At 41.4% G+C, this 1098943-nt stretch overlaps 63 protein-coding genes and 1 long non-coding RNA gene across 116 annotated transcripts; 25 read left to right on the top strand and 39 right to left on the bottom strand.

Annotated features, from left to right (window-relative positions):
* Positions 1 to 1072: 1072 nt before the first annotated feature.
* On the bottom strand, positions 1073 to 7377 carry r3hcc1l (R3H domain and coiled-coil containing 1-like). The gene is made up of 7 exons (XM_049572248.1): positions 7176 to 7377; positions 6269 to 6761; positions 5874 to 6061; positions 5620 to 5690; positions 4684 to 4779; positions 4428 to 4568; positions 1073 to 3590 (listed from the first exon to the last, which is right to left on the bottom strand). The coding sequence occupies exons 2-7, from the start codon at positions 6737 to 6739 to the stop codon at positions 3538 to 3540; spliced, it is 1020 nt and encodes a 339-aa protein (XP_049428205.1). The 5' UTR covers positions 6740 to 6761; positions 7176 to 7377; the 3' UTR covers positions 1073 to 3537.
* Positions 7378 to 7560: 183 nt separating this feature from the next.
* Positions 7561 to 17690, top strand: crtac1a (cartilage acidic protein 1a). 2 transcript variants are annotated; one of them, XM_049572249.1, is made up of 14 exons: positions 7561 to 7716; positions 11531 to 11739; positions 11832 to 12028; positions 12127 to 12263; positions 12409 to 12565; positions 13173 to 13307; positions 14036 to 14172; positions 14253 to 14389; positions 14525 to 14607; positions 14798 to 14898; positions 15005 to 15173; positions 16921 to 17066; positions 17314 to 17353; positions 17452 to 17690. In XM_049572249.1, exons 2-14 carry the CDS (start codon positions 11540 to 11542, stop codon positions 17457 to 17459), a joined length of 1647 nt encoding a protein of 548 aa, XP_049428206.1. In that variant the 5' UTR covers positions 7561 to 7716; positions 11531 to 11539; the 3' UTR covers positions 17460 to 17690. The 2 variants fall into 2 exon arrangements, with proteins under 2 accessions (XP_049428206.1, XP_049428207.1); XM_049572250.1 differs by lacking the exon at positions 7561 to 7716 and adding an exon at positions 10434 to 10471.
* A 3072-nt stretch (positions 17691 to 20762) lies between these two features.
* On the bottom strand, positions 20763 to 25978 carry golga7ba (golgin A7 family, member Ba). The gene is made up of 5 exons (XM_049571286.1): positions 25903 to 25978; positions 24651 to 24776; positions 23390 to 23542; positions 22090 to 22191; positions 20763 to 21990 (listed from the first exon to the last, which is right to left on the bottom strand). Exons 1-5 carry the CDS (start codon positions 25948 to 25950, stop codon positions 21907 to 21909), a joined length of 513 nt encoding a protein of 170 aa, XP_049427243.1. The 5' UTR covers positions 25951 to 25978; the 3' UTR covers positions 20763 to 21906.
* Positions 25979 to 29210: 3232 nt separating this feature from the next.
* Positions 29211 to 39261, bottom strand: zfyve27 (zinc finger, FYVE domain containing 27). 3 transcript variants are annotated; one of them, XM_049571940.1, is made up of 14 exons: positions 38952 to 39261; positions 37179 to 37410; positions 36976 to 37046; positions 36679 to 36865; positions 35876 to 35971; positions 35360 to 35472; positions 35149 to 35267; positions 34097 to 34168; positions 33462 to 33482; positions 33191 to 33211; positions 31261 to 31402; positions 31056 to 31102; positions 30855 to 30936; positions 29211 to 30733 (listed from the first exon to the last, which is right to left on the bottom strand). In XM_049571940.1, exons 2-14 carry the CDS (start codon positions 37403 to 37405, stop codon positions 30663 to 30665), a joined length of 1269 nt encoding a protein of 422 aa, XP_049427897.1. In that variant the 5' UTR covers positions 37406 to 37410; positions 38952 to 39261; the 3' UTR covers positions 29211 to 30662. The 3 variants fall into 3 exon arrangements, with proteins under 3 accessions (XP_049427897.1, XP_049427898.1, XP_049427899.1); XM_049571941.1 differs by lacking the exon at positions 33191 to 33211; XM_049571942.1 differs by lacking the exons at positions 33191 to 33211; positions 33462 to 33482.
* A 3947-nt stretch (positions 39262 to 43208) lies between these two features.
* si:ch211-284e13.5 (uncharacterized protein LOC793850 homolog) lies at positions 43209 to 45952 on the bottom strand. Its single transcript, XM_049566664.1, has 3 exons — positions 45391 to 45952; positions 44187 to 44519; positions 43209 to 43884 (listed from the first exon to the last, which is right to left on the bottom strand). The coding sequence occupies exons 1-3, from the start codon at positions 45950 to 45952 to the stop codon at positions 43367 to 43369; spliced, it is 1413 nt and encodes a 470-aa protein (XP_049422621.1). The 3' UTR covers positions 43209 to 43366.
* Positions 45953 to 45985: 33 nt separating this feature from the next.
* Positions 45986 to 54453, top strand: avpi1 (arginine vasopressin induced 1). 2 transcript variants are annotated; one of them, XM_049566692.1, is made up of 4 exons: positions 45986 to 46127; positions 50212 to 50371; positions 51232 to 51673; positions 52906 to 54453. In XM_049566692.1, the coding sequence occupies exons 3-4, from the start codon at positions 51303 to 51305 to the stop codon at positions 53105 to 53107; spliced, it is 573 nt and encodes a 190-aa protein (XP_049422649.1). In that variant the 5' UTR covers positions 45986 to 46127; positions 50212 to 50371; positions 51232 to 51302; the 3' UTR covers positions 53108 to 54453. The 2 variants fall into 2 exon arrangements, with proteins under 2 accessions (XP_049422649.1, XP_049422656.1); XM_049566699.1 differs by lacking the exons at positions 45986 to 46127; positions 50212 to 50371 and having other exon boundaries at positions 50673 to 51673.
* Positions 54454 to 54591: 138 nt separating this feature from the next.
* pi4k2a (phosphatidylinositol 4-kinase type 2 alpha) lies at positions 54592 to 61379 on the bottom strand. Its single transcript, XM_049566677.1, has 9 exons — positions 60903 to 61379; positions 58671 to 58871; positions 58452 to 58583; positions 58035 to 58188; positions 56765 to 56826; positions 56565 to 56664; positions 56220 to 56353; positions 55981 to 56040; positions 54592 to 55857 (listed from the first exon to the last, which is right to left on the bottom strand). The coding sequence occupies exons 1-9, from the start codon at positions 61239 to 61241 to the stop codon at positions 55696 to 55698; spliced, it is 1344 nt and encodes a 447-aa protein (XP_049422634.1). The 5' UTR covers positions 61242 to 61379; the 3' UTR covers positions 54592 to 55695.
* Positions 61380 to 65320: 3941 nt separating this feature from the next.
* On the top strand, positions 65321 to 69322 carry pgam1b (phosphoglycerate mutase 1b). Its single transcript, XM_049566652.1, has 4 exons — positions 65321 to 65719; positions 67817 to 68091; positions 68208 to 68388; positions 68664 to 69322. Exons 1-4 carry the CDS (start codon positions 65581 to 65583, stop codon positions 68831 to 68833), a joined length of 765 nt encoding a protein of 254 aa, XP_049422609.1. The 5' UTR covers positions 65321 to 65580; the 3' UTR covers positions 68834 to 69322.
* Positions 69323 to 72014: 2692 nt separating this feature from the next.
* On the top strand, positions 72015 to 77072 carry exosc1 (exosome component 1). Its single transcript, XM_049566639.1, has 8 exons — positions 72015 to 72066; positions 73216 to 73331; positions 73551 to 73625; positions 73745 to 73833; positions 73930 to 73963; positions 74855 to 74905; positions 75250 to 75334; positions 75891 to 77072. Exons 1-8 carry the CDS (start codon positions 72039 to 72041, stop codon positions 75995 to 75997), a joined length of 585 nt encoding a protein of 194 aa, XP_049422596.1. The 5' UTR covers positions 72015 to 72038; the 3' UTR covers positions 75998 to 77072.
* Positions 77073 to 77467: 395 nt separating this feature from the next.
* On the bottom strand, positions 77468 to 82249 carry knop1 (lysine-rich nucleolar protein 1). Of its 2 annotated transcripts, none has more exons than XM_049566623.1 (7): positions 82172 to 82249; positions 81715 to 81789; positions 81287 to 81355; positions 79620 to 81164; positions 79446 to 79517; positions 78984 to 79052; positions 77468 to 78044 (listed from the first exon to the last, which is right to left on the bottom strand). In XM_049566623.1, exons 4-7 carry the CDS (start codon positions 81120 to 81122, stop codon positions 77739 to 77741), a joined length of 1950 nt encoding a protein of 649 aa, XP_049422580.1. In that variant the 5' UTR covers positions 81123 to 81164; positions 81287 to 81355; positions 81715 to 81789; positions 82172 to 82249; the 3' UTR covers positions 77468 to 77738. The 2 variants fall into 2 exon arrangements, with proteins under 2 accessions (XP_049422580.1, XP_049422588.1); XM_049566631.1 differs by having other exon boundaries at positions 81748 to 81789; positions 82172 to 82231.
* Positions 82250 to 84907: 2658 nt separating this feature from the next.
* Positions 84908 to 96197, bottom strand: gprc5bb (G protein-coupled receptor, class C, group 5, member Bb). The gene is made up of 4 exons (XM_049572734.1): positions 95445 to 96197; positions 93648 to 94752; positions 87029 to 87141; positions 84908 to 86939 (listed from the first exon to the last, which is right to left on the bottom strand). Exons 2-4 carry the CDS (start codon positions 94750 to 94752, stop codon positions 86895 to 86897), a joined length of 1263 nt encoding a protein of 420 aa, XP_049428691.1. The 5' UTR covers positions 95445 to 96197; the 3' UTR covers positions 84908 to 86894.
* Positions 96198 to 100960: 4763 nt separating this feature from the next.
* Positions 100961 to 102659, bottom strand: LOC125885810 (uncharacterized). 2 transcript variants are annotated; one of them, XR_007448939.1, is made up of 4 exons: positions 101962 to 102659; positions 101758 to 101802; positions 101460 to 101607; positions 100961 to 101334 (listed from the first exon to the last, which is right to left on the bottom strand). It is a non-coding gene; the product is annotated as an uncharacterized LOC125885810 (long non-coding RNA). The 2 variants fall into 2 exon arrangements; XR_007448938.1 differs by having other exon boundaries at positions 101758 to 102659.
* A 6016-nt stretch (positions 102660 to 108675) lies between these two features.
* Positions 108676 to 119144, bottom strand: LOC125885809 (LITAF domain-containing protein-like). 3 transcript variants are annotated; one of them, XM_049571598.1, is made up of 6 exons: positions 117478 to 119144; positions 117106 to 117165; positions 113125 to 113238; positions 112950 to 112994; positions 112642 to 112789; positions 108676 to 108870 (listed from the first exon to the last, which is right to left on the bottom strand). In XM_049571598.1, the coding sequence occupies exons 3-6, from the start codon at positions 113228 to 113230 to the stop codon at positions 108801 to 108803; spliced, it is 369 nt and encodes a 122-aa protein (XP_049427555.1). In that variant the 5' UTR covers positions 113231 to 113238; positions 117106 to 117165; positions 117478 to 119144; the 3' UTR covers positions 108676 to 108800. The 3 variants fall into 3 exon arrangements, with proteins under 3 accessions (XP_049427555.1, XP_049427553.1, XP_049427554.1); XM_049571596.1 differs by lacking the exon at positions 108676 to 108870 and adding an exon at positions 111053 to 111754 and having other exon boundaries at positions 117478 to 117562; XM_049571597.1 differs by lacking the exon at positions 108676 to 108870 and adding an exon at positions 111053 to 111754 and having other exon boundaries at positions 113125 to 113235; positions 117478 to 117559.
* A 24517-nt stretch (positions 119145 to 143661) lies between these two features.
* On the bottom strand, positions 143662 to 154765 carry LOC125886497 (somatostatin-like receptor F_48D10.1). Its single transcript, XM_049572748.1, has 6 exons — positions 154516 to 154765; positions 153165 to 153785; positions 151007 to 151147; positions 150546 to 150818; positions 149417 to 149563; positions 143662 to 146338 (listed from the first exon to the last, which is right to left on the bottom strand). Exons 2-6 carry the CDS (start codon positions 153744 to 153746, stop codon positions 146117 to 146119), a joined length of 1365 nt encoding a protein of 454 aa, XP_049428705.1. The 5' UTR covers positions 153747 to 153785; positions 154516 to 154765; the 3' UTR covers positions 143662 to 146116.
* Positions 154766 to 173936: 19171 nt separating this feature from the next.
* On the top strand, positions 173937 to 266102 carry pkd1a (polycystic kidney disease 1a). Its single transcript, XM_049572407.1, has 56 exons — positions 173937 to 174466; positions 200501 to 200572; positions 200677 to 200745; positions 201706 to 201774; positions 203673 to 203836; positions 204212 to 204462; positions 204908 to 205168; positions 205265 to 205433; positions 208947 to 209124; positions 211566 to 211780; positions 215502 to 215623; positions 215721 to 215871; positions 218033 to 218295; positions 218436 to 218816; positions 218987 to 219469; positions 219640 to 219771; positions 221286 to 221461; positions 222217 to 222347; positions 223095 to 225718; positions 228796 to 228993; positions 229093 to 229392; positions 229527 to 229972; positions 230940 to 231090; positions 233620 to 233772; positions 234491 to 234631; positions 236306 to 236627; positions 236806 to 237022; positions 238130 to 238289; positions 238398 to 238544; positions 238719 to 238863; positions 239102 to 239437; positions 239619 to 239707; positions 242035 to 242353; positions 242860 to 243037; positions 243184 to 243448; positions 243531 to 243726; positions 244595 to 244765; positions 244868 to 245011; positions 245103 to 245313; positions 245405 to 245531; positions 245634 to 245744; positions 246021 to 246070; positions 247228 to 247442; positions 247554 to 247632; positions 247758 to 247873; positions 250402 to 250604; positions 252086 to 252280; positions 252412 to 252551; positions 254078 to 254208; positions 254536 to 254644; positions 254784 to 254909; positions 255755 to 255926; positions 256067 to 256357; positions 259651 to 259785; positions 262577 to 262903; positions 264051 to 266102. Exons 1-56 carry the CDS (start codon positions 174189 to 174191, stop codon positions 265104 to 265106), a joined length of 14061 nt encoding a protein of 4686 aa, XP_049428364.1. The 5' UTR covers positions 173937 to 174188; the 3' UTR covers positions 265107 to 266102.
* A 148-nt stretch (positions 266103 to 266250) lies between these two features.
* On the bottom strand, positions 266251 to 303637 carry tsc2 (TSC complex subunit 2). 3 transcript variants are annotated; one of them, XM_049572408.1, is made up of 42 exons: positions 303469 to 303637; positions 299963 to 300105; positions 299756 to 299842; positions 299369 to 299479; positions 299127 to 299274; positions 298691 to 298808; positions 298539 to 298587; positions 297253 to 297378; positions 297030 to 297103; positions 296791 to 296917; positions 295943 to 296086; positions 295713 to 295850; positions 295503 to 295606; positions 295283 to 295364; positions 295029 to 295184; positions 294080 to 294199; positions 293532 to 293654; positions 293326 to 293432; positions 293043 to 293208; positions 290723 to 290845; positions 290462 to 290596; positions 290038 to 290227; positions 289792 to 289885; positions 289605 to 289707; positions 288192 to 288286; positions 284345 to 284485; positions 279788 to 279949; positions 279499 to 279657; positions 278893 to 279005; positions 277860 to 278102; positions 274967 to 275209; positions 274138 to 274227; positions 271723 to 271880; positions 270937 to 271547; positions 270416 to 270494; positions 270246 to 270332; positions 269966 to 270152; positions 269369 to 269508; positions 269197 to 269275; positions 269018 to 269109; positions 268842 to 268940; positions 266251 to 268740 (listed from the first exon to the last, which is right to left on the bottom strand). In XM_049572408.1, the coding sequence occupies exons 2-42, from the start codon at positions 300095 to 300097 to the stop codon at positions 268573 to 268575; spliced, it is 5706 nt and encodes a 1901-aa protein (XP_049428365.1). In that variant the 5' UTR covers positions 300098 to 300105; positions 303469 to 303637; the 3' UTR covers positions 266251 to 268572. The 3 variants fall into 3 exon arrangements, with proteins under 3 accessions (XP_049428365.1, XP_049428366.1, XP_049428367.1); XM_049572409.1 differs by lacking the exon at positions 274138 to 274227 and having other exon boundaries at positions 303469 to 303636; XM_049572410.1 differs by lacking the exon at positions 284345 to 284485 and having other exon boundaries at positions 303469 to 303636.
* A 43-nt stretch (positions 303638 to 303680) lies between these two features.
* Positions 303681 to 309487, top strand: nthl1 (nth-like DNA glycosylase 1). 2 transcript variants are annotated; one of them, XM_049572411.1, is made up of 7 exons: positions 303681 to 303804; positions 304613 to 304946; positions 307021 to 307262; positions 307355 to 307525; positions 307639 to 307798; positions 308672 to 308777; positions 308983 to 309487. In XM_049572411.1, exons 2-7 carry the CDS (start codon positions 304685 to 304687, stop codon positions 309281 to 309283), a joined length of 1242 nt encoding a protein of 413 aa, XP_049428368.1. In that variant the 5' UTR covers positions 303681 to 303804; positions 304613 to 304684; the 3' UTR covers positions 309284 to 309487. The 2 variants fall into 2 exon arrangements, with proteins under 2 accessions (XP_049428368.1, XP_049428369.1); XM_049572412.1 differs by having other exon boundaries at positions 307639 to 307785; positions 308983 to 309220.
* Positions 309488 to 312540: 3053 nt separating this feature from the next.
* Positions 312541 to 327309, top strand: LOC125886518 (Na(+)/H(+) exchange regulatory cofactor NHE-RF2). The gene is made up of 6 exons (XM_049572776.1): positions 312541 to 313179; positions 313518 to 313835; positions 321340 to 321531; positions 325773 to 325926; positions 326031 to 326251; positions 326346 to 327309. The coding sequence occupies exons 1-6, from the start codon at positions 312973 to 312975 to the stop codon at positions 326511 to 326513; spliced, it is 1260 nt and encodes a 419-aa protein (XP_049428733.1). The 5' UTR covers positions 312541 to 312972; the 3' UTR covers positions 326514 to 327309.
* A 6604-nt stretch (positions 327310 to 333913) lies between these two features.
* LOC125885923 (transportin-2) lies at positions 333914 to 347680 on the bottom strand. The gene is made up of 24 exons (XM_049571760.1): positions 347464 to 347680; positions 346617 to 346716; positions 346282 to 346357; positions 345968 to 346117; positions 345615 to 345721; positions 345361 to 345494; positions 345149 to 345230; positions 343624 to 343746; positions 343416 to 343534; positions 343244 to 343304; positions 342921 to 343092; positions 342625 to 342777; positions 341929 to 342154; positions 341679 to 341850; positions 341372 to 341566; positions 341073 to 341231; positions 339836 to 339923; positions 339590 to 339688; positions 339390 to 339485; positions 339187 to 339262; positions 338465 to 338564; positions 338298 to 338372; positions 335713 to 335842; positions 333914 to 335612 (listed from the first exon to the last, which is right to left on the bottom strand). The coding sequence occupies exons 2-23, from the start codon at positions 346713 to 346715 to the stop codon at positions 335735 to 335737; spliced, it is 2670 nt and encodes an 889-aa protein (XP_049427717.1). The 5' UTR covers position 346716; positions 347464 to 347680; the 3' UTR covers positions 333914 to 335612; positions 335713 to 335734.
* An 887-nt stretch (positions 347681 to 348567) lies between these two features.
* On the bottom strand, positions 348568 to 349448 carry rln3b (relaxin 3b). Its single transcript, XM_049571607.1, has 2 exons — positions 349146 to 349448; positions 348568 to 349030 (listed from the first exon to the last, which is right to left on the bottom strand). The coding sequence occupies exons 1-2, from the start codon at positions 349318 to 349320 to the stop codon at positions 348765 to 348767; spliced, it is 441 nt and encodes a 146-aa protein (XP_049427564.1). The 5' UTR covers positions 349321 to 349448; the 3' UTR covers positions 348568 to 348764.
* A 2154-nt stretch (positions 349449 to 351602) lies between these two features.
* On the top strand, positions 351603 to 368195 carry rfx1b (regulatory factor X, 1b (influences HLA class II expression)). 5 transcript variants are annotated; one of them, XM_049571899.1, is made up of 18 exons: positions 351603 to 351747; positions 352856 to 353228; positions 356871 to 356968; positions 357090 to 357179; positions 358996 to 359069; positions 359916 to 360228; positions 360328 to 360509; positions 360595 to 360714; positions 360833 to 360954; positions 361088 to 361206; positions 362766 to 362869; positions 362975 to 363126; positions 363324 to 363421; positions 364415 to 364564; positions 364667 to 364878; positions 365985 to 366138; positions 366227 to 366272; positions 366354 to 368195. In XM_049571899.1, exons 2-18 carry the CDS (start codon positions 352883 to 352885, stop codon positions 366521 to 366523), a joined length of 2550 nt encoding a protein of 849 aa, XP_049427856.1. In that variant the 5' UTR covers positions 351603 to 351747; positions 352856 to 352882; the 3' UTR covers positions 366524 to 368195. The 5 variants fall into 5 exon arrangements, with proteins under 5 accessions (XP_049427856.1, XP_049427853.1, XP_049427854.1 ...); XM_049571896.1 differs by having other exon boundaries at positions 366351 to 368195; XM_049571897.1 differs by having other exon boundaries at positions 351603 to 351755; positions 366351 to 368195.
* A 1344-nt stretch (positions 368196 to 369539) lies between these two features.
* dcaf15 (DDB1 and CUL4 associated factor 15) lies at positions 369540 to 380193 on the bottom strand. The gene is made up of 13 exons (XM_049572198.1): positions 379902 to 380193; positions 377711 to 377808; positions 377112 to 377250; positions 376815 to 376921; positions 376561 to 376706; positions 376308 to 376469; positions 374644 to 375249; positions 374101 to 374192; positions 373746 to 373868; positions 372599 to 372681; positions 372406 to 372510; positions 372165 to 372280; positions 369540 to 370413 (listed from the first exon to the last, which is right to left on the bottom strand). The coding sequence occupies exons 1-13, from the start codon at positions 380085 to 380087 to the stop codon at positions 370358 to 370360; spliced, it is 2019 nt and encodes a 672-aa protein (XP_049428155.1). The 5' UTR covers positions 380088 to 380193; the 3' UTR covers positions 369540 to 370357.
* A 501-nt stretch (positions 380194 to 380694) lies between these two features.
* Positions 380695 to 391501, bottom strand: LOC125886218 (KH-type splicing regulatory protein). Of its 3 annotated transcripts, XM_049572244.1 has the most exons (18): positions 391197 to 391500; positions 388693 to 388795; positions 388556 to 388609; positions 388433 to 388469; positions 388277 to 388335; positions 388116 to 388187; positions 387967 to 388024; positions 385958 to 386108; positions 385634 to 385732; positions 385411 to 385536; positions 385135 to 385237; positions 384506 to 384630; positions 384091 to 384387; positions 383868 to 383977; positions 383688 to 383779; positions 383318 to 383527; positions 382943 to 383136; positions 380695 to 381237 (listed from the first exon to the last, which is right to left on the bottom strand). In XM_049572244.1, the coding sequence occupies exons 1-18, from the start codon at positions 391284 to 391286 to the stop codon at positions 381229 to 381231; spliced, it is 1989 nt and encodes a 662-aa protein (XP_049428201.1). In that variant the 5' UTR covers positions 391287 to 391500; the 3' UTR covers positions 380695 to 381228. The 3 variants fall into 3 exon arrangements, with proteins under 3 accessions (XP_049428201.1, XP_049428202.1, XP_049428200.1); XM_049572245.1 differs by lacking the exon at positions 391197 to 391500 and having other exon boundaries at positions 388590 to 388609; positions 388693 to 388712; XM_049572243.1 differs by lacking the exon at positions 380695 to 381237 and having other exon boundaries at positions 382928 to 383136; positions 391197 to 391501.
* A 756-nt stretch (positions 391502 to 392257) lies between these two features.
* slc25a23a (solute carrier family 25 member 23a) lies at positions 392258 to 407227 on the bottom strand. Of its 4 annotated transcripts, XM_049571335.1 has the most exons (12): positions 407088 to 407227; positions 404490 to 404706; positions 401758 to 401881; positions 401526 to 401613; positions 399231 to 399342; positions 398037 to 398195; positions 397717 to 397869; positions 397025 to 397138; positions 396720 to 396887; positions 396491 to 396638; positions 394581 to 394763; positions 392258 to 394110 (listed from the first exon to the last, which is right to left on the bottom strand). In XM_049571335.1, exons 2-12 carry the CDS (start codon positions 404682 to 404684, stop codon positions 394100 to 394102), a joined length of 1455 nt encoding a protein of 484 aa, XP_049427292.1. In that variant the 5' UTR covers positions 404685 to 404706; positions 407088 to 407227; the 3' UTR covers positions 392258 to 394099. The 4 variants fall into 4 exon arrangements, with proteins under 4 accessions (XP_049427292.1, XP_049427291.1, XP_049427293.1 ...); XM_049571334.1 differs by having other exon boundaries at positions 392258 to 394763; XM_049571336.1 differs by lacking the exons at positions 401758 to 401881; positions 404490 to 404706; positions 407088 to 407227 and having other exon boundaries at positions 398037 to 398198; positions 401526 to 401543.
* A 60-nt stretch (positions 407228 to 407287) lies between these two features.
* Positions 407288 to 414363, top strand: si:ch211-196h16.12 (regulator of G-protein signaling 5). Of its 4 annotated transcripts, none has more exons than XM_049571339.1 (7): positions 407288 to 407341; positions 411210 to 411296; positions 411422 to 411722; positions 411810 to 411866; positions 411966 to 412018; positions 413353 to 413516; positions 413608 to 414363. In XM_049571339.1, exons 3-7 carry the CDS (start codon positions 411679 to 411681, stop codon positions 413773 to 413775), a joined length of 486 nt encoding a protein of 161 aa, XP_049427296.1. In that variant the 5' UTR covers positions 407288 to 407341; positions 411210 to 411296; positions 411422 to 411678; the 3' UTR covers positions 413776 to 414363. The 4 variants fall into 4 exon arrangements, with proteins under 4 accessions (XP_049427296.1, XP_049427295.1, XP_049427298.1 ...); XM_049571338.1 differs by having other exon boundaries at positions 407308 to 407373; XM_049571341.1 differs by lacking the exon at positions 407288 to 407341 and adding an exon at positions 407864 to 408199 and having other exon boundaries at positions 411485 to 411722.
* Positions 414364 to 415278: 915 nt separating this feature from the next.
* Positions 415279 to 467172, bottom strand: LOC125883944 (uncharacterized). 2 transcript variants are annotated; one of them, XR_007448617.1, is made up of 29 exons: positions 466765 to 467172; positions 463350 to 463397; positions 462155 to 462435; positions 460476 to 460749; positions 459198 to 459226; positions 458178 to 458460; positions 457783 to 457826; positions 456036 to 456558; positions 455170 to 455217; positions 454823 to 454866; positions 454335 to 454623; positions 453826 to 453866; positions 452275 to 452560; positions 451848 to 451897; positions 450365 to 450641; positions 449890 to 449918; positions 448933 to 449209; positions 423829 to 423872; positions 423660 to 423733; positions 423210 to 423424; positions 422837 to 423090; positions 422584 to 422712; positions 421230 to 421368; positions 419627 to 419671; positions 419254 to 419286; positions 417732 to 418163; positions 417059 to 417106; positions 416925 to 416954; positions 416757 to 416819 (listed from the first exon to the last, which is right to left on the bottom strand). XR_007448617.1 is itself a non-coding variant. In XM_049568610.1 (28 exons), the coding sequence occupies exons 2-28, from the start codon at positions 463357 to 463359 to the stop codon at positions 416788 to 416790; spliced, it is 3963 nt and encodes a 1320-aa protein (XP_049424567.1). In that variant the 5' UTR covers positions 463360 to 463397; positions 466765 to 467170; the 3' UTR covers positions 415279 to 416787. The 2 variants fall into 2 exon arrangements, 1 of the variants encoding a protein (XP_049424567.1); XM_049568610.1 differs by lacking the exon at positions 417732 to 418163 and having other exon boundaries at positions 415279 to 416819; positions 455035 to 455217; positions 466765 to 467170.
* lg3h19orf53 (linkage group 3 C19orf53 homolog) lies at positions 415279 to 472030 on the bottom strand. Of its 2 annotated transcripts, XM_049568637.1 has the most exons (4): positions 471882 to 472030; positions 470008 to 470063; positions 469740 to 469902; positions 415279 to 416656 (listed from the first exon to the last, which is right to left on the bottom strand). In XM_049568637.1, exons 1-3 carry the CDS (start codon positions 471970 to 471972, stop codon positions 469756 to 469758), a joined length of 294 nt encoding a protein of 97 aa, XP_049424594.1. In that variant the 5' UTR covers positions 471973 to 472030; the 3' UTR covers positions 415279 to 416656; positions 469740 to 469755. The 2 variants fall into 2 exon arrangements, with proteins under 2 accessions (XP_049424594.1, XP_049424583.1); XM_049568626.1 differs by lacking the exon at positions 415279 to 416656 and having other exon boundaries at positions 468570 to 469902.
* A 6029-nt stretch (positions 472031 to 478059) lies between these two features.
* mri1 (methylthioribose-1-phosphate isomerase 1) lies at positions 478060 to 490734 on the bottom strand. Its single transcript, XM_049567516.1, has 6 exons — positions 490187 to 490734; positions 489083 to 489306; positions 483729 to 483898; positions 483456 to 483632; positions 483145 to 483369; positions 478060 to 478316 (listed from the first exon to the last, which is right to left on the bottom strand). Exons 1-6 carry the CDS (start codon positions 490316 to 490318, stop codon positions 478183 to 478185), a joined length of 1062 nt encoding a protein of 353 aa, XP_049423473.1. The 5' UTR covers positions 490319 to 490734; the 3' UTR covers positions 478060 to 478182.
* Positions 490735 to 492961: 2227 nt separating this feature from the next.
* On the bottom strand, positions 492962 to 523988 carry cc2d1a (coiled-coil and C2 domain containing 1A). The gene is made up of 28 exons (XM_049567504.1): positions 523800 to 523988; positions 523488 to 523552; positions 523232 to 523364; positions 522970 to 523076; positions 522267 to 522512; positions 521750 to 522065; positions 520677 to 520786; positions 520500 to 520572; positions 519088 to 519201; positions 518866 to 518993; positions 518003 to 518075; positions 517785 to 517918; positions 516061 to 516148; positions 515850 to 515926; positions 515571 to 515666; positions 514903 to 515025; positions 514644 to 514702; positions 512379 to 512495; positions 510066 to 510139; positions 509917 to 509975; positions 509673 to 509824; positions 509464 to 509554; positions 509231 to 509386; positions 500514 to 500645; positions 500277 to 500403; positions 497791 to 497867; positions 497631 to 497678; positions 492962 to 497530 (listed from the first exon to the last, which is right to left on the bottom strand). The coding sequence occupies exons 2-28, from the start codon at positions 523542 to 523544 to the stop codon at positions 497498 to 497500; spliced, it is 3000 nt and encodes a 999-aa protein (XP_049423461.1). The 5' UTR covers positions 523545 to 523552; positions 523800 to 523988; the 3' UTR covers positions 492962 to 497497.
* Positions 523964 to 532099, top strand: LOC125883277 (uncharacterized). 3 transcript variants are annotated; one of them, XM_049567506.1, is made up of 8 exons: positions 523964 to 524089; positions 524427 to 524469; positions 526197 to 526303; positions 526386 to 527188; positions 527371 to 527881; positions 529323 to 529462; positions 529782 to 529886; positions 531966 to 532099. In XM_049567506.1, the coding sequence occupies exons 2-8, from the start codon at positions 524436 to 524438 to the stop codon at positions 532042 to 532044; spliced, it is 1779 nt and encodes a 592-aa protein (XP_049423463.1). In that variant the 5' UTR covers positions 523964 to 524089; positions 524427 to 524435; the 3' UTR covers positions 532045 to 532099. The 3 variants fall into 3 exon arrangements, with proteins under 3 accessions (XP_049423463.1, XP_049423464.1, XP_049423462.1); XM_049567507.1 differs by having other exon boundaries at positions 524024 to 524327; XM_049567505.1 differs by having other exon boundaries at positions 524024 to 524332.
* A 1249-nt stretch (positions 532100 to 533348) lies between these two features.
* Positions 533349 to 534429, bottom strand: nanos3 (nanos homolog 3). The gene has a single exon (XM_049567508.1). The coding sequence runs from the start codon at positions 534027 to 534029 to the stop codon at positions 533364 to 533366; it is 666 nt and encodes a 221-aa protein (XP_049423465.1). The 5' UTR covers positions 534030 to 534429; the 3' UTR covers positions 533349 to 533363.
* Positions 534430 to 535529: 1100 nt separating this feature from the next.
* si:ch211-286b5.4 (afadin- and alpha-actinin-binding protein) lies at positions 535530 to 539780 on the bottom strand. Of its 2 annotated transcripts, XM_049571612.1 has the most exons (14): positions 539668 to 539780; positions 539455 to 539506; positions 539253 to 539356; positions 539111 to 539179; positions 538895 to 539018; positions 538713 to 538791; positions 538497 to 538617; positions 537280 to 537433; positions 537056 to 537159; positions 536776 to 536937; positions 536379 to 536493; positions 536106 to 536268; positions 535908 to 535943; positions 535681 to 535789 (listed from the first exon to the last, which is right to left on the bottom strand). In XM_049571612.1, the coding sequence occupies exons 2-13, from the start codon at positions 539504 to 539506 to the stop codon at positions 535940 to 535942; spliced, it is 1251 nt and encodes a 416-aa protein (XP_049427569.1). In that variant the 5' UTR covers positions 539668 to 539780; the 3' UTR covers positions 535681 to 535789; positions 535908 to 535939. The 2 variants fall into 2 exon arrangements, with proteins under 2 accessions (XP_049427568.1, XP_049427569.1); XM_049571611.1 differs by lacking the exon at positions 535908 to 535943 and having other exon boundaries at positions 535530 to 535789.
* Positions 539781 to 541168: 1388 nt separating this feature from the next.
* On the bottom strand, positions 541169 to 546221 carry si:ch211-286b5.5 (uncharacterized protein LOC100003596 homolog). 2 transcript variants are annotated; one of them, XM_049572022.1, is made up of 3 exons: positions 546015 to 546221; positions 545337 to 545463; positions 541169 to 542198 (listed from the first exon to the last, which is right to left on the bottom strand). In XM_049572022.1, exons 1-2 carry the CDS (start codon positions 546102 to 546104, stop codon positions 545338 to 545340), a joined length of 216 nt encoding a protein of 71 aa, XP_049427979.1. In that variant the 5' UTR covers positions 546105 to 546221; the 3' UTR covers positions 541169 to 542198; position 545337. The 2 variants fall into 2 exon arrangements, with proteins under 2 accessions (XP_049427979.1, XP_049427980.1); XM_049572023.1 differs by having other exon boundaries at positions 541169 to 542195.
* A 2956-nt stretch (positions 546222 to 549177) lies between these two features.
* On the top strand, positions 549178 to 558873 carry LOC125883692 (uncharacterized). Its single transcript, XM_049568167.1, has 4 exons — positions 549178 to 549258; positions 549635 to 555638; positions 555765 to 555782; positions 558757 to 558873. Exons 2-4 carry the CDS (start codon positions 549999 to 550001, stop codon positions 558871 to 558873), a joined length of 5775 nt encoding a protein of 1924 aa, XP_049424124.1. The 5' UTR covers positions 549178 to 549258; positions 549635 to 549998.
* On the top strand, positions 558288 to 571049 carry LOC125886259 (protein NLRC3-like). 8 transcript variants are annotated; one of them, XM_049572319.1, is made up of 16 exons: positions 558299 to 558374; positions 558486 to 558562; positions 558757 to 558941; positions 559699 to 559813; positions 559895 to 559990; positions 560257 to 560370; positions 560793 to 560906; positions 561381 to 561494; positions 561895 to 562008; positions 564666 to 564744; positions 564874 to 565102; positions 565258 to 567061; positions 567153 to 567326; positions 569198 to 569371; positions 570063 to 570109; positions 570249 to 571049. In XM_049572319.1, exons 3-16 carry the CDS (start codon positions 558923 to 558925, stop codon positions 570809 to 570811), a joined length of 3756 nt encoding a protein of 1251 aa, XP_049428276.1. In that variant the 5' UTR covers positions 558299 to 558374; positions 558486 to 558562; positions 558757 to 558922; the 3' UTR covers positions 570812 to 571049. The 8 variants fall into 8 exon arrangements, with proteins under 8 accessions (XP_049428277.1, XP_049428273.1, XP_049428276.1 ...); XM_049572317.1 differs by having other exon boundaries at positions 558334 to 558374; positions 558464 to 558562; XM_049572320.1 differs by lacking the exon at positions 558486 to 558562 and having other exon boundaries at positions 558288 to 558374; positions 558846 to 558941.
* Positions 571050 to 571922: 873 nt separating this feature from the next.
* Positions 571923 to 578304, bottom strand: LOC125886522 (uromodulin). Its single transcript, XM_049572781.1, has 11 exons — positions 578271 to 578304; positions 578077 to 578168; positions 575892 to 576677; positions 574848 to 575282; positions 574265 to 574579; positions 573894 to 574096; positions 573605 to 573756; positions 572818 to 573060; positions 572565 to 572724; positions 572388 to 572463; positions 571923 to 572281 (listed from the first exon to the last, which is right to left on the bottom strand). Exons 2-11 carry the CDS (start codon positions 578150 to 578152, stop codon positions 572262 to 572264), a joined length of 2466 nt encoding a protein of 821 aa, XP_049428738.1. The 5' UTR covers positions 578153 to 578168; positions 578271 to 578304; the 3' UTR covers positions 571923 to 572261.
* A 4924-nt stretch (positions 578305 to 583228) lies between these two features.
* Positions 583229 to 596906, bottom strand: slc26a11 (solute carrier family 26 member 11). Of its 2 annotated transcripts, none has more exons than XM_049569082.1 (15): positions 596747 to 596906; positions 595677 to 595847; positions 595333 to 595568; positions 594457 to 594649; positions 593889 to 593974; positions 592078 to 592294; positions 591703 to 591881; positions 591454 to 591526; positions 590624 to 590735; positions 590474 to 590529; positions 588369 to 588509; positions 588144 to 588271; positions 585023 to 585122; positions 584094 to 584227; positions 583229 to 583990 (listed from the first exon to the last, which is right to left on the bottom strand). In XM_049569082.1, the coding sequence occupies exons 3-15, from the start codon at positions 595534 to 595536 to the stop codon at positions 583883 to 583885; spliced, it is 1731 nt and encodes a 576-aa protein (XP_049425039.1). In that variant the 5' UTR covers positions 595537 to 595568; positions 595677 to 595847; positions 596747 to 596906; the 3' UTR covers positions 583229 to 583882. The 2 variants fall into 2 exon arrangements, with proteins under 2 accessions (XP_049425039.1, XP_049425048.1); XM_049569091.1 differs by having other exon boundaries at positions 595677 to 595806.
* Positions 596907 to 597007: 101 nt separating this feature from the next.
* On the top strand, positions 597008 to 607717 carry sgsh (N-sulfoglucosamine sulfohydrolase (sulfamidase)). Of its 2 annotated transcripts, XM_049569038.1 has the most exons (10): positions 597008 to 597230; positions 599463 to 599623; positions 599705 to 599810; positions 599918 to 600285; positions 600388 to 600469; positions 600554 to 600757; positions 602515 to 602681; positions 602783 to 603000; positions 607085 to 607280; positions 607473 to 607717. In XM_049569038.1, the coding sequence occupies exons 1-9, from the start codon at positions 597149 to 597151 to the stop codon at positions 607266 to 607268; spliced, it is 1572 nt and encodes a 523-aa protein (XP_049424995.1). In that variant the 5' UTR covers positions 597008 to 597148; the 3' UTR covers positions 607269 to 607280; positions 607473 to 607717. The 2 variants fall into 2 exon arrangements, with proteins under 2 accessions (XP_049424995.1, XP_049424992.1); XM_049569035.1 differs by lacking the exon at positions 607473 to 607717 and having other exon boundaries at positions 607085 to 607424.
* Positions 607718 to 608107: 390 nt separating this feature from the next.
* Positions 608108 to 610583, top strand: npb (neuropeptide B). Its single transcript, XM_049569070.1, has 2 exons — positions 608108 to 609400; positions 610019 to 610583. The coding sequence occupies exons 1-2, from the start codon at positions 609137 to 609139 to the stop codon at positions 610145 to 610147; spliced, it is 393 nt and encodes a 130-aa protein (XP_049425027.1). The 5' UTR covers positions 608108 to 609136; the 3' UTR covers positions 610148 to 610583.
* Positions 610584 to 610725: 142 nt separating this feature from the next.
* gnav1 (guanine nucleotide binding protein (G protein) alpha v1) lies at positions 610726 to 652448 on the bottom strand. Of its 2 annotated transcripts, XM_049569059.1 has the most exons (10): positions 652294 to 652448; positions 651969 to 652222; positions 650554 to 650645; positions 639451 to 639543; positions 638625 to 638785; positions 635544 to 635672; positions 619789 to 619918; positions 619533 to 619604; positions 615956 to 616043; positions 610726 to 612151 (listed from the first exon to the last, which is right to left on the bottom strand). In XM_049569059.1, exons 2-10 carry the CDS (start codon positions 652096 to 652098, stop codon positions 611961 to 611963), a joined length of 1086 nt encoding a protein of 361 aa, XP_049425016.1. In that variant the 5' UTR covers positions 652099 to 652222; positions 652294 to 652448; the 3' UTR covers positions 610726 to 611960. The 2 variants fall into 2 exon arrangements, with proteins under 2 accessions (XP_049425016.1, XP_049425008.1); XM_049569051.1 differs by having other exon boundaries at positions 651969 to 652445.
* Positions 652449 to 655061: 2613 nt separating this feature from the next.
* pcyt2 (phosphate cytidylyltransferase 2, ethanolamine) lies at positions 655062 to 667305 on the bottom strand. The gene is made up of 12 exons (XM_049571895.1): positions 666994 to 667305; positions 663826 to 663914; positions 662346 to 662507; positions 662095 to 662246; positions 661692 to 661733; positions 661399 to 661537; positions 661220 to 661302; positions 660732 to 660809; positions 660129 to 660194; positions 658761 to 658826; positions 657245 to 657333; positions 655062 to 656429 (listed from the first exon to the last, which is right to left on the bottom strand). Exons 1-12 carry the CDS (start codon positions 667116 to 667118, stop codon positions 656312 to 656314), a joined length of 1209 nt encoding a protein of 402 aa, XP_049427852.1. The 5' UTR covers positions 667119 to 667305; the 3' UTR covers positions 655062 to 656311.
* Positions 667306 to 671231: 3926 nt separating this feature from the next.
* On the bottom strand, positions 671232 to 677556 carry sirt7 (sirtuin 7). The gene is made up of 10 exons (XM_049571721.1): positions 677369 to 677556; positions 677099 to 677236; positions 675523 to 675627; positions 675382 to 675452; positions 675205 to 675277; positions 675008 to 675106; positions 674161 to 674397; positions 673950 to 674030; positions 673752 to 673858; positions 671232 to 673481 (listed from the first exon to the last, which is right to left on the bottom strand). The coding sequence occupies exons 1-10, from the start codon at positions 677471 to 677473 to the stop codon at positions 673274 to 673276; spliced, it is 1224 nt and encodes a 407-aa protein (XP_049427678.1). The 5' UTR covers positions 677474 to 677556; the 3' UTR covers positions 671232 to 673273.
* Positions 677557 to 677700: 144 nt separating this feature from the next.
* On the bottom strand, positions 677701 to 694338 carry si:ch73-100l22.3 (uncharacterized). Of its 2 annotated transcripts, XM_049571720.1 has the most exons (11): positions 693844 to 694338; positions 690545 to 690670; positions 688383 to 690383; positions 687815 to 688214; positions 685340 to 685467; positions 682384 to 682485; positions 681776 to 681892; positions 681568 to 681669; positions 681284 to 681400; positions 680694 to 680776; positions 677701 to 679171 (listed from the first exon to the last, which is right to left on the bottom strand). In XM_049571720.1, exons 1-11 carry the CDS (start codon positions 693970 to 693972, stop codon positions 679012 to 679014), a joined length of 3465 nt encoding a protein of 1154 aa, XP_049427677.1. In that variant the 5' UTR covers positions 693973 to 694338; the 3' UTR covers positions 677701 to 679011. The 2 variants fall into 2 exon arrangements, with proteins under 2 accessions (XP_049427677.1, XP_049427676.1); XM_049571719.1 differs by having other exon boundaries at positions 687815 to 690383.
* A 2569-nt stretch (positions 694339 to 696907) lies between these two features.
* mafgb (v-maf avian musculoaponeurotic fibrosarcoma oncogene homolog Gb) lies at positions 696908 to 716455 on the bottom strand. Of its 3 annotated transcripts, none has more exons than XM_049571601.1 (3): positions 716167 to 716455; positions 702565 to 702630; positions 696908 to 702473 (listed from the first exon to the last, which is right to left on the bottom strand). In XM_049571601.1, exons 2-3 carry the CDS (start codon positions 702598 to 702600, stop codon positions 701988 to 701990), a joined length of 522 nt encoding a protein of 173 aa, XP_049427558.1. In that variant the 5' UTR covers positions 702601 to 702630; positions 716167 to 716455; the 3' UTR covers positions 696908 to 701987. The 3 variants fall into 3 exon arrangements, with proteins under 3 accessions (XP_049427558.1, XP_049427559.1, XP_049427557.1); XM_049571602.1 differs by lacking the exon at positions 716167 to 716455 and adding an exon at positions 715467 to 715934; XM_049571600.1 differs by lacking the exon at positions 716167 to 716455 and adding an exon at positions 702792 to 702894.
* Positions 716456 to 724614: 8159 nt separating this feature from the next.
* On the bottom strand, positions 724615 to 734465 carry pycr1b (pyrroline-5-carboxylate reductase 1b). Its single transcript, XM_049572047.1, has 9 exons — positions 734308 to 734465; positions 733531 to 733624; positions 731751 to 731821; positions 731340 to 731519; positions 730890 to 730997; positions 730606 to 730719; positions 728831 to 728923; positions 727656 to 727819; positions 724615 to 725967 (listed from the first exon to the last, which is right to left on the bottom strand). The coding sequence occupies exons 2-9, from the start codon at positions 733595 to 733597 to the stop codon at positions 725790 to 725792; spliced, it is 975 nt and encodes a 324-aa protein (XP_049428004.1). The 5' UTR covers positions 733598 to 733624; positions 734308 to 734465; the 3' UTR covers positions 724615 to 725789.
* A 10387-nt stretch (positions 734466 to 744852) lies between these two features.
* Positions 744853 to 753719, bottom strand: LOC125886345 (myeloid-associated differentiation marker-like protein 2). The gene is made up of 2 exons (XM_049572465.1): positions 752077 to 753719; positions 744853 to 749631 (listed from the first exon to the last, which is right to left on the bottom strand). The coding sequence occupies exons 1-2, from the start codon at positions 752355 to 752357 to the stop codon at positions 748980 to 748982; spliced, it is 933 nt and encodes a 310-aa protein (XP_049428422.1). The 5' UTR covers positions 752358 to 753719; the 3' UTR covers positions 744853 to 748979.
* An 18665-nt stretch (positions 753720 to 772384) lies between these two features.
* aspscr1 (ASPSCR1 tether for SLC2A4, UBX domain containing) lies at positions 772385 to 798346 on the bottom strand. 2 transcript variants are annotated; one of them, XM_049571645.1, is made up of 17 exons: positions 798243 to 798346; positions 797961 to 798016; positions 797270 to 797384; positions 793950 to 794050; positions 791756 to 791804; positions 791595 to 791668; positions 790937 to 791510; positions 789396 to 789455; positions 788940 to 789079; positions 788028 to 788109; positions 787857 to 787923; positions 787340 to 787402; positions 785335 to 785387; positions 781618 to 781669; positions 781416 to 781485; positions 780782 to 780966; positions 772385 to 772727 (listed from the first exon to the last, which is right to left on the bottom strand). In XM_049571645.1, exons 1-17 carry the CDS (start codon positions 798330 to 798332, stop codon positions 772717 to 772719), a joined length of 1842 nt encoding a protein of 613 aa, XP_049427602.1. In that variant the 5' UTR covers positions 798333 to 798346; the 3' UTR covers positions 772385 to 772716. The 2 variants fall into 2 exon arrangements, with proteins under 2 accessions (XP_049427602.1, XP_049427603.1); XM_049571646.1 differs by having other exon boundaries at positions 780782 to 780963.
* A 4835-nt stretch (positions 798347 to 803181) lies between these two features.
* notum1b (notum, palmitoleoyl-protein carboxylesterase b) lies at positions 803182 to 814397 on the top strand. Its single transcript, XM_049571718.1, has 11 exons — positions 803182 to 804137; positions 805578 to 805630; positions 805722 to 805817; positions 806486 to 806546; positions 808570 to 808628; positions 810013 to 810115; positions 810202 to 810393; positions 810522 to 810619; positions 810731 to 810878; positions 810970 to 811017; positions 813462 to 814397. Exons 1-11 carry the CDS (start codon positions 803761 to 803763, stop codon positions 813796 to 813798), a joined length of 1572 nt encoding a protein of 523 aa, XP_049427675.1. The 5' UTR covers positions 803182 to 803760; the 3' UTR covers positions 813799 to 814397.
* Positions 814398 to 814622: 225 nt separating this feature from the next.
* Positions 814623 to 831375, bottom strand: tmc6b (transmembrane channel-like 6b). 2 transcript variants are annotated; one of them, XM_049571716.1, is made up of 21 exons: positions 831233 to 831375; positions 826435 to 826614; positions 825548 to 825678; positions 823861 to 824028; positions 822565 to 822729; positions 822356 to 822464; positions 822177 to 822261; positions 820638 to 820895; positions 819597 to 819799; positions 819327 to 819471; positions 818992 to 819147; positions 818355 to 818533; positions 818170 to 818260; positions 817941 to 818038; positions 817740 to 817835; positions 817574 to 817649; positions 816950 to 817083; positions 816155 to 816331; positions 815589 to 815667; positions 815347 to 815433; positions 814623 to 815246 (listed from the first exon to the last, which is right to left on the bottom strand). In XM_049571716.1, the coding sequence occupies exons 2-21, from the start codon at positions 826488 to 826490 to the stop codon at positions 815232 to 815234; spliced, it is 2508 nt and encodes an 835-aa protein (XP_049427673.1). In that variant the 5' UTR covers positions 826491 to 826614; positions 831233 to 831375; the 3' UTR covers positions 814623 to 815231. The 2 variants fall into 2 exon arrangements, with proteins under 2 accessions (XP_049427673.1, XP_049427674.1); XM_049571717.1 differs by having other exon boundaries at positions 826435 to 826610; positions 831233 to 831344.
* Positions 831376 to 834843: 3468 nt separating this feature from the next.
* Positions 834844 to 845717, top strand: tmc8 (transmembrane channel-like 8). Its single transcript, XM_049570940.1, is given in 17 exon segments — positions 834844 to 835133; positions 836011 to 836263; positions 838692 to 838840; positions 838940 to 839074; positions 839163 to 839215; positions 839299 to 839438; positions 839535 to 839682; positions 841997 to 842161; positions 842244 to 842392; positions 842522 to 842594; positions 842685 to 842794; positions 842995 to 843181; positions 844491 to 844648; positions 844849 to 844992; positions 845244 to 845322; positions 845503 to 845599; positions 845602 to 845717. Coding segments are annotated over 17 exon segments (2199 nt in total). The 5' UTR covers positions 834844 to 835090.
* A 529-nt stretch (positions 845718 to 846246) lies between these two features.
* LOC125885432 (Fc receptor-like protein 5) lies at positions 846247 to 851709 on the top strand. Of its 4 annotated transcripts, none has more exons than XM_049570942.1 (12): positions 846247 to 846359; positions 846448 to 846474; positions 846691 to 846981; positions 847673 to 847969; positions 848064 to 848336; positions 848446 to 848778; positions 849903 to 849956; positions 850067 to 850177; positions 850281 to 850305; positions 850390 to 850480; positions 851166 to 851214; positions 851458 to 851709. In XM_049570942.1, the coding sequence occupies exons 1-12, from the start codon at positions 846320 to 846322 to the stop codon at positions 851523 to 851525; spliced, it is 1659 nt and encodes a 552-aa protein (XP_049426899.1). In that variant the 5' UTR covers positions 846247 to 846319; the 3' UTR covers positions 851526 to 851709. The 4 variants fall into 4 exon arrangements, with proteins under 4 accessions (XP_049426899.1, XP_049426898.1, XP_049426900.1 ...); XM_049570941.1 differs by having other exon boundaries at positions 850046 to 850177; XM_049570943.1 differs by lacking the exon at positions 849903 to 849956 and having other exon boundaries at positions 850046 to 850177.
* Positions 851710 to 852935: 1226 nt separating this feature from the next.
* Positions 852936 to 862387, top strand: si:dkey-93h22.7 (platelet endothelial cell adhesion molecule). The gene is made up of 13 exons (XM_049570946.1): positions 852936 to 853063; positions 853157 to 853183; positions 853311 to 853437; positions 853521 to 853696; positions 854492 to 854678; positions 857358 to 857464; positions 857561 to 857830; positions 857911 to 858216; positions 859115 to 859216; positions 859319 to 859346; positions 861034 to 861079; positions 861201 to 861266; positions 861542 to 862387. The coding sequence occupies exons 1-13, from the start codon at positions 853033 to 853035 to the stop codon at positions 861599 to 861601; spliced, it is 1533 nt and encodes a 510-aa protein (XP_049426903.1). The 5' UTR covers positions 852936 to 853032; the 3' UTR covers positions 861602 to 862387.
* Positions 862388 to 863079: 692 nt separating this feature from the next.
* syngr2b (synaptogyrin 2b) lies at positions 863080 to 874027 on the top strand. Its single transcript, XM_049571097.1, has 4 exons — positions 863080 to 863305; positions 867178 to 867415; positions 867975 to 868111; positions 871497 to 874027. Exons 1-4 carry the CDS (start codon positions 863195 to 863197, stop codon positions 871749 to 871751), a joined length of 741 nt encoding a protein of 246 aa, XP_049427054.1. The 5' UTR covers positions 863080 to 863194; the 3' UTR covers positions 871752 to 874027.
* Positions 874028 to 875524: 1497 nt separating this feature from the next.
* On the bottom strand, positions 875525 to 879239 carry tk1 (thymidine kinase 1, soluble). The gene is made up of 7 exons (XM_049571935.1): positions 879049 to 879239; positions 878828 to 878859; positions 878284 to 878397; positions 877611 to 877704; positions 877429 to 877518; positions 877044 to 877163; positions 875525 to 876729 (listed from the first exon to the last, which is right to left on the bottom strand). The coding sequence occupies exons 1-7, from the start codon at positions 879112 to 879114 to the stop codon at positions 876550 to 876552; spliced, it is 696 nt and encodes a 231-aa protein (XP_049427892.1). The 5' UTR covers positions 879115 to 879239; the 3' UTR covers positions 875525 to 876549.
* A 139-nt stretch (positions 879240 to 879378) lies between these two features.
* afmid (arylformamidase) lies at positions 879379 to 890514 on the top strand. 2 transcript variants are annotated; one of them, XM_049571934.1, is made up of 12 exons: positions 879379 to 879462; positions 880582 to 880725; positions 883967 to 884057; positions 884997 to 885101; positions 885206 to 885254; positions 885340 to 885425; positions 885509 to 885581; positions 885695 to 885792; positions 885959 to 886037; positions 888001 to 888136; positions 889160 to 889264; positions 889658 to 890514. In XM_049571934.1, the coding sequence occupies exons 2-12, from the start codon at positions 880702 to 880704 to the stop codon at positions 889685 to 889687; spliced, it is 876 nt and encodes a 291-aa protein (XP_049427891.1). In that variant the 5' UTR covers positions 879379 to 879462; positions 880582 to 880701; the 3' UTR covers positions 889688 to 890514. The 2 variants fall into 2 exon arrangements, with proteins under 2 accessions (XP_049427891.1, XP_049427890.1); XM_049571933.1 differs by lacking the exons at positions 879379 to 879462; positions 880582 to 880725 and adding an exon at positions 881571 to 881863.
* A 1506-nt stretch (positions 890515 to 892020) lies between these two features.
* On the top strand, positions 892021 to 901208 carry cant1b (calcium activated nucleotidase 1b). Of its 2 annotated transcripts, none has more exons than XM_049571325.1 (5): positions 892021 to 892162; positions 896832 to 897428; positions 897520 to 897660; positions 897917 to 898120; positions 899121 to 901208. In XM_049571325.1, the coding sequence occupies exons 2-5, from the start codon at positions 896891 to 896893 to the stop codon at positions 899489 to 899491; spliced, it is 1254 nt and encodes a 417-aa protein (XP_049427282.1). In that variant the 5' UTR covers positions 892021 to 892162; positions 896832 to 896890; the 3' UTR covers positions 899492 to 901208. The 2 variants fall into 2 exon arrangements, with proteins under 2 accessions (XP_049427282.1, XP_049427281.1); XM_049571324.1 differs by lacking the exon at positions 892021 to 892162 and adding an exon at positions 894738 to 894859.
* A 75-nt stretch (positions 901209 to 901283) lies between these two features.
* Positions 901284 to 909761, bottom strand: ogal (O-GlcNAcase like). The gene is made up of 17 exons (XM_049571323.1): positions 909361 to 909761; positions 909115 to 909166; positions 908689 to 908786; positions 907151 to 907281; positions 906591 to 906762; positions 906306 to 906404; positions 906068 to 906207; positions 905811 to 905955; positions 904685 to 904786; positions 904316 to 904572; positions 904043 to 904226; positions 902971 to 903056; positions 902750 to 902842; positions 902577 to 902665; positions 902382 to 902502; positions 902171 to 902300; positions 901284 to 901754 (listed from the first exon to the last, which is right to left on the bottom strand). Exons 1-17 carry the CDS (start codon positions 909431 to 909433, stop codon positions 901618 to 901620), a joined length of 2109 nt encoding a protein of 702 aa, XP_049427280.1. The 5' UTR covers positions 909434 to 909761; the 3' UTR covers positions 901284 to 901617.
* Positions 909762 to 911918: 2157 nt separating this feature from the next.
* On the bottom strand, positions 911919 to 920627 carry LOC125886525 (peroxisome proliferator-activated receptor gamma coactivator-related protein 1-like). Its single transcript, XM_049572783.1, has 11 exons — positions 920468 to 920627; positions 917826 to 917930; positions 917548 to 917706; positions 914696 to 916280; positions 914539 to 914592; positions 913607 to 914450; positions 913308 to 913520; positions 913120 to 913183; positions 912900 to 913021; positions 912631 to 912782; positions 911919 to 912322 (listed from the first exon to the last, which is right to left on the bottom strand). Exons 1-11 carry the CDS (start codon positions 920561 to 920563, stop codon positions 912222 to 912224), a joined length of 3495 nt encoding a protein of 1164 aa, XP_049428740.1. The 5' UTR covers positions 920564 to 920627; the 3' UTR covers positions 911919 to 912221.
* Positions 920628 to 927679: 7052 nt separating this feature from the next.
* ldb1b (LIM-domain binding 1b) lies at positions 927680 to 961295 on the top strand. Of its 4 annotated transcripts, XM_049572788.1 has the most exons (12): positions 927680 to 928005; positions 934834 to 935013; positions 950941 to 951043; positions 953033 to 953077; positions 953941 to 954016; positions 954101 to 954203; positions 954345 to 954517; positions 955381 to 955503; positions 955611 to 955694; positions 957214 to 957337; positions 957436 to 957584; positions 959107 to 961295. In XM_049572788.1, exons 2-12 carry the CDS (start codon positions 934986 to 934988, stop codon positions 959335 to 959337), a joined length of 1239 nt encoding a protein of 412 aa, XP_049428745.1. In that variant the 5' UTR covers positions 927680 to 928005; positions 934834 to 934985; the 3' UTR covers positions 959338 to 961295. The 4 variants fall into 4 exon arrangements, with proteins under 4 accessions (XP_049428745.1, XP_049428743.1, XP_049428742.1 ...); XM_049572786.1 differs by lacking the exon at positions 927680 to 928005 and having other exon boundaries at positions 934507 to 935013; XM_049572785.1 differs by lacking the exons at positions 927680 to 928005; positions 934834 to 935013 and adding an exon at positions 943420 to 943555.
* A 6895-nt stretch (positions 961296 to 968190) lies between these two features.
* armh3 (armadillo like helical domain containing 3) lies at positions 968191 to 1004668 on the top strand. Its single transcript, XM_049572784.1, has 26 exons — positions 968191 to 968337; positions 970425 to 970534; positions 970632 to 970688; positions 971483 to 971629; positions 972775 to 972882; positions 972968 to 973060; positions 973152 to 973226; positions 973317 to 973403; positions 976050 to 976106; positions 976235 to 976278; positions 976810 to 976870; positions 977035 to 977081; positions 979129 to 979204; positions 980162 to 980255; positions 982759 to 982860; positions 983125 to 983183; positions 983265 to 983330; positions 984529 to 984598; positions 985294 to 985354; positions 985446 to 985534; positions 988915 to 988997; positions 989406 to 989532; positions 991235 to 991310; positions 994133 to 994211; positions 1000238 to 1000354; positions 1003009 to 1004668. The coding sequence occupies exons 2-26, from the start codon at positions 970433 to 970435 to the stop codon at positions 1003099 to 1003101; spliced, it is 2070 nt and encodes a 689-aa protein (XP_049428741.1). The 5' UTR covers positions 968191 to 968337; positions 970425 to 970432; the 3' UTR covers positions 1003102 to 1004668.
* A 9067-nt stretch (positions 1004669 to 1013735) lies between these two features.
* Positions 1013736 to 1029412, top strand: LOC125886528 (Kv channel-interacting protein 2-like). Its single transcript, XM_049572790.1, has 9 exons — positions 1013736 to 1014330; positions 1024293 to 1024391; positions 1024551 to 1024675; positions 1024778 to 1024847; positions 1025874 to 1025944; positions 1026534 to 1026641; positions 1026730 to 1026834; positions 1028525 to 1028587; positions 1028706 to 1029412. The coding sequence occupies exons 1-9, from the start codon at positions 1014258 to 1014260 to the stop codon at positions 1028751 to 1028753; spliced, it is 762 nt and encodes a 253-aa protein (XP_049428747.1). The 5' UTR covers positions 1013736 to 1014257; the 3' UTR covers positions 1028754 to 1029412.
* Positions 1029413 to 1031757: 2345 nt separating this feature from the next.
* Positions 1031758 to 1056290, bottom strand: jupa (junction plakoglobin a). The gene is made up of 16 exons (XM_049572998.1): positions 1056147 to 1056290; positions 1043202 to 1043248; positions 1042574 to 1042735; positions 1042210 to 1042457; positions 1041654 to 1041892; positions 1039976 to 1040177; positions 1039495 to 1039639; positions 1039170 to 1039273; positions 1038729 to 1039067; positions 1037932 to 1038084; positions 1037713 to 1037832; positions 1037460 to 1037610; positions 1036385 to 1036506; positions 1035015 to 1035054; positions 1034157 to 1034289; positions 1031758 to 1032847 (listed from the first exon to the last, which is right to left on the bottom strand). The coding sequence occupies exons 2-15, from the start codon at positions 1043212 to 1043214 to the stop codon at positions 1034159 to 1034161; spliced, it is 2169 nt and encodes a 722-aa protein (XP_049428955.1). The 5' UTR covers positions 1043215 to 1043248; positions 1056147 to 1056290; the 3' UTR covers positions 1031758 to 1032847; positions 1034157 to 1034158.
* Positions 1056291 to 1073669: 17379 nt separating this feature from the next.
* hap1 (huntingtin associated protein 1) lies at positions 1073670 to 1097779 on the top strand (the record flags this gene model as incomplete). Its single annotated transcript, XM_049568159.1, has 15 exons — positions 1073670 to 1073961; positions 1074332 to 1074520; positions 1084375 to 1084451; positions 1084724 to 1084840; positions 1084953 to 1085047; positions 1085867 to 1085975; positions 1086255 to 1086333; positions 1086426 to 1086556; positions 1086672 to 1086746; positions 1087529 to 1087740; positions 1091784 to 1092002; positions 1092193 to 1092530; positions 1093793 to 1093981; positions 1094242 to 1094344; positions 1095657 to 1097779. Coding segments are annotated over 15 exons (2619 nt in total), but the record flags the coding sequence as incomplete, so codon positions are not given.
* A 62-nt stretch (positions 1097780 to 1097841) lies between these two features.
* Positions 1097842 to 1098733, bottom strand: LOC125885845 (uncharacterized). Its single transcript, XM_049571647.1, has 3 exons — positions 1098500 to 1098733; positions 1098177 to 1098422; positions 1097842 to 1098025 (listed from the first exon to the last, which is right to left on the bottom strand). Exons 2-3 carry the CDS (start codon positions 1098418 to 1098420, stop codon positions 1097949 to 1097951), a joined length of 321 nt encoding a protein of 106 aa, XP_049427604.1. The 5' UTR covers positions 1098421 to 1098422; positions 1098500 to 1098733; the 3' UTR covers positions 1097842 to 1097948.
* Between the last annotated feature and the right edge of the window lie 210 nt (positions 1098734 to 1098943).

Raw genomic sequence — 1098943 nt, 5'->3', positions numbered from 1 at the left:
GTGACAATGCATTGCATTGTGGGGCACTGGAGTATGCTCAGTAAGCTTACGTCTCGTACTTTAAAATTCCTGCCATTTCCCACGTACACAAAATCCACATATTATTAAGTGTGAACACATTACATTTTTGATTACATTGATACCATACTACATAAGTATGCTGGTATATGATTTTGAACACCAAATCAGTAATGTCCATTATATAGCAATATAAGTTAGCTAACATTAGCCACCATAAGCTACTCATTACAAATCCAGTGAGGCTGTATCAGCAAAGTTTTAAAAAGCCTTTGAGTGTGCTGAATTTAGGAACAGTGCGTTTTACTGCTTATGAATGCAACTTTTCTTTTTTATGGGAAAGACTGTAATTTTTTCTCTTAAATCAAGTGTGCATTATTATCAGACTGCAACACGCCTACATGTCTTTGTAAGTAGATAAATGTAATAATAATACTGTTACTGCTCAGGTGGTGATCAGTCAATTTGAGCATCATTAGTAGCAAAGCTTTGTATTTTAAGAAGGGAGCAGGGTGATGTAAGGTGTATTTGCTGACAGTGTTTGGTGCTGGAAAACTCATCACCCTACACCACCAGAGTCCTTTATTGTGGTGGGACATTAGATTAGTCCTTCATTTGGACCATGCCTCACAATTAATTTGCTCCATGACACGCAGCGCGTCTGGGGCAGAGCTGGCACTCGGAACCACCACTTGCTCAGTAGTGGTTTGTGTTTATGTAGTTAATCTAATGATTGTGTGTGAAGCACGCAGCAGGCCGCTGTGCTCTGCGGTGCATCACCTCCTCGTGAAGCCACAGCAAAGCATGAGATTATAGGCAGGGCTCAGATCTCACACGATGATGGTAAAGAGCAGCTACAATCTGTATTTGCAGTTCAGCAGCAAGACCAACAGAACACAGGGAGGTCCACTTCTGTTCTGGCAAACTCACTATGAAAATTTGTCCACATTTGGTTTCGTTCCACGCTGGAAATCACGTAAGTCGACTGCGCAAGAGAAAGTCACATGTGCACCTGCTGAGACGTCGGCAGTTTAAAAAAAAGCATAACCAGAGATAAGAAGAAAAGGGTTTAATAAATCACAACATGAACACCAGAAAGAGTGATGACAAATCAACATTAAATACATCTTGTATCTACTGTTTTGACTTCAGAAGAGAATTTGGTGATCAGACATCAGCAGGTTAAATAAATGACAGTATGAGTGAGTCACACTAAACCATTAATAACTCAATGTCATAGAAGTAGTAAAAATCAAAATAAAAAAATACTTTCATCTTGTTAGCATATTTACCTTTATAATGTTCCTGAAAACGTTAACAAACGTTACATCACATTTTGTAATACCTTCCCTATTGAATAAAACAGTATTTCTCTCACTAGTTAATATTCCCTGCTTCATGTCCGGCCTAAAACACCTGAAACACATGCTGTAAAACTCATATTCATCAGCCTCAACAATGTATTTGATGTGCTGACTATAAATAATTCCATCACTCCTACTGTAAATACATCTTTGGAAACAAGGAAACTTTGGAAAGAGATTAATACCTGCAGAGATGTATTTGAATAGTGTGAATATTAACTTATCACGCTCACTGTGAACCACTGATTTAAAAAGAGATGAAAAAAGCAGAACATGTAATGGTGCCTCATCTGAGGCTGCAGCACTTTAATTAGCCCACCATGAGCCACGTGGCACTGTGTCTCTGTCGCCTTCAGGCAATGATCTGAACTGTTACACAAACGGGGCTCCTCACAGCTGTAATGAACTGCACTGAAGCATGGATATGCTGTGCTGGTAGAGTCGAATTTGACACACATACTCTAATGATCACATTGTCTAACATTTATGCACTCAGCACTCTGTTGCACCACATATCCACTGACAGGTAGCAGCGAGTGAGGCCATAAGTTAACAGCAAATTGTATTTTGAAGATATGAGTTGATTTAATTTGTGGTATAACAAGTGGCAAATGTGCAGCTTTCTCCAGGCAGGAGAATAAGACTTAATTATTGGCTGAGGAGGTGAAGGAGACGCAGAGTCACATGGTTTGTGGTTGGCTGGGTGAAGCCTCAGAAGAGGCAGCTGCCTCCAGCTGTAACTAAAGTCTCCTGAGCCTGGATGTGTGTATGTGTTTCAGGAAGCTGACCAGGAATTAAGCAAACAGTCTTTCTCTCTAGTTGAAAAGTCGGAAATATCGACTTTCCAGGAACATAGAAAAAAAAGAAAAGTTGAGGAACATTCAAGAACATTTCCGAACTTCCTCAACTAATACATTGTGTAATACTTCAGCTGGAGTGGAGACATGTCACCAAACTAGACTTGCAGCTGAACTTCCATTGATCAAAAAGTTAGTTCACAAAAATACAATATCTGCTCATGAGTATCACTCACATTTACTGACCTTAGATCTGTTGCTGTGCAGAGTCCATACTACTTATTATTCAGGACGTAGTTTTCAAATATACTAGCACCAGATACAATGTTATTCACAATGTTTTGAAAAGGTAAATCTGTTTTAGCCTCAAAAGAATGTTTCGTCAATATAAGATGGATACATTAGCCTACACACCATTGAGGTAGGACTCCTCGAGAGTTTCAGTGTTCACAATAACACTTTTTCTCCCAACAAACCCCCAAAATGCGTATTTCTTACTGGCTAACAAGCTACCTGTCAACTACAAGCTTATTCAGCTAAAGTTTGTTCCTTAGATTGAATAACCATATTATCCTCATCATAATCATCATCATTAGTCCCATTTGAACAAGACTTCTCTTGTTGAAAATGTGTACAGACGAGCACACAACACAAAACACAGACAGAATAGCCATGAAGCTAGACAAGAACAACAGCACCAGCTTTTTTTAGAGGCTTTTCACTTCTCAGAAAATGTTTAATAGACGAGCTAATGGGATCTCAACAATGTCTTCACATAGGGTTTAATGATGTACTGAATCAGCGTGAGTGAGTTATATTTTATATATATATAAATATATATATATATATATATATATATATATATAAATATATATATATGTGTTACGGGACATATCACAAAAAAAACTTTGCTTCCCTCACATAAACACGTGGATTTCCTTGGGTCAGATTTAAAAGCATAAAAAATTCATATAAAAACAAACACGAAGCATTAGATGTATTTAGTTGGGTTCGACAAACGGTTAGACTCAGTGCTTCACGACTGTGGTTACTGTGGTACAGGTGAGTCTGTTGTGTTAGCTCGGCCATGGCACAGAGGCAACATGGACAGACTATGAAGATAAGGGTGGGAGATCAACAGCAGGACAATCTCATCTGATGTAACTCTGCAGGCAAAAAGAAGGACTGTGGCAGAAAGAAGGAGAAATGGTTGGAATCCACTTCTGGGAAGTGTGGTGGAAGGAAGGAGTGGCCATTTGACAAAAACAGAGCAGGAGAGGAAATGGAGAAGACTTTAGCCTCTGCTGAATCAAGGATTCTAAAAAAAATACAAAATAAAACAGTAGCTTTCTGTTTAGTCACTTCCCCTCCCAAGCATCCTCCTTCTGTTTGGCTGCCAGCCGCTTTTGTTCTGAAAGATAAATAACGGAGACATGGTTCAAAATATCAATCAGTGAAAGCCCTTATCTAAACAAGACTTAGGTGATTTGAAGCCCTAAATTTGTATCACTGTCTCCGCCACATGCAGGGAAGGGAACAGCTGAGGCACACTGAAGAGCCGGATGTAAATTTATCTCTGGATACAACCGTATGTGGCGTCCATTCCAAGGACACAATGTTCAGCACATGATGCACGTCTGCACTGACAGTTACTGAGCGTGTTGTGACCTTAAATAAACAGCACAGCAGTGCGCCCATGCTGAGAACAAAAGAGGCTTTTTTTAGTTTTCTATACTCAAGGCTCTGACTTCCTGACTGGCTCTTCAGTGGACAGCCATTTGTGGTTTTCTGTGCCTATATACTTAGGTTCCATCTGTGAAGGGAAATGGCTGCTGCGCTGATTATAGACCTATTATGATCTGCACAGCAGTGAACGGAGAGCAACTTCTCTTGGTATCAACTTGCGGCTGCACAGCTCCCACTTGTGGTGGAAACCTTGTGATGCAAAGACTAGGACAGTCAGCTAAGGACTGTTATGTGATTTAATATTTGTTTACTTATTCAGGGATTCAGGGTTGACTGGGAGCCAATGTTCTCTTAATGACACCCTGCTTGACAAACGCACATCTTAAACCCATTATTGCAGTTTGCAACAGCCCACCAAGAGTGAGGATCTGCAGTATTTCAGCCATCTGCTCCCTAGTAGAGAGAACTGGCCTTCAAAAGAAAGTGTACTGCTGACCACAGAACATCTTCAAATAAAGAAGATGTAAATCCAAAACTGAACATAGCAATCTCTGTTACATACCTCTCGCCTCCTGGAGCTTCTTCCTTTCTGCCTCGCGCTGCTCTTTTGTCAGGTTGCTCTTCACACCGAGGGCACCGATCACAAGCTTGCGAGCCAGTGCCGCACTCGTCTGAGGTCTCTCTTTAGCAGGCAGGAGGTAGTCTGAGGATGGGAAGAGAGAAAAATGAGGGAGAAATATAATATTAGTCTCTAAATATGTGAGCTACAGAGGGCAAACTGAGAAGGAACTGGAAAGGCACACAGCTAGGTTTTGTACCTGAGCAGCTACGAGCTTTGGCCTTAGTGGCAGAGGAGGATTTGGAGAGTGGTCGCAGCTTCATCAGTGGATGTCTGGATCTTAAAGCTTCACGAGCTGAAAATGGAAAAGGAACGAATTACAGGTTATTTTATTTATTTTGAGACAGTTGATGCCACATCCACACTAATGTTTTAAGCCCCATTTAAGAAATAATCGCTGTCTATACTGACACGCCTGAAAATGCGCATCACATGACCATTAACTACAGTGGCTGTGTGTGTGCAGATGTAAACAGGAAGCTACTATGGAGATGACAAAAAGTAAGACCAGAGATATCTTTGTTTGGACCAACAACGAGTTGGAACAGTTACTGAAATTACCACATCATAAGTATAAATCGGTCAAGGTAGCCGTAAACAGACTGTGGATAGAATGTGGATATACACATTGTGACTGACAAGACCCAACTGGGAAAACATGTGTCTGTGTCATTGCTTTCAAAAGCCTCCCATTCCATCTGTCCAGACTTAAATGCAACCGTGGGGTTTTCAAAATAAAAAAGGGGTTCCCTGGCATTTTCAAAGGTCTCCAATTGAGGGGTTCTAAATCACCAGAGTAGTGTGGACATAAGGCATAAATGAAGCAGTTATTATGCTTTTTAAAAACAAAATTCCGTAGCCTGAAAAGCACATTTGTTAGACAACATCAAAAGAAGATTCAAACATGTTTCATCTTATAACTTACAATAACATAACAGCTCAGCAATTAAGCCCTATTTTATGTTAATTATGTTGAGTTTTCCTATCAGGGTCTACTCATGTCCACTGATCCCCTTTAAACAGTTTTCCTAAAATTGTGATAGGACAAAGTGTCACATCAATATTTCCAGCAGAGCATAATGTTATGTATTCTTTACCTTCAAACACTTCTTATGTTACCCAGTGCTTCACTAACCTGCAATGGGGCTTGAAAAGAGGCCCAGGGCGTGTTTGTCATCAATCCATTTAATGTCAAAGCCTCTCTGTCTGAAAGACACAGTGAGTAATACAGAAACTGTTATAAAAGCCAAAGTAAGATAAAACCGATACTTCTGAGTCTTGAAGCTCTCAAATGCAACACATAAACCAGGGATGCCATTCACTGAGATTTCATTATAGGATTGTTTATCTTAAAATGCAGTGAGGAAAAGAAACCCAAATTATACATACTGGTAGCACTGAAATAACTTGAGAAGGTCCTCCGTCTTAAACTCGACAGGGAAGTCGTAGATCTCTACAATGTGAGCAAGTTCATCCTCCGTGAGGTCGATGTCGTCATCGTCATCTCGGTCCATGTTGTAGTAATTAAACCTGGGCTCCTGGATTGACTCCTTCTTTTTACCCTCCTTCACAGCCAACTGGAGAAGAAGTGAGGAGAGAGAGCAGATAAGAACAGGTGGGAGAAGAGGGAAATTTGTGAGTGTCAAGTGTGAGATGAGAACACCTGTTAGACTGCATATGTTTTAGCTAGATGTTCAAATAAACTTGCAAATGAGTGTGTGTAAATTTTGAGGAAGGTTTTTCCAGTTATTACTTTTTTTGTATCACCCAGCCCAAAGTCTCACCTCTTCAAGTAGGTGCGGATCCAGACAATCTCCATCATCATTGAACAAGGTGTCCCAACTGTCCTCCTCCTCTTCCTGAGCGGCTGTTTCTTCCAGCCGTGAGGTAACATCTGCCTCCACATCGGCTGAGTCTGGCTGCCCATTAACCTGCATATCTGTGTCTTGTAACCGCTCTTCCTTTACATCAGGATCACCATTCTGTGTCTCTCCTCCATCCTCTCCTCCAACAGGAGCCTCCTTATCCCCTGCTCCAGCCTTGCTCTTCTTGTTCTTGGCGTTTTTTCTTGCCTTGTCTGTGTAGCGAGGTCTGGGTCTCGGTTTAGCTTCTCCCTGAGTCTGAGGTTTGTCTTTGGAGCCTTGAAGTCGTTGCTTGGGGACGTACAGAGCCTGACTTGGTTTCTTTGACTGGGAGGGAGGTGCTGGTGTTGGCTGGGTGGGAGCACAGTTGTCTTTTGTCTGATCCGACTCCATTGTTAAACTATATTACAGCTACCTGGATCACAGAGGAAATGAAACAGAGGGAAAGGCAATGCAGTGAACATACTAAACGTGAAAATAACGTTAGTATATCAAATCTTGCAAAACGATTAACAGATATCCGAGCGAGTCTTGATGGGCTTAATACTGTTTGTTTTGTTTTTTCTAACTTCTTGAACTAGTTGATTCCTCCGTGAGAAGAGTCTATAAATCTGACTAGTTTCAATGACCACTACATTGCTGTTAGCTAGTTAGCTTACCAATTTAGCTAACGTAACTTCCACTCGCTGAGGTTGTGACACTTGTTTATTGAGGTCACAAACATTAAGTTAATATCAGCATTCATTAAAATATAATTCTTGCTATTCATTTTCATTTAAAACATTTCTAAACAGAATTATATGTGATAATTGTTGCACTTTCGACTTACCCGTGTTCGGTTTGTTTGGCTACAGATTTTCGTCGCGCTGCTGACGCAGGCGTAGGGCAACACAAAGCATTCTGGGAGATAGTGTTCTTGCTTTGCGCTGCAGCTTGACTACACTAGAGCGCGCGCACGTTTGTAAACAGTCCAATTTGTTTTTCAACCGAATATTTATTGTCTTTTTCGGTCAGGATTTCACACCCGGTGGAAATTATTATCGTGCTGTCGCTTGAATGTGTTGTTTCTGTGCCGTCGCAGTAATGCATTTATGTAGCGGCGCCTACAAACAGAGTAGACTTCCGCCTCTCGCACACACGCGCACAGAAGCGCAGGTCAGCCATTGGTCAACATTCTGATTAGGCGCACAGTTGTTCGCTGATTGGCCAATCGTCCATACGTTACACAAGCCGTTTCGTAAATTTTAAAAGCTGAAGTTGTGTAAGGTGGAGAGTCTTTGCCAAATGATTTAACAACAGCGCTCAGTGCTTTTTCATCAGTGCAACGAAGTCACATCACCTCTGCCTCTGTACCCTGATTGAGCTGGCAGGTAAGATGGATTTTCAAGTAACTAAATTCCTGCACGCTACTCTGCACAAACTGGATTGAATAGAAACAGGCATCAGTGCTGCAAGATAATATCGTGCACCTTTTTTTATTGACAACAATTTACCAAGAAATTATCAGTAATGCAGAAAGTGTCACTAATAACTTAGCATTAATAAATTTGTATGCAAATACTAATGCAGATGCAAAACTGACGATTTTATGGAGGATATGCATGCATCTAGAGGCGATTAATTTTCAAATGTAGGATTACTTTCTTGAAATGGGAAAACCATAATGGTGTTCACTGGTGGATTTGCAGAGAAACACCTCACACTTAAATGTACCTTCTTTTGAGGCTTTCTACTAATTTTAATTGTGTTTGGAGACTCTAACCTACTCCTCCAAATTTTAGTTTTGTGTGCTTTGATTGTAACTTTTAATCATTTTAGATAATTGTGGCTGTTTAATACTTTGACGTGTAAATACATTACTCATGCACAGTACCATACTTAGAAAGGAATAGCTTAATAGATACCATGGTGCAGAAGGCAGGAATACCAGGTTTTTCAGGGTGTTTAGAGCATACTAGCATGATCTGGCACCAGATTCAGGCAGCGAAGATTAACAAAAGGGACCTACACGTAGTATTTTTAGATCTTGCAAATGCATTTGGTTCAGTTCCGCACAGCCTCATTTGGAGTGCGTTTGACTACTTCAGAGTGCCACAGGTAGTTGTTAACTTAGTGAAAGCATACTTTCAGGATATTAGGTTGTGTCTAAGTACAGCAGGTTTCACAACAGGTTGGCAGAGGCTAGAAATAGGCATCATGGCAGGGTGTACAATTTCTCCGTTAGCATTTACTATGGCAATGGAAGTAATCATCAGGGCTTCTAAGTGGGTGGTAGGTGGGGAGAGATGGCAGAATGGGTTGCATCTTCCACCAGTTAGGGCTTACATGGATGACATGACACTGGTGACCACAACAATGCCATGTACAAAGAGGCTACTAGAGAAGGTAAATAAGAACCTCAAGTGGGCCAGCATGAAAATCAAGCCTAGTAAATCTAGAAGCATCTCGATATGTAGAGGGAAATTAAGTGATAGGAAGTTTGTCATAGATGGCGAGGACATCCCAACAATTAGGGAAAAGTCAGTAAAGAGCTTAGGTAGGTTGTACAATGTAGAGTTGAATGATAAGGAACAGGTGGTGAAATTTAGAAAAGATGTGGCTGAAGGATTGGATAGAATAGATAAATCAGAACTTCCAGGAAAGTTGAAGTTGTGGTGTTTGCAATTTGGGCTATATCCTAGGTTAATATGGCCACTGTCAATTTATGAAATTACAATAACTGTTGTGGAGAGAATTGAAAGGTTGGTTAGCTCCTACATTAGGAAGTGGTTGGGCGCTCCTAGATGCCTAAATAGTGTTGCATTGTATGGAAAAGGGATACTTCAGCTGCCAGTAACTAGTTTAACAGAGGAATTTAAATGTACCAAGGTCAGGACAGAGCTCTTGTTAGCTGGGAGTAAGGATGTGGTAGTTAGGAGTGGTTCCAAATCCAACCAAGGGAGGAAGTGGAACCCAAGATCGGCAGTTCAGGAGGCAGAGGCAGCTCTTAGACATGCAGAGATTGTAGGTAATGTTCAGTTTGGCCGGGGAGGCCTGGGGCTCAGGTAAACCGGTATGGAATACAGCAGGCCTCAAAGATAAAAGAAAGCTGGTTGTAGAACAGATACGCAGACAGGAAGAGATAGTAAGGGGTGCAAAGGTAGTGGCCCAGGCTAAACAGGGACAGTGGTTGAATTGGGAAAGTGTAGAGAAGAGGAAGCTTAGTTGGAGGGACCTGTGGAGTATGGAGGAGAATCGTATTAGATTCCTGATAGGGGCTACATACGATGTCTTACCAACCCCCCAGAACCTAAAACTGTGGGTAAATGAGGACCCGTCATGCCCATTGTGTTCACGTACCGCAACTTTAAAGCATATTTTGTCAGGTTGCAAAGTTAGCTTGTCACAAGGCCGATATACATGGCGACATAATCAGGTGTTGAAATGTTTAGCTGCAGGCATCGAAGGGAAACGAAGACAGGTGAATTCAAGGTGTTAAGGATAGGAGTTTAGTAATTCAGTTTGTCCGTGAGGGAGAGAAATACAGAAGGGATAAGTTAGTGAGGAGGCAAAGGGTGTGGCCGCCTAGAAGGTGCTTGTGATTGGGAAATGCAAGTAGATTTAGGGGGAAAGCTTGTTGTTCCTCAGGAAATAGTCTGTACCAGGCAGAGGCCTGACTTAGTGTTGTGGTCAGTGAGTCAACAGATAGTTTATTTCATCGAGCTGACAGTTCCTTGGGAAGACTCAGTGGAAGAAGCATATGAAAGAAAAAAGCTTAGATATGCAGACTTAGGAGCAGAAGCTGAGCAGCGAGGATGGAAGACTAGGATTTGTCCAGTGGAAGTGGGGTGTAGGGGATTCATAGCAAGATCAACTGTCTCACTCCTGGGGGAACTCGGAGTGGGGACAGAGTTTGAGGAAGACAGTGAGGGAAATGTCAGATGAAGCAATTAAATGCAGCCAGTTTATCTATTACAGAAGAAATAATGTCAGCTGGGCCAGCAGGGGAACTACTAAGCAGGGCACATAACTCCTTGAGATCAGGTGGAGAGATCCACTTCCTGTCAGGAGAAATCCAGGAAGAGGAAGTATTTAAGTGTGGGAGTGGCCTATTGGAATCCATTTTGTTTGAGGCCATGCGGCAAGGTGAGTGTGCTTGCTGATCCTGTAAGTCCAGTTAGCTCCTTTAACTTTAGCTTATATTGTAGTTATGCTATGTAGTGTGTGAAATAGAGTATGGTGAATGTGACAGGAAAGCTAGTATCAGCATTGCTTCTGCCTGGAGCTCGCATGTATGGAGCCTGGGTTTGGTTGAAGATGGCAGTGCTGTTTGGGCTGAGCCATGTGTATGTAAGGAGGAAATCCAGGAAGAGGAAGGTTATTTAAGTGTGGGAGTGGCCTATCGGAATCCATTTTGTTTGAGACCATGCTGTAAAGTGAGTGTGTTTGCTGATCCTGTGAGTTCATTTATCTCCTTTAACTTTAGCTTACATTGTAGTTATGCTATGTAGCGTGTGAAATAGAGTATGGTGAATGTGCTAGTAAAGGTAGTATCAGCATTGCTTCTGCCTGGAGCTCGCATAAACGGAGCCTGGGTTTGGTTGAAGGTGGCAGTGCTGTTCTGTTTGGGCTGAGATCACTGTCTAGCCTCCTGGAGGTGTCATTGTTGTGAGGGCTCGTCTTGGGGAGGTAGACTGTACAGCCTAACCCGGCGGGGGAGTGTGATAGCCTAACAAGGCTTCCCTCCCTGGGTCTACCTCCTCTGTGGTAATATAGGTAAGGTAAAGGAGGTTGTTCGGTTAGTGTGGGGAGCAGTGAGACCTGGCATTAGGGGAGTGTCTCTGGGACGCCAGAGATCACTGTCTAGCCTCCTGGAGGTGTCGTGGGACCAACTAGACGAAACACCGGTGAAAGGAGGTTCCCACCCGATGACCCCAAAGACATGTTAGTTATCACTGCTCATTGGTCTGTATAGTTAAGCCTTGCCATAATAGTTTGTCGTAGGGCTTAGGAGGTTATTCACTGAGTGCTGATCCCTTTTTATTTATTTATTTATTTACTTATTTATTTATTTATTTTTTTTAGAGCACAAACTTCTTGTGTTTATTTGAATACAGTGTATTTGCTGCTTTATCCAAAAGACTCGTGCATCATCTGCATCATGACTTGAAGTGCATAACCCAATCCTGCTCTGTGTTCCACCAGGCAGTAGTGATGTGGGGTTCAGGCATGTTGGTGCTCCTCCTTTTCGGACTTTGGTATGAGTCCCACGCCCAGAACTCTCAGCCTATGTTTCAGGTGGTAACGCAGACGATGCTTCCTCCTGACCGTCTGCACAATCCCACACAACTCAACTATGGAATGGCTGTAACAGACGTGGATGGTGATGGCGACCTGGAAGTGGTTGTGGCAGGGTGAGTGTTTGGAATGTTTAGCTGTTTCGTATGTTTATTACTATGCATAGCAATGTGCTAAACAAATGTATGTGATTTTTTTTTTTCTTCAGGTACGATGGGCCCAACCTGGTGCTGAAGTACAATCAAACTCTAAACAGACTGGTAAACATTGCAATTGATGACAGCACCTCTCCATACAACGCCCTGAGGGACCCAGCAGGAAATGCTATTGGAGTTACTGCCTGTGATGTGGATGGAGATGGACGTGAGGAGATCTACTTCCTCAACACAAACAATGCCTACTCTGGTAAATGGTGTATTCTTATGATATGTCCTCAACCTTTTTTAACTCCAGCAAATAAGTTCAAGTAACTGAATGATTTTTTCCTCTTATTTTTAATGCAGGACAGGCAACTTACTCAGACAAGATGTTCAAGTTTCGGAACGGCCGCTTTGAAGATCTTCTGGGGGACGCGGTCAATGTTCATCGTGGGGTCGCTAATCAAATAGCAGGACGTTCCGTAGCATGTGTTGACAGAAAGGTCAGTAAACCCACTTCATAAACCTACGTATTAAGACCCACAGTTTCATCTGTTCCCCCTTTTTTTTCTGATGTTTTCTTAATGATTCACAAGTCTTTCCAACAAATAAAAGTGTCCTCACTCTTTTGCACATATTGCTCTGCAGGGGACAGGCCGGTACTCGATCTATGTGGCCAACTACGCTAAGGCCAACATCGGTCCCCACGCTCTCTTAGAAATGGATGAGGCTGCAAGTGATGTCATGAAGGGCATCATCACTCTGTCTGACGTGGCTGCCGAGGCTGGGGTGAACAAGCTCACAGGTTGGGAATAAGGGGTTATCTCTGGGTCTAAAAAGTGAAGTGAACGCTCAAGTGCCTTAAACCTGCATTATTTCTAATGGCCAGCAGAGGGCGACTCCAGTGGTTCCAAAAACAATAAAAAGTCAATTATAGAAGTCTATGAGAAAATAATTCTGCCTCCTGTATTACCTCAGTTAACATTCTCCCAATGAGTTTACAGTCTCATACGCTGGTTTCAGATCTTCAATACAGAATGACGATCATTTTGTAAATGATGGTCCCATTTAGAGTAAGACAGGCGATAAAGCAGGGTATCCTTCAGGGTGTGGCTACCTTGTAAATGACAAGTCGCCACTACTGCATTGTCCTTGGGCTCTCAGTCAGATCCACCCCTCACTCCTTCACAGCTCCTCCGTCTCATCCAAATATGGTCACTGCAGGCTCCAAAAAAACAAAATGGCAGCAGCCAAAATGCCAAAGTCATGGCTTCAGAACAGTAGTTCTCAAACCATTGGGTGACACGGTGGCTACATCCACTTCTTTTATACAGTCTATGGTCAGAAGTCAGATTTGGAGACAGGAAGTCTGCTAAATAAGCTGAAGCATTCATGGTTTGCTTGTTGTGCAGGTGGACGTGGTGTGGTGGTCGGACCAATCCTGAGCACGTCGAGGTCAGACGTGTTCTGCGACAACGAGAACGGACCCAATTTCCTCTTCAAAAATAATGGAGATGGGACTTTTGTTGATATGGCCAGACAGGCAGGTGAGTGTGAAACTGAGGGGGAAGAAGCAGAGCATCAGGAGTTGATATACTTTCACTTCAATGTTGTCTTTGAATACAGATTTTAGTTCTTGAATCAATTATATATCGTTCAGTTTTTGTAGTTTTAGTTTTGCACCAAAAGTTCTACTTCGAGCCCTGTTAAGGCTACCAGTGTGTGTAGGTTGGGAGTATCAGTCTGCTAGTTACTTGTCTCAATAACAATTCAGTGGATTGCGATTAAAATCATTTTGTTTTTGACAGATTAAACAATATAATTGCAGAACTGATGACATCATCCTTAACTGTACTTTGAGTTCAATGCTAATTCGCAAATATCAGCATGCTAACATGCTAAACTAAGATGTTGAGCAGGGTAAACAGTGTACCTGCTAAACATCAGTATGTTAGCATGTGGGTGGTTGGTTCAAAGCACTGCTGCTGTGTTCAAGTACAACCTTAACAGAGTAACCAACATGGCTGGAGACTTTTATTTCTTGTTTTAAGTTTTTGATTTAATGAAACCAGAGAGGTAAGTTTAAATATTGAGGTTATAACACTAAGAATATAGTCTACTCAGGGTTTCTAAAAATGCATTGTCTGATACAACCACTAGGAGTCACCAGTGTGCGGAAATTTTAAATTCTACACATTTAACAACAATCCACATTCAAATACAGTATGTTATTTTTCCAGCACTAAGGCTTTCATCATTGTGTCAACTTCCTAAGGTGTGGAGGACCGGTACCAGCATGGCAGAGGAGTAGCACTGGCAGACTTTAATGGTGATGGAAAGACAGACATCATCTACGGCAACTGGAACGGCCCACACAGACTTTTCCTGCAGGGCAGCGACTCTAAATTCCGGGTAAGGCGGGGGAAAGGGACGGTGGAAGAAAGATGAAGTGAGTTTGATAAAGCAATACTTGACAGTGTTCCCTTGTGCAGGATATAGCCAGTGGAGGATTTGCAGCTCCCTCACCTATTCGCACAGTCATTGCTGCTGACTTTGACAACGACAAAGAGCTGGAGGTGTTTTTTAACAACATTGCTTACAAAAGCAATGCGTCCAACAAGCTGTTCAGGTAACATTTTAATTGTTAAGTTTACCCAAAGTCTAATAAGACGCATCAAACACATAAAAAACTAGCAGTAAAACACATGCTGGGTAATTGTTTACATTATAAGCTATTTTTAGATGCTTGTGTGTTTGTTTGCAGGGTGGTAAGGAGAGCTGATGCAGACCCTTTGATCCAGGAGCTGAATGTGGGAGACGCTGCTGAGCCGCAGGGGCGAGGAACAGGTCAGCTCGACCTCAGAACAGAGGACATTCATCCAATTTCTTCTCAAAATATTATAACCCGAAGTGAATATGTGACACCTCTGCTGTTCTCTGTTTGGATGAGATTTACAGAGACACAGCTGTCAGGTAAACAGCACAGTGAAGCTAATATGTAGGTCACTGCAGTAAAAGCGCTGTTTGTTTTGGACAGGTGGCACCGTGACAGATTTGGATGGGGACGGACAGCTGGACCTGCTGCTGGCGCATGGAGAGAGTGCCCGGCAGCCAATCTCTGTCTTCAAGGTCACACAGGTGTGTATGTGTATTTGTGTGTGTCTCTGTCTGTGTCCTGTGTTTGTGTGTGTATTTATTTATAGCAACTAAAAGAGTCACAACCTGAACTGTCAAACCTCATCAGGGCTCCTCCAACAACTGGCTGCGGGTCATCCCGCGCACACAGTTTGGCTCTTTTGCTCGGGGAGCCAAGGTGACAGCCTTCACCAGGCGGAGTGGAGCACACACACGCATCATCGATGGAGGCTCGGGGTACCTGTGTGAGATGGAACCGGTTGCACACTTTGGATTAGGTGACTTCTTTTTACACTTAATGATAAAGTTACAAATAATCCACAGACATCAAAACTCCAACGTGTATATCTTAGTTATATTTATTGCATGTATTAAACTCAGTCTACACAGAGGTTTCATTATTACAGGCTGATTTAAAGGAATATTTCAAAATTTTGAGAAATACGCAAATCATTTTTTGTTTTCTCACTTAGAGGTACAGATGAAGATAGATATTACATCATCTGAGATAGGTTTATTTTAGCATAAAGACCAGGGCAGGTAAAAAATTGTAGCCTGAGTCCAAAGTTCAAAAATGCACCCACCTGAACCCCTAAATGCGCACTAGTTAAATGTTTTGTTTGCAACATTCAGAGCATCAATATAGCAGCAGACCACTATATGCTATATAAAGACATAGTGGAGTAATGAAGACCTTAGCAGAGAATGAAGTCACACTACTTCTGTGTGTGTTTTGTAATCCAAGTTCCTCTGTGGTTTGTTATGGTAAGCTGATCCAGCCACTCGTGCATGATAGTGCATGTGTATGTCCCACTGGCTTGCTCATCGTTGCCGCTTTGCACTGTGCCCCAAACATCGGTTCCCCCCTGGTTAACACAGTTAGGTCTGTCAGCACTGTTGATGATATTAAGCACTGTTTATGGAGTTAGCACCGTTAGCTGCTAGCTGCTGGCTCAGCCACCTCCGTGTTGAGAACCGTGTCCAAAAAAGCATTCGCTCTGAATTTGCCCTTTTTTGCCCTTTCCCTTTAACGTGTATTTAGCTTGTTCCTACAGTATGCTAGTGGAAACAACAGTATGTGGTTTTACTGGGACTTGTTGCTGCAATTTCTTGATGAAGACATTGTCCATTGCCCTAGCATTCTGTGCTAATCATCTGGCAAACTCAAGATGCCCAAAATTCAAAAAGATATCACAAACTGCTGAAAAAAAAGTTTTTACGCTTGGGGGACTGGGAAAGTTTGGTGCATATAAAAGGTAAATGTGTCTTAGTGCAAAGGAAACCGATTCAGAGAATAACTCATGTCGTAACATCACCATCATTGCAGAGCCCACTGTAAGCTCTATTCATTGTCTCGGGATGGCTTTTAACATTCTTATGTTTAATAATAATAATAATAATAATAATAACAATAATAATAATAATAAATTTTATTTGAAGGCGCCTTTCTTGGCACTCAAGGACACCGTACAGATACACAAAATGACATTAAAAAGACATTTAAAAAAAAAAACAACATTAAAAAACACACACACACACACACACAGCTGTAATATTAGTTGTCCCGTGTGCTCTTTGTTATTATACATCCACTGACTGGTGTCTGTTTTGATAACGTCAACTTGTTGCACCCTGTCACTCTGTAGTGGCACGACACCTGGCTGGAGAAGTGGTGCCACAGACTGATTATCTTGATAAGCCAACTCCTTACATTCACGTAGAAAAGCAAATAAATTCACATTTGATTTTGCTGACTTTTGGAAAAGTCTGTTAAAATTTGCATTACAGTTGAATGGAAACCTGACTACAGTAGGCATGTTTCACACCCGCTGTTTTATCCACTCTTCATGCTAAGTTAAGCTAATGGCCTCCTGGCTCTAGCTTCAAGCTAATGTACAGACATCTATTGCACATGTAACTCCTAGCAAAGGAGTAAATATTTTTTCAAAAGCGATATAACTTTGCCAAAGGGTTATTTTTCCTCCTGTGTAATGATGTGATTTTCTTTCTTCCCATGACTCCCAGGAAACGATGAGGTGACGGTACTAGAGGTCTCCTGGCCCGATGGCAGCTCCACCACTCGAACCCTTCAGCCTGGTGAAATGAACTCAGTGGTGGAAGTAGCCTATCCCAGAGCAGGGGAAGCATCGCTGCTTGCCAATGACACACAGGTACGCAGAACGGATCCACGACATGAATTATGAACACGGGTAATGTTCCAGTCAGTGTGATAGTGGCCTTAAACTTAACTTGTTAGAAACGGACTGTGGTGATTTCAAAAGTTTTTAAGTTCAACTGGAAGCAGTTCTGCAACTAAATGATAAAGGAAGACACCAAAATCCTTTTTTTGTCTGCAAAATCTAAATGAATCAACATTAATGTTGAAAACCAATGACTTTCTGTCTTCTTTTTGTTCAGTGTGGTGAAGGCTTTACTGTCAAGAATGGCCGCTGTGCAGGTAAGAATGAAAAACAATTAAATCTGTTTTTTTCTTTTAAGTGCTTCACAGATAAATAAAACTATTTGTTTTAATTTCCCTTTTTGTTGTTTTTACAGGTCTGTGAGGACAATCATATCAAATGCAATAAAAATTGCTTTGGAAAATGCAATGTTACAGAAAACATGGTTTAAAAAGACTTTCCTTTTCCTCTGCACTTTAAGACAGCAGCCTTGTTTTCCTTACTCTAGGAGTAGCTCTAACATTTTGTTATTTTTCTCTTTAGCTGTTTCCTGCTAGCTCATTGTTATTTTTTATGTGACATGGCAAACTCCCTTAATAAACTGATACAAATCAATATGGTCAGAATATCATTTCAAAGGTACAAAAAAAATCATATGTATTCAGTGCGTTGTGATGCTCTCCATCTCCATCTCCATTTACATCCATCTGAAAATAAACTAGTGAGAACAAGATGTGAGGTCAGACTGACACAGACCAGCTGGAAGAATCACATAGCCTTCTGTACAGCTATTCTTCAGCTTGCACCTCTCCTCTGCCTTTTTCTCATCTTCCTTCCACGTTTAACCATACTGTGCTGTCAATCTGATGTCTGCCTTTTCTTGTTTCCCCCCACCATTTTTTCTTGTTCTCTCCTCTGTCCCTACATTCACGCAGTGTTGGCTCCATTTTACGATGGCATCCGCTCCACCTCTGTCTCTACGTTTGAAGCCTCCTGTTGTAACTCAGTTTTGCTACAGTTTGTCATGGTGCTCTCTACACTGGCAGGTCTCAGGGGTTGGTAGTCTCAAGGGTAACAACAGTATAGTAAGACAGCCTGCATCGAGCATTTGCTGAAAGACTTGACTTCCTGTGACGTGCAGTAACATTCAGTCTGTTTTATCAGAATGCATCCTGAGCATCCTGTCGTCTGTTTGCTCTGTTGAGCTGGGTGCATGCAGCAGTCCCTTCGGGTTGTGAATGAAGACTGGGTCAATATCATGCTCTTTACCCAGCTGAGAGTGCTGCAGTGTTGTATATGCATGCAAACATGAGGGACCTTTCCTGACCAAAGCTTGTCTGGACATCAAATTTGCAAGTTTTTTAATCTGACATTTATTGTCTGATGTTTTTAGTGCATGCAAAGAATTAAAATCATTATGATTAATATTTATTGCTGGCCTTTTCCACAGACTTGTCACAGTGGGGAAAAGTACGAGTGCTACTAAATGGAATGTCCTGGAGTTAGGACAGATGGCCAGCATGCACAATACCAGGACCCTCAAAGTGAAGGAGCTAAATGGAATTTAGCCATTGTTCATTTTATTGTCCGCACATGCTTTTCCTACTGTGACAAATCAAAATATCTTCAGTAAGAAAGGGCTTTGGTGCATAAAATACATATCCTTGCACCTATTTTCCAGTTAGTAACTTTAAGTAAATTTCAAAATATTAAAACGTATCCACATAGTCAATGGTTTAAATGAAATCCAGTCCAGCCGATTGATGAAAGGGGATCTGAAACATAAAACAAGCCGTGAGAAAGCACTCTGTATGTATCAAACTCAGGAGTAGCTGCTTGACAACATTAAAGCAGCCGTGATTGATTTTTCTTTTTAAATTCTGTGGCCACTTGGGGGCAGCAGAACAAGCACAATATTGACATATTATCACCTGACACAATTGTTGCATATTTACACATCCAGCAGTAACAAAGCAACATTGTTTATTCAGTCATGTTTCTGTTCACCTGATGAATAAAAGTCCAATCTTTACTATGCTTTTGGCTCTACTATATCCTAACAAAAATGTCTGTCTCGTCAACAACTCAATGTTCCACAACAGTGACAGACTCAGGATGTTTGAAGGGCAGGGGCGAAAAGGAAAAAAGGGCACCTACTGCATGACATGGGGACACGAGGGCAGCCAAAAGTGCACATCCACTCATTTTCATCCAAAAGGCCACATCGTCTTGTTTTGATCACTCAAGAGGGCAGCCAAAAGGGCACATCTGCTCGTTTTCATCATTCAAGAGTGCAGCTGATAGGGCACATCCTCTCATTTTCGCCACTCAAGGGGGCACTTTAGCGTGGCGTTTTCAACCGAGACCATCAGTGTTCCACAATGTTCACCAGCTAGTTGTAAACTTAAGCCCCGTTTCCACCAAACACTTTTGTTATGGTACTTTGGAACCAAAAGTGACCCTTCAGACATGGTACCTAGACCCTAGTGTTTCCTTCGCAAACAGTGCCCTTGAATGTGGGTGGGGTTGTTGTCACCCACTGCTCTGTCCAGTACTCACTGTATTCCCTCATTTTCAGTGACACAGATGGATGTATGCGCCTTGTTTATCGCCTACAGAATGAGGCTGCATGCAGACATTTTCAGAACAAAATAAAACAGGCTGCAGTGAGAGTGTCTCTCCATGGGATATTTAAAAAATAGCAGGTTTGTGCATCTAGTCCTTCTAAGGTAAGCTTGAGGGTTTAGTGCTGCCAGAGCCCACAGATGCTCTGTAACGCTTTTTTTTTTCTTTGAGTGAGGATTAGAATATATGCAGTTCACATAACCTGGCCAAAATGAATAAATATAAAAGCTTGAAGATCCACTCATTACTAAAAGTATATGTCATATAAAAACTAAAGTAATGGTCAAAGTTCTCATATGGAATATTTAAGGTGATTCAAGTCTTCACCTCATGCATTAAGTGACATTACAAGTTAAGATTCCACCATAAAAGTCGCTGACAGTCGGCCTAGCGAATAAAATTATTTTTTCTCTGACTTCAGCTGCAGCAAGAGGCAGCAAAACATCCTTTCATTTTATAGTTAGTTTACTAATAAAACTCTCCACAGTATGAACAGTGGTCACATGAGCCTAAAACCCAACCACAACTCAGCCCTGAGCAGGGTGACCATCCTCTATTGACCAGTCAACAGACTGCAGTGTTCACAGCTCCACCTTTTAGTGCCAGATCTGTGTGCTAGGTACCCCAACAGAGGGGTGACCAAAAATGGGAACGGTACAGAATGGTTCCATTGGTACCATCCACAACATTTCACTGTGGAAACAGAAAAAAGGCGTGCCGAACTGAATTGAACCGCACTGCTTGGTGGAAACAGGGCTTTTGTCTTTCTGCTGTTTGGTGCTGGACAGGTAATGTACAGCGGGTTTATAAGAGCTCTTTCACAAAACACAGTTGTGAACACTGATGATAGTGATAAGACAAACAAAACAGTGAAGCTGCATAAAACCAATACAAGCTAAAAGACACTAAAAGTTGAAAGAATGGAATGAGGCCATTATTAATGATGTTGTAAACACCTGTCTTTTTCTGCTGTGACAAGCCAAATGTCTGCCATAGCATAAGGTCTATTTTGTAGACTCACAGTTCAGTAACAAAGGAAGATGAGCTCTGTGCGGCTGTGATGAAACAGTATTTATTTGACACCAGTCATATATACCTCATTGCCACATGTATCAAACAACAAGCAGTACGAAAGTTTGTTTTTGCAGAAAATGTCACCAAAATAAAAGACACATTCACATTTGTGAGCCAGTTTTTGGCAGTTATTGTTCTTTGGAAGTTTGTTCAGAAATCAAGGAAGGGTTGGTGTACTTTAAAACCCTACAGATAAGATTCAGGAAGACTTTTTGACCCATCCTTTCTCTACTTAATACTGCATTTAATGTGCAGTATGTCTTTGCATAATCAAAAATTTAGGAAGAGTTGGTCTCACTCATTGAAACCGAGAGGTTAGTACTCAGGTATGTGCGTGTGTCTGTGTTTCTAACAAATAAATTATAGGCTTCATGTGAGAAATATGGAAGATCTGCTACATAAAATACATGGACGGGCTGAATGACATTCATCCACTACCAGACGGCATGATTCACATCAGAGGTGCAGGAGGTTCTTTGTACAGTTTATCTGGGCTGTGGGTGGGTGAAACTTTGTGATGCTTTCAAATACATCCTACCTACATTTGCTGGAAACTCAGCCGGAGCTACGTATAACATTTTTTTAAAGCCAGTGTCTGGTGTGCAGGGTTGTTGGTGATGAGTTCAGTCCAGTTTGGTCTGGTCTGGTGCAGCAGTGGTGGCTGAGGTATGAAGTTTAGTGAGGTTTATGGTCTTCACTCCTGCCTCAACACTCTTTCCTTCCTCTTCTTCTCTCATTCCTTTTCTAACCCAGCAGATTACACAAGGACAGGAAGCAGGAGGGAAGGTAATGGTACGATCACACAAAGTATTACCAGCAAATAAATAAATTAAAAAAAAGTTTTTTCTTTTCACTAACACATTGCATCCTACAGTATCATGACCGTGTTGGCGCATGCACATTTCTTTGCAACAAACTACAGTGCATGTTTTAAAAGCTTGAAAACACCTTAAGCACACGATGGCACGTCAGGAGGACTTGCCTGTCTTTGATAACAGCTTGTGAATCCTTTGTGTGAGCGTAGCTTTAGGATGTATGGGCTAAGTGTTGGAACAGGAGAAGCATCATTGTCCTAAGTTCTCCTCCAGGGCTGTGAGTGATCAGGGGGACATGGTCGTGAGGAAGTACTCAGTCACCGAGCAGTGCTGCCAGATACAGAGCTGCTCCCTGAGCTGGAGCCACTGGAACCCCGGTCTTCATAGATGGAAATCTCTATCTGGTGGGAGAGTTAAGGACCAAGATTGCGTTTGATTAAAAAGGACAGCTCAATCATAATGCTTCTCTACATGCACCCAAAGACATTGAGTAAGGATACGACACGCATTCCCCTTTCTATGGGATCTGTGATAAGCAGCCCTCTGGGAGCATAGATCTTCTCGTTCTGTTCCTGAATGTACTTGGCTATCTTCTTCAACACCTAAAACGCAGACAGAAGGAAAACAAGAAATGGAGTGAAATCCCAGACACATTATTCAGTGTGCTGGTTCTCAAACTACGGTATGTGTATCCCTGGTGGTACGCAAGCTCTATTACAACATTTCAAGTGAAAATACTGCCATGAGATCCCTGTAATGTAAAATAATAAATAAAATAAGTTTTTGTATTTTTGTTTCCATATCAGCCTGCTACAGTCACATAAATGAATGTAGCACATGCATACTTACAATAAGAGTTACAAGCTGAACTTTTTGGATGGCAGGATAGTAACAGAGGTAAAATGAATGATTTCAAAACAATGCACTCGCTGACGGCAGTCAACATTAAATAATCTGACTGGGAATAAACCTGCCTCCTCAGTGAAATGAACATAGCTGAATAATTTAGACCTACACTACTGTATTTCAATGTGGGTCATAGTGGTGGTACTTCGAGGACCTGATATTCTCTGAGTTGGTTGGTTCGCTGTCTGTACAAAAAATAATCATGTCCCTCCTCCTCCTCGTCATAGTGCTTCTCATGGCATTTACTAGAATCTACCGCACATAGATGAAAACAACCAATCAGAGCTGAGGAGTCTCTAAGGCAGCTTTCAGTCATGTCAATCCCTGCTCATGAACTGCAGTCAAACTGTCAAACTAGGCAGAGCTGATCAGATATAAATCAAGGTTCTGTTACTGCATTGCCTACTTCTCACCTCAAATGTTTTCAGTAACATATTTCAGTGTACTGTTTGGCTGTAAAATGAGAATATTTGTAACCCTGGTGTCATGTTGAAGACAGTTAACTAAAGTACAAAGCACCGCCCACTGGCTGGAGCAAACTTTCTCATTTTACAACTAAACAGTACACTAAAATATGTTTCTGAAAACATCTGAAGTGAGAAATAGGCAATGCAGCAACAGAATCTTGATTCATTGCCATTCACAAGTAATGATTGACATGACTGACAGCTGCGTTACAGACTCCTCGGCTCTAATTGGTTGTTTTCATTCACATGCTCTAAGACCATCACAAGCAATACAAGGAGGAAGATGATTTCTTCCACAGTTTATCTGTCTCAGGTAATACTGTGTGAATATAGTGACAGTTTTAGCTAATATTATAAAAAGTTATTTTTTATGAAAGTTACTAACTCCAGTTTTAAAATGCATAGAGTCTGAGATCATCGGTCTGACCTTCTCATAACGCGTCTCCATGCAGAGGAAGATGAGATACGCTGTAGCGCAGGCCAGACATCCCTCCAGGTACGACTGGCCTCCTATCTTTTCTGCCTCTGCGTAGTAGTTATTGAGCGTCTTTACGGTGTCCTCAAACAGTGTCCGCTCAATCTGGAGACACATGAAGAGTCATGAGTAGCAGGGTTACGGGTGGCAAAGATTGACAGTGACAGTGGAGACAAACAGTGAACAACATGAGGAGAAAGAGAGGGATATGACATGTAACAAAGCTCGAAATCCAACTGGGAACATTTCAGTTATATGTCTTTACAGGACTTTGCTATTATCCCTTATGTTAATAAAGTGGTAAGTAAAATGAACATAGACAACATGTCAATTTGTTTGTCTTTTTGTTATTAATATAATGAGCACATGCTGCAATGTCTACTCTTAGTATTCACCAGATTTTTTTTAATGATTCATGTATTTATTAAGATATATCCTCCTAGGACCCGAACTTTTGTTTGGTTCACATTTTTAATTTCTCCTCGCTATCTGGGATTAGTACGACCTGATAGTAAGTATAAATAACTAATAATAAATAATAATAATAATAATAAAGTCCTTATATCCTGAAACGTGACGATAATAAAGTCTCAACATGCTCAAACGAGCTGATGATAAATTCCTTATGATGATAAATTCCTTATGTCTTCCTTACATATGGTAAAATTTGTGGGGTGAATCAAACAACAAACATTATTAATCATAAATAAACAAGTTCTAACTTGACCATCTAACTTGATCAGGTTTTGTACCTTGGCCACATTTTGTCAGGATCGGCTGCAGACTGATTTAGCAGAGATGGCTGCCATCTTGTTTTTACATGGAATAGTGTATTGTGCTCTTACTGCCACTAGATGGCACAAAAAAGTGTCCATAAATGAGGACAACAGGTCTAAGTTAACTTGAATAAAGTATAAGGTCCAGTTAACCCAAAATCTGATGTCCTCATATGTGGACACAGGGTCTCAGGAGCTGAGTAACTGGTGTTCAAGAGTTAATAAATGCCCTAGGAAATGTTTGTATTACTGATGTGATGATCTTTTGATCAGTATAACTTACAATAATAAATGCATACTGCTTTGAATTTAGCAACTATCATCCCTTCTAACATGGAGGAAAGAATGCCATTAGAAAGACACATTGATTGATAAAACGACACACAACATGAAAACAATTCTTTTTTAAAACCAAAGTCACAGGTTAGTCTCCTCACCCTGCTCTCCAGCTCAGAGGGGAACTTGGTCTGAAACCTGCAGGTGGTCCCTTCGCTGTAGTCTCTCTGGATGAAGACTTTATTAGCCAGAGATGCACTGTGCCTCAACTCCTGCAAATTGTGGAACTGGGGAGGATACATCACACACACAAGTGCAGACATTACAGTGAGGTTTGATACAGTAAGTCTTTAATGAGCCCCCAGAGAGAGCTCCGTCTCTCTCTACGCACCTGTACACTGGCAATGTGTACAAACAGTGGCTGGTTTGGAAGTATAGGATGATAGAGGAGAAGCAGACGAGATGTGATCAATCTCTCTGTGGCTCAGTGTCTGCGCTCATTTTTGCCCTGTTGTCTGTTGGAGCAGAGCCCGGCTATGGACATACTATCTCTTCCACACACACACACACACACACACACACACACACACACACACACTCCTGTCTTCCTCCCTTTCTCACTGGTGTTACAGGGAGACGGGACAACATTTCACTACAGCTCACAACAGATCGATCAGAGGGAACAAGATGAGACGGACTGATAAAGGGCTGTCCAGACTCTTGTAATCTCTAGTGTTTGTGGTGGAAATGTTCCATCAAGGGGTATGTTGGATAAATATCAATTCTGTTAATCAGTGTTATTTATTTTGTGTGTGTGTGTGTGTGTGTGTGTGTGTAATTTTGTGGAAGCAGACAGATGCAGCCTGGAAAAGCAGTGCGGAAGGTCAGGACGGCGTGGCTTCTGTCCATGGTGCTGAACGCCATGCTTCCGCGCGTGCGTGCGTTTGTGTGTGTGTGTGTGTGTGTGTGTGTGTGTGTGTGTGGTCACTGTCTACACACTGGCCTGTCACCGGATTAACGGGGCGTCTCAACAGACAAAAACACCACAACAGCTTAACATCGCGGTGAAGTGATCCGTTCTTTCTGTCTCCATGAAACACAGCTGACTTTCACATTTCCAATTCTTCATGGTTTCCCCCTTTGAAAAACGCCGGAACACGTTTTACAGGAGGAGGACAGAGAAGCGAGCAGCCGTCGGGCGAACCTGGCATGATAATGTAGGACACGTCCGTCAGCAGTGTTGCCAGTGAGCCGCACAATGTGGCACAGTTACACCGTGCGCAGCCTACAATGCCCTCACTGACCACGCTAGCTGCACCTGTTTTATTCACATGGTAATAACGCTGTGTTTGAGCTTCTGAACCAAACCTCAGCGGGGAATTAAATAAAAGAGATATAACGTGCCAGGCTTACCTCTGTCGCCATGTTGCCATCCGCCGCCGTAGGGACGAGTCCCTGCATGCGCTGAAATCGCTTTAGTGGGACACGGGGACAGATTGGAGGAGTGGAGGGGGGAAGGGCGGGGGTCGGGTAGAGAGGAGGGGCGGGGCTAACACAAGTACACTGTTGAGGTCATATTAATTCAGCTTTTTCACTGTCTCACGTGGGTTGGGACAAGAGCGGTAACGGTTAATCGATTAGTTGTCAACTATAAAATTAATCAACAACTAATGTGGTGATCGATTAATTGGTTTGAGTCCTTTTTTTTTAAAGACATAAAATCAAAATTATCCAATTCCAGCTTCTTAAATGTGAATATTTTCTGGATTCTTTACTCCTCTATAATAGTAAATTTATTTTCTTTGGGTTTGGGACAAAATAACCTGGTCTCACTGCAAAGTTGTTGAAATCCGATGCTTGGGTGGGTAGTGATTTGCAGCATCAGACGACAAAAAAGCCATCCTTTAATTAACCTTTAACTGTGCACAGTGGCGTCAGAGGGAAACACAGCGGGACAAGAACGAAAGTTAAGGCAACGAAAGTCCTAGTAGGTGGGTCGGACAGGTAGTGGATGAGTCCAACAAACACTGAACTTCACCAGGGAGAGCGGTGCTTGCATCCTGTAAAATTATAAAGCAAAACCCTGTTTTTCTTTCCTAAACCTAACCATGTGCGTTTGTTGCCAAAACCTAACCACGTGTTTTTCTTGCCTAAACCCAACCACACGCGTTAGCTGTTGGAGGGCAAGAAAACGTCTATTCGCATTGTTGTACTGATATAGTGCGTTTAATTTGAAAGACTGTACGTAAACAGTAAATTTCCTCTGAAAACAGAAGTGTACGTATCTTGAATGAAGACAATGCATGTAACAGGCAGAAGTTGACACAGCCTCCCAGAACTTGAACAACCAACACACCCACACCTTTCATGTCATATCTGGACATGGAAAGTCCATGACCAAACGTCGATATACAACAAGGTCGGATTGCGAATGTGTTGGACAAAACAAGACATCTGAGGATGTCGGCTCTCGGAAACTGAAAGTTTTCATAATATTTTGAGATTGTACAGACCAAACAACTAATCCACCAATTAATCGACAATGAAAAAGTCGGTAGTAGCAGCCTTAATGTGGATGCTGCCCTAACGGTACTATCATAGACTGAAAACATAATAGACATAGCTACCATAACATCACCCTTCTGTTTTGAAGCCTTGAGGTCAGCATTTCAGCTATCGCCGTCTTGTTTGTTTGTTTGTTTTTGAGCCAAGGTTTACCAAATTTGGATAAGAGGCTGGAGCTGTAACATAGTGAGTAAGAAGCGAGGACACTATCGGCAGACAATATGTCACCCAAAGTGGCCCTTCCTTAAATATGCATACATTTAAAGCATTAATAAAATTGAAACAGGTGAACTATATAAAAAATAAACTTCCCTGCACAATTGGCATGAAAGGGAATAATTAGCTTTGGAGACCAAAGCCGTTTTTTTATGGCAGGCTGTAAACATGTTTATTTCTGTTAATTTAACATGGAGGTCTATGGGGACTGACTCACTTCTCGAGCCAGCCTCAGGTGGCCATTAGAGGAACTTCAGTGCTTCATTTTTCTTGATGACTTTCCTAAAAACAAATGTCTAGACTTGTACAAAAGTAGTCTCACGACAAATGTGTTGTAGTGTAATTATCTGAGATAAGGTAAGATAAGATGCAAATATTGTGAACAAGAATGAATCTGGGGTTGGCTTTCAATTTTGTTGGTGATACTGTTTACAAACAGTAACTGACACCTTCTGCACAGCATACCTTTAAAGACAACATTTATCTTGTCTTTAGTGTTACTTTTCAGATTAACCATAGCTCTGTTCTATTCAAGTGTCCCTGTAAACCAAACAGTGTGACAGTTAGCCAGCATGCAAAATACCAAGACCCTGAAACCAAAGCAGATAAAGGGAAATCAGTCATCATTGATTTTGTTAGCATCTGTGCTTTTTCTACTATGTAAGGATTATCCTTAACGGATTAACTGGCAACACTGACCTATTATGACTGAACAGTTGCCTATTTACACATCTAACGGACAAAGCCTTGTTTTTGGCCACCTGATGTATACATCCAATATTCACTCTCTTTTAGCTCTGTTTTAACCTCCTCCTCCTTCTGAGGAAAATATTTGTCTCTTTAGCTGCTAAATGTGTCTTTATGTTCCTCAGCTAGTTGCTGATGATGTCTGTCTGCTGTTTGGTCTTAAGCAGGTAGTGCACAGTGGTTTTATCAGGGCTCCTTTGGCTAAAGACAGTTGAAGAGAGCACCGAGAGGCCATAAAACCAAAACAATGAGCTGAAGGACACAAAAACGCTCTAAAGATCTGACGAAGAAGTGCAGATTTAGGTCGTTACTGGGTGTGAATGTTGCATGCTGAACAGCTGACGCTACACTGCAATGCTAGCACAAATGTGTTTGAATGTCATTGAACAGTTGAATGATACCAACACTGTAAAATATTTCAAGGTTTTTGAAAGGCTGATGCTACACTGCAGTGCTGGCTTTAATTCATAAGAGTGAATTAGTAGGAATAATTGGAAAAGCAATAATGGATTCAATTAGTAGGAATATCACTGAAAAGTTAAATAATACCAATACTGTGGAATATTTTAAGTGTTGCTGAAAAGCTGACGCTACACATCAATGCTGGCTTAAATGTGTAAGAATAGTTGGAAAAGTGGTAAGGTGTACAATTAGTATGAATTATTAAAAAGTTAAATAATGCCCATTATGCATGAAAGATGTGATTTTTTTTTTAAACCTGACGGTAAACTGAAAGTCCCATTTTTAAAATATAAATTTTCAAGATGTTCCACGGAAATTTCTATTTCTTTTTTTACCAAAAAAGTCACAATTTATCAAAAACTCAAGAGGCTTTAGTTGGATTACTAAAAGTCAGACACCAAAATTAAATGAAAACTCTAACTGGAACATCTGGGCTACCAAAGATACAAAATCAAGCCTTAGTGGAGCTGATGAGATGATTGATCTATCCTATCAGCTTATTTCCAACTAAACCTGAAATAAACTCTTTTTAATGTTGAATATTTTAATGTTAGGAATTCAGTGGTATTAAAGTTTTTACTTTACTCTTGAAGTAGTGGTTAAGTCTTACAATTAGGTATTCAGTTGCTTTAATTATGGCCTATCTTTGTTTACATACAACTGAGGCAAAGACAACAGCAAAGCCTGCTGGAAAATCTCAAACTCAAAATGACTGTATCTAACCAATGTGATTTTAAGTTAATGAAATCATCACAGAGTTTATTTCAATAATGGCATATCTCATCCATAAAATAAGGGCAACATATACAGACTTAATCATTAGGTCAAATAATAACTTGCACTTTCTGGAGATTTAAATTAAATATATTAGATATAGTAGAACAATTTATAGTAACAGTTCATATCTGATTACGATAAAAGCAAAGCAAACTTTTACAATCATCTGTGTCTGAATCATGATTAAAACAACGTTTCCACCACAATCCACATCTTGGGTTATAATGCCTCGACATCAATTCTTTTAAGTCCCGCTTGCAAGAGTGTGAGGCTCCGATGATGATTTCAGATGGTTACTCGGTCCATTTAGTCCAGTTGGGTCAACTTTGATCCAGTTAGAGGAACAGCACAGGCTCCGGGGACCTCGAGTAGCTTTTTGACTTATAGGCTGCTGCTATACTTCAAAAATCTGACATGTCAATACGAGAAAACGCCGACCAAAATGAAACACCGATTTGATCATTACAAGTAGATCAAGCTGGTCCAATAAACCAACTTATCTAAATTTCTTCCACCGCACTCCAGACGCTGGCAACTGGTCAAAAATGTAACATGATTCACTGCGGGCCATGTATTTTACTGCCATAGACGTACCATTGTTCTATGGAATACCATATCTATTCCCCTTTTGTCTTGTAAGATCCTCTAGGTGGTGGGAAAAACATTCTCCCAAAAGACTTGGACAAACTGACTATTAATCACATGACAATGTTGACCAGCTGCAGGTCAAAGTGTGCTGGTGGACCACAGGAGAGCGTGGCTGGCCAGCCTTCGCAAACGGTGGCAATCAGCCAAATGTGGAGCTTCTTATGGTCACGCGTCTATTATTTTGTTCATCTGAACAAACTAAATTCACACTGCCAGCCTTTACTTACACCATCGTGTTATCACGCCAGCCTTAGTCTTGTTTGTACAGAAAAGTCTTCTCAGCGTTACAGTACAGTTAAACTGCTACACAGGGCTGAAGATATCAACATTCAAGTGGAATCGACTTTGTGACGAGGCGAAGCATGTAAAAGCAAAACCACCGACAGCCTATAAACGCGACACCAGCCCAATACTGGCCTCCACCCTGCATGATTTGCACCTCCCTCTGCTCAGCAAAGGGAAAAGGTCCTTTGATTTTGTGCTCTGTAGCAAGTCTCATTAATTCATGAGGTCCAGTTCTTCATTGAGATTTGATACAACAAATATTTAACATATCACAGTAGAAGTCCCATACGCAACACGAGTAGTTAAGGAGGGATACGACTACTAAAGGCATTGGGGGGGGGGGGCTGTTGACACATGTAAGTGCCTTAACTTGAAAACCAAGGTATGTGTTAGGGTTTCAGTCACTTGGAGGAGGGCTCGGGGGAGAACAGTGAGTGGCCTCCAGCTGGCCACTGGGAGACGAGACCGACATCTCATTGTAACTTGATGAGAGAGGAATTACAGGCAGCACAGACAAACACAGTCTCTCTCTGGGCCTCTGGAGCTGAGGAGGAGAAAATGATGAGAAAATAAGATCATTAGTCGGATGAGTAAGAGGGACAGAGACTGTCTAAAAATAAAACTGTTAGAATGAGCCAGTTTTCGAAATTTGTTTCCGTTCTCACCTGTTGCCCCCATGCAAGATCTCAGCACCTTGAAGGAACAGCAGCGGGAACAGAAGCTGTTGCCACAGTTACTGCAGCTTCTCTGTGATACAAAGAGACACTGCTTTAAAGCTTGTGACAATAGAGCAGGAAGACAAAATTAAATATGATGACGAGATGCCTAAATATATCCCAATTCTTGTCACAAGTTTTCAGTCTCACCCTTTTCTTCAGCACTGAGAAGACGGCGTTGCAGCTAGAACAGTTTCCTTTGGAGCAAAACACAGATAGATAGAGAGTATTAGAAAAAAACAAATCAAATGCAGTTCAGAGCTGCAGTGTGAGACTAACCTCAGACAGATTCTTCTTCTATCACTGAGGTATAATAAGAGGAAATAAACCGGCAGATGAGTCACAGCAGACTGACCTGTGCTGGTGGTGGGGTAGCGTTTACGCAGTTTCTCAGTCAGTTTGGACACCTTGCTGCGTATTGGTTCGTTGCGGCTCAAGAGACCATTTTCGGAGATGGTGTCATACTCGGGAGCTCCAAGAGGCCCGTCATCATCCTCCTGAGGGAGGAGGGGGGAGGGGGTAGAGAGGAGGAGGGATGAACAAAGAAAAATGCAGTCACGTACTGTGTAATCTGAGTTAGTCGCTTGGAGTATGACAACCTGCCCAGGAAACAGAGCCAACCTTAGCAGCAGGGTATAAACTGGATCAAATTCACTGTGAATTTCAGCCAGTTTGACAAATAGATGTTTGGCAAATAAATCAAGCATGATGATGGCAAGTATCCAAGCAACTAGGGAGACTGACAAAGGTGGAAATACTTGCATTTACAGGAAAAATACATGCATGTTTATAGCGCTGTGCTTAATCTATCTGCCAAACATGAGGACACCAAAGCCCCTAAAGAGCTGTGAGGAGAAAAATAATTTTCATCATTATATCCTTTGATTGCTCAGCCTATACAGATATAACAAGCGGTGCTGATACCTCTCTATAGCTGCCAACAGCATGCCTCATCTACCTACATACTACCCAATAAGGCTACATTCAGATTGCAGGTAAAAGTGAACAAAATCAAATTTTTTTGCTCATATATGACTCAGATCTGTTTCTTTTCTCCCAATAACAGTGTGATCTTTTCAATTCTTATTTGGGCCACTTTCATATGTGGTCCTAAATCAGATGCAGGCCTGATTTCTATGCAAGGTGATCTCAGTCTGAACGTTCATATCGCAATTCATACAACTTTTACATCATTCGCCATTAGTGAGTGTCTTGCCGCATGAGTTTCATGAAGAGGCGCTTACAGATGTAGCTCAAAATCACCCCGACATCCTGAAGTTTTGGATGAATTCTGTCTCAGTGAAGCCATTAATGTCTCACTCCCACTACTCCGGGCTCCGGATCCACACGCACTTCCGTACAGAAGTAGCAGCCATTTGCTCCACAAAAAAAACTTTCTCCTCACCCTGGTCTTCATTATCATCTGCTCACGAATCCCCTGGTTTCTCCTGCACATCAACTTATAAATGAAACTGTTAACACAGACTTCGGTGGCCTCCATGTTTACTTTCGTACGACAGTGTGCTGCTTGCATTGTCTTTGTTATTGTTCTTTTGCGCATGCAAGCCAGTTCAGGACTGTGACCAGTTCCCACTGGAATCTATTATTGGCCACATTTACAAAATATGAAGAGCCAAAGAAAAAAAAGTCTGAGCTAAGCAATAAATCCAAATTGAGCACTAAGGCTTGCAGTGTGAACGTAGCCCATGACTTGTTAAAGGGTCGATTTCCCACTTTCTCAATGGCAATGAGTCAGTCAGGTTGGTACAGCCTGATTTGCTAAAAGAAGCATCTACAGCTTTATAAGATGGCAGACTAGAGAGTCAGAGAATCACACAGGTCATCTGGAGAGCAGGATAACTTGTTTCTGCTTGCTGTGTGTTACACGGCAAACAGCCCGTTTGAAAACATGCCAGAAACTCTAAAATAAATCTGATACTATGCAGAAACTTTTATGTATTACACTGTGTAATTAAATAAAGAAAATGCTTTAATGCAAAACACTAGCTAATGGTGGGCTTTCAATCAAAACACACAAACACTGCAACACGTTAATGAGTCCATAACACTGTAATGACATGAGGAAGGAACAGCTGATTTCATTAATGCCAGATGTCTCATGAACAATGCCAGTTATGCAGACTTGAAATGAATGATGGGATTATTGGAGACAACAATCATGGCCCTGTTAATTCTAGTGTTACCTACAACTATCACATGACTCATGCCAAGGGAACAAACACATGATGGATGGTGTGATGGGAGGCACTGGGAAATCCACTTACCACTAAGACCAAAGGGGTTTCCTTATCAGATAGCAGAACAACACATGAGAACAATGTTACCCACAAACACTGATACTCAGTGTGATTACACAGGAGCATACCCAAAAACCATGCTTCAAAGGGCAAAGCAAGAACTACACCACAAGGCCACCTCACACAAGGTTACAACACATGACGTCATTGTTCATGTGTCAGGTGGTTCTTTATTGTGGGTTTAGTGGGTGGAGGTGCAGTAGCCTCTGCTAAACAGAGGGGAGGGGGCGACACTCACCTGCAGGGAAACTGAATGTTCCTGAGTTCAGAGGACAGCAGAGAAAGAACAGGAGGTAACACAACAGACGTCACGAGGGGAAGACTTTTCACACAATCATGGCAAGCTCCAACAATTGTGATTGAAATATGTAATGAAGAATTTTTTCCTAAATTGACCAGACATTAGTCCACACAAACGATCCAAAATGACAAAGCAAAAAAAAATGACTTTTGCTACAAAATCAAAAACTGAAATCTCTCATTATTACTTTAATATTCAGACTCTTTGCTAAGACACTCCAGGCGCATCCTGCCTGCTTTAGTTACACTTGAAGTATCTCCGGACCTTGACTGAAGTCTACCTGTGGCATTTAGTTGTCATTTAACTTTCCGTGGCCAGATACGGTCACTGGTGGATACACAGGTGATACAGCTGCTGTAATGCATGTTTTTACCCTGGGGTGTCTTTTATCAACTATTTAAGAAAAAAACAGTAAGAAGAAATATTAGATGCCTGGGTGTCTTCATTTCACCATCAGATCTGATATGATAAGGAATAAGTAGGGGTAGCCAGGAAAGAAAAACTTTAGGGAATATCAACAGCAAACCAAGGGTAAGGTTAAAAAACACAGTTAAGTTTAGAGTAGTATTTACCTCAATGGCATCCTTAAATTCATCATCAGGCTCTGCCTCCTCAGCTTCCTCCACACTGCCAGGAGACAAGTCCTGTCATCAAACATACACACACAGACACACACAAATATTTAAGTCCATTAAACTGTTTTTCACCATCTTTGTGAATAAGATTTTTTTGGCAGGCCTAAACTCATTATCATGACCCCTCCCTTATATTATAAGCACTACAGCATCCGTGGTTCACCAATTCAATCCACAGCCTACAGTTGCTATCTAGCTATTATTAATACCTGCAGGGGTGTATGTATTAATACCTGTATTAATATGCGTAAGTGACCCAAGCTCTAAAAATATGCATTAATCAACCACCTGACCTGACAGCCAAAGTGCCAACTTTATGCATATTGTAGCACAATTGTCAGGACTGAAGACCGAGACAACAACACAGAGTTCTGCTGTGCCACTTTGTGTTTGTGTATGTTATAGAGACAGAGAAACAGAGAAGGAAGGGAAGGTGGAAGGTGGACTATTGCACACAATGTTTCTGTGAGTTACTAATAACTTACTCAGGATGCTACTTTGCCACTTTATCACACATAAACCCTGCATTATTGCTTTGGGTTGTTGCTGAGATACGTCAACATCCTCACTATACTGGACTCGACAGCCAAGACTTGCCCCCTCAGCATTTCAGAGCAAAACAATACTACACATTTGTTTCACGAATTTGAAACTTATATCTCATACACTTTACTGCATTTTTTTTTTTTTAAATCATTCAAATTTAGCTGTGTGACCCATTTTTTCTGTGGTGTGACAACACATATTTATTTTTGCTGTACCCAGATTTCAATCTATAAATACTGGGCTGATGGTCCCAGGATCAGCACCTTGGACAGTGGCCAAGCTATAACTGATGGACATGCATTACTCCTACCAGATCAGAGCAAGGGATGAACTGGATAAGAAGCTTACAGCCACGGTTGGTTTTAATGTAAATCACAACCACTAAATCACTCAGTATTGAAATACCCATATACACTTTGCTCCACCAAGCTCCTTCCTCTTACCTCCACACTAGTTGGTGTGGGGGTTCTGTCCAACAAGTTGCTGTGTTCCTGTTCTTCACACTTTCCCTCTGAGGCCTCGGCTTGGCCCAAGCAGAGCAGCTTCCTGAAGTCCAACAAAACTGGAACCACAAGAACAACCACTTTAGCATGACTCTCTTAAATGACAGTTAGTGTTGTTCAGCCGTGCTCTATACGGACAGGAAGGACTAACCTCTGCAGAAGTCTCTGTTCCACAGGAAGATGACGTTGTTGAGCCCAGCGAGCACCCAGCCGAGAGGAGCGACATAGAGTAGGCACACCAATACTAACATCCCTCCATAGAACCTTGAAGGAGATATTACAAACGTCAGGTCACACTCAAGACACACTACCATGTAAGTGACTGATCTGCCAGTGCAGTCTGACCTAGGCTTAAATAATATGGTGTTTAGATTAAAGTGTTTGCATGGACTTTCTAACAGAAAGATTTTTATGCTGTTCCAAATCACATAGAACAGAACACAGCACATAAAGTAACATCAACTTAAAATGAGAATTGGGTAAAAAAAAATGCCATTTCATTATTCTTAGATCCAATATGACCTTATCTGGTCTGTTGTGAAGAAGTCCATGAGCAGAACAACGATAATGTTCAATGACTCGACTGCTCAGTTCTGCTCACGTACAGATGGTACTGTGTGTGTGTGTGTGTGTGTGTGTGTGTGTGTGTGTGTGTGTGGCTGTAGACCTTGATGACTTGGTATGGTTATCCCAGTACAGGACCTTGTAAAAGGTTTCTGCTGACTGGCAGGCGGAGGACAACATGTCATCCAGGTGCTTCAACCTAATAGAAACAACAAACATGAGCACACCCACAGACACAAACACTGTAAGAACAAAGATGCACTTCAACCCATCCATGAACAAACACAATGTGCAAATGTCACACAGACTTTAGACACCAGGGTACAAGCCATAGTTTGTAAACCTGTTCTCAAAAAGGGCAACTGATGTCATATATTCATTTTTTTAATGAACTGTTTTTTATGAAGGTCTAAAACAAAGAAAACAAGCAAATGTAAAGGTATCCTGTGGAGTTTGTGCCCACAGGCGGAGCTGTAGGGCAATGCTTTGATGACTGGGGACCCATTTTTTAAACAGCTTCGCAAATGTTTTATGAGGCAGGAAATAAATAAAACAAGTGTGTAAGGCCTCAAGGATACTCATTTTTAACGGTAGATGTGAAAGTACCCAAACATTCATGAAGCTGTTTACCGAAGTAACTGCAATGTTGAGGTAAAGTGGCGTTAACTCAACACACTTTTTTCAAACAGATTTGACAAAGCAAAATACCAAACATAATCCAGTCCCTGCTTCTCAAAAGTGATTATTTGCCTTATGTGTAAATTTTTTAGCTTTGGGCTATTTTCTGACATTTTATAGACTCACGAGCAGCAAATGTTCAAAAAAATTACAGATGATTAGATAATGAAAATAATCATTATTTGGCCCTACAGCACATGACCCCATCCCCTGCAGTGTCATCCTTACAGGTCTTTGACTTCCAGCATGGCCTCCTGTTTGGTTAGATGCACTGTCAGCAGGTCTCTGCGGTGCACAGCGTGATAGCGCCTCCTGTGGAGCTCAGCGTCCGAGGCTCTGCCCCCACACCTGTCCTGCAGGTAACCCAGGGCAGCAGGCGCCGCCACCGCCACCACACCCACTGTGATCCAACCCACTGACACCAGAGAGGCAGACACAGCAGTAAGTTAGTAAATTATTCAGGTGTCTTTTAAAAACACCAAACAAAAGCCAGATCGATATTAATTGCCTATTGCCTCATGTTACCTTCATTAACAGTGCAGAAGAAGACATTGAGGAACAAACAGACGAGCAGAGAGCACAGGGGCATTTTCCATCTGAGGGATAAGAGAAACAGATTATACTGAATACTCAAATACAAATTTGGCTTCCTGCCAGTGCTGCTCAAGCCCAAAAGCAATTATATCACATGATGCTCAAACAGGCCGCAGACAAACACTCATACACACCCAAGCAGGAAGCGGGTCAGCTCCACTGCGTCTGCAGCTGGTTCTAAAAACAGAGCCATTCTCTTATAGGACACCACCATGTTGAGGAGGTCAAAGTTTGGTGTGCACCGCGGGCTCCCCAGCTCCGAGGCATCTGGAGACCCTGGGGTGTCTTTAGATGATGTGTGTGCCAGCTCCCCCCCTTCCCCTGTGCCATGCGAGGGGTCCTGGGACACGCCGTGCATCATCACCCCTGCACAGAGTGAGGTAAAGAAAGCAGGCAGGAGTCAGTGGATGAACTGACCTTGAAAAGGATACAATATTTCTGCTCGCTAATGTCACTAGAGAGATTTACTCTGGACCCGACTGAACCAATTTCACGATTTGGTCCTGGACGAGACCAGATTAGCAAACAGGAAAAATAGAGATTGGAAAGGAGTGCGGAGACTGTAGCCTGGTTCCTGACAGTCACACTCACAACTCAAGGGAAACAACATTATCAGGCAGGGGAGACTGAAGCCTTTGATTGCCTCATTTTAAAAAAAACAAAAAAACAAACAAAAAAAAAAACTGTTTAAAGAATCGTGCTGCAACAGTGGTGGAGTTATAATCCAGGGTGTGTAAGTACTGTAACATCCCGGGTAGATGTGGTTACAGGTGTCACACAGGCTTTGCTGTATTTGACCATGTTGGCTTACTGCTTGTTATACAAACGCAAGGGCGGGAAAGGCTGCTTAAATGAAATGCAAGCACAGGTATGTTGTTGATCCTCCATCAGCTGATGATCACACAGTTCAGCCGACAGTTCAGTGTCAGCTGTGTGTGTCTTTCTTGTGCCACATTAAAATGAAGTGCCGGTCATGCTTTTTTGGAGCGCACCCACTGCATTATTCTGACCAGAGACAAGACAAAGTCAATGCTTTGCGAGTCACATGGAAGTCTGAAGTCTTTGCACTCAAGTCCCAAGTCAATTCACATACATTGAAATAAGTTTGTTGGAAGTTGTGTCTCTGTCTGTCATTTTTGTCCTGCACATTTTGCATACCATACTTGCATTTGTGACTCGAACCCACACTTTTGCTTCTGACAACACCCAACAGAGGTGCAACACACCTGAAACTTTCAACTAGTGAGGGCAGCTGAATTGCATTTTCAGAGCAGTATTTAACTGAAACAATGCAGTTTTTGGAGTATTCAGTATATTAACCAAATACACATTCAGTGAAGAATTATAGCCTAGTATTTTAAAAAAAAAAGCTCCTCTATAGGCTGTTTAGTGTCAGTCAGGAGTAGAGGAAGTTTATTTTGAACCTATATAAAGTAATCTAGGAGGTAGTTATCTTTACAATTCTGAGTTCAGCATCACTGAATGAGCAGAGGGTTAGTACAGTGTACCATTATTCAATTTAAAATGTTATGATGGGCTTTTAAAATAAGTGACCACACTGACAGGTACCTGATATAGTCTTCAACAGAGCGACCATAACTTACTGGAGTACTTTGTTTTCAAAACAAGTAACATCAGTCATAACCTGTAACAACACTATAAATATTTATTTAAAGAGCACTCCATCCCGGACCATAATCTTGTTACAATAACGTGTGAAAATAAACAATTCATTGTGACATTGAGCAGCTACGGAGGGAGGGAGCATCCAAATCAGCGCTCGGTACTGTGGCCTGCGAGATGCTGTCAAACAGGAAAGTTAAGTTGTCAGAGGGAAACTGCTAGAGATATTATTGTCACCTCAGCCCAGCCAGTATTATGTGGCGGATATGAAGGAGGTAACATACCTCAAGCTGAGTGTCCAACAGCCAACTTGTGAGGCAGCAGCAGCGGAGAGGAGCTCAGGCGTAACTGAAGAGCCCCACCGACATCGTCAGCCTGGAGGAAGGAAGAGCCTCCAAAAATTCAACCGGCCCGGTCAACATAGCGGCAGCCTGCCCTCCTGCGTGAACATAAACCTGTCAGACAAAACGGTCTGTATCACTGTCCGGTTGTCTGCGCGGAAAACCAACGGGTGAAGCAGATATTTTGTTTGGCTGCTTCTCCTAGCTGGCTTTGTTAGCTCTGACTCCTTCCCCACTACGTCCGCTTCCTTGTTTAATCCAGGCCGAACAGTCGAGCGCAGACAAGGGCATATGTGCCATACAATCGATCACAGAGTGGGATGAGCTTTGGCTGCAGAGTTTAAAGGGCATTCAGACTTCCAATTGTTATTTCCATTGTCTAGAAGAGTTTAATCAATATGTGTGGTGATGAGCTACTGTCTCTCAAAGCCGGAAACCAGTGAAGGAAGTCTCAATCTAGTGAGTCTGGAGCTGCTCCATAGACTATGAATAGGAGCCAGATTTTATGGACTCACAAAATGTTTTCTTTTTTATATACCCAAATGAGCTTCATTCTCTTGTAATGTCCTCAGCTCTGAAATAGAAAATGTACCCATACACTCAGAACATTACCCTGGTGATCCCAGTGTCATCTAGGACAGTGGTTCCCAACTGGACCAAAAGTGGGTCTTGGGTCCATTCTGACTGGATCGCAAGTGACTCACAAACATGTCAAGTTTGTATAAAGAATAAGTACAGTGAATTTCCAGCACAGAGTTTGTATTTTGAAGCGTTATTTCCTGCTATAGAATGAGTGAATGACGGACAGCTACTTGACAGATGCAGCAAACTTGCTCGACAGCATGGACAAATACAAAAATGACGCTTAATATTTTAAACTGTGTGGACCTTGAACTAATGACTAAGGACAAATCTGGATTATACCATATGACATCACAGACTGGTAAATCTACCTAAAAAAAATTCTGTTTAAAATAATAATTTGTGCATGCTGTGTTTTGTTTTTTTTGTTTTTTTTTATCTCTGTTACCTTGTTTAAAAATGTTCTCTTTCCCCCTAACTGAAAAATCCAGAATTCATATGCAAATGTTTTTTATTTCCAGAGTTTAACCAATGGACATTAAACATCTCCTACGTCCCTGTAAAGTCACATTTTCACTCTATGTACACCGGAGACTTTAACTTTAACTGTGAAGTAGCACTTAGCAAAATGCATTTTGAGTGGAAGAAAATTTTAAAATAACCTTGTAATGTTATGCCTTGTTGAAAGCAGCGAGACAGAACAGCAGCTGGAGGACACTTCAGAGAGGGCAGTGGGGGGCCAGCGCTGAGATTGAGGGAGAACTGCACATTCCCACACAACTATAATTCATTCACTCTGATTTTGTCACAGACAGTTTACTTTGGAGATTAAAAGTGAGAAGTGAGAGTCCTCTAGGCTACTTGATACTGCCTCATTACTACAGAGCAAACATGACAAATGGAAACTGTGAACTTTTAAGTGCCACCAGTCAGTCCTACAAAGCTGAGCATTTGACGATCGGAATCTGAGTTTTATTTGGAGTGTCACTGCAATTTAAAGTAAAACTCATATATTGCAGTACTGTTTAAGTCATTTGGTGCAGTTCCTCCTCCACAGGACAGAAACTGTGCTCTGCAGCTGCTGGTGGACAACTAATGACAGTTGCGTTTTCTGCAGGAATTTGGAGCTTTGTTTTCACACCAGAGCGCACACACAGGGGGTAATAAAGGGAGAGGTGAAACAGAGATAAAACCCCAACCCTAACCTTAACACGAAGACACACAGTCAACAGTTACTCAACTGCAGAAACTTTGATGACATGTGTTGTACTGTGGAGTTTAGTGATCTTTAAACAGTGGGTTCAGTTCAGTGGGAAATGTAGCCATTTACAAAGGTGCGCGCACACACACACACACACACACACACACACACACACACACACACACACACACCTTATTTCCTTATTAAAACATCCAAACTACTGAGTCTGCAGACAGGTAGGGTGTGATGGGACAAGACTATCTCCTGGGACTCTGGAATGATTTCATTAAGCTTTAATTAAACTGTTTAGCAGCTGCAGCAAGTTCATAAGTACCTCATCATTTGTGACTCCATCACACCGCAGCCAACAGCTCTTTGAACACATGTATGAGAAGATGTGATTTATTTGACTACACAATGATGCAAACATCTGGTCTGCTATTGTGTGGGTGTATGTAACATATTATCATTGTGTCCGCTAAAGGCCTTACAGTAGATCTTGGTGGTTATTGCAAGAACAGGAGACAGCAGATTTCAGGAAACTGCCTGTGAGTGACGGTAAGGTCTTGTGAGCTACATCTGCACCAGAGTTCAGGCGAGCTGAATTTGTCATGACACTTGAAAGTTGTAATTTGACATTAAAATATTTCTGATATGATAAATGCAAAAGACATCCACTGACTAAACACCTGCACTGCAAATATTCACATTTGCCTTATCTTAGTTTCTTTGATTACAGGATGTGATCACAAATTTGTACATAGTGAAATATGATCTTTATCGCCCTCTACTGGCAATCTGAATGGCTTCTGAGAATGATCTTTCCTCCACTGGTGACAGATCTGGCTGCTGTCTCACTGTCACGCAGCTGACATGGAAAGATTGACTTCTTGAGGTGGACTGAACTCTGCAGAGGCTGTTGCTTATCTGGGCCTGGATGCATTGTCTGGTATCAACAGCTTATGTATATCTTCTTTGTCACTTTTTGGACCTCGGCTTCCATGGTATGTTGGTACAATAAAAGAAAGCTGTCATACTTTGTCCATTTTCTGAGCAATTTCCACACTTTTAATTAAATAAATGACATTTTCCACACAAGTAGTCATATATAAAATGCATATTTAGATACAGAGGCACACAAACAATTAGAAAAACAAGATCGCCATAAATAAGAACACAAACTGTGATGGCCATCAGAAAACTAGTTGAGAAAAAAATGGCACTTAGAAAACACTAAAAGGTTCCACACATTTCATATAAATAAATGCTACTGAGCCTTCATGTACGGTTGTGGCTGATCACATAGCTACAGTGTCTATATTTTGTCTTTCTAGAACATTATCACTGAAATACAGCTGATCTTATTTGTTTTAGTAACAATAATTTATGGTATGACCTCAATGACACACTTGACAGTTCCTATAATTTTTTGAGGTGCTACTTTCTAGTCTGAGAGCTCTTAGAAGTAACACCTGGGATTTTAAAAGGAGGACGTGTTAGAAAAAGGTGAAACAGTACAGGCAGGAGAGTCCCTCTTATGAATTAGTCACCTATTATCTGACAGTTAATAGAACAGCCAGAAATCCATTTAAAGGAACACTTCACCCTCGACATAACCATTTGTGTCAGTTATCAGTTACTCATTGCGTTTCACATTGAACTTGTTAATAAAAAAGTCTTGCATGCTTTCAAGGTGAACAAAGAATCCAAAAACAGAGATAAGTATTGATGAATCAAAGTCTTAGGGGTCCACGTTTAACAACAGCAAAACTATCCTTTTACAAACTCTCACACAACCTGTGCAGTTTAATCCAAGTTTCATTTATCCGGATGAATGTTCAGTACTTCCCAGACAGACAGCCATTTTGGACAGGGAACTGAAACATATCTGTGTTCTTTTCAAAGCCAGACTCTATTGATAAAAACATTAATTTTACCTTGCTGAAAAGGGGACATGCAGGTCCACCGCTGCCTCAGTCAGATAGTTTGTTTGTGTTATTGTGTGACTTTGGTGTTTTAAAGGGTTAGTTCAGACTAACCAAAGTCACACAATAACAAAAATTAACTGATCAAGACAGCAGTCAGTGGACCAGCTGCTCACAAGGTCAGTGAGGTAAAATTACTGTTTTTGTCAATGGAGTTTGGCTTTAAAGAGAGCACAGATAGGTTTTATTTTCCGTTCAGTTCCTTGTTCAAAAGAACTATCAGGGAAGTGCTGGACATACAACTGGATTGATGAGACATGGATTATACTGTGTGAGTTTTGTGAGAGTTTATTAACAGATGTTTTGATACAGTTTTGCTGTTGTTACACACGGTCCCCTATGACTTGAATCCATCAAGAATTTTTTCTGTTTTTGGATTCTTCGTTCACCGAGAAGGCGTGCAAGAAAAAGAAAACACAAGGACGGATATTCCTTTTAGGTTAGATTAATGTATGTGGGCCATCAATACTGTGTGTCAGATATGTGATAAGCCAGTATGAATGATCCCACTTCAAACTTTTACATAAAAATGATACATTTAAACATATTGATCTTTGCATCATATCAGCTGTTTTTCAACTCTACTGTAGCTACTTGCTGTGTGAACGCTGGTGGAATTTGAGCCCCCCACAGTTCCTGAAGGACTTCCCACACTGTCCGCATATGTAAGGCTTCTCTCCGGTGTGGATACGGAAGTGCCTGGTTAGCGCCCCAGAGTGACGGAAACACTTGGAGCACACTGAGCAGGTGTACGGCCTCTCTCCCGTGTGGATGCGAAGGTGAGTCTTAAGGTTCTCCATGCGGTTGAACTCTCGGTTGCACTCCGTGCACTGGAAGGGGCTGCAGCCTGGTGGGTAAAGCTGCAGTCTGGTCCTCTTGCTTCCATCAGCGGGTTGCTGATAACACTGCTGGAGCTTCTGCTGGCACTGGCCGTAGTGCCGCCGCAGCAAGCTGGGCAGGTGGAATGTCTGGCCACAATACTTGCAGGTGTGGTGGTTGGTGAAGGTGTGGCTGAGGCTGCGGCTGGTCCGCACATGGACTCCATAAACCTGTGGAGGGGCTTCTGGGACGGGAGCTGGTTCTGCCATTTGGAAGATGTTTGGGAACTCTGAGGAGAGAGATGGAAGATCTGCGCAGGTCAGTGGTCATCGTAAGGTTAAAATGAAGGAAACTTTTTACCTTTTTACCTTAATGCTATTAACATTAAAAACAGTTTGAAAGGACATTTGATCAGATCATTAAGTTTAAATGATGTGTTAGAGTGGAAACACCGAACACTTAGGATATAAAGATACTGAATATTAATATAACCCATTAAATTGCCAATCAGAACAGTTAACCCCACTTAATCATTTGCTATCAAAGGTACATTTTGTGTTTGCTTCAGACACTCATTGTTTTCCATCTTACCCTGAGCCAGCCTGGTGCAGGACAGAGGACCGCTGGAGTCTTGGCTCTGAATATCCAGCACTTCTGGTTTCCACTCCTCCAGCATTTTGGACTGCGCCGCTGACATACACTCCGGACTAAAATCCTCCACTTTGATTGAGTCTAAGCAGCAAGCCAAATCATCTTCCTCCTCTTCTTGCCTCTCCTGCTTTACTGTAACCTGCTTTGAAGTGAACTCTTCATCCTCACTGGGAGGTGGTGGCGAGTGGCGTTCTTGACCCGCCAGGTCTCGACATGGCTGGTTGATGCTTTCTACTCTCACCACACACACAATGGAGTTTTCTTCACTGGCTTCTGTGAACAAAAAAGATCAAAGAGTGAGCACAGTAACATTAGACTGTATTAATTACTGAAACATAATAAAATATCCCTTAAATTGTCTCGTAAAGTGCTGATTCTTACGAATTAGAAATTGAGCACATTTTCTGTGAATGTTATGAGAAGCACATTCAGGGGCAGATCTTCCTATAGGTGTCCTCAAACCATTTGTGTTTATTAAGATGGTGTACATGGAAAAAATTACTTAAAAGGATCAACAAAAGAATGTGACCCTAATATAATAGAACAATGGTAATCCCCAAATGTAGCTGTTTTAACCAAAAGGAATTTTAGGTGTTTTAGACACAAAACAAAGGGATACTTTGCACATCTATTTCCAAACAGGTACGTAGGAGAGGTACGAGAAGAATACAACTTGTACAAAAGACTCTTGTATACTGCCAGAGTTGCAAAAATAATGATTTTAATACTGCATCGTTAAGGTCTAGTCACTGAAACGATGCAGCCTTAAAAACATTATTTTTGCAAAGTTGGATGGTGTGCGTGAGTCTCTTCCACAGGTGTTTTAGAGCCATGTGAATTTTCAAAATAAGATGATCTTGATACCAAAATAAACCAAGTGTTCATTATGGATGATTGCCATTTTTAAAGCTTTTGCTGGATGTTTGTAGCATAGTGTGTAATTTAAATTTTGTATCTCTCATCCATTATATTACCTTCTACATATACAGATAAATGAAGGGACCTGTTTGCACTTAAGCAGTCCTGACAGTAACACATGCAGCTGCAACTGCATGTCACTACAATTTGGCACTCATAAACGTGCAGTTTCTGTGCAGTTTACCATGAGGCAGATGTGTCATATTGCACATAAACTGTTAAGTACCTTTAATCAAGGCATCACAAGAAACAGCACATCCATCGTCTCCTTTTTCCTCTGAAGCAGCATCACTGACATGTTGTGTCTGCGTGTCACCTTCTGATCTGTGCTCCTCAGGTGTGTGTTGGGGTTCAGGAAGTTGGTGTGGACGGCTGCGACCTGCAGGAGGATTGTGACCTCTGATCCCCGTACGACTGTGGACGTCGCCCACTTTAGGATTTGGACTTTTTTGATTGTACTTAATATGAGGCGGTTGATCTGCACGGTTAGTGACATTCACGAGTTGCTTTGTAGGAGAGCTGCCACCTCTTTCCTCCTCCACGCGCGCAGAGTCCAGCAAAGCTTCAGCTCTCTGCAGTCTTTGTTTGAGGGACTCGTTCTCCCGTCGCATCTCTTCATAGACGTCTCCTGTCGCCTGACCTACAAGCTTGGTCACCTCTCGAACTGCGATCTCCACAGCCACTTCAAATGCTCCGTGTATCGCTGCAACAAGCTCTTCTTGCAGAGACAGAGCAGCCTCAGCTCCGGCTGCTTTCGGACGCTTCTTGGTCCCAGCCAGCGGCTTCATGGCGCATTCAAAGGCACTTTAGCTCTCTGTAATGATTTACAATTTAAAGAAATTCCCTACAGATGGCAGGAATGGATGCCTTGTCGCCATACAGCCTGTTTGTAAGCAAACACAGAGGTTTCACTTCCGCCGCCAGCTTCTGACACCTACTGGTGGAGAGGCGGAACTGCACCAGGTAATTAAAAACAACAGACACTGCCAAAGTGAAAATTAAACATTTTATTATGTTAACAAAACAGAAAGAGGTTCAAATGGCACTTTTATAAGCGGGCACAGTGGCTTTGACACGTGTTGACGATGCATTCAGGGCCTCGTCCATCAGTCACGGGATTTATATTCCTCTACATGGGCAAGTATCCACCCAGGAGGTCCAAGGACGGCCATATTCAGCACAGTCAGCACAAACGTAGATTCCTACAGGAAAGAGCCAAATGACCCCCAAAATTAATAATTAATAAATCTTCAAGAACATTTTAAGAGCTCTAAATCCAGCTACAAGACAACTTAACCCATTTGTAAACTTACCACAATGCCAATGTTATCTTTAGGTGGTTTGCAGTGAATGTGACCTGCTCGTTGTTGCATCATCACACCTGCTCTGTGGCCAAGAGCCCGTCGAGCCCTCTGCAGCCCAGCAAAAAGCCCACTCATGACCGGTTCAAAAGACAAAGGCCAGTAACAGTATCAGCTTCTGAGAGGAGAGAAATGACAGTTGAAGACTTTGAGGAGGATCCACGCGCGTTTAAAAGTAGCCATGACACACCTGTTAATTGATCTGGTTTAATTAGGTTGCCTTCAGGTGCTTTAGGAAAGAAACAAAAAAGCTGTGATGAGTTCAGTGTCAATGTCTGAAGTTCTGTCAGAGTTCTTGTTAGCACAATAATAGTTCTTGTTACTAACAGTTTCTAAACGACATTATATTTATATATTTACAGAAATAATTTATTGATTAGAAAGTCATGTGCCACTTCCTTTTTACAATAATGAATTTCATTTTCCATTGTTTTGAATTTAAGATTTCAAATAATTGTCGAATTGCTCTTTGACCATCAAAAGGTATTTTATTTTATTAGCTGATTATTATTATTATTATTATTATTATCTATAATATTATTATTAATTTTATTTAATTTCATTTTCATTCATTCATTCATTCATTCATACATTTTCCATAACCATTTATCCTCTTGAGGGTCATGGTTGAGCTGGAACCTATCCCAAAAAAAATGTCAACTTTTCTACAGGAGTTTAAGACAGCCATGTGAATTTTCAAAATAAGATAATCTGATACCAAAATAAACTTGGTGTTCATTATATCATTGTATGTCTTTGGACTGTGGGAGGAAGCCGGAGTACCCAGAGAAAACCCAAGCGCATACAGGGAAAATAAGGAAACTCCACACAGAAGGGCTCCCCCACCCTGGGTTATTTCATTTTATTTTATTTTTAGTATTTTTGTGTTTTTATATATTTTAAAGCATTGGCTGGCAATAATTGTAACCCTTATAGACAATGGGATGCTCGTCTGTAGCTGAAAGGGCAGAGAGGCAGTTATTTCCACACAGAAGTCACCTAGTAATATCTACAGAAGCAACATGATTATGGGGATGTATTATATATGAATGCACCCACCCAGTGTTTGTATGCTCTGGACTCAGTGTACCATGGTGCACTGAGATTTATTACCAACTGTAAGCCACAAACTCATCACTGTATCCTGTACGCTCGGGTTGGCTGGCTCTCCTTACAGTTTCATAGACTGCATAGCTGTTCTTGGTCTACTTCCAGCATACTTATATGTGTACATTAAACAAAAAATTGAAAATGGCTATGCTCTCTGTTCACAGAACATGTTGTCATTGTCTGTACTGAGGGTACGTACAGAGTTTGGCAAGCGAGCATTTATCTGCACTCAGTGGTTCCTCTCGGCATACACAATGTACTATATGCCACTGTCACAGCGCGTCTTAGCTGGTCTATGTAATCATGTGTAGTTGCTGTTTTTTGTGTTGTCATGGTTCATTTCTAATATATATTAACATAGTTTTTGGCTTTCCTTTGTAGTAACCTTTTTTATGTTTTATATTGCTTGTTTTAGAGCTCTACATTTTTATTCTGTATTTTTGTTCTATGTTGTCTGTCTGTAACTTAGGTTGCTTCATGTCTTGACAAGGACACTTGAAAAAGAGATTTTTAATCTCGAGAGGTTTTTCTGGTTAAATAAAGGTTAGATAGAATTAAAAATAACACTGTGTTGTTATAGTGCATCAATAAAGCTCCTCACATGTCATGGACTGTCCTGTGTCACAGCTTTAAGAGTGTTGAGAGAGCCCCAAATGGATTTGATCAAAACTATGAGTCTTTTCAAACCTGTTAATTTTTACAATTGATATCAAATGAATACAAATACAACAGACCCTGTCTCTGTTATTTTATATCTAACTCACATTTTAATCCAGCATTTGCGGTGTAAATTTAGAAACTATGTTTGGTGTACAGTCTGGAGTCTGAATAGATCTATTTCAAAAATTGGTAGGAAAATGGCGCCCCCTGGTGGTTCATCGTTATACAAAAGGATCCAGTCATGCTTAATTTAATCTATTCACCATGTACTTACATCAACAGCTCAGAGGAGATAGGCTTTTTGAGTTAAACAGAGATCTAAAAGCTGTCACCATGAGATATGATGCAATACAGGCAACAGGCAACTAGTTCAACCATATCAGCATTGGACCTAAAGGTTAACTGGAGCACTCATAATGAGACTTGTAATACTTTAACAGTTTCACTCCATTAATCTCATTTATAACCACTTAGAGTGTTAGTGTGCACTACAGGTTTGTACTGGGTACATTTTTATTGTGTATGTTCAAATATGTGCCCACAGGGTGAATAAGGACTGGTGTGTCAGTGGGAATGTGAGGTGCTGTCCCGGTCCTGCTGTGGATCACTGCTATACATTGTTCAAAGGAGGCTGCAGTGCGGTGCTGCCCATATTTGAGAGAAGTGACCATGCAGCCATTTTGTTAAGGTCAGGACATGTGGACAGTTAAAACATTCCACAGCCAGAAACCATGATACCCAAAAACATAAGTAATAATGAAGCAGCAGCCAGTGATGTTAAGAAGATGCAACAAAGGGACTAAACTACAGTGCACGAGTTAAAGTAGCTGGGATCACATTTCTTTGGAGTTTTACCTTGTATAATTCCACGTGACAAACGATTGAGTGATTGGCTGAATGATTGATAAAAAAAAGTTAATTAATCAATCAACCATTGATATAATGTCAAGTGCACCATTTACCTGATCTAATAAAACTATCACTGCAGAAAGACTAATTACCAGTGTTGGAAATAACTTAATACATATCCTCTTGAGACCTGGACTTTTGTTTGGTAAGCATTTTAAATTTGTCCTAGCTGTTAGGGATCAGTAGGACCCAATAAGTATAAATAAAAAACATAGTCAACGATAATCAAGTCCCAATGTCCCCACTCGAGTACTTCCCAATTAACGGTGTCTGAGTTTGTAACTGTTGCTAAAATTGGTCAAATTTGTTGCCATATCAAACTATAAACATTATTAATCATAAATAAATAAGTTTCACTCATAAAATGTGATCAGGTTTTGGACCTTGCCCACTTTTGTGTCAGAATCAGCTGCAGACTGATTTGGCAGAGATGGCTGCCATCTTGTTTTTACATGGATTAGTGTATTGTGTTCTTACTACCACTAGTTAGGACAAAGAAGTGTCCATGAACGAAGACAACAGGTCCGGATTAAGTAGAATTAAGCATAAGGATAAAGTAAACCCAAAATGTGATGTGCTCATATGAGGATAGTAATACAGTCTACATAAGTGCAGTTCTTAAGTAGCCTACTTTACTCTTTTTTTACTCCTCCATTTTATTATTGACAGAAAGTTGGTAGTTTGAGTTAGGCTTTAGTTACATTGCAGCATGTTAAATACAAAACACTATGTGGACATTCTGTTTACTTTGACTTCCCTACATCTCTGTTTGTGTGTCCCACAGTTTGTCTGGAGGCTGTCTGAACCACTATACTGCTCTCAGTGTAGTGTTTGAAATCGCAGGATCTTTTAATGCCTTAATTGTGTCTTGGACTCAATGACTCCTGTCGGTTTGTTTTTCCTCTTTCTTGTCAGACTGCCTCTTGTTTTTAAGGTGAGCATGCTCCTCGGCACTGACGTCATTAATGGATTACTCTTTGATTATTCCCTTTACGTTCCCCCCGCAGCTCCGCGCGCCACTGACGCGCAGGTCGGAAGTGGGTCGGCTCGGCATTAGTGTGAAGGTTGTAGTCTGGATGCTGACTGAGTAATCAGACTGTCTGCCTGCCGGTGATGCATGTTTACTCTTTGTTTCATTAGCACATCATTCAAACTGCAACGCAGAAGGTAAGCACTCTAATTATACTTCATTCTGCCAGTGTTTAAAATAATATAGATGTTTTTCCTTTAGTGCAAACAATTTATAATGTATTTGTCTTGCCATAGCAGACAGCTGTAACCAAATTAAGCCAGGGTACTATATGGAAGTAAGTTAATTATTAATTATTAATGGAGCATTACATAAGGAAGAGTTGGTGCTACTGGCTATTTCAATATGTCATGATAACTGAATAATACCAATTAAAACACATGAGACAAAAGGTTAACTTATAGCATTTAATATTTATTTATTCTATAGCTAGCCTGTGTGTATAGGAATAGGTGTATGCCACAGAGTAACAATATGGCTTCCATCCCTTTTTCCATATCAGTAGCATTCAGGTAAAAAAAAACAAAAAAACACTATCTCCAAAAAGCAAAAAAAAATTCCACATATCTACTACTTTCAGCTTCTTCAGTGCAATTATGATATCAGATTAAATTTTTGGGGGTTTTAACTGTCCAACTTGGGATTTGGAAAATTGTGATGGACATTTTTCACAGTTTCGTGACACTTTATGGCCCAAAGAATAAATCGAGGGGAAAAACACCCATCTCATTATTAATTTGATTAAGCTGTCAGCTATTTTCTTTGTTAATTATTTGGGTCATAAACAACTACGCTTGACTAGACGCCTGACTGATAAGACTTTATCAGACACCTATTTCCTGTCTGTTAAGACTTTATCAGACAGGAAAGGTAACTAGGTGTTTGGGCTGCAGCCATGGCATGGAATTGTGTCTGCTGGCTGAAGCTTTGAGCTTTGCTTGTGGCTGTGATCTCATTAGTTGACCAGTTTGGTGTCTCCCTCCTTTCTCCCCTTCAGCTTACCTCCCTATCAGGCACCTTCCCCCTTGATACTGTCCTCCTGTCCTGAAAGCTCTCCATCCACGCAACATGGCAGAGGCCCCAGCATCCACCTCCCCCGAGGATGGCCTACATGTACAGTGGAAACTTTCCAGTCAACGAAGCAGGAAGTCTGCATGCTCCAACATCTTTACGGGAGTCAACCTGCACCAGCTGCACAGGCTGTTCAGAACAGCAGGAGACAGAGATGCTGAACATCGGGCGAAGCTGGTGTGGCGAGGTATGGATGCAGACATGGAGGGGGCAGAGGACGGGAAGGAGGAGGAAGGGGAGGACAGAGAGGAAGAGGCAGGGCTGGCCCAGGCCTTGGTGGGGCTCCGAGTCCGAGCGAGGAATAAAGCGGGTATCAGAGTGGAGGGACACAAGGACCACAAGTGGCTCAGGACATCAGGGTATCTCAGGTAAGTGTCTGTGTCAAATGGCAGGAGGCCAACACAAAGTAAAGACAGGATGTGAAAAGTGGTGTGTAGATGAGGAGTTAAAATGAAAAGGAGTGAAACGTTTTCTTAATCTCATTTGCATGTACTCTGTTCTCTCACTGTCTACTATAGTCATTTTAGGTATGAACTTGTAGGGGTTCAAGATCCTGTCTAGCTTGATTCCAGACTCCTTCTGCATCTTGAAATGCAGCATGTAAACTGTCATGTGCCTAACAAACTCAGCATGACCTCACAAGACTGTGTCCTCCTCTCTGCATACCATCACACACACACACACACAAACTATCATGCTTTGCTTTCGACATTCCTCGCTGAGATGAAATTAGATTTGTCGGAGGAGTAAAGAAGTGCCGCTGAATAGGAAAATGGTGGCATGAGTCTACAGGGAAGTGTAGTTTAAACAACAACATGGTGGTCCGCCACTTTGGTCCAGTCTGAAATAACTCAGCAGTTGGATAGCTTGCCATGAAATTTGATGCAGACATTTGTGTTCCCCTATGGAAGAATTTTGGTGATCCCTTACTGTATCTTTTCAACTACATTTCCATTTGTCCAGCATGTCTACAAATAAATGAATGACATTCCCATTAGCTTCAGTTACTTCTGAGTTTAGTGCGAATTAGCACATGTTAGCATGCTAACACTCTCGACAAAGATTGTAAACAAGGTAAACATTATCCCCTCTCAATGTTAGAATTTTAACTTTATAAATGTGAGAATGTTAGCATGCTGATATTAGCTTAGCTCTAAGCACTGCTGTGCCTGAGTTCGACCTCACAGACGCTAGCATGGCTGTAGACTTCTGATCTTGTTGTCTTGATACTATAGTTTCAAAATCACCTAGGATCTCTGCTTCTGCTTAATGCTGAGTTACAGCTGTGTTTGAATAGTTCTTAGAGGTTTTGTCAAAGGTTGCTATAGCGTCTAAATTGATAATAACAGGGATGCACCATCTTCATATCAGTTGCTGAAAGTCTATTCCTCTTTTCCTTTTCATGAGAATTAAAGACAACGGTGACTTTTTTTCATTCTACCATCCTAGAGCAGCCACATGTTTATTTGATGTTCAGGCCAAAAGATTATAATTTACAGAACCTGAATTCACAAATTTCTATGTGATCTAATGTGCATTGTGTAATATGTACAGTAGGCCTGTAAAAGTGCAGTCAACTACAGTAACATCTGTCTTTCAGGATTGAGGAGCCATTATCAGGCTACACTGTTGAGGATGAGGAGGCCGACATAGCACCCCGTTCGGGAGAATTTCTGGCAGTGACTGAGGAAGACATCCCAGAGAACCCAAACCCCTTTAAACCTTCGTCATGGAGGCTGGGTGTGATGAGACATGAGGGTGCCAGCCACCCTGAACGCTACCTTCACCGCATCCTCCACTAACAACGGACTGAACGGACTGAATTTGGAGCAACACACAGTAGTGGAAGCTGAGGTCAGGACAAATTCTGCATGAGAAGCCACATGGTATCACAACTCTTCTTAGCATCTTCTGCTAACATGTACTCTGCATGTTAGAACCCAGCATCAAGAATCACCAGTGAAGTCTGGTGAACCTGTCCAACTATTATAGAAAATCCAAATGTGTATCTGTGATAAAGCAGGCGTGTTGGTGAGTCAAAGCAGCTGCATTTACAGGAGACAGAAACAGAAACGAGCTGTTGTTTAAGGCCTGAAATTAAGTTTCTGATGCACATGATTTCAATGCATTTTTGAGGGAATTAGCTGGGCAGTTGGTGTTGCTCTTGCCAGAGAACTCATGATATTATTGTGGTAAACAGGACAGGAAATTGAAACCCTGCATCAAGAGCACTTGCAGAGCGTTTGCAGCTAAGGATGTATTTTGTGTTTTTAATGACTTGTTAAAGGAGCTGTATACAATTTTCAGAGTATACCTATGATTCAGACCCTGATTCAGAGATTGCCTGCACCCAGTTTTCAACATGGAGGTGGCTGAGCTGGCTAACTCCATACACAGTGCTATTAACAGTGCTGATGGGGCCAGCGGTGCTAACCTGGTGGGCACCAGAGGGTGGGCCCTACACTCTGCCATGACGCTTTGGGTCAGAACAGCGTTATCAGGAGTAACCACAGTAAGAGCGCAGTGCAGAGCAGCAGGGATGAGCTAGCCAGTGGCATAAACACACAGGGACTCACATGCACCAACATGCACTCACAGCCGAACTGACTACGACGACAAAGAACAGAGAAACTCAGACTTCATTCTTTAGCCAGGACACATAGCAAATACCAGTTTGCTGCTGTATTGTTCTACAAAGATGCCATCTATCACATTCTTTTAAAAACTACATCACCAGTCAGGGACTGTGTTTCTGATTACTTTGTGGATGTTATTCAAATACTCAATCTCCTTTTTGGCTCTGTGTTTGGTCTCCACCGACTCCTGAGGGAAATATCTGGCTATCCAGCTGCTGAATGCTCCACCCTGTTCACCAGTTGGTAGAGTTTTTGACTGAAAACAGCTCAACAATTCAGCAACTTCACCAGCCATAACACCAAAACAATGAGCTGAAAGATGCTGAAATGCTCCATGGAGCTGGGAGAACTGGAGTCAGGTGATAATTCTCTGTGGGTTCATCACCACAAGCAACTCCTTTCACATGACAAGAAGTCATTTGATCCACTGTTGATATAAATTGTTGATTAAAGCAGCTTAGAAGACATGATTTGATCAGCTACTACTAAATTATTGTTGGATTAAAGCATTTCTAAATGACCTGCAGCTGTAATTATACCCAGTGTGCATCAGCACTGGAGGTCTGGCTGAATGTACTTTTTTAATATTTTTGTTTTGTGTGATGGTGTCTGACTGTAAACTTTTCTCATTCACAAAAATGCAAGTCATCTGTATTAATGTAATATGTTTTAATTATAATCTATCATTAAATATTACATACAAATTATACAGTGCATTGTCACGACAATACATTTCATGTCAGTTCAGTACAGCAGGAAGTTACTTCATTGTTTACTTGGGTCCACCTCATGAGCCTGGAAATGAACAGAAATCAACATGGCCGAGACAAACAGGAGCTTGTGGGGAATCAGCAACCCCCCCTCCGCCTGCTCACAGACGGGATCTTTTTGTCTTCTTCGCCAATGATTTAACTCATCAGTGAAAGAAGGAAAAGTTAGGCAAGCCAGTCATACTTATCAAACAGTTTGTGTCTTTTAACAAAAGTGCCTCTGCTTTCCAATATCACACCAGATGACTTGCAGATCCTAATCTAAACAGTTAGGAGGAGCATTGAGTAACTGTGAAACCAATTCGCATAGCTTGTGTTTACTGTGTAAAGACATACACACCACCGAGAGCCCAGTTCCTAAATCTTCAAAACTTAACCACAATGAACACTTCTCTTATTTGTTAAAAAATAAAAAATGCTGATCTTCACCAGTGGCACCGCTGCTTTCACCAGCCCAGGGCTTTTAACTGCGTGGGAGGGAATATGCAGGTGAATATTAAAGGCAGAGACTTGTGAAAAAAAAAACAAACATGGAATGCAACACCTCCCATCCAAAAACAAAGCACGAGAGGCTTTTGACTGGCGTGCGTGTGTGTGGGCAAACATTACGTGCACCCAGGGGTCCAAAAGAAAAGTCTGACACCTCTCTGTAAATCTTTCTCTCTCGCAGGAAGGTACAGAATCTTCATCAACTCAGCGTTAATTCTTCATTGACATTCAAGCAAGGCACAGAGGCAAACAGGAAAGATATGCTGTGAAACTCTTCCTCTTTTGGCCTCATCTGTCCATCAACTCACTCACTCTGTAACCAAAATATCCATAAGGAGAGGAGAGGAGGGGGGGGACATGATTATTTCCATTTCTGGGACAAAAACCTTCACTCTCAGATTCTGTCCTGTCTTCCATCCGCATATCAACACCCCTCGCTCCTTTCATTGCTCCGGCTTCCTGCTTTTGCTCCTCTTCCTCTGCATTGCATCATTCCTACCACCAGGTGAAGAAGGGTCTTCTGCTCTGGAAACTCTGTGTGTAGGACTCACTGTTGGCTCTCTGAGGTGCTCTGGCTGTTTCGACGATTACTGGGGGCATCTGGACCAACTGCAGGGGTGTTTTACCATCCTTCAGGGCTTGGCACAGGTTCAGGATCTTGGGATAAAAATACTTAAGTGAATTTATGCCTTGAAGCAAACCCATTGGTCCAAGGAGGAACAGTTAGCTGCACGTTAAACTGCTGAAAAACGTGTTTTGAGAGGAGAGGAGAAAACTCACCTGCCCCCTCATTACGGCTACTTGTTTGTGAAACTGTCCTCTGTCGAAACCAGGGTCTTTCTGTGAGACACAATACGCATATGTTTAATGTTAACAGCCACAGAACTGAGTCATTCTCCACCTTGCATTTTCCAGTATTTCAATTTGTGCATCTGTTCCCACATTCTCACACTCGCTTACATAATTACTTCATTCTGCACAAAACTGTTGCAGAGTACTCAATCTGAGTCCCTCCATACCTTGAATAATTCATACAAGTCCTCTTCCAGGTCTTTGATGAAATTTGGGTCGGAGAGTTTGGGCAAGACCAGCTCTCTGATTTCCTGGGAGAAAGGAATTTTGGCCTGGGTGAGCCACGCCCAGTAGAACGGGTCTGGTGATCGGAAAAGAAAACCGTGTCTTAATAATTATGTTCACGACTTGTAAAGCACTAGACAGTTAAAGATACATACTGGATTTATCTTAGTATTTTTTGGGGAAACTATCTTTAAAGAAACTCTGAATGCAATCAAAATGGGATTTAGAATTGCATCTTGCTGGGTGAGCAGTGATTGGTGAAAAGCAAAGTCCACGTAGGTGCTTACAAGCTCTCCAGGAGTCAGGGTGTTTGAGGGGGAAGGCGAGGCCGTTGTCTATAGCTGCTAGCTTGATGATGGGATCCTTTACTACCACCCAGTCTGTGTCCTACAGAGATACAGTTGGAGGTATAAAATAAGCACATACTCATCCATCAAGGTCGGCAATTTAGAAGATGACCGTCAAGACTGTGTCTGTGTGTTCTCACCCTATTCCCAACAGGGTCCATGGGACAGTCATACTTGAGCAACCAGTTGTCATTTCCCCTGTCTAGAATACAGAAAAGAGACACAAAGTCAAGCAAATGAAATAACCAGATAACAGTTGCCATGGATGAATTTAAGACTGTGATTAACCGTATAACTAACATAATCAAGTAAAGGAGCTCTATGCGATATTTGGAGCATACCTATAATTAACAGTGCTAACTCCATAAACAGCGCTAAACATCTGCAACAGTGCTGACAGAGCTAACAGCGTTAACCGGAGAAGAACTGGAGGACTGCAATGCTACCATCCTGTTATCAGCAGTAACCGCTGTATGAGCACAGTGCATAATGCAGTGACGAGACGGCCAGTGGGTTACAAACACAGGGACTCATATGCATTCAAGCTAGGTGCACAACCTAACACATTGATGGACTGATGCTGACCGGAAGTCATTCATTCCAATGGAGGTGAAAATAGTAACGGACTAGCGCGCAGCACAACAGCGGTTCCGTTGACCATCGGACCGTGGAGGCGTTGGATTTTTCCTACTTGGGCGTTGACAACATGGGAGAAACGGAGCGTTACGGTGCCGGAAGTAAGAAATAAATTGCCATCGCAGTTGTAAACAAACAATATCTCATTTATTTATGCAAAAGAAAAATAAGCATAAGCTTTTTTTCCCACTATTAAAAGTGTTGACCATAGTTTGATTTCTATGCAGTTGATAATTAATCTATGTTTTCAAATTTTGCGCTCATTTCCATAGCCCATTTCGCGCCTATATATCAGCTCTTTCAATAGTACACTACTCAACTCGTCTAAGTTCAGTTGGTACAGTGACAGTCAACATGAGAGATCTTCGCAGGAAGATATTGCTAGCTCTTCTGCTCGATGACTTTGCTAACAGCTCTCGCCGACAGCACGCTAGCTAGCTGCCTGCATCTGGCCAGGTCCGTCAACGACTGAACCTCGCAGCGTTGTTCTGGGGGTGGGGAATGCGTTGGGGAAACGCTCCGTTAAAACAGGAAAAATAGGTTGTGCACTCAGCGTCACATACATGTACAGCCGGACCTCCTACCACGACAACAGACAGAGAAGCTCTCATTTTAACACACACAGAGGTAGTGTGACTTCATTCTGTGCTCAGGACGCCATTTCTCTCCTATATCAATACTCCGAATGTCACATAGACCTCCTTTAACTTTGCTGAGCGCGTTGCCTATACTGATGACCCAGCCCTGACAGTGCTGCGCAGGGTGATTGCATGCCTGTGTTCCTGATGATGTAATCGAGGACTACAAGCCGCTCAAACTGCAGCTGGAGCTGGCGGTTGGTGTTTTCAGGCAGCGGCTCCGCTTCAAACCTCCGCAGCCAGAAATCTGCATCCTTGTAGCCATCAACGAAGAGCTGGAAGGAGCCAACCTGGTGGAACAGAAGCAGCACATGTATTCTCTGGGTGTTTAAATACCTTTTACACTGTAATGCCATCATCAATAATGTGCTGAAGTGAGTTAAAGGAAAAATCCCCCCTAAAACCCTTCACACGAATAACTTGGTCTTTTTGTTGCTTAGCTGTGTATATTTTGATAGACAACCCCACATCACTGGATGAATTTGATCAATAGTACACACAAATCAATCACTAAAAACAACCACCTGTGTTATACAACAACTTATCAGATTACCTTGGGTGGCAGTCCAATCCTGTGGAAACGCTGACCCACTTTAGGCACCTTCTCCAGGGCTAACTTCTTTCCTCGAGACTTCACCCTGTCTATGGCACTGTAGTTGAATGTTTCACTGGCCAAGTACACCACCTACAGAGCAAAATTGTGATGTAATGTGGGACTGCACAATGGTTTATTGCACTTGTAAAGCGGAGGCAGCACTGTGTGTGTCAATACCTTGGTCCTGGGAACGATGTTGAGCTCCAGTTTCTGATCAACGAGGCTGGCCCCTGCCTCTGAGAGGTAACCCTGGTTCAGGACCAAACAGTCGCGTCCAAAACAGCAGGGACAACACAGTTTCTGGAGCCACTTAGTCCACTTGGGGTTCAGCTGGCCATAGGGCTCTTCATTCTTAGGTTTGAACACGCCGATAATTTTCTGTGGAGGGAGAAAGAGTGAGGAAAATGAGAAAGATCAGGAAATAGAGTGCAGACAGAAAGGCTCGGAATCCAAAGGAAGTTGAAAAAGGAAAACTTAGAGAAGGGAAGGTTTGGCTGTGTCTGAGACAATTAAATATCTTAATTCAAGCACAATATTCTCCTTTGCAAACTTGAAAATACACAAAGCGCACAGAGGGACAGTGAACAAACGAATTACACTGATTTAAAACGACACTTTTATACAGTGAAGACTTGCCACTGTTGACTGACTGTAAGTGACATGAAAGATTTTGGGTGTGGTGTCACTTTAAATTTGTATATAGAAATCACATGTTGCATTATGCTAGCATGACACACACACACACACACACGCACATTTACACACATACACTGATTACAACATGAAACTTGGTCATCGAAAAGAATTATATCCTCACAGAGAGCTAGCACATGACTACTAAGCACACTGGTGACTAACTAAAGAAACTGGAGAGGTGGGGGGGCAAGGGAAGCGGGTCATTGGATAAAAAGCTCACACACGCACAGCCTAGAATACTTTTTTTCTGTTTTGTAAGCCTTCTGTGAACAGAGAAGGTGGCACCTAAAAGGAGTGGACTATCTTGTCTTGAACAAAATAAAAACACAAGTGAAATTTGCGAGGATTCAGTCACAAAGGCTAAAGACGCAGTTCCTTTTTTTTTAAACACACTGTAGATAGGGACATGGTGGGAGGACGGCGCCTGTGAGTTGCTCAAGACTTTTACTGGTCGGCTCCAGCAGGGCTGATCAAAGTTTACTGTCATTAATCTGGCATGATTAGAGTCAGGAGGCACTGCTGAGGGTGACAAATGGACAGAAATGCACTAGAATTGTCTGCATGTTGATTCCCTGATTTGTCTCGGATGTGTAGCACTTTGTAAAAACGCTTGCAGGAATAAAGTGATTACAAGTGCTGCAACAAATCAGACATGTGTGCTCAGCATTTTCTGTTTGATTAGATACTTAAGACGCTGTTCTTTGCCCAGACTTGCTACACAGCTAAAGGCAATGACAAACTGGAGAGATACCTGAATTAATGGGTGATAAGCATCTTATCTATGGCTGTGTTGTTGACATCATAGTGACAGCTGGTCAACGATGGGCCTTTACTCACAGTCTACCTGCCCAAGCAGAATGATCTCAACAGCTGCCAGCACAGCCGCAGTCACACTGATGATACAGTCATTTTAGGGAGAGCTAAGCAACTGGATCATGAAGTTAAAATGTACTAAAATGTGACTGTGAATGCTTATTGTGTTTTCAAACAATACATATCTTAATGTCTATGGTGTGAGGCAGCAAATCTTACAAGCTGTCTTCATCGCACTCATTTAAAGTGTTCTGTTAAACAATGAAGACAGTAACAAGATGGCAGGTCATCATCATGACCAGTAAATTTATCAGGAAGCCACAGATCCTGCTCTTTGGGACGGTGGAGAGGAGAGCCCCACCAGGAAAGCCTACATCCTCTAAACTCTGAAAGATGCAACAACAATTTTTATAACAGGTCATTTATCAAACCAGCAATTGTTTTTCTTAACTCTTTAATACTTAATCTATTTTTCTCTTTTGTTAAATTGTTTTTATTAATACTTTGTGTATTTGTATTTTAGAATTTGGATTATACACACCCTCTGTGATGCTGTTGTATGTTAAGTGCCAGATAAAACAAAGACAAATTGACATCTTGGTAGAAAATAAAGTTGTGTTCTGCTCTTTCCTGACCTAAGAAGTGGTTGTTTACTAGTTTAAACTGCAGGTTGACATTGTGTTGTCATGCCTTACAGCCTATTTGCCAAGTCATCACCGGCTAGTTGTAAGAGGCCTTTCCTCGGAGCGACCAACACTTTTACCAAGACAGTGTTGCAGTCACTGCACTACACATAGCCTACTTCAGATACCACAGATCAGTCCTGAGACAGCTAGATGTACCGTTATGACAGCAGCTGTAGGTAATCGGTAGATTCATGTGAGCAGCGTCTCTTCTTACCCCCTGTGAGTCTTTGACAAAATAGCTTCCACTGGATCCTTGGTAGATCCTCTCCGGGTAGATCCCCTCCTCTATGGCTCGCTCGGCCTTTCGGATGATCTCTCTAAACTCTGGATCCTCCGGGAACTCGTTCCTGTGCGGCTCCCGCGGCGAGCTCCCACGATCCCGGTCCAGGAGCGGCTGTCTCTCCCGGTTGCGTCCCGGACTGCCTGCCGGGATGCGCACCACCGAGCCCGGGGTGCTTCCAAACGCGCCCCGGGGGCTGGTGGGCTCTGTGGGACAGTAGCTGAAATCACCGGAGTCCCGGAGCGGAGAGACGAGCGGACTCGTCTCGTCCATGGTTTTGGAGGTGGACGAAGAGTTATTTTAACTTCTGGGGAAAGAGAAGAAAGAGAAACGAGAACGAAATAGAGGAGGGGAAGAAAGTGGGACAGTTGTTTTGTTGGCTAGCACTGACGCTGTGGCTAACAAGGAAACACAGAGGGAAAAAAAGTAAAGTCAGGTGACTGTCAGCTTCCGGAAAGAGGTGGGACTTGATGAGTGTTTTAATTTTTAACCAATCAGCGTTCGAATACTCCTGCCAACGGAAGACACGTGAGAGCACAGTTAACCCAATCAATTAACTCCATATAAATAAAGCATTCAGTGAAAATTTCAGCGCCATGGTGGAACTGAGGAATAATCCTTTAACTAGCAGTTGTCAGACTGTTAAATCTTAACAAACTCAGTTGGCTTAATGTGATATAAAAAGATAAATTAATCTTCAAAGTGTGTTTACACCCCTAATTGAAATGTTTCTAACTCAATTAACCAATAAATGCTAACATTAACACATGACAAAGTGGTTTTATTTGTCAACGCCATCAAGACTCAGAGGACCAGTGTGCAGTAATAATAGTGTATGTGACTTGTGTTGTTTTTTTGTCTGTTTTTATAGACTGTTCTTTTAACTTCACCACTCCAAACATAATATTAACCGGGGATTTTAACATTTATGTTGACAACGATAATGACACCTTCTCCATGGACTTTATCTCAACTCTCAACAGCTTTGAGCTCACTCAGTATGTTAAATTCCCAACCCACAACAAGGGTCACATTTTGGACTTGATCTGCTGCTCTGGCATTGCCCCATTTAATCTCTGGTACAGAACTTCCACTTTCTGATCACAAACTCACAACTCCTAACTTTCGATGTCTACCTCCCAGTTTGCAAATCCCCTCACGAGCGCACCATTTCCTTCCATAATCTCAAGAACATCAATATCACTGACCTGAACAGTCTAATTTCAACGTCAATCTCTCACTCACACCTTTTCTCTACTGCTGACCTTGTTGAGCATTACAACAGCACGCTACTCTCTGCACTGGACACCCTGGCCCCTTTGAAAACCCGCACTGTGACCTTTTCTTCATCTGCTCCCTGGTTTACCTCCGAGCTCCGTCAACTTAAAACACACGGCCGCTGCCTTGAGCACCTCGCCAAAAGAACTGGACTCACTGCTCACCGTCAAATGTACTCGGACCACATCGACTCTTACAAGACTGCTTTAAACACTGCCAAGTCTGCCTATTACTCCAAAATCATCCAACAAGACGGCAACAACACCAGGACTCTATTTTCCACTAAAAACAAACTGCTCAAGCCCAAAGTAATGACCTCCCACTTTACGTCAGTTCTACAGTGTCAGCAATTCCTGGACTTCCTACACCACAAAGTCTACTCCATACATCAGCAGTTTGCTCCTCCCTTCTCCTCTCAGTCTAACACTCCTTGGTTTATTAATAATGTCCAGCTCACCAGTACCTTGTCTGCCTTCTGTCTGCCCTCCACACAAAAAGTATCCCAACTGATCATATCTTCCAGGTCCTCCACTTGCCCAATTGATCCACTTCCAACTCCACTGGTCAACGCTTGTCTCCCCTCGCTCTCCCCCCTCATTACACAAATCCTGCACTCCTCCCTCTCAACTGGTACTGTTCCTTCCTCTCTCAAAACTGCCTCAGTCACACCCATATTAAAGAAACCTGGTCTAGATCCAAATGAACTCAACAACTATCGACCCATCTCCAACCTCGCTTTCATCTCTAAAGTCATAGAATGCACAGTAGCCCAACTCCAAGACCATCTGTCAATAAACAACCTCCTGGAGCCATTTCAGTCCGGTTTCCATCGCAATCACAGCACAGAAACAGCTCTCATTCAAATAACAAATGATCTTCTTCTAGCAGCAGATTCTGGTCCCCTCACCATTCTCATACTCCTTGACCTCAGTTCCGCCTTCGACACTATATCTCACTCAATCCTCCTCGATCGCTTGGCTGGCACTGGGGTCTCTGGTACTGCTCTTCTCTGGTTCCATTCATACCTGTCCGACCGTTCACAGTTCATTCAAGGCCAAAACACCAGATTGTCACCCTCACTACTGACTCACGGTGTTCCACAAGGTTCAGTGCTAGGCCCTCTTCTCTTCATCATCTATATCCTCCCCGCTGGCAATATTCTCCATCACTTTGGTATCCACTTCCATTGTTATGCCGATGACACCCAAATTTACATTTCCACTAAACCTAAGTTTACCTCACCCCCAGCTGCCCTCACTGACTGCCTGCAAGCCATCAATAACTGGATGTCAAATAACATGCTCAAACTCAACACCAATAAAAGTGAGGTTCTCCTCATTGGATCCAAGTCATCACTCTCCAAAGCCCACCCCCACAGTATTCCCATCAGCGGCTGTTTGCTCCCCACCACATCACAAGTTAAAAGCCTTGGTGTTATTCTAGACAGTACCCTTTTATTTACCTCCCACATCAACAACACCACCACATTTTTTCATCTCCGTAATATCTCCAGACTCTGCCCCTCCCTTTCTCAGCATTCTACAGTAGTCCTCATCAATGCACTGGTCACCTCTCATTTGGATTATTGTAACTCCCTTTTCACCGGTCTACCACACAAACTCATTCACCGTTTACAAACCATCCAGAACCCAGCTCCATTGACTCCCTGTCCAGCAAAGAATACAATATTAACTCTCTAACATGCTTCACCCATATATCCCCCCTCGTCCACTCCGTTCTTCATCGGCTACTCTGCTCACCACACCTCCTTTCAAACTCAGTTCTTTTGGTGCTCGAGCTTTTAGCTGCTCAGCTCCCAGACTTTGGAACACTCTCCCACTACACATCCGTAATCTGGACTCAGTTGATACCTTCAAGTCACACCTCAAGACACACCTCTTCAAAACTGCCTACTCTCTTTAATCCAAATAGTTTATCCATCCGTTTAGCCACCTCTATTTGTATGTTCTCTATATTTATTACTTATACATTTATTTTGCTATTTCTATGTTCTGCATGCTTGTTATTTGTATATTTATTATTTGCTACTGTACTGTTCTTATGTTTTCTATTATTTACTTGTAAGGCGACCTTGAGTGCCTTGAAAGGCGCCAAACAAATAAAATGTATTATTATTTTATTATTATTATTATTATTATTATTATTATTATTATTAACTTGACTGTTAAGTTTACAGTCTTAAACTAATTAATTTTATTCTATTTCACTTAATTTCATTTTATTTTAATTTAATTTAATTTAATTTAATTTGAATTATTCTTATTTTATTTTCATTATATTGTTTCACTTTTATTTCTAGGTCCAAGTTCAATTTAATCATATCTTCAAGATCAGCCTGCCAGTGAGCAAGGGACACTGTTTTTAAAAATTCACATTAATTTGGCAAACTTTAATCCTACATTGAAAGGTCAAATGTCACAAATTGTAATATCTTAAGTTCTCTGAATTTAGTTTCATACTCATGTGGCATGTCAGCAGGGCACATTCTGGTTTGAATCAGGGACTATTGAAGGTGGTGCAAACCACAGTTTCTAAAATCCAATGAGTCATACAGTCCCTGTCTGTCATAACTGGGAAGTCCATGTCACAAGTCCAAGATGTCCTCATAAGTCGTCTTGAGCAAACTGCAAATTAAAAGCCAGGTCTTTCAGGTCTCTGGCCTTTTTAAAATAAATGACACCACATTCAAATATGTTCTTTTCAAACCTGGTTAGTCTTAACAATAAACTAACTGTCAGTATTTGTTATAGTCCCCTGTCCTCCTTTATTGTAAGTCTGATCATGATCCAAGGTTAAAGTCTGCAGTTTAGTGTCTATGCAGCCGCTTTTAATTTGCAGCATTATCTTGTGAGTGATTTGCATTTTAAGTTGTGCATTCTAATACTTGTTTTTTCACTTGTAGTCATTCATGAGCTTTGTGTGTGTGTGTAACAGAGTAGTTTTTTCCATATGATGCACTAACGCCGGCCTACATGATGCACAGCTGGGCGTGTGGACGTGCCGCTGTGCGCATCCTCCTGCCTCCCTCCTCCTCCGGCGCACACAGCTCGCCCTCTGATTGGTGGAAACCAGCAGGAAGAGAGCTCGTGTCGTGAGCTCAGTCAAGTTCGGACAGATCTGCCAACTCCATACTCTTTAGTGTTACAACAGTCTGTTCCTCCAGGCATTAAAAATACTGCGCCCTCTTCTCTGCAGCCGTCTTTGGAGTTGCGGCGAAATCAGGACAAATCTGCGGACGTTGCTGCCTCTTTACAAGAAGAGTCACTTACCCCGCATTTCCCGGAAGTACAGCGCAGAGGGCATCGGTGTGAGGATGGCTGCGTACAAGCTGGTCCTGATCCGCCATGGAGAGAGCTGCTGGAACCAGGAGAACCGCTTCTGCGGCTGGTTCGATGCAGACCTGAGTGAGACCGGCGAGCATGAGGCAAAGAGGGGCGGACAGGCCCTGAAAGGTACCAGATAATGTCATAGGGCCTAATCGGGCTTTCCCTCGGTCATTGGATTAAGCCGTTGCGAGCCAGTGCTTATGCAACTCTGCCGGATGGGGAAACAGGTAGCCCGGCCACTGCGACACTAGACGAGCCAGCAGCAGGGGACTGATTAAGTCATCGTGTTTATTAGGCTGGGTGGTTGTTTGTTGTCTTTAAAGTAAAACAAACCAGAGAGGCCACGTGTCTCTAGCAGAATAGGTGCTATATGCAAATGGTTTGATCAGGCATCTATCACACAGGCACTGCTGGACCGGTTTTCCCCTAAGCCCTTGATGGCCCCAGAAATGAGTCAAGACAATGTGGCGGACCCTGGTCTTATATGCTCCTTATTTTCGGTCTCCTTACCCCAGCTATGTGCAGTGAAGAGAAATATAGACAATAATTCTGATGTATCTTTTTGATAAATTATATAAAATATGTCAGTGAATTTGTGAAGCAAGCGTAAAGGTCCAGTGTGTAAGATTTAGGGGCATCTATTGGCTGGAGTTGTATGTAATATTTATAATTAGGTCTTTGTTTGTTTATTATCACCTTAAAATAAGAATTGTGTTTTGGTAACCATCTACATCAGGCCCCCAGGAAGTGCACCGGGCTCTGAAGACAGTTTTCGTAATGGTTGAACAGTGGAGTTACATCTTCTGAGGCTGATACCAGTGGGGCTCAAAAATACTTTCTCCCATAGACTTACATTGTAAAAAGACATCTGTAAACCAGTGGATAATTTTTCTTTTTTTTTCTTTTTTTTTTTTTTTGCATCACAGCCCCCACAATGGCAAATTTCCCCATCACAATTTGATCCATTCAGTCTGACAACATTTCATAAGTCCAGAAGCGCTGCAGGATTAAATAATTTTATCCCCATTTAAGTTAGCGGAGCACTAAACCAGGAGTAGCCCCCTTGGCTGGTGAGAGTGTCTTGTCCTTACTTTATGGGCCCAGTGATGCAAAAGCAGTGCCAATAATCCAAGTAATTTTATATGCGGCTGTTGAGCAACTTTCATAAGTATTAACAGGGCCCCACACCAGTGCTGTGTCTAGTTTTCTTCATACATCCATGATCTACATGTGGAGTGGGTCCTTTTCCATGGAGTCCGCCATGTTGTTCTACAGTAGCCCAGAGTGGACAAACCAAACACTGGCTCTGGATAGGGCCATTGGCGTTTTTGGGGTTTTGAGTCAGCCACTGTAGTTCTCCTACATGCTTAGCACATCGGAGAAGTTTCAGTTCTGCTACCTCACCTCTAGATGCCGCTACATCCCACACACTGGACCTTTAACAGCAGAGAAACTCTGGGGACATCCCAACACCATCTGAGCAAAGATGCATATGTTTTCAGTACTAGTAGTAATACCTCTGTTTGCTTAGAGAAAAGTTGTCATTCACTGTGCGAGATTTCGCAGGGGGCTAGGTGGAGGAGAGACCGGAAGGCCAGAACAATTTTGTTTGAGATATTTTTTTCCTGTTGGATTTCTGCGACCCAAAAATCCTCTGCAGGCACATCCTGCAGAGCTCACAGTCTGCCAGTGTCCCATGGCACAGCACTGCCCCTGACTAAGCAAAAGCAAACATATATATATTTATTTATTTAAAAGGATCCCCATTTGCTGATGCCAGTGGCAGCAGCCAGTCCTCCTGGGGTCCGAAGTGCAGTGCGTCATATTCATTGCACACACGCTGCACACAGGCGTGTGTGTGGTGTGCATCTGATTAATTACAGTAGAAGCTGTATACAATATCACGTCCGTGCTGCGCTCCTTTCGTCCTTCAATCATGTTATATTAAGTGGTTGTAAGACAACTTAGGGTGCATAGGTGGTGAAAAGAGCACAGCACAGGCGTGACAAATGTTAGGAGAGAGGCAATAAATAGTGCAGATACTTGCTATTGGGTTAAGTGTAATGTAGATGGAATAATATTTTCCTCCCTGTAACAAATAAAAAATATACTCCCTTAGACTTATGTATGAATGAAATTAATGAAACCTCTCTCTTTGTCTCAAATGCCAATGAATATTAACATTAACCATCTTCTTCATGTCTTGTCTGTGATTCACCTCAGATGCTGGCTATGAATTCGACATTTGCTACACCTCAGTCCTCAAGAGGGCTATCCGCACCCTGTGGTTTGTTCTGGACAGCATCGACCAGATGTGGCTGCCTGTTCACCGGACCTGGCGCCTTAATGAGCGCCACTACGGTGGCCTGACTGGGCTGAACAAGGCTGAAACAGCAGCGAAACACGGAGAGGCCCAGGTCAAGATCTGGAGGCGCTCCTTTGACATTCCTCCCCCTCCCATGGATGAGGGGCATGACTTCTATCAGACCATAAGCAAGGTGACACCACAGGAAGACATTGTTTCTTTCTCTTTTACAAATCATCTTTATTACATCAGTGTGCGGCCACATGGCTGAAACACAGATTATAACTTTAACTCCCTATTTTGCTGTAGGACCGGCGTTATGGTGACCTGACAGAGGACCAGCTTCCCAGCTGTGAGAGTCTTAAGGACACCATCGCCAGGGCTCTGCCCTTCTGGAACGAAGAGATCGTACCTCAGATCAAAGAGGGAAAGAGGGTGCTGATTGCTGCCCATGGCAACAGTCTCCGGGGCATTGTCAAGCATCTTGAGGGTAAGAGACAGAGCAGAGACTTTTGAGGCACTGCCCTGTGCCAAAGTGTTTATCCAGTTAAATTTAGAAAAGTTTGCATTTATTGATAACCTTAATATTAGTCATGCTGAATCGAGGAGTTCCCTATATAATTAAAACAATCATAGAGGGTTATTCTACAAAGTCACTGATTACAGATGTTTCCACTTTTGCTCACCTGATTAATCACTTGAAATGAAACTGTCCTGTCTTAGCATGAGCAGATGTATGAAAGTGTCTGTCACTGTTTCCCCCAGGTATGTCAGAAGAGGCCATCATGGAGCTGAACCTGCCCACAGGTATCCCCATTGTGTACGAGCTGGACAAGAACCTGAAGCCCGTAGGACCCATGCAGTTCCTGGGAGACGAGGAGACCGTCAAGAAGGCCATGGAAGCTGTAGCTGCTCAGGGCAAAGTCAAGAAATAGACTCCCCCACCCTGGATGAGCTAGAGTACACATCAATCATGTGCTGTTCAGCTATCAAGTTACTATAAGGTCATTTACTGTTACTGTCGTCACAGATTTCACACATACACACACACACGATGTGCACTTTATTTTGATAATCACACAATTGATTTTACTGGTCTTTATTTTGCGACAAAAAACAAACCCACACATCATTATGACACAAAGGATATCAGCTGTAATACGGATTAAGCAATGACCAAAATGCAAGTTTCGGGACCAGCAAATAGGACCTAACATAGACTAACCCTGCAGAACCATCCAAAGTATTCCTTTCAATTTCCAATCCATGTAGGTGAAGCTAAGAGGGAGCAGTTTAACCTATAGAGAAACACTGGCTGTTGTTAAAGGGCAAGCTGATAGCCTGTGCATTGCTGTTATTTTTTTGCCGTGGCATTGTGAGAAAAATAATAAATGTTGTGAGCTATTGTGTGATGAAATATTTAATCAGTGTCTGATGTCATTTTCCAGCATGAATGTCCACTCTGTCTCTATGAGTCAAATGGTCATAGCGCAATTGGTCAGGTGTAGTCTCTCATGAAAAATCATAGAAAAACAAAACTAATTAATCACAAAACTAATGTATTAATACATTAGTTTTAAGGGAAACGACACTACACATATAATACGTGGCATTTTATGGTGTTACTAATACCACAGCGGATTAAAAATAAGATCACTGTAAAGTCATTTTTGATTGGCAGACATGCACTGTTAAGTCACAGTATTACAAATGCTGAAGGAATGTGATTACACCGTGGGACATGTGGGGCCGGTCCAATAAATATCAATACCTCGTGTTAAAGAACGAACAATATAAACATGATGTGTTAACAAAATTAAGGCACCACCACCTAGGGTTAAAGGAGCCCTAGGACTCCATACAAAAGGCTACACAGGTTCTTAAAAAATCAGGGGTGAGCAGACACAAAAAACACATGAAGGTGCAAAAAAATGACTACATAAAATAAGCACTAAAGGACAGCTGTTAGATAATGAAAACTTATTAAAATGTCTCTTCAATCTAGCGTTGAGCGGAGTACTCTGATGAAGCGAGTATCTTGTACAACTACTGTACTTTTTACGAGGATGAAGTATCATACGACTAAAATGTGTCATTATCGGTACTCGTGAGAAGAAAAAACAATTGCCATTTTGGTAGCTATGTTTAATCTATTAATGAGGCTGTTCTGTAAATACTTTTTACATTGGTAATAAATAATGCAACTTCTGATCAGTTGCATATAAATTTCAGGCTTAAAATAACAATTTCTGATTAGGCCCAACCCACTTTGGATATAAACCCCACCCACTTTGACATAACCCTGCCCATTCAGAGTTCAAATAAATATTATTTAGTTGGCTAAACAGAAAAAGACACAGATACAGATAATGGTACTCACTCATCCCTACTTAAAACCAGTTCACTAAGCCCCTTTGCAGTATCCGCTGCAAAACAGAAATAAATACTCACCATTTTCCTGGGCGATAACTGCTGCCACGAGCCCAGGCTGGAGTATCCACACTGAACAGACACTGAGTCAGGCTCTGGTGGCTCATCTCTGGAAGGTCACCGTGTGACTCCCGCTGGCCTCAAGGTTTCACTGTTGTCTTTCTCTGCCATAGGCCCCTGAGCTTAGTCTCACTGCAATAACAGAGGCACAGCAATCTTTGTCATACATCTGATTAAAATGGTAAAAAAGCAACCCACGTAAAAACACTCAAATGATGAGTCATAATAAAAACACTAAAAACAAGCAGCAAAATACAAAAACATGACACAAAGGATGATAACATGCATAACAAACCCCTTAACACTGATCCTGTCACACATACTAAAGAAATCAGCTAGGGAAGTTTTACACTGATAGTTATATGTTTACCCTGTGCAGTGTCGCTTGGTAAAATAACTTTGTATCAACTAGCAAATTCTGTAAAAGGCAAAACCATCCAAAATTTGCATTTAAAAAAAATCATAATTGTGAGTAATACAGTGATTCATTATTGTACTATTAATACAATATATCATTGATGTTATTATTATTTTCGGCTGGTGTTGTGGATACTGTACACGCAGTAGGCTCAGTGGTGTAAGGAAGTTATGAAGGGCCCTTGTACACACTATTGTGCATATTGTCTTGACACAAATAGAGACCTGACATTGGACAACATCAACAAACATATTACCCTGCAATCATCACTGCATATCTGACAAAAATATCAATGAAAGGAGTAAAATTAATTATTTAATTTAATAGTTTTTTAATAGTCATTGAATTTATAGCTTAAATAGGAAAGCATCTAATTTGTTTCAGATAGCTACTGACTATTCAAAAAAAAAGAAAACCTTGCCTTTTTAAGGATATATACCCTCCTGAGACCCTGTGTCCTCATGAGGACATCGCATTTTGGTTTACTTGACTTTAAATTTCATTCTACTTAACTTAGACCTGTTGTCCTTGTTTGTGGACACTTGTTTGTGCCATCTAGTAGTAGTAGAAGCACAACACACTAATTCATGTAAAAACAAGATGGTAGCCATCTCTGCCAAGTCAGTCTGCAGCTGATCCAGACACAAAAATGGACAAGGTCCAAAACCTGATCAGTTTTTATGTCTGAAACTTGTTTATTTTACTGTTGTCGTGTTTGACAACATTAGGACTTTATGATCGTCTCATTTGAGGATATTGTGACTTAATTACTGATGACAATGTGTAGTTTTTTTTTATATTTACCAGGTCCTACTGATCCCAAATAGTTAAGAGGAATTAAAAATGCATATCACACAACGGGTCTCAGGAGGTTAAGCAGAGCAGATGGCACCATTTTTAAATTTATATTATTTTTTTTTTTCTATCATTCATCCTTGAACACAGGTATACTTCCAAGGTGGCAATCTTAATCACTTGCAAGGGCCTCTCTACGGCCCCCTCCACCCCAGGGGCCCCACTGTCTATATTGACGTCCCTGAGTAGGTTACATAATCTTTCAAACTGTATGTGCATGTTTGCTGCCAGCCACGAGCCCACATGTGTGCCTCAACAAACATGGCGGCCCGAGGTTTCCTCCTTTTGTCTTCCGCTCAGCGTGAGACCAGCCAATCAGAATCGACTATAGCCCTTCGTCACAGCCAATCGGCGGACGATCTGCTCTTCTCGAAAACATGTCGCCCATGAAGCTGTGTGTTCCAGGTGAGTCTCGTAGTTTTTGCTATTACCACTATTTTACTCGTAGTTAAACCAAACTTTTGAACGTTTTGTCCTTCTGTGCTAATGTCGGCTTCCGTAGCAGTCACTGTGTTGTTGGAAAACTGAGTTCCGCTTCAGTCTGACAGTGTAAAACTCTGTTAATTATTTCCAGCTGCCATGCGTTGTTTGGGCTTTGGCTTCTGAAAACAGTTAACGTTACATTTCAGTCACTTTTAAATCCCTCGTTAGTTGTATCAGGTGAACACAAGTCGCAGTAGGTGAGCTGACGGCTTTTATATTTACATATTTTACGGTAATTACCGTTCTTGTTCAGGTCTGGGAGCTCTCAACTTTTACTTTCCAGGGCAGGTTTCATCTCCTGCCCTGCCCATCGCCTCAGGCAGGACAGCAGCATTCCTTCCCTCACTTGTTTTGACTCACCCATGTGAAATCCTCAGCTGCATTGTGCGGATGGCAATAGGAAATGTCAACAGAAATGTTTCAGCAATTGTCTGAGATCTGATAGTGACTTTTAGGGTGTGTGAAAGTTACATGGAAAACACAAGGATTTGGCAGTAGTAACGTGATGCTGTAAGTCCTCTAAAGATCACGCAGGATTTATGTCATGTCATGTCAGTGCCAAGGTGAAATGTGTCAGAGGGACCAGATCAGTGATTCTAGAGCAATAACTGTCCTCCTTAGATGAATGGCACTTTTGGACATAGTGTTGCTGCATTGTGATTTCTGTGCGGACAGGACTGTGCTTGGTTTGACTTTCATTCCTCATGTGCAATCCTGTTCTTCAGAATCCCACAAAGAAAAGAGTCACCAATTTGTAGCTGTATAAAGTTCTTGTAAAAAAAAGTCTCAGGATGCAGAAAATTGTTATGCGAGGTAGTGATCCACCCACAGCCTGAGGTAGTCTCGTGATCATGTCACTCAGCAGATGACAGCCTAAATAAAAGCTAAACTAATTAAATAGCCTATATAGAATTGGCTTTGTTTTCTTCCACAGGTTAATGTTTTATCCCACAAAAGTGTGTAAATATATTCTGATTATATCAGAGTTGATCCATCTTTACTACAAAAACACTGACACACTGTACGACTTTTCTGCAACACCTCTGTCTGTCCCCTCTTGTTTGTCTCCAGGTGACAAGCTATGCAGTGTAGAAGACTGCATTCCTGGCACAGGAGTGTATCTGCGGCATGGATACATTTACTCCTCACTAGCAGGATACGTGCTCAGGAAAAACGAGGGAGAGGAGGTGAGGGGTGTGGCTGGTGTGGGGAGGAGAGAGGTGGGGAAAGCTGCAGAAGCAATAAGGCGTGTCTGAGCAAAGGTATTACGCAACGCTGGTGAATGTGACTGAACAGAAATGTGTTTGTTCAGAGTGTGTGGTGAAATATGCACTATATTTAGTGTGACAGGGTTTTTCTTCGGGCTGTTTTGAACTTGACTCATGAGATTTTTGTCGTTTTTCTAGTTGCCAGTGATCTCTGTGGTGAGGGAAACAGAAACACAACTACTACCAGATGTAGGAGCAATAGTCACCTGTAAGGTATGCAGTGGAATCAGATATTATTTAACAACAATAAGATGATCTGATTGAGTGATGCTGCACAGTTTAGATTTAGATCCATGGTTTGTTTTGAGCCTTACTGTTCTTTGCTTCGACAGGTGACCAGCATCAACCCCAGGTTCGCCAAGGTCCATATACTGTATGTAGGCTCCACACCGCTGAAGGACCGCTTCAGAGGAACAATCAGGTAACCATGACAACTGACTCAGTTGTGAAACAATGTTTAACGTCATATCTCTCTGTGTCATTCTCAAAACTGAGCCCACTCCCTCTGATTCTACAGGAAAGAAGATGTGCGCGCAACAGAGAAAGACAAGGTGTGTTTGAATCCTTGTATTCAACCTGATCGTCACACGTGTACTTATTAAAGCTAGAGTTTATATGAATGTAACTTTTTGTCTTACTTGCTGCAGCTGTCACTTAATTCTGAACAAAGCACACGAGACAGATAATACATCAAAAAAAATCTTTTGCTACTAATGGCGTTTGCTAGAATCCACTGTGGCACACCATACAACCAGTCAGAGACGTAGCAGTCTCAGATGTAGCTGTCAATCATGTCACTCACTTCTCGTGAGCTGCGGTCAAACCAGGCACAGCAGATCAAATATGAATCAAGATTCTGTTACTGCAGTGCCTATTTCTCATCTCAAATGTTTTCAGAAACATATTTTAGTGTACTGTTTAGCTGTGAAATGAGAACGTTTGTGACCCATCAGCCATGCTGGAAACAGCCGACCAATAAGTACAAAGCGCCGCCCACCAGGTGGACCAAGTTTCTCATTTTACAGCTAAACTGTACACTAAAATATGTTTCTGAAATATGCACAGAGAAATAGGCAATGCTGTAAGAGAATCTTTATTCATATTAGATAAGCGCTGTCTAGTCTGACACTTTGATCACTGATCACAGAGTGATTGACAGCCGTGTCAGAGACTCCTTGGCTCAGACTGGTTGTTTTTGTTTACATGCGGTAATGCCATTTGAAATGCTACAAGGCAAGAGAGTAGGCAGAAGAGTGTGATATTTTTTTTTTTTTTTTTTTCCACAGATTATCTGTCTCATTTAGTGCTGTGATAATGTAGCATATACATAGTATACAGACAGTTTCAACAAATGTGGAAAAAAAAAATAATAAAAGTTTCAAACTACAGCTTGAATCTAAGATGATGTGCTTAGTGTAATGCTTGTGTCTTTATTGTTACAGGTGGAGACATACAAAAGCTTCAGACCAGGTGACATCGTCTTGGCGAAAGTTGTATCCTTCCTCTGCCCTCTAGCCTGAGGAAAATAAATATCTTTCTCAAGAGTCAAAGTCGAAAACTATTCAGCTCATGAATCAGCTACTGTTTATTCTCCCCTGAAATTCCTAATCTTGGAATAACTCAGGTATAGTAACCAAACCACCTCCAAAGATGTCTTGTTCTCTGTTGCCACGATCTCTTGGACTGTGACAGATGCACGTAGCTTGTTAGTTTTAAAATCAATAACAGCTGCCTGCGGATATTCACTATGAGTGAATTTAAAAAAAGCCCCACTTAAATAGTGTTGATGTATGATGTTGCATTAACTGTGTTGTTCACCCTTAACCTGTGATGTCAGATATCGCTTGGTGACGTGCAGTCTAACTACCTGTTGACAACAGCAGAGAATGAGCTGGGGGTGGTGGTGGCACACAGTGAAGCAGGTAACTCTTGAAGCTCATTACACAATGTTTTTCTTTTTCTTCTACACTTCAAAACACAGGAGGTTCCAGCTCAGCACACACTGATAGTATCCTGTTTGAACACAAGGTGGTGCAAGAGTATCTGTCCACATAACTGGAGACGGTCACTGTCACTTTGACACCACACAGCCTTTTGCAGTGAGCCATATTTGTCAAGCATTTGCTGTAGCGTTATTACAGTTTGGCAGAATTTTACAATAGTGCCAATCTAGTCATCTCTGATCCAGTATCTAAGATTTTTTTGTGTAGCAGTGTGAGAGAGACGTGATTATGCTTTCAATCCAATTACTTTGCTATGCCTAAGAGCAGTGGGAGTGACAACAATCAAACCTGATTATGGAAATTTATTGCTACAGAAATTCTGCAGGATGAGTACCAAATTAATCTCATCTCAATCTTGTTCCTAAGGTCATGCTTCTAGACTGTAGACTGTATTTGCATTGCATTAAGATTTTTCAGGTGACAACACTCCAGAATGCAGATTGTCTTATATTTTACATTTCCTCTTGTGAATCAGGTGCCCAGATGGTTCCCATCAGCTGGTGTGAGATGCAGTGCCCACGGACGCACAGCAAAGAGTTCCGTAAAGTGGCGCGAGTGCAGCCGGAGTATCTACAGGCATGAGACAACTTCTTTCTACCACAAGGAACACACAGCTTCCCCTCCCTCTTTCACTCAGTCGTCAAGTAGCCTCCCAACTCTGTTTCAGACGTTTTCTGAGAGACTGAACGACGTGCATATTGTTGGCTACTTTCTAGTTTCATGTCTTAAGTGGTTTTTTTTTTGGTTTTTTTTACCAAGTCATCATTTGATTGTGCCAACTTGAAAACACTGAAGTAGCGTCAGACCAAACTGTCAGGATTTATTCTAAGCGAAGTAGCGACTGTTGTAAAGATATTTTTTTAACCAAAGTCAGTGCATGTCCCAGCAACGGGGGTTTTTAAAGTTGCATTTCAGTTGCCTGATGGCAACCTGATTAGACTAACTCAGGATGTTACATTGCAGCTGCAGAACCTTCTAAGCGACCGCTATGATGAGAAGCTAAAAGTATAAGAAATTTGTGCCTGGTGAATAAGGTCCTCTTCACTCAGTTTTAATAGTAAATATTATGGCGAAGTATTACGGCTGATCGTCAGGTCACTTGAAGGATGAAGCAGCGGCGCATGTTGCTGGGTGCACAAGGGCCCAGGCTGCATTTTGTAACTAGAGATGGTTGTAATTGGTCTGAAATAAGGATTCAGCCAAAAATGCTGCACTTTAAAACTTCTTTTGCGTGATGTCATGTCAACGACTGACATGGGTTTTTTTTTTTGTCCATAAGTGACAAAGACATTCGTCTCCTCAGGCTCATTTTTCATCACTCCTTTCCTTTTGGTCTCAAGTAAACTGAAGGACACATGCCGTCCACACAGCAGTTTGAAAGGAGAGTAAATGTGATTAAGGGAGCCTAATGTTGAGAGTTACAACACAGCTACCAATGTGCGGAATATTGAAGTTCAACATGATAGTCAGATATTTCATTTTTGTTTTCCAGCTTATTGTCAGAACGTAATGATTGTGAGCCTACAACAAGCAAGCAGAAATGTTTCCATTGTATCTTTGAAGTAAAGTGAACTTTAACTTTCCTTATTCCTTCCTCACTTTACAGCAGATGTCATTCATGTGCAAGATTGAAATAAAATGACTATCAAAGCCTTTAGTTCAAGTTTCCTTTTTTACCCAGACTGATTTAATGAATGGACTCAGGGGAGCAATACTGCTATCATTAGGAAGTTAAGAATCTCCTCTTTCCATCTGTGTCTGGGGTCAGACCTGTACATTTTTGTAACTGATAGTGGCTCCCACCCCTTAAATTGCCTACTTGATGTACTTTGTCCTCAGTAATGAATATTTAAGTGACAAATTGGGATGGCAGCTGTCCATTTTTTTCAGTCTTCCTGGCAGGAACATCACCTAACAACTTACCAACGTAATGAACAGGATGAAAAAATATTTGTAACACCTTTAACAAAGAAATTGAAATAAAACATTCATACCAGCTCAGTGTAAACAGATACCTACTGAAATCACATGAACTCTCATAATAAACAGAAGTGCAGTTTAAGTATTTTAATTAAAAAAGCAAGAGGACGTTTAATGTACAGTATGTACAAACAGAATTTTGTTTTGCATGTTCATTCTCTAATCCTCATTTATATACAAGAAATACTAGTCGTCTGCTGTGAGATGTAGATTTCCACAAGAACCTGAGCAAACAGTCCAGTATGCAAAATCTACAGTTAAAAACATACGAAAAACCGCCCACAAATTCTGCACAACCATGCACACATCTCTTCAACAACACCCCTACACACATACACTAAGATCAATCATCAAAGCGAACTGATCGACGTGAATTGATGTCAATGGCGAACTTTTTATTGGACGGTGCAGAGAACCCAAGTCCCGACCCTCTGTTGCTGAAGTCCATTCTGCGCGACTGAGCGCGTTCAAACTCTCCCAGGAGCCCTTGCTGCAACTGCATCTGTGCGTCCTTCCCCAGCGCCATATTTGCTTTTCCGCTGGTCTCAGCAGCCGGCTGGAAGCCCTTTTTGAAGCCGCCCATCAACCGGAGGAATTTCTGCTGCTGTTCAGAGCTGTCGAACTGGGCCGTGCTCCACTGGCCGAGACCCTGAGGGACACAGATAGTGGAGACAAATATTAGAAATTATATGCATACAGGTATACTTCACACAAAAAAAACATTTGTACATATACACAAGTTATTAATGCAGTGCTACATGGTGTTCATGAAGAAAACTTCTTCCCACAGTGGTCATTTTGTGGTTGAAGTGCTCCTTTACAGAGCTCTCCACATGAGCTCAGTTTATTTGTCATGAGGAGTGCAGCTCAGTCTGTAACAGATGTATAATGTCTTCTGCAGGCTTGGAGGAGTTTTCTAAACTCTGAGAAAATAACCCCGATGATGTTCTCAGACTTAGGAAAACTTGCCTGAGCTTGTAGGCTACAAATGTACAACACAAAGCAAGCGTTACAAACTGGGGAAGTGGAGTATGAAAGATGAGGGCATTTACCAGGGCTGCAGTGGTGCATTGAACACCCCGTGGTGTTACACAGGTGCACTTTTTATATAGTGGAGGTTCATTCAATTAATTTCAAAGGGACTTTATTGGTTTAGGAAAACTTACATTAACATTGCCCAAGTAAATGTGAAATAAAAATAAAAATTGCATGTACAATAAGGAAAGTTCTACCAGAATTTGGTTTATGTGTACACCTTTGACACATCCACCAGACAAGGGAAAATGTACTTCATAGTCCATTGCACACCGTTTTGAGGAAACAAAATGGTACATGAAAGTGCCCCTGGCAGGGTGGGTCTAATGAGGATACTATTGAGTTGCATTACAGGGAATTAAGGGTCCTGCTCTTTTTTTTTTTTTTTTTTAGCTTTATCAACTATTATGACTAAAAATTAGAAAATCCCAGCTGCATCAATTTAGCCTTTTCTCTCTTCCAAGTCCTTCAATCTTGTGAAAGTGTTGTGCTAAAACAGTCAAAATGAATCTTAATAGTTTTATTTTATTTACAGAAAGGCACTAACACTGACCGTAGGTTTGGCTGGTTTTTGAGGTTGAGAGGCCTTGTCAATCTCCATTTGTAAAGCCTGTCTTCTTTCCTGTGACATACCAAAACAGTTCATTAAGCTTAACTGTGTTGAACAGATTTATTTGGGGAAAAAAGTTCAATGAAAATACAGACAACTGTGTCATTAAAGAAACAGACCAACATTTTTTTGCTGAGAGTTACATGAGAAGATCAGCACCACTTCCATGTCTGTTCATTAAATATGAAACTACACCCAGGAGACAAGAGCCAGTTTAGCTGTTTAGCTGTTTCCCCCTGTTTCCAGTCTTTATGTTAAGTTAAGCTAACCATCTGGTCAAAGTGGCTTCATATTTACGATACAGACATAACAGTGGCATCAGTGCTCTCATTTTCTGACATGTCTGGCATTTATGCACAGCAGGAAACATCACATTAACACAGTAATAATGAGAGCCCTGTTTACCTGATTGATGGTGACCTCATCAGCATTTCCAGTTTTCTCCGACAGGAAAACCACATCCACGTTGGTGAACTCCTAAAACACCATAAAACACAAACCAGGTTCACTCCCGATGTAAAAACTAAAAGACAACATCTGAGCACAGTGCCAGTCGCCTCTGATAATACACACACTCACATGCTCTTCATGGTCTTCCACCTCTTCTTTGATCTTCTTCTTCTTCTTTGCACCAGTTTCAGAACTCTCCACCTGTGTCTCCACCTTAATGGAGCTTTTCTTCTTTTTGCTTTTCTTGCCTGTCGTGTCTCCAGCTGCCGTGACAAAGGTTTCACTGCTCTGCTTCTCGACCTCTTCACATTTGAGTTGTAATGGTTCTTCCTCCTCTCCCTTTGAGTTCCCCTTTTTTCTTTTCTTCTTCTCTGGCTCTGTCTCTTCTACCTTGCTAACCAGTGCTACTGGTTCTTCCTCCGCTACCTTTGAGATTTCCTTTTTCCTTTTCTTCTTCTCTGGCTCTGTCTTGTCTACTCTACTAATTTCTTCATATTTGAGCACTACTGGTTCTTCCTTCTCTCCCTTTGAGATTTCCTTTTTCCTTTTCTTCTTCTCTGGCTCTGTCTTGTCTACTCTACTAATTTCTTCATATTTGAGCACTACTGGTTCTTCCTTCTCTCCCTTTGAGATTTCCTTTTTCCTTTTCTTCTTCTTTGGCTCCGTCTCTTCTACCTCGCTGACCTCCACAGAGGCTTTTCTAACCTTTTCCTTTTTTCCTTTTTTCTTTTGCTCCGCCTTCTCTTCTTCATCAATGATAATTATCTCACTCTTTGTGGATTTCTGTTTCTTCTTGTCATTTTTCTTCACTTCTTTGCTCTGTTTGTCGTTACCTTTGATCTGAGGCGTTCCTAATTCATTTCCATCTTCTTTCGTATTGGCTTCCTTTTTCTTCTTCTTTTTCACTTTTACTTTTTCAGCCTCACCCTGGTGAGGTGTTTCTAACTTCACTCCATTCTCAGACACTTTCATTTTAGATTTATTTTTCTTTTTTGTTACATTTATTCCCACCTTAGCATCCGGGGTTTCCCCATCTATTGTTTTCTTTGTCTTCTTTTCTTTAACTTGTTCCTTTAGTTTAGTGCTGACATTTGAAACGTCTTTTCCCTTCTTGGCTTTCTTTGGCAATTTATCCTTTCCATCTTGCTGTTCCTCCTCCTCCTCCTGTTTCTTCATCTTTATCTTTGCTGGTTTAATTTGTACAGATTTATTTTTTACATTTGTCTCCTTATGTTTCTTCTCCTCTTCTTCTTCTTCTTTAACTGAATTCTCACCATTGGCCAGCTGCTTTTTCTTTTTCTTCTTCTTTTTGCTGACATCTTTATCATTTTCATTCTTCACATCAGAACCGTCAACATCATTCAGAGATTCAGGGACAATTTTCCTCTTCTTCTTTTTCTTCTTCTCTTCCTTTTCCCCTCCTCCATCCAAAGACTCCTCCTCTGTATCTGTATCTATAACAATAACATCACCCGTTTTACCCTTTCTCTTTACTTTTTTCACCTCTGCACGGCTCCCGCCATCAACAGGTACGTTTTTCCTGTCAGGCAGCGAGGCTTGTCCTTTTGTATTTTTCTTCTCCTTCTTTACACAATTCTCCTCACTCTTCTCTTCTACCATCTTCATTTTCATCCTTTCCACTGGCCTCTCCACAGCAACAGACCTCCGGCTTGTCTGGTGAGAGAAATGCAATTACTAAAAGGAAGGACTTTTTGATAATAGGTGTAATTGCAAAACCAGGCTCATAGGCACTATGTGTATGTGCAAGTGTGACTAACAGAGCAATAAACACTAACCAAAGGTGTGGCTAGCTGCCTGGGCTGGGATTGCTGATCAATGTCTCTTTGCAGGGCCAGTCGCTTCGCCTGCAGGGAACAGAGCATAGCTGTATTTAAATGTTTAGAATGATAAAATGCACCAAAACAATTATTCTTTTATCTATCAGCACACTTGTTTTCATGTGTGTATGCATCAGTTTGCATGTGTCAGCCAATTCAAACTCCGCACATGAGAAACACTGCTGTAGGATTTACTGATTTAATCATTCAGGGTGGACTATTAAAGGTTAATACGTGCTACTTTTGTGTCCCATGATGTATATGTCACAGTATAACCTATATGCATGCACTGCAAGCATATAGGTTATACTGTTTGCATGTGTTAACAGGTCCAGGCACAAATTATTCTGACTCAGTGTTGGATATCTGACGCTGCAAATCAGTACCTGGTCAATGGTAATCTCACTGGGTTTACGTACACACTTTTCAAAGACAAAGATCACGTCCTCATCGGAGTCCGTCTGAAACACAAAAAGAACAGTGAGTGCTGCTGGTGCAGATGAACATGCTGTCAGACCAACTGTTTATATGTAAAGTAACACGTACATGACAAATACACTAGAGTGAAGACACTCTGAGTTCGGGCAAGTAAAAATGTAACAACTCAAGAGTGATAACACGGCAAAATAAACACTTTCTAGGCAGGATAAGATGACCAAGTGTATTAATAGCACTCTGGGTAAAGCATGCTACTTAGCAAGCTAACAGCAGCTAACGTTGAACAGCAGCTAAAAGCTTCAACCGATAAAGATACAAACTATTCAGTCAGCCAGATAATGAGATTATTTTATCATAACTACACCACGTATTATCAAAACTTAATAAGCTCAGTAGTTTACTTACTTTGTAGGCTTTGATAATTCACGTGGATACCCGTTTACTCTCGTTACCCGGAAGTAATTTCCCCTCTTTCCTGTTAGCAACAGACAGGCGTCCGTGGTAACGAGCGCGCGCATGTCCGTATGTGAACACATTCTGGAGTTGTACTGAAGTAGGCTAATGCTGAAGCTCAACAAGTATTACAGTGGTTTTATAATATATATATATTTTATTTTGGTTTTCGTTTGTTGTTTTTAACTATTAACACTGTTTTATAATTTATAATGGGTCACTCATAGCTGTATTTCAGCTGGGAAACACTTGCTAAGATAAAGCTAATGTTAGGTTTTTTCCTTTTTTCATTGAACTAAATGTATTCACAAAACACATGCAGTGAAGGAGCACAGTTTCAAATATTATTAATGGTAATAAGAAAACATGTGCAAATAAAAATAAATATAACTACAAATAAATATATTAACTAACTAACTGAAAACAACATAATGAATTGGATGAAATTTTTAAACGAACAACACTTAAACCATGGTTTAAAGGTCCAGTGTGTATGATACATATTATTATTATATTGGCAGAGATGGAATATGATATAATAAGTATGTTTTCTTTAGTGAACTATCACCTGAATTTAAGAATTGTTCTATTTTCTTTACCTTGGGGCGTCACAATCTACACAGGACATGGCACCTTGTTCATAGAATCCAACATGTTTCTACATTAGCTTAGAACGGAAAAACCAAACACAGTGCCTTTATATATGGGCCATTTGTGTTTTCACACCAGCCACTGTAGTTAGCAGCCCCTCCGAGACGAGCAGCATCGTTAAGACACTGATTTTTTTTAATGTTTACTGCCTCTCTGGGTCAGTTTGTTTTGAAGAGGGAAAAACTCCCTTTGTAAAAACCTCCTGAATGTCTGGATCAGAAAAAAAGGTGAGCACACAGCAGCGAGTGCTTGTCACAGACAGGCCTAACAATGATGGACAAACACTTATTTGTAATGTGCAACTGCTTTCTTCAGTGTATGTACCAGTTTAAATCACTTGATCTGTTTGTTTTGGAGAAGCAGAGACCACTGCGGATAATTCAGCTCCTGCTAAAAACCTTTCTAAACAGGAGGAGATTCAGCAGGCTCTAATCTGCTGTTCTTACCACTAGATGCTACTGAATCCTCCAAAATCTGCTCCTTTAAGTAAAGTGAATTACTGTATAAACCAGCAGCTTATATCACTTTTACCTGGAGCTTCTTGCAGTAAGAAAGCTGCAGTGTTGAGGCATCAGTTGTCAAAGTGTTTTTCAGATGGTCAAATAGCATTTTACACCCCCCTCTTACACCTACAATTTTCTGCTAGATATTTTTGTAATTTTTTAAATCTGATGGTCACAACCAGTTTATGCAGCGATTCCCCAGGTGTGTGGTGATAAGAAAGTAGCAGGGTTTGAACTTCTCTCTCTTAATTTGGACAACCAAACTAGTTTGTGTAAACATGCTCTGCCTTTATATTTTGCCCGAATACTTTGGGAATTAGTCTAAGCCCCAGCCTCGGCCTCACCTTTAGCCTCACAAGTTGAAAGGCCAGTGCCAAGGCCAGTGTCTGTCTGCAGCTTAACAGAAGCCAGCTGCAATTTTGGCTTCTTACTTTACCCTTTGACAGCTAGGTGCATAAGCCTCTATAACAGACACTGGCACCAGCTTTTACCTGCAACTACCGCCAGTTCCAGCAGCTTCTCGTAGCCAGCCAGTGCAGATCCAGCTTTCATGGTCTCCTATTTACAGCCATGCACGCACAGCCTTTGCCAGCAAGCAGCAACCACAGCGTTCTCATAGAGGTGAGTAGTGTTCATTTTCAAGCTCAGCCTCCACATGCTACTTCGAGATATGATAATAATACCACCCGCCACCTAAGATGTCTGTGCCAGCTACATCCCCATCTTTTGACCACAGCTTCCAGGAGCCAGCTGGTGTTCCTGCTTCTGCCCACTACCTCTGACAGCCATCTGCAACCCCAGCATCCGACTTCAGCCCATGACAGCTAGTTGCATCAGCTGTCACCTACAGCCTCTCGGCACCCAGTGTTCTACCTGGAGTCTGAGCCAGCTGCATACCAAACTTCCATTTACAGCCTCTCACAGCCCTACGAATTTGAGATGCAATGACTTGAATATAGCACAGGTTACTTTTAAAACACTCCCACATGCAGCGAGGAATTTTGGAACAGCTGCTCCATAGCTATTTTTGATGGATAGAGCTATGAGGTGAATTGGCTCATGATTCAACACACTGCATGGAGGAGAGACATCGTGCACGTCTCCACTTGGCTCATAAACCAGCCAAACTCCATATACTTGGTATAAATGATGCAGCAATTTTGTTAACGAAAATAACGAAATATGACGTGTAGAAACAATTCCATACTGTGTGTGATAAGAGAAATACCAAAAATTAATTTTCTAATGTTTTATAGATATGCTTTTAGGAGTTGTGATTACATGGGCATCAGTTTTTAGCGTCCTCTGGAAACCTTGCTTTTCAAAATGTGCTTGTGTTTTATTTACTTGCAGCTTTTTCTATAAGTGACATGTGCTATCGATGTGGTGTTCACTGTGTTGCTGCATCTCTCTGAAGTGACCGATGCCTACAGTACAGTGGATCCATTAGGTCCATTAGTGTACCATAAGGACAGGAGCCCGAAGAAAGAACAGTTCAATGACCAGACAGTACTTAACAGAAAATATGCACCAATGTATTAGCCACTTTGTGCGAATCACATTACAGACATTCATGTTACGCTGCCATTAAACAGTGACAGTGCTATCATCATAAGAGCATCTTAAAAGGAAAGTACCATTTTCACATTTGGGTTATTTACATGATTAAAACTCAGTTATATAGCATTGATACATAAAAATCCCGTGATGGTAATATTTTCACTGTACAATATCTGAGCATACACTTGTACACAAAAGCAAATTATATAGTTGAGTCTCACAGCAAGAGGAAATGGTCCCGGCATGAACATGGTGACTGTTCTTTGAGTTGTGTTTTAACTGGATAAAATGTCCTGGAATGAAGCCAGTGTTGCTCGGGAGATGAAAACCGCATCCCTCCAGTCAAGTAGGAAGCTGCCTCAGAGTTCAATTGCCAGCAGCTGCTGACTAGAAATCTGTCTCGCTTTGGAGCCAAACTTTGCTGCGTCACTAATAAAAAACAGTATACATGCGTTTGAATCTGTTCCAGGTTAATTCACAGTGATGCATGACTAAATGTTTCTCTATATTCGATGGGAATTTAAAATGTAAAGGGATCTTCAACACAACAATATAATGAGATGTTGCCATACATCTCAAATAAAGTGTATATATAATGATTAGGAGCCTTATGAGATCCAAAGTAACTTTTGGGAAACATGAGTGAAAATGCACCAAAACGGACTGAGAACAAAGTCCAACCTCAAGGTCCATTTTGTAGCTGTTCCAGAGCTTTCCATTGTACCACATGGTCTTCCTCTGCAGATCAAGTTTCCCCAGTTTTCATGGAATTGTAGATGTTTATATTTTCTGAGCACTTCAGATGAGAATGAACTCAACACTAAAACTGGTATTTCTCCTCTATGTGTATATCAAAATTCTAGAAAACACTCAAAGTACAATTAAATTTTGACAAAATACATTACCTTTAAACTGCGCTTTTACATGCATCTCAAATATCACAATGCCCAGACATGATAAAGTGCAAAATCACAACCTCCAACAGTAAACCTTATATACTGCATTATAGGCATTACAGTATTAAATGGCTTTTTATGATATGCTTATTAAAAACTACTCATCCATGAGCTGTCGACTCATTTAAGCTTCTTCTTTCTGAATCATCAGCTGATCCTTCAGAACTCTGCAGAGGCTTTGTTAAATGCATGACAATTGTCAATTCACGCAGTGAAATGTGCCAAACTGTCCAGTAGCACTGATAATAGGATGGAGATATGGAGAGAAAAACACTATGAGTCCTTTGGGTCTTTCCAGCATGTAACACAGAGGCCAAGCAAGCTATGTGGGTGTATGCAGGTAATTTACATTAACGATCTAAAGCTTTTTTTTTTGTCCTTTTTGTTGGGGCTTAACACCTGATAGAAAAAGAAGGAAAGCGTAGTTTGATGAACTGGCATCAGTAACAGCATCGATTTAGAGCTGCTTACACAAAACGTTTACTTCACTTCATTCATGTCGTCCTTTAATCTTCACTCTCTCGTGTAATACCACGTTGAACACTAGTCTTTGATATTGACTTTATATACGCTATAATAACATTAACCCTCCTTATACATTCCTTGTCAGTGTATATATATATATATATACATATTACAGTTAAGACTATCTGTGCTGTCTATCAAAATAATGCACCATAAATACCCTGGCTTTATGACAAAATCTCCTGAACTGTGGAAGCTGCGTCACTTTCTCTTCCCTCTCCTGTGATTTCATGTCCAGTCTGCTGATAAAGAGGCAATCCAGAAAACTTAAGCATAAATACTACAGTGTTAGGATTGGTTCTTAAAATGTAAAATTCATACATGTGTGCAGAAACATAAAACACATTAAACTTTTTTTTAAGCCCCCATCAACTCCATTCTGTGTGATATGTGACGCTTTTAATATCTTCTTCTTTTTCTTAGGCAACGGGAAATTCTACGAGTACACACCAGTGTATCCTCTTCAAGTCTCGTCCCATTTTACCACAACCGTCTTCCAGTGTAGTTAACTGGGGCCGTGGGCATCTACAAGGGAGACACAAACAAGTAGTGAAAAAGTGCAGTACTCCTGTGGTTGGCTGGTTGGCTGGTAAATGAGTTTCTACCATACTTACTGTTCCACCGTTCATGACCAGAGCCATCTCAGTAGGTTGGTAGACGTGACCTCTAAAGGCGATGCCAGGGCGGACACTCCCGTGGCTGCCGTGGTATGTTCCACTTCGGAGAGCTGACCGGGCAAGGAACACACACACCCAGACATACACGTTACAGGTGTTTAACAAATATTAGATCATGATGATTCCAGTTTCAAGAAATGAGAGATGACTGTACAACTGACTGATACAAAGCAGACATGCATGAAACTCAGGGTTTGACGTATAATTTTTTCCAACCACTTGATAGCTCCCTTTACACTCATAGCAAACCCACAAAGGTGATTTTAATTATTACAGTTGATTAGACCTCTTGTCAGGTACTGTGTGGGTGTCTACAGACTATGGCTGCCGTTGAATCGTCTTTTTAAGCCCTAACTGAGTAAAATGACCTTGAAATATCTAAGTGGCAGCCATACTAACAGCGTGTTGAATTCTCTAAATGCTAGCGAGAGGTGCTTCAATTCCTCCTTCCTTGTATCTTTTACCGTAAGGTACACTGGACTGTCCTTTATGAAAAGAAAGGAGATAATGGTGTCCCACAATGCCTCACGGCAACATTTAAAGCAGTGCATCCTTTGGCTGTTGCTTATTAAGCACCTTGCCAATGAAGTAATATTTTTCACCATGTTGTCCATATTCTATAGTCTGCATGGAACAACACATAAAGCACACACAGGGCTAAGTATCTAAGATGCACTTTTGGTAGCCCATCTTCAAAGCATTGTAGTTTCACCTCTGCAGACCACATCAATAACATCTACCATCACATATCTACATAGCCTAGTGTCAGTACGAATTCTTCTTAAGAGTTTTCCTTGACCTTGTGACGTTTTTCATCTTTAGTACAAAAGATATTAAAACAATTTGAAGCTAAAAGCCTGTTGATATGAATTAATTACAACTCCCAATGTGCATTTTGGCAAGAAATATCCAATAACCTAGCTAAAAACATCGACACTCACTGCTAATGGCATGTAGAAACTCAAGTCAAAAAAACAAGCTGCAGCTAAGATCAGTTCACTTTATAATTTTTGGCCAGTTTTGGATTAATTCAGAATTCAACTTGAATTTGCAGGTATTGCTATTTGCATTGATTCCTGTCTTTGACTGGCTTTTTCTCCATGGCAGTGGAGACTGACACACATTGGGACAAAACACTTTTCTCAGACAAGAAGTTGAAATAAGTACAATAGGTAGCCATAACATGAACCTATGACTGTATACACCCAGAAGAGTCCCATGTTTCTATGTTAAAGCAGCTGTGCGGAACTTTTCGTTTTCGTTGATTATAGCGCCCCTTTGGTCGAAGCGGTATGACACCCACAGCCTGGTGTCGTAAAATTCCGACTGCAACGTTAGGTCAGTCCATGTAATTAGTGGAAACAGCAAAATTACTCAGTAAATTCTCCTGTCGTGTTTCTGTTCTGATCTAATCTAATCTGTTGTGTATTTTGAGCTACTAAGGCTACCGTAGTAGTGTGAGCCTCAAGTTATTCTGGGTAATGGAGTAACCGTTGTTGTGCTACTGGAAACAATGAGAAGCAGCCGTGTGCGTTCGGTGTAAGGAGGAATAAACAGTTAACAAGTCATCTGCTGAGTCCGCATTATTATGTGAAAAGAATATTCCGACGATTTGGGAGTTATGCCCTTTCTCTATCATTTTCATATTGAGACAACATGATGGATATCTTGGCGCTTGTAGGGGGTCAGTACATCTTGCGCGGAGGGATGCACCGGTGAGCAACAGCTGCAGCTGGCTCTGGGACAGGTACGCTAAGTCACATGGTAAAAGCAAAAAAAGAGACGACACAGACGATATTACTCACTCGACTGAAAGCTGTCCATCAGCTCCTGCAGGCCTGGGCGTTTTTTCCAGTTCATCTTAGGAACATGAAAAAAAGTTTCAGTCACGCCAGGATGTGTGATTGCTGCAAAGTTTTCACTCCTTGTGATGCACTCTCTGCGGCGGTTTTCTTCCTGATGATATATCTCCCCAACGATGGTAGCACCCAGTCCCATTCTGTGCAGCAAAATGGGAGCGGAGGATTCAGCTTCTCCTCTCGCCCGCTCAGCATCCAACACATGGAGTTCCTCATCTGTGTACTCCGGCTCAAACAGGTATGGCTCTGGGTCTGTGTCCGCTACAATAAACTCTTCAAAATCGCGTTCAAAGTCGTCCATTGTAGCTACTATAGTCTGGAGATATGGCTAGGCTAAATAAACAGCTGAGTTTTGTTTACAAGCTACGTCTGTGCCGGCTCACCGGTGTATCCCTCCGCGGATCACTGTGCATGACGTACTGACCCCCTATAAGCGCAATGCTAACCACTGAGACCCAGCCACTGGACGTACAGACACAAAAAAGATATCGATCATGTTGTCTCAATATGAAAATGATAGAGAAAGGGCATACCTCCCAAATCGTCGGAGTATTCTTTTATGTGAAGATACACAGTGAAGACATAACATAATCCTAACACAGTAAAGCTGTTACCTGCAGCCTTCGCTTGCAAAGCTAATGCTACATTAGGTCAGTCCAAGTAATTAGTGGAAACATGCTAACATGCTAACGTTACACACAAATTAGTAGTAAAGTAAGACCTGTTCATAAATGTTCTGGTGTGGCTCTGAATTTCTTATAAACTGAGGACAACTGCCTGCTGTATATTTGTGTTCATGGTCACAGTCACAGATAATTTTAGATGATGCTCCTTCGTTATCTGCCATGACATCAAAAGTACAACCAAGTCCTCATAGATACATCTTTGGTAAAACTGTTAGGTGTTATGTGTTGAGCAATGCCCGTTGCGTACTGCTTACTCGAAGAACACTGTAAACATGACTCCTTCTTCTGTGGTTTAATCACTGCGGGCGAGCAGAATCACTTCCGCCTCGGGTGCTGTATTCTGGTTTGCTGACTTCCGCTGTGTGTCCGACCCGAGCAAGGCTATGCTAAATAGCCATATAGAGAAAGGCTTTTTTGTCGCTGTTGGGTTTAAATAAATATGCGGATCTTCAAGGGGGGTGATACGAACTAGGGACAGTTTTATTAATGGTAAAAAGTTCCACACAGCTGCTTTAAAGGTCTAGTGTGTAGGGATAGGTGGCATTTAGTGTTGAGTTGCCAGAACTAAAACTTCTCCAGTGTGCCAAGTGTGTAAAAGAAGTACAGTGGCTAATGAGAAAATGTGAATGGTCCTATTTAGAGCCAGTGTTTGGTTTGTTCACTCTGGGCTACTGTAGAAACAACATGGTGTTTAATTTCATTATAATCTAATGAAAACATAGTTATAATTAATATATATAATTTCTTCCAATATATGCCCCCCAAACACACTGGCCCCTTTAAATAACACTGATTAGATTGTTGAAAGAAAAAATTTAAATGGTAAAACAAAATGGGGAAAAAGCGGAAACAGTGGCCCATCCAAAGTCGCATCCCTATTCCCAGCTGTGTTGTCATGTGACTGTAATTTTCACATTGAATTTGAATTGTCGCATTGTTAGCATAAAGTACAAGCTATGGACATCACATTTTTCATTCCATTTTGGGAATATTTTAGGGCATCATTTAGCAAATACATTTTACACTCAGAGTTTGCACATACGAATAAATTGGCACACAGTAAAAATAGTGCACTATTTAGTGAACAGGAAGTGATTTTGGACACAACTTATGTTGCTTTTGCTGAGCAGCAGCCACTGTGGCCACCAGTGGGAATTACAGCATATTGACATTGAATTTTCTTTTATTTTTCAATATAGGAGTAAAGCAAGACAATTACATGTCTTCCAATGAGGTTCAGTTTGTTAAACCCAGTTCAATTTTTACATGCTAATATTGCTAAAACACAAAATATATACGTATATATAATGTTTGCTAACATTAGCTAGCATAAATTACTCCAAAACTCACATTGAGTGTGTTAAATTGAGCACTGGTGTGTTGTACTGCCTATTAATTCAACTTGGCTTGTGGAAGACTGTGTTATTTCTTCCTTCAAATATCTCACTTTAAAGGAAAAATCCACTTTTTCTCTTTTTTTCATAGTTCTGGCCATCCATCCTATCCTATCCTATCCTATCTGATCCGTTCCTATTTGTTCCTTTCCTATCCTATCCGTTCCTATTCGTTCCTATTCTATCTGTTCCTATCCGTTCCTATCCTACCCGATCCGTTCCTATTTGTTCCTATCCTATCCTATCCGATCCGTTCCTATTTGTTCCTATCCTATCCTATCCTATCCTATCCGTTCCTATCTGTTCCTATCCTATCCTATCCGATCCGTTCCTATTTGTTCCTATCCTATCCTATCCATTCCGTTCCGTTCCGTTCCATTCCATTCCATTCCGTTCCTATCCTATCCTATCCTATCCTATCCTATCCTATCCTATCCTATCCTATCCATTCCGTTCCGTTCCGTTCCGTTCCATTCCATTCCGTTCCTATCCTATCCTATCTGTTTCTATCCTGTCCTATCCTATCCTATCTGTTCCTATCCTATCCTATCCTATCCATTCCGTTCCGTTCCATTCCATTCCGTTCCTATCCTATCCTATCTGTTCCTATCCTGTCCTATCCTATCCTATCTGTTCCTATCCTGTCCTATCCTATCCTATCCTATCTGTTCCTATCCTGTCCTATCCTATCCTATCCTATCCTATCCTATCCTATCTGTTCCTATCCTGTCCTATCCTATCCTGTCCTATCCTATGTCAAAGATGACAGAGACAAGGATTTTACTGACCACTTTCCTCTCGGTATGACCCTGCTAGTGTGCAAACTGTACTGTTGTCCTGTTCTTTGCAGCACAGCTTTCTTTCTTCTGTCAGGCATAAATTGGCCAACCAGTATCATCAGTCTCCTTTAGTATGTTTTCTTGCAAGACATTCTCTGACTCCGTCCTGCCGCTGCCTCCACTCTTTGTTTATCCTGGTTCATCTTGGTTTAGCGCTTCATCTGTGCATCTGGCTTCAAATAAATGTGGAGAGCAACCAAAGTGAAATGACTCATACATTTTCCTATAAGCCTGTAGGATAATCAGGCATTTCATGAGGTTTAATTGGATTTTGGATTGCGCACCGTAGCTAAAATTGAGATGGATTTTGTTGTAAACAAACCTACAGTAATGTGATCGTGTTGCAGTATGAACAGTATATGATTAATGTAAATAGTCCAGTGGATGAAAGTTTATTTATCTAACATATTTATTAATTGATGTATGAATATGAGTATGAATTGAATATATGTTAAAGGTGCAGTATGTAGTTCTGGAGAAAGATAGTTGATTGGTTAATCTCATCCCAGGTCGTCATACACTGATGCTTTGGGTTGGTGGTCCGGTCCAACTACCAACTCAAGGTTGTCAGTATTCAACAAGAAGGATCTCCAGCGGGTAGTGAGGGCAGCTGAGCATGTTACTGGATCACCATTGCCCTCACTCACAGACATTTACAAAGATCATTCACACCCTGGACATTCTCTGTTTTCTCCTCTGCCCTCTGGGAGAAGATACAGGACAATAAAAACCAAAACAAATAGACTGAGAAACAGCTTCTACCCACGAGCTGTTACTGCCATCACCCCTGATATCCCAAGACTGACACACTGAATTGTGATATCTTAAATGTGACGTGTACTGAACTGAGAATTGCACTGAACTGTCTGCACGAGTTGCACTTTTGATCTCTATGAATGTATGTATGATGTTTGCTGCTGCAATACTGGAGTTGACAAACTGTTTTTCATTGGGTTTTTTTTGGAGCAATGACAATAAATTTCTATTCTATTCTATTCGATGACCTGGGAATGAGACTCAGCAGTAAACTATCTTTCTCCAGAACTGCATACTGAACCATTAAATTAATTACTTAACCAAGTTACTTTAATCTAATTTAAATGTTCTAATCCATTCTAGTTCATTTTCATGCTCCTATGAACTGATGAATATCTAATTCACTCTCAATCACTATAGACAGACTGAGTATGAATCTATGAGACATGATGTCATTATCACTTTTAGCCTAGGAGCTAAAAGCTCAGTCTGAAGTTGCTCAAGAAAAGCTCTTAAGAGGTAACAATAAGATAAGACACTTTGTGAATTCAGCTCTTGGTCAGTATTGAAATCCATTGTAATTGACATAAATTCAGCTGACTAGAGCCAAATCTATCTCCTTTCAGTCTCAGAAGATAGCTGTGATTGTAATATTGTATTATTTAAGAATGTCATGCTCCATGAAAGTTTTTTACTTTTGTTGTATACTCCTTTTTCATTCCTCGGTATGACATTGAATGCAGAAAACATTAAGTCATTGTCGGTTTTTGGAGAGAAATCAAGGCAACATCCATTTCTGTTGCAAGTTGCCAGGCAACAGTGTTCTCCTGACCTCATGACTTACCATTAGAACATGCCAAACATTTTATACTCAACCTAAAATGTTGAAAGTACAACCTCATGAGAGCGATTTGACCCAGGCTGAAAAAATGTTTTTCCTTTGAAACAGATTATTAAGCTTTGTTACACCAACATGCACAGAGACACACAGAGACACATAGAGACACTTTACATAAGCCTACTTGAGCCGTGCTCCTCCATAGAAAAGGACTGGTTCTCAGGGAAGGGTCGGTGAGAGTGTGCTGGAAGGTCATCTCCAAAATGTGGAGGAGGGGATGTGTGACTGGTGTCGAAGAAGTCTTGCGTGTTTGTTTGCGGAGGGTTGCGGAGAATCAGGTGCGCCTCTGGAATGGCGTGGAACAGCAGCAGGATCCAGCCCTGAATGACCAGGGCCACCGCCAGTGCAGGCTCATCCAACACCTTTACATCCTTCTTTCCTCCTCCTGACCTGTCCCCTTTCCCCTTTCCCCTCAGTGCCTGGCTGCCATAAAGATAAAACCCTAGCCAGGCCACCCATAGCAATGCTGATGCCAAACTGGAAAGGAAGACCCAGATGGCATTACACTTCCATCTCCGTTTTTCACTCTCTCCTTCCCTATCTTCGTCATTACCACCTGTTCCCTCTACCCCCAGCTCTCCTCCACACAACACCACCCCCAGAGAGAGCCCCATGGCTATGAGGAGCAGCCCCAGGGTGTAGCTGCATGTCAGAGCAAAGTCTAAAGGCGGATATTCGCAGGCCGGGTGACCCTCCCTAACTACAGTCAGCAAGACCCATTCGGCAGAGATGATCCCCTGAACCAAGGCCAAGGCCAGACCCAGCGCTGCCAGGGAGCTGCCCGATGGGCTCGTTTTGCCAGCCACCAGCCTCCTGAGCCTCACACCCTGCACTAGCAAGCTGGAGAAGCAAAGGGCGAAAAGGGGCCCCCAGAACGCCCTGCGGACCACACACAGCGCCTGGTTCTTCCCCACCAGGAAAGCAAGAGAAATAGAGAAGAGCCCCAGGAGCGTGCCCAGGAGCAGGAGAAGAGGCCCCATGCCGGAGCGCCTGGCGGGGTCACCAATGGAGCGCAGCTTGACTAGCAGGAGCACAGCGAGGACCAGAGAAGCGAGGCCGCCGCTGCAGGCCACGGCCTCCAGGACCACACCCCAAACTGACTCCAGGTCACACAGCACTCTGTATGGAGGGTCCACATCCACACTGCATCCCCGAGGAGGAGGAGAGGGGTGGGATGAGCCATAGCCAATCAGTGACAGGAGGCAGATGATGATAGGGCTGACGGCCATCTTAGAGACACACAGACAGAAAACATGTAGTGATAGAGAGAAAGGTACAGAGAGATAAACAAGAGGGAGAAAGATCCAGAGCGGAGGGAGGCAGGAAGGTGAATGTACTGTACATGCTCATACTGCATCTCCATGAGTCACAATATACAGTAAAAAAACAGCAGTCAATATATATTAAGATCCAATAAGACTGTTATATATCAGAGATTAATGTTTTTCTCCCTCACACACAAACACGCACTCATACACTCACAGCACAGAATAGAACTGCTTTTAGCACTGGGCAATGGTTTCCATGGGAACGGGAAACAGCGTGGGCTGACTACATTGCACACTGGGCTTTTGAGAAGTCGAGTTTCTGTACCCAAAAGCACAGAGAAATGCACGAGTATGTGTGCACGCGTGCGCGCACGCACTCACACACACATACGCACAATGTTTGTACTTACTTGTGAGGACCCTCATTGACATAATGTATTTCCCAAGCATTAACTTGAGCTTTATTTAAACCTTTACTCTAATACCGACTTTAATCAATATATAAAAAATGTCCTCACTGTCAAGGACTGAAACTCAACTTGGTCCTAACAAGGATAGACGTATCACAGCACACACAAATACACACACATATGTACGAAATACCACAGCATTAAACTGATCTCAAACCTAAATTGTAATAATTACGCACTCACCTCAGATCAATTCTTGACTTGAAATCTTGATTATTGACAGTGAAGGGACATCATTATTTTCCAGTCTGCATCCCTTCAACTAGTTCAAGTATTATTTTATAATCCCAGTTAATGAAATCCTTGAGGCAGCAGAAACAAAAAGGTTTCCATTTTGTCTCCTATGTCGCTCTCTGCGCTGACAGCTCCCACTGTTTTAAAGTACAAAATAACACACTTTGTGAGACCAATAATGTCCTGCTGCTGCAGTGACACGTCCAGCTGCTCCGAGAAGAATCCACAATTATGATGCATGCCTTGATACTTCACACACCCACACTGTCAAATATATCTTCTGTCTCTCTTTCACTCTTCTCTCGCGCTCCCTCTGTCCTCCTCTCTCAATTCATTCTGTCTGCATGTCTGTTTTTCTCTCTCCCTGCTTCACGCTGAATCTGCGGAGGTGTCAACAGAGACGCAATCCCAGCCTTACTTCTGCTCACCCACACATGGGGAGTATGATTTGCTGATGCACCTGTCTAAACAGGAAGAAGATAGGAAATAAGTACAGTACATAAACACGGTAATTCACAGCCAAGCCAGTATTAGTCACCCGTTTGCACATCTCGGTGTTATTTCCTGCCTACAGGCACCCACGTCTTCCTTATACCACTTATACAATTCTTCCTCACACCCAGAGCTGGAGATTCATCTTCTTGGATCACCAGATTGGACCAAAACAAATGGAGGTCTCTTCAGCAGTAAGATGTCCATTGGCGGTGTGTGTTGCAGTGTGAAGACAGAGGCAGAGGGGCAGATGGTCAATCTAAACAGGTGAGCCCTGTGGCCACGTGGCCGTCCTAGTAGAGAGTGTTACATAATAGCCTTGAAGACATGACTCAGCCAAGTCTTCCTTTAGAGAGGAGTAATCTCCTCCCGTGGAGATGGGAAACCATGATAGCAACCATTGTACTAGCTAATTAAGTCAGTTTGGATCAGTGTGATGGAGATTGATGTTGACAGCCACGAGTGAGCTCAGTGACATATAGAGGCCAACCACAGGAGAAGCCAAAGCTGGTCTGTGGTACACAAATAAACTCTCAGACTGACAGATGTAAGGAGAAGACTGCACACCTACATCCTGCTGTGAAAGGAAAGACAGTCTAATCCAGATAGTGACAGGGTTTTGGTTGGTGACAGCAGACGAACAGAGTGATGAATGGGATTTACAAAACAGTCCATTACCCTCCATTCGCCAGGCTAGTTGTCTCTTTCTATTTACAGTCTTTGTGCTAAGCTAAGCTAACAGTTGGCAGTAGGTATTTAGCATACAAACTCTTGGCTCTGTTTTCAGGCTTTAGAAATTGTAGCCTGTGATGGGAGACTTTGGCCAATCACAAGTCAGTTTAGAGAGAGGGCGTTCCTACTGAAAATACAGATGCACATCCCTTCGGTAAAAACCTGATTCAATGGTGGAGAACCCTGCAGAGCAAGGTGCTGTTTCAGCAGCGGTAACAAATCTGTCCACACTGCAAAGCAACCCAAAAAAACAGGAGACAGACGTATCAAAAGGAGAGTCTCAAAGAGTCTGACAATAAAACAAAACACGTGTCAAGATCAACAAAGTTTCAGCGACGTAAAGAAAATGCTGCTGATAGTTTAGTCTACCCCAACCTGGAGTCAAAAGCTCACAGCTGTGGCTTCAAGTTCACATTTATGTAACTAACATTAACCAGAGCCTCAAATTCTAGTGTATCCTACGCCTCATTCCCCGCCAAGACCCAGTGCTATTGCTGACCACCAGTCTGCTGCGACACCCAGTGCAGGGAGGTTCACACTGGCCAAATTTAATCTGCTACCTGCTGACAAAAGGTTCGTCTTCCACGTTGCTGCCTGCACTCATCCCAGTGAAGCAATCCACAGCAACGGGGAGTGAGGCGGAGGGACCATGGGGTAGCTCACAAGCTAAATCTTGTCTCATTTATAGTGTGTTAAACAGACAGACAAACAGAGAGAGAGAGATAAGCAAGGATGAAGTGAAACAAGATTAAATAAATAGATGTATAGGAAACACTGTTAGTGTATATAGTACATGCATATGCCTGTGGTCGTCTGGTGGGAGAGGCTTAAGCCAGAGAGGGAAGAGCTGCGGGAGGAGGGTGTATTTCCAGTTACTTCCATATTTTTTAATCTATTGTTTGCCTTTTCCAGATTTCTGCCTACTGAATCTTAAGTCGAGAAACCAAGGGCAGATGAAATGAAAATGAAAACCATCATGAGTTAAAGCCCAAGTCACCATTTTCACCATTTTCTATCACACAACCCAATATCAGATGGAGGTCAAAAGATCCAAGGTTTTTTATTTGCTCTGGGTCTGAGCACACCTTTCGAGTTGCCTTAAGAGATAACTGAATGTCTGCTAGCTTCTCACACACATTACTCTGATATTCCTGTCGCCCTCTGGTATTAATAAAGAAGAACATTAAAGTTAGAATCTCAAAGATTTTCATTTAAGTACAGGTGAAGTCACTATTTATCACTGAATGAGTTAACATGATGGTGATTAAACCTTTGGCCCACTGATAAAAGTTGTTGCATTTGCAGTATTACAAACTGGGTGTTGAGGGCAACATTCCCAGGGAAACTCACAAGCAGTGCATAGTCATTAATAATTCACTCTCATGCACACAGAAACATACACACACACACACAGTGTCTGTGGTAGTCTGACCCACAGGATGCATGCCATTGGCATGGCATGGAATTCTCCTTCCCCTCCACGATCTGCCTGTTACTGTTTTCAAAATCCCGTCACTATGTGAAACTAGTCTCGAATAGCCAAATCTATCTTCACACTTTATTTTAGCGCTTTTCGAGAGGCAACAACAACCTCCAAGCTAACAACCTACACACTAAAAGATCTTTTAATGTTTTATGGAGTGTTTACACTGCAGGGTATTAGTCACTTTAATGCCAGGGCTCGCCACCCACATGCAAATGTTCCACCAAAACAAGTCCCCCTTGATACTATTTTGTTAAGATACTGTTGCAGCATCTGGGCTTAGGGCCACCCATCACAATTTTGATTGGTAAAAAGAAATACAGACAACTCGGAGTGTTTTTTGGAATTATGGTGGGTTCAGCCAGTGCTTTCTCCAACACTGGCACAGTGTGAGATAGGTCTGGCTATGTGATACTAATGCTGTGGTAACACTTTCATCTCACCAGCTGCAGGGCTCATAAACGAGCTGATATAGATAAATTCACCAGCCTGGTTTTAAGCCTTTAAGTCTCAGTCTGCCAACAAACTAACTGCAATTACTGCTTATTGCCACAGGTGCCGCCAAAGAGAAAGAAACAGAAACCTTTAAGTTTGTGACCTTATATACGAGTCACTGTCTTCAGAAAGTTTGGGAGACCTCTCGACTCAGCTGGAGTTTGATGTGTGTTTTGTCATTGCGTCCTCTAACAGAGACAAAAGAAGGTAGAGGTTGGAGACAACAGGGACGAGCAGTGTTAACTAACTCAGGACATCAGCCCTAATCTGTGTAATCCAGTGGTTACTATGGTCACAGTCTAATAGGACCTTGTTAAGTATGGCCCATCCCATAATCCCATCCTTATCCCACCTCAGGTCTCTCCTATCAATTGTCATTAAAGACACGTGCTTGTCCAGTCGGTTCATGTCCTTTTGGCATGGTGCAGTGGTCTTTTCACCACCAGTGGAGACCAAGTATAAAACACTGCACTTCATATTGAACAGGAGGTGCCAAGTGAAAGTGGTAATGTGTGAGACTAGAGACTGCAGCTCAGTCTGTTGGCTCTATCTGCTGTCTGCATGGAGAACTGCAGCAAGCTCCAGTCTGAGGTCTCATTTACGCGGCATCTATCAGTTTTGTCTTCAGTCATGTAGACACTGACGAAACAAACAGCACAGACAGAATCACCATTTTACTTCGGCATGTTCAAACAGATAAATAGTCTAACACTTGGGTTGCAACTTTTCCCCCCAACTTCCTGTTCTATTTTTTTCAGAATAAAAGTCTGTTTAATGGGGAGTGACCCAAGCGGCAGCGGGCTGGAATGAAGCCAGAGAAGTGCCAAAATGTACATTTCTTCTAATGGCCACTTGAGGCTGGCTCCAAAAGAGAGTCAATCCCCATAGACACCCATGTTAAAATGCCCAACTTTACGGTTACAGAGAGGTGACAGTTTTGGTCATCAAATGTTCCCATTCATTACAACTGTACAGGGATGAATTTTTATATACTCACCTGTTTACACTTTATTAAGGTTTAAAGTTACACATATTTAAGGGCAGGGCCGTTTTGAGTGACAAGCTGGCTGCAAGGTGCCACCACAGTCTATGAGTCACATCTGTCCCTCACTCTTTCACAGCTCCACCCTCTCATCCAAATATGGTCACTTCTGGCTCCAAAAGTCGTCCGAGATGCCGAATTTGAAGCTTCAAAACAGGAGTCCACAAACAAAAGGGTGCCGTCATGGTAGCTTTGTTCATTATTGTATACAGTCTATGAACTGCCACCACCCCGATGACTCAAAGACATTCTGATCCTGCGGCAAATTTAAAAAGTATATCCTTCCTTCTTCCAGAGTATTCCATGTCAAAACATCTGATGTGAAAAAAGTTTTCTCTGTGATAATGATCACATCTTTTATCGGAAGTATTATTTTAACTAACGATTTGGCCTCTTTGTCACATGCTGACGTTATTATTTCATCATCATTCAACTTTAAAGTCTTTTTTTTTTGCTGACACATCTTTTTGTTATCAAAGCTCACATATGCAGACAGATATATTTAGGCTTTATTATTTCAAGAAAAATATGTATAACTTTAAAAGTAACACTTTTTTAAAATGTATTGCTTACAAGTATATAACAACTTTAAGTTGTAAAATCAATAAGAAAAAGGAATCAATTATTTCATGGTATAAGCAGCAAGTTGGTTATTATTGCAATAAAAGGTTTTCAGTTGTTAATAGAATGAGTGTCATTAATAAACCATTGTGATAATGTTAATAAACAACCAATTAATGTTAGCTCATGGTCCACAAATTAAGTAATTTTGTTCAAGTTTTAACATTTAGTCTCCAATAAAAACATAATTTTACCTCAACATATCAAAGAGCTGTTTCAATATCAATCAATATGTTTCAATTTCAATAAAAACATTCAACATAGATCATTATAATAGCTTTATATAAAAACTTAAGATTAAATGAAAAGTTGAATAATTTGACTTTATTCAGAGTCTTTTAAAAAAAAAAAATTGAACTCAACTTGAATTTTATGTAAGTGCAATAAGACTCATGGCATATTTACCATCCTACATTGTTGCTTGAATTTAAAACTCAGGTTTATTGTAAGACAGCATCACTCAGGTCAAGAAAGTTTAAGATTGTGATCAATTTTTCACCTTTTACATATTTTAAATAAATCGATAGGAGAAAAGAAGAAATCACAGCTCTTAGGTGATCTTCTACACATATGTACACTACAGAGTAACGCACCTACAACCTGCATTTTACACCAGTAAGTAAGAGTTTTATTATTTACCCTCCTAAATTCTTGCCTATATTTAACACAGATGTAGATTATATTACATTTTTACATTATTTACAACACAGTTGAACAAGAGAAAAGATTAAATCACAGCTTTTCTCAATCTTGATGTCCATTGTGTTTGTATAACAGGGTTTGGCTCCTGTCCAGATGTTTATTTAGTCATGGTTGACTCCTGCACCTTTTGTTGCCACTTCAGCTGTGTTGACACTGCAGTGCTGTTTTATATGCGTATATGAAGGTGCAGGACGTTGTTACAGAGGGGGCAGGAATGCTTCACATCCTTGCAGTTATTCATGCAGAAGGGGATACAGTAGCAAAACCAGCACCTGATGGAGTATTGGAATAAAGTCACTACAATACTTCATTATTCAAAAATAAGAAATTTTAAGTTGAATTAACTTGAAATGAAGTCGATTCCACTTAATTTTTGTGTTGGATATTTTCTACTCACAAGAATATTGTTAAGACGCCACAGATCAGTCAGGTGAGCAAACCAATTTTGTGCTCAGTTTTAGTGATTACTGTGTTCTGGCAATAAGGACACAACATCTGTCCAGGAACTTCAGTTGGCATCGGCTGCACCATCACCACCGGGGTCACTGTTAGGGAGACACCAAATACTCTGTAGCACCTACACCTGACATTAACAATCCACACCAACCAGTCACTGGACTCGAAGCTCTCTTACCATGCTCTTCAAATTCAAAGTTATTTTAACTTGTGAGAAACAGTTGGAGAGAGACACTCACCAGGTTGAGGTTGTTGTGGGCTGTACAGGTAGGCGGGTTGATTAACTGGATGTTAGAAGAAGACAACTTGAGTATGGTTCAAAGAACAGAATGACAAACAAGCCGCCAAAAGGCTCCTACCAGGAATACCTCCAGAATATAAGAGGTATATTAGGCTAAAACATGCAGACAAAATGATACAGATGAAGGTCCCTGATCTCTTACTGAACTGGATGCAAGGCAGAGTTTGGTAGACTCCCACATTGCATTGGGGACCAGGGTACGGCGGTGCAGGTCCCAGAGGAAGTCCCTGACCCATCTCCATGATATCTGCTAAAGGAGCAGGAGAAAAGCTTGTAATATAACATACACATCATATGTAATAATAATAATAATAATAATAATAATATTCAGTGGTCGAGATGAGGGCGGATGCTATCCCCTTTCTTAGAAAATTGACCAAAAAGCATCCCCCTTGTTAATCTAGAATCTGTGTGTGCAGGCACAGATGTAATTTGGGGGACGACGACACAGGGGACATGTCCCCCGAACTTCCCATATCTGTGCCCTCCCTTCCCCGCACTTTTATTTACAGCCATTACAACCATTCAATTTGTTTTTAACATGTAGGAACGTGTTTTTCCGAGCTGTCTTAAATGCACCATGAGTAGACGGTGCAAGGCGCATACACATGCTGTGGTGTTGTGATCTGAATCAATGGCACAGACAAGACGTGTGCTGGGCAGTGCAGCAAACCAGCCAGCAAGAAGCAAAAAACCTTGCACAGTTTCTTCCAAACAAACCTTGTAAGTTGAGTAATGCTGTTGCATGTAGATGATGTTAGCTAAATGATGACTAATTAATAGATCCAATCCAATCCAACTTTATTTATAAAGCGCTTTAAAACAACCACTGAGGTCTCAAAGTGCTGTACAGAGAAAATAAGAAGCACTATAAAATACACAATAGGTTGAAATGCACCATGAGATGCCAATATATCAAGTTAAACTAGTTAACAAGAATACTAATGTTATTGTTACCTATGTAAAATCATTTGCTAGCTAGTTTCATGCTAGGAATAAACCCACCCCTCCTTAATTTCTGCGCAGAACTTGTGCTCACTATTGCTTTCCACATATTTTTTTAATCTTCATTGCCACAATAGAAAGAGCAGGGTCAGGGAGGAGACAGTGGACCAGAGGCCAGCAAGGATGATCATGCAGGGTCTTCATAGGTGAGGAGACATTATAACTGGCTGAAAGAAAATATCTATAGCATAAAAGTGACTTTGAGGTTAATTTCCACAGCTATGTCACTACTACTATTCCAAATTCCATTTATGAATTTTGCTTTGCACATTTATTATCTATATTATTGCAATAGTTAGAAGAGGGACAGAGAGAAACCAGGCAGGTATCAGGACAGGGACCTGACAGCAGCACCAATTATCAGCCCAAGGCTTCACAGGTAAGGAAAAATTATAACTGGTTAAGGAAATGTCTATAGGATAAGAGTGACTCTAAGATTAATTTTCACAGCTATTTCAGAACTACTCTTATTTATACTCTAAAATGTTTTTTGTCTGTATTGCAATAGTAATACTACTGCATTATTTGTGTTTTTTAAAGGCAGCAGGTATAGTTCATGGTATTTTTCTTTATCTTGATTAATTTTGCACATCTGTGTCGTCATATCTGATCTCAAATCTCATCTGAAAAAATCAAAGCTACATTGCATCCCCCTTGTTAAAAATTAACAGTTTGCCCACTGATAATATCTTTATTTATAAAGCACTTTTCAAAACAGAGTTACAAAGTGATTTACATGTCAATAATTGAAACAGACAAGTCATTTAAAACAACTGATAATAACACTGGTTTATAAAAACTGAGGAAATTAAAAAAAGTTTAAATGAACATAAAACTCAAGTAAAATCAAGAAAGGCTTTCCGATAAAACTATGTTTTAAGAAGGAGCTTAAAAGTGACTCTGACTCAGCCGACACAATTTCTTCAGGCAGATTGTTCCAGAGCCTCAGGGCCCTGACAAGGAACACTCTGTCCCCTTTAGTTTTCACCCAGAACAGACAAAAAGCGAGGACAAGGACCTCAAAGCACATTCTGGCGTGTATGACACTAAGAGGTCAGAGATATACTGCACAGCAGTATCTGATACAGATATTTTACTTTTTAACAAGTATCATCCAAGTAAAATATGTTAAAATTCATCCTGGTGATGAAGGTAAATTCTAATTTGGGTTGCGGTGTTTAGTCTTTGACGCTTGTGATTAAAAAATATCCAAGAGATATCCTTAGATTTTTCTATTAATCCTTTTCTAATAAATAATAAACATAGCAAATTTTGACCAAAAATATTAGTTCCAGGCTTTTAAAAGAGCTTCTGGTTTAAACTCCGCCCTGTCTGAATACAGATGCAGATCATTTAGTTTAGTTAGTCTGGTTACATAAAAAGTGGCAAAGCTCAAGAGCCTGAATTTTTTTTTTTCACTGAGTAACTGTTTTGCATGGGCAGGACAAAACAATTTAGTTTTTCCTCTTCTGTGTGTGTGTGTGTGTGTGTGTGTGTGTGTGTGTGTGTGTGTGTTCTTGTACTACATAGTGAGGACTGAAAGACTTCACCTATAGAGGGAGGACATTTTTGGAAATAGAGGACATTCTGCCCAGTCATCACTTCTTCAAAGGCCTGTTTTAGGGTTAAGACTTGATTTTTAAAGTTCAGCCTAGAAATAGGTTTAGGTTAGGGGTAGGGCACTGCTCTCTGCTGAAAGATACCGGATTTCAGGATAAGGCAGTGCTACTTTTACACACACACCCCTGGTCCAGACTGAAACCTGGTATCTCCATCTCTTCTCTCTGAAGTATGAAAACTTGCTTATCAAGTTATAAAGCATTTTAAAACCATGAAGTTGTGACAACACTTTCTCCATGATGTGCTTGTATGTAAACAAACGGGAACCTGCTCTCCCATGACCAAAAGTCCCACTCTTCTCTTGGTCAGCTTTATGTTAATTATACTTTTGTGTCACTGTTTTCTCAAACACACAAAAAGTAGATGTCCAGTGCACAATAGTATCTTTTATCAGCAATGTATTTGCATGTAAAGGACTCAACAGTTAATGCTAATGAGTTGCTGTGAGTTTGTATTGAAGCTGCCCTAAAACTGGGAGTAGGGGCATACTGCAGAGGAGTGCTGGCTGACTGAATTGAGTTTGTGTGTGTGTGTGTGTGTGTGTGTGTGTGTGTGTGTGTGTGTGTGTGTGTGTGTGCTGTATAAGGTGCAAGCAAAGTTACAACCAAATTTATGGAAGCTGAGACCAATACACAAAGAAAACACAAGTAAATACAAAGGAAAACTACCACCCCACTGTTGTATGCCCCCACGCACCAGTCAAATATCTTTTCATTTACATCCATGTCTGTGAAAACATGAATGCTTAACACAATCTTTGCCCAGACAGTACAGAAAATCTATACAATCAGTACAGTTTTAAGGTGGGCACCCAAGATGGGTGTCACCAATTTTCTATAGTGTCTGGCTACATTAGCTATGGCAACAAAACTTTTCAAAGAGACAGTGTCATATTGTTTTATTTATTTACAGTGTATGTGTTTATGTTATTGTATTAGATTGGTAGATTCTTGAAAATGTTATGTATTGATTGACTGAAACCTTTATTTACAAAATAATAACTCACCCAGGGTAAGATAGCTCTACAGGGACATATAAATAGGAGTTACATGTAGGTACACATTAAAGCCTCAGGGTCGAATTCACAAGGAATGACCTGCGGCCGCTGATAGCACCTTGAATTGCACTTCACTTGCACCCACAGTTTGCGCCGTCTTAACGTCCTATTCACAAAGGATATTGCGCTAATGATATACCAGCACAAACACGCCCACAAAGTTTGGCAGCTGAGTGCAGTTTGCCCCTGATTTGCCCCTGATTGCAATTAGCCACATGGCAAAGTATAAATGCTGGCTTTGCGCCAAGAACACTGTGGCAGAACAATGGCAGACTTTGTCTGGCAAAGTACTGAATACTGTATACCCTCATGTAGTGATGTCTGCTGGTGAGTCAGTCTAACAGTGTCGGATGGGTTGAGGCTGTGGATTTGACCAAGTCTGACCACTTTATCACTATTCCCTCTCACTTGTAGCTGTTTTTTCGTTATTTAATTATTAATTATTTAATTAGTTATTTAATATGAATTATGGAACCGTTTTTGTTCACGTTTGTTTCCCCCATTTCGTAAAATAAATTATTTAAAGTTGCTTTTGAAGTGCGTGACAGAAGTGCGTTTTAAGAACGACCGCAGACTGTCACCTGTTCAACACTCATTATCTTCGGATGCCATTAAAGTAGGCTAATAATGATTATAATAATAATGTCAAAATATTATTTACAGACTGATTTAACAGATAATCACTGCTGCCACGATCACTGGAAAGTCTGGGCGAGAGGCTTCCACAAAGGAGCGCCCAGTTTGCACCAGCTTTCTAAAGACGTTATTTACTTCACTCAAACTCCGTGTGGCTATTAGCGCTGGTGTTAGTGAATTAGACGTTGTTTATCAATGAGGCTCATTTGCATAGAAAGGGGCAATTTTTGTGCCAAATATATGCATATTACCTCATTTAAATACGTGCAAATAACACCAGAGCACCGAGACGCAATCTGCTTGGCAGTGCAGTTAGTGGAGCATTTCACCCTCTGCGCGTGCTTTGTGAATTAGACGCTATCTGTTTGCTCCATTTTTACTGGTTTAGCGACCGCAAAAGCCACGCAATCCTTTTGTGAATTCAGCCCTCAGTGTGTAAAAATGGTGAGTAACAGTGACATCAGCGGTCAAATTCTAGATTGCAGGGCTCACTCGCGCTCACTCGCTCACCCCTCCCGTCAGGTAAGTGACGGTGGCCTCGTAGGACAAAAAGCCTCGCGCAGACAGAGATGGCATCATCCACGAGTTTTTCAAGTTTTTCAGGAGTAGGCCTATCTAGCAATGAGGTGAATATTTATTTAGGAATCTAAATCATGGTAGGATATTGTAGCGACCCTGCAGTAAATGTTCTGATATAATGTCAGTGTTCTGTGAGTTAATGGCATGTTTGGGATTGAATGAGTATAGGTAGGGGGGCAGGGTGCGCGTGTGACGGGGATGAGGGCTGTGTGAGTGCGCGTGCTGGTGAGCGAGCTGGAGGAGAGAGCAGGAGTGCACAGTTGGAGTTACAGCTAAGTTCTTGTTTGTTGGTTGTTTTGGCGTAGTTACGGCCAACACCTGTACTGTTCAGTTTGCCGCATAACTGTGTCATCATTTCCACACGTCTTGGCGGACGCTACAATATGTTATAGCTTACCAGTGACATATAGGTTATCTGTGAGATATAACGTTATGTCAGGAGTGTTTTATCTCCAATTGTTTTGGTAACACGAGCAAACATTAGCACAATAATGCTAAAATAACACGTTTTATGTGATAGTCACGGCACAGCTTGGCAAATATAGGTTGGTACAATTATAATATATGCGTTTCCAGAGTGTTCTTCGGCAGGAGTTCTTTCCACCTGGAATAAGCAACGCTGATATTCACTCGCATTTTATCCCGTCCTCGCTTATCTAATCTTTTTCTTTTATTTGGTGGCGTGGTTTCCCTCGGGGCAAAACATATGTGTGGTCCTCCATTTAAAGTGAGACAGAATCATAAAAGTACAAAGCAGGTTCACACAGAAGCACCCCGGATTGAGCTTCACCTTCTCTGTCTCCAGTGACGGCAAGTTCTAGGTAAACACGAAAGGCGAAGCGCATATATCCCTTTCGGCCTCTGTATTCAAATATGGCGACGCAAGAGGGCAGCCTCCAGCAGACCGTGCTCTGCCTGTGTATATATAGAGAAATCATTCTAAGCCTATGAGAAAGCTTCCATTTGTATGTGAATTGCATTACACTTTAGTAAATATATAGTTATGAAAGCAATAGTTGATATTTGCTAATAAACAACCACGCAAATTACACATTGTAACTTTAAAATAAAACATTTTTGCCAAAAATACCAATGTACAACATCTGGTCGCATTTTGCAGTATACAAGCCAGCATGCTGTTCTGGCTATCCTGACCTACAATCCTCTACGCAGAGGAAGATACATAATATATATATATATATGTGTGTGTGTGTATGTATGTATGGACTTTCAGCTGTCATCATTACCATCAACAGGTTTCAAACCAAGTACGAGCCCTTATGTTGAGTTGAATGAGAAAATGAGAAAGAGGGAGAAACTTAAACAGAGCTGGTAGACCCTCATGACTCAACATGTAACCCTGGCAACTCTGTTATTACAGAGGAATCTGAGATTTCATAAGTTTCATATTTTTTGTATATGTTACTATGAGCTATGTGCTCAAGTTTTTTTTTTTTTTAAATGTTAAAGAAAAATGAAAAATAAAGCAAAATGTATTCTTTTAGTTTAGTTTTAACCTCAGCACAGGCTGTAAAAACAGACCCCACATACAGTAATTTGTAAATAATTTTATTTTTATTACCAACATAATAACATCAGATCAAATATATATAGTTATGGCAACACTTGAAAGATATACAAGAAAGGTGGATTCAGGGAAGCACTTGATTTAAAAACACAAGGAAATCAGTATTTAAATGCAATATTTTGCCATTTGTTGAGGAGATTCAGAAAAGCCCCATCCTAAAGGACCTGGCATCCCAATATGAGAGACCCTCAAAGGACGAAGTGGTTGCCTTACACGTCTCTCACTTCAGCCAAGGGGCAGCTGGAGGCCAATGCAGTGACCAGCCGGATCAGGAAACTCCTGGCGTATCCGTAGTATGACACAAGATAGGATGGACACCTGAATGGAAAGAATTGGACACTATTAATGTTTCAGATATATCTGAAACATTAATAGTGTCCAGTTCTTTCCATTCAGGCGTCCATCCTGTCCTGTGCTGTACTACGGACGCCTGAAGGGTCCATAGTCATACCAGTAAATGTTGTGGATGTTCTGCAGGGTGTATGGCTTCAAACAGTCATGCTCCAGGCCTGGATGGTGTATCAAACATGTAGGATGAACTGGAACCTGGTCCATTACCCCAAAACCTAATAGGTAAAAGAAAGAGTCAGGTCATACTGTTTTATAAATATGTATTAAAATTTTATAAATATAAATTGCAAAGCAAGACTCAGGAGACACCGCATACAAATCAAAGCACAAATACTGATCCAGGAAGCAAAATGTGTTCTACTATGAAACTTTGATTTCATATAAATGATGTGGAGAAACTGTGATACATTGGTACTTTGTACATATTGTAGATTACAAACACAAAGTGAAGATGATTATAAAATGCAGCTAAATTTTAGTAGAATGGTTTCAGTAAACATGACAGCTAAGACATCTGAATGTACCGTTATTTCTATTCATTTGTTTTGTAGAATACAGAAATCTGTCATCTCAGTCTGCTGTGCTAAAACTGATCAATTCACGGCTTAAAACTTGTGTGGTATTAACGAGAAATATGTTAATAGCAGAATTCATAGTAACTTTGGTATTATTACCCAATACAAGCTACATTAGTCTGATCATAGATAAGCCTGCTTCAATTAAAAAAAAAAAGAGTTATGCTTTACACCACATCATGTAACAGCTGAGTGCTGCTGTTGGTGTTTCCACGTTATGTAGTAATTGACTATATTGTTAGAAACCTTTTGTACTCTGCAGCAGACATTTACAAGTTAATTCAGGATGGACTTACAGTTGTTACCATAGGGTCAGATAAGTTACAGTTAACATGTTAGAGCTGAAATATAGGACAGCTACACAGTAAAAACACCACTGTGAAACGTCCTGCTTCATCCTGTGTTGCAAAGGTGCTTCGGAGTCTGTGGTGTTTTCAGCAGCTCATACAGCCTCCAGAGGTAAAATCAATTAAGGTAAGGGGCGGACGTTTCCAATACACTCTCTGAGCATTGCACCAATCACAACAGACTGAGTGAGCTGACCAATCAGAGCAGGCTGGGCTGCTGGGGAGGTGGGACATGTGCTCAAACAGAGTTTCAGACAGAGGTGCTGCAGCAATGGGCAGTATAAGACAAGTAATGTGTTTTTTGAACATTAGAGCTCATAAATCCATTCCACTAGACCCCAGTATTACATACTTATATTTATATGACCTTGAAAAAATGAAAATAAGCATAATAGAGATAATGAAATAATTAACTCCTGATCTTGAAGAAAAAAAACAGTAAACAGTAAAAAAATTGTTAAGTTGACTAAAGGCAGTTTTTAGTCTTGGCTAAAAACTACCTACTGTATGTGAAGATGTATTTGTATTTGTTTAGCTGCATCCATTAAGCTCTCTTGGCCATCATACAAATCAGAGACTGTTGGCTGGTACAGGTGACTTACTGAGAATTAAAGTAAAGTGGTGAGTGAGATGGCAGATCTTGCTCAACCAGTCCGTCTGCATAAACCACATGCAATCAAAGTTCCAGTCACTATCTGCTATGACAAAACCCATAATCATGATGTTTGACTTCTAATCATGGTTAGTCTGTTGTAAAATCACCTGTTGGTCAGGATTGACCCTATCTAAAGGTGAACTGATGTTTAGAGTGAGACACAGAAAATAGCTGCTTAAAACCTCAGCAATACTGCTTTTTAAAATTACTGTTGAATTCATAATCATAAATCAACAAAATCCTCAGGTTTTTGTTGGCATGTATTCTTCTCACTTTGAGCCTATGTATGTAAAGTATTTTGCATTTTGAGACAGATGCAGAGGTCAGGAGGGTGGGTGAGAGCCTGGCATTGCTTCTTTCTCTGCAGGGACCAGCATACCCATGCTTATCCCATGTATAACTATAAAAATGTCTCACTCTCAAACTCAACTCTTGCACAGATGATGAACCACTGAGGACAGCTCAATGTTAACATATTACATGTGTTAATCTTCTCTCTACCCCCTCTAGATGGCACTGCAACATGTGGTCCAATTTTGCTGTTGAGGCACCAACAGTGTTTTTAAGAGTTGCATTAAAGCAATATTAGCTTGGACTTATGGTGTTATTTATGTTTGATAAATACAATCTATACTGAGACCTGCTTTAGCATTTTAAGTCAAATTTTGATCACATTACAGAAACAAAACATAGATTGATCAAAATATAATCATAAAATCATTATTTTGCTTCATGGTTTGAAGAGTTATATATTAGTACCAACATTATTTTTTACTTTGAAAAATGCCTATTGGCAACTTTTGATTGAAAAAAAGTGACATTTTAATGGTGATTATTTAGTGATTTATTCATTTGAATCATTTCATGGTGCAAGCAGTGAGCTGATTATCATTGCAATACAAAGACTCCGACTCTCAATTGTTAACACAATGAGTTTATCCATAAACCTAAATGACGATTAAGCTATGATAGCTATGTAACAGAAACATTTGTGTTTCATCAAAATTTAACAATTTATCATCATGTTAAAAGACTGGAATATCAAAAAAACTTTTTTTAGAGAAGAAGAAGATTTTTGACTAATGGTACACAAATTGATTGATTTTGTATATGTTGAAATATTCAGTCTTCAGTAGCTATCTGAAATAAAAAATAATCAATATAAACATTCAACCTGCAATGAAAATAAACCAAAAGATAAGAGAAAAGATTAAATCACAGCTTTTCTTGATCTTCAATATGTATAGTACTGTGTAAAATACACGTACAACCTGCTTTTTGCTAGTACAGAGTTCATGATGACGTCCCTTGTATTTGCGCAACGGGGTTTGGCTCCTGTCCAGATGTTTATTTAGTCACGGTTGACTCCTGCACCTTTTGCTGCCACTTCAGCTGTGTTGACACTGCAGTGCTGTTTCACACGCGTTTATGAATGTGCAGGACGTTGTTACAGAGGGGGCAGGTATGCTCCACATCTTTGCAGTCATCCACGCAGAATGGTATGAGACAGCAAGGCCAGCAGCTGGTGTGGAGTATCAGAATGAAGTAAGAATAAGTAAGAATAAAACTCCCCTGCTGCCTTAAAAATGTGAGTTAACTAAATTAAGGAATGACTGGCTCAAAATCATTCAATGAGTTTTGAACATATAAAACCTACTGAGTTACATGAGACATTAAGTTAAATTAATGACTGTTTAGTCACATTGACATTGCTGCAGACAGATTTATTCTCAATTCATTTTTTGTGCTCAGTTTGAAAAGTCAATATTTCATTAGGCATATAGAATTTACATCTGGGTCTTCTACTCAGGTCAACTTATACCAGAGATAAGTCAAAGACAACATGCAAGACTGCTCACAGTGACCCTCTTTGATCATAAGTGAAGTGGAGGAGGACTGAACTCCATATTAAACATCATGGTTTGCATTGTTAATTATTATAATTATTATTATTAGCAGTAGTAGTACTAGTAGAAGTGGTACTAGTAGTAGTATTTAAAGAAACAAAAAACAGTTGAGACTCATCTTAACATGTATTGAAGACATGCAGCAAGTTTCCAATACGTATGTTTTCTTCAAACTACGAAAAAGAGGGGTCTCTGGAGAGTTTTAACCCTCAAACAATGCATGCTGGGAAGTGTGTTAATATGGTTATTATGTGTCTTCACAAACTTAATTTAATTTAATGTGTGAACTCTCATTAAAACATTCATTCAGCTCATCATTTCAATTAAAAACAAAATCAGATCAGGTGAACTGATGTTTATAATATTTGAAGTGGAATGAAAAAAAATACAAGACATTTGAACTTGAATTAAAACTATGTTACGGTGAGAGAAAAGATTAGTTGATTCCATGACATTTCTGTATGACGTTTATATGAGTGTGTGTGTTGGGTTCACTACTCACCCGATGATTCCTAGTCCACCACAAATCAACCAGGTGAGCAAACCATTTTTGTGCTCAGTTTTAGTGACTACTGTGCTCTGGCAGTGAGGACACATCATCTGTCCAGGAGCATCAGTCGGCAGGTGTTGCACCACCACCACCGGGGTCACTGTGAGGGAGACACCCAACACTCTGTGACACCTACACCTGACATTAACAATCCACACCAACCAGTCACTGGACTCAAAGCTCTCTGACTTTTTACTATATTCTGCAAATTCAAAGTTATTTTAATAACTTGTGAGAAACAGTTGGAGAGAGATACTCACCAGCTTGAGGTTGTTGTGGGCTGTGCAGGTAAACAGGTTGTTGACCTGGATGTGAGAACAGAATGGCAAACAAGTCGCCAAAAGGATCCTACCAGGAATACTTCCAGAATATGAGAGCTATATTAGACTAAAACATGCAGATAAAATGATACAGATGAAGGTCCTGATCTCTTACTGGGCTGGATGCCAGGCTGAGCATGGTAGACTCCCACATTGTAGTCCCCAGGGGTACCAGGATACGGCGGTGCCAGTTCTGGAGGAGGTCCCTGGCCCTTTTCCATGATATCTGCTGAAGAAGGAGAAAAGCAGGGAAAAAGCTTGAAAGAAAAAATAAACTAGAGTAAAGCCTTGTAATCCAAAAAGCAGTTCTGATCTCTCAGAGTGAAGTAAAAGGAAGATAAGATAAGACAGCCTGTCCATAGACACACAATATATCCATGTACAACAAACTACAGTTAACGCTTACTAACACCCAGGTACACACCAGAACATACACACCTTGAATACTGCACTGATGTTGGGGTTGAGCCGAATACTCAAATGAAATTAATATCTGGTATGGAGATTTTACTTTTTACAAGTACAGGTATTATCCAAATAAAAAGTGTGCCTCATGCTGATGGTAAATTCTGATTTGGGTTGCCGTATTTACTCTCTAACTCGTGATCAATCCAGAGATTTTTCTGTAAATCCTGTTCTAATAGATATTAAATATAGAATTTTTTTTTGTCAAAACATATTAATTTCAGTCTTTAAAAAAACAGCTTCTGGTTAGGCCACATCTATTTCAGGTTGAAGTCCCACCTACTTCCTGTTTTAATTCCACACTGTCTGAGTACAGATACTCAACCCTAATAGATGCCCGACATCAGATATTGTACTATCACCCCACCCTCCACGCACCCCACCACCCCACCCCAATGTAAAATTGACTTCCAAAACACAGATTACAGATTTTCAGGCTCCTGTTCAATGCCCTGTGCCCTAATACAGATGGTGCTACATAAAACGTGGCAACGCTCAAGAGCCTGAAAATCATTGTTTTGCATTTTAGTTTAGTTTTTCTTTTTCATTTAGGTTTTTTTTCTTCATTTAACTTGTGTGTGTTCTTGTGCTACATAGTGAGGACCGACAGACTTCACCAACAGAGGGACGACATTTTTGGAAATAGAAGACATTCTGCCTCACTTCTTCAAAGGCCTGTTTTAGGGTTAAGACTTGATTTTTAAGGTTCAGCCTAGAATTCGGTTTAGGTTAGGGGTAGGGCACTGCTCTCTGCTGAAAGAAATCACATTTAGGGCAGTGCTGCCCATGCTATCCCTTTACACACACCCTTGGTCCAGACTGAAACCTGGTATCTCCATCTCTTCTCTCTTAAGTATGAAAACTTGCTTATCAAGTTATAAAGCATTTTAAAGCCATGAAGTTGTGACAACACTTTCTCTATGACGTGCTTGTATGTAAACAAGCTGGTTTGTTGGCATTGCATTTGTACATTATAATGGAACCGATTGTCAGACCAGTCATTGGATCCCTGCTCTCATATGACCAAAAGTCCCATTCTTCTGTTGGTCAGCTTTATGTTAATTATACTTTCGTGTCACTGTTTTATCAAACAGACAAAAAGTAGGTGTCCAGTGCACAATGGTATCCTTTATCAGCAATGTATTTGCATGTAAAGGACTTGAGTTGCTATGAGTTTGTACTGAAGCTGCCTTAACACTGGGAGTAGGCGTTATCATACTGCAGAGGAGTGCTGGCTGTTTGAATTCAGGGAGTACCAACTAATGGCTGTGTTGGGAAATGTAAACACACCCAAGTGAGAAAAATGTGTCAGTTAATGCCTCAGTGTGTGTGTGTGTGTGTGTGTGAGAGAGAGAGACACGTCTTTCCCCCCGACAGCACAGATCTATACAGTGAATACAATTTCAAAGTGGACACCCAGGATTAGTGTCACCATATAAGTATCTGAACAAATGTCTCCCCCTCTGTTTGAGATGTGACACCAAACAATGGCCAGAGAAGTGTTTTATGCAGAGCAAGACTGACCTTTGCCCTTCTGACTACAAAAACTCTAATCAGTTTATCCTTCAGTCCAAGTTGACATTTGTGTCAAATTTAATGGAATTCCATAAAGGTTTTCTTAAGCTATGATGCAAGGGCACACTGAACTTCGACCACCAAAATCCAATCAGTTCACTGTTGAGTCCAAGTGAACATTGTGCCAAATTTGAAGAAATTCCCTCAAGGTATTCTTGAGATATCATGTTAACAAGAATGAGACAGATGAGGTCAAAGTCACCTTGACCTTTGACCACCAAAATCTAAGCAGTTCATCACTGAGTCCAAGTGAATGTTTGTGCCAAACTTGAAGAAATTCTTTTGGGGTGTTGTTGAGATATTGTGTTCACAAGGATGGGATGGACGGACAGACAACCCAAAAACATAATGCCTCTGGCCACGGCTATCACCAGCATGGTGATGAGGCATTACAGTAGGAAAAACACAGGTTAAACTAATTTTGTTTCTGGGTGCTCCAATAAGCAATGACAGGGGATTGAACTGACCCGCCATTAATGTTATTGGTAACACCTAGTCTCGCCACCAGACAATCAGAGATCTCCATCTTCTCATAGTCTGGGGACACTCCTTTCTAAAGTGTGTTTAACACACCGGAGAAAACGGCCAACACCAAAGCAGCGCCTCTTGCATTTTTTAAAAGGACATGCCCTCTCGTCCGCAAGGACACAAACACACAGAGAGCTTGAAGATGGATGCTGAGAGATTTAACTCCGTTTAATCAAACGTGTGCTCAGTCCACAAGATTGTGGAAATGAAGGACTTACAGTGACTTTGTTTAGAACTTTTAACGCAGTCGGACTATGTTTACGAGCACAAGAGTTCAGTGAGCCACCGAAGGACCGCCCTGCGGATTTACTATTGGTTCTGCAACGTAGGGAGTTTTTTTAAACTCTGAAATTGTATCCGCCCATCTAAACACAAAATCAGGGAGAAAGACATCAGTCTTTAGTTAAGCAAAGCGTCTAAAGGCTGACTTGTGAGTCTAGGTAACACTTGTGCTTTTCCTACTGCAACAGATCCAGATGCCTGGATGTAAAAGGCCTGGTTTATTTTCCTCATCCTTTAAAAGTTCTCATGGGACACTAGAACCTGATTACAGTAACATGTTGTTAATTAATAATAGGCTAATACTGTATTATAGTAAATATCTACAGTAATAGTTGGTATGTTTGTGTTTGTGTTCGTGTTGGTGAATGTTTGTGGGACAACAATATCACACAATAAGAATGTTTGACAAAAAAAATTCTTAGCCATTCTTTTTTTAGTTTCCTGGTGAATTTGTGGTTTCTGTATGTGTTGTTAAATTGGTTAATGTTCTTCTTTCTACTTTGCATTTTATTTCTTTGCATCATTTTGCTAAATAAAGCTGATATCGTCTTCATTTGCATGTGTTTTTTAGGCTGCATGCATTGAACTGTCTTGGCCACTGCAGGCTGGCACAGGTAGGGACGCTAAAAGGGAAGTGGCATGAATAAAGTGTGCTGGTGAGTCAGTTGGCAGATCTCGTTTAACCTGTCCACCTGTTCAATGACTCAAAACCATACGCATTTAGAGTTTCAGGCAGTGCTTGTCCTGACAAAACCCATAATCATGATTCAACTTATAATCATGTTAAAAGAGTCAAAAAAAAAAAAGAGATAAAATTACCTGTTGGTAAGATTTGACCCCAAGATTTGTTTCATATGTGAAAAGCCAAAGTTTTAACTGGCACACAGATGAAGACCAAGCAACAAATACACGAATCCTAAGATTAAGTGAGGTTAACTGTTGTTAGTTCACCTCAACACCATGTACAAGACATTACATTACAGGGATTTTCAGAGTGAGTACTGAGATAGATGACGCTTTTCACAATCTAAAGAAACAGACTAACTTAGAATAGAGCTGCTCAAAACCTCAGCAGCACTCTGCATGTTTCTTTAAAAAAAATGCTGTTGAGTTGCTGTTTCCTGATTAAAAGTACAAATCAGTATCACACAAAAGAGAAACTTTCAGGGTCTGATAGCTTGTATTTCCTTTTCCTCTGAGCCTATGTATGTATGTGTGTTTTGAGGACAGCTGTAATGCTGCTTACCTTGGTCAGAAGGATATGTGAGAGCCTGGTGCTGCTTCTTCCTCTGATGTTTGAGGGCAACTGAGAAAAACAGCAAGACAAATGAAACTGCAATGTGCAAGAAGGAAGGTGGGGCATCATGTGAAAAGGTGCAGTCATCATAGGTGTGGATCACACTGTATTTGTACAATTTTGAATTGTTATTCTCTTCTATTACATAATATATTTGCAACACTATCAAAAGAAATCAACATTATGTGTTTCTATGGTAATAGACAGTGTTATATTGTTTTATTTATTTACAGTGTTTGTGTTATTGTGTTAGATTGGCAGAGTCTTGAAAATGCTATGTATTGATTGACTGAAACCTTTATTTACAAAGTAATAACTCACCTAGGGCAGGAGAGCTCTACAGGGACATATAAATAGGAGTTACATGTTGGTACACATAAAAATAAAACATTCACCAAGAGGTAAAAATAAAACAAAAACAGCTATAAGACAAGAAAATAAAATACAAGCAAAGGTACAATCAAGGATCTATCAAAACATTTCATATTTAATGTTTCATATTATTTCATATTAATGTTTTAGTGTTTGAGGCAAACATTAAGAAACGTTTTAGTGTGTCATGTCTGAGACCATACTGAAGGGCATTCTGTTTGTAGAGCATACAAAAAATAAAAGCTGTTTTCTCTAAAGCATTCTTACCAAAATCCTGGGGATTTATATACGAAAACTGCACTGTGTCTGTGTGGGATATCTTGAATATGTTGTGCATTCAGATGCAAACAGGGGACATTTTAGATGCGTTAATTTGCATACAGTAAATGTCACAGAAACATCTTTTGTTAGGATACTCTGGATGATTGTCAGAGCCTGAAAAGCATCTTTTGACATTTGGAGATATACTTGGTGATTAGAGTTAAAGTCATTTTGGAAGGCTGACGTGAAAAAAAAAACTTTGAAGGATAAGGCTGGTATTGCTCTATGTTTCTCTTACTGTGAACAAATCCTGTGGAAAGAAGAAAACCAACACATTAGTCCGTCTATTCTCCATCTTGTTTGCAGCACTCAGCCTTGAGCATTATGGTTCCTACTTAAGATATAAGTCTTTAAAAGTGGATCGCAAAAATATACTTTCTTTTTATTTAAAAAAACAAAACAAAACAAAAAAACACACTCTCACTGCTAGCTGGTCAAATATTTATGCTTGGGCAGTAGCCCTTGCTGTCAGACACCAGCGCATCGAGGCACCCTTTAGTGTCAGGATGAGACATACCAGGCAGTGTAATTTTATGATGCTCTTAGAAACTGCTGTAGTAACTGGCGAGAAAGTCTGCATAGGGTTGGTGGGAAGGCAGATGGATGGGTCAAAAAATACAGAGGACTTTAACCCAGGACACCACTGTTTATGTCCCGTGTGAAACCAAAAGCCAATCAAGCTATCTAATAAAGCCTCTCTGACACAGAGTGCGATTTTCGCGGCGCCCACCAGGGGGTAGGGCACAGAGCAAGTGGAGAGCAAGGCGCGCAAGACAGGATTTGGGGGAGTAGAGGCTCGTTCAGGAGCTACAGCTCCATGGTGACCGCTTCCTGGTCTCCTTCGGGCTCTTCTCTGCAATTGGACGCGCCGAGGTGTCGTCCTGAATCCTGTCGTGCGGTGAAATTAAAAAAATTTCAATTCAAGCGGAGGCTGGCGGCGTGCTGCTCGGCTCGGTGGCAGAGTGGTGCGCTCTTGTGCCGTGGTAGCACATTCACAATGAATAGGTTCATCGGCGGAGGTCTGATCTTTGCACGCTCTGTGTGAAAAGGGCTTGACAAGGTAGCATAGTATGCTAGTATGTCTAGCATACTACAGGAATGATGTAGGTCGTGATGTTACAGTACAACATAGCCTACTTAATTTAAGCCAAACTCTGATGTTTTTTCTAAACCTAACCATGTACTTTTTCTGCGGAAACCTAAGGAAGTAAATCTAAAAAAAATGAAGTAAACCTACATCTGAGGTTTATTTTGAAAAAAGACTGCATGCAGCGAAAACTGTAAATTTTCAGTGAAAACAGTAGTTTATTTTGAAAAGGCACACTGAAATGCCATTCCTGAGCCTCCAAAACTGACCTTGGTGGGGTACTCAGAGCATCATATTTTGACATGTAGGGCCACTGAACAGGCATCGGTATGTGATAAACTGGGGGTGAGAATGTGTCTGGGAAAAAAAGGCTTCATACAGTGATGTCCTCAAATGCTGGGGCCTGGGGCACTGTAGTTTTTAGGTAATGTTATTTAACAGGAGTGAAAAATGGAAACTATTTTGTGTGTTTTGTTTCAACACACATTGTGAATATATTTGCAGCAGCAGAACAGTGTCAGTGGGTTCAACTGAAAATAAAGTGCGATGCTCAGGTTTATTGTAATGATATGTCACCCAGTGCAACAGTTTGGCCTTTCTTAATAAGTCTGTATACAGAAAATCAATATCCAATATCCAACAGTAATTCACAGAATTCAGAAAAGTGTAACAGTGAAACCGCTCCAGCAGAGGGTGCAGTGAGACAGTGTCATTAAAATGAAGAGTTTTGTAGGAAGAGGACTTGATGAGGCTCTTGTGAAGAGAACTACAACTCAGGTTGTCAGTCAGACCAAGTGTCAAACCCTCTTCACTTGGGGTTAAACTGCCTGATGTGAAAAGCCATCTATGCAGTGCTGTTATTTTAGAGGCCTGATCGTGATAGTTTGTGTCATCACATTTGTCACTTGACTTTGCTTTTAATCTGTTTTATTTCAGGCAAGTTTCGTTTTGTCTCCCATCATGTTGTGCTGTCAGGATTTATTTACCTCATCCTTTAATAGCTTGTCATGGCATCAGGACCGAACTAGTCACTAGTCAGAACCGTGGCTGACTTGAATCTGATTTTAACACGGTCACAGCTGTTCTTACTCTTATTCTGCTCATCATGACAAAACATAAACTGCCTTGCCTCCTTGAATTTCCTTATCCATCTTAAGGAGTTTTTTGCTGCAGCCACAGTTGACTCTGTCCATCATGCCAATAATTTCCTTTTGCTTTAAGATGATAAGGCTCCTCTAGAGGATGCTCCTCAGTGGCATAGGAATCAGCCATGTCATAAAGGACTGTGTGGGTTTCCTTCCACTGCACAAGGACACGCAGATCAGGTGATACACTGACACCTTGTCCAGGGTGAATCCCACCTGTTGACCTGTTGATAAAATGGATGGATGGGTAGTTCATGTTGAATGTGTATATTCATGTACTGTAGATATTTTATCTAAGAACAGCAAATGGCAAAGCTGCTGTTGAGGTCAACCTCTGTTATATATAGGACTCCTCTGAAGAAAAGCTTTTTTTTCTCACCATATAGATGGTTATGACCCCTACCAAGGTCCAAGCCTGGATTATGTGGATTCATACAGGACGAAAGGAGAGGAAATGGCAACAAAGATGTTGATAACAAGGCAATACAATGATTGTTGCCACTAAACATGACAAACATGAACTGTTATTTTTGTCATCTCTTAAAGCAAATGATGATTTTCATTTGGGCTGTTTAAGGAATAACTGTTTGTCTTTGAAGCATCTATCCATTCATCATATTGATTTTCATCCCCTGGATCACGGGGGCAGCGGGCTGAGCAAAGCACCCCAGACATCCCTCTATCTAGCAACACTTTCTAGCTCCTCCTTGGGGATCCTGAGGCATTCCCAGGCCAGATGAGATATGTAATCCCTCCAGCATGTTCTAGGCCTGCCCCAGGGCCTCCTACCACTTGGACATGCCAAAGACACCTCTTACGGGAGGCACTCAGGAGTTATACTAATCAAATGCCCGAACCACCTCAACCAGCCCTTTTCAATGCAAAAGAGCACAGGCTCTAGTGCAAGCTTCCTCCAGACGTCTGCGCTCCTCACTCTCTCTCCAAGGCTGAGCCTTGTGGAGGAAACTCATTGTATTGTATCTGAGATCTCGTTCTCTCGGTCATTACCCAAAGCTCATGGCCATAGGTGAGGGTTGGGACGTTGGGACGCTGCTGCCAAACTGCCTATCCATCTCACGCTCCATTTTCCACCCACTCATGAACAAGAACCCGAGATACTTGAACTACTTTGCTTGGGGCAGTAACTCTCTTCCAGCCCAGACAGGGGGAATCCACTGTTTTATAGCAGAGAACAATCGCTTCAGCCTTGGAGGTGTTGACTTTCATCCTGACCTGCAAAAAGTAGAGATGCAATTCTGAGGCCCCCAAACTAGACCCCTTCCTCCTCCTGGTTGTGCCTTGAGATCCTGTCCATGAATATCATAAACAGAATCGGTGACAAGGGACAACCCCGGCGGAGGCCAACACCCACTGAGAATGTGTTTGACTTTATGTCAAGTATGCGGACACAGCTCTAACTTTGGTAATACAGGGAACGGATGGCTCATAGCAATGACCCCAGTACCCAGTATTACCACAGTACCCCCCAAAAGGCTTCCCTGAGGAATGTGGTCATAAGCATTCTCCAAGTTCACAAAACACATGTAGAGTGGATGGACAAACTCTCAAGAAGGAGCCTCCTTTTCAGCAACCTGGAAAAAAACCTTCCCAGGGAGGCTGAGCAGTGTGGTATTCAATAATGGGAGTACCCTCCGGTCCCCTTTTTTGAAAATGCAAACCACTACCCTGGTCTGCCACTCCACAGGCACCGTACCCGACCTCCATGCAACACTGAAAATGCTTGTCAGCCAAGACAGCCCGACAGTGTCTAGAGCCTTCAGCATCTCAGGGTGAATCTAATCCACACCTGGGGCCTTGCCACTGGGGGGCTTTTTGACTACCTCAGTGACGAGGGTTCCCCTGTGTCTTCACACTCTGCCTCTTCTACAGAGGACATGATGGCCAGGTTCAGGAGTTTCTCAAAGTGTTATTTCCACCACTCAACAGTATCTCCTGTCTGGGTCAGCAGTTCTCCTTCTCTGCTGAACACAGCCACAAGCCCTGCTTTCCCTTCCTGAGGCGTCTAGCAGTTTGCCAGAACTTCCTTGAGGCCAGAGGAAAGTCCTTCTTCATAGCCTCCCCAAACTCCTCCCACACCCAGGTTTTTGCTTCGGCAACCACCACAGCTGCAGCCCTTCTGGCCAACCGGTACCTGTCTGCTGCTTCTGGGGGGCCTTGGGCCAACCAGACCCAAAAGGCCTCCTTCTTCAGCCTGACGACCTCCTTCCCTGCTGCTGTCAACCTTCAGGTTCTTGGATTGCCACAACTGGCACTGACGACCCTTTGACCACAACTTTTAGCAGCTGTCTTCACTGTGGAGGCTTCAAACATGGACCACTCAGATTTCATGCCCCCAAACTCCCACACAATGCACAAAAAATTATTCCGGAGGTGGGATTTGAAGACCTCACAGACAGGGGCCTCTGCCAGACGTACCGAGTTCACCCTCACTACACATTTTGGGTTTACCAGGTCTCTCCGGCAGGTGATCAGTTGACAGCTCCGCTCTTCTCTTCAACCAAGTGTCCAACACATATGGCTGCTGATTTGATGATAGGACCACAAAGTCAATCATCGATTCTTGGCCTAGGGTGTCCTGGTACTAAGAATGCTTATGAACCTCCCTGTGCTCAAACATGGTGTTCGTTATGGCCAATCCATGACTAGCACAGATGTCCAAAAAAACATCACTCAGGAGCAGGTCAGGCAGGCTGTTCCTCCCAAACACCCCCCTCCAAGTTTCTCCGTCTTTGCCCACGAGCAGTGATTGACATGATTGACAGCTGTGTTAGAGAGTCTGCGGCTCTGATTTGCTGTTTTTGCTTTCGTAAGTAAGGCCATTAAAATTGCTACACGACAATTGAGCAGGCAGAGAAGAATGATTTGTTTCATAGATTATCTGTCTCATTTAGTGCTAACAGTAACAAAAACTGTTTTTTTAAAAAAAGTAATCAACTACAGCTTTAAGTTGTCGACATAATTATGTAGTCATTACAATGAACAGATTGTTTTGTCACCTTGCGAATTGATAAAGCTTTGCTATTCCAATACTTGATCACAAAAATTTAAATCTTGTTATGTCAAGATGTCGGCACTGGGACAAAACATAATATTCAGATTTTATTGGGAATTAGGAGTACATTTTAATATGTGACGGCATGGCTATATGCCTTTATATAGCCTAAATCTTGTTTCAACATCCTGCTAATTTCACACATCGCATTATGTTAATCTGTGTCATCTGTCACTTGTATTATTACACATACGTCATGCACAGATGTAACACACATAAGGGCGAATATGTTCATTTATATTCACAGATACATTCTCACAGGGTGCTGCTGCTGCTGCAGCTACAGATAGAAATGTGTCTTGCTTTACGCTGCCTGTCAGGAGAGATGAAAGACAAATGGACTGAGACAATGATGAGATTATTGAGTCATTTATTTGTATGTAACATTCAAAGAGTGGGGCAAGAAAGACAAAAGAAATAGAGATGGGCTGCTGTCCACACCATGCTATTGTCTTTAACATCTAACTGTCCAACTTAGAATGAACAGAGAAATGTCAGCAGTGAGTCTTTTTTTGTTCCCTTCATTCAAACTGATACAAAAATGCTGTGTTATGTTCTCACACTCATCGCCAACTGTACCTGTCTGCTGTTTGGGGCTGAGCAGGTTGAGTTCAGTCAGTTTATCAGAGGTTTTTCTCCTGAAAACAGCTTCCTGCTGCTGCTCATCACAAGGTTGTGAGAGCTGTGAGACTGAACCCCGACAGTTGGGCTGAGACTGAATTGTTTGAATTTATTCATTGTTGCTGTCATGAGCCAAATCCTTTGACAAATTATAAGCTACACGGAGTTATGCTGACTCAGATTGACATTTACTTTTAACTTGAACTTCAAATGACAACAACTCAGTGTCTTCAAGGTTGCAGCTTTTCTCCTGTTATCTGTACAGAACAGGAAACAACAAAAGTTTTCTAAATTCAGCCAGTCAAGACTGTGGCTTTTCTAACCATCCTAACCTGTGAGCGAAGACTTGTCAGTGACAACTTTATTGGTTTAAATTAATCCCAACAACACAACTGACGCAGCTGGCTTTCAAATGCTTAACACCTTTTGTAGTGTCGCTCCTCCGATTGATTGTCTTCCCACACCTGTGGTTCTCATCTCTAAAGTTACAGCAGCTGTTGCTTTAATGGCATGCCACTACCTCTCAAGTGTGTCAGGAGTATCAGGAAAGCCTCTTTCTCCAGCTCGACAGCCCCCTTCCCTCTTGGTGTCCCCCAGTGGATAATGACTATAAGAGGCACTAAGCATGTATTACACATTGGCCATCAGCACAGAGAAAAGGAGTCCCATCTTAAGAGAACATCCAGCTTGACCCTGAGTCCAGATTCTTTTTGCTCATTTTTTGCCTCTGTGCATTCATTTCTGTCTTTGTTTAGCACCTTTTAAAGGAATATTTCACCCACAAAATGATCATTTATACATCAGTTACTCACCCTGTGTTTCATTTATCCAGTCGTATGCTTGGTACTTCCCAAACCTTACTATTTAAGACACAGCACAGGTTTACTGCTTGTCCATGTGTACACCTGTTTATGTAGGGGTGTTTTAAATAATGAGGTTTCAGCAAAAGGTGACACATTCCCCTTGGAACATGTGCATTTGCCCCTCCCTAATAAAAACACAACAGTAGCAGACTTTTACTTTGAAGAAATTACAGAAACATGTACAGTATAAAATGGCGCATAAAATGCATAAATTGGTGCAAAAATATTTACCAGAATGCAGGAAATTAAGAGTTTGACACTCACATTTTCATAGGGGACGACCCCCAAACCTTCCTTTCTCATGTGTCCCCTCAATGTTGAAATAAAACCTATGCCCTTGAATATACAATTTGTCATTTTGTGAGCTAAATGTTCCTTTAATTTGTCCTCACCCTCACATGTGTGTGTTTTTTCTTTCAGGATCGTATCTATGTTTCCTGGGTCCTATGTTTCCTGGGTTCTATGTTCCCCACTTAACCCTGCAAAAACATAGAAACCTTTTTGGTCGAGTGGGGAACATAGAACCCAGGAAACATAGAACCCAGGAAACATAGAACCCGGGAAACATAGGGATGACCCCTTTCTTTCAGCACAAACACAGCTACAAGTCTGACTTATTGTTTCAGTTTAACAAAATATAGAGCTAGCAGGAACCCAAAATACATTAGACACACACTTATAGAAATGTACAATGTACAAAATATGTAACATATGTAAATTACAATAAACTATTTTTTTTGCCCTTTTCATTAAAAGTTTCTGCCTGCCTTTGTGAATCACTGAAAACAATACTAATTTAGAGTCTTAAACTTAATTTTTGGAGATGAATACTTTTCTTTGTCTAGATATTTTCTTTATGTGTGTGCCTTTTTCTGTAAGTCAAGTAATGATTGTTTTTCTGTCTCTCTGCTGTACAGACGTGCACAGCAGGTTGACATCCAGTCAATAAGCTTTCATGGGGGGTAGGCTATAGGACCTCTTTTCACTCAACCAACATTGTGGAGAAAGAGCTAAATTGACATGTTCCTCTCCACAGGGTGCTGTAGCCCTGTGGGAAGTGTCAGTCAAAGGTCCACATTATAGGTGCATTACAAAACCCTTATCACGAGCAGTCAATGGTTCTTCTTCTGTACCACACAAAGTCTGTATGGGGAAAGTGTTGCACTAACTTAGTTTGAGGTCTTCTTTATTTTGAGCCAGTAGATGTCCTTCAGTTCCATGTAAAGGTTTTCTCCTAGCTGTTTGGATGTCGTCCCTCAAATTTAAGTAGAGATGGCCGACAAACATTTGTTCTCTTATCTTTCTTCTTCTAGTATTTGCAGGGATTCCTTTCAGGCCGCATAGTAACGCAACACATTCTCACTCTGACCTCGTCACATATCAACGTTTGGTCATGGACTTTCTATGTCGACATATAATGTGCATCTTAGCCTGGGTGCGTTTGTTGTTGATGTTTTGGGGTGCTATGTTAGGTGCAGCCTGTTACTTGCATTGTGTGTTTTCAACTCTTCTGTTTTCACAGGAAATGTACAGTTTGCATACAGTCTCTTTCAAAATAAACGCACTGCATGGGTACAAAACTGTTTTTTCCTTCAACAACAATTGCAAATGGTTACATTTGGCCGACACATGCTCGTGTTTGGTTTTAGAAAAAAAAGAACAGGTTTTGGCTTTACAGTCATACAGGAAGCAAACAAAGTCCTCCCAGGAAAAAGTCGGTGGTTGTTGGACCCATCGACCACACATCCCACCCGTCCTACTCGGACTTTTCGCCACCTTAACATCAACTTACGGTTGAAATTACTTTTTTCTGACTCTCTTGTTTCTTGGACTGCTGTCTCTTGCCTCATCTCTCCCACATGTGTATCTAAGTCACTTGAGTCGCAATGCTTATCAGAATGCACAGATTTGATTGGATGAGTAGCATCACGTGAGATGTTTATCACATGCTATTGATCTGTGATTTCCTGGTCTGGTAGATCAGTGCTACAAGGGTCACATGTGAGCGAAGCAGGCAAGTGTCTATCGCTAGTCTCGCCACCAGACAATCAGAGATCTCCGCCTTCTGATAGTCTGGGGACACTCCTTTCTAAAGTGTGTTTAACACACCGGCGAAAACGGCCGGCAACAAAGCAACGGCTCTTACATTTTTGAAAAGGACACGCCTTCTCGGACATGTGCGCTCCCCCTTTTCTCATCCGCAAGGAAACAAACACACAGAGAGTTTGAAAATGGATGCCGAGAGATTAAACTTCGTTTTATCAAACGTGTGCTCATCCGTGAAGAAAAAAGCGAATGTCTTAGTTACAACATGATTGAGCTAACTGGAGTAGTTTCATGTCGTATCCGACAACAGGAGGCTTTTAACAGATGACGTCCTGATGTTAGCTTTGCTGCTGCTGTTAGCTGTCCCTGTCAGCTGCAGCCACTGATGCTTTCTAGACATCGTGATTTCCCAAAACTGAATAAATACCACACATAGCAACACAAAACTGCTTTGCTAGCTCAATTATATTGCAACTAAGGTATCCGCTGGATAAGATATTTTTTTCACGGACTGTTTAATGAGTTATTACCTATTACAGACACTGCTAACAGCTAAGAAATAGTAATGTTTGTTCAATCATTGTGTTTATAGACTTTACAAACATCGGATTAGTCTAAACGGTGATACAGTGATGTGAAAAATGTGATATATATATATATATATATATATATATATACACACATATATATATATATTTATTAAGCTCTGCTGGTTTTCTACCCTGAAGTATTTGTAAACAACAAGGTGAATCCCTCTATAGTCCGGCCAGACGGATGAGTCATGGCCTTGTAAAAGATTATGTTTGTTTCTTTTAGGTGGCGAGAATGTGTCGCCACAAACGCGACAAACATCCACTAACTTTGACGGTGTTTTCTGCGAGCGCAGCTGAGCCATTTTGTACCGCTACACATGTTTCTAGTGGGACTATGTTTACAAGCACAAGAGTTCAGCAAGCCACCGAAGGACCGCCCTGCAGATTTACTATTGGTTCTGCAACGTAGGGAGTTTTTTTTTTAAACTCTGAAATTGCATCCGCCCATCTAAACACAAAATCAGGGAGAAAGACATCAGTCTTTAGTTAAGCAAAGCATCTAAAGACTGACTTGTGAGTCTAGTCTATTGCCTGCCAAGGTGAGTGAGTGTGGGCAGTGTATGATGTAACGGACACAGAAAGCTAGCTTGCTAGCTAATTTTTCCTAGCTTGATAATAAATACTATGAAATCCAAGGTTATTGGTACATTTTCCATTTTCTTCTGTTGTATGCCTGTCTCATGATTCACTGCCAGCCAGGAAGAATCTCTCATGTGGGCAGTTTGTATTTTTCATGGCCAGTATCATACACTATTAGCTGGTTAGACATGGCAACAATGACTGTCTCCTCGACAGATACTTCTTTGTCACCGGATGAGGCTGAGACTTTGTTCATCAAAGTTCATCAAAGTTTAAGTCCACATGATGGGAAGATACAAATTTGCTTTGCCACAAATATATATCCACCCCTCTGCTCACATTGAATGGAAGTGAATGGGAAATGATTTGCCGTTTTTAATTTTGCTCATGTGTGATTGTCCCCTAATCTTGCACCAGTTACAACAGAAACACTGTCAAAATGTAGTCTAAAGATTCTCAATCCTTTATCCGTTATCGATTTGGGTCCGGACACGGTCAGTGAAAATAATGGATGTAGCTACCGCGATGTCAACCATTCACTAGTGGACTCTTGTCTTCAAGCCTCAAGGTCAGTATCACAGCCATCGCCATCTTGTGTTTTATTTTTTCTGCAGCCATAGGTGACCATACTACTGTGGAGGAGCGAGGGATGGATCTGAAAGAAAAGCCAAGGACGCTGTCAGCAGAGTTAACCATTGATAAAATGTAAATGGGTAAAATATATAGAAAGTCACCACCTGTAGCCTACAGTTGTCATGCAGGGAGAAATAAGCTATAGAGACCAAATCTGTTTACTGTTTATGTTTATTTCTGCTATAAAGCTGGGGACTGACTCAAGTGATCATTCAAAGAACTGCAGTTTTTGGCACCTCTGAGTTGGCTTCATTTTCAGCATAGGATGTTGCCACCTGGGTCCAGACAGGATGGCGTCTGGGTCTGGACCCAGGGGATGGAGAACGATGACAAGTTAATGAGAGGAAGCTTGTTCATTTTACTAACAAGTGGGATGTCATTCCCTCTCTTCCTCCCTGAAATTGAGTACTGCCAAGAAGGCAGGTTAGTGTGTGTGTGTGTAGCCTGCGAGGCACTGCATCACTCGCTTCTGCTCTTCAGCTTATGGCCCTAAGTGCATGGAAAAAACTGAATGAGACTCAGACAAGCAGATTAACATTTTTGTAAACTCTTATTTTCCCTTATCAAGACTATAGTGGCTGAACAGTAAGAGGAACATTTTCAAAAAAGGTCATCTGAAAGTGAGGGGACATGCCCCCCCATCACCAGTGGAAATACATCCTTGCCCCCCTAAGGTAACGGTGTGCTAACAATAACCTTCTGCTTTCATTGCTGCACTGTGGACAGACTGCAACAAAATGTTCTCACTTCTTAATTTTCTACAATTTCATGGTTGTCTCAGATCTGACACCTCATCAGGGTCCATGATTTCATCCACTCGAGCCGCTGGGAGATTGTTATGGCAACACTTTGTTTTATTGTCTGATATTAAAAGTCAAGCTACTTGAATTTCCCCCTGCTGTGGACCAGAGGGACTCACATCTTAGTTGATTGCATCACTGACACCACGTGAAAACGAGGTGCTAATGCAGAGCCGAACTTCCTCAGGAGTCAGAGTAGCAGGATTAAGAACCTCTGTTATGACCATCTATTTGTGTCAGAAATGAGAAAGTCATTCACGTCTCATGACATTGGTGAAGGTGTGAAGGGTGAATGTGTGAATCACTGCTGCAGAAACAGCAGACAAGGAGCTTTTCAAACCCAGGATGCCTTCTGGGTTCAAAGAACAAAAAGCAGTTCTATGAAAAGTATAAGTGACAAAAAAACATTGAAGTCACAGACAATAAGAGCCATGAATAAAAAACATTTTCAAGACCACCATCGTGTACAAAAGATCAGCGCGTCTGAGCAATGACTATGACTCTCAGCTTATTCAAGGTCATTTACTGATATTGCTTATGTCTGACATGTAGCAAACTCTGATATCTGTCCTGCAGCCATTACATCTTGTTTGTGAAGATGGGGTTTGTCTTCAGTTTGGTCTTGATAAAGTAAAACATGGATCACTGTTTGATCACAAAAACTCATTAGTTGCCTTATCTGTATGCTTCAGATGAAAAGGCCTGTTGCAATGAACTTCAATGGGCGATTATGTTTAAAGCTGAAAGTCAGATCCTTTGTGGGGACAGAAGCAATAGTTGTTTTTTGTTTGTTTTGTTTTCAAAAGCAATAATAGGTCTGCCATTTACGGAAGCGTATTGCATTCACTTGACAAATAAAAAGAAATTTTCTGTTTTTCGTGGTAATTTTTTTTTCTGTTTTTCGTGGCAATTTTGTTTCTGTTTTTCTTGCTATTTTTTTGTTTTGTTTGTCGACTTTACGCAGGCACCTTAAGACTTTGAGGTTGTTCAGACGAAAAGCCCATTCAGATCTGCTGGACATTGCAGTGTTTCTCCAGAATCAGTTGGACACATATGGCAAGCTCCATGGATACAAGATGATGCATCTGAAATGCATTCAGGCTGGCTACGTGGTGACTCAGTAAGGTGCCTGCGTAAAGTCGACAAACTAATGATAACACCATCTATATGACTTAAAGACAAGAGTATCTCCCAGTGTCTCAAACCCAAAACAAAGTAAAACTGGATTAAACTAAACAAGCGGGTCATGTTTGCTTCCATTATATCAAGCTCTCAAGAAAGGAATAAAAGGAATCTGTTGTTCTATTGCTCTCTTTACTCAGAAAAAAATTCCCTGAAAAACAGAAACAAAATTACCATGAAAAACAGAAAAATAAAAAAATTACTCCGAAAAACAGAAAAAATTACTCACTTACTTTCATTGCCATGCAAGTAGTAATGTTACAATTTCAAGAAAGTTTCTGATAAGTAAGGTTTAGTATCATTTATATTTATGTCATAATTGTGGGAAAAGAAAAAGGCAACAGTGAAAGAAATAGTGAAACTTGCAATAACAAATTTTTTTGGGCACTTGGAGGCAGCAAACTGAAGACTCAAAAAACAGCATGCACATACAAAAATGATAAATACTGGGTACTGGACGCCATACACCATTGGTTGTATATATAAACGTGTGTCTCCTTATCTTGTTTATGTCTGATGCCCAAAACATCTCACGTGGTGATTAAAATCTCCAAAAGGAGCAGTTTCTGGTGTGGTTGCCTGTTTTTGTATTTTCGTGCTTGGATGCAGCAGAAAAACAAGTCATGAACACAACACTGAAATATCATCACCCCTTAGGTTAGTATGGTGAACTTGTTGATGAACAGTTGCTTATTTACACATTCAGCAGACACAGCGCAACAGTGGCTGTTTTAGCCTAAATGGTGCCCTGGGTGACACCCCCCTATGGGCCGCATTTTCCTGACGGAACCCAACCCGAGTCCGACGCAGTTTGTTACCTGACATAGTTATTGTAATGGACAGCGTGTAATACCCTGCTCACACAGCAGCACAGTACAACACTTTACACACACTCAATTGGAGCGGAGCCTGTGTTGCGTTCAGGCGTTGTCACATAAATAACAAATTCCAGCACTTGAATAGGCCATACCACAACACAGCAGCGTGTCAAGTGGGCTTAACCCGAACAAAAACCTGTGACTGCAGTTTGTTTTTAGAGCTTTCTTTGTTGTTGAAATTGCAATGAGAGCAGTGAAAGTGAAGCAGAAAAGTAAAGTTGCAGCCCAACAGCTAAACAATGCGCTGAAATTCATTAAACAGCTCAGTAATGCCAAGAGGAGCTGCAGATTCAGTTAACGCATGGTGATGAACCATTAATGGTTCATCACCATGTGTGACCCTTTTCATATTGTCACATTGTTTTTACATTGTCATAAACTGCTATTGTATAAATACCCCTCCATATAACAGCACTGTGCAGGCATGTGTCAGAAGAGGGGGCTGCCTTGGATACATGCATGTGTGCAACATTTAAATGCACATATGTAGGCCTAATAATGTTTAGAGTAAACTGGCTGATGTCATTACTTGAGCTGTGTCCCTTTTATTCCATGTAGCCTATTTTTAGGTGGTTTTGGACTATTTAAGGCAAAGAAATGTTCTATTTTATTTCATTTTCTGAGTTATGATTTTATGATGACCAGTTATATTTAGCAGTTCCTCCTTTAGCCGAAGGCAAGGCATGCAGTCATGTCAGGATACTACAGTAGAACACCATCAGTGTTAATTTCACTGATAAAAACTATGATGAAAATTTTTCATCAACAAAAAAATTGTCATCATCATGGTCTCAATCATGACGAAAACAAGACGATGGTAAAAATAGACCTTGATAATAAAAACTAAGTTTTCACTCACTTTTCGCTTACAAGACCAGACATGACAAAAATGTTCATGGTGGACTATCAGACATTTAAAGCCAAGAACAGCTGTGCTTGTAATCATCTTTAAATGCCGCATGAGCAATAGGCTGGTAAACTCGAGCAAATACTCTGCACCAGGATGTTTCGCTAGCCAGCAAAAACACTCACACCGACCGGAGCAGCGTCAGCCATTGGCATGAGTTGTGCGCTGTAGTTCAGCAGTAAATAATTAGCCGTGTGTGTCTGACTGTGGATGGTGGAAAACATGAAAATGTGAACGGCTCTATCTAAAGACAATGTTTGGTCTAGCCATTCTGGGTTACTGTAGAACAACATGGCAGACTCTGTGGAGGAACTGCTCTGTAATGGGTGATTTTAAGGTAACAAAAACAGGATTGTTATTTTCTGGAGATTATAAACCACTGAAAACATAGTTATGAATATTACATACCATTTCTTCCAATAGATACACCTACATCCTGCACACTGGACCTCTAGGAGAATATAGGAACCAGCAGCTAATAATGGTGTTTGAAGACAAAGAATTTCAGATGTGGGACTGCTGAAACTGCTGTGAACTCCAGATATTAATAAGGGTTGGATTACAAGCTGCTGTGCCCAGTAAATGCAATTAGATAACAGAAAGAATGAAACCTTGCAGCCCTGTAGGTCAGGGGAACACTAACAGATGCCTGAGACAGAGAAGAAGTAATTCAATGCACGGTTCATTTGAAGCTCATTACAGTGGGAAGAGAGGTGTGAAGCTTCGTGAAGGCTGTGTTAGTCCCTGCTGCTGCAGCAGGTGTGTATGTGTGTGTGACCATGTGGGAAAAATAAGGGGAAAGTGTGAGAAACGCACTCCCTCTGTACTCTTTAAGAAGGAACATATTCTTTTTTTTTATTCGATGTTGTTAATGCCCTCTATGAGATATCATTCCATATGTAGTATTCACAGTTTTTATATTTTTTATATTTTGTATTTTTAGATGGTTGAAATGAGGACAGGAAAAAAGGAGAGAGGAGGAAAGAAGCAACAACTTGATGAGTGCTGTCGAGATGGCTGAGAGGAGTGGCGGAGGAATGAGAGAGTTCCAGCACAGAGTGTTGAGATGAGGGAGAGAATCTGGAGCTGCAGAGCTGTGATAAATGCAGACTGCCGACGGCGTGGCCTTTCTATTTCAACACCCCTGCTTTTCATTTCATTCCTCAGAGGACCTCACTGTCTGGCCTGAATATCCCATAATCTCACCAGGGGGTCTTCAGCTTTTAAACAATGACATAAGTCTGTCTGAGCGCACGCGTATTCACACTCACACACACAGGATTTCTGCATTGGCTTCAGTCCAACTCTTTTGGTCCTTTAGACAGCTAAGACAGCTCTAATTATATAAGAGTGCAAATAGCTATGGTGGTTACAACTGTCACTGTGAACAGAGCAGACCAGAAATCCCTGTGTAATGATACTGGGTGTCACTGTCACACTCCTCTGTTTACCTCCTTCTTTGTATTTCTCACTCTGTGCTTTGGAGCTCCTCTTCTGCTCTTTAATCTCTCTCAAGATACTCCGCAGCTTTTAGACCTTTCTATTTTCTCTTCACTGTGCCACTCACTCACTGTAAGACAACGATAATGCTTGAGGGGCACCTATATACCCCTTTTTAATAGTCATGAGCTGGATTGGCTTGGCTTGGCTTGATTTGGTTTGATTTGGGCCATCAGCCCAGCTCAACAGGGATTTGCGTATCCATTACAACAGGGCTACATTCTTTAAGATGTGTCTTAAACTGATGATGGCTTGTCTTGAGTGATGATATTTAAAAGCAGGGTGCTGATCCAGGCTAAAGTTCCCTTTTATTTTTGCTGCATGCATTTTTCCATCACACAGCAGGGCAGGTTAAAGAAGTTTACCTGTTGGAGGTGAGCTGTCCCGTCCCAATCCCACAAGAATGACTCCTGTCCCATCCCGCTCCTGTGTTGTGTTTCAGTTCCAATAAAAAAAAAAAAAAAATATATATATATATATATAGTACATGGATCACACAATGCCTACCTTAGTTGAATATAAACCCAAATATGACATCTAATGTTGTGTTTTGATGTTTATTGCCTAATTATTTTAACATTCACTCCACCTGATGCTGTTCAGAATGATAAACACATTTTATTTCTGATGTGTTCAGACAACATGTCATAAGAAGAACCAGTCCTGAGAGAGAAAAATGTAGTTAAAGTATTGCAGTAAAACTAGTGTTTGGTTCCTCTGACTGATATGATTACATGACATCATGAGATTATTAATAATGAAGCATCAGTGTTAGAGCAGCATGTTATTGTTGTAGCAGGTGTGCAGTTAAGTTGGTCGTATTCGCTCTTTTTGTTGAGATGGTTTTAGAACAAACCCGGCACACGGCTCGTCCAAATTACTGGGCTGCTCTCTGTCATTTGGTTTAAATCCAAAACACTCCCACACAGGGGCCGTGGTGTTTGGTTTAGGAACAAGTTCCCTTCTCTTACGCTCAGCTCTGTTTTCTCCTCCGCTTCGTCTCCCCCTCCCACTGTGTGTGTGTGTGTGTGTGTGTGTATGTGTACCCCATAGCCCCGCCTCCCCCACAGAGACAACGACACTCGATGACAAGAGCTGCCCCTCCGTTCATTACGCTAATGAACCAACTCACCTGGCTGCCAGACGATGCACGGCAGTGAACGCTCTTGTTGTCCAGTCTCTTTGGTGGAGAGACGAGGAAAACAAACACGCATGAATGTGGCAATTAATCCCTTTTAATTTACCGTGCGCTTAACCGACTCGCACATCGCGACAGGCCTAATATGATTCCCAGTCCCGCCTGCTCCCGTTGACTTTTTTTTCCCATCCCGTCCCAATCACGTGAAGAATAGTGAAACTGATTCCCATCGTTCCCATCCCATGGGAGTCCCACGGGAATCACGTGACCCGTGGACTCCCAGAAAAATGTCAGCCTCTAGTCTGTAGCTCTTCATCAAACATCTCACTCAGTGCGTTTACATGCAGCTTGAGAAAATCGAATTATTAGCTTAGTCCAACTGAAACGGGACTATCCTTAGCTCAACTAACACACCTAGATAATCTGATTGAAAATCGAACTATTGCTGCATGTATAGTCTGACTGGAGTCGGACTATACATGCAGCAATATCACCATAACACACCACTTTTTCTTTCACCCAGAAGAAAAAGGAGATGACATAGCAGCAGTGCAGTAACTCCAAATAAACAAGCACCATGGTAACCGAGAAGCAGAAGATGCACTTCTGGACGGACGAGGAAACTACATTCATGCTCCGACAGCTAAAGGAGTTAAACATTTTGAAGTTTATGGATGGTAGGAAAACGCAAAACGCAGATTTATTTTAAAAAGTTAGTTCAATACGCACTATATTAAAAAGGACACAGCATCGCCTATCGAGGCGGAGTCAGACGCACTTGGTGAGAAATTTGATTTTCTCTTCTGCATGTACACTCAGACAAGACGTGAAGTCAGACTTGACTGATTAGCCGAGCTTTGAGCTTAGCTCGATTACTGCGTGCATGTAAAAGAACTGACTGTGGTTGTTTCTGCTTTTACTCTTCCTCACTGCCATATTATTAGACTTGCCTTAATTGAAGAAAAGCCGCTAATAAAGTGAAACAGTAAAATAAAGCAGATAGTCAAACAGGACACAGGAGAGGAACTAAACTCCAAATCACAGAAATTCAGTTAGAAGCTACATAAGTACTGATAGACTAACTGACAACCACAACAGTTCTCCTACATGTGACAAAGCCTTAACACAAAGTGTAATGACAGTGAAGACTTTGTGTGTTCATCACAGGCAAGATCATATCTCAGAGTATATTCTGATGAAGCATGGAGAAATGATTGATTTGTTTTGTTTTTTTTTTCATTTGACCACAAGAACCAATCATTATCTCTGAAACCACTGACTGAACAGGGATGGGAAAATTATACATCTCATCAGTGCAGCCGAGCAGTTTCAAAAAGACACTGATTGGCTGAATAGGGGTTCTGCCGTTACAGGTCAGACACGACGTTATTGACCTGTTATTGATTCACTCCATCAGCTACAGAGGATGACTGTGGAGGATGTTTCATGAAACAAAGGGAAATGAGGCCACAGGAGATGACTGGAACATATTTCCAACATTTGTCTCCACTCTGACTACTGCATGCTCTCTTAGTTCCCTTGTGGCTGTCTATACACACAGTAGCTCTTCACTTTTTCATGAATAATCTTTCAGCAGCAGGCCTGCATGAATAAGACAGCCAAGTGAAGAGGTGGATAGAACACGAAACGGATAAAGAAAAAGCAAATAGCGTATACGAGAAGCTGATCAACGTGGGTTGGAAAACTGAGCTTTGAACTGAGAGTAGAAAGAGAAGAAAGAAAGATGCAATAGGAGAAGATGACAGAGCAAAACCTTACAGATAGCATGACACAATTTAATACATAAAAGGATGAGTAAATGGAGAGTTAATATCGAGAGCAGAGCATCAACAGTGGCTGCCAAAAGATCATGAATACTGGCTGGATGCAGCCACATGTGAGCATGCATCTGCCTGCCTCTGTGTGTGTTTGCACAATGTTTACCTGTTCAATATACTCCAATCAATGGCTTATCAGCCAGTGATGAGAAGAGGACAAGTGGTCACTCCATCAGTTCTTTGTCTCAGTCTGTTGTTTCACCCAGCATGTCACATAAAGATTTGTCTCACCGCCTTTTATGTTTAAATCCACATTTTGAGCCTCTTCATCTTTTACATTTCTCTGCCCCTCACACACATCTTTCATTCTAATTCACTCCGTCTGTCAGCACATCATCACGCAGCCTCCTGGAGAACAATATGAGTCATAAAAGTGTCAGTGTCTTTCGGTATGTGGAGAGAAGCTATTCAGTACGTGGCCATACCTTTCCTGCTTTGTGTGCGAGCCCATGCCTGCACGCATGTGTGGGTGTTGAAGCTTGTTAGTTTAAAGACTGGAGCTAAAGGTCAAGCATAGTGAGCCTACGAAACAACCCATCAAACAGCAACAGGCAAATGACAATGCTTGCGGGGCAGAAGCAAGAAGCGTTGTATTGTGTTATTTTCATTTTGATTTAACTTAGAAGAAAATCTGTTTTCAAGCTACAGTATGCAACTTCTATACTATTTAGCCGTCAGTTAAAATAAAATGTAAACCTCCTGAGACCTCAGCTTTTGTTTGGTATCTATTTTTATTTCTCAGTGCTATTTGGGAACGTAGGGCTTGATAAGTATGAAATCTAAGCATTGTCCTTGAACAGGAAGTAGTTTTTTAGAAAAAAAGATGTCCTCATATCAAGGTAATGGGTTTATTTTTAATGGTCACAAGTGCATAGTGAATTATAAAGCTTTTTATTTCAATACCTGAACATTGTTGAGTAATGTGTTGTAACTGTATGGGTCAGAGGTCACTGTTCCAGTCTCAGACTGTTCAAAACTGTTGCAAATAATGCAATACCTCTAAAAGCCTTGTGATTTGTTCGTTTTTAACTTTGTATTAAAATTTCCTTGATCCATAGTCCAATCAGTGGATGTCCTTTCTGTCTGTGGGAAGAGCCCAGTCTCACTCTGGTGTCGTCAAAATCTGGCGCTTGGGCAGTGACTTGCGGCCTCAGAAACCAACCAAAAAAAAAAGCATCCTTTAACATTGGCATGATATGCGGCTGGTTGCCATTATAGTTTAAACGGGGAAACGCAGCGGAACAGGGAGGGCGGGAGGGGTGGTGGGTGGATGGGTGCCTAACTCTGTTATTGTTTCAAACCTAACCAGGTGTTTTGGTTGCCTAAACCCAACCATGTGTGTTTGTTATTGAAGGGGAAAAAAAGGTCATTTCACAGCATTGTACTGTTCAAACGTATTGCGTTTATTTTGAAAGAGACTGTCAACAGTACATTTCCTGTGAAAACGTGAAATTGTGAAATTGTGAAATTGAAAGTGTATCTTGAAAGAAGACAATGCATGTAACAGGCAGAACTTGACACGGCGTCCCAGAACATCAACAACCAACACACCCAGGGTACCTTGCACGTCGTATGTGAACGTGGAAAGTGCATGACCAAACATTGATATGTGATGAGGTCACAGTGTGTTGATAGGAACAGTCTGTCACACTGCCTGTGTGAAATGTTGGGATAATACAATAATTTAGTCACAATGTCATCAAACAAATACTTCCTAATTAACACCATTTTAGCTCGTTACTGTTGCTAAAATTGGTCGCATTTGTTGTCATATCAAACTACAGATGCTATTTAGCACAAATAAACAAGTTCCAACCATAACATTTGAGCAGGTTTTGTACGTTGTCCTCTTTTGTGTCAGGATCAGCTCCAGACTGAGCATTAAAGTGTCCACAAATGAGGACAACAGGTCTAAGTTAAGCTAGTCTCTATATACAGACTCTACATTCAGTGAATGTAGAGTCTGTAGGCAAACCCTGGAGATCTTGCCTTCGGAAGAAGAGCGGAAGAGCCCTGGTTTCCGGTGCTAGGCTGTTTGTAGTCCGCGTGATATTGACCGATCACGTTTGAGCCGGCTGCAGTTGTTGCCAGGTTAAACACTCCGTGCGGTGAACTAACGAGGTGGAACATAATTGGCGTCACTGCAAACTCCGAATCCATCGCAATGGTTCAGCATATTTACTTATATATAAACAGAAGTCGGAAACGGAAATTTGCCTCCTCTGCCCAAATCAAACCGGAATGCCAAAAAATCAGGGGTCTGCGCCCAGAGGCTGTATCGCCGTCTGCCAGAAGTCAGACGCCGAATACAGCCGATGGGTTGAATGAAGTTAAGCAGAATGAAGTTTACGGTGCAGGAAACCCAAAATGTCATGTTTATGTAAATGTAAGGTTGAAGAGAAGAGCGAACAGAACTGACATTGGTGAGTCAGTGTTTATTAGTGGCAGTGGTGTGTCATTATGGGAATACATTTTGATATTTTCTTAAGTTAATAATAGACTGGTGCCGACATCAGAGAGGCCCAGGTGGTTCCTGCCATACATGAACATCGTTCTTTATCTGATAGTCTCTGTGGACTTCATTGGTCCTGTATTTTTCTAGGCTGTTTTTAGATACTGCATGCTTGGTGTTGCATTAGTTACATGCTGTCAGTAATGCCTGCATGTTAAAGATCATTTAGCTATTTCTGGGCAATCTCACCAGGAAGTCATTCAGGGGAAATGTTTCAAAATGATCACAATAGACTCAGATATTGTCTCACCTGAATATTGATATAACTGTTACTTACTTTGAACGGTGTGCACTCCTATATTGTGACTTTAATGCAAGTGGGGAAGTATTTTGTTGGTCGGGGGCTTTGAGCTTAAAATTAAAATTTGCAGTTCATATACATCCTGCTTCTCATTCTCTGCTTCAGTGTGGTGGACAGTCAGTCAGTCTTCGAGTCTGTATAGACAGATACACAGTGACAGTCAAACCCCAAGTGATTAACGTCCTAATCCAGAAAGAAAACATTCTGCAGGGAAACATACAGTATGACAAGCTTTAATGGCCATTTGACTGGCAAGTCTATTATGCCAGTCATAATCTTACAGAGAAAAAAAACATGAGAGCATTGAACTGAAGGTCATGTGCAAAAATGGGAACAGTAGAGGTGATAAAAAGTGAGTAACAGTAATTAACACGTTATCTATCTGAGCAGAAGGTTTACAGTTTAAGTGATGAGTAGGATTTATTTGTCAGCGCTTGACTGATTGTGATGTAATGTATGAAAATGTAATTAAAATTGATTTGCTCTGGGTTTGTGCAAGGGGAGATCAAGCATCTAATTGATGTGGGTAACACTATAGTCTCCAAAACAATGAATCCTTTTCTTAAGTGTTAATTGTGTTTATAATCAGCAGCTGGTGGTTATAGTTAGAAATGTTTTCCACTGTATCGCAGCCTGGAACAAACACAAACACTCATCCGCCAACATGGATCAATGCTTACACCTGCTGTCACTCTGAAAGACATCATTTCTTTCTCTTAATTGTTTTGTACACATTTTAGCAATCAAATACTTAGGATACAGACTCAAGACAAAACTTAAATCGACCATTACCTGATGATTTTGTTTGGACCACATATCATTTGACAATCTAGAAAGCAGATTGACATTTTCTCCTCGAACAGAAATGTCAGGAGCGTACACACAGCACTCAAGGCACACCTTTCTTAAAGCTGTGTGTTTAAGATAATGTAGTGTACACAGAAAAAAATAGATATTCTGCTCTGAAAGTACAGACCTGCACACACACACGAATGGCTGTGATGTCAGAGGACTGAGTCATATGAATCATTTCATGCAGTAATGCACCACTGATTTCATAACGCTACTGAGAGTGTGTAGCCTACATCTGAACGTGCTTCTGCATGCAGAGGATACATAAGTAATGGAGGAGAGTCGACTTGACATCCAGTGTATGGTCATTACAATGATGGGCCGTCTCCAAAGACTTTTCTGGAAAAAAAGATTCACACACACGCACACTCACAGAGTCAGACAATGACACAGTGTAAGGATGTGATTTCTGCAATTCCTCCACTTCTCTGGAGTAAATTATTGATTCATAAAGTCATGATCATATGAAGCAAGTCTGATAAAATATTCTAAACTCTCTTAGATGTTTGTCTCCTTCCCAATCAATGTTGTGACCGATCCAAGTTGCTGAAGTTTCTCCATAGGTCATATGATATCACTTGAGCCCCAGAAGCTATGGAAAAAAACTAGTTCATTCTCTGGATCAAAGACTTTCTTACCTGCCGTCCACAGAGAGACTTTGCCAGGGGAAACATGTCAGATGTGCTCACTGTGAGCACAGGCTGCCCGCAAGGACGTGTTCTCTCCCCTGTGCTATCCTCTCTGTTTACTAATGAATTTATGATCAATGAGAATTTTTTAGATTGTTTGAATATGCTGATAACATGGCCTTAATTGGTATTTTACATCAAACAGACCCATCAGGTGAAGCTGCCTACCTGGCTCACACTACAGCCGCTCAAACATGGTGTCACATCAGCAAGTTAGAAATTAATGTGGCCAAGACTAAACAGCTGATTATCTGCACAAAATAAGATCTGAAGACAGAGGCAGTTTCACCCAATGGACAGCGTGTTGAAATTGTGGAAATTTTTAAACACCTTGGTACAGGTCTGGACTCCCTCATGAGCTTCTCTGGATATCCTGAGTATATTTTCAAGAGACGCTCACAGCGACGTTATCTTCTTGGGAAGCTCAGTGGCTTCAGTGTTAGCCAGCAGATTTTAGAATTAGTGTACCACACTATGGTTGAGAGTGTTGTAATGTTTCACCTTCCTGTCTGGTACAGTTACATCCAAGAATAAAAACTCTCTAGACATGCAACATGCAAAATAGTTGGCGAGACACAAAAGTCCTTGACCCATCTCTTTACAGAAAGGACGAGGAAGAAAGCGAGGAGCATCTTGGCAGATAGCTCCCAGCCTCTCTTTAGCCAGGTTGAACTCCTGAGCTCCGGGAGGTGCTATAGAGTCCCTCTGGCAACTAAAATAGTATTTAAAAGTCCTTCATCCCAAGTACCATCAGTATCCTCAACTCAGCAAAGTGACTGATGGGTTTGTTTGGTGAGCTGAAGACAAATTTCCACCCATGACGGACAACGATATCTTACTATGTAATGACGAAAACTATGGGTGTGTAAGTCTGTGTGTCTGTTCCACGTTTTTCTCCTCACTGACTTGGTCAATCCATGTGAAATTTGGCACAGTGGTAGAGGGTCATGGCAGGATGCGAATGACGCAATATTACATCAATTGGCCAAAGGGGGGCGCAATAGCAATCGATTGAAATTGCAAACTTTGAATGGGCATATAGCATGCCCCCTAAGTGGTAGAGACATGAAACTTTGAACAGAGATGCCTCTCCTCATGAGGAACATAACTTCCGGTTATATAGATTTTCCGCCATTTTGAATTTTTTGAAAAACACTTAAAATCGATCTCTTCCTAGGAAGTTTGACCGATCTGCATGAAACTCAGTGAACATGATCTAGGGATCAATATCTAAAGTTCCCTGTTGGCAAAAGTTGGAAAACTTACTAAAACTGAGCTTCTATAAGGCAATGAATATTGCGGAGGGCGTGGCTCATCACATAAAGGTGTATAACATCTCAAGGGTTTCACCGATCACCTTGCAACTTTGTAGGCATATGACCACACATAATCTGAGGGGACCCCTCCATTATTGACCCCATCAAACAAAATGGGGGCGCTAGAGAGATAATTTCTTATCTAGGCCTAACTGCCATATCGATTTTTACTAAACTTGGTAGATATGTAGAACTGGACGCCTCAAGGTGACTGGAGAAATTTAACTCTAATTGGCAACTGGGTGGCGCTATAACAACAGAAAAATGCTTAAAAATGGCTAAAATGCGACCGATCACTGTGGCTCTCCCTGTGGCCCAATGTTTCACTTTTATTTTCGTACTATCAAATTCACAAAACCTGTCTGAATATGTTGCTCTTCTTAATGGGTTAAGTTGACCATTTAATCTGCAATTTCCTATGACCTGTATCCCAAACACACACCATGTGAAACTGTATGTGGGCAACTGTGCACTCAATGGGTATGGACTAGTATTATTATATTATATATTCTATTCAAACTAGTAAGTGAAGCTTGATTTTATAATATTTTATTGCAGCATTGAAGCAGTTTGGCAGAAAACTTGGTTTCAATTCTTTCTATAACCGTCATTATTTAATAAGCAACAATCCGTTTTAAGGTTTTAAGATTAAGTGAATCTGTTTCATCAGGACTGTGTGAGAGTGGAGGGATTATATTTAAATGACAAAATAAGCAAACAACCCATCTACACACTAGCGTCTACGCCTCATGTCTGCGCTCTACTACGACCAGTTCAGAGAGGACTCTGAAAGAAGAAACCACTCCACCTGCTCAGTCTGCCTGCCCTCTGCCATCTTGCTTCAACCTGCCCGTCTACATCGACTCTGCCTTGAACATTCAGTCTATTGCCAGCACCTAGCTCTTCAAATAAACTCACTGAACTCTTACTCTGCCTCTCGAGTCTGCTTTAGGGTTCCAAATATTACTACAAACCTTAACAAATTCATTTTTAGCATATTTGAATTCTAGGCAGGATGTGTATGCCTCAATATATATTATAAATACAGCCTTGAATCAGCTGTAGGAATGCACAGAAATACCAGGTTCAGAAATGTCTTGCTTTTCATCACACAGTTTTATTCCAAAGAAACCCAACAAACATACAGCACTCAAGAATCTCAACATCAACTGTATATAATCTGGTAAAATATACAATATTTTTTTCTGTGTTTGCATGTGAAAGCTTTTCAGTCTGAATGGTCTTGATTGAGCTTCCGTTAGTTTCTCTGTCACTGCCTCCTCTCATTATAGTCACCTAATTCACTGCATGCCATTGATTCTTTTTCTTTACAGAGGAAAAGTAGCTGAAAAAGTATAAACATCCATCACTGACAGTCCAAATGCATTCTCACTTCTATATGTCCAGGTACAATAAATTAATTTCATTTATTTGATTCCAATCAGCATTTGTCAAATATCACAATGTCTGCTTTTATCAAAGGATTGTGTGGTGATATAATATAGAGACCAGAATATAGAAACTGTTCACATATGCAATGATAAAGCAATACTTGAGGTGTCCTAACATGCAGTTGGCAAGAAGAAAGGTTGTGTTCAAATTGTCACGTTTTTAAAGTTTGTGCAGAGTCAGATAAGGTCTGTATCACCAAGCAGCTCTAAACTAAGGTGTGGCACACCTCAGGAATGTTGTTGCTATGGTTACCTGCCTTATCTTACTGTATGATTTTTAAAAGCACTTATGAGCCAATCGGAAACAAGTATTTTCTATGGCAAGGGTAAATAATTCTCCTCCACTTGTTCTAAACACAATACAGGACCTTTCATAATCAAAGCTTAGCATTTCAGTGGCTAATGGAAGCTGTGCCGGCTCAGGTACTCTGCTGCCAGTCTGATCAGAATTAGCCAGTGTGTACGTATATGTAATCTAATCTATTAAATAAGGCGCTGAGCAAAACATGATCACACAATAACACTAGCCACAATATATACTGCTATTAACCCTGAATTTACCAGCATCATGTACTGCAGAGAGAAACATGTATACACATGCAAAACAGCCACAAATGCACACGTACACACACGCACATGACGCACAAATGCACAAAGACACAAATAAAGGAGCAGTGTGGAAGATTTAGGGGGATTTAGTGGCATCTAGTGGTGAGGACTGCTAGTTACAACCAGCCGAAACTGCTCCCAGTTAGAATTCCTTTAGTGTTCATTGTTCACGAGGTTTTTACCAGGAGCCAAAGTATCCACAGAGGTCCAAAACAAATGGAGCAGGTGATTCAAACCGGAAAAAACACTGAATAAAGCAGTTTCACGTGTTTCTATTTTACTGTTTGGCATGCTGAAGCGGGTTCCTGCAAATGTGTGCTCACCTATCTTCTCAGATAACTTGTGTCTTTTTTCTGATCCAGACTTTCAGGAGGTTTTTACCGGGAGCCAAATTATCCTCCTCGAGTTGTCCTCCTCTACAAATCAAATGGACGCCATGATTTAAACCTGTAAAACACTGAATAAAGCAGTTTGTCGTGAAGGGGCTGCTAACTTCGGTGGAAGAAGCAAAAATGTGAATGGCCCAGACTAGAGCCAGTGTTTCTGTTGTTCATTCTGGGCTACTGTTGAAACATGGCGGTACAACATGGCAGATAACATGGACAAGGACCCACTACCTATAGAGATATAAACTTCTCATTTCTCATTCACAAATACACAACAATTTCTATTTTCAGGTGATTATACACTAAAGAAAAATGCTTCTTATATTATATTATATTTCTGCCAATATATCTCCCTATATCCTACACACTGAACCTTAAAATAACATTAATATACAAAGAGGTCAGAGGTTTTGTACTCAATGCTGGCTATATGTTTGCAGAAAACCACATTGCAGGGAACGAGTCACATTTTTGTTGACTAAGAAGCTGATAAACTGCAAGCAAACCATTTAAAAAAATGCAAATAGCATACAGAAAAAGATTACAGCAGACTTTTTCCACAAAGCTGTTCACTCGTCACAATTTATCCATTTAAATTAAGTGAAGAGAACAAAGGTGAGAGGGAGCTCGAAACACAAAAATACATTTTACTGTAATACAGAAAAAAACATGATACTGAATCAGTGCATTGTGCTGTTTAATTAAAGCTGTAGTAGGTGAGCTTTTATCTGAAAATTCCTTTCGTTTTTTCCACACTGAACCACAATGTGTGTTTGCAAATAGAGAGAAAACTCTGTAATGCCCAGTTGACCCAAATAAACTTGAGATATACCTGCAGGAAATCTTCTCCACTGGCTTTAAATGTGTCCTCAGTGGCATTTTTGGTTCGGAAAAGGAAATACATTCTTACATTTAGTGTGACACATGAAAGAAGGAAACTGTGAGCATTCCTGTGTCTGTTGAGAAGCCTTGATGTTTGCTGAAAGTGGCTGGAAAGGCACTTATGTCACATGGCTGGATGGAGAGAAAAACAGGGTTTGTTGAACAGCTGGGTGAGTCATATAGATACACACTGAGATATGAAAAATAGAATGAGTGTTCATGTCGTCCTGGGAATGGATTTTTACATTACAGCTGCAGAAAAGCATCCATTTTTGCTTTTATGATCAGCTAATCCAATCCCTGTGCTTCCACATCTGTAATCTTACATCATGCTATTCCTCCATTGCTTCTCTTTTCACTTCCTTAAACGCCTGATGTTCATCACTCTATAGCTCCTGTTCCTGCGGACCTATGGATGCAGGAGAGGAGGGCGTAGTCAGGGCAGTGACGGTGGGAAGTTCAGTCGAGGTTACCATGGAGGTTAGCCTGGAGGCTGCTGTAGTAGTGGTGGGTCCGGTTCCTGGGCAAGTGGAGTGACATGTAGGGGTGGAGTGGTGAAGGTCTGCCGCTGTGTGGGAGGTGGGCGAGCCTGGAGCGTGAGGAGAGATCTTCAGAGAGAGGAAGAAAAGAGTCATGGAGGAAGGAAATAAAGGAAGAAGGCAGCAAAATGATAGAGGATAAAACAAATGATGAGTGGCATGTTGATGGAGAGAGGAGGGAGGGGAAGGTGGAAAAATAAGTTAATTCACCTTCAGGTTACCTAGATGAGTATACGTTGTGTTTAAAGCACACGTTTCCAGCCTTAGAATATTTGTTACTAGGCAGCGAGGAAACAATATGATTCTGCAAAAAGGTGAATAATACAAGCCTATAATAAGCTGTTTTTGCAATAATTACCATGAACTTGCTACAGCCTTTGCTGCATTTCCCCTCATTATTCCCTGTCAGCCTCTCAACAAAAATATAGTGATTTTAACTGTGTGTGAGGAAAGTCATCTCCACAACCTGTCAGCATTCAGCAGCAGATTAAATTTGTGTGTGGAGTGTTGCTGGGAGGTCTATTTGTATTTCTCCATTTAAAAAACAACCACAAGAAAATATAGGGAAAATAAAGTTCAAGTTAGAATCCTTAAGAGTTTTACGAAATTAAACCTTTCTATTTAAGTGTGTTGTTTTTATTTAAGTGTTTATTGTTAGTGGCGGTGTCCGCCCTTCCCAAACTGGATTTAAAACCCAGATAAATTAAAAATACATTTTCCTAGTTTGAATCTTGTTTCCCTGTGTTGATTGTCAAAAATGTCAAAAAATCAGCATTGGAGCATTTTTGCATCAAAATCCCTGGTCTCAAATGTTGATGACTCATCCTGCACTCAGGGGAATTTACAAAAGTTCATCCAATCAAATGAGACTTCGGGCAAATAGACACTGCAGTCAAATAAACACACACTACACCTGAGGGTTGTAGTAGCTAACAGAGCTATATGGAAAGAGGTAGGAGGAGATGTGTGTAAAGTTATTAGTAAGATAAGATAAGATAATCAGCAAAACATTTGCTTTTATTAAAAAAAAATTGCTAAGATCTTATTCATTCACCCTCATCTTCCTCCTGATCTAACAGTGAGGAAGGTGTGTGGAGCCAACAGTCCACTCCGCTGTAGCTCAGTATTGTGCTAAACTCTAAGCCCACCCACACACGAGGGTTTTGCAGGAAACAATGCAACATGTATTCTAGTATAATTTGATCCCACTGATAACAGCCCGTTTACTGTCCACTGAGTTTACACCGTATCAGAGATGTAGCACGTAACTGGTATTAGGCTGTACTTAGTTTTACCACCATGATCCCATATATGACTAAATTAATGAGTGACTGTGTTGGCCACTCTGTTATTTTCTAACCTGTATCAAGAATTGTTGGCTGGGACGTTAAACTGAATGAGATCCTGCCTGAAAATAAACATTCATGCTGGAATGTGAACCAGTAAACCCTCTGGGAGTCAGTTGGTCGGCAAAGAAATTGCCAATTTATAAAAAGGGTCTCTAGTGCAAAGTGTGTGTGTGTATGTGTGTGTGTGTGTGTGTGTGTGTGTCTACTCATGTGAAGATGAAAAGACATGACGTGAATATACGCATCAATATATGCATCAATAACTAAGCACTTAGACTCTCTAGGCTATGCTCTGTATATACTCCTATAGTCTGACTTATGGAGTACGTTTCGACTCCCTTGAGCCAGTGCCTGAAGAAGACAAAATACAGTTTGTGTTTTGTCAGTGTGTCTCTTGGATACTTGCTGCTTACAGTGTGGCACTTGGTCACTACCTTTTTGCAAAGCCCAGACCTCATCTGAGGACTGTGGGGATTACTTCTGTATATGTTGTACTTTTAGATAAATCCTGCTAGGACTGGCACGAATATTTGCTGCTCCCAGCCTGCATTTGGTAACAAAGGATTTAACTTTTTCAACTCTGTTGTATCATTGTCTGACTGTTAGTGTTCTCTTCGCTTTGTCCTTTTGGAGCTAGGCCAACATTATGGTAATATAATATCACTTGACTCGCTGCTGACAGAGAAAAGCAGGAAGCAAGAACAGAAGCAAGTGAGACTCATGAGCGTCACATAGAACCCCCTGGGTAATGTAGATTATTTTGAGCCATTATGAATCACCCAGAAAACCTGATATGAAGAGGGCAGACAAGAGTATTGGCAGCTTGTGAGAAGTGACAGGGTGCAAGAAAATATTACAGTACACCAAAGACTAACATGTAGGCGTGCCGGTACTGTGTACTGGTGAGTAGCGGGCCACATCCAGCACTGCCTTGAACCAACTGAAGCGATTGAAGGAGGCTTTGGGGAGCCACACTGCCAGTCTAATGCACCTCATCTCTCTTGTTCAAGTCATTTAATTGGAGACTTTGAAGCTCCGCACTCCAGAGACTGCTTTCTTCCTCCTTCTGACACACACACACACACACACACACACACACACACACACACACACACACACACGCATAAACCTAATCTCATAATCTTTTTCTCCTGCCTTCAGAACTTTTTATTGCCTCCATAGCAGCATTAATTTACCATCCTTCCTCAATTAGCTGCTCACACACACACACACACACACACACACACACACACACACACACACACACACACACAAGAAGTGTTAGACTCTCCATAAGTAGAACTGCCAAACCTGATGCATCAGACTAATTGCTGAGGCAGGGTGCTGCAGGGTGTGTGTGTGTGTGTGTGTGTGTGTGTGTGTGTGTGTGTCATCACTTCTATAAAGGCCTGTTTGAGGGTTAAGGCTTGATTTGAGGTTCAGGTTAGTCTAGGGTAGGTTGGGGTTAGGGTAAGGGGCTAGGGAAAGCATTACGTCAATGGGGGTCCTTATAAACGTAAAAGTATAAGGATATGTGTGTGTGTGTGTTTGTGTGTGTGTGTGTGTGTGTGTGCGCGCGTGTCTGTCTGTCTGTCTGTCTGTTTGTCTATTCTATACTGTCCTGAAAAATAGTCAGAATAGGGTAATTGCTGAACTAAACAGACACTTCTTTCATTATTACATCTCTCTTTCAATTTTTAATATATCCTTGTCAACTGAATCCTTTTTTGCCCGAAAAACCCAGTGACTACAAACACAGCAACAACTACACACAAACACACGCAGACACACACAGTACCTGGCTGCTCTGAGGATCGTGGTAGACCTGGTTACGAGGAGAGAGAAGGACGCAGTCGTGTGCTGTGGTCTTTTCAGTGCGCGGAGCGCTGGGGTCGCCATCATCCACTCCATTGGCCTTGCACCTCATATTCCTCACACACAGCACCTGCAGGGCCATAGCAATCACTTGTTGAGACTACAAGCCATCTCACAGCCATTATGTTCAAGGTCCATTGACCTGTTACATCATAAAGTATTCTGAAATCAGATGCAGTCTTATTCTTAGTTATATATATATATATACCAAGAACAATAACTAGAATGATAATTATAAATATATCATTTTAAAGATGAATATGAACTGAATAAAATGAATAGAAACACTGACAGCCAATCAAAATTCACCGAAATTCCTGGGTGTCACAACTGGATCTTGCAGTATGTGCTCAGCGCCACTCTTTACAGAAAATTATCCCTCAGTAGTGTGGACACTTACATTGTCATTGCTATAGTTGTTGTTCTTTGTGTAAACTTAAAGGTCCAGTGTGTAGGATGTCAGTATATAATATTCATAACTATATTTTAATCAGTTTATGATTTTCTGAAACTAAAAATTATTGTGTTTTGGTTTCATTAAAATGAACCCTTTATAGCTATATACATAGTAAGTTCTCTCCCACAGAGTCCACCATGTTATTCTACAGTAGCCCAGAATGGACAAACAAAACATTGGCTTTAGACAGGACAATTAATATTTTCCTGTCAGCAGCCATAATTCTCTTACAAGCTTCCTACACAGGAGAAGTTTCAGTTTATTGCAATGTTGCTAACGCACCACTAGATGCCACTAAATCTTACACATGAGACCCTTAAAGTAAGTAAATTACCCCAAGACCAAACTTCTTTTTAACTTTAATATGTTTAGTATGAGGTTTTTGGAATGATCCAGGCTAGTTGTTATCCCCTGTTTTCAGTCTTTATGCTAAGCTAAGCTAAATGGCTCCTAGCTGTCCCTTCATGTTGAACATAGAGACATGGGAGTGGTGCTGATCTTCTCATCGAACTCTAGCTTATTTCCCAAAATGTCAAACAACTTCTTTCTCTTTCACCTTTACACAGTTTTTATACTTTGGGGATTTTCATCCTACCTTCCTGAAGCTCTGTCTGAAGTTGTCCGACAGAAAGCCATAGAGCACCGGGTTGGCGCAGGAGTTAGCGTAGGACAGGATGACAGCAAAGAAGTAAATTCCGGCAGTAGCGCTGGACTCAGGGATGATGACCACCAGATTGATCATGTTAATGATGAAGAATGGCAGCCAGCAGAGCACAAACACCACCACTATCACCACCACCATCCGTGTCACCTTGCGCTCTGAACGCCGACGCTTGGTGAAGCCCGCTCGCACCCCTGACGACTTCATCTGCACATTTATGATGACAGTGAAGAGGATGGATACAAGAGTGATCATAATGAAAATCAGGGGGAGGATGTTGAGGATGATGGAAATGATCATTATGTTGATGCAGATTACAGTATGAATTTATACATGAGCTTTTTCAATCAGCCTTATACACACACACACACACACACACACACACATATACACACCTTGATAACGATCAGTAGGTAGCAGAGGCAAATGATTAGCAGCGGTCCAAAGAAGCCGACTGTGGCAGTGTAGAGAATGAAGGCTGTCGACCACACATTCTTTGGCTCGGGCCAGTTCATGTTGCAGGAGTTAAATGTGTCCTACAGGAGAATTAAATGAATATTACAGAAAATAACTATGGCAAATAAAAAAATCAGCCATTATCCACTCAGTCAGACAGTGAGAAAAATATGAGGTAAACATTGCACTGTGAGGCCCACAGGATGTGTTAAACTACAAAGCTCTTCAATTATGCAGGAGGGGATGTTTGGAGAAGCATAATCTGCTTCTGTGGGGCTTAAAGCAACATATTTTGTATTGTGGAAGACATTTCCAGACACTGTGTGTGCTTTGTGTGCTGGGAGGACTCATCTGTGAAGCCAGTAAGTAAAACGTAACTTGTCCAATTGTTATTAAACCAGTGGCCTTCAGCAGTACAGCATGGCATGTATCATAGCACCTTTGTGAGAAGTTACATTCTCTGCCTACCTTTCCTCTAAAAGCATTTGTGTGACAGAAGTGGTTGCAATGCTTTTCCTTTAGTGCACACATTACATCTTCTGCTAAAATTCTTAACAAAGACTTCATTGTAGTGAACGTCAGTCTGTGTGTTCAGCATGTCAACAACTTGCGTATTTTTTACATCACAGCCCTTCAGGTCTAACCATGAATACAAGGTACAAGGAGACAAAGCATTTCCATGGAGTGAAATACCTCTAACCCAGCAGTTACAAAGCTACTTTCATTTAGAGATGTGTTTCCGGCCTCATGCTGGCAAATTAAGGTCTAATATTGCCTTTTATCTCTGTTTTTGGTCTCCACCAACTCTTGGGGTAAATATCGGGAACTTTCGCCACTAATTGCTCCACTATGTTCACCAGTTATACATTTACTGTGGATGACACTAAACTGGCTAACTAGTTTTTGACTGTTGTTGTAATAGTTGTTTTGGAGAGCAGCAAAAGTAAACCTAAAACAGTTAAGTTCTGATCTATAGTACCAAAACAATGAGCTGAAATACACTAAAACAGTGGTTCTCAACTGGTGGATCATGGTTCAAAAGTGGGTCATGGTTCCATTCTAAATGGACAGCAAGTGAATCACAAATGTGTCACATTTGTTTAAAAAAAAACAACAGATTTTATTTTTAAATATAGTAATTTTCCGGCACATAGCTTTCATTAAGAAGTGATGTTTTCTGCAGTAGAGTGAGTGACTAACTGACAGCTACTTGACAAAGACAGCAAACTGACTCAACGAAATGGACAAACACAAATGAATGTACTGTGGGACCTCGAACTAATGACTAAGCAGAAATCTGGACCCCATGGCTGGACCAGTTGGGAATCACTGTACTAAAACACTCAGTAGAGCTGAGGATAAATACAGAGTTGGATGACATTCACTATCAATATTGTTTAGAGCAGCTTCATCAAAATGTGTTAAAATGTCATCATCAAAATAAAAGAAATGCATATGGAGCAAGAGTGTGTGACACTTGTTTTCTATCATCAAGTCTACTGCCAGTGATCAGCACCTCCTTATGTGGTGTGGTGTATGTTACTTTTATATTTCAGTTAAGGAATCCTTAACTCGGACTTTAAATCTCAATTAAAGGTGCTTTGTGCAACCGGCCTCTGGTTTTTAGCAGGTTTCTTTATAAATCTATCATATTCCCAAACATCAGTTTGTTTGAATACACAATCTTTTTCATCTTGCAACTATAAATGCAACTTTGCCAAAACACGAATTGGGGTACAAATAATGTTCTAAATATTGGCAAGAAAGTCAGTGACTGTAATTTGCAAAGTGTCGCACTATTCCTTTAATTCTGATATTATCATTTATATTTTTAGTTATTTTCTTTAAGGAGATCTTAATACAGCCTAGCAAGTTAAAAAGAAACAGAAATGATGAATTAAAAACTTGCTGGGGGGAAGCAATACATTGTACTTAATAAACTGAAACCATAGAACTACAAAGCTATGGCTATTGAAGCAAGCGCCTTATTAATGTCAGGGATGAACTCACTGTGTAGAGAATTAATGACTGTATCAGGGGCAGCGGCAATTGAAGGTAATTTGCAATTAATGTGGTGCTCAGGACTGCAGTTTCTACCTGAACATCAGAGAAGATGACCACAGGCAGGACCACCACAAAGGACACGGCCCACACAGCTGCGCTCACCACCTTGGCCACGCGGGGGTGTCTCCACTTGGTGCTGCGGATTGGATGAACCACAGCCAGGTAACGATCGATGGACATGACCGTCAGGCAGAAAATAGACGTGAACTGGTTCATAGAGTCTGCTGTCATGACCACGCGGCACAGGAAGGAGCCAAACGGCCAATAGGAGAGCACGTTCTGCGTGGTGAGGAAGGGGAGCCCGATGATGTAGAGCTCATCGGCCACAGCCAGGTTCAGGATGTAGATGTTGGTGACTGTCTTCATTTTGGCATAGCGCAGCACCACATAGATGGCCAGAGTGTTGCCAGTCAGACCCACCATGAAGACTGTGAGGGAGATGACTGCGGTCATCAGAGTGCTGCTGCCCTGGAAGGGGACACTTTGAGTGGACAGGTTGGAGGAGATGTTGAAGAGGCGGGGGTAGGAGAAGAGGAAGGGCGAGGGAGTGGCTCCAAAGGAGGAGTTGAGGTCTGATGCGAGGGGAAACCAGTAGGTCTGGTCTAGGGGCTCCATTGTGGGTGCCAGTTGTAGTTTTGTTTCCTCCTGTTCTAACTGAATTAGAAGAAAGCCTCTGCCATGTTAGTTACCATGCTTACTTTGGGGCAGAAACGGAACAGATAATCAGCAGCCACCACACTTTAAGGCATTAGATGAAAACAAAGAGAAAGTGTCTAATCTAGTTTGTCAAGTGTGAGTTTTTGCGCCCAAGAGAGAGAGAGTGACTCATAGCGTGAAAGTGTGCGCTCTGACCACAGCTGAGAACCAGTGCTCTTTTAATGGAAGTCCCTAGTGTGTGTCTTCTTCTTGCGCACCTTGCGCCACGAGCCAGCTTCAAAGAACAAGACGTGTTGCCATGTATCCTATAGTCTAACAAGTTTTCATTTCACAAGGAGTCGTAATCGTAATTACGCATCGCTGCTGTTAATGAACCAACCAAAGGTGTATAATTGTAGTCACCTCTACGGGGTCTTTGCGTTTTAATGGCACTGATTAGTAAACCCCCATCTTACCTGACACTGCAAACACACAATTCATCCGCTGTGTCGCGCGTCAAGCGGCAGAACGCCGGGAACAGTGCCACAGCTTTTACGCACGGCAGATCTGCTTGGTTACAAGCTCTAAAATAATTCCCGCGTTACGATAATAGGTTATGCCCGCACAGGTACTATCCCAACTCTTTGCTGAATGATTTGTTGTACTCCTAATACAAAGCTACATTTTTAAACTCACGCATACACTACATCAGTGTTTTACTCAGAGATAAAGACAAGAACATGCTTACTTTGGCGAGCAGCGAAAAAGTCTTTGTGTGATCAAATGAAAATTAGTAGCTCCCTCCAAACCAAACTCCTCATTGCCAGTTCAGTCCTCTGATTCTCCAATAACTCTCCAATATCGATGGATAGCTTGTGTCCGAGCTCCCGATGGTTCGCTGTCCGTGGTGCTGAGCAGAATGTGTCAGCAGCAGCTCCCCGCTTCTCCTTCGTCCTTCAACTTTCTTCCCACACAGCTTTGCTGTTTCTTTGATACGATTTAAGTGTGTGTGTGTGTGTGTGTGTGTGTGTGTGTGTATGGGAGAGAGAGAGAGAGAGAGAGAGAGAGAGAGAGTTGCTTCAGAAACCGCAGCCGGTGCAAAGCAGCGGGGCTCTTCAGTCTGATCATACAGACACAGAGGAGTTCAGTTTCAAGCTGGCACAATGTCATTCTGACACCTGGAAAGAAGAATGGCTAAAGTACATTTTCTCAAGTACTGTACATTTTAGATGAAGATCAAGATTCACCAGCGGGCTCCCAGAATCTTCTATATTTAAAGACGGTCAGTGTGGAGGACCAACATCCCATCTGAACCCTGAGAAATTGCTTTCTTCATTCAGAAGCATCTTAAAAAATGGCATTTCAAACAAAAGCTTCTCCACCAATTATTAAATACATTTCAGCTGGTGTGGTCAATACTTTTTTCCCTCTGTTATTCAGATTCATTGTACATAACTCTTTATGGTTATAAATGTTGTGATTTCTTTCTGTAGGTTTACGGTATAGACTAGTTTTCAGATCGTCCCTTTCTTTAATCATCATAATATCCAAAAAGTTCAATTGATGGGTATCAGACTGAATTGTGAACTGGAGATGTTTGTTTTTGGAATTAATGAGGTGATCACCTCATTAATTCCAAACCGTAAACCTACAGATATAAACTCTCTCCTTCAGGGGGAGTCTTACCATCCCACTCATTTAAAAAAGAACCTCCCCATCTCTCAATTCAATCATATCATGCAGCTTGGATGAGGACTACATTAAACAAACTATTGATCTAAAAAAAACGTTTCAGACAAAGAGATACAAAGAGACCTGGATCGATAATGCTGCCTCACGCTTTTCCAGTGTTTCCCAGAGTGACAGTGTTTCCATCACCAGACCTAAGGAGTTGGAACAGAGAACTGTTTGTGCTATACAATATTAACCGCTTTCTAAGGACATTGAAAAAACTATTAAAAAACACTGGCATATAATTGAATCACCCCCAAATCTGTGCAACATGCTGGTGAGGGCTTTGGTAACTACCCGTGTGGTCGATGTCAACAGTGTCACTTTACATACAACACTAACTCTTTTAATCCTCCTCATACAGGAAAAAAATACCACATAAAAGGATTGATTTCATGTTCCACAACCTATGTTATCTATATGCTCAAATGTCCATGTGGTTTGGCATACATCGGAAAAACAAACAGACAGTTGAAAACATGTATTGCTGAACACCAGAGTACCATCAGAAATCAAGTTGCCTCGAGCCCTGCAGCAGTACACTTTGCTGAAGCAAAACACAACGTTTCTACTATAAAATACATTGGGCTGATCTTAACTCCATGCTCCTCAAGCGCAAGCTCTTTTGGATCTACACACTGGGTACATTGGCCCCTAAGGGCCTAAATGAGGACTTTGATATTAGACCGTTTCTATAGATATGGACTGCTATAATATGCTCCTCGATCTAGATGCTGTGTGTATGTGCGGATGTTTCGTCTCTTATGGATTCTTTCTGATGCTCTTTATATGGACATGTCAATATGCATATTGGGGTTTATGTCATGACATTTTATCATTATCATTTTCAATATATTTTGTCATGGTATGTATATCAATACTGTATATCTCCGTTGTGGTATTGGAGATCTGGTTATCTCCAGGATTTTTGAGAATTTTGAGTATTTCCTACGAGTATTATTGTCCCTTTAGCTGATATTTAGTAGCCTGGTTCCAGACCATAGACCCAACCCACTCAACTGAGTAGGCTTGCATCTCTGGTCTGGCATCTCGTCCAAACGATGGAAGGACCAATGAACGCGGGGGGTGGGGGCGGGTCTAGCGATTAGCCAATCAGCGCCACGCTGATGTCAAGCTGTGCGCCGGTGGGTAACTGGTGAGGATAGCAACAATGGCGACCGCTACAGATCCTACAGACCACATTAACGATGCTATCGAGGTATTTCGCCACTAATCGCGTTAATGGAGGACCAAATTAAGGAAGCTGCTAAACTGGATTTAATGGCGATGCAGCTGGGCGTGCACGACGACGGAGACATTTTAAACGGGCAACGCTCGCTTGTTTTCGGCACCACCGAGGCGTGGATACTAATGACGTCAGATTCTGGGTGAGTCGTTGATCTCTACTGATTGGTTAGGGAAAAATCAAATTCCCTCCCCCTTGTAAATCACCTTCAATGGAGGTGATGTCAGACTGAAGGCTCTGGGAGCTTCAGTCTGACACTCAGACTAGATAATTAGTACTAAAAAAGAGGCACCTCTAATATTTTTTTTTATGTAATATGACGGCCTTTACAGCCTGAGTCCTTCTGGGGAATATAAAAATCTGTTGTGATGTATGTATATATGTATGTATCTGTATGTGTATTTTTGCTATAACTATTTTTGAAATGTTTTATTGATTTGTCTATACTGATGAAAATGCACTACTGGTGTGCCAGGTCACATGACCAGGGTTTGGGACCTTTAAAGATGGCGTCTCCCTGCATATTCATTCTTTTAAGCATCTGAGGAAGAGCCGACATGACTCGAAATGTCATGCTTTAAATAAATTACACTTGACTGGAGCTATTTTGGTTTGCGGACTTTACTTGTTTTTACATGATCCTGAATCCAGGACAAAAAATGTTGCCTCAGCTCAATGTTGTTCAAGTCAGATATTTCTCTGATATACAAGCATAAATCCACATTTCAGTCATACTCAACTGTGATTGGCCAGTGCTATTTGCCAAAGCAAGATGTGTGCCAGCAGTCTGTATTTGAATGAAGACACCCATCTAAAGTATAAACAGAGATAACACTTAACCAAGGACATATCAAAAGGTATGTGTTAGTAATTTTCTAAATTATTTGGGGTTAAAGGATTTAACTGTTGTTAAAAGCATGGAAGAAAAACTTTGTTTCCATGTGTTGTTAAATATAACAGTTTTGGCTTTGTTGCCTTTAAAAGACAGCACAATATACTGTAGAGAGATACAGGAAATGACACACAAAAAGGTTGTTGGCTGAGGTCAGACTGGGAACATTTACCTGATATGTGTTTAATGTGTTTGATGCTTTAATGACACTACACCCGTACCTGTGAAAGGTAAGAGTGTAGTATCCTTGCTGTGTTTCCTACAGTGAAGGACTGGCAAAATGGTGAAATACCATCAGAGTTGGTCAACAGGGAGCTGCTGAGACCTCTCAGGATGAACCACTGTATTGATTTAACATATAAAAGGAATAAAAAAGAATGAATAAAGAGTTCAAGCTGCAAATGTTACTTATTTCAAGGCAATTTTCAGAAAATATGGTTCAGGACTGCAGATAACATTGAGGTTTGGATCTTGATCCATCACCTAGTTGCCCTTTAAACTGATGACATTTTGACAGACTTCCCACTTCATGTGAGAGCAAAAGCAATCCAGTGGTAAGTACTTGGACTTAACTTAGAGCATGCAATCTATCCCATCATTGACACAACTGTTATGGTGCCTTCAAACCAAGGTCAAGTGGAAATCTGTTCTGCTCCGCAACCTCACAGTGACAAAGAGGCTCCAGGGAGTCACAGTGCCTGGCCAAGACATTGCATCTAAGTAAGTGTGTAGTGATGTACAGGTATACAACATATACCAGCCAAGGACACTTTCAGATCAGGGACTGGTTTGGTTTGGTTTGGTTTGGTTTATTTGGTTTATAAAAAGGACAGCATGCACAACAAACAAAAAGATGTTTGCACCAGATTTAGCTAAAGGCTAATTTCCATCTGTAGTCATCTAACATAAAACATGAAACACAACAAAATACACAATTAACACAAAGGAGCACACAGCATCAGATACAGACACATCACATACATAACATCTGGGGCTCGGATCCAAGAACATTCGACCCAAAGTCAAGTTCGTTTGATTAATGTGAGTACTGTGTACTGTACCTGGCCACTGTCCATCGATCTATGCTTTAGTCTCCTTGAAAAGTTGATCTCTAGTATGGTTCATGTGTAATCGCATACAGTTCACATCAGTTGTGAAAACTATGTTAAGCCTAAGCTTTCAGAAACAGAAACTGGATCCACAATGCAGATTCAAACAAACAGTCTTTATTGACCAAGTCCAAGGGTGAGGAGAGGGGGAAAAACTCAGGGCTGGGGAAACTTCCAGGGAGGAAAAGGTGGCTGGCAGAGCGTGGCAAAAAAATGGAACTGAGGATATGGCAGGGCACTGAAGACAAAGAAACAGGGACACAGGTTAGCAAAAATCAGGTTGGTTCAAAGACTGAAAGTACAAGTTCCAAAAACACAGCAAAAAAGGGCTGACCTGGTTACCGCTGGAGGATAATCAACAAACTGGCGATGAGTGAAGGAGACCAGGTATTTGTGCTGCAGCATAGGTGAGTGGCAATCAGCGGTGATACAGTTCAGGTGGTGGAGGAGGAGATGCAGCAGTGAAGTAGGTCAGCCACGCCCAGCCAGTAACAGACAGGGAAGACAAAATGAACCAAAACAAGCAGGGAGGGGAACAGAGAACACACACAACCCGCATCCCAACAAACTAAGCTGGGTGCTATTTAAGGGACTTGACACACCAAGCGAATGGTGAGCCATTGGTCAATGCTGTGCCATTGGTTTCCCACTACATTGACACTAGTCAGTCTTTGTTGGCTTTTTCGGCCAGCATGTTGAAGTAAGTGTCTAAGATGGAGGAGCATGTCGGTGGATGACATCCCTCTGATTGGCAGTTCAGCTCAGCACAGAAGAAGAGACTCAGAAGGAAGGAAAGCAAACAGACAGCTAAAGTCAAGAAGGAGTGAGATGAAACAAATTTATTATATGAAGTAAAATCTTTTATTTTTTTTGGCCACTGAGCTCTTTGGCAGAAATGGTAATCAACTGTTTATGTTACTGTTTGCTACCACATGTTAAATATGATTAGCTCTTTCAACATCGGGCTGTTTTGTTAATGTGCTAACTGGCTAACTAGTGTCTTGAATCAGCAGAATGTGTGTGCTAGATGGCTGTAGTCTTCGTGGTGTATTAATGTTCATGTGCAACTTGTTGGAGTTTACATGTTCACCCCGTGTCAGCGTGGGTTTCTTTTGGTAGTCCGGCTTCCTCCAACAGTCCAAAGACATGCAGGTTAACTGGTGACTCTAAATTGTCCGTAGGTGTGAATGTGAGTGTGAATGGTTGTTTGTCTCTATGTGTCAACCCTGTGATAGTCTGGCGACCTGTCCAGGATGTACGCTGCCTCTGGCCCAGTGTCAGCTGGGATAGGCTCCAGCACCCCTGCGACCCCCAACAGGATAAGCAGTTACAGAAAAAAGATGAATACTTAGGTATGGAACAACGTGAAAGCTGGACGGTGGGGGACTGAAGAGGGGGCAATTGTTCTCAGGCATGGTATGAATTAATGGTACCCAATATGGAAATGCCCTAAGAAAGCTCTGAGATTTTGACACACCCATTAAAATATGCAAGGATACATAATTATGTAGTTTTGTGACAAAATCTTCATTTCAGCAATTTCACATCATAAAACTGCAACTGCCTGCCTAATCATTACTGCTATTTAAGTTGAAAAAAATCTTTAAAAGCACGGCAAAGAGAGCTGGAGATTCAGATTCCTTGACAAGTGTCTCCTCATTGAAACAAACCACAATGTCAAGAACGGTACAGAGAGCCGGTCAGGGCTGCATTTGATCCTTGGTTTTTGGTCTCTGTAGCAGTAAAGCCACTGCCTTTTCTCTCTTTCTCTCTGTCATGAAAACCAAAACCAAGATAAAATTGGTGATATAACTGACCTCTCTTGTACCTCACTAAACATGGTGTGGATCAGACTGAACACATTTTTCCATTGTATATTCAAGTTTAACCTTGGTGAACATTTTGGACCCAGGTGCACATAATGTTTCTCAAATCCTTTTCTATCATCAAATTAACACCAGGTCAGGTGACTATGCAGCTGTGGCGGAGGTACGCGCTCCCTGAGTGCTTTCTGGGTGAGTCTATTTGTTTGAGTCTATATATTTATCATAGCTGGGCTTGAGCGACTTGCACTGATTATTTTTATTGGGTCCAAAGTGGGCTTGTAGCCTCAGACTGAGGTCAAGTGAAAATCTGTTTTGCCACATTTTAAAACTATAAGTCTGCACAGAATAGAGAACAGGTAATGTAACAGGTGAATGATGAATGATGACTCACGGATACTAGATAAGATTCTTGATGTAACCACGCAGTCAGTCCTGGAAACACAGAAACAGGTGGATGTTTTCAATCCCCAATTTACATCATTTGCACTCTTTGCAAGGTGAAGAACTGAAACTCACAGCTTGTCAACTTGTGATATCGTCACATATTCCAATTAATGTGGAACGCTCATATGACTCTTTCCACGACATCATATAATGCATGTTATTTCACAAGGCAGTGTGAGGTTGGATTCTATAAATGCTTTCAGAAGGTTTTCCTCGTGTCACACTATCCATTTGTTTTAATTATGTAAGCTGCGTGTCTCATTACGCACTGTCAGTCATCTGAAAATATGTTACTAACAGACTACTTCTACCTGTTACTCTCTCTCTCTCTGAACGCACACACGCGCGCACACACACAGAGCACATACATCATGATGCTCATATGCCTTTGTGATCACATTTATCCCTGACTTCCACTGCTTTGTAATCTCTTTTTTCCCTTCCTTCTCTGCAGGGAACATGACTGCAAGAGGAGGATCCTACCCCCCCCCCCCCCCACCCCCCACCCCCCACCCCCACCCCATTACCACACACACACACACACACGCACACACGCACACACACACACACACACACACACACACACACACACACACACACACACACACACACACTGACATAAACACACTTGGACACACACACACAGTCAGGTCTGAGTGTCAGGTGGGTAAAGAGGGGAAGGTTTATGCCCATACCCACAACAGTCCCCTGGAGTGAAGCTACAACAGCCCAAGGGTTGACCTTACCAGCCTGTCATAGGATATTATTGTCCTGTGGGCAGTGTGTATGCGAGAGACAAAAGAAAAACAGAAAAACATGGCTGCCCAGACAGATACGAAAACAGAAATAAAACAGGGAGTGAGCAGATCTATAGTCTCCTGCCTGAAATATAAGCATACAGGAGAAATGTTAATTATATAAATTGGTAAGGGCCTATGGCTCAGCAAAGAAAAGCAATGATTAAATAGGCCCGGGGCAGATTTTAAAAAAATCCTGATGAGAAATTGTATAAAGTAATGGTAACCAGGAAAGGGGCACTTGTGATGTAAAATCTGAGTCAGAGAGTCTAAAAAGCAAAATACATTGTGTGAGTCCTGCGACCTGGGAGAACAAGAAAATGAGTCCCATTTACTTCCATACTGTGCATGTTATTTGAAGTGTCAGTTTTTCCTGAGGTGTCTTAAATTATAGTTTGACATTTTGGAATTGCCTGGCAACCTCGTCATGAAAGCAAGGCTCCAGGAAGTCAATGCACCAGGCAAAGAAGTAACGTGGCACATAAACAATCATATAACCGCAGTGTCTGCTAAAATATTGCAATATTGCTGCTATTTACGGTGACACTTTAAAAAACAGTGGGGAAGTTGAGATGACTGTAGATGTAGATTCCTTGACAGCACACATAATTCTCCAGGCTTTATTAAAACACAACAGATAAGTTCAGTATCTGACCAAATGTCTCCCCTCCTGTTCCTGAGTTATGGTGTTGAATAACATTATTATAGAACATTATTATGTCACAGTGAAGCTGACCTTTGACCCTTTGAATATAATACATGTTATATGTAATACATGACTAGACATTTGTGTGAAATTTTGTCACGATTAGCAGACGTTTTTGAGATATGGTCAAAAACACGTTTATGACCTTCAGAATCTAATCAGTTCATCCTTCAGTTCAAATGTGCCAAATCTGAAGAATTTACCTCCAGGCGTTCCAGAGATTTCGCATTCATGAGAATGGGACCGACGTTGCCGTCGGCATTTTTACGCCTCTGCCGGCATGGGGGCATTAAAATGAACTCTCTCTCTTTCTCTGTTTCTATTGTTATCTCTCTTTCTAAAAAACAAAGCCAAGAGAAAATACAGTGATAAATATGAAGTAATTAAACCCAGTAAATTCAGGACAAGAGCTGCAAGTCATGTTTGTGTTCCCAGCAACCTAACATCAAATAAATTATCAGAAAAAATGGAGACTCGGGTACTCCAAAATAAAGTCCTGCTAAAAAATTTTTAACTCGTTATTGTAAACTGCTGGCTCTTTGTAACTTCAGTGCTGGTGATAGCAAAAAGCCCCTCTTTCCTCAAAGTAACTGAAAGATATAAAGGCTGCAAGCCCATTTCACCAAAATGATCTGTGAGCACTTCTTACACACAGATTGCAGTTACTGCCAGCATCATTACTACTTCTACAAATGATTGCCATTACCTCTGACAAGTGAAGGGCTCTCACATTTTCAAGCAAGCATGGTATTTGAGGTGATTAGTGAAACATGCCAAAATGAAGGCAAGTTCAGGCAAGGCAGCTTTATTTACAGAGCACAACCCCAGTGTGCTTTACTTTTTTGGGTCAAAAAAGGACGTAAAAAGAGTAAATGCCATGCTCTGTCATAACAATGAAAAAAACATATGAATACATACCCATAATACCCAAACACACACTCACACTTCCGTTAACAGGTCTGAAAAAACAGGAGGTTTACACATACACACAAGATGCACGTTCCAATCCCCATGCTACCACACTATATAGCATGCCAGAAAAGGATTTAGTATGTCCCAATACATAGTATGTCAAATGCAGTATGCTAAAAATACCTAGATGTTCTACTACATCCGATCCAGTTTTGCAGTATGCAAGCCAGAGAACTGAGAACTGCAGATGTAATTTCACGGTCGCAAATATAACGTTAGAATCTACAATCTATGCAGTTATAACTTTAAAGTTAAACTACACACATCGCAAAATAACAGCTCTCCAGATTGATCTGTGTCTCTGGCAAACTCAGTAAGTGGCATTTTTCTTTTATCTCCAAGGTAAGGAAGGTTTTGGGCTTAGCTTTAAATGTAGATGCAGCACTTATAGATTGAAGCTCACTGGGCAAACCATCCCAGTGTGCAGGTCCACAGTAACTAAAAGCACCTTTAATGAAAGAATGAAAAGGGAAATAAACCCCAGAGAAAAGTATCTTTTGCTGCAAATCACAGCTTGCATGTTGTAAATTTGGAGGAACAAGCTTTTAGATTTGGTGATCAGGAGGTCTGTTTGTAATGACGTGTGGTGGACAAGTGTTACATTTTATTTTAATGAAAAATGCAAGTATATAGGAAAAAAGTATATGCCGTCCATAACCTTATTCTTTATTCCAGTCCAGGTGTTGTATACGTTGTTTGTACTACATGTTTTTACAGTCTTAATCTGGATTACATTATATTCATGGTATTTGTATTATGTTAAACACAGTTTAACATAATACAGCTCAGCACCGCCACAAAGTCATCAAATGTGCAAACTGATTCAACGCACAAATGACTAAAGTAATAGTTTTACATATATTGTATTGCTCTGCTTCTCATCATATACTATTTTTTTTCTACATATTTGGACACTCAGTATCTAATGCCTCAGTAGGATTTACACGCCCACAGCAGCAACAGTGAAGCAGAAAAGAAAAAACTCGGCAAAAAACCCAATCACACACAGTAAGCCTACATATAAGGTATAAATAGCATACGCTCATCACAGATGGAGACTGGATAATGAAGAGCATTGTTCTACCCAAGGACAAACTACAATTAGATCTTCTTACAGGTGGAGGTGGAGCTGATAAGAAAAGAGACTTTATATATCCCTCCAAGAAATTTACAAGCTACCCAGCAGCATATAAAAAAGCCCCATGTTTGCCAGCTGCAACCTTACGATGATTTGTACTTTTTGCATTTAAGTACATTTTATTTTACAAAACATCTGACTACTTCTTCCACCTCTTATCAGATTTTAATTTAGTTTTTCAACCTTTTGCAATGATTTTTCGGTTTCACTACATCAGTAAGAAGTATGCATATAAAAGTAATAGAAATAATACCACTTAAGGTTGATGTTCATTTTAACTACTACTATTTAGATAGCGTCGGTAGTATAGCACTGTGGTGGTGGTGCAGTGGTTAGCACTGTTGCCTCACAGCAAGAGGGTTCCTGGTTCAAACCCATGGTGGAGGCATGGGTGCAGATCCCGGGGGGGACGGGGGGGACATGTCCCCCCCAAATACTGAAAAACAGAAATTGTCCCCCCCAATTTTAAATAGCTTAAATGATTGAAATTGAACAAATGTACAGTAGTCCTATATAGTGGGAGAAAGGGAAGATGATGAGGAGAAATGGGAATCTGTGAGAGGCGAGAGATGAGAACGTGAGTGGACACAACATGCCTGAGACCCTGAAACTAGAAGTAGCATTAACTAACAGTGAAGCAGTGAAAAGGAGGGTGATGGCTGGTTCCATGTACTACTGGCTGTTTAAGAGAAATAAACAGTAAAGGTAAGCATATGATTCTCTTTGTAGTGCTTTTTGAATGACTTGGTGATGGTCATGAGCCTCTATGAAATCGTGAAATATGCTTGCAATCTCAAGCGCTCTGTGGGCATGATTTGCACGCGTGCAATTAAAAAAAAATCACAACTGATTGTGCCCCCCCCAAACTTGTCATCAGATCTGCACCCATGGGTGGAGGAGCCCTTCTCTTTGCATGTTCCCCCCGTGTCAATGTGGGTTTTCTCCAGGTACTCCAGCTTCCTCCCACAGTCCAAAGACATGCAGGTTAATGGGTGACCCTAAATTTTCTGTAGGTGTGAATGTGAGTGCGAATGGTTGTCTGTCTCTATGTGTCAACCCTGTGATAGTCTGGTGACCTGTCCAAGGTGTACCCTGCCTCTCGCCCAATGTCAGCTGGGATAGGCTCCAAAGAAAAAGAAAATGAATGTTTTTGGATAGTTTCACCTTTGGGGCTGCATCATATTTTACAAACTGATTACATGTTTCAAATGTGAAATCTTGAGTCTTGTGGTGGAATAAAAAGTACAATACTTTCCTTGAATGTAGCAAAGTAGAAGTATAAAGTTGCATTAAAAGCTGACCTCAAATTTGTGCTACAGGTACTAACTGTACGTGGTTGCTTGCGCCAGATTCATCCAGTGGCCTATAGGGGTCTTAGGCCCCGAAGCTGGGCAACCACTGGCTCGAGGGAAAATGAAAGGCGTTTCAACCGGTGTAATCAAAGCTGAGGAGAAAAAGATCACAGAAACAATTTTCTTTTCATTGAGGTGCATTTCATCTCTGTTTTCAGTCATGGATCACCTCCTTTCTACAGGAGATATCATCATCTTCTTATCCTCTCCTGGTCTCTGTCATCTTCCCAAACAATACCCTGTCCTTCACCCTTCGACAACAATTCTTCATTCCTCTCTACGATGTGCTTCCGTCTCCCTCACCCTCTCCGGACCCTCCCCACCCTCTCCTTCTGCTTTCTCTACTCATCCAGTCACCCCCTCCCTCCCCCCTCTCTTCCTGTAGCCCTACAATAACACAGACAGAGGCCTCAGTAAGTGCTGTTTTCCTGGCCGGGCTGGAGGACCCTCCCCATAACCAAACAGGAGCCAAGCTCATTTTACCTTCCCAGACTGGACCAGTCCAGGCCAGACAAATACAAAATAATACATTTCATGCATGTGGATGAAGTGGTTCAGCAGGGCAGCTCAACTGGTCTGTAATGGTCAGCCAAAAAGTACAAATCAACCCAGTGTCTACATGACTCACTGTTACATGTATATGGCCAGGATGGACTAAGTACACAGGCAGGGTGGCCACGATCCATATCCTGATACTATACAAAGAATATGGTGAAAATAAACACAAAACACAAAAATTAAAACATCAGGAACTTATTGCGTTGATTGACTTGAATGCGCCATCATCCCTCTTTGCAGTATCTGACAGCTGACAATGAGCTGTCAAGCTGTCATCAGTTTTGGCACACCACATTTGACATACTATGCACTGGGACATACTTAATCTTTTTCTGTTATACTAAACAGTACAGAAGTGTGGGTATAACACACAGAATTTGTCATTTCAGACTGAACCACACCCACCTTCCCTCCCTTTCCGCCAGCTCCACCACCTGACCTGTTCCTCCCTATAGCCCACCTGCTTCCCATTTCCCCGATTACCCCAGCAGTACATACATTAGCTCACTACCACTAGTTCTCTGCCATTTCGATTTTTTGCTAAGTTCTCCAGCATTCCTTGTATTTATCTGTCTGATCCCACCTTTGTTTTCCCGGACTCCTATTCATTGCTTCCCCCTTGCCTGCTTGAGTTTGTCTTCTGTGTTTGTCTACCTGCTGTTGACCTGTACCTGTTTATTAGATTAAAGATTATGGACTTACTCTTGCCGTCTTCATTTGTGTCTGTCGGTTTCTGTCAGCTCTGAGCCAGCCGCGGATACAGGCTTCAACATAAGTTCCTAGAAAACAGTTGATATGTATCTGTAAATTGAGAGAAATGTTCCTGGAAAGGAGAACATCATTTGTGAATAGATACATGAGAAACTGAGACAGTTTTCAATTGTTACACTTTAAAATATTCATTCATTTTCTGTAATCACTATCCTGTTGAGGGTCACAGGGGGGCTGGAGCCAAGGTACACCTTAGACAGGTTGCCATACTTTTGCAGGGCTGACACATAAAGACAGACAACCATTCGTACCTACGGACAATTTAGAGTCACGTGGGAGGAAGACCACACTGAGACAGGAGAACATGTAAACCCCACCCCAGTTTCAAATCAGGAACCCTCTTGCTGTGAGGTACAATGATAACCACTGGACCACTTTCAGACAATTCCAATTCCATAATTGTATTAATTATTCTTTTTTTATTTTTTTTTTTATATATACTTTATTAATCCCCGAGGGGAAATTCAATTTTTCACTCTGTTGTCAATTACACACAGGTCCGAACACACACATGCACAAACTGGACCTATACATGCACTAAGTGGAGAGATGTCAGAGTGGGCTGCCCATGACAGGCGCTCTGAGCGATTGGGGGGTTCGGTGCCTTGCTCAGGGGCACCTCGGCAGTGCCCAGGAGTACCTCTCCAGCTACCAGTCCACGCTCCATATTTTTGGTCCGGACAGGGACTTGAACAGGCGACCCTCCGGTTCCCAACCCAAGTCCCTATGGACTGAGCTACTGCCCCCTTCTAAAGTCTATAGTCTTTTTGTGAGTCCACATCAGATCAGATGAACATTTAAGAGTGAATATTAAAGGTTTGCCAACAAGAAAGCATTCAACATATATGAAGGTTTCTAATATAAAATTAATGATAAATGAATATTTTAGTAGCAATTATAGCCGACTTGTAGCCTATATCAAGTTCGTTAAAAAATTCCTCCTGAAAACCGACTCAACCAACTAAGCAATAAAAGCTGTTTTGAGAAAATTGTATTTGCCTCATAATTTGTGCCAAATTACATATTACTTTCTTGGGAACTTTTTCAGAAATTACTATTAAATTCTGGACCTGTAAAATAAACTATTAGCTTAGCCCATTAGCCTCAGCTGTATTTTGTGTTGATCGCTAATTGGCAAATGTTAGCATGCTAGCACACAAAATTACTGGAAGATGGTGAATGCATACCTGCATCAAACATTATTAACAATATGCACTACCAAAGATATACCTGTTTAACATCAGAATGTTAGTATTATTATTATTATTATTGTTAGCATGTTGGCATGCTAACGTTAGCCTAAATACAGCCTTAGAGAACCACCAAAAATAAGAATCAGAAATCTTTTATTGATCCCCAAGGGTAAATTGTAATACATTTGCTCTGATGTAAAGAGTAGAGAATTATAAGCAGTAAGAATAAGAGTATGTAAAAGAAAAAGAAAATAAAGTTATATAGAAATAAATGTGCATAATGCTACAATGTTTAACACCAGTGTTTAAGAAATTGAGAATATAAATATGTTCACTGTGTTGAGTCTGTATGTATAAAAAACATACGTCTGTATGTGTGTAAAAAATATACAGATATGTGCATTGTGCTACATTTTGCCATAATCACTACAATAATGTTCACTACAAATATTTATCAAGACTGTGTACTGTATGTTGTTCATTCATCTTCTAACCACTTCATCCTCTTGAGGGCCGCGGGGGGGCTGGAGCCTATCCCAGCTGACGTTGGGCGAGAGGCAGGGTACATCCTGGACAGGTCACCAGACTATCGCAGGGCTGACACATAGAGACAAACAACCATTCATGCTCACATTCACACCTACGGGCAATTTAGAGTTATCAATTAACCAATCTGCATGTCTTTGGACTGTGGGAGGAAGCCGGAGTGCCACGCCGCTCACACAGCGGAACAAACTCCGCACAGAAGGACTCCCACACCCGGGATCAAACCGGCAACCCTCTTGCTGTGAGGCGACAGTGCTAACCACCACACCACCGTGCCACCCACTATATGTTGTAAGATATTCAAAATCATCAAGTCATTAAAGAGCAAAATTTTGTAAAATAATAACATTATTTGCAGAACACCAAATTATTTGATTCGACAAAAGCTAATTAACCTGAACATGTAAAAATCAAGTCAAAGTACTGGCTCAGGAGTCTACAATCTACCCTCACATTTCCTCTGTGCTTGACTGTGATGATGGTCATTTTGTGCCTTTGTATAAAATGGGCTTGTGAAACCCTTTGTGGCTCTGACTGTAATTACAGGTCATTCAATTAAATTTGACATGGATTGTCTCGACCTCTGTGTAATCCCCCACTCACCCTGTTCACTATTAAAGTATAAGAAAGCTTTTGGCATGAATTGTGCTCTGTAACTTAAACACCCAGGGTTCAGGAGCTAGTCAGGACTCAAGATAAGATGTGCCATCGTGGGGCACCCTGCTCATCCAGTGACAAAAATGTAATGAAGTGCCCTGTGGGTGCCCTTAATTTAAATGACATTATGCACTGCCATACAGGCTGTTTACATGCTAGAAAACTTTCTGGACTCTGGTGCCTCACCTTACGCAGGTGATGCCTCTTTTATTTTTTCGCCCATCTCTCAGAGAACCTGTGTTTGCCACTGATTTCGATAATTTGTCCTAAAACATTTGGTCCATCTGCCCCTTACTTCACACGTTTTGCTTCTCAAGTATGAACTCGATTGAAATGCTGCCAATGAGGATAAGAGAGCACAAGAGTTATTGTGGGACTCTTCTTTTCTTTGTACAGAGCAGCCGACGCCTGCAGGGAGGATGGATGGGCCCTGGCCAAGTCAAATACCCAGGAAACACCTCCAACACGTGCCCAGCGCTGCTTCAGGAAATACTGCAGGGAGGATAGGAAGGGTCGAAGTGTCTCTAGAATGTGAAGGAAGTTTTAACAACTGTCATTTCACAATCAAATCACAGGAGAGTGGTGTCATTTCTACACTTCAGTGAGATGAAAAAAATCACTTCTCTGTGGGTGAGTAAGGCAATATCAGCAGCAGTCATATCATCACCTCAAGATGAAGGAATGTAGAGTGGCTGCTCCATATTGATCTCATACTTTCACCTAAAAAAATCATGCATTTTTGTACTTTGATTTCAGAATCCCTCTATTCATACTGGAGGCTGAGGTTAGCTCTTCTTGTGCAGAAATAATAAAACACAGACACTGATAGCTCAGGCTTTTTGTGGTTTTGTGTCTCTCAGTGTTAATTTTTTGTGTCCTTTTTTTTCTTTTGTGAGTCTTCTCCTGGTCAATACATGTTAATCTGAATGACGTTTTGACTCATTAGGGCCCTTGGCCTGTGCGCGATAGGCGTGTTCAGTAATCCATCCATGGTTAGAACAGGAGCATAATGAACAGGGGGACACAGGAGGCATTTTACTGTCCGAAAACTAAGTTTATATGGAAAAAACAAAATGTGGTAACTGCATGAACAAGGACCATGCAGATACAGTGCCTGCTCAAGCTCCCAGTCCCCCCTCCTGCTCTCACTGAAGCCAATTTAGTCAGCCAGTAGCTTAGCAGCAACATGAATGTCCAAACCCCCATTTCACAGAAGAGAGAACATAAGAATTTGTTTTTCCACAAAAAGAGTGACAGACACAATCTATATTAAGTCAGCTAATAATAAGATATCAATATTCATGGTGAAATCATGTTGGAATAACGATATATTTTGTACCAGTCTTAAATTAGCTAGCCATAGAAAATGGCATTATTGAATAGCTGTTTTGTTTTTTTTTTACCATTATTTCAAATGTGCACTGTCCGTCCACTGCTGTGCTTCTTCACTCAACACATTCATAAAAGTCTTATTTTTGAAAATCATTGTGTCTGTGACTCATTAGGAACAGCTGCCACAACAGTGACAGGCAGGGAGCAGGCACTGCATGTAAGTGTAGAATAAAACACTGCATGTAGAATGAAACCATCTTCAGTGTGATTTTATCCTGCACTTTTTCACCTATGGGGTGAGTCAATACAGTCATTGATTTCAAAATTATGAAAATGTAACACCAACTGCGATACGTTGCCCAGGGCCTATGGGTTCTGATTTGACAACCAAGTGTCAGCAAGGGCAGAAGACCACATCACATGAAACATTAAAAGCTTATACCATATGAATATTAAAACCCAGAAGGGGGAAAACATCTACACTCATCTATACTCATATACCAATCCATTTCATGTTGATGACATGTCAGAATCCTCAAAATGTAACACCCACTGCGATACGTTGCAGTGGGACTACAGGTTCTGAATTGACAACCAAGTGTCAGCAAGGGCAGAAGACCACATCACATGAAACATTAAAAGCCTATATTATGTAAATATTAAAACCCAGAAGGGAGAACAAATCTATACTCACAAGGTCCTCCAATCTCTACAAATAAGAGTCAATGTCATTGTCTACTTAGCAGGAGAGGCAGGGGGAGTTTGAAGGCCGAGGGTCACGCTGTGCAGGTCTCTTCCTTCTTCAGTCCATCCACAATTTAACACACCCGGTACCGTCCTCTTTGAGCCACACCATGAACCAAGGCTGGTAACATCTCAGCCTTCAGGAAGCCAAAATGGGACCTTGCCTTCAAAGAGAGTGAACAACCGGGATGAGACAGGAGTTTCACTAATTAGACAGTATTCACACAGACCTTACACGTTCACCATACCTGTACAGAGAAAGCAAAACACTCAGACACACCTGCCTTCAAGCACACCCAACTCACAGCCATTGGCTCACAGCAAATGCAAGATCCCTAAGCTGTCATTTGTCTGCAGCTCAGTTGATGTGATGTATTGTCCACTGCACAGAGGATTGTGGGTCAGAATAGCCAGAAAAGCATGCTGGAGACCTTGTGGAAAGAGATAAGACCCAGCAGCTTTATGAGGACAAAGCTTGTGAGAAACATCAGAATTTCACTTTTGAGCCCTAAGCATAACTCTGTCTATTTCACTTTTGTTGTTTTTTGTTGTTTAATTTCACAGGTATTTAATTTCCCATACTCTGTAATCAGCATTGGTTGATTAGAAAACAATCTTTTTATTGGATTTCCAAAATCATACCGCAAGAGAAGAACATTCAGAAAACCAAAAGTGTGAATGTTTACAAAAGTTGCTACTGCCTTTTCTTTAAAACTTTAAAATAAATACATGCACTGTGACAATCTACATAAAAGCAATTGAAAAATTATGACACACTCACTTGCATACATGTATACAAAAATAAGTAAATAGGAACACAAACAGCAACGATACGTAAAAATAATAATAACAATTATTGACATTGGGGGTTCTTTATGTCAGACACTGATACAAGTCCTTCATTGCCTACTGTGTAATACAATTATGTTGCATACAACAAGTTTAAATAAGTTTTAATGCAGAGGTTGTGATTAAATATTTGCAACTAAAATATCTTACAAACGGGCCCCATATATCCCCTTACATCGGAAACACTGACTCGATTTTAGTTTTTAAATCCCACCTCAAAACCTACCTGTTTAGGCACGCGTATGAGTGTTAGTTTCCTCTGTCTTTTAATGTTTTGCTGCAAACGGCACTGTTTTTCAGTTGTATTTTAGATGTGTTTTTTATTGTATTACCTGTATTTTTTTTTTTTTTTCTGATTGTTGTTCGGCAACCTTGTATGCCATGAAAGGCGCCTTATAAAATAAATGTATTATTATTATTATTATATACATTCAAACCACTCTTGTTTATCTTTGATTGTGTATGTAATTTTGAGGTGAGGGAATCACATAGACATTTCCTTGAGCCAGTACCCAATACTTGGTCTCTGAGTGCTTTTCCATGTCAGTGCTACACATCTTTTGGCTTGTGTCTATAAAAATGTGCTCACTGCGTTATATTTTATGTGCCTTTTGGATGAACTGAATTGGAAAAATCTCCTGCACTGCCCATCAAACATCTATCCAAAATTCCACAGTCTTTGGGCAGCTACATATAAAATGGAAAAAAGCCCCTTTCTCCTTGATAATATTTTTTTAATTATTGAATAAGTTGAACCTTGCACCTTAAGCAAGGCTGGATTATCAACTGAGCAATGTGAGCATGTATCCTGGGCCATATTCAGTCAGGGTAATTCAAAGGTTGTTTTTGTGAACTTAATTGGTTTGCAATCAAGCACAAGTTTGATTTGTGGCTACTATAGGTCTACTGTGAAATGTCAGCTTAAATGTCAGAGGGCCCTTGCACTATACTACATCTGTCTCACCAGTCTTAAGTCATATGTGCCAAATATTCCTCAGTTAGTATGTGTGATGTGATATGTGAAGGCTGGTTTTTGCTTTTAGGCCCACTCAGTGGCAGGTGAATCCAACACTCAACACAATTATGAAAAATTACTTATGAAATCAACAAACTTTATTTAATATGAACACTTTTTGTATATTTATTGCTGTTTATTTATTTGCTGTTAATTGTTGATGTTTTATTTGTAAGTTGCTGAGTGTGTTATGAGGCTTTGGGGGTGACAAAGCAGTGTGCCAGGTCCCAGCTGGCGGCTCAGGGAACTGCATGGAGTGGAAAGAGGAGGAGAGAGGAAGTTCTCCAAACTTTTTTTTTTCCCCTGAAAGGATTCTGGAGAGGCTCCGTTAGATTTTACAGAAGAAGGGGATCCGATCAGAAGAAAAGAGGAAACGCAGGGGGGAGATAACGGTGTCAAAAAGTTCATCCCTTCTTCTTTATTTGTCTCCTCACATGAGAGCCGTGAAAAGGGACGCGTTTGTTTGCCTTTGTCCTGTGTATTTAGTTCCTTCCCAGACTGAGAGGACTTACACCATCAGAGGCGATGAGATGTGAGTGAGCTATGCCTTGTGGAAATGGACAGACTTTATCCAAGCGAAAACATGGCGTCTGCGTCCCGAGGTTTAGCTTCTTTTCCAGTCTGCTTGTGGCGCTCTGCTGCCTGGAGGCATGGGCCTCCGGGCCGCAGGGGGACGGCGGCGGCAGGACTTGCAGCCCCTGTCCCGTTAACTGCAGCTGCGCGCCGGCGGGGCCCCAGCCGTCCTGCGTCGTCAACTGCTCCAACATCGGGCTGGAGAGGGCCCCAGCAGCGGCGGACATCCCGCTGGCCACCAGTGTGCTGTGAGTACAGAGTCTGAACGGGCTGATGTACAGTGGAGGATATATTAAATCAATTTATCCAGGTTTTAATGGTTGGAAAAGTTTAAAAGTAGCCTTACTGATATGAAAAAATAATAATGGTGTAGGTTACATTCTCTTATGTTTGTTAATATGGCAAACAAATAGGTTACTTTTTTCCCCTCCATATTTTTTTAGCTATTTTTTGACAAATGAATAGGTTCTTGTGTATATTTATATTTGTTTACCATGTGGTGACCAGTAACTGGGGGTCACAGGCTGGTGTATTTACACAACATCACTCTTGTTTTGCATCATCTAAAACTGACAGACTCATAGTTCTTTAGGTGCCTAAGTTTTATTTGTGCTTTTGTTTTGGTTTATGTGAAGCCAGTACAATTGTTCAACCAACTGATGGGCTATTTTGATAATCAGTTTATCATTTGAGTCATTAGTGAAGCAGAAATGCCAAATATTTTTGCTGGCTCCAGGGCCTTCAGTGTGTGTTTACTGCTTTTGTGCGTTTTTTACTCATACAAATGAGAAGTCTTCATATCGTGGGTTGCATTTCCCCAGTTTCCTGACGAGAAAATAATTTGCAGGTTAGACAATAATGAAAAGAATCGTTTGTTGCAGCTGGAGCTGTGTATAGGCACTCTGACAGATGTGGTGATTAGATTAATGTGGCCTTCAGAACCTTGCCTGCACTGTATGTCAGTGTAAATTCTTAAAAACAAAAGACAGAAAAAAAATATAAAAAATATTTCAAGAGAATCATGCAATATTTGAATACATAAAAGGACAATGATAATACTATTAATCCTAATAATATATTAAAAAAAAAAAGAAGAATATGACTCTCTATGCTTAAAGGTCACATTTTTTATATGTGGCGCAGGCTTCTATTAAAGGCCAGACTGCTAGTGACAGTGTGTGTGTGTGTGTGTGTGTGTGTGTGTGTGTGTGTGTGTGTGTGTGTGTGTGTGTGTTTTAGTGTGTGTCTCAGTTTGGTAGTTTAAATGGAGTTGGTCACCAGAGAAGTGAGCCTGGTGTTTGTGGTGCAGCTCAGTCTTCAGCCTCTGGTGCTGCTGCAGCGAGAACATTCTGTTCTGCACCGACGGAAGACATATGTTATCAATTATTTATTTCCCCTCACACTACCTTCTTTTATTTAACATAGAGATTAACCCTGTGTGCCAGGCCTAAAGTCAATGTCTGTTATTTTGGAACTTGCTGACTTGACTAAATAAGCACATGAATATGATTTAAATTAGGTTTGAGGAGCAAATAAAACTAGGTATTTCAACAGAAGTTCTGCACAGCTACAGGCAGTGTGCATATTTGTTATTATTTTGAGTGGATTTAAACCTTTCCACTCATCTCAACAGGCTTCCTTAATAGCACTTGCATTTAGTGATAGTATTTGCATAAGAGAAGAAGAGTGCTCACGTTAATTAGAGACAGACCCTGCGGCAGGATCTGTCTCTAATCATGTCAGACTCTGCGATAATTGCATCAGTCTATTTAAACCTCCTTGGCCCTACTGTAACCAGCAGAAGCCATATGTGGAGGTGACTGACTGTGAACATTGCTGTCCTCACTAATTTGGTCTGTTGTCTGCTGCTCCCACCACATCGGCAGGAGCATCGAACTAAAATCAAATATTTTAATTAACTCTGATTTCCTGGCCGACCGTGGCGGATAGAGACACCCGGCCAAGATCCAGTGGAGAACTTGATGATATTCATTTCATAATGCTGCAGTCAGTGCACAGTCTGTGTTACCTATCCATTCATTATTAAAAGAAAAAAAGGTCATTTGCGTACAAGGACTAGTCTGGGTAATGGCCAGACTGCCTGAGGGTCAGAGAAGAGAGCACACTTATAGATGTGATGTGTTAGATAGTAAGCCCTCCTCAAGTCACATTGCTCACCGTCTTATTTTAGAGTACTTTTTCTGCTCATCAAGGCTACAATGAATGTGTGCGTGGTGCATTCAGAGTCAGTCTGAATGTAATGTCGTGTCTCAGATGTTTCAGGTATGAGAGGAGGGTTGTGGATATGACCTAGAACTTGAACATTTATTTCATTTGTTTTCATTTCAGAATATATGAATAGTAATTGACAGAGTGGACTAGTTCCTCTCTCAGTGGTCTCAGTCCAGTTTGTTGTTGGCACTGATTGTGTGTGAATTTGAGACTTTGGAGAAGTAAACAAACCGTGAATCTGCCCTTGATTCGTTCCTATACACATCAACTAGGAGGGATGCTGTAAATGAATAACACAGCGGTGCTGGTGGTGGTAGTGTGTGGGGGAGAGAGAGATTGTGCATGTGTGTCTATGCACAAGTGTGTATGTGTGCATGCAATGGCCAGAGAGTTGCTGTATGGATCACTCACTCATTCACTCAGTCACTCAGGTGGATTATGTTTGAGTGCTGCGTCAGCCTGAAGTTTACACTGTGACTCGTTCGCTCCACACAGACTCAGCTACTCCTGCTTTCATTCACAATATCAGTATCTACATGACACTGCTGAAGGGGTGAGAAATGACACACATACTGACACTTAATCTGTTGTGAAAACTTCCAAAAAACTCCCAAAGTGACATATTTAAATACCTTGTTTTGTCTGACTGTCAGTCTAAACCCAAAGATATTCCATTTACTATCAAATGGTGCTGAGTGTTGGCACTCGACACCTTTCAGGTTATCAACCAAAATAACCCAGTGCCAAGTGATATCAAAACTTGTCCAGTCAGATGATACCTGCATTTGATGATACCTGCATTTGATCCGCAGCAGATATAACCCATAGGCTACAGTCTGTGGTGTGGTGAGGTAGAGCACAGTGTATCAGTGTATTGACGGAGTTGGCAGTTCAGTGTGCTGAGATGCCACCGAAAGGTTGGAAAGTATGGCTATACTTTCCTGTGGCGTCTGGTGACAGATAAAGTAGCAAAAACCTCCTCCGTTTTACGTAGCCTTGATTCAGTATATCATGCATCTCGACGTTTTATTACAAATACAAAGTCACTTACTCGTCACTGCATTCTTAATGATGTGGTGGGTTGGACGTCACTGACCACTCGCAGACAGCTGCACTGGTATATTTTCATCTATAAAGCAATATTGGGCAAACTCCCAGCCTACCTCTGCACCCTGCTGTGTGTCAGCTCAGGTTATTACCAGCTACGCTCCTCCAGGTGGTTGCTTTTCAATGCACCTCAGGTTTTAACAGATCAGGGACAAACTGCATTTCCTACTCTGCTCCTTGGACGTTGAAAAATCTTCAAAAAGATCTAAAATTAGGAACAGTTATATCCAAGAATGAATTTAAGGGCATCACAAAGAACATGGTGACAGAGACATGTGCTTGTTTTTCTTGAGAGGCCACTATGTTTGAATAGTTGTTGTTATTGTGGATTTTTGTATTATATGTTGCATTTGTTGCATTTTAAATGTGTTCTGATTGGCTGCTACCTCTGCCAGGTCTCTCTTGTAAAAGAGATTTTCAATCTCAGTGGGACTTCCTGGTTAAATAAAGGTTAAATAAAAAAATTTAAAAAATAAAAAGGTATAAAATGAAGTATGCTGTTGGTATCAGTATCACTTTAATTGCAATGGTCCTGGCATTGTAATTCTATGGACAATACCCAGCCCTACGATCTAACAAAAAAAGTAATCATCATCAATTCGTTTTATATTAAAAAAAGTTTCTAATTGTTTTTCTGTGACTGATCACTTAATTGACTGATTGGTTCATTCTGCTGCAGATAGGCACTCAGATCCTGCCGCATCTCACCTCATACATATGGTATCTGAGATACTTTGGTCATATGTCAGTTGAATGTATTGTATATTAGAAAGCTGGAAACAGCCTTAGTCATCACTCTGATAAGGAAAGACAGTTGAAAACGTTTAAGCATGGTGTACTGGAGAGGAGCTGTGCAGTGTTTAATTTTGATGTATTTGCATTGAAGCTCAAGCTGTCTAAGTTGTTGCCGGTACAGATTAGATATTAGATAGAGTTCATCATTTAACAGTTTCAATAGATGCAGGCGCATTATGTTTTATTTTATCAGAGGAAATTTTATTTCAAAGCACTTTATGCAGAAAAGTGATGAAAGCTAAATTTATATGTCCTACAGAATCAGCAGTATGATGCGACCTTTATCTGTCTCTGCTGGTTGTGTCTGTGTGTAAGAGAGGGAGAGGGTGAGGGATAATGGATTTGTTGTTGAACTTCCCTTATTTTTCATGTGCTTCATTGTTGTATAAAGACATTTAGACCACAGCAGTGGTAGTTATTTAGCCAGAAGAGGATTACTTTGACTCGAAATCTATGAATGTTTAGTAATAATGTTTTAGACAGAATGTTTTCACTGCTTTTGAAAGCATTTATTAAAGGCAAGATTACAGTCTGAATTATTTTCCTATTATTTTCCTATTTATTTTCCTGATTTAAAAGGCTATTTCTTCAAGGCTTAGAAACATTTGATATTTTTATACGATAGACTTTGCCATATGGACTGAGGTCTTAAATATGCACATATGCTCTGTGGGACTGGACAGGATTTTGTGCTTGTTTTCTGTTTAATGTCACAAAGCTGTTGGCAACCACAAAACTGTGCCGTTGTTTTCCTTTCAGGAAAAAGCAACAGATGTTCATCTGATGAATTTAAACACAGTGATAAAAAACTGAGGCAAGAGCACGTCGCCCTATGAGAAAGGACCTAGACGCAATGCTGTATCTTCTCCTCTCCTCTGTTCCCCTACCTGGCCTCAAATTAAAATGTTTCAGACACACCCACAAGTATTTTAACATACTGCAGAGTGCAGTTGGAGAAAAGCATTCCCGTTACAAACCAGTCCATCTGTTCCAACCCACACACATAATAAAAATCTCTTAGCACTTCATACAGACAGTTTATGCAACTCTGAAGTCACTTCTGGGAAATGCTTGTGGACCTCTCTCAGGTTTTTTAAGTCTCTGTAGTCTTTGCTTAGAATGCAGATGGCTGTGACACAGTTTATCGTGGGGCTGTTTTCTGTCCTAGGATAGGAGACAGAGAAAGTGAAATTCAGTCAACATCTGTCTGAAAGTACACCGCTCAAAACACCTATTTACTTCACAGTAGAGGCCAAGGGGTCGGTCAAGAGGATTATCCTTCTGTTCATCTGAAATAAATATCTCTTTGGTGTAACTAATCAATTTTTATGGCAACACGTAGTTTAATGTACTTCTAAGTATTTCTTACTTTAATTTCATTGCTGTTATTCTCATTTGAAAGGCTTAGTCATCCTGGTCAGTAGGTTATAAAAATCAGTTAATACTCTTACGTAGGCTACTGATGACAGCAGAGTTCTTATTTTAGGGTGACCAGATCTATTGGTTATCTAGGAAATACAAAGGACAACTAGGCTTTCATTTTACCATGGTAACTGCACTGTAATAAACTATGATGCAGGCTGATTCACAAAACTGGGAGCTATTTAAATACAAAATCTGACTAAAACTCAAACTAAAACAAACTAGTCTATAGATGTATACATAAGTGACTTTCCACCGCTGAACATTTGACTGTTTGTCAATTCAGACACTGGTGCTGTGAGGAAGAACTGCGCTGTTTGTCTGCCTCTCTCACTAGGCTGCAGCTGTGTGATTAGCAATCACACATATTTCTTTTTTTTTTTTTTTTTTTTTGCGTTAGAAGATGGACATGTGGTGTGCAACATTCAAAAGGTGTCCATTACATGAGTCTCACAATCAATGCGAGAGAACTGATAGTCCTGCAATTAAATGTGGGGACATTTGTCGGAACAGTTCTAACAGGGGACAGGCCACCAAAAACGGGGGCTGTTCCCAGAAAACGTAGACGTCTGGTCATCTTATATCTGATATTTATCCTTCATATACAGTACCTTTCACACTGATGTCAGTGAAGTCAGCTCAAACAGGAAAACACCCAGAGGCCATGTCAGAGGTGAAGTACATACAACATGCTGTAGAAGAGATCACTTTTTAAATTACAGTATAAGCCTAGAGGACTTTTCATGGCGGTAAAGAGACACCCACAGGCGCTTTGCAGGTGCTGGGAAACAAACATATACGAGAAAAACACTTGATTTTTATTTCTATTCTGTATGGAACACAAACACAGGACATGTCAGTATTTGTTGGGCTTAACACTTTAGTGAGCCGTCATCAGTCTTTGCTGTACTTTGTTAGCCTCGGGTATTTTCGCTCAGCTGTGCTTTGTGGTGATGATTAACGCTAACATGCTAAGAATTTGTATGTAGTGTATAGCATGTTAAGATGCTACAGTAGCATGTTATTGTTACCTTTCTAATGCCAATGTTGCTTGTGTGCGGGGGCCCTCTGTGTGTTTAACGGAGTTAATGTTGGCATGCTAACCTGCTTAGAACCATAGTCTGTACATAAAGATGGACAATGCATCTATACTTAAGCCATTGCCATCTTGCACTTGTGACATCATTTAGGGCCAGAGTCTGCGAAGTAGCGACCTCTGAGGTATTGAGTTCCCGCCCATGTACCCGCCTGACCAATTGTGAGCAGTGCCATTGATCGCAAGTACACACAGTTGTCAATCATGATGTTGAACCCCTTTTATATCATCAAATAAAACCAAACCTGACAGAAAACTTTATTTGACATATACTTTGATCTTTTAGTGTGGCCCATGGATTTATTTAATCATAACCAGATACCAGATCCCAAGATAGCGCCTATTCATTCCAGTGGAGTTGCTCACCTGGCGCATACTCAAAATAGTTTCCAGCTTTCAGGTTTACTTCCATGGTGTGCGGCCCACTGAATATGCACAGTAGTGTTCTCTTGCTGGCTCTGCCTAGGAGTTCCCGCTTGGCTCATAAACTTTTCATTGTGATGATGTCACAGATTTTAAAAATGCTTTTCTCAGCTTGAGGAAGGTTTTACAAATATAAAACCCTCATGGCTCAAAAATTCATAATAGTAAGAGTCAGAATTGACAGTTTCAGGTGTCATGTCAACAGCTGCACAGATGTCTCTTTTATAGTGCTGGCCTATGGGGAAAATGCTTTTGGGCCTCAGGGGATTTTTTCACTGCAATACTGTGAGTGGCCACTGGGAAAAATTGGCTGCAAGACTGAGCAACATTCTTGGGGGGCCTGGCCTGCGTTCCAAATCGCATACTTCTACTATATACTTTTAGTATGTACTGCAGCTGCCCTTAAAAAGTATGTAGTGTAGTATGCAGTATGCATGCAGTATGCATACTATTGCGACACACTACATCTGCCATCACATCGCTCCCTGAACTCCGACCCTCTTGCTCACTTCCGCCGCCGTCCGTAGCGCCACATTTGAATATTTTGTTTTGTTGTACTTCGGAGATGCAGCAAATCTCCTCTCGTCGAGCTCGCCAGAGTCGTGCATACCGTCGGAGGTGCCGGAGAGCTCTGTTGCTGTTATGTTGTAATGTATGTTGTTGTTTCTAATAAACTGACGTGTTCGTGTAAACAGTTCCAAGCCTATTATTAGTGACCTGTCTATTGAACTAGTCACCAGTAGGCATATTAACCCCCTTCACACACAGCTCTCTGTTGCTGGCAGATGTTTGATGTTAAATATATTTACAGCTATGCAGCTGCTGGTACTTTATTCTGTCTGCATGTGAAGCAGCCTCACATTCACATTACTTTTATTTGTAGTGTAACATACTTGCACATTCTTACTACATTACTTAATATGTATTTGACTTTTACTATTTATATATTTATTAGTCTATACTGCTCATACCTGGCCCATAATGTATTCATATTTAGTCATATTCATTCATTATTTATACCACACTTACACCACTGTCTATACTGGTAGAATCTTCTATATTGTAGTCATAGTTGAACCCTAACATTGATTATACTATAATCACAATAAAGTTGAATGTTGTAACCGTGTTCTTGCAAAACTGTATGATATGTGTCAGTATATAATCAGACCATTGCAGTCCTAATATGTAGTGTCTTAGTATCTCAAATTAAATAAACCATGTATGAAAGGAAGTGTGGGTGTTGGTTGTACACGCAGCTCAGTCAGTGCGACGTAACTTCCGCTGCGCAAAGGATTGTGGGTCAGAATGGGCATACTGCGAAATATGACCGGATGTAGTAGAACATCCTGGTACTTTTGGCATACTGCATCTGACATACATATGTATTGGGACACACTAATTTTTTTTCTGGCATACTAAATAGTATGGTAGTATGGGTATTGGAATGCAGGGCTGGTTTGGCCCATGTCCCATCTGAATATATAGAGGGGTCAGGGTTTATGACCTCCACTGCAGCAGGCCACCAAGGGGCGGTCGAGATGTTTTGGCTTTACTCATAGGGAGCTGTCTTTTTTTATATGCAGTCTGTGCTTAGAGCTTGAATGTATGCTAGCATGCTAGTGTTGCTTTTTAATGCTATCATTACCTGTGTGAGGTGCCGCCAGTTGATGTAGGACTCTCACAGCTCATTACTCACTACCTGTACTAGCATTTTTAGAATGTTAATAGTGTTACCATGTCAGCAATGGCATGTTATCACACTGTATTTGCTATATTTGCTAAAATACTCAAATTTTTATATAAACACAGAATTATAAGTAGCCTAATTTTAATTCCCTCATGAAAAATACAGCCAGGATGAAATGTTTCTTTGGGTTCAGTGCACAAAAAACTATGAAACATAAAATCAAGATTTAAAAAAGTTAATGCATTGAGTGCATAATAAGAAGGTGAAAAGGGAGTGGTCTGTAGCTGATGGAACTTGGTTATTAGTTTTATATAAATTTCTGCACTATATTAGCCATACTGCTTGTCAGGCTATAAAGAAAATTGTACATCTGAATTTAATGCAAGCAAATTTATTTATTTTTTGTTTGTGTTTACAATTTGAGCAATATTTCCATGTTTACTGAAATGAGTTTTGTACATGAACAGTTTTTCCAGTTAAGTTGGTTGGAGATGGAAAAAGGAATTACATTGTACACAGGTTAACTTTGTAAATCAACAGCTTACTACTGTACATATGTAGGGCAAAGTGAAGTTACCATTTAGTCTACAACTTTCCTTATGTTGTTGAAGGCGTAACTGTTGGGCAGTGCACCCTTTACCTGAACTGTAAACACACTCATGGTCCTATCTGCCCTGCTCAGGAGGATTTTGTGGTGTTACCATGGCAGTGAGATGCATACACACACAGACGCACTGCAGGCGTGGCGATATGCTTTTAAGACGAGTCTATTTCCAGGGAGCAGTTTGGGTTTTGCAGCGGGTCCTGAGGCTTCACAGCTGTCAGACAGACAAGACTCAATCGCAGATTCTCCCACTTTTTGTGTGTTATCTGTTTCTGCTCCTCCAGAGGAGGTTATCATCCATACAACCACCTATATACCCACACACACTCACACACACTGGCTTTAATGAAGTGGGAAAGGACAGATTGAATCCACCGGCCATATGTGAGGGAGAATTTGTTGTGTTACCATGGCGATAGTAACTAATGACATCACTTGCAGAAGCACAGACATTCCAGAGGGAAGAAACAGAGAAGAAGAAGACGAGACAGCTCCCATGCTCTCCTCTTCTGTGTGTGTTTGTGTGTGTGTGTATGTGTGGGGGTGTGTGTGTCCATGCACTCAGTAATTTTTAACTGCTGGTAACAGAAATGTTTTGGTTCATTATTAACTCATTTAAGTGGCGGGGTTGGTGGTTACATGGCAGACTGAAGACAGAACTCATTTCTGCAAGAAGTCCTGTGTGTGTTTGTGCGTGTGTGTCCATCCTGTGCCTTCGAGGGTTTCTTAAACTTGTACAGATCTGTAGTGCTGCAAGTCTTCTCTCTTCTCACTCACACCCTCCAACACAAGTGATGGCTGACACAAAATACATCACTCTGTCATAGCCTTTCTTGTGCACATGTGGGCATCACTCGCATAGTTGGCTGCAGTTCCTCTTCCTGCTGAAGCTCCGCCAGATGTGTTGTGTTTGCAGACAGAAAAGCCCGAAAAAGAAACAGATAGAGGCTGGGAACTAACACAGTAACACAGAGGATAAAATACAATTGTTAAGTGCCAGTTATCTTGGTTTAACCCAGCTGGAGGTATGATGGTTTTAAAGATAAAGCAATTTGTTGTACTTCATTTTTAAATTATCTGAAACCAAGTACTTGTAAATTCCCTGACAAAGATGTTCCATTCACACCAACCATAAAGGGATCCTTTTAAAGTAACTTGTCTTTAATGAATTGAGTGTTTTGACATTATTCCTCTTATTAATATACACATCATCCACCTCCATCTGTAGGAGTTAGTTTATGGAAGGTTTGACAGTGAAAATTTGGTGCAATTAATGTGCCCTAAAACAAGCACGTGAAGTGTTCAAATATGCGGAGAAGGTTTGATGGAAATAACAGAGGTAGAAATAAAGAGTTACACTAGTCTTCTTAAATGTGATAAAACATGTAATGTGGAGTTGTTCATCTCCAGAGAATAGCAGCTGTGTTTCATTGAATTCAAATGGACTGAATCAAAATGTTTGCTTACAATAACTTCCGTATAGAAAACCTCTGCATCTTGTACATAAATGAAAACAGTGCTGAGCAAACGCTGCCTAAATTGGTTAGTTTTTAGCCACCTAAAAAGATCAAAATCAGTGTAAGTGGTAGCTATATTTAGGATACTCTCACTGCTTTACCTTGCCATCAAACAGCTGCTGCAGATGGGGAAATTATTTCAAAGTCACCAGATTTAATTGACAAAAACAATACAATAGAGTATTACTAAGCAGAATGTAGTAGTTGCTGGTCTACCGCACCCTTGAGTGGATAGTGTGTAAGGAAAAGCCACAGATCCTTAATAGACTGAGATGGCAATCTTTAGATTCATTTCCTTTATCTGTGTCACATGGGTTTTGCCACTGCCTCGCCCCTTAGGAGACTAGCAGAGTCCATTCATTCCAATTGGGAAAGTGAACGTGAGAACATATTATGACTGTTTCCTTCACTCCATAGTCACTGAAGTAAATATTGGACACAGTTTTCACAAGCCCCAACCCCTCTAGACATTCTGACCGTGAACAAAGGAAGACTTGGCACATCTATTTCCAAACAGGTGCATAGGAGAGGGACAAGCAGAACACAGCTTGTATAAAAAATTCCTGCACACTGTCTAACTTGCAACAGTTTTGTGTTAGAAAGAAGCCATCTTAAGTAGGATGATGTATTGATGTCACTATCCATATAAACATACCGCTGCAGGTTATCTAATTATCTAATGTACCTGCAAGATTTTGAAACGTATATCTGCAAGATTTGGATATGTATATATTTTTTTAGAGAATGCAATGTAACAATAAGGACTTAAGCATTTATTCTTACAGACTTATCTTTACTATGTTTACTTACTTACTTTACTTTTAGGGGAATGTTTATGATTGTCACAAGACAGTTTTTATTATCTTTACTTCTATATTACTTTATCTCTGTATAATATTGTTGATTTTTTACACAGATTGATGTTTGGTATTCATGCCTTTCCTCTGTATGTGGGTAATGTGACTAATTGCAAACTCACAGCCACTCCTATTTAAGACTTCTCTTTGTTACAAAACTGTTTGCCTGATGAAGGTCTAATCATTAGTCTAGTCATCATTATTTTTGCAACTTAGACAGTGTGTGGGATTTTATTTCTACAAGACATTCAAACAATGAAATGACATTTTTTCAGACAGACAAATCAGGAGAAAATTAACTTTGTTTGAGACACGTCTCTTTTTTAGCAGCATACTCTCATGAGATCAGGCAACAATTGATGTGATCTTACACTTGGCTGATACCAGACATGAAGCTAGCAGATAAAAAGAACGGCAAAATATAGAGCAAACATTAAATTTGTACTGTGCTGTTGTATCGTTTGGAATCAGATTTTATCCATCCACATGACATTTACAACACTTACAAACAAGGTGGGGGGATGTGGAGGACAGACGACCAAGCCCACTTAGGAGACCACAAGGAATACCATTGTGTACCATTGCTGCAGCTTGAAATATGCTATCTTTTGTTAGGGTATCTTTGGTAAACTGGTGCCAGTTGTCTACCCAGAAGTGATGGTTGTTGTTAGCCCAACGCCATGATGATTCAGTCTATAATGACAGTAACAATGTCCATGTAATCTTCTCAGGTCACTCTTGCAGCATAATCCACCACTCTGCAGTCAAACCTAATGCTTAGTATGTTACAAACAGCTATATGTAAATAAAATATACAGCTAAATACATGAGCAAAATAGCATGGATTGAGCTGCATTTTGGGGAAGCTGCACATTAAAGAAGTTGATTATTGTTCTGCAGGAGTGGTTTGAAAAGGTTTAGGGTTGTTTTGGAAGCTATTAACCTTGGAGTCCATTGAAACGAACTGAATTCAAGCTGACCACAGCCAATTTTACAGCTACTGTTTGCAACTGCCTCTAGAGGGTGAGTGTTTGACACTCGATTGCACTTGCACTTAATTGAACCCCTCTACTTTTTACAGTTTGAGAGCTAATGCTATATTTGAAAATAAAAAAGAAAGAAAGAAACAGGAGAAACTACCCCATCCTCTGACATCCAAACCATTTCAAACAGTCAGTGGCTCAGCAGAAACAATAGCAATATCCACTTCACCCAAATTACAGAAGACATAAGATTTTTTTTTTCCACAAAGAGATTATGGGTGATGTCCTCAGACTCAATCTATTTAAAGTTAGCTAAGGTTACATCATGAATATTCATAGTGAGATCATGTTGGAATATCACTTTGTAAACATCTTCAAGTCAGCTAACCACAGAAAATGGCTTAGTTGAATTGCTGTGTTATTTTTATATTATTTCAAATGAGCACAGTCAGTTCATTTTGGAAATCATTTATAGTGTGCACAATGTGAAATAGAATATCGAATAATATTTTTGCCATGACCATCCATTTCAGCAAAATTTCTAAATAAAATAGACGTGTTTTGTTCCACCTCATGTAGGGGGATCTGAAAAATGGATTTGTGCCTGTACCTACTGTGCCTCCACCCCCCACCCACCTTTGAAATCAAATTCTGCCCATGCTTTGGGTGGAGTATCAGTTGAAAAAAATACTGGCGCTCATGGTGCAGAGATAAATGGCCAAGAATAGACCGTTCATATCACTCACGAAGGCCATTGTGTCATTGAGTGCAGTCACGCAGTATAACATGTTATGGGATTCATGGTAATGAAGCTGTCCAGGGTTTCCTACATTAAAGATTCATTTAGCATACTGCCAAGCAAGGCTGTGTGGTTACTCCTTAAAGAAACCAAATGAGCAAGAGTTGGCTTGCTAATTTTGAAAGAAGCTTACTGTTCTGCCCCTGTGTTATGTCGAATTGCTGTGCTGCATTTTAATGTGAAGATATAAAAAAAGGAAAGACTGAGCTACGGAGGATAAACCTGTGAGGAGCTAATCTTGGTTATATAAACTCAAGCAATACGTGTCACATCTCTTATCAGTGCCCTATAGATCGTTGTGTTTGCATGCAGCTGGTTTAAAATGTTACCATTTGGACTGGGTTATGCTCCTCTGCAGTGAGAGTTAAACACACTTTGCAGCTGTTCAGCGCAGAGAAAACATTTGATTTTTACTCCAGTTCATCAAAACAACTTAACCTGTTGCCTCCCTGTTGTTGCTCGACTCAGAGAAAGAAGAATTGAGTGATAATTGGATTTTGTTCCTTGCATTGAGATTTCTAAACAGCCAAGGCAAGAGTTTCGCGTGTGTGTGTGTCTGTGTGTGTTGCAGAAACACACTCTGATTATGCAGTCTGTTCACACTGGCCGCAGAGAGTCGCAGACATATAGCTATCTCGCTCTGACACTCTGCTTGAGCTAAATGCCAACGAGGGTCTTTGAGGCTGAAAATGAAAAAAAAAAGAAATGTTAGCTCTCCCCAGTGTGAATCAAAACCCAGCCAAACTGAGATGATGCAAGTCAGTCGTGTGGTTCATTTTCATTCAGTGTCATGACATAGCCCAATTCAAATTTGTATCAAAATCCTCACTTTGCATTTTCATTTTCAAGCAAAGGAATGTTTTCTGCCATTGCTAAACAGGGAATGATAAGAAGGAAATAATGCAAATGTATTCTCGATTTGTTGAGTCCACAGAGGATCTATATCTGTGGATCTGTGCAGGCGGGAAGTCAAAAAAAGTGGCATTTGAGTCTAATTCACACATGAAACTGATTTGACCAGCAAAACAAGCAGAAGAAGCAGAGAGCACAGTGAACAGAGTCAATAGGAAGCAAACAGTGAAGTGGTGCAGACCGTCAGCCAGCTCATAGTGTGGAGGGCCGAGCAGAATTCATTTTCACCAGCAGGCTTTCCTCGTCTCGATGGTGTTGGATGCTTAACTGCCGACATATTTCATTATCATGCTCTTTGCTCTATCTGCTCTTTTTGTTTCACTTGTTGCATCAGTTTATGTGGAGCTTCACATTTTTACAAACATGAAGTAAATTACACTACAGTGCTGCTTACACAGCCTGATTGCCCGAGGCCAAATACATACAAACCCTGTGATGACTTGAAATTTGCATATAAACTCCTGATGTCAGCTTACACAGCAGTGCTCACATGATTATGTTTTTTGAATCTGAAATGAGCAAAAGCCTGATTTCCACCCAGTGTGTGCACAGGAGACAGACATGTCTTTCATCTCCTGTTTGCATGTTGTCACCATTGCTCCCCCAGTTTTTAGACCTGGCAGTGAAAGAAAAAGCGGTGACATCACCACGTCTCTGTGGCATTGGCAAGGTCATCCAAAGATGCCAGATAAGCCAGCCATACAAACATACTGAAAAGGCTTTAAGTTGTTAGTTTAAGATACATCTTCCATTTTTTAAGTCATGCTATGAGACATGCCTCAATGAATGGAAGTGTTGTTCAGGCAGGCGGTCCATCTTTATGGCCTAGACTAAAATATCTCGACAGCTTTTTGTTGGATTACAATGAACTTTGGTTCAGACATGCATGTTCCCTTCAGGATAAGTGGTACCTTGGTGATCACTCAACTTTTCATCCAGCCCCTTAATCACATCAAAATTTCAGTTTTTGAAAATAGCATGCTAACACACTTAAGTAAGAGTGCTGTCAGACCTAGAGTTGTCTTGCGTTGGTCTGAATCAGGGACTAATTTTGTTATAAAGTTTCAGAATTGCCTAGAGGTGGTTCGTGTTCTCACGGCAGCATTTACAAGCGGACCAGATAAAATGCTTTGCTCGAGAAAGCTGCTCGATTGGTCAGAATTTCAATGTGGGAAAAATTCAGGAAGTAAACAAAATGTTAAAGAAGAGTACACTTGCAAGATAAATGCAACACTTTCTAATGTCACAATGGACGGATAACTACGCAGGTTTTTTACTTTAGTACTGCTCATCGTGGACGATATTGCTGTCATTGTTCAAACCATACAGTTTGAAAATGAGGCACGGCTCCAACTAGAAAACAATGATTTGATGCACTGGATGTGCTGAATGTGCATATTAAGGCAGTACAGGAGGAGGTGCACATTAATAATCCTCCAGGACTGTAACATGCTCATGTTTAACCCAAACAATGCGTAATGCGACTGCAGTTGGTTCAGATCGAGGTCGGAACACAGCACAGCACAGCACTAACTAACAGCACCAAAGTTTGTTTGTAACTGGACTGAGACCACCTCTTCAAGAAGGTCTCGGTCCAGTTGTTTTGGTGCACACCTGAGTGCGATTGCTGTGTTCACACCTGCCCAAACAAACCGCACTTCAGTTTGATTGAACCGAACCAAACAGGGCAGGTGTGAAAGCACCCTCAGGTTACAAAGATGGACTATGTTACAGCATTTACCCTCCACCATTTGACGCCCATAGCATTTGACTTCTGAGCATATTTTTGCACTTTGCACACACTTCATATGTTGTTTAAAATTAGAAGGGCACATGGAGATGATTACATTCCATTGTTCACACAGTAGCCCCAGTAGTCCGAAAAATGTCCTATTGAACCGAATGACCATTTATCCGACACAAAGGCATGACCCACCTACTCTGCCTCTGATTGGCTTACCTGGATATTCTTACCCTAACCCTAACCAATCCTACTCCTCATGTCTAAACCAAACTATGCCAACCAATGAAGGCAATGAGGATGAGCCAATCAGAGACAGAGTGGGGTAGATCATGCCTTAGCCACGGTTGGGAGGGCCAATGATGCCATCATAATAATAACAATGCTATTCTGTATAATAATTAGTTGTGTGCTCCTGTTTTGGAGAGGGTAGCCTTCAGAGCAATGCCATTTGTTTTTGGGATACATGATAATTTGACTTCTGGTCCAGTGGACTATCAGGGCTGTAGAATAGTGAGCAAGAATAACGGGAATAATGGGCAGCCCCCCTCAGGAACCACCTCGGCCAAGGCCAAATACGCTTTCTCACAATGTTAAAGAAAGAGAAGAATAATTTGAATATCTGCTCCATTATTTAGATCTCCTCCAAAATTTAGTGGGTTCTGCCTTGGCCAATGATAATTAATTCCACCAAGTTTAATGCAAATCTTGTTTTTCCGTAATCCTGCTGACAAACAAACAAATTGAAGCAGAAAACATAACCTCCTTGGCGGAGGCGATAACATGAATGATGCCTTGAGCATGTAATCTTGTCACTACTTGTTGAAAATATCTGCATTAATTTGCTTCCTTTATGGAAATTTGTAATTTAATTGCACAACGTTTGGGTGGAAAATCTTGTCTGTGAATGCTACAATGCAAATGCAAAGCCTGCTTAACACTTAAAGGATAACTTTGGTATTTTTCAACCTGGGCCCTATTTCCCCATGCGTATGTGTGCGTATGATTCATAGGTACAACTCATTCTAAAATTGGTTCAGTATTGAGGGAGGTGGATGCAACCAGAGCCGCAAAATGAGATAAAACGGTAATGGGGGCAAATGCGTCCAGTATAAGTTTGCACATTAAAAGTGCTTTTTTTCGCCACTGACCGGTTCAGATCGCCAATCTCTGTAAATTGCATACTAAGTGTTTCCCTTACCCTTCACTTCCTGTGGGCTGTGTGTGACGTCATCTTGTGAGAGCTTTGCTCCACTGTGTCTGTAGCTCTCTCTACTCGTGGGGCAGCCGTTTTCTTGAGGAAGAGGTGTTTCGGGATTGGATGCCTTCTCTTCTTCGGCTGGCAGTAGTCATCTTGGGAGAAGTGAGCACTGAAGACCCGATGGTCTGCAAGGCGCAGTGTCTGGACAGGAGTGTTAGCATCCATTTGTAGCACAACTAGCCACAACTTCAGCATCTCGCTATCCGATAAAGGCAGCCTGTGAAAGCTGCACGGGGTGTTGCGCGTCATCCTGTTCTTGCAATTCGGATAAGCATAAACACGAACCATTGTTTTTAATCGATGCAGTAAAACTCTCAACTGTACTCTGGGACAACCAGCGCCACTCGGAGAGGCACTCAGCATGGCTCCTCTGTTTTCTTCCGGCAACAAGCAAAGCTCTCTCGAGATGACGGCATACAGCCCAGAGGTAAGGGAAACACTTAGTAGGCTATTTACAGAGATAGCACTGGCGATCTGAACTGTTCAGTGGTGTAAAAAGCACTTTTAATGCGCAAACTTACACGGGACGCATTTGCCCCGTTACTGTTTTAGCTCGTTTCACGGCTGCTGGCTGCATCCGCCTCCCTCAATAATACTCAATTTTAGAACGAGTTGTACCTATGAATCATACGCACACATACACATGAGGAAATAGGGCCCAGGTTGAAAAATACCGAAGTTATCCTTTAATTGTCCTACCTTTGATGACACTATCCTGTCATAAGTTAAAGGACATACAGTACCATATTCGAAACAGTCACATGTAACATGAAAGAAATGATAATTGTGTTCAACCTTTAACATTTAATTAGCACATTCCTGCTAATGGTCTCACATCTCTCCTGCCAAGGTTTAAATGCAAATTTAAAGCCCTCCTTCATATTTAAATTTTTAGATTTCAAAAGACCGGGGGCCAGATGTATAAACAATGCAAACACATAAAAAAGAACAAGCATATGCCATTACGGACATTTATAAAAGCAGCACGTAGGGTGAGAATGAGTGTAGCTCATATGACGCACACACCAGGTGTACACTTGAATATCTAGAGTGAAGTGGAGGGTGACAAAATGAAGCCATCATTATTCTTTTACGCTTGTCAGCCAATTACAGTAGATATGTATGATTTTAAAGTGTCACAACTTTTTACAAAACGCTGATCAAAGGTGCATTTATAAATGTAATTTTAATGGATGGCTTTATGTGCTCAGTTTTATCATCCCGAATATTTTAGTCAGCTGGTAGTGTTTTGCATTCGACATCAATTTATTTCTGCATTTATGTTCTTTTCTTCTGTTCTTAGCTTTGTTGTAACTTCTGCCTCAATATGTTGGTTGACATTTTGATGTTAATGGAACTGACATCACTGCTGATTACAGGTGCTTGTAAGGGCGTAGGTTTTGTGTCAGTATTGGGAGGACACACAGGAAACGGTGGGTTTGGGGGACCTCCGCTAACTAGAATATTAAACATCAAACACATAATTTCTTGCATTCTGGTGATGTTTTTTCATACACCTTGCCTCCTGAAATCTACACAGGTGCTTGCATTTATTTGGTACTTTTGACATAATAGTGGATTACAGCAATGTGAAGAAGATGCATCTATGTCAGAGATAAAACAAGATGAGTGGAAGTGGAGTTTTTATCATTTCTGAAACTGAAAATTCAAAAGGTACTTCTGGATTTGATTTTGAGTCATGCTTGTAGTTTTTGGAGTTTATGTCATATAGTTACCAAGTTCCATTTTTATTGACATTATGCTCGATTTAAATAATAAGTAGTTCCTATTTTCCTTTTCGTAGTCACACCCCGGAAACACTGCAGGCCTGAGACCCATTTTTGGTTTAAACCCACGGTTTATGACTTTAAGATATGTGGAACTCACACAGTTTCATTTACTTGAAAAAGAGTGAGCAATAAGCACAAGACAGTGTTACAGCAGTTTTGTTTTTCCTGCATTCATGACAGCATGTAAGTGTGTGTGTGTGTGTGCGCCGTGTATATGTCTGTGCGTCCGTCTTTGAGTGAGTGTGTTAAACCGCTGCACACAGCTGCCCTTCACTTGCCAGCTGGACACCAGACGACCCAGGCAGCAGCAGCTGGAAAAATGGACAGAATGTTCTGGAGAGGAGAGGAGAGGAGAGGAGAGGAGAGGAGAGGAGAGGAGAGGGTCTGTGACCCAGCAAGACAGGCCGAGGAGCAAAATGTTAGGCTTTTTTAAACCAAACCCCTTCCATCAACACCCCCATGTCTCCATCTTCCTCGTCTCATTCCCCTAATTTCATGCTCCCTCTTTTCCCTCTGTTGGGAAAGTACCAAACTACTCCTGAGATACACACACACACACACACACACACACACACACACACACTTATAGCCCAGGCATGAGATGCCGGCTGGCAGCTCTCACATTTAGCAGTGTGTAGGAGACTGGCTGAGGTAGGACAGGCGCCCATGGGACAGGCAGCCCACAGTGGTGCGATTGTTCTCCAGACCTGGCCTGTGTCGCTCACCACTGGTTCCCCCAGTTCATCCTCTGCACTCCCTTCACACCTGCCCTCTCCTCCTCCTTTCTGCTTTTGTCCTGCTTCCCCTCCTGTCAGACTCGTATTGGTCTGCCCAGCCTTTCAAACATAAACAAAGCAGCGGAGGGGGAAAAAAAAAAAAACGGAGAAAGAAATTGGGCGAAGTGACTGGGGGAGGGAGGAAGCAGTGGAGGAATCAGGCAAAGAGGGCTGAGGGGGATGAAAGCGACCACAGAGCAGTCTGTGTTTAGTGGGTTAGTGGAGCGCTGGCCTTCACTTACAGGGACTTGGACCACTCCGCCACCAAGATGCAGTAGATACCAGTCTGTCCTGCAATCAGGCGTACATCACACTTTTCATCACCTAACCCTAAAACTTTTTCTTTTGTTCTCAGTTTTTTTTTTGTGCGGAGGGAAGACAGATGAATCAAATAGATATGAATCCAATTTAGTGGTGTTCTTTTTCTTTTTCATTTCCTCCATCTCTGTGTCTCTTGAGATTTATTTTTTTCCTCTCCAGAGTGCGTACCCACTCCTCCTCTGTCATTCCCTCTGCCCGAGAGTAGTCAATGAGGAGTGTGTGTGTGTGTGTGTGTGTTCTCATCCTCCAGCTCAGAATAAGTGGCACCAGACAGGCCTTATAAGGAGTGGTTAGATCATTGGCCACACCGTTAGTAAAACAGAACCATATGTGTGCCGTGTGTGTGTGTGTGTGTGTGTGTGTGTGTGTGTGTGTGTTAGTGTGTTTGTGCGCAGGCCTATACCTCAAGTGGGTTTTACTGTGTGTGTGTGTGTGTGTGTGTGTGTGTGTGTGTGTGTGCGTGGGTGTGTGTGTGTGTGTGTGTGTAAGTAAAACCATGTGTGTCCAGGGGTAGCTGAGAGAACGGGAGCCTGTTGCTAATAGACATGGTGAAGGTCACATTATATGGTCATGTTAAACACACATACGGACACACACTTTCTCTCGACTTAATCTCTTGTCTTTGCAGTGACGATCATAAGGTCAGAAAGAGTGCTGTACGCGCACACACACACACCTGGCATTTATTTTTGAGAGCATTACATAAGGCGAGGTGTCAGCCTAATGTGTGAATGATCAGCTTGTGGGTGGAGCATCCTAATGTTGTCCTGTTTCATCTGCTGATGGGTTTAGCAGAGGAGATCGCTCTCTCTCTTTCTCGGTCTCCATCTTTCTTACACAGCTTGTCTGGAATGTACAGATGTTTCCTTTTGGGAATGGGCGTCCTGCTCTGTTCACACACACACACACACACACACACAGAAAGAAAGAGAGAGAGGAGAAAGGCGTGTACATTCCCATACACTCAAACACATTTTCTGGCCTTAGACTTTGATTTTCAATTGTTGCTGTGAAATTAGCATCTACTGAACACACTCAAGGCCAGCAGTATCTTGTCGTCTTTGTCTTTCACACATGCACACACACACACACACGGTTTGTCCTCCCACAACCTCTGGCTTCTTGTCTCCTGGCTTCTTGTTTTCTTCTCTCCCTTTTGTCTTGTTCTCACGTGTAGCTGTGGCTTTACCGTGAAGGCTCACACAGGAGACTTCTAAAGCCACTTTACTTAGCGCGACTCCTCTGCAGTTCAACCAGTTTGGTTTTCTCATTTCCTGACTCGTTTATCCGCTGTTGTCTCACTGACTCCGGGTGATTGGTATGCTGGTGTTTAGTTTTTATGTACTGTACACACTGTTTAAGAGTAACTTTGGTATTTTTTAACCCAGACTCTATTTTTCCGTGTTTCTGTGTCAAAGTGACTAATGAGAACAACAGTTTTTGAAATTGGTCCAGTATTGTGAGACTGTTGCAGCCGGCAGCAGCAGAACAGAATCTGACAATGTTCAGGATTTTTGTGCTTGTGCCTGTTTTTGCCACTGATAGGCTCAGATTATTATCATAAGTGTCCCCCACAGAGATAAACCTTTTTGTTTAAACAGAAACCATCCTGAAATCACTATTGGCAAACCCACCAGACCCCATTTAAATAAAGAGTAATTTTAGCTTGTATGGATCCTGCATATTTTCCTATCTATTTGGGGGAATTAAGGATTTATTTCAATGAAACCAGAGTTGGTGATCGTTGGAACAGTGGAAAGACAAAGCTAAACAGCTTTTGTGAGCTTTATTTTGTTTCTGTTGATTGTGAACGAAGTGTGTTGTACCATGATAATATTACTGTTTTTTGTTTGTTTGTTTTTTTTAAATGGAATCTGTTGGCTTTGACTATGGCAATTTTGGGTCTGTTTTAGTTAAACAAAAAGGATCTTTCTCTGTATTCAAAAGGTCTATCTCTGTAGGGATCCTTTCCTCGATGTTGTCAAACACCTAGAGTATGTTTCGTGGCTGCCAGCTGCAGCCCTCTTACTCAACACTGGACCAGTTTCAAAAATTGTTGTTCCCATTAGTCACTTAAAACCCTGGGAAAATAGGAAATAGGAAAATACCAAAGTTATGCTTTAACAGAGTGTATGCAGTGTGAAGTGTGCATATTTTATACTATATGCTCAGTAGAACTATGTTAGCTGGCGTATGCTTAGATACACTGCACTGTTACTGCACATATATTTCTTCAATAATCGCATTGATGGGGTCCTTATTAAAAATATTATATTCTATGGTTATGCAAAAACAATATTGCCAAGTAACAGTATTATATCAAAATTTAACAGTCAAATATTGATATCAGTATTTTCCTCAGAACTCTAGTATTGATCAGGTTTGTGCATTTGTGTCAATAATAAAATATTTAAAAATAACCAAGATCATCAAATGGCCAGTAACACAGTAGAGGAGAATTTGTCTGCTTGAAATTGTAAAAAAAAGAAAATTGCATTTGTATTCCCCAAATTTGGCAGTTTAAAAGTAAAGTAATACAGAACATTTCCGAATGTGAGTAATTCCTTTGATCGTGTCAATATCACAGTGAACCCTGTCTGCTGGTTCTCACTGTACAGCAATTTAACACTTAAATTTAACACGCTCCAGTGGAGGCATGTCGCTTTCTCTTTCAGGAGTAATTCCTGTCAGAGAGGTCTCTCAGATGATGCAAGTAATGCGCTCATCTGTAGCTGTGAAGAGCCTCCTACTGTAGGTTGTTATTGCATCAAGTGTCATATCAAACCATTTTTATTTAACTTCTTTGATGGTTCTTACAACAGAAGACACTGAGTTAACGACATCCGTTACCTCCTTCCAACCCTAATCTACCTGTCCTTGTCACACCAATGATATTAAAATAATATATAAATAATAGTAAAATAGTATCTTAGCTGCTCCTAGGACTGCACTCTTCTGGATAGAGACCTCAGATGAGCCACTCTCCCAGTTTGGAGGTCACAGCCCTGAGTGCTCTGATTACCACTCGCACCACTGTTGCCTTTACTCCCCACATCTTTTTTATTTCTGTTTCTGTTTCTATTTCTTTTTTTCTTTCTTCATTTTTCTTTGTTTGCCCCATGTTGGCAGGTCGACAGGATGAACCTTTCCATAGTAATTATTACCTCCATATATGGTGGTCACTGGCTATTCATAGTCGAGGATGTTTGCTAATTGCTGACAAGCAGGAGCACACTGTCAGTTTACTATTCGTGAACATGCACACATGCCTACCATCAAATCGGAGTTTCCTTTGACATCCATGAATCTGGTGTAGGTTTCTAGTACCAAGGTTTTTTATCTGCAGATCTACGCACAGATTGGCTGACATTTCATGAATGAGACCACCTGTGCTGGACAGGAGACTTTAACAAGGATGTCTATGATTGCTGTATATGGCTACATGAATGTGGGCGAGTGACATTTACAATAGTTTCCTCATTAGTTGGCCTTCTCCACCCTTCATTCACATCCTGACTCACAGGGGTTTACTTCCCACTGTTTAATTGAAAATTATTCCCAGACACTCACAAACCCAATGGGCCAAATTAACCCATTAATCACATTATTAGGCAACCCGCGTCTTCATTCTCACTGGAGCTTTAAAGCTCTATGGTATCATTTCATACGTGGTTTCGTAATGGTGAGCCTCTCTTAGATAAGGCTGTAATTTAAGGGTGCAGAAATGACCTTGACCCAACAAGTGTCATTTAAACAGCGTTCCGCCAATTGTAATAATGGAGGTCGGGCTACTTGTCATGAGGAGTACTACTCAGCTTGTACAAACAGTATTCTGTGTTTCTGGTGGTTCAATTTGTCTTTTTTTGTGTTGTTTTGTTTTTTAAATCACAAAAATTTATTTTGCAAAAAATGTTCACATCAGTGCAAAGACAAGTAAACTAAAAACAACTAAATGATAGATATTATACAAAAATAATTGAAAATTTTAGGACAGACACCAGAAAGGAGCAATTATTTGTTTTATTATTATATATTATTTTATTTTACTTTAGAGGGTTGGGGTTTCATAAAATATAATTCTATTATGTGCTAAAAACCTGTTACATTTTTCATTGTTTGTAAGAACCAGAGAGTTAAGCATTGAGTTACAATCAAAAATCAGGGAATGATGGTTGTGGACCTTAAACCTCCTGTCATGAATTCAAAAAAAATTCTTATGAAATTTAACATTAACAACAAAGATTAGAAATTTGTTATTTACAGAAGCCCTAAGAGGCAAGCACTGTTTTTTTTCTGGTAATCATTTTCTTTATAGTAATTTAAAAAAATGTTGTCCATCTGTGAAAATGGGTTAAAAAAAAAAAAAAAAAAAAATCACCTCCTTTCTCGGACAGGAGACACATACATAGAAAAATGGTCACCAGAAAAAAAGATCTTGCTTTCCTCTCTGGGCTTCTGTAGTTACTCATGTTGTCATAGTGACTAATTATATCTACAAGGCTAAAACAGTGGCTAACTGAAAGTGATCTGAAAACATGACATCATTGTTGTTTTTTTCTTCATATAGTTTGAGAAAATAGCCCTGATGATCTCAAAGTGATGTCATCAGCTTTTCTTTTTAATTTTCCTTTAAGTGTGTTGCAAATTGGGGGCATTGAATTTGAAAGAAGCTGGTGTTTACCAGGCAGACAGAGTCGTACAAATGTTTGATATTGTTTGCACTGTGGGAAATGTAGGATCTTGACCCATGCTAGACTAACGGTGCTTTCACACCTGCCCTGTTTGGTTCGGTTCAATTGAAATCAAGTTCATTTGCCCCCTAAGTGCGGATTTCGGCACATCCAGTGCATCAAAATATTGTTGGATATAGTCGGAGCCTCACCTCGTTGTCAAACTGTATGGTTTGACTAAAATGAACAATTACAGCAATATAGTGCACAATGACTAGCGCACATAGTTGTGTGCATAAGTGTCGCATTTATCTTGCAAGTGTACTCTTCTTCAGCGTTTTGTTTACTTCCTGGATTTTTCCCGCATGGAAGTTCTGACTAATCAAGAGCAGCTTTCTCGCGCAAGGCGTTTGATCTGGTCCGCTTGTAAATGCTGCCGTGAGAACATGAACCAACTCTAGGCAATTATGCAACTTTGTAACAAAATTAGTCCCCGATTCAGACCAAAGCAAGCGAGCTCTTGGTGTGAAAGCACCCTAAAAGTGAGGATCACTCTGCTTCTGCGTCTCTGATTTTAACCATTATTTTTTAAATCTGTCTTTGTGAGTCCCCCAAATTTATAAAAGAGTGCCCTTTCAATATCAGTGGTCCTCAAAACTTAATTTCGATGAAGAAATTACATGTTACTTGAGGTGTCTAGTTCACACACACACACATACACACACACACCACACCATCATTTTGACCCCAGGCTGGGAACGTTTTATGTCACTCTCTAAACAGAAGGAAAAAGATAAAGGAATTACTGTACATGCAACTTTATTTATGAGTTAGGAGTAAGTAAGAAGTGAGCTATCTGACCCAGCTGGTGAAAACATTGACTGAATAAACTGAAAACACTAAAGGTCAACAATTTTAAACAGAACTGTTTTGGTAGCTCCTAAAAAGTTGATAGTTACCATGATTCGATACAGCTGTATTATGATGTGTTATTGAAAAAGCAAAACAGAAAATCCTTCATGGTTCTTAGTGTTGTGTTCCTCGGCACATCTACATCACATTTAGTGCGTCTGGTTTTATTTATCTTCCTCCTCTGTTTAAATGAGCTAAATGTTTCACTCTCTCTCTCCTTTGCTGTCATTTCATTGAATTTCCCAGCGCTTTAACAGCCGCGTCCTATGGTAAATTACTTGTAGCGTCTCATGAGACTGTGCGAGTGTGTGTGCCTGCAATCATCTTGCCCCGTCATGCATTTTAAATGTGGACATGTTGGTTTGTTCCCGCAGAGATCTTTCCAAGAACCACATCTCCTCCCTTGATACCAGCCTGCAAGATCGTCTCACTGGTCTCCGAGAGCTGTGAGTACACACGGCATTATGTGTTCATATGGTTTCACCTATATCAAATCTATCCACATCGCCGTCGAACCACCTAACTCTATATGTCTCTATCTATCTTTCAGGTATCTTCAAGGGAACAGGATCAGTATTCTCCCCAGAGGATTGTTCTGCTCTGGGCCACTGTCAATCCTGTGAGTACAAGGTCTAGAGAAGATAAGGACCTGGCACACCCAAGGTCGAGAGGAGAGTGGGGAAGATGAAAAAGAAAGCAAAAGAGAGAAAGGCTTGGTTTAGTCTGGATTTAAGTAGGCAGAAATCCCTGGTGTAAGCTCGCTGGACACAAAAAAAAGCACACATACTGTACGCTGCACACACACACATACCCACATGTGCACACACACACACCAATCACAGCGCGATTAACTTCAATTACAGCTTACCGCTCCAGGCTCCCACTGCCTCCCTCCATCCCTCGCTCCATCTCTCCCTTCCTCCATCCATTACCTTATTTCTTCCACCCATTGAATGGGTGTTTAAGCACATGTTTGTGTGTGTGTGTGTGTGTGTGTGTGTGTGTGTGTGTGTGTGTGTGTGTTGAGAGAGGACTCTGGTGGTTTCCATCAGTTCCTTCCAAAACCACCACACAACGGCCCCATTATGTAGCCTACTGGATAGAGAAGAGAGGGAGGGAGAAGGAGATCATGAGTGGAGAAGGAAAAGGAGGGAGAGGAGGAGTAAAGAAAAAGAAGCGTGGAAACGACGCAGAAAGAAACATCAAAAGTCTGAATGCTATCCCTTACTCAGCACTTCAGCTGTGTGGGCTTCAGTTTGTTTTTTTGTTTGCTTTGTGTTGTGTTATATATTTGATTTGTATGAGTAATTTTTTGTGTGTAAAGAATATGTGATTACGTTCTCCGTTTTGATGAACACGACACTAAAAGTCATTTTTACAATCGGATAGTAATGTAGAAGAAGCAGCTTCACATATTTATTCATCCAGTGACTCAGTTATTGGCCTCACTTTTTTTGTTCAATGACAGACCCACACCGTATTCATTTTGCAAATGTCAGAATCATAGTAACTACCAAAAATCAGTGCCAAGACCAAAGTTTTAATGTCACACATGATTTGTGTCTTCTGTTTCCAAAAGCGACTTGAGTAACAACAAAATCACCACCATAGAAGACAGATGTGACAACCTGCGCAACTTAACTCAAATGTAAGTAATCCCAGTTCATCCTACAGTATGTCTCTCTCTAACTCTTTGTCTCTCCAAATAATATGGAAATATGACAGGGAAAATCAAATGTAATTAGACCCTATTTTTTCACACACAAGTATAGAAGCATATGTACAACATCACACATCCATCTGATCACACATGCTTAAGTAAGCCGCAAGTTTCCTCGCCTACACTCAAGATGAATGAAACTCCATTTCAGACCAGAGTGGGAGGCAATGAGTAGTACTTATTCCTCACAAGGTCCGTAGATGAGATATGAGTTTTCTTCTTGCACAGAGGGCAATTGAGCAAGGCTAAACGGGCCGGCCAGTAATGGACGCGTGTCATGTAATCTTATTGTCCCTTTTGTGCTGTCTTTCCTTTCTCCTTCCATCTCGTGCTTCATTTATTCACCTTTGTCTCTGCAATATTTCTTTTTCTTCTGTTCACCTGTCCTTTCAATCACTATTTCACCTTCATTTCCCATAATATCCTTTCATACTCTGTCTTAATTAGCTTCTTTCTCTCACATATAAGAATATTTGCCATAGAGAAGCCATATTCATTTTCTGCCACAGAAAAGCTGTATTCATTATCTGTGGCAGACATTATAATATGTCACAGCAGCAAAAGCACATTAAGCCGTTCTGGTTCAAGGGCTGTGCTGTTGTGCAACCAAGCTCACCGGTGTGACTTATGGGGGCACATCAATGGAGCAGAGCTGTCATTAAGGTTATTAGTTAGACTTGTGCTATTAAAGTCCAAGATCTCTGCCCATGGAAAAAAATGTCTGTAAGCAAGGGGGAAAAGCTAGCCTAGCTCTGCTATAGGGTGTGCTGGAGAAATGACAGTTTATACGTGTTCAGAAATTATTTGTAGTTGTAAAAAAAAATGTTTTAATGACATTTTTATACAACCTGTCACTGTGATTCTAATTTCTGACACATGAATTAGCCTAATTAGATTAGTTTAAAGATAAAAAAAACAAATAGAAAACATATTGACAAAAAGTAATGACGAAAATGTCATAAATTTTCATAGACTAAAACAGAGTTTTCGTCAACTAAAACTATGAAGGATAAAAATGTGTGTCAAACTAATAGGAATTTTCTTAGTCTCTCAAGACTAAGACTTAATCTAAAATAGTTGTCAAAATCAACACTGTTATGCACTTTGGTTTTATGGTTGTTATGACCTTCTCATTTCAACAATTCCATGGATTTATATCTTTCTCAAAGCATGCACAATATTTTCCTCTGCTTTTATTATTGTTGTATGTAATTTATTATGTCTGTGATGTACCACTATACTGTGACTGACTTTGTATTGTTTCACATTGATTGCAGCTGGGTGTAGTGCTATTGCCCAAGCAAAATTTCCCTCAATGAAATATATCTTATCTTATCTTATCTTATCTTATCTAACTCCATTAAGTCAGCAAATTAGTGTATTGTCCAAAATGTTGGAGTATTATTTTAATGATACTGCTCCTAATAATACTACTTAATCTGAACTGTGTCACTTTTTGTGTGATTTTTAAATGTTAGATGTAAATTCAGGTGAAGTTATTTTAATATTGCAAAATGTTCATTATCTCAAACTACTTGTGTAATTTCAGCACTTTATCAGAAATCATTGAAAACATATTTGCCTGGTTTATCAGCTAATCACACGATAAGACTCAGAATGTTCTGCCAGCTTTGCTGTATCTTGTTCTCACATCATTTAAAGAACCTTTTACCAACATGACACACACAGTAATTGATTTCAGCCTGAATGGACTGTGCTATCAGCACATACTGTGCGGTTCTATTTACAGTGGCATTAGTGCCCCCCATCTTTGTGAGTGTTGTCAGGTTTCACCATCACTGCTTCTCTGCCCTCCTCTCCTCCAGTGACCTGAGCAGTAACCCCTTTGAGTGTGACTGTAAGCTGTTCCGGCTGGTCCGCTGGCTTAAGGGAAATGGGGTGAGAGTTCGACGCCCAGACGCCATGCTCTGCAACCACCCTCCTGAGCTGCGCAACCAACCTCTGCTCAACATCAGCCAGCTCACCTGTGGTACGAAACAAACACACACTTGGATGTTACATTTAAATGCCACAAAAATTCCAGATCTCTTTTTCCATTAATCTCTCCTGTTTGGCAGCAAACCTATCTTGTCTTTTCAGATTTATGTATACCATAATAGAAGTTGAGGGATTTACCAGGCATAAAATTAAGTCTCTCTAGCTGACTGCAGGGAAAGGAGGACATCAGTCAAGGGCTCTAAGCTATCAGCTAACAGGCCAAAAAAAGTAAATCCATGAAAATGCTTTCAGGTTTTTAGAAATCCAAAATTAACTCTTTTTTTGATTCCTTGTGCTGGTTTGCAGAGAGGAGGTCTGATGCTGGTTAAAGTAGTTAACTGAACTGAGAACCTTTCCTTCTTTTCAGGTCGGACCTATGCAGCTTGTCTGGAGGACAGCAGCAGTGGAGGAGGAGGACTGAGCGAGCTTGTTATCTTCTCTTCCTCCACACCTGGAAACTTCACACGTGAGCAGTGTAACAGCGTGTGTTTTGCTGCGTCACACCGCTATGGGGGCTTGGGAACTAGCCACGAGTGCCTCTGCAGCACAAACTCAGAGCCGAACCTCATCAGCGAATCTCAGTGTTCTGCTGCCTGTACAAACCCCGATGTTATGAAGGTACGCAACACATGGTCATCCCAGAGAGTTATATTGCGCTCCGAGATGTTCAGATGTCAAAGAGCTCCGTTAGTGTAGCTTCCACCGCTTGCTTTGTTTCTCCTTTTGTAAACACAGCATTCAGGATTTCCTCTAAACCTTCCTATAATCTACCAACAACTTCCCTCTGTGGCTTGAATGACTTCCCTACATCCTCAGATTTCCCGCAGGGCTGCTGCACAGAGCAGCTCAAGAGTAGTAACCCAAAACTCCAATTGAAAATCAAGATTTGTTTATTTTAAATCAGAGCAGTTCATAAGTTTTTATTCAAAACCATAAAAAAAATATCATAAAACCACAAACAGCTTAACAATTAACAGTATGGAAAGTTTTATTTGACTTTAAAATATTTGTGCATATTAACAGAATAACCTCCTCTTCCTCACGTGGTTCCCTCTGTGCACAGGAGTGTGATTGGACTCTGGCTGATGACGTGTTTGTGGTGGACTTCACGGTCTCACTGAAGCCTCTCCCACTGCAAAGTGTCCACGATCGCATCAGTTTCTCCGCTGTGTCCTCTGTCACTCCGGTGACACTGTCGTGGGACTTTGGTGACCTTTCATCTCGGGTCAACACTACAGGAACAGGGGTCACCACAGCAACTCACAAATACGGACTTCCGGGACACTATGCGGTCAGTTTGATGGCCTGGGCTGGACACAAGGAGGTACGAGAGGAAAACAGGAAATCTTTTTTTTTTCTCCAGCTTTTTTGAACACAACAAAATGTCATGTGATTTTAACATTTTGTTTCATATTTGCAGTTCTCTGCACGCGGAGACGTGACCGTGACACTTCCTCCCAAGCTGGAGCTGCACTGTCCAGCTCTTGCTGTAGCCAATAAGAGCCTAGAGTTCACACTCATCAGCTGGGGTGCTGTAGGCGTGGATGTAGACTGGAACATTTCAAAGGATGGGGTCCAAGTTGCCAAAGGTATGATTCACAAACACACAAACTCTTAGCAGCTAATAAGACAGTAAACAAACTTCCCAGCCCAGATATATAGATTAACTTGTAACTCCTCATAGTAATCAACAGCCAGTTAATGTTGGCTCTCCTGCTGCTGTGAATCTGAACAGTAGCTCTGTGGTTGTCTCGTGGGTTTTATCTGGAAAGCTAACAGGATGAATGCCTCATAAACAACACTCAAGAGTCACATCCATCATTGCAGTTGGTGGTAAATTGTGAGTTGATTGTTTTTTGTGAGTGAATTTTCAAATAATGTTTCCTCATTATCACTTGGCTGCTGTGATAATTAGGAAACATGAGATTATGGAAGGATATTCCAAAAAAAGAAGTGAGAAATACAGGATTTGGCTTTTTAGAATGTGCTATAAATGATATTTTGGGCAACGGAAATAAGTTGTGAACACAATATTGATATTGATAATATTTTACACATCCAGGAGTTAGGAAGCAACAATAACATTCATCTGGAGTCGTGCCTCCGTCCACCTGGTGAATGTAATTCCAGTATTTACTCTCTTTAACTCTATTTTTGGTCTCCACCAACTCTTGAGGGTAATGTTTGACTCTGTAGCCGCTAAATGCTCGACTGTGTTCATCAGCTAGTTGCTAACTTTCTCTGTCTGCTGTTCAGTGCTGGGCAGGTAACGCACACTTGGTTTCTAGAGCTTTTTTTTATTTTTAATTTGAAGAAAAAGGTATTCACACATCCAACTGTCTCAGGTGCAGGTGTGTCGGAAAATATCACTTGAGTCTTGGAACAGAAAATCCCGCACATTGCTCTCGCTCAGCTTTTCGGTTTGTTTCGGTCCTACTGGGCTTTTGTCAAGTGTTCAACTCCATTATTTCCAGCATTGAGTTTAAATAGAAACTGCTCCACCCATTTTAATAAAAACAACAAGCTGTGAGTTGATGTTTTATTTGAAGTGAACACCAACAAGCAGGTCAGGCTGGTTTTGGTTCACATTGTGAAAACAAAATTCTATTTTAAAAACTGGAGAAAAAAAGAATAAATGTATAAAAACTACTCAAAAGAACATAAAGAAAAGACAGGTTAGGTGAGGCTAGGCCCATGGCTGTCGTGCAGCTTGCAGCAAGCTTTCAGCAGGTCTGCACCTGAACTAAACTAACTTCAACTCGGTCGATGAACTCCTCTTGAGTACCCCTTGCTTTTCAACAAGAAGCCCCTTCTGTGGACAAAAGTTAGTCCATGATCAGGACAGTAAAATTACATTTCTTTGTGAAAACAACTGCAACAATTATTGTATACTATTCTATTCTACATTATATGATTTTTTTTAGGGCACTTAAAAACAGTCTATTCCCACACTTAAACCCCCCTCTGTGCTCTGCTCACCATGATACAGTCTGACTTCCCTCTGATATAAAGCCCATTGGAAGCTCCTAGTTCCTGTTTGGCACTATGGACTCATGGCCAGGTATACCTTGCAGGAATTGTCAACTACTTTGAAGTGAAAGCTCAACTCAGATTTGCCATATTTGCGTTTGTTTGCTGCACTGTGTCCATGTTTTTTGTAGCTTCCGCTTATGGCCGGTATACACTGTGCAATTTTGGGCTGTCCCAGACGAAAGATGACCATCGTGGGAGAAATGTGGCGATATCTTTGGTCATGGCTCTAAAACGGTGGTCTTACGTCGCACTGTGAGACAGGTTCAAGGACGGCTGTTGTCAACGTCTTGCGACCAAAGATAACCTGAGATAAAATTCTGACGGTGTCAGAAATTTAGGATGACTATCTCAGTGTGAAAGCTGCTATGACCTACGTCTACTAATCAACCAGTAGAAATGCAGCACGAAATGACACAATGGTCACCGCGACACCAGCGCTAAACCCAAACAAATGATCGCTTGCCATGGAGGTAAAACGAACAAAAAGAAGTCTGTGGAACTCCAAGAAAGAGCAAAGTTTGGTGGAACTGTGGCAGCAGAAGCCTTGTTGATTTGATGTTTCCTCCAGCTGCTATCATGATTGAGAGAAAAAAGACGCTGCATGGAAGGAAATTGCAGAGGAACTGCAACTTCCAGGTGAGCAAGCTACCTATGGTGGCGCAGATGGATGACGTACACTGATGCGGTGCACGCTGATGACATTGCATATTGACGTACGTCATAACCTGCGATTCAGTAGTAAACGGCCATTGTAAAATCTACACACATCAAACTTGACGTTGAACCAAAAGTTTATTAGATCCACGTCTCACAGTGTGTCATGCAATGGTCTTATAAGATTGCTAAAATCGCACAGTGTATAGAGGGCATATGTACTTCTTACAGTCTGGCACCTGGTCACTGCCTTTTTTTAAATCCCAACCTCACCTGGGTGCTCTGGGGGTACATGTCCATAAATCTCCCAAACACAGAAAATAATAACAGAAAGGAAAGTACAGGCAGAGGGCAGAGACTCTAAAGAAAAATACTCCACCACACACTTCTAGTGGGTTGTAAATGATGATTGCGAGGGATTACTTTTGTATGAGTCTACACAAAAAAAACCCAAAAAATCCCATTTGTCTCCAGACAACCCCTCAGGCCCGTCTCCTCCACAACAGTGCTTTTATAATTCTTCCATATGTTGTTTTTTTTTTTTAATTTTTTTTTTTTTACTATTATTTGACCTTTGCAGCCAGTTGTTTGTTTGAGACACTGTGCGCCTAGTTTGTATAAAGTGAGAGTGTTCACCGATATGATTCACAGGAGGACAAAGTGGGAATAGGAAAGACAAGACATGTCACTGCCTGGCTGCTTCAGCCGCAGTGTTTTTGTGTCCTTGTATGTGAAGTATGTGAGAAAGGCCTGTCCGTCTTTAATAGAAGATTTTTTTTTCTTACATTGTGTAAACACATTTTGTGTCTCCTTGTCTTGTCTGCTTTTATCTCAGCCTTTCAGAAGCTCACGACACGACAGACTGCTGTACAAGGTTTTATCAGAAACTGAACACTGTAAAATACACGTGCACAAGACACTTTTTGTAGCTAACAGCCAATGTCTCCCTACCTGTATCAATAAACGTTATGCATTTTAATATTTAGATTTTAATGGAAATGGAGGTGCAGACAGACTCTTAGATGAAAAGGTCAGATTAATGCCATAATAAATATTCAGTGCTCACAAAAAATGAATAACGTAGTGCATCCTTAATGTGGGTTCAGTATTTTTACTCCTTCTTTCCATACTTTTTCACTCAGTGTGTTACTTTGGAAGTCCCTAAATGTTGCCATATATTTTGAAGTGACATGCAAATTCTGTCTGAACAGCGCTGGCATTTTGAACACCTTGAATTGTAATGATGTCTCAAGAGTGTAGTCAGAATGCATGTATGTTATTTAGAAATAAAACATTTTCTTTTCATATAGAGGTCAAGTCTTTTTAGCAATAAACTAATGCTTGTGTCTTTTCATGATGCACGTGTGACTTGACATGATGTGAAAAATCATGTGAGTGTTTCTGTCTTCTTCCAGCCTCCCCTTACTGTCCAAAGGACGGGGTGTACCACGCCGACTCCTCACGCTGTTTCCAGATCGTTCCAGGGGAGTTGAGTTGGACAGATGCTCGACAGCAGTGTTTAGATCGCAGCGGGGATCTGGCAATAGTCAGGAGTGACGCGCTGCGTAACCTGCTGGCACCCAGAGTCACACAGTGAGTGTTTCTGTCTGCACACGGTGCAGAAATGGGGTCTCAGTGTTCTCTCTTGGCATTTTTTATTTGCAGTCATCCTGTATTTTGTGAACGGACAACCTGCCAGCTCTGCAACACAATCACTGACAGTGACAAAGTACATGGTTCGGATGAGGGGATGAAAAGTGTGTTTTCCATGCTTCCCATCTCCCGTCTGTGTGAAGGCTTTCTTGATTGAATGTGACTCTCTGTGTTTTTTATACGTATGTGTGTGCATGTGTTTCTTCAGATATGAGGTTGTTTTCAAGTGCTTTTCATTATTTGCTGTTTATGAATGCCACGCCTTGAAGCTTAGTTCTTGTTTATTTGTCCTTTGTTTGTTGTCATCTGTTCATTCATTTATATTGTTCTCTGGCTGCATACTAAACTTACATTGCTGTTTTTTCCCTACATAGTATAGAGAGTATTCAGATGTGAACAGATTGTGACCTCAGAGTGAGTGATGGTAACAGTAAACAGCTGCGTTCCACAAAGATGGTAATGTGTCTTTACTGTGGACTTTAAAGAAGGTTTTCTTATACATTTCGAAGGTTCTGTTGAGGTTTTCGAATGAAGCTTTTGAATGGCTGTTTTATGTTTATATTTTATGTCGTCATTACCCGCAACAGTATTCTTGGACAAAGCCCTCAGTTATAACAAAGAGATCCATTGAATTAAATGGGTTCTTTATTTAAATCATATTTCTTTAAGGAATAAATGGAATTTATGGGGCTGCTATTAGACTGTTGCTGGACTGCCCAGTTAATAAAGGTGCATGTGACCCTTTGTGTGCTGCAAGCAGGAGAGTAAACTTTTTAAAGTAAAGTTTTTTTACTGCAGTTGAAATTTTGTTTATGATAGACCGAACAACAACAGATGTAATAAATATGATAAAAACATGAATCTATCTTTTTTCAATGAATTCTGACTCTTGTACGTCACAACGCTGCAGTTATTGGAAATACTTGGATCACATTAGTTGGAAACAAACCTACGCAGCCGCCACTGGAATTTCATTCTACAAATAGTTTTACATTAATAATATTAGTATAGCCTGATCTTTTTCTTAAAGGTTTAAACAGAATGAAAACACATGCAAAAAGTAGGGAGAAAGTTGTTCAGCATATAAATGTTAATTTAGAATTTGAATGTCAACACTATAAATGAAGCTTTGAAGCATTCGGTACAGCCCTGACATGAACTGTATGTCTGTTTGATATAAAATCTAGATTTGTCTTTGTTTTGTTAAAAAACTTTCTGGGCTTGTGCTGATCTTAAGGCCCCCAGTTTTGGTGTTAAGGTCGGAGAGGGTCGCAAAAAAACACATCTGTAAAAGCACAGCTGCATTGTAACTTAAACACCCTGGGGGGAGGAGGAGTCCGCAGTTCATGTTGTGTGTGTGTTAATGTGAGGGTAAAGGCCCTGCCCTCGTAGACCAAAGTGGATGAGAGAAGAAAAAACCTGCTGCAGATGGAGCTTATCCCCTCTCTCCTCCTCCGCTCATGTGTTCCTCCACCCCCTCGCTTATATAAGGAGCACTTTTTTTTCTAAATCAGGTCTTGTTTTTTGCCACAAAGACCCTTTTTTCTTGCTCCCTCTCTGCTTGTATTTTTTAACCCCTGTCCTCTCCTTCAGATGTCGTTTTCACAGATGTGAGTAGACAGCCAGTGTAGAGAAGTCTAAACCAAAAAAAAAGAAACAAAGAAAAAAGTACAGGGAAGGAAATAGCTTTTATCCGGTTGAATTTTATGGACCTGTCAGACAACAACTGAGACCAGCATCAAACAAAATGTCTAAAATGTTTGACGCTTGCTTCCATTTTCTAGCATCTGTTTAGTGAGTCATACAGCAACTTTTCTCTTGGAAGGGAGACCACTTTGCTTTCAGTTAACAACGTGTGACAGTGGAGGAAAATGTGCAGTCCATTAGTGGACTCATGGAGTGAAAATCCAATTTATCTGTTGTAATCACAGGGACGTACTAAATATCTGACATCCCCTTTTCAACATCCTACTGGGCTTCAATCAAAGCCCATTTGCAGGCGTTCTCTGCCTGGCAATCATTGATTGTTGAAGGCAAGCTGGTGCATAATGCATAAACTTCAATGTTGCTTTGAGACCCTCGATGATTCAAGTGTCGATGTTTTGAAAGCAGGTTTTTGTGGTGTGTTGTTTGTCTGTCAGCACTGTCACACTCCAACAGCTTTGTATAAAAAAGTGATTTTTCTATCATTCAGTCTTGACCTGCACATTTGATTCATTCAATTTCATATGGCATTTTCCTTTTCCAAGATTTGATAATGTTTGTATGTCTTTCTGTGTACGTTTCAAGTGATAGAGCCAATTTTCCAGCTGCCAACAGCCACGCAGCTAGATGTCAAGTGGGCGCTGTGTAAATCCCCTGCCTGTCTTTTCCTGTCCCAGGGAGCGAGGCGTGTGGCTGGGCTTGAGTGATGTCGACTCTCCAGGCAAGCTGCGCTGGGTGAACGGCTCAGAGGCACAGGAGGGAGAGGAAGGCCCGCCGCCTCGGTCCCCGATCTCCCGTGGAAATGTGTGCGTGTCTCTCGATCAGCGCGCTCAGACCAGTTCACACCCATGCAATGCCAAGCGGGCCTATGTCTGCCAGTACAGCCCCCAAGGTAGGCTCCATAATTTGACACAGACACACCGACATATGCACACAAACATATGGTGCTGTTCAAATGCCTGGAACCCGAGCAGCAACATCTAGGGTTGAAAAATGAAGCAAAAACTGCAGTTCCTCTAATGGCCACTTGAGGCCTACTCCGGAAGCCAGTTAATCCCCATAGACCCCATCATGTTAAAATGCCCAACTTTACAGCAGGAATAAACATGTTTAAAGTCTGGTTAACTAAAAAAACAAAAACAAAAAAAACCCAACGGTTTTGGCCTCTAACTGTACAGAAGTTTTTTTTTTAAGATTTTTGTTTTGTTTTTGCACTCTGCCTTTATTGTATAGGACAGCTTTTTAGAGTGAAGGGGGATAGAGAGGGGGGATGACATGCAGCAAAGGGCCACAGGTTGAGATAGAGCCTGCGACCGCTGTGACTGCCTTCGCGCATGGGGCTCCCACTCTACAATGTGATCTAAAAGTTGCCCATGTATGAAGGCTATGTCCTTGACGCAGCAGTCGCTGGTTCGATCCCAACTGGGGATGAATGTTTATATATATTTCACCCATTTACATTTTATTAAGCGTTAAAGTTACATATTCACCCCAGTCTATTAGTCAGATCAGACCCTCACTCCTTGACAGCTCCACCCTCTCTTCCAAATATGGTCACTTCTGGCTTCAAAAAATCAAGATGGTGACAGCCAAATACGGATCTCCAGACTTCAGAACATTAGTCCACAAACCATTGGGTGACATCACAGTAGCTGCCTCCTTTGTTTTATACAGTGTGTGCTAGAAACCCATTATCAGGGCTAAAAAGATAAATACTGAGGTACAGATTCACTGCAAATGCAGTTTCCCAAAATCCCTCGGCACCTTAGCCATTTGGACAAAGAACAAATGATTTGTACCTTCTACACTGTCAGTTTTATGTAAATGAAGTTGCGGCACACACCAGAATAGAAAAAGCAAACCGTTTCCTTCATAACTAATCACAAGCACGTCACTGGCTCCCTGAGGCACCCTTTATAATTGGAGACCACTTGGCATTGATTCAAATTGCTCCTTGTGAAAGAAGCATCCAGAGAGTGTTCTCCATCAATTCGTCCAGCATTACAATTACATCAGAATATTTTGGCAAGGCATACTTTATATAGTATTGTTGGTAAGGTTTTGTTTGTGTGACGGACCAGCATCTTCAGACTAGATGGACAGGGAGGAATTGAAATAGTTCTTCCAGATAAATGTTGCATAATTGTGGTGTAAGCATTCCCATTTGTCATCATTTCTATCTATTCATACAGCATTTGTCAAGGAAAAAACATTAAATTAACGATGGCCTTTAAAGCTGAAAGGTGTAGAAAATAAGCAGACTTCATAAAGTCTTGGAGATCTGTACTTGAGGACTAAAAGCACATTTGATTGCCGTGTTTACCAGACCTAGGTGTAACATGGTGTTGAGACCAGACCTTGTAATGGGTCACCTGTTGACAGGAACTCTTGGTTTAAAGTATCAAAATGGCTATCAGAAATGATTAAGTAATATTGATGATTATTGTTAATTATGTTAAATAATGTGACTCAATTTACATTAAATCACCTCATGGGGCACCATTCCTGAAAAGGGAAAAATGACAGCCAGTTCATGAAATCAGTCTCATAAAATAGAATAACCTATCATTTTGGAACACTGATTAGTAATTAAATTGATGACTCTACCCAAAATTATTATATTGGTAGTAAAGGTCAAAGGATTTTGGAGTTCTTGACATAGCAGAGGATGACTGTTCATACACTTTCGTGCAATATTAGAGAGCAGGTATGATTCCAAAAGTATTTATTCACAAAGAAAGACAAAACACACAAATTCTAAAATTCTAACTAGTCACTATATACAAGCATAGGTGTGTGTGTGTGTGTGTGTGTGTGTGTGCGTCTGTCTGTCTGTCTGTGTCTGTTTCTGTGTGTGAGAGAGAGAAAGAATGACAAAAAGGTGTGTGTGTGTGTGTGTGTGTGTGAGAGAGAGAGAGAGAGAGAGAGAAACAAAGGCCATCTGCTTACCAACAATATGGCTGAAACAATACAGAGGAAGCGGGAAATTTGAGTTCTTTCTCTGATCATAGTTTTGTTGAAAGCCAGTCATTGTGAGTATATGTGTATGTGATGTATGTTGCGAAAGGGTCTGGGTTAGTAAAGAGGACGTTAAGTTGCATACATGACTGACTGACATCAACGTAGCTTTGGTGAAACCAACTAACCAATAACCTAACTATAAAACAATCACAACAATGAGTCAATGCACAGCATTTTATCACAGTTGACAGAGTTTAACAGTCTTGCTTAGCTTGTACACTTGTGATAATGTTCTGGCCAATTGTTGCATTACCAGTCCATGGATAGAGGGGACTAAGAGATGTCGTGGCATGCTGCTTTTCTTAGCAAGTTGGACAAGCTTGGCTCAGAGGAAAGGGTTTCAGATGCAGTCCTTTCTGTGTGAGTGGTGCCGATCCAAGGAAATCGGTCGCTCTCCTTTGCTTGAAAAGTTAGTTTGCGGACTTTGTCAGATAGCCTGATACCAAACCAAGAAGGTGAGGTTTGTTGGCCTGGTGACATCACGGGGTCACATGTCACTGTAACAGTAGTGCACAGTCAAGTTTGAAAACTTGGTCCATGGGCAGGACTCTCACTGCAGTGTGACAAGTGAGGCATCCTGTGGAGATGAGTGCCTTGTATAGCACTTTTTAATTGCTTGTTTTAATAAGTGCTATATAAATAACCTTTATTATTATTATTATTATTAATCACAGGCAGTATTTTGATATCTGGTAACACATTAAATCTTAACAGCCTAACGATAGTATTAAAAATTGCAATTACACAAAAAATTATGACTTTCCACAAAACGTTGTGTTTATGGTTAAAACTAAGAGCCAATCAGCTTTTTGATCAGGTGACAGCCAGATGTTTCCCATCATCCCCTGGGTCATGCTGTCTGTGGAGAGCAGCTGCCACTAGGATCGCACAATTAATCGAAATGTTATCAAAATTTCAATACGATTGCAGTAGCTGCAATTGTCTGATAAAGTTAAAATGTGTCACACCATACTGCTTTAAATGAAGCATTATGGTGCTACAGGGATGCCTACAAATCATATTTCAGATGCAATGGAGCATGCTTGTTTGCTTCATACCCCAGCAGAAGTCACATCATCATCTTTTTTTTTTTCTCGGTGAAAATGAAATTAAAAAATGACGCAAATAAATCAAATAAATGTACAGTACAGTCGTCTTTAGCAAAACCAGCACAGCCTAAAACCGTCTTCCAAACTGAGTTTAAATTAAGTGTAACAGTGTGAAATGAAGTGTTCATTTGAGGCCGTTGTTTGTGTGTGTGTGTATCTCTCTGCCTGACTGTCTAGTTGTGTTTTTTCGTACAGTTTGTCTCCGACATTGTGTTTGTGTCAGTCTGCAGTGAGCCGATACATTGTGCACTGAAGTGTTCTCCCTTTAATATCTTTAACAGTAGTTTTGTTTGGTCTGTGTCCTCAGAGGTTTGTTCTCTCTCACACCTCTTCCTTTGTCTCTCTCTCAAAGCACTTTGTTAGTGAGTGGACTGCAGCCACCATTTCTTATAAATCACTTCACTACCTCTCTCCTCTTTTTAAATCCCTCAATCCTCCACTCTCTTTTGTCACCTTGGCTCCAATCTGTTTCTGCCTCTACAGTGCGTGTTCCAGACGCAGGGATTTACACTGTGGGCATGGCTGTGTTTCCATCCCATAATCATTTGCACCATGCCCCGATCTCTCAGCTGTCTGCCCCACAACCTTCTAGCGGCGGCATAGAGGTGAGGAGGAGTCTCGGCTTGTTTATCTAATCATCGTTTCTCCTCAAATCTTCTCCTCATCATCCTGTCTGTCTGTTGTCCTCATTTCTTTGCTCAGGTGCTGCTGTTCCCAGCTCTGAGCTTTGTTCAGGCAGGTCGTCTGTCCTCCCTAGAGTTTGTCACTCAAGAGCTCAGCTCACAAATCCATGTCCGATTCCAGACCTACAGACCTCACTGTCATTATCCCGACCTGCACCTGCTGCTGCCTGGTGAGTCAAACACAAACACGCACGACACGTAAAACCATTCGCAAGTTCCTGGTGAGTATCAGCAGGTGGTTAAACACCTATAAGCCACCTGCGCCCCCACATCTTCAGTTAGACAAACACATCCACGTAGACAGACAAACACACACACACACACTGACCAGCCTTGTCTGAAGTTGTTAGGTGGGTAAACACAAAGTAAAGTTAGAATTGAGGCAGAAAGTAGGGCAAAAACAGGAGAGGACGAACACAAGCCTTATCAAGGTCACGTCCCCTCTGAGTGCTTCCTTCACTGTCCACACACATGACACATAACTGCAGCACTGCACAGCACAGGACACAAAAAAATTGAGATGCTTTGTTTTGTTTATTTTTGTACTTCTCCACTGAGACGAAGCAGCAGAGAAGTACAAAAGACAGACAAGTGGAAAGCGGATGCACATGAAAGATGTGAGAAACAGAAGTCTGCAGAGAGCTGCTGGTTAAAGACATGAGAGAGCATTTTCTGTGAAACTTTGATGTGGAATTTGTGAATGCAGCCTCAGAGGAGACAGTTGAGATAATGAGATAATGCAACTGGATTATTAATGACACAAAAATGACATTTACTCTAACCTGCACGGAGATAGATATCAGCTCAGCACACTAATTATGTTCCCATTACAAGTACCCAAACACATTCAGATTCCACAAGTGATGACTTTGGGGTTTTGTGGAGAGATACTTGTTTGATTTCTTCTCTTTGTTCCAGTAATTCAATCTATTTATCTGCAGTTTTGCTCTATTGTACTTGTTAGATGAGAAGTGACAGGCAAATCCCTTTTACTTTCTCCTGAAGTAAAGCCTTTCATATTAAAACAGAGGAGGTTATTATTAATCATAATGTATGGAGCCCATATTCAGTGGTGCAAAATGAATTATTAGGTACTTTCACTGTTACTATTTCAGTATTTACATTTTCTGCAGCTGTATACTTGAGATTGCACACAGCCCTACGTCACGTACATGTATGACCAGCTTGTATAATGTAATGCAGTGAAAGGGAATAGGAAAGAAATAATGCTTTTTCTATGCCTCCGCACCGCTACAACCATTGTTGGAGATAATATGTCTTCAGGTTGTCCGTCCATCTGTCGAATTCTCATGAACAAATGTTCACTTGGAAATAAGACTAAACTGGTGAGATTTTTGTGGTCAGAGGTCAAGGTCGCTGTGATCTTGCATCCGTCTCATTCTTATGAACACGATATCTCAAGAATACCTTGAGGTAATTTCTTCAAATTTGGCAGCAGCGGTAACTTGGACTCAGCGATTATTAGGCTTTGGTGGTCAAAGGTCAAGGTCACTGTGACCTCACAAACGTCTTTTGGCCATAACTCAAGAATTCATACGCTAATTTTGTCACAATTTCAAACAATTCACACAATTTCTCTAATAGGATAATATGATGAAGTGATGACACTTTATATCTAAGAGGTCAACCTCACTCTGACATCATTATGTCCTGCAGAAACACTTTTCTGGCCATTATTCAACATCGTATCTCAGGAGCAGATTGGGAGACATTTTGGATACTGAACTGGTGACACTAATCTCGGGTGTTCACCTTGAAACTGTGCTGATTGTACAGCTCTTCTGTGTTGCCGGGTAGAAGATGTGTGTGAAGAATCCATGTTTTCACAGACATGGATGTAAGCAGTACTGCAACTTGACTGGTTCCCGGAGGCATACAACATACAAAATAAAGGCAATATGGAAGTGCCAAAAACTGCAGTTCTCGAATGGCCATGTTAAATTGCCCAACTCCCCAGTTTACAACCTGTTCTCTTTAGCTAATTTCCCCCTTCATGACAGCTGTACAAGATGTGCCTTTTTATACTCACCTAACATTTCATTAAGGATTGTAGTTAAAGTTCATGACCAATTTGAGTGACAGGCTGTCTGCAATTTGTCACTACAGTCTGTGTGTCAGATCCACCCCTCTCTTCTTCAGAGCTCCACCCTCTCATCCAAAGGTCCTATGGTCACTTCTTGCTCCAAAAAAAACAAGATGGTGATGTCTGAAATGCCGAATTCGAGGTTTAAAAAAAGGGGGGGAGTCCACAAACCAATAGGTGACGATAGCTACGTTCATTTTTTTACACAGTCTACGCTTTTGTCTCAGGTTGTGGAGGTCCAGCGTGTGCCCCAGTGGCTGTTTGTGTCCCCAATGACACCAGGAGCGACGATCCACCCTCTTGTCCCCGACTAGAGCAGTGGTGTCCCTTCCAACGCCGGTGCCTTCCTCTCTCTAGTCCCTGCCAGGCATCTTCCTGTCCTAACTGCACCCAGGCTCACCGCCTGCCCTCTGGGGCGCTGAGGCCCAGATACACCCTGCAGAATGAGGTGGTCTTCACTCTACCAGCAGGTCCAGCTGCACACATACTGGTGAGAAGACTTGATTTTGCCTTCAAACTTAACATTTGATGACCGCAGCTTTAAGTTGAGTGTGTTTAGAGCCATACTGGTTAAGCTGTTTTCAGTGAACACGGCCTAACTCACACCCTCCTGATCTCTGTTTCTCCCAGGTACAAGAAATACTGGAGGACCTCCTGGTTTCCCGTGGCGATGTCATTGCCCTGCAGCATGATGCTGGCCCCGCTTCCCTCCTCCGCTGCCAGTCTTCCCCACACTCACCTTGGCAACAACCTGTCTTAGCCCTCAACCAGTCGGAGTGGTTCTGGATCAACAGCACCGGACAGGCAACTGACACCTCAGCTGACCATGACGCTGATCCTCTGCCTGACCCGGAGCTTGATGTGAAGGCGCTGGTGGAGGATGGTGAGGGAAGCTGGCTGGAGGATGTAGCTTGCCCCATCAGAGTGCTCTATGTGGGACACAGTCAGACTCAGCTGCAGGGAGCTCAGCTGTCTGCTGGTCTTCCCCAGCCTGGACTCTACAGCCTCCTGGTAAGACATCAAAGCTGTGTGTCAAATCCCAGCATATATCTATATTTTTACATGTTGTTTTCCAACACAGGTTAATAAATCAACATCCATTAAATGTTTACAGTATAAACAATATATATGTCTTTACTTCATTTTTGTCCTGTATCAGTAATTCTGTTGATAAATTCCAGGTGACTTCAGCTGAGCCATCATACCCAGCTTCAGCATCATGCCCATTGCGAGTGGTGCCTCCTCTGGGCTTGACGATCCTCCACCCCCCTCCCCAAAATGGCACCCTCTACCTGCAGCCTAATGACACCCAGCTACTGCTCCGCGTCCAGTCTCGCTACTTGACAAAGGCCTCTCGGCGTGGCAGTAATCGCAGTGTGACCTTCCAGCCTGACTGTCCGGAGGAGTTCTCTTCCAACCCAGGGCTCTGTCAGCCCGGGCCAAGCTCAGGGTCAGGGGTTGAGGTTGCAGAGCCCAGCCTGTATGCGATGATGGATCTGAGCCTGCAAACAGAGGAGCAGAGGAGTCCAGTGCAGCTGGAGCTAGAGGCCAGTAATAATGTGACGGAGGCCAGCCTGTCTGTGGTTGTTCACCTGGAAGAGCCGCTCAGAGGACTTATGGTGAAGCCGAACCCTGCACACAGGGTGCTGATGGAGTCAGTGGTGGTGAGTGTGTACTTCAGTGGTAGTTGTACTAGGAATTTATATTAGATATTGACATTATGCACACTGTACTTGTAATCATCATGAATTTCCCTTCGAGGATTAATAAAGTATATAAAAATTAAATTATACATTTTTTCATGTCTCAATATGTGTGTTTGTGTGTGTTTTAGAGCTACACAGCATCAGTGCTCGAAGGCACCAGTCCCACATTTAAATGGACAGTGGATGACAAGCCGTACTTCACCTATTACAACACTGTCCTCAACGTCATCTACCAGCATGCTGCTGTCTACAAACTCACAGTGAGTGTCTGTTCACATCCTGTTTGACTCATCCTGCCAGATTGTCCTGTCTGTTACCATCCCACGCTGGAATATTAACTATTTTAATTAAACTTATATGAGGTTTGTTTTTGATATTCAGGTTATTAATGAGGCATCCGTAAACACTGACATTATGTAAGCAAAGTAAACAGCTTAAGTTGTGGTTAGACTGAGGCAACTTTTTATTTTGTGCCTCAAGTTTGGAAAGTCATCTTTAACTGGAAGGTTTAACATTAGTGATGAGACAGTTTCACAAACAGCATGAAACCTGAAGACATGGAAATTTGCCATTTCTTGATAGATTTTAGATATTATTGTATTTCTGTTAATTGCATCTCTAAGAAAAACTGAATATATGATTTTGCACTAATGCAATTTTCAGTTAATAATTATGTTGAAGTGCAAAACACAAAACTTTCCATATTATCACCATTATCACCAATTTCTTTTTAAAGATCTTCCTTGAGCATGATTATTTTTCTCCGGAGACAATTTTTGTCAGTATCGATTATATAATCTGCCGACTATTTTCCTCAACTAATTGTTGGTCTATAAATGTCCTTAGAAATAATGTTCACTGTTTCACAGAGCCCAATGTAGCAACTTCAGACTGCATTTTTCTGTCTGAAGTCCAATATGCCAACCAGGTTTCAATTTATTATAATTCATTAATTAATAATTTAAGAATGGAAGAAGGATTATTTGGTTATCAAAGTGGTTGCAGATTTATTTACTCTCTTACTTACTGGTTAATAGACTCATGGTTTCAGCTTAAAAAGTCTTAAAAGGCTTTGATATCCTTGCATTAATTTTCACCAAATACTACCTGCGCTCTCTTTAAAGTTAGAAGCCAATACTAAGGTTTTTAAGTGAAAATGCATGTGTTTGAGAAATACTGAGCATATGACTGGATAAGTAAGACTTGGATTATACTACACAAGTAATGAGAGAGTTTGTAAATGGATGTTTTGATTTGCTGTTGCTAGATGTGGTCCCCAATCAATCCATGAATCCATATGTCCACTTATCTGTTTGAGGCATTAGATAACATGGCGTGACTAACTGCTGTACAAATGGTCATTTTCTGTGTGAGGTATTCTTTTAAGACATGGGAAACAGGATTTTATGATTTTTTTTTTATGATAATATGTTGATTTTTTTATGTGTTCCACCCTAGAAAGTGTTTTTTTTTCCAATATTGGAAGTAGATCCTCTAACTTTTTAACTTCGCCGAAAAATTGGCAAAGTTGTCCCTAACACTAAATTATTGTTGTCAGTTCTTTTTTTGTTAAATTTCATTTTAAGTGATGGGGGAAAAAGGCTTAAATCTACTTGTCTCAAGCTGTAGGAACCTCGCACTAGATAGCTCAGATCATGTGTTTGCGTTTCATAGCGTTGTGTCACAATTAAAGTGCACGTGCTGCAGAAGTGACACAAGACTTGAACTTCCTACCAGCTGTCTTCAATCGCCTGACTGGGTCTCCCTCTTCCAGGTGACAGCCATGAACCATGTCAGCAGCCTCACAGAGCACTTCAACGTGACCGTGGACCGGCTGCAGCCCATGGCCAACCTTACAGTAAAGGGTGTGCCAGATGTGGTCCCTCAGGGCTCCACTCAGACTCTCACCACCTCTGTGCTCGTCGACATGTCTGTGGCTGCCACCTTCCGGTATGACCAGATGAGTGACAGATGGACACTGTCATAGACTGACAGACTGACAGACAGATAGATAGATAGATATCTTGTGTGGTGTATTTTTTAAACTAAATATACAAAGTAGAGCTGCCTCTTTCTCTCTGTCTCCCCTTTGCTTTATTTTTAAGGCTGAGTGAAAACACAGAGCATCTGTTTGTGTTTGACTGCTTCTTTCTTTTCCTTTATCTGCCTCTCTGTCTTTTCTCTTTGCTCCTTTCTCTGTTTTTGTCTTCCTGTGCGCCATAATAGCACTGCAGCAGTCATACCATGCAGAGCCTTGGATTTATAACTGTGTGGTTAGAGCAGATTGCTGACAAGAATTTTCCCTTCTGCACGGCTGTTTCCCCTGTACTTTTTTTCTCTCCCTTTTTCTTCCACTCTTTCTCTTTTACTCTTTTTCTCTCCCTCCCTCTTTCACATTCCCACCCTCCCAACTATGGCGCACTCTTTCACTTAGTTTCCCTCCACTCTCACCATTCTCGGTCCAGAGAGGCTTCCTGAGTTTTGAGTTTCCACTTCTCCTCGTCCAAAAACCCTCTATTGCCTCGTCAGAGAAGAGTCCCACTTTCCAGCTTGTGACTGTGAGTGTGTGTGTGTTTGTGTGTCTGTGTGTTTGTGTGTGTCTGTGTGGATGGAAATGGTTTGCAGTGCATTTATTCATCTAAGCTCCATGTATTTCTCTGAAGGTCCTCAGTTAATGGTTTCACATTGTCTCTGTTGTGCTGCAGATGGTCTTTTGGTGACGGCGGATATAGGGAATTTGAATACAAGCCTCCCTACGCCCCTTCCCTCCTCTTCCCAGACTCCCCCAATCAGGTCCTTCTGAGCAACAACGTCACCTATATTTACTCTCAGCCAGGTAAACCCTTGCCCCTCTCCCTATCAGCAATATGTACAGAGCTAATGTAGCAGCAGTTTGACTTCTGGTTTTTTTTAGATAATGACCAGTGTTTAGAGGGTTACTTTTAAAAAGCATTCTACTACCAATTACTGAATACCTGCCTTATTTCGTATACCATTAGATTACACAAACTAAGTGACGTATTCTAAATACTTTCTCTCTTCCTACGTTTGTACTTTTTAAACAGGAAACACGTTTTATGTTGTGAAATTTACTGGAAACGACACACAATATAGCCAACAGCAAGTATTAGCAATGGTCATTAATTGGAAACTTTCAGCTTCCTTTAGCTCTCCCTCCAGCCAGCTGACACCTTATTTAGGTTTTTGCAGTTAAATGAGGAGGTGGTGTGCAGAGAACTCTTCAGCAGTCAGCCAGTCTTTATCCATTGCACAGCTTTTAATGCAAGTGACTGGAATAAATAGAAACAAGGTGTCTGTTAAAAGTTCAGTTCAAAAAGCTGAGCTGTGTCACTCGCAACCAGTTAGGACATTCAAATAGAAAACAGTACAATTGACCTGATGCTCGTCCCTAAGTTAGGGCATGGCGTTAGAGATTAAAAAAACTAGTAAACAAGTAATCTACTAAGACAATAACTGTAAACTGGAATACAGCTATTCATATTTTGTATTTTAAATATGTAACACTGTTACTTGTATTACCCCCTTTTCCCTCTTCCCTCCTTTCTCCCCTCTTTCTGTGCAGGAATATACACAGCGCTGGTGTCAGTGTCCAATCGATATGAGAACATCAGCCAGAGCATCAACATGAGCGTCTACAGCATCCTGACACGCGTTGACATACAAACAGAACCACAGCTCCTCCTCAAGGGCAAATCAGCTGATTTTGAGGCTCACCCCCTGCCGTCACCCTATGGCATTCACTATGATTGGCACTTTGGAGATGGCTCAGCCCTGCTACAAGGTCGCCGCGTGGTACACACCTATGCACAGAGTGGCGTCTTTAATGTCTGTGTATCGGTAAACAACACCATCAGCTCTATGGAGGCTTGTGCCGAGATGTTTGTATATGAGGAGATTGAAGATTTAACAGCTGGAAGCTCCTCTCCCACAGAGCTGCACAGTCCTACGACAGTATGGGCACGGCTTGCCTCAGGCAATAACATCACATGGACATTCTCCATGGGAGATGGGACCATCAACATAACATCCGAACCTCGAGTGTCACACAGATATGTCAAAGAGGGCAACTACACAGTGAATGTGACGGCCTCGAATGCTGTGAGCTCTGGCTGGACAATCCTCCCAGTGCAGGTGTTTGTCTTTCAAGTTGTGAGGATGGAGCCATCCGGGTGTGTCCAAGAGCGGACCCCTGTCAACTTTCATGCCTGGGTGTCTGGTAATGCATCGGCTCATCTTTATGAATGGTGCTTCGGGGATGGAAGCACCAATGAAACACACCACGGCAACCCCAGAGTGACGCACACTTACTCGATAAGCGGCAATTATCACCTGTCTCTGCTGCTTTCCAGTGGTGTGAACAAAGCCCCCAAGGCCAACTTCTTCAAGTTGGTGTGTGTGCAACCAGCTTTAACCAACATCAGCCTCACCCTTGAGAAATCACACTACGCTGTTGGGGAGGAGATCCGGTTCCAGGCCAGAGCTGAGCCACAATTTAACTACAGCTATCAGTGGGACTTTGGTAGAGAGGAACACCTTGTGCCCATCAGTGGTTCTGGGATTATCGTGACAACATTTAAAAACCCAGGTCATTACAATGTGACAGTCACTGTCTTCAATAACATCTCCACCAGCAACACCAGTGTTGCGATTGAGGTTTTTATGCCAGTAGGTCCGATTGTTATTCAACATAATGGCACTAAATACAACAACCTGACCCTCAGAGCACCGTACACTTTCACAACATCTTCCACGGCTTCCGATGCCACTTACATCTGGAACTTTGGAGATGGAAATGTGCTTACTGGCCAGAATATCCTCCACACCTACAACACTTCTGGAAACTACAATATCACACTGACAGCAGCCAACACAGTTAGCAGGAATCTCACCTCTTTACCTGTCGCTGTGCTTGCACCAATCAGTGGACTGACCGTCAATGCCAGCTTGGTAAATGTCCCCCTCAATGCCTCGGTCCACTTTGAGGCCCATATGGACGAGGGAGATGATGTCCGGTACTCTTGGATCTTGTGTGACCGCTGCACTCCAATTCCAAGGACCAACACCATGTTTTACACCTTCCGCTCAGTCGGCACTTTTAACATCATTGTGACAGCAGAGAACGACGTGGGGACGGCACAAGCTAGTATTTTCCTGTATGTCCAGCGAGAGCTGGAGGGGCTGCAGATTTTAACAGAGGAGGTTATCGGAGGAGGTGAAGGCACAGCATTGGACAGTTGCTGCTTTGCTACGAACCGTGTTCTCCACCTTCATGCAGGATTAAAGGAAGGAACAAACATGACGTTCACATGGAACCTTATCAAAGAGCCAGACAACCTCAGCTCAAGCTACAACATGAGTGGGAAGACGGTGCCAGTGAATTATTCCATTCCAGGCCCATGTGACATCTCTCTCCGGGCAGCCAACCTCCTAGGCCAGCTGTCTGTCAATAAAACCATCCTCTTCCTGGAACCAGCTGGAGGGGTGTACCTGCAGATCAGCAACAACCCAGTTGCAGTCAATGCTTCAACTAACCTGACAGTATTAAGTGCTGAAGGTACGAACCTGCAGTACCGCTGGTCTGTGAATGAGGATGTTCTGCCGTGGACAGAGCCCTGGAAGACTCACACCTTCATCAGTCCTGGCCTAAAGCTGGTTACTGTGGAGGTTTTCAATCAAGTTAGCTCAGAGGTTGTTTCAGAGATTGTCAGTGTCCAGGAAGTCATTTCTGGGCTAAATTTCACAGCTACCAATGTAACAGAGCAGGGTTACGTAGCAACAGGCGTCGTTGTCTCACTCCAGGGGGAGGCATTGAGAGGGACCAATGTGACGTGGACGTGGCTGTTTAAAGGAAGAACAGAAACAGGAAGGAAAACTTCTTTGATTTTCCAGGAGCCGAAAACAGCCGTCGTTACTCTGAATGCGACCAATGACATCAGCGGTCAAGTGTTTTCCAGAGAGTTCTTTGTTCAGGACAAGATTCAGGGTTTAGAACTGAGGGCAAGTCAGAAGATTGCAGCAGTCGGCGAGAAGGTGGAGTTCACCATAACTATGGCAGCGGGCTCAGACGTTCACCTCATACTCAGCATCAGTGGAGATGCCACTGTCATACCTGAACTCAACCATACCTACGTCCACACATTCAGCAGGGTGGATACGTACATGGTGAATCTCACTGCTCACAACCAGGTAAAGTCAAATTAAGATAAGATAATTAAGATACAATAAGATAATTTGTGAGAGACAGAAGTTCTGGGCCGATACTGATGTTTTTTTGTTGTTTTTCATTATTTTGTTTTTGCTGTTGTTTATTCGAGTTTCTTGCTGCTTAACACATTATGAAAATTTTATAATTTTCTTTCGCCCAATATTCATTTTTACTGAATAGAGCTTGAATGCAGCATAATTTAACTCAGTGCAACCTTCATGAACTGCTAGTTACGACCACTGGCTGCTAACTAGACTCACAAGTCAGTCTTTAGACGCATATCAGAAGGCGGAGATCTCTGATTGTCTGGTGGCGAGACTAGCTGCTAACAGCTAATGTTCGCTACCTCTCCTGTTTACAATGTCGTATTATCAGGGAACAATATGGTGCGCCCCCTGATAGTTGGTAGTGAGTCTACGGCATCCTTTCATCCTGTCCATGGGAAGATTTCTGTTTGTCCTAAACAGGTTGTCTATTGTTCCGAGGACAACGGCATGCGCTTAGTTTCGAGTTCTGCTTTTTAGCCTGCAAAAAACTGATGTGACACAACAACAAAAAGTGGTCACTGCCATCAGTGAATGTCATATTATGTGCAGATAGACTGATGGTCAACAAAGCTAATATTGTCTGATACCAATGTGCAGCTGATAAATTGGTGCATCCCTACATCACACACAAAATTACCACATAAAATAAACTCCTTTGCGTCATTCATTTGCTCAGAATCTGGATGTTTTTACACTTCTGTGCTGGCTATCTCAGTGACAATAAAAATAGCACATGTGGTAGCAACCTTATGGCATCACTGGGAGTGTCTTCAATTCTCTGCATACTGCTCTTTACAGAGAGACCTTGACATGAGCAGAGCAAATGTAAACATACATGTTGCACAAGCATATAATTGAGCATGTTGTTTATATGTTTATTATCATCCATTAAGTTATGTGTAACGTGGTGGCCAGGATATTTGACCTCACTGCTTTGAGCAAAATGTCACTTAAAGTTGATAGGGATGTCCCGATCCAGTTTTTTCCACTTATGATCCGATACCGATATTACAGCCTTGAGTTTTGGCCGATACCAGTACCGATCCGATCCAAGCGCGTATTATACATATTCACTTATTTTGTTGTAAGTCATGTTAGAAAAGGTTTGATCAAGCAATATTACTCTAACAAGAACAATTACTTAATCGGGTTAGTTAGAATGATCCACAACAGTTGGTATGAGAAACTGACCTGTTTATTGTTAACAGGGTTAAATAAATAAACTTTAAACTTGAACATTAAATTAAAAAAAATATATAGCTGGTTTGCTTTGGCTGCTTTGGCCCCTTAATAAATAGAAAATAAATCAACACAATGAATCTTTAAAATGTCTAATATTGAAATTAAAATAGCAGCAAGACTCCACACACTTGTGCTTTGCCCCCCTAATAAATAAAAAAAGATTAACACCACGAGACATTGTTGACATTTAACAAACAATGCAGCCTTTCCTTTTCAGTTATTTTAGTAGTGTCAATGCAAGCCTGGTGCTGCTGTTTGCTGGGACCAACAGAGGGAACAAAAAACCACACACAATATTGTACAACTGTTTAAACAAGCAATAGTCCATCCATGGCTCCACTTTCACTAATTGTGCCTAAAACAATGCCATCAGTGCTCTTTACATAAACAGTAAGAGTGTAAACCAAATAAAAATCTCTCAAAAAACCTTGGGGCGTCGGTGGCTTAGTGATAGAGCAGGCGCCCCATGTACAAGGCTGTTGCCGCAGCGGCCTGGGTTTGAGTCCAGTTTGTGGCACTTTGCTGCATTTCACTCCCTCCCTCTCTCTCCCCCCTTCACACTCGCCTGTCCTGTCAATTAAAGGCTAAAATGCCCAGAAAAAATGTCGCTACTCTTACTACCCTCCATGTGTATCTGCTGGCCTGGTGGATTGATAGTAAGAGCTGGAGCGGATCACTGGAATGGACTGCTTGAATCGCGGAGTGCTGGGCTGGCCGGAAAACCTGGATCGGTCTCCGTGAAAAACTGTATCGGCGTTCTTGGATCGGCATTTTTTTCATGCAGTCCGATGCCGATGCATGTTTTTTGCTAATATCGGCGGCCGATACCGATCCGAATATCGGATCGGGACATCCCTGAAAGTTGATATGCAGAATGCTTTAAACAGAAATAGAAATAAAGTTAAGATTTAATTACCACTACATTTCTGCTTTTGGCATTAAAGCTGGGGTAGGCAGTTTACTAGAAAGACAGCTCTTCCCCCTCTATCCTAAGCCCCTCCCACCAGACAAGCACAGGCATGTGCCCACGCATCATACTGTAACCTGTAGGAGTAGCCTTCTAGTCATTCATTCAGTCCTTCTGATTGTGACTGTGATCCCAATGCTGTTAGCTTCAGTTCTCTGACAATTACTGTCCAGTTTTCTATTCAAACATTTGTGCCTGTAAAGCCCACACTATGATTCAAGATTCTAGCTCTGTACATAAATATGAATTTGAATTAGCTGCAGTCATGACCCTTTGGCTCCTGTTAGCAGAAGGCTAAACTGTTGGCAACATTTTCTCTCCATCTCTGAAACGCTTCACTGATATTGACATGTTGTGTTTATTGAGACTCTCCTTTATAGACTCTCTTTATGATAAGTCTGTCTTGCTTTTTTTGGGTTGCTTTGCAGTGAAGGCAGTGTTTGCCAATGCTGAAATAGTAACTTTCTCTGCAGGATTTTCTGCCATTTATTCAGACTTTCACCTTCTGAAGGGACGTTGATGTGCATCTGCATTTGTAGAACAGTCAATAGGAGCACCCACTCTCTGAAATGGCCTATGATAGGCCATGGATTCCCATGATGGGGATTTTCTTAAGTCTGAAAACTGAGCCAAGAGGAGGTTCCAAAGTCTGGTGTTCTCTCAGACCACTTGAATTATGCAGAGTAAAATGATGATGTAAAAAAAGCTACCTACCCCAGCTTTAACTCTGATGTCAAAGTGAGCAAGACAATTTAATCAAACTAATGCAGTGCACATATTTCGTTGCAATGTGACCATCCAGGTGAGTTTCAAGAGGCGACACCTCCAGGTGGAGGTGATGGAGCCAGTGCGTGGACTCTCCATCGATGGAACCAGCGCAGCAATCCCTGTAGGCGTGAAGAGATTGTTCGTAGCCAACATCGAGACGGGCAAACCTGTTCATTTCCTGTGGACTTTTGATCTGCACCACTCCCACAAGGCGCCGCATATGGGCAAAGAGGTCAGATTACTTAACTATGAATAATGATAATAAATAACTGAATATCATAATATGGCAAACAGATGTTAAATGGTGTCTGGATGGATTACACAACTCCAGGTTTTCTACACGCCAGAAGAACCGGGTTTATTGACAATCTACCTGAAGGCCTTCAACGCACTGCACGCTCAGAACATCACCAAGCACATCCGGGTGCAGAACTTGCTGACAGGGGCCGTCCTGTATGCAGCGCCTCGGGACACTTTCATTAATAAGACAGTGACCCTGATGGCCAGTGTTACACCCCGATCCAATCCTGTGGAGTGCTTGTGGGACTTTGGTGATGGCTCTACTCAAGTTCACACAAACACCACAACTGTGGGTTATGAGTACAGTCACCCAGGACACTACCTGGTCCAAGTAAGTTTCTCTGAACTGCACTATTCCACGTACCCCATAGATCCATGATTTATTTGTTGATCTGTAAAATGTGATGTCGTATTTGAAAGCTCTCTTGTATTTTGATTTCACCTGCATGTTTTTCTCCCTCCCAGGTGAACTGCAGTAACCTAGTGAGCTGGATCTTGGCCCAGGTGGAGGTAAACATCAGTGTATTGGAGTGTGAGGAGCCAGAAGTGCATGTGGTTCAAGCCCCCCGCCTCGCCATCTGGCGCTACCAGCCCACTCTGGTGGAGGCCAGTGTGGACCTGAAAGGCTGCCTACGCTACGGGGCTCAGTATCTCTGGCAGATACTCTCGACACCCTCCTGTGATAATGACAAAGACTCCCGTGTTGCCTCTGGGGTGGCGAATCAGCCCTCTCAGTCTGTGCTTGTCCCAGTAGTTCGCCTGCCGATGGAGGTGGATGTGCGGCGGCTGCAGCTGTCGTTGCCTAAGATGACTCTGGCAGCGGGGAACTACACCCTGGTGTTTTCTCTGTCCTATGAAGGCGTGCCGCTCAGGAAGGCTGCCTGTCTGCACCTCAGTGTCATGGCTACCAGGTCAGTGGAGAAACAAATTTTGACTCTCTGTCTCTCTGTGGAGTACACCCACACCCTTTATTTATTGTTCCTAATTTCTTAATTTACTCTGCAAGTGATTCACAGTTTGATGCAGTATGAAAACAACACAATTATCCACCCAAAAACTTTATATACTTTAATAACCATTTGCATATCAAGTGCATACCCAGTATTCTGTTAAATTTGTGAGTAAAACTTTTTCATGCCTCCATGCTGAACAAAGAATCCAAAAAAGGCAAACATTCTTCCTGATTTGGAGTAAAAGGGGTCTGTGTGCATGTGTTCAGGAAGTGCTGCACATATGACTGAATAAATGAGACAGGGATTATACTACACGAGTTGTTTGAGAGTATTTAAAGAGATGTTTTGATAGTTTTGCTGCTGTTCAGTATGGCCAGAGTTTACTTCAATTTATGAAGAATGTTTTCCTTTTTTGGATTCTCCATTTTCTTTACAAATCCAATGTAACATGCAGCAAGTAATTGATATACAAATGGTCATTTTGTGAGTGTCCTTTTTATTTGGCAGTTGCTGTCACTTTAAACAAACAGCTCCTGCCTCCTGGAGAAAGCAGTGTCCATTCAGCATAATGTAAGAAAACGTAGAGGATATCAGGAACTAAGATATAATTTACCCGGACGACCTAAACAAATCAATACAGACATGAAATAAACCTGAAAGAATATGGATTTATAACTGATAAATGGACTGTACAATGACAAGATGGCAAAGGAAAAATGGAAAACGTTTTCCAACAGGAAGTTAGATCAGCCAGTCAGGAGGTGTGCACCCTGCTCTGCGTAGGTCTGCAAAGACCATTAATCCTCACAGAAGTGGAATTCCATCTTAACTGATTTGATCTGTAGCCCAGAAACTCAATCATCAGCCAAGGTTAAGAACTTGAATTTGAATTTTCATGTTAATGTTAACCTTTTTTTCTTGTCAGGCTGATGCCCATCATAGAAGGAGGCACCTACAGGGTATGGTCGAGGACTCAGGACCTGCAGCTCAATGCGGAGCAGTCCTACGACCCCAACATGGACCCAGACAGCCAGTCACTGCTCCACTACTACTGGGAGTGTCAAAACACTTCGAAGGTAAGGGCTGGCATTAAAAAAAATCACTTTCACACATAATGTCTGCTGGTTAAATTGGCAGTTTTCTGTTGGTCACACCAGCAATGACTTCAAGACTTTGCAACATTTTTAATGTATTCAAGCCCTCACCACAGATATTTGAGCCACACCTTGATATACAAATGTAATATCTAAATTTTGTAACACATAGTGAAAAGCAGCAAAGCTGTACAAGAAATGAAAAAAATGAATATGCTCAATTTTTGAACAATCAAGACCAAGAGGCAAAAATAGCAAAATGTTACTCAGGCAGCATTTTTGTAAATACAGAGGTGTGAACTCAAGTCACGTGACTCAGGCTCGAGTCAGATTTAAGTCACAAATTTGACAATGTTAAACTCAACTTGACAAAATCAAAAAAGACTTGGAACTAGACTTGGACTTTAACATCAGTCACCCATGACTTGGACTAGAGCCTTTTGACTTAAAAATACTTGATACCTTCCCTCAAGACAATTTGGGAAGAGAAAGTTACAAACATTTTTAATTAGAGCTGTTGTTTATTAGTAAGTTATATAAAGTACACCAACACTCAGTAGAGTTCTCGCTCTCACTCTTATGCTGTATTTTCAATATTTGGCTTGGGCCTAATGGAAATAAAATAGCCTTGAATTGTTAAACCAAACCACACTCTCAAAGATTTTATTGGCCTTTCCTAAATGGTGAATTCATAAGACAGAGTTTGAAAGACAGACTTGATCCTGCAAGGGGACGGTGGAATAATTACGTAATGGTCATCTGGTCCTGAGCACTGTACTGTAGCTGCCATCAGAGAGGCTTGGCAGCATCAATGTGAAGACGAGAACTCAGTTCAGTGTGTGTGTGTGTGTGTGTGTGTGTGTGTGTGTGTGTGTGTGTGTGTGTGTGTGTGTGTGTGTGTAAGTGTAAGAGACCGTGAGTGTAAATTCATTTAGTGTTTTTCACACTCCTTCCTTGGCTGGGTGGGAACACATTCTGCCTGTGTAGCAAAAGACCACAATATAAGACCCAATGGGCTGGGTGTGTCCAGCATGAGCGTGTGTGTGTGTGTGTGTGTGTGTATACATCTAAGCAGGCACTTAAAGGGTTATGTAACTGTTGAGAGATAAATTCAGCATACCACAGCTGGTGCTTTGCTCCCCACCCTGACAATTACAGTACACATAAACAACATGCGCACATAACACACTCACTCACAGCTGTGTAGCTGCAGCTGATAAAGAAAGAGAAGGACACTTGGTCTGACCCAAAAGAGTGAAAGAGTTTCATGCTCTGAAGGACTCAAAGCTGAAACGACAGGGAAAAAGAATCGACAGAAACACAGATGATGAAATGTTCTTCACTGTCCTGACCTTGGATACAATTACAATCGTAGGAGAAGACAGAGCTGGTGTAAAAATCAGAGGGGGGGGGAATCATTCACTCTTTAGCGATGTTGACTTATTTCTGTTCTTTGAAATACAATAGCACAGTGTTTGTAACAGTTTTTAGTTGATGACCACCCTCTTTCATTACAAACAAGATTTAAAAGGAATACTTTGCACCCGTAATGATACTTTGTGTATGAGGTACTCCTCCTGTGTCACCCTTAGGAAAACTTCGATGAACAAAAAATCCAAAAATGGAGAAAATACTTGATGAATTGGAGTAAAAGGGCAACAAAACTATATCAAAACATAATTTTACAAACTCTCACATAACTCGTGTAGTAAAATCCAAGTCTTATTTATCCAGTCGTATGCTCGGTTCTTCCCAAACAAATGCATTTTCCCTAAAACCTTACTATTTAATACACTTCTGCTTGAACACGGACAAATAGGAGCACTTCCTGGCCAATTAATTAGCTGGTAGGCAGGATTTCATTGGGATGATCGAGCAGGATTCAAGCCCACACACTTGCCCAGTTGTACTACTCGTCCATGTGTGAGACTGTTGCCATTGTTAAATGTCAGCCTCCCTTATTCTCCAGTTCCTCATTCACTATGGAGGCATGCAAGAAAAACAAAGCTTTCTTCATGACTTTAATATTACACAGGGCAAGTAGCCAAAGTGATACACAAATGGTCATTTTTTGGGTGAAGTATTTTTTAAGAATGAAATTAGTAGCAATGGTATTATGGTGAACGAACAGAGGGGTTGTTGATTGACTTTTTCGTATTGACTTACTTCACTTAAAAATCAGAGAAGGTACCATTAGCCCAAATTAAAAGTCAGATTAGAATCATAGTTTGCAGCCTCACGTAATATTTTGTCTGGGTGCTGCTCTTGTGGGAACATAAAATGGGAGTAATTACAAACGTATGAAGGCGCTAGGTTGTGTAGGGCTTTATAAACAAGAGGACTTAAAAATCAATTCTATGAGTCAGTTCATGAGTTGTGGGGCAATTTGATCTCCTCTGTAGTGTTAGATCTTGGCTGCAGCTGTGAAATAACCTCACTTTTCTTATAGATTTTTTAGGTTATCCAGTTAAGAGATGATTGTAAAGCAACTTTGCACAATGTCGCTTACAGGGCGCAGAGCACTGCTCCACTCTGAACTTCGGCCTGGGCACCAGCGATCCGGTGCTGGGGATCTCCGGCTCCGAGCTGGAGGCCGGCGTCAACTACACTTTCAAACTGACCATCAGCAAAGACGGCATGCCACCAGAGTCCACCACGCAGACTGTAAGTGCACGCATTCTTCTACACAGCTGAACACATGCATGCTTTAAGTTGGTGGTCAGGTTCTCTACAGCGTATCACAAGATTAATCTGAGGTCTTTTTCCTTCTGACGTTTCTTGGTAGTTATTGGCCTTGGCTGTTTTATCAGTTTAACTCTAATATACAAACCTTAAAATAATTACTATAATTAAGTCAGAACTTTGTCAGTACAATTGGGGGCCCATATTGCAGCAGCGTTAAGTGTTCTCTCAAAATGACCCTGTCACATCCTGTTAGACAGAGCTATGTGCCTCCTCTGTCTTTTCTCACTATAACATTAACATGTTGAGCGCGTTAGAGGTGATTTGTCATCAACCTTTTGCTCACTCTGACTCTGCCCTTGACTACTAGCAGGAGCTCAGGGCACGGTCTGTCTCTGTAATTTGTGCCACATAGCAATCAGGAGGTGTTCGTGTGTTCAGAGGAAGATGTAGTTTAAGCAGTGGTTGTGTTTGCTTTGGCTGTTGAGTATCAGTGTAGGGTGAGTCACAGCAAGAAAGTTCAGTATTTTTGGCTCCTATTTGGTCATGCCTATTTATATGTAGACAGATAGATAGATAGAGAGAGAGAGAGAGAGAGAGAGAGAGAGAGAGAGAGAGAGAGAGAGAGAGAGAGAGATGCACCCTATCCAATGTCTGAAGTGCTTACATTTGACAGCATTTATGTGTTTGTGTGTGACAGGTGCTTGTACAGAGTGGCCATATTCCCATGGTGTATCTGGAGTGCGTCTCCTGTAAGGCCCAGTCCATCTACGAGGTCAGCCAGAACTCATATGTCTACCTCAGAGGAACCTGCACCAACTGCCAGGGCTTTCACCGTGGGGTAAACACACACACACACACACACACACACATAGAGGCACACATAGAGGCACAAGCGCACACTTCGCATCTCAAATTCTAACACCAAAAAGAGGTCACTGCACCACAGAAGCGACAGTGAAATCAACGTTTCCAGATCCTTCTCCTCCTCCTCCTGCTCCACCTCTCGTCTTTATTCAGACTTTCCCTGGGATTTGTGATGCAGGCAGCAGTGTGTGGGTGTGAGAATGAGGTCATCGTATGACTGGAGCCAGAGAGAATATGTTTGGTCCTTACTAACACAGGGAAACAATTTGAAAGACAAAACACTTGTTGAGTCACCGGACCTCAAATTGCACATACCAGCTGACTGCGCTCAGCTGTACTGTAACCTCGGTCACTATTTTATAATTACACTACTTCAAATTCCATACTAGTGGTCATTTTGAATTTGGTACCTTTTCCATTGTCTCACTACATGTAGTTCTCTTAAATACATCAGAGTCAGGTCTGTTGCCAGGTAGGTTTTCACAAACAAGAAAATTTGCTTTGGAGTATTGGTGCTTTACATAAACATTTTAAGAGAATATTAAATTAACAATAAGCAAGTATTGCAAAATCAAGAGACATTTTTTACAAAGCACTTTTCAAAACAAAAGTGTTGAACACATCCTTTAAAGCTGTCAAGTGCAGGGTTGGGGTCATTCAAAAAAAGTAATGTAGTACACATTCCTCGTTACTTTAAAAAAAAAAGTGATTAATTAATTAGTTACATTAGTTACATCAACTGAGACAAATTGCCACCTTAATACCATGTAATGCTATGATTTTAAATTTTTACATATCCCCACATATGAACATAAATCCCTGTCCCTCCTCAAGATAAAACTAAATCAATAAATAATATATAAGCGACTGGCCTTCCTAATAGAATTACATGACAGACTTAAAGGAGAAAAGAACATGTTATGAACTGCATTTAATAGTCCAAGCAAACTCAACTGAGAAGCTCATTCACCAAACCATGGCTTTTCAGCATGTATGTTATTTTATTCTCTGTAAGGTGGCCTTGGGTGTTTTGAAAGGTGTCCTATAAATAAAATGCATTATTATTTATTATTAGACAACTTCAGAGTATTTGACGTGTTTATCAGTGAAGCAGTGGTTATACGTCCTCAAGAAGAGTCTTTTGTATCGTTTGTCAGACAACGTGTTCCTCCACAGAGCCCGCACAATACTGACCAGGCTACAGACGTGTGTGATGTGATCACAGTGATGTGTTACTGCCCCCAACACTGGTGTGATGTCTCATCGTGTGCCTCTCAACCTCAACCTAATTGGCCCTTTTTCATAAAGTGCTACCTGAAAAAAAAACACACTAAAAGCATTGCTCCCTCCAGGACAGTTACAGCGTGGTATCTGACGAATCATTCATTTATATAATTGGCACTGCCCATCACTGCTGGCTCCTTGTTTTTGTAATGAATCAAACACAGTATGACAAACATGAAAACAAATTAAAGAAAGAAACATGACGTTGTCCCTACCTTTAATGAAAGATTTTAGTCTGCCTTAGTGCTGCTCATGTATTAATGCTTTTATGTTTTTTAATCAGAAATATACTCAAATCAATAAATATTATATAAAGGAAATATAATTCTGCTTTTAGTAAAACCTTTCTCTCTTTGCTTCTCAGCGCTGGAGTGCCAGGACGCTGCAGAACGAGATTCTGGTCCTGGACTCCTCCTCCACCACCACAGGGAGTGACGGCATGAACCTGGTGCTGCGGAAGGGTGTCCTGCGCCACGAAGACTCCTACGTCTTCACCTTGCACGTGACCGATGGCAGTCTGGATGGGGACGGCGTCGCCTCCATCACTCTGCACCACAATATGCCCCCTGCTGGCGGGGAGTGTCACCTGAGAGGGGGAGGGGACGCGGGAGTGGAGTACGGGGACGTCGACGGCGAAGTCTGGAGGTTACGCACACTCTTGGACAGGGTGCACTTCAACTGCTCAGGTATGAAGGAGAGAGGTGTGGCCTCGCTGCCACACACACCTGACATGCTTACTTTACTCTCATTCTTTTGCCTTATGTCTGTCCTGTCTAATTAGCAGATTCCTGCCTCCATTACTCATCACTTATTTACCAAGATTGTCATCCTTTCTCTTTGTCTTCCTCACTTCCCTGCCTCCAGGTTACAGTGATTTAGGGGTCTCAGAGACTCCTTTGCTCTACAGTTTGCTGGTGCTGCGCTGCAGAGAAGACCTCTGTGAGGACTTCTGTGTGTACAAAGGCAGCAGCCCAGAGCACTCTGCCTTCCTGCCCCCAGGCTTCAGCTCAGCCCATAACCGTGTAGCCGTATCCATTACAGTGGAGGACCACCAGGGAGCTGCCATCACTGCCCTCAACAAGTAACTACACTTTACTTAGCTGTTTCGCTCAGTTAAGCAGCTGTGAGACCAATTAAATAAGATTCAGGCTTCCACCTTTTATTTTTTACATCCCACGCTACTGTAGCTCACTTAGCCTGTGTATTAACTGAAGTTTGTTTGAGAGGTACAGTAAATCCCTGCCATCTCTGAGGTTTTTGTTCTGTTGTCTACCCCTGACCTTCCTGTCGAAGTAGAAAAGTAGAATTTCACCACAAAGAGGACCTATGGTGCTCATTTTCAGGTTCATACCTATGTGTAAGGTTTCTATTAGAATGTGTTTACATGCTTTAATGGTCAAAAACTTTACTTTAAAAACTTTATTTTCCTCATACTGTCTGTGCTGGAACACCTGTATTCAACCTCGGTCTGAGACACTGTGTTTTAGCGTCTGAAGCCACCCTCTCGAAAAAGCTCAGTCTGCTTTAATTGGCCAGCATTTCTGGATCTTCCGCATCTGCGCTTTTAGTCTTTATGCATCGTCATTGCAGTTTAGTGGCACTTTCTATTGCACAAAATCACCAGTATAAGCTTATGAACCAAAATCCTCACAACCAGACATGTTCCAGCAAAAACATGATCTGAAATTGTGGAGAAATTTACAATATCTGCAACCAAGTTTATATTTCCCTGACTTTAGCGTGTGGCTTTATTTAGCAGTGTAGGCTATGTATTGTAATGTAGTGTAATGTAGCATGCCTGAAGCAGATGACCATATAGAGAAATCTATTACAATTATTATTTTATTTTAGTCCTGTGTAAGACTTGGTGCTTTAGGTAGAACATTTCAGGGCAGTGTGTTGCCTTTTTAGATCACTACACTGCTACACTGTTATTGGATCTAGCAGCAGCTCCTAGTGTTACATGTCTCCAAAGCTGGATGTTGATCTAACTATTTTTGATATACATGTGTGTCGGAAATTTTTAAAATCTATGCTGTTATTGAAGGTACATTTGTTGGTCCTGTGTTAACTAGCACTTTTTATGAAACCATCAGCAGTGCAGGAGATCATCCAAGTTCACACAAGTATAGCAAAGTTATAAGCCTACATTCAATAACAGTGCTTTTTGTTTTGTGTTTGTGTACAGGTCCATCGAAGTTGTGCTGCCAGATCCGCCCCCTGAGTACAACAGCCTTCCCCACTGGCTGTCTGAGCTGACAGACAGCAAACTCAAAAAGCTGCTTGAGCAGGGAGACTCCCAGAGGGTCCGAGAGTTATCGTTGGCTCTGATTACAGTCCTGAATGAGGTAGGGGAGGCCAAGCCAGCCAACATCGATTCATGTATTTATCCTACCAGTTATTTATTAGCTGATAATACATGAATTGTGCTTATACCTTTATTTACCTTCTTCCAGTATGAGCAGACCAGGCAGCCGGTGTCCCGAGAGGAGCGCAGTTACCGAGTCAGAGTCCGCAGCAACATCACCAGGGCTCTGACCGCTCTAGACCTGACCACCGTTAACGACATCAAGCAGACCTCTGCTGCTTTGGCTCAGTGCACGGTAAGCAGGATGAGAGGATGAGAGGATGAGAGTGAGTGAGGTGGGAAGGAAAGGAAAGATGTCAGGGAAAAAACGGAATAAAGACAGCAGTGTATTTAAAAAAAAGTGCAAAGTATAAACCAGAAAAGGAGACAGTCATGAAAGCAATTGAATGATGGATTGTGTGATCGCCAGGCGGTGAGTCGAGAGTTCATCTGTGAGGAGTGTCAGAACAGCACTCTGAACAAACTTGAGTCCATGCTTGAGATACTGCAAACTGACACCAAGCAGGGCACCGTCACTCCGACTGAGATAGCTGACAACATCCTGAACATCATGGGTAAGAAAGTTTTTTGTGTCTCTGTAAGTGCACGAGTGTTTTGATCTTTTCAGAACAGTGTTGTGTGTGAATGAAAGTAACATTAATTAGGAGCTAGCAGGAAGTCTTTTAATCATGCATGGTTATTGCTAAGTGGAGGGTAATTCATTCTTAGTGCTGTTGCTTATAGCTGCTTATAACTTTCCCCCCACCTTTCTTTTTTTCTCAATCTTGTTTCCACCTCCTTCCCTCCCTCCAGGTGATCTGATCCATCAGGTCAGCCAGTCAACATCCCAGTCGTACCTACAGCCTGCCTACTTGGATTCCCCCTCACCCCCCTCTGCCTCCTCTTTTGCCTCCTCCGGCGAGGACCAAGTAGGCACCCTGTTTGACCCATCTCCCTCCTCTCTGGAACCACACCCTCTGCGAGTGGCGGCTAAGGCGTACAGCCTGTCCTCTGTGCTCATGCTGATCCTCATGCACGCCCGGGTGCTCAACGAGGAGCCGCTTGTGCTGAGGGGAGCTGAGATCGCGGCCACAGGAAAACTGGCGGACCCCCAGAGCCTCCTCTGCTACCATGGCAACAACAGTCCAGGTGGGCTTGTGAATTTAGTGTCTCACGAGGTGATGAAAGTTGTGTTTCTGTAAGTGGGCATTTCCATCCCCCAAGAAACTATAAGTTGTACATTATAAACAGGACAGTGAAAAAAGACATGCATGATAACAGTGTTTATCAGTGTTTAATCTTCTCCTCCTCTCTCCTGTTTTATTTCCAGAGTGCCAGCGATTCTCCATCCCCAGGGCATTTAACTACAGTCTTGGCAGAGCTGCTGCAGGAAACAGCATTATGCAGCTGCTCTTTCAGGTAATGAGAAGGAAAAGTGTCAGTCGAGTACAAAATTCTGTGTTAAACTTTCCCTTTGGATCCATGTTAAAGACCTTGGCATTATTACAAACTGCCTGTGCTAAAGTCTCTCACCAGCACACACATCTTGTTTTGTGTTCCATGTCTTTGTGTTTTACTTTATTAGATATAATTATATAAATTAAATTATATAATTGGTAATGTATAAATGTTAAAACTGAACATTAAATCTAAGTGTTTAGAAAATATGCAAATAGCCCACACTGTGTCTGTCATTTTTTCCCAACCTTCTTTATATGAAAACCACATCTACGTCCATATGACAAAAGGATACTTTAGCTAGTTTGTCAGCCTCAGTTCCCGCAACTAGGGGACTGTTTCGCCAGGAGGCAAGCAGACAGCAGCTTTGGAGACAGACCTCCATTTAGCAGCTGTAGCAACACTAATTTAGCCAGCACAAACCCCAGCACCAGAGGTCTGATCCCAGACCTCCCTGACTCTCTGCCATATCAGCAAACTTTCTGTTGCTGCTGTTACACAGGTTCCACCCAGCACTTCAACTCCTGGGGAGTGGGGCAGATTGGTATGCTAGTTGGCTTAAGTATACTTTTATCTTATGGAAATGGACGTAGTTTCATTGAAAGTAGGTTGGAAAAATTACAGATGCAGTGTGAGCTATTTGCATATTTTCTAAACATTTAGATTTAACATTAGAGTTACCATTTAACATTTAAATTTTGATTTAATGTTTAGATTTAACATTTAGAGTTTTGATTTAATGTTAAGATTTAACATTTAACATTTAGATTTAAAATTTACATTTAGATTCAACTTTTAACTCTTAGATTAAACATTTAGATTTAACATTTACATTTTGTCTTAACATTTGGATTCAATATTTAGCATTGAGATTTAACATTAAATTTACCATATAAAATCTAAATTGTTATTTAATGTTTTGATTTAACATTTAGATTTAACATTTACATTAAGATTTAACATTTGATATGTAGATTTAGATTTTACATTTAACTTTTTATTTACTTCTTTACATATTGTCAGAAATTACATATAAGTCCCCAATCTATGTCTTTACTGTGGGAGGAAGCCTGCCGGAGAGATTCAATGTTTTCACTCTTGCTTGTCATTAACACACAGGTCTGAAAGACACACACGCCGGGATCAAACAGGCAACCTCTTGCTGTGGAGAGAGTGCTAACCACCACACCACCGTGCTGCCCTTTGGTCAGGCACCCCATATAAAATCTAAATTGTTATTTAATGTTTTGTTTTAACCTTCCTCAAGGGCACCTCGGCAGTGCCCAGGAGGTGAACTGGCACCTCTCTAGCCACCAGTCCACGCTCCATATTTTGGTCCGGACGGGGACTCGAACAGACGACCCTCTGGTTCCCAACCCAAGTTGGGAACCAGAGGGTCTGAGCTACTGCCGCCCCAGGTAGCATTTTGGGGCATCGGTGGCTTAGTGGTGGAGCAGGCGACTCATGTACGGGGCTGTTGCCGCTGTGGCCTGGGTTCAACTCCGGTCAGTCACCTTGAGGCGTCCTGTTCTACATATCTACCAAGTTTAGTAAAAATCGATATGGCAGTTAGGCCTAGATAAGAAATTATCTCTCTAGCGCCCCATTTTGTTTGATGGGGTCAATAATGGAGGGGTCCCCTCAGATTATGTGTGGTCATATGCCTACAAAGTTGCGTGGTGATCAGTGAAACCCTTGAGATGTTATACACCTTTATGTGATGAGCCACACCCTCCGCAATATTCATTGCCTTATAGAAGCTCAGTTTTAGTAAGTTTTCCAACTTTTGCCAACAGGGAACTTTAGATATTGGTCCCTAGATTATGTTCATGCAGACTGGTCAAACTTCCTAGGAAGACATCAATACTAAGTGTTTTTCAAAAAATTCAAAATGGTGGACAATCTATATAACCGGAAGTTATGGGTTCTTGAGGCAAATTTGTTCCTCGTGAGGAGAGGCATCGCTGTGCAAAGTTTCATGTCTCTACCACATACGGGGCATGAGATATGCCCATTCAAAGTTATAGCGCCCCCCTTTGGCCAATTGATGTAATATTGCTTCATTCGCATCTTCCCATGACCCTCTACCACTGTGCCAAATTTCACATGGATTGACCAAGTCAGTGAGGAGAAAAACGTGGAACAGACACACAGACAGACACAGACAGAGTTTTCGTCATTATATAGTAAGATATATCAGCTAGAATATTCAAATGAAATTTTTATATCAGGCGCCTCATACACTATGCTCCTCCTCCTCCTCTCTCCCATCGTCCTTTCCTCACCAGGTTGAGTCCAACCCCTTCCCCTTCAATTACGTGGCAAACTACACCGTCTCTACTGAGGTAGCATCCATGGAGTTCCGCACTGAAAATGGCACCCAGATTCCCATCTCTGGACTGGACGATAGTCTCGCCATCACCGTTGCTGTCAACAATGGAAGTAGCGGAGCAGAAGCAGGTCCTGAGGGTCCTGGCACTGGAGGGGTCCCCACAGCTGGAGCAATTAACATCAGCCACTGTGACTCCGTCATCGTCAGTGTCAGCACGGGAAACACCAACAGACAGGCAGGGCTGTTTGTGCAGCTCAACTTCACCTCTCCGGAGGGTGAGTTCTCACATTCGCCACATATTTAATATTATATGATGTATTCGATACAAAAAAACACCCATTGGTTAGGCTTACAATGTTCAGTCAGAGTTTTATCTGTGTGAGGAAGGTATTTAGAAGTTGTAATAGTAGTGTTTTTGTGTTGGACTGCATCATAAAAGAAATGGACCTTTTGTTGGCTCTTCATTTTTATTATTCTCACTTTCATTGTTTGTTCTGTTGGAATGTGTCCAAGAAACTGTGATGCTGCAATTTTCTCTCAGGGATCAATAAAGAACCACTCTGTGTTGTTTTGGCACCCTTTGCAGCGTGAGAAAGGCTTTGTGTATTCTGAATGAGCGTGCCGACATATTGCTTTTATATATGCCAAATTACATGCTATCTATAGATGCATCAACATGACAGGTACAGAGAGGTTAAATAGAAATACTGTTTTATATTTTTATTTGTGATGGCACTGACCCAGTTTCATTCTTGTCATTGTTTTTCCTTTCCGTCTCCAGATGCCAAGGAGAAGTATAAAAGAGAAGGGGACGTGGAGGAGCCATACATCACAGCCTACCTTCATTCACATGACAAACCCAATGAGTTCAACTGCACAGACAAGAAACGCATCACACTCAGTATGACCACGGGGCAAGATCTCGATCACAGGAAATACACCTTCTTCCTGTCGCCAGAGTAAGAGCTCTTGTTCATCCACTGCCATGTGATATGATGTATACTAATTATTTATTTTTGTTTTCAACAAGAAGCTGTCAGGTTACCAAGCAGGTACTTTAGTTTCTGTACAATTCTATCACAACCCTCTGTCCTGTGTTGCGCAGGTTGTACGACACCACTCTGGACTACTTTATCAACGTGAGCACGCCCTGCAGCCCCAGCTCTCAGCCTGTAGGTGTTCATCTGGAGGTCGGCGTGTTTGCCTCTCTGTGTCAGTACTTCAGTGAGAGTGAGAAGCAGTGGCGCACAGATGGCATGGTGCCCCTGGCAGAAACCAACGCCAGCAGAGCTGTTTGTCGCACCAGACACCTCACAGCCTTTGCTGCAGGCCTGTTTGTACCAGCCAACGCCATCACCTTTAAAGTGCCAGTCAGTATCACAAAAAACAAACACTTTTTGTTCCCATGCAACAGGTTGGCAGACACCTTAAACCATTTTTGTTTTCCCTCAGGAGCGTTCTGGTGCACCGAACCTGGTTGTGCTGTTGGTGTGTGTATTGGGCGTACTGAGCTATGTTGTGGCAGCAGCCATTTTGCACAAGTTGGACCAGCTGGATCTCCGCCGGGCTGGTGTGGTTCCACTGTGTGGCCGAGACGGACTCTTCAAGTATGAGGTCCAGGTCAAGACTGGCTGGAGCCGAGGGGCAGGTGGGTCACTTTTAGACATCTGTCAGCAGCGGTGGGTAGTTATGTGTTACATTTACTCTGTTACATGCACTTGAGTCTTTTATCTTTTGATAAACTATATTGCTCACAGCCAAAATATACAGTAGCTACATGACGTGTGCCACCGCATGCAGGTAGCAGGGCACATTTATTATATTATATTCAACTGAAGTTGCTACGCTGGCCATGAAAGCTATGTTTGCAGCTCCTCTGCCCTCCGTCATGTAAAAACTGCATATAATAAATAAGTTCAATCTGTTTAAAAATTAATACCTCATTAGTACCAGAGGCAATACAAAGCAGCAGAGCAACCTTGTGCCTTTTTTACATTTCACATTAATAAAACAGACCAGTCAAATCATTGCATCCTGAAAACGATACAGTTAATTATATTCAGCACCAGCTCATATAGCCTATATGCTTACAAACCCTGCATAACCAACTACAGTATCACTTGGGAAAACTCAGTACATACGCAATGAAGCTGGCAAGCAACCACACGCTGCAAAGATGAATTCTGTGTTTTATCCTACACGTCATGTAGGGTGGAAAACCCTACATGTTGCATCTGTGCCCTATGTATTTCAACTGTAAGAGTAGTTGTTTCACAGAATACACAGAAATATATGCACCCTCAATCTGCTACATTGGGCCACACACTTCTCACTGCTTTAACTGGAACATTAAGCTATAAATAATTTTCATATTCAGCTGAGCTCAGTGCCTTAATTATTTGTAAAGTAAAAACTACATGACTTCATATTAAGTATGTTGGTCAAAGGGAGAGTCACTGCAGAGTTCAGAGTTTGTTGGAATGGCTGATACAGTGTTCCTCTCTCTGTCCCTCCAGGCACCACGGCTCATGTAGGAATCAGTTTGTACGGACGTGAGAGCCGCAGCGGACACCGCCATCTCGACAGCAGAGGAGCTTTCACACGCAACGCTCTCGACATCTTTCATATTGCCACGGATACCAGCCTGGGCAGTGTCTGGAAAATACGAATTTGGCATGACAACAAGGGTACTGATTCACATGCGCGCACACAACAGCAATCACACAGACTTGAACCAGCTGGTATTTGAACGATTCTCTTGTAAACATGATTTTTTTAACCTCCCCCAGGTCTGTCCCCAGCATGGATGCTGCAGTACGTCTTGGTCAAAGACTTGCAGACAGGGAGCAGCTACTACTTCCTGGTTGAGGAGTGGCTGTCAGTGGACAATGAGAGGACTGATGGACGGGTAGAGATCGAGGTGGAGGCCTCAGGTAAGACACTACAACCAAATCATCCGTAATAAGCGTCTGCTATATGCAGCAGCTTTGCTCACTCCATCTTGTTTCTTCCTGGTACCTTCAGAGGAGGCCGTGCTTCGTCAGTTGCCCCGCAGACTGCGATGTGAGCTGCAGCGGGCGCTTTGTGAGAGTCACCTGTGGCTATCGCTGTGGGAGAGACCCCCCCGCAGCCCGTTCACCCGCCTGCAGAGAGCCACGTGCTGCGCTCTGTTACTGCAGCTCTTTATATTTGCCAACACACTGTGGTACGGCATTGTGGCAGACAAAAGATACAGGTATAGAATTTTTTCTTTTCAGTCTACCTGTCTTTGTGTCCACATGACAAAAGGTGATGTTCCTACATTTCAATGCCATCCTGTCTTGTAGCCCACAGCCTGTGTCAAGGTATTCTTCACTGAATGGCGAGACAATGGCAGCAGGCATGGTGACTTGTCTGATTGTCTACCCTCTCTACCTGCTTGTCTTCACGCTCTTTAGAATGAGCCGCAGCAAGGTAACACAAACCTGCACAAAACGATAACATGATCAGGGTTTTTGGTACCATCAATCAGCCAAACATGAAGCTGAATATTTTGTGTCTGTGCGTGAACATTAGTGCGTCTCCGTGGAGCAGGTGCCGCCGCAAGTGGATCAGGAGTCGGTGGAGATTGACGACTTCCTGGACGACTCCATGGCTGGAAGTTCTTTCCTCTTTTTTAATGGCGAGGTAGAGTCCCATGGGGAGGGGTTGGAATGTAGAATTAAATCATGCCTGATAGGGTTCGCTCAGATGCCTGAATGTATTTTTTACTTCATTGAAGAATCAATATAAAATTGATAAAGATCCCATGTTTTTTTCATTCTAGTTACTGTTTAAGAAAAAAGACACAGTGCCATCGAGGAAGGAAAAATGTTATGCTTGTCCCTTGTGAGATCATTAGTGTATGTCTCTGTCTTTGTCTTCACTCGATCCATCTATCATCCACCCCTCTCCGTCGCTTAGACCAACTCAGAAGAAACCAATGTGGATTTGCCCACTCCATCAACCAAAAGGTGAGTTACTCTGTTGCCATGACAGTACATTTAGATAATGCAGGGCTTCACTTATTGGAAGACAAATGTCAAGCGTAATTGCCAGCTGTCAGATAAAGTGGGGATTAGAGGGAATACAAGAATAATGTGCATAAAGAGTAAAAAGAAAAGTGGAAAATGGTTAGTGATTTAGAGTATTGTGCTCTAGAAGACACAGAAAAGATCAAAAATATTTTTAAACTGGCCTTTCTTGGATGTCAAATGAGCAAAGTGATTCATCTCTTGTCACAAAACAGCTATAAATTCAAAAGCCATAATTTTTCCCAGCACTTAGTCTAGTGTTATTTATAATTGTCCTCTGGGAAACATGAGTGTTTTGTTAAGTTTTACCAGCGACAGAGAAGAATGTTGTGCTGAAGTCGCACAGAGAACACGTTTTAACAGCTGGAGACACCTTTTAGTAATAGTTTTTAATGAGAATGAAGCTTTTTGCTTGAGTTGTTTGCTTTTCGATGCGCTCTAAGTGCCTGGCGTTTTTGCCGGAGCGCTCTGAACACCTTGAGTTGAAAAAAACTTCAACACAGAGCAAAAATACACCTCACGTCATCTCTTTTCTCATTGTCCAATCGGATGATTTGAGAGCCAGGTCTTCTGTGGTGGTCACGACAACAACTTTACAGTTGGTAAACAGTGGAGAAGAAACTGGTGGTAGCGGTTAGTGGATACCCAGAGCTGTACGCCCAACAATAGACAGCAGTTTGTCAAACTGCTCCGAGTCATCCTAAAATATGTCTGGAAACAGCCATCATCGAGGCAAAGCTCCTGGACCAACTGGTGGTACTCTCCATGATCCACCCTCTTTTTTAGGGTCTCATGTACCCACACAATTCTCTGTTTCCCTGTGCCCAACAAACTATTCACTGACAGCCTCTCACCCTCAACCAGAGCTACAGCAAGTACCGCCTGCCTCAGCATTTTAGGATCTAGATTCTGTCAAATAAATAAAATAAATAAAAGAGCGGTAGATTGATAACAGGGGATAATTAGAAGAAGCGTTTTTTTCCACTAGTGGCATTCTATTAAATAAAAGGCAGTGTGGTGTGCCTCAAGTTTTCAACCTGCAAAACGCTCTCTGTGTGATGAGGGTCTTAACAAGCATCTTCTGCTGTCTGTTTCAGTGGGGAAAGTTGGTGCATGGCAGAGGAGGAGCTGGAGGACAGGGACTGGCCGGAGCTGTTGAGTGATGTGTCTGTGGTGGGAGGGGCGGGCCACGGGGCAGGGCTGCCCAGGCTGAAGAGGGGTCAGGGGAGCAGGCACCTGGGTGTCGACATGAACTTTAACCCTGAGGACGAGGACGGGACTGAACAACGCAACAAATACTTCACCTCCTCAGGTAACCAAAGCAGGGGGGCTTTCAGACCTGTTATTCAGCTTATTGAGCATATAAAGCATGTGGTTGTATTATTACACTGTCTGAAGTCCAAGCTGTTGGTTTCTCTCACAGACGAGGATCTGATCAAACACATCCTGGCAGATGGACAGAACTTTTTTCCTCAGGCAGATGAAAGTGAGATGGCTGACCTGTAAGTCTGATCTCCTGAAGTAAATGGATTCACTTGCTTTACTTGGAATGTTTGTGCATTTGCTTGAGTTTAATTAATCATTATATTTATTGTTTCCATTGCCTGTTTGTGTGTGTGTGTGCCAGGTCGAGCATTTTAGGAGATAAGACTGAAGTGATTCTCCTCCAGAAGCTGAATGAGCCTCTCCCTCTGGAATCTGTGAGAAGAGACCCACCAAAAACTGCTTTCACCTCAAATACAGGTGTGTGTGTATGTGTCTATGATTGTCAATCAAAAGTTATCTTAGCGCTTCCCTCCATGTAACTAGCACCCAAATCTCCCTGCTCATCTCTCAAGCTCACATTTCCTGGATGATGCGTTTTGTGTCATCCAGCGGATTTTTGCTGGCTCAAGGGCTGTTGCTAGAACTACAGATTGTACTTGTTTTCATATGCCTGCCACCACAGACATAGAGAGTATAAAAATATATTATAGTAGTATAGAAGAAGTCAAAAGAGAGAGCGGCCCCTGTTTCTCTTTCTCTCATAGTCAGCCCAAACTCCAATCAAACAGTAAAACTAGGCAGTGCTGACCAAACATAAACCAAGATTCTGCTGTATTTCTTGCCTAAAATGTTTTCAATAACATCTTTTAGTGCACTGTTTGGCTGTAATTCGAGAACTTGTTCAAAGATTCAAGAACTTTATTGTCATTATGCAGACATAAAACATTTTCGAATGTGTTATCCTCAATGGTGCATACTATTAAATAGAAAAACTTCACACATATTTAGCAAGTGGGCGCCATACTGTTTTCTCTATTGTGAAAATGAAGGCTCGACATACTGAGATCAAGCAGTAAAACAAGGCATTGCTGATCAAATGTAAATCAACATTCTGTTACTGCTTGCCTAAAATGTCTCTAGAAACATATCATATCTTGATGTTTAACTGTAGAACAAGATCGTTTTTATACTAGCTGGGCGCCATATTGTTTACGGACAGGCAACTCAGATTACATCACCAGCCGGAGCATTAGTTGCAGGTTTTCTACATACTGAGCAAAAGCAAATGCCACAGCCTTTTTCCCTAGTCATGTAGCACCAAATTCAAAAGTATTTGTGTCTTATTACAGCATAGACAGCCCTAGTGTTGGGGAAAAAACATCTTTACAGCAGTGAAATACGTTAAGAAGTCTCTAAAGAGCCAATTTAGAGTAAAAAATTATTTGCAAAGTGCAAAGAATGAGGCATATTTATAGAGAATAACATCCTACATACTGTGAAGTGTAAGTGTAACATTTAATAACTCTCAAATGATCATATAATTATTCACATGTATGCTCAGAGCAGGAAGAACCAGACACAAGGATCAACCGTAAATCTTTCATATTGTTCATGCTTTAAAGAAACCATCACATTAAACTCACATTTTACAATAATATTTGAATAGAGATTAAATAATAGGATGCTGGCTGGATTGGAAAGAAAAATAAAACCAAACCCAAAGTGGAGAAAAATTTCGTTTGCTGGTCGATGAGCTGTTTCATTGAAAACATATGACGAGGCTCATTTTGTAACAAATCTTACGCAACACGTGTGAGTTGTAAAGATTTAAGGAAAGGGACTGGAAACAAAATCAATGCCAGGTTTTATTTTTATTGTTTGCACCCCTGATAAATGAAAACAAAAACATGTTACCAAATGTTTAAGTCAAAGGCAAATAGTAAAACATACTGCCTCACATTGTGACCAATGGAATCTTGTACAATCACACAGAGACCTGGTTCTCAGTTAATTTAGGAGCATTTTCACATTAATAATAGGATAAATAACTTTTATTCAAAGAGTAAAATCTGTGGATTTTTTGTTTTATCTTTAACTTAATTCCAAAATGTCCCTTTTAGCTGTTTCATAAATACTGTACGCCTATATTGTCCTTGTGATAATGGTCCTGTTGTTGATTGTAAATTGAATGCAGGGGCAAAAAATAATCTTTATTCTGCCAATTACATGAAATCTTAAATACCATCACAACGACATAGTCCTTGTAAAGGATCTCGTAATAAGACTTTAAAGGGCATCTGACAGTCATTTTCCTCATAGATCAATTATCTACAAACTGTTCTGCTTTTGCTCTTGACACGGGACACATGAATCACCCATGATTTTTAGGATAAGTCTTGTAACTGTCGTCCTGTAAAGAGCAAAGATTGATTGTTACTTTTAAAAAAGAAAGATGAGTAAGTTGGGTTTACTTTCATTCAGTAATGAGCCCAGTGCTGGCGGCTGAGTGTCTAAGCCATTATAGCTGTGTTTTGATGTGAAACCAGAGTATATACATCATGCCGTCATTTTGCTGCCTGAATGTTTAATAAGCAAAACAAGTCCTTTGTTGTCAGAGAAAAGAGTAAATGGCACTGAGGCACTGGGTCCAAAGTCCTGACAGCATCATTTAATCTTCTTTGGGAAACTTTGTTAGTGACTGTGTTCATTGAGTGGACTTTGGAGTCCTTGTGGGTAAAGAAAGTTTGTAAGAACACACTTCCTTTTGTGAAGTGTGAAAAAACCTTCAAATATTTATCAGCCTAGGTTATTAAAAATGCACATTCCTAACATCTGAACTGTTGAGGAACTGTTGAGAAATAATAAGCTCTCAGAGGTCTACTGCTTTCTGTCTTCTATCTGCTTTGTCTTATCTCTGAGACCTTCATGTCCTCTCTGTTCCTCTTTCTACACTACTCTGTTTTACAACTTTTTTTATATTAATTAATTTATTTTTTACTATCCAGTTGTGACAGACGTGTGTCGTCCAAGACGGTTTCCTCCCTGGTGTGGACGTGCAGCCCTGTGGGGCAGCTGGGCAGGGATCGCTCTGGCCAATGGCGTTTCGATATGGGCTGGTCACGGGTTCAGTGACAACATGGCCATGATGTGGCTCATCTCCTGTTTTGCCAGTTTCCTGTGTTCCTGCCTGCTGTTGGAGCCAGTCAAGGTAAACACACAGAAACACACATTTATTCTCAGAGATGCTGGTTTACCTCACACACACATGCTCTTTTCTACATTCACATACATGATGTGAATGTAGATGTTGTTTTTATTTGTTTTAAGAGGAGAGAATTTTTCAACTTTCTCCCATAGTGTTTCCATGTGGTATTATTGTAGTGCAGCTCAAAAAGACAACCTGATTGCTTTCTGTTTTTCTCAGAGCCCAGCAACACCCACAGTTTCCACAGTTACTTCACACCATTCCCACTACTGGGAATAGTAACTGCAAGAAACTTCAACTGTTACTTATCGGTAACTGGGGATATCTTCTGATAGCTACTGGCGAAAACAAAGTGCAATTCTCTCTCTGGTTTGATTGCGCAATGATCGACACACTTTCTTTGTGCCGTGCTGTATATCAAGCCTTCATTTTCCCATTAGGTCGTACCTGATGGCAGACAGAATTGCAGAGTAAAAGCAAGTCGTAATGAGAACCAGTCTTAACGGATATGGTGTCATAATTTTATAGTCATTACATTGTGCAATCAATGTTTATTTCATAACAAGTTAAAGCAAAAAACATAATCATTCATTCATATTCGGTAACCGCTTATCCTCTTGAGGGTCGCGGGGGGACTGGAGTCTATCCCAGCTGACATTGGGCCAGAGGCAGGGTACACCCTGGACAGGTCGCCAGACTATCACAGGGCTGACACATGGAGACGGACAACCATTCACACTCACACCTATGGGCAATTTAGAGCCACCAATTAACCTGCATGTCTTTGGACTGTGGGAGGAAGCTGGAGTACCCAGAGAAAACCCACACTGACACAGGGAGAACATACAAACTCCACACAGAGGGACTCCTCTTGATGTTAGGTGACAATGCTAACCACTACATTACCGTGCCACCTGCAGTAGTCAAGATTTTTATATTAACAACACATCAAATGAGTAATTTGAAATTTGAAAGATCTCTTGTAGTGAAGAACCCACAGAGAATTATCACCAGACTCTGCAGTTCCTCTCAGCTCTACTGAGCTTTTCAGTTTCTTCCAGCTCATTGTTTTGGTCTTAGGACCTGCAACAAGTTTTGGTTCACTCTCAACCACTCTCATCAACCACGTTTTCAGCCTCTGAAGGAAGCTTATTTCAGCCAAGAGGCTCTGAGCTTTCAAATGTTCTTGAACTTTTCAGACACCTTTACAGACAAAGGTAGCAACTAGTGGGTGAATACACAGCTGAAGATCGAGATAAAATGTGCTGACTTCAAGTTGCTCCTGAAAAGCTGGAGTTTACTGCTCACATCTTAATGTTCTTTTGGTTGAATTCCTGTTTGGCTTTGGTCATGTTAACATTTTGTATCTCAGCTGAGGTTTTCCTACTTTAACTTTTGGGTCGAGTAAATTCAACAACCTCTTGACTTTTGAAAGAGTTTCCCAACCTAACAGCTCTGTGCTCCCTCCGTCCTCTGCCCCACAGGTGCTGTGTGAGGCAGTTTACTATGCAGTGTGTGTGCTTCGCCTGCGTCCAGAGGACCAGGATGTGCTGGTGGAGTTCCCCCGTGTGGAGAGAGTGGTCCAACGGGTCCCCAGGGTGAGACCGCCTCAGGGCTTCGCTCTGTCTCAGGCTCGACACCAGGCCCGCAAGGTCCACATGCTGCACACCATGCTGAAGGTGAGTTGTAAAGAGAGACGTGCAAGGTTAGAGTGATGATGCTGGAGATTTTCTCTGTGTCTTTACCGTGCTGTCGACATTTAGAGCTCCATTTCTTGTTTGTTAACAGAATTGTTGCTTTTTATTTTCAGAATTTCCTGGTTTACATGTTTTTCCTGTTGGTGGTTTTGCTTCTCAACTACTCTGACTCGGCCAAAGACACACACAGCCTGAGACTGCGCACTCAGCTGCAGCGAGCACTACACACACCTGAGTACCACAACATCAGCAGGTACACACACACACACACACACACACGCACGAACTTCAATAATGTGAATCATCTTTTGAAAAATGTCAACCCTTTATTTATTTGTTCCATTGAGATTGAGGCATTTCATTTTACAAAGGTGACCTTCTGTGGGTCTGTCTTGTGTGAAGTGTGTTTCTCTTGTGTGCTCCTGCGACTGGTTGCGTCATTCTCCTCAAACCCAAAGAGAACAAGAGGGGAAACATTTGCTCAAACAAACTGTCCACATTTTTTGTGTGTTCAACGTAGAGCAGATCCTTGGTGCAGTAGCAGATCTACCTATAGGTGGCATAGGCGGCTGCCAAGGGTGCCAAGGAGCCCCCACCCCTCCACCCCCTGTAAAAAAAAAAGCATACACATAGATATAACATACCACCTGTAGTACTAGTAATGCAGTTCACCTTGATGAGTCATCATCACAGTACGATGCTAGAGCATTGATGGGTATGGTAAAGAGGAGTGTACATGGAGAACATTAAGGTAACATAAAATTATATTTTTATATGTTTATTCATGTTGATTTCCAATAAGCTCTTGTTCTTGTTTGTAATAAATAAATAAATATAAAAGTAGGGATGCACTGATTTATCGGCTGCACATCGGTATTGACTAATATTTGCCTTGCTGACTGATGTTTTTCCGTTGTGTCACGACATTTTTGTGCAGGCTAAAAAGCAGGACTCAAGATTAACAGTGTCCCGTCATCCCAAAACAATAGAAAACGTATTTGGGACAAAAAGAGATCTTTCCTAAGGCGCCACTAGGACTAAAGGACACAGTAACCTTGGTATCCATGCGTTGAGGGGGTGCACTGTTTTGTTTCCCTGTTAAACTTTTACATTGTGATCGAAAAATCCCTGCAAAAAACCGGCAGAAGGAGAGCTAGTTAAAGTTCGTTGTTAGTAGCTGGTGGTCGCAAATAACCACTGACGGAGGTTGCCTTGAGTTTCATTATGATGTGTTTAAGCTCTATTCAGTAAAAATGACTATTGGGTGAAGGTAAATTATAAAGTCCTCACAATATGTTCAAATGTAGCCTTGTAAAATGTTTTTAGCAAGAAACTCGAATCAATACAGCCGTTTGAAGCAGAACTGTTGTTTCCACAGCATTATAAAATAGATATTCCAGAGGGAACTATGACATTTTATTTATAGTAAAAGGCTTTTGAAGCAGTTGTTTTTTTCATGTTTTTCTTGTGAAAGGTCATTTTAAAAATGGTTTTACAAATTTGTGCTCATTCAAAAGCTGTGTAATGGAGAGCTGAATAACTTGAAAACAGTTATTTATTTGTAGTGTGGATTTCTTTGGTCCCCTGGCACAAAAGGAAGAATAAACAACAAAGAAACATCAGTAGGGGGGAGGGGGGGTACTCAGTACATGCACACAAACACGCTGTAAGATCTTGTCAGCAAATGTTGATCCAACATTGTGACCACACTGTAATTTAGCATATGACAAACACGAAAGATGTATGAATATATTCAAATCCTCTCATTTAATCTTTCAGTCGAGATGATGTTCTGGTGTGGCTGAATGAGTCGCTGTTGCCACGGCTACTAGATGACTCTGCCCTCTTGAGGGACACAGGAAGCTTGCTGCTCGGCACGCTGAGGCTCCGTCAGATCCGTGATCTGAAAGGTGAGATTAAAATACTTTTGCTGTCTGTATGTTTGTTGTGAACTTGTGGGAGCTTGAGATTGACATTGAGGCTCCATTGATCAGAAGAAACAAGAAAGCCTCACTAGCTCACTGAATCTGTACACATGAAAGATGTTTTTGGAGACAGGTGTCTGTCTTTCTTTTTTTTTTTCCAATAATATTGAGTCAACTGTATGAAATTTTTAATGTTCAGCATCTCGAGTTACTCTATTCTCTTTCATGTTTGAATGTACTCTTCTAAGAACTGATTTAATACATAGAATTTAATCTGGCTTGATCTTGTTAGAACTTTACTTTTTCTTCTAGTTGCAGGTGGTTTCAGAGCAGGAGACAGCGTATGGGGAGAGGGCACGGTTCCATCTCTGATCAAAGACGCTGAGAATTTCACTGCTTTCGGAGCTAGCGATACAAACTGGTAAGGAAACCAGTGAAAGCCTGGTTTTAACCAAGCAGGCTGTGAGTTAACTCAGATCAGTATCTATTTAACATCTGGTCTTCATTAATATGTTGTTGTTTTTTCTCTCCGCTGTGTCTCCTCCTACTCGTCTTTCCAGGGCGTGGCGTTTGGGCCAGATGAGTGTGTATAACAGTGGAGATGTGGTCCACCAGCTGAACAGAAGCCTGGAGGAGGCCTCTGCCTCGCTACAGCAGCTGCAGCAGCTGCACTGGCTCGACTACAGGTAGTGAAAGTGGAAAGACGAGTGGAAAAAACTGAGAAATGCAGAAATTTTAAATCCAAGTTGAAAAAAAAGAACAGAAGAATAACATCCGAGTGCCCTGACAGATATTAAATCCAAAAGCAAAGGCAATCAAACCAATTAAAACGGTTTTATGTGATATAATTTTTTATGTTTTTAAAGTTTGCTCACTGATCTCACTGGCCACGCTGCTCCAAAGTCGAGGGGCCAGATGCAAGGGAGTAAAAATTGGGCTCGTGCACACAGTTTCACAATGATTGGAACCAAACAGAACCATGGGTACTCGTGGCTTTATAAATCTGCGAGTGCAGTTTGATTCTCCCTGAAGTACAATTTGTCTTTCAGCCCGCAGTCATTTAAAAGTTGCACATGAAAACATCAAATATTCAAATAAAACGTAGAAACAATGCAGTAAAGAATGTGCTGAGAATGTGCTCTGGCTTTCAGCAATTGTTCTGAGGATACTAACTGATGGCACAAACAAAACTGGATTCCTGTTAATACCACATTTGGTATCAGGTTGCAAATATTCAGAGGGGAGCAACTGAGAGTCAATAAGAAGGTCTCTGACAGCACACTAAACTGTGTCTGTTGAACAAAAACGAGTTTTTATATCTCATATCAAATCAAACTTAATGTGAAGGGAACACCCAGCTTGAATTAGATAAATAGCATATTAAATTTGGTTCCAAACTAGAGAGGTAACCAAAACAGGAAGTGACCGTGAACTTTCTTGACTCCTGATCGTATCACAGTCCATTAAGTGTGTACTTGTTTGTGTGTGTCTGTGTGTGTGTGTCTGTGTGTGTGTGTGTGTGTGTTCGCAGCACCCGAGCTGTGTTTGTGGAGTTCTCGCTCTACAACATCAACACAAACCTCCTGGCTGTCTTCTCCTTCCTGTTTGAGTTTCCAGTTTCTGAGCGTGCCCAGTCCAGCCTTGACCTCATTGTCATTACTCTGTGGCCAATCACAGGCCTGGACCTGCAGCTGCTTCTCATGGTAACCCTTAGCAACCCTCTCTGACACTGTCAATGATGACAAAAACTACCTGCCGCCAAGCTTTACCAGAATTTTTTCCCCTGTCCTTGGTTGTGTTACTTTGGCGACATGTTTCCAATTTAATGTTTCCCATTTTCCAGATCGTCCTCCTCGCCCTGGTGTTGTATTTCCTGGTGCGGGGGATCTTGGGCTTCCTCAGAGAGGGATATGTGTACCTGCTGTCAACCTGGAGACTCCTGGGCATCTGCAAACTGGCTCTGGCAGCCTCAGTGTGCGGGCTGCACCTGAGCCGCTGCACCATGGCCACGCAGCAGTGGGCGTCGTACTTGAAGCACCCACGGGACGCATTCACTGACTTCTACCCCCTGGCCAGACAGAGTCAGATGTACACAGCCATGTCTGCCTTGCTGTTGTTCATACTGGTGCTCAAGGTAAGAGGTTTTTATTTTTGTAGGTTTGGCCATCAGCCTTATCAGTGATAATAACGGTGTACTTAGCAGGTCAAGGGATCCCTGTGGAGTTTTTACCCCTCTGTGCTAGCGATAGCCATAGTCCGTCTGTCCATCCCATTCTTATGAACGCAATATTACAAGAATGCCTTAAGAGATTTTCTTTGAATTTGGCACAAACATCCACTTGTACTCAACAATGAACTGATAAGATCTGGGTGGTCAAAGGTCACAATGACCTTTTCCGCCTCATTCTTATGAACGCAATATCTAAAGAACACCTCAAAGGAATTTCTTCAAATTTGGCACAAACATTCATTTTGAGTCAAAGGCAAACTGATTAGAATTTGATGGTCAAAGGTCAAGGTCACTGTGATCCTGTGTCTGTCTCATTCTTGTGAACACAATATCTCAAGAGGGCTTTGAGGGAATTTCCTCAAATTTGGCACTAACGTCCACTTGGACTCAAGAATGAACTGATTCAAATTTGGTGGTTAAAGGTCAAGATCACTGTGATGTCATGAAACATTGGCCATTGGTCACACAAATGTCTAATAGGATAAAATGATGAAGTGCTGACATTTTATATTCAGAATTTTAAAGGTGAACTTCACTGTGACATCATAAGGCTCTGCAAAAACACTTTTCTGGCCATTATTTAACGTCATATCTCAGGAACAGAATGGGAGGCATTTGGTCAGCTTATGAATTAGTGACACTAATTCTGGGTGCACACTTCGAAACTGTGCTGATGGCATAGCTCTTCTGTGCCACCGAGGGGAAGACGTGTGTGAAGCATACATATATTCACTGACATGGCTGTAAACTGTAACTGCAGCTTGACTGGTGCAAAAAACGTGAGGTGGTAATTCTAGCCTTTTAAACTAACAAAAGTTATATTTGCATTTACTATTACTCACCAAAACAAACTGTGTATATCTTTAATATCTAACAAATATGATGAATGTATTTCCCTCCAAAAAGTGTTAAACCTGCATTGTTTACATCAATATTTACTAGTCTTCTTCTTCCCTGCCTCTGTGGGGACATTGCTGCATATCTAGGCACATTACTGTCACCTGTATAGCAGCAGAATAGTGTGTTAACATTGGCGGGAATGGGTAACTCTTCAATTGCATGCACCTGTGCACAGATGTGTGTTTCTGTGTCCTCACAAGACAAACCAAAAACTGCTTTATGGAGCAACTAAAGGTCAAACATTCTACAGGGAACCTGTAATTTCTGAGATCTGGGACATTGCTATCAAGACATTTGATGGGCAAATCACACACACATGAAAAGCCTCAGGTTTTTTGGAAGAGAGGACAATGGTGAACGGTAAAATAACTACCCAAATTGTCCATTATAAGCATCCATCACAGTTCCAGTGATGAGTGTGATGATATTTTATATGTTCTGTGAAAGACCAAAATGATCATTGAACTAATCACGTACTGTGTGTGTATCAGAGCCTGATATATTTGTGCCATAGCGCTTCAAAACTATTAAAAGCTATCAGTGAGCCACACTCTCACACTGGGTGACATGTTAATGAGTCAATCCCACATAAATCATCTGCTGCTACAAATATCACTAGCACCATGTGTGTATTAAGACATGGCTGAAAATAGTCCCTAACAAATTCACTGTTGGAGCCAAAATTATAATTTCTATATTAACTCTCATTTTGATGACATGTGCATAAATACAGTGCATCATGGGAGGATGGAAATAGACTCACTGAAACTATTGGAATTGTTGTTGGAACGTGAAGTGTAGACATCCCCCCGCAATCAGCTGATTGAGGCAGTGATTGTGTCAAAGGCAGGGTTCTTTGGCTTGTAGCTACACAGTTTTTTGATCAGTTAGTAACAGTAAATTTAAGTTGCTTTTTATGTCTTTTTATTTTTCTACTTTGATATAATACTTTATTCGTGGATAAAAATAAAAATCTAGTTCAATGGAGTCTAAATACGCAAGGAAGAGAAATACGACAAAAGAAAAAAAATCAGTGGACTCTGAGTGATATAAGAGTGTGTTGACCCAGGCACATTCCAGAGGACAAGAAGGGAGCAAATATATTTAAGTTGCTCTTTTATTCGCTATTTTCTCATGTTTGAGCAACATTAAAAGACTAAAGACTACAGCGGCTAACTGTTACATTTATGTGTGAGTTGCTTTTCTTGACGTACATCTTCAGTGAAAATACATGACCTCAGATCAGAGAGACACGAGAGTGGGGAAGTCTTAAAGTATTGAGAAACTGATTTACACAGGGCAGGGTTTTTTCTCATAGGATTTGGTGAACCTAAAACCTCCTTTCCACCACATTACCTCTGGTTCTTGAACTGGTTTCATTCAGGATTCTTGGAACCTTGGTGCTATCTAGCGAAACAGCCTGTTTTTCTACCACTTTTGAGTAGAACCATTATAATCAAGGATGTGTCATCAGTGGAGGTCGTTGCACAATGCACAATGGAAGTAAACAGTAGTAGCTAAATCACAGATCGCATTGATCCCTTGCGTTTGTTCTGTTATTACAGATATTAGTTTTTACCCAACAACAAGCATGAACCAACTACTGAGACCACTGCACTCTTTTTTGTGATGATTTCTCATCCAAGTCGTCACGGTTCACTTTTCAGCTCATGGAAAACCTGTTATTTTTTGGTTCCATGTGAGAGCCAATCTTTCAGGTTTTGACCCAATTTATTTTTGGTTGAACTGCTCTTAACAGTTCTTAAATTAGGTGTGGGGAAACTAAACAGAACTGGTTTCATGTTGGTGGAAAAGGGTTATGAGAAGAAAAGTAGACTAATATCAGCCTTACCCTTAAAAAGACTGACTTCCTTTGTTTAATGTTATCCTATTGTAAATGCTGTAGTTGCGTCTGACATTGAAGCCAAGAAGACTGCTCCCAATGTGTGTAGATGGGGTAAAATGCAAGTATTTGGATGAAGCTATCAGCCAAATAAATGTACAAAGAGTACAATGTTATAACAATTATCATTATTGTGTTATATTTAACATTGCTTACATTTTGTAGTTATATTGCTTAGATTCTGTACTTTATAACTGTTGAATATCTCTTATTTTATTCATGCCTTGTTTTATTCTTTGTAACTATGAGTGTAGTCTAAAGTTCTTGAGTAACAGCTACAAGTGATGGCCCAACTATAAAAAATAAAATAGCGGAAGTTTCATCTAATACCAAGAGAAAATGATGTTTCTTATATTATATTGTTTACTCTCTCTCTCTCTGTCTGATCATGCAGGCGTCCCACCAGTTGCGGTTTCTAAGAGAGTGGGCCGTTTTTGGCAGAGCTCTGCGGCGCTCGGTCTGGGAGTTGCTGGGAGTCGCCCTGGCTTTGCTGCTGTTGGTGTTGGCTTACTCACACACAGGACACCTGGTCAGACTTTTTCTCTTCCCTCTGTTCCTTCTGTTTCTTTCTCATCGATCTTCCCCCACACACACACACACACACACACACACAGACAAACATAATGGAAACTTGTACATAATGCACAATGAACAAGTAAATGACCTTGTCCAAAAATCTATCCACCCACTTGTTTGTTCACCTTTCATGCATAGTGGTGTTTGTTCGGAAAACGGTTGATTGCCAACACAGTCTTTACAATGCTAGTAGACATAAACCTTTCACACTGTCAAAGACTGCACAACACAGCTTCATCTGCTGTGTACTGTTAGAATAACTATTATCGTAGCCTTGCCGTCTGGTCCGTGTTGCAAAACAACTTTATTCAAAGAGGATAATAGGGCATTTATTCAATATTTCCCTGAGTCTGAAATCTATGCCAGAGGAAAAGCCTCAGCTGTGTGTATAATAACAATAGCCATGTTTCCATCAGCCTGTTTAGATGCACAGCTTGAAGTATCGCATTGGAAAATTATGATGGAAACGTCAACATTTGAATTAAAATCCCCTGATTCACACAAACTAAAATATGCTCGCTTTAGCCGGGTTTTGGTTGATTCGAAAAAATGTTGATTCGCAAAACGGGGGATGGAAACAGTTATGTTCGAATTAAGTCTGACGTAGCGCACCTCTCTCCATGGTGATATCCACACTCCGGGTCGGGAGGCGGTAATGTATTTACAAGCTGGTTGCCAACCGCCAGAAAACGTAGAAGAAGAAGAATGCGAGACTTGTTTTGTTTCCAGTTCTGCGGAAAACTCGTGTGAGTTGTTTTCACCAAAGTCCGTACATTTAATGGAAACACACAGAATTCGTATTTCTTTTAATGCACATTTCCCAGTGATTCAAATCACTTTTGGATGGAAACATAGTGTTACCAAACAGTTTGGGTTTTTTTTTTCACTTTTATTTAGCCTTTTATATAACCAGCATGGTTTATATTTGAGACAGCTCTGCCAAAATGTATGTATAATTATCTTGCATGTTTATGAAACTTAACTTTTAAAGGATTCAGGTAAACACATTCACCTGAATCCTTTAAAAGACAAACAAGTACAGCAGCTTCACACTGTAGCACCATCTTTAGGACAAAATTTTGGTGTCATGCAATTGTTCCAAGCCCATGTTGCTCCGAAGTCCCATTTCTCCGATACACACTCTGTGCATTTAGTTTCAGTGCTTGAGCCACCAATTCTGGCAGATTTCCTCGACCCGTCCCTGCTTTCCAGTGACTTCTGTGCCACCAAATGTGGGTGTTTTAAGCCAAAGCATGATCTTTACTTACCGTAACCAAGTGGTTTTTGCGCTTTAACCCAACCACACATTCACCACAGCGTTGTTGATAAATGTAACATATCCATGGTTTACAAAAAATGTACAATGCAAACATTTTTTCTTGCAATTGGGTTGTCTAACTACAGGGAGTGTGTAATTTCACAGCAACAGATGTTTGTTTTGGGATAACAGATGTAAGAAAGCTTTTTTTGGGCCGTCAGAACAATGTGCAGTCCCCAAAATTTCCCCTTGATGTGTAACCAAATTTTTGCATGACGCTGTTGACATCTTCCAAATGTAAGGTAAAATAATTGTAACGTTACGTTAAATACCTGCAAAACTAATGACATTCCCATCAGCCTCAGCTGTACCTTGTGTTTAGTGCTAATTAACAAATGTTAGCATGCTAACGTGCTAAACTAAGGTAGTAAACATGTGTTGTAGATGCTAAGCATCAGCATATTAACAATTTCCTTGTCACGGTAGCATGTTGATATTAGCATTTAACTCAGAGCAACCTCACAGAGCTGCTTAATTCAACTCTGTCATGTCCATGTACCATTATAACATATCACTTACAGGTCGAGTGTGTACGATAACGATGTTTTCATTAGTTTATATCACCTAAAAATAAGGATCATGTTTTTGTTCCCTTAAAATGAGGCGTTTATATCTACATACAGAGCTAGTCCACTTCCACAAGTCAGCCATGTTGTTTCCACAGTAGTCCAGAAAGGACAAACTGGCTCTAGGTAGGCCCTTTCATGTTTTTGCATTTCCATGTCAGACGCTGCTGTTTTCCTACACTCTGCAAGTGTCAGCTCCACTAAATGCTACAAAATCCTTCACACTGGAGCCTGAATATCTATTTTCATTGTCACAATTTATATCTTTCCTTTCAATCTGATGGTCCCAGATAAGCCAGTGAACATATTGTGGAACATTCTTCCATTGAAAAACATTTTGAAGTTGCTCTGGATATTAAAAACCCAGAATTGAGAAAGTATGCCTGTGCTACACTGTGTTTTGGCTTTAATATGATGAACAAACAAAGCTGTATTTGTAATTTGTAAACTATGCCCACATTAGACCTGGTCACAGGGTTAAGTGTGTTCTAGCATTTGTGTCATCTTGCCAGAAATACCACAGTGTTTTGTTTACTTGGTTGGACCAAGTGTCTGTGGCTCAGCTCCAACTGGTCTGAAATTCCTCACATAACTCTGGTGTCTCTCTCCACCAGCTACCAGTGAAATTTCTTCTGGTTTAAATTTGTTTTTTTTTAACAGACAGTGAAGTGCATGTTTAAACTCTTGGCTGTATATCTGAGTTATCAATGTATTTGTTCACAAGTTGAGTTTTTGATCATCACAGAGAAGCAGACTTTTGCTGCTGCTTAACCTGAAAATAACTGTGCCCTGTCCAGACTAAGACATGTTGGCCTTTCTTTCCATTTTGTGATTTTCTCCCTGTGTCTCCTCCACTCCAGCTCTTCCACTCTGTATTTGTCGGCTATAGCAGCGTGAGCTCTGCCTGTCTGTCTTTGTTGGGCGCTGGCGGACGTGGTCTGCTATCATGGCGTCCTAGCTGGACTATAACCGGCCCCTCTAGCTCCGTCTCCGCACTGGTGTTCCATGTGAGTTTTGCCATACTTCGGCTGGTGTTGCTATGGCTGGTCACCTCTGTGTTACTGAGGAACTACCGGCGCGCACGAGCAGAGCTGTACCGTCCAGCTGTGGACCTCCAAGACTACGAGATGGTTGAGCTGTTTCTCAGACGTCTCAAAATGTGGATGGGACTCAGCAGGGCCAAGGAGGTACACTTCCTGTTTGCTTTCTACAGCTGTTAGTCTGACCTATTTTTAGAAAGCCTTTAGAGATTTTATAGGGACAAATATGAAAAAATAAATGGTTGCAGACACTCTGTTAGAAGCTGTATCTCTAGTACTTTTTAGAAAGATATACATCAATCCCAGTGTACTTTCACTCAAGCTCTGTACTCAAGTACAAATTTGAGGTACTTCAAGTACTTCCATTTCACGTCACTTCAGTCTTCTATGCCTACTGCTTTTACTTAAAGGGACAGTTCACCCCAAAATAAAAATACGTATTTTTCCTCTTACCTGTAGTGCTGGAGATATTGGCCAAAGAGATGTCTGCCTTCTAACGAATATCACATAACTAGATGGCACTCAGCTTCTGTTTAAAACGCAATACATCTGAAAAACTCAACACCAGTGTCTCTTTTTTAGAAATCGTGACCCGGTTACTCAAGTTAATCCACAGGCTTTGTTTGGGCAGTTTTATGTAGGAACTATTTTCTTTCCACCAAGCCATGCCCACCAAAAGAAGCGTGCATCTACTTATGGACAAGACGAGATGCAAATATTAATGGCGTCCCCCTCGGGTGAGCTGTAACGTCTAGCTCAGTGGTGCTAGGTGAGCTAGCAGTAGATGCACACTTCCTTCTGTTCGTTGATAGGGTTGGGGAATGTGGTTCAGTAGAAAGAAAATAGTTCCTACATGAAACTGCTCACAACAAGATCTGTGGATTATCTTGAGTAACCAGGTCATGACTTCTGGAAAGAGACATTGCTGTTGAGTTTTTCAAATGAATTTTTTGGTCGTTTGAACACCACAAGCTGAGTCTTATCTAGTTATCTAGTTTCATTATATTTGAGAGAAGGCAGACATCTCTACGGGCGATATCTCCAACATTCTGCAACTCACACCAAAACAATCTAGAATGATAAATAGCACTACAGGTAAGAGGAAAAGTATGTATTTTTGATTTGGTGTGAACTTTCCCCTTAACTTAGGTTTTGGCTTAGCTTTTACTGCCAGTGGAGTTTTTTTAAATGTGATATTAGAACTTCAACTTAAGTAAAGAATCTGAAGACTTCCACCAATGATTCATCCTCACACCTCGACCTTCTCTCTTTCCCTCTTTCATCCTCTGTTTAGTTTCGTCATAAGGTTCGTTTCGAGGGCATGGAGCTGCCACCATCCCGTTCATCCTCCACCAGTGACTGTAAGTCCCTGTGCTTGCCACCGCTGGACGGTCCTGATTCCCCTCCCACCCCAGACAGCATTGATGCAGGCTCCGAGGCCTCGTGGCGCCCAGCCTCCTCCAGCCCCTGCAGCCTGACAGAAGCCCCGGGGATCGGCCTGGGACTTGGGTTGGGCCTGGGTTTGGGGCTCGGTCCAGGGGTGGTGATGGGGAGCACCAGCTGGAGGGAGAGAGCAGAGACTGAAGCCTCTCTGAGACGGCTCCTCCCCACCCTGGACGCCCTGCTGCAACAGCTTGACCGCGTCACCATGGCAACAGAGGATCTGTACCACATTGAGTGTCGACTGGAGCGGACGCAGAGGAAAAGGAGGAGTAGAGGGAGGGACAGAGGTAGTGGTGGTGGTCAGGGAGGGAGGAGTGAGGCTGGACAGAGAGGGAAGGGTGAGGACAAGGACTCTGCTGGATGGAGAGAACGAAAGAGTGGCAAAGAAAAACACAAAGGGAGCAAAAAGGGGAAAAAGACGGATAAAAATGAACTTCTAAAGGACTGTGGAAATACTGCTGCTAACCCCAAAAAGACTCCAGCAGCTACACCTGTCCCTTTTCTAAAGCCCAGACCAGCCTCTGCCACCATACACACACCCGCCCCTCAATCATCAGCCAAACCTTCAGTCAGCGCACCACTACCTACACCAGTCACAGATAAATCTGCTTCTGACACCTCAGCAAACGCTCCCCCATCCCATGTCCCGCAGCCCAAAACACCCCCTGCACCTCCATGCACCCCTGCGCCCACCCCTTCCTTGCCATCCACCCCTGCCTCTACCCCTAGTAGCCGGGACTGGGACCCCCCGACAGAGAGAGACACTCTCCCCTCCTCCAGCCTGTTCAACCACCCAGCTCACACTACCACCATTCCCACACGCAAGCGGAAACGCAAACCCCCGCCCCTCAAAAACAAGGTGCACCCCAACCTAGACAGACATGGCCCAGGACACCCTAAATCCTGAGGAGTCTGGATAAACGGACGAACACAAGTGAAAGGTGGAGCAAAGGAAGAGTAAATGTTGGGTTAAGGACGAGAGGAGGACGGGGGCAGCAGGTTTTGTCCCCGGGTGACCCTCTCTAAACCCAAGGGAAGGAGAGAAGGGATGGGAAAGTTGTAGGACAGGAAGGAAACAAGAAGAATCACAAGGAGACAAATTGTTTAGGGTAGTGACAGCAGGTTTGTAAGCAGTGACCCATCCTAATCCCACTTCAGTTCAGAAACATGGTGCAGGTCACCACATGCTAACTGAGCTGGTTTAGTCAGCTGACTAAAGGTCCACAATGAAACCAAGAAACACTCCTTTTCCTTATTTCCCCCGGACTAAAACTGACCCGGCGTAACCCTGGAGGTCACGTGGGGTCACTGACAGGAGCACATGAGCGTGCTCACCTGAGGATTTAACCAACTGAAAGCAGACAATGCAATCAGTCCTTTTGTGTATCTCAGAAAACTGTGTTGATTTCTCAGTTATGTTGTCTGTCTACATATTTTTTATATAGTATATTTTGGTCACCATGGGTATTTGTGGCCTGTTTAAAAACAGTCATGTTTTATGAACCCAAATTTGCATGCAGGCACACACAGATATACGCACATGCAGGTACACACATGCATAGAAATAACACTGTAGGCTCGGACGCGCTAATTGTAAAGTGCCGTATACTTCAGCCCACTGAGGTACAAGAGGAAACAAAATGAAACACACACACACACACACACATTCAAGGTTTGCTGGGATCCCAGCAGCCATTTCTTCAGGGTGCAGATATAACCGTCCTCTACATACTGGAGATGTGCGGAGAAATGGATCAAAAGATACAAAGGGAAGCCACGAGTAGTGACAAGAAGGAGGCGTAGCAAGTGGTGGTAACACAGAACAAAGTAGCGCAGGAGTGTTATTGAGAGGTGGGAGAGAAGAAAAGAAGGTGATGCTCAGTGGAGACGTTTGGTTGTAGATAAAAGTTGAGGAAGTTGCCTTCACTTACACAGTACTGAACATTTACACAAGTTCACCCATCATAAAGCTATACTGACTCCCAGTCTGATTATCTTTTCAACATGTGTTCAATATGGTTGTGATTTAAAAGCACTTTTGTTCTGATGTAAATTGTTTTGGTTTTTTTTGATGAGTTGTGATGTAAAATAAGCTTGGTGTCCAAACCAATAGAGAAAGCTTCACTCATACTGTATCTAAACTATAAACGTTGCCAAAGCTTATGTATGCATTGTGAGTTGTACCATGCCAAGTAATTCATTCATTCATTTGTACTTAGCACTTTATTTCCTAATGGAGCTGATATCCAACGCCCATATTTAACGCTCATGTGTCGAGTTTTCATTTCATATCTTTAACACATTATAGAAACATCCTAGTAAGTATTATCAAGGTGTCGAAGCCACAGCTAGCAGTTGTATGTGTACTTTTGTCTGCCCTAGTTTTGATAACTTTCCTTTTTTATAATGTCTTATTTTGATAAACATACGTACTTCCTGTGTCCAGTGGGCAGATCTCAGGGAACCCACCCTTTTTCCCCCCGAACCTGGAGAGAGAGCCAGGAAAACCAAAACTGGGGGTAAAATAGGTGTTTTCAGTAATCTAAGGAAATGATATATGGAAATGATATATTTTGTGGTTAAATCATGCCAGCCTGTTTTAGACTTCATCTTCCTTCTTCTGTCAGCCAAAAACTGTTTTCATGGGTTTTTAAAAGGATATGAAAAATGGTAGACGGGCATATCAGAGTGCCTCCTTCAGTTAGACCCCACCGTTACACAGCATTAAATGTTAACACCCCATGTGGTTTTAAATCTCACCTTTTCCTGCCCATAAAGTCGCATTAATATCTCACGGTTCAGGCTCTTTCAAAAAGGACAGAAAAAGACCCTGCTTCATCTGCGTGTGTGCATTTCTGTATATATTGGTGCTTCATGATGTAAATAATTTTGCTTTTCATGATCAGTATTGTTTATGTGCTACAGTGGCATATGCATTAGGTCAAGCACTGGTGTTGCAAACCCCAAAGTTTTACATTTCTCCAATCTTAACTGAAGCACTACAGCCAAAGCTATCCACGTATTTAATGTAAATCTTTGCTCACAATATGCCAACCACAAACTGCAGGAAGCTCAGCCATCGACGCCTCCGCTGGCCGTCCTATTCCTGCTATGTGTAGTGTGTAACAAGATAGTGCCAAAGCCCACATTCTTGTCTTGTCTCTTTATGTTGTACGATGCATTTTGTTTTAAAATGGTGTTACACGTGTCTTTGAAAACATCTGTCTGTGCTCTTCTTTGTATCTCATATCTGTAATTTTGCAGCTGTAGCACTTCTCCTGCTTTTGCACTTGACAAAGTCGAATAAAGAGTTTGACAGCTGAACTGTGCGTGATTAAATGGTTTTGGTTAAAGTTACCCTCTGGCCCTTTGCTACAGGTTTGTGGTCTGCACTCAAGCGATCACAAAATCCAAATCTCAAGCCTTTTTCATGTTCACTTCTTTATTCCACACATATATTTACTCACAAACACACCCTGCTCTCTCAAACGTAGTGTTCTGTACAACTTTGCTCATCTCGTGTTGCACATCAGAAACATATTGATTAGACCTAAAAAGTGCAAAGCGTTAGCATTTCAAAATGTTCGAAAAATATGCAGAAATTACTGTCTTCACATATCAATACTTCATCACAAAATAAGCCTTTATGATACCATGAAGCTCATGAGTTTCCCCAATACAAAGTCCCGACTGGTTTGAATCAAAATCAGTGTGTCGTCCTGAATTCTTCAACTCATACCCCTTTGCCACCAACATTAAGCCGGTTCCCCAAACCTACCTTTGCACCAGTCAGAGCATTTCCCCCAAAAATACACTGGTTCGGAACCAGAAAAGTTGGTTCTCATCTGGAACCAGAAAATAGCAGGTTTCCTTGCTCTCAAGTGCGAACTGAGACATCAGTGTGTGTCATATTCTACAGGTTGGAAAGAGAAGATGGAGAAGGCAACAATGGAGACATCAAATGAGAGATCATCAGACAAAAAGAGCGTGCGGTCATCTCATTAATTGTTGGCTCATGCTTGTCTTTTGGATAAAAACAAATATCTGTAATAAGAGAACAATAGTTTGCAGGTACTCGATGCAAATTAGCAATTTTGCTACTACTGATTACTTCCATTGTGCACTGTGCCGACACCCTCCGTTGATTCTACATCCTTGATTATAATGGTTCTGTGCAAAACTGTTGGAAACACGCTGGTTTGCTAGATAGCACCAAGGTTCCAAGAATCCTGAAGGGAACCACTTCAAGAACCAGAGCTCATGTGGGGGACAAGGGGTAACAGAGAAGTGAAAGTAAACTTGTCTCCGCTTTGAGGCAAGTGTGTGCATGTCTGCAGTTTGGGTGTGTGTGTGTGTGAGTGTGTGTAATGTAATCAAACAAAATCCGTAAAATCATCAACTGTGGATACAAGTCTCTTTCTCTGCCCACTGGTTTCGGGGTTTGGTGGTGGAGTGCTCTGCTGTATTGCCTTGTTTGGCTGAGCATGTCCCTGGGTCAGAGAGATGCCAGGAGTCGAACGTGACTGGATGTCCTCCTGGGCCTGAGCCAGAGCAGAAAGAAAGCAAGATGGATGAAATGTATAATGCCATTAATTTAACAGTGATGAAGGTTATTCTCTTCGTTGTTTGTGTGTTTTCTTACCCTTGTCCTTATTCTCTTTATATGCCTTAATCTAGCCAGCCACTTAGAGGCATAAGCATCGGACGGGTTGGCTCTGTACTGATGGACTAAAGACGCCATCTGTGGGGGGACGAAGAGGAGTGAGTGTGTGTAGATGTGACTGGGAGTGAGAGGGGGAGATTAGGGTAAAGACTTACATTAGCATGCAGAGCCATCTGTCTGACTAACAGTGGAAGGTTCCGATCTGAAACAATTTTGGCCACTGTGGTGTCAACTAATCCCTCCAGGTCTGAAAGAGAGAACAAGAGGAGGAATAAAAGAAAAACAGAACACAGTGTCAAAGGACACACCAGAGGAAACACAGTGATCAGCTTACCTTTGCGGCACTGGAGGGTGACAAGGTTACATTCATAATCCAGTGGCTTTATAATGACTTCTACGAAGTTAAACTGACCCTAACAGGAGCGGGAAGAGGACAAGAGATTGGTGTCAAAGTACAAAATATATACTATACACTTTTAGACGTGTGCATATGTGTGTCCATGTACCTTTATGGTGCCAAGTTTGTACTCCTCTCCAGAGTCATTGTACACCACCATGACAAAATCGTTGCCAATGTGACGCTTTTTGTTGCAGCAGCCCTTGTCGCTCTCCTTGTTTGGCATCAGTGTGGCTATGTGGAAGATAGCTGCAGAGACAGGACTGCATTAATAACTAGGAAGGCACTCAGAGAGCAACGACCTCCACCAAGGCCAATAGTCCAGTCTTTTACGATATGCAAATCTGCAAGAGCATTCGCTGAATTATGTCAAAATATGGTTGTGTTTAGCTGAGGCCTCATCATCGCAGCTGTGCATTTATTAAAAATAATTTGTTTATCCACCCCGTGATTCGGATTTACAATGAATTCAAAATTGAATGGGCTCTTCCTCGGCCCATGCTGCACCCTTCCATCAAGTTCATGAGAGTCGGGCCAGTAGTTTTTCCATAATCCTGCTGACAAACAACTAACAAACCAACCAAACCAAAAACATAACCACCTTTGCAGAGGTAACACGCAGACTAGCTGTGTAAAAACAAAGACTTATTAAATCACCATAAATGTGATTCCTTTCCCTGTCTCACACACACACACACACACTCACCCTGCATGATGTCGTCATGCCAGCAGTAGGTGAACTCTCCATCATCTCCGTACTGGTCAAGCCCTCCAAGAAAGATCTGGTCGGGGTCACAGTCTTTCAGATGGATTAGTTTGCCCAGGCCTGTTAGAAAGGCGGCGTAGCGGTTTGAACCGTACTCGTTTGACAGAATGGCGACCTCATTGTTGACCTGAAGAGAGAGGAGAGGATGAAGGTGTGAAGTCACAGACAACAGAAGTTATCTCCCAGAAATATCAGTCAATCAGTGACATTGTGTTCTCACCTGACCAGCTCCAACAAACACCACTCCGATCTTATGGGTGTCATAAGGAGGCATCTGGTCCAGGACCTTCACAGCACGATCAATCACCTACCACAGAGATTAAACATTGTAAACGATGTGTAAAAACACACTTAAAGCAGATTCCAGGTCAGTCAGAGAGGTCAACTAACCTGAGTTTTGGGGAGCAACAGCGGCTTGTTGGCTTCGTTCCCAAAGAAAGGAGAGTGGTACAGCTGGAGGAAGACAAAGCTAGAGGAGACATGAAGTCGACAGAGAAAAATAAGTGTTGGGCTCAGGCGCAAGAATTTTAAAAAAAAGCACAGAATAGATGTGTGATTCATAGGCATTGAATCCATGAATGGACATGGTGTTAACACACAAATAAAGAAATTTATTAAAATCTGAACAATAATACAGCTTAGTTAAGACTATGTTCTATTCCATATTTTAGGAAATAGTTTATCATCTCTTCATTTTTTAAGTGCTTTTCATTTTCAAAGATTCATTTCAACCCTGCAATTCTGATTTTTCATCATCTCAAACAGGGTTTTAGAACATGATTATTGGCAGGCTGCCTCTTCACATCAGAGCAGAGATTAGCTTACTGAGTTTTGTTAATAAATTGCATCACTTAATTGCCATAAACAGACGACAGCTGCTGCAGCAGTTTTTTGTGCAAGCGTTGAAGTACCTGGGGCTCAGTCCAGAGATCTTCTCTGTGTTGCTGGGTCCGGGTCGACTATGGTACGAGTCCCTGTCTGTCCTCCTCTCCCTCCTGGAGGAAGGGGCTGATACTGAGATGGTGTGACCCCGTGGTCTGTGGCCTCCACTGGGGGAGATGGGTCCAGCTTGCGCCGCTGCTGCTGGAAACTCCAGCCTCATTCTTGCTCCTCCACTTTGAGATGGCACTACACCTGGGGCTTCAGGCCCTTGACTCTGACCTCCCAGTCCATTAACGTCCCCTCCTGTGAGTCCTTCCACCTTCTCTTTCTCAAAATGAGGCTGCTGGGGCTGAGGCTTGCCATCTAAGGAAGGTGCTTTGGGCCACAATGTGTCTCCTGGCGCAGTCTCAGACTCCATAGCAGCCTTGGAGAAGGCTTCGGGTAAGGTTTGGAGCTCCGGAGAGGAGCTGGACTTGTTGAGTCCATGACCCTGGGACTGAGTGTGGGTCTGGAAGGGAAGCTCAGGCCCCTGACTGCCTGGAGTGGAGGGTCCCGCAGTGGGCTGATCGATAGGAATCGCTCCCTCACTCACTTCCTCCAGCGTTGACTTTTCATCATCTTGACTGGAGGTCGAGGAGGACTGGAGGAGAAGGATTAGAGGAGTGTATCAGCTGATGGCTAAACAACAGGTGGTTAGTTTATCATGCTGTACAACATATAGTATTTTGATTACTCTTGATACGATCAAGTCAGTGGAAGATGCATGCCCTGTTTTGTGTGCAAAATTTAAAAAAAAATGTGCACCAACTTCTTACCCTGCTGAGCGTTCCAGGAGGCGGGGTCTTGGTGAACTTGTCTGCAGACATGAAGATGGGATCAGAGGTAATTGGCTCAAACTCTTCACTCTCTAGCCAATCAGATGGCGTGTGTGCTGTAGTGACCCCTGACCCCTCCTCGAGCACCACCACAGAGTCTACAGCAGGACAGGGCAACAACCATGTGGGTTATAGGTGGATACACACTTAAGACAAACACATACACACTCACACACGGTGTTGTCCAACATTAGTGACAAAATCAGAGAGATATAAAGCCATACGCAGGTGTAAGACTCCAACAACAAACAATGATTTCTGTCAGTAGTAATTTTGACACCTCACACACATTCTCTCTAAAAATCAAGATTCTAGACGAGTACACAATGACTGAAATTAATCATGATAACAAACAGAATCAGATGTTTCCACATTGATCAAACAATCTCAAGTACATTCAGGCAAACACACACGTGTGCATATGGACATTCAGATCTTGACCTACAGTAAATCCAACCTACAAACACTGAAATCAGAGACAAAGACAGATCAGTGCAGCAGGCAGCATCTATCCATCACTGGTTCATCTACTTGATTTTTCCATCGAGATACATGCATCTGCTCGGTTGGTTTGTTGGTTAACTCGGCCCAAAACGCAGTGCAGTTACTGCAACAGCAGCCCAGACCAGGCCCCTCCAGTCCTGTATCTCCCAACGAACAGTACCCCTACACTCAAAGAAGGAGCAGCCAACGTGATCAGGTCTCTTTCACACATGACTGTTGGACCTTAAAATTGCTGCTCTGACAAATGTCTTGGTCACCCTACTGGTCTATCAGTAGGGCAAAAAGAGCACATTAGTTCAATAAGGTCTGGGCTCTTCTGTTGACAACATCTGAGGGTCAGGGGTTACAGGGTCAACCTGGGAGTATATTTCAGAGCTAGAGAGTTAGAAGAAAATGATTATGATGGAAAAACAAATCAAAGAAGGAGTCAAAAAATAAATCATGAGCCATCTTAAGGTGTCATTGGACTGATTAGTCCGAGCGCAGGCAGTTTCAGCATCTCTTGTGGAGGACCCTCCCTCCCTCCCTCCCCGTGTTAATAGAAGACTGATGATGGGTAAAGCAGATATTCTGAATTCCTTCACTTGCACAATCTTCATGATTTCTTTATCATATAGCAGGAGCTTTTTTGCACAAATAAGTTATCAGTAACAGGTGTGCAGGAGAAGAGAGTTGCAAACTGGATAAAGAAACTCCTACACATCATATCTCACTTGCAATTAAAGGGAAACTACGCCCACTGTCAAAGTGTATATATGTTATTCCTATGGTCTAAAATAGTCCAAAATTATTAACATACATAAACAACTCTCTGCCAAATCCAAAACTAGAGTGCTAAACTCAAATTTCTGATGTCACAGGGTATTAAGTCTGAAGCTGCTCCACAGACAATGAGTAGCTTGTTTGCAATCATGTGACTATTATGACACCTGAAATTCAGATGGAGGACAGGAAGTGAAAGATCTTTATACTGCATGAATTGGGTATAGAGGACAGTAATGCTGGGTCATGGTTAAAAACAAAGAGAAGCTGTCACAGCAAGTTGTTGCATCCAACTCGAGGCATGCTTAACAACATGCTTCAACGTTAACCTTTGAAATTAGCTGACTCTGCTCCTCCATAATGAAGATCGAGGCAATAAAACATTTGGGTATGAGAAAGAAAAAAAAACATTCTGTGGGTCCATAAAATCAGGCTCCCATTTATCGTCTATGGAGCAGCTCCAGATTTCATACTTGATGACATCACAAGTTTGAGATTCACCTCTGGTTTCTGGCTACAATAAAAAACGAGTAGTTTGTGTTCACAAATATTGATTGAGCTTTCCTAAACCATGGAAACAACATATTGGAATTCTTAATTTAGCTGGTGTTTCCCTTTAAAGGAATAGATGGACACTTTAGGAAGTACACACAATATTTGCTTCCTTGCCACTCTCAAGTCTGTCCGGCTTAGCACAGCATTTCGGCCAAGAAAACGTCCGGCACATAAGCTTCATACTGAAAAAACAGATATGAAACAGCTACCTTTTCATTTAACTTTTGTCAAATAAGAGAATAAGCATATTATCCAAAATGTCAAACCATTCCTTTAAAACATTTTAGTGGGCAAACAATATCGCTGTCTTTGGATCTCCTACAGTTGATAGCAAGTAAGAGATAATGTATGACTTTCTCTCGCAACATCTTTAACTTACAGTAGAGAGGATATAATGAAAGTCATGTGATGATCAAATGTCACTTTCAGTTTGTGCTGGCAGAGCACTCTATTGTGCAAGTGAGAAGAAATACACTCCACCAGGATTTTCTGGAGGGGGGTGGGGGGTGGGGGCACACATGTGGTGGACGGTACCTGCCCAGGAAATGCTCCTGTGCAACCTGCCAGGGGCTGGAGGGCCTAGTGGGGCAGAGCCCAAACCCAGAGACCAGAGAGAGCCGCCAACTGCAGGCGGGACGCCAGAGGACAGGTTGGTAGCACATGACGCCACATAACACACCACAGCCAATCGCAAACCAGCATGGAGGGTGAGGATGAAAAAAGATTAAAACTAATGAGAACATGGGGAGAAAAATCTCAAAGGCAGTGAGAAAAGAAGAAATAATGAAAGTAACTGAAGAAAAAAGATGAATTGATGAGGTAAAGAGAAGAGGTAAGGATGAATAATTGGAGGCAGGCGAGCCCCACAGGAAGAGAGAACGTGAACAGAAGCGCAGGACACTGGGAAGCACTGAAAAGGAGGCTTCTGCAAAAAAAAGACATTTGACTGATGAACACAAGGCATGTCAATGCAGTGATCTTTGATGAACAACGACCTGAGCAAATCGAAGCTGGCCAACTGATCGCCTTCAGGCTCACATAAAGTATTCACAGGCAATTTCTGACTTAGCTCAATCCGTTAAATAGGACCAGGGACAGGCAGTCAGGCGGGCAGGAGGGATGCTTTCATGCGTAAAATTACATTTTTTAGGTCATTTCGAGTTTCTGTTCTGTAGCTAAATATTCTGGCTGTACTGTTGTTGTGTTTATTTTACTTACAACACAGTAACATTTTTGTGATCTTAAAATGCTGGGACAAGTAACCTGCACTGATCAATTACAACCACGAACACACAGCCACAAGATGAAAATATAGAACAAGTTTCTAATGTTTTCAGCTTTTTCTTCTCAGACTGTTACCCACCAGTATTAGAGCGCTGAATCAGGTTTGCCTTTCCTCCAACACTGCTGTGTGTTTGGGTTAGTGGCTCAGAGACAGGAGCAGGAGCAGCAGTGCTGGCGGGAGCACTGGCTGTCTGGGTAGGAGGCTCCTTTACTCCCTCCATGGCCATAAGGACAGTGGAGAGTTCCTGCAGCGGCATGTTGCCGAGCTCTGAAGAAAAGGGACTGGGTGGGTTCTCCAGACACATGAGCCAGCTCGTGTTACCTGTGATGACAGACAGACAGACAGACAGACACATGCATCAGACCTCAGACCCACTGTTTGACAAAGACCGCACATGGTTTTGATTATTTTGCTATACTACAAATAAAACTTGTGTACTTCACAACAAGCTGAAGGTTTAGCACATAAAAGTACGTCAGATGTTTTTAGATAATTGTCCTTCAGGCACCCACTCGCATTACCGTGATAACAGTATAAAAAACAATTTGCAAACACACAAAATGTGCTGTGGTGACGATACCACAGTGAACGTAGTAGTTGCCTTTGGTTTTTTTTGCCTCTTTTTTTGGGGTCACTATCTTCATGTGACTTCAACTGCAAGCAAGGACACTTCCCTTGCTGGTGTCTTTAAGCAATCCACTACACGGGACTCAGTTGAAAAACTTAAAAAATCAAGACAATATCAAGGTACAGAATGAAAGAATAGAGGTGGTCAATGACATCAAGGTTATAGGAATCATTTTAGATCCTCAATAAAAATTTAATAAACGTGTGAAGAAGATTTCAAAAACAATAAAGATGAACCTTAATTGTTTTAAATTAATAAGGCCCTACATACCCACACAGGCAGCACAGTTATTCATGCACTCTCTGATTTTCTCTCAGCTTTTATATTGCATGACAGTATGGGCTCAAGCATCATCATCTACAATCAGACACCTTACATCTTTATACAATCAAATACTGAAAATAATGGACAAAAAGCCTGTCCAGTGGCATCACTGTCGCATATTAGAGCGATACAATCTTTTCAGCTTTGACAGCTTTATTAACTTTTTCAAGTCTATCAACAGTTTAGCTCCAGAGCCTCTTTCCAGCTTTATACAAAAACAAGACAGTAATAGAACACCAAGGAGCAGCATGAATGGCAACTATAAAATACCATATCGTAAATCTAAATTTGGACAATCAGCTTTTTCCATAAAGGGCTGTCAGCACATTAGCAACTGAGATCAAACTGATTACAGATTTAACATCCTTCACAACAAAGGTCAAATGCTGGTTGGAAGCAAAACAGAGCTGTAGCCACTCTTAGCTGAACGCGCTCAAACCTTTAAGAACTATTAGTGAAGTGTTGTGTTGTATGTGTACTTTTGTACTGTGGTGTGTGTGTATAGTTCATTGTAGTAGATGTATTGTGGGATATGTTGTGATGTGTATGGTATGTGTATTGTAGTGTGTGGATTGTGTTTTATGTAATTTATTGTGCCTTCTATGTGTATTGTGTATTGTGGTTGTATGATGTTTTAAACTGTATATTTTTAATAACATTTTAGGTCTACATGTAAAAGCCCAACTAGGGACAAGAGTTGAAAATTAGCAGTAGCTATAAACTCTCTGTGCAACACATCGGTCCCATACTCTGCATTGGAACTATGTTAAATTGCATCGTCCCTGTGGAATAAAATGAAAAAAACATAACAAAACAAAAACATATCCACCATTTGTGACACCTCTGCCGAAAAACGCTGCATTCACTATAAGATTAGTCCTTTTACTTAGTTTAAAATGCAGCAAGTACAAAAACAATATTTTGCACTCCCAAAATTTAATCAGGATGCCCTTGTGTTTAAAAAAAAAATCTAAAAGCAGACAATAAAGAAAGCAGACTACATGTTCACTGTTATGCATAAATAACCTTGTGCAGGTTTCAAGTTACTGCAAGTTCATTTGCACAATGTCAAGCGACAAAACCAAGGACGGCCTGAAAATCAATATAAAAGCACACAGTATGCTTCAGAAAATATTTTGGCATATTGTTACTTGCACTCAATTTGTAGTTAGAAGTATACTGTGCAGGATTTTCCTACAGGACAACACATAGACTCATACAAAAGTTATTTCCCTCAATCATCCCTTATGACCCACTAGAAGTGTGTGCTGGTGTGCTCATGTGCAGAGACTCTGCCATCTGCCTGTATTTTCTTATTTCTTTTTATATTTCTTGTTATTTTGCTGTGTTCAGGATGTTAATGGGCTGCAACCTTTGAGCAGTGGTGTGTAGCCTCCAGCCAATAACAGCGCGCAGGTAAGGTGGAGACTTAATACTAAGGTAGATGCAGCACAGGAAGCAATTAAAATCCCAGACACAGTGCAAAAAAGATGAAAATATAGTGAGGCAAAACACCAAGAGGAAAAAACTTGTTCCAAAACCAGAATGAATCTGGGGTTGGTTTTCACTTTTGTTGGCAAGCACTGAAGGAGAGGATAGGGATGAAAAGCGATGCAATTTGACCCGTTTCCTGTTTGACAGGTAGGTGCCGGGGGTTAGTGTTACGACCCAGGTCATTATTTTTGTACATATGTGTTTGTAATGGTCCTTGGGAGTGGGAAGAGTGGGGAGTCACAGCATGTTATGTCTAGGTTCCCCTAGACCAGGGACACAACATTAGCTTAGGTCGCTTGCTTAAAATGTAACTTTCCTACAATAGTAGCCTACAGTGTGCGTTCAAACAGTGACAGTAAGAGACAGGTCCTACATAGTATATCTCTAACTGGTCTTGTGACAATTGACAATAATAATAAAACCAAATGAAACCAAAATGAACACACAGCTAAACCTTCTCTGAACACAACAACACTCCTGATGTGTTCAGTCATTTGCTGCTCTTGGTAAAAGCAGACTGCTTACCAGACGGTCTCCGTATGAAGATTTCTGCCCAGCCCTGTGTGAGCATAGGGACAAACTCAGCCAGGCTGGGGTTGTCTTTGAGGGGCTGTGGTGCAGACGGGGCAGCAGAGGTGGAGGAGGGAGGACCCAAACCATCCAGGGTGGAGGCAGAGGGGGGAGAGAGTGGAGCAGCTAACTCGCCTTCAGAGGGAGACACCAGTGGACTGAGACTCTGAGCAGGACCAGCACGCAGAGCATGGCCACCTTGAATCAGAAGGGATGGTCATCATCATCATCATTTGTCATGTCTTGTCCTAACATTCATCACATAACATGCAGTTTTGAAACAGCGAGCTCATCCTATAAGATATTTAGATTATTTTTTTATAATCATGAAGACCGACTTTTATAAAACATTGGAAACAGGACAAGGACACAAAATGTACTGTTCAGACCAAGGTAGACTGACAAAGCCAAAAAGACTGAAATCAGTAAAACACACAGAGGCAGCAAGATCTTATGATTCCTAATGTCATGCACATCCACCTACACAAAATCCAAAGCACACAAAGTACACACAGACATTAATGGGTAGAAGATCACAGCCAAGAAGTCCAATTTTGCATCCCATTTCCCTTTGAATGTATTCCAACCCAATGTGGAATAATAATAAATAATGCCACTGATCTTCAGTGACATGACTTGCATCATGAAAAGACAGGAGAAGAATGAGATGTAGTCAGAGAGGGAGGAGATAACAGGCAGACACAGATAAAAGCATGGCTGCAAATCTGTGGAGGATAAAAGCTATCCGATTATTCCTCATTTCAAGACAGTGGGAACGCAACTCAGTTTGCCTTCCTTTCAAAAGATGTTTAAAAAATGGATTTCTGAAAATAGCACTAACTGCAGACTGGTAGTTTTTGGCTGGTTTCAGGTATTTTAAAATTGTCACACAAACATTAGAAAGTTTTCTTCAACACCAATGTTGTTGTTTGAAATAATGAGAGAGAAGTTGGTGTCTGTTGGTGCCAGGCAGCTGGATATTAATTACCTGACATCGAGCGGACCCGTATGCGTGTGGCTCTGTTGTGCTGCTGGCTCGACTGTGACTCCAGTTTAGCTGGAGCCTCTTTCGTGATCCTGGTGTGGAGTGATGGATCTGACCTGCAGGACCAAGAATGCTATATTACAAAGCAGCTACCAAGACTATGCTAGCAGCGGTGCTTCAAGATAGATGCTAACTTCAGCCTGGTGACATGCTCACAATTACAATGTAGATGTAATGCTTTCCATGTTCATCATCTTGATTGGCATATGAGCATGCTGATGTTTTCTAATATCACTAGAAGACAAAGTACAGCTGAGGCTGATGGACAGTATGTAGTTTTGCAGGCATTTTTCATCATAAACTAAAGTGTTAGTGAAACTAAAATGTTGATCTGATGATGGTGCGCTAGATGGGAAACCAGGGAATCATGAGAATCAATAGAATTTATCCTCTGGGGGACATGAATATCTATACCAAATTTCATGGCAATCCATCCATTAGTTGTTGAGACATTCCAGTCTTGACTAAAGTGGTCGCCTGGCCAACCGACAGACAGACAGTTCTTAAAAAGCCTGATTCATTTTCAGCATGTGTGTGAGCGTGTTTCACCTGGTCATTTCCCCTCCTCCTCCCAGTCGTTCAGCCATATCCAGGCCCAGCAGCGCTTGAGTTCGGACCCCTCCGCTGGTTGTTATGGTCACCAGCTTGTTGCCCACCAGCCAGGTCATACTGCGACCCCCAGCCAAAAGGAACTCTGCGATGGGAGACCTAAGAGGACAGAAGAGGTCAGATTTATGACTGCCACAGCCTCTCACATTTCTTTCTCCCAACAATTAACCATAGTTAAGTGCCACGCCCTTACAAACATACTGGGGGAAAAAAATACATCCTTGCAAACCTCTTGGGCAGGGCAGAGAAGTTAGAGAAGACATATCGTGCCATCATATCCAGACAGGTCTCTGTGAGCTCCAGGTGGACAGTCTTCAACCCCTCGTCTGCCTGAGTCACCGCGTTTTCATCAGCGGAGCCCAGACTGCAGGTGGTGGTCGAGGTATGCATCCTATAGGAGGAACCGGAGACAAGGTTAAACATCAGTGAGGAGGACAACAGAGGAAGACGGAGGCACAAAGGCTCCAGATATGTTTTAACATGTAATCGGTGCACACAGAGACATGCAAGGTCTGATATAAAGACAGTGAGAGAAATGCAGGATGTCACAAAATCACACAAACACACCAATGTTTCTGTCTATATCACATGCCACGCAAGCATTCACATTTTCTCAAGCACACCAACACAGACACACACTGGGACCTGGTATGAGCAACCTCGTCACCTGTGATACCCTACTGGTTATTTCCCTATATTTTAATAAGCTCTGCGTAGCAGGCAGAGGGTAACCTGTTGATGCTAAGTAAGCCAGAGGAGTGCAGAGAAACCAGAAGGCAGGAGCTCTGTGAATAAATGTGTTTAATCGTGCACTAATGTCTGAGCTGCTGCCCAATCTCTTTATTAGTATTCACTGTAGAGTGGACAGCACCTCTTTGTATCCACAACAACCATTACTGCGTGCTCTACACACAAATTAGGTTAAAAGCACCTTTACAGATATAACATTAGTCTCAATCAGCGCTTGAGAGATACTTCACTTGAAACGAAGGCCATGTTGGCTTGTGCTAAAAAGCAAACACACTTAAAATGAGCAATTTACAACAACACTCTGAGCTCAGCTGACTGAGCCCAGCTGTCTGTGTTCATCACTTTGGGGAGTATATAAGGCAGGAGGACTGTTTTCATGCCTCACAGAATCAAAGACAAGTTCAATAAAAGAACAAATACTGAAACAAATTGGGCAGAAAACTATGCAGGAATACAGAAAGATAGCAATCCAAGAGGAACATCTGTCCTTGGTGGATCTATCAAACAGTTTCAGCCTTATTTGTTTCAGATTTGTAACTATCTCCAAGTTACAGAAAACACTGTAACAGAGTTAATATGTTTTAAAAATGTGCACACGGTAAAAAAATTAACTTAATGTGAAAGATTTAAAGGTAGATATTTTTTTATACAGCTGTGCAGATTCATTAGTTCTGTCAGAGGGAACAAAAAAAAATCTCTCACCCAGACCAAGTCCCAACATGTGAATAACAACTATTCCACACATTTTGTACTTACCATTCTTCTATTGACAATGATTCATTTTTCCCTTCAATGTCTCGTGGACGCATACTCCAAACAACATGACCATGAAACACTCACGACTGAAGCAGTGTGCTGTGCTCACTGTTATCTATCATTTATTACATTACTATCTATTGTGCTTTATTTAATTGAATTTACACAACTCTGATTACAGCTGAATGAAGACATTTCCAAGAATGTCATGTTTTGCTTATTTAATGCAGGTTGAGTGTTGATAGGAATGTGAAATCATGTTTAGTTGAACATGAGCCCAGCTAAACAAGAAGATTAAAACAAAAAAGAGTTTAGGGTTATTTCTCGATATCATGTAGGGATACGTTTATGAAAACCTTAAAGGGACAGTTCACCAAAAATTAAAAATAATATGTATTTTCCTCTAACCTGTAGTGCTTTTTATCTAGATTGTTTTGGTGTTAGCTGCCGAGTGTTTGAGATATTGGCCACTGGGGGTGAAAATCTCCAGGTATCTCACAATTTGATTGATTACAATTTAGAGGGTGACAAATCAATTCTAAAACCATTATCAATGCATCACAATTTTTAATTTCCACAACTTATTTTTCTCACTGTGTGACTATTTGCTACTTTTAAAACACCGCATACTACATTTGTAGTGATCCATAATTAAATAGACAAATACATTTACCTGCATACAGTCTGGCTCATGTCCAGGTCCCTTTTCCCTTTAACCTTATAGCCAAAGTGCTTCCATAACCTAGCTTTTAAACCAGGAAGTGCCAGTCAGATTGAATCTATCTGCGGTTGCTCACACTAAACCATTGTGGGATATTTTTGCCAGTGTAGTGTGCTGTGTTTGCACACTGTAATATTTCATAAACTTTCAGAAATAATGCTGGAAATAGTATGCATTCATAAACTGTTGAAAAGCAAATGGTCCGCAGCCTTTTTATTTTATATTTTATAAAGTAAACTAAATCCATCAATGAATTGAGTGTGTGAATGTGTTAGCCGATCTCATTTGTTTGTGTGCTGGTTGCTGCTCCGTTCCAATTACGTTGATCTCTGGGTGATGGCGTAGAAAGTATTCACAATATACTACACGTTCGCCTCACAAATATAATTAATTAGACATTACATTAAAAACATGCTTGCAACCGCTGTAGGTCTGTCCCAGAGCATTTGACAATCCAGGGTGTTTTTTTGTCCATATAAAGTTTGAAAGTTTGAACGTGCTCAGTGGGACATTCAATGTGACATGGTGCTAATGACGGATCTGAAATGTGCAACAACATATTTTGCTGACACTAGATGTTAATCAAAAGCCAGAGACTGTGTCTTATCAAGTATCTGTGAGCTTTAAACTCGCCACTTCTATGCACAAGAGAGAGGATAATGTTATCCTGGAGCCTTACAGTGAAAAGTTCCTCTGTGCAGCTGCATTACGTCTGCGGCTGTCTGCACCAAAGAGTTACGTGACAGTCAAGAGTGCTCACTCTGCAGCAAAATCTGGGGAACAAAAGGTCCCAAGAGGTACACTGCACAGCACACTGACTACCAATAAAAAGACTGCTAAACTTAAGGCAATCTCAGTTGACTAATGAGTCTCCGACACTGACAATTCAAATCTCTGACTTTCAAAGGGCAGCCCTATGCCGGTGCTACACTGCTTTCATGGTTGAGTTCCCCCTCTTTCATTCTATCAATATCACATTATCAACTATTATTATTACAACTATTATTAACATTTAGATATTCCCACCACGACATATCTAAGAATCGATTATTTCCCCCACCCCTATCAGACGCAGAGATGTCCTTCTTCTCTCGAATATAATGGAACTAGATGGCACTCAATTTGTAGTGGTCAAAGTGCCCAACATACAACAGCAATGTCTCTTTTCAGAAACCGTGACCAGTTACTCAAGATAATCCACAGACCTTGTTGCAAGTAGTTTTGTGTCATAATTATTTTCTTTCTACAGAACTACACCCGCAGACTAAAACCCCACACGGAGAGAAGATTGACAGATAGCACTATAGATAAAAGCAAAAATATGTATTTTTGATTTTGGAGTGAACTCTCCCTTGAAGTCTAAAAATGTAAAACATGGTCATGTTGTCTGAGGTAAAACAAGTGTCCACCAGAGGAAAGGCTTCAATCTAACTTGTCACTCAGGTGTTATCATTCAAGAGACACAAACTGTTCAAGAAAATTGTGATTTGCAGCCGTTCAACAGTTGAAGCAGGTTAATCAGATCCACACTGCAGTTGTTTAGTGTGATTAAGTTCAGTGTTTCACACTGAAATTAAATTAGCAGTTCTTTCAAACATTAAGGTACTGGGCTTTTGCTGCCATCTGTTGGGCAGGAGGAGTCGGACATATTCAATAGAGTGATGGTGTAGCCATGTCTGACAACTGCAGTGTTAGATCATACATCTGTCAGTCACTTGAGCGAGTCAGCCAAGCAGCGATAAAGCATAAAGGTGTAAAAATAACTCAGGCTGAGTGTTTGTGGGTATATGTGTGTGTTGATATGAATGACTTGAGTCTGTAATCAAACATTTAGAAGTTCACATCAGCCCAGCTAGTCCTAAAGTCCCAGACTAGGAGATTGCCATGGTCATAGCAGCACAGTGTATGTTTGTCAGTGGAGCAAAACGCAAAATAAAAAAATTAAATAAATGTCAAGCAAGCAAAGAAAGCTGTTGTGTTGCTGTTGTCCCTGTCAATGGCCGAGGAAGCAGAAGTGCCCTCCCACCAAGAAAAGGGAGGCAGAGATGTAGGCTGCAGTTGTTGTCAATCAGAATAAGATCCCATCACTTTGGATACACATGCTTTGCACCAGTCCCTCCTGCCATTCATCTGTTGTTAGGCCAATCAAAACCAGTCAGCAATACACCCAGCACAACAAAAAACCAAAGTCAAAGACAAATTAATATTGAATGAACACAAAAGCAAAATCTGTGTTAGAGCAAAATCAAACAGAAAATCATCAAGTGTTTTCTGATGTCTTCTGCAAACACTGCATGCAAAAGCAAATAAAACAAACAAAAACTAAAACAGCAAGTGTATGATTGCAGCCCAAAACAAACCAAAAAGGTCGACACACAAACCTTCCTCCAGCATGCACCACCCGCTCCAGGTGTCCCTGACAACAAACCACTCATCGCCCACCCAACGGACCCGCATGACATGACCCTACATCCCCATCAATCATCCCATGGAGGAAGCAACAAGTGTTTGGGTTGTTGTTGTTTTTTTGTTAGGTTACCCAGAAGGCTCTTCTCTAACCTGCGGACCGCATGTTCGGAGACACTGATGCTGCGGGAGCGGAAAGCATCCATGGCTGACAGGTCCCTCAGCTCTTTAACTGGAGAGCTGCTGCTATTGGCTACAGCTGCTGCCGCCTTCGCCACTTTTGCTGCCCGCAGACTGAGCGGTGATGAGAACCCATGGCAAACGGTGAAGGGAACGGGCCCGGGTTGGCGATATGGTGGCGGTGGACATTAAGGGGGTGGGTCATCGTGACGGTGGCATTGGTTTGAGAGTGTAGGGGAAGAGTGTGGTGTATGGAGGTATAACAGGAGACAGCAGGAGTCGTCACCCAAGCACCAGAGCAAAGGGCACACGTCACGCATAGAGGGCGATGGGGAGGGGGGTGAAGGCAGGGTACAGAGGGTAGGGCCACAAAGGTGAAAGGGCAGAGGTCACAGGAGAAGAGAGGGGCCAGGAGCAATGTAGGAAGGATCCAGGATGACACGACCACCCCCCAAAATCACAACCACAACGCAGCGCCCATTCGCAGGAGGCAGGGGAGGGGGGTTGAATGAAGAATTGAAAGAAAAACAAAACAAGGTGAAAATTAACAGCAGTGAACACTATGAATCAGATTACAAGAGAGCGGATAAGAGGATAAAAAAAAAGGGATAAACATCAACTAAAAGAAAAAACAGACAAGCTACAGCAGAGGGTAAAACAGCTTCTGCTTCTCAGAAAAGAAAATACACACAGAAAGTATTCAGGAGAGCAACAAAATAAACATTATTTCACACAGCAGGTACATAGTGAAGCCAAGGACCAGTACAGGAGAAGTAAAGTAGTAGGGATGGACTCAGCACAGGCCTGACATAATGGAATTTAAACAGAAAAAAAACATCACATCCAACTGAAAATGAAATGCTGGGTTAAATCTGAGGGTTGGAGCACAGCACATCTGGACTGAATACTCTGAGGAAGCCAATGACGTACAAGACTCTAATTAATGCACTTACTTTTACCTCAGTAGATTTATAAAGTTATCAGGGCCTTTGGAAACTCCAGATGTAACCTCGAAGTTCCCCATAATCTCATCTATAAAGGATTTCTGTATTTGTGAGAATAGGCTAGATGTTAACTTATTCATATGAAATCTCACATGCAGCACTCCAACCCAACAGTAGGCAATGGACAGCACAAGGACTGATTACTTGAATAATAGCACAACACTGAGAGTGGATTTACATGGAGGATCAGTGGAAACTGATGTTAGCAGGCATTATGTAACTATGAAAAGCTGTAACAGTAAGTGTGCTTGATTGCAATGACAGCAAGGGCGTAGGAGTTTTGTTTTATAAAGAAACCATTATAGGTAGGGCTGTACCAAGTGTCTTTTTAAAAAATTATTTCTACTGAAATTTTCAAGTGAAGCTCCGAATGCCTGCTGTCATCATATTCTAAAACATCATCGCCATTAAAAAAATTATAACTAAAATTCCCCAAACAAAATCCTTAATTTGAATCAAGTGATTTGTCGAATTAAGTGAGTTGATCTTTTAATTAATTTGACTTTCTGTAGTAGATATAACATATATATTATTTTTGTCAACATAAATATAAGCAGGAAGCAGGCTAATATAATATAATCTAATGAGGGCATAAAAAAACAATGAAATAATCGCACCCTTCAGCAATGGCAATAAAATAAATCAGAACATCCCAAATTATTTTTTTTCGACATCTTTCAACAATTGCTATTTTGAAAGTAATGACATCTCCATGGAGCGCTGAGAGGCAAGCGACCGCATATACATAATGATTTTTTTTATCTGTAACACCAAGTAATTTACTGTAACAGTGTAATAGATCTTTTGTTATTGTGGTTAAATAAAAGTAACTTATGGTGCCATTAGGATGCTGCTAGGGTGCCCCGTTAATACAGGTATGTGTCTCCCTTTGTAAAGAAAGCGGGAGAGCAAACTGTTTTTTGACTGCTGTGAAAATGTTTTTAAAAAGGCAAAAGGCCAACAAATATGAATTAAAGCCGATTATTTTGACTGATAAAAACATGTTGTGATTTTTGGAAATAATAATAATAACAACTATCTACTGACTTTTGGTTACTGGAAATGACTGGATCACACAAGTCGGAAACAATCCTACATAGGGACCAAAGGAATTCTGCAACAGTATATTACTGATAATATTAGTCAATAATAGCCTATTCTTTATCTGCAGCTGTGCAGAAATACTGTTTTCAAACAGAATGAAGAGACGTGCAAAAAAGAAGAAAATCAAATCAAATGTTTAAAATTTACAATGATGATGATGAATAATTCAAATGTCACTAATATTAGTGAAGCCTCAAACTATGTGGTACAGCCCTAACTATAGGTATGGGATCCAAACAAGATTAAGAGGACTTGGGAAAAAAGACGTATACAAAGCGGTTGCGCCCACTATTCCCTATAACGTGTAATTATACAATGGAGGAGGAAAAGGGATTCGATAAAAAACTTTCTGCTGGGCAAAAAAGCCAAAAACAAAAAGATAAAAGGGAGAGCAGTGTAATAAATTCTTTTGGTAACGGTGCATCTAGAGAGTGTAGTGCTGTCTTAAATAATATTGGGTACAGTTTATAGTTATTTGGGGTCTTTTAAATGTGCACTATGATGCACTGTGGAAGAATTGGTTTAACGAGGAGACTACATTTTTTAAAGTGAAAATAGACAAGTTGTTTGGCTTTAACTTACCATTATGGTGTAAATGTTGACTGTATAATGTAATGGCTAAAGAATAATGACACCATCTGCATTCAGATTGGTTCTCTACAAGCCTCGCTTTCACTATGCAATTCAATCTGCCATTGAATCATTCTCCACTTCAAAACAGTTTTCGTGTGGAAAAAAGCGCATCTACATTAGTGTCTTCTCACAGGGGCCTCTGTCCGCAGTGAAACACTACAACAGTAGATTCTCCCCTCAGTTGGAAACAAAACTGCATCACAGCAAACATCCCAGTTAGTCTGCTGAGTCTAAGCTGGTTAAAAGCGTGTTCAGTCCCGTCCTTCTCTCTGGCATCACCTACACTGTGTTGTAACGTTTTTATCATAGGTTGTTAGGGGGATAAAGACAAGGACAACTGACACACATTTACAATATGTACAGATGACAATGACGCCTTGCTGAGGAAAGCTTCCTTACACCTCTGTGTGAAAGACCAAGTGTGTATTTCTCTTTGTGTACATGTACAGTCTGTATTTACTATGGTCATAACAGTCAGATGGGGGTGTGACAACAGGTGAAAGAAAACCAGATAGTTCTTCCCCCATACTATCACTATGAGTATGAATTTATATGCTACAGGTGGTGGACACAATAACACAAACATCTGGACAATATAATACAATCCCCTACAACAACACACACACAAATACATAAGATTCAATTACTACCACAGGGACTAACCTTCCACAGGGATAAATCAACCCTCTCTGAGTACCAACTAAAAAATACTATCAACTGTATTGCTATTGCCTTAGATTACATCATAGCATACAGGCATTCATGTTATTTTGTCCACCCCTGTATTTCATTAACATGAAATGTGAATTTTTAATTAAAAAATAAAAATATGGCAGGAAAAAGAACACACTTTAAAATAAAAAAACATAGACAATAAATAAAATGAACTAAAGATCACCATGGCAACCTGAGAGGAGTCACTGTAACCATCACTCCACAGTACCAGTCATGCCGAGTCCCTTTGTTACCTTGGCAACCCCACCTCTCTAATACAACAATGGCCACATGGGCTGTGTGTGTTGCTGCTGGTTTGTACGTCAGCACTTACAGGTGTGGGTTTGTGTGCGTATATGATTTACCTCTTGGGCCTTTCATTGAGGCTGGTGCTTCGGGCACGAAATGAACTTTGCTCATGGCCATCATCGAATGGCAGCAGGGCATTGGATCGCAAACCCTGAAGACATAGACAAAAGTTGTGAAGGTAAAGATATAGAGATGCAAAATTAAAAAGAAAAAAAGCTAAAAATAGCGTCAAAAGATTAAAGATAAAGCTTATATAATCCAAAATGTTTTATCATTATATAAACCAGATTCACTGTTATGGTGTGACGTCACACATCTGCAGTGCTCTATCCAAAGCTTTGTGTTTTAGGAGACTTTAAAGGAATAGTTTGACTTTTTGGGAAATATACTTATTCGCTTACCTGCCAAACGTTAGATGAGATGATTGACACCACTCTAATGTCTGTCCGTTAAATATAAAGCTACAGCCAGGAGAGCACTGCACAACAACACTGGGGTGAAACAGTCTGAGTATGTCCAAAACTAACCTACCAGCACCTCTAAAGCTCACTTCCTGCCTCATAGCTTGTTTGTTTAAATCGCAGAAAGACTGAAGTATAAAATGGTTTTTATTGCGGGTTATGTGCCAGATTTCTTAGTGAGGCAGAGGAACTTATCAGACTCTCTCTGGTGGTTGCCTGGCAACATCTTATTCACAAGACTCAAGGGCCCAGGCTTTATCCAAAGCTAAAATAACCGCCTGCTGTCTGTCGCTTCATATTCAACACACAGAGACGGTATAGATTCTTATCTAACGCTCGGCAAGAAAACAAATCAGCATATATCCCAAAATGCTGAACTATTCCTTAAAAAACAATGTGTAGGATTTATCATCTAGTGGTGAGGCTGCAGACTGCAACCACCTAAACTACTGTGGTCTGTAAGTGACGTAAAAAAAGTGTAAGGCCCTCTCTAGAGCCAGTGTTGAATATGGCGGTGCAACATGGTGGAAGAGGACCGCTCCCTAGGTAGATATGAAGGACTCATTCTGAACTAACAACAAACACAATGATTATTAGTTTCAGGGAATTATACACTAATGAAAACAAAGTTACCAATATTATATTCCATTTCTGCCTGGATCATCTTAAGTCCTACATACTGCTCCTTCAAAAGTATTATCTGATGACTGCATGCCAAATGTTTCTAATGAATTGAAAGCTGCTGGAGTCCTTCCTTTAAAAGACTGGGAGAGAAGGTTGCCGTATATAAAAGAAAATATTTGCTCAAATGTGAAATTTTCTTTCACAAATGCGTAAGCACAAGGATGATCTGAGAGCACAGTGGTGAAATTGATTTCCATGTGGGAGTTATGCTCTTGTGCTTTCAGTCAGTATTGTATTGTTTCTCCTCTCTGATGTTTTATTTCGAAATGAAAATTCCAACTTATAAATAAGTCAATAAAGGTAGTGAGACAAACCGGCACACACCTTTGTGATGTACTGAACAAAGTCCTTACGAAAGGGGAGTCTGCAGCGAATAAACCACATGGCGATCACATGGTGGGCAAGGGACACGATATACTGGTTGAACCTGATGGGAATGGAAGAAACAAACAGGTCATAGTGTGTCTGTGCATTTGAGAACACACTTGTTTGTGTGTACATGAGCACTTACTTGGAGGGATTAGTGTAGGGTAGAGAGATGGCAAACACGCTGACATACTGCTCAGCTACAAAGTTGGCATAGAGATGGGGCAGGCGCACCAGAGCTTTGACACAGAACAGAAGAAATACATCAGACAAATACTTTCTTCACAGAAAAACTTGATGTGACTAACTGGCCCTGAACACTTAACAAGGGTAAAGAAACTTTTTTGAGAAAAGAACTGAAGAAGTTTTCAAAAAAGCTTTTGTTGCTCACTGGAGAGGAACTCGAGCATAGGAGACGCCATGGCAACAGTTGCAGAGATGTGGGTGAGCTTGACGATAAGAGCGGGGAGGAGCTTGATCATGATGTCAGGCATCTCCACCGTGCACATTGTAAGAGCCACCACACACTGTTTGGCACAGCGGTAAATGAGGCCAGTCTCGAGGCACTGAACCAGTTCTCTCTGTAGAGGGGAAAGGAAATTAACTAATGACATACCAGCATGGAAACAATTGCCCCCATGCACGTGTGTGGAGAGGCTGGTAAATCTGTGTCGTATACAGACACCAGCCATAAATGGATGTTGTTGCCCAAATGGTGCTCTTCTGGCAGTCAGTAAACCCAACATGAGAGCTTCCAAGAAACCTGCTGATGATGTCAACCATTTCATTCAGACTTTACAGTCTTTCATTTGCACCTGTCTCGACTGCTCCAGGTAGTTATGGTAGGAAGTGATCGCTGTGAGGACAGGAACCACCGCCAGCTGGACATCAGTGCGAGAGAATCCCTCTGGGGTCTTCTTCAAGCGCTCAGAGATCATCCGATCTGTAACCTACAAGCACACAGACAAAGAACTGAGCAACGTATAGTGACATTTGGTAATGGTTTCGCTAGCAAATTCACATGTGTACAGACATGCAAGTATAGATTTGCATTCACGTGTCTTTATTTGCACTACCATGCAGCAGAGTGTAGAGCAGAGCTGATCCAAGCTGCATGGTGACGTGAGCAGCAGCACTTTGTACTGCAGAGTCCACGGCAGCTTGTCGAGAACCAGCTTCAGCACCTTCCAATCTGTCTCCTACAAAAGAAAAATAAACTGTGTCTTACTTCTTTTAAGACATAAGGGAAATCCCTGTAATCATTGAGTGTTTCTGTGTACTGTGTAAAGTCATTTGCTATGAAGGGGGATAAAACCTGGAGCGTTAGCGATACTCAGTTATTTATTCTACAAGATACAGCAGACAAACAGCAGCCATTGAATTGCAAGCATGTCCAAGTGGCAACCTCTGAAAAATTAAGCCAACGTGCAGGCGCCAAAAACTGCAGTTCCTCGAATGGCCTCTTGGGGTTGGCACCAAGAGCAAGTCAATTTTCATAGCCTGGTTCCAGACCACAGACCCCGCCCACTCAACTGAGTAGGCTTGCATCTCTGGTCTGGCATACTTTAATGAATTTGCGATTTATCTCGTCCAAACGATGGACGGACCAATGAACGCCGGGGGTCTAGCAATTAGCCAATCAGCGCCACGCTGATGTCAAGCTGTGCGCAGGTGGGTTAACTGGTGAGGATAGCAACAATGGCGACCGCTACAGATCCTACAGACCACATTAATGATGCTATCAAGGTATTTCGCCACTACTCGCATTAATGGAGGACCAAATTAAGGAAGCTGCTAAACTGGATTTAACCGTGATGCAGCTGGGCGTGCACGACGACGGAGACATTTTAAACGGGCAATGCTTGCTTGTTTTCGGCACCACCGAGACATGGATACTAATGACGTCAGATTCTGGGTGAGTCGTTGATCTCTACTGATTGGTTAGGGAAAAATCAAATTCCCTCCCCCTTGTAAAACGCCTTCAACAGAAGCCATGTCAGACTGAGGGTTCTGGGAGCTTCAGTCTGACACTCAGACTACAATTTTCACTGACTCCCATGTTAAAACACCAAATTTTACAGTAGCAATTAACATGTTTACAGCCTGGTAGAAAAATGTTTTTGGCCTGTATCGCTAATTTCAACAATCATGACAATTGTACGAAGGTGAATTTTCATACAACTCACACATTCAATTTTTTTTAAGGTTTGTAGTTACACCTACATAAGGGCAGTGCTGTTTTGAGTGACAGGTTGGTGCCAACTGTTGAGAAGTCGCAACCGCGCCAACATAAGTTAGGTAATGTAACCGTGGCATAACCCCATATTCACAGTGTGTCGTAGCTGTAGCTGTCATGTGTCCAGCGTATGGTTGTACTAAAAGGCCCTTTAAGGAGATGGATATTCAGTTTTTCCAAAAAGTGTGTTTCATTGTTATCAGTTTAAAGCCCATTTTCCCTACAAAAAATGGCATTAGATTTGTCAGAGTTAACCATAGCTGTAAATGCACCATACTACCCAACTAGCACTTAGCGTAAGACAAATATTGTCTCTTCTGACTCCAAAAATCAAATATGGCAACAGCCATATTGGTGGCATCAGCCATCTTTTACAGAGTGGTCTGCTGGGGCAGCAGCGTCTCGGCTGCAGATAGGAAGAGACTGGACAAGCTGATCAAGAAGGCCAGCTCTGTCCTGGGATGCTCTCTGGACTCTGTGCAGGTGGTGGGAGAAAGGAGGATGACAGCCAAGCTGTCATCTCTGAGGACTAATGACTCCCATCCTCTGCAGGAGGAGATAAAAGCTCTGGAGAGCTCCTTCAGCGATAGACTGATTCACCCAAAGTGTGTGAAGGAATGCTATCGCAGGTCCTTCCTGCCTGCTGCTGTCAGGCTACGTAACCAGCACTGCTCACAGTAAACTGCACCATGGACACTTTAGGGACACTATAGACACCTTATGGACACCATAATAAGCATAACTGACCCCCATGTTGTTGTTGTTTATTTGCACATACGATATTCACTTTGCACTAAATATGTTCACTTTAATCCATTGCTCACTTTTTATTCACTGCTCATTATTATTATCATGTATTGCTGTTTCTTGTATTTTTGTACTCTTATTGCATGCCTAGTTTGTTTTACATTTTTTAAATTTTGAAATCTTTAATCTGACCTTTTCCCCTTGACTGCTGTAACACTGGAATTTCTCAATTGTGGGATCAATAAAGGTGTATCTTATCTCTTATTATCTTAGCCAAAATGCCAAACTTTAGGGCTTCATAACAAGAGTCCTCAAACCAATGGGTGAAGTAAAGGTGGCTACGTCGATCATATTATATACAATCTATGCGCATGTCACTTATCTGTAAGTTGAATACAATATTTTGCACATACCATCTTGAGGCACTGCAGGAGGACACTGAAGGCCGGTGCGTAGGGCAGGTAGGCTGAACGTATTGAGGCAGTCGAAGCAGGAGGAGCAGCGGCTGGAGCAGGGCTGCCAGCAGGAGGAGATGTTGACCCTGCAGGCTTCTTTTCAGCAACTCGCTTCTCTGGCTCTCTGAAACAACAAAGGAAACAATTAACAGTCCTGTTAGTATTTAGTTGTCTGGATTATAATGTGCAAAACAGATGCAGATAAGAACTGTGAGAAAAAATGGTGTGTGTGTGTATTCACCCTGTGTCACAGTAGCAGTAAGGGCTGAACCTCATGGCCCCATCTTTGTTGGGGACTCCAAGACGGTGAAGGGAGTCTGCCCGCATCATCAGGAAGAAGTCAAACACCTGAGGGAGAATCAAAGTTTGAAGAAAAACAAGTTGATATGCATGTAAAACAGAAATGGAGAGGGAGTAACATGCACAGAAATAATGAGCCCCTCATACCTGCAGTCTAATACTGGAAGCGATTGCTGAGCAGTATTTGTTCTTGTAGTGAAGCTGCAGGTGGCTGATAAGTAACTCATACACACGACTAGCGTGACTGGCTGGTAGGCTGTAAAGTTTACTCTGCCAGGAGAGAAATAGATGGAAGTTAATCACAATGCCTACGACAACCTCATTTTTTCCAACTGGAAAAAAAAACCTTTCAGTACCATCTGTTTTATCATTTAGGGTTAAATAATAAAACTCCAGAGAGGTTATCAGTAGCTACGATATTTATTCTCTTTGATGTTGACAAGCATTACTGATATAAAGATACCTTAGACGACATCAGATAGCTACCAGGCAGACTGCATTAATATCTGGAAACAAGCTTATCTAAAATCACTGAAATATTTTTTTCTTCTTTCTGCTGGCAGATTTAAGAAGTCTGTAAAGATCAAAACAAATGCATTTTGTAAAAGATAAGAACCGTATTGAGTATTCAAATTTCAAATGCTTTTTAGGTGTAACCTCCTAACACCAATTTTGATCGGTCCTCATGTGTGTACCTGCAGGATTTCCAGCAGGCCCAGTATAGCAGTCCGGACGTCTTCCATAGGAGACTCTGCTGTGGGGTCTCTCTCAGAAACCTCCAGGGGCCCTGAACACACTAGAGAGCGACTGGCCACCTGCACAGACAAAAAACACTTGAACGATCTTATCATGGCTGGAAGGGACAGAATGTGGATTAAAGTGAGACAACATCAGGGCTGTCAACGAATATTCTAAATTCTAATTTAAATTCGAATTTGAAAAAAAAAAGGACTTTCGAATGTGAAAATTAATATTCGATTGTGGAGAAAAAAAAAAACACCACCGCAGCTGTCCTCTTCGCAAGTGTCCGTTGGCCTGGGCCGCACCGCCCGCGCAAGCGCTGTGAAGCGCAGCGCACCGAAATTCTCGCACAAGCCGGAGCACTTCCGTTCACATCAGCCGCGCATTTCTCCACACTGGTCGACAAGCGGTTCTGCTCCCAGCTGTTGTCTCCGTCACCCGGCTTGACACATTCGCTCGGGGCTCGCGCAGAAAATAGACCGGACACCGAAACGATCGCTGCAGGGCGCGAGCCGGTCACGGTCTGGTGCTTCGAGGCTCTTCGCAGCTCTTCCGCGGGCGGTGTGGCCACGGGTCAGAGAGGGGGGCGGGGCGAGCAAGAGGTCTGCGGTCGTTTATAACGAAATGTTATAGATAATTGTTTTATGTGTTTTAATGTGTAGGTATGTTAATGTTTTCAAAGACGTTTTTGTTGAAATAAAAATACCTACAGGTAGTTATGTTTCCTTGTATTAGTTTGCCCTCTTGTGGACATAATACGAAAAAAAAAAATTCAAATGGTTCGAACCTATGAGTTATTTTTAGAAGGAATATTCAAACTCATTTTTGAGCAATTTTGACAGCCCTAGACAACATGAACAGCTGTGTGTCTGTGTGTGTGTGTGTGTGTGTGTGTGTGTGTACCCGCTCAATGATGTCCAGCAGGCTGGTGAAGTGGTGTGTGTTGCAGCCCTCAGCAAGGTCCACCAGTAGCTGGGTGGCCTGTTTTCGGACGGCCAGGTCCCGGTCTTCAGCTATCCCACTAAGCTGGGGGATCACCACCATTTCAATCAGCTCATCCTGGAACAGGTCAAAGAACAAAATAAGAGAAAGAGTTTTACCATGTTGAATTTCATGAACTATTCATCTGAAATGTTCATGTGTGTGAGCGTACAGACCTCGTAAAGCTGTCTGTTGGTACTGAGAACGAAGGACAGGATATGAAGCACTTTGATCCTTATAACGCTGCGGGTCTCATTCCTTTCAGAGAGATGGTAAGATAACACGAGAGAAAAAGGAAAGGTTATAGTACAGCAGAGATGTAAGACGATGGTTAACTAAAAGACACAGAAATAAAATAACAAAATATCATCAACATGATCTTTGTGTGTGTCCTACCTGAAGAATTTCTCCATGAGGCGGTGAAGGCTCTGAATCCAGCCATCCTTGGCTGGCTGGATAGACTGAGCTCTGTATGAGATGAGGGTCAGCACTGATGCATCCTGTCACACACACAAGATCATGATTAGAAAAGTAGCAGCAGTATGTTAGAGGACCAAGTGAGAACACAGGATGACACCAAAGGGATGGAAACTCAAAACAACTAACAGGTCTCTTGTCAGCACATTTTTCCACCAGACTGAAAAACTTCTCGGTGGAGCCATGGTAACCATTCTGCTCATACAGCTCCTCTACTGTGGTTAACAGCTCATATACGATGGCCTTCAGCTCTGCACTGCCTATAGTCTGTGGAGACAGATGAGACGGACGACTTAGTCTAGGAACAAAACTGCATTTTAATCTGTATGTGTGCACATGTGAGGTATGTATGAGTGTACCTGGATCTGCTGCAGCAGTCGCTCTATGATTCCAAGCAGGATGTCCCAGGTGACCACCTGCAGCTCTTTGCCATACTTTTTTATCAATCTGGTGATGGAGAGGACGATCTCGTAGGACACCACTTCATTGGCACATGACATGGCCTGCATGGTAGAGGTCAGACAGCAACAGTTATCACATCTAATGTATTACATTCATAGTATGGTCTTGTTTTTTAAGACTACCTACTATTTAGTCATTTTTCGTGTATCATTCAATCATTATTGTTCAGTCTCAGCTCTTCGATAAATGCTCAGAGCTCGGGACAGCACAACAAATGATAAAGTCACACCGGATACTGCTTGACAGAAAATACGTAGTATGACTAACACTAAGAACACAAAGGGATATGCAGCTCATGCAAAACGCTTTTGTACTTGGCACAGCAGCATTCATGTAAATACATGTGTTTAATAGCACAAAGTGACAGAGTGATCTTTGGACAGAAAGAGAGACTACTCTGTTCTGAAAACTGCCGTTTTTCTTTGACAATTTTAGATGGAGAACAATTAAACAATAAGTGCGCCCACAGAAGGTTAATCTGCAACAACTTTTAAATCACATTTCAAGACAAAAATTATTTGCTCTAACTATTAATATCTGCTGGGGTGTTTTTTATAATGATGTCAGGATTAAGATCAAATCAAAAAAAAGTTTTTTGTTTTTTTTTAATGTGTCATCTTGGGCTTCGAGAAATTAGGTAATGGATGGATGGATAAAATCGATAAAATAATCAGACATTAAATTTTACTATCAGCACATGTGACTGGGAAAGAAGGCATATACTGTATGTGTATGTGTGCATTACCTTGTAAAAAGACGGAAGAACCAGTGTAGGTGTGTTCTTGAGGGCTGGAAGTCTGTGCGCACCCCACAGTGCCATCCCAACAAAGAATACTGCTCCTCTTAACAAAGGTGCATCCTCCATGTACACTCTAGTGGAAGTTGTAGGTAATCAGAGAGACACACATATCAGGAGAACCATACTTCATCACAATAATATATGATGTGCCTTAAGCTCAGAAATACACTTAAACTGCTTAATACCTCTCCTCCATTATGCGGCACATGGTGTAAATGGCACTGTGGCCAAGGTGAGTCCCCAACACCTTCCTCATCAACTGCAGAGGCACAGAGCAGCACAACAAGGTGGAACAACAGAGGAGAGGTCATCAGAGGAGGTGGTTATGAATAGCGCCCTTTCACACCAGAGGCTTCAGATGCAAGAAAAAGTTGGAGTGTGTAAATATGTGTATGGGTGTTCTCTTACCTTCCAGCAGGATTCACAAAACTCCTTGACGTTGACAGTACGACACAGTGTGATGATGAAGACAGTAAGAGAGTCTGAGGGCAGGCAGTTGTAACAAACTACCGCATCCAGTACCTGTAGTGCCACCTGGACACATCACACACACAGAACACACAAAGAAGTAGTACATCAGCATTCATCGTATGCAAGGCTGCAGTCCAAACTCGACTGAGGCTAATGTTGAATACAAACCAGCTTTGTTAATTTTTCACACAGTGCTTTGAAGAAGAAACAATATGAAGGTAAAACAACTCTGAGGTTCATAAATTCAACAGCAGTAGTGGTGCATTTTACTAAAGTGAAGTAATGATGATGATTTGATAAGCATTGTTTGTTAACAATAAAACCATTATTGAAGACATAGTTCATTACAAACCTTTTACGCCAGACTGCCACTTGATTGTTTAAAACTAGGCCTCACACACTCAACTTCACAAAAAAAATCACTGATGTTTTTCTATTTTCCTGTTATACTGTATTTATGTAGTTGTAAAATGCTGGTTCCAGTGTTCATACATCTAAGTCTAATCAGCACTTTATGAGTCTGTCGGTATGACTTCAATACATCTGCAAGCTTCACAAAGGAAAACTGTTGTCTGATCTAAGGAATTTCGCACCCACCGTGTTTCAAAACCTGCAGACAACTGGTGAGTTTAGTATGTTACTACATATAAACAGTCCAGGCCCACAAATAGGCACTCTGCTAATATTTGAGAATTGGTAAAGACTTTGATAAACAAGTTGTCATCCCTGCATGCTTCAGTTTGCTATGGTGACATGGCGCTTTGAAATACACATTGTGCAAAGACCATATTCATGCGACCACACAATTTAAGTAGACTTAAATGGGTGATTTTGGGTTCTTCATCATTTATTCCAAAATCAATGTTTTATTTTTCCCAATAGTGACAAGAATAACTATTAATCCTTTTTTACATTTACCTGATTTACTGTAGATAAAGACAGATTTTGCACATTTGATGAACATTTGGAACAAAGTTCTTCTCACATTATTTGATGAACTTATGAGCCTTCGAACCTCTGACTGTCTTCATTGGCTCAGTAATGTGTAACAGTAACATCTGGGCAGGGACGGACAGCATGTACTGCTGAATGCTAACGAGCTGTTTGAACAAAGAATGTGTTGACTGTTTTTCGTTTGACAATAGAAAACAAGTTAAACTGCAGTTATGGCTGCATCAGTTTAACATAAATCTAAAAGTACAATGAAGGGGAAAAAAGCCCACCTCAATATCTGTTGAGGATGTTGTTCTGTTGCACAGGAGACAGATTTTTCTGCAGAGAGCACAAGAGAGAAGGCAAAAATGAAATGCATGTGGTCATTTTCCACAAAAAATACAAACATAAGTGTGTATGTCTGTCTGTATCTCTGACTTACTGGACCATGATGGAGACATTTTGGTCCAGGTAGCAGCTGTTGAACTTCACCAAATTTACAAGTACATGGAGAAAATCGGAGGTGAGACCGATGTCCATCCACAGGAGGACAAAACGTGCTGGATGAAGAGGAGAAAACAGAGCAAGAACAGAAAACAGTATTACCAGTGGATGCCTTAACAAGTTACATTTACAAACATTACAGCTGTGTTGTTGTTCAGTTTAGCTTAAACAAGTAAAACAAACTTGTGCACAACCTAATTCGACCCATCTTTCTCACATTGTTTGCAAGTCCATTTAAAGTCTTTATTCTGTGTTTTATATCTAGTATCCAAATGCTAACATTTCAACTCATAACCAAAGAGGCGTATGTTGGTTAACCAGACAGTGACCCAGACTAACTTTTAAAGTGCTCTAATATTTTTTAAAAGTTTTACCTATGTCCTCCTCCAGGTAAGTGATGTCCTTCCCGTTCTCAGTTAAGGCCTTGAAGACTTCCAGCCTATCAGAGAGGTCCTCGTTGCATGGTTGGTAGTCTCTGATCACCTTGAAAAAGTAGGCTCTGAGAGGGCCGAGCCGCTCGCCCTTCACATAAACGGTAAGCATGACTTCATTAAATGAAAAGAAAGAATTACATTCACATTTGGTATTTGCATGTTTGTGTATTGTTTCTGCGTACCTGTCCCTGTATAATGGCCCTCAGCAGCTGCAGGACAGCATGTCTGGCCTCAGGTGGCTGCTCTGGAGTCAGCATGTCCTCCACAGCTTTCCATACAGCCTCCACCGCATGCTAAAACAACACATGCACAGATTTTTTTTTATATATATTTTTTGGGGCTTTTTAGCCTTTAATGGATAGGACAGACAAGTATGAAAGGGAGCGAGAGAGAGGGAGTGACATGCAGCAAAGGGCCACAGGCTGGAGTCGAACCCGGGCCGCTGTGGCAACAGCCTTGTACATGGGGCGTCTGCTCTACCACTAAGCCACTGGCGCCCCACATGCACAGATTTTAACAAACACAGAGGATAACATGTATCAAAACTGTCTCATCTAAGGCAGACTCACCTCCTCAAATTTTTTTGTTTTGGCAAGATCACAGACATGGTTCATCATGCGAACACGGTTGCTTAAACCGCAGTCTGGATGAAGCTCCTGAAAAACATCACGGGAAAGAGTAAAGACCGTGAAACTAAGCAAAACATGATGGGAGCAAAATCAAAAGCATGGCAAGTGTGTATGAACATGCACAGTTGCTCTGTCTCTTGTGCACACCTTGATGATGTCAGTCGTAATGATGAACTCTGATGGTCTGGTTTCACTCTGTTTGCTCGGTGGCCGCGGGGGTCCCAGCCCAAAGATCCCCTTCACCTTGTCCTTGAGACTCTCCTTGCTTGGTTGTTTATTCATGGCCCAACCTATAAGAGTGACAGATAACACAGTCTAGGATTGACAGCTGCCTAAAATAGTAACACACGTAAGACATTTTTGCACACGCATAATTATTACAATGCAAAAGCCAAAAAAACTTTAAGTTTGCTTTAAGTCTGTGGGGACATTTTTCGGACTAGTGAGGCTTCTGGATTATGAGCCATTGAAACAATAGCACAAGGGTCAAAGGGCGTGCAAAGCCATACATAACGTTATCTCAATTAGCAGCTATTGCTAGTAGTTATGTTGAAAAGGAGGTGTGGGTGCAGCGGGGAGAGGAGTCAGGAGTGGTGCGGTCGCGATGTGGAGGAACAATGCTTCCAACACACTTAATACCGTCCTGAAATTTCACCGGGGTATATGGTGACGTTAATGTTGCCAAACGGTATTTTCGCTGGCGGTAACGTTCACTGCACCACCTCCCCTCCCCCAACCCGACCAAGAGTTAAAGGTAGGGTCTGGAGGATTTTCCAGTTGCTGTTTGTAAACACACATTCAAATTATGGCCCCTCCTATCAGGCTCAACTCTCCCGGATGTATGGAGCCCGGAGGTACGGAAGAAGGCTTCACAGAAGAGGTTCAGGCAAGGCTCGCGCTGGTGCACGCTCGGACACGCTCGGGCACGGCACCTGCGCTCTCTCATTGGCTGGGAAAATCTCCGCCCAGAAGCGGTCCGAGCTCACAAAAACATCAAAATACAGTTAAAGAGCAGGAGCTCTGCAAACAGAGTCACCACCACACATGAGTAGAAGCCCATAGGTGATGATTAAGCAGGATTTCATTTGTTTATGTCTATATTTTGTTTTGTTTGAAAATCCTCCAGATCCTACCTTTAGCGTTAGCTACTTCACTAGCTCTCCTAGTTTTTTCAATCTCATCAATTAAACATGTAAGCTCACGAAAATTCAAAACATGAGCGATTCCAACGACTATTTCCTTATTGAACAGAGAAAAACTGCCATACGCCTTGTAAATTTAAATTTATTTCCATCCCTGAACTGAGATTAGTGTTAGCTTAATTGCTTTGCTAACTCATGGTAAAATACTTAATTAAAACTGGACAGAAACTAAATATAACTCACCAAAACGGTCCTACTTCCTCTTAGTAGCCTTTTAGTTAGTTAGTCAACTGTTCAAATAATTACCAACTCTAGTTTAGTTGAAATAAAATGCACTGTTTTAACCAATGTTAAATTTGATGTGAAAATTATGCTGTGTTTTCCTGCCGGTCTCTCCCTACATTCATGTCCTTTCCTAATAATTGGAAAAATGAGTTTCCATTCGGGAAAATTCCCATGAACGCCCCATCAAGTCAGAACAACCATGGATAAAGATGGGAACAACTCGGCCAGTCATTTTGCTACACAAGTTGCCAAGTTGACGTTATATCTGCAGAAAAATGGCAGACGAAAGCAAACGTTCAGTTGATGGTAATAAGCCTTTTATTAATTCACATACTGCAAGTCAATTGCATGTAATTTTCTGAATGCTGTCTTAGTTTAGTCCACATAGAGTGACCAATATTCGAAAAGTTATTTATTAGTTAATATTATAGCAAATAACAAATCAATTTGTTATATTATGCTTCAAACTGTTGTCACTGTTTGGTTTAAACGTTCTGAGCAATAAAATACAACACATATTGGATGGCATTAATGTAACATATGTAACATGCATTGGATCTTATGCATCCTTTCCAATCTTCCATCTTTGTTTTCTTTCTCAGATTCCTTAGCATTTAAACAGTGTAGAGTTGTAAAATGGTTGTTACTGAAGTGATCTTCTTATCTATGATGAAATAAGATTTCTATTTGAAGAATATTGGCATTTACCTTTTGTCTCCATCTAAGCCTCTGACAGTCTTAAGTTTTATAGATTTAAGAAAACAGTTTTAGACTCTCTCCCAGGAAACTGTTTAGCTGAAGCCGTCAGACACCCAGATCTTGACACATCTCGTTTATGATCAACCTGATAAGCAGATGCCAAACTTAACAATGGACACAGTCATTACATAAGTCATTAAATATGTGGCATCTGATGGGCAAAACAGCACCTCAATATTTCAAGAGTTCTTGTATTTTTATAATATTGGCAGAGGTGGCATTTTTTCAGATGAGGTGATCCACTCCCAAAAAAAAAACACTGAAAAAAAAAAAAAACAATATGCCTTTTTCTCACAATTACTTGGACAGCTGTTTGTGTGTTTCCTCAGGGTGTTTTATATATGAGGACCTTCATCCTCCAGACACTCAGCCTCTCCTTTTGTCTCTTTCTCTCCTTCTCTTTGTTTGTTTCATTAACCTATATGAGTGAATGATGGGCTTCAGTTTTGCTGTGTGTTGTGCAGCTGTGCTCTTTCCAGGTCACTTGGCAAAATGAAGGCTGTGTGTGGGTCATGACTGTTTGGCAACACCTGAAAATTGCTTGACATCCTCCTACATCCATTTTCTTTACATTCTATGTATATATTTTGGCATTTTAACTGTAGGTTTGCTCAGTATTTCTCCCGATAGAGATTTTTATGGGGGGGGGGGGGTTCCTTATGAACCAGGGTCAAAGGATAGAGGATCCCATATGCTGTACAGATTGTAAAGCCCTGTTGAGGCAAATTTGAGATATTGGGCTATGTAAATAATAATGACTTGCCTTGAATTAGGGTGGCAGCAAAAACTAGTGAAGTAAAGAAATGGGTAGGCTCTGTGCAAGCTTTCTGTTCTGTTGTGTGCATTTATGGTTGTTAGTAATAGTATATTCTCATTAAAGAGTTATATATTATGGTATTATAACTCTTAGTCTGTGTGGTGGATATTGAGTTGCCTCTAACACCAGACCAGGCAAAGGTGGTGGCAGCATTTCACTGCCTTTAAATCTGCAACAGCAAACTTTTATTACACTATACTTAGCTGCATAGTGCTGCATGGTGCAAATGAGTAAATATGTTTTTATGTAGTTTAGGTAAACAGACTCCTGCCCGCTGTTAACCAGCAGTGGAGTTTGCAGCCCAGCCTGTAAATAAGTAAACCCAGGGGGCAGGTTTGGAGAATTTGCTGTCATGTGGACTTGACAGAGAGAAAGACAGAGGGGAGGGGAGGTGAGCCGACAGACAACGACTGTTCTGTTTCAGTTCAGCAACAACAACCACATCGGTGCAAGGTAGCCTCCGACCAGAGCAAATTATATCCTTGGACACTTGACAAAATAAACATGGTGTAATCGGGAGAAATGCACAATGGCGCAAATGAACCGCTAGCTAACGTTACGCTTTATATTCCCTGTCATGAGCTAGCATTCCTCTGTGGCATTCAAGGTCTGGTAGCTTAAAAAACAACTCCTCCCCCCTCTGCTCTCACCTTATTGGAGATAAGTCGCTTTCACTTTCTTTCAGTCGCAGCCAGCTTCGTCTGTATGCAGCCAACACAGCCGTCTGCGTCTGTGCATTGATATAACTCTGTATTTGCTGCTAAAAGCTTGTTCTGGTCCAGCTTCAGTCCTCCACTCCTCAACCGGATGACACACTAATACTGTGACAGGGGCACTTCCTACAAAAACACGTTTGTTACTCGCGCTGATGGGAAATGTAGTTCCAAGTAAGCTAAACCCAAACTGTGCTAACTTACAGCTCTGTAGTTAGTCTGGTTTTAACGCTATAAATCATAACAAATGAAGAGCGAAACGTCTACACAAAGGTGAGCCACTGTTTTGTTTGCCAAAGGCCTCGTAAAACTGTTTAATAGTCGAATAGTAGAGAGATATGTTACTAAAACGGAAACGTAAGCCAACGGTGACGCTAACTAGCTGCTAGCTAAAATGCTAACAGTGCTGAAGTTCGCTCCTCGTTGGAGCTGCACTGCCACGAGGCTGCCTGTAAGTGGAGCTTTTGGACAACAAGTTAAAGTTGTTAGCTTTAAAATACTAATTCACACACAGGAAACTATAAGCTGTTTCTTTCCTTATAGTTTTATTAATTTAAACTGCATGCCTGTGACACCCGTCCTAGTTTATTTCAGTTTATTAATATCCTCGTTATATCCCACAGCTACACCTGTCATCATGTAAAACAAATAGCATACAACAGTATCAGCTTTCCCTGCTAATCATATATCATTTAAGCACATTTCTGTATTTAAAAATATATAATGCAGATGTATGGTCGTCAGGAAGCCCCCCTGATCATTTAAATTGACCGTTTTAACCTTTTATCATATAGATTTTATGTTATTAACATAAATACTAAGACTGCATTGATTTTTCTGTCATATAGCTGACTCATAATTGTAAGTAGTTCTTAAATGCATATCGGTATAATTCAGTTTTATATATTTATGAATTATGTTAATGGTAAACAGTGATTATGAAACACTAACAGCGTACAACCTGTTGTTGCATTATGTAGTTGATAAGCTTGAATTTTAAAAAATAAATTAAAATTATGTTTTTGTTATTTTTGTTGTTGTTAATAATAATATTTTTTTTTCTTCGTGAATTTATTTAAAGGGAAATTCTACTTTATGGTCCGTGCTTGGCCGTGCAATCTACGAACGAGAAACCAACTTCAGGTTCATCTAAATGCTTCCCGTCCGCTGCAGCAGGCGGGTCTGTTATGCAGTCCAGTGTGTGACTATGACCTCTCCTTATTTCATCCCGAGCATGTCTGTTATCAGTCGGAGTGGTGATCGAAGTGTTGGCTGCGCAGCTTCAGCCTCTCTCAGCTCCAAACTTACCAACACACGGAGGAATGTGAATCCAGTTTCCTCTGTGGCGGTGAAGGAGGAGGAGGAGGAGGCGAGGATCGCTGAGCAAAGACCCTCCTCGGCCCCCTCATCAACGGGTAATGTTTATGTTGGGCTACTAGCTGAACACAGAAACGTGTGAAATTATCTAGAAATAAACCAGAATTCACAGACACAGCTGGGGAAAGTTGCCATGGTTGCTCACACTTGTTGTGGACTCTTGCATCTGAGCAGTGCTTGGCACATCACATCCAGATATACAGGTAGACCTGGGCATGGCAGGCTGCCTCCAACACTGCTGCAGGCTAGACTTTATCTAAAGGACATGCAGGCTTGTTAATGTGTCCTGCAGGAATGTTTAGTTAATGGAAGAGGTCATTAGATGAGTAACAGTACAGGAAAGCAGAGGAAAAACACCTCACCAAATTGATTTTATTGTCATCTCTCCTCTTATCATTGTTTTTGCTGTTTAACTTTAACTTCTAAAAATATTATCTGACCACTAGATATATGCAGCAGGGTGTCTGCAGGTCCTTAAAAGTTTTAAAATGTCTTGAATTCAATTTTCTGAATATTAGACTTTTAAAGTCATTAATTTACCACAAACATTTTATCTAATTTCACATATCCATCGGAATAAAAAGCAACAACTGTGCCAGTTTACTCAGTGTAGACGTCCATGATGTGGGCTGGCTGTCTAAGAATGTCATCCAAGGCACTCTGATTATAGTTTAAACTTCTTTATTCACATAACATAGACCAACGCATTTCGACTTCAGACAATCTTCAGGGTGTCATATCTTTTTTAACTATAATCAGAGTGCCTCCAGTATCTTTTTAGACAGGCAGCCCACACCATGGACCTCATCACTGAGTCAGCTTGGACAGTGATCGCTTTTTAGTACCGGATTTTCTACAGTTTAGCAACACCTAGTGTCTTGGCCCAGTGCAGCACTCCCAAATTTGTCTTCACTTATCCATCTTTTTTATTTTATTTTTATAGACTTAGATGTGTTATAGAATGTAATACCAAAAAAAGTAAAGAAAGAGAAGAGAAAACAAAGCACAGACAATCATAGAGAAATAAATTGTTCCAAAACCAACAGGTTGGGTCAGTGAGTCACACAGACAGCACTGTTAAAGAGAAGTGGTTAAGTTGGGGAGTTGTTTCATTCCAGTCTATTTCTGTACCTTGAATGTGTTTCCCCATTGGGTTGTTTTGTGTCCTTATATTTAGGAAATAAATCCACAAGTATGATGCAATAAGCAATGACGGTGCAACTCCATTAAAAGTCCAAAGCTTTGCTAGCTGTTATCTACTGTATTCACTAGAAGAGGGCTGTTTTCCTCCAAAACCCTACTAACCTTTGCTCATAGGTGCGTACATATATACATATACAAACACACACAGATGTAAAAACATACACAACTACTTTACATATCTTTGTAGACTAATTATCCATCCTTTAATTTCTTTTTGTCAAAATAAGTCAAGCTCTTCTACATGAAAGTCCACATTTCTGATGTTACAAATCTTTAAACCTGCCTTAAAGTCTTTTTACTTAAAACTTGCACATGCCTGTTGTCAAAATGTAGAATACGCTTACTCACTCTAATAACTATGTTCCCATGTAAAAGCTACCTCTGCGTTGCACAGAGCCACATACCACTTACCTTTGTACTTACCTTCAGTGCTTGGATAAGAAAAAAAAAGATTTGTCCATATATCAGTTTTTGATTAGGGTTAAAATGTTCTTGAAAAGGTCTTTAAATGCATTAAAATTAAGTGTCTGATACCTGTAAGCTCCCTGTGCAACCAGTGTGGAGGGGTCACCAATAGACATTGCTTTGATTTGAGGAGTCAAAAGCTAAAAAGGATACAAACCACTGTTGTAGTCAATAGTGTGCTTCCAGGTTTGTGGCAGCAGCTTGGGGACGACCCTGTCCTGTATCAACATGACAATGAAACCATGCACAAAGCAAGGTCCATAAAGAAATGGTAGTTTTCAGAGTCTGAATTTTACCACTCTGCACAGAGCTCTGTGTTTAGTCGCCTTCCCACAAGACTGGAGGCTGTTGTAGCAGCAAATTAATACCCATGTAGTGTATATTGTTACTGTATTACCATGCAGGGTCAGATCTTTCTCATTCCTCTCCCCTGTGCTCATTCAGGTGGTTGCCATCCAAAAACAGAAACAGACACTTTACCGTTGTCTTCACACAGTCGCAGGAGGAGACGGCTAAAAGTGGAATATGACACGGATGAAGGCATTACACCAGTGAAGACAGAACACTGGGAACCTCCCGACTGGAAGAAACAATTGGGATACATTCGTGAGATGAGGAGCGGCCGTGATGCACCTGTAGATAACATGGGAGCAGAGAAGTGCTATGACACAGAGGCTCCTGCACACGTAGGTGTGGTTTAGTTGTTTGTAAGGATACATAATTCACTAGTTCAAATTCATCTATCGTGTTCTGTCTGTTCTCTTCTCTGTCTGCACAGGTGAGACGTTTCCAGGTGTTGGTGTCACTCATGCTGTCCAGTCAGACCAAGGACCAGGTGACAGCAGCAGCCATGCAGAAGCTCAGAGCTCATGGCTGCTCTGTAGAAAATATACTCGCTACTGATGACGACACACTGGGAAAACTCATCTATCCTGTCGGCTTCTGGAGGGTAAAGCTGAAGTCTGTTTATGCATTACGGGAGCCATGCTTCCCTCTTCTCACCCTCCTTCTTTGTTCACTCTTTCTCCTTATTGAATGGATTTCCCACCCAACCTTCTCCAGACTAAGGTGAAGTATCTGAAGCTGACATCGGCCATGCTGCAGAAAGAGTTCGGAGGAGACATCCCAGACAGCGTGGAGGGGCTGGTCCACCTGCCAGGAGTTGGACCCAAGATGGCTCACTTGGCTATGGGCATCGCTTGGGACCAGGTGTCTGGCATTGGTGGGGACACAGTCAGGAAGCATGCACGATCATTTATACATCAAATGGAATAAAACAAAAAGCGTCTAACAGAGCAGAACAAAGAGGCTGTCAGAACATGTCACTGCGCTCAGACAGAATTGTCCTCCCCATCTGCTATCTGCATGTCACTGTTTTCAAAATCGACGCTGCTACATGGAGCTAGTCTTGCATAGCTGGACCTATCTCCACACTTCATGTTAGCATTTTGCCTGAAACAATAAAACAACCTCGAAGCTAGCAACCTACACTCATCTAAACATCTTTTACTGTGTTTTTATGTGGCCTCTTTTTCTCAAATAAAACAAGTTTGCTGCTGGCACGCACGGGGCACTGTCGCTGCATCTGGGCTTAGTGCAGCCCAAAATGATTGTGATTGGTTTAAACAAATACAAACAACCCAAAGCTTTATTTTCTTTAGTGCGAAATTATGATAGGTTTACTCAGACCTTTCTCCAGCACAAAGTCTGGCTATGCAAGACTACTCTGTGTATTCCATTGTACTAAACTGTGTATGTTTTTTAACACATTTCTTCAGGGGAACCAGAGGCTGATAAAGTTGCAGCACAGAATAGAAACCGAAAAAATACTTTATATCTGCTATGAGTAGACTAGGTGTATGTGACATAGTGATTTGACTTTGATTTCACTGTATTGTCAGAAACAAAATCAGAATTTTTTCTTGCGTCACAGATCATCAACTGTTTCACATAAATACAAAGCAATACACAAAGACCAAACAACATTTAACCAAACAAGAAAACTGTAATACAAACACTACAGATCACCAGACATTACAAAAAGTGGATGATATGTGTGTATGTGCTTCTATATAATGTCAGTTTTTTTGTTTAGGCGTGGACACACATGTTCATCGCATCTCTAATCGACTGGGCTGGCTCAAGAAACCCACCAAGAGCCCAGAGGAAACACGCAAGGCCCTGGAGGAGTGGTTACCCAGGTAACAGCATGACTTATTCACGGCTGACCCGCACAACCTGATTAACACGGACCAGCAGGTCTATAAAGATCAGAGTCATCCAGACTGACCTGGGCGCACACAGCACATCATTGACTCTGTTGACTGACAGGAGCTCTTATACATGTTGTGTTGACTGACAGAACTCAGGTTTATATCAAGCTTCCTCTCTCACACTCTGTTACAGGGAGCTGTGGAGTGAGATCAACTGGCTGCTCGTTGGTTTCGGACAGCAGGTTTGTCTCCCCGTCAACCCTCTCTGCTCTGTGTGTCTGAACCAGCACAGCTGTCCATCCGCCCACAAGATTTCTCCTACTAAGAGGCCTAAAGCTGGATCCCCTCGGTCTCCAACCTCCTCCCTCACAACAAAAACCGAACCTGAGCAACAATCTGCTGTTAAACACGAGAGGACAAAGACGGAGCCACTGCCCACACCTGTTTCCCCCACCGCACAGAGACGGAGATTAAAAAGCAAGGTTAATCATTGATGTAGTTTTTGTCTGAGCTGCGACCAAATGTTGGATAAGGACAAATGTTATTGTGCACACACTGAAAACATACCTCAAAGCTACACTTTGATGTTAATATGGTTCTAGATATTGTCATAATAGTTTTATTTGACACTATAATGACACCTTTTACACTTTATATAAGATGAAATATTTTTGTACTGCTAGTGTTTTCATATCAAATAAAAATGTCTGTACTTAAAGTGGATGTGAAGGTCATGTTTCAAGTTTTCCCTTTATTCCAGCAGAGGGAGTTTGCCTGATGCATATTGAGAACACACAACAAGAACTTAAACTTTTAGAAAGGGTGTAACTTCAGTGCATCAACAGTAAACAGTAAGCATTTTAATATTTAAGTCCCCCATAAATGCTGAACCTGGAATATATATAGTATACTAAAGCAGTTTATTCATAAAAGCTGGTTGTATTTCTCAGCGCAGTGACTTGCAAGGTCACATGTTGCTTTTAACTGTGCAATAAGTTAGTCCAAATTGGTGATTAAATTCTCTTCATTAGAACTGGCCAAACACCATTACCTCTTAACGAGATTGAAAGGGTCCATAAAGACATTTTAAAGGCAAGATGAACAGGAAATTAACTTGGGAAAGAACCCAAAAATAACATTAGTTCAAACAAAGCCTTGAGTGGATTTGTGCAACCAGCCTGTTAGTTACTGCTTAAAATGCGTCACAACTTAAACTGGGGTTGGCTCTATCAGATTTTCACTACATGATTATCGTAACTTAACTCACAATGCTGTCAGTCAAATTCATCTTTGCATTTTGTCTCTCTTGCGCAAATGAATTACACTCAAAACACAAGTGTAGGGAGGTGGAGAGAGCCTGTAACCATGACTGTATAAATTGTACAAGAAGAGCATTTACACTTAACACATAGTGAAAGGGCAACCAGATGGCATCAGGGGAGGGACACACAGCAAGAACAGAAACAGGAGTGATATAAGAGATGCTGGATTAATTACACAATCTTATCATGTGTATTATTAACATGATATCAGTACTTCATTATTCAAGACCATAGTTATTGTCAATACTGGTATATCAGACACCCCTAACTTAAACATACCTAGCTCACACAATACCTCAGAGAAATAGGTGTGTTAAATTAGGAAAACCACAGGTGTTACTAATAATAACATGACTGCATGTCATCAGGCGTGTCATTGCGTGTTGACTGGCTGCCTTGGCTTACCGGGGCATTGTTGATGTTGTATGTTACGCCTGTTTGTCTTGCCTCAAGCCAAACGGTCTTCTGTGGAAAAAGCTTGTGACAGATATTAAAACGCAAGACTGAAGACACTGTGAAATGTCTGTGACAGTGTGCTTTAGATTTTAAATGTGTAACTCTGTGTCTGTAGGGAGAGCTGACTGAGAATTCACACTTCTACACATTTTGCACTGAGCTTGCAGGTACTGGTGGCCACTGAGCAGCTGAGTGAGTGCCTTGCTTGAGGGCATCCTGACAGGAGCGGTCCAGAAGCCATAACTCACCCCTTGTACATGGATCTGATGTGTTGCTCAAAAGAACATCAGCAGTGCTAAGGAATTTTTCTCCCACAGGTGACTTGAAGAACAAAAATCCTAATGTAAGCAGTGGTGGAAAGTAACTACGCATATTTACTCATGTACATTTTTTATTTCAGTATATTTATTGAAGAGCTAGGACTGCAATTGTCCCGCTCCCGCCTCCAGCTGGTTCAGAATGCCACTGCCAGACTCCTCACAGGTACCCAGGGGAGAGACCATATCACACCTGCCTCTCTCCAATGGCTGCCTGTGGAGTTCAGCATTGACTTTAAGGTTCTTTTGTTTGTGTACAAAGCCCTTAATGGTCTGGCCCTATCCATCGCAGACCTTCTAACCCCCTATTATACGTCTTGGTCCCTCAGGTCAGCAGACCCGGGGCTCCTGGCTGTCCCAGCTCCACACTTGAGCTCAGGGGTGAACGTACCTTTGCTGTGTCTCCCCCAAACTGTGGAACAGCATCCCCCTCCCAATCAGATCGGCTCCCTCCACTGACTCATTTAAGTCCAGATTTAAGACTTACTTTTGTTCATTAGTGTTTGAGTCCCCTTGATGTGGTTTTCCCTGTGACGCATGCCTGTGTGTGTTGTGTCTCTAAATGTGTGAGCTGTCTACCTGACAGTTATGTTGCCTCTCCTGTATGTGTTTTTAGCAAGTCATTTCTTTTGTGCAGCATTTTGGTCAACATGAGTTGTTTTTAAATGTGCTTTATGAGTAAATTTGAGTTGAGTTGAGATTATTTCCATTACGGATCACAGCAATCTGCCAGTTATTTTCAAGATTATTCATTTAATCGTCAAGTATATAAAATTTAAAGAAAAAAAAATTGTAGAAAAATAGTCCAAAGTTACATCTTTAAATTGCTTAAATTGTCCAAGTAACAGCCCAAAACCCAAAAATTATTTGGTTAATACCATAAATGACAAAGAAAAGCAGCAAATTCTCACATTTAAGAAGCTGGAACCAGCAAATGTGTGACAGTTTTGCTTGAAAAATCAATGAAACAATTATTTGATTATCAAAATAGTAAGGGATTCATTTTCTTTTTATGTATTAATCAATTAATAGTTGCAGTTCTATGAAGACCTATAGTCACTTTTCAAATAAATCGTTCAAATGCACATTAATACATTAATAAAAATGATCCAATAATATACTTGTATAACACTGACAGTAGTGTGTACTTCAGTGCATTTTATACTAATACACACTCTTACGTTTTGAATGCAGGACTTTTACTTGTAATACTTGTAAGTATTTTGATGGTATTGCCACCTTTACTTAGTGAATGATCTGAATATCACTACTGGCTGTCTGAGCAGCTATGTTGTCCTCACTAATATTTGCCTCTGGATGTCTCATCTTCCCTGAATATCAACAATACACACCCTTAAACTTGGCTCTCCTGATAGACGATTTCTGTTCTTAGGTCACAGCCTGGTTCCACCTGCGACAAACCTCTCACTCTCTAGAGGAACTGTTTTAGGAGCAAATGTCAGTGGCTACATTTAACACGCCTCTCGGCTGTGAGCTAATTTCATCACTAAACAAATAATTTCTCCAGAGAAACATCTAACAGCCTCATTACTCTTCCCAGGCTATCATTTGTGCCAGGACATTGCGGCTGCGCTGCGTCATCAGGTGTGCGCTGCGGGGGACGTCTAGTGGCATCTGTTGTTGACGCCTCTTCACTCTCGCGCCGGTTCGGACAGGAGGACACACACCCATCTGACGAGGGGAATTAAGTGTTACGTGCGAGGAAAAGCTTTCTAATCTCTGATCTCTTGGATTATTCCCGCGATGGTCGGGATTTAGCCCCTGTCCGCGGGTTTTGGCTATTATTTTACGCACCACTTTTGCGCGCTCGCATTTGCACCCTTTGGTAATTGCATGATGGATTAAACACTCATTAGTTTTAGCCCAGTTTTCTGACTTGTGCTTTCTGAACAATTGTGGATTATTAATGAACTCGCATCATGATAGATGATGATGATCTTTTGGTCACTGGAGCGCGCAGCCGTACGTTGGATTAAGAGCAAGAGACTTCCCACCGCTCTTTGGACAAGCACCTGTTTATTCTCCTGAGACACTTTGACCTGTTTTCCACCCTATTGACGCGTTGGGATGGAGAGCGAGTTGAGGCCAAGGCTCTGTTTCCTGACCATAGGAGAGCGCGGCTATGGGTTTCATCTGCACGGTGAGCGGAATAGAGGCGGACAGTTCATCCGCAAAGTGGAGCCCGGCTCCTCTTCTGACCTGGCCGGGCTGCGACCAGGAGACCGGGTGGTGGAGGTGAACGGGGAGAATGTGGAGAACGCATCTCACCATCAAGTGAGTGATGGCTCAATAAGTTACTTTTTTAAAATCACAGACAAGTCCTTGCGTGTTAGAGAAGCTAGGAGAGGCGCATAAACTCTCTGAGGTACAGACAATGAGTCCTATACCTGTTAGACCACTTTTCCTTTGCCTGAGGAGGAGGAGGGGGGTACTAAAATGGGTCAATGTGAGCTTTGTGTAATGGGAATCACTGGGTGTCATTGTTGTGCTTAAAGAATGTTATGTGTTGTCCGGTTCAGGGTGGGAAAACATGCATTAAATAACCTCACACAGATCCTGTTTTCATTTGTCTTAGCCTACCCTGTTATTCCTCTGCTCCCTTCTCTCTGCAGGTGGTGGACCGGATCCGTGCAGTGGCCCACCGCACCAGGCTGCTGGTGGTGGACAGAGAGACGGATGACTACCTCCGTAGCCAGGGCCTGGCCTGCACGGAGGACCTGGCCATCGAGATGGGCACCCTCTCGCCGCGGCCTTCGCCCAGGCCCACCCCTACTGCTTCTCCCATACCCAGAGGGAACTCACCCCTGTCATCCAAACCCAACCACACTCACTCATTTCACCCTCCTGCTGCAGACTCACCCATACACACCATCACACAAGAAAAGGTCAAGAGATCCTCAGTGACATCAAGTACAACAACAGACACAGAGGTAAGAGCTGACATCAATACATCAGACCCTTGTTTGTGCTCTCTCATACACCACTTGAACAACACAGTCAAAAATTCAGAGAGATTTTCAGATTATCTGCATAGTTTTTAACCAAAGAGTTGAAGTGGTTAATGGGCGTCTCCGGCTGGCATCGGAGAGCCAGTGTGTTACTGTGTTAAGACTGCGCATGACCGTGAGCTTATTTACTCTTACCTGATGTCTGTCTAGCACTAATCTGGATTTGAGCACTTGGGTGTCCTGCTGGCTGGATTCAGTCCCAAAGTAGTTTCTTTTAGAGAGAGTCTGGAGACTTCTCTGAGCAGGTGGGACTGAAAACATCCAAGTAGAGGTGTTTATGCAGGTTAAAGGTTGGGTGGCTTGAAAGGATGTTTTATTTTATTTAGCCAGGTGTCTTGCAAAGACATAATACCTATACAACATGTGCACCAAAAACACTGTTTCTTTCGGACAAATTTGCAGCAGGATTAAAAGTATTTTTGCACCCTCTTTCCGCCACAGTGCAGCAATGGGTTTTATCAGTGCCGGATCAAACACATTCAGCCCCCCAGTAAAGCTTCCCCTGGTGACACCCACCCCCCACAAAATAAATAAATAAATGTTGTTATCATTTCTATTTAGTGTATTCACTATGAACAAGAGCAAAATTGGAAATCAACACAAGTGAACAACTTAGCTAACAAACAAAATTAATAATAAAAGGAAACATTTTGGGGGAAAAAAACTACTTCTCTGTAGTTTTAATGGTGCCACCCCTTCACCCACCCCCACCCTCGGGTGGCGCCATTGGTGGTCACCTATGTCTCCTATAGGAGAAGCTGCCTCTGGGTTTTATTATCCAGTTTTTAACTCTCCCTGTCACTTAAACATCTGCTTTACAAGCCACTGTAGTCTGTAAGCGGTGTGAACACTTCAGATGCATATTGTGTTTAAAGAGCGCTGTCTGTTTTGCATACTGAGTGTTAACACCTCACGCTTACGGCTTTAGGATTCTTCCCACGTGACTGCAGACACCAGAGACAAAACCCTACTCATCTGACCACATTTCCTGCAGAAACAAACAAACAGAGCTGTAGGTATTGTTCAGTCAAAGTGAATGAAAAGAAATGTGATTACATGTGAACTTGGTGGAGTTGAATTTGCCTGAAACACTTGTCCCCAGTGTTATCCTGTTTTGTATACAGGGCTTTAAACAGTCAAATTAAAACGTACAAAGGTTAAGTTGTTTAATTAAAATGTAAGACATCTTCTGTTCAGAGTTCTTCCTTTACCAGTCCAGGTGCAGGTGTTGCACTCAGGGCTTTGTAACGGACATAGACTGTGCTTGACTGTTCAGTACGAGCTCAGATTTTATCACTCATCCAGTCTGCTTGGCTTTAATTTGAGTGTTTTCAACAAAGCAGGCTTTGAGTGTCGAGGGAAGAAAGAACATATCGTGCAGACACAGGAGGGATCAGATTTTAGGATAGCAATGTTGCACAGTCAAACTCTTTGCGTAGGTAGTATATTTGGGCTGGAGGCACGCAACCTCATACTCTAAAATGAAACTTTTTTGTTACTAAAGCACACGCCCAGCCAAATTTCTACATTTCTGTGCCAGCAAGTGCAACATAGCAAAACAGTATGTCCACAAGTGCCAAGCAGACATCACTGTGATGTACTTAATGTCAGCCCGGCTGCAGGACTAAGTGGGAACTGTTTGTCGGAGATTGAGCTCAGTGTTTGGGCTCCAAACAAAGTGGACCAGGATCTTCAAGAACAACTGCTCACGTCAGGCTGCCATCTGTTTAGCTGAAAGCAGGGTAAATACAGGCTGCCCCTTGGCTGGCCATCACAGCTCTCTTTATCAGTTTTGGTTAGAGGTTCAGATCAAACAGCATCATACGCAAAAAACAGCAGCCCCGCTGCTACATGTGCGCACAACATTACATCACAACCAGCACAGGCTGGAAATATGAGCCGACTAAAGCTTTAACCAAAACTTAATACGCGTCAGAAATGTTTTATTTTATTTTTTTATCACAGGGCAGTTGTGAATGTATAAATGAACAAATTACATTATAATGTGCCCGTGATATCGTGTCCATCTCTACATGGAGAAACACTTGACTCTATAAAACACCATTAGGAAGGGCAGACATTTTAAGATAATTTCCGTTGTTATGAAGCCCTGTTGAGGACACAAATTGTCTGAGCTTTTAACCATTAATATACCTGACAAACTAAAGGCTTTTGAAGGAGCTCTGTATGATGATTCAGAGGTTGTCTGCACATGGCTCTCTACATGGAGGTTGCTCAGCCAGTGGCTAGCAGCTAATGGTGCTAACAGCAGCAACAGTGCTGACAGAGCAAACAGCACAACCTGGTTTTTTGGGCCATTTTGCCTTTAATTCATAGGACAGTTAAGTGTGAAAGGGGGAGAGAGAGAGGGGGAGTGACATGCAGCAAAGGGCCACAGACTGGACTCGAACCTGGGCCGCTGCGGCAACAGCCTTGTATATAAGGCGCCTGCTCTACCACTAAGCCACCGACACCCCTGACAGTGACTTCTTAACGCCACATTGCATGGTGATGGTATTAAAATTGGATGGTAAATGGACTGACCACTCATAGCACTTTTACGCAAGAGCCACATTCACCCATTCACACACCCATTCATACACTGGTGGCTGAGGCAACCATACAAGGCGCTACCTGCTACTCAGTTTTTAACACACTCACATACTGATTAAACAGTCATCAGGAGCAATTTGGGGTTCAGTATCTTGCTCAAGGATGCTCTGGCATGTACACTCAAACCGCCGATCTTCCAGTTGATGGACGACCCACTCGACTTTCTGAGCCACAGCTATCCGTGCCGACACCATGGAAACAGTGACAATGGAAAGTAAATCACAATCTTTTTTAGTGTGGACACACAAATGAATCAACTGGTTAATGTTACGGCCCCATAGGTAATATAAAGAGCAAGACAGTCCATGTAGGAGGAGGTTAAAGTTGTGGATAGGTCAACAAACAGGACTTTAACCCAGATTAACAATGTTTTTGTCCCATGTGATGCTAAAAGTCAACTTCAACTTCTTTTAACTTTACTTATGTCCTTAACATAGTTAGGTCACATTGCACAACGTAGTTATGTAGTTTACTGCATACTTATGTCCACCAACAAACATAGTTATTTTTCTAAACCTAACCAAGTAGTTTTGATGCCCATACTCAACCATGCAGCCACCATGTACTGGAAGTTGGGTGCTATAAATGCTTCTGCAACGACCCGTCCCAACATCAGCGGTAACCACTGTATGACGAGGAGCAGAGTGGCAGCTAATAGCTAGTGGGATACACACAGAAGGGCACACATGCACTAACATGCACAGTCAGACCCTCTATCACAACAACAAACAGAGAGGTTCAGATTACAACAGACACAGAGGTACCTTCAGCCTTAGCTCAGGGCGTCACTAGCCCACTGTCTTTACGTAACAAATAGTTGTTTGCTATATATATTAATGTTCTGAATGTTGTATACAGAACTTTTCTCCTTGCTTTACCAAAGATTGCTTGAAAAATGAGACTTTTAGTGACAAACTTTTTAATCTGCAAGAGCACCTGAACTTTACCTTGATTTTCTGCGAGTGAAAGTGCTCAGCAGAAATTAATTTGGGAGGGTTTTTTTTCATCTATTAAAATGCATTAATTATACACAAAATCAGCTTTGAGACATTGTCACTGAGTGTTATGTAAATGAGTGAGTGATTATTTTTGTCCACTAATTCAGCAGCTCAGATCAGGAAACCACTGTGGCGTATTAATCCCAGGCTGACGCCACTGAAGCCTTTTACGCGCTCGGTCAGCATACACACAGCAGGCACACACTCACACACATGTTATCTCTCTCTCCCATCTCTTCACTCCAGTGTCATTTGTCTTGTGACATTCACATTGTACATGTAAATACAGACACGATTTCATTGTGGCATGATGTTGTTATGGCAGCAGACACCCATATACAGCAGTCTTACATAACCATGGTGTTGGCTGCTATCACGGCCACACAACAGCCTGGATCTGTCACTCACACACACACAAATACAACACTTTCACTAACCTTCCTGAATGGCTTTTACTCTCTCAAAAAGTTAAAAACAAACACAGTTTTTTTTAAATCTCCTGTTAAATTCATGGTATTTGACTCATCTGTTAAATGCTGCAAGACAAGAGAAGGAATCTCTGCATTTAACAGAAATGCGAAGAAGTAATAGTTTTGACGTTTTGTCAAAGATGTCGACGTAGATATCTACCGAAATGAGTATGATTACCAGCTAGCCCTGGCCCATCCTGACATATAATACTACTTATACCTCAAGAGGTGATAGTAAGTCACTCAGTACGTTTACATGCACAGTTAAGTCAAGCTACCATTATAGCTCAACTAGGCCATTTAATTGGACTACTGGCCTTGTCCCAGTATACAAACATGGGACAGGAATGGATTTACTGACCAAAGCATACCTGACTGCACTACAATAGGTAGCAATATGCCCCCTTGCAGCTTGTTTGTATTGGACCTTTTTCCAGTTGACCTATTATGTCACAGACCAGACAATCAACAAACAAGTTAGCTACAGTTAGTCAGCAGCAAACTGGTACCATCATGGACAACTTTATTTTACAGCTCTGTGCCTAGGTCAGTTTGGGTTTGGTATACATGCAGGAGTAATTTGACTTCCAAATCCATTATCATAGTGAGAAATTTGATTTAGTGTAATTTTAGTCGGACTAACATGGTTACATGCATTTTAAAAGTCCAGTTTTAGTCAGACTAACACAATAAATCGATTTCCTCCAATGTCATGTAAATGTACTGACTCTAGCATCCAGTCTGCCCTCAGTCCAACATAAAGTGAATCTTTGGTGCAGCTAATGACAACACAAACTGTGGGAGAGACCAAGGTTGGTTGGCACACTTTTCCCTTTTTTACATTTTTCTCTGGCATAATTAATGTTAGAATATTCTAACTAATAAAAGGTTAAGGCCTCAACTGTTAACAAATATATTCTAATGTATACAAATGTTTTATAAACTTGAGTGATTTGTAATTAAAGTCATATTGTGCACTTGTGCCAACCAGTAACATCACAGGGGTTGGTTGGCATACCATAGTTACCAAAAAAAAAAAAAATTGAAGCAACCAAAAAAACAATCTGAACATTTAATTTAATTTAGAACCAGAAAACATGAACTTTAAATAGAACAGAAACATTTTAAGCAATTTATCAGTAGGAATGTCTAATTATGTTTGTCACTGACCATTCAAAATAATAAACAAACAATATAAAAATGGTTTTTAATCTTAAAGATAGTTTAAATTCTCAAAATACAGTTTAAGTTACAGCTCTTAATTTTACAATGGTTGGCACATGTCCCAACCAAAAACAACCCTAAAGTCAGTGTGCCAACCAACCCCACTCACATTTGACCCAACCTTTCAATGAATTTCATCAGTCACCATCACTCATCACTCTCCCCTTGTAATTAATTTAGACACAGACCACTTTTTTCACTTTTGATACAATAAAACCCATGTTAGCCTCACCAAAAAAGTTTAGTGACTTTCACATGTTTTGACATATTACATGAATACACGTCAAAAACCAAACATTCTGATGTTACATTCACATTTCTGTGACCAGAAAATAGCTGTGTGCCCATCAGCCCTTGAAGCCAACCAACTCTGGTCTCCCCTACCAAACAGTATTCAAAATGGAGTTGATATATGATGTTTGCTGATTTTTTATTTTTTTTTTTGCTACTATGGTCTTATTAAAACTGAGTAAAGCAAGTTGTAATATAAACTATAGGTAGATGCCATGTGTGAAGATAAGACAGCAGTGTTACTCTAACTGGCTGTCTCAGTTTCAGCAGAATTTTATATATTCTTGTATTGCTGTTAATTAGTACTTGGGTTTTTGTCATAATAATAATGCACCTTTACAGTGATGGTAAAGAGCAAGGGAAAGCATTATGTGTGTGTGTGTGTGTGTGTGTGTGTGTGTGTGTGTGTGTGTGTGTGTGTGTGTGAGAGTTAATTGATTTGGGCTGATGTGACAAATATAGTAAACAGGCCAGCAAATTAAATCTTAGATCTTTAAAACCAGTAGAAGACATGGTGACCTGTCACCACAGTGACCTGACCTGTCACCATGGTGATTTGTGACCAAGGTGTTCTGCTTCATCACTATGGCTCGTGTGAGTTTGATGAGTCTGTTGTTGATGGAGCAGAAAGGACACAGAGATCTGTCAGGTCAGTTTACCCGTGAAGGCGCAGTCACAGCAATGTCACTAGACAGTCTCTATCCTAGGCTACCCTCAGGATGGGGACTGAAATACGGTCCTGGCACAGAGCACGCACACACAGCCAGCATGTTCCTAGTAGTGGAGGTGTAGGCCCGGTCGGCGAGTGAGTCATGCAGTGTGTCAACTCTTGTCGTCGGTCATTATGCTCAGGATCAGTCTTAATGTCTCTCAACCAGATCCACTTAGCCCACTCTGCTAAGCACCAAGGCCACCGGCTCATCCTGGCAGCCACTTTCTCCTTCATCGCACAGTCACACATGTCTCAATTTCATAGTTACACCTGTGGTTGGGCTTTGTTTATGTTAGATTACAGTATTCTTGGAATCATTATTCTGGACAGAATTTTTAACTGCACTGAAAGTTGACCTGCATAATCTGCACAGCCTAGTGAAATGCTGCAGTATCTCCTACTGTTACAAAGGATTTTCATGTTCGTTGACACTTCGTCAGAAAGATGTTGATTAATCTCACTGATTGATGGTCATTTTTGGCCATAATTCGCAGTGGTGTTTTAGGAGAATGCATTTTTTTATTGTGAGAGGAAATAACATTCAACATCCTCATCATCACAATCTACAGACTCAAATATGATCATATATTTAAATGACCAGAGCGGCATTTTTGCAAGTTGACACAGCATACTTAATACTTTATATTTCTGGATGTATTTTTAATTCTGTTACAAGCAGCAATTAATTTCTGTCTGATATGACAATCTGAGGATTTTGAAACTTGCTTGAGTTGTGTAATCCACAAAATGAACATCAAGTTTGCATTCATTTAAAAAAAAAAAAAATCAAGTTTACATTATTTTTGCAGGATAAAGCAGTGCATACAATTCAGCTCAATCTACACTTAAAATGCATCACCACCCACTGGTAATGTAACTTTTAATAAAAAAACATAAATGCAGATTTGTTAGATACTGTAATGAATACATCAATTCAAAAAAACATCAAGTTTGTTAGTTTTATATCATGATATAAATTGAAATCTGTTGCTGCTACCGATTGAACAGGTGTACCTAATAAGTTGGTAACATATTTGACTCTAAATTACAGAGAACATTTGAATGCCCTCTTCTCTAATATCCTGATTTTTAAAGTTCTCATTTATGTCCCATCACAGCTGCAAGCACAGCCCTCACCAGAGCCGACAGCTGAGCTCATCCCCCGCCTGTGTCACCTGGTGAAGGGGGAACACGGCTATGGCTTCAACTTGCACAGCAATAAGACAAGGCGCGGACAGTTTGTGCGATCAGTGGACCCCGGCTCAGCTGCTGAGAGTGCAGGCATCCAGCCTGGAGACAGACTAGTGGAGGTACAACCTGAGCACACACACACACTCTGAAATAAATGAGGCAGAAAGGATGACACCCCCCAGTCCTCTTTTTCAGAGTACATATGCAGACTTGATGCAGTGCACTTGTCAGAGGTAAATTTTAGGCAACTGATGGAAAAAACAATGTCAACACTCCCCACATTAATCAGGTCTGTGCACTGATTGGATTAGAGCAGATTAGCTGGACTCAGGTTTAGAGTGGGAGGGAGAGAGGGGTGATGTTTAAAGGGGGAAAAGAAGAAAAGAAGACCAGGGATAATCTTGAATGGGGGTGTCGAAGAGGTGTGTTTGTGTCCTTTCATGTGGACATGTACACATGACTGCATGGCTGCATGACTGCATGACTGCATGTGCGTCACCAGTGGTTTAAGACAGTTATAAAGAGCCCCAGTGCACTTATTAAGGGAACCAGTGCACTTAAGTTACCAATCTTAAAGCACACACACACACACACACACACACACACACACACACACACAAAAGACATGACTGCTCGCTCATAAAATAAAACACATCAGTAAACACCCCACACTTAAATTTTAAAGCTTTAACGTGTCTTAAAAAAGGCCATTGCTAACAACTGGCTAAATTAGACTAAAAAACGCCATCATGCCAAACACAGCTCCATGGCCTTGTTGGGGTGGCGATGTTGATGTCATGCGACTGTGGTGTACTTTGTTTATAGCCTAAATTTAGGTTTTTACTGTACATCATAAAAGTTGTGTTCATTTATGAAGATTATCTTGCTGAACAAAACTTGGAAAAATCCCACTGGCTATTTGATGAGGGACAGGGGCGCAGCACCAAATTCTGGGCCCTGTACACTCTCAATGTCAGTGGGCCCCTATCCATGCCAGCGCACGAGGCGTGTGAGCAAAAAAAAAGGGAAAAAAAGGGGTATTTATTTAAAATAAAAAAGCATAAATAGGGTTTTAAGCTACATCCTTCCTTGCCCTCAGCATCTGATGCAGAACTCTCTACATCTACAAGAATAAAGAATTGGTATTAGCCTCTTAACATACAAATAACCCAACCTACTTTTTAAAGCAAGCTCACTTTGTATTTCTAGAGCCATTTCAGTGCAAGATAAACTGCTAAAAATAATGAAACATATGGCCAAGCATTGCTTATTATGTTGATAGATTGTCTTTTAAATGGGGCTCATTTTTGTGTTGCTATGGGCTGAGCTCTAAGGCTGTCAACCAAACAGTCATGACTGGTAACTTTCCACAAGAGGGCGCTTCACAGCGCTTGATATCTACCATTTAGAACAAGTACAAAGATAATGTGAAAGGTTGCAAATATGTTCATTAAAAGTCAAACGTGAAGTAAACATCAGATATGCTAATTATTTGCTATAACACACATTATTCATCATGGTCAGCAAGTTGCAGAGGCAAAAATGTTTTAAGCCATTTTTCAGCCGGATTGAGAGGAATAGCCTATTGTTTTTCTATGTTCTTCTCACCACCTACACCTATTTCTCTCTCTCTCTCTCTCTCTCTCTCTCTCTCTCTCTCTCTCTCTCTCTCTCTCTCTATCTATCTATCTATCTATCTATCTATCTATCTATCTATGGCAAAAATGTATGGCAAAAATCATAATCACAATTATTTTTGATTGATATTGAGGTCACAGTTATTTAACATGATTATTCATTGGCTTTGGTAACATCGTGAATTTATTGAGCATTGACAACACAGCACTGCACTGCAATGCTAAGGCTTTTTACCAGACAAAATAATAAATTGCTTTATTGCTCAATTAATATATTACTAGTGTGCACTTGAGCCTACAGTGATATTGGTAGGCTATTTACATGTTGATATATGCAGCAGAAATATTGCTAGGTGGATCATTTATTAAGTCTCAGCACGGAGTTTCACTTTCAGCTCTGCTGTGTTAGAAGCCAATAGGCTATAGCACACGCACTGAACCAAAAGGCTAACTTACTTTAAACTTAAGGTAAACAACTTGCATTTAGGCAGCAATTCTACCAGTCAGCAGCTCGCTCTCTCTGTCTCTGTCTCTGTCTTTCTTTCTCTCTCCGTGTGTGAACCAACACTCATGTCGGGAAGCGTTCTCTCTCTCTCTCTCTCTCTGTCTCTCTCTCTCTCTCTCTCTCTCTCTCTCTCTCTCTCTCTCTCTCTCTCTCTCCCTCGCGAACCAACATACCAACGTAAGGGGGGGTCGGAGGGGGGAGCTCGCCCTTGAATACTTGAACAACGATCTCACCTTGTCTTTGCTCATCTCTAATCTCAGCCTCATCTTCAGAAGAGCCGCCAGGACTGGCCACTGCTGCTCCTGCTGCTCCAGCTGCAGCGGCTGCGCCAGCGCCACTGTTTGTTTCTGAGACTGGTTAATGTTGACAACTAACGTTAGCTGGCCCATAATTGTCTTTATACTTACAGCAGCAAGCAGCCTGGTTGGCACCTAGCTAAGCTAAATACTTCACGTGAGCATACAAACATCAGCAGCTGTCTGGAGTGGACTACCTTAACTTTAATTGGACTTTGCATAACAAGCAAACTCAGTTCACCTTTGGGAAAGAAAGCAGTCAACAGCTGCCTCCCCTCATTCTGCCTTCTTTCTTTTTCTTTCCTCTCTTTCTTCTTTTGATACCCCGATTTATGCTTTTTGGGCAGCATGATGTCTAGCCCCCAGGTCATTCAATCTGGGCTCACTGACGTTACACTTGTCGCCGGTCACTGTCGGGGACTAAACCATTTTGCGCCTCCAAGAGGGGGCCCCCAGAATGTCCAATATGTGGGAGGACTGTGACATAAAGTTCATTCTCTCAGTTGATGTTATCAATATATTTGAAATAAATTATGACACCAGTTAATTGGAGGGCCCAATTCATTTGAAATAAAAACATCACAAAAAAAAAAAAAAAAAAAATTAGGATTTTCATGGGCCCCTCTCCCTACTCGGGCCCTGGGTAGTCAGGTCCACTTTTCCCCCCACTACCATGCCCATGATGAGGGAACCAGGGCGGTGCTGACTTTCACATCAGCCTACAGAAATACATCATCTCTGCAGCACTTTGTATCGTCTTGTCTCATCGCATGATGAAATAGAAACTGAACATTGGACAACAGCAGCAAAAGCTCTTCTTAAAACACAGGTGTATTTACAAGGTAGCATTCTGTATCACTTGCAAGGGGCTGTTCTTTACCCGACACATTTGCCCTTTTTACACAGAGATTGTGCTACAGGGCTGCTGAAGTACCTCCTCATGCCACCTGTGCATTTTTACACAGAACCAAACAACAGCAGCATCATGCCGCTCCAGTGTGTGATTTTATACAGTAACATAGAAATAAAAGAGATGTAACAGGCATAACATTTAACGCAACAGCATCAGCATCTCGTGTGATGCATAAGTAGTGCACATATACACACTGGCAGTACTTTCTAAACAATACCAATGGCATAACAAGGCAGTATCAATCATTTACTGTCTCTGTTATATGCCGACTGATCTCGTCCTCTGCTCAGATGATCTCATTGTCTTCCCAATTTGCGGACATTTTCAGTCACTGTCAGTTGTTAACTGCTGCTAGCTGCTTTTTAATTCTACACACAACACAGCAAAAAAAGTCACACCTGTCCCATGCACAGTCATGTCCTGTCAGCTGTCTCTTTTACACAGACATAGATTTGGTGATGTAACTACGTCCACTGCAGGCTGAAAGGTGAGACAATTCTGGTCCACCATCGTACCCTATATACAGAATGGCGAGGCGGTTTAACGCTGCAATATTCCTGCCTCAAACATGCAGTGTAAAAGGAGCTACTGTTAGAGGGCCCCTCACAAACCCTGCAGGCCCCAGTGCAACCAATATGCCAGCACTGTTTACATTTACGCTCCTGTGCATCACATGCTGTCAGAAATGTGTGCTTGCATGGTTCAGACTTTTTTTTCCTTTTCCATCTGAATGAGGTACAGTTAATGTTATGTAGAGGAAGAGTGGCAGCAGGAAGGGAACTCATGCAAATAAACTGGCTTCTACTCAAATCACAGATTCTATCTGTTGATGGTCCGTGAGGCAAGACATACTGTACCTTCTGCTTGTGTTATGGCTACTTCTTAATCTCTGCCCTGTCTCCTGTCGGTTGTATTAGGGCTCTCAGTTATTGTTTCTGCATCGCTTCTACATTTTCACTTCCCTCCACTGTGTCTGTTTCTTCTGACATCTCCTTTTTCTCTGGCTCAGGTGAACGGAGTAAACATAGAGGGCCTGAGGCACTCAGAGGTGGTGGCGCTCATCAGGGCTGAAGGGGAGGAGGTGCGCCTTCTAGTGGTTGACCAGGAGACGGACGAGCTCTTCCACAGACTTGGGGTCACACCTTCCTCCAGCCATATCAAAGGTCAAATTGTACACAGACAAACACTCGCACACATACACATACACTTACACAGCTCTCTCTTTTCAGACAGAACATCTCACATGTTTCTCTTTACTCTTCCACAGAGGTCTACCTGGATGAATCACCCCCAGATAGCATCCCACCCACCCCCTCTCCAACCACTGAACTCCCCCCTACAGATCCACCAGTCATAAATGTCACACTGACAGACTCCCCGATCACAAATTCGTCCCCAAAGTCCCGCACCAATGGGAGCTCAGCATCTCAGTCCTCAAGAAGTTCCACCACCCAATCAGAGATCAGCAGCTCGGACATGAGCATTCAGGTGAGAGAAGAGGCGTAGGAGAAACAAAGCAGTCAAAAAAAGTAAGACCTCAGTGAGTGTGTGCGTAACACATGTACATCTGTGGGCATTGCAGGTTCCTGATGAGGACGACAGGCGTGTTTCGGACCCTTTTGTGGAAAGTGGCCTGCGTTTAAGCCCCACAGCTGCTGAGGCTAGACAAAAGGCCCTCGCCAGCCGCAACAGGAAAAGAGCACCTGCTATGGACTGGAATAAGAAACAAGAGATCTTCAGCAACTTCTGATCCCAGAACACAAGGAGAAGAACGGCCTAGAATGAGGAATGATAGAAATACTGTACCTTGATCTTGCAGAGGCACAGTCAAAGAAAGAGTGATGAAAAGGAAAAAGACGAAGGTAGTAACACTGGTAGTAGTACTCCTAAATTTTGTGCTGTGTAAAGCTACATTATAAGATGTCTGATAGTATGCTCTAGATGCTTATTTTACAGTATCTGTAAGGACAAAGACATGCTCTGTGGATGTGTCAAATATCTTACAATACACTGCATTAAACAATGACATTAATGACTGGCAGACCATCAACTGAGAGACTCACCCATTCATATGGTGCCTGGTCAGTGCACATTGTTTCTCTTTATCCAATCCTAATCATTTCAGAGCCATAGTGACGATGAGTCTATTACAGCATGTTTTCTGTAGATACGCTTTTCTGTTGTAACTTTGTTAGATTTTATTTTTTGAAGTCATGGTTTCTTCTCACTTTACAATGAGCTAATAACAGCTGAGTACTGGAGTAGTCATATTAGCTTTTATTTAACGTAGCATGTCACTTTAAAATGTAAATACAAGGAAATGGTACAGGCTTAAGTTATGAAATGTTTGATGTTGGATCACCTCAGTGCTTCTCTTCGATGTTAGAGTGATTTCTGCAAAGGGGAAACGTTTTAAAGACAGATGGTATAGGAAAAAAACTGTAGGCCCTCTGATCTCTTGTTGTAGCTTTTTGAGGATTTTTCTCTCAAATGTGCTGAGCTGAATCTTCTCACAATGTGAAATAAACTTTCAGAACATGTGTAAATACCACCGTTGAATGTCAGTTATCAGTATATCGTGAAATGTGTTGTTGGGTGAGCAATCTTTTGGCCTATCATGAGGTCCTTCACCCGGCCTTGTATCCACACTGTAGCCTGTCATAGTAGGTTAAACTACATTGGCTAACCCTACTTGCTTGATAGGCAGCCGGGACCAAATGACCATGGTTTCAATATGAAGTCCTGCGTAAGCTTCCTTCTTCATGGTGATACAGTTGGCGGATGTAGTTTGGCAGAAAGAAAATAGTTCCTTCATGAAACTGCTCACAATGAGGTCTGTGGATTATCTTGAGAAATTGGGTCATGCCATCTGGAAAGAGACATTGCTGTTGTGTTTTTCAAATTTATGTTTTTGTTCTTTGAGCATCACAAGCCAGGTCCCATCTAGTTCCTTTATGTTCAAGAGAAGGCAGACATCTCTAAGGCTGATATCTCCAAGAGCTCAGACATGTCCAAAATATTGTCAACTTGTTCAAAATATACTTTATTTGGCCCACCACACCATATTAGTTAAACAAGCAAGGTCACTGGATTTTTTCCATTCACCTCATGATGGCAGGACTGTCATATAGTTTGCAGTAGGAACTACGCAGGTGGAACTAATGTGCTTTCCTAGACAGACGGTAAACAAGCAAACAAAGGCTTACCTAACAGACGTTTCCTGCTAGGTAGCAGACATGGCTACAGCAAAGAAGCATAAAGTCAACAATAAGGGCCGCTGCTTTCAGGAGCAGCGGAAAGTTCAATCATTTTTCACTGAAAGATGATACAGTTGCATTTGTCTCATTTTTGGTGTGGTTTTTTTTTTATGACTCATATGATGCGAGAAGCAGCTGGCCCCCAGGTATTTCTATATTATCTAATCTGGCCCCCATTCAAAAAAAGTTTAGACACCCCTGCTCTAGCTTGATAAATAACACTTCAAGTAAGAGGAAAATATGTATTAGGGATTTTGGGGGGAATTGTCTCATCCATCCATCCATCCATTTTCTTATCCAAAGCCAGGTTGCGGGGGCAGCAGGCCAAGCAATGCATTCCTGACATCCTTCTCCCCATCAACGCGTTCCAGCTCCTCATAGGGGACCCCAAGGCGTTCCCAGGCCAGTCAAGATATGCAGAGCTCATGACCATAAGTAAGGTGTCAGGGGCCGATCTGCTGCTTCTGAGCGCTTTTACTTTTGATTCTTAAAGTACTTTTTGTTGCTTGAAATTTTACATCGGTTGACTGTGAATGTTGATGTGTAACAGGGTAATTTTACAGTGTGGTACTCCAACTTTTACCTACGTAAAAAGATAGATAAGATTAGAAAATGCTTCTTCTACCACTGCAACCCACCAAGCAACACACTAACAATCATCTTCAGCTACCTCAACTTAGCAAGTAACAAAGCACTCCTGTCTGTGACATTAACAGCTAACAGCACCAGCTAACAACCTGCTAGCCATCATGAATGATTATTACGTTTTCAGGGCGTGGTGCTCTTTCATTCTGGTTAACATGCTGTGTGCTTCTGTTTTTCTGTTTGCAAGTGACCTGAAAATGTTCTAATGATGGACACTGATTTATATCAGATCATATAGCTGTCTTTGGCCACAAGGAGGGCCGTTCAGGAAGTTACTCCCTTTTTCCAACAGCAACAATAGCCAACATCCATTGAGATGTAAACAAAAGGCTCAACGTGGGTGCAGAACAAGAGAGGCCTGTTCATATCAGTTTATACAGCAGCTATAAAACAGGGACGTGCACAATAAAGGCATATAGATGTTATCTTCATCTCCTGTGCCCTGATTTTTTTTATCTCTCTAAACAATATCTGATATCAAAACATGACTGTATCAGATGCACCACATTTTTGTCTCAAATAGTAACCAAAAACTCACCTTCTATACTGCATGTGATGGTGTGTGCTTTATAGCGATATCTGAATACAGGACTGATATAGTGATATATTGGGGTGGAGATGGTGAGGAGGTCTCAACTTAGGGATTTTCCTGAGCTCACACTGCCCCAGCTCCACCCCGAGCCTTGAGGTATTCACAAGTGGCCTAATGTCATGACAGGGATGAAAAGATCCACTGTAATAGAAACCTGTAATTATGGCACTGGAGATGAATCAGATCTGTGGTTTGTGGGAGATTTCTGACAGACCTACAGCTTATTCACATTGTGTATGTGGTCTCAGAGTAGCTGTGGAGACATGGCCGACAACAAATCCCTGTTCCTGGAGAGATGGCCTGAGTGCACACAAAACAGCAAATACCTTTGGTGCAGATACAAAAAGCTTCCACTGGATAGTTTCTCAGATTGTAGAGCTGCTGTATGAACAACAGAATACCTCTGAGTGTGAGTATTATGAAGTGGTAACAATTTTGATTCAGATGATCACAAATATCCAGATTTAGTCTGTCATAGGTTCAAGCTCTTGATTTAAAGGTCTAGTGTGGAGGGTTTACTGGCATCTAGTGGTGAAGTTGCAACACTGCAACCAACTAAAACTTCTCCAGTGTGCCAAGTGAATATAAGAATTAAGGTAGCTGACAGGAAAACATGAATGGCCCTGTCTAGAGCCAAACTTTGATTTGTCCACTCTGGGAGACTGTAAAAACAACATGGTGTACTCAGTGTAAGAGGAGCCACTCCATATGTAGATATAAACAGCTCGTTCTAAGGTAACAAAAACACAATGATTTTTATTTTCAGGTGAATGTTAACTAATGAAAACATAGTTATGATTATTATATACCTTTACTGCCAACAGAGGTTGATGAATCCTACACACAGGACCTTTAAGTAAAAGAAACGTTAAAAATCAAACATCATTTCTTTACTCATCCAGAGCTGTCTCCAATGATAAAAACCTGTGCCAATGGTTTTTTTAAGCATATATCACTGCTTTCCTTTTTTTCACAGAAGTGCCAGATGGAGTGACAATCAGTGAAAATCTTGGGGTGGCACACCAAAACCAAAGGGCATAAGTACATTTCAGGGATTCTATTATGCCGTTGAAGTATACAGGCTAGTTAAAAACTATATAGAGAGTTAGGGAATTACATACTGATATAACTTGGTTTCTTATTTTACGGTTAATATTACTAATTATCTGTTGTACATAGACTAATACCAGTACAGTTAAAATTTTGAGTTCCACAACAATCCTGTTTTAATGTTATATACCTATATATGTTTAGATGATTCATGGTTCTTCAAATAGGCTGGTTGCTGTTTTACTTAACAAGACAACTATACTTTAATTTTTAATTTGAAGGAGCACATTGATTGTAAGGAACAAAACATTTACTGAGAACAAGTCATCTTAAGTTTAGGGGAGACCTGTGGGTACCCATAGGACCCATTTTCATTCAAACATCTTGAGGAGAGAGTTCAAGGGACCCCTTTGAAAATGGCCATGCTGTTTGTCCCCTCACCAAAATTTAGCCTAAATTTGGAGTTTTATTTAGCACCCTTCCTGACAAGCTATGCTCACAGGGTTTGTACTAATGGATGCCTTAGGTTGCCTAGTTTGACAAGATACCACTATCTTCATGCTAGCTTAAAGTGAGTGTGCCACAGCCTCTTAAAGACAGTAATATCAGCCTTCAATTATTTTTGCCAGAGGGAGGGCAGCCATTGTAACAATGGGGGCATACCCTGGACACAGATCCTTAGAAGTTAAACTAATTGTCTTTATTTTTTTTTTATACAATTCGTTTTGAAATTATATTGGACTTTGAGTTTTGGTTTATCTTTTAGCTGGACTGATGTATTTGGATTTGATCTTATTTCAATTTGACCACAAGATGGTGCCATAATATGTGAAGCAGACACAGACGGCAGTGTAGGTGGTGCAGATGATGACTTAATCAGCAATGATGTGATTGTCCTTTAGGATGCTTTATGATTGAAAATGTTTGGAAAAGTACAAAAAGCGTTTGCAATCAGCATTTTGCTTGGCTCGTTACATGGAGGCATCTGTAGTACAGCATTGTGCTGTTAAAATAAAGAGAAAGAGACTGATGAAACAAACAAGTCTGTGTGCGGTCCTTGTCCTTTAACCACATTCTGGACTCAAGCATATTTCCAGTAATATCCCATAACTGGAACTGCTGCAAGTGGCAGCTCAGGTTTTAGGGAGAAAACACAAAGTTACATCATGCAGTATGCATGTACATGGAGGTGATGATTCAGTTGCTGCTGAGCATCTGTGGAGAGTTTCAGTGTCTCATCTCACACACACAAAACTCCACTCAGTACAGAGTGGAAACCACTGGAATATCAAATACGTGTAATGTGTGTCTGTTTGGAGTAAAGTTGGTTCCTCGTGGAGATTTTTATTTTATTTGTGTATCAAAAATCTGGATCAAAATAAGTTTTGGAAATCCCATGTTTTGCTATCCAGGATCAGTCAATACATCTTACTGTTGTAGTAGATTTTTAAATTAACATGAGATTAGAGCACAGTGATCCAGATACAAACTTCTCAAGATTACCAAATCCGGATAACCACGCCTCTATGTGGGACTGGACAGCCTGCCAATAAACACACTGCAGTTACCACTTATCGCCATAGGTGCTGCCAAAGAGTAGAAAACAGAGATCTTTGAGGTTATAACTTTAAAAAAATGTTTGGTTTTGAAAGCCATTTAGGGGATTATTTTTTGGGGACAGCATCCTTTTTTATAATTTTATGGATAATCTGCTATCTACTTTATTGATGTAACAGTTAAATAATCGTGATAATCGTGTTTTTTTGGAACAGAAGTTTCCTGATCTTACCAAAGAGTTTCGAATAACACATGCTTAAGGTTTAGTCCAGAGCAAAACGAAGAATGGATTATGTGATCACATTTTTCTTTTTGAACAACCCATTTTCAAGAGTTGTCTGATATCTGACATCCGATCAGATTACTTCTAAACAATGGTGCCTTGAAACTTAAGTTATCAGAGAAGAAAGATGAGCCCATATTGGCGGGTGCTGGGCTAGCAACCTGTCTGCAATGTGCCAGCGGCATCAGAGAAACACTTATTTGTGACATGAAACGGCTTCATTCAGACGTTTTATCAGTTTTAATCACAGGGTCCACCTTTTTGAGAGGAAGAGACCTCTGCAAATAATTTGGCTCCTGGAAAAACCTCCTGAACAATGATCACTAAAGGAATCCTAACTGGGAGTTGACGCTTGGCATAGCGGAGAAGTTTCAGCTGGTTGCAATCTGCAGTCCTCACCACTAGGTGCCACTAACACACTGTTCCTTTAACTGAGGCCTTGCTCAAAATTGCACAAAATTGCTTTTTCTCACAAAAAAAACTCCAGACTTGCAACGCTATCATCCGGCCTTCAGCATGCACGACATGATTTATTTCAAAAATCCAGAGATTTTACACACATAAACTATAAATCATATAAAAGAAAGCATTTTATTTCCATTCCCACCTTCAAAAAAAGGGAACATGACTGGCGAAAGTAGCCCACAGGAAAACAAAAGGTACCAAAGTCTGTCAGCCAAACTGCAACACTATCATGCTCATTATTATATAAACAGAACTTAGAAAAAAAATAATCACTCCTCCTTCATCTCCTTTCATGCCTCCGTTGTTCCCATCGTCTTGCACGTATTCAAAAAGCTGTCACACCACTCCTCTCCTTCAAACTGGTTGCATTCATAAATCTGTCACTGAAGCAGGCGACCACAGTATCATCCAAAGAATAATGTACACTGATCCGTCAGATACAAACACTGTCTGTGAAACTAAAAGCATCAGTTACACAAATAATTAAAAACAACAAACACTGAAATTAACGAGCAACCAAATACATTTTTCTCGTACAAGCTTCGAACTAGGAGACTGTGGAAATAGAACTAGACTGGGGTTCAGATTGTCTTGTGTTTGAAGTGATTAATGATTGATTTGATTATCTCAGTGGTCACAGTCGAGGTCAAATCAAGTGCCAACGTCTGACTGTTTCCAAATGTCTGCACGCTGGAAAACACAGAATGTCAATGAAAAAAATAGAGATCCCTGTAGTCAATTTTGCTGGCAAAATCTTATTCCGTGATTAATTTGAAAAGCCCTTCATTGCCTGTACTTTTATATCATTACGCACGTATTGAATATTGAAATAGCAGCGCTTATCTACTTTGTTCTTTAAATTTCAGTGGCTATTGCTCTTTGGCAGTGTCCTAGCTCTTCTCTTTTTGAAGTATATTGTGCTCTCCTCTCGTGAATTGAGGTGGTGTGTTGGTGTGTAAAGGGCAATCATATTACTCCAAAATATACGTCAACACACACATACAAACATTCGCGCACACACACGCAGTGAAAACGCAGACACAAAGCATGCACACAAAGTAGGCTGAGGGGGCAGGCTACACACCCTTCCAAACAACACTTGGTTTGCACCCCTTTACTGTGCACACATCATATGAACGCCATCTAGCTATCACATGCTCATACGCCAAAAAATATAAAGGGTTCTCATGCGCACCTACTCATGCAGGATCTCACACACACATGCGGGATCTCACACACGTACACACACACCTCAGCAATATGGCAAAGTTAGTCATTGTAAAAGTGCGGATTAGTCCCAGTTTCACAAAGTTGTTTTTATTTGCCATTTAGTATTGGAATATTTTTGCCAGTCAAAGACACTTAATTTCACAGTGCAACACAGTATGACAAACACTGACATTAGGGTCAAGACATATCATATGGGTGAGGTTAAAAAAAAAAAAAGTCCATACAAAAAAAAAAGAAAAAAGTAAAATAAAATAAAAAAGTGCAAAAACAACAGTCACTGAAAATAGCATTAATTCAAATATTTTTGCGTTATTGTGCGAATTTAAGTCCACTATAGAAACAAAAATTATCAGTAGCAGCAAAACAAAAAAAAAACAAAACAAAAAAAAAAAGAATATGGACCATTTTTAAAACATTATAAAGATCACAATGACATTGCCAATCACTGTTTTACTTAAGATATCAATATGGCATCAAATGGATATCAGTACGAATGTAGACATAAACATATACACACGCTCACTCTTTCGCAACACACACATACACATACACACACACAAACACAAACACTTGGTCACAGTTAACAGGTGCCAAGGACATTGCGGTGGGAGTCAAGTTTTAGCTCGGTACCATATCAAAAACAATACATATTTCACACACTGTTAACACAGAATGCCAAAGTGAGGATTTATAAACTGCACATGCACACACACGCACACATTTACACACACACACACACACACACACACACACACACACACACACACACACACACACACACACACACACACACACACAAAACCTCAAAGAGGACAACTAAGGATGTGATTTTTTTTTCTTTCTACGATTTTCTCCCCTCCGGTGAGAAAACAAATGTGTTAGCCCTAATCCTCCCCTCCTAGAGGAATGGTTTCTGTGAAGCCACGAGGAAAGACACTTGCTCTTATTTCTCTCTCTGTTTTGATCAGGTAGAAAATGTGACAGGAATATGTCTGATAGATGGATAGCTCTGTGAAGCAGCACTCTGGTTCGAAATGAAAGAAAAAGGATAGGAAACACAGATGCGGATAGCAAGATTATCTTACAGCTAAGTAGAATTCAGTGACTACAGATGAAGTAATTCGTATTGAATCCTATTCCCCCGGAAAAGAAAGAGTATCACCCAGAAAATGAACAGAGTTTAGACCCCTGTCTGTCTGTCCCTAACTACATGTAGTAGGTCTCAAAAAAGTCTAAATAATAGTGCCGCCCACAGTCAGTTCCATGTACTGCGTGTGCAGCGTGTGCAAGTGTATGTGTGTGAGTCTGTGTTGGTCTGTCTCTGTCGGTCAAGCTATCATGAGTTTAAGAATCCCGTTAAAAATCTCTACTGTCCCTGTCCTCCCAGTAACAGACCTTTCTGTGGCTCTTTTCCCTGCTTTGTTACTGATATCCCTCCCTCTCTTTCCCTGAACTTTCTCTCTTGCTGGTCTCCCTCCGTCCCAACTTGTCTATCCCCTCTGTCTCTCCTCCATGTCCTTCTCTCTGTCCCTCTCTATCTGTCCCTACCAGTTAGTTTTTCTGTGTCGGGTCCCTGCCTAGTTAATCTAGAGGTGTCCCTCTGTCCCACCCTCCCACCCGCCCACCCTCCCTCTATGGACAAACACATAGGGCGTGGGGGCCGTCCGTCAGGGGGAGCGGCCAATAGCGTCCCTCTCCCTCCCCCCAGATCAGGGCAGTGCAATACACAGATGGATGAGTTTCCCATTCACCCTCCTCCTGCTGGCTCACCTGGGAGGACAGATAAAAGGGAGAGCGGACACAATGACGTTAATTTCAAGATGGACATTTGGATACCTTGGAGTTTAAATGATGATGTGTGTGGGGTTACCTGTTGGGTGGGTGTAGAGAATCTAAACGCCGTAGCAGGCTGCCAGTCTCTCCTTCAGCAGTGGGGGAAACTGCTCCGAAAACTGCTGCCAGTTCTCCTCCCCAACCTGCTCCTTAAAACCGTGCAGGATCTGGAAACGGACAGAATGTGGGGGATTCATTTCAGGCACATCCTCAAGACCATACACTCTCACAGGCAGGGCCAGGATTTGATTTGATTTGAAGTTCTTCTTTTAACTACAGGCATATTCAGACCGGGACCTCAGGACCTTTATCATAGTCCTAAGAACACCCAACTCTGTACTTTTAAGAGTACCGACCAAATTACGTTGGTACTACCAAGAACCAATTCACTTTAAATCCATCTGTGCCGAATATCGGTACCTGAGAGCACATCTGAGTGAGAACCGTGGGCTAAGGCAAAAGGCGGAAGTGCCACGAAGCCTGGAAGCCAGTCATGAAGCTCTAAGGTCAGAGCTTTGCCGAGCCTACAGATTCAACTTCAGACAGGAGGGAGAAGCACAGTGAAGCCAGTAAGCTGCTCTGCCGGCTTCCCAACGAGCCAGAATGGTTGCTGCAGCACTGATCTAACATGTTAATTTCAGCATCTAGTCTTATTTCTTTTTCTTGCATTGTACTTTTTGTAGTATCCTAGAATCACATTTTTGTTATTACAGTCAAAGTAAAGTACAGAAAAAAAGGGACCGTTGGGTATCAGTACCGAATTCCAGGTACCGGTATTGGTTCAAATGTGAACAGTGCCCAACCCTACAAAGAATTCCCCTTTTTACTGTGTCCTCACCTCAAGATCTAGGAACAATCGAAGTTCTTAGAATGCCATTTTGAGGGACGTTTTAGCTCCTATTTCAGACTAAGTACTCTCCCAGAGCAAGATGAACCCTGAGTGACGCAGGTGTACATTGATTAGCTGAACGCAGGAGCCAATGCAGCACTAGCGACCCCTATCTTTAAAAAACAGCTAGCTGTGTAAACAACAGGCAACATGAAACACAAACAACAGCTCCTAACGGATGAACCGACAGTGAAGTCCAGGCTTTGATGAGCATAAATGTGATGGGGGAAATGTAACGCCTTTTCGGCTGGTCAAAGTGAAATATAAGAATCTTTGATAGTCAGCTTATGTCATGTCAGCGTTCCTCTTGGTGGTACCAATACAACAGAAAACAAGCCCTGGTTCTCTAGGGGGGCAGGCCTCGTAAAAGCAACAGAGTCCTGCGTTTGAATGTTTGATTGATTGCAACAAGGCTGAATTACCAACTGGGCAAAGTGGGCACAAGCACCAGGGCCCCAGGATCCTCTAATAGCCCCAAAGTTTACTGCGAATCAGTTGTTGTTTGTTTATTTGACTACTTGCAACTTTGTTATTAAATTTCAACTACTGAAATATATCATCTATATATTAATAGCTATGTTTGTAGCCCTGTTATGTAGACAGTGTCTGTCTCAATATCGAGACCTCAGTCATTTTAGTTTATATTGCACACCATGGCACACACTCTGTAAAGCAGCATTTATAAATCTTTTAAAAAACACTGACATATTATCTCTCCCTGTCAGGCGGACCCTCTAACTCAAGTTATTTACCCATTATTTATAAAAAACATTGATTTGTGCAGCTTTAATAAATCAGAGTTAGATGAAACTGCAATAATCTATGCAGGCACAGGAGCACTGGTGGGTGTCTGGAATTATAATGAAGCTGTGCTGCACAGGCTTCTGTGTGCACCTTACTTGCCAGGAATAGGTACACAAAGCACACAGAGCCAGAGGTGGGGGTCATTCAGGGCCCCATCTGACAGTGTTTGCCCTGGACCACCTGACAGGTTAATCCAGCCATGGACTGCAAGTCAGTGAATTTGCTATGCATCATACATATTTTCCCAGTGTACCTATTGTTAGATTGGCAGTCACACAGTCACAGCATGTTGTTGCAAAAAAAAAAAAAAAAAGTGTTGTTTCAAAATGCTGATGGTGTCAAGAAGCAGCCAAACAGCTGCCAAGTTGTTCCAACCATGCCAGGGCCGGCCTCATCACAGAGCAGCGGGGGAAGAGCAAGTGTGTACAGTACATTTTTGTTATTAGGTCAAAGTCACTGTCAGTTCAGACCGAACTGTGTAATGGTAGTGATGCAGAACAGGCTTGATCACAAGGTTAACTCGGGTCACTACGTGCGGTCGAAACTGTGGTTAAATGTTCCAAAGAAATATCATAGGAGCATCACAGACATTCCTGATTAAAGTAAAAACATGCATTTGTGGATTTTGCAGAAAATTCACAGGAAGAGCATTTTGGCCTTTATGTGGCGAGCTCCTGAGGGGGAGTCTGTTCATTTTTCTGCAGAATAAGAGCAGTGTTCTTGTTGCTGAGATGAATACACTCTGCTTCGCCTGAGGTCTCTCACATCACAGTGACTCACGCAGCGGTGGGGGAGTGGGGGTTTGATGATGTCATGGTGAATTAAAATCAGCTTTCCTGGTTATGGCAAAACAAGAACTTTCGCCTGGATATGACCTGAATCTTCTTTCTACCTCCTGATCTGATCAACACACCCAGTGAGTCGCTCACCTTGTAGAACATGTCTCTCAAATCGTCTTTAGGATTCACCCAGGAGGCCACTGCGTCACAGAAGAAGATGAAGTCCTAAACAAGCACAGAGGAAGAGGTGAGGAAGGTTTCAACATCAAGCCCTAAAACAGCTGCCAGTCAAATACAGACTGTGTACAATATCTCACCTGCACCACACCTCCTGGGTTCACGCCGATCATCATGCAAATCCCACGGAAGGCAGAGTCTTTCTCCTCGTTGTCTCGGATGTTTCGCAGAGACGTACACCTGGAGTATGCAATTATCAACAATCAGCAGCCACAAAACTGAAAGCTGTCACTACAAAGAATCCATTTCTCTCATCTTGTCTGTGAGATCATTTCTGAAATGAAAACAAGTGAGCACAAACTAAAACAGCCAGTGTCTCGTCATTTTACTGCGTGGGAGGACATTTGTCTTTTTCTTAGCTTGAGAAAACTCACAGGGTTTCATTCTCGCTGCTTGCTGAATCTAATCATTTCAAGAATTCATTTAAAGAATGTCAATACCGCAGCCCTTGTAATGCAACGTGCATCATAATGTGATCGCACAAAAGAGCAAGGAGGGAAAATGAGAGTAAGTAAGAACAAATATGAATGTGCATTGTCTGATGGGAAAAAAAAAACTGCCAGAAATGTGTCCTGCAAGTGCGGATAAGTTAATATAATTATGTGCAGAATGGAAAAACGGAAGAGAAGAGAGAATGTGGTGAGACCACAGAGGACAACAGGGAGAGAGCACGTGTCTGCTGAGTGTGTGATATATGGCGACTGCCATGCTGAGTGTGTATGTGCACATGCTGTGAATTACAATTACACCACAAAGTATTTAGAATGAAAGATGCAGAACAAGAGATTTAACATTCACTCACCAGGGTCGAATGAACTGTGGCAGCATGGGCGCGACCTCCTGAGGACACACATAGCCCAGCCGACCAATGGTGATTGCTAGAGGAGGAGAGAGAAGAGTCAGGACTACTGTTAGAATAGCGAGCGCGTGGTATAATGACATTAACTGCACTGTCAGTCCTAACTATAAAATAAAAGTATTAAAAATGTCTGTGTATCCATGTACCAGTGTTCTCCAGCAGGGTCTTGGGGGTGTTGGGTCGATTAATAATCTCAACCAGCTGGTTCAGAACCATGGCGATGTACGGCTGCATCTCCACTCCTAATAGACACAAACACACATCGATACACTTCCTCTAATCGTCTCATGTTCAACTGCACAAGCACTTAGCTGCATCGAGTAAGAATAGATTTGCTCCCACTCACCCATCTGCATACAGATCTCTCCTATGGCCCAGGTAGCATTGTTGCAGACAGAGATGAACTCAGGGTTCAGATTTGTCCCGAGGATTGGCATGAATTCAGCTGCACGACACGCACACACAAAAAAAAGGAACGTTAGCGTCACAAACAAATTAAAAAAAAAAAAAAAAAAAAAAAAAAGAGGATGATGGAACATTATGTATGCACTGTATGTGTTAATGTGTATAAGAGAGGGAGTGAGATAATTACCAATACACGGTTTGACATGAGGGAAGCAAGCCTTGGTCAAGTCGCCCAGTAGAGCAAACGAACTCTGTCTTACTTCAGGCATCGTATCCTGGGACAAAAGAGACAGAGAGACGAAGAGAAATGTGAACACACACCATTAACCACATACAAGAAATGTTCAGGGGCACCAAACCCACAGGATAATGACTTGGCCTTCATATTTCAAAATATTCAAATGTATTAATTTTTCCACTATACAAGATCTGGTAGTCAACTGTTGGATTTTTACAGCCAACGTATGCACATGTTTTGGCTCCAAGGCCACTGACGAAGGAAGTGACATGGTGTGATATATATATACACACACACACACACAGCACTGTTATCTTCCTTTTTGAAATGAAGCCACGCTTTGGACTGTTTCTTCCTCTCTTCCATCACTCCATCTTGTTAACAAGTTTTCAGCAGCGTAGACGCTTGAGTTTGACTTCACTGTTTGTGCAAGTGTCAGAAGAACATGCCGACACCGATGACAGGCACTGATAAGTTTAGAGGCATACAATTCCAATGGATCAGACACATGAACTGGTTCTTATGATTCATTTTTAATGATGTATTTTTATCTATTTCTTTCTTTCTTTCTTTCTTTTTGTTTTTCATGGTTGTAGTAAGTGACAGCCAAATTCACAATGGAGTTGTTCTTGTTAACATACAGTAAATCTTTCCGCTTCTGTTGTCTGATAAGAATACAGGAATTAAATTTGATCACAGCTCATAAATAATATATTGAACAGTGGTCATTATCAAGCTGCTGAGCTGCAGGTAAAATCATTATTTTTCAATCTCGACATTGTCAGATATAATAAAGCTGTGCTGTGAGATTGGATATATTGACGTTTAAAATGAGTGATCACAGAAAAGGTTAGAAACAACAAAAGGTTGTTTGAATTATCGCCAAAAAGCATCTGTTACCACATCTCCAAACTGTATCATAAATGTGGCTGCTGAAGAACAGATAGTCTGCTTCTGAAATGTTTTTCCTGTGGACATTAAAGTCATGACGCAGTCACTTTCAATTTTTGAGAACATTCAGCTCTTATTTTTATTTTGGAGTTTGAATGCACTTATTGTGAGTCACTTTGGACAAAAAGCGTCTGCTAAATGAACGCAATGTACCGAGTGCAATAAGGGCCTGATTCAACAAAATTGGAAAAAATAACTGATGTTAAAATTAGACACAGACACTGGCTCTCCTCACCTGCATGCACTGGAAAAGCAGCGTCATGATGTTACTGCGGGCCACAAGTGTGTCCACGTGGCCCCCCAGTCCCTCAGCTAAGCCACTTAAAAGATCCAAAGCCACGATCATGAAGTCCTTGTCGGGTGCTTCATATTGGTCTGGCTGCTGACTGTACATCTGAAACACAAACAGAAGAGAATGTGGAGAAAAGATTAGAAGTGGGACTACGGGATGAAAGTGTTATTTATGTAAAGCAGCAAAAATATAAACTGCCTCTGTCAAGTCTGTGTTTATGGGAGTGAGTGTGTGTGGCTCACCATGGCCTGAGCCAGTGTCTTCTGAACCAGGGTGACACAGCGCTGATAGACGGGCTCGCAATAGGGGAGGAAGCCGCTCTGCAGCGCCGTGGCAACAGACGACAGACACTCAAGCAGAGGGAAAAGATCTTTGTCTTCATCCTTCAGCTCATTCCACTTGGCTATCAGCGGAGGCATCAGTTTCTGTATGTACTCCTGAAAACAAAAGCGTGTGGTTGTGGCCTGTCATTCATGTGTTCATTTACCACTCATTTTAACACGTCACACACAAAACAAGGCCATGTAAATCTGTGCATTTTGTGCTCACAGGCTGGTTGAGATGGTGCCCCACAGAGTCCGCCAGTGTTCCTATAGCATCGTAGAGGATGAGCAAGTTCTTGTGTTGGTACTTCCCAAAAGCAAAAACCAGCGTGTCCAGGATGAAGCTCAGGTAAGGCACCAGCTCTGTACACGCCTCCTCCTCCAGGGTGGCAAACGCACTGTAGGAGAGACGAGATGGGTTAGATGGACGGATGAGCTAAAAGTGAAAATACAGGAGTGTGAAAGAAAAACTGTACCTGCATGCTGCTTCCTGTACCCTCTTATTGCCATCCAGAATGCGTTTGAGCAACTCAGTCATGAGGGGTTTGAGGTGAGCGTCAGGAGGCTGGCTGACCACCCAGTGGGCATAACGGCTGAGTGTCCAGCAGGCGATAGAGCGCACCAGGGCCTTTTTGTCGCACAAACACTGGATGAGGTGGGGGATGAGCTCAGGCAAGTACGGTACCATGCCTTGCATACAGCCTGGAAGAAGAAAATGTTTTTTTACATCTTAAAAGCAAAAGTGCAACATTTTGGAAAATGTGTTTATTCGCTTTCCTGTCAAGAGTTAGATGAGCAGATGGATACCAATCTCATGTCTGCATGTGAAACATGAAGCTACAACCAGCAGCTGGTGAGCTTAGCTTAGTATTAAGACTGGAAACTGGGGCAAACAGCTAGCCTGGCTCTGTCCAAAGGAAACAAAATCCAACAACCAGCAACTATAAAGCTTTTTCTTCAACACTGTTGTAAAAATGAGAGAAGGTCTGTTCTTCATCAAAAGAGTATCAAGTATCAAAAGAAGATATTACACTTATTGTCCAATAAATCTTTCATTTAATGTCTCTCCATAGTTACTGTCAGTGGAAAATCTCAACTTAATCTAAACAGTGAAAAGTAAACCTATTTGACTTATATATATATTTCAATAGCAAGTCTGTGCCATGTCGTACCCTCAGCGATGGCTCCCAGCACGAGGATGCCAGACTCCTTGATGACCCAGTCAGGGTGGAAAAGCAGTCCTTTGAGCAGGGGCAGGAGATGAGGCAGCAGCTCCTCACGAAACACATTGGCAAGAACGTCCAGAGCCGCGGCCGAACACTTCCCTGAAGGAGGGAAGCATCATTAGCTAATATAATCTTTAAACATTAAGCCTTTGCTCCAAAAAAAATGTCAAATGTCATTGAATGCCCTTTAAGAGCAGAAACTGTGACGATCACTAAAGCTTCATGTCAGTCCTGTAGCTTACGTAGGTTCCAGTCAGACAGCGTATCGTCATCGTCGTCTTCGTCTTCATCAATGTCCTCCCCCTCCTCGCCCTCCCCTCCTTCATGCTGCAGGGTGACGGTGCGGGACTTGTGGAAGCGAGGCTTGATGTCTTGCTCGCTGTCTGGAACTGCCTCATCCTCTTCAACATCGCCCTGGAGGACAACAGAGAGAAAGGTGAATGCAGAATGGACACTGGTTTAAAAAAAAAAAAAAAAAAAAAAAAAAAAAATTAAAAGAAAAAAGGAAGAGACGACAAGAAATGTGAGAAGCTGGGAACATTTGATTTATCAAGAGGTGGCTCACCTTTAGAAGAATAATATCAATCTCAGAGTATTTCATCCCATTCACCAGGATAGGAATCAGTCTGGAAAAAAGAGACATCCACATTACTACTCAGATGAAATTCATACAACTCTTCACTTCCTTGTCATTAACTTAACCCCGTCCAATGAACAGTTTGCATGTGAGCACTTACTGGACCAAGTGGCCAGACAGGGCCTCTTTGCAGATGGGCTGTTCAGCCAAAGTCAGCCAGAACTCGCAGGCCTCCAGAGCCACGTTCTCATCTGGGTCCTGGGTCCGCTGCAGCATGTACTGGTGACAGATAACAAGAGGTGATTGGGGGGGGGGGGGGGGCATGTTCTCTGCTCAAAGTAGTGTGTGAGATGAAGTCCCATCCTCACCTGGATGATGCTGTGCATGTGTGGGATGAGGCGGTCAATGCGGACTTCCAGCAGCATGACCAAAGCCCTGCAGACGTTCTTGCGCACTTCACTGTCCTCATCACCCGCCAGTGCAAAAAGACTCTGAATATGAAAGAGACGAGGAGAGAAAGGGGATGGGTGGCACAGAGAGAAGGGAGCGATGAGCAGGCCAGGCCAACAAATGTGGGGGAAGACAGAGAAATGTGGGAAATGCAAGTGAACAGAGGCATCGTTCAAACATGCACTTGAATCTGTGACTTAAAAGGACCAGAACAGGGTTTCAGGGTCTCGCCCCACATGCCACTGTGTCGTCACGGACATTAATGATATGAAATCTAGCTGGTCAATACAAATAAAATGGGTGTCCATTTTATTTGGATGAAACTATAAAGTGATGCTTTATATGCTGCACCTCCATCACGCACTGCAGGAGCTACAGTACATTTGTAAAGATGGCTGGAGTTATATCCAAAATAAGAAGACTGATTTCCTTTAGCACATCAATGAGATAAAGTAACAGTTCAGCAGCAGGTTACAGTAAACAATATCTCATTTTCTTACATTACAGACAAATTCCTGCATTGCCTCATCTCAAGTGGCAGATGCCAAATATCACATAAACGCTGCAGCTTTATCCATGACAGGACTATCATGGATACATTTGCATAAAGTTAATAATAATGGAACTTATAAAAACAAAGACCTGAGTTTGAAAGTAAAACACATAACCAGGGACAGCCTGAAGGGTATGAAAATCAGTATCAAAGCACATGGTATGCTTCAGAAAATGGTCTGTCATAATACTTACAGTCAATTTGTAGTTAGTTAAAGGTATACTATGCAGGATTTTCCTACAAAACAATGTATAGACTCATACAAAAGTCATCTCTCTCAGTCATCACTTATGACCCACTAGAAGCTTGTTGCAGTCTTCTTATTTTGCTGTGTTTGACATGTTTAGGGGCTCCCACCTTTGGGCAGTGGTGTGTATTGTCCAGCTAATAAAAGTACGCAGGTGAAGTCAGGACTTTATTATAGCAAACAGGTCAACACAGCACACATCCAAGAAGTTACAAAAATCATACACACAGCGCCAAAAAAACCCCGCAAATATAGCAGGGCAATACTTTAAGGGGACAAAGCAAGGGGGAATCTGGTTGGCAAGCATTTAAGAAGGGGACAGTGATGAGGACTGATGCAGAGTTGGCCTGTTTTCTGTCGGACAGGTAGGTTCTGGCGGTCAGCTTAGTTAGCCTACAAAAGTACTGGCTTTTCTGTTACGACAAATGTTCCTACGATGGTGGGGTAGCTTGCAGTATACATACAATCAATGTAGGAAGGAGGGGCCAAGTTTGGATGTTGTGTAAGTGACAATTCCTGCAAAGTGTACCTTTCACAGACAGATCCATTGTTAGATAATCCATCTCTGAAAGGAGCTAAAGGAGAGTAACTGAAGTTTGCAAACAATGAAGGTTAAACCAAGACATAATCCTGTAGCGCTCACCTCAATGAAGGTGTCAATGTTATCCATCAGAGCCTGAGCTCGACCAATGATGAACTGGTTCACACACGCTATAGCATGGGACCTGTGAAAGAGACAAACAAGTGGGATCTATAATGATGATTCTCGCAGGAAGACAAAGTGGAAAGTCTGAGCCACAGAGACACAATTCCAGTAGACAAAGTCAGGAAGCAAAAAACTGACATTCCACTGACCTGATCTTGGGGCTGCAGTGCTTGAAAAACTGTAGGAATTTTGGGATCATGATGTTGAGGGGTCTGTTCAGAGCATCACTATCCAGCAACTCTGAGGAGTCCTCACAGATCTTCTGCAACGCTCCGAAAGAACCCTAAAAGGTGGAAAAAAAATCCATGAAGCAAAAATGCTACAAACAAAGGTAACAGATATAAATCTGATTAACGCATTAACATTGCAAAGCCATTAGTGTGTGCGGGCAGGTGAGTCTGACCTCGCAGGTGTTATAGTCCTCTGAGTTGAGCAGATTACAGAGCTGAGGCAAGAGTTCCGGCCAGGTCTGCAGCTCCCCTTTAGAGGCTATGGTTGTGATCAGGATGCCTTTATGACAGATTATTAAACAAGAGTTATGCAAGAATAGATCAGGCTTTAGAATAAGTTACTGATAACTCACTGTCGCATTCAGTCATTCAAAACATCTTAAAAATGCAGCCCTCGCTCCCACATAGCCACATTACCTGCAAAAATCCAGCCACCTACATAGTAGTCTGACTCACACTGGCTAGGAAATGCAGCCAACACTGGCTTTCTCTTTCTCCATCTTCTCTTTCTCACACAAACACCCACCGATCGTAGCTCTGATGAGCGGTGAAGGGTCTCCGATGTTGTTGAGACATTCTCGTTTGATGAAGTCAGCCACGTTGGGAGGGAAGTTCTGGTAGTGAGCCTTAACATTGTTCTTCAGTATCAGACCGCTCAAAGAGCGAGTGGGCTCGTCTTGAGAGGGAAGGCAGCGGAGAGGAAGAGCATAAAGAACATTTTTAAGAACGGGAAAGAGGAGGTTCGATACAGAAATGTTTGCAGGGGACAAGCGAGGTTATTCGGTAAATGAAACCTCTGTTCTACTGTTAGAATCTTCATGTTTACGTGCATATACATACCCTCGGATTTGAGGCTTGTGAGGACAAAGATGAGATAGTTGTTGAAATCTGGAAACTGGTTTAACTGCTCCAGTTTCTACAGGCTCTGTAAAGGAGTTTAATCATCCGTGCACATGTAGCAAAAGCTTACACATCCTCGCATACCGTGTGTGTCTGTTTGACATTTGGGCAGCATGGACAGGCATACAATCACAATCAGTCTCATCAGTTCACTTGATGCGAGCCGTGCATGACAACACACCCAATCAGGTTTCATTTTCACCCACAAGCTAAAGCTAAATCTCACACCTCGTTCTCTCACCCTCACGATCACGTACACACAGACATAAGGATACTTCTTGCACAGCTCTCTGCGTTGCTGTGTCTGGGGACTGGGAGTCCTTGAGTAGCTGAAGCACTTGCTGCAGACCCTGTTCATCTGGCTGCCACTCCATCCTACAGGAAACAAACACACACATTACCTGTCTCTGAAGCATGCATCGCACATACTTCTCACAGCCAGCTGGCCCCACCTGTGACCCCAGCACTGCGTACGTTACTACTCAAGTCACGTAGAAGTAACGTTAGCTACGCAGTAACGAATAAAGAACAAGCAGCACGCGCTGGCTGTCGTTATTTATAACAAAACACTGTGAAACACATTCGTTAGCCGTTAACCTCACCATCTTACTTTTAATAAAAATACTACACTCAGTGTGAATAATTGTCCACTGTGTAAGTTAGCACTGCCGTGACAGCGCTCATGTTTACAGACATTTTCCGTTTCTGGCTTCATGAAACCGCAAAGTACCACAAAGCGGTCGCTAATTGCTTAGTAAGTAACAGTTGCATTGATAAGCAGCCACACCAACTATCAGTCGCGAGCCAAACAACCTTTTCCACATGAGGCCCAGACGGCACAGACGCAAACGTCTGGCTCATTCAGCTAGCAAGCTAGCTTAGCATCGCTCTGTGACTTCACACGTACCACATTCACACAAACACAGCTGCTAAACGCTATCTTACGTTAATTATCAGGATGCCACGTAGCAATGTCAAAGCAGTGTTAATAACCAAAGCAACAAAGACGGCGCAAATGAAGCGCATTATTCCTCAAAACAGATCAGTCGCATATCAACCCCCCAGCAGCTACTAGTAGCGTGCTAGCTAGCATCATCTTGAAAGTACCGCGAAGGATTTTACCTGGTCACTCCGATGTGGTAGATCTATATTTCTATAGACAACAATGCAGTTACGCTGTAGCGGCGAACATTAAATACAATATGACTGCTATTCGTGTGACTAAATACAAACTTCTGATCTCTGTGGATCGGTGCGGTTGATATGCTAGCTGGTATGTGACAGAGATTGCATGCCTTGCAATCAAGCCGGGTGATCGGTTTGATCATGTTCGGCTTCCGTACTGGACAAACTGTCTGGCGAGGTAAACGTGTGGAGATGTAAGCAACTTTTTGGTTTGCGTTACAGTATCTGAGACAGCCTGCATATAGTATCAGTGTTCGCCATTGTCTTAAATCAAATAATCAAAATGCAGCACATATTTAAATTCTGTGAACAGACATGTTATGTGTTATGTTTGTGTCATGTTTCATATCTGACCACCAGATGGTGTCAGCTTCAAATTTCTACAGCCTTTTACTGTATAAGTGAATTGCATGAACTGCTACAGGGCGTGGACACACTAACATGAACACCACCAGTGCCAGCTAACAGCAACATACAACATACTGCAATCAGTTTTAATTACAGTATGTCTCAACTAGACTGTGATGATTAATCTCTGATAGGAAGGTGAGCTAATTCCCATGAACACACTGATAAACAACCAAAGTCCAACAGTATAGGCTTCACAGAGACAGTATGTGGCTGGTCCATTGTACTCAGTGGTGTAGTGGTAGTTGATGAGGTTGGTGTACTACCAGGTAGATGGATAGATAACCAAGGAGAAAGTGGGTACACTCTCTTATATATATTTCAATGGCTTTTTGATGAATACTATTCACTACACCACCACAGTGCTTTGTAAATCAGTGAGTAAATAATCATGTAGCGTCTTACTCTGGTAAAATCATTGAAAGCAGCTCTCATTCAGGGAATATGAGGACATTCTGTGTTCATAGTCACCATCACTTCCTTTCATTTCGAAATCCTTGACAAAATTGTTTTTCTGAAACAGGGCTTTAGAAAAGTGGAAGTGCTCCAGCCGCATGAAATATCATTTTAGTATCTTTCACAAGAGGAACAGAGACTTTCATACCAACTACATAAAGCTTTATTAAACATAGTTGTCAACATGTGATAATCACAGAAAACACATCTTGAGTACATATTTACATTCCTGTATCAGCTGTCAACACATGGATGGTGATGGATAGGACATAGAGTTTTAAGAATTCTACGTGTGAACAAATAAAGGAATCACATAGTATAGAATAGAGCTCTGCATTAGTGACAGGACAAGACACATGTTAAGGAAACAAGGTTCAGCACAGGGAGCTGATTTCACTCTTGCTACAGCCCCACTTGCAGCAGGCATTGGACAGTCCAACCACTACATCCCGTCCTTTCCTGTCTGTACTCCGTAGAGCCTCCAGCACCTCCTCTGAGATTGGTGAGCGAGCCGAGCGGCCGAATCCAGCAGCCACAGATTCTTCATTCAATGTCTGATCTCTCCACGTTTGGGCCTCTGCAGGATCCTGCTTACCGGAAAGTTGAGGGATGGGATTCATGTTCCATGGGTCAAAGGCTTCTACTCCCATAAGAAATTACAAAAAGCAAGGGAAAATCTCTTAATATTACTGTTTGACTCCAGGAAAACATGGTACATCATACAAAAGTATCCATAGTCTCATACACACTCTTACCTGAGTCTCCTATGCTTCTCCTCCAGCGAGAACCACCGCAGGTAAAGATGACAGCTCGTATGAACTCTCTTCCACACAGTTTCACCCCATAGAAAGAGGGATGACCGTCAGTCGACTGTACCCTGCTTACTAGTGCCACCAACAAGCCAAAGGTCAAGAGTGCTGCCTTCCACATGGTAAGAGTCAAAGAATGCTCTAAGTGTCTAAAAGGATTCTTGAGGTGTTTGCTTTGTGTTTTCTTTCTGGACAGCTCCCACCTTATATAGGCCTCAGCATCTCAGAGAAGGAGCTCAACTCACCTCCACTCTCCGTCACACCTAGAGATAAGACCGGAGACCTTTAGGGGCAACAATAGGCTACACATCGAGAAAATGAAAAGATGTGATAAAGTAGCAAATGATGCCAGAGGTGATGTCAACAGAGCTCTTGGCTTTCTAATCACCTGTGACCTTTTGCTGGCCTTTTTGTCCCTTACATCAGTTGGGCTGGGCTGTGTGTCACCACACTATCTGCTATCTGCTCTGCTGTGCATTGGATGGAGATCACTATCCATTCACCTCAAAGATAACTAGGGTGCTAAACATTGATGTTCACTACAAGTGGCACACACAGGCACACCAAGCAAAGATAACAGAAGCCAATGGGTGATACTACTGTGACTCAAATCTATTGTCAACTCTGTGATGCGCAGTGTTACAACGTGTATGTTCTCAGAAACCCCACTCACCAGAATTCCACCAGATTCCATCCTTTTTGTGAGTCCATAAATTTAGTGTTTTAATGGTTTTGGCCATTAATGGAGATGTAGAATGGCAACCTCCAAACATCAGATATATATGTCAAATGCTTTGGCTTTGGAATAGACTTGTGAAGATGTCTGATGAAAGACTCCCATGGGCCAGTGAGTTAAAATCCTTATTTTATTTGAACAGCATGTTATTTATATTCCAAAACAGGTTTCTAAAGTTCCTCATGTATGGAGAAAAATGGTCTGTTTATGTGTGGTATAAACCAAAATTACAACCAGACTGTAGCTCCAATACAGAGCCTTACGGAAAGTATAATTTAAAAAATAGACAAAGATCCTTATGTGCCTAGTTACGCTCAGGAACATTACCATTAGCCTTATAGACCAGTAGGCTTAATGCCACTCCAGAGGGGGACAGACTTTGTTTGCTGTGCAACATAGGTGATATTGAGAATGGAGTTCATTTTTTGTTTTACTGTCTCACATATGAAGACATACGAGATTGTTTGTTATTAATGAAGGTGAGAGGGTGGTGCAATAAGGTGCAGGCATGTCAAATAATTTGTTAAACACTGGGGGAGGGACTTATGTTTTTTATTTTGCACTTAGCGGAGTGGCATACAAATATAAATGGCTGTATTTTGTATTTATTTTAGCAACAATGTCAGGGTTTGGAGTGTTTTCTTTAAAAATTGCCAAAATCATACCATTTATCTCAGAATAATTGTAAAAACAGAAATAATTGTCGGATTTTGAAATTTCCAATGATCCTTGGACACATCATGTCAATAAATGCTTCTGTCAGAAAAAAACAACCAAATCTGAGCTTGAAATAGTGATATTTGTTTGAAATCACTTGATTCTATGTCTCATTTAAAATTTTGCCAAAAAATAAACTGTTCGAACGAACTAACCAGTATGCATGACGATTGTGGAAAAACAAGGCTTTTTGTTAACTTCAGGATTTTGTCTTCAACTCCTTACTTTCAAACATCAAAGAGTAAGTCTTAAAAATCTAACAAGTAATTTATGATAGAGGGAGTGTCCTGCATATTCTGTCAGTCTCAGGGAGGCTCAAAGAAAAATATTTGTTGCCTTTGAAAGGATAAAAAAAGTGACACCCCAGCCAACCTCCTCTGATAAGTACAGAACAGTTCCTAAGGGATGCACTTTTCAGTAAAATGACCTCCATTTATGTTGATTTCTTTTGGTTGATCACCATTGGTTTGCTGGGCCTTGGATAAAAAGAAAAGTATTTAATTTGGGGACTGGGCAGTAAGATAACATGTACTTTGGATTGATCACTGCAACGATATGGTGTCTTGTAAACTCATGAGGGTTGGGCACACGGTTCTCTGCATGACACAGAATAAAGAAATCAATCAATGTATATGTTGTCAACTTCAAGCCTAAATGTGCAATATTCATTATTAATATGAGACTATAGAGGGGGCGGGGATAAGTGGCGGTGTTTTATGTGCAGTGAATGAGATGAAATTCCTTCATTTTCCATCTATCTTCTTGACATTTTGAGTAATAAAACAAGTAACATTAGAAGTGGTCATTTGACGTTCGGCTGTGGTGAAAGTGATAGACAGGGACTGTCCACCAATGAGTGAGAGATTAATTTACTGACGCTACGACCACCTCCCACGTCAGCCAATCAGCATTTAGTGTAGGGCGGGGCGAAGACCAGAGGGTAGCAACAGTTGCCCCGGTGAAGGCAAGGCGCCATAGTCACGGTAGTCCTGGCGACAAGAACCAAGCAACGGGAGTCAACAACAACAACCTAGCTAAATCTAAGGAAAAAAAAACTTCAACGACTAAAAAGGACAATATTGGGATAAACTAGAGGTGAAAAAGTAAAATATCTCTGAATTACCATTTCATTATCTCCTATTGTGTACGTGTGCTTGTTTGTACAACCGTCCGCGTTAACGTGAGGTTGGTGGAACGTGTCGGTGATGAAAGTGGTTGCTAGCTTCTTTCCAAACGCAGACCGTTGTTATGGCGATGTCAGATCTTTGATAAGAGCACAAGATGGCGGGTGTGTTGTAGTGCCAATCGTACTTTTTCTGGCTCATTTGTTACAATGTTCATATTTTCTGTTATAGTTTCGTTTACGGTGAAATTTTAAGAAGACGTGTCCGGTGGCGTGTTCGTGGATTTAGTTACTGTTCAACACGAGTAACTAGCAATAGCTAATGTGTAGCTGTGTTTCACGTCACAAGTCAACGTGAGCTGCTAGCAGGGGGAAGCTATCACTCTCGCCTTCTGAACTCACTTCTAAAGCAAGCTATCCAGAATCGTTAGATACAGAAAAGCACACGAAACAGCCCACGCGACTCATCCGCGTGTGAGCTGTAAACCCTGCGGTATGAGTGTAGTGTGTTTCATAATCTTTTTGTGACTTTGAAAAAGTTTTTGCTCTGACATTGAATTCGGCAAGTCACTCCCATGAACACGGTGTGCCGGATGATCATCTGATTGTTTGCCGTGTTGGTTTATGCAGGAGTGGCTTATTTTACAGTGGGAAGGTCTAAAGTTTTGACTGACAGTGGGTTTAATGATTATTATGAGTTTATATCCAAAGGTGATATCTGGTGGCATATTTTCAAATATTTATTCAGTCATTTAGTTGCTCTATTTCACTTGAAACACCATGGTCACAGTCAGTGAAACTTGTTTTGGAAATTTTAATTAATTGCTTTATTGGTGGGTGTTTAAGATGGCAGTGTTTCATACTGGAGCAAACAGGAAAAGCCCTAGACTACTGTTATTCTCGGACAAAAGCTCTACTTCCTCCTCTGGTTTATGTTCCACGTGCACGCACACGTGTAAGCTCACACACTCTAGGTCCGTGCGTTCAAATCAGAGAGGTGAAATAACCTGCAAACAAGTGTGTTGTTATGTGTGTTTGCACCACTTTCATTAATGAGCACCGTCTCTTTTTTATCCACAGAACCAGTGCCTCAAAGCATTGGTTGCCATGGCAACTTCTGGATACTCGGAGGACCTTCAGCCTCAGCAGGCCAACGCAGTAACCATAGCAACACCTGCTGCCACCACACCCTCATCCGCCAAGACGGCACACTTCCTGTCCGAGATCCCACCGACCTCTGGAAACATTGCATCGGCGAACCAATCGGCCGCTGCCTCAAAAACAGGACAGGATGCACTTTGTTCTCAAGCGCCGCCCACCACCCAGAGCCAGAAGGCAGTGGTTCTGACGACTCCCACGCAGCACTATGTAACCCCAGAAATCCAGCATTCTGCAGTCCAGAAAAGTAATGGTCAGAGCAACTCGCCCCAGTACATCATAGTCACTGTGACAGGTGAGACACAGGGGAATGACTGACACATACCTACATAATACACACTGTGCATGTACACATAATACACATTTTCCAGCAGCAGGAGGGCATGATAGGGCATGCAGTCTGAGCGAGCTGCAGTTTGTCTCACGAGTCTGTATCTTGGGTGGAAGCAACAGGCTGGAGTCAGGTTGGAGACCGGCAGTTTGTCTGGCACATAGTGACGGCTTCCAGTTATCAGTACAGAGCAGAGGTGGTTATAAATGTTTGTTTATACATCTTTAAAATGATGAGAAATGCTCGTCATTTAAGTGCCAGGGTCCATCACGATCTCTTGATGGTTAAATCAAAGTGGTGTCCAACAGTGCTGAAGCAATTAATCCGTTAGTTTATTGACAGAAATTTCTCAACAACTTTGATAGTGGAGTGATTGTTTAAGTCATTTATGAAAGAATAAACCCAGATATTTGCTGGTTCAGGGTTTTAGTAGTTAGGATTTTCTGCTTTCCTGTTTTGCATCATTGCAAATTAAATATCTTTAGGGATCTTTGTACTGTTGGTGTGACTTCACTAATGAACTGGATAATGCCACTGCGGGCTCTACTAAATCGAAATAGATTTTTTTGCACTATTTTCATAAAATTTTATAGAGTAAACAATTATTCAGTTGATGTTTTTTACTTGATGAATAACTAGCACCAGTAATCAGTAATCAAAATTAGAGTATCTTCTCTATAGTAGTTGATCCAGGTCATAATTTTAGCCCCTAAATACACAAGTGCACAGCCAATTTCTGATCTTTATTCCAAGCCTAGATTTCACTTCACAGAAACACGTTTGAGTGCTATCAACAGACATTTTGGGAACCTTCCGACTGAATTTTGATATAACTATTTGCAGTTACTACTTATGAAGATGATGTTTGTTATTTCAGTGTTTCTCGGTCATGAAGGCTGCAGGCTTTCAGCCTCACAGAGTTGCATTCCATTTTTATAACAGTCTAATTAGATGGCTTGAAAGAGATCTAAGACCCACCTTGATCGAAAAACCCCTGATGTAGTTTGCCTGTCTGGTTAGATGGTGCATACATTATGAGGACAAAATAAGCTGATGGACTTGGTTGCTAGGCTGCGTAGTCCCAAATGTGGGAGCGTGGATGGTTGATGGATAGAACCTGACTTCACTTCTGCTCTTCTGCTTTTGCTCTTATAGAGTCTGTGATATAATGTCGTTGTTGTTGTTTTCAATTATATTTCATCAACATGGCTTTGAGTGTGCAAGCCAGTCTCAATGGTAGCTAAATGTGTTCATACAAGGCTCTAGACCATTTCCATGTAGTAGTTCAAATTCATTTAGATGAATGCTTTTTCAAACTGTGTCATGCATTAAAAAAATTCTCAGCCGTACTGAGTTTCGTCAGTATTTTTAAAATATGGTTTTAACTAGCGGAAATGAGAGAATCGACCCCAACACCGGTGTCTATCTGTAAGTTTATTTTAGGGATGTCTATTAGTAGATCTTTTTGCCTGCTGGTATCAAGTAACACTTTGCACTTTCACCCAGAGTCAGACTCACAGGCCTCAGGCTTGTCTCACTCTCGTGAAGTAGAACTGAGGTAACTGAATAACTGTGCTTATTAAAAAGCTGGCATTCACTCATATCTACAGACTGCAGTAAAAAGACCTGGGCTCTTACTTTGTATTGTGCTTCATAAAAGAGGGTACACTTAAGCTATTGTGATTTTTTGTTTCTCTTTATCCATATTTATGAAAGCAGGCTAAAGTGATGTCTTTAAAGACATCCAGTGAATACAGTATAACTATACACAAGGGTTTAATACGGTATCATGTAACATAGAAAGGGAAAATTGTTTTTCTGTTCAGCTGGGACTTCATACTATCAATAACTGTTTTAAATATAAATACATTTTGCGGGATTGTGTAGAAGCAGGCTGTTGAAAGTAGCTCGCTAGATTTGATATCTTATTGATCAGTCAGTTGATTATTTCCCCATAGAAATCTTAAGACTGCTTTTTTTTGGCTCCTTTAACCAACAAATATTTGATATTTTTCTGTTTTTAATGTAGAGGCGATTGAAAAAGTAATAGTTTCATTTTTTTGTCGATCACACAGGGGTGTCCGCAGGTCCTTAAAAATTTAAATTATGCAAGCATTAGGCCTTGAAGTGATTAAATTGTCCTAAATTGAAATTTGTGAGGTACTAATCACAACAAACATTTTATCTAATTTCATTTATCCATCTTTTTTTGTCAAGATGAGTCAAGCTTTTCTGCATAAAATTCCACAGTTCTTATGGTGTAAATCATAAATGCTGCCACTGGACCAAATACTGTCTTTTTAATTATACTTTTGCTTACGTTGCGGCAAAATATAGATTAACTTTACTCACCTTAATAACCATATTCCTTCATAAAACCTACCTCTGCACAGGACCACATGTACAGTAATTAGCTGTATACTTTACTGCAATTCTTAAATAAGAAAAAGATCATTTGTCCAAACTTTATCTTAAATTTGATTAAAATGATTTTGAAAAAGTCTTAAAAGCATTAAATTTGAGTGTTTGGTACCGGTAGACACCCTTTTAACTTATCAATAAATTGACTATAATTGTAAGTGCTGCCTATATCACATGATGAAAACTGTAAAACTTGTAAACCTGTGCTAAATGTGTCTGTTTTATTGACAACATTTGGTTGGTTGTCATGTTGGCACGCCCCAGAGTTCTGTATTCTGGTCCTAGCTGCAGTTGTCAGAATTTGGTAAAACTAATCAGAACCATGGACCAGAATGGCTTGCATTATAAGAGACTGCCTTCATTATTTTATCCAGTCAGCACCCTCATTAGGCATTTCCCCCTCAAATGCATTAATTTAGGTATAAAAGTTGCCACCAGATAGCTTAGTTTATTTAGCTAGAAGCCCATGGGAATCACCATGTAACCTCTAACAATAAGTATTCTTTGCTCTTGAATTATGTCATGAGAGAAATTTAAAGTTGCTCAAACAAAAAGTTATTAACTTTCCAAACTGCCAGTTACATCTCATTTTAGATCTCATTTTACATCACATATTATAATGAAAAATTAGATTGAGTGGTGGGCTGTGCAGAGTCGTGCTAACTCAAGTGTAACTTTGGGTATGTTTACAGTTAAAGCTGGTTGAAGTAACAGTGAGAGCAGGGCAGTGCAAAAACAGTTAAAGTAAAATGTTTTCTCACCTGAAGGGTATAAGGAAGTGAATATTACCCACTCCTCCGCCCACCCTCCATCCTCTGTTTCCTCCTTCCATCCATCATCCCTCGTGTATCTCTCATTTCCCTCTCTCATTTGATCTGCATGTTTACAAGATGGAGTGATTTCTCCCTCCATCTGGGAGATTAGCTGTCCAAGGCTGTCCTTCTGCATGCAAGATATAAGGATGAAAGCAGAGATGGACAGACACATTCTCTCTCATCCCGTCTATCAGTCTCTCCTCAGCTGAGCAAAAACAGTAAACTTAGTTGCAGGATGTTCTGCGGTGGCTGTTATTATGATTTGGAAGCAGTATGTCGTGAGTACTGAACTTGTGGTGACGGTGGCTGGCTTTTCTGTTGAAATTTGTTCCATCATCTGATTAAAGTTCTCTCCCTCTACCATTTCTAGAGGGCTCTGTTCACTCCAATGACAGTCTGTCAGACTCCAGCCCACCTGCCCCAGGTGTTCCTACTCAGGTGGTCCAACCAGTGCAGACCACCCAACAGGTAAGATGCACACATATACACAAACACTATTAATTTACCGTTTGACTACGGAGCAGCGAGTCACAACAAACGGTTGAGCACCCATGGTTCCATCTGACACTGTGGCTTTACCCACCTGCAGAGGTCAGTGTTGCAAGCGGTCTCGCAGGCAGCCAAGAGGATTCAGGCTGGCCACATCAACAACCTACAGTCTGTGCACATTAACCAGGAGGTAAACAGACATACAAACCATTTCCTCTTATCATGAGGTAATTGTGACGTATCAAGGTAATTTAATCATGCATGTCTTAGTAATGGCTTTGTCCAGTGTCCAAAGATAGAAAGAGAGGGATGTAGGAGAGAAAGCCCTTAGTGCCCTTTAGATGAAACAAGTAATTCCCCACCTGCTTTGCATGTCTTTTCACCTCCAACACCACTGCCTCCAGGGGCTGTCTGAGATGTACCTAAACACTGAACTCTGCAGGTCATGCTGTGTACGGGTGTCAATGAATGATGAGGATTTTTTTTGGACCACCACTTACATTCATCTGTAATGGCAGACTACTAACCCCGCTACCTCTTTGTTTTCCTCGTTGTATTCCTTAAAACCCACCCTTAAACTGTCACGTCTACCAAGAAATGCTCTCAACAACTTAGCTTCTATTTATGTCTGAATATAATAATACAGTAATGATTGTGAGCTGTCAAACAGGTTTCAGACATTGTGCCTGCTCGACTCCTCTGAACAAAAACCCTTTTGACACAGTTATGGAGCACAGCATTCTTTATTCAGTAGGACGACACGATGTGGTGTGAATAGTATTAAAAGAAAAATGGTAGCTATTTCTCATTTTTTCCAGTCTTGCTGTTTGTTTAAAGCCTCTAGTGAAGCTCTAATATGTGATTTTATATTAACAATGTATGTTGACACTTGTAGCTGCTTGTTATGAACCCACAGAGAATTGATGCCCAGCTCTGCAGTACATCTCAGAGTCCTGCAGCGGTCTGATTTGCTCTTGAAACATAACCACAACGTGCAACACTGCACCTGCCCCGCCACTCGCACATATAACCAATTACTTCTGCAACCTGACCCGACCCAAGCTGCCTACACAGCTTGGTGTATGACCCAAAACCAAAAAACGCATAAAAACCATGCTCTCCTTAAATTTTTAAATGATCATTTTGCAACATTTAATTCATGTGAAACTGAGATAATGTATTTTAAAACGAATGTAATTCAAGAAATACAATTTTAATGAATATTTTTTGCTTATTCTCATAATGTTAAGCAGCACATCTCCACAGTTACCATGCCTGTTAGTAACGCACCTGATGAAAGCGGCTCTCATATCCCAGTTGGTGCAGAAGACAGATCTGACTCACAGAGACAGCAGTCAGAGGATTAAAGTGTTAAAACATTGAATTATTACTACATTCATTATTTTGTTGTGTATTTATTGTCCAATTCCCACAATCCGACCCATATGTTGTTTGTTTCACCCAGAACCAAATCCAGACATACAATTAAGACAAAATACCACCTGCCAATCACCTTTTTTGAAGGTCACCTGCCAGGTACCAGACCTGATGCAGGACTCTTGTTCACCTCACTTTTATGGCACGTTTTAGCATCATTCAGTTTATTGTTTGGGTTTTTACAGCTTCCACCTTCACTTTTTGGGTTCATTCTCATCTCTCTGAATGCATGATATATTTCCAGTCGCAGCAGCAGGCGGCTGTTCTCACCCAGAAAGCTCTAAAAACCCATTAACTTGCACATAATGACACAGAGGCAACTAGTGACTTACTGGTGAACAGCTTAAGAGTTGATGCAGACCAAAACAGAGCTAAAAGGAGAGTGAATATTGAATGCCAATGATGCGCCATGCTCCTGGATGTGTAATAGACAATTGTTTGCTAACACTTTTGCCATAACTTCATATGGTCCAATATGTCAATATTGTGTTTACAGTTTGTGCTGCCTCCAAGTGACCAAATAAAATCAGTGAATGCTGCTTCAAGTCTCCTGTTTGCTTGTTGTCCAGGTGGAGCATGTTTACTCTGGCCAGGTGCAGTATGTGGACGGAGGAGGAGACACGACTTTTACCACGTCCACCATGTGAGTAGAAAGGAGCTTGCTCTGTGTGCATGTTGACAACTTTCCTGGGGCCAGGTTTATCAACCCAGCTGAGTACTAGTCTAAGATTTAGACTGGTTTAAGAATGTCAGGTAAGACAGACCTAATTTTAGGTGGGAAAGGTAGCCACTTCTGTCCCTGCATAGGTAAGCCATGGAGAAAAAGGATAAGAACACTGTGCAGAGCAAGAATCTCTTAGAACAATTTGACTTTCTACTTGTTCTGCTAAAGACCCAATTACTCCAGTTAAAGTTAATGGTAACACTGTTGACATATTGGTGGATAGTGGTGCCCCCTTTTGAGCCGTAAGAGCTAATGAACAACAACATATAACAACATCCAGTTTTGTTACCACTCTGGGGGTCACAGGTGTTCCTGTTGAAGAGCCATTCTCACGAACATCTATTTTAACAGTTGAAGGTTCAGATCAGATGTGCAACATTTATTTTCAGTCTCTGAGAAGAGCCAACTTGATTTGATAGGAAGAGATTTGCTGTGTAAACTACATGCTACCATTCAGTGTAGCTCCAATAGACAGTATTAAACCATCCCTGATGACAGAGCTATACAAGAAGTTAGGTTCCTTTAGTCCACTGTTGATTGTTTATATATCTGGACATTGCCACATTTCATTATATTTCAATATAGTCAAATTGCTTTACAACATTAGTCACAACACTCACAGGGAAGCTTACTGCAAAGGGTAAATTTAAGTGTCAGTAGGAAGTCTGACTTAAAGTTATGTTTAAAACAACAAAGACTACATCACACATCTGTGCCTGTTGTACATTTTTAATTTCTGTGTGTGTCTTGTCTTTTTCTGTCCAGTCGATCGAACAACTACCCTTTCTCCGACTCGCCCCTCTACTCCCAGACCCCTCCCACCTCCTCCTCCTCCTACTATGAGGCCACGCCCAGCACCGAGTCAGATATCACCGGCTCTGTGACCTCGCAGCCTGTTACTGTGGCAACAGCAGGAGCCAATAGTGGAGGAGCTGCTGCGGGTGGAGGGGGCTACGTCATTCAAGGAGGTTATGTGTTAGGAGGAGGAGGAGCAGCAGTAGCAAGTGGAGGTGGAGGAGGAGGAGGAGGAGGAGCACAGAGTTACTCCAGCCCTAACTCTCGTGCCCCACCTGCTACTGTGAGTACTCGTGTTCAAAGTGAACACTGTATTGGGTTACATTCTATGATATGAAAGTGAGAAATAACATGAAATTCTGCGACCGTCAATCTTCCCCAGGTGCAGTGGCTGTGTGACAACTACGAGGGGGCGGAGGGGGTGAGCTTACCACGCTGCACCCTCTATTACCACTACCTGCTGCACTGCCAGGAGCAGAAACTAGAACCTGTTAATGCTGCATCCTTCGGTAAACTCATCAGGTCTGTCTTCATGGGGCTACGCACACGACGATTAGGGACAAGGTATATACACACGCACATAGACACACACACGTACATTGATTTTGCCAGATGAGGGCATTGTCATAACTCTTCATGTGTGTTTCAGAGGGAACTCTAAGTACCACTACTATGGTCTGAGGATCAAATCTGGCTCCCCGCTGCTCAGACTGATGGATGAACAACAGCACATGGCGATGAGGCAGCAGCCTTTCTCACAGAAAAACAGGTATCCACACGGGGCTGATTGCTGGTGTCCTGATGTTCACGATATTACTGCAGTCTGTTTTAAGTGCTCTAATTGCAGCATAAGCTTTGTTTTGATTGATGGGCACTTTGTCCAATAGGATAAAGCCACTACAGAAGGCACAGGGGATCACTAATGGGACATCAGGTGGGATGGGTCAGCAGCAGGCGGCAGCACTCTGTGATATTTCGGCGCAGGTGCAACAGTATCAGCAGTTTCTGGGTGAGCAACACTTGCACTCTGAAAAATGTTTACCTTTTTTTTTTCCAGCAGTACATTAACAAATGAATACTTTCAACCTGTGTTCTTGGTAATCCCCTATACAAGCTATGAACAGCTGCTTTCTCTTGTTCAGAGGCATCACGGCCGCTGCCAGACTTTGTTGACATTGATGTGCAAGATCGAACCCTGCCTGACGGGATCCTTTTAGAACACCTCAAGGCCTTCCAGAATCTCTACAGAGAACACTGTGAGGTAGGCAGTCACGGATACAGACACGTCATGCACAATAGGGCTGCTCGATTATGGCAAAAATCAAAATCACAGATATTTTGGTCAACATTAAAATTACATTTATTAAACCTGATGAGTCATTGACATTTGAAACATCGTGCATTTATTGAACTTGGGGAAAAAAAGTATTTCTAACAGAGGCTTTTCTTGAACTTTGAATGTAATTCAACTATAGGTGGCTCATTGGACGTAATTCTGACTGTAACAGTTAAAGCACTCATATACTGGCATGTTGGAATAAAAACAAATGACAAAAATGTCAGTAATTTAATGTAGTTCTTCATTGCAAGACTCTGACCTGTTGATAATAGCAAACCTGTAGCTTGCACTCCTTCATACAGAGCAGGCACAACAAACTGATTGAAATGCACACATGACGGCATGTTGTAGCTCAAGCACTTAGACCGTATGCCGTAATTCGTTTTTTTCTACGACGCACAGTATGTTTGAGTGTGGTTAGATATCCTCAGCAAGTAGCACTCTGCAGCATTAGTCAATACTTTTACAGCCAAGCTGAGAGTTCTTCCTCATAACTTAAAGGGATATTTCACCATTTTCAACCAGCTTTACATTATAACAATATGGGTAGTATGTGTAAATGAGCAGTGATAAACTTCCCTCCTTCTAACCCGTGCCTAGATCTCCCTGCTCTCCTCCCAGCAAAACATCAGTTATAAACCAAGATTCTGTTACTGTGTTACCGATTTCTCGTCTCGAATGTTTTCAGAAACATATTTAAGCTTACTGTTTAACTGTAATAGAGATCGTTTGTTACCAGCCCACCACCACTGCATTATGTCACCTACCAGCAGGAGAATTTATTGGACCGTTGAGGTGCAGTGCATCCTGGTAATTGTACCATTTTAATATGCACCTTTTGAGCAAAAGCAAATGCCACAGCACTTTTCTCTGTTTTCTCTGGTCATGGAGTGCCAATTCTAAAAGTATTTGTGTCTTTCTGCTGCATAGACAGCCTAGTTTTATGAAAAGGCCATCTTTCCACCAGTGAAATATTTCTTAAATGAGAGCACATCTGCAGTAGTTGTAGTAGCAGTGTTATTTCCAGGAATAAAGTCACTAGAGGGTCTGAAAAGTCACAAAATCTAGCAAGAAAACATCGCTTTAAGAGAAAGTGGTATGCCAAATTTATAACGCAAGACAAAACAAGAGCATCATCTCAAAACAGAATGCGGCGTAATAGCTGCTCCACCTTGATTATTTTGTTTTCATAATTATTGGAAGCCAAAACGGTAATTGGAAAATAAAGTTAAATTAATTGCCCAGCACCAATGCACACTGATGTTAACTTTGTTCTTTGCCCTTGATGTAGACACTGTTGAAACCCAGATTTAATATCAGGTGGCTATATGTTGTCAAAGTTGAAGTGACATTGTTGTATAGCACAGAAGTGTTACATGTTAAGAAAAACATTCTTTACTATCAAAATGTAAAGCAATCACGATGCCAGAAGTGTGGAGACGGTTTAGACACCCCTGTGGTGTTCTGTGTGATCCCTACAGGCCATTCTGGACGTGATGGTCAACCTTCAGTTCACCCTCGTGGAGACGCTGTGGAAATCCTTCTGGAGGTTCAGCCAGAGCAGTGACACAGAATCGCTCAACCTGTAAGTGTCATTAATACACTCAGGCAATCTGATGAAAGAAATACCAGCACATGTCTCATCCAGTGCTGTAACTGAGTGTGGATGGTCCGTCCTCTCCACCTCTAGGCACAATGAGTCTGAGAAGCGTCTGCCCAAATCGTGCCTGGTGGTGCTGTGTAAGTATGAGCCAGTGCTGCGCTGGACGAAAGAGTGCGACAACCTGCTCTACCAGACTCTGGTGGAGATCCTCATCCCTGATGTACTGAGACCCATCCCCAGTAAGTTAATAAAGCCATAATGGGTCTTAGGTACAAAACTGTTCAGTGAGAAAATCAAAACTAATTGACAGATTTACAGCATGCAGGTCTCAATCTGAGGTTTTACCTACCTACACACCTGCGTGTTGAAATATAAATGTAAACCTTTTTCTCCCTATCTCTTTCTCCTCTCCACATCACCACCACCCCTCCCTCAGGTGCCTTAACTCAGGCCATCCGCAACTTTGCCAAGAGTCTTGAGAACTGGTTGACAGGCGCCATGATGAACATCCCAGAGGAGATGGTTCGCATAAAGGTATGTGAGCTTTGCATCTGTTTTTAGATCTTTCTGTTTCATACCTTTACATGGTCAGATGTAAACTGTCCAGATGATGTCTAGATCCTGTTCAGACAGTTCCCACCTGGCATGGCAATCATCTTAAACATCTCCTGCTTTGTGACTGCTTTCTCATTATATTTGATGGGATCTCACTGTAGCTTGGTGAAACATGTTGTTGTATGCACTCTCACATTTTCAGTGCTGTTCTCCCATAATTGGAAAACCCAGGAGGCACTTTACAGTCCCTGCAGGATTTTTTGAGGTTGTTGCGGTTTGAAATGCCTGATTTCACAGCAGCTTTTCTAAAAAAATTTGATGCATTTTGCAGTGAATATAGGCGGGGTTTTTTACAGTGTAATTGCTGGGGCAGATGAACACTGAAAAAAGTAGTTGCCATACTATCTCGGATCCAGAGCCTGCTATTATGAGCAGTTTGTGTTTCCCACAGAATGAGAATCTATTCGTGATGGTGGGTGGGGGCTGACAGCTGATCAGCGACGATCTGCTGCCATTCAATGCAGCACTGAGAGACCATCTCCATGAGCCGCTCTGCTCCTGCTCTGTCTGTCTAGTTAGCACCAGCTAATGCAGCAGCGACTAATATTCAACACCAAGCCATTAAATGGTTCCAGCAACCTCACACTGACACCAAAATGGCTCAACTCTGTTCTTAAATCCACCAATAATTGTTGGGTAACATTAGCTGTGTGATGCTAACAGTTAGCCCAGCTCTTCAGTGAAATCAGATTTTACCCATTATAAATAGACAGATTTGCAGTGAAGTTGTGGTGATTGGACAAAATTTCTAGGTGCACAAAATGCACAGGGTTGGTTGATAAATGTTGCCATCACAACATCCTGCAGGGACTGACTTAAAAACTGAGTGTGAACAGGGCCGTATAGTGCCTTCCCTCTGACATGCACCATCTTATTATAGCCATAATCCTTTCTCCTCCGTCTGTCCTTCAGGTGGTGTGTGTGGGCTCCTTCTCCCAGACACTTCGCCGCTATACCAGCCTGAACCACCTGGCCCAAGCAGCCCGCGCTGTCCTGCAGAACTCAGCACAGATCAACCAGATGCTCTCAGACCTCAACAGGGTTGATTTCACTAACGTACAGGTTTGTTCCACTGTCTCCCACCTCCCATCTCTTACTGCACATTAGTGTTTTATGTGAAATAGAGCAGAACTCTGACACAATCCAGCTGTGTCCCCCCCTCAGGAGCAGGCATCCTGGGTATGTCAGTGTGAAGACCGTGTGGTGCAGCGACTGGAGCAAGATTTTAAAATGACTCTGCAGCAGCAAAACTCTCTGGAGCAGTGGGCCACCTGGCTGGACAGTGTTGTCTCTCAGGCCCTAAAGCCCTACGAGCACAACCCTGTCGCTCTACCAAAGGCCGCCAAGGTCTTTCTGCTCAACTGGTCCTTCTATAGGTGAGGGGAAGAAAATAAAACGTGATGTATATAAATATCTGATTTTATGTCAAAGATAATTAAGCAATACCACATGAGAGGGAGTGCTGTTTGTACTGAATATCATCTCGGCTGTGATCTGGTGATGACAGTCAGTACAGCATGACCTCGAGTGTGATAACAGTTCTACAATCACCATCTATCAGTTAACAGTAATAAGGGACAACAGATTATGATTTCTTTGTTTATTTAAGCATTTCATTTCACAAATAACTCCACAGCTGATGGGACTGAACTGCTGCCTAGCATGCATAAACACTCCTGCACATTAGCATTAACTAGCTGCTGTGTGTAAGCTTGGTCTTTAGTCAATCCTAATACATGGTAGAACACTCAACACTTGATTAGTGTCACTTGACAGAAATCAAATAGTTTGCGTTGTTTTCATCATATGCTTCAGCGAAAGGTTTTAGTTGACTCCTGCAGAGACCCCGTACGTTTTTTTACACTACAAGTCTATTTCTGTTGCGTTTAGTGAAGCGTAATCTGGACTGAAAGCTGTTTAAATTAAACAGATATCCTGCTATTTATGTTTTTAATTTATTAACTGCATCTGCACTGATTAATCAGCTCCCAGTCCCAGAGCGGCAGACTTCCCTCACTCACTACTGTGGGCTGTGAAATGAATGAATGCATCAATAGATACAAATACTGTCGATTTCTTCCGGGGGAGCTGACATGAAAAATATTTAAGTTCAGTAAATGTCTGTTGTCAGTCAGCCTGGTGAGGGCAATTTAGCTGGCCGCTGTCCTCTCAGCTCCCCAGGAGCAGCTGCTGACAGACGGCTGCCCCAGTGGACAGAGGCAGGTTGGAGTTGGTGTTGATTGAAAGCTACCATCTCCGTGGCAACATGTGTTTATTTTTGTAGTGCTAAATTTGTTACGATCTAAAATAACGTTAGATAACAACCTGAACGTTTGAAAAGGGCTTAGAACACCTGTAAAGTGGAGTGATACGTATAGTTAAAAGTCCGAGTGCTGTTATACTCTTTATTGGCACTTATGGAATGCCTCTTATCCAATTAAATGACTTGGTATGAAATTGTCTTTATTTTCTTTCTCATCAGCTCTATGGTGATCAGGGACCTGACTCTGCGCAGTGCTGCCAGCTTTGGCTCCTTTCACCTGATCCGCCTGCTCTATGATGAGTACATGTACTACCTGATAGAACACAGGGTGGCCCAGGCTAAAGGAGTGACACCCATTGCGGTCATGGGAGAAGTATGTTTTCACTTACAGTTGCATAGTAGCAGTCAGCACTTGATGATATATGTTTATAACATGCTCCAATCCTTGCTCTGTGTTGCAGTTTGCCAGTACCATCAAAAGCCGAATCTCTCCAGACATGGAGAAAGGTAATTCCAGTGCGTTTATCCTCACATGTTTAGTTTCAAGTTATCAGGTCGCTTAATGTCAGTGCCTTTCTTCATCAGAAGAAGAAGAAGACGACGATGAAGACGAGAGTGAGGAGGAGGGCGGAGATCTCGTGCTGCAGTCCAGCTCTCTGAGCGCGGTCGACGACGACAAGGACTCGATAGAGCCGCCCGCCAAGCTGCCCAGGACGAGTTTCAACCTGCACGCTCTGTCCGACAGCACACCACCTTAGCCGCTCGCTCTTTTAACTATCACACACACATTTCACACACACCTCCGCTTTAACATCCAGTCATCCCATCCTGTCACACTGTGTACGCTTCAGGTTTGCAAAACAGGTGATGTTCGGTGTTGAGTGTGCGGTCGTCTGGTGTGTGTGCACAAGCATGTGAGAAAGCGTGAGCGCCCTTTGCCAATTTTGTACTTTTGTGCTGCCATTCTTCTTCTCTTTGCCTTCACCTGCTATTTTACAGTCCTTTCCTCGTTCCCTGTGCCTTCCCTGTTTATCCAGTGGCTAGATGCCAGTAGCCACTCCTGTCCAGCCTCAACTGTATTGTATACAGTATATATATCTATACACATATATATTCTTGATTCCCTCCTGCCCCGCCTTAACCACTGACCTGATTGCTGTGGAGAGATGAGGAGACTCCAGTGTTCTTTATTGTATTCTAAACTCGAAAATATCACTTACCTTGCCTTTAAAGCAATGACTATGCAGGGGAGCTGGACTTAAACAAACAGCACTGTCTGAAATACACATTTTTTTAATCTCAGAGTAGCATCTGGAATGATACTGCACCATGGATTTTTGTCGGCACATGGATGTTGATTGACAGCTATTTGTAGATGCCATATTTTACTTGTAATTTCTCATTAATTTGGTCAATTAACTGATAACCCTGTGCCTTTGAGAGATTTCTAGCCTGGAAAAAAAGAAGCTTGTATTCTATATATTCTGTATCGGTGGATTAATAAATGAAGTTCCTGTGAAGTAGTCTCGGTGTCGTCATGAACTTTTACTAGCTGTGAAAACTAAAAAAGATGAAATGGTGACAGTCAGTTGTGAGGAGTCGGCCCAGTTTGCATCCATCCATCCCTTTTATCTATTCATCATCCATTTGTTCTCTCAAGGTCATCATAATCTCTTTTACACATACTGGAAAGACACGCCGTGGTCTTGCAGTGCAGTGCAAGTTACTGGGCTACAGGACAAGGTCAAAGCTTACCCCACCCAATCACTTACTACACAGTATCCATGGCAACCTTTGTACCATTTAGATGTACCGGCTACAGCTATCTCAAAATTTTTGTAGTGTAAAAGTAGACGTGTATTTTCTGGGGTATCACTGTTGAACATTTTGTAGATATTCTGTACCTTTTGTGAACACTGTCATATAGCTAAACTATTTGTATGTTGTTTGACCATTATTGCCTTAAACATGTCGTGCCATGTCCACTCTCCAGATTATTGAACTATATTTTTATTGTGATGATGGACCAAGCATGTGAATATGGTGACTTTCTAGATTGGACCCTTTCCAAAGAGCGCCTGCTCAACCAGCAGCTTCTCACTTGGCATGAGCAGATGTTGATTTAATGAAGTGTTGGATGGTCTGACTACCAAGATCCCACCAAAGAGCACTAAACAGAAAACAAGGGTATATTTACTATAACTCACATGGTGAGGGCAGACTATAAAATGAAATCAACTGCGAACTGCGATGTCACTGTTATAAACATGGTGACCTGGATTCTGTCCTTAGCTTGTGCTGCTGAACCTTTTCTAAATGAGGTCCTCTTGATGTTACTCTGAAGACCTTTGTACTTAAATCTGTCATCATTGTTTGTAGCTTTATTCTGTTAACTAAAAGGATGTGATTGCTCTCAAACTTGTGCCAGAATTTTTTATTCTTCCATGGGATCACTCTAGACAATGTTGTTGGTTTCTGCACCACATCACCTACACCAGAGGTTCTGAACCATGTCCCAGATAAGACTGAGATATCCTGTCCTCTAGTCTTTAGACTAGAGGACAGGATAGGACAGGTCTTTAGATCTTTTATTTCCCATGCTTTTGTTTCACCTTTGCTGCCATTTAAATGCCCACTTTTATAACACCCTACACCTCCAGTTTGTAAGGCAAGCTTTCTGTTAAAATGTCAAGTATCAAATACAGTTAATGTTGATGAGATGGTCAGATTTATTCTTTTAAGCATTAGAAACCTCTTCCACAGCCTCAGAAGACATTATGTTACTGTTTTTACAGCCTGAGTAGTATTCTCTTGACAAGAAAACTGAACTTCTGTAAAATGTTAGGTTGATTTAAATGAAGCCTACAGTATCTGGAACCATTTGTTACAGGTTGCTAGTGTCTACCAGTTGCAGGGTTCCTACATCTTAACGCAAGTTAGATATAGGACTTTTTTTAAATGCCATTCGGAGTTAAATTAACCCAAAATTGAACAGGAAAAAAAAGAACTGAAATCAATTACTGAATATTACGAACATTTTTGTCCACATTTTAATTGTAACATAAAACATGACTTTTTTTAGTCAAGCAAGCAGGCAAAAAACAAAAAATCTAGAGTGGAACAATTGTAAAACAATAAACATATTATCATAAACGTTGATTTGAAGGGAGCTTTTTGTAATTTGATCGGATGTGGTTAAAGTATACGTGTTGTTGGTTTGGCTATCCTGATGTGCATTACAATAATGTGAGGGGCATTCGATAATTATTTAAAGGAAAATAATGTCACTAATTATTTCAGGATTTACAATGCAATGTCAGAACGAAGATTCATAAATTAATATGCCCAATATCTTAGCATATTTAAGACATTTTAATGCCAATTAAGGCCTTATTTTTAGATTAACTAATTTAATGGCTTTCAAGTTTTTTTAATGATCTGTGGGAACCCTGAGTTGTAACTAGTTTAAGGAAAAACTGTTTAATTTTCCTTGTTTTATTAAAGCAACTAATCGGTCAATTTATTTCTTGCATGAAATGATAAAATATTATTTCAGTAAAATGTAATAATTGTCAGTTTTGTCAATATATAGCACTGGTAGTAGTAAATAAATGTCAATGTTAGGAAAAGGCTAAAAATAAATAATATAGCTAATGGGGTTCAAGCACCACAAATGCAGTTTTCAGGACCCCCAGGTTGGGAACCACTGACCTTCACTGTAGACCGAGTCTCCAGCCGTTAATTCAACAAACTCACAAAAACATTTTAACATTTTATTTTCACAAAATATCCCAAATACAACGTAGTCTTACTTCCATGCCAGTAAACATACAGCACGTCAACTGGCTGAGCAGCTTACCCCTCAACAATGCTCTACTTCCATGACATAGGTTTACAAAAAAAAAAAAAAAAAAAAAAAAAAAGATGTTTAGAGTCAAGTGATGCAGTACTGGGTTCAGTTTGTCTCGTGTCTTAAATACTGCAGCCTTATGACTCAACACAGCTAGACTGAACTGGTCCAGAAGCAGCAGAATCTGTCAAGTGTAACATACACATTAAACATGCGTACACTCATACAGGTACACACACACACACACACACACACACACACACACACACACACACTATTTCTCTGGATGAAATCCCCTTGTGAACATCACACAGGTGCAGTTTATTACATACACTCAGTAACACACACACACACACACACACACACACGAAACACTCGCACTACAATAACAGTACGCCTTTATGTATAAAAATTAAAAGTAAAAACTAAATCTTCGTTCAGTCCAGCTCTTTGTTTTGGTGGTAGAAATAATACAGTACACAGTTACAAAAAAAGAAAAAAGAAAAAATGAAACCTGTAAAGATTAAACAGACCACCTAAAAAAAAAAACTTCATCTTTACAGCATTTAGAGCGTTCTATGATTCCAATTAGACACGTTTAAACTACACGTTACCCGAGGGCAGTCGCTGAACATGTGCAGTTTTGCTCAGATTAAGGTTGAGCTCTGTACTGACGATGAGGCCATGTCGACGTATATCTGTGTGTGCTTTTGTTTCCATTGCTTTGACACTTCTTCTTTCTTCATAATACAATCCAGGTGCATCGGTCACTGTCTGCCAGCACTTGAAGGGACGAGCCTACAGGTGAGAAGATGAGTGATATTATCCCCAAAAACACATGTAGACAAACAATCAAAATAACAGTTTGCAAGACTGTAAAACATCCCAACAGTAGCTGGGACCTTTGTCATAAAAACAGGAGACCAACGTATGTTAAGACTAATCTCAGTGTTTACTGAGAGTTTACTGCAATAAAAAACCTGTGCCACTCAAATTTATGAAACTTTAACCAACAAAAATACTTAATACTACTACTGAATTTATCTGAAACAAACACTTAACAGAAATGACAATTACCCACACAGCCTTTTGAAGATATTTTTTATGTCACAAAAGGCAAAGCAGCAGTGTACATAAGAAAATGACTGATGGCTGAATTTAAGGCCCTTTTCACAGCAGACATTTTGGCTACATTCACGTTACAGTGCTTAATGCTCAGCTTCGATTATTTTCCCCAGACCGATCTTTCTGCCTCGCAACTTAAAGCAAAAAATGTCACATTTGTGAGAGACATATGGGGAACACATGTATGACACAGCAGTGCAAATGTGGAGGATGATGACAATTCCTCATATGTTGCAGAGGGGCTGCCCATTGTACCGGAGGGCAGCTTCCCCAACGGCACTCTCCCAAACAAAAGCACGTGGCAAATTATTATGTACAATGACATCATCGGACCTTCATTTGTTTTGGTATTTATGCCTGTGTTTTTCCTACTGTGTCAAAATGACTTTTCTCTCTCTCTCTCTCTCTCTCTCTCATTGTGTCATGTGGATTACTGTTAATTTATTATGCTGATCTGTTCTGTACGACATCTATTGCACGTCTGTCCGTCCTGGAAGAGGGATCCCTCCTCAGTTGCTCTTCCTGAGGTTTCTACTGTTTTTTTGGGGAGTTTTTCCTTATCCGCTGCGAGGGTCATAAGGACAGAGGGATGTCGTATGCTGTAAAGCCCTGTGAGGCAAACTGTGATTTGTGATATTGGGCTTTATAAATAAAATTGACTGATTGATTGATTGATTAACCGCACATGCTGGCTCACTGTCACAGTGTCATGACTCACTGGGACACTAAAATAGAACAAACACATTAATAATATTAGTTACACCTGTGTTTTTCCTACGATGACAAGTGTCAAAATGTTTGCTGTGAGCAAGTCCTCTTTGCAACGACACGCCTAAAAGCAACAGAGCGGTCATTAATGTTATTAGTTATGCTTGTTTTTTCCTGTTAAATGTAATTTATTATTATTAACAAACTGGTGAGATGTTAAAACATGGCTTTATGTCTGACAAACCAAGCAGTGATGTTACAAAGTGTAATTTAATTTAACTGTCAAAACGAAATCAGTATGTTCGTCACATATTGACCAGTAAACAAGTGGTGGTAACTAAGTGTGTGGTTTAATTTTTCCAATCTTTCTAGTAACACTCCAGCTTTTAACAGAGGTACATTTAATTCCTATCCCTTAATTATCTTCTGCTAAATCAGGGTCGAAATGTGGGAGCAGTAAGCAAGGTTTTACAAGAGTCCTTCTCTCCACCAATATTTTCCCAGTACACAAATACCCCCTAAATGTTCAGATCTGGACAGCAGAAGTCAAAAGCTGCCAGTTGGATTTGACCTCTGACTTGACCTGGATGAGTGAGAATCCTCAAAGAAAGACATCTGGACCACATTTTTGGACAGTTTTCAATCTGTGTTGGAGGGTGTGTGTTGGTATCAGGACGCTGAATGTGTGCATGTGTGCAGATGTGCATATAACTCACCTTTGTGTAGAGCTTCGTTGGTCATGCGATTAATGTAACGGGAGCTGCTCTCTGGAACCAACCACTTCATCACTGTGTTCACACAGGACTTCCTGTAGGAACTCCACACGCTCCCACTGAGAATAGAGATAAAGACTGACACCTTTAACACAACAGAAATGAGCAGAGCATAACAAGAAAGAGACAGATAGCATTGTGTGTATCTGTGTGTGTCTATGATGGGGTGGCAATAGTTCCCCACCTGGTCTGACCCTTGACTTCTGTAAGGTCACCAACACCCACGGTGCAACACACACCTGTGTTTAGGTCCCAGCTCACCTGCAGGTTGGAATGATACGTGTTTGGCCTGGGGAAAAAAAACAACGAGAAGCAGACTTAGCGGGAGAGGATGCAGAGCTGAAGAAGGCTTTGGGTTATTTAGGTACTGCAAGTACCTGCAGTGCTCCTCATCTGAGTTGGAGAAGGCCAGCAGCAGCAGACCAATGTTGATCATCACAGTGTTGGTTTCAGGACACACCTGGCACAGATGACACACACATTATCTCCAGGTCACATGCAAAACAGTCTTCCTCCCCTCCTTTTTTAAGCTCAAAAACACCAGAGTTAAAAATCAACTTACTGTAGAAAATACAGTATGTGAGATGAGGTAGGAAATATGCATGCAGCTGAAAATGTACCCATATACTCAGAACATTCCTCTGCTGCTCTCAGTGTCATCTACAATATTTTCCTAATTTACTGTCCGTGGAGCAGCTCCAGTCTTTATACCCTATGACATCACAAATTTGAGTTTTAGCACTTCAACTTTTGAGAGCTGATTGTGTTTACTAATATTTTGGACTGTTGTAGACCACAGGAATAATGTGTACAAATTTTGAAAATGGGCGTAGCTCCTCTTTAATAAAAGTATAATGTGCTGCTCAAATTACAAAACTCACTGCCACTCGGATGGTGGGAAAGGGAATGGGAAAAGAAAAGCGCATGGGGCCAAGAAAAAAGAAGGAGTCACCAAATGAAAGACTAAGGACACCGATGCAGCTCAAAGGGATGACAAGAGACTAAAGAACACAACAGCTGTAAGTACAGTTCAAAACCAAAAATTCTCCCTATGTGAAGCATTTAAGGGGGGATTCCCCCATTTTGAGTTTTAACTCACTATACTGTAAAGCTATATACAGTACACTACATGTCTAATGAGACTTACTATTTGCAATCCAATCTATATTGGAGACAAGCTGTGTGTTGTTAGACTATATCTCCTCAAGAAGAAAGCAGCACTTTTCTTATTTTTGGAGGGTAGCTTAAATTATTGAGAATGTATAGGACAGGCATATTTAAGCTTTTGCTTTTACCTGAGCCTTTTCAGTCACAACTAAAAACAGACTGTCAATTTTGTTTGTATTTACTGTATCATGTATGAGGACTGAATAAAACACACACTGAACTAGTTTGGAATCGAGACATGAAGACGTGAATAAGTGCTGCAGCAAACCAATATCAGGAGAATGAGAACGACACTGAAAGTTAACGAGGCATAGTGTGAGTGCACAGTACTGCTTGTGTGTTTGTGTGTGTACTGACTTCTAATATCACAACATCATAGTCACTGAAGGAGCAGAACTGAGGGGCCCAGGCAGCGTCGCTCCTGATCACCTCATTGATAAGATACTCAAAGTCCAGAGTCAGCTGCTCCACACACACACTCTGCAAGAAAGAACATAGGTTACGCTAATTTTTTTAAGGTACCAAGAATAAACACACAAACCCTCATTATCTATATATGTGAATTATGACTCTGTTTAATTAGGTGCTCGGAGACAAATGCTTTTAGCTGATTATTTCCAGTACTTCCAGGACAGGTAGGGAAACTTGACATATATATATTTCAATGTTTCTAAATTTACAGCCACAGATATACTGATGCAAACACACACACCTGTCCGTTGTGTGGCCCGGTGACCAGCTGCAGGTTCCGTCCTTTAAGGTCAGTGACTGTGAAAGGTAGTTGAACTTTGTCGTCTTCATAACCTGGAGAGACAGAAACAGAGAAGAAGAATGCCCGACCTCAGACTTGACCTGACAAAGGTTACTGTTGGAGCCAATATGGGTGTTTTTGTTTGCTGTCACACCACAAGGGGGCAGTCAACGTTCTTAGAATTGGTGATGGGTCACGTCAATCAATCAAGTACAAAAGACACACAGGTGTGGGGATCAGTGTGTTTGGACCACAGGAGGTGTTACGTTTCTTACCGCAACACATAATGTTAAAACATAAGAAATTAGTCTAGTAAATAAATAGGTTTCTGTCAACTACCACCACCGAAGAACCAAAGAATGCATCGCAAGAAAACACAAAGTTATGCGCATGCAAGAAAACACTTAAGTGGTTCATTCACCGCAGTGGAAGCTGGCACTGGGCCAATTTAGCCACTACAGTTACTTTACACTTGTTCTGTGTGTCCTCCCCTCTTTCTCTCACCTCCTGCACCTCCTGTGTTCTGCTCTGTTGCCCCTGGCTGTTGGAGGCAGTAGTGCAGACGTGAATAGTTGACATATCCAGGCTCACAGGGGCCGACCTCCTGGGATGAGGATGGGGTCGGCGGGGAAGAAGGTGATGAAGAGGAGGAGGCAGGAGACATCACTTGCTCAGAGCACTGTGGCGAACTGCGGCTCCCACTTGATGTTGACGCCTGTGGCAAACTAGTCCGTCTCTCCTCCTCTCTTCTCCTCTCTACATTTATCCCTTTGTCTCCTGGTATCTGTGCTGCCTCTTTTTCAGCACCATCAGCTGGTCTTCTTTCTGCCTGGCTTTCAATTTCTTTTACTCTTCCTCCTCCTCCTCCACCTCCTCCTTGGGCCCGCCTGAAGAGGTCAGCTGCAAACTCTCGTGCCCGCACCGCTGCTTGTGACTGGCTGGGAGATGATGGGATTGGAGTAGGCCTGCTAGGTGGCAGTCGGCTTTCGGGAGATCCCTGAGGTAGTGATGGAGGAGACGTCGAGGAGGTGGAGGAAAAAGATGAAGCGGCTTGACTTGACAAAGCTGCTCTCTTTGTGTAAAGGATCTGCGATGACTGACCCTGCTTACCTGCAAGAGACAATAATCTATAGCTGAGATCAGGCCACACAACATCAGCAGACAATTTATTAAATCTTACAGGTGTGTAGTGGTGATAATGAGAATGAAAATGAGTGTCAGGAAAAACATTTGGGAATTTGTACTTTATCAATGTGGCACAGTGGAACCAATTTGCCATTTTGGAAACAACAGAAATAAGCATGTCAGAATTGATCTAGCTTTTGCTGCACTAGGAACCAGGGCTTTTTAAATGGTCTTAAGCTAAGTCGGTCGTAACTTGGTATTCCAACGCCGACCTTATAGTTATGCCTGTTGCACCATCTAGGCTTAATCCTTCTGCTAAGTAACACCAGGCGTGAATCTTACACCAAGTCAGGAGCAGGCATAAAGTCAAATCTCAGTCCATCTCTATCTATCAGCAGCCTGATACATGAGAGCCAACAACAGCCCACATTAGCGTTCCCGCTGAAGTCTCCTTTTTCTAGCTAACCTACAAACATTAACATGTCTTGTTCTTTACCTCAGATTGTTGAACAAGCAATCGAACAAATATTCACAGCTAAAAAAACTGCTAAACTGCTAACAACACACTGTCCGTCCATGAGTTGTGAGCTACAGCAAAGTTGCTTACTATTTCTCTACTTTCATCTTATGTGTGGAGATCTATCTGCCAGGCCAGCTGCTGTCAATCAAACACAGACATGCCTCTCCTATACAGATCTTAATGTCCATGAAATTTCTATTTCTTTATCATAATAACATCGCCACAAATGATAAATGATTGGCTTCACATTTGAAAGACAGCACAACACAAAGACAACACATGCGCTACTAGGCAATAGCCATAGTGGTGTGGGCATTCACATGAACGCACGTAGCTGTGACCGGGCATAGTTAGGACGAGGCTCAACTTCGGTTAATGCAACTGACGTAATGTCAATTCTAAAGACTGGTCTTAACAAAAAACGACTTAGCAGTTGGGACCAGGCTGAGTAAAGACTAGTTTCTGCTCCTGACATGACATTATTTGCTCCCCTAACCAAATTTAGTTCCTCTTTAAATGTTACCTGGGCAGAGTGAGATGCCACACGCCACCAGAGAGTAGCTCGTGTTTAACAGGATGACCTGGTCCTTCTTCAGCTGGAAAGCAGGTTGGAAAGTGGGGAACGGGTACACCACCTGGTACCTGCTGTTGAGTACATAGCCATGTTCCAAACACTCACCACTTCCTGTGGAGAGAAACGGATGAAGTCTGATGAGTCAGAGAGACAGAGGCAGTAAGAACAATAAAGTAGTCCATCTCTGCGAATGTGTGTTTACCTGTGCGTATGGTTGTGGCTGACGGAACAGGACAGCAGTAAGAGCAAGGTTTAGGAGGAGGCATGGAGGCGATAGTGATGTAGATGTCTCTGTTGTTTTCATCACTCATCATTAAGTTCATCAGAACGGAGCTTGAACTGCGTGTACTGGCAGGTAGAACCACACATGGACACATAAATCACATATCATTACCTACATGCTGCAGTAACATAAATTCTGGATTAAACGGATTCAACGTATTCATTATTCCCTACTTGAAGCCAAAGATGACAATTTTGGAGTGGTCATTTGGCCATTCACACACAGTCAGGTAAAGGTCGCTGTAAATTTCCTCTCCAGCAAACAGGCGTACATGATGGACCTAAAGAGAAAAAGCAGACACAGGACAAAGGATGAGATATGTATACATTAGGCTGACTTATATGAGGTTTCCAGTTATAACTCTCACAGGAAGACATGATATTACATCTAATAAGTCCTCCTCTGTTCACATATGAATCTTCTGGATGGACCACATTAAGGTTACAGTGAGTACATTTGCTTTCCTTTACCTGTTTGAGTCGACTGTGCAGGTTGAACTCCCACCAATAGAGATGGTAGATGTAAAAGGAGAAATCATCATCTTCTCCACAATCGCTGGTGTAGGACAGGACGTAGCGGCCACATTTGGTGAAGCCAAGAAAGACATGTCTGGAACCCAAAAGTGATATACATAATATATGCCCAGCTTGAACACTATTTCGCTCAGACAATCCTCAATCTAAATGTATTGGTCACTAGCAGTTAGGGATGCACTAATCCAATAAATCAGATTAGTAGTGGCTGCAATAGTGACTTCATATAGCATAATCAGGTATCAACCATGATGTGATAGATTCATATTGAAATAAATTTCCTCAATATCAGTCATAGCTTTTAAATCTGAGAAAAATAGAGCAATGGCATTGGACCTATACTCTGTATTGGCTGGCCTAAATTGAGGTAATCTTATTAGGAAAGGAAAACGCACCATCATATCCATTCAGAGAATCAACAGTCCTGATACACACAGAAATTGCATTTGCTTTGGAATGCTCTCAGTGTATAGACAAGGTGCTTAATGACAACAAACCTACTTAGTAAACACACACACACACACACACACACTGACCCCGCTCTCAGGAACTCCTCGCTGACAATGTTCTTTAATGGGACACACACTCGAGGTGGCAGCTTCCTGAACAGACGCTGAGAGAACTGTCCTGACAGCTGCACAACAGGCAAGAGAATGGGTCAGATGTGCAACATAATAACGAGGGGTGAGAACCAGAGGGGTGTAAGTGACATTTGACCAACTCTGGGACAGCCAAAACAAGAAATGACCATACTTTGTCCTGACTTTGTTTACTGAATTTTATCTTACATATTAAAACTTCATAAACATGTGGATGACAGTATACTTAATGAACAATATTTTGACATTTATTTAAAAAAATATTTCTGTGAATATGTGTACCTTTTTGGTCCCAAATAGTTCAGTGTTAAGTCTTTTGGATTTTGATTAATAATGCTGGATTGGTTTAAAATACACAAGTACCATACCTCATTAGGAGCTTTCATCTGATATATATAACTCATATCATATGCGCCCCTTGCGTCCTCAAATCTAGAAAAACATACTTAGTGCAACATGAAGCATAGAAATGTGATTAAATATATGGGAATTGCAGTATTTATGGAATAGCCTTGTCAGTGGTGGTGGTTCTGGATATGAATAATGTTACACAGGAAATTCATTCAATGCCCTACACTAGGGGTGTCAAACTCATTTTACTTCATGGGCCACATACAGCCCAATTTGATCTCAAGTGGGTCGAACCTGTAAAATTGGAAGCTACTGAGGAAAGAGGTTAACTTATCCCCTGCCTTAGAGACCATTTACAAATCTAATGTTTTAGCCGTGTCTCTGCAATAGGATTCCACCATTATTGTTTTAAGATATTAAAAGATATATATAAAGTTGTATTAAAAGAGGTAGAGCGGTTTGTCCACCAATCGGAAGATCAGCAGTATCGATCCCCAGTTCCTCCAGCCTACATGTCAAAGCATCCTTGAGCAAGATACTGAACACCAAATTGATCCTGATGGCTGTTCCATCGGTGTGAGTGTGTTTAAAAACTGAGTAGCAGGGGCGTCGGTGGCTTAGTGGTAGAGCAGGCACCCCATGTACAAGGCTGTTGCCGCAGCGGCCCGGGTCCGAATCCAGCCTGTGGCCCTTTGCTGCATGTCACTCCCTCTCTCTCTCTCCCCCTTTCACACTTGTCTGTCCTATCCATTAAAGGCAAAAATGCCCCAAAAAATATCTTAAAAAACAAAACAAAACAAAAAAAACTGAGTAGCAGGTGGTACCTTGTATGGTAGCCTCGACCACCAGTGTATGAATATGTGTGTGAATGGGTGAATGTGACTCGTAGTGTAAAAAGCTAGTGGTCAGATGACTAGAAAGGCGCAATACAAGAGCAGGTCCATTTACCATATTAGTCTAATGTAGCTTCTTTTGTGTTGAAGCTGCTGATGGACAATATTCTGCACAATGTTCAATGTCTATAAATATGACCACAATAAGTATCTGATGTTATGTCAGAGAGCTGCATCCTAGTCAGTCAGAAGCAGCATTTGCATAAAGTAGGCTGCTCACTGCTGAACCTGCTCCTGAGACCTGGCACATCTTTGCCTTCACAAGTGCATCAATATTAGGTGTGCAAAGACATCCAATGGGCCGGACTGGACCCTTTGACGACCGGTTCTGGACCGCAGCCTGTGTGTTTGACACCCCCTGTCCTGCACAGTAACAGCTAAACATAACCTATCTAAAGGCTCGAGCACAGTATATCAGTTGTCTATTAACTAAAGTGGCTACGTGATTAACATTATATCTAAGGGTTGTGGTCGCATTAAGGAGCTGTGGAGCACTGGAAGTTGCTGCTGTGGTTTAGCTGAAGCTAACGCCGACTGAGCTTTCAAGTTACGATATAACGGTCAACCGTTAAAGGTGTTCATCATTAGCTAGCATGCTAACACTGTTCATTTACATTCAGGCGTCTATGAGTATGTTTGCAAACCACGCCGAGAGAGACAGATGTCGAGAAACATTGCTGGGAAACAGCGGAAACTCATGGTGTCCAGACTTTGTAGCATTAGCTAATTAGCCACCTGCCTGCCATTAGATGTTAGCTTCCGAGCTAGTTAGCAGCTAGCCCCAGAAGCTCCTGAAAACAAGGCGACTTCCACTTGGAGCAGTCTTATTATTTACGAACAGCTCTATCCGTAATTTAAGCCGGGTTTTGTGGATTCATGCCTACCTTCCCACGCGTGAGAAGCTTTACGACATGGTCTTTGTGTTTCCTTTGAGGTTTCTGTTTGCTATCGTCCTTTTCTGATTTCGAGCTGGGCGCCATCTCCCACTGAAACTGGTGTCCCTCCTCGCAGTCAGGCCCGTCCTGATTGGTCCACAGGCTGCACGAGACTGCCCTCACTCGCCGGTGCATACATCCATCAAACCACAACAAAGGTAGGGCACGACAGAGGTGACATCCTGCAGGAAGCCACTACAAAAGGATCCAAGTATGTCTGTTTAATTACTGTCACTCCCAGCATCAGACATGAGACGTAGAATCAACCAAACAGGTCGTTTCATCTGATACGACTTTATCATAAGGTCTAAAATGGGGAACAACCCACCCTAAACTCAGTGGTAGTCATGAGCAAACAAGAGGAAAGAAACTGGTAATTGGATGTTTTATTTTAAGTATTTAAAAACAAGCTGTAAAAAATAACATCTAAAAAAATCAGCATACAGTAACGGAACCTATTGAAACAAAAAAGAAAAAAAAAACAAAAACAAAGATAGAAATTAAACAGAGGGCAGTCAAGCACACCATCACATACATGCTGCACACAACCACCCTACACTCTGGAGGACAGTTTGTGCCACATTACAGCCCACTTACACACATTTTTCTGTTCAGTAGCATACACTGCATACAGGCACACAACCCCCTGAAGAAAAATAATTACAATGAATAAAATTAAAAATAAGAAATCATGATAGCAGGGAGAAATACACCTGCAACTTAACACTGGGAATGTTTTCTTAAAAAAAAAAAAAAAAAAAAAAAAGAAGAAGTTTAAAAAGTACCGAGAACAAAAGGAGGGAAAAAAAGACAAAATGGACCAAAAATTGTTGCATTTTTTTCTTACAAACAATAATTTCTGAATATATTCAAAATACTGCTAGACCGTTTTTTACCCTCAAGAAATTGAAGGGGGAAAACTACTTAAATGTGAGACAGTGTTGAGATACTGTTGTGCTAGCTTGCAAACAAAGATGCTTATTAATTCACATTTCTTTTTAAAAATGAGCAAAAATATTACAAGGGGTGGGTGAGGTGAAGGGGCAAAAATGATAGTAATCCAAGTAGCAATTTAGTGCTTTGTTCAATACATGGGTGAAATGTGTTCCCTTTTTAAATTCTGACTTAAAAAACAAGCAAGAACGTTGTAATAGAAAATGTCTGGGTGGATGAGTAAACCATGATCTTGTCTTGTTAAAGCCAAAAGGAAATTGATAGAAAAAAACAAACAAGTCCAGAGAGCCATCGCAACCTTCCAACAGACCGAGCCAATCGTTTACTGGGCCTGAAATGAGACAGACAAATTTTAATCAGTCTTTGCTTTGTAAAGAAATGGGAAAATTCCCACTACGTTGTGTTATAGGGCTGTAATAGTACATAAGAGTCACAGTTTGCTTCATAAACTGGTTTAATACTCTTGCCAGGGACTGAGGTAGCAGTGTGCCCACTAGCGACTTTGGCAAACCACTTACATTTTATAATAACAGGGCACATCTAAAACACTTCTGTATTAGACTGTAACAAACACAACACTTTCCCAAAGGCAACAATAAAAAAATAACACTTGTGCATCAGGAGAAGTGTTTCAATTATTTCCCCCTAGGCTATATTTAAACATGCATAGCACCCACTGTTATCATCCTGGTGATCAGAACATCTGGCTTCTATTTGCCCTCGCCATACTGTGACTGGCTTGCACACCAATCCGCTTGTTTTGCCAACCTGAGCTTGTGTTGCTAATGGTGTATGGATAAAAGTTTACAGGTGGAACTCAGGCTTGTCTCAATTGGCATACCACCGTAACATGGTGGTCTGGTATGAATACACAAACCGTTACAGCCCTTGGGGCCGTTTATACGACAACGATTTCAGTAAAAACAGAAAAGTCTGTCCTTTGCATTTTAAAAAACGTATGTGTTTATATGACGATGTTATTGAAACGATCCCTGTTCACACGGAGCCACAAAATCTACTGGAAATGCTGTAGTATGCACGCCAGGCCAATGGGTGGCAGTGTAAATTTGCAAAGCAACAGCACGGCATGACGCCATGCGCCTGCGCTGAAGCGCCTTCCTCTCCAACGCGGTGATTACAAACCAAAACAAAGACGACACAATGGCGAAAGCATGCACAGATAACTTTGTCTGGATGGACGACGAGGTGGAGTTGCTACAGTAACAGATCTACACTTCACTTCAAATCAACAGGGTGAACAGCACAAACAGAGCTCGGCATTGCTGTTGTGACGGTCGGCATGCCTAGTGACTGGAACCGTAATGCGCATGTGCGAAAAGTCCATTTTCAGAGGAACTGCATATTGCACGTTTATATGACAACGGAGACGCTGCAGTTTCCAAAACGTTGCACTCTGGAAACCGTTTTCAAATCGTTGCGTTTTTAGGCACCCAAAACGCCGCTGTCATGTAAACGATCGGCCAAAACACAACTAAAGTTTACCGTTTTCAGTTGAAATCGTTGTCGTATAAACAGGGCCCTAGTGTGTGTGTGTGTGTGAAGAATTTTATGTTGGATCAGTAATTAACACCAGCAGGGTGCCAAATAATGCTAAAATAGTCTTTTGCTGTGGGTGTCACACTGTGACTTTGGTTTTTAGATGATCTTAAACTGTTGACTGCCTGGATGATTCTCTATCTACCTTAATTTTAATAGACTCCCAATGGTATTATTTGGCAACACTAGGGATCACCAAGAATGATTATATGAAGATTAAGTCAGTGAAGTCTGCTCTTATAATTGTTGTTCATTGGACAATAAAGAACCTTGTACCTCTGCTCTCTATATTGATTCTGTCACAGTATCTCATTGTAAACACACAATGGCACATAAAACAGTTGGGGAAACATTTCTATAGAAATTGGTATACAATATTTCGGCCAGTGAATGTGTTTTTTCGGCGGGCAATTGTTTTTAGCTCACTAGACCTTGACAGCTACAAGGTTAATTTGGGACACTGGTCATGGATGTGCTACCTGTTGTCCCTGCTGAGGAGCAGCTGGCTGTCCAGGCTGCCCTGGCTGTCCATAGTAGGCCGCCTGCTGTCTGTAGTACTCAGCCCAGGCTGCACTGTAGTCCTGCTGACCTCCAGCTGCAGCTCCTCCCGCTGCTGCCGCTGGGGCAGCTACTGCTGTGCCTGGAGCGGGTGCTGCCCCTCCAGCTGGCTGGGCTGGAAAAACACAAGACACACAATTTGTACAGGATGAACACATTCATGTAGTCAATGCATTTCATGGTATAGTGCTGACATCAGTATGATTGATTATTTACTAATTGTAATACTAACAGTACTGAAATGAATACAAGCAATCCTCCCAGACAGAACCTTGTAGTTTCAAGCTCACACTCACTCATGCCCATCTTCTTGTAGTACTCCTCCCATGCTTTTGTGTAGTCTGGCTGGCCCCCGGAGGCCTGTGGTGCTTGACCCTGGTCCCCTGGTGCCGGTGCCGCTGCAGGGGCTCCTGGAGCCTGTGCTCCCATGGCACCCCCTGGCTGTTGGCCGTAATACTGTGCATAGTATGCTGCCCACGCTGCGTTTGGATCTGCTGCTGCCTTGTCTAAAGAGTGAGGAAAGAAAAAAAAACAGGATAAATTAAGAAATGAAACAACTTAATATACCTCAAAAAAAAAACAAAAAAAACATCAGAGAACAATTTTTGGAGGTAGGTACAGAAAAGAATATAGAATGTAAGCGAGTGCACATGATAAGGTACTCACTGGGGTCATGTGGACCTGGAGCTTGCCACTGCTGGTAGGTATTCCCCCCCCAACCCTGAGGACAGTACTGGGGACCACCAGGTGCTGCGCCACTGCAGAGAAGAACAGGACCACTTAGACACAAACTACTTTTTTATCAATTGCCCCAAAAGGAAAAAAAATTTTAAGAGTTGTACTTACTGGGGTGCACCCCCAGGAGGCCCTGCATTATAAGGATTGGGATTATAGGGACCCATGGGTCCACCTGGGCCTCCTGGACCGGGACCACTTCCCACTGGACACAGTGGAGCCTGGAAAAAGGAAAAAATACGTAAAATATAAATCAGGTAAGAGGATGTGTTAACATTTCACAGCCGTTTACACTGTGTATTCTTTCTCCGCTCCACAAGTCACTTGAACATACCTCAATCTTCTCCTCTATAAGCTGCTTTGCATGGTCAATCTGTTGTGGGGACCCTCGGATGATGAACATTTTGAAATTAGGGTCACCGTTTGGTGGTGGCTGACGAGAGATCTCCACAAACGCACCACTCTGTTGGTTGATCGCTTTAACGTTCTCTCCTCCTCTGCCAATGACAAGCCCACATTTGTGTGCAGGAATGGAGAAGGCCATCTCTCCTCCCGGAGGACCCCAGTTCCCCTGGCCTCTGCCTCGCCCACGCCCACCAGGTGGCATCCCTGAACCAGGACCTGGGGGGCCCTGTGGAAGGGGACACTCCTTACATTAGGTTTCACTGTTCAACAGCAGAGTCCCATTTCTGTGTTCTGTCACCAACACAAAAAAATAGATAAGTACTTTGAAGAAATTAAACACCTACCCCCTGCCCGCCCTCCTCTCGTGCACGGATGCTCTGTAGCAGGTCAGTGATGATTGATGCAGCATGCTGACACTGGTCTGGTGGACCCATAATATGGGCTATTTTATCAGGACCTGTACCATCATCTGTAATGGATGACAGAAGGACAAGCAGATTTATTGGTGGGGGTTTGTACTGAAAACAAAAGGACCAACACACACTGTGAGTACAGAGACCAACATATGCGTCAACAGTTCTAGTAATGTAAAGGAAAAACACTTGGGCTCGGCAAGCGAACACGCCATCTGCGGACAGTTTGTAGCCGACTTGACACTTTGCTACAAGCGGATCAGCTGTGATGTACTTTACGTTTTAAAACCAGTCGCTGGCGACTTCATGAGCCGAGTTGTGATGACACCATTATCTGGCTTGACTCGAGCTGACAAGGACCTCTGCAAGTTTTCTCTGCAAAATTCTATAACTTTTTTTTTTTTTTTTTTGGTCGTGGATCTTTGGTCTGAATTGGGCTTATGAGTGGCTTTTTCCCGCCAGGCCAAGGAGGAAGAAAATGAGTTGTAATTACATGTATGACTTAAATGTAATAAAATATGGTGCAGTTTAATCTTCCAGAAAATGTTTGGAGAGCTCACCTGGTTTAAACTGTATCTTCACTCCGGCATCACTCTGGATCTTCTTTATCATCTCCCCACATCGGCCAATTACAACTCCCACAGAGTGGCGTGGCACAGCTATCTGTAAAATTACACAGAAAACTGTGATAACTGCTCAAACCTGTCAAGTCTCACCCATTATTCAATATTATGGTAAAAGTGCATCATCCATTCACACATATAATGCTACGGTCATTCAGGTTGAGGAAAATGGTCCTTATATACAAGAAGCATAGTTATGACAAGATTTCTTACGTCGATGCCGCCACCCCCGCCACCACCACCGCCGCCACCTCCCATTCTTGAGCCGTATTCATTCCTGTCTCCATAACCTGCGTGATCCCTTTCTCGTAGAATCTCATTAACCATCTCCTTTGCTTGCTAAAAAAAAAAAAAGCAACAAAAGACAGTGATTTGAAGGTTAAATAGGAGCATAACACATCTCCAATTCAGTCAAATCTGCCCCTACAAAGAGTACCTGAACTTTGTAGGGGTCTCCAATGATGCGTAGGGGTTTATCTATGTTGGGTGGCTGGGATCCATCTTGAATAAGAATCATTTTAACTCCAGCCCGCTCCTAAGATTTTGCAGGAGAGGAATGTCACACTGATCACACATGGCAATTTCACTTAACATGTTACACCATTCACTGCAGTGAACTTTTAGAAATCAGCACAGAACTTTTTTTTTTTTTTTTTTTTTACCGAGTAATCATTTTCTTTCTATTCTATGCATAACTAAAACACTCACACACTGAATCAAATGATCATAGAGTTAAATTAAGGTACCCTGTAATTCTCACCTGAAGCTGTTTGATGGTTTCTCCTCCTTTACCTATAATAAGGCCGGCCTTGCCTGCAGGGATGATCATCTCCTGCATGGAACCACCTGACTGCCCATTGGTCGTTTCATGACCCCTTGACACTATGTCATCTATAAGTGCTTTGGCTCTCCTGGAGGCAAATTCAAATGAAAGAAGGGTGTTAAAATGACTGAAGAACACAAGACTAATGAGGCATAAACTGAACTGAACCAGTGAGATTGCAGTTGCATGGCATACACTGTAACCATTTTGCTACCAAGGTGCTCTGGGGTCACACTAATCTGACTTATTACAGGCAGTGAAAAAAGCTCCAGCTGTGCCTACTGTAATGCCGTAGTCTTGAGCAGCTGCAGAGTTATCAAGAGGCCATGCATCTCATTTCAAAAAGCAGAAAAATGTACCTTGTATACAGCTGAAAGTTTTACTCTAAATAGTCATTAACCCAGCTCCAAGAAATTTTAATATTACCCTTAGGAAATGAACTAATGAAAATGAGAAGCATCTCAGTATTAGCTGCAAACAGCAGCTTTAAGCTACTGTTTGACGGCCACAGCGTTTGCCCTAGGGGCCTAATATTTGGTAAGGAGGTTGTGTGAACATGTGAGAAGGTGTGTCTGTTAATGTAATTTGGAAAACGGCGGGGAGGGTAGTGGCTTATTGCAAAAAGGCGCATAACTTCAAAATGGATTCGGAGACTTGCACATGATTTTGTGGAAATACTGTTTATGAGCCAAAGGACAGCTGCATTAACATGTGGATGCACTCCTACATGTGGTCTCAGCTATTGTGAATTTGTGCTCGATTTTGTCAGGCAAGGTTAGGACACTTTTGTGCCCTGAGGTGAGCCTGAAAGGCTGTTATCTCAACCCAGTGCCAGAATAAATGTTGGCAGTGTACATTTGTGTAATCCATGGATATGTAACACTTGTACATCATTATGTAGCAGATACGTTGAAACTGTACATCTTAACAACAATGTGACTGGGGCGTCAGTGACTTAGTGGATAGAGCAGACGCCCCACATACAAGGCTGTTGCCGCAGCGGCCCAGGTTCAAGTCCAGCCTGTGGCCCTTTGCTGCATGTCATCCTCTCTATCTCTCTCTCTCCCCCTTTCACACTTGGCTGTCCTGTCCATTAGAAGGCAAAATGCCCCCAAAAATATCTTTAAAAAACAAACAAAACAACAACACTGTGATTAAGATGTGGTTATCTTAAGCCACAAAACCCATTTGTTTATGGCTAGTAAAGGATCATGTTTTAACTTTAAAAAAAAACATCTTTGGTGGCACAATTGCTGCAGGAAACGCAGTGATGACTCACTAAGAACACCCACGTTCAGTGGCAGAAACACTGCTGGAAACACTGCAATGTCTCGCTAAAGAACAACTGGTTATGTTAGTTGTTGATCGAGCAGTGGTCTGCAGCCTGGCAGTCATCTCGCTTAGATGTCCACTATCCCTTGCGCCTACCGATGTAGAAGTCACCTCATATACATTATCAGAACTACGTCACTTTAGAAAAATTGATATGATATGTATGAATCATGCAAACGTAACTTATCTGTGGTTTCTAGAAATGTACAACACCAACATCTTCGTCTGGCAACTGGGCTGGATAACCACCAGTGATTTCCACTAATCAAGCTGGACAGCAGTAGCACTGGGGACTTGGACTGTGAAAGCTTGGCTTGGAAACTGAAGTATGGACGGTTCAAGTCTCCATACAGACCGAGTATGGCATGTGGACTAGCAGCTGGAGAATTGCCAGTTTGCCTCCTGGCCAAGGTGTTCTTGAGCAAGGCATTGGACCCCTAGACTGCTTCAGGGGCGCTGTATTATAGCTGACTCTGCACTAACCCTCTGAAACCGTAACTGCATGTGTGTGTTGTGTGTAACAAGAGTGACAAACCAAAGAGTCACATTTTAACTGCCACTGTGCAGATTAACAAAGAAAATGTTACTAAATTAATAAAAAAAAAACAACTTACTGTATGGCATCTGGTGACCCTGTCAGAGAAACACTTCTATCTGGAAGACCAGCGCTGTCTGTGAGTGAATAGGAAGATAAGCATTAATCCAAGAGAAGCAAGAAAACCCATCACACTTTGTTGACTTCTGGTGTTAGCACATATCTCACCGTGCGCAATCTGGACCTTGCAGCCAGAATCTTGCTGTATTTTGTTAATCTGTTCACCCCCTCGGCCAATGACTAGGAACAACAGCAAAGACAGTTAGATTGAACACGTGTAACAGAGGCATCATGTCAATGGTTTAGAAAACGTCTGTGCATGTACTTACTGAGACCGACCATGCCATCAGGAACCCTGAACTCTTCTGTCATTGTGGAGGGCCTGACACTGCAGACAAGTAAGAAAAAACAACAACATGTAAAGGAAGTCATGACCACAAGCACCGAAAGTCTTCCTGTAAAAGACACAAAAAATAACCTTTTACCTTTGTTGGGACAGGGCAGCTAGCTGAGCTCCAATGGCTGTAAAGGAAGGAAAAATGTGGTGAGTGGCTGGAAACTGAACCGAGTGCGTGTTTGTAATAGGATCAATGAGTGATTTAACGTACACAATGCAGAATCAATTTCACTCTGTGATGCTACCTTCTTGGCATCGGGTTCATCTGAAAACATAAGAAAATGTGAGTCAACAATGTGGACTAACAAATGCAGAGTGCCCAAGTGCCCGTTTGTGCCCATTTTTCACCTGCTTCTTCCAAGGAACGCTTCTGTGCTGTGAATGGATAGTTCTCAGCTCCTCCGTTGTTGCTCACTGAGGGAACACCGTCTCCACCAATTTTAGCTGCAATCTAGAAAGACATACATGGGATGACGCGTCTGCAATACACCCTAAAATAGCAATGAACTCAGGGAGTTTTTCTTACAAAGAAAGATCAGCTCATTTAAAGGGGCACTCGGCAAGCACATGAAGCATACACTGATATTGTCATCTGTGCCTGGAGACTACAAATTTAGAACAGACAGCCTTTATTGAAGTGTAAGCACCATAGCTATGGGTGACATTCGAATGCTTTGTTGAGGATTTTTCTACTGAATCTAATTTAGGACGTTTTAATGCTTCCACTAATGTGTAATGACATCATCAATATGCAAATTAGCATATGTCATCATCTTGCATTTGAAAAGTGTTGGCAACACTGCTCTTTGCAGTGTGTTTTAACTCCAACTTTTTGGCCAAGACACAGGCCACGTGAAGCGACACAGTAGTCTGCCTTCATGGTTCCTAGTCGTTTGATGTCGGTATGGTGTGTCCAGACCTTAAAGGGGACCTATTTTAAGGATTCCTAGGTGTTATTTTCATGGCCAAAGAAAGTGTAATCATTATTTGAGAACCTGAGCTACTTTCTTTCAAAGCCAGAAACCAGAGAAGGAAATCTCAAAAGTCTGCTCAACAGACAATGAATGGGAGCCTGATTTTGTGGACCCGCAGAACGTTTGTTTTCTTTTTTATACCCAAATCAGCTCTATTTTATCATAGTGTTTTCGGAAAATGAAAAAGAAAATGTTCCCATATACTCCGATCATGCCCCTGGCTGCTCTGTGTCATCCATAGCATCTTTCCCAATTCACTCTTCATAGAGCAGCTCTAGACTTTATACCCTATGACATCAAAAATTTGAGTTTTAGCACTCTGGTTTGGGGGTTTGGAAGAGAGCTGTCCATATTTACAAATAATTTTGGACTGTCTTAGACCATAGGGTGAAGTTCCCCTTTAAGACTCGGACAAACTTTCTACATCGAATGTCTGCAGAGAGCTTCAGTCACACAGATGCGCATAAGGTTCTATTCATAGTACAGCTGGCAGTCAGCTTCAGCCCTTGTCAGTAGACTGGAGGGGTGGGAGGTAAGCTTTCTGTCCCCCTGCTGACATTGGGTGGAAGTGAAACTAAACAATGCTGCTGGGTGTAGAGTGAATGGCTGTCAAATACCCAACTTTAAATTAACTTCCTCGTGGAAGCTGGCTTGACTTCAAGGTTTTGGACTGGTGTAGAGCAGGAGACTGGACCATGCACAGGAGGCATGCTTACTATGACTACAGTTCACCTTGCAACAAAAAATGGGCTGCACACAGACATCTGCATAGGGGTCCATGTGGACCCTCACAGAATTGAGGATGTGGAAACTGTGATTTGTCCTTTAGACGTGAGGATATCTCTTTCTGCTGTATCAATTTTGACCTCTCATTTTTTGATCTATACGTGGTGTTCATGAAAGTGCTATAATAAAATGCCGAAGTACCCCTTTAATGTTTCTACATAAGTGAAAACAGGGACTAAAGTGAGACAACCATCACACCAACAGTCAACAGTGCCTTGACTAAAGCTGAAAACATGGATTAATCTATAGAAAGAAAATCAATACGCTATAATTTTGATAATAAATCGTTATACTTGATAAATCAAAAAGGCAATAATGCCAAACACTAGGTGCAGCTTCTCAAACAGTAGATTTTTAAAGCTTTCTTTCTGTGTAATTTAGCAGTTAGTTGCATATATTAGGGTTTGGGGCTGTTCCTCGACTAATCAGGTAATAAAACATGATAGTTTAATCATTAACCAATAATGCAAACAATCATTAGTGGCACATCTAACCTTGATAACGACAAAGACCCGTAATGGAGCTTCACACTTTGACCGTTAAAGAAATATCCAACGAGTAGTGAAATTTCAGTCACTAAATAAATGAACATCCCTTTGTCCATTTGATGCTAGTTATCAATACAATATAACAAGCGAGTCCGTTAACCTTATTTTCCGATGATCCTAGTGTCACAGCAATGTTGTTTATTGTTCAATTCTTCTAAAATGGCGTTTTACACATGGAGGAGAGTGAAACTTCACGGTCAGCTTACCGTTAACTGAAGTAACTACCCAGGCTAACTTAGCTTAAGTAGCTAACGTTGGTCCATTTAACTAACCGTTAACTCAAAGATCCCGGTAGCGACAAGTCGGTTAATTTAGCTATACATGAAAGAGTGACCTACGTTGTCAACGCCGCTCAGTTCACCCCGAAAACATTTCAACTGACCACACAACCTGGCGAGGGTAAGACAAATGAATGGCACTGCTAATAGCTAGCTCGCTTGCTAGTTACCTAAAGCTAACGTCACGGGTAATTAAGCTAGCTGCGGTTTCCCACCAGCTAACTAGCACGCCGGCTCTCTTTTCTTGTCGCTGAGCGCTTGATTACCTGTCTGGCTCGTTGTACTGCATCAGCAAAAGCGTCTTTTTTCATCCCAGCGCCGACTCCGTTAGTCGGCAAACCGCCGTAATCAGACATGCTGCTCACAAGGGGCAAATAGACACAGGGGGCAGGCTGGATAGCTTTGGCCGGGTCGAGCTGCGCAGAAGCGGGAAGGCTAAACCGGAGCGTACGGGGACACCAATGTGCGTGAGACTGCCTACCAGCCTACCACGCCGGCAAACTTCCCTGCTTAAAATAGCCAATCAAAGAATCTTCAAACACCGCGTCTTCCACTTCTTCCTTATACCTTTGCGTGTTGACGTCCAACGTAATACAGTAAAAACACTGCCACCTCCTGGGCTGGAGGAGGAGCGCTGATCAGACGCTACACAGGGGCTGTCAAACATAAGGCCCGCGGGTCAGAACCAGCCCGCCTTAGGGTCCAATCTGTCCCACTGGTTGACCTTCACACCTAATATTGATGCAACTGGTGCAAGTTTCAGGAGCAAGTTAAACAGTGAGTAGTTCGCTGTAAAATGCTGCTTAACAGGCTTTTCACCCCGACCAAAAACAATTAATACTTATCTTGGTCATATTTTAAAAAAAATATTAAACATCATGCAAAATATTGTCAGTCTGCAGCTTTAGGACAAAATGATCTATATCAGACTTCTGACTTCTGGCGCTGCCAATATGTTTGATTTGTAAATAATTTGAAAGGCAGCAGATAACTTAACCTGCTTCCTCAATAGCTTCCACTTTAGTTGGTTTTGTTGATGCCAGCATTACACAAGACTGAAAACATATGGGAAAAGGCACATATAATGACAGTAAATAGTTGACTGACTGAATGTGAAAAATCTGTGACATATTGTTGAAATTGCACCTTTTTTAAGATAAGATAAACTTTATTGTCCCAAAAAATAAATGCATTAAAGACAGCAGACAAGGGTTTCATACATTATCTGAGTCACTGCATTACATTCAATAACAAAATATATGTATTCCTGTAAGACAATAGGTAGCAAAGTCAACAGGATTAACTTATAAATAAGTCATTTGTCCACCAACATTTATGTATTTATTTATTTGACACTTACAGGAAATGTTTGGGAAATTACAGACTTGTAAAATAAAGCTTCACCAAAAAAAAAATCCTATCAATGTCGGACAACCATGAGGTCAGCCATGGTCCTTTGGCCATTACAGTTGCATTTAGCTTATATAATTATGATGCTGCATAGTCAGAGATACTCAGTGAACCAAGGCATTAATTGAAATAAATGCATTGGTAAAAACATAAATTAAAAAAAAAATGCTTTTCTACATAAATAAACTTAATAGCCATTATTACTACAACCCTTCGTAGCAGTATGGTTTATTGCAGCTCTGTGTGGGGTTTGTCCACGTGGTGTCTCTGCAGATAGCTCACAGGCATATTCAACAAACATCAATGTCATTTTTATGTTTTACTTGTCAGATATGGAACCTGAGTAAAGTGTCAGTCATTTATGTTGTGCGGCATGGGTAATTTATGGAGACAGTAGTTTTAAGTTACTGCATATTTGTATAGATCCCTCAGCAGATGTGGTCCCCCGCAGTGTTCACTCTGTGACTATGGCTTTGCACTGACCCTAGATTAAACAGACTACATGTTGCTGATGTCAGAAAGGTAGAAAACCCCTGATTTAATTGTTAAATAATGTGTTGTATTCTAAAAGCTGCTTATAATACCCATTGTGTCAAATCTTTATCTTAAAAGTAATTAAAGCTGTCCAATAAAGTAGTGGAGAAAGTACAATAATTCCCTCTGAAATGTAGTAGAAGTATAGAGTAGCATCAAATGGAAATACCAAAGTCAAGTACATGTACCTCAAAATTGTACTAAGTAAATTAATTTAGCTTCCACCACAGTGTCGATCATGCCCTTTATGTTCTAACATAATTAATCTGTCTTTGTCACAGTATGGTCCCAATATGTCACCCTCATTTCTTTGTTAAATTCTGATTGCTTTTTTTTTTCTCACAGAAACCACAAAACCTGGTGTGCATTTATCAAGGGCTCATCCGCACATCCATCCATCCACCAATCTTACAGGATAATTAAATTGTGCTTTTTAAAGATTGTAATATTCACAGTCTGTTACTGACATACAAGTGTTTCCCCATTTGTGTGATTTGCAATGTGTCCGTTGATAAAATCAGTAAATTTACAAATTGAAGTGACAGAGACCTGTACAGTGTAACTTATTATGCAGATGATTGTAAGAGAGGACGACTAAAGCTACGGGGTGTCTACAAAAGAAGAAAGGTGCGTTTATTGAATGAAATTTGTTAAGCTAAATAAAGACATGCACCTGGGGTGTTGAGGTATGGACTGGTAAAGATTTGGGCACAATGTCACAGTATAACTCCAAATTCAGATGACAAAAGACATTATGATAACCACATCAGCAACAAACTACTTGCATTCACCATGATGATGGCTGGCATGATGATTATCAGCAGATGTGCTGATAAAATGTAATTATGCGGACAATTATAATTTGGTATGCATTGCAGGAAAGTTAAGTCTCCTGTGGTTAGATTCGGTGACATTTTGAGGTTCCATCTCAAAAAGGGGCGAACACAGACTTGTTGAAAGTGAAGAGACCTAAAGGTTTTATATGTGAACTTTTAATATTACCTATGGACACACTGTACAACTTTGAGAGTCAAAAAATAAACAAGCAGAATACAGGGAAATGCTTTGCAAAATGGAAATGGTCCATTCCAAGATCAAACTGGGATTATGTTGCTCCAATCAAAAGTCCGGACTCTGTATATCCACCGGTGTGCAGCAACTTCGGGTTTCCCTCACTCATAGAACAGGAAACTGGGTCGTTCCTCCTATCAATTCTGTATCTTCTCTATATACCACCTAGGAGAAAAAATAATGCTGCAGGAATGTAACATGGCTTCCAAGTTTGGTTGCACCTTTTATCAGTGCGTTCTCAGGCAAGTTCATGCAAGTCTTCATCTGTCCAAGTCAATGCAGCAGCAGCAGCAGCGGCAGGCTAGTAGATTAGCTCTCACACAACTGCTGACATGCACTGTGATGCAATAAATCACACGTGAAACTCATCACAGCAGCTGCCAGTTCAGGTGAGGTCCTCCAAGTGTGATGCTTTCACAATGATCTGTTGTTTTTCCCTTTACCATCCATGGACTTTCCATCCAATCATCCTCATCCTGAAAACTCATGACTCATGAACACAGCACCATGGATTCATCCACAGTCAAGGCCCATTTCCTCATGCACTGCCAACAGATCTGTACGTGCTTGCAGTTGAAACCAACCCCAAACCATCGACTCTTTTATTTACCCCTTCCCTTTCCCATCCCTCCTACCCTCAATGTCCACTCCCAGGCATATCCTCATGTACTCGTAGACGACGTAGGACACACTAACAGCAGGGATGACTTTCAGGAGGTTGGGGGAAATCCCTCGATAAAGTCCGGCAACACCCTCCTGGGTCACGATGTTTTGAAACAAGGCCAGCATGGAGGGTTTAGGGGCTCCTTTCACTGTAGCTGAGGGGAGAGAAAAAGATGAGCCTCACCAACACATTCTGGTCTCTCGCTACATGTGACTCTGCAATCTGTTGCTAATGCACAGAAGTGCGCTCTTGATTCTCTCTCCAACTGCAAGACTGTATAACTAAGTTAAGGGAGTGTCCTGGTGGTTCATTTAACTATGAAGCAAGGAATTTCTGTCTGTCTGTCTGTCTGTCTGTCTGTGTACAGGTAGCCTATGTGTGCAGTAGTATGTATGTGTGTCCTTCACATATCACATGAATCATTCATTTGAATTATTTCACACTTGGTGGGTATATTTCTGGGTACCCAGGCAGGCAGTGTCGAATTTGGTGTGATTTGGACATGCAAAACATTCAACAACAATAAACTTTGGATAAGTAAGCAAACAGCCTCTGTGCAGTGGCGGTGGCAGGGCAGACTGTGAGTCGAGTATGTCATCAGCAGACGGGCTGTGGCTCATTGACTGCAATTCATATAATTAAAAAAAAACTAACATCACAACTAAAATCTTCTTCACTTCTTTGGGGTCACAGAGCACAAGTGCATAACCCTCAGTAGCACTGCCACTCTGCCACTGCAACTTGAAGTGTGTAAGTTTGACATACCAACTTATAACACGAATAATGTTACTGCTGGCAGCATACCTCCGCTAATTAAATCCATGCTCTACTTAATAACTGCAATGGTTATGTCAAAGCAAGTGCCTTATTTGGAAGTTAATGCCTGCACTAAAGTGAGCATAGGGTTAGTTCAAGCAGGACACAATGTCAAGCTCAGCTCACACCCCAGCTACATCAGATAATCTCAAACAGCCAATCAACTGATGGAGCAGCTGATTGATGGAAGGCAGTCAGCTGATAGATCACATGATTCCTTTCTATGCAACCAATTGGCGAATCTCATTCAGGGCGCCCTATTTAAACTGCTCTGGCCTGCCTACTGTTGCTGCTTCCTCTGCAAGCTACTTTGCAACCCACCTCCACCCAAGCTCCTCCATTTCATGCTGTGTTTGACGTATCAATGTCATCTGTGTTTGTCACTGATACTGCTCTGTTCTGTTCCCAGGGATCTTTGCTGCTGTTCTCCCTGCCTTAGGCTTTCCATGTAGGCACATGGAGGGGCAGGGAGGTGTGCTCTGTCTGCCTTATGCTTTCCACACAGGCGCGTGGAAGGGCAGAGAGGTGTGCTCTCTCCACCGTAGGCTTTCCACATAGGTGCGTGGAAGAGGCTTTCTGCCTGAGCCCAAGGAAAGGCAGAGGGGCTCCAGAACAGAGCCATACTGCCAAATATAATACTGCAAATGGAAACAAAGTTTGACTGAAATATATTTCACATGGCTGTATAAGGAGCACTGGATACAGCATGCGGGGTAGGGCCCCGTTTATTCCAATAAAAGTTGCCCAGTGTTGCTTGAAGTCAAAAGCAAGTAGCAAGCGAGTAGATGATTTTTATACCATGCTGAAATTAACATACACCAATGGCTCACAAGGAGATATGAAGTCAATGTAGCAGCTTAGAGTATGCTTTGGAAATATTCAGGGGTAAATTATGGTCTACACAATCTTAATTCATTTTGCTAAGACACTGGTTGGGTCCTTAAGTCATAGTTTTACACTGTTAGGGTTTGCAGAATTAGCATGCTCCTCTGTACATACAGATGGGTGATGAGTTATATAAATTAGCACCATTGTTTATGTAAGTGTTACCACAGTTATCCTGACCTTGTGCCTGCATTCGAGTGCGGATCAATGCCAGAGGGTAACTTGCCAGCTGTCCACAGGTGCTAGAGACAGCACCGCAGCAGACCAGCATCGTGACCCCAGGGTCGGCTAAACCTCTGTGTCTGTTCAGCCAGGCAAACTTCAGAGTCTGCGGAGTAGAGGGGGTGAGAAGCAGGCAAACACTGAGGAGATGCACTGTGACAACTGTGCGCTTTTATGTCTCTCTGACCTCGTAGACAGCCAGGTCGATGCCGGCGTAAGGGACAATACTCAGCAGGTTGGGTACATAGCCCTTGTAAAAGGCTGTGACACCTTCTTTCTGTAGGATCTGTTTGGCACAGTCTGCTATTCCTGAGAATTGGCCTGTTTTTCTCAGTGTGAGACGGGTCTTTAGCACCTGTGGGGAAAGGAGAGCAAAAAGAAGAAGGAGCACAAAGAGGACAGACATCAGCGATTTCACTCCTCATGCAACCTGGAAATATGATTTCTTGAAGCTATATGAATGTTTATACGTGTGTATTACCCCGATATTACCTCCATTGGGTAGATGGCTGTCTGAGCTGTAGCTCCAGCCAAAGAGCCGGCAACAAACCTCTCATGAAGCCTCAGAGTTTTTGTTTCATTTTTGCCCCGCATCACACTTTTGATCTGTGAGTTATTGAGCAAAGGAAAGAATAAACATAATTTGAGAGAGCTGTAATCATAGACAAATGATTATACAGTACTGATGGAAAAGTAGATGAGGTGATGCTTTAAGACATTATTAGTCATTTGGGGAAATATGTTTATTTGCTTGCTGAGCATTAGATGAGAAAATTGATACCACTCTATTCTGTACGATAAAGCTACAGCCAGCAGCCAGTTAGCTTAGCTTAGCACAAAGACTGGAGACAAGGGGAAACAGATGATGAGGAGTCATGTGACTATTTCATGGCCGGGATTAGTGACTCCCTTGAAATTTGGCGTCACAGTGACGTTGCCAGGCAACCAATAGAAACTCCAGGTAATTACAGGCAAGAAGTTGTCTGGCAGGCACAGTTTTTTAGTACTATATGCGACGGAGGATTTAGTCAAAAGAAAAAAAATGATCGACAGACAGATTGGAAAGACAGCGCTAAATCACTATAAATTACTTGAAGATAGGAAAAGAGAGGAGAAAGAGAAAATAATTAGGACAGAAGTCAAAGATGAATGGATGTTCAAACAGTAACAGACGGTCTCTCCACCTGTTCATAAGCCGTGAACTTGATGGCAGTTTCTGGTGCAATTTTGAGCACATTCATCCCGTTGCCTCTCCAGAGCGACCGCACTCCCCCTTCTTTCAGCATGTACCGAAAGCTGCTCAGCACATTCCCTTTAAAATCAATGAAACCATGAACCTGGCAGAACAGAGTCAGAGAGGAACTCTTTGTGTGAAGCAGTAACGGCTGACTGTGGGTTCATCTCAGAGCTCTCAGTCATTGATCAAAGATGAACAGAAAACTTTCACACATCAGCAGGAATGGTCCTAAGAAGTGAGATCATACCGTTACTGTCCCTGACTGACCTGTCGGAAGACTTTGAGGCGATCTAAGGGGGCAACCCCAGTCCGGGACACAGATCCAGCCATGGCTCCAGCCAACAGCTGCCGCCACACATAGCCTGACTTCTTCTCCTCCTCAGAAAATTCATCTGGCACTGTCAGCTGCTCACCGATATCCAACATCTACTGAACCAGTGGTGAAGAAAGGAAGGAAGAAAAAGTCGGAACAAAGAAAAAAAAGCAATTTGTGTCTGTCAGTCAGAGGTGGGTCAGAGGTCATAGTCCTCTAAATATCCTGTTGTTGTTGTTGTTGTTGTTGTTGTTTTTTGTTGCACACAATTTAATCAATGTTATTTATTGTTATATTTAGTGGTCCATTGTTTACTATAGACAACAGGAAGTTCTGCAAAGATTGTGTTTCTTTGGCAAGCATTGCCTCACAGATGCTTTAAGCAACTAATGCTAATGCTAATAATAACCTAACCGCGGGTGCTTTTCATCATGCTAACTTATGCTTCCTCGCCTCCTCTCTCCTCCTGTGACCATTCACTGTCATGTAGGATCTTCCAATACCTTTAATGCACCGAGATGAGAGAGGACACCAGTGAATCCGACACAGAAGGCTTTAATCATGTGGAGTGACTATGGAGCTCCTCATGGTGCTCACGTGTGTGTGTCTATAATGTGTCTCCGGATCACCATGCGCATGTTAATGCCAGGTGTAAACACGCTCAAAGTTACATGGTTAGATGCAGTACATGCAGTGTCACCTTGTGTGTAAATCTAACACTTTAGAACATATATATGATAATTTAATTATTAATTGTTGTGGCAGCAGCAGGTTTTTTTTTTTTACATACTATTAACAAAAATACATTCTTCTTATGCAGCTATGTGGTGCATTACTGTGCAAACACCAGTCGCTTTGACAGGTGATACAGCTCTGCAGTACATCATATGTAACTGACATTGCATAAGACTGATGCTATGGAAACAAGGATTTCTCATTTGGCAGCTCTGACTAGTCCATCCTCGTGTCTCTTCCTCCCCCTCTCTGCTCACCTCTCTTGTAGGCGAGACTAATATGCGAGTAAAGGAAGTGAGTGAGGGAAGCGAGTAGACACGATAGCATGATGAAATGCAGCCCATGTTGTTATTTAGAGATACACAATGCTGTTGTTGTTTAGGGTCTGTATGTTAAAGTGTGTGCGACCTCACCATTGAGCGCTTCCAGTAGCGTGCTACGTCCTCCATGTTAGTGAGAGGTTTAAACAAGAAGTACTCCCGCCACTCATTCCAGTCAATGGTCATGGTACCGTCTTTGTCCATTCTGAGTTAAAAACACATAAACAAATCATGAAATTCAAATGGTAGGATCATTAACGTACCCACTGAGTTACAGAGCACAGAATCAATCATTTAGAAATGGCAATGACTGTTACAGTTTATGAGATGATGCTTCTTGGTTTACCACAATCTAATCCATCAGAGGAACTGAATGTGCTAAAGCTATTTTCAAGACACCAAAGTAGTAAATGCAACACCAACTCAAGTGTTGAACACAAAAAATGCAGTTTAACAATCGAGCACTTTCAAATCCTAAGTGCAGGTTGTGAAACTAGAAAAAGAGAGAGACGACTGGTTGCTCTGCATACAGACGTAGATCAAAACCCTGCATTGGGTGCTTGTGGAGAAAGGGAAACAACAGGATCGGCAGGAAGGAAATCCAGGCACTCCGAAAAATATGGAAAGACGAGGAAGGAAATTTTAAAAAGCTTTTATTGTAGTGGCTAAATAATAATAAAAAATAATTTCCTTCCTCATCTCTCTATATTTTTTGGAGTGCCTCAATTGCCTTTGACCCGACAGGCTGTGACACCTTGATCTTCACTTTGGAAAAATTGCATGCAACAAGGCAACAGCATAAGAAAAGAAGAAGCATGGAATTCAGCAGACTTAATAATTGTGTTATTATCTTAACTGGAGAAAGGGTGAACTGGAAATGTGCATAAGGAGGAATATCTGGTGGAAAGAATCATCCAGGGTTTGATCATCAAGGCGACCACTATGTGCTGAAAACAAAACCTTTTGACCTATTTTAGCCACTTGTTTTTTTGTGTTTAGAAAGAGTGAAACTTTCATGAATCATATCAGGATGCAAAGCTCAGATGTATGATATTTAAACAGCCATCTCAACTCAGTGTTGCTGTTACACTACACCCAGCAACAACTTACGCCTACCATACACTAGAACAGCGGTTCCTAACTGGTGGGTCAAGGTCCAAAAGTGGGTCAAGGGCTCATTCTTAATGGACCGCAAGTGATTCACGAATGTGTCAAGTTTGTAAAAGACACACTTAATGTTTTGAGTACAGTAAATTTCCAGCACAGGGCTGCCATTTCCTGCTGTATAACGAGTGACTAACGGACAGCTTACTGACAGAGACAGAAAACAAACTTGATGACATGACCCAACGCAAGTACAAAGCTGAATATATTAAACCTTGTGGACCTTGAACTAATGACTAATGACTAATGATGAAGGAGAAATCTGGACCCCATGGTTGGACCAGTTGGGAACCACTATACTAGAAGACTTTGACAATATTTTTTAAAGAGTGTGACACCCTCTCATTTGTAAAGATTATGTGAGTTTTTGTAACACACTACAAGATTTTGCAAAGACTATGGATCTTGCAGGGTCATAATTTGCAAGACTACAACTAGATTCCTTTTGATATTATTTCACATCCTGCTCCTAGTGGAAAATATGATGCCAAACTTCCTTTAAGGGACGCAAAAACACATATCTCTAGAAAGAAGATAAAAGGCATCATATATAGACAGTGTTATTGCAAATTAGGAGACTTGTTCGTGTTCTTGGCTCCTCAGAGTCCCCTTCAAGGTAACATCCTACCCGCTTTGCTGCTTCCTGTTTGGTGCTTCACTATTTGCATGAGCCAAGACTAAATTTTACAATGATATTAAACATGATTGATTTTTGTCAGAACAGCAAGATGATAAAAAGACTGACTTAAGACAGCTTGGACTGAGTTTTACGATCACCTCTCAACAAACAATCAAGATCACGGGAACATGCATTTACAAGACAAGAAAATGACTGAATAGTACCTTGGCTGCTGTTGTGGCTGTGCAACATGGTAAAGTTTACAATTTGCTGCTGAAATTTAGATTCTCAACTTGAGCTAATCCTTTTGAATTTTACTGATTGTATAAATTGAACTAATGTGCAAGCCAGTTAAGTTGAAGGCAGTCTATTATACTACAAACCAGGAAGGTGAGACCTTATTGTCATTGAAGCCTATAGCAAGGTACAAAATTATTAGCTTCAATGTTTCGAACCATCTGTCAGCCCAGGTGTAAATATATACAAGGGTAATGTGCATTCATCTTCAGTGTTGGAAGTTGTTAACATCCAAACCAGGCTTGTGAGTGTTCTCACTTTAGATCGTAATGTGATGTAATGTTAGATATCAACTACAGTCGGCAGACCTTTGCAAAATCCTGGTGGCATCCTCGAGGCTCACGTCCACGCCAATGGTGCGCAGAGAGTGCTGGATCTCCGCTACATCTATCTGACCTGCCAATATCCACCAGTCACACACAGTCAGAGAGAGAGAAAAGGGAGAATGTAAAACATGTTAATATTACCTCAGTATAAACATTTTGCAGTAAAGGTAACATCAACAATTATTCCAACTGTGTACTGCTGACTGCTACAGACCGTCATTGTTCCTGTCCAGGCGACTAAACATGAGTTTGAGCTGTTTTTCATGAGTGTGAAGATACTGCGTGAACTCCTCAAAGTCCAGTACTCCATCCTGGTTGGTGTCCCCGGCCTCCACGATCTGGAAACACAGACAAGCCAGGTCAATGAAAAGCAAATGTCTGGGCATATGGCAGATTTTTGGTCAGGGAAAAAAAACAAAAAGTTACAAGAACAAACCCTAAGGTGCCTTCATCATGCTCATCAGAGAGCTGCCTGGCCCTTTTTTCTTTGTAATTTGGGACAAAAATTAGCCCATCCACACCAGGATCTTCAGTATCATGCTTTTGGATTATTGTAAAGACAGTCTATGATTAATTCTGTACAACAGCATAAGTTTGTGCAGTTTATCAGCACAAATACAACAGAGGTGACCGAGACAACTGTGAAATACCACAAGATCAAGACTGCACTCCAGGTTAGTAGTCTTTAAATACTCCTCTACCTTGCCATCTGTTGGACAAATAATGCAACAGCATTTTGTGATTCGTTGATGTTCAAATAGGCTGGTTGTCCTTTTCCATAAAAAGACAAATATACAGCTTTAGTATAAAGGAGTGCATTGATTGTAAGGAACTAAACATTTACTTGGAACAAGCCTTCTCAAGTTTAAAGGAGACTTGTGGGTACCAACAGAACCCATTTTCATTCAGATTTCTTGGGGTGAGAGTTTAAGGGACCACTTTGAAAATGGCCATGCCAGCTGTTCCCTCACCAAAATATAGCCTAATTTAGGAGCCTCATTATGCCCCTTTCCCAGCAAGCTATGCTGACATGGCTGGATGTCTTAGGTTGTCTAATTTCACGAGACTACCTTTGTGTTTCCTTAAGAAAATGAGTGCACCACCACCACCACATCTTAAGGACAGGTATGTTGACCTCCAATTATTTTCCCCTGGTGGGGGCCAGTGGCAGGGCCAGCAATTGTATGAGGGTGGCCATAGCACCCCTAGGCTCCCCCTTTGGGCTTCACTGGTTGTGTTGACAACCAACATAAAAAAGAGTAAAATACTGTACAGTTTGTGTTCATTTAATTAGTTTGCCTGTTGAGCCATACAGCACATTCAAAAGTTACAAAAGATAATAATTAGATCTCTTATTGATTGTGTTGCTTCTGGCTCTGCATTTGGAGCAGTGAGAATTTATTTGAAGGTCTTGTTAATTAATTACAGTGTAAACATTTAATGGTAATTTAAATAAATACAGAAGATATATAGTCTGTGTTTTATCAGATCTTCATTATTCTCAAAAAGTTCAATTTTCCACCACGATCAAGTCACGTAACTGAAACACTGTCACAAAGTATTGCAGTAGTAGGCCCAGCCAAATATGATGTACTCTAACATAGTCTGAATCAGTTGTTTCCTAACTGTCTTGGCTTATGACCCCATTAAAGCAAAGCTATGTCTATTTGTGACTCCTAATCACTGGTTGCATAAGTCTACTGGTGATGGTTCGTTCAACCAGAGTGTAACCAGAGATAGAAACATCTGAAAATAATTAAAATTAAGTAGTTTTGTGTAGCAGAAATATGTTTTTTGCAACTAAACAAAATAAATGTGCAGACATGCAAATCGCTTCGATAACAATACTGACATAAACAATAAGAAATGCTACAGATGAAAACACTGACAATGATCCACATGTAGGACCTAGAGAAAGGTTATCGTTCTCATCTTACAAAGTCCTGCAACTTGGACTAAAATAGACAGCGTGCCCTTTACATGCACACACACACACACACACACACACACACACCTAAAACTTAAAGACTAAACTACTTTGTGGGGACTTGCATTTTGTCCCCAAAAGGGAAGCAAGTTCCCACAATGTGGGTGTGTAAACATGTTTATGTCCCCAAAACATGAGTAATATATAATCATACACACACACACACACACACACACACACACACACACAGAGGAGAGAGTGAGAGGCAGTACGAGAGAAAGTGCCAGGAGAGAGACTGACTGTATGTATACAAAATAAAGTCATGCTGTTGATGTTCTTGGCTTCTGCTGTTGCACAAACAGTGACGGCAGATCAGGAGGGTCAAGGATCATGAAATAGGGAGGAACTCATCTCACAGGCCTTCAGTGGATGTTTAATGTGGCGAGAATCGATTATTGGGTCCTCGAATTTACTATTAGATAAGGAAATCCCTGTAAACACCTTCTCTCTGTCTTTCTCCCACTCACACACACACACACACACACACACACACACAAAGGGACAGACACTGGTTAAACCATAGGATTTGTTTTAACAGTGGCTCTGTCACCAGTCTGACAACAAATTACCGCAAACATTCCACTTCTAGCTGAATTTTTAAGCAGTATAACAGCTGATGTAATCTATGGACCAGGGAGGAAACCACCTCCTTGGTTGGTCAAATGGGCCATGCTCTGTATGTGCGTGTTGTTAACATAGTTTTAGTATAGAACAAATAAGGTCTAATTGATTGATTGAGTGATGGCGACATGGTGTAAGATGAGAAGCCTTATCTATCTCCACTGACCCAGATTCTTTAATCTCACAGCGCTGACACTGGGAAGTTATTTAAAGGCCTTGATATAAGCAGCTGTATTTATTCAATGAGACATAATATACCCACACCTCACATACATGTCACTGTAAGGTATCCAAGTAAACAAACAGGTGTGTGTGATACAGGTGTCCTGCTGTCTTACCCTGTCCACGGTGCCTTTGGAAAGTCCCCGGCTTGCCAACCCTGCCCGCAGTTCAAGGATATCGATTCGTCCATCTTTGTTGACGTCCAGCTGATCAAACAGCTCAGCCCATCGCTTCTTCCTCTCCTGGTCCGGACCAGGGGGTTTTCTGTCCTGGCAGTGCGCCCGAGGGAACCAAGTCCATCGGGGTGTCATAACTGGTGCCAGTCAGAGTCAGCTGATGGGATAAAGGGGCATCAAATTAATCACCGCAGCCTGATACAGCACAGCTCTTACGTCTACTCAAGCCTTAATCCCTTAATCACTTTGAGGATAAATAATCTAAAGCAAACTTGTGATGTACATTTAGTTAGACCAGTGGTTCCCAACCACAAGGTCGGGACCCAACAGTGGGTCACAAGATGACTCTGAGGGGTCATAAGAAGAGAACTCCAGTGATTTAACATTGTAAGGCTTTAAAGGGACAGTTCACCCTAAAATCAAAAGTACATATTTCAATCTAGATTGTTTTGGTGTGAGTTCCAGAGTGTTGGAGGTATCAGCCACCGAGATGACTGCTTTTTCTCCACTATAATGGAACTAGATGGCATTTAGCATGTAGTGCTCAAAGTGTCAAAAAATACATTTGAAAAACTCAGCAGCAATGACTCTTTCAGGACTCTTTCCATCTACTCAAGGACAAGACGCTTGTGCTTGTGACAGCGGGAGAAGTAAACATTAATGGTGTCTTCCCCCTGTGGTGTTAGCTAGCTCAGTGGTGCTAGGTGAGCTAGCAGTCGCTGTATGCTTCCTTCTGCGCAGTGATACAGTTGGTGAGTGTAGTTTGGTAGAGAGAAAATAGTTCCTACATGAAACTGCTCACAACAAGGTCTGTGGATTATCTTGAGTAACTAGGTCATGATTTTTGGAAAGAGACATTGCTGTCAAGTATTTCAAATGTTTTTGGGGGTTTTTTTGGTGCTTTGAGCACCACAAGCTGAGTGCCATCTAGTTTAATTATATTTGAGAGAAGGCTGACATCCCTATGGCCGATATCTCCAACACTCAGTAACTAATACCCAAACAATCTAGATCATAGACTGTATATAAAGATGGACGACATGTCTCTGCATACCCCCACTGTAAAGAAGTGAAGCTAAAATATATCGGATAAGGCTGCTGCCATTTTGCTCTGGTGACGTCATACGGAGCCAGAGTCTATGCAGTAGCGATCACCGCGGTATCAAGTTACCTGCCCATACACCCATCTGATCAATCAGCAGCACCAATGAATGCAAGCCCACCGATTGGCTCGCACAGCTGTCGATCATATTGTAAAATCCCAGTTTTATAGCATTAGATAACTAATTAAAACCAAACTTATCAGACAAATTAATGCTTGAACATATGGTAGCGTGAAAAAAAACAACTTTAAATGACAGAGACCATCTTCTAGTTTGGCACATGTCCCATCCACTAACATAGAGAAGACGGGTGTTATGACCTAGCCTATACTGCAGCCAGCCACCAGGGGGGTGGTCAAGATATTTCGGCTTCACTTTTGGGGAGCTGCCATGATGTCATCTATCTTTATACACAGTCTATGACCTAGATTAATAAATAGCACTGCAGGTAAGGAGGAGAATATGTATTTTTTTTTTTAAATATCTTTTTGGGGGTGAACTGTCCCTTTAACATTCAGAAAAGTGGAAAGTTTTGTAAACATGGATTAAAACTGAGGCAGCAGAACCAGAGATACTGTCTTTTTTATTCCACACATTCTTAAAAAACCTGCGCCTACATTACCCACAATGCCACTCTCAGTTAGAGATTGGTTAATGTAGCTGCAAGACTAAAGCTCAAAGCAGAAGATAATCACATTCTTGGAATCAAATGTCAATTTATTAATTTTTTCAGACATTCATCTTAAAATAATTTTGTTTTCTGTGAAGGATCATTTTCATATTTTAACAACAATTCAAAAAGAAGAAAGGAAAAATATTACACCCTGGTTGAACAGACCACAACATGTAGACTTATGCAACCAGTAATAAGGGGTCACATGCACACATAGCTTTGCCTCAGGGCGTCACAAGCCAAGACAGACAGGGAACCACTGATTTAGACTGTGTCAGACGTGACATGATATTTGGCTGGATTACACTGAATACAGGCTACAGTGTGTTCATGTTGTTATGTTCTATAATATAGGACATAGGGGGCACCACAGCCGAATAAAGCAATAACAACAAGCATGCTTCAAGACGTCAGATTGCATCACATGTCTGGTTTGTATTATAACACAATGTCTCTGTGTGTCCTCCCACTGAATATTTACTGAAGACATGCAGCTATTGGACAACACTGTTTTACATTGTTAAAGCATTATTTTAGAAAAACATTTTACAAGGTCTGAGGAATTTCTTGATTGGCCAAACATCTAAAATCATTAGTTATTATTACCGATATATTAATAATGCAATAGCCTGAATCATTCTAGCTCGCGCAGTTTAATCCACATGCAGCAATTTCTCTTCCACATATTCATGACCGCGTTCATCTTGATCTTCACACTGTTATGGTCTAAAAAAAACCCTACGAGACCATTTTGTGACTCACTCTGTGTGTTTATGTCCAATCCGAGCCGTGGCCCATGTCAGGATGCAGAGGATCAGGACTCAGAGGAACCAGCGGGTCCAGCACTTTGCTGGATCACAGTCCGTCCTGACACAGGATTTGCCACCAAACAAGCAGCTCCCTGTGGGTTCAGCAGGTCCTTGTCCACCAGTGTTGATCGCTCCGTCTTCTAGGTTGCACAGCGGCTCTTATTGAGGAAGCAGGAAGCGAGGAAACAGCCGCCGCCTTCCCCGCTGGTGAAGGCTGCTGACGGCCGTGTATCAGATCCGTGTGTGTGTGTGTGTGTGTGGGGGATGAACCGGCTGGGACACTGTGTTTATACAGTCTGTGGCTGACGACTGCTCGTGACTTGTATCAGACACTTGACAAAGCATATTGAGTTTCGGCTATTTGCTCTTAAAAATCTCACAGGTTAAAGAAAAAAAAGGTCCTCCACCAGGGCCGTAGCCAGGAATTTTGAGACACTGAGGTCATAGGTCCAAGGCCCCCCCCCAGTAAAAAAATGTGACCTATTAATTAAGAAAATGACAAAAGCATCGGAGACCCCAGCTTTCAATTTCTCTGAGCTATTTGGGATTAGAAGGACATTGTCTTTGAACTTCAAAGGGATAGTGCACCCAAAAATGAAAATTCAGCCATTATTTACTCACCCATATGCCGAGTGAGGCTCAGGTGAAGTTTTAGAGTCCCCTAACTGCCTCTCTGTGCACTGCGCTCACGTGTGCGCGCTTGCGTGAGACTATGAGACACGGGCACTGCATTCATGTGTGTTCACGTGCTTGTGCTGGTCTTGTGCACAAGCGTGCACACGTGAGCGTGGTGCCCAGAGAGGCAGTTAGAGCTACAGGCTACAGTGAGGCTAAAAACAGAGTTCAAATGACATTTTTCCAAACAACTTTTTATATCGGGGCTTTAGGACACTTGGATACGGACGAGCAGTACGAAGATATTTTGTGGTTTCAGTGTGTTTTTGGATGTTTGAATCTGTAAGCCCCCATTAGGTGTGCAGTTGTGCTGCTACCCACTCTCCCCTGGGATCTCCACAAGTGTTGTGAGGACTCTAAAACTTCACCTGAGCCTCCCTCGGCATATGGGTGAGTAGATAATGGCTGAATTTTCATTTTTGGGTGCACTATCCCTTTAAGTAGTTTTTGACAAAATAATGACATTCTCATCTGAGGACAATGGGTTTATTTTTAATAGTCACAAGTGTGTAATGAACGTTTGGCACAACAACAAAACTGAAAACACTGCAACATATTGTACTGTGATGGGTTACACACGGTAACGTTATCTTCAGCTAACGCTAAAACAACGGCGCAAGGTTAACGTTAGGCTACTCCTCTTATTTGTAATATTTGCCAAATGTAGGCCTAGACATGTATGCACTTAGCTAACGTTACTGAGATGATTTTAATACTTAACTCTAAAGTTTCCCTCGATTATGGAAGCTAACTTTGTTAGCGGGGATTTAGCACAGCAAGCCAGGTGCAGCGTTCAGTCTGGTTGCTGGTGTAGGTGGGTGTGTGTAGTGTCTTCCTCACTCCTCCACAGCTCCACCCTCTCATCCAAAAATGTGCATATAGGCTATTTGCAAATTCGAGGCTTCAAAACAGCAGTCCACAAACCAATGGGTGACGTCACGGTGGCTATGTCTATTATTTTTACAGTCTATGGTTAGGGGTCACTGTTCAAATCTAAAGCTGTTCACTTCAGCACCTGAACATGGCTGTGCAAAACAAAAATGCAAATAATGCAACATTTCTAAAAGTCTTGTGATTTGTTATTTTCGAGCTCTGAATTACTTTTCCTTGCTCCACACTCCAAGCTAGAAATGTCTTTTTTGTCTGTAGGAACAGTCTGTCACACCTGACTGGCCTATATAAAATGCAGCGATAATACAGTAAAGTTCCAATGTCCTCAAATTACTTATTTTAATGAACAGGGTCTGAGGTTGTATGTAGACAGTATTAAACTACAGATGTTATTAAGCACAAATAAACATAAAGAGGTATAGTAAACCAAAACGTAATGCCCTCAATGCAATGTATGCAAAATTCAGAGCGCATGAGTTGTCTGGAAAATGGTTCTCAACATGGAAGTGGCTGAGAGGGTGGCTAACAGCTAACAATGCCAACGCCATAAACAATGCTAAGGAACAGCAACAGTGCTAATGATGTTAACCAGAGGAAACCAGAGGGGGGGAGCTACACTGAGGCCACAACCGCGTCCTGATATTAGCGGTAACCACTGTATGAGTGCAGTGCAAAATGGTGGCAATGAGCGAGTCAGTGAGATACACACTGCATGTGTGGCTAGATTACAACACACACAGAGGTAGCTTGACTTAAGTCTTTGCTCAGGGCACCATTACTCCACAATAAGTTTACATAGCAAATAGTGGTCTGCTGCTATATGAATGCTCTGAATGTTAAAAACAGAACCTCTAATGATCCCTCCAGACATGATTTAAAAGCACATTTACTTCTTCATTTCATTTCATTTATTTGTCTCATGACCATATCACATGGCATCCAGTACAAACATTACACACAATAACAAAACAATGGCACACAGCGTGGCTAAAGTACAGCCAATGCTACTTAAACAAAGGAAGGACATTCTTCAAAAAATAACCTAGTTTACAAATGACTTGTGGCTTATCTGATTGTAATAATACAATTAATGTAAACATAGATGGACAGTTTAACTAATACTTTGGCAAATACCTGTCTCTGTAAGTCATCCAGCTTACATTCTGACATTCAAATAATATGATGCTCATCTCCCACATGATCATCACCACAGAGGCTACAGATCATCTGGTTTCTGTCCAGCCTTTAATATCTTCCACTGACTTTAGGAATTGTGGTGTTATTTACTCTTAAATTACAAACAGCCTGTCTGTACTTTCTGTTTTCATGCAACAGATACTTCTCCAGTTTAAACTCTTGATTAGTTTTGACATATATCACATGATGTCATACTTCTGAGCTCACTTTGCCAGTTTTGTATAAACTGATATTAACCTCTGTTCAACAGCTGGTTTTAACCAGCTAATGTTGCTACACTTTTGTGTGAGCCAGAGGTGAAACAAGCCACATTCATCCATCTCGTATTATGCAGGCTGAGAAATATGTTGTACATTTTTCCACTAAGTTTAGTTTTACACTAAATATAAATACCACTGTTAGTGATTACATATGCTACTGAGAGGCTTTTTCTCTCTTTGAAAATTGCTTCCATGTATCAGCATCCAAAAAAGGGGGGGATTAATAGTGAGCTGGGAGGTGCACCCTGAAAATATACAGTATAATAAAAACATACACATGACACAGAGTTAAACAAAATTTGACAATATTCCTTAAAGAGACATTTTCATATGTTTTAATTATATAAAATCATTTGCAGGGATATAAAGACGTGCACTGATCACAGAGAGACACATAAGAGGTTCACTAAAGTGTCAAAAAGCATAACAATATATGTTATAAGATACCTCATCCATATTATTTTACACTAGTCCATCTTCATAAAATGGGTTCACGAGAAAATAATCTATGCTGGAAATGTAAAAGGCAGGAAAGCACCCTTGTCCATGCAATGTGGGCCTGTTCCTGACTCACTTCAACTTTGCCTCTTGGGGGACAGGTGATGTCTATCCATGATCTCCAAACCAGCATAGCTCTACCTCTAACAGGATTTATCTCAGCTGCTAGGGTCATCCTTCGCCACTGGAAATGTCAAGTTCATCCTGAATATAAGAGTGGGTCAGGTTAATGACAGAGAATGCATCATTTGAGTTAATGATAGCCAGTCTGTGTAACTGTAGAGAATCATATTTGCTTGTCTGGAATCAGTTTGTGTCTTTTTTAAAAGGATCAAACATGTCATAGGAGCTAGACACTGTACTGAAATTAACTGCAATTGTAACATACAGATGGAGGGAGTGGGCTTTTGTTTCTCTTGCATTGGCTGTGTCATAGGGACCTTTTGTTTGTTTGTTTGTTTGTTTGTATCATTGTTGTTGTATTTAATGACCTTACCTGGGGTTTTGTCTCACTTTTTCCATCAACATTATAAACTCATTTCTCCATCCTACAGTCCTCTGACTCTTCAGAGATGAGTGATGCTGCCAGCCCACCTGCTTCTACATCATCACTTTATTCTCTTGTGATAAATACTCTAAAGGTGACACACACACACACACACACACACACACACACACACACACACACACACAAACATAATGGAGGTCCTCCTGCCATAATTTTCCTATTATATGTGCTGACTTGATTTCTATCTCCCGTTGACAGGTGAACATAGCCTGTACGCACGTAAGACACCTCCCTCATTCAGCTGTATTCATCTCTATTCAGCTCCCGTCTCTGCACCTGCTGGTCTGAGGGGAGCAAATTGACAGATCAGACAGCAAACAGAGAGGCTATATAAGAGCAGCACACTGCAGTTGGGAAGACTGGCTGACTGAAAAACTCAGAACAAACACTGCGCTCAAACACAGCTTGGTCTGTTCGTTTAACCTCTGCAAGTTTTTATCAAACGACACACCTCAATGTGTAAGGGGCTCTCCTCTCTGCCCACGTCATGCCGGGAGAAGTAAGTATGCAACTGGCACGTCATGTTATTTGTATTAATTAGAAAGTGTTGTATACGTGTGTGATTTATTGTGCCTGTGTGTTTCAGGGCAAAAGTGATGAGGGTGAAGTTGAGCCATCTGGCTGAGACTCACCACAAGCACAAGTAAGTAAACCTACTGAACCCAATATTTAAAATAAATCCACGTATCTGCCAGTTATCACACTGAAGCTGAATTCTGACTGTTTCTGTCTCTGTTCTCAGGGTTCAGGAGGGAAAGGCTCCTCATGACCTGGAAACTCTGCTTAACAGCAAAAGTAAGAAAGGCTTTTTTTTTTTTTACAGTTATTTCTTTATTTTCCAATATCAGCTTATTATTTCAGCAACACATGTAACAGCTCTTTTTCACAGGAGTCATTTTGACAAGTCACAGTAGGAAAAGCACCACTGTGAAAAACAAAATGATGGATGCCTGAATTTAATTAAACTGCATCAGTTTTGTAAGGTGCATGCTGCCTCACTGTAAGCTTGAATAGAACAGAGCAATCGCTAACGTAAATGGCAGCACATCTACTTTTCCTATTGCGACAAGACAAAATGTCTGTTGCCATGTACAACAATGCAAAAAACTCAAACACTGTTAAGCTTGCCCAGCAGGTAGTTTTCATGTATCTTACAGTATGTCTCTGAATGTCTCTGTTCATACAACACTAATCTTCAAGAACGTCATGACATCCTCTTCAAGTTGCAATAATTTAATGCCATAATAGTGACTGAATATTAGCATTTCAATAGAAACATGTCATAAAAATAACAATAGTTGATTGCTCTGATATAAATATTGGTCAACAGAACTGTTACTTGCTCTGGAAAAAATATTACTGCCCAATTTAAAGAGAAAAAACAAATACGTTATGTCAATTCCTCTAATAAAAAGACAATTTCATACACAATAAAAAATATACTTGACCCATTATACTCTTGCAGATTTCAATTCTACAGCCTTACTTGATCTGGTATGACCTGTAGCTCTGGTGGTTAATGCTAGCAAACTTAAGACTCTGACTCTTTTCTATGTGTTGCTGTTATTAACATTTTAGCACTTACCCCAATTTCCAGTAAAGGAGATCTATTATGTTTTTCCATAGTGTTACAATGAAAGATGTTCCGATGCTAAAACACTGCGTCTCAGACAGAGGGTGTTATTTGAGCATTAAAGCATGTAAACATATTCTAGCAGAAACCTTAAATACAAGTAGGCTGTGAACCTAAAATGAGTACAATAGGTCCTCTTTAAATGTCACTACTGTGCACACTGGCTGCTGTTGCTGAAAGTCACATAGCCCCACTTCAATATTAAATATATTAAAACATTTAAATAAATCCATATCAAATATTTTGATACCACTCATCACACAAATCTTCCATGACATGGCCACATGGAAAAGGTGTGTTGAGGGTTGATTTTTGAATAGTTAACTGGCCATCAGAGCTGCATCGTAGAGCCAAGTGGGCATGAGACGCTTTGAAGTTTTGGCCTGAGTTGTTTGCAGCTTGCTTTTCCTTCTTCTCACATTAACCCATCTTGATTTATCACGTCCTGTTTCTCTCTTCTTCTTCTCCTTTTCTCTTTCATCCACCTGTCTCCCAGGCGGTCTGCAGGCATTTCGCAGCTTCCTGTGCTCAGAGTTCAGTGAGGAGAACCTTGAGTTCTGGCTGGCCTGTGAGGACTACAGGGTCTCTCCTTCAAACCTGCAGAAGACCAAGTCCAGCATCATCTACAGCCAGTTTATCACCCCTGAAGCTCCACAGGAGGTGGGTGGAGAGGAGAGTGTGACGTGTGCAGTCAGGATGAAGAGTAGACTCTAATTAAAGAGCATCTTCTAATGATCTGTTTTCCCCTCAGGTAAACTTGGACGCTGAAACCCGGGAGGCTTTGTTGAGTGTGACGAACTCTCCATGTGCCGACACATTCGACAAGGCACAGCAGAGAATCTACAGTTTGATGGCGAAGGACTCCTTCCCGCGGTTCCTGCGCTCCCCTCACTGCATGGAGGCCATCAAAGCTTTCTAAACATTTGCTGTTCATTAACACAGACCTGCTTTAGAAACAAGTGCTGGTGAATCTGTACTGCTTGAAATAGTGGTTAGCAATTATTTTAACAAATATCTTGTTTAGTGATTGTTTTCCATGTGCTGTCCTTGCGCACTGTTTGTATAATGCATGCTGTTATTGTCATGACACTGAGTTGTAGACATAGTTAAAAAGTCTCACGTAGACGCCTTAATTATGAAACCTAAATGTAGAGAGACTGCATAAGCTACAAGTGACACCCACTCAAGATTTAAATAAATACCTCATAGAAGACAACTCAATATGTTGCATTTAATGGCATCTGTATCAATAAGCTCTATTTTTTCATGTTCTGGCATGAGCTGCTTTAGACTGAATGTTGACATCAGAGCATTGCTCCGCCTTATCACTGGCTGGTTTGCTATCACAGTGCTGGTGTGTGGCTGGATTAGCGACCTTGAGTAAATTCTCGCCCACTTCTGTAGCTGATGGTGTTTATTCAAGAGAACCTTGAGCATGCTTCACCTGGCTTCACCTTGGCTTCTTAATCCAAAGTCAGAGCAGGGCACAATGGTGCATCATTGTGGTAATGTTCAGTCATTGGTGTAACGTCACTATGCATATTTACTCAAGTAAATCCAAAGTATTTGAAGTTTACTTGAGTCTTTTCTTTCATGCCACTTTCTGCTACATTTTAGAGGGAAATATTGTTCTTTTTTTACTTTACTACATTTATTTGACAGTTTTAGTTACTAGTTTCTGTACAAATTAAGAATTTTTGCACACAAAACAAACTATTCTACTCTATTAAATAAAACATGGTATGAGTACAGCGGCTGAAGCTCAGAAGTAGAGCTGGTCGTGATTGGAAGATCAGCGGTTCAATCCCTGGCTCCTCCAGATACTGAACCCCAAATTGCTCAGGATGGCTGTTCTATCAGTGTGTGAGAGCATATGAATGGTTACGGGGGAGCAGGTGGCACCATGTATGGTAGCCTTGGTGAATGTGTGTGTTAATGGGTGAATGTAAGATGTAGTGTAAAGCACTTTAAGTGGTCAGAGGACTAGAAAAACACTATAAAAATGCAGTCCAGTTAAGTAAAGTAAATGAATACTCCTTCCATCACTGTGTACAGTATTCTGCCCAGTCACACTGCTTTGGTTATGTTCAGGTCTTTAAATCAAACATATATATTAAAGTGGAACTTACACATCAAAGTTTTACTCACATGATGTCACTTGAGTCAGCCTTAGACAAGTCTGAAGACTGCAAGTTTAAAAGTGACATATACTGGGGGTGAGGATTTAGAATTAAGTGAGGTTAGCAGACCTGTGTAGCCCCCTCTTCATCTTTGCTTCAGGCTCATGGCTACATTAGTCACACGGGCTGTCCACAGGTATACACAGGTTAAATGTAAAACTTTTAAAAACCTTTGTCGTACCACTTTAAAAGAAAACTAAACAAACATCAAGATAAAATGACACTGGTGATAGTCCTGAGCATGTAATTGAGTACATTTATTTAAGTAATATACATAAAATATATGGTACTATGCAGGATTTCCCTTACAAAAGAAAAAACAATGTATAGACTCATACAGAAGTAATCCCTCTTAATCATCACTTTTGACCCGCTCTCAGTGTGTGGCGCCGTATTTCTCTGTAAAGACCCTGCCTGTATTTTTTTATATTCTGTGATCGGGACATTTATGTGTGTGTATATCACAGCCCTTGTGTGAGATAAGAGCTTTATAAAAAGGTGGTGACCAGGTGCCAGACTGACAAAAAAATACCCTCTGCAAATATAGCACAGATACACTCTGTGGTTGGTGAGCATGTTTGCAAACAAACAACAATCCGACATAGTAAACCTTTGAGTACAATTTTTACGTACTTACACTTTACTTCAGTATTCATAAACAGAGTGAAAATAGGGCCACTGCGCTCATGCTGTTGTTGATTTGAAGTCTGTTCCCCTGGCGAATGGTGTTTCCCTCTTGTTAAAATGCGTAGCACACACCGTCAGTGTTAAATAGGCTTCGACGCAACACTGGAAATTTGTGGGGTGACATGACAAAAATCATTTAAGACCCATTCAATATTAAGCATAGATTATATATTAAGGCCTTTTATTAAAAAAAGGTGTTAAGACATTTTAAGGACTGTTGGACTGAGCTCTCCATGTCACCATTTCTAACTAATATATATGGGTTTATGTTGGGAAGCCACCTGTGATTGTCTACACTGTCCGTGTGCAACAGCACCTCCCTGAGCCTTGATGTAGCTGAAGTCTTCTGTTATTCTAAAATCATGACCAATAAAATAATCACAGAGACAGTGATTTACACTTGATTTACACAAGTGTCATGAACCTATCTATCTTAAAGGGTCTTTGACAGTGACAGGTTTAAGACTCACATTTTTTTACTCTGATTATTTGTTGTTTTCTGTACAATCATACAATAGGAATGATACAAACCTGTTTTAGGGTGGTACAATCCAAAGCTCATAAAATCATGGTTTCTTATGTTCTGTTTTCAATCAGGATTTTTAAACAAGCAAACAAATCTGAAACTCCATGAGAGTCAATAATGTCCTGTGGTGCCCCCTAGTGGAGGTGTATATAATTCCCATGACCCTGTGACACACATCACATCTACCACGTCTCTTATTTTATACATTCATTTGTAAACTGTAAAACTACTAACATCCATCTGTACAAGAAGGTTTCTGACTACTTCTACATGCCTGAAGTCGGCTGAAACATTCAGGAATCAAAAGCCACAGGACAGCTGGCGTGTATCTTAAATCTGAGTCACAGGATCAATGTCGTTCATTGACCCTGTGACTAAGTCCTTGAGTTTAGCACGCTCAGCCTCAGGTCTGTGCATCATGTCCTAATTGGAGCTGGTTCCTGGACGGGCTGCTCCTGGGTTGCCTTTACCGTCAGCCCCTTTAACCACACTCAGTGGCTTGTGAAGGGACGAGCTTGCCTTCTGCGTCACTTCCTGCTCAATCTTGTTCCTGATGGCAACCTCTAGACCCTTCAGGAGCAGCAGAGGTGGTCATGTTAGATTTAAGAAATCAGTCAAGCTGTTAGATTCTTCTATCAGAATAAAAAAGCAGGGCTGAGAAAAAGGCGTCCTCACCTTCTTCAGCTTCTGCTGCTGAACCAGAGCCTGAGGGGAACATCCATCCAAAAAAACAAAAAAACACAAAATGTCAACCTCAGGGTGATGCTAGATGCAATATCTGATATCTGTACAAAATCTTGGGCACCTACCTCCCTCCGTGGTATCCACACCAGATGCAAAAGCTGATGATCCTGCAGCTGCAACACATTGAATGAAAATTAAATTAGGGTAAGAGCAACCATGTTTACCAGAACATGTAGGCACACGGGTAAAGCCCTTTTTAGGTACGGAAGATGAATCATTGCTGCATTCATCAACAGTATCTGTTAATGGGATAGTTTGGATTTTTTGAGGTGGGGAGTCACCAGCCGACACCACCACCAGTGTCGACTTCATAGAGGGATTCATTTTGCTGCTGCTCAGGGCAGACGCCCCGCGATTACAAAATCTTCCTGTAGAGTCTAATCGCCAAAGTCTGTTCTGTCACATCTTAATCATCACATATTATATGATAATCTGTACACCTGTAATCTGTAATCCACAATTATCATTACTTTATTTACCTGTCTCTCCTGATTGAACTGTTACTATGGACAACGTCTTTAACTAAGTCACTTACTCTCTGTGAGGAATACAGCAAACATTAGTTTTGAACATGATAACTACATCTACATAATACAATCATGTCCTGTACTTAGAATAAACAAATTCTGTCAACATGTATTTTCAATGAAGAGCGACTCTGCACACAAAGTTTCTGATCTATAGTTTAAGTATAAAATGGGGCCACTGAATATGCAACTACTGTTTTTTTCAACTTACATTCTGATCCTAAGCTGGTGTCTGACAACAGCTGCACTAGATCATTCCTGTGAAGTTCTTCTAAAATAACTTTGGCCACCTTCACAGACTCTTCTTGGGTGTAGGACTGCAGCATCAATGTAACCACGTCGACCCTGTCGCTGTTCTCCCGTTGGCACTCTGTGATGCATTGGAGGTGCCACTTGAAAGCTTTGAACTCTTCATTTCTCAACTCATACAGCGTATTCAAAAGCTTCTTTCCCTCTGCTGTGATTGCTGCTCTCTGATAAATTCAAAGTGAATAAACAAAGGGATATGATTTAACTACGTCATTTAACTATAACAACATGTATTGGTGGATAATATTGTTGCTGAGAAGCTCATTGACTGCAGCATCAGTTGTGTGAGAACCATCAAACTTAAGGCATGTGAGATCACTCACCTGGTGATTCTCTGAGGACAAAGGAAAAAAAATATGTTACATGAGTGACAGATTAAAAATCTGACCATGAATATTTTGCATCAGACTCTCTTGATTCATAAAGATAAACTATACAAAGAGGTTTATCACATAATGTCCGGCGTTGCTGGCAACAGGTTATTTCAGCATCGCTAATTAATTCTGAGTAATTTGATGAAAAGCCAAAATGAAACTTGTCCGGTTCGTGTTCTCTTTCCAGTCTGTGTTTGCACTCAGTCAAAGATCTTTGGATCTTTGAGTTGTATCGCTTTTAAGACGGTATCCGAGGTGGTAACAGTGCCAAGGCAACATCTGTATTATCAGGACAGCAGACAGGATGGAATCATTGGCCTGATGGGTGTGACATTTTGACAAAGTGTTACGTGCGCAACCCACCACTGAGAGATTTAAAATGTAGGTGGTAGCAGTTAGTAGCTAACTCAGAGAAGAAGAACAGCATCTAAAAATGTCCACGTTGGGAAAACAATAAGGTCCGTGAGCTCCTTACCTTACATATAACAAGGATGGTAAATTATTATTATTATTGCTATGTTATGCTATTGTTATTGTTCAGAAAGTAGTACTGACATATATTATATGTCACACTAGAGGCCAACGCTGTTGTGTTATATGTCACACCTCTTTTGGTTCCACGATGCCAGCATGCAGTCTAAAATCACACACTGGAGCTACATGATGCCGCTGTTGTTTGGTTCTGTGTAAAAATACAAATATGGCTTAAAGAAGGGACTTTTTTAACTTAATTTATCCACAACTTGATCCTCCTGGTTTTGAGCTAAACTTATCCCCTTGTTACCTGCCTGTTTTTGAGTCACTCAGTGAATTAATGCCTGAAAGGCAAAATTTCTGTCATTTCAGATGAGCATCTAGGATGAACTAAGGCAAATTATTTTAGCTTAACACTTACTAGTAAAACTTACAACACCAGGCTACAGTAAGAAATGTTCAGGTGATACATACTGCGCAGAGGGATTAAGTTGAAAGTAAAATTAGAAATTAGAAGTTGGTTTAAAAACAGCTTTGCTGTAGTGTTTCACATTCAGAAAAAAGAAAACAGCTCACTGTAACTTGGACCAGGCTCGGAGGATTGTTCAGCTGCAAAAAAAGGCACATACACAATGTTCAATTACAAAAACTGGTTTAAGATATAAACCTAATGAAAATACAAACAATGCTGACATTGCATTGCTGACTAGTAAAAAAACAAACACTACTTTTTAAACACTGACATCCAGACACTGTAGAGATATATTTACATAAGGCATAAATTAGGTTGATTCAATGTGCAGTCCTAAATTTCCAGAATCAACCAAGAATAATGTATTTTGAACAAGATATTTTATCCGTATTTCAGACAAATATAATTTTAGGAAGCATTAAAACTTGCATGTTTTTATGCTATTAAGTTCCTTAATCATTTTTGCTCTGTACCTACCACTTGCTGTTGCACTGTCACATGGTCCTGCTGATGATACGGCAGCTGCACAACATAAAATGACAGTTGCATAATAATGCATTTGTTTCAGACTCTATGCATTAATGACAAAAATACTACAGCAGGCTGATCAAAGTACCAGAATACTACACCAAGTAGCTGGCCCAGTTGCTTTTTTGTTTTCAAAAATTTAAACAGAGGTAACATTTTAATCATCATTTAATATTTGAAAATAATAATGTATGATAAACATTTATATGCATACACGCATACTAAGACACGCATACATGCGCATACACACAGATTTAACCCCTTAGATGACACCTCAACTCCTTTGATAACTTAATTATAATTGTCTTTTAGTGTTTACACTTCTTACAGGTAACATGACCCTCATCTCAGTGATTTCAATTCAACAGGATGTACTTCTCTGTGAAACAGGCCAAATTTATACGTATTTTGCAATGATTTTAAGCTGTAGATAATATTTATTCTAAACCACACATGGTTAATTGAATAACTAATCATACTTCAAGTTTCTATTAAGATCTTTTAGACATCTGGGATCAATACTGCTGCTGCATAAATTATTTTAATGGTGTAGTGGCTTCATGTTCACAGCGAATAAGAGGCCACTCATTCAGTGGCTTTAAAGAGGAGGTGTAACACTGAACAATATGACTGTGGTTCGTTTGATTTTACCTTAGGATTTATGTTAAGATATGACACCACAAACAGACTTGATATCCACCTAGCTTTGCCATAAGAAAAGACTGTATTTCAGCAGGGTGCAGCCACCTTTGAACAAGATAGTTGGTGACCTCACTGGAATGGTTTGCCACTTGTTTACCAGAAGGAGTTGTTTAGTTCTCTGACAATTTGTTTTTACGTCAAGTTAATGAGATATTTTCAGTAAAGTAATCTTGGTACACAAATGTGCAGGATGTCACGTAGCACCCAACAGATGGGACATATGTAGGAGTAAATAGAGTAAGACTTTTGGTTTATGATCTAAGGCACAAATAACCTCATGAAGGAACCAGCCTAATGTTGTGAGCCCATACTGACACTAAAGAAGGAGCTCTTCATTTCCTCTTTTTGTTTTTTACCCAAAGCCAGCAAGATCCTGGTGGTGTCTCCACATTAAGGAAAAATGTCATTACAATGTACACCAAGAAGAGAATGGATGCATAAACACAAAACTGGACTGGCACCAGCAGCTACAGTATCTTACTGGACTTTATTATACCCAGCCTTATTATCATTCTTCTGTACATTTTTTGGTTGTCTACTCCTCCTGCATGCCTTGAGCCACAAACACCATTCAAATTTCAAATTTCAGCTCTTTAAGGACATTTATGTGACTTTGAAGAATTAGATTTATTAATTATCAGATTTTTCCCCAACCCCAAAACTTATTTTTGGAGGCATGGCTTTCTTACTCTAACTGTAGCACTAATAGAAGATGCTGAGTTGGCCCTGCCTTAGCTTTTTTTGAAGGTGTGTGTATCTCTTTGAGAAGCACAGCGAACAGGCAGAAAGACAGTGTATAGGAATGAAAGTGGTACACAGGCAAGTTAGTGTGGTATTATATAAAACTGACCTTTTTGAATCTCACAGGTCCACACTGGTTGAAGCTCATTTTTTTGTTTGAGCTCAAGCGCAAAGTTTGTGTCTGGATTTTTAGTACACAACACTTTGAAGAAATTCGGTTCTGTGCTTTCATATGTGAGCATTAATGCCTGTGGGAAAAAAAAAAAATATGGGAAAGAAGTTAAACTTTGACCAAGAGTGCACCATCACATATTTCTTTTTTTCATTTTCATGTTTGCAAAAGAAATTGTGGTGGTAGTGGTGCGACTGTTGGTCGCAAATTTGTTAAAATACATGTTAGTGAGAACTTTTCCCGGATAATCCATCCTCCTGACAGGTGTGGCATAACAAGATGCTGATTATACAGAATCATTACTACACAGGTGTACCTTAGAATGGTCAAAATAAAAGGTCACTCTAAAGTGTTCAGTTTACTCACACATCACAATGCCACAGATGGCACAAGTTTTGAGGGAGCGGCCATTGGCATGCTGACTGCAAGAAAGTCAGCCAGTGCTGTTCTTGCATGTTCTCACCAGATGTCACCCATTGAGCAAGTCTGGGAGGCTCAGAATCAGTGTATGACTACCCATTCAATTCCAGCTAATACCCAGCAACTTCACACAGCTATTGAAGAGGAGTGGGTCAACATTACACAGGTCACAATCAACAATCTGATGACCTCTACGTGAAGGAGATGTGTCGTACTGCATGAGGAACATGTTGTCACAAAACTACACATTTTAGAGAGTGGGCTTTTACTGTGACCATTGTAAGGAACACCTGTGTAGTAATGATGCTGTATAATCAGCATCTTGTTATGCTACACCTGTCAGGTGGATGGATTATCTGGGAAAAGGAGAAGTTCTCACTAACATGGATTTTACCAAATTTGCGACCCAAATTTCAGAGAAATACATCTATTGACTGCATAAAAAAAATCTTAGATCTTTAAATTTGTGAAAAATGGAAGCAAAAATAAGTGTTGTGTTAAATTTTTGTTCAGTGTACATACAGACATATATAGAAGACAAAGCTCTAATATAAAGTCTCTCTTAGGTAAATCAAGTAATATTTTCTGGCAGATATTACTGAAAACATATTTTCATGATGATAATGTCAGTGTTCCGGTAAGGTTTTTTTTGGTATTCAAGAACCTCAGCTGCAGTGAGGATTTGATGATACATCTAATTAAAATGCCTACAGTGCCACACAACTTGTGTCTGCATAAGTGGAGTGGTAAAGTAAAGCTGGATCATTTGGTCACATTTTCTAGTTTAAAATATGAAAAATCAGTGCTGTTGCTGTTCCATTGTACTCAAACACAATGCACTCCAAACATTTTAAAGCAGTTCAATACATACTTCAGGGTGAATTTTTGTGCCGTCCAAATCTGCTGTTAGGGTGAACCACTCATGCATTTTCAGGGGCTTCACTGGATGTGGCTCATGGATTCTTTTGTATCCATCACGTGACAAAGTTCTCTCCAATTCCTGTTTATAGAAACAAACAAACAGAAAAACATCTCTGTTGTTGTGTTGTTGTTTTTTATTTATTCATGGTGCTATTATATAACAGATTATTATTGGTATTGATGACAATAAGATTTGAAATAACCTGTATCAGAGCACGATCAGGTGGGATCAGATAAACGTGGAGTTTGAGGGATGGTGTGTCGGCCTTGTATATTAACACCTTACAGTGTATTTCCACCGAAAGGCCAAGATATTTCACCAGGATCAATTTCAGAGAGAAAACTGGTTCAGACAGCTTGACATGTGACGATGTGACCTCAGACACTCTTTCCACAACATCTCCACAGTCATCTATGTGTAGGACTGCAAACTTGTCTAATATTGTAGGATTGTCATCTGCACAAAATAAGAGCACATACAGTTAGTGAAGGGAAAAGGGTTGCATCAGTTTTTGTACGCATGCTGTCAGAAATAAAAAGTTAGTATATTTTATCATTTCCTTCATGTCCACTTACCTATGGCGATCCAGTGTGGCAGGTACACTACATCCAACTTTCCAGCAATGGCTGTGATGTCCATCAGGGGACCTGCAGGCATGTACTGCATACTTTCAATCTTCTCCATGTGTCCACTCAAAGAGCAAAACCGGTACTTAAAGCTGACCTTTTCCTTACAGACCCAACGCACGCCAGAGACACTGCATTCAAAGTTTCCTGCTTCAGACTGTAGGCTAAAATGTGAATGAAACAATGTGAGTTTGGGTACGTGTACATGAAGGAACAAACCAGAGTAAATGTAAATTTAGGGATTGTCTGCCTTGATTTTAACTGGTGCAAAATGTAGGGTTAACACTATTAGTGTAATATTGCTTTGTTTTCCTTCTGTGAAAAATTTCAACAACCAGGCAGTAGTGTTTCCTGTAGTTCTAGTTCGCTGTGACGCAGTATTTAGGATGTAATCTTTACCTATAAGTTGGAACCTCGTCAGCATCAGTACAGTTCACTTCAGGGTCAAGTTTAGTCCAGTCACTGGAGTCCTGCTGCAGAGGACAATCATTTCTACAGATAAGTGCAGGTGTGTCTTTTTGAAACAAAACATAAAGGAACAAATGAATGAATGAGTGTAAGGGATTACCGTAACGCTTCCACAACCCTCAAGCTCCGAGCTTCCTGAAGGCCCTTGTGAAGACACACATTCATATCTTTTAAATAATGTTATTTTAATATTTAAATCACATTGTAACTTTTTAATGTTTATGTTTAGCTGCTTTAACACTGTGTGCTACACAACTCTGCTTTAATGTGCGAGCAGTATGTTACTAACATATTTACGGAAGCCGAGAACAGCCATGTATTATTCTCTTTTTTTGTGCACTGTTATCTCGTGATAACGACTTATTATTTCTTTATCTCAATATAACAAAGATTGTTTTCTCGTGATAACGAATTAATTGTTTTGTTATCTCGACATAACAAAGATTGTTTTCTCGTGATAACGAATTAACTATGTCGTTATCTCGACATAACAAAGATTGATTTCTCGTGATAACGAATTAATTATCCCGTTATCTCGATATAACAAAGATTGTTTTCTTGTGATAACGAATTAATTATTTCGTTATCTCGACATAATAAAGATTGTTTTCTCGTGATAACGAAATAACTATCTCGTTATCTCGATATAACAAAGATTGTTTTCCTGTGATAATTGTCAAGTCTGATGATTGCACGCTGGTTAATGTGATCGTCCTGATTTCAGCCTACAAGAGCTGCCACTGGCTGGTCCAGGTGTCCCAGGGAGGTGAAAATGGCAGATCACATTATTGATCAACACATCAGGATGTACTTCAATCAAGGTCTAACACGGGCAGATGATGTGATTTCCCGTCGATGAGATAAACGCACAATACCAGTCTCATATTCTCAGAAGAAGTGTTGCAGCCTGTTAACATGGACATTTTCAGTTCCCAAATCCGATCGGATTATCTTTGGACCATGTCTCGATTAAGACGCAGTCCAGCCAATCTGCACCTCTCGTGCATCATTCAGTTACCACGAAGACGACCCGGTCCTCTTATCTGGTTGCTAATGAAGTTAACAATTTCAGTAGGATCACTTAACCGTCGCCTGTGAAGTTGTAACCGTGCTAGTCTTCTCCTTAAATGACGAGGACTAATCTGAATGCCATCTCTAACAGAAAGACACAATGCAATTTCTGCCTGTGTTAGACCTTGATTGAAGTACATCCTGATGCATTGATCAATAATGTGATCTCCCATTTTCACCTCCCTGGGACACCTGGACCAGCCAGTGGCAGCTCTTGTAGGCTGAAATCAGGACGATCATATTAACCAGCGCACAATCATCAGACTTGACAATTATCACAGGAAAACAATCTTTGTTATGTCGAGATAACGAAATAATTAATTCATTATCACGAGAAAACAATCTTTGTTATATCGAGATAATGAAATAAGTCATTATCATGAGATAACAGTGCACAAAAAAAGAGAATAATACATGGCTGTTCTCGGCTTCCGTACATATCAACTTAATACACAAAATAAAAATATTATGTGGCAGAATAAAAATGTTATAAAGTTTTTGCCAAATAACAATTCAAATGTTCAACAGTTGTTGCTGTGCTGTGTCGAAAATTGGAAGAACAAATGCTTTAAACTAGAGATTTAGCTTTTTCAAGCAGTAGAACAAACTTTAGAACAAGGAGTGCAAGGCCAAATTTTATGAGACTATGCATCCTCAAGATGCAGCTTTGTAAAATACTATTTCTTGGGTACATTTTAAGATCTGAGATTTTGTGTCAGCATATACATTGGTTAGAATAAAAGTAAAAAAATTTTAAAAAGTACTTTTTTTTTTTTTTTTTTTTTACTTTTAAATTTTAATTCTGTTAATAAGGGTCTAGATATTCTGTGTTTCCTTGTTTCCAGTCTTGTTTTTGCTGGTGACAATGTTACAAAACTAAGAGTATGCAGTCATGCTAGCTGCTCTGTGAGGCTATGCTTTAAGTACAGTGGTGCTTTCAGCTAAATTCTAACATCAGCATGCTAACACAGGCATGCTTAGTAGATATAATGCTTTTTGTGTTCACCATCTCAGTTCACCGTGCTAACATTAGCTAATTAGCACAACACAAACTACTACACATAATACACCTACTTGAGGAGCCGGGATGTTGTGTGAGGATCCTTTTCCTTGACTTTTCAAGTGTGTATAATACTACACAGCCCCCCATACTGAGAGACTGGTTGGAGGGGACGGGAGTAGATCACTTCCTGACCTCCTGGATAATAAACTACTTGACAGCGCAGCCTCAGTATGTCAGGCTTGGAAGCTGTGTCTCTGGGATGGTCAGGAGCAACACTGGTGCTCCACAGGGAACTGTTTTAGCACTGTACCTGTTCACACTCTACAGAGCGGACTTTAAGTACAACTCAGAATCCTGCCACATAAAAAACTACTGACGACACAGCTATTGTGATTTGTATCAGTAGTGATCAGGGTCCTTGTGGATGCCCTCAGGGACTAGTGCAGTAAGTGCTGTCTCCACCTGAACCCAGCCAAAACCAAGGAGATGGTGGTGGATTTCAGAAGAAAGAGGTCACCCTATCAACCAGTCTCCATAGAGGGGGGGGGACATTGAGGTGGTGCACACCAACAAATATCTGGGGGTCCTCCTGGATGATAAACTGGACTGGTCCTCTAATACTGACGCCCTCTACAGGACGGGGCAGAGCTGCCTGTTCTTCCTGCGGACACTGTGGTCCTTTGATGTGTGTGCGTGTGGAGATGTTGACCATGTTCTATCACACAGTGGTGGCCAGTGCACTTTTCTACGCTGCAGTGTGCTGCAGAAGCAGCTTAACAGACAAAAACACCAAGCAATTAGACAAACAGGTTAAAAAAGCTGGCTCAGTGCCCTGCAGGAGATTGGACCCATTAAGGACTGTGGTGGAGAGGGGCACATTGAACAAACTGAAAGCAATCATGGACAATAGCAGACACTCTCTCCACAGCCTCCTGGAGCGACAGAGGAGCAGCTGCAGCAGTCGGCTCATCTCACTGCGTTACACAACAGAGCGTTTCAGAGATCTTTCGTTCCCACAGCAACAAGACTGTCTAACACCTCCTGAATCCAGTCACACACACACCAATCTGGAAATCCATCAGTAAAAAAAAAAAAAAAAAAAAAAAAAAAAAATTCCTTCCTTCCTTTACCTCTGGAGGCACGGCCGACTAACGGAAGTGCAGGGGCCTCACGCCCTTCACTTCTGGCGGTGCCCCCAGGGAATCGCTGTGTTGTTTACAAATACTTCGGGTAGAAAACCAGCAGAGTTTAGCTATATATCACATTTTTCACGTCACTATATCACCGTGTAGACTAATCTGATGTTTGTTAAGTCTATAAACACAATGACTGAACAAAGTTACTATTTCTGTGTGCACGTTTTGTAAATAACATGGTTATCGTAGATTAGCTGGGCTAACCGTTAGCTGTTAACCTTAGCCGTTAGCGGTGTCTGTAATAACCATAGACTGTATGAAAATAAGGTAATAACTCAATAAACGGTCCGTGAATAAAATATTTTTTCCAGTGGATATCTTAGTTACAACATGATTGAGCTAGCAAAGCAGTTTTGTGTTGCTATGTGTGGTATTTATTCAGTTATGGGAAATCACAATGTCTAGAAAGCATCACTGGCCATCACAGGGACAGTTGGCAAAGCTAACATCAGGACGTCATCTGTTAAAAGCCTCCCGTTGTCGGATACGACATGAAACTACTCCAGTTAGCTAAATCATGTTGTAACTAAGACATCCGCTGGAAAAAAAATTTTTTTCATGTTGACGAGACGGCGTTTTGGGTGGAGTTGTTGCTATGGACGCAGAGCTGTTTCTGTAGGTACACATTTTCTGTTATATTCTACGGCACTGGGGACACCCGCACGTCTCGGCCCCGCCCCCTCCATTGTGATTGGCTAAAGCGCAGCATCGTTCAGACTCAAAGCCCCACCCTCCCCCCCTCTCTAGTCGTCTTTCACACAGGGCTGCCGACAGATTCTACAATGTAGATTGCAGAATCTGTTTAAGAGATTACACACAGACTTACACACATCACATTAGCCACAACTGGACTGGACTGTGGAATGAGCAATTTAAATTTAATTTTGATTTGATTTCTAATTACTATTTATGCACTTATTTTAACTTATTTTATTTTATGTCTTTTTTAATACCACTATGTTGTTGTTGATGGGGGAAGTTTGGTTGTTGTTTTTTATGAGTTGCTGGACAGTTGGATTTCCCTTCAGGGATGACTTAAGTTCTTTCTATTCTATTCTGTTATTTTCCATTATATCCAACAGTTGAGATATGTCAGTGTAGACCAAAGTGCTGGAGCGACCAACAGACATGCTGACATTGAGCCAGCAGCACGGCTAAAACACTGACTGATCTAAATAGAGTGACTGTAGTGACTAGGCTGCATACATTACATGATAATACATTTAATACAAACACACTAAATCAAATGGCTGCCTGACTGACTACATGCATTTTGAATAAAAAATGAGTAACACTGAAGTAAAATTTTACAGATCATGCTCTGCATACCAAATCTTTTTTCCTGTAACTCTTTTTTTATTTAAGAAATAAAGATCATGAGGCTGTCATGGGTATTACAAGTTCAAATCCCAGTGCAGGCTTCACTTACATTCAGACGTACAAAGTCACATCTCAAGTCTTAAAATAAAAGTCCAAACAGTATATTTCGTTTATAATCCCCGCCATTGAACCAATGTTGGAGGATCGGCTTGCAACCATTTGCAAGTTATGGGTTTCCTGTTACTTGCCAAAAGTATCTTTAATAAATACTTATCTTTGTTTGAGAAGGTTTCAGGTACTTTTACTAAGTATAGCATGACAAATGAGTAGACTACCATCCCAATTATCTTATGAATATCAGCTGCAATTTCTTGCCAATATGGTTGTATTTTTGGGCATGCCTATGATAATGATTGGCTAGTGAGGTTCCACATTGCCTCCAACAAAAGCCCTAGCTCTGCAGTAGCTGCCTGTGTCTCACATATCTTTGTCCAGCCCTCTCCTAATATTTGTATGTTCGATTCTTTCTCCTATTTTTGTTTAATATGTTTAGTAGAATGATTCTTTGAAATTTGAATACTTCCATACAATCTCAAAACTAACTTTTTAGTATCTCCCATTAAGTATACATTTGAATTATACAGTAATAAGGTAGAGAACAGAGAGACGTGATACCTCTTCTGACCCACAGTTTAAATCCAACTCAAGATCCCTGCCAGTTTCTGCTATTGTAATTTCCTCAAAACCTCATACAACAGCTTAATAGCAAAAATAAAGTCCATTGGTTCAGTTACCAAAGCTCCTTTCGGCCTGGCTTTTGTTGCCTAGTACAGTCTGTACCGGAATATCTATCTGAGTAATTTCCAAAGTCTTCCATTTAGATTCATAGTTTGGTTCACACCAATATACTAAAGGTTTCAGTTGTGCAGCATAATAATAATCTTGTAAGCATGGTAAAGCTCTCCCTCTCTTTTCTTTTGTCAACTGCAATGTCTTGAACCTTATCCTTGGTCTCCTACTGTTCCAGATGAACCCTAAATCCCTTCCAATTCATTACATTTTTTTGGGGGTATATCTATTGGCAGGGATTGGAAGAGATAGAGCAACCATGGTAACAGATTCAATTAATTAATTAATTATTTCTATTCTATTACTCATATGTAATGGGAGAAGTGTCCATCTAGAAATGTCAGGTTTCATGTCCTTGTTAATGGGGCCATAATTACTTTCAAAAAGTTGTGACAGATCTTTTGTTAATTCCCGAATGTTTTATTGAGGGAGTTTCACCTAAAATCATATGACGTGATGAATAACAAGTAAACAGTTTCTTCAGTGGATGAAGCTCCTTCCAAACGTCAATCATCCCTAGTTCTTTAAGCAACCACTGGACCATTGTGGCATTTGGATTTTTCTTTTGGGGTGGATTAGTCGCATCTAGTCTCGATTGAAGTTGTACATTTAAATGTCCACCACATATTAGGGTTCCATATGATTCAGTGGCTATTAAATCAAATTAGTAGTATATAGGGACCAGCTTTGCGCGTGCATGTGAAATGCGCGTGCACGTGAGACGTGCGTGCGTGCGTGCCCGTGACGCCCCCCCCCCCCCCCCCCTTCCGGCCCCTCCCCCACTACGCTCCTCCCCCACTCCGCCCCTCCCCACACTCCGCCCCTTCCGGTTCGCCCCCCCCCCCCCCCCACTCCGCCCCTTCCGGCCCCTCCCCCACTACGCCCCTCCCCACACTCCGCCCCTTCCGGGTCACACACACACACACACACACCGTCATATGAAATCCGTCTCTCATTGGTTAAACATAGCGCTCCTGGCTGGCTAATCAAAGCCTCTCCATGCGGACGGATGTGTGGTGCATATATATACAAGGGATTTTCTTAACAGGACATCCTCAACTTCTCGGACGCGGCTACGTGGACGAGCTCTGATTTTTCTTCAACGATCGCCTGTATTCTGCAAGACGTTTCTGCAACCATGTCTTCCTGCACCAGCAACAGCGGCATCGGGTCAAGCGGCGCCCAGGTATGTCTGATGACCCGCGACAGTTGTGGATGCTCGGGCCCTTACAAGAAAAGGAGACGGTAGGAAGTGGGCTCGTTACGTCGGAGAATCGTGAATTTGAGCTAGAGCTGGAGGGTGTTAATGGGTATGTTTACAATGTTAAATATCAGGACTCTGTTGTCACACTCAGTGCGCCACCGGTCGCAGTGTGGTTCCAGGCGTTGAAACATGGTCGGTCAGTTTGATGCATAGCGATTGGAAATTGTTTTGGTCTGAGGTCTGCCCTGACCTAGACCAACCTGGTTTCAGAGAGTATTTATGTCGCAGTGGGTCAGCAAAACGGGCCCCGAGATGTACCGCATTGAGACGGATCGTTTTAACAAACGGCGGGAGGACTTTATTTTTCTCAGTGTGTGCAAAGATCGAGAATCTGTGATCGCGAGCAGAGGTCGCGACGCGTGGGGACAACAACCCTACCCTCTTACGCTTCAAGAGCGTGACGAGTGGTTTAAAACTGTTTTCTTTATTCAGTGGTGTGACTGGAGATCTCTGCAGAAATTGTTTGACGGTTGACAAGGGCATCAGAAGAGACAGGATCCTCTCTTCTTACCAGAGTGTTAGAAAACGTCTTCTTTCGATGATGCGCAGACTAATGCGCGGGTAGTCACCTTCCTTCCTGTGCCGCAAATCATCAGACACATCGACTACTGATAAAGCCTAGGTTAGCATAACTTTTGTATTTTTGTCTTTTTTAAATTATGATAAACGCTGTATATGATTTTAATGTTGTTTTTCTGTTGTTTTTACAGGCAGTGTCTTGATCAGCACCCATGACGACGATGATACTAGAGGGTGTTGGGAAAACGATTGCGGTGGTGTGGAACCCTGGACACCTCATATGAAGCCGCTTGAGGCGCTGCATGTGAAGAAGAAGAAGGAGAAGAAGGAGGAGGAGGAGGAGAAGGGACATGTCTCGACACGGTCCCTGACAAAAGACGACGTGGACACGATCAAAGACTTTCTATCACGCCAGTATCACGCAGGGCTGGAAAAAACAAGAGCTCTCTGCAACGGGTGTAAAATCAACCACCCGAGTCAGCGTCGACACTCTTGCTTGTATGATTTTGATCAGATCAGATGTATGTATTTTGACCAGATCCTGGACTCTGTGTTCAACCCGTCTCTAGGAAAAGCTCTGCATTACCTGTTTGCGCAGATATCACCGGGGGCTTTCTCACAAGACAGGCTTTTAGGAGCGGCCGAGACTCTGAGACACTATCTCAGACCCGGATGTGACGGACCATCTGCCAAAGAGGAAATGGAGACGGAGGAGGACCACAAGCACGAGACCGCTTTACGCAAGACCTTCACCGTGTGGACCAAGTGCTGCTGCTGCATATCGACAGATTTGTAATATTTACCGCAGAAAAAATGATGTTGTTCTTTGGGATCACATTAGCCACATATCTTTTCACGTGGAAAGACGCCATGCCGTGAACAGACTGACATCACTTCTGCACGGGTAATTACCGTGACGGTGTCCTCGCGAATGTGTTACATTCAACAACCATTTAAACGTTATAAGGACAAGTGTTAAAAATTGGAATGATACAGTGTGTGCGGCAGCACACAGTTCATCAGCGGTTAAAGATGTGGTAACGGCATATTTCACAAACTGTAATGAGTCTGAGGCGTTTGCAACACGCCATGTTATTTGTCTTTGTGCATTTCTTTGTGATGTGTGTTTTGATGATTAAAAATGGTGTACCATTAGATGTTTGTGATGCAGTTCAGCACCTAGTGCGACACATGATAGACAGAGATGTGACGGTGTGTAAAATACCTAAACATGTTGAAAAACCATAAATAAATAAATAAAAGACGGTGTGTCGACCTCATCTTGGCCACTTGTGTTGTTGACTGAATATGGAGCGCACGCTAGACAAGATTTACCACGACCCCGCACACCCAGGGGGTCTTGGAGGTGTACAAAACTTTGCGATGCTGTTAGAAAATGCACTGGGAGGCTCGGGGATGCCTGAAGTAAGCGTTACTTACAGGGGCAAGATGTGTATACCCTCCACGCTAAAGCAGCTGTACACTTCCTAGAAATAGGGTGTTGGTTAGCGTATTGACAAACAGTTCCAGGCCGATCTGGTGGACATGAGTGAATATTCAGCAGAAAATGACAGTGTGTGCTACCTGCTGACATGTATCGATGTATTTTCTAAATATGCATGGGTTAGGTGTCTTAAAAACAAGACCGGTGCATCTGTTGCAAAGGTGTTTGAAGACATTTTGAACGAAGGCGCATACCTGTAAAACTCCAAACCGATCAGGGGACAGAGTTTTATAACAAACAGTTTCAACATCTAATGGAGGTGTATAAAATTAAACATTTCTCTACCTCAAACGAGACTAAGGCTAGCACGGTTGAACGTTTCAACAGAACATTTAAGACCCGCATGTGGAGATATCTAACGCCTGTTAATTCGGCGTAGATATGTTGATGTCGTCCAGGACCTCGTCAACGCTTACAACAAGTCTCACCACAGATCGATAAAGATGACCCCATCCGATGTAAACAAAGACAACGAGAAGCTCGTCTTTAACACGCTGTACAAGGAGAAGAAGAAGAAGAAGAAACCGCAGAAGATCGTATCGTTCAAATATAATGTAGGGGACACTGTGAGAATATCAAAACTCCGCGGTGTGTTTAGAAAAGGTTATGAACAAACATATACAGACGAGTTTTTTACAATAACTAGGCGCATAGCCCGCGACCAGCCTGTGTATAGAATATCAGATTGCTCGGGTGAAGAGGTAAAGGCACATTTTACGAGCCTGAGCTACAGCCGGTAATCATTGACAAAAACAAGGTGTTTAAAATAGAGAAAATAATATCCAGAAAAACTATAGGCCGGAAAAAGATGGCGCTTGTGAAATGGTTGGGGTGGCCTGAGAAATTTAACTCGTGGGTCTCTGAAAAGGACATCGTTGACGTGTGATATATATATATATATATATATATATATCACGGGATGTTACCTGTTTACACAGCCACTTTGGAATTGTCGCACGTCCCAACAACATCAAGAAGATGGAGAACAAGAACGGATTTTATGTCACGTTACCGAGTAATGCATCGCTACACGTGTATCCTAATAACAAGATATGGCGCTACCGAACAAAATTAGCAAACCGATTGTTCTGAGCGAACCGCATAGGTGGGGTTATTGAACTTCAGTACCCTAGGTGTGGTCAACGCGTTCCTGCTTCTGACGCGGACGCATTATATACGATAGTAAAACCAACCAGACAGCCACTATAACACTGTTTGCCGGGTTTTACGACTCCATTCCCAGAATACTAAAAGAATTTAATGCTAAATGCATCGGTAACCCGATAACATCGCGCTTAGGTCTTCAATATAACAACATTACAAATCACGTTCATTTTTCGGGAGGAGAAGGATATAAGGTGACGTTCCGCGGGAAACTGGCCGAAATATTGGGTTTTAAGCCCGGTGAGCCGTTTGAGATACCGGCGACCCCTATTTTTAAGAAAATCTACGCCTCTCCTCACCCCGCAGATATTTTTGGGGGAGTTTATAATATATACGTTTACAGCGATATTGTTGATTATCAGCTAGTGAGACAGCCACGTACGCGCTCCTCCGATGTATAAATATAACGCCGGAGGTAGGTCGATGCCCACTCTGACATATGACAAGCCACACTATACATCGCTCTCCAAATCTGTCATTGGCGATATCGAGATATCGTTAAAAACGATCAAAACCAGTATATACCATTCACGCACGGAAAAGTGATTGTTAAACTACACTTTAGACCTGTGAAGCAGTATTTCTAGACCTGAGAAATGGCCTACACACCATATGTGCGTGACGATGCCCGATATATGACATATTACATGAACCAAGCGGTGGCGAATTACCTGGATTTATAGGTTCAAGTACACAATACGGTAACGGTTTAGGCGGCATATTTGAGGCTTGCTTAGAATGGCTGTACCGTTATTTAAAAAGGATTCAGCATCGCCAAGCCACATTTAAAAAACGCGGCTGTAAACATTGTAGGGGATATGGCGTCCAACATTGCCAGAAGCGCTGTATCGAGACGACAGGAAGGAAACGGGTTGATGGTGATCAGAAAAAGACCGTCCAAAAGACCCCCCTCATCGAGGGGTCGCAGCTCCGGCAGGTCCAAAAAGCGTAAAACGACCGTCAAAGTGACACGACGCATCAGAAAGAAGTCGCCACCAAGAGAAGCACAACTTCCAAAAGACGGTGATTCTGCGTAAAGACATATTCTAGTCTGAGAAGAGAAACAACCTCAACAGCCATGGCACTCATACACAACCAGTCGGAAGAATGTGTGAAGACGGAGCTGGATCTGTTCACAGTGCCGTATACACAGACATCCATTGAAAAATCTACATTTGTCGAAATACCCCCGGTTTCGGCATTACGGGATGCCGGGCCTCTGGAATTTTTTATATCAGCATGCGCGAGGATTACATTGATCTAAACGATACCTACCTGTACATGCGCGCGAGAATCACGAACCCGATGGTACCGATTTGGCCCAAGCCGCAGATGTGGGTTTTGTAAATTACCCGGTGTACGTTATTCTCGCAAGTGGATATCATGTTAGGAGACAGGCTTATAACCCAATCTTCCAACACATACCCGCATCGAGGGATAATCGAGTGTTTAATCAACTACGGAAAGGACACCTTGGATACGCAGTTTAGCAGCGCCTGTTTTGTAAAGACACAGCAGACCACATGAATGCTGCCTCCATAACCGAGATAACGGCGGCCAGCCAAAGAGGGCGATACACCGCCAACAGTCGCACTGTGGAATTAATAGCACCGATACACTCCGATTTGTTTTTTCAGGAAAAGTTATTGCTAAACGGTATAGACATTTCCTAAAATTTATTCGATCAAAGGACGAGTTTGCCTTAATGATCTGCGCAAAATAATCAATACGCCGTGAAGATCGTATCGCTAGCTTATTTGTGAAAAAGGTGGCGTGGCACCTGCCGTTAGATTGGCGCATAGCAGGGCACTGCAGCACACTAACGCTAAATACGCTATTGACAGAGTGGCTCTGAAAACATTTTCCATACCTGCAGGAACAAGAGTGTGCAACCAGGAAAATCTTTACATGGGACAAATCCCCAAATTCGTCATCATAGGCTTTGTTGACCATGAGGCATATTCGGGGAGCTATAACCGAACCCCTTCTGTTTTCAGCATTACGATACAGAGTTTATTAGCTTGTACGCAGACGGGCAGTCTCACCCTGCAAAGCCCTTTCAGCCACTATTTCAGAGAGGTCAGTATGTGAGAGAGTATTTCCAGCTGGTACAAACTACAGGACGTCATTTAAAAGACAGGTCTCTGGCCATATCACGTAATGATTTCGGGAATGGTTACACGTTATTTTGCTTCAATCTGGAACCTGACGACGGTCGTGCAGGGAATGTATCACTGATTAAAAGTGGTAATGTGAGGTTGGAAGTCCGTTTCAGAGTACCTCTACAGCGCACCGTTAACCTCGTGTTATGCTGTTTACGATTCTGTTATCGAAATATCAAACAAGAGACAAGTACTTTTGGATTATTACTAAAAAGAAGAAGCGGTATCAGCCATGAACACTATAGAGCTGACCGGCATCCTCAATAAAAGAATCATTAACGGGACAAATTTTTTAGGAGTCCTGGCATGCGACCAACTGTCAAACCATAAAGGCACAGCGTTCCCAGCCATGCTGGTTGTGAATACACACCCCTCAAACATGCCCGGTGAACACTGGCTCGCTATTTATATTACGAAACAGAAGCATGGATATTTTTTGATAGCTTTGGAAACCTCCCGACAGCGACAAATTTCCATCGGAGATATACAGATACCTCGTTGAAAACTGTGCAGACGTGTATTATTCCCAGAGGCAGGTTCAGAACAACTACTCTACAGCCTGTGGACAGCATTGTGTCTTTTTTCTGTGTCATATACAAAGAGGAATTCCTTTTACAAGAATGTTAAACATGTATAGTGCTAATCTGGCACGCAATGATGCTATGGTGTGCAAGTTTGTAAACAAAATACAGCCCTCTGTATGTCGTGGATATAATTTTACATGTGTACAGTGCAGCAACATGCTGTGTGACTGTGAATAATTCTAATAAATAAAGAGAGAGAGAGAAAGCATGATCCGCAGTTCAGACATTCCATTTATTTAACACATTTGTAGAATACATTCATTTGGTCAAGAATTTAATAATAGTAATAATGAAAAATAAAACAGACATTCAATTGATCAAGAGTTATAAACAAAAATACATTCAATAGGTCAAGAATTTAATAATAGTAATGATGAAAAATGATGGTACATTCAATAGGTCAAGGGTTAAAACAAAAATACATTCATATGGTCAAGAGATAAAACAAAAATACATTAAATTGGTCAAAAGTTAAAAAAAAACCAAATACATTCAAACGACATTCAATAGTAAATATTAAAAATATAAAGAAATCAGAACAAATGTAACAAAATTACACACACACACACACTTTTATTATTATTAAAAATCCTCCCACTGTGAAGTGTTTAGTCTGTGAGGTAGTGAACGTGTTGAAGCAGGTGTCCTTAGTGGGGCGCTAAAGCACCCCGGTGAGCCTATTACCGACCGTTTTTTCCCCTTGCTTTTATGGGATGAAAAACTAGGGGCGTCTCCGATTCTTTTATACTCCGCTATATCCCCACGCACCTGTTTGTTAGGGATGGCCATTAAAGGTATGTTTAAATGGGCTAGGGTTTTTAGGAACACGTCCCACCCCAGTGGTCTAGAAATGTCTGAAATATTGTGTGATGCAGTGACACTTTTCACCAGGTCATACAAATGAGTACCGTGGAGGGGACGGCCGTTAACAACAATTTCAGCGTTGTCTGTCCAGGATAAAACATGCTTTGAGCGGGTAATTGCATCTAGAATGTATTCAGCATTTCTCTGACTTCTTTTAGGAATGTGTTTTAACACACCCTCTAAAACCGTGTCCTTTTTATGCCCATCATCATCATCATCAGGTCTGCGGTCCTCTGGTCTAATTTCGTTATCAGGCATTGCCAGGGTCAGTACAGTTTTTTCACGCTCACCCTGTCTCACCAATGCCAAATAACGCTGCAGTACTTGAGAGTATTTTTTGGCTTTTCATATATGTCTGTGTCCGGTAGTTTCAATATGTCAGACATGGCTCGGTCAAGGTCGTTTTGTACTACCTGTCTTATGCTTGCAGTGTTTTGGTCCTGATGCTGCTGCTGCTGCTGCTGTTTTAACATGTCAAGCTGATGCTGAGGAACCAAAAACATCTTCTGTGCATGCTCCATATTCTTCTTTCTTAACCTCTGCTTATCAGGCTTGTGATAAATGGTATAGCCGCTCCAAGTAGTGGTAGTAAAACCCGCCGCTCTGGTTAATCCTCTTTTCTTATTTAAATGTTTAACATTTTTGTCCGCAACCAGTCTGATGATGCCTCTCTTCTTTTTTAACTGAGAGTACTGTTTTTCTGTCAAAGGGATGTTACCTCTCAACACATTTAAAGCTATTTCACAGAGTGCATCGATAAAGTCTGCGCTAGCGCCACACACAATGACCCTTCTCATACCCGGCGTTGCTTTATATAACAACTCCAACATGGCTAGATTCCTCTGCACGCGTGACGACATTATTTAGCCCTTTGTTTTTTAGGCATATAAACAACCTGCTGATTTGACAACAAAGCGGTTCTGAGCCTCAAGTGGTCTGGAGTGACAGCTTTATAATCTATGAGGAGATACCTGTATGCGGAACTAGTGGCGTCAGTAAACGCCTCTAAAAAATATTTAGTGTTTCCGAAACATCTGTTTGCCCAGGAGTGTAACCTGATATTTATCCCTAGGGTTTTTGAACAAGACAAGGTAGTTTGTGTTTAAACTAATGGTTCTGCTAGCCTTGCCTTGTATAAACAAATTTTGAACCAGATATATACAGCTGAGATTTCTATGGTGGACATATTTGGTGAATACATTCTGAACTTCTATATTGTCACTTGCGTCATTCATTAAATCGTCTATGACGAGTAGATTAGTCTTGTCCGGGGTAATAGCTCGTCACACAGGGAATCGGGTAACCCTTTAACAAAGTTGATGTCTCTTAATTTAAGGAGTTGGTCATATAAAGGTTGCCAGCATGAGTATCGTAGACCAAATTATCAATGTTATGTGAAATAACTGTAGATGCATTTTCAATAAGACCCTTGACAAAATATGTCTTCCCACAATTTGAGGACCACTCACCACCAAACTAAACGGATGCTGCAGTCTTGAGTCAAAAGAGATGTTAGTAGCCATAAGGTAGGGTGCTGTAGTCTGACAGGACTCTGCGCTTGTTATACACAACCTTGACTTTTTTGTGTACTACGTCATTTTTAAGATGAAACTTCTTGTTATCACGCCTGATGGGTTCCGCCTCTGTGATCACATGCATCTGAGTGTTCTGATTGGTCACAAAGGACTGGACCAACCCCTTGCGACTCGTGGGTGAGCACTGCTGCATTTTGGCGTTAAGTGTGACACCCTTGCACTTGACCTGCGTTTTACCAAGTTTTGTGCAGTAGGCGTAACACTTTGGACCCCAGACACAAACTCTGTGATATAATCTTCCTCTGGGAGCCCGCACACATCACCGTCATTGATCTCGTCGGTTAAGTCACCCAAGTATGAGCCTAGAGGGGGAACCCAATCACCTGGGCCGGACGTGAAAATGACGCTGTCCGTGTCACAGTACAGCACACGCTCCTGCAGCCTGTCCAACAAGTCATACAGCATCAGCCTAGCATAGGCGGTGGTCATAGCCCCTATGAACACATTCACATCATTCACTCTGGACGCCTTACCATCTGCGTGACACCACTGGACAATGGCCACGCCATCGGATATAAACCCAAACTGACGACGCCATAATGGTCGCTGAACATGAGCTGCGTGAATCTCTCCGGTTCTGTAATTAACTCGCAGGAGGGCATGTTACTCCGCATGCTGAATCTGCCCCACAATGAGTTCAGGAGAAGCTTGTTACAATTCCTGACCGCCTTGTTGACACAGATTTTGTCAGCATCGAGTAAAATCCTCCTTTTCATGGTAGTCACGTATGTACTGGGCTTTCTCTGCAGGAGTAATGACATGCCCGGGGTAGCCTGACGCCTCCTGCTTACACTTCAAAAACGTCTTGACATATTCCTTGAACAAGGTGTCTGTCTTGTTTGGGAAATGCCACACTTCATCAATGCAGACAATCAGGTACCCCTTCTCGACAGCTTTCTGAAGTTCAAACGAGACCCACACACCTGACAGCTGTCGCTCGGCGTCAGTATGCGCACAGACACTGGTCTGGTTTAACTCAGCACCACACCTGCCACACAACGTAAACATGAGCCAGTTGTGACACCTGTAGGGCAGTACGGGTGGTACAGACCTCTGGGAGGAAGCACGGTACACTTTACAAACCCGAAATAGTTTTCTACCGGACCAAAATCTCGTGGATAATTTGAGGGTGTCCAACCGGTATTGTTTTTTTGACTGTACAGTAGGATACAGGCTTGTGAATTCGTAGTATATGATTTTCTCATCTGCGTTATCTGCCTTGTGGTTCATCTTGATGGCGTTTGTTCGACCTCCAAAAAGGGCTTGTCGTGGGTCGAGGCGTTCTTTGAGCCTGTAAGTGTTGAGGTGCGCCTGAACAGATGGGTCTGAACGTTTTAGCGCCTCCCACTCACATTCCCACATCACCACCACACGCAGACCATGCACACTTTTCAACGCTGATATTTTTCACAGAATGAGTGGTACAGACTGCCATAGGTTTTTTTGTGACAGGATTCACTTCGGTCTGGACGCAACACTTGACACATCCGTGAAAAAGCATCCCGCAAACTCGTAGCATGTGTTTGTGGCCCTGTTATACCCATCCACAAAAACTGCCCAAATTGTTGCTCACCGTGGTTCAAAGCGTGTCTAATCTGGAGCCTTCTACCTGGCCACGTATTCCAGCCATTGCATAGACACCTCAGAATAGGTTTTATTCTGCCGTGTGTATGCGCCTTCATACGTGAGGGCAAGGGTGTCTTTGGAGAAAACGCGTTTTGAAAACGCCCATGCAACTCGTCGCCAGTGTCGTGAACGCGAACGGGTCGAGGTCTGTGCACCTGATAAATGTCTCACGATAAATTAGACAGGCCTTGCGAAGCACTTCTACATCATTAACACAGTAGTGGCGAATTTCTGTCTGGAAATCAAAGGTTTTCTCACGGACGGTGTCATACCAGATCATGAACCTATGCTTGTCACTGTCAGACATGGTGTTGTACCGTAATAAGAGGGTCGGGTATTTCCCACATAGTACTCGTCGCCCTGGTGTTGAACTGCGGAAAATACCCTTCTCCATGTCCTCAAAACCCATGGCAGCCGGTGTCCTGGATAAACGCATGGGTAGAAAGCTGAAAGAATCGATCCAGCGTTGCTGGAACGCCTTGTCATACATCAGGATGACCCTACTGCCACGCATGGTTACTGTGGGAGGGATCCCTGTTGCACAAAATATTCCAGCAGTATGTAATTATCAAACCCAGAGGCGTTGTGTGCAATAAATGTGTACCCCTATATTTTGGCTGCCGGTACCGTTTAACAAACGTGTCAACGCATTTCAGGGTGTTGAAACAAAATTTGTTTCCCTCTGTGTCCATAGCACACACAAAGTTTGCTTCGCTTGCCCTCGTGATAACGTGTCTCAAAATCAAAAAATATGTATTTTGTGTGTGGGTTTTGTTTTTTCAGCGGCTGGATAAAACATTGGTGTACAGCATCGCTCTCATTTAGGGCCTCGCCGCAGTGTGTACACTTTGGTGGCTTGCATTTATGCTGCGTTCTTGCCGCATTGTAGGTTTTACCACACTCTTCACAATATTTCACTTTGTCACACGGCGCTGCGTCGTGTTTAGAGTGAGTGTTTATGCTGATTATAGCAGTGTCTGGACTTGCAGATTCGTTTACACCCTGTACATTTTACAGTGGCCCTGTGTGCATGTGACACTGTGTATAACAAACATTGCAGAGGTATTTACAAACGTGCTTAAACGGTTCTGTGTATGAACCGTAACAGTAGTCACACACATAGGTCCCGCCAAAGAAACCGGTTTTATTTACAATCAGGTAATAATGGTCATTGTGCAGGTACATCCACACAGTGCTGGCGTGTACAGCGTCATGGGTTTTGTAACACTGCAGGTGTTTACGCCTGAACCATGGTGGAATACTACGATTTTTATGTTTAAGTGATGTTCAAATTTTGTGATATCAGAGAGCGACACCTTGTGGGTTTCATCAAATCCTACAGCGCTATGCAGTTGTTTAGCATACTGCATTTTATCAGTGGCAGACAAGCTTTCATTAACAAAATGGGCGAGACAAAGAGAGAAACAAAGACTGTTCTGAGACACGTCGTTTTCAGGGTTATACAGGTGCCTTCCTTCTTAGATAAAATTTCATCATAAGGACGCTTCCTAGCCTCAGTCTAGAACCACCACCACTACTACCCCGTGCCACGGTCACAACAAACTCCAGATCATCATCTGTCAGCGACGTGTCATTACTCTGCACAACTTGAGAGACCACCTCCAAAAACTCGTCAGCGTTATATGCGTTGTCAGAGCTTAAAACAGCCTGCACATCGCTGGCTAGAGATGGTCCTCTCAAAACCACATTTAATACACTACCTGCAGGAGAGTCCTCTAAGGCTGCACCAATCACGCATGACAACCTCTCTCTAACACCGTCAATTGCCTGGGTGATGTTATCAAGACTAACGTCTCTGAAATCGACCCTCTGGCGAAATTCGGCAGCGTTGAATCTAGGTATGTCACGGACACGCAACTGTGCACCGCCTGTACTGGTAGATGGAACAGCAGGTGTTCCTTCTACCGGATTTCCTGCGCCGTGTTGACAGACCATAGAGTTACTCACAGAACCGACAGCAGCATGTTCAGCACAGACCCCGCGATCACTCACATTCACACCAGAGACACTCACGGCCCCAGAACTGATAGCAGCATGCTCAGCAGAGGCACCAGAGACACTCACGGTCCCAGAACTGATAGCAGCATGCTCAGCAGAGACCCCGCGATCACACACATTCACACCAGAGACACTCACGGACCCAGAACTGAGAGCAGCATCATCAGCAGAGGCTCCATTATCACGCACACATTCACACGAGAGACACTCACAGTCCCAGAACTGACAGCAGCGGCATGGTGATGCTATATTATCGTTGTCACTGTTGTTATTATTAACACCGATTTCTACAATAACATCAGCATTAGATGTAGCGGAGTAGCAGCAACACCAGAACCTGAACCGCAAGCGAGTGATGGTGATGACGCTGATGATGATGGGCATAAAATTCTGTCTCTTAAAAACAGTGCTGTTCTCTTCTCTATCCCCGCATTCTTTTATAATGTATCTGGACCAGCGCATAACACTGCTGTGGCTAGCCAATACATCTGGTCCAGAGGGTGTGTTAAAACGTTCCCTAACTGTACCTGTCAAAGCACGCCCCTCTGTAGTGCACTGGGACGAATCGACATTATCAGTAAAATGTGTGCTTTCGTCATCTGTGTCATAACGACCATCCCGACCTGGGTGCTCATTCGTTTTAACATTTTCCTCGGTGGTGCCATTATCTACGTTACTTAACAATGTGCTCCTGTTTTTCTATACAGTGCGTCTACTAAGTTATTTATTGATGTTGTGATTGTGTGCTGTAATTCACTAAGGTGCCGACGCTCTGTTTAAGCAAATGTACCTGTGTATTAAGGGCTCTGTAGCGTCGCTCGTTAGTTTTAGTGCTCCTAATCAGGTTTCGCCGCTCGCTTGCCAGGAGGAGGTATCGCGTCTCGGCAAATCTTTTCTGACGCTGTTCGCGCCTGATTAGCCTAGCCTGATGCCTGCACCTGGTTTTGAGCAATGCGTTCTCTCTTGCTAGAACAGCCACTGGGGTGGGAGAATCAGAGGGTGAGACAGGGTCGGTAATAGGCTGAGGAGGGTAGGCAGCTGCTGGGTGGAGGCGGGACGTATGGCTCAATACACTCTCAACATCAGCATCAACAACTACACCTACACCTACTGGATGAGACAGGGGTGAGGATAGGCCGGGAGGGCTGGAGGGATGGCTTGGATACGCATCAACAAACACTACACTCTCATCAACATCAACAACAACACCTACTGGAGGAGGCAGGGGAAAAGGGATAGGCTGAGGCGGGCTGGAGGCCTGGCCTGGATGTGCATCAATAAATGCTATGCTCTCCTCCTCACCGTTTTCAACAACAACGTCAGCAAAAACACTGGGAGGAGGATATTAAGCGGTTACAGGTGATAAAGTCAGTAAGTCGGGTAAGTTACTGTGTCGGAACTCACCACTACTGTCTAACAGATCATCAAAATCTGTAATATAGTCAGCACCTATTAATAATGTGGGGATTGTGGGAGATTCCCACACACACCTCCCCGCTGCGGAGCAGAAGCAGCACCAGTATCAGCAACGCCAGCCTTCACAGGTGTACTCGTAGAAAATAGATCTTTGCTTACTTCGTGCTGATGCTGTAGGCTGGTGTTCTGTGGTGGAGAGAGCGACTCCTGCTGACTCCACAAAGCCTCTGTAGATATTCCCACGTTAAATAGCCGCCGGTGCGGAGGAGGAGGAGGAGGAGGAGATGGCCCGTGTTCCTCACTGATCGATGCCCTCTCACGCTGCTGGGCGTCCGCTGTTCCGCCGACTTCCTCTCGACCGTTAGGAAACGAGTTCACAGACTCCCCGACCTCCTCGAATGTGCCGTTGAAGCACTCCTCAACAGCCGTTGGAGCCGATTCTACACCGCCCGATCCTAGTGCGCTCCACGCTTCACCCGCAGATAATCCCTGGACAACCAGTAACGCAGCTACGCGGCGCTTGTTTCTTGCGTGGCCAGCTCAGGCGGTTGAGCACTGTTTAAAAAAATACAACATTAACGTTATCATTATTATCAATATTATTATCATTATTAGGCTGCTATTATTATTATTATTAGTATTATTATTATTATTATTAAATAACGACGTGTCTTACGTGAGAAATCCTTGTCCTGACGGTAACCCTCTGGAAATTTTCAGCCGGGTAGTCCTGGTGAATCGCCCAGGCACTGTTATGGAAAAAACAAAAACAAACAAAACGATATGTTAGCAGTATTCTGTATCCGACACATATTAACATAATATTCATATAAAGTAGCGTTAAAACATTGTGTCTTACGTGTTAAACCCGCTAGAAAACTGATTGAGGGGTCTCAGTGGCCTGCGCTGTGCACTGTGGAGAAAGAGGAGGTAAAACAGATGTTTGCAATGATGCCGCAAGCATTCCCCCATTAATGATAAATAAAATATAAAAATAAAACAGTCTTACGGTATAAAATCTCTAGCAGCAGCAGAGGCTGGAGGGTCTGTTCTGCGCCTTTTCAACGAAAGTGAGCGTCTTTGTGCTGCAGCTGGAAAGTAATACCATTTATTTAGCTTAGTAACACACTCTTTAAAATAATAATAATAAAATACATTCATTAGATCAAGATTTAAAACGAAAATACATTCGTTAGATTTAGAATTTAATAACAGTAATAATGAAAATAAGTAATCACACACAAGCACGCACACTACGAAATGATATGTTAACTTACGGCTGCTGCAGCGGGTGCAGGGGCACGGTTTTCAACTCCGAATCGTCAGCAGCTGTACCTAATGAGAAATACTTTTTTTTTTTGTAGTTGTTGTTTTTAGAATGTTTTTCTGAGAAAAATTAAGTATCTAGAGAGCAATGTTATCCAATATAGTTTAGGCACGCTTACCGTTAATTGAGGCCATTGTCCGCAGTAAAAGCTGTAGAAAAGGGTCCGCTGTGTTTCACGCAACCTAGACTTTTTTTAAAAGATCCTCTGCTTGTTTCACTGGGATTTTTATACATTTGGGTAAAACAATAAAACAAACACGACACACATCATGAAACCCTGATTGGTTGTTGGTCTAGCCTTGCTGTATGATTGGCTACTGTACTTTCTTCTCGTGTTTTGCCCGGACATGTCTGAACATTTATTACACCGAACAGATGCTGCACAGCAGGGGGGTCGTTGTAAAAACATCCGTGCATTCTTAATTCCTCTGATCTCGGACATCCGGCGCCATGCGCAGTGGTCTGGGCTAGGTGAAGTGTTGAATCAACACTTGTCGCTACTTTCCGGCGAGGTGACGAATCAACACCTGTCGACATTTTTCCGTGCAGGGGCGCAAGGAGGGGCTTTTGATTAGCCAATAGTTAGGGTTTCATTGGAAACCAGCCCCAGAAGGAGGCGCTATGTTTAACCAATGAGAGCAGGATTTTCGTATGACGGAGGGCTTTTGATTAGCCAATAGTTAGGGTTTCATTGGAAACCAGCCCCCCAGAAGGAGGCGCTATGTTTAACCAATGAGAGCTGGATTTCATATGACGGTGTGGGGGGGGGGGGGGAACCGGAAGGGGGGTGGGGGGTGGGGTGGGGGAGGGGCGGGTGTAGGGGGGGGGGGGGGGGTTCACGTGCACGCACGCACGCACGTCTCACGTGCACGCGCATTTCACATGCACGCGCAAAGCTGGTCCCCTTATACTACTCAAATTATTTCTTAAAGAATGATTTATTGCTCCCTGAAGGTGCGTACACATAAAGTAATGTAACAGCTTTGTTATCTAATTTGCCCTTAAGCAACATGTAACTTCCCTCTTTATCTTTGACTTCAGATATGAATTCAAAATTTACTGCATTAGAAATCAGGTTAGCTACCCCCCCTCCTCCTTCCAGATTTATGTGATGAATAATATGTATTTTGAAAACCCAGTCTTTTAAAATTTTCATGCTCTGCTGGGGATAGGTGGGTTTCCTGCCGAAAAATTATCTGCAACCATTCTTGTTCTCTTTGCAATGATTTTACTCTATTTTATTGGATTATGCAGGCCATTGTGTAACTATCTTGTATTCCTGTTTATGCATATATTCTTTTTACATTGCTTAAACTTGTGTAACACTGCCCACGACAACCTATCGAATACAATTAACCACATAAAGCTTGCAAGAAGAAAAATACATATTCAATCCCAAAGGAAAGAAGAGAAAGAAAAATAATAATAAAACCCACGGAAAACAGGAAAAAATCTCAAAGTGAAATCTCGAATTGAGAGGAAATCCTCGTGTCAGTCGAGGACCTCCCTTGTGTGCGAAAAAAAAAAGAAGCCCTCTGTACCTTTACCGTCAGCTCCAAAAAGGGTTCATCTTTAACCGGTTAGGATTCAACTCAGGCAGGGTCGAAGAGTGACAGTAATAAATCTTCTGGTAAACTGTCCAAAAATAAGAAAGAAGAATCTTTGAGTGACAAGGCTTTCTGCGAAGAAACTCCATAGCCTCTCTTGTAAGCGCTCCTGGTCCACTGTGTGCCTGCAGCGGTCTGCATCTGCCCTCTCCCACGTTGCTAGTCTCGGCTGTTTTGGCGCTTAGCATCAGGCTCCTTGAAGTTATCTAAGGAGAATCCTTTCTTGATCAAAGATTTAGCTGCTTCTGATGCACTCTTGTAGATTTGGGCTCCGCTGTCAAAAACACCCTCAGTTTAGCTGTATATGTCGTCTGAAACCGGATTCTCTTTGCCTTAAGCTCCTTCAATATCGCTGCGTATGCCTTTCTTTTCTGCAGTATCTCGGAAGGATAATATTGGTCGATGTAAATCCTCTTCCCTTCATATTGGACCTCTCACTTTTTCCACACAGCATGCAGCACCTGTTCTTTCACTATGTACTCCTGGAAGCAAATCACCAACGATCTGGGCTGTGCATTCCGGGGAGGCTTATAGGGAGTTTATACTTCTGCATTAAATCGACACCGTAGCTACGGCGTAGGCTCGATGTAGAGCCTACAATGTACCCTACATGCACCTCCCCAAAAATTTAACTATTGTGGCAACCCAGACCTCCTGTCTGTTTTTGCAAGCTGAAATAATTTCACTCAGTGTAAACGAAGCTTTATTTACTTTTATTTCACAGATAAGAAACAATAAATTGTGAAGAAAATAAAGCCTCCACAAAAATAACATTTTAAGTCTTGTGTTTAATTTATCCTTTAGGGATTTATACTTCGGATTTATCGAGGCTTTATATGAACAGAGGAAATCTCCACTTGTCGCTAGGCTAATCTATACAATGTAAAATGCCATAGGCTTTTGCTAATAACATTAGCATGTGACATTTGTTTGGAAAATGTGTTTAGTATGACAGTTGTTTTGTCTGTGAACCTTGTCATTTGGAATGGAGCAAAATGATGTACCATTACCTTTGTTAAATGTTGCTGTTACCCTGGTTTTATATGAGAAGAGGAAAAGATTGCCAGCTGCTAGGCTAATTTATACAATGTAGAATGCCATAGGCTTGTGCAAATAAGGTTAGCATGTTGTATTTGTGGGGAAAATGTGTCCAGATAAAGACAAGTATTTGTCTGTGAATGCTGCAAGTTATAGTGAAGCCAATTTGTGTACTTGTGTTTGAAATTGTCTCTATTAAGCCATGTTTAAAGTGCATTTAATGTGTGTTTTGGGTGTGTTTTAAATCAACTAAACTTTACAGCACTTCACAGAAACCTCCACTGCAGACTAATGTTTTGGAAATGTAACTGCAAAGTGACACAGACACACTGCCACACGAGTATAAATGCTCACAACAGCATTGGCAGCATGCGTAAGGTCTGTGCACAACTATAAATCCCGCTTTAGGTGCTAGTGGCTGGCCAAGTTCTGATTTTATAAGCCTCGCCACAAAATCCCAATTGGTACCCTCAGATCCTGTATTCCATGCATGCAAAGATTGTTGCAGCGTGAACAAGCTTCTAGGTTGGTTAGCTTTGCTTGCAGAGACTCTTGGTTCTCCGGTGCGTGGATAAGTGCCTCCTGTGTTGCCACGTCCCATTCCTCAATGTTGGCTATGCATTGTTCTGCCTCCGTCACTCAGGCTTTAGTGGCTGGCAGGTCGCCTGTAGCTTTTTTGAGGTTCTGGTTAATTTCTTCCCAAAACTCGTTCAGTTCCTTCCTCTTATCTTCACGAAAAGAAAGTCGGAAATCACTCGTCACTTTTAAAATTCGATCTCAGTGTCCGAATCTCATTATAGATGGCCTGCATGCTTGAGTTAGCCAAAACCTCATTAGCCTTCCCTGTCTCGCCATTGTTCTCGTAACTTTCTTTGTCCACTTTCCGCGGCTTTTCCCCCTCCATGTTGCTTTTCAGTCTAGGTTCCATGTCTAAAAATTGCTCTTCCTGGGGGTTAAAACCGACAGGTCAGGACAAGTTCTTCCACACAGCTGCCAGCCTCAGTGCCACACCAGAAGTCCCCTGCAAACCAAATCTTTGATGCTGGAATAGTATTTGTATTAACCCCACAACTTACCTGAGCTGACTTCTGACAACCTCTCTACCAGATCAGTCCTGTCCATCTCCATTAAAACCCTCCTGGTCATTTCCACAGACTGCTCGCCGTAGATCTCCACCATCAGCTCCACTATTTCATCTCTGCTTGCTGTCTCCGTTCTCTGTTTTGAGATTTTTGGGAGGCCTTTCTTCACTGTAGTGTGCTGCAGGACATGCTTGAATTGCTTGAGCTCTCCGTAACTTAAGTCTTTGAGAGTTTCAAAAAGCTTATCCATAAGTGATGTCATGGTCACCACCTGATGGATTCAAAGTAGACGGAGGACATTTATGCAATATTCCACTGTAGTGATGAAATTTTTTTTTTTTTGCATCAATGGAAACATTTTAGTAATAAGAGTATTAAAATAGCTAATAATAACCACATAAGGATAATGATATATTTGGTTCTGCATGTGTTGATCTCTGTAACATGATTAATTTAATTTTATTAACTCTCTGTCACTGTGCTACCAGAAGCAGGAGTGATCCACCTGATCACATGCTCTCGTGACTTCCACCACACGTTTCTGGTTTAAAACTTTTGAGATTTGAATGCACTGTGATGCACTAGTACTGTTTTGTTTTGCTTCATGTGTGCTCATTTGTCTATGTGTAGTTTTTTTAATATTATTATCATTATTATTATAATCATTTCCCTTTTTTTTCTTTCTCTTGACGTAATCTCTTTGTTTTGGTTGTTGTTAGTCTCCAGTATCCTTTAATTCATTAATTTATTTATTTTTTGGACATAACTGCAACTTGAGTGACTACTTATGTTACTGTCTTGTATGTTCATGGAAAATCTCAATAAATAAATAAATTTATTTATTTATTTTAAAATCCACCTCTCTACTGTCATAATGAGGATGATTTTCCAGCTGTAAAAATTAAATTAATAGTGTGTTGTGTAAAGTATGTCTAATGTGACATTACTTACCTTCTGGAGCCTTTCAGATGGATGTTTCTCTGAGGAGAAAGAAAACAGAAAATGACTCTTTGCAGATTACAAATCAGACTATAAACAACTTTAGATTAAGTTGCTTTTCAATAAAATTCTATATGAGTATTAATCGCAAAATAACACTAAAATGGGCTTGGATCTGACATCATAAAAACAGAATGAGAGAGGTTTGACACCATATCATTAACACCCATTTCAGTCAGACAACTCACGTTTTAAATGTTTATTTCAACAGCAGAACATAGTTAGAGTTTGGCGTCTAGACTCCAGCATCATTGCTCCCTGCAGATATGTTTACATGAGATACTGGGGAGTGATGATGAAATACCCCCTCTTATTGATTCAATTAAGATTAAATGTAGCTTCACTATGAAATCTAAACTCTATTTATTTAACACTTATGAGAAACATGTGATTGGGTAATGTGGCAGTTTCATCTTCTTTCTCTGACCTTTCATTCTTGAGTTGATGACTGACAACTTCTTTACTAGATCAGTCCTGTTCATGTCCATGAAAACCTCCTTGGTCACCTCCACAGACTGCTGGCCACAGGTTTGGACCATCAGATCAACTAGTTCTTTTGTACTGCCTGCCCAGTACAACTGTTTCCATGAGGTGCGTGGAAGGCCTTTCTGGAACTGCGTGAACTGTAGTAACCACTTGATTTTCTCCAGCTCCTCTGAACTCAAATCCTTCAGTGTTTCCAAAAGAATCTGTTTCACAGCTGCCTGAAAATTTTCAAGGATACGTTAAGCAAATGTGTAATTTCTGAACGGGCATGAATAAACATATTTCTTTGTATTTCATCCGTGTTTTTCATTTTAGACATGGATCTTATGATATTCTTATTTTCTCTGCATGATCACTTCAGACAATGATACAGCTAGTAATAAATGTTCTACTGATTATGTTTCCCTCTTTTTCTTAAAGTGTTTGGTTTTTCCTCTGACAGGCTCAGATTGTTATTATAAGTGTCTGACAACATTATGGAGAGGAACCCTAAAGAGGTTAACCTCTTTATTTAACAATAATATTCTTTCTGTTTAACCAGAAACATCCTTGAAATAATTTTCACCAAACACACCAGACTCCATTTAAATAAACATTAATTTTAGCATATATAGAACCAGCATATTTTCCATAGAATGTATTAAGTGGCTGTCTTGGTTTGTTGGAGTCAGAAGTGACCATATTTGGAGCTGTGGAAAAGCGAGGGATGGACCTAACTTACAGACTACAGCAACGCATCGCAGACAGCCTGTCACTCAAGCCACCCCATCATTAAATATGCGTGACTTTACGCCTAAATAAAATGTAAACAGGTGAGTTTCAGAAAAATTCATCCTCCGAATAATTGTCATGGGTATTAAAATTAGCTACAGAGACCAAAACTGTTTTTTTTTTTTGTGTCAGGCTGTAAAGATGTTTATTTCTGCTGTAACGCTGGCTTCATTTCTCAGCTCCGGAGGTTGCTGGTTGATATTTTTGCATCTAACTGAATGAATTAAGGGATTATTTCAACCAAAGCAGAGTTTGTGATTTTTAGAACAGTGGAGAGACTAAACTAGGTGGTTTTTGTGAGACTTATTTTGTTTCTGTTGTCAGACACTTAGAATAACAATTGGAGCCTGTGAAAACAAGCACATACAGTGGATGTAAATCGATGGTGTTCATTTCATTACAGTTGCTTTTGCCATTTTTGGATGCAGTGCTCAATACTGGACCACTTTCAAAAATTGTTGTTCCCATTAGTTACTTAAAGGCAAAATAGGGTCCAGGTTGGAAAACACAAAAGTTACCCTTCAATACTGTGAGTATCATCCAATTTAAAACCTTTGGTTTGATTTGTATCAGCATTTATAATGTTCAGGATGAGGATGGTTTTCAACCTGCATCTACTGAATGAAAGCTGTGATGTGTAAAGTCAGACTCACTTTCTCCAACACTGCAGTTTGATGTTCATCCAGAGTGAGTGAGTGTTTCTCTGCAGAGAAAAAACATTTAAAATGACTCAGAGGATTATACTCTAACCTAACGTAGAAAGTATAATCGACTTTATAAAGGCTCAGTCACCTCAAGAATAAATACAGTGGATTCACAATATCATAAACACGGTCTAAAAGCAATCCAACACAAAAGTCCTGCTATCATTTCTTAACTCATTAAACTTATGACATTCTGTGTGACTGTTATTGATTTAATTATGATTCAATTGATTTATTGATCCCTGCTCCATTTTTTTCACATTGGTACTGATAGAGTTTGTACACAAGCAGATTTACCTTCTTCAAATTATGAATCACAAAATGTATTTATTAGACATTTATGAGACACATAAGATTATGATATTTTTTGACTCACCTTCAAGTTCTGAGCTGGGCTTTGACAACCTCTGCATCAGATCAGTCCTGTTCATTTTCTTTACAGCCTCCCTGGTTAACGACACAGACTGCTGGCTGTAGGTCTGCAACATCAGATCCACTATTTCTGCTCTGTCTTTTGTGAGGCTGATCGGTGATGACATGGCTTTGAGTTTCTTCTGGCAGATGATCCACATCAGGAACTTCTTGAATTCCTCGAGCTCCTTGTCACTCAAACTATTCAGAGTTTCCAAAAGCAGCTGTTTAACCACTGCCATTGTGGCCACCTGAAAGAATCCATACATTTATTGGACATATATTCAGGGTTCCGGGCGGCACGCTGGTGTGGTGGTTAGCACTCTCGCCTCACAGCAAGAGGGTTGCCAGTTCGATCCCGGGCGTGGGAGCCCTTCTGTGCGGAGTTTGCATGTTCTCCCCGTGTACTCCGGCTTCCTCCCACAGTCCAAAGACATGCAGATTGGGGACTAGGTTAATTGATAACTCTAAATTGTCCATAGGTGTGAATGATTGTTTGTCTCTATGTGTCAGCCCTGTGATAGTCTGGCGAGGGTGGTCCAGGGTGTACCCTGCCTCTCGCCCGATGTCAGCTGGGATAGGCTCCAGCCCCCCCGCGACCCTCAAGAGGATGAAGCGGTTAGAAGATGAATGAATGAATGAATATTCAGGGTTCCTACACATTTGGAATTTCAAAATTCCCTACTTTTCCATACCCTAATTTCCAGACTTCTCTGTGTTTTGTTTTTTTCAGAGAATATGCGACATCTGAGTAAATACATCAGTGTATCATATTTCACATCATATTTAATTATTCTCAATAGGCGATTGTAGCCAAGTACCATAATGGCATACAAATAAAAACTCAAAGGTGCAGTGTTGGAGTGAAACTTTATACCTGGAGGGCTGGAGGAGGGTCATGGGGCAGCGGACTGGACATACCACTTGTCAATCAGGTAAAAGGGGCGGTATGTTTTCTGAGACGTTTGCTCTCACACAAACTGTGCTTGGCCCGGCATAAAGCACGATCCGGATTGATTAAATTATTTTTGGAAATACCTAATTTTAGAAAACAGTATTTTAGAGCAGTGGTAATAGTCTGGAAACATGAATTTTTCCCCATACTTTATTTCTCATTTTCCATACTTTATAATACCTGGAAATTGATCAAATTTATTTCCATACTTTTCCATACTTGCGTAGGAACCCTGTATATTTAATCCACAGGGACAATTACAAATGTGTTTCTTTGCACCACATCAGTGTTAATGGAGATGTGAGTGGTACTGGCAGATCACATAAGGTGGATCGGTTGTTCTTTATAAATTGGTACATTTGCGAAAAATTTGAGTTTGGGTATATTTTATGTTCTTTTGAGGAACCAAAGTACAAATCAAAAGATGATTCCCTTTTCCTTCTTCCTTTAATTCTTATAAACTGTTAATTGTTTCTGATTTCATTTACAGGCTGCGGGCTTTTCACAAAAACTGTGAAGAGGCTGTTTTGTATTAAGTCAGACAGATGTGACATTACTCACTTTCTGGATCAGTGCAGATCGGTGTTCATCTAAGCGTTTCTCTGAGGAGAAAAGTGTTAAAAGTCATGAGTGACTGATCGAACATCTGACAATAAACATTGTTATCAGAACATTTTACTTTGTTAAAAAAAAAATGAAAATAGGCAAAACTAAACCACCTCAATAGTAATTTTTGCCCCCTCTGCCCAAACACTTTTCATATTTCACATTAGCCATAAATTATATTTTCTATGAAGAGAGTGATTCTTATTTTCTCTAAATCATAAATCTTAATATTTATAATTTAAAGAGAGCAAAATGTGAGGTTACATTTGTAACCCTGGTTCTCTGAGTGAAGAGGCTTCCCCTCCACCCAGAGATATATTATATATATCTCTATTGGAGACCTGAACCCTTAGAGATATATACAATATATCTCTGGGTGGCGGGGAAGCCTAGAACGACACAGAACACGGTTTACACACTAAAGACAGACATGTTAAGGACCAGTAAGTTCTTCATTTTCTTACTCTTGGATTGTGAGCTGCTGTGTGACAACCTCTGCACCAGATCAGTCCTCGTCATCTCTTTTAATACCTCCTCGGTCTTCTCCACAGACTGTTGGCCGTAGGTCAGCACCATTAAAAACACTGTGACCTGTCTGTCCTCTATCTTCAGCGGTATTAATGTGCTGTCTGAGAAGCATCTGTGGAGGTTAGTCTGAGTCTGGAGGACACTCTTGAGGATCTCCAGCTCCCCATCACTTAAACCAACCAGTGTTTCCAAAAGCAGCTCTATGACAGACGTCATTGTTTCCACCTGGTAAATTCAAAGGAAATGTTCAAGGGGCAAGAGTACAGTTTATCATCAGGGATGATTACAGATTTTTCTGTTCACATGTCATCAATGTCTGTGTTTAAGAGATGTGGATGTGGTAAGAGTTAGTTATATCACACAAAGTAACCATTGTATTTGTCCAACTGATCACATAATGTCAGACTGAAGCGACATTACTCACCTTCTGGATCAATGCAGGCCAATGTTCATCCACGCAGTGTTTCTCTGAGGACAAAGGAATTATGAATGAATGACTGACTTAACATCAGGCTTTACAATCAGACACGGTCAGACTGTTACAATTCTAATATCAAGGATTTATATTAGAATTGGTAAAATGAACAAAAAAATCAACCTTAATAGTAACATAATAAAAATCAATGACAGTTTTACCTGGGGTCTTCTTTGCTATTAAACTCTGTGTTAAAGGTTCATATACGGAAATGTAAATTAAAATAACTACAGTGCTTAGAGGAACATTATTTTGATTTTGTTTTTTGTGTTTTAAGTTTTTTATAAGACACATACCTTCCTGCGTGGTACTCACACCAAACGCTTCAGCTGATGATCCTGCAGCTGCAACATATTTAATGACAGTTGTAATTGTAATAATAAAAACACTGTGTGAAGCCTTTATGTGTTCTTGTCCTGAGTGTCATACTGAGTCCTCCTGAGAATAAAATGTCTTTAATATTTCAGTTTCAGGTGTGTGTGAACTGAAGGCAGGAGGAAGCCATGGTTACAGAGACCACAGAGGGAATCAAAGAAAATAATCTGGCTGACACAGATTGCCTGTCTGTCTCCACAATGGAGTGCAGTATAAGTCAAATCAAGGCTTTACACAGAGACAACTAAATGAATGAATGTGAAATCATGGAGACAACATTTGCCAAATTCCTAGAAGGCTAAATACAACACAAGACCGATAAAGAGCTCAAAATACACAAATTTAATGGATCAAAAAACAAAGAACATGTGGCTCAATCACAAAGAATGTTTTCAAAGAAAAGATGTTGAAACCTTTGAAAACACAACAAAGTCAACAGATTCATTCATCTCTCAAAACATCTTTACTCTGAGGTAATCTCTGTCTCATTTCACATTTACTTTTTATTTTGTAAGCACAAGTAAATTTAGTTTGTTAAATGAGTCACTTAATTTCACAGAGTGAGAAGCATATTTCCGTATTTTTAAATGACGGACAACTAACTCTGTGAAGCTGATATTTAGTTTTTAGTTTGAGAGGTGTTGTTTTAACTCTTTGGTTGTTCTGGGGTCATGGCAGGCCTACATGTTGTTACTGTATTGCATTAAACTATAAGCTGCTGATTTTGTAACAATACATATTTATTTATTATTACATCTAAAGTTGCAGTTATCATCTTCAATCTTACCTTTGTGTCCTGAGCTGGTCTCTGACAGCCTCTGCACCAGATCAGTTCTGTTCATGTCTGTCAGAACCTCCATGGTCACCTCCACAGACTGTTGACCGCACTTCTTCAACATCATATCTACCAGTCGGTCTTTCATGTTAATTTGTCTCCTCGGTGACACAAATAGAAAGCTCGGTTCCCTCCATGAGGTGTGTGGTGGGCTCACTTCACCCGATGAGGACAGTGAAGGGCTCCATTTACTCCATGAGGTGTGTGGAGGGCTCACTTCACCCGATGAGGACAGTGGAGGGCTCCATTTACTCCATGAGGTGTGTGGAGGGCTCACTTCACCCGATGCAGCGTGTAGAGGGCTCAGTTCACTCCATGAGGTGTCTGGAAGGCTCAGCTCTTCCCATGAGATGAGTTCAAGGCTCCTCTGGAAAAACGTGAACTGCAGCAACACCTTGAATTTCTCTAGCTCATCGTTACTCAAATCACTAAGTGTTTCCAAAAGCAGCTCTTTAACAGCCCTCATTGTTGCCACCTGGAAAATTACAAGTATTAGTTCATAGTGGAAAACAATGTTTATTAGATTTATATTTTGGCTCCTGGTCAATATCAGTATTATCATTCTTTTCAGCTGTTGGAAGACGTGTTTTCTTCAAGATCACCTAAGGTACTGATAAACTTGGTAATTATCTGATTGTTAAAGGAGAAGATGTTTCTTTTTTTCTGCTACTCTTTAATATCTGTAACCTGATTAATGTTCTTTTAATTTTATTTCCAGGCTGAAATCACTGGTGAGGCTCGGAACAGAGCAACTACACAAAGAAGTAACGCCATCCTAAGATCACTACAAATTTGCCTATATAAGAAACTGCAGCACAAGTGATGTCATCTCCACAATACCCGAAGCACCTAGAAAGTCCTGTCACATATGCCAGACTGCATATAATGGATTTTATTTCTGCTTTTAATTAAATTCAGCCACACATCCTTATCAAAGAAATTAGTTAATCTGAATATGAACACTTTTAAGTGAGCAGTACTAACCTTTTTTAACAAATAGACCACAACAGGTGGAATTTAGCTCTGCCCTCTCAGACACAGCAGTACTGGGGCCCCTCAGGAATGTGTCAGCTAACCTTTTCTGTTTACTCTGTTTACAAAAGACTGTATCAGCTTCCTAATCACTTTGTAGTGAAAATACTGTCATTTTCAGTCTCCTCAGAAGCATCTTCAACACGAGCAGCCACAGGGCTGCTTTGGACAAGCTTACCGACTGTGATGACCATCAGCTTCACATCAATACATGTAACACTGTGGAAATGCTGCTAAATCCTAGATCAATCAGAGACCGGAGTTCTGCGGCCATACATGGTCAGGACATCTAACAGTCAGTTCATATAAATATTTAGGGGTCCATATTGATAATGAGCTGAGCTGGCACACAAAGGTGGCGAGTGTTTGTGCGAGAATCCACCAGCGCCTCTACTTTGTCTGAGTTTTCGTTGTTGATGACATCACCGCAGAAACAGGTGGCAGCACAATGAAGATGTTTTATCATTTCCTTGTTTAGTATTTTGTTTAAGTCTTTGAAAAACAGTTTAAAAATACAACGACTTGATAAAAGGAACATTAGAAATATTTAATTTAAATCATAAGTTTGGTTTCATTGGTCATAATCAATGCTGATATGAATTTAAACCTGCATCTTATGTAATAAAAGTTGTACTCTGCGTGGTCAGACAGAAACGGCATTGCTTACTTTGTGGATCAGTGCAGACAGGCGTTCATCCACAGAGTGTTTTTCTGAGGAGAAAGAAAGGAAATAAAAACATGTGACTGACATTAGACAATACCGTTGTAGGGAAAAATAAGAAAACACAATACAAAGACGTCAGCACAGAATTACACTCAAACCTTGACAGATAATTCATCAGACATTTTGCCTCCTTACCTGAAATATTTTTCCATACTTCACATTAGTCATAAAAAATATCTTGTTCACCAGATATTGTGTCTTTTAAAATGTCTCTTTTTTCTACATCATAAATCTTATTATTTATAACGTGAAGAGATGAAAACAGATTATAAACTTATGAGACACATGTTTAGGAACAGTTTTATGATTTTAAGATGTTTTTGTCTTTACTGTCTTACTTTTGGATCCTGAGCTGCTGTCTGACAACGTCTGCACCGGATCAGTCCTCTCCATCTTCTCTAAAACCTTCCTGGTCGTCTTCACAGACTGCTGGCCGTCAATGAGCACCATAAAAAACACTGTGTCCTGCATGTCTGCCGTCATCAGCAGCCTCCGTTGGATATCTGACGAGTGAATTTGACGCAGGAACCTTTGGAACACCCAGAGCTCCCTGAGCTCCACATCTCTCAAATCAGCCAGTGTTTCCAAAAGCAGCTCTATGACAGATGTCATTGTTTCCACCTGGTAAATTTAAAAGAGATGTTCATGGGGCAAAAGTGCAGTTTGTTAGCTGGGATCATTACAGATTTGTCTGTTCGCATCTCATCTATGTCTGTGTTTTAGTATTGTGGATGTTGTATTGGTTATTTCACACAAAGTAATGATAGAATTAATAATATTTGTCAAATTTATCTCAAACACCTGTTTTTTTTGTTTGGTTTTACAAACTGTAGGTGTTTACATTTTTTAGCAATATCAAGTTCATCAAGTACTTTTACAAGTATTTTATTCTTATAAACAGGTTCATGACTTTATTTCATTGCCTGTGTTTAACTGTTTCAAAGATGGTTCTATAAAAACTGTGACGAGCCTCTTGATTTTATAAATGGAGTGACTGTTTTGAAGTTACATATTTTCTTCAAATATAAAAAAGTAAGAAACACCTACTGTTATCTTTCTGTTATTTTGACTACTGCGAATTTCTCTCTCCGTCACAGATAAAAAAAAAAACAAAATCAAGATTAAGGTACTATATATTCCCCCCAAGGTAGATATAACACAAATTATCAAAATTATTGATAAATAATATTCATGCTTAAGACCTTGTGAGTACATGATGGAGCTTGATCAGTTAGTGAGAAATCTAAGGAAAAAAAAAAATCTCTCAAGATGTCTTCAAGATGAGGATAATTTTCAGACTGCATCGCCTGAATAAAAGCTGCACTGAGTACAGTCAGGGCTGATGTGACATTACTCACTCTCTGGATCAGTGAAGGCCACTGTTTCTCTGAGGAGGAAAAAAAAGAGTTATTTAGTATTTTATTTAACATCAGGCTTAATGAACATTTATGATCCAAATGATTTCATCCCAAAGTGACACTTCTGGTGACATAATATGTGCAGCTTCCGAAAGATGTCCCAACAGTGTTGAATGGTTTTAAATACATTTGCTATTGCCATATACACAAACTTAAAAAAATCTGGGGTCTCATTTCTAACTATTGTGTACACACAAAACGAGGCCTCAAAGAGGCGTACGCCATTTTCCACACAAAAAGTTGCAATCTACAAAAACAAACTTGGCGGGAGAATGTGTGCACCTGTGAGGAAACTCTGACACAGTGGTACATGATGGAGACAGGACAAATTGGAAATGCAAATGGTGAGGTGCTGAATTTAAGCCGGATGGTAGAAATTTAAATGTGACAGGAATCACACACATTAAATTTCACTTCATCTCACACATTACTTATAGATCCACTTTATCATGAACATTCAGTCCAACTGGGCTATCTGTGCTTGTGCTCATGAGCCTCAACTTTTCCATAAGCACCTTTCAGTTGTAAAAAAGCACAAGCCAACCAAAATCTTCAATGATTTCAACTGAATCCAATACATTCCTCACCTGGGTCACCTGTGAAACACACAGCAGCTGTGTAACTGCACACATCAAATAGCATTAAAGGTCCAGTATGCAAGATTTAGGAGGATTAAGTGGCATCAAGCGTTGAGGATTGCAGATTGCAACTATCTGAAACTTCTCGCAAGAGTGAGAGTGAAGAGTTCCTTCAGTGTTTATTGTTCAGGAAGTTTTTAGCAGGAGCCAAATTATCCACAGAGGTCTCTTCTCTCCAAAATAATCAGAACCTGTGATTAAAACCAATAAAAACACTCAATAAAGCAGTTTCATGCCATGATTTCTATGCATCAGCATCCATGAGGTGCTATGAACTGATCATGTATGGTCAAATGTGGACGTGTAGTCAGCAAGATGTGAGGCTGATCAACATGTAGACAATTCCAAGTTGATTTGGGATTTATAAAAGGAAAAGTGATCACTGACAAGTGTACACATCGTTTCATATGCTAAATCAGATGGGGGGGTTTTTCTCTTTGTCTTAACATACACTTTTAATATGGATCCTAAACACTGTTTTATGAATAAGACCCCAGAACATTTTTCTTTTTGTACGTCAGCTGATAGAGCCACTTTACAATTTCACACAATAATCATATTTCTGTCTTCTTTGCTTTACCTTTGCTTCCCGAGGTGGTGTCGGATAGTCTCTGCACCAGATCGGCCCTGTTCATCTTCTTTAAAACCTTTCTGGTCAACTCCACACACTCTTCCCTGTACGTCTCCACCATCAGCTCAACTGTGTCCTGTGCGTTTGCCACTTTCAGTCGACTCCTTGAGATGGGCGGGTAATCTTTCTCCAATTCAATGAGTGACTTGAAATAGTCAAGCTCTCCCGTCCTCAAATCATTCAGTGTTTCATAAAGCATCTTCTTAGCCATCACTGTTTCTACCTGGAAATATGGACATTAGATGTGAACAATAAGGACATAAAATGCAGTACATGCAGGATAGGATGTGTTGTGTGATCTACCAGGATTGGTGTTGGAACCATAACATATTTTTTGTTTGTTTATTTTATCCTTAATCTAAACACAAGGTAAATATAAATATAGACATGCAGTTATGAAACGGAACACAGGGTGGAGCATTCATGTGTAAAGTGCATATAGGCAAGCTCCAGGTAGTGTAAATCAGGTGTGTGGAACAGGAAGCAAACAGGTTTTGACCATGTTATGGAAACATGTCGTATAGGATTAAGTATAGGTGTGGAAAACTGAATTTGCTGAATAGAAAAATGATTAAATATGGACAATGCTGTCGCCCTTCTGTGTTATGTTGAGCATGCGTACATTATTTTGAGAATAAATGGATCGCCAAAACAAATAGATAACACACACTGCACATTGGTTTATTCTTAGCCCAGAACATGCATCTGGTACAAGTTCACCTGTTTGCCCCTCAGTGGCGTGTTTAGACATTTTATTTTGTTAAAAGTCAGTACAATTGGAAAGTGATATTTTTGCATTTTCTTTTACTCATTTTACATGAAGCAATAAAGAAAATCTAAACATGTAACATATGAAAAATAAAACAATAGAAAATGAGATTAATGTTGATACATAGACTTAAGAAGATCACTTAGTTTTACTGTGGCAGCCACACAAGACAAGCCACTGTTGGTTAAAGGAATAGTCACACTGACGAATTCTACTCCCTTTAATTTCCCTGTCATTAATCTTTTAAGATCTGTACATTTGTTCACAACGCTCAGTTTCATATGACATAGCTAAATACACTTTTTCCATGTTGCAGTATTGCTTCCTCATATCTCACATTTTTTAAGGCTTGTTACACATAATTAAGGCCAGGACACTTTAAGTGACAGGCTGTCTGCCGATAGCGTCCTCGTCTTATCCACCCCTCGCTTCTCCACAGTGCTAGCCTCTTACCCAAGTATGGTCACTTCTGGCTCTAAAAAAGCGAGATGGCAACAGCTGAAATGCCAAACATCACTGTAGTGACGTCCATTATTTTTACAGTCTATGGTTATGTTTCTTCATTTGTTAGAATGTGACTAAAGCTGCTGTCCTTCACAAAGGAGCAAAGTATAAACTTTTCAGAGCCACGTTTTAGGCCAACAGGTGATGAGTATCTATTTTCAGCAGATGATTACTTTGAGGATTTTAGAATTGTTTCCCAAACTTTGATCTAATTCAATATATTATACTTATTAAAATGTGAATCTCGGTTATATTCACTGAATGCGTCTAAAAAAAACAGCGATTACATGAGAGGTACAACCTACGACAGCCACACTTCAATTAGAATAATTTATATAACTAAGGACCTACTCACTTTCATGGGGTTCTCATACTCCATTCTCTTGAGGTCATCGATTAGATAAGACTCATGTTTATTCAGGATTTTGTAGAAGGTCTCTTTTCCTTGATCTCCACTTGATGTCAAAGGCTGATTAAAAAGCTCCCTCATGATCTCCTGAGAGGTGGGCAGAGCCCTGATTTTATCATAATTGTGTTGCTGGATGACATTTTCACTGAGGAGCTCATCCAGAATGGCTGCAGTGTTGTTTACTCTCTGTATTAGCTCATCTTGATGTTTATCCAGGAAGTGCTTGTCTGAGGAAAGAGGAAAAGAATGACTCAACAATGACTAAATGGATTTGGAGATGACATGAAGCCAACTTGATACATTTTGTCTGAAGACAGGTTTTATTGTATGATGCTATAAAACTTCTACTTTCTATAAACAAAGTGTAAATGACTGAGATTCATTAGATACAGACAATTAATGACTTTGATTATCTGAGAAAACGACTTAAAATTCTGAAAAAGCAATTTGGCGCACTGGCGCAGAAGTTGCACTTAAACACACTGCAAAGACTACAACCAACGGCCAACTGGCATGTTTGTTCTGTGCCTGCATGAGAAGAAATAACTCTCCATACCAGCAGATGGTGTTAGTCTGTATTTGTCATCTAAAAAGGGAAATTCTAGGTATTATTATACATCTTTGCTGAAGACCAACAGGGAGGACTCGCGATGCTTGTTAGCCAGTTAGCGCATTAACAACACATCCTGATGTAAAAATAAAAAGACATTTACTATGTGCTGGTGAACAACAACACAAACAATTAGAAAATGTTTCTGCCACAGAGCTCACTGGCAAAAAAGAAAAAAATGATCTTGCACAAAATAAAAACTTTGTTTCAATCTCACGCTCTCTTGACTTTAGCTGGTGCTTTTCTCACTTGCGTTTCTCTTTTCATGTGCTGAGCTGAACTGCCAGTCACCAACGGGCTCCACTGACTCTGCCACCAATTCATCATGCTGTATCAGCCAATAAACAGGCAATAAGGGCCAGCGGTGTAGGGCAACGGACTTTCAACATTAACAATTGGCTGATAATTGGTTTGGTGTGTCAGGGCCCTTATTGTCAGATTCTGGGTTTCTAGATAGATCTGATCAGTGATCGATTACAAACAGAGAACAAATCATTTATTGAGAACACATCATACTACCTCTGCACCCACCTTCTGCCATGGTATCTACACCAGTTGCTCCGACTGAAGGTCTCCCAGCTGAAACAAAATGAGAGAAAATTCAATTTGCTTTACGATGGACACGACTGGAGTTCAACAACTGTGGAGTTGTTCACAGTGAAACAAGAGTAAATATTGCATTTGTTATGGGCTGAACTGTAAGCCTGCAAAATATTTTATTTTCAGTTGTAGTGTTTAATGCTCTGTTTTTAGGTATTTTAATTGTATTCTTAACAAGACATTCATTCATTTTATCCTCTGATTTTGTTTTGCGACCATATTCGTTCAGTATGTTGCACATTGTTATGATGCTTTTATGTTGTAGACAACCTGAACTCAGTGAGTAACAGACATTTAGTGAGATGACTGTGGACAAAATACACCTACCTTACACCATTATATGTTTATCAGTTGCCGCCACTGAGGATCAAGTATCTTTTATTACGCCTCAGGTTAAATAAAAATCTTAGAACAATGTATTGTTCTTAGACATTATGCATAACCTTGTCATCTCATATACATCTTAATGATAAACACCATGTTGTCTTTCTTTAACAATCAGAGTTAGGCTGCAACTAATGATTATTTTCATTGTTGATTCATCTGTCGATTATTTTCACAATTAATCGATTAGTTGTTTGGTCTATAAAATGTCAGAAAATGGTAAAAGAGTCAATTAGTGTTTCCAAAAGCCTAAGATGGCACCTTCAATTGTCTTGTTTTGTCCAGATCCCAAAGATATTCAGTTTCCATTTCACTTTCACGAAGCTGGAATCAGTGAATTTTGACTGTTTCTTTTTCTTTAAAAATACTAACTACTAATATTAACCGATTATCAAATTAGTTGGTGATTAATTTAATATTTGACAACTAATTAACGATTAATGTATTAATCGTTGCAGCTCTAGTTTAGAGCATTAAGAAAGCAATTAGAACAGGTATACAACACACATTATGAGACTCACTTAAAGGTATACTATGCAGTTACTGTTGGTTACTCTATGTAACAGTGTCGCCACCGCAAGTGAAGGCCAACCCCAGATCCACTCTTGTCTGGCACCTGGTTGCCACTATTTTATGAAGTCCAGACAGCACCTCAGCGCTGTGCCCATGAACCTGCCATACATGTATGTACATGTACATGTAAGAAGAAAATAAGAAAATACAGACAGAGGGCAGAGTCTCTGCAGATAAATATACTGCCACACACTTTTGTGGGTCACAAGTGGTTCTTTTTTAGGATAATCTTGCATAGTATACCTTTAAAAGACAACTAAACAAAGCAGTGAAAACACTTACATGAAGGAATGTGTCAATCACAAACAGACTATAAACGCACTAGAAAAAAAAGTACATGGCACATAATGAGCTTCTGATGCAAAGCTTTGATTCATCGTAAAGGAACAAACAGTGTGTGGAAGTATAAGGTACAATTTTACAAATACTAGTGCTAATTCAGCTTGAACTAAAGACACAAGTACTTCATTATTTATTTGATTAGTCTACAATATGACTGAAAACAGTGAAAATGGTCAACACTATTCCCCAGGGCCAAAGTGAGTCCAAAACACAAACATATTTATTTAATTTCCAGTAATATAAAAGAAAAAAGTGACAAAACATCACATTTGAGAAGCCAAAACCACAGAATGATTGTTATTTCTGCTTAATGAATGGCTAACACAATGATCAATTGCTAAAATAGTTACCAATTTTTGTGTCTCCTTTTCAATTAATATATTGTTTGTGCTCTACAGCACAAAAAAAGTTATATCATAGAAATAGTTGTGTAATTTTGTAATGTAAAGTACATTCCTCATATAAACCACAGCAGGTATGTAATGGGTCCCAGATATAATTTCATTTACTAAGCAGACTAAACTATACCTGGTTGTAGTGAAGTAAATGGTAAAACATTGGCTTTCAAAATACAGTGGAGTAAAAGAATGAAGTAGAATAACTTGGACACTCAAGTAAAGTACAATAGTGGGGCGGCATAGCTATAAAATCGTTCATTTTTATGATAAAAGCACCAAATTTGGCAGATGTGTTGACAAATATATTTAGAACAAATCTGGATATTGGGGCATCAGAAACTTGCCCCCTGGTGGCCAGAGCAGGCAACTGAATCCTACCTGCCCATGGACCTGTCCCGTTAATTGGATCCACTCCAAAATGTAATGGCTTCTAAGTTGGACCATGCTACATGCCTCCACCAAGTTTTGTGAAAATCGGTTGGACAGCTTTCACGTAATCCTCATCCAAAAAATGAATGGAAGTGAATGGGCGGCCATGTGTGGACGGCCCGTGGACACACCCCCTGAGTTGGATCAACACCAAAATTTCATGTATTCTAAGTTGGCATGTGTTAATCCCTCCACCGAATTTTGTGAAAATCGGTCAAGCAGTTTTTGTATAATTCTGCTAACAAACTAATAAATTGGGCAGCATAGCTAAAAAATTGTTCATTTTTGTGATAAAAGTGCCAAATTTGGTACATTTATAGCTTAATATACTGGAACAGAACACTTTGGTCAACCCCCCAAGCTGCTGTTATCATTGTTTTCAGCACCACAAATATAATTTACAGACCAGTTAAAGTGAAAAACATGTTTCATTCTAATGTAGGACAACAGTAAATTAAAGACATCCAACACAATGGTGAGATTTAGTTATTTATAAGGCCATTGAACAATGTTCAGTGAACATACTTAACAATTACACTGTAACAGTTTGGACATATCTAACTAGTGCAGCCATCTGCAGCAATGAGGAACCTTAATGATAGAGCTGTTTTTACAACGAGGCCTTGAATATTATGAGAAAAGAAGAACAAAAGGGGGAAAAACATTCATAAATCACAGTGTCACTGTAACTATAATCAGGAGGCCATGAAATTGGTACTCCTTTTCTTTCAGTCTTTACGTTAAATACATATTATCCTCTGTAGATTTTAAACTTTTTCTCATGTGCATTTTGAAAATAGATTTAGTTCAATTAATTCAGGATATCTGAACACTAGAGAGCACAGAGCAGTGTAAGTGAAGAAACTGCATAGAGATATCAATGCTGGGTATTTGTAGAAAAATAATCCTCTACCAATTTCATGGCCTCCTGATTATAGTGACAGTGACACTATAATCTATGAATGTTTTCCCCCTCGTTGTGTGTGTGTGTGTGTGTGTGCATCTCGTTGAACGTCATCTTTGCTGTTTGTTTCTGTTGTAGTAAACTGTCTTGTCAAAGCACTTTAGCAACTCAAGCTAGCAACCAGTTGTTCACATACTGACGTTAGAAAAGCGTTAGATATTGTACCGTTTTCACCAGGTTTTCACACATTAATAGAGCTCAACAGGAAGTTAAAACCATAAAAGTGAAAGTAAGAGTTAAATTACGTTTTACAAACCGTTTTAAAATAGCTTGTAGCCTTAGCTGTCAGAGGTGAAGTCCGCCCATTTTGTATGAGTTGACAGGACTTTAGGGTCGAAGTGTCTCCCGCCCGTTGGACAGCCGTTTCCCGTGGTAACGATACCGTCCTCTCCGTCTCCTCCTCGGCGGTCGGGGTCGGTGCTGCCAGACGGACGACAGGGGGCGGTAATACAACAACAAGCTACAGACAGGTGACCAGACTTTGTGTATGATTCTCCTTGTACATCCATGGCTGAAAGTTGTAGGTCATGTAACGTTAACTTGAATTCGTTAATGTGCCGTAAACAGGCTCGTTTCATTCCGTTTGCGGCGTTCATTCACGTCTTGCTCTGGATGACTTTAGCTAACCTCTTCAGTCGAACCGTTACCCAGGTAACGTTAACGTTCAGTTAAACCCATGTGCCGACACATTCGACAAGGCACAGCAGAGAATCTACAGTTTGATGGCGAGGGACTCCTTCCCGCGGTTCCTGCGCTCCCCTCACTGCATGGAGGCCATTAAAGCTTTCCAAACATTTGCTGTTCATTGACACAGACCTGCTTTAGAAACAAGTGCTGGTGAATCTGTACTGCTTGAAATGGTGGTTAGCAATTATTTTAACAAATATCTTGTCTTCACCTTGGCTTTTTCAAAGTCAAAGTAGGGCACAATGGTGCATCACTGTGGTAATGTTCAGTCTATGTACATTTACTCAAGTAAATCCAAGGTATTTGCAGTTTACTTGAGTCTTTTCTTTCATGCCACTTTCTGCTACATTTTAGAGGGAAATATTGTACTTTTTACTTTACTACATTTATCTGACAGTTTTAGTTACTAGTTTCTATACAAATTAAGATTTTTGCACACAAAACAAACTGTTCTACTTTATTAAATTTAACAATCATTCAATTCATGGGGAAAATAATCAGCAAATTAATCCATAATGAAAATAATCATTAGGTGCTGTTACCAAAAAAGTGAAAATTAGCTCTTGCTCAACCAGCTACACCAGAAAGATCCTGTGTGTACCTTATCATGCATGAATAATAATAATCATCCAATTATATAATATACAATAGTATAACAGTTGTACAGGCCATTTTTCTGCATTGAGTACTTCTTCTAATAGTTGCAAGTATATTTTCATGATTATACTTACATATTTTCACTTAAGTAACATTTTCAATGCATGACTTACACAAAATATTGTTATAGCGTAGTATTAGTCCAGTGGCTGAGGTAGAGCGGGTCGTCCACTTATTGGAAGATCAGCAGTTCGATCCCCGGCTCCTCCAGCATGCATGTCGAAGTATCCTTGGGCAAGATTCTGAACCCCAAATTGCTCCTGATGGCTGTTCCATTATATGAATGGTTACTGAGTAGCAGGAGGCACTATGTAGCCTACGGTAGCCTCAGTCACCAGTGTGTACATGTGTGTGTTACGGGTGAATGTGACATGTAGTGTAGAGCACTTTAAGTGGTCAGAAGACTAGAAAAACACTATAAAAGTGCAGTCCATTTAATTTAACTTAAGTAAACAAATACTCCTTCCATCACTGTGTATAGTATTCTGCCCAGTCACACTGCTTTGGTTATGTTCAGGTCTTTAAATCAAACATATATATTAAAGTGGAATTAACAAGTTTAAAAATGACAAAATACTGGGTGTGAGGAGTTAAGAAGTGAGGCTAGCAGACCCCTTGTTAGTCCCCTTGTCATCTTCGTTTGAGGCTCAAGGCTACATTAGCTGCTACTACAACAGTTTGGTCAGAGATACAGGTGTGTTATACCTGTATCTCTGACCAAACTGTTGGGGGTCAAGTTACACAGGGTGTCTACAGATATGAACAAGTTAAATAAAACTTTTAAAAACCTTTGTAGTACCACTTTAAAAGAAATTTAAGACATGCAATGGCAAAACCAAGAGTGAAATTATACTCTGAGTAAACACATTAATGTCAATTTTAAACAAACATCAAGATAAACTGACACTGGTAATGCTCTCCAGTGAATGTAACTAAGTACACTTACTCAAATACTGTACTTAAAAGTATACTATGTGGGATTTGCCTAAAGAAACACATTGTATAGACTCATACAGAAGTAATCCCTCTTAATCATCACTTTTGACCCACTCTCAGTGTGTGGCAGCGTATTTTTCTGTAGAGACTTTGACTGTATTTTTTTATATTCTGTGATCTGTGACATTTATGTGTGTGTATACCACAGCCCCTGGGTGAGATCAGGGCTTATGAAAAGGTGGTGACCAGGTGCTAGACTGTAAGCAGCAGGCAAAAAATGCAAATATAGCACAGTGAAACTCTTCCTACATCCTACATGGTATACCTTTAAGTACAATTTTGAGGTACTTGTACTTTACTTCAGTATTTGCCATTATTAAGGGGTGAAAATAGGGGCATTGCACTCATGCAGATGTTGTGTTGAAGTCTGTTAAAATGCGTAAACACATCTATCTGAAAGGATCTTTGACAGTGACAGGTTTAAGACTCACATTTTTCTCTGATTATTCGTTGTTTTCTGTACAATCATACAATAGGAATGATACAAACCTGTTTTAGGGTGGTACAATCCAAAGCTCATAAAATCATGGTTTCTTATGTTCTGTTTTCAATCAGGATTTTTAAACAAGCAAACAAATCTGAAACTCCATGAGAGTCAATAATGTCCTGTGGTGCCCCCTAGTGGAGGTGTATATAATTCCCATGACCCTGTGACACACATCACATCTAGCACGTCTCTTATTTTATACATTCATTTGTAAACTGTAAAACTACTAACATCCATCTGTACAAGAAGGTTTCTGACTACTTCTACATGTCTGAAGTCGGCTGAAACATTCAGGTATCAAAAGCCACAGGACAGCTGGCATGTATCTTAAATCTGAGTCAAAGGATCAATGTCGTTCATTGACCCTGTGACTAAGTCCTTGAGTTTAGCATGCTCAGCCTCAGGTCTGTGCATCATGTCCTAATTGGAGCTGGTTCCTGGACGGGCTGCTCCTGGGTTGCCTTTACCTTCAGCCCCTTTAACCACACTCAGTGGCTTGTGAAGGGATGAGCTTGCCTTCTGCGTCACTTCCTGCTCAATCTTGTTCCTGATGGCAACCTCTAGACCCTTCAGGAGCAGCAGAGGTGGTCATGTTAGATTTAAGAAATCAGTCAAGCTGTTAGATTCTTCTATCAGAATAAAAAAGCAGGGCTGAGAGAAAGGCGTCCTCACCTTCTTCAGCTTCTGCTGCTGAACCACTTGAGCCTTCTTAGGTGCAATGATCCTCCCTTTACAGAAGGGGAAAAAAATTGTTGTCAAATTTCTAAATGCTATTACCAACAGTGCATCAAATTAAATAACAAATACACACTTCAAGGAAACAGATGGGCCTGAAATGTCATTTGTTACACTGTGCAGAAATACACTGAATAATAAATAGGCTGCCTTATGACCAGACAACAGTACCTACCTACCTACTCATTTCGAGGTTTATCTGCAGGGTGTTAAATCAACTTTGTAGTCCACTAGCCAAGTGGCTAGTGAATGTTCAAATTTTACCAGCCACTGTCATATTTTACCAGCATTTGGCCAGCAGATGATGCTAATTTTGTACCTTGTTTATCCATCTACAATGATGCATTTCTTGCTGCTCTTTAGTGTTGTTGTTGTTAAGAAACACTTAAAATAAAATTTGATTAGATTAGATTTAGATAGGTGCTCCTAAGCTAAAACTGCCAAGTGACTGAAGCAGGTACATCTGCCTGTACATGTTTCAATGATTGAGGAATAATTTATATTTATCATTTCTTTAAGTTGGTCTTTGTTTCCATTTTAATTGTTATATGTTTTTGTTTTTTTATTGTCTGCAACCGTGTTATCTGTGCTGCTGTCTGTCTTGGCCAATGAATCTTGAGAGAAAAAACTAAAATGTATTCCCAGTCAGTCTTTTACTCCTGGTTAAATAATGGTTAAATACATTTTAAAAATAATTACACATGGCTTCTTTGTTAGAGAAAAAATAATAAAGCTCAATTTTCTGTATTGGTGTGATTAAATTTGGGTCTAACATTACTCTCTTTGGTTAGACGAGCCTGGTATTATCTAAGCATAAACATTTAATACTTTATGTAAAGTCCTACAGTGTAACAGTATTAAAGTAGACATACCGTATAGCCTAGTACTGTAAAGTACACTTACTCAAGTTCTGTACTTTTGTACTTCTACTTTTACTCCACTACATTTCAGAGAGACATATTGTACTATTTCATTACTTTAAACTGAAAGTTTACTTAATGAATACAGATTTTTGCATAAAAGTACAATAGAAGAGTGAATAAAATATAGTGTTTGTCATAACTTAAACTACCCAGCAGATGATACAAGTACAGCTGAAACAATAAGTTGATTCATCACTTAACCGATTAACAGAAAATTAATTGGCCACTGTTTTCATAAACATTTAAGTAATTTTATTTTTCGTCTTCATAATTGTACTTTTTTAGGGTGTGTTGTTTTCATTTAATTATTTTTAGATTTTTCTGCATTGGATACTTTGAATACTGTACGTACATTTTCCTAACTATACTTCCTTACTTTTACTTATGTAAAATTTTCAGTGCAGGACTTTTACTTGTAACAGAGTATTTTCACAGTGTGGTATTGGTACTTTAACTGAGAACTTCCACCACTGAAAATCAGTCAAATTAATATGCATTACAACACAAGCAAACACAACAACACAGATAAAGAACAAGTATTCAGTGGTTTGCTGAGGAAATATCCAACACACCAGAGTTTAAAGAGTTGTGTTTAAATACAACTCAGTAATTCACCTGCTTAAGTACCTGCGTCACTGGCCAAATGCCCTCTTACGGTTAGTCAGTCGATTAGTGTAATGGTGGATACAATATTTTGAAGGAAGAAGCACAGCTGCTATTAACCATTACCTGATATTTTTCAGCTAGATACTGTAAATAATATTAACACGAGTCATTGTAACAGCGTGTTCACGCAGGTCACGTGTTGATGCTGTTTGACTAAAAAATAGTTTCCACGCACTTTTTCAGCCACTCACGAAACAACAGGTGTGATGTTTTAGTTCATACCTCCTTTCTTCGGTCCTTTCTGCTTGTTTTGTTGGTGTTTTTTAGAGGCTCCAGGCCGCTGAGCTTTAAACTTCTTCGAGCCCTGAGCCATCTTATCTAACCGGAAATACACAAAGTTGTTTTCTTCTTCGTTGTTTCAAAAATTGAGGTTCTTCTTCTTCTTTGGCGTTTTACGGCAGTTTGCATCCTCATTGTTGCATTACTGCCATCTTCTGGATTTATTTAATTCCTACATTGTCCATCATGTCACACTCTTCTTGTCAGACCTGCTCTTTGTAGGAAGTTCAGCAGACACTTGCTGCTATGTTCACTATCACCACAGTCCAATGTGTCCTTTAATCCTTCCCCTGTTAGTCCTGCTCTTGCCATTCCCTGCATCATGTCCTTCTGTTCCTCATTATATTTCCTGCAGTTATTGAGTATATGTTGTGCTGTTTTCGGATGATTGCAAGATTCACATAGTCCAGTTGGATGTTTCCCTATAATGTGAAGAGTGCTGTTCAGATTACTGTGTCCTAATCTTAGTCTTGCTATTGCAACTTGTTCTCTCCTGTTTCCTCCTCTGTGTCTGTCTCCCTCTTGTTTCCTGTTCCCAGTGCTGTTGCCATTCTGCCATGATTTTCCTCCATGTTAAACTCTCTCCCTCTGCTTTTGAAAGTTTAATTGTGGTGTCTATGCCTTCTTTTTTAACAGCTTTTTTGCTTATATGCCCATGTGTGCTGGGACCCAAATGAATGTGACTGTAATACCTTGTTTTATGATGTGTGAATGTATCTCCATAATTTCCATAACCAGGTCTTTCTGAGTACTGGATATACCCAACTTTAAGCTGGTCAGACCAGATGTTGAGTCACTGCAAATTAAAATTTTCCTTGGTCTGGTTTGTTCCACCCGCTCCAAAGCCATCCAGATATCATATAATTCAGCTGAATATACACTTGAAGAGTCTGATGTTCGCTTACATAATCCAAATCCATGTTCAGGAACTGCAAATGCAGAACCAGTTCTGTCTCTTTGGTCTTTTGATCCATCTGTAAACACCTGAAGATATTCTGCATATTTACTCTGTGTATAACTATAGAATTGATTTACCAAGTCCTCATTTTTCTTCTTTACCTTAATTTCAACATGACTCTTGTAACCACACAGGGGTTGTAGGCCACATAACTGTTGGACAAAACTCCACTCCGTACACTCCCAGTTCTCTTGCTGCTGCATCTCCTGTCCAGCCAAAACTTGATTTTTTGTTTGTTTCGCGGGTTGATGGGTGGGTGGGGTTGCCTTTTTGTCCTTACTGGTTCTGTGCTACTCTGTAAAGGTTTGTTGAATTACCAATAAAAATACCTTGTCTGACCTCGAGGCCTCTTTTATGCCCTCTGCTGACCTGAATGTTACCTTTCCTTTACTGACCAAGGCTGAAGGCTGTAACACAACAAAAGTTGACTTAATATAGTCTGATTTAATACAGTCAGACAAAACACAAGAACACTTCATTCATTTCACTGTGGTTTTATTCTTTTTACTGTATTGATGTGAAAGAGAAATCTCTTAATTCATGACTGCACTTTACAGCATTATATTCATATACATATATATTAAAAAAAATCCAGTTTTGAACCATTTCCACATGTTACAAAATAAACCCAGATCAAGTGATTATCAATAACGACAATAACATACTTGCACTTAAAGAGGCCATCTGAACAACACTCCTTCCATGGTAACTGCAGGCCATAATAATCATGGAGAATAATACACAAACACCTGCCTTGATTAATTAAATCAATGTGGAAAATACGTGGCAAGCAGCGCTGAATTTTGGCACCTGATTATTCGGTGTGTGTTGGGCGTCCCGAGGGGAGTTTGGTGGAACAACTCTTTAAACACAGTACTATATTGCTGCTGCTTCAAAAGCATGGTGTAAAAAACATAGCGTAATGCAGAAACAACTCAGCTGCAACCCAACATAACACACTAGCCTGGATCTAGGCTACTTTGGCAAACTAAAAGCACCGCCACAAATTACTTGTCACTTTGGGTTCACGGTACAAACATTAGTGAGATGTGGAGAAGTTGAGTCCAGATTTTTTTTTTCCTCTACAATCTGCTTCGCTGCAGCCTGGCACGATAAGTGCATGTGTTCATGCATTTCAGTGTTTGAGTCCGTGTAGGTAGACGGAGAGGTAGTGTGTATGGTTGAGGAGGCCTCCCCAGTGTGGTGTACTAATGGCCTAGTCACTAGGAATCACAATGTCATGAAATAAAACAACCAACCACAGCTCTAATCATGATGTACAGACAAACAAAAAGAAATCTCATACCTCTTAAAGATAGAAAGAAATAATAATGTGGCGGGTCTGACGGCCACAAAGTTGCTACATATGTCTGGAACGTTATCTCAATTTGCCCCCAAACACGTGATGTCTTAAACTGTACAAAACAAAAGGAAGAAAATGCACAAGTGTCTTTTACGCTCGGCGTGTGTGACCTAACAGCATCTTTGTGAGTTGAGGTTTGATGGGTGGACAGAGGACAAACGAAGAGGAGGAAGATGAAAGTGAAGGAAGAAGTGAGCTTATATTACAGCAGGTTATGGACTGCAGTTACTATTATTGATGTTATTGTTATTTTTGGGGTGTTTTATCTGGACTTCTCAGTGGTTCTGTAGAGTAGGTAAAGTTTTGATGACAAAGTCCACGAGGGCAGTGTGTGAGATCAGACGGGGTGTAAAGAAGGTAGACTGACCTCTGCCTCAACAAGCTCCAGATATCTGCAGGCTTGACGAGATGGCGGTCTGACTACATGATATAAACCAGGGTGAAGGAAGGACTGGGGTGGGGGTGGGGGGGTGGGGTCGCTGTCTCTTCGGTCATGATGCCATGTATTGGTGCTGCACCAGTAAGGCAGTGAGCAGTGTGGTAAGTCTGGCTCTGTGACATTCAGTGCAGTGAGTAGGTGCGTCCCGTACAGATCAAGTTACCTGGGACTGTTTTAGAGCAACAAACGCATTGTGCGATCATTGGCCAGGTGAGCTGAGTTACATACCTTTCACACAATCAGTAACAGTCTACTGGTTATGGGTAAATATTACATCACTGTCAAGTTTCAAAACTGGTTGCTGCTCGCTGCTGGTTAATTTTGAACAGGAGAGTAAGGGTTGTTATGACGGTACGACTGCAATTAATGACTAATATAAAAACTGAGACAGGTAGCAAAAATTTACATTTGCGAAACTGGATTTTTGCCTAAAAAATAGCTTAACAATTATGTTACCAATAGGGCTGCCACTAAGGTTTATTAGCATTTTCAAATAATCTGCTGATACTTTCTAAATTAATCTATTAGTTGTTTGGTCTATAAAATATCAGTAAATAGTGAAAAATGTCAATCAGGGTTTCCCAAAGCCCAAGATGACGTCCTCAAATGTCTTGTTTTGTCCGCAATCCAAAGTTATTCAGTTTACTGTCACAGATGAGTAAAGAAACCAGAAAATCTTCACATTTTAGAAGCTGGAATTAGAGATTTTTAAGTCTAATAAAATTAATCATGCCCATTAATTGATTGTCAAACTAGTTGGCCAATAATTTAATAGTTGGTAACTAATGGATCAATCATTTCATCTCTAGTTATCAAAATAGTTAGTTTCTTTCTTTTAAAATTTAACTTCGTAATCATCTCAACACCAGATGAATCAGATTGTTTATCCCATATATTCAGCCTGCGTCTAAAAATTGAATGCAACAATTTCTGCACTTCAGTTCTTTCTTTTAGGATCAAGAAGCAATAAACTCTGTGCTGACAGAGATAGAAATTAAAACTATGGTGAAAACCCTTTTGTAGTCCTAAACGTCTACCTGTCTTCAACTGCCCATGGCCCTGATCTCATAGTCATCTGATGGGAGTCAGTCTGGAGTAAAACAGCATTTCAGTTATGAGGAGGGATTGATCCAAACAGTCGCAACACATTCTGAACAGAGCACAAAGGCAATAAGTGACCGAGTGTCTGAAATCTGTCCTGACAAAAACAAAAAGTTCATCTGAGTTGAATATTACATTCTGATTGTTGGTGGCATCACACTATGTGCCGCACAGCTCTCTGCAGACAGATACTGCAGCGTGGATAAGACCCCCCCAACCTTAAAGGAATAGTTCACCTTAAAAAAAAGACGTGAAGTCATCTACCGCTCATCCCCACATCAAGTGTGTATGGACACACTTGTGAGCCTCGTATTTCCCTTGAACTTCTGAGTAACTGAAGTTAAAATCATTTTTATTTTTTTGTTTCTCTAAGCACTTTCAAATACCTGCGTGTCAAGAGCATGGGTCTGTAAACCTACATTAGTTTCTTTTTTGGCCACTTGAGGGCAGTACAACAAGATATAAACACAACATCAACTTATTTCCACCTTATAACGTTCAGTCACGTTAGCTAACAGTTGCTTATTTACGCATCCTGTGGACACAGAGCAACAAAATGAATCGTTTGGGTTTGTTTGTGAGTCGTATTTGTGTCCAACTGACAAATGTAAGCCCAATATTTGCGCTCGTTTGGTCTCCACCATCTCCTGAGGGGAATATTAACAAGTAATTCATTAACTGTGACTCTGTTTGGTGCTGGACAGGGTTTTTTTCCAGAACTTTTGACTAAAAATAGCTTCTTTTAAGACAAAAAGTTGAGGAGTGCAGTAAAAGTGAATTAAAACAGTAAACCAAAACAATGAGCCGAAAGAAGCTAAAACGCTCACTGGTGCTGGAGAATTGAGTGAGAATTCTCTGTGGATCAGTCACTCTGAGCGACACCACATTTAATGTTGTCATTTTTTCCCACTGCTAATATAAAAATATTATTTAGTGCAGCTTTAAAGTCAAATATTTAGCTTTTTTTATATGGTTCTGATGCTGATCGATTGAGCCCTTCTGTGGCAAGCAGAGTGCTTTAGGAAATATGGTTACATCAAGTTATCATGTCATAATTTTACTAGGCTCTAAAATGATGATTTCAGCCTGACTTAGGAGAACAAGAATAATCTACTTTGTAGTTGCACAAGCATTAAATCTTGACTGACATGCAAGTGAGCAGATGACCAAGCTTTCATTTTGGGGTGAACTATTCCTTTAATGGTGATGCCTGTATTACAGAAATACAACAGCATAACAGACCTCTGAGATCACAGCACAAGCTGCTATGGCAAAAATGACACAATTTCCCTTTTTTTCTTTTGATTTTTCATCCTTACAGAGCGTCCTGTGCAGTATGGTGAATATTTGTATGGTGCTGAAATAAGTATGGTTACATATATATAAGTACATTATGAGAATACAAGCGTGGTATGATACAGTACGACTGGAAATAGCAAGATACAAACAAAGAGTGAGGTATAAATACAGCCATGTATTGTCATAGGCTTCAGCTGACTAACGAGAACCAATCAAGAAATTCCAAATTTTGCCGCACAGGGTAAAAAGTGAGAGTGACAATTTTTTTTGTCACTAAAAATCTGGCTGTGAAAATTTATGAGCTATAAATTTGGATTACTCCACTACAAAAGGTTTCTATGCAGAACAAAAGAAATTAAATGTTAATATAACATTTTTTAATGTCAAATTTAATTTCAGTCAACCACATATTTGGTTAAAATAGCAGTACCTTTTACTAGCAGGGGTTAGTTTCTACATATGTACACACTACCAGCAAGAATATGCATATTTACAAGTGGGTAGCAGCATTTCAGAAACCATGGCTGATAAAAAACACTACTTTGAAGAAAAAAAAAAAAATCAGTCATGCCACTTAGACTTTTTGGAAGTTTCTTTTGTTTGTAGTTGAAGAAGCCCTGAAAAATTACCTCCTACTTGTTTCTGCCAAATAGAATTGATGGGATTGAGGTCAGCTGAGCGCTATTCGTAGTCGCAGAAGCCATTAAGAAAGAGAAAGAGGCGGCAAAAGAGAATGAAAGAGGGAACGGAAAACTTTGGAAAAGGTGAAATGTTAAGTACACAGAAAACAGAGAGGGACATAAAAGAAAGGGGAGACTGCACGTGTGTGTCTGCTGAACTCCCTGCAGTGATTATGTGTGTGTGGGTGAGACTGAAGAACTTTTTTTTTCTTGTGTGTGCACCACTGACATGTTACAGTGACTGTGTGCGGACCAAAATAAAACTGAACCACACCTATGACTGTGTGTGTGTGTGTGTGTGTGTGTGTGTGTGTGTGTGTTCTGTGATGAAATGAGAGTGGCTTTGAGTGTGTGACGTTAAGGTGCAGTGGTGCACACGGACCAGCAGGTGGGGCTGAGTGGCTCTAGAGGGCAGTGAGGCGGCCAGTGAGCGCCGCCTGGAGCTCAGAGGGGAGGAAGACTCCCAGCTCTGTGATGATGCCTCCTGTGATGAGCTGGTGAGGGGTCACGTCGAACGCCGGGTTCCACACCTCGATGCCTGCAATGAACAGTTAGGAATGAGTGACACTGTGGCGATACTCTAGATCAGTTTGTTACGGTTTAATTGCACAAAACAACAGAAATATGACAAAAAAATAAACAAAACAAGTTGTGCAGGTGAGATTAAGAAAACCCCGTGGTTTATAAGGAATCTCACCTCAATAAGCAAAATAAGCAAACAGTAGCGTAATCAAGAAAGGTAAAAAAAAAAAAAGAGCAACAACAAAGGGTCAATAAGCAAACTTAAAACAAGCAACGTAAATCAAGCAAAAACAGAAAATATATATAAATAAATGAGGATTACTTTAGCTATAATAAAGAGTTAATAAACATTTTTGATGATCCAAACTAGATTTAGACATTTTATATTGCAAAAAGACTGAATATGACTCTTCCAACTTTGAGTTTCATCAACCAGGACTCCAAAGAAATATATTGTCCAATTTGTGTACTCCCAAGTGTACAGACTTTCTTGGGAGCAACAATGGATTGTAACTTTTTCAGCAAGAGACTAACATAGTGCTACCTCAGAAACTACCGATACAGAGGGTGAAGCTAACACACCTAGCCATGCTACAGCTGCTGCTGACTTAGCAGCTATGGGTAAGTTCACATGAGAGAAGAGCTGAAAATATTAAAAGAATCATCTCAAGTGAAACTCAGTTTTATGCAATACATGTAGTTCCTGCTTCGTCTTTCTTACAGTCAAGTGGTCCTTGGCCTAAAAAACACTAAAGACCCTCTGCTTTAAGCTAACAAAGTTATTCTACTTATGACCCCTTGGCCTAGGTTTATTATAGTATGTATTGTACTGTACCCAGCACTGCAACGTGAGTGACTTTCTCATCTCAGATTATTTTTTCCTGGGTTGGGAACAAGTGGTGTATGGGATCTTTTAACACATCTCTGCTGGCTTGGCTTGAAGTGGTTTAACTTTCAGGCTGTTCTTTTGATTTTGCTTGGCTTCTACCGCTTTAAGCAGCGGTGGTTATTCAAACATGTCATTGAATCGTCACTGAACGATGACGAAGTCCATCTAACGTCACCGCAACCCACTTGGAGGTGGTTGAGCGTGCTTTGACCCAACTCAGGAGATAGTTGTTCTTGGGCAACCAGCACGACTCGGCACATTATAACTCGTAATGGAAATGCAAAAAAAACACGTCATGGTTTGGCTCAACACAAAAAAAGTGCCAATGGAAAAGCCGTCATAGTTCGTCACTCAGTACTTCCAGACTTCATTATTCTATCTGTGGCAGCCACAAACTTAAATCTTAAAAAATGGGTCACTAATACATAGTTTATTTTAGGGATGCACTGAATATTCGGTAACTGAATATATTCGGCCGAATATTGCAAAAAACCGCACATTCGGTATTCGGTGGAATAAGTTAAAAGCAAGGCCGAATAATAGCAGCGTGTTTTGATAACGCAATCAAACAGCGTGCCATGACGCTCGGAGTAAAATGTCGGCAGTGTGGCGCCCGTCACTGCACTCGCATTTGCGTCTAAAAATAGTTTTGAAATAGTTTTCAAATACGGCGCCCATCGGTTTACCGGTGACGGAGAAGTCGGCTCCAATAACATCCTCTTCTTGGCGTCATGACTGCCCAGAAGTACCTGAACAGCCGAGCCAGCCGAAAACAGGTAGCCTATGTAACGTGTCAGAGGAGAAACGAGCCGTTCACGGCCCACAAACCTAACCGCACTTTAGGGACTGTTCTTTACTTATGAAGGGACTGTTCTTTACTTATGAAGGGGAGGAGGGTGGCTGGTTGATTCTTATTTTATTTATTTATTTTATTTTGATCCTCCCTATGTTCATCACTTATTGATGCTGTTTTTGAAGTATGAATAAGTCAATAAGTAATTTATTCCATTGAAATATCATTGATGTATTATAGAAAAGTGATTTTATCTTTTTATAAATGGCAAAAGGCACATCTGCCTCATTTTCGCTGTGGTATCCTGATACTACTCAGAACCATGATATTTTCATTGGTATCCTACAGTGGGATTCAATTTTGGTACCGTGACAACACGAATCTGGAGGGGGTTCATCTGCAAAAACAAATAAAAAACTAAATAACGATATTTGCTATTCGGTACTCGGTATTTGGCCAAGCGTTTAATAATATTCGGCTTCGGCATTGGCCACAAATTTTCATTTCGGTGCATCCCTAGTTTATTTTTTTTAAAAAGGTGTAATAATTTCCTAAAACAGCTGGGCACTTGGTTATTTTTTTTTAGCAAATCACTCAAGCAGGAGTAAACAGTGCACCACATTGGACTGAATGCTCCAGTGAGTATTTACAGCTGCAGGAGGGTGTATGTGGGACTGACTCTAAGTAAGATACAGTGCCTCTGTTTATGGTGATGAAGAAGAACATGTCACCCAGTGCAACTGTGTGTCTTACTAATGCCATTTTAATAGTTGTTAGCCTCCATGGCACAGAGGAATATCCTAAATTAGGCTTTACTTTCAGAGGCAATACTTGTTAGTGTCATCAGTTCATTTTCTTTTAATGGGATTTACTGACTGTAAGACAAAAAAAGTAAAATAATGGCCTTATAATAATAATAATAAAAAAAAAGTCAGCTCTATGATTTTATTTTAAATTACCGTTGAGAAGAAAGACCAATGAAGTGTGTGAGAATAAAGTTTAAGAAAGAGGGAAGCATAATGTACGAGCACACATCCTCTTCTCAGGGGGCCAGTGTGCTCATTAAATGTGTGCTTTAATTACTGTGATGTCACCGAGCACCTCTCTGCTCTGGCAACATAATTAGAGATCAAATGACTCAATTCAGTGCTAATAAACTCACTGAAAACACACTTGCAACGTCCGCTTCTATGAACTCATTGACTCTGTGAGGGCTCAGTGAATCCTGCTAAGCCAATGAGGGCTTTTTAAAAACACCCTTCTGAACACATTTTGTAGATCTGCTATTCTGCAGACTGCCATGGGGGACTTACCCACAAATCATAGCAATCCAATGTCAAAAACAATGGCCTGGGGCAGAGTCCCAAATCAAATGACAAAGATATATGTGTAATATTTTTACATCTAAAATCACTATTATCAAGCCGCAATTCCTTTTATTTTTAACGCCAATGTCAAAAGTTGAACCTTTGCCCCCATCGTCACATTCATCACCAACATGAAGGACTCCAGCGGTGAAACTTTACAGCCTGAGGATCAGGTGGCAGCCTACATCGAGTTTAAGACACCAAGAGGATCCTTTTGAGGTTTTGTGGTGGTGGAACGAGCATGCTAAAATATATTTTTAATATATTTTTTAATCTGGCGGTGATTGCACGGAATGTTTTTGCCATTCCAGGATCGAACGCAGCCAGTGAAAGAGACTTTTCCTCTGCTGGATTTGTAATTCAAGAACTAAGATCCCAGCTTAATGCGAGTGACTGTAGCCTGTGTGTATTTAATCACTGGTGTGGGTCTGGTTGCGGGACTCTTCTTAATGGATGGGTGCGGCTTTAACTTAGATATAATGACGGGTAAGGGGCTGTTTCAGGTTTTCATAAATGGACCAGTGCAGGACTTTGGCCTGAGGCACCCTGGTGGCACAGTTATACTTGACTTTTGGCCCATGGGCCACATTAGGGTGCTGGTTTAGGTTAGGGGACTGCAAATACCAAAAGGCATCTGGAAGGCTCTGGCTCAGGTTATTGTTTTACTCCCAGCACACTACCATATAGAAAATATGGGGTGAGGTTTACAAGTCAAAAAGGCGGTGTGAACAAGTATATAAGAAAACTGGATCAAACAGAACAATATAATGAAAACTGTGAGAAAGATTAATGGTGTTAAAGAATTGAAAATGTCAGTCCAATAATAACGCTTTCATTTGGCTCCCCCTAGTGGCCAATTCAGGGTGCCGGCCAGGTTAGGGGTCAGGCCTGCTGACCGTTTTCTAATTCACAATGAAAATAAATGGATATTTTTGTAGTTTGAATGTAAAGATGCAAGAGTGCATAATAACGCTTCAAAATAGAGCTTGTTTGTCAAAAAAAAAAGTGCCAGGGGAGGATTCCTCAGAGCCTCCGACAGAAGGCCGGCTAAACTTTAATGTCCTCAAATCCTAGAAATGCCCCTGCTTCATTCTGCCTTTTATTGTTATTTCATTTTATCTGATAAATATTATTAAGGTTTGTTTATTAACTGGCCCCTGGCCTCCTGTCATTTTGCAAAAGTGGCCCCCATGTAAAGCAAGTCAAGTATCCCTGACCTAGAGGTGAAGTACAACAATTCTGGTTTGAATGTGGCCTGGGACCTTTGTTATCTGTCATTCCACGTTTCTATCACCACTCATTTTGTGTCATCTCTCTACTGTCACTGTCTAATGAGGACATCAAACAAATTCTCCAAAAAACAAACCAACAAAAGAAATGATGGTGGGCAGGGGAAATTCAAAAAATCCCTCAAAAGAGATAGCAGCAAGAGCTTTGTAAGATCGTAGCCCAACATTTTACTGGCCCCAATTATGCCTCTGTACAGGTAACGTGATTTCACAAAGTGCTGTTCCCTTCCTCATACAGCATTCAGAACACTTGCAGCCTCTTTAACTCTGGCACTTACACTGCAAGTGACGTCAATTAAAGTCTGTGAGGGTTCAGTGCTTAGGGCTTAGGGCGGACTTTGGAACTGGGCCATGCTCATCCATCTCTCCAAAGCCTGAATGCTTTCCCCATCACTCTCAGTACACTGCTGAGCTCCCAGTTTGTACCTGTTCTCTTAAACCTTTTAAAAACAACATTTGTGACCTCTCCCCCGCATATAACCCCCCCAACATCCCACACTTCTTACCCGGGGCAGCAATGGGGACTCCATTTATACTGGTGAGTTCCTCAGGGGGGCGCACTTCAATGATGATGTCCCTGCCGCTCTCCAGGCTCAAGTCGCATGACGTGCTGGGTGCGGCCACATAGAAGGGAATCCCATGATGCTTTGCAGCAATGGCAAGCTGGTATGTGCCCACCTTGTTGGCGGTGTCACCGTTGGCAACCACCCTGTCTGCGCCCACCACCACAGCTAAGAGAGGGAGAACACAATTGGAAAATGACTGCTAAGAAAAGAGGAAGATTTGAATATAAGGAAGAAGAGACACAAACACACACCTGTGATGTCCATTTCTCTCATGGTGAGGGCTGCCATGCTGTCTGTAATAAGTGTGGCAGGGATTCCCTCTGCTACCGCCTCATACGCCGTCAGTCTGGACCCCTGGTTGTACGGCCTCGTCTCTGTGCAGTACACACGCTTCAGCCTGCCCAGCGCGTGCAGGCTTCGCACCACGCCTACACACAAGCACGAGTCATTATTACAGTTACAGTGCCATAAGTATTTTAACAATCACCCTCTTTTCCCATTCACACCCATAGCTCCAGTCTTACCAAGCGCAGTCCCGTATCCAGCTGTGGCCAGCGAGCCGGTGTTGCAGTGTGTGAGGATGGTCACAGAGTCCCTCGGAACACCGGAGAGGATGTGCTGGGCACCATAGTTACCAATCTTCCTGTTGTCATTGACGTCACGCTCCAGCATGTCTTCGATCCAGGCAATTACACTGTAGGAGGGGGGCCACAAGAGGTGGGAATTGAGAAGAGGCTCCGTCTGCCACTGTGGACTCAACGAGTCCATCAAGTCTGTAGTTACAATATGCCTGCATGTTTCTGTTTGTCCCAACTTCAGTGTCTCCATTCATCTAATTCATAATGTGAGGTTTTTACCTTATCCCTATCTCACTGCTCCTACTGTAGCTGTATCGCATTTCTCCTGACATCCTTATCTTTCCTTCACTAACAGTATCAGTCAGTTATATAATTGTAGCCACTGATCTCAGTCATCTGTTGCATAAAGTGTACACTGGTCAACTCACAACAAGTTTCAAGACCCATGTGTCCGTGCGAGGTTATTCATCCCACTACTCCTCCAGTATCACTCCTCAGCACAAACTATGCCCATTGCACTGTAGGACCTAACAGTTTCATAGTGAAACATAACTAAGATGACCCATCACCTCTGCTGCACTGTGACTTTCAGCTACAGATTCATCACCCAGCAGCACTTCTACTGCTTATGATGGGAGGAAAGGGAGTTCTGAGTAGTTTCAATGGGCTATATTCACGAATATGTGCATAGAAATATTCTCACCTTGCCCAAAAAATACATAAGCAAAAAAAATAAAACCCCTGGCGGGTGAAGTGAATGGTATTGTTCATTTTGTTACAATGCATTGTTCTGCTGAGCAACCTTTGGGTCCTGGCTTTCATGGCCCCGTCAACAGGACAATGCATCATGCCACACCACAGAAACGGCTCAGCAATCGCCCAAGGAACGTCACAGAGAGCTCAAGGCTTTGACCTAGCTTCCTAATTCCCAAGATCCTTATCTGATTGAGAAATCGCGGGATGTGCTGGTACCCAGCCTCACAACCTACTGGATTCAAAGGATCTGCTGCCAATGCCCTGGTGCCAGACACCACAGGACGACTCCCAGTGGTCCTGTGTCCGAACCAAGATAGGTGAGAGCCAAGTCCGATCCACCAGGGGAGGCCCCACCATGGATCGCAGGTGCCTCTGGCGTACTGGCACTTCCAAAAATGCTCGTGCAGATTGGGATCTGGGAAATTCTGAGGCCAGGTCGATGCCTTGAGCTCTTTGTCATGTCCCTCAGACCATTCCTGAGCAGTTTTTGCAGTTTGGCATGGTGCATTGTCCTGCTAGGGGCCACTGCCACTGCCAGGAAGTGCTGCTGCCATGAGGGGGTGGTGCTTGGTCTGCAACGGCATTTGGGTGGGTGGAGTGCATCCACATGAACGCCAGGAACCAAAGTTTCCCAGCAGAACATTACCGTTGGATTAATGACACATGTACACCGTCCAATTTTTGTTACCAACATGTAAGTGAATCAGAATCATTTCAGATTGACAGAGGCATGCCCACTATTTGCAACTGACATACTGTCATGCCCAGATTTCTCTATATAAGGAAATATGTTTGTCTGGGGGTGTATCAGGGAGACAGCAGTGCTGTTTTCGGTCTGGCCCAGGTCTCTGCTAACTCTTGTGTTTCACACTGTGATTGCTATACACTAATTTATGGCCGTCATTACAAACATCATTATCACTACGACAAAGGCTTGGCTTCAATCTCATTGTGGTGCTCGTAATACAAATTAAAAGGACTCCATCTGTGTGTTTTTAGTGCATCAAAAATTAGTAATAAATAAATTACCGGCCAACTGTTTCACTGATAATAGAGTTGCTGCAGGATTGATGTTTATTTGTAGGCCATCACAGACATGGTGATTTTTCCATTGGATTTGGGATTATTGCAGAAAATAAGCTCTGTGGTTTACGATACTTAAAAGTGTTATTCAGCAAGATAATCTTCCCAAATGACGTCACTTTTATGATTTTCAAAGTGTAAATGCAATCACCAGGAGTAAATAGCTAATAAATTAACTACACTAGGTCGCATGACTCAAAAGTCGCCACCACAACAAGGCTGTAAAGCTGTGTTGAGCATGATGACGTATGTAGTCTTATTTGGGCACTGTTAGCAACTGTCTTTTTTAAGACATGTACAGGCATTAAACTTTCACATTGGGGTATTTACTGACAGATCTGATATCGCAGAACAAAACGTGAAGGTCTCTTAGGCTTTTATTAACTACAGACCTTATTTCAGACATCTTAAAACCCATTCAAAAAACCTACTGACTTCAAGACGAGGGAACCGGGAGTGCTAAAATGCTAACTCACCTACATTTGTATCCCTCTTGCTTATTCTTTTTATGCCTTTATCATGGTGTAGATTGTATTTTAGTTGAAATATTCTAGTTATGACATAAATTGATGAATTGATACTCATTAAATAAATTTGGCCAATGCATTAGTAAATAAATGGTTTTAAATACTGCTGCCTATTAAAGCCTTTTTAAATTAATACAGTGTTAATATGCGATTCCTTTAGTTAAAAGGTGTCTTTACATTTTCTACGACAGCTGGACCTTCAGCATTAGTGTGTACACATGGTCTGGGGCAGTTCTAAATTTGTTCCCAGAGTCCAAAAAAATTCAGCTAAGAAAATATTAATGTACCCTGGATTTTTGCATAAAACATTCGTATGCACGGTTTAAGCACAGATTTGTGTGCACGCACTGTTTGTGAATGAGGTCCAATCTCTGGAAACAAGTATCGATCCAACTTTTTATTTTGGATTCTGATCCCTCAACTGTGAAATTCTGACTCCCACTCCAGCACCAGTGCTTTATTCAAATTTAAAATCTGCATACCTCTGCATCAAACTTAGTTGAACTGTTATATTATCTAGCATGATAACATGGGGGATTGTTCTGGCATGGAGTCAAGTGCACGCTGTGAATGAATGACTGTAAATGGCACAAACACTGGCTTTTTTTAATAACACTGATGAAGACACTGTATCAAATGTAGACAGCAAAGCATCTGGTCAAACCTGATCTGCTTGGTGTATTGTCCCAACCTGACCACCACTATCCACCTGGATGCTATTTTTCCATCAACACTAACATCTCTCTTAACACGTTCTGCTTCTTTCCCGCTCGCCTGCATGTGTAGCTTTTAACTACAGTCCTGTTAACCCAATTAATACTGTAAAAATAACACTACTCGGGATTTCTTTATCACACTGACACTTACTCTGCACAGACAAGTACGGTATCCCAATTTTCACATTTTATATGATCTGATAACTTTCACAGCTTTTTCAAGAAGACACCTGCAGCTGGTGTTGAACAACGTCGTGCTGCAGTAGCAGTTCAGAAGTCGGGATCTTCTCAATTCACAGAATAAGTTTTACTGATATGACAGAGCAGGAGAACCATATGCTCGTTGTTTGGTGAAGGAGTTTTGCCTTAAAAGGTGTCCTGTGGCGTTTTCTTTCTGTTTACATTCACTGAAACTCACTGTTTGTATCCTTGAGGCTAAACAAACGTTTTTCCAGCACAAATGCGTTATCTTCCTGATAAAACACTTTCAAAGCTGTTTTTTTTTTGTTTGTTTGAAGCCAGCATTGTTTACATCCATGTTTACTTGCTAACGGTTTTTTCTTCCCTGCTCAACTGCCACCGAGATCAGTGGAAAATTGTGAAACCATTGGGAGGATTGTTTGACACCCGCATGCATGGTCCTTATGCTCAAAAGATAATTAAACAGGAGCCCACTCACAAAAACATGGCTCCATTGCACTACTAGTGATCGAAACAGAGTACTTCTAACTAAACAATTGGTTAAAGCAAAATTAGACTACCGTGCACACAGGCAAGCAAATCAAGATATTGGTCAGAACTGAGGTAGGGTGGCTGAGAAAAAAACATTAACTTGTGCTCTGAACAGGGTTCATATTAACCAACCAGGGGGCGCATGGGGAAAAAAAAATCACAATATTCCTTATTTGTGACAATTTACTTAAATACAAAACGTGGCAGAACAAATCTGCAGTTAAAGGTTAGGTTCACATTTTTGAAGTCTATCTCCAAACAATGCTCAATGTCCACTTTAAGATTTACTGGCACCTGTAACCATTCTTCCTGTCCGTACCGGCCCTGAAGAAATCCCTCCAAGTGTCATTTCAATAGAGAGGTGAAGTCCCGCCTCTACTGGTGTCTCCCATGGGAAAATATATACGGTAATCAACACAAGAAACAAATAACTTCTTGATCCAGTCTGAACTGTGCCATGAATTACACATGTGATGTTTTATCACTTTAAAAGATAATTTAGCAAGTGGAGACAGTCACAGTTTGTGGTACATTTATGCGAAACTGCTCAGTGAACCATATCTCTTGTCTCGCACAATATACGTATTGTACTAGGTAATTCAAGTCCATTCCACACACAAATGTAACATAATCTTGCCTGATGTGTTTAATCCAGTAACTCCTGGTCTTTAAAAAAAATCAGCCTGGAAGTGAAAGAACGAGCAAGATTCACATTGCTCATGCCAGTTCATTCCAGTATGAAGCAAAAAGGCATTGTATCTTAAGCCAGAGAAAAAACTGTGATGTCACCTACGACCTTTGCAGCATATTTATTACGTATTTTCATAGTTTTACACTTCAGCAGTTTCACAACGAACTGTGACTTTCTTGACTTGCAAAATTATCTTTAAAATTGACAAACATCATGAGTGTAATTCATGGCACAGTTCATACAGGACTTATTTGTCTCTTGTCATTGACTACTGGACATATCTTTCCCAAAAATGGTCCCATGGTGGTCCACTGGACGAGGAGGGACTTCCCGTTTCTATTTAAGTGTTGGGAACAACTACGGGTCCATGGTTTGTTTAGAAAATGCTTTTCAAAGTTTAGCCAAAGCTAACATGATCTCAGCAGCCAGACATATCAGGTGGGCATCCTCCATAGTTGCTGCCCTTTTAGTGCAAAATGTCCCTCTTTGTGTTTATTCCCCGAGCTCCAGCCAAGGGAGAGTAACAAGAAGAGAGAATGAAGTTGTTACAACACAGCAACTTTTGACGATACCCATTTGATTTACAACAAACTGCTTAAGCCTCACATTAGCTTTGGTTAAACTTTGACATGTGTTTTTGTCCCCCATCACTCACATTAAAATCTCATTAGGGAAGGGTCTGTGAGTGCTGCTATCCTTAATCAGCGTTTCAGTGAATCAGAACACCACAAAACAACTGACAAACACTGAATACATGCAGCTGCCTGGTGGGTAACCTGAGGCTGCATCTCTCACCTTTCTCTGAGCTGCTCCGAGTTCTTCTCCATGCTCTCATTCTCAGCAAACTCCATCAGCTCGCGGGCGGCCCGGCCCATGTTGACGGCGGTGGGGCGAGCTGAGGTCAGGTGGCACAGGGACTCTCTGATGAAGGTCACAGGGTCATCACCCCCGGCGCCTGCCCGCAACTCCACAGCCAGGCTGAGGCAGCCGACGATGGCGATGGCCGGTGCGCCCCGCACCTGGAGGCGGGGAAGGAAGAGGAAAGTCAGCATCACATTGTGGTGCTCCTCTTTGGTTTCTATGCCAACTTCAGACAGCTGTCTCCATGAGGATTATTAATCTCTTCCCGCCACAGAGTTGTAAATGTGTGATCACTGAGCCAAAAGTTGTCACAGCAGCTTTGACTGAGATGATATCATCTGATAAATATCTGTCTCAGAGTCATTTCTTTCTCTGTACCATTAGACTCCATTATCATGACATCACCCTCTGCTTATGGTACATTCCTTCACTATGACACAGGATCAAACGTGTGTGTCTAACCGGGGAAGACAAAAGAGTGAATATCTGCTCAGCCCTGAGAAGTGAACATCTGAAAATGTCTCCAGCTGTTACAAAACTTGAACACCATGCAAGTATCTGAACGCCTCTCCATGTCAGGGCTTCAGGTATATGGAGGGAGAAATGAGCTGGAGGTGTCACTGAGTGCAGCGCAAAGACCCAAACGCGAACAAAAACCCTGGCAAAGGTCATTAATAATTCATCAATAATCTCTCCCAAAGAAAGAGGAGGAGGGGGTGCATATTTCATGGGTGGGTGGCTGTGTGCAGATGCCTAGTTTGTCGCGCTTGCACATGATAATGTGAAAACTATATATAAAGGGTGGTCGTGGGGGGGGGTGGCGGGTGCTGCAGGTGCATCCAAAACAAAAATACAGGCCGACAGCGGGAGCACGGTGGCGAGCATATGGCAACACACGCGGGCAGCGGTGGGAGCACAAAAGACCCGAGCAGGGAAAAAAGAGCCATGCACGACGGGGATAAATGCACAAGCAGCGGGCATCTGGGAAGTGGGAGAGAGTGAGGAGGGGTGGAGAGGGGGAAGAAAGGAGCTCCGTACCTTCATGGACTTGATGGCCTCGTAAGCGTCCTGCACCGAGCGGATCTCATCGTAAGCGGTCTGGTGTGGCAGCAGCAGCTGGTTGAGGATCTGCAGAGACCCGGCCCGGTAGCGGATCGCTTCCAGCGTCATGACCGAAGAGCGAGGCGGGATTGTGGGAGAAATAACACGGATAGACCGGTTGCGGGCGGGTGCGCGCACACGCACTCACTCACACACACACACACACACACACACACACTCTCTCTGTCACACACACTTTCACTCACTCACACACACACACACACACACACACTGAGCGGAGACACGTTGAAGTGACCGCGGCCTGGCTGTCGGCAGTCCCGGGAGCCGTCGCAAAGAGGAGCAAAGTGCAGCAGGAGGAAGAGGAAGAGGAGAAGGAGGTGCGGGCGGGACGGAGTAAAGAGAGGAGAAGGTCTGCTGTGATGCACGGGAGGAGAGATAAGGAGAGGAGTGAGAGAAGGGCTGGAAACCTTCACACACTGACAGACAAGCAGGGAGGCAGACACGGAACCACGTGTTCAGCCGAGCAGGAAGCCCTCGCGTCTGTGTCCACGCCCACCAAAGTCTCGCGGGTTGTCCAATTTTTCCAAGACTCTCCTCTTGTGTTGCTGCGCACCATCCCCCCTCTCATCTTTTCCCCCTTTGTCAGGGGAAATTTCACATTCAAACACGTTATTAGCATAACACCAAAGCCCCAAAGCTTCCCCCCAACAACAGCAAGCATTGTCTGGGAGAGGAATCTATTTTTGTCTCAGGTTTCATTATTTCACACTCTGTCTTTTAGTTACATTTTACACTTAACTAAGCAGCATTTTCCTCTAAAATATATGTTTTTGAAACCCACTATGATTAAAGTATTAAAGGGGAAACCCGTCTCCTTGTCACATAGTGTGCTTGTATATTTCATGGTGACAAAATACAGAAATTACCACCAAATTACACCAGATGTTGAAAGTTTAATATTAAAGGTCCAGTGTGTAGGATTTAAAGAGAAATATATTGGCAGAAATTGAATATAATACAACAAGTATATTTTCTTTAGTGTATAATGATCTGAAAATAAGAATTGTTGTGTTTATGTCATCCTAGAATGAGCCATTTAATCTGCATAGGGAGTGGATCCTCATCTACGGTGATCGCCATGTCGCACTGTATGTTTCTACAGTAGCCCACTACGGACAAACCAAACACTGGCTCTACATAGTGCCATTTACAACTTTGTGTTGGCCACTATAGTTAGCAACCCCTCCGTGATGAGTGTTGGGAACAAAAATGCTGCATTTATTTAAAAAAAAAAAAAAATTTTAACGTGAAACTGCTTTTTCAGTATTTTTACCTGTTTAACCCTTTGAAACCTGACAGCAAATTTGTTTGGTTTCTTTCAAAAACATGGGAAGAAGGCAACAAAAGAAGAAATGAGCAAGAAATTGGTAAAAAGAGAAAATTAAAAACAAGCAAATTAGTTAAAAACAAACAAACAAGGAAATGACCTGGAAAAAGGGCTTAAAAATTATGATAATTCTGTGACATAATTTTAAATATATAATAATGATAATTATATAGCTTTTCCCCTACCTATTTAAAAAAAATAATTTTCTAAATCTATTCATTTTTTTGCAATTTGTCGAACATTTCTTACCAAGTTGCTCGTTGCCATTCCCCCATGTTTTTGGAAGAAATCGCACCAATGTACTCAGAGTTCAAAGATTTAAAAACCTGTTAAAGGCCTCTGAAAAAAGATGTTGGGTTAATCACCAGACATGTTATTTATTTATTTATTCATTTATTTTTTGGGGAGAGGATCCGACCTTTGCGGATACTTATAGATAAAAAAACGACTGGCCAGCTGACTCAGTGTAAAAGTACAGGCAGGCAGTCAAAAAATGCATCCGAGGCACTCTGACTGTAGTCAGAAATCCTTTTAACTAATCATTTATGAAAGCAGCACAGTACCTTCATGGACTTGCTGGCCTCATAAGCGTCCTGCACCAAGTGGATCTCATCGTAAGCGGTCTGGTTCATTTAGGAATTTTAACTACAGTCAGAGAGTCTCAGATGCATTTTTGGACTGCCTGCCTGTACTATGGACTTTTACACTGAGTGACTCTTTGCCCCATCCTTGACAAACTACCCAGAGCCTTCACCCAGTACAGCACTCTCTATTTTTTACTCATCATCAGTGACCTCTGTGGATAATTTGGCTCCTGGTAAAAACCTTCTGAGCAATGAACACTGAAAGAATCCTAACCAGGAGAAGTTTCAGCTGGTTGCAATCTGCAATCCTCACCACTAGATGCCACTAATCACCCTACATCTTAAACATTGCTCCTTAAAATATGCACGAACAAACACTCCAAACAAAGAGGACTTCCAGATGCAGACACCTGCATCTCTGTGAAAGTTTCCCCTGGGGACTTGCAGGACATGTACGCACTTCTTGGCAGTTTGGGTGGGGTACGCTGTATGGAAAGCTTTGCCAACACCTACCACAGATGCAGATCATTTAAAAATTCATTGTACTTAATCGTGTTTTACAGACCGCAAGCACAAGTAATCTTAATTTTCTGTGGCAGACTTCTGAAACATGTTTTTGAAAAAAACAACACATATGATGTTTTCTTACTATTAATTTAGTGGATAAAACTGTTTAAAAGGCACAGGGTCTGAGCTAAAATGCTGATCAGAGCTCAGTTTGAATGGGAGAAATCTGGTCAGGATTCTTCCGCTCAGTGAAGACACAACCGCAGAGCTGGTTCACCATTTTATTCATGTTAACACCGACCTCATACAGAAGATAATAAAGCCTAAACAATAAGGCCTTCATACATTCCCCGTTGGAGCTTCACAAATCATCATGACTTACACGTAAAAATAGAGACAGAGCATAATATGCTGTATATTTACTGTATACAAATATTACATTTATAATGATTGCCCTTTCATGACTTAACAGATTAAAAAAAAAAGTCATATGTTTAAGAGTAGTGCTTTCCCAAGCCCAGATTAATACATGTACTGCAGCAGATCAGGACAGAAATATCAACAATAATGACAAACAATCCACCAAACTTTCTCCTTTCAAAATGGAGTGTAGCCAGATTACAGAGTAGGGTCATACAGAGAGGAGAGCCAAACCACATTAAAAAAAACACAGAGACGGAGAAGGAGTGTGTGTGGTGTGTGTGTGAGTGTGTGTGTGGTGTCTTGTAAATGCGAGAAAGGAGTGTGAGTCACCAGCAGGACAAACTTTAACAATATGTCCCTCTCCTCAGGTCCTGACCATCCAACCACCACACTGAATGCTGATGAGCACATTGCCATGACAACAGGACAGCCTCTAAGGCCACGAGGTTATTCGAGCAGTGGGGTGATGTTGCAGGGGTGTGTGTGTATGTTTGGGGTGACACGGGGTTAAAGGTTTTGGAGTTAAAAAAACAAAGGGGTGCAGCTCAGTTGCTGTTTCTGTGCGAGCCTTTAACCACATTAAAACCTGCAAACACTGCAACACGGGTTTCGTGGTCATGTTCAGTCTTCACTTTGTAAATCAGAAAAGAAAGATTCTGTTAAAGTTAGAAATCTGCTTGTTCAAGCTCATGCACAGCACATCACATTTAGTTCACATCACAGGCAGTCCCTCAAAAAACAAAATATGCTGCTGTGTTTAAGTTAAATTTTTTGTACATCTGAAACATTTTGATGATTGATCGATTCAATAATTATATCGCTTGAGTCATTTTTCAAGCCAAAACACCAAAGATTCCCTATATCCAGCTTCTAAATTCTGGGAATTTCTTGCTTTGCTTTGTCTCGTGTGAAAGTAAACTGAATATTTTCGGGTTTTAGAGTGTCAGTCTGACAAAACAAGACATATGAAGACTTGGGTTTTAGGAAACTGTAAGACATTTTCTGTTTTCTGGCATTCTATAAACCAAATAATCTATAGTCCTTGTTTTTGAACATTTTCAGGCAGCCATTGGTTTCCTTTCATTTCCATACAGTATGAAATTTGCTTGAGTTGTTTAATCCACTAAGTCTGCATTTAATTTCTGTCAGTTACATTATCTTAATATTCACCATTATTGCAGATTTTAATCAAATAAATTTAAATTTAAACTACAATACTGCATAATGCCCTTGGGATGTGTTTGGCAAACAAGTTTCAACAGTGTGTTTGCTGATTTTTATTCCGCACTTAAATAAAATAAAAACTAATGGCTGCCTGGAACAGCAAGTAAAATACATCAGATCTGAAACTGTGCTGCATACTACTGAAAAACTGTTGGTGACAATGTTAAGTGCATGACTTGTAGTTAAGGAGCTAAATGTTGCATACACACTGGTATGGTGCTTTTAAAGCTGGAGTAGGCAGTTTAATTTTGGCGTTATTGGGCAAAAATCCCATAATAAACTTTGAGCATATTGTGATTTAAGTGGAGTGAGAGAAAACTAGACTTCTGCACTTCCTCTTGGCTCTGTTTTCAGGCCTATCAAAGGTCATTTTAGGGAGACGGTGTTCTTATTGACTGCTCAATGAATACACATGCACGTGCGTGTCCCTTTAGACGATTAAAGCCTGATTCATAGCGGAGAGTCCTGCAGAGAACGTTGCTATTCCAGCATTGACAACAACTGCCTACCCTGCAAAGCAGCCCAAACAAAGCAAGAAGGACTTTTTTGACAAAAACAGTCTAAAAAAGAGTCCAGCAATAAAAGTAATAAAACATGTCAATATAGCCGAAGTATTTCAGAGATGGGGAGAAAATATTTCTAATTGTTTAGCCTGCTGCTAACCACAACCAAAGGCTCACGGCTGTGGCGTCAATTTCTAACATCAGCTAACATCAGAGCCTCAAATCATAGTGTGTCCTCCATCTCACTGACTGCCACCACAGAACACCTTCCCAGGAGGAGAGCAGGCGACAGCTCCAGAGACAGACTTCCGGTTAGCGCCTGCAGCAAACCAAATACAGCCAGCACAAACCTCAGCCTCAGGACAGACAGCCATACTCCACCCTGGGTCAGCAAACGTTTGTTGTTGACGTTACACAGGTTAAACCTGGCGCTGCTGCAGGCCACCAGCCAACTGTAACACCCTGGAGCTGGGGGGTTTGCGCTGGCTGAATTTGAGCCAATACAGCCGCCCACCGAAGGCCCTTCTTCCAAGCTGGTGTCCGCTCTGCTCCAAGAGAAGTAGTCCATAGTGGCACGGAGCGAGGAGGAGGGACCCTAAGGTTGCTAGCAGCTAATTCTTGTGGGTGAATGACCTGCGGGCAACCGTACAATGAAATAATTAATTAAATAAAGTGGTGTAGGGGAAACACTGGGCTAATGTATGAAGTGTGGTTGGCCTGTGGTTGTCTGGTGGGAGGGGCTTGGGAAAGAGGGGGGTGGGCTGCCCTTTCCAGATTTCTGCCTACCCCAGCTTCAAGAGTCCCCCCATTATTAAACTAAAGGTTATCATGTCACTATAAGCAGTAACCTGCTCCACTGCCCTGTCCATCAGTATCAGATGATCAAAAGCTCCATAACATGCCACTTACAGAGACTCAGAAGACATCCTCTCCTGATAGAGGAGTGGGGGGAAGGGGTGTTACATAAAAATCAACACAGACTATGGAGGGCCGCATCAGGCCAACTTTAACCAGGATTATTTGCTAATGGGCAGTGGGTGGATTAGAGCAAACACATGATTTGCTGCTGTGTCACGTGACCAAAAAAAACTATTAGTGGAGTTAAAAGACATGATCCACATCGAAGAGTCAAAATAAAACATACAGCGAGGCTCATTTAAAGTAGTCTGCTACATCCTGGCCGCACGCAATCTACGAGGATCAACGCAATCTGCTGTCGCCTGGTTAGCAGGTTGTCAAACACACAGAGGAAACATCTGTCCTGAGTATGAAACAGAACAGAATACATGACACGTGTCACGTCACTGTTTATGTACATCTAGTGTTGTTGTGGCAAAAGCGTTAATTTAAGGGCATTTGTCAAACATCTTACGAGGCTTTAGAGGATTCGTCTGACTTTTGTCCCCTTGACTTTATGGTCAGAATAAGTGTTAAGCAGAGAGGAATGACAAGGATGCCTATGACAGGGATGTCTATGGGGGTACAGAAATAGAAATGAGCAATTACCCAGCCGTACTGACACATATTGGGTTGTCTTCCTGTGGGCAGACTATTCAGCATCCACCGCGCTGCCACTGGAGAGCTCAGCGGGACAGAATCTGGTTTTGTAAACTGCATATGCCAAAAAATCTGTGGAAAATAGCAGCAAGCTGACGCAGCAGCTGTTAATTATTTTCTAATCGACAGCATAATAAGCTTAATATTGTTTAAGAGTTTAAAGGAAATCCAAGTGGAGCAGCCTATTACTCATGACTCTGAATAATCTATGAATGTACGCGATGGAATTAGTGCGAGGAACGTGGAGATGGAGACGACAACAAAGAAGAAACAGCTGATGAAGAAGAGGCAATCCTTTTGCAGAGCTAAGCTTCTACCACATTCATGGCACGCTGCTAACACCCCCTCTCCCCAGCCCCAAAGGCGACTCCATGTCTGATCTAGTCGTCTCCTTGGTGACACAAACACTAATCCCTCATTATGGGATGTAGGCTGCGGCGCCCCGAAGCCCCGTTTTTTTTATTCCCATATCACACCACTCCAAACGGAGCAGATTACTGTAATCTGGGAACACTGGAGCAGACAGATTAGATTAAGCTCATTACACACATAAAATATGGGAAAAAGGGGTTAAAAACACCTCGGTTCGTCGGTTAAACACACTTCAGAGCACGCACACACATGCACACATATTTTTTGGTCATCTGCGGACACCAAAAAACTCTGAGCTGGTGCCAAATGTAAAGTCTTCTGACGGATCTCTTTACCAACAATTGTCAAAGGAAAGACGGGAATAAAAAAACAATTAACAGCGCACAGGTAAGGTCTTTAGAGTCAGCTTTCTCTGGTGTTTAAGTGCAAATAAGCCTGCTTCTCCCTTTACACATTTTAATGCTTGCTTTAATTTCTTTGTCCTTTTGTAGTCACAGGTTTCTTTTTAATTACTGTGGCAAGCGACAAACCACACGTGACACAAGTTATATGATCAACTGTCAGAGTTATCCAGTTGGTTCATGCAGTTGTCAAGGACATGAGGATCGTGCTAAAGGTGCTTAAAGTACCCACTGTAGTGTTTGTATATGAGTGTGTATGAGAAAGAGGGAGAGAGAGAGAGATGATATAACAGTACTCCAGCCAAGTCTCCACTGCCTTAACACTCCTCTCATCCTGTGCGTTTTCTTTTCAGCGATTCCAACTGAAGCAGGGAGAGAAAAGGAGTATATTACATTCAACATATGCACACACACATCATGATAAAACTTCTGCTCATACTGACAGTATACAGCAACCCTTACCTCATTCTCTACCATCTTCAGCCTGCCCAGTGCATCCTTGGCAGCATCCTATAAAAAGAGAGAGAAGACTTTACACAATAAGACCCAACATGCACACACACAATAACACACACACACACACACACACACACACAAGTGTTCTCTGTACAGCTGTACTCACCCTGTTGCCTTGGCTGGAATACTTCTTCACGGAGTCAGCATACCCTTGGCAGGAGCGCCGCAACACATTTTCATACTCTGTACACACGGAGAAAGGAAATGTGGGTGTTTGAGAGGTTGAGACATGAACTCAGGGGCATAATTTATGTGAGGGGGGACAGAGGGGACATGTCCCTTGCACTGTTTTAGAAGTCAGTATTGGATTCCTCCAAAAACGCATTACATCTGAAAATAGTTATGGAAGTTGGATGGTATTTGTGTTTTATAAGTTGTAGGATACATAGTGAAAGAATGGAGAGAATGGAAATGAAAAACTAAAAAGAATTTTAAAACCTGACTTTTAAAAAGTGGTGGCTGGAGTGTCGAGATTAAACATTGTAAGGCCCCGATCACAAAGAAAGAGTTTTGTAATCTCCAGGTTTTATGAGAGTCTTATGGAATGTAAGGGCAATTCAACATTATATCTGAAATCAAAATGGGAAGACGAATTAGAAGTGGAAATTACATCAGATGAATGGTATGACGTGTGAACTCCGGCATACTTCCACTAGCTCACAACAATGGAGGGTGTTCAATTGGAAAAACTCGGTTCGGTTTTTTATTACACTTAAGATCCAAAGTAAAAGATTATCAACACCTCAGCCATGTTGGAGACAATGTGGTTCCTTAAATGCACATCATACACATATTTTTGGAGTTGTGTAAAAGTGAAATCATTCTGGGAGGATGTACACTCAGTTTTGACCAAGGTGCTTAGATATAAGATTCCAAAAACGTGTTACTTTGTACTTGGGACACATTGCACCAGTGGTACAGATGGAGGATCGCTGTTTGGCTAAGGTACGTCTTACAACTTCTAGGAAAGCCATTACTAGAAACTGGTACAAACTTGAATCTCCTACCCAGAACCAGTGGCTGGACGTCATAAAGGAAATAAGGACAATGGAAAAACTGACTCATGTACTACATGTGAGGGAAGGCTTGTTAGAGAAAAGATGGCAGAAGTGGACAGTTTATTTAGAAAAAGTATAAGGATACTGCCACATTGTATGTGAGCACTTTTTTCAGGAAGGCAATTACTGGAAGGGGAAAAAATGTCTTTCTTTATTAAGCACATTTCTTTTCTCTTTTTCTCTTTCCTTTTTTTTTTTTAACTTTACTTTGCTTTTATTATGTTCAATTATAGTATCTACTCAGGTGATTTTGTACTGAGCAAAAAAACGCCTGTTGCACCTTTCTATTGTTGCCAGGCAACCACAGACTCACCTCCTTATTCTAACCTTCCTGTGTAATCAATTTACACTTTATTTATTGTATTGAATTTATTTTATCTAGTTCCTAAAATGTTCAGGCAGAGGGTACTTGCTGTAGCTCTGGTCGAGGGTGAGAGGCTGGTTGCACACAGGGAAACGGAGATCTGTGTGGGTACATGAGACCCTAATAAGAAGGGTGGATCATGGAGAGTACCACCAGTTGGTCCAGGAGCTTCTCCTCCATGATGGCTGTTTACAGGCATATTTTAGGATGCCTCGGGGGCAGTTTGACAACCTGGTGTATATTGTCAGGCCATATAGCTCTGGGTATCCAGCAACTGCTACCAACAGTTTCTCCTCCTCTGTTTACCAACTGTAAAATTGTTGTCGTGACCACCACCGCAGAAGGCCCGCCTCTCAAAACATCCGATTGGACAATGAGAAAAAGATTGCGAAAAAAGAGATATTGTGTGGCGTTTTTCCGCTTTGAGTTGAAGTTTTTTCAACTCGAGGAGTCCAGAGCGCTTCAGCAAAAACGCCAGGCACTCAGAGTGCAGAAACACAAGGCGCATCACAACTCAAAAACAGCGAGCAAAAAGCTTCGTTCCCATTGAAAACAATGACAAAAAGGCGCCTCCAGCTACTAAAATGTTTTCTGTGTGATCAGAGCCAGAAGATACATTTTGAAATCTTATGTTCCATCCAGTTTAATGGAGTTAAAAATTAGTTTTTAATATATCACATGCATACTGCCATGAAAAAATGCATTGTACTCCTCACTTTATACATTTTGCTTTATTGCACCACCTTTATTGTGCTTAGTTTCTTAAACAATGTGAGGGCTTAAATGTGCCGACATAACCTCATATATTGCCTTGTGTAAAAGTAACTTCTTTTATAAAGGTGTCTTTGTGAAATCTTGTGCCTATGACAGCTTTGTACTTAAAAGCCTCGAGGCTCTAGTTTTATAATAAATACATAATTTCATTTGCATATTGCTGTGGGGTGTAGGGCAGATATCAGGGCGAATTTGTATTTAATCCAAGCACGAGGAGATGAAGTAAGTACTCCCACCATATCCAGTGTGGTTTTATTCTGCACTTTTTTACCTATGGGGTCAGTCAGAATATCAATCAATGCACCCCCACTCTCCCAAAAATGAAAATTCCACCCCTGCATATACTTACATATGTTGGTAAAGTGCAAGTTCTTATGTATTCTGTGTGTGTGTTACCTGTCAGCAGAGCAGAAGAGCCTCGCTCCAGCTGTGCTTTCTGCCACTGCAGTCTGCGTGTGACCTCTTTGTATTGATGGACGAGGTCGGCTGGGGGATCCCGTCGCGCCTTTTCGTACTCTGCAATCTGAGAGACAGCGTAATGACTGGCGAGACTTTGGTGCCTTCAGGGCATCACACACATTAGAGAAGTGGATGCTGTGGATGGGCTTAGACCACACAAACACACACCAATACCTTTCTATCCAGCCGCTCCCTGTCATAGTTGAGGATACTGAAGCTGTGGAGTTTGTACTGTGGAGGAGAGCTGCTGGGATGACTGCTCTTGCTGCCCACTTCATGTCTGGGTTTAGACCGAGGAGATGGAGCCTGATTCAAACAAACACACACACACTGATCTGACCCGACATTATCAATACGTTTTTGTGTCAATGGTGTTAGCTTCTGTAACTCCTGCATGTAAGCCTTTACATGCAGGAGTTACATTGCAAAGGAGGCTGCAGGATGACAGCACATTAATAACTGACTGAAGGCCGGTTATGCTTGAGACAAACTAGTTTGTACAACGTGTCGTCCAACCAGGTCTTAAGTGTGTTTAAAGAAATACCTCACCCACAGAATGACACTTTGTAGATCAGTTACTCACCCTGTGTTACACTGACTTTGTTTAAACATTTTGTTGTTCATGCATGTCTCCACAGTGAACAAAGAATCCAAAAAATAAGGCAACATTCTTCATGAATTGAAGTAATTAGGGTCCGCCTTTAACAACAGCAAAACTACAACAAAATATCTGCTTACAAACTGGTGCAGTATAATCCAAGTCTCTTTTTATCCAGTTGAATGATCAGTACTTTCCAAACCTGCCTGAGCATGTGCATGAGACTTTGATTATGCTGCACAAATTGTGTGAGACTGTGTTGTTCTGATATAGTTTCGCGGCTGTTCTGCTATAAAGTGTGGACCCTGATTATTTCAATTCATGAAGAACGTTCTCTGCTTTTGGATTCTTTGTGGAGGCATGTAAGAAAAACACATAATCAAAGTAACATGTGGCAAGTCATTGATACACAAAATGGTCATTTTGCAGGTGAAGGAGTCTATTTGTTTAAAGCTATTACAGTCATAGCTGAAGGTGAGGCGAGGGCCTGCTGTCACAAGTCAAGTTCCCATCTAAATATAGTGCAACTTTTAACCAAATTTCCAAAGAATGGGCAAAAGAAAATGTGACTTCATGAATGCATGTTTCCATGCACTACAGTTAAGTCAATATTAGGGGTTAGACCATTGAGATAAACAGCTGGTGGTGTCAGTTCCTTGGTCAAGTGCAATTAAATCATTGCAGAACAAGAGCATGTAACAAGCTGTTGAGTTAAAAGAGCCACAGTCAAATGCCAAAGGAATGAAACCGGTGTAGAAAACATAATGGCAATATGGCATTTGTTTGTTTCATGTATTAATTTGAGGAACGTTACAGTCTCCTCCACATAGATCACACTTATCACCTGCCTGAACTTCACGGGCAAATAAGATGCATGCTGTATGCGAGTCTGTTTCCACTGTACTTTGTTACATTTTACTTTATTTATTTATCTGTGTATGTATATTCAACAGGTGCCATAAATTGTTACATACAGATCAGCAAAAGATGTAATGTTTTCAGAGTGTCTAGTTAAAGCTAATACAGCCCCCCCGTCTCTGATGTTATGCGTGTTTTGTTTTGTTTTGTTTTAAATTGATACACCAACTTTTCCAGCTTAAGCCTTTTTAAAATTCCTGGCGTTTCCACTATAACCATTAACATGGGGACTATGTTGCAGACTTTTGAACAATCTGTCCTTGACGGCATTTACAGTGTTGCATTTGGATCAAGCTTGCAGGGACAACGCCGGGCTATAAAACCATTCTGACATAGTGGCCAAACAGTGGCATTACAACTCTCTGGTCCACTGTGTGACGCAAAACGCTTTTTCCCATACACTTACATTGTGAAAGAGACATCTGTAAATCAATGGATAAACTTTTCTGAGCGTCACAACCCCTGCAAAATGACTCCTTTTACTATCACATATTGATCCATGTGGTCCAATAACACTTATAAAGTCTAAAAGAGCTGCATGATTAAATAATTTATTCCTATTTAAGTCAGTGGAGCACTAAACCAGAATTTAGCTGCTTGGCCAGCGAAAGTTTCTAGTGCACTTGCTTTTGATCCAACTATGCAGAGGCAGAGCGGAACATTTGAGTTGTTTTACACATGGAAGGTTAACATTTTTGGCTTCATGTGCCACTGAGCAACTTTCACAGAAATGAACAGTGCCCCACCTTCAATGTTTTATCCAGTTGTCTTTACACATACATGACTTGAACACATAAAACAAGAAGTACTTGTGTGAAAAATGATAAAAGAGATCTTGAGAGAGACGTTAAAATCCTGCATACTCTAAAACCTTGCCAGATTAAAATGTTACAAAATGTTATCAGATGTAGCCCCTCCCCAAATTCTTATGTCGGAAAGGTGTAAGGATGTGGCACAGATTCCTAGATGACTGATACACAATGCAGATTTCGGTGCCTCATTTAGGTGCCAGATAGTGTGCATAGCAAGCGTGCAGTCGAAAGGGATAGAGAGAATGTGTGTGTGTGTGTGTGTGTGTGTGTGATGATGACGCGTGACAGTGAGGCTGCAGTGACCAGAACAGGAAGTATGAAGTTAAAAATAGCCATGTAGTGTGTGTACATATGAGGCTATTTGTCAGTGAATGAATTCTATAACTCTTCAAGACCCAAGACAAGTTCCCATGTCTTGCTCGCCACTTGCTGATAAAAGTGAAGGACGTTAGCCCAGAGGGCAAAGTTAGCTTAAGAATGGAACCTGACCGGGCTCACTCAAGGTGGACTGTTATGGTGGACCAGCTATTGTCATTGTAGCAACAGTCTCAGCTGCTCCTACACAGATAATGGCGACATTTCCAGCTGCTGAGTCTTTCCTAAGTTAGTGAGACCATTATGATCCCAACTCAAAATTTATTTTGCTGTTGTTTGCACTGTAACTTTTTTTTTAGTGTTAAAAAAGCCTAATTTAGGACTTCCGGTACAGCTCATGGAGTAGTCAGACGCACCTGAGACCACGCTCCCGAGAAAAGTTATTATTTTCCCACTAAAAACTCGTTTACTAAATTTTGAGTGGCACCTTTGTTAGATGAGTGGGAAGAGACTCACAAGAGGCCAAAAAAGAGAAGAAGAAATGTCTAAAAATCAAGAAAAAGGCAGCATAGGGGTGAAGGCGAAAGCTAATGTTAGCAACCTGGAGGCACGGTGTGTTAGCAGCGGCATGGAGGACACCCCGGAGGGTGAAACCAGTGTGAACTCGAACGACTTGATGGCGGCGATTAAGGACCTTAAATCTGATTTGACGAAAGGTAACGACTCCCTGCGGCAAGAAATCAACCACATGAGCCAAGAAATTAATGGCAAACTTGATAACTTAACAAAAGAGGTGCAAAGTTTGTCCGGCCGCGTTGACGAAGCGGAGACCCGAGTGGGGCGTATGGAGGACTGGGCGGCGGAGGTAAATGTGGTGCTCTCTGCCTTTGCCAAACAGCAAAAGATTCTTCAAGCTAAAGTGACGGACCTGGAGTCCCGATCTAGAAGAAACAACATCCGCATATTTGGAGTGGCAGAAGGTGAGGAGGGAGATTCGGTACCCCATTTCATCACTACTCCTTAAGCGTGAGCTACCGCTACCGCAGGACCTCGACCTGAAAATCCAACGGGCACACCGCTCCTTGACGCAGAAACCTCCACCCGAAGACCCTCCAAGACCCATTATTGTCAATTTCCAGGAGTTTACAACTAAGGAACTGGTACTGAAGGAGGCTTGGAGAAAGGGCAAAATATCACTGGGCAAGCGGGTGATCTACTTTGACCATGACTACGCCGCTGAGATTGTCAAGAAGCGCAAGGAATACAACCCGATCAAGAGAGCTTTAAGGGAGAAGGGAGTACGTTTCCAAACCCCCTATACCAACATGAGGATCCACTGGGACACCGGAGTCAGAACATACAGCAGCGCAGACGCAGCATGGCAAGAGTTACACAGACGGGGCTACAAAGTGGACCCGCCGCAGGCGCGTGAGAGAGAGTCTGTGCTGAATTCATATCTCTCGGAGCTTCTCGGACGGGAGCGGAGAGCAGACCGCCGGGAGAAAGGTAACTCCACTTCACAGAGAGCGAGGGAGAAACTGCGGGAGTTCCAGAGGGACAACACAGCGGAGGACGCCTGAGTTTTTTTCTTTTTGGCTACATGCTACTCTCACAATTGGGTGGTAATTTTTCATTGTTCGACCCTGCCTTTTGGGGGGAAAGAAAAATTCATTATTATTATTATTACTACTATATTTTACTAAATCATTTATTTTTGGCCTAATGACTTGATTATCATCGGGTAGTGTGGTCTCCACTACTGTTACATTTTAGTTGGACTCAGGATGGGGACAGTTCTTCTGTTAGAATTAATAACCATCTCTAATATCGGGCCCTCTCAAGATGAGAGGCTTAACCCACGACCCTCCAACTGGGTCACTCAGGGGGAGACAGCTCCCCCCCCCTTTTGGAAGCCCAGGTTCTCTTATCTCTTTTTCTGTAAAATAGTTACCGTTATTACTGTTCTGTGTTCTTTTCTGGGGGAGATTATTGTCACATGTGATGCTTATGTCAAGATTGGATAGCTTAAAGATCACAACTTTGAATGTAAATGGCCTAAGAAATCCGATTAAGAGAAGCAAAGTGTTGGCTAAGTTTAAAAAAGATAAAACACATGTTGTAATGCTTCAAGAAAAGAATTTGTCTAATGAAGAACATAATAAGTTGAAGAGGTTTGGGTATTCGAATTCCTTTTTCAGTGCATGCAAAAATAGCAGGAAAAGAGGAGTGGCTATCATGGTGTCTAACTCTCTGAATTTTGACTTAATTAAAGCAGAAGGAGATAAGGAAGGCAGATATGTTTTAGTCAAAGGAAAACTTGATAACATATTGGTCACATTTGCTTGTATCTATATTCCTCCAGAAAGTGATAAAAATTTTTTTACTCAGCTCTTTGATAAAATTGTCACTTTCAGTGAGGGTATATTAATCTGTGCTGGTGACTGGAATACAATCCTGAATTACTCATTAGACACGACAAGTAAAAAACAACACAAACTGCATATGTCAAAAAACCTTAACATCTTAATCAAAGAGACTGGTATGTTCGATGTCTGGAGGAATCTCCATGCTTCAGAGAAGGACTTTACCCATTTCTCAGCCACACACCAGATTCACTCAAGAATAGATTTCTTTCTGATGTATATCACAGATAGACATAGGGTGAAAGAATGCTCAATAGGAACCTCGGATGTTTCAGACCATAACGCAGTTTACTTAACTATACAATTAAATGACAGACATAAAAGCACACTGTGGAGAATGAATATTGGGATTCTGAATAACACAACAACTGTTAAGGATATAAAAAGAGAAATTAAGGACTGTATTGAAAATAACACTAATAGTGAAGTGGAACCAACGATGGTATGGGATACGATTAAAGCAATTATGAGAGGGAATTTGATATCACGGACAGCTTACATGAATAAAGTGAAGAGGCTAAGATATGAAAAATTACAGGAAGAATTGAAAAAATTAGAGAAACAAAAACAAACGAATATAGATGTAACACTGACGAACCAGTTAAAAGAAATCAGGAAACAAATAGATGCAATCCTGACTGATGAACTTGAAAAGAAAATTAGATTCACAAAACAAACCTTTTACGAATCTGGCCCTAAAGCAACAAAGATTCTGGCACGACGCCTTAGAAAACAACAAATTAAAAGCTGCATATCTAAGATTAGAGACCCATTGAATAACGTTATAACTTCTAAACCTCTGGAAATTGAAAATTGCTTCAAAAAATATTACATGTCACTATACTCAGAACCAGATCCACTGGATGATGAGATGATTAAAAAATACTTACTATCACTGGATCTCCTCCATAGGTAAGGTACAAAATGAATCTTTATCCGCTCCAATTACAAAGAAAGAACTAGACAGAGCTATCAGCAATTTGAAAAATAATAAATGCCCAGGGAGTGATGGCTTCCCAAACGAGTGGTACAAGATCTTTAGGGAGGACCTTGCACCCACATTACTTAAATCTTTGAATTGGACTCTTAAATATGGTAAAATACCCCCATCATGGAAGGAAGCGGTGATTTCAGTGATACTAAAGGAAGGCAAAGACAAAGAGTTGTGTGAATCTTACCGACCGATTTCCATATTAAACGTAGATTATAAACTATTCACATCCATCATTTCTAGAAGGCTGGAACATCTTCTTCCTTACTTAATAGATGAAGACCAAACTGGATTTATAAAGGGCAGACAAACGCAGGATAATATCAGACGCACACTACATATTATAGAACATATTAATAATAGACAACTCAGTACAGCCTTGATTAGCCTCGATGCCGAGAAGGCATTTGATAGAGTTAGTTGGCCTTTTCTTTATAAAGTTCTGGAGAGATTTGGCTTTAATGACCAATTTATTAGTTGTATAAAAGCTCTCTACAGTAGCCCTATTGCCAGGCTGAGGATCAATGGCTCTCTGACAGACAATTTTAATCTTAACAGAGGTACAAGGCAGGGATGCTGCCTCAGCCCCTCCCTCTTTGCGTTATTTATAGAGCCGCTTGCTCAGAATATCAGACAAAATGATGAACTGGAAGGGATTAACATAGCAACAGAGGAGCATAAAATAGGCCTGTTTGCTGACGACATTATCACCTATCTAAGGAATCCAAACGTAACAATCCCCAGACTTCTAACCACCTTGGAAAATTATGGCAAGATGTCAGGATACAAACTGAACATCAAAAAAACACAGGTACTTTGCTTAAATTACCTACCGAACAGTAAAATTAGGAGTAAATATAAACTAAAGTGGGACACAAAATGGATTAAGTATCTCGGTGTAATAATTACACAGAATTTAAATAACCTGTTTGAATTTAATTACCGATTTTGACCAACAAAATTCAGAAAGATATAACACGTTGGTCAACATTAATTTTAGATTTCAGTTCGAGGATAGAGGTGATAAAAATGAATGTACTGCCTAGGCTATTATACGTCTTCCTCTCACTCCCCATTAGGATCCCAGAATTCCAGTTCTCTGTGTGGAACAAATTAATATCTAGATTTATTTGGGCAGGCGCAAAACCAAGGGTAAAACTCACAACGCTCCAGCTAGATAAAGAGCGAGGAGGTCTTGCCCTGCCTGACTTTAGACAGTATTATTATGCGGCTCAACTGCGATACATTGTCTACTGGTGTTCCCCAGAATATCAAGCCAAGTGGAAAAATATTGAACTCAATTTAGATAAAGTGCCACCCCCTGCTAGATTAGGGGGGAAAAAATGTATAGATCATAAGGAAGATAACACGATTTTGAGAAACACTTTGAAAACATGGTTTGAGATTGTTAAGAAAAACAAAATGGAAGGTGACAGTAGGTTGTTGATGTGGCCCTCTCATTCACCTGACTTTGGCCCCAGAGTATTAGATGACACGTTTATTAGGTGGACGGAGAGGGGCATAACAGCAATATGTACACTTGTTGAAGGGAAAACTTTTAAGAACTTTGATAAACTCAAAGGGGAGTTTAATCTTGTAAACGGAGACCTGTACCGTTATTTACAGCTACGTAACTTTTATGATAAGGAAGTGAATAGGCACTTATCAGCGGAGACTAATGAGATGATTGTATTTTTGATGGCGCATATAAAAGAACCCCCTCAAAGATTGTATCAAAACTGTATAGCAGCCTCCAAAACTGTAATGGAAGAAACTCATTATATATCAAATCAAAATGGGAACAAGAATTCAATGTCATATTGTCAGAGAATGATTGGTTTTCCATGTGCAACACACAACAATCTTCAACTAGTTCGAGAAGATGGCAAGAATTCGGCTGGAAAAATCTTATACGCTTTTTTATCACTCCACACATTAAGACTAAACAAATACAACAACAACAGAAATGTTGGAGAGGGTGTGATCATGTAGTAGCCAATCATTCTCATATCTTCTGGACATGTGCAAAAATACAATTATTCTGGAATAATGTTATCCAAACAATGGAGGAAATTTTAAATCTAAGAGTGCCCAAAGACCCACGGACTGTATATCTAGGACTTATCCCTGTTGAAGTAATTGAAAAGAGAGACATTTACCTCTTTAAAATATTGACTATTGCTGCTAAAAAGGCCCTGACAAGAAACTGGATGAGAAGCGATCCCCCAGGGCCAAGACAATGGCTGGACATTGTTGAAGAAATATATGCCATGGAAAAATTGACTTTTTGTCTGAGAATTAAAGGAAGGGATTTTAATCAAAAGTGGCAAAAATGGACTACATTTAAGGCCAAATCCCAGCCACGCCCTTAAAGAAGAAGAAGAAGAAGAAAGGGGAAAAAAGAAAAGAATGACAATATACAACGTCTCCCCCAGGTTGTTATGATGTTATTATTGTTATTATCATTCTTTATTTTTATTTTTATTTTTTATTTTCCATTTCATTTTTTCTCTTTCCTTCCTGTGTCACTTGAAAAAAGCAAAATAAAAAGTTTAAAAAAAAAAAAAAAAAAAAAAAAAAAAGCCTAATTTAGAGCATATTGACATTTGTCCTGGCACATGAGTATCCAATTTTTAGGATGGCACACTGGCTCAGTTTTTCACACTGAAACACAACAAGGCTCTAAGTTCAAACACGACCTGGTCGGAGGAGTCTGCATGTTCTTCCTGTCCTCTAGAGAAACCCCACTCACACACAAAGACAGTGATTTGCTCTGCTTCAGTTTCACTCAGTCTACACACATGAAAGTCAGAGAAAATGAAAATTTAACTCACCCGCTCCTTTTGTCTCTCTGGAGGAGAAAGGGATGACACAGGATCAAGAACCAGCCACTTCTCAGTCACCGGCTGGAGATCGACTCCCGATAATGGCTCTCTGATCTTCACTCTCACCTCCAACTTGCCACCTGTGGCTTTACGTCCATCCATCACCTACGAAACACATACATGCTGTTAGATAGATGTGGTGGGTACATGCATGTGTGCGTTTACTTGTTAATGACACTCACATCTATTATCTCTCTAATGTCACAGTGGTTCTCCAGAGCCTCTAGCTTCAGCTGAGCAGTGCCCACAACTTTGTCACCTTTAAACAGGCCTCTGTAAACACAGAGAGAGAAGAACTGTCGAAAGCATAACAGACATTTACAGCAGAAATCATGAGGATAAATAAGGAAGCTTCTGCCCATATTGCCGCAAAAGCAGTTGTGGTTTTTACCCCTTGTGGATGATTTCAAACTTGATGCCTTTGGACTGGACGACTCGTTTGAAGCCTCGGTGGGTGCGGTTGATGTTGAGTTTGAAATTCTCTTTAAACTCTGGGCTGTTGGTGTTCTTTACTGTGCTGGTTTTGTCCCTCTGAGCCTCCTCCTACACACACATAAATGAATGCATTAAAACACATCTCGATGTAAACAGAGTGAAATATCCATAATCTCCTGCTGAGTGGGAAAGATTCTTACCGCACTGGGGAAAGGGAACTCAAACTTCACACTGGCATCTAGATCATTAGGTGAGACACCTGAAGGCAGAGAGGTAGGTGTTAAGTGAACATAATATTTAATACGTTTACTGCCGGATTCTTTCAAAGACACAGAGCTGCCTTCAGTACCTGAGGGAGCTGGCAGGTTGATGCCTTTGATGATGTACAGTATCAGGTCGTTAAGTGTCAGGCTGGAGTGGGTCCTACATAACAAAAACAGGGGTCATGACCATACAGAAACAGCGTCACAAGTGTCAGACAACAACCAGCCAGCATCACTGAAAGCAAAACAATCCCGACTGGTGAATGAGTCACTGCCAGAGTCAACTAGCTGTTAGCTTGGTATGATGCTGGAGCAGAGCCAAAATGAGTCACAGTGAGTCAATCTGACTCATCCACCGCTCTGGTCAGGGAATATCTAAAAAAGTGTTTGGTTTTTTTAATCAAACATCTGATGTGTTGAGAATCTTTATAATCAAATATACATTCAGTTCAGCTTTAAAGCTTCTACTAAAACATGAAGCTTATAAATCCTTAAAGATAGACAGGATTTTCCTTATAAAACAATGAATAGAATCATACAGAAGTAATCCCTCTCAATCATCACTTATGACCCACTAGATGTGTTTGGCGGTGTATTTATCTGTAGAGACTCTGCATTCTGCCTGTATCTTATTATTTTCTTCTTATTTTGTTGTGTTAGGAATGTTTATGGGCACAATGCCCAGGTGAGGTCAGGACTTTACAAAAAGGTAGTGACCGCGCCAGCAGCACGCATCGAAGACGAAGAAAATTAGGCACACAGGGCCAAAAAAACCCTCCAAACAATTATAGTGAGGCAAAACGCCAAGCAGTGAATCTAGGGTTGGCTTTCACTTTCTCCAGCGTTACTATAACAGTAACTGACAATTCCTGCGTAGTGTACCTTTAACATTACAACAAAACCACAATTATGACCCAATGATCTACTGCTGTATTTCCATTTGTGTTCCAGGATGTTATTGCCAGGATGGATTGCATAAAGTTAAACAATTGCTGGTACCCTTTAGCCGTCACGCACCCTCGCTCAACTGGGATGAAATGATTATGCAACTAGAGTTTATTTTATGTTCATTTTATGCAAGTAAAAGGAAACAGGATTTCTGGTGGTGAATACACACAAATACACCTTGAAACCCAGGAATCACCTATGCCTTTTTAAAAAATTTAGTTTCAAGAGAGAGCCTCATGATTTATGTTAATAAAAAAAAAACATGAAAGACACAGTATGCAGGATTTTTCTAAAACTAAAACCAATGTATAGACTCAGAAGTATTTCCTCTCAATCATTACTTTGACTTTTATAAAAAGATAGCAACCACGTGCCATACGGTACGTAGCAGGCGTCCAAAAGACACAGAGCCAAAAAAAAAAAAAAAAGCAAATATAGCAAAGCAAAACACCAAATGAGAGTAAACCTGGGGTTTTACTTTTCCCGGTGAGCGTGTGCACAAACAGTAACCAACAATCCTGCAGAGTATACCTTTAACAAACAAAGGAGTTATTACAACTCGTTCTGTGGTGGACATGCATGTGTACACTAAAGTGCATGGCAATCCATCCAATAGTTTTAAAGGAACAGCTCACCCCCATAATCAAAAATACATATTTTTTCTCCTACCTGTAGGGCTGTTTATTAATCTAGATTGTTTCAGAGTGAGTTGGAGATATTGGTCGTAGAGATGTCTACGAAAAAAACTCAACAGCTATGTCGCTTTCTAGAATCATGACCCGGTTACTCAAGGCTTGTTGTAGTTCATGTAGGAACTATTTTCTTTCTACCAAACTACACCTGCCACTGCGCAGGATGAAGCTCACATCTACTCAGTGACAAGAAGCTCATGACAGCGCGAGATGCAAAAAAGGTTCCTACATGAAACTGCTCACAGCAAGGTGTGTGGATTATCTTGAGTAACCAGGTCATGATTTTTGGACGGACACATTGCTGCTGAGCTTACAGCTGCTATCTCCAACACTCAGCAGCCCACACAGAGACTATTTAGACTGATGAATGACACTAAAAGTAAGAGGAAAAATTTGATATTGGGGTGAACTTCTCCATTAAAATATTTCCCTAAAAGCCAAAAATATCAACCTCAAGTTTGCGCTACAAGAAAAGTCAGGGGATCACCAAAGTCATTGGGATTCTTCGTTTGGAAACTGTCAATATCTGCACAAAATTTAATGCTAATCATCTGATAAATGTTGAGATATTTAAAACTGGACCAAATTGGTGGACTATCTGAACACCACTGGCATCTTTAGAGTCACTAATGTGGCAATAAATGCGGACCTAAACTTCCTCTGTCCTTACAGAACACATGCCATTCAAAGAAAATACATTTTAACATAATATTATTTTATCATCCATTATTATCCATTATCTATGAATTTGATGCTGACTTGGCAATGTTGAAGGTCCTCTCCTCTGTGCGGCACTTGGGAACTGGCTGGCCCTTGGCGTGAGCATTCTTCAGTATCTCTATGTTCTTCATACACTCCTCAACTAGCTTCTCGAACCTGGGGAGAGACAGAGACGGTCCTTACACACAAACCCTCATAAGAAGTCTTACAGGAAGGCCTGGGGCTTGAACTGTCACAGGTCTGATCTCTGCACAGACGGCAGTGACAGTACGCCAAAACTGTTTCTAGGCAGTGACATTTGTCAAAGCATATCTGAAGGAAAAGGAAGCAATGCAGACTCTTCGGGAATGCATGATGTGTAACGGTTAAATGTATGTGAGAAATCTGTGAGGAAAAATGCAAAATATGCAGTGTGACCTGAAAGTTACACTGTATGTACTAGGCTAATGCCGGGAAACGAGTAAAATCACATGTTGCCATGGTGACACCACACTCCATGACTGTTATGAAGTGCAGAGTTGAACAAACCAATTACAGGTAGTGTATCTATACAAGAGAATAAAAACATACTAACCTGATAAGCCATTGTGAAGGTAAATATCAAAGGAGCTATATGTAAGAAATCTAAAGCAAATGGTCGTAAAATCATCCTAATATGTCACAGAGACTAAGGATTAATGTTCATATAACATACTGATCTCACCGACAATAATAGTACAGCCAGAATATTTGCATTTAAAAAAAAAAATTACGGTCCGCAAATCATGTTTATGTTTTGAATTTGTGTTTTGGCCTGTTGCGCCACCCACCGCCGTCTACCAGTCACGCAGTCAGTAGAGTCTCAGCATCAGTTACAGTTATGACTGAGCTACAGCAGCATGGCAAGCAGCATTAGCAGTGTCCCCGTACATAGCATTAGCAGTCTCCTCAGCTGTATCTCGGCAGCAGTGTTAGCAGGAGAGAAGCCGGACTTGCTTGAACAGTCCGCTGGAAAACCGAAGATCAAGGATGCGGCGACGGGGCCCTGCCACGGCAGCTGACCGTGGGCAAACAAATGAGTCTCCAGCGTGCCGCTGTCCAGCAATCTCGAATCTGTAGGGGAGGGGGGTCGGACACGACTCGCGGCAGTATTTTGAATTTGAGTGCAGCAACCGTTTTGGCCACATTCTTACATACAGCGCCTTTAAAGATTTGCCTCTGAGATGTGACAATTTGCTTATTTTCCTGCTTTGAATGTGATTTTAAAGAAATGTATCTATTTGTGTTGGTCAGGATTTGCAATGTGAGGGCTTTAGGCTCTAGGATAGATTATTGTATGTGTAGTTTTGTAAAATGACTAATTAACTAGCTGATCTCAAAGGTGTTTTTGGTAGCTGCCTGTGATTTGTGATGAGTAAAATCCCCTAAAACCCATAATTGAGTGTAAAATGTATAGGGCTGTACTGAACGCCATTTTTTCACATTTAAAGCTGCTATTGGGGTTAGTGAATGAAGCTTTAAATGTCTGCCGTCATATTTTACGATGGCATACCCCACTAAATACATACATAAATAACTAATTTTTTTAAACAAAATCCTAAGATAATGAATAAAACTAATTTACGGTGCCCGATACTACTGGTACATGTCTTCTTTTTTGTGTGCCAAGTGGGAGAGCAAACAGGAAACAGTGAAAATGTTGTATTTGAAAGGCTAAACTTATACAACACATATGGACTGATGCAAAATGTTTCACTGGATAAAAACACGTTGTGAATTTTGGAAATGATAATATCTATCTTTTTTCAATATATTTAGATTTTTGGACTTAACAATACCTGGAGATATTGTCGGAAACAATCCTACACAGACACCACTGGATTCTAATTCCACAAAGAGCATAATACATAGTATAGCCTAATTTGTATCTGCAACTCTACAGAAATACTAGGTCTAAAGAGAATAAACAGACATGCAAAAAAACAGCTGTGCAGCATTTGAATGTTGACGTAGAATTTGAATGTTTGAAGCCTCTTAACATCGAAAATTTTGAAGCTCTAGCTTCCAACTATTCGGTTTAGCCCTTGAGATTTATATTATACCATAAAAATCAAAGACAGATCGATTCAATTCAATGATTAATGTCATAAATGACTTATTGTGCTGGTACCCAAATATTCAATTATAGTTTAAACCAAAAATAAAGTGCATTTAACTCAATTTCAAGGGCCAGAAAAGAGAGTGTTTTTTAAACTTCATCACAGCAGCACAGAGCGTGAAATAAAATTCACATACATCAATATAAAACAAAGAAATATCTCTTACTTCAGAGCCTCAGACACGTTGCCCATGAGTGTCACCTGCTGAGAGTATCCCAAACATTTCTGTAGATCGAGATACAGAACAAAAGAAGGTGTGGGTATGGAAACAGACAATAATAGCCAAAGATAATACAATACAGAACAATTGTGATTTATCTATTTAAAAAAGCTGCATGACTGGTAGGCCGCAATCATCACTCGGCATCAGTATAAGCTGGACACTGATATACAGCAAGGAGAAGGGAGAGGTGTGTCCTCCTGACCTCATGCTGCTTCCGCAAAAGATCCATGAGGCCGTGGTACTGTTCACTAGAGCGCGGGGAGAGAGGGGAGGAGCGGGAGCGGGCCAGCGAGTAGTCCTCGTCACTGACTGGAGCACTGGGAATCTGTCAGGAGGGAGACAGTTACAAATGTGGTGAGAAGCAAAAAAATCTGTCCACCAGATATTGTGAATATCTGTTTCTAAGTTTGTGTGATATTCTGCAGACAGGCAGGAAGACAAACTAACAGAGGCACAAGCTTAATATTCTCAGTAATCACAGTGTGGGGCTGAGTCAGAGAGAAATACATGTGTTATATGAGGCAAAGATGTTAAATAAAAGTGAGGCAAAATGAAAAAGAAAGACAGTCATACGGGAGACGAGGCAACTAGATGAAATATGAATGGTGGAATGGCACTGAAAATATGCAGATAAACTGACACTCACACACAGATACAGACACAAACACACAGAAGGTGAGACCGTGATGAGCACAAAGGTGTTTTGATTTCACCCCATACTTCCTTCCTGCTGTCATCTATTTCTGTCCCACTTTGTGTTAACACACATCACACTCCTGGTTGCTCCTGTGACAACATGTTCAACACACACAAGCCTGCCCTGTACCTTCTCGTGTGTCATTTATTTGCACATGAGAATATATTTATGACCTTGGTGATATCAACAGGGAGGCCAGACTTGGCAGCAGTGATCATGGGATCCAGCCCCTTGGCATGTCTGAGGTGCTGCGCTGCTCCCGCCATGTCCTGCAAACAACCACATGGCAGCAGATGCGTCAATTGAACCTCAGCAACACAACAGAAGTTCAGGACTCTAATAAGACAACAGGCAGCTGTAATAAAGACATCTACAAAAACACAGCGATGGCAGGGACTCTATCTACAGCAAACAAAAAAAAATGAAAAAAAAAAAAAAAGTCCACAGTTTACCTTCATCTGTTTGGAGCGCAGGGCTGCACGCAAAAAACCCTGTCGCCTTAGCAACAGGAAATCCACTTGCTGCTGGGCTGCAAGGATAATTAAAACAAAAAAAGGAGTGAAACTCTGCCTTGTGTAACACTTTGCATGACACATTTTGTACGTGAACTGCAGACAGGTGGGCATGTGCACACATATACACAAACCCATGCTCTGAATGCACCTTTAGGTCCCAGTTTTGGAGCTGAGGAGCCTCCAGGTGCCTGAGGTGCTGGCGACTTTGCTTTCTGGGCAGTTGGACGCCCAGCAGGCTGTGGAGGGAGAAAATATGAGGGTTAGGGTCATCAGACAAATGCAACAATACAGATACAGATTTCAAGGTACAATATCGTTCTATTAGAGTGCAAAATCTTGAGATACCTGTGAGTTTAATTTAACGTTTTTTAACAATTTGCCTGTCTGAGCTAAATTTGATATGATTTCACTTTATCAGAAAAAAGTTCTGAAATTTGTTGTGTCCCAGGATGTCAACTGTTTCACATAAATACAGAACAATGTTAAATCAAACAACAAAAGCACACTACAAATGCTATAAATCACATGAGACATTACAAAGAGTGGATGCATATGGAGTTAGATTTGTGTCTTTATTACATGCGAGAAAATAAATGATATGAGAGAAAAAAAATGTTTGAGAGAAAAAGTTCACATCAGTTCACACTGATAGCAAAAAATAATAATATTTGAGACTAAAAAAAGTTTTGAGAGAAAGTATTTTGTCATAGAATATAAAAAAATAATTTAAGATTTAAAAAATGATTTCAGAGAAAAAAAAACTCTCTCTCAAAAAACTTTTTTTTTTTTACTCTCAAATATTATTTTTTGCTATCAGTGTGAAAATATTTTCTCTCCAAAAAAATTGTTTCTCTCAAAACATTTTGCTTCTCTCTCTCAAAACCTAAGTCTTTGCTCTCGTGTCAGGATTTTGCTTTTTGCTGCGAAAATAATGTCATGGGCAGGGCCACGTTCCTATTGGCCAGTCTCAATCGAATTGACAGCTGGGTGAGGATCGTCTTGGAAGTCGAATTCAACTGAATCATTCATCCACCATGGTCGATTCACCTGCATAGATGCGCTGCATTATTTGGGAGCAGAGACTCCAATGTTTGGGTAAGATGATGACACAGATGATGAATGTGTTAATGTTTACTAATATTTTTGGACTGACTTAGACCACAGGAATAAATTGTAGAAATTTTAAAAATGGATGTTGTTCCCCTTTAATCATTCCTATTAAATTCAGTGTTAGACTCAGGTACACTGAGGCTACTTAGAAGCTGCACTCTGGTTTAATAGGTTAACAGACTGGGAGACTCCTCAACCTGCTGAATCAGTCCTGTGGGGCTCTAATCTTCTGTCTGGTGGCAAAAGTGTATATTCTTATACTAACGCGTGAGAGGGATCAGAATGTAGTATTACCTGCCTAAGACAACACTCTTGTATGCAGCTTGAAAGCTTGACTCAAGCGTTTCACCTACAATCTTTGAGCAGGTCAGTAGCACACTATCCAGTCTAGCTGAACAGAGAGACAACTGTACCATGCAGTGATTCCACACAACATAACACTCTGTATTACAGATTAGAAAAACAATAACAGGATCTGTTTGTTTGCTGCCAATGACCTCAGTTTACCTTGCTACAAATGTAATCTATATGTGCACTCCAATTTAGCGATGTACTGTTTTGTAAATAACCAGAGTATTACTTTACTGTAAGCAGGAGGTGCAGCAGAGAAAACAGTAATGATTCAATAACCTAGCACAGAAGCTGGCACAGCAAACAATAAAACATTGGTAGCTTTGATTAAAAGGCATCCAATCAAGTTCCTTGGCTGCATAATAACAATTTGTCCATTTTGTAGGGGCTTTATTTATTTATTTATTTTACCTTGGCAGCCTCTCTCTGTCCATCCTCTTCATCATCTTCTGCGTCTGCATCCTGATTTGCTATTTTCATAGCCGTTTCCAGGACACCCATGAAGTTCTGCTGACCCCCCTCTGTGCCCTGAAGGGGTGGACAGCCTGGAAGAGCAGCACACACAACTTACTGTGAGTATAAAGTGTAGCCTGGAGGCACAATCCTGAAGCACACCTGGGGTAAGTTACCTGGTGGCACGGGTAGATCGGACAAGTTGACAGGACGTCCAGCTTTGTTAGCTTTGATGGCATCCTGGTATTGCTGTTAAGAGAAGAAGAGATGATACATTATTCTGGGAAAATCCACCCTCGGACACTCTTACATGACAATATACTGTTACTTTGTGATAACAAATGCATTTTTGTTATGATCCAGGTTTTTAAACCTGCTTTTTAAAACCTGCCATGTTTATTTTGAAATACAACACCAGTGCTGTAAGACAGAAAAAATGCAGCATATTTGCAAGACCGCAACCTCCCCAATTTTTCCATTCCCACCCAAAATGAAAAGCGGCTTTCTTACATATAAGGAAAAAGAAAACAATACAATATTGACAAAAGCTTAACTCCCACATGAGAAATCAATGTCATCAATGTGCTTGCACTCCCACAAAATATACCTCATGCAGAACAGTTTTTTTTGTCCCTTCATTCCTGCCTCAGCCAGATCTACTTCAATTAAAGGTTTCCTATTTTTCCCACAATGCCTTTCAACAATCCCCAAGGGACAAGACAGACTTTATTGCAGGCTATTCTGGTAGGTAAAATGAGCAACAGTAGTAGTTACAGTCAAAGCAACAGAGGGTACTTCCAGTCAAAACAGAGTGAGTCACACACCAGTTATTCAGGGAAATAAGAGAAACACACCACAACCAAACAGCAGCACAGAGCCAGGAACACAATGTGCATCACAAATAGCTGTTTCTTTGAGAATATCTAATATCTAAGATCTAATTAGATGTAGTTACAGGTGACAGTATGCATTGTGTCTTAGAGAAAAATTATCTAGCTCTTAAAGTAATTGCAATAATATTAAAGGGCATCGTGCATACCTTGACAATGCGCTGGTGCATGCGAGCCTTACGATCATCTCCTTTGCTCTTGGCTCCCTCTGCTGCTGACTTGTATATGTCCATCCTCTGCTGCAGGGCTTCTGCCACAGTGCTGGGAGGACGCAGCTCTTTGCACGACACACAGACATAAACACACACTTTATTCTCTAAATTCAACATGGAATATTTTATTATCTCGAATCAAGGCTACCGTAGTCTTACCGGCCGTGGCCACCTGGGCGGGTGCAGGTGCAGGTGCAGGTGCAGGTGCAGCAGGGGGAGCAGGTTTAGAGGAAGACTGGGGAGGAGGTGCACAGTGTTCTGCTACTACGTCTCCTGCAGATTATCAGACATGAGTGGAGGGGTGGAGATGGGTTTTTATTATTATCATAACCTTTACTCAATCAGGTAAGCAAAAGAAATACACACAATAAAACACAGCCAGTTACACATGAGCACGATGCTTTAAATACAGATGTTGCCACAATGAAGCTACGAATTCTAAAACATGGAAGCTTCACACAGATCTTCAACCCAGCAGCACAGAGGATCTATACAATCAGCACAGTTTAAGGAGGACACCCAAGATTAGTGTCACCAATTCAGTGTCTGACCAAATGTCTCCCCTTCTGTTCCTGAGTTATGACATTGAATAATGATGCCACAGTGAAGCTGACCTTTGACCTTTAAGATATAAAATGTTATCATTCATCGTTTTATGCTTTTAGTTTTTACTTTTAGAATAAATTTTGTCACAATTAGCACATGAATTCTTGAGTTATGGCCAAAACCATGTTTTGTGAGGTCATGGTGACCTTGACCTTTGATCTTCAACCACCAAAATCTAATCAGTGCTCTTTGACTCCAAGTGGACTTTCGTGCAAAATTTGTCTAAGTTCTCTCAAGGCACTCCTGAGATATCATGTTCATGAGAATGGGATGGATGGACGGACAACCCCAAAAAACATGCCTGCGGCTACGACTACCACTGGAGCAGAGGCATAGAAATGACACTGCGTCGTTCCCTTCTTGTTGTTTGTGAGGACCAGCCTACTTTTTCATGTAGCACATTCTCCATCATAAAATACAGAGCACAGTGGTAAACTGCAGCAAGCTGTTTTAAGGTGAAATCTAATTCACAAATATCTATAAGACTGAATGATCTCAACATCAGTGCCATTATGTATTTACAGATAGGAGGAAGATGCAGGTCAGAAGTATGGCGTCTTGAGAATAAAACAGTTTGTCTCATCAATATTCAGTATAAATTTGAGGTTAAGCGAGTGATGTCTGAAGAACGTTAAACACAGGCTGTAATCTAGACGTGGCTTGAATTGGAAAAGAGCCATAAAGTGGATGTTATAAGCCTGTGATCTATCAGACAAATATGCACAAAACCAGTTTGAGGGTGATCCTCCAAACCAAGAAAATATAATTTGTTTAGTAAAATGCAGTGGTCAAGAGTATCAAAAGCCTTAGAAAGGTCAACAAAAATGCACTGATACCACTCAGTTCTCCGTGAAGGAATTGGAGAAAAAAACCCATTTGTAAAGAAGTCAGGCCATGGTGTGTGAGTAATTGAAACAAAAGTCAAACACTTTAGGAGAAAGTATTCCTTTAGTGTCAACACTGACCAGGAGGAGGAGGCAGTGAGCTCAGGTCTACTGGTTTGTCTCTGTCCAGTGCCTCCACCAGCACGTCCAGCTTCTGCAAAAAGGAAGGTCAGCTCTATCAGGATCAAATTTTTCTATATACACTTGCACAAACATAGAGATTTATTCATGTGATAACATAGACAATAGTTTTGTTACCTTGGCAATGAAGTAGTGCTGTTTTGCCAGATCTATGTTGCCACTCTGTTTGGCGTGTATGGCAGCTATCTTATACTCCCTCTGTCTGGACAGTACTGCCTGTTTCACCTCTGAAGGAAGGGAAGACATACATACGTGTTTGTGCGTGTGTCAAAATAAAATAGTGAACCAAAAAAAACCCGGAAAAGCTTGTTTGGATCACAGAAACATTTAGCAGGGATGTTTGTGAGCAGTAACAAATGAGCAAAAGTGATTATCAGGAGGACTACAGGAATAAACAAATTGAATTAAAGACTTTGCAGGACCTTTTAAAGACCATTTTAATGGAATTAAAGACCAAACTTGGGATGGAAATACACCTCAAAAGTGAATATATACTCTTTCCAAGTAAACACGCTGATGTCAGTAAAAAATGAACAGTAAGGGAAAATGACACTGATGATACTCTGTGGGCTTACAAAGAGAAAATAAATGAACAAGCAGCCTGACAAGCTTTAATTTAACAATACAGACTCACTACGAGATCTAAATGCAAAGAGAGGGCAAATTAGGGGCATCGTACACATACACATTTTGTGTTGAATCTGTTCTCGCATCAAATAGTGTTTCCCTTCTGTTAAAATCATTTCCGTTTCCTGTAGCGCCAACACCAGAAAGTCTTGCAACCAATCAAATCTGAATTTACGATAATTAAATACTTTTTAGGCCTTTTATTAGTAAATGAGTCTTTAAGACATTTTAAGATTTTTTAAGGACCTGTGGACACTCTGGATCATGTAGCGGTTGTTTTAGATGAGGCAGTGCTAATCTGATCATTCATGACTTTTTCAGTCGAAGAATAAATTGGTGAATTCAAAGTGTCAGACTGGACAAATTTCACATTTTTACTGTTGATGTTTGATGTGTCTTTTACCCCTTTTGAATTTAACTGTCTGTTACTTTCTGTAAGGTGACCTTAAGTGCATTCAATGGTGCCTTTAAATAAAATGTATTATCATTATTATTATTATTATTATTATTATTATTATTATTATTATCATTATTATTATTATTATTACATCTTGTGTGTTTACCTGAGTGCTGTGCGTCAGGCTGGCTGGGGGTGAGGGGAGAGATGGCAGGTGTTTCTGGGGTGATGGCAGCAGCAGGCTTTTGGGGCACAGTCAGATGGAGCGGCTTGGCATTAGGAGCTGTCGGTGCAGCCTCCCTCAGAGGTTTCTGATTTGTGGGAGGAGAGGGCACGAGTGTGGGTTCTGGCAGTTCTCGCTCCTTGATCGATTCAGGCTCAGCTGGGACGTTGGGCTTTCCACCGAGAGCAACTGGAGGTGGCATCTCCTCCTCATTGACTGGTTTTCCTTTCCTGACAGATGTCAACATGGACTGCAGTGTCTAGGGGTTCAACAAGAAAAAAAAATCATGAACATATGTTTCTAACATTACAAAGAACACATTTGTTTAAAATATCAAGTTCTAAATTCATATATAAGAAGTACATTTAGACATTTGAAAAAAGTAAACGGCAGCAAGATATAGAGATCAACTTGTACTGAGGTTGTGTGTGATGTTTTTCACTCTCTTTCTCTGTATTACCTTTAACCCACGGTCATATCTTCGACTTTTGCTAGTTTCCCCTGCAGCTTTGGCATTGGCAATGGCTGTCTTATACATGTCTATGCGATCCAATAGGCGAGACTCGACCCCAGTTGCACCACTGGGAGCCGCAGGAGGAGCAGAGTGGGATGTGACGCTCACTTTGGGAGCAGTCGGTGTGACGGCAGGAGGGGTGGGAGCAGGAGCTTGTTCCTCATCATCCTCTAAAACCTCATTTAGTTCTGCCTATGTCAGAGACACATACATATACATGGTTAAAAAAAATGATAGTTAAAGCAATTAAACAGCTAAGATTCACCATTATATTATATATGGGATTAAAGATTAGGAAGGCAACAAACTATAATTTACCAGTTAATCTGTTCACCTTTTTCTCGATTAATCAAGTAATCATTTAGACTGTGATGTGTCAAAATAGAGTGACAATATGACGACAAAATTTCTAATGAGGTCTTGAAATTACATGTGTAGTCCAAAACCCAAATATAATGAGTTTGCTATCATCATATAACAAAGAAAAGCAGCAAATTCAGCATGCTGGAGAAGCTGGGACCAGCCAATACCCAATTTTTTGTTTGAAAAAATGCCTGATACAATAAATCCTTTATCAAAAATACTTTTAAGATACTTCTAAAATTGCTTCAGCTGTGGGAGGGAAAGGGACAAAAACGGTTTGTGTTACCAGCAGATCTTCATCATCCTCCAAATCGTCATCCCCCATGTCCTCATCATCCAGGTCTTTCATACAAAGAGCTGCCATTCGCTCTATATCAGCCATGGGAACTGGAGCTGTATGTACACAAATACATTACAAACAGCACCTAAATCATATCTGGCATATCAACATTTAAACACGAGCACATGAATGAGACAGAGACAGAAAACTGTACTTTACACTGGTAGATGTCTTTTAGTTGCATCAAGGAAAACCTGACTTTTCTCACCTCTGCCTTCACCTTTCTTCCCTTGTGGTCTCCCTCCACCTCCGCCCACCAGATTCAGCAGCTCTGCCTCCAGCTCGTCATCATTTCCATCATCCATCCCTCCGTCTGGGGACAGGTCAAGGAGCAGCCCCATCTGAGACAAGGTGAGACAGACATAAGGAAGGGCAGGGAGAGATGTGCTGAATCATACCTGTTGTTGACATACTAACAGCAGATATTAATCACACGTCTCATTATCAGACATGAGGGATGTTACCTGTTTGGCTCGGGCTGCCCCTTGACCCCGAGCAGGGGGGTTCCGACTGCGACTCATGGACTGACCTAAAAGTTAAGGAGGAGTTAAAGTAACTGAGCCAATGGAGAGAAGAGGAAAGGAAGAACATATCGATAACTGAATATCCACCTGTACTGAGTCACTTCACTGGCAGCCACTTTGTGTCATTTTGTGTAAAAATCCAAACTGTTCAAACTGTCTTGTATCAAGTTAGCTTCTGAGCCCATGTTGGCTAACAGCTAGCACAACATACATGTTTTACATAGCTAATGAATGCACAGACAAGCTACTTACCTTGTCGGTTCCGCGGACCGTGACGTTAGTGCTACAGCGAGTCGGGTCGGTTATTTAGGGTGGACGCTGCTCAGACACGACAGGAGAAAAGTCAGAGCATATACGAGCAGAAAGATGTAATTTAACGTTTAGTTTGGGCTGTCAAAACAAGAACGGTAGGCTGTGGAATTTACTTCCGCCATTGCGTCTCCAGTGGCAACACACATTGCGCTTTACGGCTACACGAAGCACACCCATCACTGACGTAAAGCACCGACGAAGTAACGTTACACCTCCAGCCCACAGTTCAGGTGGATGGTTTTATTACAGCGGGAAAAATACACGGCAGCGTTTTGCCAGTGTTTATCTAACGTTACTGGGAATTAATTAGCTTAAATTAGTTATTTGAACATCAGTAATTTCACTCAGTATCCAAGTCATATCTACAACTTCATTTAGTCAGTCAGTTTAACTTTGTTGATGTTAGCTAGCTGCCTCTCAAATACATTAACTATTTGTTAGCTATTAGCTAACCATCAAGATACAAGTGTAAGGTAACAATGGGAATTATTTATGCTAGCTAAAAGCTATTTTTTCCTTCTATGTTGTTATATTTTTGTCACTTAGTTTATTCTTTTTATCCTGTAGGGAGAGAAGATGACCAAGGGAAAGGCAAAAATGAGCAGCAGTGGTAAAGGAAATGCTATTATCACATATCATGGGCTAACTTTGATGTGAACAGAAACAATGTATGGTTATTTGGTATTTGTTAAAGACCTAAATGTTGAAACTTAATGATAATTACTACTTGAAATACTCCAATCAGCCAAAACATTAAAAACACTGGTGGGCGAAATGAATAGCATTGATCATTTTATTACAATGCAATGTTCTGCTGGGAAACTTTGGGTCCCTAAAATTCATATGGATGCCACTTGGCATGCCCCACCCAGCCAAACACTGTTCCAGACCAAGAGCAAGTACACCCTCTCATGGCATGGCACTCTTATCGAGTATTTGTTTGACGTATTGATACAGCAGATGTAACCATGATCTATGGTGGGGCCCCTTGGATTGGACTTGGCTCTGACCTGTCAAGGCATGGACACAGGACCTCCAGGGGACCTCCTGTGCTGTCTGACAGCAGGGCATTGGCAGTAGATCCTTTGAGTACCGTCAGTTTTGAGGTGGGGTAGCAGCATGTCCCATGGATGCTCTATCAAAGTGAGGTCTGGGAAATTAGGGAGTCAGGTTGACATCTTGAGCTCTTTGTCTATTTTCTCAGGCGATTCCTGAATATTTTTTTTTTTACACTGTGGCATGGTGCATTTTTCTCCCGGGGGACCACTGCCAACGGGATGTGCCATTGCCATGAGGGGGGTACTTGATCTGCAAAGGTGTTTGTCTGCATCTGTGGATAGAGCATGTTAGGTGGCATCCATATGAATGCCAGGACCCAAGATTTCCCAGATGAACCTTGCATTGTTATAAAATGATCAATGTTATCAACTTCACTCGGCTGTGGTTTTATTGTTTTGGCTGATTGGTGCACAGTTGCTCCACTTTATCATTAATATGCTCATTTTAAGTGTTAATCAATCAGTGGTGATGGAAGTATTCAGATCCTTTACTAAAGTTAAAGCATAAATACCACACTGTAAAAATACTCAGTTACAAGTAAAAGTACTGCACTGCAAATGGTACCTTAGTAAAAGTATGCAAGTATAATCAGGAAACGTGTAGTTGCAGAAAAATCCTCACACTTGTGGAGCTGGATAAATAGTTATATAAACAAACACTCATATTTTATAAACTCTTCATATGTTATGTGTGCAAAAATCTGTATTTGTAAAGTAACTAGTAAGGAAAGCTGTCAGCTAAATATAGTGGAGTAAAAAGTACAATATTTCTCTAAAATATAGTGGAGTAGAGGTATAAAGTAGCATGAAAGACAAGACTTAAGTAAAGTACAAGTACCTAATATTTGTACTTAAAGGTCCAGTGTGTAGGATTTAGAGGCATCTACTAGCAGAAATGAAACATAATATTCATAACTGTTTTCATTAGTGTATAATCACCTGAAAATAAGATTTGTTACATTACCTTAGAATGAGCTGTTTATATTAACATACAGAGCTGGTTGTCTCCCACAGGGTCCGCATTTTGTTCTACAGTAGCCAAGAATGGACAAAAACTGACTCTAGACAGGGCCATTCACATTTTGCGTCAGCCACTGCAGTTCTCCTTCATGCTTGGAACATGAGAGAAGTTTCAGTTCTGCACCTCAATAGTAGATGTCACTAAATCCTACACACTGGACCTTTTTGTATAACACTTGAGTGAATGTACTTAGTTACATTCCACCAGTGTAATCAGCTACAGTGATTGTTTTAATTGAGCTGGTCCTTGTCTGTTAAGTCACCTCAGCTCCACCCCAGCCTCGGACACTCAGGTCCAGGAAGAGGGAATGTCCAAGTGATGAAACCTCAGAGACTGATGATGCTCAGGCTGCTCTCCATCAGCAGGTAATGTAGGTGATTGAAACAGGACCTACATTTACATCTTATCAGGCCATTTTTTTAACACGTTTGTTTTGTTTTTTTTCAGGATACTGAAGGAAATAAAACAGCAGTAAATGAAACACTGCTACAGTGCCACCAGTCCCCTCTGCAGGAGTCTACTGTGATTTCAGCTCAACAGCGTGAAGCAGCAGAACAGGCCTCTCTCACCAAACAAGATCCTGACACGGGAGAAAAACATACAGAAGCAACTAATGTTAACTTCAAAAATGTGACGGCTAAAACTTTGGAAGAGCAAGAAGGGACAGCAGTCACCAATCCCAACAATGATTCTGAGCTGGAGGTCTTTAGAGTACCTGCTGATAATGATGCTGATGAGAGTGGAAAGGACAAAGAGGAAATGACTAGAGAGGATTGTAACAGATCACCATCTCAGAAATGCGCCGATCAACTCAAGGTCTGCCTGCCAATCTCTGAAAAGGGTGATGGATCTGCTCTGGAGGAGCAAGTGGGTGCAAAGGGGAACTCTCGGGGTAATTTGGAAAGCAACCAAGAAGAACCTGTCAGTGTGTACGTGGCTGATGTCAAGGAAATCCCAAAGGAAGCAGCAGCTGGGTTACCAGCCAAAAAGAAAAGAAGGATGGGTATGTGCGGTCTGACAGAGAGGGAGAGGAGTCACTTTCTACAGATGCAAAAACATGAAAACGGGCAAAAAGTAGCGGAAAGGGTTGAGAAGCAGATTTGTATTAACACAACTGACCTTCAGCCTCAGGAAGAGATTATATCTTCACCCACCTCATCATCCTCACTGTCCATCTCAGTAGGCAGTGTCACAGAGCGGAGGGAGGCAGAGATAAAACTTCAGTCCAGTCATTGTGGAGGGGATGACAGGTCAGATTAATGTCAAGAGGAATCTGTACTCTATCATGGAAGCATTTTAAGTCATATACACTCCTTCAGTAATATTTAATTGAAATCCCTGGAAAACACTCCATATACACAAAAAGATACCTAATTACACTGACAATTTGTTCATTTCCCCCTTGATGATAACATTGTTTGTTCACACACAGGGCAGAAACTGAAGTCCACAATGCTATATCAGATGCCACCGAAGCTGCGAGTAATCCAGGCTGCTTAAAGGGAAAGAGCTGTGGGGTTGAAGGAGGCACAGAGTCTGGTCCAGAGCAAACTGGTGACACAAAGTCAGACCCACCTGCAGTGGAGGAAGAGGAGCAGGTTCTGGGCAATCAGGAGCAGCAGGAACCTGAGGGACACACAGCTGAGATTGTGGCTGCACAACCTCAGGAACAAATGAAAGAAGATGGGTCAGCAGTCATAGACCAAAGTCCTGCCATCACTTTTTACTCTAATCCGACTCAAAATGAGGAGACTGAAAACCCGGATGCAGCCAAGGCTGCCCCTGTGTCGGTGAATGGTGTGATCGGGACAAGACATGAGAGCAAGCGAGAGTTGGTTGGTGAGGCAGGTGCTTCATCCACAAGCAGGTGCTCAGGAGGATTCAAGGCTGTGGAGCTCTGTAAGGCTGCGGTGACACCCAGTGGCTCAGAGAGGAAAGACAGTGTGAGTGGTGGGACACAGTTACAGCTGCCAGTTTAGTTATGCCTTTTGTTGAGACTGTCAGAGGTGTTAGTTAAAATCAGAAGACATTTTTTCGTTCGGTGTTTTACACATGGTTTCATGCCGTTGCATTATCACATAATGTGTAGTGTTTATGACTAAAGCACCAGCGACTAAAGTTCTATAAATTAGTACTGAAACAATCAGTTTGGTGATCACCAGACAGTTAATCATCAGCCTGACTGAGCAGTTGTTTAAGTCATTAACCAGGAGAAAATGCAGAATATTAGCTGGTTCCAGCTTTTCAAATGTGAAGATTTGTTGCTCTTCTCTGACACATCATCATAAATTGAATATCTTTGTGATTTGGATTAATAGCTGGACAAAACAAGTTTTTTGATGAAGTGACCTAAAGCTCTCTGAGTTTGTGATGGGCATTCTTCACTGTTTTTTTTTTTTTTTACATTTTATTGGCTAAACAATGAATCAGTTGTTTGATCAGTTGAAAAGGTAGAAATGATGAGAAAAGTTGTTTAGGAACAGTCTCACTGTAAATCACATTAACAAATGCAGCTACACAATAATTTATATGAAGCTGCATACTTAACAAGCAACGTGTAATCTTTAATAGACATCTGATCAGTGTGTAAGATTTAGGGGGATTTTGTGTCATCTAGTGGTGAGGATTGCAGATTGCAACCAGCTAAAACTTTTCCAGGTTAGATTCACTCAGTGTTCATTTTTTAGGTGGTTGGGGGAACCATATCTAAACTCTGAATAAAGCAGTTTCACATTACAAATCAGTGTTTCTCTGACGCTGTTCGGCTCGTCAGGGACATGCTGCCAGCCCAGCACCTGCCACAGTGTACTCACTGTTTTTCTCTGATAACTTAAGATCCAGACCTTCAGGAGGTTTTTAATGGGAGCCGAATTTTCTGCAATGGTCTCTTCCTCTCCATAACAAATGGACCTGGTGATTTAAACCAGTAAAAACACACAGAAAAAGCAGTTTCACTTTAAAAAAATCTGTGTTTTTCTGATACTGCTTGTCACGGAAGGGCTGCTAACCACAGTGGCTGCCGCAAAAATGCGAATGGCCTTATCTAGAGCCGCCAGTATTTACTTTGTCTGTTCTGGGCAATTGTAGAAACAGAGCTTATGCCATGGAAAAGGACCCGCTCCCTTTGTAGATATGAGCGACTCATTCTAAGGTAACAAAACCACAACGATTCTTCTTTCCAGGTGATCATACACTAAACGAAACATAGGCTACTTGATGTATTATACTCCATTTCTGCCGATACATCCCCCTAAATACTACACACTGAACAATTAAAGGAAGCAACGCTGAACATGAACTTCATCAAATTGATATTTACTAAGGTATTTTACTTTTTACCTCCTAACTTTACAGAACTGGTTGATTTATTTTTGTTACACACAGTGCAATTACGCTGATGAACCTGGTGCTGGTCCTTCTACTGTGAACGCTGAGCCCCCTGAGACCCAGGACTCCTCTGACCCATTTGGATCTGGGTGCTTGGATTACGTGTCAGACTCGCAGCTGTACACCATTGTTCTGACGTAAGAAAGAACTCCAGGTTTTAGAAAGAACAAACATTGTTAGCAAGCACTATCAAAAAGTAAGTAAGAGAAGGAAGGTGGTATACTAAAACAAAAAAAAACTGTGACTATCATGTAGTGAATTCGTATAGAGAGGTTTAATTTGGTATAATTCTTTATCTTATCCTAAAGAAGTCAACATTTTTAACAATGAATTGTCCTGTGTTAACATATCTACACATTTTCGTACTCTTGTAAAATAAAAAACCTTAAATTTAGGATTCAAGGTAATATGCCACTGTTTCAGTCAATCCAACTTTTTCCCTTTCTCTTTATCCAGTGAGGAGGAGGTGATGGAGAGGGATGAAGAGCCTGGATCTCCAGACCATCATGAAGATGCTACACAGCTGATCTGTGGACTCATCACAGAGCTCTCCTCTCTAAAGTTAGTACATGCTTAATTGTGTGTTCTATCCAATCTGTTTTTTTTATCATCTTGTCTCCTTTTTGGCCACTTTAATCATTTTTTCCTAACCTCCCTCTGCCTTCACTTCCTGCTCCTCTCTCTTGCCAGCTGAACTTTTGACCTGTAATGCCATTGGCCAGTTTCATCCTCACCTCTGTGCTGTAATTGGCTGGAGTGTGTAATCAGCTCTGTCAGCTGTAGACTGCTTGGCACCTTTTTGCAAGGGCCACCAAGAGTTCAAGCCTTTAATGTGGGAGGATGGTATACTGAGGAAAGCTCTGGGCGACACATCAAACTGATACACTATTATGGGTTTAGTACCAGCCAATAGACAACGTATCCACCCTGGAGGAACACAGTAGAAACAAACAAATGCAAATCTTCATGAGCAGAAATTTGCAGGTTTCAGCTAGACTGTGTCATTTTAATGATCTGATGGGCTAAAGGCAAAAAACATGAAAAGAAGAAGTCAATTTTTCCCTCTGTCAGTCATTTATCCTTAAACGTCCAGTGTGTAGGGTTTATGGGGATATATTGGCAGAAATGAAATATAAGTATGATTTCTTCAGTGTATAATCACCTGAAATTAAGAATTGTTGTGTTTTCATTACCTTAGAATGAGCCATTTATATCTACATAGGCTGCAGGTCCTCGTTTATGGAGGTAGCCCAGAGTGAACAAACCAGACACTGGCTGTAGATAGGGACATTTACCATAGTTAGCAGCCCCTCACCAACAAGCAGCAATAGAGAAAAACAGATTTTTTTTTAAGTGAAACTGCTCTATTCAGTGTTTGTAGCAGTTTAAGTAACAGGTAGTTTATTGGGGAGAGGAGGAGACCTATATTTGGCTACTGGTAAAAACCTCCTGAACATCTGGATCAGAAAAAAGATGAACACACATTAGCAGGTGCTCGTCGCAGACGGGCCAAACAGCATCAAGGAAACACTTGTTTTTTAATGTGAAACTGCTTTATTCAGTGTTTTCACTGGTTTAAATCACTAGGTTTGTTTGTTGTGGAAAGACAAAAATGTCTGCGGACCTCCTGAGCAATGAACATTGAAGAAATTCTAACTGTGATAAGTTTTAGCTGGTTGCAATCTGCAATCCTCACCACTAGATGCTAATAAATCCCCTCTAAATCTTACACACTGTTCTTCAGCTGGCCTAAATCTGGGTGTTTCTCAAAGTCAAGGAAAGATCCTGAAACAGCTGCATTTCAAGGATGCTGTCTCATCAAATCCAGCCTAAGGACTGTTCCAATGTCAAGGATCCCTTAAATTCCACCAAGAACAGATTCCTTCTTTCAGAGAAACTTCAAGGATGCATGTGTGTATCCTCGGTACAAGGCGCCCACAATTCTTTACTCACAATTTGCTGGAAGTGAAGGCAGGGCCTCTTTAATGGGATCTGCACCAGTGGAGCTCGGCAGGATTTGGATAAATATGTAATTTATTTGGATTAACATCTGCAGGAGTTTTTATCATACAAGCATTTATTTTTTTAAAAAAATGATAGAAAATAATTTACACTTTCCAATCCGTCCTCTGCCAAATAATGAGCTTTTTAAAATAACGTGATTTTAGACAGGCTAAAACAAAAAGGTTTTTAAATTTATCATTTACAACAGTGATGGAGCACTAAGTGCCCACACTGTAGCAGAATTCTAAAACTACTTTTTACAAAAGTTACATTTAGCCCACCTGGTTTTTTGAAGTATAATCCAGAAATATATTCTCCCTAAAAGTCACGTGACTCTGAAAAAACTACTAACATTTGTTCAGATTGTACAACATCATTAGAGAGTGCCAGAATGATCACAGTACCCTGACACCCATCAGTCCCGGAAGGGTTAATGACTCACACCTGTGTGCTATGAAGGACACTTGCCTTTCCTCTGTAGGACCCTTCCTTGGAAGAACCTGTCCTACCAAGGAAGGATCCTTGACTTTGAGAAACACCATCAGTCTTACTTTTTCATCAAATGCAAATCTGGTAGAAAGAGAAAAGTTATTGAAACTGATAATTACCATTTGTCCTCTGGTTGCTTCCTTCTAGTCGTAAAGTAATGGCCGCTCACAGAGAGTTGGAGAGCCTGCGCCGTAGCAGTAAAAGTTCAAGGAGCTCCGTGCGTTGAGGATTTGTTACAAGTCCCTGCCATCCTGATCTTTCTGTTGCCCTAATGGTTTGTGGGTAATTAAGGTATTTATGCCATTGTACAAATGTTTAAATGTCACTGTATGACTATTGCTCTTCTTGTATTACTGACTGCTGGCGTGTTCAGTTTAATGGCTTAGCTGTTCTAGCTCTCCCCAAATAAACCTGTGTGTTTATTGAGTCAGCAATTTGAGTATTATTCTGGAAGTAATTGGTGATACAGCCAGAGAAAATCTATACCGAACATGGCTTGCTTAAAAAGGTCCACTGTGCAGGATTTAGGGACATCTACTGGCAGAAGTTGCATATTCACAACTATGTTTTTTCGTAGTGAAAAACCACCTGAAACTAAGAGTTGTTGTGTTTTGTTACCGTAGATTGAGCTGTTTATATCTATATACAGGGGGGATCCTCATCCACAGAGTCCGCCATGTTGTTCTACAGTAGCCCACAGCAGACAATATCAAACACTGGGTCTAGATAGGGCCATTTGTGTTTTGGCATCAGTGCTGTAGTTCTACAAGCTATGCAAGTTTCAGTTCTGCAAACTCACTGCTAGATGACACTAAATCCTTCACACTTAACCCTTAAAATTTGTTATAATTCTTTTAAAGAACAGAGAGTGATAAAAAAGAATACACACAGACAGATGTTTTCACTATGTATATTCTGGCATACAATAATATTCACACAGATTAATTCACACATTTCTTTTCTCAGAGTGAGAAGAGCTTTTACGGCATTTTAGAAGAGCCACATGTACAATATTGAAAATAAAACAAACATGCCTCAGGAACAGGTACAGAACACGAACACCTCACTCATATATTAAAAATAATAATTTTAAAATGCTGACATGGTCACTTGATGTTTACATGCTGTATTAAAGTTATTACTGATAGGTCTTCAGAGAAAGGTGTGACAGTGTGATGATCCTTTAATGCATGGGCAGGAGGTATGAAACTGGATATTAAGTGGCCATGTTAAAAAATGTTTCATTAAAAAAAATAAAACTTACATTGTCTTTTCTTTTTTTCTCCTCCCAAACATATCTGGCAGTCGTTATTGAAAGAACAATACAAAATGAAAACCCCCAAAGGGACGCTGTTAGAGAAGGCAAGGCCGTCAAAAAGACCAGCTGGGAAATAACTCCAATCAGCTTTAAGAGAAGGCTACACGGCAAACGTGCCAAAGCATGCAAATAAAACCCAAACTACACACGTGATAATAAACAAAACCACACTCAATAAAAGGAAGTTTCAGCCCTCTGTGTCTTTTTGCTACCTGCCTCCTGCTGGTTCAGCGTCTGGACTTGGCGTACACGGAGCTGTACGCGCTGTCCACCTTCGGACAGAAGCGTTTGGTGTGAGCTTTGGCCCCCGTGGCTCCGCACAGAGGACACACATACTGCCGCAGATAGGGACACAGAACATCCCCGGCCTGGTTCTTCAGCCGGTGGGATCGACACACCAAGTCGGACTCCCCGTTGTGTTTGCAGAAACTGCAGAACGTGGGCTCAGGTGACGCGGGTGACAAGGCCGGTTCCGGTGTCTTGAAACGAGTGCTCTTCTTGCGGTCTTTTGGTTCACGTCTTGGCACTGGCTTCATATCCACCGCGTCTGGTGGATCAGCACGGAAGGGGTCTGTTGCGTACCACAAACCATCAGGTGGACGCTGATGAGCCACTGAGGCCAGCGTTGCCGTACCGGAGAGATCTGGCGCACAGCCTGCCCCGAGGTCGCCGCTTTGGCACACCGCGTTATTGCGCACGGACATCGGTGCCCCGTACAGGTCATCAGATTCTTGGTGCGGAGCTTTGGGGGCTGGCAGTGAGGACTCAGTGTCCGTGTGCCGGCCCAAAATCTCTCTGATTGTGTCCGACAGTCCTATGTAGTCTCTCCAGGGCTGGAAACTTTTATCCGACTCCATGAAGCGCGGCAGGTGATCAAAGAGCCCCGAAACCATGCCTTTATTCAAACACCTTATCTGCCAAATGTTTTCCTCCTATCTGCCAGACTCCCTTTAGTTAGAGGATGGAGTTGTTGACCTTGTAATAACGATGCAAAGGACAGGAGATACGAGGCGCTTGGCGCGTAACAAAGGTTTGAAGTTGGTAATTGGTAATTGAGTACAAGTGGTGAGAAGCAGCCGCCAATCACGTGAGCTCATGCTCCTCGTGTGCAGGTCAGTGAACTTCTCTATTTACTCCAATCCAGGTGGAGTGATGTCATTGTGTTCCCTCATGCACGCGTGTCTAGCGTGCGCACAAAGAAGCCACGTGGTTTTAATGTTTTAATTTTCTTAGGCGTTTTGTTTCTAATATTTAAGTCAATCAGTCAATTAGTTTTGTGTCCGATTTCATCCCGACTTGCTCTGACGTATTACAAAAGTGGACGGCGATAAAGCCGCGAGAGCGAGGCGGCTGCAGTTTTTAGAGCCAGGCGCTGCAATTGCTCTCCACCGACTGCACCGCCTGGCTCTCACCTGATCTAACAGCTCATTGGTTCAGATGCCGACTCAAGAAGATGACGTTTTAGATAAACTACTCATTTTTGTTGTATTTTAGAGATTAAGATTGTATTTGTCTGACCTGAAGGTTTATTCTGTGAACAGAAAACATGTGTGACTGATGGTGAAAACAAACTGATATATGGGTCTGATCACTTTTTTAATGAACTGACATCATTCCAGACAGGATGTGTGTCTGTGACTTCCTGCACGGACTGAAGGCTGCTGGAAACTGTCGGGAAACTGTCCGACTTCACCGCAGCTTTTTGTCACCGCCCCCCGCTGCAGCCGCCTGCTCTCGTCTACTTTTCAGGCGAGGTGCAGTTCATCTCGAACGAGCCTATTGTTTTGCAAGTCAAAGCTAAGTCTCAAGTCTTTGCAACCCAAGTCAAGACTGACAAATCTCAATCAAGTCCCAAGTCCTAAACAAATCATTGTGCACTCCTCACCAAATGTAATGCTATTTTAACAACAGATTAATACATTCATTTGACAAATTATGACCACTTTTTAAAATCTAAACTCTTTCCTGGTTTGAACAGATTATGGCCAATGTGTCAAGCAAATATAGTATATGCAAAGTGACAATTGCATTTTATATCCTGCTGTACACTTTTTAAACAACCTTGGATTTTTAAGTGCATGATAACTTACTTGGCAGTAGTCATAATTAACCACTATTAGAAAATTTTATTGGCCAGACTAGATTACAACATCCATCCATCCATTTTCGTAACTGCTTATCCTCTTGAGGGTCGCGGGTGGACTGGAGCCTATCCCAGCTGACATTGGACGAGAAGCAGGGTACACCCTGGACAGGTCACCAGACTATCATAGAGCTGACACATAGAGACAGACAACCATTCACACTCACATTCACACCTACGGACAATTTAGAGTCACCAATTAACCTATCCCCAACCTGCGTGTCTTTGGACTGTGGGAGGAAGCCGGAGTACCTGGAGAAAACCCATGCTGACACGGGGAGAGCATGCAAAGTCCTAGATTACAACAGCCTAAAATATATTTTCATTGCATAGCATTATGGAGGAAAACAACATCACCAAATAAAAATAAAATAGCCTTTATTGATTATTTTAAAAGTGGAGTATAATATGTATTAAAATGACCAGTCTAAGTGTGGAGCCTGTTGCATGTGCACCATCCTGTCTGCTTGGCTGTCCCATGTCTCTGTCTGGTGATGGAGCTCTCTGGTTCTGAGGGAGAAGAGAGGAATGAGTAATTAGAAAGTGGTGGTAATGGACAAAATTATTTGTACATATCATTAAACTGATCTGTAAAGATGCCCTTTACATATGAGTAAATGTCAGCCACCTTTCTTCTCTGCAGAGGGCTGTTGGTTACTATTAGCTGTGTGAAGAGAATTCATTTAAAAAAGGGAGAAAAACAAAAACATATATTAGTTGTATTTGTTTTTTCTGCATCAGCACCACACAAGACCTGACTTAACTCGTCCAAAGCAGACACTGCAGTGAACTACTGCTATGAAAGCACAACTGTCACTTGACTAACCTGCAGCTGTGTGACAGATTGAGGGCAGAGTAGAGCTCAGGAGTGCTGGGAGTCTGAACTCTTCCCTGATGTGATCCAGAAACAGCTGCCGTCCCCGACTTGGTGGAGGATGGTGTGATGGGAAGACAGCCAGAAACGCCTGTGGGCACCAAATTTGAGAAATCTGGAGTCACAAACAGGTAATGTTTTCAGGACTTTTGTAGGAAAATCTTTAAAACACATAACCACATCAGTCTCCCACCACTCCAACCTTTAATGTAACTGCATACTCACTGAGAACACAGCTCTCTGTCCTGCTGCTACTTGGTGCTTCTTTACCAGACAGAGGTGAGTCAGACAGATACTGCAGCTTCAGCAGGGAGGCCTTTTGTTGCTGAAAATCACGGCGCTGCAGACACAAAGATATCATTTGTAACACAGACTTTAAAGGCAGTATGCTGTGCTCTTTGGTATGAGGAAACTACTGTAAATGTACACTGAGAGGAATTTCTTCTTGGTTTGCTCTTCCTGAAGTTTCCTCCACTTTTCCCCCATTAAAAAATGTTTAGGGAGTTTTCCTTAATCCAAGTCAAGGATCTAAGGACAGAGGATGTTGCACACTGCACAGACTGTAAAGCCCTTTAAGGTGCATTTGCAAAACAATGCAACCTCCGTCTCATTTCTCTCCCACCTCATGGCTTAGCCGGATCGCAGCATCGGTGAAGGACTGCCTCTCCTTTTCAAAAGTTCGCCTCTGATGATCGAGCTCCGCCCAGCGCACCTGAAGACGTTCCCACTCTTCCAAAAAGTAGGAATCAGCCAGTTCAGAGGGGACAGGTGCAGCAAGACTGTCCTGCAGTCAGAAAAGTATTTCTAGATCTGACTCTAGCAAAAGTTCATATGAGAAAGCGTGTGTGTGTGTGTGTGTGTGTGTGTGTGTGTGTGTGTGTGTGTGTGATAGCCAGTCATACCTGCAGCAGCTGCTGTTGTAATCTGACAACCTGTTGACTCTCCTTCAGTTCAGTTTCTAGTCGAACCAGGAGCTTATCGTGGTCAGTTCCAACACCAGTGTGGCCTATAGCAGTCAGCAGAGACCACATATTGTATCCTCATAGTGCTTCTCAGTCATTGGTTTGGCAAAAATGAATTCAGTCTGGAAAGCAGGATTCTTGCTATAGTCTTTAAAGACTGATACCTTCAGATGGGACGTCACCCAGTCTCCTCTGCACCTGCCTCCAACTCTGAACCACACCTCCCGTCACATGATCACCAAGCGCTTTCTCAGCTTGATCCAGCCTCTTGTCCTCGGCCTGGGCCTCGTCCTGAACATAAACTATGTCCGACAAAGTCTTAAAAAAAAAAAAAAAGAAAGGTTAGACTGATTTGTTATGTTGAACACTGATCTTGGACTCAGTATTGCAACTTGGAGTTCATTCTTGACTTTGGAAACAGTACTTGAGAAAACAACATCAACATGTGGTCATTTTAGCAGCCGTTCTGGAGCTTTTGATAGCTTTGCATGATCTTCCTCAGCAGATGGAGTTTTGCCAGTGTTCTGGAATTGCAGACATTTCAATTTCCATTTTTTATGAGCACTTTAAGGAGATGGTTTCATCAAATAACGTTGTTAAAAGAGGAAATGTGTAGGATTTAGTGGCATGCAGGAGTGACAATTGCAACCAGCTGAACCTTCTCCAATGTGCCAAGCATCAACTCCTGGTTGGGATTCCTTCATTGGTGTTTAGGAGGTTTTTACCAGGAGCCAAATTATCCACAGAGATCTAAACAAACGGACCAGGGGTCTCATTTATAAAACAGTACGTAGGATCCACGCTTAAAATGTACGTACAGACAAAAGCCAAAAATAGCGTGCGCCAAAAAATATTCGACAATTTCAACAATCAGGCTTCCACCTCACCATCTGCATCGCCAATATTCTGTCTCCAAAATGTTGGTAAGCATGGGTCAAAGTTTCTCCCATCAAGTCTGTTTTTATAGATCACAGCTTTTGCGTCGGAAGTGGCATACGCCTCTTTCAGGCATTGTTTTGTGCGTATGCAATGTATATTAATGGGACCCCAGGTGATTTAATGGGTAAAAATACTGAATAAAGCAGTTTCACGTTCAATCAAATCAATCAGTGTTTTCTGATGCTGTTTTTGCCATCACAAAAACATAGAGCCAGTGTATGGTTTGCCCATTCTGAGGTACTGTAGAACATGGCAGTGCAACACAGTGGACTATGTGGAAGAAAGAACATACTTATTAGATTTAATTTCTACCAATATATCCCCCTAAATCCTACACACTGGACCTTTAAGTCCACTTAGCATTTAATAATTGCCTCTTGGGCCCAATGCTAGTAACTGACCAGCACCAGCCTTACTTAAAAGGCTCTTTTCTTTTACTCACATGTTCCATGTCAACTCTGAGTGCATGAAGTAAAGTGGTGAGGCTGTGGCGGAGCTTCATCGCCTCCCTGAGCTCTGCTTCTCTGCGCTCCAGCATCAGACGCAATGCTGCCTCCTCTCTTCTACAAGGTGAAGACAGCAAGTGAGGGTTAGGAAAAGGTGGACAATGCACTTGAAGGCTATAATCAGAAAATGATGATGATAATAATCAGCTCACTTTGCTGTAGACCTGAATGATCTGATTGTCTGTTCTCTTTTGCCTCGACTTCCAGGTGGAAAGTTCAACACCTCTATGGCTGGATAGAAAAATGCAAGATGGTAAAAGCTGCGTGGTTTCAGTGAATATTTTATATATAAGTGAACAGCTGTGTAAGTGAATTTAGCTGTAATAGGACTCACAGGGTCCTTTCCCTTTGAGTCTGTCGGTCAGCTGAGACAGTCGCTCCTTCAGTCTGTTAGTTTGCTGCTCTCGAAGCCTCAGCTCCGCTTCCTGCTGGTTACAATGCAGCTGTAGGCGAGTACACTGAAAAGAGATGATTGTGAGGAGGGGGATTAGTGTAAAGGATTCAGATGGTAACATTTTCCACAATGTCTGTCGCTCATGTTGCAACTTACTTTGGCCCGTTCACATCTCAGCATGTCCTGCAGCCTGGCCACATGCTCATCCATCTCTTTAAGTTGCTCCTACAAGGTAGAGGTTTAGTTCCCCCCAGCATTATGAGTATTAATCTGTTTCATTTAAATCATTTTCACCCACCCTGAGGGAGTCTCCTTGTTCTCTGTGCTCCTCCCTGTCAGGCCACCAGGAGGTGCTGTGAGAGAGCTCAGTCAGAGGGCTGGGCTCCTTCAGCAGACACGAGTCTGTAGAGGACAGATTAGATGATTATGAGTGGTGGGGACTGGTGGTGGCATGCATGGTTTGATGCTTTTGGCTTGTGCTTCTGATGTGACAGTATTACCAGAGTACTCCAAATGTCCTCCAACTCGCCTCTGGCCAAACTTGGAAGCCATCTTGGTGCCATATTCACAGCAACAAGGGGACATTTTACTCACATGTAAATGTAGCTGCTGTGCATCACAACAGCATCAAGACAATATGTACACATACTTGTATGCTTTAAATGACAAATACACACTACTATATTACAATAGTAACAATGGATCAACCTTACCTGAGCAGAAAAGTACAGCCTCTTCAGACAGACGCTGCCTCTTTTATTTCCAGGTGACAGCACTTCTGCTGATTACAATTGATGACGGGCGAGAAGGTGAAAGCTTCAGGATTTCAAACGATTAAGTCCAGCTGCTTCCTACCAAGCTTTACCTTGTGCATATGGTTTTTAAGTATTAACTTTGTACCCAAGGAGCTGAAGGTGCTATAGGCCACATGGGCACAGCAAGCTTGATAATATCTGAGACACACCCAGAGTTTCACATCTAGCTGGTTCAGGTTTAGCTCAGCATTTTTCAAATCTTCTATGGCGAAGGAGACTGATTCAAGCCCAAATTCACATCATGTGAGCATGTGGTGTCACCTGACCAGTTAATTTGTATGTATTTGTGTGTATTACCAACATTTTTTTGTTGTTTTTTCCCATGCAAATAAAATACAAATATCAATAATTCTGTCTTGGAAATCATCCAGGACCCCGTCTGTATATAAAACAACCACACCAGAGTTGGCACTGTGCTTCTTGTGCTGCCTGCCTGGTGTTATCCTGTACATTGATGACTGTGTGGCCAGATGTCCACCAAAGTCATTATTTGACCAAGTAATATCAGTCCAGTCCAGCAGTTCACCGGCCTACAAAAAAAACACCTCTCTCAATTTACTATGACCACATTGCGGTGACTTAAACCCAATAAAATCAAGGAGGCTGCAACTTCTATGTAACATCTTCTTTCACCTGTTCATATTTTAGTAGAATCAATAAAGTAAAAGCTCGAGTCATGAAGGCTTATAAACAATTAAAGGAAGTAAATTTTCTCTCTCATCGCCTCCACAGAAAACGGCCAACAAACTGATATACGGATTGAGTGGAGACCACATTTATCAGCACATTAAAGCATCAGTTCACAAACTCTCACACAGCTCATGCAGTATAAACCACGTCTCATTTATCCAATTGTATGCTCAGTACTTTTCAAACACATTCATTTCCACTGAAAAACCTTAGCGATGGCATCTGGCTTGCACATGGGACAAGTTTTCCTTGTAGGTTTTCTGACAGAAATCTTTTAATTTCAACCCAAACCACGACTTTTTTCCTAACCTTAACCAAGAGATCCTTTCCTGATAGAAAGCCCAAGAGGAAAATTTCTCTCAACTGTAGTCTGGCTTTGAGGAGAGCATAAAGAAGTTTCACTTTCAGTTCAGTCTAAAATAGAGAGCTTTCTGGGATTTACTGAGCATATGGCTGGATAAATGAGACTTGGATTATATTGCATGAGATGCATGAGTTTGCGAACTCATGTAATGATATAATTTTGCTGTTGTTAAACATGGACCCCTCTTAATCAATATGTTAGCAGTTTTTTAGTGAAGGCATGTAAGGAAAACAAAGCTTTTCTTGACAAGAAAGACAGCACACGGTGAGGAATTAATACACAGATGGTCATTTAAGGGTTTCATAAAGACACTATAAAAGGAATAATTTCACATACAGCAATCAGTCAGTGTCCGAAAAAGTAGTTTAATTTTTAAAAGGCTGCCCACAGTAGCAAAGTTAAGAAAGATACAGGCTAACAGTAGTAAAAGTTTTGGTTGATTGGAATATGACTCCAGTGTGAAAAATGATTAATGCAACAAGTCACTGCAGCACGATTCATTTAATACAAACAATATTTGGAAGTTTTGAACAGATATATTAACATTTGCTGTTTGGCCATTTGTGTATCTAAAGTGATTTACATTAAATTTGCTATCAAGTTTCACTCTCCAAACAGTGTAAGGCCTTAACGTGTTTTTTTTTTTAAATTAAAGACAGGAACATATAGGCTAACAAAAGCAACCTTAACAGGCTGTTAAATATATACAGGAAAAAGACTGGATGAAAGGACAATTGCACACCCTGCACTGAGAGTCTGTACCATGTTGCTGTACCTTAGATTAGTAGGAACACCATTACCATTGCCACAAATACATGGATCGTTTGAGACACCAATCAATTTAACCCAAAAGCTACCACTTTGTCTAATGGCCACATACACAGTTAGTGTTTTGTAAAGACACACAGTACAATTCAGTGTATATAACACAACATGTTCTGATTGTTTAACAGCACCTGGTTTAAATTAATGTTTGACCTGCCACACTAAATACAAGAGGAAGTTGCACTTTCAGTAGCCAGTCACATGGGCTAAATTTCACCGACTGGACACAGACACCATTAGGTCAGGAAATTGAGACCGGACATGTTAAGTACTAGGTAAACCAAGAAAGGCTTAATCATTAGTCAAGTTAGTGTCAACAACTTTTTTTTTTTTTTTGAACATGTAGAGTTTGGCCCTGCTTTAATGTAACAGATGGGAGTTATGATACCACTAAATTTGGCAAACAATACGAGCACTTCCCTCCCCCGAACCCATCAGTCCCATGTTGCATCATCCCAAGAGGAGCTGCTGGTCGATCTACAGCGGCATCAAGTAGAAGTGAAGAAAGCCTTCGACGGGTAAATTCAGAAATCCTCCAACTTTCTTCCTGCTGTGGACAGACAAAGAGAATTGGACAAATGAATCAATAATTTAAAATGAATACATTAAAAAAACACTGTACGACTTTTTTATTTCGGAAAAGTACAGGTGTAAATAATAAAAGCAGTGACTGAACTCCATTTATCTGCCTCAGTTTCAAGGTCCTGATATTGTGGATGATGGCTCACTGACTACATTTACATGCACAAAATATTCCAGTTTTTGCCTTTGTTTAAAAAAACTACAATCTTTCAACTAAGCTGTTTACATGGCTTATAAAAAAATATATATTCCACTAATTTACGTGCAGCTGTGCATACTCTGCAACCAAAATAGGATTTTTCCCTCTGTTTTCACTTTGTACTACTGCCACGGTTTGGTTAACTTTGAAAACCCCAATTAGAAAAAAAAAAAAAAAAAAAAAAGAGTTTTCCATCTGTGGCAGACGTGTCCAACCGTGCGAACACAGCCTTACTCTCACATTCCTTCAACCCTCTTTTAAAAAGGTCGGCATTGTGATATATGCGTATATCAAAAAACCTGTCAGCATCCAAGCCTGTCATAATGTGGGAGTTTCTCCTTTTGACCAAAGATGTGGCCTTTTTTTATCTTTGGGCATGTATTTCTACACCAGCCTTGCAAAATGTTGGTGTGTTGGTTTGTGTACAACGTATCCATGACAACGCGTAGTGCTGACCACAAACAGATCAGAGGCTGTGTTTTGCAACCCCAAATGAGACACGAATACACACTGTATGCATGTCTAAGGAATGTTCCAAAAACCCAAATAATAAAGGCATATCCCACGTCTTGATTGGAAATTGAAAAAAGGCCTAATTCAGAACATCCAAACAGAATATGCTGTTTATACGACCTGTATCAAATTCAAATTACTGTCACAATCAGAATAATAGTGGAATACATCTGTGCATGTAAATCAACCAGAGCTGAGTCTTTAACGCAGCTGTAAATCATTTCAATCACTGCTCATTAAACTGCAGTCAAACTAGGCAGCGCTGATCAAATATGAATCAAGATCCTGTAACTGCATTGTCTGTTTCTCACCTCAGATATTTTCAGGAACATATTTTACTGTGTACTGTTTAGCTGTAAAATGAGAACGTTAACACAGTTTACAAGTAGTGATTGGCAGCTGCGTTGGAGACTCCTCAGCTCTGATTGGCTGTTTCCGGTGCACCACAGAGGATTCTAGCAAACGCCATTAGAAATAGTAGGAAGAGGAGGAGGGGCATGATTGTTTCACAGGCTCTCTCAAATGCACTTTTGTCCGAATATAGTGACAACTCCAGCATATATGATGAGAATTTGTTTTCATAAAAGTTACCAAATGTAGGATTTTACGTGTGATTCATATAACTCGAGTGAGGCTGAGCCAGGAGATACTGTTTAAATGAGAAATGTTCAGCAGTAGAATGTAACGTAGTAAATTTACCCAAGTACTGTACTGAAATACAAATTTGAGGAACTTTTACTTTACTTGAATATTTTAAATCTCAGGCCATTTTCTCCTATTACTCCACTACACTTCAGAAGAAAATATTATACTTTTTACTCTACTACTGTTAGTTGATAACTTTAATTACTAGTAACTTCATAAATTGAGATTTTTGCAAATTAACTATATAAAAAATATACATGAGCAGTTGGAAGAATTTGTTGATTGATTAGAAAATTAATTAGCATTTTGGGTCAAGCTTCTTAAATATGAGGACTTGCTGTTTTTTATTTTAATTTATTTAAATAATTTGTATTTATTAAATTTATGCATTGCATTGAGTACTTTTACTTTTCATGCATAAATACATCTTGCTGATTGTAATAATGTTATTTCATTCAATAACATTTTTAATGCAGAGCTTTTACTAGTAACAGAGTGTTTTTACAGTGTGGTGTTGGTACTTTAAGTAAAGGATCTAAATACTTCCTCCACCACTGGAAATGTGAATAGACTGTTCATTGTTTCCTGACTGAAGACAAAGGTTCCATTGAATTAAAGCTCTATATATTTTTCACTGCACTTAGCTCATGGTTTTGGCGATATAAATTTACCCCCATTAGCCTGCCTAGCATGGCAATTATCTAATCTGGACTAGGGTGTTTGTTTTAGATTTCCAGGGGCTTAGTGACAGGAGTAATTCTCATATAAGTGGTGAGTGGTAAAATAGCAAATATTTCTGTTACTTTGGGCCATAATAAACCCTAATGCATGTCACTAAAATATGTTTTACAACAACAAAGAGCACAGAGTGTTGGACAGCAGCCATGTCTGATAAGACTAATGATTGCTGAAGGAAAAGCTCCAATCTCAGAAGAGCTGGAGCCATCGAATGTTTGGAACTTTTGATTCAAGCAATTAGATGACTTATAAAACTTGTCTGTTGACCGCCTAATTGATTAGTTAATTGATTTAGCGTTATTTTCAACTAAAGTATAATTAGATTTGGATGGAAGATAAGTATAATTAGATTCCCCAGCGGTGGAAATTTGCTTCTGGGTTCACTAGCATCCATGATAAAAAAATTAAGTACAGTAGAGTACAAAGCAGGGTGTAGCACAATAAAATTAAGAGGCACAGAATCAGCAACATAACTGGAGCTGAAACAATGAGTCAATTAATCAATTTTTGCAATCACAAAAAATAAACTGTTGTATAATTGTTAATATTTTGTGTCATTTTTCAAGCAAAAAAGGCAAACATATGCTTGTTCTAGCTTCTCAAATGTCAGGCTTTCCTGTCTTTCTCTATTTCATATAACTGTAAGTTTAATATATTTAGTTTGTGAGCTGTCGGTTGGACAAAACAAGCAATCTGAGGACATTACCTTGGGAAATGTAATGGCCTTTTTTTTTCAGACATTTGACAGACAAAACAATAAATAATTTAATCAAGACAATAATTTGCAAACAAGAGTAGAATAAAAATCTCTTTTGTATTTTGAAGCCCCACACCCCAAAATCAATCTTGAGTTTAAATGAAGTCATGTCATGTGAAATATTAGACCTTTTATGTTAGATTGCTTTCAGCGCAAACAGCATGTGAAGCTGTAATTAATTTCTTCCCTTGTGAAATGAATTAAACAGCCTAACTCCCCAGCTGAGGCCTGAGTGAAGGAAAAGGCGGGCCTACCTCAGAACAGGGAGCAGGACTTGGGGGGTCTGAAGGGATTATCACTGGAGGGGACCCCGACCAGGAGGGGGTCCTTGGAGGCATTTTGCAGACAGAAGTTCCTCAGCTCAGCAGCAGCCTGGGACACCTGCAGAGCCAGACATATGATGATGATGATGGGAAACATAAACAGCCTCTTATCACATGCACAGTATCTCTACTGCTCCAGCTGGCCTGCTGTCACACTCACACAACCCGGCAGGCTCTCATTTACATACACTGACACTTTTTCTTTTTTTACATAATGATTTGCAAGCAACGGCGCGATACACCCATGGGTGTGTCTACTGTGTAACAGTTGGGGGTCTCACCTGTTTCCTTTGGATAATGAACACCAACAGGTTTAACTTTGATAAACGTGTCACTTCTCTCGAGACTTTGACACTTTGAGGTGGTGACGCTTCCCCCCAAACAGCCAGTAAAACTACACTGACAGCCGCTGAAACACGGAACTGTTTTCTAGTAGCTGCGGTGTGGTCAACCAGAAACCAGTTAATGTGTCGTGTGTGTAACTTTAAAGCCCACTTTGTTGAGCCTGTGATGTAAGAGTCCACTGTGTGTTATTTCTGCAACAGTTTGTCTCCGCCATTCAGCGGCTCAGTCTTCCGTGTTTGTGTGTCAGTGTTGAGGGGTTCTTACCTTGATCCTCCGGATACTGGCCTCTAACCGGAGCTGCTTCACGGCCCGTTGAGCGATTATTAAGTTGTTGCTGGCGTTGTTGTTGGACATGGCGACGGCTGTCGGCTGAGAAAAAGTTGAGGGCTACTTATTCTTCACAGCCACCACCGAGCGGAAATTAGCCCCAACTGCTCTAAACCCTGAACCCTAGTGGGAAACGTTGGTCACTCTGCGCCCCGCCCCCTCTGTGCCAGCGGGCCATTCTATTGGACGCTACTCCTGTCAATCAAAAGTGAAACGGAACGCCCCCTGCATATACTGGCCATTATTTTGAGTTTCCTAGAGAGCAGAGCGGTGTATCCTGTGACCTTCAGCTGGAGGGTGAACCACCACAACACAGTGGTTAATCACCACTTCAACATTTATTGTTGTGTTGGAGGCACTTACACCGATCAACCAAAACATTAAAACCACTGGTGGGTGGAGTGAATAACATTGATCATCTTGTTATAGTGCAATGTCCTGCTGTGGAAACCTTCGATCCTGGCATTCATGTGGATGCTACTTGACGTGCTCCACCTACCCGAACACCGTTGCAGACAAAATAAACCCCCTCATGGCAACAATACTTGTCGATGACAGTGCACCATGCCACACCACAAAAACTGCTCAGACATGACCCGAGGAACAGGGCAAAGAGCTCAAGGTGTCGACCTGACCTCCAAATACCCCAGATCCCAATCTGATCAAACATTTGAGGGACATGCTGGCACCCCAGAGGTACCTCTGATCCATGGTGGGTGCTCCTTGGACCGGACTTGGCTCTGACCTGTCAAGGCATGGACACAGGACCTCTGGAGGATGTTCTTTGGTGCCTGGCATCAGGATGTTACTTTCAGATCTTTTAAGTCCTGTGGGTAATGAGGTGGGGTAACAGTACGTCCCATAGATGTTTGATCAAATTGGGATCCAGGGAAACTGGGGAACAGGTTGACGCTTTGAGCTCTGTGTCACGTTCCTGAGCAGTTTTTATGGTGTGGCATGGTGCATTGTCTTGCTGGGGTGCCACTGCTAGGAGTGTCATTGCCATAAGGGGAGTAACTGGTCTGCACTGGTGTTCAGGTGGGTGGAGCGTGTCAGGTGGCACCCACATGAATGTCAGAACCCAAAGTTTCCCAACAGAACATTGCATTGTAACAATATGATGAATGTTGTTCACGTCACCTGTCAGTGGTTTTAATGTTTTGGCTGATCGGTGTACACCCACCAGACCAGCAAGCAAGTAAGAGCTGGGGTGGTCAGTAGCTTACCACACAAGTTGGCAGAGGTGGAAGTGGTATTAAGATCTTTTGTGTGAGTAACAGTAGCAATACCACAGTGTAAAAATACTCAGTTACAAGTAAAAGTCCTGCAGTGAAAATGCTACTTAAGTAAAAGTATGTAAGTGTAATTGGGAAACATGCAGTTGTAGAAAAATCCTCACACTTAAGGAGCTGGATTTTTTTTTTTTTTTGCATGAAAAATAACTGAAACAATCAAAACAGTTCTGTCAGTCAATTGGCTAATGATTTCAGCTGTGCTTATGGGCCTATATATTCTTAGGTAGTTTAATTCATATTCATATTTTATAAACTCTTCATATGTTATGTGTGCAAAAATCTTTATTTGCAAAGTAACTTGCAAGGAAAGTTGTCAGCTAAATGCAGTAGAGTTAAAAAGTACAATTTTTCCATCTAAAATGTAGTGGAGTAGAGGTATGAAATAGCATGAAAGACAAGACTTAAAGGGCCAGTGTGTAAAATGGGTTGAAAACAGTGAGATCAGTGGCCAAATTCTAGATTGCAGGGCTCACTCACTCACCCCTCCCGTCGGGTAAATGACGGTGGCCTCGTAGGGACAAAAAGCCTTGCGTAGACACGAGTTTTTCAGGAGTAGGTCTATCTAGCGACTAGGTGAATGTTTATTTAGAAATCTAAACCATGTTACGATATTGTAATGAATCCCTCACGAGCAGGAGACCAGAGGAGCGTTCGGGAAAAAGGCCAGTTTATTTGAGCACTCCAAAAACTCCGGTAACACACCACTCCGTCCCAAACTCTGACTCTTCTAGGTAACAGACACACTTCATAACTTTACACACATACTCGTTTACTATACTGAGTGGGGACCCCCCTCCCCTCTCTGCTCAATCTCCAGCCCGCACACTGACTGACAGCGTAGCCGGTAAACAGAGCTCAGCTGTTTATTTAGCCTAGCAATATCTCCGGACTATAGTAGCTGCAATGGACGACTTTGAACGCGATTTTGAAGAGTTTCTTATAGTGGACACAGACCCAGAGCCATACCTGTTTGAGCCGGAGCATACAGATGAGGAACTCCATGTGTTTGATGCTGAGCGGGCGAGAAGAGAGGCTGAATGCACAGAATGGGATTCGGTGCTACCATTGTTGGGGAGATATATCATCAGGAGGAAAAGCGCCGCAGAGAGTGCATCACAAGGAGTGAAGTTACGTCTTCTTTTCCTCGCAGATGATGGTTCGGGTTCATTCTCTCCTGTTGCGTGGTAAGTGTGGTCCATTCGCAAACTTTATAACTAAAAAAACTTTTCACTACTCTCTATCAACGAACTACTAACACTCTCTGCTGTTTCCTCCTCCTTCTTCCTTCCTTCCGCTGTCTTCGTTGGTTCATTTATACACGCGAAACGCGTTCTCTGGCTGGCTGGATTGTCCACTTGGTCTGCCGTACATACATGGCGGCACAAGATGGCGATCTCTCTAAAGCAAGGCCCTTGCTATATATATATATATATATAAAAGCATAATTATAAGGCTACGAAAACCAAACGAATTTTATTTTATAGCGATCATACACTTGTATAAACATATTAATGGGTAGAATATTCAGATTCAGATTGACAATAAACCATGCCAAATATTACACACTGGCCCTTTAAAGGTTCAGTGCATGGGTTAGTGACATCCTCTGGCAGGAATAGTATGTAGGCTAATATTCATAACTATGTTTTCATAAGCGTTGTGCAAACGTCCCTGCTTTGCCGTGTCCGGGAGGAGCCGAACGTCACCGGAAGGACCCGAGTAGTCCCGAGGGAACACGAAGACAACAGAACAGCCCCAAAGGCAGCTGAGCTGGTGAAACACCTGTGGAGTGCCTCACACTTGCTCTGCAATTGTGACAGCATTCAGCGGAGTACCGTCATAACTACCCCCGCCGTCACCGTATGTCCGTTGTGCATGAGTGCACAGTAAGTTTACAGTAGGTGTTTATTGTTATGCTGTTTTCTGATGTATGTGTTATGATCAGTACTCTAACACACGGAGTTGTTTACGGTAGATATATTGCCACAGACTGGTTAATATGTCCGTCTTTGTTTATATATGTGTCCTAAACATATGATACTGTTTTGATTAAGTGTTTACTACCGCGGATGGACTCTGCATCTGGCGATATTCACGTTTCTTGCAGTTGTTGTGTGTTACATTATAACAATGTGGTCTGAGGTGCCCCCGTGTGGCCAGTTTTCTTTGTGTAGTGTCCCATGTCTGTTCAGTTGACAGTGATATGACTTTATTTCTGTACCATACTAATATAATTATTGTTTATCTATTTGTATGCTTCAGGAAACCACAACGTACATACCCTGTACACTGTTCCAAGCTGTGTGAAATCATTAAAGAAGGGTTGAAGAAACCTCTGGAGTAGCCGCAGTTTTTCTCACAGAAGACTAAGGCCAGACTGTGTACGCCAGCATTCAAAATATAATTCACAAGTGGTCCTTCGAGCCGGATGTACGCAAGCTGCGCTATGGCTACAAGTAGAGGATATTAAGATGGACAGCCGCCACGGAGTCCCCGTCCCAGCAGGGTGCGACGCATTCCCGGACATCTGGAGGACTACGAGCTCAGCTATCCGTTCCAACCCCTTCATCCCACCATAACAAGGACAGTGTCGCCGACAACATCTCCATACGTAGCACCACCCAACATGGGAGGACTCCTTTCCTATCCAGGGCCCACATATCAGCCCTATGAGAGCCCTGACGATAGACTTCAGCGCCTAGAGGCACGCTGGCAGACTATGGGACACCTAATGAGAGAGTTGGAGGCTGAAATGGATAACGTAAGACTAACTCCTCACCACCAGGGTGGCTATACTCACCCCACATATCGCTCACATCAATATGCTGCAGATATGTCTCAGTACGGTAGTCTTCCCCATCTAGAGAGAATCCACATGTGTCCCCGTCCCACTCGGATGGCACAGGATCCACCTGCATCACACATTCCAGCTTCGACAGTGCCCCTCTCTCAAGATCAGGACACAGCTGCTGCCTCATCAATGCACGCTGCACCCTCCGCTATACTGACAGAGGCTGTGGATCAAGCTTCTTCTGCACAGCTGGCGGATGATCCCATTTCACAGATGAGACGTGTGGATTCTGTAGCCTCTGTTTCATCAGCAGCTACTGACCATGTAACCCCTGTAGCATTGGCCCCGCCCGCACAACCTGTGCCTCCAGTCAATGTGATACGACCAACTCCCACTACCTCACCGGTGCCACCTGCAGTCTCTGCAGTTCCTGTGCGGTCGATCCAGACTGCATCTGCCCCATCACGACCAGCATACAGTGCATCCAGGTATTGGCAGCCTCCTCCTCAACCATATCCCTATCCTACTGTACAACATCCCGCTCCTCCTGTCCAACACTACTATCCTCAGCAGCCCTTTGCACCTGTGCGGCCACCAGATAACACCAATGCACCAGGTGTTTTAGAAATGGTTATTGCTTCATCATTAGGCTTTCCCAAGCCCAAACTGACTGTTTTTAGCTCAGGGAGGGAAGGTGACTTCCTGCTGCTTAAGAAGGGCCTGGACAGTATTCTTGGGCCCCACAGACATTTAAGCGAAGATTATAAGTACCAAGTCCTCCTCGACCACCTCAGATTCCCTGCTGCACTTCAAATAGCCAAGCGGTTCATCAATAGTGCAACGCCATATACTACTGCCATGCAATCCCTCATGCACAGATATGGTCAGCCCAGACAGCTTGTGCAGGGAGAACTCAATGCTATCCTGAACGCTCCACCAGTGAAGGCCGGAGACTATCAAGGTATTGAGGATTTTGCAGCATCAGTTGGAATACTAGTGGGCATGTTAAGCACAACACAAGGCCCCTCATCTCCAGAGCTGCTGTGTGGTTCTCACGTTGACACACTGCTCACTAAGCTGCCTGCTAACTACAGAGATTCCTTCGCTGAATACTGCTTCACTAGGGGAATTATTCAGAGTGGCAGTGACAGGACATATACTCTTCCAGACCTGGCAGAGTGGCTTGAGAGGAAAGTCCAGATACTGCAGGTATCCCGTCGAATAAGTGCATGTCCACCAGAACCCACACATGCTGACAGCCAGGAGCGCAAATCAGCAAAGCAGCCAAAGGTGAAGTCTGCAACTATTCTCCTAGGTAACCACCAGGGGGCTCTGCAACCTAATCCAGCTCCTGCATCAAGCACCCCTCTACAGTCTAAGAAGCGTGACAGGTTTAAGCCCTATTGCCCCTACTGTAACAACCAAGAACACTACCTCAATGCCTGTGGTGAGTTTGCTAAACTCACAAGCACTGCTAAGGCTGACTGGATAAAGGAGAAGAAAAGATGCTGGAGGTGTGGGAGAGGACACACACCTGACAACTGCACTTTAAAGAAACCCTGTTCAACTTGTGGGGAACAACACCTATCTGTGCTCCATGATGTGCCACAAACAGAGACTGTCCTGACTGTGAGCACATCCCCCAGCATGATTTACATGGACCAAATTAGCCATTCAGGTCAAGTGATGCTGAAGGTTGTCCCAGTACGCCTGCACAATGGGAAGAAAACACTCAGTACTTACGCTGTTCTGGATGACGGATCTGAAAGAACAATCATATTACCTGCTGCTGTGCATCACCTCGGTCTCAAGGGAAAGGAAGAAATCTTGTCCCTGAGGACAATTAGACAGGACAAGGTGCAGTTAAAGGGAGCTACAGTCTCACTCAAAGTGTCACCCCTGATGAAGAAAGGGATGAAACATGACATTCAACATGCCTTCACAGCAGCAGAGCTGAATCTGGTTGAACAATCATGTGCAGCTGAAACCCTGAAACGAAGCTACCAACACTTGAGAGACATTCCATTGCACTCCTACAGTAGAGCCAAGCCTATGTTACTCATCGGTTCTGACAACCCTCACCTGATAACACCAGTATTCCCAGTCCGGTCTGGCCCGATCGGTGGACCTGTAGCCGTGTGCACGGCTCTGGGATGGGCTGTGCAGGGACCTGCCACCTTCCTGCAGCATCCATCAGGTGAGAACAGCTGTCTTCATTCTTCATTCCTCTCTCCTTCTGAAGAGCTACGTCAAAATGTTGAAAGACTTTGGAAGCTAGACACATTGCCATTCGGAAACAGTAAGGAGGTGACCTGCTCTTGTGAGGATAAAGCAGCTATGGAACAACTTGAGCAGAAGACCATCAGAGTCACAGTTGATGGTGTGTCCCGCTATGCCACTCCATTGTTGCGTAAACCAAAGGCACCCACTCTCCATGCTCCACCCATGGCCGTGATGGCTCTCCTCAGAGCAACAGAGCGCCGCCTTGCTACCAACCCTGAACAATCCGCTGTGTACAACGAGGAGATACACAAATTGGAGAAAGCTGGATATGCTGTCAAGATCAACGCTGATGAGGTGAGCAAGTCAAAGGAGTCATGGTTCCTCCCTCACCATCTTGTTTATCATAATGGTAAAGCGAGAGTTGTCTTCAACTGCTCATTCAACTATCAACAAGCCTGCCTTAATAACAACCTGCTTCCTGGTCCTACCTTGAGTGCACCACTGCTTGGCGTGCTACTGAGGTTCAGGGAACACGCCGTAGCCATCAGTGGAGATATCCGCGGCATGTTTCATCAGGTGCGTGTCCTCCCTGAAGACCAGCCACTCCTCCGCTTCCTGTGGCGTGATGGTGAGAGAGAGCGCAGCCCAGATGTTTATGAGTGGCGTGTTTTGCCATTTGGGACTTCCTGCAGCCCATGCTGTGCAACCTATGCTATGCAGCATCATGTGCAAGAATACAGTGAGGGCAATGAAGACGTGGTTCAATCTGTGCTGCAAGCATTTTATGTAGACAATTGTCTCCAGTCTCTGCAGTCTCAGGATCAAGCCAGACAGCTCATTGACAAGATGAGAGCTCTCCTTGCCAGTGGAGGCTTTGATATGAGACAGTGGTCCAGCAACATGCCCGAGGTTATCGCTCATCTACCTCCCGAAGCCAGGTCAGCAGGATGTGAGTTATGGCTGACTGCAAATAAGACCGACCCACAGGAGTCAACACTCGGCCTCCTGTGGCGCTGCAGACCTGACACTCTTGGATACAAACTCAGAACCATCCCAGTGACTGAACCGACCCTGAGATATGTATATCGAGTTTTAGCCAGTCAATACGACCCTCTTGGCTACGTCATACCGTATACCAGACGTGCCAAGGTCCTGGTCCAAGCCCTGTGGAGGAAAGAGAGAGGATGGGATGAGCCTATTGAGGACAGTCTCCTCCCTGTATGGCAAGCGTGGGAGAGCGAGCTCCCACAGCTTCAACACATCACAATGCCACGTTGTTACACCACTAACGTTCCTACCGACACTCCTGTTGAACTACACATCTTCTGTGACGCCTCAGAGAAAGCCTACGGTGCTGTAGCATACATGAGGGTTGAAGACAGTGAAGGAAAGGTACAGGTGGCATTTGTTATGGCAAGATCTCATGTAGCACCAAAGAAACAGCTTTCAATACCTCGCCTGGAACTGTGTGCAGCCCTGTCAGGTGCACAAATAGCCAAGGTCCTGCACACAGAGCTGACTCTGCTGGTAAAGAAAACAACACTGTGGACAGATGCCACGACTGTTCTGCACTGGATCCAGTCCGAATCTCAGCAGTACAAGGTATTTGTGGGGACACGGATAGCAGAGATTCAAGAGCTAGTTGGAGCAGATACCTGGAGATATGTTCCCTCAGAAGAGAATCCCGCCAATGATATCACCCGGGGGAAATCTCTGGCAGATCTAATGAAGCCCAACCGCTGGTCATGTGGTCCGACTTTCCTCCACCAGCCTCCAGCCGAGTGGCCAACTAATCTTGCTGTAAGTTCCACACCTACACCAGCCGAAGAAACCCGTGATACCATCTGTTGTGGAAACATCACAGTAAGCAGCCTTCCAGTCCCAGATGTAACTCAGATCAAATCATGGTCAGAACTGATAGATGCCACATTCCAGTCCCTACACGGGGCGGCTGCTCCTCCCATGACTGCAGCCGACAGAGTCAAGACAGAAGTTGTCATCTTGAAGAGAGCACAACAGAAGAGTTTCCCGGCGGAGTTTACTGCACTGCAAGCAGGTAAACCCCTCCGCTCTAATAGCAGCTTGCTGTCTCTATCCCCTGTTTACGACAAAGATGTGGAGCTGATAAGGGTCGGAGGTCGCCTTCGAAAGGCAGAGAACCTAGAAGAGGACACTATCCATCCTATCATCCTGGCACCAAACCACCATGTCACGAAGTTGCTCATACAGGACTATGACAACCGGTTGCTTCATGCAGGTCCTGACCGTGTATTTGCAGAAATAAGGAGGACATACTGGATCATTCGTGGACGTCAAGCTGTCAAGAAACATCAGCATAGCTGCGCAGAGTGCTGTAAATGGCGCAGCAAGCCTGTCATTCCTCAGATGGCCGACTTGCCAGCTGCACGGTTGCGCATCAACCAACCACCGTACTGGTCTACTGGGGTAGATTGTTTTGGCCCATACACCATTAAAATAGGCCGCAGACGTGAGAAAAGGTGGGGTATTGTCTTTAAGTGCCTCACCACGTGGTGTGTGCATCTGGACCTTTTGTGCAGCATGGACACTGACTCCTTCTTGCTCGCCTTACGACGCTTCGTGGCAAGAAGAGGGAAGCCGTTTGAGATTCTCTGTGACCGAGGCACTAATTTCCGGGGAGGAGACAGAGAGCTGCAAGAGGCCTTCGCCGCACTTGAGCCAGCACTAAAGGACCAGCTTGCTGAGCAGAGCATCGACTTCAGATTTAACCCACCACTTGCACCTCATTTCGGCGGTGTTTGGGAGAGAGAGATCAAATCTGTTAAAGCTTCCCTGCAAGTGGCCCTGAAAGACCAAGTGCTCCCAGAGGAAGTCCTCATGACGGTCCTGATAGAAGTTGAGGGGATTCTCAACTCAAAGCCCCTTGGCTATGCTACATCAGACATCGCAGATCCCGACTCCATAACACCAAATCTCCTACTCATGGGGCGGCGGGATGCATCACTTCCACAAGCTGTGTATCACAACAGTGACCTGCTTGGACGTCGCCGCTGGAGACACAGCCAGGTGCTGGCAGATCACTTTTGGCTCCAGTTCACCAAGAACTATCTCCCCAACCTTCAACATCGTCGGAAGTGGCATAGTTCTACTGTGGACCTCGCTCCAGGTCAGGTGGTCATAATCATTGACCCACAGCTGCCAAGAGCATTGTGGCCAGTTGGACGAGTCACCAAAGTGATCCCCAGCGATGACGGCCGGATACGTACAGCTGAGGTAAACATTAAAGGGTCTACATACACACGGCCAGTGGCTAAACTCATCCCCCTGCCAGAAATGCCAGAGGACTGAGACTGATCTTACAGCACAGCAGGGACCTCTGTGGTATTGCAAATTTACCAGGTGAATTTGGGGGCGGCTGTGCAAACGTCCCTGCTTTGCCGTGTCCGGGAGGAGCCTATTTGTTTCCCAGTGTCTTTTTTTTTTTTTCATTTAGCCTTTCGATTGTCTCTGTCTCTGCCTCACCCCCATTGGATTTGTTTGCCTTCACTGATTCTGTGTACCCAACCTACCTTTTGACGAGTAAAGACTATGTTATTTTACCTGAACAGAGTTGTGCATTTGAGTCCACTCTCACCTGGTTCACCAGTTGAGTAGTAGCATAAGGAAATGTCCAAGTAAAGTACAAATATCTCAAAACTGTCCTTGAGTACAGTACTTGAGTAAATGTATTTAATACGTTCCACCACTGCAGTTTTGTTCGGATCTGATACCAAGCAGGAGCAACAAGAAAAACAAGGAAAAGGGAAAATGACAGCTCAAATATTAGATAGAAACTAATAAGAACAGGAGATCACCTTTCAGAATAAGTAGTTGACAAAGAAGAAAGAAAGAAATCCCTTAGGATAAATATAAAGAGGGAACTTTTTTATCAGTAAGCATACAAACATGTACATAAATATGCGTACCATATATATGCACATTTGTACTATCTGAACCAAGCAAAGGCATCCCAGGTTAAAGAACTATGATCATACAGAAATTAATATTATGAGCATAAGCAGTATAAACACGTTTTTAGTACAAATATTGATATTCTGAATAAACAGTGTAAATACTTTGGACTGTGTTGCACCTCCTGCCGCAAAGTTCTCTTACAGTGGAAAAAGGCACGCTGTATTTTAAGCAAAAATAAGTAACAAAGTGAAATATTTTATATTAAATTTATTTATTTATTTATAATTTATTATTATTTAGCAAAAGAAGTTTTTTTGTTGTTTTTGTTGTTATTTTTTGTTGTTTTTTTGTTACTCAGCCACAGAAACAATACTTCATTTGTTATTTCACTGATCATCAAGTTTATGTTGGACAGATAAGCAAAACAACAGGAAAATAGGCACGAGGGTGCAGAATAATGTATTTGATGTGAAGTGATGTCATATTTTGTGTTCTTTGAGATTGATAGCAATATTACCTATTTTTTTTTAGCTTCTTGTTAAATTCCATATTAACATATGGAAATGGTGTCTGACCCCAAACCCTACTTCGTTGGTTTATTGTTGAACTCAAGCAGTAGGACTTTCAGTGTTTTAAAGGAAGCACCTTTACTTTGAACTCTGAAATGACTTCATATGAATGGACATGAATGGACTCATGTTCCCTCTGGCTTGTTGTTTTTTTGGTATGCAAATTGTTGTTATACCTCTTTGTATGAATAAAGTTTGTTAGGGAAAAAAAATGCACTTAATAAATATGGAACTGCGTCACCAGTGCTCCTCCAACAGTCGTTGGTTACATCATCCCTCTGACACCTGGGAACCTGAAGTGCAGAAAGTCCCTCATGCTGCATTCAAGAGACACGTGGGAACTTAACGTATGAAAAGTCCCTCATGCTGCATTCAAGAGACAAAGTGGAAGCAATTGGTCTTCAGGTCCAGATTGAATTTTTAACCAGTTTTGCCTTGCATTAAGATTTCTGAAGATTATAAACTTCTTGATGATTTCCTCATGATTTGCTGAACATTCCCTGGAGAGCAAAGTGTCATTTGGTTCTAAATAAAGGGGAAATCATTTTGCTAAGTTAAGTTTAAAAGCAGCAGTTGATTGTTTAAGGCCAATAGATATTGATCTTTATGTTTCATTTTGTGGTTCAGATATGTTGAATTGAAATGATTGCAGGTAAATTTCAGATTAAAACACATGAATATCAGACTTACTTAATGAACTGGAATGAACTCCAATTAAAAACGGTCTCTATTTTATAAAAAAAAAAAAAACCTTTTCCAGGAAACTTTGTAGGAACAAGAGCATCTTCTCTGTCCAGTAACAAACACTATTGATCATGTATTGATTATAGAGTTGACAGTCATGTTTTCTGGCTGTTTGTTCAGCTCTTTGTTGAGTTCCATGTGGCTGGATATCTTCCTCTGCTTGTTATTAGAAATCATGTGGCGCTATCATTCGCAAAATACAATACTTGGTGCTTCTCAGAGTTAAGGAAGGATTCTTAAATGGCTGAATTTCAAGAATTCTCCCTCAGAAGGACTGTTCCAATATCAAGGATGGATCAAGGACCAATGACCGAGTCCTTCCTTCAGAGAATTTTCAAGGATGCATGACAGTATCCTCAGCGTAAATAAAGTACGCACAATTCGTTGTGCACAATTTGCTGTAATTGAAAGCAAGGCCTCTTTCTTGGGCACTTGCTAGCCTGTGTGTTCACCAAATGCAAGCAAGGTCTTCTCAAGCCTCTGCAGGACCCCACTTGGAAGGACCCATCCTATTAAGAAAGCATCCTTAACTTCGAGTAGCACTGACTGATAACAGCAACTGTCAACAACATCTTATTGTGAAAGTATGCTCCTGTTACCGCCCTTCCTGCCTGTCCTGCTGTTATTCAGGGTGGAGCTCTGATTTCATTCCGGGAAACAGCTCACCTGAGACAAAGCTATTTCTCTCAGGGCGTACAGTCATAGTCATCCTCTTCAACACGTTGGATTCTTTGAAGAAACTGTAAGTTGGCTTTGTTTGATACTTCATATCATATTATTTGTATTTGGTCTCTTTAGGGTTTAATTCATGCTGTATAATGTTTGCGGTAGTTGTTCACTTCTTATTTCATAGGAGAAAGGTCAGAAAACAGAAGTCACACACAACACTACATTGATGTTTCCTCTGGAACCCTTCAAAACTGAAATGAAGTGAGCTGAGACACGATTTGTAGTGGAGTTATTAAGTTTTGTGTTGTGACAATATCTCCTTGATTGTGCACATAATCCACTTCTATTGTTGTTTAGTATAAGCTCTACAGAGTTTATTTTTACACCAGATTTAAATTCGGTGTTTTGACAGTAGCTGAGTCATAGTTTGCATTTCTGTTCACTGCTCCTTTCAGCATGAACAGTCACTCAGCACCCAGTCAACAATTTTCCACTCATCCCACCTCTCCTGCCTGCTTCGTCTGATTCCCTGTAAATGCCCCAGCCTTCTGTCTCTGACCATGAGACCCTGACCGTGTCCTTGGTACCTGTTTGCCTGTGGCTGCCTGCTGTTTTCACTTGATGAAGACAACTCTACAGTGTAAGTTTTCCAGTCATCTTACCGGTGGTTTCCTGTGGTCTAGAGATTTTCACCATGTTGCCACTAGCCATTGTGTGTGCTTCCTGTGAGTACTTACCTGCTGGCTTCTCAACCCTCCGCCTGGCCTCCACTTGCCATCTGCCTGCTCCCTGCTAGTTCGTCTGTTTGGACTGTGGATTAACTTGGTGCAGGGTTTTCTAGTATTTTTATGCATCTGATCAGGATGCCTCCACAACATGTTGGAGGGATTACATATCTCATCTGGCCAGGGAATGCATTGGGGTCCCCCAGGAGGAGGTTGAAAGCATAGCTGGGGAGAGGGGCGTCTGGGGTGCTTTGTTTGGCCTGCTGCCCCTGTGACCCGGTCCCGGATAAGCGGATGAAAATGGGTGGATGGATGGATGGATGGATGGATGGATGGATGGATGGATGGATGGATGGATGGATGGATTTCGTGCCCCCTGGACTATGTCCCCTGCCATTTCCTTCACTGTGCCACTGACTTTGTGGAGAGACTTTGCTGGAGTGTTGAATTGTATTACGTGTTGTAAACTTGCTGTGCTCTATACCTGCTGAGCTGTCCCAGTAAACACCATTACAAACTGTTACTGGTTATTGGTGTGCTGCAACTGGGTTCAAACACTACCTGCTATAATATGAAAGAGAAAATAATAGTAGCTCTTATTTTGACAATAGAAATGATACAAAGGGTGATTTGAGTTGATGTGCAGATGAATGATTTGTGTTTCCTCTTCAGATGAAAGTGTGTGTGAGTTGAGCAACATGAATCAGTGTGAGGACAGAAAGGAAGGAGCCCCTCCCTCCAAAATCACTCTCTGTGGGGAACATGACAGCCAGACTAAAGTTCAGAGGTGAGATGAGGATCTCTAACTGTTGATGACTTTTCTCCATGTCAGAGCTCAGCACTCAAACCTTTGTGTGTTGTGTTAAAGCCCAAAGCAGCAGCTCACACCAGACTCTCCTGAACCTGGACCCAGCTCTGTGTCCTTGAGGAGTGGCTGGTCTATCAATGATGATATTAATATGAGGTGAGATGTTGTTAACAATGGTAATATCAGTGATTCATTATTTTATTGTTGTTTATCCATTTTCTTTAGAGCTCTGAGTTTATTTTCAGCATTGTTCTAATTTTAACTTTCTGTGTTTTAGCCCAGGTTCAGACAAATTTAAGTGTGAAGATCTTTTATTATTTTGTTTACTGAACTTTTTTGTGTTAATCTTGTCTTGGCAACTGCTGCTCATAAGGACTGTAAAGTGAATTTCTTTCTCTGGTGGACTCCCTTCTGTCTAACAGGATCCTTCAGAGATCAGACTCTCCAGGATATCCACCCAGCTGTGTGTCCTTCAAGAGTGACTGGTCCATGGAGCCCCCTATATTTTTCAATGGACAGTGTTTCCCAATGGCAGAGTAAGTCAGCATCAGTTATTTTATAATGTCAGCAACATAACAAAACATTTGAAGAAACAAACTCCTTCTGAAGAGCTGTAACATCTTATAAAAGTGGAAACTCCACTCTTGAACTTCATCAACACCAAAGTAGAAAAGTGTTGTCCATCATGTGACAAGACAGAAGAGTTTCTGCTTATACATGGTGTCCACAGATTAAGGCCCGGATCCCCAATATTGACCTTCTAATTCTTATATATTTTCAGCATTGTTCTAATTTTAACTTTCTGTGTTTTAGCCCAGGTTCAGACAAATTTAAGTGTGAAGATCTTTTATTATTTTGTTTACTGAACTTTTTTGTGTTAATCTTGTCTTGGCAACTGCTGCTCATAAGGACTGTAAAGTGAATTTTCCTCTCCGGTGGACTCCTTTCTGTCTAACAGGATCCTTCAGAGATCAGACTATCCTGGATATCCACCCAGCTGTGTGTCCTTCAAGAGTGACTGGTCCATGGAGCCACCAATATTTTTCAAAGGACAGCGTTTCCCAATGGCAGAGTAAGTCAACATCAGTTACTTTATAATGTCAGCAACATGACAAAACATTTGAAGATACAAACTCCTTCTGAAGAACTGTAGCACCTTATTAAAGTGGAAACTCCACTGTTAAACTTCATTAACACCAAAGTAGAAAAACGTCATCCAACATGCGACAAGACCGAAAAGTTTCTGTTTATACATGGTGTCCTCAGATTAAGGCCCGGGTCCCCAATGTGGACCTCCTGATTCTTATATTAGATCCTTGGCTCCACATAGAGGAGAGAAAGAAGTTAGATTACGTCAGCCCGAGAGTCTTCACAATCTCCCTGTTAACCCAAAAAGACATTGATGAGCAGGGAGAACAGAAATCATTCAATGAAGAGCTTCAAACGCTATTTCCGGTGGATATCCTATAGTTTCTCCAATAGCTTTTGTGTTTGAATTTTGAAAAGTGAATTTCCATCTCTGGTGGACTTCCCCTCTCTCTAACAGGATCCTTCAGAGATCAGACTATCCTGGATATCCACCCAGCTGTGTGTCCTTCAAGAGTGGCTGGTCCATGGAGCCGCCCATATTTTTCAAAGGACAACATTTCCCAATGGCAGAGTAAGTCAGCATTGGTTATTTTATAATGTCAGCAACACATTTGAAGATACAAACTCCTTCTGAAGAGCTGTAACATCTTATAAAAGTGGAAACTCCACTGTTGAACTTCATTAACACTAAAGTAGAAAGTGACGTCCAACATACGACAGGATCCAGGCACAGGTCCCCAATATGGACCTCCTGTTTCTTACATTAGATCCTTGGCTCCACATGGAGGAGAGAAAGAAGTGGGATTACCTTGGTCCTGGAGTCCTTACATTGTTGCTGTTCTCCCCAAAAAGAATGAAGAGCTTCAGAATTTTTCTTCTGGTTGATATCCTCTAGTTTATCCAGCAGCTTTTGTGTTTGAAGTTTAAAAAATGAATATCTATCTCTGGTGGACTTCCTCTCTGTCTAACAGGACCCATCAGACATCAGACTCTCCTGGATATCCACCCAGCTGTGTGTCCTTTAAGAGTGACTGGTCCATGGAGCCGCCCATATTTTTCAGAGGACAGTGTTCCCCACTTGCAGAGTGAGTCAACATTAGTTACTTTATTTGGTTTACTTATAAATCAGCTGTGTTGGTGTGGCATTACTGATGCTTTGAAACATGTCTCCAAACTTCCTAAAAGATGGAAAAGTTCCCTCTTCACTCAGAGAACCAAGGTTACGATGTAACTAGATCTTCTCTGTCGTATCAAGACGACCCATCCACACTGTTACATAGTCCAGGTCTGGACTGACTCTGTAAGACATCCTCTGAGGAGGCAGCGCAGCCCACAAGACTAATTCACAAACAGCCACATAACAAACAAACTGTAGCCTACAAATGTGAACTATTTACATACAAACCTGGTTATGGCCCAGTAAGAAGGAAGAAACAAACCTGAGAGATCTCAGGGCTGCTCAAATAAATCTACAACACCCTGAAACAGAGTGGCCATTTAGACCAGCCAACCAGTCGATATGTTACCCAAGGAAGATAATGAAATAATGGCACATGAAGCCTATGTCCCACATGTATTCCACTTTTCAAGGTGGCAAACGGGTCAAAGGTACTTGTTTAACTCCCCTAAGATCCACAATGGGACAGAACAGGAAAATAGTGCCTCATTCCACTTCAGTCCCTAAAAGTCATATGAAAAAACACCATGCAATTCCTTGGCTTTACTTCCTTGTGCAGCGTAGCAAGCACCCATAATCTTATCCTAGGGCAGGTCGCCTTGCCATAAATGGAAATGGAACTAGTAATTTAGAAGCATCCTGCTTCCTGCATTTTTGGGAGTCATCTGCAAGATGCAGATCACCTGTGTAGCTGCTGGCTAATCAAACAAGCTGAACACCAGGTCTTTGAAATCAGACAAGATGGGCTTCTGCACTGGTATTAGGTGCACCTCCACATTCTCCTCAAATTCAGTGAGGTGTGCAGTAAGATTCCCCACTCTGCAGGCACTGTCCCCGACCTTCACAGTGTTCAGTACCTTCAGCATCTTACGGTGAATCTCATTCACACCTGGTGCTTTAGTGGTAAGGATTTTTTTAACCACCTCAGAGACCTCTGCTCGGGATATCGAGGCTTCCCTAAATCTTCAAACTTTGCCTCCTTCACAAAGGATGTGTTGATCGAGTTCAGAAGTTCCCCATAGTGCTCTTTCCACCACTCCACATTATTGAGCCAAGCCCTGCTTTCATTTCCTGAGTTGGTTTGCCAAGACCTCCTTGAGGCCAACCAAAGTCATTCCCCATAGCCTCGCCAAACTCCTCCCACATTTGGATTTTTGCTTTGGCACCCCTCAAAGCAGTAGCCCCTCTGGCCCCACAGCACCTGTCTGCTGCTTCAGGAGACCCCTGGGCCAACCAAGCCCAAAAGGCCTCCTTCTCCAGGTGATGGGACAACCTTTAAACCCCCCTAACCCCAACCCCCAACCTTCCAACTTAACTCTTAGGAGCCACCTCCACTGGAATGCACAAGAAATTCTTCTGGAGGTCCTACTTCAGGCTTCAATACCTTCTGTACAGGGGCCTCAGAAAGGTGTTTCCAGTTTATCATCACTTATGTTTTGGTTTACAAGGTCTGTCCAGCAGCCTCCCCCGCCATCCGATCCAACTCACCACTAGGTGGTGATCATTTGACAGCTCTGGTCCTCTCTTCACCCAACTGTCCAAGACATATGCCTGCTGGTCTGATGATATGACCACAAAGTTGATTAGCTGATATTTGGCCTAGGGTGTTCTAGTAACAAGTACACATAGGAATCACCTTGTGGTCGAACATGGTGTTTGTTATGGCCAATCCGTGACTGGCCCAGAAGTCCAAAAACGTAACACCACTCATGTTCAGATCAGGCAGGCCGTTACTTCCAGTCAACCCCTCCAGGTTTCTCCACCGTTGCCCTGTAAAGCCTTCAAATCCCCCAGCAATATCCTGTCCAGGACACTGGCCACACAGAGATTCCATGAAATATATGATATGATATGATAATATCAGAGACTTCCTCTCAGAGATTGGCAGTTGCATGGAAGCAACCCTGTCATTCTTCGAGCTGAACTCCAACTCTGGGGTGCACAGTCACAGGCTTATACAAATACCTACACCTGCCTGGCTTCTCTCAACCTGGGGAACTCTGGAAAGGGGAGAGTCCAGCCCCTCTTCAGGAGTTTGGTTCCAGAACCAAATACACATTTGACATACAATTCAATGTGAAATAAGGAAACCTTTAGTTTTGGTTTGATGCAGTATTCTCCGGATTTATTTTTGGTTTTCCTGATGTTTTTCTCACCGTACCTGCTACGTTTATTATGAGTCACTACCAATTTGTGCTGGACAGGTAACATTACACTTATATTGACCTGGTGATGTCAAGGGCCACATGCCACAGTGACCAATGGTGAGGGAAGAATGGCCAGAGTTGAACATAAAACTGTGTCTTGCTGTCTGCAGTTTTATAGAGATCAATTAGAGCTGGAGGGACTATACTGGACAAGATAAAAAACCAACACAGTAAACTGAAAGCTGAACAGAAACGCAGACTGGACTATTGATTCACAGTACGACCAACACTTCAGTGTCATGGGAAACTATTTGATTTAATGTTGTAATCTTCACTTTAACACTAAGTACCTTTACCATGTGTTTGTCTTTGTGTGTACAAACATAATGTAAGCTGATTCTTTACGATTCCTCCACAGATTGGACCAGGAGAGCTTAGAGGTTCCCAGTGGTCAGTCTGGCCAGCAGCATCAAGCATACCTGTTCTCCATATTTAGGGTCTGTACATCTATTTTGTTTCCACTCGTCTCCATGCTGCATTTCTCAGTCAGTGTGTTCAACATGGATTTGATGTTTGGTACCATGATTTTATTTTGACTGTATAAATCATGTAATTTTCTGTTCCAGGTGCTGGAAGAGAACATCATCACTTTTGTAAAGAACGAGCTGAAAAAGTTCCAGAAGGCTCTGACTTCAGATTACCTGGATTGCTTAGAGAGTCAGAGGGATGATGAGGAGATGTTGGGTGATGAGGATAAAAAGCAGAGGAGGAGCAGCAGAGAGGCATTTCTGGAAATCACACTGCACTTCCTAAGGAGAATGAAGCAGGATGAGCTGGCTAACTGTCTGGAGAGAAGTAAGAGGATTTCTCTTAAGATTTAGCATCATGGATAAATAGGACATTTACCGATGTCTCAAGAGATGGACAGAAATATGTATATATATGCATTCTTTGAGGAAATGAAATGTTGAAATATTTTCTTTGACCTATTGTTTTTTGTGTTCATTCAGACAGTCCTCCTGGAGTTTGTCAGCGTAAACTCAAGTCTAACCTACAGAAGAAGTTTCAGTGTGTGTTTGAGGGGATTGCTAAAGCAGGAAACCCAACCCTTCTCAATCAGATCTACACAGAACTCTACATCACAGAGGGAGGGACCGCAGAGGTCAATGATGAACATGAGGTCGGACAGATTGAAACAGCATCCAGGAAACCAGACAGACCAGAAACAACAATCAGACAAGAAGACATCTTTAAAGCCGGACATGGAAGAGATGAACCAATCAGAACAGTGATGACAAAGGGAGTGGCTGGCATTGGGAAAACAGTCTTAACACAGAAGTTTACTCTGGACTGGGCTGAAGACAAAGCCAACCAGGACATACAGTTCACATTTCCATTCACTTTCAGAGAGCTGAATGTACTGAAAGAGAAAAAGTACAGCTTGGTAGAACTTGTTCATCACTTTTTCGCTGAAATCAAAGAAGCAGGAATCTGCAAGTTTGACGAGTTCCAGGTTGTGTTCATCTTTGACGGTCTGGATGAGTGTCGACTTCCTCTGGACTTCCACAACAATGAGTTCCTGACAGATGTTACAGAGTCCACCTCAGTGGATGTGCTGCTGACAAACCTCATCAGGGGGAAACTGCTTCCCTCTGCTCGCCTCTGGATAACTACACGACCTGCAGCAGCCAATCAGATTCCTTCTGAGTGTGTTGACATGGTGACAGAGATCAGAGGGTTTACTGACCCACAGAAAGTGGAATACTTCAAGAAGAGATTCAGAGATGAGGAGCAGGCCAGCAGAATCATCTCCCATATCAAGACATCACGAAGCCTCCACATCATGTGCCACATCCCAGTCTTTTGCTGGATCACTGCTACAGTTCTGGAGGATGTGTTGAAAACCAGAGAGAGAGAAGAGCTGCCCAAGACCCTGACTGAGATGTACATCCACTTCCTGGTGGTTCAGTCTAAAGTGAAGAACATCAAGTATGATGGAGGAGCTGGGACAGATCCACACTGGAGTCCAGAGAGCAGGAAGATGATTGAGTCTCTGGGAAAACTGGCTTTTGAGCAGCTGCAGAAAGGCAACCTGATCTTCTATGAATCAGACCTGACAGAGTGTGGCATCAATATCACAGCAGCCTCGGTGTACTCCGGAGTGTTCACACAGATCTTTAAAGAGGAGAGAGGACTTTACCAGGACAAGGTGTTCTGCTTCATCCACCTCAGTGTTCAGGAGTTTCTGGCCGCTCTTCATGTCCACCTGACATTCATCAAATCAGGAGTAAATTTGCTGTCAAAAAAACATTCAACTTCCCGCAAATCTGTAACAAGGAAACACAAACCTGAACTAAAACATCTCCACCAAAGTGCTGTGGACAATGCCTTACAGAGTCCAAATGGACACCTGGACTTGTTCCTCCGCTTCCTCCTGGGTCTTTCACTACAGACCAATCAGAAACACCTACAAGGTCTGCTGAGACAGATAGGAAGTAATTCACAGACCAACCAGGAAACAATCCAGTACATCAAGAAGAAGATTGAAAAGACTCTCTCTGCAGAGAAAAGCATCAATCTGTTCCACTGTCTGAATGAACTGAACAATCATTCCCTAGTGGAGGAGATCCAGCAGTCCCTGAGTTCAGGAAGTCTCCACACAGATTTTCTCTCTCCTGGCCAGTGGTCAGCTCTGGTCTTCATCTTACTGTCATCAGAAGAAGATCTGGACGTGTTTGACCTCAAGAAATACTCAGCTTCAGAGGAGGCTCTTCTTAGGCTGCTGCCAGTGGTCAAAGCCTCCAACAACGCTCTGTAAGTGAGATTTATCTATCAATAAATACTGCTGCTGTCTTTCAACAAATGAAAAAAGTAACTTATGACTTTCTTTACTGTTTTCCCTCAGACTGAATGGCTGTAACCTCACAGGGAGAAGCTGTGAAGCTCTGTCCTCAGTTCTCAGCTCCCAGTCCTCTAGTCTGAGAGAGCTGGACCTGAGTAACAATGACCTCAGTGATTCAGGAGTGAAGCTGCTATCTGTTGGACTAGGGAGTCCACACTGTAAACTGGAAACCCTAAGGTCAGGATTCATTTACCCATTCAACTGATAACCATTGAAAATCTAAATTTTTATTGGTGGATAAACAGCTAAGGTGCACGATTGCTTCTGAAAATGTGATTTGTCAAAGGACCTGTTACTAAAGTTTGTTAGTTGTTTCTAGACTCAGAGAATTATGCCTGGTTCACACTACACCACACTTCTGTCCATTGCAACAGTCACTGTGTCAGATTAACCAATCGTGGAGTCATAAAATCGTGCCGTGACTTGGCTGAAAGACATGACAGACTATGCGATGGTCCACACCAATCGTTGTCCTTCACGAAGTGTGTGATGTCATCAGGTTAAGCTTGTAATATTTTTATCATTAGCGTATATAAAGTGAATAGAAGTAGTCTGAGCACAGAACCTTGTTGAACCCTGTGGGAAACTTCAGCATGCATGGAGGATTCCTTATTAACAGAACAAACTGAGATCAATCTGATAGATACGACTTATACCAAGTTAGTGTAGGACCTTTAAAGTCACTCAAATGTTACAGTCTCTGTTATAGTATAATAGTCTGTTTATGACCAAATACCCTCAGAACTATTGTATTGATATTTAGGGCTGCCCCCGAGTAAGAATTTTCCTAGTTGACCAGTGGTCATCATTTATGGCCATTAGTCAACTAGTCGCCCACATGTTTACAATATTAATTTAATTATTAAATTTATATATTTTGGGTGTGGCAACACAATGGTTTGAATCCAAGGTGTGAGAAAGAATAGTATCAGTAACATTGTTAACACTGTGCTACATTACAGAGAAATACAAACCATACTGATGAACCTTCATTAATATAGGCCTATATTTTATCTACAAGTGCACGTCACTCACTGAGCGAGTCGCCTGTTAATGGCACTGTCGGCAAAGCAGTAATGATTGTGCTAAGTGGCTAATGGGCATGTAGCTACTTCCATGTTTCAGATGATACGTCATGTTTGTAGTCGACCAATGAAGATGAGTTTACATATCACCTTGGGTTCGTCCTTCACCTTCTCAAAATGATCCCACACTTTGGATTTCCTGCCCGACATGTTATGAACTAGCCTGTGTGATAACCGCGGGTACCAGCCCTGTAAATTAGGGGCCATACACATGGCGTCTTTAACTGCCTGGAAAACACGATGTCCAGTGCTGGGTGCTACTCTTGTGCCTTTCTTGTGCCAGCTTTCAAGAGCACAGCAGCAGGTTGTATCCGAGGTTGATAAGCAACCTTACTAAGCATTGTACAGCCTATTTACCTACAATCCTGAGTGCAGAGCTGATCTTCTTCCAGGTGCTGTTTATAAGCGTGTAGGCCTATCGTCTCTGAAACAGATGTAAAGCTCTGGGTAGCCCTGCACTAAAATGATCAACTTTTCCACATTTATCACAGACTGATATTTACGGAAGAAGGGAAAAATGTCTGTCAGCTGTGATTGGTTTGTAACATGACTCCTGTCTGACTGCTGAGCGTGTGTCTTCCTGTGTCTGTCCTTTTAAATTAATTTCCCACATGGCCTAATAAGGCGTAGCTCCCAGTGGAGTTTCACAGTTTGTTTTTTCTTTTGTTTCTGTTTTGTTTTGTCTGTTTCTGTGACTAAGTGACCAATTAAATTTTGCCGAGTAATGACCTTTCTGGTCAATTAACGTTTGGTCGCCTATTAAGGGGCAGCCCTAATTGATATTTAACGAACTAGGAACAAGCAGTATTCTCGCTAAACATAAATGTTAAAGTTGAAAATGCCAATGACATGGTTACAGTTAACTCTGATTAAGACATTGTAATTATTATTTATCTATTTGTATTTGAGTGACACAGCAGCACCCTCAGATGATCTGCTGTGTGTTGTTTTGTGTGTTTGCAGTCTGTCAGTCTGTCTGATCTCAGAGAAAGGCTGTGTTTCTCTGGCCTCAGCCCTGAGCTCCAACCCCTCCCATCTGAGAGAGCTGGACCTGAGATACAATCATCCAGGAGACTCAGGAGTGAAGCTACTGTCTGCTCGACTGAAGGATCCACACTGCAGACTGGACACTCTCAGGTATGAACACTGGTTGAACATAAACATGACATATTTGTGTAGGAGGTCTCCAAGGAGAACATCTCCAGGAACAAACATGGTAATTGCCTGTTGGAAATAACTGATGTAGTTTTTGGCAGATCTCTGCATGTTAAAGGAACTGTCAGTCATTTTGATATAAATTTCCCTTTTTATCCCCATATCTGGGATCGAATCAGTTTCATCTTTACAGAGATAGGTCTAGGAAATGTTTAGCCTAGCTTTGCACAAAGACTGGAAGCAAGGGAAAACTGCTAGCTGAGCCTAATTTCTTTTTTTTAAAGATATTTTTGGGGCTTTTTTGGCCTTTAATTGATAGGACAGACAAGCGTGAAAGGGGGAGAGAGAGAGGGAGTGACATGCAGCAAAGGGCCATAGGCTGGAGTTGAACCCGGGCTGCTGCGGCAACAGCCTTGTACATGGGGCGCCTGCTCTACCACTAAGTCACTGACACCCCCACCGAGCCTAATTTTTGTTACATTAAGTTAAAACTTAAACTTGAACTAGACAACTTCAGGACAGGGCAGGACTTTTAAGACACTTCCCCTGTATTTCTCAAACTCCTGGACTGTTTCCTTGTCAGTGTATAATAATATGTGTATAAGAGAGACAACATGTCCATGTTTGCATGTTGAAAGAGGATGTGCTACTCTGACCCCCTTCCTCCTTTCAGGGTGGAGCCTGGTGGAGCCCGATGGTTAAAACCAGGTCTGGGGAAGTGTAAGTGTGTTTTTAATTTGATTAAGGAAAACTGTGACATCATTCCTTCAGATATCTGATTTCATCGTCAAAGTGTCAATAAATGAAGAGATGATGGATTAATAGCAGCAGCTGTGTTGTGTCTTGTTGTCTCCATCAGATTCCTGTGAACTCGCATTCAACACAAACACAGTACACAGCAACCTCAAACTGTCTGACAACAACAGGAAGGTGCTATATGTGGACGAGGATCAGTCATATCCTGATCATCCAGACAGATTTGACTTCTGGCCTCAGCTTCTGTGTAGCACTGGTCTGACTGGTCGTTGTTACTGGGAGGTCGAGTGCAGACCACCGCTTTCCATAGCAGTGAGTTACAAAGGAATCAAAAGGAAAGGATTTACAGGCACTAACTTTGGAGAGAATGATCAGTCCTGGAGTCTGTTCTGCAGTGCTGATGGTAGTTACTCTGTCAGTCACAATCACAGAACAACAGACCTCCCTTACTTCTCCACCTCATTCTTTTCCTCCTCCACCTCTGGCTCCAATAGAATAGCAGTGTATCTGGACCATCCTGCTGGCACTCTGTCCTTTTACAGAGTCTTCTCTGAAACAATGTTCCCCCTCTACACCTTCAACACCACATTCACTGAACCTCTTTATCCCGGGTTTAGGCTGTGGTCTTGGACACCTTGTTCCTCAGTGTCTCTGTGTTCTCTGTAGGTCCGAGAGTCTCCTGCTGTTAGAGAAACCCTCTGCTGATCTGTTGAGTCTAGATGGGATCACAGTTACTTTAATTAAGAATGACTGAAAGGATTCCTCATTGTAAACTTCTTCCACTACCAGTCCTTTAGAGACTGAAGCCATGATCATTTAAATGTAGAAATGCTGTTGATTTGTACCTTCTGTCATTTTTTTCATTTTGAATTCTGTTTCTTGTCACAATAAAAGCATTGTGTTACATTACGTGTGTTTGTTGTGTTTCTCAGATCAATATTACTGAGACGGGACAGCTGAAAGATACAGTATAAGGCTAAAGTTGGTGTGCTGTTGTCCATAAGTTTATTGCTCTGAACCCTCTGGTTGTCATTTTTACAGTGTTTATCCTGGTGAAATTGATTAACCTAAACTGTGGTAGTCAATTTTTTTTTTTACAGTGCATTACCTGGTAATGGTGGCTGGTGCCTATCTTAGCTGACATTGGGCGAGAGGAAGGGTACACCCTGGACAGGTCACCAGACTATCACAGGGCTGACACATCGAGACAGACAACCATTCACACTTACATTCACACCTACGGACAATTTAGAGTCACCATTCAACCTGCATGTCTTTGGACTGTGGGAGGAAGCTGGAGTACCCGCAGAAAACCCACGCTGACACAGGAAGAACATGTATACTCCACAAAGAAGGGCTCCCCCACCCTGGGGTTCAAACTGGCAACCCTCTTGCTGTGAGGTGACAATGTTGTCAAAAAGGGCTATACACTTTAGTAAAAATGAATAGTTGAGTGAGTGGAGTAAGAAATGAATGAGTGAATGAATGTCACCACCACATATTCCAACGAGGTGATGTTATCAAACAATGTTCAAAACAGGAGCGCTTCGTGGACTCATCCTTGGTTAGAGGTGCTCTTTGGACAGGGACACAAAATACATACAAAAAACACATGGCATTGTCACAGTGACATTAAAAACCAAACTCCAACGCGAAGGTGATGTTATACCACTCATATCTGTTGCACACTTTACGCTAAAATATGGAAAAGTTGTCACTGAATTGAAAGAATAATTTGTTTTGAAATGTATTCGTAGCCCAAGAAACAGAGACCGCATCATACTAATGCAAAAAAATCTTTAATAAAAATATGTATATAAATTCATATACATACAATATATTCACATCAGGGCTATGCTGATAATAGAGACAGAGAAGAAGAAAAGTACTGGTACCTTCATTTCATTATAACCACCGGAGTTTCTTTTTAATTGTTATTTAATAAGACAACCATTACAAAGGCAATAGAACTGAGGATGGATACAAAGTGTGATAAAAATGTATTACAAACTGTTACAACAGTTTTAAAATCTTATGTCTTGTGAATAAAAAATATCTTTAAACAAAGAATCATATCACAGATTTTACTGTGTTTGTATTATTGCATGTTAGCAGCTCACTTTGGTGACTCGTCCCCTGCAGATGAATAAGAAAGAGAGAGAAAACAAGCATAGTTATTAATTTCATGTAGTTCATTGTGTTGTGACATCAGCCCTGAGACCAAATTGTTGCCCATACTCACAAATGATTGGTCCAATGGTGAGGGTGCTCAGAGGATCAGAGTCAGAGACAGAGCGAGCAGTCCTACGTGTGCAAGGCTGCGTGGTGGGAGATGGTGGAAAAAATACCATTAAAACACTGTGTTTAAGCAGCATTGATTATTGATCAATGTTAGTGATAAAATCAATTTGTGACTCACTGGAACGCAAGAGGAGCTCCTCTGTTCACACAGGCTGAGGCTGCAATGAAGGTAAACGTCTCTGTATTCATTTTGGAGCAGGAAGAACAGGGCAGAGAAACGAGCCCGGAGGGACGAGCCGCTCTCAACCACTGACACCTGCCCGTGGTCAATGGGACACCTGGGAGAGAGGACAGAGTGCATCACTACAGATTAAACATTTTCCCCATTATACTAAACAAACCATATGCTGAGGCTTACGAGGGACACTTACTTGTTCAGGATAAGAGGGTACTGCTTGGGGTCGTCAGGGTTTGATGAGTGAGTGGCGTAGCAGTCCTCCAGAACAACTGCAAAGCTTGGATCTCTCTCTTCCACAGAGACTCCCACGTACAATGGCGAGCCCACTGGCAGGGTGACCCGGCCGGGTGGATAAGTCTCAGTGTAGTTGGAGTTGCGGAAAAGAGACATGACGGCTCTGGCTTTGTTACCTGAGCCTGAAATGCCACCTGCCAGCCTGTTGAGAAAAATATGTTTGTTTTGTTATGGCGAATCTTCTTTCTAAGTTTTTCTTTTCTGTTTTCTTTATCGTGCTATTGTTATATTCCGTTATTCATATACAAACAACAGGCAGCGACACAAAAATGATCTTTAGACCAGTGGTTCCCAACTGGTCCGGCCACAGGCTCCAGATTTTCCTTAGTCATCAGTTCAAGGTCCACACAGTTTAATATATTCAGCATCATACTTGTGTTTGGCCATGTTGTCCAGTTAGTTTGCTGTCTCTGTCAATTAGTTGTCCGTTAGTCACTCAGTCAGTGACACAGCACTTTAAAGCTCTGTGCTGGAAATTCACAGTACTTTAAAATAAAGTCTGTTTTTTATGAACTTGACCCGTTCGCAGGTCACTTGCGGCCACTTTTGGACCGCGACCCACCAGTTGGGAACATCTGCTTTAGTCTACATATCAGCCAGATAGGAATCTAGTACAGCCATCACTCAGGCTGCTTCAGTTACACCCATGCTGATTATTTTACAACTTTCCGTAAAAGGCAACTTACGACAGGATTGGTCTGATCGCCACATTCAGGCTGCTGTCTGTGTCCAGGGGGTACGCACAGGAGAAGGGAATACTCACAGGAAGGGCGAAGGATACGTTGTTTATTGGGTATATAAACAAGCTATTGGAGTAGATGGCATGTGTGCCATTAGTCTGAAAGACAGGATGATTAGATTGTTAGTCAGTTCGTGAGATGTGCTACAGGCAGCAGCATGAGCACGTGTTCAGAGATATTGTCCTTCAGGTGATGGACCTGATTAGGATTACTTCAAAAAAGAAACAGAAGTTACCATCAGTGTGTTTCCACAGGCACCTGCTGTGGCCTCCACTTCATACCACACCACATCATCACGCACTCTGACCCAGGAGCAGTTGCGGGCTGCCAGGTTGCCAGAGAATGGGTTCAAACCAGAGGATGTAAGGCCAGGCATATCCAGCCCTACGTGGAGTTTATCACGGCCACAGATAAGCTGAGGGGGTGGAGGGTGCTGGACTGAAGAAAAAGATAGAGGGTCATCAAATAAAAGTGTGAGGGAAAGCAGATAAGATGGGAAATACTATACAGATGAGACCAAGATGAGAGCCTCAATAAGTCTTTACCTTAGTATGTATTATTTACTGTATAATGTCAAAAGATTTCAAAATATAAAAGAAAACTTACATTCACAAACAACACTGGCATCTTCACCGTGAACACAGTTGTGGACCCCAAACCCTGGATGTCTGCAGTCTGTTATCGATGGTTCATTTCCAAAACAGCTGACATCGTCCAGCCAGATGGGTCCACTGCCTTGTCCAAAAGCTGCACTTTGTAGTGCTGAACGAGCAGAGCCACAGCCCAGCTGTCTGCACACCACATTGGCATCGTTTAGGTCCCAGCCATCATCACACACTGTCCCCCACAGTCCATCATGGTAGATCTCCACTCTGCCAGAGCAGCGGTTGTCAGAGTTGACCAGCCTCACTGGTGAAAGAGCTGACAGAAAAACATGACACATATTATCGTTAATATCAGACTCAGATGAGAGATGGACTTCATGAAGATGGTCTTTGAAAAATAACACTAACAACAGCTTTCTGTTTAAAATGACAAAAGTTTTTAGGGTAACAGATCATAAAGAGTTGTGTAAAACACATATTTCATATTACTGTAATAAGTGGTAACGGAACTCCTCTCAGCTAAATGTTACAGCATGTTACACAGTGACACTTCATTGCCTTTAGCTGCACAAATCTGTATCTACCTTCACAGACGACACCAGCATCCTCATTGTGACCACAATTGTGAGATCCAAACCCTCTGTGTCTGCACTCGCTGAGCTCTGATTCGCTCCCTCTGCACATGACATCATCCAACCAGATGGGCCCTCTGCCCTGTCCAAAGCGTGCACCTTGTGGTGCTGACAGGACCCTGCCACAGCCCAGCTGTCTGCACACCACCTGAGCATCAAGCAGGTCCCAGGCATCGTCGCACACCGTCCCCCACTGTCCACTGTGGAAGATCTCTACTCTGCCAGAGCAGGAGCTGTTTCCTCCGTTGACCAGGCGGACCTCCCCCTCAACTCCTGTGTTGTTGTCGACTGTTGGTGTTGCTGAAGTGAGAGGGACTGACTGGCTTTCAGCAGATATGTATGGATAAGGTGTGGTTGGTGGAACTGCAGGGCTGGTGCTGTTCACCTCTGTTACAGGGAAAAGACTGTGAGATACTGGTGCTAAACCAATGAGATTTTGGTTTCATAAACTGTGCATTCACTTTAAGAACAAGAGGACAACAGTGGCATGACTCCTCTGAAACACTTAAATGAATTAGATGAGAAAACTGAATTTGTTGTTACAGTGAGAGATGTTTCAGATGAAACAATACCAGGAGCAAAGCGAGACTTTGCAAACAAGCATGGCTCAGCCCAAAGCTAGAGGGGTCCGGGGGTATGCTCCCTTGGGAGACTTTGTCCCCTATTTAGCTATATACACTGTCTTTCAAGCCATTTGAGATAATAGAATGACTAAAAGTCTGTACATTATTTGGGAAGAAAAAACATTTTCCTGTAGAGCCTACGTCCTATTTTGTATCCACTTGTTCTCCAACTGTCTTCATCATTCTGAAATCATAACACAACAAATGTTCAGGATGACTTATTTTCACTCCTGCCAGCTAAAGGCTAAAACTATCTGGTGTTACTATGGTTAAGTTTCATAACATAGGTAGGGTAAAGACTTTGGCATAAACAACATTGCTAATGTTCAAACCTATTGTTGTTATATTGTGCTTGAAGTTCTCTGATCCCTACCTGCACAGTATGCAACCTGGCATGCAGTTGGCTTCGCAAGTTTGTAGACGTAGTAGTTTCCATAGCAGAGCTTCACATGGATGGTGGTTGAGGTAAAAAAGCAGCAGCTGCCGGCCCATGCATTACAAGCAGTACGAGTCACAATTTCGTCTGGCTGCGTGGGATTCGGTTGTGTTATCCACATAGGAGCGTGGGTTCCACACCTGTTTTCACCTATACACCTGTCTGGAATATGAGCACTGGTTTGCCCCAGGAAGAAGCGATACCAGCCTTGCCAGTTCACATTTCGGTCACAGTGTTGGATCTCATTTGATGTGTTATTTGTCGAACGCCAGTCATCATCCAGTACAGTGTAGTGCTCACAGGGGTCAGCGCAGCGTTGAGTCCCATTGTTACGGATGCAATCCATGCCTACAGGACAAACAGTGTTTCCACAGCTAAACTGGACAGATTGGGAAGAGTTTCCCATTCTGGCTCTGGAGGAGGGCTGCAGGCACTCGAAAGAGCCTTGTGTGTTTTGGCAAACCTGAAGTGGGGTGCAGGGTGAGTCTGGGAGGGAGCACTCGTCAGTGTCCACGCAGCCCCTGTCTGGTGACCAGTGATAACCTTGGCTACAGCAAGAGGAGTCACTGCAGAGTTTTGTATCGTAACAGGTAAGACCATCACCCACAAAGCCATCTTTGCAGACACAAGAGACCGCCTGGCTGGTGAAAGTGTCGCCTCGTTCTTGTGACTCCAGGCAGGTGGCTTCATCATGACATGAGTCACAGCTGGAGACAAGTGTCCCTGTGAAAAGTGAGGATAGTTTGATACATGCTATTGCTCATTTTTAGTTATTACATGCAAAGGAAATAAATGAACTAAGCTTTTCTGATTCTCAATAATTTGTTTTGAAGTATTCAGTGAGTACAGTTACCCAGAAAAACAGCTTTAAATCTCATAACAGAGGGATTCCTGTAGAATTACATCAGAGGCATGGTGAAGTCTAGTAATACGGGACACTTTTTGGTCGATTACAAAGAAAACCAAATACAATTCAGTGTTACTTTCAGAACTTGTTATGTATCTTTGCGGTTGTTCTACAAAGAAAATATGTTGCCAAAAAAAAATACTTTAGAAATCTCAAATACATCAAGAACCCCGACCTCACTGTGGTGGCATGTTCAGGGAAAATGGGACAATCATATTTTTTTGTTTTTGAAATGGTTAAATCAGCTGTTCAGTTCAGCCATTGATTCATTACATCATTAAGGTAATCTAACTCTGCATTTAAAAGATCCTCTAACTTTTCTGCCATGCTTTCCCTGTTCTTCTGCTGCCTGTTTCCTTGTCTACGGTGGACATGCGTGTGTGTGCTTGCACGCTTGTTAATGACGGCTAATTCTGGACAACTGTGGTTAACATGGACTCACTGCACCATCTCTAAAATTTTATAGTGACAAAAATGATAAAATGTCTGTAATATTACAGGGTGCCACACAACAGCATAAGTCATAAATGTCCCATTCTATCTCAATGTTTTGTCCCATTTTACCTGAATGCATGAAGTACTCACTCAAAACCCTTTCCCATAAATAGTCAAGAGTATTGTGAACATATTTTCATCATAAGTCAAACAGTTAATCAAATGTAACATCCTACAAACATGTTTGATGTTGTATACTTATTATTTTGGATGCAGCACTCTTATTACCAAAAAGAGAAAATCAACATGCCACATGGCTGACCTGGTAATTTCTGGGATCAGTGATTTTTTAAATCTCTGTTCTGTCCATCCTAGTTATCTCAGACCAGTCAAAATGATTGTTTCATGTAAAGCACATATGTAATAAAAATGCATCAACATGTTTGATCATTTTTAAAGGGCTCAAGATATAAAACCTTATTTGTCCTATGTTACCTGACTTCTCTTGTCACCCATACCATCGCTTGTAGTGATGATAATTTTGGGATAAGAAAATGCAACATTGATAGTGCCAAATTAAATCTTTTATCTTAAATCTACTCAAGGATACAATTCAGGGTACAATTCCATTAGTCTGTTACTTGCAGCCCATCCATATGTGAGACAAGAAGAAAAATATCCACGAAAAGGTAATTAATTTTTCAAAAAGGAACGTACAACTACGTGTCAGATATGTGTAATAATGTCTAACCCAAGATGAAAACATATCAGACGGTTTACCTGAAGTGCTTCCTGTAAAAACCTGCAAAATTAGGAGCAGTAACAGCCCCCCAAGCACCCTCATTATGGACCACATCCACGACACAAACTTCCTGAAAAAGACCAAAGAGACAATTCAAAACAATAATTATTTATCAATATAGAATTATGCTGCCTTGCAGAAAATTACTCACTACGCCAGTCTTTGTACTCACCTTTAGAGAGACTGTGTGGGAATCCAGGAGTTGGCGAATGACTTGTAAATCTCCCAGCGAGTGAGTGTGAGTATTTATAGGCCTGTCTGTGTGTTCAGAGGACCAATGAAGCAGTCATTGGTAAAACACATAAATGGGTCAGTGACAACAATGATTCATACGACATGAAAAGAGTTACTTATTAATCAAATAACACAAAATTAAGATACAATTCAAACAGGACTGGCACGCAAACAAAGTCCCGAGTCAATACATTTTTATGGCACTACAATCAATCTCAGGTTAGTGTTGAAACATAATGGAGACCTCTTGGTCCTCATTATGGTCAAGTTTGCACATTCCAGCGTTAATGCATCGACTGACTAGCCCCTCTATAAACACCTTTTGTCACAGCAGTGGCTAAAATATCTGAGAGTACATTGAGTTCCTGAGCATTTGAAATATATTCTGACCAAATAATCATTAAAGGCTTTTAAGTTTGGCACCCTTGACAACATCTTGTGCTTTTTCATTTTCTCTTACATCAGACATTTATGGGGCACGGATGTGACTTGTCACGTAGGTGGAGTGGAGCAGGTTTTCTTCAAGTAGGTATAACTGCAGATGAGCAGCTACATGACTCACCCACCATCCCTACATGTCGATCCAGGATCAGCAAAATGCAAACACATTTCCGGGTTTTGGGCAAGGAACCCTTAAAGTTTGAAATATCATGAGTTATAGTGTGATTTGCCACACCCATCCTGTTGACTCCTATAGAGCTGGCACCAAAGTCTGACTCCTCGAACGCTGTCACTGACACATGCCCTTTCCTTCATTTAGGCTATTGATTCCTTGGTTCCTGGGGTACTTTATAATTGATTATAATGAACGCTCTCTGCTGCTGGCATGCTGTGGCAGACACGTCTAGGTCCCATTTTTTTTTATGTCAAAAAAGACAGAATTTTTTTTTGGCATGCCTATGTTGCCTAAATGAAGATGCACTGCTGACAGACATATTAATACATTTAAAAAGATAATCAGCTGAATCTCCTGCATGAATTAAACTAGTACATCATATCTCATACACAATTATTACTGTACAGCATGTTTGTGTTGGACCCCACCTTTAGTATTTAACTGTCTGGCTTTGAAAAGGTGTTTTTCTTTTCTTTAATCAGTCCAGTACGAGCCTGGAAACCATTAGATCACTATAGACAGGATGACCTTTCTCACACTGTCAGTTTCATTTATTGTGATTTTATGGTATTTTTGTGTCACACCTTACCATTATTTACTGGAATCATTGGCGGCCTTACTGTAATGTTTTTGTCTAATCATGTTTCCAAGCTCATTTCCCCTTTAGTGTTACACTCAAGTAAATAGTTGACCAAGTCCTTTGTTCTACAAGACAAGAGTGCCGATAATAATATATAATATATAACACTTTATGCTGGTAAATACCTGTGTGCAATAGTAATTCAAACACTTCATTGAAGAGTTGGCAATCATCAATGAGAGAGCCTTACTCAAATACAACTTTCAGTTACTCAGGCAGAAACATTGGTAATAAAAAATGTTATGTTTGTGTACCTCTCAGGATGTGTTTGAGTACACTAGGTCAAATACTTTCACCAATGAGATGTCAAATAATCAAATCCAAAAGTAAAGAAAACAGCACATTGTGACAGAGTTACATTGTCCCTGGTGGGTGTTTTGATCTTGGTCATAAATAGATATGTTATATGGCATATTCGTTTTGATTAATCAAGTTCACTTCCTGGGCACTGCCGAGGTGCCCCTGAGCAAGGCACTGATCCCCCCAACCGCTCAGAGAGCCTGTCATGGGCAGCCTCACTCTGACATCTCTCCACTTAGTGCATGTATAGGTCCTGTTTGTGCATGTGTGTGTTTGGACCTGTGTGTAATTAACAACAGAGTGAAAAAGTTGAATTTCCCCTCAGGGATTAATAAAGTATATACAGTTTTTTAAAAAAAAAAAAGTAAAAACTTGCACAAACCACATGCAGAACTGCAGTGGACAGAAGTGCATGGTCGCCTCTCTTGGAATAGCTTTTTTCCCTTTAATTAATATTTTTTGTCTATGTATATTGTAATTACAGCCTTGATCTGGTGTGACTGTCCTCCTTGATGTCTCTCTGTCTGTCCACTGACTCCTGGCTGACCCCCTCCTACTCAATGTGTCCACTGTTTTGTTCAGGTGTTGACGGACAGACAGCTGACGTCTGTTTCCAGTGTCCTCACTTTGTTGATCAAGGTCCTCACACCCATCTCTTTATTCTGGCCATTTACAGTATACCCATCTATCAGTCAAAAAGCCATTGCAATATATAAGTATACCCATTTACCCCTTGGTAACCTGCCAATCTACGTAAGGCAAGGCAAGTTTATTTGTAGAGCACAATTCACACACAAAGTAATTCAAAGTGCTTTACAGAACAAGAAAATGCATTAAAATCACAATACAAAATAAAAACATAAATAATCATTATAAAATGAACTTTAAAAGAGAAGAGTGCAGATAAGATCCTTTCAGTCATATGCACAGTGAAATAGAGCTGTTTTGAGCCTAGATTTGAACATTGTCAGAGTAGAGGCCTGTCTCACATCTTCAGAAAGACTGTTCCAGATTTTAGCTGCATAAAACTGGAATCCTGATTCCCAATGTTTAGTCCTGACTCTGGGCATCAGCAGGAGGCCGGTCCCTGAGGTCCTCAGAGTCTGAGATGGTTCGTATGGCACTAACATGTCAGAGATGTACTTTGGTGCTAGACCGTGGAGAGACTTGTACACAAGCAGAGCTACTTTAAAGTCTATTCTCTGAGCCACAGGAAGCCAGTGTAGAGACCTGAGCACAGGACTAATGTGCTTGTACATCCTGGTTCTGGTCAGGACCCGAGCAGCAGCATTCTGGATGTACTGCAGCTGTCTTACAGCCCGTTTGGAGAGGCTAGTGAGCAGGCCATTACAGTAGTCTAACCTACTAGAGACAAATGCATGGATAAGTCTCTCCAAGTCAGGTTTAGACACTATACCTTTGATTTTGGCAATGTTTTTTAGATGGTAAAAAGCTGCTGATGTTATTGATTTGATGTGGCTGTTAAAGTTCAAGTCTGAGTCCATTATTACCCCGAGATTTCTAACCTGATTTGTAGGTTTTAGAGAGAGAGACTGGAGGTGACTGCTGACACTTTGTCTTTGTTTCTGTGGACCAAACACGATGACTTCAGTCTTGTCTGAATTTAGCTGGAGAAAATTGTTTTGCATCCACACACTGACCTGTTGGATGCAGTGACAGAGTGAATCCACTGGTCCATATTCACCTGCTGTCAGTGAGACATAGATCTGAGTGTCATCTGCATAATTGTGGTAGGACACATTATTACTTTGTATTAATTGGCCTAAAGGCAGTATGTAGAGATTGAACAGAAAGGGTCCCAGGATTGACCCCTGGGGCACCCCACAGGTCAAGGCCATGTGGTCTGAGACACAGTTACCAATTTCAACAAAGTACTTCCTACGTACTAGTAGACCCATCAACTACCATCACTTCCCCTGCGCCACTCCAGTCCTTCTCTCAGGGTGTTAGCCAACAGAGGTCTTACAGCCCCCAAAAACTTAGTCATATATTGTTAATTTTAAGTGTTTCTTGTATGTACATATTGTTATATAATTCATAATGCTAAATAAGCAATGATGAAAGCGTATTAGGAGTTAAACACTCAAAAACTCCATCAGGACTGTGATCAGGCAAATAGAACAGCAAATTATTTTGTAGTCAGAGATTGTTTTCTGTTGAGACTGAATCAGTCTATTTCTTGACACCTGACATAATGCAAACATGCTCAGGATGATAAGGCTAGCATGGCTGACCTCATGGCTGCTCTTTCAGTTTGCTCATGGCAGTTTCCATTAAAATTGATTATTAATGCCTCACTAAGTCAATGACTAGCTGGCAGTATGGGAGACATTTAAGATGAACACAGTTTCTGAGGATTATCGTACAGAGCTGATGGGAGTCCTAGTGGTGAACTGAATGTAAGAAACCATAAAATGTGTATATTTTCACTGGCCCCTGATCAGGAACCTCTCCTGGTGATGCAACAGCCTGGCTAATAATTACTAAACCTGGACACAGCCGATGGATTACAGGGTCAGGATGATGGATGAAGAAGACAGACTCAGCCGCCCTGAGGTGCACAAACACTTCATCCTTTTGTACATGTGAAACCAGCTCGTGGTCCTCTGAAGGGCTGGACTTTTGTACTTTACCGTCAATATACAGGTGTGGTAAAACGTCTTACATAAGTTACATTTTGCAAATTTGGTGTTGAATACTGTACGGTGTTTATTTAATGCTGACACAGTGTAGGCTTGTTAAGAAAACCAGGTGATTTATGCCTTTAATGCTTTCATAAAGCAACCGCTTACTTTGTGATAATGCAGTGCCAATGAAAATATTCACCCCCTTGGAAGTTTCATTATTTCACAAATTCATCAAAGATGTTATTTGTTTTTAAATAGATCAACAGAATAAAACTAAATGTTAAAGTAAAAACTGACTCTGCAAGGTAATCTAGTTTGACTGAAAATACATTACAACCTTACGTCTGTCGGGTGTCTGAGGTTGATTTTCAGCTTGGAAATACTGTGGCAAAGCAATGCTCAGGCCATGGACTGGTAGATGCTGCTGGTTTTGTAAAGGTCTGGTCACAGATTTTACATTAGTGTGGATGTAACTGAGGGTTTATGCATATATCAAATCATGTGGATTTATGGTTTGTGATGTGAAATCACCAGAAACCTCTGCTTGCAAGAAAATCAGTTTTGACACTAATGTTGCCTCATCATGAATGAATCAGAGACCCTCCATGATGACACCAATTTGTGGAAAATGGTGCTGAGACAAATCAACAGTTCCTTATTTGACTGCTTTATCACACAAACACACATACATATGAAAATGTAAACTTTTTATTTTAGTAAAAACTCCTCATACAGATGTGGTGTTTTGGGTCAGTACTGTAATTCAATCACTGTTAATGTGATAACTCCATTAAAACTATTTCTTTACAGACATAAAAGTAATAAAAGTAAAAGAAACTATAACTTCACCTTTCCTTTTATATAGATAAATAAAACAATTGATATGTGTCAGCTTTTCTGTTCTGTTCAGTAATCACACACCCGTTGTACCTATTCATATTGTGTAAATTCAGACTTGGTCTCTTGAAGCCCATCTATCACTTTAAGATCTAAAATATAACAGGGGAAGTTCTCTGTTTCTAAAAATATACCTATCTAAGTAATATGTTTTTTTTTCATTATCTCCTCATTCATATAAAAAGCACAATGTCCCTTAAAGTATATAAAAAGCTACGAAACACAGTCTTTTGTCCAATGTTGTTGTGCAATTGTAATAGTGCCCACAATGACTTCTGAAGTCAGGCTTCGCTGTACACCTGACAGCCAGTGAATCAGCTGTTGGAGGTAGTTCATCACTTTTTAACTTCATAACAGCCCAATAATCCCAGATCAGATGTATGGCTGATCAGTGACAGCAGCGAGCATCAAACATCTCCTCTCCAGTCTGTGATTGGACGGTGTTAGTGTTAGTCATCAAGGAGGCTCTCTGCCTCCATCTGCAGCGCCGCCTCCACACTGTGTGTATACCTGAAGCCCTGCAGGTCAGCTGTTAGGAGAACCTCCAGAACAGAGGGCTACAGGTGGGAGGAAGACAGAGAGAGTGTGCGTGAAAGAGATAAAACAGAGGGCGGAACAGATATTTTGTTTTGTATAGTGTTGTCCTAAGAACTGAGTTACCTTTAATCTGGCAAAGACCAGTAGCACTTCTCGTAGTTTGAACTGCCTCAGCAGGTCCCGAAACTCGCTGATGACTGTGAAATCTATGATGCTGACATGATGGCAATCAAGGACCACTGACCGCGGAGGAGACGCTGGGGGAGACACATGAAGGGGGGACAGAAAGGAAAGGAAATGAGAGGAAAAACCTAGAAAGAGGAGCTGGTTATACAAGAAAAAGATCACCACACATTACTGTGATGGTGTTTTTTTTTTTTTTACTCTTGGTGCTTTTCAGGACTCGGCATTTTTTGCGCATATGTACTCAGTACGGTTTGCTTCAAGTCCACAGTGAGGTTCACTTGACCTGTGCACTGTGAACATAATGCGCTTCAGGTTCAATTTGCTCTTTGTCATTATATTTAGCCCTCTAGATCACATGCAATTGCACTGGTACGCTTTAAAAAATAGACAAAACCACGTCAGCCTGTAATGCTTGCAAGGACGCAGGACCAGGAGTAGTTTGGTCTGCGGAAGATACTACACGTCTTCAGGTGTGGAATGTAGAATACATGGAAGTGCACCAGTCTACAGCACAGAAACACACTGTTTCCCTCAAACTTGAACTTAATCTGAAAGTGAGGAGCTTCATAACTGCACTGCCACACCAAAGTAAAAACAAAACTACATCAATATATATCATGTATAGGCCATAGTGTGAACAGAGAAAGGACTGAGGCCTTGTCAGAGCTGAAGTTGACCAGAAAGAGAACTGAGTCCTCTTTCAAATGAACTGACAATGTGAACACAAAAAGAACTGAGTACTTTTTATGTTGGTCCACTTTTTGGTGCACTTTCAAAAGACTGAGTTTGGTTGCTAAAAAAGGAGTATATGTGAAAACACCTTAAATGTTCCCTGGACAAAGATAGACCATCAAACAAATCCTTACCCTGCAGAGCCTGAGTGTGTATGATGTGGCTGAGATACTCCGTGGCCGGAAAGCTGAGTCCACTGCCCAGCTCCATCACCAGCGCACCTTGATCAGACACCTGCACACATCAGGAGCACATTGTTAACACATAAACCACCTTTTACTCTTGCACTGTTAGATACCATAATATTAAGGTATTCAACACACTCTAGCAGCCCTTTGGCCTTTTTGTCTTTCACACCTATCCTCAAACTTCCTGATCTTATTCTACTTGAGTTAGTGAAATCCACTATTTCAGAGAGGAAGGGCTACTGTTCATTTATTGAGAAACTGTTGTGGGGGAGTAGCTGTGCCACTTCTGAGAATTCTAATAATAACTCTAACAATAAAATAATAATAATAGTAAAGTGAAGAGAGGAGCAGAGCTGTCAACTGATCACCACCTGGTGGTGAGTTGGATCAGATGGTGGGGGAAGACGCCGCGCAGACCTGGCAGGCCCAAACGAACAGTGAGGGTCTGCTGGGAACGCCTGGCGGAAGAACCTGTCCAGATGATCTTCAACTCCCACCTCCGGGAGAGCTTCAACCGCGTCCCGAGGGCGGAGGGGGACATTGAGTCCGAATGGGCCTTGTTCCGCTCTGCCATTGTTGAGGCGGCGGTTGCGAGCTGTGGCCGCAAGGCCGCTGGTGCCAGTCGCGGCGGTAATCCCCGAACCCGCTGGTGGACACCAGAGGTGAGGGGAGCCATCAGGCTGAAGAAGGAGGCCTACAGGGCATGGTTGGTCTGTGGGTCTCCGGAAGCAGCTGACGGGTACCGGCGGGCCAAGCGGAGCGCGGCGGCGGCAGTCGTGGAGGCAAAAACTCGGGCGTGGGAGGAGTTCGGTGAGGCCATGGAGGAAGACTATCGATCGGCTCCAAAGAGGTTCTGGCAAACCGTCCGGCGCCTCAGGGGGGGAAGGCGGCAACTTGCTCACACTGTTTACAGTGGGGGCGGGGAGCTGCTGACGTCAACTGGGGACATTGTCGGGCGGTGGAAGGAATACTTTGAGGAGCTCCTCAATCCCACCAACACGTATTCCAGTGAGGAAACAGAGACGGGGGTCTCAGGGGCGGTGAGTGCTATGTCTGGGGCAGAAGTCGCCGAGGTGGTGACACAACTCCGAGGTGGCGGAGCCCGGGTGGATGAGATTCGTCCCGGATATCTCAAGGCTCTGGATGTTGTAGGGCTGTCTTGGCTGACACGCCTCTGCAACATTGCGTGGACATCAGGGCAGTGCCTCTGGAGTGGCAGACGGGTGGTGGTCCCCATTTTCAAGAAAGGGGACCAGAGGGTGTGTTCCAACTACAGGGGATCACACTCCTCAGCCTACCCGGTAAGGTCTACTCCAGGGTGCTGGAGAAGAAGGTCCGGTCGATAGTTGAACCTCGGATCGAGGAGGAGCAATGTGGTTTTCGTCCCGGACGTGGAACCGTGGACCAGCTCTTTACCCTCGCCAGGGTGCTGGAGGGGGCATGGGAGTTCGCCCAACCAGTCCACATGTGTTTTGTGGATTTGGAGAAGGCTTACGACCATGTCCCCAGGGGCATCCTGTGGGGGGTGCTCCGGGAGTATGGGGTGGGTGGCCCCTTGCTAAGGGCCGTCCAGTCCCTGTACCGAAGGAGCATGAGTCTGGTTCGCGTGGCTGGCAGTAAGTCGGACCTGTTCCCGGTGAGGGTTGGACTCCGCCAGGGCTGCCCTTTGTCACCGGTTCTGTTCATAACTTTTATGGACAGAATTTCTAGGCGCAGCCGAGTGGTGGAGGGTGTCAGGTTCAGTGATGGGAGAATCTCGTCCCTGCTTTTTGCGGATGACATGGTCCTCCTAGCTCCATCGAACAGTGACCTCCAGCTCTCACTGGGGCGGTTCGCAGCCGAGTGTGAAGCGGCTGGGATGAGAATCAGCACCTCCAAGTCCGAGGCCATGGTCCTCAGCCGGAAAAGGGTGGATTGCCCACTCCAGGTCAGGGGGGAGGTCCTTCCTCAGGTGGAGGAGTTTAAGTATCTCGGGATCTTGTTCACGAGTGAGGGTAGGATGGAGCGGGAGATTGACAGGCGGATTGGGGCAGCGTCAGCAGTGATGCGGGCGCTTAAACGGTCCGTTGTGGTGAAAAGGGAGCTTGGCCAGAAAGCGAAGCTCTCGATTTACCGGTCGATCTTCGTTCCAACCCTCACCTATGGTCACGAGCTCTGGGTAGTGACCGAAAGAATGAGATCGCGAATACAAGCGGCCGAAATGAGTTTCCTCCGCAGGGTGGCTGGGCTCAGCCTTAGGGATAGGGTGAGGAGCTCAGACATTCGGGAGGGACTCAGAGTAGAGCCGCTGCTCCTCCACATCGAGAGGAGCCAGTTGAGGTGGTTCGGGCATCTGGTAAGGATGCCTTCCGGACGCCTCCCTTGGGAGATGTTTCGGGCATGTCCAACCGGGAGGAGACCTCGGGGCCGCCCCAGGACATGCTGGAGGGACTACATCACCCGGCTGGCCTGGGAACGCCTCGGGGTTCCCGCGGAAGAGCTGATGGAAGTGGCTGGGGAGAGGACTGTCTGGGCTTCCTTGCTGAGGCTGCTGCCCCCGCGACCCGGACCCGGATAAGCGGAGGACGACGATGAATAGTAAATGTTATCTATTGGTGCCTTCCGTGGCGGTCAAGGTTACCCGACGTCACATATAATCAGTAATAAAATATATGAGAAGCACCAGTGATCAATTAAATCAACAATAAAACACACATTTTGCAACAGAACAACATGTCATGTTAATAAAAAAAAAGCCCTTGATCAAGACACTAAAATCTGATAACAAACTCTGATCTTTTAAACGGAAGATCATATTTCTCTGAACTCTGTTGTGCCACATTCGAAATATCACCACGTGACCATCAACTAATGTTAATATCATTTATACTGTAATATCAGTGGATATTATGGTAATTACACTGAGAAACTGTTGTCTGTTTTTGGCTCACTCAAGTCAATTAAATCCTTGAAAAGTACCTACTGTACCTCTACAGGAAACAAACAAAGCAACATTTGTTAGTTGGCATTGAAAGGCTGAGAATATTTCTCCTCCTCACACACAGTCCTGTACAGAATATCAAGGTACCTTTATCTGTGGTCTTGCTGCATTGTACAGCAGCAGGGCTCCAGATACAGCTACACCTGCTATGATGCCGTACTGCACCTGCCAGAAACACATCAGGAACGTCACAACAAAAGGCAGCAGGTCCAACTCTGTGGGAGACACGTGAGCATGAGATCACAGTTAAACAAACATAAATATGTGAGACACACTTGAGTTAAAAAAAACAGAAATAGAGAGGACACCTACTGCGTATCCTCCACATTTTAGCCACGATGCGGAAATCAAACATGGGAGCTACCGCACAGATGATAACAGCAGCTAGAGAAGCTTTGGGGATATAGAAGAAGGCCGGCATGAGGAACGCCAGGGAGAGCAACACTATCACACCTGGAAAAACAGAGAGAGAGACATGAGTCATTTCCAAACCAAGAAAAAACACACACACACACACACACACACACACACACACACACATACACACACACACACACACGAGAGAGAGAGAATGGAAAGTCACATAAATATTAGAAGAATTGCTTTCTGATGTTCAAGTGGATGATTTAAAATTTGAAAATGAATAATAAAATAACCCCTTTTTGTATTTTCACTGACAATATGATGTTGGTCACAAAACCCAGAAAAAATATTTTTTACCTGCGTGATATTGAATTGAACCAGAAAAGCTAAAATACACAAATCTGAGGCCTTTCAACAAACCGCTGTCGTAATTAACTTTTGGAGCACACCCACACAAATCCTTCTGCTCATCTCTGACTCTTCAACCAATGATCACATAGTCAGGGTGATGTACTTATTCATGGTTTGATTTAAAAGGTCTCTTCTGTTCTTTCTTTACTTCAGGGGTTTTCAATGTTTTAAAGCCTTAGCTGAAAATGAGAGTGAGTGTGCAGGGACCCTCTACTGCACTGTATAAAACTGAGCTGCATATCAAATTGGGTCTACAATAATGTTTGGGCAAACTAAAGTGCCATGTATAAACATACCTTTAAATGGTGCATACATAATTTTTCACATCATGGATTTCTTTCATGGGTAAGAGCTAGCCTATCATAAATGTTACGTACTGTAAATTAAATATAGGCTGATTTATCTTCTATTTATCCGCTAATAGTATGTTGGGTTTATGTTAATGTGTTTTTTCAGACATATTTCAAATTTGTGAGAAAATTAAACGCTTTAAAAAAAAATAAATCAAACAACAATTTGGCAGCTGTCCTGCAGTAACTCTGAGGAACCCATAGGGGTCACAGACACAGACCTGTTGAAGACCCAGGATTTAGTTTCTTAAACAAAGAGTATGTTGGTGGAAAGCAGGCCTCCAGGAAGTGCATTGAGCTTTAACATGGAAATATAAAGAGAAATGGATACAGCATTTGAGGCAGGGCTCCCTTCAAGTTACACGATCATTTCGCAGCGTTGTGATGCTCATAAAAATTATCCACTGATTCACAGTCGTCTCTCAGAATGCAAGTCTATTAGAAAGTCTCATTTTGGGCTCATTGGCATCACATGGCAGGGTAGGAAGTTGTAATTCTACTGTTTGGCCTCTAAAGAAATTGGCTTCAAAGCCCAACACACTTCCTGTGGGCCTGGGCTCTGAAGTCGTAGTTCCCTAACAGTAGAAATACAACTTCCAAGCCTGTCACGTGATGCTAATGGGCCCAAAAAGAGATTTTCTAGTAGACTTGCATTGTGAAAGAGTCGTCTGTGAATATGGATTTTATTTTATTTTATTTTTTATTTTTTTTGGAGCATCACAACCCTCACAAAATGTCAGGGTTGGACACATTCGTCCGATAACATTTTAAAAGTCTAGGAGAGCATTTGATGAATAATGCAATTCTCATTCAAGTTAGAAAAATCGCAACTAGCAGACTCAGCCAGTGAAAGTCTCTGGAGTGCTTGCTTTGTGGGCCCAATGATGCAGAGGCAGCGCCGATCATTCAGGTAATTTTTTTCGCAGCTGTTGAACGTTTTTGGCCTCATGCACCACTGAGCAACTCTCATAGGAATGAACACAGTCCTGCCTCCAATGCTGTATGCATTTCTCTTTATATATCCATGATGGAGAGGGGATGGGATTAAAAAATCCATAAATTGCTTGTGTCCACATGCTGGGCTGCCTCTGTGTACTGCTAAAACCAGTTTTGGATGTTTCCTTTAACACTCTTACCTCTGACCTCCATGACAGCTCTCAGACACCTCACCAGAGGAGACAGAGAAGGAAAAGGAAGCAAGGAACTAAGAGAAGAGTGGATGATAGATGATAACACAGACCACCACAAGAGGGCAGAAGAGACACAGTGAGATTTGAAAATGTCAGGACTCACTGGTGACAATCCCTCCAGCTGGAGTGCACACACCAGTCTGAGAGTTCACAGCTGTCCTGGATGTGAGGAGAAAACATGACAATGTAAATATCAGACATCTGAGCTCTCTAGGCTGCTGTCTCTCTGTCTGTCCCACATGCACATACACACCTCCCAAAGCTGCCAGTGACAGGGTAGGCCGACACAAAGGAACCCATGATGTTGGTCACACCAATTGCCAGCAGTTCCTGATTGGCATCAATTCTGTAGTCGTTCTGACTGGCTGAGGAGAAACAAGGGAGTTACAATCAGTCAACAGTCTGATGAAACACTCATTCTTTAGCTGCCTTAAATACCTAACACTGGTATGATGTGTAACAGTATGAAGTGCAACATGACATGTTTTATAGCATGTTTTTATAAAGTTCCAGTTACAGTTCCAGTAAATGGGTTTGCATACACAAAGTCGGCAGCCATGCGGCAGCTCAGCGAAGCTTTACTTTGGAACAGAGGTGTTTTGAGCTAATGCTAACATCAGCATACTAACATGTTCACAGTGACAATGCTAACATACTGATGGTTAGCAGTTATAATGTTTAGCATGTTCCAAATGTTAGTTGGTAATTAGCACAAAATGCAGGTACAGCTGGGGCTGATGGGTATCTTGTAATAAACCAAAGTGTTGGACAAATTAAAATTTGGGCCTGATGATGGCGCTGGTGGAAAAGTTCAGATCATTGCAGTTGTTACAGGTCATTTTGAGAGGGAAATGTATGTCTGTAATGGCTGTCGAGACATTTAACTCAAAACCACAAGTGTCGGTCTCACTGTGGAGCTGCAGGAAAAGTAAATGGATCAACCAGGATTTATCCTCTGGAGAATACGAATGTCTGAGCTAAATTTCATGACAATCCATCTGACAATTGTTAAGATATTTCAGTCTGGACCCACGAACACATCGGGATAGTCGCCATGCTGCTGCCGTGGCTAAAAACACTCACCAAAAGCTTTAGCAATAGCAATGCTCTCCAACAGACCCATGAGGGGAATCACAGCAAGCCCTCCTCCAAAGCCCTGCACAAAACATACACACACACACACACACACACACACACACACAGAGGCAGACTGTCTAGTCAGCTGCTCTTCTTGTGAATTGGAAAGATTTTGGGAAGTGAAAGTTGCAACTCATTCTGCAAATAGCATCACTGCCTTCTCACTGTAGCTGGCCTCGTCTCTCTGCTTCTTACCTCTACAATCTCTCCAAAGGAGACGACGGTGCCATTGGCTGTGGTGTCCGAGGTGGGTGGGGGCCTAAATGGCGGGAGCCCCTGGGTAGTTTCCCCAGTGACTGTAAACACGGGATGACCGTAAGCATTCCAGGAAAACGCTACCAAGGATGCAGCCACGACCACCAGAGCATTACGCACTGACCAAGACAGAGAGGACATGACGGAAATGGTCAAAGAGCACACCATCAATCATGAAAGATAAATGCATCCTGGAATACCATTCATTCATTGTAAATGAAATAATAATAGACCTGCAGTATATCTTAACAACCTATAATTGGCTATCAATTTTTTGGATACTTTGTAAAACACTGTCATCACACAGGTACTCACTGATAGCAACAGTCCACACTAGTTTCCTGGCGACTCTGGAGCAGGTGGGGGCGTCGTCAGAGCCCAGACTGGTCTTCATAAACAACAACATGACCAGCAGAGCGAGACAAAGCAGACCCAGTACCACATCACCTATTCTGGCTTCTGGGATCTTGTAGAAGGTGTAGTAAACCTCCAGGAAGAACTCGTGGGGAACGTCCTTGAGTCCCAGAATATTCTAGACAGAGAAACAACACGACTGCCATCAGCTAAAACCAGCGACACTGAGAGGAGCTGTAGATTTGGTCTCTCGGTTTGCTTCTTAGATTGAAACAGTAACTGCAAAATGAAGTTGCACACACAAATAAAATCAAATGCTCTTAAATTATATTCCTTCAGTTTGTATATAGTTTGGCACTAGAGAGTAAATCTTTACTCTTTACAGATTAAAACTATCGATGCAGCTGTAGATAAAAACAGAATGGTTTGGGAGACCTGCAAAAATGCCACAAGGCCCCAATTAAAGTGAACCTTCTGTATGTAACTTGTAACTTCCTGGACAGTGTATACAGTGGACAAAACTAATAGGATAAAGATAAATGCTAAAACGTAATGGCACAAGAGGAAAAAAGCCATCAAGTCAGTAAAGTGACTGACTGATACTCAGTAATATCCATTATACAGAAAATCAGCTATCATAATCTGCTGGTCAATTCAGACCACGTAAGACTGGCAGTGAAACACCTTTGTGTATTTAAAGGTGAAATAGAGTTTGAAATACATTTTTGCTTTAAATTATCATTAGCAAATAAATGTTGTTTGCACAATATAATGTCTGTAGAACAGTGGTTCCCAACTGGTTCAGCCAGGTGGTCCAGTTTTCTCCTTAGCATTAGTTCAAGGTCCACACAGTGTAATATATTCAGTGTCATACTTGCATTTGAACATGTCATCGAGCTAGTTTGCTGTCTCTGTCAAGTAGGTGTCTCTTAGTCGCTCACTCTACAGCAATAAACAGCACTTGAAAATAAAAGCTCTGAGCCGGAAATTCACTGTACTTCAAAATAAAGTGTGTTTTCCACAGACTTGGCATGTTAGCGAGTCACATGCAGTCTATTTAGAAAGGTCTTGCAACCCACCAGTTGGGGACCACTGCAGCAGAATAATGACACCATCTACATTCAGAGTGGTTCCCTCTAAGTATCATTTTCACTATACAATTCTGTCTGCCACCGTGTATGAGCTCGATTTAAGGCACAAAGGAAGTGCACCAACCATCGTACAATCAAAACAGGAAGAGGATAGCACTTTTGTTTTCCCTGGTAGCTATAAGTCACAATCCCCAGTTACCAAACAGTATCAGTGTAAGTTTTTTGCAGTTACTATCCCCAGTAGAGGAAATGGCAGATAGAGGAACAACCAAAGTGACCATGGAAAACAAAATGCATTGTGTCCTGCATCATTGGTAGTTGCTAGTTTCTGAGGAAAACAGAAAGGACCCAGTTGTCTTTGCGACAGCAGCGGTAACAATAATATCACTGAGAAATACTAGGGGTATAAAAGTTGAGAAGTTGTCTGACTGAGTGGGACATTTTGCGGTTGAAAAATAAAATTGTGCTTTTTGCCAGACAAACTAAAAGAGACACTGTTTCTAAAATACCTCAAACATATCTTTGACATTTCTGTTAATGAGTACAGGAGTTGGGAACTGCTGGTTTTGTAGATGTGGGTCATTGTTTCTGTTGCTGTAAGTGTGTGTGTGTGTGTGTGTGTGTGTGTGTGTGTGTGTGTGTGTGTGTGGTGACAAGAGTGTGCACGTGTTTCACTCTCACCTTGACCTGCCCGAAGCCAATGGTTACTGCAGCAGCACAAGTGAAGCCTTTTATAACAGGGTAAGAGATGAAGTCCAGCAGAAAACCTGCAGAAGACAAGCAAGGCCATGAATGATTTACAGAGCCGTGACTCTGACTTTGATGGTTCAGATGCACAGGTTTCACAGAAACTGTGTGCGTGGTTAAGCTGAGGAAGTTGTAGATGTGGTGGCAGGAAGTGGCTCCTCTGCACTCATAATCTAATCTCCTGTTTCCTCTCTGCAGTTTGTCCCTTAACATTTATCTCTCTCTCTTTTCTACACAATTTATTTTTAATATTGTTATATTATTATATCAGGGTTTTGATACAGAGCTCATCCTAAATTTCACAGACTGGAAGATGTTACAGAAAAATATCATTGCTCTTATGTGAAAATAACATGTCACATTGTGAAACAAACTCACTTTTATTTTGCTAAAAACTGCCTTTTGTAATTACCACTTGGCTCACGAGTGTTGACTCAAACAAAAAAAAAACCCAAAACTGGTATCACAAGATTTCCGCATGACCCCAGCAGCCCCTAATTACCTAATCTCAGTAATGCCATTACAGCTTGGATGAGTCCACAGAGGAGGCTGAGCAACACGGCTCGGTGTGGCTGCCCCCCGACCACGGAGAAACACAGGAGGGACATGATGGCCGTGGGACCCAGTGTCACGTCCTTAGAGGTCCCCAGGAGGGTGTAGATGAACCCCCCCATGAAGGCTGAGTAGAGTCCATACTGTGGAGAGAGATGCTTTTAGATCACATTTCAGATTTATTTTCATCACTCAAAAATGTGTTTGTCTTCTTGGAATGAATGTAATTTAAAGAGTATTTCTAGATGTCTTAAAACATGTCTGGAAGGGATCTTGAGATTTGACAGTTTTGTCAATTAATCGATTATTCATTTGGTCGATAAAACATTGAAAATTACCCTCATTATTTCCCAGAACCCAAATTGACATCTTTAAATGTCTTGTTTTGTCCAAAAAACAGTTCAGAACCAACAGATATTCAATTTGCAATGGCATAAGACAGAAGAAAGACAGCACGTCCTCACATTTGAGAAAATGTGTGCTTGACATATGACAATTGATTGACTCCCAAAACAGCTGTCGATTAATATTCTGTCTATAAACTAACAGATAAATAAAGATGATGATTTAAGTGAAGACAAAAGCATCAGTAAAAATGTACCAGTATGATACAGGATGTGACTATATTTTTAACTCTGTAATTGAGCAGAAGTGACAAACATAGGGAGGGGATGCACACTGCTTCTCTTTTTTTGCTCATGTAATTCTTTCAGTGTGTAAGGAAATGGAGATCCAAATAAAATATACTGGAACAAGATGATTTTAGCATCTTGATGACTAAATACAGCCCGGCTGAAATATCTGGAGAGAGCTGAACGTGATTCACCTGCACAGGAAGACCGGCAACTTCAGCATAAGCCAGAGCCTGCGGTACAGTCGTCAGCCCGACGGTGAGGCCTGCCAGCAGGTCCATCTGAAGCCACTTCAGCTTGTACCTGGGCAGCCAGGAGAGGATCGGCAACCAGGCCTTTAGGGTGCTGTAGGAGCAGCAGCCCCGTGCTGACACTCGGTCCAGCAGAGGCCGGTCCATCGTACCAAGGATTGGAGGTGATGAAGGAGAACCTGGAGAGGAGGATGAAGAGACAGCACCAAGTGCATTAAGTTAAAGTGATGTTTTACATATTCAAATGTGTGCATGAGTGAGCTGATTACAGAACAAAAGCCACTTACACAAAGTGATTAAGTTTCCTCCTCTACTTTAAATGCGACTCATCGACTGGGAGTGCCGCTTGGTTTCTCTGTCTTTGGTTTGCCTTGTCTTTCCCCGCTGGCATTCATGGAGACATACCAAAGGTGTGCTCTGTGAAAGTGGAAGCCATATCTTCAGATGCATGCTGTGATCTGTGTGTCATAGAAAAAGAAGAAGTCTTCAGTCAGCTCACCTGCAAGCTGCTAAATCACCTGAGGACGGAGATTCCTCAGAGCTTTAAGGTCTTTATAATCATATGATGGTCATATGACAGGTAACTGCATATGCATCGCTAACCAGATGTCGTTTTATAACCCCCACAACTTTTTCTGCACAATCACCTCTTGTACAAACCATAAAACTCCCTGACAAAGACACATTCCTGCACATATTCCTCAGTTTAATGTGAGTTACCAGTAGCTTCATCTTACAGTGTGGTGTTTTATTTATCTCTTATTGGGTCCTATAATGTATTTAGGTACCATAGGCTATAATGTTCCACTAGATATGAATAAGCAATGAGATGTTGCATTGACAAAGTGGGAAAACAGGAATAAAATAACAGCGTGACTGTAACAAACACAATGTGCTAAATTAAGATAAAATACAAGAAAATAAAATTGACCAGAATAGAAAAAACAAATGGACATAGGAAAATAATAGAGCAGAAAAAAGTGGAGTATAATAGAAAAGATGAAGACACACACACAACTGAACAACACAGAAAAACAAACAGAACAAAATAATAATAAAGCAATAATAATAAAACAAACAGAGAAGTTTACAGCAGAAAAAGCAACACAACAGAAAAAACAACACAACAAAACAAAACAGAAAACACCACCACACAATAGAAAAGAACAGAGTAGAAAAGCAAGGCAATAATATAAAATAGAAAAACAATAGAATGGAGCAATAAAGGCAACACAATAGTATAAAACAAGCGAACAGTACTATCGAACACAATAGAAAACACTATATAATAAAATAAAAAAGAAGAAAAACAATAGAATATGACAACGAGACAGTAGAATATAATAGAAACCCTTACTAAATGTGAAGTCCTCTCCGTCTTTACTATTCCGGGGTTCAGCTGTGATTTCCAGGCTCTTCTCTTTAAATGTGTCGCTGTGTTACTGTCGCTAAAAACCACTTCCTAATATTTGACATTCTGCTGATGAAGCGCGAGACACGGGTTCCTGTTTTCTGCTTTCACGTGATCTCTGTCATGTGACCACGGGTGGGCGGGGCTTAAGTTGTTTCCGGAAGACGTGAAAACAAGTCCAACACCGTCGTTTATTTACGGTGATGCTGCACACAGCTTCACTAGGAGACACTTTAAATACTTTATATATCACTTTTGAGGAGTTTATTATTTTTTATTTATTGAATGTTATTGTTTTTACTCACACTGAATCCTTTAAAGTCAAACCAGAAGTCATTTTGAGACATCATGCTGCTTGAGTTATTTTTTCTCACTTTGGCATCATGTGACACCGGGGAGTCAAAGACAAGAAATGTCCTCCTGATAATTGGTGAGTAAACTCTTTATGGTAATGTCTTCTGAACTCTGACTGAAGACATGTGAGTGTAGTGGTCCTCTGCAGTTGCCTCAACTATCTGAATTCCTTTTAATACCTGGCTGTACTGGTATGTTCCATGTGAACCATGTCTTTGAGTTTGATACAAGGTTCAAACAATGAAAGCATGAAACAAACATTAAAACCACTGACAGATGAAGTGAATAACTTTGATTATATTGCTCCAATGCATTGTTCTGCTGGGAAACCTTTGGTTCTGGCATTCATGTGGATACCACCTGACATGCTCCACCCACTCAAACACCGTTGCAGACCAAGTACCCCCCCTCATGGCAACAGTACTCCCCAATGGCAGTGGCCCCCCAGCAGGATAATGCACCATGCCACACTGCAAACATTGGTGAGGAATGGCCCAAGGAATGTGACAGACCTCAAAGTGTCAACCTGGCCTCCAAATTCCCCAGATCCCAATCTGAATGAGCATCTGTGGCACATGCCATTAACCCACCTCACAACCCACTGGACTAAATGGATCTGCCGCCAACGCACTAGTGCCAGACACTGCATGACATTCCCAGAGGTCATGTGTCCATGCCTCGATTGGTCAGAGCCAAGTCTGAGCCAAAGAGGCCCCAACTTGGATTAAGGGTACATCTGGGGTACCGACACATCACAAGAATCCTGGAGAAGATTTGGACCTGGGAAACTTAGACACCTTGAGCTTTTTGTCACGCTCCACAGACCATTTCTAAACAGTTTTTGCAGTGCAGCATTTTGCTTTTTTTTTTTGCTGGGGGGCCACTGCCATTGGGAATTACTGTTGCCATGAGGGCGGATACTTGGTCTGCAACGGTGTTTGAGAGGGTGGAACATGTCAGGTGGTATCCACATGAATGCCAGAACCAAAGGTTTCCCAGCAACACAATATACTGGAACAAAATAATAAAAGTTATTCACTCCACCTGTCGGTGGTTTTAATGTTTTGGCTGATCAGTGTAAATAACAATACGGGAACCCTCTTTGTAAAATAGAGAAACCTCTTTTTTTGGTTTATTTTATTTTAGTGTATAATTTATTAGTTTTATTCTTGTTGTTTGTATTTTAAGTTTAAGTTTTAAGTTTATTTCCTTTATTATTCCCCCTGAGGAGAAATTCAATGTTTTCACTCTTGCTTGTCAATTACACACAGGTCCGAAAGACACACACATGCACAAACAGGACCTATACAATTATACATGTATATATATATATATATATATATATATATGTATAATTATACACATATTTTGATATCTTTAAAATGTCTGACATGTAACGGAAGACTTTGTTTTGTTGTTGGACAATAATCTCTGCTTTTGATATTCTTCTGGATGAGGACACAGTTGCTTCCCAGTTCTTCTAAGTATTTGAAAATTAATAAAGATATTGCTGGAAAAAACTAATTATAATGTTGATATACATTCAATTGCCAGTTTATTAGGTACACCTAGCTACAGCTATTGCAGTCTAATACAACAGTCTTGAGGTATTTCTGTTATTCAGCCTTCCCTGGATGATATAATTGGGTGGACAAAGTATCAGATATACCTATATATAATGCTAGCATCACCACACCAAACCAAAGTGGAAGCTATTGAGGAGGCAGATTAAGTTATCCCCTGCCTTATAGACTAATTACAAATCTAAACTTTTGGCAGTGTCTCAGCGAGAGGGTTCCACCTGCACTATTTTAAGACAGAAATCTGATACACATTCTTTTGTACTGAAGCTGATCATAATGAGTTTTCAATGTGTTTTCATAGAGCTGAAGCAGACTACTGTTTAACTTGCTGGCACCTCGTGGCCTTCACAGCTGCATCAATATAAGGTGTGCAGAGACATCTAGTGGACTGGTTTGGACCCTCTGGTGGGCTGGTTCTGGCCCTCAGGCTGTGTGTTTGACAGGTTCTATGTATTCCACTCAAGGAAAATCTTAATGCTAAAGCACCCAATGACACAGCATGCCTTAAACTTTAACAGTTTGGGGAAGTCAGAACCATGAACCAATTTTTTATCCCCATTTTGACAGCAAGCCAGGCCTAATCGTCCAACATCAGTGGGCAACAGTCAGGAATGCTCTTGTGGCCAAATGGGAACAAATCCCTGCAGCCAGGTTCCACAGTGTTGTCCACATACCTTTGGACAGGTAGCGTAAGAGCTAAGAACTTTGTCTTTTTCCTCTTCCAGCTGATGATGCAGGTTTTGAGACAGAGGTGTACAACAACTCTGTGGTCCACACCCCCCACCTGCGCTCTCTGGCCCAGCGTAGTGTGGTGTTCAGCAATGCCTTCACCTCTGTCAGCAGCTGCTCCCCCAGCCGCTCCACCATCCTCACCGGCCTGCCGCAGGTAAACGAAAAACACACACACCGGCTCCCTGTCATTTGTGGATTAAGGCACAGTATTTAGATCTGTTTGGTGTGTTTTCAGCACCAGAATGGCATGTACGGGCTTCATCAAGGTGTTCACCACTTCAACTCATTTGATGGAGTACAAAGTCTGCCGCTGCTCCTCAGCAAAGCTAACATACACACAGGTATGTAACAATGAGACCAGTTTATTTTAAGTCTATTCTCACACACGCTCGTGCTTCTTATCACCATTCCCCATCCTTTCACTTTGTTTGTGCTATCACTCCCACAGGTATAATTGGGAAGAAACATGTCGGCCCTGGATCCGTTTACCCTTTTGATTATGCCTACACAGAGGAGAACAACTCTGTCCTCCAGGTGGGGAGGAACATCACCCGTATCAAACTCCTGGTCCGCAAGTTTTTCCAGACCCATAAAGAAGAAGCCTCTGAACGAAGGCGAAAGAAAGATGAGAATAAAGACAATTTAAAAGAAGAAGAGAGGCCGTTTTTACTGTATGTTGCCTTTCACGACACCCACCGCTGTGGACACTCGCAGCCCCAATATGGAGCTTTCTGCGAGAAGTTTGGGAATGGTGAAATGGGGATGGGCAGGATACCCGACTGGACACCAGAATATTACACACCAGAACAAGTAAAGGTTAGTGACATGCAGTATTCAAATAGGGAAGCAAATCCCACTGGAAAGTGTGTTTTCTAACAGTACCAGTCAAAAGTTCTGTCTTGATTTCATGTCCTTCAGGTTCCTCCTTTTGTGCCAGACACACCTGCGGCACGAGCCGACTTGGCTGCACAGTACACCACAGTTAGCAGACTGGACCAAGGTACGTAACAACACTTACACATGCACAACATGAAGACTATTCTTGTAAAACACTAAGCTTTAATGGTGTGAATTTCCTCTGCAGGTATCGGTTTGGTTCTTCAGGAGCTCAGGGACGCTGGTTATGAGAACGACACTCTCGTCATCTACAGCTCAGATAATGGCATCCCCTTTCCAAACGGCAGGACCAACCTGTATCGCTCCGGGACAGCAGAGCCCATGCTGGTGTCCTCTCCAGAGCACAGGGAGCGATGGGGAGACACCAGCCAGGCCTACGTCAGCCTGCTGGGTAAGAGATAGATGGCAGAAAGAGGGTGGCAAGTTTTTAAAGTTTGGCAGGTACTCGCTGTGAGCACAGTATTCATAGCAAGTTTGGTTCAAGGTTAGTGCTCAGATCAGTGGCTCCCAACCTTTTGGGCCTGTGACTCCTTAAAACAAAGCAATATCTACTTCTGTGACACCTCATCACAGGTTATAGCCTTAGTGAGTAATGAGTTAGGAGCAGTTCAACCAGAGAGGGATTTCTCTCAGATTACTATAGGCAAAACAATGTAAAGGTATTTCAGGCAGTTGGTTAGTGCTGTCACCTCACACAGCAAGAGGGTCCTGGGTTTAAACCTGGGCTTGGGGCCCTTCTGTGTGGTGTCTGCATGTTCTCCCCATGTTAGAGTGGCTCCAGCTTTCTCCCACAGTTCAAAGGCATGCAGAGCAGGTTAAATGTTAACTCTTAATTGCCTGTAGGTGTGAATGTCAGCATAAATGGCTGTAAAGGGAGAGCAGTTAAAGATAATGTGTGGATTTCAGGAAAAAAAGAGGCAAAGTCATGATAAAATAACACGGACCCCTTGGTGTATTGCTAGGTTGGCTTACATAAATGAACAAAGTCAGTGTGTTCATCTGATGTGCTCGAACAGCCACCAGAGGGAGACTTAATGATGCATCAGCAGCAGATCTCACACAAAATGAATTGAAAATGATCCCATCAGGAGGTAATAATTAAATGTAAATATGAAAATAACATGACAGATGTGATATAAATGTCTGCAGAAGATAATTACAACACATTGACAAAACTTTAAATATGGCAAATATTTAATTACATAACATGGTAGGTGTAATGAACATTTAGTATGTGAGACATAAATACTATCCTGTGAAAAGCATATGTCTCCATGATATGTCAGCCTTTCATAAGCTAAAAAAAACAGCTCAGTGTTTAAGGTTTTTTTTAATGGTTTATTTAGTTGGGGCACAATTTTCTCAACCCAAAAAGGAACACTTTATCTTTATGTTTATTTAAAAAAATAAAAATCTCAAAATTTCAAGATGTTATAATATATATCGGTATAAATGTATTTATTTCATTGGACAGTGACATAAAAACATAAAGATGTTTGCAGTATAAAATAATAGCAACACTGTACTAATTCTGAGTACATGTGCAGTATTTAAGAATTCATATTATCATTGATATATGAATATATCTGTGTGTGACATTGAATGTATTAATATAGCAGCAAACCACTGTTTGCCATGTTAAGATATAGTGGAGTAATGGCGTCCTGAGCAGAGAACGAAGTCACACTCCCTCTGTGCATTGTAATCCGATCCTCTCTATTCGTTGTTGTAGACCAGGGGTGTCAAACTCATTATAGTTCTGCCCAGTTTTCAAATGGGCCAGACCACTGAAACCACTACATAATAACCTATAAATATCAACTGCTTCAAATTTTCTTTAATTCTTAATTTATGGCAGTATTTCACATGTATTATCTGCTCACTGTTTAAATTGCTCTGTCAGCACTCTTGCTGTTGTTAGCACTGTGCTTTTAGCACCATTAGCGGCTAGCAACCGCCACCTCCATGTTGAGAGCCGTCTGTAGGCAATCCTTACACTCTGAATCATAGACCAAATTAGATGCTCAGGCTCTGGATGTTGTTTACAGCTCCTTTACCATTAAAGCCAAATGTGTAACACCAGATGAGCTTCCAGTTTGTCATATTTTCTCACTGTCTTTTCTCCTCTTCTCTCTTTTTTTTTTGCAGACATCACTCCCACTATTCTTGACTGGTTCTCCATTCCCTACCCGTCCTACAGCCTCCCCGGCAGTCCCAACACCCCGGTCCACCTCACTGGTCGCTCCTTACTGCCTGCTCTGGTCACTGAGCCCAGCAACTGGCACACAGTCTACGCCAGCCAGTCCCTCCATGAGGTCTGTAAGCACCATAGGACCACAGGATGTCATCATCACTGTCACAACTAAAAGGAGTCAAACACAAGGTCTTGACTGCTGTACTGTCATTCTGATTTCAGGTAACCATGTACTACCCAACCCGCTCCATCCACCAGGGGACATACCACCTTCTGCACAACCTGCACTACCGTATGCCATTCCCCATCGACCAGGACTTTTACGTTTCACCCACCTTCCAGGACCTGCTGAACCGTACGAGGCTTAGAGAGCCCACACACTGGTTCAAAACCCTAGAGCAGTATTACTACAGGGAGCGCTGGGAGCTGTTCGACTCCAGGTCTGTTACAGCTCATGTTGTTCAAGTGTTCCTCATGTTAACAACTTCGGGGCAGAAGCACATTCTCTATGATAATTCACAGATAAAGATCAATCACATTTGGTAAATGAGTTTTGAGATTAAAGCCCTAAACAGAGTGATCACAATACCTGACTATGATTGGTGGATGATACAAGCTCTGATCTTATTTAAATGAGGTACACCTGCCACATTTCATAGTTTGACTTGAACAGAAATGGTCACCATAAAGAACAGAAGATATACTAAAACAAATTTAAATTGAATTTAAAGGTAGGGTGTGGAGGATTTTCCAGTTGCAGTTTGTAAACACACATTCAAATTTGGCCCCTCCTATCATGCTCAACTCTCGCAGAAGAGGTTCAGGCAAGGCTCGTGCTGGTGCGCTCTCGGACACTCTTGGGCACGGCACCTGCGGAAAATCTCTGGGGATATCTCCGCCCAGAAGCGGTCCGAGCTCATAAAGACATCAAAATACAGTTAAAGAGCAGGAGCTCTACAAACAGAGTCACCACCACACATGAGTAGAAGCCCATAGGTGATGATTAAGCAGGATTTCATTTGTATATGTCTATATTTTGTTTTGTTTGAAAATCCTCCAGATCCTACCTTTAAGAGGAAACAGGTGTGCTTCTCCCACACTGAAATTCAGTTTTATTCTCTCCCTCTAAAACCCCCCTCCCCAAAGAAACAAAACTGCAACATCTGGGTTTCCCAAAAACAAGGTGAAGAAAAAAGGCGACACTCCAGAGCTCAAGGGCAGCAAAGGCAGCACCATCTGTTTTGATCTTTAGGGTGAATTTTATTCATCATCAGTGTGCTGATAAACTAGAATATTGTCAGTCCATATTTAATATAAATTGTCAATATGTTGAATTGTTATCATTTAAACGTGTCTAATACTATATGATTATAAATGCCTGAAATTTGAATTCCTGTCATAAGGACTCTTAAAATCCCCCAAACACTAATATGTTTTAATTTAACTTCACATTCTCTGAGAATCTCCTATTTGTTTATCTCTGGAGGTTTAACTTCTCAGCTTGCTGCAGTGATGTACACATGTACTTCAGGGCCCTGTGACATCATTGTTGTGGTGCAGCCCGTTCTCATTCCCAAGGCGTTGAAGACAGCAGCTCAGATGCCATCTGATTCTGATGCACAAGGCACCCTTCAATATGTATATGGGTGACCCAATCACCTATAAAATTGTTGGCATTGTACGTCTCTGCAAACCACGGATACATTACATTTGCACATTATTATGTAGCAGATACATTAAAACTTTACATTTAAGGAATGATGTGGTTAACATGTGGTTAATTATGATTAGGAAAAGATCATGTTTGGGGTTAATATACCCGGTTTTGGGGGCTCAGTCCCATCTGGAAAAGCAGCAATGTCTCAGCAAAAAACAGCTACTGCTGGTACCTAAAAAGCCAACAGGTTTTGTTGTTTGTTGGACTCAAACAGTGGTCTGCAGCTTGGCAGTTGTCTCAGCTAAGTGACATGCCATCCACCATCCTCTACACCTCCACAAGTCAGCTTATATGCTACGTCATTTTAGAAACATTCATATGATATGAATGAAGCATCCAAATATAATGTACTTGTAATTTGCAAAAACATACAATGCCAACATTTTCTTCTGGTGACTGGCCTGGTGGCAATGACATAGTTCAAAGAGCAAGATGGTCCAAGTAGGATGGGAGGGAGGTGCACAGGACTTTCACCCAGGAGACCAGTGTTTTTGTCCCCTGTGAACTTTTTTAAAAAAACAATGTAACTTAACGTCATGTGACCTATGTGTCACGTGACATACATCCCATATGCCATGTGACAAATTTGTTAACTTCCTGAAGTTACAAAACAAGCAATCATGTTGTCACCCAAACTGTAATCTTTTTTCTAAACCTGACCAAGTTTATTTCTCATAACCTAAAGAATTTCTGGGGACCAAAACCTACGTTTCCTGTGAACATGGGCATTTGTTTTAAAAAAGACACTATGCATATAAGCCATAATTAACAGGTCGTCCCTGAGTGTCAAAAATCAACATTAGAGGGGTTCATAGAGCATCGTAGTTTGAAGGGTTGAGTCACTGGGAGTTGGGAGTTGGGAGTGAGAACATGTTGTGTGGTCACAGGTTCAACAGAGCACCTGACTGCACCTGTCAGTGATGCTGCGTTTGGTCAGAGGTAAAACAGGTTTGTTACTTTCCACCAGAGAGGGCAGCAAGACACTGCTTTTCAGCCTGGTGTTAAGTTACACCTCAAACTATATTTATTTACTAGTTTATCTGTCAGTTATGTATTGATTGTATTTTTGAAGCACAGTATGAAGTGAGGAGGCTGCTGGTAAAGAATTGAATTGCATTGTCTTTATAATGTGAAGTTTCTCCCATAAAAACAAACCCTGGCGTTGCCCTCCTTGCTTTGACTTTTGAATATATATATGTGTATGTGACGTTTAGTGCATTAATAATAAGTCACTAAAAGAGTTCCTATAGATGGTTACCTGTTTGAGTCCTGTCAGTCCGTCCCAGGGTTGAGTCCTGCCAGGATTCCTCTGCCATGTCCTCCTTGCTGTATGTCCCTGGGACTGTGAAAGGCTGCTAAAGCAAGAATTGGATGCTTGTCTTTTTTTTTTTTTTTAAAGCTATTTTTTGGGCATTTTAGCCTTTAATCGATAGGACAGACAAGCGTGAAAGGGGAAGAGAGTGAGGGAGTGACATGCAGCAAAGGGCCACAGGCTGGAGTCAAACCTGGGCCGCTGTGGCAACAGCCTTGTACGTGGGGCGCGTGCTCTAACCACTAAGCCAACGACGCCCCTGGATGCTTGTTTTTAGCGCTGAAATGAGTAGTCAAATGGTTGATCCATGATAAAGGAATCTCTACACATTTTGATAGCTGATACATTGCGTAAGTCCAGTTCCAGGATCCAGCTCCTCAAATGTGAGCATTTGCTGCTTTTCCCTGTCTAACATCACTGTGAATCAAATATCTCTGAGTTTCAGGCAGTCGGTCGGACAAAACAAGTCATTTAGAGAAATTTCAATGGCCGTTTTCCACTGTTAATGGATATTTTATAGACTACCATAAACGACTAAAAATCTCATCATATTAATTTAAAATGGGAAATAATCATCTACTGCAGCCCTGCTTCCTTTGCCTGACTGTGACATAACGCAATCAAAGAGCATGAACATTTTCTCTGTGACTTGGAGCTGAGTGTAAAAAATGAGTCAGATCTTTGTGGAGAGAGATCAGGGATGCTCGCACATTTCTGCTTTTTCTGCGTGTGTGTTCGGACTGATATTCTAACGAAAAGATAATAGAGGATTGGAACTGGAATCCTAAATGAATTTTGAAAATCTATTTGTCTTTTCAATTTCATTCATCACAGTTAGGTAGATTTCTTTATAATTCATATTAAAAGGCTTGCTTTGGGTTTTCTCTTGACTGTTCAGAGATGTAGCTGCCACTGAGGAGAAGTCTGTCCTCTGGGAATTTAGGGAATTCACATGGTGGGTATGGTTTAGGGTTAGTATATTTAACGTTGGCAGCACGGTGGTGCAGTGGTTAGCATTGTTTCCTCACAGCAAGAGGGTTGCCAGTTTGAATCCAGGGTGGGGTGGGCCCTCTGGGTGCTCCGGCTTCTTCCCACAGTCCAAAGACATGCAGACTCGGTGGTGACTGAATATGAACGTGAATGGTTGTCTGTCTCTATGTGTCAGCCCTGCAATAGTCTGGCGACCTGTCCAGGGTGTACCCCGCCTCTCGCCCAGTGTCAGCTGGGATAGGCTCCAGCCCCCCGCAACCCCCAACAGGACAAAGGTTACAGAAAATAGTGCGGAGAGCCCGCAGAGGAAACAGCATTTAGACCGTCATGCTGGGAATTAAAATAGTAAAGCTTTATTTTACCATCAGTAGTTTCTTTATAATTATCTATAAGCTTTCCCAGAAAGAAACATGTAATCTGATACAATGACCTCAGCACAGGAAAATGTAATCTTGTTCTCTCTGTTCATGATGTTAAAAGTTGAACAAATGCTTCACTAACACAGGACAGACCCACTGGAGACGAGGAACCTGGTATCAGATCCGTTCTACAGCGCCGTGCTGGAGAGCCTGAGGCAGAGTCTGCAGAAGTGGCAGTGGGAGACGGGTGACCCCTGGGTCTGTGGACCCGACTATGTCCTGGAGGACAAACTGGAGCCGCACTGCAGACCACTCTACAATGGACTCTGATGGACTCTAATGGTACTTTTACGCGTCTTGATTGACATGACATCTGCGCACATGAGCACATTCCTCATATAAAATAAATGACATTTATTTGTAGTTTTATTTTTGTACGTTAGTGCTGCTTTTAATGCTAAAAAAAATAAACGAAACTTGAATTGCCTTAATTCCTAACATTGTTTTTTGTATCATTCTTCTTTATGTAACCAGATAATTTCATCATTCAAGTCAGTGGTCCTTCTTATCTGTCTCTATACATTTAAGGTACATTCTCCCCTCATCCAGACCCCCTCATTTCCCTGCTTCATGGAGAGCCAACATGGTTACACACTGTTTAACTGTTTTTGTTATGATTATTTTAACCAATGTAGATGCATCCGTCTCTGTTTTACGTCTCCATCACTGTTGCTCTCCTGCTGATCTGCTGATACATAGGTGGTAGAGTTCATGACGCATGACTGGTGAGGTCCGCAGATCAATGGGGGAAAAGGGTTTGTATTGATTCCTCAGAGCTCCCGTTTGAAGTAAGACTGATTTTAGGTATGTCCATGTCGAAAGCTGTTGGAAGGGAACACAATTTGGATCTGTCGATTATTCACTGATGTTTATTGATCTGCTCTTTTTTTCACTCCAGTAGTAATCTTTCCATTTCCACTCTTGTTGATGTTCTTAAAACCACGCACACTGATTTTGCTTTTTTGTGCACCTTTTGTCGCACGCAGGCAGTAGGTCAGTGATACTTTCCAGCGCTGACCCAATTTAAAGGCTTTTAATGGGTGATTATTTCTCGGAAAAATTGAATGTAAATCCAAAAAAGTATCAGCTGGCTCTTCATTTGTGTTTGAAAGTGGTTCTAGAGATGAGTTGGGAGGGAATGCCACCTAGATTAAGATTTCCAATATGTTATATCCATTGTCTAGGAAAGTTCAATCTATTTGTGAACATGAGCTACTCTCTCTCAAAGCCAGAAACCACAGTAAATCTCAGACTTGTGATGCCATCAGGTATCGTCTGGAGCTGCTCCGTAAGCAGTGAATGGGAGGCTGATTTTGTGGACCAACAGAATGTTTGTTTTCTTTTTATATATATCCAAATTAGCTTTATACTTGTGTTGTGTCTCAGTTCTGACACAGAAAATGTTCCCATATACCCAGAACATTCCTGTGTGCTCTTAGTGTCATCTAGAACATCTCCCTAATTCACTGCCTATGGAGCAGCACCAGACTCTATACTTGATGACACCACAAATTTGGGTTTTAGCTCCCTAGTTTATGGATTTTAGAGAGAGTTGCTTATATTTACTAATATTTTTTGACTGTCAGAAGCAGGAATAGCATCTAAATATTGAAAGTGGGCATCGTTTCCCTTTAAGTTTATGAGATGTATTGATGCTTGTAGACATCCAGGCAATTTTAACCTAACAATTAGTTAGTCTCATTAGTGAGACATAAAACCCCCCTCATCATTAATTTAAAAGTTAAGTGGACATCTTTCAGTTTTGACCACTTACGTCATTACGACTTCTACAAGCGTCAGAGATGGACTGACGTCCCTATACATCTTCAACCCCCTCATACTCTATACCACACACACACACACACACACACACACACACACACCAAACCATCAAAAAGCTGATCAATTCGGATTGGTCTTTTTTTCCTTCTCCTGCATTAAGACGGATCATCATCCGCCCACCTCAACTCTGATTTGACGAACGTCCTGGGTCACGATAACGTCGCCCAGTCAGCCTATATAAGCAACAGAAAGTTTTCCAAACACCCAGCAAAATCTCAAGTCAACCTCTGATCAACAACAGACGAGAAAAAGCGCCGTCGTCCTTTTGCGTAAAAAGTGCCAAGACGTTTGCAGACATGGAGAGGTCAGTCAGGTTTGCCGTGGTGTGCGTCGGTGTGTCTCTGCTCATCTCCTGCCATCCAGTCGAAGCTTGGTACAAGCAGTCGACCGGGCCCAGTTACTACTCGGTGGGTCGTGCCTCCGGTTTGCTGTCCGGTATCAGGAGGTCGCCTTACGTCCGGAGGTCCGAGTCTGAGGAGACGCTGATGGAGAGCGGGGAGACGGCAGGTAACAACGTGATTCCAGAGACTAACAGGCAGATCTCCATACTGAAAAGCATGGTAAGTACAGTTAAGTTACTATAACAGGGGCTTCTGTTGATTTTACACTGACGATAAAATGAAGAAGAGATGCGCGTAAAAGTTGCTTTCCTTTCAGCACCACAGCAGCCACATTTATAGCGATACTTAAATACTGAAACTTACAAATAAAGCAAGTAAACAAGAGATCAGAAGCACATTTGTTATCCTTAAGACGACTGAACAAACTTTTAGGGGCAAAATCGTGCGTAAAGGCGCAAACCAGCGAGTGCTGCAGGTCAAACCACAGCCAGAAGCATTAAAACACTGTGACAAGACGGTCATTGACAAGGTAATTTAAGTAATGTTCGAAATTTTAAGTCGTTATGATCTCCCAACAACTCCAACTTAAAGGCAAAAATATAGGAAGAATGAAAACATGGGATTTGTCTAATAAGCGACTGTTATACATTTGTCTTATTGCGGCAATAGTCTGCTCTTATTGCTGCAAAACGACACAGTGCCACTTGATGTTAAAGGTAAATGAAATAAGAGCCACTGAGGTTAGATTGAGAAGATTTAGTTCTACAGAAATGTGTCATTGTACCGGTTTTCCCATTAACTTTAATTTCTCTCATTGCTTAATTTCACCTCCTGCAGGCCATCTGCGTAAAGGACATCTCTCCAAACCTGAAGAGCTGCGAGCTGCTGCGGGACGGGACGGGCACCTTCCAGTGCAAGGCGGACGTCTTCCTCACCCTGGACTCCCTGGACTGCCTGTCCGCGTGAGTCCCGGCCGGACCGGCGGAGACGGTCCTGGTCCTCCGCCGAGCCCCGGGTGCGCTTCTCTGGAAACGAAATATGAAGGAAAGGAATGGGGGGTGGATGAGTGTGTGTGGGGTGACGGCGCAGAGGAAAACCTGATCACTGTCGATGATGGACCGCTGCAGACTCTGAATGTCCTCTTATTAAACAAAAACTCATTGTTCAGTTTTGCTTTGGTTGTGTAGACAGGAGTATAAAAGAGAAAAAAAAAACAGTGCGAGAGATGTTAGTTGAAACCACATTCTTTCCAGATGACTTCCTGTCTTTACTGTTGAACCCCTGACATGTACCCTTCGTTGCCAAAATGTATTAAATGTCCAGACAATTGACTGCAGAGCAGATTTCCTGGAAATTACTTTTATTTATTTTATCTATTAAAATGAACAAACACTGGTAACCTGTTGTGTGGCTCAAATTTGTCTGTGAATATTCAACTAGTGGGGGAATGAAAAAGGAAAATAATTGATCCACCACCGCCTTGATTTGCACCCTTCACCAGTCTTCATGGTCTTCTTTAAAGAAGATGAAGTATGATGTGAAAATACAGTCATCAGCCTATCACATTTATTTTGTATTGCAGGTTTAGAACACACAGTACAAACCATAAAATAAGTGTGAGGACATCAGCTATGAGACTTACAGAGTAAAGATACAGTATGAAATACACCCTGAAAGTTGGGGGATAAAAAACATGAAGGGAAAATTGACATTTCATACACGTACTGTAGGAGGCTTTTAAATTACTTGACAGCAAAACCACTTCATCATAAGGCACTTGGGGGTGTTTTTCTCTTTTCTTTCACCTTCAGTATGCATATCAGAGCCTATCAGTCATTACCAGATCTTGTTTATTACTGGAGTCAGAGAGGAGCCGGTGTGATCGCATCATCACTTGCTCAGGGGAGCCTTCAGAGACCCCAGCGGAGTTAATGCCACACACATCACATATAGGAAGCATCATCCTGCTTGACAAATCAGGGTTTATGAGTTTATGTGCGTGTGTCACAGAATAAAACAATAATCATCAGAGGCGGAAGGAAGGAAATTAAACACAAGTTGGAGGCTTCAGGGATGTTTCTCCACATATATTCTTTTTTCTAATATGAAGTAGCATCATCGCTGACTGGTGAGAGTCAGGGGAACGAGTTCAAGCACAGATTACAGTGAACAGGAGTGATTTCAGCTCAGGACGAGTAAACACAACAGAGGTGCTTTTACAGTGATCACCGCCTCATTAGGAGGGTGTGACGCACACAGGATGTGCACAGACGGGGTGATGGATGAGAGGAGAGAACACACCGTGGTATGCATGAGTGAACCCCTGCACAGAGGAAGTAACGGACAAACAGTAAATCCTCACTCCCTCTGTGTCCTGCCCACACACACACACACACACACACACACACACACAGCGGAAGAGATGGGCAAATAAATGGTGTGTCTATTCAAGTCCTAAAAAAGGCAACCCCACCATTCATAGTCTGATTTATAGTACAGTACAAAAATATAAATGCCCACTACTCTCAACACAGGGTTTCAAAAGTCAATGTTTTAGGGCTCAACCCCGAGACAAAGGATCAGCATGGTGGTCCTTCTCCTTTACTGATGTTTGACAGAGTTTTTCTACATGAAATCAAGCATCACAGAGGATGCAAACAACAGCGGAGCTCCCAGGCTGCACCTTCGGAGAGCAGGCAGTCTTCATGTCTTTTAAAATGACTCATCCAAAGGTTGACAGCAGCGACCGTCCGGTGAAGACTCAGATCCCCTCCGGCAGTTAAAGGAGTGACACAGCCTCAAGGTTCTCTTTGATTATTGTGTCCATGACCACCTGGAAGACGACCTGGATGTTGGAGGTGTCGGTCGCCGTGGTGAAGTGGTGGTAGATGAGTTTGCTAGGAGTGGTGTTGAGTGAGACAAAGTTGGCGGCGATGAAGCGGGCAGACGAGTCCACATCGCAGTCTGCACCTGGAGGAGAAATGAGGAGGGGGATAAATCAAACATTACAGAGAAACATCTGCCTCCTTTCCACAGAAAACTGAAAAGGTCTGTCTCTAAGATGAGTATTAGACATATGAATCCCAGCCTGGTACACCAGGGAAGACGGTGAAGCAGCTCAGCTAGTTTGACAAAATAGAAATTTCAATTCACATATTTGTGTTTAGGTAAAAAATAAACACACAAATAGGATTAGAAATTCTTGTGAGGCTGATCTGTAGTACAGTTTCTGTCACAGTAACCGGAGCAGGAGCAGCATCACATCAACCTGAGTCGCCTGTCACACCCTCACATCATGTAAGTCATTATAACGAGAGACTTTATCACAATGACTCAGTATCTCACAAATGACTTTATATCTCAAAATAACAAGTCACTATTTTTCGATAAGTAATTATTTTGAGATAGTTTCATACTAAGTCATTATTTCAATATATTAAGTGAATATTTTGTGATACTAATTCATTATCTTGAGGTAAGTCATTTAAAAGTTACTAAATATTTTGAGAAAGATTCTCATTTTCAGATACTATCATTATTCTGAGACACTAAGTCAGCATGCTGAGATACTAAGTCCTTATTTTGAGATACTAAATCATTAGTTTGAGAAAAGTAAGTCATTATTTTGAGATAACGGAGTGATTGTTCTAAAAAAAAAAAATTAAAAAAATGTCATTATATCAAGATACCAAGTCATATATTAAAAGATCCTAAGTCAATGTTTAGTAATACTACATCATTATTTTGAGGTAGGTCATGAAAAAACCTGATTCTCATTATGTTTGAAAACTATTTTGAAATAAGCAAGTCAAAATTTAAGAGTTTCTCATAATTTTGATAAAGATTCCCATTTTCAGATACTATCTCATTATTTTGAGACACTAAGTCAGTGTTTGAGATAGTCAAGTCATTATTTTGAAGAGAGTTCTTATTATGTTGTGAAACTAAGTCATTATTTTGAGATAACTGAGTCACTGTTCTTAAAAATTTCTCATTATATCAAGATACCAAGTCATGATTCCAAGACACTATGTCAATATTAAAAGATACTACATCATGTTTAGAAATACTAATTCATTATCTTGCAATACTAAGTCATTATTTTGAGGTTAGTCATTAAAAAAACATATTCTCATTATGTTTAAAAGCGAAGTCATTCTTTTAAGGTAAGTAATTCTTTTTTTAAGAAAGTTTCTCATAATTTTGAAAGATTCCTATTTTCAGATACAACCTCATTATTATGAGACACTAAGTCAGTATTTTGAGATAAGTCAGTCCATATTTTGAAAAGGTTTTTATTATGTTGCCACAAGTCCTTATTTTGAGATATTACGCCATTATTTTAAGATAACTGAGTCATTGTTCTGAAAAAATTCACATTATATCGAGGTAGCAAGTCATGATTCCAAGACACTGTCAATATTTCAAAATACTAAGTCATGAATATGAGAAAGTCTCTAATTTTCAGATACTATGTCATTATTTTATGATACTAAAACATTATTTTGAAATAAATTCTCATGGTGTTGCGATACTAAGTCATTATTTTAAGAAAAGCAAGTCCTTCTTTTGAGATAATCGAGTCATTATTTTAAGGTTTCTCACTATCAAAATACAAGCTCATGATTCAGAGTCACCATGTCATTATTTTGAGATACTAACATTATGTTGCAATACTAGTCATTATTTTGAGACACCAAGTCATTAATTTGAGAAAGTTATTCATTTTTTGATATATGTCATTTCGAGATACTCATCGTTTTGAAAAAGTTTTCATTATATTGAGAGTCAATATTATTTTGATAAAGTTTGTTACTGTAAAGAGACACTAAGCCATTATTTTGAGATAAGTTAGTCATTATTTCAAAAAAGTCTCATTACATTAAGACACCAAGTCATTATTTTGGAAAACAAAGTCATCATTTTCAGATACTATCTCATTATTTTGAGTAGGTTTCTTATTACAATGACGTACAGGATCTTTTCTTTTCAGCACATTGTGGGCTTCTGCAGTTAATACTGATGTTTCAATGCATACATAACATTTTTCTATTGAAGCTGGTTTATTTATGTTAGATACACTTAAGAAGTTAATTCCAGTGGTTTTCTACAGTCTTTGTAGGTTGTAAAATATTGGACAATTTTAAGTTACTTAATGTACTTTGATGAAACTACTAACAACTCAGACATCTGAAATATGACAAGGTCTCAGCCACACAGTACCTGAGTAAATGTACTTAGTTACAACCACTGATACCGAGCAAGCAGAGAAGGTGAAATGGAAACCTGAAAGTAACAGATAAATGATTCAAACATCAACTTCTGCTGCTCGCAGTGATAGAGATAGTTAATAGGAATGCAAACTGAGCAGAAGCACTGAAAGAAAGAGAACAGTCCATTTTTATGATCATGTATTAAAACATTGTTGAAAAATATCCACTTTTATATAATAATAGTATTATATATCACCCAGTTCAACATTAATCCACATGACCAAAGTAAGAACATGGCGGGTTGTTGTTGGTGAAGGTGTACATGAGCTCATCTGATAGAACTGTGGGGGAACACCAAATGAAAAAGGTCGGGAGCTGATGAATTAGACGAGTCATCATATCTGAAGTCAGTATGAAATAGACGCTTGCTCTGCTGGCTGATGCCAATCCCAAGAGTTTTAGCATTTATATTGACATTTGCATGAGAGCAGAGAGGGCACAGCCCCTGTTGAGCCCGCTGGGACGTGGGGAGCGAAACGCTGAGCGGATACAAAAATCTAAAAATAATATAACAGTAATAACACAGTCAGTGTAAGGCCCTAGACAGTGCACACTGGTCCGTCCTTTTAATGTTATTGGCTTTTTATAGCTGACGTGGTAATTTATTTTTTTATATTCAATAACCACCAGGATATTGTAGCTTAATAGTATCTCTGGATGTTGTAAACAGTCACATCTTTAACTGGGTCAGTTTGCAATGACATATCTGGATCTTTGCTTTGTGTGATTAAGTGATTAATTAATTATTTTTTAAATATCAGGTTCATGTTCAAGATGCTCAACACAAATGGCTCATTGTGTATAAAGAATTTTGGCTTGTAGATGTTTGGTGAAAACCTAAATTACTAGCATAAACTGTCTCATGAAGAGGAAGGATGAGATTAAAGTCTATTTCATGATGTATTGTTCATTACATGATGATAACAGTCACACTTTTTAGTAAAATGTCTTTTCCTGATGGGTTCCTCTGGATGGATAATTATGAGGAACATAACCTTTGTTTTAGGAAGAAACCTTTTTTGTGGCAGAAGGAAAAACACATTTGTTTGCAATATATATTCCCTGGTCACTTTATTAGGTACACCTATACAATTGAATGCAATCCAAATGTGATATGTGTGTATTCACATTTCCATAGTTACACCTTAGTTTGAGAAGAAAAGCGCCGCTGATTACTGTTCCTGTTCCTGTCGTCACATTTCTACAATTAACTACAGTTGTGCATAAGTACAGTAACTACAGTGAACTTGGCAATATTTGGATTTTAAAGTGTATGGCATTTATTCCGCCAAGGCCAAATGCACTGTCTTTCACTGTTAACAGAAGAGAAAAATAATTTATGTATGTGCCCTGTTAGTGTGATTTGCTCCAACGTGTAATGGGTTCTTACTTTGCCCGTGCTACACTTTTCCACCAAGTTTCATAAACATCAGGCCAGTAGGTTGTTTGATAATCCTGCCGACAGACAAACACACTGAACCGAAAACAAAACCAGTCCTACCTTTATACTGAGGCATGTATAACCGCAGATGTCTCCCAGAGTGTAAAATCTTGTCTTGAAAAAGGTCTATCTTGTTCATGAATAAAATCTGCAATAAAAAAACACAAGAAACCATCAGCTGAGAGCACGAGAAGCTCATCACAAGTCAGAGGCGTCGTCCTCTGAGGAAATGGAAAATCAATCGTTAGGATATTAAGACAAAAGAAAATGACTTGGTGAGAGCAATAACTAACCAAAAACAATGAAACCAATAAATCCGTTTTTAGAGTCACATTCATTGTCACTTTACAGATATTTACCTAAAACGTGAAAATCAATAGCTGGGTTGATACCAGCATGGGGTGATGATGGCGGATCAATGACCTCCCTCTTCTCATCAGTGTGCAATCAATCACTCACATAGTCTCCGGTGCCGGCACTCAACAAGCTCAACTACTTCTTTCATTAATCTCTGTCTTTCTTTCTTTTTTATTTACTACCTCTAATCTCAACTTGTGCTCTGCAGCCACCGCATTTCACACGTACTTCTGGCTTTGTAGTCGACCAATTAAAACTACGACCAAGTTTTAAGCTTGCATAAAACAAACCCGCAAAAAAAAGAAGATAATAACGAGGGAAGGATGGATGGTGGCGCAGATTTTCAATGAACAGGACACAGAGCGACACCTGGGTGTGTAATTATCACTGACCAGCCACAGTGAAGAGTTAATTGAGGTGGAGGTTACAAATTTCCCTCCCACGTTAAAAAGGTATCATTAAACACTTTTGTTTAATGAGCCTGTTGGCCATGTTAACGTGCAGGCCCACACACAACTCTGCACATAAACACGTCACACACATTTAATTGCCCATTTGGCTCTAATGAAGCCTTAAATAAAAAAAGCTTTGTGGTTATAAATAAAGAATCATTTACTAATAGAGATACTTTGGTGTAACTGCTACTGTCTTGTTAAGATCTTTCAGATTGTGACGAAACACCAACTGTAAATGACTCATCCTCACACTCTCAATATATCCAGACTGAAAACTGAGCCTTTGTTTGCTCAGAAATTGGAGTTTTCTTTCTACACAGGCTCCTCAAAAGTGTTAAAAACTGAGCTCACTGTGACAGCCTTCTGGAAAAGTTGCAGAAAACGCAGCAGACTAAACAGCAGGTGACTCTCGTGTCAATTTGCAGTGACTTGTGTTTTAAGTGGGCTTTAAATGCGAGTTAAGTGGAATAAATTGAACAAGCTCGTTACACGCTCGTTTTAATGTGATCATTTACCGGAAACAAGAATGGAAAAACACAGACAGGGGGAAAATGTCGCCTCACCAAAGCCCACCCTAATTACAACTCCCTGTTTAATTACGAGTGACAGAGGACTCGGAGACAAAGGGCCGGGGCCAGGCCCTGTGTGTGTGTGTGGAAACTGCATTTATCAAACACATTAGTGTTATTCTTGTCTCATGGTGTCATAGAGAACAAGAATGGAAAAACACAGACATGGGGAAAATTTAGCCTAACCAAAGCCCACCCTAATTACAACTCCCTGTTTAATTACGAGTGACAGAGGACTCGGAGACAAAGGGCCGGGGCCAGGCCCTGTGTGTGTGTGTGGAAACTGCATTTATCAAACACATTAGTGTTATTCTTGTCTCATGGTGTCATAGAGAACAAATAGGAGCTACAAAGAGAGGTTGCTTGCGTCGCCTCTACTCGTCCATGTTTTCCGTCCACAAACTGAATTGTCAGGCTGAACTCTGGTTCCCTCCCACTTCAGCCAGACCCTTTTGTCCTGTGACATTTAAATAAAGCTATAGCCACATCTCAGGGTGAGTGGTGGATAATTCAACAATAGCAGAAGTTTCAACTTCGAAACAACTAGTCTGTATTTCACATATTGGATTAGTAGATAAAGGAGACAGATCAAAAAGTCGCGACGCAACAAGCTGACCGTCGGTCAATGATGGGCCATCGGTGAGTGTCTTTCACCCCGGTTTTGCAGGGTTTGCTGCACCGTTAGCTCTAGTCGGCCCTTACTGGCTTTTTCTTGGCCTATTTGGCAATTTGCATCACTGTTGCAGATTGAAATCATTCTGTTTAGCAGTTCAGCCCAGTGGACAAGAAGAGAAACAAAAGTGAGGAAAGCAAACAAAACACTGAAGTCAAGAGTCTGTGGATATTCTCATTTATCCAGGTCAATTCCATATTTGGCAACAATTAAATCGTAGGCAACTGGACTTTGATTTTGTCTAGAAGACGTTTCACCTCTTATCCAAGCGGCTTCATCAGTTCTCAACGCATCGGTCTGACTAGTCCTCACTAGTCTGACGTCGTCAAAACGAAACGTCTTCTAGACAAAATCAAAGTCCAGTTGCCTACGATTTAATTGTTGACAAATACTGAAGTCAAGAGTGTTTGAGATTGAAACAAACAGACTATGTTTTTAGCCATTGAGCTTCCTTGTGTTGTTGTTCAAGCGCAGGTTAAATATTATTAGTTTTGCTTTCAACAGCAGGTTGTCTTGTTAATGTGCTAACTGGCTAAGTGGCGTCTTGAATCCATGGTATCGATCTTTTGGTTTCCCTATTTGAATGACGAATACAGACTGTGCCTGGGCCTTGTTTTTGTGTGCCACAAACTGAAGTTTGACTTCAGTTTGTAAAATTACCCAGATCTTCTACATCGATGGCCCAATAGAGCAGGTGAGACATTCACTGGCAGAGCAGCTTATCTCTGGTTTTGCGCTTTGGTAACTTGATAAAATGATTTAATTGTGTGACTTTTCTAGAAGAAAAATTGTTATTGGACTGAATGGATCAGATATTAATGCAAGTGCAAAGAGTCATAACCCTGATGCTCAAAGAAATGCATCAACTGATATACAGACGTTACTTTCACAATGTAAGTCTATGGGAAAAGGTATTTTTGGACTACATGACATCATGACAGACACTTAAGTTGTAATTCTATGTTTGGCCACTATGTCAAATTGGCTTTAAAGCCCGGCACTAACAATCTCAGATTTTTCCTTTTAGCACCATCACCAGGTCAAAACGTTAATCTATGCAATTGTTTTGTTTACGATTAAATACCTGTTAAACTAATGTATTTCCCATCAGCCTCGGCTGTATTTGTGTCTGGTGCTTATTGGCAAATTAGCAGGCCAACACACCAAACTGAGACAGTGAGGATGGTTTGTTTTAAGGCATCTGCTCTTAAGTACAGGGTGGCACATGAAATAAACTCTCACAGCTTTGGTGCAGATTGAAGAAATATTAGCCTGGTGAGGCACCAGTGTGAGTTAGAAATGACTGAACAGAGCGTGCGTGATACACACATATACACACATATACACATAATTGTTGCACTTTCACAACCACTTTATGATTCCTCCATTAACAAAGACTCCCGTGAAACTCCATATTTGTGAATAAATTTTCTTTTATAGTGTCACTTATTGTAACTCAGGAAACCATTTTTCTGCAAATTACCAGGAAGCAATTCTCTGAGAGTTAAAGTTCTCTTAGATTACATCTGTTTTACTACATCTTTTCTCCTGAGGAAGAGGGACGTGACTAATGAATATCTCACCATGGATGTGCTGCGGAAGAAAATGTTGTTGCAGATGGAGGAGAAGAGCTTCATGCTCTCCTGAAGACGATTCTGCAGAGAGAAGACAATGACACCATCAGGCAGCTGCAGAGGAGCAAACACTTTTGTCATTTTTAAAACTTGGTCTGAGAGGATGGGGCGTAATCTGATTGGTTGAGACTTAACAAGTTGTCTCAAGCTGTTTTGTCTGGAGACATGAACATTTGTGAGGGGGGTGACTGAGTGCAGCCTGTACCACGGAGGGATCTTCAACCAGAGTCATGTCATAACCGCTGAGAGACACCACAAACAGCACCGCCCTGACGTCCTCGAAACAAGCAATCCACTTCCTCCGTTCAGTTCTCTGGCCTCCAACGTCGTACATCCTACACACAAAGAGACGAGACAACAAGAAAGTTTGACAGGTGCCCAAAGAAAGAAGAAAGGTGGATAAGTGAGGAATTGAAGGTGTGTGTGTGTGTGTGTGTGTGTGTGTGTGAAGGGGTGTGCATTGGCAAGAAACTAATGATACGATACATACCACCTCAATATACTGTGATAAATTGCATTTTATAAAGTCCAACTTTAGGAAAACTATCAATGCTAGTAGTCTGCCCCTTATGACTCTGCCTGTGTCATACACCCGTCTTCTTTGTGTTTACACTAACAGTTATGTTGGAGTGTGGAGTGAGATGGCTGAAGACAGATTACAACACTGAAGGATATAGTGATTGGGTGTTTAAACCATGGATGTATAAAGAGAGCCCTGTCCATTCCTGTTAAAGTTGCTCAGAGGTGCATGAGGCCAAAAAAGTTTGACTTCCCAGGTATAAATTTAACCAGATCTTGTGTACCCAGGGCCCATAGAGCAAGTGCTCTGCAGACTAGGGATGCACACGATTAGTTGTCTAAACGATTAAACGTCCGACCCCAGAAATATGAGTCGGTTAAACCAATCAGTGTTTTATTAAGGCCGCTTTACTGTCATGCAACCGCCCACCACTAGTAGGGGCTACACAGCTGTCAGACAGCAGTTCCCCTCCCTGTGGTAATGCTCGAGTAGACTGGAGTTTTAAAACAGCACGGTGGGAAATTGGAGAGATGTCCTCTCGCAAAACCAGCGCCATTTGGCAGTACTTTGATCTAGAAACAAAGTGGCATGCAGACTGTGTCGGAAAAACTAGCATATAATGGCTCGATCAGAGCAATGCACAACCACATTCAACTCAGATAATTTGCAGGGTTTACATTCATTCACTGCATGGCGCAAAATGCCTCTAATTTCAGCTGAAATTTAATTATAATTTAGATGTTGTTTTATTAACTTTAAAGTGAATTATTATCATTGTTGTCAGATAATCTGCAAGGTTCATTGTGCCCCACATTTCAGAGACAGTTTGTTCATTTTAGATGTTATTTTAGTGGTTAACTTTTGGCTGAGTTGCCGTCATGTTCACCAGCGTTGTTTTTGGGGGCAACACAAATTGCATGTAAGCTAGTAATAACAAAGTGATACTGATACATTATCACAAAATATGATATTGTATTACTCTAGTTTATCAATATTTTCTTACAGCCCTGGTCAAAGTGCAAAGAAAGGAAGAGAAAGATTTGCAAAACAAACCAAAAAAAAAGAAAGAAAAAGCAAGGGGGCGCCCACGAGCTCCACCTGGTAGAACAGATGCCCCATTTACAAAGGCTGTGTCCTTGCTACAGCGGCCATGGGTTCAATTCCATCCCATGGCCCCCTGCTGCATATCACCTCCCCCAACCACATCACATCTGTCCCATCAAATTAAAGCAAAATGCCTGCAAAAATATATCTTTAAAAAAAAAAGAAAGTGAAAAAGATTATATCTTTAACAACATAAAGACAAGCAGAACTCTCTGCAACGTTCTGTTGGTGACACATTATCTTTTTGACTTAAACCAGTATTCATTAATTTTTTTCATTAATTTATTCTTTGCTAGTGTAATATAGTTGATACAGCAAGTAGCCTATACTAGCAAATAGCTGTTTAGTGACACATCCAGCAGGCACAGAGCAACTTTTGCATTCATGTGGAGCAGTGAATTGAGATTTCAGTCACTCATCAGTCACTGATAATTTGTGTCCTCACCGACAGCTGCAGAGTGGCACGACTGTAATTTTCACATTTATCAAATGGGACACATTTGATTGTTTGATTGCCCATTGCATGTTCACTCAATGGGATTGTAGTGTCCATGCAATGGGCAGAATTCATAAGAGCATTATATAGTGCATAACTTTCACACTTAGAATTTGAACTTTAAAGTACAGTGCACTACCAAGTGAATAGGGAGTGTCTGAGAATGCAGCCTTGATTATTCTTATTAGTACAAACTCTGATGGCCTCATAAAATTTACAGCATATCTCTGCTCGACGAGCTGACCTGGGCGCTCAGGAGACATTTTGTAATGTCATTGCAGAAAAAAAACAAAGGTGTAATTAATAGCAATAATGTAGCTGCATCCTATTTAGGTGTGCCACATTCAGTGCCTTGTACTGTGCATACTGGCTCACTGGTCTGACTTAGTTGGACACTTGAAAAGAAATGAGCCAGTGTTAATGTCATTAACTACACCTGTGCTTTTACCGCTATGACAAGTCAAAATGTCAGCTTTGAAACAGGGCTCAGTGTCATGAACCCTGCCTGTGACAAAAATGGGAGATGCCAGAGGAATTTGAATTAATAATTTGTTCAACAAACCAAAACAAATATTCAAGATGTAGAGAAGAAAAGTCAAGAAACAACAAAGGGAGAAAGAAATAAGAGAGATTCACACTGTGATCTGGGCCCAGGTGCTATTGATTTAGCAGGGTGACACACTCCAATCAGAGACCTTCAAGAGCGTCAACACACACACCACACACACACACACACACACACACACACAGCAGTGACTCACACCACAGAGAAGTCATTTTGTCCATTTGCTCTTACATATGACAATTTCTGAACTCCTTTTATTACTCAGGTAGCAGCACAGCAAAAGATGTTCTTTGCTCTTATTTTTGGGGCAAGAGTGTTCTAATATTACATGTGGATGACTTTTGAAAATTATGGGGGGAGAAAGTCTGTTTTTCTCTACAATATATATATATGTCATTCATCAGACAGCACTGTATTTAAGTTATATTCATTCGTGTGTGTATGTGTGTATGTGTGTGTGTGTGTGTGTGTGTGTGTGTGTGTGTGCGCGTGTCAGTATGTCACATGAAATCTCATTGTGACTGACATGTCCTTTATCAGGATTCAATTTCCAGTGGAAAAGTGTACGTCTGTGCTCTCTCTGTGTTCATGACCTTCCATACTGATGGTACAGCCGACTCTGGCACTGATGGGTACCTCTAATCAATGACAGATTGTATTGGTTTTGGTTTAAGGTCAGATATTCCTAAAATATGCGATTTTCCATCCCTCTCTCTCTCTTGCACACACACACTAAGAGGAGCGCGACGCACGTCTCCGCAGACTGGGCTCCCTCCTTTTTCAATTTTCATCAAGACAATCACAACATTTTCGCCGAGACAATCACGACACGGCAGCACAAAAAAGCGTAAAGGTCAATGTTCTCCAAAAGTGTGAGAGAGAAAAACACAACAGGATTAAGAGCAGAGAAACACAGAGAGTAACACAGATCAGTTTGTCTCACTTCGCACATTTTCAAAGCCAGATGTGCCATCTCCTACCTTCCATTTGAGCATCCTTCGAGTTAATGCAGCTCTTTATTGAGGGGAAATGAACAAGTGGAAACACAGACGCGCAAAACATCACTCAACATCAGGTTGTATTTATTCTTAAAAGTGCGACAATTTCAGATGCAAAGTACAGACTTGGTGTCTCAGCAGGCTGAGAAATGTCCAACAGTCTGGTATCTCCCCAAAACACACCCATTGCTCCGAAGGACTGTTTCTCCAAAAATAAGATGTCCATTCTCCCAAACAGAGGCACACGCCTAATTATTATTCAAAATGACAACATCCAACCTTCCTACTATGGCATGACCCGCCCTACTCTCCCTCTGATCGGCTTACCCTTATTTCTTACCCGTACCCCAACCAATCTCACTTCACATGCCTAAACCAAACCAACCCAACCAACAAAGGCAATGAGTACTAGCCACAGTAGAGTGTGTCATGCCTTCCCCACAGTAGGAAGGTCCATTGACTAATGAAGCTCTGGCGAAAGTTCAGTCAGGAAGACAATACTTTTCATGCTCAGGCTGTAAGTTTCTTTCTCCCCCTGCCATTCACTCCTTGCACGTCTGGGTCTGTCAATTGAGTCATCAGCTGATTCACAATCAACCAATAACACAGCGACACACCTTCTCTGTCAGCCTATCATCTTACTGCTCCTCATTTTAAATATGGTTCTTTCTCTGCTATAGTTCTTCCTTGCTGCTGTCGTGCGCCCCCTCCATCTTCCCATCATCGCCCAGTCTTTATGGATTCAGCCTCATCCGCCTCAGCAGTCAGCAGCCTCAGAGTCATCAGCCACCACCACCACCACCAGTGTCTGGACTCCATGGGGGGATTTATCCTGCTGCGCTCAGATGTCCCTCGATCACAAAATATCTCCCTCTGGTGTCCAAGTGCTAAAGACTTCTGTTAAATCATCATAAGCACAAATCATCTGTTAATTTGTACACTCATATTCTGTATTAAATATTATCTTTACTCCATTCTTCTTCCTTTCTTGATTGAAATTACCCAAGAGCTTCTGTTTGGGAGAGTATATAGCCTATTCTTGTTTTCAGGATATCGGGCTGTTGGCCTTTTGGTCCAATGGGACATTTTTCTGACTGAGCTTTGACTGAACTGTCTGAGCAATGGGCAGCCCCCAAGTCGTCAGCCATGCTAGCAGTGTAACTACAGCCTCTATGAAGCAGTGAGGCTTTTAGCTATAACATCAGTGTGCTAATACACTCACAATGATAATGGTAACATGATGTTTGGCTGGTATAATTTCATTATCTTAGTTTGGCATACATCTGCTAATTAGTGGCATTTGCTTTGTTTTGTTTAGCATTCAAAAAGGTGTCAACATTTTATCCATATGTCACTATTACAAGTCCACCTGGCACATCTTTTAACTATATTCCTTTTATTATCATCTTCAGGCAGGCACAGAGGCTTCTACAAAGTTCAGGAAAGATGCGCTTCAAAGGTCCAGAAAAAGCCCAATGGATCTGGAGTTAAGATTTTTTTGTCTTAACTGTTGCCAAGATGTGACCGGAGTAAACGGGAGAGATTTAATTACAATTTCTAAAGTGTTAACATTTCAATGAGCATAACTGGTTGGAGAGGTGATTATGACTAAAAGCTTAGGACTACAGTCTGTCTATGGTGCATGTACTGAATTCTTGAAAGTCTACTGCCGGCCTGTTGCTGATATGGGGGAAAGATCACTTAAACGGGCACTGTATAGGAATTTCTCCCATCTAGTGCTGAGATCATATATTGCATTCAAACAGATAGCGCACTCTAGCGCCTCACTGTTTCAAATGCGTATTGCAACAACGGTAGCTGCTGTGTTCCAAAAAGCTATGATAACATTGATGAAATCATGTCATCTGATACTTCATGGAGTATTCATTCAGGCTCCTACACAGACACACGCGACACGAGTTGACAAACCCCCTCCTCACCATGCTGGCTGTGTTTACAATGGGGCGGCTGTTGGGGCGGGTGTAAATCGAAACAAACCAATCACGTCTTGTCTTTTGACAACTGACAAGTGGCTCAACCTCACACACCTCATCCCTCTCCTCGCAACACTGCATCACCAGTGCCGCTAACAGCACTAACAGCGCTAACAGCACTAACAGCGCTAATAGCTGTTAGCGGTGCTGGTCACTAACAACTGTTAGCTGCTTCGGCAGCTCTCACCACCTGGGAAAGGCTACCCCAATGTTGACCCTCGTTTTTTGAAATTGCTGGTCACATTGCCTTTTTGCCTTTTTTCAAATGCACCGACACTTGTGACTAGCCTGCTTGCTGCTGCTTTTCGTCACTCTGCCTGTAGCCGGAAACCGGAAACCGACAAGTGAAAACGTTAAAGGTGTATTTTCAAGATGGTGCACGTACATGATGAGACACCGGTCGCAAAGTATATGTAAATGAGAATTTTGGAGCTTACGGTAAATACTAGGGTTGGGAACGATTAACCGATACGACCGGATATCCGGTTTGACAAGCGAGAGATATGGCTACATTGGTAGCAGCCTCCTCAATCGATACGAATCAGCCATGAATCCTTAGATGAATTGATTGTAGAGTCATGGATTCGGGTATAGCGAGACTACCAATCGGTTGACTGACTTTAACAGTTTGCATCTCGGAAACAACGCGAGAGCTGGCCCGGCGGCATGCTCATAGCAGGCATTACTGACAACGATAATGGTTGTAAACATCAGCGCCAGCTTGACCGGTGGAGATGAGGAACAGAAGCTAATGCTGGTTGGATAAACCAGAGAGCAGCCAAGCCGCAGCAGAAACTAAAGGCGAATCCTGCTGGTTGTGGGTTGAACGCAGGGTCACAGACACAGACAGAAATACGTATTCCTGTCAAATATGGTGGCGCATGATAACGGCTTACCGGCCGGCGACCAAGAAGCCCGGCTCCAGGTCCAAGAAGTCTTCGTCAGTGTCATGACTGCCCAGAAATACCAGGCGAGCCCTGGCAGCACTCAGGTATGTGACGTGTCAGAGGAGAAACGAGCAGTTCACATTTCCACAAACCTCAGCACACTTTAGGGACTGTTCTTTACTTGTCAGGGGAGGAGGGTGGCTGGTTGATTTTGATTTTATTTATTTATTTTCTTTGATCCCCCCTTATGTTAATCACTTACTGATGCTGTTTTTGAAGTATGAATAAGTAATTTATTCCATTGAAATATCATTGATGTATTATAGAAAAGTGATTTATCTTTTTATAAATGACAAACTCAGAGTGTAGCAAACACAGAGAAATAGTCTGACATGCTGTAAGTGATAAGCTGCTAGTCATCACAGTCCATGATATCAACTAATAACAGGAGATGTCAGATTCTGCCCCTACATTGCATGTAATTATTTTATTCTGCTTTATGTTTATATTGTACAGCATTATGATAAACTTTATTCCAGACTCAAGTCCATATAAGATACACACAAAAACACAGACAATACCATAAAAACAACACAACAAGTAGGTTTAAAACACTTAAATTTTACTTAAAGTTCACTTCACTTAAGTTTAAAACTTCTTCTCATTTTTATATTGATCCCATCCAACAAAATGATGTTCTTTCAGCAAGTCTTTTTTTGGTCCATGTCTAAAAATAAATACATTTGACATGTGATTTTGTTGTTGTTTGTCTTTTTATTTTATTTTTGCCAGTGCCACACAGCAACAATGCTTGGGGATGTGGTCTTTTACAAATTTGAAAATATTATAAGAATGTCACTTTTAGAGAATTGGCTTCTTTATTTTATAATATATGATTAATGTCTACATCAACAAATGTTAACCATAGAATCGTATCAAATTGTATCGGTCCTACACTGTATCGTATCGTTCTGTATTAAAAATATATCATTTTTGAATCGTATCATAACCCATGTATCTAGATACGTATCAAATCGTCTATCACAGAGAGATTAGTCACCTACTATCTCGTGATGTCATGTTGACTTAGGTAATATTTTATAAGCTGCTAACTGTACCTTATACAGAGAGTAAACATGATCCAAACTTTGATCTCATCAGAATAAAGGAACTCTTTTCTTCATCACACCTCGTCTTCATCCTCTCCTCCTCTCCTCCCTCCTCACTCGCCCTTCTTGCCCTATAATGTTCACCCTTATCTGCAGTGTTGTAATTGTAATTATCAGAGCAGTTGATGTTAATGATGCAGGAAAAGATCCAGATCGCTATTACACCAAGGGTTTAGAGGTCAAACAGGACGTCTGTATGCAAACTAGACCATGTCTGGGTGTAAAGTTGAGAGACTGTGCACTGTGCGCACACACACACACACACACACACACACACACACGCTTCTCATTTGCATGCAAATGCACACACACGCAAGCCTACACACACAGACACTGGGACCCTTGCGCTGCTGATTAAGTGTTTGAATAACATTTACAGATGATTCAGGGTGGGAGATTTTTGTCGGTGTGAGCAGAGCTACACTGGTTCCTTTTTTTAAGGAATTCATACGATCAAAACTTAAACCACGTGATTTTTTCTCACAGGGGTTTACAGGAGCCAAAACACCTGAGATATGTGCTTTATATTGCAGGTCTTCGTCTTTCCAACGGAAAGATCAGTCGGACTGTCATTCACTGATTTTACAGCTCGTCCCATGCGATGAACATGCACATGCACAAAGCACATGTGACGACAAAGATGAAAAGAGAGACATAAAAGAGTAGCAAAGAGAGAAGGATGGCAGGAGAGTCATTTTAGTGATTTGATTAACAAAACTTTTAGTGCACAACTTCATGCGTTACATCTTCCATCCTAGGAGAAAGGTTGTCGTGAAATACACATATTCTGAATGTTAGATTGATTCTGCTCTCATATGTGAGCTCAAAGTGCAGGTGAGTAAGGTGGGGGTGAAGCCAACAGTCCTCTTTTTTGTGCAGCAGGATTGTGGAAGACAACTGATGTGACACCATGGTAAAGTGTCGGATCATTACGTTTGACTGTACATGGTATTGGCACTGTCTACTGACAGTTATTTTTTTCTGTTTCCTTTCAGTGGTAGGTCATCTTCGCTGGTCCTTTTGTTGTAATTTGCTCCATACAGTAAAGCGATCCATTGTCCCACTCACAGCTTTCTCCTTTCAACTGTTATCATCCCTCACACTGGCTGCCAATACGGGCTTTTGATGTGTCACGCACTTACAATTCCCACATGTGAATGGTGACAAATAGATTCCCCGTGAATGTTTTTTTTTTTAAATTTAATTAAATGAAATTACTTTTTTTTAAGCTAGAGTTTGCCTCTGGGTGTGCACAACATACTGATAGAGTAAAATTATAGATTCATTCATAACTTCTTGTTTGGGCCCAGTTGAATATTGCAATAATAATATGTGGTTATCACAAAATCCCATGGCACACCTAGACTGGCAACACGGCACACCATTTGAGAACCACTGTATTAGACATTTGTGTGAAGTTTTGTCATAATTAGGAAATTAATTCTTAAGTTATGGCCAAAAACATGTTTTGTGAGATCACAATGATGTTGACCTTTGACCACTGAATTCGAATCAGTTCATTCTTGAGTGCAAGGGGATATTTGTTCCAAATCTGAAGAAAAAGGCATTCTTGAGATATCACGGTAATAAGAATAGGATTAATGGACATACAACTTCAGAAAATATAATGCCTCCGGCCACGGCTGTCGCTGGCGTGGAGTCATAAAAATAAACTTGCTGGTGCTCTGTGGTGGACAAAGTACATAATGACAAAATGGCCTCTAAATGGCATTTCTCTGATGTAATGTTATTTATCATTTTATGTACTGACATGTCTGACATAAGCTAATATCAGTCGATCTAGTACACACACCTCTATTGTCTGAGAAAATTCTCCTTCCTTCTAGCTTTACAAATCTCCTTCAAAACTCCCTAGAGTTTAGGGAAATGCTTATTTTAGACATGCCTAATTTCCTATTAATTTCCTACTAATAAGTTTCCTGGAAAATAACGATGTAATTTGGCACAAATTATAGGCAAAGGAGGGATGTCCTTAAAAAAAAAAAAAAAAAAACCCTCCACACCCTTGCCTGTAGACAAATTTCACATTCAGCTGACCTGATGCACACTGACAAAAGATTCAACGAAAGGTCCCGGGCCAGAGTCAACCTGGGAATGTTAAGGTTACATGGCATGCATGATCGACCAATCAAAGCCTAAGCCCTGCATTTTTAACCTCCTGTAATTTGTGGCTTGAAATTTGTAGATTCAGCAGAGCGAACACATCCTGCAGCAATACTGAAAGTGCAGGAATCATTTATAACAGTGAAGTTCAACATAAAAAAAATCTTGAATAATAAAAGTAGGACTGCAGGGCGCAGATGCTGGCTCAGATGAGAAACCTAGTCTCCTGAGTATCACCCAACAAGAGACAGTCATTGAACTGAGAGAGGCAGTTTGGCATTGTGTTCACTACAAGTGCAGCCTCAATATTTACAAAATGAGACCAAGCCTGAGCAGAACTCTCGATATCTGTATTAACGCTGCAGCCTCTGCTGTGTTTTTAAACCTCTGCTGAATGAATTCCAAAAATCTAGTGTCTCTACTTATAATTGAGGGAATGATCTGTTAATTTATTACTTAGTAAAACTACGACCGTCCATGTCTGAATGGAAAAACTCACGGTCGTTCTTTCTGAGGAACACAAACTATCTACTTCTCCAAATCCCTTTAATATCCTTTTTGTTGCTAAGTTTGAAATAATTACATCGACTTATGCTAAGCTCTTCATCAGCCCCAAGGGCTTGGTCTCTCCGAGTCACAGGCACGAACCTACACACACACACACACACACACACACACACACACACACACACTCATCACACCGTGTGTCAATTAACAACTTATCTGCTTAAGAATTCAGGCAGATAAGAGAGAAGGTGTGTGAGGGCGGGGTGGCTGGGCTCCGTCCCGCAGCATCACCTGGTACTCTGCTCTCAGGTCTGACACTGTCACCTTGTGGTGACGTCATCATCACAATGTTTCACAGGGGGAAAAAACCCCACAAACAAATAATTTAAAAGAAAAAAGCAAAAACAACAAGCTTGTGAGTCACTCAACGGTGACGCAAACAGTGAGACTGCGAGGAAAAAGCAGCATTTATCAGCACAGGACAACAGATATGGTTATCATCAAAGCGTTTCTCTGCTGCTGAAACTTTTCCTGATGTGAAATATTTAAACTGTCAAATCTAGTCAAATGTGTGCATGTCATTAGAAGCTAAAACACACACACAAGTCAGCGGCATCCAGAGACGTACAAGAAGCATTCAGATGTGACACAAATGCCCCAGACTGAAGTCATCTTCTGACAAACTGACTCACTCTACAAAGTTTATATGCTAAACAGAGACCTTATGAGAAGCTTATTATAATTCCATATGAGATGTAAGAGAGGAGGTGCTCCTCAGATAGACATTACTAAGAAAGAGGAGGAAAGTAATCTGATTTTCTGGAAGTGATACATGTAGACACACACAATGGAATGTATCCTTGTTAACCCTCCATGGACCATTACTCTACCAATAAAACCAAACTGTGGAAAATCACCCACAATCCCTCAGGCTGCTGCTGTGAGCCAACACTGTGAAAACTGACGTCTTGATTTTTAATTTTACGGACCACAAATCTTCAAGTGTGTCAATTTGTCCAATCATTTGGTTTATGACTAAATACGTGCAGAACTAACGACCTCCCCATCAGCCTCAGCTGTACTTTGTATTTAGTGCTTATTAGCAAATGGTAGTAGGCTAATACAGTGGTGTAGTGGTAGTTGATAAGGTGGGTGTACTGCTAGGTAGATGGTAGGATACCGATGAGGAAGTAGGCATACTCAATGGCTTTTTAGCTGATAGATGGGTATACTGTAACTGGACAGAAAAAGAAGTGGGTATACCCCGTATACCTGAGTATACCCTCCACTACACCACTGGGCTAATATGGCTAACTGAAGTGGGCACCTCCAAGGCTGAAAAATTAGGCCAATGCGAAAGTGTGGAAAACTGCAGTTCCTCAAATGGCCACTTGATGCTGGCTCAAAAAAAGTGAGTCAATCCCAATAGACTCCCAGGTTACAATGCCCAGCTTTACAGCAGAAATAAACATGTCACAGCCTGGTACAAGAAACAGTTTCGGCCTCTGTAGCTAATTTCAACATTAACGACAACTGTAGTGGGGTTGAATTTTGTAAAAGTCGCCCGTTTAGGTTTTATTAAGGCTTAAAGTTACGTATAATTAAGAGCATGGCTGCTTTAAGTAACAGGCTGTCTGTGAGTCATCTCCTCCACAGCTCCAACCTCTTGTCCAAATATGCCCCGCGTTCCAATACCCATACTACCATACTATTTAGTACGCCAGAAAAAGAATTAGTGTGTCCCAATACATATGTATGTCAGATGCAGTATGCCAAAAGTACCAGGATGTTCTACTACATCCGGTCATATTTCGCAGTATGCATGTCAGCATGCTTCTTTGGCCATTCTGACCCACAATCCTTTGCGCAGTGGAAGTTACGCACTGACTGAGCTGCGTGTACAACCAATGCCCACATATAGGCCTAACACAGAAGATGTTACACTACAAATAAAAGTAATGTGAATGTAAGGCTGCTTCACATGCAGACAGAATATAGTGCCAGCAGCTGCATAGCTGTAAATATATTTAACATCAAACATCTGCCAGCAACAGAGAGCTGTGTGTGAAGGGGGTTAATATGCCTACTGGTGACTAGTTCAATAGACAGGTCACTAATAATAGGCTTGGAACTGTTTACACGAACACGTCAGTTTATTAGAAACAACAACATACATTACAACATAACAGCAACAGAGCTCTCCGGCACCTCCGACGGCATGCACGACTCTGGCGAGCTCGATGAGAGGAGATTTGCTGCATCTCCGAAGTACAACAAAACAAAATATTCAAATGTGGCGGTACGGACGGCGGCGGAAGTGAGCAAGAGGGTCGGAGTTCAGGGAGCGATGTGATGGCAGATGTAGTGTGTCGCAATAGTATGCATACTGCATGCATACTGCATACTACACTACATACTTTTTAAGGGCAGCTGCAGTACATACTAAAAGTATATAGTAGAAGTATGCGATTTGGAACGCAGGGCAGGTCACCTCAGGCTCCAAAAAAACCAAGATGGCGACAGACAAATTGTCAAACTAAAGGCTTCAAAACAGGAGACCACAAACCAGTGGGTGATGTTACGGTAGCTACATCCATCATTTCATTTTATTTGTTCCACTCATGTCCATACGCTGCAATTTAAGTCACAATCAAAAAAAATTCTAAAAACACATTCCATGAGTGAAAAGGAGCAGGGAGAAGAAAACAATCTTATTTTACCTGCCCCTCTCTCAAACCAAAAAAAGAGAAACAGATGCTCTGCCAGTTACAGTTAATAAGCAAAACTTCCAGTAACAGAAAGAAACGAACATAAACAGAAGTGGAAGTCGGACACGCTTCCCCTTCAACACGGTAACAGCTTCTACACAACAACTCCATATAGTCCAGTTGTTCTTCCTTTATACATTTTCTTAAACTGAAAAATATTCACACAACCCTGTAATTGTAAAAATTGTAAAAATTCCACAGTTTAACGCCCACCACTGAAACACACATCTGCAAGTTTACTATTATGTAGCTTGCATGACTGTAAATATTTGGTCTAATTATTATAATAAAATAACTTGATTGTTTTAGGGATTCAAATAACTGAAGTAGCCACAAGCATTTAAAACAGTTTCTAAATCGATTTTTCAGAAAATGCACTGTATCACCCTACAGCCTCTTCTTTTAGATATTTTTTGTGTTTCCAATTTCCAAAAATCTACTTGTACTTCACTTGATAACTCCTTTAATTTGCCAGGTTTTAATACATTTAAGAGGCTTTTTAATCGCAAGGAACAGATTTCAGGACAGTTTTTCAAATACATGTCATTTTTTCAAACAAAAAAACACTGTCAGAGAGGTATTAGAGGGGTATTAATGTAACTATATGTTTACTGCATTTATAGATAGATAAGGGTGGGGGAGCCCTTCTGTGTGGAGTTTGCATGTTCTCCCCGTGTCAGTGTGGGTTTTCTTTGGGTACTCCAGCTTCCTCCCACAGTCCAAAGACATGCAGGTTAACTGGTGGCTCTAAATTGGCCGTAGGAGTGAATGGTTGTCTGTCTCTATGTGTCAGCTCTGTGATAGTCTGGCGACCTGTCCAGGGTGTACCCTGCCTCTCGCCCAATGTCAGCTGGGATAGGCTCCAGCACCCCCGCAACTCCCAAAAGGATAAGTGGTTACAGAAAATTAATGGATGTCAAAATCTGCCACTTACCAGTGATGTTTAATGAGGACAGTGTGTATTGAAATTATGGCAATCAGTGCAATATCCAAATCACAGGAGCTGCAATTTTTGATAACAGTGAAGTATGTCAAAACATACCATTATATATAAAGCACTGTGGTGCTACAGCGATGATACAGAGCCCAGTGAATGTTTGGGCAGAGAGTTGTCTTGTCCATTTCCTCATCAGATATTGCCTGATGCAGATGTAATTCTGTTAATTTAAGTCTGTAAGTTTATGATAATTTTGTGCAGTATGTCCAGCCCTCACCTTTGAAAAATAACAAAACTTCTTCAGCTCTTTTAACTCTCTCAGTTTCCATGGTTTAAACTACTGCCACTGCTGTCATTGTCACTACAGCCGACACTTTTAACTGACATTATCCTCAGATCTTTTCAGTGCTGAAACTTAAACTGAATCTATAAATTCTTTTAGCACTTTCACTTCAAGAGATACTTAAGCTTTACTGAGTGACTCTTTAACTGGAACTTAAACTTTATTTAGCTCTTCCCTCTTAACTCTTTATGCTGTATTCTTGTAGTGTTTGATAATGCATTTGAAAGCTTTTGGTTATTTTATTTTTACTTGTCAGAATAAGGTATTTCATAAAAGTATAGTTTGCCAAAATGGTGGTTTTGATGGTGATGGTAGCAATATTGAAAATATCTTAACCAACCCCATAGCTGTTATGGTGTCAGCATTTAAAAGGGACAGTTCACCCCAAAAACAAAAATACATATTTTTCATCTCACCTGTAGTGCCATTTATCAATCTAGACTGTTTGTGTGTCTAAGATATCTACTAAACTGCACTCACCAAACATATCACTGAGGAAGCTGCTCTTCCATGAGCAGACGCAAGCATCCTTCCGTGTGGTGATACAGTTGGCGGGTGTAGTTCAGTAGAAAGAAAATAGTTCCTACATGAAACTGCTCACAACAAGGTCTGTGGATTATCTTTTGGAACAGGGTCATGATTTCTGTAAAGAGACATTGTTGTTGAGTTTTTCAAATATATTTTTTGGCGCTTTGAGCAACACAAGCTGAGTGCCATCTAGTTCCATTAGAGAGATGGCAGACATCTCTATGGCTGATAGCTCCAACACTTCATGACTCACACCAAAACAATCTAGATTGGTAAATAGCACTAAGAGGGAAAATATGTATTTTTGATTTGGGGTTGAACTATTCCTTTAACCAAATATCCTATGGTGTAAACAAACAAACAAACAAACAAACAAACAAACAAAACACTTCCAACCAACAAAATGAGTCTCTTACAACATCGGTATCATCAGCGATTACTTTTTTTAAAAACATTATTGCCGTTTCAGTGTGGCATTTTTCTTTCTTTGACGCTGGTTTGTTCTGCATCAGTCACACTGCAGAGAAATCGAGTTCATTAATATCTATCACCCTGTCATGACCATCGGCGGCTTCAGGAAATGAGTTTAGCCAATGGAGGATGATAAAGAAGTTGGTATTATGTGTCACCGGCTCATTGATCCGAGATGAATATGGTCACCTGACATTTGCCTCAGGAGCTCAGAAACCTGCCCTCAGAAACCTGCTTCTCCACTGATAAGACCGAGACACTGATGCTTTTAAATGTGTGTGTGTGTGTGGCCAATAGATGAGTGTAAAGCCAAATGATAGGTGTCTTATCGACATATTGAATGAAGCCACTCATCTCCACCTCATATCTCTTGGGCCTATCACATATGGCTGTAGACAGAGATAAAAGTGTCACAGCTAAAGAAGTGAAGGAAGTTGGTGCGACAGGCGCCTCTGGAGAAGTCACCTGCAGCAGCTCTGACTGAGTCTACGGTTCTAAACATCGTTATTCTGCGGTAATAAGTCTTGGTAAAGAGTGAAAGGCGTCTACCTGAAAATGAGATGGCTGACTTTGAACTGGGTCTCTATCACGCCCGTCGTCCTCAGTCGTACTCGCAGAACGTCTGTCTCTGTAGGCACGTAATCTGGAGACGTGATGCGGGTCATGTTCTCAAAGAAGCTACAAATCAAGGAGGAGAGAGGGGTGAAAGACAGAGGAGACATGAGGGTGAAAAGAAAGAGAGAGAGGGGAAATAAAATTTAATAACCTGCAGACAAACCTGAGATCAAAAGAGAATAAAGTCAGGTATCAGTTGCTGGTGTGTAGACTTGCACATTGTGCGCGTGCGTGTCGAGGCCATCAGCTGCCAGGTGGCGGGGAGGGTGTGCAGTGATAAGGCTGGAGCCCCAGGGGGCGCAGCGGCTCATCGTGATGAATATTCACACTGTGGTTTACCATAATAACACACTGAGGCTAAGCTTTCACACACAGATTAGCTATTAACACAGCTAGTGTAATCAACTGTATCATGTGTGTGTGCTCAGTCAGATGTGATCTTTTTACACACACACACACACACGTCTCCACCTACCTGAGCTGACTGTGACATTCTCAACTAGTCATCCTGAATCAGTTTCTTGGACAGCGATACACATCCTGCTGCTTAAAAAAAACATACTGCCTGCCGGATGCTGCACAGCGCAGACTACATGCCAGTGTCCTTCTGTCTTTGTGAGGACCATTCTGAGTTTTAGAGAAAGGATTTTTTAAATTTTAAGTACATTATTACCTACCCTCAAGTATTAAATACATTTTATCACAGAGAATTATCACCTGAATTTGCTGCTGCTCTTGGATTTATTTACAGCTTTATAGTGAGTTTCAGCTCATTCTTTAACAGTCTGGCTGCAATTTTAAGGTTTTGGCTCACTCTCAGCGCTTTAATAGCATGATTTTTCAGCCTCAGCAGGCAGCTGTTTTCAGTAAAAAAAAAAAAAAAAAAAAAAAAGCTCCATAAACCCACTGTACACTATCTGCTCAGCAGCAAATGGCAGACAAACTTTCTTGCTCTTGAACATCAACTAATCCTCAACAGTTCCTATGATGGTTTGCTCATTGACTTAGTGCCCCTACACATTAGGGTTTAGGTAAAGTATCATGGTTGGGCATCATAACATGGCTTTACTTAAAATAACTCAAAATTAACTTTTGGCTTCACTTGGGACACAAACCCTGGTGCCCTGGGTCAAAGTCCTGTGTTTGTTTTTTTGTATACAAATTATAGTGCACTACTGTTCGTAGGTGTAGAAGTACTGCGAGTGAATGAGAACAGCCTGTGATCAGAGTGGAGCATTTAGCAATTTAAGAGACAGTTTTCTCCTCAGGAGTTGGTGAAGACCAAAAACTGAGCTAAAAGGGAGTAAATAGTGAACCTACACTCATCAGGTGGTCAGAGACACAACTCCAATTGAATGATCATGCTACTCCGTAACTGCTGGATCTCAATAAGGTTCTGTGATCACTGATATGTGAATGTTGTGTTCACAGTTGTTTCAATTTTCTCCAAGTGGCCAAAAAAAATCAGAAACTAGCTTTAAAGTTAGTTAGGTTCAGTTTAAAGGAAAATTCTAGTTTACTACGACATCAGTCTTATATTTCTATTTTTGCCTCTTTTTTTAATCGAGTTATATTAAAATTATACTCCAAGGACATGCTAAGACTGGAGAAGACGATAATATCACAACAAAAGAGCTTGATGGGCCAAGAAACACACATGGTCAGGTGATTGACAGGTTGTAGAGAAGCTCCAGTTTAGCCAGATTATCTTTATCCCTTTATTTTGGTGGAAAGAAAACACAAAACTGAGTGCACCCCAAATGTCTGAAATCAACCCATATTACACAGAGATACTGGGTACCACAAACTGTACAAGAGAAGTGGACGTAGCCTCCAGGTCTGAAAAGTGAAGCCAATGCAGAGGTGTCTTTCACTTGTTTCAAGTCTTCTTCAGTACAGAATGATGCTCATTTTGTAAATTATGGTCCCATTTATAGTAAAACGGACGATAAAGAAGGGGAGACGTAAGGGTGTTGTTACCTTGTGATTGACAAGTTGCTACCACAGTGACCTGTCAATCAGGACAGAGGTGCAGGCACAGACTGTATAAAGGGCATAAGGATGCATATGCACGACAGTTCCACCTTCTCATCCATCAGTTACGGTCACTTCTGGCTAAAAAAATAACAAGATAGTGACAGCCAAAATGCCATTCTCAAGGCGTCAAAATGGCTATGTGCACTTCTTATACACTACTTATACTACTTAGAAAAAAGTTTGACCAACGAGAGGGTTTGTTCTATTCCGCCTTTTTATTACTGATAAAGCATTACTACAAAAAAAAAAACATCCAAGTTGTACTAAACAGAAATTTCACTTTAATGTTAAGGTAAGGATCTGGATATGCATTATGTCAATAAGGGTCCTCACAGGTATAGAAGTATGAACATGTGTGTGTGTGTGTGTGTGTGTGTGTGTGTGTGTGTGTGCCTGAGAAGAGCGGAGGGTGATGGTGATGTACGGTGGTTCTCAGTGGGGCCTGTCGGTGTAGATAACCCCAGAGCCGAGGCCTCTCACTGGGGTGGAGAATGAGAACAGACGGCCTCCTGGTGGGTCCCAGCTCTGTCTTACTTCTGCATCACACACGCCATCCCCTCTACACTCGTTTCTCATTTTCATCTCCAGCCTCACTTCTTTACTTTCATTACTGCACCTGCACGTTTGACTTTTTCTTCTATATGCACATTTTTAAACATTCTCTGTAATCATATTATTTATACTTTAAACTTTGAGCATTTTTGTGTCGTTGCTTTGCTCTTGAATGCACACAGCCAAAACCAATACATTATTATTTTATTACAGTATTTCAAAGATGTCATATGGATGTATATAATAGCCGTGGCAGTACATGTAATTACATTTTACACAGGTTTGTATCCCTCCCTCTTTCCTTTCCACCCTGCAGACCCTGATTCCCAGTGACAGCGAGCACATGGCCAAGCATCGGCTGCTAAGTCCAGCTAATTAGACCCCTGCATCTCCAGCACAGTGTGAGTGTGTCTACAGAGTACTCACTACAGTGCCGAGTCATTGAGCTCGTATTCGTATCCCCGGGCCGCCGCCGCCCTCACCCCCTGGTCAGCCAGCAGACAGGACAGGGCGTGGCTTAGGAAAGGAAACAGCACCTGATCTTCGTCAAAACACCGCCCACACGACAGGACAGAATGGGCGTGGACCTGCAAGAGATGGAGACAGATATTTGGATGGATGGACGGGTGGTCAGGGAGGAGCAGAGGCCAGATGGAAAAAAGGATGTGAGTCTAAATGACAGAAAAGTTTAGGAGTCTGTCTCTGTTCCCCAGACAAAGTAATTATTACGGATGCACAAATGTATGGATATACACACAAACACACACACTCATACACGCCCTGGTGACATTTAATAGAGGAAATACTTTGGCCATCATCTCTCGGAAAACACGCACTGAGTGGGTGGATTGTGTATGAGCTCTGAAAACTTTGACAATAAAGTTCAAATCAAATTGAACCTCACAATCAAACCACCCACCCGCTCTAACTTTCTGCGCTCTGTCATGCAAACAAAATGTTACTGTATGTGTGTGTGTGTGTGTGTGTGGTGGCAGATGCAGCCGCTGTGGCTGCAGTGCTGAGATGCTGCTCTCTAGTGGACATCTTAGTGTAGTGCAGGGAAACCAGCAGCATAACACTTGGATAAATTTGAACCACAGAGGAGCAGTGAGACAAAGAAAAAGAGAAAGATTGGGATGAGACAGACAGATCAGGGGTAAAAATCTGATGAAAATAAAAAAAAAAACACAAAAATAAAAAGTGCCAGACGTGCAGACAGAGACTATGACACAGAGACATGCAGACAGACTACCTTGTTCCTGCTGTTAGCCAGGTTGATTCGGAGGACGCCCATGCCGTGGAGGACAAACTTCATGGAGGTCAGGAGGTTATCCAGCACCGCAGGCTGCCAAAGATGAGGGTCATAGGTTAACTTCATGAATCGCCAGGCAACGGGAGAAAACAAAAATTTAGAGAAAAGCCTTGTTTGCCGCATCACACACACACAAAAAAACTGTGCAGTGTTTTTCTATATTCATTTTTACCTTGATTCACAGAAAGATCACACTTCCTAACAGCGCTGGGTGTTGTTATCTTTACTTCAGTTTGTCTAATGATTACATTTCCCCCCAGAGTACAGTGTGGGTTTTCCAGTTGATTGCCTTTTCCTGCCTAATACAAGCACACGAGTTTAAACTTACAGAAATAGTTAAAAAAATTTTAAAGTATGCTTATTCACTTTTTGTAGCGAGTGAGATGAGAAAATTGATACTGTTCATGTCTGCATCTCAATTAGGAAGCGATAGCCAGCAGCCAGTTAGCTTAGCTTAGCCTAAAGAGTGGAACCAGAGGAAACAGCTGGCCTGGCTCAGTCTAGATTGTTTTGGTGTGTGTTGCAGAGTGTTGGAGATAACGGCTGTAGAAACGTCTACGTCTCTCAAATGTAATGGAACTAGATGGCACTCAGCTTGTGGTGCCAAAAAATATACATTTGAAAAACTGAGCAGCAATGTCTCTTTCCAGAAGTCATGACCTGGTTACTCAAGATAATCCACAGACCTTGTTGTGAGCAGTTTCATGTAGGAACTATTTTCTTTCTAATGAAAAACACCCTCCAACTGTACCACCACAAAGAAGGAGGCGTTCATCTACTGTAAGCTCACCAACACCACTGAGCTAGCTAACATTACAGCTCAGCAGAGGAGGACGGCATTGATGTTTACATCTCACACTGTCACAAGCTCAAGCCTCTCATCCATGATGCACGCTTCCATGTGCTCAGTGACATGGCTGGCGGGTGTAGTTTGGTAGAGAGAAAATAGTTCCTACATGAAACTGCTCACAACAAGGTCTGTGGATTTTCTTGAGTAACTGGGTCATGAGAAACGTGGCTGTTGAGTTTTTCAAATGTTTTTTTTTTGTGCTTCGAGCTTCACAAGCTGAGTGCCATCTAGTTCCATTATATTGGAGAGAAGGCGGTTGTCTCTACAGCTGATATCGATGTTTATGGTTGTTGTAATGTGGGCATTAACACAAGGTGAATTTTGAAAAAGGAAAATCAGCCAAATGAGAAACTGATGATTCAACTGTTAATAATCCAATTTAACCAGGCTGGCCTTGAACACACCACCAACACAAAGTTCTGCTTGTGCACTCCTTCACTGCTGCACTTCAAATTGTGCATATAAATGCGTATGTGTGGGGAATAGTGTGTGTGTTTGTTTTGCATCTATCACACCCCATGGATCAGCCATCAAGTCCTACTGAGAGCGCAGGAGAGTTAAAGTGCCATGTAACTCACATAAATTAACTCATATTTTTGTTTTAGTGGTTGGAAACCTTGAGACTTAAGGGACTGAGCAGAGTGACTCCTGCAGAGAGTTGGAAAGTGTGTGTGTTATAGTCACTTTCCTGCCAGCTAAAGATAAGCGTCACATTCCATCACGATTCGATCACGGTCTGGTCGCTCTTCTCTTCGTGTGTTTCAGCGTCCAGATTGAGATGTGTTGCTCTCCCAGTGAAATGTGCGAGGTGAGATAAGTCAGTGAGGTGACAGGGCTTCATCTCACAAGGAGAGCCGGGCTGAGGGCTGCTGACACCACCACATTAGGGACAAATTAGTCTCTTTGAGGTGAACCTTGGCTGACAGCGCTGCATTGATTTGTGTCAGAAATAAGCTGCTCTGTGAATTTGTCTCCCTCATCATCACTGTCATCTGCTCAGGTATACAATTTAATACAACACTACATTTGTTTCATCATAATAGCACTTTTCATAGCCCTATGAACATGTTCATGGTGCAGTTTCTATGCTTTATGACCATTAATATCTCAACAAACTAGGCAGATGGTGACTTATAGGTGATGGCAGTCTTGAAGTTTGAGAAGTACATATGTGACTCAACAAATCCTCAACTGATCTGAAAAACTCTGGCTACTCTAAGTGTTTATGAAGTGGGCTTTGCTATGGTAAGGTGGCTTAGTGAACTGCATGAGTAGAAGTAAGATACTACTGAATCAAAGAACTCTTAAAGGCTCTAAAAGGCTGTACTTAGACGCACCAGTGCTTTGAGCTAAATGCTAACATCAGCATGCCAACATGCTCACAATGACAATGCTAACAGTCTGAAGAATGGCAGCTGTAATGTTTATCATCTTCTTAGTTTGGTGTGTTAGTTAATTAGCACTGAACATAAAGCACAGCTGAGGATGATGGGAACCAACATCAGGCTCATTTGAGATGAACTGCGTCTCGCCTGGAAAGTGGACGAGATCAGGAGGCAGCATCAGGGGATGATGACAAAAAGCCAGTCATGTCAGTTTCCTTCAGTCTGTACAGGAAGTCACAAAAACACTCACATCCTGTTAGATGTGATTCTGATTTATTAAAATGTTATCAGACCCATATATCAGTTTGTCTGCAGCTTCCAATTGTGTGTTTTTATAGAGATTATTTATGTGTGTTTTGCCTTTATTAGATTGGACAGGATGAGTGTGAAATGGGAAGAAAAAGGGGACAAGAAGAATAAAACTTGTAGGAAAGACTCCACCACGCTGTCTTACTTGCAAAAATAATTTTTTTAATGCTGCTTTCGGTGACTAGACTTGGAATTTAACCCATGGCCGCTGCGGCAAGGACATAGCCCCTGTGCATGGGATGCCTGCTCTACCAGCTGAGCTTCTGGGCACCCCTGCAGCCTCCAATTGTTTTAGTTATGACAGAGTAGCCTGTTAAAATTCTTTACAGGTGATCTGTAATTTCTGTTCATGGCTTAACATCCATTTTAGATGAATTCTCATGTAAACCAGGATCACATCAGTTTGCTGTTGTGTATAAACCACCTGAGCCAACCTGCCCCCCTCAAACTACATAAATACTTTGAAAACATGAGCCTTATCGTCAAACACAGAGGAAAAAGTAACAAGACAACAGCATTCATTAAAGATCAGTCAGATATACTGCGGGCTCGACATCTGTACAGATGTCATTTTTAAGGATCCCCACTACCCCTCTAATCAGAAGTCTTTATGTTGCTAAATACTTCAATAATTAAAACAGTCCAATGTTAACATACAATAGATTATGTATAGTTTATGACCTATAACATATAGCCTATTCTGTTAACAGAATAAACCTTCACACAAATAAAATCAAAACCTCTTCAATTCCACTAAAATGAAAAGTTTATATAAAACAACATATTATTAAGTCAACATCTAAACCAATCAGCTGTAAGATCAGATGAGAGCCAGGCATCATGCCATCGATGGAGAGCAACTGCAGCGTCTGGCTCTAAAAACTGCGGCCGCCTCAATCTTGTGAGATTATCATTGCCCACATGTCCATGACACCAGAACAGGTCTGGATGAAGTCAGACACAAATCTAACCAGCATTCATTGTGCGGCAATCAGGGGTGATCAATTCTACTCAGACCTGGCTCATCTGGAACAAGGCTAATGCCCTCTATAGAGCCACGCTGCTGAAAAGTACACCTGTCAACACATAAATAACAATTAACTGGTCTCCAACATGCACTGTTAATACGGTGTTATTTCAAGATGTGTCATTGACTGAACAGAATTCAGTTAGTCATTTTGGGTGCCTCTCTGAATCTTTCTGTATCCATTCTTGAGGCAGTTCACAGCACAGAGTAATCTGACCCACACTTGAGTCTGCTTTGAAAGGGCTTGTACTGAACTAACAAATTCCAGCCTAAAAAACTCAAGTAATTTTAAAGTTACCCTGTGGAGTTTTAACCATTAATAATGCTGAGGAGACTGCATTTTTTGTGAGTGGGTCCCAAGTTCACATGCACGAGTACAGCAAAATGTATATTCTGTGATCGACAGTTGCAGTTATGGGCCAACAAACACAGCAATGCGCCAATAAAGGTAGTGAGGAAGAAGACTGCTGCCAAGAAAACATGGATGTAAACCATACAGGATTTAAATGTTCCATAAATAAGGAAATACACTCGACATGTAAGATTTCAGGGAAGCACACAATGCATTTTGGTAAGAAACATTTATTGTAAACTGAACGTTTCTTTGTTCAGGAGAAAACTCCACGGGACACATTTAAAATACATGTAATGCAAACCAAGTATTACACAACAAATACACTTACATAACCCTAAAATTTACCCTTGAGTTGAATGAATATCTTTTAACAAACTCAGCAAAACTGGAGCTTTGTAAGCATTTACTGGATTTAAACAGCTTTTCATTACAGAGGTGTCATTGCTAATCTGTCCACTTACAACAAATCAAATTACTGCCCCTCGTGTCACTGATCCAGTTGTTGTGCCCATCTCTCCCTTCAGTTGGTTCATTCTTCCTTCCTTCCTTCCTAACCTCCCTCCACCTTTGTCCTGCTCATCAATTGTTTCCAAGTTCCTCCCTCTCTGACTCAACGCTTACTTTAGTTCTGTGTTGACAGTGAAGGTGGGAGGCCATGGATAAACCCCCTTAACATCAGACACTTTGTGTGCGTGGACAGAGTTTTTGTTTCTCTAAGTGACAAACCATGTGTGCAGGAAGCTGACCAATCAGCTTGTACTGGCTGTGACAACTAAACGCACCTAATAGATAAACACTGTGCCATTCTTTTATTTTCACTCACCAATGCATGCCTACACACACACACACACACACACACACACACACACACACACACACACACACACACACACACACACAAAGAGCCTGGGGCCACAGGTGTGTCGCATGGTAATTTGAATCCACCATCATTTATACGTCACCTCTCTGGAAAAGTATAGGGTAAACAGACACTGTGTTTTCGCCTCTGTGTGCGTGTGTGTGTGTGTGTTCATCACTTTTCAAGGAAGTCCAACAGACAGATATCCCTCACACATTTCCTGCTGGCTATTAATGCTCCTACCTCCGCCACAGTTTAAAGCATTATGGGAACTTTATGGTACACTGTGGAGACATTACAACTCCCATTACAACAGTGTAATCTCTAAATCCATCCACATACACTGAACTATTGTTCTTGTCCAGCTTGCTGTTTGGATCGGCTCCCTGAACGCAGAAAACTAACAGCCGTTAGCAGTTGTCTCGTGTCGGAGCTATTGCTACAAAAACACAACAACGAAGAATGTAGCTGAACTGGTGGTGGCCTGATATTTAATCATTAACCACAGATAGTTCTGCTAACAATGTAGAACTAAGTATGTGTGTGTGTGTGTGTGTGTGTGTGTGTGTGTGCGCGTGCATGTGTGTGTGTGTGTTTGCAGGTTTTAGGCTCTGTTGATTTCATAAGCAGAGCCTCACAGCTGTTCCAAGTGAGAAAGCTTCATCGCATTTTTTAAGAAACTTGACCTTGATGCAAACACCTGAATCAACAAAGAGACTGAAAAATACAAATTCTGCTCAGATATGTTATCCATTGCCATATCAACATGTGCACACACACACACACACACACACACACACACACACACACACACAAAGCGTCACTTTCGTTGACACAGAGTTGTGTGTGCTGGAAGAGAATAAAGGAAAAACTCAGCCTATCCAGAGTAAAAACAACACCACGGCCTCAGGCTGCAAATAAAGGAGGGATGAGACAAAGAGGAGCCCCCTTCCTACCTCCTACCTTTCCTCCCCTCGCTCCTCTCCAACAGGCTGCTCTGTCATGCTCCTAATGCAATACAAACCTGGCTGGCAGGGCCACAAAAAGACCAGACAGACAAATAAAGAGATGGGGTTTTCTTGCTCTGTCTTGGGGGGAAATATGCGAGAGCGGGGATAACCTGTCCAGTGCACAGCACGGTCCAGATGTGTACTACTGGTGGACACACAGACGCTCGTTGCAGATAGATAGCGGGTAGGGCGCCACAGATAATGTGGAACAACATGCACACAGGCCTGATAAAGAACGATGAGCTCATATAAATGTGAGTGTGTGTGCAGCGGAGGGTGTGTCTGTCTGTTTACTGTGGGAGGCTGGGATGGTCATGCAGGGTAAAGTTTGTGGGTTGGTGTCATTTTTCCAAAGTAAGGGCGTCACCTGAGAACAAAGGAGAATCCAACTGACAGCAGGGACAACAAAAAAGATTTGACTACTGCTACCAAAACACGTGTTGATGCATGTTAGTATTCATGCAAATGCAAAATACCTCTGTGTACTGATTACATAGTTGTGCAAATGCAACGCAGGCAGGTTCTGAAGGCTGTTATGCATAGATTTTGTACTTGGTTACTGGTGCTTCTTAAGCAGCTTTCTGAACAACTAAAATGAGTAATAACTCAAACTTGTGGCTGGCTATAATTTCAGGGTTCCTACAGCTTTAGAGAAGTTAGATTTAAGACTCATTAAGATTTTTTAAAATGCCACTCAGAATGAAATTTGAGACCAATTTTACAATAACTGAAATTGAAAGAAAAAAACATGAACTGACACCAGTTACTTTGGGTTAGGACCAATTTTGCCCAAATGCTGTAACAGAAATATGCCATTTTTGGTCAAATTAAAAATTCAAATGATTCGAATGATTTGAATGCTAAAAAAATTAAACTTTTTAGAGTGGAACACATGAAAAACAATGAACATATATAAATATATTATCATAAAAGTATCCTCTTGGTTTGCCTTGAATAAAGCTTGTTCATTTATCGTTTGATTGGATGTGGCAAATATATGTGTGTTTTGTTGGTTCCCTTTTTCCTGATCTGAATGATGTTTATGGAAAAAAAAAGCATCACCAATTATTCTACCTGCAATCATACTTCCCATGTCTGAGCATTTTTAAGACTTTTGAAATATTGATTTAAGACATTTTAATACGAATCAAGGCCTTATTTTAGATTAATTACTTGAATGCCTTTTAAGAGTTTTTAAGGATCCACTGGAACCCTGTCATTTAAAACTTGTAGTCATGCTTTCAGCCATTTTCTTTTTTTAGTGAATGTCTCGACAACTTTTGAATGGATGGTTGTGAAATCTGGTACATATATTCATGTCCCTCTCAGGATTAATGCACACTAATAATAAGATGAACTAATATGGTGAACACACCAAACACTTCAGTGAGAAGTATCTGTGGCCCCCTTTACTCCTGGCATCAACATGCGTTTTTTTGCAACAGACTGCAATCGGATAGCGCTTGACCACAAACATTTATACCTGGAATTAATATGTGTCTCTGGTGTCCACATCCAGATCCATTGCTATCCAATCACACTCCGTTCCGCTGACGTCACATCCTCCTCTTCTTCTACTTCTGCAAACATTTTCAACAGCAGACTACAAAGTCATATCCTGTGAGCCGCAATAACAACACGTTAGCCATCTGTGAAGCCCGTTATTGTATGGACACTTTTGTCGGACCAAATGGCGAGCAGACACTTCGTCTCACCATGACTGCATCCTCGGCTAGCATCCATGTTTCTTTTTCTTGGTAGTCGCTACCTGGTGAGTGTTGTTGTCTTTGTCTTCCTTCTTCCTGTGTCCAGCTGGCGCATCTTGCTTGCGTATTTTCACCCACGGAGTTGTTGTATGTTGATTGGAGATGTATTTGCATTTACACTTGAGTTCGATGTGGTCACAATGCATCCCTGACCACCTTCAGAACTGGTTTTGGCAGATGGGATAACAATCTGTCCTCAATGTGTTTCGAGTGTATTTACACCTGTACTTTCATGGGGTCAAGAGCAATCCGATCACAAAAAACGCATGTTCATGCAAGGCGTAAATGGGGTATGTGATTGAGTGAAGCTCCGTCGGGGGTTGGGGGATTAAATGAGAGACAAGGACATGAGTTGATGCACCTTAAGTTACATGACAGTTATGACAGTTAGCCACTTTGTTAGCATGCAGGTCACATGTTAGCCATAACTAGCAAAGCTAAAAAAAAAAATACTTTGAAAGACGGCTAAGTTGTTACTACACTTCTCAGGTCATTTGTGAAGCTTGTTGTAGATTTGAGACATATCAGTTTCCTTTGGTGTCTGTCATTTTCAAAAATTTTGAAACTTTTCTAGAGGCTTGACACTTTTGACATCTTGCTAGTTTATCCATGAGCCTGTCACAGGTGATCAAACTGTCCCAGTTTCAGTAGAGCTGGACTGCTAGTGACAGACATTAGGTGAGAGCAAGTCGGAGTTCTTTACCTACATAAAATACAGTCTAAAACAGTCAAAATTTGTACTTAAATTCTGGATTGTCTGTTCAAAGACAAAGTTAACGTGATTACAAATTAGACCAGTGGTTCCCGACTGGTCCAGGCACACGGTCCAGATTCCTACTTAGTCATTAGTTCAAGGTGCACACTAGGGCTGGGCGATAAATCGATTTTATCGATTACTTCGAATTTGTAGTTTAGGCCGATTTGTTTTAATGAAAATCGAGTTTCTCTTTAAAATCTGCCATCGCCGCTCCCCCCCTCCACCCCCCACGCGCTTGACACACAAACAACATGGCAGTGAGTGGGGAAGAACTTGTTCTCAAGAAAGGGAACAAGTTCTTCAGCGCTTTTGTGTGCTCACCTGTGTCTGTGTGTGTGCGCATCAGGGCCGAACTCTGCTGTGTGTGACACAGAGAGCAGAGGAATTTAGACACGCACCGTGTAGGGACAGAAATGACATGCCGTTGTGTAAATAAGATAAATAAGTGTTGACAACGCCAAGCTGGCAGACCACCGAACCGTAGTAGACCTCTGAAGACCATTAGCTCCTTTAGCTTGTGTTAGCTCGTTGTGGCAACAACACATAAACAACGGGACTTCGTCTGCGTTAAATCAAGCTCAGCCTGTAACATAAGGCTATTTAGTTTGTTTAATAAAAGGACAAGGTATAGACCTGTTCTATAGGAAAGGTAACCTTAAATGACTTCTGTTGTGATCCAATATGATGGTAGGGGAAACACTGCCGTATGATAAGAAAGGGGTCCGGTGGAAAGCGATCACAGATGCAGTCGCCATGTATATTGCAAGAGATATGGTACCCATATATAGGCTACCATGGAAAAGTCAGGGTTTATTCACATGCTGAAAGTATTGGACTCCAGGTATGTGCTACCAGGCCGCAATTTTTTTTTTTTAAACTAGGAGGGGAAAAAAATCGATTTAAATCGTGAATCGGATTTTTTGTGAAAAAATCGGAGATTTTCTTTTTAGGCCATATCGCCCAGCCCTAGTGCACACAGTTTAAAATATTAAGTGTCATACTTGCGTTTGGCTGTGTCTCCAGCTAGTTTGCTGTCTCTGTCAAGTAGCTGCCTGTTAGTAGCTCACTCTACAGCAGGAACCGGCACTTCAAAATAAAAGCTCTGCTAGAAATCCAAAGTACTTAAAAATAAAGTGTGTTTTTACAAAGTTGATACGTTAGCAAGTCACTTGCGGTCATTTCAGAATAGATCCGCAACCTACTTTTGGACCGCAACCCACCAGGTGGGAACCACTGACAAAACAATCACTGCCAACTTTTTGTACCTGTCAGTTCTTGATACACATTTCATTCCTTACCAAATAAGTGTTGAGGTTTGATATCCAGCTCTATTCAAACTGATATTAGTATAAACTGGCCTGTCCAGGGGTTTTATCATATCTTTCTTTCTGCGGCACAGTCCAATAACAGAAAGCCTGATGCTTGTGTTGACAGGGGTGAACTGCAGACAAGGTGACTGTTATGAGAAATGAGAGGCAGCAGAAGGAGAGAGGGAGCTGAAGGCGTCTTTAATATCTAGGAATGCATTCAAACATCCCAGCTGCCTGTGCAAACAACTGGGACCTTCATATGTCAAATGAGTGTGTGAGTGCATAATGCCGGCCAATGAGCAATTGCCAAAGTTTTGACAAGGCCTGACAGTGTTTTGGACAGATGATGGTCCCACACGCAAACAATAACAATCTGTCCACATCTAACTCAGTTCAGTTTTATAGTCTGTTTCATAAGTTAACAGGAGTGTGAAATGTGTGTAGGTGAGTTTAAACTCCACCATCTTCATGTCTGTAGTTTGCCATGTCAGTCTATTCCAGTGACAGCACTGTTATTATAGAGCAGGTATCTGCTGTCATCACATGCTCATTACAACGGAAAGGAGGAGGCAGGCAGAGGAGAAAGGGATAAGATATGGAGCAGTAAAGGGGAAAGGGAGGGGAAAAAGAGGAGAGTAAAAATATGGTAGAGGTTAAAAAAGGGGGATATGGAAGAAGATAACCCTTCAATAAAAACAAGCTGATGGGCTGAAGCTGGTGTCTGTGTGTGTGTGTTGAACCGTTTCCATTCTCCCCACCCCGTCCCAACCCCTAGTACACTGGAGGAATTTGGCTTCCAGTTGCTCACACACACAGAAGGAAGAGCAGATGCGAGCCAAACCACTGCATACCAACTTGGGTCTGACCCTGGGTATCATGAGAAATCTCAGTCCCGCACAGGAACCAAACATCGCCTCGTTCTCCATCACATCTCTGATCATTGCCTCCACATATTTCAATTTCATTTCACTGTGTTGCTGTGCCTGAAGCCAGAGGCGCAAACCAAGCAAATGTTTGGGATCCTCACAAAAAAAAAATCGGGGGAAAGGGGCCCCCGATGGGCACTTATGTTGGCACATTTTCCAGTGATGATTATAAAGTCCCTCACACCTCCTATACAGGCACTAGACAGTGCTCCGCTGCTCATAAAGTGGGGCCTAAGTGAAGCAGAGAAGGAGTCAGGTGAAACCAAACTATGATGACAACCTTAACAAATGACATATTGATCAGTTTAAGTCATTCATCAGTCTTGTGCTACTTCCCATTAGAATATTTAAGGTAAGCATGCTTGTTATCCAGCTCTCTCCTTCTGGAAACATGATAAGACACTAAACCCACTGTATGCTAATACACTGTTATCTGATAAAGACATCAGGCAGGGTGAGCCAGTCTCATCAAGTGTGTGTGTTTCTAACCTTGAAGCTGATGAGCTCTTGTTTGGTGAATCCATTACTGTGGATGATCTTCATCTGTTTGACCAAAGTGCTTTTACCACTCTCCGCTGCACCTAGAGGGGGATGGTTATTGTTAGTAATGGTTTAACTGGATCTCTTTAAAGGGGAGACTCTACATGTGAATGAGGTAAAAGTTCAAACTAATAGATGTCACCATTAAACTTCCTTAGTTGATTACATTACAATCTATCTTACTTTATTTTATGTTTATTTTAATACCTCTGTATTATTGTTGATGAGTGGAAGTGTCGTTGCTTTTTATGAGCTACTGGACAGTTGAATTTCCCTTCTGGGATGAATAAAGTTCTATCCATCTAGGCATTAACCAATTAAATATGCACTGATTGCATTAATTGCCAAAACAGAAATCTGAACAAGGTTCAAATTCTTGTCGCATTTTGTTGACAAATTAGAGTCAAAGGTTTTTACTGAGGGGACTTTGGATATCTCTTTTTATCACTCTACTTTGAAAACACTGTCAACAGCCATGAAAAATCCATTTTTATAGGAATAAAATGTCACACACATCAGGCTATGGGTGATATATGAACAAACCCCTCTGTAAAAACATTCAGGATATAAATAGAAACAACACTGGAAAGTTCAGTGCTACTGAAGTGGAGATTTCTGACCCAGAGTACGAGAAAAAAACTAATTTTGAGAAAATGGCCGTTAAAGATATGTATTGTAAAATCCCACACATTCTTAAAACCAAAAATCAGACTCTACAGCTGACTAGGGTAAAAAATTAGCATATAGATATCACCACGAAACCTCCCCATTGATTACTTAAATTAAGAAAACTGTTTTTTGTATGACAAGTTTTCTTATATTCTTTGTTTAAAGGTGCAATTAAGGCATAATCCAACCCTATGTGCTTTTTACATACATTTCCAGAACACTAATTTGAACTTAAACACCTCAATGTGAATTTTGGATGTCTTCTGCCCACTAGTCTGAAAGAAGACATGTTAGGGATGCAAAATAGCCCACAAACTTATAATTAACCATTGCAGAAAAAGGCTTTGTTTCACCTGCAGTGTCTCCACTTAAAAAGTGGTACAGATAAATCATAATAACTTTTGCATTTTCACCTGCAAAGGTTTATCATTGAATTTGCAATGGTTTAAGTTTAATAGTGTCTCATATGGTGGATATGAGAGTCTGAGGCAACCTAAACTGATGGTAGATGCTTCCAGCCTGAGGACTCTGATTATTTTACAAAGCAAAATGACCAGTCATAATGTCATCCACTAAAAAATATCCAGCTCAGGATTCATGTGCAGTTGCAGGTTTTTTCAGCACTTCATATAGGGTACATGAGCACAGATATCTACCAGGTGAGTTTCAGGTGAGTTCAGGATGTGCAGTCTCACCTAGTAGGAGGATTTTAACCACATTCATCTCCCGCTTGGCGTACTCGTACAGGTCTCTGTCTATCTTGGCACTGTGGATCCTCGCCTTCTTCTCCTCCTCTGTAACTTCGGTACCGAGGCACAGTCCCATCCTGAGCACTCATCTCCTCCCCGGACCCCCGGCCTGAGAGGAAAACTAAAGTCCAGACTGGGAATCAACCCGAGTTAGTTTCTGTGAGCTGCATGCTCCGAGCTCTGCTGCTGCTCCGCAAACTCTGGAGAGAGGGAAAAAAAAGTTCAGGCCATGTTCGAAATATCCTTTAAACTCACAGGAGTTGTGGCTTACATCAGATTTTACGCATCGCTCCAGGTCTTCTTTTCCTTGTCAGTGGCGGATTTTAATGGGTGGTAACTTTTCTGTGCTCAGCCGTGCAAACACCGAGTTGTTATGTCACTGTGCGCCACTGCGGTTCAAAAATCTGCCCTACCGCCTTGGCACGGAGCCCAGATTATCCTAAAAGTGCCTCCTCCCACTGCAGCCTGCAGCACAGATGGAAAAGTTTTGGACTTCCCTCTGGAAGTGACGTGCCGAGACAAAACTGCTGACTGCGCAGTTTCACCTGCAGGCTGGGAGAACAGAGTGCGCTGCATCACTGGTGGCCTACCTACCTTCATGCTGCAGGGGCGGTGGTGCAAAGTGTATGTGTACCTGTAGTTAAGGGTTACTTTGATTACACACAGAAAACATATTCTTAATTTATGTAATAAAACATAATGCACTTTTATTGATAAGAGCCACTTCATTCCCACACAGGTGTTTTTAATTATTGTGGCTGATTTGACTGGCTCAGGTTACAGATGTGCAAAGTTACAGCATTTACTGTGTGTGATGTCACCAACAGCCTCATACTGAGAGTGATAACTCGGAGGATAGCAATCAAGCCAGTTCACACACACACACACACCCCATCCTGAGAAGAGGTTTCATCACCTGTGGTGCACTTGATGTTTGAGATAATTAACCAAAGAATGTTTATTTCCTCGGGATATTTAGGGGTCTGACGAGGTGAAAATATTTAACAAGAAACTAGAATTACCATCATCTGGTTAATAAGAAGAAGAAGAAGAAGAAGAAGAAGAAGAAGAAGAAGAAGAATGAATTTTATCTAGAATCTATCTAGACAAAAATCCTAATTATAAATATTAGGTAAAAAATCATCATCAGAGCACGATGTGTGTGTCTCCATTAAATCAGACCGAACATGGCAGCTTGAAAAGGTGTGTTTTCAGACGGGGTTTGAAGGTGGAAAGGGAGTAAATATTGCAAATGTCATGGGGGAGAGAGTTCCAGAGGCGGAGGGGCAGAGCGGCTGAAGGCTCTAGAGCCCATAGTGGTCAAGTGGGCAGATGGTGATGTGAGTTGGATTGCAGAGGAGGATGTTAGAGTACAGGAGGGTGTGTGGATATGGAGGAGTTCAGACAGGTAGGAAGGGGCTTGATTATGAAGGGCCTTAAAGGTGAGAAGCAGAATCTTGAAATCGATGTGATATTTAACAGGAAGCCAGTGTAGTGATCTATGGAGGAGGTTCTGGTAATGATACGGGCGGCTGAATTCTGTACCAGCTGGAGTTTATGAAGGCACTGGTTGTACGCCTCTGTGAAGCATTCAAGTTACAGTTTACATCCATGTCTATCCAGACTCACATGTAGCCATGACAGCAGACAATGCTTCAAATATGGATGCTGCTGCAAAGACGCTACAAATTCTAAAACATGGATGCATCACACATCTGGCAGCACAGGTAATCGTACAATCTGCAAAGTTTCAAGGTGAACACCCAAAATTAGGTTTAGCTTTTCTGTATATAAGTGTTTTGTATAACATTATGACATCAAAGTGAAGCTGACCTTTGACCTTTTGGACTTTAAATGTCAAAACTTTATTGTTTTATCCTGTTAGACATTTGTGCTGAACATTGTCATAACTAGTAGACAAATTGTTGAGTTATGGCCAAAAATGTGTTTCGTGAGGCCACAGTTCATTGTTGAGTCCAAGTGGACATTTGTGCCAAATTTGAGGTCGTTCCCTCCAGGAGTTCCTGAGATATCATGTTCACGAGATGATGGATGTGAGGTCACACTGACCTTGGCTTTTGACCTTTAACCACTTAAATCTTACCAGTTCTTCGTTGAGTTCAAGTGGATGTTTGTGCCAAATTTGAGGGCGTTCCCTTGAGGTGTTTTTGAGATATCACATTCATGAGAATGGAACAGTTGGATGGATGGGAAGACAACCTGAATACAAATTGCCTCATGCCGTGGCTGTCACTGGCAAGGAGGCACAAAAATACCCAAATTGGGTAAAAATAAAAACAAATAAACAAACAAAAAATGCATAAAAGGAACTCTCTGTAACAGATTTTTTTCTTTCTAAACCATTTTATCCTCCGTTGACCCTTTATCTCAGAACTCCCTCCAGTTTTGGAGCCACTACACTAAAGTAACGCTCACCAAAATATTTAAATGTCATTATGCCAGTCATTTATCTCTTAACTCCTGCAGCTGAACGCCCAAACACACAGTTGTTGCACTAAAAAAAGAAGCACACAAAAATTAAAAACACTATGAGCTATGTCCACCTCCTGCAGTGGTCGGCAGACAAGTCTCCTCTGAGCTCTGTGTAAAAATAAATGTTTGTCTTCATTTTTCTATTCACTAAAAAGCAGAGAGTGGTATAAAATCAAAAAATAATAACTGCTTGGGTCAAATTAATGAATAGAGGGAGATCCTGTATGTCAGTATCTGCACAAGGGCCTGCTGTATCCCTCAGCTGAGTGATAGGATCCTTCCTGCAGAAGCTCCTCCGGGCGCTCAGGCCGCAGGATTAAAGGCTCTTTGTGTCTGTAATGAGGTGACGGTTTGCAGTTTTTGTTCAAATCTGAGAGCAGCGTGAATGGGACGGGACCAGTCGGGTTTAGCAGTTTTCTGAGCGGCTGTGGCCCCATTTCACAAACTCAGTGAACCGCGACGATGTGCTGATTCAACAGAGATCGCTGTGGTCATGCTGCACACAAAGCTAACTACTGTAAAACAGACACTAGATGACACTCTGCATCATTATTACCAATTTATTTATTAAAAGGGAGATTTACACGTTGCAATATAGTGATTGAAAGGTTGTGAAAATTCCCGTCTAATATGTAGAAACTCATATATTCATCAGCCTGCTTCCAACCCACACACACGTTACAAACACACGCAGTCTCGCACCATTAATAATTTACCTCAGACTTATGCCCGATATAACGACAGGAAAAGCAACAATCAAACCTTCGACAATCTACAAATGTTTGCAGCAGTTTGACAGAGATACTGGGTCCCAATTTTTTTCTGTTAGCTTTCTAAAACACATTTCTTGAAAGTAGAATAAAGAGAGAAGGACGATGCTACAGACAGTTGTAGAGACACTCTGGTAGTTTAGACATTTGAATACAGTTCACAGCCCTTACTTAGTTATAGCTTTAGGAATGAGGCACGACATTACTGTCATTTACAGCGCACACAGTCACTCACTGACCTCACTCAACTCACTCACACTCACACACGCACACTCATACACATACACACACACACATACACACCCTCGGTGCAAAATCAGGTAGTTAAAATCCACAGTTAAAATTAAAAGCCTACTCCACAGATCATTCAACAGAGTATTAATGTTTTCTAAGGATGAGTAAAAACATAGTGACTTCTATAAATTAAATTAAATCTGTTTTCTCAGTGTGATAAAAAGTGACCACAGTCAACATTACTGATGACACCTCTAAGACAAGTGATGTTTAAAAACTAATACGGTTTAAAATCTAAAAACACAGCTGATTATTTCATTTACATTTTAAATTATGGCTTATTGCAAACTTAATATACCACTTCTACGCCTATACAGGAACACGCAGTGTGTGATTTCATGAAGAAAAACAACACATGAGAGACGACAATGTTAAAAAAGTTCTCTGTGGAGGACGACAGGTTTAAAGGGACTCTGCAGGTTAGATCGTAGTACGTGTTTGGATTCTTTGTGTTCTCGTCTAATCGCGTTAGGCTGGAGTAGTCCGTATAGATGAAGGCTGAGAGAAGTTAACAATGCAGTGTTCAAGTTACACTGCTTCACCCAATATTAAAAGCAGTATTCTGCACCCAGTGGACAGGTGGAGATTGACTGGCCCCTCTTGGGTCGATTCACACAGCCAGGTCCAGTTCAGGAAAACATGGACCGTCCGTCTGGGTCGGTTGAGTCCACCCTCTTAAGCTCAGTGTACCAGGATGAGAGGATCAGACAGAGAACCAGGTCGGAGGTGTCACTAGTGAGCGGCCTGGGCTGCACCTTCGGGCTGCTCCTGCTGCTCTCTCTTCTTCATCGCCTCGATCACTGCCATCTCCTTGGCCTCCTTCTTCTGGTTCCTGGCTTCAAACTGTAGCCTGGGAACACACAAGGTGACGTGAATAAACTTGAGATAAAAACATAAACACTGTAAAGAGCCAAAATAATCTCTACAGTGAGAATTAAAATGCAAATAAAGACGATAATGAAGTGTCTATCTGCGTTCTTTACTGGATTTTTCAAACGGAAACACCCACTCAGTTGTTAGCAACAAGCAGAGCATGGCATGTTCTTTGACAAAAACACAGTGGACATTGGTCCACAGACTTCGCTGTGAAGGAAGCACTCTTGACTTTCATGCTACTCTTTGGTACAGGGAGCTGTGGACGTGATGCAGCAGCACAGAGGAAGAGAAACTCTCCCGTAAGGGTCCAAAATAATATCTTCTTCTCTCTTCTGCTTGAGGTGGTGAATTTACAGTTCACAGATACTTAATAAGACACAGTCTATGCCTTTTGTTTGATATCTAGTGTCGGTAAAAAAAATCTTGTTGCACATTTCCCATCTGTCTTGGCACCATTAGCTTGTTTACTATATTACATCAATGCTGCTGTCATACTGAACATCCCGCTGAGCCCCGTTCAAACTTAAAATCTTCATATGGAAAACAAAACAAACAAAACGAAACAATTTGTTGAATATTTACATTAAACAGCCAAAGCTGATTCGACTGACATAATTCTGAATCGCGTACAGCCCTAATCTTTAGAAAGGCTTGGGAAGATAACGCTAAAAAATACATAATTCGACCAAAATTTGAAAGTTCAGATTTGAATACATCAGGAACACTAGTGGGAAGAAGAGGGGAAAAAAGGCCTGCCCTTTGAGTTCAGAAGAATGAGGAGGAACTGACCTGTTTGCAATGATCCTCTGGACAATGTCATCAGTAGTGAGATTGTTCCCACTATCGATCGTCCTGAATATCCCCCTCTTCTTGGGCTCCTGAGAGTAGAACACAAATGGTTATATCAAACTATTGCAAGGCTTCTGTCATCGTCCATGAATGATGAGGTCCACCCATTAACTAATTAGAGCAATATTAAAATCTAGAATGGAACATCTGATATATGTGTAACACACTCCCAAACAGCCCCCCACACCCTCTTCCTATCCATTTCCACTCTGTTTCCGTGTTCACGCAGAGGGTCTGCCACATTAAGTGCTGTCCCAAACCGACCAGTAGGGGGAGGAAGTGGGTTATGAAACCCTCCAACAGTGAGCCTGAACCGATGCCAACTTACTGCCCACGTGCAATGCAGACCTGTATTTGTCATGGAAGATTCTCCGACAAATAAAGGAATGCAAACTGTTCAAACTAAGACTGACATTTTTTATTGTCATACAGAAGTTGACATCTTAAATGCTACATTTCATTTAGGGGCAAATACACCCCTCTCTAGTCTTTATAAAATGGTAGTCATGTATATTTTTTAGTAAAGTGTAACAGGAACTTGCAAAAACGGAGCAGCTTATAAACACCAGAGTGAGAAACAAGAAGACGTTAACAAAAGTAACGGACAAGAAATGTCACCAATGAATCTCAGGAATAAGTTTTATTCCCTTTTATGTATTATTCATTTGTTTATTCATTTATTGATTAATCAAATAAAAGCGACACAAATATTTTTCTCCATGGTTACCAAATACAACGACAGCTCCTTTTTCCACCGCAGAGAGAGATAAAGGTTGGCCTTGTGTTTACAGCCTACAACTAGATGAAGGGTGCTTTATTCAGCTGTGAAGGGGACTACAAATGGAGTGACATTCTGAGACAGAGTGGGAGTGGGAGTGGGTAGGGTTGTGTTCTGGAAAGGCCTTCTATCTTGCCCCCCCCCAGAGGCCAATCAGGAAAGATTAGTAAAACCTGAATTGAGCAATAACGCACATCATTCCTAAATATTCTGTCAGATTTAAACCAACAATGTGACTCTTCTGATTAAGTCTCAGGCTACAACATAGGGAGTATCAGTGACCAGTTTTTGATGACATGTAGCTTATTGTAAATCAGACAAACAAGAGCATCTGCTAATAAAGATTTAACCTCAACTTAGTTTGTGGTGTATGTCTGCATTATTTCTCCTCTGCTTATTGCTTTGTGTGTTTGTGTAGGCCACAGATACAGAGCAATTACTCAGATAAGTGATATTCAGTATGTATGACAAGGTGTCCCAGCACAAGAAGACAATCGACCAGCGTGACCAGAGCTGTGCACTCAGAGCAGTAATCTTAAAGAATATTGGGGGTCCATTTCATATGCTTAAGAACACTTGCCTTATTGTGAATCAGACTCTCGAATCTAAATCATAAACACCTATATAATCAGCACAATTGCAGGTGTTGCTGCAGAGACAAAAGGAGCCTGTACTCACAGCGTAGGGGTCTGAAGCATCCTTGTCTGGAAACACCTCCGTCTTGCCGTGACACACCAGGTCAACCTGCATAGTTGTACAAACACATCTGGTTAAACCACACATCATGTGTAGAGATATAAATGACATTCTTCCAGCATGTAGGTTCGTCTGCATTACATTCACTGAAAAATACAGTCAGTGAAGAGCCCAACGCTGGCAGGCGGCCTGCTCTCCTCTGGTTCTCTAACCAGATCCTTATTATTTTGCACGTAAACTTTTGTCTACTGTCAGTTTTGCCAAATGAAACCTGTTAACTTTTTCATTCATTCACCTGAGGATTTTCAAACCGTGTAACATTTGAAGAAAAAAGGCTGTGGTAATGATTTGTCATCCACCTACAGGGTAATCTGACAGATCTTAATGTTCTGAAGCTGAAGGTACTTCTGCTGGTATTTCAACTGTCCACAGGAGGGCACCATACGACTCAGTATTAGTCCCTTTCTGAGATTTACAATGTACATAAATTATTATAGGAAGAACCTTTCAAATGCAGGAACCACACAGTGATGTATTGTCCTCCTGGTCTACAAAGTCAAAAGATTTTTAGTAATGATTAATTTGTATTTAATCCCATTCTGCCAAAACTCTGATCTGAAACTAGTTTTAAATCCCACTTAGTTTTAAAACTTCAGCCATGTATTTGTCTAAATCCGAGACAAGTAACTTCTGAAATTTTGACGACCCCCTATTAAAATACGGTCCTTCTTTAAATGCTTTGAGTTCATACTGGATGACAGTTTATTTAAATTGGGTTTTAACTTTAGAACAAGTCCTGTTTTACTTTTTTTTTTTTGGTAAGAAAAAGATGTTAACGTAGCTGAACTCTTTTGCTGATATAATATTTTGAGGATGAACTACTCTGGTTTACTGATATATTGTCCTGTGCTTACAACTGCCTTAAAACTAAGTAATTTAACTGTACTGTAATTTACATGCCTTCTCCTTCATTTATAAGGGTATCTCCCAGAAGCTTCCATCATATCTTTTATCAAATTTACACACACTACTGACGTCAAAGTACAGCCTGCACCCTTTGTAGAAGAGCTCTTATGTGGGAAACTACATCTGCTTGGCATAAACTACAAAAAAGTATAAAATACAGACACTTGTCACCTTACATGTAAATAAAGCGACGTACAATTAAGGCACTGAAATGGGATGGTAATAATGTTTTAATACCGGTAATTAGGTCTAGTTTATGTAAAATAATTAAGCTGATATTTGGGCCAAGAGTTTTTAAAATTAAGGTGCCCTCCTGGTGAAATAAAGGTCAAATAAACAATATAAAAAACTGCATTATCAGAAAGTAATTCAAAGGAAACTCACCTTGAAATGATCCAGCAGGTCTTTGCCCACTGCGTAGGGAGCACCAATCACCACCTCTGACACATACTATAGATAAACAGGCAAGAAGAGAGGTTCATAGTGAGAAGTTTATTTTTCTAAGGATTAAACTTTTCATGCCAGTGCCTCCCAGTTTGTGCATTCCTGTTAAAATGTTAAAGATTAACTGCAAAGCATCTTTTGGATGGGACACAGCTCAAGGGTGAAAGTGTTTTTACTGTTCATTGCCTTCATTTTGGAAAATTGTATAACTGTATATTTCCATCATCGGGCATTAAGTAAAAACTGATGGTGGCTTTAGGATTGTGTAACATGTTCATTTTGTGTAATGTTCTCATAACAAACACACACAGTGCAGATGGGCTTCAGAGATGCATTGTTCTGGACTGACAGCTGACCAGCAGGAATGGAGGGAACAGAGCCAAGTTCAGCATGCTGCAAATGTGGCTTTCCAGAGCAGAAATACATCCCACTGTGCTGTACATTTAGAGAGGACTCTGTGTGTGTGTGCGTGTGTGTGTGTGTGCGCGTGTGTGTGTGTGTGTGTGTGCGTGCGTGCGTGCGTGTGTGCGTGCGTGTACTTACCCGACAGGCCAGGACACTCAGTGTCCTCTCGTGGATGTTCATGATCGGATAGTTCTTCCCCTTGTACCGATTCACTTCCTGAAGAGAATGAAGACAACATTTAATACTTTTACATTTTTACCTTTTAGATAATTTAGCCAACTCACTTTAATCAAACGGCCAGGACTTAACTTGTTCCAAATGTTTCTATAGCTTCTTTGCACATGACATTATACATCAAACGTGCACTGTCCAACTGGAGGACAGGCAATCAGAGGCAAAGATTAACTCCACTGCACAAAAAAATAAGATTTCTGCTGCTTACAGGATATAAAGGGAAGAACTTAAGGGGGAAAAAAAAGGTCACTGAGAATCTTTTTGCACATGAATTTTGCGCATCATAGTGGTCATGTGATTGCAAAAAAGCTATTGAAGACTGCTAACGCAGCAGGGGGGGGTTAATGCTCTGTTAAGATGTGTGTGTGAGTGCATGTCTGTGCTTGGTGTACCTGGTCAAAGTGAAGACCCACGATGACATAGGGCTTCTCCGCCTGCTTATAGACCATCTCTAAGAAGTCAACATGGCCGATGTCTGTGAGAAGCTTATGGTCAAGGCAACAACAAAAACAACATGCAACACGAAATGATTTCTACCAGTGCTCATGTTATTTCTGCATGATGAGGATACGGAAGAGGTCAAACGCCCCGGCCACATAGATGATGGTGTCTCCGGGCTGAGGCTCTGTTCCTGAGGCAAACTGGATGATCTTCTGGGACGTCTGGAGGAACTGCGACACTCCTGTCCACGGACTGTGGCCTTTAGGACCCTGGACACAACAAAAGCATTTCAGTGGGAAAATCTAATAAACAGTTGGTGGTGTCTCACTTGAGGTAAGATATTCCATCGCTAACATATATTCTTTATAATGCTGAGTCATTTATGTGATGAGGTCTGACTGAAATTAAACCCATGCTACTCACTTTTCCAAAGTTGTCTGTGTGCTGCTGGTAATCTGGGTTATCCTGTGGCAATAATTAGAAGAAAAGATGAGACCAAAAACCAAAGCAAACATTGCACATACACATGCAGACACTAAAAGGGGATTTATAGTCGTTGCCACCAAAGCTGACATGCACCCTGTTTATAAATATAACCACACATCAGGACTAGCACGAGATAGACCACCACTACTCTATATTAAGAATAATGACAGAATGTAGAAACAATCACTGTGGGGAATGTAATCCAAGAACAATACAGCCTGGTCAATTCGATACATGAGTCTGCAGAGGTGCTATCAGTGGGTGAAATCCAACGCTGGACATTAACTAACAACCTACTGCTGTAAAGCCTTTGTGCTTAGTTAAATGCAGCTTAACTCACCATGTTACTGTGATGGGCTTTGGTCATGAGCAGCATTCTTCCCACTAGGTCAGTGGTCGAGACGCCCTGTGTGCGCTTACATTCCCGGTAACGGCCTTCACGCTTCACCTCTGCATATGTGTCCTTACCATCCACCGTCAGCGTGATGTCATCTGGTAAACACAAACAATGATATTAGTCCATCATCACATCTAAAGGCTTGTTCACATCATGGGAAGCTGGATGTGAAGAGCAGCGCTCAGCTGGCTCACCTCCATGCACACAGAAGTCACAGTTGTACTTGTCCAGAGTCTCCAGGGTGGTGACATAAGGCGCTCCCTCTACGATCTCATCCACCCACTTGATGGCGCGTACCATCTTGTAGCGTTCTTCCTGAGTGAAGACTGGAGGACCCTTGTGCTTGGAAATCTCAGCTTTGAGAGAGGATGGGAGGTAATGTGCTGTTAATGACTGGCACATCAACTACATCTGTATTGACCCTGAATTCCTGCTTTGCTACAATGCAAACACTCCACACTCCTGAAAACCCAATTTTTAAGTAAATCATTGACAAGACTGTTTTAACACTCTCTTGGTCGTTAACAACTGTTTTGATGTTTTCCCGTCAGGATTTCGATCACACCACAACACAGAAGCTGCTGTTGATATGGTCTTGAATGATACCCACTTAAATACGGTCAGTGGAAAAGTTTCAGTCTCGGTATTATTAGATCTCAATGCTGCAGCCGGCACAGTCAACCACAACGTATAACTAGATCTGCTGCTCCATTAAGAGGCGAGCAGGCCTCTCATATCATCTGGGACGGATCTGCATACCGCTTACTTACTCAGTTCTTTTAAACGAGGGCTTAACACTTCTCTGTTTGCCAATGTATTTGATTTAGTTAAACGTAGGGCTATTTATTCATATGTTGCACTGCACTATAGCTGCACTGTATTTTTTCTTCTCTTTTTCTTGTCTTTAGTGCTTTTTTGTCTTTCGTTAAGTACTCTGAATTGCATTGTTGTTGAATCTCGCCTTACTTTATGCATTACAGCAGTGAAGCAGGGCTCTGTTTTCTTGTCCTTTAACTTTCTGTCTACACTAGGAGTGTGAGTGCGTGTGCGTCACGTTACGTAGATTGGCATACTTTGTAATAACCTTGCACTTGACTTTTAGTAAATATCTGATCAGTGTTATAATACCAGTATAAGGCAGAGCATGACGGACTGCCAGAGCTGATTAGATTACTTCTCCTGCACAGCATCCCCATCACCTGGTCATGTTACTCATTCCTCCCCCTGAACATATTCATTCAGCTTTATTATTTCATGTCTTTTGCTACCGTGTTTCAACTTGGCAAAAAGTAAAGTGTCAAACCTTGATTTAAAATCAGTTTACTTCAAGCTAAGTAAACAGATCCTCAAGACTACTGTCATACAAACATTTGCAGCTCGCATCCATGTTTGTATTATAAAGGTGACATTAGCAAAGTAAACATTTACATCTGACTGCTGCTCAGCCTCTAAAAAGTAACCAGAGGTCTCATACTATCTGAGAAGCTTACAAGTAATACTGGAAAATGATCTCACAATTCTGAAGCAGGTTAGCTCAGACTGCAGTAACCGAGGAGGACTGTGGACTTGTGGCACCAAGCTGTGTTGGTTCTGGTTTTCAATCAGTGAAATTACAGTTGATTACAAACAGGTTTCACATAGATATCCATATCTGAATGTGTGTAGGTGTCTTACCATCTGTATGCACTCCGACTATGAGGTAATCTCCCATGGCTTTGGCCTGACGCAGCTGGTTGGAGTGACCATAGTGCACCATATCATAACTGTGGACACAGAAAGAAGAGACAGCACCGTCACTGACAAGGAAAAGTGATAGATATTGTAAGTGCTTGAACAAAACATTACAGAGGACAAAACCGATACAAACAAACAAACACACACACAACGATAAGGGATGTGGCTTTGACAATAAGTGCGCAGCAGCTACAGCTTTATTACCACTCCATTGTCTTTTAAATGTCTTCCAAAGCTGCCCTTGCAGAATAGCTTTGACTGGCCTTTGACGTCCTCCTTTGCTGTTTAACATTATCTTATCTTTGACCCCTTTTTCAAGGTGACCTTGAACAGTAAAGCACAGTGTGTGGCCTCTGCCGTGAAAGCCTGCTCTCTAAATCAAGCAGATGACATACCAAAACACACACTGACACACATTTTAACACGGTGAGTGAAAATGATAAAGGTTAGTGGGAGAAAGGTAATGGTCAGAGGTAATGTGTGTACAATGTGCCAGTGTTTATTTATATTCTGCCATTACCTAACTTCTGCAGCCCATGTTTTGTACTGGCTTGCCTTTTTAAAAAAAGGTTGTGTTATTTCTACTCCATTATTGCAACATGTTTAAAGTCTAAGCTCACTATATACACAAGAAAAAAAGAGAGTGATCCTAGAAAACCAATATGTTGCTCAGTTACAGTAAGGTTTGTCAGCTTTTGATTAAAATGTGCCTTTGTTCAGCACCCTGCAGCTTCACATTCCTACAGTTTCCAAACACTCATTTCTTAGGACCGTCCAGTTCACCAGCAGACTGAGCAGCTCAATGAGGTGGTTACAGGCCCAGGCTACTTAGAAAATTGTTTTAAATAATTTATTAGCAAGGGTGGGTTCATATTACACGTTTCCATTTGTGCTAATTACAACTATCTGAAATAACAGTTTACCAATATGATTGACTTTAGGGTGGCCAATAACTTCTGTTGATCCTCATTTAATAAATAAATAAATAATATACAAGTTTTTTAGGGAAAGAAAATATTATGTACCCAGCCACGATCCCTGCCCTCATTTTCCCAGTCGATGCAGGGATTCAAACTAGTCACATTAATTTACAATTCCATTTCTCTGACCCTCAGACTTTTTTGTTAACACTTATATGTTTGTAGGTTATTTCGAACACATCGTACAGCTTTAACAAAATACCTCATCTGTGACTGTACTTCTTCTGTACTACTTGTGGGCACACCTCTCCCTTATAATGACATTACCACAAGCTGTTAGTCTGTGTTCCCTTAACAATAATCCCCCGACTTCCTTCACATCACCTGCTCAGGATCAGTTAAGACACTGCACTCCCAGCTGTAAATATATCTTCCTCAGAGTAATGTACGTATATGCAGGAATGGGTTGGCTCTTTCACAACTTTGCATTCTTGAGATACAACAAGTATATACACTAAGGGGATGCCTCATTTTTACAAGTGTACTGTGACTTTTAAGACGTTTTAAAGCTGCTGAAAAACTAAATTATCTTTAAATTTAATTCAATAGAGTCAGAGAAAGCTACCAAAATGTCTTTTAAAATGTACACAAATTCATGCATACTGCATATTTGTAAAATGAGTTAATTGATCAATCAAACAATCAATAGATGATGCCTTTTGTAAATACCATCAGCATTCTTGTAAGTGAAAGCAGTAATTGTTGGTTTGATGTGATGCATCACACAGTCTACTTCCTCTTGGCTCAAGTAACATCAACTATTTTTTTCAAGATAAATATTTTGCAGATGTCCTGACTATGCGTAATGGACCACTGCAGTTCCCCTGTATCTGCTACAGACTGTTGAGTAGTTATTTGGGTTTTTGATACTTACACTAAACCCCTGCAAAATAAACAGTCTGCTCCTCTTTCTCTCACTTGTATACTATATGCCCCCTTCATGCCCCCCTAAAAACAGGGAAACACTGCTTACCACACCAACATGCCGCTTTTACATAACACTGAACGATATGTTCACTATGCTAGTTATTTATAACCACCACATGAGATGGGCCATGTCAGACTAGCCATCAGCACTTCCTTGTCCAGCGAGTGAGTCCAGGAGACAATTTATGCATTGCACATTCAGAGTAGGTTATACTCATGAGTTGGCTCCGAGTGTCACAACCAACTTTCAGATGTTTGTGTCAGTGACAGACACACAGATAGTAAATAAATGCCCTTAAGTGACGTAATTACCCACTTCATTTGAGTACCCATTTCAAGTGGTCCAACTACCCAAACCATCAGACATCAAACCATCAACGCTGCCAAAACTTTTACCTTAGACAACCTTGAAGACAGGATTCGAGGCTTTAAAAGCAGAATTAACCATATGAGACATCAGAGTGAGGGTTGGGTCTGCAAACAGCCGCGAAATTTGGGCGTGTCAGGCATTTTCCCAAGAAATGCACTCAGAGTGAGCTGCAGGAAATTTGGGTGTGTTTAAAACTACTTAAAACTACTTATTTGCCTACAACTTCTGTGTGTAGGCAAATAAGGCTTTATAGGTTTTCATTTTTAGGTCCTTTATGACCTTTAATAAACATAATGTCAGTTCTGTTTGGGCATAGTTTCATACAGACACATTTCAAAACATCATTCATAACCTCAGCTTTACTGTGAGACTATGACACTGTGGACTCAGAGGACCTTGTCCCTGATTACCCCATGCCATTGTACCATAAAACTGATGATAAATACCGTTATAACGTTATATGACTGCAGCCGGTGTACTAAGAAAACATTTTGCAATTGATTTATTAATGGCTAAATTTAGGTTGGGCTGCTATCCATTGCTTAAAAAAATAAGAAAATAATAACAACTAGGTCATTTTGAGAGCAACGTTAGCTGTAACTAACATGGTAGTTACAGTAACGTTAAGTTACTTAGGTATGACGAAACAGTTAAACTCCTGTTGCTACCTGTTAACTGCTAATGTAAGTAACGTTAGCCGGCTAGCATTAGCATGCTAGCCCACCTTTCCTCCATACGTGTTGCATATGGACCGCGTTCAAGACAACTAACTGTGGGAAACAGTTTAATAAACCAGCACTGACAGTAACAGGAGGAGCACATAAAACTCACCAGCCGTCACACCACAACCGGACGACCCGCTTCCTTTTCTCCGGGCTACACACTGAACCACCCGGCTTTCTGCAACCGTCGTCATCCCGCTGGTCGTCGGTGGCGTGGTGACCGTTTTTGATCATTTCGACAGGTTCCGGCGAATCACTTGGTGGAAGGACAAATAAAACAAGAGGTAGGCGAAGTTTAAAAGTATTTGACCCCGGTTTCACTCATAGATTATGTAGAAAAGGACGTCCTCTTCTCCGTCTCAGGTTCTTCAGAGCACACTGTGACACTAGCCGGCCAACGCCTCCAGCGCTACGTCATATCGAACGAATCCTCTCACGCTGACGTACGCATTACATAATCACTCCTGTCACGTGATCAGGTCCAGCAGCTAAGTACATTTACTCAGCTCTACAATTAGTAACTTGTGGATTGTCCCTGTTTTCTGAGAAATATTGTTCACTATACTTCACTTCAATTATGTGACAGTGTTTTTGCATATCAGGAGTGTTTTAAAAGATAAATGAAACTGTTATAAATGAAGCAGATATAAAAAGCTGACTCTCACAGGGACCATTGTGCTGCATAAATACTTTCAAGTGCATTTTGGTGATACTTCATATAATTTTTTTAACTAGTTTTCTTTTATGAAATTTTTTCTGTTTGGAATCTTGAGTGCAACCCTTTACCTACTATTTGAGTATTTTACATTGTGGTATTGCTACTTTTTACTTACTATACTCACAAGTTAATTATTTTTAGTCATACTGTTGTATATAATTGATCTTCTTTCTTTACTCCTGCAAATTTGATATTTTTTATTTTTTTTCCCTGTATATTTCTCTTGTATATTTTAAGTTGTAGTACTACTTATTTTTGTATATATTTCAGATTTCTGTTCTCATATATTTTATCTATCTATCTATCTATCTATCTATCTATCTTAGGAAATGAGTTCCAGCAGAGCAAGTCCAATAACATAACAGAAGTTCATTCCTAAACACACAGACGTTTGTGGGAACGGAGTGTGACTCTCTGATGGTGGTGTCAGAGAGGAGGGTGCTGTCTAAGCTACGAACTATCTTAGACAATGTCTCACACCCACTCCACCATGTGCTGGTCAGGCACAAGAGTACTCTCAGTGGGATACTCATACCACCTAAATGTACCACTGAGCGCCACAGGAAATCATTCCTGCCTGTGGCCATCAAACTGTTTAGGTTACAATATATATATATATAAATACTCTTGTTAAATTTCTTATGTTTTCACTTATCTTTCCACTCTTGCAAGGAGCACCTGTAACGCAAATAATTTCCCCTCAGGGATCAATAAAGCATTTCTGATTCTGATTCTGATTCTGATTCAGACACAGCTATTAAAAGCAGGGGTGTCAAACATTTGGCCCAGGGGCCAGAACCAGCCTGCCAAAGGGTCCAATCTGGCCCACTGAAAGACTGACCTTGCACACCTACAATGATGCATTTGTGAAGGCTGAGAGGTGCCAGGTTTCAGGACCAAGTGACACTGAGCGGCTTTCTTCATGTAAAATGCTGCTTCAGAGGCTTTCCGACCCCGACCAGAGTACAGTTGTTTTCTTTCACTTTAGTTTGGTGTGATAATGGCAGGATTACTATACAAGAGTGGAAATGTATAGAAAAATGCACATGTAATGGCAGTGAGTGGTCAACTGACTGAATGTGGAAACACTGAGAAATATTGTTGAAATTGCTTTTATTCCTCTGAAGACATCATCACAGGCTGTTTGTCACCTGATCTTACTATATAATGACGAAAACTCTCTCTGTGTCCGTTTGTGTGTCTGTTCCACGTTTTTCTCCCCACTGACTTGGTCAATCCATGTGAAATTTGGCACAGTGGTAGAGGGTCATGGGAGGATGTGAATGAAGCAATATTACATCAATTGGCCAAAGGGGGGCGCTATAGCAACTGATTGAAATTGCAAACTTTGAATGGACATATCTCATGCCCCATATGTTGTACAGACATGAAACTTTGCACAGAGATGCCTCTCCTCATGAGGAACAAATTTGCCACAAGAACCCATAACTTCTGGTTATATAGATTTTCTGCCATTTTGAATTTTTTGAAAAACACTTCAAATCGATCTCTTCCTAGGAAGTTTGACCGATCCAGGGCCGGTGTAAGTACCGAATGTGGCCAGGCTGCCAGATTTGTCCGGGGTCCTGCACTAACTGATGATGTCACCCATTATGATTAGCTTTATGGCAGTCACAAATCCTGATTGGTTGTAGCCATGGTTATGGCTGGAGGTTTGAGGAAATAGTTGTAACGTTAGAGAGTTCGAGGAGAGAAATAAAAATAATTCGGATTAGCCTTCTTTTAAGTTAGCATGAAGCTAACGGCTAGTGGCTAATAATAAAATGGCTAAAAAGAAGAGAACTGCATAAGAAACATAAGAAATTACTGTTAGATCGGCTCAGGGTTGGAGGGCGTCTCGCCAATCAATGAACAATGTATATGGTGTATACTATATTTAGAGTATTTTTACTGCTCTATAATAGAATACAATACTTCATTTGCCATGTCAACACAAGGTTGATTGGAATTTGTCTTAGTGTAGTCAGGTTAAAAAGGCATATTACACACAGGAACACATAGTACTGTACATGAAAGACAGATACATGGACTCACATTTAAAACACATAAACTTACATTTAAAACACACAAACTCACATTTAAAAACACATAAATACAAGATGAGCAGACCTTGTGCTATTGCAACTTCCTTAAAAGTGTCTTAGTGCATTATAGTCCTTCAAGTACAGATCAGATAAAGTGTTTTACATACAGTACAGTTTAAAGTGCATTTAGTTCAGTATTATTGTGCTACAGGGTGATCGGGCATTGAGGTGTTTAATGGCCACAGGGTATGGGCCATTACATAAGCGGGATGTTCTCCCACCTAGACTTTTAAATTTTTTCCCAGAAGGAAGAAGCTGGAAAAGGGATTTTGCAGGGTGGGAGGGGTCAGCTAGCAATTTCTGCACCCTGTGGCTCATTCGTAGATGGAGGCCACAGAAGGAATCTCACATCCAATGATTTTTGATGCAGTTTTTGCCACCCTTTCCAGCTGCTTCCTCTCTGAGGCAGTACAATTGCTGTACCAGACCGCGATGGAGGAGACTAGAACACTCTCCACCACGGCATGGTAAAATTGGAGCATTGCCTCCCTTCCTACAACAAACTTCATGAGCTGGTGCAGAAAGTGAAGTCTTTGGTGGGCTTTGCTTATAAGTAGGCTGGTGTTGACTTCCCACTTTAGAGTGTGGCATATGGTGGTGCCAAGAAATTTAAAACTAGAGACTCTCTCAACTATCTGGTCATTAATGACCAAACGAAGGTGGGCTGCCCCTCCCTTTCTAAAATCAACTAATTTCTTTTGTCTTAGCAACATTTAAAACCACCAACCACCTCAGCTCTGTAGTCTGATTCATTGTTATTACTAATGAGCCCTACAACAGCTGTGTTATCTGCATACAAACAATCAGTAGCCAAAATAACCAGAGCAGCACCATGTCGCCATTCTCCAGCGCCATTACATCATTCAGCATTTACCTTTCCCTCAGACAGCCCATTTTAACAGGGCCATTAACGTCTTCAGTTCCCCATCTATGCTCTTGTCAAAGCCACCAGACTCCTTTTAGAAAAACATTAATTTTAGCTTGCTTAAAGTTAAACGCTAGAGTGACGCTAAAGTCACACAATAACACAAACAAAGTGATTGATAGGGGCAGCAGTAGACCAGCAACTCCTGTGTTCAGCAGTGTTAAATTGCTGTATTTCTCAATGAAGTCTGGCATTAAAGAGAGCAATATAACAGCTTCATTTTCCCGTTGGGAATCACTGTCTGACATTAAGTTAAAGCAGTGAAAATACTCTCAATACAGTGTACACTGATTTTTTTGTGGTTGCTTAGATTAATTTTGCTGCTGACCCCTCCACAGCAGTAGATTGCTTAGCTCCTATGTCCGACTCCAGCCTGCTTCACCAAACTGTAGGCTTGCAGACTGACATTTACTGTTTGTTGTATACTGTTTATAGATAAGTAACCTGACAACCCCACCTCAAAAAAAAAATCTGAACTATACCTTTAAGTGGATGTCATACGCCTCAATAACACTAGATACAGTAAGTTAAGTGTCTTCCATTCCAAAGATATCCATTCACAAGTCACCCAGTCTGCATTATAAACAAAAACATTTAATTAAATAAATTAAACAGTTGACACAAATAAACAAAACAATTCCAAGCACAAATCAATGACTCTTGCACAACTCAAAAAATACCATATGGCTAATAAGAGTTTAAGATAGATCACTGTCAAGTCCAATTTTTGAGTCAAGTGTACAATATTATTACCAGGGTGCAAAATTAACTGTCTTTGTCCACCAGCCAAATGGCTAGCAACCCAGTAGATGACCATAGTTTATTTGGTGACGAGTGAAGCAGATCTACCAGCCACTTGCATATTTTACCAGCACTTGACTAGCGGATGGGGCTAATTCTGTACCCTGATTATTACTGATATTAGTTCACTAGCAAAGGCAGGTACAACAAAAATGCAGATGATCAATACACAACTTGAAATGAGGAACACAGTCTCACATCTATAGTATCTTTTTTGTAAGAGGTCTTCACATTTATTTTACATCTGGTTAGACTTTTAGGAATGTTGAACACTAGCTTATAGCAGCTAGTCAGGCCTTCAATAACTTCTGACACTATACAGGTACAGGGTGAGATTATTAATAACACTAGATCTTCCTGAGACAAATTAATAAAAACATACATTTGGATGTTTCCCCTCACTTACGTAAACAGTAACTTGATAGGACAAACTAACATCTAATCAAAATTTAAGTAAAAAATCAAAAATCAGCTTTCTTTCCTACACTTCTGTAGACACAGAAGTGACAGCAGCAGAGTCTCTGCATCGTCTGCAGAGAAGTTGAGACAAGAATGTAAACATAGGCAGATTCAGCTTCAGTAAACTAAGGTACAGTAGCTGTACAACCTAGCCTGAAAACCTGAGGATGAATGACAGCAGACTGAATGTTGACTGTGAGTTCAGGAAATATTTTAAGTAAACCAAAATACCTTTAAAATAAAAAAACAACCCAAATAAGCTGTTGTTAAAAAAATGTACATTCAACAAGGCGAGTTTTAAACATCTGAAAAAGACTACAAAAATATCTTACTCTAAGTAATACATGTAGAAAATGTTTGGCCTTCTGAATCTCTTTCAATCTCTTCGCCATAAAAACTGTGGCAGCACCGAAATTGAAAATTGGCCATTTGTATGCTGCTATTATTCTACTTGCGTTTGCCACTCGTAAATGCCAAGTCATTTGGGTTCCACTGAATGACAACCACTTCCTTTGAGCATTTAAATACAGTAACTTCCACTTTAGACACCAGTATTACAATGTTAAAGTTAGCTAATACTCAAACCAGCAGCATGTTGCACATTTAATTAGTTACTGCAATGCACCAATACCAACTTGGTAAAAATACAAATTTAACCGAGGTTGCAAGTGATACTCCACCAAAAACATTATCCTCTGAGGATCATTCACCACCTGGAAGCTTTAAAGACGGCTGTAAAAAAATTTATGCCATTGAAAATATAGGTGTTTGTGATATACTGACCATACAAAGGGACAGCAGAAATAATGCTGCAGGAGTGGGATCAAAACTGTCTTTTGAAATCTTTCATCAAAACGTTTCACTACTGGTATTCACCGTGACTGTCCGGATCAAAGCTGATAGCTTACGTTGTGTATCAATGAGGAAACCTTGCTGCCACTGTTTGAGCTGACTGGGTGTGACAAAAATGATATACTTATGTCAATCAAACCTTGTCATACAGGCTCTGCTGGCTGCACTGGGCTAAGACATAGCACCACAAACACAGCAAGTGTAGCTCCTATAAATGTAGCATAACCAAAGCCACTTTTATATCTTGCTGTCACTATTAACTGTATGTTTTATAAAAAAAATATGTTGGTGCAAAGCGCCATTTTCACATGGCAAAAACTCAAATTAATGTTTCCCTTCCCACACACACACACACACACACACACACACACACACACACACACTGCATGTGACTACATGATACCAATGCAGCTGAAAAGACATAACAGCACCTAAAGTCCACCTTGTCCTCATTATGGGACTGAAATTTGAATCCCTCATTGGGATTGATCACCTGACCGCATCTTATGGGTCGGTAAAGTTCCCTTAGTTAAGCAGCTTTTTTCTTCTTCTTCCTTCCTTTGCCATATCCCCGTCCAAACCAGCCGCCATGCACAGTTGTGGCTTCTTCTGCCTGCTCTCCAGAGTCAGGTAAGCAGTCCTCTTGGCCATCACATGGAGCTATGACCTCACGAGTATGGCTGTCGACCTCTTCTGGCTGCAGATGTGTGGCCAGACTGAAGATGGGATCCTCTGCCCTGATGGGACAGGAAGAGGGAAACTGAGGTTGGAGGCAAAAAAGTTGGATAAATCTTTCTACTTTAAATGTGTGAGTGTGTGTGAGACACAGAGTATAGTGGGTTTATACCAAATCCAAGTTTTATAAAGCATCAGTAATGCATTTGAAAAGTTTTTTCACTTGTATCTCTGAGAGAAGACATGTTTGTATCTTTTGTCCATTCAAATGCTAATTTTATGAGCTTTGTGTGTATACTGGGGGATAATTACTTCATAAAAAGGGTCCTTACCTGTCATACACAGGAATCTGAATGTTCAGCTCCTCCATTAGGATGCTCATGACATCATCACACTTGCCATGAATTTTCAGCACAGCCAGATCGTCTTTCGGTGTCCACTAGAACAAAAGTACAGCCACATATTCAGCAACAGAGCAGCCAAAACTTAATTTGCATCTTATTCACCTGAAATGTCAAAACCAAGAGTACCTGCAGGTTGACAATATAGAGTTTGGGCCTTTTGCTTGCTGGTCTGTTCATGCACCACAGACAAGCATATTTCTTCAGCACCTAGACAAGCGAGAAACAGAGCTCACGACAGTGAAGATGCTTCAACCAAATAGGTCTATAAATACAAATCATGCAATGTATAGCATATATATATATATATATAACCAAACTGTTTTTTATTAAACCCTACCTTCAGGCTGGAGCCTAAGCAGAGGATAACATCCGCCCTCTCTGCAGCCTCAGCAGCTCCCTTCCAGTTGAGAGGTTGCTCCAGGGTCCCACGTTCCCCGAAGTGCACTATGGTGTCCCTGAGTTCTCCACCACAGTGGCTGCATCTGCGGCCTGTCCCGTGTCGGTGCAGCGACGTTCGCTCTGTCACGTCAAATAAACGCACGTACTCCCTGACCGGGGAACAGGACGTACACACCTAGAGATAAAACACAGCGTGTCAGAGTAACCTACTTTGTTTGGAGAACAGTTTGACAGGACAAATAACCAAAACACATCTCAGAAATGTAGTTTCTTTGGCATGTAACAGCACTGTGTGTCTGTATGTAGAGATATCCTGTCAGTGACACAGACACAAAGCCAAAGCAGCTCTGCTTGTGTGTCTCACTGAAGCATGTCGTCATATTAGATATACAGATTAAAACCGCTGGCTGCTGTTTATTTGCTATGTGTGCACTCTACAGTTTATTTGCTGTCATTGCTGTGCAGTGCTGAGCATGATGGGATGTTTTTGACAGCTTGTGTACCCACAACAAACAAAGAAACAGACTTTATATAGCCAATACTGATCCATCAAACAAAGGCTGTTTCTTGTTCGTCAGTACTGAATCCTGCTGAGGTGCTGCGTTTGGAGTCAGCACTTCAGACTGATGTGTTTAAAAATATCCAGACATCATCTTTCCAGGAGGTGAGATTCTTTTATTTATGACTAATTAGAAAAATCAAGCTGAGGACAACAGCTGTGTGCGTGAGTCAGCGACTGAAACAATAAAAGACTGAGGATTATTATGCGCGTGAGTGTGTCTCACCTCAATGAACATGTTTCCATGGAGCTCAGACAGGGCATGTCTGGGTAGACCGCTACGCAAGTGAAGTCCATCACAGTTCTGAGAAACAACATGCTGTACCTTTAGAGACAAACACACACAGTATGTGTAAATACCAGCATGCATAAATAAAAATGAAACATCTACCAGTATAAGTTCTTTATCAAGGTCTCAAATACCAGCTGTTCCTTGTGTAGCATCCTTATGCACATGTGTGTGAGGGTCGGCTCAGCTTTACTCAGGTCAGATGAACTATTTATAAAGAGAAACAAGAATGATAATAGCAGTTGGAGTTTAATGCACTTCAAAACAAAATGCAGCAAAAATCAGATCTGTGCAAAGACTACATATCTCACCTGACTGTCCGTCCCTTCTGTAGCTGTGTCCACACCCCATTGGGGCCCCTGTAGTCTGGGATGGAAGCTGCCTGAAAGGAAAGACATCATCAGTCCTGTGAAGGTTTAAAAAGGAAACTGAAGATGGAGAGTTTGGCGTACCGTACTGATACCGGCTCCGGTGTAAACCACCAGGTGTTTTGCTTGTTTGACTGCCACGGCCAGCTGCCTGACTTTACTCTTCAGCTCATCAGCATCATCAAACACCTGCAGATAATACAGAGAAAAATAAGATGTTTTTGACAACACACTGCAGCCGAGTCAAGCAACAGCCACAGCAGGTTCTTGTGATCCTGCTCTCTCATTCATTGGTCTTGCTCACAACAAGCACAAATACATACAGAAACAAATATGATATGACTAAGTTATTATCAGGTGCAACTACTGAAACAAAACAGGACTACAAAATGTTGGCCCTTTATTACCATTTAACCTCAAGAGCCAATGTTTTGGGTGGTGACCCTGTGTCATAATTCAGTTTGACTTCCAGTTTAATATTCTGTTTACAGTGTACATATTAGTAAATTATTTTGTGTTAGAGGGGATTTACACTCATTTTTCAAAACTCAAACATGTTGTTCCTCTGGAATAAGACAATCTAAAATTAGTAGTAAACATGAATAACTCTCTCCCAAATCCAAAGGGGAAGATGTTGTAGATGACACTGAGAGCACCCAGGAGGGATTTTCTGTGTATTTGGGTACGTTTTTGGTTTCAGAACTGAGAACACTACAATAGATTAAAACTAATTTGGGTGTAACAAAAAAAAAAACAACATGTATTGGGTCCACAAAATCAGTCTCCATTTATACTGTCTATGGAGCAGCTCCAGACTTGTACGCTATGACATCACAGATTTGAGACTTACTCTTCTAGTTTCTGACTTTGAGGGAGAGTAGCTCATGTTCACAAATATGGATTGAACTTTCCTAGAACATGGAAATAACACTGGACTTCTTAATTTAAGTATTGTTACCTACCTCTACAAACCAAGTGATTCACAGAAAAGAGGGGGTGTGTCGGGTAATGTTTGGTCATGGTTCATTTTTTGGCTTGTCCGGGGGAAATCACTAACATAACCTGTCTGGCTTTTGTCATTCAACCATCTCCAATCTTTGTTATTATTATCTTTTAAAATATATATCATAAACTTTACTCCAGACTCACAAGAAAGTCCATAACAAAAAAGAAAAAGGACATGTAAGACATACAAAATAAAACCCAAAACTCATCATTCAATTTTTTAAAAACAAGGCCATTCATATTGAGGCTATCTTGTTTTTTCTGACCCTGGATGAGCACTGAAAGTCTCTTTAATGCTGTTCCCTGAATCATCAAAGCGACACATAAAACTGTATGTGAGATATCTGAGAAGTGCCTCAGATGTAGGAACACTAGAGGACACAAACAGCTGACTGGCACTATACCATCTGGGAACCTGAAACAGCAACCTCACGGCATCAGTGTAAGCCACTGTGAGGACCTGCCTCCTACTTTACCTGTAGTTACACCAAAGGTGAGCTGTATTCATCGGTGTGTCCTCAGACTACAATTTACACCACTGTCGATAAATATCTCTGTTCTCATACATCATCTTTCACAGTCTAACCTTTAACAGGTGAAACCCCACCTGTCAGTTATCTCAGTAGCTAACACCCAGAGGCCCTGGCAGTCTCACCTCCTCCTGCTTTCTCTTGAGCACATTCCTGCGGACCTGTCTCTTGCAGAGCTCCTCCACAGTCTCTCTGTGAAGCTGTAACACTGAGGCCTCCTCCTCCGACCGCTCAGCCTCCGGTTTCTTCAGGACCCGGCCAACCTTCAGGTAACAGAAACCCGGTCAGACTCACCGGCTGAGAAACACTACATACACAGAGAACTGCTGCTTTAGCATGCTAGCTCGATGCTAGCCGGAAAAACAGGCTTTAAATGAGCTGCTGCCTCGTCTTACCAGTGTGAAGATCTGCCTCTCGCGCTCTCGTTGGAGTATTTTCGCCCTTTCCGACGCTTTCCTCTCGGCCCGCGAAGAAACACCGGCGTCTGCCTCCTCTTCCATTCTGTTTTAAATCAGCTGAGAGGTAGCTTTCTATTCAAAATACTGCTCATAGCGCCAGCGACCAACGACAGCCAGACCGGATGTTGTCCGTGTAACGATGAGAGCAGACAGCCAGCAGCGCCCCCTGCTGCTCGGAGCCTGTACAAATGTTTTTAATACAATCTCAGCTTTCACAAACTTCACAGCTACTTTTAAGTGTTAAGAAACATTTATTACTAACAAAATACAAATAAATAACATATAAAACAGGTCCAAAGTTCCCAAGAATACAAAAATCCAAAGGTTTACAAGCGTTTTGGCTGACACGTGATCCCAATACACTAGGAAAGATATTTAAGGCAACACTTAGGAGTAACATCATTCAAGTATTAGCAATAACACACAGATCTGGAGCTGGATATTAACATTTCTATAGAAGCAAACACACTGTCCTAAAAAAATATACCAGCAAATATTATACTAGCAGATCTCAATATGTGCTAATACATCTGAGGATAATGTGTTTATGGTTGCAATGAACTAGGCACATACATTTGAAGGAAATACTTCAGAAGTCCAGCCTAAAAAGCAGAGATTTAACGTTGGACAGCTGGAAAAACACTGACACGCAAAACAGCTGGACTAATTACCTGGTTAACAGACCCTTTTTGCCAGGAGACATTTTGACATATAGCAGTATGACTATGGCTGTATTCCAGTTAGGTGTTTGGATCTGATATTGTGCATGCTGGCTTATGAGCACAGCTTAGTACATGCTTTCTTTGTAACATGTCACCCCTTAAAACAAAGCAATGTCCATTTGTAACGCCTGGTTACAGGTTGCATGTCTTACAAGTTATAAACGGTCTGCCAAAGAGTAACTCTTCCTCCTTGATTTATTTGAATACTTTTTAGCAGGGGTTAAAATGATCCAACATTTCACCAGAAAGTCTATTTGTGTCGCATTTACTATATTTATTTTTTCCTCTACTAATCCCCTTATGACCTGGGTTGAGAACCACTTACTGGAATATCTAAATTTAATGGAGCTGTCATTAGTGTTGTTCGTTACACGTGTACTTTTCCTGCTACGACATGTCATAATGTCTGCTGAGAGTCATAAACTCAGCATCTTTCAGGCACAGTGCACAGAGCAAAGTGTTTTTTTTTGCTAACTCAACATTTGTCCCACTCGTGCATCAGTACACTGACAATAGTGAAAAAGACTGGAAGCAGACCTGGAAAAGAATTCCTATTACTGACAAAGCAGCTGCAGTCATGTTTCATCCCCACCTGAGAATCCACTCAATGTCAAACTACTCTGTGGTGGAAGAGTGGAACTGTCATCACTATATTATACCCTGGTCGTAGGGTGTTAAAAAAAAAAATAAAAATCGCACAGCACACGAGATATGAAATTCAATAATATATTCGTCAGCAACAGGCATCGCTTCGTGTCAAATTTGGATTTGGAAACTCTCAAATGATTAGTTATACAATATTTATGTGATCGCTAGAGGCCATATTAGGAGACCTCACTGGGGCCAATTAGGAGAGTGTCATCGGGGTCTGGAGGAGTAAGTGCTCTTGGGGACCCTCTGAGGATTTGCTCTGAACTGTCCTCGTTTGGTTTCCAGCGGCTGCTCGGCAGAGAATCCCGTATTGTGTCCAGTCCTCATCACGGCTCCCTTGTGCCTCTCTGCTGCCTTTTTCTGGATCCTGGAGGGAAGAGACGGCAGGTTTTAGCCACTGACAAAAGTACTGCTTGTTGAAAAAGGCCTGTAGTGAGAGATTTTCAATTCATTTAAAGATTTAAGCTGAACAGTGCTATTTTTTTGAGCTGGCTGCATCATTACGGAAAACTTCTGAAAGATGTGTGATCGCATTAAAACATATATGAGCTAAATCTGCTGATAAAAGTTGTTCAGATTTTTAATGTTTTCATAGGTTTGGTCTATACTGTCCTGTGACTGTGGGATCTGGAGCACACGGTTATAGTATTGGCTTTTAATCAAGTGCAGCAAATAACATTTCAACATGAAGCATCCCTACACTCTAAAGTATGCATACAGTTGGGACATAGTACTTTTTCATAATATAGCTCCTCCAACTTTGGCCCTCATGCCCTAATATCTGTTACAGTCTGTAGCGTATCTACAGTAAAAATAACACGACACTGCTGGTGAAGATTCTCAGTCATCCAGGTCATGGTAATCATAAGTGCTATATCCTGGGCAACCAGACTTGCTCGAGATTCATTAAGACGTTTCACCTCTCATCCAAGAGGCTTCTTCAGTTCTCAGAACTTTCAGAACTGAAGAAGCCTCTTGGATGAGAGGTGAAACATCTTCATGAAACATATGACACTCAGTCCTTGGACCCTCACTGCAGATAAGGAACCCTACATTGCTCCCAATGGCTGTTCCATCGGTGTGTGAGTGTGTTCAAAACTGAGTAGCAGGTGGCACCTTGTATGGTAGCCTCGGCCACTAGTGTGTGAATGGGTGAATGTGACTCATAGTGTTTAAAAAAAAGCACTTTAAGCGGTCGGATGACTAGAGACACTCTATACAAGTGCAGTCCATTTACCATTTATTTACTTTGGAGGTACAATAAAACACCACTCTCCAAGATCACCAGACAGACGATTTGGAGAGCTCTGCTGTTGCTACTTTGCAATGTATGTAGTTACTGTAAACTCTAACATGAAGTATTATATTCACAGTAAAATCAAATATGCATTTCTCTGTCATTATTTTAATAGTTATGTCCTTTTGTTGTTATTGGTTATTTCTATGACAGTTTTTGTGACTTCTGTCAGCTGTCAGTGAGCTGTCATCGGTGTGTGGCTCAATCGATGCGAGGTATCTTCTGCTGTGCAGATTATGGATCAGAATAGCCAGAAAAGCATGCTACCTTGCATACTGCAAAATGTGACTGCATGCAGCAGGACATCAGGGTCTTTTTGGTAAACTGCAATTGACATACTATGTATTGGGACACATTAAATCTTTTTCTGGCACACTGAATAGTGTGGTAGTGCTGGTATTTGAACGCACCGCAAGTTTTTATTAGTGTGGAGGCACCGATTTTAACTCTGAGTTTGCTCATGTGCATTTTACTTGGATTTTGATTGTATTAAAGTAACATGCAGCCACTTACACACACAAAACACTTGAGTTATCCAGAGATCTAAAGACAAAAGACAAAAGAAAGCAGTACTGATCCAGTGAAAACTCACATCATGCCTCTCTTCCTCTCCAGTGATTTCTGTGTTGCAGTTGACAGAGAGCTCTTTCTTTTGGGATGCCCTGTGTCTCCACTCTAAAGAACCACACACACACACACACACACACACACACACACACACACAATAGATTAGTCTTTGCACTACCTATAAGGTGTATTATAATACTCACAACCTGTATCAATAGAGAGGAAGTGTACACTAAAACAGTCCAGAATCAATATTTCAGTCCTGTCTGCCTACTTTAAGATCAAAACCATAAGTACTGCGCTGGGAAATATAAAGCAGCAGTGTTATTATCCACCAGGCTCATCATGAAGCAGTGTGAAGTGTTTATACCCTGAAAGGTCTGGATAGTAGTAAAAGCATAATGGTATTCTGAATTTGAATAATCAGACCTGGACCAGAGTAGCTGTAATTAAATCCTGATATTCCTGTGCAGTGTTTATTTTTGGCCCAGCGGTGCACCGTCACACTGTTTCACACCTGGCTGCGATGCCAGTGTTTCAATCTAACAGTCAGCTCTAACCTTACCACTGCAGGACTTCCCCCCACAGCTCACTCACAGCCCCTGAAAAGGTTACCTGTCGTCTGAGCTCTCGCTCCCTGACCAGCTCTCTGTCCCAGCTGATCAGCTGCATCCTCTCTCCGGCTGACAGGCTGAAGAATATGTCGTGGATCTCGTAACGTGCGGCGCGCAGCTAGAGGGGGAAACAATTACAGAGCAGACGATGGCTTGAATGGATGTGTGTAATCACAGTATCTGTTGTGCTAACTGCTAATGGAGGGAATAATTGCTCAGATGGCAGTGTAGCGGAGAAGAGGAGAAAGGTTAACAGATGTTTACGACACGTGTTTGCTTTAATACCTGCAGAGCGACTCTCTCCTGCAATAAAAGGTCCTGCCTGCTACAGAGCTCGCCTCTGCCGGGGCTCTGCTGCTGGAGGGCCTGCAGGAACTGATGTGTGTCCTAGATGTGCAAACACACATACAGATGAAATATGTATCTGTTTTTATCATTGTATGAAAATAAGAGTGCTTCTTGAGACAGATGTGACACCACTGTCTCTACTCACCCTGACGGTGCGCACCAGCTGCGCCACTCTCTCCGTCTTCAGCAGCCTGCGAGCTAGAAAGCCTTTCGTGGCTGCCAACAGCAGGGGGCGGTAGCGCTCTGAGAGTGGACTGGAGGGCTGAGGAAGAGGAGGAAGAGGGGAGAACGAGCGATGAGAGGGGTGAATAATGAGGACCAGAGGGGAAGAGAGAGGAGAATGCTAATTCCATCAATGACAACCAATTAATTTCCCACGCAGATTCTCAAGGTCTTTTGGTTGGCATCTGTTTAGCACATCAACGCAAGTGGACTCATCATTATAATAGGGAATAATAAGCAGAATAATAATGTGTCACTCACTTGTTGATTCTGAAGCTGTTGCATTAAAGGGACATGTTTGTTGAACAACTATAGTGTAACTGAAGCTAAGCTGCCGCACTTGAATACATATTAGAGAGCAATAACAGAGACGAGGGTTTGCTGATAAGGATTAAGACATAGAGGGGGAAGTATTTGTTTCACCTGAGTGTCGGCTAACTGTCGATGAATAAAAATATCGCGGGTACAAGGATAAGCAGGACAAGCCTTTTCGCATCACTGACTGACAGTCAACAAATGTGATGGTGATACCTGTGCAAGAGTAGAAAAGGTCAACGTGTCCCCGTGATGTGAGCTTGACATGGAGCAAGGGAAGGACACGCTCTGGAGGAGACGGTAACGCACTGCCAATGCCTGAGAGAGAGACAGACAGAGAGGGACAGACAGGAGAAACAGATATTAGGGTGGAGGGAAGGAATGGGAGGAGACGTGCACGTGTGCGTGTGTGTGTGTGTAGACACGCATGCGTGCATTTGGGAGCAGGCAAGGTTGGAAAATATTGAATTGGAAAGGACAGCAAATGAGGCAGGAGGAAGAAATTAATTGAGGGTAGAGAGAAAGAGACAGAAGGGGAGAGATGGGGCACAGAGGCAAGAGGGATGAGATGAGAGAGGGAGCAGAGGAGGAGGAGGAGAGGGATGACGGGGATGATGAGACAGGAGAGATGGAGAAAATTAATACAGCCAGAGAGTAAAAACGACGTCGGAGGAGGTATGAGACAAAACAAAGCAAGGGATGCGAGGAGAGAAGGGGAAAAAAAAGAGGAGGAAGGGGAAGGGACCATTAGCGGTGGCACTCGACGGGACGATCTGGCACTTAACCACAGACGCTCATGAATTAAACAAATTATCCTTTCCCTTTCTGTGTCAATTCCCTCGGTCCCCTCCTCCCTCTACCACAGAGTCCAGCCAGCTCGCTCTCTCATCACACCAAAAATGATGGAACGACAGAGGGGAGTCGAAAAAGAAGTCCTTGTTTTTTTTTTTTAAAACAGCTTATGTTAATTATATTGTTGTTAAGGATACATAAATTAAACAGAGACTGTGATTAATAGGGCAAGGACAGTGGCCAAGAACAAATACAGACACAAGCTGAAGACACAAGAACTGGCTGCCAGAGAACAGCAGGCGTCCTTGAAGTCCTGCACGTGCACACACACACACACACACACACACACACACACACACACACACACACACAGGCGACCATGCCAGCTCGCCTCTTAGGGATGTAATGAAACATTTATGGTAGAATCCCTGTGTGTGTGTGTGGTTTTTTTTTTAACTGGGGAGAGTCTGAAGGTCTCTTGTAATGAGCAGATGTCTGTAGTCTGCCCACGACCCTGGTCTCCAGAAGCACGCTCTAACAGGTAGGGCGACAGCATGTGTGTCTGTGCGCCCACATATGGACCAGTGCCAGAGCCTTTTAAAGGTCTGTCTCCAGTTTCTAGAGAACGTTTAGGGTCAATGTTATATCACAGCTTAGTGAATTGGTTGAAACTCTCAAAGTCTATTCCCGTTTTAAAAAGATGGAAAGGCATTAATTTTTTTAATTTATCGTAGGTGACTTTGGGTGGAGTCAAAAGCCTCGCTGGAGTGAGTTATGGTGGCTGTACAGGAATTACGTAGTGCCAGATCTGTACAGCAATAGGTGATGCAATTTAATGCAAGATGCCGACCAATGAGATGGAGGAAATATCAATGTGACTGTGTCTGAACCACGTTTAGACTTTTATTTCTTGTGGTTTCTTGTGACGCTCAGGGTAGGGGATACAACTGCATGATAAGTCAAGAGAAGACTTAAAGGGTAGAGCTGGCATTATGATATACTTTCCCTACTGTCAACATATCTCATGGGGCTCCCTTGTATCTTAGGGATTAAGACAGTGACCAAGAACCGCAACGTTTTCAAATCAACTTTGGCTGGGGACCTTTGTTGCATCTCTCTCTTCCTCATTTCCTGTCATCTCCATCCACACAGCACCCACAGCTGTAAACCTGGTTATTAAAAAGGCTAAATAACTTCGTTCAACAGCTAGGGACCCTTCTCTTAGCAAACATTACTCATATTGCAGTAAATAGTTTATTTGCTGGGGACTATTTTCAGGACTTCTGTGGTGTTCATCAAATTAAATTTCAGCAGTTTAAGACCTTTTCATACCACACAGTATGCAAGTTAATAGCTTTTTCACACCCGTCAAAGGATATAACCAGCAAGGACGAAAAAGGCCTGCAATTATTCATAAAGCATATGAATTAATTGACATCTATATCACATTTCGTCAGTGCCTCCAAGCTGTATATAACGATAATTTTTCGCATTATAATTAACCACTTAACTTCCTGTATGCACAATCTACTGTTGCACCAGTCCCACTTGTAGCTTATAGGTATATCATGTCTACTGACAGCCCCAACCACATACACAAAAATTAAAAAATGAATAAAATAACATAAAACTCATGTTAGTTTGGCAATAAAACAATATTATTAAACAATTATTAAAACCCCTTATAAATAAAATGATTACATAGCATACAGATAACCTGATTTTTAGCCACAGATTTGGTACGCATACGCAAGTAAGTTTTTGGCAGCAAGTATGTGGTATAGACTAGTTTTTGGAAAAGAGTGGAGATCTATAGCCCATATCTCAAACAGCTTTATCAGGCTTTGGCCACAAAGCCGATACTTGTTAGTAAACAAGTATTTCATTATAATTTGAAAAATATAAAATAAATAAAATACTGCCAGACTTATCCTGTAACAGAAAAATAAATAAATAAATGGAAGTGAAACTACATTTATAGAATTTTTGAGCTTTCTTATAATAGAAAAATATTTTTGTAAGAGATATTATACCATAAACAAAGCCTGATAATTAATGCTGCACAATGCATATTAGCTTTGTGACGAAAAAGAAAGGTGCACCATGCTTGATGTCAACTAGTTAGGTATCATATTTTATCTTTCTGCAAGACTGTCTTGTAAGCTGCTCTGAGTACAGTACATACCGAAATGTACAAGCTCAATTAACACTAACAAGCCTAAAGAGATTAAGATTAAACCTGTACTATCAGATAAAACAGAAAAGCAGCAATAGACACCTGCCTCCTATTTTATTTACTTCACACATTTAAACATCTGTAATTTCAATACCATGTAATTATTCAACCAGTTATACCAACAATCTGTCTTTATTGTCTCACCTGCAGTAGTTCTTCCTGCTGTCTCTTGTGCTCGTCTTGCAGGGCTCTGATCTGAGCAGCGTGGGCCTGTTTTAGTTGTTCCTGCTTGTCTTTTTCACTGCTGCGGCTTTCACACCAATGCACCGCAGCTGAGGGCAGTAAATATGACAATATGTGGTCACTTATTGTATGCCCAAAAACTGCTGGCGAGACACAATCTGGACTAATGCAGTAGAATGTCCTGCCACTAGTTTTATAACCGTATGGCATTACAGGGATACTTTGTTGATTTTAAACCAGCTCTGTATCATCACAGTGTGTGTCCCATGTGTAAATGAACTGTTGTAGACCTCCATCCTTCTAAGCCACATATCCCTGCTCATGTCCAAGCTGAAATCTGCTGGATAATGTGAAACGCATCATTCTGCAGATTCTCACTGGCTTTTAGTGCTGTTGCTTTATCTACAGATTATACTTCAAAATGTTAGTGTGCCCACCACCCAGACACAAAGAGTACATAAGTAAATCGAGAGCGAGACGTCCCTCTCCCTCTTTCTCACCCAAACTTGGATCAAGAGGTAAAACTAGGCAGTGGTGATCATATATAAACCAAGATTCTGTTACTGTATTGCCTACTGCTCGCCTAAAATGTCTTCAGAAACATATGTTAGTGCACTGTTTGGCTGTAATATGAGAGTTTGTGAACAGGAAGTGTTCCTGTATTGTAAAAATGGAGGTTAAAAATACAGAGATAATCGGATCTGTTTGTCACCACTCCCTCCCTGTCTTGCATTTGGCATCACAGCTGAAATGATTCTGTGCACCCTGTTCCTCTGTCTTGTCACGGCTGCATCCTGCTGCCACATTTTCATCACTGATTCTTGGTCAAACGTCTCTGAAGGCTCTGACGGATGCAAAAAACACAGAAACTCGAACCTGTTCCAAATAGTTTAATGACGGATGAAAGTTTTGGACTCAGTGTGCAAACATGACTGACACAACGTGAGGTCATATTTATTTTTAGACGCGAGACGATTTCCGACAAAAAAATAGACTCAGTGTGCAAAGGCCTTAAAGCCATAGTTGGTAATCCTGTTCAGAAACACTTTTTGTTATACTGGGTGAAATGGTCCTTCCATCCTGAGAGTAGTCAATACATAATGTGTTCAGAAAAAGGAATGAAAAAAATCAGACCTCTGTGGCAGCTGCAGGCCTGTAAAAACTCTGACCAATCCCTGCCATTCGGTGCGAATGGAAAGAACCAATCAGATGCCTTCATGTCTCGTATTGCCTGAGCCCCCCTCCGTCCCTCCCTCCCTCCTCCCTGCGCGCACTCATCACGTCACCGTTGCCGGAAATATTCAGCACACTCCTCAGCAGAAATACCGAGTAAGCAGGAGTTTGCTGCACAATGGCAGAGAAAATGCAGGCAAAAGTACCACTTCCAATGTTACTTGTAATGGCTCACCCCACTAAACAAGCTGAGAAAAGAAAGTCAGAGGCAGAAAAGGCTGCGACGAAAAAGGCTTTGGATAAAGTGAGAGGACAAACCAGACATCAACAGCAGTCCAGCTTTTGAACGGTGGAGACAACTGAGGGAGCTGACGGACCTGAAAAGTGATGCAGAGGTTGCTGTCTTTCTGTTGGACAGGTAATTATTTGTTTGCTTTGGGGGGGATTTGTTATTTTACTAGGCTCTCCTCTGCTCTGCTGACTGCAGGATGCGCGTTCAGGCATGTCTGGGCTCGTGGCTTTGGACGGAGCACTGACAGGAGGGGGAGCAGGGGGTGGAGCTTAGAGGAGGTGCCGCTTTCAAATCTTGCTAGCTCTCCAACATTACCAACTATGGCTTTAAATTGTTTTCAGAAACATATTCGAACTAATTGTTTAACTGTACTTCGAGATTGCTTGTTACCAGTCAGCCACCATATTGTTTCCTATGTCAAAGTGGCTATGCTCACATTATATCACCCACCAGCAGGAGCGTTTACTGGCACAGTGCAATATGGTGGTTGTAGGTTTTCTACCTCATGAGCAAAAGCAAATGCCACAGCCCTCTTCTCATGTAGCGCCAATTTCAAGAACTGTTTCAAGTATTTGCATCTTTCTACTGTATAGACAGTCTAGTTTTGTGAAAAAAATATCTTTCCAGCAATGAAATACTTCTTTAAAGGGCAAAGAGTGTGTTGTTATTCATTTTTATACATGTTAGGGTTGGGCGATGTGTCAAAATCTCCAACCAGCTCCCACAAGCCCCACAACCGGCGATTCTGATATACTGTAGACCAGTTTCTTTAAAATCCTGATCCAGCCTCCTCCTGAGGACCAGCTGAGGGTATTCATACGGTTCTTAATTTAATGTCTGCTTTCAAGTCATGTTTGTACCACTGAATATATTTTTGTTTCCTAAGTCTCTATGTGCCATGATAGAAATACTTTTTTGTACATGCGTACTTCATATCTGACATGTCTGTCCTACTACTGTCTTGGTCTTACCTCTAGGAGTGCTTGAGTTGGGTCTGACCACAGAGCCTGCTCCTCTGCTGGCATCTGCACTCCTTTCCTGTGTTTCCTCTGTCACATGCATAAGCAGCCTCCGTTTGACCTTGGATACCTCGCCCTGATCTTCACCCCCACTCTCTGGGGTCAGATGTTTCTCTCCAACAAGATGACCCTTTGAGCTTGTGTCTGACTCCGACCCTTCAAGGAACCACAGGCCAGACGGTGAATCCACATCATACGACTGGTTGAGAGATGGCGACTGGGTAGAGTTGTGACCTTCTGTGTCATTCTTAGCTTCCACTGGAAGGTTACTGGTATCCGCAAGCACTGAGGTGTTACATGAAGCTGTGGTTGAAGGTGGAACATTTCTGAATATGTCGGGGATTCGCAGGCGCTGTGTTACAGAGAGGTGAGATTTAGCTGTGGGCTTTCTATAGCCGCCATGTTGTCCATAACTCTTTGTAAGTCCTTCTTTACATGTTCCTCTTTTCTTTGTTCTCTCTGTAGCTAAGGTTTTAACTAGCCTGAGCTCACTTACATTTACTGCCTCAGTTTCTTTTACCTGCACTTTAAGAGGAACATCATCCATGTCACTGGTGCTGGGCTCAGGTCCTGTGTCTTCAAGCATGTTCGTCAAATTGTCTGATTGTCTTCTTGGCCACTCTCCGTACCTTTGGTCTTGCTCTGCATCATTGCTATCATCATCATCCCTCGGTTTGTCCTTCCAATAGTCGCTATCACTTTGGCGAGAGTGCTTGATGCCTTTAAAACTGAGCTCACTTTGAATGTTGCTCTCAGTTTGGCTGTGATTCTTCAAGTTTTCTGTTAGTGTGGACTCCAGATCTGAGATCAGCATTTTCAGACTACTCAGGTTGGACTCGAGCTGATCAATGTGCTGTGAACTCTTGGCTGAAAAGCTTGTTACATCACCTCCAACCGTGAGATGCACAATGGAAGGAACTGCTGTGGGACTGTTTTGTAATTCTTCAACCTTGTGGTCTTCCATCAAACTGGTTTCAACTAAAAGTTTCCTCTTTGAGGTCTCAGCCCCATCGAGAGCTCCTTGGATACTGCCTTTGCTTTTGCAGCGCACAGGACTGTTGCAAAAATTAGGTGCAGGGATAGTGTTATATTTCCCCACTCTGTTATAAAAATCTGCGGGACAGGTGGTCAGGTAAAAGGCTTCCTGACTAGGTGAGGTCTCTGTCGATGTGGGCTGCTGCTGGGGCACGGCACTGATATTTATAGGCTCTGGGAAGACCTCTTGTGATATGTTTAGATTTTTGAAGGTTGTTTCCTCCCCAACAGAAGTAATTTCCTTAGTATTTCCATCTCCTATAAAATGTGTGCTTTCAGATTCAGAGTTAGTCTTTTCCACAAAAAATTCACTCTCAATCATCCTCTCATTTTCCCAGGCTTTCTTTGGTGACGTTTCCAGAGACGGGATAAAGGTGCCTCTCCTCTCTTTAGTTTTCTTCCCCTCTGAGGTTACCGTCCCCTTGTGAGGGAACTCATCATTCTCTTTATCAGAGAGGCTCTGTTCCTCTGCCCTTGCTCTCTCTTGGATTTTAGGGGTTTTGGCTTGGTTCCTAATCATCCGCTGGCGCCGCCGATACTCCTGAGATTTCTTAAGCAAGGCCTGAAGGCTCATACGATAGGGCTCCTCAGATGGCTTTGCTTCTTCATGGTTGTCCCCTGGTTCTGATTCTGATTCTGTGGGGTCGTGCTGAACGTGCAGCTCTGTAGCTGGACTGTGATGAGTGCTTAATGTCTGCGCTAACTCTGGACTGTCTGAAATGCCACTGTTTTCTGATGAAGAGACGGGGCCCCCAATTCTGTCCAAACTGTGCTCTTCAACAAGGTCAAGTACTGTGGTAAAGGGAAGGTTGTCTCCACCCTCTGTGCTGTCTAGATGACTGCTTTCAGATTTCTCTAAATGCTCAAATATGACTGAATCCTCCTGTTGCGAAATGCAACAAATGTCTTTTGCTATAAAATCATTACAAAAAGATGATTCCACTCCACTCCTTTCCAATTCCTCTCCATCTATGGGAGGGTGATTAATAATATCTGGCATCTTGGCGATTGTGTTTGAGGTGTTGTGAAGGAAAAAGCCACCCATATTATCAGCTTCCTCTGTGGAGCCAAAGTTATGGGTCTCTCTCTCTGCATCAGTCCTTCCAGAGACACTCGTGGTGTTTTCAACAATCTCATACGTCACGTAACTTGAAGATACTGACTGGTGGCTTGCACCGTTAAAGGAACGTGGCTGTGATTCCTGTTGGCTGTAATGTTGTTCGATAAGGCATTTGTGCTGGAAACTTTGCTGAGGCGTTGCACCAGAGGCAAAAAAGGCACTACATGTAGTTGATGTCAACGGAGGAAAAGAAACACTATCCCTTTTGCTCCTTTCAGGTGGTGGTGACAGCAAAAGACTATCCTTTGTTTCCGTGAAAAAATTGCTTTGCAACACTGGTCCACTGCTGCTGTTATGGGAATATGAAGACTTTATGTTAATCTCCGATTCTTGAAGCAACTCCTCCAATGTTGGCGTCTTCCTCAGCTGCAATTAATAACAAATATAATTTTCTTATTTGATTAAAACCAAACGGGCATGACAAAACATTGAGAGAAAATGCTCTCTGTTATCATTAAGCAAAACACAAATATAGGAACATATTAGGCTTGCCAAGAGGATAGCTGAAAAGTCAGGACTTATATTACCTGAACACTCTGTAGGATAGTTTGCACATAGGCCATTCTTGAATCATCCTTCAACTTTGTGCGGACAGCAGCTTCCTGCGCTGCATCTCTATATCGCTGCATCTCCTCTCTCTGCTCTGCTGAGAGCTGTTATCATCAGAAAGCAGACATGGGGTGTCACATACATATGGAATAACAAGACTGGTGCTAATGATGTTTTTTCATCATTGATTATACTGCTCTTTGTTTTTCATTTAATCAGTTACTTAATAAGTCTTTTAAAAGTCCACAAACAGTGACAGGTGTCCATCTTAAACTTCCAGGGCCCTCTCTACGGTGACTTCTTGAAATTTTGTCTAATCAACACTCAAAATAACATTACACTAACTTTACAATGATAAAGAAGGCAAAGCACCAAACTTAACATCTGACAAGCTTGAAGAACCTACAGAGTTTTTCAGCTTGTCTAATTATCAAAATGTATTACTTTTCTGTGCGTTAACTAGTTGTTTCAGTACCAGTTACACCATGACAGCACCGTCCAGACTAACCTCACTTAACATTATTATACACAACAACTAACCCACAACTAAGATATTGTAAATCTATGATATTGTATTAATACATAATTATTAATTATTTATTTATTGATCCTAACTCATTAATTATTCAAACATACAGTAGACCCATGACTCTCTCTCTCACACAAGCACACAACAAACACAGATTCAGTCAAAGAACAATCTCTCAAAAAGACACAGTAGCACACTCATACGCTTTAAAAAAAATGATACCTATGATTTTGTATACATATACTGTTTTAAATAGTTTCTTTTTTTTACCCTAAAAAAATGTACATACATATAACGCACACACTGACACAAACACAGTAAAAAAGGCCCAGAAAAAATATTACGTTGCTGTGTCTGTTTGATAATGGCAACCTTTGTAAATGTTTAGGCCTTTGTTGTTAAGGTTGAATTAAGTAGGACAGTTTGTTCACTTATAAACATGTATAATCTTAATCACTGTGAATTATTTACTTATTGTAAAATGAGTTTTAGTTCTTGGAAATACAGTACAGGCCAAAAGTTTGGACACACCTTCTCATTCAATGCGTTTTCTTTATTTTCATGACTATTTACATTGTAGATTCTCACTGAAGGCATCAAAACTATGAATGAACACATGTGGAGTTATGTACTTAACAAAAAAAGGTGAAATAACTGAAAACATGTTTTATATTCTAGTTTCTTCAAAATAGCCACCCTTTGCTCTGATTACTGCTTTGCACACTCTTGGCATTCTCTCCATGAGCTTCAAGAGGTAGTCACCTGAAATGGTTTCCACTTCACAGGTGTGCCTTATCAGGGTTAATTAGTGGAATTTCTTGCTTTATCAATGGGGTTGGGACCATCAGTTGTGTTGTGCAGAAGTCAGGTTAATACACATCCGACAGCCCTATTGGACAACTGTTAAAATTCATCTTATGGCAAGAACCAATCAGCTAACTAAAGAAAAACGAGTGGCCATCATTACTTTAAGAAATGAAGGTCAGTCAGTCCGGAAAATTGCTTTTTTTTCACTTTAAATGTGTCCCCAAGTGGAGTCGCAAAAATCATCAAGCGCTACAACGAAACTGGCACACACGAGGACCGACCCAGGAAAGGAAGACCAAGAGTCACCTCTGCTTCTGAGGATAAGTTCATCCGAGTCACCAGCCTCAGAAATCGCAAGTTAACAGCAGCTCAGATCAGAGACCAGATGAATGCCACACAGAGTTCTAGCAGCAGACCCATCTCTAGAACAACTGTTAAGAGGAGACTGCGCGAATCAGGCCTTCATGGTCAAATAGCTGCTAGGAAACCACTGCTAAGGAGAGGCAACAAGCAGAAGAGATTTGTTTGGGCCAAGAAACACAAGGAATGGACATTAGACCAGTGGAAATCTGTGCTTTGGTCTGATGAGTCCAAATTTGAGATCTTTGGTTCCAACCGCCGTGTCTTTGTGAGATGCAGAAAAGGTGAACGGATGGATTCCACATGCCTGGTTCCCACTGTGAAGCATGGAGGAGGAGGTGTGATGGTGTGGGGGTGTTTTGCTGGTGACACTGTTGGGGATTTATTCAAAATTGAAGGCACACTGAACCAGCATGGCTACCACAGCATCCTGCAGCGACATGCCATCCCATCCGGTTTGCGTTTAGTTGGATGATCATTTATTTTTCAACAGGACAATGACCCCAAACATACCTCCAGGCTGTGTAAGGGCTATTTGACCAAGAAGGAGAGTGATGGAGTGCTGCGGCAGATGACCTGGCCTCCACAGTCACCGGACCTGAACCCAATCGAGATGGTTTGGGGTGAGCTGGACCGCAGAGTGAAGGCAAAGGGGCCAACAAGTGCTAAACACCTCTGGGAACTCCTTCAAGACTGTTGGAAAACCATTTCAGGTGACTACCTCTTGAAGCTCATGGAGAGAATGCCAAGAGTGTGCAAAGCAGTAATCAGAGCAAAGGGTGGCTATTTTGAAGAAACTAGAATATAAAACATGTTTTCAGTTATTTCACCTTTTTTTGTTAAGTACATAACTCCACATGTGTTCATTCATAGTTTTGATGCCTTCAGTGAGAATCTACAATGTAAATAGTCATGAAAATAAAGAAAACGCATTGAATGAGAAGGTGTGTCCAAACTTTTGGCCTGTACTATATATCCCTTAAATTCTATGCTTTTATTCCCGGTTCACAGATCCACAGGTTCACAAATCCAGTCAAAGTCCCCGATTGTGGATGAGTGCCCTGTGCATTGCAGTGTCTTCATCTTAAGAAAATAAAGTGCAGTTAATGAAAACTGGGGTCCTGTCAGATGCAGTCTGACTGATGTCCCAGGGCTAATGTCCATCATATGAATCAGCTATTACAGTCCAACATGCTTCCTTGAAAACACACACACATCAACAAAGGTAAACTTTGGGTATATGTAAACTTACATGAGCCATATGATATGTGCATAATGGATGTCTATATGTGTACTACTGTATATATTAATCTATTTTGTTTACTAATTTAATTACCTATTTTACTGTATTGACTATTTTTTCATGTGTTCAGTTGTTTTCATCCAGTCTTTTAAATGTCACTGTACTTCAACACATGTCATATGTCATGTCAATAAAGCCTACTGAATTGAAACAGCAAAGTGGAACCTTACTGCACAGCCTTCAACAGTGTTTCAGTGCATCTGCGTCATAATAGCTAAGATTAAATACCTCCCAATAATATTGATTTGATCAGAAATATCATAAAACTGAGCTCCTACCAGAGGAGGAAGAATGGGCTGTCCATAGAAGCGGATGAGAGAGGATGCAGGTGGAGGTTTGTTGTGTTTCTCCTCACTTGTCCTCAGACAGGAGAGACGATGCTGCACAAACTTGTTGTAGTCCTCCATCGAGTTGCATCAGGATACGGTAGGTAGTAACGTCTGATAGTTTCAGTACTTACTGACGCTAATACATTAGTATACATACATTAATATATTGGTTTTGGTAACGTTAGGCTGAGCTGTAACCCAAGCTAGCTAGCTAACAGGCTAGCTTGTTAGCATTTAATAGCAAACTGCCGGCGGAGTAATATCTAAACCTAGAGTCATTTGAAAACATAACAGTTAAGAGACGCAAGCGTAGAGCAGCTCTGCGGTGTTACCTCCGATAAAACAGCGACAAAACAAAATTTAGAAGGCTGCCAAACAAAATAAAACTCCATTAGGATCTGTCTGTGTTTACATTTTTACCCGCCTCCTCCCGGAGCGACACACGGTGACAGTTTAACCGTCGAAGCGCTCTTAAAACCCGGAGTGGATTCACGGCACGGATCCCTATAATATATACCAAATTAAACAACAAATACACCGAAATAAACACTAGGGACAATTTTAATTAAGAAATAATCATATTATATTAATTCAACAAATAAAACATAATACTTTGTGTCGACTATGTCGATTTGACGCTTGTATTAATACAGATTAAAATGTGACTGCGCTCCATGTTTTCCCAGCACCCAGAGCTGCTGGAGACAGAGGCAGCTGGAGCTGATAACTCCATACTGCCACCTACAGACCTGACTGGATAAACACAAATATCAGGTTTTGTATTACAGCACTGAAGATGAAAAAAAATGTCTTAGTACAAATTGTGCAGCACATTTCAGCCTTGAGTTTTGGCACACCACAAATTTAATGTAAAATAATTAATCATACGTGTTTTAACATCGGGAAAATCCATATTCTCTTCATCTTTTAAAGTATTATTCCCTCAAAATTCATGTTTAGTATTGTCATACATGAGAGAAAGTCAGTGCATATAGATGGGCCTTCTTCACAGCAGATATTTTAAGTGGTCACAGCAGAAAAAGCACAGGTGAAACCAGTAACATCATTACATATGGCTCTATTTACTTCAAGCAGCTACTGCAATGTAGAAGTTAACAATATTAGTTACACCTGTGTCTGACAAGTCAAATTGTGCTGTGCAAAATTAATAGGACTAAGTGTGTCTGAAGTGTGACACGTGCTTACAAATATTAACAGGCATATAGGACATATCAAAAATAAATATTGGATTAAACACTGTTCTGTCTGGGATTTGAAGTTTTGAGTGTTAGAGCAAAAAAAATGTATTTTCTGGCTGTAAACAGGCTGTCAGTGGTAAACTATTCATTCTTTATGTTTTCATGCCCTGGAATGAGGACATGATATCTTAGAAATCATTGATTAATACAATATTAAAATCTATAAATGGCTTAACTGTCAAATCTATCTATGATTTAGTGAACAGTGATGTGCAACATCAACAACAATGTATTTCTGTATTGCAGAGATTTCTTTCATGAAAAAAGAAAGAAAGAACACAATATGGCTGTGATATAGTGTTATTGAAAGTATTGATTTATCGATACATATTGATTTTGAATATTTGAAACTATTTCAATACTCATTTTCCACAGTATTCATATAAATACATAATACTTTCTCTTGCTGGTAATGTTTACTAGGGGAGACCGGGGATGGTTGTAACAGCACCACTTTCAACAAGAAGGGATGACCTGTGACTTGTGTAATGCATTTATTGTACGACCCCTCCCTTCCTGAACTTAGATGTGAAATTTCATAGCTGTGTAAAGAAGTGTGCAGATTTCACAGCAAAAAAAACTGATTTTCAAGTATTAAAGTAATTGTTTGGATGAAATCTATTTTCTGATTAATACTGATACGGTTGAGATTAAGCTTATGTAACTTGTATTATATTAGTGAGTGGTCCCTTAGGTAAAATGTGAGGCATTTCATCTGTGATTATTTCAAACCACCATGCTGTTACAGCTAGCTTAACACTGGTTGACACAGGTGGGGATGGTTGTAACACCTTTTTAAATAGTGTTACAACTCACTCCAATGACTATGAGACACATTTTCTCTAGCTATGTTACTCCTTTCCTCAACATGCCAGGAGAGCTGGTGAAAAAAAACTGAAAGGACATTGAGAAGATACTGCGAAAAAATAAAAATAAATACAAAAAATAAGAGAAAGAGGATCAACACAGCTGCCACGTCGAAAAGTCTTGGCTGGTTATTTAACTGAGGCAGCAGACCTGGATTTTGGACTCACTTCATGTCAGGCACTAAGCATCTCACAGGTACAGGTTAGACCTTAGTAGGAATTGGTTATTAGCGTATGTATCAGTGTATTTTTTGTTAATGTGTAATTTTCTTTAATATTTCCCTCAACTTACCCCAGTAGTGTGTAAGGTTGAAACAGTGGAGCTCGTTACATTTTACATCAATTAATGAATTCTATGATATAGTTAGAGAAGTTAATAAACTTGCTATTTATAGTCAAGAAATAAGGATATGAGAGCTCTGACACAAAAATTAAGTGAGTTATAGGTGCTGAGACAAAAAGTGTTACAACCATCCCCAGTCTCTCCTACAGTAATTCTGCTGTTCTCTGCTACTAACCAAGAAAAATTATCATTGTCTTGTTATAGCCTTGTTATATGTATCTTTGAATTAAAGATTAAAAGTTATCCACAGTATTTTTACCATGGTGTCAAAAATGATATTGAATTATCAGTATTTTTCAAGGTATTGTATCAGAGTTAGAATTTCCACTATCGTGACAACACTAGTATGGTAATGACAGTAATTAAGATAATAAACTTAAGTGGCTGACTTGCTGAATTAATTTAAATGCATCCTATATCTGTCCTCTAACTATAACAGTAGTATGACATTCATTTTTAGCTGATAATAGGAACAATATGCTAGCTGTATATGTTAAAAAATACTGTTCCTTTACTCCTTCATTAAACAAAACCCACAAAAGCTGTTCCATTTCAAAACATGTTTATTGGTCATATACAAAATAAAGTAAGCTGTTTATCAACAAACATACAGTATATACATCAATAAATTAAAAGATGCATCAGACCGATGATGAAACAGTTAATTTCATGATTACCAATACCTTGTCATCATCACTTACGTATCTACAAATTGCAAAAGAAAGTACAATAATTTAGTTGAAGATAAATACTTACAAAGACTGTCACATTTTAAGTATTTTCCCATAGAAAGTACTGTCGTAGAATAATTTATTACACCCCATACAGAAATATTACAAAACACAGAATTTCCTATTACAAGGGCTTTTCTGAATAGGCTTTGCCATATTCACACAAGTCACTACTTCTCTATAGCTTTAAACTGACCATTGTATACTTTTAGAAACACAAAAATATCCCTATGATTAACCTGGCCAAACGCTCACCAGTAGACACATGTGGTTTGATGGGAGAAAAAACAAAACAAGCATGGTACCAGGAGTAAAATCAGAGCAAGAGACTGTTACAAGAAAAAACAAAATATAAGTTAACGTGATGTGATACCTAAACTCTGGGTAAGAATTCATGTTAGAGGCTGTGCAACTGATAAGGGCAGCAGAGAGAGTGAGAGAGAGCAGCAGAAGAGGGTACAAAACAAACATTATTATTGATGAAAACACCAAACAAACGATCAAAGGAATCCTCGCTTCATTTACTCTCATCGATCGGCATTGGAGGTGGGTGAAAGGGCTTTTAGAGTCCGGTGGCGTGATTCACTAGACGGGAAAACAACCGAATGACCACATACCGATTGGCCAAGCAGCAAGATAAGGAGTTAATGATTTGCATCTTCCAGAAGAATCGGATGCTTTGAAGAAGGGCTCTGCAGCCTGCTGAGTTAACTCGCTAACACTTTGTAAAAAGAGGATGGGATAAGTGGAGTGGGAAATGGTCTTATCAGATGTGTCTCCACCACTCCTTTCTGCCTCTGTAAAATATTTATAGATGCGCTTTAGGAGCTGTTGCTTGGGTTTGTGATGAAATGTCTTTTCATAAGGAGGGTATGACCCCTGTACAGGCAGCGGGAAATAAGGTCAGCGTGTCTTACAAGCTCATAAACTCTGTTATGAAAAGCCACCATGCTGCCCTGTCTGATCATCACTAAAGGTCAGTAGTTGTCAGCTGATCAGGTCTGCTGAGTGAAAACTAGGAAGAAAATTCAGTGATGTTTCACCCTGACCTGACACACTGCTTCACGTGGAAGAAATACAACAAACCACGAGATATTCGAGTCTGGAAGACAAGAATAATGATATTCTTTAGTCTGACTGCAGCTACGGTAGATTTTACTTTCTTGGATCAAACCTTTCTGATGATTTCATGTTTTCACAGTTAATTGTTAAGTGGCACTCTGGGAAAGCAATTTAAACAGAGACAAACTGGTACTGCTGTTATTAACCACATATACTAAACACTCTGTATATAAGCTCTTAAACCTCATCACATTACACAGGTACCTTGCAAGTATAAAACAGACAACTTGACACGACGACTACGAAAGCATCACTGCTCCTGTGTGGCAGGAGGTCTAATTTTGCCCTACACAGTTTGCATAATTAGAGATGTCTATTAAACAGCGGCCACCATGTACACTTACACAGTATGCATCCTTTGTGGACAGGAGGAACATACGAATACAGACTGGGTGGAGACATATTGTTTGACAACAGCACATATACAGTATGTACACTTTGACGAGCACCGGGGAGTTTCTTATTTTGCTTTTGCGTCGCGTTTCTTCCTATTGTACACCATCGTGACCACACACACCACACAGGACTTGCCAGCAAAAATAAAAGACATTATTCAACAAGCAAATGAAAAGATAGACAGGAAGCAACAGGGCAACAGAGAGAAATAATATAAGGAAAAAATACAGTAGAAAATCAAATGTGACCACACTAAACAGGACACATTTTTAAAAACAAATACAGAGCACATACTTAAATACACAGAGTGATACCTGTATTTGCTTGTAGCTGAATACCATGTGATAATGAGACGTTTAAAAAAATTTCATTTGACATTTGTCGCTCTCTGATTTCACTATGACTGAACAAAATAAAAAAGAGTAAAGATTATGGAGAAATAATATTTTTCAAACCCATTTCCCTTCCAGTGCCTTTGCTCATTGTTCATCTGTTTGACTTTATACTAATGTAGGGTACAGACACGGACATACCTCGCTAATCTTAATAACTGCACAGCAGTAGGCTAGTTAACCCCTTTTTCTTCACAGTGGAAAAGTAGCGGTTCAGATAAAAGGCTGCATGTATGTACTGTTTTTTTTTAATAATGTAAATTGCTTTTGTTAAATGATTTAAATCAGGTTTTCATCAGTTAAAAAAACAATTTGAGGCAATTGTTCTTTGTAAAGTAAACCTAACTCTTTGACAAACCATTAAATAGCAGAATACACTTTTCACTTCATAAAACACCAAATACATTAACAAATTTGTTTCACTTCCCTGACACTTACAGAACAATTCAAAAACAAACAAAACAGGAACATTATATGTACAGAACTATATAAAATGTACACAGCAAAAACAAATAGTTTTATCACACACTACAAAAATAACTTATTGAAGGAGTAGGGGTGATGCAGCCATATAGGCCCGATGTTGAGCTTCCTATGTCTGTTATGTTGCCAGATGACCTGAATACACAATATCACGAAGCTTATGAGGTTAACCAGAACACTTCCTCATCTCAGTGGTCATTTTATCTGCTATTACTAGCTCTCAAGACTGCGAGAACCAAATTACAGCCAGAGACGGGTTCAAAAATACAAGGAATGGGTCGGCTAAAGTGAAGCTAAAATGTACAAATGATGACTGCAGATTGCGAGCAGATAAACAAACGATCTAACACGTTCTGCAGTGCTGGAGCTGAACGACGGGGCCGGGAGGACATAGATCTTATGATTAGAGAAAGAGTGCAGTTACCCACAGTGTCATCACCCGCTTCGGCCTGAAATCAAACAAGGATCAAAGTCATATCCATGAAATAGTGAACGTTATAGTTACCTCGTCACATACCTACACGGCACACCACACGCTAGTTACACGGTTACACACACGTGCCTAGTCACTAGAGAAAGAACAAAGCTATTCAGTAGTTAAGCCACTTTTGGTACAATTGCAAAATAGAGAGATACTGTATATCAAACAGATTTTGTTATACTTTTTTTTTTTCAACAGGTCGTTACAAACAATGCAAAGATAATTGTCTTTATAAAATTCCAGACTCTACCATACATAGACACAGATTCTTGGAGTATAGAACACCACGTAAGACTACTGTTTATGGGAAAACTCGTGTGAAATGACATCCCATTTGTGTGACTGGAAATTCAGAGAAGTATCTTTGCTGTCCTTGCTGGTTGGCTGCATTGTCAGTAATCACGCTTGCACTTGCAAAGTGAGCTTTGTGGTTAAAAACAAAGAGGAATGCAACAAAAACCACTTTGATTTGAGGCAAGATTGTTGCTGTAGGTGTAATAACCTAGATTTCAGAGTCAGGAGCCAATCAAAATCATAAACATGCAAACCAAGTAATCCACATAAACAGGACTTGTACTCAAAACAGATCAGCAACTTTCAAAAAAGCATTTTTAATGAACTGCCGAGTCACATAAATGGGTGTTATTCATATTAATAATCCTGCTACTACACAACTCATACGACAACGCACAGCCAGAGTTAAATGCTGTCACAACCTGATTCCTGATTGGTCAGTGTTTCACATTAAGCACAGGTATAAGCAAACACCTGCACTGAATCTCCACCGTCCTTCCACAATTCCTCTTGACTTCGTCTTGATGCATATCATTAGGAGACCAAGGCACTTGCCCTTCCAATTTTCTTCTACATACTTTTTGACAGGAGCTCAAACACACAGACCTTGAGCTCTGGTGTTTAAGCGACCGTTTCCCTGAAAAATCCTACAAACCGAGATAAAGTCGGTGACTTTCAGTAACTATATCTCCTTTCCTCTATAGTATGTTGTGGGGGTTTTTTTCTTTTCCTTTCCACCCCTCTGTCTGCTAGATCCAGGAAGTACTGTGTGTTATGATGGAAACCAGTTGGAATTGAAAAATGGAAGGACAGAGAAAGAATAGGTAAGAGCAAGAGAGCTGGACATAGAAAGTGAAGAGACTGTAGAAAAAATACAGCTAACTAAATATAGCAATACCAAAACGAACACGCGCCACAGAATTTCACAGAATTCCTGATATATAACAATCGACACACAAAGAATACACTTTGGACCTCATGTGAATGACAACACAGTACAAAACAGTAGAAATACAGTTACCACCATTGTGTAATATATATTTTTCTATAGTACTTTTCTGAAAAGATTCTTGGCTAGGTGGAGCATGACGGGACTTCTCTTCAGCCACTGAAATCAGCAGGTCACGTGAAATCTTGTGTGTTATTTTGGAACCCTTTGTGTCAATTTCTGATTCTATGTAACACATGTTTTGGAATATTTTTTCTGGTGTTGCAAATCTCGGTTCAGGCAAACGTCTGCTTCAAGTCTAGTGTGCAAATGTGTGATGGGATTATTATGCACTTACAGATATCTAGATCTACCAGTGGTAAAACCTGACACTGAACACTTTGACTGACACAAATGGCAACTGAACAAAATTGCATGATTTTTCCCAAGTGTTTTGGCAATTACATTCCCCCCCTGGCCTGGAATAAAACAAATTATTTGACTTTTCCAGGCTTTCAGTGACTGTAGGAACCCTGTGTATCTGTCCTGTGCTAAATGATCATGCGCTGACCAAGGACTTGCATCTTTATAGTCTCAATAATCTCACTCTGCTTCCAGCCTTTCCTTCACCTGCACTGCTCTGAGACAGTTGATGGGAACGTGCTGAGGCTATGTGATCGAGACTGCCCAGCTGTTTGACGTCAGTGCAGGTGGAGGAAAGGTGGCCAGCAGAGAAGAAGAATTACTCTGTCACAGCTGAGCTCCATCCCAACACGCCCTCATCTATCTTTCCCTCCCTCAAGACCGTGCATCTGTTTTTGACTTCACTATTGTAATCACGCTGGTCGCTGTTGCCATCTTCCCTGGTATGAGCGGGCCAATGACTGATGACGCCACCCCTCCCCCTCCTCCTCCCCCTCCAGCCCTCACCCCGACCCCGACAGTGGGGCTCCGTGCCACAGTCCTGGCGAAGGTCTGTAACGCCTCGTACTTAGACCTCAGAGCGTCCAGCTCAACCCGCATCGAAGCATTCTCATTGGCCAGTTTGTCCACCTCCTGCTGCAGCTGGGCCTTCTGCTTCTCCAGCTCCTCCTTCTGGGTGACTCGCTTCACCCGGCAGCTGGCGGCGTAGCCCCGGTTCTTCAGGGTGCGCCGCCGTTGTTTCAGTTGCAGGATCTCATCTTTGGTGAGCCCTCTGAGGTGCTGGTTCAGCTCCCGCACTGACATGGTCACCAGCTCCTCGTCTGTGAGGCTGGTGCCATTCTCCCCCGGCTCACGCTTCACCTGGAGGAAACAAGAGGAAGACGGGTTGTAAAAAAGAGACAGAGCAATATATCACATACAGAGAATCCAATTTAAGAATGCTCTCTCTTACCTTCAAGGCTTTATTTCCTTTGTTAGTCGTCGTCATGCCACAAGAGCCTTGCTCTTCTGAACGGACCTACGGAGATACAAAAAGTATTAACCATATGAAACATCATAAGAGACAGCACAAAACCAATTAACAGAGTAATAGCATTAAAAAAATACCACATTTGTGTTAAGAACAATAACAGCTCCCTATGATCATAAAGAACTCACTAAGTGTGTATCAGTACCCACCAGGCTCAGGGGAGATGCACCACGTTTAAAGCTACTGTTGGAGCACTGTGGTGTGAGCATGTTACAGTATATCGTGCATCTGTGTCACAGAGTATGAGTGAAAGTGACACAAACTTTTCTTAGAATTTCCCTGACTTCCTGTTTCCTGGTAGTTACATTGACAGTGCCCACTACCTTGGTGTTGTTGAACTCTTATTGGCTGGCTTCAGGCCAATAGGAATGAAATGAGCACAAAAAGAAGAGGAAGTGGTGAAATTTGTGGGAAGGACTCCAGGGGAAAACCAACTGTTAGAGCCTTTACACAAACACAGACACACCTTACTCAAGACTGTAGCAGCAAAGTGGTAAAGCACACACACATACACCTAGTTGGGCTGAAAATGAAAGCGAATTAAAGAAAACGATGTATACACATTTGTACCAAAATGGAAACAAGAGACAAAAGGATGGAGACAAGACAGTGTGAATCAGAAGTCAACAAAGAGGGAGCCTGGAAGTGCAAAAGATGAGATCAGTCCTTAGAGCGCACAGCTCCACAGATGAGCATCTCCACAAGCTCTCAATGAGACGCTTTGTATGGTGCGTTGGTCCGGCTCTCATCTCTCAGACCTGTGTGTGTGTGTGTGTGTCTGTGTGTGCGGTGTGTGCGGTGTGTGTGTGTGTGTGTGTGTTTGATAAAGGGCAGCTATTGTTGCTGCTGCTGAGGGATCATCATGAGACCAGTCATGATGACTCAGCAGATTCCTGATCTCACTCTCTCACCCCTCCCTCTCCTCTCCTCTCCTGCTGTGCAAATTTCTGCTATCCTCTGACTCTCTTTTATCCCACCTTCCTCTCTGTTTTTACACCACTTACAACCCTTTAACTCCTTTCTTAAAAGGCGAGGATTTGCCCATAACATAGCTGCAGGCACGGGGGGTGGAGGTGGTAAATGAGAGGACGTGCTTGCATGTGATTGGCTGCCTAATGGACAGCGAAATGTGGTTTTCATCAAAGCATAAAAACACCTGCTTTTCAGCCAAACCTCCACACCTGACACAGCTGAATGAGAAGTTTACTTAAACCAATTTGCTGATTTAACACAGTGTGTTGTCTTCCTGTATGCATCTATACTCTCTTGTGTATGTCACACCAGGGCTACTTTAAAAAAAAGTAAGAAGCAGATTTAAAAATAAGTTTCTTCAGTCATTCACAAGTTGGGTAATTTAAAGAGCTCCTTGTTTAGGGAAGTGATGACATGAGGCAACGCGTCTGTTCTCGTTTCATTCTTATACTTTTCTGTCAAAAGGCAAGGCACTGAGCGTTCCAGTGAACCTCCCCCACAATGCACCTCCGTCTGTCTGTGAGGGTGCGTGAGTGTTTATGCGAGCGCTGCCACAAATCCTACAGTTATAAATAGCTGTAGATCAAAGAAAAACGTACTCTACAAGCACATACAAGCAATCATGCATGCACACAACGTGCGTCAAATGCACAGCAAGTCAGAAATTCAGAGAAATGATGAAGAATATGGGGAAAGAGAAATGCTACACTTGTCCTCACATAGGAGTTTTACTGTGATGGAGCAACAGCGCTGCCTCATTCAAAGGATTTGACTTCAGCACTTCACATAAATGGGTTAGGATCAGTCAATTAAAATGGTCTTTCATTTAACTATGTATACATAGAGCTTTTTCCTCAATAAACAAATGTTTTCCATCTTCATGTTCCACCGCAGCCTTGTTGGGTTGCAGCCTCCCACAGCTGGAGGTGCATCATCACACAATGGATGGATCAAAGACATGAAGACTGAGGGTGGCTGTTGGGGGGTGGGGGTGGAGAAGAGAGGGAAAACAGAGGGGGCAAAAAGGAGGCTGTTTTCCTGCCAGGCACTCGCTTATTTCCCCTGTGCCCAAACCCCAACCCCCCATAACCCCATCTACATACAAACAAAAAAGCATGCCAGCGAGCACATACACATTGCCCTGCCGCCATGCCAGTGGGGCACAATAAAACACACACGTAAAACGCTCGGCTGCACAAACGTGCAAATGTGTAGTTATGTTTAAAGTGCTAAACAATGCTCGACACATGCGGAAATTGAGCTTACTGTGCATACACGGTTCAGGGGTTTTATCCCATACTTGACAACACATAATTAAAATGTCTTAGATAAAAGCAACTCGCAAATGGAATTACTGCAGGTGCACAAAAGGTACTTGTAGTATCCATATCCGTACCAGTACAGCTCCTTTGTTATCATTCTTCAGTTACAGATAGTAGAGCTTACTTTTAAGGACATGTCCTTTGCGGTAATTATCATCTGATCATGAGACAATCCAACTAAGTTACTCTAATGACTTAAGAAAAGGATGACCAGGGCGTCCTTGTAGCCAAATGGTTAAGATGCATTCCACACAACCACAACGTCATCGGTTTCGTTTCATATGGCTGTTGCATGTGATACTCCTCTATCTATTCCCTCCTTTCCTGTCTGTCTCTATATAATCATCTGTTCAATAAAATCAATGCCCTAAAAATAAATCTCAACCTCCCAGAGTCTAAACTAGTGTCCTCAAATAGCTTGTTATAAGATATTATGTTTAATATCATAAAAGAGTGAGAACAATGACATCTGTTTACATTTGAGGAGCATGACCTATGCGATGTTTGGCATTTCTGCTTAAAAATTCTGACTCATTATAGCTATGGTAGTGGTAGTAGTGGTGTTAGTATTGTGCACTTGCAGAGCAGGACATTGTATCATGTTTGGGGCTATTTCATCAAGGTTGGACAACAAAACGCCTGACCTGCACCACAGCATAAAACTGCAATAAACTAGTTTGTGTGAGCGTTGTCTGAGCGCTCAGGCCATGTGTAAGTCACCCAGGTTAAGGATCATCTGCTGAGCAAAGGCATCGCCATTCATCTTGGATGTACACACACACACACACACACACACACAAACACAAAGTGCCAGAGGTGTCCTTCCCATAATGCTTGCGGGGTGGTCGCTGCGGTGTGGTCAATGCCACAGCCACTGTTGCTACAACAGACAGCTTTTTTGCTGTGGCAGGCTGTATTTTTATGGAGCAACCGAAAGAACGCTGACAACTCAAGAGCAGAGCTGCTTACGGTTACAGTCGAGAGACAACACACACACATGCACACACACATACACACATCCTCGCAAACACAGAGGACGGGACATGGGGACAGGGATATAAGAAGGAGAGGTGAGACGCAGTGGAGATGAGTAAAATACGACTAGCAGAGAAGAAAAGATAAGAAAGTGAGAAGAAAAGAGGGTGAGGAGTTGGTGGGATACCAAGGTGAAGACAGACTAGGTAAGAAAGGAGGAGGAGGAGGGTGGCAAGGAGGAGGAGGGGGGTAGCTGGTGGTGGTGAAGGAGGACTGAAAGAATGCTGACGTCTCCAGAGCTGATTAGCGTTACAGCGGAGACATCACACCCACAGCCGGGAAAAATGCTGAGTATGGAGGGAGGACGGGGTGGGGGGTGCAAATGACAAGGGAGAAAGAAGAGAAGAAAAAGAGAGAGGCAAGTGAGTAGAGAGGAAAAGGAGGAGGAGGAGGGGGACAGAGGTGGGGATGGAGGGGAGAGCGCCGATGAGGAGGAACAGGACGGGGGGGAGCAGAGAAGGAGGAAGAAGAGGGGGTGGGAAAGCGTTTGGGTGAAAATGCATCCTCAACACATTTGTAAGAGCTTAGCTGTTGGGTACGGGGGAGGGGGGGGGGGGTGTAGGGGAAAGAGAGAGATGGAGGGAGAGAGGGAGAGGAGCAGGGAGGGAGGAATGGATGGAGGGGGATTGGGGTCGAAAAAAAACCCTGAACTCAGCAACGACCACGACTAAAACCTCCAATTAGAAAAGTTCTGAAGCTGATCCAGTGCAATGAAACTACTGCTGACCATCTCTCCCTCTCCCCCCTACCTTCTGCTCTCTATCTCACACACACACAGATACAGACACACACACACGCGCGCGCGCGCACACACACACACACACACACACACACACACACACACACACACACACACACACACACACACAGAAAAAGCTTCACATCCTGTCTTCTTGACAAATCAAGTCCTGGAGAAAGGATGAAAACGAGAGTAATAGTGTGGCAGAAGGTGAACACAGTGATCATGGGGTTTATAAAGATAGATTAAAGAGCACAAGACATAAAGCACGACTCCTTTCTCTTCATGTAGTGCAGACGAACAGCATAATGAACTTTGTGTGTGTGAGTGTGCATGTGTGTCTGTGTGTGTCTGGCTTCAGACGGAGCTCTAATTAATCTTGTTTGAGAGAACCTTTTGCTCCAGCCACTACCGCCACACAGAGAGGAATTTCTTAGAAAGAGACTTCCTACTTAAGGCTGGTGGCATGCTGCACAGACACACACACACACACACACACACAGAGGAAAATAAATAGCCAGATTAGACGCTTCAAAAACGACCCGGGGGCTGGTGTGTGTGGGTGTACGCGAGCATAAACAAGCTAGCATATAGAGAATGATCAAGAATAGACTGTAAGAGTCACAAGTCGGTTGTGATGCAGTGGCAAGTCTGTCTTTATTGAATAATCCCAACATAACAACTGCCTTAACTGCGCCTCCTCCCTCAGGCAACTCTCTGAGCAATAATGGAGAACACAAAGGATGGCAGCCGAGTGAAGCGGTGAAGACACAGAGAGGACACGATGGAAAGACACAAAGAGAGCAAAAGAACGTTGGGAGCGTGAATTAAAACCTCCGAGCGCCACAAAACTCAGCTTCTGGCTGCAGTCCACCTTGGCTTTGTTAAAAAAAATAAGAAGAAGAGGGAGCAATTCTCATTGATCTAGCGTGGGCCGAGGGTGATGAGGGAGTTGGTAAATAATTAACGATGAACACTGTGTGGAGGCTAATTGAGAATTAGGAATCAGATCAGCGATAATGGCAACCTGTGTATACAGAGAGGGGGCAGGCTCCACAGCAGAGATACAGGGGGCCGTGGAGAGACAGAGGAGAACTGAAGAGAGCGGGGGAGAAGAGACACCCCAGTTGGAGCCGTGTGTGTGGAGAAGGAGCAGGAGGCTATTAACTGGGAGGTATGCAGAGCGTGAAATAAGCATGATAACACAGACAGAGAGGAGAGCAGAGGAGATGGAGAAAACAGGGGAAGTGAAGGAACTTGCAAAGGAGCAAGAGCCTGGCCCCTCATATGCATATTATAATATATGGAGAGAGAAGAGCGATCACTTTCACACTTTTCTGAGAGTTCAAAAAGGCTATTGTGTGTGTGTTGGTGTGTGTGTGTGTGTGTGTGCTGGTTAAGTGTGCGCGAGACAGCGTTTGTGCAAGTGTGTTATTAAAGGCAAGAAAAAGTCCTGGCGTCGACACGTTTTTCCCATTCCAGGTAGTAAGTCGGAGTGTGATGACAAATTTCCCAACACAAGCAAAAAAACTGCACTGTCAGGCAATTGAGCTCTGGCTCCCTTTTTTTTCATAAGTGCTTTTTTTTGTAAGAGGAAAAAAAAGCATGTACCGTAGGTTAAGTTGGTTCCCTCTTTGTGTGTATATGTGTGTGTGTGGATAACAAACAGAGGGCTGCGAGGGAGATGGCGATAAGTTAAACGACATGTTACGTTTATTTCCCCCAGACGCTGTACATCCCCAGGTCAGCAGTACGAACTCAAGACAAAGAGAAAGTTTTAGTACACCAGCAAAGCAAACATGGTGCGACTGTGGGGATGCATTCATCATTACCAGAAACAAATGTTTGAGACCAGGAACTAACAAGAGGAGATGCATGTGTAGCTCATGGAGATGTCACGGACAGCAGTGGCCTTTTGCACCGGGACATTCCTGGTGACCATTTTAAGGTTTCACATTTGCTGCCACTCATTTAAGATGGTATGACAGGAATTATGGCTCACAAAAATACACCCACAGGACCAAAGTATGGGGGCATGTGCATTCCAACACCTTCCTTTCCTTCGTATAGTTAGTTCAGTTTTGCTTTTCACATCATGCCAAACATTAGTATGAGCCTGCCAGTGGCTGGAACTCTTTTGCAAGGGCACCATCGCTGCATCCTGGGCTTAGTGCCACCCTAGACAACTGTGATTGGTTAGAAAATATACAAACAACCCAGAGCAATTTTTTTCTCCCCTTAGTACGGATTTATGGTAGGTTCAGACAGAGCTTTCTCCAGTGGTGGCAATGCTAAAACAAAGTGCAGAGTAGGTCTGGCTTCGTGAGACTAGCCAAACACGACGTCTTCTCGGAGCACATATAGATCAAATCACAATGTTTATTTACAATGCCTTGTAAAAAACCCTTGCTTCATGTACATAAAATGAAAGGATGCAGAGCAAACGCTGCCTCAATTGGTTAGTTTTTAGCCATCTAAACCCCAACAAACAAATCCACATCTGTTTAAGTGTACGTTCTATTTAGAATATTTTCAACTTGCTGTCAGACAGCCATTTCCGACGGGGAATTTAGGCTGTTATATCAAAGCCACCAGACTCCATTGACAAAAAGTAATTTTACTTAGCAGAACACTTGAGTTGCTGGTCAACAACGGCCTCTATTGGTTAGTGCTTAAGGTGAAGCAGAGCAACTATTCAAATCAAGCATACACTTGCATTGATATTGAAGTTTTTAGGTTGGTTAAATATGTTTTGCTGCAGCTCCCACAGCAGTACATTGTTTAGCTTCTGTGCTCATAGATTTGGTTCAACAAAGCTGATGGCAAAATAAAATACATAAAATAAGCACAGCAAAAACATCGGATAGATCAGACCACTGTGTTTAAATATAAAATCTTTAGATGTTACAGTTGTGGCTAAAAATGACAACAGAATTCAACAAGTTTGCCAAGTTCACATATCTCTGCAACTGATCAATTGCAAGTCGTCTACATGGAAGTGATCATTGTTAGTACGAGGTAACAGTGATTAGATTTATAAAGCCATGCCCCGAAAGGAAACAAATGCTAGGAACTTAAGGTTTATCCGGACGAAGAGTTCTTCCTCATCTCAAAGGCTTAAATGTTTGTATGTAAGTAGTCCACTCAGTGTTTGGCCATCATCCAAATGTATTTCTATTTTTTATATCACGTAAAAATATGTTGTGCAGTTTCCAGTAAAAAGGAACAATAGAAATTAAAATTAAACTCGTGTTCCACAATTCCAGTTTTCACCTTCCGCTTTGTCAGTTTTAGAGCTGAAAGAATAGGTTGGTTAATGAACTGGTCAATTAATTTCAATCAATCGGATGTCATGTACGTAATCTTTTAAGTTATTCTTTAAGAAAACAGGACAATAAAAACACGGTTGCAGCTTCTTCCATGTCAACATTTTCAGGTTTTCTCAGTATTCTGTGACAGTAAACTGAATATCTTTGAGTTCTGAAATGTTGATCACACAAAACAAGACATCTGAAGATCACCTTGTGATGAATAATTTTGTGTATTCTCTGACATTTTATAGATGAAACGACTAATCGATTAAATCAAAAGATTAGTCGGCAGATGAACTGACCATGAATGTAATCGTTAGCTGCAGCCCTAGTCAGCTTTGTCTACAAAGGTCAAACACATGGATAAAAAGGCTCCTGGAATATTTTAGTTATCAGTAGAGAAAAATGAAAAAGAATCAGCCCCCAGAGAGGATCAATATAAATACCTCTAATCAGGATTAATGGTTAAAAAGTTGACTCCAGCACTCCATCATCATCACAGTTACAGTCGATCACTCTGAAGGCGATTTCATAGAGGTGTTTTAAAGATGCGCCCATCTCTGATGAAGTTTCCAAACTAGGCTTCAGTGTGAACAGGGCAAATTAGAAGTCAGCTGAGAACTGTTGCTGCACAGAAATAATTTCATGTCACAGGTGAAGGCAAAGAGCAGGTGCCACATTTGAGGCACACACAAACACGTCTCTGTTCCCTCTCTTTGCTCCTTGGCATTGATCCACACTGTGTATGTGTATGTGCTTTCTTATTTAAAAGATTCAGAAATTCATACCACAATTCTGGGATCGTCACACTGCAGTTAAAAAATGCGGCAATTTGGCGCATAGAGATGATGCAACTGGTAGACAACCGCTGGTACGGATACTCCTGTTACCAGGGCCTTGCATCTCCACGGCTACATTCTCGATATCTCAACACTGCATGCAAAACAAAATCATAGCTCTAGTATGGAGCGTATGTGTGTCTATTTGTGTATGTGTGGGAACGAGTATGTCTCTCCTTTAACTGGAGCCTTCTCAAAAAGCTCCAAAATAAACCCAAAGGTCCTTGGAGAGAAAACATGAGAACTTGAAGCTGCTGATCATGGAGTGATTATTGATACAGTGCAGATAAGTGGCTTTGTGATATTGGTGTTTGAACACATTTCAGGACAGGAGGTTGGATCAGTAATTTGAGACACTTAAACATGTTTCCCATCTCTTAATCCTTTTGACTTCTCGTGTGTGTTGCAATGGGATTTATCTTGGTTTCCTACATTTTTCGGTTCTCGGTGCGGTTATGTAAATAAGGAGTCAAGACACTTGTGGAGGTAGGGTGCATTTAACACACACACACACACACATACACACACACACACACAAAGTCAAAACAACACAAGGACATGCAGCACACTCACACGGAAGCAGCAAAAACAGTGGAGCACAGCAATGATTATGCACCAGATCTGCTTACACCATATTTCATCATTACTGTGGAGAAAAAACACTCAACTATTGATCTGCCCCACTGCTTCCTTTTCTCTCTGCTTCTCTCTGTCTCCCTCTCTCACCCACTCTCCCATTCCGTCTTTTATTCCTGCTTTTACTTATCTCTTTTTACTTCTCTCCCACTCTCTGAAAATTTGCAAACATAACAAGACTTTTCTGAAATGGATCCCAGTAGTAAACAAGATCATAAACATGCAGGCGCCGCTCAGAAATTATCTCCGCAAACACCAAACTCTTTCACACACACGCATACACAAACAAACACACACACACACACACAGGAGGTGGACACAATATTGTGAACACCTGTGCAATCTAATGCAATCCAGCACTATAGTGCTGCAATAAAGGCTTTGTGAAGTTCCTTCTTTAACACAATTCCCAGAGCGGGCATGGATCCAGCAACAGTACAACAGGAACATGATACAATGTAAGGCTCGGTGTTAGGTCCAAAACATCACCTCAAAATAAGTATCAAAAACTGTCAACTAGCTTGCTCAGGTTCTTAGTATTGTTTGCTTATTCTTTAATTTGATATTTCCTGGCAATATTACAACTATTCTCACTTCAAACTATAATTTAGGCAAAGTTCTTATCTAAAGAAGAAAAAGAAAAAAAACTTAAACACTGATGAATTTTAGACATTAATATTGTTTTGTTAACAGAAGGTTTGCAGAAAAACATTTTATATTCCTTAAATTCCTTAGCTTAAAGTAAGCTATCGAATAGAATATTGTTCAGGTGCGTGTATCAGTAAGTAGCTTACTGTACATTAGGCATAAGGCATCAAAGAGCAGAAACGATTCAACAAATAATTGATTGGTTGATCAACATCAATTAGTCCATCAGCAAAATTTACATAAAAGCTTTATTGTTTTAGTCATTTTTCAAGCAAGAACACTGAAACAATGCCAAAAATGATCTGCTCTCTGCCCTCAAATGAGACGATTTGCTGATTTTCTTTCTCATATATCATTGTAAACTACACATTTTGTATTTTTTGGACCTTTAGTCAACAAAATAAAACATCTGAAGACATCACATTGTGCTTTTTTTATGGTTCATAGACTGATTATTCCAAAAAATAATCCGCAGATTAATCAATAATGGAAAATAATAATTACTTGCAGCCCAAAATAAAACACAAACCTAGTTTTTAAGTTTTTAAGGCAATTGATATGAACAATTATTTCTAGAATAATAGACTGGCCTATAAATCTAGATCTATAAATGTGATGCATCTGGCCAAATCTCTAAACCTCAATATATTCAGTTTACTACCATAAAAGGGTAATAAAAACGGTAATATTCTCATTTCAGAAGACTGCACCAGTCATTCTTTAAAGTTTTTGCTAAAAAAGTAAGATAATGGTTGCCGATAAATTCCCTAATTGACTAATTGATTAATCGACTAATCTTTTCAGTTCTTAACACGAGTTAAACTCTTCCTCCCGGTAGGATAAAAGGCTCAGAATCTCCCGTCCCATCCCTCCTTCTTCACATACCTAGAGGAGGTTTTACACAGTGTTACATCAACCTGACCTCTGTACATGCAGGGAGTCAAACAAGTTTCTATGAACACTCAACACACAAACACACACTCACACACATGTCTGATGTGGTAAAACAGAGATGATACACTCATTACTTAGGACTTCCTCCTGGAGAGAGAAGCTTCAGGTCAGACATTGTCAAAGGATGGAGAGGAATCAACTGCCGAGTGCAAAATGTTGTAATGGCCAACTGATAGTAAAAGCACTTCCCTCTCCTACATCTTCCAAGTGCACCTAACACACACACACACACGCACACAATTTTTAACCTTGGTGCTTACTGTGCTCTCTCTCTGTTTCGCACACACACACACACACACACACACACACACACACAGAGCGCCTACAGCAACTAGATCTTAGCATCTTATAGGTGTTTTATATCTCCTGCTCTCTCTCTCTCTCTCTCTCTCACATACATACACACACACACACACACACATGCACACATGCACACGACAAGGCAAAGAAACTAGCTGTGGTAAGTAACAAGTGAAAACGCCATCTGTCAAGCGAGAGCGCATTTGCTTCGCCTCAGCATTTTCAGGGGAATGCCTTGAAGACAAAAAGGTCCTTGTTCTCAATCTCTCCGCAAATCCCATCTCTCATTCTTCCTCCCTCTTCCTTCATCCCCCTTGCTCCGCGCGCCTTGCCGCTCCGCCACCATCAGCAAAGTTGCACACATAAGCATTGGTCAGCGTTCAATTACCGTGAACACCAGGGAAGGATGGGGAAAGTACTTGACAGAGAAATGCACTTCAAGCACTGATTAAATACTGATACCAAGTATAAAAAAAGTTTAGCCCCTTGGTTGTGTGTGTGTGTGTGTGTGTGTGTGTGTGTGCGTGCGTACATGCAATGAGGAAAGGAAATGGGGAAAATGTGTGTGTCTATGTGTGTGTGTGTGTGTGTGTGTGTGTGTGTGTGTGAGAGAGAGAGAGAGAGAGAGAGAGAGAGAGAGAGAGAGAGAGAGAGAGAGAGAGAGAGAGAGAGAGACAGTAAGGGGGGTTGCTCTTCTCTCCAATACTGATACAACTGTTTCATCATTATGACCCTCTATTACAGTACTTGCCAACTTGCTTACTACATACTTTTGATACACTCCGCAGAGTGCTGACTCTAACTAAAGCTGCTGATATGGAGTCATTAGGGGGTGAAGTTTCTGTTTTTCTTGAGCCCACAGAGCCTCCCTAATACTCCTCAGTGTTTAAGAGTCGCAGTGCTCATAGGTTGCTACCAGGCAGCAGATAATGGCCCATCTACAAGAGATCAATCAGATGATATTCTGTTGCAGCGCATTACAGTTCATTGAGGTACTTTCTTTTTTTAGCACAAGCCTCTGTGTGGCTGCATGAGCAGTGAACATAAACTGACATGGGAATGCCTTCTTTTCAACCAAAATATATTTAACATGTAGACTTTGAGAGAAGGTGAGTGAGGTCATTGCAAGGTATCAAGGACAGTAAGTATCACTGGCTGACTGCTTGTGACTGTAAAGATGTTTTATTCCAGTCATAACCCAAAAGTGAAAACAGGTTAATAAACTAGGCCTAAATAATTTACGGCGTGATATTTATCATGCCTGTGTGCACACCCCCCATAGCCTGTGCTTTAAATCCACTTTGACTGAAGATGTATTTGATCCCACTGACTAACCAAGCCTCACTGACACAAAAAACTGAACAAATTTAGCACTAATGACATTTTAAACACACACTCCGCAGCCCACGCGAGCTCTAATTATCCCATAAACACGTCAACATCCACTACAGGACCGGGCCTATTTATCTCAAAGCCAAACCCCCCAATATAAACCGAGCTCTTCCTTCCCTCGCGCCAGACCTTTGTCCGCCCGCTTGCCGCCGGTGCCATGTTGCCATGGCTCCCTCATGCCTCCGCTCTGCTCGCGCAAACGTTGAGAAATAACAACGTTGTGATGAATCAGCATCTCTGCCGCGAGCCCAGCCGGCGTACAACCAGGCACGCCAGGAAATAGACTGTTTCTCTGTGTTTAAACCGACAGCACAAGTGACTAAACATTAAAAATGTATCACCATAATGTTGGTAGATACATGAATAGCAGGCCTGTCGGAGGAACAGCGTCTGACACACAAAGCAAATGTCAAAACAGTCGCGGGAGCAGAGTCACCGCTGCCCTCTCACTGGAGGCTACTCTGAAGCTAGCCGCTGGACGGTTGACAGTTACACCACAATGACAGCCGGGGGGTTGTTTGTTGTTTGTTGTTGTCGCCGGCTTTTATTTTAAGGCACATTTCCACTTCTGTCACACCGCCAACTCAGCAAGCAGGAAAGATTACATCGAGAGTCCGTCAAACCGCCCGCAACACAAATAAAAACCACTTAACGAACAGCTGACTGCACACCTTACCTGTGAGGGAGCAACAGACGAAGTCAGTTTGTGAAGCGACGGCGGGAGGCTTTGGGTCTGTGTCCGCCGCTGCCGCTTCAGCACCCCGAGGAGAGGACAGCCGGGGAAGCTAGCGTTGAGGTTGTGTGTTGTTTTCGAGGGTTTCCGCTGCCCTAAGTTGTTACTCTGTGTTCAGGTTTGTTCCCTAGCTCTCTTTACTCTCACCTTTCTGAATATCTAGCCATTTAGTGGCCGTAAAACGAGGGAATCCCCGGCCATACCAGCGCCACAGACAGCCGACTCGCTCTCGTACTCCCCGCACCGCACGGTCCTCTAATTCCGACACATGGCTTCTTTTTTTAAGCTTGACAGCCGTACGCAACGTACACCCCCTTTGTCTGTGTTATTATGAAATCACCGGTTGGTCGGTTAGCGTGGCTGTTCCGCGTGAAACGACCCGGTCTCGGAACAGCATGTGCGGGTCTGGATGACGACTGGATCGTGATGATTCAGCACTACCAGCCTGCTGCCCTTTAAACGGCTGTGAGTTCGGCTGAGCAGGACAGCGGCAGCGGCAGCGGCGAACACCGGGACAAGCAAATCGCGGCGGGTAACGGCATGGCAGCGGCGGTGGTCGTGCACACTCAGCAAAACAACACATCTATATTCAGCACTTTTTTAAAAGCAATTTCAGTTTAGACTTCGACAAAAGCTGACTCACCAGAAGTCAAACCGGCGCCTTTCGCCCACCGCACCTTCGAAGGTTGGGTTTCGCCGATGGCTGGTCGACCCGGTGTGGAGAGAGACAGCTGGAGAAATGTTTTTTCCGCTCACGCCTTCTCGCAGGTCTACATATATCCACTCCTTCCTCGCTTGTTTTAGTCTATGGTCGGAGGCGCCAGACGTCAAATGATGTTTGGATCACATGGTTTCATTCATGAAGGATCTACGCAACCCGCATTTAAAGAGACAAGAGACGCTACTACTGTGTGATGGACGGTTGTAACAACAGTCAGTGTGGAAAGTGTGACAAGGCGCCCCCCCACCTCTGTGCATATCTCTAAACTTAGAACTAACATTAGAAGTAGCTTACTGATTGGCTCCAACAATAGTACAGGGAGATGGAATTAAAATGAAAACATCTGATGCTGTCATTCTTATTGATTACCATCAACTTTGGGGGATTTAAATGTGACACCAGGGTTGAGGATAAACTGGGCTGCACTTTTCCTAATTTGACTTTTTTGTGATTAATAAACAGCTATAATAAACTGCCAGAAAGTGGGGAAAAAGAGAAACAAAACTTAACTTACTCTGACACACACACAGAAATGTTGATTACTGATCCAAGACAGATTTACAATTTACTCTACAGGTCCTGTTTTTTAAAGCTGATGACCTTCTTTACAAAAAAAAAAAGATCTAACTGACACGTAGATTTATATCAGTGTTGTACTTCCTCTACAAAAGGACATGAAAAAGCAGTTTCAAAAGTGATGATTTCCTAATTCAGGTTCCAGAGAAAACATTTTTCACTTTCTAACCGTTTGTCTTGAGGCTGTGAGGTTGTAAAGAAATTCAGAATATGTGTTTTTGGTTTCATATGCAATACAAACTGATGCTGTTTGTTTGAATCAGTAACTGTTTTCTCTGTCTGGCCAAATCCCACTTTTCCCAATCTGTTTTTAGTTCAGAAGCTAAATGAAAGCCATAAACCCCTATAAACCCGACATACATCATACACTATCCATCCTCAATTACAGTACAATTTAACAACAAAACTATTAGGACCATTGTACAGTAGTTTATCAATACTCCATTTCCATTCTGGGAAACTAATGACTTTCGATACAAGGCAAGAAAGCACTCAACCAATATTAGCAGCCTATTTCTGGATAATGCCACTCAGTTTATGAAAAATGGCTGGTGTTACATATTCAACAACCGTTATCTCTGCTCGGGCCTTCGCAGGCCTTTAAGAAATCAAAGTAAATCTCTGCCAGGCTGCTGAAAGTTGAGCTGCATTTTGAAACACCATTTAATTTGGTGTGGTATTTTTAATAAATGACTAATAATAATATTTAGCCCAGACGTAATCTTACAGCCTGTTAAGTCATTCTGAGGTGAGGTTAAGAATTGTGTTTTCAGGATTTTTCATCCAAAGGAGCTCCGGGTGTTTTATCAGCAAAGACTGGATAAGAGAGGAAGATGTGTTTCTTATTATTTTATGGGGAGACACCCATAACAACACTACTGATGAATGCAAGCTCTTGAGGAGAGGCAGCATGATGAGAATATACACCAATATAAATGCTTATTATACTATAGCACACACTGGGAGCAAGTAACTAAGTACATTTACTCATGTACATGTACTTCACTTGAGTATTTCAGGTTTATACCACTTTACACTATTAAGGTAAATATACATTTTACATCATTACAGCTTTATTCACTTGCTACTTTGGGGACTCAGATTATTAAAAGTGCTTCATGACATTCAGTTGAATTCAGTCTATTTTATTTATAAAACCCAATATCACAATTCACAATTTGCCTCACAGGGCTTTACAGCATACGACATCCCTCTGTCCTTGGACCCTCACAGTGGATAAGGAAAAAACCCTTTTAATGGTGGAAAAAAAATGGTGGAAATATCAGGAAGAGCAATGGAGGAGGGATCCCTCCTCCAGCACCGACAGAGGCACAATAAATGTTGGGTGTACAGAACAAATCAACATAATAAACTAAGAGTAATGCATATGACAAAATGATACACAGCGAGAGATGTACAGCGACAACAATAAAAACAATAACATAATAATCATAATAGAAATAATCTGTAGTAATAGTAGTATATGGTAGTAGCCTATGAATTTTATATGCATATATTAATACATGATAGTATATGTATGTCACAATATTAGTTATAAGGTTATAATAATGGTAGAGGTATGACAAATAATAATAATAGCAGCAATAGTAGGCATGAGGCAGGAACACGGCAGCAGCGCAACTACAACTCACAATCCAGGCGCAACTGCTATCCGTGGACACACAAGGGAGCACAAAAGCTCAGGGGGAGAAGGCTGAGTCTGTAGCATTAATGGGACATGGATGTTTGCAAATGGAGAGAGAAGCTTGGTTATCACAGGAAGTCCGCCCGCAGACTAGACCTATGTCAGCCTAACTAGGGGCTGGTCCAATGCAAGCCTGAGCCAGCCCTAACTATCAGCTTTACCAAAGAGGAGAGTTTTAAGTCGACTCTTAAATGAGCATATTCTTGGTTCAGAGTCCAAGCCAGGATTGCCTGCACATGGCTCTCAACATGGAGGTGGCTGAGCCAGTGGCTAGCAGCAGGCTGCTCTCATGCAATATTCGTACATTTTCCTACTTAAAGTAATGCACCAAAATTCATACAAATTCCACATAATGATAAGCCAGTAATTTGTGAATAACCCAGGTATTATGGAAGGCTGTGATCATGTGACTGATGTACTGAAGGGAGTAAAGAAGGAGGGTGGGTGCCATGCTTCCACAATGACACAATTTTGCCACTGAGGGTTGGGATGGCATTATCAGCAGCTGTATGAGTGCAGTGCAGAGCAGTGGCGATTAGCTAGCGAGTGGAATACACACACACAGGGACTCACTTGCACGCGCAACTGGCACAACTACCACAAGAAAAAACAGAGAGGCTCAGATGACAACAAATGCAGAGGGAGCATGACTTCATTCTCTGGCCAGGATGGCATTACTCCACTATATCTCTAGCAGTTTGTGCTATATTAATGTTCTTAATGTTGTATACAGCACCTTTAATACAGAATATTATCGCAATATATTATTATAGATAGAAATAGACCATTCTGCATAATGAGCACTTTAACTTGCAGAATTTTCACTTGTAACAGATAGGGGTGGGAATCACTAGAAGATCCATGATACAATATATCCAAGATACTTAAGTCACGATATAATATTACTGCGATTTTAAATATGTTGTGATAAGCTGAGTATTGCGATAAAATATATTGGAATTTATTACATTTTTTCAAATATAAATTAAATCCCCAAAGGAAAACTTTGTCGACATCTGTTTTATCTAATAACACACTGGCACTAGGAACCCCTGAAGAACTTTTGATGTGGGCGGGTCGTCCACCAATCGGAAGATCAGTGGTTCGATCCCTGGCCCCTCCAGTCTACATGTCCAAGTACCCTTGAGCAAGATACTCAACCCCAAATTGCTCCCAATGGCTGTTCATCAGGAGTGTGTGAGTGTGTTCAAAACTGAGTAGCAGGTGGCACCTTGTATGGTAGCCTCGGCCACCAGTGTGTGAATGTGTATGAATGGGTGAATGTGACTCGTAGTGTAAAAAGTGCTTTGGGTGGTCGGATGACTAGAAGGGTGCTATACAAGTGCAGGTCCATTTACCATTCAACACAAACACAGTGGTGGGAAGTAAAATTTACTCAAGCGACGCACTTAAGTAAGATTTCAAGGTATTTTGGGGTATTTTGAGCTAAGTACTGTGGTTTTTACAGTACATTATATACTTGTAGTCCTCTACATTTCAGATGAAAATGTACTTTTTACTCAAGTACATTTAACTAACAGCTATATTTACACATTAATTTGTAGATTTGAGGAAGAAATTTTCATTCCAAGCCTCTATCAGTTCATAAAATATAGTACTTTTTTTAGACATGAAACTACTGAACAACAGTATGTAAAGTAGTTCACCTTGAATAGATACCACAATAACATGCTGCTTTCATGCAAATGCATCACTAATAACAATCAAACAATCAAATATATGTACAAGATCTGAATATGAGGCCAAACAATATTCGCCCGCTGCTACACACCTCTGTGCACATCTGACTCCCAGATAAGCATCAGCAGATCAAAGTGTGTGTTCCCAGGGATCCTCTGTACATTGCAAGTTGGCAGGAGAGGGAAGCCCATACTGCAGATTCACTGACTGTGTGGTAACTGTCAGAGCTTCCCCTTTCTGCGACCGTTTCACCAGACAGCTGCACCTAACTGATACTGTATCAGCCCGCAGATCATAGCTTTGTATGGGTCTCACACACACACACACACACACACACACACAAACACTACTGACAAAACAGCGTTGCACAAGCGGTGAGTATGGAAGAATTGACTGCCCACAAAAACCTCTTTCCTAGCTTGTCTCTCTAAATTTTTCATTTTAGAAGGGATTAGGTGGCTGTTTGGCGGTGGTGCTGATGGAGCAGAATAAGAAAGAAAAAGCCCTTCCATCTATTCACTCATCTTTGTTTCTGGCACTCCCGCTGGCCTTGATACGATATGCAAACAACCATGTTACTGCAAAGGTCAGTGATTACATTGATTGAATGGAGATGACAGGTAGCATCTGGCCTACCTGTGGATAGAAATCCCATGCTGGGCTGTGGCGAGCACACACACACACACACACACACACACACACACACACACACACACACACACACACACACACACACACACACACACACACACACACAGTCCAAACTTTCCACTCAGGATTATCTGCCATTGAACTGCCATCTTAGCCCCTCTGCCGGTGTCAAGATGATTGACACAAGGCACATCCTCTTCACCTTAGGTGGAAGAGAGGTGCTCAAAGCTGCCTGACCGATGAAAGGTAACAGAAGTCTAATAATGAGAGGCAAATGGAAGTCTCTCCAGGAATGGCTAATCTTAACGGACAGAGGCAAGAGCATGCGGAGAATAACCTTTCACAATAAAAGAGGGATTACCGAGACACTTCAGCGGCGGAGGAAAAACCATTGCACGCACAAATAAACAGCCCGAGTGCACTAAGAGCATGCGGGACGCAATTTAATCAAGGGACACTGGTGTGTGTATTAGTTTAAGGAAAATAAACTAATCCTACAACAGCTACAAATTGTTCAATTATAATGAGGACATGGCTCTTCACAAACCATCACTTTCCTTCCATCATTTTTACTTCGCCATTATGCACCTGTGTGTTGCCTGAATAGACCCACAGGCCTATCTCATTCCCGCACAAAGTGGCATCTGTTAATCCAAAATGTAGCAGCCTGGAGCGTAGGAATGGGCCCAAATATCTAGACTTGAGTACCTCACAGACTTCAAGTCTGCTGCAGCTACCACAATCTCATAACATACCCAAATGTAACTGCACTTCTGTCCTCTACTATCACACCAACTCAGGACTCATTGATATTTAGTTTCTAAGCTCGCAGCACCGAGTGGTGGAAGTAACATTTATTCATGTACTGCACTGAAGCATATCATCCAGGTACTTGTATTTTACATGAGAATTTAAGATTAAGATTTCACATAAAAGACAGACTACAGCAATCTTATATTATAATGAAGGTGGTCACTGCTAGCTGCATGACTAAATATTGCTGCCTTCTGAATGCACTGTATTGTGTATTTTGTGTTGCTATTGATGTTGTTGTCCTGTCCGTGTTGGATACAGTTATTTGACCCTGTCTTGGCCAGGTCTCACTTGTTAAAGAGGTTTTAATCTCAGTGTGACTTCCTAGTTATTAAAGATATACTATGCAGGGACAAAAGCAATGTAGAGATTAATACAGAAATAATCCAATTATCACTTATACCCAACCAGAAGTGTGTGGTGACATGGTTTTCTATAGAGACTCTGTCCTCTGCCTGTATTTTCTGATTTTCCATGTCCCCCTACAGAGCTCAGGTGAGGTCACAGCTTTATAAAAAGGCAGCAACCAGGAGACAGACTGTAAACAACAGGCATCAAAAGACACAGCGCTGAAAAAACGATATATAGCCAGGCGAAATACACAGTGCGAGTGAATCTGGGATTGGCTTTTATATTAAATTTGGCTGGCTTGCATGTTCACAAACGCTAAGCTCCTCTCCTTCATTGTAAACCTTTAAATAAAGGTTATAGTGTATAAAATACAATACAAGCATGCAAAGATTAAACCAGTGTTTCCTTATCGTTTTTGCTTGTAACCTCTTGCAAAAACTGTTTTGTGAGCATCTCCACTAAAGCCTCATGATGTCTCTAAATGTCATTTAACTCTCTGAAACCTGGAGCTACATCACTTTTCTTGTGCTGCTTTCAGATGCCTTTTGGAAGTCTTCAAACCTTTGGACCCTGAGCAAATTGTGATTTCTTTCAAAAACATGGGGAAAATGGCAATGAGCAACTTGGTAAGAAATGTTCCACACATTTAAACAAGAAAATTGGAGAATTATTTAAAAACAAAAACTTAAGGAAAAGAAAAAAGCTAAAGAAAACTATATTCAGAGTTATTATTACATTTTAAAATTATGTTGGATAATAATTTTGATTTTTAAGCAGGCAGTTTTCTTGTTTGTATGTTTTGACTTTTCTTTTCTCTTTAAATATTCTCTTTACTAATTCATTGCAATTTTTGGGGGTAATTTCTTCTTACTCGCTGCCTTCGCCCCATGTTTTTAAAAGAAATCAAGCCAATTTACTCAGGTTTTAAAGGGTTAAACCCCTCAAGGCTCAGAGAGTTATTAAAAAAAATCCAAAGGAAAAAAAACTGATACAAATGTGTGAAACTGAACACCCTCTTCTCTCTCATTAATCATTTTAAGACCTCTCAGATTTATCTGGTGACCCTCTGGAGGGGTCTGACCCCTAGTTTGAATACCACTCGACTAAACTACCAAACTGTAAATAAATAAGATAAAATTCCACCTCAAGTACTTACAGCAACTAATTGTTACTTACACTGACTTACAAACACAACAGTATTAACAATCCAATAACATCAGTCACAGGGGACATTTTACTCCAGAATAAGTGCTAGGATCAATCTATAAGTGCATTTAGCTGATAATACTTCTGCACATTTTACTCAAGATATTAAATGCAGGACTTTTTTAATGGAGCATTTTTATATTGTGGCGTGGGTACTTTTATTTCAAGTACTTCACCCACACAATGACCATTTGTATATGAATTATTGATGCAATATTACCTTGAATCCATCAAGAAAACTTTTTCTCACGTCTCCACAGAAAATGTCAAACATTGAGTTATTAATTGACTGGGAATCACGTTTAATGATATAACTACTATATCTATACTATATCAAAATTTCATTTTACAAACTCTCATACAACTCCTAATATAATCCAAGTCTCATTTATACAGGCATATGCTTAGTACCTGCTAACCTCATGCATTTCACTACAATAACCTTGGCACTGGAGTCTGGCTTTGCAGAGAACATGGATAAGTTTCAATTTCAGTATTACACAGTAAGGTTTTAGCAAAATGCTTGTTTATGGGAAGTGCTGAGCATGACTGGATAAATGAGACTTAGATTATACTGCACGAGTTGTACGAGTTTTTTTGCTGTTGCTGAAAGGTTCCCTAATCAATCAGTAACTCAACTTCTTTGCAGTTTTCCATGGAGACATGACAAATTTAAGTTAACACAGCCTGACTAAGTGATTTACAAATGCTCATTTTGTGGGTGTAGTGCTCCTTTAAGTGAAGATTCTCCTTCCACCCCTGACAGCAGGCCCCCTTATGTTTCTTAACTTGTTAAGTAATAATTATGTCAACATCAACAGAACGGGAGAAGGCTGGATCTGCAGAGACATTCATGACCCCTCGCTCTGGTCATATGTCCTGCTGACAGAAAGCTTCTAAAATTGGACAGTGTTTCCTCTTTGCACCCCCAGACCAGTAAGGAAAAACACATTTACCTAACCTCCTATTATTTAGTATACACACAGACTTTGGGTGATCAGGAATGTGACTGGGAAGAGACTGAAGAGACAGTGGCATGCGTACAAAATAAGAATGCTGATGAATCACGTAACAGTAGCAGTACAGCTAATGCCAATAAGTGAGGTGGTGTGGTTATATTTGTGTTGTTGGGCCAGGGTCAATTTTAAGTCACTCTCAACTGGAAGCTATGTGAAGAGGGTAATTTGATCTTAGCTGGCATGTGTGATTTGGTCATGTGATCGTAGGGCGCCATCTGCAGGCCAGGGTGCATCTTAATTACTCAGTGATGAAGTCTGGTGAGCCCTAACTATACCATAAAATAAATGCATGGAGTGCAGAGTCAAACCAGACTCATATTCAACTCAGGGAGCTTTGAAACAAACGCATTTGATTCTGCTGCTTTAATATTGATATTTTGACCGTCACCAACTCAGTGGTTGATAATCCAAACAAAATACATAACATGCAAAATTATGGGGTTAAAAATATAACAAACGATACAAAATACACAAAAAGGACGGACTGATCTATATGAAAATATCTTCATATAATGTTGCTTCTTCATCTACACAAAGAAGCAACATTATATCTTCATATAATGTTGCTTCTTTGTGTAGATGAATTTTCAGGTAACAACATCACACTTTCTTAAGGAGAGAAAATGTAAAAGGTGCCTTTATATAATAAGACATCAAGAGTTACAAGATACCAGTTCAAGATTTGGGGTTTAAGACATGTGACGTCCTTCACAAACAGGAAGTGAAAAAAGAGATCTGAGCAAAAAGCATTTCTTTTAAAGCTTTGAATGACCTTTACTTGCAAGAAATACATACATACTGTGGGTCCAAAGGGTCGAAGGCACAGTGTTCTTAATGTGCTAGAAGAAACCCCATTATGACATTGCATGAAAGACCATAGTGTTCAAATACGACAATCAAAATAACCATACATAAAAGTTATTCTTTGTTTTGTTCAGTCTTTGTGAACAGTGTAATACTGTTGTCCAACATAAAATAATTATTAGCACAAAAAGAAGAAGGGTACAGGATGATTTACATTGTGGCTTCATTTTGTTTTACAAGATAGACATTAAAGACAAACATTAAGAGCTTGATGGTATCCCAGCAGCCATCTGTTGCCTGGTGTGTACCAGGATCCCATGATGGCCCGCTGGGTCATTACTGTTTTAGCAGCCTTAACAGCCTTAGATAGTCGAGAGCCCAAACAAACAGACAACAGATTGCAAATGCACTTTTGCTCTTCACTGTCTGTCTGGATTTGTGTATGTGTAGACAGTAATCCTGCATTACAACATAAGGCTATAACTGTGGGCAACACACCCAGAATGCACCTGTGCTTGTGTGTAATGTGTTGATGACACCAGCAGATCCACTGTCCGCATGTAACCCAAGTAGGAATAAATAATTTGGCATTTATGTGAAATGAAACGGATCTGATTTCGGATCAGTCCAGCTATATATGATGCATGTATGTCCATGTGTGTACACGTGTGTACACTCAAACCTGTGATGTGTTTGTGTGTGTGCCTGCCTCTGTGTACTCAGTTCTTCTTCTTGATCCCGGGGCCGCGATTGTTGAACAGGCTGAGCCCTGATTTGCCGTTCCCATTAGCCACTCCGCTGACTGTGACTCCGGGCTGCTGGAGCACCTTGTCCAGTGTTGTTTTCTTAATGGCTGCTGGAGAGATGCGCTCCTGGTCCGCCAGATACTGCAGCTCCCTGTGAGAGGAAGAGAACGCCTGGTGTTTAGATATACAATACAAACACAGGTGTGTGTGTGTGTGTGTCATATTTCCTTCAGTTCTAACACTACAAAGCATGAAGAGCAGCAGACTTTGATTTGTACTGGGCTCTGGATGGGTGTCCCATTAGGTTCATGGGCTGTCTGCTTCCAGATTTAAAATCAGACCAACATGGCGACTCCTTTAGAAACTTGGTCTTATATTACGAAAGCACCATAATGTGCTCCTGAAAACATCTACTTTGAGAAATAAGCCATGCAGTTCCTGATTCCATCTTTATTCTAGATCAACAATGGTTAGTTTAAAAGTTTTTCAGGAGTTTCAGAGGCTGCGAGTCACGGCGGACGCCCCTAATCTGCATTAAGTAACCTAGATTCTACTTTATGCACACAAGGAATGGACACCCTGTTTCTTGAAACGCAAAGCTGCGCGACCAGAATGCACTGCACAGCTGCTTACATACAATTAATGGGAAGCGTGGAAATGACGTCTCCTGTGGACCTGTACCATAACAGGGTCAAGAGCGAACTGCATTCCTGAAATATTCATGTTTGTTTTTGTATAAAGAATAATTTCTATATAATGCCTCTGCAGCAGGTGTTGATGGTCTTGACAGTGGAATACAGAAATATAACGTTTTCAAATTTTGTGCCACATTAGTTGGTGATTGATTTATTGACTTGTCAGAAAATTAATGGTCAACATTTCTCAATGTGGCGTGTCTGGCAAAATCCCAAAGATGGCTTCATCTTCTTAAAGGTCTTCACTACATTTAATATCATTATAAACTGAATGAGACGTTTCTTTGGCTCGAGAACTTTGTGATGGACAATTGCCATCATCTTAATATTTTACAGACTAAATGATTAATCAACTGACAAAAATATTAAGCAGATTTATAAATAAAAATAATTCACAACATCTTGACAACTTAGGGGAAATTTTGGGGCGAAAAACAGCAAAAGGTGAGACAAGGCTGAGATCTGGTCTTGCTGTTGGTTTAGATGTGTGATTTGAAGGGATGCACTGATTTATCAGCTGATATTCGCCTTGTTGACTGCCATCGGCAAATAAGATGTTCACCGATGGTAGTGGCTGATGTCTTCTTTGTTGTGTCAGTCTAAAAAGCAGGGCTCCATCCCGGGAAGAATTGAAAATGTTTCTGGGATGAACTGAGATCTTCCCCGGGACACCTTCGAGATGAAAGGACGTAGTAAAATCGCTATCTAAACATCAGGCGACGCACCCTATTTTTTACTCTGATAGTTCTTCATGTGAACAACGAATCTGTGTTAAAAATCAGCAGGAGGATAACTGGTTAGCATTAGCTCTAAGCAGCTGGTGGCTGGAACTCACAACTAAGGGAGGCTGCACTGAGTTACATTATGATGCGTTCAAGCTCCATTCAGTAAAAATGAGTATTGGTCAAAGGTGAATCATAATGTTCTCATGAAGTGTTCATACTTTCATATGATTGAACTTGTGCTCATTCAAAGGTAGAGTAACAAAGGACTGAATGACTTTACTTTACTTTAACTACAACCAAAAACTACTCACAATCAGCCAAATTGTTGTTTTAATCATCAGTATTGGCTCGGTATTTCATAATCGGGGCACAATGAGTGCATCCTTTTTGATTTGTATTTGCAGGCGTGACAGTCTCACCGTGTCCTGATGCATGAAGCCTCCACTGCATTGATCAGGAGGCTGCGGAAGCCGCCGCTCTCCATGACGTGCAGGGCGTGGATGGTGGCGCCCCCTGGTGAGCACACGTTGTCCTTCAGCTGGCCGGGGTGCTGCTCCGAGTCCAGCAGCATCCTCGCTGCTCCCTGACGAAAAACATGAACATGACAGAGAGCTTAAGAAGCGGAGGGAGACGAGGATTTATATGAAGGTCATTGTATTGTTAACTTCTTCTTAGCTGTGGAGTGCTGACGCATCCTCAGCGACAAAAATGCTTTTGTCATCATCATAACGTGAGAGATTCACATGTGCATTGTACTGTAGAATCAATCACAAATAAAGTCCATCTAAGAAATTAAATCTAATCTGACGTACACAAGATTTGAATTTTTTCTTTGGAGAAAGATTTTCCAGGCAGCTTGTTGGCTTACAATAGGCGAGTATGACTATGCAGCCACAGTGCCTTTGGAGAGTGTTTCCTGGAGACAAATGTACAAACAAGAGGAGACACTCAGACCAAGAGCATTTACTGTCTACAACAAATAACAACATCTGAAGAGACTCGTGCAGGAAAAAAAAGGGACAAAACAGAACATTGCTCATAAAAATGCAGAAAGGAGCTGAACACACTGAGCAGAAGACGGAGCCTGAAGCAGCTGCCACGACTGCAAAAACAGTTTGAAGTTAATCGTTTCCAGCAATCTATTTTGACAAATTGCCAAATTGCGATCAAAACAGTGTCAGCGTTAACAAATTCAAGCAATATCTATTTTTATTAATCAGGTTGAAAACAGCAGCAATTAGAAATTTCTGCTTTCACCAATCACCTGTGTTGACCCTGCAGAAAACAGCTACGTGTTGAAAACTGATCTTTTTCATCTTTTTTCTTTGTCAGAATATCACACTGAGTTTTATATTTCCAGAGTTTCATCATTTTTAGTGACTTAAGTCAGCAGTTTCAAGACAGTAGGAATATCTGGTGCACTGAAAGCAGCAACTCAATCTCACTGCATTTTCTGTCTTCAGAAACAGATGACCAATAGATCACGGAGGCTTAATATTGAGAACAGGCGCAGTGAAAGAGACACAAATATCACACACACACACACATACACACACACACACACACACACACACACACACTAAACACAACTGACCAACAAGGCCTGAGCTCCAAGTCTGACAGCCAGTCGTCTGGGCAGACCCATCTTCACTCCCCCATCTGCAAGAGCATCAAGGGCTGTGAACGCCTGTTTACAGACAAACACACACAGTTAAATGTTTTTGCATTTATGCAGTAATGTCATCACATCTTTATCAAGTGTAGAGACTGAGGCTGGGCAAAATATTGATCATATATCGATATATTATGAAATTAGATATCGTCTTAGATTTTGGATGGCGTAATATTGTAGGTGTTGTCTTTTCTTGGTTTTAAAGGTTGCATTACAGTAAAGTAATGAAATTTTATTAACTGAGCCTGATCAACCTGACTGTTGTATTGTTTGCCTTAGCTCACTTAGTCATTATATCCACATTACTGATGATTATTTAGTAGAAATCTCATTGTATTGATATTTTGTGGAAGCACCAATAGTCAATCCTACAGTATCATCACAATATCAATATGGATGTATTCCATTTTCTCAGTATCGTCCAGCCCTCGTACAGACTTTATATACAAACCAACAATCTGATTTATCAAGAATTTGAGTCAACAGATTAATGATTTGTTCAGCTTTCTTTGCTTCTTTCTCATTCTTCAGCCTCTAGTCTGCATAGAACAACAAGTTGACTCTTTAACATTGATATCCCCTTAATTTAAAGTTACCTCACCACCTCCTCACAGTTAGGACGGGCAAACTAGTGCTCAAACATCTTCAAGCCTACATTTAAAAATACCTGTTTAAAACCGCAAGCTCTATGCAGACAGCAGATAACCCACAGACACAATTCTTAATTTCCTCAACCACTACACACCTTTGCCTGCTAAGCAGGCATGTGACGTGACCATTTTATAAAGCAGGAGTGATCGAGATTTGGAAAAACAAGCATGGCAATACAAGCAATTACCACAGCTGGGCTCCCTCGTGTGTTTTCTAAAGGAGACATTCAATAGAGGAAAAATCAAAAAAATAAAAAAACAAAAAAAATACAAAAAGAAAGAAAACACACATCCTGGCATGCATTTGACCTCTTCTTCTGCCACTGTTTCCTTTGTGTCTAGACCTCCAGCCTTGAAACATCTAAAAAAAAAATATCACCAGCCACTGAAAGACACAGTGAGCATGCAGAAGCTTTTAACAGTCAGCACTGACTGCAGTATATATAGTCAAAATTATCTGCATTTCAGTAATTCATCAAGTGAAACTACTTAATACTTGCTGCTTACAGCTGTGAAGATTTGATTACTTTTCTCTGTATCTTATTATGAATTGAATAAATAGAGTTTTTGACTTTATCAAATAACACTATCACTTTGAGGCTTTGTTTACTCGCTGTTTTCATTATTTTTTCTGCCAATTTATAGACTACATAATTTATCAAAAAAATAAGATAATAAAAATACATAATCATTGGTTTAAGCTCTATAGCTGTGAAGCCTGACAGCTGAAGATATAGATAACTAATGACAACCAGTCTTCCAAAAACACAGCACATCAGATCGTTCCAACATCATTTCAGAATAAGTCTCAGTAGCTCTCTGAGTGCAAAAAGAAGTTTGGAGAAAATTTGAGTAATGAATCCTTTGACTGTTAACATAAAGTTGAAATCACCAACATTGCAGCAGACTCCTGTCTAGGCTATTTTGGGATAAAGGATTACACAGATTATTTCCTCCATACCAGACCACACAGTGATGGCAGCCTCTTACACACCTTGCCTCACATACACTGCTTTGTGACAAACACACATCTCTGAAGTTACTCACGTAGGCCGGTCCGCTGCCACTCAGCCCGGTTACAGCATCGATGAGGTCCTCCTCCACCTCTGTGCAGAAACCCACGCTGGCCATCAGCTGCTCCAGTAACTTGCCATCCTCCACCTGAAAGAAGGTGGACAACATGCTGGAAATGACGTGGAAGAATGATTCAAAGCTAAACGTCTGGTTCAACCTTTCTGCGCTGCTTTTGATACTTTTATCTGAGACACAGGGCAAAACCTGAAACCCCAAAAAAACATTTGACTCTTGTATCTACAGTTCGTCCACTTTACCTCTGCATGTGTCCCAGTGGCGTACACTGTAGCTCCCTCTCTCACCACCACTGGAGTATTAGTCATACACCTCATGACTTTAGGAGCTGTACGGTACTGAAGCAGCTTCTGTGAAATTACAAGAATGGAAATACAGGAAAGGTGTGTGGAGGTGGCAGGATGTAAAACAGTTTCCTTTACACGCTTGGGAGCATGCCAAAACACTTTGATTAAAATTAATTTGAGATAGGGTGGGATGAAGAGAGAGAAGACAAATAATAAGACAGAAAGGCTTGAGGAGAAGACAGAGGTGTGGCTGGTTTGACAAAAAATTATTTTGTACACCACAGGCAGGCTGAAACAACACCACAAAGTGCGCACTACATATAGAGTCATCTAAAGCTTGTGAAACTTCATCAGATCAATAAATCTAGGTTACAGAGCAAGACAGAGATAGTGATAAAGGCTAACCTTCTCTATGGAGCTGATGGTGACACCTGCCGCACAGGAGACTATGAGATGACGGTCCTCAATGTCTGGCCCAATCTCATCCAGAACAAAGGGGATGATGTGGGGTTTCACAGCCAGGAAGAGCACATCACTCTTACTGACCGTCTCTTTGTTGCTAGTTGTCAGGTTCACCCCCATTTTCTACAGAAGAAGAAGAAGAAATGAAAACCAAAGATGCTGAACAGAGAAAGGGTGTTCAGAGAAATGGGGAAATAACAGAGAAGGAGGCAAACAGGTGTTGTTACAGCAACATGCACACATTATAACCTCTTAGACAAGCCCACTCTTGCACACATGCGCGCTTGCACCGTGTTTCTGTTTCTCTTCCCAATTCCACACACCACATAATGAAGCAGAAACATGTCTTCTCACCCTCAGCCCCGTCACAGTGGGCAGATCTGTGTCTGGGGAGCTGGCTGTAATCCTGTGTGTAGCAATCACACCTGGGGAGGGAGACAGGAGGAAGTGGAGAGTGAGCTATGAGGATGTAAGATGAGATAGGAAATGACAACTGTAAGATAAGACCTTATGGATCCCCAGAGGGAAAATTCACATGTCTCAGCAGCACATGAAAGTCAGCTTTATTTATTTATATAACACATTTCATACAGACTAAAACAGCCCAAAGGGGAAACAGATAAAGGACTACCCAAAACATGCAATAAAATATATTTTAAAAAAGTACATTATCAAGAGATGCATCCATCAATAAGATGGCATTCACCGACAGCAGTAGCCAATTATTTCCCATTGCTTCACATCTATTTTGTACAGGCTAAAAAGCAGAACTCGAAACAAACATCGCCCCGTCTTCCTGGAGTCAATATAAATGTGTGTGGGATGAACAGTGATCGTTCAGGGGATGCCATCGGGACGAAAGGATGCAGTAAACTCACCATCTTCACATCAAGAGACGCACCTCATTGCTTCCCTGATAATGTTACATTATGAACAACAAATCTATGTTGACATCAGCAAAAGGAGAGCTAGTAAATGCACCTGTTGGTAGCTGCAACTAACAGCTAACAGAGGTTGCACTGAGTTACACAATGATGCCTTCAAACTCTATACAGTAAAATTTAGTATTAGGCGATGTATTCAAATTTAATCTTTTAAAATGTTGTTTTTGGCCAGAAACTTGAATAAATACAGTTGTTTTTGAAGGAGAAGTTTGTTGGTGTTTTCACAGCAATATAATATATATTAGAGAGGGAAGTATATATTATGTATATGGTAATAAGGTTTTTGAAACAGTTGTTTATTTTTTGTTTTTTTACAAATGTTTTTCAGGAGAAAGGTGCTTTTAAAGGTTGTTTCATACATTTATGTGACTGAATTTGTGCTTATTCATAGGTAGTGTAATGAAGGGCTGAATGACTTTAAAACAGTTCATTTTTTTATAATGAAGATTTCTTTATAGCATTGGTATCGGTTATCGGCCAAATTGTTACTTTAATTATAAAGGGGTTGTTTGGAGAGTTTTTCCCTATCCGCTGAGAGGGTCCAAGGGACAGAGGGATGTTGTATGCTGTAAAGCCCTCTGAGGCAAATTGTGATTTGTGATATTGGGCTTTATAAATAAAATTGATTGATTGATTGATTGAATTAATTACAATAATAAGGCCTTATACATGTGCACAGGTTTGCAAAAAAAGTAGTGAGTCAACTCCGCAGGACTTATTAAGGTAGATATGCGTGTGTATGTATGTATAGTGTATGTGTAGCTGTGACTGCATTTTTGTCCTTATCCAACCGCAGATTAGTTAGTATAGATATATGATTTAAATGTAAATTTAAGACCTATCTTTTTAATCTGGCTTTTAATGTGGAGTAATATTACAGTCTTGGTTTTAAGCATTAACCATTGGTTGTTACCTTCTTTTGTCTCTCCTGTTTATTTCTAATTCTATTTTATTTATTTATTTACTCTATGGAGTTTTAATAATCTTTTTCTTTAGTTTGTTCTGTTTTGGTTGGTTTCCTTTTCTTAATATTTTATTGTCTTGTGCCCCAGTCATTCCAGTTTTGCCATGTGAAGCACTTTTGCCTGCATGTTCACATCAAAGGTGCTGTATAAATAAAGTTGAGTTGATATCAGTTAACTTGGATTGAGAGCAAGGCAAATATTGCACAATGAAGAAAGTGGTCTCACCTGCAGCCGTGAACCCTTTCACCAGTGCATGAGCCAGCTGGCCCGCTCCAATGAACCCAACACTCATCCTGTGAGATGATGTGGCGTCTCTGACCTGTAAAAACAGTGAGGAAGCTGCTGCTGACCATCATCTATTTCAACTGACCACATTATGAACAAACCTCCCAAACACTGTCACTTACAATATGCCTTTCAAATTTTACTTTTGACTAATTGTGGATCAAGTTTTAACTTATTGAAAAGCAGAGACAGGCTTTGGTGATGATGAAACCTGGAGTAAAATCCTGGAGCAGGTCCATGGAGAGTGAATGATGAAACACCATCTCTGACACTTGGCAGTGTACATGGGTGTTTTTTTACTGGGATATGGGCACATTCACAGATTTAAGCTCCACATTCAGTTTAATTTGCAGGAAACAAAACCACTTTCTGAACTCACTATATCAGTCTTTAGCTCCATCAAGTGTCATCTGCTAACATCTTTAGTTCTAATACTTTGATTTACAACTGAGTTTTTAACGTTATCGTTCAACATCACTGTTAACACTGTTTCACTATGAAGTTTACCTTGTGGTACTGTCTAATGTTTGCTTACAAGACGTTAGTGTATCCAGTGCTAACGTTACCGCTCCAGTTGATGCTGAGGGATGTTAGCATTACCTCGCTAACTGATGAGCGCCTCTTCTATGCTAGCCGCTATGTTAGCTAGGTAGTTAGCTTTCACAACCAGAAATGAATGAGAAATACGACAAATTCATACAACACGGAGATAGTTACCGTTACTTAAATGTCCCAGCTGAGGTTACACAGTTAGCAGGTGTAAGTTGACGACGTGACGGTTCTGTCCCGGCGTCAGAAAAAAAGAGAAATTATTACTTTTTGTGTCAACGTGGCTTCCTCTTTACTCAACCCCCATGAGCGCCATAACTGTAACGGGCAGCGAAACTGACCAATCACGAAAGAGACACGCTAAGCTTCTGGCCAATGAGGAACTATATCGCACAATTTGGGCGGGGTTTACAGTCAGCCACGCCCAGTTACATCAGTCTGCCTGATGGTGAAGCTCCCAGGATAAATAGGTCAGATACATAGGAGCCCTGGCTGCAAAGTAGGTTATGTTTATGTTGGTCAAAGCCTCAAAGCCTGTCAGTTTCCATTGCGACCATTCATGACTGATTTAACACAGACACACTGGACTTTTAATGTGTGAGTGGAAAGGAAAGAGCTAATTGTAGCATGCTGTACTGAGACAATAAAAGTATGCAGTTCCTTCAGTCTTAAATGAAAACTGTCTGTTAATACAAATTCCTTTCATGGTGTGGGTCATGTTTGCACAACATAAAAATACACACCACCCAGACCTGTTTTAAAATGAATCATCAGCGATGGCAGGGCTCCACCTGGGATTCACGCCTGGGTTATATGAGATGCTGTTCTTATTAAGTTTACCCAAGGGCAATGGAGTCAACATTGCTGGGGAATGAAATCTGCCAGGGGGTCTGGAGGGTCCCTGCCCCTCTGGAAAAAAATAAAAATGTGAAAACTCATTTCCCATTATATTACAGGCTATTATACAAAAGCAAGTACAGTCATACAGTCTGCTATACAAATTTGCAGTAAATGAAAGCAGCTGCTGAATTACACAACACAACATAAATATTTTTATTTATTTATTTATTTATTTATTTTTATTTCATTCATTGAAAAAAAGAAAAAAAACCCAATACAATATAACACAACATTCCCAAATCTGAATGAAAGGGAGCAGACAGAAAGAAGAATAATCTTATTTAAATAACACTTAATGTGGACTATTTGACAAATATGATGTAATAATAGACATTAATATTAGTTGACTACAACCATGAGCACTGCTGTTGGTCGCTGGCAAGCCCCAAGGAATGCTGATTATTTTTCACAGTGGCTACTCAATGGTATCTCAGCAAAAAACATCCCCTGTGGCACAAAAAGCATTTTCCCCGTAGGCCATCATTTTAAAAGAGACATCTGTAAACCTGTTGACAGGACACTTAGAACTGCATAAAACCTCAATTATGACTCTTTATATTATGAATTTCTGATCCATGAAGGTTTCCCATTTATAAAGCTTTCCTTGAGCCAAGAAAAGCAATTAAAAAATTTCTGATGTCATTCACAATGTTAGGTCTCTGGGAACTCACGGAGACTGCGAATATTGTGGGCTGCATATCACAGAAGTTAACCTGGAGGCTAGAAACTGTTTTTGGCATATGTGCCATGCGAGCAACTCCACTGGACTGAAAAGGAGCCATCTTGGGACCTGGTGTCTGAGTATCATTCTAAATCTATGGTCACTGGATGACTGTCTCATTAACTGGATGTAACTTAGCTGATTAGGCCAGTTTTTACCCAAAACAGGGCGACAGTGGCTCAGTCCATAGGGACTTGGGTTGGGAACCGGAGGGTCGCCTGTTCAAGTCCCTGTCCTGACCAAAATATGGAGCATGGACTGGTAGCTGGAGAGGTGCCAGTTCACCTCCTGGGCACTGCCGAGGTGCCCCTGAGCAAGGCACCGAACCCCCTAACCGCTCGGAGCGCCTGTCATGGGCAGCCCACTCTGATGTCTCTCTACTTAGTGCATGTATAGGCTCAGTTTGTGCATGTGTGTGTTCGGACCTGTGTGTAATTGACAAACAGAGTGAAAAATTGAATTTCCCCTCTGGGATTAATAAAGTATATAAAATTAAATTAATTAAAATTAAAACATTTGTTTCCACTCCATGTCATTACTGACACTTTTTTAAATGCACAATTTTATGTATTTCCAAGATTACAGCTCCAGTGCAAACAGATGTATCGATGTTAACATTACCTTTTCATGCATGTCCTGAGTGAAGTGTTATTACTTGCTTGGTGTTGTGATAGTAAGTTTCTCATCAGCAACTGATGCAAACAATGGATCCAACTATGCAAAGCCTGAGAGTGGAATATGCTTAGATTGTATGGGCTGTTTGCTTGCTAATGTACAGTATATACTGACAGGAATTTCGTATAACACTGAGAAGATATGATGCATAAACATATAATTTTTTTTTTACATTTTACAAACACTATCACAACTGATACTGATATAGCCTACCTAAGACTCATATTACATCCTAGGTTTCTAGTTTTTAATACATTTGAAAGTTACGAAAAAGAGAGACAGTACAGTGTTAGACATTGATTGTACCCACACACAGCTGTAAAGCAACAGCTTCTGCTGGGGTCCGGCAATACCAGTTGCACAAAGGCATGGCAGTGCAAGGCAGCTGTATTTGTATAGCACATTTCATACACAAGGGCAATTCAAAGTGCCTTAGAATATAAAACATAATAAAAATACAGAAAAGAGTAAAGAGAAAAAAAAGATGTAAAAGGTAAAAAGAATTACGAATAGCAAAAGGGCAGACAGGAGGTGCAAAGATAAAAAGATTCCTTAAAATGATTTAAAATTGAGTTTAAAATTAAGGTTGCAGTCATTACAGGGTAGAGTAGGCAGTGTAAAAAAGGAATGTTTTTGGCTTTGACTTAAAAGTTGTCGGGGCTTGTCTAACATCATCTGGGAGGTTATTCCAGGTTTGTGCTGCATGATAACGAAATGCTGCTTCACCATGTTTTGTCCTGACTCTGGGGACGGTCAGATGTCCACAGGGTCGTAGGAGGTTCATATGTCACAAGCATGTCTGAGATATACGAGACATAAGAGATATAGATACACAAACTACACACAGAACAGCAAATGTGATTATTTTTAACTTTTACCAATAAACTGGGGGGACAGTTTGAGCATGTTTGAGTACTGGGGGGCGGGGGGGAATAACTGCCTTGAGTTTACCTGATGAAGGCATGATGCTGATGCTTCACAGCTACAGTACATCTTTGAAGAAGCCTGCAGCTAACAATTATTTTCACTAGCGATTAGTCTGCTGAATATTTGATCAATTAATCGATTATTGCTTTGTGTTTAAAATGTCAGAAAATAGTGAAATAATATCCATCACACATTTTTTTTTTCTGACTTAAAAGTGACATCTTTACATGGCATGTTTTGACACTCACATTCAGTTTACTGTCATATAAGATAAGATAATATAAGATATAGCTTATTGTCCCAAAGGAAATTTGTCATTGATACATGTGTTCCCTGCCGTTAAACGATACAAAAAAGTTATACGTACAGTTCCTACATCTAAACAGTCCATACACAGAGCTGTTGCTATTCACAATCCCACACACTCAGTACCAACAGTACATGTACAGACTGCCATCAGCCAACAAAGTGCACGCTGCCCATTGCACCACACATCTGTTTTACATATACATACACATGCATACTTACATGCACATACTGTACATACCTACACATACGCATACTATGGTATCCAGCAACAGTTAGCTTCCCATTTAAGGCTTTAATGTATGTTTGGGTGGGGGAGGCCCCCTGTGTGGAGTTTGCATGCTCTCCCTGTGTTATTGTGGGTTTTCTCCGGGTACTCCGGCTTCCTCCCACAGCCCAAAGACATGCAGGTTAATTGGTGTACAGGGTGTACCTCTCACCCAAAGTCAGCGATAGGCTCCACCCTCCCACCAATGTCATGTTTGCTATAGTGTTTGCACAACAGTAATCTCTGTTGTTATAGCAATAATTGAGCGCTTTAAAATGGTTTTATGGCTTTTCTAGTAAAATACTGTAAAACATTTCAGATGTGATATATATATGTGCAGTTTTTCTGATACAACAGACATCACTGCCTCTTATTTGTGATTTTTGCACTGGAGACATCACGTCACCTTTTCACATGCCAAGAGAAAAGTCTCCCACCAGAAAGGTTTGGGCACATGTTCAGGGTTCATTATTTTGAATAGAAATGCACTGAGATTTGAAGATGACTCACCAAAACACTTCAGGGCACCAGAAGTGGCTTGTGATATTTGGGGGACCTGAATTTGAATGAAGGATTGTTATTCTAACTGGAGACTGTCGACCAATGCCTCTTCCTCTCCCCTTAGATTTGACAGAATCTGAAATAAAGCCGAATCCGATGGCGAGTGCACTAATGAGCCACGGCATTCAAATACAGTTTGGCTGTCTATCCCTTGGTAGTTCTCCAATGCATATTCTCAAAATAAGCCATGAACTTGGCCTGTAACTGTCAGTTTGATGCTAAAATCTCCCCTGTGCACATTTTAATGGACTGACCCTGCTGTCTATCTGCCTGTCTCTTCCTCCTTGTGTTTCTCATGTCATACCATGCCATGCCAGGCTAAATTTACACTTCACAAGAGGTGCTGTACGCCTCTTTTGAGGGACCTCATTCCATTTATTTTCTCACAGTGATGCTGGACAGGAATGCAGACTGAGGGATTGCATATGCTCCTGTCTATATATAAAGCAGAATGCATGGCACCAGCTGTTAGGGTGCTCCTCCTCTCCAGTCAGCTGGGCAGAGTGATATCATTTTATCACTTTATTCTCCATAGGTAAACACCCCATCACCTCAGAATGGTTGTTTATTTCTGCTTGGGGGTGTCTTTGAAAAACTGAGAAGATTAATGCAAATGTACATAATTGTTCAGTGATTATTCTGTATTATTTTATCTCCTCTCATGATGGTGTAAATGCTATTTTAAAGCCTTCTCCACACTGACAGGCTATAATTTAGATGGACAGATACTAAATCACTTATTTTAAAGGGGCACTCCACTGACTTCACACATTACATTCAGTTTACTTGTCACAAGGAGTACTACTTAGCCTGTGAAAACAGTAATATGATGTCCATTGTGGCAGACTGCTGCACTGGGTTGGGTACCCACAGGTACCAAGCTGGTGACTGATTCTGGTCGGATCACAAGTGTTAGATAATAAATTATATGTTGAAATAAAATGAGAATAATGATTTAATTTAATTTAATTTAATTTAATTTAATTTAATTTAATTTTATTTTATTTTATTTTATTCTATTTTTTAATATTTTAGTCCTCTGACTGCTGACTTTGTGTCTCGGCTCTGTCTTCTGCACCAGCTGTTAACTGTGGAGATGTGCCACTTAATATCATGAGAATAAGCAATATATGATCTTAGTTTCACATGTATTAAATGGCCCAAAACGATCACTTTGAATGTGCTGCTGAACATAATTATTTTATCAGTGCATAGTCATGATAGAATTTGCAGTTTCAGGTCGGGTCAGGGATTTTGTGTCGATGGGTCAGGTTGGATCTGGTTGCAGAATAAAAGGTCATATTTATGGGTGGCGAGGTGGGAGTAGGTCTTGAAAATCAGACTGCATAAGTCTGATTTTTTACAGAAAGATAGTGATGACATCGTGGTTATCTTGGTTTGGGCCTGGACTTTTTTATCAGAAAGACTGTTATTACAAACTTGAGGTGTGGGTTTTGAAAGGGGTAGACAATTAGTATGTAGGGGTGTCTTGATGCATTTTGGGAAATGTAGGATCATCTGTTTTTGTAGCTTGACTCATACAAGGATTAAAAGTCCAGATATCTCAGCCTGCTTCTCTGATTTTGACTATTCTTTTTTAAAATCTGTCTTTGAGTCCCAAGCTGTATGAAAGTGCAATTCTAAATCGCTCGAGTACCCCTATAATCTATTATTAAAATAAATTTGTAGCATCAGAAACCCATAGTGTGTCCCTTTTGTGTGTGTAATTGCAAAATGTTAACTCTTCCTCGAGTCAGTAAAACTTCTTCAATTAAAAAAACAAGACAGAGGACATGACTGCAGTGTCCTCAGCAGCAGCTCCGACCCTGATTTTACTTCTTCTTTTCTCATGATTAGTAAAATATTGTCAGAAGAAAATGTTTTGAAGTAAAACATTTCAGCTTGTGTCGCCCAGTGTGTCTTCTCTCTCAGAATAAAACAGAATTTTAAGGAACTTAAGAAACAATATGATGATTCATTCCCTTCTGATGTTGTAAAGTGCACAATAACAGATGGAGTAGTGTACGAGGGGGCACGGCACATTGTCCCCTTCCTCTTGTTGCATCGGTTTGTGGAATAATTACCCACAAAACTGTTCTCCGAACCTAATCTCAAACAAGCTGAACATTTCAGTGATGTATCCCTGCAACTCTGCCTGTCAGTCGCACACACACACAAAGTCAATTTACCACTGCCTGCCTCTGTACTATCTATCACTCAGACTCGGCATGTGTGCTGAGGCGTGACAACACTCATTCGGTCTTTCTTTTTTTGACAAAACCCCAAGAGATTTATTAAAAATACCACAGAGCACGAAACTGGTTTTTGTTTTTTTTTTCCCTTTTCAGCACACAGTGACAAGCGGATCTAGGTGAAGCGTTCACAACAATTTGTTGCTTGCAGTGATTAGGGCCCAGAGGTGTGTGTGTGTGTGTGTGTGTGTGTGTATGTGTGTGTGTGTGTGTGACGACCTAAGAACAAGCAGGAGAGGGAGAGAGAGAGTAGCTTTGTTGAGTGAGAGAAGATGTGCATATTTAATATCACACGCAGACAGAGAATCTTTCCCAAGTGTGCATACGTCTCCCGCCTGCAGTCTGAGACAAGAATGAGTGACAAGAATGAGTCCAAGACAGGAATGAATACAAACGAATACAAAAGAAATGACAGCAGTGAAGTTGAGGCATCCAGTGTAATGTCAGCTTTCAATTTTATGTAAAACCCCCAAACTAATAAAGGATTTCCCACAGCTCATCACGAAATCTCACGGACAAATCAGAGTGAAAATCCCAAAAGAGCACGTGGAGAACAGAAGCTGCACAGTATGTCACACTTGGTCTGTATTCCTATTCTCAGTTCATCAGGTATTTAGCATAGAGTGAGAATTAAATCACCCAATTAGTTAACAGAGATCCTCTTTGTTCGTAAAGGTGTTGACGTAACAGGAATGTTGAAGAGGGCCAACTGTAGCCAGGAGGTCACTGGAGGATATTTGTTGATTGTGATCTTTTTTTGTTGGTTCACTGGTGTTCACTAACACGGTGACTCAGTAAAGGTTGCCAGGCTGGTCATGTCTGTACTTTGACCTTCTGAAAGACATGAAGGTAGGGTGTCAGACAGACTGGTTAAAAGAAGATGCTATTACAATGTATTGTAGGATCACAAAAAAGATTCAAAGCTCAGCATAACCCAAAAGATTTTGGGCTATTTCTTTGTCTGTGGGTCCACAAAGTATAACTCTAAGCTTCTGTAGTTTATGATGGTATGAACTCTTTCAACCATTAAATGTTCAGTGTGTAGGGTTTAGGGATTTAGGTCACCTTTGAATACCTTTGAAAGAGCTGTTTATATTTACATCATGGATGTATAAAGAGAACTGGATAAAGTGTTGGAGGCGGACCCCATCTATTCCAATGAAAACTGCTCAGTGGCACATGAAGCCAAAAAAAGCAAGCTCACAACAGACTTCAGGTGCCAACTTCCAGTTTAGCGCTTTGCTAATTTAAATGGGGATAAAATGATAAAATCATGCAGCACCTCTAGACCAGTGGTCCTCAAACCTTTACACCCCATACTACCTCAGAAAATATTAGACTCCGCAAGTACCACCACGATAACTGATGCTAAAATACAGTAGCGTAGGTCTACATTGTTCAGCCTTGGAAAACTTTAAACACAAAATATTCTCCTCCTGATGCATGCTTCTGTTCCTAATCGTTCTCAAATGGAGCCATGAATTCAGTGTTTTTAAACCATTTTACTTTAATTTACTATTTTGCCATCACAGTTTAGCTTGTAACATGGAAAAATGGGCACGCTACATAGCAGGCTGATATCAAAACAAAATATTACAGGAAAGGCAAAACTTTTTTTTAAATTGCAGTTCAGGGATCTCATGGGTTATGTAAAATCTGTAGTATTTTGACAGCTCATACGTATATATATTTGAATTAATACTATTGTATTTAATATTCTCGAAATTCCTTCACGTACCACTAGAAGGAGCTTGCATACCACTTGGGGTACTTGCACCAGAGTTTGAGAACCAGTGGTCTAGACTTTCAAGATTTTATTAGAATTTAATCATTGATTTACAGATGTCCCTTTCCCAGTTTAAGTCTATGGGAAAAAGTTTTTGGGCCCAGTGGCATCATGTGAAGAAAGTTAAAGCTGTAGTTACATGATTTGACCACTATATTAACTTGGCTTCGAAGTCCAGCATGCGTCCTGGAGGTCTGATCTACATATAGAGCGGGCATCCTCTTTAACGCAGTCCACCATGTTTTAGAGTACAACCAGGGTTGCGGAGTAACAGAGTACAAGTAACTAAGTAACGTATTTGAAATACAGTATGTGAGTAATTGTGTTCAGTCACAGTTAAATTGGTGGTATTTTGAATACAGTTGCTGTCTTTAGAAATAGATTACGTATAAGGATTACTTTATTTGTCTTTGTTGAATTTGCTCTAACACTGTGTCCTGAACGTGACACAAGTGAGCACCTATTTGACTGTGTTGTTTTCTATTGTCTAATGCTGAAACTGTCTGTGCTTTTTGAGCTGAAATTTTTTCAGACGCCCTGGTTCTGTTTATTCCTGTCGCTTGCTTTGAAACCTCTGCAATGCACCAAGAATGGTTGGTTTGCGAACTTTAAAAGGGGAGGAGAATGTAAAGAAGCTGAAAGTTTCTGGTAAATGACCATCACTTATAACAACCTACCCACTGTTGGCTATATTGTATGTTGTTTCCAGTAAATAAAACAATACTAAAGGTGTTTTCTGTTTAAAAAAGTACAAACTGAGAGAAATAAGAAGTATCTGCCCATCTTTTAAATATTTGACAGATTCAGTGTGGACAGAGAGCAACACTTGCTTGCTGTTAGGAGACAATGCAAAATTCATATGAGGCACACATTTCTCATAGACAGATTTTTTTGTGTGTGCAGTGTGTCTGACACTCAACAATGGCAGAGGAGATGCACAGCCAGCACACTGTCGAGTGTTTTCAGCATGGAAATATTAGATCCAGACACATGAGCTCAGCAAGATGACTCTGAAGTATTCTGAATACTTTATTTAGTTTGAGTAATCTAATGGAATATATTACAGATTACATTTTAGGGCATGTATTCAGTAATCTGTAGTGGACTATGTTTTAAAAGTAACCCTGCCAACACTGCCCAGAACGGACAAATCAAACACTTGGTCTACAGATAGGGAAGTTCGTGTTGGCCACCACAGTCCCCCCACACACTTGGCACACAGCAAAAGTTTTGGCTCTGCAACTTCACTGCTAGATGCTACCAAACCTTGCATGCTTTTAAAGCTGCATAACATACTGTATTTACTTCATTTTATAGATTTATATTCTTGTGACAAAGTAAATATTGCAATCAGTGCATCAGGCCATGTCACCTGCCAAAAATCTCTGATCACATTTGACATTTGTGAAAAATAATATACATTTAAACAGGACTACAAAGAAGAATCATAGTGAGCTGTTTTTTAAACTCACAGTATACTTAAAGGTTCATTTACAGGGGTTGGACAAAATAACAGGAACACCACATGATGCAATCCAGTACAGCAGCCCTGCAATAATATTTTATTTTGGAATATAATTCAGTGAATACATAAATAAATAAAATGTTCAGTTTTGAGTGTGTGTGTGTATCATACTAGTAGATGTTTCTATTATTTTGCCCACCCCAGAAAGTGTCAAAACTTAAACTCCTGGTCAGATGATACATTTTGGCTACTGTGAGTGCCTCCAAAATGAGCGTCCATTCTGTTTTGTATACAGTATCTTCCTACAGCTAGAGGAGCTGGCGTGGATTCAAATCCTGTGGGACCAAAGACTTAGCCTTCAACAACGTTCCACAAAACATTTGGCAAAACAAGAGCCAAGAGCTACAGGGGGGAAGCTGACATCAGCAACATGCGCCATCAGAGATTAGTCACGACAGCGAGCCAGCAGTCCCCTGTCCCACACGTCCCCGCGGCTGGAGAATCAGGAAGGGACGTTATGATGGACACCTGTCGCAGCTCATCTCTGTCAGAGGAGTTCATACACTGTAGGCTCTGTGTGTGTGTGTGTGTGTGTACAGCTATGTTTAAGACAGAGGCCTGCAGGGAGTGAGAGGTAAAATGAGTGCCAAACATGGAACAGCTGCTAAATGGGGATCTGCAGAGGAGCAGGGAGTACACGGGCCTTAATGGAGCTACAGATTGCTCTGTGGCAACGCTGTCCGTCACTTTCAGCGGCAGCTCTCTCTGGGCTCTGTCATATTCCACTGATGTCGTATCCTACTTTGGAAATATTAGTCAGAGTGCAAGCGGAGCGAGTGTGGCCTCCAGAGGGCCTGTCTGTAGAAATAATTCTGCAGGATTTATCGGAGGATGAAAACGCTTTCTAAAGCAACAAACACACACAGTGTTAGTTCAACAACACATAGATATTTATTGCTGCACAAATTAGCACCACTTTACATAAACCCCTTTATAATCCACTGCTCGTCTGCTCTTTCTATATGTACATGTTACTCACTTGTATTTATGTACTAATTTAAAAAGAGTTGGCACAGCGTCTAAAGTAGCAAATCTCTAAGACACACAGTGACGTTTTCTGTGGTCTTAGACAGATTTGGATACAAGAGCAGCCAACTGGTGCTGGATTTGCTGCTGAGCACCAAGACAGTCGTGCTCTACGTACGCTGTGGCACAGTGACTTCCCAGGGACTTAATATAATACATCCATAGCACTCACAGATGTGACAGGGGAATACATTGATCCTGGATTAGAGAGATGAGATTCACTGAGGTGACCAAAGCAGAGAGGAGTGGAGGATGGAGAGGAGGAGACTGGTATGATGTGTGAGAGAGAAATGGGAGGAGGAGGAGGGAGGGTACAAATCTGGACAGACAGGGTCAGAGTGAGAGAGAGAAAGCGTAATCAAGAGAAAAGGAGGAGGACAAGGAGAGACTGCTGAGGCTGAGTTGTGGCAGTGAGACGTCTTCTTCTGTTTTATTTCTGTGAAACAAGAAGATAAAAGTGCTGACAGAGAAGGTGGCAGCCAGAACGGCCTCTGTCGCTCCTCCTTTACCCCAGAGAGTGCAGGGATAGTGGGGTATAAATTCATACTGTCTAACAAATTAATGCCAGTTAGAGATTATGTATGATAAATATCTGTTGGGTTATGCTCTCAGATGGACTAGACATTAAAATCATGTCATGAGCTCACAAGTGGTACAAGTGGAGGTGACCGAGAGGAGATGATAAAAATGACAAGAGCACAGGAGGAAGCACATACTGGACATGTTATGAACTAAACCCTGAATTAATTGTCTTTCACTGTACACAAACAGGAGACCCTGAAGATCATCTGAGACTGGCATTAAGAGGTGATTACACAGTTGTGTGTTAGAGCAGGCAGATGGAGTCTTACATCACTTGGATAATGCTTGTGTGGCAATGACACACAAAGAGACAGACTATTAATGTCATCAGACTGAAGGGATCTGAAAGGGACAGTAGTCACCCCAGAATCAAAAATACATATTTTTTCTCTCACCTGTAGACAACAATCTAGATTGATAAATAGCACTACAGGTAAGAGGAAATATATGTGGGCAATTTTTATATTTGGGTGTGAACTGTCCCTTAAAACTTGAGCATAACACAAATGATCTTAATTCATTATTTTAAGCCATAGCCTAAGCAACAAAGTCTCCATTATGTTACATAGCTCCCCAAAATGTTGGAACATTCAGGAGTTTTATCAATGTGATTACATAGAGTTACAATAGATGAAAAACACATGTGTAAATCGAAGACAAAAGACAGACAGAGCTGTATTACAGATGGCTTTTGGACTGTAGGTCTTTATTTTGTCATGTAAAATTATTTTATGTGGTTGCATTGTTATATCTAAACATGCATTGACTGATTTGGCCACTTGGGGGCAGCACAACAAGCTGTAAACACAACATTGACATATCACATTATAAAGTTGATGTGGCAAACAACTAGGGCTGCCACGATTAGTCGACTAATCGATGAATCTATTAAAATAATCGGCGACTATTTTAGTAGTCGACTAATCGGTTTGAGTCATTTTTCATAGAAAGTACTATAAAAGTACCCCAAAATACTCTTACTGCAGCTTCTTATGTTCAGATATTGGCAGCTTTACACACTCTCCCGTGACAGTGAACTAAAACCCTTTGGCATGAGTACGAAACAAGACATTAGATGATGTAATTTTGGGGTTTGAGCGAGACAGACCGACATTTTTCAACATTTTAACACATTTTTTGATGAAATGATTAGTCGACTAATCGACGAAATAATCAACAGATTAGTCGACAATGAAAATAATCGTGAGTGGCAGCCCTACAAACAACATGTTCTCATCCCAACTCATCAAATAATGTTGCTTTGTCAGAGGACTTAAATGTCAAAATATTACGTACTACATACCCTCCTGCGTCAGTTTTGGATGCTCTGGGTCAGAATGTCAATTTACGCTTGTTACATTCATTGTGTTCTTTTCAAAATATACTTTGGATTTCACAGGACATCTAAATTTTCTGCTTGTTACATGCATACAGGCGTTTTCAAAATAAACTTACAACATAGGTAAGGTTTAGGTTTATTTCCTTAAAAAATACATCATGGTTGTTACCTATGTAATGCAATGTCACGTGACATATCATGTGACATTCATCACTACTGTAACATGCTTAACATACTAGCACACTACTTTGTTATTGACAAAATAACTACATTGACATTTGGTATTACAAGGGAAACAAACAGAAGCCTCCAGGGTGAAACACAAGAGTTTGTTTGACCCCCTCAGCACCTGGCATCCACTGACAAAGCAGTGGCATGTGACGAGTTTGGTGGTGCTTGCTGCATATCATACTGCCGCGAAAGGTGCCTCTGTGCTTTGGTATATGATGCCGCTATCGCTGACAAAGCGGCAGTATTTGATGAGTTGGAAATGGGAACAGGCTGTGCGAACGTTTTAGCAAACAGTTGCCTATTTGCACGTCCAGCAGATAAGGAGCAATATATGCATTCATTTGGAGTTGTGTTTCTGATCAACAGACCACTCTTAGTTCAATATTCACTCTCTTTTAGCTCTGTTTTTGGTCTCCACCCATTCCTTAAGGAAATATACAGTATGTCGCTTTAGCTGCTAAATGCTCCACTGTGTTTATCTACTAGCTGCTAACGGTGTCTGTGTTCTGTCTGGTGCTTGACAGAACACAGTAAGTTTTTAGAGCTTTATCACGCTGCTGCCCAATGTGGCTGAAAACAACGCCATGAGAGCAGGAAGAGTGAATCAAAACAATAAAGTTACAGGCTGTAAAACCAAAACAAGGAGCTGAAAGATGCTAAAATGCTCTGTAGAGCTGAGTTGGTAAAAACTAGTATCTGTATGTTTGTCACTATTAGCGAAACCTCTCATCTATAAAGAATCATTTGATGTATTGTGAATATAAAAATCTTGATTAGCTTTAAGTTTATGTCAAACTATCTCTGAGTAGTTTTATATTATTAGGAAATCTAACCACAGTAATCATTTGTTCCTGCCAGTGTATCTGTAGTAAAATGGAAATAGATGTTTGTTCGTTTTTTGCATTTGACCTGCTGTTTAGAACATGTTAGGTCACTTTTCATCCTCTGTGTTAATGTGCAAACATTCCTCGGTCACACTGACACATGTTCAGATTGCGCAATTATGAATAACGTGGTAATCAAACTGCAGGTCATCTTAACATTGGACTTTGGGAAATGGGCTCTACTTTTTTTTTTATCATAGACTGAAGGAAGCATTTCATAGAGAGCTTTAAAGACTACAGCCTCTTATAAATGCTGTCTCACTGCTTTAATATGAGCACAGACAGCTCGTGTTTATTTTTGGCAGCCAGGGTAATGTCCGTAGATCGCTGGTGAGGGGCTTGCAGATGACAGGGATGCCACAGATGCCAATGCCAGATTTACTATTTATATACAAGACTTTATGTATTATTTGAGCAGCAATATAAGCAGCGAGTATGTGAGTGTGTGTGTGTCTGTGTGAGTGTGTCGTGCTGTAGGTCAAGAATAGTGTGAGTGTCTTGGTTTATCAGGAATTGGCAGGACATACCAATGGGCCCTGGCTGCTTGGGTGAGGCTGGCTGTTCTCCCAAAATCTATCAGAGGGCAGAAAGGGTGAGTTAAAGAGATGGGGTGTCACCTCAGTGGGGTGTGGCAGAGGGGACAGAGTGTTAAAATTGTTCACATTCCACAGTGCTTTCACATTGAATTTGGGGTGCCTGGGCACCTGGGATATCTGACTCACAACCATCTCTCCACATCAGTGTTTCCTGTCACTTTAAATATCAAATAAATGCATGAACAAAATCATGAACAGTGAAGTAGATTAATAACTTAAACCTGTTAAGCCATTATTATAATAATATGCTTCTATATGCTGCTACACTCGTGAGTTAGTGGGCACACGCGAGGAGACAAATTGTAGCCTCTGGGAGTAAATCAGGTCTGCCAAATACAGTCCAAAGTTGACAAAGGAGAACACTGTCACCACAACCTTGCTGTCCCATGGACACTTCCCCTGAGGGCACGATGACGGTCTCCATGGAGAGCCGTATTTTGTGTCAAAGCAGAACACTGGCCATACCACTGATGCACTCAGGTAGAGCAGAACTTCCAGGAGGGTGCACACCACCACGAAGCGGTCAAAGGGCATGCAGCGCACAGCCTTTGTACGTCCACACACAGTTATGAAGACCACCACTGCAGTCACAGCAAAGCAGAAAGCGTAGACGGCAACGCAGAATATTGTGGCGGCATAACGGTTATACTCGCTCCCATTGGCCAGAGCTCCAAAGATGATGCAGGCCACAAAGCCCTGAACGACTTTGAGGAGGCCAGAGACAGTGGACATGTAGCCCACTACAACTTGGCCTGGCCTGGCTCGGCACAAGGCCACCTCAGCCCCGTAGGCCAGAGTACCCAGGATGGAGCAGACAGTCACAGCGATGCGGAAGTTTCGGACATCGCAACCGGCATAGGGGCACTCAGATCGGACAAAGAAGAGCGGGTAGACCACAGAGGCGGTCACGTACCTGAAGAAGAACAAGACAGACAAACATGAATATAAATATGATGTCGTCACACCAGGAAAAAACATCTGGAGTGTCAACGTGAAGTAAAATAAACCATGAGATGCAGCTGAAAGGTCTGAAAAAGCTCGTAGGTGGACCTTAAACTACAGTCCTTTTTGTACAAATATCTGTACTGATTGGTCTTTAATGGCCACTTGGGGGCAGCACACCAACACTGACATATTATCACTTGAAAAAGTTTATATGGTGAACTTGAACCTGTAAGCTAACAGTGCTTTATTTACACCTCCAGCAGACAGGTAACACTACTGTCTTGTTTGGTGGCATTCTCCACACCTACAGGCTTGTGCCTAATAAGCAGGCGACAGTTTATCCTCTTTAATTCACACCAAAATATGGCAACACAGCATACATCCAGCTTCACTCTAAATCTTCTGTTAGTCTGTTACACCTGTAGGCTACCTCGCAAAACAATATCCTCCTGAGACCCTGTGTCCTCATATGAGGACATTACATTTTGGTTTACTGGACCTTGTACTTCATTCTGCTTTACTGAGGCCTCATTTGTGGACACTATTTTGTGCTATCTAGTGGTACTAAGACCACAATACACTAATCCATGTTAAAACAAGATGGCAGCCATCTCTGCCAAGTCAGTCTGCAGCCAATCGCAACACAAAAGTAGACAAGGTCCAAAAGTTAATCACATGTAATGGTTGAAACTTGTTTTTTTATGATTAAAAACATTAATACTATGATATGTCATACAGATTTGGCAAATTTTAGCTGCAGTAACAAGGTAAGATGCTGTTAATTAGAAAGCACTCGTTTGGGGACACTGAGACTTTATTATCATTAAAAGTGTTTAGTTTTTTATAACTATCAGGTTCTACTAATCCTAAATAGCTAGGAGAAATTAGAAATACATAACAAAAAAAACGTTACAGTCTCAGGAGGATATCAGGTAGGAACTACAGTTACTCTCACTTGAGGCTAAGAGGACATAAAATAGCAACTTAATGGTACACATGAAAATTAATTAAAAAAAAAAGATCAAAAGTGCTATGAATTATAAAGGAATAATTACTATATGTAGTAATATGAATTAATTCTGTAAGTCCAAAATAACAATGTGGAATTATTACTGCTGAAATACTCATCTTATTCTGTAGCACCGTGTGATAACTTAATTATAAAAAACCCAAAATATAATGTGTATCAACTATATACATTAGACAATATTAGCATTCATTGAGAGTTGTGTCCACCTGATAAATGTTAGTCTAATATTCACTGTCCTTTTTGCCTTGTCTGGCTAGTGGCTCACTTTTTCCATCAGATGTTTTGTGATTTTTGTCATTTCATTTTGCAAATTTAATGGTCTGCCTCCAAAGAAGTGTAGAAGTGTTGCACGGGCATATTTTGTCGAGGCTTAGTTTAGTGAAAGAGAAACTTGAATTCAGAATGTGTGTGGTTGTATTTTTCGGGTTTAATAAGGAAAATAGGTGTAAGAATATTAACTTTCTTTAAATTTTGTGAGTTTATTTTATTGTACTAGTTGGCTTGGAGGTGAAATGCAGCCCTGTATTAGTTTGGAGCATGTGTCCAGGTATTACATGTTGGACCTTTTTACAATTTCTGTCCGTCCACAACCAATGAAAATATGGTAATTACTACATTTAACGTTGTAGCTCAAAACTATATTAAGATGTTTGTAAATCTTTGTAACCTAACTTTGGTGCAACACAGTACTAGTGTTCAGTATACTTAGGATTAACAAGTTATTTATATGGCCTATATAATTAAAAGCTTGGTTTGGTTTATGTCTAATAATAGAAGTCAAAGAGTCAAAGAATCTTTGCACTGAATTTGAATAGTGGATTGTAGAGCTGCAACTATCTTTTATTTTCACTATTGATTAATCTGTGGGTTATTTTCTTGATTAACTGATTACTTTGGTCTATGAAATGTCAGAAAATGTTTCCCATTGTTTCCCAAAATCCAAAATGGCATCCTGAAATGTCTTGTTTTGTCCACAACCCAATGATATTCAGTTTATATTCACAGAGGAGCAAAGAAACCTGAACATATTCACATCTAAAAGTTTGAATCAGAGAATTTTGACTTGTCCTTCTCAAAAAAAAAAAGACTACAACTGATGAATCAGTCATCAAATTTTCTGGCGATTCATTTAATAGTTGGCAACAAATTGAATAATTCATTAATTGTTGCAGCTCTAGTGGAATTTTTGGACACACATTTGTTGAATGGAGGTGATGAAGGAGGAAGTGAAAGTGTAACCTTCCCATCGTTCTTATGCACTCACCAGGCTGAACACTTTCTTCCCCAAATGAAAAAGGTGTGAAAGCACCTCATATGCCAATTTTGTTTGAACATCAGCACCACAAACTGAGGATCAGAGGAACACCTGAACATGTGACTTACATGAGTGTTGCGAAGGCAGCACATGTGACGGTGAGGTTGTCCCAGGATATCCTCAGGCAGCTGTGGAGACGAGTGGCGTCCAGGAAGAACACTACAACCGTCATGGTGAAGCAGAAGCACCAGGCCGCCATACAGAACACGCCTTGTGAACCGCTGTAGCCGGCACTGTGGGTCACCATCGCAATCACAGCACAGCCCATGGCCAGCTGACAGAGGCGGGCAGCACCCAGAGGTGAGCAGAGGGCCCTCTTGTTGAGGTATGGACCACCCTGTGTATCCATAACTGGGAGAGTGTAGGAGAGATAAATATCTAACACTCCTTTGCCAACAAAATTAGTAGGTGTTAGACTCCTTTCCCTTTGCCAGTAGACTAGAGCCGTGTACACTGTGTGTTTCTTTCTGTTTCTTTTTACCGGCGTGTCAACATCACAGGAAGGCTGGAAAACAGGTTTGGAAAACTCCAGAAAGCAGTATTGACACCAATGAAAATTTCACACATATTCAGTCTCTCTTTCAAACTTGGTGCGGACTAAATTTGGATCGATGTTCGAGTGCTGCTGGGGTGGAGATGGACTGTATTTTGTGTCAGCCCCTCATTGCATGTCGCCATAACAGGGGCAAAGATTAGATGGAAGACTCATTTGTGAATGCCGATTGTAACCTTTCCCATTTTGATACAAAAGCCATATGTGAGCGGGTGTTAGTAGGTTTTTTTATTCAGCAGGAAAGAGGCTCTATAGTCTAAAGGGTAAAGCCGTCAGGACCCTCTGGATGTCCAGTGGTAGCACAACCGAGGATGATATAAAGTTCAAACAGTTTAAAGGTTTAGCCCAAGTCCAAGCCAGTCCCACAAACCAAGAAGTAAGAGCCCTCCTGGTGTAAAAGATCGTGACATCCAAAGATCAAATCCAACCTGTCAAGTCTTTTTTATTCCAGCGTCTTGTAACTTCCCGTGTTCTTGATGAATGTGTTGCAGTTTATCCAGATGCTCAGGTGTTTTAAGGTGCTGTTGGTGCCTTATGTGCGTGGATGGGCTCTGGGTTTTGGGTGCATTATTCTGTCCCCATCCCTACAGGGTTGACCTCCCTTCTTTTTACAGACTTGGTGGGGACTTTCTGATGCTCTATTTCTGTGTTGATGAATCAGAGCGTTTCAAAGACGTAAAGCATGACAAACACAGAGGAAATCACCCTCTGAGATCTTCTGTAAGAGCTCAAGCTGGCCAGGCAGGCACGCACACTCACCTTTCTGCTGAGAGATCACAATGACTCATTAATCACAAATATCCAGACTCAGTACTGTGCACTGAAGTTATCCTCTCCAGTACTAAAACTTGTAGATCCTGGAAGTCCTGGATGTTTATGTTGCAGTTGTCAGTCGAGTGAAATCTACTGGGAAATAGCTGCTAAATGGTCCAGTCCAACCTGCCAGCTGAAATGGTCCAATCCAGAATCTTCTTGGATCAATCATCCAGATATGCTCGGTTTGTTTCTGTCGCTGTACAACACTGTGAATCCATGTGGCCATGTGAGTCAAACACACCATGTGCTCCACTCAAATGTTAACTCTCATCTCCTTACATTCCCTCAGTCACACACTCTTCCTCACACACTTTCTCCTTTCTCACTGTCCCTCTCTGTGCTGTGAGGACGGGGTGCTGCCGGTCAGTCACACCAGAGAGGAAGTTATTTAGGGTTGGGCCATCACCACATGAGTGTTGGAGGGATGTGTACATGTGGTTGGGCGTGGAGTCGGGGCATGCAGACACATTACAGACCCCGTGGAATGAGGTGGGATAACTCACCCCACGATGTCACAGAGTGTACAGATCAGGACCGATATAAGACAGTTAGGTGACACTTACTAAATTACACAGCTGGGAGTGAAGAAGGGACGTGACCAGAGAGATGTTAGATCTGAGTGATAAAAAGCTGGAGCATATCAGTCCTTTTGCCTCCACAGACCACATGAACAGATTATTCTCCATCTGTAACCATCAGATGAGTCAACGCTGATGCACAAGCAGGCCTCTAATCTACAGAGCCCCAGAGAGTTTTATACAATTTATACACTATGTAACAATCATATCAAGAAATTTGTTAAAATGTATAAATTAACCAATAAATAGTGAAATAATTTCAGAAGTCAGTTAAACTCAGTGTCATTATAATAATCACAAGGTTCATCTACTGTCATTCCACATACGACACAGGGTTGCAAAATAAAATACATGTTGTAGTCCAAGAACAAAACTAACAATGTGACATGAAAGAAAAATTGGCTTTTAAAAAAAAGGAAATTTTGAAAATTATATAAAAATGTTTCTTTATTTTCATTTTTTATTAATTATGTTTTTATCGGTTATTATGGAATTTTATCCATGTTATTATTTATTTTATATTATCTTATTTACATATTTAATTCTGGACACTTTGAGGCTCCATATTCAGACAGCATCATCCATACCGCAGAACTCATACTGATTATGTAAAGTTTTTTAATAGTTATTTTTGACCACTTGGGGGCAGTATAACAAACTGTAAATACAACTTTAATGTAAAATCGCCTTAGAAAATTGTTATGGCTAACGTGTTAACACACAGTTTTCTACTTACACAGCAAACATGCAGCAACATTAGCATCTATTCAATTCGTATAGATAGCTCCATTTTGGTCTCCACCAACTACTGAGAAAATTAGCAGTTATATTGTCCCTATGTTCACCATCTACTCGTTAACTATGACCTTGTCTTCACAGACACAGGTGTATTTGAAAACATAGGTTTTTTTGTGTGTTTTAGATCACTGAAAACACAACTTTAGTTAAATCATTCCAGGGTGGAGATTTTCAGTCACTCTTAACTCTTACTTGGCTGTGTCACTACTTTCCCCGTGTTTTTCCGTGTCCTGTCTCCCCTCCCTTGTCTGTCTTTCTGTGTGTCTGTGCTGTGGACGTGGCAACTCCCTCATTCTCCTGGGTTCCTGATTATGTTCATTTAACTTACCTGCTCTCTGCTGCTCACCTGAGAACCATCCAGTCATCAACCCTGCAGTAAACACCAGCTCTCCTCTCCAATCCTCGCTAAATCGTTCAGGCCATTGTTGAATTGTGCATTTAACTCTGAATTGTGCGTGTCTACATTTATCATGGATACTGACCTTGTGTCCTGTGTCATAGGATTACCACCTACCTTCCTGCTTGCCCGCCTGTTTGTTTTTCTGCCATGTTCCTAGCCAGCCAACCCCCCCTGCCACAAACCTACTCTCCTCAGCCTCCATCGCCTGGATTTTTCCCTACTGCCACATTCATTATCCTGGCAATAAAACCCCTTTTTTACAACTTTCCTCCTGAGTCTGTGTTGTGCACTTGGGTTCACCTTGTTGATTGTAACGACTCTGTTCAGTGTTGACAGGGAAAACTGACTTTTGAGTTGAGACGTCAGAGTGTGCGCCATCATCTACTTTGTAAAACAGCACAAATGAGGAGGCGTTTACTGCAGTGTCCGATGTGGCCAAAATAGAGCTGGCTCTGACCTCGCTAATAGGACTTTAAAACTGTAACATTACCCTTCCACTATATTGAGGAACAGAGGCGTCAGAATGCGCTACGTAGGTCACTGCCACAGGTAGCCTTTTGGTAAAAGGATTTTCTCCAGGCTTCTGAATGGCCAATATTTTCTTGTTCTTGTTCTTCTTTGCATGACTTTAAGGGTTATAGGGCACTTATATATCTGTGCCTGTTGGTTTGGCACACTCTTGACAGCGCTTCAGTTGTGTATTTGTGTTTCCATTTGGACAGAGATTTTGTGTGCGGATGGCTTTTTTCTGAGAACAATGGATGAAAAAAAAAAAACAGTTTTCAAAAATACTTGTGTCCGTGTGGACGAGACCTGCCTGCTGTTTGGTTTTGAGTGGGTAGCGCCCAGCGAGCTTAGCAGAGCTCTGCTGAAAACAGCTGCCTGCTGCAACTGGAGACGAGACTGGTGAAACTGGAGAGTTTGGGGACCAAACCAAAGCAATTATCAAAAATTGTCACAATGATAAGGGGGAGTCACAACAAGGGAAGGACCCAAACGCAAACTAAGAAGACAGACAAGATCGCATCATTGCCACAGCAGGTACGCATAGGCTGATACGCAGGCAAGCAAAGGCAGGCAGGTTTGACCAATAGGGAAGCAGATAAAAAGAAATGAATCCAAATTAGACAGTAGGTCAGGCAGACAGGAAACAGGCAACAGAGGCTCAAACTTGATGACAGAAAACCACATTGCAACTTCAATGACGTGACAAGAGGACAAAGGACGTGGACCAGTATATGTAGTGAGTGACGCAGGTGAGGAGTTGGGTGGGGAAGGCCAGGCACCTGCAGAGCAGATGAGGGAACAGGAAGCAGGTATGTAGATGGGTGGGGCAGTCAGGTGATGGGACAAGGAAGGAAAGACCGATGATGTAGAAAAGGAAATGTGGCCACAGAGGAGAGATGGAGAGACAGATCATGACAAAAATAGACTTAAAAGCTTCATAAAAATGAGGAAAGCTATAAAACTGGGTGATTAAGAAAAAAACTGAAACAGACAAATGACAAAAACCCCACAGCAGAGAGGACCATAGTGACCTGGGACAATGAACACATATACTAAATAATGACCTGAGTAGTGGTGAAGGCTCTGTGACATATCTTATTTTGTCAGTAGGGAGCAAAATAATCTTGGTGCCAAATTTTAAGGGATCACATTGTACACCTTGGCTCATTTACGATAAATTACATATACTTTAAATGCTGCTTCCAAAATAATCATCTTGAAATGTATTATCTTCTACTCTATCTTCCTGTCTCATCACCACCAACAGCCTCAGTGAGTGGGCCTCTCCACATGTCTGTCCTCAGGTCTCTGTCTCCACCTGCAGGTAAGTGAGACCCTGTGCTCTCTCTGCTCCACAACACTTCACACTCATTAATGTAAACGTCAAATGGGTGACTTGATGTGGTAAGGTCCACACTATGTGCTCTAATATTTTAATGGGGAAAAAAAAAAGAATATAGAAATAAATGTATAAAGATATAAAATGAATATAAAATGAATACAGAAAAAATAAATAGCACTTTTTAGTGTTCTTATTTCTTTTTGGGAAATCTTTCAATTTATTTATTTTATTTTGTAATCCTGCCATTTATTTATTCATTCATTTATTGATTTCCCTTGTAGTCCTGTCAATCTAACTAAAAAATGGGCCCAACCTAGGAGAAAAAGTAATGTTTCATAGTTTTTATTTGTCCTAATACTCTCCTATGTCGTATATTAAAAGTATAACTTCAAAGGTCACAAGCAAAGTTTTATTTTACAGTTACATGGTCTGGGTGAAATGATGTTGATATTGGGGGGTCTATGTACACTTACTCAACATATTTGGTGTCTTTTCTTAAGTTTTTGGGGTCAATATTCCAATAAAACACCTTTTAAGAGGATATTCTGATGTATTGTAGCTACCTGTGTTTGGGCTACTACTACCCAACAACCAATGGTGGGTTTTTTTTGCCAAATTGTTCACTTACAGTTTGTGCCATGCTGCTCCTATGGGTGTGTCTATATCTAAACTGGGTATAAATTATTCTGTATATACTTGATATCTATAACGTCATCATTTTGTGTAAATTTGAGAGTTATGTAGGTTTGTTTGTTTGTATTTTTAAATCATTTGGGGGTACTGATACCCCCTGAGTGCACACATACAGTCAGAACAGGTCATATCTGATGGTTACATGTGAAAGAACATCCTAAAAAACTTATGTTTGGATATAAATTACATGAAAATATGCCGTTCAAAAGCAGGATATGCACTTCTTTGTCTGATGCTGTGACATAATGACCCCAAATTTTGAGCCCTGAATTGACCTTGATCCACTAAATATGTATATCCACAGAGTGACTGGACTATTGTCACTTTTGAGCCTTGACAGCTTTGTGACTTGAATGTAATAATCACAGACTATGGCTGAGACGCCTCCTTATTCTGGATATAGGCTAAGTAATGTTAGCATGTAGGAGCACCCTGCTGTTTACCATTAAAATACACAAGACAGTGTTACATTAGTACAAAAACTCACACTGCATGTCTGCAGTGTATATTTAGAGAAAACTCAAAACAGGGTTTAATAGGTAATTTTTATCTGCTGCAAAGGATCATAAAAAGAGACTCTGAATCAACATCAGCCACATGATGTATTTTCCATCCAAAGCATCAGTCAGCTGTCACCAAGTCCCACACTGAAACTGTAATGCACATCAGACTGAGCATCGATCATGAAGCCTTGCAAACTGTAAACTGTATTAAACAGCTTTAACACACACATACACAGTGTTGGTCTCTTTAAAACAGGTGTTTCTTCTTCAAACTGACATTTGACTGTTTCTCTGACCTGAAGAAGACGAGACTGCAGACATGAACGTCAACCTCCACCTTCAGCCTCTGCCAGCAGCCTGCACTGCCACAACTACCTGCAGATTCTTGCCCAAATCTCCACCTCCTGCTACCAGCCAATGAGGTCACAACCTCCACCTAAAGCCTCAGCCTCCATCCATTTTCATGTGCTTATCCAGGGCTGGGTCGTGAGAGAAGCAGGAAGAGCAAAGCACCCCAGACATCCTTCTCCCCAGCAACGCTTTCCAGCTCCTCATGGGGGACCCCGAGGTGTTCCCAGGCCAGATGAGATATGTAATCCCTCCAGCTTGTTCTAGGTCTGTTCCAGGGCCTCCTACCAGTGGGACATGCCTGAAACACCTCCAGCAAGAGGCGCCCAGGAGCAGGGCCGTACGCAGGATTTTTGAAATACCGAGGTCATTTAGTCATGGTGCACGTGGGGGGGGTCAGAAATTTTTGTCAATTATATATCAAAAGCCTTCAATCTGGTGTACTTTGACAGCCAAATTAAGAAGCTACATCTATAAAGAACTACACACATCATATTAGATTAATCCCATCTTATCATGTTTCTCTTCCCACTTCATACTATAGCATAATTGCCTTTCACCAAACTTTGTTTGTGGGTATTTATAATTATGTTTGAACCGCTTACACTTTAGCAGGAAGTACTTCTCTTCATCTGTCAGTTGTCAGTTATATTAATTTTATATCAATGAAAAAAACAAATCCGTGTTACTAAATTCTTACATTTTTACATGTATCTCACCATAGCAAGTTGGAAGTTGACATATTCTGCCATATATGAAGAGGGGAGACTCTCTGTCACGCATGCATAATTAGGCTACAGTTGTCTGGGTGCGCAAAGGTGAAGTGGCTGGTCTTGTCATACAAAGTTTGATGGAGTGTCAACTGGACAATATGGAGATATTTGCATCTTGAAAGCTGGACTACAAATGTGGACAGACAGGGAGAAACACACGCAAGCCTCAGACGTGGAACGATACAATATTCCTCACTATATGAAGTGACTGATAACAAGATCTGTATAATGGGCTGTAAAGAAATTCATCAGGTTTTTATTTTGTAGACAATTGATTTGTATTTATAGCGTGATGGGATGACAGCATAATGATGTGTGTGGCATCCTCGGAAAGCTCTGGTCCTGCACTTTCATATGATATGTATGGCATTTCTGTGCGACCCTGCATTCGTGAGTAATCCATCTAAGAATAATGTGTGTGCAAAGCTGTATGAAAGCTGCGTCGATCAAACAAGAGTACCAGAATTTTCTTTTTTAAATAATTGTTATTATAGAGAAGAGAGAGTCGCTCAATCACCTTCCATCGGTCCTCCCACATACTTTCACCGCACAAATGAAATGGTTTATTTTTATTTTAATTTTATTCATTCATTTAGGTCGGGAAAAAATACCAAGGTCATGACCTCGGTGTCCTCGGTGGTAGTTACGGCCTTGCCCAGGAGGCATCCTGATGATCAGGTGCCCGAACCACCTCAACTGACACCTTTCGACACGAAGGAGCAGTGGCTCTACTCTGAGCTCCCTTCAGATGTCCAAGTTCCTTACCCTATCTCTAAGGCTGAGCACAGCCACCCTATGGAGGAAACTCATTTGGCCATTTACGTCATGATCTCATGACCATGACCACTCACACCTCCAACTGAATATTCTTACAGATAGCTACAACCTGATTTCACCACCTTCAGCCACAGTCTCTGCCAGCAACCTGTGGCTTCCTCCACCTTCAGGTTCATGCAGCCTACTAACAGCCTGATCCTCCACCTACAGTGTCCATCACTCAGCAAATTCAAGGCCCATACTCAACTCACAATTTCTGGAAGACACCTGCAGCTACACCTCCTGTCAACCTCCACCCCGTGCATCCAGAAGGACCAAATTATTTGTTTAACTCAGCTTTGTTCTGTTTAATTATGAATGCAGCTACACCTCCTGTCAGCCTCCACCCTGTGCACCCAGAAGGACCAAATTATTTGTTTAATTCACCTTTGTTCTGTTTAATTATGAATTTAGTGATGGTGTGACTTTTATATTTCACTCATGTAAAGTTATGATCACAACCAATCAGTGCCAGAAGTAAGGAGCTAAACTAAAGCAGGATCTGAGCTGCATGTGAGGGGCATAATAACATATTTTCAGCCGTTTAGTTGTTTACCTTTTGTATCATTTCAGGCAAACAACAGCTGGTCAATCGATAGTGCCCCCAAAGGCATTATCAAATGTCTTGTAAACAGGTCTTCATTTTACCAATGTAATAAATCACATAAAGATGATAAATTCACAAAACTGTCAAATTCAAATGTCGCTTTATTGGCTGAACTTAACTTTATTTCTGTGCATCTGATTTCATATTCTGACATTTAGCTCAGTAGAACTGAGACTGAGGTTTTGACTCTAATTTTTAGGCTGAATTTGTTTTTAACTGTTGTCTTGATATAATTAAATACAGTTCACAGAAATGTACCAAAACCTACACAAATGTAGTGGAGACATCAGCTGCAATAGATGTCACAGTTCTCCAGCAGATCTTATACACACGTTTTGGCTCTGCCCACAACTGACAAATTACTGGGATACAATATAAAAAGTCTTTCACAGTCTTCAACCCAGTGCCTGGATGTGCATCTCTGGTGTTCAGGGTGACTTTCTGAACCCTTTTGACACGTAGGAGAACCATAATGAATTAGAAGTCACTCCACCTCCAAAATTCTTCTGTGTGGTTGCAGGATTTAGTGTTTTTCCTAAAATTTGTGGGGGGGGCTTTGGTTCAGGGAACATCCTGAGGAATTCAACTCCACCTGGGATCTGATCATACAATACTTTATCAAATCTCTATAGATTCAAAAATCTTGGGCTCCTGTCTCGCCCACTACTTGTTTATCTGTTTCCTTTTTCTTCTTAACACCCTCATGTATGTTATTTATTAATTTTGTGTACATACTCCTTGAGTTATTAATACTGTAGGTGCTCTGTGACATTTGAGGCCGTGTGATTTGGTCTGTGTTTGGAGGATTTGGAGGATGAGGGAATGATTTAGGGGGAGAAAATAAACAAAAAAAATATGTGTATAGTGTATGATTGTGTTCTTTGTTCATTTGAGAATAACTTAATATATCGTTCACCTGTTTGTAAGCTCATGTGTTTTTTCATTAAACACTAACGATCCAACTGATTTTTCAAATGGAAATTATCTGTTAGCAAAACCATTTCATTAAAAAAATTCATGAATAGATAGATGTATAAAGCAGCATAAATTATTGAAATACTGAAAAGGGCTTAATTGGCATGAAAGTTTCAAGAACAATGTTGCCAAAGCATCAAAATACAGTTTGTTCAAGTATTTGGACAGTGCACAGTAACAGCAACACGAACATTAAGGGTACATTAGGACTGACATATTATTAGGGAGAATTGAGGGGGAGTGGGACAGTTTTTGAATTTTCTCCTTCTGTAAGCTTTCATGGCATAAATAAATAAAAAAAAATAGCTAGAGAAGTGAAACATTTCGGTGTCATTAAGATATGTAAATAAATTGGATTTAGATTTAACATTTACGCTTAACATTTGATATCTAGATTTAACTGTGACATTACACTTCAAATATTGCTGTAAATGTGATAAAAAGTGACTTTAAAAAATGCACACCAATTTTGAAACGTCACTGGAGTCAAGCCTAAAGATTCAGAATGGAATCAGATGATGGAATTATGGAACATGCGACTTTACAAATAACCCTCACGGTGGCTCATTTCACCATTTCACCAGTAGCCTTCGCCGTGTGAACCACACATTTGTGAGTGACATACATCGAGACGATATCGTGGAAAATCCCAAACTCAACAGTTAGCGAACCGAACCGTCAGTCAACGCAACAACTAACAGGTACGTAGTTCAACAGGTAGCTGGTTAGCTAACGTGGAAACCTGCAGTAACAGATGCATTTCTCACAGTTATGGCTAGCTTCTAACTTTCCTATACTTCTGTGTAGTATACTATGTGCACTATGTAGCCATGGGCGTAACGTTAGTGCGCAAATTTCGACAGGGTAGTGTTGTCTCAAACCAAACACTGCCGTTGTGCACTCACGGAAAATGATACTGCAAATTAGCTAGCTAGCAAACTAGCATTAGCGTTAGCGTTATCGTTGGCGGTAGCAAATCATTACAGACTGCTACATTAACCTAATAAACATACTGCTGGTTATATCCCGACAACAGTGTAGTGGTGCTTAGTGCAAAAAAACACATGTATTTGTACAATGCAGCGACGTTCACGGTCGCACAGTCCTCGGCCGCCATTTTGTTCCAAAGTCAAAGTTCATTTATTTGTCTCCCTTGGGAGAAATTTGAATTAGAGACAGGGTACTGCTACATAAACAGCAAGAAACATACGAACAAAAATACATAAAAACAGTTACACTTTCAGCATTAAAAAACATACTGGTAACCAGATAGGGACCAATGTGCAAAAAGATATTTGCTCATCTGAGCTGTGCAATTTGCCATGCCTACTCATCGAAATTAAAGTGCTAGTACACATAAAGGTGCTAATACACCATACTCAGAAAATCCGCTACGTAGCAAGATGGCGGCTATTGAGGACGAGAAGTTTCCACGTTCCACACTCAACTTTAGGCACTCAAAATATTAAGTCTAAGTACGGAAGTGCGCGATTTGAGAAGGTTACAGAAATGTTAGATTAGTATTTTCTCCAAAGTGTCAGCTGTTTCTACAACATGTCCCTTCAGTCTGAAAGTATTAATATGACGTAAATTCATAATTTAACCGTAGAGCTTAAACTACAGAAGTATTGTCAGCAAAATGTAGTTAAATTATACAAAGTAGAAACACTCATTATGCTGCTTATCAGTCAAATGTTATTATATATTAAACGATTATTACTGATGCATTTAAACGTGACACCAGTAAATGAATGTTGAAACTGGCCGAGGAGGATACTCATGTTACACAGTATAACTTAATGTTCCTATAAAACCAACTGTCAGGATAGTGTTGTGTGTAAAATCTTAATCTGCAAAGTAACTTAACTACAGCTGTTGTAATGGAGTAAAAAAAAAAGTCCATTTGCCTCTGAAATGTGGTAAATATAAATGTAAAGTAGCAAAAACTGCAAATACTCCACTAGCTTAAAGTTGCACTTGAGTAATGTTACACACTTAAATAAATCTACACCGCTGGTATTCAGATATTTAACTTCAGTAAATATACCAGTGCCTCGATGTAAAAATACTTAATTTCACACGTAAATGTCTGAGCTGCCTTCAAATTTTACTGAAGTAAAGTACAGAAATATGAATAAAAGCACCCATCATGCAGATTGGCTCCTTTCAAAGTGTCGTACTATTGTTAATGTTATAAATCTGGAGTTTTATTATTGATGCACATGTGAGCAGCGTTTTAATGTAATCGTGGGTCCAGGTGAAGTTAAATCCAAGACAAAGCAGCATCATAATTTCTTAACTGATCTAGTGGTGAGCTAAAACATACAATACATCCCTGAATTGGTATAATGTGATATATGTTACTCCACACAACAGTGTCTCCAAACCAGCTTCCTGAAACCACCAGACAGAGTCCGACACAGTCGTTCTTCTGGAGTTCAGAGACAACCAGCTGCAGAGAGACAGCACCTTCGACATCTCTGTATCCAAAATGGATCTCCATGCAGAAGTTGAACGTGCTTTAGAGGAGATGGAGTGGGGAGAGGTGGTCACCACTCTCATAGGCGCTGTTCATGAGTTACTGAACGGCACAACCAACCCTCCATCTCCTCCACCTACAACCCCTGCTCCTGTGTCTGCTGGGCTGGAACCCAACACCCAGCTTCAGCCAGCAGATAGCCAGTATGGAGGATATGGTGACTGTATCCCACTAGGAGCAGATCATTATATGTCTGAGGAGCAACATCCATTAATGGCTGCTCCCACCATTTCTGATGGACCTCTGCATCAAGGGGACATCATGCAACCAGGTCATCTGCATTGTGGTGCAGGTGCCTGTTGCCAGGGACAGGTATGATCCTAAGTATAAGTGAGGGAAAGGTATCATTAGGAGCAGATCAATACTGGTTCTAATCTTAATGGTGGAGGCTTTATGCATAAAACAAGAAAAGAAAAAAGGCTAAATTTAGTGTGAGCTCACTCTGTTGTCCCTTCACGTGTTCACTGTGAGGCTCTGATGATGGATAAACTACATAACTCCCAATCAGTCATGATTCAAAAGTAATAACTCAAGACAGCTCAGTGCAGTGAAGCTGTCGAGTGACGGTAACTTTGTTCTGATTTAACACTTTCCTGGAAAAGAAACCAGACAAAAATACAGTTTTATGTAGATGACACACATGCTGATGGTAAAATTTCCATCCTTGTGATCAGCCTCCAATTATTGCTCTGTTGGATGTTGGTAATACAGTCTCCTCATCATCATACAAGTGATTTGGTGGAGACTTGAATACTCACGGATGACACACACAAAGCAAACAGTCTCTTATGGCTGGTTAACCTTTGCTCTCTCTCCACAGTACCTGCCATATCTATGGCCTGTGGAAGACGTCCCGACCGCTGCAGGTGTCGGTCACCCTGCTGCTCTTCCACAGACAGCAGCAGCCTTCAGTTACCCTGCTCCTCCTCCACAGCCAGTAAGACCCCAAATAACCTCACACACTCTGACTGTGAATTAAGTTCACTTAGCATGTTGCAGAATTTTACTTTCCAATGCTTCCCACTTCTTCTCAGTGCCTTGAAGACATAATTTTGCATGAATCCACACTCCTGACCCCTGTGACCCTCAGCAGCTCCCCGTGTGTCATTATAACTCAAAGAGAGTGGACATTCTGACCCCTGGTGGTCAGATGACACCACTGCAGCTTGTCTCATCACCTGTTCTGTGTGTATGTTTGTGTCTTTCCAGTTTACCAATGTGCCAGTGGTAAAGCTCGCTGAAAGCCAGAGCCTGCGCTTTGTTGGAGTGCTGTAAGTTACACACACATGACTGCAAACACACACAACTTTTGAGCTTCTGTTTGTATCGTCTCAGAAACAATCGGCTATTATCTAATGTGTTAATCCGTCTCCCTTTGTCTGTGTAGTAACGGACAGCTGTTGTACGAAGTGATTGCAGGAGGTGACGCTCCTCCCGTCTATGCTGCTCCTCCACAGAACACCTCCAACTCAAAGTAAGTTTTCTCCAGACAGTTTTAGTCAAAATGTACTTTTCTACAATGATGTTATTTGAAGCAGCTATTGTTTCATTTCAGGTGTATTTTCTCTACCAAAATGTTTAATATTATTATAATCAGTCTCTTTTAATGAGTTTTATTTTAACAACACAGCACAAACAGGGTTAATGTCTTTTATCATTATGCTTACTTAACATCATTCCTCACAGTTTTATACAGCAGTAACATGAACTCCTTCTGTTTTTTCTTGTAGAAAAAGAAAGCGCGACAGCCAACATGACAATGATTGGCCGTACATAAAGAGGCCTCCAAATGCCTTCATGCTCTTTCTGAAAGAACAGAGGACACATGTTGAGGCGGAAGTTGCAGAGAGAGGCAGTGCGGCCGTGAATACGCTGCTGGGACAGAGGGTAAGTGTGTTTGGTCCGTATGTTTGAGACAAACTCTGTGTGTGTGTGTGTATGTGCACTGATTGACAGTGTGTTTTCTTCTGTCCACAGTGGAAGTCACTGACGAAGGAGCAGCAGGCCAAATATTTCAGCCAGGCCGAAACAGAACGACTGCTCCATTCCCAGCAGCACCCTGAGTGGTCCACCCAGGACAACTATGTAAGTACACCCTGCTCACACACAACTCATACATGTTTCTATCACCACACACTCACGACACTAGAGCTGATCAAACACAGAGATTTTATCAGCTGATATCAGAGGTGGGAAGTCTAATGTGTCTTTTTGTGTTTAGGGCAAGAGGAGGAAGACACAGAGGAGCAAGGCCTCCAGGCTGGATTCTCTGAGAACAGTATCCACATCTCTGACCTCACCCCTTGCACTGACTCAAACACGGAGTCCATCCACTGAGACTGAAACACAGTCCACCCACTGAGACTGAAACACAGAGTCCACCCACTGAGACTCAAACACAGTCTACCCACTGAGACTCAAACACAGAGTCCACCCACTGAGACTCAAACACAGTCTACCCACTGAGACTCAAACACAGTCTACCCACTGAGACTCAAACACAGTCCACCCACTGAGACTCAAACACGGAGTCCGCCCACTGAGACTCAAACACAGTCCACCCACTGAGACTCAAACACACAGTCTACCCACTGAGACTCAAACACAGAGTCCGCCCACTGAGACTCAAACACAGTCCACCCACTGAGACTCAAACACAGTCCACCCACTGAGACTCAAACACGGAGTCCGCCCACTGAGACTCAAACACAGTCTACCCACTGAGACTCAAACACAGTCCACTCACTGAGACTCAAACACGGAGTCCGCCCACTGAGTCTCAAACACAGAGTCCACCCACTGAGACTCAAACACAGAGTCCGCCCACTGAGACTCAAACACAGTCCACCCACTGAGACTCAAACACGGAGTCCGCCCACTGAGACTCACACACGGAGTCCGCCCACTGAGACTCAAACACAGAGTCCGCCCACTGAGACTCAAACACGGAGTCCACCCACTGAGACTCAAACACAGAGTCCGCCCACTGAGACTCAAACACAGTCCACCCACTGAGACTCAAACACAGTCCACCCACTGAGACTCAAACACGGAGTCCGCCCACTGAGACTCAAACACAGTCTACCCACTGAGACTCAAACACAGTCCACTCACTGAGACTCAAACACGGAGTCCGCCCACTGAGACTCAAACACAGTCTACCCACTGAGATTCAAACACAGTCCACCCACTGAGACACAAACACAGAGTCCACCCACTGAGACTCAAACACAGAGTCCGCCCACTGAGACTCAAACACAGTCCACCCACTGAGACTCAAACACGGAGTCCGCCCACTGAGACTCACACACGGAGTCCGCCCACTGAGACTCAAACACGGAGTCCGCCCACTGAGACTCAAACACAGTCTACCCACTGAGACTCAAACACAGTCTACCCACTGAGACTCAAACACAGAGTCCGCCCACTGAGACTCGAACACAGTCTACCCACTGAGACTCAAACACAGAGTCCACCCACTGAGACTCAAACACAGTCTACCCACTGAGAATCAAACACAGTCTACCCACTGAGACTCAAACATAGTCCACCCACTGAGACTCAAACACAGTCTACCCACTGAGACTCAAACACAGAGTCCACCCACTGAGTCTCAAACACAGTCCACCCCCTGAGACTCAAACACAGTCTACCCACTGAGACTCAAACACGGAGTCCACCCACTGAGACTCAAACACAGTCCACCCACTGAGTGTCAAACACAGTCCACCCACTGAGACTCAAACACAGTCCACCCACTGAGTGTCAAACACAGTCTACCCACTGAGACTTAAACACAGAGTCCGCCCACTGAGACTCAAACACAGTCTACCCACTGAGACTCAAACACAGTCCACCCACTGAGACACAAACACAGAGTCCACCCACTGAGACTCAAACAGGGAGTCCGCCCACTGAGACTCAAACACAGAGTCTACCCACTGAGACTCAAACACAGAGTCCACCCACTGAGTCTCAAACACAGAGTCCACCCACTGAGACTCAAACACGGAGTCCGCCCACTGAGACTCAAACACGGAGTCCGCCCACTGAGACTCAAACACAATCTATCCACTGAGACTCAAACACGGAGTCCACCCACTGAGACTCAAACACAGAGTCCGCCCACTGAGACTTGAGACTCAAACACAGAGTCTACCCACTGAGACTCAAACACAGAGTCCACCCACTGAGACTCAAACACAGAGTCCGCCCACTGAGACTCAAACACAGTCTATCCACTGAGACTCAAACACGGAGTCCACCCACTGAGACTCAAACACAGAGTCCGCCCACTGAGACTTGAGACTCAAACACAGAGTCCGCCCACTGAGACTCAAACACAGAGTCCGCCCACTGAGACTCAAACACAGTCTACCCACTGAGACTCAAACACGGAGTCCACCCACTGAGACTCAAACACAGTCCACCCACTGAGTCTCAAACACAGTCTACCCACTGAGACTTAAACACAGAGTCCGCCCACTGAGACTCAAACACAGTCCACCCACTGAGACTCAAACACAGTCTACCCACTAAGACTCAAACACGGAGTCTACCCACTGAGACTCAAAGGACACAGTCTACCCACTGAGATTGAAACATGGAGTCCGCCCACTGAGACTCAAACACAGAGTCCACCCACTGAGTCTCAAACACAGAGTCCACCCACTGAGTCTCAAACACAGAGTCCACCCACTGAGACTCAAACACAGTCTACCCACTGAGTCTCAAACACAGAGTCCACCCACTGAGACTCAAACACAGAGTCCGCCCACTGAGACTCAAACACAGTCTATCCACTGAGACTCAAACACGGAGTCCACCCACTGAGACTCAAACACAGAGTCCGCCCACTGAGACTTGAGACTCAAACACAGAGTCCGCCCACTGAGACTCAAACACAGAGTCCGCCCACTGAGACTCACACACGGAGTCCGCCCACTGAGACTCAAACACGGAGTCCACCCACTGAGACTCAAACACAGTCCACCCACTGAGTCTCAAACACAGTCTACCCACTGAGACTTAAACACAGAGTCCGCCCACTGAGACTCAAACACAGTCCACCCACTGAGACTCAAACACAGTCTACCCACTAAGACTCAAACACGGAGTCTACCCACTGAGACTCAAAGGACACAGTCTACCCACTGAGATTGAAACACGGAGTCCGCCCACTGAGACTCAAACACAGAGTCCACCCACTGAGTCTCAAACACAGAGTCCACCCACTGAGTCTCAAACACAGAGTCCACCCACTGAGACTCAAACACAGTCTACCCACTGAGTCTCAAACACAGAGTCCACCCACTGAGACTCAAAGGACATTGGAGGAAAGGTGTCACCCAACGAAGGTGATGCTGTGCAGGCCCACTTTTCAGCCTCAGCTGCCCTCCTCTCCACGCATGGACACCTTCACTGCTGATCTTAATCAGATGTTGGAAAATTGGTATTTTTGGACTTGATGTTGAAGATGTGTGCTGCTTGCTTTGTTGTCTGTACCTGATGTCAGACACATCTAACTCTTTGAGTCATTAAGACTTTCTTAAGCAGAGCTGTAATGTTGAGCATTGATGGATGAACTTTGACATTTCACTGAAGCTGAAGCTGTGCAGGCCCACTGCACAGCGTCTTCTCCATGCATGGACATCTTCACTGTGGATCTTATTCAACTTAATTACTAAAACAAACAAAAAAAGAATAAATAATAATTCACTGGCAGCATTTTGACTAAATCTATTTTATTTTGGAACAGATTTTTACATTCAAGGAATGTGCTTTGGTGTAAATGGTAACAATTTATAACATGCAGAAATGTGTGACATTGTACAAGTAATGTTCAGGGGTTCACAGTACGAAGTATAACAAGTATGATCAGTGTACAGAGATGTAGTGCCAATGATGTGTGTTATCTGTGGGATGAGAGTCCATGTCAGTGGGGTCCTGGGCCTTGTTGATGAGGCCAGCTACAGCTGGGAAGAAACTGATGGACCGCAGCCTCCTGCCAGAGGCGAGTGTTGCAGAGAGTTTGTGTTCAGACTGAAAGGGGTCAGCTGCAACCTCTCCTGCCCACATCAGGGTCCTGGAGACGTACAGGTCCAGCAGAGACAGCAAATTGCTCTTTGATGAAGGAGCTGATGTTCAGCTCCCACTTGAGGTCTTGGGTGATTATGCCAGAGACCAAATTAATTGTGCATCAACTACAGGAACATTTGTCTCAAAAAATATGTAACAGCAGCCACAGAGTATAGTTGTGGTCTTGAGGAACCACTTGTCATTGCTACTGCTGCCACCAGGGACCGCTATTGTAACAAAGCAGCAGTGCTGCAGCTAAAACAGACCCAGAGGCCCCATGTGCTGACACCACAACTTTTCATTACAGCCTTTGAATGTCCAAATTTGTCTATATAATAAACAAATGAGTAACTACGAGCCAGCAGTTACTAGTGAATATTTTGTCTTCACATAAATCATGGGGGAAATAATTTTGAGGAATTCTATATTTCAAGGCAGTTTATATGAGTAAGTTAAGTAGTGTGACGCTGAATTTAAGGACGGAGTTTCAGCTGTAAGTTAAGCTTCCCTCACTGACACACAACCAACACAAACTCCATTAACAGCCTCTGTAAGTGCCCGTCGCTTTATTTGGCATCAAAGACTCCAGGAGCAGTTGGAAGTAATTAATTTGCAAGAGGGAGACAAAGTGTGTGTGTGTGTGTGTGTGTGTGAGACAAGAGGATGGAATGCACTCCTCCCTCATACTTCCACAACACACACACTCCTGCTCCCCTCTGTGTTCGGCCTCTTTTTGAAGTTCCTCCTGCAGCTAAAGAGTGAATGAGGGGGCAGCTGGAGAGTGAAAACGGAGGAAGTGTGTGTGTGTATGCAATGGTGACAACATGTGAAAATATGTACACACGCTGCTTGTTTACTATTACCTGTGGACGGTCAGATAAGTGAGTCGGGGCATATGAGAGTCAGATGCTGTGTGAATTTGTGTATCATGAGGTCTGTTAGATCAAAGCTGTGGTCTCCACGGTTACAGGGAGGCACCTGAAAAATGTTGAGCTGCTTTAACGTCACCATTAACTTACACACAAACTCACACAGACAAACACAGTGCCCCTGATATGACTGTGACGGATCTGCACACTTGTTTTAGATGTTACCTTAAATACATCCCATCATATCTCTAATACTTTACCTCATTGTCCTTAAAATACAAAAAGTGTTTCTGTACAAGCTGTTTCAACATATACTGCAGAGCTGCACTACCCTGCAAAGGCAAGGAGTAAAAACTACAGAAACAGAAGTTGAGAAATAGATATTTAAAGTTTTAACGCTGGCCAGCAAACTGCTGAACAGTTCGATTTCATACCTTAATTTTATACCATTTTAGGCTGATGATTGTCACCTGCAACCTGCACTACCACAATACTTACATAATAGCCTGCCTTTAAAAATGCAGATACTGTAAGCCAGGGATACTCAACTTGCTTTACCCAGGGGCCATTTTACAAAATGACAGGAGGCCAGGGTCCAGTCACAGCAGCCCTGCACATGTACACAGGGGCGTTTCTAGGATTTGAAGACATTAGAGGGATAGTGGACCTTCATCGTTGGTCCAGGGGATCCTCTACCATGTTTTTAGATATTGAAGATGTAATTTAATGCTTTTTATGCATTCTGTAAATTAAAAGTAAAAAACAAACGAACTGTGAATTAGAAAATAGTCGGGGGCCAGAAGTTGACTATCACTGCTGTATGATATCTTTATTTTGCTTCCAGTTTTCACAGGTTTCAAAGGTCCAGTTTATAAGAATTAGGGGGATTTAGTGGTATCTAGTGGTGAGGATGGCAGCTTGCAACCAGCTGAAACTTTAGCATCAGTTTAGCTGGGGATTTGTTACCATGATGATTGACTCCTGCTGCTAAAAAAATAGCTAAAACTTAGTCATAAATACAAGCTATATATCCTGAGTTCGCAATGTTTACTTTGTCCCCAAAGACAAGGCAATAATGAGTCAGTTAAGAAACAAACCTGTGGTGGTGTGTTCAGAGTTGGTTCTTGGCCTTTAAACTAACTGGATGATAGCATATAATATAAACTTCAACACAATATAAGTCACTTTTAGTACAACAATCTTTATTGAATTTGCACCACATTTTCACCTGCTGAATAAAAGCAGCCTCTTCGTCACTCTCTCCTCCCAGAGACCAGCCGGAATGAAACACAGCAATCCTCTCAGCAAGGAAATACTCACTATTTACGCAGTCATTAATCTCATTACTTTGACCGTTTTAAAACCTAAGGCTTCTTCCATGATGGATTTAGTCCGCTGCTGTCTCAAAATTGAGCCTTTATCAAAAAAGCAGCAAAGGTTTAAGTGCTCTACTCAGTCCGCAGCTCGTCAGACGTCAGTCATGGCAGGTCCTCCCATCAACACAGCAGCAGCGTTATTTCTTACCTGTGCAGGAAACAGGAGACAGTAATTAAAAGCTCTGCTGATCAACAGTAAATACAAGTTAACAGTGTTAACAGTTAGCATTGTAATATCAGTGTGTAAATGTTGGATTACACAATAGTTTACTCATTGTGTCTTGTCACTACATGAGACAAAACAGAAACCAGAGATCTCTCCACTGACACTGTCCAGATGTTCTGCTGTAACCAACATGCTGCGATTTATAAACACTTTGGTTTTTTAAATGAATTATTCTGTAAAACTGGGGAACAGCTTGTACACACGACAAGAAATCCATGCATCTAGTCCCGCTAAATTTAAAGGAACAGGTCAACATTTTGGAATTGCTTGCGGCATATTTACTTTATTTCTGAGGGTTTGGTGAGAAGATCAATACCACTCTCATGTCGGTCCATTAGCTACGATGTCACCGCACAGGCCAAGGAGTAGTGCGGTACGTAACCCCCATCAAAACCACAACATGACATTTTTACACTTTGGTTTTTGAACAAATCAAACCAACGATATATATCACGTCAATTAGCAAGCTTTAGAGGTACTGGTTCTCTTTTTTTCTACCTTAGAACAGAGCCAGGTGTCTTCCCCTGATGTAAGTCTGTATGTTGAGCTAAGCTAACAGTCTCATGGCTGTACCTGGAGACAGAAAGAGTGACATTAATCTTCTCACATGACTCGCAGCAACAAAGCCAATGAGCGTATTTTCCCAGTGTAAAACTATGCCTTTAAATGTGCATTCATATAAAGCTGGGGTAGGTGGTTTGATTTTGGCTTCACTGGGCAAAAACCCATAATAAACTTTGAGCATATTGTAATTTCAGTGGTCTGAGAAAAACACTAGACTTCAGCGCCTACTTTTGGCACTGTCTTTAGGCTTTAGAAAACATCCCTGAGGACAGGACACTTTTGCCTATCACAGTTCATTTCAGAGAGGGCGTTCCTATTGGCTGTTAAACAAATGCACATGTGCCTGCACGTCCCTTCAGATGGTGCCTGATTCAATGGCAAAGAAACCTACAGAGTAAGTTACTATTCCAGCATTGGCAACAACTGCATAGCAACCCATAAAAGGAAGACAGACTAATCAGAAATCTATCAGAGAATCTAAAAGAGAGTCTGATAGTAAACAAAATTTTGTCTACATCGAAGCGTTTCAGAGATGAAGAGAAATCTATGCTAATAATTTAGCCTTTTGCTAACCAGAGCTACAGGCTCATGGGTAAGTTCAACTTTATGTAGCTAACGTTAGCGGGAGCCTTGATTCAGTGTTTCATTCGCCTGACTCTCTGCCACTTCGGAGACGGACCACAAGTCAGTGGCCACAACAACCAGCACCCGGCCAATGCAAACCCCAGCTCAGGGGAACCAGGCAGTCCCGACTCCCCACTGGATCAGCGAACTTTCCATGGCTGCCATTAGACCAACGGCTAGCTGTGGCACCCAGTGCTGGCGGGTTTGTGCTGACTGAATTCAAGCCGCTACAGTCGCCGACTGAAGGTGCCTCTTTTGAGCTGCTGCCTGCTCTCCTCCTGGGGAAGAAGTCCACAACAGTGAAGAGCGAGGCAGAGTGTCCGTTGAATCACTAGCAAGCTAATTCTTGTCTCATTTGTGGTTTGATAAACAGAGAGCAAGTCAAGGTTCGCGCAACTCTAAAATGATATACAACTTAATACTGTATAAAGCACATGTATATGAGCATGGTTGTCTGTTGGGAGGGGCTCAGCAGAAACAGGGGAGAGCTGAAGGAGCAAGGTGTATTTTCAAAATTCGGCACTTTGGGATTTTTTTATTTTTTTTTTTTTTTTGTCCAGATTTCAGCCATCTCCAGCTTAAAGAGGGCACAGAGAAATATATGACCACTACTGAATTTTAAACAGTTACTGGATACGCATCGCAAATCATTTAAAAACAAGCACAACACCATCCAGACACGGCTGTTTTTCATAATACCCTGCGCAATATGTAATAACTCAACTGTCTCACGGCATCAAGACAATGCCAATCCTCATGATGCAAGAAGGAGCACAAACCTTTTTATTTTTTAAAAGATCCACAGCTTTATTGGCGTGCCAGAAATTTACCAGACAGCTGAAGACTGGAACTGTGTCGGCTTTAATCTTGATCCCTGCCAATACTATGTATGTCATCTCTAATGAGACAGGTTAAAGTTTTGGACATCTTCAGCCATGGACAAACAGTCTCGGTGTGTGTGTATGTGCGTGTTTAAATGTCCTCTGTACTGTGGGGTTCCACACATGGAGCCTATAATTCCCGATCCAGCCCCCCTCCCTTCAGCCTTTTTCTTTCAACTCTCCTCATGAAAGAGAAAGCAGCCACAACTTTCTTAAAAAGACGCACATGGACACACACAGAGATCAGCCAAAAATAAAATGTGCACAAAAACACAAACAAGACAGAGAGAGAGAAAAGGGAGCATTATTCTAAACAAAAACATCAATACAGTGACCACCAGAAACGCCACAATAGAACAACAGAGAAGCGCCGTGCCTGGACAGACCGCAGGGGCTCGTGCTGTGTGATGTGGCCCTGCACCAGGCTCTCTCCCTGGGCCCTCAGTGTCTGTAGTGGTCTCCTGGGCCAGAGGGGGTGACCATCCTGAACTAATTGGTTCATCCTAAAATGCATCCTTATCTTCTGAGTCATGAGGAATTCTGCTTTCTAAAGGCCATTTCCTATTGACTGCGGTTTTGGGGTTTGTGCGCATATGTGTGTGTGTGTGTGTGTGTGTGTGTGTGTGTGTGTTTACCACGACAGGAATCGTGTGGCTCAAAGCCTTCTGTTCTTTCACTACAAATAAAAAGGACATGATCTCTGTGGAGGATGGCTGCAGGGGTGCGATACTTGTTTCTGTTTTGGGTGTGTGAGGGTGCTTTGTTTTTGCTGACGTGAAAGCTGTCAATGGAACTCCAGCGCAGACCAAACAATCGGATCGAAACCGCCTGAAAAGGTGGATCTTTGAATTGGACTCTGGTGATGTGGTTTGTTTGTTGTGTAAAAACAAAGCAGACCAGACACACAATGTGGTGACTGTAGAATTCTGTTTCAGTTAGCTGAACTACTATTAAAGGAATACTTCATCCACAAAATGACCATTTGTATATAAATCAGTCATGTGGTGTTACCTTAAATTCAGGAAGAAAACTTTGTTCTTCTCACATACCTCATCGAAAAATGGTGGACATATTGATTTACTGACTGATCAGGCACCATGTTTAAAAACAGCAAAACTACATCAACATCAGGATATATCCTGATCTGATCTCAACGATCCATATCAGGGCCGATCAAAGCATTTCTTCACTGATCAGGATCTGCAATATTGAGCTACATAGAGCCTGATCTGATCCTGTGATTTATGTCAGCTGTCATACTGGTGTTTTTACTCGTGAAGCTTTCATGCAAAGCAACGCAAACTCTTCTGCTCTCCGTTATCTGACTCTCAACCAGACAACCAGACTCTCAGCTGCCCTGCCCCTAGGCTCTGGAACTCGCTACCTCTCACACATTCGACAGTCCAATAGCATAGCATCCTTCAAGTCCTGTCTCAAAACCCACCTGTTCAAACTGACTGGTTTTATCACAGCAACAATGTGTGTGTTGCCAATTCATGTATCTTGCTCTGTATGTTATTTTATGCTCTGTAGGGTGAGACTGGGTGTTTTGAAAGGTGTCTTTAAAATAAAATGTATTATTATTATCAATATTATTATTAAACAAAGTTATGAGCACTTGTTTCAGTTTCAGCTCAGTGTCAATAACCTTCTTGTGTTTTGCTTGTTTGTCTTCTATGGTGTGGTGCAAGGTGTTTTCACTGCAGACACTCCCCACTCCAATGCAAGTGCAACAAAAGCTCCGCGATGACGGCAAATAAGAGTAACTTATTAATGTAACCTGAACAAAAGATGTACAGATGGGGCGTCGGTGGCTCGGTGGCGGAACGGGCGCCCCATGTGCGGGGCTGTTGCCGCGGCGGCCCGGGTTCAAGTCCAGCCTGTGGCCTTTTGCTGCATGTCCCCCTTCTCTCTCTCCCCCCTCACGCTTACCTGTCCTGTACAATAAAGGCAAAATGCCCTAAAAAATATCTTTAAAAAAAAAAAAAAAAAGATGTACAGATGACGATAATAAACAGTGAACAGATCACTTTATGTTTAGGTAACTCAGGCAAAAGGTTCAATCGAAGCAACAAACACTAGAGGAAACTCTCTTATAGGGACAGAGAAATTCCCTCGAGACAGCGACAAGGCCAAAAGATTAAAGTGTGTTTGTTATTTTAAACTTTATTTAAAAAAGAATAATAATAATAATAAAACATTAAGGAACAGCTTTGATGCAGGTATTTTTTTTCTTCATGCATTGTAGAGCTATTCAATTTTTCAGCATATACACGGGATTGATTTTAATAACTTTAAAGTACTTAAAGTGTGCAGTGTGCAGCTGAATAATCTAGGAAAGAGAAGTAGCGGACCGGGACTTGGCAGATACTCAATATTAAAGAACTTGGCTCGAGATTGGGGGCAAAAAAAAAAAAAACTTGATCGTCCCTATATCAAAACATCCGTCTACAAACTCTCACACAACTTGTGTAGTATAATCCAAGTCTAATTTATCCAGACGTGTGCTCAGTACTTCCTGAACAAATGCAAATGCAAGTGCTGAGCATACGATTGGATAAATGAGACCTGGATTATAGCAGAGTCCTGCACAGGTCCAGTTTTCAAGATCCGCCCCAACCTGACCCGGGGACGTACAAACCCGCACCCGAACCGCAAACCCGCGCATCAGGCCAATTAATACCGCAACCCGGTCCGACCCGTTGAAACACGACCCGCAGCCCGACCCGTAACCCGGATTTAAAGTAGTCATTTTGGGTCATATTGGCTGAATACTGAACAGCATATCGCCACAGTTAAGGTGCCAGTAAGTAAACAACGACCTGAATGAAGCAGCTCTCACAATAAAAACCTGACTTCAGCTCCATCATCAACCCTCTGTGTTCTTCTCCCATACGAGTGTAAAAGCACTCGTTTGTTACGTTTAATGCTTTTAAACTTTTAGTCTATGTAAAGGAACTTTACATGTGTAATAACAGACTCACTTTCTGTCCAGAGCGACGTTCAGCAGTTACAAGCCGTCACGTGTTTTTAGAATCCATCGAGGAGAGAAGCAATCCATCAGGGAAACACTTCAGAAACATTATAAAGTGATAGTTATACGTTTTATCCACTTATTTCTCAAATACCTAAATAATTATTTTGTTTTGGAAGTGGCGCTTGTTAGACGGTGGCAGCCATGTTGATTCTGTCGTCCAATCACAAATTGTGGTATTAGATGGTGAAACGCATGTAAACAGCTGAGCCAATGACCGTTGCGAAATAGCGGAGGCGATCCTCAGAGAGTAAATAATGACCAAGATAGTTATCTGTAGTTTACTGAACTAATGACTGATGTGTTTATCTAAAACCCGTGATCCGACCCGCATGTTATTTTTTCCACCCAGATCTGAACCCGGGAAAAAATTGTTTTTTAAAAACCACCCACAAAATCAGCTGTTTTTGCGGGTACCTGTCCCAGTGCAGGACTCTGGATTATAGTGGACGAGTTGGATGAGAGTTTGTCAAAGGATGTTTTGATATAGTTTTGCTGTTGTTAAATGTGTTCACTTTTTTCTGTGGGGTCATGTGAGGAAAACAAAGTTTTCTTCACAAATTCAAGGTAACTCAGCACGACTGGTTAATTCACAAATAGTCATTTTGTGGGTGACATTTTCCTTTAAAGCAACACACTTAAATGATGAACTGTCAAGGAAGCAATGCCTGTAAAATACTGTATTGACCTGAATATGAGATGATTGTTTCTTCCTGGAAACTACGTTTGACAAAGAGGGGTCATATTATATTTGACGACTAAACAATTACATATTTACAACAATAGAGTTACACCAGAATTCTGGTGCAATGCCGGCTCCTACTGAGAGTGTTGCATTATGGGTTGTTTGCAGTCTCAAGTGTTGCTCGGCTCATAATTTCCTTAAAGTCTGTTTAAAGTGTGTCAGTTACAGTAAGTGAGCTCTGTGAGTGTTTATGAAGCCCAGCTTGACTTCGAGGAGTTTCTGGTGGCTTGTGTAACATGTTTTGCTGCCACGGAGGAAACAGATTCCTGACAGGCGAAAACATCTCCCATGTGTACTTCAGAACTGGACCAGGGACAGCATCATCTGCCAAACAGCCAAGTGTGACCGATGTCACAGAATGTCGTGATGAGGAGGTCAAAAAGACAGCCAGAGGCAATCATTCAGACCCCTCCAAAAGCCTGACGGGAGAGCGTGAGTAAGTGTCACCACATGTAGTGCTGATGTTGCAGGATGAACAGTCACTGTAACTGTCCCGTCAGTGTGTTACCCATCAGTCTGCGTGACTGTGTTCACAGAACTTTTTTTATTTAATTAAAAGCCAGTGTGACTATAAACTGGACCAGAACTAAAAGGCAGCAATGTCTCAGTTTTTAACGGTGTGGATCAAATGAACTACACCATTGATGTGAAACTGACTTTATAGCCCCGTTTCCACCGAACGGTACGGTACGGTTTAGTGCGCTTTTTTTCAGTTTCCACTGTGAAAAGTTGTGGATGGTACCAAATGAAACGTTCCGTACTGTCCCCATTTTTGGTCCCCCCCTCTGTTGGGGTACCTAGCACGCCGATCTGGCACTGAAAGGTGGAGCTGTGAACACTGCAGTCTGTTGACGGTCACTCTGCTCAGGGCTGAGTTGTGGCTGGTTTTGAGGCTCATGTAACCACTGTTCATACCATGGAGAAATTTATTAGTAAACTAACTATAAAATGAAAGGATGTTTTGCTGCCTCTCACAGCAGCTGGAGTCGGAGAAAAACTTAAAGCACTGGGTCAACTGCCGACAACTTTTGAGGTGGAACATTTACTTGTAATGTTACTCAATGCATGAGGTGAAGATGTGAATCAGTCAACACACCTTAAATATTCTATATGACAACTCTGACCATTACTTTAGTGTTTATATGACATATACTTTTAGTAATGAGTGGATCTTCAAGCTTAATTTCAGCCAGGTTATGTCAACAGCATATATTCTAATACGGAGCACAAAAAAAGCATTTCAGAGCGCCTTTCTTTTGGTTCCAAGGGTACCATATCGAAAGTGTCTGGGCCTCTGGTAATTTGTAATAATTGCAGAGGTTGTCTGTGATCTTAATTTTGTCTGAATCTGCCATGTCTGTCATTTGTCAAATAAAAATTTCACCACAAACTACCTACCATATTTCACCAAACACAGAGGTCATGTGATAACATTAGTCCCATTCAAATCAGCATCTCTGTGATTAAAGGTTCTGTTTAGGTTTTCTGTTTTCTGCGCATCATTTGTAGGGGATAATGTCAGTATATCCCAGTACAATACAGACTTCACTTATCCTGTGCAAAGTAGACAGCTGAGACACGTCGAGAGTCACACCTGTGTCTATCGTGCATCTCCAGCTGACCACTTTTGTACAGATTTTGTTACTGTCTACGTCACTTATGTTTGAAAGTTGAAGGACCCCACACTCTTGCTAGCTGCTCTGTAGCATGTTTGCTAGTCACATTAGCAGTTATGTCGGTACAGCTGGAGACATCGCTGTCAGCAGAATTCAAAATGTTTCCTTCCATAGGGCAAAATGATGATGGTAACGCTTCATTGAACTCATGGTAAATTAGTTATTAACAGTCACACTGTTACCAAAACAACTACCATGTCCTGCACTGATGACATAGTCTTTGTTGGGAACGCATTAGGGTGCGTTAGCATTTGCACTACAAAAGATAAAAGATAAAGTGATCAAATGTGTCAGTGACCACCTTGAATAGTGGTTCGAGTGATCGGATCCCAATGTATCTTGGTGGTGTTTTACACTTGTATTCAGTGCTATCCACATGTGTTTGGATTGCCAAAGACAGATGTTATGTGAGTATTTTAGTCTGCGTAGATTACATCCTGTCCTGTCCTCACCTGGAAGCTTGAGCCACTTGGGCACCTTGCCTGGATCAGATCTGCTTGGTTTAGCAGCCTGGGTGCGTGCAGATGGGTCACCCTCATCCTGTGTGGACCCGCTGGTGTCCGCTGTCAGCTCTGGAGGAGGCAACGGCTCCTCAGATCCCTCAGACCTGGAGGGTGTCGTGGACCGGAGTATGCTGCTGAGGTGGAGGTGGGAAGAGAAAAAAAAGCAGAATTGTTTTGCATGAGGAGCTGTGCCAGAAGTTAAACAACTGTGTGAGATGAAGATCTAAAACAGAGGAGTGATGACCTTGTTAAACAAGGACAACAGGTGGGTGTCACTTTTGGGAAATGGGCTCTATCTTTAGAAGGACTGGAAAATGGTTTATGTGTGTGTGTGTGTGTGTGTGTGTGTGTGTCTGTGTGTCTGTTTATGTGTGTGTGCGTGTGTGGAGGAAATGAGGGCGCATGGGGGCACCTGCTGTTTAGGCAGAACCTCAAAGGGATTCCAATGATGACAGCTTTGTGACAGGAAAATAGGCTGGTTGCCGCGGGATACAAGTGCATATATACACACCCTAATGCACGCACGGCCAGGCACACATTTAAAAACACACACACACACACACACACACACGTGAACACATACCTTGCAATGGACTCATTTGCTTGCGAGGCTGAGACAGAGGATTCACGCAGTTCCCTCTTTATGTAAAAATCTGTGGAGGAAACACACACACACACAGTCACAGACTGTAAACTATTGTTTTGTTATATTGCATTCCTAAGTAATACACCAGTATCTAATTCAAAATCAGCATATGAAAGAAAGGAACCGAAAAGACAAAAACCTGTCTTAATGTCAGAGCCAAAGTACACCAGAGCGCCAGGAAACAGGTTGGCCTACAGACAGAGAGGGAGACAAGGAGACGTGAACAGAAGCCATCAAAAATGTTTGGCACACAAGTCAATTTCTGCAAAAACATGGAAAAATCAAAACAAAACTGCCTCTCTTCTACACGCAAACCATGCGCTGCGACCACATCCAAGCCAGAGTCAAGTTCGTTTTTGAAGATGATTCATTGCCCAGGGATCTGAACCAGTAACCGAAGGTTCTTTGAAGCAGACCACAAAATGAGCAACAATCAAATGGTTAGTGAAAACACTTTCACCCCTGAAGCACAACACTCCTCTCCGGTGAACGTCTTAATGGTTATAATGGACCATTTGCAGGCAGATATTATCAAGCGTACAATTATGAGGTAGAAATGCAGACAGACAGGGGCACGCGTCTGTGACTCTAATATGAAGGAGACAAACAAAACTAGTTAAGAAAAACGCAGTCTTCAACTCATGTGCACGTTCACAGAAACACATGAGCAACACTGGAGAGCATGGACGCAGATACACAGAGCGGAGTAGTTTTTAATGATTGATTATGTATTGGTATATAGGAGTGGGCAGCTCTGAGCACCTCACGTTTTGAGGGCTACGATGCAATTATGAAAAGACTATGATGGATGGATGAAGCTGGAGTACATGTAGAAAACCCACTCCCCTACCCAAGGTTCCAATCCTCCACCCCAGTTTGAACCAGGAACCCTCTTACTGTGAAGCGACAATGCTAACCACTGCACCATCGTCACACACTAATCTCTATGAACAGATATCTACATTAGATAAGGAGGTAACGGGACAAGTTTTAGTCATTGAAAGTGTTTTGTTTGCATTTGTAGTCCGAATAGTATTGACCAATCATGTTTGAGCTAGCTTTGGGTGCCTGCAGGTAAACAGGCCATGTAGAGAGCAAAAGAGGCGGAACACACTGGCCGAAATGCAACCTCAGAACCAGCTGGCTACTGCCTGACATTGATTTAGCTTTTTTTTAAAGATTTTTTTTTTTAAAATGTATTTATCTTTTTTATCTGCATTCCTATGCACGTGTCTGTTTATAGAGATTTGTCATCTCTCAACTCCAATTCCATTTTAGTGTCTCAAGTTTCTAACTGGACTGTAAACAATGACCGACACACAGAAGATGAAGTCTTGGCCCAGATATCCATTATCTGTATATGAGCTGGCTACACCAGAAATTTGATAGCATAACCTTGGGCTTTGGGAAATGGTACTTTTGACATTTGACATTTTTTAAGACTAAACAATTATTCTTACAATAATTTATATTGTAACTAAGTCTCAGTCTTTTCATGCAGTATCTCATTTCAACTTAAAGTCATCTTAAAACTTTAAAACATAAGCCTGACCCTTCATTTTCATCTGATGGAGCTAACGATTTAGTTTAATTACCAAATACTAGCAGGCTTCAGGTAATAAAATCTGGAAGAAAAAGCTGTCATTTCAGATAAAATCTATAGTCACTGGCAAGAAATGAGAACTCTATCTGAAATCAGGGACCCATTCATAAAAAAATCAAGAGCTTTGATGGTAAATCTGCCACTTCTATCATTGTGAACAACATGTGTGCATTGTGTGCCATGCAAGAACGACATTTTCGACACGCAGCAATGATAACTAAAGGGGGCGTGGTTTAGCAAACATTAACAAGCATTAATCGTTAATGATAGTAATTGTTAGCTGCAGTTCTGCTGTCATCAGTGAAACATTTTCCACGTAGCTCAGTCCTTCATTGTTTCAAATCAACAGTGTCGAAAGAGAAGGTAGCATGGCTGTCACTAGGATTAGGCGGGTTTACCCTCCACTACAACCCGGTCTTACACACACTGTCCTTTCTCTCCCTGCCCCCCCCTCCCCCCCCCCGCCCCTCCCTCCCCCCTCGCCCTCACTTGCTGGTTACTAAATTGGGCCACTAGCCTAATTGCTATTATCGCAGCCCTGTGAGCAGGAAACAATGTGTTACAGTGAAACAAGGGGCATTCCTGCTATCCTGCTCCTCTGGCAGTGGCACTTCCATTTGGGATGAGACAGGGCGAAAGGACAAGACCTGTGCGTATGTGTGCATGTGTGTGTGATAGAGAGAGACAGTGTAGAAAAACATATAAGGGAGAGGAACAGAGGGAGGGAGGCAGAACGGATCCTGATGGAAGACAGAGGGAGAGACGGATGAGGGAGGGGACGCCTGGTATCAAAGGGCTTCTGGGTTGGGAAACATTCCTTTCCTGACATGACACAAAGTGATTAAAGTGTGCGTCTGCGTTTGTGTGTGTGTGTGTGTGTGTGTGTGTGTATGTGTGTGTGTGAGAAAAAGACATATGCGTGTGCACTCATGCCTTTTTGACATGACAAAAAAAGATAAAAGTTTCCTTGTGTGTGTGTGTGTCAAAGATTGATGTATAGACAGGGAAACGGAGCCAGACTCTGTGTGTTTGTGTGTGTGTGACATGACACCAAGGGGATTAAAGATTTTGTTTTTGTGCGCTTTAACGCTTTTAAGTCCCTAATGGATAGAGACATGGGGGTGAGGCACAAGAGAGGGTCGGAGAGAGGGACAGTAGTGGTGGTGGTGGTGGAGGTGGACGAGGACGAGGGTGGAGGGGGGAGAATGAGAAGAAAAAAGAGAGAAAGAGAGAGAGAAAGCTGGAGTTGGGGTACAGGAGAGGGACATGTAGTGATAAATAGGCAGGGAAAGTTCAGGAAGGGACACAAAGATGAAAAACAAAGAGAGACAGGCGACTTGCATCAGAACATCAGATTTGATTCAGAGGGATCATGGCACCAAAAGGGCGCACACACACACACACACACACACACACACACACACACACACACACACATTTCAAAGTGTGCTTTTGAGGATCGTTATCTTTTGTACCAGTCCCTCTGAGGAGCTGAATCTTGTTCATCATCACAACACGATATCACTTCAAACAACTTCCTCTTCCTCCACTTCGTTCCTACACTTCCTCTTTTTCGTCTCCTTAGGTTGAGTCAAAGTGTCAGAAGGAGAAAACAGGAGGCACTGATGGTGAAAATGTTCAAATTATTCTAAAATAATGCATCTAAAAATAACAGTTCATGTGGGCGTCTGGGTACAGACCGATGAACTGTACAAGAGAACTTCTTGTTTTCCATTTGTATCTCTTTGCTCTCTTTCATTATTGGAATAGCTCTGAACTCGAAGGCAACAATGCATCAAGGCTGCCCATTGCTCTGTGTATATGCGTGTGTGTGTGTGTGTGTGTGTGTGTGTGAAGATCAAAGCGAGGCCTGTATTAACCCCATGTGCCAGTCTGGGAAAAATCAAGCCCAGCTGGGGTCAAGGACAGTGGGAGAAGGGGGGGAACAAGTGTGAGAGAGTGTAGGAGCGAGAGAAGAGGGGGAGAACGGGAATGTGGTGGGGCTTTGAAGAGGAGAGAGGGACCAGCCGATACATTTTACAGTCTGTGTGTGCGTGTGTGCGTGTGTGTGTGTGTGTGTGTGTGTGTGTGTGTGTGGAGATGGTTTCAAAGATGGGAAGTCAAGTTTTGTAGTTGTTGTTTTCTGGAGTTTGACTGTGATGTGGTTTGTTTGAGTAAAATCATTCTGTTTATTATTGTGGTTAAAAACAAAGTGTTGCCTGAAGACTGAGATGACAGTTTGAGGGATCTTACCTGAAACAGTGTGGCCGAAGGGTCGTCCAGGATGGTTTTTGGGGGGGTTGTGACTGAAAGGAAGATTTTAGCCAAAGCAAAAAGGTAGACATTAGAAAGAGGGCACATCATAGCTGCTAAAATCTACACAGAAGTCATTAATGGTACTGGACAGTTAAACTAAGTGAATTAAGTGAAGTGAATGAGACCAATGTTTGCAGATGGACTCTTGTTAAACTGAAACTTTTCCTGTACAATATGATCAGTTTTCATCTTCAAACTAATGCAGCCACGTAACAGAGTTTTATCCGCATCAACAGATACTGTGCATGAGGAAAGCTGAATTGTTTTCATTGCTTTTCAGGAATTAATGAATAACAGCAAGTTAAAACATTTTATATACAAATGTAAAATCAAGTCTAGATAGACCTATGTGGTGACTCTGACCACCATTACAATTTGACTAGTCTTTTGTCATCAAACTATGCTGTAAAATAAATCAAAAAATGGGGCAATTAGACCAAGAAAAGTTGACATATGAAGGAACCATTAATGATACATTTTAAAAGATAAGTCCAGTTCATTACAAATTGGATGTGACGGTCATGATAACTTTGTGGTCACCAATTTCTTTGCTGAGATTTTAAGAATGTGGCATCATTAAAAAAGAAAGTTGGACAGGGCAAAAAAACTTGAGTTTAAATAAACTTTCAGGTTCAGAAATTGCTTTAGATAATCGGACTGTTGCTCACAAACTCTATGATTGTTTGGCCACTTCCATTTCTTGTCCTGTTGGGAGTTCATCAGTTGCCTGGGTCCAGACCCTGGAATCCACCTACTGTACCAAGTTGACTGATTTGTCTGGCATCGTGACATGAAACAACGGTTTCTCGGATGAAATAAAACACAACCAATGGCAGCAGTAGGGGGACCAACAATTAGCCAACCAATGCCACAGGCGCGACTAATGCCATTATCAAGCGGTGTGCCAAAACCTATGAGAAGTAATAACAACAATGGCAAGTACTACTGATGAGATAGATGCTGCTGTTGAGGCTGTTCTGAATCTATCCATTTCAATTATAGTTTGTTTTTACTTCACTCAACTCTGCTCATAAAAGCCCAGCATAACTGTTATGTTGACATGGCTGCACGTCAGTAAGGACTTAAAATTACATTGGAAAACAGGTTAGTAAACAGAAGAAAGCAGTAAGGAGGCCAGTGAGAGTGTTATCGTCTTTATATCTCACTTTCAAACTTGGTACACAGTCAGACTATTAATCTTTGAGCACTGCTTGGGCAGAGACTGACAGGATTTTGTGGCAGCACATCATTGCATCTCGCCGGTAAAGGTGCTAAAATTAGAGCGTTCACCCGGTGTTGTATTTCCATCTTTGCCGATCAGAGCCGGAGCCGATGGTGTGAATGCCAATTACAACCTTTTCCATTACATACAAAAGCCAGATGTAAGCAGGTGTTGGTGGGTTTTAGAGTGGACACAGTGTCAGACTAAGATGTACACGCAGCGTAACGAGCTGACAGATTTGTCTGAATATCAGGCAACCATTCATTGGAGAACTTTGCTGTGTTCGCAGATATCAGCGGTAATTTGATGAGCTGAGAACATCAGCTTGATTGATTAATCGACTGGCAGGAGCTTTTTACAGATACATTGGTACTAGTGTATACATTGGCCAACAAGAAACATTGGTACTTAAAATGCCAAACTTAGTTTAAGTTTATTTAGACACAGTGTAAATGAACTTAACTTCATCAAGACATGTTTGTTTAAGTCAGGCATTATCGGTACTGGGTTTAAAAATCCAGTACTGGTCAGGTTACTATCCTGGCTGATTAAAATGATGGCAAAACTTTATATAGACATTTTCAGGTAAAATACTTACTTCTGTGTAAATGCACAGAAATATGGTTTCATAACAACATCAAACCTCCACAAGACGAACTAAACTGGACTCATATACTTGCAGGTGCTGTGATTAATTAGTGGGAAAATAATGGCACTTACACAGGTAGAAACTAAGCTTTGGATCCTCCAGGTGATTCCTCACAAAATGCTTCACGGCACCAACTGGGCACAAAACAAACACAAAGCATTAATTTAAGCATGAACAAACTGATCTATCTGCACTTTCATCAGTCACTGTGTGCAGTGTCATTCATTTTTTCAGATGGAAATTCCCTCCGATTTGTTGTTCTGCTGGTTGTCGTGTTGCTGTTGGGGCTGAGGTGGATCTAATCCCTGGAATTACAGACCTGTCTCATTATTTCTGTCTCTCTGTCACTCTGGTGTGGCTACAGTCATAAATGTGGTGAGGGAGCCGCAAGTAGCTTTAACATTGCAACCATACCTGTGGCTAGCCAGCTGAAATGAACACTCTCCACACACACGCACGCAAGCAAACACAAACACACATACACACACACACATACACATACACACACACACGCAAACAAACGCAAACACACACACACACACACACACACACACACACACACACACACACACACACACACACACACACCTGTCTCCAAAGGCCTAAAGAAGCCTTGTAGAACGTGTCTGTCTGGAAACTGGACCCTCAGGACCACCTGGAGACACACAGTGGCAGTGGGTTACTCAGAGCGTGTGTATTTCACATAAACACATATTTTAAAAACAGGATTGTGATTATGTGTCTGTCACTTGTGCTCACTTTGGGATATCTTTCCATCTTCTCCTTCATCTGTGCTTCTCTCAGAGATTTAGTCATCAGCGGAGCCTCCTCCAGAAACTTCCTACAGAGACGAAGGAGAAAGAGACGAACACAGTTGTAATGAAACAAGCTGTGAAATAAAACCTGTGCAATCAACAGTGGGTGAGATGAGCAGAAAATGTTTTATTCTCTACCCTTACTCGTGTGTGGCCGGGTATGCGTGTGTGCGTGACAGAGGCAGAGATGAATTGCTGTGGTCGGCTTAATTCCCCCCTTGGTAATTGCAGTCATTGACACGGTAGTAGTGTAGCCATGAGGCAGCCAGCTAAGTCAATGTAGACGGAGATTAAAGGATGTACGCGGTGAGGTCTCAATCTGACGGTGTTTGGTCGATGGCTGGAGGATAAATGTCTACACAAAACAGGCTCGCTAATTGCTCCCTGTATGCCATATTTAGAAGCTTTTGTAGTGTGCGTGGTGTCTTATAAATAAGAAAATGTTTGCAAACACACACAGTGTCTCAGCAGCTGTGGTCTGCTGCAGCCACATCCAGAGAGCGCAGAGTAAACTTGTCCGCATCTGTTTCGAAGAAGCGCTCATAAATAAATAAAACTTCAAACTCATAATAAATAAAATAAAATTAAAAAAACTTCAAAACGCACGCAGTGATGCCCGGCATTCTGCCTGCCTATGGCCTCTCATCACTGCTATGGTATTCTGCAATTAAAGGTTATACATCGAAAAAACACCACAGGACCAAATGCCAAAATGCTTAATTATCTGTTACAAACAGTGCAGCAACACATCTGATCCAGACGTGTTTCTGCAGCAACGAGGTATTTATACTAAATATCACACACAGTCCTCTGACCCAAAGTCACCCAACCGCTTCCATTCACTTCCTTCTCCCACCTCTCACTTTTCAGCTGGGCAAAGCGCTTGCGCACGTCATCCATCGTCACTTCAAAGAACTCGTCAGGCAGATCGCTGTGGTCCTCGGAGCGACGGGACATTGTGTCCAGGTGGTAGATAAGAACCTCCCTCTCTACTGGCTGCAGAAAGAACGTGAGTGAGTTGGGAAATGGATGGATGGGAAGATTAAAATGTCCACACTGATGTTTTCATCCAAAGCAGAGGTTTTTGAACTGTGAGGTGCAGAGGGAGAGATGTAAGGCAAGCATACAAAAGGGCAGATTGATACCAGTATATGAAAAACAATGGGAGGTCATTTATTTGTTCTAAAACCCTTAATTCATCTTTACAGAATCATATTGTGTCCAAGGTTCATTTAAGGAGAGCTGATAAACTGAAACAAACAGGTTACAGGTTAAACATCAGAAAATTCTGACTAGAAACAAATGGTTTTACCTCCAAGTAGTCCTCGCCTTGATCCATGTCCTCTTCTGGCTGGTTGGCAGTGGTCTGACGCTTTGAAATGAACAGAACATGCTGCAATTATACTCAGTCACTTGCAAAGAGATTGTTTGTCCACTACTATTTCTGAGGTAAAAAATTAACTTTTTATCACAAGCACATTATTGTGTAATTTGCTTGCACAAAATCTACAAATCTGCCAATGGAGTGTTGCCCGGGTCCAGACTTTTGAATCTGCACACACTGAGTTTGAATTGAGTGATTTATCGCAACATGTAATGATAGATGAAGTGCCACTGGCAGAAATACAGACAAGATAGACGCTGCTATTGAGGCTGTTTTACATTGACGTGTCTTCTTAATATCACCTGACAATAAAGTTTATATTTATTTCACTTCGGGTGGGAATCAGTAGAGGATCTACGATACAATATTATCACGATACTTAAGTCACAATACAATGTTATTGTGATTTCAGTGTATCAGTGTGGATTTAAGAAGACCACAGATTTAGGCAAATACGGTCTCTAGTGAAAATAGAATCCCCCCTCCCATTTAAATTGGAAAAGTGGATACAGTGTCAGACTGAGGATGGAAACAGAGTTAACAATTCTGTCTGATATCAGGCAAAATGGGGGACACAAAAATTACTAGTACAAGGTAGACTCACAAGTCAGTCTTTAGATGCTTTGCTTAACTAAAGACTGATGTCTTTCTCCCTGATTTTGTGTTTAGATGGGCGGATACAATTTCAGAGTTTAAAAAAACTCCCTACGTTGCAGAACCAATAGTAAATCTGCAGGGCGGTCCTTCGGTGGCTCGCTGAACTCTTGTGCTCGTAAACATAGTCCGACTGCGTTAAAAGTTTTAAACAAAGTCGCTGTAAGTCCTTCATTTCCACAATCTTGTGGACTGAGCACACGTTTGATAAAACGGAGTTAAATCTCTCGGCATCCATTTTCAAGCTCTCTGTGTGTTTGTTTCCTTGCTGATGAGAAAAGGGGGAGCGCACATTTCCGGGAGGGCGTGTCCTTTTCAAAGATGCAAGAGGTGCTGCTTTGTTGCCGGCCGTTTTCTCCGGTGTGTTAAACACACTTTAGAAAGGAGTGTCTCCAGACTATCAGGAGGCGGAGATCTCTGATTGTCTGGTGGCGAGACTAAGTACAAGGTGACTTTAAAAGTAGTAAGAAAACATGATATGGTCCTGCTAGCCTGACAGAGTTAAAAGATATAGTTCTTCTGCTTCTTTACCAGTAGGCTGTGATGCACAAGGAGAATACCACAAACAACACTGTTACAACAGTAACAGTAATGCCGTTGTGTAGCTTTTAATCATATCATCACTTTTAAGCCAACTAAGACAAGAAGTCCTTGAATTTCTCAGAAAATTGAAACAATCCATGATAACCGGGCAAAGTGTACCTGTGGAATGAGCGTTTTGTGTTCTAATAATCTCAAAATGCAAACTGTTTATGATTTTTTAATTTGGATAAGAGAAAAAGATTTAATAATCCTAAAAAAAAAATATGTCTCACCTTAGTGCTGGAACCGTGGCTGGATTTTGCTTTTTTGGCTTTGGGTGATTCTACTGCAGCAGTTAGAGCTGACAGAGATGAGGATGATGAAGATGAAGATACTGAGCGTCCAGCTGCACCTCCACAGGGACCTCCAAGGCGCTGACCCCCTCCAGAGAAGGGAATGAAAGGAGCCGAGGGTGCAGAGGAGGAGGATGAAGATGATGGGTGAGAGTTCAGTCCTGATGGCCCTGCTTCCTCACCATCCCCCTCTGGAACTCCTCTCTCAACAGGAGGAATCTTTGGCCGAACTGCATCCTGGGAGTTTGGAACCTCTTCCTGTTGAACAGGAAGTGTGCTGCTTGTGGCAGAGGCAGGAGCTGAAGTAGGGCTGGCGTCAGGTGGCATATGTGGGCTTGAATTTTTAATTGGCACCTCTGTTGTCGACATCTCCGGATGTGACGGAGCAGGAGCAGGCTGAGGTGATGGGGTAGGCGTGGTTTCCTTGGCAACAGGTGTGGTTGGCATAGCAGTTGTTTCAGTGGCTTTCCCGCCGTCTTCCTCTCCCTGTGCTTTGTTCTTTTTGAGTAAAAACCTTCAACAGAAATGGAAACAATAATAAAGTCTCAGGTTTACATGGTTTTATTTACAGTACGCTGTTTGTGCATGAGCAGCCTACCTGACAATGGCACTTCCTCCAGTCAGACCCAGAGACTTCAGGGTGGTCTTCTTCAGTGCTTCTTCGCCACTCACCTACACATACACACATGCACAGCATTGGTATCATAAAAGTCACTTTATTTGTTGACAAAAACTTAGAGTTAAAGGAACATTGCATACCTCGTCCCTCATGTAAACACACACAGGAGTGGATTCTGACTCCGCCACACTGGAATCCGGTGGTGACGATAAGAAAAACAGAGATAAATATTATAGCCCACAGACTTTTATTTGCTTTAACGGTGACAAAACACAACCCAGAAGTGACTTTCCCTTGTTCAGGGAAATCAGCCCTGTGATTTTACAATAAAACCTCATGCTATGCGGTGGCACGCTGTCTGCATGTGTAAACCATGTGTGCAAAATCCCGTGTAGGAATTAATTGAACCATAAATGTTTTACTATTGTTCTCCTCAATTCTGAAAATCAAAGCTTTCCTCTCCGCCTCGCAACGTTCACAGAGCTTTAACTCTGATGTGGAGCTAATATTCATTTCATGGAAGCGTAACTTCCCTGGAAAAGGATCAGGATCTGGAGTGATGTCATTTAATAGAGATGAGATGAGGGCTGGACGGATGCACGAGCACCTGGGACCGCACAGCTGGAACTACTGAGTAACAGCTGCGTGTGTGTGTGTGTGTGTGTGTGTGTGTGTGTGTGTGTGTGTGTGTGTGTGTTTGAGTGAGTGGTGGTGATGTGTGGGAAAGTTTAAACTTTGGTAGATGAGTGGTGAGAAGGAGGGATGTTATTTAACACAGCGCTGGTCTGCGCTCATTCCTACACAATGATCACCTTCACTTTCCAGCCGAGTAGAAAGTTAAGACAAACACAAACATCTTTGAGGTTTATGTTTGTGAGGATGATCTCTAGCACCTTACTAGGGCTGCATAGAATAAGCATATCACACAATATGACAAATACAAGAAAAAGAAAAACACATAAAATATTCAAACTGATTTTCAAATCAATAAAATGTCTTCTTGTTATGCATTACCTGTGGCCAGACTCTTATGTTAACAAAAACTCAATATTGTTAATTTTTATGTTATTTTTTAATAGATTTTGTTTTGTTTTTTTAACTGCAGCTTGCTAAGCAGTATTCATTTGGAAAACTTAATTAATCAATTAATATGGACAAAACAATGACATTATATTATCACTATACAATTAATCTAAAAGTCTATAAACTATAATTTTGCACTACAAGGTGGGAGAATATATTTCGGGCACCCCTATTTCTGGAAATAACAGTCCCAATAATTTTTTCCATAGACGATGTCAGTTGACTTATAGTTGAAGCACTTGGCTCTGCACAAAACTCTACTGTTTGAGTCATCAGCAAAAAAAGATTAACAGCTGTGGTATAAAATGTGGGTTGGATGTACAAGTTGGACGTACAAGCCAATGTACACAGGGCCATGAGATGAGAAGTTAACTATGACTCCAAAGCTGCATCCAATCATAGAGCTTAAAATTCTGTTATGTGCGTCAGTAACAGCAAAAGAAACAACCAGGAGGTTAACTTAATTCACTTTTGAATTCTGGTTTAACTTAAGATGAATTCAGAAATTATGGCACTTTGTTATTTTGCCAACTGCAACTAAGAAGTGTTTTGAATTCACGGCTGACTGCCAAGCTGAACTGATGGACAATATAAGTTGAAATACTTAAAACTAATAGCCAAAACAGGAGAGTACTGGATTTCTATTAAACGGATACTCTGCCAATTTTCAAACAGCATTCTATCACAACAGTGTGGATAGTATGTGTTAATGAACTGTGGTAAACTTCCCTTCATCTTAGCAGCGCTCAGATCTCCCTGCTCACCTCTCTGGCTCGAGGGCTATTACTCAAACTACAGATTGTACTTCTGCATCTTTGTATGTCTGCCACCATGGACACAAAGAGCATAGAAGCAGCTGTCGGTTATTTTAACTCTTGAGCAGAAGCGAATGCCACAGCCCTTTTTCTCAGTTTCCTCTGGTCATGTCATGTGGCACCAATTATTATTTTTATGCAAGTATTATTTATGCAAGTATTTGCATCATTCCGCTACATAAACAGCCCAATTTTATGGAAAGACCACGGTTCCAGCGGTGAAGTACTTCTTTAAGTAGTACTGAGGATACTATTTAAAGCAGGAGTGGATTCTGACTCCGACACACTAGTCCTAAACCAAGTCTTAGCCCTCAGAGAGCCCTGAGAAGAAGTTAGAAACAGAAAAATGTTCTGAGTTTGGTCCTCACAAAGACAGATGTATAAGAGCACACATACACACAAACTTTTGCACATGTGTACATGTTCATACACACACCTGATCTGGGGAAAATGTGTGAGCAGTTCCCACAGAGTCTGTCCACAGGAGAAGGAACCCTGGAGCCGAGAGCCGTCCTCCATCTGCAGCGCAATCCGCACCTGAGGGATATGAAACCACAGTCACACACACACACACACTGTAGTTTGAATGTACATCAGAGACCACAAACACACTTAACGCATTAACCACTGTTTAACCTCAGAGTAGATACAGTATGCAGGCACTATAGACAGTTGTGAGATCAATTTAAAGGATCACTGAGGGTTTGTTTTGCATTTATTATGATAAGAGCTCATAACAAATGACCCTTATCTCTCAGATATTTTTTCCCTTAGGCTTTTTTCTAATGAAAAACTGTATCGATTTACATTAAGACCTTATTCACCTGAAACAATTTTTAAAAAGGTAAATCACAAGGAAACAAAGTGAGCTCTACAAACACTGAACAAGCAAATTAAAAACTTTTGTCCCACTGAGTTTTGTCTCTATTTAATCATTTTACACGCCGTCAAACGCTATAAACTACAAATATTAAAAAACAGACGATGCAAAACGCATCTCAACCTTTCACTTTGTAGGAATGTGTGACAAAACATTACCTTAAATGCAGAAAAGAAACTTTATTAAGCATAAAAGTCTCCCTAGGTGGCCATTTGTACATTTTTGGCTCGTTAGTCTTGAGTCGTTTTGCAGGAAGAAAATTCTTTGATAATCGAACTTGATTAAGCTGCACATGTGGGCCTACCTCAGTCTGGAAATGAGTAACACCAGGCATCAGTGCGAGTCTCTGTTGTTCTTTCTCTCTCTCTGAGTCACTCTACGAGTTGTTTATGTTTACTCAACAACCATGTTGTCCAGCACAGAAAGCACGCTGCACTCGCCATCAGCACACCGGGAGAGATGAAAAGAGCTCTTTGGCTGTCAACAGCCAAACACGAAACTCTCTCACACACCAGTCTGGCTGAGGTAAATGTTGGGAGAGCCTGTTGTGTGTCTGTGTGGTACGAGACTGAATGTGTGTGAGTATATAAAATCTGTGAGGTATCAACAGTCAACCATCCATCAAATGAACAAGAACAACAGATCAAACCCAGCCGTGATTTTACTGCTTAGATTATGATGCCATGATGTCATAGGAAACTACAGCTCAGTTACAACAAAGTGTTTTTTTTGGACACCAGATCAGATCAGAGTGAGCGCACGAACACAGGCGGAGAATTTATGAACTTCCAGGTACTCACAATAAAAACCCACATATCCAGCTGACACAAATACCAAAATGATACGGCAATACAAGGCCACACATCATCTGGGATTTTTCCCCAAAAGTAATTATGGGTGGGGGACAAATAATCAATATCTTAATATGGTTTTCATGTGATACAATACTAATGCTTTGGCAAAGTATTACCATCCTTTTCTTATGTTTCGGGAATCACCTGTATTGAGATACTCAGCCCTAATCATCATACTGTGATAAAATGGTTTGCAAAAATGATGTGAATCATGTGCTATGGCCTTCACATTCACCAGATCTCAACCCATGTAAAACACCAAAACACAAGGAGATTTCGCCAACACTTCAGACAGCACTCTCCATCACCACCATCATCATCACAACACCAAATGAGGGAATATCTTTTGGAGGAATGCTGTTCATCCTCCCCGTAGCGTTCACAGACTTTAAGAGTCTACAGCAAGCACCACTGAAGCTGTTCTGGTGGAACAACACCTCACAGGGACACTTTGTTGGTCCAAGCTACATTGCAGTTAACTAATACAATATTTTGAGTGTATTTGACTGTCCTACCTGAGTTACGTTAACAATAATACTAATAATAATTTTAATATCATTGCTCAAAAACAAAAAAACATCAACATATGAATAACGAAAGACTCTAGATTCTAAAATGTTTTGATGTTTGATCCAGTCAGTATCATCCAATGTTCCTACATACACAGATGCCAAAGGTTATATGACTAGAGATGCAACACTATGACAATTACATACTACGATTAAAGTGACCAAATGATGATGATTATCACTATTAGCATGGTATTGTTAAAACATGCTGATACACAGATTGAAATCATTTCAAATGTTCTATATTGAAAACCATCAATAAAATCTGCAGCACTTTTTGTTTGCATAAACATACTCACAGAGACAAGAATAAATTATGTTAACATATAAAAACCTTGTCAAACGCAATAAAACTAATTTGTCGTTAATACACGCTATTGTCGCGTTGAATTCAGACAAGGATTTTTTTTTAAATGTTGCCCTTTTTCCCAGCGCTTCTCTTTCTGCAAGTTCTACGGACAAGTTTCCATTAGCACTCTTATAAAAACCAAAACCACGACGCACTTCAGACTTAGTTTTCTTGGAAGGATGGACTCTAATGCTAGATGGTATTTACTGTGAGTTGCATGGTAGCATGGTAATAACACACAGCTTTAAGTTTTGCTTGACTCCTGTCCACCCTTCAGCACCCTGACGAAGACCTTAGAGTCATAACCGGTCTGTGTTTTAATGTTACATTAAAGCAGCCATGTTTGGAAAAAAGGCTTTTTAACTTAATTCAAATGCATTTGTTCCTGCTCCACGCATGAGTGCCTGAAGTTAATTTTTTCTTCCTATGTGCTGATCTGTTTCTTCAACAGCACCTGTGGGGTTTTTTTGAGTATCATATGATAAAGACAGTCCTCGAGCACACTACTACCTCGTTTCCTGCAGCCTTAATGATCTGAAATTTAAAAGGGCAATGATTTTTACTGTGGTTTCACATGAAACTGGTAACTGTTTCATTCCTAGTATATATGTAAATGCATTCATGTGGAGTTGGGATATGCACTGACTGGGAATTCTCTGCCAATAACTTAAATTTTCTACACCATGAACATCATACAAAACAACTGAAAAATACTGAAGATATTCCAGATATCAAAAACAATGATCAATTTATTGTGTTTCTGTTTATGTTGTAATTTTGGAAATACAAACATATGAAATGTACATTCCACATGTTTAAATATATCTATTTATGAGAAGTTTAAATTTTTCTGTGTTACTGAGCCAGACCTGAGAATCAAGCTACTACTATATACTAGTGCAGTGGTGATGCTGACCAGCAGACGATCACCATAATGTGACCTTGCATATTGTAGTTACACACTTACAGACACACACTGATGACTGCTATTATGTGTCTTTAAGCAACCACAGTTTAACACTGCTGTTAAATAGCAGTGTAACACACACTCTGTCTCCATCTCTCTCTCACATACACACACATTTGCGCTTCATTTAAACAAACCTGGCTGTCGGCTACAGCCTGTTTCCTTGTACTTGTCACCATTTCCAGTTTGGCATTGTTGGGCAAATTGGCAAACCTCCATGGTAGCGTAAGGTCAACAGCACTCCTCTGAAACCTGTCAAGTTGATAAAGAGGAGACAATCAAATCTTTCCTGTGTAATCATAAAAATAATAAAGAGCATGGATAAATCTGACAACATGTCAGTCGTCTAGAGCTGCTGGTTTCTCCTGTCATTACAAATAAGACAAGAAAATAATATCATCCCTAAATGCATTTAAAGTAACAACTGTCACCTTGTTTTTACATTTGTCCAACTGAAGGCAGCTTTACAGATTAAATCCTGTGTTTTATGTCATCCATGCAATTATGCGTATATAAAAAATAACATCAAAGTCCCAATGCAATTAAGCTGAATGACCCCTGCTGCTTATAATAACAATTTAACAACAGATTTAATAGCCATGGCAGCCATGTCAGTTCACACAATATTGTTCACTAACGTCACAATTAACTTCCCAGACTCGATTAAGTACACACATACAGTTTAATTGTGTGTCGAGCTGTATCTGAGTGCGGTCTGGGCTCAGGGCTTCAACTGCTAATAAAGTTACAGGCCAGGAATTCAAAGCTAACATTAATTTAGCCTTGATGTCAGCACTTTGAGAGCTACATCAACCAACTCATACTCACTTCAGTCCGTGGTCGTCGGGGTTAAATCCATGCTTTTTGCAGACATCCTCCAGCACCTAAAGATGACAAATATAACCCGAGTAAGACAGCTGCCACCTAATTAGCAAAATCATTTCACTTCATCCGCACGAAATCAGAAACTGATCTGTCACCGGCTAACTGCTGTTAGCCAAACAAGCTAACAGGAGGAAAACAGTTTGCTCCGGTTTGGACACAAAGAAACAAAATTAAACGACCCTTCCGGGTCAGAAAACATGAAATGTCCTTAAAAACACAAGTTACCTGTAATAACGGTGTGTTTGCAGACACCTTAACTGTCTGTCTTCTCCCATTAGGAGTGAGAACCGTCACAGCTGTACCAGTGGCTGCCATTGTGTGCCGTGACGTCACGGTGTTTGTTTGAATAAAACTTTATTGACATACATGAAATTAGGTTTAAAATGTCCATTTACCCACTTAAAGAGCTTTTTTTTAAGGGAAGTGAGTGGGATTTTTGGTGCTCACATCGCTGAAATTTAAAGAATAAAAATAAATAAATAAATAAAAATCACAGTTTTTCTTTTTGAGTATGGAAAATATGAAAGAATGTCATGATTATTTTAACAGCCACAGACATGATGTTAAAACTGGCTACAAAAAAAACAATAGGCTACTTATGACAGCTGATTCTGAAAAAATATTTCAAATGAAATAAAATTTACATAAGACATGCATGTAGATGATACTAATTTTAATAGCATGACGACAATGATAAGTGATCGACTGTTTTTGTATCAGTGTGGGTTTTGATGTATTACATTCAAGGATATGATGCATCCATACAGCACAGGGGTAATGCAGGGTACGACAGGCCTTTCTAACACACTAGAGAAGGCAAAAGTGTGCATACAAAAAACCCAAATTGTGGCTCAAATCCAGTTTCGGAGCTCTGTTGGTGTGCATGCTGGCTTGCTTACTGGGAAATGTAAATGGAGTTGAACCATTTGTTAATGATACTAATTACACCTGTGCTTTTCCTACTGTAACAAGTCAAAACATCTGTCATGAAAAAGGTCCAAGCCTTCATCCACAGAGCACTAGGGGTCAATAAATAGTTTCATAAGTATCAAAGATATGTAATTCATATGATGTGTCTTTTGCACTCACCAGATCTCAACCCAGTTGACCATGGGAGAATTTGGAGCAAATTGTTAGACAGGGGGCTCCACCATAATCATCAAAACATCACGAGGCAATGTCTTACACCTGCATGAAAACATAAAGGCGGTTGAAAAGGCAGTGTGAAGTGCCTGTGTACAGGAAGTAGTGTCTTTTTATGGTTTTTTTTTTTTTTTTTTTTTTTAGTTATCTCTTATGTAATCAAGCAACATTTTAAATGATGTTGTGTTTTGCTTATGGTGCTCTGTTATGTGCAAAACATGACTGGCTGATGTGCAATACTGTAGTATGTTTGTTTTTTATATGGTGAATGCTTTTCATTTCCTTGGGACTATTATTGTTAGGCATCAATACTTGTGAAGCTCCTGAGTCTAAAACAAATTTCCCCAGAGGGACAAGAAAGTATATTGTATTACATCGTATCATATTGCAAAGCATCGTATCACATCGGCTCATATCGCATCACATCGTATCGTATCACATTGTATCGTATCACATCGTATTGTATCGTATTGTAATGTAATGCAATGTATCCTATTCTATCCTATCCTATCCTATCGTATTGTACGATACGAAAACATCCTATTGTATTGTATCATATCATATTGTATCGTACCGCATCATACCGAATCTTATCGTATTGCATCATATCATATCATATCATATCATATCATATCATATCATATCTATCTAAATCTACAATAGCTATCCAAATTTTTGAATTTTATTAAAAATGTCAATAAATCTCATGAAGTTAAATCAATTTCTTTCTTCCATTCCATTTTTTTTAGTAAAAACAGAGTTAGTCTCATAAATATGCCTGCACATCCATTTTATTTTATTTTGAAAATAAAAGTCCTTTTTGAGTCTGAAATGTTAAAACAAGTGATTCTGTATCCGTTAAACAAATGAATGCTGACATTTTGTAAATTGGTTAAATCTCAAATAAAGCTCCCAATCTGTAAACAAAACAAAATTAAAATCATTATCCAATTAAAAAAAATAAATCACAAAACAGAATCAACTAACTTCCAGACTATCAGTTTGGACAAACAAGCCCACTTTAACTGCAGTGGCCCCTATAACAGAAGAAGATAGATGCTGTCTGTAAACTGGCAACTACACATCCAATCTGTTCCCCATATGGACGACTGCATACACACAGTATATACCATGTGCAATTTGACAGACGACCCGTACTGACATGAAGAGAATCAAGGCCATTTTCTCCCAGCAAGAATCAAATTGGATCAAAGCTGGAATCAGACCGGACAGACAACACGACACGTGGTGCCAACAGCTGGAGAGGTGCGAGGTCAGAGCTTCAGACGGCATGCAACTGACTGACTGACCACTTCAGCAACATTTAGAGTCAGAGTCCACCTGGAAAACAGAGAGAGGGAGAGGTGAATACAGTTCTCAGTTCTGAGGGGAAATTGCCACCGTCTGAATAAACAAACAAACAATCAGTTTCCTTCCTCGCACAGCAGGCAAGAAACTTCAAAACTGCCTGGATGGAGTGCAAATGCACATGAAGGCATCTGTGTCCTCACACAACATTTTCACCATGAAAAGTCTTTTATCACTGATTAATGAATGGCAAACAAATCCACTTGTTAAAAACAGGATTTCCCCTCTTGTAAAACCCTCAAAGCTACCAAAGTCTGAAAACAAAACTTTAATGACAGTGTGTTGCTGAACGTCAAACTTTAAGATGGATGCTGGGCCTGGTTTTAATACTGGTTTTAACAGTTTCACTGGAAGGAAACAAACGGACAGCTTTTGTGACTGGAATCAGCACACGATGTGTTGCAATTGGGATGGATTTTAAAGGGACTATGAGTAAACAAACTGCTTTGGATAAGGGTGAGGTAAAGAAAAGTAGAAGCTGGAAATATTTTAACAAACTGCTGTGAGCACATTTCAAGTATTGAGATGCCTCAGCCACCTTGAGTTGAGACCAGAAAAGCCTTTCCTCACATTACCAACGCAAATGAGTCATTTACATTGTTACTGTGAGGAAAGGCTTCACTACTGGCTAAGTGGTGAATGGTAGCTGGAGAAAGGAAACCACTGAAGCCAGGGCCAGCCTTCAGAATTCATTTTTGGAGTGAAAGCTATGATTCATGGCATTCACAGCTGGCAGTTTGATGAACTGCTCTGAACGCTCAGTGGGCTAAACACACACAAAAAAATCTTTTATTCAACTCATTCATAATAGTTATTTTTTGTATTATTGTTTGTTAAATGCATGTGTGTAACAGCTGGTGAAATGAACATGGGCAGATTATGAGACAATGGGGACCTGGGCACAAACATGCAAAAGGCCCCACCACCTCTCCTTCACAGGACTGGAGACACACTCACAATCCCTTTTTTAACAGGAATTGTGCAAATTTGCAAGAAAGCCCAATCAGTCTTCTTTCAGCATTGGCAGTACAAAAACAAAATTGGGGAGTACGGCAAAATGACGGCTACTTACTTTTGTTTATACAGAATGCGCCTTTTTCGGGGCAATGGGGGGCATCAGCAAGTAACAAAATGTGTAGCTCAGCATGTGACGTAACCAGTGACATGGGGGGGAAGCCGCGGCTCGTCAGTCCTTCAGCAGTTCTCTCGTAAGTCGCCCGTTCTTCAACGTTCCTGTCAATTGGCAGTTAATGGCCTCTTCGTTTGTGGGGACAAGGAGGGCACACAATTCCTTGTCTCCTCAGTTGCTCATCTTTACAGTGTCTGTCAGGTTTGCGTTTCTCTCCTTCTACTAGCTGCTCGCTAATTCCTGCTATCAGCTGTTTTCTGTTCATCCACTGCCAGTGGGTCGCACATAAGGCGTCATCAACACCTCCTCCCACAAGTCTTCAACGGTCCCTCCCGTTGTGGAAGGCCGCCTCGGTCTTTTTAAACTAAAAGGGTTCCGCCAGTATGACTACCCTAAGAGGTGGAAAACTGGGCACCTCAGATCAACTCACCAATCCGGCTCTGTGTGTCTAAACGCTCGCAGTTTGCCGGCAAAACAGCCCAACATTCGCCGAAAATCTGGCAGTGTAAAAGAGGCTACAGACTTGGTGGTGATTTTGCCTCATCTTTAGTCATGTTGTGTCTCTTTTTGGTTGTTTTGCACCATTTTGTATTTTTTGTGTCTCTTTGAAGTAATTTATTATTTATATTTATTTTTTGTCTTTTTGGTTGTTTTGTCCTTTTTTGTAGTTTTTCTTGTGTCTTTTCTGGTCTTTTTGTGTCACTTAGTGGTTTGTTTTGTCCATTTTTTGTAGTTATTTTGTGTTTCTTTGAGTTCTTTTTGTGTCTCTTTTGGACTTTTTGTGTTTCTTTGTGATTTTTTTGCCCCTCTTTGTGGTCATTTTGTGTCTCTCTGTGGATGTTTTGCCCCCTTTGGTAGTTACTGTGTGTTTCATTGAGTTCATTTTGTTTCTGTTTTGGATTTTTTGTGTTTCTTTGTGGTTGTTTTGCCCCTTTTGTAGTTATTATGTGTCTCTTTGCAGTTCCTTTGCATCTCTTTGTAGTCATTTTGTGTCTCTTCTGGACTTTTTGTGTTTCTTTGTGGTTGTTTTACCATTTGTGTCGTTTGCATGTGTCTTTTTTTGGTCTTTTTGTGTCTCTTAGTGATTGTTTTGTGCCTTTTGTAGTTATTTTGTGTTTCTTTGAGTTCATTTTGTGTCTCTTTTGGACTTTTTGTGTCTCTTTGTGATTGTTTTGCCCCCGGGCCTGTGCCCCTAGGCCTGTTCAGAAATCTATATAAATGAAATTCAAAGGAAATACGGATCATAGTTATGATTTAAAGCCCTCGGGGACCTGATCTCCTCTATAAATGTCCTAACCACTCCAGAACTGACTCACATATACAAGATCATCTCCATCGGCCACAAACAACAGCAAAATTCGGGTTTCACATTTTAACTAAAGCCACAGAACATGTGTATCACTGGAGACTTGTTTGTATTGGCCCCTGGCGGCATGGTGAGACCCTCCGCAGTCTGTCCGACTGCGCTTCTCCCTCACACACCATATTCAATCACTAACACTTCAAAGGCAGCGTGGTCATACGATGACACAACATCAAAGAGACCGAGTGTATGAGTGAACCGACTGAGGGGGCGTGCCAGGCATACGCGCGCTCTTGGTGTGAGACCGAAGCCCCGCGAGGAGCATCAGCCAACGATAATAACGATTGGCCCGCGGGAGTGAGAAGCACGGGGCAGGGAGCAGGAGGAAGGGGGGCGAGGGGGGGCGACTTCAAATAAAATTCCACTTCGTCCGCAGCTCACGAGGACCTGAACCAAGAGTCAACAGGTCGACAGTGTAACTGTGCTGAGCGGCTGAATTCAGGGACTTCCACGCGCGTAATGACGCTTTTACTGGCTCCTCGCGACTTTAGGATTAAAATGATAAGGGGGCTGCACGTGCATTTGGTGTGAATTTTAAACCAGCTCTCTATCTCTCAAGACACCATGGAGACCCATAACCTGCGTTCATTCTGCGCACCTTTAAAGAGCGAAAACGTCCCAGAAGTGTCCGCGCGTTTTCAAAGAACTTTTGACTTTTCCAACGACTCTTAGGATATGTTGTGTTTTTTTGTGAAGTCCCCTGCACATATTTAAGAGACGTATTCCAGTAACAGTTAGACATGCAGAGCCGTGGTGTGGTGAGAAGCTGGTCCGGTGTGTCCGCGGTGCGCTCCTGCCTGCTGCTCCTCTTCATCCACATGAGCGCACCGGTGGAGGCGCGGAGAGTACACGGCGGTCGGGCGCAAAGTCGGCGGGTGCAGCAGCAACAACAACAACAACAGCAGCAAACTCCGGCACAGAGGGAGCGTGTGGAAGGAACAGAGAGCTTTCCGTTAGACTTTACAGCCGTGGAGGGCAACATGGACAACTTCATGGTACAGATAAAGAACTTGGCGCAGTCTCTGTACCCGTGCTCTGCGCAGAAGCTGGATCAAGACATGAAGCTGCACTTTTTGAACAATGTATCTGTGACTTGCAATGACGGGTCAGCAGCAGGGTAAGTCAGTGTGCTGAACTGCATTTGTCACTATCACTTAAAATACCTGTCGTCGTTTGGTATGTGGATATTTTTTGGTTAAACCATGAAGGCGCAGAGGCTGATTTGCGCTTTGCTTCACCCAGCATCCAATATGTGCTACTGTAGTGGTTTAGTTTGCTGTCCTTCAGTCCCCTGTCACTCCCGATGTGACCAAAATGGATCAAAGGACCAGATCAGAGAGAAGGCAGTGCGCGCTGCCGCTGATAACTATACACGAGAGAAAGAGTACCCATGCGCGCACCCGACAGAGTGGCAAACTTTCTATTCGTGCAGACTTTATTTTACTCTGATGGATCAAAGTTGGTGAGTCTGATATTTACAGTATAAAACTGGACAATGATAGTTTTTGCAATAGTGTCAGATTGTTTTACAGTGGAAGAAACAGAAGCATCATGGACTTACATAGGTTTAGATTTCAGGGGGTGGAGGGTTGCAGGGGACATGCTCTCCTCACTATATAGAACATGTGCACCGGGTGTCACAGGGTTACACAGTTAAACTGCAGCTTTGACTGATTAGAGCCTAAACCACCATTTATAGGCTGTCATTCTCAGCAGCTACTGTCCAAGTGAAAGGTGACTACCCTAACATAAACAAGTCACATGCCTCGACTGCCGTGCGCCGCAGATCACTGCAAGATCCCAGGTTTAGTCAGATTTGCACAAACAAAAAAAAGTTAGGGGATCATGTTCCTGAGAGCCCCAAGTGTTGTGCCAATCATCCTACTGTCAGAGGCACTGCAGTACTATTTCTGTTGTGAGTAAGGGATTCAGATGTGAAAGATCTGAGAAGTGGCAGGGAGTTTCATTGCACCTCTGTGGAATAAATCTCAGCACTTTTGATATTTCGGACTCAAAGGATCATATGTGCATGCATGGATACTATCTCATGACTTGGGCTGCATTGACAGGTGAGGCGGTGCAGCTAACAGGGTAGTGGCGACAAATATAACTAACAGTACTTTAAAAAACAAGTTCTGAGCACTTTATAATTGTTTTGAGCTATTCCACCTTTTTGGAAAAGCCAGGCATTATTGGTAAGCTTGGAGCAGGGTGAAGTCACCAATAAATTTTAAACACTGTGACTGTGACTGTGTGAATAAGTGACCTTTCCATGTGCCACCCAAGCTGTCAGCTCTCTCTGAGTGTGTGTGCTGCCAACAGCTCAACGAGTTTCCTCTGGTCATGTTTTATATTTTCATAAATAACCTTTTTGAGCTGTTAAAGCCACTAAACAGACTCCTGCAGAGAGTGTTAGCAGTGCCGTGGGAGCCAAATCTTTCAAGTCGGGATCAAAGGAAGTGTCCCCACCGTAGAGCCTGTGTTGTGTATGTATGCATCTGTGTGTGTGTGCATGTGCAACACATTCACGGTGATTTGTTTTGGCTTTCTCACGCAGGTACTACATCAAGGAGTCCAAAGGCAGCAAAAGGTGGCTGCTGTTCTTAGAAGGTGAGGATGAACCTAACACAGATCAGAGCAGTGAAATGCAACTCTGTCTAACCTGTTAACAAGCTTGTGTGTGTGCGCGTGTGTTGTTCAGGTGGATGGTACTGTTTCAACAAGCAGACCTGTGACAGCAGGTACGAGACGATGAGGAGACTGATGAGCTCCACCAAGTGGCCACAAACCAGAACAGGTAACAAGACACGCAAGTTATTTCCTGCATTGTGTGCAGCACAATCGATGCACTCTGTATCTTATGCACAAACACACACACACACAAACACACACACACACACACACACACACACACACACACACACGCATGGAAGTGTTAATCTGGTTTGTGCAGCTTCTGCAAACTCTCTGCACAGTCGCATGGAGCTTTTGCTCACCCCAGTTGGAAAAAAACTTCCCCTGAATGAAGGAGATTCATAGACGTGTTTGTGTTTCCTCTTTAGCTGAGTTTGCATTAATCTTTAAAAGTCAAACTCTGGTTCTTTCCCTCCAGCCATCAGGGGACTCCTTGTTTGTTTATGACGCTCTCCCCACCACCCTCTCTGTGTACACTTTACACTGGTGGCCAGTGCAGCAGCCACAGAGCTCTTCAATGCCTTCATGTAATTGCTGACCAAAGCAGGGAAAGCTAATGACTTATTGACCACAGGGAAAACACACACACACAGACACAGTAAACACACGCCTCAGCATACATCAAAACACACAGCTATACATCAAGGTTTGTGAATTTTAACAAGTAGCCTGAAAGATTTTGGCTTCTTTTACCTTTACTGAAGCTTCCTGGCTCTATGATTTGTCCTGAATGTGCAGCACGTGTTGGATCTCACCTTCTTTATTTCACAGGAACAGGAATAATGTCTCCTCAGCCGGAAGAAAACCCTCACTGGTGGAACGCCAACATGGTGTAAGAACTCCCATATTTCCTTCTCCTCACAGTATACGTGTTTGTGTCAACATATTAATTCTACATTTTAATATACTGGTGCTTTATGGTGTTTTATTTCCTATTTGTGAACTCTGTGGTTTCTGTGGATAAAAGTGAAATACTGGCACGAGGATGTGTCAATAATTTAGCGCTCTGAACAGACCTATTTCTTATAGAAAGCGCTACTTATTTGCATTTACTGAAGTTGTTTGTGTCTCTCAGGTCTTTAAAGGGATAGTTCAGATCTTTTGAAGCGGGGTTGTATGACATACTTGTCCATAGTCAGTGTGTTACCTACAGTAGATGGCAGTTGGCATGCCCCCAGTTTGGAGAAGCAGCAGGAGTACTGCCATGGAAGCTAGGCAATGCACTGCTGCGAACAGGGGCAGCAGCAAAACGGATTTTAGCCACCTAAAAATATATCTAAATCAGTTTAATTGTATGCTATATTTTGAATATTTTCACTGCTTTACCTTGCTGTCAGACAGCTTTTTCTGATGGGGAACTGAAGCCATAATATCCACCTATACTGTCTTCAAAGCCAACCGACTCCTTTGATAAAAAATTACCTCACTGAACACAGGAAGCTGCTGGTCTACCACTGCCTCAGTCAGTTAGTATGTTTGTATTATTGTGTGACTGTGGTATTTCAAAGTGTTGGTTTGAATTCACCAAAGTCACACAATAACACAAACAAACTAACCAATCGAGGCAGCGGTAGACCAGCAGCTCCAGTTTTCTGTGAGCATAGATAACAGCTTCAGTTCCCCACTGGAAATTGCTGTCTGACAACAAGGTAAAGCTACCCTGGAAATCCAGAGTTCTCTCACAATTTGAATTTGCTCAGCGAGTCACTCTGGCAATCAGTAATTATGCTCATTATCTATGCCCATGAAACCGAGCTACACCAATCACATCGGTGTATCTGATATAGGTGGGCTAGAGGCGAGCTAAACAGATGATGACAGCGCTGTGACGTTGAAGTCCGGAATCGGTCAGTAAACATTGCAAGATGGCTACGGATGAACACCAGCTGTTTGAAACAGCTTTGGCCGCTACAATGGACGAGTTAGACTTGGCTTTTTCTCTAAAAGAGGAACAGAAGACGGCGCTCGAGTCTTTCCTTTGCAAGAAGGACGTTTTTGCTGTTTTGCCGACCAGATATGGCAAGAGTCTAATCTACCAGTTAGCTCCACTGGTAGCTAAGCGTATACGTCACCTCGTGTATTGTTCTGATTGGTCGTATCCAATTGCGTGCAGTGATATTTACAAATGCATGCTAGGTGCTACCCCTCATTTTCATTACTCATGGCCAGACCCTAAATCTTTCTAGATTTGGGTCTGGATTTCCAGGCTAAGGTAAAGCAGTAAAACTATTCTAAATGTAGTGTACACTCAAACTGATATTATTTTAATCATGTGGCCAAAATACATTTTGCTGCTGATCCCATCCACAGCAGTACATAGCTCAGCTTTTGTGGTGGTACTTTTACCTGCTTCTCCAAACTAAGGTCATGCTGACCCCTGTTTACTGTAGGTGACACACTGACTACCTCAAACAACCCCACTCCAAAAAATCCAAACTATCCCTTTAATGGTGTATATTCAAATTTCCATAATGGTATTGCTACTTACACTTACATCAAATACATGTAAGACTTATTGAGCAGTATTTTTCCCTGTAGCGTTATTGACGCTGTCATTATTTTCCTTTCATACATAAAGAAGATCAGCAGTACCTGACAGCACGCACAGTCTGCTCCTGTTCTGTTCCAGCAGCTACTTGTTATTGTTAGATAATGAAAGATACACACTGACATCCTGCAACAGCTCCCTGTCCGTGTTTGTGTTCAGTCTACCATCACGCAGCCGGGTTGGCTTTTATTTGTGCAACTGTCTTATCTGTCAGCTATCAGCAGACCGTTTCGAATGAAAGCTGCTTCCATTTTAAATGTCATTCCAAATAATTGTCTGCGCTGCTCTCTCTCTCTGTGTCCTGTAGTTTCATCCCGTACTGCTCAAGTGACGTGTGGAGCGGAGCCACACCGAAGACAGAGAACAGTAAGACACAATAAAGCAGATGACTCACATTGTGAGCTTGTAGATCTGGCTGAGAGAGAAAGAAATAGTTATTAATATACTATTTACGGAACTTAACTTTACAACTTTGACCACGTCTGACTGATTAAAAAAAAAACTCATTATATTGTGTTCATGTCAGACACTCGGCAGGATTATCAATAACACGACATGCAAGCTATTTTTCTATTAAATTGAGATCAATCATTAATTCATAATACCATAGCTTCAAACAAAAACTGGCTGGGTGTTGCTAATTTAAAGTTGAGTGTAATTTACTCTAGTCAGTCAGGTGACATTTGGACTTTCGATAACATCATTTGTCTTGAAGGAACACTTCACCTACAAAATTACCATTTATATCAATTACTCATCCCATGTTATGCAGGAAGAAAACTTTGTTTATCTTGCATGTCTCTGTGATGAATTAAGAGTCAAAAATGGAGAAAATTCTTGATGAATTAAATGGGGTCTGCGTTTAACAGCAAAACTATATCAAAACATCATTTTACAAGCTCTCACACAACTCATGCAGTATAACCCAAATCTCATTTGTCCGGAGCCTATCCCAGCTGACATTGGGCGAGAGGCAGGGTACACCACGGACAGGTAGCCAGACTGTCACAGGGCTGACACATAGAGACAGACAACCATTCACACTCACATTCACACCTACGGACAATTTAGAGCCACCAATTAACCTGCATGTCTTTGGACTGTGGGAGGAAGCTGGAGTACCTGGAGAAAACCCATGCTGACATGAAGAGAACATGCAAACTCCACACAGAAGAGCCCCCCCCCGACCCAACCCTGGGGCAGAGTTCAAACGCACACACTTGCCCAGGCTCTGCTTGTATGCAGAAGTGTTTTAAATAGTAATGTTGTATTGACAATGCATGTGTTTGGGAAGTACTGATTATACGACTAGATAAATGAGACTTAGATTATACTGCATGAGTTGTGTGAGAGTTTGTAAACTGATTTTTTATATAGTTTTGCTGTTGTTAAACACAAAACCTCTTTACTTCAGTTTTCTGTATTTTGATTCTTCGTTCACTGTGGAGGCATGCAAAAAAAACCAAAATGTAACACAGGGTGAGTAACTGATTAACAAATGGTCCTTTTGTGGGTGAAGTATTCCTTTAATCACGCTGTAAACTGAGCACGTAAAAAATGTAATAAATACCTAAGATACATTGTTGTTGCTGATACTTGTTTAAATATACGATTTTTAAATTAATAAACTTTAAACATTAAAATTGTAATCTACCCTCTCTTACCCAAAGTTTTCAGCAGCTGTGTTGTCAGAGTGAGAAGTATGTCGCGTGGCTTCGTGTTAATAAATAAAAACCATCTTTGTTCTCAGGTGATTATGCGTTTATGGGCTCTCTGATCATAAAGGAGGTGGTGAACGAGCTGCTGACAAAAGGACTGGAAAATGCCAAGGTTTTGCTTCTGGCAGGAAGCAGGTCAGTTCAGCACGTGTTTGTGTGTGTGTGTTTCACCAAAGTCATCGCTCAGTTGCACCCTCTGATCCCACTCTTCCTGTCACCAGTGCGGGTGGCACAGGCGTCCTGCTGAATGTGGACAACGTTGCAGAGCAGCTGGCGTCACAGGGCCATCGAGGGGTGCAGGTCAGGGGCCTGGCTGACTCTGGATGGTTCCTGGACAACAAACAGTACAAATTCACCGACTGCCTGGACACCATCAGCTGTGCCCCCATTGAGGCCATAAAAAAAGGCATCAGGTAGGACAGATGGAGAGCTGATGGATGGTGTTAACAGGCAGGAGGATGGATTGATAAGGGAGTGTTAAGAAGTTAAGGAGGAAGGTTCATAAGCTGTACAGACTTTGTAAAGTGGTGATACTTTACAGGTACTGGGGCGGTGTGGTGCCAGAGGGCTGCAGACAGGCTCATGTGGGAGAGGAGTGGAACTGTTTCTTTGGATATAAAGTCTTCCCGACGTTAAAAAGTGAGTGACACAACACCCTAAGCTTCTCCACAAGGCTGACGCAGATGATTAAGACAGAGGCTGGTGGGTCAGTTAAAGTCTGACCTGCAGTGCGTCCTCTCTCCTGTACAGGCCCGGTGTTTGTGGTGCAGTGGCTGTTTGACGAGGCTCAGCTGACAGTTGACAACATCCACCTGACGGGGCAGCCCGTCCACGAGGGCCAGTGGAGGTACATACAGAACCTGGGACAGGAGCTGAGGAACACGCTACATGACGTACCGTAAGACTGACAAACACACTCACACATAAACACAAGATACTGTGAAATAAGACCGTCTTGTTGACTGTGTGATTCTATGTTTGTACGACAGGGCGATGTTTGCTCCGGCCTGTCTGTCACATGAACTCATCACAAGAACGTAAGTACATAAAACTTTTTAACACACCATTTGACTCAAACACTCTGCTGGTGACTCAGTGCTCCACGTGTAAGATCACTTCACGAGTGTGTACAGTCTCATGTAGTCCCACTGTATTAGACTTCATCTACTATCAGTGACTTCAACCTTCGCTCTACATTCTCTTTACAATTACCGTTAAATATTCATATAAAATATAAAAAAAAATAACAGATAAAAAAGTCTGCTTTGGCAGAATTAAACACCCAACAAGGTTGTTCACCACAGTGATGAAAACATCCTATAAAATCAATATTACAAATAAAACAGTTTTTTATTTGTTAGCGATTCTAATCTAATACACACACTCTGCAGCTGCACAAAACACCTTAAGTTTTCTCCTTAAGCATGATACAAAAGGCTTATTATCTCCTTAGCTGAAGGACTTACACAGTTGCACAGAATCCCTTAAAGGGCTTCCTTAGTTAGGGAAAAACATCAACTCATTTACTGCGAAGAAAGAGATTTTACAGCGGTAAAAGTTTCCATGGAAATTGTTTGTTTGCTTGGACTCACGCTTGTGATACCTGTTGTCATCTCACAAATTTGGTTTGAAAAAAATGGCAGAGGCAAAGAAGACAAGAAAACCACATGGTCAGAAGAGGAAACGATAAAGATTATACTTCTGGAGGAATATAATCATAGAAAACACAAACTACAAAATAAATTTGATCTCCAATTACCAGAAAACTAAAAATGATTGTAGGAAGAAACTACTATGAAAATGAATTCAGTCAAAGCTAAAGTGTAAAATGAAAAGCACGTCCATTGGTTTCTCCTGGTCGAAGAACACTCTTCTAAGGGTTTGTTAGTTTTTTTCATCTATCACCATAAACTCGATCCTGTTGCAGTTAAGATAAAGTCAGCGGTACCTTAATTCTTTTTACCTTGCTTTGAGAGAGAAGAGATCGATTTTAAGTGTTTTTCAAAAAATTCAAAATGGCGGAAAATCTATATAACCAGAAGTTATGGGTCCTTGAGGCAAATTTGTTCCTCATTAGGAGAGGCATCTCTGTGCAAATGTCTCTACAACATACGGGGCATGAGATATGTCCATTCAAAGTTTGCAATTTCAATCGGTTGCTATAGCGCCCCCCTTTGGCCAATTGATGTAATATTGCTTCATTCACATCCTCCCATGACCCTCTACCACTGTGCCAAATTTCACATGGATTGACCAAGTCAGTGAGGAGAAACACGTGGAACAGACACACAGACACACCCACAGACAGAGTTTTTGTCATTATATAGTAAGATTATGAGGAAACCTTAACAAGGACTTTAAGGAAAATCTTAACTTGTGGTGTTTTGTGCAACTGGACCCTGGTGTTCATGCACAGCCCAGAACATACATTGGTAACAATTCGATAAAAACAAATCTCAAGGATCAATCTCAAAATTTTATAGATGTAAATCAACATCAGCCAGTTTATCTCTTTCTACAATATCAATCGATCAGTCTCTAAATACAACCCAGAGGAATTAAGGGCATAGATAGCATAGTATATTATGGTATGTATCAGGGCAGCACGACATGAGGAAAATATGTAATATGCAATAACACTGCTGAACATCGCGCTGACAGTCATACTTGCGATATTACTCAGATAATTCTCAGGTCTTGACTGAGATTTGCACAGTGACTGTGTGGGTGCCTCGTCATCTCTCTGTCATGAATCAGTTCAGTACAGAACAGCAGGTGGGTTTAAGGTTTAACAAAAAGCGAGCTTTAATTCAGTCGATAAAAAACACCCGCAACAGGCAGGTACCTACAAGTACAAATAAAAGCAGAACCAAAACTACAGTGAAAACCAGCCAGGAAAAATATGTTGAACTAAGGTAAAAAATCCAAACACAAGATACCAGGCAGGAAAGGGAGCAGGGAATGACACCAAGAACATGGGAATGCAAGCAGGAATGACCGCAGGACGAACTGACAAAGAACAAAGGGAAACACACAGGTATATATACACAGAAAACTAATCACAAGAACGAGACACAGCTGGAGTAAGAGGACATGGGTAAACTGGCTAACGACAAGGATGTGGAGGGGAACACTAGGGTGGAGCAAACAAGACTAATACAGAACAGGAATAAAGGGATGACTCTGGGAACAGGGAAGGACTAACGAAACAGGTGTGACAGAAAATATGCAGGAAGTAAAACCAGACACAACACGAGAGAGAATCCACAAAATAAAACAGGAAGCAGATTAAACATGACTGAATAACATGAAACTAGTCCAATAAACCTCACTCACGTGTAGATTTTCACAATTAAAAATGAATATCTTGTGCAGCTCCAGTATTTGTCATCATATGACTGAATTCAGTCATATACATTTTAAATTAAGCTTCATGAAAGTGCTCATTGTCAAAGTTCACTGTGACTTCCTGTCCCTGCAGCTACTGGATGGACATTCAGGTGAAAGGCACCTCCCTGCCCAGAGCCCTCCACTGCTGGGACCGCAGCCTCCAGGACAACAACCACACCAACAGCAGCAACCACAACCAACAAAAGCACAAGACCCCGCCCATGAGGGGCTGCCCTCTACATCTGATTGACAGCTGCCCGTGGCCGCACTGTAACCCCTCCTGCCCGACCATTCGCGACCAGCTGACGGGACAGGAGATGAGTGTGATCCAGTTCCTGAAGCACATGGGCTTCGATGTGCAGAAGATGGCACAGCAGCAGGGGATGGACCCCAGGAAGCTACTGGGCATGCTCAATAACGGGAGTTGAGTTGCTTCACCTTACAGGTGCAGTAATGTTAGTGTAGCATCAGGAAGGCATTCTGCAGAGATGAGAACATCAAGGGAGGACAACAGGGACACGAAAACAGGACTCGAATGAGAAAACTGTCCGAATGTTGTCTTCCATAAACAGCAGAAAAACTGCAACTCAAAAACTCTTTGAGTCAAATACAATCAAACCAGAATGTTGGAACTGTTTAAACACAACATATGGGATCACTTGTTTTAACATATAGACAGATATATATACTGTAGACATGATATTGTTGTGACGTGTACACAAACACAATGAAAGCTGGGTACAGTGTGTGTATATTATACAGTAAATATGTACCATGCCATATGTATGGGACTGTCATGGTGGTTGTCTAAAATACTTTTGATGGGAAAGCGCTGCATTCGTAACACCTCCCAGGTTGTTTTGTAGGGACTTGGTGCTCTCTTCTGTCGACTCCAGCTATCACGTTCAGATATCTATCTATGGTGCTGCTGTTTCTACCCTCCACCAAATATGCTGCTTTTTCTCATTTTGTAAAAATAATAATTTAATGGGTAATATTTACTAATAAAGGTACAAAGATTGAGTTATTTCTTTGTTCTTCAGGGTACTTTAAAGTGCTTCTATATTTATTTTTCTACTGAAAATAGTCAGATACAGTTAACTTGTTCATTTGCATGTCTGTCAAAAATACTTGCTATAGTATAACTAACTATAAATGCCAATAGTACATATTATATCCGCATTTTTTTTCAGGCTGTTGAGTTGTTTACAAGCTGTACTAAAAGCACTAATAAAAACAAAATACATGATGATATGATAAAAACATAATTTAATCACTACACTTTGACAATACAGTGGCAGTTATCACCCTAAAAGGAGCGACTCAGAAAACAAAATGGAGTCATTCCCAGCATCATCATACTCACACCCACAACATCCAAAGTTCACCTACAACAAACATCCTGATAAAATTATTTAAAAAAAAATTTAAATATTAAAAAAAAAAAACATTGTAGACTATTAACAGTTTTTGCACCAGACATAATAAAAACTATTTGTTCACAGTTGATATGAAAGTGCTTTTACAAGAGATGACTGAAATCTATGTGAGCTGATTAACATCAGCTTTTACATTTCTCAGATCGTATGGTCTGTTTGTACCTTTTGACTTCAGGCATTTCGTCCATAAGCAGCGCTGAGTAAAGCAGACAGCTTTGTGTTACCTGATATTTCCACTTGGTTTGTTTTGCCTCTCTACAAATGCTCCGTTATTAAAATCCTGGCCAAATTTAAAATGTCTAACACATTTGAATCTGGTCATATATACAGTTGTCCTTCCCTGTGATTATTCCAGTTATGTTCACCCTGGTTTAGGATTTCTCCAGACCTCAGTGCTCAGAGAACTGAGCAGGCGTTGGATCTCAACAGCTGGAGTCCTAGGGTAAAAAACAGAGGTAAGAAGAGGCCAGGTTAAAGAGACTGTTAAACCTTTAGACAAAACGGCCACTGCAAAGCACCGGAGCAGCAAAGACCGACCTGACTGGTGAGTCTTCGAGCGGGGGTTCGTTTTCGCTCGTGGATAGACTGCAGGCGAGTGATTACAAACTTCTTATCTTCTCCCTCCTGAGCAGAGAAGAAGGTGAACCAGATTCATCAAAAGGCAAGAAATATTAACACAGGAAAACATTCTTTTCATTTTCAGCTTTACCATATTTTTTTTCTTTACAGTTACACAGAGAAGTAGAGCGGTATATATGTATATGTCGGCCATGTCTTACATTTTCTATCTGCTCTTGTAGTAAAGTGATGATCTTCCTTTGCCCGTCGACCACCTGACTGTGAAAGTAGATGATAATCCTGATGGAAAGAAATGACAGAGTGCATCAGATCAATACGACCAACACTTGACTAGATAACACTGATCTTATTAATAATTCAGTACGGTAGGTTAATGCTTTATGAGATACAGTGCATCCTGACTCTTTAATCTATCTCAACACTGGACCACCCTGCTGCAGCTGTTTATGTGTGTGTGGTGTGTTAGAGGTATTATAGTTTTGTATTTTTCATTAGTTTTTCAATTTAATTTTGTTTTTAATCTTTAAAAAAAATCAGTTTAGTTGCAGTTAATTTCCAGTGTGTTTGCTCGACTCAGTTTAGTCTTCATCTTTTAAAAATGTTTAGTTTTAGTGTAGTTTTTATTAGTTTCAGTATTAGTTTTTTCTTTTTTTTAAAATTATAACAGGGGTAGTTGACAGAATAGATACAATACAAGCAACACTTTCAGTCATGCCGACTGGTTTTAGTTTAGTTTTAGTTAACTTATAATAACTTTGGTACTCACAGGAAGATGCCTGCTCCCACAAACAAGAAGAAAGGGTTTTCCACCAGGTAGGAGTGAGCCCTGGCCAGCACGGACAAGTTGGGATTATCTTTTTCCAGTTCTTCCACCCACCGCTTCCCCGCCTGGGACATCTTTTTGAGCTCTTGGAACGGACCACAAGATGGAGAGGGCGTGATGCTGAGGACAGGATGTTGAGAGGACAGATGTTGAGACAGTGTGTTGGTCAGGACTCTTTGTTTCTTTGACCTTTCTCTGAGGTGAATTTCGTCATGGCCGTGGTTGGCAGGTGTGTAGTAAAATCAAATAACAGGACAGCTCAGACATAGCTTGTGATGAAGAGCGTGAAGCCTGAAATGTCACCTAAGTGGTAATTTGATTACATATGTGTTCATGGAAGAATAGTCTCGAGTGCAAAATCTGTTTTTCACCTGGTGGTCATCGTGCATGGATGTGTGTGCTTTTGTATACCCTTCTGAATCCATAGCAACAACACCTCTGCTATGTTACCAGTTAACTCTCACTTGTTAAACAGATATGAAAATGGGTTAAAATGACTACAAACAATCTCTAAAAATGAATGATGATTTGAGCACAATCTTTTTTTAAACATAGCTGGAAACCTCCATGTGTATCCTTAACATTTACATTGGTAAACTATTTGGTCTTATTAATTTGGACATCCGTGTGTATCCTTACAGTTTCCAAATTTCAATGAGAAAGCGATCATTTTTGATTGGGAAGAGTCAACAGCACAAAAATGTTTCTTTGTGTGTGTGTGTGTGTGTGTGTGTGTACCTCCACATGGTGTATGTGACACACACAGAGGCACCAAGGAAAGAGGGGAAGCAGAGGAGAGTGATGAAGATGGTGGTCATCTGGCTGACTCGGTATGGCCTTCTGGGTGCCTGACAGTTCATCATCACGCTGCTCTGTGTGGAGAGAAAACACAGTCCAAGGTCAAGGGTCACAACCTCTGACTAAATTAGGGGTCCACTGACATTCTGATCTGGCTGCGATCCTACGTTTCCAAGGTCACTGATTAATTGTCATGCTCAAGAAATAAAGTAAAAATGGCAAAATCAGAAAGAATTTAGCAGACATGACAGCTGTTGTTACGTAAAATCAGAATATACATATTGTACAATGTATACAACACATACGTTTACAGACAGTCTGCAGGGACATAAACAGATCCAGGGTCAAAAGGTGACAAGACTCTGAAGCTGTCTAATATGCTGGGAGTTTCTGAAGGCACACCACTACAGAGGCTAATTTAAACTACAATACTCAAAAAGAACAGGGGAAATTAAAGGATTTATTCTTATAAAACTGACTGTCCGAACATCTTATTATTAGTAGTATTATTTTAGTTAAGCCATTATCTTAAGCATTTCAATTTCAGTGTTTCCATTGAAGTACCTTTTTAATGTAGAAGAGCAGCAGGAGTTTGAGAATCTGCACTGCAGGCAGCAGAGGAGTGAAGAGGACACCCATCCTGATAAACACAAAGTTCATCGTCATCACACAGAAACTATTTGACCTCACTGAACATAACTGTGTGTACATCTTAACAGTGAGTTGGTACCAGGCCAATGTCTGTCCATAGATGAGCTCAAGGACGTTCCTGGCGATATCAAACACTGGTTTCCTCCTTCTCTTCAGCACCTTCTCAGAGAACAACCTGCAGACAACAGGAGGAAGTGAGTTTATGAGCTCTTGTGTTTTAAGTGAGACCGAATTGTAAAAGTTAATTCAAGCTCTGCTATAAAACGAAAGCGAATATAACCTCCAAAGAAACTCTCCAAACAAGGTGTCCAATAGAGTGAATATGAAGTCCATAAGCAGGAAACGATAAAGCTCCTGGCCAACAAAACTCTCCCAGCACTGGAGACAATGTTTGGTAAAAACAGAGCAGAGTCAGCCATTAAAGAAAAATCTCTGAGCAACACAAACTTAAATAATCAAGATTACTAATACTCCTTTATACAGTTGTGATAAAAAAAGTGTTGTGTTACCTTCAGTTTAATACTTTTAGGGTCAGCAGCCACTCGACCCAGCCAGTGGTAGCACAGGACTCCAAGAACGCTTACTTTTAACATCAAGTTTCTAGAAACGCAGACAGCAAACATGTTACCAACCCAAACCATCAGTTCTGCATTTTCTTTTACTCTGAACTTGCATCATGCAGTTCTGCTCATACCTGCTGATGGCGGCATATGTGCGCACAGAAGGTGAGTCATAGTCCTCCATCCAGGCTGCGAGGTTGAACAGGCCGGGCAGCAGCAGGTTGATGAGGGAGACCACCACTGGGAGGGCCAGCAGGCTGGCTTCATGCGACAGTGGGTTTTTGATGACTCTGCGAGAACTTGCTTGGAGGTTCTGTTGGGGGGGAGGGGGAGAACAAGGAGGTAGATGAGCTCTTTAATTTTACTGTTGGTTGTTCTGTCATCTTCCAGCTGTCATAAAAGCCTGTTTCACCAACTGTTTTGTTGACAACTAGCAGCACAGCTGTGAGCCAGCATGTCTTTTTTTGTACTACCACTAGGGGGCACCAGCAAGTTTAAATGTAGGGGTTTAAACCCAAGACAGTAGAAACAGAGATGTTTATATAAAGCAACCATGCAGCTGATCAGCAGTTTGTTTGACATACAGAAACATTGTTGATTTGCTTGGATGACAGTCTTACAGAAAGAATGGTGGCCAGAAGAGGCATACTGTATGTATGAATGGCTAATTTAATAAACATAAAGACCAAAGACTGTGTAACAAAGAAAAACAAATAAAGCCTGAGTATTCATTAATTAAAATTCAGATCCTTAAGAAACCACGCGCCTCACCTGATGCATGTATTCAGAGAAGTAGTAAATACCGAACACACAGGCAGTGGTGCTTGCTATGCAGATAGCCCATGCCAGACCATGAACCATCAGTCTCCCAAACTTCTGACACAATGTTTTCTTGACATGTTTATGATTCACCTCTGCTAGCAGCTCCTGTGGAGGGTGGAGGCAGGACAGAGAGTGAGTGACAGATGAGGAATATTGCGAGAGAAGGTAAAGAATGTATTAGATCATCACATTCCTGTCTGCCAATTATGTGACAGAGGAGGAGGTAAAGAGAGGAAGGATGTGTGTGTGTGTGTGTGTGTGTGTGCGTGTGTGTTTACATGTACCTTGAGCTGGGTGCAGATATTCTCAGACATGAGTCTGACAGAAGTTTTCTTAATGACCTTGAAGTCCCAGGAGCAGAAGACCTTCATGGCCAAGATACTGTGAGATTTGTCGATTCGGAAGCTCTGACCAAACGACTTTGACATGCTGTTGGGAAATTGCACATTAACATGCTCCATGAAATATTATTACACTTATTATGAGTTATTTTAGTACAGTTTGTGTTTAGATGTGCATTTTTAACTAACAAAAAGCATACAAAATCAATGTACCTGTATACAAGAATGATACATGTGATGAAGAAAGCCACTCCTATGGTGAAGAAGTATGCAAGCGGCATGTTATACAACACACAGTCCAGGCTGGCTCCTTTGGGCAAAGAGGCATTCTGCCTGTCATCAGTATCCCTGCAGCTTCCACCCAGTGTATAGTTGGAGTAGTATCCATAGTACATCACTGTGTCTGAGAAATAGCCCTGAGAAAAAAGGAGACAGAGAGACATTTAAGCAAAAACTTAAAGTTGCCTTAAAGTAGCTTTTTTAAATATTTGGTTTGGGTTAAAAGTATTTTTTCAAAAAATTTAAAAAAAAATCCAGACTCTGTGATTATACATATATTTTCAGTAGGGTTGGATGATGCGGACAAAATCCAATATCACAATACTTTTAACCAAATACCTAATCAGGCAAGTTTAGAAAATTACATCACTTCACTGTATTGCATCTGTTAAAGCCAGGAAAGGACACTTACAATATGCTATCCAGAATCTAAAACAATATCTAGTCTCATATTACAATATCAATAGAATATTTAAACATTGTCAAGCGATAATTTTTAGTATAAGAAGTTTGACTGCAGGGCACAAGTTGACTCCTACTTCACTAAAAGGTCCATTATCTGTGAGAGTGCACTACGGGTTTCAGATTTCCACATCACACTTATTGCATATTTAACCATAATTGGTTTCCAGACTAGTTGTGATGTCACAAAATCCTGTTTGTGCATACACAGCTTAAACTGAGATTTAAGGTGATCACAGAGAAACTTCCCCTCAGCAATGAATGTGAAAACATCTAGTGTCAAAATTCAGCGAACCTCAAACATTCAAGTGACATAACAATGAGCAAAACTATAAGCTGTTGTAGTGGAGGAGCACTTTATTTCCAGCTCTTTAAAAATGGCTTTGTTATCATACAGTTTTAAAGCTTCTGAACACATAAAGGATGTGGTGAATGGCTTTTTTTTTTTCCAACTAAGGTGTCATAGGATGTGAGAGGTGTCACAATAATATGACACCACAGCACACAGCTCACCGCTCCAGTGAGGAGCTCCAGTCCAGTGAAGGAGCTTCTCCCTGCAGACAGCACTGGAGGGTGCACCGCCTGAGGCAGCACCAAGAAGGCACCAGTCACCAGGAACAGGAAGAGGTTGAAGAAGAGTAGGGTCTTAAGGAACAGGAAGTATGAGAGGACACCACTGCCGAAACGCCCGCCCACTCTCTTGAGCGCAACTTGCCACAGCTGGAGGGAGTGAAGGAAGGACAGCCAGCTGTACCAACTCTGTCTTATACCCTGGGGAGAGAAAGTGTGGGAGAAGAGGGGGAGAGAAAATCACTGTAATCTCTACATCAACAACCCCTCATTTTCATACTGCATTATGTGTTATTAAGAAAAAATAAATAGTGACACTGAAACGTATCCATGCTCCACTAAAAATGACTCACAATGCAGCAGTACATTTCCAGACAAAGCGTACACACATTTGTCGTTTTGCTTTGGTGGATCTGAAATCTGTGACTCACCCTCACAGCCATAAATGCTTGGGTAACAGACCGATTACACTGCCTTGATAAAAACACCTACATGAAATGCTTGACACCCGATTTCAGTTGTAGTGAAAAAATGTCTTCCGTGCCTCCCGTTTGTTATTGAAATAACTGATATAATAATTTACACATCTTTACAAAAACTCCCAGCACACCTTAAGTATACAGTTAATCGACAATGTGTTGGAGCAGAAACAGTCATGGGGTCATTATGTCTAGACAGATGACGTGATGATCTAATATAAAGAAGGAACACAAACAGAAACTGTCTCAATGTTCCCACTGTGTACAAACAACAAAGCCAACTACCTGTCACTCAGTCACTCCAATCAGGCATAACTCAAGTCACATGGGGCACATGACTCTGTACTGTGAGTTACACTGACCTTACACTTAATACACTACTGCTTTTACCCTGCTAATGTTAGACAGGCTAAGGATATATCTATTCCATTCATGGTCCAGGGTACCGCAGTGCCAAAATTACTAAAGCTCACTAAAACACCGTAGAAATCTCCAACAACACACTGTAAAAAGCAACCAGCATCTTTGTTCCTTTACTTGCAGACTGTAAGCAACATCACAACATCTACACTCTACACCTAAGTTAGATCTAATTTTCTTAACTGTTGTTAGCAAGAACTGACATTAATACTGTTGAACCACTGCGTGTGTTGTGTTTTTCATGGTGTGGAGTGTGCAAAATGGACTGCAACTCAATACCAGGACAACATCCATAATATTTAGTAGCGTACTTCAACCTCTCAAGACTTTCAATGTTCAATCTCAGCCTTTTAGGTGCTCTGAAAAAATGGAAATATTCAATCTGCTGATGAAGATTGTATGACACAAGTGAAAAGTTGCAGAGGAGCTACAAAATGGACCTTGAGATGAGGCTGATAATAAAAGGAATAACTAGAGAGACAAGTACAGTATCTAGATACCGTCAGAGGCATCAGCATCTTCTCATGGGAAGGAAAATACAGGAAGTAAAACATAGATGTTTCAAGTGGTGTAAGTGACTCACAATTATGATGTAATATTTGAGTCGACTGCAACAGGGGATCTGTTTGCCAGACAGTATGCGTTTCTCCTTTTGTAAAGCTAGCCTCCTACAGACAGAGAGACAAAGAGAGAGATTCAGACTGATATGTAAGAAACACACTGAGTCTGGAAATGAATAATAAAAACAAAGACTACATCTACCTGAGTTCATTCTTCTCTGCCACACTGAGAGGCATCGCTCTGAGCATCCTGACCCTGTCGCTTGCTGACAGGTTCTGCAGGTTGTTCACCAAACGTTCCCTCTTAGTCACTGTAACACACACAGAGGCAGTGGCACTTATGTTAAAAACTTGTCAAACACAGATGAGTTTTTATCCAAGTGTCTTATCAGTGCATATCATTCTCCTCACCCTCTGCGCCCTCTGCGTCCGTAGTGTCTGCCTCAATGCCGTAGCCTCGTATGCTCGGTCTGGCAGAGCGAGAGAAATCTCGAATGGCGGGTCTGCTTTGCCTGCGCCTCCTAAGCTGCATGGTCCTGTTGTAGTACTGAGAGATGATGGCTCCCCTGTTGCGACCTGACAGAGAAAGAGGATCAGACTGTTTAAAGATGGGCTAAGCAGCATTTACTGGCTTAAAGCTGCTGCACCAACACTGAATTTGACAATGGCTTCAGGATTTGTCATCTATACTTTCCATAAAAAAAGAAATGCAACAAAGGTCTCTGCCTAGACTCAAACCAGGGATGTTGCGTTTCATTGACCCCCACGCAACAGGGGCATGCCAAGCCTAATGTATAGTTCTTTGGCATAGGCTTGTAATTCCACCTAACTTCAAATAGGTTAATAAATGTTAGAAATAGCCTTTTAAAGAATTAAACAACAGAGATATCGCGTAAAAGAATCATCGTTTCTAAAGGAGAGTATAACATTTAGATTTAAATGACTTTGTGTGGCTCCTTTTAGAGGGCAAGTACTACAAGATGAACAGTTATCTCCTACTCCAATGTCAAACCCGCAAATATATCATGTGGCAGCGGCACAGCTTAAGAAATCAGACAACAGCTATCGAGTCATCTTCAACACCAAGCTGAGGCACCTGACCTCCCACAAGGGCTGACAGGAAGGTGGCAGAAAAAACTGCTTCCCCATGAAACTCTGCTCAGCTGAAACAGGCTGTTTTTGCCTTTCATACTGAAGCTAATCATGTGCAGCATGCAAACACAGTACCTTACTTTGATGGTATGACACAGTAAGGCACAAGAGCAAATGCCAGTGTGCATAGAGTGTTTCCTGTGTGGTGAAACTTTGTGACACCCAAATGTACATATTTGAGAAGTACACTTAAGAGCCTTGTTCTAGACAGCTACACATTTTTACTGGGCGTTGTATGGATTTCAACATATCAAGGGAGGTAAATGTTCTCTCAACCAGCAGAGGAGTTTAAGATTTTAAGTGGTGTTAAAATATTACAATAACAAAACTGTTCGGTCCTACAGCACACTCAAGGCTGTGCCCCTGCTACTGAGTCAAGCAGTTATCTGAGAGGAATATTGTGACCACAAATTATGACTACTTTGTTTTTGTCAATTAGCAGCTTTCATCCTTATGGCCTGTAACGCCAGAACAGTTCACGCTCCAATTAAATCATGCAAACAAATCCTTTTATCACTTGTTTCATTATTTTCACTGGGCTTCTACAGGACTCACCGATCGTGCGACTGGGCATGGAGGACAGGATCTTCATGGTTGCAGAGGACCAGCGTTCACCTATGAGGGGGTCTACCGGTCTTTCACCATCCTCCAATTCCATGTCCCTTTGCACGTTCCTCCTTCCTTTAAACTCATGTCCAGGGCTGGACAGGTAGCCAACACTGTCTGTGGAAATAAAAGGAAAAAACAAATTAAAAGTACTGCTGCTGCTGGCACAATTAAATATGGTGAAATTTTAACCTTAATATCTATTATGTGAGAATTTTGCAGATAAACAGAAGAAGTGACGGTTGTAATATGGACATGATGACAAAACAAAAAAATTACAAAGACGTATTCAATGGTTATTCAACCAAGTTAAAGAAGTTCATACAGTGTAGCAATTAATTATCTGTAGCTTTAAAGCTACGGTTGGTTATTTTATTGGTCAATAAAAATTTGCTGAAACTGTCCCTACATCCACACAATAGTACATGAGACAGTATGTGAAATAAATTATGTTCCTCCTCCTCACAGTGCTTCTGATGGCATTTGCTAGAGTCTACAGCAGCTGGAGGAAAACGACCAATCAGAATCGAGAAGTCTAACAGCTGTCAATCATGTCCATCACGACATGTGAATTGCAAACAAACTATCAAGCTACGCAGCACTGATCAAATATGAAACCAGATTCTGTTACTGCATTGCCTATTTCTCACCTCAAATGTTTTCAGAAACATATTTTAGCGTACTGTTTAACTGTAATACAAGATCATTGTTACCCACTGGCTGCCATATTGTTTCCTGTGTAAAAACAGCCAAGCTTGCATTACGCCAGACACCACTGAGAGTGTTTATTGATGTGGTGCATTCTGGTAGTTGTAGGTTTTCTATCTCTTGAGCAAATGCCACAGCCCTTTTCCTTTGTTTTCTCTTGTCATGTGGCACCAATTACAAAAGTATTTGTGTCTTTCGACTGCCGAAACAGCCCAGTTTTATAGAAAGACCACCGTTTCAGCAGTGAAATACTTAATACTTAAACAAATATTACATGTACTGTATCACCCCAACTTCACACTAACCTAAACCCTAAAATTAAGTCTATATGTATATAGTGCACTATATAGCTGTAAAATGAGAAAGTTAGGTCTGGTCGATGGGCGATGCTTAATTTTGGCTCAACTGCTTTCAACATGGTGACGTGTCATGATCTCATTTTACAGCTCAACAACAGACTTAAATGTGTTCCTAAAAAACAACTGAGCTGAGAAATTAGCAGTGCAGTAACAGAATCTTGATTCATATTTGATCAGTGTTGCCTAGTTTGACAGTTTAATCACAGTTCATCAGCATAATTGACAGTTGTGTTAGAGACTCCTCGGCTCTGATTGGTTGCTTTCATTCGAGTGCAGGGGATTCTAGGAAATGCCATCAGAAGCACGAAGAGGAGAAGGAGGAGGAGGAACATGATTTTTTCAAAGGTTACCTGTCTCACGTACTACAGCGTGGATATAGTGACACTTTCAGCAAATATGACAAAGCTATTTTTGTAAAGGGTACCATTGAAGCCATGTCACAATATCACTATAACCAAACTCCAGATATCTAGCCTAATTTCACAATATCAGTGTTATATTCACATAATACCAAGCTCATGTACAAAGTCATTGTCATGCTGACATGCATCTATGAGCTCTCCAAGTACCTCGATCCTCATCGTCCAGTTGTCCCTGCAGCTGCTGTAGCTCGAAGGCGTCAGACAGTCCTCCATTCTGACTCTGCTCTGCTATCAGCTGGCTGAATGAGTCATGAACACCTTCCTCATCTATCGGGCTCCTGACAGAGAGACATATGGACATGAGAACAGATACAAACATACAGGCTCAGAAACACAGCTTAGATGACAGAGTGCTTTAAGGACTGTTGGCCACTGCTGACACTGCAGATTAAAATACAATGACCTTCTGACTCGGTCACCAGTAGTCTCATGGGGGGAAACTGCAAACAAACAGCCGGGAGGAGTCTGTGAGGTCGTTCTCATTCATTTGTGGGCTGAACAGCTGAGATTGCCTTCTGTGTGACCATCTCCCTGCGCTATCTAGATGTACTGTGAGTCAAAGCCAACTGGACTGACTGTTTTGGTCGTAAAGCAAGAGGGAAACAAACAAGAAAATACAGCAGGTCCAGTTCCCTTTGACTTGGTAGTCTGACACAGATAAAGAACCACACAGTAGCCAAACAGGCCTGTAGTGTTTTCATATGGAAACTCTCACAGAGATAGACTGTATGCAAACACACACACATATTCAAACATGCTTTCAACCAAATAAATATGAGTCTTTTTTGTGAAGACAATGAACTGTAGATTAGAAGTTGGTCACATGATTTAGAAAAACATAAATGAAAGCCCTGGGACACTGTGCACAATGGCCTGCCTTCCTGTTAACTGTAACAAGGCATCAGAACACAGCTAATCCTGTCATCTTGGTTCCTTGTTTTACTCTCCCCCTCACAGCTTTCATGTAAAATAGCACTCGGTAAGCTGACAGCTTGAAAAAGAAAGACAAATAGAAGAACTGAGAAAGCACTTACTCCAGTCCAGCCTCCATGAGTGGGTGGTTCAGGTCAAAGTTAACATTTCGAGCCATTCTTCTTCTCTGACGGTCTAGCTCTGTCCGGCCGTCGGTCTCTTTGTCGACCAATCGCAGAGGGATCACACCCTCACCTGCTCAGACCTGCACTCCACTCCCACCATGGTGCTTATACGTCTACCTGGGAGAGGAGGGGAAAAGGAGGGGGGAGGCGGGGCAATGGGAAGTGAGTGAATTACAGGTACGGAAAAAATGCCAGCAGATGTCTTTGGAATCTGAACGCTCTTGTCATGTTACTGCTTGCCTTGCACACATTTTAACCTGTGCAGTGATGAAACAAATGTTGACTGTACATATGACAACCGCCTGTGCCACTTCTCCCCTCAGGTCTCATTTACACTTTGTATTAAATGTTATCTGTATTTGGATCAGGATAAAAGTGTCAACAGGGTCTATACTACAATTTTTTCAAACATTGCTTTCTTAAAGATCCCATGAACCCATTGTTGCCTGCTGTCCATCAGTTTGAGAATGACAATGACTCATGGATTTAAGAGATTTGGTCATTTTGTCCAGACTCATGAAAGCTCCATTGTGGCTACTGCTTGTGATAAGAACTGTGATCAGAGTCAGATGGTGCAGTGTCACCAGTGAGATGAATATTCATGACCGGGGACAGAATGATGCATTGTCAGAGTTCACAGTCAGAGTATGTCATATGGTGGGTTTGGAGGAAGCATGCTGGTTCCTCTGTGTTAGTGTGCATTTAAAGGCCCTCGCTTCAGTCAGGAAATCTGTCCTCAGTAATGTGCAACAACTGCATATAAACATTCATCAAAGACCTGGAGAGGACATGTCCTGGTGATGTCATAAACCTTGATCACAGGAGTCATAAAAAACAAACATCAGTGAAGTTTGGGATTCAACAAAAATGGATCCAAGGATTAGTGACTAATAAAAACTCTGTTTTATTTATCCACTGAGACTGGGGATAAATAAAACACAATCGGCAACTATAAATTCAGCTTAACGACTGCTCTTTGGACATCATAAAAGGCCATAAAAAAAACAGCTGATCTGAAAATATATCCACATATCTCACAGTTAGAGGGAGATGACTCTAAACCAATGGATTACCTTTTTAAATTTCCTTTTTCGGATGAGCAATTGACTGAATATATCTTGAGATGACAATTTTTTGGAGCATTTGAGGCTTTGCAATACTGTTGATACAATGCTGGTGGCTCTCTCTTTAATATCTTGGATTTATGAGGCCACTATAGGCCATGACACAGATCAATGAGCAGGACTTTGTGTGAAAATAATAAATTTTTGCAATAACATGCCCAAAGAAAGATATTTTTCAGGTATTTGAGTAACTGCATTCGCCAAAAAACAGCCATTATTCTTTATTTGTTTTATTCATTATCAGGTTATTCATTAACTTTCCAGAAAATAACATTATTGATGATTTACTTTGTTTCCTGCTTGACTTAAAGCAGTATCCAGATATATCATAATCAATTATTTGGAGAGACAGTTAATGACAATATTGAATCATGATCCAGCAGCTGTTTGAGAGCATGCTGAAAAGTTAGCTTTGCCTGGTTTATTTATGTCAGTTATTGGATGTCCATGGGAGCAGCTTCTCTCCAAAGATGAACATCTGGGCCAACTACTAATTTCAGTTCAAAGTTCAAACAAGAAAAAATAGTTAAGGTTACATCTAGCGTCAGATCTACTTCCTGTTTACAGTACCCACAGCAGAGAGCAGCAGTAGTGCATAATAGTGACATGCCTTTGTGTGTTCCTGTGAAATGATCAGAGGGAGGAGGGTTTGCTGTGGGTGTAACACTCTGTAGTGCAAAGGAGCATTTCCCATACATCTATGTGCTAACTGCTACTCATATACTTCAGACATCCCACAAACTAATTGGGCTAAAGCTCACCATTCGACATACCCTCAGACTGCAAACAGAGGCATACAAGAGGTTGTCTCATTATGGGTAAGTCAGAACAGCAAAATTCCCCTTAAAGTCAACTTTAGCTTAACCACTACAAGCTTGGAGTTCAGTTCCCAGGCTCCTCCACCAACACCACACACACCATGCACTCATACTCACTGCAAAGAACTTAAGATAGAAGTATCCACCACATCACAGGTACAAGTAGTTGGTGGCGTTTTTTTAATGAGAGTGCCCTGCGTCATGTGAAAATGACAACATACAACATGAGCATATTCCGATCATTATGCACACATGAATGCGTGAGTATGTGACCCAGACTTGCTCTGGGTGGAGGTGATATCTTTCTGGTTCTGGTCTTCAGTGAATATGATATCAGCAGCATACATAAAGCAGGGCGCAGCTCTGAATATCAGCCAACACACTAAATGACTGCATGGTTCAAAAATGTCCCTCTACCACCATCAATGTTAATCCTTCCTTTGTGTCGGTACTTTTCGGGCCCTGTTGCAACAATCTACTGCACGCATCTGCTTTTCCCCCCTTTTCTCTCAAACATACGGTTTTCATTACCTGGAGCTTCCACGATCATGTTACACTTTCCTTAATGGTCCGTTTACTATTCCATATATTTTTTTGTTGCCTATCTCTTTTTGTATGATTTAAATTCTGTTTCAACTCTGCAGAAACAAACAATTGCTTTACGCATCACTGAATTTCTCGGGTGGCTGGTCACTCTCCAACATTGTGTGTTTAGCCTTGTAGTGACTCTTTGCTTTATTTGAATGTCTGTAGATATGAAAACTGATATTAAAGAAGTGCTCTGAGACTGTACAGCCAGGGCAGGATATTATGGGGTGGGAGTAACACCAAACCCATCCTGACAGGGGGTCAGAGTTGAGCTACACTATTGCCAAATAAAATATGCTGGGGAAAAAAAAGAAGGGGATATCAGAGCACAGATGGGTTCAATGTGAGTTTAAGTTGGGTTACACATTAATTAGAGAACACTGCTCCCTCAAACAAGGAAATAAGTACAGTGGAAGTGCACTAATGAGCAGTATAATCTAGACACAGGGAATGCATGCCTGTCCACACAGCAGGACATCACTTAAATTTGTAGACATTTTCCAGTGGATAAAACAGAGGGCACTTATCAGCAGATACGAGGGTGAGGTATAGGGGTAAAGTGAAGGGAAGGTGTAAATGAATCTGTCCACTCTGAAAGCGTTCAGCAACTGCACAGAAATCAGTTCCCAGAGTGCTGAGGAAAAAAAACAACAGAGAGAGCAGGGAGGCACAGACCTACAGTAAACATGGCAGCAGAATTACTCGTATTTCAATACCCTCATGTTAACCGTTAGGCATCACATTCTCCCTCTGGAAAAAGGGGGTATGGAGAGAATAGAGTGATTAAAAGAAGCGGACCTGTATTTCTGTATTTTAGCACAAAATAAGCAAAAGTTATAAATTATTTATGGAGCAAAGAAGATATTATAAAGGAAAACACACAAAAAGCATAGACACAGAATATTAACAAGCTACTAACAGGCATGGATAGATTACTGAACTGGCCTACTGGGCACAAGCCCAGAAGTGTCAGGGGCCCTCTGGTCTTTACCTGCAAAATATCACTCATAAAGACAAGTACCGGCCAGGCGGAGATTCAAAATTACCTCAGAGAAACATGAAACAACCACAAAGAGTCACAAAATTACCACAGAGCGACCCAAAGCAAACATCAAGATCAACAGGAAGATCCGTGACAACCACAAAAAGATGCAAAATAGCACTACAAAGAGGCTTAACAACTATTATGTCAGTGAATGTGTTTATATGGACATGGATAGCCCATGTATGATCAGGTTTTTGGACCATCCTGTTTCTGTGTTTGAGCATGTAAGCACCATATTCAGTTTATGAGAATACGCTAGCTGAAGTACTGTGAAAGAAACCACAATGTTTACAAGGAATATGAATAACCCAATATTTCTGTGCTCATGGAAACACCATATCCTAAATATGATCATAATCAAAATAACCTCATGTACAGGTTATTCATGTCCATGTAATCGCACTATGTCTTGCCTCTATGTAAAATGGCTGGTGGGGTCTTCTGCATGTCTGTGCCCAGGGGCCCATTGTCTCATAATCCACCCATGCTAAAGGAAAATGAAGGCAGAGAAAAGGAGAAAAATGTGCATGCAATTAGTAGGACTTTGCACAGTCAGTCGTGCATGTACATACACAACTACACAGCTGTTGCACTCTGGGACCTATAATACTGCATGTCTCTCCGCCTTCATTCAGTAAAAAAAGACACAAAATTATAGGTTCGAAGTTGGCAACATGACAGACACTGGAAACCCCTGTGTTATAAGACAAATGTGGCAAAAAACTATCGATGCTCATATTCCTCAAGTTTCTACACATGAGGAAGCACAAGAAAAAGAGATGTACCACAACAAGCTGCCCTGCTGTTGCTCAATAGACGAGAAAAGCTCATTCACCCGAGACTGGGAATCTGTAATTACTTCAGCGGGCTTTTCTGCTGAACAAGCTCACATCTCAAAGCGACACAGGGCAAAGTTACAAAGTTTGTCCCTTATATAAACTCCTTTTGTGTTGTTGTCTGTTGTCGACTAGCTTAAATGTTGACTAGTGACGACCAACGGTTGGCTGCGAGCTTGTCAACCTGTCAATGAGTTTCATTAAGCTGACTTAAGTTTAGATCTGAGGTGACGACAAATCTTCGGTTTAAATTCAGAAGTAGCTACATGAAGCGAAATAACAGCTTAAAACTTTGACAAAGTCTGGCCAAAGTTGTTCACTCACCCGTTCAGTAACTCGACAAACCCGTTTGAGTCTCTGCTCGCCAGTATGTCAGTCAAAATAGTCCACACGCGCAACCGGACAGCCGGGGAGAAACCATTTTCGCGGAGGGATGTGAGGTATCAACTTTTTCAACTAGGAACTTTAAAACCGAGAGCTAAATGTATAGTTACTGCGTCAAACTCTGTCTTAGTCCCCAATACACCCATAAATTCAACACAGTCACCGGCTTGTGATGACGAGGTAACGTGAACATCCCCCCTCAAATTTGCCAGACTTGGTTCAGTCCTATTCAGACTTGAAATCCCTCGCCGGTGTTTGTCTGCTGAAACAATGCCCAAGTACACAAAGACAGTCTAACTTGAATCTATCGAGGCGGACAGTGTTTTAATTAATTGAGTTCCACGTCAGACGACCTACAAATGGTTAACTAGAAGTGGAGTCATTCCTTAGCACATCTGATAAGTATATATGGTAAAGCCAAAATAGGTAATACAAACAGTAGAGCTTCTACCACCTACCACTATTGCGTGGCTACAAAGTGTCCTCCGGCCTTTCCTCCTGACTCACCTGACCACACCTAGACTGTTTCTAAAAAAAAACAAAAAAAAAAACAACAACACATTGTTTGCTAAGTGGCCTGCCTCATCTTACAAATTACCTTTAACCCATCGCCAAGTAAAAAGCTACAACTAAATGGGTTAACCACAGCAACATTTTGCCAAAGTAAGAGAAGCACAAGTGCAAACTAGAGAATGCAATTTCTGAAGAAATTGCGAGTGTGAATGCGAAAGCTGAATAGCTTAAGCCAGGCATGTCCAAAGTCTGGCCCAGGGCCAATTTTAATCATAACATATGTGGTCCTTTACACAATAATGGTTAATCGAGCAAGATCACTTGGCATTTTTACCCTTCACCTCACAATGTCAGGACTATCATACACTACGTTGTAGACAGGCATCAAGTAGTAATAGCTCAGTAAAAGATGAAAATGGTTGCATTTATCTCACTTTAAAAAAACAAACAAAAAAAACAACTTTTGATGCAAGAATCAGTTGGCCCCCAGGTGTTTTCACGTTGTTTTATCTGGCCCCCATTCAAAAACGTTTGGACACCCCTGGCTTACGCTACACTGTAATGCTCGCTTGAAGCGTTGAATAATGCAATGCATGTATGAATGATGAGGAATATTTGAAGGTGTTATGAAAAGCTTACGCTACACTGCAGTGCTGGCTGTAATGTGTAAGAAGGTAGGAATAGACAGAAAGCTGGGAATGAGCTTAATTACTCTGAATATTATTGAAACATAGAATGGTACCAATACTGTTGAATATTTCAAGGTACTTGAAAATCTGACACTACACTGCAATGCTGGTTTTAATGTGTATGAATGTCAATGAATAGTTGAATGAGACCAAGACTGCTGAATATTTCAAGGCTGCTTGAAAAGCTGACGCTACACTGAAATGCTTGCTTTAATGTCTAAGATGGAGGTGAAGTAGTAGGAATAGTCAGAAAAGTGGTAAGGGGTTTAATTTGTATGAAGTCATGCTGTGTATTACATGTGCTACCATTACTGAGCAGTATGTGTGTATAATATCACAGTACATTACGATAGGCTATGTATTTGACAGTCACAATCACAAAAGTAGCAACAGTAGTATTATTAATAAAGACTGTAGTAGCATGTGATAGATGGAAAACACTGATACTGTGTAGATGTTCTTTAAAATGGAGATTCTGCCCCTGTCATGTCTGCATTTAAGATTTAGACACGTACACACTGACATGTTTCTGAGTTTGTGTGTCAGCAGCTGTCAGGTGCACCTGGCAGACCACAGAGAGACAGGTACACAAACACATAGAGGAGAGCTCTTTTAGTGGAAAATTAAAAGTAACCAGTGGTGGAATAAGTATTCAGATCTTTCACTTAGGGGCGGCACGGTGATGTGGTGGTTAGCACTGTCGCCTCACAGCAAGAGAGTTGCCGGTTCGATCCCGGGTGTGGGAGCCCCACTGTGCGGAGCTTGCATGTTCTCCCAGCATGGGTTCTCTCCGGGCACTCCGGCTTCCTCCCACAGTCCAAAGACATGCAGACTAGGCTAATTGATAACTCTAAATTGCCCATAGGTGTGAATGTGAGTGTGAATGGTTGTCTGTCTCTATGTGTCAGCCCTGTGATACTCTGGCGACCTGTCCAGGGTGTACCCTGCCTCTCGCCCAATGTCATCTGGGATAGGCTCCAGTCCCCCCACGACCCTCAAGAGGATGAAGGGGTTAGAAGATGAATGAATGAATGAATCTTTCACTTAAGTAGCAATACTGCAGGGTAATGAATACTCTGTTACAGGCGAAAGTCTGTAGTCAAACTCGTACACAAACTACAAAAGTATTAGAATCAAAATACTCTGAAAGTAGGCACGTTGCAGAATGGCTCATTTCAATTATTCATTTAATCATATTATATTATATTATAATCATTGATTAGGATGTAGGAGTACATTCCTTTAATGTTGCAGCTGGAGCTATATATATATATATATATATATATATATATATATATATATATATATATATATATATATATATATATATATATATATATTGCTTTCCAAACTTGACTAAAAGCTTACAGTATCTGACATGAAATGGAAAATGATTAATTTAACTGTTTCAGTTTCAGGGTCCTGGTACTGTGTGTGATGATGTCTCACTGTCACACTGTCACTGGGTCACTGGAGTAGAGCTATTTTTGGTGAAACAGGCCTATACCCATCTATAACTCATCTGTTATTTACTTATTACTTGTTATATTACTTTTTTTATTTACTTATTTATTTATTTTCATGTTTCACTTGTAAAGGGACATAAAGTAAAACCTGATGTGTCTATATGTTCTGGGTAATGATAGCATAAGATGTTTTTCTGATCCAAACACAGAAAGTGAACAGCATAGATTTGAAAGTCTCAGTAGAATTGAAACTAAGTATGCTGAAAAAAGCTCCTAAGAAATGATGCTGATGTTTCTTTGTAAATGGTACTGACTGGAAGCCTCAGACGTCTTTGTGGTGTAGCAAGTGGGTGGAAAGAGCCTTTGTGCTACATCATCTCATGTACATTGAAGTGTTGGTTTCCAAATGATGACACACTGACTAGTGTGAATCATGTCAGGTCTAACTAATGTCAAGCACATAATAGTTTACATGGATCCAGTAAAAAGGGAAGATAATGATTAGGCTACTTACCTGCCTATTTGACTTAGTTCAAAGGCAAATTGACTTTTGGCTGTGATATTGCTTTATACACATTAAGCTGATACTTGATAATGGTGACAAATAATATTTAATTATCAAATTTACAGTTGACTTTTGCATTTTAAGTTATTCAATTGTACTTAAATAGTAAGAAACAAATCCACCGCTCTCATTTAATTCTGACCTTTAACATATTCTCACTTGTTTTCAGTCTAGTTTGTATGTGTGGGCATTTCTTGGGATGTTGTGAAATGATCTGAGGTATTTTCAGCACCCAATGCAATGTCTGTTTCTGTATCCTGTCATGTGATTTCCTGTGAGCTGTCAAATTCAGTCACAGTCAGTCTGACGTCTGCTCCACCTGACAGAAACTGAGCAGCACCAGCGGCACAAACTCCAGATCAGCCGCTCAGGGGTCCTTCACCTCAGTGGGACGTTGATGTAGGGTTAAAAGCAGGACAGTTTGATGCAGATTGCGGAAGTGACCTTTTTCAGAACCTTAAGTTGCAGCTTTTGGTGGAGACGATAGTTGTGATAGTTGATGTTTTATATGACGCGAGGAGGTGTTTGAGCATTTGTAATTAAAGAGGAAGTGCAGGGAGAAAAAATGGAGGAGCACAATAATGTCAACTTCATGAGACTCCTGTCAGGTAACGGAAAATTACATAAAATTATATAAATGTGCCTGTGCATTTGTCATCTGTATGTGAGAGGGAGAGAGAGACGACTCTTGCTTGTTTAGCGCTGTGTCTGCATTTGAAACATATGATTTTAATGCCAAAGCAACAGGGCTGAATGTCAACAAGTTTGCCCTGCTCAGGTCTAACTCATATAAATATCTAAAGAAGGGTGAACTTTAATTTGGCTCAGACATCTTTTTGACACATTAAGGTGTTACATGATGCATGATCAATGAATTTAAACACTTTTATTCACATGTACCTAACCAGCATTGGCTTACAAGACACTACTGACAAATAAATGACAGATTGACATATGCCATACTGTATGGCAAAAAATGTGATGAGAATATTATGAATATGCAGTTTGTAATTAACTACATAAACTACATGACCCAATGTACTTAACCACTAAAAAAGCCACTGAGATTTGTTAGACTGCCATCCAACTACTGCAATTTGTAGTTAAACTAGTATTGAACAATGTGTAGTTAACTACTCTCCAACACTGCATATAAATATGCATATGGTTCTCCGTCCACATAAATGCCAAACATTGCTAGTTTGAATTCCCATATGTGAAGATATGTCTCTTTTATATCACTGTAAACTGAATGGTCTTTGGGTTTCCTACAGTGGGTCAGACAAAACAAGACATTTGAGGATGTAACCTTGAGCCTTTTCCACTACTTCCTCCCTTTTCATAGACAAAACAATTGATCGATTAATCAAGACAAGAATCTGCAGGTTACTTAAAGCAAAATTTTACCCAACACACAACCTGTGGCATAAACGAACTAAGTAACCATGCACTGCAATCTACATTCATGTTCCATTCTCACTACAGATGAGAGCACTCAGTCCACCGTGTCGTCGGACTCCTGTGAGTACTACCAGACAGAGATATTTGATCAGCTGCCCAGCATCCAGGCCAGCAGGCCAGAGCAGGACAGACAGGGTTCATGGGAGACATGCGAGGCCTACCAGGGCGGCCCAGAAGCAGGGGAGAGGATCAGCCATGGCCACCTGTCCAGAGACAAGGCATCTACACAGCCACTCAGGAACCTGGTCATGTGTATTCAAGGGAAGAGAGACGCCAGGTGGGAGAGCCTATCCCACACTCCTCAAATCTACTTATTGTCATTATTTTCATTCTACACCTTATTTTAATGTTCTAGTGGAAAAGGTCCATGCTGTCACCGAATCTGGCACAACATGTAGGATCCTTTAATTAAACATAAGGTTTTTTTTATACCTGAGTCCCACCTGTTCCCCAATCTTTTAGGACTTGTGAAACCATAAAATGAAGCTTGGTATACTTGCAACACCATATTTACTTGTATAATCTATGAGTGTTGGCCAGTTCAACTAAAAACTAATCTTCCCCTCTAGTGGTTTTTGAATATTTCTTGAGGGCCTGGGGATGTGAATATCCAGTAATTCACACTCGAAGAGCAAAGATTAGATAAAAGGCTTTCTCTGTTAATCATCCTGGGAGCCTTACAGAGGCTTACAGAGTTTGTCTGAAATAGATATAAAAAAAAAAAAAAAAAAAAGTCATCCTCGATAGTGTTCTGTATCAGGCAGGTGAGTTAAAGGGGAAATCAACCGATTTCATAAAGAGACAGATTTTATTTCATTTTTCTTTTAAGATGTACTATGTAGGATTTTCCTAGAAATGATGTACAGACTCATACAGAAGTAATTTCAATATTAACTTGACCCACTAGAAGTGTGTGGCAGTTTATTTATCTGCACAGACTCTCCCCTCTGCCTGTATTTTCTTATTTTCCTCTTATTTTCTTTGTTTGGGATGTTTATGGGCAATTCCCATAATGAAGCTCAGTAGCAGCACCCTCCCTGCCTGCTAAACATCCACACTTTTCACACCTTGAGTTTGTAACACGGTCACTCTGTCAAAGTCTGTCCTGAAGGTAATCTGAGATAACCTTGATTACATCACTATGAGAGTACTCCCTGTGATTAGTAAACTGATGGATTGAGGGAAGGAGGTGTTAGTCTGCCTTTTTAAAAGCTTAATGTTCATCTTTAAAGTAACAGTGGGTAAGATTTAGGGGGAATTAGTGGCATCTAGCAATGAGGATTGTGGATTTCAACCTGCTGAAACTTCTCCCTGTTGGAATTCCTTCAGTGTTCATTGTTCAGGAGGTTTTCACTGGGATCCAACTTATTCACAAAGGTCTCTTCCTCTCCAATACAAACTGACTAGGTGATTAAAACCAGTAAAAACACTGAATAAAGCAGTTTCACCTTGCAAATCAGTGTTTCTCCTTCGCTGTTCGGCACATAGCAGACAGGCGGTTAGCCCAGGACCTGCTAATGTGTGCTCACCTTTTCTCTGACAATTAAAGAGCCAGATGCTCAGGAGGTTTTTTAACCAACACATTCTCACTCTGACCTCGTTACATATCGACTACAGTAATAGACTTTCCACTTTCAAGGTGCCCTGGGTGAGTTGGTTGTTGCCATTCTGGGACACCATGTCAAGGTCTGCCTGTTGCATGCATTGTCTTCTTTCAAAATATGCTTCCGTTTTCACAGGAAATTTACCGTTTACATACAGTCTCTTTCAAAATAAAAACATGTCAGTACAACATCATGAATTGATGTTTTTTTCTACTCCAACAACTAATGCACATGGTTGGGTTTAGGCAACAAAAACACGTGGTTAGGTTTGGGAAAAAGAACAGGGTTTAGCTTTATAATCTTACAGGACACATTCACCGCTCTCCCAGGTGAAAGTCAGTGTTTGATGGACCTATCCAACAACCCTCTCATCCACCCTTTGTGGACTTTCGCTGCTTTACTTTTGTTCTTGTCCCACCACATTTCCCCCTCATGTGTTTAACTATAACAGCAACCATTGCCAACGTTAAAGGACGGCTTTTTTCCTCAGTGTCTGAGACTTCAAGTCACTGCCCAAGCGCCAGATTTCAATAACCTCAGACTGAGACTGGGTTGTTTTAACAGAAGCCGAATTATTGGCAGAGGCCTCTTCTTCTCTAAAACAAATGGAGCTGGTGATTTAAACTGGTAAATTTGGTAAATGAATAAAACAGTTTCACTTAAAAAGTCAATGTTTTTCTGACGCTCTCGTCAAGGTGGTTGACAGTCGACACTACAAAAATGTTAATGGTCCTTTCTAGAGCCAGTATTTGACTCGTCTGTTCTGAGCTACTTAGAAAACACAGCGATGCAACGTGGCAATCTCCACAGACCAGGATCTGCTCCCTATGTAGATATAAACAGCTCATTCTAAGGCAATAAAATCACAACAATTATTATTTTCAGGTGATACACTAAAGAAAAAATACTTATGACTTTATATTCCAATTCTGCCAATATATCCTAAATCCTACATATTGGACCTTTAAAGTAAGGAGGTTAAATATTTGTTGCCTCACCTTTATGTTTTGTGTTTATGATATTTTTTATGCTTAGGCTCAGGGTTTAACAATACAAGAGAAAAATTAATTAATGAATTATCACATTCACACTGTTAATTAGGGACAGGAGGAAGATGCAAATCAGCAGTATTGGTTTTTGGGAGTCCTGGAGGCGGAGCCAGAGCATCAACAGAAAGAGGGTTTGGGCGCAGATGAGAGGATTTCTATCAGGCCTGTTGCCATGGCAGCAAAAACTCCGTGCCATCGAAGGTAAGAAAGATGTACATCATGACTTGTTTTGCACCTGTTGGCTTCTAGTATATTGTATTACCATGACTAAATGATTTCACCCTCACTGATCTGTTCCAGGCAGGTTTGGAGTTGGTGTGAAGTCGTACTTTGTGTTCCTCAGATATCTGGTTTACCTGAACTTTCTTCACTGTGCTCTCATCTCGGGTTTTATTCTGGGGCCTACGGCATTTTATGGCCGGAGCAACAGCAGTGGTGAGTCAGCTGTAATGACAGATTACAGTAAATTATCCACAACACAATGTCAAAAAAATTGTTGTGTTTGTTCTCTGTGGTTTTACAGAACCTTTGAAGTTTGGAGGCAATGACTCTGTTTTGGATTTCTTCCTGGGATCGGTATGGGCTTGTTTATTTGTGCTTGTGCACTGTATGTTTTCTTATGTGTTTCATATAATTTAAATTCTCTCTCCTGTCTGCAGGGCTACCTGGATCGTTCCCCAGTCTTCTATGGTTTTTATACTCGTGGTTCCCTGAATTTGATGTGCCTGAATACGCCTCTGCTGTACCTCGCTGGAGTCCTCATCATCCTCTTCATCAGTCTCATCATGGTGGTCCGTCGGTCAGTTAAGTTGCTAAACAACAAAAAGCTCCAAAAGCTATTTTTCTTACACCTTAAAGACAGCTTCTGTATTAAATCTGTAAACTTCTCTGACAGGACGACGGTTGGCTACAAGCACACCTGGATGCTCGGGAAGCGTTACAGTATGAACGTGAGCTATAAAATCTTCTGTGGTTGGGACTTCACCATCCAGGACCCTGCTGCTGCTACTCTCAAACACAGCTTCATCAGAAACGATCTCAAGGTGAGTGGACGCAGACATGACACCTGTAGGTATCACAACATTCCTCTAATCTACTGTGGTCACTGAGCAAATGCTGGGAAAATTGATTGTAAACAGTAAATCTGTCCAACCTACTGCAACCACTTTTTCTGTTTCCCATAATGTGTGTAATGTTGGGTTTAACAGGGTGACTTAACCCAAGGCTGTAGCATATTGTTCACATTATTTTCACATAATCAAACTATTCTGTGACCCCTCGTGACCTGTAAGGAGTAGGGATATACAATATTATTGCAGATTAGAACACACAAAAAAACTCAAAAGAAGAAGATATACTTTATTGATCCCAAGGGGAAATTCAATTTTTTCACTCTGTTGTCATATACATACACACACAGGCCTGAAATACACACACACGCACAAACAGGACCTATACATGCATTAAATGGAGATATGTCACAGCAAGAGGGCTGCCCATGGACAGGCACCTTGACAGTGCCCAAGAGGCAAACTGGCACCTCTCCAACTACCAGTCCACACTCCATATTTGGTACAGACAGGGACTTTTACCAGCAACCCTCTGGTTCCCAACCTCCAGTCCCAATGGACTGAGCTACTGCCGCCCCAAATATATTGATGGTGGTAAATTTCCATTATCAGGGCAATCATGAATATCCAGCAGCACCCAGAGACTGCAGGGCAACCAACAATAAAAGAGACTCTGTAAAAAATAGGCTGCATACACACCAACCTCAAAAAACACAATCAATAGCATATTTTATATGGAAAGATATGATGTCATTTCAAATAGTTGAAAGGCCTGGCTGGGCGGCACAGAGGTGTGGTGGTTAGCACTGTCGCCTCACAGCAAGAGGGTTGCCGGTTCGATCCCGGGTGTGGGAGTTCCTCTATGCGGAGTTTGCATGTTCTCCCCGTGTCAGCGTGGGTTCTCTCCGGGCACTCCGGCTTCCTCCCACAGTCCAAAGACATGCAGATTGGGGACTAGGTTAATTGATAACTCTAAATTGTCCATGGGTGTGAATGTGAGTGTGAATGGTTGTTTGTCTCTATGTGTCAGCCCTGCGATAGTCTGGCGACCTGTCCAGGGTGTACCCTGCCTCTCGCCCGATGTCAGCTGGGATAGGCTCCAGCCCCCCTGCGACCCTCAAGAGGATGAAGCGGTTAGAAGATGAATGAATGAAAGGCCTGGCTTTTAAGGTTGTTTGATTTTTTACTAAAAAGATGTTTGTCTGTGATGCACAACAAATATTTGTGTCTCAACAAAGTGTAGGGTTAAGTAATTCCAGTATGTTTTTCATTATTTTGAGAGTTTTAAGCATGATGAACATCGATTATTGAGATAATATCTTGAGTTGTGAATTGTCATGGTAATCATTACATGGAGTTTTCATATTGTCCCATGCCTAGTGAGGAGAAATCTGCATTGGCTATGTTTCTCCACTTAACTATCCAGGTTGTTTTTGGAGGGGATGCTGAAGCCAATCCCAGCTGACACTGGGCAAGAGGCTGGGTACACCCTGAGCAGATCACCAGACTATCACATTCACACCTACGAGCAAATTAAAGTCAACACTTAACCTAACCAACATGTCTTTGGACTGTGGGGGGAAGCCGGAGAACCTAGAGAAAAGCCATGCAGACACAGGAAGAACATGCAAACTTCCATTCAGAAGGGCCCCAGCTCCCAGCGGTTAGAAACCAGAACACTCTTGTTGCACCACCATGCAAACTTGTTGCATTAGCATTGGTATCTGTGGATGGTTGCCAAAAATATTTCCCCACCCTGCTTCTAAAACAGATGTCCCTTACCTACACTCACATCCATGCACATACATATATCATATATGCTGACACAGGGTTTTAAATGTCAGAAAAAAGGTAGTGTCTACCTCCTTCATGAAAGAAGGCTACAAGAGGCAACACTGCTTCAGGCAGATGAGGAAATTTAGTGTGCCCAGATGCCTGGATTCAATTTTAGACATCAGTGGTTAAAAGTGTGCACGTGTTTCTAACCTCTTTGTAGAACCAGCTCAGAGGAGATATATAAATGTTCAAAACTCCCCATAAAGAGAGATTAAAGTACTGCTCCTTGCATTTTCTCTGAGCCCCTGTGTTTAGGGAAAAAGTTTGGAAACCATGTTCTACTACTTTCTAGTTTTATGGGTTTTTATAGAGTGTAAAATATATAGATCGTAGATACACTGTATGATTCATGTGTATGTATGTATGTATGTATGTATGTATGTATACTGCAGTTCTAATGTTTTAGATTAAATAGAGAGGTTTTCCTGTATTTCTTTCTCTCCATCCTCAGCTGTTCCTGGAGGAGCAGAATTTCTCCCTGCGTGAGTCTCAGAGGACGCTCAGACAGAGGGTGCGTCTCTACCTGCTCAGGTTTGTCCTCAACCTGCTCGTTCTGTCTCTGCTGGGTGGAGCCTTCTACCTCATCTACTTCGCCACCAAAACATCAGATTACAAGGTGAGACTTTGATGCTGGATGGTGTGTCTTGGATTTGGTTGAATAGATGTTCACATCTGACACCCTGGACTGTGTCTCTTAGAATGGTTACTGGTTGGTCAGTCTGGTGCTCCAGTACCTCCCTCCCATCACCATCACCTTTGTCAACCTTGTCCTCCCCCACATCTTCCATAAGATCTCATCTTTTGAAGACTACTCTTTCACCATGCAGGTCAATGCAACACTTGTGAGGTAAGGTGCACAGGGACACAAACCCAGGATAACCTACTGCACACACACACACACACACACACACACACACACACACACACACACACACACACACACATAGCTTTGTCAGTTCACTTCTCTTTACTTCAGGAGCATCTTCTTGAAGCTGGCCTCACTGGCGATCTACTTATTTTTCCTCTTCACAACAACAGAACGTCAGCAGGTGAGTTGAGAGTGAGGTTCATATTTCAAGACTCATATGTGTCATTAAGTTTGTCATTAACTCCCTTATCATTTGTGTGTTTCTTTACAGAATCCTTCCCATTGCAGGGAGAACAGGATTGGTCGAGAGATGTACAAGCTGTGTATCTTCAACTTCCTCGCAACTTTCTGCAACGCCTTTCTCATGAACTACCCCAGGAAGTGGGTTTGTTTGAGATCTACAGTCTTTTTCTTTCTTAGTCAGCCTTGGGGTTTGAATGGAAAGATCAGTGCGTTTGATGTCGTTCTTGGGTACATTCCCCAGCAGTTTGGCTAATCTGTAGAAAGATTAAAGCTCAGTTAAACTATGTAGTCAAGTGTCATTAATTCTCTGCCCAAACTATCTTTCCTCTGTCTGACAGGCTGGTGCAGGAGAAGTATCCTTTATCGTTGCTGGCCCGGTTGTCAGGGAAACAGCGCTTCCTGATCCCTTTCAATGTGTTGGATCTGGTGTATGGTCAAACAGTGTCCTGGGTGGGAGTCTACTACTGCCCTCTGCTGCCTCTGATAGGAACTGTCACACTGATGGCCACCTTCTACATCAAAAAGGTTGTCTGGGACATGAGAGTTATGGTCCATCTATTTCAGCTGTCTGTACCTCCCTCTTTGTATCTCTCAATGTTTACATCCCATTCAGCATCCTGTACTGGCATGGATGTCACAATAACCAATCTGATCAAGGTATTCAGATATGAAATAAACAAATGGAAATTAGTAATTTGGAAGTACCAAAGCAGCAATATTAAAATAATAACAGTACCTGATGGTGAAGGACATAGAAATAAGTAAACTTCTTCACTGGATGTTATTTGTTTAGAAAAATTATATTATTTTGTGCAAATTATATTAACAAATTCCACTTTTTTTTAAGGAAAAAACATTTAGAAGAGAAGATTTCTCTCACCTAACTCCAGACAAGAAAACAACTAAGAAAGTCTCTCAAAATGTTGTAATATTCCTTTAAATAATCTACATTGATGTTCTATATATGAGATTTTGAACATTAATGTAGCAGCAAACAACTACAGTATATGCTATGTAAAGATATAGTGAGGTAATGTCATACTGGCATACATACGAACATATACACTTCAGGGTGGGAATTTCACACCGATATGACGCCTCGCTGTTCTGTATAAAAGGTACAATCATGGAATGCGAGAACAGAGTTGTCTCACCTTTAAGCTGGCATCAGAAGTAGTAACAGCGTAGAAACAACCTTTGAGTTAAAGGGACAGCCGGCAGGATGGCTATGATATTTTGACAACATGTTATGTATGCCACCCACCGCTGGAAGATTTAAAGCAACTGATAGCAGTTAGCAGCTAACTCGAAGAAGAAAAGCGCCCGAGAATGTCTGCAAATTAGGAAAACAATGAGGTCTGGGAGCTCCTTATCTTCCTAACAGGGGGCCAGATTGAAACTATTGACCCTACCTTTTACCCCTGCTCCACCACTCTCTGGTTCCCCCTCAGGTCATCCCGATAACCTGCTTTACCTCTATTGGCTCTGTCAGCAGTGTCGTTGTTGTTAGCGCTGTTAGCCTGTTAGCAAAGCTAGCTGCTGCAGTTTCATCTCAACCACCTCCATGTGTGCTTGTGAGGTCATCAGAGCTGAGAGCCATGTGAAGGCAATCCCAGCCCAGACTCTTAATGTTGTATATAGCACCATTAAATAGCTTCTTTCTTTTTTTTTTCATCAAATTTTGTTTTGTTCTGTTTCTCCTTGTTTCCCTCTTGACCCAGTCTATGGTACATGGTTCTGCAATGACAGAGTTGTGACCATGATGCTGCAGTAACCATCACCTGTATTTGAACATTTTCTAACAATGTCTATCTCTCTCCAACACTGTCTTCAGTTCACAGTCCTGCGGTGCTGTGTGGCAGAGCAGAGGATGTTTCGTGCCTCCAGCTCATCCGTTTTATTCCACTTCATGTTGCTGCTTGGCCTCTTCATGGCTGCAGCCGCACTGGGCTTCAACCTCTACCAGCAAGAAGCTGCACTGAACAAAAACATGTACTGTTTTTGTTATTTTGACTAATGTACAGTGAACATACTGTCTAGGTGTAATTTTAAATGCTGTTTCTTGTTTCTGTAGTTGTTAAACTGTTAATATAAAAAATCTATTTGCTCTTTTACCACTCGAAGATCCCATTTATATTTAACTTTTCTCTGTTGCTCATTTCTTCAATTTGTTTCTCCACCTTCTTCTCCAGTTCCTCCTGTGGTCCTTTTGGAAATGGAGAAACTCTGTTTAACGTGACAGGAGTGTGTATGAACAGTCTGCCAGGCGCCGCACAGACCACTCTCCGCTACCTGGCCTCTGAGGCCTTTGCCCTGCCGCTCATACTGGCTGAGATGTAAGTATGCAACAGGTTTAGGCAAACACTGGCTCTGTATTTGCTTTGTGATGAGTTTTTGCTGCTTGAAGGAAAACAGGTATAATCTGCTTTAAGACTGTTTCAACCTTTGTGTAAGAGAACTAGAAGCACTGTGTGTACAGCGGCATACATGTTGTGTAAAAGTAATAATCATCAGTGGATACAAGCTGTTTTAAAATAGACACACAGTACTTTCATCTGATCTGCTGGTCTTGCTTCTGTTTCCTCAGTATAATCTTAACCTCATATGTGTCACGGGGACGAGCCAATCAGAAGGCCATCGAGAGACTCAAAGACATGCTGGTTATGGTAAGTCACATGTCATCAAACATTTACATATTTACAAATTAGTCACAGACAAAAGATAAGAAAATAGTTGATTTGGTTGTTGCAAGTGAATCATCAACTACTGTGCCTGTTATTATTATGCTTCTCTAGTGTATCTGTGTGCATGTTGTGTCTATAGATTTGTATGTGGTTTCCTCACAGAGCAGCTCAGATAAGCGTTTCCTGGTGAAACAGCACGCCACGATGCTCAGACGTCAGAGAAACCCCCTCAGAGTGCGTTCTGCACCCATCAAAGAAGACGCCCCCCTCCACCACTGGAAAGACCACCCCTCCACGGATGCAAACTGATTAGAGTCCTCAAGCTGTCAGGCCCGTTCATCCACAGACACTTGAAAATAAAGCCTAGCTTTGGCTGACGGCAGCTGGGAATGACTGGGGTGGCTGAAAATAAAAAGTCAAAGTAGTAATGAACTTTTTCTGTTCCAGTTACATGATGTACAAAGAAATGAAATGCAGTTATGGCCTCTTTCTGCAAAGGTGTTATTTTAACCTTAATTGTCAGTTTGCAGTCATTTTTTATGGCATTGAAAATTTTGTTCTTTTTTTATTGTCTTTGTAAGTTTGTGAAGCTTGACAGGGACATTGTGTTTTTAGTTGTCTGTAAATTAAGAATTTATGCTTATAAGTGTAATTTTTATCATCATTTATGTGGTGGTTGTAGTATTTGGTTGTGTTTCCAAATGTCAATTTACCTGTGTTAAATAAAGTGAGTGTTTTTTTTTTTTTCAAATATCCCGCTCAGTAAACCCTTTAGCTTTATTTGTGTTACTTAAAATGAAACCAAACACGCAGCCTTATATGTTATCTACTTGCAACACACGTGAAACACCCCTAGCTTTTACACACACAAACGCATGCACATAACAGCACACGCGCGCACGCGCACACACACACACAAACGTGCACACACTGAACCGAGCTAGAAAAACAATGTCCAAGATAAATACGGAGCACTGTTATGAAGAATCTACGGACCCATAATTTGCTGCCAATTTTGGGTGAGTTAGTCAACATCGCTTTAAAATGGCTGCATGTATTAATAATTTATTGGTTTAATATTCTTACTGTAACGTGTGTTTTTTTCAGCTCTGGCAAGTTTCTTCAGCAAGATAAGTAAGTTTGTTGCAGAGGTGCTTATGTGAGATATGGAGCTCAGCTGGCTGTGACATCTAAAGTTTGTTCTCAGTGGTTCAGAACTTTTCAGATATTATTCTTTGATCTCATAACCTGAAATAAAATGCTTCGGTAGCTGTATCTGCTCATATTCTATTAAAAAGGTGTTATGGGTAAATTTCAGGGCTCCATCCAGTGTTTCATGTCTTTCTTCAGGTGGATCGATCTCTCTTCGCCCAGTGCTTACTGGTCCTGACATGGCCTACCTTGGCTCGAGGGTGGCTTTTCGGTGTAATGCAACTCACTCCTCTCTGCCAGTCACTTACGAGCTGCTGCTGGAGCTGGACGATGGTGATGTTGTGATTGACACAGCCGCTGATCTCCAAGAAGACCAACGTGCTTCGTTCTTCCTGAAAGTTGCTGCAACATCAGAGGGGTCGTACCACTGTAAAGCCACGGCAGGAGAAAGCACAGGAGTCAGCAACAGCATCAAGCTGAGTGTAGTCAGTGAGTAAAAGATACGCAGAGAGAGAAAAAGCATTCATCCTGTTAGAGCTTTAAAGTTACCATGTGAAGCATCTGACTCTTTGTGTTGGTCCGTCAATCTGTCGGAGCGAGCATGGAGCCCTCACTGTAACTAACTGCACTGGAAAACAAAAAAGCTTATTCAGGCACAAAAACAGGAGCTAAAGCTTAACTATAGGCACAATTCACTGTGCCCCAGGCACAACATTTAGCTCCAAATCCACAAAACCAGCCTATAAATGAAGGAAGTCTGAAACCACTGCATTAGAGTCAATGGAGCACAGCTGTGTTGTTGTCGGACCCTGGTCTGAGCCGGCCAGATGCTACGTTATGATTGGTCAGTCTTCGTACAAGGACAGAACTTAGCGAAGGGTCAAACAGCATAAAACACAAAGTAGGCTGACAGCTGAGGCTGATGGGAATGTCATTAGTTTTACAGGTATTTCGGCACATGGGATAAGTTTGTCTTCAGGGCTTTCTGTCAGAAATCATTTAATTTTAACCCAAACCATAATGTTTTCCCTAAACATAATTTTAAAAATGGTTTAGGGGCTTAGATGACTGAAAAGTCTGCATAGAACTTTTAATATCACGGTTACTTTACTGGACGACAAAAATCCCAAATCTGACTTTTTTCTCTCCTCCCCAACCATCTATCATTCCTAACCTCTAGCTCCAGCATCGAACACCAGAGTGACTTCTGAACCCTTCCCCCCCGTGGTATATGAGGGGTCACACATCGTACTGAGCTGCAGTGTCTCAAAGGGGTCCCACCTTTCCTACACCTGGTTTTTCAACAGGAGGGAAGTGACGTCTTCAACCTCTCCCCTTCTTCACCTCACTGGTAACAAGCTAGTGATGGAGAATGTGACTCCAGAACATGCGGGATGGTATTATTGCATGGCTTGGTCCACGGTGCAGGACATCAGGAGGTTTTCCAGCAGCTTCGAGTTCCAGGTGACAGTCAAAGGTGTGTATCAACAAAAAAACACCTGTCTGAAATGTTGGTTAGATTTGTTTCACATGTATCTTCCCATCTTCCCCCCTCTTTATTCCTCCACCAGTCTACGTTTCCAAGCCAAGAATCTCTTTCTCAATCTTGAAAGAGGGAGCCAGTCACAGTGCAAATGTGACCTGCTGGTCAACAAGAGGAAGTCTTCCAGTCAACATCTCTCTTTTAATAGATGACGAAGAGGTGGGATCTGTCACAGCTACTGAATCCCTCGCTGCCTGGTTCCCTGTCACCATGGTGCCCGGGCAGGACATGGGCATGGCTCAATGTCGGGTGAATACTGAAGTGCAGAAGTTGATGAGTGATCCTGTGACTCTGGAAGTGGGTATGAGCTACACAGAAATGTGAAAGAAATAAGTCTCTCTGTGACTGCCTTCCTTTCCTTCCACTCTTTGTTGATCTTTCTTTCCTTCTCTTCCCCTCCGTTTGCCCAGTCCCAGTCGGAGGTGATGCCAAAGTGGAGGTTGAATATCTCTACAGCGCTGACTCCAAACTGGCTGCTGCCAGGTTGAGCTGTCAAGTCAGCAGAGGAACCTTCCCTTACGTCTCCTGGCTCTTGAATGACTCTGTCCTTCCCCCTGAGACATATATGGACTCCTATATTCAGTCTGTCTTGTCTCACTATGCTCTATCTACACATAGACAAACCCTTGTTCTAGCCACGCTTGGTCCAGAGGAGTCTGGGCATTACCGCTGCAGGGCCAGGGACAGCTATGATGACTCCGGGCCCTGGGTGGAGAGTGCAGCTGTGCGGGTCCAAGCGACAGGTGAAAACATTAAAACTAGGTGTCCAATTAAAGTAATCTTGAAGGAGTAGTTTAACATTTCTGGGAAATGTGCTTATTTGTTTGCTTACCCAGACTTGCTAAGGTGATAAGATTGATATCATGCTCATGTCTGTACAGTAAATAAGATACCGCCAGATGCCAGTTAACTTAGCTTAGCATAAAGACTGCAAATGGGGGAAACAGCTAGCCCGCCTCCAAAGGTCACAGAATAACACCTCTAAAGCTTACTAATAAACATGTTCATTCAATCGAGTTTTGCTGTCACAGTGGGGTGATCGCTATTTTTTGATGGCATGCCCCTCCTTCTCTTGTTCCTCCTTTTTTTTTGCCACCAAACGCGGATGTTTTAGGCCAAAATGTAGTAGTAGTAGTTTTTCTTCTTAAACCTAACCACACATTCATCACAGTGTTGTTGAGAAACATTAATGTTCAACGTGTCAGCTACAAAATAATGTACAAAAGTAACAAATCTGTGGTTTACAGAAACGTGAAATGCAAACATTTGTTCTGGCGGTTTGGTCATTTAACTCCAGTCAATGTGGATTTTCGGAGAGTCTGGACTTCAGAGCAATAAGCATAGATCTTTGGGATAATGGGCTGTTGGAGAAATGGGCTTTTGGTCGAGTGGGACATTTTTCAGACTAAAGGGGCTTCAGAATTTTGGGTTGTCTGAACAATGGGCAGTCCCCAGTTAAGGCTCTGGGTTGAGAAGTAGTCTGGCATGTAACCCTCTGTAAGATGCCAAATTTTCACTTTTACACTTCCATTTTTTTGTATAGGTTAAACAAACAATATATAATGTATTAACTAGTTATCTTTAGAGGTGCTTTTACCTTTGGAGAGAGCCAGGCTGGCTGTTTTCACGTTCCAGTGTTCATGCTAAGCTAAGCTAATCAGCTGCCATCCACATATTTACCGTACAGATATGGAAGTGCTCTCAATCTTATTGTGTAACTCTTTTGAATACGGACTCAACTTAACATTTGTCATGTGCCTTTTTATAACTTTCCTCTTGTCTTGTCTTTTCTTGTCTTATCATGTCTTATCTTGTGTTGTCTCTGTGCTCTTCACTGTACCCCAACACACTTGTTACTCGTGATCAGACAGGATCCTTTGCTCCATGCCTCGAGCAACATCTGCCACTGAAACACTACCAAGTAAAAGCACATACTGTATATTTAGATGCCTTACGTGCTGCCTCTACAGTATGTAATACTTCACTGGACGTGTCCCTTCTCTTCCACAGAGGTTTCCATGAACACCACAGAGGTTTCCATGAACACCACAGAGGTCATTACCATAGTGTTCTGCTGCTTCCTTCTTCTGATGTTGGCAGTGGGTGTAGGCTGCGTGTACAAGATGTTTGAACACAAGCAAGGTGTGTGTTTGTTAATGTGTGAGGGACAAATCAGCTGACTTTAAATGCGTAGCCGAGTTTGTATGAACTATTCTGATGTCTCCATTTCTCATTTTTTTCACAGCTCATGCCCACATTGTCACAACAAAGTATGTTTTATCTTTATGGACTTTTTTCCTTTTTTTTTGTAGCTAAAATCAGTCTATTTAAGTGTTTGTGCCTTCCATTCCCAGTTCTGGCGCACTTCCTCAGTCTGCACCCAGGTCCCAGTCAGGAAGCAAAGAGGAAGATACTTCGTCTATAGACTTCGATGTTCAGAATGAGGTACACAGGCTTGAAAACCACCAAACAGAGCACAACACTCATGTAAACACAATGATTTTGAATCAGTGTCATACTGTCCTGTAACACTTTTCTATAGAAAGGAAGTGATATGTAACTGTAAAGTTTCTGAAAATACTTTATAACTGGGTAGTAATTATATAAAGAATGGACACAGTAGTGCTTTATTTTACAACAATAACAATATCCCATTTGCTATGATGTTTTCTGGACAGAACTACACAGCATGGTACTAATTATAGAGAAAATAGGAATTTCCTTGAAGGTACAGCTCCATTTAAACCAAAGCAAATATTATTGAATTATTCATTCATTATTGGAAACCTTATTTTACATATATAGTTTGAATTGTACGCTCACCAGGACACACATTTCATATATTTGACATTTTTGCCAAAAGACTCTCAAGGATAAAATAGCAATTAATTGGAATTAATCAATGGAAAATTAATTCAACACTGGGGCTATTTTCTCTATTAGTACAAATTCGAATAATTGTCATCAGGAATCTTTTGACAAAATAATCAGGAAACTATTAAGGAAATACAGTACTTTCAATTGTAACTTAAAGAGTTTTTAAGTCAGTGCACCACAGGCCTGCACAATATGCAAAATTGTGAAATTTGTTCACAGACAAGCATACAATTAAAAATGTATGGCTTTTCAGGAAATTCCTCTGGAAATTAAAAAAAAAACTGCTAATAAGCTCAACACAGGTGAGTATATTAAGACATTTTTCTCTATAACTGTACCAAATTACAATGTTTCTTCCATCTTCTAAGAAATTATAAGGAAGTTGCGGACATGTAAATCAAAGTGTTACCTGTTCAGAAACTTTACATCCATATAAGACAAAAGCAACTGTTAAAGAATGGACAAACAAATACATATCAGATTTGACCTTTATTAACGATCTCTGTGTGCACTGAAATAAAATGACTGCTCTCTCTCTCTTTTAGATCGTAGAGATCACAGTGTGACACAGGAAGAACCTGCATCTCCTGTCAAATCGATCATCTCTTCATGAAAGTTGTTCATTATTTTATTTTTAATCTGCAGTCATATTTTATTGTTCTGCAGGTATGGAAATTAGGAATTTTCCTGAGCTGCCAAATTGCTTTTAAGAAACTGGTGGAACATTCAATTAAAAATAGTAACAGATTTTATTTCAAGCAAAATTACTGTATATTGTCATGTGTTTGCAAATAAAAATTAAATTAAATAAATTAAATTCTAAGGGATGTTTTGTTGTCTTTTTTTTCAGTCAAACCACTCAAAGAAATTATGCTTGATTACACCTTCACCTCTTCACAATAGAGTGCCCCAGGGATGACGTTTTTCTGTAGGCTGATGTAAAAGCTAGCATCGGCTTGGTTCCCTCATCAAAAATCCATTGGAATTTTTCCATTCGATTTTGTACTATTGCAAAAAATAAGCTCTGTGGCAAACAAACATTTAACACCACAGTTGCATGACTTAACATTGCCACCATAACAAGACTGTGAAGCCGTGTTGACAAAAGCATGATGACTCTCTGTTGTCTCATTTAGCCACTTGTTAGCAACCACCTTCTGTAAGGCACTTAAAAGCTTCAAAATTTACAAGCAAGGTATTTACTGGCATACTTTATGTCATAGAACAAAATGTAGAAGTCTCTTCAGCTTGTGTTAATTACAGACCTTATTTCAGGCATCTAACCAAAAACCCACTTAAAAAGCCCACTGACTCTGAGGCAAAGAAAGTGCTAAAATGTGTGCTAAAATACTAACTCATTACCGGGTTTTAGGACTCATTCCTGGGGAGCTCTATGATTCCTGACTTACGTTGCTTTGAAATTCACATTTTCATACATATTGATTAAAGTCTGAGCATCACACACTTTATTTCCTGCGGTCTGATGAATTTTTATGCACCAGCTTAAGGTGGAATTGCCATAGTACGCCTTTCCTTTAATCCTGCATAGTTGTTTCAGCTTCTCTTAAATTAATGGCAGATGCCAACCACTGCATTTGAGGTTGGATATTGGCACCACCCACATTACTGGAGGCATTGTTCCATCTATGATTCACGTTCTAGCAGTTCTTTAAAATCCTCTGCCACTTTAATGTTTTTATTTTTTGGGGACAAATGCACATGTTCTAAATATTGAGGAGGACGTGTCCCCTGCACCCCTGCAGAGTGGTGTAAGGTAGTTACAACAGGCCCCAGTGCACACTAATATGATGGGCCCCAGTGCAAATTAAGAAATTATTCAATTAATTTAATAGTTTTATAGTTTATATAATTTTGTTTGCAACACACACAGACTATGTATAACACCAGTGAGTAAATGACTTGACTTGACATCTTAAGTCGTTACGATGACGGGTACCGCAGGGAGGTGTATCGCTATCAGCTATCTGCACATGTTTCTAAGTGCGTGTGAATTTTTTTCACCCACAGTGCCACTAACCACTGTTAAAACTCCACCATAACACAGTGTAGCGTAATCGCATTTGACGTATACAGTAGTATTAGGCAATTTTTCTTCAAGAATGTTTCCTTCCTTCTTTGTGGTCACACTGGGTAAGATGCTCAACATTAAATGCACTGCAGCACACTTAGATTTCACAATTTGAAACTCTTGTAATTGATTTGATATCTTCTCACTCTCTACAGGGTTGTGCTACTGTCTCAAGGAGAGCAGTAAGTCAGTTGTTGTTTGAGTGTGTGTTAGTGCATGTCTAGTCAATTAGTATCATTTTGTAGCTCCTGATTCTTTCTGTTGAGTGTTTGTGCAGTTTTGTTTTATTCTATTTTATTGTATTGATAGGTCAGGTAACTCTGGTGCGTCCAGTACTTATTGGCCCTTCAGAGGCATTGGTGAAAAGCGTTGTAGATTTTGAGTGTGCACTGGATACCTACCCATGGAATGACACTGTCCTGTTCCAGTTATATAAGTGAGTATTTGTTCAGATTAAATCTAATCAGTGTATTAACAGAGTAATTCTAGAAAATCCCTCTAAGTATCAACCGTTTCTAGGGAGGATAACCATGACAAGTTGCTGGGCGAATACTCCTCCATGGATTGGGAGACTGCAGTCATCCCCATCTTAGTCAAACCTTACCATGAGGGCAATCTGGAGTGTGTGGCCAAGGCTCAGAACAACTCTGACATAGAGCCCATTGTCAGCTACACACACTATCTGAAGGTTATTGGTGAGTCTCTTTTTTATGGCTTCCTTGTACCAGTATGTGCATTTATGTTTGTAAAAGCTCGACACAATTATAAAACAAAACTCAAAGAGCATGTGTTCATCAAGTCTAAGATAACATTTTTCTTAGCTTGGGCATGTTACTTTTATAATTGTTTCATTGCTTTTACTGTGAACTGCATCTGGGCTAAGTCTTTCTTAAAAAACTTATTAATCCCAGTGAGACTTTTACCTGGTTTGATACAGGGAAGGACAAAAGAAAGGGTTCCTAGAATATTACATCTGCACTGTGATAATTTAACACATGCATCTGCACTCAACATATGAAATGAGGGTTTAGGGAGAAAAGGTTTAGAAAATTTTGAACATCAAATGTATAATTTCCTGCATGCAATTCATTTTCCTGCAATTTGCGCCTTTTCCGCATCAATTTATTGTGTAAATGTCTTTTATTTTCTTACACACACACACGCACACACACACACACACACACACACATACACACACACACATACACCACCCCACTATGCCTATGCAACAGCATACCATGACAATAAAAAACAAACAAAAAATATCCATCAGCTCATAGAGAGGCTTTCTCCTATGTGTGTATACATACTCATACACACACACCTATACATACACTTTAATATTCACACGCACATACACACACACACACACACACACACACACACACACACACACACAAATATAACTCCAACCTGGTGTATGATATAATACAGTCTTATGTGATATAGTTCTGCAGTAACAGTTTATTGTTGCTGTGTCTGTCTTGCAGAACCAGTGAAAGGTGCAAAGATCGACATCCTTTCAGGTCCAGTGAAGTTTTTTGAGGGGAAGACACTGAAGCTACGCTGTAATATTACCGCTGGAACTCACGTTTCCTACAAGTGGCTGCTGAATGGTCGGCCTATCTCTCAGTCTCCTCTCCACCATTTTGCAGATGACAGTCTCTGGATCTACAGGTCAGTCTCTGGACAGCCGCTTCTGCATTACCATGTGGTTGATATGGTGTTGTGAGCAGATGAATGATTTATTTGGTAATTGTTAACCATTTTGTACCGTGTGTGATGCAGACATAAAACTAGGGCCATAGAGGGTGTTTCCTAAGGGGCTGATGGTGGAGTGTTGCTGTTAGGTGGTTGCAGTGGTGATTCTGGGTGGTTGGCATAGGGGCGAAAATCCCATTTCATAGTTGGGGGGACAATAAACAGTAAAATTTTAGAGAAAAATTCCGGGGGGGACAAGGAAAAAAAGTTGTAGCCTGTCTTTTATGCAGCATCTTTTACCGCAATTTGACGCTTTAATCTTCTCTCTATCTCTCCAACAGGCAGAGTGAATGTCTATACTAACTAAACTAAAACTAAACATTTCCTGCAATTAAACTGGTAAACTGGTTTATAAACAGTGTGCTGTGAGATCTGCGTTGCGCACCTCACAACCGTGCGTAACAGTTGCGCATAATGACCGCTCCTCTCGGTTAGACTGCACGTCTTTCATGTTTGTCTCACTGACAGGTGGAGAGCCTACAGACAGGTACCCATACGAGCCGCTCCGCCACAACTGTGCGTAATAGTCGCGCGTAATGACTGCTCCTCGTCTGCATGTCTTTCATGTTTGTCTCACTGACAGGTGGAGAGCCTACAGACAGGTACCCATTGCTCCGCCACTGACTGCTCTTGTCCTGTCCTCTCCCTCTTCTTTCTCTCCTGTCCTCTCTGACTATCACTAAACTCTCAGCTTAATCATTAGCTTTTAGCTTAGCAGCACTCCTAATTGAGTAGGCTTTTGAACAATGCAGGAGAAATGTTGCAGACAGTTTATATTATCAGCCTGGGCCTGGGGCTTGTTGTCACAGTAAATGGGATGTGTTGTAACTTGTGTAAGTTAAACTGTGTCTGTGTGAGTGAACATCTTACCCTGCAATGCGCGATGTGGGCAGCGGTTCCAGCCACACGCTGCTACTGCTGCCAAGCAGCCCGCCCGTTGGAAAGAGTGTGGGATATACCACTACTAGGAATGGGAGGGGGAGACTAAATCTTTTAAGATTTAAATAGCACATTATTGCGCTTTTATAATGAGCACCGCTTACATTGTGCTTTCAATAAATACTACTGCATTGTTCAAAAATTATTAATTGTGTCTCAAATGATTCTAGGGGGGGACAGCTTTACTGAAGGGGGAGTCATGTCCCCCCGTCCCCCCTGGGATTTCCGCCCCTGGGTTGGCAGGCAAGAATAACAATGTGGGTATGTAATGGCAGTAGCTCAGTCCATAGGGACTTGGGTTGGGAACTGGAGGGTCACCTGTTCAAGTTCAAGTTTCCATAGTTAAACAGGATCTATACTTGTGCAGCAGACCCTACGCCGTAGCCTATGCACATTGCCTACGCCATTGTGAGCATTTATACTTGTGCAGTAGTGTGTCTGTGTCACTCAGCAGTTAAACCTCCAGTCAGCAGCAGAGGTTTCTGTGAAGTGCTGTGAAGTTTAGTTGATTCAAAACACACATTAAACATGGCTTAATAGAAACAATTTCAAGCGCAAGTACACAAATTGGCTTCACTACAACTCACGGCGTTCTTTATCTGGACACAGATGCCTATGGCATTTTACAGTGTATAAATTAGCATAGCATTCCTCTAAAGCCAGGGACAACAGCAACATTTAGCAAAGGTAACAGCACATAATTGGGCTCCATTGCAACTCACAAGGTTCACCGACAAAACAACTGTCTTTTACTGAACAAGTTTTCCAAACAAATACAGCATGCTAACGTTATTAGCACAAGCCTATGGCATCTTATATTGTATAAATTAGCCTAGTGATGAGCAGAGATTTCCTCTGCTCATATGAAGCCAGGATAAATCCCTTAGTATAAATCCCAGAAGGATGAAGGATGTCGTAGCAATGCCGTCGACTCAATGTAGAAGTATAAATATCGCCTTACTTTGGTTGTTCTTCCATTTGCCGTTTCCTCTACTGGGGAGAGTAACTGTTAAGGACTTACACTGATATTCTGTGGTAACTGGGGATACCAGCCAATAGCTACTGGGGAAACAAAAATGCGATCCTCCTCCTTTTCTGCACATCATTTGATGCACTGCCTTTGTGACTTAAATTTAGCCTTAATGTTTGCAGGAGATCGCACCTGATGGCAGACAGAATTACATTGTGTGAGTGAGGCTTACAGGGAACCAATCTAAATAGAGATGGTGTCGTTATCCTATAGCCATTACATGGTGCAATCAGCGTTTAATTCATGATTCTAAGTTTAAAAAAAAAGTTGTCTATTTGCACTGTAACGTGATGTTTCTTGTTGCTTAATCTGTAGACAAACAGAAATCTAAAAACGTGTTGTTGCATGTTACGTAAGACCAAGAGAATTGTAAACCCGATGTTTGTGTGAAAAATCAGAGTTCTGCATTAGAAACTGTTGTGACCAAAAACCAAAGTAGTTGCTAAAAAGCCTTGTTGCATCTCTTGATTAAGCAAGTTCCTGTGTTCTGTGAGTCATTTTCCTCAACAAACGTGTTCAACACTGTCTAAGAAGGAACTCCTTTATCATGGAGGCCACTGAGCATGTTCATTTTCAACTGAACATATAAAAGAAAAGTTACCGAAACCATTACGTGTCACCCTCAGGACTACTTCCAAAGACAGTGGCTCCTACAAGTGTGTCGCCACCAACAACTTCAACAACACCCAATTCTTCACCACAAACAGCTCTGAAGTTTTAATCACAGTCAAAGGTTAGCTGTAGTGAATACACTAACAGGTTCAGATTTTACAGCCATGACATGGTGTCTTTGAGCAAAGTAACATTCTGCTTTATCTTACTCCCTCAGACATGGTGTCAGTCCCTGACATCTCCTTCACCGTGTCAAAGGAAGATTCCCAATATTCTGCCATAGTCACCTGTCAGTCAACCAAAGGGTCTCTGCCTATCACATTTTCACTATACAACAGAACAGAATTGGTTGCCAGTATGACAGTTGAAGAGACAAATGCTGCATTTGAGGTTCCAGTGGTCTTGGACAGGCACTTGGGATGGCTGCAGTGCCAGGCAAACAATGGAGACCGGACCCAATACAGCGAATGGATTCCCCTTGAAGTTGGTATGTGAATTGTTTGACAGACTACCTTATTTTAATGTTTGTCCATGATGTCTGTTTTTGATCCACAATGTCTCCAACAGTCCCGGTTGGTGGGCCTGTGAAGATGCATTACGACTATGACACTGGAGAAAACTACGCTGTGACCAGGCTGAGGTTCTACTGCAAGGCGGCGAAGGGATCTTTTCCACGATACCAATGGTTCATCAACACAACCCTCCTACATGACCGAGGAAACTTCTACTATGTGGTCAACCAGCCCCCAAAGCAGTCTGTACTCCTGCTGTCTGTAGGGGGGAACAGCTCCGGAACGTACCACTGTGAAGTGTCAGACAGCTTTGACAACACCACCGCCATAAGCAGCAAGAGGCGGTACTTGGATAAAGACGGTACAGATGATTGATTGATTTAGGGAATGCTTCACCCATAAATGACCATTAATATATGAATTAGTCATGCCACTTATTATTGGGGCGGGGGTGCGACAGAGGGGACACGTTCTCCTCGATACTTGGAACATGTGCATTTATCCCCGCATATTCAAAACATGAAAGTAGCAGAGGAAACTAAAGACATTTCCACCATTAATTGATGCAGTAAATGTACAAAGTCACGCAAAAAAAATTCACCAGAATTCAGGAAATTACAGCCGTATGACATTATCTCCCTAATTTTTGAATGCCACCTGGCCCTTGGAACCAAGTCACAAGGAGAAGTGGGCGACATGGAAATGTGTTAGAATGCGGGACTGTCCAATCCTAGCTAATTAGCTAACGTGACAACGGCATACTAGTGATTTTTTTTTTTGCTTGCCATATAGAAAAGGATCATAATACATTGAAACAACATTAAACAAAGATTGCACAATGGTTATCGTAATTTTTTTTATCTTTATTAAAGAAGGAAATAGATTTGTGGGTTTCTTTTGTTGTTTGTGCAGCCATCTTGACAATGCTTTCTCATAACACTCGGTTTGTGCCTCTGAAAAACCTCAGTTTGAAGGGCCATGTAGCCCCAACACTTTCCCTTACCCCTCTAACCCAACAAGAACAGGGACACGCTACCCCTAGAGGTGAACGCGCAATACGGACGGGTAAGGGCTAAGGCCTTAGGGCAAGGGGTGTGTTGGCATTGGTCCTAAGTGTTTGCCCTCTAAAAATTCCTGGGGGAGGACCCCAAACAGCCCGTTTCATATGTCCCTCCACAATGTTGAAATGAAACCTGTGCCTTTGCCTTTCAGTAAAACATCCTTGGTTTTATCTCTTCTTTATCTTCCTGCTCCTCCAGTGCTGAATCGCCTCCCTACCCTGGTGGTGGCCGCTGTCTTTGGATGTTTCATAGCCCTGATTCTCCTGGTCTCCGTCTGTTGTTTGGTTGGAGTGATGTTCAGTGAGTTTCAGTGTTCTGTTTTTATCTGGTGTGGCTTCCTCATCATTGATACTGTGAATTAATGTCTTTTTTTTTTTTTTTTTTTTTTTACTGTTGTTTCAGGGCGAAGGGTGTACGGAGACAAGTCTCTGTAAGTTATTTTTCTGTTTCAGTCTGACACAAAAAAATGACCACACTTCACATGACACTGTTACTTCCTCTTGCAAAGAGAACTGAGCCACTTGATCCTCAGTAAGGTTTTCTTTTATAATTTACCAAGAATGATTAACATGTTGGGAGCTCCTTCACCATCTACAGATAAAAAGAAGCAATGGCTGGTGCTGCTGTATGTGAAATACTACTTTCTGTTTTCCTGCTGTGTGCCATAAATCCACTACAGTAGCTTTCATGCCAGCATCCAAAACATCAACAAATAATATAAAATTAGGTCCATCAATGGTCTTGTTTGTTCATGGTCACATATTAATTTATGTAGCAATGATGCTGTAAGTGAACACGCTACACACCTTGCAACAGGAGCTTTGTTTAAGCTCCAGATATGGCCTCTTGTTCACAATCAAGACTCACAAAATCAACTGTGGGCTTAGGGGACATTTTGAGGTATAAGGTACATTTTGGGGAGATTTTTCCCTCTTTTAAACAGTTTGACAACTTGTAGACTGACAGTAAACATGGGGAGAGAAGAGAAAGACATGTGGCTGGGGTTGAACTGGGGATGTGGTTATGTGGTGAATGTTGTGTACAATGTTTTGTGCAGCTTACAGTCACAGTGTCATAAGTGCATAACATCATAAACATCCTTGATGCTGCTAGGTAAGTTTATAGCTTGTATGTTGAATGTCTGGAATGGTCAGTAATTCTCCCATTGCTCTCATTCTCTCATTATTTTTCTCACATTCACATTGTCTTGTTACAGGATGATGTCATGTGAAATGCCCTGGGTTTTAATTCTTGCTTTATCAAAATGGTATAAAGCTTTGCCAGAAGAAGTCAAATTTAAATACGATAAGTCAAAAAAAAACCCTCTGAATCAGTCTTTAAAGAAGTCATCATGTTATATTTAGGTGTAACTGTGGAAGGTTCACTCCTCCTCAGGTTGTTTAAAACTTCATATTTCCAGAAACACCACAGTCAATGACCATCACCTCAGTGACTGCGACACCACCATGTGTAGTTAGACCTATAATACATTCATGTATGCTATTGGAATAAAAGGGTGTTTACAAGGGACAGTTCACCCCAAAATCAAAAATAGTTTTCCTCTTACCTATGGTGCTATTTATCAGTATAGGTTGATTTGGTGTGTTTTCTTTCTGCCAAACTAAACCTGCCAGCTATATCATTATGCAGAAGGAAGCATTTATCTACTCATAGGTGAGAGGCTTGTGCTCATGACGGCGTCAGATGTAAACATTAATGGCGTCCTCCTCGGCTGAGCTGTATGCTAGCTATCTCAGTGGTGCTAGGCGAGCCAGCAGTAGATGCCCACTTCCTTCTGTGCGGTGGTGTGGTTGGCAAGTGTATTTCTGTAAAAAGAAAATAGTTCCTACATGAAAGTGTTCACAACAAGATCTGTGGATTGCTAAAGAGACATTGCTGTTGAGTTTTTCAAATATATTTTTGGAGGGTATGAGCACCACAAGCCGAGTGTTATCTAGTTTCATTATATTTGAGAGAAGGCAGACATCTCTACGGCCGATATCACCAACATTGAATACAATCTAGACTGATTAATAGCACTACACTGAAAAGTAAAAATATGTATTTTTGATTTGAGTGCACTGTCTCTTTATATGTGACAACTTATTTTTTCTCAGGAGCTTGGAGATGGAGAAAATGTTGGCTGCGTATGAGGGAGAGCTGGTGAGTCAATATTTTTGTATCTCCGTCTTTCAAAAGCTTTTCACTTCACTCACATGATCCAGTTTCATGATCATCTCCATTAGGATAAATAATTAATGATGAGAGCTCTCTCTCCTTACAGGATTTGTCAGACTACAGTGAAGATGCTGATGTTGTGGTGGCAGCCAGAGAGGGTGAATTTGATCAGGTGAGAGTAGGGGCTGGTTTGTTAAATCCTGTTATGTGTATGTGTACTTCTGTGTATGTGTACAAAGCACTAATTAAAATAGAAACAGAAAACAATTACATGAAGCCATTATGAAGAAACTGACTGACAAAGTGTCAAACTGCAATGATAAAATGACACACCTATGGGATACGACAAAACGTATACCCCTGGGGTCTGCATGTACCCCAGTTGGTAGGATGAAATTTACACAAAGCAGTCAAACTCCACTATTTATCTGTCTGTCCTCTCCTCAGGCTTCTGAGGCCTCTGCAGATGAATGGCCCCAAATTGAAGAAGAGAAGAAGACCTTGTAGGACAAACCAGTTGAGGGACCCTGAGGGGTCAAACTGCTGTAAACACAGGCTGTTGTAGTTAAATAAACATCTGCTCACGATGCTCTGTGCTGTCACGTCTTTTCAGTGTGATGAACTGGGTTATCTATGTCAGCAGTGTTTGTGGTGGTAAAATAATGTTAACAGTCACATGATCCTGGCTCCTAAGGGACTGTTCTTTACTTGTCAGAGGAGCAGGGTGGCTCGGGTGTGACTGATTTTTTAAAAATTCCCGGAGCAACAGGTATTTTTCCCTGAGCCTCCCTGAGTGACCAGCGGAAAATGCATGACCCTCCCTCCACCATGAATTAGTTATTAGATTTTTAAATCGTACACCTTGATGTTTGAAAATTAAACATTAAAAGCTGATAATGTAATCCTGAAGTAGCTAATGTTGTGTATGCTGGTTAGTTTGTGCAAAGTTCATTTTTGGCCAACTTTTAAGTGAGATGTAGAATAAAGTGATTTTAATGAGATATTTCTTGAATGAGTTTTTGTTTTTGTTTTTCTGACAGTAGCATTTGTTGCACATGATGTGTCCAACGACTGTGGGAAATTTGAAAATCCAAGATAATTTCTGTTTTTAATAAAAGAAATGTATAAAAAATGTCATACACTATCTACATCATGTTGCACGCAGCTGGTGTATGACATTTTTTATGTAAAAGTTGAACATAAAAGTTTTTAAAAAGCCTCAGTTTTCACTCTTGTTGTGTTTGCTGGTTGATTTGTGCAAATGAGACATAGAATAAAGTGATTTTAATGAAATATTTGGTTGCGTTTTTTTTTTCCTGACATTTGTTGCATATGATGTGTCCAAGAAAGACCACTGAAAAATTTAAAATTCAAGATAATTTCTGTTTTTATAGAAATTTACAGACATTTTTATTTTATTTTTTTTTTAAAAGTTGAAGGTGAAAGTAAAAAAAGCCTCAGTTGTTCCACTCCTGTCTATGCTGGTTAATTTGTGTAAACGGTTTATTTTGAAGCATAGAATAAAGTAACAATAATAATAATTAAATATTTGGTTATGTTTTTTTTTCCTGACAGAAACATTTGTTGCTTGATGTGTTCATGACATTTGGGAAGTAGAAAATCCAAGATAATTTCTGTTTTTAAAGAAATGTATAGAAATGTCATACACTATCTGCGTCATGTAGATTAAAGGTGAAAGTAAAAAAAAAAACACTCTGGTTGTGTAAGAGGAAGTGACTTTAATAAAATATTTGGGTATGTTTTTTCCCTGACAGAGGCATTTGTTGCACATGATGTGTCCAAGAACCGTAGGAAATTTGAGAATCCAAGGTAATTTACAGTTTCTGGTTATGATAAATTATGTAATTGTAACACACACACACACACACACACACACACACACACACACACACACACACACACACAAGTAAGGAACAGTCCCTAACCGGTCAACTCCGCCTCCTCTAACGCGCAGCCGCGTGCGCAGCTCCTCTGGGTGGCGCACAACAGGAGGTGGCTGTACTTTTAGTTTATGCTGTCCTGTCAGGTCGGTGGAAACCTTAGAGGAGAGCTCCGGAGGATCAGCTGAACGGCAGAGACATGGAGGAGACGGGCGGTGCTACTGCGTACGGGGTTTCTTTGGCAGGTGGAGGCTTCGACTTCAACAAGTTCATCCGGCAGCCGCAGACCATAGTGCGGATACTGAGCTGGGTGAGTGGAGCGTGGGTGTAGAGGAGTTTATGTTTTAACAGCGCATGTACAAAGGTTCAAAAGAACCAGAAGTAATATCCAACATGGTGTGAGAGCAGGTGCGCCTGGCCCGGGGCCCGTCTGCTGCCTCCGAGGAGCGGTTTAAGGCTTTATATGTGTTTGTGTGGGTCTGAACAACAGGCTACTATGTGCTGCGTCTCTGCGGGGCGTCATGTTGCACGCAGCTGGTGTATGACAGCAGCTCGGCGACAGCACAGGTCAACACTGCTGCTGTCAGAGGACAAAAGACAGAAAACTTTTTAGACTCACTGAGATGGAAGCAACACCCTGACTAAATATAGTGTGTGTGATCATTTTAATCTGTCAGTGATCTCTTTTACACCAGAGCTGTGTCATCACAGAGCATTTCACTAAAGGAAGACTGCTTGTAACTTCTTAACTCAGATTATAAGATATCACTCTCTAATACAGTATTTTATATATTAAAATGGACACAATACAACAATATTAAAACTCATTATCATAAAGGGGTTGTACACACTAAGTGTGTTTGCATGAAGAGGGGTTTTCATGCACCTGGGAAAGTTCTGGGAAGTTTTTATAAACTGCTGATCACCTGTTGCTAGGCAAATCTTATGGCACAGATTTGTTTTTCTGGTTGGGACACTGATGTGGAAAGTCCATAATGAATCTCGACCAGACAGGTTAGACAATAAAACACACTGGCATCTAACCCTGGGTGAATGTGAGCGTACAGATTTAAGGATTGAACTGTTGTATCTGTCCTTGAATGTCTCCTTGGTGATTTGTGAAGTTTTATTGGATGTGACAGCTTTCGTCTCCTCGCATACTCATGTCTTGGATTACCAAGACTACATCTGATTTACTTTACCAGGTCCATGAGGCGTAAACTGTTTGTAAGGCCTCTATAATGTGCACGCAGGGTGGGTGTAGGCGATGGAAAAACACACAGCTCCACCTGGGTAATGTAGCTTCTTCAGTGTGGTGGATGAGGACAGAATGTGCCCTCGGTTGCCGCAACTAACTGCTGTGTGTTAATGTGTTTGGGAAACTGTGTGTCAGATTATGAGTGTGTCAGTGGTAAACAGGGGCTGATGGGCAGGTAAGGTGATACCTATCCCCTGTTGACCCTTGCTTTTACTTTTAGTGAATGTGTGCCACTTATCTCCCTCTACACACACACACACACACACACACACACTCAGAGCAGCTGTGCTCAACTCATCTCATATTCACACTGGCTCGATCACCATCTATCTCTGGTGAATCTTACTTCAGCGAGCCTCACCTATGACACAAGAGGGGATTGTTAGCTCTGTGACCCTGCCTACAGGTCCCATGATGCACCACACCTGCTCCTGGAACAAGGAAAGGCTGTGCACAGTGGCCCTTGGTCACTTAAAGATCCAGTGTGTAGGATTCAGTGGCATCTAGCAGTGAGGTTGCAGAACTGAAACTTCTGTGTGCCAAGTGTTCAGAGGAATAACAATGGCTGACGCAGAAACGCAAATGGCCCTGTCTAGAGCCAGTGTTTGGTTTGTCCATTCTGGGCTACTGTAGAAACATGATAGACTGGAGATCTGGGTACAGCGTTGGAGGCGGGGCCCCGTTTATTCCTATGAAAGTTGCTCAGTAGTGCTTCTTGGGTATAAAATTACCAGGATCAGGCTCCTAGAGCTTGTACTCGCGGACTTTTGTGAGCAGAGTGGCTAATCTCTGGTTTAGCACTCCTATAACTTGAATCAGGATGAAATGATTTAACTGTGCTGCTTCTCTAGACTTTAGAAATGTTATTGGATCGACTGGATCAAATCCTGATAGTGAAATGAGTCATTTTAAGGAGGTTGTGATGCTCAAAAAATCGTATCCACTGATTTACAGACATATTTTTATAATGTAAATCTATGGGGAAAGGTCTTTTTGGGCCCCAAGGCATCACGTGATAGACCAGGAAGTTATTATTCCACGGTTAGGCCTGAAGAGGACCCAGGCCGTACATAGATATAGACAACTTACTCTAAAGTAACGAAAACACAACAGTTCTTATCTTCAGGTTATTATAAAGTCATGAAAACATAGTGATAAACATTAAATACCATTTCTGCCAATAGATGCTCCTAAATCCTACACACAGAACTGTTACGGTGTTAAAGCACGTCACTCTCTCTAGAAGAAACACTTCATATTCTTCAGTGGCGTTGCTGCCCTGACTGTTAAATATAAAACGTATATTTCGATCATATTCAAGAAAAATAATGGAAAACATAGTGTTTTAATTAAGTCATCGAAAAGAGGGTATCAGTGTTATTTCTGCTGTGTAATGGCAACAAGAACATACTGTGCGCACATATGGGACATTTTGGCTTGTCTTTGACATCTGTCACTCAGCACACAAACACTTTCCATCTGTCCATTTATGTTCAGAAACTTCCCTCCGCTCCACTAACCATCCCTCTGCCTCACTTTTGTTTTGAAACTTCCCACATTCACTTCCCTAATTCCTCTGTCTTCTGTCTCCCTCCCCCGCCCTCTCACCTCGTCCTCTCTCCCACCCGTCAGACAGTCCCTCTCTATCCTCCTCCCGGATCTCATTATGAGTGTTGTTAGTGGAGTTGGTGGCATCTCCGCAGTCACATGGCAGGCAGCTGCACTCAGAAGTAGGTCACATGGTTAGGTGGGTAACCAGAGGAGACAGCAACAGACCACGGGACGGTCAGAAGGAGCAGTTAGTGCTCACTTCACTTTGTAAACACACAATGAGCACAGGAGTATTTTAAGAGTCAGCAGAAAGAAAACTGACCGTTATGATGACACATAATGATGTCACTGTTTCAGCAGGTCTTTCAGTACATTCTTGAAATGTTATATCATTTTAATCAGATAAATTTAGTTATCTTCCGTAGACACATGTTCGCCCTGAGGATGTTTGCTCATTTTACTGAACAGCAGAGCTGCAACGATTAATGTAATCAGGTAGTTGATCAACTGAAAATAAAATGGCTTCTGTTTTGATCGCGGAATAACTGATTTAATCATTTTTTAAAGCAAAAAAACAAGCACTTGCTGGTTTCATCATTCTTAAATGGGAGAATTTGATGCTTATGTTTGTCATATATGATTATGAACTAAATAGCGCCGGATTTTTGGACCATTTTGTCAGATAAAATATACCATTTGAGGATGTCACCTTGGGCTTTGGGACATTATGCAGAGCATGTTTCAATATTTTCTGACTTTTTATTGACAGAACTATCGATTAATCTGGAAAATATTGGGCAGATAAGTAAATAATGAAAGTAACAGTTAGTTGCAGCCATACTTTACAGTATCTCTGTTATGCAAAGACAAGCAGAAGTCACATATTCTTTGCATGAAGGCTGCAGTGCTTTTCTTCTTCTTCTTTTTCTTCTGTGGTTGATTTTGTGACTGCAGAGCTCCTGGTTGCAGCGCTTTTAAGAAGCACACCTAAATACCAGATGTCTGAGTTTCTCTGAATGCACCACCAAGGACGCCTTTTCTAAACTGAATTTTCATAAGACAATGATAATGTGAATGACCTATGTTTGAGTTTTAAGTTCTCTGCTAGTCGATGATCATACTGTGCTCTGTTGAAGTGAAACCAATGGCTGCCTGAGAGGTAGGAAATCAGTCTCAAAGCCAAAGTGGTCAACAGTAATGTAAAGTATACGATGTGAAGTTAATGGGTAAACTTAAAAAGCCAGTGCTATGCTCCTTTAACCAGACACTTTCCTCTTGTGTCTTTGCAAATCATTGAAGGCCACCTTCTTCTTCTTCTTCTTCTTCTTCTTCTTCTTCTTCTTCTTCTTCTTCTTCTCTCTGATTCAATGTAGATATTTGCCTTGGTGGTGTTTGCCTGCATCACGACAGAGGGATACATCAACTCTGCCCACAGCGCCGAGGCAAGGTGCATCTTCAACCAGAATGACTCGGCATGTCATTACGCAGTTGGCATCGGGGTGATTGCCTTCCTGGCATGTGTGGCCTTCCTGGTGTTGGACGCTTACGTGCCTTTTATGAGCAATGCGCAGGAGAGGAAGTATGCTGTCATGGCAGACCTGGGATTCTCAGGTGAGTGACTATTGGACACATCCTACTCTAAATGAACTCTAATGTTGCTGTGTATAATAAAGAGTTAATGTTTGCTAACACATTCACCATATCAGCTTTACGAGGTGATATTGCTGTATTCATATGGAGTATCGGCGTAATGTGCAACAGAGAGTTGCCTGTTTCCCCTGACATAACACAACATGTATATTCATCGTGGCACATAGTAGATTTTGAGTGAGCAGCAGATGACATCACAGATTGTGATGAAGTTAAACATTCATCAGCTGTACATGACACAGTTCACAGTCAGCCATTCTTCGAGGAAACAAAGAAGTGGTAGTTTGAAGAACCAGCTTGTGGTCATTCGAGGAGATGGCAACAGGAGTGCCCTTTGTGTTCTTTAGACGTTGTTTTTGGTATATTTTTCACAGGAATTTAGTTTTCATATTTGGGTTTTCAGCCAGGCACGTTCAGTGTCTTTTAATACAGTGAGGAAAAAAGATTATTTATATCTGTGTGTGTGTGTGTGTGTGTGTGTGTGTGTGTGTTTGTGCATCTGTGTCTCTGTGTTTTCTAGGGGTGTGGAGCTTCCTGTGGTTTGTGTGTTTCTGCCTGTTGGCCAGCCAGTGGGCTAAAACTCATGATATCAGTGCTATCCCACAGGACGCTGCACGAGCCACTGTCGCCTTCTCGTTCTTCTCCATCGCCACCTGGGTGAGTGGGACAGCTGTTGTCTCCTTTTCATTAAAAACAGCTGAGACTTTCATCTCATCTGAGGGTCTGTGTCCACATAATGTTTTTCTTTGGCAGAAAAATGGTGGCAGGGTGCAGGGGAACACTTCATCCCAGCGCTTTATAAAACAAAACACTCCTAGTGCTTTTCTTAAATGACCCCCTTAGGCGTGGGTTTTGTTTCCATAACAGCAATATTTTGACATTAGCGTTAGCAAGGTAGATGATGTAACTCTATGTTAACAGGGGGTTGACCACACAGTTAACAGCATGCTTACAACACATACAAAGATAAAAGTACAACAGTTACAAGCAACCTTCAGTGTCCGGTCGATCTGCTTACAGAAATTGGTTTCTCTGTCTTTGTTGTGATCATTTCTGTCTGACATGTCATACACCTCTGGATACACTGTAGCTAAAAGAGCGGCAGTGATGACGCCAGTGCCTTTCTGGAGAGTTTTTTCAACTAGAAGCGCTTTTCTCTAGGCAGCAACATAGGCTCTTTCCTCACTGGGAACAATTGATCAACGACACCGATGCTTCGGAAAAAAAAAGCCATTTGGATACAGACCCTAAAATATCAAACTACTTCTTTAAAGCTGGCTTCAGTTCATTGCAGTAAGGTACATGAACTTGCTAGACATTTATATCACTGTTTATTGTGTAGTATTTACTGTCAGACTTTAGCGTAACAACAAATTAAGCCACATGTTGTTTTAAAACTCTTCCTGGTTGGTGTGTTCAAGTACTGGCGTGCACCTCTGACATCTGATGCTTCCAAGTCAGCTGCTGAACAGCAGACATTTTGTTTCTAAAAATCAAAATGAAGTTGATGTCACACAGACTTTCCATCCTGTGTAACTCTGTATTTACCGTATGTAACTATAATAGCTGAGAGCAAACACCAAACAGCTGCTTATTGTTTGTCTTCTGGACTTGTAATTACCCTGGTGTTCACTATCACTTGAATGCACCTTTCAGAAGACTTGTCAAAAAAAACTGTATTTAACTGCATTATCACAGGAATGTAGAAATAATCTGATGTATTGACTGATTGAATGTCATTGTGGTGGATTATCTCACCTAAGAAGCTGTAAGTCTCTGCAAGTTTATTTTTGACGCTGGTATGAGGTGAAACCAGTTCAGTTACAAGTTGAGAAAATTGCATCAGTCAAAAAGTCGAAGTAAATTTTGGAACGCCCTCAGAAATATTTAAAGGATATACCATGCAGGATTTTCCTAATAAAAATGTGTAACTCTTGCAGAAGCAATCCCTCTCAATCCCACCAAAAGTGTTTAGATTTTTATTTTTATTTTCTGTGTTTGAGACATTTATGGGCGTGTACCCCCGCAGCGCCCAGGTCAGGTCGGGGCTTCATAAAAAGGTAGCGACCAGGTGTTAGACCATAAGCAGCAGGCATCCAAGAGACACAGCGCTGAAAAAAATGCAAATATAGCAAGGTAAGACGCCGAAGTAGAGTGAATCTGGGGTTGACCTTTACTTTCACTTTAGCTGGTGAACCTGTTTCAAAAGAGTAACCAACAATCCTGCATGGTAAACCTTCAAAACAAAATAATTATAGTAATTAGGATCCGGGCAGCTAAGCTGCCAGGACACTATTGTAATCCTAGGTATTCTTCTTCTTCTTCTTCTGAGGAAATCATACTTCCCATGGGTGAAAACTCACCAAACTTGGCACAAAGGTCCAGTCTCATGTCAGATATCCTCAGCTGTAAACTCAAGCCAATAGTCCTGATGGTGGCGCTACAGAAAGCGTCTGAAGTTCAAAGCTTTGAAAATTCATAACAAATCAACCATACGTGCTACAATACTGAAGAAACTTTTGTACATTTAAACCTATTAAAAATGATGAAGTTCATCACTGTTTTTTTTTTTTTTCAAAAGCTGTAAAACTTCTTAAACCTATCTCCTCCCACAGTTTTTCCTCAATTGACACCAAACTTGCTACAGAGCATCTTCAGACTGTCCTACAAAGATTTTTGATTTATCAAAAATTGAGCCTACAGTGCATCAAAATGTTTGACTGTAAACGGTACTGTAAACATATACATGCAAATTCTTGCTAAATAAATCTTCAATGTTCATGGAAAAAAATGACAAAATTCTAGAGTCATGGTAGATGATGTGTGGCTAATTTCAGAATTTTATCTCAAAAACTGAATTTTTGACAGCATTTTGAATTTTGCTCTAATGTGAACAATTGGAGTCAATGGAAAAATGGCAATTTTAAACATCAGTTTTTCACTTATGGAGCAAATCAATCGTTGTTACAAACAAATTACCAACATCTCCATGCTGTCTAGATGCAATATGTGTATTTTCAGATTTTTGTCTGAATAACTGAATTTTTTACAGTGGTTTCAAATCTGGCTTTCCATGTACGGATGGCTGCTTTCCTACACAACAGTAAATGGCTTACTCAATTTGTGAAGCCACTGTTGAGTTGCTACTTGCCAATTAGCTCAGAGTGGTAGATGACTGTCTTAGGTTCCAGAGGTTGCGGATTTGAGCCTCAACTGGTGCAGAATCCACATTGTAATGTAAACATCTTCTTGTGCTCCAGCTTATTGCTTAAAATTGCCTGAGCATGACTGATCACTGTGCAGCATCTTCAAGTCTTTTTTTCTGCTAGAAAATCTGCCTTCTCATGCTTGAAAATAAACCAAACTTTGCACAAAGATCCAGTGTCAATACTTCAGTGTGAAACCATCTGAGGCTTCTCACTTTGTACATAGCTCAACTAGTTAAACATCAGTTTTTCACTTATGAAGCAAATCAATCATTGTTAAAACAAATTACCAACATCTCCATGCTGTCCAGATGCAATATGTAAATTTTCAGATTTTTGTTTCGATAACTGATTTTTTTTTTTTTTACAGTGATTTGAAATCTGCCTTTCCATGCATGTACGGCTGCTAAACCTGCACGCCTGGCTTAGTCAATTTGTGAAGCTACACATGAATTGTCACTGACTAATTAGCTCAGTGAGATAGAAATTGGTTCTTAGTTTCAGAGGTTGTGAGTTCAAGCCTCAGCTGATGCAAAAGGCAGATTGTGTTGCTAAATTCCTAAATGTCTTCCAATTCTTCTGCTTGTTGCTCAGAATTGCCTAAAAATGCCCGGACCCGACCCATCGCTGCACAGCAGCTATAATCTTATTTTGTGTTTTATATTGCTTGTTTTAGAGCTTCACACTTTTAAGCTGTATTTTTGTCCAATGTTTGCCTGTAACTGATGTCTCGGCCAGGACACTCATGGTTAAAAAAATAAATATATAAAGTAATATATGTATTTATTGGGAACTAACTGTAATAACCGCCATGTCATTTTTATTTCACCATGCAGGGAATCCTGACCTACTTTGCGCTGATCCGTTTCCGCCGCGGTGTTACTGAAGTCGCCATCCCAACCTACACGGAGCCGCCTCCAGATCTCCACACCCCCTACCCTCCCACCTATGCCCCCACCTCCTACAACCCCACTACCTACACCCCTACCACCTACACTGCTTATCCCAGCAGCGTGCCCGACCAGCAGCCTCCCTTCACCGCAAACCCCCAGCCGCAAGGAGACACCGGCTACCAGCCGCCCAGCTACTGAGACAAAGGGAAGTCACGTGAGGTGACGAGGTGGTGTTCCAGGTCATCTGTTGGTACACTGATTGTAGTTGCACTGCGCAGATCCAGAGCTATATCATATTGATGTAGTTTTACATTTGATTTAACTTTCCCCAAGTGTCGTTCGATTCGAGAGCCTGAGCAGTGCAACTGCAAGCCAGAGCTGAGGGACACTGCTGTTTACGGGTCTGTGGTCAGATCTTAAGACATCAGGCTGACCGTTGAGATTAGCGCTGATGATTGGGTAATCTGACCATAGACCTGTGTGCAAAGATGCAACTTTTTTTTTTTTTTTTTTACCTCAAATGGGCTGATCCTGAGGGGGAGAGGTAGATAGAATGTACCCAGGAGGTCAAAGGTCACATAAAGAATACCTGTGACACGTCCAATCAAAGTGGATGAAGTCAGCACTCATTGTGTTCCTCTGCTCTCTCTGTTGGAACCTGAAAATGTGCATTTGTACATAGATGTCACTATGCAAAGCTGCCGTTTTAATGGTTGCATGTGCCTGATTTTCTTTTCTTACTTGGTTTAAAGGTGCTGTATGTAACTGGAGAAAGATCGTTGGTTATTGAGTCTCATTTCCAGGTCATCAAATACAGACATTTGGGGTCGGTAGTCGGACTGAACCACCAATCCAAAGTGCCTGTGTTTGACGACCTGGGAATGAGACTCAACAATGAATGATCTTACCCAGAGTTACATACAGCTCTTTTTAATGGATGTTTCCCCTTCAGTGCATTTATCTTGAGGACCTTTAAACTGTGTAAGGTGTGTTAAATTAACAAAGGATTTTGTGGGAGTAGTGTACAGTGGGAAAAAACCACTATAAAGCCAAATGAAGCCAGTGACTAACTAAGCCATATAACCATAAAATCTCCCCTGACAGAAAGTTTTGCAGTCTGTGTGCTACAGTAAAATGGCTCCTGTGTTTTTTAAGCCCACTGTAATCAAAATGTGTTGTTGATAACGACACGAGAAACATCCTCCATTTCTTCAACTCTGACCATGGCACATGTAACGAATTTGCCACCTGTGCCAACTTGCCAATCGGTAGAGGTGTTTATTGGACTTTCATAGTCAATGTTGCCCTTTAAACTTGCAGCTAGCATTCATATAGACAAAGAGGGAGGAACATGTAGATAACTATGCACTTATTGAACAGGTTTATCCAGCGAGCTTGTCCTCATCCTGAAGAGTAACTTATTAACTGCCAGAAACAATGCTCCGTCTTCAGCCTGCTGACAGAGGGGCCGCACACTTCCTCCAAGGTCCTTGTGGCATTTAGTTTTCTCAACACTGATGTTTATCTCCTGTTTACAGCCTCCTTAATCTGAACTGTTGAGGGCAGACTGCAGCAGCTTTGTCTTTACCAATGACAGATTAACACCTCAGCATGCACTGGTGAGAATCAAACACCTGTCCCTTGAAATACTACTGGTTTACTTTGTCTCTCTGTCAGTTTAACACCTCAGCTGCCTCCGATCCTGTTTGGCTGTTGTTGCTAATCTGGTGCTCAAACCTTGGCCTCAGGTTTGGTAATTGTTGCAGGGGTGTAAGCTGAGATCCGCAAATGACAGTCCAGAAATTGTTTATATTTATTAAACATGATGCTAATATGGTACCACGTTGAAGACGTTTGTACAAGTGGAATGACGCTGTTGATTACAATATAAAATACACATGCATAACTTACTGAAGCCATATATATGAAGAACACTTCTGTCACATTATCATTTGTGCCTGAGGAGGGAAATGAAACTTTAAAGGGTTTTTGAGGAAGGAAAGTAATAAGAGTAAAAATGCGCCAAGATCAATATTATAAGTTATATTTAGAGGAAACAGCTGTGCATCACAGCTGCCCGTACTGCTGTGCCTGAATGATTTTTTGCAAGGACTGATTTTCATGCTCTGCAAAATCAGTTAAATCTGCTTATCCCTCTGTTAGTGCAGCTTGTAATCACCCAACTCAAATCACCCAACTGACAGTGAATCTCTTGAGTGTGCCTGTAAACTTACTGTGTCACAATATCCTATAACAATGGTAACATGAGACTTAAATTTGACATGCAATGTTGATTTATCAACAATTTGTAGCCCACATTGAATTTTTTTCGAATTTGTCATTTTGTTGGATAAATTTAGATGAAATTTAGTTTCATCTTTGTCTTTGTTTTAGGTGTGTGGAGACTGGAATGATTTGTATTTGATTTGTGATTCCTACAAATGTTTTATAAAAACTGTCACAAACACTGGTCAGACTTTGGTTGGCTTCATTTGCTTTTCCCATTCTATTTCCATTCATTTTCCTAACTGCTTATCCTGTTATAGTACACCCTGGACAGGTCACCAGACTATCACAGGACTGACACATAGAGACAACCATTCACGCTCACATTCACACCTATGGACAGTTTAGAGTCACCAGTTAACCTGCATGTCACTGGACTGTGGGAGGAAGCCGGAGTACCTGGAGAAAACCCATGCTGACACGAACATGCAGACTCTGCACAGAAGGGCTCCTCCACCCTGGGTTTGAACCCTCTTGGTGTGAGGCTAACCACTGCTCCGCCGTGCCGCCAAATTTATATATTTATATTCATATTTATATATTCTGTTTCCAAATTCTCTTTATTCCTCTGCACTGGTGATAATTGTGGGCAGAGGCATTATGGGGTTTTTTTTTTTTTGAGTTGTCTATTCCATTCTTGTATACACAATATCTCAAGAATGCCTTGAGGGAATTTCTTCAAATTATGCACAAATTTCCACTCGGACTCAACAGTAAGCTGATTAGATTTTGGTGGTCAGAGGTCACAGTGATCCAGCTCACCTGGCAGAATGTACATCTCATACAGGCTGAGTCCTTTGCAGCGGCCCAAATTAGATTCCAACCCACTGCCTTTTGCTGCTTGTCATCCACCCTCTGTCCTACCTTTCCTCAGTCTACTGCTGTCCTATCAATAAAGGCAAAATTGCTGATAAAGATCATCTTAAAAGAAATAAAAAAAACACCTTAATGGAATTTCGTCAAATTTGGCACAGACATCCACTTGGACTCGACGATGAACTGATTAGAATTTGGCCATAATAACTCAATAATTCATGTGCTAATTATGACACAATTTTATACAAATATCAAGTAGAATAAAAATGATGAAGTGATGATATTTTATATCCAAAAGGTAAAAGGTCAACTTCACTGTGACATCATTAAGTTCTGCAAAAACACTTTCCTGGCCATTATTCAACATCATAACTCAGGGGAGATTATACTAAAGTGGTTGCACTAATCTTTTTGCAGCAACATATCTGAAGCATTGTCTACTGTCTTTGCTACACATGAGTCTGAACAGACATGGATGTAAACTGTAGGCGCAACTTGACTGGTTCCTGGAGGCACGCAGTAATTCTTGTTTTATTTTTTATAGTTGTGAAGTTGCCTTTTGCTTTCATTTTTAGTCATAACTTAGTGTCATCTTTCAGAATCATAAATCCCTCACAGGATGTTGAGTTATATTAAGGTTACTGTTCCATTCATGCCCAGCAGTAATACAGGTTTTATATAGTAGGGAGGATATACTTTTTCCATTCCACCCCACCAGCTCACCACACAGCCTCAGAGCCTGCCAGGATTTAAACAGGTTATTTTGGTCCCCTGTAGCATGTGAGAGCATTGGGTTACACATCACACAGTTAGTGTATTAGAATTAAAAACATTTACTGTAAGTGTAAGAGTAAAGACAATCTCAACAGTTCTGAAATACACAATTTAAATTTAATTTGACTCATCACTACTTTACCCATCTAGGTATAAGAAAAAAACGTTACTTGAGCATTGTGAAATTATGTTTTGTGATACTGTAACAATTTTTAAAAAACTATCATTTTTAATTAATAGTTTACATGCAAAGATCTGTGGCAGCGGTTCATTCTCTTTTGTGTTTAAACCTCATACAGCTGGATCATTCAGCCATTTGACTCTTCCACTCCAATGTAACATACAGTATTGCTTGTGCCAACACAAAGAACACCCGCCTGTGAAACAGGCAGCGTCATTAAATATGAACCACAAGCATTGTTTTCCTAAAATTAGAAAAAAAACCCCAACACACACACAATTTAAAAAAAAATAAAAAAAAATCATATATTGCCTTGTGCAGAGTATCGAAATACATTGAATGGTCACCCCATGTTATGACACATATCATATCCCCAGATTCTTGCCAATACCCAGCCCTACTCCTGACCTGCTGTACATGAGTCAAACCTTCCACTGAGGATCTCTTCTTTATGAATGTTGGCAGAAAATAATGCATTGATACATGCACAGTACATTTAGTTAAACAAAAATAATTTAAAACCTTGCGTTTGACAGGCTATTGCTACAGTTACAGACGTTGAAAGAAATCCAAACACCAGTGTAGTGAAAACGATGACAGTGAGTTACTCATTGGTCAACTCATTTTCAGGGTTATTATCAAGTGCTTTGTCACGTCAAGTTAAAAAACTTAATACATAGAATAATATTCTGCACCAATTAGACACCTAATACAAACACAGAGGTTTAAAAGGAAGTTATCTGGGCTGATTAATCCATGTTTAGCAGGAAACTGGAGGTACCTGAAATACCAGGAAACACTCATCTGAAAACAAAAAGGTTACTGTGAGATAAAAGACTACATTTTCCTTCCACTTATTGTTTGCTCTCACACACAAAAACCCTTTGATTCATAGATTTATAGTCTCTGCTCAACTCCTGCAAGTCTTATTTTCAAGTCTTAGAGGTGGAGAGAGGAGAAAAGCTTCCTGGGCACTGCAGAGTCCACAACTTTTCCTGTGAGGGCTTGTTGTGGCGTTTCATTCCTGAAGGGAGCGCTGTTCTCTTTGTCCACCACCAGACCCCCGTAACACTTCCTACACACCGCCTGATACTTGTCAGCTCCACCAATCACCTCCACCTGTGACACAGAGAAACAGTAGTTGACAGGTTATAAGAAGTTGATGAAGGGAAAGGGGACTTTCTGATTCACTAAATCTGTTCACTCTACATATAAGAGTGACTGATATAAACTCATAATTACAGAACTATCTCCTGTTATTGTTTCATGATATTTTATCAAGTCAAAAGTACTTATCATATTTGGATTTTTTTGTGAAATAAATATGAATTTAAGACATATGGAGAGGTACCTTTTGGTCTGACACGAGAAAAGGGTTTTAAAGCACTTTACGGTTTGCTCATTTAAGACTTTTCTTAGGTTGGCCTCCTCACCTCCTTCTCTGCTCCTATCCTCTTGGTGTAGGCAGCTTCTTTATAACACTGCATGCAGACGGCATGAAGCTTCACTACGCTCTCCGCCAGAGGGATGAGGTTCAGGATGTTCCCAAATGGCTACAAGAATGCACAGGACAGCAGAAAAGCAGTCAGTATAGTTGGAGGTATAATTACATTACCAGGACAGAACAGACACACTATAGTGAGGAATAATGGGCACACTGAACCAGCTGCTCATGCACATTGTTCAGGCCTTTCTTAAAAATGTGCCTCTTGTCTTGGACATGTTGTTGTGTCTGCCCCTGCGGCAGCTACACAGTGGCTGTCTGTCAGTGTGAACTGTGAATGTTGTCAGTATCACACTGAGCGAACTGATGCTCACCTTTCTCTGGAAGGTTCCATCCAAAGCAGCTACGATGACTGTCTTCCCTAAATTGGCCATCTCTTCACAAAACTCCACTGTGTCTGGAAACTAGAATAACACAAAAAAAGAGCAGACTTAATGAGGGATTTGTCCCACTTGCTAATGCAGAGTAAGATGTCCTTGTGTAAATATATACTTACAAACTGTCCTTCATCGATTCCAATGACACAGGCTTGCAACGCCAGATGCCGCACATCTCGCAGACAACTGGCTGGCACGGCTTCCATTGTGTTTCTAAAAGAGCGAAAGGATTGAAATTGTTCAGAAAGGGAATCCATATTGCCAAACATATTTATTAAAATGTGTCTGATAATTAGATTATTCCCACTTTATTCAGAGGTCCACTAAAAATAATTAGACAGGAAAATCTACATCTACTAAGAAATCCCACCACTAGAGGTCCTCTTTTGCCCAAGTATCATGGATCAGAAACGCAGTATTTCCACAAGGCTGCAGCTGAACCCTAGACAGTATTTCTCCCTGTCTGCCCTTCTTCAAGAGCAGCTCATGCAGTTTAAAATTTAGTGCACTCCTTTAGACATGAGGCTACTTTCTTAACTTGTAAAGATCCTTTCCACAAATCCACCTCAGCATCATATGTTTCCTTTGTCATCTCTGTGTCACTCTTAAGTTATGTATGTGCAATCAAGTATAATTTCATGTTACAAATAACAGCCCATCCACCCCATGTTGTAATTGGTATTGTGGGAAAATTATTATAAGTATGTATTGACCTTATCCCAAAACACAAAGACAGGTATATTTCTGTAAATGTGAGCAGCTTGGCTGAATAAATGAAAACAGGGGACTTACTTGTCATGTGTGGCCATGCCTGTGTCCGAGTAACGTGTGTCTCTGGCATATTTGATCACCAAGCAGTTGTACTGGGCTATCTGGAAACGGCGCACTCTTCGTATCAGTTCAGTGCTGGAAAATAACAATAATCAAGTTTAAATCAGTGGAAACCCATCTGTACATTTTGCAAAGGAAAATACAATGGTTACTGCCAGTTATGTGACAGAGCTTCTCCAAAACTAATTTCATACAGAATGCTACTTCACCATAAGCATGAGGCAATGTCTACTATGAAATACTGTTTATTATAATGTGCAGCATCAGTATGAAGTACTCCTAAAAGCAGTTAAAATAGAAAGCATACTGTAAAGCGACTGTACTCTTTACATTATCACACAGACTGTATGGGAGTTGGGTAAACAATGGGTGATATTTGGCGGGATGTTGCAGTCTGGGCGGTATCTTGTTTTAACATTACTTTAAACAGTACATATAGATTCAAAATAGCTAACTGAACGTGCAAAGAGATGTTTGCCTTTTAGTTTTTGAATGCATAACTCACCTTTTGCCTGAAAACATTGGTCCAAAGATGACCTGTAAACAACAGTGAGTTAACGTTAGGCAGACTGAGGAAGTGAAGAGAGCTGAAAGTCAAGAGCACTTTAAGCATTTCTTTAAATACACATTTAACCTTAGCTAAGACTATGTCCTGTTAATGCGAGTTTATTTAAGCTTCGTTAGTTTATGAGACGATATACTGTGACAACGTTAACAGATACGAACCTGAATTTGTCCTCGTGCCTTTCTCGGTGAATTTGGAAGAACTCTTGGGAAATCTACACAGTCCATGTTTATGTAAATACGCTACAGTTTAAAAATATTACAGAAAAATGAAATAAATAACAATATATTACAAATTTATACCCCGGGAAAGATTACGGCGCTAGAAACTCTTGAATGTGGCGCGCCGCTGTTTTGTGGGCGTCTTTATCTAAGACTCAACCAATGGGCGAGGAGTCACATGATTCTGTGAACCAATTGGCTTCCACAGAAAAGGACAGCGCCTCTGCTGACCAATCAGCGCACACAACGTCATACGTCCTAGTGGGAAGTGCTTGCTCGGTAAAGAGGGGTTTGCTTTCAACATGACCCAACAGCTGCCTGCAAACCGACGAACATGACCCAACATGACCATGCGTAATTATTTATTATTATATTATTATTTATTTATTATAAATCTGTGGTGTTCAACCTTCTACATCTATGGTTTGTATCCAGACCAAGAAAAGCAGCTTGTGTTAAGGTGCTACGTGCATCATATATTATATACAGTAGGCACAGTTGTGTTACCTACCATATTAAAATGTCATGTTTTCTTTTTGTTAGTAGGAGTAAATGGGCCTACAGCAGTGTTGGTGCTAGTTGGCCCCCTGACCATTATCTAATTCACAATAACATTTAATTTGACTCACACTGGGATTTTTTTCTCTGTACTTTGAGTGTAAATATGATATCTCTCTCACACACACGTACATTTTGCTGAATATCTGTTTTTGCCTGTATGCCAACCAGTTTCAGCCTGTGCTCCACTCCTTGTTTGTTTTATATTGTTTTATTTTGTTCTGATGTGTTTCTTGGTCTTTATTTTTAATGTATGTCTCTTTCTCACTTTATCTAATCTTCGTTCTTAACTGTCTATATGTCTCTGCACCTGTTTTCACTTGCTCTGTTATCACCGCGTCACACAGTTAAGTTAAAAAAAAAATGAATGTAAATATGGTGCCAGAGTCAATAAAAATAATCATAATACAACTTGTTTACCAAATTAAAACGGATGGAGGAGGATCTTCAGACCCCCTGAAAAAGGGTCTGGGCAAATTATTTATACATTATTTAATAATATTTCTTTATTAACTGGCCCTAGGCCCCCTGGCATTTAGCAAAAGTGGCCCCAGGGCAATGCAATTTGGGTATCCCGGGCCTACTGTATAAATGTTCACATCTGTAGGAAAAATCTCAAAATTGGCTTTTTTTTTTACTGAAGTGTCTCAAAACAAAATGCTGTTGTAATGCTGCTCATGTTTGCCTCTTGTGTACACGCAGTCTTAGCGGTGATAAACATCAGACAAGGTGTCAAAAAATCAAAAACTGTCACAGAGCTGAGATCCTGTGGCTCTTCAGCAGTCACTCAATAACAGTTTTGTTCTGCAATACTGAACCTAACATCATCAGTAGTTTTTCCACTCACACACTCGTTAACCACATCCAAGCTGACAGAGGCTAATATATTGTGTCTTCTGACCCCTCTGTCTGCAGCAGCCTGAAGAAGTGTGAGGAATGTTTGTTTAGTGTGCAGAGTGAGCTGGCGGAGAATGAGAAGTCAATGACTATGTTTACAGAACAACTGAAGAAACTGGAAGACGAGGCACCTGGGTCATGAAGGCCTGTCAAGGAGCTGAGGTTGGCATTTATTTATTTTCTTTCTGTCAGTGAAGAAAGACTTATCGCCTGTGCTCACCTTAATAATCTGTCCTTGCAGAGTAGAGTTATCCTTAATTGAGACTTTAATTCCAGAAGTCACATTAAATCAATAAGAAAATCAGCCTTTGACCACCTTAGAAATATCATACAACTCAGGGACTTGATGTCAAAACAGGATCTAGAGAAACCTGTACATGCTTTTATCACTAGCAGACTGGACTACTAAAATGAACTGTTCACATGTCTGTGTAAGACAGCAATCAGACAGCTCCAGCTCCAGAATGTAGCTGTATTTGTAACAAGGACTGTAAAGACTCAGCATGTAACTCCTGTTCTCAGATCACTACACTGGCTACCAGTCTCTTACAGAATCAGCTTCAAAATTCTATTGCTTGTCCATAAACCAGTGAATGGTTTAGGTCTAAGATACTTGTCAGATCTCCTGACCCAGTATGAATCGCGCAGACCTCTCAGGTCGAATGGTTATTCCCAGAGTAACAACTAAACATGGTGAGGCTTCTTTTAGTTTCTGTGCTGCCCAAATGTGGAACAAATTGCCAGAAGAGCCAAGACTGGAAACACAATGAGCACTTTCAGATCCAAGCTAAAGACCAATCTCTTCACCATTGGTTTTAATTTATTAATTAAATTCTCAAAATGTCTCCTGAATATTCCAAAAATTTTAAAACAGAACATAAATACGATTCAGCGTAATTAACAAACGTGTGCAAAGCCTGTAGCCTGTGGACCAGCAGTTTCATGTCAAAACGCCATGACTTTTACTTCCTGGAAAGTGGCTGCACTGTGTCTATAGTGGTTACATGGTAAGTCGGTCAAACATGTTCATGTAGAAACTAGCTGCAGTACGCCCATCTTTCCCTTCCTCCTTTTAACTCAGCTGTAAACATGGTGTCACCAGCAGTTAACTAAAGAAAGCTTTTGGATTGGTTTGTTCTTCAAAGAATTTTCAGCTGTGGGTCATTTGTCCAAAGTCCAGTCCTTTATTAGGCCTCCACGGTTTTGCACACGTGGCTCGGATTTATCTGCCAGCGGACTTTTGGTGAGCTAAAATACTTCAAGAGATAAAATGATGCACTGGACCAAAATGAAGAAAGAAGTAAGAGTTTGACTTTGACTACTATTTCCCCTTTTCTCTCTGTTAGCATTATGAGCATACAGGAGAACTGTAACAGCTAACCATATCCTGAATAGATATTCCTGTCTTTGCTGACTTGTTTTTCACTCACTCATTCAGTACATTGTTTTACCCTCTTTTTTTTTTAAATAAAGTACTTTAAGCAGATGTTGCTGATAATACTCAGACTTTTCCTTAAGGTTTTGAACGCAGGACTTTAACTTGTAGTGGAGTGTTTTCACAGTGAGGTATTAGTAGGGGAGACCGGGGTTGGTTGGCACACTTTTCACTCTCTGCTGTACTTCTCTGGCATAATTTATGTTAGAATATTCTAACCAGCAGAAAATGAAAGATTAAGGTCTGAACTATAAATAAACATGTTTTGATTTACACAAAGATTTCTAAAATTAGGTGATTTGTAATTTAGGTCATTTTGTGTTGGGTTGGTTGGCATGATGTTTAAATGCTGTAGTGACAAAAAACTCAAGTAACCAAAACAAAATCCAAAAAACAATCTGAATATTCAATCAAACAAGAACCAGAAAGGCGGCACGGTGGTGCAGTCATTAGCTTTGTCGCCTTACAGCAAGAGGGTTCCCGGTTCAAACCCAGGGTGGGGGAGCCCCTCTGTGCAGACCTTGCATGTTCTCCCCGTGTCAGCGTGGGTTTTCTCTGGGTACTCAGGTAAGACATGCAGGTTAACTGGTGACTCTAAATTGCCCGTGGGTGTGAACGTGAGCGTGAATGGTTGTCTGTCACACTCAGTACGTTTACATGCAGCTTGAGAAAATCAAATTAATGGCTTAGTCCGACTAAAACTGGACTTTTAAATGCATGTAAACAGCTTAGTCTGACTGAAATTGGACTATCCGTAGCTCGACTTACATACCTAGGCTTTCACCTGGAACAAGAAGGAGATGATGTAGGACCATGGCGACCGGGAAGCAGAAGACGATTAACATGTAAAGCATATACGAAACATACAGAGCCACAGCAACATCCATCTCCACCATCTTCATTTGTCATTAGCTTCCTCTTCAGGTCAACCGGAACTAGTTCAATACGCGCTATAGGCAGAGTCAGACATACTTGGTCAGAAATTCGATTTTCTCTTCTGCATGTATACCCAGACAGGACAAGAAGTCTGACTTGACTGATTAGTTGAGCTATGAGCTTAGCTTGAATACTGCGTGCATGAAACGTACTGAATGTGGCAGCCCTGCGACAGTCAGGTGACCTGTCCAGAGTGTACCCCGCCTCTCTCCCAGTGTCAGCTGGGATAGGCTCCAGCCCCCCCCATGGTCCCTAACAGTATAGGGAATGAAGAAAAATGAATGAATGAAGAACCAGAAAACACAAACATTTAGTAGAATATCTGCCCATTTTAAAAACCAAACAACATTTTAAGCGATTAATCAGTAGGAATGTCACATTACTTTTGCCATTAAAAATAATAATAAAACCATAGAAAAAGATTTTGTTTTTGTTGTTGTTTGTTCAATCATTTCAGTTTCTCAAAGTAAAGTAACAGTTGCAACCAACACCCCAGAAATCAGTGTGCCAACCAACCCTGCTCACCTTTGACCCAACTGTTTGATGAATGATGAATGATGAAGGTAACACATGTCCTATACCTCTATCTAATGCAGTTTTCTAATAGCCCACCTTTGGGCCACAGACCACCTTTTTTTTTCTGATACTATAAAACTGAAATCTTACCCTCAGAGAAAACGTTAGTGACTTTCATATGTTTTAACATACAGTAGATAAGTGCAGGTCTGACGCTACATTTTTGTTTCTGTGATCCTCATAGGCTCAGAAAATAGCTGTGTGCCAACCAACCCCGGTCTCCCCTACTTTTACTCATAGTAAAGGATCTGAATATTTCTCTTAGCACCGCATATCAGTAGCTCCTGTTATAACAGCCATAGGCTCTCCATTGACAGTCTGTCACTGACGCAGAGGGTTAATGATAGCAGCGGAGGGCGCTGTTTACCGTGTTTACCATGTTTGTCCGCGGCTCATGGTGCTTGGTGTCTCGGCTTTCATGGCCGCCCGGCTGACAGCAGTCTCCCCGTGTGACAGGAGCTCGAGAGGCAGTATTCACCCAGCCGGTGGTCGCACAGGATGTCGGCAGACGACGTGATCAAGGCTCACGTGAAGGCTTTAAAGGAAGGTCGGTGTGTTTCGAGGCTAACACGTTAATTCACGGCAACGTACAGAAATCCGGTTGAGCCGAGCAGGCAGGCCAGCAAGCAGCATTAGAGGAGCACAGGTGTATTAAATGTGTTTCCCTGTCGAAGAATTGCAGCCTGAGATCAGATCTGTATATTTTGATATGTATTTTGACTTAGAGAACGGAGGCTGCTAATTATATTTCACACATATTTTTTTTTTTTAACTAAAATAATCGGTCTAAAGAGGCTCTGTGGGTTAACAAGTTACACATTGGTGACTGTTGTTGATGAGTTTTGAAGATTTCTAGAGCAACTTCATCTTTGGAGTCAACATAACATTTTATGAAGACAGAAAAATACATGCTTCCAAAATACATGCTCCTTCTCTTGTACATATTCCACACAATACTACATAATTGGGACATTCATTGAATTTGTGGAGCATACTCTGCCAGGTTTTGTAGCCTATAAAAGGGAAATTGAAAATGAGGACTACTTAAATATGTTGCCTCTTTCTGTTCTACAGAACGTGGATTATAATTAAATATGCCTCTGCACAAGGGGGGACTTGATTATGAATGGTGTAAACACTTTGATTTGATGCCTTATTAGAAAGCAGATGGCAGGGAAGTGAGAAGTGTTTGGGGAGAGAGCTGGGGAATGACATGATGCAACAAAGATCCCCAGTTGGACTAGAAACAGGAGTGTTGCCATTCATGATCACTGCCTTAATCCCCTGGTAGCTTATGGCACCCCATGAGAAACTGTTTATGGATAAGACAACTATATGAGAATGTTTATTTTTGTCTAAACCTGTGAATTAGATCCCTAAAAATCCACAATGTCCTAATACACCCAGGGATATTAAAAGGCATGGCTCTGATGGTGCTCAAATTGATAATATTTCACGTTGTTGCTTTGATACCGTGTGTGTCCAGGTACGGAGCGTGCCCGGGGTCTGGCTCAAACGTTGCTCAACGTGCCATATGGAGAAGGAGATGGAGAGAAGCTGGATGTCTACATACCCAGCACCAACTCTTTGGGTACGGATATTTGTGACTGCCATGACAACCCCACTGGAATGCTTCAGATATACAGAAGCATAGATAGTGTGTGAGGATTAACAGCCTGATTCCCTCTGTTTCAGATGTCCCCCTTGTTATTTACCTACATGGAGGCTACTGGCAGTTTCTCAGGTACAGTGTTGTGTTCTCCTCTGTCGCAGTGCAAATGATGATTTCTTGTTCAGGTTTTTCACTTTGATTCTTTGTGCTCACACAGTAAGGAGGAGTCAGGATTCATGGCTGTCCCCCTCATTGATAAAGGCGTAGTAGTGGTTGCCGTCGGCTATGACATCGCCCCCAAAGGTAGAGGCTTTTGATTTCTGACAAGGTTGTTTCTGTTCTCGGGGGGAAAAGAAAAATGAAGATGAACTTCACTTCTTTTTCAGGCAACATGGACCTGATGGTGTCTCAAGTACGTAGGAGTATTGTGTCTGTTGTGCAGCAGTATTCTCACATCAGGTACCCATGCTTATTTTCTGACCCTATTTAAAGTTAGTACATTACGTAAATATATTTTATGTCACCATCACAAATCTACTGTGCCTGTTTGTGTTTTATGATCTCTCCCTCAGTGGTCTGTACCTGTGTGGCCACTCAGCTGGGGCTCACCTGGCTGCAATGGTCCTGTCCACTGACTGGTCGCAGTACAGCGTTACTCCTCAGATCAAAGGTGAGGTCCGTCAGGTGAAACAGGACGAGTGATAGATATGGCTGAGCCTGGCCTCGTTGTGAGTGACAGAGGATGCAATGATGCTCAGAAATGTAGCATTCAGACACAAATGCTGTATAGCTGATGTACTTTTTTCTTTGTTGTTGTTTATCTAATTGTTTTACAGGTGCTTTCCTCATCAGTGGCATATATGACCTGCTGCCCATCCTGTCCACCTACGTCAACGAGCCTCTGAAAATGACAGAGTATGTTCCTCACTACAGTGCACATAACTTTGAAATCTGCAAGTAGATAAAACAGAACCAGAAGGTTTTCTTTTTCATTTGTTCTATGTAATCAATTTAAATTTGCAGGATTATGTGGAAAGCTAAGAAAAGCTGTCAGGCCATTTCCCCACTGATCAAAATCTGCTTAGCAGTCTTGGGAAAGACTACATGGGGAAAAGTTTTATAAATCCTTGTATGGCTCCAGAGAGAGCTAACCCTCAAGTGATTGCTCACATGAGTCAGCGTCAGCTGCAGACTAGGGCTGGGCGATATAACAGCTATGTACAATACAGTATATCGATATATTAGGGTCAAGCTGCATTACATAAGGCATGCCAGTGTGCATCTCTCCTCTCTCTCATTCTCTGAACAGCTCTGCCCCACTAACTCACAAGTTCTTCAGCAACACTAAGAGAGACACAGAGCTGCTCCTTTGTTTATTCTGTCTGTTAATTAGTCTGCAGTGTGGCATCGGTCTATATGTTGCATGTGCTACACTAAATCAGTCTATGAGATGAAATTACCGCAGTAGCACAGGTGCAATACAGCGCTGTGCTGCATGTGTGGGAGACAAAGCTGCCTGATTGTGTCAGGTGAGCGTTTATTTGCTAGTTGTGAGTGAGGTGGATCATCGCACATCGCCGGACTTCTAAAAAGCAGTGACAACACAGATGTTTCATATACAAGACATGTATAATGCGGACAAAGTGTCTCTCGCGCCTTCCCTTCCTCAACCTCTCTGCTGATGCTATCTGCATGAATAAGATAAATAGTCTAAATAAATAGAAATACTTGAATAATTTTCCAGCACTTTCATTTATTTTAAAGGCCATGGAAAGTGAGATTTTAACTCCCCCCATAAAGATTTGAATAGTTTGATGGACAATGGATTTATGCCTGATATTATAGTTTTCTGGCCTGTGCTGCAAATCTTTAAACTTTTGTAGCTCAAAACGTTAACGTACAGCCCTGCTATTTATTTTATACAAGTTTGCATGTACATGTTATACAGCTGTATATTTTCAAACGGAAAAAATCCTTGTCTTTCTATTTTACTTTGATCACAGTCTGTTTTTATAAAAGTGCTTGCAGCATCTCAAATGTGGCTTTGACTTGCAACTGAACATGTAGCCCATTACGCAGAAAATACCAAGATATATATCATGTATCACCATTCAGCCTGAAAATACAGAGATATGAATTTTTGTCCATATTGCCCAGCCCTACTGCAGACCACAAGTTTGAAAATGAAAATAAATCTGGAGGTCTGGAGTTGGACAGAAATAAGTGAGCTCACCAGACCTGTGTAGCCTGCTCCTCATCGGCTACATTAGCCACTACCAGCATAACACACCTAAGTCTCTCACTAAATGCTTGAGAGTAAAGTAGGCACCAGGTTTAAACAAGGAAGAAGGAGAGTAAAAAAACAATATCCTGGAGTGCAGTGCTAAATTGATGGAGTACTCTTATCTGACCAGATAAACAGGGTTTTACAGTAATCAGACTATGACAACATGCAAACACATTATGCAATTTCTTTCCTTAACCTGATAACTCACAGTAATCCAGTGAGGTTTTGACGTTATGGGCCTGGAGTTACTGGATGTAAAAATCTGTTTGTCAGAGATTTGTTAGAATATCAGTCCTAATGTGTCAGTTGACATTTGGCATTTCTTACAAAAGCAGCAATGACATAAATATATTTTTTAGGATACTCCATTTTGAGCTCCTTTAATTCGCATGAAAATTTGACAAATCAAACTGTTTTGGTCTTTTTTTTCCATGTGTAAAAACTAATGTAGAGAGCTTTGTGTTTGAGAGTGTTGTGATTGTGTTTGTGGATGAGAACTGTGCATTCAAAGGCCCTTGTGTGTGTCTCTGCTGGTCTGTGGTGCCAGTCAGTATTTGACTCCCCTGTCCCCTGGGTGTCTCCTGTTGGCAGGGAGGTGGCGGTGAGGAACAGCCCCAGCAAGCTGGTCCCTCAGCTCAAACTCTCCTCGTCCAGCTGCCACATCATTGTGGCCGTCGCTGAGAATGACTCACCGGAGTTTCGCAAGCAGTCGGAAGACTACCACAAAGTCAGTGGAGCATGAACACTATGTTGGTTAGAGTATGGACGTAATTATGTATGAAAGGTGCACTGTGGAGGTTTCTCTTGTCAGTCAGTGCAGTAGTGTGAAACAGGTAGCAGGAATGTGTATCACATGCATGTGCTTCCTTGTTTATAGTGCAAACAAAATGGAAACCTGCCAGTAAAAACATTGCACTGTAGCACTGCTAGTGCTGTAAGATTGTAAAATATAGGGGGACTTAGTGGCATCTTACAGTGAGGACTGCAGATTGCAGAAAGCTGTCCATTCTGGGCTACTGCAGAAACATGGTGGTGCAACATGGCGATGTCCGTAGACAGGGACCCACTACTTTTGTAGATATAAACAACTAATTCTAAAGTAATGAAAACACATTGGCTCTTATTTTTAGGTGATTAAACACTAAAGAAATCATACTTAATATATTATATTCCATTTCTTCCAATATTTCCCCCACATCCTACTCACTGGACATTAAGGTTGAAGATATTTTTTTTTCTTGTTACCATCAATTTGTAAGATGATTTTTTTAATGGTTTAGTTTATAAAAGTTCAACAAATAGTGGAAAGTGCCCATCACAAGTTTTTTGACCCAGAGGCGATGTCTTTAAATCACTTGCTGTGTCCAAACCAAATACTGTATGAATTTAATTTAGAATTAATTAAAAATAGAGAAGAGCAACAATTATTTACCTTTACATTCAAGAAACTGGAACCAGAAGAAATTTTCAAGTTTTCAAGTTTCAAGTTTTCTGTCAATTGATCTGGCTGTGACCTCTTGTCGTTTGAAAACATAGAAAAGTTGTTCACATCATTTCTTTTGAAGATGCTGAACGCCTCAGCGGGTTAACGCCTTGACAGTTTCACAAACTGACAAATTAGATTTCAGCGTAAATTATTTATAATCACGCTTTCTTAAGATACATAAAGTTAGCATTTAAAAAAAAAAAAAAAAAAAAAAAGATGTGTGTATATGTGCCACTTCTTTACTGCTTCCTTCTGGCTTTAAAGACTTTGGAGGCGTCAGGACTGGACGTGACCATGGAGGATGTGCCGAACACAGACCACTTCAGTATCGTTGAGCAGCTGGTAGATGGAGAGTACCACCTAACAAAGGTACACACAAAAATCATGATGAATGTTGGAGTTCACTTTTTGGTTTCTTTCTTTCTTTCTTTCTTTCTTTCTTTCTTTCTTTCTTTCTTTCTTTCTTTCTTTCTCTCTCTGACCATCAGCTTTACAGTTTTAATCTACAATAATAAAGTACATCTGTAACTGTTTGTGCTTATGACAACAATAGAAATCTTAAACCTGCTAGAACTGCTGATTTCCAGAACACAGAACATCCTTGACACAATCAGCGACCTTTTCATCAAACATCCATCATTTTTAGCAGTTTTCCACAACATACAGAATACACTGAATGCCTATAGTGCGTTTTGTTACAGTCTTTAAGGTGGTTTTATGGATATTGTAGGCATGTGTTTTAACTCATTGCTACCCCTGCAGCTCCTCTTGAAGATTATGGGAAAGAGCTGAGGCTGTGGTCTTTGATCCGTCATCTAACATCAACATACCTCTGTATCAACATTCACCTCTGAACAGAGTCATCGTCCACAGATACTGATAATATATGCATTATTTCAGGTTCATGTACGAGTTCTATCATTTTGATTGATCAACAACGAGGTGGCACGGATTGTTCCAGCTGTCGAGTTTAATGTGTCATTATTTGTATCTCTTTGTTCGCTGTAGACACTACTGTCAGGAAAAACGTGTTATGAAAATATTGTGTGCCTAAAACTGAGTCACTTCAAGGATGGTGATTGTAGCAAATTATACTGCTGTCAGACCTGCTCATATTCAGCTGTAAGCAGACTATTTAACAAATCACAGTGCACAATGTTATCGTCAGGAAGCCACTGGCACATTAGAAGTTGTAGAGCTGATGGTTAGTTTGGCATATATCCAGTGTTATGTAAAAGGGTGGGTCTGTCTGTTATGTTTTTCTTTCCTGTGACACTGTACCACTGCTTAACGTCCATGAACTGGAGCTCACGTCACGAGCACTGATACATCATACAAACTGAATGTAGCTTTTCATTGTAACCTACACAGGGAACTTGAATTAACACTATATATTTGCACTGTGTATTTGATGATGATAGAGTACGTAGAAGAGTACTGATATTTAAATACACATTTTTAAAGAATAAACGGGGCTACATTTAACTGACGCACATTGTTACTGCTCCCATTCTAGCATCATAAATAATTGTTTACATTGTTGTTCGCACAAAGTGTTCTATTAATCATTACTGTAGATTATAAAGAGAATCATCACAATAAATATTTATATTTGAGAATTTCTGTACTGACAGTTGTGTGTGTATGTGTGCGTGTGGATGAGATTTACTGTCATTTTAATTGTCTAATCTTTGTAGCAACTAGTGGCAGGTCATATTGCATCACTTCCGCACCTGGCACAGTTGTCTAATTTTGTTTGTTTGATTTTTGGTGATTTGATTAATTGAACATTTATAATCAGCCAGACACATCACTCTGATCTGCTTGTGTTTTTTGCAACTTTGTTCGCTGGTTTGACCAAGCCCAGGTAGCCAAAATAACCCGTCCCAACATCAGCCTAAACTCATCAGCATCCCGGATGAAATTAGCAGGCCGCACCCAGTTGCCCGATTTAGCTAAGACTTGGCAGGAATGAACTGAAGACTTGGAGCCAAATCAGCTGTCCCAATTCCGGCTGCCGACATTGACATCACTGGGTAGTGTTGATCACTAAAGTACACTTGGGCCAGTCCTATATTATGTATGTTGTGGCCTTGTCTCAAAATTTAATTTTAAGACCTTTAATTTAAGTTGATACTGGGCTCACATGGTGCACATTTCTAAATAAAGTTCTATTCAATCAGATCGCCACAAATGGAATCGGACACAGAAAACCAAGGCCAGCACAGTGTTGTATCATGAGAGATAGATAGATAGAAGGGAAATTCAACTGTCCAGTAGGTCATAAAAAACAACATCCACACTTAACTCTCACCAACAATAATACAGTGGTATTAAACTAGACATAAGATAAAATAAGTTAAAATAAGTGTATAAATAGAAATGAAAAATTAAATTAAAATTGCCCATTCCACAGTCCAGTCCAGTTGTGGCTAAGGTGATGTGTGTGAGTGTGTGTGTGACTGGAGGTGTTAAACAGTCTTATTGCCGTGGGTATGTAAATGTGGCTAAAACTACTGTGGTCATAATACAGCCGCATTGCAAATAGTACCTTCATGAAGGTTATGATGTAGAGAATTAGTTGAGATGCTTGTGTTTGTTTTATTTTGTGCACCTCAGTAAATTAACCAGGGTATATTAGAGATAGACAATAAAGACGAGGACGGATTATTGAACGAGCCTACTGTGCAAAGGCCCAGGGGCCCGAAGTGTCCCCAGGGTGCTGCAGCCTAGGGCTTTACTTGCAAAAGGTCACTCAAACTAACACGTACTGGCCAGGAAAAGACTCAAAATGGCTGCAGAGGGATAGAAAACGGGCAAAACAACCATAAAGAGACACAAAACAATCACAAGAAATGCAAAATGACAGCAAAAATAGGCAAAAGCACCTCAAAGTTGGTGCTTCTTGCTCTTATGTAAGAGAGGTGATGAGGCCTTTTGTGCCCAGGGGCCCACTGTCTCATATCCGCCCATGGATATAGATAATTAATGGGGTCAAGGTCCAGGGGGCTCAACAGCAGTTTATTACCCTCTATTGAAAGTTATTCCTTTTTGTCACCCTGAGGAAAAAATGAGTATGAGTCACAGGGAGTGGTAAGATGTATTTTGGATATCAGTGGTGAAGTTTCTGACAGACTGTGGGCAGTTGACGCCATCAGTTCAGTTGCCTCAGGCTCCAGACAGGAGGAGCTAATCGTCTAGAGGTTGCTAACCTAACAGTCCATCAAATATGGCCAGCCGGTCGGGCATGAGGACCCTCTGTACCAGGTAAGCCCTGAGATTTTTAACAGTCACGAAATGACGACTAGATAAATCGTAACTCCTCAGCGTCTTAAGTCCGGTGACTAAGCTCGTTATTACCGTTAGCATGTCAGAGGTTAATGCTCGCGAGCTCAAGTTGCTAGCTGCGGTTAGCATTGTAGCTAACGTTAACCGTTTAAATGGAACCGCTGTCTCCTCGGCTCTTTATATAAGCAAGTGTTTAGCAGTGCTAACTGATGTATTTTATTCAGAAGTAAGTCGGCTTTATATCGTTTAACTTTAGTGTGATTGAATTTGTGTTAAGATTAGAGGTTTAACGTTTTGTTTACTTTAGTGGAGCTGGTCAAAGTTTACAAGTGTTGCCGGGGGGAGCTTCACTGACTCGTCATGACTCTGTGCCGTCGTGGCTGTCTGAGAGCACAGGTATGGAGGGAGAGGGAGCTGTAGCGTGAAATTACATCCATTATCAAGAAAGAAATGTCTCTTCAGCCATATTGTTAATCTGTTAGGGACTGTTCTTTACGTAGCAGAGGAAAGGGGTGACGGGGGTGTTTTATTTTATTTATTTATTTTTTTGACCCTCTTCAAAGCTACAGATATTTTCCCTTGAGCCTTTATGAGTGACTGGGGAAAGTGCCAGTCACTGATGGAGGCTCCACCATAAAATTAAATTTGTTATTCGATTTTTAACACTTAACTTTCGATGTGTAAAAGTTAAAAGTAAAGTTAAAGGAGAAATCCTGAGTTTGAAGAAGCCATGGCTTTACACTCTTGTCTTGCATGCTGGTGGTTAGTCAGTGGAGACAGTTTATTTTTGGCCAAATTTTAAATGACATATAGCCTAAAGTGATCTCATGAAATATCTGGTTATAATTGTTTTTCTAATGGAAGCATTCGTTGCACATGATGTGTCCAAGGACCTTTTGGAAATTTCAAAATGTAACATAATGTAATAATTTTTTTTTTTTTTTTTTTTTTTTTTTAACAGTTTTTCGGCAATGATAAAATGTGTTATTTTAATAAATTTTTAAAGAAAACATGCCTGATTTTTGCATACCCATCAGAGCTGGAAATTAGCACCAGCCACCAGCCAAATGCTGGTAAAATATCCAGGTGGCTGCTTGATTTGCTTTCCAACCCTGATGCCCATTGTATGCTTTTTTAAGAAGACATGCCTGGGTTTTGAGTAGAATTAATACAAAATACAGGCATTTAAATCTGTATGCCCCTACCCTAAGCCAACTTAAAAAACATAAATCCCTCCCAAATGCTTAAAAAAATGATGACATGCCTCCCCCTTTTTGCACCAACCCTTTCCCCCTTATAAATAACGAACAGACCCTTATCACCAACAAAGACCAGGTAAGCACTAGTGCTTTTGTGTTTTAAGTTGACTCAACAGTATACAGTACTAAGAAGGTCTTGGAAACTGTTGGAACTGTTATTGGTCAGTGTTAAAACAACACAAGTGATTACTCAGCTGCCTGCATCTGTTACATCTTCCTCTATTATTGAATATATGTTAATAGTAAAAGGAAGTGTTTCTGTTAACTTGGATAGGTTTTGTTATGATTATGAGTGTTTCTGAAGGTCAGATTAAACCAACGGAAGACACAAACATTTACACTGGTGGTTTTCCCTGTTTATTTATCCAGTTGGATGTGACTCAAACTGAAATCTGTGTAGAATAAGATACATATAAATACCATAACACTGAGACATCTCCATCACACCTACACGTGCTAAATAACAGTCACAGACAATAATTAAGCAGCGCATCATAGTAGGAAACCATAGTTTGAGAGAAATAAAACCTTAACTTAGGGTCCAGCTCCTAGCTTCAAGCATTATGACATGTCTATGACAACAGAGTAAACTCCTCTCATAGGAGAGATGTGTTAAAAGCTCCAGAAAAAGCCAGTCAGTGAGAGTTAAGATTGTCTTTCAGTCAAATAAATAAATCAACCTTAATATAAATGAAGGGAAGCAAGCAACATTTCACATTTTAAAGCTGTAACCTGCAAATATTGGGTAGTTTTGCTCAATAAACTGGTATAAAAAAAATAGTAGTAAAATGGGAAATTATACAGTTTCTGTTGATTGACATCCTTTCAGAAGCAGTGCTAGAATCTCACACACAGACGCATATTTAGAGGCGGGTGCTGCCCATGTTGTGACCTTAAATGACACTGTGGGCATGAGACATAATGGTGAGACTTAGACGTATTAAAGCCATCCAGGGGATTTGGGCTTATATATATTGTGTGGTAACATCCAACCACATTTAAAATAAGCCCTCATTCAAAGTGCAGCCTTGGCTATTAAAACTGGTTTTGAAACTCTTTGTTCAAAATTCAATGTGCTCACTGCTAATCAGTAATTGCTGACCAGGCCTTATTCTTTCTTAATCCCACTGTTGTTAAAACTCAGACACGCTATACCTTTTACAGGTTTGGTTTCCAGCCTCACCTTCCTTAGCGTTATCTTTTTTAGAGAAACCTCACTTTTTTTTCTAGACTCAACAAGCAGGGGTAGAAACTTCAGAGTGCCATGGAGAGAAAAGGAGGAGACTTGGTGAGATAGAGATCAGTTATTCATGCGGGACACAGTGGCCGAAGGGACGTGGAGTTTATCATGGGATGCGTGCGAAGGCAAACAGCATGATGGTTACAGCGTGTTCAGAGGAGAAGAGGCGAAGGAAGGGTGAATAATTAAATTCTTCACACAGCATATAGCATACAGGGAGGCAGTGTTTGGGTCTGTGCATCGCGGGATGGGAAACAGGGGCTGTGCATACAATAGCGACAATAAGGGCATTATATATTGGTGGAGAGTGTGCCAATTTGACATGTCCGTGTGTGTGAGTGTGTGTGTGTGTGTGTGTGTGTGTGTGTGTGTGTGTTAAAGAGCATGTTAGTTAAGGAGTATGAGTTTGTGTGGAGGGCTGCTGAAGAGACAGAAGAGAGGTAATGGTTACCAGCTGTAAAGGATGTTAGATTATGTGGTGCACTACAGTAATACTAAACAGCCTCTTGGTAAATATTTCTAAAAACTGGTTTGTGTTGTCACCCATACTTTTAAGATAGTGATTAAAGCAGACTATTCTCTCAGGCTGATATTGTTCTTTCACAGAAACATTTTGTTAATGCTGTGGTGACAGTTGGCCTATTTTGGGTTGTTGCTAAAATGGTGATGATTTATCAGTTTAATTACACAAGTGCTCTGCTACTTCAGTCCCACCTAGATATTGCTTTAGCGCTGCAATAAATGTTTAATATACAGTTGCATTATCCTCCACTGCTCAAGATCCCCTTTATTGTAAAGCTGAATTTGTTGTCACACTAACTTCTTGTAAGATTATGCTTCAATCATATGTTTAAATCTGGAGCAATCATTCCTAATTGCTAGGAAACTGGTTCACTTTTTCAGGAAATTGCTTTCTGAACAGCAGGAATAAAGGTCTGGTGTGCTACATTTGCAAAAAAAAAAAAAAAGAAAGAAAAAATCTAGTAAATTTAAGTATTGTTGGTTGTGTTTGACTACTATTAAAGGCATGTTTAAATGTTTTCATGACTCAGTGCAGACGGGTTGAGGGAGCTTAACCCATGACTGTGCTGAAGCGTATTTACTATAACTATGGTTGCCATTGACAACGGAAAGGTTGAGGGTCACCTTGGTACTGTTGTTCTCACAGACCAAGCACACCTCTCGTATTTCAGCAGGCAGGTTGTCTGTTGGCATGTACATATACATACCAGCCCTATACTGGTTTGTCAGACCTTTTTGTAACTCAAATGAAACCATCTGTATGTAGATCTAAAGAGGAAACTATAATTCATTAGCACATGTGGGTTCAGTCTGTGGATCCCATGATCTTCTGCACATTGTTAGCATAGTTTTAGATCTTGACATTTGGTGAAATCACAGGTGTTGAATGTGTTTTCTGGCTTTTAGCTTTAGATAAGTTGTTTATAACACTGACGTGTACTACCAATAGAAGACTACAACAGGCATGAGAGGTGTTAAACTTCTACTACACAGAAGAATTACAGGAATAGATGATCATCAGGAGTTGGCTGTTTCCACACACAGCACTAGTGATATGTCATTTTACAAACGAATATCTTTGGGGCTCAGAGAGACAAAGTCATTTGACATGAACATCAGAACACAGTCAAGTTAGTGATATGCTTGTCATTCTGAGAAGACGCCCCAGCTTCCTACTCAGTATGCATATTAGGGGTTCTGCGAGAACAGTACTCCGTTGTGTACAAAGAACAATGGGAACAACAGCCCATTTTTCTGACATGTTGTCCTCCTCTCCCATGTTTATTGTTTAATCTTCCCCAGCTATTGTTTTCAGTGTTTTTTATTTAAACTTTATACAGAGTTTGATGAAATTAACAATACACAGCTTCACAAACAGTGATTTGATCCTTGTCAGCTGAAAACAATGCCATTTGTACCATGTAATGAACAATAACTAGACAATTTGACATGTGATTTGAATACCTTAAGAAGTGTTAAGCAGACTTGGCATGTTTAAAACAATTTAATAATTCTTACAGTTTATGCAAATGCACTTTTCTCCTCTTTGTCAGTTTTATTATCATTTACATTTTGTGCAACCATGTCCGTCATCAAGCGTCTGATCGGATGTGCTTCTCTATCCCAGGCTATAGTGGTCATCACCCCCAGTCCAAGCCTGACAGTGAGGATGGAGAAGATACTTCCATGACCTCCTTTGGTGTTGCCGTCCGAGGCCTCCCCCTGGCCTTGGCGTCCATGACACAAGCTGCCTCCTCAGACTCACGCTTCCACCCTAAATGGCGGGCGATCACTGTGGCCACCCTGCTGGCTTTAGTGCTCATGTTATACCTGCACCGGACAGTCGGGGACAGAGACACTGTCACCAGAGGTTACAACCGCAACAGGTTTCACAGTTTGCAACTGCACAGTGAGGGTGACGGTGATGTCTTCAGGGACATTAACAGACAAACTGCACGAGGCCTCTCCCGGCACCAGAGAGCGGAAAAACCTTACAATGACACATACCCGTTAAGTCCTCCAGAGAAGACAAAGCATGGCATTCGTTACCGGATTGGTGTGGTTGCAGATCTGGACACAGCGTCACGTAGCTCTAAGGATCAGACGTGGTTCAGCTACATGAAAAGAGGGTACCTGACTGTTTCGGACAGCGCTGACAGACTGGAGGTGGAGTGGGATGCTGAGACGGTCACACTGGAGAGTCATCTGGCTGAGAAAGGACGAGGTAGAGGGACACAAACTGATCTCTGCTCACAATGTTTGTGTTTTCTCATCAGTATGTTGGTTACCTCACTGTTTGACTTGCTGTGCTGCAGGTATGGAGCTGTCCGAGCTGGTGACGTTCAACGGTCAGCTGTACAGTGTGGACGACCGCACAGGCGTGGTGTACAGGATCGAGGGCAACCAGGCTGTTCCCTGGGTTATATTACCTGATGGGGATGGTTCAGTCTCCAAAGGTCAGTCTCCAAAAGTCGCTCACTCTATCCATTGTATACATGTAGATCCTTTGATTTGTACATTCTTTGTTTTGCACTCAAAAATTTGAGAATGAAAATCCAAAAATATAGTATAAAGATAGCCACTATAGCCCTTCTTAGATTGTTTCAATGTGTGATGTGCCGTATTGTTGTAGCAAACAACTTTGGAAAGGTTGGCGGCCATTTTACGAGGTTTACATTCCCTCTTACAAACCAGTCCTTGTTCTGTGTGCAGGATTCAAAGCAGAGTGGCTGGCAGTGAAGGATGAGCACCTGTATGTTGGCGGCCTGGGGAAAGAGTGGACCACAACCTCTGGAGAAGTCGTCAACAACCACCCAGAGTGGGTGAAAGTTGTGGGCCACCATGGTGATGTGCAGCATGAGAACTGGGTGCCGCACTACAACGCCCTGCGGAGCGCAACAGGGATACAACCACCAGGTCCTGACCTTTTTTGTTTGTTTGTTTCCTCTTCTTCTTCTTCTTCTTTATAGTCCTGTCCACTTACAACAATTACTGAATTTGCACCAAGAGTGTAGATTGGGTTTCAGATGTCAGGGGTTTCTTCATCCAAAAATAGACAAATAAAACCTTGAAATAAATGGTTGCAGTAAAACTATTTAAAGTTTACATTTAATTTAATTGAAATAAAGTGTTGTATTTGCATCTTTAAAGAGTGAGGGGCTGTCCACACCGACGCGGGTATTTATAAAACCATGAGTCTTTGCTCACGGTTTGGCCTTTCATCCACACGTTACCGCAGTTTTGGGCCCCTGTAACCGGAGTCCAGGGTGAACTTTTTGGAAAAGTCCAGTGTCAGCAGTCATGTGTGGACAAGATAACCGCAGTTATTTTGTCTCGTCTCCATTGTATGATGTCACAGTGTGCGATGTAAACAGAAAACAGCTGTGTTATTACCCAATCCAGTGTGTGCGAGAGACGATTTGAGGTTATTTAGCAGCATATTAAATATATATATATTTTTATTATTATATTATTATATTGATTTTTCGTGCTTGTTGTTTTTCCGGTAATGATGTTGTACTTCCTTCTTATTGGCTACAGTGGCCTTACAGTTAGGAGTTATATCGCCACCTACTGCTTTGGCATGTGTATTACATTGCTTGATAGTGGAATTTGTGGTGTCATGTGGGTGGAGGTATTTTTATTACACAGCTCGTATGGACGCAGATTTTTTAATAACTGGAGGCCAGAAAAGTTCGTTTTTAAAAATACCCGTGCTCGTGTGGACTAGGCCTCAGTGTGTATGAATAAATCACCTGAAAATAAGAATTGCGTTTTTGTTACCTTAGAATGAGACATTTATATCTACATAGGAGAATGAAGAAGAAATGACACCCATAATTGGCAGTCACATTTACACACAGTCTCCATAATTCATCTGTTAACTCTCCATTCTTCAACTCTGCTTGTTCTATAGGCTACCTTATCCATGAATCAGCAGCGTGGAGCGAGCGTCTCCAGCGCTGGTTCTTCCTCCCTCGCCGTGCCAGTCACGAGCACTACGAAGAGACAGCAGACGAGCGGCGCGCCACCAACCTCCTCCTGTCCTGCCCCGCAGACTTCAGCTACATAACAGTGCGGCACGTTGGACCCCTCAACCCAACCCACGGCTTCTCCTCGTTTAAATTTGTCCCAGACACAGACGATCAGATAATTCTCGCCCTGAAATCAGAGGAGGATGCAGGCAAGATTGCCACCTACATCATTGCATTTACGCTAGACGGTCGGGTGCTTATGCCCGAGACAAAGATAGGGGATGTGAAGTTTGAGGGGCTGGAATTCATTTGAGGACGGCGCTGAAAGTGCACACAGTCCTGGAGGATAAATAAATCTGCAGGGGTCCTCTGTAGTTTAGACTGGACTGTACATGTGCAACACTGTTCCTTTGAGTCCTTAGTATTACATTCCCCTCAGTTCTACTGTGCAATAATGTCGTATGACCCAAAAATATATATTTTATAATTATATTGTGTGATAAATGAGAGGAGCAGGAGAACGCTGCACCACCACCAGGGAGGACAATTAAGTGTCACCACTTCAGTTTATATGTGACATGTTAAGGCGACACAACTGACTCGCTGTTACAGAAACGGTCACCACCCAATAAGATTTTAAACACTTTTATAATTAGACACTGCTGATATTCCAGAGGAGTCTGGGTAAAAAGAAAACTTTATATACGAGTAGCAGTCAGTCTATCAAGGGGCCAGATGCATAAAACTCTGCGTAGATTCATGACTAAAACTGTGTGTAGGCACAAAGGCAGAAATGTGCACATGCATTATTTTCGTCCGATTTATAAAGCTGTGCGACACCTGATCCTGTTCTCTAAATCTTGATGATTGTGGCACATGCACAAGCCTGATTTCCACACCCACAGTTCGCCATAAATGCTTGTAGAAATGCCCTTAAACATCTGTTTGCATATCTATACCACCAGTCATTAGACTTGTAAATAAGACGCACGATAAAGAAAGTGCAATTTCATGAACTGTCGCATCAGTGAGGGCCTCTAATGGTAGCAGCGCGGCTGTCAATACACACAGCTGTGGATATTTGTAGCTTCTGTTTCACCAATTGATCACATATCTGCAAACCATCATCACGGTAAAATCTCAATCATCATTATTGTTAAACGTCAGAAGGATGATCAGTGATACATTCACAGCGCTCATGTTGAAACTGACTTTATAAAGTGCTTCACAGGACAATATCAAATAATCACTAACGGAGATGAATGTGAATAAAAATGATGACAAAACTCATCACTCAAACACTTAATTTAATTTATGAATGTGCCTTAGATTGAAATGTTACAGAGCGCTGTTTAGACTGCAAAAATGATATCACAGTCAGTGATGGTGATAACCTAAAAATGTTATCTGTTTCTCAACTTGTTTTTAATCTCCTCCTTATCATTTCACCCAAAACTAGCTCAGCTAAAAACGTGTGTATGCCTGGTTGGAAGAATGTGTGAGTTGCGCACATTCTTATCGCACATTCTTCCTTTATAGGTACCGGTTAATGTGGTGTAAGCATATTTCTTTTGCAAACACATCATTTATGCATCTGGCCCCGGGTAATGTGGATCTCCTCTCCTGCAGCCGAACTCTGCTGGTCAGACACTCAGGGGAACAAACAGGATAAAATATTTTAAAGAAGAGAAACAAATGTCCTTCAGTTACTTGAAATATTAAACTCACTCATTGCATTATGTTTTATCTTCATTTCAGACACACTGAAGTCTCTGTTATTTGATTTCTATTGATGTAATGGGTCTAATTACTGGATGCATATCAACTTCTGATTCATAAAGCACATGTGATGAGTTCTTCTGAGCAGGTCCACAAATGGTTCTCACACATTTTAATAGACTGAATATCATTAGTTTCTTAAGCCAGAGAATAATTGAAACACCAGCTATTTTATTTAAACAGTAACCATTCATATATTCATTTTGTACCCTCTCAAAATACAAAGAAATAAATTATCTTGTTTGAATGTTTTGTTGTGTATACGTCTTGTTTTTAATGTCGCCAACTGTGAAGTGTCAGATGCAACAAATCAGAACATTTTTTTTAACGTTTTTATTGTGCTGGGTTAAAACAACAAATTTATCTCAAAAATAATCACTTTACATTTTAAAATATTAATGTCTACAAAATCAGTAGTATTTTGCATTACACATCTGTTACTCAGATTTCATTTAACGTTCCCTCGACTATTGTTACAGCTTTGTAGGAGGATACTGGCGAATGGTGATGGTTACTAGATTACACAAATCATATCAAATGATATTAACTGATCAGAAATGATGATGGAGTTTAGTTTGACATGATGCAAAGTTAGCAATTAGTCACAGTTTCATCTCTCAACATTTCAAACCTGAGGAAAATCCTTGTGATCGATCTTGTTCACAGGCTTGTCCCCATAGTGAGGATGCCTTCAGGTAGTCCGGCGATTTGTATGGGTTTGAAGGAGCCCAGTTTAGTGTAGAAGTCAAGCATCCTGCGATCACTCTGCCTCAACTCACAGAACGCTCCTCTGGAACCTTGAAAGTTGGGGAAAAGGAAATAAAGAAGATGTTTGAAATTTCAAGGATTGTGCTTCAAAATGGAATTCATTGATACTTGTACAAAGTCGTGCAGATTCATAGATGCAAAGCTCACAAAACCAGCTGATACTCTCATTGCACAGCTGTGGTGCATGAGGATTCAGAACTGATGAAGCATATAAGAATAAGAATATAATAATTGAAAACTATGAGTTTTAAATGACCCCAATATGCCTACATGTGCATGAATAAACAGACGCTGCTAGCAGGAGTTGGCAGGTGTGGAGCTGCTGTGACTGACTGAGCAGCGCCTCCTTGTGGAGAATATGCAGCCTGTTAAACCTGAGTTTATGAATTGATTACGGGCCAGTTTCATGAGGCTCATCTAAGAATTATCAGAGGCCTTGACCTACCACTGCTCCTGATGGAGGACAACAGCTGACCAATCATACGCTTGGCTGGAGAAGGATCAGTGACCCGGGGCAGCACTTGTATGGTAACCAGGGAGGGGAAGTCCTTCAACACTGAGTCACTTACTGCCCTCTGGAGGTTTGAGATAAAACAAAACAAGTAACGCACTGTATCTTCATCTGGTATTTTGGAAACTACTCAAACGCTGATTACCTGAATCTTGGCTGCAGCTGGTTTGGCATCAGTGAGCGCCAGGGCGTAACCACACACCCCAATCTCATCCTCCAGAACAAGACCACACTGAGGGGAAGGGGAGATCTCACCTGTTGACAGGCTGCAGTGGGGACAGAGGGAATGTTAGGACTTGAGTATAAAAGCATGAACACTCCAGAGTGAAATCTGACTCACCTGTCGCAGATAAGTGGAGGCTGCATCATCAAGGGGACTCTGCCGTCTCCTGCGCTCTTCATCTCTGTGAAAATCCTTTCCACCGCCATCTAGTGCAGAAAACAAAACTGTAACATCACTACTGAATTTTAGCCAAAAAATGATCACAATGTCTGAAGAGCTGAAATCCTAACCTTATCCTCAGGGCAGTACGACCGTATGCAGTAGACCGCCGTCATGGGAGGATGTCTGTACAGGTCCCTGTTTCCATGACATGGCAGCATTCTCTACAAGTACGGGAATAATCATACTCAACATATTGATGGATGCTTGACACATAGTGATTAATGGGAGAAATGGTAGCTTTAATGTGGCCTAAATGACCAAATATGTCACAGTCTTTAGATGACGTTACCTGGAACTCTCCAGAGAGGCCTCCTCTGAAGCCCCAGGGTTCAGGATCATCGTTCATCGGCTGGGCTGAGGGTCGACCCTGCCCTCCTGAGGAAAGCAAACACATTATAACATGATGCTTACGTGGTTAAAGAGATAGTATGAATCTTGTGAAGTGAGGTTGTATGAGATATTTATCCATGGGCACTGTATTACCTACAGTAGCTGTCAATCAATACACCCCCGCTTTGGAGAAGCAGGCAGGAGTACTGCCATGGAAGCTAAACGATGTACTGCTGTGGATGGGTGCACAAACAATACTTGTTTTATAAACCTAAAAAAGTCCCACCTAAAAAATAATATTAACAGGTATATTATAATATTTTAACTGCTTTACCTTGCCGTAAAATAGTGCGTTTTTGGCGGGGAACTGAAGCCATTACGTCACTCTCTTCAAAGCCAGACTCCACTGACAAAAACAGTAATTTTAGCTTGCTGAATACAGGAGTTGCTGATCCACGGCTGCCCCGATCAGTTAGATTGTTTGTTATTGTGTGACTTTAGTGAGTCCAAACTAAACCTTTAAAACCCCAAAGTCACAAAATTACACAAACAAACTAACTGATCACGGCAGCTGTAGACCAGCAACTCCTGTGTTTAGTGATGTTAAATTAGTGTTTATCTCAATGGAGTCTGGCTTTAAAGAGAGTGATGTTACGGCTTAAGTTCCCTGTTGGAAATCGCTGTCTAACAGTAAGGTAAAGCAGTGAAAATATTCTAAATATAGCGTACACTTAAACTGATATTGATATTTTTTAGTTGGGCCTTTTTTTAGATGGCTAAATAAGGTTTGCCACTCCGCCCTTCCACAGCAGTACATTGCTTAGCTTCCATGGCAGTACTCCTGCCTGCTTCTCCAAACTGAGGGTGTGTCGATAGACATCTACTGTAGGTAATACACTGACTAAAAATAAGTACGGATTAAAATTTGTTATAAATGTGGGTAAAGATGAGCAACATAATGAAACACAACTAACCTTTTACAAACAAGCCTGTGTGGTTTGATGAACATTAGAAGATCTGGATTGTCTTACCGAGTGTTTTAATGTAGGCTCGAGCCAAGCCAACCCCACTCTTGATGTCACAGATGTAGTTGTAGAGGTCGTACAGAATGCTGCGGTTGGGGGCATTGGACAGACGATTGAACATCTGCACCACTGCTTCGCACATGTCATCAAAACGCTGTGCTCTCGAACGCCACTCAACACTCTGGGAAAACTGTGTTTAAGCATATATTTAGATGATGAAGAACATTGTTCACAACATCATCTGCTGTGGAGAAAAAAGTCTCAAACATGCAACACTACCTTGTCTGTTTCTGCAGCGGCATCCCAACTGTGGGTCTTGAGCCAGTCCAGCTCCTGCAGCATGGTCCTGGCTGTTGCCCCGTGTTCGTACGGCAGGTAGAAGAGGTCCGACAGCAGCTTCAGGTCATCCAGGGTCAGAGGCTCTGCTGTGTACAGCGGGTTCTCCCCAGGTCCAGGAATGTAGGAGCTCTCTCCCATGTCTGTCTGCATGGGCTCCTCATCTGACGACTCCTTCTTGAGACGAGTTGAAGGACGACCTGGAGAGACGTGGACAATGATGGCACATGTTGCCTGGATGTGATTCCCACCCCATCTCTGCCTTCCACCCCTGCCACTGTTTGTGGTTTAATGAAAAGTATTTTTTCATACCTCCAGGTTGATCAGTGCTCAGAAACTCCTGCAGCCAGTCAGTGAGGGCCAGGGTCAGGGCTTTCTGGGGGCTGTAGAAGGGGTCCTGCTCCTCATCACCAGCTGATGGAGGTCAGACACATTGAGACATTGCACAGAATCCACATTTCCAAAGATATTATATATTTCAGGCTTCTGCCTCTATAACTATTATCCACCTGTCTGTGTCACTAGTTTCAGATTCCATTCCGTGTTTAGTATCTCAAGAAAAGTCAGAATTTCAGTACACTTAGCAACGAAGCTGTGTCCATGGAGGTCACCCGTAAACTGTCATTCAAGTTAAGACGTACAGATCAGCAAGACAAAAATTACAACAAAGAGACACAAAAAGACCACAAAGAGAGGCAAAATAACTGCAAAAGGGGGCAAAACATCCAGACACAAAATACCCCCCCAAAAAACCCACACAAAATTACCTCAAAGAGACACAAAACTGTAAAAATAAAAATAAAAAATACACATGATTACTTCAAAGAGACACAAAATCACTAGAAAGAGACACAATACTACAAAAAATACACAAAATTACCTCAAAGATACACAAGATGACAAGAAAGAGACACAAAACAACCACAAAGAGACACAAAGCTACAAAAAGTACAAAGAAATTACCTCAAAGAAACACTGCTTGACAACAAAGAGATATAAAACAACAATGTCTTGCTCCTGTGTAGGAGAGGTGGTAGGGCCTTCTGCATGTTTGTGCCCAGGGTCGCATTATTTCATAAACTGCCCATGGCTGTGTCAACCATTTTCTAAAAATTTCAAGCAGCCACTGGTCTTTGTTCATGCTAGTACTGTTTAAAAAAAAACACTTTAAAACTGGAAACCTGCACACGCTTTGTATAATGTGACATTTCAGCAACATATTCCTGTCTTTATGCATGTACGTGATTAGGGGAGGAGCTTATTTATCTAAATAGGACACACCCCATCTCCTTCCCCATGATCACTATAGTTATACTGGTGTATTGTTTAAGTCACATTTGAGCTGGGCTGTTCTGCGTCTACGCCAAAGCTGCTAGATGTAATGAAAAGGCAGCACTGAGAGTTGTACATTACATTTCAAGAAAAACTGTGCACTCACCCATCTCTACATCCCTCTGTCCTCCATCAGGGGTTGCTTTGCACCATGTAGCCAAGGTGTGGATGGCCACAAAGTTTGGGTAGAACTCACAGTTGGGATTGGTGAGCACTCCTCTCAGTTTGGGAATCAGCTCAGTGGAACGATCCTAACAGGACAAGATCATGTTAATATAATTATTTCTGGACACAGATCAGATTGGAGCTGATGCACACATCTCAAATTATAAATATAAACAGAGATTACAGTCAGAAGCTGACCTTGTATGGTCCGAGGAAGAGCCTTTGTGGGTCATAGTCATTTGCATGGATATTGTCCCATATGACTGGTGGCCTCTTCAGGACGGAGGACACCTCTTCTATGGACTCAACAGAGATTTTGTGGGATACCACTTTGGGGCCTAAATAACACAAATAGGAGAGTGAGTACAAAAAATATGCATCATAAAACTGTACCTTTGGCTACTTCTGTGTTGGCTCTGGGTCAGTGCGGCCTTACCAGTCCACAGTATGTCTATCCCAGGCAGCAGCTTCTCTCCCACAGTGTGCAGGTAAGAGGACTGGGACACAGTGGGAGTGCAGAATGCAGCACAGTAATCTGGAGTTACAGGGACAAAACATGTGCAATTGATGGAAGACAGTGGCAAAAGAGAGCACACAGTGCTTACATGCTTAAAACTCCCCTGTATTCAACAGGACAAAATAATATTTGAGACATTTTACAAAACAAACCGCATTGTGCTCGTTCATTTAGCCACAGTGTTGGCCAACCCCACTGCCTGACCTGTAGGACAGAAGAGGAAGTACTCAGGGTCTCCCAGGTGCTGGTACACCGCGTTAGTGATGGCCACCTGAGCGTGGGCGAAGGAGCTGAAGGCCTGCTTATCAGCTGGACACATCTCAGTCTCAATGTCATCAAACAGTAAAGAGAAGGACCTGCAGCCAAACTGCTTCACCTGAGGGAGAGACAGGACAGCTTTGGGTTTGGAGATCTAAAAGGGACAGTTCATCCCAAAGCAAAAATACACATCTTTCCTGTTACCTGTGGTGCTTTTTAATCAATCTAGATTGTTTCACAACAGGTGAACTGTCAAAGCAAATTTTCGTTTAGGCTTATAAAGTTATTCTACCAGTAATTAAACCTACTTCCTGCATCAGTATCCGTGCCATCAGTTGCCCCTTGATCTCACAGTGTATCAAACACTTCTAATTTACTGCTTCATGTTTCATATAAAGTAATGTGGTGACCATATCAAACCCTCAGAGAGCCATGAAGCTAGATATAGCTGAGATTAAATTATCTCTCATGCACCCACCTTTCATCTCTGCACACAAAGTCCTAACCTGATCCAGTTTCCTCTTCAGGGCGGCAGCCTCTTTGGGGTTGGAGAAAGTAATGTCCAGGCCGGGAGAGATCGCGTAGATGAACTCTACGTTGTGCTGTTTAGCTGCTGATATCAGGGCGATGAGTTGTTCTGGGGAAATGATAAGAGGTAATAAATTAAATATACTGTTCTCTTAGTTAAGGGAATATTTTAAATGAATGCTGTTTTTAAGGGGAAGTAAATGATGCACTGGTTCCCAGTTTGGAGTATTAGATTTGAGCAATGCCAACCAATCTATAAGTCTCAACCGATAAGGACATTTGTGGGCTACCCAAGAGTAGATTCTCAAGTCTGTGATCATCAAAAACACCACAATAAATTTAAATCAGCTGTTCTGTTCACCCCACATCCAACATTAATACGCCTTGAATATTTGCAAAGGGAAAGTGACGGCCCAAAGTCCACTGAGAGTGTATGTTTTGATACACACTTGGAGTCATTAAGACATGATAAATTGTCACTGCCCTTCAGTAACATTATTGATAAGATGCACCTAATTAACAAAGGAGAGGCTCCAAACTGAGCAATTACACAATGTCTCTGAGGAGATAATGATGACTCAGAGTGGGACTTTGGTATGACACTGACATAAAATGAGAAAAGCTGATAACTACAGTTTAGAAATGACCACATCCTTTGTTTGAGTTTGTAGGTGTGTGTTATTGTTTTTGGTTCAGTTTGCATTTGTGTTGTCACAATCCTGGAATTAAATTGAATTGGAAAAATCGATAGCATTTTCAGTACCATGGGGAAAAAACTGACAGTGAGGGCATATAATTTTACATTTTTATATATATATATAAAAAGATACATATAAATAAGCTATAGCATGACGTTTGTTAGGCATTCACAATAAAAAGAGGCAAGAAAACGCAGCAACATGTTTCGAAAAATTTATATTTTTGACAACATTAGTTTGTGAATTAGGATCATGATGCCAACATGCACTCCATGATGTGAATACAGGTCCAGTTAAGGTTATTTTTAGTTTCAGAAACTGTTTTAATCTTTCCGGAACATTAGTGTCCATTAGTGTTTTATGTATGCCTTATGAATGCCACCAATAAAGTATGAAGGATATTTTTGAAATTCAGAGGTGGGAATGAAATTTAATCTAAACTTATTGAATCCATTGTACACAATTAGGAAGTTGTTGCACCAAAACAAAGCTATTTAATTTTGCATCTGTCTCGATACAAGTGCGCGCAGACAAGATACTTCATTGGATATGAATGCATGAGGTAGATGAAAGCTATCCCTGATGAGATGGGTGAAAATATTGATACCTGAGTAGTATTGTCAGATCTGTCACATCATTTAATTTAAATTAAAAAAAGAAAAAGGAAGGAGTTTCATTGTCTGCTCAGAGTCTATCTTACAGTTTTATTCATTTCTAGTTACTAGGTGATCTCAGGCCATCCTCCAGGTCCAAGAGTCGGGTGAAATTTGGGGTTTTATTCAGTGAACACGGGGAGCATGTGAAGGCGTGAAACTCACCTGCCTCCTCAGCAGTGTACAGGTCCCTCCAGTACATCCTGTGTTTGTAGTCATCCTTGGGGGCGTACAGGTACGTGTTCAGACCCCATTTCTGCTCCCTGTGGAACCCAACACCAGCAGTCAACAATTACATCAAATATTAAGTTAGTTTGGAAATGGTGAGAAATGATTGAGTACAATGGATCATTCTGTGTGTTAGAAGGGAGACAACAAATATAACAATAATGTTAAATATTAATGGTCCAGTGTTGGCAGTCTTTCAAGTGTCCTCAACTAAAGGTGGATATCTAATAAACAGCAGCACAGGGCAACACTCAATATGAAGCAAATACCATTTTTAGGACAGGCTCTGCTTTCATGTGACTGGTATTTTTTTTAAGTGTATTCATTCTCCTGTTTCATTCACTCACAGCAGGAGCCACATACCTTTTGAACAGCTCTGTTCTCTGCTCCATAGTCCATGGTCGCCCATAAAAACCTGCATCAAGCAAAGGTCAAGTTATGCACCAAATGTGTCTCCTTACCAGAAGCGATCAATACATGAATGATATCAAAATAAATCTAACTTCATCCTGCTAGCTAGTTTGCATCTTGTTTGAGGTGCTGTACTCCAACCTGCCCAACACTGGGGTGTGGTGGACCGGTTTGGGCCCCTGCTCCCAGTCTGCTCACCTTCCACGACTCCACTGATGAATCGCTTGTTACCAGTGTGGGGTCGCCCCCCGGTACTGCCCGGCTTTGACATGGTTTAGTGTTTAGTTTAGTGTTGAGTTGTCGTGTGTCTCTCGGTCTCTTCCTCCTGTTTACTAATGCTCACTCACAAGCTCCCCTGACAGCGCTGTCATAGATTTTTATGCCAGTCTTTACTTTGATTGACTTTTATTGAACCGTCCTCTCACGCCTGCGCAGACCGGTCGGAGTTACGCACCGGAAGCATCGCGCAGCAAGATGCTAACATGGTCTAAAGTCTGAGGTTGTAATAAAAACTGTGGGCGAATAAAAACCAGCTCTTATTTTGTGATGACTGAAGTTCAGCTCAGAAACAGGCAGGCAGGCGCGTGCTCACTGTTGACTGAACGTCAACGTGTCTGACCAACGGCTCAACGTCTTAAAGGGACAGTGTACCCGTGTCTTAAAGGGACAGTAGCACACCTGAAAACAGGAAAGGAGCACTCAAATAACAATCACTTTGGATTTCTTTCATCATAGTTCTGCAGAGACGTGGGAACAACTCATGATTTTGCAAGTGCCAAGTAAATCTCAAGTCTTTGCATTCACACGTGCTAAACTATCGGGCTGCACCACTGTTAATGGCATTACATCTGAACTGAACTGAATCCATGCTATGCAAAATTTTCTAGTGCAATGGTGCCTAACACTTCCAGATGAATGAATGTGAAATCTGTGTATTATCAGCTTAAATATCCCCTCCAAGTGTTTATAGACATGCTTATAAAATACTGCATGTAATTATCTTTTATATGTGTGTGTATATGTGTGTGTGTTTTTTCCACAAGAATTGCCTGGTAAGAAAAATATTACAAAATATTACACACAACTGCTCCTCAGTACTCCTTCTCCGTCAATGGGATGTTTCCAAAATCTATGGACAGGCAAATGTTCATTTCTAATAGATACAAGGTGTCTCCTGTTTCACTGGAAGGTCCCTCCTTAGTGTGTATGCAGCTTCAAGTATAAACTTGGATATTGGACCATTATTAGCTCCAAACTAAATTAGTTGTGTAGTCACAAAACCATGCTTGCACATACATGTCTTTAACTGAGAATAAAGGTATGCACAAAGAAACTTTCCTCCAGCAGACGTCACAAACGTTTAAAAAAAAATTCTGCACAAAGATCATCCTGAACAGTGAAGCTCAAACATCTGAGTGAGTAATAATAATCCAAACACATTTTTGAGTGGACGGGGACCTTAAACGACCACCGTACTTAATTGTAAGGCGGCATACTGGTTTATCTTGAACCTCTCACCTCTCAAAGGTCACTGTTGTCACTGTTATTGTTAAAATCATACTAACATGATCAAGTGGCTCCCAGTCAGAAGCCCCAGTGGATAAATACTTTGTACATCTGAAGATGGAGCCAAGAAAGTGAGTAAGCACAATGATGACTCAGCAACACTCAAAAAAGTAATGATGTTTGTAAATTGAGCTCAGGGAATGTGGAAGGTTGGGTGTGGATGTGAAGACATTTTAACATGTCATTACAGGAAAAGCACAGGTGCAGCCAACAACGCTGTAGGTTTGGCAAGGACACACATGAAATGGGGGGTTTGAGCATCAAACACAGGATTTCCTTCATTCTGGTTTATCTTTATGCACCTTTTATGGCTTTTCTACATCAATTTATGGTGTAGTTTTGTCAAGTTTAAAGTGCTCTACCATTTTCATGTTTTTATTGGGGGTGGGGGGCAGATATTGAGGTGGACATGTCCCCTGCGTCCTCCCTGAAATCTTCCTCTGTAATAGCATCATTAATGATGGCTCTAGAAAGCCATGACAATGTGACAGTGGGGACCTAACAAGGGCCTGAAGTGGAGCTTAATTAGAGTACATGTTTAATTAATGTAACTGGTTACACCCGTGTTTGATCATTTATGATGTCTGCCATGAGAAAGGTCTATTTAAAGAGCAGAGGAATTAAAGCATGACCTAACAAAGTTATCTGCGGCAGAAAACGTTAGATGTTAGATACATCCAAGTTCAATCCACATTTGATGTCACTGCTTTGATTTGTGACGGAGCTGTCTTCAAGCTTCCAAACGCACTTGATGTGAGTGTTAACGACGCTGCTGACTCCACAAGGGACGATAAAGAGGCTGCTGAGGATCTGAGGATGGCAGATAAAAACAAGCTACGAAGACTTTGAGCTTATGTGTAAACAGTTTAGATTTTTAAGAAGAGTATGATACTGACGTTAAGATGAGGGGCCTGCAGAACAAATTGAAGGGATGTTTTGAGATTGCAAGCCAGCAAAACCACAGGAATAAGAAAGTGAAACACAAGGACACCAGCAAGATACAGAGGTTAAAGGAGAGACAGAATTCAGGGTCAGTAATCACTACTGAGAAATCAGGTAAGCTGTAGACTGCCTTGTGCTGTGGCAGTCCACAGTTTGACTACATGGTACTGTGCGTGTTGGCTCACTGGTATGGTTTACATGTATAGTTCTTTGGATTCAAAATAAACCAAATAAGTTCTTTAGGAATCACAAATAAGTGCCTTTATTTTGTTATATACAAATATACAAAATCATTTTTGTGGAATGAAACAAACATTGTGAAGTGGTTTCCACTGAACGTGTTATCAAATTGAACAGTGCTACATATCTGTACGTATTAACTGTACACATCAGAAACTGCATGCATATTAGAGTCAAAACATGTAAAAACTGCTAACATATAAAAGTTTGCTACATAAAGTCGGAGCATAACGCTCTGAGGTTCATGAAAATATGTTCTTTTCATCTTTGCCACATCCAGCTTGGTGCTCTTGTCCTCCCACACAGCTCTGCTACCTCTTTAATCCTCTCTGGGCCTGTTTCAGCAGCGAATCAAAGTCAAGGTCCTCAAACTTGCTCTTGGCAGGAGACGGCTCTGCATCTCTGTTTGCGTCTGAGGGAGAGAGAGACATTTATATGCTCAGTTTGTTCAATGACTTCCACATTCAAAAATACGTCTTCTTTTGGTGCTTTTCTGGAAATCTGTTTCAAATTTGTGGAACATCTGGATGGACATTAGGATAATGACCGAATCAATTAATTCAAATTCTACCAGGAACATTATATTGTGGTTTCTATGGCGCAGCTTGCAAAAACAACAGTGACTAACTGAAGTTTTACAACATACATAGTTAAGCAAAGGAAATTGTTTGCCATCACTGCAGTGCTGTACTTGACTTTGTTTTTGGTTTTGAGTCTCACCTAGGTCAGCGTAGTCTGAGTTACAGAACTGTCTTCTTCCACCAAAGCAGATGTCAAACGGCAGCTCGTCAGGCTTCCGTAGTTTGCTGCCGTTATCGATGGCTGCAAAAGCATCATCCATGTTGTAGAACGTGACGAAGCCGTAGTGGTCGCTGTGGGAACCAAAGGTGCAGGGTTTTAAAATGATGAATGCACATTAATGGTGCAAAAACAGTGTACAGGGAAAAAAAACATAATAAAAAGCATACATTTTAACTGTGCACACTCACCCTCTGTCTCTGAAGTGAAGCGACACACATTCCACTTCTCCAAACTGAGAGAAGCGCTCCCTCAGTTCGTTGTGTGTCATAGACTTGCGGATGCGGCCGACGTACACCACCCTGCGCTCATCCTGTATGAGAGGATTTTATAATTACTCACCACTCATTACTCAACCAACCAAAAAAAAAAAAAAAGATACCACAAACATATCAGTCATTTTTTACTCACTATGGCTTTAAGCTTCTGTATCCTGATCTCGTGCTCTCTCCTGAGCTTCCTGGACTCTCTGCCGCTATCGGGATGAAGCGTTCGGATGAGACAAAAACAGAGACTTAGATCACACTCATAAAAAATGTGCATGGAAAAATGACACTTAAATTCCAATGTCTACATGGAAAACTCAAACATTAACTGACCTGTAAACATCTCCCCACTGGCTACGGTAAACACGCGGGGATGGTGATCGGGATCTGGATGGTGACCTAGACCGGGACCAGGATCTGGATCTTGACCTGCTACACCTCGATCGAGAGTAGGACCACCTGTAGCGCCGACGTGGGGAGCGGGAAATGGATGGAGAGCGGGATGACGATGAACACGAGCTGCTCTCTGAACGCCTGTAGCGGTGTCTACAAGAGGGACAAACTGAGAATTAGCTGCGATGCACAAAGAGGACAGATAAAGGCTGAAGGTGAACCTAACACAAGATGATTACTTTCGTCTTTTTGGAGAGGGAGAGGCAGAGCTGGAGGACGATGAGGACGACGAGGAAGAAGAGCTGGAGCTGGAGTCAGAACGAGGGGATCTTCTCCGATACCTTCTCCTCTCCCTCCCTCTGGCAGGACTGGGTGGAGGTGTGGGGAGAGTGCACGGGGCTGTCTTGTCTTCTGCTGCACGACTGCAGTTTTGCTCTGTGGCAGAGCTGTCTGAGGGCGACAGAACTTTGTCTGCGGACATGCTGCATGGTTGCTCTGAGAGACGCTGCACCGCAGACTTTGCAGAGGTATCAGCAGCCCTGATGGTGGTGCTAACCTCACAGGTGGAGGTCTGTTTTTTGCATTCAGCTGCAGAGTCATCGTTAGTCACCTGCAGTTCAGAGGTTTTAGCAACATCCTTGAGTTTAGAGACTCTGTTTTGTTGAGCGGCACCTGATAGTGAACGGTCTATGGTGCCACAATAATCGTGATCTGAGGACACCGCTGAATACAGGTGAGGAGAGGTGAGAGCAGCAGGGAGTTCTGACAGGTGACTGTGTGTCTTCTTGGACGGTAAAGGACGGGGGTCAATTATCTGAATGGCCTTGGATGGAGGATTTTTACGTCTTGCTGGCAGATCTTGTTGAGTGCTGAGAATGATTTCAGTGCCAAAGGGCTCTGGAATGTCTGCACCCTCTGACATTTGAAGATTCATGACGGTTTTTGGATTCCCAGGTGATTCTGAAGTGCTTAGAGGTTCGAGTGTTTCCACAGAGGCTCTTTGTGTTCCTATAGGCTGAGTTCTGTCCATGTGTCCTTCTGTTTGTAGGTCCGGCTCGTTCTCACACACCCTTTCCTCTTTAGCTGGAGGAGGAAGAATAAAAAAAGAGGTTACAGGAGACCGCACATCAGTGTTCAATATTACAGTGTCCTAAGAAATCTTGTTTCTCACCTTGTGTTTCCTCGAACTGTTCCAGCAGGCTGGTCAGATCAGGTGCTTCAATTCCTGGAGTAGAAAAACAGACAGATATGAAGCTTAAGGCGATGCAGTTCATTTCTCTTAACTCAATTTATCAAAAATCACAGGCAGCCCTGTCTCACCAGCTTACCTGAGTCATTTGTTGTCACTGTATCTGGACCTGGGGACATGGGAGTCTTTGGTTCCAGCTCGGCCTCTTTTGTTGGGGTGCATCTTTGGGGGTGTATTTCCTTGCACTCCAAAGAGGATTCGATTTGTGTTGTGGTTGTGCACGGTGCTGGAGATCTGTGGGAGACACCTGAGGCTATCTCTGTAAGCTTGTTTTTAATGTCCTGAAGCAGAGTGGTGAAGCCCTGGTTTTCTAACAGCGCCTCAGGCTTTGGCCCTGAGGAGGAGGTCTGTCTTTGATGGCCTGAGGATTCATTTTGGATTTCTGGAAAGTGTCTGGTGCTGTCAGGGCTGGAGGCTCTGTTAGGAAACTCCACTATGGGCTCTGGTGAGGAGTGCTCTGTGGTCGGTGATGTTGTTTGTCTCAGTGGCAGGGGGAGGAGGACAGGATTTGGGGGATCACTACTGAGCAGCGCTGGCTTCTTTACTGGACTTTTTTTGCTTTCAGGCACAGTGATATTTGGATCAGCTGTGATGTCTGGCTGCAGACGAGCAGGTGAGATGATTTCAGATTCAGTCCTTGGGCGCTTTAATGCACTGCGCTGTGGATTAGTGGATGGTTTGGCCTCTGAGGAGTGAGGTTTATGCGGAGAAGAGATGCGATGGGTCCTGTGACCGTGACTCTGAGATCTATGGAGCTTATCAGCGCCACTTCTTCCACCATCTGGATAATGGTGTGCTGCCTTTGGTCCACAGCTGTTTTGCCTTTGTCCCTGTAAACAGAAGATGGGAGTCAGCTCCTTCGGGGGCTCAGAAACAGAGGGCCACTTAGTGGTGTAGTTCCCCTGTTTCTCCACCAGGGGCCGCCTCTTTTGCCGCAGCTGCCTGTACTGTTGGAGGCTGAGTGATTTGGCCTTCGTCTCACCTTTGAGTGGCAGAACCTCTGCCTTGTCACTGTTCATTTCAGAGAAAGTTGTTCTGGGTTCAAGTGTTTTTGTGCTGTTCAGTGGATCCGACACAGTTTCACTTGCGTGCCCATTTTTCTCATTCAATCCCTCCTCGGCTGAATCATCAAATGAAGCCACTTGAACGGGGCCAAAGCTCACCCTTTTCTTCTCTTTGGATGGTGCCGTTCTGGATGAGCTTCCATTCAGCAGCACGCTTTTTAAGAGGTAGTCATTATCTCTCTTTTCATCTTCCTCCTTTGTGTCTTTCACAGTTACCTCATCATCAGACACAACATTTATCTCCTCATCGCTCTCTTCACTGGGTCTCTCATACTTCCACACCTCTTCCTGAGAGAATATTGTGTGATTCTTCCTTTGCTTATCGCCCTCCTCCTCCTCCTCCTCCACATGCAGCTTCAGGCAGTAGGGGTGCATGAGCTTCACCAGGTTGACGAGAGAAGCCGAGCTGAAGACCTCGACTTCGGCCTCTCCATTCTTGTTTTTGGAGTGAAACAATGTTTGACTTTGTTGTTTGAACAGCTGTGGTGGGCTGTTTCTCTCCATATTGCTCTCATCTTTCTTTTCTCCATCAATCTTTATTGTGACTGTTATATTTGGTGGTTTGGATCTTGGTCTAAGTCTGTCAGCAAGAGTTAGCTCCTAAAGAGAAGAGAGAGAGAAAGAAAGAAAATAAACATTTAGATGTTGGGACTCTTAGCAGCAGAAAGGGTCAATAATGGGAGATTACATGTCTTATACAAGCCACTGGGTGCAGTTACATGGACAATAGTCCTTCAGCCTGATTAACATCATTCTGATTGGAGATTTCAAATGAACTGTTTACATAAACACTAACTATGTGATCCAATAGGATGTGTGCATACATGCCCCACAGCATTTAATCAGAATATAACTTTTAAAAACTGAGAAAAGTGGTTTTGCTCACTGAGAAGCGTCTACTCTGCCAGAAATATAACAGAGTATAAAGGGAGACTAAGTGGTTCTTCCTGTTAATAAAATTTAGTATTAAGTAAGGTAAGTGTAACCCAGGTAAATTTCTGCAGCTACAAATTACAGATGTTCCCTAAACATCTCACATGCAGACTATCAGTAGACGATACAATTTACCAAAGCTCCCCAAACGTCTCCTGAGCAGGCTGCTGCTACTGGTAACATTAGACATGTGTTATATCCAGCAGTATTTCAGCCTGTAGCAACAACGTTATATAAGGCTACTGTTTCAAAATCAAAGAATTTATTAGTCAGAGCACTCTCCTAAAAACCTAACTCTAGCAGAGCTCTATATATTGTTATTTATTTACAAATGAATTTGTCAAAATCAGCGGAGGGAGGCTTGTAGAAACAGCTGTTGCAGCACATGCACCAGCTACGTCAGCTAAGGTTACCTCCATGTGGGACAAACATGCACAGAGAGACTATATTTACTCCAACCACAGAGACACTATCGGGTTTAGTGTTTTTATACCTGTTCCTATTGAACAGATTATCAGAAGTCTACACCACCCTCTTAATCTGATTCAAAATCCCTACTGATCTGGCCGGATCGGGCCAGTTTCTTCTGATTGAGGTGGTTACATGAGGCATCTTTACTCTGATAGGGCTCTTATTCTGATTACAGAACACTTGACTATTGTATTCATGCATGTGTAGTTCTGTTTATCCCACAAGACGCAACACTTTATCTAAGCTATGATCTGAGTCCAAATAAAGCAGCTTTCTATCAGGCAAATTCAAGTGATCATCACAAGGTGGCCGATGAGTTGGGCTCATAGTTTATCTGTGTTTCAACTGTGTAACCAGGAAAACCACTGATACGTAATGGTCTGGATTTGGGGTAATGAAGTTTGACCAAATTATTGTTTCCAAGTAAATTATTTTTAGGATGTTTTCCTGAGTGGACACCCACCAATGAGTTGTCCCTGCGCTCTGGGTGGGTGAGGAGCTTGGTGTCTGGCAGCGTGTCAAAGGGAGACAGAGTCACATCATCATCATCCTCCACACTGTCCAGCATCTCAGTGAGGGCTGACAGCAGCGTCTCACTCTCTTCCTCCGCTCCACTCTTATCCTGAAGAGAGATTTATTCATTATTAGCAAATTTATTTTCCACCAACATGTTGAGAGTGTCATTCTTGTTCTTTTAAACTTCTATGATACTGTGTTCTGTGATGATGTGCTTTATCTGACCTCTGACGCAACAGCAGAGTCTTCAAATATGGCCAGGATTGAGTGATCCATGCAGGACTGTGCGTCCATCTCCACACCGTCTACATCACGTCTACTCAGGACCAACTGCAGAGACAAAGACACAAACATTATGTCACACCCATGTGTGTCTGGTCTGTTCCTACCTCCGGCAATTTTATAATACGCTCCCTCCTCTGGGTGGGACCAGAAGCTGAGGCACAGGACACAATAAGCTCCAAATTAACTTTCTCAGCATAAACAGGAAGAGCTGCCAATTCTGACACAGCAGTGGAAAAACAGGGAGGCAGAGCAGATGTTTAACTTATGTTTCTAAAGAAGTGAGCTCAATAAATGAATTTTTAGGGCGAGATCTTGATGTTATTAGAATTACATTCAACAAATAAAAGATTAAATTATTGCACGGCAACTAATGACTACTCAAGGCTAGGGCTGCAGTGGTAAAATGGTTTCACGCTATGCCACAGCATAACAATTACTGGTTATCATACCGTGTACATTTGCTTATCTATGGTATTTTCTATGGGAAAAAAAAGCAGGTGGAGGATGTCACCTTTTTTTCCCTTCAATTTTAAAAAACGTCTCAACTTGCGATTATAGTAAAGTGTTTATTCAACCCAAAAGACACAAGAGATCGGGAGAAAATTGATACAGCATAGTGTCACGGTATTTTTGTGTGGCAATATCATATCATTACACAGTGCCAGGTATCAATTTTTTATTATATACAAATTATACTTTAGATTGCCTACTTGCGTAATATAATGAGTTCCTTTTTCAGTCCACTAGATACATCTTGCTGCTGCAAAAAATGGCTTAAAGTGAGGTGAACAGACTGAAAACTTTATCTTATTAGATAAAACAGATGTTTTTTTTCTTTGGGGACATAATTCACAGTTAAAAAAACAGGTAATAAATCACAATATATTTTATGGCAGCATTCAGAATATCGCAACATATTTAAAATCGCAATAATATTGATTTGTGACTTATGTATAGTGATAATATTGTAGCGTGGATCCTCTGGTATTTCCCAGATGAAAAGTCTGTTTTCATTCCTTTAAGGGCCATTTTAACTGATAATGACAAAAATTGTGTAATATTGTGAGACCATATATGGCACACATACTTTCTAAGGCAGTTGTTGTACTGTGAAAATTTTAAACCCTAATGACGACTTTCTTGATTAATCGATTATTTGAGTATTCACGCTACACTGTCTCGCAGGTTAACTCATATCGCAGCTACGCCTGGATAGTGTGTCGTGGTTGTGCTGCTGCCGTGGTCCTGCCTGATGCCTCCTGCTGCTGCTGTTATTATTAGTCATACTTCTACTGTTATTATACACATATGATTATTACTGTCACATACATATACTATCATATGTTAATATATACTTACAAGACATTGTACCACAATTACTGTAATTATCATTATAATAATATTATTACTAGAATTTATGCTGTACATTTATTATGTTGATCTGTTATGTGCGTCATCTATTGCACATCTGTCCGTCCTGGAAGAGGGATCCCTCCTCAGTTGCTCTTCCTGAGGTTCCTACCATTTTTATCCCTGTTATAGGTTTTTTTGGGGGGAGATTTTCCTTATGTGAGTGTCCTAAGGACAGAGGGATGTTGTATGCTGTAAAGCCCTCTGAGGCAAATTGTGATTTGTGATACTGGGCTTTATAAATAAAAATGAAGTTCAACTGAATTGAAAAATGCAGATCATAACTATCACTGGAGACATTTAAAAAGCTGGAACCTGTGATTTTCAGGCATATTTGCTCAAAAGAGAGAGAGCTAAACAACGAAATGATTACAGATACATTTTGTGTCCTTTATTTAATTCCTTGATCAGTGATCATTTCAGCTCTACAAAACTGAAAGCAGCTGGAGATATCTGAACATGCAGTCAGTAGTGTAGTATGAAACTATACTGGTGGTACAACTCATGCATGCAGAAGGATGATGTCACTGAGCAATGGTTCACAGAGTCATATCAGGACAGAGGTGTGCCAGTAAGTAGGAGGCACACTGAGGGGACAAGTGGCCCCAGAGGCAGGACACATCATAAGTATGAATGGGAGCTCTCAGGGCCTGTGCTACTGTAACAAGGCATTTATCTGCTCTCAACTGACAGTAGAGTAGTTTATCACTGTTAGTAAATGGACACAACTTTAAATTTAGCTTTAAACAGCAAAGTAAATGCAAAGTATTGCGGAATAAAAAATAAGTACGGGGTACAGTGTATTGAGCAGCAGAGTGCTGAGGGTGCAGCCTTATCTGAACATCATGTACTTCAGAGGAAATGAACCGGTGTTCCTGTCAGATTTCACCCGTCAATACTCCCCGGTGTGAACTGTCGTTAACGTGTTTGATACGGTAATGACATGAACTAACGTGGCATTAAACTGTCTCCGTCGCTACACGAGTCAAAAAGCAGATTAATCGACCAGCTGAGCCAACTCCCTGGTCACTATCTCAGTAGTACTACAAGCCACGTGTCGCTATGCGCGCATGTGGCCTCGCGCACCGGTGAAACACCTATTATTCAAACACCGATGCCCGCTCACGTGCAGCCACTCTGATGTCACCCAGCTAAAATGAGTAAACCAGTACCTCGTGTGGGGTGCTGCTGGCCAGAAAGGGACTGTTGCCGGCATTTAAATCCCCGTCTTTCCCCCTCCACCGCGCCGCCATCTTGCTGCTCCACATGGTCCACTGGCAGGCCGGAGAGAGACACGTGGTGCCCGCGTGGAGGCGCGAAAAGAGAACCGACCTGGGATCAGATTGACGCCATTTAGTCCATAAGTGAGAGCCAGGAGCAGGGTAGAGAACAGACCCAAGGTCAGCTGTATGTTTCTGGTAGGTTCTTCATTAATTATCAATTAGTTTCCGCTTAAAAACGAATTACGGGTTTTATTTTGCTTTAAAGACTAAGAAAGTAATAGGTTAACTTTGCTTCTGTGTAAAGTAATTGTTAAATTTGGTGGATAATATCAGTAGTCTGATAAAGGGGACTACTGTTCACATCTGTTACAAATACCTCATGTAACTAACGTTTCAGCTACTTTCACATCACATTAATGGCGTCAATTTAGTCATATAAATCAGAATTATTGCAAAGAGAACATTTAATACAGTATTTTTAAAAACATTTTTTTATTTATTTATTACTCAAAAGCGACATCTTGCGTCCAAGTGCCAATATGACAGATACCCGACAGGCGGCAGCAAAGACCCTAAATACCAGAGGTGGGACCAAGTCATTTTTTGCGAGTCACAAGTCTGAAGTATTTGCTCTTAAATCTCGATTCAGAGACAATAATAATAATAATAATAATAATAATAATGACTTCATTAAGGACACAGAGAAAGGTCCATAGCATACCAAACACATGCGATATAATAAATACAATATAAAAAACATATACATATGAAAAAAGACAGGAAACAGGGTAATAAATATGAACTAAACTCATCAGCACTGTTTAAAATTTGTTTATATTTGTTTATACAAGTTGTTGGAAGTCGTTTCATCTCCATCTGTAGTTTTGGCCTACAACTAGTTTTTTGTTCACCACCATGTAGTTTTTGTGCAGGAAAAAAATTATCTGTAATATATTTTTTTCCAACTTGTGCTCAGTAACTAACATTAATTTTTCAGCTTCTCTCCTGTAACTTGACTGGCTGCTGTCAGATTGGTTCAAAGTGGATCATCAGCATTTGGATCTATTTAGATATTCACCCTCCGTTAGCATTTCATATCTTCTGTGCTTTTTTTATTTTTCCAGCATTCCTTATTTAATAGTCTTTACTTTTTTACTTTTAAGCACCTTCAACAAAAAAAAGGAAAAGAATTGTACATATATTTTTCTTAAATTGCATTCATATTACCCATAACAAAGTATTAAATTCTTCTGTACGGCTTTTATGCTTTGATTTAATCACCTTGCATTGCAATACCTGCACAGTCAATTACCTAAGCTTGCACTATACGCATATCTAATGTAGTTACAGCTATCTGTAGTAGTCCTGGGATGAGACTATCATTTCAATGCTGTGTGTTTTTCCATCCATCTTTTTTCGCAACCGCTTATCCTATTCGGGGTCACGGGGGGGCAGGTCACCAGACTATCACAGGGCTGACACATAGAGAAAGACAACCATTCACACTCACATTCACACCTACGGGCAATTTAGAGTCACCAATTAACCTGCATGTCTTTGGACTGTGGGAGGAAGCCGGAGTACCCGGAGAAAACCCACGCTGACACGGGGTGACTAAGTATCTATCTATCTATCTATCTATCTATCTATCTATCTGCCTGCCTGCTTGCCTGCCTGTCTGTGGAATTAAATGTTGACTTGCTGGGAATGAATAACGTTAACATTAGTTGACTCAGGAAATAAAGAGAAATTAATTGATTCATGGCACACTTTTTTAAAAACATACTTTTTCATCTTTGGGCTTCGACGAAGATATCAAATATCAAGTGAAGTCAAGAGTTATTGGTGTTACAGATTATGTCGAGTCTCAAGTCATTAAATGTGTGACTCAAGTCTAACCTGAGTCCAAGTTATATGACTCAAGTCCCACCCTGTGATTTAAAACAGTCACCAATTAATAAAGCAGAGGCAGTTAAAAGAAGTAGGCCAAAGGCATCATGTTATTTATGTGTTTTTATTCATTAAAAATGAAGCGTCTCAGCAAAATTAGTATGTTCATACTGCCCAGGCTGCCTCACACATTGTAAAATTAATGCTTAGTTTGGATCTGTTTTTCCCCTTTATGACTGGAGGCTTTAATAGAGAGAGCGCTAATAGTGTAACTGGGAGTTGTCCTGAAATTGGAAAGACCACTCTGTAAAGCTGTTAAATTCACCCCAAGTGCTCTGTTATTTTCCATGTTGTAATCGCTGAGAACATCCTGGAATCATCAGTGCATCCAACATCAGTATCAAAGCACGGTAGACATAATAATAACTAGCATTAGTAGAATCAATGCGTGGAGTGGTGTCATATAGCAAAGCAAAGAGTGGATCTGCTTCCTGTGGCCTGCCTCATCACCAGAACAAACACAGATTATCTGCATGTTCAGACAGTGCAATATTGATGTGTTGACTCTGCTGATTAATGTGTGTACACACCCTCCACCTTGACGTGGCTTTGCTGTCAGGGCCTAACAACAGTGTTACCACCCCGTTTCGCTTCAAATGGCTCCTACAGCGGTCCGGGTTTAGAGTCTTTGCATTAATTAAAATGTTCAGGCCTCAGAAAGCATTCGTCCTGCGCACTAAATCATTATGATTGAATACATTTGAATCGCTGGTGTTCACATGACTTACCGTCATGCTGAGGCCTTGTATTCGCAGTCACATGAATCAGAACCAGTTCTATTTCCTTATAAATCTCCTTTTTGTTTCCACTTCACCCTGCACTGCTCCACACTGTGCTACCTGATATATGATGAATACTTATTCTAAATGTCTGAATAATAACCACGGCTGTCTAAAGCAGTATATTCCCCTGTGGTTTCCATTGATGAAGACCCACAGCAGCCTCAAAGCTCATGCTCCACTGACAGATCATATGATGGTCTGTGGATGGTTGATTACATTTACATATTCAGTACAGCAGCCAAGTGTTTTCCTCTCATCACATACTGTAGTACCCATTACACTACCCTGTTTCCAATTGTGCGGTGATGTTGAGGTTGTTCCACCATACTGTTAATCACTTGTACAGGAGCTGGAGTGTTTGTCTTTTAATGAATCTGGTCGTACCAGTCCACTCTAACCAACTGACATCGTGTTTTTCACCTCACACGACACCTCCAGCCACACCTTAACCAGGCGAGGCTGAGCAGTAGCTGTTAAAACTTCTGATGGTGTGAAATAAAATCTAGCACAAAAAAATATCTCCATTTAAATTCTCCTTTATTTGATGATTGTTCCCTCTGGTCCCTGTAGAAACAGCGAGCCTGGCTCTGTCCAAATGTCACAAAATCTGCTACCAGTACTTCTAAAAGCCATTATTTCACACATTATTGCTCGCTTGAGTTTTACAGATGCTGGTAGGTAGATTTTGTTCATTCAGACAGAGCCAGGCTAGATTTTTACCCCTGTTTATGGTCTTTATGCTCAGCTAAACTAACTGACTGCTGGCTCCACCTTCACATTAATCAGACAGATACAATAGTGGTATGAATCTTCTTATCTAACTCTTAGCAAGAAGGTGAAAAAATGTATTTTCCAAAATATCTGATTCATTCTAAAAGCCCTTTGGCAATTTGGTGCACTTCCATTGAGTCAGAATTTTGTAAAAACAAAAAGGTCCCAGTCTGGTCTCAGTTTTAGGGCACTGCAGAACTCCACAGACAGATCCTGACTCTTTGGGTCCAAGCTTAGAAGCTCTGGCTCTTCTGTCACCGTGAGAGAGGAGCCATAATGTGTACAAACTTAACTCTTTTAAGTGGGATGCACTCCCATGATGCAACCATTTTTGGATGAAATTTCATTTTTGTTTTCTTTCACACCTGCCATTTTCTGCAATTAATTTAGAAACATGACTAACCTCAACCCAGTGTGAGCGTGTAGCAGTGCTGTACGTGGATGTTTTGTTCAACAGTGTTGGAAAGTAACTAAATGCCTTTACTCAAATTTTGCACTTAAGTAAAATTTTGAGGTACTTCTAGATTATGTTAAACTTTTTGCTACTTTATACGTCAACTTCACTAGATTTCAGAGGGAAATGTTCAACTCTCCAATACTTATTTGATTGACTTTAGATTAGTTACCAGTTACTGTGCAGATTCTGGTTGATAAAACTGCATCTAATCAACAAGTAAATTATATTTCAGTTTCAATTTCAGTTTTATTTATAAAGCCCAATATCACAAATCACAATTTGCCTCTGAGGGCTTTACAGCATATGACATCCCTCTGTCCTTTGGACCCTCACAGCGGATAGGGAAAACTCCCCCAAAAAACCCTTTAACTGGGGGAAAAATGGGGGAAACTTCGGGATATTGTATTAGTATAAATTAAAGACAAATTAAAACTTTATTAATCTACAAGCTACCCAGCAGTATATAAAGTAATCAAATTAGCTCCACCGTTACCAGCTGCAACACGGAGGTGATGAACACATTAATGCATAAATAATTAAATCCAATAACATACATTATGCTGAAATGGACCATTTTGCATGATGAGTACTTGTACTTTAATACCAAGAGCGTAGTTTTTTTTTTCATTATTTGGTGGGACATTTGTTAAGTGGTGGGTCTGGGGTTTCTCCTCCAAGACATTTTGAGCATCAAACACTTAATTTCCTGTGTTCTAGTGAATTTTTATGCACTGGTTTGTGCCTTTTCTGCATCAGTTTATGGTGAAAATGTCATCATACTTACTTCCTTCAACCATGCATATTGCTTCTTCTTAAATGCACATGTTCTTGATGTTTAGGGGAAAGTGTCCCCTGCTTCCCCCCGATATCTGTGCCTATGTTTTATACCTTAAGTATATTTTGCCATTTGACCTTTTTGAATGCAGGACTTTCACTTGTGAGTTACAGAGCATGTCTACAATGTGGTATCACTACTTTAACTATTTACTTCTCTAGTTAAGGGTCTGAACTGTTGTTGAAATGTCCCAGGAGCAGCATGTTTAAGGAGAGCTGTCACATAAGAGTATTTACTGTGAAGGCATGTCAGGGGAAACCCACCAGAAGACAAAGTTATAGTTGTAGTTGACAGTTGTTGTGCACATCTCAGAGCAGAAGATCGCAATGTGTAGTGGACCTGTCATGCTTCATGCTTTTTTTTTCATTTCTTTGTGTGTGTGTGTGTGTGTGTGTGTGTGTGTGTATACTCTGCTGTTATGCTGTTGTCACGATGTACAGCAATTAAGAGATACTGCGTGATGACAGACTTAAATATATGGGAGACGAGGCGGTCCCTTAGGTGTCTCTTAGTACGGCTTACGTAGAAAAAAAACTTCTACACATGGACATGACATTATTCTTCTCTGTGTATTCTCATCTCACATTATTTTGTGTTTTTAATTTGTTTCACCTGTCATATTTATATCTCAGTCATGTGATTGCCTCCCATTGGTTTGTGCTACTGTATAGGTGAGACCACACCGTTGTCCTCTGTTTTTGAAAAGCCCCGATAAAGACCTACAGTAGTCAAAACATGTTGGTTCGTTTAATGATTCAGCCACTGTAATAACAGCTTCCTCCCTCATTTATATATTTCTGGAGTGCCTGTGTTGCCTTCCTGTGTAGACTTTAATATATTTTCAAATTCCCTCTTTACTGTAGCTCCCTGTTGGTTAAGTGGTAATCATGTAGATAAATCTGTTGTGGTCTATTGTCTCCACTAGATGGCGATATTACACATCTCCCATTGACTTCTGCTCACTCTTTGCTCTCTTTCCGATTAGCCCTCCAAAGTTGTGAATGAGTTAATTCCCAGTGAGCTGATTGCTCCCAACGAGCAACCTGTCTGCAATGGATGCCAATCAGATATTCATACCTGAATGAACTGGGTGCATAATGAACTCGGGTTCATCACCTCTTCATTTGTGTGGCGTTATCTTGTATCACCTCGCTGTTTGTCTGTGGAGGACTACGGATGTGTCTGGCCTGTTATCTCCTGCATACCAGCGAGGAGTTGACCTTTCTGTTGAATGTCATGGTGGTACACAGAGTCAATGGCTGTACTAGATTATTTGGGGAGTGAAATATGCGCACAGACGCACACTTTAACAAGGTACCACATATTCCCCGCTCATTTATTTTGATGCACAAGGCCACCTGGTTCTATATACGTCTTACCTACAGTACATCTGCTCAGTGACCTCTATCTGGTCTTTTGTGTGTGTGTGTGTGTGTGTGTGTCCTTTGCTTTATCCCTTAATCCCACATCTTCTTCTGTACTGTTGCTACATCTCTCTTCACCCCCGCCGCACACACACACCACCTCCCGCCTCGTCTCCCACAACTCTTGAAACACATTACTGTCTGAAATGGGGCCAAAGCATCCTCCAGTCTCCAGCGGGTGAGGTGTGAGTGTGTTCAGGAGCGTGCAGAGGCATGTGTAAGTGTGTGTGTGTTCAGGAGAGGGGGGGAGTTCTGTGTAAGTGGGTCACCTTACTGCAGCATCCAGCCACCGTGTCAGTACATGGCCCCACACACTCAGACACACACACTCATTTAACCCACTCTCCATCTACTGTCCCCTTTTTTCCAGGCTGTTTTTGGTTGGAAATGTAAAACGCACTCGTTCACTCATAAACAGACATTTTTCCTAATTCCCTTAAGCGCTACAGAGTGCCAGACTTTACTCTCATTCTTGAGGGGGGGGAAAGGAAGAAGAGTAAAGAAATAAAAACATCTTTCTCTCTTATTTTTCTTTCATGCCTCTCACTCCTCTCTCTCTCTGAATCACTCCCCTCCTCCCCTCTGCCTCTCATCCCTCCCTCACTCTTGACCTGCAGGAGGACTCCCACGGTGCTCTTTTGGCATGTTTGAATTTTTAAAGAACCCATGAGGTCTGAGGAGTCAGGTATATGCTTTTCTCCCTCTGCCTCCCTCACACTCGCTGCTACTGCGTGCATATGTGTGAGCGTTTTTCTATATGACTCCCAGTCGTCTTGGCTGCTCAGTCATGCAATGTTTGCGTGCACGTATATGCATGCACTTCTTTGACCTTTCAGATATTGTGTAACGCTGGGGGCAGCATGTTATAAAAAGGCAAAAGCACTCTGATCTTTAACTTGACACCATCTCTGCAGGGTGAAGCAGGACACACAAGCATTTCTATGAGACTGTTGGGGAGTTGTGTTGCTGTTGTACTTGTTTGATTTTTTTTTTTACTTGAAGTAAGTCTTCTTTTTCTTACGCTTTCAGAGCAGAGAAGAGGAATGCCCTCCCACATGGTGTCGAGAACATCTGTTAGTGAGAAATGAAGGCCTGAGAGAGAAAGAGGAGAAGGAGGAGGAGGAGGAAGGGGACTTGCATTAATACAAGCGGGGAAAAGAAAGGAGGTGAAGAAAGAGCAAGAGAGCATGCAGAGAGGTGGAAAGGAGAGGAGAGAAAGTGACAAGACCTCAGCTGGAGGAGACCACCCTTTCTACAGAGCAGCAGAGGTGAGAGACCGTTCAGCAAGAGGTAGCGACTTACAGGTGTACACGATCACGGGCACGTACGCACACAAACACACTCAGCGTGGTAACAGAAGCCTGCATCAATAATGTAGCCGAGAGAAACAGGATGCAGATTCTGCCTTACATAAGAGTTTACAGAGGGCTGGCTGTCTCAGAACAGCCTCTTTCATTCTCTGCTTTGCCCTCAGGCTGGATGCACACAAGATTTCTCAAGCTAATTAACCACCACATTTGCCATCCAAACAACTTCTCAAGATGAGTGTGTGCCGCAACAAAGGCACGAGAGCGACGCCAAAGCCATTTTTAACTTCAGTCTACTGACTTTAGGTGATTTGTTTTACTCTGCGGGGCGACATTTTTCAGTAGTGTTTCTCCACTAGTCCCTAATTTGCTGGATCTTACATTATTGAAGTTTCATTATTGAAACAAGCCTGTTGTTTCGTAGCGGCCATGGTTAGTTTGTTGCCAAAGTAGAAATCCTTCATCATTAATGGCCTGAGAGCTGAACTTTGTCTCTGCAGCTGCGAACAAACTGAACCTGCCAGGAGCCAAAGCACATAGTTGTCAGAGGTCACAGGGGTCACAGAGAGATCATGGGGGTCTAGCAGAGGCTGCTGTTTACCTTGGATAGACTAGATAGGATAAATCTGACCAAATCAAAATCTGAAACACACTTGGCACACAACACTCTAGCAGAGTGGCCCTATGGCGTTTTGTGGTTGGTACACTGCTTTGGTCCAGAGTGAGATAAATCAGCAAATGTTGGATGGATTCCCATGACATTTGTTAGAGATGGTGATGAACCCTGGAGGACGTATCCCATTGACTTTGATGATGCCCTGTCTTTTCCTCTAGCACCACCATGAGACTCTAGACTATGTTTAGCATCTTTAAGCTCATTGTTATGTTATCATTACCGGTAACTATAGACACCGTCATGACACCCATTGGTTTGTAGACTCCCATCTTAGAGCCTTGAGTTTGGCATTTCAGCCGTAACCAGCTTGGATTTTTGGAGCCAGAACTGACCGTATTTGGACTAGAGGGTGGAGCTGTGGAGGAACAAGAGGTGGATCTAACTCATGTGCATAGAGGACAGCTTGCCACTCAGAGCGGTCATGCCTTTTATTGTGTGTAACATTAAGCCTTAAAGGTCTAGAGTGTAGGATCTTGTGCAGACTGCAACCAACTGAAACTTCTCCCATGTGCCAAGTGTGTAGGAGAACTGTGGTGCCCAACATGAAAACATGAAAACGTGAAAATGCAAAGGGTGAATGGCCTTATCCAGAGGCAGTGTTTGGTTTGTTTGTTCTGGGCTACTGTAGAAACAACATGGCAGACTCCGTGGAAGAGGGTCCGCTCTGTATGCAGATACGTACAGCCAGTTCTAAGGTAACAACAACACAGTGATTCTTAGTTATGAATCGTACACTCCATTTATCGGGTATTTTAACATGAGGGTCTGTGGGAAATGCGTCTGGAGCCAGTCTCAAGAGGCTGTTCAATGAACCGCAGTTTTTGGTACTTTTGTGCTGGCTTCATTTTTCAGCTCTGAAGGTTGCCTCTTCCCTACAACTAACTGTTTTGATTCACTCTCACCATTCTTATGAAACATTATTTCAAGCATTAGGTGTTTTTTTCAGTGAAAAATGTCTAAAAACCCCACTGTGCACTACCTGCCCAGCATCAAACAGCAGACAGACATATTTAGCATCTAGCTGGTGAACATCGTAGAGCATAGAGTGCCTCAAGAATGAGTTCTAAAACCATTGCATTCCCATTTCCCTTGTCTCAAAGTCAATGTTTTTTCTTGTTTTTTTTTTTTTAAAGATTATTTTTTTGGCCATTTTGCCTTTAATGGACAGGACAGTGTGAGAAATGGGGGAGAAAGAGAGAGTGGGGGGACGACACGCAGCAAAGGGTTGCAAGCCAGAGTCAAACACGCAACCAATACAGCGAGGCATCACCTCTATACATGGGGCGCTGGCACCATCCACTACGCCACCGATGCCCCCAGTCAATGGGTTTTTGAATGGGTTTTTGGTTAGATACCTGAAATAAGGTGTGTGGTTAATACAAGCTTAAGAGACCTTCACGTTTTGTTCTACAACATAAGAGACATCAGTAAATACCCTACTCATGAATTCTGAAGCTTTTATGTGTCTTTAAAAAGGCAGTTGCTAACAAGTGGCTAATTGAGACTACAGAACATCATCACGTTGAACACGGCTTTACAGCATCATCGTGGTGGGGGTGTTAAATCATTTGACCACAGTGTAGTTCCTTTATAACCCAATGTTAGTTTTTTATTTCTGCCGATTAAATTTAGGCTTCAAAAGTCATAAAAGTTGTGTTTATTTGTGAAGATTATCCTGCTAAACAAAACATGTAAGTATCAGAAGTGTTTGTTTGCCACAGAGCTTATTTTCTGCAATAGTCCATAATCCAATGGAACAATCCCACAGCCTTTTTGATGAGGGAAATGGAGTGAAGCTAACTTCCGCAGAAAAATGTCATCCCTGGGACACTCTATTTAGCAGCCAAAGGGAGAACTATTTCCCTCCGTTGGTGGAGACCAAAACAGAGCTAAAACAAAGAGTAAATATGGCACTTTGACTCCAAAATTATGTTGCTGTCTGCTGGAAGTGTAACTAAGCAGCCATTTGTTAACACGTTACCCCTAACAACTTTATAAGGTAATATAACATGTTGGAGTTGTGTTTACAACTTGTGCTGCCCCCAAATCAAGCTAAAAAAAAGTCAGTCAGGTTAAACATTATGATAAATACAGACATGAATCAAGGAAAGTAAAAAGAAAGCACTGAGGAAACATTTTAGGAGGGAAGAAGTAGGAAGCTGTGAGACTTGATTCACTCCAGAAATTGCTTTCCTGTTGTCCTTTGTCATTTCCTTCACCTTCTTATTTGTTTGTACTGTCTGTCTTTCATCCCATGGCCTCCGCAGCTTCCTTTGTCTCAGTTATTTATCTGTGTTATGTGGGCTTTGACTAACTGTTGACGTGTGTGTGTGTGTGTGTGTGTGTGTGTGTGTGTGTGTGTGTGTGTGTGTATAAATAATTATGGTAAGGTGTAAGACAGCGTGCTTTGTGCACACATCCACTTGAAAGTATGAACTTGTCAAAACTGTCTGTATGAAACTGTTAATGTGGGCAGATATATGTGTGAATCACAGTTTTCATTTGTAAATGTGTGTGTGTGTGTGTGTGTGTGTGTGTGTGTAGAGGCTCATCATGCTTGTGCTATCCTTTTTCTGCCACATTGCCATGGCGACAGTGCCCTCCCGGGGTAATGGGGGACGAGTGCGCCAGAGCTATTTATTCTCTCTTTCTCCCTCCCTCCTTCCCTCCTCCCCCCTCCATCCATCCATCCATCGCCCTCTCTTTTCCTCCTTCTCTCTCTCTCTCTCTCTCTCTCTCTCTCTCTCTCTCTCTCTCTCTTCATCTCTGCCCTCTTCCTCCTGCAACCTCTCTGTCTCTCTCCTCTCTCCGTCTCCCTCCTTCCTCTGCTCTTTCTTCCCCTCTCTGATTGGCTTAACACTCTCCTCCTCAAAATGAGATACTGCCTAATGAGACAGAGGGTGAGGAAGAGAGGGAGGGAGACAAAGAGCAAGTGTCTTAAAAAAGGGAAGTAGAAATATGTGGAGGAGGCGATCTGTGCAGTCTTGTGTTCCTTGTTGCATGTAAAGAGAGAACCTGATTCAACGAAACTCTGTGATGTCATTTTGGAGGGAAACAGCACAGAGTGTCTCTCTGTATAAGATCCTTCATTTAGCTTTCTGTCTTAGCTGTGTGTGTGTATGTACTGTGATGTGTATGTATGTAGTCTCTTGAGGTGTGCTGTGGGCTCAGTTGAGGTCATGACCTTTGAAATGGTTTGAAGATTTGACAGTCTCTGGAAAAGCAGTGTTTGATACTGTGTGTATTGTTTGAAGCAGAGGTCAGCAACCTTTCTGACTTGTCTCCGTGCCCTTAAAATGAGGCAGTGTCTACATGTGACCCCTTGTCATAGGTGTAATACAGTAGGATATGGGTTAAGACTGAATTCCCTGTCCAGATTGTTTTATTTGAAACATTTTGGAAGGCTGAAGGGCTGAAATGATCCAGTATTTCACGAGAAAACAGCAGTGAGTATGGAGTTGTCTGAAAAATGAACAGAATTTTGCATAGCTGAATTAGTTAACGTCTGCATGTTAAATATGAAGCGACAGCCAGCAGCTGGTTAGCTTAGCTTAGCTCAGCGACTGGAAACACAGGGAAACAGCTTGCCTGGCCCAAAGGTAACAAAATCCAGCTACCAGCACCACAAAAAAGGGTAAAAACAACATGTGGTTGAAGAGGCATTATGTGCCAAACTATTTACTCCCGGAGCTTCCAAAGCTAAGCTAACCAACTGCTGGCAGGCAGCCTCATTGAGTGGTATCAGTTTTCCAGAGGTGGGAGTAAAGCCCTGTTTCCACCAAACAGTTTCGGTATAGTACCTTTGGAACCAAAAGTAACCCTTTGGACATGGTACCTAGACCCTAGCGTTTCAACTGCAAACAGTACTCTTAAATTTCCACTTTTCACAGTGGATACGGAAAAAAAGCGTACCAAACTGAACTGAACCATACTGTACTGCTCGGTGGAAACGAGGCGTAAGTCACGTGCAAGTCACAAGCACGTCTCAAGTCTTAGTCTTCAAGTCCCAAGCAAGTCCCAAGTTACTGTCATGCGAATCAAGTCCAAAGTGAAAACAGAAGTGAAAACTGATTTTTGTTCTGCTTTTTTTCTTCTTTTTTTATCACTGTCTACAACATTATCCCTGAATCCAAATTTTGTTATTTTTGGACCAGCTCCCTCTATGATTGCTGACTTGTGCATTGGCCTCTCCTGGTCTGCTTTGTCCTGGTAGATTGCCAGGTTTGTGTACATTGCACTAGAAATAATGACAATCATGACTCAAGAACAAAATGTAACCTCTCAACATCTAGAGAAATGCAAATATTTAATATAAGAAGTCCTTTCAAGTCATCTGTCTCAAGTCTACGTCAAGTCTCAAATCATGAATACCAAGTTACAGTCAAGTTGAGTCCTCAAATGTGCGACTTGAGTCTGACTTGGGTCAAGTCTTGTGAATCAAATACCCCACCTCTATCAATTTCTCAGCAATCAAGAAACCAAGTAATTGCATTTGCCAAATTGTTGCACCATTCCTTCATCATCTGTGATCCCTTTTCGGGGCTCCTGTCCTCCAGGTTGGGAACCGCTGGTTTAAAGGATAAAATATAAAGGATATATAAATGGTCATTTCCTTAAACAGCTGGACACTGTGGCTTTGAGCAAACGTTACTCAAACAGGTGTAAACAGTGTTTTTATTGGGGACTATTTCCAGCGGTGGATCAATGCACATTTCAGTGTTACAGTAAGTTAGTATTTCCAGCAGCAAGAGGATGTATGTGGGATGGTCTCAGTATTAACTACAGTGTCCATGTTCATGGCAAAGAAGGAGCACGTCAGCTGGCGACTCTGTCTCTCAAACACACACACGAAAACTTGTGCATCTAACAGAGAAAGACAAATGACATAGTGATGGAGGAAAGATTAGAGCACGATGGAGACAGTGGGAGGGAAAGGTGGAACGGAAGAAAGAGTAATAAGGAAAAAAAGAGAGACGGCGAGGGAGGAGGGGGAGGAGGGCAGGAGAGATAAATGGCCCAGTAGACAGGAAGATGAGTGAAGCGAGAGAGCAACACTGTGTGGCACACTGCAGACAGAAAGACTAACGGAGCGAGAGAATGAATGGGCGAGAAAGGGAGACGACAGAGAGAGAGAGGGAAAGAGAGAGAGAGAGAGCCGAGGCACGTCAATCGCCCCCTCCTCTTTCCTCCTCCCTTTTCCTCCCCCTTTTCCCTCCCCCTGCCCTCCCTGCCATGTAGCAGACCTTCGCTGGATGGTAACAAGCCACTCAGACGGCTGCGGCACACACACACGCATGCACGCACACATGTACAGCCAGATCTCCTGAAGATCATTTAAACCTTCGTGTGTGCACTTCTGCACGTGTTCATATATGTTTGTGTGTGTGTGTGTGTGTGTGTGTGTGTGTCATTGTAGCAGCAGCGGTGAAAAACAGCCTCTACATATTTAAAGGAGAAAAAAAAGGACCCACATCACATGGTTGTTATTCTCTCAAATCTGCCTCTCAGGTCACTTTGACAGTCCACTCTCTCCCTCTCTCTGCCTTCCTCGCTCTAGAACACACACAGACACACATTTACGCACACACTCTCTCTCTCTCTCTCTCTCTCTCCCTCTCCCTCTCCCTCTCTCTCTCTCTCTCTCTCTCTCTCTCTCCCTCTCTCTCTCGAGCACTCAGCCGCTCGTTCCCTCCCTTTCTCTTCCTCTCTTTCTCCCTCTCTCCTCCCACCTGAGCTGTAATTTGCAGGGCTGATGAGGGTGAGGGCAGAGCAGAGGCAGGAACAGAATCCTTCTCACTCTATAACACACACACACCCACACACACACACACACACACACACACACACACACAGACACACACTCACAAACACGTACACGGTGTGATTCACAGTGTACTGCTACAACTGAGAGAATCCGATCCTTTGTGCTCTTTTTTTAACCTCTTCTTCCCCTCTTTCTCTCTTTTACTCCCTCGTCGTCACTCTCTCCTCCCTCCCTCCCTCTCTCCCTCCCTCCCTCTCTCACTCTTTGCTCCCTGGTGGTGTGTGTGTGTGTGTGTGTGTGTCTGTGTGTCTGTGTGTCTGTGTGTGTGTCTGTGTGTGTATGTGAACAGTGGGGATAACAGACGCTCATGTGAGCAGCCTCAGTGGCGGCAGCAGTGACTGGTGAGAAAGAGGAGAGAGGAGAAGAGAGAGGAGAAGAGGAGCGAGGATAACAGAACCACCACCATCATTCTGATCGGATTCACACTAGACATGTGAGAAGATGTCCGTGGGCGGCTGCGCGTGTCCCGGTAAGTAGCTGCCGTGGTGATGGTTGCCGTTAACGACAGCCCCACTGCCGCCGCTGCTGCTGCTGTTGCCAGCCACTGACTTTTTCTGGTCGTTGTTGTTGTTGTTGTATTTTGGTTGGCGAGTGTGGCCGCTGCCGTGGCATGACTGGGGCAGGGAGAGAGGTGCCCTGGGGCCCCGGGGCTCTGTTTGCAAAGGCTCATGGGAGGTCGCCCTCTGTGATGGCTGAGAGGATGGAGAGCAAAGAAAATACTAGAACAGATGGATCAACATGTAGTCTGTTTCATTTTGACTTTTCCCTCGTCAGTGTGACAACAAAGTGCTTCTTACTGTTTGTTTAGTTTGGAAATTAAGAGGGAAAAGATGCTCGTTGGCAGTGCAGACATCTGGGCATGAAGTTGTTGCTATGGCACCACTAATGCTACTTCTTCTTCTCTGCCAGTTTGTTTTTGTTCTTGTTGCTTCTGCTGCTGATTTCTGACTGATGGCCCACGTTTACAACAGATTTCTTTTAAAGTTGACACAGATGTTGCGCTCACTTATCCACAGTGGAAGTCCTGTGAAAAGCTGACGAGCCTCTCATGCACAGATACCAGAAGAGAAAAGAGAAAAAAGAAAGATCAAAGTGTGACATTTAAAGGGCAAAGGTCACCGGCTCAGATCAAAGGCTTGCATGATTGATTCCGCACCTCTTCCCACATGAGCTATTAATGAATGTTTGATGTTTCACAGCTCACACAGGAGTATATCATTTAGGATGCATGAGGAGCGCGATGGTGGTACAGTCAGATGCTTCTCGTTCCGTTTTAGACACGAAAATGCAGCATCACCACATTTGTTTGGCTGTAAGTGGTACACTCCTGCCCTCGTCGTTGTATAATGGCCTTGTTATTTTCCATCCTAGAAGTCATTTCTTCCTGAGTTCACGGAGGGTCAGCGAGTGCACTCGTGAGAGGTAGAAAGGCAGAGACGTTCTGACCTTGTCTCACGTGTTCCAATCACTATAGCATCACCATTTGTTTATTGCTGCTGCTTTCAATCACATCTACTGCCCCTCGTGTCTGTCCTCTCTTGACCCGCTGCTGGGAATCAGACAGACGACCCGGGTTTCATTTCGACAACATGATAACAAAACAATTCCGCAGTCAGGGTTTTGCTTGTCACTATTTTTAATAAAATTGGTTAAAGTTGAGTAACAGCCCCGGGGCTTCTGGGAGCTCAGCCACCGAGAGCAACCTGCAGGGAGTAATATCCGTCATATTAGACCACCATATTGAGAGGTGTGCGACTTCTGTTGAAGACTGAGGAACTCACCGCAATCCCTAAACTGTTGTGTTTGGGTGCTGAGTGCCTGACAGCAAACAGATAATTCTTCTACATTTTATTGGCTTTAATCAGACAGAGGAGGAAAGAAAAAGAGGAATCAAGGTCTGGAAATAAACCCAGCGCCGCCGAGCCTCAGGCAATATATTAAGTGTTACAGCGATTTATGTTGCACTCCTGATAGGACGTGTAGGACATGAGATATAACCCTATAGCTAAAAATGTATTCATAATCATGATAAATGTAGTCAGAACCTACAGCTATACAATACACAGCAGGAAAGGAGGGAGTAAGTATGATAGAGTTGTGTGTGTGTGTGGGTGGGTGGGTGGGTGGGTGGGTGTGTGTGTGTGTGTGTGTGGTGCTACATCACCCTGACGTGGCCTCCTCTCTCCTGAACCACCAGGCCACAGTGGCCACTGTGGTCAACCCTCCAACAGCCGGGATGTGGATACAGAAATTTAGCCAACCACGCATCCAGGATCAGATTTCCCCGTTGCCAGCCTCGACTTTAATCATTAGAAAGATGGAAACACTAACTGGTCCCATGTCTTGCGGTTTGGAAACTCTGTTGCTGACGGATTATTTCAAAGACGGAAAGTTTAGGCAAAGCAAATTAAGAGACAATGCCAACTCATCCTGGCCTCTACAGTTGTGTTTAGATGGGTGAATGGGTGATGGAACGAGACATGATTGAAGCAGACGGATGTAGAAATGTGGACAAAGAGAGAGAGAGACATTGGTGCTGTGATCAAACCAGACGGATTAGGTATCAGCAAGGACAAACCCTCTAGACACACCGGATGACAGTTTGTCTTGAACACACAATGGCACAGGGAAACGTGGCGTACCAGTGTTAAATGTGACTGCATGCACACAGGAGTTTTTGTGTGTGTGTGTCTGTGTGCGCGTGTGTTTTCAATCTCTGCGCAGCGCCCCGTGCTATGAAGGCAAACGCTGCCACCTCAGCCGTTAAACAAGCCTGCACAGCAGAGGCGGGAGCGTTTGTTTAGAACCGGGCCTTAGCTATCTTGCGGTCAGATTGCATACTTAATCACCGTGGTCATGGAAATTTCCAAAAAGACGTTATGACCGCACTCTTGTGCGCTCCACTTTTACTCCCGTATTGTTCTCTTTGGTGTTCCCCTTTTCTTTTCGCCTCAGTTTCTCTGCTTTAGGGATTCTCCCTTTTTCTGTTTTTCCTTTTGAGCTCACAGGAGAAGGAGAAGAGCAAAGCTGCTTTTCAAATCGTATTTGGTGCCATGTAAAGAGTCTAAATGAGTCTGTAACTTTCAAAAGGCAGCACAGGGAATGTTAAAACTTTTGCATACACCAGCAAGTCATTCATTTATATTCTACCATGCAAACCTGTAGGCCTGAAACAATGTGTGTGGCGAGCACAGCTTCACCTATACAACATGACGCAACTAAAACCCAATGTAAACACTGCCTCCAAATATGGAACAATCGCCTCCATTCACTCGTGTCAACTTCAGATGAACCCAAAGCTTGACCCTATACAGTGATGCTGGTTAATTTGCACACTGATGCCAAGTTATCCCTCTCCACTTTGCGTTGTACATTCAAACCACTTAGAGAGGCCAGAGAGATGACTATAGAAAACATAATGTAAAACTACAAAGTGTCTCTGTAGTCGTTCCCCTTCTCTTTCTCTCTTGTTTACATTCCAGAGCCGTGTTCAACACTGAGGGATCCTCCCCCTTCTTGTGTGGGCTCTGAGTCTGTGTGCATGTGTTTGTGTGTGTGTGTGTGTGTGTGTGGACGTATACACACACGCAGCATGTGCCCCAACATGTGGGTGACATAAACAGTGGAGCGGAGTGTGTAAGGATGTGCTCAGGGCTGCAGTACATTGAGGAAACAAAGTTACAATACAGTACGCTCTGTGCAGCTACAGATGTTTTGTGCTTTGTGGTCAATCTGTGTTGAACCACCCAGACCTGACATTACACCCCCTGCTCCATCACTTCTATCCTATCTCCAGCCTTTGCACAGTGTTTCACTATGCACTGTGTATATACCTTCATCCTTCCCCCTTTTCTCTCCCTCCCCTCCCCTCACTCCCTCTTTCTCTTTGACTCCCCTGATTGCTAGCGTATGTTGCCTGGCTGGCTGGCTGGCTAGATGAGGGGAGGGAAGGGGGGGTGGGGGGTGGTAAGGAGGGAAGAAGGGGAGAGACTGAGAGAGGAGGGGAGGAGAGAAGGGGGAAGGGACTGTGCCCTCTCATGCAGAGAGTCACATGGTGTCCCTGATTGGAGGAAAATGAGTAAAGACTGCAGCCCGGCTGAAATGGCAACAGACAAAAACGCACAAAGGCTGAGCTGTTTAGAAACGGGTTGCACAACAAGAGAGCCTGAAGAGGAGGAGGAGGAGGAGGAGGAGGAGGAGGAGGGTGTGACGGAGGGGAAGAGAGAGGGAGTGAGCAGATACTGAGGAGAGATGTGGATTAAGAGAGAGGAAGAGGAGGAGGAGGAGGATCAGGGAGGGTGGCAAGGAAGAGAAAACAGGAGAGAGGAGAGGTGACGGAGCAGGGGGGGTGCTGGAGGAGGGAGGGGGGGAGGTAGAGAGCAGAAGAGCCAAGAAAAGAGAGGCAAGTGGGAGATGAGCACCGTAGGAGCGCAGGAGGAGTGGGTGGGAGGGAGAGAGGGTGAGACAGAGTGAGAGAGAGATCAGACTGTGTTTCTATGTTTTCTGCAAGGCTGAGCGGTGACGTGATTGGCTGGGGGGGTGGGGGGGGCAGACCTGACTCTGAGATCAGAGACAGACAAAATGGCTCCCAGAGAACAGAGAACGCAGCATCAGGGCACTGTCATCTCCCTTCACACAGCTGTCAGCTGACACCAGCCGCCGCCACACACATCTGACACACACACATATACACACACTTTCTCTCTCTTAAAGGCTAAGCCACCTGCCAAATGCCAGTGTGAGGGAAAAACTGAGGATGATGGGTATTAATGCAGATCTTTAAGTTGCTCTCATATGTATGTGCAGATCTTTTATTGGGAAACACTTTGTTATAAACACAGATGATATAGATTAATGACAAACTGGCACACAACAGAGCCTTTTCTCTGGTTTAATCCCTTCACCCATTGGCCTGTGCTGACATGTGACGCGCTCGCCGCTGAAGTTCCCTTGTTGCAATGAGTCTGTGTTCGCCTGCCAGAGAAAATCCTGAGTAGGGAATTCACCCAGTGAGTGAGAAAATACTGTAGGGCAGCATGAAAACAAACACACCGGCTCACTGCAGCCACAAGAGGGAGCTGCCGTCAAAGGACAACCTCTGATTGTAGGTCAGCTCTAATTTCTGCCCCCTGTAATGATGCATGGTGACTGTAAAACAAATGGACGATGAGCACTCATCTGCACACAGTTTCACTCCTAAAGAACATTTTCATAACAGCTTTGATTATTGGTCTTTTATGTGAAGTTGCTTTAATTTGCTCTTGCAAAGGAGCTGAGTCAATAACAATTTTCTGTCTGAAATATAAGAAGTGGTGGAAGAAGTCTCTCATACGTAAGATAAAAGTAGCAGTACAACAATGTCAAAATATTTCATTACAGCTTAAAGTTCAAAAACTACTCATGCAAAAAAGAGTGCTTATTAGATTATTAGTACTATGGTATATGCAGGGTAATGATATTGATATTTATTGCTATATAGTATATTTTCTGCAGAATAAATGTTCATTGATAAAAGAAATGTCTTGGCAAATGAACATTCAAGCAAAAATCATTTAAAAAAATCCAATACACTCACAAAGCAGTCATCTCAGACTGTGAGTATGTAGATGTAACTTTTAATTTTAATGACCTAATTACAAAACGTGTCAAACAAGCAAGTAGAGGAGTGGTTGTTTGATAATCAAAGCTTGCAGGCTGAGGTCACCTGTAGGCAACCAGTGCTGTTTGCCTACCTGATTGTACTTGTACTTGTACTAAGCCAGGTATAGGATTTCCCTTGATTTCGACCAAATTGAAATGTTTTATTTAAAAAAAAATGTTCTTTGACTGTGGAGATATCACTCCAGAATATATTAAATTTAAGGTTAACCTCAATGTGTTGGTATGTACGTACCTACACTTTGTTCTTTATGTTTGACAGCAGCATTGTGGTCAAGCACACCTCAACTGAGACCAAGTCAGGACCAAGACCAGACCAGTGTGAGTCTCACACTTTACGATAACATGTGGAACACACAAAAACATAGGCACTCCTCAACTTGATCTGAACGATTCACATTCCCATAAAACCGCCACAGCAAACAAATGAAGAGTCCTCCTTCACTGCCATGCTGTATAACCTGTATGTGTGTGTATGTGAAAGTGAACCATGAGAAATGTCTTGATGAAATAATCAAAAGGCATCACAGAGGTGACTTTTGTGTTTGGTAATTTTCCTTTGTTTTCTACGAGCAAACAGACACAAACAAACACTAAAGAGCTGAAATCAACTTCACCATCTTTATTCAACACTTTAGTGAAATCCTGCAGCTGTGGTCTTGACCGGTCTTGAAATAAACCCAAAGTTCTCTTTGTCTGAGACCGGGACGAGATTGAGTAAAAATGCAGTCGAATCTGAGATACGCCCAAGACCAAAAAGTGGTCTTGAGACCAACAGCGGGTACTACAACACTGTTTGACAGTACACCAGTGTGACGAGTATCATTATAGATTAGGCTGTTCTGGTTTTGAGGAAAGAAACAGTTTAATTGAACACTGCAGGATTAATCCAAGCACTGTTACGTTTTAAACATTATTTTACACTAAGAACAAAAGAGTTTACCAGTCTCCCTAAGTTTGTTTGTTTATTTCACTTCCTTGAATTTTTATATGTCACTATGTCCTTAAACCTCATGAGGGATCATAAAGAAAAGTCCTAAAGGTCCAGTGTGCAGGATTTAGGGGATATATTGGCAAAATGAAATATACTACAATAAGTACATGTTCTTTTGTGTATAATCACATAAAGATAAGAGTCGTGTTTTTGTTACCTGACAATGAGCCATTTCTATCTACATAGGGAGCAGGTCCTCGTTTATGGAGATCACCATGTTTACCGTGGACAAACCAAACACTGGCCCTAGACAAGGCCTTTTGTGTTTTCACATTGGCCACCGTAATTAGAAGCCTGTTTGCAACAAGCAGGATCAGAAAAACGATGATTTGTAACATGAAACTGCTACTGGTTTTAATCATTGTATCCTTTTGTTTTGAAGATGAAGAGACCGCTGCGGATAATTCAGCTCCTGGTAAATTCCTCATAAACAATGCAGGAATTCTAACCGGGAAAAGTTTCAGCTGGTTGCAATGTGCAATCCTCACTGCTATATGCCCCTACATATCCCTAAATCTTGCACACTGGACCTTCAAGTCCTGCTCATTCATTTGCAATATTGTCCACTGAGGCCCAGTATACCCAGAGCTAATAAGAGAATACCACCATAAACAGTGTGACAACAATCTCTGATAGTAGACATAATTGTATTTACTCACAGATATGTCGTCATATCCTCCTGAGACCCGAACTTTTGTTTGGTATGCTATTTTAATTTGTCCTAGCTATTTAGGATCAGTGGGACCTGATAAGTTTAACAAATCTAAACATTGTCAACAATTACAAAGTCCCAGTGTCCTCAAATGAGACGATAATGAAGTCCCAGTGTCCACAGACAAATACTTCCTAATTAACTTGTAACTGTTGCTAAAATTAGTCACACATGTATTCCATATCAAACTACCAACAGCATTAATCTTAAATAAACCATAAACCATAAAATGCGATCAGGTTTTGGACCTTGTCCACTTTTGTGTCGGGATCACGTGCAGACTGACTTAGCAGAGATGGCTGCCATCTTGTTTTTACATGGATTAGTGGGTTGTGCAAATGATCCGTCTGCATGTTCACTGACAGAAACCTTGTTACAACTTTAAGTTCCTCTAGACAGTCGAGTTTTATCGTCTTCTCAGGGCTACGAAAGGGACACTAGATGGGAGAAAAAAGTGTCCACTAACGAGGACAACAGGTCTAAATTAAGAAGAATGAAGTATATGGTCAAGTAAACCCAAAATGCGATGTCCTCATGTGAGGACACAGGGTCTCCCGGCCATTACTTAATGTGTAAATAGCATTTTTGAATAACATTTGTAAAATCTTAAACAGTAAAAGATGTCAGATAAATGTGCTTGAGTATAAAAGCACAACGTTGTCTGTGAAATATGGTGAAGTAGAAGTAAAAACTAAACAACAAAAAGGATGTGAAGTACCACTGCAGATAAGTGTCAGTGATTCTGACTCGCAGACTTTAATCTGAAGCTGACCAATGTTCCCTGTTAGTGCTTATTCCTCCGAAAAAAGGAAAAAGAAGTGGCAGCTTGTCCTTTGGATCTTTTATCAAAGCTGAATCACACAGATAGATCTTTGTCCCTCCATCTGATCCAATAAGGGAGTAAAGACGCCTGAGCTGCCAAGTGTACAAAATCTGGCAGACAGTGACCACTGAGAAGAGCCCCAGAGACACTTAACTAGCCTCCATACAAAAGAATGGGACTATATGTGCTAGTGATGTGTTTACAGTATGTCTGACTTTAATACTATGAAGTGGTGCCATGAAACTGTATCTGTAGCATAACTGTGGTCTGATCTATGAAAACAGGAGGGGCTCTGTTTTTATTCCTGTTTGGGGAAAAAACAAAAATGACCTGGTGTCACTGTCATCTGTAAGCTGGGGTCAGTGTAATAAGGGCCGCTTCTACACTCATAGCAACAGCAGGCTGTCTCCAGATCAGTGTTAAAGACGGTGTTGAAGGGAGGGCGACCGGGACGGTTGTTATCAGAACTCTGGCAGATGTGTGTGCCGCTCAGTTTCCTGTTGACTAGTGAGTGGAAGTGGCAGGCTGCACACATTTGCACGTACACAGGCAACACATGCATGAGAGCACACACACATGAACACACAGGCGCGTGCACACCCACCCACACACACACACACACACACACACACACACACACACACACTGTAGGCATCCTTCTCCCCCCTCCTTGTGCCCCTGAGCCTGACAGTCTGGACATGGGAGATATCAGAGCGAGGGAGAGGCATGAAAACACAGACCAAGTCTTTGAGTTAGATCAGTATGTGAAAGTGCATGTGTGGGTGACAAAATGGCGATGTCAGAACAGCTTGAAACTGAGGGAGGTAAGTCTCTCTTTCTGACCTTTTCCTTGTTGTCTTCCTCATAGCTGATTCAGCAACAAAACCCCCTGAGGTCAAACAAATCAAAGCAGCTGAGAAAGAAAATGTCTTATTGTTTTTCTGGATTTATCTCCTGGTTTGTTGATGCTCAGAGAAATGCTGTACAAGTTCAGCCCTCTTCCCCTCTTTCTTTTTTTTGTGTGACTTTGACAAAGGCGAATTAAACAAGTTGCACTTGTAGGTTTAAGTGTAAGCTTTGTGAAAACATCACACAGTGCACTTTAGGGAGTTTATTCAGCCACCGCACGCTCCAGCTTTAATCACTTATTGTACATGGATTTATGGCTTTAGGTGTGAATGTGTGACTGTGAGTTGGAAAATGAGGCTAGCTGGTGAAGTGAAGGTTAGGCAGCTGTGTGTGTGTGCACTGTGTGTGTGTGTGTACTGTGTGTGCATGTGTGTGTGATTCGTTGGTTGGGGTGCTGGTTGTAGATAAGGCCTGCCCCATGCCTGAGAGCGAAAGAGACGGTGTGTGTAAGCCCTTCAAGCCTTATCCTGACACACCTCCCACCCCCACCTCCTCTCCATCACCCCACACACACACACACACACACACACACACACACAGCGAGGATTAACCCCGTCATGTACCATTTCAATGGGTGAGCTTTGGAGGCACACACACACACACACACACACACACATACACAGGATTAACCCTTGTGTGTCCATTTCCATGGATGGTTCTTAGCTTCGCTCCGGTTGTGACAGCACTGACTGCTTGCGTTGCCATGGCTACAGGGGCCAGCGAATGTAAGATAGGCAAATCCACATAAGTCACCCACAACAGACACTCTAAGCTACTACCGGCGACACCTCCCCCTGGTAGGAGTCACACAAAGATGCTGCCAAAAGACTGACAGAGGCCTCGCGAGCTGTGAAGTGCTCATGTCACAAGCTTACCATGGTCAGACCAATATACATAAACTCAGCCCGAGCATCTTTGTTGCCGGTCGGGTGAGAGACAGGCCTTAGAGCAGCTTATCCTCTCTACATGTCTGGTTCCGGGAGGCACTGCACTTCACACCACACTCAAGATTTCTTCCAACACGAGAGTCGGCAAAGAGGAGTGTGTTTGAGCTGTCGTCTTCATTTTACAAATGTGAGGGAGTGATGTTCCAGGATTGAACATCCAGCTGAAAAAGATCTGCAAATATGCCAGAATGCAGCGACAGAAAGCAGAAAAGTGCAGCTGATAAGACACGGCCAGAAAAGTAAACATAATATTAAGATCATTTTACCCGGCCTCATAGATGTCATTTACATCGGGGACACTGGGATGTCCTCACAACTCTATCAAAGCATGCTTTGTCAAAAAGGTCTGAAACTTGAACCAAGAAATGTTAACTAACAAATGAGAAGGCTTTACGAAAGGATTGTTTGCACAATAAGAAAACATACAGTGAAATACAGAGGAAACAAATGTGCATTGTCCAAAAAAATGTAAAAGCTATAACATAATCAAAAAAAAAAAAATCCTCACTGGCCTGCTGATTCTAAAACTACCTCAAAACGTGCAGCGCAAATCAATCACTTTAACAAATTCTTGACGAAGTTTCCCCATGTCTAACTTTTCCATTCTCTCCTTGTGAACATGACAACACATGAGCTGTTGAAGTCCATGGGCTTAGAAATTAATTAGATTAAATGAATGTGTCATTGAAGTTACTTCTCTGAACAAATAAGGACGGAAACTACATGTCTGTTGACTCAGTGGGGATAACATTAAATCAGAGAAGTTGATCAACAGGAGAGAAAACATTTGAAAGCAGCACCAGATCCCTTACTGCATTATATTCTGTTATATTTTTATATTTCAAATTTTCACCTGCCTGAATTCGTGTTTTTCTTTACATAAGTGGGGACATTTCCATCATAAATTGGTGCCTATAAAATGACCAGAATGCAGGAAATTAGGTGTTTAGAGGACCTTGTGCTTCATATGTGTTCCACCTAATACTAAAAGAAAACCAATGCACTTGCCAGTAGCCTAGGCTTCTCCCTTTTGATGCCCTGGTAAGCATTTTTCCCTGAATCATTATATTTATCTACTCTGACCTCAAACCATTCCCCCCATCGCATTGCTTAAAAAAATCACATATGTCTGAGACCATTTAAAAAATGCTTTTATTAATCTGAGTCCTCACGTCTCCACCAATTTTCAACGCAGATTTACAGCCTTGCCTGACTTCACTGTCTCTGAAATGTCAGAATATCAGAGACGATGGAGAAAATACATTACAATAAACACTAGAGAGGAGTATGTCCACTGGACTGTGGTGGATATAGGAGTGACATAATAAGTGAATGGATGTTTGACTGATGGAGTAAATGATTACATGGATGATAAATCAAATGAGTGCCATTCCATTCATCATGTATATAGCTGAGTATTTAATTAACGAATGCATTATTAATATTTTTATCTTCATTTTGGTCATACTTTTGCATCAGATAGATACATACTTTATTCATCCCCCCTTTGGGGAAATTCAGTATTACTGGTAGTATGTTCCTTTTTTCTCTTCTCTCTTTTCTTTAAAGCAAAATATATATAAACATCGTAAGCAATAGAGGCAATTGGAAATTAAATGTGCGCTTTTGCAATAAATAATTCACCAAAAAAATCTAATTAATCAAGCTCACAACATCCAAATTTGTCAGCTGCAACACCTTGTGGAACTGATCCTTGAAATGCACCCTGTGAATCATCTGTAAAATACATTTTAAAAAGTTGATCCAGGTCATACAATCAGATTAGAGTACAGATTTTTGAATCAGACTCAAATAAACACATGAACACACACTTTATCTGCAGGTTATACTGTTTAAAATTGTGCCTTGAAAATAATTCAGCTTGAGCCAAAACACAGTTAAAATATGTTGTAATAATATTACCTATCAGTGTCGATGCCCAGCAGCCCCTGTGAAAGCCTGTTAACCATTTCCACAGAGCAGCTCCCAGGAGCAGCTTAATTTGTGAATAAATCATTAATGAAACATTGTGTTTTCACTCCCTGTGTACATGGGTAGCGTATAAATCAGAACCACGCTCGTGCTGGTGGCTGCAATGTCCCTAAATAATTGAGGTGGGGGAAAGCACTTCTGTGTTTGAAAGGAAAGAATTTCTGAACCTTGATATGGGATCACCTGCCAAATGTTGGGAGTCCCACTCATCCTTTAGGGATAAATAATTCATATCAAATTAGCAAATATTATGACATGCACTTGCATAAAATATATGAAAAACTACTGACCTAATACTGCTTGTTCTTTTTATATCCCAACCTTGGCCATATGGGTGAGTCCTCACTGGCTGTGATCTGAATATCTGATTATAATTTGAGGCGATTTAAGCAGATTTACAGGCCTATGGGATTCTCCTTTTGGCTTAGCGCTTCCTGTGTTTGTGTGTTTATGTGTGTATGCAGAGAGAGAGAGTCCCAGTGGTGCTGGATTTACTGCTTTACCTTGGAGACAGTTCAGTGTGCAAACTCAAAGACACAATTAATTGCAAACAGCCCAGGTCTGTTATACATACATGAAAGTTAATTTATTAGATCTTAATCTACTTGTGACTGCTGCATCAGCTGTGTGTGCATCATCAACCTGCATGGACCCATGGTGTGTAGTGCATCTGACTGGGGTCTTGGCTGTCACTGTCTCAGCCGAGCTGCTTGCTGCAAGCTGATGTGCACTAATTAGGCAAACATGAAAACCACTTTGCAGTCAGCATGATGTTTATTTCCACACATACTTCCACTCGGCTGCATTAGGCCAATTCTCATCTGTGTCAGTTACAAGGAAGGGATGGGATGTAGGGAGGAGGAAGGAAGGGAAAAAAATGCTTACCAGACAACCTTCATGTGCAGTTGTGCATTAGTTGGGGGGAGGAGGAGGAGGAGGAGAAGAAGGGGGAGAGGGCGGCTGGCGGTGCTGGGCAGAGGATAGAGGAGCAAATGCATTGCGGAGGGAGAGGAGGAGGAGGGCCTACAGCTATTGTTCATGTCCTCCCGTGAACAAAGGGCTCATCTGGGTCCGTATGTAAACCCACAGCAGGCTTCAGCCCACTGACAAGGCCTCATGCGGGACAAAACATAACCGACCGACTCCCGCAATTTAGGCCGTATTCTCTTTCAGTCTCGCGGTTTGAGGAGATTTTTTTCATTGATCCTATTCAGAGGGACGTATTGTGTTGGTACGTTGCGTCCAGCCAACCGCCGTCCAGCGGGCCTATCCGTTTTTACGCACGGAGCGTACACACGGTCTATCATCACGGATCTGTAAACATCAATTTTCTGATTGGACTTCTTTGCAGGTAAAGGGGTCGCTTTGCCCAAACACACACTTTGACTGCAATGTGTAGCTGCTGTTGCAATTGAATGTGGTTTACGAACTGCCGTGGTTGTGATTTCTCGTCTTATTTTGGTGCTTTCTCGCTGAAAAGGGATTTAACGCTAAGGCGTTAGCAAGACGGCTAACACCAGCTAACTTTAACTGTTTTCAGGCTAGCTAGCGTTAGCTTGGCATGCAGGCCTACGAGGCAGTGTTGTATTTAGTCAACGTTTGGTGGTAAAAGATGTCGAGGTTATTGGTCGTGTTTATTTTACGTCTCCACCGCTGTTTGGCTTGTTAAACTGAATGGAAGTTGACATTATATAGTGAAGTTCACCCGCGTCCTGAAATCACCTGTTTAACGTTTTAGCCTAGCTAACAGATAAGTGTTAGCATTATGCGCTGGCTGCCTCTCTAATTGCCTTTGTAAGCAGACAACTCCACGTCAAATGTACTTCGGCTGTTAAAGTTGTGATATACACAGGTGTTGAAAAGGCTATTTAAAGGACAGCTTGATAAAAACTCCAGGCTCGTGTCGGTTTTTGCAAAAAGTTTGCTAACGCAGGTTAATGGTTCAGTATTTAGCTGTCGTCAATATAGCGGATAGACAGGCTAACGTTAACGTTACTTGTCCCTCCTAGCAATCATGGTGGCAGTCTGGAGTGGCATGAGTCCAAAACCACGACAGGTTACTCTTATTTAGAGGAGACTGTAATGCTGAAATCATTTTTGTGTTTGGAGTTAAAGTTAAATCAAATGTTTACAATGTTTCTGACATCCGTGTTGCTCAACATTTGAGATAAGATTTGCTCTGAGGGTGGACTCACCATCACACCAACCCAGGAAGCTACGTGTATGTACAATAAGTATATGGTGCACTGTGTCTACTTGTAAAGGAGAGAGGAAGATGATTCCCAGTGGAGGAAGTGGAGTCCAGCTGATGTGATTGTGACTGCCTGTCATTAACCGCTAACAGGAGAGGAGAGGAGCTAATGGAGCTCTCAACAACTAATGGACACATAACCATCGATTATTTATTTATTTATCAAGCCCATTTGTTTTCCTCTGGTGGTGCATCCAGCCCATAGCATAGCAGTGCTGTCTCACACAGTAAACAACTTGTTTTTATACAAAGTGAAGGCAGGGTTTCAAATGGATGGAGGCTGTATGGCCTCTTATCCCCATGCTGAAGGTGCAGATCTTATTTTAAGATCTGTGATCCTCATGATAAGAAACTTTTTTGTTATTTGTCTTTAAGATCTGTGGTAGGCTACTGGTATGTGGCTACTTTTAGACATACAGTAGGATAGTAGAATATAAACCAGTAGAGATATAGGCCTGACTCCTCACCTTAGAGATAATGGGTTGTTATTTAAGAAACAACTGGCTGTAAATGATACAGACATAATTTAAGAACACCAACCTGATGTGTATTTGTGTGCCTCCTAAGGTTGGTGTTGGGCCAGGCTGTCTGTCCATCTCACTGCAGTCTGCCTGTTGGTATCTGCATGTTAGTGTTGCTGTAAAGTAGGGCTGGGCAATATATCGATATTGTATTGATAGTGTGATAGATATCGTCCCAGAGTTTGGGTGTCATAATATCATAAGTGTTGTCTTTTCCTGGTTTTAAAAGCTGCATTACAGTTGAGTGATGTAATTTACTGAACTTACCAGACTTTTCCAGGTGTTTTATTATTTGCCTTTTCCCACTTTGTCATTATATCCACATTACTGATGGTTATTTATAAAAAAAAAAAAAAAAAAATCTCATTGTGTAAATATTTTGTGAAAGCACCAGAAGTCAACACTGCAATACTGTCTCAATATTGAGGTATTTGGTCAAAAATACTATATTTTATTGTCTCCATATCACCAGGTCCTACAGTAAAATCTTAAACCAGAATACAGCAAGAACACCATGGAAACGAATCCATAATATTAGAAAAGTCTGCTTTTTTTTTTTTTTAAACCTTTTATCACGGAAGAAAGGCTTCTTTACTCTTAACTGTCTTTCTGTATACTAGAAATATATGTCACATAGCTGCTGTGTTCTCATATCACAATGTTCCCTGCTTAAAAACATCCCATTAAATTAAAGCTGATTCTTCCCTGTCTGTCTCTAGATATATATCTCTTTCAGACATACACACACACACACACACACACACACACTTGGAGTGTCAGAGATACGTTTAATATGCAGAGACAAGACAGAGAGACATTAATGAGGCGGGGCTTCACCATGGTGACGGCAGGGGTCGTGACCCAGAGGCCGGCACGCCTGGATGGCCTTTATAGGAGAGCTGGGCAATTAGAGTAGAACAACGGTAGGAGCTGTGTGTATGTGAGAGAGATTCATCAGTTTGTTTTCCGTGTGGGTGTGAATAGAGTCAGTATTGGTCTGTAGTTGGTGTTTGGTATTTTACAGTTCTTTTATGGAGACCAGATGGAGGGCAACAGTTTCTGTAGGAGAGTGGTAGGAGTGCATTGTTTACAGGAGGCTCCCTCCTCATCATGTTGTTGTGTCTTTATGAAACAAGACTGGTGTATTGGGGATGACCTGCGAATGAGTGCAGCCAACTGAAACTGGGCCATACTGGCCAGTTCAGGCTGCATGTGCCTTCACCCTCACATGATACAGTCATTCTTTGTAAGTGTCACTCCAAAAGTGAATAACTATCGGTAGAGAAGTGCCACTGTAATTTCCTAGGGCGTAGTAACACCATCTACCGTGTTCTCTCATTTATGTCCTTTCTTTTTCATATTGTAATGTAGGCCTTTATTTACAGCTGGGCCAACAATATGCTGTTGATCGTTACATTAGTGGATTAATAAGTACAGCATTTATTACCAGTTTTGACCCATTATGTTTCACTTAATTTAGCTGTCAGACCAGCATGAATTTCTTTTGCTTATTATCTGGAAACCTCAACATTTCAATCAACTTCTAAACCTATAAGAGAAAAATTAATAATGTTTATGCTCTCTTCCAGGCTGTTCCTCCAAGTCATTCAAGCTGTACTCCCCCAAGGAGCCCCCCAACGGTAGCACTTTTCCCCCTTTCCACCCCGGCACCATGCTGGACAGAGACGTAGGGTGAGTTTTATGCATGTTTTCTGTTTGTTTTGTGCGTCTGCTCTGGGTGAGGAGTCAGCACTTCTAGCCTTTTAAGATCTTCGACAGGTGTTTGTGTTATTGCATACCCTGTTTACATAGCCTTGTAAATCCAGCCTGAATATCATGAGTTTAATTTCCTCAACAGTGTGTTAGTCTGGAAAACATCCACTGGTAATCGATTTGGCTTGGCAGCTGGTAGTCTGGCCTATCAGCAAACTGTAGAAAGTAGTTTAGATGGTGGCAGCAACAAGCAGTGCTGCATTGTGAATTTTTATTGCGGTGACTGATTGTATTTATTCAGGCGCTTCACACACGTCCTGAACAAACACTGAAGATGTATATTGCAATTCAGACGCTGCACAATTTCCAAGAAACTGGTTTCAGTGGATAGTTTGATTGAAATTCGATGTTTAAGGACAGACGCCAGGTTTTACCAGTTATGGATAAAATCCAGGTATAGCCAGGATAGTGTTGTCTTTGTCAATTCGGGTGCACTGACCATACACTCATGCTGTGCTTTAATAGCATAATGTTACTTTCAAGGAGCAGATGTTACATTTGAGTGCTAGCATACAGTAATAAAATCTCATGTAATTGTGGAAGTTTGACCCAATATATTTTACTCGTGTAATTTAGCCAGCCACTATCCAGGCAAATAAACAACATGAAGAAAGCTCTACACACTGTGGCTCCCTTAAAGGGATAGTGCACCCAAAAATGAACATTCAGCCATTATCTACTCACCCATATGCCGAGAGAGGCTCAGGTGAAGTTTTAGAGTCCTCACAACACTTACGGAGATCCGAGGGGGAAGTGGGTAGCAGCACAACTGCACACCTAATGACTGACACCGACCCAGATTAAAACGTCCAAAAACACATAATTGAAACTGCAGAATATCTCCATACTGCTTGTCCATAGTGATTCAAGTGTCCTGAAGCCCTGACATAAAAAGTTGTATGGGAAAATGTCATTTGAACTCTGTTTTTAGCCTCACTGTAGCCTGTAGCTCTAACTGCCTCTGTGTACACTGCGCTGACGTGTGTGCGCTTGCACGAGACTGTGAGACACGGGCACCGCCTTCATGTGTGTTCACGTGCTTTCGCTGGTCTTGCGTGCAAGCGCACACACGTGAGCACGGTCCACAGAGAGGCAGTCAGAGCTACAGGCTACAATGAGGCTAAAAACAGAGAAATGACGTTTTTTCCAAACAACTTTTTATGTCGGGGCTTCAGGACACTTGGATCACTACGGACGAGCATTATGGAGATATTCTGTGGTTTCAATTATGTGTTCTTGGATGTTTAAATCTGGGTCGCCGTCAGCCATTAGGTGTGCAGTTGTGCTGCTACCCACTCCCCCCTCGGATCTCCGCAAGTGTTGTGAGGACTCCAAAACTTCACCAGAGCCTCCCTCGGCATATGGATGAGTAGATAATGGCTGAATGTTCATTTTTGGGTGTACATCCACAAGTGACACTAAGAGCTAATGCACTTCTTCAGACTTGTCTGTATGTATAAAGACACCATCTTTAAGTACATATGCTCTGGCCACATGGTTGTCATGTGGTAATCCCGGTTAGATACAACATTAATATTCAGGTAAATGCCTGTGGAGTTACAGTGACTAAAGTGCAAATTGAGGACCAGCTGTTTGAGGCAAATATTTAATACTAAAATTGATTTGTCTTGGCTTGTGTGGCTCAGTGAAGTTAGAGGGTGTACCCCTGCAGGATTGTGTGCTGTGCGTCATAGCTTGTCTTGCTGTAAGCATAACAGCTACAGTTGGTGAGTGTGTGTGTTTGTGTGTTTATCACAGAAGTGTTGTTATTTACTGTCTCCTTGTATCATCCAATTTGTGCCATGTTTGGCTCGAGTCCCAGAGTCGTAAAGACAGACAAGCTCCTGGAGGAGGGCATATTAGCACTATAGCTAAATGTAATAATGTCTCTTTCTCTTGTTTCTCCAGTCCCACCCCGATGTATCCTCCCACATACCTGGAGCCCGGAATAGGGTAAGACTGCATTGTTTCCCATTATCTCTAGCTGGTGTGAAAGTGGCAATATTAACACAAGTAATGATAAGGTTGTGGGAAGTTGTGCTCTTATCTGGCTTTTAAAAGAGATTTTGTATTCAATCTGTGACGAGGCTAAACTTAGTAGTGAAACAGCCTTAAAAGTATAGTTCCTTTCCCACTGGAAAAAAAACCTCACTAACACCCACTAACATCTGGCTTTTGTTTTAATGGGAAAGGTCACAATCAGCATTCACTCCAGTCAAATGACTGCAGTAGTTACAGGTATTTATCAGTTCCAGCATGCTCCAATTGGCAGTAGTGGACATGTGACACCCCTGTGGACACACTAATTTTCACCCCTTTTCCACCACCACAAAATATCGTCCGACTCCTGTCAAGCAGTGCTCGAACATTGATCAAAATTAGTCAGAAGTGAGTTTGAAAGAGCGGCAGAATAAGTAACAGATGTATAGGAAACATTTTCTTTGGGCTTCGTTTTGCTTTTTACTGTTTACCAACCTGTTTTTATGGTGTGTTTGTGACATCAACGTACCACGCCAGAAAAGTAAAAAAAAAAAAAAAAAAAACCAAAAACAAACAGAAAGGCAGACTCATCTACAGCAGAGCCATGTATACAGCTCTCTTCTATTCGCAATGGGAAGGGAGCCTGTCACCTATTTTTAGCGTGTTTTTCTATATTTGAAAAACTCCCATATATATGTACTAATTTTGGTTAAAAAAGGAAAGAAAGCCACAAGAGTTTTTTAGTTCGCTTGAATCTCTCACAATGCCACAAGCTAACTGCTCCTGACTCGTGTCCTCCTTCTGTTTTCTCCCTCTGTCTTTCTTTGATGGATCAGGAGGCACACACCATATGGCAACCAGACAGACTACAGAATATTTGAACTCAACAAACGGCTACAGAACTGGACAGAGGTTTGTAGGAACACACATGCACACTAAGAAACGATCCAATAACTGTGTTGGTAACTAATTTTTTTCCTCCTCTGCACCCTGTAGGAGTGCGATAACCTGTGGTGGGATGCATTTACTACGGAGTTCTTTGAAGATGACGCCATGTTGACCATTACTTTCTGTCTGGAGGATGGACCCAAACGTTACAGTAAGTCACTGGAACACATTGCCTCTCTGATTCATCCATAAACCGCCCCTTTAATCCTCATACAGTCACAAATGGACTTCATACTGTAATTTGCCAATTCCTTCCTGTCTCACGCCCGTTGTGTTTTCTCTTCTCCTGAAGCAATTGGCCGGACGTTGATTCCAAGGTACTTCCGGAGTATATTCGAGGGCGGCGCCACTGAGCTCTACTATGTGCTGAAACATCCCAAGGAGTCCTTCCACAATAACTTTGTCTCCCTTGACTGTGATCAGTGTACCATGGTCACCCAGAATGGAAAGCCCATGTTCACACAGGTGTGTGTCTGTAGCTTGAACTGTTACTGTGTCCCCACCTTGTTTGAAAAACCAGCTTAGAAAATAACTCTTGTACGTAGATATAGTTGAATAGAAACCTTTCAGCTTGTGGCTCTTTAACAGAAGCAATGCACACAATTTCACAAAAACAACTGAAAAATTTGAAATGTGGTGTGTGCAACAAATGTTTTAAAAAAGCCAGTTGAAGTTGTTTCTAAATGGTTGTTAACTTTCTCACCTTACCACATAGTTACTTATATTTTTGAAGGGTCATTGTGGAGTGAAACCCAAGTCTAAGCCTCTTTACAAGATGGCTGCAAGCCGCTTGATCATTTGTAAGCCTTTCTTAAAGGGGATCTATTATGCTTTTCCTTTTTTCTGTCATATATATGTAATGTTACAGTGATGGATGTTTATATGAAATGTGGCCCAAAGTTTTAGTTAATGAGGTAAACGTATGTAAAAGTAATCCTTGTGAGCAAAAACGGCAGGCTTCAGACTGTCTGAATACTCGGTTTCCAATGTTTTATCTACTTTATAGACAAGCTGACATCAGCCTTTGACATTTTTCCTCTGGTCATCTGCTCCAGGACAGAGATTTTCAGACAGAGAGTGAATACAGGCAATCCAGCACAGACAGTATGAGGAAAATAAAGTGTTTTGTTAACATTAAAGCATGTCAACATGTTTTAGAGTAACCAAAAATACAAGTATGAACCTTTAAAATGAGCATAATAGGTCCCCTCTAAGCAATGTGATCACCCTGACTCACAACCCTAGTGTTGAACATGTAATGTTTGCTTTACATCTGTGGGCAGCGGTGCAGCTTTTAACTGTCTCTGCTGTCCTCTGAACTGCTGCAGGTTTGTGTAGAAGGACGCTTGTACCTGGAGTTCATGTTTGACGACATGATGAGGATAAAGACGTGGCACTTCAGCATCAGACAACACCGTGAACTCATCCCCCGCAGTATACTGGCCATGCATGTGAGTGGATATGGCGGGACTGGGAATGGCTACATGTAGTTCATGGACTTATATGATAAATGTGTGTGAGTGTCTGCTTTGTAATCTGTCCCCTGTTGATTCCTCAGGCCCAGGACCCACAGATGCTGGACCAGCTGTCCAAAAATATAACAAGATGTGGCCTGTCGAACTCCACCCTTAACTACCTCCGAGTGAGTGAGGCACACATCTTAGCTTTAAAGTGATGTTGATCTTGAACATTTGTCACCTTTAGGCAAAAATCTGTGCTTTTTAGATGTAATGTTAGGTGTTAATTTACATGGAGTCTAATGTTAGCTAGCATACTTGTTCTAAATTACACTTGTATGATGTCACTGATGTAAGCGCTCTGGGATTACTCATTTCAGGTTAGTAACATCACTATTTTGCAGACGATTACAACTTAAGTTGAGCTCCTCAGTCCTCAGCCACAGTGCCAACTAACTAAACGTTATAGTTAGCCCCTAATGGTTCCATTTTGTGTATGCTGAGATAATATTAGCATGGCTAATACTGTTGTAACCACGACGTAATTAAAAAATTTGCTATTGGATTTGTTTTGGAATATGAGACTAATTTATGAGACAGTGGTTTTAACAATTGGCTGAAATGGACCTACATTACTTATGATGTAGCAGAACATTTTGCTTGTTGCAACAGCCTAAAGGCCTGAACATACTTGGGTGGAACGTATGCAGAACGGACTCCGCGAGGAATGTCCGCAGTCATTCGGACTTTCATAGTCGAGCGCACTTACGCGTTGTAGTTTCCTGTAAAATTGTCCGTGAAAAATCCCCACGATGTGAAAAATACATGCCGAGCAGTCACTGGTGCACGGAGCGGAGTCCGCGCGGTCATAAAATCTAAGCTTTGTGCGCACAGGGCTTGCGGACGTCCGCTTTGAGTCCGTTCATCGTACATTCCGCCCGAGTATGTTCGGGCCTTAAGAGAAGAGGGAAAATGCTGAGCTCACTGAAAACAACAGAAGCTTAATTGAAATTACCTTGTGACCATTTCACGTTCAGTTTTGCGGTTTTGAAATCAGTTTATAAACAGCAAATCTAAATCCTGTCTTGCACCTGTACAGTGTGTCTAGATTGGTCCAATCATGGTTAACTAAGAGCTATTATGAAACAAAGACACAGCAACTTCGACGTCTCCAAATTATAGCTGCACCTGACTTAAACATTTTACATGACAATGACACTCTGTTGAGAGTGATGAAACGTGCTTTATCAACGTTGCCTTAGATTGTCTTTATGATGCTCCAGTACATCAAAATTTTGGACTTTGTTTTCGATGAGGCAGAGTTTTTGACCAATGCTGGCACTGGAGAGCAATGTTTTTTATGATGATGATGCATATACATGATCACTTATATCTTGTTTTCTACCAACATACACAGAAGGCCACTCTGTTTGGACTGGAACTGCAGGTTCAATGTTTTTGGTTACAAGTTACTGCAAATGTAGAAGTGGTAGACGTGTTGAAATTGGCCTCACTCGAGTCATGTTTATGTTTTTGCTTCCAGTATTTTATAGTTATTTTTTGATCTGAGAATTTCAAGTCATAGATGACGTAATTTTAGCGGAACACCAGCTGATGATGGTGTTTTATCTATCAAAGCATCTCTAATTATCTTCAATACTGTGTAATCTTTAACCTGTTGCCTCTTTTTGTTCTCTCCTCCAGCTGTGTGTGATTCTGGAGCCCATGCAGGAGCTGATGTCCAGACACAAGACATACAGCCTCAGCCCCAGAGACTGCCTCAAGACCTGCCTCTTCCAGAAATGGCAAAGGATGGTGGCGCCACCAGGTATGTGAACAACATAGACAACAAGTAAACACACTCCCAACCACATAAACCCATAACAAATGTATCTGTAACTGTCTGTCTTCTTGTCTTCCTTGTAGCTGAGCCATCAAGACAGGCGCCAAACAAACGGCGGAAGCGTAAGATGTCAGGTGGCAGCACTATCAGCGGAGGAGGAGGAACTAATAATAACAACAACAACAAAAAGAAGAGCCCAGGCAGTGGCTTCCCTCTGTCAAGCCAAGTTCCAGTAAGTACATCGCTGCTATCTAGTGTCAGCACTGTGCTATTACACCTCCAACAGAAACAGTACCACTATGTTCAGAGAGAAACTGCTGCATTGATTAATTCAGGGAAGTTCACATGTCACAGTACCCTCCAAAAAAGTGCCTTTTTAAAAATAAATTCTAGCCAGTGAATCGGATGAATTTATGAGTTCATGTTTTATTTGCTTGGCAGATTCGTCTGGCCCCCTTCATGTTCGAACAATTTTCCCAACTATCTGGCCCAAATTCGTCAAATCACAACCCCGTTATCTGATATAGGGAGGGTTAGATACAATAAGTAACAACTTGCAGATCTGATGGCAAAAACGGCAACACTTATAGTCAGATGTATCGTTGCTTTGCTAATACAGCTCAACTCTGCACGCTGTTGTCTGTGTACATTTGTCCCTTGCGCAGCACTAGCTCACATCTTTTGTTACTCTGATTGGTTGTGGGTCTAAACAGTTGCGTCCAAGAGCTTTTCTATGGCTGGGCTACCAATAAATACACCTGTATCATTAAGGTTTAACAGTTATTTGGTCAATATCATGCAAAAACTACATCATAAACAAAAAATTGTGACAAACGTACAAGCATTACTGAGGGAAAGAATACAGGGAAGTTCAAAGAAAAACGTCACCCACAAAATGACCAATCAGCCATGCTGTGTTATCTTGAAATTGTGAAGAAAACTTTTTTTTTGTCTTGCATGCCTCCACGGTAAATGGCAAACATGTTGTTTTATTAGTTGATTTGGAGTTGGTTTAACTATATCAAAACATCGGTTTACAAACTCTCACATAACTTGTGTAGTCATATGCTCAGTACTTCCCTAACACACTTTTTCACTAAAACCGTACTTCTTTAAACTCCAACTCTATGGGTTTTATTCATAATTAATGTTTTTGGGAAGTACTGATCGTATGACTGGATAAATGAGACTTTGATTACACTGCATGAGCTGCATAAGAGTTTGTAATCAGATGTTTGGATGTAGTGTTGTTGTTAAAGGTGGCCCCCAATCAATCAATAAAGCAATATGTTTGCCACTTCCCATGGAGGCATGCAAGAAAAATCTTTTCTTAACTAATTCATGGTAGCACAGCATGACTGATTGATTTACACATGGTCATTTTGTGGGTGAATTACTCCTTTAAACACATTGCTTGTTTAAAAAAAAAAACTCATGACATCTGGGCTAGTTTTTGACAGAAGGCATGTGGGAGATGATGAAGCTAAGTGGAAGAAAGTTACACTGTCTAATGAGACCAAAGTGAGCATTTTGGCTGTGATGGTAAAGACTGTTTGGTGTAAGCCAAGTAAATGCGCTTCAGTAGGAACACTACAATGTGGCGGCACCAACAGGCTCCATGATGGGGATGGGTGAATTTGTTCTTGTGCATAAGAAGAGATTAGTTCACCTTCTCTTTGACAAGACAGCTGTTACACCCATTCCTCCGCACTACAACAGTACACTGATTGCTCTTCTATTTTGCATCTCTGCAGGATGTGATGGTAGTGGGAGAGCCCACACTGATGGGAGGGGAGTTTGGCGACGAAGACGAGCGTCTGATCACACGGCTGGAGAACACACAGTTCGATGCGGCCAATGGCATCGACGACGAGGACAGCTTCAACAACTCTCCGGCGCTGGGCTCCAACTCGCCCTGGAACAACAAGGCCCCCTCCAGCCAGGAGAGCAAGAGCGACAACCCCACCTCACAGGCATCGCAGTAGAGCCCAGATCCCCGCAACCTCAACACAAACCCCTCTCTGCCACTCCTCAGAACCCCACTCCACCCCACCCCGACAGCCACGAGTGCAACAGCAACAGTCCATCGCCTGCTCACCAACCCAGACGTCACTATAGAGCTCTGATCCATCACACACTGATGGCCGCAGGGAGATCAACATGTCTGTTGCTGTGACTTCCCCACATTTAGGCGCCGCGTCCCACCTCTGTCTCCCTTTCCCTCATCTCACACTCAAAATATCCCATCTGCTCTCGCTACTTTTCAGTTCGGACAGCGACCGGGTAGATGCGATCGAGGAGGCGCAGGGATTTAATCCAGAGGAGAACTGTGCACATTAAACCATCCATACCGAAGTCCACATGTAGGAAGGGGCGGGGTGGAGGGGATGGTGGCATCGGGGTTTGAAGATGGTGGCGAGTTGCTTAGGGACCACTTGTCCACCCGTCCTCTAAACATGGCTCTCAATTCTGGTCTGCTCTGGTGACGCACAAGTCGCTCGTAATGTTTGTTAATAGAGTATATGTGTGTGCGCGTGTGTGTGAGACGTGTGTGAGGAGAGAAAAGAGGCAGCGTGAGCTTATTTGTGGCTTTGCCGAAGCTGACAGAGCAGAATTTAGAGCCAGTCTATAAAACCATTGAAATTCACACACTCGTAGGAGAGCTGAAATGTGGCACTAGGGAAACATCACACATATACATACACACACTAATAAACATAATGATTGAAGGATTTTGAGTCCCCTAGTGCCAGAGCCATCTCTGATTAGACTACAATGGATGCAGTCTTTCGAACAGAGAGCATTTACAACACACGCAGACACACACACATGCACATACACACAGTAACACATTTTAAGAGTTTTTATACAGTATATATTTCCCTAGAATGTTTTTTAATTTGTATTAAACGCCTTCATTTCAATTGTTACTTTTTTATTTTCTACCAATACTGAAAAGCTACAGACCAAGGAGCAACACAGGACTTTTATCCCTCCCCCCTCTAAAATATATTGTTTTTATCTTTTATGTTTATAAAAGAGAAATAATTTAGTGTGGATGTTTTTATTTTGTCTTTTCGTTCCTTTTTTGGAGATTTAAATTTTTGTGTATTTGTGCTTGTATATTTAAGGTAGTAGCAAAGTTCTGTCTGACTGTAATAAAATGTATTCTTACTTAGATTTACCTAAAGCCATCCCGATCTAATGTAAAGAAACAAAAATAGGAAAAAGGAGAAAAAACACTCATGAACCCGTCCCCTCTATCTTCCCACCTGCTCTTTCCTCCTCCCTCTTTTTTAAAACTTGTGTAAATTAAATTACAAAAACCCCCGGGGGTACAATGGCACCATGGCGTGATAATTTTACTGTTTCAGATTTTTTTTCTTTGTATTTATTTTGGAAATTTTAGAAATTCACACTTGTGTTTCATCTATACAGGAAGTGATTTTTTTCTTCACTTAACATTCGTCACAATTTTGTGTACTGCAACTTTCAACTTGATGTCAAGTGAATGTGCTCACTGAATTTTAGTTACCTGGTGAATTTCATTTTTCATCACTGGCTAAAACAGATTTTTAAAATTAGTTTTTGGCTAAATTGCCTTTATTTGTGCAGTGTCTGTCATTACCAACAGAATGATCCCATCAGTCATCCAAACATCTCTTAAAGCCAGCTTAACATTAAGTTCAGCCGTCATATTGAGTAGCAAAGCTGAGTCTGTGAAGTCTGATTAAAAACAGCTGACGCTCTGTTTGTTTTGTACATTTCCATTTTGTTACAGTTGATTCCAGCAACAGTTATGACTGAGTTTGAATGGTGACTTGTACCTTCTTCAATCCCTGTAGAAGAATCATTGTTTGATATATATTTTTTGATTTGGTTAGTTTCTGCCCTTGATAATTAATGTATGGTACCAATAAAAAGATACATTTTCACTTTATAAGATTGTTTTGTAATAATTCCAATTTATTTTTAAGTAGTTAATTTCTAGCACAGAGTGAGTGACTAATGGACAGCTACTTGACAGAGACAGCAAACTAGCTCAACCACATGGCCTAACAAAAGTATGACATTGAATGTATTACACTGTGTGGACCCTGAGCTAATGACTAAGGAAAAATCTGGACCCTATGGCTGGACCAGTTGAGAACCACTGGTATTTATTTTTATTTTTATGTTTTATTTATTTTTTTTTTAAGATTTCATTTACTTTATCAATCCACAAGGGGAAATTCCTTTTTTTCCACTCCGTTGTCATAAACATATACACAGGTCTGAAATACACACACAAACAGGACTGAGCCGCCCAGTTTAGTTCACTGGAAATTTCTTCCAGTCCTTGTTAACAATTTTCCAAAAGGAATGCACATACTAAAGAATAGATAACAACAAGGCATTGAATTAAAACAATCAATAAAATAGAAGAGGTGTAGGCTTATAAGCACCCTTTTTAACTTAGCACATTCTCCTCTAACTTATTTACTGCTAAGTTTAAATTATACAATACAAAAGAACAATCAGCAACAACAATAAAACAGTAACGATATCGAAATTCCAAAACGTTTCATGCACAATCACACCCCACTTTTATATTTGTTTACCAAGTGAACCACAAAGTTTTGATTCCTTGTCACAACCACTCTGCAAGCCACTTTGACAGATACACATCTATTCTTTGTGTTTGTCCTTCACTGTTGAAATCACCGTGAAATATGATCCACCTATTCCCCTGAATTCATACCTGCTCTCTGTAATTTCAAACAGCCTCTGAATACAGCCAGAAAGCATATGATGTTTTGCTCTGTACATTATCTGTGCAGTTTTAAAATCAAGATCCCCAAGTTTTTAAGCATGTAATTTAATACATTTTGCATTTTTTGGTTCATAATAATTTGAATGCTTAAACTATGAAATTTTATTTTTGCTATGTGGTTGTGACAGAACATTGACTTTAAGGTTTAGTTTGTAGGATTTAGTTTCATCTAGCAAGTGGTGCAGCACAAGCTGAGATAACCAGACTTGTATTGATCAAGCTTCAAAACTGTGATCCAACAGATGCCATAATGCAACTGTGCAGTGTATCATGTTTGGTAATTGTCCATGTCTTGCACAATTCACATCCACCAGCCTGCAAAACAGCCTTTAAAAACGTGTACTGTGCAAGCCAAGGCCGAGATGACCCCGATGACATCAAGTTTTTTCAAAGGCTGAGTGATCATAATAAGAGAGGAAGATGTACAGATAAAAATAAAGCTCCTTCCCATTTCTCCCTCCTTTTGACTGACTGCTGTGGTGCACGTCTCTCTTCTTCCTCTCACCTTGAATCAAACCCCTCCTCTGGGTCATCCCGTCCCTCTGCAGTCTGGCTGCTGTAACCTGTCAGTGAAGTTTAACTTACTGCTATTTTATCCTACAGGACGGTTAATTGCTCTCACCTGTTGATGCAGGTCTGCATCAGTCCTTGAATAGACAGCTTGAATGAAAATGGCAGGAATGATGGAAGAGCCCCCAAGGACCTCATTGCAGACCAGAGCTTCAAGGCCTTGTCAGTGGAGCAGATCTCATATTCACTTATGATACTGCTAGTCTTTGCCATCGACTTACTTTGGCTAAGGTAACATAAGCTTCTCCCTATTATAAAACAACTAACTGATGTCACGGCTGGTGCAACAAAACAACTCTGTCATAACAGGGCAGCAAGGTGTGGCTGGTGTGAGTAGATGAATAGGGAACTTTTTTGTGTGTGTGTGTGAACAACACCTCACCGTCCTTTGTTCCTGTAACAACCAGGAAAGCACACAGGCCATGGTGGGTGAGGTCATCCCAGGTGAGAGTCAAATCAATGTTGGCAAATGCCTTCTTTATCCTGTCTGCATCAAAAGCTTTTTCATTTTCAAACAGTACAACACTTAATGTATTTGCGATATGTTTGTGTCCCTTTAATATTGACAGAAATCAGATCAGTAGAATGAGAAGCAAAGGGCCACAGACTCTTAAGTACTGGGTCTGCACGGCAAAGCCCTGTGGCACATCCGCCGCCTCACTCACACATCTGCCTGCCAACTAACGCTCCTTCTCTTCAGACATTTCTTCCACTTCCCGTGTCACACTGTACCCGCAGAGCTGTAAAGGCTGTCAGTGAAGCCTGCAGCCAGCTGAAACACTGAGTGTCTCCTGGGGTTAAAATAAAGCTGTAACAATCCAGTGAAAACTCTCACCTCCATGGAAGACCAGACAGTCTTTGTCCTAACTCTGGCTGTTGTACCACCTGACACTGCCAAGCTCTTTGTTTGGTATTCAGCAGTATTTGAGAGTCCCAAAAAGGCAAAAAGAGAGTGGATATGTAAAAAAATGTCACAAAAAGAGCAGCATTCACATATTTCATAGCTCAGGATCAAGTTGCTTACTTTGCTTTTGCAGCCACATAAAGACAGTAATGACATCACTACCATCTGTCTAAACAAGATACAAAAAACTTGTTCATGCGTTTATTTTCCAGAAGGTTAGACCACTGTAATGGTGTCTTCACAGGTCTTAGTAAAGAAAATCAATAAGACAGCTGCAGCTCATCCAGAATGCTGTTGCCAGAGACCTAGACAGTGAAGCACATCACACCGGTCCTTGAATCACTTCACTGGCTTTGTGTGTGTCAAAGGATGGATTTTAAAATCCTTTTACTTGTCTATAAAGCACTGAACAGTCTCAAGACTAAACACATTTCTGATTTACTTGTATACGACGAAGCATCCAGACCCTTTAGGTCATCTGGGACAGGTTTACTCAGCATTTTCAGGAACAAAACAAATCCAGGTGAAGCATTTTAGATGCTACACTCCCCACCTATGGAAGAAGCTCCCTGAATACCTGAGGTCTGCTGAAACTGGTAACTTGTTTAAATCAGGGCTTAAAACATTATTGTTCACTGTGGCTTTCCAATAGCATAACATTTTATTTAACCTACAACTGTAGCATCAGAATGGGGAAGAACGGTAATTTAAGTGACTCTGAATGTGGCATGGTTGTTGGTGCCAGACAGGCTGGTCTGAGTATTTCAGAAACTGCTGATTTCCTGGGATTTTTACACACAACCAACTCTAGGGTTTACAGGGGATGGTCTGAAAAAGAGAAACTATCCAGTGAGCAGCAGTTCTCTGGGTGAAAATGCCTTGTTGATGCCAGAGGTCAGAGGAGAATGGCCAGACTGGTTCAAGATGATAGAAAGGCAACAGTAACTCAAATAACCACTCATTACAACCAAGGTCTGCAGAAGACCATCTCTGAACCAACAGCATGTCGAACCTTGAAGCAGATGGGCTACAGCAGCAGCAGCAGAAGTCCACAGCAGGTGCCACTCCTGTCAGCTAACAACAGGAAACTGAGGCTGCAGTTCCCACAGACTCACCAAAACTGGACAATAAAGATTGGAAAAAGAGAGAGTCTTGATTTCTGCTGCGACATTCAGATGGTAGGGTCAGAATTTGGTGTAAACAACATGAAAGCATGGATCCATCCTGCCTTGTATCAACGGTTCAGGCTGGTGGTGGTGGTGGTGTAATGGTGTGGGGGATATTTTCTTGGCACACTTTGGGCCCCTTAGTACCAACTGAGCATGGTTTAAACACCACAGCCTACCTGAGTATTGTTGCTGACCGTGTCCATCCCTTTATGACCACAGTGCACCCATCTTCTGATGGCTACTTCCAGCAGGATAACGCACCATGTGACAAAGCTCAAATCATCTCAAACTGGTTTCTTGAACATGACAATGAGTTCGTTGTACTCCAATGGCCTCCACAGTCACCAGATCTCAATCCAGTAGAGCACCTTTGGGATGTGGTGGAACGGGAGATTCACATCATGGGTGTGCAGCTGACAAATCTGCAGCATCTGTGTGATTCTATCATGTCAATATGGACCAAAATCTCTGAGGAATGTATGGAATGTGAGGAATGCACCTTGTTGAGTCTATGACGCCAAGAATGAAGGCAGTTCTGAAGGCAAAAGGGGTCCAACCTGGTACAAGGTGTGCCTAATAAAGTGAGTGCATTTCTATGCCCCTATGAAGCACTTTGAATTGCCTTGTGTCTGAATGGTGCTGTCAAAACTTGTCTCGCCTTGCAGGACATTCTTGTTGTCCTCCCATGCTCTTTCCTTTCTGTTCCCTATTTTCTTTTCTGTTCCCTATTTGTCCCTCAGCACTTATTCTCCCATCTCCAACTCAAACTGCTCACTTGTCATTTCAGCAGAGGCCTTCATAAAAATGTCAGCAGTTGATTTAATCACAATAACCTGTTACAGCTGCTGATTAATTAATAAAAAGTTTTCCTTTATGGGTGGCCTTTGACACTTAACATTAAAGTAACATCATATTGTATGGTGCAAAGGTCCATTAATCCATAAGTATCAAGCTATGTTGTTGTTGTACTCTGGTGAACCATGTTAAATAGTTATCTATTAACAATGTGTTGAGCCACTTGACACATGCAGCTCCCAGACTGTCTGTCATGTTTCACAAGTAAAAATGTTAATGTTTTGCATCAACCATGACTGATTAACTCACAAATATAATTCACAGACATCAAGTGATATGCTGAAGAAAAACTAAAACTATTAGTCTCATGATCTTTCAGTGTTTTTGATTGGTGAGGCACTGATAAGGGAGAATGTATTGCTGATGCTGTCTAAATGATATATCCAGTGGAAGTTAAAAAGGCGAACATGTTTGGACAATAAAGTATGGTTGTTAGAGAAGATTTATGCGATGTATTTATTTCTGATGAGCATGTATTGAAACTCTGGAAACACTGGTCTCCATTTTTCTGTGTTTTCTTCTAAAAGAAAATTACAGCACATAAATCACACTCCAGTGCACATCGGGGAGAATATTTAAAGAGCTGTCTACTTTATGGTAACTCTTATTTAATCATACTTGCATAGCCTGTGATAAAAATGAGATGTAACTTACTCCCTCACAACAAAGTGTGTTCACTCAGATCACCATATTCAAGAATAATAAACCAAGATTTTATAGACAATTTATCTAAAACTTAATAGTGCTTCCCCAAATGTTGTATTAAAGCTGACAACAACTGTAATTCATCAGGTTTAGTGCACACAAACATGATGTAGCTACAGTAATCCAGACAGTTAGTGTGTAACTCCGCCGACCCGCCTGTCTGTGTGTGTCAGTTAATGTTCTCTTTCCCCCTCAGCTGATGTTCTCCTCCTCTACCTCTCTCATTATATTCTGATTTTCCCTCCTCTCTCCTGCCTCATCTCCTTCCCTGTCTAACGACACGGTAAAAGCAGAGCTCGTCTCATTTGGTCTGAAAATTGAGGCGCTCCATGTAGTCTTTACCAGAAATACAAGACCCTTGATGGTAAAGTTAATTTACCAAGACACTCATGAGGTCAAAACATGGAAGCATCAACTGTTGCTTTAAATTGGAGGCAAAACCATTGTGTGATTTAGTATCTAGGTGCTGAGAGACGGGTTTACTGGAGAGGGTTGCAGTCTTTTACTCATTCACAAATGTTGATAAATGTGAATCAACAATCTGTGGTCGTTAAAAAGCAGTTATTTTGCATCTGACTGACTTGTCTAATTTCCTCTGTGTGGTTGATCAGGAAGCAGCCATGTAAAAATGACAGAAAACTGCCATTAAAACACTGTAATTGATGCAAAAATACACATCTGAGATGTCATTTTAATTTATTGAAGATATATCTAAAAACATTCTGTAACTTGTGGGTAAATATGTGAGGAAGTGAGCAGCAATAGAAATATCTGCTATCCTCTACCTCCAATGTGCTTCAAATCAGCAACATGTGGCAACAGTCACCGGAGTCAAAGGTCATGTCATGACACCAAATCATACCCTGCTGATCCCGTCTAGGATTAACTAATCATTGCACCTCTTCAGTATCACACAGATGGCTTCTTTCTCTTTTGTTACTCATTTATTTTGAGCCTAAGGTCTTCTCCACTGGAATCAGATCACCTTTAATCACCAGTGTTAATGGAAATGTCGTGGGCCCGACACTTTGCTCTCTAAGGCCTGTTGCCGTTAAACATCAACAGGCTACTCTAGACAGAAGCCAAACTATCTCCTTTAAATGCTGAGACTTCTTCTCACTCGAGGTCTGTTTTTCCATAATGATGCAGATGCAATATAGATGTACACCCTCCTTTAACAATGAAACGCAGAAGTTCTGATGCTCAGACTGTCAAAGAAGACACAGTGATGCACTGAATGAAATGCTTTCAACAGAGTAGAAACAATAATCATCCCAGTATAACATATTTAAGTTTATATTGATATATTTCAATTTACGCTGCCCTTCAGTATGGAGACATGCATGTTTGTTGCGGGCACCTGTGTGTGTGTGTTTCTGTGTGAAAAGCAAGTGTAAATTATTTTCATACAGAGATTTAATTTCTCAACATATAAAATAAATTATTGTAGATAAGAGATTGATTTCTTTTTTTCCTGCGGTATATGTGAAAAAAATAAGGTATAGGTGTGTCATCTAGAAGGCTATGTATTTCATTATTTTTTTCATTTGGTAACACTGGAAACACAAATACAGGCTCTCTTCTTATGGTCTGGGAAAATGACCTCAGTGCCGGTCAACAATATGCAGCAACAAGCCCTTTAAATGCTTCTTTCCTCTGAAGGGTTGAGCTGCTGCCTTTGCAGTATATTTTTATTTGTTTATTAATTTACTGGTCTGTGCATGTGACGTCTAAATAATCACATTACACATGTTACTGTTTCCCAGTGATCAAATGTAAAATACTTTTCCTTATTCTACTAACAGGGTGTGAACACTGAGGATGACCCTGACAGAAGGTGTATCCGTGGGGCGCTAGGACCCTGCGGACCAGTGAGAGGCTGTTGATAGCATTATGCTAGCAGAGGCTAGTGCTGTCACAAGGATTCATGAGCTACATTCACATCATAGATTTTAATACTTTTATTGAGGTAAGAACAAACCACACTGCCAACTAAGCTATACTTACCTAGCTCATGTAACGCAGCAACGTTGTTAAAATCGCACCGTGAATTCAATAGCTAACGCTAAACAAACGTTACGATCCTTGTCTGACAGACATTAGCTAGCTGTGGGTAGCGTTAGCGTTAGCATTAGCTGCGAAGACTGAACCGTTTAGTAGATTTACGCTTGGTGACCTAACTTCTAATAAACTTAGTGTTCCTCGTGTGGTGACTGTGAGACAATACAAAACCAGTTAGTTAACATGACGACGTCGCCGTTAGCCATTAACCAGTCGAACCCAGTTAGCAGACGATAGGTGAGTTAGCTAATATTAGCTAACGAGCTAGCAGCCCATCCCAACTTGCACTTGAGTTACCCAGGTTAGCTGTTATGTCATGTGCCATCAGTTTGAGCAAATGCCAGCAGATAATTACTTGGATAACGTAATACCGGTACTTGAATTATCCAGACTTTATTTATGACAGGAGAAAGTGCTGCGTTAAATGTTTACGTTCAGCAGGTAATGTTAACTAGCTTTACACAAACCGGTATGCCACTGTGACTGAAGTCTGTTAGCCATTTTAACTTTACTATACATGTTGTGTGTTACTAGACTTGTTTCCAAGCACAGTGCTCATCTGTCACTCTGAGCAAATTAAAATAGTAAAGCAGTCATTAATGCCAGATACGTCTTCCTCTGGGAACGTGGCAAATTAGGTTATGAATTAAGGAGTTATTCCCTCAGAGAGCAGTCATGACTGGAGTTTCAATCTGTTGCTGCAAACAGAAGAGGTTGGAGAGACTGTAGTGATCATGAGTAAGCAAGCATTAATGAACTGATACTACTAACAAGTATTGCCTGCACAGCCATGACCTTATTTGTCTCACTCCTTTGTCTCATAGACCTTCATTGTTGTCCAGAAACTACTAAGAACACATTAATGAGCCACATTGTTGTGCTGGCTGACATATTTCTTCTTAATGATGAACATGGGCACTGTAGTTAACTTCCAGTCAACTCCACATGGTGTTGTAAAGGACTCTGTTGTGAACCAAATCCCTTACTGAAAATAGTTCTGGTCAAACACACTATTTACTACACTATTTACTATTTACTTGTTTAGATATAAAGCTATATATCTATGCCAGTTTCTTAAGATGTATGTCTTATTAGGAAACAACTAGCTTGTGTAGGACTGGGCAATATATTGATATAATTTCAATAATAGGGATATGAGACAATATTGTAGTATCATGAGTGTTGTTTTTCCTAGTTTTAACGGCTGAATTACAGTAAAATGATGCAATTTTCTGAACTTACCAGACTGTTGGAGGTGTTATATTATAGGCTTTTACCCATATCATCATTATGTCCACATTACTGATGATTATTCATCATAAATCTTATTGTGTATTAGCCATATCCCACTTGCAACAAATGACAATACAATACGGCATGGTTGTGGCCAAAAGGAATATTTTAACTCTTTGGAAAAGTGAGGATGTGCCTTCTTTTAAGACCTGGTTGGCAGAAATCCCCAACTTGTAACACATTGAGACAGCTAGATACAGTGCGTCCCTCAGCTCTGTAATCTTACTCGTACTATATGCATATACATACATCATTCTGTAGCTGGTGCTGAACTTCTTGCTGATCATGCTACCTATAAGAGCTTTTTTTTCTTCTTCTTTTGTTTTTGTACTTTTATTGACTTGTACTTTTATTTGTGTTGTTTGTGTTAAAATCTGAAAATAAAGTAAAACATATAAAAAAAAATCTCATTGTGTAAATATTTTGAAAAAAGCACCAATAGTAAACCCTGTAATATCACTGCAATGTCAATATCAAGGGGTTTGGTTGTAAATATTGTAGTATTTGATTTTCTCCATAATGCTCAACCATGGGTAGTTGGAAATTACTAAGCGTCAGACTAACAAACACATTGTTGTTGAGTGTAACATAAATATATATTTCTCACCTTATCCTTATCCATAGGAAGTCAAGGTAATTTATGTCATTTCTTTTCATCATTCATGTGCATCCTCATTGAGCCTATTGCATCTCTTTCCTCAGACTTAATCATGTCTCAGGTGGAGAAGAAGGCAGGGCTGCTGAGGAGGACGTCGTCCTCTAAGAAACCCTTGAAAGAGAAGGTGGTGCTGATGTATGATGAGATTTTCGCAGTGAGTATCACAATGGGGGAATGTCGACAATGGAAAGTAAAGACAAGTAAAATTGTGTGCAAGTGTAAACAAAGTCTTGTCTGTTTCTTTGATTTAGAAAGAAGACCCAGCCAAAAACAACCCCCGCTTCTGGGATGAGCTGTTTCTCATGAAGGTAAAGTGAAAGAGAAAAATACTTGACAGAGAACGTCTTGTTGACATGTGTTCTGCATAAAAGAAGAACTCTCACTGTATTATTATGATGTTTCAGCAGTGGTAGCAGTAACACTAACTGAAACATATGGATAATATCAGTAATACTCCTCAAAATAAAGTCTGCCAAAAAATGTTGAAGTAGTGAAAAATGTGTGCAGCCTGCAATGCAAAGAAAAACTGACATTATTGTATTTATATGTGTATAAATCTGTTAATTCATTAAAGGGAGGGTGCTACCTATGTGCAGAAAATGTGAGTGTTCTTGATAATACATGCAGAACCTATAAATACTAGAAGTCCAGCTTTTTAAAATCTCCAGATGGAGACATCATGGCAACATGTACAGAAAAATGACACTGATGTCTGTGGTCACATTCAGCCTCATAATCGTGAGTGCTGTCTTCATAATCTGAAGACAGCACACACCATATGTAGAGAAAAAGAGGAAGTAGTGATGTGCATAAATCAGATACAGTACAAACAAGTACTGCACAGATTAGTCCACAGCATAGGATTGTGAAAGTGGTTTAATTTGCATGTGAAGCTGCTCTCCCTCACCACATTTCTAATTGGCTAAGATGATGCTGTTTTGACAAAAGGGTATTGTTAAACTGTCAATCAAATACTCCCTAATAACGTCCCAATCATCCTCCACTCTAATGCATGTTTACCATCCTTCCTTTTCTATTCACTCCAAATAATGTTTTCCTCACTCAGTATTTTTTGTTTTATTTCTGTCCTATTATGTTTCAGGTGAACCTAGAGTACCTGGAGTCCAAGTTGGAGAGTGTAGATGGGGAGGAAGTTCAGCGGATCCAGGACAACATCAACTCTCTGTTCCACCACTGTGTTCAGGCTCTGGGAGAGGAGCACCAGATTAAAGTCGTCAATGCCCTGCAGGTAACTAACACCGCATGTGTACCAAAACTTTCGGTATAGTACCTTTAGAACAGAAAGTGTACCCAGACCCTAGATCAGTTTAGCATTTCCACTGCAGACAGTACTCTTAAATGAAGGTGGGGTTGTTGTTACTCACTGCCCTGCTCAGCTCTTGCTTTATTTCCTCTTCTCCAGTGATGCAGAGAAACGTCTGCACCTTGTTCGTTGTCCACAGAACAGGTTTGGCACGCTTACATTTTGAAAACAAAAAAGAACAGGCTGGAGTGAGAGTCCGTTTGGATGGGATATTTAACAACAGCGGGTTTGTATACTGAGCCCTTATTGAGAAAGAGCAGAGATGTAGTGCTGCCGAAGCCACTGGAACAGTGCTCTGCCATGTTTTTTGTCGAAGTGAAGAAATAGATTTTGCAGTTCAAATAAGTCAGTTGAAATCTGGCAACATTTTTTAAACACTTTGAGATCCAATTATTGCCTAAGTATATGTAATTCAACAGTGGCAGTAACAACAAATCATCATTGATTTAAGTCATAATGCACTGACTATTCCACCTTAAAAGTTGCTAGTAGCTGCTGGCAGTAGCCTTTGAACAGCAGGGTGATTTAAATTATTTTTTGTCAGTCTATAGCTGCTGCTAGAGGCAGCAAAGTATCCTTTCATTTTATAGTTATAGATAAGTAATGTGTCAAACATCTGCCACAGTATGAACATTGGCTACAGGAGCTTCGAAACCAGCCGCACCTTACGCCGAAGCAATGGTGACGCTTCTCTGTTGACCAGTCAACGGACTGCAGTGTGTCCAGCTCCACCTTTTAGTACCAGATCTGTGTGCTGGGTACCCTAACAGGGGGGTAATGAAAAATTGTGATGGTAGTGAAAAGTTTTATTGTTACCCTCAACGAATTTTCACAATAGAAAAGGAAAGATAACCATTTTAATTTGTCCCAAACTGAACTTAACCAAACCAAACCAAAAGCTCAGAAGGACCTGATTATCAGCACCTGAAGTATGCTGATAATCCTCTTACTGTAATCTGGTTTGTCAGATTCCTGGATTCAGTTTTGTGTCGCCATTAAAAAAGATGATTTTTTGTGTGTGTGTGTGTGTGTGTGTGTGTGTGTTTACGTGCCTCTGCCTCTCCCCACAGACACTCTGTGCACTTTTCCGTGGGGTCCACCAGAAGAACAAGTCTGCGTCTGGCTTTGACATCATCAACATGCTCATGGGCTTTGACAAGGCTGAGCAAAGGATGAAGGTGCGTAGAAAGTACATTGAGCGGGGGACAAAAAGGAGTGAAAGAAATGATTTATGTTTATCCTGTGTTTGGTTTTTTCCTGTAGGACCTGATGGAGAGACTGGACAGCCTTCTTTGTGGAGACGGCTCAGAGAGTCTGAAGAGCCTTTGTCTCAAGCTGCTGCTGTGTCTGGTCACGGTGAGACCAAACATATGAGTGAAAATGACTTGTAATGTGACAGTCATCCTGCAGTCTAAACATCACAAATATATGAAAAATGTGTTTACAGGTAACGGACAATATTAGTCAGAACACCATCCTGGAATATGTGATGATCAACAGCATCTTTGAAGCCATTTTACAGGTAAGTAATTAGAGTAAAACTATGTCTACTGTAATTTAGGGATTTTTATTTCACAAACAAATCTGTGATCTCCCTCGCTCCCCTCTTCAGATTTTGTCCGATGTGTCCAGTAGAGGGCAGCATGGTTATGATGCTGTGGTCCTCCTGGCCCTGCTGGTCAACTACAGGAAGTACGAGGTGTGTACATGTACTCACAGGAATCTGTACTTGTCGATTTGAAAAGCTTTTTGAGCAGCAGGGAGGTGTAGTAAGCTTTAATAAGCTGCTTGATAAAATCTTTTAAGGTGTCACTGAATAGATGCTGGAAGTGCATCCCAAATCTCCAGAGATCAGTCCTTTTGTCCTTCACTGTGTTTCCTTTCTGCCATGAGTCAGAAACTGATATTGATGCTGCTGTCCCAACAGTAGAGGATACAACAGAAGCAGCTCTATAAGTCTCTTTTAGTAGAGGATGCACAGCAGAGGTCTTCATGGGTCTACAGGTCAGTTTATCATTATATGTAATACCGGAATGGATCCTAAAAGACCTGTGATCAGCGCTGATGATGAGAGAAAAGCATGTGCAGTGTGTGTAACGGATGATGATTAGGCTGACTCGGGGGTTTCACCTAGGCCCTGGTTTGAGTACGCTTGACCCCAAAGTCCAGTGTGTTTGATTAGTGTAAACACTGTGTACCTCACCCGGGCTTGCTATGCCAGTCCATGCCCGAGTCCACTTGAAAAGATGGTCTTGAGTGTGGATCATGTAGTATGGTACGCATCAGGTATAAACACCAGAGTTGGTGTCTGAGTCTGAGCTCTGGTGTTAGGCAGAGAGCTCCACACCCGACAGTAGCCGCTTATCCTCCAGCACAACAAAAATGTGACATAGATGATGATGTGAGTTTTGGGCACAGAACAAACCTGAGTAGCGGGAGAGTGGAGAGGATGGGCAGTCGTACTCGGGCACAGTGTGAATCAGTCATACCTGATATGAAAACCCCCTCAGGATCAGATGACAGCAGTAAAAGTAAAGCAAAGCAGCAGCGTCAGTGAGTTTGAGGCACATAACTTATTCATTGATGTGAAGATTTTAAAGAAAATGAATATAAAGAGATAAAGATAAAATAAGGTAGACCTTCTTTGATCCCAAGGGAAATTGCTGAACCAGCAGCACCTATTTTGTATGAGCATCCTTCATACATATGGACAAGAAAAATGACAACAGTAGCCTACATCAGCACCTTGTGTTAATCATGAATCATGTTAATCATCATGGGGCTAAATCCAACTTGTATAGCAATATAACCAGCTGTATAAGAATGTGATTAACATATTAAGTTTTTTTTTATAAACTGACTAACGGAGCCTGACAGTCCGTGAGCATGGCAGCATGGAGATCAAATTTCAGTAGAGGTGGTAGGGGCAGAGTGGCTCACATTGTGTTTGTTTACTAGAAAGGTTGTGTTTTTTGGGGTGACAAGAGGAGACGAGGAGAGTTAGTCTCTCAAGAAAACTAAAACTGTGCCATTATGGCAACATTTTTGACTCTGTTTCTGTTTCTATTTATTCCTGTCGCTCGCTTTGAAAGCACCGCAGTAGACAAGGCATTATCGGACACCTTCATATTTTATGACAAAAAGCAAAACACAGTGGCATAACAACCTACTGTCCTTACTGTTGGCTGAATGAAATGTTATTTCCAGTAAATATCACAATATAAAATGTGTTTTTTGATTTAAAAAAAAAGTAATGTTACAAACATAGAAAGATGCCAAGTAGGCTACTCGCACATCTTTTTTTTTTTTTTTTTTTTGGGGGGGGGGAGAAGGATGACATGATGTCACAGAAGTGCACATTTAAGGGATTCAGTGTGGACAGAGAGTTCCAGTGTTAGATGATAGTTGGACGCTCATTTGCTGTTGGGCCACAGTGTCATTATGGTCCATTCGGGAGTGGCTGCTCAGCCAAGTTCGACACAGTCATATTTGGTTCACTGCTCCAGTCTGCTGTTGTTATATCAAACCAGTTTGAATGTTTTTACACCAGCCCAACCTTACAGTACAAGTGTTGTCACTTGGAAGTCTTTTAATTCTGAGTTGCACCACACCCAAGGGAAACAAGAGAGAATAATCAGAGCGTAAGATTTAATTGCTCTGTTTTAATTTTCACAAAGGGAATGTTGCAAAGCACAGATGGGTAAAATCACTGTGGTCTGAGCCACTGATTCATCCATGAACACGTCAACAAAGTTATTTGTTGAAGCTCAACATGACATTTCTATTTGGCACCAGATCAACATAAAAACTTTGACCCGATCAGGTCAGGTATCAAAGACGCACTTGTCCTACATTTAGATGAGAGAAGCAATCATTTTCCCTGAAATTACTTCCAATTCACTCCCCTCTCCAGTTATTTCCTGGAAGGATAAGAGTTGCGGCGTGGGAGGGGATAAATGGAAGAGGAGTGAGGTTTTTGGATGCACCCTGAGATGTCAGCAAAGCAGGCAGCGACACAAGGAGAATTAAGTCTAGTAAAATGCAGAAGACTTGGCTGAAGTGTGCTGCAACAGTCTGCATTTTAGGTACATGAAAAATACTGCTAATAATCCAACTAATAAAAATGGAGTTGTTTTATGATCCAGGATCACATGGTCTGTGCTTCCCTGTTTGTCTCCAAGAAAGCTGATCTCCATGCATGCATGTTCACATCTGTAGATGACCCCCTTGAGCTCGGGGACAAACTGAAAAGAGAACTTTCCTTTTAAGGGTCATGAAGTATTAACTTTTTTGTCAAGTATTTGACAAACTGCCTCTAACTTCACTAATTCTCTCTGTTTGTCAGTCTGTGAATCCATACATTGTGAAGCTCTCCATTGTGGACGATGAGCCAACACTAGATGTAAGTATGTTGTTTACTTCCTGTCTCTTTTTAACACCAGAATAATGCATAGCCAGTGTGATGTAGGCCTTCACGTCAAGCAGATCATCAAAGGTTTTACTGACACACTGGATGTTCTTTTCTTCCAGGGAATGGGTATGGTTGTCCACCAGGCTCTGACAGAATATAACAGGTGAGATCTAAAAATGTCCGTGTGTCGAAAACGTGTTTTTAATGATGCAGTTCACGATGTGCTGAGGCCACTGGCGTCATCACTTTAGTTTGATGTCTCCCGCAAATGTGCTATTTCTATTCTCCTGGAAAAAAAAGGGCCCTTTATATTTTTAGTTATTTATATCTGACAGTTTTCTTTGGCAGCCGGTAATGTTTTTTGGATGAGTCAAGGTTTGGGAATTAAAATGCTGTTTGTGAAGGAGGTCTCGTCCGCCTGCGTGCGTCGACAGACAAATCAAAGTGATGGATGGTGGCTCCATACAGTTCATTGTTTTTGTGTATACAGCAAGTGTCCCTTACATAATGCGTTGCAGGGAGTGGATGGAGATGTTAGGTGAATGTGTGTTAGGTTACAAGTGCTATGTTTGAGTGAGAACATATATCTCTGCCTCTGCTGCTGTGCAGTCCTACCTGACTTCAATTTATTTGTCACTTTCTCCACTTTCTTTAGTCACTTCTTTCCGTCTTTGTCCTTCTTTTTGATTTTTAGGCAGTACAAAGACAAAGAGGAGGAGAACCAGGGCGGGTTCTTCTCTACCCTCACCAGTATGGTAGGATTTTATTCTTACTTCACAGTAGATCTATTTTGAATATATTTTTATTTCTTCCATCAGCATATATTTGGTGTACAAAGAGTTTGCTGTGCAGCTCCTAACTGGGGCAGCTGTTCTTTCCCACAGTGTATGTGATTGCTTGATTCTGCTTCTGTCCACAGGTGGGCAGCATGTTCATAGCTGACGCGGATGAGAAACTCTCTGTACAGTAAGTGCAAAGTCATTGAAGTTCTTCTCCATCAGTCATGCATTGTTCTCTGTGCCTTCAATGAGAGGATCCATTACAGCTGCAGTGTTTTTGGCTTGTCCTCTGTTTCACTCTAAAGTGAATCATGTTTTTCAAGAATTTCTAAAGGGATACTTTGCCGGTTTTCAACCAGCTTTGTGTCATAACAGTGTGGGGTGGAATGTGTAAATGAACTATGGTAAACTTCCCTCCATCTTAACAGCACCCAGCTCTCCCTGCTTATCTCCCAGCTCAAACTATTGGATGATACATTTTCAAGAGAGAGCCGCCCCTTTCTCCAATATCATCCCCCTACAGAGCCAGAGAGCCACCATTGTAGACGTGTGCATGCGTGGTCTCGAGAGGGTGGGGTACCTGTCAGTCATTTTCAGCTAGCTTATGCTAGCAGCCAGAAACAAGTGTCTATGATCCATTGTCCGTCTGATAATCTAAACAAAGAACACGTTTCCTTGGAGTGGTCCTCCTAAAACGAACTGTGGTGAAAGTTGCTATATTCTCTATTGGATTAAGAAGCTGATGAGGAGACAGTGTTAGCTAGCGAGCTAGTGCGCTAGGTAGTAGAAGTTTTCTATTTCTGCTTCAAACAAGCAATTGTGAACGCAAGGTTATTTTTTACAACGATCTAAAATATGTATTTAGCCATCTCTGTCTGTACAGCATACAACTGAGACTCTGGTACTCGCACACGGGCACATCTAAAACGGTGGCTCTCCCGCTCTGCAGGGGGATGTTTCTCCATTCCTCTCTCTCTGTCTCAAAGGCAGACCAAACTTTGATCAAACTGTAAAACTAGGCAGTGCTGATCAAATATAAACCAAGACTCTGTTACTGTATTGCCTATTTCTCAAAAATGTCTCCAGAAACATATTTTAGTGCACTGTTTGGCTGGATATGAGAATTCTCTGGTCATGTAGCAACAATTTCAGAAGTATTTTGCCCTTCTGCTGCATAGACAGCCTCAGATTTGATTGGCTCAAGACACAAGTTCTTTATTTGTTGGAGGCAACATTTACACATGTTGATCATGACTATATGTGGCAGGAATAAAAAATATGAAAAGTTGATAAAGCGGAACTACATCCATTTTCAAAATTCATACGTTATTTCTATGGTCTAAGACAGTCCAAAATTATTAGTTAACATTAACAATTCACTCTCAAATCCAAAAACGTGCGAAAACACAAAGCTGTGATGTCATAGGGTGTAATGTCTGGAGCTGCTCCATAGACAATGAATGGTGAAAGATGGTATAGACAACACAGAGAGCATACAGGGGAATGTTCTGAGTGTATGGCTGCACAGCTGAGAATGCTACAATAGAATGAAGGTCATTTGGGTATAAAAAAGAAAACATATTCGCTGGGTCCACAAAATCAGTCTCTCATTTATTGTCTGTGGAGCAGCTCCAGACTTTATTTCCTATGACATCACAAGTTTGAGACTCCTCTGTTCCATGGCTTTGAGAGAGACCAGATCATGTTCACAAATATTGATTGAACTTTCCAAGGCCATTGAGATAACATATTGGAATTCTTAATTTAGGTGGTGTTCCCTTTTCAGGAGGGACAGGTCAGACTCTCACACAGTGTAGACTTTTTGTAACTGTTGTTTTCACTCAAGAGTCGCCTGTTAATTACTGCCCTGGTCCTAAAATTAAGTCAGTGTTAAAAATGCATTTGTTTTCGTAAACAAGGTTTACTGTTGTTTTACATCCGTAATGTCAACTCATTCATCAAAATTAAAATTGAATGTAAAGAAATTTGGAAAATGATGTATGTGTAGTCGAACATATTGTGCAGAACTTAATGACACAGAAAATTAAAAAAGTGACTCTCTGATGCGTTTGTTAATAAACTTTAAACAGTAGACTGCCCCTCCACTTGTTTTTTGAGCTCCAGTGAATCAAAGCCTGGAGCGTCTTTTCTGTCCAGTTTGTTTTTATTTGAAGACGTGGAGATTTTACTTCATGAAAGTCAAAGCTGACCTCTAACTTCCCTTTCTTTTTAAGGACAAATGAGGCAATTCTGCTGGCACTTTATGAGGCTGTGCACCTTAACCGCAACTTCATCACTGTATTAGCACAGGTAAGGTCCATTACTTCTTCACATAGTGTACACGTGTGCTCACTTGTATTTTGATGTTATTAAAAATATAAAGAGAATTGATTTTTTGCTCAGGAGAGATTTGTGGTTGTTCCAGCAGTGAAAGAGATGACTTTTTAAGAGCCTGCATAGTTTGAAAAGCACAATGGGTTGAGTTATGAATTAAGATACAAACACTCTGAAGATGATTTTATCAAGTCAGGAGTACTGTAACATTTGGCAAACTTTATTGTTGCCTTTGTTTTTTTCACTCTACTTTTGCTGGAAAAAAATCTTTTCTGTTTCTTTGTCTTCTAATCTTCTGTCAGGCGTGGCTTCTGTGATGTGATTTGGCATAGATAGTGGATAGAATAGAGGAGGAGACGGACGTTTTTTCCTTTCAGACTGTTTATTGCATTATTTTATATTTAGATCTCATACGTTAGCAGGAAATGTTGAGATACAGTGATGTTACACTGCTATTAGTACATTTTTCTAAAAGGTGCATGAGATGTGAAAATCATCTTTCTGCCATTATTCATTTGACTTTGTTTCTTGCACTTTATTATTCCCTGCGGGAACAGGCAAATTCAGCGTTGAGCCATCATAAGTAACAAACTGAATGGTGAGGGCTGGTCAGATGCAATTAGAGCAGCAGCCACTAACTTCCATCTGAGGCCATTAAGTCACTGTGCTGCTTTTTGCTATGCTGTAATTAAGTATAAATCTCATAAATTAGCAGGCATAATTAGTGAACCATTTTGTGGAAATGTTTTTCCCTGTCAGAAGTAAACACCCCTCCTCCCGTCTCCACTAAATGGCATCATGTTCCTTGCTTTCAGTTCTTATATGAATTTCCTGCCCAGTCTGCACTGTTGCATTTCTCGGTACATTATGGGACTCAAGTGACATCTTTTTGCTATTAATGACATTTAACATGTGTTTTTGGTGTATCAACAGAGCCACCCTGAGATGGACATTGCAACCACACCTGTCACCCCTACTCCAACCACACCTACAACACCACTTGGCACAACACCACCCTCCTTAGACAGTAAGTCAAACACTTTGTAATATTTTTGTTTGGGGAGACAGACTGTCAAAAACTTGAATGTAGTGTCTGTGACATAAACCCATTGATTTCTAAAGGAAATATCTCAAGTGTATATTAGTGTTTACCTCTCACTGACTTCATGTCAGTTTTTGTAGCCACATTATCTGCAGCAGGGAGGATCTGAGGTGACGCTAGAAAGCAGTGACATGTGAAATTGCAGCTCGCAGGGGGGTAATGGTAACTGTGTTTCACCTGGAAGAGTAGAAGAGTGGGTTTAGGCAAAGTAGCAGTCAAATTCAATTAGTCGTGAAACTCTAACTTTTATTTTGGAAAGAAACAAGGGTTATTTCCCATTGGCTTCAGAAGTCTGTTAGTGCTTTGTTTTTTTAGAGGCATAGTGTAGTGGTCATCATGGAAACTGCATTTTATAACCTCAAATACTGGCTTCACTGTTCAGCCATAGTGCTGTCTAGCTGAAGGACTCTCAGCTTGGGTGGTATCTATATTTTCATACCCTCCTGACAATTCACAAGTATATACAGTACTAATAGTGTTGGTGTAAACACCCCCCTACAACCCCCCAGAGAAGGAAGTCTGTTACGTTGCTATGTTCACAATCTCTCTTGGCTTTTTAAGTGTAGCAACCTCAAACCCTACTGTTGCTATTAAACAGAAAATTACAAACGTACACCTCCTGAATGCAAGTTTTTCTCTTTCACCAAACTAAGACTAGCTAATATATGAATAAATATTGATTGCCCTGCTAACTCATCATAAAACACTTTTTTATTCACACTTGACAGAGACAAAAGAAAACTCACCAAAACCCTCTTGGTTTCTTGGTTAATCACTGTTCCAACAACTCTGATTTGGACGAAATTTTTAAAACACGCTGGCTTTACATGCTGTTTTTCCCTACCGTCTCTCTCTGCCATTGCTGTCTGGCTTTTTCTAGTCCTGTCACATTATCCCCACCACTTGCAGTCACCATCTTTCTCAGCTCAGCTGCCTTTTCCATCGATGGAGACTGACCTCTGATGACACATGCTGTGCACTACATCAACTTAATACAGCAGCTCTGTATCAGTTTAAAAGAAAGAGGAACGTCTATATTTTCGACAGTATTGAGGGTCATACCATCAGGAGTTCAAACATCCTGTTATACTGTAATACCGTGCTACCGCCCAAGCCTCAAGGACACTAGAGCTTAAAGTGAAGAACGGCTTTAACTGCATCTTGTCAGTTCGTAGCCTTTACATATATGCCTTATACCGCAGCTTTACCTTTAAACAGAATTGGACTAAACTGAAAATGTTAAGTCCATCAAAATACTGAAAGGGGCAGAAAATGAAGTGAAGGATTTCTAAAGCTTTTTGGCATCACAGGTCTCTGCTTCTTTGCCTCCATTTAATCGTGACAGTGTTTTTACATACATTTTTAAAAACTCTCACTCACTCACTGCCTTGAACAGACACACATGCACCCACACCAGCAGCCTTTTCAAATATTCAATGGATTTTTAAGGTGATCTGATAGAGGAGAGGTGCTCACACACAGTGAACGACAAATCTAATGTTGCATTATTGCATCTAAATAATCAGATTATCACAACACCTCACATACTTATTTTTATCTTTTGAACTTCCGTGCATGGCTGTCACTTCAGGTTTTATGGAAAGTGAATGCTGTTTCCAGCACATTCAGATACAGGTCATTTAGCTTGCTACACACGCTGTAACTGTTAAAAGGTGTATGCCTCCATCTCTGGCTACCTTCCATTGCTGTAAACCTAAGAGCCATTTTACATATGAAATATTAACCTCCAGCTTCAAATACAGATGAATGTTTCACATGCAGTGTGCCATGTCATGGGAGCTTCACCACTAAGAGGGTTAGAAACAGTTGCACACACGTGCCGGGAATCACATGTCAGGAATACACCTTTTTCCTTCCACAGTTCAGCCCCTGTGATGATATGTTTCTTGACAGTGTAAAATCTTCCTTTGGCTCCTGCTGTGATCTGAGGAGGAAGGAAACAGAGTGCGATAGAAGTTACTGACTCATCATTTATCCATGAAACAAGATGTATGTTTCACAGAGCAGAGATTTTTTAAATGGATACAGAAGCTTGCCTACACAACGCAGGCTACAGTAGCTACAGTAATGAGACAAATACATCACTTTCTGTAATGGCTGTTATGTGCCTGAATGGGCACTCAGCCTGCCCAAACAAGGGTCTTGTTATTCCCGTTTTTAGACAGTAGTCTTTGATTTTAGACTCTGGTTTTTGGGACGTCATTATTTATGGAATGACTCACTTGGAACTGATTGCACAGTTTTGTGACTTTAAAGTTTGAGTCATCATTATTATGGTCTTTCTGTCTGTTTAGTTTATATATACAGTATTTCCTCCTTGTTCATAATAATTAGAGACAATATTGGTTAGAGTTTTATCTGCTGTGATAATGTTTGATTGAGTTTTATTTGTATGTGTGCTGTGTAGTGATGAACAACCCAGAATTGCCTCTGGATCCCAACCTGCAGACCAGCAACCTTCTCATCACCTTCCTCAAGTACGCCTCCATTGTAATGCAGGATACTAAAGGTAAACAGAGACCTTTATGCCTCCTCCTCTTTGTCTCTGTCACTCTACCGTCCTGTAATTCTTCATTCTTTAACTTTTTTTTTGCTCCACCTCTGTCCTGATGTGTCCTCGTGTAATTGTCTGAGACAGCAGTGACAAATAAATGCTGTTCTCTGCAAAACCACAGTTGTTATCACACTTTATAACATTCATTTGTTTCAGCCACTCCCAAAGTCCTTTGTTTTCTTCTCACCTGCTAAGATTCTCATACTTGTGTGTTTGCAGATGAGCATCGACTCAACAGTGCCAGACTGTGCCTAATCATCCTCACCTGCATAGCAGAGGTAGGAGCAGCCACGCTGCTGCAGCATTTGCACCTTCAAAAGATTGACTTTGTTCTGACTTCCCCTCTGTGTGTGTGATAGGACCAGTACGCTGATGCCTTTCTTCATGATGACAATATGAACTTCAGAGTCAATCTCCACAGAATGGTGAGTTTTCTGGTAGTGAGTGAAAGATGACACAAGTGACATTAAAAAGTTGTTAGTGTAGTACACTGACAGTGCAGTGAGAGGCAAACAGCTTTAATGTAGACTTCTAGAGGATTTAAATGGAGTTACTTCAAAGAACAGAATACATCACTATGTGTAATGATCTCTCCTTTCATCCATCCCTCAACCATTACTTTCCCTGCTTTTCATGTACAGATGTACTTGTAAAAAACAGATTAGAAACCAGGTTATACGTATACATGGCGGATGTATACAGGTGAAAACTAACTAGGGAAATCAGGTTTCTCTAATACTCTACCCCTGATTACAGTAACCAGGCTTCTAGTCTACATGTTGAAATCATCTCACTGAAGAATGCAGACTGTAACCTGTTACTTAAGTTCATGTAAATGCACTGCACGATGAAGACTATGATACTTAATTGTGTTTGCTAAATGTTCCACTTTTATTAGAACTTTTCTAGAAAAAGGGTTTACAAAATTGCACAATTGGCCAAATATTAGCAATAAATATATTGTCTTGTACAGTATTTCTTATTTAAATTATCATATTTGTTTCTAAGATGTTGGAAGGAGCCTGAAACTGTGGAGGGAACAAATGATGGAAATTGTTGCATGTGAAAAGATGCTCCTAAGATTGAATTAAACAAATTATATGTGCAAAGAACAATGGGGCAACTTCAGTGGGTAAATAGCCGGAGGGAGCAACTTAACCTTGACAAGAGTCTAATGGTTTGGTTCAGTATATCTGTAACTGTTGGCATGTACTAATGCCCACCAAATATCTGCCTTTCTTTCATCAGTGTCTGTTTGGTTACTTCCCTCACTTTTATTTTATTTTTATTTTATTTATGTATTTAAAAAAATAAATAAATAAATAAATAAAAAATATTTTATTTATATACATATATATTTTTTATTTATTTTGATATTCTTTTTTTTAATAAAACTTTTATTATTTTTTAATTTATATATTTTATTCTATTTATTATTTGGATTTTTTTTTATTTTTTATACATTTTTATAAAAAATATTTTTATTATTTTATTGTTTGCCTGTTTTTTTTAATAAAAATTTAATTAAAAAATACTTATAAAATTGTCATCACTAGCATGTGCACTATAATATATTTATGCATATTTACATACTGCATATTTAAAATTTGTGTTTTCTTTCAGCCGATGAGGCACAGAAAAAAAGCAGTGGACAAGAATATCCCTTCACGGCCGCTGGTGTGTGCTGTTCTAGGTATGAGGAACATTTATAATTATTGTTTATTTATATAAACCCAAACTGGCTGTCACTTGGATTTTTGATATTTTTGAAAGCTACTTAGTTATCACTTCTGATTTACCTCTCAAGTAATTTCCCATAGTTTCCAGCTACAAACCAGATGTTTATGAACGTTACAACATTCACCAGACTGCAATCACAGCTGTCAGAGCTGTGCTTTAGACCTCTTACTTTGTTTGCATTTTTTTTTTAAAAAGAAGAGATGATGAGCCAGTGTAATGTATGGATTTTCTTTTTGCCTGTTCTTCATCTGTTATTCAAGGTTGTACAGCCAGCAGTGCCAGTGTACTTAAATGGCTCTCAAAAGGTTTATAAAAAAACATTTTTTACAGATGTCGTTGATTCACATTGTAGATCATATTTAATCGCTGGGCATTTCCCTTCTACTTGGTGAGAGGTGTTTTTTCCTGACATGTTTACTGGTAGTTTTTCCCCCCAGATATCTTTGTTTGTTTTTGTTTTACTGCCTCTCATGCAGTAACTTTTACTACCTAGAACGAAGACGCATTGATCTTGTTCTCTTTGACTTTGCCTTGATGTTGCATTATTGCAGCCGATATGATATTTGAGTGTTTGTGCAATTTAGTCTTCTGTTTGTGTCTTTCTCACAGTGATTTTTTTCCTGTCTTTGTTTGTTTTCTTTTGTTTAGATCTGATGGTGGAGTTTATTGTCACTCATATGATGAAGGATTTTCCCATGGATTTATACTTGTGAGGACACACAGACATCACACACATGTTCCTAGTCTCACCCACACACCAGCTCCATCACCACAGTTTGATGTGTTTGTTTCCTGTGCAGGCGCTGTGTGCAGATCATCCACAAACTCTTGTGCTATCAGAAGAAGTGCAGAATAAGGTTACACTACACCTGGAGAGAGCTCTGGTCAGGTAAAGACACCTCACTTTTTCTTATGCTTCATTTAGGGTGGGGGGGGGGGGGATAAGAGCGTAGGCAGGAACTTTTCCCAGGGGACTCAGAAACTTGTGAGGAACTTAAGAACTTGACCTGTATTTTGAGCGGAGGAACAGGGGCTAATATTTATTCCTGTACGATAGTTCCAGGTAAAAGTGTTCCTGCTGTGGGGGCATTACTTTCCAACTACAAATTGAGTACTGCATTTGAAAAACAAGGAAGTGCTTGTGTATGTTAGGATGAGAGGTGGTTATTTTCCGTTATTTATTCATTTTAAAAACAAAATTATGCTCTGTTGTGGGTTTCCTAACCTGATTAAAAAAGAACCAGAGAAAGAGAGGGAGAATGCGAACAAGCTGACAACATGGGTGAATGACAGGGAACTAATGACTAAAGGAGAGAAATAAAACTTAACTTGGTTATAGTTTCACTCTGGTTTCGCTGTAAAACAGATATAAACCATCAATACTCAGCAGATCATCTAACCTGGATGCTCTTAATTTTTCAGTCTCCTTTTCCTCCTTTCATTCATTCATTGAATGCACCTGAACTCTGGTGGTCCCCTGACCTTTTCTCTAGCGCTACCTGCAGGTCCAGCTGGTGAAACATGTTAGAGACATTCATGCCACCGTCAGGGTGACTTATAATCACTTTGATTAGCTCCCGGATAACTTAACAAGCATGTAGGTGTTTCTTGTGGCCCCTGGTTTTAGTTATTTCAGCTTTGTTTCAGAGACGTCATGTTTAGTCTGTCATTTTGGCGCGGTGGACCAGTCTAAATATGACAATACCCATGATCCTTGGGTATCTTTGGCACGTCAAGAAAGAAAAAAGATTCCTGCACACTGTTGCCAAACTTGCAAAATATTCTTTTGGCAACAAAAGACTGCCCCATCTTATTTAATCTGCAATTTTTTCTTCATTTTTCTCAACACAGTAACCTTTAGCATCAACAGTTTGGTGATTCATGTTTCATGCTGCAGTGCTCATTGGGACTCTTGGTCAATTTCTCCTGCAAAGTTTTTCTGTCCACAGGCTTGTACCTTAGGCTTTTTATCAAGGAACCAAATATTCTCTAACACAGTTGTTTATCTTTTGTTGTGATGATATAATCGGGAGAGTTTTATGTTGATCCAGTGTTGTTTATTAAATAGCGATGATGTCAAGGTGATGAAGGAGACTCCGCTGACACCGTCTTGCTTGTATACAGAAAAGGTTTATTACAAGAAGTACAGCATCAAATCAAGCACCTAGGATTGCCTGAAGAGGGTTTGAAGCCAATATGAACTGCTCTGAAAAACAGCCCCAAAAACCCTGCTTATATAGACTTGGTTGTTTTTGTGAAATGTGAGACAAAGTAAAACAGACGACAGAGAGACACCCTAGTTGGACTTCACCAATCCTTGACCTGGGCCATAAATACCTTCTTGACCCTGACCATATATACTTCTGGACCCTGGGCCCCTAACTGGTCATCTGTTCCAAGGCTTCAGAGTGGATCTTCATATACTACACCAGGCTGTAGAAGTGCTACAGCTGTCAAATACTACCACACGTAATGTCAGTGGGAACACACACTTTGCAACTATATTTTACCCACAGAGTTGCCAGCATGGCTGTAGACTCTTGATATATGGCAAACATTTTTTTGGAAGAAATGTTTCTATTCTTGAGTTTGTGTCGTAGCAACAGCATTAAGTAGCATTAAGTAGCTTCTTATGGTTTCATAATGATTGAAGTCAATTCTCACAGGCACACCCTACTTTAAGATATACTGTATATAGTAGTTGTGAACCCCTCAGCTGTATTGTTCAGAGAAAATTACAGATCCATCTGCTACTTCAGCACCACAGACAGTTCCATGGACTTATCAATACACAGCACACTTAAAGGCAACTGGTATTTTAAAGCCATGGTTGGGGCAACAGATTCTAACTTGGATCAGTGAGTCAAACAGACTAGACTAACATTCAGTTAAACAACCCCTCTGCCTCTTCACTCTCTCTGCTATTAGGGGGCAGAGGAGCATGGCAGGTTAACAAGGGGCATGCATTTTGATCATTTTGCTAACAAGGGGGATGATGTCCCTCCTCTACCCTCCTCAAATTGCGTACTGATGTGAAACCCACTGGTTTTTAGCTGCCAGTGCAAAGGAAAGGATTCAAGTCTGCCCGTTCTTGAGTGAAAGCTCTGTTTTTGATATACATTTTTCTCTCTTTAGAACACGCCATGTGAAAGTAGTTTTCTCTCACTCTCTTTTTTTCTCCCCTGTTTGTGTATATCGCTAACTGACTCACATTGCTAAAGTAGTGCTACAAATGCTGTGCAGGTTAAAATAGAAACACCCCATCAAATTTTGATAATTATCAATAATTTATTGGTTGTAGGTCTGGACCCAGACCACAGTTCATCTGTAAGTGATCTTGAGTGGGATGGAGAGAGATGGGACGTTAACAAGTGTGACACATTTAGGTCATTTTGCTAACAAGGGGGATCGCGTCCCCCCTCAAATTGCCCACTGGTTGTAACTGTACTTTATATGTAAAACGGGAGAATTGAAGGTATACTTTTTTTAAGCTTCTGCTGATTTATGTGATGAATTTGGAAGTTTTTTGACAGGACATGTTTACAGCCTAATTTTTGAAATGAAGATTCAGAATGACCCCACATATGATTTAAATCTTAAAAATGTTTGATTTGCTGGGCGTCACCTTAAGAGTTGAGTGCTTTTGCAAAACAAAGCCATTTCCCTCCAAAGTCATTGAGCCTGTTGTTTTGGAAATGTATTGCATCATTGAGATTGGATAATGAGTCTCTAAAGAAAGCACAATCCATCCTGGTGGCCTTGTTTTCAGCCCGGTCAACACACAATAGGATAACAATTCAGCTTGTAATGGCCCCATCGCAACTGTGTCTCATTAGAATACAGATTCCTTTAATCAGACCAATAATCAGCTTAATTCCCCGAGTAACACTGACCCTCTCCTCCTGGTGGTGATAATAGCATACCATGAAATAAGACTGGAGAGAAAAAAATGAGCTAAATTAAAGCAATAGATGTGTTTATCTTCTTTCAGCGTGTTGTTGTGCCAGCCTTGGTTGGAGCTTTTTAAATGCTTTTTTTGTGTGCGCTCACATTTTGTTTCTTCTTCTGGGTTTTGTTTCCCTCTATTAAAGCTTGTGAAAGGACTTGATTTGGTGTTGAAAGGTTTCCCCCCTCCTGTGTTTCCATTATCTTCCTTAATAAAGAAGCTCACTGAGGAAAGCAGACTGTTGCCATATGCCTCTGCTGCTAGACGACTATCAGCACTCCAGATTATTTCATTAATTTTTGTGCATGTCTTCCTCTGCACAGCTCTCATCAACCTGCTCAAGTTCCTGCTGTCAAATGAGACAACACTGCTGGCCAAGCACAACATCTTTTATCTGGCCTTACTGGTGAGCAACACACACACACACACACACACACACACACACACAAACAAACACAAACTGATAACATGCCGACAGCAGCTTGACAGAGTACAGTCCACAATGGAAATGAGTTTCACAGGAAGTGTGTATGATCTTGTCGTAAGAGAAGAGCCAGATGCTGTGTCAGTGGTACTGCGTGCAGCCCAGCTGTGACTGAAATCACACACAAGAGTATGAACTTCTTTTTATTAGTGTGTCTAAGGAGGTAAATGAGGCCAAACAGGCTGTGTATGCAGAAACTGAGGAATTGTAAACTTAATTTCCCTTTAGAAAATTTACTGTATTTGGTTCGTTCCACTTTTTTTCTCTTGTTGAGTCCTTTATGTTTGAGAGTGAATGTGTGGGCCAACTCATGTGTGTCTCCTCATCCAGGTAGTGAACCTTTTCAACATGTTCATAACATACGGTGACACGTTCCTGCCCACCTCCAACAGCTACGATGAGCTGTACTATGAAATCGTACGAATGCACCAGGTCTTCGACAACCTCTACTGTATGGGTATGTTAGTAGAAACTTCAGGGTTTAACCTGACTCATTGTATATTCTGATGTAAAAAGTTACTCAAATAATTGCCAAGTATGAAATAATAGGCATCACGAAATATTGAGGGAGGTGTAATTACATGTTACTTGGCACAGCTTTGAATAGTCGACTATTCAGTAATCAGAGGAGCCTGATTTGTCTGCCAGTCTCACAGTGAAATGGTCGGAAAGTGGTGGAAAAATATGAGGGTGCCGAATGTCTAATTTTACATAGAATTGCTCGGTTTATCTCAATAAATCATGATGTATAACGTCTTTGTCATGAACGTATTAATAAGAACGTAGCATGAGCAAAGTGCTGAATATTTCTTGAATATATGAATGATTCCTTGTCAAAATCAGCAGTGGGAGGCACATAGAAACAGAAGTTTGTGGCTTGTAGCTCTCTTGTTTACTGTCCTCTCTCTGTTTTTCGTCTGTCTGTGGATTGTCATCATGGAGGGGATGGAATTAGGGCAAAAAGTTCTATTTTTCATTTTTCATTTTCATTTTTCTTACTATTTACTACATGTTCTGTCTGTCTGTCGAACTCCTCCGCTCCATTTCAATACTGTGAACAGCACCCCACCTCAACCCAACAAACAGCACAGGATGGAACATGTCCTATTATAAAATAAATTCCTATGCCAAGCAAAGAAGACAAACTGTTGAGTCAGCTATTGAAGTTGTTTTGTCTGGTGAGAAAAGAAAAACATGATTTGATGAACCATTGACAATAGGAAACACTTCGGATTTGACTATGTAAATTTGTAGTCGGGGACACACGTACCTGTTGTAGTTTAAGTCACTGATGAATTTCAGTGTTGTCACTTTGCAGTTTTTAACCAATCAGTGTTGAGCTACCATTGACAAAACTTTACACATTGAAGTGTTCTACATGGTTCCCACGGTCATGGAAAACCTGGAAAAATCATGGAATTCTACAGTCTTGTAGTCGCAAATTTACTTTCTGTAGCTGCTGACGTAAAGTAGCTCTAATATGCCGCAGTGCATGACAGTGTTTTGCTCACCATCATGTACGTTTTCTCCCCGCATTCTGTCTCTACCTCCATGTATGCCGGCTAGCTGGAATTATGTTTGAATAGAATTTGAATCTGATATGTTTGAATAACACTGCAGGAAAAATGGGGCAAGAAAAATAATTCTGTGACAGTGTGATTTGACATGTTTTCATAACTATGCCCCCACTGATACTTTAAAATGTGCCACATTAAAGTGGAGCAATTGACATGGGCAGCCTAGGGCAAACAGTTGTCACTTGGAGTGCCAGTGTGCACTTTGGTTTTGCTTTAACTGTTCTGAAAGTAGAGCATGGTAGTTTGAAGGTACAAAGCACTTTTTTTTTTTAATTTTTATTTTTTTAACAAATCAGCCAACTGAACTGTGAGGTGTCACTTCCCCCACTCTGGGAGCTTTACTGCTCCGTGTCTCCAGACCACCTATGATAATATAATGAATATTTGGAGTAAAGTCTTGTTTGTTTCATACATTATAATGGGTCATGTAAATTTGGTTATGGGTCCTTGAAAAGTCAGGGAAAAATTTTAAAAATTTGTAGGAACCCTGGTTCTAGCCTTCCCTTATTGCCCTAAATGTGACAGATGAAAAGAGATGTGGCAGTACGTGTGCATCTAACTCTGTCTTTCTCTGCCTCCCAGTTCTGAGAGTATCGACCAACACGGGCCAGTGGAAGGAGGCAGCCAGCAAAGTCACGCATGCCCTTGTCAATGTTAGGTAAAAAAAAAACACACACACACACACACTCTCTCAACACACAACTACTGTATCCTAAGAAGGAGAAAAGAGTCATATTGGATTGAAGGGAATCACAAATAAGAATGTGATGGAGAAAGGTCAAAATAAAGTGAAAGAAGTTAAGTCTTTGGAGCTGTAATTTAGGTTCTCCATCCCCAGCCTATTCCCCTCCCTCCACTTCCTCCCCAGGCCCCTCTATTCAGTCATATTTAAGCCTTTATCTCCTCCACCCTGCTCCACTCCACATACACACTCTATTTGATCTCTCTCTTTCCTCCTCCATCGTCTCTGAGGAGATGATCCGCTGAGGTCACCCTGGCTTGGAGGCCCCTGAGGCCACCCATACCAGCAGGATACTCCCCAAGGATTCACCCACTACACCGGGCTCCTGATGGAGCTGACTCCACTGCTTGCATAGGCAGTCACAAGGGCTGAAGGGAGGGCGGGAAAGAGGAAGATTAAATGAGTAATACTTGAAAGAATAGATGAATAAATGAATGAATCGGAGAGGAATGGAGAACCCACAGAGACGGTGTTAAAATTAACTCAAATGAAGGGACCAATTCCATTTCACTCCCATCAGTTCATTCCTCCGTACGCTGGCTTCCCACACGTAAACGACAACTGAATTACCACAACGGAGAATTCTCAGAATTTTTGTCACTATAATTTATTTGATATATGACGTACTCTAAGCCAGTTCAAAATAAGCCATTTCATCTCTTGGCTGTGCTTATTGCATCAGCTTATATCTGAGCTATAAAGCAGTTTATTTCATGGAAATGAATGCTAATGCTGGAGAAGATTGCCTCTGAATTTACATCTGAAATTCCCTGGTGTGCTCACACAATAAGAAGGAGGCATTGAGGTGGAATTGAATGGGAGTGAATAGAAGGTAGTTTTGGTGTTAAACAGCCTCTCTGTAACTCGGGTGTTTAGAACTTTGCTTGTCAAATATCTTGTAAAAATTACCAGCTATAGACCTTCACACCTTGAATATTGTTTTGTTATTGGTTTGCACCTAATCTAGAAGTTAAACAGCCTCTCTAGAAAGCCACACACACGTTAAAGACCCCTGTCACCACATGTCTTTGTGTATTTGTGTTCTGGGGCTGTTTTTCATGGTTTGGGGTCAGAGCCTCACTCCAGCTGAACTTTTATTTCCAGTCTTTTGAAATCCCAATATAATAATATTTTAGACTACATCCACACTAAGCCATCTAATTCTCATTACAGATATTTATGTAGCTGTTGTCAGACAAAGAAACAAAACTGAAATAAGGATGTGAATACGGCTTATAAACACTGTTGGGATGAACTGGAACGCAGACTGTGAGGCCTTATCGGCCAACATGGCCAACGTCACTAATGCTCTTGTGGCTAAAATGGAGAAAATCCCTGCAGTCAGGTTCCAAAATCTGGTCTTAAGTCTTCCCAAAAGACGATTAATGCTCATGGTTTTGGAATGAGATTTTTAACAATTGCATATGTCTGTAATGTTCGGGTGTGCATGTAGTGTTGGCAGTGTAGTATACGTCCCATTCTTGGACTTTAAAGATCCCCTCCACTCAAAAACATGTCCCCTGTAGTGTCTGACCTTGACTATACTGACTTGTATCTATGCCAAGTTTTTCACTAGAGACACATTCCTTACATTCCTCTACTGAAGGGGGTGATGTCTGTGCGCTTCTCTAAAATCTGAGATCCAAACGGTACAGGATAGATTTGGTACATCACTGATTCAAAAGTCAGTCACTGTCTAATATGCAAATGCCAAACCTGAAACCTCCAGTGCAGAGCTGACTTGTCAGTACAGAGAGCAGAGTTTACATTAGCACAGTGAAAGTTTTGACAGCAAACATGGTAGAGTGTGCAGTTATTGGATGTAAACCGGACCAATGTGAACACATGGCATCACTGAAGCAGATACTATTGTATGTTTCACAGCTGCTAACACAAACAACATAACTACACTTACCATTCTATTATGTCCACTAGATGCCAATTAAGGTGCACAACAGACTCCTCATCCGAGTCTCATGGATGTATAATGAGGACTGGCAGTAGTGTTAGAGGCGGTACCCCGTTCAATCTTACGAAAATTGGCCAAGGCCAAGACCAAAAATGATCAGCTGACCATAAAAAAATACTTGGATAATCAACCCTGAGAGCAGGTGCACTTGAGACTTTCACTGGTCTAGCTGGCTACTTCTGGTTTAGCACTTGTGAACTTGAATGGGCATAAAATGATTCAGTCATGCACTTTCCAAATATTATCGGACCAATTGGATCAAATTCCAAGAAGTGAAACAAATCATTTCATGAGGGCTGTGATGCTCAAAAAAATGTATCCAGTGATTAACAGACCTCTCTATCGCCATGAAAGTCAATGGGAAAACATCTTTTTGGGCCATGGGACATGACATGATGGTGTAATTACACTGTTTGGCCACTACGGAAATTAGTTTCAAAGCCTGACACAATTCCTGGGGACCAGGTGTGACTGAGACTCAAACCTGTGGCTGAATCTCTCTGATGTTTAACGCTAACCATCTTGATGCACACTGCGCACTGGTCAGCCGAGTTCTAGTAGCTATGGTGGGTGAGGCGGAGGACAGATCCAGAATTTCTTAATGAGAGAGAAATAGTAACTCTGTGTGTTCAGGCCCTTTTCATAGTTCTTTAAACTTAATTAATCATGTCTAACGAAATATGACCCATAGCAGAATAGCAGAGTATTTCTACACTTCAAAGTGTTTCGAAGGGGAGAAAAACTCTGCTGTTTGTGTTTTGTCTTCCAGGGCCATCATCAACCATTTTAACCCCAAGATTGAGTCGTACGCTGCTGTGAACCACATCTCCCAGCTGTCAGAAGAACAGGTAAGCACCGCATGCCTTTTATTCTGCACGCTGACTAAAAGTTGCATGTAAATAAAAACAAACTTCAGCAGCATCTCTGGGCCATTTCGGCGAAACTCCACTGAAACATCACTCTTGTCATTTCAAAAGTAAATCTTATGAATTTTTTAGTGCACAATGGAAAAACACTCAGTACTTTGAAAGTGTTTGAGACGGGCCTCACTGCATTTTATTTTGAAAGAATGCCTATTCATCAAGAAGTAGTTACAGTGATGTGGCAGAGATGGATGACTCAGACATGGCTTATTGGGATGAGATACCTAGACAAGCAGTTGTTATCACACACCACTGAGCTTAAAACTCATCGTGGCTGATTCACTGCGCACAGTTCAGGCAGCCGGGGGGACCCTGTGTACAACAAATATGAAGCTTTTTCCACTGTACACAACAGATGGTGACATACACACGTCAGGTCCATTCCAACAGCTTTAATAATTTTCTCCTAAACATCTTTTACTATACTTGTAAGGGAAACATCCCATTTTTTAATTCTGATTATGGATTCATGTATTTGAAATACAGTAAATGTCACAGTGTCTCTGATGTCTGCGGCCTACTTCTCTGCAAACACAAACACTGAGTGAAATTAAGTCAATAAGCAACTGGACAACTTCTGAAACACTGAGTTAGTCCTTCATCAGTACAGGAAAAACTTAAGTCTGTAAGGAGGCTGAACTTCGCTGATACGAGCGCTTTGAGCTTCACTTAAGACTTTATCACTTATGTCAAATCGGTGAGGATAGGAAAACAGCCAGAAGAGCCTTTTTTTTTACAAGCTGATAAGAGAGTGATGGATTTGGTCATTATTCTCCCCAATTACCTCTCTGCTTTTATCTGCCAGATTTATTCACAACAAAGAGGGAAGGCAGAAGTTGGCTTTGGTGTGTATGAGCAGACAGTGATATGAACACAACTCTCGTTAGATAAAGTAACTTTGTTTTTGATCATTGGTAGTTTTGAGCAGACGTCTGTAACATTAGTAGTCGGGTCTATGGATCATTGTCAGCTTATGTTTTGCGAATACAAAAGTTGTGGTGTTTTTTGTCCATCTGAGGCCTGTACCTCGAAGCAGGATTTGGAGAAACAGAGCTTCTAACAAACAAATCATTTACACACTAAATGCATGAGATGTTAGCAGGATTTTAACTCATGCAAAGTTTATTTTAGTCCACAGTGATTGTGTTGCTATTTTTACAATCTGAAACTATCACTGCAACTCAGAATAATATGAGACATCTGTGTGATGAGAACTAGGAAAAAAGCTAATATTTTATTAGAAAAATAATTTTCACACTGTTAAATGGCTCAAGTTATTATAAATACAACATTCGGTCAGATAGACCTCATCAGTCATTAACTAGGCTACTCTTCCAACCTTTACTTCGATAGCAAAAACAGTCATTACTTTTAAGTGTTTTATATGATATATCCATTATCATACAACTAAATAGCAAAAAATACTCTAAACTAATGTCACATATAGACCTACAAGTAATTAAAGCTGGCAGTGAATTTTTATAGTATTTTCTATGTTTCCACATTTTCTGTTTTAAGATTACAGAGTATTGTTGACATCCCATGCCACTGATATTTTACTGTCTCACAGTCCCAGACACTTTCAGTACCATGTCAACTCATATTATATGAAACAGCCTACTTCATTCAACACCAAAACCCCATCATAGCAGATAGTATTGTATGTTTCTCAACCATTTACGTTGTGTCAGCCACAACTAGTTAGCCTATAAGCTAACAAACAGCATAAACAAATAAAAGATGCTAACGCTACGACGCTTAACTTTCTGATACGTCTGCTAGCTGCTGATTTTTGTGCACAGCAGGCTCCTTATCTGAGTCTGGGTCTGATGAGGTTAAAATGGCTAAATCTCTCCGATGTTTCCTCTAAATGCTAGCGTTAGCCATCTTTATGCACACTGCTCTGTCACCAGTGGGCAAGGCAGAGATCAGATCCAGAATTTCTCAATGAGGGAATTTCTTTTTGCTTTTTAATTAACTTTGTAAAATATTAACCATAGCAGAGTATTATTATATACTTGCATCTGGAGCATAGACTGTATAATGAAGATGGACGACATGACAGCTCCCCCAAAAGAGAAGCCAAAACATCTTGATTGTCCTCTGGCCAGATCCAGAGTTTCTTAATGAGGGAGAGGGAGTAGATGTTCTCTGTGCCCCTTTTGGAAGTTTTTATGCCTGTGCATCAGCAGAGCTGTGGTTGGAGAAATTTTGTTTTCAAGTTCTCTGCACGTCAGTATATGCATCCGTGAACGCGATACCTCAAGAACCCCCCGAGGGAATTTCCACAAATTTGGCACAAACATCTGGTTGGACTCAAGAATATATTGATTAGATTTTAATGGTCAAAGTCAAAGTTCGTTGTAACCTCGCACAACATGTTTCTGGCCATAACTCAAGAGTTCATATGCTAATTACAGCAAAACTTCACACGAATATTGAATATTAAAATGATGAAGTGATGACATTTTATATCCAAAAGGTCAAAGGTCAGCTTCACTGTGACATCATAATGTTCTGCAAAAACACTTTAATGGCCATTACTCAAGGTCATATCTCAGGAACAGAAGGGGGAGACATTTGGTTGGATACTGAGTTGATGGCACTAATCTGTGCTGATTGTATAGATCCTCTGTGCTGCCAGGTTGAAGATGTGTGTGACGTATCCACGTTTTAGAATTTGTAGCGTCTTTGCAGCATCATTCATAGCCTATTTGAAACACTGTCCAATTTTATGGCTACATATGAGTCTGGACAGACATGGATGTAAACTCTAACTGCAACAGGACTGATTCGTGGGGGCATACAACAGCAAGGTGGTACTCATAGCTTTTAACTGTAATGTGGGAAAACCATGTCAACAAAATATTAGTTTAAGTATATACTTTAAGACATGTCTGTAAGGGCACTTAAGGATAAATTGATGATTAGACCAGAGACATAGAATCTGTCATATTAACAGTATTTCATCGAAGTTCTTGTTTTTTCTGCTCCTAGAAATAATAAAAAACAGTCCCTCTGGGAGACCTTTGGTGGCTCAGGGTGTGAGGTGCAGATCATTGAACACAATGTTTGTGTCCAACTGCTCTCTACCCTCATTTGCTGTCATCTCCCCGCTGTCGCCTGCAAACAAATGACTCCCAAAATACACCTTTAAATAAACAGTCCTTTTGAAGCACTGAAAAAAAAATCATAAAATGTAGGTCGGATTTTCAGAGAGAGAATTGAGTGAACCGTATCAAGAGCTTTCAACTGAACAAAAGGCAAGTTTCATTTTAGCTCAGGCTGAAGAAAATAATGCTCACAGCAAATGGACACAAAAGGTAAAGACTGGTGTAAATTCATCCCAAAAAATACCCTGTTGTGTCTTGCATCCTAGTGATGAGCAGAGTGCACGCAAGCCCGTATTATGGACAGAATGGAGGTAGAGATTAAACTTTGATCCATTTGAGGGACATTAAGGTTGTCACTTGTTCAGATGAAGCTCTTTGTTTTTCTCCTGTGTGCCTCTCTCCTCATCTTTAAATGAAGTGTGCGACCTTGCATTTCTTTTGACACACAGTGCGCAACACACGTGCAGTAACACAGTAACCACCTGCACTCCCGCCTGCAGCGTCTTCATTCCCCATAGTGACACGAGAAGATGGATGGCCTCCAGAAACAAGCTGCATTGAAATGAGCTGCTGTACTCTGTCTGTCTGTCTTTCTGTCTGTCTCTCACAAACAATACAATATTAGTCAAGACACACTTCGGCGCACACGCAGGACTTCTTTTGTACCCGCGCTTCAAGATAAACACGACGACAACTGCGTGTGCACAATCATATCTGCTTAGTGATGCAGAAAGTAGCTCAGCTGAGACGACTGTGTGCGGGCAAAATGCTGAACCAAACACTTATCATCCCTGTCTTTGGGAAAACAGCATGTGGTAAAGGTTACATTTTTTCTCTGTCTTCTCTTGACTTTTCTTTAATCCTCCATTTACTTTATTATTTTTTTTGCATCTAACCAGTTTGTCACAGCTCATGCGTACTCCCCCTCCTCCTTCCGTCTTTTCCATTCACCACCAGTGAGAAAAACACACACACATTAGTTGAGGTTACCATTCAAACCTACCTCCACATTTCCACAGAGAGGAGGGTGATGGAGAGCTGTGAGGGAGAAGGAGGCAGAGAGAGAGATATGGGTATGAATTTTTCATCAGTATACCATCAGAGGTTGAAATAAAAACAACAGCACTTTTTTTTCCCTGAGCGGAGCTGTAGATTTATTAGACGAAAATGAAAGGACAAAGAATGTTTTCCCCTCTATTAATAAATTTGAAAATGATGAATTCAGCTGTACAGTAGATATATACTGCCAGAGCTAAAGGAGAATGTGTACGTGTTGCGTGTGACTACTGGTAGGTTAACATCTTTGTGTTAATGCGGATAAAAGCTGGACTTGCTTGAGAGGAGCATGTTGATAGAGCTTCTCTGGGAAGCATGACAAAGTGTGGCTCAAGCATCTCATTGTGAATGTTTCATGCTGTGTGGAGTGTTGCAGGGACATTAATAAAATAATGAAAAAGGTCTGCTTAGGGGCTATTTCACGGCTGAATGGGGGGATGGCAGGGGTGGAAGTGTGGAGAATCTCTGCATAATTACCTCTGATTTCAGCTCACCTTCTTATCTCAGCTGGACTCTACTTCAGGCATATGTGTCCTGTGCACTTATTACCATGGTATTCAGTCACTCACTCACCATACTGCACATGCTTGATTGTATTCGTACTGTGACCTTAAAATGATGAAGTGAGTCCTTCCCAAAGCAAAAATGCCCTCATTGTGAAACTCTGCAAAGGCTCAGACACACCAAACCAACAGCAAAGAACTAGTGGCGACGAAAGGCCGACTGTTGGTGGTATCTTGGCCAGAAAGTTGCACTGGAACACACCGCCAAGACTGCAGCTAATGGCCAACTAGCACACATTTTCTGCACCTGCGTTAGAGGAAATAACTCTCCATACTACCTGGTGGCAGCTGTCTGTATACATCATTAAAAAAGAGAAACCAGAAGACAGATAGGATGGATTCAAGATGCTACTTAGCCAGTTAGTACATTAACAACACAGCCCGATGCTAAAAAAATAAAACTTATCTTTCACAACAAGTTTGTTTTGATCTCACGCCCTCTTTACTTTAGCCATTTGTTTACTTTCCTCACTTGTGTTTCTCTTCTTGTGCGCTAAACTGAGCTGCCAATCAGAGTGACTTCACTCACTGATGGGTTCTGCTGGGTCCGACGCCATTTCAACATGCTGAATTGGCAGAAAAACAGCTGACAAAGACCCAACTACTGCCAATGATGCAGGACATGGCACAAAAACTAGGCCAACAGACGCTCACCAATGGTCCAAGATTGACCGATGGCTGACCCTCAGCTTGTTGTGCCTGGGTCCTAAAGTCTTAACTAAATCTCATTGGTACTTACTGTAAGAGACACAAACAGCGGCTCAATTTTATTACAAATTCAAGACCAGTCTGCTCATCTGAGGATTAAAAACATCATTAAATGTCCACTGTAAGATAAACCTAACAGAGTTGTAGCTAATGGTGGACAATTTTGTGGAGATATGGGACAAAACAAGTAAAAAAGCAAAAGAAAATGCTGAAAAAAAACTCATCACATAGGACAGATGTGTCCCTTTATCCAAACAACCAGTCACATCCATGGTAATAGAGTTGACCCAGACAGTCAGCACTGGAAATAACATGTAAAGGAACCAGATTCAACCAGATCATGATCCCTCATGAATAAAGATGTTGTAATAAAGTATTAAACACTAATTAATATTTGACTGTTCGCTGACTATTCAACTCAAGTATTCACTGTGTGATGCCTTAACCATTCTGTATTATGGAGTTAAGCAACATGTTCATTTTCTGTTTCCGTCATCTGTCACCCTGCTAGGTGTTGGAGGTGGTTCGGTCCAACTACGACACACTGACGCTCAAACTGCAGGATGGTTTGGACCAGTTTGAGAGGTACTCGGAGCAGCCCAAAGAGGCTGCCTTCTTCAAGGAGCTGGTAAGTCCGAGGCAGCGTATTGTGGGTGTTGAGGGTTTAATGTGGTCTACTGAGACTCAAGTTCTTCCCCAAACTTAACCCTGCCTTCTCTGCAGTGTGTCACACCACATAAAGTCAGACTCACTCCCCACTTTGGAGGATGCTCTGTGTTAAAAGGAAGGGTATAAATTATTAGGACCTTACTTTTTTTAAAAGGAGACAAATTGTCTTTTTACTCAGATTTTATGTCCCTACACACCTCAAAGCAGTTGTGTGTCCTGCAAGGTCTTTTTGCAAAGTTGACAGCTGAGAAAATGCTTTCCGTAATAGACTTTAAACAGAAATTACCACCAGAGTCCCCCCTGAGTAAGTAAAGAAAAAAGAAGTTAATCTTTGCAAATTAGATTTTTAAATCCAAATTTTAACCTGGACTTGTTTAATATTGGTGCATTATTTTCACATTTTCTTTTAAATAGTGAAACACATTGAACATAAATTCTCATTATGTAATTTCTGCGGCTAAGGGTCTCTCAATCAAAACAATAACAAAAGACCCAACTTTCATTACATCGTCAAGTAGCGTAGAGATCATGGAAGTTGTTGTTTTTATTGTTGAACAACCCCCATTGCTGATGAAAGTCTATTTGAGGTGACTCAGGCAGACATCATGTTCACGTTTGGTTAGCTTCTAAGTTTGCACTTTATGGCAACGCCTTCAACGACAGAATGCAGTCGGCATTAAATACTTGTGCTCCATCATGAGTGAGCAATACAAACAGTAGTAAACAATAGAGGGGCTTGCAACTTCCTTCCTCACTCATATTATGTCACGAATCATCTGGTGTTCCTCATGTTTAATCGGAAGTTAGAGCGCTAGAGTGTATAAAGTTTAGGCTGTAAGATACCACTGACCGGTGGCCAAATGAAACAAACCATTACCTTAAATCAGTGCTTCCCAACTGGTCCAGCCACAGGATCCAGATTTCTCCTTAGTCATTAATTCAAGGTCCACAAAGTTTAATATATTCTGTGTCAGGCGTGGATTTGGCAATGCCATTGAGCTAGTTTGCAGCTATCTGTTATTCACTCACTCTACAACAGGAAACAGCACTTCAGAATAAAAGCTAGTGCTGGAAATTCACTGTATTTCAAAATAAAGTGTGTTTTCTATAAACTTGACACATTCACAAGTCAACTGCGGTCCATTCAGAATGGACTTGCGACCCACCAGTTGGGAACTATTGCCATACATGAAGTTAGATTTTGCTTGGTTTGAACATTGTTGGAAACATTTGGGATAATTAAATATATGACTCAACAAAATCTATAACATAGGTCAAGTCAGTTTTAGACATTTAAATGTGGGAATGTTACCTAATATACCTTTAACAAAACATAAACCAGTTACAGTGAGGTATAGATGAGAAGGTAAAACGTGAAATAGAATCAGGAGGTACGATTGCAAATTAGGGGGACAGAGTTGTCTTGCCTTTAAGCTGACAGTGGAGGTAGTAAGAGTGCCCAATCCCATCCATGTGAAAGCGTCAGCCAATGGGATGAGTAAGACGGTTTAACAACATGTTATACAAGTGACCCACTGCTGGGAGATTTAGGGGTTGTACATATGGCACAAATTCATTGTGTTCAGTGTGGACTCGTGGCAGGCACGCTCAAATGCCAGAGCAACGACGTTGTGACGCGCACGCATTCCCAAGTGCCTACTTTTCAGAGCGTGAAGGCTGTGCTCCGATATAAACCAAGTTCAACTTTTGGAATGCAGCAACGCACATCACATGTCACGTGACGAGGAACAACCAATCACAGCCGACAAATATCTTTCCCTTCTTCCGTAAATATCAGTCTGTGGTAACTATGGAAAGCTGATCATTTTGGTGCAGAGCTGCCAGAGCTTTACATCTGTCCTTTAGGACGATAGGCCCACACACTTATAAAGAGTGCGTGGAAGATATATACCAGTATTTCAGGTAAATAGGCAATGATACGGTGCTTGTTAAGGTTGCTCAGCAACTGCAGACACAACCTGCCACTGCGCTCGTGAAAGCTGGCTCAAAAAAGACACAAGTGCAGCATCAAGTGCCCGACCTTGCGTTTTCCATGCGGTTGAAGACACGGCATGTGTACAGTCCATAGAAGCAGCTGGCAACACTTAGCACTTAAGGTCCAGGAGCTCCTTATTCTCTGCGCAGAGGAGGAATTTAGCCGGTTATTGCCATGTTATATCATTGTTATTGTTTAGAAAGCACTGCCGACACTTGTGCTAATTGTCACACTAGAGGCTGATACTGTTGTGTTGCACCTCCCACTTGTCACACCTCTTTATCTTTGGGAATTCTATCTAAAATCACACTCTGTGGTGGCAGTAGGCTGCTATTGTGTGGCTGTGTATAAGAAAGCAGAGCTGACGTAATGACATGTCTTCGTTGTGGCCCTATTGCAAAATCTCTGTGTAAAACAGGCTTGGGATAACCTCCTTATCCTCCTTGGGACAAATAAACTGGCCTTCATGTGTGAAATTGGTGGATTGCTCCTTTAATTAATATACGCGTGTGTATGGGTACGAGACAAGTTAAACTCAGTGTACTGACAAAGTGCAGTTTCCTCAGTTTGGCGTCTGTTTGACCTGGTAATAAATGTCCCTCTCCGTCTGTCTGCAGGTGCGCTCCATCAGCCTGAATGTGAGGAAGAATGTCTCTCTGAACACACTGAGTCAGGACGTCCTGCTCAAAGAGTTTTCCACCATCTCCTGAGACACACACACACATCCAGCCTCCTCCTCCCTTCAGACGGACATACACTGTACATTTGTGTGCTTGTGGACATGTACACTTACCTTAATTCAGACACCAAGTACAATCCCTGATTGTTCTTTCCATGATTCGTCTCGAGTCCTCATCCTCCGCCTCCCTCGAACTGAGCAGTGGAAACAGAGACGGACATGCTGACAGGCTGGATGCACCTAAAGGACAGACCTGAGAACTCTCCGGACTAGCTCCCTTTGTGGTCGTTCGTATGTGTGTGTGATAACTTAAGGAAGTGCCCATATTGCACTGGTTCTTGGTGTGCAATCTGCAGTATTGGCCGGACTGTTAACTGACACATGAAAGTTTAGATTTAATTGAAATCAAGTATTTTTAACTCAGATATTCATCTCAAACTTTTCTGTCACTGATGATGTTGTAAGTAGCTTTCACAGTACAGACTTATGATTTATCTCTCCAATAAATATTTCAGAAGATGTAGGCTTTGAGTGCAACATGTCATTCCTAACAGCATCAGTAATCGTGACCCTGAGCCTTTTTCGATTTGAATCTTACTGTAAATCCTCTTAGAGCATTAATGCTTTCTTTGCAGATGAGTGCTTGTTGTGGGAATGTTAATTTAAAACATTTCTCTAAGTGTTTGAAACAAACTTATAAGTGATTTGTATTTCCATGTTTACTAAGGGGTAGATTATTTTGAGCTGTAGTTAAGTTGAGAATGCTCTGAAGTGATGAAACCCCTTTTTTTTATTGTTGCAAATCTTTTGCTTTTGAACAAAGCCATGACTAACATTCACCACTGCACGTCACACAAGTCATCATCTCATGAATCTGAATGTGTTGGGTGGTTAGGGTAGAAGGCAAACTGTTGGAACAAAGGTTAAATGTTATGATCCATTTCAGTGTTGCTGGTGTGTCTCTGGCACATGAAGTCACTGTAGTGATAAAAAAACATCCCGGCTCGTTCTCATCCAGAACATTTGAAATGATTTGACTGGAAGCAGATCTTAATTATGCAATTTCTTCTTCACGTGTAGGGTCTTGTTTCTTTCATCTTTAACTCCTGTAGGTATATTTATGTTCCTTTTTTAAATAAAGGTTGGTTTCCTACTACTTAACAAGTGCTTCCTCCTTTGACTATTTAGGCTAGAGACATTTTAAAAAAACTTCTTTCAGTTCTTTGTAAATGAGCTTTGCAGTGTCCATGTTAGCTCGACCTACACACAAACGCGCACGCACACTCACATTGTCCTCTGCTGACACTGTCGGCCGATTCTGAGTCTGATACATTGGCCTTCAGTTGGAGACCTAATTTCTCACCCCCCACATACGGCACAAGTGAAATATGAGTTTTCATCTCATGAATATGGTCTTTAATAACAAATGTTTTTGTCTTGAATCAGTTTTAAACTTCTTGTTTCATGTTGAGCATTAATGAACTGTAAGTTTGAACTCAGTGTAAAAGGTTAGCAGCTTACACTCAATGGATTCAGTGTGTTTGGGTGAGTTTCAAGAAGTGTCATTAAAATTTTAAAAGGTGCACCTGGGTTGAATACAATTGTTCAACATCAGAAAAACATAATAAAATATATTAAATTTAAAGATGCATGAATAGATTTTTTGGCCACTTGGGGGCAGCAGAATAAGATGTGAACACAAAGTTAGCAAAATGCTCTTTAATACATCCAACAGACACAATGCAACATAATCAATCATCGGAAGTTGTCCCCCTATCTATCTGATGTAGTCCAATATTGACTCTCCAACAACTCCTGAAATACCTGCTGATGTGTTTTTTTCGTGGCATTTTTGCCCTTATTTGACAGAGGACAGGGTAGAAATAGGAGAGATAGAGGGGTATGACGTGCTGTAACCCTGTAACCACTGAGCTACAAAGGTACTCTCTACCTGTAAATGTCTTAGGCCTAGTTCACATGGACACGGGTATTTTTGAAAAGAGGTTTTTTTCCTGTCTTTATTCTCACAAACAAAATTCCAGTCCACAAACAATGGTATAAAAAAATCACTGAAGTGCCGTCAAGAGCATGCCAAACCAACACGCAGCCATATAGCCCTAATCCTTATAAACCCACACAAAGAAGAGGAAGAAGAAGAAGGAGATGTTGGCAAATCAGAAACCTGAAAAAAAAACCAATTACCATAATGCTACCCAGAGCAGTGACCTCCATACAGGCCTCCAGGAATACAGCTCAGCCTTGCAGCCAATTTTCCAAGTGGCCACTCGCAGTATTGCAGGAAAAAAAAATCCCCTGTGGCCCAAAAAGCATTTCCCCATTGGCCACCGTTATAAAAAACATGTCAAAACAAGGTCAATATTATTACTCTTTCTATTATGAATTGTAGGTCCCTGGAGGTTTTATATTTGTAACACTTTACTTAAACTGAGAAAAGCGATTTAAAACTCTGTGATGTCATCACAATGTAAAGTCTATGAGCCGAACAGGAACTCGTGGCTGGGGCCAGCAGGAAAAACACTACTGTACATACTCAACTTCATTAGAATAAATAGGCAGCATCTTGGGGTCAGGTTGTGGATTCTGATGCCCCTTTTCCTGATTTTATTTGAAAGGGTAAATTTTCATTAAAGTGGAAACATGTAGAAAGTCCTGATAGCAAGGTCAGAGCCTGGGGCAACCTCTAGCTCACCTAATAGAGTGTGCACCCAATGTAGGCTGAGCCCTCTGCTGCATCACAGGCTCAGCTTCAACCTATGGCTCTTTGATGCGTGTCATTCCCACTCTCTCTTATATTTCCTGTCTCTCTTCAGCTAGACTGTCATTAAAGGCAAAACTGCCCCAAAAATAATGTTAAAAGCAAGGTTAGAGCCAGCACTCTTTTGGACATGGCATTGCGTGAAATTTCACCTCATTTGTGATGCCTCACAAATGAGACATCAGCACACACTGATGCTACACTACACTGAAAACAGTTTCTAAAAATCTTCACCCTCAACTGAGTCAGGAGGCAGAGGCAGTTTGTATGTGGACAAAAGGCCAGAACACATCTATGTTTTCCTGTGTGACAGGGCCTTAGTTGGCCAAATTAAAGTCCCTGCCCAGTCGTCGTCCACCCACACTGCAGTTATCACTTAACCTACCTGATTAGTGCTCTTGTAATGATTGTGTGTGTGTGTGTGTGTGTGTGTGTGTGTGTGTGTGTGTGTGTGTGTGTGTGTGTGTGTGTGTGCAGACTGCTCAGTTGACATCTGTCTCACACTTAGCTTTTCTGAATCTTTCCCAGTGATGAAAAGATGCAACTTACTGCTGTAATTGCTAAATTGACTTTGACCTGTTTCTCAGCTTAACTCTACTCAACATCCACACTGATACTTCATTAAGACAATTATACTTTTACACGTTTCAACCAAATATCGGAGATATTGTTATAATGTTATCCAGCAGGAATATTTATTATATTGCATCATAACTGCATAATACCTACAGTACAGGACTCTATCAAAACTGAAACATAATCCTTAGACTCTTTTGTCCCTTATTTAACCTCTGATGATCATAGATAAAACCTCTGTGGGGAGAGATAACGTGAGAATAGCGGTCACAGTAAGTACACGCTAATTACATCAGATTGTATGCACGGATACGTTTCATTATCAAATGTATCTATATATAGTTACAAAATGCTAATCATTCTGAACACACAAATACATAAAGTGATTTGTGTTTACCAAGTTCCAGCTCAGATCTAAACTGTGAGAACAAGACTTTTAATCTGAAAATGGGACACACACACACACACCAGTCTGTTTACTCAATGTGGGTTTTTTTTTTTTTTTTTTTTTTTTAGCATTGGCAGTAGCACGGTGCAATAAAGGAGCTCAAGAATCAATATTCTGCAAGTGCACCATGACTAAATATTTGACTGAATAAATTCCATATTTGAATAAACTGGAAGAGTCAGGTCATGGTCGCTGAATCCTGCGATATCACACTGAGAAAACAGAAACTATCTTTGTCCTCCCTCTGCTGTTCCTCCATCTACCCCCCCCAACCCCCTCCTGTTGTGAAACTAATTAGCCAAAATCTCTGATAAACTTTGTCCTCCAGCTACTTCCCTAATGCTGTCTGCGCCCTCCGGCTCACACAAACAACACCAACTGGATCTTTTGTTTGTCAGAAGTTGCTCAAAGTAGCAGACAGAGGTCAGAATGGACTGCAGGCATCTGGACAAATCAGTGATGAAAGCGCTTTTTACCCATATTTCTGAAAGCTAGTTTTACATAACAAAAAGCCAAGTTTATTCTGAAACAATTCACAGATGTTTGAAGAAGTAGGAGAATTGAATTGGTTTTCATTTTCCCAATTAGGAAAGTAACTGGGTTTTATTGGTAAATAACTGCATCGTCAGCATACAGGTAGCACAAGGGGCCTACTAATACACCTTGAGAAACTGTGCAAATAATAGGTGCTGAAAAGAGTATACTTTTGTGAGTCACCGACAGAAGTCATTACAGTATAGACCAAATCATATTGTTTGTTTAGAAAAACTTCTGGGTAGAAAATCCCTATGTCACACACATAAAATGAAACAGCACTAAGCAAACACTGCCTCAGGCCCACCTGAAATAAACCAATCAGTCACCATTTTATGTCAAAACTCAGCAGGTACAGGGCAGGTTACACACAGTTCATTTCAAGTTACATTCAACGGTGTTGTGTATGAGCCACACTAGTTGTGGCATGGTTGCTGCAGTAGGCACAGCAGTTTTACGACAACTGTCGGAAATAAGGTGTGGTGTCAGAAGTCAAGATGTGTGTTGTAGTTCTTGTGTGCAGGCTCAGCGCACAATAAAGGTAATGCTAAGCTGAAAATGTGTTCCGTAAGTTATTGAACAAACGGTACCATGTAGGAGCAGGCAGGAGATGTAGACAAGAGGTTGAAGATCCAGAACAAGGTAAGCACATAGTCCAAACAGACAAACCAGTAGGGGACAGGCAGAAGGAATGTCAGGGCCAGGTGGAGGGTCGAGAAGTCAGCAGGTGAGTACTCACATGGCACACACAATGGCGAGTGTGGTGACACACTGAAAATCTCTGGACCACAGGTAAGCAGACGGGAACACTCACACTGTGGTGTCGTCGGATGGTAGTGCCAAGCAACCATAGGCAAACAGGAACCAAGGATGCAGAGGCAGATCTTGTAGTCAGGGACAGAAGGTAGGTGCATTAACCGGGAATTAGATAAGACAGGTTGGTCAGAGATAGGCAGGTTCGACAACCGGAAATCAGTCTGGTAAAAACGCAGGACAGTCTTCTATGAGCAGTGAAGAACAATCTGGCAAAGAGTTAGGCCAGGGCCACGTCCAGCCCTCGTGATGTTTTCTGCAACCTTTTTTCCATTATTATGCCTGTTAGCCTTTACCTTGGGCCATCACAAGTTGATAACGAGCACCCCCAACTCGGGGCCGTTTGGTCTCAGGGGGCCCAAAACCCCTTTTTTGGGACTACAATTGCATAAACAGTCACACAAGTATGAAATTTGGCAAGGAGTGTCCTGACACAAAGGAGAAAGTAGCTAAATCAGATTCTGAGGCATGCTGCCATTTTATTATAAAAAAAATGACTGTCTGTTTGACGAAGTCTCATCAAAAATGATTTTTTTTTCATTACTTTGTGCTTAATATTAATGCTTCACTTGTACATAGAAAACTTCCTAATTTGATAAGCAACCTGAAGCCAAGTTGACCGTTCTGTTTTGAAAATTACATATGCTTTGTCCTAAATTTGTCACTATACCTCAAATCAGAGAAAACGCAATTGTGTCTTTGAGGATGGCGTATATATATATATATATATATACTGGCTGTGAGTAATGACAAACAGGTGAACTGAGCTGCCTTGATGAGGTGGGCGTGACTAGATTTGAGGCATGGAAAGCCAGGGTGAATGGACAATTAGTGAATGGGAGCTGGGTGACAGGGCATGCAGAAATGAGCCAGTGACCAGAAATGAAGATCTGTGACACATTTGACCTATAACGTTATTATTTCAGTTGATGTTGTGCTTTAGTGGTGATTGCAAGTGACTGAATTTCCACAATATCGTGAGAGATTCAAACTGAACTAATATTTGATATTAACTACAAACCTCTGTGAGATGTGCACACCTGATTGGTCCATCAGGTGTTTGCTCAGATAGATGACAGATGTGTATAAGAGGCCATACTCAGACATTTTTCCTTTTCTTAGATTAAAAGTAATATATTTCCCTGACCATTCCATCTCCACTTTGCCTGGTTCTAGCTGTGTGACTATACGAGTGCCTATCAGTAAAACTTTACTGCTCAGCAGACGACCCTTAAGCACTTGAATGCACCAACTAGAAACCATCCCCACAGAAACCTCTCCTCGTGACTGCAGTACTATAAGTTTCACAATAAAAGCACACGCTCATTAATTCGTAGTTGATGGGTTACGACATGCAGAGCCTTTAATGCAGCAGCAGAGGGACCCTAAACTTTCATGATTACACCCTCACTTTGTTCCCCTTTCCCTCTCTTTTCTCTCTGTCTTTGCTTTTGTATTTCTCTATCTCTGGCATACTTAATTAAAAGTGTGGGAGAAAATTGCACTGATAAGCCTCTAATGGACACGCAAGCATCATGTCAGTGCAGAGATCCATTTCCAGAGATGATAATGTGCTTTTGGGAATAACGCTGTGGCATGGAAAGTGGACTCTGAGTGTGTTTACGGTTTCCTGAGATCATTTTGTGCAATGTCTTTTTAATATGGTGAATCTCAATCCCTCGACATGACTCTATTCCAAATCCTCTAATTTTGTTGGCTATATTGTGGATTGGGCAGTATATCAACTCCCTGATATAATCTGTGCTGTGTGTGTGTGTGTGTGTGTGTGTGTGTGTGTGTGTGTGTGTGTGTGTGTGAGCTGCTGACAGCTTAGATGCTCAGACAGAGCAAACCCCTTGCGTTTTTCTGTGACAACCCATTAACGCTGCTGTGTATTTATAACGTTTAATTTAAGCATATCAGCCTTCTCATCAAATATTCATTTGTGGGGAGATTGCCTGCTTTGTCTCGCCCTCACCCCCCTCACCCCTCCCTCCGTCATCCCCTCACCCCTTCATTTCTTTATCTGTGAGTCCTCACCTGTATCTGTGTCTGCGGAGAAACTGAATCAGCTCAAACTGCCTCCTTCCAGCCGTACACATAAGCAGAAACACACCTCCTGAGGACATGTGGCACTATTTTTATGTCTTTTACCGAATATTATCTTGTGTTTAGCACCAAACAGCCAGCTCACCTGTTTATGTGCGCTTTTACTGTATCCATATCAGTGTGTGTGTTATTCGTCACCTGTATCACTGCTCCACACTGTGCATAACTTGAGGCATCAATCAGAGCTCATTATTGGTTATCTGTCAGCTCCACTTTCCAGCCTGCAGCAATGCTAAACTTCTCTGTAAACCCCTGTGGGAGATAAACACCATAAATACTGCGAGATTTAACTGTCCCAAGGCGCATGATATATTCAAATACATCTCCACTGTCTTCTCTTTCTCTTTCCCTTTGCTTCTCTCTCCGAAGCACTGCCATCCCTCTCTTTGATTCTCTCTACTTCAACAGGCCTCTTTTTGTGTCCTCCCTTGCCTTTCCTTTTTCTTTGTGCCGTTCTCTCCCTGAGCAGCTGATAGATATTTTCTCCCCTCCCATCAGTCTTCTGACAGGGGACATAATAATCCCTCACCCGCCTGCCTGTCTTTAAGGAAGCTTCACCATGCTGTTTATCCCCAACAAGTACTATTCTTGGCAAGAAGAGTTCTCTTCTATTCCAATTACATTTTTCTATGTGATGCTTTCAGAGTTAACTTTAAACACAAGCACACAATAACACTGTTTATTGTTGGTTTTATAGATAATCTGCCCGAGTATTTTGTTCTTTGAAATAGCTGAGCAACACAAAGGTTTAGGTTGGATTTTGAATTGGAATTTAAAGAGGTACTACACCAATTTTAAACATAATCTCAGGTTTGGTTTGGAGAGGTTTGAACAGAAAGTGTGTTCTGGTGTTTAGCTATTCTGGCAGTATGGCTCTGCGGATGGCAAATCAATCCACCACTTTGGTCTAAGATGAATTTTCATGAAATTTGGTCTCAATATTCATGGTCTCTTCATAGAGACTTTTCCTCTAGTGCTGCCATGGGGTTAATTTTTGTGGTTTTGAGTATAAATGTCTCAAAAACTATTTAACGGACCACCGTGACATTTTGTTTAGATGGTTGAGTCATCCTCAGGATGAACTGTAATCCTTTTGATTATCCCTTAACTCATCTAGTGTCATCATCAGGTCAAATATTTCATCTGTAGAACACTTTGATTTATGACAACATAATTGGAAATTCCCATCAGCCTCAGCTGTGCTTTGATTTATTAATAATTAGAGAATGTCAGCATGCTAAATTAAGATAATGAACATGGCAAACAAATCTTCTGAACGTCCAGGCAGAAATATATTAAATGGCCACAAAGTCTTAACAACACAATACATGGTGGTGAAATGTATTGAAATTACATGTTGGCAACACAAAAACAGTGCCAATGCAAAGTGAGTGAGGAATTATTGTCGTAGTAGACATTCAAATTAAGTATAAAGAGCGAGAAATTCTACATAGTGCAGGCAGGTGGTGGATGAGTCAAGCAAACATGGACTTTCAACCAGGAGACCACTCTTTGTGTCAACGTAGTTACATGACTTTACATACTTTACATAACTACGTAAAGAAGGCCAACTTTCTTTAGGTACTTTACATAAAGTACGTTTATGTCACTTACTTCCCGTATATAGTTATTTTAACCGAAACCCTGATTATTTATTCATCTTAACCAAGTATCTTTTTGTTTTTTGAAACCATCCAAACTGCAACTGTTTCACAATGAAACTGTGACCATGCATGAGGCTTTGCATTGGCTTTGTTTGTGTTTTGTCAGCACATAATTTTATCACATTTTGTGCCCTTCACCATGAAATGCTTTGTTAAGAGTGTTGTTAAAAGGTTGTGTCCATTATATATTACAGATTTCTGTGAGATTGTGTTGGATCATCAGCATGATAGCATGCTGACATTAGCATTTAACTTAAAGCACGTCTGTCTCTGCCTCACCAAGCTGCTAGCATAGCTGTCTCTCGTAATAAGTCCCTTAACTTTATGGAAGAGCAACAGTAAATTGCTTGAGTGCATCCAGTATTCATGTTATTTTAGCTTGTGGTTCTCGTGGGTTTTTCATTTTCACTAAAAACATATTTTCTTAGCAAAAGTATTGAACTTTAGGTAAAAAGGCAATCTTGATCATTTTAAAACAGTGATTGCTACATCGGAGAGAAGACCTAGAGGTGCTCAGTTCTGAAGTAGCTCTTTGGGCTAATCTGGCATTCTGACTGTGTTACCCAGTCTCACCCCAAAGTTGTTGAATGCCGGTGCTTGGTCAGTGACCTACATCGATGAAAGAAGCTGTCCTTTCACATCGGCATGATAGATGGCTTGTTGTCGTTACCGGAAAACAACCTAAGTCAAGGGGGCGAAAAGTCCAAGTAGGGTGGGTGAGAGTGGTGGTGGATAGGTCCAACAACCACTGACTTTCACCCTGGGAGGCCAGTGTTCACTCTCCGTAAGAATGTAAAGCCAAACCCTGGTATTTCCTAAACCTAAACTTAACCAGGTGATTTTGTTGCCTGTGCGTATGTTGGCTGAATGTTTGTTGTTGAGGAAAAAAATATCAATTCACATGTTATACTGACGTAGTGCGTTTATTTTGAAAGAGACGATACAAAGTGTACATTTCCTGTGAAAATGGAAGTGTGTTTTGAAAAGACACAATGCATGTAACAGGGTGAAGCTGACACCCCGTCCCAGAACATCAACAACAGACACACCCAGGGTACCTTGCACATCATATGTCAACATGAAAAGTCCGTTGCCAAATGTCGATATGTCACAAGGTTGGAGGGACAATATGTTGGACTGTGAGAATTTTAACATGAGTAACCTAGTCTATGTCCAACCAAGAAACCAGCCAGTGCATTACTGTTTACTGATCATTTATTTGTATTTTGGATCCTGAGGCATTGTGAGATAGATCAAGAGATTTAAACTTGAAAGGACATGTCTGTCCAAATTACCATGACATACTTTACAAAACGTTGGAGGAACACTATAAAGCACAGATTTTTAAATGTACTCAAAAAAAGAAAAGAAATATAGGCTACATGAAAAAAACTACTTAATTACACCCTTTCTCTAAACCTTGATGATGTCCCTGAGAGGCTCAAAGTCTTACATGTTAGAGGCTTTAAAACACAAGTTTGTGATGGGAAACAAAGCTGTGGAAATCTGGAAGTTTATCCCATAAATCAGCTTGTGGCCTCCTCCGTCTCCACTCAGCTTATCACGCGTATTTATGGCTTTAATATTTAAATAATAATTTGTGGAAATCGTGACCTTGGTGCATTCATTTATGTGAAATATGAGTGAGTCATTCGTTAACTCTCAAGGACGCGCAGCTGACAGAATATTGATCCGCAGGTATTACTTCTTCAAAGCTGCTCAAGTCCCGAGCCAAGGTGAGACCATCCATCAGTGGAGCACAGATCAGCTGATATATACACTCCCACATCCCTCTGTCTGTCTGTCTGTCTGTCTGTGGCACTGCCTCTCTCTTGCTTCATCACTCCTCTTCCTCTCTCCTCTCAGCTGTGTCTCCTCTCTCAGCTCAGACACATACAGATGCAGCTGACAGGCGGACTCTTTGTCATTTGTTTGGATCTTTGGATCAGCAAAGTGAAGTCATCAGCTTTCTGCTGCTGATCAACAACCTTTAACTCACACAGCCTCTCCAAGTGACCGTGAAGCGCCAACTGTGGATGTGAGCGCGCGCTGGTGCTGAGCAGGAGGAGGAGAGTTTGGATAAAGAGACACGAGCTTTTCCACGGACTTTTACCCTTTTGCCGTCCCTCTATCTTCGATCAGTTTGCAGCACACACCGGCTGATGCTTGCAGAAAAGTGAAATGCAAACAGGAGTGAAGTCGTAGACGAGCTGTGCTCCGACGCGCGCACAGATCTTGCAGGTTCAGCGGTGAGACCCGAGACAAACATGAAATCCAGGAGTCAAGACCAGAGTTTGTCTGACTCCAGAGAGCTGGACAGATCTTACGACCCACTTACAGGTACATCAGTCTTTGTCATCTTTTATTTTCTGTTTAAAATATGGGAACAATTGCTGGATTTGCTGCTGTTTGCTGACCTGGCTGAGATTTCCTGTGACTGTGCGCTCATCAAAGTTTGCTTTGGTTTTGTCAAAAGAATAAACTGCCACATACAGTAGAGGACTCATGAAGAAGAAGAAAGAAGTACAGTGCCTTTTAAGAACTTAGCTCTGTCAAAAATGAAAATTTAAAACAGCACTAAAGTAGTGTTTAATGCACCACAATCCGGTTTCATCATCTGTCTGCAATGTGACAATCAAGCAGCCTCATTAACACAACTTAGTCAGTCATTTTTGGATGAACTTTGCATCATTGCTCTCTCGTCTGCTATTGTAAAAGAATATGTAGCCTACTAATATTTATTTAAAAAAAAAACAGCCTGGTTGCATCACGCAGAGGTCATCATGGGCTCAGCATCATGCAGGTCAAGTCAACAGGAAAATAAAGACACAAGAGGCTTTGTGAAATATATGAAATATGAGGGGTGGTCTTTTGTAAAAGATGTTGCAGTGATATGCTTCTAAATATAAATACTGGATATAAAGCTAACATGTCCACATGGCTATATGTCTGCATGACATCAGTCACATCAGTTAAAAGATTGCAGTCTGTACGTGGAGCAAAGGAATGGACCAGAAATAGCAGTAGAGCTATAAAATAATAGTATAACATTAGTTTGAAAACATGTTTTGCATTCTCCATACTGATGTTTGATCATATTAATGCTGACATGAATAGTTGATTAATCAATTAGTTGGCAGACATTCTGAAAATCAATAAAGTGGTGAAGACATTTATCAAGAAAAGCCAAAGAAATTCTTGTTTTATCTTCTAAAATCTGAAACTTAACTTCCTTTTTTCATTGTAGGTTGAATATCTCTAGGAAAACTGTGGTCGACATATTGAAAGGATTAAATGATTACTATGTTGTCAAAAATATTCAACAGATTGATCGATGATGAGAATAGACATTAGTGGTGACTCTAATTAACAAATCCATGATGTTAGTGTTGGTCATACTGTACATATCGACATGTTTCTTTTCATGCGATGCTCTAAAAGTGAAGCACAAACGACCAACTGCATAGTGGTGATAGCTGATATTGCACTGATGCTCTCCCTCTAATGAAAGAAAAAACAAAAGCTCAATGTGCTTCACAAAAACATGAAAACAACTTCATATTACAACCGCAAGTCACATCTTATCGGTTTCTTATCATCTAATATTACACATGTCAGTGTCTGTCTTTACGGTCTAATTAGATCAGCGAGGCTCCTCTGTTTGTCAGACTGCACAGTCTTTTATTTTCCTCATGAGTGCTTACAAAGACACGTCTCTTTAGAGATCAGTGAGCGTCTCAGTGTATATCACTCTCTCCCTCACACACACACACACACACACACACTTGGTGCTGTCTTTCTTGTGACACTTCCCAAAATAGTCTTTTCCTTTAAAAATAAATGTGTAAAAATAACTTCAGATGGGCGCAGTGCTGTTACCATTCAGTTTGCAGGATGTTTCTAAACCTCTGTATTGAACGTGGGCAGATGTTATACAGATGGAGGCTTATTTAATGACTGATAGTTGTAGCCGGCACAATAGCCGGTGTGATATCCATTCAGCAGCAGGTTAACCAAACAGTGAACAGGTGCATGAACACAGAGGCTTTAGGGGGCGTTCAGGACGCACAAACAAACCTTTTTATTAAAGAGTGAAGCACAGGGGCGCCGTGGTGCTTAACAGCCTGAGGCACCAAACTGCAGCCTTTACTGCTTGACTCTATTGTACCTGTCATATAAAGCCTCAACAGTTATATTAAATGTATTGATGAATAAAGCAACAACAACCGCTTATGGAGAAAGTCTGTTAAGACTGCATTAAATGATTTATCAGGTATATCTAAGACTGAGCAGAAAGCAGTGTTTATGTGCAGCAGCTCTGCTGTTTACTCCTGGCTGTGTTCATACATTATAGATACTGGATCTTTCTCCAAGTCATCACTTTCTACACCACACTTCACATGTTACAGTGACCCTGACTGACTGACTGACTGCTGCTGCTGTGGTGGAGCTGAACCATAATGTCACTGAACCGTGATGTCATCACTTGGAAAGACTGTTCTTCTTTTTAAAGCAGTAGCTCAACATTTTGGGAAATATGCTAATTTTCTTACTTGCTGAGAGTTAGGTGTCATATCTGCACTGTAAATATGAAGCTACTATGAGCAGCCAATTAGCTTAGCTTAGCATTAAAGAGTGGACTCAGGGGGACACAGACAGCCTGCTCTGCCCAGAGGTAACAAAATCCACCTACCAGCACCTGTTTCTTTAATCTGTACAAAACAAAACAAAACAAGGTGTAAAACTAAACATTATGGTGTTACAGGGGGATATGTGCCAAACTTTTTCTTAGCCTGGAGCAGTTGTTCCTTCAGCGGAGTTGCTACTCCTGCCATAACCCTCTGCAACAAGGCAGGGGGCAGTGTAGATGTCAGTCTTAGAGGTGCTGGTAGCTAGCTGTGATGATTGAGAGCCGATACTTCTGTAGTCTATACATTGTTTTTTTGGAAAAGTCCCCCTTGGTGAGCCCAGTCTTACTCTGAAGTCATTGAAATCCAGAGCTTGGGCAGTGACTTGCAGCATCAGAAACCAAGGAAAAAAGGCATCATTTAACGTCGGCATGAGATGCAGCGGGACAGGGACGAAAGTTAACTGTGGTGGGTGAGAGGTATTGGATGGGTCCAAGAAACACAGACTTGCAGCCTGTTCTTTTTTTCCTAAACTTAGCCATGTGTGTTTGATGTTGAAGAAAAAAAAAAAGTCCATTCGTGGTGTTGTACTGACAAAGTGCGTTTATGTAGAAAGACATTGTATATAAACATTAAATCCTGTTAATATGGAAGTGTATCTTGAAAGAAGACAATGCATGTAAAAGGCAGAGCTTGACATGGTGTCCCAGAGCGTCAACAACCAATGCACTCAGGGTACCTTGCACGACGCATGAGGACGTGGAGAGTACATGACCAAACATCAATATGTGACAAGGTCAGAGTGAGAATGTGTTGGCCTGGTATATCTTTACGATTTATGTACAAATTTAGGGTTTCAGTATTGAATTTCTTGGCTTTGTTAGAGGAATTTCCAAACTAGTATTGTCTCAAGTGTTGTACATGTTGTAGAATAATGTCTAGTACACCTGCTGTGACTGAACAGGCCTGCTCCTCTCTGTCTGTGTGTGTGTGTTTGAGAAAGGTGAGATTAGATTGATTTATATTCATGACATTTTTGTAGCACGGTCAAGGGTGTACTTTCCCTAATGCATCAAAAACAGTCAACACTGATAACATAAATATTGCATTTATATAACACAGCTACAAAGCAGATTTCAACATAAAAGCCTCTCAGAGTTAAACAGATTTGATATCATAGGTGCCAGATGGAATTGGCTGGACTGATGAAGAGTGTATTAAGATCAATGTTGTGCAACAAATAATCAAAGCTGATTCTGTGTAAGCGATGGCTCTGTAGGCCACATGAGGTCAAATGAGTGGATATAAACCTCTGCGACAGTCACTGGGGAGCTCACAATGTCAGGGGAAGAGACAGAGTGTAAATGTTAATGTGTGTGTGTCCATGGTCTGTATGAGATGGACGTAATCTGAACCATGTCCTTTCTGAGGATTATGATAAGCACAGAGGCAGTTGCCAGGGCAACATTAGTTTACAAACATTCATTTAGCGCTGCATGATCCAACCAAAGCTGCCGCCACCTCCCAAATAAACTCTAGATGCTACCAGTGGCACAGAGTTTGGATTTAGGGTTGTAATAAAGGAGCAGTTCAAGTGTTTTTGTAAACATTTACAACTTTTTACCCAATAATATTATGATTAATAAATTATTCTCCTTTAATTCACAGATTAATAATAAACTCTTAAAATAGATTGGCAAATTATGAGTGCACATATAAAAACAAAGGTTCCTTTCTTTACTTATTCCTCACTAACATATGCTTGCATTTTCTTTTAAGCTCAAAGTCAGGAAGAAAAATTAACTTTTGTGAAGAAAGTTTGGTCTTTTATAGGCCCATAGAGGAAACTGAAGTGGAGTTTCTCTGTGGATCTGGGAGATTTTGAGAGAACTGTTTTTTAAAAATGATGAACTAATGAAAGCACAGTCTTACTGGGAGATTTTTTTCTCAGAAAATCAAGAAAAAACCTCATTATGTGTAAAAACATACATGCGGCTGCCACTTTGAGCAGCTTTAATCATTCCACTGTGATTAACTTTATCTCCCAAGTCAATATTTTCAAACCCTTTTTTTCTTTTCACCAGAAGCTTGCCTGATTAAAAGCCCATCGATTAGGCCCACTTCATACGTTTGAGATTTGGGATTATCAGCAAATATTCTGACTGGATATTTCTACCCTCAACATCGATTTATGCTCCTACAGTAAGCCAGCTAAAGGGGTTCAGCACATAAAAAAGTTCTCAATAAGCAACTTTTAATTCCTTTATAAGTATAACTTGTTGTAAAGACATACCCCAAAAGCAGTGATGACTCTGACGACTCCTCTTCAAAGCCTCGCGGCCCTCCTTTTTATGAGTTTCTTCATTCCTCTCAGTGTCTCTTGCTTTTCTTCATCCACAGTTTAAGTATTTTCAGTCGGAGTTGTTTGCACCAGTGGATAAAAGGTGCGGATAAAAGAGTCTTTAAATGTGTTGATAACAGCAGGGAAGAGTGTATTGATCGGCCTCAGAGGGCTGCAATTGTTAAAATTGATTCACAGGATCAAAGTCACCCAGAGGGTCTCCAGAACAGAAGAAAGGCTGCTGGATGATCTCAGCACCTGCTGAAATAACTGTTGAGTCAGTGCGATTCATCAGTTGAACCCTAGAGATATTCAGGAGATACTCGATGATCAGTTTGTGCTGTGGGACCGGTAAAAGGTTACTGACTGCAACAAGCTGCAGCACATATTAAAGAAATACTTCACCCACAGAATGATCATTTGTATATCAGGCACTCAATCACCTCACGCTACCATGAATTCAGGAGGAAAATGTTGTTTTTCTAGTATACTTCCATGGTGAAGAATCCAAAAACATAAAATTCTTGATGAATTGGAGTAAAAGGGGTCCATGTACAACAACAGCAAGTTTATCAAAACATCAGTTTTGCAGGTTTCAAAATACGAGGTGCCCCGCACTGCCTTTTTAAAAACTGAATGCCACTAGTGAAAAAAAAAAAAAGCTTGCTGCGCCTCTTTATTGTTGCCAGGCAACTACAGACTCACCTCCTTATTCTAACCTTCCCATGTAGGCCTAATCAATCTACTGTTTATTTATTGTATCTAGTTCCTAAAATGGACAGGCACAGGGTACCTGCTGTAGCTCTGTTCGAGGGTGAGAGGCTGTCAGTAAATAGTTTGTTGCACACAGGGAAACGGAGATCTGTGTGGGGACATGAGACCCTAATAAGGAGAGTGAATCACGGGGAGTACCACCAGTTGGTCCAGGAGCTTCTCCTCTGTGATGGCTATTTCCAGGCATATTTTAGGATGACTCGGGGGCAGTTTGACAACTTGCTGTCTAACGTCGGGCCGTATAGGTCTGGGTATCCAGCAACCGCTACCAACTGGACAATGAGAAAAAAGATGACGAAAAAAGAGGTGATGTGGGGCGTTTTTCCGCTTTGAGTTGAAGTTTTTTTCAACTCAAGAAGTTCAGAGCGATCGGAATGATCGCTTCATTCTTTTTGCTTTTTGTAATTGTTTTTAAAAACAATTACAAAAAGTCACCTTTAGCTGCTAAAACGCTTCCTGTGTGATCAGGGCCTTATGCAGTCGTACTTCCTGAACACGTGTATTTTTGCTAAATCCTTACTGTTTAAAAAGCTTCTGCATAAACAATCTCACACACTGACAAGTAGGATGCCTGGGCAAGCGCACCACAAGCGCTTGAACTCAACTCAACAGAATGCATACGCAGAGTTCAACTACATGCTCTTGCCCAGGTGTGGTACCTGTATGCAGAAGCTTTTTAAATACTTTGGTTTGTGTTTGGGAAGTACTGAGCTTACGACTGGATAAATGAGACTTGGATTATACCGACAGAGTTGTGTGAGAGTTTATAAACCAATGTTTTGATATAGTTTTGCTGCTGTTGGACATGGACCCCTTTTAATCCAATTCATTAAGAATTTTCTCAGTTTCTGGATTCTTCGTTTGCCATGATGGCATGCGAGAAAAATAAAGATGTCTTCACGAATCCAGCATAACATGAGGTTAGTAACTTATATACAAATAATCAAGTTGTGGGTGAAGTGTTCCTTTAAGTATGTTTCATTTGCTCATAAACATCATAAATACAGCGAACAAACTTTATGAGCTAACAGTGAGGGGCATGCATTTTTACATTCTGTCCAGCTGATGTTTATGATCTTATATAACAGCCTGAACAGTGCTTCAACTGCTGAGCCAGACATCAATATGCTGCCTTGGCTCTCTAGGAACGACCCCCCACGCTCTATTTTTGTTGGATTACTATGCAGACAAGTCACATCAAACATCTGCTCTTAAAAAGCATTTGAATAACGTAGATAATAGATATAATATCTGCCCTGCGCTCTGTCACGTCTAAAAATATCAGCTGGAGAGAAAGAAAAAACTTTTTTTTGTTGTTGTCTCCATCTTCCTGTAAAATGGTTCCCCAGCTTAAAATAAAAATCATTTAATTTATCGTTTTATTTTTCTGCATCAAAAGCTGAGATGTTTGTGTCATCCTCCTCGCCTGTGTGTGTGTGTGTGTGTGTGTGTGTGTGTGTGTGTGTGTGTGTGCGTGCGTGTGTGTGTGAGAGAGGACCTGTAAAGCTTTGTTTGTTTTTCCACAGTTGAGCAGCTGCTGTATTTGATAGTATGATTGACATATCCTACATTAAGGCAGGGCAGCAACTGGTGTGTTCCTACAGAATGGAATCACATTAATATTTTATACTTATTTACAGAAGCTGTATGCACACAGTTGGCAGATTAGGATATATATTTTTCTCCGTGACATAACATAAAGGAGTAAGTGAGAAGTTTTTAGTGAATGCGTCTGATATGCCCCTCAGCCAAACACTGAATCCCTGTGTTGCTGCAGTGCAGCTGTTGCGCTGTTGTTGGAGACATTTCTCAGGTGTGAATGTTGGAGTTTCATCCTGCACTGCTGCTGCTGCTGCTGTATGTATGACTGTAATTTGATTCTTGTGTACTTTACATTACATATAACCATGTTCTAAACACCTCTGAGATACTAACAGAGTCAAAAACAAGTCTGATTTTGAACATGATCTATTTACTTATTGTTGAAGTTATCACGTCGTAATAAAGGTGTTGTTAGCTGCCCCTGCTTCAAACAATACTGTTGGTGTGTTTACATATTTACATGAAAATTTAAGATTGTGGAGATGGCTTTGTGTGTACCTGTCTCACTCAGGGGTGGAGGAAGTATTCAGATATTTTACAACAAGTAAAAGTGCTGAATCAAAAATCTACTCAGGCAAAAGTAATAAAGTATTAGCACCTAAATATACTTAAAGGACCAGAAATAAAAGTATGCAGAATAACTAATTTCATGATAATATATATTACTGGATTATGAGCAGTGCATTAATGTGTACATCACTTTAATGTTGCAGCTGGTAAGTGTGGTGCTCATTTTAACCACTGTATACACTGCCTGCCAACTTAAACTGTAATAATATGTCAGAATTTATTTGCTGATTTATATTTAGTTTAAATAATCTGAATCTGCAAAGTAGTAACTGAAGTTATCAAATAAAAGAGGAGTTAAAAGTAAAATATTTGCCTTCAAAGTGTAGTGTAGTGGAGTAGAAGTATAAAGCAGCAGGAAATGGAAATACTCAAGTAAAGTACAAGTACCTCAACAGTTGACTCATGTACAGTACTCGAGTACATAGTTACATTCCACCACTGGTCTGTGAGATGTTTCAGTGCAGCATCTTATTTAAATTACAGGTTTTATACATTCCTCCCCATCGTTCAGTCACCTGTATCTGTATTCTCATCACAGTCAGGTTTCACTGATTCACAGACTGCATCATTAGAACATCAGGTCCACCGGTTTTCTCTCTGAGTAACAGTGGGAGTGAAGGTGTACAACATCAAACAGGTCGCTCCATCCGTCTGTTTTAGTCCCCTGCAGTGCTCAGAGTTGCCTCCTGCCTGGGTTTTGTTTATCCTTTCTCTGACTTTGAGGCTCTGGACAGTTGAGTATGATCTGACTGCAGGTCTACACTGTCCTCTAGTGGTAGGAGACGACACGTGAAGGTCTGAGGATGCAAAATCAGCAATTGTTAGCGTGGGCTTCTGTCAGCATTATTGCTGCTGTCCAGCACCTCATGTCTACAGTATCTGTTTCTGTTTGTCCTTGGGTTGTTCCCGGTCGATGCAAAGTATCTGTGACTGATTTTGGATAGGAGAGATAACAAAACAAGATGCCTCCAATAAGTGAGAGCAAGTGAGACCTTGACACAAAGATTTAGGAGCAGGCAAAGCTTCAGGCTGAAGATGGATAAATGGGAAGATTTACAGCAGCAGGTGTGTCAGCCTGGGAGCCAGGGAGGAAAATACAGGAAAACTTAATTTCATTCTGTTCAGTGAAGCTTGCAAAGTTTTTTTATTGCCTCAGTATTGAGATTATTGTATAAAGATCACAGAGTGAGAAGTAATGTATGATGTACAATGTTTATTGGAAGTTAGTTCAGTTTTATGGCTGTTGAGATGACAGTTAGCTGCACCTACACACAGACAGGGAGCTGTGTGTAGGTGCAGAGAATCCTGTAGTGGTGTCTGTAAAGGCTGATAGACCATATTATTGTTACAGCAAGAAGTCAAGACAGTGTGTGTGTGTGTGTGTGTGTGTGTGTGTGTGTGTGTGTGTGTGTGTGTGTGTTCTTTCTCATCTTGAAACACTTAAAGGTCCAATGTGTAGGATTGTGTTTTCTTTAGTTGATAATCTGAATCCTAAAATCTGGAAAATAAGAATCATTGCGTTCTCACTACCTTAAAATGATCTGTTTACTGAGCAGGTGGTGTTCCAGGCCATTGAAGGCCACTGTCGATTTTACTACATGCTTGGAAAGAGTGAGTGGAGGAGTATTCAGTGGGTTGCAATCTACAACCTCACTGCTAGATGTCACTAAATCCTACTTACTGCTCCTTTAAACCTGAACCAATCATTAGAAAGTCATGCTGTGCATCCAAGCTTGGTTCAAACTCACAGAACTTTATTCTATATTCTACAAAGTTTCTACAGTATCTGAACTAAGATGGTGAACATGGTAATCATCACACATGCTTAGACATTAGCATGTTAGCATTGTCATTGTCAACATTTTAGCTTGCTCACATTAGCATTTGGCTAAAACATTTTACCACCTTATTTAAATTAGCTGATATAGTTGGCCCAACACAGTTCTTAATTTCATTTTGCTTAAAACTAAACTAAAGGTATTTATTACAGGCAGGTACATCATATAAAATATAGTGTATTTTAAGACACCTCTTGGTTGATAAATAATATAAAATGAAACTTCACATTTTTTCCATAGATAGTATATCTAAAAACAAAGAATGGACATGTAGATGACACTCTGTATGGCCTCTGTCTCTCAGACGTCAGTCATGTGTCACTTCACTCAACCTTCTCTCGCTGGCTGCTCTCCAAGCAGCTTTGATCCGATGGGTCGTTCTGGTTCAAAGCCAGGTCAGCAAACTAATTTGTGCGCACTAAGTTGCATGGAAAAGTGATTAGAAGTATTTGAGCCTAGTCCGGCCAGTGTTTCATCCATCCATCGTGGTGTTTCCAGTGTGGGCCGCTCTATCTGCCTCTAATCTCTGCTGTGATTGGTTGTTTCCAGGTAATCCACCGTCCAAACCCAATAAAAAGACCATAAAGCAGCGCTTCCTCAAACTTCTCCCCTGCTATCGCTCTGGCTCCAGTTCTTCAACGTCTCAAAGCAAGTGTCACAACACACAGAAAATTGATTAGTGATACTTTTGCTTTTCCTTTCTTTATTTTCACTGCTGTCTTTTTTTTCTCTGGGCAAGGCCTTTCATGGACACACTAGTGTGTCTTAGGGAGTGATTATTTCATCTCTCTCCATCCTTACATGCAGGAAGTTCAAGTGATGATGCTGAACTGTCGACGGTGTGTTACCGACCGGAGGGGCTCGACCGTCTCGTACAGCAGACCAACTTCAGCAAGAAGGAGCTGCAGGTCCTCTACCGGGGATTCAAAAACGTCAGTCTAAGACAAATAAAAAATATTATTTATATGCATGAGAAAGCCTGTGTGTGTGTGTGTTTCACTGAAATATAAGTTTGTGTTTTTTCATTTCCACAGGAGTGTCCCAGTGGTGTGGTGAATGAAGAGACTTTCAAAAGCATCTACTCCCAGTTCTTCCCTCAGGGAGGTCAGTCAGGTCCTCATTATTCAACTCATGCTTTTGACCTTTATTTAACATGTATTTTGTCAGAATTTCAAATGCATTTTTCTGGTATCAAAATAGTCCTAATAGAAACCAGCAGGAGCTTTTTACGAGGAAAAGATGCGTCTTGCATCGTCGTTGGTTGAGAGTTTGTGGGTCTTTATTCCAGTCAAACGCTACAGGAAAAATTATTTCCCTGTCCCAGTTCCTGCTTTCCTCTTTAAACTGTGCTCATCATCATTAGTGCATCAGTTTTTGCTTAGTAGACTGACAGTCTATTGAAGCGGCAGTAGCTCTGTCCAAATAAGAGTGTGGACCAGTAGCTGGAGAGGTGCCAGTTCACCTCCTGGGCAATGCAAGACACTCAACCTTCCCCTGCTCGAAGCACCTGAGGCAGCCATCTCCTTGACCTCTCTCCATTTAATACATGTACAGACCCTGTTTGTGCATGTGTGTGTATTTCGGGCCTGTGTGTGTATGACAACAGGGTGGAAAAAATTGGATTTCCCCTCAGGGATGAATAAAGTATATCATCTTCTTCTGTTGGGTCAAATAAGATCTTTAACTTGTAAAATAAAGTTTAGAAATAATTTCATAGCCTGTGTATTACTATATAGTAGCCTTTATTAAACCTGTAAAAAATTACATTAAATTAAAGTTTGTGAATGTGGTGAAAAGATTTGCAGTCGTAGGAAAAATGTGACCACAGGAAACTGAGCAAAATTCTCCACAGTTTAACTTCAACCCTGCTTTTACAACCAGAAGCAGGCCCAAACGTATAACTTAAATATGTGTTTTTTTCTTTAATTAAGATATTCTTTAATGTTTCTCCAACCGCAATAAATCTTTAAGTTCGCAAACATTAATTTGTCATATAAAGTTTACAAAGGGTGATGTAAAACCACAGGCTGTATTAAGGATTCTGAACATCATTTTACAAACTCAAAACCTCTCTGACTCTTATCTGAATCCAGGATTTGAATGGTCACTTTATTTTCCTCTGTCCTCCAGATTCAAGTATGTACGCTCATTTCCTGTTTGAAGCTTTTGACACCCATAACAACGGATCCGTCAGCTTTGAGGTGACTTTTCCATCTCTTCACTTTCTGCTGTCCAGACAAATGTTTATTTCCTCTATGATTTTCTTCACTTCTGCGTTTTTCTCCTTTATGCTCAGGCAACTCTGTGCTTTTAAAACAGACAGCACAAAGACTCTGTCCTTCAAGGAAATAACTCTCTCTAAGATATTTTATGTATTTAAATACTTAAAGATGCATTAAGTATGCATATAAATACATTTTTCATATGGCCAGGACACAAACACAAGGTTGAATTAAAAAAGAATCTTTCTCTTAAAAACACTTCAGTATATAACTCATTGAATGTCTTTATTTTACAGAAATCAAAACTTACAGAGAGCAAGAAAAGTCTCATCTTTGTAAGCATGTAGTTTGTGTCTGTTGCTGACAGTACCACATTAGATCTCAGAAAAGAAAAGCCCTAAAACATATAATATTGGCTCAGTACTTGCAAACCACTGAAGATACACTGTTTCTCTTTCTTCTTCTACTTCCCCGTTCCTCTTGCTTTCATCTTTCGACTGACTCTGTCAGATGTGACGTTCACTTTCCTGATCTCACCCATGGCTCACTTTTCTTTCTCTTGCTGTAGGACTTTGTTGTAAGTCTGTCCATCATCTTGAGAGGCTCCATCACTGATAAACTCAACTGGGCCTTCAATCTGTACGATCTCAACAAAGACGGCTGCATCACCAGAGAGGTACTTCAACCATTCTCTCATCTCTCTGCCTGCTGTTATGTCAGCAGCTCTGATTTGATTTGTTATTTCCTCCCGTCTGTCTGTCCAGGAGATGACAGACATCATGCGCTCCATCTATGACATGATGGGGAAGTATACCTACCCCTGCATGAGGGATAACGCTCCCAAGGAGCATGTTGACAACTTCTTCCAGGTACAACACACTAATCATCAAACCAATACACCACACATCTCCCAACACTGAACTCAAACTGAGGCAAAGAATCTGTCCAAAACAACAAATGCTCCATCTATGTTTGATTTGATTTGCTTTTGCATGGTTTGATTTAAAAATTGTTTTATATCTTACCAGAACTCAGCTGAAGCATTTCACATCAGTCCCCCACAGAGTATTGGTACATCATGTTTTGTGTACTATTCATTATGCATGACAACAGGCAGTGCTGTCCATTTAACCAGAGGACAGGGAAAGACTTTAGGTCGATGTTTTATGAACAGGTCCCTGATTGAGTTATATCTCTATGCAGTAATCTCTGCTGCTGCCAGTTTCAGGCTGCACCACTGATCAATGCCAGAAATATTTCATATGGGTGGGCAAATATATTCTCATCCCATCCATCTTGATGGTTGCGGGGGGGCTGGAGCCTATCCCAGCCGACACTGGGCGAGAGGCAGACTATCACAGGGCTGACACATAGAGACAGACAACCATTCATGCTCACATTCACACCTACGGACAATTTAGAGTCACCAATTAACCTGCATGTCTTTGGACTGTGGGAGGAAGCTGGAGCACCCGGAGAAAACCCACGCTGACACTGGGGGAACATGTAAACTCCGCACAGAAGGGCTCCCCCACCCGGGATTCGAACCAGGAACCTTCTCGCCTTGAGGCAACAGTGCTAACCACTGTGCCCAACTCATTAAATACCGCTGCTCTACCAGTGGACATACACATCAAAATGTGACACGCTTCATCTGGTTTGGAGTTCATTAGTGGCGTGTCAAGACATGCTTGTTACTTGTAAACTTCCATTTTCACAGGAAATGTACAGTGTCTACTTGTTAAATGCATAAAGTCTTTTTCAAAATAAACTTACAAAGTAGGTAAAACTAGGCAACTAAAGCATGTGATTAGGTTAAGAAAAAAACATAATGGTTTGGCTTAACACTCAGACAGAAAATGAGAAAAAGAGCTGACTCCCGGTTGAAAGTCTGGCGTTTCTTTGACCCATCCACCACCTCTCTTGCCCTCCATATACAGACTTTGTTGCCATTATGTACAGCTCATACCACCATGAAGGTTGGCTCTCTTTGTATGTGTCTGACACTGATGTCCACTAACAAAGCGGTAGTATTTGATGACTTGGGGTTTGTCCCACTGTCTCTAAAACTGATGTGTGTTATAATGGCACAAAAGATGCCTCTGTGCATCAGTCTCTGACATTGAGACCACTGACGAAGTGGCAGTATTTGACGAGTTGGGGGTGAGAACAGGCTGGGTGGCTATATGGGGCCAGTAAGTATCAGCTTGTTGAAAACTATGTCAGGATGAGTGTTAAGGAATTACATACTCACATACTTTAGTTTATTCTACAGTTAAAGGTATACTATGCAGAAATTGTCGGCTACTGTTTGCAAACAGTATCGCCAGTGAAACAGGAACTGAAAGTCAACCCTAGCTTTGTCAGCTTAGTGTTTGTATCTTCCTCTTGGATGCATGCTGCTTACAGTCTTGCACCTGGTTGTTACCTTTTTATAAAGTCCCGACCTTAGGGTGGCCGTGTTTCAGGGTGCCTGTCACCCCCTGGCCCCCCTTGGCTGCTCCACTGGGGTTACCTTTAAGTTATTTTAATCATCTGTGCCTGTGTTGCATTTTCCAGAAAATGGACAGGAACAATGACGGAGTGGTCACCATCGAGGAATTCTTAGAGACATGCCAAAAGGTTTCCTCATCCAATGATTTCAACCATTTCAAATGCTCATTTAAAGACTAACAAAACCTCCATTTACATCTGCAGCTTTCTCAGTAGTTTAACTGTTTCGTCTTGTTTCTCCATCCAGGACGAGAGCATCATGCAGTCCATGCACATGTTTGACCATGTGATCTAAAGCTTGAGAAATATAAGATTTTTCCTGCTGCCTGGAGCTCGTCTAAAGTTCTTCAGCCCCCGGCCAGAGTGGACGGAGTTTCTGGGCCCTAAATAGAGTGGTGCAGGGTGCAAACAACAACGATCTGAGGATATCTTCCCCCAAAACCACCTTTTCTTGTGAAATGTCTTTTTATTTAAGGTGTATAGGGAGACAGCAAAGGTGGATTTTGGTGTTTTAAGAGCTTGTGTCACGATTGAAAGATTTGTGCGGACCACTTCGAACAAGAAATGTTTAATGCCGCGGAAAAGCAGCTCAATAACAACAAGCATTGATGGCTCAAAAAACAGCAGATACAGTCGGCGACAGTCGTGGCCTCTTCGCTCACACAAATGATGACTATTAACTTATCATATTTTCTCTATTGCATGAATGAATGTGCAGACACATGGAAGAAATTGAACAATGCTCAAAGTGTCATAGAGTACCACTCACTGTCTATACTCACAGTAATCCTAAGGCGGCTCTAATAACAGGATGAAAATCAAGCAATAATCTTAAAGTAACATGTTATGAAATATGTCCTCAGTGTTGTCATGGGGCTCACCACTCACATTTACTGTAATACTGTATGTTGTGTCTGCATGATGTGTCTGTATCGCCTGGCCATTGAAATGTTTAATTAACCCTTGTGTTCCCCTTCAAAAAAGTTACATCCATGACCCTTCAAGTGGACAAAAATGTCCACTTTCTAGAAACTTTTGTAGTGTCCTAGAAAAGGTCACAGGGGGGTGAATTTTTGCATGGGGGTGTCATTCTGGGTGAAATTTCAAAATCCCAACTTTCAGCATGAAAATCCATTATTTGACCCTGTAATGCATTTTTATCCCATCCATGACCCTTCAAGTGGACAAAAATGTCCATTTTCTAGAAAGTGTCCAACAACAGGTCACAAGGGGGGTGATTTTTGTCAAGGGGGGATCATTTTGGGTTAAATCTGAAAATCCCAACTTTCAGCATGAAAATCCATTATTTGACCCTGTAATGCATTTTTATCCCATCCATGACCCTTCAAGTGGACAAAAATGTCCATTTTCTGGAAACAGTCCAACAAAAGGTCACAAGGGGGGTGATTTTTGTCAAGGGGGTGTAATTTTGGGTTAAATTTGAAAATCCCAACTATCAGCATGAAAATCCATTATTTGAACCTGTAATGCATTTTTATCCCATCCATGACCCTTCAAGTGGACAAAAATGTCCACCTGTCATTTAGCCATTTGTATTGTTGCCGGGATAAAAATGCGTTACAGGCTCAAATAATGGATTTTCACGCTGAAAGTTGGGATTTTGAAATTTAACCCAGAATGCATGCAAAAATCAAAGTGGACATTTTTGTCCACTTGAAGAAATGCATTACAGGGTCAAATAATGGATTTTCATGCTGAAAGTTGAGAATTTGAAATTTCACCCAGAATGACACCCCCATGCAAAAAATCACCCCCCTGTGACCTTTAATCTCTCTGTGAGGGAGTTTTGAATTTTGGAAATGGACAAAAATGTCCAGGGGTCACACGAGGGTTAAAGTGTTGATATATTTTCTATATGGATGTGGTTACAATGACAATGATGAAGAAGTTGAATAAAACTACACAGTTGCTATGCAGAAGTGCATCTTTTTTTTAGTATTACTATTATTGACGAGCTGGAATATCACAGCTACTAATGCCATAGCGCTCCTTGACTTATTGTCATTACAGGTTTTACAGTCACAGGTTCAGAGGTCATCTTTGCCATTTTCATAGTTGTTTTCTTTTGCAAAATTTCTAATTAAAATCTTTTTTTTTTTTTTTAGATTTATCTCAAGAAAACCTGCAGCAGAGCCACAGAGGCAGTGTTGGATACATAATGAGAGGAGACTAGGGAGCATGAAGACATTTTGGCTTCTATTAGAAAAAAATAAACACTGATTTGACTTTTAGACAAAGCAAAATCACTACAAAAACAATAAAGAAAATATGGCCAAGTCATAAACATAGTGAGCGAGAGAAAGAAGAAGAAAAAGGCAACAAGACAGATCTTAAAATTGGAGGTCCAGCAGTCTCTATAACCTGCCCAACATGGCAAGAGCAATAGCACAAAAACACATTATCTTTGCAGGAGAGACAAACACTTACATCCTCCTGAGACCAGTGTCCTCATATGAGGACATCACATTTTGGGTTTACTTTTTTGTGCCATCTAGTGGTAGTAGGAGCACAATACACTAATCCATGTAAAAACAAGATGGCAGCCATCTCTGCAAAACCAGTCTGCAGCTGATCCTGACACAAAAGTGGACAAGGTCCAAAACCTGATCACAGCTGCTTCAGACACGGACTAACTGTGAACGTCATGGATCAAATCTACGGGATGTTTGAGCCAGTAGTTTATTCTTACATAGTATACTTACTATATACTTTTTATATGTATGTATGTGCTGCACTCTTGAAAATAAAACACTGAACAACTAAATATATAGCTTTTAATTATTAGGTTTTAATGATTTTAATTTTTTTCAATACATTTTTATTATTCTGACTGTTCTGTTTGTTTACATTCACTTATATATTTGATCATGTACCATCATTTTTGTCTAATTTTATTGTCTATTTGCCCTTGTTTTTGTTTTTACAGTAAACACTTTGAGCTACATCTCCTATAAGAGAAGTGCTCTATAAATAGAGTTTACTATAGTTAATATAATTAATTCCTGACTGTTGTTTGGGAGAAAAAGAGAAATGACTAAATGTTTTTTAAAAATGTATTGCATAGATACTGTACTGTGCAGCATTAAGACTTTACAGAATCAAACTGATGAATGATGAATAATGCTGGACTGTAAGCAGACCAAAAGCTGGGGTTTATTATGGGATAGATCCCAAACAAACATATCAGAATGTGCATTTTCATTGTGGCTGTAACTATAGTTTCCAGTATGATTGTAATGAATTGGAAAACAGGTAAATCATTTCAAACATGGACACCATAATGTTTAATATATCCTTTATTTTTATTAAACAAATTTCAGTAAAAACTCTTATTAAGTAGAAAGACAAAATTCCCTGTCAGTAGTTTGCTCCAGCTGTAGGGCCGTCCCCATTAACTAAATCATCATGTCATGACTAATTAATCTATCAATTGAAAACATCTGCAAAGAGTATCCAAGTCTTTGTTGTTCTCATACAGTCACACAGGATATCTCCTTTCAGTTCAGTTTATAACAAAAGACATCTTTGTTAATATAATGCAGATAATGTGAACCTTTCCCAGTGAATAATTTACAAAAGATGAGAAACATTTCCTAAAAACAAACAAGCATCTTGTTTACCTACAGCTGATTACATAAGAGAGGGGGGGGGCAGCCCTACACTGCTCTCTCTCTCTGAGGTCTGTCAAAGACCTCCACATCTCCTCGTTTGTTCACTCCTACTGAATTAGTGCCGCGAGAAAGATCGAGCCCGCGTGAACTAACTCTTAACTGTTGGGTCACAGCGGGAGAAAGTTGACAGTATATAGTGTCAAAACTACAGCGTAGACAGCAGTGTCTGTTACAAAGGCGTTAAGAAAGAAACAGAGCGGTGAGCAGGTGCGCCGTGCACGTTGAGCCACCTCTGGCAGTGTTTTCAACTATTACTCTCCTTTTTTTTTCCTTTTTCTTTAAAAAAAACAAAAAAAAGAAAAGGAAAAAAAGAAGGAAGCTACACGATTATCATCACAAAATAAAATCTCTTTGGCATAGAATACCCACCCGAAAGCATAAAACACACACAGACACACTCACATGCGCGCGCACACACACACACACACACACACACACACACACACACACACTCTTAAAAGGTTCTCTAACAGAAACCTACAAGCATCGTCATCGTTATAATCAGCAAAATTATGCTATAAAACAAAGTTGAGCCCTATTAAGATTATGAGTCCCGTACTCAGTGATAATTGCATATATTACATCAGGCTGAGAGCAGAGGGAATAATCTCTGCTGACCACTATATTCTCTTCTTTGTCCTTGTACATCCCATGTCAGCTCCTCTGCGTCTTTTCTACCCTCCTCTCTCCTCTGGATCTGTGAGAGGAAAAAAGACACAATGAGGAAAAAGATCCACAAAGCCGATTTTACCACAGACAGATTGTTTTAAAGTTATTATGTTGTAGAGAAGAAACCTCAGAGACCTTTTTTTAAATCACATATATGCCATTGTCTGCCCAAACAACAGCAAAAAAAGTCATTTTAAGGTATTTTAAATTGTACTTTAGAGTTCATAGTTTCCTGGAAAACAATAAAAAAATGTTGATAACTCATCCTGCATTCGGTGGGTGGGGGCATTTCTAATTGTGTATCCCATAGAAGGCTTCTTGAATTGTTATGTCCCTCCCTCATGACTATAAATTCTGCCAGTTACCAACTGGAGCAATGCCCAGGACCTACAAGCTAACTACCAGTTATCAGTTATGGAGCGATGATGACCTGACACTGATCCGTACTTGTGTACCTCGCACCCACAGGTCATGACTGGATTACTTAGCAGGCCACCAGACACAGGCTCAGGGGCCCAAAGTGTCAGTGCTCCCTGTCACTTGTGACAGCCCTGTTGCCTTCCTGTTTGGACTGTCTTTCCCTTTAAAGAGGCAAGCAGGAAGTGCATCATTGATTAACTCTTACCATGTGTGCTGCTGGTTTGTTGTCTACTTCAGGTGTTTTCTTTTGTGTTTAATTTCTTTGTTCATTGCACTTCACTACACACTCAAACAACATGCAAAACACTACTGATATAACTGATTTACATACTTTATAATGCATTGGGTAAACTTGTGTTTTGTTAAATAAATGTTAAGTTAAAAGTCATGTGCTCCTCTTTGTTCTTCCCTTGAGTCCAGCTGTGACACACTGAAGGAGACACATGCCAGCCAGGAAGAGACTCAAATAGACCTCAAAGAACCAAAACAACTACAAAGAGGCACAAATGACCCCAAAGCCATGCAAAGCGACTATAGAGAGACTCATAAAGTGACTCAAAATTATCACAAAGAGGCGCGAAACAACAACAAAAAGAAGCCAAACAGCTGTGTAATCTGTGAGTCTTGCTCCTGTGTAGGAGAGGTGGTGGGGCCCTCTGCATGTCTGTGCCCAGGGGCCCACTGTCTCATAATCCGCCCATGTCTCCGCTCAGACAAAAATTTCTCTTGTAGGAAAAAGCAACAGATTCTTTAAACATTAAAATTATATACGAATTCATTCATATTTATTTATTGATTAAGTTCAGTCTATTTGTATATTTTATATATTTTATATATAAATATATAGAATATAAGTTTTCTTGGGAGTTAAATTGTAGACATCCAGTGGTGTTTGGCTGAGGTTTATGTTTACTGACCGTTAATACTCATTGAACGCTTGTCTGTCGTAGGCCATGCTGCCGCCATACTCGTCCTGCATAACTCCGTCCAGGGCTTCCATGGGCATGTCAACAGGATATGCGCCGTAGCCAACCATACCAGCATCCAGCTCTGCAACAGATGACAACATTTGTTTTTTTATACATGTTACACACTGGACCATTTGTCATTTACTTGTACTTGAAGGGTTCAGTTACTGCTGCTGTCATGATAGTGGCAACAGCAGCACAGAGAATTAAACAAGCTGGTGGAAATAATTTAACATTTCAGGCACATTTTTGGACCACAGAGATCTTGGAGAGCGGAGACGCCGTGTCTCTCTGCTCTGAAAGGAAACAGAACATACCAAGGCCATACAAGGAGAAAAGTCAAGGACAGGAATTAAGGGAAGGATGCAAACACAGATAAGAAAACACCAGGAGGGAGATAGACGTGGAGAAAACCTTTTAGACTTGGATAAGTAGTAGATATGTAGACAGCAAAGAAAAGGCAAAGGCGGAAGTGAATGAGATAACAGCACAATGTGACTCGACCATAAGCAGTGCTTGAGGAACGAAAGACACTGATGACTAGAAAATGTCACATTTGTGGCTGATTTTTTAAAGAAGATATGAAAAGAATTAAGTCCATTAAAATCAACAAAGGCTATGGCTCCAGTTATGTATACTGAATCACCACAGAATCCTTTTTAAACTTAAAACACAATGTATTCTGCTACCAAAAGATGAAAGTAAATGGAATCTGTGGGCAGATTACAGCATGTTCACTCCCTGTGCTGGAGTGACCCGGTGCTGAGGAATGTGCTGTATGTGCACATTACAGACACAGTTACTCACCATCTGGATATGGTCCATCCATGGGGACACTGTTATGGGCCTGCAGAGGTGATGAGAGGACAAAGGTCAAATGAAGTCAACACTTTTATTAATAGTTCTCATTAAATATTACCACACAACATCATTAAATACTTTAAATGAGTCAATTATGGCATTACACGGTCTGTTATTTCTGAATACCAGACTGCTGCTATGACTAACAGAACATCGCTATGGACGAGGTCCTGACCAAGGAGGCTAAGTGGAAGCATTTAAGTAATTATAAACCAATAAAATCATTTTTAATTAAATATTTTGTGTCAAATTTCTTTGGGAAGTAGCCATGGAATTAGTGGGATGATGTATAGCAACCAGGTCTTTATTCAGGGTTCTCATGCATTTTTATGGACTTTTCAAAGATGCATAATAAAATTTCCATGACCAGTCACAGTTTGGCCTATAACGCGATCAGGACTGTATAGTACACTTTATTCTAAATGTTAATTACATTACTTCAGGAGCAGTAGAGCTGCCAAAGTGGGCATTTTGGTTGGCCCGTTGGTTACTTTGCTTGAGAAAAAGAATGCTCCGTACCTTTGAAACTACCAAAGTACGCACTGGTGCTCTGATTGACAACTGAACACCCTAGGCTCTCTATGTCGACTGCTCCATCTCAAAAATGTGGCACAATTTAAAATTAGTAGAGGGGCATAGGTATAGAAACTTTGTGATTTATCACCCGACATGTTTAAATCACGCTGTCACAACATTATTTTTCTTGGCCCACTTGCGTGATATTATTATTATTCTAACCTATCAGTTTAAAACTCTATTAAAACATATTTCCAACTAGCCTGCATACGCTGAGGGGAAGATGAAATGTAGGGAGAAAATACATCATCGCCACATAATTGAGCTACATTACCTCAACAGCTACATAAAATATATTTGCTGTTATGTTATATTACTGTAAGATTTTCATAGCACACAACAAAGTTTCACGACTTTTCCAAAAGTTTAAGGATTTCCCATGACTTTTCAGGCCTGGAAAATGAGATTGTAGAATTCTATGACTTTTCCAGGCTTCCACGACTGTGGGAACCTCGATTATTACTAAATAAAATCCCTCCAGAGTGATTTAAGACCCACCCGCTTTGTGTCAGTGTTCTGCCTCACCTTGTCTGGGTTTATTTCACCATCATGACCCACTTGCTTTATATTATCCCTAACATACATCATGAGGAAGCAGTTTCTTGTAAGCTTCACATAATGTACTTTATCACTACAGTCAAAGGTGCTGAGATGTAAACCCAGAGAGCTGAAGGGGATTTAAACGTCTACTTTAATGTTCACTTGTCATGTCCTGGCAGTGGAGGGCGCCAGACACTCACCATCTCCCAGGAAACGGGGTCGTGCTTGAAGAGGGAGTGTGTGAGCTCCACAGACACTCGCTTCTTGTAGTCTGAGTTCTTATCCTCGGAGATGCGGAAGAGGACAGCTGCAGCGTAAGTAGCTGAGGAGAAAAGAATCAGGACACATTCAGCACTGTAAAAAAAAAAAAAAACTTACACTCCTTTTTACACTAATTATGTGTGATGGTGTGGGTGTATTGAAAGGAAAACAGATCCAAGTTCACATTTTAGTCTGGACTGCACCAGATGTTCAAGTTTTGAGAGCAGCGTTACCAGATGTGTTTTTGTATTTGTACGATAATTTTGCCATGTGCAATCAATAACCCCAAAAGTGCCATACTGTACAATAATGGGACCATTCTGAGATGCTTATGACTAGTAGTTGGTTTTAGTCTGCGCTGCCTCATCTTAATTAACTTTCCCAACATGGCCAGGATGGCGAAATAATATCCTACGTCTGTGTGATCTCTTTCCAGCCAATCTCTTGGTGCAGGCTCTGATGAACGTGACATATGAGCAGGGCTGTCGTTCTGGAGCCTAAACTTTCCTACTATGGTCTGCTGTGTTCAAATGGAGTTGTTTTGAATGCACCAGTAAGCCCACTTATTTACTTAATTAGCTTAGCTTATGATCTTAGCCTGACTGTTTTCATGCAGGACGTGATCAGGCTTCCAGTTGCGCTGTCTTGAAATTTAAGTTTTGTAAAAGTAGGCTATTACAAAAATTGTCTCACTGACAGATCTGTGGACTCATACCCCCATCCACGAGTCAAATCTCTGTCAAACTAACCATAGAGGTAGTTTCAACTCTGACACTGTACCTTGTTTTATGATCAGATTGTATTACTTTTAAGTCCACTGTGTGTCATTCTGAAATGCAGTGCAGTAAAAGTATAGTGTCTCACAGATTGGACATGGTCATGTAGAGTGAGGTACCTGGAAACGGCACTTACAGTAAGTACAGCACTTGAGTAAATTGACTTTGTTCCTTTCCACCTATGACTAAATGCTACATTACGGTAAGTTAATCGCAGTGCATTATCTGGGTGTCCTACCGATGCCCTCGTTGTTGGAGTGAAGCAGGTCCATCAGCGGCGCCGACGCTCCCTCGCTGTCGATGATCTCAGCTGACTGCTTGTCCAGGGCCAGCTCACACAGGACGCCTGCCGCCACGCGCTTCACGTTGTCCACTGGAGAGTAGAGGAGCTGGAGAGGGGGGAGGAAGGAAATGATTACAACAAATAAACAAACATAAGGAAGTAAATTAGAAGGACAAGGAAGCATGAGAGCTTCCGTTTCCTCGGTTACCTGAACAAACAGAGGAATTGTCTGCAGGTTGGCGATCTCTGCTCTGTTGACGGGATCTCTTGCGAGGATGTGCAGAGCTCCTGTGGAGCCCTCCACAATCTCCTCCATCCTCACTCCATCCTAAGGAGCAGGATGAAAAGAAGAAATGTTGCTCAGAAATAATTCACAACTATTAATTTCCACACGACAAGTATCCTTCCAAACCAGCCCCTCGTGTACCTGGTATGTCTGCTGGCTGGATGAACCGTGTTTCTGGGCGTCCTGGTGAGCTTTGAGCAGCAGGTTGACCAGACGGGGGATGGCTCCGGCATCCCTCAGAGGGGCCTGGTTCTCTGGGCACAGGGCCAGGTTGCGGATCAGGCCGACCACAGCCTTCAGGGAGGGAAGGAAGAGAGGAAAAGACACAGTCACGGTGCTGTTCACTGTTATCTGTCTGCGAGTTAAACAAGGCCAACAAACAACTTCAAGCTTCTCCATTAGAAATGCGAACTGAAAGAAGAAGTAAGAATTGATTTCTCTCTCCCTAAAGCCTGGTCTTGTAAAACATACTGTTCCTGCTGTCATGTGCATTTCATGCTCTTTCAGGCTGATTGAGACACCTGCTGTCCCCTTCGTCCATCTGTCTCCCCATTTTCCCCAGCTTCTCTCTTTGGATAAACCCATTAACTGCTCTGTGTGTTTGTTTTTACAGTCCTTTACTTATGTTCCCTTAAACCACCTGCTTATCTTTAAGAAGTCCTTTCCACGGTCTTTTCTTAAGCCCCATACTAGAGGGAAAACATTTACCTATCTAGACAAACCTAAAGACTCAAATACGGGTCCGTAAGATGTTGAGCTGAAGAAAATGATGCTAAAATATGATGATAAAGACTGTGGTTGGATATCACTCTTTGCATAGGGGAAAAAAACAGCATGGAAAATTAAGTTAGTCCTTAATTGATTTCCAAAAATCATTTCACAAGCTTAAAGACTTATATGACCCCATACTGTCCTCTCCATCCCTCCCTCCTCTCTACCTTGATGACGGGCCAGTAGTAGGGTTGGTTGAGCAGCTTGACGATGGCGGGGATGCCGTAGTGTTTCCTCACAGCATTCTGAGCCACCTCAGCCTGTTGGTGGCGAGATGTCAGGTGGCGCAAAGCACAAACGGCAGGCTCAGTGACATCCTCCTTCTCGCCGGCACGCAATATGGCATGGATCAGTGCCTCCACGCCGTTGCCCTGGGTGACCAGAGTTTTGTTGTGGGCATTGTTGCACGTGAGGTTCGACAGGATGCCGGTGGAGCAAGTGAGCATGTTGAGGTCGTCTGAGCTAAGCAGGCCAACCAGCACCTGCAGAAGGCTGTCCATCCCCTCCTGAAGACAGAAGAGAACAATTTCAGAAAGTTCCTCAAGTGACAAAATCAGATTTTCAGTAAGAGGAGAGGAAAAAAGTGAAAGTGAGTGTGTGACACAGACCTGCTTGGTGGCAGCATCAGACAGGTTCCTGAGCGTCCACAGACAGTTCTGCATCAGACGCTGGCTGGAGCCCGTCAGGTGTTTACCCAGAGCCTGCATCCCACCTGCAGGAGCACAGAGGAGTTAGATCACTCAGCTCTCAGCAGCATCTCATTAATTATGCTGTCATATAGTGCAGAGGCTGACAAGAAGCCATTAGCCTCAGTTCAGGTAACAAAAAGCTGACACACCTGTATGACTACATTGTACACACACACACACACACACACACACACACACACACATACACAGGTGTGCACTCAAACAGAAAACATATATCACATACCAGCCTCTACAATGGCGGGTTTGTTGCTGGGGCACACAGAGAGGACTTTGAGCACACGGCTTGTGGTCCACAGCAGCTTCTCGTAGTTATAGTTTCTCATGATGTGAACTAGGCCCTCAGGACCCCCGTTGGAGAGGATGATCAGCTGTGAGAGAGAGAGGGACTGTGTAAGTAATGTATGCAGAGTAACCTTGGTTTTTGAACACTTAGAGTCCTTTTGTTAAGATCATAGATCATACAAAGCTGTGACCTGTCCTGGCAGATAAACGCCAGTTAATTCTCACTCATTTTCACGACTAAGCAAACAACCACACCCGCACACTCATGGTGCCAGCACCTGAACAACTCCGTTCACATGCCACACCCAAAACAAAGTGCATGTACACACAAGCACAGCAACTGGAGCAGTCTCACATTACAATACTTGGCTGTTATGAAGTGCACCAGCTGTTGTGTTACATATACTGATGATTACACACACCTTGCTCTCCTGGTTGCCATAGGACAGCAGCTGCAGACAGTCTGTGGTGATGGCCAGGAACTTGGGGTTGCTCTTCTTCAGCAGGGGAACCATCTTCTGCAGGCCGTCGGCCAGACGGACGGCCATCTTAGCTCCTTCCTGGTGCAGCAGCAGGTTGTGGAGCGTGGTGATGGCATAGAAGAGAACAGACTCCATAGGAGAGCTGTGGGAGAGAAACAGGCAGGTTAAGTGCGTATCACAAACAAATGGCATGTCCAGTTGCTATATATTAAAGAAAAATGTCCTCTCTGTTAGACAAAATGTCACTTGGAATGTACTGAGTGATTATAAGTGTTTTTTGTTGGACTTAATTTCTTCCACCTGCCTCACATACTTCTACTTAAGTCTGTAATCTCCTATGTTGCCCATATTGCTAGTCAACACCAGAGGTCACGGCACCCAAACATTTTCCATCATTGACTGAATTTTTGAAGGTTGTCCGTCATTTTGACAGATTAGAACACGGAGGGTGAACTACTGTTGCTTTAAGTAATTCACACCTCTGTCCAGTTGGTGGCGTGTGCATATTAATTAGCTATTATCAAGCCTCGTCTTGTCTTTAATCTAACATACATGACCTTGTTGTCTATCTGGCTTTAGCCATCACATTGGTAGGCTACACACTATGTACCACTGCAGAATGTCACAGCAGCTGAGTGTCCAAAATTTCTTTGCACAGTCGATGTGTCTGTTCATCTTTCGTCTCCATGCTCTTATAAACAGGGTGTAGTGCTGCAGAGCCCAATGGAATGATGCTCTGCCACTTTTTTTATCCTTATATTTTATTGTCATAGTTAAGTAATACATGTAACCTTGCCACAGTGGTTACATAACCTTTGAAATGAGGTAACAAAGCGCTTGTATGCACATGCATATTAGGTGTGCTGTGGTACTTAAAAACAAATGGAATTCCCCCTCTGCGTGGAGAGGAATGTTAATTATTAAAACATTGAAATTAGATGCTATTATATAAGTCTTATTATCATTAAAAAATGAAAATAAGAATGACGGGTAATAAAAGATAAAAATGGAATTTTTACGAACCTAATTTGTAAACAGCCTAATGCAACCTCTGGTCAACACACTCCAGACAATGTGCTTAAACTAGAACTGATAGTGGCATAAATAATAAAGATTTCTGGTAGATTAAGGAGAGGTTTGCACAGCAGGTCTTGTTGCTGCCTTGGAATATTGTCTTTTGAGGCTAAGGCTGGAGGAGAAATCAATGTCTCTTCATATTCTATACTGGCTTTCTCCTGTTATATTCACTAAACATCAGTATGAACTGTTCAATCAGAAGCTCTTGTTTTCTTCTCCAGTTGAACTGCACTGTAGCTGTACTATAAAATACCTAAACATGACCTCACACAGTCTGCAATTGGCATATTTCAAAAAGGATTCGATAGACAACCCCACAAAACAGAAAAATGGGTCTTGAAATGCGACTGACATTGCCAAAAGGCCTTTAACTATCTGTGTTACAGGGTTAACTTTGCCTTTCGTACCTGCACTATAAAGAAGAATGCAGCTTCCAAACCTATACAAACAACCAGGACAACAATAAAGATCAAAGTCGCAATTGACTGAAGTCAACAACTTCCTCAATCCATGATTTCTCCTTCTCTTTGTCTGTAAGTACCTGAGCATGCGGACCAGAGCAGGGATGCCTCCAGACTTGAAAATGGAGAGCAGTCCCTCTCTCTGGTGGGACAGGTTGTGGAGGATGCTGGCTGTGGCCCGTGCTGTCTCCATGTCGCTTGTGTTCTGCATCGCCCGCACCACCGCTGCCACCATCTGAGGTGACTGCATCAACGCACGGCGTGATGCCTCCTTGCGAGTAAGCTGGTTGACAATCTGCGCTGCCTTGCTGACCACCACCTGATGAGCAACGAAGGGGGAAAAAGAAGAGCTTGTTTTAACTATTGGACAACAATACAGACACCTGAAAGTGACTCAGTCTGGTTTTAATGCAACTTCGGTAGTAGAGGGTAGTATTCAAGACATGATAGTTTTCAAAATATTTCATTTAAAATGACATTAAACAAAGAAAAGCAACTATTCTTAAAAGTAATACATTTAAGTCAATATAATTATCTCCTAGCCTTTTAATGACGTATCCAGTGTCAGCAAGTTTGACCAAAATACTGTGCTAATTCCAGACTGTGTGTGTGCGAGCATGATTCTGCGTTCATCACCTGGTCTTCATCGTTGAGCAGTTTGGTGAGCTCAGGCACGGCGCGTGTGGCCAGCTCAGCGTCATCCTGGTAGTTGATCAGATGGATGATGGCCGTCTTGAGCATCTGGGAGGGCTCAGCCAGCCGCTGGACGTTGGTCATCTGGGACGGGTCTGTCTGAGTGGACAGGATGGTGGTGCCTCCCTCCACTGTCTCTGGGAACATTGCTGCCCGCACCCGCATGGCTCTAGTGTAGTTGCTATCCACCTCTATTGAGAAGTGAGATGACGATCGATGATGATGACATCACAGGTCAAGTGTAATTAAAGCAAAGTCTACAGTATGTATACATATTGGGTGGTTTGTTTCTCGCTTGCTGCCTTACCAGGCTGTTCTGATGTGACAGTGGTGGTCATGGTGTAATGCTTGGTGGTGTATTCGCCATCATCATCTCTGACTGTGGGGGCTCCGGACTGGATGCCCGAATCTAAGCCGTACCTCGTCTCCTGCCACTCTGTCACCTTCACCACACTCTCGCCCTCACCCACTGTCAAGTGTGAAAAGAGGAGCTGTTAATCCAGTGTCATTAATTAACAAGTTTGATAAACATGGAGTGAGGGATTTGAGGATATTAAAGGGTTGTACCTCCTCATTATATTTCATTTCAATATTTAACAACAATTGGATTTTTTTTGTGTTTTGCCTCCATTTTTCTCCTCAGTTAAACAGTGTTTTACTTCTACGCCACAAAGAGGAAACCTTTTACAGAAGTTGTTGAATGTATTAAGGAAGTGACCTCAGCATAAATACATGAAAACAATAGTTGGAAGTAGGAAAGGTCACGATCAAAAGGTTCAACAGTGGCCTTCTAAAGAACTGTGGAATGATGTGGCAAAGGCGAGAGTGAACATGAACACGCACAAAATCAACATAAAATCACTATATTCTTAAAGAATTTGTAGAAACGTAGGAAGAAGAAATAAAATATGAGAGTAAAGTTGTGAATTACTTACGTTGCATTGCCATCCTTGCCTCCCGCTATCAAAACGATGAAGCAAACCTAAAAAAAACAAACAAACAAAAAAACCCACAAAAAAGCCAAAGTCAGGATTTCCAAAGTTTCTTCTGCTATAATGATGATAAACTTCACCACACGCCTGCCGCCATTTCCATAAATTAATTAATATTCCAACAAGGTGTCTGGTCTCTCACACAAGACCGTCAGTTTTTATATGCAACCAGAGTCTGACAGTTCATAAGATGACCCCTCCCCCCCTCCTCCAACCCTCCCAGCCGTGCACCCTGCCCTGAAAATGACAACACAGAGCAGCAGCAGAGGCTCATGGGAGAGGGAGGGCGAGGAGGGCAGAGAGACAGCTGTAAGTCAGGAATGCTAGTCAGCACAAGTGACCTTTAACCCCGGGCCTCCGCCCATACAGTCGTGGGAGCAGCCTGCTGCTGACGCATGGCAATCAGGAACCTGCTCGTCAGGTTTTCACTCCGCTGGGTGAGTGTGTGCACAGATAGCGAGCATACTCCTTGTTACACACTAAACCTCTTGGAAAACACCCACTTTTACTTTTGTTTGTCTTTGTCTTGTCTTTCAGTTTTTACTCTTACTATCTGTAACACTTATTTGCCTGGGTCTCATTGAATAGATTTCTAAAAATCTGACATTCTGTGGCATCTTGTAGTGTTTTACTGTAACAATTCTGCAGATTGCGTAACCGTCATGCTACTTGTTGGTGCAAGTTTGATCTAAAATCTCTCTGCTTGCTACTCAGGTATTCAGTCTTCGCACAAACATCTTACTGTACTGCCATTAAATCTTCATGTACTTCATGTACCATAAACCACATGCACGTCTGAGTTAAAATATCAAAACTGAGCTGTATGTGGGACTATATCTTTAATATTAAATCTAATATTCTTGAATTGTTGCTACCTGTAACTAAATGCGACAGTCAGGTTTCCTTTGCACATAATATCCTTATTTAATGTCCTAATTTTTTACCTCAAAATGAAGACTTACATAGTCTGTATTTAAGTCTTCATTTTGCCATAAGTCAAGTTAGTCTTGATTCTAGACTCTCTCATCATCACAACATGCATGAATGTTTTCCGTCTCTGCAGCCTGAATGTCACCCACCATAGAAACTCTGTTCATCACAGAAATATCTGTATTCATCATAACAGCCTGCTGCTGCATGCGACATATGACCAATAGTACAATACATTCACTGTGCTGGCTACAAGTGTTTTCAGATGTTTCACTGTTACTGACAGGATTCTTTGCAGAGCACACTGTAGGGGTGCATTGTGTGTGTGTGTGTGTGTGTGTGTGTGTGTGTGTGTGTGTGTGTGCGTGTGTGCGTGCGTGCTGTACATGTAAGAGTGTGGTTGCTGATTTCTGCAGGCACTGCAGTTACTGGGGGGGCTCTACATGTGGCAAAGTCAAGAAACAAAGGCTTAAAGAGACAACAAAAAGGAAACTATTGCCTTCCTTCAAGCTCTTGTGTGACAGCTGTTTATAGCTTACAACATGATTCCACGCAATAAGCAACTACACTCATCCTCTGCCATTACTGCTAATAAAACAAGTCAGGGCTAAAAGCGACAACGCCAAGCGGCTGCGTTGGCACACAATGATCCGTAAAATTACCACCTTTACGTCTGCTTACATTCAAATTCAGACATTCACACTTACACAACTTTACAACGCAGTGAGCACTGTAATCAGAGACGATTTATGGGTTTGGAGGAAAGAAATTTGTCCAGAGATGAACTGCTTTGTCTCTCTGCCGTACGCTGGAGCTGTTCATGATGTAAAGAACCACACCCTCGCCATTTTTGCCCTCTGGCTTTGCATTAGGATGTGTCGTGTTATTCCCTCGGCCGACCCAGCCCACTTTTTCTCCCCCAGGCCTCATACTGTGCATGTTTACTGGTGTGTGGTTGCAGCTTCTGCAGGTTTTTTTTCCTTCTTCATACAAACTGGAATGACAAATACTGACAATAGTGTGTGTGCTGCATGCTTCTCATTAGCTTTCTTTCTGTTACACCTTAAAGAACTAGTAGCTCACATGCAATTCCCACATGTTTTTTTTGGGCTTATGTGTGTTAATTACTGTAGATATGCATGGGCTCAAAAGCACATTCACCTGAACCTGATGTTCTTGTACAGTCCCAACATGTCTCTCTGTCTCACTCTCACCTTCACAGGACGCAGCAACTCAGCCAGTTTCAGCTGTAGTCAGTTTGGCACTAGATCCTGCAGGACCAGGCCCCTGAGGACTGTGTGTGCTTGTAGCCACATGCTACCTTACAGTTAATGCACTGACTCATAAGACAGAGACAGACAGAATGTATGCTCGCAATCACTGTGTATTCCTAAAATTCTCACTAAAGGTGTGGTCTCTTTTTGAACACACGCACGAGGGCTTGTTTGTCAAGACAGTAAGCAGCCACTGGCTGGCTGACCCTAAATTAGTTCTGTGTTTTACAAAGGCTTTTTAAAAAAAACAGCTAAAGACATTTTATTGATCTGCTGCTGGAGGCACAGATACAACCGGTATAAAACAAAGCTCATGTGACTTTTTGTTTCAAGCAGAGCTACACAGAGTCCACACAGAACTTCCCTGTTCTCTGTAAATCAGGGACAGTGTTTGTGTAGTCTTTGTTTTCCTGGGTGAGGCAACGGGTTCAGCCAACTGTTGCAGTGCTGCGACACGCCCCGCGTATCGCCTAGGTAACCGAAACTCTGCTCCGGCACTTTACTGTGGGGGGGTTTATCCACTGACCCATCTGATGTTTGAAGCTATGGTCATTTGTTTGCTGATAAGTGCTGTTCCCTCTTGGGTTTTCTTGTAATTTTGTTGTTTTTTCTCCTTCCTCTAAATGCCCATAGCTGTGGTGCAAGCCAAGAAAATCCAAGAAATTACTCATAGTTTTGTTTTAAAATAATATACAGCAAATTATAAAACTCAAGTGGAGGAAAGACTTTTCTTTTTTGTATATTATGATTGTAGTAACACTCAGTATCACAGCTTATCTGCCGATCCCTCCCCTATTGTTCAGTGCTGACTAAAATCTGTAGGTTGTATTGTGTACTTCTGACTGGACTTTGCTCTCGTCCAGTTAATCAGTGATGCATCCTTTCGCTCTCACTCTACCTTTAACATCATTGTCCTTACTGACACAATCCACCCACACACACAAATTCACATTAACATGGAAACCACGCTTTTTACTCAGGAAAACCACATCTCACACCCGTCCCTTCCCACTATCTTATTGCGCAACAGCCTCTCTGGATGATTTTAGGGGGCTTCTTCCTAAAAAAAAAACCCTGCAAAAGTAAAACCAGGAATGTGTATCAGTGAAAGCTGCCAGTGAGCGAGTTGCAACAGAAAAGCAGAGATGGATACTGTTCAGCACCCGATGCTGAAATGCTGGTGTGACATTCCACACTAACCCAGTCTATTCAATATGTCCTGTGTCCACACGTAAATCTTGTGTGCACTCTTTCACACTAAGGTCCTCTTAACTTCTCACTGACTCACTAACGCTGCTGAAACTAACAGACAGTATGAGGATAAGGCTACTGTGACAATGCATGAGTAACCCTGCTCTCAATCATGAGAACAGGTTCACTCTCCCACCCCCCCCCACAGGCATGTCAGACAGGGAGTGTCTCCCCAGCAGTGACAGGCTCTCTACAAGGGTGTGGCAGCAGAGGGTGTGTGGGTGTATGAGTGAACTGGGTGAGGTTGAATACACCTAATAGCTAGAGGGGCTAAACTGTAGATTCTGACATTTTCATCCTCCTCAATAAATCATCTGGATAATTACTAAGTTATGCACTTACAAACTGAATATCGAACTGAGAAACATTTCAGCATTCCAGATTTCGACTTCGCTGGCATGATCTCCTGTTTGTATCACAGCAGGAACGAATCAGGTCAGGAAGAGGCCCAGGGGGCTGCAGATGTACTCTGGTCGTATTCCAGAGTGGCTCCGAACATACATTACAGAGTTTGCAGTGATTTGTTATTTATGCTCATGCCTGTTTGGCAGGCGAGGGTGTAAATAACATGTCGCCAGGCTTTCGCTGTGCACTCTTCTGAGATTTTATATCCCTGCTTGAGAAGATGAACTTCGCAAAATTAGTATCATATGGAAAGGCGTATTTTGACATTTTGCGAAATACTCTTTTTTGCCCAAATGCCAAGAGTTAGATGAGAAGATTGATACCACCCTCATGTCTGGCAGCCAGTCATCTGAGCTTAGCATAAAGACTAGAAACAGGCTGCCTGGCTCTGTGCAGTGATAACAAAATATATCTACCAGCACCTTTAAAGCTCACTAATGAAAACATTTCTCCTTGTTTCTTTAATCTGTACAAAAACTGAAGAGTAAAAATGACAGGACACAACCCTAAAAATCACCCCCTGTACTACTATGACCTGTTGTTTTAAAATAAGGTAAGCTAAGCTATGTATCACCTGACAAAGCTCCAACCTCTGGAGCTGAAAAATGAAGTGAACGTGAAAGTGTCAAAAACTGCAGCTCTTCAAATGGTCATTTGAGGCTGGCTCCAAGAGCGGGTCAATCCCCACAGACCCCCATGTTAAAATCATAGACTTAAACAATATCAAGATACCCGATAGCAAAATGGCGCCTGTTTATTCCAGTGGAGTTTAGCTTCCAGGTTTACTTTTGCAGCCCACTGAATATGTGCAGTAGTGTTTCTCCCATTGGCCCTGCCTGCGAATTCCTGCTTGGCTAATTAACTCAACACTGTGATAACGTCACAGATTTCTAAAATGTTTTTCCTCAGCTTGAGGAAAGTTTTACAAATATAAAATCTCCATGGAACAAAAATTCATCTTAGAAAGAGTCATAATTGACCTTGTTTGCAGTTGGAGGTGTCCTGTCAACAGTTTTACAGACATCTTTTGTATAATGGTAGCCTCTGGGTAAAATGCTGCATTTTTTTGCAGTAAGCCGCCACTGGGAAAAATTGGCTGCAAGGCTTAGCAACATTCCTAGGGGCCTGGTTAAAAGTGGGAACTCGCAGAAATTAACATGTTTACAGCCTGATACCAAATCCAGTTCTGGTATAACTAATTTCAACTTTAATGACAACTGTACTGAAGATGAATCTTTATATAACTCACCCGTTTACATTTTTGAAGGCCTTAAGTTATGCATAAGCAAGGGCATGGCCTCTTTGAGTGGCCAATGTCATCTGTTGCTACCATGGTATCAACGATGGTTGGGTAACCTTACATGGTGTAACCCCTGATTCACAGAGAATAGGCGTAGCTGTAGCTGTTGCTATTTCAGTGTGTTTTCAGTTCATGAAAACAAAGTGCAAATTTTTGATCACTTAAAAAAGTCTCGTTCAGCATTTGGTTGTACAAAAGATACTCTTGGGAGTCAGATGTTCAGTTTTTGTGGTAGGCCTAAGTACATTTTGTTTTAACAGTATAAGGTTAATTGCTAGAGAAAACAGCAGTATTATCACAGTTAACCATAGCTGTCAATGCACTATGCTAACAAAGCTGGCAGCTAGTGTTTGGTTTTGTCCAAACATGGTCACTTTTGGCTCTAAAAATCCAAGACGGTGACCAAATTGCTAAACTCGAGGATTCAAAATAGGAGTCCCCAAACCAAGGGGTGACGTCACCGTGTCCATTACATTAAACAGATTGTATTTATTATACAGACATGAGAGTGGTTTCAATTTTCTCATCTAACTCTCAGCAAAACAACAGTCAATCTTTTCCATTGACTCACTTCTCAAAAAACAACAACATATCTATCTTTTGTTTAAGATATTTGCTAAGTCTCATGGTTGCCAAAACATTACGGCTCTGTTGCAGTAACTTAAACTCATCTGGTGGTCTTGGATATCTAACAGGCTTGGTAGTGTCATGTTTAGGCTGACATGCAAATAAAGCAGATTACCACACATCTGTAAAGCTTCCTGCACCATCTGCACAGATCGACTATTTGACATTGTATAGGCTGCCCCCACACGCACACACCCCTTCACATATATGTCCCCTGACATGCAACACACACTCCTCTTACTATAAACCGTTTCCCTGATGGCTTTAACACAACACCCTGCAGTCACACAACCCAATCCCCCTGACACAGTAAATGGCCAGTGCAGCCAGCTGAGCCTCCAAAGCAGACAGGCTGTAGTTGTGCTCTCTGCATCCCGTCTCCACAGAGTCGGGGTTCAGCTGTCCCAATGGGATACCGCTTAACACCCCCTCCAACCCCCCTGGTCCCTGAACCACACACTCCCTGAACCCTTACTCCCAACTCGCCCAACAATAGTTGTTATGACACAGTAATGGAGGCAGCAGGGGCTAACTGGATCGCTGTTTGTTATAAATCAATAAGAGAGGATGTGAAGCGGTGCACAGCTAATGGATTTATTGTGGTGGGTGACAGGAAGTGATGGTCAACATTATCTGACTCACCAACTGCTGGGATGCGTCTGGTCTGAGAGGAGAAGTTTATTAGGAGAAGCTGTGCTTTCACAACTCTTCCTACGTACTATAGACGCAAAACTATGGTGACAAGCTACAGCAGGCTGTATCACGTCATTCGCTAAAGTTCAGTAAGAACGCAGCTTGGAGTTCACATTTTAAGGGAGAGCATTTGTCAATTGACTGTAACAGGCAGTTGATGAAATCCAGACCATAGCAACGCCAGCATGCCAGGAGCCCACAGAGAAAGAACAGACAAGAGATACTGCTGGTGTGCACTTGAGCAACACACAAACTGGATCTGTCTAAATGTGGCAGATGCAGCACAGCGCGCTCCTCTTCCTTGCCTGTGCTGGAAACATTCCCAAGTCAACCACAGTCAGCATGCCAATGAATAAAATAAGCAACAGAATGGATAATGGCCCTAGATCTGTCAGCTGATTCACTGCAGATACTTTAATGAGATGAATTAAGCCAGTGGATGCAGTATGGTGGCTGTAAACTGGTGTGTAGCTGTTTATTCCCAGCAGGCTCTCACTGTGAATCAAAGGAAATGTGAGCTGTCTCGGAGGAGGTGCCTGAGTGCAGGGTAGGATCAGATTGCACAGATCTGATAAGGAAGGAGGGAATGAGTAAAAAGGGGTGTGGCCCTGTGTGACAATAAACCCTCATTTGCAGGGCCCACAACAAAGTTCAGCAAAGTGTCCAGCACATATCAGACACTGTGGGAGGGACAGAAGTATGTCCAAAGATTGTCCTCCAAATCAGGAGAACAAAACCTCATAGAGATATGGGAATCAAATAGCTAGATTTCACTTTTTTTTAAAAAAATCCAGAATTTGGCGCCTAGTTACTTAGACAAAGTGTTTTTTGGGCAATGACTTTGTCTTTGGACCTACAGTAAGCAGGATGTGCCTCTCTTCATGTTGTTTGGTTGACGGTAGGAAGGAAAAGGATGAACTAAGTCTCTGATACCGCACAGAGAGCCTCTGTGTTACTTTTGTTTGGGGTAGAGAGGAAAAGAGTAGCCGCATTGTCCCATTGACTGCTGTCACAGTGAAAAGGAAACCGGGTCTCAAGTGTCCCCGCTGGATGCAACCAAAAAGGCTGCAGCACATCAAGATGGCTCCGTGTGTTCACTGGCCAAGTTTGGTGGCCAACACTGCATCCAAAGCCCCTGTTTAAAGGCCTGACGGGGAGTTTTTCTGTTTTTTTTTTTCTTGAACTGCCACTGCTATGCATCGGTGTGCGGCTGAGCGCTGAGGCGATGTGACAGATGATTAATTTTTCAGGGAGATTAGAGGCACAAGGGAGCGGGAGGGAGGTGCTTTAGAGAGCAGGGCAAAAGTCTAAAGGGACCCTAAAGAATACAACGCTTGGCTGGAAGAAGTTCAAGTTCACAGTTTGTTCTAGTTTATGAAAACCACAACCAAAACAAAAGAAAAAAGAAAAAAGAAACATAAAATATAAATATTTGAAGAATGAAAGCTAGCATCATGAAAAATTAAGTGGCTTATTCTGACGATAATTTGTCTTGATAAAGACATCCAAAATGCGAAGTGTTAACAAAGAAGAAATGAGAACGGAGCAGCAGCGGCATTGATTGTCTCAAACACTCATGCATTTTTTCAGTTCATCCAGTGTTTTGTAAAGTATGCACAGGCCTCAGGGTTGCACAACTTTCTCTACCCCAGAGTGCATGAAATCCTTCAACAGCAGTGAAACAAAGCAAACGATCGAAAACCGAGACACGAGATTTTCAATCCACAGTGACTATATGCAAATTTAACTTCCCCCGTGATGCCGATGCTCTTCGTGTTGCACATTTAAAAAGTCAAGCTTTATGTGTCAGCCACACCCTTGCTGTCCTCACTTTCCTCAACCTCTCGTAGAAGTGTAATTAAGTGACAGGGAGGGAGGAGGAGGAGAAAAACAGACACCACAGAACTCATCAGAGTCACTATGCTGAGAAGTACAGCTCAGCCAAATCATCCAACTGTGAAAACTTTGTCTTTTGAGTCAGTGCTGGAATCCAGATCCCTCCCTCCCTCCCTGCTTGGATACACAGTCAGTAATAAAAAAAATATCAAAGGTAATGTATTCATGACGAAAACAGTAGGGTTCAGCTATTTCTAGCGTGCTGTTAGAGTGACGCAGGGCTGTTTTGGACAGCGCTTTGGCGGAAGTTGAAACCTGGCAGATATTCATGCAGCTTTTAAGTGCAAGTGATGGGAAGACACAGCCATTAGGTCTTTGACATTTTAAGTAAGGGACATTTTCTTGTCCTGGTTTTATACGACCATGCGGACTGCTGAAGGTAAATAATTAATTTCAGTGACTGTCATGGGTAGGGTTCAGCTGGGCAGTGTCAGCCTTACTTGCTCAGCATTATACCGCCGTGCTCCGCTAGAAGCTTCTGATTTTAGTTTTTGTCAGTGACAGCAGAAATCTTTCACATGACGATGCTGCCAATTATTTAATTACTGTATTCAAACTAAACAAAAGGGCTCAAAATTCTTTGGCTTTAATGAATTAACCCCTTCTCTGCCTGGTTTACCTTTAGATGTTAAAGTTATGTTCTTTGGTCAGAGATAATATTAATAATAACATTGGAGCACAGGATGTCTGGGAGGGTCCATGGTATGGGCATGTCTGATAATTATTTCCTCTAATTTGTGTGGAAGTTAACCCCCGTGGAGAATTTTGATGTTGTCACACCAACTCCCCTTTGACTTCGACCACAAAGAGCCCTGTCGTAGCTGACGGGAAACTTTATCTCTCTGCGTAACCCTTCTCCATGGGAACAGTAAAATACAGAGGCAGGGTGCTATGCAAACACATAGCAGGTCACACGACGTGTGCTTTGAGTGGCTGTAACTGAGCCCCTGGAAAGTACTCAGTCAGGCATCGCTGAACAAGACACAGAGACGAGGTAAGACAGTGAGTCCGCAGCAAAGAAATCCTTGATCCTAAACAAAGAGGTTAGGATATATGCCATACAGTAATCCCCTTTGCAAAGTGTAGACCTATTTATATACTGAAGGATCTCTTGGCCTCTTGCTCTGCTAATGTAGGACAGTATCAGGGAATTAAGGGGGGGGGGGGGATTATCACCGTGCCGCCACAGCTGTAGCTGCGAAATCTACAGTAAGTCGCCCCCCTCTGTCGCCGTCCCACCACCCGTCCACCCTCTTCCCTGAGGGCAGACAGGAACAGCTTTCCTACCAGGGTGCTGTCTGTTGCTGCTGCATACTTGATGACACAGACCCAGGCCAAGCTCGCTCGGTGGAGGCCTGACTGGCAGAAAGCATTGGCACGCTGTCCTATTCAACCTGACACACATTCAACAGCCCCAGCTGGATGCATTAGTGTAGAAACAAGTTGGATGCCACAAACTTGGTTAGTGCTGTTCTTGGCACTTTGTGATGGCGTTACTCACTGATAGTTCGAACAAGAAAACAAAGGGTAATGTGATTTAGCGTTTAATGGTCCAAGAGACAGAAAAGCTGTTTAACTTCTAATTCCAATGTGACCCATGTCAAATTTGACGCCAGCAGATATTAAAGTTGGCAACAGAGTACATCGCAAATGACTTAAGAAGGGGACGGATAAGATAAAAGTAATTTAAAATGAAATTTGTGCTCCTGTGGTCGCTAAGCAGGATTGAAACACTGCTGTCCCGTCAAGTCTGGAGCATCTGCAAAAGAAGGTAATGACATCATGGAAGATTTGGCAACACCTGGAGGTATCACTGCTGGCATGACCAGCTGTGTGGGAGTGGATGGGTGCTATAGCAACAGCAACACATTTTAGGACTATGATTTAATGATGCATTATTCACTGTCATACATTACAGATGTGTGTGAACAAGAACTTACTCCCCCAAGCACAATTAGCTCATTGTATTATTTACTGCTGTCTGAGCTCAAATATGCAAATCTAGGGCTCGTACGAATAGGTATTTGCATTATGAATTAATTTGGTTCATAAGATGTCAGAAAACGGTGCTGGTGACATTTTTTTGTCATTTTGTCCAACCAAGAGTTCAACACAGGGCAGCGCGATAGGGAGAAAATCCAATATCAATATTTTTTACCAATTACTTTGATATCGATATTGCAACAATATTGTAGGGTTGACTATTGGTGCTTTCACAATATATTTACACAATAAGATTTTTGATAAATAACCTTCAGTAATGCGGATATAATAAGAAAGTAGTAAAGGCAAATAGTAGAACAGCGAGAACAGTCTGCTAAGTTCAGAAAACTACATCACTTTACTGTAATGCAGCCTTTTAATGCAGGAAAACAGGTACACCCTGGACAGGTCACCAGACTATCACAGGGCTGACACATGGAGATAGACAACCATTCATGCAATTTAGAGTCACCAATTAACCTAACCTGCATAGGCCTGTTTCCACTGAAGAAGTTCCTGGTACTATTTGGGGGGCAGGAACTACTACAGGAATGTCCTCTCGTTCGGCCCTCTCAACCGCCGTGTCTCCACTGAGAGAGCGGAGTACGAGGAAGGTTCCTGTAAAGTTACGGGCTGCCTCTTGATGTGACGTAATCGTTGCACGACCATTTTGACCAGGGCGACGTAGGGACGCCGTTAGCCGATAGCGGTGTCTGTAATAACTCACTAAATGGCCCGTGAAAAAAATATTTTTCCCAGCGGACGTCTTAGTTACAACATGATTGAGCTAACTGGAGTAGTTTCATGTCGTATCCGACAACGGGAGGCTTTTAACAGATGACATCCTGATGTTAGTTTTGCTGCTGCTGTTTGCTGTCCCTGTCAGCCAATGCTTTCTAGACATCGTGATTTCCCAAAACTGAATAAATACCACACATATCAACACAAAACTGCTTTGCTAGCTCAATCATGTTGTAACTAAGACATCCGCTGGAAAGAATAATTTTTTCACGGGCCATTTAGTGAGGTTTTTTTTTACATGGCAGCAAAAGCTATATGAACGAGCTAATCCTCGTCTGCTGAGTTTTAAAAATGCCGGCTATTTTGTTGCTTTCTGTTGACGTCACATCCCTCCTTGAGTATATCCAATCAGCACCAAGTAATCCCCAAGCCCCAGCCAGGAGTCTTTCGGGGCCGTTCAGAGTACCTACCCCGAGGCAGGGACTTGTTTAGCCTCCGTAAAAGTTCCGGAACTCTGTCCTTCGGGGGTGGTTCCTGCGGTGGAGACACGCACCAACGGCCCCAGCCCGCAAAATCACCCCGAAGTTCCTGCGGTGGAAACGGGCCTCACGTGTTTGGATTGTGGGAGGAAGCTGGAGTAGCCGGTGCTAACCACTGTACAAAGTGCTTTTTTTTTTTAAACTATAAGGGGCCAAAAATGCACTGATTTTTGATTTCATAAATAGCCTAGTGTAAGGTTTCGCTATGATTACTAAGTTTAATATATTTGGACTAATATCATGATATCGATATATCTATGTATTGCCTAGCCCTAATTTTCATTATGAATTAATTTGCTTATTAACTTATTGATTAATCATTGGTCTATAAGATATCAAAAATCTGTCTTTATATCATCTGCTTTGTCAAACCTTGACTTTAAAACCTAAATATATTAAACATCATAATCATAGAGGAGCAAACAAAAAAAGGAAAAGAAATAGAAAATCTTGTACTAGGCTACTTTTGAGATCAAAACCAGTGCATTTTGGCCCATTAAGTTAAAAAAAACCCTTTTTGACTAGACTAACTGATTATAAAAATCTCTGGATTGACTAATAGATTAATCGCCTCAGCTCAATTAAAGTTTATATGGTATAGTTAACTGTAGCCTACTTACTTACTTGTAAATGTTGTTGTCTTGCCAACATGTTAAACTGTCCTTAAACTGATTCACATCTCTTTCAGCTCTTACTTGTCCTCTAAAAGAAATATATCGTCGACATTACCTGTATGTAGGCCTACGGTATGGCCTCTTTCTCTTCACCTGCCTCTCTCGCACGCGGACACACATACACACGCGCGCGCGCGCATACTTTACACCACTAATTACACTGTGGGACTCTATTGACAGGTGACGTCAAGTTTTATGATCGATACTGGGGCCAAAACCATGGTTAGGATTTATCAGAAACAGATATTTGACACTTTGGACATTAAAATAACTTGTTTAATTTGAGAAAACAAACTTTTGGGGCCTGAGGAGCTCGCGCTTGACTCCGAAACAGCAGGCAGCGGCCAGTTTGTGGCATGCGGAAATGAAGTCCAAATACAGGACTGTATTTGCACCCAGGTAAGGAAAATATAAGAAATGTGACTAAATGTTTTCCCATAAAGAAACATGATATATAGAGAGAAAGATAGGAACTATTACGGGCAAAATAGGCTGCTGGAAAAACAGACGTCGGTGACAAAGACGCAATAAGTATTAGGAGAAAGTTGAGCATACACATATTTAGTGAATCTTACCTGTCGAAACACACGGAGGCGTTTTAGTTTATTCCAGATCGGTGTTGTTTTCCTGGAGAGCAGGGCAGTTGTCTGTATTTCTCCTCACTTCTCTCCACTGTCTGCGCCGCGGCTGCTGCTGTTGCTGCTGCTGCTGGCCAACAGTCCTCTGAACAAAAATGAGTAAAAGAAGCGTCACCTCAGCTCAGACTCCGCCTCCATCAGCCCGACCCCACCCTGCCACAGGCTGCTCCACACTATGCTCCACACACTGGGAGAGGCGGCGCTGCTGCGGTTTATTGTCGGGAACCGGAGTCAATAAAATAAACACCAATTTGAAGTTTACGTCTTGAGAAACCCTTAGGCAATGTTGTAAATAAATAAAATAAAAGTTTATAATGGAGGACCATGCTGTAGGTTTAGGATGTTACTACAAGACTGGAAATATGATTTAAAACTTTATCATACATGTTTAAAGCTTTTACATAGTATACATTCACATTACTGTAAACTATAGCCCATAATACAGTGTACAGTATGATACACTGACACACAATTGCCCAGCTTATAAGAACAAAGTACAAAGTTCACATTTGCGTGGACTGACAGTAACAACACATTTAGACCTGTAAACTAATAGATATAGGCTATATATTACAGTAGATAACACGTGATAGTTCACGGAGCACCTGATATTGTTGATGACTATTATTGTGTTTGGGTTTTCATTGGTTTCGTTCCTCATTTCAAAGAGACAACAACGACGCTGTGTGCTGGCAACCATTTCGTGCACCTGTATGACAACCTGGCCACACCTTGATTACAGCACGAAACCATGAGGCAGGATGAGTCACTGCAGCTGGGAAACGATTCACTGTCAGACAGAGGGGCTGCCCACGCTATTTACAAAGGAACAGATACTATTATGTGTGTTTGTGTCATATGTTGGACACAACTTTCCTTTTTATTGTTTGTCTTTCAACAGTTTCTTCAGGCAGGGAGGGAGAGAGATTTTTATCATGTGATTAAGATCGATCCTACCATGGTATTTTAAGCCTTTGTGTTACATACTATGGTTCTTATAAAAGTCTCATGATTAAAAGTTGTCTCTGTAGGACTGGACTGTCAAATTACAAAATCAAAAAGACTATAGGCTGCTTGGCTTATTTAAAATGCTTCTTTTGTCTAATCAGCAGCCCAAACCCCCCAAAATATTCAATTTATAGTTATAAGAGAGCCATTCGCATAAGGTATTTACAACGGGCCCTAGAGACTGGACATTGGATAACATCACCATACATATTACCCTGCAATCATCATTGCATATCTGTATAAAATTTCAAAGAAAATAAGAAGTTAATAGAGTTAATAGAATATTTTATTTATGAAATCTTTTTTTACAGTCATAGAATAAGCATATGATTTTGTTATAGATGCTACCGACTGTTTTATAAATATACATAACTCATGTGGCCTGGGAACACCTTGGGGTCCCCCAGGAGAAGCTGGAAAGCGTTGCTGGGGAGAGGGACGTCTGGGGTGCTTTGCTCGGCCTGCTGCCCCCGTGACATGGCCTGGGATAAGTGGATAAAAATTAATGGATGGATGGAAAAAATAAACATAGTGGAGATGGGTTTGCCTTTTTAAGGGCGTATATAGCAAATGGCACTGTTTATTATTTAATGAGAGTTTTTCTTTGAACACAGACATATTCTCAAGGTGGCAGTCACTCATAAGGGCCCATTCGCCACCCAGTGCATTGTTGGAGTGCCCACTCTCCCTATGGGCCCCCCACCTCATGGGCCCCAGTGCAATTACTCTGCCTGCCCTGTCTATATTTACGCCCCTGAAGAGAGCAAATGTTAACATTTTAGATGCTGGAGTCAGAGAACTTTCTCCTAAAAAAATCACCCAAACAATTATTACTATAGTGTTAATAGACCAATAAATTAATTGTTATCAGTGGAAAAAGCTTTACATTTAAGTCAACATGTGACTGCCAGGTTTACTTTTTTAAAACCGTTTGTTGTGTCAGGAGGGAGGTGTAAAGAAGCCAAAACATGTGGAAGTAATGTTTCCATTGAATGTATGTGGAAAGTTCAAAAGAGGTCAGACAACTTGGATAAACGTATTTCAAAAATTGCTGCTACTCTGTTTAGTCTGTAGGGGACTGACTGGTGAGGTGCTCCTCACCTGACATGTCAGCGCTCCTTCCTGCACAGGAAAATAAAGAAATTCATAATGACTGATAAAGTGATGGATAAATCTATCTTTGCTAATTAATTTTAGACCTGTAAAAGGCAGAAAAATAATGAAATCCTTCCACCTACAGACACTGATGGTGCTGTTACATGAAACAGTAACGAAGTGTCAAGCTGCATATGTGACACACTCAGACTGGATGACAGTCTCAGATAGGTCAGGCTCTATACCATGTCCTGCCTCAGGGCATATTGTCATGGGTCTCTCCTTTGTGGCTATTGTGACAGTCATCATCTGTGCCTCATAGAATGAAAGAGACAGGGACTGAGGGGGACAAGGCATGCTGGGCCACTGCTGGTTATATAGGCCATTATAGTTGTCAGAGTGAACGACAGCTCTCTTTAAAAATAGCTTCAGGCCCAATTGACATTCTTGGGTTTTCAAGTGTTGCTTGAGGGGCTTGACATTTATTAGACCATTCATCGAATGGAATAGTGGTTTCATAACTTCATACTCTTTGAGCTGATACTCATCCTTGTCTATTGCATTTCTTTGGCTTGTTTTTGTCTCTCTCAGATATCCCTGGACAGTGGACATGGGGGCAGCAGTGACATGAATGCAGCCATTGTTTTGAGCATAGCAGCCTCTTTATTTTGAAAATTAGCCAGCAATTAAAAGAGTGGGATTCATGTGGGACTTTAGCTCATGCTGACTCTGTTAAAGACACCTGACTTTTTTTTATTGCTTTTTATTGTTGATTTAATAAGAAGCTTTTGATGTCCATTCCTTTTTTAACAGTCATTCCTATGTGGGAGCATTTCTCTCTCACAGAGAACAAGGCTTCTTGCTGACACTCATGAGCTTATGTATAGGAAGTATGTTATCTATCTGTATCTGTAATATGTCACATGATAAATATAAAGTCATAATGTTTTCTTAATATCCCACAGGCAGCGGTCAAAAGATGTCTGCTCTGGTGTCTGGCAGACTTGGCTCCTGTAACCTCCCAGCTTACAAATCATGAATCACACTGGAAGCTGGAATCTGTCTTTACTCCAAGAGCAGGAAATGCTGATATGATGTCCCTGCTCTACAATACTTGCCTGTTTCGCTCACCCTGGTCCTCTGCCTCTCACCCCACAGGAAATGGCCCCATTGTCCTTGGGAGAGGAAGTGGCCTGGAGCAGACCACTAGCTCACTGGATTGATGGAGACTGTGGTAAATTATTAATCATCACTTACAAATGGAAGACACATAGACACGGTAGCGTTGGTTGTCCACTGAGGAATGTTTTGGAACAATTGACAGTGGAGCTGCAGCTGACCACCTGTACCAGGAGAGAGACACACTCTGAGTGTAAAGGTATGTTTTCGTGTCTGTAGCATTTGCTGACTTTGATAAGTGTAAAATGAAGCAAGAACATAAATTAGGACAAGAAAAACATGGTTTTATTTAACCAGATTCAGTCAAAGTCACAGGATTTTCTTAGCACAAAGACACCGAGTTTGACACCTTCTGACCTTAAACAGTCTCCACTCAAGGTTCACTTACTACCAATTCTGGAGCTTTTCACCTCATTACAAGGTCTTCATGGAGTTTGCTCACTTCTTTTCTTCTATTTGAAGCACTTGTCCTTTCACTTGGACTTCTTGTCCATGATGAGCTTGGAAACATCAGACAAAACTATTCCAACTCAAGGTCCACTTACTGCTTGTTCTGGAGCTTTTGTCTAGAACAAGCAACTTTGTTTGAAATGAAGGGTTACATTGGTATTTTTCAACCCTTTTCCCCCATGTTTTGTGTCTTTGTCTTTGTGACAAATGTAAACAGGCTGCAATGTAACCACCAATATACGTCCACTAAAGGCCTTGTTTTTGCCATTGAAAGGCTCAGATTGTTATTATAAGTGTTTGACAATATTATAGAAAGGATCCCTACAGAGATAAACCTTTTTAATAAAGAGTGAGATATTTTTTGTGTCACCAGAAATAGCCCCGAAACTGCCATCCTTAAACCAACCAGGCTCAGTTTAAATATACAGTAATTTTGCCATTGTAAAACACACTAAACAGAAACAAAATAACCATCTTGGTTTATCTTCCAACTGTTCCAAAGATCACCAACTTTAGTTTGGTTGAAATAACCCTTAATTCACCCAGGTAGATTCAAATATTGGCTGGCTCTACACACTCGTAAGTAACTCTTTATTTAAATGGAGTCTGGTGTGTTTGGAAATGGCAATTTTGAATCTGATTCTGGTTAAATAATAGGAACTTACTCTTCAATTAATACATCTAACGCTGTAGGGATCCTTCCCATAAAGGTGTCAGCCACTTTGTAACAATCTGAGTCTGTCAGTGGCAAAAACAAGCACTTTTAGTGGACGTACATTGATGGTACACGAATGCCCTGAGTGGTTACACTGTAGCCAGTTTCACTCCTGGCAGCTGCAGCGCTCTCGCTCAATAACATTTTGAAAAGTTTTGTTACCATTAGTCACTTAGACACAAAAATAATTGAGTGAGAGATCCTGGAACCAGATAATAATGTGAACAATCTTTCAGTTGATTCAGACTTTTACCACTAGAGGTAGACAGAGGCTCACACAATCAGTCAACACTCAGTGAGACCAGAGGCATATGTTGGGGTCAGATGAGATGTGTGTGAGTTTCTGAGTGTGAAAGTTTGAGGGTGCACAGTATGTCTGTGCACATTCTCAGGCTTGCTTGGTGGTTGGCTCTCGTGGTTAAAATAGCTCAGCATTTGGTCCAGTCACATGTGGGTGTTCTTACCAGTTTGGGAAGATAAACTTAGAGAGGCAGCTGGAAATAACCACAGATGTTCTTTTAATGGCACACATAACAATCAGACAGATGTTAAGCTTGTAAAGGTCGCTGCTGCTAATGGAAGGGGATTTTGCTTGAGATATGTGAGTACATCATCAACACTTCTATCTGTTGCATGTACTGCGTCAGCTAAATGATAGCTAATCTTTGTTTATTTACTACCAATGCAGCCCTCGATCTGCTTGTAGTGTTTAGGTATTTCTCCAGCTGTCACACGTTCTGTGCAGGCTCTGTGTCAGATAGGACAACCAAAAATATCAGCAGGGCATGCTGTGATTTCTCTGGCTTAAAATACTTTGCATGTGACCAGCTGCTAATATAGAGCCTTGCTTAATTTCCATATGAGTCCATCAACCTCTCGTATGGGCTATTACATACAGTAGTATAAGTAAGAGAGTCAAGAAATCCTTGCAGGCGTAGATGGATTACGGACAGGGCCTACAGGGTACACACCCAGAGGTCCAAAGTGTCACTCTAATTAACATGTATTCAGTGATGTAGCGGAGGGTATATTGGGTATATGGGGTATACCCAACTCTTTTTCTGGCCATTTATAGTAAACCTATCTATAAGCCAAAAAGCCACTGGAATATTTCAGAGAGTATACAAAACTCCGCCTGGGCAACCTATCCATCTACCTATTAGTGCACCCACCGAATCATCATGTACTAAAGAGGAAGAGACTCAAAATGACTCCAAAGAGACACAAAAAGACCACATGGAGATGCAGAGGAACTACAAAGACACACAAAATAACTACAAAAAGGGTCAAAGTGACCTCAAAGACACACAAAGTTATCTCAAAGAGACACAAAACAACTAAAAAAAGAGGCAAAACCATTACAAAGTCTGTGTGTAGGCTACTGCCTCCTGACAGGGCCTTTTGAATATCTGTGCCCAGGGACCCATTGTCTCATTATCCGCCCATGTCTGCAGATGAGGCTGGAAACCTGATCATTCCAGTCATTTGTTTAATGTGGACTTAATAGACAGCTTCAGTGGTTCAGGCTTCCACTTTTCTAAAAACGCAAACCAAAAAAAATATCATAAATTACCTAACGTTCGCTCAATTAACTGCTGTGTGATTGAAAAATGGATTTCGTTTAGGAACTACATGTCCCATAATGCCTCGCTTCCCAGATGACCAAATGGAACACACAGAGCGGACCAGCCGTTGTGACAGCTGAGCGTCAAGTTTGCTGAGTGAAACTTCAGCGGCGACTACGACCTTGAAAAGACACGAATGAAACAGACATGTAAGTTAAATATGTTCTTCTTTCTTCACTGTCATTTCACTGACATTTGTGTTGCAGACCTGTCGGTATGGGGTGTGTTTCTTAAACTGTCCAAACTTCGGAAGAGGGAAATTTCCATACCGCTGCAGGGTGGGAGTCCTCCTCCCTCCACTGGGAAGCGTTGATGATGGAATTCAAGTTGTCCTGTTTAAACATCTTTTAAACACTTACCTTTGAGCTAACACTTGAATTTAAACATTTACTTGAGTGACTCTTGGTCAGGTGTGAAGAAGCAGTCGCTAATAAGGTATATTTGTCGCTACGTTAAGCTAGCTAATCTTCCTGGTGGTATTGCTAATATAACATAACGGTAGCTAGCGTTAATACCTCGGAAGTGAAATTAAGAGCCAGCGGTCAGCTCCTAGCCCATGACGTTTTCATTTTTAATTATAGTGCTTGTTATTTTACTGCAGACATATTAAACACAGCCACTTTTATCAGTATTAGCCTATTAGAGTACAAACGTCGCCTTTCATCTTCAGCCCCCTCCTCTGCTCAACACTCCAGTAAAGTTACCTGAGGTTGCACCTAGCAGTGAACTTGCAGCAACAATAGCTCCTGTATACCTTTTGCTGTGGAGTCAGACAGCAGAGACTCACAAGAGGTGCACCCTCTGTACACACATACACTGGTGGGACATGAATGGCACCTTTGTGTGTCCACCGCACATTATTCACTGTGTATTCTACACAACTGGCATCACTGAGGCAGAAAAAAAACCACTGGGAAAACAACATGAACTCTAGTTATTATACTGTATGAAGCAAGAAGCACATGATTATCCTTTATGTAACACAGCCAAAGGGAAAGATTAATTAATCTGCCCCAACCTGTCCTCCTGAGCTCTCCTCTTTGTTTGTGTCTCTCATTATATTCACACAACTCTTCACTCACATTGAAAACATGTTATGAAAGATATACGCTTGAAAGAACACTTTTAAAATTAATCAAAATGCATTGAAATATTTTTAAAGTGCACTGAATTATGCCCTTTATTCTTTGTTATTAATAGAACTGGGTATTTAACAGTACATATCAAATACTGTGTCTGTAGCATAGAGTTATGAAAACTGAGCCAGCATCAAATGCTTACTCAGATCAATACATATTTCTATTTTTTACTCTTATTCTTCGATCAGACAGTCTCTGCTTTTACTGTGAATTACACTTTTGCCAATATTAATTTATTTTCTATTTTCTATTTCTATTTATCTATCAAACTTGACTTAACAAGCAGAGTGGTTGTTTGTCTGCTTGTTAAGTCAAGTTTGGCTTCTTTAAAAAATGACATTGAAATGACATTTCTTTTCTGGAAAACACATTTATAATTCTCCAAGTAAGGTATTTTAAAAAAATCATTCGGTATTGGCTCCAAATTGTAATTTGTATGTGTCCTTGTACAACCACTGGAACAAAGCTTGTACTCCTCTGATCGTATAAATTGGTTTATGTGATTCATTATTACTTAATAAATTGAATCCTGATTATCAATAATCTTTGGCAGGCAGCAACACACTACTATCAACATTACTCTCTTTGTGTCTCTTCTCCCTTGCTGAAGCGCATGGGTTCAACCATAGTTATTTTCCCTTTACTGTATGTAATCTTTACAACATTTATTTGTTTGTTTCACTGTTAACCAGGCGTAATTTTAGCTTCAGTAAAAAACTGCTGTCTCATTTTTAATGGGACTGTCTTGCACTTCTTCTTCTTTTTGCTTTTCTGTCCATTTTTTAGGGATTGCAAAGCCAAACAATCTCAATAGCTGATTACTCTAAATGCTGTCTGAATACCACATTTCACATTCTGAAATAGTTTTGTGTTATTTTCAGTCTGTAAAAGTTTTTGAGGAGTGTAGAGGTGCTACTTCAAAGAACAGATTTAGCCCAGAGAGTTCAGCATAGTTGAGGAATTTAAGCTCCTTACTTTTTTGGGCAACATCTGGTGTGATGTAATTGAATATTTTAACTATTTCCTATGATATCATGACTGTCTTTGGTTACATGCTCAATAACAGAGGAGGTGGAAGTCCTGCAGCTATATTAGAACAAGTAGAAGCTCCATAAAAAACCTTACAATGCCCTTTTTTGGTAAACATGCAGTCCTTAATAAGACTTGCCTGGATTGCAATGTAAACACAACAGATTAGAATCTGTTTCCAAGTGTCAGTCATTGAATGTTTGGAAATTAAGTTGCTCTACATACCACATATGATGAAAGAAAGTCGAATATTGTAGCATAAATAGTGCTTCTCTTTGTTTTGTGATCTCATATTTACAGTATACTTGTTTGTTCTTATGACAGCCAGCACAGTGTGATTTTTGTCCCCAGTATTATGTTAAGCCAGATTTAACAAACAGTGGCGGCCTCTGTGAGGTTCATGTTAAACTGGTTGCTGCACACACCACCGATGTTATCTATAAGTAAATGTGTTTTCATTACTCCCCCTGTCATGAAGATAAATCCCAGATAAGGACAAATGTGTGATATAAGGTCAAAATGATGTCATGATAGACATTATGATGAATTTTGATGTTACAGTTAAACAGAAGAAGCATACATTTATGACGAGTCTCAGACATCCATAGGTCTCTGTAACAAAATTGGTTTCTTCACTTTTAGACAGCTAGTAATTAATCACTGATTACTGTTTGTAAATCAGTAACCAGTAGTGCTGGGAACAGACTTGGCATCGTTGCTGTGATAAAGGCTACACTACAGTATAGGTATAAATCTAATTTGGGTAGTACATGGCCTGGAGCTTTGCAATGTTTGGCTGATGCAAATAACTGTGTCCACTGGGAAGCGGGACATCCTGACCTGCTGCTGTATAACAATAATCGGGACAGTGCTGGCTCACAGACCTCTTGCTCTTTTGAAGTTAAGCTTCTGTCCGTCCATTGTGTCTCAGACTCACACCATGATAAACCAGCACGCCTTTTCTCTGAACGTCCCTCCTCCTCCTCCTTTCTCCCTTCAGCCCCACCTCCACCCAGCCTCACTGTTGCTTCCTCTCTCAACAGGACACACGCAGGACAGGACAGAAGCCGGCCGGTAAAGCAGCTCAGAGAGCAATTCAGTTAATGGACACATGCTTAAGGAGACAGTGCTATACATACACAGAAAATCACATGCTAAGATAAACCACAGGAGCAGCAGCTGGAGCACAGTAAGTCTGTTTTAGTTCTTTAAATTATTCTATAGCTTTTCCAGTGTTATTAGCATTTAGCTAATGTCTGTTGCTGTACCCAGTCTGTGTTGATTAGCCCTGATCCAACACAGGAGCCTTTGCCTGTTTATTTTTCTACCCTCATGGTACTTGTCATGTCAACATGACTGTATTAAATAAAATGTTTTTTTCTGCCCAATTTTGTCACTTTGGGTGCAATAAAGGAGAATTTATGAGGAATTTACTGCCATATGCTATTTATGTCTGGTGATCATTTTGTCACTGTAATTTTTTTAATTAGCTTCAGGCTTATCTCGTTGTACTTGTGAACCAACCCTGCTGATTAGATGTTTCGAGGCAGTTTTATATGTTGTTCTGATCTAGTGTCTCTGAACTGTCAGATGTGACAAAGTGAGGGAGACTACCCTTTTTATTTTCAGTCTTTTGCTGTTTTATGTTTAGTTGTTTCTCATCACAACACATAGGAATGCCTAGCTATTAATCTGAACAGCTGGCATTCATAACATAAGACACTGGCATTCATTGTTGCACATATTGACCTCATGCTGTAACTGTCATTACAGCTGACAAAGCCTCTCTGTGTTTAATTTGAAGAATTACCAAAGTGGGCTAATAGGACAAGAATAGAGAGGCAAATATGATGTGAAATGTGTACACATTTTCCCCATTTATTAAGTATGAGGAGATCATCTTGTGTTATCTTTCAGAAATGTTAAGCACTGTGTTTAGCTTGGGGTCATTTCAGAGACACTTAGTAGTGTACAGTAACCTGCAACACAGTGAATGCACTGCTGAGAAACAGATTCATCTGGTTTAACTTGAGGTAGTTAATGTGTGGATTGACCTCCATTATTTTTTACCCCCACATTTCAGTTACATATTTAACTCTGGGTTGTGGCTTCTCTTAGAGAAGAGAAGTGCTCAAACTCAGGGAACCTTACTGCTGAGGTTGGATAAAAAGTAACTCCGCAAGCTGGCTCTCTGTTGTACACTAACCTAATCCTTAGCTCTGAGTCAGACAAGTTGTTTCTGACCAAATCTCAAAGATCTACAGAGTGAATAAGTTGGAGTTTGGGTCTGCTGGATTGAGCCAAAGTTTTGCATGTTCCTTACAACTCTTGGAGCAGATTTAAAGGACCACATGTTGAGTGAGCAGAGCAGATTGCCCTTTAGAGAGTGAGTAATTGGTATTTGGGTTTTTGTGACCACTTTCTTTTCTTGTGGGGTTGCTGTCCAGATATAGCTCTCCCAGTTGTCAGGGTGACATTCTTGCTCATGTTAAGGTCTTCTTTACACTGGCCTGTTGTTTGTTTCCCATGGTATAGGTTTTTGGGCTTTATGTTTATATCTGCTACTGTCTAGCTATAAGACTGTCTTTCACATTTGGTCTTGTCTCACTCATCTGATAACCCTACTATTTCCTAGTGCTGTAATTAAACTGTTAATCACATACAAATGTAATAATTGATTAATTGTCACTCATCACTGGTTTTAGCATCTCAAATGTGAGGCTTTGCTGCTCTGTTGTAAACTGAATACATAACTCAATATATTTGAGTTTTGCATTGTACAGTATGTGAGACAAAACAAGCAATTGGAAGATATTACATTGTTCTCTGATAGGCATTTTCCCCTGTTTTCTATGATTCTATAGACTCGATGATACATTGATAGATTCAAACACATGACTAATAGGTCAACCAGTATTTAAACTAATCTTACTTCTACCCTTTCCTGTCATGTTTTGGGTTTTCATCTATGCCGTCTGTCCATTTCCCAAGCCTTTCCAGCTCTCTTTAATGTGACAAACTTCTGTATTTGTTTTGCATCAGTCATCATATCCTGTCTTTTGTCATGGTGTAGGCTTTGTGCTTGCATTGTGCTGACCTTAGCCTGATATTAAAACAAAGATGTCATTAACTAATATCAGCACAGATATAATTTTACAGCGCCTATGGAAGTGATCCATGGCCAGGTGAGAGATGACACCAGTCTGTCTGTAGAGTTGAAACTCCCTGTCTAAATTTTATACTCCCATCTCTCAGCTGTTACATCACTCACCTTTATGATTCATATCACAGACTGCAAAGACTGTATGAGCTGTTAATGGTTAACCAAACAATTCTAATTCAATGGTGGAGGAGTCTAGTGCTTCAGAACAACCGTCATTTTACAATAATGACTACATGATGTCATTCGTGGGATAAAAACTGTTGTCCGTCAGGACACCAGTTTCACAGGCCACTTTTATGTGGCTGTGTGAACGTGGTTAGCGATAACATGGAAAAGGAAGTTATGGTTATGACCGTATCCTGGCTGGAACAAGAGTTTCAAAGCTGGTACGCATAGTGGAATTTGAGAGTTTAAAAAATGATAATCATATATTAGCTTAATTAATTTTCTTTACACAACCTTTAACATAAACTTTTTTTGTTACATTTGTTTTATTGGCTCCAGTTATGGTTAAAGCCTACTAAAGCCTATTTAAGTTAATAATGGCAAGCTAAAAGTCTAAAGAGATTCAGAATTGGCTGATTTATTACTATGTGTGCATTATATTTCTCAGAATGATTTGTGGCTATCTGGTGATTCAGCCATATAATGTGTGTACGCTGATCACGACTGAAACAAAACAACGTTTTATTGAAGGAATACTTCAAGATTCAAAAACTGTAAAGTAAATATGACATTGCATAATGTGTCATCCTCAAAATGGTGCATACTGTTAAAAACCCACAAAATGATAATTTGTACATCACTCACCCCATGTTGCTTTAAATTTGTGAAGAAAACTGTTTTTCTTGCATGCTTCCACCATGAATGAAGAATCCAAAAACGGAGAAAATACTCGATAAGTGGAAGTACAGTAAAAGGGGTCATATTTAACAACAGCAAAACTTTATCAAAACATGTGTTTACAAACTGTTACAGAACTTGTGCAATATCATTTAGATCTTATTTATCCAGTTGTTTGATCAGTGCTTTCCAATCACATGCATTTTTGCTTCAACCTTACTATTTAAAACACTTCTGCATGGACAGTCTGATGCACAGACAAGTAGTGTGCCTGGGCAAGCCGGAGCATATGAACTCAGTTCAAACACTTGCATATGCTTAAACAGTAAGGGTTAGCAAAAATGCATGTGTTTCTGAAGTACTGAGCATACAACTGGATAAATGAGACTTAAATTATATTGCACAAGTTATGTTACAGTTTGTAAGCAGATGTTATTGTTTTGCTGTCATTAAATGCGGCCCCCATTCACTTCAGTTCATTAAGAATTTTCTCTGCTTTTGGATTCTTTGTTTACTGTTTCTTCAGGAACTTAGTGTAACACGTGGGTGAGATATTGATATACAAATGATCATTTTCTGGGTGAAGTATTCCATTAACATCTAAAGTTAGCAGCCCAGCATGAAGTCATATAGATGACGTGAGCTGTTATTATAGTATACTTTGCATTTTAAGTTTTCTTCTGCCTTTTTTGGATTACAGTAGAATAAATGATCAGTGTGATTGTTCAGTCCTGTGTGAATGTCACAGTTTTAATGTCATATTGTAGCCTGAGCAGCAGAATGGCAACACGGATAAACAGATGTGTTACTTGTCAAACATCATATTGCACTTTGATTGGTCCATAAATGTCTTGTGATGCAGAGTGTGCGTGTGTGTGCAGCAGGTTGCAGGTATTATGAAGTGTTTGCTGAGTTAATGGTGTGCCCAGGACGTGAACTGATGCACGTCCGCTTATCTGTTGACTGAAACATACTGCAGACACACGGTTGGGTCATCTTATCCTCTTTGCTGATTAGGTTTAAATATTGAATCCAGCCTTATGTTGGGATCATGGCATTTTCCACAAATAAAACGTGGACCTGGAGCTTTTGAAGAACTTGATAACTTGAGAACTTAGATAATTTTGCATTATTCTCTAGTGTGCTCAAGGCCTGTGTAGTGGGTGCATGCTGGTGTTGAGTGAGTTAATCTGCACTCCAACGCATTTAAGGCACTTAAAGCTAAGGCTCTAGCTACTGTTACTGTAATTGTTGATCTCACAGATGTTTTTGGAGATTTTTAAGAAGTAAACAAATATCAAAGTCAGTCTCATTTTTTACTCTTAACTCTCTTGTTATATTAATAACCTTGGAGAACCATTGTGCACTGCCCTGTAAGTCATGAAAGCAAACATTTACTGCCTGCTGTTATAAGTTGAGAGACAGACTGTGTTTTTACTTTAACTCTTATTCACTTTAACCCACATCTTTTATTTTGCGTCACACAGAGGCTCTCCTGTCCTTATTTGGTTCAGGGACGCCTGAAAGGTAATTTGAAGGTTGGTCACATGAACACGTCAGAACCAAGGGCATGCTGACTGCCAGATATTCAGTTAATCAATGATAGGTCCATGAAATTTGGCTGCCCTTTAACTTATTGGTGTCTGCTTTTTAGACCAAAACTACAGTAGCTACTTTTGGAAAAAAGTACTTCTCTTTTCTCCACATCTTGTCATTTCATTTCATGGCAGTTTAGGAAGAGTGCCAAACTGTACATGTATTTTAGAAGCATTTGCTAAAGATGTACCGAGATGTACTGTTGTAGTTCATATCTTTCTGATTTCTAAATCATTAAGATGGCAAACACTGCTACATTGTTTAATCACAGTAGATAATTTGGACTTGGTTTTGTTGAGAGTTGTTGATCCCTTTGGCTAGTTAAAAAAGAGTTCAGAAGAAAAGAGCCTTTTGGCCAGCATGCAGAACGAGCCTCACTTAATCTGCTTGTGTGCTAGTGTGTGTGTGTCTCGAGTGCACCCCTCTGTCAGCCGCTTCAGTGTCCTTTCTCCCTCCCCCCTCCTCTGTCCACTTCTCTTTCACACTGTGTGCCTCTGCTCACGTACACACCCTCCTGGACGGGCATTGTTTGCACAGACTACCAACGTAGAGCTTTTCAAACCCCCTCTATCTCTCTTGAGTTCAGCTCAGGTCAGTCCAGGCTCCAAGGTCAAACGCAGGATGAACAGTTGCACTTCAAGCAAGCAACATCAAACACAGCCTTTCTTACTGCAGTTCATGTGATTAATTTTGTAATTATTTTATTAGATTAATGTCACATTGATTTTGTTTACAGATCACTTTCAGAAAACCCTCATGGTTTTTTCTGTTTTGGCCAGTTACTCTGCTGCTGCCTCTAGACACAGAGGTTGGTGTGCTAATCTTCTCTGCAGCTTCATTATGTTCTGTATGAGTGATGCTCGAGTTGATTACTCAGCAGACATTTTTTTTTCTCTGGCATCCTGCCTAGCACAGTAAAAAGATGAGGATACAAAGGAGGGAGAGATGGCTAATAACCATGTCCCCCAGTGTCACCCCTAAGTGGCTGACATGGTCTCGCTTGGCTGCATGGTCAACAAACCCAACAGTGTGTTTCACTCACTGCTAAATTGGAACTGACAGTATTAATGTGAAAAGCTCGGACAGGCCTGTTTTTTCCCCCTCGGCATAAGTACATCGCTTTTGTTGTGTGTGCATGTGAAATTAAGATATTTTATACCCAGAGAGTCTATGTTAATTGAATTTTATTTCTGTTGTGGATACATTTAAAGGAGAACCTTTACTCACCTCAAAACACACATACTGTAGATTTACTGCCAAATATGGTAGGTTTGATGTGTTTGGATATAAAAGCTGAAGTGTGCAGACGGGGTGACTCCTCTGACATCTGTAGGAGAAAGAGTATTGATGGAGAAATGCTGGCCACAAACCAAAACACTCAGCTGATTGAATGAATGATGGAAAGCAGAGGAGGGGAAGAGACCAAAAAGGATAAAGGGAAATAAAGGGCTTCTGGTGGTGAAAGTGATACTAGTGCTGGGGAGTTCAGTTCATTTCAAGTGTAATCAGATGGGTGTGTGAAGATGTGTACACAGCTGCAGTCTTTAGCTGCACATGCTCGCCCTGTACTTAACATGATAGGCTAGTAGCTGTTGCTTTAATTGGGCCTAACCCTTTGCCCTCCGTCTAGCATGTTTTATTGACTGCAATAACTGGGCCGAGGTATCAAGTGTCCTTTTGTTACCAGCCTGGATAAAGCATGTCTTTTATGTGATCTGAGTTTATGAGAAGAGCATTATTCTAACCGTTTAACAGTTTAAAATCTTTGTCATGAGCATACCTCTGTATATTTTGACTATAATGATCACCATATGATATCACCACATACAACATTATGTTTTTATGTTTGTAGTGGTTGATCTATTTCACCACATTTATGGCTGCCTTTATAGCAAGCAAATGTATTGCTGTGCTGGCAGATACCCTATAAACTAGATTCAAATGATCTGTTTCCGATCACGTTTCCATTATACCATTACATTATACTCACGTTTCCACTATAAAAGTACATGCACTCAGTTGCCACTTTATTAGGTACACCTAACCTGGTGGAGTAAAAAAAAACAGTCCTACAATGAATCCTTCCTGTTTTGGAGGATGTTGTGTGAAGATGAATTGTGTTGCATTATACAGAGAGGTGTTTCTGCTATTAAACCTACCCCCATTGATATTAAGCAGGTGTATTAGACAGCATTAGTTTTAGCTAGGTGAACCCAATCACCCAAATTGTTATACAAAGATTGCAAATCTTAAAACATAAGACATTCTTCTTTTCCGTGTGTGTATGTTATTGGCAGTATTTTAAAATAGATGAGATAATACTGAATTGGTAACAGTGCATACTGTATGGACACTCTTCCTACAGTAGCTGTAGCTACTGACGTATAAGGGTTCTGTGTGTAATCTATACAGCACGCAATGCCTCACGCTGTGTGTGTGTTTAAAAGGGGTGTTACAGTTATGACGAACCTGATCTGTGTGTAGCTTCAGGCTGTGGTAATCCTATATGTGTGACCCTAAAGCACAGACAAGATGCCAGGCCCTGCTTTGCTTCTAGTGAAAGGCACTTTGATCAAACAAAAGGTTATTCGATGCTGGGAGAGTTCAGATCTTTTGCAAAATGAATGAGTCTCAATTACTTATCAGATAAGATGTATTAAAAACTGTCATCACTGAAGTCGCTGTGTTTTCTGATGATTAGTTCATGTTTGATCACAGATAGGGCCTCTTGATTATGGCAAAAATCATAACCACAGTAATTTTGGTCAATAATAAGATCACTATTATTTGACACAATTATTCTATGACTTTGGGAACATCATGCATTTATTTCATGTTTCTTTTTTAAAAAAAAACTTGTATTGTAGATTTTATTGAGCTTTAAATGTAATTCAAATAAAGACAAAAAATAGAAGAATAAAAAATAAATAAAATAATTTATAAATATATATATTTAAATAAATAACATAAAAATGAATTTTAAAAAAATGACATCATAATAAATAAGATCAGCTGGGTTGTAACGTTGCACTTCCACATCCTACTGAAAACAGAATGTGGCTGTATTATAATTTTATCTCGATTATCTTGTATTCATAAGCCAAAATCGTAATTGAAAATAAAATTTGATTAATTCTCAGCCCTCATCACAGATATACAGTATATTAGAGTAGCACTGCACAAATAATTGAAGAAAAAAAGGTCTGAAAAATGCACTAGCATGAGATATGTTATGTACCTTGTTTTCTAACTAATTGGGAGTCTACAGTATGCGGGGCCATGGTAAAACAAACACTTTGATGGAATGTCTTTGATGGAATTAAAGTTTTTAATTTTATATGTTTATTTGCCGAGAAAATCTGAAAGATTGAAAACAAACTGTCATCGCACCATACTGCAGTCTAGGTGCACAGTACTGTATATTCATGTTGTGCAGTGCTATATTGAAAATATTTCTACACATAGTTCCTTTAACATTCTAATGTTTCTACTCTGTTTTCTCCCCTCCCTATTTTTCTCTCTCCTCCCTGTTCTTCTTCTTCTTTATATTTTCCTCTCTGCAGTCAATACCTTCTCTGTCACAGCCTGATGCCCTGGACGCCTGCATTGTCTCCCTAAACCACCAGGGGGCACCAGTCCCACAGTGGGGCACCCAGCTGTGAGTTTACCTTCACCCTGAACCCTCCCACCCCAGTCAAGCTGTCCCACTCTGCCTCCTCTCCCTCCTCTTCTTCTCCTCCTGCTCCTCTTTCTCCTCCCTCCTGGCCCCCACAGGCCCACCTGGACTCCCAGTCAGCCTTCTCCCTCCATGAGGGGCGGGGGGAGGTACCCGGGGTCCTGGATGTGGACCCCCAGGCTATTCATCTTGATGTGGGACAGCGACCCTGCCAAGATGTGTCAACTTTAACAGGTAATTCACAAAGGAGGAATATCTTTTATATGTATCATTTTGAAAAAAAGATAATTGTGAATGAGATATCTAGATAAAAACCTCACTCACTCATCAGTCTGCAAGTTACTTATATGTTTATGATACCAAAAACACAAAGGTTAATTCAATTATATTTTGAATATGGAGCAGTTGTAAGAGTGTAATGTAGGTTCATAGATTTATCAGTAGAGGGCAGTGTGCCGTTGTTGATGACATGTCAGCCTAATTGAGTTGTTAAAGTGCTGCTTTTTTTCTCTTTCTTTGTTTTTCTTTCCTCATACATAAACACATACATTCATGAATCTTAATATAAATTACATATGTGCAAACAAACACTCTCCACCCCCAGACCTTTGTTCAGACCTGCCAGAGTTGGAGATAGTGAGCCTCCTATCAGAGGGTCGGCCCAATTACACTCTTCGAGCGGACAGCGTCTTTGGATACGACAATGACGACTGGCTGCACACCCCTCTGCTCCCCCCAACAGTCGCTTTGGGACTCACATACGAGCAGATTGACGAGACGCTCAAGTACTTCTGTGAGTACTGTTTTATGTGCACTAAACACACAGTGTGTAGTGATGGAATTAGCAGTGACAGGCTCTGTGGGCTTAATTGATGTTAAGCTCTTTTTCATGTTCCCTGAAAGATCTTTTCACCTTAAATGTGAAATATTTTGGGACTGTGTGTGTTAAAGTCTGGTAAAGAGTAACATGAAATGATTACACCTTCATTTCAGGACATTTCCTTGCAGTGTTTTCATACATGCATTGGTTTGTTTTTGCCATATTCCTGTCTTGAAAGTTTTACTGCTGCTTTGTTTTAACCTTTGTTTGACAAGTTCAGTATTGGCACAAGTCAAGTTGTAAGGTTTACTGAAAATTAATGTGTCACTTTTAATGGCTGGCCAAGAAGTAGAACACAGCAGCTTTGTATTTGGCAGATGCTTAAACAAATTTACAAGGAAGGCATGAACATAAATGAGAGGGTGTACCTACTTTTCGCCCAGTTTGGTGAAAACAGTATCCGTCAATCTCTGGCCCTGCTTACAGCTGTTATTAACATGAATCTTGGGTGATCGGATCACAAGTGGACAGCTCTAAGTACAGATGTGAAAGCACCCAATTCCTCCTCAATGTATCTTGAGATTTGATCTCTCAGACCACATTCAGAGGTGGTCTGGACTGCATATGGCTAATTTTTTTCAGCAGTGTGTATACTATAATATGTCCTGGGCCACACTAAAGGACTGCCTACTCAGCTGACATCATTGCTTGTTAACTCCATTCCAGTAGACACAGCCCTGAAGGACCATCCCTGGAGCCTCTCTCCTACTGGTGAACTATCAGTTCAACATCTGCAGGGTTGCAACAGCAAATAAACAGTTTAAAAAAAAGTTCACTGATACAAAACGACTTGACTTTGTCATCAAACCCGTTAATAACCATTTGGTAACAGCTGTGTGATGCTTCCAGTTAGTCTGTAAGTGATTCATACAGCAAAATGCTAAACATTGTTTTTTTCTAGTTTCACAGATATGCTGTTTTTCTTTGGAGTATTGTTGAGGTAAAACAAATCAAGTTGATGATGTTGCCTTGGTTGTTTGGGAATTGCGGTTAGCATTTTAGAATATTATCTGACATTTTAATAGAGTAAAAGATTGGTTGATTAATCAAGATATCAATCAGCAGATTAAGTGATAATGATAATATCGTTATTGTTAGTTGTAGCCCTGGTCACTACATACATTTATTTACTTGCTTAACAATGAACTTCAGTGTATGTGTGTATTTTTTTGTTGACCTGAGTGTGTGAAACCTAATCCCTCCTCCACACACTCTGCCACATTTGTGAGCCACAGATGTCAAAATGTCACCAAGCCGATTAACCTGTCGTCACTTGGCTTCCTTAGCAGTTTCCACTGGAGCGCCGCAGACAGCATATCCCAGCGGCCACTCTGACATCATGATGACATTGTTGGCAGTCAAGTGCCGCAGCAATCCAGAAAAGGTTGATGGTTAGATGCAGAGATTGTCTAGACTTGTGGGGTGATGGGAGGTTGTGTGCATCCACACCCTAGCTACGATAAGGCTGTCTTTTGTTCTGTAGCTTAGACCAGTGTTTCTCAACCTTTTTTTATGTCAAGGACATAACTGACACACATTAGGACACAGGCCCCCATATGACAATATTTTGCTTCAGGGACCCCCAACTGAAAATAACTGGTTGTTACATATGATTGATACCAGAATTCGATAGTTGTGGAGGAAGTGAAACCTGTGATCAGAACAGTCACTCTTATGACTCCTACTCACATTGGGCTCAATGTGCAGATATCTGCCTGCCATATTTGCTTTGTTATGAAGGAGTGACATTCAGAGCATTAATATAGCTGCAAACCACCATTTGCTGCATAAAGATATAGAGGAATAATGGCATCCTGAGTGGAGGATGAAGTTATGCTCCCTCTGTATGTGTTGTAATCTGATCTTCTCTGTTCTTTATTGTAGTAGATATACTGGCTGGCTAGCTAATCACCGCCACTCTGCACTGTGCTCATATGGTGGTTACCGCTAATATTGAGACGTTGTCATTGCTGAGACATAATGCCCCTGCTCCAATAAATTACAAAGGGCACCATGCAGGTGTATTTCAACGCTTTCTCAAGAAAGATCTGCTTATCTAGACTTTATTCTAAAATATCCCCTCCCCCTGATGACCTTGCTTCATAGTGATAGGATTTCATGAGATTGTATGGCTGCGTCCTCATAATGCTCGATTGGCTGTACTCTGCTGGTGCCAAGCCACATGTTCCTATCAGGACCAGGACAAACTAACTTGCCCTATGCAGATTGTGCCATGCTGTGCCATGCTGCAGTGTTTGACTCTTTTTGGCAGGTGACATATGGTGTTGTTTTTAGTGTTCTTTACTTTAGCTCACTGCTTCCTTCTCTGCACCATCTGTTTGTGTTTTAATTCCAGTTTTGCTCTGTGTATGCGTCCTACTCCTGACTTGACAGTTACTGCTGCTCTATGGAGTGTTTTTTTTTTTTTGCTTTTCAGTTGATTGTTTGCTTTTTACAGTCAGTAACTTAACTGTTGTGCATTGGTCTTACTGCCCTCACAGCCCATCATTTCAGTCACAGCAAGCAGCTGTTTTTGGTGAAAAAGCTCTAATAAACACACTGTATGCTACCTGTCCAGCACCAAACACTGATTAGCTGGTAAACAGAGTTGAGCATGGGACAGCTGAGGAGCCAGATATTGTCCTTAGAGGCTGGTGGAGACGACTCAGAATTATTGCTCTGTGTCTGTTGTATGTGTACATAGGCAACTGTTTGGACTTTACGCCCCAAAATGGCCAAAAACTCTATTAATGCAGGTTCAAGGTACATCCCCTGCAGATATAGATATTTTTAATTTGTTTTGTTTATTGAAAGATTAACTGAAAAAAGAATTAATTATATTATTCAGCCATTTTATTTTCTCTAACTGACTGGTGAAAATCAAATGCACTTAGTTCCGTGTGAAAGGGTGTGAAACATAGTTTTGAAAGTTGTTATGTTGTTGTTATGAACTGAATAAACCTCAAATCACATTTCATTGGAAAAGCACAACCAGTCTTACAAGGAAGCATTTGAGCAAATAATTAAGTAACATGCAAAACCACTAATCTGTAACAAGGAGTGCATGGTTAATAATCACGAATCAACTCAGACATGCAATGCTGCAAAGGGAGTTCACTTGTCTGGCTAAATTCTAAACATTCTCTGCAGCATGTGTTGCTCTTCTATTGGGGAGTTGGCAGACTGCGTGCATGTTGGATCTTTAATAAATAATGACTGGTTATATATTAGATCAGAAACACGAGCGCTACGTGGTTGTTGTGTGGGGCTGAATTTCGCTGTGGGTCAAAACAGTGTTGTAAATGACCTTTCAGGGTGTTTCCCCAGACAAATATTGACTAGGGATATCAGCTCTCAGTTTGTGGAGACTTGTACTAGTAATATGGTGCTTATTATATCTTGCATTAAGGCACAGTCGTGGGCTGAGTTGATTTTGTCAAGATTTTACTCAAACTGTATTTTAGTACCTGTGTTTTGTAACAAACCGCCCCTCATGAATATGTCAGTAGTTAGTTGATATGAGGTTCATCTCAATGATCCAGGTGGTATAATGTTTAAAGAAGGTTGAATCAAAGCAGAGTGCAGAGTGTTGAATTTATTACCGGGAGGTGACTCTAAGAACTTGTTATTGTGGGCAAAGTACGTGAGAAGTTACTTCCTTATAACCTTGTGTTATCATAGCACTGGCCTGGTAACTTCAGCTGGTTGAACCACTCCCATAGAGGGTTTTATGATTTACACTTGAACCTTAGACGTGTAATTTAGATGTGCTGCCCTCAAAGATTTTATCATGCACACAATAAATGCTTGCAGAAGTGGAGCGTGTGGGTGGGCAATCACAGATGGCAAAAGTTGTGTCTCCGCTGTCTTTTGCGTGGTGCATTTGACCTGGAAAGAGGTAGTCTGTGGGTGAAAAATGAATGAGGAGATTAATATTTGATTGTTAGAAAACTGCTGTGTCTAGGGTAGCAACTGCAAGGGTATGGGACAGGCAAAGAGAAGACTGTGAATATGACGACCAGGTGTAGAATGACTGTGGATCATCGCAACACACAATCAAGTTCACTGGAACATGATTTGGAAATTCAAAAAATGGAATACTCTTTGTGGTAGCCCTAATAATCTGGGAAAACAGAATTTTAATTACTTACTGCATAAAGAAAGCAACCCCCGGCCCCTAGTTCTCAGAATGACATTAATTATTTTCATTATAGATGATATAATTATTATTTTGACATAATGTTTAAGTATTACACAAAGGAATAATTGTTTTAGCATAGAAAGAAATGTATATGAAAAGCTACAATTTGGAAAAATTACATATTCTCTCTCAATAATCCCCATCAAAGCACATTATCTCTCAGACTGTATTCAGTCTATTGCTCCCATCAGACCCCCGTAAAGTAGGTGTGGCTCTGTATGCACCAGTATTACGCAGAGCCCCCTCTCTCTATCTGGTATTACATATGTGCACAGACCAAGAACAGCCATTGGCAGGGGCGGAACCTACCATCTCCCTCAATTCCACAGGGGTGGGTGGGTTTTTTGCAGCATCCTTTGATACTGCATCAGCATCCCTGTCCTGAATTTTTTCTTGATTATAGCCAGTGAAACTTGTGTTTTTGTGCTTGGACGAGGTCGGTCTGATCAATATCAGTTTTTGCGGCGTGTGGATTAGATTTTTCCTCCTCCTCCACCCCTCCTCCTCTTCCTCCCCTCTCTTCTTACCCGGTAGTCCAACGTGGCCAGGTGAACGGAGGCAGGCATGACGACAGATGTCCCTTCAGTCTGAGGGATTATATATTAACACCAAGCAGCTCAGATTCTCTTGCACACAGGAACGCAGGTGGACACACACCCACTCACGTAGGCTAGTGGATATTGTTTTTTCCCCAAACACACGGGCCAGCAGGATGATGCCGGAGACACAGCTGGTGTGTGACAGCACAGTGTACACACAGTAGACTCAGAAGAACAAGGGATTTAGCTGATGGACGGAGAGGCAGAGGGCAGTTTTTCTCCAGTTACCATGGAGGTGTGGAGCTCCTCTGCATCTGAGGAGGAGGAAGACAAGAGCACTGCCAATTTTGTGGATGAAGTAGTGGACGAGGAGATGAAATGCCTCAACAGCAATAACAATAATAATAATAATAACAACAACAACAAGGAGAGCCTTTGCCGAGAGGTGACACAAGGTGAGTTAAGGCAGTGCGTGATGAGGCAGAGGATAGGAAAATGCAGGTGGCATGCACAGGAGACTGGTCAGTGATCTGCAGAGCCAATGCTTAGAAAAGAGAGTTAAGAAAAATTATATGTAAATCACTAAGTATAAAGTGTCAAGGTTAATGATTATTCTGCCCTGTGAGTCAGACACTGCTGTCTGGTGCGTTTTGTTGTACGTTGCATTCTGTGTTATCTAAGTGCTTTAATACTTAATAGTGCTCAGCATGTACTGCAGGGAGCAGTGATGTCATTGAAGGTGCAGTACGCAAATGATGATTATTCATCCATTCAAACAAAATGCTTGTTATTGCAGCTCTTTTCAAGAGATGCCTTTAGTTCAGCATCAAAGTGCCCCGAGACATGTAAAGTTTTGTAAATATATCCAGTTTCCTGTTGGTGTGGTGAAGGTCACTGAGCCCGTGTGTGTGTGCGTGCACGCTGCAGCAGCACAATCAAGTCCTGTGTACATGTCAGCAGTCATCACTGGCAGCATTGCGAATCTGAGTTTACTCCTGTACTTCTGCTGTTACTATATTGAGGTTAGAGCGCTAAAATTTGGGAATAGTATTTCAGTGCTTCAGTTTCCTTTTTTGTTTTTCCTCTTCTTTAACATGGTTTGAATTTCAGAGGGACTTTTGGAAACAGAGAATTAAATTAGTCAAATGAGATTGAGGGAATGACCTGAATGATGTTCCAAACAAATGACTGCGTGTTGAATGTTCCCAAAGCCGTTACTTTGTGGCCTGTGGTTCAGCAGAACAAAGAGTGCAGAAACATTAACTATGCTGCTGCCCTAGTTTCAGTCCAGTATTGTTAGTTGTTTTGGCTTTTCCTCTGATGCAGTGTCAGACTTCTGATGCATATCAAATAATATGTGCCATAAATAAGATCATTTCAGGGTGTTGGCCTATAGCAAAGACGAGTTTGTATTGGCACAATTCAATCTTGTTACAGTATTTTTCAAATTGATGTATATGTTCTACATGGTTGTACATCTAAGATTAAAAAAGGTGCATGCACTGATGTTCTACTTTAACAGAGCAGGTAATGTGAGCAGGAAGTCTCCTCTATTTCTCATTTGTATCGGGCGTTCTTTGTCTACATGGGCATGTGGCTGGCACCCGCACGAATACTGCGACACAGGCACCACTCCAGAAAAAAGACGCTCAAACAAAACCAATTCCTGGCTTCTCTGTTATGCAATAGGATAAATAAATTGGATATATTTTCAGTGCGCGTGTACACGTTGCTGCGAATCCTGTGTATTGTGTTCAAGTGTCTATTTTGACATCTTTAGGCTAAAATCTAGCTGTAATTTTTAATGTATTAACAATGGATCTGGCAATGATAATGTTATTCATAACACCTCCTAATTCTTTATGGCAAAATTGATGTTACCATCATAAAATGTGTATATACTTATGAGTATTAACTTTCCAGACAGATTAGCACTAGGAAGCTCTGTGAGATATATTTTAGCTCCTGCCAATCTTGTCAAGTCTGCACCTCCATAACAGTAGAGATCAGTAGGAGATCAATGTGAATCTTTTTCTTGGACTCATCCATGCCTGTCTGATCCCCACAACATCACAGACGTCATAAGTACACCTAAGTCAGCAAGGTTCATCCGTAGGTACAGTATTAGACTAGCAGTTCAGGGCTATCTGGATTTAGCTCAGCCCAAACCTTAAAACCTCTAGCTGGCAAATGTTCCCTGATCTGCTTGATACTCTCTGGCAGTCAGGTCAGGAGGAAATAGAGCAGGTATTTTGGCTGGTGAGACTTTGTGGATGGGCAGTTCAGGTGCTTGCTAAAGGGTACATTCATTCAAGTGCATTTAATAAACAGCTTTTAGCACAAGTGCTGCAATCCACTTTAAGCACACTAGGATTTAAGGAAGTTGAGCTATTATCTGATTAACCCTTTGTTAATTTCTAGAATGTATTTTGGTAATTACACAATCAGCCATGTTGAGTGCAAGAAGACTCATACATGGATGTAGCTAAGACTGTAGTAGACCTCTCAAAAGGCTTTACACTGCAGGCACGATTCACCCCATCCACACACACGATCATACACTGGTGGCTGAGGCTACCATACAAGGTGTGACTTACTCATCAGATAATCATTCACGCACACTTTGACATGTAGACTGCAGGGGCCATGGATCGAACCACTGACCTTTATTAGTTGACTGCCGCTACAGCCACCCGTGCTAAATATAGGCCTTAAGCAATGTAATGTCACAAATTGAATTTAAGGTCAAGTTTTGAAGTTAATTCTTGATCTTGGAAACAGTAAAATCATTCTACCTTTGGATCCATTTAATAGCTGTTGTGGAGTTTACGATCATATAACAGGACCTATGTCAGCAGGTGGAGTTTGTCTGTTTGTTTTGGAATTGTTAATGTTAAATGTCCAGTTTTTTTGTTATTATTCTTTTAGGACTTTTCATCCACATTGTCTTAAAAATGAGCGTTTAGAATTCCAGAAATATTTAATATATGAAATAATTTAACAAATTAGAAGGACAGTATCCATGACCTGCATTTGGGAGGCAGGCTTGTCCAGTGGTGCAAGATTTGTCCATCTCCATGAGATTCAGTGTTCAAATACATTAAATTAAATTAAGAGAGTTTCCAACATCATATGTCACTTCTGCCATCTTGATGTCCCAGATTCTACTGTTGCAGGAGTGACTTTGACTCATGATGCTTATTGTAGTTATTTGTAATTGGTGGAAAACTCTTTGATTCTCACACTTTTTGGTTTTGCAATACACTTTAATCTACATAATGGACATGGAAACATGACCTCATCTTTACAGTAAATCACCTCAGACTACTGTAGACATGATTTATGTTATATAATTCATGGTCAGCTACAGTATACTGTGCAGTGCAGCAGTTCAGCCCAAGGTTAGGTTCTTTCCATTAGGATGATTAGACACTGATACAGCTATCCAATCACTGTGTTTCCAGGCCAAATTTAAAGACCTCGATCTAATTGCTTTGCTGTCTGGCAACTTCCCATCTCTTTAGTCCAGTTAAGCCCTGTACCAAAATAAGATTACACAACATTTTTTGGTTCAGAGGCATGCACTGTCATTCAGAATTGAACGCAAGTCCAGGCAAATTTTGTACATACTTGAAATTAAATGTTTATTTATTACTTACACTGCACTTTAACTTTAATTGTTGTATTTTACACCTGTCTTAGTCTTGTTTTTATTATTTATTTTCTGTTCTCTAGCTCTTTAATGGCATTTTTAATTGTCTGTAAATGTCCTTTTATGATATATTTCTTTTGCATTTTGTCTTGATGCTCTTGATTTTTGATTTAAAGCTTTTTGAATTGCTCGGGTGCCGAAATGTGCCATATAAATGCCTTGCCATGATGGTAAAGATGGTAAAAGGCAGTATGCATCTTAAGTCCGCTCAGAAAGCATGACACATGGTGATTTCAGATAGTGTTACAAAAGTAACACAAAATCAAAACATAGTGTTGTAGTTCATGGTTGTTGTTTAAAACCGAAGTCCTTTACGTACAGTACATTGGCTTCAAATAAGAGCTACGTCAATACTAGATCTGTCTGACCTGAGAAGATGACTCTATGACCCTCCACACTGCTTCACCCTTATTGACTTTGAAGTGGACATAAACAAAGCATTGTCCAGGATGTAAACAAAGTTGCAGGTCATGAGCCAGTTGCTGTTATCCCTTCCATGCTGTACATGTCCTGCTGGTGTGAACACTTTGTCAGTTTAGCCCTGGCAGCCTCTCCTGATGAGCTATATTGGTGTCCAGGAGAACGAGGTCCTTATTGGTGTCTTATCTGGGCTGAAAGGGATCAAGCTAAGAGGATCAGTATGTGGCTGACTACATGGACTACAGCATGTCGGTAGCTGTGGAAACTTAAAGGAGAACCAACATCCACTCAGGCCTCATTCATACAGGGAATATTGTTTTCTGTCTGAGTGTAATGTTGGTGTATTTACAGGTTAATATGAAAGAGTAAAAATGTAACCAAGAGTATTTTTTTCATGTGTTTGCATGATTATATAATCTATAGATAATAATCCATTTTTTTATATTTATAATCTCTAATCCATTTTCATCAGAGCAGTGCATCCAGACATGCAACAGAAAACCAGGAACTTTTTCATAAAAAATCACAGGGAATAAGACTTTACAGTTCAGGACATGTCTGATTGGCAAGTTCATTCTTGGCAAATTGCTCAGAAACAGCAGTATAACATAACTTAATAAATTGGATATTAAACAAATCAAACATTTTTCTCTCAATAAGTGAAAACTGTGCTTTTCTAACGTCGTATTTTCTATTGTAGTATTGCTGGCTTGTTCAATAGCTGGTTGAAAAATAGAAATAGAGGAAGAAATAGAGGAAGAAAGCTCCCTCATTGGCTAGTTGTTACGGCTCATAACCCCTGTCTTATGATAAACAGCAAGGTGTTGTTGTTACACAGTTGCACAGCTCTGCTTCTTCCTCCATTCATTAAATCTCTCTCTCCCTCCTCCCGTAGTGCTGTGCTCAGACAGAGTGGGCCAGGTCACCAAGACGTATCATGACATCAAGGCAGTGACCCACCTGCTAGAGGAGGTAAGAGAGGGACACACAGCAGATGAGATGGGATTATGGTGGATTAAAATTATCTGCCTCACTGACCATCACTGTCTGTCACCCTTTTTTTAGCACTCTTGTTTCTGTTATTGTGATCGTAAAGAAAGTAAATTAAATCTGTAAAAAAAAACATACTTGCAGATGTGATTGCCTCACTCAAACGGTGATTGTGTAACTGCCTAGTTTTGACAAATTGTAATCTACCACTCAATAAAATAAATGCATTATATCATTCATGTATCACTTTGTAGAAAGAGCGGGATCTCGAGTTGGCAGCGCGGATCGGTCAGTCCCTCCTGAAGCAGAACCAAGAAATAACCGCACGCAATGAAATGCTAGACGAACAGCTTGAAATTGCAAAGGAAGAGGTATGAACACACCTCATGATTCACACTGAAATATATGATCTGTGATGTTATCGGTCTGGTCTCTTACACGGTCTGCAGAGCTCAAGTCACATCAGCTCACTATATTTTCTAGATTGCTCAGCTTCGCCATGAGCTGTCGATGCGAGACGACCTCCTTCAGTTCTATGCGAGCACCGAGGAGATCGAGAATGCTGAATCACACTCGCCGTGAGTTTACACACATATACAAACACTATATGGAGGTTGTGAAGTGATGCCGCTTGAGATATTTAGCTTCATGAGAACATGTAGTTTTAGTTTGTTGTGTCCTTCAGAAGAGTGAGAATTACTTTGATTTATGCAACTAATCTCTGTTCAATGACAAACTACAATCTTATTTCCCTTTAAAAACAGACAGAGTAACCTTTAACCATTCAATAACAAAATAAGAGCTTTTTGATATGTCACTCGGTGCTTGTTGGGTTTAAACAACATACAAGGTGTACTCTGCTACTTTATCTTTGTTCTGCTAATTTAAAATGAACAGAAACAAATAATTTCTGCTACAATGTAACAAATACAATTATAAAATATTATATATGTATATTATATAAAAAACAGCCTTCTTGCTATAGTTATTAAGTGATCTAACTAGGTCTCTAAATGTTTATGATCATCAGTGCGCTGAGTCTGTGTGTACGTAAACATACGTCAGAACGGCTCCTCTGATCCTCTCAAAGTTCTCAGCTAAGCTTTCTGCTTAACTCTTTCCCATCAGCAGGTTAATCAGTTAATCATCATCACGATTCATTACTGTTGTCTTTCATTTCCTTTCATTGCAGCAGTTTATTTAAACATTTTTAAGGACATTTATTCCCACTCACTCAGTTAGAAAATAACTGGTTGAAATAAGCGTGTTTGTTCAGGTATTTGCTGTTAATAACTGTCTGGTTCTGCTTAGGTACACGCTGCAGGTCACTTTTTTTCTCCTAGTGAGAGAAATGGAAAGATGTCTAATAGAGTCAAATGTTTCTTTTCTTGTCGTAGAATAAAAAGGAACGCATCGTGCAGCTCTCTTAGCAACTTTGTCCACTATGACTTCCTGCAGCAGAAACTGAAGGGTTTGGAGGATGAGAACCGCAAACTGCGATTAGAGGTATGCACCACTGCAAAGTCCTCACTCAGAATGAAATTAAAGTTGCTCATTCATAACATAAAATAGAACACTTAAAAATGTTCATCATCATTTTTATGGCAAGTAATGTATAAAATCTAGCTTTTGATGTTTCAGGTAACAAACATTAAAGGGATGTAGTACCTTATAATGGCACAGATCAGATATGTAATAGTGTTGTTCAGTTTGATAAAATATGTCATTCTTCATTGACTATGGTCTTAAACATGTGACATTTTGACATCGGCATTATTTCTGCAGGCCAATGAGCTCACAACAGAAACCACCAACTATGAGGAGCAAGAACAAGAGCTGATGATGGTGTGTGTGGAGGAACTCTGTAAGTGTTACAGTTTTGTTTTTCAAACTGAAAATTTTGCATAGATGATCAGTGACTGGGGGAATTAACATACTGTTACTTGTGTGTTTCAGCATCTGTCAATAAGCAGGTAGTCGACCTGTCAGAGGAGCTAGCACGGAAAGTCGAGGACTGTCTGCGACAACAGGAGGAGATCAGCTCACTGCTGGCTCAGATTGTTGACCTGCAGGCCCGTTGCAAAGTGGTGAGTTACACACACACACACACACACACACACACACACACACACGCGCGCATGCACACACACTGTTAGACTTCACAAGTAAACTCTGCTAACCTTCTTTTCTGTGTCCCTCTAGCTGACCCATGAGAATGAGGAGCTGAACCAACACCTGAGTGCCTCACGTGAAAGCCAGTTAAATCTTCGATCAGAGGCAAGACACTTTGACTGAATATAGTCAATTAAGAGTTGGAATAGGATCCTGACACGTTCTTGCTTGAGCTCGGTGTTGTGTTCCTTTAAGAAACAATTAGAGTGTTGACACCTAGAGCATGCTGCTGTATCTTCAAACATGCGCTGGTGTCGCCAGCATCCTTTCATTTATTGTTACTTTGGGCATTTAACAAACTACTGTTCAGAAACTAATTAGATACCGCATCCTAAGTTCAACTTTAGAATTATATGCCTTTGCATGTGGGATATCAGCTAAACGTACATGCTACTGGCTGATGGTAGCATTGTCATTGCTTAGTCAGACGTCCAGAGCTCTTGTCAGTCTTCTAGAGGCTTGGATAAAAGCAATGACTTATGTTTGTTAGAAAGGGGCAGAGATACAGTGGAGTGTTTTTAGACCTCCACCAATATTTCCCTGTGCACTGAGGTGCTGTTTATGGAGGTTGCATTTTTGATTTTCTAAGATCACACTATAGAAGCATAGTCTGTGAGTTTGATTAGGTCTTTGTATCTCACAGTAGTGCAGATCCAGAGGATGTGTAGTTAAGATCTTGTTAATCTGAAAATCAGCTACTCTGCAAGCCTTCACACGGTTACCCAGAAAGCCCTTCTCTGCCTCCCCACACAGACATGTTATCTTTGTGTATCCTTGCAGAAGCATACTTTAGCCATAATATGTAAATACTCAGCCCTGACGTTGTGAATGGTCAGTGTTTTCTTCCTGTACTACAGTTTGACAGATATGTCTCCCCCTGTCTGCAGCTCAAAGACCTGCGGGACAAGTACTCGCAGTGTGAGGACATGCTCCGCGAGGCCCGAGAGGACATTAAGAACCTGCGGAATAAGAGCCTACCCAACAGCACGGTGCAGCGTTACACTGCACTTGCCTCTGTCCTCCCCATGGACTCACTGGCAGCTGAGATAGAGGGCACTTTCCGCAAAGGCCTGGACACCCCGGCACCCTCAGAGTACAAGTGAGTCTGATTTTGTGTGTGTGTGTGTGTGGAAGGCTTTTCTTACACTTCTCCCTAAACATTCAATTTCTATCCTGGTAAAACCCAGGATATTTACTTAATGTGAGTCATCAAGACTTGCTTGCTGCTTAAATGCCCTGCCTGGTCTTGTTTATATACAATAAAAACCCAACTCACAGTCTGTCTTTGGAGTGTTAAACCCCCTGTGTGTTTCACTCGAGGTACATGACATCATGATGCAGGAGGACTGAGCAGGCAGCACTCTATCTTGCCATGTTTCAGTGAAAATACATGTTTGTCTGAGTACACAGATGGGCAGCAGAAAGTGGGATATGCTGCAGGACTGGCTTTAGGTATTTTCTGTGGCTGTCTTTTTTTTCTCCTCCATGACACTTGTCATTGTTGGAATCTGTTGTAACTGGTGGAAATCCGAAGTGACTACAGTTGCTATTCTCTGATAGGACGCAGTACTAAGCTGCTACTCTTACTCTAACAGTCTCAGGGTTGGTCCAAACCTTAACCCAAACCATTTACTTTGAGATTATATGATAGACAGCTGAGGCTGAATATAAAATGTCTTTCATAACAGTATACAGGACATGTGGGGAGGCAACAGACTGACTTCCTTTACTGCTTGAATCGTGGTGTGTTTTGGTTCGGATTTTTGGCTTTTCCAAGGTTGATACAAATACTTAAGAATATACCACTGCCTCATATTGAAGTGTGATATTTACAGACGATATAACAGATTATTTTAAGATGCTATATTTACTGTCTTTACATCAGTAAAATACACCAAGTGGGACACACACTCCGTGATAGTTAGCAGCTAACTACATTTACTTTACATTTATTTAGGTTAAGTACAAGTGCCTAGACACTGTACTTGAGTATTTCCGATTCATGCCACTTCATACTTTTTGTTTCACTAAATTTCGGCAGTACTTTTTACTCCAATACATTCATCTGACAGCTGTAGTTATTAGTTACTTTAAATACTGTGATTTACATAAATCACAAGCTTTCAAAAACTTCTTGCTATTAGAGATTAAACCAGCTGTTGCTAACCTCTTCGGCAAATACAGAAACCCCTTGAAGAAATGTTGTGTTCTTCAATGTTAGTGAGTTATTAGACATTTCCCCTCTAAACTTCTCAGATTGTTTAAGCTGACAAAGAGGAAAAATGATCTGCTATTTATACAAAAACAGGGAGAAACGCCACCCAAAACAAAACTAATTTATGTAGTAGATTTTAGTTTTTCTTTTCTTCTGTTTTTGTCCTTCCCCATTAATCATCTCACAACTCTGTTAGACATATATAGTCACACTTTGGAGGGGACACCACCCCTAGTTTGTGAATCACTGGACTAAACTACCTTATAAAGCAGATAAACCAGCGCCACCTCATCCAGCTTCAGCAGTAAAATGCTGCTACATTGATGCATCACTATAATGCCATCTATAATATCACTCACAGGAGCAATTCTTCTGCAGGATGACTTTTAGTGTTGATATTTTAGGTATAAATGTTGCTGCTAATAATTCCATACTTTAAGTAAATATCTTGTGATCACTGGTCAAACAATGAACATATAAACAACTTAATAATAAACTAGTACATTTTATTTCCTCTGAGGCTGCAGTGTTAATCACTGATCTAGCTGAGACAAGAGATGAAGGAGAGGAAGCAGGTAAGCTTTTTCCTCAAAACAAGCTCCTGAAAAAAGAAGATACATCACAGTAAATTTAAATTTGTCTTTTAAAGGATGAGTTAGAATCTAGTGAGCTAAATAATCAGTGTAAGTTAAAATGAAACAAACATACCTCCTCTCAGTCCTCTGCTCCTTCTTGATCCTGACCTCCTGGGCCTCCTGTTGGATTTTCGGCTGTCTCTCGCTCTAAGTATGTACATCTTCTTTTTGTAAATACTCTACTCGTCGCCAGCAGGAACCTTCCAACCAGCTTTTCCTTTTTCATTATCACAACTTCCTGCTCCTGGCTCCTCTCATGCATGTCTATAAGCTCCATAGGTATTTGTGTCTCCACTGGTTCCCCTGTTTCATTCTCTTTGTAATGGAAAGCTTTGTTGATTTCTGTGTTCTTCAAAATCTCCTCCAACCTGTTGATCTCATCAAGAGCCTTGAAGTACTTCCGCTCCAGTATCCTCTGTGTAGTTTTGTTTCTATGCAGGAGTTGACTCTTTTCCACCACCCATTGGTTCTCCATGTGCTGGAGTTCCTGAACCTGCCTCTTTAGTTTGGTGTTTATTGAGGACAGCTTCTGGATGGTTTCATTAGCTGATTCAATGCTTTGTTGAAGTGCAAGCACTCCTGTGTTCTCAGCTGGCCTGCATGCACTTGGCTTGTGTTGTTTAGCAACAATACCACACTGCTTCCTCTTAAAGACAGAAATACACAAGTAACGTTAGGGGTGAAATCACAATCACACAGTAAATGTGTTGTAGCCTTTTACATCTGTTGTCAAACAAAACTGTATGTAGTCATAAAGAGCTACTTTTCATTTAAACAACAATTTAGCTTCAAGTCTATTGTATTTGTATCTTACTGGTTTTACAATGTGGTTATTTATTTATTGAGCTGAGTTCGCTGAGTTCTATCTACATATTTAAGAAAATCTTACCTTGTTTTTTCTCGTCTGTTTGCTCCCCATGTCTACTAAACAAAGATATTGTAGGATACTGTGTAAGGAAGCAGCTGGCTAACTAGATGACTGTAGCATAAATTTGTTTTCATTTAAAATACACTGTTGGTCCAGGCTCTGAGTCAAAGTGTGTGTTGTTGTTTGTGTTTGTTTAAATGCTGAGGAAGAGTTAATTCTAAAATTGAGGTTCAAATTTGAGTGTTGTCTTTAGAAACAGCAGTTGGAATTAAGATTTTTGGATCACTTTAATGCACTTTATTTTGTGATAGTGAACGAGAAGTCTTAAAGGCTCTGAAAACCTATTTTCCTAATCACTTCTTAAAATTAGCGAACATGCTTTTGGGTGTTTCATATTAGAGGTCTGCATTTATGTTTTTGTCTCTGCTCTGTCACGGTATTTCCATCCAACAATCTGGATTTAGCAACATTTCAATGAAGACATGATTAAAGTTTTGGGGTTGCTTGTTTATAGTGCCAGGGAACTGTCAATCAAATCGGATCAAACCAAACCAAACCCACACAGTCCTAGTGCAGTACAGCTTATTATTTTGATTCCCAAGGATATTACTTTCCAAACGAAATAAATTAAAAAAAAAATTCAAAGATGATGCAACCCCCAGTGTTATTTAATGTTTTTTAACAACTGGAATAGAACAAAGTAGATACTGAACACATCTGTTTTTTTTTCCACAAGTGCACAACTGATTTTGGGCTCCAGTGATTAAAAAATCACAGATTTCTCACATTGTCCGTCATTCAAAATCACTTAAGGAATGGGAGTACATTGAAATAAATCAGGGCAGGTGGACATGTGGACTTTAACTAATGGACTCAGTCTAACCCTAATGTTGGTTATACTTGAAACTGCTATGCTCATTCAGTTTGAGGATGTGTTCCCTTAAAACAGAATGGGTGTGACATCCCTGCATAAACAACAAAGAGCATCCCTCCTCCATTACCACTAGCTTACAAGGTAAAGAATATTGCATACTAAACAAAACATATGGATATGGAGAGATTTGAAAAGTCTGTTACATGATGGAAAGCAGCAACTTTAAAACACAAGGGAATAAAAGTTGGTAATGGCAAACCTCATACCTATCCTTTAGTCGTCTAAGTAACTTACTCAAAGTGGTCCTGTACATTTAACTACAACTGTTTCCTAGCCTCTGACATGCTGCCCTGCTTGTGTCTCAGTGATAAACTGGATATACACAGCACTTCTCTGCTTCTAACATCATAATAATTCATACAATTTGCAGACTGCGGTTTAAAAAAATGCAGTGATTGCATTATGGGTTGTATGTTCTGCTACTGAGATGAATGATATAGATTGTGTGTAATCTTTTTCGCCTGCTCACGCCCTTTTTTTCTCCTGACAGGAACCATCCGTGGCGTGTGTTTGAAACAGTGAAGGTGGTGAACAAAACTGTGAGGCTGCGCTCTCGGTGCCACTCCCCAGGGCTGCCAGGCTCCAGCCCGCCGTCCACTCGCTCCAGTTGCACCAGCACCCCTCGAACCAGCTACTATGGGTCCGACAATGCCAGCCTTACACTGGAAGATAAGCCCAGCTGCAGTAATTCTCACAAAGAGGACAACAGGTGTGTTTGATTATGAGGTCATGCAAAATTACAGATATATTTTTGATCATTTTATACGCATATTTGGTCATTTTAAAAACCTTCCTGACTACGTTGAAATGTTTTCACAGCAAGAGTTGATAATGATTTACCCACTTAAAGGTCATCAGGATTAAAGCAGCTAAAACATTGTCACATCTATTCACCACAGTGTTAATGGACCTAAGCGTCTGGGCCAGCCAGGCACACCAGGAGGCCAGGACCTCGAAGCCGCCTTGCGCAGCCTGTCAGCCCGCCAGCAGAACCATTCCTCTGAGCGGCCTTTCTTTGATGTGGAGCGTGAGCGCAAACTCAATGCCTTGGCAGCAAACTGCGAGGAGGGCGAGGGCTCCAGTGGCTTCCTGACACCAAATGACAGCCTGGTCTCGAGTCCAGCAGCATCGACGGGCACCAACTACTCTAACGGCAGCTCACGGCACTCCTGTGGCTCCTCAGGAGGATCCAGGTCCTATCTGCCTGACCGCCTGCAGATCGTCAAACCTCTGGAAGGTAAAAGAGTGAGACTGAGTCTTAATGATTTCTTGGAGTTTGTCCCAGTTTATATGGAGTGTTAGTAACAATCCAAACAAGGCAAAGAACGCTGATCGTTAAACATCAGACTGTGATCCAAATTAAATACCACAGATGTGAAGCCACGCTTCTCATAAAAGTAAAAAGCATTCTTCAAGGGTAGCAAGGCAACAGTTTAATTACATGATTACGTGACAAATCTATTGTAGCTGATAATATGCAAATACATTTGATATAGCGGCAGGAAGCTGATCAACAGTTGGTGGCGTTGACACTCCCGAGAAATGAAGAAGACTTACAGCATGCAAATATGGATGTAAACAATGAATGTAAATGTAACTTGTTAGCGCAAGAAAAAACTCCACACTGAACCTTTAACCACTGAGCCAACATAATATTATATGCCAAGATTTAATTTTCATATCAACATATGCATAATAACGCAGAACATAATATGGTTTGTGATTTTGGCTCACATCTCTCTTGACTTCTGAAGAATAATGAGACAATTTGTATCAGTTAAAACTATGCTTAAGAGTAAAATTTTTCATTTTTTATCACGACATATTTTCATTTGTTTTGTACCAGACTTTGCAACCATCAAGACCAGAATCTTTTGGGAGAATCTGCTATTTATAACATGGTACCTGCAAGTCTTTAAGAGATTTAAAAAGCATTGAATTGAATTTAAACAAAAAGGTTTTAAAAATTTCTACATTTAGTTTACAAAAGTCTTAGAGATTTTTGTTATTTCCTTTAGTTGACAAATGTTTTTGTGTCTGATTGCAAGCTGTTGAGAGATGTGACACACTCAGAAACTAAAAGTGGGATTATTGTGACAGTGGATTGTCCAGACAGGCGGCTGTCTAATCCTTTTTGGGGAGAAATGTGATAATATCATCCATATAATCTCTTCTGGTTTTCCATTATACTTTCATACATTGGCCTATGTAGTATTCTATGTGTGTGTGTAAGTCTTAAATTTAACTGTGAACATTACATTTTTAATTTTTGTACCCGAGCAAAGCTGACTTAGAATGTGTCTTGCTAAAAGTCAGTGCTGATGGTGAAAACCATTTCAACCCTACTGCCAAACAAATTAGAAAGAAGGAAATATCTAACTTCTTGGGTTCAAGAGGCACATGATGTGAAATAAATCCTATTATTTCTAATAACATGTCACTGCACCAGCTGCAACAACATTTTTCAGCCTCAGTTCCCTCTGACTCTCTTGTCATCAGGCTCAGTGACTCTGCACCAGTGGCAGCAGTTGGCCAAACCAAACCTGGGAGGCATCCTTCATCCACGTCCAGGCGTCCTGACGAAAGACTTCAGGGAGCTTGAGGTCGACATACAGCACGTCTACAGTCTGAACGACCTGGAGGAGGATGAACCAGACCTGTCGCAGCTCTCTGGAGCACATGGCATGGGTAAGATGCATGTAAACACACTTTACACATGCCACACAGCTCAACTAAGCTTCATCATTCCTGTTCATTAAATCCCCTCTAAAGTTAATGTTCCCTGCTTTCTCTCCACCTCAGTGTTCAACTTTGCATTGTTTATGTCCCATTAATTGTGTAGTTGTACTTTAGTTCCCAGCTTCAGTGTCTCTTGTAGTTTTTCATTGACCGTCATTTTCTCCATGCATAGTTTAATGCTCCTTTTCTCCCGCTTCATGACCTCGCAGTCTCTCCATCTGGTCCCAACCTCCCTCAGACCTCTCCCACTCATACCATTACCACCTGTCAAGTCCTCCAACCCTCCCTTCTCATCCCCTCCTTCTCCACTAGGTAAGAATATACATACTGTGAACAATTGTGACTGCTCCTGTGTGGGGTTTTTTGTGTTTTCTTCATGTATTTTCACAGCCCTGAAGTTAAAGGGACAGTTCACCTTGAAATCAAAAATATTTTTTTTCTCTCACCTGTAGTGCTATTCATCAGTCTAGATTGTTTCAGTGTGAGTTGCAGAGTGTTTGAAGAAAATTGTTCCTACATGAAACTGCTCACAGCAAGGTTTGTGGATTATCTTGAGTAACAACGTCATGATTTCTTGAGAGAGACATTGCTGTTGAATTTTTCAAATGTAGTTTTTTGGTGCTTTGAGCTCCACAAGCTGAGTGCCATCTAGCACCATGATACTGGAGAGCAGGCAGACATCTCTACTTCTGATACTGCCAACACTCGGCAACTCACACACAAACAGTCTAGATTGATAAACAGCTCTACAGGTAAGAGAGAAGATATGTCTTTCCCCCATTTTGGAGTGAACTGTCCCTTTAAGTTTTGGGGATTTTGTATCGTTGTGATGTACCTGAAATACCGTTATCTCTAAACAAGGATCTCGTAAAAAATATTATTCTATGTTCATTAATTAACAGCTTCATTTTTGCAGCATCACTTTCATTCAATAAGTGTGGATGTTCCAGATTTCCAGTCTTCTACGCTGCTTTTCCTCCTCTTAACTTCTGCTCTTTACCCGCACAGTGGCAGAAAACGTCTGCAGAGGCTCTTTCTCCAACTCTAAAAGTCGCCTTCGTGGCAAAGTAAGAGTCAGGGGTTATGGATGCACAGTGAATGCTGGATTTCAGTATTAATAATGGAGGCACAGTACCATGTTTGTTTACCGAAAAAACAGCAAGGTTAATAATTTAAGGAGTCTTTGTGTAATGTCTGAAACTGAGATGTTTTCTGTGACCAAATTAAAACGATCGTAGCTAGTTCATGAAAAAATCATGCTCTGTGCTTCTTTCACCACCGACTAACACTGCTTGAACTTGTTTGTACTCACATATAATTGGCATGTTACACAACATTTTAATGCCTCTTGCCGTTTCCAGGTTTTCATCTCGTCAAACCACCAGATGCTGTGTCATCACCGCCACCAAACTAACATCATGTTTATCCATCTTACAGCAGTGATAGACACACTAACAGGAAATGGACTAACTGCAACTTTTTACATTGTATTGTTTTTTATTATCTGTGAATGAGCTTGCATGTTCGTGAAACAAGACACAGCTTAGATTTCTCATCTGCTTTTTTTTTTTTTTTTTTTAATTAGATTAAAGTTAATTACTGTTTTTTTTTTTTCTGTTTGCAGCCTTCACTCTTTCGGCCTGCCATCTTGTGGGAACTGTGAGCTCGTGAGCACTTCGTCGCCATCCCACCAGCAACACTTTGGCCTGCAAGGCCGGACCACCACCACCACCACAAATGTATCCACTTCATCACCGGGACTCCTGCAGCTGCTGCAAGAACGTGGCATCTCAGCCTCACCTTATCCTCACAACTACCTGCACCACAGCCATAGCACAAAACCTTCACCCCCCACAGCAAAAGACAAAGGTGGAGGCTCACCGTCGGACAAAGAGGGGAGAAGGAACATTTTTAGTTTGAACTTGGTGGAGAAGCTTCAAGGTCTGGGCCTACACCGAGTGGCAGCCTGGGGGATGAAGGACCGCAGTGGGAAAGAGAAGCAGTCAGTCGTCCTCTAAAAGTTTGATGAAGACTGTTCATCACTTCCTCCTGTCTTATTCACCGTAGTGACTTTGTACCCAGCCATGTGATCCCCACAGGGCTGTTCAGGGCCCGCAGCTCTGGTGTCTTGAAAACAAAAGCCACAGAATGTGCTAGAGCCATACTTAAAGTTGTCGGTAGTGTACAGTAATATTCTTTTCAATGAATGTGTGTACAGTAGTTGTGTGTGTGTGTTGAACATCTTCCTCTCAGGAAAATCACCTGATTACCTGATCACTAGTCTGTTTGACTGCAACCTGCAGAGATAGCTTCTTTTTTCACAAAAAAAAAAGGAAACATCTGAAAGATAAAAAATTTCTACAGTGTTTCGTGATTGTCATTTTACACATTTTTTTCCAGCCACAGGTTTTAAAAAAACCTCATCACTTGTTTTTTTTGTGTGTGGTTGTTTCCAAAGTGGAACATCACTTATGTGTATATAACAAAGTTGTCATTTGGGAAAGATAAAAAAAGACTGTGCAGTAAATTATTGTTAGTTGAAACGGCAAACCAAACCAATGCTGTCTGGGGCTGGGTATCGTTTTAAAAATGAACATACCAGTATCAATACCAGTTTCCTTTAAGTGATACTGATACCAGCCGAGTACTTTATGTGATACCTTTTATTTCTACTTCTGTCGATACTCATGTGAACGGAAGTATTCAGTTGCTTAAAATGCAACAGACGTGTATAACCATACTTTTGACCATTGGTGCCACCATGGCACATTAAAGCGGCTCAACTTCACCACAACTGTATGAGTTGTAGCGGCTGTTTTAGTGGGATAGTCACACGTCCCATTAAATTGGCTGCAAGCAAAAATTGTCATTTTTTCTAGATCCTGATACAAAAAGGATCAAATACAGGTATCATTGACTGGGGAAGTTTCAATAGTACTTGGTACTGGGTTATTTTTTTTATTTTTATTTTTTTCATTAGTTAAAGGTATGGAGTACCGATACCCAGCCCTAATGCTGTCACACTGAAGAACTTTCAAATGCACTAGAACACACTCTGGTCTTCCTGCTTATTAGCTGCTGCACTGAGGAAAGCATGTTGTATATAAGATTGTCAGATGTACTGAATTAAACACTTGAGAAATTGATCAAGAGGCATTTTGACGCACTGACCGAACTGGGAAATGTTTATGAATCACGTAGCACGTGTTGTTATGGCTGCATACAGTAAAGTTTCACCTGCGACCTTGTGAGCTTTATCCTTAGCCAGACCTCACCAAAAATAAATCAGGTTTATCACGCATCATCAAAGAAGAAGCAATATGTATATTTACTTCACTGCGTTGACCGAAACTCTTGCTTGTACAAATCTGCTGCATTTCACGTCATCAGGAATTTTGAAATTTGCTGGGATGTAAATGAAATCAACATAATTTTGGGCATTCGGAGTGAATCGGCTGTGATGTTAAGGGGAACCCTTATTTAAAGTAGAGTGGTCCTGATTATTTAAACGGCATGTTTCTTTGAGATCTTTCTGAACAATCAGCTGTAGCAAAAAGGCATAGGATACTGTGGATTAAAAAGGGAAAAAAAATCATAAACACAGGTTCTGATGATTTGTGTTCTGACTTGAATCAACCAAACCACTGTTTCTCTGCACTACTGTTTGCTCTGTTCTGTGTTAGCGTCACAGCTGTACATGTCAGTGTGTGTATAAACTGTACCACCTGTGAATAAACCTTTGCATTTCCATCCAGTACAGTTTGCTCTCTGTTACCTCCTGGCAGTGATGACAGATGTGACTACTGTGATAATTCTGCAAAAAGGTTTTATTTATAAAGTTGCAGTGAGAGTAAAACATTGACTTTGTATGAAATGTGAACAAGAAGCAGCGAGGCTGAGCTCTCATCGCCGTGTCTCACTCTGTGCTGCGGCGTCCGAAGTCCACCCAGCCCTGGTAGTCCCGATCCAGCATGCACTCAGAGTTCATCATCTCTGTGAACAAACCATTCCTACATGAACCACACACACACGGGTTCAGTAAACACATTTAAGCATCTCTTGGATCTCTGGCCACGTACTCGTTTATCAAATGTTATCACAAGTGAAGCGAGAAGGAACTTTCACACCCATACCCACAGCATACCTGAGATGGCTTGCATTATTTGTTTAGTCATAATCTCCCGTTCATCCTCTGAAAGGTGTGCCCGTCTCTCCATTCGTGCAGAGACAGCCTGAGGCGCCGGTTCCTGTCTGCCACCTGTGCCTCTCACTTTCTCCCTCTTGGCTAGGAGCTGCTGTAGTAGATGAGTGTCTTCAGCCTCTCCAGCTGCACAGGATACCAGCAGTGCAACCAGCAGTGCAAACACCACAATAACTTTCCCTGACATGTCTGTGTACAAGAAGAAAAAAAAGATTTACTATATCACCATAAGACAAAACAGTCTAAGAATGAATGAAAGAAGTTACCTCTGACGACTGAATGAAGTAAGTGCACAACAAAACCCAACAGGTGTGTTGCTTCTGGTGCACGCTGAGCAGATCGACTCCTTTTATACCACGAGTTTGGTGTGAGCAATATGTCCCCAAATCAAAGACAGATAACAGTGTTCACTGATTGATTGGTGACGGATGCATTGGGAGGATGTGCGTACAGGAAGTGACGGATGACTACACCCACAAATCCATTACTAAGCTTCTGACTTACCTGGAAAGGCCTTTTTTTGCACCGCAATAACAATAAAACGAGTCAATGGGTTTACATAAGAAATCCAATACAGAGGACCTGATGTAACTGTGTAGCCATTGAAGACTGGTGTTCTTAACTGGCGTCCTCTGATCAGATGTCTCCTCTCTAAGCATTAGACACATGTTGGACAATCCTTTATTTCCCATTCCCATGTAGCATCTGTG

Source organism: Epinephelus fuscoguttatus, linkage group LG3, assembly GCF_011397635.1.
Source record: "Epinephelus fuscoguttatus linkage group LG3, E.fuscoguttatus.final_Chr_v1".
Classification (NCBI taxonomy): Eukaryota; Metazoa; Chordata; class Actinopteri; order Perciformes; family Serranidae; genus Epinephelus; species Epinephelus fuscoguttatus.
The sequence above is the reverse complement of the archived record's forward strand: the minus strand, read 5'-3'. Positions and strand labels throughout refer to the sequence as shown.

Bases quoted from the DNA above. Each gene is read 5' to 3' on its own strand.
- r3hcc1l (XM_049572248.1), bottom strand. From the start codon at position 6,739: ATGGAGTCGGATCAGACAAAAGACAACTGTGCTCCCACCCAGCCAACA. The intron at 4,780-5,619 runs GTTAGTGAAGCA...TTCCATTTTCAG, and splicing joins CTTTTCAAGCCCCATTGCAG to CTCGTGAAGCTTTAAGATCC. The intron at 4,569-4,683 runs GTACAAAACCTA...TCCCATCCTCAG, and splicing joins CAAAGCTCGTAGCTGCTCAG to ACTACCTCCTGCCTGCTAAA.
- crtac1a (XM_049572249.1), top strand. From the start codon at position 11,540: ATGTGGGGTTCAGGCATGTTGGTGCTCCTCCTTTTCGGACTTTGGTAT. The intron at 14,608-14,797 runs GTCAGCTCGACC...TGTTTTGGACAG, and splicing joins GCCGCAGGGGCGAGGAACAG to GTGGCACCGTGACAGATTTG. The intron at 15,174-16,920 runs GTGACTTCTTTT...CATGACTCCCAG, and splicing joins GGTTGCACACTTTGGATTAG to GAAACGATGAGGTGACGGTA.
- golga7ba (XM_049571286.1), bottom strand. From the start codon at position 25,950: ATGCAGGGACTCGTCCCTACGGCGGCGGATGGCAACATGGCGACAGAG. The intron at 23,543-24,650 runs GTGAGGAGACTA...ATGTGTCTCCAG, and splicing joins CCTCTGAGCTGGAGAGCAGG to ATTGAGCGGACACTGTTTGA. The intron at 22,192-23,389 runs GTCAGACCGATG...TCTGCGTTTTAG, and splicing joins TGGAGACGCGTTATGAGAAG to GTGTTGAAGAAGATAGCCAA.
- zfyve27 (XM_049571940.1), bottom strand. From the start codon at position 37,405: ATGATGCACGGCGTGTCCCAGGACCCCTCGCATGGCACAGGGGAAGGG. The intron at 37,047-37,178 runs GTGTGTATGAGT...CTTATCCCTCAG, and splicing joins CTGACCCGCTTCCTGCTTGG to ATGGAAAATGCCCCTGTGCT. The intron at 33,483-34,096 runs GTAAATACTACT...CTCTGAACTCAG, and splicing joins AATTTAAGGATGCCATTGAG to GAACATTCAGTTTCCCTGCA.
- si:ch211-284e13.5 (XM_049566664.1), bottom strand. From the start codon at position 45,952: ATGAAGCCGCTGGCTGGGACCAAGAAGCGTCCGAAAGCAGCCGGAGCT. The intron at 44,520-45,390 runs GTACTTAACAGT...TTTTGTTCACAG, and splicing joins TTGTGATGCCTTGATTAAAG to AAGCCAGTGAAGAAAACTCC. The intron at 43,885-44,186 runs GTAAGATGGAAA...CTCTCTCCTCAG, and splicing joins CTGCACCAGGCTGGCTCAGG to AGTTCCCAAACATCTTCCAA.
- avpi1 (XM_049566692.1), top strand. From the start codon at position 51,303: ATGGCAGAGGCCCCAGCATCCACCTCCCCCGAGGATGGCCTACATGTA. The intron at 51,674-52,905 runs GTAAGTGTCTGT...TCTGTCTTTCAG, and splicing joins AGGACATCAGGGTATCTCAG to GATTGAGGAGCCATTATCAG.
- pi4k2a (XM_049566677.1), bottom strand. From the start codon at position 61,241: ATGGACGAGACGAGTCCGCTCGTCTCTCCGCTCCGGGACTCCGGTGAT. The intron at 58,584-58,670 runs GTATTGACACAC...TTTGCTCTGTAG, and splicing joins ACATCGTTCCCAGGACCAAG to GTGGTGTACTTGGCCAGTGA. The intron at 56,827-58,034 runs GCATGCAATCAC...TCTGTATTCTAG, and splicing joins TTACATCATCAGGAACACAG to ACAGGGGAAATGACAACTGG.
- pgam1b (XM_049566652.1), top strand. From the start codon at position 65,581: ATGGCTGCGTACAAGCTGGTCCTGATCCGCCATGGAGAGAGCTGCTGG. The intron at 68,092-68,207 runs GTGACACCACAG...ATTTTGCTGTAG, and splicing joins TCTATCAGACCATAAGCAAG to GACCGGCGTTATGGTGACCT. The intron at 68,389-68,663 runs GTAAGAGACAGA...TGTTTCCCCCAG, and splicing joins CATTGTCAAGCATCTTGAGG to GTATGTCAGAAGAGGCCATC.
- exosc1 (XM_049566639.1), top strand. From the start codon at position 72,039: ATGTCGCCCATGAAGCTGTGTGTTCCAG. The intron at 72,067-73,215 runs GTGAGTCTCGTA...GTTTGTCTCCAG, and splicing joins CATGAAGCTGTGTGTTCCAG to GTGACAAGCTATGCAGTGTA. The intron at 75,335-75,890 runs GTAACTCTTGAA...CTTGTGAATCAG, and splicing joins GGTGGCACACAGTGAAGCAG to GTGCCCAGATGGTTCCCATC.
- knop1 (XM_049566623.1), bottom strand. From the start codon at position 81,122: ATGAAAATGAAGATGGTAGAAGAGAAGAGTGAGGAGAATTGTGTAAAG. The intron at 79,518-79,619 runs GTGAGTGTGTGT...ATGGTGTTTTAG, and splicing joins TGGAAGACCATGAAGAGCAT to GAGTTCACCAACGTGGATGT. The intron at 78,045-78,983 runs GTCAGTGTTAGT...TGTGTCCCTCAG, and splicing joins AAAAACCAGCCAAACCTACG to GGTCTCGGCCAGTGGAGCAC.
- gprc5bb (XM_049572734.1), bottom strand. From the start codon at position 94,752: ATGGCCGTCAGCCCTATCATCATCTGCCTCCTGTCACTGATTGGCTAT. The intron at 87,142-93,647 runs GTAGGCTTATGT...TTGCCCGGTCAG, and splicing joins TATGGAGGAGCACGGCTCAA to CTCTCCGAAGTGGAACATAC. The intron at 86,940-87,028 runs GTAAGTATGGTA...TCTCCCTTGTAG, and splicing joins TGGTCATGAACGGTGGAACA to ATGCCCACGGCCCCAGTTAA.
- LOC125885809 (XM_049571596.1), bottom strand. From the start codon at position 113,230: ATGGAAAAGGGCCAGGGACCTCCTCCAGAACTGGCACCGCCGTATCCT. The intron at 112,790-112,949 runs GTGAGTATCTCT...TCTCCCTCACAG, and splicing joins CCCACAACAACCTCAAGCTG to TGACCCCGGTGGTGGTGGTG. The intron at 111,755-112,641 runs GTGAGTAGTGAA...ACTCCACACCAG, and splicing joins GGTGGACTAGGAATCATCGG to CTGCTGGCCTTGCTGTCTCA.
- LOC125886497 (XM_049572748.1), bottom strand. From the start codon at position 153,746: ATGGAGCCCCTAGACCAGACCTACTGGTTTCCCCTCGCATCAGACCTC. The intron at 151,148-153,164 runs GTAGAAACTGCA...ATTCTCCTGTAG, and splicing joins TCATCTTCTCTGATGTTCAG to GACACATTTAACTCCTGCAA. The intron at 146,339-149,416 runs GTACTGTGTGTG...CTCTCTCTGAAG, and splicing joins ACGATCCTCAGAGCAGCCAG to ATCTCTCCTCACGCTCCAGG.
- pkd1a (XM_049572407.1), top strand. From the start codon at position 174,189: ATGCCTTGTGGAAATGGACAGACTTTATCCAAGCGAAAACATGGCGTC. The intron at 222,348-223,094 runs GTAAACCCTTGC...CTTTCTGTGCAG, and splicing joins CTATATTTACTCTCAGCCAG to GAATATACACAGCGCTGGTG. The intron at 254,910-255,754 runs GTAGTGAAAGTG...GTGTGTTCGCAG, and splicing joins CTGCACTGGCTCGACTACAG to CACCCGAGCTGTGTTTGTGG.
- tsc2 (XM_049572408.1), bottom strand. From the start codon at position 300,097: ATGAATAAACAACCAAGCAAGGAGAGTCTCAAGGACAAGGTGAAGGGG. The intron at 279,006-279,498 runs GTGAAACACGCT...TTGGTCCTGCAG, and splicing joins GGAGGAGGGGAAATGACCAG to GTCAGATCCATCACTCCACA. The intron at 270,153-270,245 runs GTGAGAACACAA...CTCTCTCTTCAG, and splicing joins TGTTTGTTGGAGCTGGTCAG to GTCAACAATGAGGTCGCCAT.
- nthl1 (XM_049572411.1), top strand. From the start codon at position 304,685: ATGCTTCCCGTCCGCTGCAGCAGGCGGGTCTGTTATGCAGTCCAGTGT. The intron at 304,947-307,020 runs GTAATGTTTATG...GTGCTCATTCAG, and splicing joins CTCGGCCCCCTCATCAACGG to GTGGTTGCCATCCAAAAACA. The intron at 307,799-308,671 runs GTGGGGACACAG...TTTTTTGTTTAG, and splicing joins GGACCAGGTGTCTGGCATTG to GCGTGGACACACATGTTCAT.
- LOC125886518 (XM_049572776.1), top strand. From the start codon at position 312,973: ATGGAGAGCGAGTTGAGGCCAAGGCTCTGTTTCCTGACCATAGGAGAG. The intron at 313,836-321,339 runs GTAAGAGCTGAC...GTCCCATCACAG, and splicing joins GTACAACAACAGACACAGAG to CTGCAAGCACAGCCCTCACC. The intron at 326,252-326,345 runs GTGAGAGAAGAG...TGGGCATTGCAG, and splicing joins GCTCGGACATGAGCATTCAG to GTTCCTGATGAGGACGACAG.
- LOC125885923 (XM_049571760.1), bottom strand. From the start codon at position 346,715: ATGGAGTGGCAGCCAGATGAACAGGGTCTGCAGCAAGTGCTTCAGCTA. The intron at 346,118-346,281 runs GTATGTATATGC...TTCCCTCTCAAG, and splicing joins CACAAGCCTCAAATCCGAGG to ACGAGCCCACTCGCTCTTTG. The intron at 345,495-345,614 runs GTCAGACTCACC...TCCACCTTTTAG, and splicing joins AGGACTATAACACCTGCGAG to GGTTCTTTCGGAGCGTTGCA.
- rln3b (XM_049571607.1), bottom strand. From the start codon at position 349,320: ATGTGGAAGGCAGCACTCTTGACCTTTGGCTTGTTGGTGGCACTAGTA. The intron at 349,031-349,145 runs GTAAGAGTGTGT...TTATGGGAGTAG, and splicing joins GAGAAGCATAGGAGACTCAG to AAGCCTTTGACCCATGGAAC.
- rfx1b (XM_049571896.1), top strand. From the start codon at position 352,883: ATGGCAACTTCTGGATACTCGGAGGACCTTCAGCCTCAGCAGGCCAAC. The intron at 360,229-360,327 runs GTGAGTACTCGT...AATCTTCCCCAG, and splicing joins CTCGTGCCCCACCTGCTACT to GTGCAGTGGCTGTGTGACAA. The intron at 360,510-360,594 runs GTATATACACAC...TGTGTGTTTCAG, and splicing joins ACACGACGATTAGGGACAAG to AGGGAACTCTAAGTACCACT.
- dcaf15 (XM_049572198.1), bottom strand. From the start codon at position 380,087: ATGCACCGGCGAGTGAGGGCAGTCTCGTGCAGCCTGTGGACCAATCAG. The intron at 377,809-379,901 runs GTAGGCATGAAT...CCTGTTGTGCAG, and splicing joins AGCTTCTCACGCGTGGGAAG to CTGTCAGGACAGTTCTCTCA. The intron at 372,281-372,405 runs GTGGGGAACTAT...CTCTATTCTCAG, and splicing joins GAAGTCAAGGGTCAGACCAG to TGGGAGCGTGTGGAGTTCCT.
- LOC125886218 (XM_049572243.1), bottom strand. From the start codon at position 391,286: ATGTCTGATTACGGCGGTTTGCCGACTAACGGAGTCGGCGCTGGGATG. The intron at 388,025-388,115 runs GTGAGATATGTG...ATTCACTCACAG, and splicing joins CAAGGTCCAGATTGCGCACG to ACAGCGCTGGTCTTCCAGAT. The intron at 385,733-385,957 runs GTGAGAATTACA...GCAAAATCTTAG, and splicing joins AAACCATCAAACAGCTTCAG to GAGCGGGCTGGAGTTAAAAT.
- slc25a23a (XM_049571334.1), bottom strand. From the start codon at position 404,684: ATGACACCCCGATGGACTTGGTTCCCTCGGGCGCACTGCCAGGACAGA. The intron at 398,196-399,230 runs GTGAGGTCGCAC...CTGGTTCAGTAG, and splicing joins GCTACTGGAAGCGCTCAATG to ATGTTGGATATCGGTGAGCA. The intron at 397,139-397,716 runs GTGGAGAGACCG...AATAACTCACAG, and splicing joins AGTTCACGGCTTATGAACAG to ATCAAAAGTGTGATGCGGGG.
- si:ch211-196h16.12 (XM_049571339.1), top strand. From the start codon at position 411,679: ATGTGTAAGGGGCTCTCCTCTCTGCCCACGTCATGCCGGGAGAA. The intron at 412,019-413,352 runs GTAAGAAAGGCT...CCTGTCTCCCAG, and splicing joins AACTCTGCTTAACAGCAAAA to GCGGTCTGCAGGCATTTCGC. The intron at 413,517-413,607 runs GTGGGTGGAGAG...TTTTCCCCTCAG, and splicing joins CCCCTGAAGCTCCACAGGAG to GTAAACTTGGACGCTGAAAC.
- LOC125883944 (XM_049568610.1), bottom strand. The intron at 452,561-453,825 runs GTGAGTAATGTC...GGATTCTTTCAG, and splicing joins GATCTGCACTGATCCAGAAA to GTGGCCACAATGGCAGTGGT. The intron at 450,642-451,847 runs GTGAGTCTGACT...GAAAATTTTCAG, and splicing joins AAACTGCAGTGTTGGAGAAA to GCAGCTGTGAAACAGATTCT.
- lg3h19orf53 (XM_049568637.1), bottom strand. From the start codon at position 471,972: ATGGCTCAGGGCTCGAAGAAGTTTAAAGCTCAGCGGCCTGGAGCCTCT. The intron at 470,064-471,881 runs GTATGAACTAAA...CCTTCTGTAAAG, and splicing joins GAAAGGACCGAAGAAAGGAG to GGAGGATCATTGCACCTAAG. The intron at 469,903-470,007 runs GTGAGGACGCCT...CTGCTCCTGAAG, and splicing joins AGCAGCAGAAGCTGAAGAAG to GGTCTAGAGGTTGCCATCAG.
- mri1 (XM_049567516.1), bottom strand. From the start codon at position 490,318: ATGACGCTGGAAGCGATCCGCTACCGGGCCGGGTCTCTGCAGATCCTC. The intron at 483,633-483,728 runs GTAAGACTGGAG...GCTTGTGTGTAG, and splicing joins TGGATACGGGACTGCGCTTG to GCGTGGTGCGAAGCCTGCAC. The intron at 483,370-483,455 runs GTGTGTGTTTGT...TCCCTCTCTTAG, and splicing joins GAGAGAAATGGACATCACAG to CTGTGGTGGTGGGCGCAGAC.
- cc2d1a (XM_049567504.1), bottom strand. From the start codon at position 523,544: ATGAGTCGCAGTCGGAACCCCCCTGCTCGGGGTCAAGGGGCAGCCCGA. The intron at 515,927-516,060 runs GTGCATTCAGAG...TTATCCTTGCAG, and splicing joins TCCAAAACTGGGACCTAAAG to CCCAGCAGCAAGTGGATTTC. The intron at 497,868-500,276 runs GTAACACACACA...CCGTGTGTACAG, and splicing joins CTCTTCTGCTCTGCTGACAG to AGTATGAAAATGTGTTGCGG.
- LOC125883277 (XM_049567506.1), top strand. From the start codon at position 524,436: ATGACCAAGGGAAAGGCAAAAATGAGCAGCAGTG. The intron at 524,470-526,196 runs GTAAAGGAAATG...TTGTCTGTTAAG, and splicing joins GGCAAAAATGAGCAGCAGTG to TCACCTCAGCTCCACCCCAG. The intron at 527,189-527,370 runs GTCAGATTAATG...GTTCACACACAG, and splicing joins CATTGTGGAGGGGATGACAG to GGCAGAAACTGAAGTCCACA.
- nanos3 (XM_049567508.1), bottom strand. From the start codon at position 534,029: ATGGTTTCGGGGCTCTTTGATCACCTGCCGCGCTTCATGGAGTCGGAT.
- si:ch211-286b5.4 (XM_049571611.1), bottom strand. From the start codon at position 539,506: ATGGCTTCCAAGTTTGGCCAGAGGCGAGTTGGAGGACATTTGGAGTAC. The intron at 537,434-538,496 runs GTGAGTAAAAGA...TTTTTTTTTAAG, and splicing joins TCAGAGTTGACATGGAACAT to ACTTTGTCGGACATAGTTTA. The intron at 535,790-536,105 runs GTTAGTCAAGTG...CTTCTCCCTCAG, and splicing joins AATCTGTCACACAGCTGCAG to AACCAGAGAGCTCCATCACC.
- si:ch211-286b5.5 (XM_049572022.1), bottom strand. From the start codon at position 546,104: ATGTCCAACAACAACGCCAGCAACAACTTAATAATCGCTCAACGGGCC. The intron at 545,464-546,014 runs GTAAGAACCCCT...CTGGCTCTGCAG, and splicing joins CCAGTATCCGGAGGATCAAG to GTGTCCCAGGCTGCTGCTGA.
- LOC125883692 (XM_049568167.1), top strand. From the start codon at position 549,999: ATGGGAGGACTCCTTTCCTATCCAGGGCCCACATATCAGCCCTATGAG.
- LOC125886259 (XM_049572320.1), top strand. The intron at 564,745-564,873 runs GTCTGTACATCT...TTTCTGTTCCAG, and splicing joins ACCTGTTCTCCATATTTAGG to GTGCTGGAAGAGAACATCAT. The intron at 567,062-567,152 runs GTAAGTGAGATT...GTTTTCCCTCAG, and splicing joins AAAGCCTCCAACAACGCTCT to ACTGAATGGCTGTAACCTCA.
- LOC125886522 (XM_049572781.1), bottom strand. From the start codon at position 578,152: ATGTGGTCCATAATGAGGGTGCTTGGGGGGCTGTTACTGCTCCTAATT. The intron at 574,097-574,264 runs GTAAGTTTTCTT...CTTTTTCTTCAG, and splicing joins TGCCAGTGTTGTTTGTGAAT to TCCAGCACCCTCCACCCCCT. The intron at 573,061-573,604 runs GTAAGTTGCCTT...TTTTCTCAACAG, and splicing joins GCGATCAGACCAATCCTGTC to GCTGGCAGGTGGCATTTCAG.
- slc26a11 (XM_049569082.1), bottom strand. From the start codon at position 595,536: ATGGACCGGCCTCTGCTGGACCGAGTGTCAGCACGGGGCTGCTGCTCC. The intron at 594,650-595,332 runs GTGAATCACGTT...CTCTCTCCACAG, and splicing joins TTGCCGGTCTTCCTGTGCAG to TATGGACTCTACTCAGCCTT. The intron at 585,123-588,143 runs GTACCTTGATAT...TGATGTGTGCAG, and splicing joins CAGCAAGACCACAGATAAAG to GTGTCTGATCAAGGTGCGCT.
- sgsh (XM_049569038.1), top strand. From the start codon at position 597,149: ATGCTGCTTGAGTTATTTTTTCTCACTTTGGCATCATGTGACACCGGG. The intron at 600,286-600,387 runs GTTAGTGACATG...CATGTCCTTCAG, and splicing joins ACACACCAGAACAAGTAAAG to GTTCCTCCTTTTGTGCCAGA. The intron at 600,470-600,553 runs GTACGTAACAAC...TTTCCTCTGCAG, and splicing joins AGTTAGCAGACTGGACCAAG to GTATCGGTTTGGTTCTTCAG.
- npb (XM_049569070.1), top strand. From the start codon at position 609,137: ATGGAGAGGTCAGTCAGGTTTGCCGTGGTGTGCGTCGGTGTGTCTCTG. The intron at 609,401-610,018 runs GTAAGTACAGTT...CACCTCCTGCAG, and splicing joins TCTCCATACTGAAAAGCATG to GCCATCTGCGTAAAGGACAT.
- gnav1 (XM_049569059.1), bottom strand. From the start codon at position 652,098: ATGGGACTGTGCCTCGGTACCGAAGTTACAGAGGAGGAGAAGAAGGCG. The intron at 619,919-635,543 runs GTAGACGCCTTT...CTTTGTGTGTAG, and splicing joins GTCAGCCATCTCATTTTCAG to GATGTACGACGTTGGAGGCC. The intron at 616,044-619,532 runs GTGAGATATTCA...TTTTTATTGCAG, and splicing joins TCTTCCGCAGCACATCCATG to ATTTTATTCATGAACAAGAT.
- pcyt2 (XM_049571895.1), bottom strand. From the start codon at position 667,118: ATGATCAAAAACGGTCACCACGCCACCGACGACCAGCGGGATGACGAC. The intron at 661,538-661,691 runs GTGAGTAGCATG...TGTTGTGTCCAG, and splicing joins ACACAGACAACTTTGGAAAA to GGTCCTAAAGGCCACAGTCC. The intron at 657,334-658,760 runs GTGAGTACAGGC...TTCTACTCTCAG, and splicing joins ATGCTTCAGACCCCTACGCT to GAGCCCAAGAAGAGGGGGAT.
- sirt7 (XM_049571721.1), bottom strand. From the start codon at position 677,473: ATGGAAGAGGAGGCAGACGCCGGTGTTTCTTCGCGGGCCGAGAGGAAA. The intron at 677,237-677,368 runs GTAAGACGAGGC...TGTTACCTGAAG, and splicing joins AGAGGCAGATCTTCACACTG to GTTGGCCGGGTCCTGAAGAA. The intron at 675,628-677,098 runs GTGAGACTGCCA...TATTATCTGCAG, and splicing joins TCAAGAGAAAGCAGGAGGAG to GTGTTTGATGATGCTGATGA.
- si:ch73-100l22.3 (XM_049571719.1), bottom strand. From the start codon at position 693,972: ATGGAGGACTACAACAAGTTTGTGCAGCATCGTCTCTCCTGTCTGAGG. The intron at 681,670-681,775 runs GTGAGTAGAGAC...TTGCACATCTAG, and splicing joins AGCTGGTGCGCACCGTCAGG to GACACACATCAGTTCCTGCA. The intron at 680,777-681,283 runs GTAACCTTTTCA...GTGGTTCTTTAG, and splicing joins AGCGAGAGCTCAGACGACAG to AGTGGAGACACAGGGCATCC.
- mafgb (XM_049571600.1), bottom strand. From the start codon at position 702,851: ATGCTCACACCACAGTGCTCCAACAGTAGCTTTAAACGTGGTGCATCT. The intron at 702,631-702,791 runs GTGGGTACTGAT...GTATCTCCGTAG, and splicing joins GTGCATCTCCCCTGAGCCTG to GTCCGTTCAGAAGAGCAAGG. The intron at 702,474-702,564 runs GTAAGAGAGAGC...TGTTTCCTCCAG, and splicing joins AAGGAAATAAAGCCTTGAAG to GTGAAGCGTGAGCCGGGGGA.
- pycr1b (XM_049572047.1), bottom strand. From the start codon at position 733,597: ATGAGTGTTGGGTTCATTGGAGCGGGCCAGCTGGCTCATGCACTGGTG. The intron at 731,822-733,530 runs GTGAGACCACTT...CTCCCTCCCCAG, and splicing joins GAAAGGGTTCACGGCTGCAG to GTGTGATTGCTACACACAGG. The intron at 731,520-731,750 runs GTGAGAAGACAT...CTTCTTCTGTAG, and splicing joins CCACTGTGACGGGGCTGAGG to AAAATGGGGGTGAACCTGAC.
- LOC125886345 (XM_049572465.1), bottom strand. From the start codon at position 752,357: ATGGATACACAGGGTGGTCCATACCTCAACAAGAGGGCCCTCTGCTCA. The intron at 749,632-752,076 runs GTAAGTCACATG...GTTCTTCTTCAG, and splicing joins GCTGCCTTCGCAACACTCAT to GTACGTGACCGCCTCTGTGG.
- aspscr1 (XM_049571645.1), bottom strand. From the start codon at position 798,332: ATGGCAGCCACTGGTACAGCTGTGACGGTTCTCACTCCTAATGGGAGA. The intron at 789,456-790,936 runs GTGAGACATATT...TTCATTTCAAAG, and splicing joins GCCACGGTTCCAGCACTAAG to CGTCAGACCACTGCCAACCA. The intron at 781,486-781,617 runs GTTTTTGTCTTT...TTTCCTCCACAG, and splicing joins TGGCTCTGACATTAAGACAG to ATTTTTACATAAAGAGGGAA.
- notum1b (XM_049571718.1), top strand. From the start codon at position 803,761: ATGCAGAGCCGTGGTGTGGTGAGAAGCTGGTCCGGTGTGTCCGCGGTG. The intron at 805,631-805,721 runs GTGAGGATGAAC...TGTGTTGTTCAG, and splicing joins GTGGCTGCTGTTCTTAGAAG to GTGGATGGTACTGTTTCAAC. The intron at 811,018-813,461 runs GTAAGTACATAA...CTGTCCCTGCAG, and splicing joins CATGAACTCATCACAAGAAC to CTACTGGATGGACATTCAGG.
- tmc6b (XM_049571716.1), bottom strand. From the start codon at position 826,490: ATGGCTCGAAATGTTAACTTTGACCTGAACCACCCACTCATGGAGGCT. The intron at 818,534-818,991 runs GTGAGGCGCGTG...CCCCCCCAACAG, and splicing joins TCTCTGAATACATGCATCAG to AACCTCCAAGCAAGTTCTCG. The intron at 817,084-817,573 runs GTACTTCAATGG...CTCTCCACACAG, and splicing joins TGCTCTTCTACATTAAAAAG to AGCAGCGTGATGATGAACTG.
- LOC125885432 (XM_049570941.1), top strand. From the start codon at position 846,320: ATGAAGAATCTACGGACCCATAATTTGCTGCCAATTTTGG. The intron at 849,957-850,045 runs GTAAAAGCACAT...TCTCTTCCACAG, and splicing joins TGCCACTGAAACACTACCAA to AGGTTTCCATGAACACCACA. The intron at 850,178-850,280 runs GTGTGTGTTTGT...TTTTTTTCACAG, and splicing joins GATGTTTGAACACAAGCAAG to CTCATGCCCACATTGTCACA.
- si:dkey-93h22.7 (XM_049570946.1), top strand. From the start codon at position 853,033: ATGTTTCCTTCCTTCTTTGTGGTCACACTGG. The intron at 853,064-853,156 runs GTAAGATGCTCA...CACTCTCTACAG, and splicing joins CTTCTTTGTGGTCACACTGG to GGTTGTGCTACTGTCTCAAG. The intron at 859,347-861,033 runs GTAAGTTATTTT...ATTTTTTCTCAG, and splicing joins GTGTACGGAGACAAGTCTCT to GAGCTTGGAGATGGAGAAAA.
- syngr2b (XM_049571097.1), top strand. From the start codon at position 863,195: ATGGAGGAGACGGGCGGTGCTACTGCGTACGGGGTTTCTTTGGCAGGT. The intron at 863,306-867,177 runs GTGAGTGGAGCG...GATTCAATGTAG, and splicing joins TAGTGCGGATACTGAGCTGG to ATATTTGCCTTGGTGGTGTT. The intron at 868,112-871,496 runs GTGAGTGGGACA...TTCACCATGCAG, and splicing joins TCTTCTCCATCGCCACCTGG to GGAATCCTGACCTACTTTGC.
- tk1 (XM_049571935.1), bottom strand. From the start codon at position 879,114: ATGGACTGTGTAGATTTCCCAAGAGTTCTTCCAAATTCACCGAGAAAG. The intron at 878,860-879,048 runs GTTCGTATCTGT...TGTTGTTTACAG, and splicing joins AGGCACGAGGACAAATTCAG to GTCATCTTTGGACCAATGTT. The intron at 877,705-878,283 runs GTAAGTCCCCTG...TCGCTCTTTTAG, and splicing joins GGCATGGCCACACATGACAA to AAACACAATGGAAGCCGTGC.
- afmid (XM_049571933.1), top strand. From the start codon at position 881,834: ATGATGCACTGGACCAAAATGAAGAAAGAA. The intron at 885,582-885,694 runs GTACCCATGCTT...TCTCTCCCTCAG, and splicing joins CAGCAGTATTCTCACATCAG to TGGTCTGTACCTGTGTGGCC. The intron at 885,793-885,958 runs GTGAGGTCCGTC...ATTGTTTTACAG, and splicing joins CGTTACTCCTCAGATCAAAG to GTGCTTTCCTCATCAGTGGC.
- cant1b (XM_049571324.1), top strand. From the start codon at position 894,796: ATGCGTGCGAAGGCAAACAGCATGATGGTTACAGCGTGTTCAGAGGAG. The intron at 897,661-897,916 runs GTCAGTCTCCAA...TTCTGTGTGCAG, and splicing joins GGATGGTTCAGTCTCCAAAG to GATTCAAAGCAGAGTGGCTG. The intron at 898,121-899,120 runs GTCCTGACCTTT...CTTGTTCTATAG, and splicing joins AACAGGGATACAACCACCAG to GCTACCTTATCCATGAATCA.
- ogal (XM_049571323.1), bottom strand. From the start codon at position 909,433: ATGTCAAAGCCGGGCAGTACCGGGGGGCGACCCCACACTGGTAACAAG. The intron at 902,503-902,576 runs GTGAGTCAGATT...TCCCCACTGCAG, and splicing joins CCTCCACTTATCTGCGACAG to CCTGTCAACAGGTGAGATCT. The intron at 901,755-902,170 runs GTAGGTCAAGGC...CCAACTTTCAAG, and splicing joins GTCCTCCATCAGGAGCAGTG to GTTCCAGAGGAGCGTTCTGT.
- LOC125886525 (XM_049572783.1), bottom strand. From the start codon at position 920,563: ATGTGGAGCAGCAAGATGGCGGCGCGGTGGAGGGGGAAAGACGGGGAT. The intron at 917,931-920,467 runs GTACTGGTTTAC...TTGTCTCTGCAG, and splicing joins CCAGCAGCACCCCACACGAG to TTGGTCCTGAGTAGACGTGA. The intron at 917,707-917,825 runs GTCAGATAAAGC...ATCTCTCTTCAG, and splicing joins ACTCTGCTGTTGCGTCAGAG to GATAAGAGTGGAGCGGAGGA.
- ldb1b (XM_049572785.1), top strand. From the start codon at position 943,522: ATGGCGATGTCAGAACAGCTTGAAACTGAGGGAG. The intron at 955,504-955,610 runs GTGAGTGGATAT...TTGATTCCTCAG, and splicing joins GCAGTATACTGGCCATGCAT to GCCCAGGACCCACAGATGCT. The intron at 955,695-957,213 runs GTGAGTGAGGCA...TCTCTCCTCCAG, and splicing joins CCACCCTTAACTACCTCCGA to CTGTGTGTGATTCTGGAGCC.
- armh3 (XM_049572784.1), top strand. From the start codon at position 970,433: ATGTCTCAGGTGGAGAAGAAGGCAGGGCTGCTGAGGAGGACGTCGTCC. The intron at 971,630-972,774 runs GTAACTAACACC...CTCTCCCCACAG, and splicing joins AAGTCGTCAATGCCCTGCAG to ACACTCTGTGCACTTTTCCG. The intron at 985,355-985,445 runs GTGAGGACACAC...TTTCCTGTGCAG, and splicing joins TTTCCCATGGATTTATACTT to GCGCTGTGTGCAGATCATCC.
- LOC125886528 (XM_049572790.1), top strand. From the start codon at position 1,014,258: ATGAAATCCAGGAGTCAAGACCAGAGTTTGTCTGACTCCAGAGAGCTG. The intron at 1,014,331-1,024,292 runs GTACATCAGTCT...GGTTGTTTCCAG, and splicing joins ATCTTACGACCCACTTACAG to GTAATCCACCGTCCAAACCC. The intron at 1,024,848-1,025,873 runs GTCAGTCAGGTC...TCTGTCCTCCAG, and splicing joins CCAGTTCTTCCCTCAGGGAG to ATTCAAGTATGTACGCTCAT.
- jupa (XM_049572998.1), bottom strand. The intron at 1,041,893-1,042,209 runs GTGATGAACGCA...GTTGCTCATCAG, and splicing joins TGCTCAACGATGAAGACCAG to GTGGTGGTCAGCAAGGCAGC. The intron at 1,039,274-1,039,494 runs GTATGTGATATA...GTGCTCCTGCAG, and splicing joins ACCCGCCATTGTAGAGGCTG to GTGGGATGCAGGCTCTGGGT.
- LOC125885845 (XM_049571647.1), bottom strand. From the start codon at position 1,098,420: ATGTCAGGGAAAGTTATTGTGGTGTTTGCACTGCTGGTTGCACTGCTG. The intron at 1,098,026-1,098,176 runs GTATGCTGTGGG...GTTTGTTCACAG, and splicing joins AATAATGCAAGCCATCTCAG to AGATGATGAACTCTGAGTGC.